The following is a 1,153,433-nucleotide window of genomic DNA, read 5'->3' as shown; positions in this document are numbered from 1 at the left end:
GGCGGAGGAACATCAGGATTGGAGCTGTAACGCATGGCGCCTGGTGCTGTTCACAGATGAGTCACGATTTTGTGTGCAGCCGGACAATCGTCGTTCCTTCATCTGGAGAGAACGTGGAACGCGGAACAATCCTGCTTATGTGCACGAAACATCACCATATCATGATGGTGGGAGAATGGTATAGGCAGGAGTCAGTATTGGCGGACGTACGGTCCTCTATACCATTCAGAATGGCGCTTTGATTTCTCAGAGGTATAGAGAAGAGATTCTGTGATTTTTCGTTGTGCCCTACGATGGTGCCATAGTTGATGGGTTCCTTCAGGTGGACGATAACGCTCGCCCCACAGAGCTGCACTGGTGGACAATATCCTTGAAGCAGAGGGAATTGAGTGGATGGAGTGGCCAGCTTATTGACCGGACTTAAATCCGATTGACCATGTCTGGGATGCACTTGGCAGGTGCATTGTTACGACCAACACCTACCACAACGGTTGCAGGACTGAATATTCAGCCGGCCTGAGTGGCCGTGCGGTTCTGGGCGCTACAGTCTGGAGCTGAGCGACCGCTGCGGTCGCAGGGTCGAATCCTCCCTCGGGCATGGATGTGTGTGATGTCCTTAGGTTAGTTAGGTTTAATTAGTTCTAAGTTCTAGGCGACTGATGACCTCAGTAGTTAAGTCGCATTAGCGCTCAGAGCCGTTTGATTTTCAACTGGATATTGCACTCATGGAAGAATGGCCAAATATTCCCTCAAGAACTGATTAATAACATATACTGTCCATGCCACGCAGGTGTGCAACTGTACTGGCCGTCACACTATATTAGACGGCAAGGAGAATGACTATTTCACTATTACGGTACCCCCATGGTGCCTCGCTCTACGTAAATGCCATGTAAACCTCAAGTAAAGAGTTGTGACAGCAAAATATCGTACTGTATCACACTGAAATTACAATTGTAGCCGGTATGCGAATAAAATGAGTTACCATATGTCCATTGCGTATCATATCTCTCCTGACCCCTTAATTGTTTTGAGCAATGTAGTTTTGCTAATGCATAGAAAGGAGACACAATGCTGAAGACTGACGCTGTATAAAAGATGGTGTAGATGTCCAGTTACATATGGTTTTAAATATCCCGCTAAAATATCAATTTAAGACATAAAGCTAGGAGGATAATCATTTCAGAGTTGCTGAGTTATTAGACAAGATTCCTATACGTTGGAGACTGCCGAGCCGCTACTCAGCATTGAGTTCTGGGAAATGCAGTATTCGGAAATCACACGTACGTGTTATGTGCGGGATGAGAAAGCACGGAACTGTGGACTAGCATGGAATCCAAAACCGGTCGTTGTATTGCATAAACAGAAAAACACTGGAATTATTTTGTCATTCGTTGTGTTGGATTTCTTTTGTACTTACACATATAGCTACACCAGACTTACTGCAGCATAATGGATTTCTGTTTCACAATTATCAAGAACTTATTACCATGAGGTGCAATTCCCGCAATGTTTTCGGAAAAGTACATTCTGTTTTGTTCCCACTAATCAGACGTTATCTTTACACAATGAAACTGAACTGAAATGAGATTTTTTACTGTCAACATGGGGGTGTAACAAGAGGAGATGCGCCCAGATTTCACGCTGAGCGTCGCTTTGAAGCCGGTGGCGCGATATTAGGTCTCCTAAAAATGAATACACCATTGTTTACGACTGCTACTTGATCTTAATTTCTGTACTTGAAAAAATTTCATGACGATCTATCCACTGACAAAGTTTCCGGAGTAGTCCGCCATTTGGACGTCTACGAACTGGCTGCCAAGGGGGAGGTGATCATGAAAAAAGTATTGAATAACAAACGAAAGGACAACGTTCTACTATCCAGGGCGTGGGATGTCAGAAACTTGAACGTGGTATAGAAGCTGGAAAATCTGAAACGGGAAATGCAAATGCTCAATCTAGGTATGGCAAGGGTCAGTGAAGTGAAATTGAAAGGAGAAAAGGATTTCTGGTCAGATGAACATAGGGTATTATCAACAGCAGCAGAATATAGTGCAATGAGTGCAATAGTGAAATGAGGATATTGAAACAATAATACAATACACAGAGGGAGAGAAAAATATAATAGTCATGGGGGACGGAAATGCAGTTGTAGGGGAAGTGGGAGAAGAAATGGTTACAGGAGAATGTGGGCTTGGGACAATAAATCAGACAGAATAAGGACTAATTGAGGTCTATAATAAATTAACACTAGTTATAGAAAATATTCTGTTGAAGAATCACAAGAGGAGCGGATATACTTAGAAAAGGCCGTGGGATACGGAAAGATTTCAATTAAATTATATCATCGTCAGACAGAGATTCCGAAATCGGAAGCAGATATAGACTCAGAATAGTAGTGATGAAGAGTAGGCTGAAGTGTAAGAGATTAGTCAGGAGGGCTCAATACACGAAGAAGTTTGATACGAAAGTACTAAAGAATGACGACATAAGTTTGAAGCTCTGTATAGATACAAGAGTAAGGAACAGGGCAGTAGGCTTACAGTTGAAGTCGAATTGACATCTCTGAAAAAGGGAATCACAGAAGTAGAAAAGAAAAACTTCGGTACAAAGAAAGTAACTGCGAAGAAACCAAAGGTAACAGAAAAAATACTTCAGCTGATCGATGAAAGTAGGAAGTACAAAAACGTTCAAGGAAATTCAGGAATACAGATATACAAGGCGCTGAGGAATGAAATAAATAGGAAGTGCATGTGAAGCTAAGCTGAACTGGCTGCATGAAAAATGTGAAGAGACAGAAAAAGAAATCATTTTCGGAAAGACCGACTCAGCGTGTAGGAAAGTCACAACAACTTGTGATGAAATTAAGAGTGAGAGTAGTAATATTAAGAGCGTAACGGGAACATAACAGAGGAGAGAGAGGATGGGTGAAAAGAGTACATTGGACCCTCTATGAGGGGGAAGACTGATGTGGTAGAAGAAGAAACAGGATTCTATTTAGAAGAGATAGGGGATCAAGTATTAGCATTTACTATATGGAATTTTGTCAAACGGGAGACTGGGCAGCCTGACAGTGCACAGCATACCATAGCAATAAAGCTAAATGATGATGTTGTGAGTGATAGTTCACAAGTTACAAGTATTTTTAACAATCACTTTCTGAATGCAGCGGCAAAAATAGGGTTCAGTGGTTCAGTTGAAGAAGCAAAAAAATATATTAAATATGTCATTCCCCAGAACTTAAGGCCTTTAGTAATAGCACCAACATTCCCCACTAAAGTTAAGGGAATTATAAATATACTGAAAAAAAGAGCTCCTGTGGTGTTGATGGAGCCTCTAACAAAATTTAGAAGTGTTGTTCTAATTTAATAAGTGGAGTCCTTAGTGATACATATAATGCTTCTATGGCACAGGAAATTTTTCCAGACTGATTGAAATACGCAATTGTCAAACCTCTTCATAAGAAATGGGACAATGGTGACTTAAATATTTATAAACAAATCTCATTGCTGACTTCATTTTCTAAAATATTCGAAAAAATTATGTATTCAAGAGTAGTCTCACATTTAAGTGAAAATAATTTACTCAGCATGTAACAGTTCGGATTCTGGAAAGGTTACCCGACTGCGAATGATATCTCTACATTTAACCATCAAATAGTAGAAGTCCTAAGTAAAAAATTGTTGCCAGGTGGTATTTTTTGTGATCTTTCCGAGGCATTTGACTGTGTGGATCATGTCAAAATCTTATAAAAACTCAGGTTTTCTGGAATTGAAGGCTATACACTCAACTGATATGAATCATAACTAATGAGCAGAAAGGAAAACGCTGTGCTGAATAACACATATAATGTTGGGAGGGTGGTAAAGTCTAGTGAATGGGGAGTTATCACAGAAGGACTCCTACAGCGTTCAATTTTGGGTACTCTGCTGTTCGTTATTCATGTAATGACCTCTCAATTAACGTTCAACAAGCAGAACTAGCACTTTTTGCAGATGACACTAGTATTATAATAAATCTCATTCCAGAAAAAGCAGCTGAAGATATTGTTAAGGATGTCTTTCAAAGAACTGTTAAGTGGTCCTCATAAAATGGACTCTCCCTTAATTTTTAAAAAAAAAACCTCACTATAACCAGTTCTGTACACCGAATAGAGTCATACTGACAATAGATGTAGCATAAGAACAGGGCCCAGTTAACAGGGTAGATTTCTCCAAATTTTTGGATGTTCACATTGTTGACAACTTGAACTGGAATAATCATATTACTGAGCTTCTCAAACAATTAAGTTTAGCTTCTTTCGCTCTTCGTATAATTGCTAGTCTTGTTAATAAACAGATTAGCCTCCTAACGTACTTTGCATATTTCCACTCAAATATGTCTTACGGAATAGTTTTCTGGGGTAACTCACCACTTAGACATAACGTATTGATTGGACAAAAGAGAGCAGAGAGAATAATTAGAAGTGCTTATCCAAGGACGTCATGTAGGCACCTGTTCAAGGAGTTAGGTATTTTAACTGCACCATCAGAGTACATATATTCGCTAAAGAAATTCGTTATAAATTATCCATCTCAATTCGCGGATAACAGTGATGTTCATACGTACAACACTAGAGGGAAAAATGACCTTTACAATCCGTTATTAAGCGGTCAGTTGCTCAAAAAGGAGCACATTATTCAGCGTAAAAAATCTTTGATCATTTGCGCTACAACATAAAGGGTCTGGCAGGTAGCAGATAAAGTTTTAAATTTAGCTTAAAATCATTTCCTTTGGACAACTCCTTCTATTCCATGGACGAGGTTCTGTTTCAGAACTGGTAAACAAAATTGTACCTCTAAGTGTAGTTGCATGTGTAGAACTAAACATTTCAGTAATATTAATATTAGCACGATTCATGTGTGTATATATATCTTGTAATCGTAAAAATGACCTACGGAACATGACATAACTAAAACTAAACTATCAGAATAAAAGAGGTTTGGAAAACTTAATATCAAGTAAGGCAGAAGACATAGTTAATATTCCATCAGAATTTCTAAAATCATTGGAGGAAGTGGCTACAAAACGACTATAAACGTTGGTGAGCAAAATGTATCCATCTGGTGACATATCTGACTTTCGGAAAAATATCTTCCACACCATACTGAAAACTGCAAGAGCCGACAAGTGTGAGAACTATACCACAATCGGCTAAACAGCTGATGTATCCAAATTGCTGACATAAATAACATACAAAAGAATGGAAAAGAAAATTTTGAATTTGTCAGACGACCATCAGTTTGGCTTTATTAAAGGTAAAGGCACCAGAAAGGCAATTCAGACGTTGCGGTTGGTAAAGGAAGAGAGGCTAAAGAAAAATCTAGACACGTCCACACGATTTGTCGAACCTAGAAAAAGCGTTCGACAATGTAAAATGGTGCAAGATGTGCAAATTTCTACGAAAAATAGAGGTAAGCTTTAGGGTAAGACGGGTAATATACAATATGTTCAAAAGCCAGAGGGAATAATAAGAGTAGACGACCAGTAATGTGACCTCGGATCCTTGTGCAAGACAGGGACGTAGTCTTTCGCTCCTACTGTTCAATCTGTACATTGTAGAAGCAATGATGGAAATAAAAGAAAGATTCAGGAATGGAGTTAAAATTCAAGGTGAAAGGACATCAGTGATACGATTCGCTGATGACATTGCTATCCTGAGTGAAAATGAAGAAGAACTACATGATTTGCTAAAAGGAAGGAACAGCCTAATGAGCACAAAGTATGGACTGAGAGTAAGCCGAAGAAAAACGAAAGTAAAGAGTAGCAGTTGAAATGAGAACAGCAGGAAACTTAACAGAAGAATTTATGCTCACGAAGCAGATGAATTGAAGGAATTCCGCTATCTGGGCAGCAAAACAACCAATAACAGACTTATCAAGGACGACATTAATAGCAGAGTAGAACTGGCAAAAAGGCCATTTCTGGCAAAGAGGGGTCTACTATTATCCAACATTGCCCTTCATTTGAGGAAGAAATTTCAGAAATTGTACGATTGGAGCACAGCATTGTATGGTAGTAGAACATGGACTGTAGGAAACCCGGAACGGAAGGGAATCGAAGCATTTGAGATGTAGTGCTACAAACGAATGTTGAAGATTAGGTTGACTGATAAGGTAAGGAATGAGCAGGTTATGAGCAGAATCGGGGAGGATAAGTATATGTGGAAAACACTGACAGGGAGAAGGGGCAGGATCAGAGAACATCTCTTAAGACATTAGGGAATGATCCCCATGGTACTAGACAGAGCTACAGAGTGCAAAAACTGAAGAGGAAGACAGAGACTGGAATACATCCAGCAAATAATTGAGGACGTAGGTGCAATGCTATTCTGCGATGAAGAGGTTGGTACTGGGTCCCATCAAACCAGCCAGAAGACTGGTGACTCAAAAAAAGTTGCTTCTGAAATAGTTGTTTTAAAATGAATGTGTTACAGTGTTTTCATGTCAGGACGTGAATTTCAGACTTTTCATGGCGTTAAATGAATTTAAATCCATCCATGAACCATGGACCTTGCCGTTGGTGGGGAGGCTTGCGTGCCTCAGCGATACAGATGGCCGTACCGTAGGTGCAACCATAACGGAGCGGTATCTGTTGAGAGGCCAGACAAACATGTGGTTCCTGAAGAGGGTCAGCAGCCTTTTCAGTAGTTGCAGGGGCAACAGTCTGGATAATTGACTGATCTGGCCTTGTAACACTAACCAAAACGGCCTTGCTGTGCTGGTAATGCGAACGGCTGAAAGCAAGGGGAAATTACAGCCGTAATTTTTATCGAGAGCATGCAGCTTTATTGTATGGTTAAATGATGATGGCGTCCTCCTGGGTAAAATATTCCGGCGGTAAAATAGTCCCCCATTCGCATTTCCGGGCGGGGACTACTCAGGAGGACGTCGTTATCAGGAGAAAGAAAACAATATTATGGAAATGGAAGAGGATGCAGATGAAGATGAAATGGGAGATAGGATACCGCGTGAAGAGTTTGACAGAGCACTGAAAGACCTGAGTCGAAACAAGGCCGCGTGAGTAGACAAAATTCCATTAGAACTACTGACTGCCTTGGGAGAGCCAGTCCTGACAAAACTCTACAATCTGGTGAGCAAGATGTATGAGACAGGCGAAATTCCCTCAGGCTTCAAGAAGAATATAATAATTCCAATCCCAAAGAAAGCAGGCGTTGACAGATGTGAAAATTACCGAACTATCAGTTTAATAAGTCACAGCTGCAAAATACTAACGCGACTTATTTACAGACGAATGGAAAAACTGGTAGAAGCCGACCTCGGGGAAGATCAATTTGGATTTCGTAGAAATGTTGGAACACGTCAGGCAATACTGACCCTTCGACTAATCATAGAAGAAAGATTAAGGAAAGGCAAACCTACGTTTCTAGCATTTGTAGACTTAGAGAAAGCTTTTGACAATGTTGACTGGAATACTCTCTTTCAAATTCTAAAGGTGACAGGAGTAAAATACAGGGAGCGAAAGGCAATTTACAATTTGTACAGAAACCAGATGGCATTTATAAGAGTCGAGGACCATGAAAGGGAAGCAATGGTTGGGAAGGGAGTGAGACAGGATTGTAGCCTCTCCCCGATGTTATTCATTCTTTTTATTTAGCAAACAGTGAAGGAAACAAAAGAAAAATTCGCGGTAGGTATTTACATCCACGTAGAAGAAATAAAACTTTGAGGTTGGCCGATGACATTGTAATTCTGTCAGAGACAACAAAGGACTTGGAAAAGCAGTTGAACGAAATGGAGAGTGTCTTGAAAGGAGGATATAAGATGAACATCAACAAAAGCAAAACGAGGATAATGGAATGTAGTCGAATTAATTCGGGTGATGCTGAGGGAATTAGATGAGGAAATGAGACACTCTGAGTAGCAAAATGACTGATGATGTTCGAAGTACAGAGGATGTAACACGTAGACTGGCAATGGCAAGGAAAACGTTTCTGAAGAAGAGAAATTTGTTAACATCGAGTATAGATTTAAGTGTTAGGAAGTCTTTTCTGAAAGTATTTTTGTGGAGTGTAGCCATGTACGGAAGTGAAACGTGGATGATAAGTAGTTTGGACAAGAAGAGAATAGAAGCTTTCGAAATGTGGTGTTACAGAAGAATGCTGAAGATTAGATGGGTAGATCACATAACTAATAAGGAGGTATTGAATAGGATTGGGGAGAAGCGGAGTTTGTGGCACAACTTAACTAGAAGAGGGGATTGGTTGGTAGGACATGTTCTGAGGCATCAAGGGACCACCAATTTGGTATTGGAGGGCAGCGTGGAGGGTAAAAATCTTAGAGGGAGACAAAGAAATGAATACACTAAGCAGATTCAGAAGGATGTAGGTTGCAGTAAGTACTGGGAGATGAAGAAGCTTGCACAAGATGGAGTAGCATGGAGAGCTGCATCAAACCAGTCTCAGGACTGATGACCACAACAAACAACAAACGAATATAAATATTGATTTAGCTACAGAAAATATCTGAAATTGTCTTCCTGGCCGAAATCAGTGTACATTTTCTGTGGGAAACAGCTGTTGCAGACTCAATTCGCTTTTTTTTTAAAAAAAAAAGTCCAGTAATACGACACGCTTTGTCTCGTTAAGGTAACTTTTATTTTATTATACGTTTTGAATAACCAACGGGGAAGTGTGTGGTGTGAAAGAACTGCTTCGTAAGCGAGCATTTTCCGTAGTAGAGAATGATGAAACTGATATTCGGTCTATATCCCCTTCCCGAAAATTATGAGTACATATTTTTCTGTTTTGGGTGGGTTCTCACTCTTTTATTCTCACAGTCTTCATCAGACATCTTCACGAGCTTGACCGATAGGAAATCTACAGGCAAATAACAGAAATAAAAGCGCCGCAGTAAAAGTAAAGAGCGCAACCAAAATTCACGAATGTAAATTAAAATGTCCCTTAAATGAATTCCGGTTAAAAGGGAACTATTATTCCTTTACACATTAGATGACTACTAGAATTGTTACTATGCCCATAAATGACAAAAACTGACTTTTTTCTGTTCATTTCCACCAGAAGTAAATGTTTGGGGCAATTGACATGCGGGCTGTGGGCTTCAAGTTTGTGCGTCATGACAACTACCCTTATTACCCCTCGATGATATTCTACCAGTTTGTGTTTTTTGCAATTGCTTAGTGTCGCGTGAAGGTAAGACCATTATTTACTCTTTGTAAAAATCGTAGAGGGAGACCAAGAGATGAATACACTAAGCAGATTCAGAAGGATGTAGGTTGCAGTACGTACTGGGAGATGAAGCAGTTTGCACAGGATAGAGTAGCATGGAGAGCTGCATCAACATAGTGCCGAGGATTCAGTCCTCAGTATTTTTTAGAAAGGGATGTCTGCCGACGGTTTTCGTGATCTTCAGATCATTTACTGTAGTTTCAGAATAAACAATCATAATAGAACTTTCAGTGCTACTACCATATAAGTGCATAAAAGACTAATGAACGAGTTGTGGAATGCACAATACTTCCAGCCATATGGTTATTCACTTTTGGGTCGACATTTCTGTGATACTTCTTACGTTTTACTGGATGAGGCTTCACAGAAATCAAACGGAAATGGGATTTTGCACTGAGATCTGTGGGACCCACTTAATTAAAAATTCCACCTAATTACCACTACTACTGGAAGACAGATAATGCTAAACGTTGCAGTATTAGAGCATTTATCGTCATCTTTCCTGTTGAGGGTAGCCCATCAACTCCACTCCCGTTTTTATACGATGTAGTTTCTCAGTTCAGAGTTTTATAATGAGGTGGCCAGGGACACAGATGGCCAGTGACTAAAATAACGTAGTCGGCCGTTTAATGTGCACGATATTTCATCTAGTGGCACGTAGCCTGATGTGCTACCGAAGAATACTAGTGGTTGATAACTACAGTCATGTTTGGCATCTTGAAATCTGCAAGACACTAACATGTGGCACATGCCATCCCGTAGGCTGCTTCACGAGATATCGTTAATGATGGTTAAATGTGGTAAGTCATGAGCCAAGTACTTGCCGGATTCTAACAAGGAACTAAATGAAATACAACTGAAAGTAACTCTCAACAGCCCTCTGAATTGGAAAGAAACACAGTGATAACAATACGCGCTGCCACGTGGGCCTTCAAATTTTCCTCGCAAAACTGAATGTCAATTTAAACCGCTAAATAAACATAATTGCGTAGGCTTCCGCGGCTAGAGTCAGTCGACATAAAAGTTTTCTGGGTTTGGTACCGCGTCATAATGTAAAAACTACTGCTGCCATAGAAAGGTCAACGTTGCGGCCGCGATTTTCTTACGTTAAATTTCTGAACGTAACCAAGGATTCTGAGTTAAAAGCTATATCACACAAATAGTAGGACATCAGTAATAGGGAGAAGGAAGCAAACAACGAAACTCATGCAAATGTGAAGCCAAGCGCTTTAATCACCCGTTAAGAAGTAGCAACATGTCGACATGAGAACATAGAGCTACCGTCATTCTAAATAGCTTCTAAGACAAAATCTGTACATTTCTACTCAGCAAAAATCACTGCTTTATCTACACCTATCTTACTTGCATTTGTGCGAATCTAGAACTTGTTAGTTATTTACGACACTTGGGGTACAGTCTGAAATATTTTAGCTCTTGTACAAGTATAAATACTTCGTAAGCAACAAGGCTAGCATTTTTGCAGATTACGCGCGTGCGTCCTTACGTTATGATGTTCGCTACCGAGCCTCGACGAGCTGCACGCCAAGCCATTAGCAATCGGCTCTCTCCTCGAATCTACCCAATTATGTGTCATTCTCTACTTTTTGCTTTACTTTGCGATTAATACAGTTATCTGCCGCCCGGAGCTTTAATGAATTAATACAGAGACTTTAGGAAGCCAGTAAAACTTGACAACTTTGACAAAATGTCAAAACTCAACAGCCTCCTTCGTGTATATCCCTACTAGAGTGAATCTCGCGCGTATCTCATTCCACGAACGGCCTACATACGCAAAGAACCTTTTTGAACATTCAAGGAAGAAGCAGTTTTTCGCACGCCAGTACTTTAACCCATTCCAGCCATATGCTTTAGCAAACCTTTGCCGCCCTCTATGGCGAACTGCCTTCTCCAAGTATCATTTCACGTACGACGCCGACACGTCACTTCCTGTGCTCCTTATTATTATTACCGTTGAAATTCAATACATAAATGTATTTACAAATGTACGGTTCCATCAGATCACTTTATGTGTTGCATGAATCTTTTGCATTAAATTTAGTTGATGCCTTAAGGTGCCTCTGTCTCTACGGCAATTAAGCAGAATCAGAAATATGAAATATACTTATGAAAGTATTCTGAGTATACGTATAACTCCATCCCGCAGAATGGATGTAATCTCAGTCAACAAATATCATTGCTACTCCTATTGTAAGTAATAAGTAATTGTAAGTATAAGTAATTGTACGTATTAATTTCTAATGCAATGTTTGACATTTGGTCTTCAGAGAACTGTGATACAAGTGACCTTTGTGGGTGAAATGATTGACCGTTGTTCTCTTTTGATGCTTGCTGGCACGAATATTAATAGAGCACCAAATGTCAGACGCATACGTGCCCCCGACAGACCAAAAAAACACAGTATTGGTAAATGTTTATAAAGGTCGGGGATTCTGACCGGAGTAGTCACCGAACGACAGATTTATTACTTTAAAGATTCAAAGATTTTTTGCCAAAATGACGTTGCGTTTTATTGTATTTAGTAGCTAGCTGGTTAGCTGCCATGTTCTACGTATCATATGGACCATTTCTATCGAAATCATGTGCACGGACATAACCATCTCACTATACTAAGAAGACTCATTAACTTTCGCTTTGTTCGTTTCAGCAGAAGAAATCAGAGTAACGATCTTAAGAAATTAGGGTCTATTATTCACCAGAATCTCATATGCCATCCATATCAAAAGCGTATATGGATTTATGAGCTTAAATGAATCATATTTACTCAGATGACACGCACATGGAGATTTTAAAGTTAAAAGGAGACTACCTCTTCAGTACGTATCCAGTTAATACTCTGTAGCAGAAAGTCTGCACTTCTCGTGAGGTCTACATCAGCTCAACACGTAAGAAACACAGATCAAAATTCACTGCAAAAAATTATAACATCACGAAGGAACTGTAAGAGGAACATCAAAAGGATGCTACAAAAGAAAACCGACGGCCAACAGTAACCTACTAAGTGTTCCTATGTCGTATAATGCTATTGACTGCCACTCCTAAGTAATGAATGGCTTACGTCGGCAGTAGAAATCAGAGAAGCATTTGATGCGTTCCTGTATGTTACGTCGATCGAGTAGAGTTTGTAGTACATTTGTAATGACTCCTACGGAACACTAACCCTGTCGATGCACTTTATCCTTAACGCTCATAAGTAGCGGAATGTCAAGCAAACAACAACTTTTTAAGAATAGAGACAATCAGTTGCACAAATTTTTTATTAAATTAACTCCTTTGTAGTTTCGGCATATTAATTTGCCATCAGCAGAAGATCACACCATTAAGGTTACTTGACGACTGCTTTCCAGTGTAAGTTTAATTGTATGAGCTTCTGAGGATCGCAAATTACTTTGCCGAAACTAGTCAAGAAGTTAATTTAATAAAAAAAAATTGTGCAGTTGACGACTGATTATTCTTAAAACTTGCTTCGCATCTTCTGATTGACCGCCACGAAAAAAAAAAAGAAACTATAAAACCATTGAAGATTTGATACATACTGCCTATTCAGAAGGTCTCCAAATTACACATTACATGAGATATGGTTCAAATGGCTCTGGGCACTATGGAACATAACATCTGAGGTCATTAGTCCCCTACAACCTAGAACTACTTAAACCTAACTAACCGAAGGACATCAGACACATCCATAATCGAGGCAGGTTTCGGATCTGCGACCGTAGTGGTCGCGCGGTTCCAGACTGAAGCGCCTCCGGCACGTGAGATATCCCGTTGCCTTTAGGTTACATGCCCCGTCTTGTCATTTGTTATTACTGCTTATTACGGAATAAATGAGTAGAAGAGCTAGTGCGAGGTGAGCGTATTACTTTTCTTAAATGCACAATACAATTTTATTTCCAGAACTTCCATTTAAAGAAAGTAATACTCAAATCTTCCTATGTTTTAAAAATAACATAATTTTAATATAGTGACATGGATCCCCTTCGCCAATTTCCTCAGCAATTATCAACTGGAGCTGCAATAATTTGTGCCAACACGATGATAAAACAAGTTTGATAAAGTTATTTAAAAATTCGCGGTTACCAATTCCTAGAAAAGTACTGCTTTTACATGAATGACATAAAGCCCCAATAAGAGATAAAAAAAATATAAACATTTTTCTTCATATAAAGAACCATCTAAACATATGAATGCAGTCAGTGAAATTTGTAATAACGAGTCCTTCAACTGAGCTCCGTTTAGATACAGTAGTCCATAAGACTGGAGCCATGACAGACCAAACCTGTCTTTGGCTAGCTACACCAACGGTTTACTGAACCACAACCAGAGCCTTTCTGCATAACAAACGAGCCACCCAGCACTTCCGTGCATACCGCGAGGTACAGTAGAATCCACAACCCTGAGAAGGCGACCATCGGCACACTGGATCACCCGAGGGTAGACAGAGCCCCTGCAGATACTGAACCACAAAAGCAAGACACGACCAACTGCGGCTCCACGTGGGAGGACTCCGCCGATGGTTGGCGCCGAATTTCAGCTGACGTTGGAAGATGACCCGTTTGGTGGCACTCCGTGCAGACGGCAGGCAGCATCGGGTAGGAGGCGTTACAGTAGCTCTGCCCTCAGCGCCACCGAGCAGCCCCTGCAAAATGCGGGTGTTCAAATGCAGCGTTGACTTTTAGTGAGAGCATTGTTATATTAATTAACAGTCAAAGACGTACCTTTCTTTGAGGACATCTTTCGTTAGGGTTTTTCTTGTTAACTAGACATGGTCTTTCCAATGCCTTATTTATCATATTCTACTCACCAGTGGTGGAAAATACCGCTACAGTTGTAAGGTTCTTTTATTTATAACTCGACCGATTTCGGGCTCTTATACGCCCGTCTTCAGGTGTTGTTAAGTTCGTGCTGTGACCCCGAGCGCCGCGGTGGACTGGTCTCCGTGCTCTGCGCTCGCTTACAATACACAGGGTCCTGCCCTAGTCCACCGCGGCGCTCCGGGTCACAGCACGAGCTAAGAATACCTGAAGATGGACATATAGAGCCCGTAACTGGTCGTGTACTAAATGAACCTTAAAAGTGTAGCGGTATTTTCAACCCCTGGTTCAAATGGTTCTAATGGCTCTGAGCGCTATGGGTCTTGGCATCTGAGGTCATCAGTCGTCTAGAACTGTAAGGTGGCAACGGCCTTGCACCTTACATGAGTCCAATTAATGTGACACTTTAGGTTTTCTTGGAGTAATACTCTAAATTACGGTGTAGGATATCTATGTGGAAACGCATCGGCACGCGAGAATTTTGAATTATAAGATTTTGCGGAAAGGCAGTACACGAGACAGAACTCAGCTACGTCCCCACCTAGCTGCCGAAGGCCACAGCATGACGGTACGTATAGTGAACTGAGGGATTTCTGTAATCCGTTTAGAGAGGCCACAGTGGCCGCCAATCTCTGAGGGACGTGCGGCTGCAGGTGTTCAAGTGTTTACCAAAACAGAGCAGTGGATAGCTGGATGGGCTTTCCTGTGCGTGCTCTCGCCTATGTGCCACTAATTTTACGCCTTCGAGTAACTCAAGTGCGGAAGGCCAGGAGATCAGAATAACAAACTTTCAATGCAAGAGTCTGTGTTTGCTACGACGGGGAATCTTGCCGGGAAAAATCTCGAGTGGTCTCTTGGAAGAAAACTTCCAGTAAACTTGTTATTGGCCACAGCTGTGGTTCTTCCCAACCGGCGAGGGCGGAGTTTACTGGTGAAATTTTGTAGGAATAAAAGAATTGTGGAAAAGAGTTCTATTCACCGGCCGTACATTGGTCGGAACTGGCAAACTGGGTATTTTGAGAGTTTCTAGTGATGTGATTCGCTCAGTAAAAGTTGAGGTGAGAAAACAAAGGTGAAGAGCGATCTTGCTGGACTCAGTAGGGTTCTTCCGGTCTGGGCTCTCGTACTGGGGGGACATTAGCGAAGTCGTCTCCCCTCTTAGTCTTTCGTTCTGAGAGGACGTTAGCCGCACCAGATCATTGCTGACGGAAACATTGTCGCAATTAGAGAAGTGGTGTTCGAATACTGTACTTCCCGAGACGCTACAGCCCGAGCGCACGGCCGCGACGTCGCCGTCGGAGACCGCCGCTACAACAAGAATATTATGGCGAAATCGCTCCCGCTTCGGCCTGTGTTAGGAGTAACGTTAAATAGTTGGATTAATTGCAATTGCTGTTTCCTCAGACGTTTCACGGTACTTTGGAGTGTAGTGGTTCTTCGTATATATGTTATAAGAGATCGCGTTTAGGACCTATTTTAACAGTTACCGCCAATGGCAGTTAGGAGGATAATTTGTAAATTGTTCATTGTGTTCTATTCAGCATTGATCTGAAGGTTATAATAAAATTATTGTCATTCAGTAGATGTCACTGAACACCCTATGTGTTCGTGATCGTTCGTGTTTGGAAGTAAAAATATGTGTGATTTATCGTCAACACTACCACTGCAGATTAATTAGGGGTAACAGGGCCATATTTAAATCTAGCGTTATCCATTTTTGTGTACAGTTCCACTCCCAGTTTCTCTGTAAGTTGTTTGTCAGGGGCGAACACACGCAAAAATCGGACAAGCAACGGGTGGGGTGTTACAGTACTTACAACTACATAAACCTAAGTAACCTAAGGACATCACACACATCCATGCCTGAGGCAGAATTCGAGCCAGTGACCGTAGCAGTTGGGCGGTTCCGGACTGAAGCGCCTAGAACCGCTCGGCCACAGCGGCTGGCGTTCAACCCCTGGTATAATGCTAAGTTACGGATGTTCCTCCGACAGGATTGTTTATATTCTACTCAGTTAAATGCCTGTAGGAAGTGATAGATGGGGTTTGTGTTTTATTTAATCCTAACTTCCCCTTTATGATCAGCAGCGCATATTTCATGAACTCTGCCTGTCATGCATAAAATCAATTCTGTTCGTTTGAGTGTTGGTATAGGCGAATTTTCATTTCTCTTCGACCTTAGAAATGGAATGCTGAACCGTTACAAATGCACACGATAATGGTGGGGTGGGAATGGGAGGGGATGCAAATTTGGGAGACCAATTGAAGCCTTCACTGAGTATGTGACTTGGAGCCTTTGGGATGATCTTGCCGAATTTGTGGGCAAGTGTTTCCAGTGGTTGCTGGAGGCTTGCGGTAGAAGGTTCGACTCCTTTCTAGAAAATCTATCAGTTAAAATGCACAAACGACGCTAGCCGACTGGACCGCTGTGTTGCGCCCGAAAGCTAGGTCCGTGGTTGGCCAGAACGTGCATAAAAAAAGTCCTTTCGTCTGTGTTGAGGGCAAGCCACAGTCAGCACTTGTTGGAGATGCAGTGGACCGTTGGGGACAAGCTGTACTCATGTACCACGAGGCGGTGCCGGTGAGACACAGTGCAGCTACATGCTGAAGTACTACTAGTTAGGTCGTGACCACAGCTTCTCTGTAGTCACAATTATGTGTACCAAAATCTGTCCGAATAGCTGAAATCCTTTCCACTCCTTACCAGCGTGTTCTTTCTCTTGTTACAATAACTGTAACTCATACCAATTTTTCTCTAGCTCTGCTCTTTGCTGTGAATATCGGTTTAGGTATTTCTAAGTTTATCAGCCCTGCGAATCTCAGTGAATGACTGACAGCCATTTTTCACCTCGTTCTTTGCGCTCAGTAACACTTATTTCTGTTGCAGCATGTTTGATCACGCAGAGCTTGTAAAATTCTTTCCCTTGTTCACATCGATGGACCCCCATGCGCTATCTTTATTATCAAGTCTTCATTTGGTAAGGGACAGTAGCGTTTAAGAACATTGCTCGTTACACATTTCATATTTCCTTCAGGTAAAAGTTACTGTTAATAAATGAGAAGGTTTGTATCCAGTCTTTTATTTCAAGCCACAGGGGTTATTTCCCGCTGCATCGGGTGAGGTATGGTTAAACATAGTGTTTGTTTCTTTAAGTTGTTTCGATGCTTTAATTTAAAGAAATTGTTTTAAATGTTGTCGGGGCAGAAAATCCTCCTATTTTAATTAACCACAGTGTGGCCATTGCAGCTATGGGGATCGACATCATCATCTATGGATACGTTACAAGAACAATATGAATCAGTGATTAAGGGATTACATTGCAAGGCGCCGATATTTTGACTCCATACATGTAATATTACAAGAATTCTTTTGTGTATTTTATCGATATCAGACCGCGATTGATGATGGATCATCGGATAATTGATTACTTCTTTGGTTGATACCATATAGCACCAGGCACTAACAATTTTCTTAGTCTTGCATGCCTGCGTATTAATTTTAGCTGGCCTTGACAGCAGGGAGTGGTGATGGTTACTCATTCCTAAGGAGGTGGCTACCAGCGCAAAGGCGTTTGCAAAAGTGGACGTGTCATGTGCGACCGAGAGTGATATTTTACAGCTCTACAGAAAACAAGAGCTGACAAGTGCGAGAATTATCGCCCAATCAGCTTAACAACTCACGCATCGAAGCTGCTTACAAGAATAATATACAGAAGAACGGAAAAAAAATTGAGAATGCGCTAAGTGACGATCAATTTGGCTTTAGGAAAAGTAAATGGACGAGAGAGGCAATTCTGACCTTACGGCTAATAATAGAAGCAAGGCTAAAGAAAAATCAAGACACTTTCATAGGATTTGTCGACCTGGAAAAAGCGTTCGACAATATAAAATGGTGCAAGCTGTTCGGGATTCTGAAAAAAGTAGGGGTAAGCTATAGGGAGAGACGGGTCATATACAATATGTACAACAACCAAGAGGGAATAATAAGAGTGGACGATCAAGAACGAAGTGCTCGTATTAAGAAGGGTGTAAGACAAGGCTGTAGCCTTTCGCCCCTACTCTTCAATCTGTACATCGAGGAGGCAATGATGGAAATAAAAGAAAGGTTCAGGAGTGGAATTAAAATACAAGGTGAAAGGATATCAAGGATACGATTCGCTGATGACATTGCTATCCTGAGTGAAAGTGAAGATGAATTAAATGATCTGCTGAACGGAATGTACAGTCTAATGAGTGCACAGTATGGTTTGAGAGTAAATTGGAGAAAGACGAAGGTAAAGAGAAGTAGTAGAAATGAGAACAGCGAGAAACTTAACATCAGGATTGATGGTCACGAAGTCAATGAAGTTAAGGAATTCTGCTACCTAGGCAGTAAAATAATCAATGACGGACGGAGCAAGGAGGACATCAAATTCAGACTCGCTATGGGAAAAAAGGCATTTCTGGCCAAAAGAAGTCTACTAATATCAAATACCGACATTAATTTGTGGAAGAAATTTCTGAGGATGTACGTCTGGAGTACAGCATTGTACGGTAGTGAAACATGGACTGTGGGAAAACCGGAACAGAAGAGAATCGAAGCATTTGAGATGTGGTGCTATAGACGAATGTTGAAAATTAGGTGGACTGATAAGGTAAGGAATGAGGAGGTTCTACGGAGAGGAAAGGAATATGTGGAAAACACTGATAAGGAGAAGGGACAGGATGATAGGACATCTGCTAAGACATGAGGGAATGACTTGCATGGTACTAGAGGGAGCTGTAGAGGGCAAAAACTGTAGAGGAAGACAGAGATTGGAATACTTCAAGCAAATAATTGAGGACGTACGTTGTAAGTGCTACTCTGAGATGAAGAGGTTAGCACAGGAAAGGAATTCGTGGCGGGCCGCATCAAACCAGTCAGTAGATTGATGACCAGGCAGAGGTTTTATAGCCCAGCTGGCAGTCTCATGTGGTGGAGCCAGTGAATTGAGGCCACACGCACCCCTGCTGCAAAAAAGGCCGTCTTACAAGAGAAGATGGCATCCTTATGGAGGAATGCTTGGGAGTCACGAACGCAGATCTTCTCACAAGAAACGGGGAGCGACGTTTCTCACAAAAAGTAGAGAAGTGAATTCGATGTCGGTGTCTTTAATAGTAGGCGGAGTTTCAGAATTATCTAGACGGTGTTCTAAATGGATTATGAACGGAATAATGGGAGACATTGCTTTTTCGACGTGCGCAGTTATTCGTTGCTGGGAGAGCACAAGCGGACGCCGCGAGCCTTGCTGGGAACCGGCGTCCGGCGTGGACAAAGGGCTTTCCCGCGGGTGTCGAAAGACGACACATCGAGCGCGATCTACATTGAGACTATGCTGTCATGACCGTCAGTGAAGAGTCTCACTAGTAGAATATGAAAAGTGTCGATTTCGTAACTAGCAGCGAGTTATGTCGATTCTCTGTGAGCAGAGTCACAGATGTTTTCCCAGTCTCAAAGTTAGATTAAGAGTAGTATCCATAATTCTATACTGATTTTATACACTGATTTCATTTTTCTGTTGCTCGAAAATAAACAATTTTACGGTATCTAGTTCGATTCTCTTACGAGTAGATATCTCGTCTGATGTACTCCTCTAGGCGTACTCTGTCCGTGGCAGGACTGTTTTCAATTCATTTGTAGGCGTGATATTTCCGTTGCGGACACAACTTTGGCAACCACTCATACACATCCGTATGAACATTATAACAGCGGGGGTTTGCAAAAAAAGCGATTAATGAAATGTGCGATATTTAGTATAAAGTATCCAATTTAAAATATTAACGGAGGAACACACGTAAAGAAGCTTAAATGAGCTGCTTTTCTTTGTTCTTCAGCATAACAACGTTTTCGAAGAAGTGGCGGAGACTAAATCGAATAACCTGCCCTTTTACAAAAAAGGGAATAAAATGCAGAAAGCATTCTGTGTTTTCGGAAATAATACCATCGATAGAAGCATATTCCACATGTAAGGAGGTAGACCATGCTGAGATTCTGAAAGTTCATTACAACAGTTCACCACTCTGCGACACAGTGGTGTGATTAATTATTTCGCTCGACAAAGATAAAATTGTATAACACCACAATTGTATTCCTACAGCCATCGTTGACGTTAATTTCTATGTCCATCTTGCAAAATAAGAGTGCCACGAATCACTTGCAATCTTCTGTCTTCTGTCTTTCAGAGTGTAAGCATCTCTTTGTATTTGTTCATAGTGCATTTGAAATAATAAATGAAAATTCTGATTTAATCTTTTATTTATTAGAAACGACCTTCACTAATGATATATGGTGTTCTGCTGTGGTTCAGTGTTAACTACGTTGGAAAGAGATCAGTTTGCTGACGTCTCGATTTGCGCGCTATCCGTGTGGCATTACCTGCAGATTTTGAAGATATAGGAAAAGTGGAATCTTGCAGTCTATTGGTCTTTAATTAGGTACGATTCTTATAATGTAGCATAATGCGAGTTATTTTGATACTCTATACTTCATACAAAAACGGTCCGCCGTCACCAAACGTATCCGCTCACCAACAAAGATTCTGAACCTGACGACTATCAACGCAGATAACCTAAGCAACTGAAATTGAGAATCCGCTGGTGAGGTAATTCAGCATCGATATTATTACTTTTATTAAGCTGTTCCTGCGGAAGTTCGTATGTTGTGTTCGGACTTCTCAACTACTAGATTTCAGTTTAAATTTCAAAAATCTCATATTTCTGACCTATACGTTGCAGTGGTTAGGTGGTGCTGACGTTTCCAGAGTGTTCAGAGAAGTCTGAATGACGAAGAACGGACCGACAGTTAGTCTCACCGTGAGGAACTGAGAATCACTAGAAGTACTGAGGCCCTGAGGCGCGAAAACTAGCGATTCACAGTGCAGGCGGTAGCGGCAAATGTGAAAAATCAGTCATGGAGCAGTTTTCAACGACGTACACAATTTGGGAAACGCCATTATGTTCCAAGGTTGTTCATATCCATTCAAAATATGTGCCGAACCTAGACAGTAAAGGAAATGTTACACTTTGTCATGAAAATCGAGATGACTTCTTGGTGCACAGTGTCAGTATAGCCACTTGATATAGGAGCAAAGAGAGCAAGGGAAACACGGGGGTCGACCATCACCGAAAAAGACAATGAAGCATCATCGGGTAACGTGACGGCAAGGGTTTTTTCCGACTGTCATGGTCTGGTATTAACAGATACGGCAACGGGCGAACCAAGGCCGAAGCGTGCTACCAAATCTGACAAGGTACTGCAACGCTGCCACGCCAAAGTGTCGCTGGAAACTGCCCTAGAGGTTGTTTTTGCTACACGACAACCGACTGTTTGTTCTGCACAGGACACAGTTATACATGTTGCTGATTGTGGCTATCAAACTGTGCCCCATCCCGCATCCTACTGATATGGCACCGAGTGACCCCTTTCTCTTTCCACTGATGCCGAAACCGTTGAATAAGACGCATTTCCAGTATGACTAGAAGGTGATCCTTTGAGTTAGAGGATTTCCTAAAAACCGGAAACGCAAAATTCTCCACTAATTCAACCATTTTTTCTGAGTAATTAGTCTTCTGTTTGGTTTAATGTGATCCACCACGAATTCCCTTGCTATGTCAACCTCTTCATCACAGAGTAGCACTTGCAATCTACGTCTTCAATTATTTGCTGGATGTATTCCTATCGCTGTTTTTCTTTACAGTTTTTAACCTCCACAGCCCCCTGTAGTACAATGGGAGTTAATTTCTCCTGTCCTAACGGATCTCCTATCATCATGTCCTTTCTTCTTGTCAGCATTTTTCATATATTCATTCCCTCGACGATTATCCTCATTCTTTACCTCACCAGTGCACGTAACTTTCAACCTTCGTCTGTAGCACCACGTCTCAAATGCTTGTATTCTTTTCTTTCCGGTTTTCCCTCGGTCCATGTTTCACTACCATACAATACTATGGTTCAAACGCACATTCTCAAAATTATCTTCCTCAAGTTAAGGCCTATGTTCGAAACTACCAGACTTATATTGGCCTGGAATGCCCACCCTGCTAGTGTACGCATGATATCCTCCTTGTTCCATCCATCATGTGTTATTTTCCTGTCTAGGTAGTAGATTTCCTTCACTTTATGTACTTCATAACCATAAATCCTGATGTTAAGTTTCTCGCTGTCCTTATTTGTGCTGCTTTTCTTTGCTTTCGTGTTTCTTCGATTTACTTTCAATCCGCAATCTGTATTCATTTCAAAGTTCATTCCATTCAGCAGATTCAGGAAATCCTTTTCACACTTAGTGAAGAGAGAAAAGTCATCAGCGAATCTTACTATTGATATCCTTTCACCTTGATATTTAATTCCACTCTCAAACCTTTCTTTCATTTCCGTCATTGCTTCTTCGATGGATGACTGAACACTCTTATTATTGCTTCCTGGCCCTTGTACATATTGTATACTATCCGTCTTTGCCTATAGCTTATCCCTATTTTTCCCAGAATTTCGAACATCTGGAATCATTTGACATTGTCGAGCGCTTATTCAGGTCAACACAGCCTTTCAGTGTGTCGTAATTTTCCTTTAAACTTGCTTCCATTATCAACCGCAACGTCAGGAGTGCCTGTCTACCGCTCATACATTTCGTAAAGCAAAACTGATAATCATCTGAGACATCTTCAATTTTCTTTTCCATTCTTCTGTACATTATTGCCAGCAACTTGGATGAATGAGCTGTTAGCTTGGCTGTGCTATAATTCTCGCACTTGTCGGCTCTTGGAATCATCGGTATTGTACAGATGATGTTTTTCCGATAGTCTGATGGTATAACGCCAGACTCATACAGTCTACCCAGCAACTTGAATAGCTGTTTTCTCTTTATTTCATTCATAATTGTCTCTTTCACAACAGCCAACTCTTCATCACTACTACATTGTGCCTATGTATGCTCCTGGGTAGCCTTACAATCGCGTATCTGATTTCGAAATCTATGCCGGCCGATGTTGTAGCATAACTGAAATCATCCCATACTTCCCCGTCTCTTGGAAATATACCTCCTCCTCTTGTGATTGTGGAAAAGAATATTCGCTATTACTGTCTGAAATTTATTGCAGAACTCATTGTTTCTGCTTCGTCGTAGCAGCTTGGGATTCCCGAGATATTATTTAAAATTTATTGAGCGCCTGATATATGACCCGTTTCTACAATATTACAAAAGGAGATGATGTTCCGTGAATCTTCTTGTTTTAAAATTAGTGATAAACACGCACTTCTCGTGAATCGTATTAGATCTTTTCTATTGCGTGAGTTAATCGTGAGTGAACTCTGAAGTAGATATCAGATGTATAGGGTGACAATTATTGAACTATATGAAAAAAAGCGTTAATTAGTTACAAACTAGGGTGTGAACTCACGCCGGCCGAAGTGGCCGTGCGGTTAAAGGCGCTGCAGTCTGGAACCGCAAGACCGCTACGGTCGCAGGTTCGAATCCTGCCTCGGGCATGGATGTTTGTGATGTCCTTAGGTTAGTTAGGTTTAACTAGTTCTAAGTTCTAGGGAACTAATGACCTCAGCAGTTGAGTCCCATAGTGCTCAGAGCCATTTGAACCATTTGTGAACTCACTTTATTTAACATCACAGGAAAATTACGTCACGTTCAAAGGATGTGTCGACCTGAAAAAGTGTTCGACAACGTCAAATGATTCCAGATGTTCGATATTCTGAGAAAAATGGGGATAAGATATAGGGAAAGACGGGTATTATACAATATGCCACTACAGATATTGAATTTAGGTTATGGGATGTCAGATATGACTGCCATCATTGGCGCTGATGTGGCGCAGACGAATAGCGAAATTGTTCATGGCCCGCTCAAGTGTCGGAACATCAATGCTGTCGATGACTTCCTGATGGCTGTTTTCAGCTCAGCAATGGTTTTGGGTTTATTGCTATACACATTGTCATTAATACAGCTCCACAAAAAGAAGTCGCATGTGTTCAGATCTGGAGAATGGGGACCAATCGAGGACCATTGCAGTGGCCTCTGGGTGCCCCTAGCGCCAGAAAGTGGTCCCCAACTCTCTTGCCTTGATGGGGTCAAGCTCCGTCTTGCATGGAGTCAGGGTGACCTTGGATAATGGGGATGAAATCATCTTCAAAAACCTTTACGTACCATTCGGTAGTCATCGTGTCATCAAAGAATACCTTACTGATTATTCCCTAACTGGACATTGCACACCACACAGTCACTCGTTGAGGGTGAAGAGACTTCTTGACGCGAAATGCGGATTTTCATTCCCCCAATTGCTCCAGTTTTGCTCATTGACGATCCCTTCCATATGGAAGTGGGTTTCGTCTCTAAACCAAACAATAATGCCCATACTAATCCCCCGCCAACCATGCAGTTTGAACGTAACAAAGCAACCCGTTCAAAGGTTATGACGATTTTATATCGTATAGTTGAATAATTGTCACCCTGTTAGTTTGGATAATGTAGTGTGATTGTCTATAATAACATCTGCCATCTGTACAAGTCATGTGAAGTTACATTTCTCAGTTTTCCGCCGGGCTAATGTTACTAATGGATTGTTTAGGCAACGAGTTACGAACTTATCAAAAGTTGATTAAAATGGTTCAAATAGCCCTGAGCGCCATGGTCATCAGTCCCCTAGAACTTAGAACTACTTAAACCTAACTAACCTAAGGACTTCACACACATACATGCAAGAGGCAGGATTCGAACCTGCGACCGTAGCGGTCACGCGGTTCCAGACAGAAGCACCTGGAACCGCTAGGCCACACCGGTCGGAAAAAGTTAATTATCTATTCCTCTCCGAAACATACGAAAGTCAGCATACAGAAAAATACAGATCATAAAACTTTTCTGTTAGGTCACACACGCCAGTCCATACGGAACACATACTTTTTAAAGAATATAACTGTATCCGTAAATCATAACATTTCAGTATAAAAGTAAGTTATAGTGATGATGTCCCCCTTTACTGTAGGATTTGATTAACAAGAAAAGCAGTCCTAAATAAAGCTTCTAAATTTATTTGAGAAGTCAACACACAAGCACACGTTCTTTGTTTGTTCTAATGCCCAAGTACACATAGATGGGTATACAACGTTACACACAGTAAAATTATGAGTAAAATTTGGACTTTTAACTTAAATATTCATCGAGTAGTATAGTCCGAATCATGTTACGATGACAAAATTTGCTTTTTAGGAACTTTATGTATCATTACTTCATTGCGAAGTAATTAACTTGATATTTTTTAGCTTTGCTGAACCTGTGACCTAGCTCTGAAGCATCTTCTAGTCTCTCACAGTCTCTGTTAGAAAACTTGAAATATGTCTGAGAAGACCCCGGGGAGAAACGCGGTTTGGAAGCCCTTAGTGCTCGGTTGCTATCTGAGCTACGAATGTGCGGTAGAACGTTGTTAATTTAGACTGGAGCAGCGGCGATTTGTATAGCCATTCGTTATTGCCTTCCTATAGCTATGTACAGCGTATTTTCTAGGTGAGGACGTGAGTTGGTTGTGAGGCGTACAGAGAGATAGCGTGCACAATTGTGATAACTGTGTGTCGCTTGTGCCGCATTAGTTAACACACCTGCATAGTAAACAGGAGACCGTGGGTACCAGTCCCCGTCTGGTACACATTTTCGCTTGTCTCCGCTGATTCCACATAATGTCCCGATACAGTTGACGTTAGAAATCTCTTCCGTTTCCCTCCAACCCCCCCCCCCCCCCAACCCTCCACCCTCCACATACACACCCCTTCAGTTTACATGTGTCTCGCAGCTTCGAACGACGACGAACTACTGCTGACGTCAAGGCGAATTGTGGGTGTAGATTAATTCGTTTTGCAGCAGATCTTAACTGGACAGGAACTAATTCTCATCTAATTTTACGTGCAAAAACACGTTTTTCTGGGAGACTTTTGAAGTGCACCGCTTCTACCCTGTAGCTTGTATCAATCGGTTCCTAGTTCGGCCAAAGGTAAACAAACGGATAAAGCAAAAAGGATCTTCTTTTTTAATCAGTAATCTTTATCCATTGTCGAGATACGATGGTTTAAAGTCGAGGTAAATGTCGCGAGGTGCTGAAGTGGAGAAGTGTATGTAACACTTGGACTAACCTGAATTTGCATGAGAACTGCTCATACACTCATCCACCCTCCCGTCTCCCCATTGACTACCACCGTAACTTATGCACAATGGAGAAGTGCCGGCCGGAGTGGCCGAGCGGTTAAAGGCGCTACAGTCTGGAACCGCACGACCGCTACGGTCGCGGGTTCGAATCCTGCCTCGGGCATGGATGTGTGTGATGTCCTTAGGTTAGTTAGGTTTAAGTAGTTCTAAGTTCTAGGGGACTTATGACCACAGCAGTTGAGTCCCATAGTGCTCAGAGCCATTTGAACCATTTTTTGAATGGAGAAGTGAAATCTAAGAAAATTAATAATGACCCTGTACATGAGTAGTAAAAATGGTTGCACAAACTCTATAATTTATTAAAGTTACTAATCAGACTTTATGCTCATTAATTGTAAACATGGGTAGGAAACGAAATTTATCATCTCACTTCAAAATGACTAATAGATTAAATATCACAAAGAGATTATTTTATCTAATAAACATGTAAATAGGCGACTGAGTGAACAATGCCTTAACAGAACAAGGTCACGAAGTACTGGAGTTGAGAATAAGTAGTTGGCAGGCTTTTTAGAGGGGCACCTACTCTGAAATACTAAATACAGTCATCTGTTATGAGTGAGTCAATAACAGAGCTAATGATAAAGCCCAACTGTGCAACAGAATGCCGATAGAAAATGAGAAGTATGTGAAAAATCCACATGCCACGTCGTAGGTACTGTAGCGCTAAGCCGAGAGCTTAGACTGCTGAGGGCGTCAGAGAAGAATTACAGGTCTCCTTTACGCTGGTGCTGCAAATACTTTACTATCAAGATCTCATTGCGTTGACAGCCAACAGCAGTTAGGTGGTGCTGCCGGTGACCTGTGTACTGCTGCGCTCTCTGATGATCGATGTCCACGGATAAAATCCAATGAGATTTGTTCCGGAAAGAACCTAAAGTTCTGACCGGATCACTGAAACAATTCTACTTCTAAGTCTGCACAGGAGTATCTCCTGCAGGAGACACATACAGTACACCTATTATCCCTGGCATTCTAGAGAAGATAGTTCTTCTCTCCTAGGTGCTACAGAGGTGAAACAGCCTCTCCTGAACAGTGAACCAAAACTGAAAGCCCCATACCCCCAAGCTCGAATATCTCCAATCACAGAAGGTCGTGGGAAAATCCACGAATCATCTGTGTTCAACGCACTCGCCAAAATCCCATCAAGCTGGCTGGCAACGTTTCTGTACCAATAGTGGTCATTTACACCAATTTTCCGTAGTACTCTTTGATGTTACATCGAGTCTTCTTGATCAACACAGCATTTCACGGGATGTGGGAAACTAGCCACGAAAACCACCGCCAAAAAAGAACAAAATATCTCTCAGACGCTAGGCGACGGTTTGTCACGCGTCCTGTGGCTTCAGACCTCAGATTCTGAGAACCGCTAGAAACGATACCAACACCTGCCGTCGGCCAAGTAAAGCCCACACGGCAACCTGCAAAACGCGTAACGCTGGCTCCAGAAAGTCGTGCTAGGCTTCGCTTCATGCGACTACAATGGCCTAGAGCCGTAGCAGATTGGCCGCCCTGAGGACTGTCACACGCCATTGTCCATGATGCCGTCCCCCATTCCTCACAGAAAAGACGGCCGGATCCAACCTTAATTTTCTTTTTTTCTTTTTGCCACACTCACGGCAGGTAGCCCATGTCCAGGCCCAACTCACCCATACAAGGACAGATCAACAAGTAATGCCCCAGCATCAGTAAAAATATCATAAGTAAAAATCAGGGTCCTCGTTACGGCTTTCATGTACAGCAATGGCCTTTCTCAGCCTGCCCCGACTGAGACGCATTAATAAAATATCACATCCGAGAAACTGAGAAAACTGAGAGGAGACAGGCCGCAAGAGACTTGTAACCTCTCCACGTAGCCAATAAAATTTGTTATTATGTGGATTGTACGGAATCAGTTAACAGTGATTCAAATAAATAGATAGTGCTTTCTTGCGTCAAAAATAAAAACTCGATTTGAGAAATCAAGCTTCGTTTAGGTTTTATGTGCAAAAAAATCTAGCTTCATTCGTATTTTACGTGCAAAAAACTTGTTTTTTCGATTTTTCTTATGTGACCCGATTTTACATGTATAAAACAGGTTTTTCCGGATGGATCTAGAAGCACACACTTTTATCCTTAGTGGTAAGTATCGTTTATAACATTGCGCGAAGGTAGATAAATGGATAAAGCTGAAACAAATTTTTTAGTCAGTAATCTTTGTCCATTGTCGAGGTACGGTGGTTCAGATCGTGCTAAATGTCGCAAGTAAATTCTTTCTTGCATGAACTGAGTGCGCGGAAACGGTTTAAAATGAAACACATTAATTAAAAATGCATTCTGACAATAAAACTGAATACTCCCTTTCAAAAAAATCTAGCGTCATTCCGATTTTATGTGCAAAAACACAACACGGGGACGGAAGTTGTATCCGTTAACTGCTGCTCGACTATCCAGAGTATCACCGTGCGTCGAATGGCAGGGCATCAACGAAGACAGAGAAACATGCAGCTGATGTTCAACTACGTGCTAAGACAGACGGTGTTAAATCTGAGGAGTCGGCAGATTTAACAACCAGTGAAACGACGTGGTTGACATGTGGTGGCGCTCTCGGACAGTATATTACAGTTCTCTTTACATTTTTTGGAAGTGATGCCCCACAGCTCGTACATATTTGAAAAAATTCATCTTACCGTTTTGAGATGGTGGTAAAATACTTTATTATTCAACAATTTTCAGTCGTCTGACCATCACCAGATTTATAAAAGTAATCACAGCATTCGCCTAACATTATGCTGTGGATACTGCTGTGAACCTGATGATGGTCACACGACTGAAACGTATTGTACAATAAAGTATTTTACCAGCAGCTCAAAGCGCTAAGATGACTTTTTATTTTAAATATCAATAGAAGTTGACTCTGACTGCCAAAGAAGTAGGGCTCTTACCCTACTGTAGCTGGCTATTGGCAGTTTGAGAAATTACGTTCAGTTTTACTGTCTTGTTCACCTAAAGTCAGGGGAAAAGAGTAACATTGCCCGATGTTTTGAGAAACAGACCGGTCAAACTAGTGGACAGTGCTTAAGAAGTAAATTGCTTTTGATGATCAGGTTTAGGTTTAATGTCAAGTGTATATTTTATATAGCTTTTCAATGGGTACATACGCGTGCAAATCACAAGAAAAGCTGTATAAATTTTCTGGTTATTGTAAAACGGGTGTGTTTAGAGCATGCTTCCTCAAAGGTGAGTACGATTTATAAAAGCCTATGTAGGGTCGCTGGTAAATAAAACTTTTTGTTATGTCATTATTGAAAACACTCTTAAATTGCCTTTGTGTGCTTTACAATTACCTTCGCCGTTTACAAGAGCCAGAAAACTATTTCTGTGGTCAGCGAGAAAGCGATGAAGAACATACCGACCATAATTTTAGGTCTGCAATTCCAAGTTACTCATTGTGTTCACTGCAAGAAAATGTTCATACTTGCTTTTTACTCAGGGGTATCAGGGATGATTGTAAGTAAAATTTTTAAGTTATAACTGATTGATGTAATCAGGAAAAATACACCGAAATTCCTAATAATAATAATAATAATAATAATAGTAATGATAATGTCCCTGAAGGAAACAGCACTATTAACATTTCAGAGGTGACCTCTATGGAAAATTGCAGATTGAATGGTCTATCGCCCTGACTTTCAGGCACCAGAAGTTAATTGTTCTCCTTAAAATTGGAAAATCATGTCGCCACTTGCCACGCGATTTTGTCAACATCACGAGAGCCACACATCGAAGCGATCCGGGACGGTGCGCAGCCGTCGCGAGTTCATTTCCCACTTTCGCCGAAGACCTTTTTGGTAGGTGGCTAGCTCTGACGTCATTCGAGGCGTAGCTCATGCAGGCATTTGACTGACGTGGACACATTCGTTTCTCGGTTCAAAGTGTCTCTCTTATTGCCTCTCTGGCGGTGGTGGTGGTGGTGGTTAGTGTTTAACGTCCCGTCGACAACGAGGTCATTAGAGACGGAGCGCAAGCTCGGGTTAGGGAAGGATTGGGAAGGAAATCGGCCGTGCCCTTTCGAAGGAACCATCCCGGCATTAGCCTGAAACGATTTAGGTAAATCACGGAAAACCTAAATCAGGATGGCCGGAGACGGGATTGAACCGTCGTCCTCCCGAATGCGAGTCCAGTGTGCTAACCACTGCCTCTCTGGCCTCTGGCCGTATATATATATATATATATATATATATATATATATATATATATATATATATATATATATATACGGCGGGGATCAGCGGACCGCCAAACGGAACATCTTCCTTAGGCACAGGTAGCAGTATCTAAATGGCCCCTATCTCGGACGGACACGCATTAATTAATACTTCTGTTCATTGATCAGCTTCAAATCTTCAGAATATTTTTATACGTATAGCTGAATGTACCTTAGCCCACTGAACAGCTTTTTTTTTTTTTTTTTTTTTTTTTTTTTTTTTTTTTTTCTTTATTGTAATTTGGACACCCCATACAAGGTGGGCTGGCAGCGGAACAGTGTACTCCGCTCTTCAGCCATAAGCAGTACAAGAAAAAAGAAAGGGAGACAGACAAGTAACAGAATGGCGGTTAAAAAACAGGAGATACAATAGTTAAAAAACATGAAGCCGTTCACACGTGACGAAACAAACAAGAAAAACCGTCGGCACTGGGCACAAACACTGACGAGGTAGATGACACACGTGAACGGAGGAGCGTGGACGGCGAAAAACACTGAGGCACAGACACGACGGCACAGACACTAATCCGAGGGCGATGATCTCCGGCGCGCGAAAGTTCACGATGCGTGTGCGAGTCCGGGGACCTGCCAAGAGAGGAGGAGGAGGAGGAGGAGGAGGAGGAGGAGGAGGAGGAGGGGGAGAGGGAAAGCGAGAGGGGAGAGCAGGGACGCCACGGGCTGGGGAAAGAGGGGGGAGAGAGGAAGGGGGAGGGGAAGCCCGGAAGAAGAGGGGTGGAGGGAGGGGATGGGGGAAAGGGAGAGAGAAGGGAAGGGAAGAGAAAGGAGGGAGGGTGCCGCAGGGAAAGGACACCAGGAGGGAGGGGGGGGCAGGGTCAAAGTTGATAGGAGGGGTAGATGGAGGGGACGAGGACATCATCAGGGAGAGGGAGCTGGCGGAAACCACCTTGGGAGAGGGTAAGGAGGGTGGAGAGATGGAGACCGGGTGGGACATGGGAGTACAGGCGCGGCAGCGGGCGGGGGTGGGAGAGGATCGGGGAGACGAGCGGGTGAGGAGGATCGAGTTTACGGGAGGTGTAGAGGATTCGTAGCCTTTCGAGGAAGAGGAGGAGGTGGGGGAAGGGGATAAGGTCATACAGGATCCGCGTGGGGGAAGGGAGACGGATGCGATAGGCAAGGCGGAGAGCATGGCGTTCAAGGATTTGGAGGGATTTATAAAAGGAAGGGGGGGCGGAGATCCAGGCTGGATGGGCGTAACAGAGGATAGGGCGGATGAGGGACTTATAGGTGTGGAGGATGGTAGAGGGGTCCAAACCCCACGTTCGGCCGGAAAGGAGCTTGAGGAGACGGAGTCGGGAACGTGCCTTGGCTTGGATTGTCTGGAGATGGGGAGTCCAGGAGAGGCGACGGTCGAGGGTGACGCCAAGGTACTTAAGGGTGGGGGTGAGAGCGATGGGACGGCCATAAACGGTGAGATAGAAATCAAGGAGGCGGAAGGAGGGAGTGGTGTTGCCTACAATGATCGCCTGGGTTTTGGAAGGATTGACCTTGAGCAACCACTGGTTGCACCAAGCGGTGAACCGGTCAAGATGGGATTGGAGAAGGCGTTGGGAGAGTCGCAGGGTGGGGGCAAGGGCAAGGAAGGCGGTGTCATCGGCAAACTGGAGAAGGTGGACAGGGGGTGACGGCGGCGGCATGTCCGCCGTGTACAACAAGTACAGAAGGGGGGATAGGACGGAGCCTTGGGGCACACCGGCGGAGGGGAAAAAGGTGTAGGAATCGGTGTTATGGATGGTGACATAGGAAGGACGGCGGGAGAGAAAGGAACCGATCAGACGAACGTAGTTAATGGGAAGGGCGAAGGTTTGGAGCTTGAAGAGGAGACCGGAATGCCATACGCGGTCATATGCGCGTTCGAGGTCAAGAGAGAGGAAGATTGCGGAGCGACGGGAATTGAGCTGTTCGGAAAGGAGATGAGTGAGGTGAAGGAGAAGATCGTCGGAAGAGAAGGACGGCCGAAAGCCACACTGGGTAACGGGGAGGAGGCGGTGCTGGCGGAGATGCTGGTGGATGCGGCGGGTGAGGATAGATTCCAGGACCTTGCTGAAGACCGAGGTAAGGCTGATGGGACGGTAGGAGGAGACGGCGGACGGCGGTTTGCCAGGTTTGAGGAACATGAGGATACGGGAGGTTTTCCACAGGTCGGGGTAGTAACCGGTGGACAGGACTACATTGTAGAGCCTGGCCAGGGTGGAGAGAAAAGAGACAGGAGCTTCACGAAGGTGACGGTAGGTAACACGATCGTGACCAGGAGTGGTGTTGCGTTTGGTGCGGAGTGTATCGATGAGATCCTGTGTGGTGATGGGGGCATTAAGGTCCGTGTGTGGAATGTTGTCCAAGTACTGGAAACCAGGAGCGAGGGGAGGGACAGAGGTGTCAGTTCGATCGCGGATATCTGGGAAGAGGGAGTAATCGAACTGGGGATCATCAGGGATGGAAAACACATCGGACAGGTAGGAGGCAAAGTGATTGGCCTTACTAAGGGCGTCAGGGAAGGGGTGATCATCGTGGAGAAGAGGATAGTAGGGGGAGGGTTTAGTTCCGGTAAGGCGACGGAAGGCGGTCCAGAACTGGGACGAGTTTATAGGGAGGGTAGCATTTAAACGGGTGCATGTCTGTCGCCAGTCCCGGCGTTTCTTGGCCGCGAGCAAATTTCGAATGTGTCGCTGTAGTTGCCGGTGGCGTCGTAGGGTGTCCGGGTCACGCGTGCGGAGGAAGGCACGGTAGAGACGACGGGATTCACGGAGGAGGAGGACGGCCTGTGGTGGTAAGGTAGGACGGTGGGGGTGGACGGCAACAGTAGGGACGTGGGCCTCCACGGCCTCAGACAAGGTCTGCTGGAGAAAGGATGCGGCATGGGTGACATCATCGGGACGGCGGTAGGCGAGAGGGTGGCTATCGACCTGAGTGGAGAGGGTATCCCGGTAGGCATTCCAGTTGGCACGGGAATAGTCATGGATGTACTTAGGGGGAGGGTCATGACGAGGGTCGGGGCGGGGGCGACGGCCGTCTGACACGGTGAGGAGGACAGGGAGATGGTCGCTACCAATAGGCTCCAGGACATCCACCGTAATGCGACCAAGGAGGTTGGGGGAGGAGAGGATAACATCGGGAGTGGAGTTGGATTCGGGACGGGTGTGCTGGGGGATGGGGATGAGGTCGCCTTGAAGGGAGGAGAGGAACCGATGCCACCGCCGTAACTGGGCAGCGGAGCGACTATGGATGTTGAGGTCGGCGGCGATCACATAGGAGGAGAAGGTACGGTCGATGTGGGAGAGGAAGTCGAAAGGAAGAGGGGCGTTGGGGCGGACATAGATGGTGGCACAGGTAATGGTAAGGCCGGGGAAGAAGAGACTAAGGATCAGGTGTTCGGTGGGGTCGGGAAGGAGAGGCTGGAGCCGAACGGGGATCTGGCGGTGGTGGCCAATGGCAACTCCGCCACGCGCAACTGGGAGGGGATTATCGGAGCGGTGGAGGAGATAGGGGGAGGTGTGGATGGAGTGGTGGGGTTGGAGGAAGGTTTCATTAAGGAGGAAGGCATCCACACGGTGGGTAGCAAGGGTGTGCAGGAAGAGGTTCTTGTTGGTGGGAAGGGAGCGGATATTGTTGAAAAGGATACGATGCTGTCGCGCCATTGGAAGGACTTAGACGAGGGTGTCAAGGCGGGAGAAGGTGAAATGGGCCTGGTTATTGGAAAAGGTGGCGTACATTTTAAGGTGGAATATGGAACGGGCGGCGAGGGAGATCTGTTGTAAGGTGTGGGGGCGCTGAAAGGGATGGACGTTTTGGAGGACAATGGTGAGGAACCTGATGATGTCCTCAGCAGTGGGGGGGGGACGAAGGGAATTGCCAGGAGGGGTGGGGGCGTCCAGGGGACGGACAGGGACGGTGAGTTCAGGAGTGGTAGGAGGAGGTCGGGCTTTACATTTTTGGGAGTAGGTGGGGTGGGGGAGGCTGCAGGTATTACAGGAGGGAGGGGATTGGAGGTTGGGGCACTGCCGGAGGAAGTGCGCTTGCCGACAATGCGGGCAGGTGGGGGCCTCGCGGCACTCGGCTGTTGGATGTGCATTGTAGCGCAGACATCTCTGGCAGCGCAGGGATTGAGGGGGGGAACGGGAGGGGTCGACTTTGAACCGCTGATTGAAGAGGAGGGCACCCTCCTTCAGGAGACGGTCAATGGAGGGGGCGTCCTCAGAGAAAACCCGCATAAGGCGGGTGGGGCCGGTCGCGTTGAAAATGCGGCGGACTGCCCGCACCTCCAGGGTGGGATGGGCCTTCAGCTCCGCCAGCACCTCCTCCTCCGTGATCGACGGGCTAAGCCGAGTGATCACGGCGGTGAGGGTCGGCGGGCGACGCGGGGGTTGGGGTTGGCGGGTAGGAGATGGGGAGGGAGCAGGGGTGAGGGTGGCGTGAGGACCAAAACGGGTGATGGGGAGGCGGGAGAGGATGTCAGTATGGAGGGTGGAGCTGGGGGAGGAGATAAGAACAGAATCCCGTCTGGGAGTAAGGAGAGAGATGGGGGCGCCAGGGAAATGTTGGCGGAGGAGGAGGGAGAGATTCCGGGCCTCGAGGAAGGAAGGATCGGGATGGGACAGGAGATATTTGTAGAGACCGGGTGGGGAGGAGGAGGAGGAGGGAGCGGGGCCTGGTGGGGAGACGTCCATGGCATTTTGGGGTGGGGATGGGGGGCGGGGTGGAGCCTTTTTAGGAGCAGAGGAAGTGGAGGCGCCACTAGGGCGTTTGACAGCGGCAGATGGGCGGGTGGTGACATGAGGGATGGGAACGATGGGGAGGTGGCGGGAAGGGACAGGTCCCGGCACGGACGCAGCAGTCGGCGCCGGAGAGAGTGACTGTGACGGTGCAGGCGAATGTGGCAGTGATGGTGATGGTGACGATGACGGTGGTGGCGGTGATGGCGATGGCGACGGCGACGGGGAGAGCTGGGCGTGGGCAGTGGCCCGACGGGCCACCACCCTAGCCGGAGCTGCAGTGACAGGCTGGGGGAGTGGGGGGAAAGGATCAGAACGAGAGGAAGAGGCGGGAGAGGGGGCGACAAAGAGCGAGGGCGAAGGGATAGAGAGGAGGGGAGGGATGGAAGGAGGGGGGTGGGACTGGGCACACCAAGTGATAGTGGTGGTGGCGGCGGAAGGGGACGTATACACGATGGCGGTGGTGGTAGTAGTGACGGTGGTGGTGGGAGCGGACATGACGACAGGAAGAAGAAAGAAAAACACAGCACTAAAGGGACAGGACACACACTGGGAGACGACGGACGGCGACGGCGACGGCGACGGCGACGGCGACGGCGACGGCGACGGCGACGGCGAGAGGCAGGGACGCTGCTGCCGCGGACTGGGCCGGGGCGGCGGCGGCGGCGGCTGCTGCTGCTGCTGCTGCTGCTGGCAGGACTGCTGCTGGCTGGCTGGCTGGCTGGCTGCGGGACCACCGCTGCAGGCCGGGACCGGGAACTGCTGCTTGCTGGCTGGCTGGCTGGCTGGCTGGCTGGCTGGCTGGCTGGCACCTGTAAACCCTAGCACTTCGATTAGCGCGAAAACGGCACTATCGAAGGGCGGTAACCTTTCGGTGTACCGCCGGACATGATGACTGAACAGCTTTAGCTCGACTGCATTTAAACTTTGCCGGCTAGGAGTTTTAGATGGGAACTAACAGTAGAAAGTGACGTCTACATTGCGTCTTTAAGGTTCCTTGTGATGATTGTAATTTATAACAATGACTGGAAACTTGGTACAGCTTTATTATTTCGTAAATGTAATGGAACACTATAATTAAATCTTTCTATAACAAATACAAATGACACCAAAATTTTGGAAAGATTTCCTTAATTTTTTGTTTCTTTCTTAGATTATGGTGCAATCCTTTGTATTCTAAGCACTGTCGGGTTATGATGACGTGGCGCTTGTAGAAGTGAACTGGGGTAAGCGTGTGCACGCTCGGTCTTTTCTGTACCTCTTACAATGATACAGCGCTTGTGTCGCCTCACCTAGTAAGGCAGTTAACAATGTATGAAGTTTCTATTTTTCAGTTTTAATTTTTATTAACTGGTGTCTACATAAAATATAAAACAGAATTTACATTTGTAGTAAATGGCGTCGAGAATTAATTGTTCTGCTAAGAATAAAGTAACACTGAAGAACGCTGTCCAACTGTGAATCAGTATTGGATTTATCGTTAACATTAAGCAAACCTTCAGGACTTTCCACTTCCCTGAATCCGTGTCATATCGTTATTCAGACATTAAGTGCTATGGTACTTTTTTAGGAATCGGACATGGATTCTACCACAAGTTACATAACTTGGGCCGATGAGGAGCTACCTACACAAGCAAAGTAAATTTCATCTACACGTTCACTACACAACCAACATTAAATACTGGAAATGCGCTTTTACAGTACTAATGAAAACAGTACTTGTGCTGTAGGCAACGATGCTAAGTCCTGCGTGGGAGTCTGCGAGTATTGCATCAACATAACCTAAACATCTATGTAGTTCAGACATTGTTCTTCCTACACTAATTTCAATGGAGCCCTATAAAATATTTCCATATCTTTACAGCCGAAACCATCTTTCTGCCTAGGCTTACTTCCTTGGAACTGTACATTTCCATAGGTTCACATTGAGGCCTGTATCTGGACAGTCTGGAAATTAACGACTGGCAGTTAGCTTGTACTCAGTTTGCGCGCTCTCCTCCCGCCCCCACCTTTTCCATAGCTGTGCTTTAGCCTCCACGCAGAGGAACCCTTCCAGTTTTCTTAACCTATCATTACAATTGTAACTATCGACCCATAGATGTACCAGTAAACTATAGAATACTTCTCAGCTTACATTACACATACAGGAACCTATCACACAATGTAGAACATCATTAATAATAACCAAGTATTACCAAGATACAGGGTGATCAAGAAGGACTTTACACTTCTGGAACTATAAAGAAATTTATTTACGTAACTTACAGAACCGGTAGGTGTTTCATTTTGTAGCAAACACCCTACAGTTTCACATAAAAGTGTCAAGCGTCATTTACTTTCGATGTGACTATCATTTTTTGATTCGGCAAACAGCCCATCGGTAACCAGTTTCTGCCCACACTCCTTGCAGCAAATCAGACGTAACTTGTGCAGCGGCAGCGTAGATTGGATTTTTCAGGTCGGCTAAATTCTTTGGTAGGAGAGGAAAATCCCAGAGAAAAAAATGCAGTGGTGTCAATTCCGGGGAGTGACGGGGTCTTGCGATTGGCCCTTCACGCCCATCCGCTGACCTGGTATGCGATTATTGAGGAAACTTCGAACAACCGTCAGGAAATGAGGTGCGCACCACCTTGCCAGTAGTAAAAGTCTCGGTCGTGTAACTAAAAAGTTTTGAAGCATATCCAGATACACAATTCCAGTGACCGTTTCCTTCATGACGAAGAAACGTCCGTAAACTTGCAATTTCTTAAGGGCACGAAACAAATTAGCTTTGGGGCTGTCACAAACCTGTTGCATGTGGATTTCCTCTGCCCCATATTCTGCAGTTGTGGGTTTTCACCATCCCTCTAATATGAAATATTTACTCATTGCTGAAGATTATTGTGTTCGGGAATGTCTCGTGGTCCTCTGTCTGATACAACATTTCTGCACAGGATTCCCCAAGAACAGCCCAAACTGCAACACTAAAGTGCTCTGCCATTGTGAGTCTGTATGGTTTAAAGTGTAAACGTATACGCAGTATTCTGCAAACGCTCTTTTTCGCAATGCCAGCCTCACGAGACGCGCGCCGCATTAATTCTTGTGGACTGCGGGCAAAGCTCTGCCTAACTTGTTCGACATAATCAACAACACGCGGACGACCTGCTGTTTCATCATATCACAGTGAACAACCCCATAAGTTCTTTTGCCAAGAGTTAACTGTATGCCTGCATCATTACAATATTCTGTGCGAAATATACACGAACTGTTCCTCCAGAGTTCATTTCATGAAACCAAAACACATAGTGAGCACTTTCCGAACCAGAGAAAGTAGCCATTCTAACAAAGCCCTATGCTGGTGCTCCTGGTGGAGGAGTACGTGAATCAAACTTGAGGGTGTTTGCTAGAAAATGACACATCTACTGTTTCTCTAAGTTCTCTCAATAAATTTCTTTACTATTCCTGAAGTCCTTGATGATTCACCCTGTGCAACAGGGCTATAATTTATGAGCAACCTAGAATTACGAACAAAGTGTATTCGTGGTGCCACATGTCCTCGGCGTACTCGGGCAGCGCGCATCGCTCCCTAGTCTGTGAGAGGAGGCGGCTGACACAGAGCCGGTCGGTGGTGTGTGTGGGTACGGCCTCTAGCCTGGCAGGCGGAAAGACCGGCAGCGGCAGCGGCTCCCGCCGTGGGCGCCGTAATTTACTTAGCCGGACGGGGCGGGTCGCGGCCTCCGGCCTCCCGCTGCTCCGTGTCCGGCTCACCGCGCCCCTGTAGCCGCCGCCTCAGCACACAGATTTCTCCTCCCTCTGCTGCTCCTTCTCCTCCGGCTTCCTCTGTTTCAGCCAAGCGGACGCATTTTCTTCAGTTGTCAATACAGATACTTGCTTGAACATTCGTAATTTCGTCACACAAAGTACACTACTGGCCATTAATATTGCTATACCAAGAAGATGACGTGCTACAGACGCGAAATTTAACCGAGAGGAAGAAGATGCTGTGATATGCAAATGATTAGCTTTTCACAGCATTCACACAAGGTTGGCGCCGGTGGCGACTCCTGCAACGTGCTGACGTGAGGAAAGTTTCCAACCGACTTCTCATACACAAACAGCAGTTGACTGGCGTTGCCTGGTGAAACGATGTTGTGATGCCTCGTGTAAGGAGGAGACATGCGTACCATCACGTTTCCGACTTTGATAAAAGTCGGATGGTAGCCTAGCGCGATTGCGGTCTATCGTATCGCGACACTGCTGCTCGCGTTGGTCGAGATGCAATGACTGTTAGCTGAATATGGAATCGGTGGGTTCAGGAGGGTAATACGCAACGCCGTGCTGAATCCCAACGGCCTCGTATCACTAGCAGTCGAGATGACAGGCATCTTATCTGCAACGGATCGTGCAACCACGTCTCCATCTCTGAGTCAACAGATGGGGACGTTTGCAAGATAACAACCATCTGCACGAACAGTTCGACAACGTTTTCAGCAGCATGGACTACCAGCTCGGAGACCATGGCTGCGGTTACCCTTGACGCTGAGTCACAGACAGGAGCGCCTGCGATGGTGTACTAACGACGTACCTGGGTGCGCGAATGGCAAAACGTCATTTTTCGGATGAATCCAGGTTCTGTTTACAGCAGCATGATGGTCGCATCCGTGTTTGGCGACATCGCGGTGAACGCACATTGGAAGCGTCTATTCGTCATCGCCATACTGGCGTATCACTCTGCGTGATGGCACGGGGTGCCATTGGTTACGCGTCTCGGTCACCTCTTGTTCGCATTCACGACACATTGAGCAGTGGACGTTACATTTCAGATGTGTTACGACCCGTGGCTCTACCCTTCATTCGATTCCTGCGAAACCCTACATTTCAGCAGGATAATGCACGACCGCATGTTGCAGGTTCTGTACGGGCCGTTCTGGATACAGCAAATGTTCGACTGCTGCCCTGAACCGCACATTCTCCAAATATCTCACCAATTGAAATTGTCTGGTCAATGGTGGCCGAGCAACTGACTCGTCACAATACGCCAGTCACTACTCTTGATGAACTGTGGTATCGTGTTGAACCTGCATGGGCAGCTGTACCTGCACACGCCATCCAAGACGTATCAAGGCCATTATTACGGCCAGAGGTGGTTGTTCTGGGTACTGATTTCTCATGATCTATCCACCCAAATTGCGTGAAAATGTAATCACATATCAGTTCTAGTGTAATATATTTGTCCAATGAATACCCGTTTATCATCTGCATTTCTTCTTGGTGTAGCAATTTTAATGGCCAGTAGGGTAGACTGGGTACGGTTGTGCCAGAGTACGGTTGTGACAGTCGCCATATTAGCCAAACAAAAACGAATAACGTGGAGAGTGGGAGGGAGACAAAAGCGGCGTGCCTGTCTGTACTTGTGTCACAGTATTGCGTCAGCCGTCGCGCGACAATAACGCTAGCATCGGTCTACATTACTTTTCAACAGTCAAAAGTAAGTTTATTGATCCCATTTCTTTTAATGATTGTTGCTATATGTGTACTGATAAAGTATGAGAGTTTCTTCTCGTTAAACGTTAAACATTAATAGTTTAATATCAGTGATTACTTCTCACGTAGACAATTTTATATTGCCATTGCGATCTTTTTCTTGTGGAGGAGTGCGTTGGGTACGGTTGTGACATATTTTCTGGGTACGGTTGTGACATGTTTTAAGCGTAAGGTTGTGACATATTTTCTGGGTACCGTTGTAACACGAAGATAATTATTTTTTTCTAGATGCCCAGAAAGAGGTTGAGGAAGACTGACAGAGGGCAGTGTGGCATTACAAATTTGAAGACGCTCATAAAGACGTGAAAAACGGGAGTTCTATATGCAGAGCCGCGGAAATGCCCGACGTTAATCGCATGTCTTTGCTACGATGCATTCGTAAACGTGATGGTGTCACTGCAGGCCAGAATGAAGACAGCGTCAGCATGGGATATGTCGCACATAATAAAGTGTTCTCTGAGGAGCAGTAACAGCAGCTCGCACTTTACATAACACGATGCGCAGAAATATATTTTGGCCTTTCTCCGAAAGAGGTGCGGAAGCTATCTTTCGAACTTAGTATTAAATACAATCTGAAGCGACCTACTACTAGGCTCGAGGATGAGATGGCTGGCGAGGAATGGTTTCGTTCATTCATTAATAGAAATCCTTCACTCTCTGTTCGCGTAGCTCAAGCAGCTTTCAAGAGCAACGAGCTTTAATAAAACAAATGTAAAAGTTTTTTAAGACAATTTGCAAACTGTTATGGACAGACAGAAATATGAACCACAGGATATATACAATGTTGACGAAACAGGCGTCACTACTGTCCAAAAACCTGACAAGGTAGTAGCAAGACGTGGGGTACGCCAAGTGGGAGCTCTTACTTCAGCTGAGCGAGGCACATTAGTCACAGTTGCTTTTGCAGTAAATGCCTTGGGGAATACTATGCCTCCTCTATTTATATTTCCACGGGTTCGTTACCGTGATCATTTTGTTAGGGATGGGCCTGTAGATCAATTGGGACTGCAAATCCTTCAGGATGGATGCAAGATGAATAGTTCTTAGTATTTCTCCAACATTTTAAGAAATTCTCTAATTCATCTCAAACGCATAAAGTGTTGCTATTGCTGGATAACCATTCCTCACACATCCACATCAACACACTCGATTTTTGTAAAGAAAATGGAATCACATTGTTTTCATTTCCTCCACACTGTTCGCACAAACTTCAACCCTTGGATAGATCTGTGTTTGGACCCTTCAAGATAGCTATAAATACTGCTTATGATGGGTGGATGCGGAGTCACCCTGGAAAAACAATGACAATCTACGATATACCAGGTATTATCAAAACTGCTATGCCTCTGGCTTTCACACAATCGAACATTCAGGCTGGTTTTTGCAAAACTGATATTCACCCCTATAATCGTAATGTATTTCAAGAAACTGACTTTGCATCTTCATCTGTTATGGACAGAGCAAACCCTGACACAGAAAAGAACACTTGTGCAAAACCATATCTTGAAATGCACACACCGAACCCTGAGACTGGGAAAAACAATGCTGGAGTTAACAATGAAATACCACAGTTTTAACACAAGAATTTGGCTTTTCACCATCGTCTGAAACAGAAAGACCTGACTCTGGAGAGAACAATCCTGAACGCAATGATGAATTGGAGCCACTTTCAGCTTCTTTATTATGCGAATCTTCAATCCCAAGTTCAAGTAGTATTGATCTAACTGCGTCATTCTCAGCCACTCCACCTGTTTTCTCGCCTGAAATTGTTCGGCCTTTTCCTAAGGCTCCGCAAAGAAAAACAAGAGGTTCCAGAAATAAAAAGTCAACCATTTACACATACACGCCTGAAAAAGAGGCAGTTAGGCAAGAATAAGACGAAAAAGAAAAACGATTGAAGGCTCAGCAGGTAAAGAAACATCTTACTGAATCAAGAGGAATAAATAAAGGAAAAGGAAAAAACAAAGCAAAGGAAAGGAAGATACCACCATCGTCATCGGATGAAGAAGATTATTTCTGTCTGGTTTGCTTAGGCCCATATTCAAAGAGGTGGCCTGGCGAAAAATTGATAAAATGTCAAGGAAAATATGAGCTCTGGTCCCACGTGGAGTGCGCAGGTAGTAGTCGGTTGCACTTTAGAACTAAGAATCAACCTTATATTTCTACTGTTCTTTGTTTTTTTTGTGATCATATTTACACAAATGCTTAGATTTTCCTTGAATAAGACAATTTAAGATTTTTGTTTCACTGGTTTTTATAATGCCTATTTATCTATATGTTTTGTATTTCAACACACTTATTATATTGTATAGTTTGATATTTTAGTTAAATTCTTTTGCTGATTGTAATATGATGACTGTTATAATAATAGCTATAGATGCTAGAGTTCCTTATTAATTACAACCTATTAAAGTTTTCCAAGATTATATTTCTTTTGTTGCATAAAAGTTAAATTTTCACATAAGAAGATTACCTTGCTACTGTGTCAGATATTAGTTGCAATAAAACTGATTTTATATTATTTTGATGCAATATTTAACGTGTCACTACCGGCCCCAGGTACTGTCACAACCGCCCCTGGGGTGTGGTCGGTTGTGATATTTTGCATTTTTTTCTAATTTGCTCCTATGAGATAACCATTGTAACTAGCAACAAAATTTTAATATTTTCATTTAGACAAATGTACACTGCACTATAAAAACATTTTTACTGCATCTAACTCGCATAATAACAACAATATAGGGAATCAAATGAAAATTGTCACAACCATACCCAGTCTAACCTAGTGTAAATATTAGTTACGAGTGGCGTTCGATAAGTAATGCAACACGTTTTCTTTATCTCAGAGTTTCGGTTGAAAAATTATCGACTTAGTGGTGGGAAGTTCTGGAATATTCCAGCTTCAGCCCGATAGTTTCATGAAGTTCCGATAGGTGCGGCGCTGTACGTAGACTTGAAAGTCGTATCTTCAACGGAGTCTCTTTCCAAGCAGCAGAGAGCTGTCTCTTCGTTTTTGTTGGTGGGAAACGAGAGCTACACTGGTATTCATAGGCGCTTGCTGAATGTCTACGGAGACTTGGCGGTGAACAAAAGCACGGTTAGACGTTGGCCGAGGCGTTCGTCATCATCGCAACAACGTCATGCAAACCTGTAGGCTCCCGGCCGGCCACACACAGCTGTTTGGAACGTGCGGACACTCTCATTCTGTGTAATCGGTGGATCATATTTAAACATTCTGGCACGGGATTAGTCTAGCTGTCTGGGGCGCTGCAGTCATGGACTGTACGGCTGGTCCCGGTGGAGGTTCGAGTCCTCCCTCGGGCATGGGTATGTGTGTGTGTTTGTCCTTAGGATAATTTAGGTTAAGTAGTGTGTAAGCTTAGGGACTGATGACCTTAGCAGTTAAGTCCCATAAGGTTTCACACACATTTTAACATTTTTTTAAACATCCTGTTGCACAGCTTGACGTCTATGTTGGTAATCGTCCACCAGTCGGGGTTCTCAAAGGTGTGTGCCTTCTGTGTTCACCAGCGCGTCACAGAAGACCATAAAGAGCAACGAAGCATCACGCGTGCTGAACTGCTTGCGCACTGCGAGGCCGATGGTGGCAATTGTTTGTCGAATATCGTCATAGGTAGTGAAACATGGGTTCAACACTCTGAAACGGAAACCAAACGTCAATCGGCGGAATGGTGTCACACGACCTCTATTCCGAAGAAAAAGTTCAAAGGAGCACCCACAACTGGTAAAGTCATGACCACAGTCTTCTGAGACTCTGAAACAGTTGTTCTGTTTGATGCCCTCCGTAACGGTGCAACGATCCGCTCTGCAGTGTATGTGATATCCCAGGAAATTGAAGAAACGAGTTAAGGATGTTCGTATCACAAAATTGCCAACGAACTTCTCCTTCTCCATGACGACGTAGGGCCTCACACAAGTCTGCGCGCCCAATATCTTACATCTGTTTGATCCAATGAAGGATGCAGTCCGCGGTAAGCAGCACGTGGATGATGGGTGGTCACCGATGTAACAAGTAGTTGGCTTCGACGTCGATCAGTGGAGTGGTACCATGCGGATATACAGGCCTTGCCGATAAGCTGGCGTAAAGCTGTCGCACTGACCGGAGATTACGTCGACAACTACTGATTTCATCCCCCCACCCCCCACCCCCCACACACACCCACGCCCCGCCACCCTCCACGCTGCTGGGCCGTGATGTGGCGTGGAGTGTGTACGTGTCAGTCACTTCTATGCACGTAGCTATACAGTGAGTGCAGAAATTGAATCGTCATGGTGGAAGCACGGAACGATAGAACCGATGTGTAGTGTCTGGACGTACCCACGACCAGGTTATGAATTTAGATGGACGGAATCGCAATGCCCTTCGCATCCACGTAACACGTAGTAAGAACAGTGGTAGTAAAAGTGTGTAACCTGCAAGGAATCGGAACGAATACAATGCATTGTCACCGAATATCATTCACAAACCCGACGGGAGTTGCTGATGTCACATCCATCTCAAGCGGTTTCCGAGCAAGCGTTGCAGTGAGAACTGTATGCCAGGGTCGTGTGGAGTCGGGTGTAGCTCACAAGACACATGGAGCTGCAAACCCTCAAGCGGCCGAACAGCACATAACTGCCTGCTGACTGCAGGCCAGTCGTGTGTTACGACGAATTTCGTTTCCTACATTTTTGAAATGTCCGCCTCCGGTAGCTGAGTGGTCATCGTGACAGAATGTCAATCCTAAGGGTCCAGGTTCGATTCACGGCTGGGGCGGAGATTTTCTCCGCTCAGGAACTGGGTGTTGTGTTGTCCCAATCATCATCATTACATATCCAACGACGCGCAAATCGCCGAAGTGGCGTCAAATCGGAAGACTTGCACCCGGCGAACTGTCTACCCCACGGGAGGCCCTAGTCACATGACATTTTAACTGTATTGAAATAAGGGTAGCCACTACACAACCCATACGGTAACACAAAACAATGGTGTTGTTTGAGGTTAGTAGCGCATGATGCACGCGGCGCGTACTTAAAATCGTATTTTCGTTTGAGGGTTTCTTTTTAATTACATCTAAAATACTACACACCTATTCAAGTTTCCCCATACTTTATTTGAAATTGTTCAAAAATATGAATATGCGTTGAACACAGTGCGCGGCGTCAATTCACAACTATTTCTTCGTCACGGCGGTCACACTCGACTCTCGATTGCGCCATTGGAAATATTTTCCATGCCACTCTAACGTGGCGAGACGTACGTGAAGGCCGTTACCTCCCACCCGTGATGCTCCCACTATCTCCTGTCAGTCTTTCTGGTACTTCGGAAGTTATTGTCAAATAAACGCAGGGATTTTATCGCTGTCTTTCGCAAGTATATGTTATGAGAGTCAGTTCCTGATTTAGCAATAATGAATTCCGTCTGATGGCGTTGCGGTGTGGAAAATATATAACTAGAGCAGGGAGTCTAGGGAATAATTATGTCGATGATCTGGGACGGAGATGGGGAAATACACTGACGTAAGGGATTTTACATAGGATAAGGTTTTCTAGCCCGGCGCCATGGAACGTCTATTTCGAAAACGGCGACGTTGGCCGATTGTTCGCGTGCTACCGTCGTGAGCTCGCGCGTCTGTGGAAAGTGATGTTGCACTTTTAAAATACGTGCAGGCAGCACGGTGTCCGATGTCCACGCTTTTTTATAGGACGTGCAGGTCGGTTTCACGGCCGCTCTGTAAAGTAGGATAGATGGCGATCTGTGGCAGAGTGCAGTGCTGGTGGATGTGGATTACTGCATCATTAGGTGCTCTTTGTTGAACATGATCCACAAATATTCCCTTCTTCACCCAACAGCAACGTAAACTGAGAATTCAGCAGGCACAGACTCTTTGAAGCTGGACTGTAGATAAATGGAAACGGGTCGTCTGATACGGAGAACAAAATTTTCTGTTACGTATAGTCGATACGCCGTCATACAGTTGAACCGCTGCTAGAAACGTTCACCATGCCACGGACGCAAGCCTGTGGGAACAGTCTTATATCATGTGAGACATTCACTTGGACTTTCATTGGACCTGTAAAAGTAATCGAAGACATCATGAAGGATTTGGTTACAAGAAAATTATTGGGGGTCAGCTGCATCCCGGCTTGCTTGATGTGTACGCAGATGGCTGGCATCTTCCAACAGGATAACTGCTCTTATCGCAAGGCCAGAATCATGTGACAGTGGCCCGAGGAGTGCGATAGTGAACCCACACTATTAGCCTCCAAACTTTCTGGGGTAGAAGCTGATGGTACACAACTAAAACGGCATCGCAGTGTGCACAAACTAGTGGCACTTAATTTAAGGGAATCGTGTCGCATGTGCGTATACATCTGTTGCCACGCGCGACTGGAAACCTACCAGTCACTTATCTAAATTGTGCCTCGCTGAATCGATACTACATTGAGTTACCAATGTTAACCAGCACAGTGTTGAGCAGATGAAAGTAGCTTAATATTATTATCTGAAACTCAAGAATTAGGATAGAAAGTCACCGGACTTGGTAGATTCCATTTTTGGTGGAACTTACACAATTTTTCTTCAGTATTCTTGTGCTCCAATAGTTCTTTCAATAGCAACACTTCAGAAAGAACGACCCATTCCAGTAATTATTGAGGTTCGTTCAGTAGTTCGTTAGCGTATATACTACAGAACACAGGCACGTTTCTGGCATACTGCTAAACAAGCTTGCAGTGGCATCTGGAAAGGACAAGTCGTTCATCTACAGTTAATATTTCTTCGGAATATTTACTTTCTTGGCAGTTTTCTGCGAGCAGTTCCCGAATGTACCGATTTGATGCCATGTTGTGGCCGTGTGTTTCTGATCGAGTCTCAAGGATTTTCGTATAACGTCAATTTTGTGAACTTAAAATGTGATCAGATATGTAGGTTTATAGAAGTGGCCATGAAGTACTTTCTGTCAAACACATCCCAGTTTTTACCAACACATCAGTTCTCAGGATTCCCAAAAATGCACCCATTTCCTCAGAGGTACTTTCCTGCCACTTTATTTTCGTAGTACTAGGAATACACGTATCTTCCAAAGTAGAGCAGTGCACGGTCACAGCCAGCATATTTTGCGAGACAAAGAAATCGCATTGGACCGGTGAGAGGCAGTTACAATGCAGCTTAAAGGACCAGGTGAAAATTAAATAAGCCTGTGGGCTCGGATTCCGCGCAATGGTCGCGGTATTTTACTACGCTAAGGCCCCTCACATCAGATAACGAAAGCAGCATTTCTTTTATCTGTCTCAGCTGGATCTTCACGTCTTTCTTCGCTTGCGACGCTAGAAGACGAGTATTCATTATCCTCGAGACAACGACTGCCTTAATCGTTTCGGGTTTTCGGGCTTCCAAATGAAAAAGAGCTTCAAATCTCTCGATTGAAAGTTTGATCAAATTTCATTCGATTGCCCTGCCAGATGAGATTCTTTTGCGTCTTACCGAGAATACGATATTCGTCCTGTAAGTGAAAGATAAAAATGTATTCCATAATTATTACACTTGTGAAGCCAAACTTGTGAGCATAGAAAAATATTTTTGTGTAAAGAAATACTCGTAAGTAGTAGAGCTACCTATTACATGAGCCACTTAATGCAGTGGAAACATCACCAAGCAGGACCATAGTGCCCCACCCACCTCATCAATGATTACGTCATCATCACGTGACGGGCCAAACCAATACCCTTGCCCTCCCTCTCCCATCCCATGCCCTCCACCCACATCCCACAATTTTACAGTTCATTAAAACGAAACAACCAGTCAGAATACAGCGTCAGAGCAGCCATCTGGCTTTGATCAAAGGCGTCCGAATGATCTGAATTGTGTTGTGGCATGTTCAAAAGTATTTATAAGGAAAAATGAAAACAATGTAACGACTGTGTTTTGCGGTATTTCCACATCCAAAATATGTGGGAAACTCTCTCTCTCTCTCTCTCTCTCCCTCTCTCTCTCTCTCTAAAAACACATAAACACAAACATATATGCCCTGAACTTACAGATCAAGAAGCACTCGTGAATTTGTGAAGATCGATTTCTGTACCATACATGTTATAAAGTAAAGCAGGGCCTCATAGTAATTATTTTCAAAATCTCCATAGTTCTATAAGCTTGTCAAGTGTCCCAATGTTATTTCTATGACTAAAATCCGCAAAAATACGTGGGAAATACAAAAACTATAATGTTGATTTCATGTTTCACAATCACATACACACGTTTCTGTCAAACTGCTCACAAAATTTAACTGAAACTCTAAAGTAAGTGGCCCAGTGCTACTTACAAGCCAAAATAGCTATAAATAACATACTAAACAGGCAGTCGATATTTCGTATAAGGCCTAAATGAGCAATATACTTCCTGAATAGGCTTATAACTGTAGAAACCACAAGTGTTTACTTTACTAAGCAGCACACACTCAAATCAAACATTACCAAATCGAAATTGTTCTATGATGTTTATCCAATGTTACAGTGGTATCTCCACGTCTAAAATTTTGAAGGGTATTGGCGTTTCTCTTTGAGATTTTTTACTGATGGTATCTAGACTATTTCATCTTAGGAAGCACCACTTTAGGGGTATCACAGATAATGCGTTGTGTTCTACACTGGAAAATGTAATCGACGTCATTTACAGAGTAACACTGCTTTTCACTTGCATTTGAACTAGGTGTATGAACAAAACGAATTTTCTGGTAATGCTGCAATATTTACCGACTGAAACTATGATGCTAAAGCTCCTTACAAATTTTAGTAACTGTATTTCCTATAAATAATTACTAAATACTATAAAAATATAGAGAAAATACGTGATTTAAACACACACAGAAAATATAGCCAAAAGAGAAATGAAGTGACTAAAATTCAATTTAGGCAGGAAAGAAGTAGACATTAAGATGGGATTTTTATTGTGATGTAGCACTTAAATTGCCTATTTGTGTAAGGCACTAAAAGAACTACTGAAATATTTACATCCGTCCAAAATACCCGAAGATGGTCGTGTAACAAGGCAGAGATGAAATATGGCCGAAGATGATAATGGATCAAGACAGGGATAACAGCTCGATATCTTGAGGCTAATCCACACGATCACTACCGCTGAACTAATTTACAACTTAAAGAGCACTTGTCTGCAATAAATACCAAAGCATTCGATGTTCCCATGTCTAAACTAGTCAAACCTCATGTCTAGAACTGTTGTCAAAGCAACCCATACATTGTAATGAGTCCACACTTTTGGGCATTAACTTTATTTTGTATTTCAAAACAGTCCCTTTCTGCTGTCACACAGTGAAAACTACATGACACACTTATTAAATAGCATACCGATTGTTAGTAACAAACATTCATATACGAGAGGCGATTACAATGGAATGTTATCAAGATAAAATGAAATGTCGTCTAAACTAAAAAATTTGTGACCACAACAAGATGACTTAACAACAGAAATTTCGGAACTGAAAACTGCATACCTGGGCTTTAATGACGCGATACGAGAATCGACTGATGAACAAACTCATATAAAAGAATCTGTCTGTGTGCCAAATAGATAAAACTTTTATTCATTGTATCCAAAACATGATTAATTTCAGTAATTTGTGACCGTTTGCCAGGACTGATAATTTTACTGCTGAACTGGATATTAATACCAGGGAACAGGTATGATACAGAGGGAAAGAAGCTGCTCCCTTTTCAGATAAAGACATCCAGATCAACACAAAATTAGATTCGTAATTATAATTTGGCACACAACAGTCTCTTACTGAAGACTAATCTCAAACACACACTTCAGAAGAATCAGTTTTAAGAGAATGTAATAAAATCGAAATTACTTTAACTAAAGATTTACCGAATGGTACGACGGTGTCCGTTCTTCGGTTAGTAATAAGCAGCAGCAGTTTCCCGTTGTCAAACAAGTAGCAAGCGACATGTCGTCCTCTATTACTAAGTCAAGTTGTGGCTTTAACAGCCCCGCACCATATTACAGAATGGATAGAGATAAAGTAGATGAAGCTGGTCTAAATACATGTCGGATGAGGTGGTGACATCTTCTATATCATCCATTTTGCTAGAAGAAAATTTGTAGAAACATTGACAGTCCTAGATTTTCAAACCAGATAAGGAAAAACTCATCATATCATGTTAATAAGATCTTTTAGACCATTTTCACCTAGAAATTAATAATACCAACTAAAAATACGTTTCATTACAGGTTCCATCCAAAGGGAAGCTTCCATCTGGGCAACTGGAAGTGTGAAAGTGCCAAAGTTGTGAGAAATTTGAGCAATCTTTCTTGTCAAATCATTGGCCAAACTCCATACAGGACAGATTCTGCAAAGAAATGTTGAACCAGAAATTATTTTACAGTAAGCAAGGAAGTCTTTGAAACATTTCGAGAAGTATTTAAATAAAAGTAGATTTTAGTACGAATCGATTTGGTTCAGATGTGTGCTTCCAATAATAAAAGTGAAATTGCCTAGGGATGTAAGAGAAAAAGTAGTCAGCGAACAGAATATGGCAGTCACTCAGAATTTTCTATAACATGATGATGGGACTTGTCAAAGGTGGGTGGAAAAAGTCAAAGTAGTCAGAAATGCTGGGAACTATCTGGAAGTATTCAGAACTTGATGTATGAAAGGCCCCTCCAAAGATGTGTAAGTGTGCTTGTCTCGGGTAATGGTAGTCACCCTTGAATGTCATTGCCTGCACCGTGTAAACTGGCTTATGTCATTTGTCACAGCATTTGCCCTATATCTTTATGAGCATAGGATAACAAATCTTCTGTGTTGTAAGAAAAATTAGTAGTATAGTATGCTGTTACCATACTGCTTCCGCATAAGCACTGGGTCAGAACCCATATGTACATTCGCAGATTGATAAAACAGTAATGAAGCTGCCAAGCAACCGGTTTTGAATATTAACAAACTAATTTGATTTTACATAACTTATAGTAGTAGTGGGACCCATATGAAATACAAGCAGACTTAAGAATTACCTATAATTCTAATTGTGTATTTGAAATAAATTTGAAAATATAAGTTGCGAACACTTAGTATACATCAAACATCGAGAGACCATCATGAGGAAGGACAGGTAATAGTGCCACTTATACCAAAAATATACATCGTACTTTAGAGAAATTAAACATATGCTATGCACGATATCCAGCACGTATTCAAACAGCAAAGGAATTGTTAACATACATTAAAATTAATTATGTAAAGTGATAACCGGTTCGTATTACTTCGTGTCAACGCCTACGAGATGTCGACTGTAGTAAAATTATGTTTAGTAGGCGTCCATGAGTTCTGCAAATTACGGAACAAAAAAGGAGCATCTTTTTTAAAAACCGATATTAGTAATGTTATTAAAGCAAACCGAAACATGTGTGTCTATGTGTTGAGATCGTTGGAACAGCGGCCATTGTAAGTGTTCTCGTAGCAACTATGATTGACGTGTTGTATATAAGGAATAACAAGCAACTAACTACAAATTGCTAATTGTGATAATTGACCACAAGTTGACTTTTTTCATAGGAAATCGGAGATGCATTCCCAAAAATGTGTGCTTCTCGATATCGTTTGCTCGTTAAGTAGCGCGATATCTGGAGCTTTATTATGACAAAAGATCTCCATCTCTTCCATAAGGTCGAGGAAGCGACCTTTTTTACCCTTGTGCAACAACTTCAATTGCGATGTCAAATCTGGAGTTGTATGACCAGTTGCTACCAGATGGGCTGCGAAATTCGATTTTTCGGCTATATCTTTCCTCTCAAGTGCAACGTGCTCACGGACCCCAGTTTCCAATTTTCGTCCCGTTTGCCCTATGTAACCTGCATTACACGTTGCACACATAAGTTTGCAAACACCTGATTCATGTAAGACGTTGCGTTCATGAATGTTATTCCTTAAGAGCACGCCTAGTCCGTTCGTCGTCGAGAAACCTACATTAATATTCCTCTTCTTGAATACTCTGGCAATTTTATAGCTAATGGGACCATAGAAGGGCAAAGTGACAAATTTTTTATTTTTAGTTTCGCTTGTCTCATTCTGACTTAAATTATCTATACTATATTTTTGGATACCATCTCATAAATGTTCATGACGTATTTCAACGGGTAATTACTATTACTTGCAATTTGTTTAACTATGTTTAACTCTTTCTGATGGTTTTCATTAGATAATGGTAATCGGAACATACGATGAAATGCAAAATGGAAAAACGCTTTTTTGCGTTGGTCAGGGTGATGTGAACCATAATCTAAGATGATATCTGTGAATGTTGATTTTCTGTAAATGTCAAATGTATGTTTTCCATTTTCCCTTCTAATGGTTAGGCCTAAAAAATTAATGACCCCATTCTGTTCTTTTTCAACAGTGAAAGCAATTTTGTTGTGTAAACCATTAAATGTACTGACGACTTCGTCAATATCAGATTGACTGCCATTAATAAGCAATAGCGTGTCGTCTACATATCTATAGTAGTAAACGATCTTTTTAGCTAATGTGGGAAAATCTTTTAGTAATTTCAGTTCAAGATAGTTAATATAGATGTCTGCCATAATCCCCGACAGAGTTTCCCATGCTGAGTCCGTCCTTTCGGACATAAATTTTGTCGTTAAATGTGAAGTAGTTATACTTTAAACAGAATGATAATAGTTCTATGAACTCATTGATTTCCACGCTGGACATATTACCGTGGTTTCTGAGATTAGCGTCAATGATTTGTATTGTTTCCTCAATCGGGATAATCGTATATAAATTGACAATGTCCAGCGAAAGAAACGTCATAGTGTTTGTAATAGGTATATCTTTTATTTTCTCTACTAATTGGGTACTATTTTTAATCGAGAACTGTTGCACAAATTTATAATGCTTACTCAAAATAGTTAGGCATTTTTTCGCAATATTCACCAATGGGCCCCCTCTCCCATCAACTACCGGCCTAATGGGATTAGATTGCTTATGAACCTTGAATTGTGATCGTAGCTTAGGAATTTTTGGATTCATTACCTTGAGATACTGTATCCCACGTGGGGCTATTACATTTGAAAGTGATGTAAGTTTCTCATTTAACTTTCTTTGAATCTCATTCGTTAAGTCTCTCGCAATTTATGTAATACCGTTATCTTGAAAAAATTGTAAAGTTTTTTCTACATACATTTCTTTTGTAACAATAATAACCGAATTCCCTTTGTCTGCCTTTGTGACAATTGCATTACTTTCCTGTAATTTATTATTCAAGCTTTTTACTGTCAAATGATCCCTCCTGTGTTGGTTATTTGCTTTTTCTACCTCGTTCTTTAATAGCTTTTCGACCGCTACAGCCATTTTATTCTGTTCCACCTTATTTATTTTACAACTATCTATCGCGAATTTTATCTGCGCTAGTGTATTCTTAATTGCCCTACTATCCAATTGTTTATGTACGTTGTACTTTAAACCCTTACTCAAAAGTTCATTTTCTTCCTGATTAAATACTATATCTGTTAAATTTTACATAGGAAGGATGGCGGGAGAGAAAGGAGCCGATCAGACGGACGTAGTTAATGGGAAGGACGAAGGTTTGGAGCTTGAAGAGGAGACCGGAATGCCATACACGGTCATAGGCGACGGGAATTAAGCTGTTCGGAAAGGAGATGAGTGAGATGAAGGAGAAGGTCGTCGGAAGAGAAGGACGGCCGAAAGCCACACTGGGTAACGGGAAGGAGGCAGTGCTGGCGGTGATGCTGGTGGATGCGTCGAGTGAGGATAGATTCCAGGACCTAGCTGAAGACCGAGGTAAGGCTGATGGGACGGTAGGAGGAGATGGCCGACGGCGGTTTGCCGGGTTTAAGGAACATGAGGATACGGGAGGTTCTCCACAGGTTAGGGTAGTAACCGGTGGACAGGACTATATTGTAGAGCCTGACCAGGGTGGAGAGGAAAGAGACAGGAGCTTCACGAAGGTGACAGTAGGTGACACAATCATGACCAGGAGCGGTGTTGCGTATTGTGCGGAGTGTAGCAATGAGATCCTGTGTAGTGATAGGGGCATTGTGTTCCGTGTGTGCAATGTTGTCCAAGTACTGAAAACCAGGAGCGAGGGAAGGGACAGAGGTGTCAGTTCGATCGCAGATATCCGGGAAGAGGGAGTAATCGAACTGGGGATCATCGGGGATGGAAAATACATCTGAGAGGTAGGAGGCAAAGTGATTGGCCTTGCTAAGGGTGTCAGTTAAAGGGCGATCATCATGGAGAAGAGGATAGTAGGGGGAGGGTTTAGTTCCGGTAAGGCGACGGAAGGCTGACCAGAACTTGGACGAGTTGATAGGTAGGGTAGCAGTTAAATGGGTGCATGTCTGTCGCCAGTCCCGGCGTTTCTTAACCACGAGCAAATTACGAATGTGTCGCTGTAGTTGCCGGTAGCGTCGTAGTGTGTTCGGGTCACGCGTGCGGAGGAGGCACGGTAGAGACGTCGGGGTTCAAGGAGGAGGAGGACAGCCTGTGGGGGTAAGGTAGGACGGTGGGGGTGGATGGCGACAGTAGGGACGTGGGCCTCCGCAGCCTCAGACAAGGTCTGCTGGAGAAAGGAGGCGGCATGGGTAACATCATCGGGGTGGTGGTAGGTGAAAGGGTGGCTATCGACCTGGGCGGAGACTGTATCCCGGTAGGCATTCCAGTTGGCACGGGAATAATCATGGACGTACTTAGGGGGAGGGTCATGACGGTGGTCAGGGCGGGGGTGACGACCGTCTGAAACAGAGAGGAGGACTGGGAGATGGTCGCTACCTATAGGCTCCAGGACATCCACCGTTATGCGGCCAAGGAGGTTGGGGGAGGAGAGGATAACATCAGGAGTGGAGTCGGATTTGGGACAGGTGTGCTGGGGGATGGGAATGAGGTCGCCTTGAAGGGAGGAGAGGAACCGATGCCACCGCCGTAACTGGGCAGCGGAACGACTATGGATGTTGAGGTCGGCGGCGATCACGTAGGAGGAGAAGGTACGGTCGACGTGGGAGACGAAGTGGAAGGGAATAGGGGCGTTGGGGCGGACATAGTGGTGCAGGTAACGGTAAGGCCAGGGAAGAAGAGACTAAGGATCAGGTGTTCGGTGGGGTCGGGAAGGAGAGGTTGGAGCCGAATGGGGATCTGGCGATGATGCCCAATGGCAACTCCGCCACGCGCAATTGGGGGGGGGGGATTATCGGAGCGGTGGAGGAGGTAGGGCGAAGTGGTGGGGTTGGAGGTAGGTTTCATTAAGGAGGAAGGCGTCCACGTGGTAGGTGGCAAGGGTGTGTAGGAAGAGGTACTTGTTGGCGGGAAGGGAGCGGATGTTGTTGAAAAGGGTACGGTGCTGCCGTGCCATGACAGGGATTTAAACGAGGGTGGCAAAACGGGAGATGGTGAAATAGGCCTGGTTGTTCGAGTAGGTGGCGTACATTTTGAGGTGGAAAACCGAACGGGCGGCGAGGGAGATCTGTTGGAGGGTGTGTGGGCGCTGAAAAGGATGAACATTCTGCAGGGCAATGGTGAGGAATCTAATGATGTCCTCAGCGGCAGGGGGTGGGCGAAGGGAGTTGCCGGGAGGGGTGGGGGTGTCCAGAGGGCGGACAGGAACAATGAGTTCAGGAGTGGTAGGAGGGGGTAGGGCCTTACACTTCTGGGAGTAGGTGGGATGAGGGAGGTTACAGGTATTACAGGACGGGGGGGGGGACTGTAGATTGGGGCACTGCCATAAAAAGTGGGCTTGCCTACAGTGCGGGCAGGTGGGGGCCTCGCGGCACTCAGATGTTGGGTGCGCATTATACCGCAAGCAACTTTGGCAGCAGAGCGATTGAGGAGGGGAATGGGAGGGGTCAACTTTATAATGATGGTTAAAATGGAGGGCACCCTCCTTCAGGAGACGGTCTATGGAGGGGGCGTGCTCAGAAAAAATCCGCATAAGGCGGGTGGGGCCGGCACCATTAGGGATGCGGCAAACCGCACACACCTCCAGATGAGGATGGACCTGAAGCTCCGCCAACACCTCCTCCTCCATGATCACTGGACTGAGCCGAGTAATTACGGCGGTGAGGGTCGGCGGGCGACGCGGAGGTTGGGGTTGGCGGGAGAGAGGTGGCGGGGAGCAGGGGTGAGAGAGGCTTGAGGGCCAAAGCGGGTGACAGGGATGTGGAAAAGGAGGTCTGTGTGGAGGGTAGGGCTGGGGGAGGAGATGAGTACCGAATCACGGCAAGGAGTGAGGAGGGAGATGGGGGCACCAGAACAATGCTGGCGAAGGAAGAGGGTGAGGTTCCAGGCTTCAAGGAGGGAGGGATCCAGGCGGGAGAGGAGGTAGCAGTAGGAGGAGGGGGTTGAGGAGGAGGGGGCAGGGACGGGTGGGGAGACATCCATGGCATCAGGGGTGGGGGAAGGGGGACGAGGCGGAGCCTTTTTGGGAGCAGAGGAGGCCAGGGTGCCGCTGGGGCGCTTGACGGCGGTGGAGGAGGCGTGGGGGATGGGAACAACTGGAATGTGGTGGGGAGTGGCAGGTCCCGGGGCTGGAGTCGGCGCCGGAGACAGTGAGATCGATGGCGAAGGCGATGGTGAAGCGGATGACGAAGACAATGAACGTGAAGGGGAGAGTGGAGCGTGGGCAGTAGCCCGCCGGGCGACCACCCTGGCGGGGGTTGCAGAAACGGAAGGAGCAGAGGGAGGGAGTGGAGGGAAGGGATCAGAGGAGGCGCAGGAGGGAGGAGCCGGGGATGGGGCGACAAATAGGGAGGGAGATAAGAGAGTGAGGAGTGGGGGGATGGACTGAGGGTGGAGTGAAGCGGCACACCACGTGATAGTGGTGGCAGCAGTGGAGGGGGAGGTGTAGATAATGGCTGTGGTTGTGGCAGTAGAAGAGGTGGTGGGGGTGGACATGATGATAAGGGGGAAAGAACACAGTACTAGACAAAGGAGCAAACGAGAGACACAGAGGAGAGAGGGACGGAGAATGAAGAAGGAGATTGGGGCCGAAGCCCCACTCTGCTGCCGCTGGGGGGGGGGGGGGGGGCGACCCGGCCGGCTGGCTGGTGGGGACGCCTCGGCTGCTGCTGCGGCTGCTGCTGGGGGCAGCTAGGACCACCGCTGGCCGCTGGCTGCAACTGCTGGTGGCGGGACCGCCGCTGGATGCTGGATGCTGGGTGGTGGCCGCAGGCTGGTGGCCGCTGGCTGCTGGCTGGGGCCGGCATAGGCGAGGACCGCTGCGTGCTGCTGGCGGAGACACTGCTGGCTACTGGCTGCTGGCTGCTGGCGTAGACCGCCGCTGGCTGCCGGCGGGGACCGCTGCTGGCGAGGACCGCTGATGGCGGGCACCGCCGCTGGTAGGGACCGCTGCTGGCTGCTGGCTGCTGGCTGCTGGTTGCTGCACGTCGATGGGCTGGCTGGCTGGCTGGCTGGCTGGCTGGCTGGCTGGCTGGCACCTGCAACACCTAACACTTCGATCGGTACCAGAAGAGCACTGACTGAAGGGCGGTATTCGACTGAATTACCGCCGAAGATGTTCTTTTTCATTATCTTTTGCTCTTTTATATGTCCTGCACTCTGACAACTTATCATCGATCTGTTTTATGTTTTATAAGTTAAAAAAAAACAATACGCCAATGTATTTTAGATATTTCCTTCCCCTTTCGTCTGCTATGTGTTGTACGTACATTTTAAATTTGAATTACTGCACGATTCACAAATGCATAAGAGTTATTTAGTGTTAATATCTCGCAAAACCAGTAATACTATGTCTTCACGTGACACATGTCAAGCCCCGTCACACCGAGGTCTGCTGAACAAGTGCATGTAAACAGCTTTCTCAGTGTATGTGATCGCCGTAAGCTTATTGACACTAGTGCTTACTAATTTAAGTTATATATTACAGGTATGTTCCTAACAAGTGTTATGTTGATACGCAAATGTAATTGTGATTTTCTGATTTATACTCTCTGATCGTAATGTGGAAAAATTTTTAACTTCTAGCACTGAAGATGGTCACTAAGTGACCGAAAATCGATTTTGCGATAGTAAACAAAAATATACGACCAATGGCTGTCTATCCTTCCAAGTATACCCATTATCTGGTCGTAGTGCACAGTACACTATGGAGTCGCCAATCAACAAATATTGATTTGCGATGAGGAGCTTTGTTGAGATACGATAAACTTCATTTAAAACCTCCACAAAATGTATTAAAGAAAACTAATAAAATGAATAAACATACATGAAGAGAAAGGTTAAAGCATCAGCTCCTACTAAATTCAAATCGTATTTCGGCACACATTTCCAGTTGTGTCGATATCTTCAAAACAAATACTGATTCCACATATTGAATAGGAATTAAGTCAGTTAGATTTATGAAGTTAATATTACCTAAATCTTTGGAACTATCTAAAGTGTAGATTATTAAAAATTATCTTGTTTTTAAAGCTGACAAGAGTCCTTATCATCGAAGTGATTACTATAAAACGGCTACAGAAGAAGTTCCTAATATTTACGAATAACACATTGATTATTTTAACCTATTTTAACCCAAAATAAAACATTTTCAATCTTCCTAACTTTGTTAATGCACTTTTTTTGTCTTTTGCAAGACTAACAGCTTTGAACAGTACACGTTGATTTTGGTTTCACTGGACTCACCATAACTGCTGCCAAACCTGACACTGCACAGTTCATCGTATAGTGCGAAATGAGAGCTCAGAGTGGTCAATACACACAACACAGTTCTACGTGTATGAAATCCCTATCGAATGAGTGATCAGAAAGTTCAAAAAATAGTACGAATAACTACTGTTGAGCTTAACCGATAGGTCACGTACATTTTTTCGAAGTGTTTCGAGGTGGAACGGAAGTCATGTATTCTGGACATTGAACACTGAAATTCAAAAAATGCGTCTTGTTTCGACTTTTAATAATTCATTCAGGAAAATATTTCTCTTGCGATCAGAGATACAGTATTCCTTATAACAGTTTATAATTAATTTTTCCAAACTGCTTGAATATGTTCCGATTACTCAATCTAATAATGCAACACATTAAATGAAAAAAGACCATACCACGAAGTATTATATATTGACGGTCAAATTACGAAACTGAAAGCTAGATCTACTTCTGTACATCACAAGATACCTTTCGTTTGGTGGCTGAGAGCACTTCATGCGCTACTACCGCCTCTGATCTTCCCTGTACCATTATGAAAGTTGTGTGCGAAGAACTACTGTCCTTGAGATTCTGTACGGACTCCACTTCCTATGTTCTTCTTCTTTCACTTCGTAAGATGGGGAAAGTAATTCTTCACTGTCCCTAGGCGAAATTGGATGTTATTGCAGATACCTACCGTACATTATAAACCGACCCTGATGACTGCGTTTCGAACTATGATAGTTGCAAAAGTCTAACAAACACGATTTTCCTACAACACAATGCAGTTTGCGAAGTAAGTACAGTTCTTTATGTTTTGAAGGTGCACCTCGTCATTTATGTAATTCGTAATTTTATTTATGTGAACAACCCACTCCCAGTACTAACATCTCTAATTTAAACAGTTCAAACATACACAACTCAGCTAAAATAGTGGTACATGGGTCGAAGAACGGAAAGGGTGGTCTACTATTGACGTTCATATTACGAAACTGTAGCCTACATCTACTTCTGTATATAATCAGACACCTTGCGTTGCGAACTGGGATTACTTATTGCGTATTACCGCCTCCGATCTTCCCTGTTCCATTCATGAAAGTTGCGTGCGAGTTACAGCTGTCCTTGAGACTCTGTTTCAAACGACTCGGATCCCATTTCATAGGACTGCATCGTACAGTGTTTGTGAGCTTTTCTGTGGCTTACACGGTTTCTGTCCAGAATATCCCTGGATTGTGGTTCTGTGCGATATGCATCTTGATGGCATTGTAACAGAACGTAGTTCACGAAATGCTGCTTCCAGGGACCTGCGGTCATATTCTGAGGATTAAGGGGCGTTCATGATGTAAGGGATTCTCTGCCCCAGCAGGCTATCTCTAAACGAAAAGGATAATAGCCAGTCAGGTGCCAAAAGCAACAATGCGTCTGTAAACCATTCATGCAGCTTTCTACATAACAAATGTCGACAACTTTGAGTTTTAAGACAATCGAAAACCTGTAACATTAAGTGAAATATATGTGAAGCGATAGTATGAACAGAAAACAAAGTAGCACAACTACTGCAAATGAAGATGTAAAAAAAAAATATTTATTTCTGAATTTGCTCCACGTTGCAGGATTGGGGCCTTCATACAGTTTATCGAACGAGTCATCTTTCGAGAATTAAAACCTCACTGCGCACACATATTACATCAGCTGTAAACCGAAATTATTACCGAAATCGGCCATTACATGTCAAAACTTTCAGTCTTATTAACATCGTCCTTAGTAATGTTTTTTCAGAATTAACTACAACTCGTCACCGTTTGTGATGATTGCACGTTTGTTATTTCGTGCCGATTTATAATCGCCTAGCGATTTACCTACAGACAGTGCACAATTCTAATGATTGTTTGTAGCATTGCAGAGGTAGTGTACCTGTGGCAAGACAGGAATACGAAACAAGTAAACATTGAATGCCGTGAGGTGTAAGGAAATATTTTCATCGTGATACCGACTTAGTCTGCTGCATACATTACTATGGAAAACTTAATTTATATGTTCCAGTTATATCATGGCACTTAATAAAATTTATCATAAGCAACAATTCCTACTTGCTTTACAGGATGCAAACAAACTAAACAGCTTGACCAATGTTGACATTCAAAGAAACTCTGTTGTTTCAGAGATTTGCTATCATTTTCAAAAGTTGCACAGTGTTGGCAGTTAATATACATAGAATTAAATTACGCTCATTACTACAAAAGCAAAATCCATCAAGGACGCCAAAAAAAAAAAAAAAAAAAAAAAAATAAAATAAAATAATTTGCCCAGAGATGAGGTTTAGTGTGTGTGTGTGTGTGTGTGTGTGTGTGTGTGTGTGTGTGTGTGTGTGTGGGTGTGTGTGGGTGTGTGTATGTGTGTGTCTGTGTGTGTCTGTGTGTGTGTGTGTGTGTTAGTACTTGGTATTTAGCGCTGTTTTAGAGGAATGCCTGTTTGTTCAAGGTAAGGGAATCATTAATATTAAAAAAAGGGTTGTTCGCTAAATTACTTCGTTCATTTAAGATGATGTGGGTAATTTATGGTTATGGATAAAATCCGAAACTAATCCAGAAGTTGCATCTTTATTCCCTTTTCTAAAGCGTGTAGAACGTGGATGTTGTTCTGTAATGGAATCACTATTTTGCGCAAGTTGTGCCGTTAAAGTGCACTTATTTCTATTTTTTAAACAGAGTGAGCGTATATGCTCTCTGTGTAGGTGTGTAGCAGTGCAAAGTTTCTTCCTGTTTCCCCGGTGTAGCAGCAGGAGCAGCTATTACAATTTAATTAATACAGTGTATTTCAGTTGCCCCTGCTGCTGTCGTTGCATGCAGCTCACGATGTTATAGTTGGCCTTCGTAAGCCACATGTAGGATTATCATGCTACATTTGTGACAAGTTAGGTTGGCTGTTCTTGCATTATTAACTATTTTTCTGCTTTTGTGGAAACCTATTTTCACATCTGTGGTATAAACAGCTTTGCGAGTTGATATGTTAACGAGAAAAGGCATAGACCATTTAATTTCTTCTGCTAATGAGGACTGGTTTCTTGATGTTCTTTTAATAGTTTTAAATTTTGCATCTGCTTTGTCAACTACTAGTGGGTCAAAAACATAATTGTGACTACGTTCTTGTAGTGCTTAGTTCTTTAGTTTTTGTACCAGGTTCAACATGAATTCTGTTTTAACGGTGCGGTACTAATCTAAAGAATGCTATGACTTATTGTTTAAATGACGTCTGATGTTATTGGTTTCTCTTAAATTTAGAATTTATGTTTGTTGTATTGACACTATTGGTTGTATTAAGAAACTTCACAGTAATGTTACAATATAATTTCGCAAATAGAATATTTCATATAGGTGCAATGTGATATTTTTACACAGATAAGTCATTGGTTTTAACTAATAAACAGTAACGAGATATTTTTAAATTGTTGAAATATACCCAAAATTTTATTTATCAAAATTCCTCACTGTGTCTTTAACACTGTCTACTTGCAGAATGAGCGCACCTGACATGAATCAGCATTGACTTACCACTTTTTAATTGCTGAACGCATTAACGAAGCTTTACCGGCGAATCACTTAAATACGTAAGTTTAAAAGTTTGGACGTGTTTCATTGTTTGATAGTGAGTTCTGCATTAACAATTTCTGAAATAATGAATTACAACAACCTCAAAGATTGATCTGTGATTCAGCACAATGTACAAATTTTAGCAATCATCTTACTACAGATCGAATACAAAGTTATGGGTGGCGTTTAACATTCCTATCTCCACCCTGAGACATAAATTCAAGTCAGCTACTGTTTATTTGCTTAGATAATTAATCACATCTACCTGATCGGCAACAACGTTTGAATCGTATTTGCGTTCAGGAACATATCCAGTATGTTTATCTTGGTTGTAGATATGGACATCATCCTCAGAATCGTATCAATCGTCTCTGATAAACATTGTCCTGGGACAAACACCGCATGCTTTACTACTACTAGCATTCATGTTTTGGGCACTCACCCCAGTTTACATGCACAAATCCTGACAGAGTTCTCACTAGCGAGATTCGGAAATTTGAGCTGTAGCTGACATTTCTCGCTTTCTCGTGTAACTGCCAACAAATGTGAATGAACCACATAATTTCCCTTGTTTTAAGCTCAATAACTGCATTTCTCCTCCACTGACCCTTCCTTTATTTACAGCCGAAGGCTTTAATTGTGATGTGAGTCTGTAGAGAGTAAAATCTTACGTTTCGCCAGACGGGTGACTTAGCGGTAGATGTTCCACCGTGTGACATCGACGCTCAAAAATATCGTTGATTGACATTTCGTAATACTCATCGTTATCCCCCCCCCCCCCCCATGAACCATGGGCCTTACCGTTGGTGGGGAGGTTATCGTGCTCAACGATATAGATAGCCGTACCGTAGGTGCAACCGCAACGGAGGGGTATCTGTTGAGAGGCCAGACAAACGTGTGGTTCCTGAAGAGGGGCAGCAGCCTTTTCAGTATTTGCAGCGGCAAGAGTCTGGATGATTGACTTATCTGGCCCTTTAACATTAACCAAAACGGCATTGCTGTTTGGTACTGCGAACGGCTGAAAGCAAGGGGAATCTACAGCCGTAATTTTTCCCGAGGGCATGCAGCTTTACTCTATGATTAAATGATGATGACGTCCTCCTGGGTAAAATATTCCGGAGGTAAAATAGTCCTCCATACGGATCTCCGGGCGGGGACTACTCAAGAGGACATTGTTATCAGGAGAAAGAAAACTGGCATTCTACGGATCGGAGCGTGGAATGTCAGATCCCTTAATCGGGCAGGTGGGTTAGAAAATTTAAAAATGGAAATGGATAGGTCAAAGATAGATATAGTGGGAATTAGTGAAGTTCAGTGGCAGGAGGAACAAGACTTTTCGTCTGGTGAATACAGGGTAATAAATACCAAATTAAATAGGGGTAATGCAGGAGTAGGTTTAATAGTGAATAAAGAAATAGGAGTGCGGGTAAGCTACTACAAACAGCATAGTGAACGCAATATTGTGGCCAAGATAGACACGAAAGCCACGCCTACTACAGTAGTACAAGTTTATATGCCAACTAGCTCTGCAGATGATGAAGAATTTGATGAAATGAATGATGAGGTAAAAGAAATTATTCAGGCAGTGAAGGGAGTTGAAAATTTAATAGTCATGGGTGACTGGAATTCGACAGTAGGAACAGGAAGAGAAGGAAACGTAGTAGGTAAATATGGTTTGGGGCTAAGAAATGAGAGAGGAAGAATTTTGCATAGAGCATAACTTAATCATAGGTTGGTTCAAGAATCATGAAAGAAGGTTGTTTGCATGGAAGAACCCTGGAGATACTAAAAAGTTTCAGATAGGATATATAATGGTAAGACAGAGATTTAGGAACCAGATTTTAAATTGTAAGACATTTCCAGGGGCAGATGTGGACTCTGACCACAATCTATTGGTTATGAACTGTAGACTAAAACTGAAGAAACTGCAAAAAGGTGGGAATTTAAGGAGATGGGACCTGGATAAACAGAAAGAACCAGAGGTTGTACAGAGTTTCAGGGAGAGCATAAGGGGACAAATGACAGGAATGGGGGAAAGAAATACAGTAGAAGAAGAAAGGGTAGCTTTGAGGAATGAAATAGTGAAGGCAGCAGAGGATCAAGTATGTAAAAAGACGAGGGCTAGTAGAAAACCTTTGGTAACAGAAGAGATCCGACAAAACTCTACCATCAGGTGAGCAAGATGTATGAGACAGGCGAAATTCCCTCAGACTTCAAGAAGAATATAATAATTCCAATCCCAAAGAAAGCAGGTATTGACACATGTGAAAATTACCGAACTATCAGTTTAATAAGTCACAGCTGCAAAATACTAACTCGAATTCTTTACAGACGAATGGAAAAGCAGTAGAAGCTGACCTCGGGGAAGATCAGTTTGGATTCCATATAAATGTTGGAACACGTGAGGCAATACTGACCCTTCGACTTATCTTAGAAGAAAGATTAAGGAAAGGCAAACCTACGATTCTAGTTTTTGTAGGCTTAGAGAAAGCTTTTGACAATGTTGACTGGAATACTCTCTTTCAAATTTTGAAGGTGGCAGGGGTAAAATACAGGGAGCGAAAGGCTATTTACAATTTGTACAAAAAACAGATGGAAGTTATAAGAGTCGAGGGGCATGAAAGGGAAGCAGTGGTTGGGAAGGGAGCGAGACAGGGTTGTAGCCTCTCCCTGGTGTTATTCAATCTGTATTTTGAGCAAGCAGTAAAGGAAACGAAAGAACAGTTCGGATAAGGCACTAAAATCCATGGAGAAGGAATAAAAACTTTGAGGTTCGCCGATGACGTTGTAATTGTGTCAGAGACAGAAGAGGACTTGGAAGAGCAGTTGAACGGAATGGACAGTGTCTTGAAAGGAGGGTATAAGATGAACATCAAGGAAAGCAAAACGAGGATAATGGAATGTAGTCGAATTAAATCGGGTGATGCTGCGGGAATTAGTTTAGGAAATGAGACACTTAAAACAGTAAAGGAGTTTTGCTATTTGGGGAGCAAAATAACTGATGATGGTCGAAGTAGAGAGGATATAAAATGTAGACTGGCAATGGCAAGGAAAGCGTTTCTGAAGAAGAGAAATTTGTTAAATCGAGTATAGAAAAGTACAGAAACTTTCGAAACGTGGAGCTACAGAATAATGCTGAAGATTAGATGGGTAGATCACATAACTAATGAGGAGGTATTGAATAGAATTGGGGAGAAGAGGAGTTTGTGGCACAACTTGACTAGAAGAAGGGATCGGTTGGTAGGACATGTTCTGAGGCATCAAGAGATCACCAGTGTAGTACTGGAGGGCAGCGTGGAGGGTAAAAATCGTAAAGGAAGACCGAGAAATGAATACACTAAGCAGATTCAGAAGGATGTAGGCTGCACTAGGTACTGGGAGATGAAGAGGCTTGCACAGGATAGAGTAGCATGGAGAGCTGCATCAAACCAGTCTCAGGACTGAAGACCACAGCAACAACAACATCCTCAATTTATTCCTGCAGACACTCTTATTATACCCGGTTACATATGATAGTTTAGGATTCGTCTCAGATAATTTCTACAGCAGAAAAGAGGACACTAAAAAATTAATGAATGGGACTGTTTACAGGTAATCCGTATTTGTAAATTGTTTTTAACATCGTTGGCGAAAGGTTTTCGTTTTCATTATAAACAATATTTCTAATGCATGAAGTTACCTTACGTGCCATGGCATGGCCTAACACTTTTTGCTCCTATTAAAATGAAAACACTCCTACACTATTGTTCTTACATGGCACTCATTAAACAGTCCTTCCATAACTTAATAATTACCTCTTGTACTTCCCAATAGTAAGCATGAGTCAAAAGCACAGTGTCATCTAAAAACTGAAGGAAAAGATACAACATCTGCACCTCATGATGTTTCTGTTTAGTGGTTAAACAAAGAGCTATACATTTTGGCACCTCATAAATGAAAGAAGAGGGGCAATAGATGAAGTTGCAGACAAAAAGCACCTTGAAGAATACGTAGACACATTAACACGGATATGATAGTTTAAAAACTTCCATGTAACGACAACGAACTGCCACTAGAACGAAACAACGAAACTCTTATCCTGGATATCAAGGTGGTGCAGCGTCAAGAATTTGAGAACAAAAGCAGAAATCTATCACCCAGTAGTAGAAGGAGAACATTATGGTGGAGCGTTTCATTTACAACAGTGGCTACCACCATCCACTAGCGGGCATCATCATCCACATAGTAACCGGAGATGCAGAGCTGGATTGCCAGAAGAATCGTGCAAGAAAGTCTGACTATTTTATTAATTAATGCCAATTACTCAATTCTGTAGTAGTGATGTGATTTTTCTATCGGTGTGACGGATAAACTACACAGTCGTGAAATATCTTTCAGGATTTGATACTTCAAAAGTAATCATGGTACTCTGAAGGAAACTTTATATATTGCTGTGGTGGCGAGTGCCAGCATCCAACATAATGGCGCAGATTTGTTGGCACGGATTAAACACTTTGTGGCACTATTAGCGATAATACCTGCATTTATCTCATCGAACTTCTATGTCTACTTCTACTCAATACGACTTCTGTATCACCAAGCTGTTCAATGTAACATCCATGTAAATGTTTTATTCAATATTTACGACAATTTAGCCAATTATAATTAATCTATGGATGTAATGTCAAAAGTAATGTGCTGGAAAAGAATGAAAAAGTGACAACTCTACTTGTAATACTGGTTCATGCATAAGGAATGTAGGTTTGTCATCATGTAAAACATGGAGAGAAGCCCCTCTGCAACAAAACTGTCTTGACGGGTATAGAAAAGGCGGATCTGACGGTCGAACTGCAAAGCTCCTTTTGTGGCTTGAGTCACTGGCTAACAGGCAAAGTGAGCACCTCTTCTTAACTGCAAGAGGCTAGAAGAACTGCAAGATTATGTAGTACAGCATCAGAAGTGGAAGTAATTTGCTTATTATTCATGATATATTTTGGGTAGCTCTTCACCACTAAACTCTGACGCTAAGTAGAGAATTATCAGAGATTGTCACATAGCAGGACCAATGGATATCTTTGCCGTGTGTTTGCAATACCCACAGCAGATCCCCATTGCCATCACCTTCGTCTTAAATTATATGTTGAGTACTGTATAACTGCAAGGACCATGGTTTCTCTCTCAATAACAACTTTTTGTACTGTAAACTTTGTGTTGAGCCCCAGCATTTTGTCCTCAGTCGTTTACCTACAAGGTACCTATCCCAAGCGTTAAGATATTTCCCAGAGTCCAATTGGATTGAACTGAAGAATCATTTCTGTAAATTTTCACTACAGTTAATTAACTTTGTGGAGTAGTAAATTTCATAAATATTCTGTGGGCGTAAGTTTTTAAGTTCTCCACGTATTTTTCATGCAAGAATAGTTAATGTTTGATCAAGGAACAGTTGCGAAGAGAAGAGCTAAGGTGTTCAGTTTAAAGATTTGTTTTGTGGAAATAAGTTTATTATACAAATAAAAATCAGTAAAAAGATACAATTACTTGAAAACTGTTTCACTGATAGTTGTTTCACATAACTGAACTGACAACAGACCCCCCTTGTCCTACTTAGTAACGCTCCGGCAGTAGAAATCATTTACTTACACTGATCGTTAGCTTCCTGCTGTAATTTACAGATAATTAGCTTTACTGAGGGCCATTTCTTACCAGTACATATTAATACTTCTCCTCTCTAGCTCATGTCAGGCCACTGGTACATTACTTGCTAATTTGCGCTAGTGTCTTGTATCTTATCAACGAAACGGAATTTCATTAAGTAGTCAATCCCAGCAGTTAACTTTCTTTATGGACCATGTTAGTACGTGGTACAACTTTACCTAGTTAGGCTGGCGATCGCTCTCTTTTATGTAATTACAGTTTACATACTAGTAACAGAACTTTGGTTTGATTGCTGTTTGTCCTCCAACTGTTTCGTTTCTACACAAATCTTTCAGGAGACGAAAAATAATCCAATGCCTTTCTATTCCATACCTCCTTGCCCACAAATTAAAGTCCTTCCACAGGAGTAACAATACTTGTGTACCCCTAATTTAGATAGTAGCCGATACTGTTATAGGTGGCGACTGTGACAGGACATTCTTTATCCTGTTACACTCTAAAATACAGACCGTTGCGTATGTATGAAGCGCGAGACAAACTGAATCTTCAGCAGCACGAACTTGCAATATATTTAATAAAACAAATAATAGCCAACATTACAGGAGTTTACAAAGTAAACCGTAATTCATAATCAGTATTAAATGGACACAAAAACAGTAGTAGATAGAATTGAATAAAACGAGACGCTACAGGTGTACCGAGAAACATCATGGAGCCCAGAGTGAGTTATCTAAATGAATACACAGGTAGCGTCACCGAACGGCCACTGGCTTACATAAAACACCACACATACGTAAATGATACGATACTGATGATGAGGCCGTCACATATGAAATAGGAATCAAAGGTTGGAACGAATGAGAAAGCTTACAGGTCATCCAATGATTACGTAAATGAATCAACTAATATGTTCAATACAGCACAAACAGAGAAAGAACCGACACAATAATGATGTAGGATAAGAGCATGAGGATATGGTAGAGCAGTATAGTGTAAAACCGTTATGTTTGAACGACCTATTCAAGCTTTTGTTTACAAAAATTAGTAGCATGAACCGTATAATTAAGGCACAAGTTAGAGGTCTTGAGAATCAACGGAAAACATGGGTAGTTGGTGTAAGTAGCCTTGTGAATCAATTGTAAACACAGGCGTGTAGTATCAACTATCATTTTAATACACAGGCATTAAGTATAAACTATCATATGAAACACAGTGTTAAAATCGGTAACCAGATGTTAAAACTAGACGAAAAAGTAGGCATTTTGAGTACTCCAGTTGAAGACATGAAATCTGAAATAAGTACTATAAATTCCAATATGGCCACTATGCAGGGGCAGATCAATGATATCAGCGAAATTTTAGATTTAGAAATCATGAAGATCCGAGAAAAGATAGAACCTTTGGCAGTTAAGAAACTGGACGAAAAATCTTACAGTCTAAAATCGAAGTTGCTGATGAATGTAGACATGATATCTCAAATTTGAGAAAGACAGTAGTTGATACTGAGAAATAAGCAGACGGGTAAATATTTGTGAACGGTAGTGTGACCAAAACATTTCACAAATTCAAGGCAAGACCTCTGACCTTCAGAGGGAAGTAAGAAACAAGCACAGTTCGTCAGTAATAGAATAAAGAACTAGCAGAGGCTGAATAATGCTATGACCCTACCAAAAGGTATACTGGCTGGCACCCATTGGATTTCCTGAAAAACTGTGAAAATAATTTTCCTGAATGTTTGACAGATCAGGATCACATTACTACTCAGAGGGCCACATATGACATTTCCCTTAACGATTACCTCAACACCACAGACAGCGTTATTTCAGAAAATAAACTACAGAAAACTTAGAGCCAAATATATAACCGACATCGTGGTCAAACGAGCACTTCTTCACCCCGATGAGCATGGGGAATGGAACTGATCATCACGTTGTGGAGTGGGAGATCAGTGCTACAGCTTAAAGTATGTAAAGAAATCGTATAATTAGAAATAATCGGTGGAGGTCTATACCATTCGATTGTTACAGAAGCAATGTTCCGTCTTTTTCTTGAGAAAATGGGCAAAGATGCGGATAATTTTTGTGTGATAATATCGAAATCAATTAAAGGATTACGAAGTTTATTATAAATCATTGTTTGACAGAGTGTAAACGAACAGAATTTTGTTCTAGTAACCAACGACAGCAAAAAAAAACTAGCTGACAGGTACACTCACCATAACGCCGCAGCACAAGCTACTTCTGATAGAATCATAGCGTAAACAAAAGTCTCGTAAATGATTAAAAGAGCAGGTTGAAAAAAACGCCAGAACGCAAGGTACTCCCCTCGAAAGCCATTTGGAACTGGTGCTTCCATTAGCAGTAAGGCACTCTTCTAGTTTTACTCACTACCGCCACAAGACTTACTTTTTAACTTCGTGTATCAAAGCACGGATGTTCTTTAACAACTTACAGGATTGCCATATACTGAAATGTTGTGAATACATGAGATAATGAACAAATTAAGATAATAATAAAGGTCACAAGTGAGACCTCTACACAACCTTATTCTTTGGCTATTGTTGTGGTCTTCATTCAGTCTGCAGTCAGAAGGCTGGCCTGCATCGGACCTATTCTGTCCTGTGCAAGACTCTTTATCCCCAACACATTAGCACCTATTAAATTCTATGACAGCATCAAAGGTGTGTCATTTGGATACTTGTTTTCGCATCTCTGTTACAATCCATTACAAAGTATTATTAGAAAGCAAAATTCCTTTATGCTTTGGTTTGGAATAAAACAGTTTAACGATTAATGTGAAACTACAAACCTGTATTTCCGTTTACAACTCATGAGCTCTGGTGGCTTTAAAGGTCACTATGTACACTGGATTACTACTTCACTGCAAAATTCTGATGTAACTGGTAATGATTATCAACTGCAACTTCACTCGTAAGCGATTAACCTACACGTTACTCTTTCCTGGATGACGAACAAATATTTTGTCGTGCAGTATTTTTGCACTCGTAGGCAAAGGTTGCGTGTTGTACTGTTACAGTCTCCATTGCTACCGTAGTTGCTTCGTTAAGTATCATCAGAGAGCATTACTCGTCCCTATGCAGTGAGGAATTTTTTGACATGACAATGAAATAATACAGTTAATTTCGGCTAACAAATTTTTAACATTAGTGCGGATTGTCTGACAGTTTTCTAATCAGTAGATTCCGAACTTATGGTAGGTTCTGCAAGCTCAGAATAATAAATACCTTTCGTTGGCATAGTATCTTCCTTTGAATCAACTTTTTTCCAGTTACTTATTTAATTACATCAGAAAAAAATAGGAAAATGTGCGGGTGTCAAATCTGATGAGTAACAGCTTTCCATTTACGACGTATCCGGATAAGAGTTTCTCTTCAATAATGTGTTACTTGTCTTAAGGCAGCCAATAGAAGCTAACTCCGCTTGTAATGCAGATATGACCGATCGTAGTGTAAACGAACTATCCCGCTTATACGTTCATTATCAATTCGTCCCTTCATATAGCAACAAGTTACGTATAACAGAATGTGTTGTATGCAACATTTACTGTAATGGGGTACGTTAAGACTGTGTGATATTGCCTATTGTTCATCTCATCCATTAACATCGTACTTTAATACCATTATTAACCTAAATTTTCGTCGCAAGCTAGTGAAGCATTGTTACGCTCGAAAACGTCCGCTTGGTCGGCCATGAGCGCAACCCCGGCGTACGACCTCGATTGCTAAACGTATTGTTAATTTTACCCTCGCAACAAGCCGTTAGCAGATATAAAGCTTTATTCCAACACTCATTTAAATATAGGTATTCTTATTACACTGGGCAAGCAAGTCACAAGTAACAAAGTCAATTAATTTTTACCATATGTTAGAAGGCTGTCGATTACTATATCCCTAAGTATATCGTGGATATGGGGCTAGATGGTATACATAATACACAAACACACACACGCATAAAAATATACTTTCTGTATTTAGCACTGCCTACCGTCATTAGTGTTTATGATACTGTACTATCATGCTGTACTATGAAAATACGGCTGCCAAGCTCGGTAGGAGCTCATTTTTTTTAATTCCTTCTGACTCTGACTGAACGGCTCCGAATCAAAATTTACTTTTTATCAGTGTAATTGTACTTGAAAACAAGATTAACTGAAGCAGTGTTGTTACAGATGCATCAATCTGGCTTGATACCAAAATAGCTACTGGAAATTGTTAATCAGAACCTGAGAAACATTTCAAACAGAATTAACATCAGCAAGTGAGAAAAGCGAACAATACAATATGTACACATAGTTTTGGCTGAAATAGAAAATTAACATATTATTATATATACACCTGCAAGACATCGTCGTATTACGTAAGTATGATACATGAAATTCTCATTTTCTACACAAATCATAAATCATAATTGGACATAGGAGATAGATTCATGATATATCTTACAGACAACATACTATAATATGCGGTGGCAAGCACTATTACACAATTTCTTCACGCCTCTGATAAAGTGAATTAACATGATGCACCATGGTGCCAGGGTCATTGTTCCTCCAGGAGCTGTGGCCCAAACCAAAAACTCCAGTACGTTACATATCCAAAGTTTTTGCGTCTGTGACCGACACATTTCGGAGACGACTGTGTAAGCAATAGCCACACCACTTTAGAAAGGATTTGGCACGGAATAAGACTCAAAATTATATATACCTTCCGAATATCGACAATCCTTCTGCACTCTTCAGGGTCTTCCTGTCTGCCCGCCCTTCGTTATTGCACACGCTATTTGACACACCGATGTTCACGGAACAAAAGCCCCAAAGGTATACCCAATGGGGTCTCCCAGTTTACATGGCTGGATGTTTGTATTACTATTTGTTAAGTCACTTACAATTTCATAACCATTCTTTTATCATTTTCTTTTCTCTACGCAATCAGTATTAAAAACATTCTTTTAAAAAGTTCTCAAGAGGGAGTAACAGTTTTCAGCTAGTAAATATCGATACTGTTCGACGTAATATTTCATAAGTTTTTTCTTAATTTTGATAATTTAATTACGTTCAGTATAGTTTTACAGTTACAATAGCTTAACTGACAAAACATATTGATTTTTCCGTTTTTTTAACAAGGGATAGAAGCTTCCATCGACCAGTTTGAATATTGCTCTCTGCTTACATAAAGTGGGGAATCTATATCTCGTGCGAGGAAAATTTTGGGGACTATAATTGATTACTTTCCCTCTACAACTTTACAGACGTTTCTCAGAAATTTGACTGAACATATGTTTCCGACCAGTGTTTGGAATATGTAATAGCCACTGCACACCAAGCTTTCTTCTAGTTGAGCCTGCACGAAAATTCTATAGTGCGGTTAATTCTGGTACTTCAAAGAAGTTAGCTACTGTGTAACGTTGATCGAAATCATGATTAACTCTTAGTCATGGTGTGTTGTTATCTTTGCTTACATTTAGTAGCGTGAGTGTAAAATTAGGTGGGAACGTTCCTAGTATACCAAAGATCCAATTGTTGCAAAATTTTGGCCAAAACGCAATTGGTAAAATATCTGCTAAGTTAATAGAAGGTAAGAAAATTCGCAGTACATTGAAAATTCAACAGATTTTGAGTGGTTGTATATTAGAATTTAGAACAAGTACGATGAGAAAAACCTCGCCCCAGCAACATACTATCTGGAAAGTGTGTTCAAACTGCAGTAAACGGGAAGATTTCCGAAAAGTTACTTAGCTTCAAATATAGATTTATCATTAGTAGTTCGCTCGTCAAACTATTTCATTAACTACAGTGAGGAATTTTTATCACAACGAACGTGTATTCAGAAACACGATAAGAATTATTAATATATTTATTAAGTGATATCTCCATAGGATTAACCCAAGTAAATGGCATAGTACTGTTGTAATGCATACAAGAACATACTCTGTACAAATGTTTTATAGCTTTCCAAGATGAAAACTGAGGCCATTTTAAGTGGCTTAGTATTTGCTCTCCTCGTGAGTTGACACTTGCGGGAGGCACGGATGTGCAACGGAAGTCAATATTAAGTTCCCCATCTGTAGGACGTGAGGTGTGATGCGACTGATGATCTGTGTTTCTACATTAAATCCTGGGAATTTTCCGGTATTATTCAATCGATTCGAACTGTTAGAAATATTTTTCAATGAAAGCAGCTACTAAAAACATTCTGCACATTGCTTTTAATACATCACCTAAAAAGTAAATAGATAACAGTGAAGGTGGTAATTAAAAATACAGTGCTTAGTACGATAAACAGTATTGTCGTTGGTATGGTTGAGGCATCTTCTTACACTTTCTTGAGACTCAATCTCGTACTGAAACATGAGAGGTTACTGCGACCGTGGATTAAAGTATGGCGTTTGTGGGATAGTAATGATTTAACTTATCTTGGTTCTATGTTACGTTCCACAGTCCATATTTCCCTTTACAGCATAGGATCATCTTCCTTCGACTCTTCTCTTTGTCTCTTTATTTATGCTACAGGTTTAATCCTCCTTTCAAACTGATTAAATTGCTTAAAATCAGGACTCACTGTCACTGGAACTTTCACACATCGTCACTTCCACTAATATAATACGACACGCACTAGAATGCATTACTATAAAAGCTGTTATGGAATTTCTTGTAGGGTTAATTAAAAAGCCCACAGTAAATCTGAACATACAGTTAGAGTATTCAAATTCGCAAAACTGGGTTTTGGTATCATGAACAGCTCGACAATCAGCATATGTATAGCGTTGTTTTCAGACATTGGGAAACATTTTGAAATATTTGGCACACAAGTTAAATAAGCTTTTTTCCTCCATAATGTACATAACTGTGGAATATATCTCTCGTTAGTAACTGGATGCTACTGCTACCTCATCTACTGAGCAGCTTTCTTTTATTTTTGAATTCACTTTCCAAGTTCCTCTACAGTTTACATCTTCCTGCAACAAGATTTCGAAGAATCGGGTGTCAACAAACGTTCACTGACAGTCTCTATTCTTTTGTCGTCTTCTGAGAAGATAACATAATAAACACAATTATCTGTATATATTTAATTTCTATGCTAACATTGTGCTTAACGTAATGAGTCACCCTTTGTGTATTCTCCGCAAAGTGCTCTCTGGATGGTCAATAATACCGATAATATTTCCCGGATGCTCAATAAACCTGACCGTCTAGGGATGAGATTGAGATGTTGCACAATAATTTTGAGAATAGAAAAAATTTTGGAAATTTATTGCTCTGCCTGGAATCATGGAGCCGTCTGTGGGCAGTGTCGACAGTGGCTCGCATGATACACAAACTAAGGAGGTTATGTTAGTTTATGTTTGTTTTTGTGTGAAAAATGTGTTCAACACAAGACGAAAATTCATTATCATTACAGTACATGAAATCTATAAATCATTGCTGGCATTGTGGGATGTTAGGGCAAATGAGAAAAGAGAAAACAGAAGTGTTAAGAATGATGAATCGTGTGATTTATTGCTCAGAACATTGGGGAACAGCCACCAAGGTTAGTTAGTAAGTTATTTCCCCACATTGCAAATTAATTTGTACACCTATTTGTACTCTAAACATCACAATATAATTTTTTTTCCCGAAATGAAAACAAGATAATCAGATTGAGTTAACAGCTCCTACCCACAACATTACAAGTACAGAAATTCTTCTACGAAATAGAAGAAGTTGTCAAGGAGAAACTTTTTCAATTCATATGCCGATTTTACGTTGCTATCTGTTAGACGTTGTATATCATTTGGTAAGTGGTCAAAAACTTTTGTTGCAGGGCTGTTCACCCCTTTCTGTGCTAAAGACAACCTTAATGTTGAGTAATGAATGTCATTATTTCTTCTAGTATTGTGATATTGTACCTCATTGTTCCTTTTGAACTGCAATGGATTATTTACAATAAACTTCATGAGGAAATAAATATACTGTGAAGCAGTAGTCAGAATGCTCAACTCCTTACACAGACATCTACAGGATGATCGCAGGTGAACACCACGTATTATTCCTACAAAACGATTTTGGGCAACGAAGACCTTATTTCTTAAAGATGAGTTACCCTAGATCATTATTCTATATGACATTACTGAATGAAAATAAGCAAAATATGTCAGATTACTGATTCCCCTCTCCCCAAAATTCACTATTATTCCAAGGTGGTAAAAAAATAGTTAATGCAAACTTATGAATAAAAGTATATATTCCTTAGGGCACGTAGTATTGCATGACGCGTTTCCGTACTGTACCAGAAAAACTTTAAAGTGAAAGTGCATTTGTTGTCGAGAGAATTTCAAGTCACCAAAAGATATGGAGCAATATGAAAGCAGTGATTGTAAGACTACAGGATTACTGATTGAATTGATTTCAGTATTGAGCATATTCTCCGAACTGTGCACCACATATAAAATTTACACCATTCAAACAGTGTTTACAAGTTCTTATACATCCAGCGACATTAGTAAACATTGCGGCGTTAAATACCGATTAAATTTGTTCTACATCGTCGACCATCAGAGCTTCAACAAAAAGGAGGGGGTACTCATGATTCACTGTATCTTCATAAGGTAAAGAAGAAAGCTACAGCAGCATTATTAACAAGGATCAAAATTATTGGACTATGTTTTTGTCCCTCCAGCTCGGGACAAGAACCCACCATTTCTCACATGTAAGGTTGTCTTTTTTTGCCAAACTTTATAACTCTTAGGCTGTTCCGTCTCGGTGATGTTCTTTGAAATGATTCAACTTAATAATAAATTCAGTTGAATAATCTATCTCTTAACTATGAGGACTGCAATAGAACAGAAACAACTGTGTGATGCCTTACAACAAAATAGTAATGTTGTGAGAAGTAATGGTCTACATTAAATTCTTTCAGTACTTGCATGCTTTACGTTTCCGTCACTTCCTACAGTAATACAAATATTCTGTTTGCTTATTTTGTCTTATCTCTTGATGTATAAACCGGCATTTGGAGACTTCGTGCGTACTGCTCTTACATATATGCTTAGTGAGGTTATGCGGTGTTCATTCAACATTTCATTCGATGCATTAAAATACGGTACGCGTGGTGTAAAGAGGGCACCATTAAGTCTGTTAGCTTATACCGAGTAAAGCGTAGTAAACACACTTTCATTCGTAGAGCATTTAACGGGGGAAGGCATTACAATGGATAACTTAGTACTGAATGGAACTTGTCTACGTATATTTACTTCTCATATTGCAGTATTCCAGAAGCCTTGCAAGAAAATTGTTACTGTTGATGAGTATTAATGATTATTCTGCTGTCAGTGAAACTATTATACGGTAAATTCGAAAAACTGTTGAATTTCATACATTTTTTCAGCATTAAACACGACGGATATGTTACTCGTTTCGGTGGTGAACAACCAGTTTTATTCCCCTTTCTTTAACGTTATTTGCCAGATTTTACTTTTGTTCAACAGACGAGTTAAAGTTTTGTAAGAATTTTTTCCTTGTACACGATCATTACTGAAAGGAACATTAATTTATGGGTGGAGAAGGAGGGAGTACAGCTTTGCTGTACTACGTAATTGTAAAATTTCTGGCATGGAAAATTATATGATTCCTGGCATGACCAAAACTCTCAGTGTTGTTTCTTATTTTAAACGACAACCAACTATAAATGTGTAGAGTAGAATAGAGCACGTCTTTTTTGTAGCGATCCAGGAATTAAATTTGAGGGTGCAATTTACTTTTGGCATTATGCATGGTGACAGAAATGTAACAATTTATTTAGCAAAAAAAAATGTCTCTGAGCACTATAGGACTTAACGGCTGAGGTCATTGAACTTAGAACTACGTAAAGCTAACTAACCTAAGGACATCACACACATCCATGACCGAGGCAGGATTCGAACTAGCGACCGTAGCAGCCGCGCGGTTCCGGACTGCACTGACCAGAACCGCGTGGAATTTATTTAACATGAAGGTTTTAGCTGCTGGTATTAGGTGTACCACGCTAGACTCATCGCCTCTTAAAAATTAACGTCTTTTCTAACACTTCGGTAATGAGAGAAAAGCTCTGCAGAATGTAGCGTCAGAAGAAACTATACAAGCCTCTGCCTGTCAGCGTCACCAGGATCGACTCACAAAATGAACGTTACTCGTATACTTTCTGCTACCTTTCGCCAGATCATCTGTGGTCGGGCTTAGCACATTGTAGCAGTCATAGCTCTCGACCGTCGTTATCCGTTTACTGGAACTACTAGTATGAGTGTGCATCCTCTCTAGAAGCGGTAATATTCGAGCGTACTGCATCATAAATTGCGCCTGTCTCCAGCGCCAAACAACATTTCGCGGGTGCATTTGTCGTAAACTGGGCTACCTTACGTTCTCAGCGACGGCATCTCTATGCAAATGATGCGGAGCCCGATATCTTTATAGGATTGTGAACTGCTATAAACATAAACGCCAGAACGATTCTGCGATACCTGGAGCTTGTGTTACATGCTCGACATTACTGCAGTAAGACAACTTATCCTCCAGCAAAGCGCTTCCTCGTTTCCCCTGTAACGATACTGCTAATCGAAAAGCAGAATAATCGCAACGTGCAGAGTAGTCTCTATTATGCTACTGGAAGCATGTGTTATGTAAACCTGCACGAACTGAGGTACCTATTCAGAAGTTTTTGCAAAAGCTGTACGTAAGACTAAAACCCGAAATTAATACTCCAGAATAGCTAACTTGAGAGACAGCCGTATCTTTTTCAAAGACAATTAATCCCATTATGTAGCTGTATTTGAATTTTTCCCAATCTTGGACTCAGCTTACAACGCAATAAACTATTCTAGGACCACCGCAAAATCTATCCTACTTTATTTTCATCCCTTTCTGGTGAACGCTCAGCTACTACAGAAGCTTTTGATGTACTACTGGCTGCTGTAGTTCACTAATTACAACTTGCGTCGTAATTAAAGCCAATATAGGGCCATATAATTTTTTCCCATGAACACCATTCAGTGAGTTAAATAAGATTATTAGTTGTTGTTGCTGTGTATTCAGTCCGAAGATTCATTTGTTGCTGCTCTCCACACTAGTCTGTTATGTGCATAACTACTTAGAGCTACATTCATTTTAACCTGCTTACTGTAATTATCCTTACTCTTCTACTACTTCACCTCCCCTTCTCTAATTCCTCCACTACGAAACTGACGAATTGATGATACCTTACACAGTTTCCCTGGATTTCCCTCTAATTTTGCAACAAATGTCTTTGCTCGTCAGTTCGACGCAGTATTGCTCCAGTTTCGCGATATACTCATCTAATCTTGGACATTCTTCTGTACAACCATTTTTCAAGACCTAAATTAGTAGAGTAGTATCTTCGGTATGGATTTCCTAATACATAAATCTATATCTGATTTCTTCAAATTTCCTTTTTTTTTTAAACTTATTTTCGTGTAAATTTGCTGGCTTTCGTGGCTTTTGTCAAAGAGGATGTAATTAGAGGGAAATCCAGGGAAACTGTGCAAGGTATCATCAATTCGTCAGTTTCGTAGTGGAGGAATTATAGAAGGGGAGGTGAAGTAGTAGAAGAGTAAGGATAATTACAGTAAGCAGGTTAAAATGAATGTAGGTGGCATGATCTTTGTCTTGACTTTCGTCTTTTGACGAGTTCCTGCTGGAATAGTCTTCAGGATCTTCTAGTGTTTACGTTTAGATGAACAGCTAACAAGGCAAGATTCCAGCAAAGGGCCGGAAAGTTCGATTGTTTATGAAGAAGTTTAAGATGAAAATCAGCGGCGTGACAACTTGGAGTTCATGCCTTCTTTCCTGCCCATTGGGATCCTGCGTTTTATAGCCTCTCCTATTAGAATATCGTCAGTTAATTTGATACACAAATAATGAAACTCAACTACCATGTCAAGTGCCCCCTCTATAATCTATTTCCCTCAACATCGATTTAATTCCACATTCCGTTACCTTTGTTTCACTTTTGTTTCAAAATTTTTCAGTACGTGTCCATCATTTCAGCTAATGTGCCAAGCTCACTGCCGTCTTCGACAGCAGACACAAAAGATTTTGTATCATCTCCCTACACTTTAATACCCTTTCCCAAATTCCTCCTTGTTTTCTTTTACTATTTGCCTGATGTACAGACTAAATATAGTCGGATTCAACAGTCTCATTCCCTCTTTACTTGTCATATCTATGTGAAGCCTTCCGATTCATATAAGTCCGGTCTGGTATCTGTAAAAGTGGTAGACAACACTTCGCTACCTGTAACTTATCTGAAAGACAAAGACACGAATTCAGTGGAAAAATGGAGCGGACTGGTTGTACACAGAAATTCACTATAAAAGTATACTAATTTTCAGTAGCCCAAAAACCTTTTCAATACATTGGAACCGTCAACACCGTGCCCTACTATTTCATTTATTTGGCTAAGGACATGTGTTGGTCTCTTCCTGCATTTAATAACTAACAATAATTAGTTAAACAGTTCCATCTTACATTGGAATCCTTTTGTTTTGTTTTCTAACATTCACTTACAAGAGCTCATCCAAAGGCAATACTCCAAACTGCACTGTTTGCATTCTCCATCAGAACTCTGCACTGCTTGCACTCAGCGAGCTCTTCGCCTAGTGTTTGTATCACCGTTAGGTTCCTGCTTAGTGCATTTGCTTTTCTTACGTGGTTTGGATTACCTTGTACTCAAATCCACTGAGTTCTGATACTCATCTCGTCAGTCGAGATGACAATTGAAACTCAGTTCCCACCCCTAATGAACCATAGACCACGCCGTTGGTGGGGAGGCTTGCGTGCCTCAGTGATACAGATAGCCGTACCAGAGGGGTATCTGTTGTGACGCTAGAAAAACGTGTGGTTCCTGAAGAGGGGCAGCAGCCTTTTCAGTAGTTGCAGCGGCGACAGTCTGGATGACTGACTGACTTTGCCTTGTAACATTAAACAAAACGGCCTTGCAGTGCTGGTACTGCGAACGGCTGAAAGCACAGAGAAAGTCCAGCCGTAATTTTTCCCGAGGGCATGCAGCTGTACTGTGTGGTTGATTGATGATGCCGTCCTCTTGGGTGAAATATTCCGGAGTTGGAATAGTCACCCATTCGGATCTCCGGGTGAGGACTACTCAGGAGGATGTCTTTATCAGGAGAAAGAAAGCTGGCGTTCTACGAATCGGAGCGTGGAATGTCAGATCCCTTAATCGGGCAGGTAGGTTAGAAAATTTAAAAAGGGAAATGGATAGGTTAACGTTAGATATAGTGGGCATTAGTGAAGCTCGGTGGCAGGAGGACCAAGACTTCTGGTCAGTTGAATACAGGGTTATAAATACAAAATCAAACAGGGGTAATGAAGGAGCAGGTTTAATAATCATCATCATTTATTGCCTTATCGGGCCTTTAAGGCCTACAGCAAGAAGAACAAAAGGAAAAGTAAAGACAAAAAGACTTACAAAAGTACTCTATACAGTAGTAAAAGTTACATATGTACATTACAGCTTAAAGAAAAACGAAAAAATAAACAGGGCAGCAGGTTTAATAATGAATAAAAAAATAGGAGCACGGGTCAGCTATTATAAACTGCATAGTGAACGCGTTATTGTAGCGAAGATAGACACGAAGCCCACACCTACCACAGTACTACAAGTTTATATGCCAACCAGCTCCGCAGATGATGAAGAGATTGAAGAAATGTATGATGAGATAAAAGAAGTTATTCAGATAGTGAAGGGAGAGGAAAATTTAATAGTCATGAGGGACTGGAATTCTATAGTAGGAACAGAAAGAGAATGAAAAGTAGTAGCAGAATATGGAATGCGGTTAAGGAATGAAGGAGGAAGCCGCCAGGTAGCATTTTGCACATAGCATAAGTTGATCATAGCTAACACTTGGTTTAAGAATCATGAAAGAAGGTTGCTTACGTGGAAGAGGCCTGGAGACACTGGAAGGTTTCAGATAGATTATATAATGGTAAGACAGAGATTTAGGAACCAGGTTTTAAATTGTAAGACATATCCAGGGGCAGATATGGACTCTAACCACAATCTATTGGTTGTGAACTGTAGATTAAAACTGAAGAAAATGCAAAGAAGTGGGAATTTAAGAAGATGGGACCTGGATAAACTGAAAGAACCAGAGGTTGTAGAGAGTTTCAGAGAGAACATTAGGGAATTATTGACAGGAACAGGGGGGAAGAAATACGGTAGAAGAAGAGTGGGTAGCTTTGACAGATGAAATAGTGAAGGCAGCAGAGGACCAAGCAAGTGAAAAGCCGAGGTCTAGTAGAAATTCTTTGGTAACGGAAGTGATATTGAATTTAATTGATGAAAGGAGAAAGTATAAAAAAGCAGTAAATGAGGCAGGCAAGAATGAAAACAAACCTATCAAACAGGAGATCGAGCGAAAGTGCAAAATGGGTAAGCAGCGATGGGAAGAGGACAAATGTAAGGATGTAGAGGCGTATATCACTAGGGGTAAGATAGATACTGCCTACAGAAAAACTAAAGAGACCTTTGGAGAAAAGAGAACCACTTGTATGAATATCAAGAGCACAGATGGAAACTCAGTTCTAAGCAAAGAAGGGAACACAGAAAGATAGAAGGAGTATATAGAGGGTGTATACAAGGGCGATGTACTTGAGGGCAATGTTACGGAAATAGAAGAAGAAGTAAGTGAAGATGAAATGGGAGATATGATACTGCGTGAAAAATTTGACAGAGCACTGAAAGACCTAAGTCTGAACAAGGCCCTGGGTGTAGACAAAATTTCATTAGAACTACTGGTAGCCTTGGGTGAGCCAGCTATGACAGAAATCTACCATCTGATAGGTAAGGTGCACGAGACAGGCGAAATACCTTCAGTCTTAAAGAAGAATATAATAATTGCATTCCCAAAGAACGTAGGTGTTGATAGGTGTGAAAATTACTGAACTAGCAACTTGCAAAATACTTACACACATTCTTTACGGTTGTTGTTGTAGTGGTCTTCAGACCACAGACTGGTTTAATGCAGCTCTCCATGCTACTCAATCCTGTGCAAGATTCTTGGTCTCCCAGTACCTACTGCAACCCACATCCTTCTCAATCTGTTTAGTGTATTCATCTCTTTGTCTCCCTCTACGATTTTTACCCTCCACGCTACCCTCCAACACTAAATTGGTGACCCTTGATGCCTTAGAATATGCACTACCAACCTATCCCTTCTTCTGGTCAAGCTGTGCCACAAATTTCTCTTCTCTCCAATTCTGTTCAATACCTCCTCGTTAGTTATGTGATGTACCCATCTAATCTTCAGCTTTCTTCTGTAGCACCACATTTCGGAAGCTTCTATTCTCTTCTTGTCCAAACTATTTATCGTCCATGTTTCAGTTCCATACATGGCTACACTCCATACAAATACTTTCAGAAACGAATTCCTGAAGCTTAAATCTATACTCTTTGTTAACAAATTTCTGTTCTTCAGAAACGCATTCCTTGCCTTGGCAAGTCAACATTTTATATCCTCTCTACTTCGACCATCATCAGTTATTTTGCTCTTTACAGACGAATGGAAAAACTGGTAGAAGCCGACATTGCGAAGTTCAGATTCCGTAGAAATGTTGGAGCACATGAGGCAATACAGACCCTACGACTTACCTTAGAAGAGAGGTTAAGGAAAGGCAAATCTACGTTTGTAGCATTTGTAGACTTAGAGAAAGTTTTGACAAGCTTGACTGGAATACTCTGTTTCGAATTTTGAAGGTGTCAGGTGTCAAATACACGGAGTGAAAGGCTATTTACAATTTGTACAAGAACCAGATGGCAGTTATAACAATCGAGGGGCATGAAAGGGAAGCAGTGGCTGGGAATGGAGTGAGACAGGGTTATAGCCTATCACCTATGTTATTCAATATATATATTGAGGAAGAAGTAGAGGAAACAAAAGAAATAAAAACTTCGAGGTTTGCCGATGACACTGTAATTTTGTCAGATACAGCAAAGGATCTGGAAGAGCATTTTACCGGAATGGCCAGTGTCTTGAAAGGCGGATATAAGATGAACATCAACAAAAGCAAAATCAGGATAATGGAATGTAGTGGAATTAAATCAGGTGATGCTAAGGGAATTAGTTTAGGAAAGGTGACACTTAAAGTAGTAGATGAATTCTGCTATTTGGGGATCAAAATAACTGATGATTGTCGAGGTAGAGAGGATATGAAATGTAGACCACCAATGGAAATAAAAGCGTTTCTGAAGAGAAATTTGCTAACATCAAGTATAGATTTAAGTGTCAGGAAGCCTGTCCTAAAAGTATTTGTGTGGAGTGTAGCCATGTATGGATGTGAAACATGGACGATAAATAGTTTAGACAAGAAGAGAATAGAAGCTTTAGAAATGTTGTGCTACAGAAGAATGCTGAAGATTAGATGGGTAGATGACATAACTAATGAGGTGGTACTGAATAGAACCGGGAGAAGAGGAATTTGTGGCACAACTTGGTTAGAAGAAGGGATCAGTTAGTAGGACATGTTCTGTGGCATCAAGGGATCACCAATTCAGTGAGGGAGGGAAGCGTGGATGGTAAAAATCGTAAAGAGAGACCAAGAGATGAATACACTAACCAGATTCAGAAGTATGTAGGTTACAGTAGTTATTCGGAGATAAAGACGCTTGCACAGGATACAGTAGCATGGAGAGCTCCATCAAACCAGTCTCCGGACTGAAGACCACAACAAAAACTCGTCACTCCGCTAGATAGGTACTTCAAACCTACCAGCTCAATGTAGCAACGTCAGTCAAAACTTTAAACTTTCTTTAGCACAGGTAACATTGGCAGTACGACACTCTATGCACCTGGTTAAGCATTTCTCTCCACGTGGTAGAATAATTCCTGTCAGTGCAATTCACGTATATCAATGCAAGTGCAATAGCGTGCTCTTCGCTACTGAAACTGTAGCTCAAAATACACCTGAGAGCATGTGCCAATGAATCGCACAGTAATGTATATTCTTTCTGAAAATCTGGAAATACCTATACTGAATGCAACATCAACATTTCCTTAATGTCATCAATTGCTTCCTGAAGTTCCTCAGACCACTCTAAGTTGGTATCTTTTCTTACTAAATGCATAAGCCATGGTGCTATGTTTGTAAATCCTGTTACAAATTTCCTTTAATGTTTTTTTGAGACCCAGGACAATCTGAAACTCTGTGCTTGTGCCTGTGGAAGGAAGATATCGCACTGGCTGTTTCAGTCTCAGATCAGTTCTTACTTATTCCTAACTAATTACTTGGTCTAAGTAATTTACTTCTTCCAAGGAAAAATGACAATTTTCAGTACTCAGCGTTAAATCTGTTGCTCATTGCTCATACCATCTTGAACACTTCCCTGAGTCGGTGGCTGTGTTCTTGCTTGTCTCCCAAAAAACAGTTGTTTCGTTCAAATACACAAGGCTTCAATCCCTTCAGAACACTGCGTAACAGACACTGGAATGTTGCTGACGCATTTTTCAAACGAAGTGGCATTCTTCTTTATGGTAAAGTCCCCAAGATACTAAAAAAGCAGTCTTTGATCTTTCCTGTGCAGCTAAGTCCAGCTGATAGTACCAGCTCCTCAAGTCCATCGTCGAGAAATACCAGCACTGCCAAAGATCAACAATAGTTTCCATGATATTTGGAATGAGTTAAGCCTCTGTTGTCTTATCGATCAAATGGCCATAGCTGCTTCAGAATTGATACTTTCTTGAACCGTCTGTAGACATTTTTTGTGTAATTACAATTCCTGACTCCCATGGGCAACCACTCCATACTGTTGCACTGCCAACTAATTGCTGATTTATAAACTCCTTTAAAACCAGCTACAGAGATTGTGATATTTTGTACAGTCTTTGATACACTAGTGCATCGTTCCCCAAGACAATCTTGTGTTGTGTCGTGGCCGTTGCAGTTAATGGCCCTCGTGGTAAGAACATGTCTTGAAAATCTAACAACAGTTATTACATTGTGCCCTCTCTGTTCCCCTAAATGGATTAATCTTCTCACACAATGCAGTCTTAGCGGAAACCTGGTGCTCTTCGCAACTTACACCTTTAGTGCAGCAAATCTTCACCTTCCAGAATACCTACTGTTGCCACTAAGGATCCCCTTTATTATCAGAACATCTTCAACACCAAAATTATCGACATTGACATGCATTACCTTTCATCCATCCGTCCCTGTAAGCTTCCAACAATTGGCCTTGCTAAACAAACCTCTGCATGTAACGGATCACTGTCCTACAGCAGTTCCACTATACTCAACATACCAACTGGATGCCATGCTGCACATTCGCTCACAGTGATTTCTTGGTGCGACATAACACACAATCATGCAGATTGAGCTTTAATGTCATTGTTTGCAGTTTAACTATATTGGTCTTTACGACAGTCACTCTTTGCGACGGAACAACACATTGACAACAGCCTCCCCTAGCCAGAATGTTTTCCCACTAAGTTCTACCACATGTTGTCAGTGGTCGATTGTGGCATGATGCTGAAGCGATTGTCTAACTTTGGGATCATGCTGTAGCCCTCAATTGTATGCGTCAACACTCCTGCACACTGGTTAACCGTCGTTGCCTCCAACTGAAAGTTCACCAATATCGATCCCAGTGGCTATATACCTTTATCCCACACCCCACGCGAATTATTACGTGGTGGGTCTCATCACCTCATACCCAGTAAACCTCTCGGTGCCACCGGCACATGCGCCCCTGTGTCCAACAAAAACGTAGACCTTTTTACCATTCAGTACAGCCATTATGGGACATTCCGCCTCTGTATTCGTATGTAAACCAGTTACTTTTACTGGGAACGCCTTCGTTGGTTTTGATGTCTCCTCTTGTGTTTAGCGGTTGGTTATTACCGCTAAGACCATCGCCACTATTATCCCGATGATACTGCTGATGTTCTTGCATCTGGCCACAAATCGCGTGTAACAGCACCTAATTACTTTGTAACGGTCACTAAAATATTGTTACTTCATGGCTGCGCAGTATTATGTTTTCTTTGTTTCGTTCGTTTATATCGTTTCGATATACCCAGCGTGATCAAAACTTTTGTACTAAGCCATGCAAAAGACAATTCCGTATCTTAAGCCGGTACCCCGCAAGACGGCCGATATATCGGCCGTGTGCGCGATCCTGGCACGCTCCGTTGACTGCTGGACGACTCGTAACTTTTGCTCTATGAACAGCCATTAGCAAATACAACAGATATTTTCTACCACTCAGTATTTATAGGAAACCTTAATATGTGGGTAATCACAAAAAGTAACAGGAAATTTTATAAATTTGGAATAGCGTGTGCCCTAAACTGGACTGTTGTTAAAAAAGGCTACCCTTTATAAAATCATAAAGTAACTGGCGGATATAAGGATCAGACATAAATGCACTTCACTGCGTTTATGAGCGCCCATTTCCGTTATCGCTTTTGATAACGTGAATATATCCTCCTGTCAAACTGTCGTTTTGTACAGGAAGAAGATGAGAGTTACCTTTAACTCATCTTATGATCAATCAAATGAAATAAATACTATAATTACGAACATACGGTCGCCAATCGCTGAAGAACTTAATTTCCGAAATTAAGTTTGATGCAGTATTTACTTTTATCAGTATAATCTGTATTTTAAAATCAGGGTGGAAACAAGCGGTATGGTTACAGATACAACAGCTACGCAATCATATTTGAAGTTTTCACTTGAAAAATTTCTGAAACTTATTAATTAGAATCTGCAGGTTAAATGAAGCAAAATTAATGTTTCCCAAAGGAGAAAGTGCAACCAATGGATTAGATCTGTAAGTAGCCTGTTTATGTGTTTGTATGTTGGCAGCGCTTTAGTCTGCATTAATATCACTGACGGCACTGTGCGCTCTCTTTAAGAGACTCCATGGCTGGTCGCACTTGCAGTTAGAAGTTAATGGTCAGCAGTGATGGAAGTTTGAAGTGAATAGCCAGCAGTGATGGCAGCTGGAGATGAATAGGCAGCAGCGATGGAGGTAGGAAGTTTATAGTTACCAGTGATGGAGGTTAGAGGTCTGAAGTGTTAGTGCAAGTAGACGATCTGGACGTGTGTCCGTCATGGAAATGTATTATTGTTGATGATTATACAATTTTTGGAACTGGGTGTCACATTATTAAGGTAAAATTTGCTAAATACATTGTTTGTTCTGCAATAAAATCTTTCCTTTTCTAACCACATGCCTATTAATAGTTAGAGCCTACAGTAGTCAGAATCTTTTATTTAGCTGGCTGTATTGGTGCTTGCTGTTTCACTGTAGTTCATGTAACGAAGATTTTTTGTGAGGTAATTGTCTTACGAAACATATACGTTATTGTTAGGATTTCTTCTAATTCAGGGCCATTCTTTTCTTTTAATTATTTGAGCAGTAAGATTGCGTTTGAGTTGTATTTATCAGGAATAATTCTGTAGGTCAGATATGAAGTGATAATGATACAGTAAAGAGACAGTACATCAGTTTCATTCAGCAGTTTAACAACATTGAGTAAACATTCAGCAGTTAAAGTAAAGTCATAATAAGGAAGTTTCAAATTTACCTCTTGTTCGGTTTAAGTGAACAGACAGAAGTTTGCATTACTTATGTATCTATGAAGTTTTCCTACAATGCTAATACGATTTTTGACTTCGTAATTTTAACGTAAGTCATTAATTGCAACAGATGATACAGTAACTAGCATAGTGATCTGACTGTAGGTTAAATTAACTTTCGAAATACTGTGACATAGGATGTGAGTCTATCAAATAATACAATTGCCTCTCCTTGTAGTTAGGGTGTCGTCGAAAAAGGTGATCGCAAAAGATTATACAAGGCGTCTTCATGTCTCTGGCAAAGTAAAATGTCGTGGCTCGCTGTGGCACTTTCTAGAAATATTGTTCCCACTGCAGCCAGTGCTTACAAAATTTTTGGCATCACAAGTCCGGAAATTCTTGTATCCGTAATAAAATAATATCAGAGACGACTTATAAGCATGCTAGTAAAATCCACACCACTTCATAATTGATTGCACGCATAGTTAATTGCAAAATAAGTTTTACATTTTCAGCCTTCAGCAACACTTCCACATTGGTCAGTGTCTCAACACCGTTTGTTTCTCACTGTTGCTGAGCGCCACCACCAGGCTCATCAATGTTGTCCAGACACAGCGCCCAACTGGATTCCCTGACTTACGGGGCTGAATATTTTAAGTTTGCCTTTCTCAAAATAGAATTCACATGGAATGGTGCAGTTATTCACAGTTTTATACACAGTGAGTTTGCCACTTTTTTTTATCAAAGCAACACGTTCAAGAAAAATAATTTGAAAGTTACAGAGACATCGACCTTCAAAACGGGAACTTAAGGGTATTAATCGATATATAGTTACATAAGATAATTTGAGGATATATATTATTTAATGTGTCGGTTATAGTTCTTCCGTTATCAGGTGAAAGTTTTGTTTCCAAGATGAGGATATATATTTCGTCAGGTAATGAAATATAGCAGTTACTACGGACGTGTAACAGGGGCAAATATGAAATGCAGCTTGTACGATGTCCACTAACCAGCAGGAGAATCTGGTGTTTGACTCTGAATCTGACCGCCAAATGACTCATCGATTCCCTACTTCTCAGGTAACAAATTACTACAGTCTTTGCGCCAAAAACTACTGTAAAAATTTCTTACCTACCTCGGAATTACCGCGATATAGTACACTCAGTTTATTAGAGAAGGGCATCGAGAAACTAACAAGTATAATTTTTTACATAATTTTATTTTATCAAATAATTCTAATAAAAGCGGCCAGCTTAAAAACCTGAAACGCACAATAAAGGCTGCCACTGGAAACAACAGTTTTTCTTTAAGAAATTTACAGTTTAATCATTAATAAACATGATCTCCTCGGCCAAGTACATCGCACAACAACTTTAGAATTACCCGCCAGATACGGCCTCGCAAGAGGCAGTGAATAGTCTCAGATTAATTATGGTAAAAAGGGAGTCACACTCTTCAGTAATCTAAAACACTTTTAAGAAACAATTATAACATATGTTTTGAAACGAAAGAAGCAACTGTATCATTTACACGTAAATAGAAGGAGGAACCGTTTCCGGGTAATGTGATCTAAGAGGCAGGTAACGGAGCTGGTCAGCGGGGCTCAATTAGAAACGGGACTCGTCACTGTAGACAGCTCCACTACAGTGAGATTCCAGGCTGAAGTGTCTGGAGACGCCCCGGGGTGCCGTTGCAAACCAACCTGACTATACGCTGCCATACGGCCCGACAACCAGGAGTCATGGTCTGGGGTGCCATTTCTTTTCATAGCAGGATCCCTTTGGTTGTCATCCGTGGCACACTTACAGCACAGTGATACGTCGGTGATATACGATATTCTACGCCCCGTTTTGTTGCCCTTCATGACAAGCCATCCTGGACTTACATTTTAGTAACAAAAAGTGCACGCCGAGAGTTCACAAAGCTTGTTTCGTGGTTGCCAAACTGTACGTTGGCCAGCAAGGTCGCCAGATCTCACCCCAGGTCAGTACGTGTGAAGAATTACGGACAGTTTCCTCCCACTATCTCGAGATTTAGCGATTTAACGCGCGAATTGATCAAAATTTGGCATGATATCCCTCAGGAAGCCATCCAGCAACCCTGTCAATCAACTCTAAGCCGAATAACTGCCTGCATTACGGCCAGAGGTGAACGATCGCTTTATCGACTTGCTCAATTTGTGATGCTCTATCTTAGAGAAAAATACAACTGTCCGCCGGCTTCAATCTGGCCTTCGCAGCCGTGCAGTGCGGACGTGTCGTTCTTTCCGCGTGCGGGGAGCGCGCGCTCGCCGTTGTTTACTTTTAGCGGCCGTCGCTTACGTGACGCTTACGTATACTAGAAACATGGGGAATCGTTTTCGAAACTCAATACTACGATTCGACTTCTGCAATGACCACAACCGATTAAAAACCCTGGAAGGTGAACGCTTCCTATGCGACATAGCTAAGACCCCAGCTTCTGACATTTTGGGCATCCATTTGTCCATCTAGAGCAGTACGGTGTAAGTCAGAATCGTCAACGACAAGGCATGCGGAAGAATACTTCGTGCCATCAAACATGGACTACGCTTTTGCCACGCCGACGGCAGTGTCAGTACGGTCGATCATGCGGGCTTGGGCATGCGCACCATATGGGTTTTCGAATTACCATTCAAGCTCGCGGCGGAAGACGTTATCGTTGCTTTCCGCGCTTATCGCACTGTATATAACCACAACGCCGAAAGCTGGGCGCAGTTCCGAATGTAACTTCTTCTTAACGGTGTACGACAGATCGCCATCGATCTCCGTTGCCACGTGCCATTTTACACGAAAATCAACGGCTGCCGAGCGGTCGTCATACACGACGACCAACTCAAGACCTGTTCCGGGTGCGGCATTGACGACCACCTGAGGTCTAAGCGAGGGAAGACCCGATTGCCGGCCACTACCGCGGCGCCTCCGATTCCAACGACGGTTCTACGGATCACATTTTTTTTTTTTTTTGTCATCAGTCTACTGACGGGTTTGATGCGGCCCGCCACGAATTCCTTTCCTGTGCTAACGTCTTCATCTCAGAGTAGCACTTGCAACTTACGTCCTCAATTATTTCCTTGAAGTGTTCCATTCTCTTTCTTCCTCTACAGTTTTTGCCGTCTACAGCTCCCTCTAGTACCATGGAAGTCATTCCCTCATGTCTTAGCAGATGTTCTATCATCCTGTCCCTTCTCCTTACCTGTGTATTCCACATATTACTTTCCTCTCCGATTCTGCGTAGAACCTCCTCTTCCTTACCTTATCAGTCCACCGAATTTTCAACATTCTCCTATAGCACCACATCTCTAATGCTCCGATTCTCTTCTGTTCCGGTTTTCCCACAGTCCATGTTTCACTACCATACAATGCTGTACTCCAGACGTACATCCTCAGAAATTTCTTCCTCAAATTAAGGCCGGTATTTGATATTAGTAGACTTCTCTTGGCCAGAAATGCCTTTTTTGCCACAGCGAGTCTGCTTTTGATGTCCTCCTTGCTCCGTCCGTCATTAGTTATTTTACAGCCTAGGTAGCAGAATTCCTTAACTTCATTGACTTCGTGACCATCAATCCTGATGTTTAGTTTCTCGCTGTTCTCATTTCTACTACTTCTCATTACCTTCGTCTTTCTCCAATTTACTCTCAAACCGTACTGTGTACTCATTAGACTGTTCATTCCGTTCAGCAGATCATTTAATTCTTCTTCACTTTCACTCAGGGTAGCAATGTCATCAGCGAATCGTATCATTGATATCCTTTCACCTTGTATTTTTATTCCACTCCTGAACCTTTCTTTTATTTCCATCATTGCGTCCTCGATGTACAGATTGAAGAGTAGGGCGAAAGGCTACAGCGTTGTCTTACACCCTTCTTAATACGAGCACTTCGTTCTTGATCGTCCACTCTTATTGTTCCCTCTTGGTTGTTGTACATATTGTATATGACCCGTCTCTCCCTATAGCTTACCCCTACTTTTTTCAGAATCTCGGACAGCTTGCACCATTTTATATTGTCGAACGCGTTTTCCAGGTCGACAAATCCTATGAAAGTGTCTTGATTTTTCTTTAGCCTTGCTTAGGCATAGGCATTCTCTTCTCCTCCCGCCGAGCGTCGTTTGTCGGACCTCGATCCAGTGACCCTTCGAGCTGCTACAGATACCGCCGGGTCGACGCGTCACGCTGACAACCTGACGCTACTCCGGCGCCACTGCCTACAGCGACGACTTCCGATCGTCTCCTGGCCTACAATATGGACGTCCCTTCACTTATTGTCGCCTCCCAGACCGCTGCGACTCCCTGTCGTCTTCTTATACCGAAGGACGGATTCGCAAACGACGTTCACCTTAAAGGCACAAGAGAAGGCTCCGCACGATCTCCAAACCAGACAGCTCACTCTCTGAGGCTCCAGAGACCGTCCGGCTCGACGAGGCTTCGGGAAACCCGCACGACGACGACAAGAATGCCGACAACGCGACGCCGGCTCTGGCCGTGCCGGTACCTACTCTGCTGGCTCACCCAGGTGCACCTGAACCAATGGATTCCTCTATTACGTCTGCCGCCGAACGTCCACCTATCCTACGCGCGAGGTAGAGCATAAGAACGCTACAACGACAGCGCCCTCGATGGCGCGGAGTGACGACGTCGACGATGGCCCGAACAGTACGCTTTGGACGGAGGTACTGGAGAAGGAGACCTAGTTATGTCGACGGTAACGCCGCCAGGTAACGTACGACACTTCGCCGGTGCCTCGCTCCTCTTCACCCTCCACGTGGAGCTACCCTCCACAGTGGGGCACGACTCCAAACGTGAATAGAACGATTAACACTAGCAACATTAACTCCCTCGTGGTTATTCAAATGCTGCGAGAGATGATATGGGCATTGGACGTCGTCATCGCACTGCTGCAGGAAGTCCACTTGGCCACCCTTGCGGACGTCGTGGTATATAGCACGTATCATTCTCCTGGTGACCACCTGGGTCGTAGCGTAGCCATCCACGCTCGAGAGGGCACTCCGTTGACCTACTTCCCGTCCATCACAGGCATGGCAATCACTGTTATGGGACGCGTATTGTCAACATTTATGCTCCGTCAGGCTTCATTCACGGACGTGACGGAGCACAACTCTATTCAGCAGAAATCGCCCCTTTATTTACAGGGCGCTTTGACCGTTACTTGCTTGAGGTTGATTTAAATTGTGTGTTGCACCCTAAGGATCAAATTCCCCACTACAACGCCTGTCAAGAACCGCGCCTAGTCACCCGTGATATGTTGCTCCTCGTCACTTGGGAAATTCTGCACGGCGACGCACCTGGACATATTTACCAGACGAGTCACTACGCGAGCCGACTTCACAAGGTTAACGTTTCTCTGGAATTCACACCTGCACACGAAGGTGCATAACTTTGGCCCTTTGCCTCTTCGGACCGCTGTGGCTAGATCTGCAATATTGTCCTCCCGCAACAAGTTGTCCACCGTGGAAGCTGAACACCTCCTACCTCCACGATCGCGAATGCCTTAAACGCGTTACCGAGACGTGGGCAACATGTTAATGTCGCTTACTTAAGTACTGCACAACCATGATCTGGTGGCTGGAATGTGCAAATGTGCGATGCGACGTACCTTGATACAGCATGGCAAGGAAGCACGCTATGCGATCCAAAGTACTCGTACACCCCTAAAAACTTAAGTTTTTCATATTAGGTGCATCGTGCTGCCACCTACTGCCAGGTACTCCATATCAGGGACCTCAGTAGTCATTAGACATCGTGAGAGAGCAGAGTGGGGGGCTCCGCGAATCTCACGGACTTCGAACGTGATCACTTGTGTCATACATCTGTAATAGAGATTTCCAAACTCCTACAGATCCCCAGGCCCACTGTTTTCGGCATGATAGTGAACTGGAAACGTGAAGGGACAGGTACAGCACAACACCGTACAGCCTGAACTCGTCTGTTGACTGACAGAGACCGCCGACAGTTGAAGAGGGTCGTAATGTGTAAGAGGCAGACATCTACCAAGCCATCACAGAGGAATTCCAAACTGCATCGGAGGCGTTGGTGTTATGGTGTGGTCGTGTTTTTGATGAAGTTGGCTTGCACCCCTTGTTTTTTTGCGTTCCACTATCAACAACACAGGCCTACATCAATGTTTTAAGCACGTTCTTGCTTCACACTGTTAAAGAGCAATTCGGGGATGGCGATTGCATATTTCAACACGATCGAACACCTGTTCATAGTGCACTGCCTGTGGCGGAGTGGTTGCACGACAATAACATCCTACAGGACACCTTTGGGATGTTTTGGAACGCCGAATTCGTGCCAGTCCTCACCGACCGACATCGATAATCCTTCTCAGTGCAGCACTCCGTGAAGAATGGGCTGCCATTTCCCAAGAAACCTTCCAGCACCTGGTTGAACGTATGCCTGCGAGAATGGAAGCTGTCACTAAGGCTAAGGGGTGGGCGAACGCCATACTGAATTTCAGCATTACCGACGGCCGCGGTGGTCTCGCGGTTCTAGGCGCTCAGTCCGGAACTGCGCGACTGCTACGGTCGCAGGTTCGAATCCTGCCTCGGGCATGGATGTGTGTGATGTCCTTAGGTTAGTTAGGTTTAATTAGTTCTAAGTTCTAGGGGACTGATGACCTAAGGTGTTAAGTCCCATAGTGCTCAGAACCATTTGAACCTATTTTTTTTCAGCATTACCGATGAAAGGCCCCACGGGCTTGTAAGTCATTTTCAGCCAGGTGTCCGGATACTTTTGATCACATATTGTAGCTGCACGGCACCGGCACACTACCGACTATTTCTACGTCATTCTTTGCGACCTGGACGCCCAACCACCCACCCTTGAAACAAAGAGGGAACGCAGCAGAATTAAGGCACAAATTGTAACGCTGACACGGACACGCCGTCAAGATTCGGAGGAACAGGAACACCCCACCGTGCATCATATCGTCTGCGGTAGGAAACACCGTCAACAACGACTCATAACCGACATCTACATCTGTTGCGGCCAGCACGTCACTTGTGAGGCCGAAATCATCAATGCCTTTATAGACGACTACCGCACAATGTACGAGGACGAGACCACCGACAACCACTCTGAATAGTTTGTGTTACCACACGTCACTCGCACCCTCTCTGCCGACGAAGCGGACGAGCTGAGGTAGCCGGTTACGTGTGACGAAATCCAGGATGCTGTCAACAAATGTGCTTTGAGTAAGTCACCTTGTGTCGACGGATTGCTGATAGAATTTTATCGCGCCTTCATTGCGTCAATGGCGTCGAGATGGACGACAATATTTCATGAACTGCTGACGATGGGGAACGCGGTACCGTCACCCTCTGTCACGGCAATTATTACACCCATCCACAAACCGACACTGGGAGTGACGACATCACAATGCAGTCTCCAAACGCTACTGTAAAATTTTAGTACGGCTCCTGGCGACGCGTTGCCACAACATACTGCGTAACATTCTGTCCCAAAAAAGACAACCCCGGGTGCCTCAGTTAACGTACAAACGGCCACAGGAGAATGTCATGGTTTAATTGCAGTTGCAGCGGCATGAAGACTCCGCGCCGAAGAGGTTGCCATTAATTTTGACAGCCATTCGGCAAGGTGCGGCATCTTTTTCTGTTCTCGGTACAATAATGAGGTAAATGGGTTTTGGAACCGCCTTTATCGATATCATCTGGCGCCTGTAAGGTAGCGCCGGATCGCTGATTCATATAAATGGCCATGTGGTGGGACTAGTGACCATACGGTGCTCCATACACCAGGGTTGTCCACTTTCGACACTTTACTATAACTCTGCAGCCACTCATCGGGAGACCGACGACCCACCATTTTGATCTGACTTTGCGACAGCACACTTTTCCGTGTCGTGCGTATGCGGACGACGTTCTGTTCTAAGTCCGCTCACGGAATGAAAAATTGTACTTGATTTGTAGGCAACGAACGGAACTGTAGTGGCGGTAACATGAATGTGGCTAAATCCTCGGCGATGCCAATTGAGCGCAGCCTCTCACACGACGAGTTCGCACCTCTCCTTCGCGTACAGAAACTACGAGATCTTGGTATCATTTTCACCCTTCACCGTACGCCGCTCTCCTGCAATTTTTAGCGTACTTTCCAAATTATCCTTACAGAAGTGCGACAAAATCTCCTCCGCCTCGTTCTTCACAACGTATCGAATACTTCAGTCAATGTGTGGCGTCCAAAATGCTCCATATCGCACAGATACTCCGACTGCCATCAACTATTGGACACATCCTCCAGGTCGCGTTCGGATACTTTCTTTCAGCCGATACACTCTTTAAGGTCCGTAATGAAACGCTCAGCCTCCCCCCGCGAGCGGGGGCCCTCTGCCATGTCAATGTACGACTCAGAGCGGCGTCTTTGTTTACGTTCACTGTGACAAGCAGAGGAATGGAGCGCCGCCCTTAAGGGCGCAGCTTGTTGGAAATTATTATGCCTGCGACTATATCGCCGCCAGTACAGTGGGCCACATCACGCACCATATGACGCACATTTTGATTTCATCGTCGACTTCAGTTGTGCTCACACTCACTTACCGAGGTCGCGCCTTCCTCGAACCAAACATTTCTAAGCCCCACTGCTTCGTTACGTATCCAGTAACAACGTCGAACTGAAGCATCCATCGACGCCGTGGCCCACGGTTCGGCGTCATGTCCTTACCTCCAACGTCTGGGTAACATGATACCACATCCATGTGGAAAATTTGCCTCAAATCAACGTCTGTAAGCATTTGGATTGTTGGACTCCGCTTTGTTCAAAACGGGACCAGTAGCAAAAGCCCTTTTTAGGGAATCTAAGGCTGTCTGGTAAATATGAGTCCAGCAGAAACCTGGTTGAGGGCACAACAAGCAGAGCAAAGTTGGTGATGATGTCATACAAGGTTGACCATTCCGATACACCGTCCCACAAACTTTTTATCCCTAGGTAGATTTAGTTCTACTCTTTTAATTCGATACCCCGGCGCCGAAAACAATGACAAGAAAGAAAATCTGATTATGAACCAGACTAACCCTGGAAGGATCGAGAGACAAGCGAGCTTCCTTAAGTCAGATTGAAACCTGAACCGGCGGAACTAAAGCTGCGAGGACGGGGCGTGAGTCATGCTTGGGTAGTTCAGTTGGTAGAGCACTTGCCCGCGAAAGGCAAAGGTCCCGAGTTCGAGTCTCGGTCTGGCACACAGTTTTAATCTGCCAGGAGGTTGCGTGCTCAAAATGTTTGTCAAAGGTTTTGTTATATCATCAAGTTCGCAGAGAAATTTGAAATCCCCAAAACTGCACAGAATAACTTACTCGGGAAAGTGGATCCAGTGGCCAATCCAAACGAAACGTGATCAAATACGAAGAGATTATAGTCGGTACAGAACGCCGTAGGTGGTTTATACTCTTCTGCCAACGGAATCTGATAAGTAGCTTGATTTAAATCGATCACACTACAAAAAGAGCCCAGAAAACCAAGAAAAACGGTTGTTCAAAGCAGATAACGGCACTGACCCTAAAACGATTTTCTTATTTAAAACATCTCGGTCAACTACTGGGCGATAACCTGCCCCACCTAATTGGGGAACTATGGAAAGGTTAGACACTTAAGAAAATATGGAACGTCTAATCACGCCGTCTTCGAGAAGCTTGTCGACTGTCGTCCGAAACTCCGTCATCTTGAGAGGCGACAAATAATAAGGCGTTTTCTAATACGAATGTGACCTGCTAATCTAATGAGGCACTTAATTTCATTAGTTAATCCAAGTTTTCTCTCAAAACTTCTCGAGACTGGCCAAGAGTTTGAAGTAACCGTTCATATAATTTTTTTAATTATTTATTTAAATTACTCCAAATATACTTATTAACCTCACTACCATACCGCACAGAATATCTGATAAGCATTACGTTGTCCGGAGGAAATCTAACTCCTACCACAAAAGCTAAACAGACAGCCTGTTTTTATTAAAAAAACCACATTGCAAACCTACTGCTGTAGTTACTACTTTAACAAACAGAAAGAGTAGGGGTCATGAAATATTCCCACTTTTTAATTTGAGCCGACACAGCCCATTTACCATTAACAAGCTACCATTCGTTGTTAACACCTTTCTCAACATGAATTAACAGCACCATCTCCTCCCACACCTCTGAGCCGTGGGAGAATCACTCTCTGCGGCTGGTCCCGGCGGAGGTTCGAGTCCTCCCTCGGGCATGGGTGTGTGTGTTTGTCCTTAAGATAATTTAGGGTAAGTAGTGTGTAAGCTTAGGGACTGATGACCTTAGCAGTTAAGTCCCATAAGATTTCACACACATTTGAATGTTTTTTTGAGGATCACTGGCGCCAATGATCCTCTTTCTAGTCGGGGCAGCAATCCAGGTTTTTCTGGCAAGCGTGTTTTCTCTTCTGCCCACTATTTAAGCGCGGCGCTTCCGGCGAAGTGAGTCTTGTTTTACCGCTCCGGGGCGCTAGAGGTCGTGCTTGCCCGTGGTATGGGCGTAGGTTGTGTTGTGGAGTCCCGCAGTCACCGTTACGTGGAGCGTTAGTTGCTCGCGGCGCCGTGTTATTATTTGAGAAGTGTGTCGACGCTGCACTGGTGGTTATGGCCTCTAATGTACTAGCAAGAGTGTATGCAGTACGACTTGATGCTAGATGCCTATGTACGCTTTGTGGGGTCTCGTTGCTTGCTGCTACTAACGGTGGGCACCCGCTATTTTCTTTGAACTGACATTGGTGATCAATCTGATCGTAATTTGTGTTCACAGCCGGGTGATTAAAAAGTCAGTATAAATTTGAAAATGTAATAAGCCACTGAATAATGTAGATAGAGAGGTAAAAATTGACACACGTGCTTGGAATGACATGGGGTTTTATTAGAACAAAAAAAACTAAGTTCACAAAATGTCCGACAGATTGCGCTGGACAGCAAAACGTCAGTGACTGCGCATGACAATCGTGTATAAAAGGAACTGTAATGAGAGAGAGAATCAGATGCGCCAGCAATCGCAGCATTTTGACGTTACCTGAAAAGGCGCTTTTAGTGAAGCTGTATTATCAGAATGGGGAATGTGCTAGTTCAGCGTTACGATCCTATCGCCATAGGAAGGGGATTCGAACGGGTAAAGGTCCGTTTTCAAATGCAGCTGTAGCAAGAATGATTTCGAATTTGGAAGCCACGGGTTGTTTAGACGATAAACCCCGTAGTGGCCGACCGAGCACAAGGCGTAATGCTGCTGAGACGGTTCAGGAAGAAATGGAGACTGTAGCGGGTTCGTCCATGCACGGGGAAGTTAGCGCTCGTGCAGTCGCACGTCGCACTGGCATTCCATACACTACTGTTTGGTTGGCATTTAGGCGTACCCTCCTATGCTATCTGTACAAAATCCATCGGCATCATGAACTGTTACCTGGCAATTTGGTGAAGCGGAGGGCATTTGCGGTCTAGGCGTTTCAAAAGATGGCGGAAGATGACGATTGGTTGAGTAACGTGTTGTGGACCGACGAAGCTCATTTCACGCTCCGAGAGTCTGTCAATGCCCACAACTGCAGAATTTGGGCTACCGAAAATCCTAGAACTGTCGTTAAAACTCCATTGCACGACGAGAAAGTCACGGTATGGGTTGGATCTACCACATCTACCGTTATCAGGTCTTTTTCGTCGAGTAAATGCGTGATTCTGGTTTTGTAACTGCTACCGTGACGGGTGAGAGGTACGCCGATATGTTACAGAATCGCATCATCCCCAGCCTGGCTGATAAACACCTACTGTAACGTGCGATGTTCATGCAGGATGGCGCTCCACCCCATATTACTAGACGCGTGAAAGATATCTTGCGCAACTGTATCGTGATCGACCGACTTCTCTAGGGATGCTGAAAGACAACATCCAACGCCAATCCCTCACCATAACTACGGACAGTGCTGTTCACAACATTATTCTTCGACTACAGCTATTGTTGAGGAATGATGGTCGACATATTGAGCATTTCCTGTAAACAACATCATCTTTGTTTTGTCTTACTTTGTTATGCTAATTATTGCTATTCTGATCAGATGAAGCGCCATTTGTCGGACATTTTTGAACGTTTGTATTTTCTTGCTTCTAATAAAGCCCCATGTCATTCCAAGCATGTGTGTCAATTTGCACCTCTCTATCTACATTATTCCGTGATTTATTCAGTTTTCAAATTTATACTGACTTTTTGATCACCCGGTATATTGAATAGTGGTGTTCAGAGTATATAACACTGCCCAGTGACGAGAGTACTAAGCGTAAGTAATGTGAGAACCGCGTGAGTCATTCTAGCACCGTGCGCAAGCAATGTTTTGTATTAAGGCGGTGGGTTTCTAAAGTACTAAAGTAGTTGTGTTTTATACTGTGGTCTCCGTCTGAAGGGGCCGTGATATTCGTGTCTTGAATTATAGTTTTAATATTCTTGGTTTGGCAGGCCTTTAACTTCTCCTGATTTTATGCTCGTTAATGAGAGGGGGTCCGCCCCGATAGCTGGATGGTCAGCATCTGTCACGCCAAGGGGCTCTGGTTCGATTCCCGGCTGGGTCGGAGTTTTCCCCACTCAGGGACTGGGTGTTGTGTCGTCCTTATTATCATTTCATCATCATCAGTGGAAGGCAACGGGAAACCACCACTGGCATCACTTCCCTAGACGCTCATGCGGTGGAGCTCTGACGAGGCTTCCCCCATGACAAGACCTGCCGTAAGGCAGAACACAAAATGGGAGGGGGGGTTCATAATTTAGAATTATGAACAGTAAGAAGTGAGTAATTTTCTATGTCATTTATTTGATGTTTTCTTGTTGTTGTCTGTACTTGTTTTGTTTTAAAAATGTTCCAATGAACTACCAATGGCGGGCAGAACCAATTCCGGATTGACCGATACAGGGGCGGCGCCTTGGGCGAGATGTGTTCGGACGCCGTTAGCTCTGCCAGCTACGTGTTGGTGACGCTCCACGCTACTTGGCTGTATCCTGTCAATGTCGCTGCTCGCCCCAGGAGTTAACAGAAGTTGAGTATTTATCTCTCGCTATTATTTGGAGGTTTCTCTCGCTAAGGTGCTCGAGTTGCACTAAGGTGCGTCCCCTGTTCCTAGTAATTGGTTTCTCTTGAATTTGTGCGGGTCATCCGTCGGGGTGCGCCCGCTGTTGCATGGAATTTAAAGTGACAATTAACATAAATGTTTTGCACGTATTTGGTGTTATAATTGTAAGGAATTCCACGAGTGAGTTCTGTGGAATAGTCATTACATTATTAGTGGAATTCCGTTGATCTGTTTAATGGTCTAAGCTTTCCATTGCGGGAATTGCTCTTTAAAAAGTTGTTATTATATTTCCTGTACTGTTGCTTAATGAAGGTGTGGGGATTTTGTCCCTGTAAATTCCTATTACTTGTGAGAAACTACTATTGCCATTCCTAATCATTAGGGTCTGTTTATTTGTTTAATGAAAAAGGAAAGATCTTTACTTAACTTGTTGCATTCTATACACCAATGTAAAGATTGTATAAGGGTTTTAATTATCCTTGTTACTGGTGGCTATTGGAAAGCCGGTTTTGTAAAAAATTTGTAAAACTGTTTTGGGGATATCTGTAATTAATCTTGGTGAATTACAAGCCTGTGTGTGCGTTTTCTTGTGATTGCTTTAGGCGACTGTTGAAGAATTGTAAATTTCACGTCTCAAACTCGATACCGAAAGCAATACCCACTGTCTAATAATGAAACTGAACTGCCAGAATCAACCAAGGCATAGACTGGTTCGGAATTCAGAATTGAACTTACAAAAGAAAATGAAATAACGTGCAGGACGAGAATTTTCTGAGAACGAATCGCTGGCCCGCAGCTATCTGTATGCCGTACCACCGAACGATGCCGTCTTTTGCTTCTAAACATGTGATGAGGGTGTGGGCTGTCACTAACAATACGACCGCAGTTACGGCAACGAAAACTCACAATATGTTCAAGCCGTTTTTGTGCACAAACGGGAGGCGCCGCGTTTCCACAAATTTCATGCTGCTCCACTCGTAACTGCGAGCTACGTTTATGATCCGCAAACTTAATATTTTTTTCTGTTGAATTAACCTTACGTAAATCAGCTTAAGACGTTGGCCTACCACAAGATACCATACACGACCGATCCCGTGGGCGCTTCCCTTCAAGAATAATACGCACTGTCTCACTCTTTGATAAACTGACACATAATGCTATTCCAACAACACGAATACCTTCCACATATTTGTCAGTACACTTCTCAACAACTTGTACCCTAAATAAGTGTTTAATGATCATGTGCTCTCTTTTACAGATTCATACCATTTTTTAAGAAATATTCTTCCGATAATCGCCAGAAAACCAGCATTTTTACCGCCTTCAGCCACTAATATAAGTTATTCAAAATTCCCACATTTAGTAGGAAGATAATTTTTGAAATAAAGTTATGCAACACCTGTAAAATGGTAGCCTTCTCTTCTGATACTACTGTTAATCACAGAAACCTACCAATATCTTCACTATTATCCAAAGAAAAATTTTGATACCTGCCAATTAAGCTATAATAGGTTCGGTATCCGACTCAATTTTCCTTTGTCTATTTAACAATGTAGCCTTTTGCTGTATCGAAAATAAATCACCTTCACGAGAGAGGATTTTGGTACTCAAAACATTCAAATCCGAAATTATATTTAAAAAAATGTCTGAACAGGAAAAAGCATGACTTAAGCAACAAGGTTCTGTAATACTTGAACAAAATATCACTCCTTAGAATTCTAAAAATCTTGCCTAGTACGATTTCCAAAGCACATAGTACGACGTGAAACACAGATTAGCCAAAACCTCTCTATAGAAAACAGATCATTAATCTGAAGCAAGAGCAGAGCTAAAAAAATGTGTTTCCTTTTAAAGCAATCAAAAAGCCTTAGCAAGCTTAGAGATGCCAGCTCATTTCTAATTTCTAAAAACACAGCACCAAAAAGACATCAATATAAATGCACAAAACGTAACAGTACAATACATAGGGTACCACTCACAACACAGACCTGAACACATCATTCGCAAACATCGAGACTCTATTAATCAAGTTGCGTTAGTACCAAGGTTGACAAATGTTTGTTTGCTTATCAAACTGTAAAGCTCACCATTTATTCATCTACTATGTCCCATGTTTGGCTAACTTGAAAATCCGCCAGTATCAAAGCGAATTCCAGCCAAATTACCAAATGACGGGGCAGCACTTATCGCACCTGTTGACCTTTAGACAAAATAGACAGCACTTTCAACAGCGCATACACAGCTCGCAATGTCGACGGGATGTAGCTGGGCCAGAGCACTTTCATGTCAGTGTTCAGTTTAAAATAGAAACAGAACTCGATCTCCACTTCACTTGCAGGTGATCCAGTGAGCGTCTACTATAAATGCTGCAATCTAGCTTCCATCCAGGGTAAAACTGTGACTATTCCTCGGCATCAGCTCCACATGCGAACAGCACTGCTGCTGTCCTGCAGGACGCACTAGCTTCGCTATTCGCTAGAGGTAACAAAGCCATGAGCCAACACACGTGCAGTGCTTTAAAGCCACAGTGCACGAACCTGCCTCTATCTAGTAGAATGCCGAGGAGAGCGTTCCCAGCAAACACAGTCTTGGAATTTTTGAGTATCAATAGCGGATAGGTTTGATATCCTAGAAAGCTTTGATATTATGCTGGATTCGAATAACCCTTACAGACTTAGAATCCAACATTAGTATCACATTCCATGAGAGAAACTTGAGCCGCTTGAACAAATATGGCTGAATCTGAGGAGTAGCAAATAAAACTATCAATGGGACTCATATTACAACTTGGAAAAGAATGGGGAACTACTTTTGATAACGTAACTCATACTTTTCTATTTACTTAACTCATACTTCTGCGTATATCCTTCGTTTCCACATAAAACATTCTGTATGTGGTGAATCACACATATGATTCCACTACATTACTATAGCATTAATGCCGTGTTTATAAATGTTATTCATGATACCATTAGTTTCATTCCTGTACATGAAATGATACTTTAATAAGTTTGCGACATACAAATTACCACTACTGTAAAGTACCTTGCTACGTTGTGATCTTTTTATAATTATATGATCGTGAAATTTCGTAATAACTTTCTGTTGTGACTTGGCAAGACAGCCAAGTCACTATGCGAGGATGCCGAAATGCACGCGTTTAAGCTCACGCAGACTGGCGTGAGGTCTAAAACAACTAAAGGAGTTTATAGTAGCAAATAAAGTACGTAGTTGATGTAATACTTAACTTTAATCCATAATTGGAGGACATCGCTCTTGTTGATACATGAATAATAATCTCAATATAAACTGGTAATGGCGCCTTGCTAGGTCGTAGCAAATGACGTAGTGGAAGGCTATGCTAACTATCGTCTCGGCAAATGAGAGCGTATTTGTCAGTGTAGCTTCGCTAGCAAAGTCGTCTGTACAACTGGGGGCGAGTGCTAGGACGTCTCTTTAGACCTGCCGTGTGGTGACGCTCGGTCTGCAATCACTGACAGTGGCGACACGCGGGTCCGACGTATACTACCGGACCGTGGCCAATTTAAAGGCTACCACCTAGCAAGTGTGGTGTCTGGCGGTGACACCACACTTTCAAATACGAACAAAACTACAGCGTAGTCCATAAGTATTCAATCACTCTTCTAAGACACAAATATGAGAATAAAGAGAAATTTAGAGACAGATTATAAGACTGGAGTGAAGGGAAACCTGTATGGCTCCGTATGCTCGAGTATCATGTCGTTTTTGGAAACCCAGAATCTACTATGTAGGAATCAACATGGGTTCCGGAAACAGTGATCGTGTGAGACCCAACTCGCTTTATTTGTTCATGAGACCCAGAAAATATTAGATACAGGCTCCCAGGTAGATGCTATTTTTCTTGACTTCCGGAAGGCGTTTCGATACAGTTCCGCACTGTCGCCTGATAAACAAAGTAAGAGCCTACGGAATATCAGACCAGCTGTGTGGCTGAATTGAAGAGTTTTTAGCAAACAGAACACAGCATGTTCTTATTAATGGAGAGACGTCTACAGACGTTAAAGTAACCTCTGGCGTGCCACAGGGGAGTGTTATGGGACCGTTGCTTTTCACAATATATATAAATGACCTAGTAGATAGTGTCGGAAATCCCATGCGGCTTTTCGCGGATGATGTTGTAGTATACAGAGAAGTTGCAGCATTAGAAAATTGTAGCGAAATGCAGGAAGATCTGCAGCGGATAGGCACTTGGTGCAGGGAGTGGCAACTGACCCTTAACATAGACAAATGTAATGTATTGCGAGTACATAGAAAGAAGGATCCTTTATTGTATGATTATATGATAGCGGAACAAACAATGGTAGCAGTTACTTCTGTAAAATATCTGGGAGTATGCGTGCGGAACGATTTGAAGTGGAAAGATCATATAAAATTAATTGTTGGTAAGGCGGGTACTAGGTTGAGATTCATTGGGAGAGTCCTTAGAAAATGTAGTCCATCAACAAAGTAGGTGGCTTACAGAACACTCGTTCGACCTATACTTGAGTATTGCTCATCAGTGTGGGATCCGTACCAGATCGGGTTGACGGAGGAGATAGAGAAGATCCAAAGAAGAGCGGCGCGTTTCGTCACAGGGTTATTTGGTAACCCTGATAGCGTTACGGAGATGTTTAACAAAGTCAAGTGGCAGACTCTGCAAGAGAGGCGCTCTGCATCGCGGTGTAGCTTGCTCGCCAGGTTTCGAGAGGGTGCGTTTCCGGATGAGGTATCAAATATATTGCTTCCCCCTACTTATACCTCCCGAGGAGATCACGAATGTAAAATTAGAGAGATTAGAGCGCGCACGGAGGCTTTCAGACAGTCGTTCTTCCCGCGAACCATACGCGACTGGAACAGGAAAGGGAGGTAATGACAGTGGCACGTAAAGTGCCCTCCGCCACACACCGTTGGGTGGCTTGCGGAGTATAAATGTAGATGTAGATGTTACCAATATTTCAACAGGGAGACCATTTTGGAAGCCCCCATCTTTGATGAAGTAATTTTTAGTTGTAATTGGATCATGTGACGTATCAGACATATATTATCAGACATAATAATGTCACTCATTTGAGCATAATTTTATTCATTCTCAAAATACGGTGTCCTCTGCATAGAACTCGCAAATGCTATCAATAACACATAGAGGCTACCGCATTCTCTGTTGTCGAATTCATAGTAAGAGTGTTGTTATACACTTTGTGTACAGCCTCATACTGCAAGGAACCAAGGGAGAGGATGTTGTTATGGGCGGCCAGTACCCTCTTTGTACAACACAAATGCACACATGGATTAAAACGGTTCTTTATTTACGTGAAAAGGAAGTTGTTACTTGAATTGAGTCAATGTTTGTGGTACAAGATCATCACTAATAGTTCCGCTGTAGTCACTAATCTGGTCGCTCTCTACTGCCATGGCATGTGATGAACTGAACTCTCTCTGTGATAAAACTGACAGACGCCAAACGAGATGATCGGGTGAGCGAGTGGGTCGCTCCGGCCAGCGGCGGTGACCTAAATACACGCTGTGAAGAAGACGTTGGCGGCATGTTGCTTGTCTGTGTGTCTCGGGCCTCTCTCGTGATAGGCGCGCTTGATCCAGCGCCTTCTAATCGACCTTCGCGCTTCATCTTTGCCAACCAGTGTGCTGGCGATAGCTTACGCCAGCACACTTCACTCTTTCGTTATTGACCTTAACCAACACATGTACCGTAATGTGTCCACAAGTATCAATAATACTTTCCCTGTAGTGCGCAAGTTTACTAATATTCACTGCACACGTAATTTCCTGCATATGCCTTCATAAAGAATAATAGACTTTGATCAGGGAAGGATGGCAGCCACTCCACCAGACCTCTATCAGCTACCCTTCTATGGGAAAACTGGATTAGCAGGTGTGTGCTTACAGCTAGAGCATAGTTACGTGAGGTGCCATTGTGTGAAAGTCGGATATGCCCTACCTCCTGTCAGCTGTGGCGGCACTAATCTTCGCCTTACAACTCCAGATAACGAGCTGTTGCAAGTACTCCCTGAATGCACACTAGGACCTAATACTTCACCCCAAATCATTTGCTTGCTGTGTGTCATCTATCTTTAATGGATCCATCCGTTGAGGACTGACATCTGGCCAGTATGTGTAATTCGATTTATTAACATCTTCGTTCATACAGTAACTTATTCCATCCATAAACGGTGCAATACAGAGAAAACAGCAGTTTTCACGGTGCTTCAGTATCATTACTTCTATTGACTGTACCCATTGACCAGTATGGTAAATGGAGAAATTTTGTTACATTTGCGTTTTGTTTGGCTAGGATTTACGTTTGGCTCAAATTGTATTTATTTATGTTCAAATGGTTCAAATGGCTCTGAGAACTATGGGACTTAACATCTATGGTCATCAGTCCCCTAGAGCTTAGAACTACTTAAACCTAACTAACCTAAGGACATCACACAATACCCAGTCATCACGACGCAATTTATCTATGTGCTGCGAGTACTACGCTATGGGCTTTACTGTGAGATGCAAGAGATTAATCCGTGGTCGTGTTCTGTAGTCTGCGGCAGATTCAGTTTCAAGGAACTTAGCGAGGTTTCAAAGCTGTAGTGTGGATAACGTTTGACCTGTCTGGGTGGCGTTGGTTGAAACGCTCTGCGAAAAAACACGCGCTCCTCTTTCCTGATATCAGTGCGGTCTCCATGCGTTTGGTTTTTGCTAACGCTATAAGCGTTCACGTCGCATGCATAGGAGAAACATCAGTCATAAATCAAGAAGGAGTAAAGCTATGCCCAAGTGAAAGGTACAGTTTTTCTCCAGTAATTCTCTTTGTGTTTAATATATCTCATGACACGATTTACATCTGAAAGCTTCAAGTTTTGTCGAACATGGCAAATTGATCACACGTTGGTAACATAACCTAACAGATGTTCCCACTCTCCCATCTCTCACTGCCTGAATTTAAATTTTTGTTTATGTTAATTTATTTGTTTTACGAGGGTGGTAAATCAGTCAGTAAATAAATTGGTAAAACTCCAACCGTGAGCTCAGTTTATCGTTTCCATCAGATAGCTTAGTAAGTCCTTGTGGTGTCTACAAGCACATGGTGAATTTAGAGATGTCACTCAAATTCTTATATTATCTCCCATGCTATTAACCAAAGGTAGCAATGTCCTTTTGTCCTCTGCATTAAAGAGAGTGTAGGTCATTTGGTCATGACGTCTCTGAGGTGCAAACTCATGGTGATGTGATGTTGATCATTTAGTTTCACTGGTAAAAAAGAAGAGATGTGTTTCAATTCATTTCTAAGGTCTTGCGAGTACGTAGGTGCTTGCGATACCCATAACACAATACTGCCTCAGATATGCATATGATTTGTATCCTTCCCAACATTAAGATGAACAACTACATGAAGAAGTATAGAGAACTACCCTAAGAATACAGGTCAAGGTAATCCTCGGTGTGGCCTCTCTTTGCGTAGGAATTCTGTCCGCTTGGATCGGTATTAAAAAACTAAGTCACAAGATTTTTTGTCATGTTAATCGTTAACGCACAGGGTTAAAATTTCTGGTGGCACTTAGTTATCGCCTTAGGCATTTAAGCCATGTGATCAGAACCTGTACGCTTAATGTTGAAAAGAAAGCTTTGCTACTCAGTAGAAGATGCCAAGGCTGCAGTGTTTATTCCATACTGCGGTACGACAGTTACGATGGTAAGACCAGTTCTGCAGACGTAGAAGTTGAGACTGGCATTCCGAAGAATAGGGATATGTTATTCCCCACTGATGACAGACTGTGTCTTAGAGTGCAGTATGCGTCCCGTATTTCCTGTGAATATTGTAGTTATTATCATCATTATTATTCTAGTGTCAGAAACAGAAACATTTACACAGATAAAATATGTACATTATGTAAAATCTGACCTAAGCTTGGTCACTTCTAGTGCATTCATCGAGGCCTGATACTAGTCATTTTCCACGCAGGCGTTTGGACACAGCCAGTATTGAAGCATATGCGTAACTAGTCTTCTCCACAGCAGTACTACACAATATCTTCTCTGTCGTAGCCTCGTCTTGCCATATTGACCCTTGACCTACCCACTCTTGATCTCAAAAATAGCGAGGTCTTCCATGTCAGCCATCCCTAGTCATAACTAGGTGGGAGAGTTTAAGGTACTATGTTCCCATCCAGCGGAAAACTTTCCACAACCGAAATCTTGGTTTTCGTATGTGGTTACTAGTATATCTATTTTTCTGAGGATGCTGTTTCAAAGAGGTTCTTTCAGAATTCAACTTTTGTACGTGAATTTCACGCCAATGCAGTGGATATATTACCTGCTGCTCCATTTCCTTTCCTTACTTGTTCGCAGCTATTTCCCTTCGCACACAAGTTGGAGCTGTTCCTGCCAGGTGGTAAACCCATAAGGTTGAAGTAGATTTCAAACTTCCGTTAGGTGCCTGTGTGTGTCATCCAGGGCTATGTCGATCAATTTCGAGTGTCTTTCATTATACCTGACAGAACAGGCACATTGTGCAGAAGCTCAAATTGTTTCGGCTTCAATATTCCACCGTGAAGCAAATAGTTTTCTAGAGTGAATGGCCCTCGTAGAAACTTTCAGCTTGGTATTCATAGAATGTTTCGTGTATGTAAGAGCTCTGATAGGTATTCTGGAGAATTTTTGTTCCCGCTCAAGCCCTGAACAGACCATCTTCAATTTCCGACTGGCTTCCCTGTTTTTCAAATATAAAACTCATACGTGTCTCTGCCTGTTTTGATATAAACTGGCTTGTACAGTAGTATCTTGAAATGGGGGATCGATTTCTTCACTGTTAGGCTAAAATAGTCTATTTTTTCTTGTTACATATACTCCAAGGTAGCTCATTTTCCAGTTTTACTGTCTGCTGTTGTAAGATCATTACTGTGTTTTCCCTTCTAACTAAGCTCTTAGGTAGAGGATTTTAGTATTTTAGAGGATGAATGGTTCATCCAGTTATTATCTTTGTGAATAGCGAGTCTTCTTTTCTGGACTTGTCTCTTAGTGGCTCTTCAGATCTGATATCAATATTTTTAATGGTATGAATTCACCCTTTTTCTCCAGTGTTCGGTTTAGAGGAATGGTGAGTATTCATATAACAAAGAGTGCAAGGGAGCATATTATCACCTTATGTTGTGCTTTAGGCTATCCTCATGTCGTGTGCCCTAGCCACATTCGTCTCATACAGTCAATGTATAGGCGCTAATAACTGCTATCTTGAGCCCTCTGAAGATGGAGCAAGAACAACAGAATCACAAAGTAGTATCCCTAGAGTAGGAATCTTGGTTCGGCTTAAAAGAAACCACATGATGCGAAAGCACTACGTTCAAAAGTATTTATCCAAGAGATTAATTCCACACATAAAATACGTCTGGAACGTGTATGTATGTGTGTGTGTGTGTGTGTGTGTGTGTTTGTGTGTGTGTGTGTGTGTGTGTGTGTGTGTGTGTGTGCGAGCCTGTGTATGTGTGTGTTGCTGACGTATTTTAGATAATTATTTCAATTTACACCGTCAACGTAGATTTTAGCATAAGTACTTTGGATGTAGTGCAAAATAGGTTCATATCGTTGGACTACATATTGTGATTTCATTTTGGGCCGGCCGGTGTGGCCGTGCGGTTAAAGGCGCTTCTGTCTGGAACCGCGTGACCACTATGGTCGCAGGTTCGAATCCTGCCTCGGGCATGGATGTGTGTGATGTCCTTAGGTTGGTTAGGTTTAATTAGTTCTAAGTTCTAGGCGACTGATGACCTCAGAAGTTAAGTCGCATAGTGCTCAGAGCCATTTGAACCATTTCATTTTGGCCACTGAAGTGCTGTGCTGTGACTGTTTCTCTTTAATTCTCTCTGATACTGAGTGGAGGGGTGGGGTTGGTAGTGAAGGGGAAGGGCGTGGCTTGCCACATAATGATGATGACAACGTCACAGATGGCTTTGTGACTTGACAGATAAGGGGCATAATCACCCTTCTTCAATTCTGAGGTCGTTGCCCCTGTAAGTAGGTAGCCCGCGCCAGTATTTGAACTTAGACTGTGGTATTCAGTGTCAAATACTGTAGTTAAGAGCACAATGCGCCGGAAGCCCCATCCATGTATAACTGATTTCATTCACAAATTACTGCTCCATTCCTTCTAGGCATATATATCCATAAGATATATGGTTACTGCAGCGTAAATATCTGATATTTGGATAGGTATGATTCGTTAACATTGCAGCCTGGTCATCTAAAACGACTGATTCTTAGATCCTTACTTACATATTTTAGTGTTTTATCTAGTCGAATTCTGAATGTTACTGTTACGTTGCACTCCGCAGCTGATTTTGATACTCGAAACTAGTTTGCGTGCACATTGATCTATGGAAGCAGGCTTCAAATTTCGACTGACAACGTCCATATTGATCTTTCAATAAATCGTGTTGTTGAATATGTTCAGGTGATGCGATAACGGTTTGGTAATTTTGAAATTTCTTTGAATTTTGTGGCTACTTTATGTCTACACATGCAAGTAACGACATAAACCTCAATTCCACAGTGAATTTTCCACTCTTCATCGCGATAGACGTAGCTTTGAATCTTGCTGGCATACTAAAAGTTAATTCCGAGCTGAGACTCAAACCCGGTACTTGGTTTCGCTGGCAGTGCTCTCACGTACTGAGCAATGCAGACCAGATACGTCCCACGATGCCACCACCCTCGCCCTATTCACAGTTTTACTCGTGCTAATACGTTTCGCCTACTTTAGGTAGGAGCAATGTCAGAAAAAGACAAAGTTGTGTGTTCGAGTCGCCCCTGGTAGCTGAGTTGTCAGCGAGACGGAATGTCATACCTAACGGCCCGGTTACGATCCCGGCTGGGTCGGAGATTTTCTCCAATCAGGGACTGGGTGTTGTGTTGTCTTTATCATCATTATTTCATCCCCATCGACACGCTTCAACTAGAAAGACTTGTACAAGGTGAACGGTCTACCCGACGGGAGGCACTAGCCACACGGCATTTCCATGTAGGTCTTACCTACAAAAAGATTTCAAAATCACAGACGCTCCTTTGCAGAATGAATGACTCACTCGGAAAACAAATCTTTAGACTGTAGGCAAGCCTTTTCTTCCCGATATTCTTTCATTCAGCTGTCCTAGTTCCACAGGGTGTACAGAAAAACTTCGTTGGAGCTTTGACAACAGTAGAGACGCTCTACCAGAAGTCAAACTGTGAAGGCAGATCGTGAGAGGACTTCCTGTGAAACGCAAGGTTTCAGTCGTTTCGAATCCATGAGAGGCGCTCAATATTCTAGTAAGGTTTCACAAAATGCAGTTGTTCAGTGGCATTCAAGCTAGAATAGATGGCTGGAAAACTAACTATATCTCGTATTTTTTATATGTTCTGTTGGGGTAATCATTTGTGCCGCTGAAACGTTATCAAGAAGATAAATCCTGAATACTTCCTTTTATTGCTGAACCTTTGAAGCGTAATTCCAAATACAAGGATTCTACACCTGAAGTGAGTCTACAAAAAACTAAATTCAGCCCAACAAATACGATGTGATCGTTTGTGTGCGCGACGCACGCTGACACATCTCAAATGGATTCCAGCTGTCCACCCACGCAGAGGTTCGACCGGCCCTATAGGAAGACAGCAATCGCGGGAACGTAGCCTTTCCAATAAATTCCGCAGCCGCTGAGCACAATAGCTTTCTGGGTCGGCCTCCGTACGTCCGCAATGGATTACACGGACGCGAAAGCGCCGATGCTTCTGTATTGGACGCACGGACACACGCTTTCACATGCTGGGCAGATGTATTCGCTTCCGCCGCCATCACTGCAATACAACAGACATAGAAACACAACTTTGAATGTTCAGAGGACAATGTGCAAAATCAGTTGAACGACAAAACCTGTAGTTGTACTTCTACGAAAGGATAATCGCCACTGAGCAAAATGGTGCTCACGTTAAGAACTCATTTTTCTCTCGCTTGAAATGGCAACAAAACAATGTAAATCACCGGAGATTGGTTCGAACAATTTTCTGCAGAATACTGCATTTCAGTATTTTTAGAATCTATTTTTGCTCACGTTAATGTTATCTCATGTACCGTGCCTTGGCAGAGAAGAAATCAGTTAACCGTAAATACACAGGGTGCTCAAAAAAGGTGTCGAGTACTTTGACAGGTGGCAGTACTCATCGGAAGAAGAAAACTAAGTCCAATAAATATGGGTCAAGAAACGCATACTTTCCGATATAAACACATGGTTATAGGAAGGACTGCGCGACGCTTGATTGCGGATATTAGCACAGTCGTTGCATTGGCGCTCCGTCAAATGGTCCGTAGGGTATTAAGATCTCTTATTCACAGTACTTTTCCTGCCGTTAGGTGGAATGCATTGAGTTGTGTGGTTATAGTCGTGTTGTAGGCTACGTTAGTTTTCGTCGTGTTTGTGTGCCTTATTGTACAGTACTAACAACGCTGGGTATGTATCATGGAGTTAACCTTCTTCTGAACGTGGGTTGGCTGATGTGTTTCCTGTTATTGGGCTCTTTGTACCTACACATTGTGTAGTACATTGACATTTTCTCTCTTCCACCACTTGTTAGCAATGGAACCCTACTACTCGACAAGTGAAACGACGGATAGGGTATTCTGCTGTAGTGGAAAACATGGACGTTGCTTGCGAGCCCGTGCCCTCTAAGCTGAAAAATATCCACAGCGCAGAGTGCCCTCTGATAAACCGTTGAGGGACACAGGTACTCTGGCAGCTAGGAAGACTGACAGTGGAACGTCCCGCATAGTCCGCACACCTGACACGGAAGACAATACGCTACGTGCTGTGGAAGAAACTCCTGTGACCAGTGTGTGACGACTAGCAACGGCAGAAGGCGTGTCTCACTCTTACTTGGGGGTTACGTCATGAACATCTGCTGCACCGATATCATGCACAGTGCGTTAAGGCTCTAAGGCCACAACGTCATCATGGGAGACAGCTGTTCTGTCAATGGCTGTTGCAGAAGTATGCCGCAGAGCCACTGTTCGCATCGAAGAGTTTAGTTACCGTGGAGATGGGGTGCACAAGAGATGGTGTTGTGAATTTCCATAACCACCAATGTATGGGCAGATATAAATCCCCAAGGAATTCAGGAAAGAGGGCATCAGCACCGATTCTCAATCAGCATATGGGCAGGCGTAGTGGGCGTTAGATTAATAGGGCCGTATGTGCTACCACAAAGGTTAACTGCAGTGCATTAATGTTTTGACTACCTTGCTGGAGGCTACGCCATTACTGCAACGATTACAAACGTGGCTCATGCACGATGGCTCACCAGCACATTCGTCACAATGTGCGTGAAAATCAGACGCAGACATTTCAAGACGGCTGGGTCATTCGGGAGCCCTATACCTTGGCCTCTCGTTTCCCTGAACTCAGTCCCCTAAACTTTTGGTTATGGGAACACAATGGAATTGCTCTACTCACGTCAATCAACGACCTGCGATCACTACACAGTCGGGACTTCAGTACTTGACAGCAGGTACAACAACCGGGTGTACTTCAAAGGTGGCGTCATTTCTTATGCCGGAGGGCAGATAGGTGCATTGTCATGAATGGTCGCCACTTGAAACACATCGTGAAAACACTTGTTTATCGCAGTAAGTATGCTTTTATGGACCCACCATTATTGGACGTATTTTTCTTGTTTCGGTGAGTGCTATCAGCTCCCAAAATACTCGACACATTTTTGAACACCCCGTATTTAATGCTTATGTTTAAGGATACAATCCCGTCTTACGGATTTTTAAAATAAAAGATAGACTTGTAAATGTTCCAGCCACATGCAACTGTGACACTGAAATCTCTGTACATAAAAGGAAACGTCCTGACGGACTTACTGACTGAATCATCATCGCCCAGCCCAAACTTCTAAGAATAGAAACTTCAGATTTGCAGAGGGCGTTTATCTCATACTCTAGGTAACGTTTAAGAATGAATTTTTCGAAATTTCGCCCCTCAGGGAAAAGTAAGTGATTTTTTTATTAGAAAGGTTATTAAGGCAGTTTTGAAGCTAGGCGAATGAAAAATTGATATTTCGTTCCTCTGTTAAAAATTTAAAAATACGTGTTCAGCTTTCTTGGACATTCAACACTAAAGGGCATGAAATAGTGGATGAAATTTTTTTTGAAAATAATCAGTTATTAAAGAACATTTTTAAAGCTTAAGTTCTGAAAATTGGTATGTGACTTCTCGTTTGGAAATAAGCAAATACGTGTTTCAGTGTTCTAGGAAATTCAACCCCTAAGATGGTGCAATAGGGGATCAAGCTTCTTACGAAATTATTTCATTGTGGAAGCACTTTGAATCTAAATCAACGAAAATTTGTACTTGGCTTCTGGATTAGAAATTTGGAAGAATGAGTGTTTCAGCGTTTTCGGAAACTCAACCCCTAAATGGGTAAAAGTCCGCAGTTCGTGGTCTAGTGGCAAGATTCTGGATCACAGGGACCCAGGTTCGACTTCCGGCCGGGTTGGGGAATTTCTCAGCCTCGGGGTTGGGTGTTTGTGTTGTCCTCATCATTTCATCATTTCATCAAATTCACTAGATAGGATTGTGAAAAAAATGGACTTGGTAAAAATCGGGACTTAGCACGGGCCCTGATGACCGCACAGTTGAGCACTCCACAAACCAAATATCATCACCGCAGACAAATACAGGGGAGTTACCGATCGTCGATTCGGTTTATTTAAGTCGGTCGGTCATGTTTAATTTTCTCACGAAATTCGAAACACCAAATTTCTCGTACGAAAGCGAAAATATTTTGCTCACACCGACTTACATAGGGAGAAACAATCACCACGATAAAATAAGGGAAATCAGACCTCGTACGGAGAGATATATGTGCTCGTTCTTTCCGCGCGCTTTACGAGGTTGGAATAATAGAGAATTGTGAAGTTGAACCCTCTGCCAGGCAATTAAATGTGTTTTTCAGAGGATCCATGTAGATGTGCATGTAGAAAATATGACTCATCATTGCCCAGCCCCAACCGCTAAGGACAGAAACTTGAAATTTCCAGAAGCTATTGTCCTTATGCTGTAGGCATCGTCTAACAGTTCTACTCACAAGTGGGTGAAACAGAGGATAAAGTGTGTTTTAGCAATATATAGCTGTCGAGGCAATTTTGAAGATAGATATTCTGAAATTAATATTTGGTTTCTTGATCAGGAATTAGAAATTACATGTTTCAGCATGTTTGGAATTTCAGCCATAAAGGGGATGAAATACTGGGAGAAATTTGTTTGGAAATTTACATGTTTCAGCAGTTTTGGAAATTCAACCCATAACGGGGTAAAATACGACTCATCATTGCCCAGTCCATACCGCTAAGGTTAGAAACTTGAAATTGCAGAGGCTGTTAATCTTACACTGCAGGCATCGTTTAAGATGGCATTTTTCGAAATTTCATTAATAAGGTTTGAAATAGGGGATGAAAGCTTTTTTGGTAATATGTCGCTGTTAAGGCTGTTTTGAAGCTAGACATGCGAAAACTGGTATTTGGTTTCTCGATCAGAAACTAAAAAAGACTGTTTTAGTTTTTTGGAAATTTAACCCTTAATGGGGTGATATAGCTGGTGAAAGTATTTTAAAAAAATTAATCATTCTTAAAGAACTACCAAAGTATTTTTAAAGGTACATCTATAAAAACTGATATTTGACTTCTCGGTTACAAGTAAAAAAATACATGTTTCAGGGTTTTGGAAATTCAAACAATAAGGGGGTGAAATAGATTATGATACTTTTTATGGAAGTAAGTCATTATCAAAAATTTGAATGTTAGTTGCTATTCGACTAGCACCACAAGAATTCAAAAGGCAGGATAAACATAAGCCCCCGACGCCAGCTACTGGAATCGCTGTCTTATTAGAAGTACATTAGGATAAGGCTATGCTTCTGCGGCGCTAATTAGTGTGGAAAGCTGACAGGTTGTTGCAGTTTGTTAACTAAATTAAAGGACGCTATTTAACAAATGCCATGACAATGGGCTTTGTCAGAATTGCAAAGAAACACTGTTCTTTCAATACACAAATTTTGCAATAGCGGTTAGGATTGTTGCCGTCTTCTGTGTTTGTTTTTATTGCGGCTGACTAAGAATTTACGCATTGACCGCTGCCAGAGGCGATGTGTTTCAGCATCGACGATTAATTGTTTATTCTTGATATGGAGTGCAACCTTCCTTCATGAAAAGACAGAACATACTGACAGTTATGGATTCTTGACATACAGTTCTACTCACATGTGTGATGTTCTCCTAAGCTGGCAATCTTATCAAGTATTCTCTATCGGTGTTCTGTTGAATAAAGTTATTTTTACGAACGGTAATGATTCGTGCACCAGCACGGCTTACTGTCACTACACGCAATTACCACTTTTAAAAGCGGTACCATGTTCAGGAACATCCGCTTGAGATGTAACTTTTCAGTACCAGGTGGTAAGACTCGGGCTAGAAACAACAGAACCATTTATATAATTTGCCTCTTTATGTTTTTAACTCGCTGTATGAAATTAAATTACACCCATCGGAGCACTTCAATTATGCAAAGACTGCCAGCTGTGTAAAGGCCACTAACCCTTTCTTTGAGTGTAGGCTCTTTGGTTTGCGCAAGATATTGTATAGTGTTTGTTTGTTGTGTGGGTGGAAACACTATCGATTCTTACTTGTTTCAATATTTCGCTTTTTTGTGTTCTTCGACTGGATATGGAAATTTTAAATTAAAAGTTGGGTGGCTGTCGTACACTGTCGAAAATATTGTAGGGGATGGGGCCTGCTTATTAGCGAGAGAAGTTCGTGATAAAAATCGTACATCACGTCGTAGAGAAGTGGGAAGAAATTTCAGTCGAGTCCCATTATCGTGATGGCAATAACTACAGCAGCAAAGGTGCCTACATTGCAGATACGTATCTGCCCGTTACGTATTGTGGTTATTGTGAGCTATTGGCGACTGGGCAGATATTTGAAATTGTATTCGAAGGTTATCTAGATGGACAGCTTTATGCGAAATTCGAAACAGAAGGCAACCCCTTGAAGAGGCTACTCCTTATACTTAACATTTCTATCGGTCATTTCGATGCGTATGTCTTACCTCAAAATAACGGATTTTCTACAACAACACACGTTGCTAACCTGTTTTCGCCACACCCAACTTAGTCTTTGCCCGCTGCTACATGTGACTAAGTTGTGCCTAATTTGCGGAAGTCGCTTTGCAATTACCCTCCCCGCAATGCTTCTATAAAACGTTGCGATAGGTGAACTTATGTTAAAAGGAGGAAACAGTTGTAGGAGTCATCAAAAAAATTTGCAGAAGAATAGGGACAAGTGCATAGACCAGCAGCAATCAGGTACGAGAGAGAAAGCCTAAAGTTCATAGAACAACAGCAACCAGGTAACAGAAAAATAAGTCAGAACTGCATAGAGCAGCAGCAACCAAGTACCAGGAAATTAAACCAAAAGTGCATAGAGCAGCGAGTACAAGACAATGACCTAAACAGTCTTGAAAGAAGATCTAAGGAACGCGATCAACCATGGAAAGCCAAAGCTAACTCCAGCCCGACGTACTTGCGTAATCCAGAAATATTTTTTGAGGCTAATAGTAATATGGCTTTACGCAATATTAGCTATGAATGCAAGTACTGTAAAACCATTAATTGGAAGGAAGAGGCTACCAGAATCTGCTGCAGTGCCCGAAAGGTGTAGCTCCTGTCTTTTGAACCTTTGCCCGAGCCTCTTTACAATCTGTTTATGGGTGGACACCCAGAGCATGTCCATTTCATAAGTCGTATTCGAAAGTACAGTAACTCCTTCCGGATGACATCATTTGGTGCCGAGAAAATTACAGAAGACGGTTTCATGCAGACTTCTAAGTTTCACGGCCAAGTGTATCATTTGATAATAAGTCTTTTACCGGAATTTAATCAGGAAACTCAGTTACTTCACATATATTTGTGGGCGAGCTCGAAAAAGAAGTACGTTTCAGATGCAACAGCTTTGCCGGCGTGGAACGAACATTAGTGAATTCTCTACAAACTGTGTTATACAGGTACGATGTCAACAATTACATAAGGCACCTAAAGTCAGTTGTAGAAAAGGTCCCTTCAACGTGTAAGGAGTTTGAAGTTGTGATCCCTGCACCACGAAGGTCCAGTGATGCTCCTCTAGGTCACTTTAATAAATCCACGGCAAACGAGATGGCTTTGGTGATTTTTGGTCAACAATGGCAGCAACAAGACTTTATCCTTAAGAGCTACGGTAATAGGCTGCAGCGCATTAGTGCGCTCCATCTATCGAAGGACACTCTACAGTATCCTTTGAGGTTTTGTCGTGGAAAAGGTGGGTGCTCCATATATCTGCCCCAGTTAGACCCTGAAACCACATTACCTCTCAAAAAGAAGGCAACCATCCAAAGTGCTACAGTCTCTATTTAGTTAACATTTAGTTGACATGTACTCTAAAATAGAAACTGAAAGGGTAAACTATATGAGAAATAATGAGGCGCAACTGAGAGTGGATAACTACATATATCTCAAAGACGCCGTTAGAAGACTGGATGCCGATGGTACTCAGCTTGGTCAGGTGGTGATATTGCCTTTACCTTTTACTGTTGGCCCACGTTACATGCATGATCGTACTCAGGGCGCTTTGGTTTACGTCCACCATTACGGCCGTCTTTATTTATCACGTTCACGTGTAACCACAATTGGACGGACGTTAGAGATGCGCTTTATTTACGCTATACGTCACGGCTTTGGCGACATTAGGCCTATAGCCAGAGTGTTCCATCTCAAGGTTAAGAAAATGCTGGATCTCCTGACTGAGGGAAATTTGTTCGGACCAGTGCAATGTTTCATGTTCTCAGTGGAGTAGCAAAAGCGGGGCTAACCCCAAGCTCACACACTCTTGTGGCTCGAACGAGCCATAACCCCTGGCATAATTGACCAAGTAATCTTGGCTAAAATCACTCACTCTGATACAATTCTTCACGATGTGAGCTAACATCCCACAGATGTTCGGGCTCACATGTCGTTCCTCTTCGTCGAAATGTCTTGACTCACACTGTTCTAGGGGTTGAACCGCACGTGTCGCATTACATGCCCTAAATTAGACACTTGTGACCCTTTGTCTGGTAAAGGGCAAGTTTGTGAAATTGTATGAAGCCAATGTGACATGTAATGAAAGTAGTGCTAATATCTGGAACTAAATTAACGATCCATAAATGATGCAGGCCACACAGTTGCAATTTGTTTAGAATGATGTTTATTCAGAAAGCAAATTAATTTCGAAAGTTGTCGTATTTAGAGTTACCGTTACACTCAAATGCATATCCACTTGACACAGTTCGACCAGTCACAATCTCATCGCGAAATACAAGTTCACTACTCCATCTCGTTAACTACGCGAAAAGTTTGAGTTCATACCAAGCGCGCGGCTGCTCACCGCTCAGAGACTAAGTCCCGCGGTACCACACAAAGAAAAATTTTCAAAGTCGTTTCACTTGCTAGCTACCTAAAGACCGGCAGTCCGCTTCCGCATCTCCACCAGCACTGTCTCTGCCCGTCCCCGGCAGCGTTTCCCGCACGCCGAACATCTCCGTTTCCTCAAGCCGTCCATCTGACTGGCTACGGCTTATTCTACATTACATTACATTTTAACACATTTAAATAATCAAAGCTTGACCACTTTCGCGTTCTAAATAAAGTAACCATAATACCCAATACAAAATAAAAGTTAAATTTTTTGACATAAAACCAATATAATATCCTTCTTAGCTTTGAATGCCACGGCCAGTAGCCTCACACCAGTGTGCTTTCTGATATATAAATAAAGAACAAAATAACTATTATGCACTAATCTTTAGAACAAATATTCTATTACATAACGATTCAATAAGGTGTCCTGCTGTCATCGTTCAATGTGTTTTTTGTGGATGAAATGATGGGGTGAGGCTTAATTGAAAATACTGATAAAATAAATTTACTATATCTTTTAAACAAGTAAAGTTACAGAGTTTATATTTACAACGTTTGTCATTTTAATGATGCTCGTCTATACGAAATGTCGATCTTGAGATCGACCAAAGCGTTCAGATTATGGCATTCAGGTCTTTGTTTGTTAATTTCACTTGAACCGTAAATCCTAAATCATTATAGACACCATCAATATTCAAGTTTTATTGGGATCACCACCAAAAATTTTGGAGGATGGCAGATTAAAATTACTGTGGCTTGATTCCCTGAATTATTACAGGATTAAATAGCTTTCATAAATGTTTTCCTTTATGGCTCATCTTAGGTCCGCCATATTTAACACAGATACGTCTCCTCAGCCATATAAGCCTTCTACTGGGTTTCCCTATGGCGTAGGTTCTCGCCTGTCTCACTCGTACACTATAGTGTTTAGGCCTCAATAGACAGTAGACGCCTGTGAGTTTCCCCATCTCGTGGTGAATCTGCGCCCTTCGTGGCATTCAGTCCTGAATGATAGGATTCGTTTCACAATTCACGAAGGCTGACACTTTCGGCCATATACTTAAATGAGAGCGAAATGCTCGTTAACTCACACACCTCCACTTCATAACATGTTGGCGTGCCATCTATGTTATGAAGTAGCACCCAAATTTACAAGACACAAATTCATAACACAAAAACACGAGTATGCGAAGCGCCAGATCAATAGTGTAATTAGATGTAGTGATGTTGATGCAGCTTGCTTTAAATTTAAAGAAACTTACACCTAATGTAAATTATGAATCACGGCATATTAATTACATGCCAAATAAAACTATACATTTATCAGAATCGACTGACTACTGAAATGCCGCAGAAATATCAGCGCCACAGCGCTCACTTTCACAGAACGGTTTCGTCACAACGAAGTCTCCGGCGGCGCTCCACAGATTCGGAGCCGAGTACCCTACCGAAATTCCGTATGGCTCTGCATTCCATCGTCATCGGGAACAAATCTGTTGAAATTCGGATCGGGACAAGTACAGAGGGTGGGTATGCTAGTCATTTGGAGCCCCAATGTTAGGCGGGTGATAGAGACCCCCAAGGAGATAGCAGGCATGGCGGGAAAGAATTCCAGTGTGCATTCGGTATGTTTGCCGGTAGGTCTCATACGCGATGTGGAGGAAGCCCTGCAAGTGGCTATCGAGCGACTGGGTGTAACCGTCTCCGTGTAGTGGCATATTTCGGCACGAATGACGCCTGCCGCTTGGGTTTTGAGGCCATTCTCGGCTCCTTTCGGTGGATAGCTGATTTGGTGAAGGCAACTAGCAACGCACGCTGGATGCAGGCTAAGCTGTCTATTTGTACCATCGTAACCAGGGTTGACCACGGTCCTCTGGTCTGGAGCAGAATGGAAGGCCTAAACCAGAGGCTAAGACGACTCTTGACGGTATCGGATGCGAATTGCAGAATTTTATTGTTCCCCCCAAATAGGTCAGGCATGCACTACACTGACTAAGCGGCTACTTGGGTAGCGGAGTACGTGCGGCGTGCATGTGGGGCTCTTTTAGTTTAGCGAACCCCTCCTTTGCGAGCAAAGACGATTTGCCTATTAAATCTGTCACAGTGACCTCACAGAATCTTGGTCCTCGCCGATCAGAGATAGATAGGATTAATATGGTTTCAGTAAACTGCAGCAGCATCCAAGGAAAGATCTCAGAATGAGTATCGCTAACTGAAGGTTATAATGCACGTATAGTATTGGGAACAGAAAGTTGGTTGAAGCCAGACGTCAGTCACAACGAAATCCTAAGTTCAGGCTGGAATATTTATCGTAAGGATAGGTTAGTCGCCAATGGTGGCGGCATGTTTATTACACATGGGTTATCATGGACTGCGAATATGTATTGATCTGGGTGAAACTGAGTATCAAAGAACGGTCAATAATGGTGATCAGATGCTTCTATAGCACATCGTGGCCAGGATCTGCAGTTGTAGAGCTCTTTAGACAGAACTTGTAGAATATAGTTAGTAATTTTTCTGATCATTTCGTTGTAATAGGAAGTGACTTCAACTTGTCAGGTACAGATTGGGAGTGTTAGGCCATCAATACTGGTGCCAGAGACAGGGAATCGTGTGGCATTGTTGTGGATGTCTTGTCCGAAAATTACCTTGAGCAGATAGAGAACCAACTCGTGAGGGTAACGTCTTAGATCTCCTGGCAACGAACAGACCTGAACTTCTCAGTTAATGTAGAGGAAGATATCAGCGATCATAAGGTTGTGACAGCATCTATGACGAAAGGCCCTATAAGGAATGTTAATAAAGGTAGGAACATACTCGTATATTTCCTCAGAAAGGATGACAGGATACAAATTTCAAAATATCTCAGCAGTCAGCATCAATTATTCGGTGATGAGGATGAAGATGTGGACAACAAATGTAAAATTTTCCAAGGTATCGTTCAATATGACCTAGATAAGTGTATTCCGAGTAAAGTGTTAAGGGATGGGAAAAATCCGCCATGGTTTAATATCTGTGTTAGAAAAGCGCTACGTAAACGAAGAGCACTTCATCTCAGAATCAAGAGAAGTAAAAACCTAGAAGACAAACAAAAGCTGAAGGAAACGGTAATGAGTGTAAGGAGAGCAATAGGAGAAGCGTTCAATTATTTTGAAAGTAAGACGTTGTCAACCCACCTGAGTAAAAACCCTGGGAGATTTTGGTCCTGTGTGAAATCAGTAAGTGGGTCAAAATCATCTACTCATTCACTCAGCGGCCATACCGGCAGCGAAAAGTAAGATAACAGGGAGAAGGCCGAAATACTGAATTCGGTCTTCGGAATTTGTTTCACAGCGGAAGATCGTAAAACTGTCCCTCCTTTCAATCGTCGTACGAACATTGAAATGGCAGGTATTGAGGTAACCGATCGCGGAATTGAAAAGCAACTGCAATCGCTTAGTAGTGGGAAGGCTTCAGGATCAGATGAGACACCTATAAGATTCTATAGAAATTAGGGGAAAGAACTTGCTCCCCTTCCAGCAGTAATTTATCGTAGATCGCTTGAACAACGAAAGGTACGTAACCACCAGAAAAATCGCTGGTAATTCCCGTTTTTAAGGAAGGCCGTAACAGATCCACGCAATTATAGAACTATATCGTTGACGTCAATCTTTTGTAGAAATATGGAACATGTTTTATGCTAACGAAATATGACATTTTTGGAAAAGGAACATCTTCTCTATAAAAACCAACATGGATTCCGCAAACAGAGATCGTGCGGAACTCAGCTCGCTCTGTTCCTCCACGAGATCCACAGCGCAGTCGACTACGGCACTCAGGTTGATGCTGCGTTCCTTGATTTCAGTAAGGCGTTTGACACTTCGCGCATTTCCGTTTAATGAAAAAAATATGAGATTACGGAGTATCGGTGCAGACCTCCGGTTGGATTGAAGACTTCATTGCCGATAGAACTCAGTACGTCGCTCTTCACGGAACTAAATCTACTGATGAAAAGGTAAAATCCGAAGTGGTTCAAATGGTTCTGAGCACTATGGGACTTAACTTCTGAGGTCATCAGTCCCCTAGAACTTAGAACTACTTAAACCTAACTAACCTAAGGACATCACACACATTCATGCCCGAGGCAGGATTCAAACCTGCGACCGTAGCGGTCGCACGGATCCAGACTGTAGCGCCTAGAAACGCTCGGCCACTCCGACCGGCAAAATCCGCAGTACCACAGGGAAGTGTTATAGGATCTTTGCTGTTCACAATACATATAAATGATCTAGCAGAAAGCGTCGTGTGCTTTTAAAGCTATTCGCGGTTGATGCAGTTGTTTATACCAAAGTAGGAACGTCACAAGAGAGTAAGAATTTGCAGAACGACCTACAGAGAATTGATAAATGGTGCAGATTTTGGTAGTTGACCCTGAACGAAAATAAAAGTAACATATTGCGCATACATAGGAAAAGAAATCCACTATTCTACAGGTACACTATACTTGACAAACAGCTAACGACAGCGTGTGCCGTAAAATATCCAGGCGTAACTATCCAGAGGGATCTTAAGTGCAATGACCATATAAAACAGATTGTGGGAAAAGCAGACGCCGGACTCATTGGAGGAATCTAAAGGAAATGAAAGAAGTGGCTTACAAGGCGCTTGCAGGCCAGATTCTTGAATATTAATCATCTAACTTGAATCCCTATCAGATAGCACTGATAGAGGAGATAGAGAAGATCCAACGAAGGGCAACATGTTTCGTCACGGCACCGTTTAGCTGACGAGAACGCGTTACCGAGATGATAAACAAACTCCACTGGCAGACGTTACAAGACATACGTTGGGCAACACGCAGATATTTCCTATTGAAATTTCGGGACAGAACTTTTCAGGAGGAGTCAGACAATATATTACTTTTCGCCACATACATCTGGCATATTGACCACGAGATGAAAATTTGAGAAATTAGAGCCAATACAAAGATTTACCAACAATCATTCTCCCCACGCACTATTCGCGAGTGGAACAGGGTTGGAGGGATCAGATAGTGTCACCGAAAGTACCCTCCACTACACACAATTATTTAGCTTGTGGAGCATGATGTATATGGAGAAAATCAGAAAGATGAGGTAAAATTTCATGAAAGTGGCCGTTTCATCAACAGTTTTGAGGCAGTTTGGGGAATTTGGCCCTTTATATTCATGAGAGACATGCTACAGTCACCCATCTCTCGGTCCATCAGAAAATGTGGCTGAAACGATCAATAATCCATGACAAACTACACTACTGTTCTTCTTTGAATTATGCAAAACTTGCAGAAACTCTATTTTACTCTGAAGTCTCTACCTACTACGTATGGAATAACAAGTTTACGCGAAGGAAATAGCTGTTCGAAGAGACTGGTTGGCCTGGAGTGAAAAAGATAATGCTCTTGAAAGAGTCTACACCGTTCACCCAAACAATATTGAGTGCTTTCATCTACGCTTGCTACTGCATGACGCGAAAGGTACTATATGTTTTTCTGATCTTCAGAATGCAAATGGTATCCACCACCCAACGTAACAAGCTTCCTGCAAAGCGTTTGGTTTGTTAGGGGATAACAAACACTGGGATTCTGTACTGGAGGAAGCTGCAATGTGTGATTCGCCATTTAACTGCAAGAGCTATTCACATCGATGTTACTATTCTGTCAGCTCACTGATCCGCCGGGTTCCTGTACTAAGTTTAAAAATAATTTGACGAAAGATATAGTATACCAAATTGACAAAAATTTACGTTTCTCTGCAGAAGATGTTATTGAAGAACTTTAAAATGAATGTCTGGTACTGACTGAAGGCACAGTACTGGCTTTTGAAAGGCAAGCTTTATCACAAAATGGCCTACCTGAACCAAAACGGTGCAAAGAACTGTTGCAGAAGATACATTACATGAGGGATATAAAATACGACACAAATACTTTTATGCAATTGGTCTCCGATAGCATAGCTTCCCTAACAATTGAGAAAGCATCTCTCTGTTTATCGTGATGTGTTAAATAGGTTCGGGAAAGTTCTTTTTCGTAGATGCTTCCGGAGGAACAGGGATGTAAGAACTTATCGGGACATTGACTTAGCTATGGCCCCGTCTGTCATTGCTGCTATACTTTTGTAAGGTGGTAAAACAGCTCACTCTGCCTTTAAACTCCACTCAATCTAGTCAAAGTTAAAACACGCGTATGCAATATCTATAGACAGAGTAATATGGCTCACGTTCTACGGCGGTGTAAATTTATCGAAATGGATGAGAGTGCCATGGCCCTCATAGTGGAATTGAAAGATATTAGAGATGATGATCGTGTATTGGGGGAGTTACTGTGCACCTGGCAGGGGACTTCCGGCAGAATTTTCCTGTTGTACCTAGAGGAACACGAGCTGACGAAGTTAAAGCATGCTGAAAGTTAAACACCTGTGTCCCTATTTCATGAAAATGTCTCTGAGGAAAAATATGAGAGTCCACGTAAAGGCGATACCTCTGCTGGAGACTTTTATGAACTCCTACTGAAAATAGAGAAAGGAAATTACCCTGAGTCTAGAGGAATAGTATCTATTTCTGCCAAGTTAGTCACAGAAACTACAGCTATAAGGGAGCTTACAGATTTTATCCACATATTTCGACCATAAAAACGAAGTATGTGTGAACGAGACAATCTAACACCCATGAACAACAGGGTTTCCGCTATTAATGATGTACTACTTAAGTCCTTTGAAGGGCCAGAAATGGAACGTACTTCTATTGATTCAATGCTGCAAACAGATGAAGCAGTTCCCTATCCGAAGGAGTTCCGTGATAGCGTTAACCTAGCTAGTTTTCGTTCTTACAAACTCCTCCTGAAGGTTGGTATTCCTGTCATTGTAGTGCGCAATCTTAATCCGCCTCAAATTTGTAGTAGTATTAGACCAAGAGTAACTGTTCCCCACAAAAACATTAACGAGGTCATCGTGTTTATCGGATGTGCTCGGGGCGAATCAGTATTCATATCACAAATACCGCTTATACCTTCAGACTACACCTTTAAGGTCAAGCGACTGCAGTGTAACACCAGCCTGGTGATTTTGGCAGGAAGCAGTACAACAAAAATGTGGTGTACAAAGAAGAGCTTCAGTATATTGAAGCTTTCTGTCTGCAGCTTTGTTTGTGTAGATCTGGTACATTCTTTCTAAATCGTTGGTTTCCATATGAACAATGCGCGTAAAAAAACTATAAATTCAAATAAATTAAAAAGATACGCGAACCCCATACAAAAAACGGATTTAATAAGTTTTAATACCCCGTCTGCAGCTTAGTTTGCGTAGACGAGATATACTGTTTGCACAGTGTGCAGATCTACGCATGAGGAATTGGCGTAATGGCATAGAAATTTGCTTAAACAACATAAAAAATAAAATATAAGTAAATGATACAGTCTATATGAGCAAAGCTGCGGGCACTGAGCTATTAAAGAATAGATTAAAATTTCAACAGCTACGAAATCTCTCTTTACGAATATATCTGAAATCATAAATTGTTTGTTTTGTACCATTTATACGTCATATGTAACATGGGCATAAATGTGTATTCGTGGCAGTCACAGTACACAAAATTACTCAAAAGTATGCCTGATTATGACTTCAAGGTCTTATAAAAAAATTTAGCATTTCAGTCCTACGTTTCTTGGTACACTGGAAAATTAGTTTCTTTTGGCTGTAGTCACGAACAGTATTTGCAATCTCTGGTGTCCCTACCTCACAAAGGTATTTTTGCCATAGCTTGGTTTACACAGTCTAGCGTATATTTTGGGATTCGGCTGCCGCACACTATAAATGATAATAACTGTTAGATTTTTCCTCATCCTCAGATCTCACGCAAAAGAACTTACGGTCATGAACTACACAGACACGGTGTCGCGTTGCCCACGGTTACAAAGGAGCGTTAAAATTTTTGTTTACTGTAACTAAAGAAATAGTTCTTTACAAATGTTGCGAAAAAATATTTTTGAACGTATTTTACAAAGAGTCTTTTGATAACATATGTAATTTAGGGTAGAATAATAATATGGAAATATGGTTGGCGCATTGCCTCAAAACAGGTCGATGAATGTATTATAAGTTAACATTCTCTGGAACCTCTTTTTATCCTCTTCGTCCCAAGATTCAGGCTTCTGAAGGATTTCTGAAAAAGATACCAGCATTGGAGATGAAAAGTTGAGACAGAAATGACGTGTACTAGATATTTTAAAAAATTACGTGGACTGAGAACTATGCTAAAAACTTGCAGACTATCATAATCGTGCTACATACAGGGTGTTACAAAAAGGTACGGCCAAACTTTGAGAAAACATTCCTCACACACAAATAAGGAAAAGATGTTATGTGGACATGTGTCCAGAAACGCTTAATTTCCATGTTAGAGCTCATTTTAGTTTCGTCAGTATATACTGCACGTCCTCGATTCACCGCCAGTTGGCCCAATTGAAGGAAGGTAATGCTGACTTCGGTGCTTGTGTTCACAAGCGACTCATTGCTCTACAGTACTAGCATCAAGCACATCAGTACGTAGCATCAACAGGTTAGTGTTCATCACGAACGTGGTTTTGCAGTCAGTGCAATGTTTACAAATGCGGAGTTGGCAGATGCCCATTTGATGTATGTATTAGCACGGGGCAATACCCGTGGCGCAGTACGTTTGTATCGAGACAGATTTCCAGAACGAATGTGTCCCGACAGCTAGACGTCCGAAGCAATTGATCGGCTTCTTAGGGAGCAGAGAACATTCCAGCCTATGACTCGCGACTGGGGAAGACCTAGAACGACGAGGACACCTGCAATGGACGAGGCAATTCTTCGTGCAGTTGACGATAACCCTGATGTCAGCGTCAGAGAAGTTGCTGCTGTACAAGGTGACGTTGACCACGTCACTGTATGGAGAGTGTTACGGGAGAACCAGTTGTTTCCGTACCATGTACAGCGTGTGCAGGCACTATCAGAGGCTGATTGGCCTCCACGGGTACACTTCTGCGAATGGTTCATCCAACAAGGTGTCAATCCTCATTTCAGTGCAAATGTTCTCTTTACGGATGAGGCTTCATTCCAACGTGATCAAATTGTAAATTTTCACAATCAACATGTGTGGGCTGACGCAAGCAAATTAAGACCATAATATCAAAAACAATTTGAATATTCCTTAAACGAGATAATAAAACAGCATAATACTCCCCATAGTAGACTATTTTGATACTATTCTCCAAGCACTTTCGTACGAAGGATCATGCAGATTAGAACTGGCGATAAATGTCAATGTGCAATACATTAGTGTAGTACACTATTTCGATCATATCACTCCTGCGCGCGAACAATTATCGTAGTTGCGCGCTGATAAGCTTAGAGAGTATCATACTCTGCTCTGACGTCTTCTCACATATTCACTCCCACTTATTTATCGTCATCACTTTCACTACTGTCTGAACAGCACAGCGGAATACGCTTTCGCTACAAAGTAAAATCCTCTCTGTACTATTTCATACCATTTCCATGTTCTCTAAATCATTTTCTGTATCTGGAACTCGACTTCCTGGAACAATCTTTCCCAAAAAATCAGAGAAACCAAAATCCTGCCAAACTTCAAAAGACAATTAATGGCCCATCCCCTGTCACAATTGCTGTCCGTCCCATATACTAATCTGCAGCTTACTCTTGTCAGTCCCACGCACCCCCAAAACTTTTCCTCCACTATGTTGGCAGAGTTCTTCATAAATTCTGTTCTTTCCTAACAGTCAATGCCATTGTCATTTCAATCTTCTCTTTCTTTATCCTTTCCAATTCTACAATTCTAAGCGTGTGTACAAATGTGCTAAACTATCCTATATCGTTCTTAATGGCCTTCACTATTATTAACGTTATCTTTATTAGTCTCAACTGCTATTTTCAGTATTATTATTATCACTTTCAACAATTTTTTTAATTATGTAATCTTTCCCGGTGAAATCATTGATGCTATTCTTCTCGTGTATGCATCAACATAATGTAGCCATCTCAGCACAGTATTTCAACGGACTAGTTGGCCGCAGTCTTCAGGTGTGTGTACTAATTTACAATTTCCCTGAAACTGTGATTCCAACAGAATCGACAGCTTCTTTATAATCCGCGACCGGCTGACCACATGTGCACGAGAAGCAGCACTGTTGCCCTCAAACGCAACTGTGCAGCTAGCGCAGCGGTAGAAGAAGTAGGGAAAATCATATACCGCTGGCAATAAATTAATTAAAAGAGTCTACAGCTCAAAATGTAGACTGTTGTTGTTGAACAATAGACAAAATCGAATTATGCAGCTTACTTAAAAGGAAACCGTTATCACGATTTATAATATTATCGGATAATCAAATTTCAATAGCTTACCGTAGAACAGATTCCCATCAGTGGGAATCATCTGAGTCTGCTTATACAACAAATTACGTCCCTCGCTAGGACAGTGTCTTGCCACTGCCAGTCTCTGTCTGCAGCAACCAAGTGTGACGTGGTGTTCTACACCGGTCCTAAGTAGTACGAATGATTTGTATGGAGGAAAATTAACACACGCCAGCAGTGAGTAAGGGAACAGCGTATTAACACTCTATAATGTGCCCACGGCCCCGTTCTTCGATTGACTGTAAGGAACTTGTGCTCTGAAAGCACAGACAAACTCTGTCTTCACTCTACACTGTACTCGGGGCATACGAGTCTAAATTTGACAAAATGTCAACTGACTAACTGCCCTCCTGGCCTGTGGTGTTCCAATCGCTCAGCCTTGTCCCGTAGCTGGTTATTCAAATAGTTGGGCTTCATGGCAGAGCGTCACGCAGCTGAGTTGGCAGCTGGCCACAAACCGACTCACAACCCACTCACGCCACTGCTTCCTTGCAGCTTCAGCCCGCTGCGATGCCTTGGGCTCCAGGAGATGTTGATCCTTCTTAGCACAGCAGGTCGCTGACTTCCTCCGTGTCACGCGCCAGGTAACCTTAGATCTGCGTTAGATATGGTACAAACGCTGTGAGCCAAGACCCTTCTCGCCAAACACTAGCGCTGAAACAACATGACACCACTAGATGGGCAGACTGTAAGAGTGATGTGTTGTGAAATGCAAATGCAGACAGAGACACCGCCCTACAAACCCCCCACCCAGCACCACCCACCCCACGCTGCACACCGACTACCACCACTTCATAGAAGACGTGTATGTGTGTGTGTGTGTGTGTGTGTGTGTGAATACACTGACCATTAACAGGACTAAGGATACACAATAAACATGAACACCCATGGTAAAATAAACACGACATCCCATGGTAATTCAGGTCACCCCATAAGACACATAGAAATACAACGTGGCGGTTAACAGAACGAAACATGACTCTAACTACCATGTCCAGGGCAGCAACCAGGCAACACCCCGCTCCTCTCTCAAATGAGAGAGAATACACACCCAGAGATGAACGAAACTGCCTACTGGCATGCGGAATACCAGCATTGAATTTTCCGTATCCCTTAACACGTTGACTTGTTTCTACTCTCTCAGTCACTCAAATTTATGCATACATTTCACCGTGCTTCTTCTTCTTCCTCCTCACCGTATCAGGTGTCGAATCTATCGAGAACTCCTGGTTACTCAGAATTCTGGTTAACGGTTGGATAATGTGGTGAACTACGCTTCCCACCTTCTACCATTTCGCTCTGTCACCTCTACCTTGTCTGCTTGGTTAATCTCCTCCCAATATCAAGTTTACATACATTTGGCTACCCTGCACAGATGACACCGCGGATATATCTCTAATTATACACTCTATCCCCACTGTCATATTCGGCAGTTAATCAGAGCCTGCCATCTTTCCCGTTCTTTCGCTAATAGTGATAAACAGTTAACCCTGTTGGCATAAGGCGTGGCTATAGCTTGCTACCTATGAAACTGTACATGGGACTGTAATTCATCTTCAAAAATGGGAACGTTAATTCTGTCTCCAATATGGCCAGTCGAAAGCGTTTATTTGAGTGCTTACGTCCGTCCTGTTTCCCGCCATCAAATCCAATGGATCGCCCGCGAGCTGTGGAAGTTGCTGAGACAGAGGGTTGCCCGCAGAGGCTGCTGTCCACGAACGGGTACTCCATATGTCAGTTCTTACTTGTGTGCCCATGCTAAGACTGGCGCCTTCCTAGTGGCCATACCTGCAACAGCGCACGTGAGTGTAAGAAAAGATTTCTGAAGCTAGAATTAACGCTACGGACATCATGCCGGCACAATGATCTAACACGTTTTGCTACCAGCTATAGCTTAGGATTTGGATTGAGTGAGGTTTACACTGGGATCTGTGTAGCATCGACTTACGTTTCAAAAAGTATACAGGGTGAGTCACCTAACATTACCGCTGGATATATTTCGTAAACCACATCAAATACTGACGAATCGATTCCACAGACCGAACGTGAGGAGAGCGGCTAGTGTAATTGGTTAATACAAACCATAAAAAAATGCACGGAAGTATGTTTTTTAACACAAACCTACGTTTTTTAAATGGAACCCCGTTAGTTTTGTTAGCACATGTGAACATATAAACAAATACGTAATCAGTGTCGTTTGTTGCTTTGTAAAATGTTAATTACATCCGGAGATACTGTAACCTAAAGTTGACGCTTGAGTACCACTCCTCCGCTGTTCGACCGTGTGTATCGGAGAGCACCGAATTACGTAGGGATTCAAAGGGAACGGTGATGGACCTTAGGTACAGAAGAGACTGGAAAAGCACATTACGTCCACATGCTAACACCATTTAATTGGTCTTTTTCACTGACGCACATGTACATTACCATGGGGGGTGAGGTACACATACACACGTGGTTTCCGTTTTCAATTACGGAGTGGAATAGAGTGTGTCCCGACATGTCAGGCCAATATATGTTCAATGTGGTGGCCATCATTTGCTGCACATAATTGCAATCTCTGGCGTAATGAATGTCGTACACGCCGCAGTAGATCTGGTGTAATGTCGCCGCAGGCTGCCACAATACGTTGTTTCATATCCTCTGGGGTTGTAGGCACATCACGGTACACATTCTCCTTTAACGTACCCCACAGAAAGAAGTCCAGAGGTGTAAGACCAGGAGAACGGGCTGGCCAATTTATGCGTCCTCCACGTCCTATGGAACGCCCGTCGAACATCCTGTCAAGGGTCAGCCTAGTGTTAATTGCGGAATGTGCAGGTGCACCATCCATGCTAATACCACATACGTCGACGCGTTTCCAGTGGGACATTTTCGAGCAGCGTTGGCAGATCATTCTGTAGAAACGCGATGTATGTTGCAGGTTTGGACCCCTGCAATGAAGTGAGGACCAATGAGGTGGTCGACAATGATTCCGCACCATACATTTACAGTCCAAGGTCGCTGTGGCTCTACCTGTGTGAGCCAGCGAGGATTGTCCACGGACCAGTAATGCATATTCCGTAGATTCACTGCCCCGTGGTTTGTGAAACCCGCTTCATCTGCCGGCCGGGGTGGCCGAACGGTTCTAGGCGCTACAGGCTGGAACCGCGCGACCGCTACGGTCGCAGGTTCGAATCCTGCCTCGGGCATGGATGTGTGTGATGTCCTTAGGTTAGTTAGGTTTAAGTAGTTCAAAGTTGTAGGGGACTGATGACCTCAGAAGTTAAGTCCCATAGTGCTCAGAGCCATTTAAACCCGCTTCATCGGTAAACAGGTAGAACTGCAACGCATTCTCTGTTATTGCACATTGACAAAATTGCACTCGATGATTAAAGTCATCACCATGTAATTGCTGATGTAGCGACACATGAAACGGGTGAAAGCGGTGATGATGCAGTATCCGCATGACACTACATTGACTCAGTCCACCGCCTCTCGCAATGTCCCGTGTACTCATGTGTTGGTTCATGGCAACAGCAGCTAACACACCAACTGCACCCGCTTCTCCTGTGACGGGCCTGTTACGGACCCGTTTGCGTGCTACGACCATACCTGTTGCATACAGTTGGCGGTAGATGTTTTGCAATGTGCGGCACGTTGGATGCTCTCTGTCCGGGTACCGTTCTGCATACACCCTGCAGGCTTCAGCTGCATTTCGTCGACACTCGCGATAGATGAGTATCATCTCCGCCTTTTCAGAGTTCGAATACACCATGGTCACAGTTCCTACAACACTACACTATCACAGACGTCTGTTAACACGGTGTACTACAGTTGGTCTGCGTGCGGAGACGAATGCAGAATAACAATAGCAGCAAGCGCTACATGCGGACAGTACGACAGCTAGACCAAACCACAACAGTGCTCTACAGCCACACTCGTAAACACGGTCGTCATCGTAAACATGTCCCTGCAGATGCTGCTCGCCGACCGTGGCCCGTGTTTGTTACAACATGCAACTGAACGTCAGAGGTTTCAAGCGTCAGATTTAGGTTACAATATCTCCGGATGTAATTAACATTTTACTATACAACAAACGGCACTGATTACTTATTTGTTTATATGTTCAGATGTGCTAACAAAACTAACGGGATTCCATTTAAAAAAACGTAGGTTTGTGTTAAAAAACATACTTCCGTGGATTTTTTTATGGTTTTTATTAACCAATTACACTAGCCACTCTCCTCACTTTCGGTCTGTGGAATCGGTTCGTCAGTATTTGATGTGGTTTACGAAATATATCCAGCGGTAACGTTAGGTGACTCACACTGTATATTAAAACCATACAAACCTTCCATGACAAGCTACAAGAAATGAATGTTAAACAATGCTGCTCTAGTTCTAGAGCAAATAGGGCGCCAGAATGTAGCTAATAATTTAAAATCTCTGAGCTGTGGCTCCGTCATGCTATGCGCTGGATTAAACCTTCATTGCGATTCTGTTTTTAAGTCTCTTGCGGTTATCACGATTATTCTGTTATCCTCTCCTTCCGCGGGTGGCAGCAGCGCTGTGTATCGATATTCGCACCCTGGACTATCTTTGACCTGGCGCTTAAGGCTACCGGTTGGGTGGTGTGCGAGGAGTCGGTCGGTTGGTGTGGAGCAGTGAGGAATTCTCGGCCGGGCGCAGTTTGGCGGGGCCCGCTGGCGGTCTCTACGCGGTGTCGGAGAGTGTGGCGCTGTTCCCATTGCTACGAGGTCCGTGACTCACCAACCCTGGACACGAAATTTGAGTTTTGATTTAACCTACCAGCAAGTCAAGACTGTTCTCATTGTGTCATTTGGAGTTCGTAGTCGGCTGTTGGGATATTCCTGCGAGCAACAACGTGGTTTTCAAGTTGGAAAATTCTGGCCACCCTCCGGTGGAGTTTGACTGTATTTGGTTATTCGAATTGAAGTGCACTAGCGGAATCTTCTGCCTTGTGGACGTTAACGTTCCGGTTACCTGACCTGGTCGTTGACGTAAATTTCAGGCAATGTACTTTCCTCATCGTGTTGTTGCTGTCCATCAAGGTGTGTAGTGTGACAGCTCCGTCTATGAATGGTTGTAAGCGCCAATATCTTCTACGTCGTTGCGTTGAACTCCCTGTTGTGTGCTGGTCGGGTGAAGTGTAAGTTATCTTGTCGGTGGGTCCGCTGACTGTCGGTCGGTTGGGTTGTTGTCAGATCGTGAATGGTTGGCCTCACTACCTGTCTCACCCCAGTGAGCGTTAGTGTTTGAATTACAGGCCGACCCCCGAACATCTGGGTGCCCTTCTGTGGACTGCCTTATTTTTTTTTTAATTTGCTCTTGTTGTTGGTACTTGTATGGCTTCTAGCCGGTTTGTGTTTTAAATTAGGCCGTCACCCTAGTTTAAAGTACTGTTTCACTTAAGCCTTTTGGAATTTTTAAAAATTTTAGAATTTTTAAGTCTTCGACCTTCAGCCGATTTGAATTCACCTTGTTTACTTCAGCCTAAGTAAAGAACTGTTTCAATATAAGGCCTGCCTTTTAAATTTCTGATTATGCTTGGCTTTTAAGTTATTGGCCTTCAGCCGTTTTTAAATTAAAATGGCTTTCAGCCGGTAATTGAGTCCCAAAGATTAAAGCTGCATATTAAAAAAAAATTTTTTTCGCTTTTGTAACGTCTGATGACATAATAAAGTTGTATGTTCGACTGTAACTGATAGCACATTATTTTGGCCCCTTTTCACAGTTTATTCAATGTGTCCTGTCCTGCGGGATAAGCAGGCCATTTCAAGCTCCTTTCTCAGGACTATAAAACAACCTAATATTAGATACAGCCCGAGTGACACATCACGGTTCTGAGAATGAATGCACAGAAACAAAATTATATATCAGAATATTGGTGATCTTCGTCAGTAGCCCAATAAATGTGACAAATACATAAAATCATAGTAATTAAGAGTTGACTCTGATTTTATGTATTCCTTATATAAATAACATCGTATACAAGCACTAGAATCACACTTTCGGTGCTCAGAGTTTACAATCGAGCATCAACAGCACATAGTACAACAAATTAATAATATGTACCGCTATCTCTACGAACCTGTGTCTTTACCAACTACTTTACTACCACAACAGTCAGCAGTCCAACAAATCTTTGAAGAGCAGTAGCCACACAGTCTTCTGCACTCAAATGTATGTGCAATACAGAATAAGCTCTCAGCATAAAAAAATACAAATAGTTTACAGAATTTTCGTTTCGAGAAACGTTAAAACACGTCAGCAGCGTGTAAAGAGACTACATATAAACACTTTATACTATACTCACTGTCCGACTGCGCAATATGACTGCAGTGGAACGTCTCACTCACAATAGACATACTCTCTCTTCACTGCACATTGTACTCGGTATATAAGACTATGAATTTGACCACAACGGCAGAGAATCACTGCAAGCCACTTAATCATCCTTCTAGTGCTCCACCTCTACTGTAGTAATCATAGCCACTCGTCTGCATATCTTGTCTGGAATAGGCGTCCTCTCTCACCATTGGACGAAGATAATGACCAACTTCCTAACCTGTGGCATCACAACCGCTCGGCCATGCCCCGCGTCGACCGTTCGTTATTCAAACAGCCCAACTTATTGACAGATCAGGTCCCAGCTGAATTCGACTTGACTGTTGAGCGGCAACTGACTCATTGATCGCTTGTTCCATCACATTTTAGCAGCTCCAACTGCGTCTCACCGTGACGCCTTCGGCCTGTTACGCCCATCGAAAACAAATCAGGCCAGTGCCACCATATCAGTCCCATCGCTGCCCCCCTACTCGTTATCCAGAAACACGTTAGCTTCTGGCTGTAGTTCTAGCAGTTATCGTCGTTTTCTTCCCACTCCACTGTCCAACACCTGCAAGCCTAACTGTCTCGGACCAGCAACCCCAGCCGTCACCCCAAGATTGGCCGCATTCCTCGTAGACATCCAGTGACAATCCACATCGTCGAAACAGTTCCACTGCGGCCACGACGGTCTCCCACAGTGGAACACATCACTTGTTTCCTCCTTCTCACACGCTTCCAGCTCACCTCTGAGGGGCGCTACTGCAGCACAAAAACCGCTGACTGTGCCCGCTGGGCAATACTAGCGACAGAGCAGCAGCCGTACCGGCAGTTGAGCGGGTAGTAACAGTAGTGCGCTGTGTATTTCAAATTCTCACCACATATTGATTGTAACATGTAGACTCAAATGTAATTATCCACTGTCTGCAAAGAGCTAGAAGCTGCGTTATTAATTGTCGACAGGCTGCTCCCCAAAGCTGCAGTGACGTTGCGGAACTAGCGACGGAAGCTGTGAGAACCCAAGTGTCACAGTAATTCCCAAGAAACCGCAATGTCACTATAATTTCCAGTGCGCAACACGTAATCGCTTTGTCCTGTCTCGAGTGGTGGACAGTGGTGGGATAGCACACCTCTGGGCAGAGGGCGAATGTGGGACCTAACCAATCAGTTATCTCCTTGCGTTGTAGCCTAGTGCTGGCAATATGAGCCAACATTGTGTGAGCTAATATCCCATCTTGCTGTCAAGTGAGTACTAGCACAGAGAGTGAAAATGTTGGTTGGGAAATGTGACCTCAGAGAATAACTGATAGATCGATAAAGGAGGGCGGCGTGCATCCGCATGTTTGCCTTGATGTTTCGTCCGCAATGTCCGCTTTATCGTGCTTGGGACTTTTGAACGCACAGAATTCAACTGCCAGCAAATCGTAGCATATATCGATTTGAATGACGCTTGCCAACACGGTTCTGAGATCACATTCCCTTTGATACTTATCTGAAATGGCGAAGATGACCTTCCTCGCATGAAGTGCTCCCTATGATCGCCATTGTACAAGTAATCGATAGCGGTCGTTCGGTTTGTGTCCAACGTCTAAGCAGGCGTTCAGACCTATACTGTTTGCGTGGCGCCCCTGGATGCGGAACTCCCGAAATCTGTTATCAGATGAGATATTATAAAGCTCCACTAAATAGGTTCGGAAGTGAATACTCCATGTGGCCCGCCCTTTTTATTTTTGACGAGTGTTCCCTCCATCAGGTCAATTTTCAATTAAGAACTGTAGCCGGGGAGATGTCAACCACGTTATCCTCGAAAGAACATGCTCAGTCTTGCAGATCGTTAAAAGGATATGAATTAGTAAGCAGTACGAGCATCCATGTTGAAACACCAGAATTATATTTGCTCCGTAAAGGGAATAATAAGTTGGTTCATTCGAGGGAGGTTATCAAACAGTGAGGTCATCGCTCAAAGAGAATAATACTGCCGAAGTACTAGCAGCAATAAGTAGTCCGAAACCGGAAGTGAACAGCGAAAACACTTCAATTCCGATTGGAATAAACTGTCGTATGACATGACATAACTACTTTATTGTGCCACACACAACGCGCAAAAGAAAAGGAAAAATATCGTAAATAGAAACTACTCTGATATACACAGAATTAATTAATTACACTCAAGTGTCATTAAGCAAACCAAATGTCACCTATTCGCTGAAATAAGACCTTAGTCTTACAGCGAAAAATACTTCTGAATAACTAAGAGGTGAACAGAGACCGTAATTTCAAAACTTACTTTATTAAAATGTTGAAGTGAATACAAAAAGCACTGAATGTGTTGCACTTCAGGGCTATGTCCCTGAGCTAACGGAGCTCAGTGACTTGACTAGTAGGACACTATGGATCTATGAAGAGCTATTTAGGTGGTTTCGTCTTACCCACGTATTTCATTGGTTGCAGAAGGTGCCTAAGTGGGACGACATGAGCGATGCGCTGTTGTCTCGGATACTTCTGGGAGAGCAGCCGGCGCTTGGAGAATGATTGGAAACAGCCGGTAGTTGAACGCTTCGACCCTTCTGGGGGAATAAAACGGATTCAGCCTCTAGTCCGTCGCGCCTCGCTGCTCCGCGTTCATGTATGCATTTTGACCGCTGCAGCGGCAAACGCCAATCCATATTTTGACATCAAGGTGGAATTTCAGTTAGGAGAAAGAATATCGTCTCTGAATAAGAACTGGTCAAAAAAGAACATGAAATTATCGTAAGTTGGAATGCAGAAGAGTCACGATGGTAGGGGAATTGCAGAAGACGTAATCAGGATACAAGAGAATGACAGTGATAATGAGAATCGCTCGTTAGCGGCAGAGAGAAAATTCGATTCAGTACTGGAATCGGACAGCTAAAATAACATGGGGATCGTAATCTAAAGACTAGCTTAAGAAATGGAAACATAGTCTGACATTCTTGAGTACCTGCATCGGAATATAATGCAATTCAACACAGACGGGAATGGGAATAAAAAGAGTATGGAATTTACTACAATCTGTATGGGATCGAATCAGCACAGTCTCTGATACAAAGGGTTGAGAGAAAAACTTTAGATGCGAAGCTCTCGCTCTTGAGTCCACATACCACAATACCCCTCCCCTACATTGGTCGGCAGGGCTTTGATGCACTTCCTACCCTTCTTGTCTTCTAGACTACAGAACTTTTGACATATCATCATCTCATTTTCTGATGATATATCAGTGCCAGACAATAGACGCTTCCTCGTGGGCAGTTCTCCTTCTCTCCATTCCACGTTACAAGATGCCCGCTTTATAGTGGACTATGTCAACAGCCCCTAAAGCCCCGTATTTGTGGCTAGTTGAGAACACCTTGTGTCCCACCAACGTTCTCCTGGAGCGACATTTCTGGAAGGGCTCTATTTAGACGGCAGGCTGACAACTCGATGTATAAAAATGTCTTCTTACGGGGCAGCCTCAACTGTATAAGCCAGTTTTGAAAAATAAACGAAACTGCAGGATATCAACAGTCTTTTATTGGGTACATGACCGGTTTCGGAAAAGTTCCAGTTAATAAAATAAATTAGACATCTGAGGTCATCCTCACCCCATTGTTGTCATGGAATAAAATGGTCCGTATCAAAAGAGTAGAACGGTCAAAAACTCCACCCGTAACGGCCATTCCCCCGTGCTGCGTTGCCCAGGCACACGCTGACTGCTGCCCCCGAGCACGCAGCGCTACTGAGTCGCTGCTGGATTTCTGTTTATTCTTCGTGTTTTGCTGTTCCTGTTAACACTCGTCGATAAAACGAATATCGGATAAGACTACTCTAGGGGCCCTTTATCGAACGGGCACGTAAAATTCCGATTTAAAAACTATTTTGTCTGTAATGAGAAACAAAACAGATGCCTCCTGACACAGGGTGTCGTATGAAACACATGAGAAGAGTGGTACCTGTTTGGGCTGGCTCCGGCCACACAATGCAAAAACTGAACTGCAAGTATCTGTCAAAACATCAGAGAAAATGCGCCTGGCGATTCTTAGGCACTGTGGGATCCTAAAGAGATTAAAAACGCCTACTGGTCTGTATTACTTTTCCGTGGACGCGAACGAATGTTGCTGTCAATCGTCCAGAAAAAGGTATGAAAAGAAATGGGTGAGAATACAACAAGCATATCCACGACGAGGTCATGGAAGAATTGCTCAACAGGACAAGAATATATTTCGAGAATGAATTTTCACTCTGTAGCTGATTGTGCTCTGTTTTGGAGCTTCCTGCCAGATTAAGACTGTGTGCCGGACCGAGGCACCAAGACGAGACCTTTCCTTCTCGCAGGCAACTACTCTACCGACATGGCTGCTCAGGCGCGACTCACAGCCCACCCTCACAGATTATATGAAGCGCCTTACACTAAGTAATGACCTAAGAAACTTTCTAAATTGCTTACGGAAAGCAAGTTAAAAATTAATCCGGCTAGCTGGTATGAGACTGAAATAAGTCTATCTGAGTACGAGTCTGTGGTCTTAACAACACCGCTACATCACTCCACATAACGCTCCTGCTTGTACTACACCCAGAATTACGTCGGGACTAAGGTCAAATACAACCTAATTATGTAGTAAATCCGGAGTAGTTCCTTTTTTTCTTACTTTTTATTTTGTGGGTTCCCACGTGCTAAACGAAGCATACTAATGTTGGAACGACATTCACTCAACTTTGCTTTTTTACCGTGCCTTATATTTGTGACAACTTCCCTCTACTTCTCCTGGGAATTTTACATTGAAGCCCCAAAGAAACTGGTATAGGCATGCCTATTCAAATACAGAGATATGTAAACAGGTATAACACCGCGCTGCGGTTGGCAACGCCTATATAAGACAAGTGTCTGGCGCAGTTTCTAGACCGTTTACTGCTGCTACAACAGCAGGTTAGCATGGCTTATACAAGTTTGAACGTGGTGTCATATTCGGCGCACGAGCGATAGGACAAAGCATCTCCGAGGTAGCGATGAAATGGGGCTATTCCCTTATGAGGATTTCACTAGTGTACCGTGAATATCAGGAACAGGGCCATAAAATCTTCCGACATCACTGCGGCCGGAAAACATCCTGCAATAACGGGAGAAACTAGAACTGAAGAGAATCGTTGAAAGTGATATAAGTGCTACCCTTCCGTAAATTCTTGTAATTTTCAGTGATGGGCTATCAACAAGTGTCAGCGTGCGAAGATTCAACGAAACCTCATGGATATGGACTTTCGGAGCCGAAGGCCCACTCGTGTACTCTTGATGAGTGCACAACACATAGCTTTACGCATCGCCTGGGCCCATCAATACCGGCATTGGACTGTTGATGGCTGGAAACATATTGCCTAGTCGGACGAGTCTCATTTCAAGTTGTATCGAGCGGATGGACGTGTACGGGTATGGAGGAAACCTCATGAATCCTTGGACCCTGCATGTCAGCAGGGGACTGTTCAAGCTGGCGGAGGCTCTGTAATAGCGTGGGGCGTGTGCAGTTCGGTGATATGTGACCCTTGATACGTCTAGATACGACTCTGACAGGTGACACGTACGTAAGCATCCTGTCCTTATCACCTTCATACATTCATGGCAGTTGTGCATTCCGACGGACTTGGCAATTCCAGTAAGACAATGCGGCACCCCACACGTCCAGAATTGCTATAGAGTGGTTCCAGGACCACTCTTCTGAGTTTAAGCACCTCCGCTGGCCACCAGACGACCCAAACATGAACATTATTGAGCATATCCGGGATGACCTACAACTTGCTATTCAGAAGAGGTCTCGACTCTCTCTTCCTCTTACGGATTAATGGATAGCCCAGCAGGATTCATTCCCTCCAGCAGTACTTCAGAGATAAGTCGAGTCCATGCCACGTCGTGTTGCTGCACTTGCTACACAATATTAGGCAGGTTAATGTTTCTTTGACTCTCCAGTGTATTAGTCTAATGTATTTATCTCTTATATACTAAATGTCTGAACCAACCAATATCTCGTAACAGTGACTGGGACGTTGTTTTAATATTAAATGGTGATGAATATGCCGTATTGCACTGATGAAGGTGAATTCTAAATAACATGTCAAATGCGAGAAATGTCCATCTCGTTTTTCGCCTGTAATCTCCACTCACATATATGTTCAGTCGGCAGCTATCTCGTTCAGAAGAACGTGAGTGCATACCGACACATTCCCCCCCTTTTGCTACTGAATGTGGATTGCCTCTGTAACGGATTCTTCCAATATGACAAGCACATGACGGATACAAGTTACGCTATGGATGAACATGTGCCGTTACATCCTTCCGGTGTCTATTTTGTACAAAATAAAAGATCGCAAGAACGCAACTATAATTAGCACTTGGTACTTACAACACGACTGAGTACCTCCGGCCGGAAGTAAGGAACCCTTACAAAAGATGTGGAGAGGAATGAACAGCATGCTTGCCACAGATAGTAGTCTAAAGGAAAATACATCAAGGAGGAAGCTGACGTAGAGCTGTTGGAAGGAGAAATTTGCTTTACATCAAGGCTGAGAACGACAGAATACTGGAAGAAATGGATAATTCTCCTAGTACAAACCAAGGACTCCCAGGACGCTCAAATAAAGAAGAACTAGACTGGAATAGGCGAGTAAGGCTTGATACAGAAATGAAGTAGTTGAATTTCTGTCGGGTGCACTGCACTGCATGAAGCACCAAAAGAGTATCTGAGGAAATATGCCTGCCGAGGGCATCAGAAGATGGAACGGGTTAACGGCACATCCGCGATGGAAACCAGGAATAATCAATGTGGTGCTAGAAGGAGCAGTTGACGGAAAGCATAGCAGGAAAGGGCTAAAAACGAAATATGACAAACATTGTAAAGGATGGTGGTTACGTAAGAGATGACAACATCACTGTAACAGAAAGTCTCTTAGGGTTCTCAACGAGAAGCAGCAGCAGAAGCAGCGTTCTCCTGAAGATGGCGAACAGCTGGATCGCCGATATAATCAGTCGATTTGATTTTTGTATACGGCAGTGAACCCGAAGAGGCTCTCAAGGTTTATTACGCCGGGAAAACATACGGAGACAATATCAGGATAAGCTTGGGAAACAGGAGGGATACCACCAAACCAGTCGAAAGGCTGACAACTCTCAAGACAGACACAAACTGATCGTCGTTGCCCCCAACAGCTGCCTTTAACCACACATCGAAAGCGTTACCTGTGTAAACTGAAGGTAAACTGGCACACAAGATGAGTGTCGCTGCTTTCAGCAACTCTTCAAGGCTAAACTGGAGCAAGTACGTACAGCGGTAGGGGAAGAAGTTTTAAAATACCTTAATATCTGATACTCCATTGAATCTCATCTTGCATTTGACAGAAACCCAGTGAGAGCAAAACGTACACATACTGATACAAACGGCGCAGTAATCAACTACGCTGCACTGTGGACTGGCTGTTTGCTTTCTGCCATATAGTCAACTGCAGCACTTAATGCTGAAGTGGAGAGCATCATTTGCACATGTCAGTTTGCATGTTTTCAACTCTGTTCCCAGTACTAGGTTACCGTAACGTAAACAGTGTGCAACGGAGAAATCGTTAGAAACTGGTTCGCGCCCCATCGTAGCTTTCGCTGCAGCACCGTCGCCTGTTACATGCAAAGCTGACATTCGTCAGTGCGCACACACACACACCCACACACCCACACACACACCCACCCACACACACACACACACACACACACGCACACTCACTCACACACACACACACACACACACACAGAGAGAGAGAGAGAGAGAGAGAGAGAGAGAGCAGAGAGATGTACAGACATGCATGCACGAATGTGCCGTGCAGTAGAATATTTTATGAATTCCGGAGATTATCTAATTAACGATCTGCTATCCCCAGCCGACACATCGCATGAAACGACAAAGATTAGAGTGGCCAGAATTATAGTTGCCGTGCGTGGTACAACACGCAGGAAATGTGGCACGTCCTCCGCGGATTCATTAAATTTACCGTGTTCTCTCTCTACACTTTTGTGCTTTTTATTATAATTGCAAGGGTCTATGACACACTGTACAGAATAATTTATCCTTCTCGTCTCACGTTACTCAGAACGATAATTCGTACATTTCGCTGAAGCTTCGTGTGAATTTTCCATATACATTATTGAGCGTGTGCATGCAAGTGCTCTCATTTTCGGCCGCCTAATTTCTTTTCTGGCCCAGTCCGTGTCTCTATCCCATTCCATCTTTCTTTCTCATTTTCCCCTTTCCCTCCACCTCCCACCTTTCTGTCTCAGTCACTCTCACTGTCTCGCTCTCGCCCAGCTTCTCTCTCTCTATGTTTCTATCTCTCTACAGTTTCTATCGTTTTCCTCAGTCTCTCTCTCGCTCATTCCCCCTTGCCCAAATCTTCAGATCACACTCATTACCTTATTTCTGTCTTATGTTTCCTTCCCCCCCCCCTCACTCTCTCCGTCTATGTCCCTACTTCCTTCCTTTTCTTCTTTTTCTTCCTCTCCCCATCTAACCCTCTCACTCCCTCATTGTGTGTGTATGCGTGCTGAAATAAACAATTCTGAATAGAGGACATGGTGTAAGAGAGACGAAAATGGAAGACCAAGAGAGGTAGAAAAAATTAAAAGGTCGCGCTGGGGAAAGCTACATACTGTAGAGTAATTTTAAATAAATGCACAGAAATAACAATTTACCGTGAATAGGGTGCCCACAACTCTCACGAAAATCAAATACCACCATTCTTTAAATCAGTAATTAGGAGGTATCTACAAACAGATATTCACTTAGAAATAGATGTACTGTTCATGTAACTGAAATCAACAGTCTTCAGTGTTACCTGTGAATGACAGATACGAGTATGCTGCACACAATTTTATAATCGAAAGGTAAGGAGATATGTTGTAATTGTAACTTGGATTCTCATTATCGTTCCTTAATAAACATTACTTGTAGTGTGATTAGTTACTTTCACAGTCCGCAAATTAATTCTGTAAATTGTTATCTTGATTTTCCATGACTCTCCGTACTCAGTCCCCAATTTGAATTTTGTAAAAATCTTAAACTGAAGTGAAGTGTTTCATAGAATAGGATATTTCAGTGCCCGTGCTACTCGGAACTGCGATGCAAAGTTCCTTCGGACACCCATGCATGTTCAGATGGTTCAAATGGCTCTGATAACTATGGGACTTAACATCAGAGGTCATCAGTCCCCTTAAACCTAACTAACCTAAGGACATCACACACATCCATGCCCGACGCAGGATTCGAACCTGCGACTGTAGCGGTCGCACGGTTCCAGACTGAAGCGCCTAGAACCACTCGGCCATACCGGCCGGCCCACCCATCCATGTTCGAAGGAACAGGGGGGAATATAGCCTTTGAGAAATACAAGAAAAACATTAGCAGTTTCGAACATGCACAACCATCAGCTGTGTAATGGAATGACGACAACGAAAATTATGACGGACTAGGGTTCGAACCAGTATTACCCGCTTATTATTTGGCTATCCGAGTAGAACTCGTGTTCACACCCAGACTGCCATATGTCGCCAAGCATGTGTCTGCAAGCATACTCGTACATCCATTATGTACATTCCTGTATAGGTGAGACATTTTACTTGGAGGTCACTTGCCCGGTGTCGGCGGATAATTGCATTGCATTTCGGGATAACACAGGCACTGCAGTATACTATTCATCTGCCGACACCCCCCAAGCGACCTCCAAGTAAAATGTCTCACCTGGGCTTAAATATTCGTAATGAATGTACGAGTACAGATTGTAGATATTGAAGTTGGGTGTGGCCGTCAGTCACACTCTGATAACCAAATGATAAGGCGGCCGCTCGCGATAAGCAGAAAATCCGCTTTCGAGTTCCACTCCGGCATTTGTCTTCCTCCCACTATACAACCCATGGGTGTACATGTTGACAACTGCTAATACATTTCCTTTATTTCATAGAAAGTTACCACTCGAATTTTACTCAGATTTTGACGCAACGCACTGTAACAGCTATAAAAGTTTTCTGTGAAGGTTACTTAGAGGAGATGTTTTGGAATACAACCAACGATCGAAATACACATTATTTGTTGGCAACAAATAGGCCACTAAAGAATATTTAAGTACAGAGCAGAACCATTAAAAAGGATGTAGTTGTAGCAGCAAAGGACGAGCACACAGAAAAGTCATGTACTCACAAGGGTGGATAATGACACAAGGGTATCTCATTTCGCAGGTAGTAGTTTGAACGGTTTACATTGGAAATACAAGTAAATCATTCCTCACTTTCAAACTGTAGTTTCTGTAGTAGTTCCAGAGCCGGATTCCACGCAGTACTCAGCTGATATCCTGCTTCTCCGTTGGTCTATTTCACATATCACCAGAGACATACCAGGCTACGACAGGTAACTAAATCTGCAATAGCAGAACATTGCCTGTACCTTGAGCACACCATGGATCATGACAAAATCAGGATCCTGGCTCAGACCACCCGATTCTGGGCTAGCGTCATTAACGAGTCGTTTGATATCAAGATGGCGGATAACTTGATCAACCGAGAAGCAGGATATCAGCTTAGTACTGCGTGGAATCCTGCTCTGGAACTACTACAGAAACAACGGAGGAAAGTTCCCTCCTCCAGGAATGAAGTACGGACGTCCAAGGGCGTAAGTAACGGAACAGAACGGCATGCGAGATACCAGGCGGCAGCAAGCTCCTTGGAGGATGGCCATCATAATACGCAGCTCTAACAGCAGCCCGATGCCACAGTAAGCGCACCTCCCAGATGCATACTGGGTTCAGAAGGCCAGGAGAATGGCTTGGCCATGAGAGAAACTCGCCGCGGTCGCGGACAGCTTAAGGATCTTCAACAGAGCCATGATAGAGCGAGGATCGCGCCTATGGGGCGCGGACCCAATACGGATGTCCACTACCTCAGAACAGAGCCGCAACGGGCGCGGACCGAAGGTGGAGCGCCTAGAGACTGACACCACCGCCAGAAATGGCCACAGTGGGCGTGGACGGCATAGGGAGCGCCACACACCGCCCAGGCATAAATATGGGACAAGATTAGTTCGTCAACCAGTCTCAGGGAACACTTGATGAAGTCGCTGAGTTACGACGTCGAAATGTATGTCGGGAAGACGCGGACCACCGGCAGTACACCCGATTCTACGAAATTACAAGTCTACTTGTATTAAACATAGGCCTTAATTCGAGGAAGAAATTTCTCAGAATATTCATCTGGAGCACAGTATTGCATAGTAGTGAAGTATGGACAGTGGGAAAAGCAGAACAGAAAAAATCGATGCGTTTGAGACATGCTACAGAAGAATGTAGGAAATTAGGTGGCCTATTAAGGTAAGGAATGGGGAGGTTCTACACAGCATCGGCGAGAGAAGGAATACATGAAAAACACTGACAAGAAGAAGGGCAGGATGGTAGGATATCTGGATGCTGTAGAGGGTAAAAGTTGTAGAGGGAGACAGGGATCTGAATATATCCAGCAAGTTATTGAGGAGGTAGTCTGCAAGTGCTAATACGAGATGAAAAAGTGGGGGCAGGAGAAAAGAGTAATGACTATATATACATAATGGTTAAAACTTTTCGGAGAAATAGACGAGAATTCTGCTCAAGAAGACAAGGCAGTTGCAATCGGCTATTGGAGTGAAAATTACACCAATGAGTCACTAATAACAGGCTCCGCAGCTCGAATATAGATAATAGGATAAAATCCATTTGCTCTGTTTTATACGACAAACGAAATGGATGAGATATAACTGCAGTAAATTGAACTACACGCAATCTTCTAGCGTAACAGAACTGTCTAAGGAAACCTGTTTGAAAACTACATGGACTCACTTTTAAATGGAATTTTTTTCTGGAAAATCGTTCTTTTTCAATGCAGAGCAGATAATACTTCAAGCTTTTTTTAAGCCTTCAGTCTTTTGGAAGGTTTGATAGGGCTTGCCACTAATTCCACTTTTGTACCAACCTTTTCATCCCAGAGTGGTACTTGTAACATGTGTCTCAGTTATTTCCTGAATGTATCACAATCTGCGTCCTCCCGTACAGTTTTCATCCTCTACAGCTTCCTCTAGTACAATGGAAGAAATTCTCTGATGTGTTAGCACATGTCCTCTCTCTCTTTCACCTCTATTAATTAATGTTTTCCACAAGTTCCTCTCCTCGAAGATTCTGTGCTGTACCTCGTCATTTTACCCCATCAGGGCATCTAATTATCAACATATAAATACACAATCACATTTCAAACGCTTTGATCCTCTTCCAGCGTTTGTGCAGTCCATGATACAGTATCATACAATGCTATGCTCCTAAAGTCCATTCCAGAAATTTCCCCCTCAAATTGAAAGCGGTGTGATACTAGTACAACTCTTTTGACCAGCAAAGCGCTCTTTGCGTGTACTAGTTTGCCTTTTTCTATCAAATGGTTCATATGGTTCTAAACACTATGGGACTTAACATCTGAGGTCATCAGCCCCTAACTTAGAACTACTTAAACCTAACCAACCTAAGGACATCACACACATCCATGCCCGAGGCAGGATTCGAACCTGCAACCGTAGCAGCAGCGCGGTTCTGGACTGAAGCCGGCTCTTTTTTATCCTCCTTGTTTCGTCCGTATATGTTATTTTGCTTCCAAGGTAGCAGAATTGCTTCATTTTGTCTACTTCGTTGTTATCAATCTTGATGTGAGGTTTATCGCTAATCTCATTTCCGATACTCCTCACAACTTTCGTCGTTTTTCGATTTACTGTCAGTTCATACTGATCACTCATCAGACTCTTCGTTCCCATCAACAGGTCCAGTAATTCTGCTTCACTTTCAATGAGGACAGTAATGTCAATAGTGAACCTGATCATTGATATCCTTCTACCCTGTATTTTAGTCTCGACGGTTGAACCTTATTTGCATCATTCCTTCATCGTTGTATTGATTGAAGAGAAGGGACGAAAGGCTATATCCTTGTCTTACACTCTCTATATTCCAAATAATTCATTCTTGGCCTTGCACTCTCGTAATTCGATCTTAGTTGTTGTACGTATTGTATACCACACGACTTTCCTTACGTCTTACACATTTTATTCTGAGAATTTGGGCATTCAAAATTTCGAGCTATAGAAAGTCTTATTAAGACTGTCAGTTTTAGATTTCAACTCACATTGTAGCGTATCATATCTGGGACGCTCTCTTCGGCTGTTAGGTGTGAACTCCAGCCACGGGACGGAGCTATTCTGCAGGCTGGAGATGATGGGCCCTTCTTCCCTGAATACCGCTACAGGTCTAGTGGTCCGGGCCGACCTTGTAGTTTTCTAGGGCCAGTAATAACCACAGGAGGGCTGATGTTTCCGAACACCGTTTCTAATCAAAAAAAAAAAAAAAAAGGCCTGGCAGAAATCATAACCTCACAGCACGTACTATGTAAATCAGCGTGAAATAACCAATTGAAGGCTTTTGAAAGCCTTATGACATTACAAGCGGCGAGGCGCAGAGTTTATGGCTGAGCAATTTTTGGCTGGAAAGTTGCTGTGCTATGGCAGAAAAATGTGAATAAGATTGGACGCTGCTGAGTGCAGACGGACGGTGGTGGCAAGGGTTGGCGCCGGCGATGTGTTGTGCGGCTTGTAGCAGCGAATTGAAGACCTGGAATTCCTGTGGGCACGGGAACACAAGTGGCGTATCCGCTGAGCAGAAGTGACTGAATGTACAAAATGAAAATTCGATGTATTCAGTGAAACCATCAGAACTGCTTACTTACGTGGTCCATAAAATCCAAAGAAAGCGTCTGATTAGCGATAGTGTAATGCATTCATTAAAATTATTTTCATGTTTGTACGATTAACGAAGGTATTAACTTTTGAAACTAAAATTGGTTGCCAGATCTCTAACTGATGATGCACACAGACGATGTATGGATATGAGACGCTGTTTTGAAGTTCTTAATGTCAACTGTGGAATTAACAAGCCTTTATCATTTTTAAATAAATAAAAAGATAGCTATAAATTATTTAGCGTATAATACGAGATATGTACTTAAATCAAGATTACTGCACATGCACGCAACTGATTATTGGCAATATCAGCGCCTCATTCTATTATTTTATCAATCGACCTGTTTAGTTGTGTAGTAATTTTTCGGTAACTTTATATATGTAATATTGTCACTGGGGTGTCGAAAGATTGCCAAGTGTTAGAGGTGTTGACTAGCTTTAGCTGCAGCTCCAAATATGGAGAACGAATAAAAAAAAAGCGAATTCTTACTACAAAATGTAGAGTGAACATTGTATGACAATACTATAAATTTAAACAAGAACATTTAATGTCTATATTTAACCTTGCATCAGTGATTTAATATGTCTAATTTTACAAATGGTTCGATGGCTGAAAGACAAATTGCTGACTAAAATAATGACCAAGTCTTTTGAGAGGCAAACAGCACAGAGCTTGAACCCTTTTGTCGGCCTGGACTTGGATAGGTAAGCTGTTTCGAAGGTATTGTGTGGCTACACAGAAACTTGCTCTTAAGTATGTGACTTTAAACTTAGAATTATTTTTCTGTCCACTATGCTAGTGCTATGAATATTTTTGCAACACTAAATGCGTTTGTACTTAAGAGTGAATATTTTCCACATGCAGTAAATTTGTTACTGTTTACAGATTTACGTGAAGTTGCAACTTTCTGGCAGATCTAAACTGTGTGTTAGACCGGCACTCGAACCCAGAATGTTTGTTTTGCTCTGGCAAGTGCTCTACCGAGCACTACTCACGACCCGTCCTCACAGCTTTACTTGGACCAGTACCTTACCTCCTTCACTGCAAATGAGGACTGGCGAAAGTAAACCTTTGACGAGTCGTGAGTCGTGCTAGGGTAGCTCAGTTGGTAGAGCATTTGGCCGCGAAAGGTCCCAGGTTAGATTTCCGCTCCGGCACATAGTCTGCCAGGAAGGTTTGTATTAGCAGAATACCTGCAAAGTGAAAATTCATTCTTATTTGACGCCGCTGAACTTCAGATTTTCGTTGCAGCCTTCAGTGATTTTGTCGCTCGGCTCCAAGCATTAAGTACGCAGTGGTCGCTTAATACGATTGCCCTGGTGGCACTACGAATCAGTAACTCTGCGCAGTCGTGAAACACTATTGTGCTGAATTAATAACCGATGTGACGCTCCCGTTGGAATGTACTTTTTATGGCTGTTTGAATAAACATATAGTCGAAGTTTAAACCATCATTGGTATCTTTCATGATCATTATCTACTTATTGCTTATTTACTTATTTGATAATTTCTATATTAGTGTGATTCGTAATTGATTCATAGTTCTATAACGGCTTAAAGCAGCCAGATATGTTTCGATTAAGCCATCTTTAGTAATGGTATCGTGCATAGGTTAGTTGCGTTTTTCCATAAGTTTATAATAAACCCTAGAGATATATGTAACAGAGAACTGACCCCATCAACAATATATTTTCAAATGCAAAGTGGCTCTGAGCACCATCTGAGGTCATCAGTCCCCTAGAACTTAGACCTACTTAAACCTAACTAACCTATGGACATCACACACATCCATGCCCGAGGCAAGATTCGAACCTGCGACCGTAGCGGTCGCGCGGTTCCAGACTGAAGCGCCTAGAACCGCTCGGCCACTGCGGCCAGCAATATATTTTCCTCCACCATTTAAAACAGTTTACCAATGTTGGGGTAAGTGTTTGAGTCCGCGACTGTAAAAAACACGTGGTTTTGGTGCGAAGAACACGTCATGTATGGAGCGCACTTTCATCCGAAAAACGTAGTTCCTTGAAAGTTTTTGATGGGGAGCGGCAAATGTGAAGAATCTGATGGTGCAAGATCAGGTGATTAAGATGAGTGCGGCATAACTGCCCAAGGCAACTCTTGTATAGGGTTTTTTGTCAGTCTAGCAGAGAGCGGGCTGGCAATATCTAGGAGCAGCGTGTCTTCAAGCTATCTTCCTGGTGCTAATTAAAAATGTTGTGGCGTAACAAGACAGCCACGCCACTCGGAAGTAGCCGAAAGGCACGCGTTAGACTCACGCAGGTTAGAGATAGGTCAGAAACAGGATACGTAATGAATGCTATAAAGAAAAGTACGTAACTGCTGGAATACTCAACTTTAATCCATCCTTGTTTTACATCGCTATTGACGATACAAGTGAGACTCTATAGATACATGCAATGTTACTAATGGCGCCTTGCTAGGTCATAGCCATTGACTTAGCTGAAGGCTATTCTAACGATCTGCTCTGCAAATGAACGAGGCATCGTCAGTGTGCATCGCTAGCGAAGTCGTCCGTACAACTGGGGCGAGTGCTAGTACGTCTCTCTAGACCTGCCGTGTGGTGGCGCTCAGTCTGCGACCACTGACAGTGGCGACACGCGGGTCCGACATGTACTAATGGACCGCGGCCGATTTAAAGCTACCACCCAGCAAGTGTGGTGCCTGGCGGTGACACCACAAAAAACAAATATCAGCAACGATGGTTACACCTCAGAGAAGCGAGTCGTAGTGCGCCACACCATCACTGCTCCGCCAGATGCATAACGTTATCTGTTGTGGATTCACGCAGCTCCTTGTACGGGCAGTTGGTCCTTTGCTTGGACTCAACAGTTCCTTTATTATCCTTACGTAAACATAAAGATACCATTTCTCGTCACCAATAACGATACAGGATAAGAATGCTCGATGTTGTTCACGAACCAATTGACGACGAGCGCCGGCCGGAGTGGCCGAGTGGATCTAGGCGCTACAGTATGGAACCGCGCGACCGCTACGGTCGCACGTTCGAATCCTGACTCGGGGATGGATGTGTGTGATGACCTTAGGTTAGTTAGGTTTAAGTAGTTCTAAGTTCTAGGGGGCTGATGACCTCAGCAGCTAAGTTCCGTAGAGCTCTGAGCCATTTGAACAATTTTTGTTGACGAGCAGGTAGAAATGTGCATGAAAAAGTCATACGATGCTGGAATGACCACAGCGCATCACATTTGCCAGTTGTAAATAACAATGACATGGGTCACTGCGGATTATTGTGTTTAGACAATCTTCATCAACCTCCGAATGTCTTCCTGGACTTGGAGGTTCACTGATGTCAAAATGATACTCCTCAAAACGATAAACAATTAATTTCTTGCCATGCTCTGCCATTATCCTCAAACAAGGCGCAAATACTCTCCTGGAAATGGAAAAAAGAACACATTGACACCGGTGTGTCAGACCCACCATACTTGCTCCGGACACTGCGAGAGGGCTGTACAAGCAATGATCACACGCACGACACAGCGGACACACCAGGAACCGCGGTCTTGGCCGTCGAATGGCGCTAGCTGCGCAGCATTTGTGCACCGCCGCCGTCAGTGTCAGCCAGTCTGCCGTGGCATACGGAGCTCCATCGCAGTCTTTAACACTGGTAGCATGCCGCGACAGCGTGGACGTGAACCGTATGTGCAGTTGACGGACTTTGAGCGAGGGCGTACAGTGGGCATGCGGGAGGCCGGGTGGACGTACCGCCGAATTGCTCAACACGTGGGGCGTGAGGTCTCCACAGTACATCGATGTTGTCGCCAGTGGTCGGCGGAAGGTGCACGTGCCCGTCGACCTGGGACCGGACCGCAGCGACGCACGGATGCACGCAAAGACCGTAGGATCCTACGCAGTGCCGTAGAGGACCGCACCGCCACTTCCCAGCAAATTAGGGACAATGTTGCTTCTGGAGTATCGGCGAGGACCATTCGCAACCGTCTCCATGAAGCTGGGCTACGGTCCCGCACACCGTTAGGCCGTCTTCCGCTCACGCCCCAACATCGTGCAGCCCGCCTCCAGTGGTGTCGCGACAGGCGTGAATGGAGGGACGAATGGAGACGTGTCGTCTTCAGCGATGAGAGTCGCTTCTGCCTTGGTGCCAATGATGGTCGTATGCGTGTTTGGCGCCGTGCAGGTGAGCGCCACAATCAGGACTGCATACGACCGAGGCACACAGGGCCAACACCCGGCATCATGGTGTGGGGAGCGATCTTCTACACTGGCCGTACACCACTGGTGATCGTCGAGGGGACACTGAATAGTGCACGGTACATCCAAACCGTCATCGAACCCATCGTTCTACCATTCCTAGACCGGCAAGGTAGCTTGCTGTTCCAACAGGACAATGCACGTCCGCATGTATCCCGTGCCACCCAACGTGCTCTAGAAGGTGTAAGTCAACTACCCTGGTCAGCAAGATCTCCGGATCTGTCCCCCATTGAGCATGTTTGGGACTGGATGAAGCGTCGTCTCACGCGGTCTGCACGTCCAGCACGAACGCTGGTCCAACTGAGGCGCCAGGTGGAAATGGCATGGCAAGCCGTTCCACAGGACTACATCCAGCATCTCTACGATCGTCTCCATTTGAGAATAGCAGCCTGCATTGCTGCGAAAGGTGGATATACACTGTACTAGTGCCGACATTGTGTATGCTCTGTTGCCTGTGGCTATGTGCCTGTGGTTCTGTCAGTGTGATCATGTGATGTATCTGACCCCAGGAATGTGTCAATAAAGTTTCCCCTTCCTGGGACAATGAATTCACGGTGTTCTTATTTCAATTTCCAGGAGTGCATATCTGGCTGCCTCAGCTGCTGTCACCACGCCACTGAACTCAGACTGAAGAATATATCGCAAATGATCCGATTTTTCCTCTTGGCGCTCCATTTTCTAACACCCACAACTCCACATATTATTTCCAGACAACAAAATGACAGTATGTAAACTCAGCTACAGTGAACTGCAAATAAACAATGATAATCGAGAAGTAAACCCATTACAATCGGAATACCTACATACGAAACAAAAGTGCTACCAACTAACGCGCCAACCTAATACAAATCTAAAAAAAATGTTCAAATGTGTGTGAAATCTTATGGGACTTAACTGCTAAGGTCATTAGTCCCTAAGCTTACACACTACTTAACCTAAATTATCCTAAAGACAAACGCATACAGCCAAGCCCGAGGGAGGACTCGAACCTGCACCGAGACCAGCCGCACAGTCCATGACTGCAGCGCCACAGACCACTCGGCTAATCCCGCTCGGCACAAATCTAAGGTCGTGCACTCGTTCTTTGTTGGTAACTTATACTGACCGACGATTAATAATATTCATTGTTACCACAGCCGTAGTGAAGTTGCAGCCTGAATCTTCAATGATTTCGTGGAGCAGTTTTGAAGCCCGTGAAACGTGAGTCAGCCCTTGGCAGGTAACTACGGAGTCTTTGGCCTCGTGGGTCGGAGATGAGGTTATAAAAGTGTTGCGTGAACGAAGTCAGGAGTGAGTGATCCCCCATGATCCTTAACGTTGTTCTTCTCTTACAGAGAACTGTAATAGTTCGTAAGTGCGTCTCCTATGTACGTATTTAACAGCTCAGTAGCTTTCCGGTATTTGTGAGCTACGTTCTTGCTCGGTGTGGAAAGGTCTCATATCAGATCGTATAATCGTCAGTATTCTGGAGGGAGCTTTCGCTAACGTCGAGGGGTATTTGGCCAGGTTTTGACAATAAATTCCCTCCATTAGAGAGGAAACTTGAGGTGTGGTATTTTTGTGTGTGTTCTTCAGCCGTATGACTCTAGATTCTTACCATATTTAGTTTAGCGAGGAGATGTTAGTAATCGGTTTGAGACGGTGTAGTGACGTGGCGCTTCCCAGTTTTCAATCAAATGGATGTGGGCGTCTTCTGGATGCAGTTGTGTTGCTGCAGGGCATTGTCTGGAGGCACAGTAGCTACAATGTCTCGCTGATAAAAGCAAGATTGGATATCCCCGTTCATTACACAAGGTGTAAACAGAAACGTACGGCACAACTTGCAGGACATACTTCTCGCAGGTAGACGAAGAAATCATGTCACATGAACATAAGTCTATAAGTACTTTGTTTCCGTATTACAGCTCATTTTCTCTAACTCATTAATCATGATAAACACACACGAACAGGATTCACCAGCTTACTACAGGCCACACATTGTCATAGGAGGTGTTCAACACTCTCTCAGTGGGGCGCTGATACATGCATCAACCCACCGTCGTAATGAAGCTAGGATGCGCTGATGTATCCCCGGAGTATTGCGTAAGGTTTCGCAGCCTTCCATAATATTGGTGCGGAGACACTGAACATCTTGTATTGGGATACCATAGACAAAAGCTTTCAAATGCCTCCCGCAAATAAAAGCCCAGTGGGCTTACGTCCAGAAAACGTGAAGGTCAGACAACTGGTCCATCGCTACCTATCCATCTGTTACCGAATCTGTCATTTAGATCTAACGCCGTTGCTGTCAGCTACTCCATACATCAAAAGTGCATTCCCATCTTTGCTTTTGTATAAACTGCCACTGCAAGAGCCAATTCGCTGATTAGCTCTGCATAGTAACCCGTGTGCTTGCAACTGTCGCACTAATCTCTGGAACAGTTGACGTTACCTGTAAACAAGCAATGGCGTATGTCGCATGGCAACGGGTACATGAAAATCAAAACACTGGCGCCGTACAACGTAACCATACGTCATCTAGAGTGCTTGTCCCCCATGAATCTAGCCGGCCAGGGTGGCCGAGCGGTTCTAGGCGCTTCAATCTGGAACCGCGCGACCGCTACGGTCTCAGGTTCGAATCCTGCCTCGGGCATGGATGTGTGTGATGTCCTTAGGTTAGTTAGGTTTAAGTAGTTCTAAGTTCTAGGGGACTGATGACCTAAGATGTTAAGTCCAATAGTGCTCAGAGCCATTTGAACCAACCCCATGAATCTAACAAAGCATTTGTAGATCTGTGTTCATATTACATGATTTCTTCGTCTACGTGCGAGGAATGTGTGCCGCAATAAGTGCCGTTCATTTTTGTTACGCCCTGTTTCGTTACCAGTACTAAGATTTTATCCGTATCCGCCTGTAAATGATTCCAAGGCAATCTGCATAGCAGTAAGTCATGTCATTTGTCAATTAGACGGAGAGCAGGCACGGGAAGCTCCTTACCTCATGCAGTTAGTTACCGACGAGCGCCGTAGCGCCTCATACCTGTCAAGTGAACGGCGAATTAGACGCTCTGTTGCACATCAAAGTCGCCTAATGCCCGGAACCCGCAACAGCGTAGCCACAACACGGGGTGCTGCCGCAGTGTCGCCCGGCTAGTTAGTTAGCACCAGCCCAGCCGTCAAGGGAATTAAATTCTGGTCGCTACTCGAGCGGATCACGGCCATTGTGACAAAGGGCGGCCAGGTCGCCTGTGCTCCTGAGCTCGCCGCGGAGTGCCACGACCTGCTTCCCGCGCTGTGGGAACTCCAGACAAGCAGGTTCCTCGCTCTAGTGCCAGTGCGGCACCACTGGGTCCCAGCTGCAGTAATATATGATGCAGTCGGATGAGCTTTGCGAGGTATTGAGAGTTAAATAGCTAGTTCAGATCCCCTTCGCGTTAAATGGTGGAGAAACACCTGTGGGTCTGAACATGGCGACAGAAAAAACTAGAAGGATTCCCAATAATTAAACTACCTATCACAATATCATAAAGAAATTTTGTTTTTCAAATGCAAGTGGGTCATTTAAATTTTGATGCTCTCTAGCTACAAACACTAGTTTGTGCAAAAATCTTCATCGCTTGGTAGAGTCACAATATTATTGACACTAACATTGCTAATCAAATGGTTCAAATGGCTCTGAGCACTATGGGACTCAACATCTGAGGTCATCAGTCCCCTAGAACTTAGAACTACTTAAACCTAACTAACCTAAGGACATCACACACATCCTCGCCCGAGGCAGGATTCGAACCTGCGACCGCAGCGGTCGCGCGGTTCCAGACTGAAGCGCCTAGAACCGCTCAGCCACACTGGCCGGCCATTGCTAATCCCATCACATACATCATCAAATTTTGTGGTTTTTTTCAGCTTATAGAAGCTGAAGTAATGAATTAAAATTTATTAGAAGGCCAAGACTTGACCCAAGGACTCATGCTTACTTGTGTTTTCCTCAGTGCTTGAAATAAGGCAAGTGGTCGGAGTCCTAGGTGTAGGAGCGTTATGTTTCAATCCGAATCGGGTGGTCACCTGCCACCCCGGGAATACCACAATTGACTGGAGGCGTGGTAAGAAAGCTGTTCAGATAATTGCCAAATACGTGCGATAATGGGAACTGCGCGCAACCGCTAAATGTGCTGTCTAAAAGGATTCCCAAAAATGAAGGTGCGAGTGAGGAGCTAATCGATATAGACATGCCTAAGTCCAGCCAATTATTATCCACAGAACTGCCCGAGACTTTGTTGCAGGAAAATGCTCCACAGCTCGATAAAAGAAGGACTCGGCGTCAATAACATGCGCTGGCACTCGTAGGAAACACGCGACTATTTGTCGTCCCAGCAACCAGATAACCGCAGCGGCTACACAGCTGAATCGGTGATGATCATCTTCGACATTGCGACAGACTGCGTAGATGGGAGAGTCCGCCAGTTCTATGGCATGGAGCCTCTGAGTAGTTGGATACTTCCCACAGGTCGCATAAGACTAAGTTGATCTGAAATGCGTGAGAAAGAAACTGTGATTAATGTGCCTCCAAATCACAGTCTACTGCGAAAATAGAATATTGCATTATATGACGTTACAGGCGACGCCACGCCAGAAAAGGACATATAAATACTTCGTGCTTGTTCGGTGCGAGCATAACAGAGTTCCATAATGAAGGACACGATGTGTCCAAACACGGGCCTGATGCTACCGACCGGATCTGGCGGAGAGAGGGATACTGCCACAAGAACGACAGGTAAATGGTGCCACATGCAGCCCTCGACATTGCGCCATTGTTTGTGCATCATGGCTAAAGTGATGCCGCACGGTAGCGGATGTTTGTAGGACCAGCCCTCCTGCCCAGAGGTGGCAAGTGAGAGCGTCACACTCTGAAGATGGGCCCAGCCATAAAAAAAATATCTGAATGCCGCTTGAATACAACGTCCCATCGTAAACGACAGCAGTATAATCTGCGCAATATGAGCCTTTCTTGATGCCACATAGGCAATACGGTAGGCAACACGCTGCAAAGGATAGAGGCGGCACAGGTAGCTGTGACTGATCATAATGCAGGTAATTCTTAAAACCTGACGGAAGTTCAATGCCTATGCCCAACGCTTTGACGACGTAAAGGTGACCCTAAGGTAGTGGAGGTGTTGGACGCAGGGGAGGGGCGGCGGATCTTCCAGTGGTAGGCCGCGACCATTAGAGAGCGTCGTGGATTTACGCACTTTAATCACATTTCCAGCCACTCTCTCATGAGCCATGATTGTGGCGAGGATCCGTGCGACCTCCTCCCAAGAACGAACCAGCAGAGTCCAGACAACTGCCTCGTCAGCAGGCTAATGAGTGGCTCCAGTGACACGGCTTTAAGATATCTGGACAGGGACTAGCCTTGTCGAACCGACCGTCGAATCGATATCGGACCAGCCACATGCCCATTGTCTTGGACCTTCGAACGCGCGCTGCTAAAGAGCCGCCGACGGACACTGATGAACTGGACAGAGAAGGCCATCCGTTCTAATATAAAAAATTGGAAGACATGGCGCACCCTGTCTAAAGTGCTGTCAAAATCTACAGTAACAATCGCCGGACAAAGTCTGCACGCCTCTGCCAGCGCAATCACGTCAGGACCGTCTCCAATTGCTGTCTTGACGTTAACTGTGCCATCTCGAGTAGTTTTCGAGGAGGAGAAGACACTTGGCAACAGGGATGTAAGTCGCACATACCAATATCGCCACATAAATCTCATAATCAGTATTTAAAAAGGTTACAAGTCGGTAGTGGCGCGTAGTAACTCCAGCGTCGATTTATCAACGGTAACAATAATGCTCTCGAGCTCTCGACAAAAGCTGACGGAATCGCCGCTGCAGACGTGATCGGTTCATTATACATGTCCGTCCATATTGTAGACATGAGATCACAGAACGTACGATAGAATTCAGTAGCGAGTCTTCGATGCCTGGTGATTTGCACAGTGTGCCCCTGAAGGTAACGGTAGTGACTTCGATGGTGAATGGTTCCATTCATGTAGCGCCCTACTCAAGTGAGAGTGTGCGCGGAACGTCCAAGGCGATAGGATCGTAGCCCAGGACGGCCCCCTCATCTGCACGGTCGACTCAACGAAAATGTTCGACAAAGTTAACGACTATATCCACTTAGCAGGTGACCCGCTGCGCATTGTGGTCTTCGAGTTCTGTGACTGTTTTATCTGCATTGTCTGGGATCGTGCACAATATGACGCATGGAGGGGTTCTCCAACCACACCACATCAGGTCTGCGGGCACGCACCACAGACCTCCGTAGTTTCTGGCGAGATATCGCTAGCAGCTTTGCCTTAATCATGCTGCGTTCAGTTTGTAGTTTGTACTCGAGGCAAGGCGGCTGGCCAACAATGTTGCGGAGAGCGCTGAAGTAGGTCTATAGTGTGCCTGTGCCAAGCGGCCACCTTCCTGCTGTAAGTGATGAACTTGCGCCGTAGCATCGGTTTGGCATATTTCAGCCACCATTCCACGGCGGTTTCGGAGGATAGGAGACGCCGTTCGTATCTTGTCCTAGCCTCAGTATTACGCTGGCGGCAAACTGGATTTTTCAGATGCTGAGCGTTGGGTTTCCGTGGTTCTCCTCCAAACCTCCTGATGAGGAAGGGGCAAAGTACACATGTACGTGCGGTAATCAGAGAAAACCAAAGGCGAGCGTTCTACATCGAGCACCGCATCGACCAACTTAGGGGAGACATAAATGCGGTCCAGCCGACTAGCCGAATGGCTCGTGAACCTTGAAGCCCGGGTCGTCTGAGAGCCGTACTTCCCAAGCATCCCGTAGGACCAGTTCACAAACAATACGACACAGCTCCGCGCACGGTGTAAAATTCGGATACTGATCCTTCTGGCCGAGTACGCAGTTAACGTCCATTCCACAGACAAGTTGTTCGTGGCGACCTAAGAACAGTGGGGCAATCTCCTATGCATAAAATCGTTGCCTATCACGGCGATGTCCAGTACCAGAAGGCGCAAGTAGTAGGAAGATGACGACAAGAAGGCTATTTTGATATCAAACTGATATGCAAATTAATTACATTTATCAATTAATTACCGCTCCAACCACGTCTACCACCACACCAACCCACTCCCGGACGACGCTATGTGTTTCCTCAGCTTTCACAAGGGTCCCTGCGCCGTCCGCCCCTCCCTCCTCCTTTCCCTTTCCCAAGCTACCCTACTGGCGGGGAATTTCGAATTTTGGCGGGAATTTCGAATTTTGGTTAGAATTTCTTTGTCCCAGGGCTGTTATGACGTCCCAACTCACCTGTCACCCGTGAACTGGTGGGAAATTACAAATGGCGGTGTCCTTTCCAGGACTCGAACACTGATCCTGAAAGGAAAACCTGTGCATCCCCCTAACATATTATACCACCAGAGGTGCCTGAAATTGACGGTAACTAATAGCAGTGCAGCATCCGATCGCATTGGGGATATAAGATAGACCAAACAGCTCTGCATCTTCAGTTACAGTCAATCAGTCAGCATGAAGCGCCAGCTGAGACCGTCAGCCAGCGCCCACCAGTCGCAACAGCAACAGGACAGGAAGAAGCCACCGATGAGTAAGTAGCCCCTGCTTAACGTCTGTGTTTACTGTCGTTTGAGGAAGATGAAGTCTTCGTGCTTCTATCATCGCTTGTAATGGTTTTTCTTCTTTGATCATCAATATTGCAACTTCCTCCAAACTGTCGGGGTCTGCAACAGTGACATGTCCCAGACCGCCGGGGCCCGCAGCAGCAGCAGTACCCTGGGATCCCGTCGTGCATCTGGTCAGCTTGATGGAGCAGGGCGGTCAGTCGTTATAGTCGGCTGGGTGCACTCAGGCCGCCGCTGACTCGCTGAAGTGGAAGGGAGGTCCAATCCAAATGACGCAGGTTGGTAGTGGACCCCATCATACGCACCATTGTAGAATATTCCAGCGACACTGCATGCACAAAGTGCGGATGTAGTGGATGAGAAGATACCAAGCCCTGTGCACCACTACTCTTCACTTCAGTGTATAATTTAACCGCTAGTGGTTCGGAGTGTTTACAAATTTGCATAGAGGCAACTGCAAGTAGAGACCGCCATGTTGTGATAGAGATAATTAATGCAGCTGAAAGTATTAAAGTGCTGTTTATGGAGGTGGAATCGGATGAACTATGTCGTGCAAAAACCTACATCAAGCAGCTGTTGACCCGCGAGTATGATCCGAGCCGTCCTCCTCCGGACATTTAGTGTGCTGCTCTAACTCTGTCCATTACAACAATGTACTATGATTAGGCATTACCTGTGAAATCTGATGACACAACACTCCACCGTTCCAAAGTTTTTCGGTCAACAGATGGTATTATCCATTGCGTTGGAAAGAGTTAAATGATGGTGGCCTTGTGTTAAATCTGTGTATAGAGACATTGCAGTGTACCTAAGTATGAACAGCGTGCATGTAGACGACTATGAACAGTTTGTAAACATGGTGACAACGAAAAGTAATGTACTACCAATAAGTTTGAGAGAACTTCTGTGCCTACAGGAAGGCTTTATTTTTTATATTCTGTACTGGTGTTAAGATAAAGAAAGAGCCAGTTGGTGTAGTGCATACTGTGTATGATAACTGAATAAAAATGTCTGTATCCATGTATGTGTTTTTTTTATTTTCACCTCTCGTTATATTGCAAATACTAAAGCTAATTCTACCAGTATTTTCACTGCAAACACGCAGCAGAACAAAGTTACGTCATTTAAGTAAATTATCCGTAAAAGCACGCCAGTACCCGACATAGTCGATATCATGGAACAGCATAGTGTTCATTATTTCCTATAAAAACCCATTGCACGCCAGTGCCTCACAAGGTAACTATCATGGCAGGGTGGTGGAAGTATCAGGAATTTGTTGTAAGCGACTGGAGTTGTGACAGTGTGCAAGGAGACGGAAAGAAGAATGGCGTACACCTTCCCCATTACATACATGCAATAACTGAAGGTCCATCCAACTGGGGCAAGACACATGTTCTCATGTCGCTGCTAAATCATCCTTACAGAGTCCGCTTTGAGCATGTATGTGTATTTTCAAAAACACTGTTTCAGCCCAAATACCAACTATTGCAGGAGACATTGCAGCGTGTAGATAGTGTGACATAAAATATATTCGGTGAGAACAGTGATATTCCTCCACTGGAAAAGTAAAGTCAGACACAGTATTCATATTTGACGATGTTGCTGTGGAAAACCATGATCAAGTTCTGCCATATTTCTGCTTCGGTTGCCGTATAGCTGTTGATATATTTTATCTGAGACAGACATATTCCAGAATCCCAAAACAGCTGAGGGGGGGGGGGGGGAGGGGGTAATGCAAAACCAAGTATAAAGTTCAAACACGACAATCTGAATTAAAAACAAATTTACGAGGCTCATGCACGAACCGATATGTCGTTCAATGATTTTGTAAAGATATGGGCAGAATGTTGGAATCTGTCACAGCATGGGTTTCTCGTTATTGATAAAACAAGCAAACAGAATGATGGCAGGCATAGACGGAATTTTCATGAGTTACTATTTATATAGCCATGCAAAGAGGTGAGTACATCAGTGAACACATCTCCATTGATAAATTCCCACACATGCCGGGAGCTCAGTTTGATAGGATTGGTGTGCACAGACAAAACATTCGCTTGTACATGGACGCGAAAGTACAAACTCTCGAATGTAAGGTCGAGACGCACGCAAGGAACTAGAGACGTATTGTCATATCCTTCTGAGACTGAACGATATACTGAATAATCGGGTTAATGTAATCGAGAAGAAAGTAAGCGTCTTAACTGAAGGGGAAATAGCTGTTAATGAGAAGGAGACATTGCACAAATGGGTTAACACAACTGAAAATAAAGTAGGCGACTTAAAATAACTGTTATCGAGAAGTGGGAGCAGCGTAACAAGAAGAGTGGATATATTAAACCTCACGCTGCACAGAATTCCGGTTAGTACACAACGAGATGTCGACTAAGCGTAAAGTCATCAAGGAACGGAAGGTTGTTCGCGGGTGGCTGTGGTTAGGGCATTTGAAGTGGGACTCTCCGAGAAACCTTGAAACCAGTTAATGGTTGTCTCGATGAAATCCCAGAGAAATTACACAACGACTACGATGATGCTATTGCCAATTTCACTAACGGTCACAGCGACGCTAGGATAGTCAAAACATTCGGTGTCAGTGGTGAGAAACCATACATGTTCGGCACACAGCCTGTAACTTTAAATGGTAAACAGTACAGATTGGCGATAAACAGTTTCAAAGAACTCCCAGTTTACGCAACCTTATTTCACTAAGAGCCACAAAATCTGTAAATTATGCTCGTAAGATCTGGAAATCCATGTTGGAATATTGCTTTTGACTGATCTGCATAAGAATGCAAAAAGCCCAAGGAATGTGAAGCACAAATCCATTACAAAAACTACGTTGGATAGTGAAAAAATTGCAGTGGTGATGGTATTGACATTCAGCATAGAGTAGTGAGCAATCGACTCCCGCGTGAATCGCGTGTATATACACAGGGTGGTCCATTGATCGTGATCGGGCCAAATTTCTCATGAAATAAGCGGCAAACTAAAATACTACAAAGAATGAAACTTGTCTAGCTTCAAGGGGGAAACCAGAAGTCGCTATGGTTGGCCCGATAGATGGCGCTGCCATAGATCAAACGGATATCAACTGCCTTTTTTTCAATGGGAACCCCCATTTTTTATTACATGTTCGTGTAGTACGTAAAGAAATATGAATGATTTAGTTGGACTACTTTTTCGCTTTGTAATAGATGACGCTGTAATAGTCACAAACATATGGCTCACAAATTTAGACGAACAGTTGGTAACAGGTAGGTTTTTTAAATTAAAATACTGTACGTAGGTACGTTTGTACGTTTTATTTCCGTTGTTCCAATGTGGTACATGTACCTTTGTGAACTTATCATTTCTGACAACGCCTGCTGTTACAGCGTGATTACCTGTAAATACCACATTAATGCAATAAATGCTCAAAATTATTTCTGTCAACCTCAGTGCATTTGGCAATACGTGTAACGACATTCCTCTTAACAGCGAGTAGTTCGCTTTCCGTAATGTTCGCACATGCATTGACAATGCGCTGACGCTTGTAGTCAGGCGCTGTCGGTGGATCACGATGGCAAATATCCTTCAACTTTCCTCACAGAAAGAAATCCGAGGACGTTAGATACGGTGAGCGTGTGGGCCATGGGATGGTGCTTCGACGACCAGTCCACCTGTCATGAAATGTGCTATTCAATACTGCTACAACAGCACGCGAGATATGTGCCGGACATCCATCATGTTGGAAGTACATCGCCATTCTATCATGCAGTGAAACAGTTTGTAGTAACATCGGTAGAACATTACGTAGGCAATCAGCATACTTTGCACCATTTAGATTGCCATCGATAAAATTGGGGCCAATTATCCTTCCTCCCATAATGCCGCACCATGCATTAACCCGCCAAGGTCGCTGATGTTCCACTTGCCGCAATTATTGTGGATTTATGTTGCCCAATAGTGCATATTATGCCGGTTTACGTTACCGCTGTTGGTGAATGACGCTTCGTCGCTAAATATAACGCGTGCAAAAAATCTATCATCGTCTCGTAATGTTTCTTGTGCCCACTGGCAGAACTGTACACGACGTTTGAAGTCGTCGCCATGCAATTCCTGGTGCATAGAAATATGGAACGGGTGCAATCGATGTTGATGTAGTATTCTCAACACCGACGTTTTAGAGATTACTGATTCTCGCGAAGTTCGTCTGCTACTGATGTGTGGATTAGGCGCGACAGCGGCTAAAACACCTACTTCGGCATCATCATTTGTTGCAGGTCGTGGTTGACGTTTCACATGTGGCTGAACACTTCCTGTTTTCTTAAATAACGTAACTATCCGGCTACTGGTCCGGACACTTGGATGATGTCGTCCAGGATACCGAGCAGCATACATAGCACACGCCCGTTGGGCATTTTGATCACAATAGCCATACATCAAAACAATATCGACCTTTTCCGCAATTGGTAAACGGTCCATTTTAACACGGGTAATGTATCACGAAGCAAATACCGTCCGCACTGGCGGAATGTTACGTGATACCACGTACATATACGTTTGTGACTATTACAGCGGCATCTATCACAAAACGAAAAAATTGGTCCAACTAAAAAACTCATATTTCTTTGCGTACTACACGAATATGTAATAAAAAATGGAGGTTGATATTTAAAAAAACGCAGTTGATATCCGTTTGTCCTATGGCAGCACCATATAGCGGGCCACCCATAGCGCCATCTGGTTTCCCCCTTTAAGCTAGACGAGTTTCGTTCTTTGTAGTTTTTTTCGTTTGATACTTATTTTGTGAGATATTTGGCCCAGTCACTATCAATGGACCACACAGTATATATTACAACGACCTCAATGAGCTAACAGATCGGCTGCAACTGCTCATGGCATTAGCTGCCGCTGCTACTACAGCTCATTCGAATGAAGTTGTTTCAGTTATTTCTGAGCTTAGAGAGAGAGGTATCATCGAATAAGTATGCAGACTGTAGTTCGGGAACTGCACAAACCAGCACGCAAAACATACCTTCGAAGATATGTTAGGATTATAGGTTCAGAGGACCTGTGGCATGGGGATCTCGCCGACATGAGAGAACATTCACGTGTGGATAACGGATTCTATTATATTTTAATGGTCATTGACTCTTATTCCAAATAAACTTGGGCATTACCCGTGAATGCGAAAACACCGAAGGATGTCCGCATTTGTTTGAGGGATTGCTGCAGACGAGAACGAATTGAAGTCCAGACAAACATCAAACGTATCACGGCGACGAGTTTTCAAATTGATACTTCAAGACTATGAGGGAGACGTATCCAATACATCACTACTTGATGGTCACCTATCTGAAGGCGAGTATCGTGGGAGATCTGAACAGAAAAGTGAAAACCCAACTGTGGACGTAATTCAATCTTCATTGATCACACAAATGGACCGGTATCCTCCAGAAACTAATTACACAGTATAGTCAAATCAAACATTACACAATAAAAGTGAAACCAGTAAATGTTCGTGATAATAGACTACTAGATACAGTATACAATCGCATCAAAATGTTACATCTGCGCAAACAGCAATTTAATGTGTGTATTTAGTACGTATTTCAAAACAAAAGACAGCATGTGAGAAGCTATGCTTGCGAAACTGGTCAGCCGAGATATACAAAGTTTTCAACGTGCAGAGAACGAATCATAAAACCTACCTCTTAAAGGACAGCAGTGGTACTGTAATCGCAGGATGTGTTTACACAGGAGGGTTACAAAAGAGCTCGGAACCAGATGTGTATCTCGCAGAGAGGGTCATACGGCGTGGACGCTAACGATTTGCTATATAATAGGGTGCCTACACCGCAACCACCTCAGTAGCATAAGATGCGTGATAGGAGATGCATTAGATGAGGAGGCCGTGTTATCGACAAACTATCAGCCGAATTTCACACTTCTGGATATAGCTACTGTGGACCTGGAAAAATTTCAAAAACATCTAGCACGTGGTGATGAGCATAAATGTTCTCGATGAAGCGTGTATGGAACACGACATCGCATCCGCAGCAAATAGAGATCGTCAAACAGCCGATCGAATTTTACCTGATAAAGTTAAGGCATTACGTGCGAGGAGAGATACTGGTATAGGTCAACGCAGTGCTTCGTTTGCAGTTAAAAAACCATGCGTCGCAAAAATTAAGTTGGGCTTGAATGTGAAGGTGCTCAGCCAACTTATGAGCGCTCCATGTAGGGTGCTAAGGAAGAATATGACAACCAAAGGGTGCATGAAAATCTGTATACTGACAGCGCTGTATGCAGATAAAAGTGCCCTGAAGAAGAAAGGAGCAAGAAAAAAAGAAGATCGATTAAACCACCCAGGATTCTACCAATACTCAAGTCAACGGGTGAAATTGTTTCCTTCCTCTTTTCTACCTTAGCCGGTGTGCACAAAACTCCCCGCAGTAACTGCAGGAGGCACGAAGACATAACCGCATGTTGGAGGCAGCAGCCAGCGGAAAAGGGCTATGCTTGAAACATAGAAGGGAGGACTAGGTCCCTTCATAAATCAAACAAAAGCACCCGAGCAGTCTGCCGGCCGTGGCGGCCGAGCAGTTCTAGGCGCTACAGTGTGGAACCGCGCGACGGCTACGGTCGCAAGTTCGAATCCTGCCTCGGTCATGGATGTGTGTGATGTCCTTAGGTTAGTTAGGTTTAAGTAGTTCTAAGTTCTAGGGTACTGTTGACCTCAGAAGTTAAGTCCCATAGTGCTCAGAGCCATTTGAACCCTAGCAGTTTTACCAGACAGAGCGCTTACAAATACAGATCTGCTTAAGTTTGTAAAGAAGTAAGTCAACATTCTGAGACTCCGAGGTGTGTTTATGAGGAATACATTACTCAAAACTATGCGGGAGAATGCGGAACTGTGAATCTGGATGTAGCAGGAGGACCTGGAACTCACTGGGTGGCGTATGCTAAAAATAGAAATACAGATAACGTTTACTATTCCGACTCATTCGGCGACTTGCAACCCCCAGAAGACTTACGATATATCATAGGCAGAAGACTTATGTCCGCAATTTTCGACGCTACCAAGACTTAGTACATTCCTGTGTAGTCACCTATGCATCATTTTCCTCCTGATGGTTACGAATGATACATTAGTACAGGTATTAAGCATCCATTCTACGGTTGATGTTTAGGTGCAGTGTCGTACACTCTGATTTTAAAAGAACGATCGTCTGTATTAGGTGTGAATTACTACCCACCAACTTATTTCAGCATTGGAGATTCGAGTATAGCGCTGATTGCACTGGAGACATACAACATCATCCCAAATGTCACGGGGACTAACAATAAACTGTGTCTGGAGATAAATGATGAAAAAGAAATTGTCGAAACTGAAACTGGTGCAAACGGTGTATACGAAGTTTTAAAACAGTCTGGAAAACTGAATGAGCACGTGCAAGCATCAGTACACTTAAATCTGAAACAAGGACGGTGAATGCATCGACTGCCTTTAAGCAGAAAGGTTGAATAGGCCCACTATTGTGTTTCGCAAAAGGACACGTTCTGAGGACGGATCCCACTAAACTTTACAAATCTGATCAGACCGTGTATATTCTCCCTGTCAGTACAAACCGCGTTGACTGTAACATTGCAACGATCTCATATCTCAACGACAGAGAAGTTCATTCAATTTACGAATTCTTCTCATCAGTTAGAACAGGATATAATATTGTTGAGACTCCTACCAATACTATATACCTCCAGTGACAGTTTAGATATTTGACTATCTGGAGCTGCGTATTGTGGATCAGAATAACCAACTTGTTAACTTTCATGGTGAAGAAATTATTGCACGAATATATCAAAGACAAGATGCGCGTAAGGTATAAAACCAGTACACACAGCGCACACCACAGCACTTCGCAGCAGAAGCGCAAGATGATAACACATGCGAACCACGAGTTTCTCAAATGAGTAGGCTTGAAACCTCTCAGTGACGTCGTTGTTATATATATCTCGACCAGTGGAATATGATGAGCGAATCATACGCCAGGTATACTTCTCGCATAAACTTTATTCTTCAACGATATTTAACATGGACGATTAAATTAGGATTGTCATCGAGCACCAAGACCATTTAACTCTTCCAAGCAAGGGCTTCATATATTTGTACAGATCATTTTAAAAAAAGTTGGGTTCAAAGCTGATACGTAATACTTTGGCATTCCTATTCCAGGAAATACAATATGACCTTAATGGGGTAGAGATTGATCATACACGTAATCCTGGCATAGTATCAACTCTTCAGACATTTGTGTCATCAGCACCCTCAGAACTAAACGGTTTACAGACGAGCCTGTGGGCAGATCAGCAGAAGAGTACCGCCGATTTACTACATGAATGCCTCTAAAAATGCTTATGGGGTACTTTGAGGACATACAGCGAATTATTAGGAATTGTAAGCAGGAGCTTATTCGGGTACGGAGTGCAATGGATAGCAACTCATACTTTCAAGGAGCTCAAAAGGAGAATCAGATCATCATCGATAAAATTATATGGAAAACGCCACACATCACTTTGGCAGACGAGGAGCGTTTGAAGCTTTTAAAAGTTCTAAGTACCGGGACATACCTGTATCTGCCATTAACTTTACGCTCATGGAGGTGCTACCGACAGCAAGCAGACAAACATGGGCTATTAAAATCTCCATGCAGCTGGAAACACCGAGATTCATCATACTTGCATTTCGTACAACTAGAGGGGGGAATTTAGCAAATGATTCCAACGTATTTTATAACCGTAATTTAACTAATGCCAGAGTCTACCTGAATTCAGAATTCCATCCGTATGGCAATTTACTGCTACAGTGGGATCAGGATGTATGCAATCTAGCATTTGACATGTACGCAGGGTTCTGTGCTTCTTACCATGACTGTGTTGAAAAGGAAGGATGCCTACCCATTCAACGGAAATTCGAGGAACTGGCACCGATCATCGTAATAGACTGTTCTAAGCCGAATGAGATGATCAAATCACGACCAGTAGGTACACGAATCGAATTTCAATCCTCATCAAATTTACCAGAACACACGGCAGCGTATGCTCTAGTTCTACATTACCATCTGATTAACTGTTGCACACTTGCTGGTGTTGTGCAGCGTGCTGTATGAATGACCAAGTGCTGTGGCATACTCAAAACATTTCACAATGACAACTTGTAGTGTGAACGTCGTTGCCGACATTCAAGGTTTCTGTGAAGGTAAGCGTAGACAATTCATATTTAAAGATGTTGCACCCATAGCACACACAGAAGATGCTGGTGTAATAGAGACATTCTCAGCAAGAACTGCATCACCGAGGCTTTACAAGGATGTGAATTGTGTTTAAATATGGAGGAGTGCAAAATGGCTGACATGTTTATTTCATGGACTCCACTGGGAGATACTGGTATACCTTTTAAAGAAATAATGACACTACTTCCAATATTCGATCATCCTGAGACCACCATCGTAGATCACATGGATACAGCGAATCCTCAAGTTTGCATCTATTCAGATCTGGAATTCTGCGGTTGCCGTGATATCTATCAGTTCAAGAAGAAGAAGGAGAATTGTGGAAATAGCGTTGTGTCCGCTTATGAAAATGTGAAGTTACTTTTAAGTTGGATCAATGAAAGTAAATGATTTTTTTCTACCTCACGTTCTGTGTTTTCCTTTCTTCCTACCTAGCTCCTACTGAGATAGTATGTAGCTTTTGACAGATCCTATGTCGCTGACTTTTTTGAAGTGCAGGCGTTATAGTTTCAGCCTTGCTTGCTGTATTCTTTGAAAATGGACACGAACACACCCCTCCGGTTCCCAAAAATAGGCGAAATCCCAAGCAATTGTTACATATATTTTATTTTCCTGCATCTTAAACGCCACTTCTCTCAATCTTCAAATTAATATCTTATGCATCTTCCACTCCTTTATATACATTTGTAAGGGTTGGGACTTGTGAAATTATCGCGTAACTTTTCGAAAAGTTAATGAAATAAATTATTTTGTTAAATTTGGTACGAAATGTTTTGTTAAAAATTCTCTTTTATGTTCGTTAATGCCCACTACTAATTTTTCTCAGGGCGCTATCGCCAGAAATATCACACGTATTCCAACGTGAAGACATCCGTCTTACTCACGATGGAATGACAAAAAAACTTTCTTTAATGTTACGTGATAAGCCAATTAAACACAATGCTAATTAGTTCCTTTTTTGTGGGGTTTGATGCTCCAGTATAGCTGCCTATATGCAATGCAGTGCACACATTTATAGAAAATATTTTTAGTAAAACTGTACTTATGGCCTAAGAATTTAATTGGAAAATACCAAAAGACGACGTTTTGTATATATTCAGATTAATCACCTAAATACTTTCAGAATTAAATGACTATTAAAAAGGTTTTTATCATTTTGTCATTAATGACGTCGCTTCAACAATGCACTTACACAAAATGGTCAGGGCAACATTTAATTATTACGTAACTATATCATGGATAGGGAGGTACTTTCTTACTACTAACAAAAACACACTCTACAGTAATTATTTGGATATATGTTTAACAAAAATCGTAATAACGCTACAGATAATTGTTTTAATTACAGACCATGATTCACATGCGTCCGTCAGCTAGGACATCAGAACCAAGAAGGCACAAAAGACCGAGGACAATGAAACAAAAAACGTGCTTTTCTTTTATACCACGAGATCAAGATTACAATTAATACGATTCTAAGGGCACATATAGCGCTTCTTTATTTTGAATATCTATAAGTTAATTTTGTATTCCTTCTTTTTCCAGAGGTTATCCTACAAAATAACAACAAAGAAGTATGGTTACGAAAAACAATTTTGTATTCAGACATAAATATTGACAGTAGTAATGCAGCTTTACATCCACAAATCTTGTTGTTTTTACAATACACAAATTAATATTGCTTTTAAATTCACAGTTCGTGTTACTGTTGGAATTTTTTTTTTCACAGTTCTTGGTTTTACAAATAATAGTACAGGTTGAATTTTCTTTTACTTTACATTGCAGCATTGATAACAGCTATTGCAGAGGTATAGTTCATCTTACATTAACACTATTACCGGCGCAATTACACCAAATCAGAAGACTTAATTTGTACATTGAACTGGATGTCTCTAAACATTTTCCGCTTCAAGCAGCAGAAATAGTTTAATCATACAATGAAGCGGATGGCCCTAAAATGTTCATCCCAAACATCTGCACTAAAATGAACTGGGTAGAATCCACACTAAAAACAAGCATGACTTGGACAGCTAGCGGTAGGTGAAACTCAAATAATAATGTTTTTACATATGCACTCACACAATGACACACGCACATGAAGCGCAAAACAGAGAAATATGGTAGACTATCTTTTCCTTTATCAGTTTTTCATCTTTTAACGTGTGCTGCACATTTTAAATTTTCATGTACTTTTTCCCAGGACATGCTGCTTATTTATTTACACATACATATTATGTTACTTATTCAGAAAAAAATAAACAGAATATATTTACATACAGGCATACATATTTACACCGACATCCACTCAAACGCACTCACAAGCATACACACAGACAAGCATAAGATCTCACATGCATCACACACACACAAATTTTACACTATGACAGAAGAGCCATACTATTCGCCAAATGCCAGTCAAGCCACTGAGTTTATCAATCACTATCTATCTCTCTCTCACTCTCACTCTCTCTCTCTCTCTCTCTCTCTCTCTCTCTCTCTCTCATTCACACCATCGGAGGGTTTCGACTCATCACAAATGGCTCTTTTATCGTCACGAGGTGACAATCCGACTTTAGACTGCAGCACAATATACATCTCGTGACCTCGCGATCGAATACTAGTTTGCTCTATGCGGAGATTGCGGCGAAGCGCTGCGAAAACCACCGGACAGGCACCGCAAGTAGTCTTTGTCAGTGAGGACACGTTATACCTCAAATCGCACGCCCTTAGCCCACCTCAGGCTGGCTCCCTCTATTGTAAGATATGTACACGTTTACCATCGTAGACCCACAGACTCCGCAATCGGCGATTTCTCCGCCTCATCTTTCATTAAGCCAATAATATTCTCATTCTGGGGAGCCCCACAGACTCCGCAGTCGGCGATTTCTCCGCCTCATCTTTCATTAAGCCAATAATATTTTCGTTCTGGGGAACAAAACTGTGAGATTTATCGGCTGCGTATCCCAAAGTGTTGAACTGATTACTGTGACACCTAATTACTTCATATGGATCGCAGTTCTTTAGCCAATGGGTGAAGCTATCAGTATCCACATAAAGTAACTTTGGTTCCACGAAATTGTGGAAGTGGTACATGTAGAATTTGGAGATGTCCCCAAACAGGTTGGTTTCGTAAACTCTGCTGAAATATTCGACATGTCCACAAAAAATTCCCACTGAAAAAAGTAACACATTTAAAATTTGGTCTGACGATACACTTTCTTACGTCCCACGAGCGATCCCTTTCGGACCTAATCCAAATATTTTGCATGGTTTTACCGAAAATAAAATAATTCATTAATTTATAAAAATCTTTTCTAAATCACTAGTCCTGACCGCCATCTTTTCGATATTTAATTCAAGATCCTCCTTCAGCCAGTGGGACTGATTGAAGAATATAGCCTGGGTGATTTTATCTATCTCCAACCCTAAGACGAGGCACTACTGGGGATTATGATAATGAATTATATACCCTTGCTTGTGTCCAACAGTTTAGGGATAGTGATTCCTCGTAGAAATTGTTGCTCTGGACATAACGTCGAGTCGCTTGTCGTTTCATGCATACTAACAGGATACATATGGTCTGACACCATCATATACCCTGCATCAGAATCAGCCACCAGACCCAATGTTTTTCCACCTAATCACTATAATTCGTTTTTGGGCACCCAGTGAAACCCCCAACGTCAGTGGCTGCATCATGGCGTGCCCGTGTAAGTTATTCACGTCCAAATATAGAATACAACTTGAATCGAGGGATGCATTGAACCCCGCACCCATATGTCGATATTTGGCTCGGTGACTCTATAGACACACCGGCGAAGTCCTCCAAGGATCCCGTGCTCGTAAAAAGGAAGCACATCAACATCACTCAAAAGTTGATGCTGCCCTCGTTTTCTTGAGCACTGCGTCCCGGGACAACCCTGGTACTGTGTAATTAAAGGATGGGTCCAGAGAGTACATAGCCATGCGTACACAGTGGAACTTCTCAAAAACGTCCACAAACAAGAGCAAGTCGGTGTCCATATATAGTATTGCATATTCACCCACAATGGGAACTTTGAATTTCCGCCAAACATTCAAGGCATGCTCACAATCTGTACTAGTAATTGTATCGCCTGTGGGAGTACTGGTAAATGCACGTAAGTTGGGTAGCCTGGTTTCGTTGACTTTCGCCTTACTACCATAGTAATCATAAGAGGAATTTACTTTCCTAGACGCAAGCAGAAAGTTCTCCTCGTCGAGGTATGCAGACCAGGTGATGTGTCGAGGAAGCGGAGCGCAATTTTTGGCGTCATTCGTTTGGAGAATGAAATATACGTCTGAACGCTCTCAGAACACTGACCTGATTTTTCTACCAGCCGAAAGTAAACAGTTGCTCAAATAGAAAGTGAGCGTCATACTCACTTAAATTATGGAAGAAAACTGGTATGTGTCGTAGTAACTGATACTTCAAACTGAATGCGTTGTGAGCTGCACCGTGGAACATCCCCGTAAAATGACAGTGGTCCTTGAGGGGAGTTTCAGCTTTTCTATTTTATGGAAACCCACAAATATGACAGTTAACCGCACCATTGTATAATATTTTGTCCTCCTTCGATTCCGTCATGAGGATGTTAGTGCTTCAAAGCCGGTCAACATCCCCGAGAGTTTTCAACCGCATAGAGCAACCAAACCAAAGGATTGTTCCCGACATAAGATTCATAGCCGTTGAGGCTTGAATCATATGAACATACATTTTGGTACACTGCCGCATCTGGTACGTGTTTTTGCGTAAAGGTGATGAGTGAGGGTAAGAGGTTCCTTTCACAGCGGGTGAGAGGGGCAAGGAAACATTCGTAGTCTGCGTTTACAACAAACGGACATCGTTCTTGGTGGTGAGCATTCTTGAATTTAATAAACGTGTTTTGTTTTGTAGGCATAATGCAACAAGTACCGGTTCCTTGGATTCACAGTCCTCCAGATGCATTTTTAAATACTTTTGTTCTGAGAAAGTATTTAGACACTTGAGCAGATGTGTCTTTTGTATTCATGTTTAGACATTTGGCGGTAAAGGAGCTGGGACACGTCTTTGATCCATACGTATTGCTGATTATCATCTTCAGTGAAGAGCAATACGTTTACATGAAGATCACGATTACTTGCATATTTCGAAAACTGAATTACCCTAATTACCGTATGCTTGTCCTGCTCATCTGGCCTCCTTTTCTGCTTTTTTTTGCAGACCCTAAACGTGAAATGGTATTCCAGGATTTTATGCCTCAAATTTTGGTATGTCCCCACTCTTGGTTCAAATGGTTCAAACGGCTCTGATCACATCTGAGTTCATCAGTCCCCTAGATCTTAGAACTACTTAAACTTAACTAACCTAAGGAAATCACACACATCCATGCCCGAGGCAGGATTCGAACCTGCGACCGTAACGGTCGCGCAGTTCCATACTGAAGCACCTAGAACCGCTAGACCACACCGGCCGGCTCCTCAATCTTCACGGATAACTCAATACTGTCAAAATTATAACATCCGCGGATGTGAAAACCTATTCGTTATTGAGATATGCACTGCGGATCTTTTGTGTAATTTCTTTTGCAAGCCAGGAATGAGAGCCGGCCGGAGTGGCCGTGCGGTTCTGGGCGCTACAGTCTGGAGCCGAGCGACCGCTACGGTCGCAGGTTCGAATCCTGCCTCGGGCATGGATGTGTGTGATGGCCTTAGGTTGGTTAGGTTTAATTAGTTCTAAGTTCTAGGCGACTGTTGACCTCAGCAGTTAAGTCGCATAGTGCTCAGAGCCATTTGAACCATTTGAACCAGGAATGAGCATGCGAAACAAGTGTTATCCTTTTCATTTTGAACATTAATACAAGAATGCTTGTTCTTAATATATCAGGGAGTTTGATATAACTGGACCCTTAATTAAACGTATCATAGACATGAATGTGGATATCGAGGTGTGGTATGTGGCTGAGTGCTTTAGCTCCCTCTCATACTTTCATCTTGGAAAACTGAACCAGCTGTAGCATCCATGGTGGATTCAGATACCACTCGTCAATTGATGTACTCTGTGATATAACGCCATCATCACCCCAGATGTAGTGCAAGTTTTTCTCCTCACCAGCACCCTGTTGTTTGGGAGAGTGAGTCAGCTCGCAGCAGAGTACACGTTGCATTTAACAGCATTATATCTCGGATCATCCAGGGATTCGAGAAGCTCTGGCCTCCAGTGGCAGGAGGCATGCTTCTGCTTCTAGAAACCTGACAGGGTCGGGCTACACCCCCCCTTCCCCCACCCGTTCCCAGGATACTCAATTCCAGTGAATGAGATACGCCCCTCAAAAGCCCTAGCAACCACCAAGCATTCTGGAGGGGTCATGACGTCGCCAATCTGATATTCATCACTATCAAGATGGTATAGTGGACTACCGCTAGCCATAGGTTCATTACTGTTAATTCTAACATAGATGACTGCGTCCACCCAATGGGCAAGGGCGCTGGGGAGGAGATACCTTCACCGGGAGGGGTATGCGCTGAGGCACACATACACTATGTGATCGAATCGAAATTATCCGAACACCTGGCTGAAAATGACTTACAAATTCGTGGCGCCCTCCATCGGTAATGCTGGAACTCAACATGGTGTTGGCTCACCCTTAGCCTTGATGATAGCTTCCACTCTATCAGACACACGTTCAATGAGATGCTAGAAGGTTTCTTGAAGAAAGGCAGCCCATTCTCCACTGAGGAGAGGTGTCGATGCCGGTCGGTGAGTCTCGGCAGGAAGTCGGCGTTCCAAAACATCCGAAAGGTGTTCTTTAGGATTCAAGTCAGGACTCTGTGCAGACCAGTCCATTATAGGGATGTTATTGTCCGGTAACGACTCCGCCACAGGCTGTTGTTTGAACAAGTAAACTATCACACAGAATCTGGAGATGTACTTACATGACGATAGCACAAGGTCTCCGTCTTGTTGACGACTTTCAGCTTCCACCAGCTGTCACTGCTCTAATCCTAGAATGACAGTAGAAATGTTACAAGCACTTGTTATTTTTTGAATTTTTCAAAGTGGAGGTCTAGTTCCGCTAACATTTCGGAAATGAATCTGTTGTGACTTGGAAAGACAACCAAGCCACTCTGAGGAAGCCGAAAGGCACGCGTTTCAGCTCACGCAGGCTGGCGTGAGGTCTGGAACAGTTAAAGGAATAGAGACTAGCAAAAAAGGTACGTAGCTTCTGGAATACTTAACTTTAATCCATAATTGGTGAACATCGGTCTGACGGTACATGCATCACAAGATAAATAGCAAATGATAATGGCGCCTTGCTAGGTCGCAGCAAATGACGTAGCTGAAGGCTATGCTAACTATCGTCTCGGCAATTGAGAGCGTAATTTGTCAGTGAACCATCGCTAGCAAAGTCGGCTGTACAATTGGGGCGAGTGCTAGGAAGTCCCTCTAGACCTGCCGTGTGGCGGCGCTCGGTCTGCAATCAGTGATAGTGGCGACACGCGGGTCCGACGTATACTAACGGACCGAGGCCGATGTAAAGGCTACCACCTAGCACGTGTGGTGTCTGGCAGTGACACCACAGATTCTTGCAATAGTAAGAAAGAAGAACTATTATTAGCACTTGTTCCGAAATGTCTCAATCTCGAAAAATTTGAATACTTTCACTACGAAGTTTTATAACTGTCGCACTTTAAACTCGTCATTTTTTTATAAGCACTAACATGGCAAGTGACCCATGTCTGACCGTTTCCTACCACCACTACCACTGACATCACTGACAGCTGACGGTTCCATATTGATATTGAGGGAATCTCATGGACATAACAAGGCACTGTCAAAGTCTGATGATGACTGCAGTGGGCGTTGGGCTTTATATACTTTCAGACTCCATCCACTACTTTGCAGTGGACCAATAGGAACTCAGAATGCCATACCAGCAGGTTATAATTTGTCTTCCTTTTTTCCTTCAAGCAGGCTTGATGCAGGTGTTCAAGGAACAGAACACAGCTGTAAAGGAGAAAAGAATTTCTGAGAGAAACTTCCTTTGTTTGCTGGCAAGTGGCTGGAAAATTTGATGCAGCTGCTAGCTGTAGAAAAACATGCTTTTTTCATCCTCAGGTAAACAGATAGTTTGATGCTTCTAATGTCAGCTGCAGCCCTCTAAATACATATCGTAGTTAGTCAGGGTACAGCTGTGGGGTGAGGACGCTAACCTCGCCTCCTTCTTCAAGCAAGGTGCAGGTGGCTGCTGCAGGGGAAAAAAAATTCTGTGAGGCCCTTCTGAAAACATGCTTTGTTTTCCGGTAAGTGGATGGAAAATTAGATGCATCAGCTATCTTTAGAAAAACACCCTTTGTTCATTCTGAGCCAGATTGGTAGTCTGGCATGTCCAATGCCAGATGCATCCTTCGAAATATGTGTTGTTGTTGTTATCGTTAGGATACAGTTGTGGGGGAAGGCGCTAACCTTCGAAAACAAATTTATTGTTCGAGGTAGATGTCTAACAAAGTGAACCTTCAGAACTGCAGTGTACATTACAATCATCTTCCGATTTCCAACTCTGGCTGCCGCTGCCCCCCCCCCCCCCCCCTCACCCGTGGCGTGAAGCCGAGGGGCCCACTAGTGTGGGTGTTGATCATGCAGATCGCCAGACACTGAGCCAAGCTGCACACGTGGTGTGGATTGCGTCTTCTAAGGCCTGTGGACAGCTACAAACACGCATGGCACTGGTCCCTTTCAGCTCAAGCCCTTCATAGCAAGGCAGGTGGCGGTAGGCGGGATCGGATGGGGCCCAAGTGGCTGCAGTATCCATCATGAATGGTCAGATGGAGGAAGGATGGAGCCCCTCCCCATCGCTCCCCCCCCCCCCCCCCCCCTCGCAAGGTCAAGCAAGGCGGCATGGTGCACAAGATCGGACTAGTCCTGGCACACCACTGTTTCACTTGCACCTGGCAGCGCAATGTGGAGTGTATTAATTACTTTGCAATCGGAATTCAAACAAGAATATTCCTGTTCAGCGAACTCCAAATTATGTCCTTCTCAGAGCATAATTCATCGATCTATCGTCTTCTAAATTGTGTTTTTCCGATTTCTACCAACTATTCCCGTTTTATAAGCAATTTCCACCAACAATTTCCGTTAATATTACGTCCCCTGAACTGAAAACTGAATTGTACAGTGAAAATTCGGAATTGCCACCAAAATTCGAAATCACCACCAAAATTCTAAATTCCCCACAAGTAGGGTATGTGTGGGAGGGGGACGGTGAGTGAGGGGGAGGGGGAGGGAGGAGTATGGGACTGAGACTCAAGTGGATGATGGCTCTGAGCACTGTGGGACTTAACTGCCGAGGTCATCAGTCCCCTAGAACTTAGAACTACTTGAACCTAACTAACCTTAGGACATCACACACATCCATGCCCGAGGCAGGATTAGAACCTGCGACCGCAGCGGTCGCGGGGTTCCAGACTGTAGCGCCTAGAACCGCTCGACCACCCCGGCCGGCAGACTCAAGTGGAGGCTGAGGAAAACAATGACGTCATCGAAGGGTGAAAGGGGGGGGGTTGTGGTTGTTCATGGTTGGGGGGGGGTAGTTAACTGATCAATTTAATTATTTCGCATTTCGATTTGATATCAAATAGCGCCCGTGCTGCCATCTTCCTATTACTGGCTCTTACACATTAATGACACATGTGGAGTGAATCGTAAAGGCCTTACCCTTGGCAGATGGGAGATACATGATGTAACGAATCAGAATGCCTTTGCATACATAGAGCATCGCTCCAAGGCCAATGTGATCTCCATGAGAGGCATAGAAGTCGTATTCTGTTATCAGGATAGCCCTGCTAAATGCACCTCCTGTAACAGTACGATACCTAGTTAGGAAGCCCCATCATTTCTTTCAGAAGACGGATCTTGACTGGCCCGCGGACACCATTGACATTCAATATCGGAATGCGGTAGGCGTGGAGCTGTGTCCTACCACAGAGGGGGGCTACAGGTCACTGCTGCCGAGGTGACATCAGCATGTCACCACCCTTAACGGTGGAGACTCCTGATGGAATCTGCTGTTTCCTTAAAATCTTCGCTCCACACCCACGGTGACTCCGTCACCATGCTATTCGTATGTTCAACGGGTGCGGTCCCTGCCGGATCGGATGGTATCGTTCCGTCTTTGGGCTTCAGAAGCAGGAACATTCCCTTCCGTCAACGCGACAGCCAGTAAGGGCCGCCGTTCCGCAGACGCACTGACGATGCCGTCGGCCACGGCGTCAGATGCTGAAACGTTGATTTCCTCAGCAGGTAGTGTATCATTGCGACAGGGCGAAGAACCTGCTTTTGAGTCGTTTAGGGGAGCGTTGTTTACGCAGTTGTCCTTACGTGTCCGAAGACGGGAGGAATCGCGCCGGTCAGGCAGGAAGGCCGCCGTCGGGACAACCAGAGAGTCGACCAAGGAGCCTCGTTCGACATCAACATCGGCCACTGGCGCAGCCAGAACATTTACCAGGAGGAAATGGCTGAAGTCATATCATCGATCACCTCATCCGCAGCCGGGTGAGGAAGGAACGGAACAATGTTCCTGTGATTCAGAGAGCCGCCAGGCGGCCAGCGACACTTGAGCGCCCTCGCCCAAGTGATCAGAAGTACCCTACACAACGAGGGAAGTACCACTACTACAGTTGGTAGCTGCATTATCCGTCGTTGCAGATATTTACATCTGATGTGTCCCTCATTTCCACACACTGAGAACAAGTACGCGGCGGTCCGTCGTGCGTGATTACGGCCCGACATCTGATGATGGTCAGATAGGACTGAACTTGGCTGTACAGATAAATTGCGATCTGACGCACCCCGTCAAGAACAGGGTAACCGCGGAAGTGGGACTAGCGTTCTGCCTTACGATCATGAACAGCGCCGTATAGCCAAAGCCGCTATGACGTCTTCTGCAGGTAGCCGGAACGGCAGTTCGAACACGCGAATAGTTCTAACGCCTAATCCCACATGTTTCGTTTCGACCACGCCGACGTTACCGTCAGTCCCTGTTTGGTCTTGATGAAAACGGACTCACATGCAGCATCTTTGATCATTTTAACATAAATTGTGTTACTCAGACCTCCTCACGGAGGAAAGACTCCACACCTAGGGCTTTCGGTCGTGCAGATTCCGGGCAAATGTTGAAACGTAGTGTCTCATTTGTCATGATCTCTGTGGTGTCACCGCCAGACACCACACTTGCTAGGTGGTAGCCTTTAAACCGGCCGCGGTCCGTTAGTATACGTCGGACCCGCGTGTCGCCACTGTCAGTGATAGCAGACCGAGCGCCAACACACGGCAGGTCTAGAGAGACTTACTAGCACTCGCCCCAGTTGTACAGACGACTTTGCCAGAAGGGGATCACTGACAAATACGCTCTCAATTGCCGAGACGATAGTTAGCCTAGCCTTCAGCTACATTTGCTATGACCTAGCAAGGCGCCGTATTCAATTGCTAATTAATATTATGAAGCATGTATCATCAAGAGCGATGTTCTACAATTATGGATTAAAGTTAAGTATTCCAGAAGCTACGTACTTTTCTTTATAGCATTCATTACGTATCCTGCTTCAGACCTCACGCCCGCCTGCGTAAGTTCAAGCGCGTGCCTTTCGGCTGCCTCTCATTGTGTCTAGGCTGTCTTGCCTAGACACAACAATCTCAGTGTGTGAAGTCCGCGTGCAGTCTAAGCCGCAATGTAAACACGAGCTCACACGCTCAAAAAATTGGTGTAAATGGCTCTGAGCACTAAGGGACTTAACATCTGAGGTCATCAGTCCCCTAGAATTTAGAACTACGTAAACCTTACCAACCTAAGGTCGTCACACACATCCATGCCCGAGGCAGGATTCGAACCTGCGACCGTAGCAGTCGAGCGATTCCGGACTGAAGCGCCTAGAACCGCTCGGCGACAGCAGCCGGCTCACACGCTCTGCGGGAGGAAGCACTCCGGGCGGCCTCTAAAGATAGATTTTATCAGACATAGGTGCTCTATTGGTTAGCGTATCTGCCTTAGTGATCAGAGCACATGCGATCAATTCCGGCCTTGCTACCAATTTTAACTCATTACTTCAAGTCCTGTCATCATCGAAAATAAAGTTGAGACTCATATGTCTCCAGGAAAATTAAATTCTATGAGCTCAATTCTTATTCACTTGAGTATATTAGCATGAATTTAATGCATTTGTAAGGCAACACAGTAATGTTTTAAACCAAAGATCGTGGAAGATTAAAATTGTGTGCAGGACGGAGACTTGAACTCGAAACATTCGCCTTCTGCGGGCAAGTGCTCCAACGACTGAGCTGTGCTCCATTTTAACTGTGGACTACCGCATTTTGCACGCTGTTTGTTTATAACTAGACCTGAATAATAGGGACTCGGTCTTTAGGCAGTTACCTTTTCGATGTGAACTGTTAAAAGAACACTTCCAGTATCTTCACTTGAGGCAAAACCGGTCGTGACATTTAATAAGAAGTATTTTACATCCAGAGTGTATGACTTCATTCAAAATATGAAAATAGGGCTCCGATCGTCCACAATTTAAAATAACATTTTATAGTTTTATGTCGAGCGACCGGGTACAGCGCCAGACTGAAGTTTATCCACTATTGTTCGTAAATTGGCCTATATTCAGCATGCCAAAAATCGCCAGGAGATGTGCATACACAGCTTTTTCTCTCTTAACTTTTGAATTAATAACATTTGAATTAATTCCCTTGATTGGAGTGTAGGCCTAATACAGCTAAGAGAAAAAAATCTGTCGCACGAAACATAAAGTGTGTTGTATTTTACATCAGATTTGAATTTTTCCTGAGTTGTTGCCCTTTTAAAAAAAATTATCATTCAACCTGCAATTTGAGGCAGAAATATCGAGAAGGAAACACTGGAACCTCCTATCGGTAATATACAGAAGAAGTGTCCAAATACTGAGCTACGACTTTCAATACTACTTCCAATTTCCACTTTCACATGATGTACATTCGAGAAACCTCTTTAAGATTAACAGAATCAAATTTATCACGTATTACTGCAGAGAAACATGAAACACAAAATCGTAAATTAATTTTTATTTTCAAATGAACACACTGCCATTTGGCTGTATTGTTCGTTATTTAATTGTGACCCAGGTTTCGCTTTTTATGCCATTTTCAAATAATTGAGCTTGTCACTAACATACACTGCGGTACATCATGCTCAAAATTGGCCACAAATTAGGTTTTTAAAATACTAACTCATTTCAAATCGTAATAAAACGAACATGACATGAATTAATGCGAGTATCTGTTTCGTGACAGGTTTCAGCATTCGTTTCTTTAACTCATTCACCGCAACACAAGTTGCCTTAAATTTTCTTTCAATACAGCATTTCAGTAGTGTTTATCTGTCAGAGAAATACCCTGCTCTTATCCAAGAGATAAATTAAAACAGAGCCCGAGTGTATTTTTAAGCAAGTTAGCTTCTCGACGTATTCGTGTTTCGGCGATATTAACTGTTCCACTCAATAACCCGAGCGTAGGTCGATTAATATGTTCTTCTTCCTTGTGATGTTAATGCTTGTAGACCTTGCATGTACGTCGATACTGAGCCCTTTCCACAGTGGCTATCAGTTACTGTCCAGGAATACCATCCGGGCGAGTCTGGAAGAATGCGATTTTTCAGAGAAGAGACTGTTCTTGGTACCAGCCTCATGCAGTTCACTGTGTTACTGATTTATGTGACTGCAAGGGACTACTCTCATTTTCATCAGACAGATGTTCTGTCAGCCGTAATTTACTTCCTTCTTTCTGTCCTACTTATTATAACGCTCGCTGTCAACGATGCCCTCAAGCAAGAGGCAAAGAAAGCAGAATACCGCGTCTGAAAAAAGCTGTTAGCAATACCTCAGAAGAACAGAGAGGGCTACACAGTTTAAGCAAAGTACTTGTCAAAATTAGCGTTTCACTTGTATTTGAAAGAATACTTCGCGCTGATAATATTTAGAAAGTGATATTATTTTTGTTTACTGTTTCAGATGTTTTGAACAAGACCAGCCATCCAGTTCTGACTTTAAGTACTAGACAGCATGTCGCTGTTATCGGAGGATACTAAACAACAGTTCTGTCTCAACAGTCTTACAGGTTCGTACCACAAATTAGTACCAGAACATCTTGTCAGGGATGGCTCTGTCGCTACCAACCAAAAAACATACACTTCAATACTTAGTGGTTAATTGTAAACTGTATTCTGAGAGCAGGAAGAATCACGAAACTGCAGGTTAGAGAGTAAACAATCATTACGTTATAGTTATAGAAAATACACTTTTCATATCGGCGAGCATGCTGCGCTAATTATAGGACAAGCAAACCAATTTGGTGCTCACTGACGTCCTACCAAAAGCAATGGGCTCGCGCCATCTACAATAACTTTAGCTCGACTATATCCAAGTGTAAACGGTACATTGCCGTAATTTCACCCAAATAACAATTAAGCATTGATGTGGTTTAGCATAATAGTTAGTGACATATTTATATGGTTAAACATAGGTTTCCAAATACATTTATAATTAGATTGATTAACAAATTAAAATGAGGTACTACACCCCGAAGAACGATGACATACCGTAACGTCTGGGTTGAAGTCAGCTCATGACTTCAATGTAACCAAAATTAAAAAAAAAAAAAAAAAAAAAAGAAAGTATGAAAAAGTGGCTACACAATTGTAATGGATTTTCTCCAATATTTAAACTAATCTGTGAACAGGGCAGAGGAAAGCAAGCAGAGTGACTGCTGAAAAATCCAAACGACAACTAATCACATAGTTAATGCCAAATGTCACCGTTTCAGTTATTTCTAATGATCACAAACTTCCACTAAAACTCATTAAAATGTCGAGTTAACTCAAACACTGCTAACCGTTCCACGGTTCACTGACGTGTCAATGTACTGTCCCAACGTGTGCACGTAGAGGCGCTGTAAGTCCTTAATACAACCATCCTGAGGACATTTAACAAATGTGGCTCCAGGAGCGCCCAGTCTCACCATGGTCTCAGACCATGATCACACAGACCAAAGACAACGAGACCGTCTGCTTGCCTACACCAGAGCTTTGTTACATAAGCAACAAGTCAAGTAAAGACTGCTACGTCTACTGGGGCACCAAATGAAAACTGTACCTTTACACTAGTTGGCATACATTATACATATTAAATGGACACACAGAACTACCCACCACATCGTAATTTGACCTGTCTGCCCACCTACAAAAGTGCAAAGATATAACTGTGTAGTTAAGTATCTTACTCTTAATTGACTATTCTTATTTGTTTCATATTCTTTGGCACCTGGCATCCTGAAACTAACACTTGCTTGCTTTAAGCATCATCCACCCATTGTAAATTACGTTGTACATATCTACTAACAACTGATAGAGTTCCATCCATGTGCTACTAGCAATAAAATGTCATCCGCATCCCCTGTGAATCTCCCCATTTATCAGTTTCCTAGCGAATGGCTCATGGCTTTCACAAATACAGCTGCAGATATAGATGAACCAAAAGTCACTACACTAAACGCTGTAATTTCTTCCTCCAGATAAGAGAGCAGAGTATGTTCTGCTTTCCACTGTCAGAGGCACTCACCATAATGCAAACAGAACGTCTACATAAGACATAATCTATTTATTAGGAAAGTTAGACAACAACTGATTCATATTTTCAACTGACTATTTTTCCTTAATTACTGTCCTGTTCAATTTTCTTACATCCAACACTATCCATATAGAATCATCCTTCCTCCTAGTAACCGCAATAGAAATGCAATACTCACTTTGTCTATCTCTGTCACACCACATTTCTACATCTTCTGTACTGTGGCCTTCTCTGTTTCTTTATCTTCCATTACAATCGGAAAAGGTTAGTTAGACCCTCGTTATCTCTTGTTGCCTTACCCTTAAGACATAATTGAAGTCTACAATATTTCTGGATCTATTTGACCGTACATGTTTATATCTGCATAATAAATAAATGCGCTCCAGTCTTTGCTTCTCAGTTAAAAAAAGCATCTAATCAACCTTCTTAAATATCTGTTTTTCAATATACATTTCGCCACGCAGCTTATCCACCTTCTCTGGCTGAGCCATTTCTCCAATTCCTGTTAATTCCTTTCCAAATTTTATTCTTTTCCTGTTCCCCAAGCATCAAATTCCACAACTACATGTTTCAGTCGGATATTACAGTCATGTCTGTACGAGAAATCCGTTCCCAAGAAAATTCATTGTTAGTTCAAGTATCACAAAAAACTTATGATAAACAATGTCCATCAATGTTAAATTTTGATAATGTATTTCTTTTAATAGGCCTACTACTGTCTCAGTTGCTGTCTTAATTTCTGCTTCTGTCACTTGTGATTTCACTAATTCCAAACATTTAATTTGTTTTCAGTAAGATTCAGAAATTGCGGACACACTTCAGCCTGAATCTGATAAAGCTGTGTCTCGGTTTGTCCCACACTGATATCCAGAACTGGGTGAAACTCAATAAAGTCAACTATTTTCTACTCTGTCTCCTTTAAGAACACATTTTCTCTGTCTTTTCTGCTCTCCTCTTGCGTTGTACATATTTTCTTACCTCTACTCCATTTTCAACATCACTATACCCTCGAAACCAATTTTAAAATACATCCATAACAGCCTCCTTTCCACTTCCTTCTCCTAGTTTTCTGACAATTAAAGTTTTGATTCATCCCATTCCTCAGGTGATAAGTCTTTATGTATCTTCTCATAGGATATCCATTCCCATAGATCATTCAGAATTTAATCGTCATCATTTTAGAAAACAAGGTTTCCATTTCACCTACCAGGAAACTTTCAAGTACAACATTGTCTTCATTGCTACACCACTCCACTCCAACACTCAACCTATCTTCATTATAATACCTTTTGTTATCTATTATCACAGGTACATCTACAATACCATTAAAAATCTTATCACTATCTACCTCATTACTGCAGTCATTATCATTAATATCACCTTCCAATCGATGCACACTGAACATTTTACCACCGTTTCTGCACAATCCTCCACACTTTCTACTAATGCAGTTAAACCTACCTCTTTCTCCTTACTACATTCACTACAATCTTATGTACACTGTTTTTCTACTGATGTAATTGCAACATCTGTATCAGATAATCCAATAAATTCGGCTGATCTTGGCCCAAAATGTCTCCTCATCTTCTGACTTACATTCCCCCATTTCCGCTAAACACATCAAAATGAAAACTATATCGTTTATTGTTAAGTTAATTTAATTATGTTTACACTTCCGATTTCTTTAGTTCCTCTTACTGAAATTACCGTATTCTGTCCAAGATTCTTTATTATGCAAGAGAGCATCCTTATGAAATGTACACTTTTATTTTATTTTCGTGTTACATTTATTTCTATTCCTATCATCTTCTTGTGTGGCCCTGTTCATATCATAATTAGTAGCCCTCTGTGGACCTTAAATGAGGCACCCACATTTTTTCCAGCTGTCTGCTGTGTCTGTTTGATTTGGCAATTCCTCAGTTGTCACCTCATCTCCATCATTCTTCTCTGTCCAAAGATATCCTTTACCCCTTCCAAATTCATGTTATCTCCTTGTGGCCTGATGTTTCAATCCCTATATTGACTTGCACGCCCATTTCTTTCCTGTCTTCACCTGTGATTATTGTGCCCATTAAAATTGTTATGATATCCCTTTTCCTGATGCCTTCTGTTCTCTCTCTGTTTCTTATATATGGGTCTGTAACACAAGGCCCTGGCACTATTCACAGTTCAGGACTCTTATCGTGAAATCTCTTTCTCTGTGAATGTGCTCACTCTGCAAACATTCTGGCAACCTTCCCTTTAAAGGTCAGCATCGTTCAATACATACAATGGCCTACTGAGTAAACTTGTTAAAGTCCTTAACACAGAACTCATTGACACTTTATCTCCCATTAATATAGCTTGGATCATATAAAAACATTTTGTGATCTTAACTGCTTTGCTTGTCATCATACTTATTTTAAAAATAAAAGCACAAACCTGCTCAACATTCTGAGTATCCCAGGCTTAGCTCCGCTCTCCAATCGTCTGTTAACAAATTTATTCTCGTCAATATCAGGACCCCAGTTATAAAATTATCCTTACATACAAAAAAAAAATCTACTGAGTAGTGTTTATTCTCCCCAGTAAATGATTTTCCTTATCCTTTAGAACACCTCAACAGCAAACTGTCATTTCCTGCTACTTCATTATTAACAGTCTTCCTTAACACTTTTATTTCCCCCCTCTAACCGTCTTTCATTATTTCCCATTCGCTTTTGCTTCAGCGTTTCATCACTATCTTAAATTGATTTTCAACTACTCTTTGAGTCCCCTCACCTATCACTTTCATTCATATTCTAGGGCAGCATGCTTTGCACTCTCATATCCACAGTCACTTTAGTCCACAGACCTAGCAGGCGATTTGATTCATGGAGACAAAGAAATATACTGCTGCTCTATTGATACAGTGTGACATCAGTCGACGAAAGTACAGCAATGTTACAGCTCGAAGGGGTGAGGAGACACATCGTGCAGGCACAGAGTGGACCATTGTCAGTTCTATCACGAGACGTAGACGACAGCGTTCACCCTCACAAGGATATTTCGTGGATGGTTGACAGCACAAGAATGCAGCGTGGAAGATGTGTATGGAAAGTGTCATAACCCATGACTGTGCATGTTTGCAGCATGGTAAACGACGTGAGAAATGGAGTAGACCTTCGGCACCATGAGGACATTACAAAGACAACAGGTGTGGACACCAGTTACACTCGTGGCTGTGCATGTACATGGCACAGATAACTCATGACTGTGCATTTATGTGGCACAGAAATTGGTGAGGATGATTGTGTGACCCTTAGCACCGAAAGGACCTGGCAAAGAAGATAGGTATGTGCAGTGGCTTCACCTGACGTTGCCTGTGGACATCGTACAGAAGGCAACATTGTTTATATGTGGAGTATTGCAGCGTGGACCAGTAGCGGCATTGTCATGGCGGCCCTGTAATGCTGTCGCAAATACGTTGTGATGTGTATCTTCCACTGTAACAAGTGCAACACTATCTCACGGCCCTTCTTCATCTGTGTGGATACACAGCGGTGATTATACTGCCTGATACAATGTGTAAATACTCTGCTATTCGTACTGCTAGTTCTGCCCTGTCTGTATCTCAGAGTCACCACTGAGGTTCTGTCAATAGCAGTTTGCATTGATAGGGCCAACATACAATGATTCTGGCTTTCTAAGGGTCAGTCTGTGCTACTGCCATGTGGCGCGAATAACAGTTAAGCATTGATGTGGCTTATCGCAACAGTGAGTGAAAAATTTGCATAGTTAAGCGTAAGATCTCAAACACGTTTAAAATCTGATTGATTATGAAAGCGAAGTGATGTACTGTATCCCAAAGGATAATGTTTCTGTCTATTGCAGTGGTATAAATTCAGGTGGTAAATGTCTTATCACCAAAAGAATACGAAATGAGTACAAAAGGTAGCTCTACCTTTCTAATTCATTTACAGCAGTATTTGAATGACTCGGCCTACGGAACAGTAAGCAAAATGACAAGCGAATGTTACTGAACGATAACTAATCTCACAGTTCATAGCTCATACACCACATTTTCGAAAATTTGCAATGACTGCAAAAGTTCCACTAAAACTCATTAAAAGATCGAGCTAACTCATAAACGGCTAAAATTCTAACACTCACTCACACATTATTATAATGTCTCAGTGTCGTTACCTAGAACATCATCAAGTCCGGAAAACGTCTATCCTGAATAATTTCAACACTCACAGGTCGAAGCTACCCAATCTTAGCAAGCCTAACAAACAAAATCACACTTACAAAAGACCATGGGCCTACTTTTCTTGCTTACTCCAGAATTTGGGCACATGACCAACCATTCATGTAAAGATTGGTACGTCTCCTGGGCCACCCTATCAAAACAAGCTTTACATTGATTTGCATACATTGTACATACTTAATGCACATACTCGTGAAACTAAATATATTAATATCTTGTCCCATCCGTAAATATCAGTGTTTTACCCTCAATTTATTTTTTTGTACTTATTCAGAGAGGAAGTCACAGAACTTAGTTGAGTGTGTGTCACTATTCCACCGGCAGTTGCGACATAGCGTGATGCACAGCACATTTCTCAATTCCTGCAAACGTAAGAAATTCTACTTACACAAATTATTACATTGGGGTCTCTATAGCAATGACAACACGTGGAGGCTAGCTAATAGGGTGCGTTCGTCATATTTTTATCACTACTGAGATATTATAATAACTTTTTTAACAATATAGGTTCATACATATGGCACAATCAAGCTTTCTCATCATCTAGCTGAAATCATCTTCGCGTGCGAGTTGTATGTACTAATTAAAAGCAAGCAAGTGGCGGTTAGTTTGTTGTAAAGAAATGAACCTCTAAATATTAATAAGTTTCAAGCAGAGCTACGTATAAATATGGTGATAATTTCGTTGAGCTCTACAGCTATCGCTGATGCCATAGATGTCCTAATGTTCGCCGTAATTCTACTGCAACCGTTTTTGACTAAGGGTATTTCCAGTGATTTCAGTGTAACACTTTCAGTCGTCAGGCGATCGTGGTGTGCATTCCCTTCCCACGAGGCGTGTTGTCCTTGGGCTTTCCCCAGTGCTACATGCGTGCCAGCCCACTGGTCGCTTCGCTTGCTCTGCAGCGCCGTCGAGCCATCCGCACTCACCTTGCCAAGCCGTACACAGCAACTGCTCGTCCCCAGAAAGCGCTAAGCAGACCGCTCAAGTCGCTCGTTTTGTCACGTAATTAACAAATTCTGCCATTTTCTGAAGAACAGCTTGACGTATGGCGAGGCTGTTCTGAGAGATTTCCTCTCGCTGAATGGTGTATCAGAATAGTTACCGATGGTGTACTGAAGTTAGTTGTACTCAGTCACAACGATGTTAACATAATATTACCACTTTTAAAATTGTACTCACTATATATTGTTATGAATCGTTGAACAGACTTTTTCAGGAAAAAGCGTGGCGCCGTGTAACTTTTTAACGAACTCCTGCCTGAAGTCATTTCCCCAAATCGTCAAGCCACGAATACATATGCCCCAGGATAACCTTCGCTAGTCTTCGGACATTACATCTTAATGTACAGGAACAGCACAGTTATACATCAGAAGCAAATCGTAACTCCATCACATCACGTCAGAAAATCTAATTTTTCAACTTTGTCGTATCGAACGCGAGAATATCCCACTACATCACTGTCGATGTGAAACATAGAATAATTGTTACTCATTTGTTAGAGACAGTACGCAGTTCGGGCACGACAGCCTGTTTAAACGATATTGCCGTTTAGGGTGATATGGGGCTTATCTATTTTATTTTTTATTTTTTTAGCAAATCTCTAAAGCTTCGCTTAAATGAGCTACACACCGTAAATACACCGGAGAGCTGCGCTCCTGATATAAAGAGGTGCAAGGTACCATAGTTCAGCTTAAACATCGTCTACTTTAGTTGGTTGATTTGGGGGAGGGCACAGAACAGCTAGGATCAAAAAACTGTTCAAATGTGTGTGAAATCTTGTGGGACTTAACTGCTAAGGTCATCAGTCCCAAAGCTTAACCTAAATCAGCCTAAGGACAAACACACACCCATGCCCGAGGGAGGACTCGAACCTCCGCCGGGACCAGCCGCACAGCCCACGACTGCAGCGCCTCAGACCGCTCGGCTAATCCGAACAGCTAGGTCATCGGTACCATGGAATTAAGTGAGGATGGTGGAATTAGGGAAGGATGGTGGAGGGAGTCTGCAGTGCCCTTTCAAAGGAAATATGTCAGCATTTGCAAGCGATTGAAGGGGATGAAGGAAAACTTAAATCAGGATATCCGGACGAGGATTCGAATCGTCGCCCTCCCAAGTGCATGTCCAGTGTGCCGACCATTGCGCCACCCCAGTCGGTAAGTTTCGTCTAACAACGAGTTCTACGTACAGGGTTTGGACAAAAATATGAAAACACCTCGAAAAATGAGTGCTTGAACATAAATGCAGATGTTAGCCAAGCCTGCTGGGTTCTCTGTTGTATTTGACCTTGAACAACACTTGTGCAATGTTCTCACTACGTGGCGAGTGACATTTGTCGTTAGAGGAGAGTTCTGTGCACTGCCCACAGCATTAAGGCAGAGGTAATTGAACTCGAACGTGGCTAAATTGTCTGTGCTCCAATAGTGGGTGCATCTGTAACCAAGGCAGCCGATGTGTCCCGTGTTTCAAGGGGCTCCGCATTGCAGATTTGTGCCGCATACAGGGTAAGCGGAAAAACATCATCCGCTAAGTCACAACTGTAATCTGTTCTGTTTCTTACTACTTGCTGGATACTGAATTACAAAATGGTTCAAATGGCTCTGAGCACTATGGGACTTAACATCTAAAGTCATCAATCCCCTAGAACTTACAACTACTTAAACCTAACCAACCTAAGGACATCACACACATCCATGCCCGAGGCAGGATTCGAACCTGCGACCGTAGCAGTCGCGCGGTTCCAGACTGTAGAGCCTAGAACCGCTCGGCCACCTCAGCCGGCACTGAATTAAAGATTTTGCATTGGAAATATTTTATGACTTTTATCTATCAAATTGTCAATGGAAGTTAACGAAATGTTTTTACAATCGGCTGCCAAACAGACACCATCAAACACATCTGAAATCGACTTTCTAGGAAATTTAATAGCAAATGTTCTTAGCTGCATTTTCTTCTCTGTGGGGAACTTTACGTCTTCTTTCTGCTGCGATGGTCGTCTTGAACACAAACACCGTTGAAGTTGCTAATTGTTGCCCGAGTCGCCTAATTAAAGCAACTCATATTTCGTTGCGGTGAGACGGTGTGTCAAATAAATTTACCTCACGTTCCTTAAATTAAAGCGAGATGCAATCTTACTAGCAAAATTGTTACAGTACGAAGAGCGATAAAGATTTTAGCATGCCCTCTTCCTCAAGACACACTACAGACTCTTCTCCTCCCGCTAACTTAAAAAAAAAGTTACAGCCTAACCTCTCTCTTCTAACAGCATTTCTGCTGCAGCGCATCGCTTCCTTTTTTATGTTACGTATACATATTTTGAAAACTCTAGTTAATGCACCTGCACCCAACTGTATAATTTGGCTTCATATACATAGCACACAGTACAAAAGTTCTTTTTCTTATTAATTTATACAAATTTATACATTTTGCGTTTTTCACCCAGAGGGGCAAGGTGAAACTGTCTCTTTCAATGGCCGAAGGGTCTGAAACTTTTACTTTAGCTGTTCAGCTGTTGGCACATTTGTCTATTATTCTTTAATATACTAGGGTCGTTCAATAAGTAATGCTCCATATTTTTTTAAAAAGCCATTAATATACGTATGTCTATACGTCCTAGTTGGTGCTTTAATATCTGATGTTTTATCCGTGAGCCGGAGTAGTTTCGAAGCGTTCTGGCAGATGTCAAAGCCGTAGTACAGCGTCAAAATGACGTCTATATACGACACGTTCCAACCAGCGTAATGTTATTGAATTCTTGTGTGTAGAAAAATGAACCGTGGTGAACATCCATAAACGTTTATGTGCAGTGTATGGCAGTTGATAGAAATAAAGTTGGATGATGGATAAAGAAACTTACAGCCTCAGGATATGCATAAACGAAGCTCCATGATCAGACACGTTCGGGACGCCCTGTCACAGCCACTGCTCCAGACATGCTGAATCGTGCGGATGCCACTATACGTGCCGACCGGCGCATCACAACTCGACAACTGGCTCTACAGTTATCGGTCAGCATTGGTAGTGTGTCTGCAATGATTGAGACTCTCGGATATTCAAAGCGGTGCTCACGATGGGTTCCACGAATGATTACCGCAGGCTACAAGATTCAAAGAAAAGCTTTTTCATCTGAATTGTTCGAGCGTTTTGAGACCGACGAAGAGGCCCTTCAGTCACGCATCGTTACGGTAGATGAAAGTTTGGTGTACCATTTTGCGTCGGAAACAAAAAGGCAGTTCATGGAGTGGCATCATCCTCATTTACCAGCAGGGAATACATGCTCTTCCACAACTTTGGTGTACAGCCATAGAACGTGATGAAGATTATGTAGAAAAATAGGACATGCATAAGACATGTTGATGTATATTGTCGCCAAATTCTGACTCTTAACTATAAATATATTCTGAGAAAAAATATGTGGGGCATTACATATTGAACGACCCTCGTACTATCTACATCTACATTTATACTCAGCAAGCCACCCAACGCTGTGTGGCGGAGGGCACTTTACGTGCCACTGTCATTACCTCCCTTTCCTGTTCCAGTCGGGTATGGTTCGAGGGAAGAATAACTGTCGGGAGGTCTCCGTGCGCGCTCGAATCTCTCTAATTTTACATTCGTGATCTCCTCGGGAGGTATAAGTAGAGGGAAGCAATATATTCGATACCTCATCCGAAAACGCACCCTCTCGAAACCTGGACAGCAAGCTACACCGCGATGCAGAGCGACTCTCTTGCAGAGTCTGCCACTTGAGTTTGCTAAACACCTTCGTAACGCTATCACGCTTACCAAATAACCCTGTGACGAAACGCGCCGCTATTCTTTGGATCTTCTCTATCTCCCTTTGTCAATCCGACCTGGTAGGGATCTCACACTGATGAGTAATACTCAAGTACGAGTGTTTTGTAAGCCACCTCCTTTGTTGATGGACTACATTTTCTAAGGACTCTCCCAATGGATCTCAACCTGGCACCCGGCTTAACAACAATTAATTTTATATTATCACTCCATTTCAAATCGTTCCGTACGCGTACACCCAGATATTTTACAGAAATAACTGCTACAAGTGTTTTCCGCTATCCGGCAAATTGTGACAGCTACATGGGAATCTCTTTTTTATCAAATTCTTTATATGTTATATATTTTACCAAAAAATTTCTTATCCATTTGTTAAATTATAAATGAATCAATTACTTTACACATATAAGAAAAACATCATGTAGTCCTTTGTCACATTCAGTCAAATATTTACCTTTTTTATTTACATGTATCGCAATTGCATGTCTCTCCTTGAGTCTGCAAACAATTTGCGTTTTCTGTGTCCTTAGTTTTCCTATGGTCGTCGAGTTGTCATCATTAACAAGCTCCATTGTCTGAAGTTCCTTGCGTAACTACTAATTTCGGCACCACACACACCATTATTCGTGCAGATGACGGAGTGTCAACGGTTCTCTTCGTCGACATCTTGGCGAGAGTTCACCTTCCCATTAGCACACATGTGACACTGTTCCACTCATTCAGCGCGGTACTGCAGCTTCGTTAAGTATTCTGCATTGCAGATGGTGGATCACTTGGTGATTGCGAACATTTTTGACCACTAGATATCAACTCCGCATACTTGAGGCGCGATGCACAACTTACATAGCACTCTTCCACAGGTATTCGCACCTTTTAATACGTCTGACGTCGCGTACGATTGGTTTTCACAGATCTATAAATCATGCATAAACATATTTACCATGACATGAAAAAAATAAGTCATACAAGCATGGTTACAAGAAAATCTCATTTATGTTCTAATTCACGTTCCTCGCAATTAATTTTTGCTGACACCTTAATGTTTAGCTCTAAGAAAATTCTCTCCTTTTTATTTCTTTCAGTGAATGAAGAGTGTATTTCTCAAAATCTATTCATCTCCTTTAACAACCTGAAAACTGATGTCATCGTCCACACAATCAAGAACCATTTCATTACCACACGAGAAAAGGAAAGGCATGGAACCTTCGTGAAGCAATTTCAAGATAAACATCAGGCTTTTTCTTGTAGTAGCACTTGTTTTCACAAACAATTTACCCTACATGCTACGAGGACAGATGAAATACTGGTTGTGAATCCATGTTCTGGTCACAGAATAGTGTTTATTATATTCCTATCTACTCCCTTTTATCCTCTTTTAATATCTATATTTTTCTCTCAGTTAACCACTATTAGGTTACAAGAGCTACTCTGAGATGAAGAGACTGGCACAGGAGAGAAATTCGTGGCGGGTCTTCTTTATACTACAAGCCGATGTGTCTGTATACATGTTTTCATTGCATTTTATGTTCAGTTTTCGTGGTATGTCTGTGTTTGAATAAAGTTCTCAATTGTTTCTACAACGGTAGTTCTGTATTACTCTTTGTACAACGTTAACATAAGCGTTAATTTACCCTCAGTTCTGGTTTATATAACCATGTGTATATTTCGTTGGACATACCACGCAAATGTTTACGTAATCACTTAACACCCAGACAAAGTTAATGTGAGGTGCAATGTACTCGTTGTCACACTTCAGCTAGAAGAACTACATTCGTATTTAGCTGTTTCAGAGTTCTGAGTGTAAATGTACGTACTTATCCATAAATTCACACACAATCACAATTATACATAACTCATTGAACTAATATGAGAGGAGCAGTTTTTATTTGGTGCCTTTCACCACCACTTCAATCCTTTCACCAGATAGGGAATGCAGTTTTTCATCATCCCCTACCAAATTCTTGTTACTACATAACTTCTTAATTATGCTTAACTGCCTGCATGTCAGTCAACGTGTTCATTCACACACAGGCACACATAAAGCACAACTGGCTACATTTAATATTTTTGCTAATAACGTTTCGTCTTCGTACCTTTCAGAATATACGTTAATCAGCATTTCATACTCCCTTATGCTCTCTTTGACAGTGATTTGTCTGCTGCATTGTGTTTGTATAAATAACACTTTTTTACCGTATTGCACCTTAGCTTACCTTGAGGTTTGTAGTTGCTAGCTATGCAAAGTTTTTGCCATTTTAATCACATTCGGCTGATTTCATTTTCTTTTTAGAAACTTTTTAAATTTCATGCACTACATTACTTTTTCGTATTCACTCTAACGTAGAGGTAGTTAACAACAGAACAGCGTAAAGTATTGTATGATCGTCACTGCTTACTCGATTGTAGTTTTACGCAAGTAGCGTAGTTTTCTTTTATTGTAAGTAGCTGTAGATAGTACAGCACAAATTACACTTAACTTTCGTACCGTCGTTATATACATTAGTCTGTTCCTCTCTATAGTGTACCCGTTAACGTTTGTCTAATTTATTACTTTAGTATAACACTAACATTTCTGTAAACAGTTCTTACCTCAAGCGTGATCATAGCTCTTGAGCTCTTGGGGGGGGGGGGGGGGGGGCTAAAGAATTTCTTTCGTGTATTGCTTCATATTATACATAATCTTACTCCTACACCTACGCACAATCGTATGTGTGAATTTGGTTTTGAAGTTTCTCACTTAATGACGTGGCAAAATGAATATGTCGGTAGATAAAATATTTCGTACCAGCAAAACTTGTGTAGAACACAAAAAGTGTGAGTTAATAATACTGAAAGGTCCCTTTTGAACATTTATACATGACTGTGCTTAAACTGACACACAATATTTTGTTAGCGCAACGCAATCTGACTTTCAAAATTCCCTACAAAAGAATGGCCCTGACTAACATTAAACTATACCTTTCACAAATCACTTACCTCACAAAAATCTTCGCTGCTCAAGCTACTGCAATACAGCGAGCGCCACTACTGCCAGCTAAATAAAAGATTCAAACTACTGAAGGCACTAACTACTGATAGGGATAGTTAGCAAATGAAAGATATTAATAGAGAACAAACAATGTATTTACCTTAATATCATCAAAAGTCATAATATATAAAGCAGTTCATCACAAATTACAAAACTCTGCTATCTCTCTCCCCACATCCACCACTGCTGGCGGCTCACCTCCAACTGCGCAACGGTATGCGCTGTTCACATCCAGCTGCCGCTGCCCAACACTACAATGGCAGACAACAATGCAAACTAGCCACAGACTGCACACAGGTGGCGTTACCAATAAAAAAACCTAAACAGCCTACTTACATAGCCCCCATGCTCCCCACAAAAAATTTTGCAAATTTTTTTGGGCACTGGCCAATACATATTTGTTAAAATTTTTTCACAATTACAATAACAAAGAAATCAAAGGCACACACTTATTGATACAATGTTGGTCAAAAGCTAAAATTTTCTCACAGTCCATAAAGACAGTCCTGATTGTTCATTACAGTAAAATAGTAGTGTTTTTCTCAAAGTCTGAGCAGTAGAAGAAAATGCACACGGAAGTAGTGGATTTCCATGCAGTCTTGAAGAAGTAGTGTTGTCCTTCCAACGGAAAGACAGTGCTGACTCTTGACATGCAGACAAGTAATGGGTCACAACAGAGCAAACCCACAGCAGAGTCATTCGAAGTTTTGAAGAATATTGGCAGGTAGGTCATCACAGAGCAGACCCACTGTAGTCCTGGTAAAGAGTATGGTATTGGTGGGCCACCAGAGGTGCAGACCCACTGCAGTCCTCGTAGAAATAATGGTATTGGTGAGTCATCAAAGGTGTAGACCCACTGTAGTCCTTGTAGAGAAAGCTAGCAGCCATCTGTTGCGACTGTGCAGGTGCACAATCACCATCGAAGAGTCGTGCAGAAAATATAGCAAGTCCATAAACCACCACTTGTGCACTCACAAAGCTAGTTTCTACTTGTCCTTAGAACCAGCAATGCTGTTATCCAGTCCCTTGCTGAATGATTAACACACATGCAAACACTATCAGTCCCTACTTCTCACATATTGTCCATATACTACGACCAACAGAAACGTGTGCAGTGATATGTAACTTACAAGTTAATAATAAGATGAACTGGTGTCAATTACAATTTTATAATATGAGAATACAATTACATAGGTACAACATACATCATTGAAGAACATAACAATACAGATAACATTTGTAGTACAGGCTTTACAAAAGAATAGAAATAAACATATACATCAGTGTTACAGGAATTATGACATGAGTACATACATAAAAGATCAGAATAACTTTCGAAACATCAACTTCACACATGAGCATTAACACAAAACAGAATAAATAATGTCTAAACATCTTTACAAAGTAAATAACACATTATTAATGCCAATTGTATTTGAGGATAACAGTATTCCTCATCATAGTGAATGTAACTTAGTATTAGAAGAGAAAAAAGTTCTATGAAACAGTACACAGAGACAGGAAGAAAACAAATACACAAGGGTACACAAACATATAGTGGGATAACACAAAAGGGAAAGGACAGGGTTTGTTTTACTGCAGTATTTTGCATGGAGATCTCCCTTTGTTCATCATTATTCCCAAAAAGTCATATCTAAGCCTGCTTTCTGTATTCTGTTCATATTTCTTTCAAAATAATTATTTCTGATTGTACAATACTCATTTGGGCCCAAATCTTTTTCATATAACTTCGCAATGCATTATTTACCTATTCTCCATAGTCAGTTTCTTATATAGTCTACCCCCTCTTAAGCTAACTTAAATCTACTGAGCTCAGATGCTAAACTAAGGGACGAGGCAATGCAGCAGCACATAAAACAATTAATATAAACAGCAATGAAAAAAAATGGAAAATCGCAAAGCAAGCTACAGTAAATCTAAATTAGCAAGCAATTCAACATTACAACTAATATGAGGCAATGCGCAGCAAACAAAAAAATAAATCTGGCTTAGCAGAGTAACACAAATTAAAGTTCAGTAGCACCATGCCTGGCAAACAGCAGCTTATATCGAAACATGACATAGCTCAAGCAGAAAAAATAGTACACTAAAGATAACAATGCAGATAAGGGAAATGTATAATCACATCTTAATGTCTAACTAATTAAAGTGGTGCACCACAACAACTTATTGTAAAAGAAATATTACCATGTACTTGAAAAGAAAATTATGTGTCCAGTTACTGTTACTAGTCCCTTCTTATTGTTCTTTCCTTTCCAAGTGCTCCTTTTTTTAAAGAATGTGGATTACAAAATTATCATTTAATAGATCTGTTGACAGAAAGTGGTCACATTACCAAATGCATCTAAGTTTATTTTATAAAACTAATGCTGTAACACAGCTGAAAAACAGGTATCAAATGAAATAAGCAATTACGCAAACCAAAGCATAAAAACATCATTCAATAGCTATGTGGCATTTCGTAAGTCAGTAGCTCTCAACTCTCGTAGAAAGACGCTTGTCGTAATCAGGTGTGCAGATGTAAAAATATTTCTCGTCATTTCATTAGGCATTTCAGTAAATATCATAAATTACGAGCTCCACAGTACCCGAGGATAATGGCCTCCCCCTTTTTTTTTTTTTTCTACCTGTGCTTCCGGAAAGGCACACCCTAATGGCTTGTTCTCCAGGTGTCTGACACAGCGGTGTGCCGACGACGCACGTGCAGGTGGTCACTTAACTTTCTTACGGAAATATTTACGACAGCAGTTTTCGCTACAGTGGCAGTCTCACATAAAAATATTTCACAGGTCAGGAATTAGCGTTGCAGATCTGTAGAAAGAAAATCCTATAAATATAAGTGTCCAAATAAAATATTCGTCAGCATTGTGATACAGTCAAGCATTTACGCACATTTCATAACTCTTAAAGTACGATTCTTGGTTTCCAACATACTTCTTATTCCTCATATACGGTAGCATCATCTTATTGATCATAAACATATCTCAACAGCATAGTACACATCGTCGTCGTAATAATATCATAACACCTCAGTCAAATCTCAAAATCGTCGTAGCTTCCTCCAATAATTTCAAAACCTAAAAAAAATTCTCTGCTCATTTCAATAGTGTCATCTACCTCAAACGTACTTTAAAATCATGTTCCCTTACCAAATACATCATTCAAAGCTCTCATAGTATCACAATGATTCCAAAAAAATATGAACAGTTTACAAAGTACAGACAAAATACAATTTCATAAGTGTGAGGTAATCCAACTCTGTAATTGCGTAAACATCTGTCACTGACGTAGTAAAGAAGAATGTTTGTTTCTCTGTCAAATAATCAGATAGCTGTGTAATTCTGTGTTAGAGAAATATGGTACTGATGTGTAAAGTTGTATAAGCAAATACCATATTAGCTAGGGTTCCTTGTGGTTGCCACACACATGGTACACAGAGTAAGCGTGTACCCCCCTGAGGATTAATGTAATTATACCCTCAGGTGTTACAGATTACAGCAATGAAATGAAATGTAACACTGAAAACCTTTGTATCATTGTACTTCAAATATCTTTAAAAATAAATGTTTTAAGTACAAAATTAATCACTCAAATGCGTGTCCTGTAGCGCTAAATGTGCGTCTTGCTGTAAGATAATTCTGTGGAAGTGTCGTACTTATCGTCCTCTGATAGCTAAGTTCTGCAGAAGTCAATGTACTTACCTCATGATAAACAAAAGTGAAATGCTTTATGTATAGACATCTTAGTTATTACGCTTATTGCCATGATGAAGAAAGTACTGTGCTGTAACGTATTGTTGTGCTACGGAAAAGGCAATCTCATTGTAGCTATACCACAAAAGTTACTACTAAAACATGTTTTACTTTGCAGAATAAAACAGAAAAACTGTGCAGAAATAAAACAGAAACACTACAAAAGCAACATTGTAAATTGTCACTCATTAGTAGCGTCGTGATAAAATCGTGTAACTGTCACATAAACTAACACTGTGTCATCTGGTATCTCACAGAAAGTACTTTAAATCCAGAATATATTTTCAGGTCAACCAAAATGTTGCATTAAAATCTCATTAGCAGTACTGGGAAATGGTCTAAGTATGTAAGCCTTATAGTCGTTCCATAATCGTGCAACTAACAAGCAAGAATGTACACACACAATAACACTGCGGCGTCTGTTCACTATAACAATGCATTCGTCATTTCTGTTTAAATATGTTCTCTTGGTTCTTGATTGGATATTTAACTTCAAACATTGTTGTATGTTAACAGATTCTAAGTCTGACAAAGCATACTAGAAATGTGAAGTGAAAAGTTTTATACCAAAGACTAAGTTAAAAAGCAGATTATCTCTCAATAAATGGTTATACATGTGAAATGTGGTGTAAACCTTTACTCTTCCTAGTACGCAGAGTTTCAACATCAACGCAATTATCATGTGGTATAAGTCGGATTCTGTATGGTCCATTGTAAACTAGAAAGAATTTGTGACTCAAGTGTTTCTTCTTATGTGACAATGAATGAGCTTTAATGAGAACTTTCTGACCAATATACAATATCTTTGCATTTGCTTTACCGTGTAGTTTTCTCCTTTTGTCTGCTGCAGATTTTATATTTTTAAGAGCCAAATCAATTATGTCTTTGTGTCGAAGTTTACGTGTATTCGGGAAAGGTACAAGCTCTCTGATTCTGTTCGGTGGTTCTTCATTCTTCAGTACAAGAGTAGATGGTAAAGCAGTGGAATCATGAGGCATTTCATTCAGCACGTTTTGAAATGAGTGTAAATATCTGTCGCAATGCTGATGCTTTCTGTGACAATAAAGCCTGCGAAGCTTATTGATTTCTTTCATAATCCGTTCGGAGGGGTTACAATGTGGTGAGTACAATTAAATAAAAACAGGTTTGATTTTATGGTTGCGAAGCATGCGTGACCAAACAGCAGATCTGAATTGCGGTCCGTTATCTGAAATGACTTTACCAACGTGTCCAACTTCACGTAAGAAATTTTTAACAAAGGCGTTGGATACAGACCGTCCAGTGGCTTTACGTAACGGTGTGAAAGAAACAAATTTAGAAGTAAGTTCAACAGCGACTAGAACGTACGGAAATCCATTAGATGTTCTGACAAGCTGACCCAAGAGATCAACAGCAGCAAATTCTTTTAATTTAGAAGGAATGATAGGAAACAACGGAGCACGATGTGAGACAGTAGATGGTTTCGCCTTTTGACAAAGTTTACAAAGAGACAAGACTCTTCGAATTCGCTTTTCCATATTGTTAAAATAACAAGTCGTTCGAAGAATATGTTAACATTTTCGTGGACCAAAATGTGCGTAGCTGAAATGAATGTACCAAATGAGCTTATTAACAAAATCTTCTGGAATGCAAAGTACCCATAGCTTGTCATCAACAGTTCAGCGTTTGAAGAGTATGTTGTTTCTAACCAGGTAATAATGCCGAATCTGTGTGTGTGTCTTTTCATGCCATTTGCTCTTGATGTCTTTCCAAATCGGATCTTTATCTTGTTCATGAGCAATGTCCTTTAAAGATGTGGTGATGAAGTTTTCAAAGGCGACTTTCTGAATGTAAAGAATACTGAAATTTTTCTCGAGGTTGCCTTCTGTGGTACTTTTCTCAAGCCCAGCCGGTGCGCGTGACAGTGCGTCCGCAACAATGTTCTCCTTGCCGGGAATGTAGACTATTGTGAAGCGGAATTCTTGCAGAAACAATGCCCAACGTTTTAACCTGTCATGATTTAATTTTGAAGACATAAGAAATTGTAATGCACAATGATCACTGTATACTTTTACGTGCTTACCAGAAAGAAAGAAACGGAATTTGTTAAATGCCCAAACGATAGCTAAAGCTTCTAATTCAGTAACGGAATAATTTTTTTCAGATTTTGTTAGCACTCGGCTAGCAAAAGCAATGGTTTTCTGAATGGTAGTGCCATTTTCTATGGCTTCTTGAAATAAATGGGCACCAAGACCGACTTTAGAAGAATCCGTGCTAAGGCAGAAATCTTGTGACAGATCTGGATGAGCTAAGATTGGCGCGTGAAGTAACGCTTCTTTCAAAGAATTGAATTCCAATTGTGCTTGTTCGTCCCAGTTCCAAATAGTATTTTTTCCAGTGAGAGAACAAAGTTTTGGTGTAACAAGAATTTGCATATTCAGAAAACGACCGTAAAAATTTACGAGACCTAGAAAACTGCGGACTTGTCTTTTTGTGGATGGAACTGGAATGGCTCTGATTGCTTCTAACTTTTCAGGATCCGGCTGAATGCCTTCAGAAGAAAGAATATGTCCCAAAAACCTCACCTTTGACCTACCGAATTCAGACTTTTCCAAGTTAACTGTGATTCCAGATTCTGCAAAAATACGTAACAAACTGTTGAGGATGCGATTATGTAGTTCCCATGAAGCTTCTGCTATTAGAATATCGTCCACATATAAGATGATGTGACGTTTTAAGAACTCAGGTAATATGGAATTTAGCCCGCGAATGAATGCTGCTGAAGAAATGTTCAAACCAAAGGGAAGTTTCCGAAACTGTTAACAAACGCCGAAACAAAGGAAAGCTGTGTATTTTCTACATTCTGGATGAAGTTCGATCTGATAAAAGCTGGATCTGAGATCAATGGAAGACAACACTTTTACACCATTAAAATTTTGAAGAAGTTCTAACGTTTGCGGCCTGTCTGTTTCAGGAATAATGATCGTATTGATTTGTCTCGAATCTAAGACAAGCCTGATCGATCCATTTTTCTTCTCAACAACATGTAATGGATTGTTGTATGAGCTTACTGCAGGCTCAATAATGCCCTCGTCGAGCATAGATTGTATTTCTGTTCTAACACGGTCCCTATAATGTGCTGGAATTACATATGGTCTAACAAAAAATTTAGTATGCTCACGAACACGAAATTGGTATTGAAATCCCTTGATTGTTCCTGTTCTATGAGTAAAAACTGTGGAATGTGCTTGTAAAATCTCAATAAGGTCCTGCCTATGAGTGTCATTACAATTCTCAATTGTGTGAATTTTATTCTGAATTAACTTATTAGTGTCAAATGCGCCGTCGATATCATCCCTGTCAGTACTTGCAGAATGATTGTTAGCGTCAAGTTCCGTAGAAAAGTCCGAACTGTTGTCTAACAGAAGGTAAAGCCGATTAATTTCCTTGTCATGGTTTGAGAGCCAATCTTCAAATTTCAAAGCTATTGACTTACCTTCTTTCTCTAAACTTATTTCAGCATCGTGAAAGTTTAAGATTGCTTTGTATTCATTCAAAAAGTCTACTCCCAATATAATTTCCGTCGACAATAATGGAACAATGAGAAAGTTCATAGAGAAGCTGTGGCTTTGACAAAAGAATTCTAAATTGGTTTGTTGGCGTACATCTACACTTTTTCCAAAGATTGCACCTCGTAATTTAATCTTACGTAACGGAAGTGTGGGGCAATCGTTCGATTTGTTGCATTTGCTAAAGGCTGTTTCACTGATTACTGAAATGGGACTGCCAGAGTCAAGTACTGCCGTAAATTTTATGTCATTTACTATAATGTGAACCACAGGATATGCAATATTGTTATGTTTTACGTCGTGTTCTTGGAGTAAGATGTCCCTATTGTCTTCCATTTTTACGTAATTACTAGCTACGGCAGCTGCGTCGTTAGTGTCATAAGAACGTTTTGTGGCTGCCAGCGGTGTGAGTCATTGCCTATTGTCTCTTTGTTGGCGATCGTCGTTATTGAGATTTGGGACCTAACTTCTACAAATTCACCGTGACGAGAGGGCCCTGCCCTGTTTAAATCCCGCCAGTTCTGATGCAATTCAGGTCTGTCGTTACGATCACATCGTCTGTCGTCATGTCGATAGTTCCTGTAGTTTCTTTCTTGTCGGTTAAGTGGTGGAGAATTTCTCCCTGAATCGTAACTGCGCGCTGGACCGTTGCGTCTAAAGTTATTCTGTCTCCCTTAATAATAATTATTTTGGTTCCCAAATTGTCTGTTTCTCTGATTGTCTCTGTGATAGTCACTACCGCGGAGAGGTGATCTTTCCCTGTAATTATTACTACTCTGCCAATGGTTGTAATACGGGTGGTGTCTGTTTCGGTCACAATTTGTGTTGTGAGAATAGCCTTGTCGCGTCCAGTTATTATTTCTTTCATCGCGGAATTGCGACTGATGTGATCTGTAATTGTTGTGCTCCTGCGTTCAGCGATTGTCACTGTCACTTTCCAGTTCTTGTAACAGTCCCTGAAAAGCTTCAATGTCGTCTTTGCAACGTCCTGCCAAAATAATATGTCGTAAATGTTCAGGTAATTTGATTAAGCAAATGCGGATGAGTTCTGAGGGGCTGTATGGGTTTGACAGGTACTGATTCTTGTGCAACATGTCTTCAAAATATTTCACAAGACTGGAGAATTCAGATTGTTCGAAATGTTTCATCATTATGATACCATGTTTTACTCGGTCTTGTGTGGCTTGAGACCAATATGCTGAGAGGAAGGCATGTTAAAATTCTCCTTCACTGTGGCAATCGTGAATGACCGATCGCATTCTTACAGCTGGTTCATTCTCTAAGTAGCCACACATAAATTCTAATCTGTGTTCCAACGACCAGTTGGGAGGAAAACAATGAGAGAATTGATGGAGCCATGCTTGTGGATGAATGTCGTTGCCAGAATTCTTAAATGTTTTGAATTTACGTGTAGTAATGAACAGCTTATAGTCAAAATCATCATGTCGGCGAGTCGCATATCGGTCATTGTTAGGTCGTGTCGGCCGTTCCATCTCAAAATTCGGTGCACATTGCCAATTTCTTTCATAACTTCCGAAATGCCCTGTGTTATTATTTTGCGGCTTTTCCGTGTTTCTAAGTCCCTCTTCCCGTGTTGGAGTGCGAGTGTCCTCTGAAATATGTAATTCTTGTATTACCTGTGTCAGCTGATCTTGCACTTCCCGGATTTCTCTTTGGTGTTGTGTATTAATTTGATTCTGATTTTGTTTGAATTTTCTTATTTGTTCATACTCTTCTGTGTCAGTGAAGGCTACGGGTCTTGTGTCATTCAGATCATCATCTACCTTTGTAGATAAGTTAGTGACCTGATCCGAAAGTTCGGCTACTTTCTCCGATAGTGTACTTATTTCTTCAGTGTGTTTTTCTGAACCAAGTTTCAGAGTATCTACTGTGTTCTTAAAGTTTTCCTGAGTTTTTGCAAGTTGCGTAACCGAATCGGTAGATGCAACTGAGTCAAATTTAGCTTGCAAGGTCTCATGATTTTCATAAACAATAATTTGCAGTTCTTTTATGGCTGCTTCGTGATTCTGTAATGCATTTTCATGCCGCGAAAAAATAGGTTGAAAATGCTCACAAATTTGAGTTTTTACGTCATTACAGACTTTTTGACATTTCGATTCAATGTTATGTAACTCAGTAGTTAAATCTTCACGCGTTTGTTCAAGAGTTTGTTCCAATGAGTCTAACTTTTGAAGCTGTTGTTGTGTTTGTCTCTGATTTTGTTCCAGTGTGTCTAACTTTTCAAGCTTTTGTCCCATTTGTTGCATTAATTGTAATAACAATGCACTGGTGTCTGAAACATGTTCCTCAGTGCTTTTCGGCAGTGAAGTTGCACCGGCAACATTCACATTTTGACAAGCGGAAAATTTGTCTTGACTCATTTAAGAAAACGGTGAGAACCCAAAACCTGAGTCTGCAGTATTTGCAATATTGTGTTCTGTCATTCCCGATTCCTGAGGCGAGCTGTTGCCGACCAATCGATCGATAACGCTTCCCTGTTCACTACCTGTTTCACTGTCTACAACATTGTCTGCCACCCGCTCCATTTCCCTATGCGCAATTACCAAATTACTACTTTGAACATTAGTTAATTCATTACTCTGCGGCGCTAACACACTGCTTTCGTCTTCACTGTCATTTTTCAGTTTACTTTGGAGCCTAGTATTACGTTTTTCACACGCCATAATTGTCACAATATTTCACACGATAACACAGAAAAGCGCAATTTGAAGAGCAAAATAAAATAACATAGCAATGGATATAATGTCTACTTAATTGCCAGCGCAGCTGCGAAATACTTGGTGCAAATCTACATGCATGCCACAACTGTTTTACTGTACAACAATGAAAGACTGCAACTACAAAGGAGATTTTCTCTACAATTACGCGCTAGCAATAAACAATAGCTACACTAATTACACAAACTACAAGAAAAAAATCAGAAGATTCCAGTGAGGTATCCTCGGCTAAGGGTCGACATATGAAAGGTCCCTTTTGAACAATTGTACATGACTGTGCTTAAACTGACACACAATATTTTGTTAGCGCAACGCAATCTGACTTTCAAAATTCCCTACAAAAGAATGGCCCTGACTAACATTAAACTATACCTTTCACAAATCACTTACCTCACAAAAATCTTCGCTGCTCAAGCTCCTGCAATACAGCGAGCGCCACTACTGCCAGCTAAATAAAAGATTCAAACTACTGAAGGCACTAAGTACTGATAGGGATAGTTAGCAAATGAAAGATATTAATAGAGAACAAACAATGTATTTACCTTAATATCATCAAAAGTCATAATATATATAGCAGTTCATCACAAATTACAAAACTCTGCTATCTCTCTCCCCACATCCACCACTGCTGGCGGCTCACCTCCAACTGCGCAACGCTATGCGCTGTTCACATCCAGCTGCCGCTGCCCAACACTACAATGGCAGACAACAATGCAAACTAGCCACAGATTGCACACAGGTGGCGTTACCAATAAAAAAACCTAAACAGCCTACTTACAATACTCGACACGCATTTTTATTCTTACGGTTAATTCACTGGCCAGCGATACATGTTATGAAACGTACTCTTTGTTCTTATAACTAGTTGCATACGTAACACGGAAAAATTGCTACTTCACTTCTTCGAAATTCCTGTAATTACGCCTTATATACGTATAAGTGTTTACTTAATGCGGTTTATTCACAGCATTTTCTTTCTGCAATTAAGTCTTATTTTGTCATTTTCATTGGATAATGTTTGAACGACACACGGGGCCTCTTACATTCCATGATCGTTTGTTAAGCAGCGTGTTAGCTCATTGGGTATAGCGCGCTTGAATGAGTGTGGCCTCTGCAGACGATATCCGAATTGGCAAGAGGAATGGGTGGGGGTGAGGGGGAATGTTTGCCGCCCTCAATCATCAGCTAAATCCTACCATCGCGCTGCCCAAAAGGCAGACTGCCAGACGGTGGCATTGTCGTTCGTATTCATTGTTTCCAAAAGTATGTACCTGTACAGTTCATATATGTCATTCTGCTCTGAATAGACTAACAAAATTTTCATAATATGTTTCAAGAAATTTCATACTTATTTTGGACTATACCTATTCTAACACTCATTATGAGAGTCACCAATTTGTGTCAAAAGTAATATAGATATTTTGCATGTAGCTTAGCGGAACGTATATTGTGTCAGCCTAGATGTGTTTCCGTTTTGTACTAAAACATAGCATCTCCGAATTTCTATAATAATTATAGACTGTTGGTTTTCGGTAAGGGCTGTGCACTGAATGACTGAGGTGCATTACCTCTTAAGTTTACCATTTAAATTCTTTGATATCTCTATATGGATGTAATCCACGTATTTTCCCTATTCTTGGATTGCTCAACAAATAGCATCAAGAGTGTGGTATTCTGTGTATAATCTATTGTCCTGTGTACAACAACCGCCGTTTTTTGTTTTGAATACAACTAGCTGCTGACGGGCGTTGATATACATCAACGGGTATAATTGAAAATGTGTGTCCCGACCGGGACTCGAACTCGGTATCTCCAGCTTACATGGCAGACGCTCTATCCATCTGAGCCACCGAAGGCACAGAGCATAGTGCGACTGCAGGGGTTTATCGCCGGAACGCTCCCCGTGAGAGCCATATTCTCAACTTATAGTCCACACACTACAATCGTAGTGCCCCCGGCATTATGCCCATTAGTCGCGGCAGACAATCCACCGAGTTGCGTAAGAGTTCAGGCAAATCGTGTGAATCCGCACTGAAGAAGGTCATCAGCCGGTTAGCCATCTTCATATAGATGATGATGATGATGATTAGTGTTTTAGGGCGCACAACAGCGAGGTTATCAGCGCCCGTTCCCAAAAGTTCAATTCAGAGCCGAATCGTGAGAGAAGTGGTATTGTTCAAATTGCAAGATTGGACACAGCACATCAAAACAGGGAGATAAAACTAAAAATAAAATAGCAGTACAAACAGGGAAAAATAAGTAACGGTGGCTGAGTGACCACTTACAAATAATGGGTGACCAAACCACTGGACAGCACATTAAGACTTCAATCCCTATATTTTGGGAAGAAGGCCAGACAACACACAAAAACGTAAAACTCTAGTGACACTCGCCTCATTATTAGTTAAAAGAGAGTGGAGGTCTGGTGGGAAACTGAAATCTTCCCTCAAACCTGCATATAAAACACACTCAGTTAAAATATGCCGTATCGACAACTGTGCCCCACATGTCTGACACGTTGGTGGCTCCTCACGACGTAACAGAAAACCATGTGTCAAAGGACAATGTCCTATTCTAAGCCGTGTAAGGGCTACTTCCTCAGCGCGTCGTTGTCGGAAGGAGGTGATCCACGGTCGGACAGAATCCTTCACCGCTCGCAACTTATTATCCCTCACGTCCAGCCACTGAGCCTCCCACCAACGCATGACTTTCCGAGTCACGAAAGACATAATGGCCTGCAGGGGGACGGAACAGCGAGCAGGAGGTGGGATGGAGCAAGCCTCCTTGGCAGCCGCATCTGCAAGTTCATTTCCAGGAATCCCTATGTGCCCTGGAACCCAGCAGAAAATCACATCCTTACCCTGCTGTTGCAAGAGCAGGAGTGCGTCCTGCACCTCTTGCACCATCCGATCTGCTGGGTACATTTGTTGAAGAGCGTGGAGAGCACTTTGGGAATCGGAGCAGATGATAAATTTCGTGGCACGATTGCGGCGCATATGCTCTAATGCTTGCAGAATGGCAAACAGTTCTGCATAGTAAACTGAGAACTGCTCTGGGAGCCCTATCCGATGGACAGTATCGGGAAACACAGCAGAGCAGCCCATAAAATCCCCCTGTTTAGAACCATCCGTGTAAACAGGAGTAAAATCGGAATGGCGTTCTAAAATCTCAGTAAGTTTAATTTTAAAAAGGTGGTCCGGGGTACAATACTTCCTGTAAGCAGCCAGATCAAGAAGTAATCTTGGCCTTTGTAGTCGCCGGGGAGATCCCCTACTCCATCCCTGGTGGAGGACCTTAATGCCCTCCAGGTGTACCGACTCGAGTCTCTCCTTTGCACGGATGCCAAACGGCTTTGTCGCCGCCAGACGGTGGCGGAAGAGACGTGCCAGTGCCGGCTGGGAAAAAGTGTCGGACGCCAATGAAAGAGGAGTGGACTTGGTCCTGTACGCGTGCCGTACCACGAGGAGAAGACGCCGAATGGACAGCGGAGGCTCTCCCGCCTCGACACACAGACTAGCAACTGGACTCGTGCGATAAGCCCCCGTTGAAAGCCTAATACCCTCATGGTGAATCACATCCAACATTTTGAGGTAGGAAGGTCTTGCAGAGCCATAAGCTTGACATCCGTATTCCAGTCGAGGTCGCACAAAGGCCTTATAAAGTTGGAGCAGACGTGCCCTGTCAGCGCCCCAGGATCTATGACTGACGCATCTAAGGACGTTTAAAGCCTTGAAACAGCGGACCTTTAGATCCTTTAAGAGTGGCAACCATAAGCCCGAGATATTTCACTTTTTCCATAAAGGGGAGAACAGTGTCTCCTAGTTTTAAAACAGGGAGATTAAAAAGAGAACGGGAGCGGTTAAAATCTACACAAATGGTCTTCTCCAAAGAGAATTTAAAGCCCGTGGTCTTAGACCACTTCTCCAATCGCACGAGTGTCAGCTGTAATTGGCGTGTAGCAGCTGTGACGGAGGAAGACGCACAGAAAATGGAGAAATCGTCCACAAACAAGGAGCACTGCACGGGCCGGCGCACTGTGGACGCAATACTATTGATGGCAATTGCGAAAGCTGTCACACTGAGGACACTTCCTTGAGGGACACCGTTCTCCTGCTTAAAACGGTCAGACAGGACATTCCCAACCTTATACTTAAAATACCTGTCCGACAGAAAGGATCGGATGAGTGTGGGTAAACGCCCACGGAAACCCCACTCATAAAGCTGCCGCAAAATGGTATGCCTCCAGGTAGTATCGTACGCCTTCTCCAGGTCGAAGAAAACCCCGATAAGGTGTTGCTTACGGAGGAAAGCATCTTGTATTGCTGTTTCGAGTAGGATCAGGTTATCTAGGGTGGAATGATACCTCCTGAATCCACACTGGCAGCGGGTAAGTTAGGATCTAGATTCGAGAACCCACACCAGGCGCCTATTGACCATACGCTCAAATGTCTTTCCGACGCTGCTCGTGAGACTAATGCTACGGTAGCTACTGGGTTCGGTCCGATCCTTCCCTGGTTTTAAAAGCGGAATTAAAATCGATTCTTTCCACGAACTAGGAAAGTCGCCGGTCTTCCAGATTTCATTAAAAAGTTGAAGGAGGACTTCCTTTGACCGCAGATCCAACTGCTGCAGCATGCTATACGATATCAGGTCTGGACCAGGTGCGGTATCCCGAGATATGGACAGTGCAGAGTCCAACTCCCACAAAGAGAAAGGCTGGTTGTATTCCTCAGTGTTCTGTGAACGGAAATCAAAACCAGCCCTCTCCTGTGTACCCCGATAGCGCAGAAATTCGGGGTCCTGGCTAGAATCGGCCGTAATAGTTTGAAAAGATTCTGCCAACGCCCGGGTGATGTCTCTCGGAGATGTTAGGAGACACCCCCGCTCACGTATAGCGGCTAGTGGCGGTCGAATGTATCGCCTTGAGATCCTCCTAATGGCTTCCCATACTTTGCTTGAAGATGTGGACCTATTGATGGAGTTCAGGAACTCACGCCAAGACCTCCGTTTGCTCTCCTGAACGATTTTCCTCGCCCGCGCCCGTGCTATCCGGAAAGTTGTCAGATGCGCAGCAGTGGGGCACCGACGGAATCTCCTCAAAGCCGCCCGCCTGTCTCTGATGGCGGTACGACAGTCGTCATTCCACCAAGGGACAGGCTGCCTCACAGGTGTTCCCTTTGACTTTGGTATGGATACATCAGCGGCATGGTGCATCACCGCCGTAATGTGATCCACCCAATCCTGGACGCCTTCACACCGTTCAAAAACAGCCAACTGCCGGTAGAGCGTCCAGTTTCCCTTTCGGAACAACCATTTCGGCGGCTGTGCGACACGACCCATTTCAACTGGCAGATGGAGCCAGATAGGGTAATGGTCGCTGCCATGAAGGTCGTCGTCGACGACCCACTGAGCAATGTCCGCAAGCACAGGCGAACAAATAGAGAGGTCTATGGCAGAAGACGAACCTGAAGCGGTGCTAAAATGCGTGGCCTGACCTGTGTTCAGCAGTATGACGTCGGAAGTCCTGAGCAACTGCTCAATCATCTGGCCTCTGGGGCAGGTTTTGTTGGAACCCCATAATGCATTATGAGCATTAAAGTCTCCTAAAATGAGAAAGGGACGGGGTAGCTGATCAATGAGCCGTGCGAGGGCTTCACTGTCAATGAGCTCAGCGGGTGGTAAATACAAGGAGCACACTGTAACATGAACCTGGGCCAGGATCCGAGCTGCAACCGCTTGTAGCGTCGTGGTTAAGGTCACAGGTGAGGAGTGGAATGTGTCCTTAATGAACACTGCCACCCCACCCTGAGCCCTATTACCAGTCAGGTCGTCTTGCCTGTACATGCGATATCCCGTAAGCACAGGCGTGTCAGTCTCTTTAAAATGTGTCTCTTGCAAAGAGATGCAAATGGGGTTTGCTTGTACTAACAGCCGCAATTCTGCAAGGCGCGGTCTGACGCCATTCAGATTCCACTGAAGTATGGGAGCCATATCAGCGTTTCGGTTTAGATTTCCCCCTGTCTTTGCGCCGCGCTGGTGAGGCACTTGTAGAGCGAGTGGCAGCAGAGGGGCTGCCAGGTTCTGGGGAAGAGGTATCAAAATCCATGACGATGTCCTCCTCATCAGTCAGGGATGCCATGACGACATCCGATGGTGCCTTTGGCAAGCGTGACGTCAAACGCCGTGCCCCTTTCCCTGGTCCCGTTTTCTTTGTGGAAGCTGGGGATGCGGGAAGTGGAGAGAGTGTTTTCTTTTTCCTTCTTTTTTTCCTTTCCAGAAATACTTACCCCCCAAGCTATGCATGGCACAATACTAACAGTTCTTCCTCTTTCTGAGCTCAACATATCACTCATTATGGAGGGATACTGACTCACTTTTTCAGGATAGCAAATGGGAAGTTGCGGTACAGAAAATGGCACAGAGATTACGTACGTGTAGTGTGTGTGTGTGTGTGTGTGTGTGTGTGTGTGTGTGTGTGAGTGAGTGTTGAGTGAGTGTTATAAACAATGTGTGTATAGTGTGTGCAGTGATTGATAGTGAGATATGAGTGAAGAGTGTGGTATTACATTATTTAATAAATTATTTGCAAAGAAAGTGTTGTATACCAGGAGTAAATCTAATGATTATCTCTAACTAAAAGTCTGTAAATATATGTGTATACGAATTAGCTTATTTTAAATTGATATGAACTTATAAATACCTTGGCATGTCCTATATTCTTGTAAAAAGAGATCTACAGATGAATAAAGCTACTACTACTACTACTTTCTTTGACATTGCTCTCATTCAAGACGTAAGTTCTTAAGTTTGTGCATTGCACTTTGCGAACTGTGACTACATTGAACAGTTGAGGACGTAAGACATTAAAAACGCAGTTTTATGTTTCGAATGTCTATGTAAAATTCACCTCGATGGTCAGCTTGAAGACTGTCAGGACATCGATTTGTCCTCATCCGCAGAAATTTCTGAGGCACCTGCATAGCTACCTACCCTGTCTTCGCCATCAGAGACTCGGTCCTGGCGAACATGGAACGTACATCCATTATCGTTAAAATGTATTTGAATCCTTTATTGAAACTGGAGTATTGACTAATGTCTAGGAGATCGGTTTGCAATAAATCATTGAAACCTCGTTTTATGACACGTCTACATGAGAATGTTTTCGTGCAAGTTTGTAAAGCTTGTGAACGATAGTCTCCATAATTACTTCATGATATATCTTTCTCGAAGCTCTGAAATAAACTATATGATTTTACTACTGCTACAGGTGATTCTGTGAGTATTGGGAACAGTCCTATGATCTATCGTCATGGCCCCTGTTCTCACCGCTTGTGCTACTAGTTATTCAAAAGATGGACACATTTTAAAACTATTGATACAAAATGGTACTTTCCGTAAATACTCTTTATTTGACTGTTTCCTATCATAAATTTTAGATGTCTGTTCTCGCTACCACACTGTATGTAGCGTGAATATAGTACGTAATGACTACACACCTATTCTTGGCTAGCACTGTGATAGTGCTGTTGTGAACTTCGTTGCACATTTTATGTTGATGTTTATTTTAACTCTTCATCTGCAGCCTTAATGTAATTATTGCACACTTGCTTAAATTGTGTGATGCCTTCTGTAATCCTATTGTAAGATGTGATTTCTTAGACATTGCGTTTGAAAGAAATGGCGTGGGCTTGTAAGTGATAATTTTATTGTTAATTTTCTTTAACTGTACAATAGGGTACTAAACATTTATATATACGAGAGAGACAGCTGAACATAACTCTACTACATCTATAACTGAAGGTCGTGCTTATCAACTTCTATATCGCTCCTGACTAGGTGTCACAACATTCTTGTCTGAGGGCAGACCACATCAAACTGCATTCATCTACATAGTAACCAGCTGGCATCGTTTCAACCATACTTCCCACCTTCTCACTGATACAAGCACTTCCAGAAGGCATAGTGTCGTTGAGCGAGATGATCTTCTTTAATAGCGAAAAGTTCATAATGGATGTCCTTTAGGTAAACTCATAATATTACTAATTGTTCTTCCATGACTTTGTTATGACTTCCACTCATAATAATATCTGTTTTGAAACCGTTGTCACTGATTATGGTAATTTCTCTTTGCTAGTAATTATTGCTGACATTATGCAGGAGGTGGTCAGTCGAGCTTTAGCTGTAATGGTTCAAATGGCTCTGAGCTCTGTGGGACTTAACATCTGACGTAGAACTACTTAAACCTAACTAAGAACATCATACATATCCATGCCCGAGGCAGGATTCGAACCTGCGAACGTAGCGGTCGCGCGGTTCCAGAATGTAGCGCCTAGAACCACTCCGCAACTCCGACCGGCTTAGCCGTAATACCACAACATATATATATATATATATATATATATATATATATATATATATATATATATATATGTATGTGTGTGTGTGTGTGTGTGTGTGTGTGTGCGTGTGTGTGTGTGTTTGTGCGTGTGGGCGTGCGCGCACACTTGGGTCACTAGGGCAGATTGGTAAAAGGTACTGTACAATGAGAATCGAAAAACATTGTTTTTTCTAAAAGAAAGATTTTTATTACATTCATTTAGCTGTCACAACTATATGAGAAAAGAATAACTCTAGCGGTCAGTGTGAAAAACAACTCAGTACGGTTTTCGACATTGTTTATCCGTCACCAGAGAAACAATATCTAGATTAAACCTGTTATTGTATCCTCAAATCAGTATCCACATTCACTCTGTCCTGTTCCTGTACTTACTTTTATAAATGAAATTTTGAAAACGGGCGTTCACAGAAAAAGATTGTCGGGAGGCTTAGCAAATGCCTCAGCACCGTTTTGGCAATTGCTGAGTGCTGCTGCCGAACTCTTATCAAGAACAAGACCAATGACTTTGTTTCAAAATATGATTTTAGAGTCTGGTCATGTGATTTTTCACTTGAAGATTCTTCTTCATTTGATGGCATTTTCAATGTTTTTGTGTAATCTTCTTTAGAGGGAATTCCGATTCATTAGCATTAGCGCTGATTTAGGGGGGAAATTGACTAAAAGGAACGTGAAAACGCTGTTATATGGCTCTAGTTACTGTAGTTAGTTTATTTCTCATTAATATGAATGAATAATAAAATGTATAATCAGAGTTAAAAGCAAGTAAGCAAAATAAATTATTATTAGTTTTAGAGACCATAGTGTTAGAAAAATTAACTGGTTTACATCAAGTTACTGTTGAAAGGAAATTACTATTTACAATTAGGCCTATCAGAAATATTTGCATAAAATTTAGTGAAATATATAATTTTAAATTACTTGAGGTTGTAAGTCAAAGATCTAAGGCGATCTGTTTCTAGAAAATTACGTATAAGTGGAAATGTGTCGAATGAATATTGCTCTACTTTCTGGGCACATCATTAAAGTTTCATTATCATTGCTTCTACTTTGTATCACACAAAAAGATTTCCTGACGTCCTTGTCCTGCAGAAGTAAGTTATGAAGCCTGAGGGCATCAAAAATATACACGAAACATGTCAATCCTGTGAAGTTACATGTTTCACACAACTGTCTCCACCTATAAACAAAATCCCGACAATAATTTACGCCTCGATAGCCACAGAAGTTCGCAGTGAACTCCGTAGGTTTAAGAGACAAAGCAGGGAGCAATGAGTCCACACAACACAAGGCGCTACGTGTTCAGAGCGTGTATGATGTATTTACAGTGTATATATGGGGCGTGCATGGTGTAACTGTGTTGCATATACATGTGTAGTATGTTATGTCAGTGTGACGGTGATGTTTACACTGATCTGTATGCTGCAATTATGCCAACTGTGTACCTTGTTATTGGTTGATAGATTTGAAAATAAATCTCTTTTTCGGGGAGGGGGTGGGGTTGGATTTATTTACAGCCAACAATAAAAGTAATAGCCAGTCTTTGTCGTAGTACATATATTTTTCCTGATTTCTTCACGATCCAAATAAACTTGCTATAGAAGGCTGCTAGTGTGAACACTTAAATGACAATCACTGATCACTGCATTGCGGACTGTTGCGACTTTTGGGATGGTTCAGCAACAGTAATTCTACTAGCACTGCAATGATAATAATGAAGTCCTAATTATACTGAAGCACACACACGATAATAACATTTTAGAGAGAGACGAAGTACTTGCTGATAAGTATTTCCAACATATTTCACAATTGCTTCTTGCAAGGTGAGAGACTGGATATAAATTTTAGGAAGGGTACACAATTCCAGAATTGGCAACAAATCGTGTTCGTGGATCCAGAGTGGTAATTCATCTGCTTGCCGTTCTGTTGCATTTACATTCTTTGTTGGACAGTACTACTCCTGTCTGCAGTCATATGGCCGTCTGTTATCATGCCGTTCCATTAGAGATGCAGAAAGCTGCGAGCACATGACGCCGATAGATAATTACAATGAATAGAGTTGTTAAAATTTATCTTCGCCCTAAGCAAGCATCTCATCAGTGGAACACATACGGCATAGATGGACATACAGCCAACGAAAGAATGGCATGCGCACAATCGAATTCGAAATTACATTTGCTCAAACTATGGAGCCAAGTTTGCTCTTCAACGTATCTACATCTACATATACATGGATACTCTGCAAATCTCACTTAAGGGTCTGGTAGAAGGTTCTTCGAACCACCTTCGCAATAACTTTCTATTATTCCGCTATCGAACTCAGCGCGGAAAAAACGAACACCTATATCCTTATGTGCGAGCTCCGATTTCCCTTATTTTATTGTGACGATCATTTCCCCCTATGTAGGTCAGCGTCAACAAAATATTTTTCGCATTCGGAGGAGAAAGCTGATGATTGAAATTTCGTGAGAAGATTCCGCTGCAACGAAAAACGCCTTCGTTTCAGTGGTGTCTGTCTCAGATCCTGTATCATGTCCATGACACTCTTTACCCTATATTGCGATAATACAAAACATACTGTTCTTCGTTGAACTTTCTCGATATACTCCGTTAATCCAATCTGGTAAGGATCCCAGACCGCTGAGCAGTACTTCGAAATAGAACGGACAAGCGATGTTTAAGAAGTCTCATTAGTAGACCAGGTACATTCTCTAAGAGTCCAGCCAATAAAACGCAGTCTTTGGTTAGCCTTCAACACACACAACAATTTCTATGTGTTCTTTCCAATTGTAATTGTTCGTAATTGCAATTCATAGGTTTTAGTAGACTTTGATATTTAGATTAGATTGATTTATTGTGTAACCGAAGTTTAACGGATTCCTTTTAGTACTCAGATGGATGACCTTACGGTTTTCATTACTTAGAGTTAATGCCAATACCATTCAGATATCTTTTGTGAATCGTTATGCAATTTTTTTATCTTCTGATGAGTTTACTAGCCAATAAAAGACAGAATCATCTGCAAAAAATCTAAGATACCTTCTCAAATTTTCTGCTAAATTGTGTATATACAGATCGGGTTGACAGAGGAGATAGAGAAGATCTAAAGAAGAGCGGCGCGTCTCGTCACACGGTTATTTCGTAAGCGTGATAGCGTTAGAGAGATGTTTAGCAAACTGCAGTTGCAGACTCTGCCAGAGAGGCGCTTTGCATCGCGGTGTAGCTTGCTGTCTAGGTTTCGAGAGGGTGCGTTTCTGGATGAGGTATCGAATATATTGCTTCCCCATACTTAAGCCTCGCGAGGAGATCACGAATGTAAAATTAGAGAGATTCGAACTCGCACGGAGGCTTTCCGGCAGTCGTTTTTCCCGCGAACCATACGCGACTAGAACAGGAAAGAGAGGTAATAAAAGTGGCACGTAAAGTGCCCTCCGCTTGCGGAGTATAAATGTAGATGTAGATAAGGAACAGCAAAGGGCCTATAACACTACCTTGGGGAACACCAGAAATCACATTCATTTTATTAGATGACTTTCCGTCAGTTACTACGAACTGTTGTTCTATGACAGAAAATCACGAATACAGTCACATAGCAGATGATATTAAATAAGCACGCAATTTCACTACAAGCCGCTCGTGTGGTATAGTGTAAAAAGCCGTTTGGTCTAGAGATACGGAATGAGTTTGAAATCCCTGTCAATGGCACTCAACACTGTGCATGTAAGGAGCTAGTTGTGTTCCACAAGAACAATGTTTTCTAAATCCGTGTTGACTGTGTGTCAATACACCACTCTCTTCGAACACAATATATGTTCCAAAATCCTACTGCATACCAACGTTAATGACATGAGCCCAATTTAATGGATTACTTTTACTACCTTTCTTGGTTATTGATGTAACCTGTGCTACTTTCCAATTTTTGGGTACGGGTCTTTCTTCAAGCGAGGCTTTGTATATGATCGTTAAGCGTGGAGCTACTGCATCAGCAGGAACGTAGTTGGTATACAGTCTGGACCGGAAGACTTACTTTTATTAAGTGATTTAAGTTGCTTCACTACTCCGAGGATATCAAATTCTAAGTCACTTATGTTGGAAGCTGTACTTTATTCGCATTCCGGGATATTCACTTCGTCTTCTTTGGTGAAGGAATTTCGAAAGGTTGTGTTTAGTAACTCTGCTTTTGCAGCACTGTCACCAATAGTATTTCCACGCAGATAAGGTAATGACTGTTTCTTGTCCGTAGGGTACTTCCATATGATCAGAATCTCTTTGGATTTTCTGCCAGGTTTCGAGATAAAGTTTCGTTGTAGAAACTGTTATAAGCATCTCGCACTGATGTCCATGTTTGGAGATTTTGCGTTCGTTTAAATTTTGCATGCTTTTTTCGTTGTTTTTGCAATAGTGTTCTGACCATTTTTGTGTACCAAGGGGGATCAGCTCCGTCCTTTGCTAATTTATTTGATATAAATTTTTCAGTTGATTTCGATACTGTTTCCTTGAATTCAAACCACATCTCGTCTGAAATTACATTACTAATTTGGAAGGAGTGCAGATTGTCTACCAGGAAGGCGTCAAGTGAGTTTTTATATGCTTTTGTGAATAGATATAATTTTCGTTTATTTTTGGAAGATTTGGGGGTTACAATATTCAGTCTCGCTACGACAGCCCTGTGCTCATTTACCACTGTATCCGCTTTGAATCTTGTTATTAACTCAGGAGTACTTGTTGATAAGATGGCGAGTGCGTTTTCACAACCGTTTACTATTCACGTGGGGTCATGAACGAACTTTTTTCTGCGTTTAGCAGAAATTCGCATGAAGTTTTATGTGCAACTCCTGATTTAAACGTGCTTTTTTCGCCAACATATCGAGGGTAAATTGGTGGTAGGGGGAGGGAGAGGGATGATGTCATTATATGAGTGCTCGATATCGGCGTCAGCGATTTCAGGGAAGCTAATGTTGATGCCATCAATGCTGATGTCAGCGAAATTCCTGCCAGAACTCCCACTGCCACTCTACTGCTTTGTACATTCTGCAGATGTTGACCATATCACACAGTCAAAACGATCATCAGTCGCAGCCACCACTAACCATATGAGGAATATAATGGAATCATCTGTTGCACACTAACGGTAAAATCGTTTGGCCAATTAATATAATATATGGATGTAATGTGGTATGCTACTAAATAATGAACTCGAATTTGGAAGGACGAGAACTCATATTTCCGGCTGACCATCCAGACATTAACCTAAATCGCATATAGAGGAACATGACTGATTCCTTTCCCGATCCGATCTACTACTCTGTCTCTATTAATCTCATTTTTGAAACAAGATCTCCTTTCTTTTCTGCCTTTTGCAACGCCATCCCACATTTCTGTGTTAGGGGAGCATTCTGTAGCTTCATGCAGCTGTGCAAAATACTGAAACTCAGGTACATAACCCTGTGAATACCCTCATATACAGTGCCCAATTAAACAAGTAAATAAAACTTCACAGCCTTGAGCACATCTCTCCTCTATGTTCCAGTATGTAACACTGCAACATTCACTTGTTTATTTTTCCAACGCGACGTTCCTTATGCTCCAATTAATAATACGTGGTGTATTTTCCGACCTCCACGAACAGGGTAAAAACGTCGTCAGAATTTATCGGCTGGCGCATGTGTTACGAATCCGGTCACGTGGGAGGTAAAGCTGACATTGTAACCCACATTAGCAGCACGTGAGCTGCTTTAACACAGAAACGAAGCCACATCGTCAGTGGAAGGAAACATTACACGGCGAGCGCGCTAGCCAATTACGGTTGGCGATTACCGGAGTGGCCAACATCCGGTCGGAGCACTGGTGTTTCCAGGTCAGGTGGGCGGCGGGCTTTGGCGTAGAGTAGCAGACGCCCGCTGCGCCGCGCCACCACCTGGAATCGATTATGTCAGCTGGTCGGACAGCCGTTTCATTAGGGATTCCACGGCGGTCTGAGCACGTGGGGCAATTTCAATATGTGCAGCCGGGTGCTGTACCGCGGAAAACATCTGCAGTCACTGCTGTAGGGGGAGGGGGAGGGCAACACAGTACAGCCCGTAATGACTAGTTTGCTCTCTTTTCTAGTAGTTCGTTTGCATATCTATAGACTGTATTTGATTTCGAACAGTTTTTTGCTTGCCTTATAGCAACGCTTACGGACAGTGACGTATCTAGTGAGTAATGGTTCTCAAAACGCGAAGAAGGATGTGTTTCGGATGACTTTGAAAAACATGATTACCTATAAAAGAAACATAATGTAAGGGTAATAGAATTAAGTAACTAGTACTGTGGCAATGATAATAATAAACGAAGTGTTAAAAGGAGACATGTTCTGCCATTTTGGCAAAAACTGGCGACGGCAGACTTGAAGACAGAATAGAATGTAGCTTGCTGACAGCAAGAATAGGAGATAAAGAAAAGAACAAATTCATTAACTTTTAAGGAAATCTAAAATTTTAGTGTAGCTCTTATGGGAGTCAAAGGATGACGTTAAAGAGGGGACCAAACAGCGTGGTCAACAGTACCATCGGATTACGGAAGAATGGGGAAAGAAGTCGGCCGTGCCCTTTCAAAGGAGCCATCCCCCCATTTGCATGAAGCCATTTAGGGGAACCACGGATAACCTAAATCAGGATGGCCAGGTACGGGTTTGAAATGTCGTCCTCCCGAATACGAGTCTAGTGTGATTTCCACCACACCACCTGGCTCTGTTATTTGTAGATAAAATAATCCGCGATTTTACTGCCGCATAGTGACATTCTAAGGGCATAATACTCTCCTGATGATGGTGGCAAGACGTGGCGCGATTTTTTTACTTCCTTTACAAACCAACAGCCATCAGTATAGCTGAAGATCTCTCCGTAATAAGGAGGGACTGAGTAGAATGTAGTTTTATAGCGCATCTAGACCAGAAACACATCCAGAAACGTCTGAAAATACTTAATTTAGTAACAGAGTGACGTGTGTGATAAGGGAGATCAAGGATTGTAGTACGAGACCCAACGACCAAAATTTTTGAATTACTTGAAAACGGTCTAAACCATATGAAACAGACAGATGCAGTCACGTAAACCAAAAAATACTGGTTTCAGAAATTTTTCCAGTCTTCTCTCATCTGACATCACGTTCAAAAATGTTAAGAAATTTTGCCGAACTGTATCGTAGTAATACGTATGGTTTTTAAAGTGTAGTTTAATCATATATCTGAGATGACAGAAACAAGATTTTTCAGACGTCTGTAGTAAAGCGCAAACATTGGGAACCATTTGAGAAGATAAAAAATGAAACCAAAGAAAAAAACCATAAGAAACTGTTAGAAAATCTGTTTTACTGGGACATTTATGTCGCTAATTAATGAGCAAAATCATTTATCAGCAGAGAATATGAGGACTTTCAATTTTGAGACCATTATGAAATTATTATAAAATCCGCTAACTAGTAACAAAACATAACGACGGAAAAATGTTGTATTTGGCAAAATAAGTTGCACAGACACATAAAAAATTAAAACCAGAAAAAATTATGTGCAGCACCTTACTAGTCAGATAACTTTTCGATAGCTGTATTCAATAATCATTACAAGGTCATGTTGAAGCATATGAACGTCTCTGTTCAAAGCCAATAAATGAGCTGAAACACTCAAATTTAATGTGATTACTCAAGAGCTTCCTCGAAATCATAGTACTGAAGGGTTTTTGAAATGAACTGCACAAAAATAAACAGGGATAAAGTTTCAAAAATACGGTTTACTTAAAAAGAAAAATATGTAAATATTTTTAACCACAGTCGAACTCATCAAAATTATCGTCATCATTAAAATCACTCTCTCTGTCACAATCACTTTCTTGAAAGTCTCCAACCGGAAACAAATGTAGTTAAAATCACTCCCATTTTTATAGAAATCTTATACCGAAATTCAAGTCACCTATACCTTTCTTGGATTGTTCGTCTAAAATAACAATTCTCATTTCTGGTGACAGATTACCGGAAAATCGTAACGTCCCCCGTTATCATATAATCAGAAATCAGTAGCGTTTAGATGTATTAGATTTTTCGTATGAGAGTTGCTCAAATCTGCTAAATATATTTGGTTTTCAGTTGTGTTCAAAACTGCAAGTCCCAGAGTTAGATAAATCCAAATTTAGAGCATTAGAACAATGTTCACTTTTCTGTTCGTATGTTTGTGTAAAACTGTTTGATGTAACCGATTCGACTTCTTTACTTTTTCTTCGATGTATAATCTGCACATGAGTTCTTCTAATATGTTCAATACATTTTCGGCGTCAGACGTATATCTGCCAAAATCTGTGAAAACTTTTTGGTAGTGAGTAGATCTTTTTAGCATTACCAGTAGCCTTTTTGCCCCTTGCGATAGAATGAGTTACAGTAATCGAAGCCGGCCATAGCATAAACAGCATGTAAAGATGATGCTAGTGGAATCCCACTGCTTCATAGAGACGGAAAACATCATTGCAATGGCGGGAATTAGCAACACCAACATCGATTCAAATCTTTACCGAACTTTTTATAAATTCCATATTCCCATGCATTACAATAGAAAATCGGTGCTGAATATTGAGTACGTACTCAGTCTCGTGAAATAATTTTACAAACTTGATAATCAGTCTCCGTATCTGCCTCTTCGTTCTCTTCACAAGTTAAACCTTCATTAATCGTTTAATTAACAGTAACGTATTCACAAAAATGTCGTGATTAATATGTATAGTTTTGTTCGTAATAATCTGAACCATATCGTGTTGTGACAATTGTTAATTAAAAATTCGACCCGAGATTTCTTAAATTTAAAATTTTACATTTATTTCGCCTAATCTGTAGATCTAACTTGTTGAAAGCGCGAGATGTGGATCTAGGGACAAGAGCGTCAGAAATAAACAACAATTCACAGCTTAAGAGTGTAGAAGGCGCTATAACGTTGTTTTAGTTTTTGGAAAGAGGTGACGTCGAAAATGTCTGAAAATAAACAGTTTTCAAATAAAGTAACAGAATCTAAGTACACTTTTAATATCAGACGTGTTGTGATAAAACCATTCGGCTTTTATTTTTATTGTATTTATTTATTTCTTCTTGACGTAGCACTAATGCGCCGACATGGAGCCGTGACGTTTTTGAACGTTATTGCTCACGTTGTCGGGTTCAGGATCATCTGCTCTACCGATTTTACACAGTTTTGGTCGTATAGCGATGAGATACGGTTCTGGTCTTGAGTGTCGAACTATTTAACACAATGTCCAAGGTCAGCAGGATGTTATATGCAATACATACGTATACTTGAAAATAATTGCTCAAGACGGATTACTGAATTGATGAAAACAATCCTACACTTAAGAGTTTTAATTCTATAACTAATGGCTACAGGTCGTGGTTCTAGTGACTATAGTTCGTTGCGTCCCTTGTGGCGGTCTTCACTCGATATGAAACAGAAGATAATGAAGCTAGTTCGCTGGACTCGTTTATGGATATGGAAGTGTTACAATCCGTATACAGTTCTCTTTATTTTCACTTGTTGTACATTCATTGGTGAGTTTCTGTAGGTAAACGCTTAGCATGTATGACACTTAGAGGTCATAGGTTGGATCATCAGCTCCACCAGGGAGTGATTCATGGTGGACAGTCTAGAAGATGGTTCCGTCCGCCTCACAAGAGTTATGGAAGAGCGGTTTTAAGGAAAAGAGGCTCCCAGGTCGAATGCTGACGATAGTTTGGTGAGTGTATAAGAGACCCAACACAAATATGGGCACTGACACACTCACTGTGCTGCCGACTGGTGCCTGTGATGTCCATGTACCCCATTTACCATGATTTGCTCAACCACGTGCACCAGTTCCACTAACAACAAGAGTATCTCTAAATAATTAGTGCCCACAGAGTTGGGGAAAGGCACATTTTAAAATCAGTCTCTTAATTTGTGTTTGTAACCAGCGACAAAGGAGGAGAAAGCTAGCACCACATTTCTCGACCAGAAGCTGAAAGTCGCTTTGACACTCGTCAACGCACAGTATGAGGGCCAGACCATAGCAGTGGTGTCCTTGATTACACCAAGTCAAAGCCTGGTGCTACGCCACTTCTGTGGTCCACACGATCCAAAATGATGTCCTGTCACAAGAGGGCATGTCACGTGGCCGCAAACGCCGTCTGCTCCAGATAAGTGGTACCTTTCATCGACCTCTGCCAGCAGTGAGAAGTAATTCTCACCAGTATCAACTTGATGTGGATCAATCCGCTTCACTACTGCTGGGCGTCGCCTCCGACAGATGCAGTTCTGTAGGCGGGGTCCATTCCTGATTCCCGGCGCGACGTAACGCCCTCTTTCGCACACTGACGGCGATTCTGCGACATCAATTGTCCACCTACCTCGATACTGCTGCAGATCTGCACTTGTAACTCCTGACTGCAGCTACTTAAGAGATCTCAGAAAAGCGGTGTTGAAGAAACTGAGATTTGATAACTACACGTCGGAGGCCGCTATAAGTACAAAAAGCTGAAAATAGTCTTGTTAACTCTAAAGAATAAACCGGAAAGGGGTTGCTGTTCAAATATCTAAGTTCAAAGGTCCTTTCAAACTTGCATTAGGATTTTTTTAAATTGCTATTAAGCAAGATCATCAGCCCACATACGTTCAAATCATTCAAGTTCTTGTATACAGTCCTCGTCATACTCAAACAGACAGAACTTTTCCTATCGAATTCCGAAATCATTTACGAGAGTAGCACAGTCAATAAACTGCTATTTACTTTTGCACTCGGCATTCAGTGCTTGTCTTTAAATAAAGTTTTTGCTCGCCATAAATACTCAGTAACAAAATTTACTTAGTACCGTCACGCTTTTAGTTCAAAGTTTACACACGCGATTTCTCCAGAATAAAATATCTCTCGACTCTTAAAATTTCACAGATAGTTAATGGTAAACACCAGCTACCTTTATCACTGTACCGAAACGCGGAAGTCACAATATCACTTCATTTTACACATAATGCGTTTGGACACTTTCAGCATGACCGGCCCCCTCGAAAGCTAGTCCACCACTTCCTTCTCTCTCTGCCTCTACAAGCACCTCTATCTCCTGCGTTAGGTGACAAACTGTCTCACTTCTTATTGGCTGTACAGAATTACGGCAAATCAGAAGTGACTTGCAGGGCGCGGCTCGCTCCAATATCTAGCAAGAACCAACCACTGCTCTCAGCTCACTGACGTAATTAAAATAAGCAACTCAAAACCCTATTGTTAAACAAATAAAATGAAATAAACTTTAAGCTGTACTTCACGTCTTGAATTTAACCATATAGTCGCGAACGTTCTGGCTGTCTCTTACATATTTAAAGATGCTTGGACATCCGTCATCCACTAGTAGGGGAACCATTGGTGGATTCGTTCCTACTATACAAAGCTGGAACACTTGCAAGTTTCTATAGAGAATTACAAACTGAAAACTTAATATTGCCGAATGTCCCACATACACTCACACAAGTACTCCCTTTCACACTCACCCTAAGATAAAACCTAAATATCTACTAGAAATTCTTAAAGTTATTACTACAGCAAAATTACGAAAGGTTTTCTAAAATGAGAACTTTCCAAATTTGAATCTAAACACTGAGGGTGTTATCATATCTTTTAAAATAGTCGCAGTTGATGAACTGTATATATATATATATATATATATATATATATATATATATATACTGATTTAGTTTTTTAAGTGTCGGATAATTACGTTTTTTACTGAATTTCCTTTTTTTATTGTAGCTTCCAAATTATGACAGTTATTGTCTATTGTCTTCAGATTTTTGACAGATTGTACCTTTGCACAACAGAAAGTTAAATACCAAATATGAAGTTCCTTAAGCTATTTCTAGATCAGTTACTAAATCTTATAGTTCCAGAGAATGTAACTACTCTGTAAGCGCCTCTCCGCTACTTTCACAAGCTGCAATCACGCCATATGCTCATGAAGCACGTCTGCAGGACAGCTAGCCCGTTGCAGATCTTATAAGATTCTGACCGCTTACACTGGAGCCCACATACATTCATACAAGAAAGCTTTAATAATCAAATTGGCGATATCGTGCCCTAGCTGCGACGCCTCACCGGGCAAGTTGAACTGATTTATCCAGCTTGGGTCCACCAGGCGTGTGACTTCAATCGACTCCAGGACAGCTGTGCTCAGGCACCACGTGTACCTAACTTGCGTTGAACGACCGCCTGCTCTGACCTCATAACACAGGCTTCTGTTTGTTGACTTTTGACGCCGCATCCCCCGTCGGAGAGTTATCGGTATGCTGCCACACTCGGGTGCCTCCTGCACCGAGCTGGCCATTGGCTGTTAGTTGCTCATGCATTTGCAACTAAATGTGTGACCAACTTACATTTCCGTTTGCTGCCAAAGCGTGCCTTCCACCTGCCCAGGTGCGACGTACGTCTACATTCGCCGATTTGGTCAAGTCCATTCTCCATTACAGCGCAGTAAGAGAACGCCTTCGATTGCTGTGGTAATTGATATGATAAACTTGTTGTTATTCTCTATCTGCTTCTATGACTCCAAGACGGCCGTCTACAACTAGTCCTGGTAAAATAGTGTGTGTAGTGACATCGGCAAGAACGTGTATAAACGTGACTGCATTGTTCACCGTTCATTGCTGTCCACTGAATTGTATATAATAAGTAATTTTTTTCCTCAGGTTAAACATCACAATGCTTCTGTAACACACAGTTACTGCCCACAACATCCAGCGTAACCGTCGTGACTAGTATGAGTGCAATCTTCACAATATTGAAACGATGTGAATGCATGGCCAAACCAAAAGTATACTCTTACATGGAAATTTCACGTGAAGGTAGTACACTCGAGTGTGGCTACGTATCCCGAAATTGTCCCAGCGCAGTTGGTGGTTAATATCGATGACACGACAAGTATACTCCAGAGTCAGTAATATTTACGTAACAACTTATATATTTATTACAGACAGAGCACATATTTCCTGTGGTCGAATATGATGCCGTCAGCAAAACTGCGACTTTCTGGATAGCGATTTTATAGTAAAACTGTTAACTAGTCGTGTCGCAGTCACATCTCAACGGTCTACTTTATAACCAAAGATTCAGAGTTCAACCATTACAGTGGTGCGGTATTCATATACACTGCGAGCAACGATGTAACTGTACGCAAACCAGGGGTTTACTGAACAGATGTTCCTCCATTGTGTAAAGTCAACGGTCTCTCGAAAAGTCTCAAGCTGTCTTCCTTCTTTTCCTACAGTAACATTACAACCCAATGCTTCACGTATTTTTAGCTACTTAATTTCTCAAGCCTATATCACTTTTGTAAATATATGCATTAGTGAATTTTGTCAGTTATTAGTGTTTACCGGCCACTATGGATAGCAGTTCTAGGCGCTTCAGTCCGGAACTGCGCAGCTTCTACGATCGCAGGTTCGTGTCCTGCCTCGAGCATGGATGTGTGTGATGTCCTGAGGTTAGTTAGGTTTAATTAGTTCTAAGTCTAGGGGACTGGTGGCCTCAGATGCTAAATCCCCTAGTGCTTAGAGCCATTTGAACCATTTATTAGTGTTTATGAGAATGTGGAATGTACTGATAGAGTAAAAATGAATTTTTTATGTCATATCATTGTAATAAACAAGCTGGCCATGTCAGGGAAGTTTTTATTACACAAACACAGAGAAGATCGTTCATGTAACAATAATATCGTTGACGCAAATGCACGCAGTCATAGAGGTGAAGGCAGAGATGTAGCTGTGAAGCGTCTTTGGTTTAGAACAGACGTTCCTGTTGGCGCGCATATTCAAAAGTGTTTGCGTCGAAAATGTACTAATATGTGGCCAGGTAAACTGTTAGTGGATGCGCAATTGTGTGGGCACGGCACATGGGTGCAAGAAGATTTTGGAAGTACTGAAGAACAATGTGTAGCCCAAATTTATTCAAGTTGATCGCTAATCCAGAAGAGCCCTTTGCTAATTATGGACCTGATAGTAGGCACTACTTCACAGCACAGGCAACGCATCGCAGTGTGAGATCAGCTAGTATTTTGCAGTTGTGTAATAGACGTGGTAGCGTCTTAGCAACTTTTTCGAACTTTATATAGTGTTTAGTCAAAGAAAACACTTGTAGAGAGAAACTACATTAAACCGCATCATTGACCATCAGCAATGTTCTACCCTTTCATCATAAATTCCGAGAAAGTCACAAGCGAAATAAAAAGTCACAAGAAGCCAAATCTAGTAACATTTATACTCATTTTCTATAAAGTACTTTTTACGTTCAAAGGAAGTAGTAACAACAGTAGTTCAGATGGTACTGTACTCCTACTGCAGACAATCAGCATAAAATAAAAGCGATTTAGTTGAAATTCTTTTTCTATGAAAAAAGTATGCTGGCTTTCTTGTACTCAACTTAGTTTTAGAATTTTATGTTCTAGTTGTAAGTTATATGTATGTACGTCAACATTAGTGCCCAAAACGGTGGTTGCCATGAATGAAAGTTCTTACTATATTAGCGCCAAAAGCCACGATTTGCAAAGCAATAAGTAAGGAACGATAATGTAGCCTAGCAGTACGAATCATTCCCAATGCTTGGGGGGCAATGAAGGTTTTCTTCATTCCAAAGCCAGGGAAAATTGATCATACCGAAGCCAAGGATATGAGACCAATGAGCCTGTCCTCATTCATTCTCAAAATATTGGAAAAACTGGTTAATGTATACGTTGGGGCGAAGAGACTAGTTAGGGCCCCTCTACATTCAAACCAACACGCATATTAACCAGGCAAATCATGTGAGACAGCTCTCCACCAACTCGCTGGGAGGATGGAGAAAGCACTTCACTTCCCAGAAACAATCCTCTGCATCTTCCTCGATATCGAGGGCGGCCTTCAGTAACATGACTTTCGATTCCATGGTAAGGGCAGCAGAGGTGCATGACCTAGCGATCACTATATGTAGGCGACCCAGGGCAGTGTTTAGTGGAAGGAAGGTAGAGGATACCAAGATGAATGAAAAGATGGAAATGAACACCACTAGAGGCTGCCCACAAGGAGTAGTTCTGTCCCCTTTATTGTGGAATCTAGTGGTGAACGAACTCATTAAGGAACTAAATTCCAGACAATGCTTCTGCCGAGGATACGCATATGACCTTTCAATAAGAATACTTGGCAGATTTACTAACACAGTTAGAAATATGGCACAAGGAGGATTCAACATTTTACAAAATTTGTGCATCAAACAGGATCTGAGGGTTAATCCTAAGAAGACTGTTCTGGTGCCATTTACGAAGAGGCATATCCAAGACTCAAGTTGGAATCTGAAGCTGTTCGATGAAACTCTACCTGCGAAGGGGATAGTGAAATATCTAGGGGTAGCCCTAGATGAGAAACTAACGTGGACCCTTCACTTTAAGAGCATCTGCTCCAAGGCAAAATGTACTCTAGTGAGTACCAGAAAGTCTTGGGGCAAAAACTGTGGCCTAATCCCCAAGAGTATGCACTGGATATACACTACACTGGTTAGACCTAGGATTTCAGAGATTGGCGTGCTTAGCCATAACAGGAGGAATTAGCAGCACACCAACCACTGAAATGGAAGCCATGCTGGACATGCCCTCCACTACACCTTTGGATAAAGATGGAGGCAGCAGCTGGGGCATACAGACTTAAAACTGGCGAAAATTGGGTCTCATTCGGATATGCAGAATCATACACTACCATAGTGAGTGAGGTAAATATAGGAATGGCTGGAGAAATGCCTGCCGACTTTATAGTAACTCCCATCTGCTTCAATAAGCCTGATAATATAATAATTGGAAGCAGGGAGCAGCGGGAATAAACAGTTTGACACTGCACGGGGGACATCGTTTGGTTCACTGATGGGTCGAAATCAGACTAAGGAGTTGGGGCAGGGGTGTACGGGGTTCAGCTAGGGCTGGAGGGCATCATCTCTCCAGGAAAACTGGCCTCTTTATTCCAAGCTGAAATTACTGCGTAGGTGCTACAATGACCATAGCATCTACACATATTCAGATAGCCAAGCAGCCCTGAAATCATTGGCAGCTCCTGCAAAAAGATCTAAAATTGTTGCAGATTGTCACAGGGCTCTGGGAGAAGCAATAGGGTAAAAGCTAGTGGGGGTCTCTGGTCACTCAGGCATCTGTGGCACCTACGGTGACAGGTTCTAATCCTGCCTCGGGCATGGATGTGTGTGATGTCCTTAGGTTAGTTAGGTTTAAGTAGTTCTAAGTTCTAGGGGACTGATGACCTCAGATGTTATGTCCCATAATGCTCAGAGCCATTTGAACCATTTTATTTATCTGTGGCAATAAACAACCCGACAGATTGGCCAGAATGGGGGCAATGACTCCATTAATTGTACCGGAACCGGTTCTGACAATCACCAAGGCTATGAACAAACTACGTAACTGGCTTAAGAAACAGCACGTAGAATATTGGACCAAGGTCCATAAACAAAAACATGGTAAGGTAATGATGCCCAAACCATGTTTTAAAAGAAGCTCTGGAATCCTGAGATTGAACAGGAAAGAGATCAAACTCATGACTGGACTGATGACAGGCCACGAGAATTTCAAAAAACACCTACACACAATGTGTATAACGGAAGAAGACCCTAAATGTAGAATCAGTGACGAGGGTGAATAAACTGCATCACACCTAATCTTCGAATGCATGGCATTGGAGAGCAAAGGATACAGAACCTTCGGGACAACTAGACCTGAAGAAATTGTGTCTAACAAAAAACTGCTAGAAGGACTCCTTACACTATTTAAGGGCATTGGTTGACTAAAGTAGATATACAGGGAGTACCTCACAATAAACTCAGTTTCGGTGGGGGAAGTGGTGGGTTAGACCTAAGCTGTTTTAGCTTCCCTGTTCAAATCAAATCAAATAAGAAAACGATAAAGAAGTTTAGTTACGATTAAGCATGTTTTCAAACAGACAGCATTATCGTGAATTATGTAACACTGAGTTTCTATAAAGTGTTGCTAGTCAATGTTTACTGTTGGGGCTCATTATGGTAACTAACACCACTGAAATCCAAATTAACGTGTTTTGTGTTCATGGGTCAAGTGTCTGCTACTTGTAAGCTGGTACGTGTACATCATGTCAAGTTGCTGTTTTGTTTTTCCATACGAAATTTGTGTGATTTCAAAGTCATTACAAGCATTTGCCAGATTCTACTTTTGCTTGTTTTGGAGCCGGCGGCTGTGTTAATGTACAATCCAAATTCACTGAAATTAAATTTAGGAATTCAGAATTATGGCTAACTACAGTGAAATTTTAATTTATTGCCCTTTTTCTACAGTTTGATCGTTATATGAAGTAACAAACTCGTGTGATACCGATCAGGTTTAACAACTAATGTTCTGTCGGATTCATTGTCTTGTCCCACTAACAGCAGAACATTACGTACACGTATCACCGTAGAGATTAGTTAGGTCATGCTACCTTAGGTGAATTACTTCATATGTAAATAATTGCCACACCCATTAGTAACAGTAATATGAGTACAATATTCTGTTGGTCGTCCCTACTATTTGCTCTCCACTTTTCGTTTCCATACAGTGCTGCCTTACCGACGTACAATTAAAAAAAAAATACTAGTGATACCAATATAGCTGTCTTATTGAAGAAAGCTAAACTAACGTGTGTTAAAACATTGCAAATATATTTCTTCCATTTGTTATCCTGCGTAATCTTGCTTTCCATGCTAGAGAAACCATCTACTTCCTCCACTACAACGGCATTCCAAATTTTGGTGGTAAACGAATCGTTATTCTCATTTCTACTACTCTCCATAATAAATGTGTCTGCCTCGTTTATGCTTAAAAAACACTCTTTGCTAAATATACTGTCCATTTCTTTCAACAGCTCTTCCAAGCTTTGTTTATATGCAGTCGAAAGGGCTCTATTGTATTCGGAACGTAGTATTGTCATCTGGTTCCTTAAAACACATTTGTTTGTGAGGTATCCGCCGCTGTTCGGTCGGCCACACTTTCAAATACGTGCTCCCCCAATTACGCCGTCGCGTTTCGTAAAGCCGCCACCGCGGCGCCAGGGCACTGTCACGAACCATTACGTCACTGCCAATGAGATGCAAGTATCTCCTCTCGCAAACTGCACCGATACATGTACTTAAATTCGGAGAATAATGCATTCAGCCCATTTAGTGTGTTTTCCAGTTGAAAAACATTTACAGGCTTTCATAGTAGCCAGGGCTCGACATCTTCTGAATAGACATTGTACTGAAAAGTGAAAGATTTATGAATCTTTTGTATGTTTACATATTTCTAAAATCAAATCTAATGTTAGCAACTGATACTGTAACCTCAGTAATAATGTTACATATTACTTTTCCTATATGACATTAAATATAGAATAAATTAATAACTGATTTCTCTGTTCATGATCAGCACCTGTTGCAAGCTTCTATATCCACCAAATAGCGGTATAGCTGTCAGAGGAAGTCATAAGAGACTGGCGACGAGGACGGGATGGTGGAACAAGGAGCTCTGGACAACAGAGCAGTATAGTTTCGTTTCTATTGAATTCTGTTTTCATGTGAGGATATGTTGTTGTTGTGGGTCAGAGGGTTGACATGTTGTAGCACTTCACGCTCCTCCATCCCGTGCAAGCCTCTTCATCTCCGAGTAACTACTGCAACCTATATCCTTCTGAATCTGCTTACTTTATTCATCTCTTGGTCTCACTGTCAGATTTTTACCCACCACGCTTCCGTCCTGTATTAAACTGATGATCCCTTGATGCCTCAGAATGTGTCTTACCAACTGATCCCTCCTTCTAGTCATGTTGTGCCCCAAAATTTCTCTTCTTCACAATTCCACTCAGTGGTTCCTCATTAGTTACGTAATCTACCCATCAAGTCTTGTGCATTCGTCTGTAGCAGCACATTTCAAAAGGTTCTGTTCTCTTCTTGTATAAAGTCTTTATGGTTCATGTTTTACTTCCATACATGGCTACACTCCGTACTGATACTTTTAGAAAGGACTTCCTGACATTTAAATTATACTCAATGGTAACAAATTTCTCTCCTTCAGAAACGCTTTCCTTACCATTCCCAGTCTACAATTTACATCCTCTCTGCTTCTACCATCATCATTTATTTTGCCTCGCAAATAGTAAAACTCATCCACTACTTTAACTCTCTCTTTTCCTAATCTAATTCCCTCAGCATCACCTGATTAAGTTAAGCTACATCCCGTTATCCCCGTTTTGGTTTTGTTGACGTTCATCTAATACCTTCTTTTCAAGACAATGTCCATTCCGTTCAACTGCTCTTCCAAGTACTTTGCTGTTGTCGGCAAACCTCAAAAAAAGAAAAAAAAAGTTCAAATGGCTCTGAGCACTATGCGACTTAACTTCTGAGGTCATTAGTCCCCTAGAACTTAGAACTACTCAAACCTAACTAACTAAGGACATCACATACATCCGTGCCCAAGGCAGGATTCGAACCTGCGACCGTAGCAGTCTCGCGGTTCCGGACTGAGCGCCTAGTACCGCTCGGCCACCGCGGCCGGCGGCAAACCTAAAAGTTTTTGTTTTTTTCTCCCTGGACATTAAATGCTACTCTAAATTTTTCTTTTGTTTCCTTTAGTGCTTGTTCTGTACACAAATTTAATAACATCAGGGATAGGCACAACCCTATCTCACTCCCTTCCTAACCACTGCTTCCATTTCGTGCTCCTTGACTCTTGTAACTGTCATCTGGTTTCTGTACAAATTGTAAATAGAGGTAGTCTTTCGCTCGCTGTATTTTACCCATGCCACCCTCTGAATTTGAAACAGAATATTCCAAGCAAAATTCTCAAAAGCTTTCTCTAAGTCTATAAATTCAGTAAACCTAGGCTTGCCTTTCCTTAACCTATCTTGTGTGAGAAGTCGCAGGGTCAGTATTGCCTCGCGTGCTCAATCCAAACTAATCTTCCCCAAAGTCAGCTTCTACCGGTTTTTCCACTCTTCTGTAAAGGATTCGTGCTACTATTTTGCAATCGTGACTTATTTAAACGATAGTTTGGTGATTTTCACATCTGTTAACACCTGATCTCTTTGGAACTGGAATTATTATATTCTTTCGCCTGTATCATACATCTTGATCATCTGATGGATGAGTTTTGTTGTGGCTGGCTCTCCCAAGGCTATCAGTAACTTTAACGAAATTTTATCTTCTACCGTGGCCTTGTTTCGCCTTAGATCTTTCAGTGCTCCGTCAAATTCTTCGAGCAGTGTCATATCTCCTTTCTCAGCTCCATCTACGTCCTCTTCCATTTCCATAATATTGCGATCAAGTACATCTCCCTTGTATAGACCCTCTATACACCCCTTCCACCTATCTGCTTTCCCTTCTTTGCTTAGGACTGGTTTTCCATATGAGCTTTTGGTATTCATACATGTGAGTCTTATTTCTCCAAATGTCTTTGATTTTCCTGTAGGCAGCATCTATCGTACCTTTAGTGATATATTCTCCTCCATCCTTACAATTGTCCTCTTGCCATTCCTGCTTAGACGTTTTGCACTTCATGTCGATCACATATTTTAGACGTTTGTATTCCCCTTCCCCTGCTTCATTTATTGCATTTTTATATTTTCTCCTTTTATAGATGAGATTCAGTATCTTGTGATACCTACAGATTTCTGCAAGCACTCTGAGGCGTAGCACCGTATACCGATCCTGCCTTGGAGGTGGTTAAGTGGGAAATGTGTCTCAGAGCTGGATGGTGACCGATGGTGACGCGAGACTGGACCCGCACGTAGTTTATGTATCAGCCAATAGAGGACAGTATTGGATAGGGGACTGTGAATTATTTTTGATTGTGCCCACTACAGTGCACTAAAGTAATAGAATGTTTTTCATAATCTGTTATAGCATTTTCATAAAGTATTATTATATCTTTTTGTGTATGTAAAATGTTATAAATGTGTTAGCAGTATGAATCACGCGTGAGTGTGGTTTAAGGTTAATGTGAAGATAATTGTATGACGAGTTATGTAGTGGGATTTAGTGTGGGAAAATTTCGAAGAAGTATGGATGTGGACACAGGGGATTTTTGTAGAATAGATTTGTAAAGCAAGTTTATGGTAAAGGGAAAGTTAATTCAGGTATAAATAACAACAGTAAATAACTTTATGCTTATTAGATAATTACGTCGGTAAAAAGTGCAGTCGTTAGGTTTACTATTTTGTGATTGGTTATTGATCAAAAGTGTGGACTGACGCGGGAGAATGTTGTTTTGCTATTGGCTGTTGAGTAAACTGACCAATGGTAGAGCAATATTCTTCGTGTGCCTTTCTCTGCTGGTGGCGAAGACTTAGAGTATTCTAGAGATGAGTCGGAGCCTAGCCATGAAACAGTTCGAACGTGTTTAGCAGTAATTCCGATGGAAATGATAAGTTCCCGGATCTAGCAGTGTTTCATACATCAAAAGTGTTGTAAAGTGACGGCATAATTATTGCCATGGTGTGTAGAAATTTTGGAATTTTTAAGTGAATTTTTTGACGAGAAAAGACATAAATTCTGCGTGGCGTATTGAGCAGGTCGGTGGCTAAACACTGTGACTGCATTAGGTACCGACAGACTTAATATTTGGCTAGCATTCTCAATCAAAAACAATCCTTATTGTTGTAGTTATTACGTTTCCGGGAAATGCGACACAATAAACTTGCTAACGTGAGTAAAAGGGATTGTGAGTGATCTTGTTAGGCCTAGCACGGGCTTGGCAGTGAAATTTGTTCACCTAAGTTTCAGAATACATTAATTAAGGACAAAATTTCCAACCTTTCATTGCGCGTGAAAACTTTCTCCCGAAACGTAGATTAGTGGCTTAAATTGCAACCTGGTTCACGTCGAAGTACAGTAGGTTTCACTCGGCTTCCCTACTGATGATCTGCTGAGACAATGTTCAGAGGTAGGTGCAGGTTCGTGGTAAAGGCACGGAAGGAACCGCGCCGCCGCACCTCGTCTCTTTACCTTCTTCATCCTCTACTGTCTTCACTGTTTCATCTTTCATAGCTGCTCAGTCTTCTTCCACTACAACCCTTTTCCCTATTCTTGTCAGTCGTTCCCTAATGCTCCCTCTACATAAGCTGAAATATTGAAGTTGAGATATTTTCGGAACCATTGCAAAAGCGGAGAGAGCAACAACTAAGGACTAAGCAGCTTCCAACGTCTCTTCTTCAGTTTCAGAAAAAAGGCCTAATTTCTGTCGGCAGTTCCTTGCTCGTACAATCGCATGCAGTCCAGCAGCAAAAGGTGCCAACGCGAAAAGCTAAAGAAGGAATTCACCTGCAGCCTCCGCCCTTCCGACAGTTCGATGAGACGAAGGAGGCATGGAAGGAATACGTAACATAGCAGCACCAACAAACTGACGCCTCAAAAATCGCAGGTGAACTATGTCGTGCATTTTCCTTCTCATTCATAGGAATGTGCATCTACGCCTCCTAGTGAAATTTTACCGAGCGAGGTGGCGCAGTGGTTAGCACACTGGACTCGCATTCGGGAGAACGACGGTTCAATCGCGTCTCCAGCCATCCTGATTTAGGTTTTCCGTGATTTCCGTAAATCGTTTCGGGAAAATGCCGGGATGATTCCTTTGAAAGGACACGGCCGATTTCCTTCCCCATCCTTCCATAACCCGAGCTTGTGCTCCGTCTCTATTGACCTCGTTGTCGACGGGACGTTAAAAAACACTAACCTATCCTAGTGAAATTTTTTCCTCCTCAGTGAGCCCCAAACCCAGCCTTACGAGGTAATAATTGCTAGTTTAGGCATTTTTTTCTGTATGCAACGTTGTAGTGATCAGTCTATAAACAGTGGAATATGGAATTGCAGGGAAAGACTAGAAACTGAAAATTGAAATGTGTCTATGGCGAAACTGTGGCGAAACTTACAAAAAGGAAATGGTTCGTCATGTTGTTATTCAGAATCTACCAGATCAGTGATTAATGGCCGAAATTTTGAACCATCGCAACCCTTAGCTTCAGTGGAGTGTTTAAAGTTATCGATGCACGCGAAGTTCAAGATTTAGCAGAGTAATATTTCTGTCTCCCAGTTATCGCTTCATTTGAAGCTAACGACCTACGTCCCGCCCACAGCCCCGGCTCCCACTCTCATAAGTCAGCACCGCGTTAACACGGCCTGACATACAACTGCATACAGCATTTGCCGCGCAGACAGAATGCTAATTACACTGGCCCAGCACAAAGCGAAGTCATGTGTGAAACACTGTGTCATCCATGATCGGAAGAACTGCTTGATCAGGCAAGCTGAATGCAAATTTTGTCATTACATGAGATATACGAGGTATGTCCACAAAGTAAGTTCCGTTTGATTATATAAAACAAACGTGTACAGATACAGAAAAAATATTTATTGTACAAAAATCTACAACTGTTAAACTACTTTTCTATATAGCTTCCTAAATTTTATAGACACTTGTGATACCTTGCCACAAGTTTTTGTATGCCTTCTTCATAGAAGGTTGCCGCCTGTGTACTTAACCATGTGGTAACATGTTCTTTCAGCTCGTCATCAGCGTTGAAGTGTTGACCACCAGGTACAGATTTGAGGTGTAAAAAGAGATGAAAGTCGCTAGGAGCGAGGTCCAGGATGTACGGAGGATGATCAAACGCGTCCTAGTGGAATTGACAAGAGTTGTTTGGTCATATTCGCCGTGTGAGGTCGAGCATTATCGTGGAAAAATACACACCTTTTGACAGTAATCCACGGCGCTTGTCCTGTATTGCACGGCGCAATTTCTTAATGGTCTCGCAGTAACCATGTGCATTGATTTTTTGGCCTCGTGGTAAGAAATCAATCAGCAAAATGCCTTTTCTGTCCCATAAAACGGTGCACATGACTTTCCGAGGTGTCAAGATTTGCTTCGGCTTCGTTGGAGATGAAGTGTGCCTCCATTCCATTGATTGCTGTTTTGTTTCAGGGGTGTCGTACGATACCGAAGTTTCATCCCCCATGACTATCCGTGAAAGAGACCCATCGCACTCTGCATTGCAGCGTGTCCAAAACTGAAGTCCACTGCCCATTCTTTGTTTTTCGTGTTGTTCAGTAGGAATTTTGGGTACCCAACGTGAGCAAAGTTTTCGAAATATCAGTTTCTCCGTAGCAATTTCATGAATTAGGATCGTGAGATTTGCGGAAGTTCCATAGCAAGGGCACTAAGTGTAAACTTACAGTTGTGCTTAATCTTCTCTACAACTGTGTAAACCAGTTCATCAGTAACCTCAGACAGGCGTCCACTTCGCTTTTCATCGTGCACTTGGTCACGTCCCTCATGTAACAGTCTGACCCATCTTCTAAACATTGAATCACTCATATCTATTTGTCCATAAACCTCTCAGATTTGCCTGTGAATTTCCTTTGGTTTAACTTTCTTTGCATTTAGAAAACGAGTCACAGATCTGATTTCACACGCGGCGGCATTTTCAATTACAGCTGACATTATAAAAAAGGACTACAAAGCACACGTCGTTGGCAGCAGCGATCTGAAAATGGAGTACATGTCTTCTCTCAGTGTAACTGCTGCGTATACTCGGAACTGCGATCGTAGCGCTGAAGTGGATAGAAATAGAAACTGAACTTAGTTTGTGGACGACCCTCATAGAAAACCGATATGCCTGCACTAAACTAGGAAGCCCTCCTCTCTTTCACGTAGAAATAATGAAAAGCAAGAACGGATGGAAATCAAAATCACTTCATGTTCAGATCCTGCGCGTCCTCCCGCTCAAAATTCAGATATTTGGAGAAGCAGAAAATGCACACACAAGAATTTAATGTGAATACCACACACTGCAAAAAGGCTTTCCCACTTTCGAAAGTCACAAAAGCGCTCTAGTGAGCAGGTGGAAACAGACAACAGTTTTCACAACACGGAATGGACAGTTGTATTCAGACAACACACTGGAAACTGTGGATTACGTTGCAAATTTGTAACCAGTCTGTGCATTTTCAGGTAACCAGAGCTTTTGTCACGGTTTTAAAAACTTGGTCAACCACCTATGCAGACTCAAGTCTACATCTCATCGCCTATAGTGGTGATAGAATTTCAGTACTTTGAACATGACGCTTACCTGCAGAATAAAAAATTAAAAAAAAATAAAACTAAGGAAGTTCCTTTCACTGTAGTCCGCTTACTCACGAGCCAAAATATTTTCGGCATGCTTGCGTTTGATTCCTTCAGATCAGATGTACAGCACAATATGAGTGCGATTGACACAAAAGTTCCCCATGCTGCCGTTCAACAACTCTTTGGCAGGTATCAATATTTGTTCGACGGTGGTCTGGTATGTGTAGAATATTTTCACACTCACATTACGCGGAAAGTTAATGCGCAACCCGAAATTTGTCGCGTATGGTCTGTGCCACATGCATTACGCGACTACATGGCTCCAGAAATTCAGAGACTTGAAACCGTTGGTGCGTTAAAACCTACTGCAGCAAGTCCGTAAGCATCACCTTTAGTCGTCATTCGTAAGCCGAATGGAAATATTCGTCTTTATGCGAATTTCAAGCTCACGGTAAATTGATAGACAGTCATTGACCCCTATTCGCTCCCTGAAATTTTGCATTGCCTGGTGAGGGACAGTTCTTCTCAAAAACTGATTTTGCAGAAGCCTATTTTCATATATCATTTGACGAAGACAGAAAAACAATTTTTGTTGTGAGTACTGATGTAGGCTTGTGTGAAATTCAACACCTACCTTTCTTAAGTGCTTCCGTGTCTTAGCTGCCTCAACAGTTTCTCGAATAGGTAACGTCCAAATTGCCTTCTTGCTTCAATTATCTTGATAATATAATCGTCTCTGGACGAACACCAGGATAACATTTTAAAGCTCTAGACTGTCTTATTCAAGTTTTAACTGTGGGCATCAAGTCTAACTCACAGGAATGTTCGATTTTCAACGCAACGACTGAATATTTAGGACATATCATCGACGCCAATGATGCTCACCCTTCGACGGAACATTTTTAAGCAATACAGCAATTGCCATCCTCTAAGAATTTACATTAACGGCAAGCTATACTTGGCCAATTGACTTACTACACGAAGTTCAATCCTAATGTGGTGCTAATTGCTGCGCCTTTGAACTGTTTCAGACTTAAAAATGTTCCTTTCCATTGGACAAAAGACTGTGTCCAAGCTTATCAAAAATTGAAAAGTGCATTGTTACGTCACTCTCACCTATCCACTACGATCCACCCAAATCCCTTGCGCTTGCAGTCGATAGCTCGTCCCATTGCATCAGAGCTGTTTTATCCCACAACATTGATAAAACAGAACGCCCCATGGCAGTTGCTTCCAAAACTTCGAACAGGCTTCAGATTGATTGCAGTCAGCTGGAGAATGAAGCCCTGGCTACAATACATTGAATCATCAAATTTCAGCTTTAATTGTATCGCAGAAAATGTTTTCTTGTCACATAGCATAAGCATTTAACTGCACTGTTTCATCCGTTGAAACAAGTTCCCAACAAAGTTCAATGTTGGGCGCTATTATTGTCAAATTACCAGTATAAAATTCTCTATCGCTCTTCGCCTCAATACGCAAACACCTACGCGTTTTCTCGTTTACCTGTCGGAATAGATGCACAATTTGACTCATTGGAAGCTTTTTGTTCACATATTGAGTCTTTTGATTTGCAGTTACTGAAATCTTTTCCTATTGATGCATGGCAGATTGCACAAGACACGGAGTGTGACCAATCACTGTGATAGCTAAAAACTTATATTCGCAAAAGTTGGCCGCTCTCTCCGGAATGTATTCCAGATCTCTTAGTTCGAGTATACTTTGTCCACCGTAACAGTTTATCTCTTTTGAATGATATCATTCTTCTTCACACGTCTAACGAACAGAAATTTGTGTTAATCACTGTCTCGTTGCAACATTAGGCGTTAATTCTTCTGCATGGGAGTCATTAGTTTGCACTAAGCAGCTGGCACACTAAAATTCTACGTGGCCTGCTGTAGATAAACAAAATAGAACCTTTCACGGCACAGTGTCGCCCTTGCGGAGACAACCAGGCCGCGCCATGTCACGCATTCTTCTCCTGGCCACATTCTAATACTCCATGGCAACGCCTCTTTATAGACTTTTCTGAGCCCTTTTGGCAAGCACGTAGTTTCATTATCGTTGATGCCTACAGCAAGTATCCCTTTGTTATCCAGTGCATTCGACGAATGCCACCAGCACAACTAAAGTCCTCGTTTCTGTACGTTCTCTGGAAGGATTGTCAAAAAACCGTTGTTTCTGACTAAGAACGTCCTTTTTCTTCCAAGGAAGTTTCACAGTTTTGCAAACACAATGGAATACAGCATGACAGAACAACACCATTCGCGCCACGTTTCGTTTGAACGTTCAAGACGCAAATGTCAAAACTTCGAGGTTCACATTCAAGTTCAGATGCCTTACTGATGTTTCCGAGTTTATATCGTACTTTGCCTGCTCCTGACATTTCACTTGCAGAACTTACGTGGGAGACGCCATCGGTCCTCGCCGCATTTTTTCGTCATTACCGCTCTGCTCCAGCTTGACACTTCACCACGAAGTTTCACCCGAGCATCAGAGTTCAGTATTGAGTGTATAAAAAGCCACGCTTCTGAGAATCCGGCCTTGTTCTCAGATCAGATGGCAGAATGCAGAACACTGCTCGCGGTAGCGCAAGCAAGCATCGCAGCTACCAAACTTAGGTACGGTTCAATGGATTCAGTGACTCTGCCGTAGACCAAACTGACTCAGATTTCTTCACTGTACGACCTCTGGTAGCTGTGAGGCAGCCACGTCCATCCTCATCAACGCAGCCTCCTACGCAGTTTAGCTAGGAGGTGCCTCCAACCGCGGCCGTCTCACCGATGAAAGTCTCTGGCTCACCAACTGCGACTCTGTCGCCGCCAGCTCAGGTCGCCTCTAGCTGTCTGCGACGCCGTCACCGTCGGCTAGTCGCCGACTTCCTCTGCAGCGCCTTCCATACTCCTACCTGTGCCGTCCGATGCGTCCGGGGCAGTTTCTCTGGCGCTCGCAAGACCAAATGTCGGGACACGGATTGGTGTACTGCGCCCCCACCAAAGGAACCAGCCTCATCACGGCACGGGCCTCCCGAAGTACCTTCCAACACCTGCGGGGAGGGGTGAGGTATCGGACGCTATTCGTTCGTCACACTTTCAAATAAGTACCCCGCCATTTACGCTGCCGCGTTTCTTGCAGCCACCACCGCGGCACGAGGACGCTGACACGAACCACTGTGCGGGTGCGAATGAGATTCAACTATCTCCTCTCGGGAGCTCCAACGGGGGGTGTAAGACTACGAACTTTCATGCATTGAGCCCATTTTGTGTATTTGCCAGTTGAATAACATTTACAGACTTTCAGAGTGACCTGGGCTCGACATCTTGTGAACAAGAATTTTTTTGAAGACTGACGGATTTATAAATCTTTCGTATCTGATCATAATTCTACAGTCAAATCTAGTCGTAGCAACTGATGCTGGACCTTCTGCAACAAAGTCATGTATTATTTTCATTATTTGATAGCAGCCACTAAAGAGGCATACAGCGTCCTAAGAAAGTCATAACAGTTGACTTCATACACTTCAGTTTCTACATACTAGATGAATAAAACTGGTGATACACTTTAATCTTAGTATACAATGTCTGTAACATCCACATCCAGATCTGCTCTCTGTCGACATCCACACTTACACTAAGGTGACAAGTATCGTGGGATATCTTCCAATATCGTGTGGGAGCTCCGTTTGCCCGATGTAGTGCAGCAATTCGACGTTGCATGGATTCAACAAATCGTTAGAAGTCCCACGCGCAAATATTGAGCCATGCTGACTATATGAGCGTCCATAACTACGAAAGTGTATTCTCTGCATAATTCTGTGCACGAACTGGATTCTCTGGTACGTCCCATAAATGTTCGATGGCGTTTATGTCGGGCGATGTGGTTGGCTAGATCATTCCTCCAACTGTCCAGGATGTGCTTCAAACCGATCGCCAACAGTTGTGGCTCCTGTTATGCTTGAGAACATGAAGTCATAAACGGCTGCAAATGGTCTTCAACTAACTGACCATAACGATTTCCAGCTAATAATCGGTTCAGTAGGACCAGAGGGCCCAGTCCATTCCACGTAAGCAGAGCCCACACCACTGAGTAGCCACCATCAGTTTGCGTAGTGCCTTGTTGACAACTTTGCTCCACGGCTTCGTCAGGTCAGTGTCACACTCAAACAATACCATCAGTTCTTACCAACTTAATCAGGACTCATCTGACCAGGAATCGGCTTTCCAGTCGTCTAGGGTCCAACCGATATGTTCACGAGACCAGGAGAGACGGTGCAGACAACGCAGTGTTGTTAGCAAAGGCAATCGCGTTGGTCGTCTGTTGCCATAGCTCATTGACGCCGAATTTCGCCGCACTGTCGTAAAGGACACGTTCGTTGTATTCCCACATTGATGTCCGCTGTTATTTCATACAGAGTTTCTAGCCTGTTAGCACAGCAAACGCTGCCGCTCTCCGTAGTTACGTGAAGACTGTCGGCCATTGCGTTTCTCTTACTGAGAGGTAATATCTGAAGTTTGGTATTCTCGGCATACTCTTGACATTGTGGATCTCGGAATACTTAATTTCCCAACGATTTTCGAAATGGAATGTCCCAGTTTCCAACTACAGCTACCATTTCACATTCAAAGTCTATTAATCTACATCTGTATCTACGTAGTTATTGCGTAAGCCACAGTACGGTGAGTGGCGGCGTGTACCCTGTACCACTACTTGCCATTTCCTTTCCTGTTCCACTCGCAAATACAGAAAGGAAAATCTTGTATCCCGCCTGGAGCGCGGCGAGTGGGTAGGAGCAGGAAAAGGTAATACACGTCGGTACTGCAAATACAGTTAAAGCTCCTTTACTTGTGTATAAACATATGCAAACATATTACATAACTTTAGGTGATGAACACGTAGGTGCGACGTCTTGGTCCCATCGTAACTGATGCAAAGTCCCAATAGCAAACTAAGCTGAAGCGATGTTTCCTGGCTGTCTGCACTTGATGAAATGGGCAGAATCTGCAGCGGAACTTGTATATCTCAACAGAGCCTGCTAGAGGTCGCTGTCGTCGGTGTCGGTCGTAGTGCCAACTTTAGAACTTGTATTTACGCCGTGACATCGTAGCTATCGATACCACAGAAAAGACAACTTTCTATTTGCCCTCGTATGAGCCCTCATTTCTCTTGTATTATGTTCGTGGTCATTACGTGCAATGTAAGTTGGTGGCATTAGAATCGTTAGGCTTCATATGCCGGTTCTCTGATTTTTGGCTGTAGTGTTTTTCGGAAAGAACGTCGCCATTTCTCCTGCTATTCCCATCTGAGTTTCAAAAGCATTTCCGTAACATTTACATGTTGTTAAAACCTCTTACGGATTTCAAACACTTGAGCAATACTCAAGAATAGGTCGCATGAATGCCCTACACTCGGTCTCCTGTACAGGTTAACTATTCTAACCTAAAGTTTTCCAATAAATCTAAGCCAACCATTCGCCTTCCCTACCACAGTTTTCAGATGCTCGTTCCATTTGATAATCGCTTTGCAACGTTACGTCTAGATACTTAAACGACTTGACTGGGTCAAGCAGGACACTAGTAATACTGTATCCTATCGCAGGTTTGTTCTTTCTGCTCATCCGCATTAACCTACATTTTTCCATATTTAGAGCCAGCTGCCATTCGTCGTACAAACTACAATTTTTTTCCTGTGTCATCTTGAAACTTCCTACAGTCACTGAACTTTGACACCTTACCGTACAGCACAGCATCATCAGCAATCAAACACAGATTGCAGTCCACCCCGTACGCGAAATCATTTATGTGTATGGAGAACAGCGGCGGTCCTGTCCCACTACTCTGGGGCAACCCTGAAGATACCACTAACCTATGATACTAGTTTTATTCATGATTACTCTACCTATAAACCTATCATTTGTTTTACATGTACGCTGCTGTAGTCTCAGGTCCTTTAGCAGTTTCTACACCACGGCGAATCTTTCCCATCATGAACGGATCTCCCCTAAGTACATATCTATCATGTGCACAAGTCACTGACATTGGTGTCAATGATATTCTTAGAGCTGTCAAATCTATTTGTTACCGTTAGCTATACCATACTTCCTTAGATAATAGGCTCCCTAACTGCCTCGTTTTCAATGTAAAAGTTCAATTACATTGGTGAAAAGCTGCAACTAAGGCTTGCACCCTCTGTAGCTTTTAAAATATTGCAGTGCTTGTTTTGTTAAGAAGAAACACGCACTTGTAATATCGTATTTATCCGACGATACCAAACAGTGACTTGGAATTGAAATGTCCTCCCCTGTACAGGAATTACTCAATGTGTGCACGAGTAGCGATTGTAACGCAGGAACGACGACTTATGGAAGTCTAGATCTGGCCGTGAGTCGTGAACAGATAACCAAAGCGATTAAGGTGACATCTCACCTAAAGCGAGAAAACCTGGTTCGAGAGCCGGTACGTCAAAAATTTTGACTGTCGTTATTCCCTTATAACAATTTCACAATTAAGAACTGTGCGACATTCTGTACCGTATCACGACCGTTACGAGCCCAGGTATAAGAAGTGAGTGATCGTGGCTCGTGTTCCCATCATCATTTATTTTACACCCTGTTTTTAACGTACTTCCACCTCACTACGTTAATTAAATTACTGGTGTCACTGAGTCGCTGCTTTGTCTCACCATGAGTGGCCTTAGCAGCACCGAGCGAGGTGGCGCAGTGGTTAGCACACTGGACTCGCATTCGGGAGGACGACGGTTCAATCGCGTCTCCAACCATCCTGATTTAGGTTTTCCGTGATTTCCCTAAATCGTTTCAGGCAAATGCCGGGATGGTTCCTTTGAAAGGGCACGGCCGATTTCCTTCCCAATCCTTCCCTAACCCGAGCTTGGGCTCCGTCTCTAATGACCTCGTTGTCGACGGGACGTTAAACACTAACCACCTACCTACCTACCTTAGCAGCACGTATCGATGTATCACCTCTTACGACTGCTATTACTTCCCGGTCATTGTCTGTCGTGGTCGTGGTCTTCGGGTGGCGAGTTTGGACTTCCAGTCAGTTGGAACGTGTCTGGAGCGCAGTCCGGACCTGCTAGTTGGGGAGTTGCGAGGCACGACTAGTGCAGTCGGCTTCGAGTAGCAGCGAATTCTGCGTTGACACGGTTCGTCCGACCACTGCCACCATGTGTCACTTAGGCAAGGCCACGGTTTTTGGGGATCGTCAGTCGGTGGTCCTAGAGGACGACGCGTTTTCGCTCTCCGATCGTTCATGAGTTGCCTGTGAGTCTGTTCACTGACTCTTGATTTGTCTTTGTGTGTGCGTAGTTACTGTTGGGTATTGTTCAGGTCTTCATGCAAGTGTTGGTCATGTTGTGTGTGTAGCTGCCGTTTTTCCACTGACGACTATTTTAGATGTTGTCTGCATTCTGAGGGAGTCGCTCGGTTGCTGCGGCCCAGGGAAGTTACCTCCACATGGTACACTCGGTTGGGTACGCTGGCGGTCCCTGCGCAGTACTGGGGCGTGTGTGGAGTTCTCTGATCGCTACAAACTTCGTGGTTCTCGTGGTTCACCGACCCAGGACGTCAAAGTTGGGTAGTGGTTTCAAGTACCCAAGCCACGTCCATTCATGTTGTGGCGGTTCTTTGTTAGGGAGGTTTTCCTGCGACCAAGACCGAGTGTTTCTAGTGCTGAAGTTTAGCCACCATACAGTTGAATTATATATATTGGTTGACTACAATTAGAGTGCACCAGTGAAGTTTTCTGCCTAGTGGCCGTTAGTGTTTCGGTTGGCTGCCCTGGCCACTAACGTAATTTCAGGCAGCATCTTTTCCTCACCTTTTGTCGATGTCCAACATGGTGTGTAGTTTTGACAGCTAATACATACATCGTTGTCGATTATCACGTTTGTAACCTTTTGCGTTTGAGTTCTCATGTACTGATCGATGGCAACCAAGTCGTTGTGTCGGTCAGTCGGTGGCTGTCCCCAGGTTGGGTTCGGACGGATCAAGTGTAGTATGGCTCACCACCTTACCTAAGTGAACGAGGGCAGACCGACCTCGCTGGAGGCTTGTGAGTGCCATTGTCCTTATTGCCTTTCCCACCGGTGTTTAATTATATTTTCAGCTATTTAAAATTTTAGGCGTATGGTTATATCTTTTTAAACAATTTTGGAAAATTAATTGTGGGCTTTCAGCCTTCCAACCTTATTATTAAATTTATCTTTCAACCTTAAACATTGCGGCCTTCTGCCTTTAAAAGATCACGGTAATGTATTTTAAAATTTTGAAATATAATTGTGGCCTTCAGCCATTTGTATTGAACCTTGCATATGTTTGTTCCATCTACTTGCCTTGAGGCTTTCCACCTAGCTGTAATATATGTTTCTTAAATTCTTTCATTCGCTATTTTAACTGCATTTTTATCTTGTTGATTTTTAAGATTTCTTGTTTGCAGGCCTTTTAGCCATGAAAGAGTTGCATTTGGTAAAGGTTCGGCTTTGTGCCGCTTTGATTGTAAATGTGTTATTAAATTACAATAAATTACAATTAGAAGGTGAAACTGACCCCCAAACTTATTTGGCCATTTCCCCAATCCTAATTAACTATTCTGCCCAGCTTGTTTGGCAGGCTTCTCACTGGTAGCAGAGAATGGTAATGCTTGTGCTTACCGACCTAGTTGCAGTCAGTTTCGCTCTTGTTTCGATTGTATCTGTGGCATCGTATTGTCAGGCTTGTTATTGTTTTAGGTGTTAAGATAATGGCACTCAAATAGTGTATGGAGATTGCCCTGCTGAGAAGAGCCGGCCGGTGTGGCCATGCGGTTCTAGGCACTTCAGTCCGGAACCGTGCGACCGCTACGGTCGCAGGTTCGAATCCTGCCTCGGCCATGGGTGTTTGTGATGTCCTTAGGTTAGTTAGGTTTAAGTAGTTCTAAGTTCTAGGGGACTGACCTCAGATGTTAAGTCCCATAGTGCTCAGAGCCATTTGAACCATTTTTTTGCTGAGAAGAGACCATCTCGTTTATGAGATGGCCGTAAGGTATCAACCGACTGAGGGCAGTGCTCCAGAAATGGTAGCACGTTCGCCCTGCCATGATGCCGCCGGTTAACGCCACGTCGACGGTGGTCGGAGAGACAGGAGCGGCAATTCGGTTTCCTTTGAGGCTATTGAAGGCTTTAAAGACAATATTTGTCTTCTAGAGGGAACCCAACCTGGTGACAGTGAGCTGGATTGAGTGAGGGCACGGACAATCCGTTAAGTTCAGTCATTACCTTGGGTTAGAATAATTCCTTCAACTTTGGTCATATTGTGAGTCTTAGCTTGGTGCCTTCTACTGTGTAGAGATGTCGGGTTGCCTGGGGGATGTTTCCTCTGCATTGTTAAAGTCCGAGTGGGTATCTTGATATTTTCGTTGCTGGATTCGCAATGGCTGTCATTGGGTCGTCAAGTTGCACTTAGGTTGGTCTCTTCCTGGGGCAGGGATGTTGGGTAGCCAGTGGGCGTTTTCCTCTGCAGGGGTGGGTCCGTCCGAGTGCTTCGCTTGCAGCCTTTCTTGGCCACTCCCTTGCGCATTTTTAGAAGCTGCTAGTTAGTTTATTTAGGCATATCACCCCCGGGTTGTTGTTTGAGGGGTGAGGTTGAGCCATGCATGGCTCGTGTTCCCGCCATAATGTATTTCACACCGTTTTTAACGTACTTCCACCTCACTACGTTAATTTAAATTACTACTCAGTTTCTGCTTTGCTTCACTGTGAATGGCGTTAGCAGTGCTTGTCTATATATCCCCTCTCGTAGTATCTCTGGTCGTCTACTATTACTTCCCATTCGGTGTTTGTTGTGCGGGAGTTCGCGTAACGAGTTCGGGATGCCAGTCAGTTGAAACGTGTCTCAAGTGCAGTGCGGACCTGCTAGTTGCGAAGTTGCAAGGCGGCACTAGTGGAGTCGGGTTGGAGCAGCTGTGAGGTCTGAATCGACATGGCTCCCCCGACAACTGGTTTCAACTACCCAAGCAACATCCTTTCATGTTGTGGTTATTCGTTTAAGTGATTCGCTGTTGAGGAGGTTTTCGTGTGAGAAACACTGAGTGTTTCTATTGCTGCAATTTAGCCGCCATGCAGTGCCATTAACTATTTTGGTAGACTACAAGTCGAGTGCACCAGCGGAATTTTCTGCCTTTTGACCGTTAGTGTTTTGGTTACTTGCCCTGGCCACTGACGAAATCAGGCAATGATCTTTTTGGACGAAGTTAACTATTATACCATATTTGAAATTCAAGCGTACCAGGCCAATTGTGTGCCTTGTGGCCGTTAGTGTTCCGGTTACCTGCCCTGGCCACTAAAGTAACTTCAGGCAGCGTCCTTTCCTCACCTATTGTCGCTGTCCAACATGGTGTGTAATTTTGACAGTTAATACATACATTATTGTGGATTATCACGTTCATAGCCTTTTGTGTTTCAGTTCTCATGTACTGATTCATGACATACAAGTCGTTGTGCCGGTCGATCCGTGGCTGTCCTCAGGTTGGCCGGCCGGAGTGGCCGAGTGGTTCTAGGCGCTACAGTCTGTAACCGCGTGACCGCTATGGTTGCAGGTTTAAATCCTGCCTCGGGCATGGATGTGCGTGACGTCCTTAGATTAGTTAGCTTTAAGTAGTTCTAAGTTATAGTTGACTGATGACCTTCGAAGTTAAGTCCCATAGTGCTAAGAACCGTTTGAACCAAGTTTCGTCCTCGGGTTGGGTTTCGACGGATCAATTGTAGTTGGGCGTACCTCCTGACTTACCTAAGTGAACGAGTGCAGACCGTCCACCCTGGAGGCTTCTGAGTGCTGTTGTCCTGATTGTTTTTCTCACCGTTGTTTTATTATCTGTTTTCAGCTTTTTAAAATTTTGGGCTTATGGTTATATTTTTTTAAAAAATTTGGGAATTTAACTGTGGGCTTTCAGCCTGCCAACCTTATTCTTAAAATCATCTTTCAAGCTTAAACATTGCGTCCTTCTGCCTTTAAAAGATTATGGTAATATATTTTAAGATTTTGAGATATAATTGTGGCCCTCAGCCATTTGGATTGCACCTTGCATATGTTTGTTCTATCTACTTTGCCTTGAGGCTTTCCACCTAGCTTTGATATATGTTTCTTTAATTATTTCATTTGATATTTTAACTGCATTTTAATCTTGTTGATTTTTAAGATTTCTTGTTTGGAGGCCTTCAGCCGTGAAAGAGTTTCATTTCGTAAAGGTTCGGCTATGTGCTGCTTTGGTTGCAAATGTGTTATTATACTACAATAAATCGCAATGAGAAGGTGAAACGGACTCCCAACCTTATTTGGCCCTTTCCCCAATCGTATTTACGTATTCTGCCCAAAGGGGTTTCGCGGGCGTTTCAGTAAGCATGGCTAAATAAACGTAAAGGCGACACGATGTCTGCAGATACATACACTTACGTTAGCGACTACATCACAATGAGAAGGTGAAACTGACTCCCAACCTAATTTGGCCCTTTCCCCAATCCTATTTACGCATTCTGCCCAGCAGGTTTCGCGGGCGTTTCACTTTGCATGGCTAAATAAACGTAAAGGCGACACGGAATCGCCAGATAGATATACTTACGTTAGCGACTACATGCTGATACTCTGGGTATTGGCATACAAGGCCTTGGGACAGTTAGCAAATATTCCGATCCCGAAGTTGAAGCTAGAGCCACAAACTGACACAGCAGAAACATAGAAGCCACAGTGCGTTGGTGACCTGCTTGCTACGCAACGGAGCTATGACACTGTTGTGTCCTACTTAGTGGGAAACAATGCCTTAGCAGTGCAGACCTGAGCCAAATCTGTATAAACATTACTCATTTTCGGCAAGCAGTAATCAGTTCATCCATCTGCAATAAAAATAGTTTACCAATCTACAGGCTTAATGGGTCAACAATCTGATGCCACCGGACTCTGTCTTCACTATCTGCGAGCCTGCTTTTCATGCTTGCTCGATTTTGCAGAATTGGCACCTTCCAACAAGCAGTTCAGCCACTCCTGGCCATCTACTCTGGTGCTCCATGATTGCAGCATGGGCCATCTTGCTACCTGATCGTCATGCCTGAGCAGGCAAATACTTAAGCTTTGTGTCGGCAAACGCTGTTATTGCCCACTGTACAGTCCACATCGGAGCTGCAGATTGACTACACGACTGGCGCATCTTGAACAAATCTTATCATTTGCATCATATGGCTCAGGCGACACTCACTACCCTGCTTGTGGCTCTGCGTCAGTCCCATTGCTGGACTGCGGAGCATTCTGCGACAATGAGTTACTGCCCACTGCACAGGGTGATGCCTCATACCAATGTAATAAGAGGGTAACTGCTTAAGCTTTCCAAGCACCAAGCACATGACCATACTATACCTTTGGGCACTGACTACCGTGAAGCGCCACACGACTTCTTTATCTACAGGGTGAGGCAGTGAAACGGCACGATTTCGATAGTGGTTGTCGGGCGCGGAGGGGGGTTGCGAGAGTGGGGGAAGTGGCCTTGGGCGTCTAGAGTGGTGGAAGTTTCAGTAGCCATGGAGCGTTGGTCGAGTGCGCAACGTGCATATGCCGTAAAGACATATTACAAAAACGCGGATAGTGTGGTTGGTGCTCAACGCGCCTTTCGTCGTGAATTCAACCTGCCGCCACGGGCTCCCGTCCCATCAAGGAAAGCCATTCTCCTTTGGGTTAAAACCTTTGAAGCTACTGCTAGCACAACAAAGAAAAGAGGCGGCAGCACAAAAACAATCCGGACACCCGAGAACATTAATCGTGTGCGCGAAGCGTTGGGACGAAGTCCGCGAAAATCCGCGAGACGGCACAGCGCAGAACTTGGTCTCAGCAATCGATCAGTAAGACGGATTTTGAAGAGTGACCTTCACTATCATCCATACAAAATTCAGGTAGTGCAAGCCCTTAAACCTAATGACTACAATAACCGTATACGCTTTTGCCAGTCAATGCTTAACGTTATTGAACGAAATAAAGAAAGAGTGCATAACTTATGGATGAGTGATGAAGCCCACTTTCACCTTAGTGGGTACGTAAATAAGCAAAACTTCAGATATTGGTCTTCAGATAACCCGCACGAACTTCATGAAAAACCTCTCCATTCTGAAAAAGTAACAGTCTGGTGCGCAATGTCATCTCGTGGAATCGTGGGGCGCTATTATTTTGAAGATGAAGATGGCAACACAGTGACGGTAAACTCTGGACGTTATGCAGACATGTTGACCATTTTTGGTCTGCCTGGAATTGATCGACATGATCCAGATGCTGAAACACTCTTCCAGCAAGATGGTGCAACAAGCCATACTGCTAATGTCTCATTGGAATTGCTCAGACTTGCATTTCCACGACGTCTAATCAGCAGGAATGGCGATTTCCCCTGGCCTGCCCGTTCACCAGATCTGACGGCACCAGACTTTTTTCTTTGGGGCTACCTCAAGTGCAAAGTCTTCCAGGAAAATCCACCAAGAACAAAAGAAGACCTGAAGGAGCGAATTCGACAGGAAATTAACAACATTCCAGTACAGATGCTACGAAACGTCATGGGACAATTTCATCTCAGGCTTAGACAATGTGTGCAAAACCAAGGACGACACCTCACTGACACCATATTTCCACTCTTGTACTTGAGATCCATGTTCAACTATTATGATTTTACTTGTAAATAAATCTTTGGTGGTTTTACAAAATCGTGCCGTTTCACTGCCTCACCCTGTATTTATTAACATTACAGAGTTAGCAGGCCGGTGTGGCCGAGCGGTTCTAGCGCTATAGTCTGGAACTGCGTGACCGCTACGGTCACCGGTTCGAATCCTGCCTGGGGAATGGATGTGTGTAATGTCCTTAGTTTAGTTAAGTTAAAGTAGTTCTAAGTTCTAAGGGACTGATGACCTCAGAAGTTAAGCCCCATAGTGCTCAGAGCCATTTTTTTACAGAGTTACCCACCACCTTGCTAGCTATAGTGGTTCGCTTGCTACTACAAACTAGACAATTTTAGTACCTTTTTGTTTTTATGTAATTAAATCGTTAATTCAAGAAGGAAAAAGGGCAAGGAAAAAACAAAAAATCAAAAAAATACCCAATGCACATAAAGTACAATTGGGAAAAAATTACTTGTTGAAAAAAAATACACGAATGGTAAGATTTAGATACAAAAAGAGTCCCCTATACCTAACTGTTTCAAAAGAGAGGGCTTCGGTAAACACTTCGAGACTGTCTCACCTGAATTAGCATATTATTTTCTGCAATAGCTACTACTATATGTACGTGTGTTGTGTTATTAACTCCACGTGATTGCGTATAAGGTATGACGGTACTATTTGTTACTACAATGCTTCCTCCACTTAATCGCACAGTAAGCGGCAGATAAGCCTCAGTAGGTGACCTTGACCTTCGTCTCCCCTAATGGTGCTTCTTATCTATGTTGTGCGCTTGTGTTTGTGTGTTTACGTCTTACTGTACTGCACATGTACTTTCATCTACAATTTTACAAAGTTTTACAGTTTCCATCTTACACATCTTCACAATCTACACATTTACATGTTTGAAAATAATGATCCCAGGATCTAAAAATACTTGTTTTACTTGTAGAAACGGGAAGAATTCGTGGTTTTGTTTCTGTTAGTAACTTACTTTTAAATTCATTGTTTGTATTACTTGTAGTATTGTTGCAGTCATCTGATTTGCTTCTATGCCGTGTCTGTATCTAGTCATATTGGAGTGCTCATGTCATTATCCGTGTCTGTATGCTGATCGGTTTCCATATCAGTTTTTCAATCTCTGTTGTCCCATGCATCATGTCGTGACGTAGGGTGTGTTTTCGGTAGTGGTATTTTATATAGTTGTTGCTGCTTGTAAGCCTTTTGTAGCGCTCTTGATATTTCACCAGTGATTCGGTTAAGCCTGCCCCAATTATCTGGGTCTCTTATAGTTTGTCCTATGTCTTCGATTTATGACGTCGGCCTTACGTGTCTAGTTTACCACAATTTAGTGTTATCTGTTCTGGGGATCAATGTTGCCAGTATTCACACATATCAGTTGGGCTAAGGCCAAAGCGGTGCAGGTGTGTAGGGTAGATGCCACGGCCCGTCAGGAAGTGTATCATACCACGACTTCGGTCTATGTGTCTGCGCCTATACCAGTCCCGGATGTTCGGGAAGAAGGAGAAAACCCGACAGCCCTTTCCCGATGCTTCCCATTCTTTTTGCTGTTGGCGTTTCTCTGTAATACGCTCCCCTGTTATCTCATACATTATCCAGTTTACCTCGTTTGAGCCAATAGCTGTTGCTCTGCGTTTAATGGCTATTTCAATAGGTTATGTTGCAAGTACAACACATAGGGCTTCCACAGGCGATATGCCAAGTTGCACTGACATTTTGAGCATACACCTCTTTGTCAACGCCTCAAAATTGTTTTTTGGGTGCCCAGGTACTTGCTGCAAAACACATCATACATTCAGAGAAGGCTGTATGATACATTCGCAGTGTCTGCAGTGGCAGTGTGTAGTGAACTCAATTTAGTGTGGCGAGTTTGTGCATTAGTCTTGTCCCTTTTTCAGTTGCAAGTCTTACGTGCTCGTTGAGTGTCAGTCGTTCGTTGAGGTGTATACATAGGTGTTGTTCAGCCTAACAGTGGGGCTTCTCTGCAAGGCTTCCTTGATCAGTAAATACACTGTCTTAATCGCCGCAGTTGTGAGCTTGTTATGGCTCCACCAGTCAATTATTTTTACAAGGAGTTGTGTATATTTGCTTTAAAGATGCATTCCAGAGTCTAGCAAGTAGTCAGAATACCCTTCACCCCATCTATCATCTTTGTGCAGATCACTTAGGAGCAGTTCTATGGCAATATCCCAGAAAACTGGCCCCAGATTGAGCCTTGTGGCAAACCTTTTGTCATTTCCTTGATAACCTTCGGTGCTCCTGCTTCTCGCTGCACCATCCTATCCTTGCAGTAGTCGAGTAAACTATTATATAACACTGTTGGTTTCTGCATCTCTCGTAGCCTAGCGAACAAGGCAGACCACCAGAGATTGTCGAAGGCGCCATCTGTATCTATTGCTATTGATACCGGGTATTTTTCTTGTGTGTCCTGAATTATTCCAGCGCTCCGTTAACTGCATCGTCTATTGATCATTTTGATCTAAAACCATACTGTCGTGGACTGTAATCGATTACACAGGGGACTGTCCCTCAAATTAGCCAAAGTGTTCGAGAGGCAGAGGGGTCTGAGGGCCTGTTAGTTCCCGATCCTCTGATTTTTTGATGGTTATTACATTCGGTGTTTTCCACGTGGAGGGCCCTGCCTTGCAACTGTGCTTCATTCATTAACTCTGTCAGAAATGGGGTGACCTGTGCAACAGTATTTTTTAGTGTTACTGGGTGTATGCCGTATGGATTGGGAGTCTTCTTACTCTTCAACTGTTTTGTTGGTAACGCTACCGCTTCTTGGGCAATTGGGACAGTAATGGGGCCATTTATGCAGGTGTCCTTCTTAAGTCTGTGTCTTCATAAGTCTTTCGTTATCACGGAGAAGCTTGCTCAGCATGTACTGTGCTGAACATCTCCAGCCCCTTGTACTACTGCCGTCCGTGCGCCTAAGAGCTGACAGTAGTGGCAGCGTCTTTACCCTATCTGTCAAAAGTTTAAATGGTTCCCGCCATGTATTGTTTTCCACCTGAATTCTGACAAAATTGTGCCAGTGATCCTGTCAGGTCTTGCATAAATTGTTTTTATATTTTTGCTTTGCATCACGGTATAGTTCCGATCTTACCGCCCTCTCTGATACTGTTTTTGCTTTCTGGTAATGTTTACTTTCGTCTACAGCGTCCTTCCGTAGTACTGATAACTCAGTGGACCAGGGGAGTTTGTTTTTCGGTGCACAGTCAGTCTGTGGGATACGTAATTGTTGTGCTTTTCGAAGCAGGTCCGTCAGACTGTCACTTTATAATCCATGCTACCACTGATTGTATGGAGGGAAAATACTTCAACCTCGTCCCTTAACTTTTGCCAGTCAGCCTTGTTTAGAAGAAGTCGTTGTTGTTGCTAGTGCGAAATTTGTGTCTATGAGTTTGTGTATGTGTTTGTGTGGATGAGTAAGGCGTTGTGGTCATTGGGTGTGGCATTTTCTAGTACTTCCCATTTGTTGATATATATTGTGGAGTTCGTATTTGCTAGTTACATGTCAATATTTTTCCTCCTCCAGTGTTGCAGAGTATAGGTTTTTGTCCAGTTTTGTTTAGAATAGATAGGCTGCATTAATTTCTTGTGTCAATTATGATTTCTCCCCTACTGTCTATTCTGTCTGCTTGCCCCAGAGTCGACCGAGCATTGATGTCACTAGGTACGAGTAATCTTCTGTCCCTAGAAAATAGTGCTATATCCGTTATTTGGTCAGCGAAAGGCTGTATATCATACGAATACTGTGCATACGTGGATGTCATAATACAAGATTCTCATTCATGCGTAATTTCATCTTTGGCCACATGTTATTTCAGCTATTACAATTGCAGCCTTGGCATTTTGGGTCCCTATAATTGTTATGATATGTTTGGGAAGGCCTGGGAGTCTCACGCCCGTCAACCATAGCTCTTGGAGAAAGATTATATATGCCTGTACTTCGTTCAGAAATACATCCAGTTCCACTGCAACCAAAGAGCTCGTATTCCAGTTTAGTTGTGAGATCTTCAAAGTGGGGAATATCCGGTAAAGGCATAGCACTCGGGTGTTGTTCCTTAGAGTCGTAATAAACGCGGCTATGCTCTCCGGTGAAGTCGTTATAAACTTTATCTATGTTTAAACCTTCACCTCTTCGTATGCATGCTTGTCCTAAGAATCTCACGATGGTCGATTGTCAGGTTCTCTGTCCTAATTATCATTCCGTCTGTTGTAGGGCAACACACTACTTCCCCTTCTGTGTGATTGAGGCGTAACACCAGATGCAGAGCAATCCGGAAAGTTTCCCTATTTTCTAACCTACTTATGCGTAAGTTACTCTCAAGATTATCATGATCAGTTACGTTATTACTGTGTTGCTCGGGGTTTCTAAGAGTGTCTTGTGAAACATCCGGACACTTGTCTTCCCTTATTGTTTGTGTAAACTGGGAATTGAAAGTGGATGTAGTATTTTTAACTATATTATCAGGTAAGTTGTTTATATTTAGCATTTGACTTTCAGTATTTCTTTTTTTGGAACATTGTTTGCCAATCTCTAGGTTGACAGCTGACTGTTTCCTTTGCGGCTATTTCCCTATGTGTCTGTGCTGTGTGTGCTGCCACCAAAAGTAAAACGTACGGGCTTTATTACGGTCTGCATTTGGTAGAGTCACATTGTGACTCTAATTTTAATTACTTGCTTTGACCTAGTGAAATGTTAACAGGTACTGTATCGTTTTGTGTTTCTTGTACTGATGTGTCAGTATGTCTATCTGTTCCTTGTTGGTGTTGTGAGATGAATGTGTGCTGGTATCACCGTCCTCTTCAAGCTCTTCCACTCTTAACAGAAGTCCGGTCTGGAAGATTTCTCACTGTTTTATCTGCCTTCCTATGTGGTAGGCAAAGGCTCCTTGCATACACATTTATAACGTAATCAGAGATGTTAAAATATCTTTGCTGTATTATGTCTAACTTTTACAGCGATATAAGATTTTCTGAGATATGCTATTTGTGCTATACCCACATGTTGCCGCTAAGCTATTATAAGCAGCCAATTTCTCGTTTTAGTTGCTGGTGACTTATTTTTGTGCTTGTTTCTATGATTTCTTTGCATGTATATAAGGAGGGCTTTAGAGTCTGACCGTAGTAGTTGTATTCCGTCTTAGTCAATGTTGTCGGTAATCCCATATTCAGTGCACTCTATTTGCCTGTTGTACAACTGCTTGTGGAAGGGCAGTTAGGCCCCCCTGCCTTATCACATATCCTGTTTCTACATTTGCATGGTACACATCCAACTGTGGCTTCCTCTTGACACACTGAGTTTTTGTGATCTGGCTTCGCACATTTTCCACAGACTGGTTCTTTATCGCAACGTTTTGGCGCGTGACCTAGGCCCCAGCAACTGAAGCATTTCTGAACAGCCACCAAAAGAGTCGAACTGAATATAAATTCTTTCCTTCGCAGAGCAGAAAACTAACTCTTGAAGTGATATGAAGGATTTTATTTACTGTTCCTTCTCCTTTTGGGCCTCTTTTGAACTTTATTTGGCTTCCTCGTAGAACACTTCCTTAGAGATGTGTTTGTTTAAGTTAATCTCCTATAGTTCCACAAAGAAGTCCTGATCTGTTAGAGCAGTTTCGTATCGAGCAACTTAACCTCTTGCCTGTGTTTACATTCCGCGCTGACCAGTTGCAGCTGTAGCGGCGCATCGAAAGCTAAGTACTAATTAATGTATAGTGGTTTATTTAGGAACTTTAGTAGTCTTCAACCGGTGTTCTTGGTGTATTCTGGTGAAATAATTTCAGAAGAACCTTTTGGGAACTGTTTTCAGCTTCGTTACTGTGTCATTAGACGTTTGATTCTCTTTCTGTATTAGTCTTTTGTTATATTCACATTTGTTGTTTATTAATACTGTTAATAATAGTAGTTACTTCCCTTGTAGAGTAAGTTTGTGATTATTGTAGTCAGGTTTTTAACATCTTCTTATTGTAGTAGCCGAACTTAGAAAAAGTAAAGTTTTACCATGAGTGAGAAGTGTGGGCTTTGCCGTAGGTTCGTGAGTACTGGATTGCGGTGTGAGACTTGTGCGAAGTATTTTCACTGGGGGGGAATGCAGTGGGGAATCCAGTGGGCATTCTGGTGAGATCCTCTCCTGGAACTCCAGGTTATGTAGCAAGAGTAAGTTGATAGAGGATCAGGAGCGTAAAATCTGTGCCCTTCAGGTGCAGTTGAAAAACGCACAGGAGGAGCTAGATAGGGTGAGGAGGGAGAAGGGGGTTGGGGAATGGGAGCTGGCTGTTGGAAAGAGATCTGCTGGGAGAAGAAGATTTTCGGATAGTTTTAGTATTGGTGTTTACAATAGATATGACCAACTGTCAGAGTCTAGTGGAGAGGAATCTGTAGTAGCTGTAGATGTAGGAAGTATGCAGCGGACCTCAGTAGTTACTGTGCCGAGAACAGTTGCAAAGTCGAAGAGGAAGAAGAAGGTTCTGCTGTTGGGCAGTTCTCATGGCAGAGGTGTAAGCCAGCAGTTGCAGGAAGTGCTGGGAAGTTAGTACCAGGTCACCAGCATTGTGAAGCCTAATGCAGGGTTGGCTCAGGTGACTGTAAACATAGGGTGGTTATGTAGGGATTTTACTAAAGAGGATCAGGTAGTGATTGTGGGTGGGAATGGTAATAGTATTGATAGGAATGGGGAGTATAACATAGATGGTGACCTGGAAAAGACAGCCACTCAAACTGGCAACACGAATGTGCATTTCGTGGAACTTTTTCAGGGTCACGATCTGCCTCATCTTAATACAGCCGTCAGGCGTAATAACATGAGACTTGGGGGTGCGCTGATGACAGAAAGCATGGGTCACATTTCAGTGGTGTCGGTGGAGTCTATCAGCAGGACGGGTTTCACTAGACATGGCCTGCACCTCAACAGGTATGGGAAGGGGAGGTTGGCAAAGCTTATAGGTGACAGCATAGGTGGGGTTGGTGGGATCACTCATGGGAAAATTCCTGCAGTAGTGGGTGTTAGAGCTGCACCTTTTTTAGATTGAAGTCAGCTGATAGGTATTCCTGCTTAAGGGAAGTCTCTCTAACAAGGGAATCACTTTTGAAAAAGCTTAGGTATCCGAGTAATGAGGGAATTAGTATATTTCATCAAAATATACAAGGTATTAGATATAAAGTTAGTGAACTGCTTATAGATTATTGGTATATCTGAACACTTCTTAAATAAGGAGATAATTCAGAGGCTTCCTTTACCAGGATACAGGTTGGCTGGCAGCTTTTCGAGGAGCTCTTTGCGGTGTGGGGGAGTAGCCATGTATGTGAAAAACGGCATCCCATTTGAGTCAATTGATGTTTCAAAGTACTGCACTGAAAAGGTGTTTGAATGTTGTGCAGGTGTGGTTAAATTTAACGGAGCTAAACTTCTAACTGTTGTTATTTATAGATCCCCAGACTCCGATTTCACAACATTTTTGTTAAAGCTAGAGAAGGTTCTTGGTTCACTTTATAGGAAATACAAAAAGTTAGTTATATATGGTGACTTCAATATTAATTGTATAAGTGATTCTGCAAGGAAGAGGATGCTGGTAGACCTCTTTAATTGATATAATCTTATGCAAACCGTATTCTTTCCAACGAGAGTGCAAGGGAACAGTAGAACAACCATAGACAACATTTCGGTTCATTCCTCATTACTAGAAGGGCATTCTGTTAGCAAAAAGGTGAATGGCCTTTCAGATCATGATGCACAAGTTTTAACTTTAAAAGATTTTTGTGCTGCAACACTTGTTAAATATAGTCATCAGCTGTTCAGGAAATCTGATCCAGTTGCTGTAGAGACCTTTGTAAACCTTTTAAAGGAACAAGAGTGGCAAGATGTTTATAGCGCTGATACAGTAGACGATAAATATAATGCTTTTCTCAAGACTTTTCTCATGCTCTTTGAAAGTTGCTTTCCGTTAGAACGTTTAAAACAGGGTACTAGCACAAACAGGCAGCCTGGGTGGCTGACTAGAGGGATAAGAATATCTTGTTGAACAAAGTGGCAGTTATATCAAAACGTTAGAAACAGTAAAAATCTAAATGCAGCAGCCCATTACAAACACTATTGTAAGATGCTTAAAAATGTTATTAGGAAGGCAAAACGTATGTGGTATGCAGATAGAATAGCTAAGTCTCAGGATAAAATTAAAACCATATTGTCAGTCGCAAAGGAAGTTGCTGGTCTGCAGAGACAGGTCGAGGATATAGAATCAGTGCGTAGTGGGAATGTCCGTGTTACTGATAAGTCGCATATATGTACAGTATTTAATAATCACTTTCTGAATATAGCAGGTGAACTAAATAGAAACCTAGCCCCAACAGGGAATCATATAGCTCTCTTAGAAAAAAGTGTTCTGAGACTGTTACCTGAAATGCTCCTCCATGATACTGACAAGAGGGAGATTGAGTTAATAATTAAATCACTAAAGACCAAGAACTCTCATGGATATGACGGCGTATCTAGCAGAATACTGAAGTATTGTTCTGTATATGTTAGCCCAGTTCTCAGCCATATCTGTAACTTTTCCTTTAGGAGTGGTCGGTTTCCTGACCGATTAAAGTACTCGGTAGTGAAGCCACTTTATAAAAAGGGAGACATTGATAATGTTGACAATTTTAGACCTATTTCTATGCCACCGGTGTTTGCTACAGTTATCGAGAAGGTTGTATATACGAGGTTACTGGAGCATTTAAATTCACATCATTTGCTGTCAAATGTTCAGTTTGGTTTTAGAAATGGTTTAACAACTGAAAAAGCTATATTATCTTTTCTCTGTGAGGTTTTGCACGGATTAAATAAAAGGTTGCGAACGCTAGGTGTTTTCTTTGATTTAACGAAGGCTTTTGACTGTGTTGACCACAAAATATTACTGCAGAAGTTGGACCATTATGGAGTAAGGGGAGTAGCTTACAATTGGTTCGCCTCTTACTTTAAGAGAAGAAAGCAGAGGGTAATTCTCCGCAATATTGAGAGTGGTAGTGATGTTCAGTCCCAATGGGGCACTGTTAAGTGGGGCGTTTCCCAAGGGTCGGTTCTGGGGCCACTGCTGTTTCTTATTTATATAAATGATATGCCTTCTAGTATTACAGGTGATTCAAAAATATTTCTGTTTGCTGATGACACCAGCTTGATAGTGAAGGATCTTGTGTGTAATATTGAAACAGTAATAAATAATGTAGTTCATGAAATAGGTTCGTGGCTTGTGGAAAATAATTTGATGCTACATCACAGTAAGACTCAGTTTTTACAGTTTCTAACTCACAATTCAACAAGAACCAATATTTTGATCACATAGAATAGGCATATTATTAGCGAGACGGAACAGTTCAAGTTCCTAGGCGTTCGGATAGATAGTAAGCTGTTGTGGAAAGCCCATGTCCAGGATCTTGTTCAGAAGCTAAATGCTGCTTTATTTACCATTAGAACAGTATCTGAAATAAGTGACACTTCAACACGAAAAGTAGTCTACTTCGCATATTTTCATACGCTTATGTCGTATGGTATTATTTTTTGGGGTAATTCTTCTGATTCAAAAAGGATATTTTTGGCTCAAAAACGGGCTGTTCGAGCCATATGTGGTGTAAGTTCGAGAACGTCTTGTCGACCCCTATTCAAAAATCTGGGAATTCTGACATTGCCCTCACAGTATATATTTTCTTTAATGTCGTTTGTTGTTAGCAATGTTAGCCTATTCCCAAGAGTTAGCAGCTTTCTCTCAGTTAATACTAGGCAGAAATCAAATCTGCATGTAGAATGCACTTCCTTGACTCTTGTGCAGAAAGGAGTGCAGTATTCTGCTGCATCCATTTTCAATAAGCTACCACAAGAACTCAAAAATCCTAGGAGTAGCCCAAACTCTTTTAAGTCTAAACTGAAGAGTTTCCTCATGGCTCACTCCTTCTAATCTGTCGAGGAGCTTCTGGAAGAGCTAAAAAATTAAGCAAATTCCAGTGTTACATTGTTGATTTTCTTCATTTAAATTTGCGACTTATCACCTGAATGCTTTTTTATATTCCATTTTATCTGTTTCTAATATCGTGTTATAATTTCATGTATTGACTCGTTCCATGACCATGGAGACTTCTCCTTAATTTTGCCCCACGGAACAATAAATAAATAAAATAAAACCTGATACACTGCAAGGAGTGGTCGGAATTTCGTCGGTTCTTCGCATCTAATATCTTTTATTAGGGCTGTCTTTTCTATGATTTCCCTTTTATCTGCTTCTGTTTCCGTTTCTAAGATGACTGTCGTGAACGGGATTGATTGTTTTAGTGATTGTTTCACGTGTGGCCTTGGCGCTTGGTTGTTTTCTGATTTAAAGAAGAGAACGTTCGACTGCTTTGATTTACCTAGCTGTATGCGTTCTTCTACTTGGCTCTTCGGTTACTCAGCGATACAGACAGCCGTACCGTAGCTGCAACCATAACGCAGGGGTATCTGTTGAGAGGCCAGACAAACGTGTGGTGTGTGGTTCTTGAAGAGGGGCAGCAGCCTTTTCAGTAGTTGAAGGGGCAACAGTCTGGATGATTGACTGATCCGGCCTTGTAACACTAACCAAAACAGCCGTGCTGTTGTGGTACTGCGAACGGCTGAAAGCAAGGGGAAACAAAAGCTGTAGTTTTTCCGGAGGGCATGCAGCTTTACTGTATGGTTAAATGATGATGACGTCCTCTTGGGTAAAATATTCTGGAGGTAGAATAGTCCCTCATTCGGATCTCCGGGAGGGGACTACTCAAGTGGGCGTCGTTATCAGTAGAAAGAAGACTGGCTTTCTACGGTTGGGAGCGTGGAATGTCAGATCCCTCAATAGGGAATGTAAGTAAGAAAATTTAAAAATGGAAATGGATAGGCTAAAGATAGATATAGTGGGAATTAGTGAAGTTTGGTGGCTGGAGGAACAAGAGTTTTGTTCAGGGGAATACAGGGTTATAAATACAAAATCAAATAGGGGTGATGCAGGAGTTGGTTTAATAATGGATTTAATATGAGTAAGCATAGTGAACGCGTTATTGTGGCCAAGATAGACACGAAGCTCACGCCTACTACAGTGGTACAAGTTTATATGCCAACTAGCTCTGCAGATGACGAAGAAATTGATGAAACGTATAATCAGATAAAAGAAATTATTCAGATAGTGAAGCGAGACGGAAATTTAATAGCCATGGGTGACTGGAATTCGCTAGTAGTAAAAGGAAGAGAAGGAAACGTAGTAGGTGAATATGAATTGGGGGTAAGTAATGAAAGAGCCGCCTGGTAGAATTTTGCACAGAGCATAACTTAATCATAGCTAACACTTGGTTCAAGTATCATGAAAGAAGGCTGTATACATGGAAGAAGCCTGCAGATACTAGAAGGTATCAGATAGATTATATAATGGTAAGACAGAGATTTAGGAACTAGGTTTTAAACTGTAGGACATTTCCAGGGGCAGATGTGGACTCTGACCACAATCTATTGGTTATGAACTGTAGGTTAAAACTGAAAAAACCGCAAAAAGACAGGAATTTAAGGAGATAGGACCTGGATAAACTGACTAAAACAAAGGCTGTACAGAGTTTCAGGGAGAGCATTAAGGAACAATTGACAGGAATAGGGAAAAAATACAGTAGAAGAAGAATGTGTAGCTTTGAGGGATGAAGTAGTGAAGGCAGCAGAGGATCAAGTAGGTAAAAAGACGACGGCTAGTAGGAATCATTGGGTAACAGAAGAAATATTGAATTCAATTGATGAAAGGGGGAAATATAAAAATGCAGTAAATGAAGCAGGCAAAAAGGAATACAAACGTCTCAAACAAGAGATCGATAGGAAGTGCAAAATGGCTAAGCAGGGATGGCTAGAGGACAAATGTAAGGATGTAGAGGCTTATCTCACTAGGGGTAAGATAGATACTGCCAGCTGCAAAATTAAAGAGACCTTTGGAGAAGAAAGAACGACTTGTATGAATATCAAGAGCTCGATGAACACTCCGACTCTCGTAGCGTCTAATCTGTCTTTCAGATACACGTTCCTCGAGCCGCTAAATATTTCAGAGCTTTCCACTTCACCTTTCAGCCAGCTCTCTGCCTCAAGAATAATTTGAGCGCGCAGCATATGGAAACACTGGGCGAGGAATGTATATTCTGATAAGACCGTTTGTCTCGTGGGAGTTCAGGAATTTTGTAGGACTCTGGAGAGCTTGCATTGAGCATTTGGGAGATTCTGTCTAAACTTTATACCATTTTAAGCAGACTATAGGTTTTATTAAAAGTTACGGTTTTCATTTGACTCAGCTTCATTTCTATTATCTCTTGAGGAATGACAAATAAGATATCCTACACTGTGGTTACTTAGTCAGGTTCTTTAGTAATGTTGTCTTACAGTAGATTATGTGCTGGTGCTAGCTTTCAATAGCTTAATACGTTAATTATAGCCGTCAGCAATAAAAATGCAGACAGTACGTGCTGTCTAAATGGTTCAAATGCCTCTGAGCACTATGGGACTTAACTTCTGAGGTCATCAGTCCACTAGAACTTAGAACTACTTAAACCTAACTAACCTAAAGACATCACACACATCCACGCCCGAGGCAGGATTCGAACCTGCGACCGTAGCGGTCGCCCGGTTCCAGACTGTAGCGCCTAGAACCGCTCGGCCACTCCAGCCGGCTACGTGCTATCATCGGAATTACCATCTCTACGTTGTTTCCCATTCTATAGAGCTGTAAATTCCTCAGTAAGTTCATTTATAGACGTTAATTGCATAACTTTAACAAGATGTAAAGTAGTGATTGCACTTCTCGCACCGTATGAAGAATTTTAGAAGTATAATAGTAACTGTTCACGAAGTATCATTTGTTCAGGAAACGTATAAAGAATGCTTCGCGTATCTGGTGCAATATATCACTTAATATCTATGATAAATGTCTAGGAATTCACATGGCACTTACTGTGGCGGCCAAATGAGTGAACTCATTATAACACATAAAAACTATTTGCTGTATCCTCTTCTGTAGAGAGTAGCAGTTATTTACAGTTACACAGATCACAAAACATATCAGAACTCTTTCAAAAGCCCAAAGAGTGGCGCATGGTTTGACGTGTTTGAGTAGAATTTTAAAAGTATGAAATGAATGAAACCGTAAATCTGCTACGTATTGCATTCACGGAAAATAAAATTTGGTAAATTTATTAAACAGGTCCAATTCTAAAGCCATAACGTCCTGCATTCACGAAATTAAAAGTTTCTAACTGTAATAGATGTTTTTTTTTGCCATTGGTAACAATACAGGCTCACTTGTTAGTCAATGATATTTCGTTTTAGTGGATGGATGCATCAAATTGTGTAAAATGATGCGTCGAAATAGAAATGAGGTAAGAAAAATGACATGATTCCACGATATTGCGTATTAAATCCCTTTCTTGCAGCCCATTCTCAAGTGCATCTACAGAAACCGATGAGGATACGTCGTTGTTAATCCATTAAAGAAAAGGAAAATAGAAAACAGTGTGCCACGCAGATTCGTGCAATCCACGGTCGTCAACGGTCATCTTCAAAGATACGCATGGAACGCGATTTTTCAACGAATTGACAACGATGTGTTCACATCGGTTACTATAGATGCAGTTGCAAATGGAGTGTGTCCGAAACTAGTAGTGCATATAAAATAATTATAACACAACTGGAAAGATCACGTCATTTTTCATACCTTATTTCCGTGTAGACACTTACTATAATAATGTCATGCTCAAATTTACTGAGGTTGTGGGGCTACGCAGAAGATAACAAGGAAATGAGGTGCTTCGATGGACAAAGTTGCCAGAGAACTGAATGTTCGGGGAAACTAGTGCAAGAGCTGGTTTGGAGCGTAGTACACCGATAGTTTCTTGAAATGATTCAAACTTTGGTCTATCCAGATGACTTACATCATGGTTTATTTTCAAAATAAAAAATTACGTGAAAGTTGTCAAACTGTGTAAACATGTGTAAAATATGATATGGAGCAAAGAAATTATGTTATGCCTGATCTTAGTACCTGCTTTATTTACATTAAGTATTCAGCTGTAAACAGCATTTCATATGGCACACATGGGTCAAAACGTACCTGTGCTCTTACCAAATGAGAACCACAATATCACATTTAACATCTACAGTTAATGTTGCAAAAACTCAACCTAAGATCTTGTGAATTGTTAATTTTAATGTAGCATTAGGATATATCCTGAGCGTCACCCACCAGTAGAGAAATTTTTTTAGCCATTATGGGAATATAACAACTTGGGCAGGTATACGTTCGTCATCGAAATGGAGTAAGTGATTTTGAGTTAAGATGCTCCTGTTCCCGTTTGTCCTGAATTGTAGCGGCTCTTTGAATCAGCAGGTGTGGGATTTTTTTGAGCAGCTGATTTAAGTTTGATTTGTTTGTGGCACTGGGGCAATGCTTCTACCCATAGTGCGCTTCCGTCTGTAATAGGCATATATGTTCACTGACTAGGAATCTCATTTACCACACACGTAGACTGCGGTATTTCCGCGTTGTTCTGTGGCCTTACTGTTACCATCAATTGTTCTGTGCTGTTTTCCAAATATGCCTTGATTAATTTAAAAAAATGGGAATATGTAACAATAATGATTTGTCAGTGCAGATATATTTTGAAACATCTGCCTTCAGCCAGAATTTGTCATGGCACTACTTGGTATCAGCCAAAAGGAGTAAACATATCAATTTCAAAACACAGTTCTGGATTATATTTTAAATCTGATATCACATATTATAATTTGAATTGAAACATATGTATGGTAACCTTAGTTAAATAATCAATACTTAACAACATTATTATAAGAGGCATATATGAAATGATCGATTTTTTGTTACATTTCAACACATTAATATTTATTTATAACAGTTTGAAAATATTTAATCAAATATTCTTATCAACATTTTTGGCATCAGTTTTAATGTTTTTTACCCTGTCGATACATTTAGCAGTTCTATACAATAGATAATTATATATTACAAAGCAGTAGGTAAAAAATACACACTACATATCGGTAACCATGTAAAAAGTAGAGCAAAAATATTTCTGACGAAGTCTCTTTTTGTGTTGCTGCTCTATCCGGCCAGCCGTGCGACACGGGGCGCGCTCAGTTCGAAGCACCGGCATTCGTCCGCGCAGCGTCGCCGTCGACGACATCGACTGCTCGCCTGTGTCCAGCGGAGTCACTGCCGCTGCTTCCGTCGCTGGCGCCGCCGTGGACTGCGCGCCGCTGTCGACACCGGTCGCCTCCAACAAGTTGATCTCGGGCTGCGCTCGTGCCGACCTGTGCAACACACGGACACAAAGCGGTCTTAGAGTTACACGGTAGTCCTGGACCACTAAAACAAAGCAGTCATCAGGTTCTCACATGGCATTTTCAATAAACGACTGCCTGCAGCGTGGGAGTTTTGATTTCAGTTCAACATGAGTACATCTACATCTACATGTACATTTATACTCCGCAAGTCACCCAACGGTGTGTGGCTGAGGGCACTTTACGTGCCACTGTCAGTACCTCCCTTTCCTGTTCCACTCGCGTACGGTTCGCGGGAAGAACGACTGCCGGAAAGCCTCCGTGCGCGCTCGAATATCTCTAATTTTACATTCGTGATCTCCTCGGCAGGTATTAGTAGGGGGAAGCAATATATTCGATACCTCATCCAGAAACGCACCCTCTCGAAACCTGGACAGCAGGCTACACCGCGATGCAGAGCGCCTCTCTTGCAGAGTCTGCCACTTGAGTTCGCTAAACGTCTCCGTAACGCTATCATGCTTACCAAATAACCCTGTGACGAAACGCGACGCTCTTCTTTGGATCTTCTCTCTGTCAACCCCACCTGGTACGGTACCACACGAAAGAGCAATAGTCAAGTATAGGACGACCGAGTGTTTTGTAAGCCACCTCCTTTGTTGATGGACTACATTTTCTAAGGACTCTCCCAATGAATCTCAACCTGGCACCCGCTTCACCAACAATTAATTTTATATGACCATTCCACTACAAATCGTTCCGCCGGCCGCGGTGGTCTCGCGGCTCTAGGCGCGCAGTCCGGAACCGCGCGACTGCTACGGTCGCAGGTTCGAATCCTGCCTCGGGCATGGATGTGTGTGATGTCCTTAGGTTAGTTAGGTTTAAGTAGTTCTAAGTTCTAGGGGACTGATGACCACAGCTGTTAAGTCCCATAGTGCTCCGAGCCATTTGAACCATACAAATCGTTCCGTACGCATATGCCCAGATATTTTACAGAAGTAACTGCTACCAGCCTTTGTTCCGCTATCATATAATCATACAATAAAGGATCCTTCTTTCTATGGGTTCGCAATGCATTACATTTGTCTATGTTAAAGGTCAGTTGTTACTCCCTGCACCAAGTGTCTATCCGCTGCAGATCTTCCTGCATTTCGCTGCAGCTGTTGGTTCATCTACTCTCAAAGTATGTGATCTTTCCATTAGTTACTGTGTAATGTGGGGAAGCCGCTACTAAAGTAGTACCTTTTCCCTTACTTCTGAGCCATATACACTGTGTGATCAAAAGTATCTACACACCCACAAAAACATACGTTATTCATATTAGATGCATTGTGCTGTCACCTACAGTCAGGTATTCCATATCAGCGACATCAGCAGTCATTAGACATCGTGAGAGAGTAGAATGGGGCGCTCCGTGGAACTCACGGACTTCGCATGTGGTCAGGTGATTGGGTCTCACTTGTGTCATAAATCTGTACGCGAGATTTCCACACACCTAAACATGCCCAGGTCCACTGTTTCCGATGTGATAGTGAAGTGGAAACGTGAAGGGACACGTACAGCACAAAAGTGTACAGTCTGACCTCGTCTGTTGACGGACAGATACAGCCGACAGGTGAATAGGTTCGTAATGTGTAACAGGCAGACATATATCCAGATCATTACACAGGAATTCTAGACTGTATCAAGATCCACTGCAAGTACGAGGGTGACCCAAAAGAAATGCACACTATTTTTGTAATAATTCAGTTTTCATTCTGCATGTGTGAAAATTTTACAGTGTGTAGATACATCCCTCCCGCTTGTTTTCAAATTTAGTTCGACTTGTCCCCGTGAGTGGCGCCGTCACAGCATGTCTTCAAGATGGCTGCTACACTTGACGTTCGTCAGAAGCAACGTGCAGTCATAGAATTCCTGTGCTGTGAAAACGAAACAGTGGGAAACATCCACAAGAGGTTGAAAAAGGTGTATGGAGATGCTGCTGTCGATCGCAGTACAGTTAGTAGGTGGGCAAGCAGGTTTCGTGATGAAAGCGGGCACGGCAATATTGAGAATTGTCCTCGCAGCGGCAGGCCTCGTACTGCACACACTCCAGACAATGTGCAGTTAACGAATTGGTGACTGCTGACAGAGGCATCACAGTGAACGAATTGTCACGTTACGTTGGGATAGGGGAAGGAAGTATTCGTAGAATACTGAAAGTGTTGGCGTTAAAAGAGGTTTGTGACAGGTGGGTTTTCAGGATGTTGACAATGGCTCACAAAAAAACAAGGAAAACGGTATGCAGCGAACTTTTGGAACAGTACGAGAATGGTGGAGATGAATTTCTTGGAAGAATTGTGACAGGTGATGAAACATGACACCATCATTTTTCACCAGACACGAAGAGGCAGTCAATGGAGTGGCGTCATGCAAATTCACTCAAGGAAAAAAAGAAATTCGAAACCACACCCTCTGCTGGAAAAGTTCTGGCTACGGTGTGTTTCGATTCCGAAGGACTCTTGCTTGTGGTCATCATGCCAAGTGGAACCATCATAAATTCTGATGCGTATGTGGTGTCACTGAAGAAACTTCAAACTCGACTGAGTCGTGTTCAACCACATCGGCAAAAGCAAGATGCTTTGCTGTTGCGCGAAAATGCACGGCCACATGTCAGTCAAAAAACCATGGAAGCGATCACAAAACACGGATGGACAACACTGAAACACCCGCCTTACAGTCCTGACCTGGCTTACCGTGAGGGTATACAGGCGCTGGTTCCTAGATGGCGTAAGGCAGTTGAGAGGGATGGAAATTATGTGGAGAAATGAAAATATTGTTCCTAAAGGGTGTATCTACACACGGCAAAACTTTAAAACATGATGAATAAAATATGGATTTTTTTAAAAAAATGGTATGTATTTCTTTTGGAGTGACCCTCGCACTATGACTATTGGGCGGGAGGTGAGAAAACTTGGATTTCATTGTCGAGTGGCTGCTCATAAGCCATGTCACGCTGCTAAATGCCAAACGATGCCTTGCTTGGTATAAGGAGAGCAATCATTGGACCATTGAACAGTGGAAAAACGTTGTGTGGAGTGATGCATCACGGTAGGCAATATGGCGATCCGATTGCAGCGTGTGGGTATGGCGAATGCCAGGTGAACGTCATCTGACAGCATGTGTAGTGCCAACAGTAAAATTCGGAGGCAGTGCTGTTATGGTATTGTCGTGTTTTTCATAGAGGGGGCTTGAACCCCTTGTCGTTTTGCGTGGCACTATCACAGCACAGGCCTTCTTGCTTCCCACTGTTGAAGAGCAATTCGGGGATGGCGACTGCATCATTCAAGACGATCGAGCACCTGTTCATAATGCACGGCCTGTGGCGGAGTGGTTGCACGACAATAACATCCCTGTAATGGACTGGTCTGGACAGAGTCCTGACCAGAACGCCGACATCCTGCCGGGCCTCACCGACCGACATTGAAACCCCTCTTCAGTGCAGCACTCCGTGAAGAATAGGCTGTCATTCCCCAAGAAACCTTACAGCATCTAATTGAAAGTATACCTGCGAGAGTGGAACCTGTCATCAGGGCTAAGGTTGGGCCAACACCATTCTGAATTCCAGCATTACGCATGGATGGTGCCACGAACTTGTAGGTCATTTTCTACCACGTGTCCAGATACTTTTGATCACATAGTGCATGTGTGGTGCACAACTGAACTGCGTCTGATAGGACTTTGTGAATGCCTCTGGTTTTCTGCTGGCACTGTTATGAGGATTTACGTAAATGTATGTGATATCCTGTTCTTCTTTCCATATACAACCATTTTTATTCTTTTCTTGATGATCAAATGATTTATAAAATTTATGTGTCTCTGTTAAAGTATTGTTAATTTTCAGTCATTTTCAACAAAAATTAAGTTTTCTAAATTCACTTTTCATAATCCACTAACGCTTAGTACATCAGTACTTTAATGGGATGAATGGAATGTGTCGTACCTAGAGGATAATGTACCTAGGAACACAGGACGTGCTTTGGTTAGCAGTTTAGTCTAGTAACTGATTTTATAATGACATGAAGGAATATGCACTAGAGTCCACCATAAGCAGCATCCGCCAGTTTCCACGGTTTTGGTTGTTGCTAGACACGAGGTTGTGTAGTGCGGCTTTCGCAAATATTTCGAGGTCTAGACATTGTAATTTTGTATAATATGTTAAAGATATTTGGAATGTTTGGGTCACGAAAGCTGGCAACAGCCGGGAGACTGGTGTGCTGACCGCATACCCCTCCGTATCCCCATCCAGTAACGTCTATCGGCTGGTCGGTGTTACGGTCTTCCGAGGCCTGTTCGGGCGGATTTTGAAGTTTTTTTTTATTTGGAACGTACTGTTAATTCTACACTTAAAGAATTTTATTGAAAGTAAGTCTATATGTTTTTGAAATTAGTCGTACAGCATCTGAAGGGTAACTCAATACTTAGCCGCTCGAGCATCCTCCTGTACTTTGATGCAGAAGAATACTTTCTACCTTGCAAATTAAATGAGGTTCTTCAATGTCTTAACAATTTTACCTACCTTGATAATGGAAAACTGTGTCTCCTTACAACAGCTTCAGTTTCAAAATGTATTTAACTTGCAACTGGGTTTTGACATTACTTATGCTTACTTTCACTTATTGGTGTGTGTCACAGTAATGTAACAGGTAACAAACACACTGTCCGAACAGGCCATGAATGTCTAACAGGACCGACCAGTTGCTGGTCATCCTCAGGCCCTAAGCGTCACCGAGTGCTAATGCAGAGGTGCATGTCGTCAGCAAACCGCTCTCCCAGCCGTTGTCAGCTTTGTTGACCAGTGCCGCTACTTCTCAGTGAAGCAGCTCCTCATCTGGCCTCATAATGGCTGAACGCACCCGGCTTGCCAGAAGCACTCGGCAGACCGGGACTTTGTCCAGTTTTAACGATTTCAGCTGTTTCTATACGCCACTGACACTAATATTTATTTACTCACCTTTTCCGTGCTACTTGGATGAAATTAAGGCAAGTCTCTTGGGTTTTCCTTCGTGAGGGAACATTGGACGCATATTTAACCATTTCTGCTTTTGGTTTGCTACTGTCAATTTCTGTTCCTGCCTTGTCCATGAGTGACTACACATACGAAGAGAAATCCTTTGGGTTTTGTTAAAGATCTTTCGACAATATTCCGGTGAAGCAGTGACTGAAAACATCAGGCACTGCTGCCTTGATTGCCAAACGCGTATTGATCAGCATCTCTATATCCATAGCGCCATATTACTTTTAATACCCATTCTGCAGGAGTCTCTGTTTCTTTACAGTGACATTATGCTATGGAAGCTCTCTCCTATGTTCTACTAGAAGTGAGTCTGTCCATTTCGTAGTCAACTATTCACTTAAACTTGACCTATAGTTTCTCTACACGCTCATGTCCTAGGCTAAAAGCTTAAATTCCTCACTGACATATGACACTACTGCTTCCCACTCTCGTTTGGTGAAAATGTAAATCTTTCCGCTTGTTTCAGTTTCCTTTTGTACCTTCCTCATAGAGATACCAAACTGAGTGATGTTACAGTTTGTTCCGCGTAACGCCACACGTTTCCTATAGAAGTACGATCGTGTGATACAGTGGTCCAGTCGAAATGCGATGCGGTGTCAAATCAAGAACGAAGGCGCACAGTCGTGTAAACGCGCTGTTCTCCTCTCTCTAGTGTTTCGGAATACTGATTACTCAGAAGCAAAAGGAAGGACAACACCTGAATGTTAAACTAAACTCCCTGGCTCACGTTCAAGGTGACTTGTATGATGGTTACAAGTCCTGATTCGAGAAACACCCCCAAAGCATCACAGGACCGCCCCACACCCGAATTTCGCCTTCCACCCACGGAGGATTGAGCGTCTCTTTGGGTCGTTGGGAATTCTAGACCTAGCGCTATTTGAAAAGAGGCAAAACCGTAACTAATCAGACCACAATACATGCCTGAAGTTAGATACTTCGCAATTCCAGTATTGTATGGCCCATATAGCTTTAGGAAAGGTGGTGACTACGTGCTTAACAATGGCAGCAAGACTTAAGAAAAATCGAGACACCTTCATCGGATATATCGACACGGGATACTTCGCAATTCCAGTATTGTATGGCCCATATAGCTTTAGGAAAGGTGGTGACTATGTGCTTGACAATGGCAGCAAGACTTAAGAAAAATCGAGACACCTTCATCGGATATATCGACACAAGAAAAAACATTCGAGAACATAAAATGAGGCAAAAAGTCAGAAATTTTGAGAGAAATAGGAATAAGCTGTAAGAGAAGACGAATAAACACAATGCGTACAAGTATCAGGATGGAAGTATAAGAGCAGAAGAGCAAGAAAAATGTTCCCCGGTTAAAAAGGTTGTCCTACAAGGATCTAGTACTTTGCCCCTACTGTTTAGCCCACACACAGAAGAAGCAATGGTGGAAACAATGGAAGTTAAGAGAATGGGGTCGAGTTCAAGGGTGAGAAGATATCAATGACAAGATACCCTAATGTCATTATTGCATTCTGCGAAAATTAAGAAAAAATTATGTGACCTCGTAAACGAAATGATCTGGCTAATGAGTACAGCAAATGGCTTGAGAATACACAGACGAAAACTATGAGGAGTGGCAGAAATGAGAATAAAAAAAACTTTGCATCAAAACTTGTGACCAACAATTAGATAAAATCAAAAATTCTTCTACCACAGAAGCAACAAACGTATGACGGACGAGGCAAGGAGGACATAAATAGGAGACTAACACAGGTAAAGAGAACATTCGTGATGAAAAAAGCCTATTAGTATCAAATATAAACCACAATTTGAGGAAGAAACATTTAAAAATGTACTTTTGAAGCACAGAATCGTACGGTAGTAAATCATGGACTATAGGGAAACCGAAAATAAATAGAATTAAATTGTTTCAGTTGCGGTGTTATGGATAGGTGTGTAATATTAGGTAGAGCGAGGAATGATGCTCTTCCCCGTATACTCGACGAAGATAGGAACATGCGGATGAAACTAAAAAGAAGAGATCGCGGGCTGACAGGACACGTGTTATGACAATATAAAATAGCTTCCATGCTAATAGAGGGAGCTCTGTGGAGAAAAAACTATAGGAGATGACAGTGATTGGAATACATTCAATAAATAATGAGGACATAGCGTGCGAGAGCAACTCTGTAACGAAGAAAACTGATGACTCAAAAAACTTACTCACTAATGATGGGCAGCTTTTTCTGCCGCTGTCAACAATAGTCCTTTGCAATGAACCCGATCCCAAATTTCAGTTTCAAGCAATTTTCTTCGCAGTGTTCGGAAACAATTTGTGATGAGCCTACATTCACTGGCAGCAATTGCAGTCGGGTTTGAAACTGATTGTCGTCGAAAAGACGTGCCACTCCTATACTCTTGTGGTCTCTTGGGATATTTTCACTACCACTAACACAACAGCTCGTTTCTGCCAATTTGTCACATCTCAACGTCGACCTGTCTCATTACCCTTAGTTTGTCTAACAGACTGACACATTAACGACCGCTGTGGAAGATACCCGGCACGAGTCCTACGCTGTCTACTGTGTTCCAAAGCACCAACTGTGTTTGAGAGGAGACTAATATTTTGTCGATGAGCTTTGTAATACCATTAGAATCGTTACTTCGCAGTCATTCGACCAGTTAAATGATTTCATGTTTATTTAAGTGCCAGACATTACTACAAACTACATATTGACGTCGACATTTTAGATACAGGGCCCAGCGAATGCAGCAAGAGAGCGTATGGTGCGTACCTGAGTCCTCAGCAGCGGGCGGCGGAGCTGGAGAGGCTGGCCCCGGCGGCTGCGAGGGCGGAGGCGGAGGCCATCAGCAGCGACCAGAGGGGCGGAGCGCGCCGCCTCCACGCGCCGTTGTCCAACACTGTCAAAAAAGGGCACCCGCGCTCAGGCCACGCGCGCAACACTGTGCTACGGCTGACAAGTCTGTGTACACTGCTGGCTCATTTAGGAACATTATTATTTTTAAATAATCTATAACGTTTAGGTAGTTTAATCTATATTACCAACCCTTGAAAAATTTATGATTACAGTAGGGTATAAAACTGTACATCTACATCTACATCCACACTCCACAAGCCACCTGACAGTGTGTGGCGGAGGGTACCTTGAGTACTTCTATCGGTTCTCTTTTCTATTCCAGTCTCGGAATGTTCGTGGAAAGAAGGGTTGTCGGTATGCCTCTGTGTGGGCTCTAATCTCTCTAATTTTATCCTCATGGTCTCTTCGCGAGATATACGTAGGTGGGAGCAATATACTGTTTGACTCCTCGGTGAAGGTGTATTCTCTAAACTTCAACAAAAGCCCGTACCGAGGTACTGAGCGTCTCTCCTGCAGTCTTCCACTGGAGTTTATCTATCACCTCCGTAACGCTTTCGCGATTACTGAATGATCCTGTAACGAAGCGCGCTGCTCTTCGTTGGATCTTCTCTATCTCTTCTATCAACCCTATCTGGTACGGATCCCACACTGCTGAGCAGTATTCAAGCAGTGGGCGAACAAGCGTACTGTAACCTACTTCCTTTGTTTTCTGATTGCATTTCCTTAGGATTCTTCCAATGAATCTCAGTCTAGCATCTGCTTTACCAACGATCAACTTTATATGATCATTCCATTTTAAATCACTCATAGTGCGCACTCCCAGATAATATATGCAATTAACTGCTTCCAGATGCTGACCTGCTATATTGTAGCTAAATGATACGGGATCTTTCTTTCTATTTATTCGCAGCACATTACACTTACACTTGTCTACATTGAGATTCAATTGCCATTCCCTGCACCATGCGTCAATTCGCTGCAGATCCTCCTGCATTTCAGTACAATTTTCCATTGTTACATCCTCTCGATATACCACAGCATCATCCGCAAAAAGTCTCCGTGAACTTCGCATGTTATTCACAAGGTCATTTATGTATATTGTGAATAGCAACAGTCCTAAAAACTCCCCTGCGGCACACCTGAAATCACTCTTACTTCGGAAAATTTCTCTCCATTGAGAATGACATTTTGTATTGAATTTGGTATGCAACATACCAATGGAGATCTAATAATTGTAATTAACTAACTCATAGCGTATAAATTATATCCTTCTAAGGATAACATTTGAAGTGGCAAAATTTGTAATGGTTTAGCAGCAATGTAGCATTTTCCCCTCCTTTAGTGACATGTCAACGTTTATAGCACCTGTAGATTTGCAGAAAACTCTTATCACTGTTGGCTCTATTATACCTTTTGAAATTATAGAGGCAGAAGGGATAAAATACAGGGATATATAGTTTTTCTACAACTTCCCAAAAGAGGAAAATATTGGACTGCATTGACAAGATCTGTAGGACATGAAAGGGAAGCGTTAATCGAGAAGAGAGTGAGACACTATTGTAGCCTACAACAGCTAGACTATTATTCAATTTGTGTATTGAACGTACAGTAAAAGAAACAGAGGAGAAATATTGAAAGACACTTAAAGTTCGCCGGCCGGTGTGGCCGTGCGGTTCTGGGCGCTTCAGTCTGGAACCGCGTGACCGCTACGGTCGCAGGTTCGAATCCTGCCTCGGGCATGGATGTGTGTGATGTCCTTAGGTTAGTTAGGTTTAAGTAGTTCTAAGTTCTAGGGGACTGATGACCACTGATGTTAAGTCCCATAGTGCTCAGAGCCATTTGAACCATTTTTGAACTTAAAGTTCAGAGTGTGAAACTAAAATCTTTGACTTTCACCTAAGGCACTGTGATTTCGTCAGATACGGCAAGGTTTGGAAGTGCAGTTGAAGCGAATAGAGGGATTCATGAAAAGAGGTAATAATGTGAATATCAAAACAAGGAAAACAACAGCATTGTAATGTAGGAGAATTAACTGAGGCTAATCTGAAATGATTATATTAGGAAATAAGACACTTAAAGTTGTAGATGAGTTTAGAAATCCAAGCAGCAAAATAACTGATGATGGCCGAAGTAGACAAGATATAAAATGCTGATCGCCAATAACAAGAAAAGGAATTCCCGAAGAGAGATAATTATTAATATCTAATATCACTTTAAGGGCTACACAGTTTTTACTCAAATTATTTGCCTAGATCGTAGCTTTATTCGCAAGAGAAACATGGCTAGAAGGGAACAGAAGGTTTTCAAATGTGGTGCTAGAGACGAATACCGGAGGTATACGGGTAGATCGAATAACTAATGGTTATATAGTGAACAGAATTAGAGAAAAATGTATTTGTCGTACAACTCGACTAAAAGTAGTGATCAGTTGACTGCATAGTGAACAGAATTAGGGAAGAAATGTATTTCTGGCGCAACTTGTCAAAAAGTACTGATTAGTTGACAGGACGTATTTCCTTCGGCATCTTTTCGTAATCCTAGCTACTGCTCCGTCGGTGATAACGGCACTGTCGACAGGACGTTAAACTCTGATCTTATCTTCCTCCCTTTCTTCGTTCTTTCCCTCCTTCCTTTCTTCCTTCCTTCCATCCAACCGAAGGAATATGCTACTTCTAGAAATTGATTTGTGATTGTCGTGCTCTGTTAAAATACCAACGGTTCCGCGTTAGTCCCTGTAATTATCCTCTGTTATACAATAGTTCAAACCAACCTCAGAGAAGCACTGCTCAAATCACATCAAAACAGTGTGAATCAGGTTGCAGTTACAGATTTTGTTTCTGCTGTGACCAGAAAACACAATTAACGCCATTAACTATTATGTGGCCCATACATAGAAATTCGCTGGTGTGGCTGGATATTGCCCTTATGTTTACGAGCTGACTACGTAAAAGGTATAAACTACGCTGACAGACCCAGAATGAGATTTTCACTCTGCAGCGGAGTGTGCGCTGATATGAAACTTCCTGGCAGATTAAAACTGTGTGCCCGACCGAGACTCGAACTCGGGACCTTTGCCTTTCGCGGGCAAGTGCTCTACCAACTGAGAGGTTCGCAGGAGAGCTTCTGTAAAGTTTGGAAGGTAGGAGACGAGGTACTGGCAGAAGTAAAGCTGTGAGTACCGGGCGTGAGTCGTGCTTCGGTAGCTCAGTTGGTAGAGCACTTGCCCGCGAAAGGCAAAGGTCCCGAGTTCGAGTCTCGGTCGGGCACACAGTTTTAATCTGCCAGGAAGTTTACGCTGACAGAATTTACTAAACAAATCGTCTCGCATTGTCTTTGGTTGATTTTCACAGGGTAAAAGTTTACACCGCCTGTATGTATATCTAATCCTTTAATGCAAGAAATTGTACAAACTGCTTGAATCTGATTGAAAATGCGATTAAACATTTTTGAAATTCTTTTGTTGCTTTCCCTGTGGATAACAAACACCAAATACCGTATGGGTAGTTAACGTATTCTCTATTAGTTCACAGACTTACGATACCAGAGATGCTACATTGTCGTGTAACACGTTTCCCCGCGCGACCCCTACGGTCGCAGTTTCGAATCCTGCCTCGGGCATGTATGTGTGTGATGTCCTTAGGTTAGTTACGTTTAAGTAGTTCTAAGTTCCAGGTGGCTGATGACCACAGATATTAAGTCCCATAGTGCTCAGAGCCATTTGAACCATTTTGTAACAAATCCGCTCTTTTAACATTGTTTCACCAATTGGAACCGAGTGAAACATTCGCTCAATATATATATAGAAAAACATCTACATAAACACGTCTATATCTCCAAGGCTACCTGCAATCACCGTTAAGAAGCTTATTCAAACCACTTTCAATCTGCTTCTCAAACGTTCTGCTTTCTAACAGCGCGTGGGAAAAGTGAACGCTCAAATCTTTCCGCACGAGCTCTGGTTTCCTTGTTTTATGTCGATGATCATTTCTCCGTATGTTGTGGTGACAATGAACTATTTTCGCAGTCAAAGTAGAAAGTTGGTGATTGAAATTTCGTGAAAATATCTCGCTGCAACCAGAAAGCGTTTGCCTTTATGTTTGCCACCCTAACCAGTTTATCACATCAATAAGGGCCTGTCTCCTATTTAGCGATAATACAAAACAAGCAGTCCTTCTTTGGACTTGGTCAATGTCCTCTGTCAGTCCTGTCTGGAAAGGATCCCATACCGACAGCAGTACACTAACATAGGACGGACAAGCGTGGTGCATGCAGGCTCTTTAGAAGACCTGTTGCCTTTTCTGTGTGTTCTGTCTATAAAACGCATTCTTTGGGTTGCCTTTCCCACGACATTATTTATGTGATAGTTTCTCTTTATGCTGTTCGTACTTGTAATTTATAGGTGTTTAGCTGAATTGACAGCCTTCATATTTTTGTGATTTACAGCGCAATCAAAATTTAATGGATTTGTTTTGATACTCATGTGGATGAACTCACACATTTCCTCATTCATAGACAAATGTCACTGTTCGCGACAGAAGTATAACATGTCTAACTCATTTTGAAATTGGGTTTGATCTTCTGATGAGTTTACTAGACGGTAAAAGACAGAATCGTCTGCAAACGTTCTAAGAGGGTTGCCTCGATAGTCTCCTAAATAACTTATATAGATTAGAAGCAGCAGACGGCCTATGACACTTCCTTGGGGAACGTTGTTTCACCCGGTGATTATCAAACAGTTAATATGATCTGTGACCTTTGCGACCGGGTATAACGAATTTAGTCGCACAACTGTGACGATACTCCATAGGCGCGCAGTTTGTTTTTAAGTCTTTCGTGAGCAATGATGTCAACAGTCTTCGGGAAATCTAGAAAAATGGAATCAGTTTGAGATCGCCTGTCAATGGCATTCACTATTTCGTGCGTACAAACAGCTATTTGTGTTTCACAAAAACGAAATAATCTCAATTCGTGCTGTGTGTCAATAGGCAGTTACTCTCGAGATAATTCATCGAGATGTTCTTGGCGCTTCGGACTGGAACCGCTCGACCGATACGGTCGCTGGTTCGAAACCTGTCTCGGGCATTGATGTGTGTGATGTCCTTAGGTTGGTAAGGTTTAAGTAGTTCTAAGTTCTAGGGGACTGATGACGTCAGATGTTAAACCCCATTGTGCTCAGACCCATTTGAACCATTAACTCCTATTTACGCTCCTGAGTATTGGTGCACGTGTACCAATTTCAAGTCTTTTGGTGTGGAGCTGTCGTGGTGTGAGCGGCTGCATGTGATTTTTTAGTATGGTGCTATTGAATTAGCATACTCTGATTTCCGGAATATTAGCCTTTACTATGAGGTTTAAGCTGCTTCGCTATACCGAGAATGTCTATTTACTCTTGTTGGCAGCTGTTCTTGATCCGGATGTCAGAACATTTTACCATTTTTCTTCGTCTTCTGTGGGGAAGGAGTTTGGAAAATTGTGTTTAACGATTCCGCTTTAGTGGCGCTGTTATCGGGAATATTACCATTGCTATCGAACGGCGAAGGTATTAATTGCGCCATGCCGCAGGGGTACTTTACATATGCCAAGAATCTGTTTGGACTTTTTCACTATTTAGTGACAGAGTTTGGTTGAGGAAGCTATTAAAACCATCTCGCATGGAAGTTCGTGCTCAGTTTCCAGCTTTATTAAAACAACACAAATCTTCGAATTTTTTTGTTCTTTTAAATTTGGCATGCCTTTATCGTTGTATCTGCTACGGCGTTGTGCTTTGTATTGTGTACCATAAAGGATCAGTATCATCTTTTATTAATCTCTCAATTGCCGCCATACTATTTCTTTGAATTTAACCACATCCGATCTGCACTTACATATTGCGAAAGAAAAAAAATCGCAGCACCAAGAAGGAGTCGTGTTGCGTACTAGAAAGTGGATAGGTGTGTTTCTAAATGTGAAAGATGATTTCTTTTCCAGTTTCACGCCAGTCTCATAAGAGTGGCACTACTAGCGCCACTATGAGGATGCAACCCAAGTTCGTTTTAAATACGCGTTATGAGGGTCGTGAGCGTTAGCTGCCCTTCATTTTGAACTTAGATAGTAGATGTTAGTCAAGAATGTCTCCAGGGTGACAAAGACGCCATTATCAGCACGCCACTCAGTTTGAACAGAGCCGTGTAATAGGGCTAGGAAACGTTGGATTTTCTTTCCGTGATACTGCAGAAAGACTTGGGAGGAACGTAGCCATTGTACATGATTGGTGACAACGGTGGTCACTAGATTGTACGGTCGCAAGAAGACATTGCTCCGGACGGCCATGTGGCGCTACCGAAGGGAGACCATCCTGTTTGGCTTATGGCTCTGGCGCATGGTACTACATCTGTAGCAGCAGTTCGAGCAGCATTGGCACCACTGTGACACTACGAAGTCTTACAAATTTGTTACTTCCAGAACGGCTCCGAGCCGGAATCTCTGTGACGTGCATTTAGCTGAACCGAAATCATCGCAATTTGCGGCTTCAGTGGCGTCAAGCGAGAGTTCGTCACAGGCAGGGTGAAGGTCTGTTGTGTTTTCGTATGAAAGTTGGTTCTGCGTTGGTGCAAGTGATGGCTGTCTGCCGGTATGATGGAAGCCAGTTGAGGTTCTGCAACCAAACAGTCTGTGTGTTAATGACAAAGGAGCCACAATTAAATTTACGGTCTGGGACGCAATTGCATATTAAAGCAGGAGAACTCTCCTGGTTATCTCAAGCACCCTGACTGCAAATTTGTGCGTGAGTCTGCTGATTGGACGCTTTATACTGCCATTCACGAACAGCATTCCAGGAGATGTTTTCCAAGAGGATAATGATCGCCCACATACCACTGTTACAACCCAACATGCTCAACAGTGCCAAGATACTGCCTTGGGCTGCTCATCACTAGATCTGTTTCGATGGAGCACATAAAGGACATCACAGAACGACAACTCCAGTGTTATCTACAACCAGCATTAGCGATTCCTTTATTGTTCGATCAGGAGCAACGGGCATGGAACTCCATCCCACAAACTGACATCCGGCACCTGTACAACAAAATGCATAGGAGCTTGCATTCTGGCAGCTACACCGGTAATTAATGTACCAGCATTTCACATGTGCAATGGCGTATCTCGCACTTACATTGACCTGTAATCTTACAATGTCGATCACTTAAATCTGTTACCTAGTCATATTTACTCCCGAAATTTTATTACTTTACACTGATTACTTTCCTGTGTTGCGATTTTTTACCGTCAGTGTAGTTAGTTGGGATGGAGTGGAGACTGTCACTGAGGAAGGCGCCCAATGCATCTTTTCTGCTTTTTTCAAACACATATTTTGTTTTTCTCTTTAGTGGATTTGGATATGGCGGTCGTCAGTCTCGCTACAGCACCTTGTTGCCACTAACCCCTGTATCCATCAAGGTGCTTCCAGTTTTCTCTGGAATATTTGTTGCTAAGTGGTCAAGTATGCTTCCACGAACATTTACCCTTCGAGTGGGCTCCCGTACCAACTGTTCAAAATAATTGATGGAGAAAGCATTTAGTTCAATTTATGTCGATGCTTTATGCCCACCACCGGCTTTGAGCATAAATTTTCATATAAAGGGCAGATTGAAGGAAATCATCATTAAAATTGCATGAGTGGGGATACCTATTTGATAAGACGAGTTTTCTTTGATCTGTCCAGCAACTGATTCATCTTAGGCGAGCGGTGGGGCCGGGGGCGGGGGCGGGGGGGGCGGAGGGGCTCGGTAAAATGAGCCAGTTATTAGATTATTACAGTTGCCAAGTATAACGTGAACTCATAGTGTCTACTTCAATCGCTTTAAGATAAACTACTTCTGATAGCAAAAAATACGCCGCCACCAGCTGTAATTCATCTGTCCCTTCTTAACACCGTCAGGTACTTTCAAAAATATCGGCTGAGCTTATCCCTGGCCTTAGTCAGCGTCTGGTACGTGTAACGTTTTGAGCTTCAGTGCATTGTAGTAGCACTTGGAGCTCTACTTCTTTCCCGACACAGCTACGGGAATGTAGAACTGCAATACTTTTTCCTGGTGTGTCTATCCTGTTCCAGGGTATGTCCCTTTGAGACTGAAGCCCTTTCAGTACTTTCCAAAGACCCTCGAACAAAAGTAATGGCACAGTCCATTCCTCGCCGACCAGATGATTCAACTCTTGCCTGTGTACAGTCGATAGGACAGTGTCATCAACTGTTTTTTGTCTTGAAATCATCTGCCACATACTTACACCTTCTTTCAGTGTGATAAATCATCAGCCACTTCGTATTGCGAAGGAGAAATACTATGGCGAGTACCGATCATAATGAAAATTTCATAGCTGCATTATGGTGTAAGTAGAAATGGTTTCATCTCGCTTATTTTCACGTTCAGACTTTGAATATTCTTTACTACGACCAGAATAATTTTTTGGATCATCGATCTTCTGGCTTATTTGATGAAGACCTCCACGATTTCCTATACCAAACACTTCCGCTCGGAGTAGCAATTAAACACAACGTCCTCGGTTGTGTGTCGAATATATAAAAATCTCTTCTTGTCAGTACAGCTTTTGTCCTCTACGTGTCCCTCTAGTCGCGTGAAAGTCATTCTCTGATATCTTAACGTATACTTTGCATCCCGTCCACTCACTTAGTCACTGTTTTCCAAAACTTTCTTTCCTCGCCTACCCTGCTGATAACCCGCTCACTGCTTAGCAAACCATAATCTCCGGGCTCCTTCTCTATCATCCTAAACCAAACATTTCAATTCTCTTATCGTTCGGTTTCCTATAGTCTATGATTCACTTCATGCAGTCCTGTGCCCCAGGTGAACGTTCTTAGAAATTTCCTACTTTAATTAAATCCTGCGTTTGATACTAATAGGTTTCTTTTAGTGAAAAATGTCTCGGTCCAGTCTTATAACAGATAAAGACTGTAATATCGAATTCCAGTTAACTAGAAACCTTATAATTGAATTTTAAGCTGAAATGTGAAGGAAATGACAAGCAATGCTTTGAATATTTAGTAGCTTTCGTTCACCACATGATGTGCGACGCACCCGGCTAATAACGCCCATCCCCATTCGCAATGCCATCATGTACATCATTAACCTAAATTAATAGCTGTATTTAAAAACAACAAACTTCCGAGATAGAAATTTCATTCTGTTTTCATAGCTCCTTCGGCACCTTGATATGATGTAGAAATGTTCTAATATTGAAAATTACGAAAGGAAGAGGCAAAGAGCGTAATATTAACTTCTATCATCAGACAAAAAGAGAGGCATGTATATCTCATTCGAACGCCCTTGAGAGAAGAAAAGGTTTAAATTAAAGAGAATACCTGTGTAACAAAATGGATGAAAATGACAAAAAATATGAATTAAATGTGAATACTTACTAGGAAGAGGGTTGTCGGCTCCTGAAACAAAGAGAAAAATTTCAGTAAAGTGTAATCTACCTGTTAGCCTTAAACTACATATGTATTAGGCTGCATCAAGTGAATTGTGACATCCTTTCTGATTCATTTTTGATGTGTACAAGGCCATGGTCTAAGGAACGCCACAGTGCTTAGGGTTTCGTTTTCCAACTGTAAAAGGTAGCCTCACGGTATGTAAAGACGTCGTTAGTTTATTTTCAAACTTAAACGAGCAACTCAAACCGAACTGTTTATACACGATCCAGTCACATTAATGAGACCTCCAACTGTGTCCGACGTCAACATGCAATAAAACCTTACAAGTGGCAGGTGGCAGCACTAGCATTGGAGGCTATATAAACCGTGGTGTCGGGGCGTTGGGTGGCGGGGGTGTGGGGGAAACGCGGCAAACTGTGCAGTCGTTGTCGTAACGCGGAAATGGAACAACTTATTTGACATCCAAAAGGGCATTATCACTCAGTTTCGATTCAAGGGCGGAAACTTTAAATTGTATACGTACCGCCGTGGCTTAAGTATTCCGTGCATTAAAAAATGGTGCTATCTGAGGCTGGCGCCAAACCAGATGTAGGGTACCGTGCGCCATAGATGACATGGCTGAACTATAGGTGCGGAAATGTGGGCAGGCTAATACATTTGCAATTGATGAGCAGCTGACCGCCTACGTAAGCCAAGGGGCTGCTGGTAGCCTCTCCTCGACGACGCTTCAGCGAACACTGCTGCGAATGGGTCTCCACAGTGGGCAACTGATTCATGCACCCAAGTTGACTGCCGATCATCAGCAAGGCTGGAATTTGCTCGCCAATACCGTAACTGAAAGTTCACTGAGTGGTGACAGGTTCCAACGCTCAGTCGAACAGATGGCAGCTGGCATGCAGAGAGTGAAATGTCTGAAAACAAGCACCGTGAAATAGTTATGGTCTGGGGAACGTTTTGGCGGAATTGCCGAGGTAATCTAGTCATTCTGGAATGCACAGTGATTCAGCACAAGTATGCAACTATCTTCGGGAACTACTTCCAACCATACAAATTAGTTTGTTTCTCCTCGGCAACATGGCATCTACCAGCAGAATAATGGAATGTGTCACACAGCTCGCAGTGTACGTGTGTAGTTCGAAGAACGCCAGGATGAGTTGGCCGTACTCTCCTGCCCATAAAACTACCCAGATTTAAATCCAATCGAGAATCTGTGGGATCATCTCAATCGTGCTGTTCGGGCCATGGATCGTTAACTGAGAATCCTAGCGCAGCTGGACGCGGCACTTGAGTCAGCATTGCTCCACATCCCTATAAGTTCCTTCTAGAAACCCAGTGACTCTCTTCCGTCACGTCTAGCTGATAAAGGTGGTTATTCAGGCGTTTGACAGATAATCACATTAATGTGACTGGGCAGAGTATGTAAACACTGTACCCTCACCGTCTGTGAAGGAACTTCCAGAATTAGGAAACGAAATTTTAAGCTCTGAAACTCGTCTGAAACCACGGCCTATTTTCCATAAAACAAGCATCACCAAGTACGTGAATACAGACCCTTAAAGCCTACGCAGTATGATCAAACATCTGGCAGCTTGAGATGTATTGATGAAACAGGAATATTTAAAAATAAAATACTGTTTGATTAGGACAGTTTTAAACAATATAAATTATATAACATTATTTTCACCGTAAAATTTATGGTAATTAAATGAAGAATATAATTTCAGTCCGCCACAAATACGTTTTAAGAGATGGTTATGCATTTAGGATCTGCGGGTCTGTTTGGGAGAAAGATTTTAGAAATTAGTATTTCAGGGAACACGAATGAAAATTAATATAAAGGATTACCCAGGGTAAGAAGATGCTCTTTCGGTAAGAGGTTCTGTATCGCTAAATGAAATATGTGTGAAACTGTGTGGTTTCGTTGTAAGTCCAGTTAACAACATCCGTTACGTTTTAGTAATCTTAACAAAATCGGCGATACTGGTAGACACGTTGATGGTTTTCTTAGTAACCCGCAGTCAGTAAACATATTGTCATTCATTATCCTTCTAAGAAGGGACGCAAAGGAAACATCGTAAATAGATTAAGTCTTTGTACGAACTAAGCAACGATAACTGTCGACGGGGCTGCAGAGTAAATCCGGTAGAGATGGTGCACCTGTGCACATTTAGTTAAATTTATTTTTGTACGACTAAACACGAAGTCGTCTATGCTATATAATTTTTTTGACTTTTTTCAATGTAACATTTAAACGTAATATTTGACTATGAAAATAACTTTGCATTGCAGCGTCTATCACCTACGCCATGAGTGATGTGCTGGTTGCTAAAAACAGCATAACTCCTGTGTTTGGTCGATATATATATAAAGTTTTGACTTAAAAACAAAGTAGTTATGGTTACAAATACGTTGTGGAGTGAAGAAAAAACTATGAACTGTTAACAACAGATTTTAATATCTTACTTTCATATCTAAGTGTTCATTGATTTAGATAAATAGTTTACTTACTGATAGTTTAAAACTAAGGCAGGTAATCCACTTACTTCGAGTTAATACATTCCATTAATTCCGGTGAAATATTAAATAAAAAACCAAAGCGTAAGAGTTACATGCTTAGTTCCTTTTGTTTTCTTTCTATTTTCACAGCAACAATCGATATAAAATATGTCAAAAATTATGCAGTCTTCGTGTAACCAACACGTACAAGCTGTGCAATATAATCTATCATTTTTTGCTGTTTTCAGATATAATTCTCCGCACTCCTTACAGATATCTAGGAATACTTTTTGTGGTTTTTTTGTATCGTCTTCCATATCAATGGTATCTTAACGTGCGTGCTAAGTCATTTGAACGAAAAAACAAACAAAACAGAAATGTTTTTACTTATTTAAAACTTTTATTTGATTTATGCGGAAAGCATCGCTAACGAAACAATGTCTGGCATAATTATCTGTAGGGGAGAGACACCGCAGCTTATAAATTCATGACCTCAGTAGACAAGATGGCCACACTAGAATGAGAACATGCATAATAGAACTTAAATGTTAATACAACTACTCAAAATTATCGAAAAATCAGACTATTTAGCATACACTAAGAAGCAGTCGTGACGCTGAGAAAGGTTTTGAAGGGATATTTATACACTTACCTGAGTTATCCTCCAAAGGCTTATGTACAACTTCGTCGAGCCAAACGTAAATACTTTCAATAATATCTCGGTGTCCTCTAAGCAAATGCATTGTCGACACACACAGACTCAGTCTGGGTTAGCCAAAACTACGAGGGGTGCCGCATGTGTCGCCTCTCCCAGGTTTACCCCATGTTTTAATGCACTGAATACTCGTTACGTATATGTTATCAACAATATTGCTGTATCGATGCAGTGATAAAACACTGGGGTTCTATTCTGAACGACGGCGTTTGGAGTATGCTACCGGCCGTCCACATTCAGACTGCTCGTAATTTTCTCTGATCTCTTCATGCAAATGCTAGGAATATGTTGCTGAAAAATCACGTCAATTTTGCTTTCCCATTCTTCCATACTCTGATACTGATCCATCGGTAATGATCTCATAATTCACGGATCTTTAAACTTTCTTTCCTCCCCCCCCCCCCCCCCCCATGAACCACGGAACTTGCCGTTGGTGGGGGGGGGGGGGGGGGCGGCTTGCGTGCCTCAGCGATACAGATGGCCGTAGCGTAGGTGCAACCACAACGGCACAACGGAGGGGTATCTGTTGAGAGACCAGACAAACGTGTGGTTCCTGAAGAGGGGCAGGAGCCTTTTCAGTAGTTGCAGGGGCCACACTCTGGAAGATTGACTGATCTGGCCTTCTAACACTGACAAAACGGCCTTGCTGTGCTGGTACTGCGAACGGCTGAAATCAAGGGTAAACTGCAGGCGTAATTTTTTCCGAGGGCATGCTGCTTTACTGTATGGTTAATTGATGATAGCGTCCCCTTGGGTAAAATACTCCGGAGGTAAAATAGTCACCCTTTCGGCTCTCCGGGCGGGGACTACTCATGAGGACGTCGTTATCAGGAGAAATGGTTCAAATGGCTCTGAGCACTATGGGACTCAGCTGCTGAGGTCATTAGTCCCCTATGACTTAGAACTAGTTAAACCTAACTAGCCTAAGGACATCACAAACATCCATTCCCGAGGCAGGATTCGAACTTGCGTTCGTAGCGGTCTTGAGGTTCCAGACTGCAGCGCCTTTAACCTCACGGCCACTTCGGCCGACATTATCAGGAGAAAGCAAACTGGCGTTCTACTGATCGGAGCGTGGAATGCCAGATCCCATTATCGCGCAGGTTGGTTAGAAAATTTAAGGAGGGAAATGGATAGGTTAAAGTTAGATATAGATGGAATTTTTGAAGTTCGGTGGCAGGAGAAACAAGACTTTTGGTCAGGTGAATACAGGGTTATAAATACAAAATCAAATAGGGGTAATGCAGGAGTAGGTTTAATAATGAATAAAAGAATAGGAGTGCGGGAAAGCTACGATAAACAATATAGTGAACGCATTATTGTGGTCAAGATAGACACGAAGCCCATGCCTACTACAGTACTACAACTTTATATGCCAACTATCTCTGCAGATGAAGAGGAAATTGATGAAATGTATGATGAGATAAATGAAATTATTCAGGTAGTGAAGGTGAAGGGAGACGAGAATTCAGTCATGGGTGACTGGAATTCGGGAGTAGGAAAAGGGAGAGATGGAAACATAGTAGGTGAATATGGATTGGGGGTAAGAAATGAGAGAGGAAGGCGTCTGGCAGAATTTTGCACAGAGCATAACTTAATCAAAGCTAACATTTGGTTCAAGGATCATGAAAGAAGGTTGTATACATGGAACAACCCCGGAGATAATAAAAGGTTTCAGATACATTATATAATGGAAAGACAGAGATTTAGGTACCAGATTTTAAATTGTAAGACATTTCCAGGGGCAGATGTGGACTCTGAGCACAATCTATTGGTTATGAACTGTAGATTAAAACTGAAGAAACTGCAAAAAGGTGGGAATTTAAGGAGATGGGACCTGGATAAACTGAAAGAACCAGAGGTTGTACAGAGTTCCAGGTAGAGCATAAAGGAACAATTGGCAGGAATGGGGGAAAGAAATACAGTAGAGGAATAATAGGTAGCTTTGAGGGATGAGGTAGTGAAGGCAGCTGAGGATCAAGTGGGTAAAAAGACGAGGTCTAGCAGAAATCGTTGAGTAACAGAAGAAATATTGAATTTAATTGATGAAAGGAGAAAATATAAAATCGCAGTAAATCCATCAGGCAAAAAGAAAAACTAACGTCTCAAAAATGAGATTGACAGGAAGTGCAAAATAGCTAAGCAGGGATGGCTTGAGGACAAATGTAAGGATGTAGAGGCCTATCTCAGTAGGGGTAAGATAGATACTGCCTACAGGAAAATTAAACAGACCTTTGCAGAAAAGTGAGCCACTTGTATGAATACCAAGAGCTCAGATGGAAACCCAGTTCTAAGCAAAGAAGGGAAAGCAGAAAGGTGGAAGGAGTATATAGAGGGTCTATACAACGGCGATGTACTTGAGGACAATATTATGGAAATGGAAGAGGATGTAGATGAAGGTGAAATGGGAGATACGATACTGCGTGAAGAGTTTGACAGAACACTGAAAGACCTAAGTCGAAACAAGACCCCGGGAGTCGACAACATTCCATCGGACCTACTGACGGTCTTGGGAGAGCCAGTCCTGACAAAACTCTACCATCTGCTGAGCGAGATGTATGAGACAGGCGAAATACCCTCAGACTTCAAGACGAATATATTAATTCCAATCCCAAAGAAAGCAGGAGTTGCCAGATGAGAAAATTACCGAACTATCAGTTTAATAAGTCACAGCTGCAAAATACTAACGCGAATTCTTTACAGACGAATGGAAAAACTAGTAGAAGCCGACAACGGGGAAAATCAGTTTAGATTCCGTAGAAATGTTGGAACACATGAGACAATACTGACCCTATGACAGATGTTATAAAGTAGATTAAAGAAAGGCAAACCTACGTTTCTGGCATTTGTAGACTTAGAGAAAGTTTTTGACAAGGTTGACTGGAATACTCTCTTTCAAATTCTAAATATGGCAGGGGTAAAATACAGGGAGCGAAAGGCTATTTACAATTTGTACAGAAACCAGATGGCAGTTATAAGAGTCGAGGGGCATGAAAGGGAAGCAGCGGTTGGGAAGGGAGTGAGACAGGGTTGCAGCCTCTCCACGATGTTATTCAATCTGTATATTGAGCAAGCAGTAAAGGAAACAAAAGAAAATTTCGGAGTAGTTATTAAAATCCATGGAGAGGAAATAAAAACTTTGAGTTTCGCCGATGACCATGTAATTCTGTCAGAGACAGAGCCGTTGAAAGGAATGGACAGTGTCTTGAAAGGAGGATATAAAATGAACATCAACACAAGCAAAACGAGGTTAATGGAATGTAGTCGAATTAAGTCGGCTGATGCTGAGGGGATTAGATTAGGAAATGAGACACTTAAAGTTGTAACGGAGTTTTGCTATTTGGGGAGCAAAATAAGTGATGATGGTCGATGTAGGGCGGATATAAAATGTAGACTGGCAATGGCAAAGAAAGCGTTTCTGAAGAAGAGAAATTTTTCAACATCGAGTATAGATTTAAGTGTCAGGAAGTCGTTTCTGAAAGTATTTGTATGGAGTGTAGCCATGTATAGAAGTGAAACATGGACGATAAATAGTTTGGACAAGAAGAGAATAGGTACTTTCGAAATATGGTGCTACAGAAGAATGCTGAAGATTAGATGGGTAGATCACATAACTAATGAGCATGTATTGAATAGAATTGGGGAGAACAGAAGTTTGTGGCACAAGTTGACAAGAAGAAAGGACCTGTTTTTACGACTTGTTCTGAGGCATCGAGGGATTCTACTATAGAGGGCAACACATGTGACATTTCGGGAGGATCAGTCTTAAATCAGGTCAAGAGATATATTGCTTCTTCCTGCTTCCGTTCTCTGTATGGTGTTTACCATTTGGCTTTCCGATTACTGATTTAGATGTCGTGATAACCCCACAACGCCAAACCACAACACCGAGAGCTCTGATGCTGTGATAAGGTGAAGTTGTAAGGTGGCGCAGATGAAGTTGTAAGGTTGCCCAACTCGCATATTCAGATAGCCTTGCTGGAGAGAAAACTCTTTGTGGCTGACAGACCTCTGATTTCGAGTCCTTGTCCAATTTACACTGCCTGTGACGTTCATCCGATGTCATAAATACTCAATTTGAGCTATAAAGCCCGATCGGAACAGATAATCCATTTCGAATTGAATGATTTTGTGGATAATAAGTTATCGAAAGACAAACTCATTTCTCGGTTACTTTCGTTTGACAGTTCCTGCTGCAGTAATACTCTACAAAGAAGTAACAGGTCATTTACCAAAACCGAGAACATCTGGAGAGGTCTTTCTGGAGGGCTTACAGTAGCCGTGAGGCGCGACTTGGTACGTCATCACCTCGTGCTGCTATAAAACATTGCCCGTTCTTTACGGAGAGGCTTGCTACAAAAAAGTGCCTCCCGCTTTTGTTACCGACTGGGACTAATTTTACTTTCAGGAGCACAATGCCGCCAGGTACAAAGGCGGGTCTTTGCAAGAAAGGCGGCACCTCTCTTGTATCCGACTCAGTAACCAGTCGCTCTCCCTAATGAAACCCATAAAGATATTCTGCTTGGATGTCGTATCGTTTCTCAGTATTACAGCGGAATTTTTGCTCCTACCTTTAGCACAAGTGCCTCCGGCTTGTCATAACCCTTTTCGTTGGTGTAGAATGCTTCTACAGATTTCCGAAACGGTTTCTAGAATAAAGAAGAAAGCTAACACAAAGAAAGGAAACAACTCTCACTTCCTAATGAATATGTCATCTACATTTTCATCCATACTCTGCAAGTCACCTGACGCTGTGTGGCGGAGGGTACTTTGAGTACCTCTATCGGTTCTCCCTTCTATTCCAGTCACGTATTTTTCGTGGAAATAGAGATTGTCGGTATGCCTCTGTGTGGGCTCTAATCTCTCTGATTTTATCCTCATGGTCTCTTCGCGAGATATACGTAGAAGGGAGCAATATACTGCTTGACTCCTCAGTGAAGGTTTGTTCTCGAAACTTCAACAAAAGCCCGTACCGAGCTACTGAGCGTGTCTCTTGCAGAGTCTTCCACTGGAGTTCATCTATCATCTCCGTAACGCTTTCGCGATTGCTAAATGATCCTGTAACGAAGCGCGCCGCTCTTCGTTGGATCTTCTCTATCTCTTCTGTCAACCCTGTCTGTTACGGGTCCCACACCGGTGAGCAATATTAAAGCACTGGGCCACTAAGTGTGCAGTAACCTACTTCCTTTGTTTTCGGATTGCATTTCCTTAGGATTCTTCCAATGAATCTCAGCTTGACCGACGATTAATTTTATATGGTCATTCCATTTCAAATCACTCCTAATGCCTACAAGCAGATAATTTATGGAATTAACTGCTTCCAGTTGCTGACCTTCTATATTGTAGCTAAATGATAAAGGATATTTCTTTCTATGTATTCGCAGCACATTACACTTGTCTACATTGCGATTCAATTGCCATTTCTTGCACCATGCGTCAATTCGTTGTAGCTCCTCCTGCATTTCAGTACAATTTTCCATTGTTCGAACCTCTCGATATACCACAGCTTTATCCACAAAAAGCCTCAGTGAACCCCCGATGTTATCCACAAGATCATTTATGTATATTATGAATAGAATCGGTCCTACGACACTCCCATGCGGCACACCTGGAATCACTCTTACTTCGGAAGACTTCTGTCCATTGAGAATGACATTCTTCGTTCTGTTATCTAGGAACTCTTCAATCCATTCACACAATTGGTCGGATAGTCCATATGCTCTTACTTTTGTCATTAAACGACGGTGGGGAACTGTATCGAACGCTTTGCGGAAGTCTAGAAACACGGCATCTACCTGGGAACCCATGTCTATGGCCCTCTGAGTCTCGTGGACGAATAGCGCGAGCTGGGTTTCACACGAGCGTCTTTTTCGAAATCCATGCTGTTTTATACAGAGTAGATTTCTAGTCTCCAGAAAAGTCTATAGCCACTTTGTAAAGGTAGCTAACCATGTGAGAAAGAGACAGCAACGAATCAGAGTTTGAATGCGCTCTGCAGAGACGTGTAGCAATGCCTTAATTAAGAAGCCATACTGGAAGATATTTGCTGAAAAGCTGGCTATCTGGAGGTATAAGCGATTCTCTGCGAAGTGTATCTGATTCGTGGATGTACATATCTGCTCGATATTTTTGCTAAGATATTTCTCAGTCCCGAAACGAAGAACGACGCTGCGTATAGTAGAAATAATCAAGTGACAAAAATGTGTTCGAAATCTTCATGTTATTGGAATCTTTTGGAATTCGTTATTTAAGGAAAGATAATAAAAGAGGAGAATTCGTGGCTGTTTTTTGGAGAAGCTATTCTTTCGTTTGGCAGGTTGTGTATTATACCGATGCATGTCGTTTTATCACCTCTGCATGGGAAGACTGGCTTTAATTTTACAGATGTATGCTTTCACTCCAGGTTTAGCAACATGGGTTGGTTATACGTCCGGTCGGTCCGGACATACAGCAGATTCTGGAGGCGTTCTGTGTCATCTTTCTCGGCCTCTGGCTCCAAGCGACGGTGGGCTATGGTGTGCTGAGATGACAAACATATCGTCCATGTCACTGATTAGCCTTCTGGCGCCTACCTGCTGGTGCCTGAACACACAGGTGTCCTATATTTCCATTCACTGTTGGGCATCGGCTGGGTTTCTCGACTCCTTATGAGGGGCTTGCGGCTCCGTCTGGAGGAGAGATCCAAATCTTGTATGAATTCAGTAACCACACAACTGATGGCATTTCACACACAGATATTGTCTTGAACTTTTTCATCATTCATCTGCTGATGCATCGCATTGGTATACAACTCCTGAATATACTGTCTCCTTACAAGAATGTTTCAATGAATATTAAACGTTAAGCACTTCAGTAGTTATTAGCTTGCAGTCGAAAGTGCGCAGTTACTTTAGAATATCGACTGGAAGCGAACAACCATCAACTGTTCTGAGTTTCAAATGTTTCGGTACCTTAAATCTCTAAAGGATAAATTTTGTTTTTCTCAGGTTAATGTTATTGCTACCATTTAAGTCTTCCGTCCTAAAATTCACTGGGCGGAACTTTCTACGCCAGGCTGTATAATCTCTTTATCTTTACATCAGTGCTGCAACCGAATATATTTGTATCTACCTTTATCTCCATCTACTGACGTCTTCACTTCCCTCCAATACCAAATTAACTATTCATTGTTGCCTCAAAATGTGTCCTACCAACATATCCCGGTCAGGCAAGTTGCTCAATAAATCTTGTTTTTCCCTTAGTAAGCTCCGTACCTCCTTGTTATTTATCTGGTCTACCCGTCTAATTTTCAATATTTTTCGAAATCTTAAATTATCCTCTTGTCTAAATTTTTTGTGTTAAATAATCAAATAACGTACACAATACATTTCTTAACCGTAGCCATGCCGATCTTAGAAAGCGTTTTATATAACTGCAAAGATAACTGAAGAAATCCGCAGGGCGTTTCTGGTGCTTGTAATGATTTTGTTCATAATGGTAGTTCAGCAGCTGCAGAATATTTCAACAAAGATAGGAAGTCAGTCATCAGCTGCACAAGAAATCCTTTATTCGGCGAACCAAATAAGAGTTTTCTTGTGCACCTTGTACTGTGTTCCCGGAGGTGGTAATGAATTTGAAATTTATGAGTGCCCTTTGCTAGTAGTTATTGTATGAATTTCTGGCGCGGTGCTCCAAAGAGTAATAAAATGCATTATGTTTCAATATATTCCATGGACATTCGAGATTGTGTGTCGGAACTCTCTCTTCTTTTGTCGTCTTCTTCTGTTATTGGACTTAAAGAGAAAAGAAAGATTGTCTGGAGTTCATCTTGCTGTAATGGTCTGTGTAAGTTGAAAGCGAAGAAAAAATATAGTTGTTCATAACTTAAAATTTGTTACCGTATTCAATAATGTAAGTTCTTCATCCTTACTTGTACTGAGTAGACGTGGACTTAACGGAATATTGACCATTGTTAAGCGCCATACTAGAAAATAATTAGTAATTTTCTTTCATCTCATCTTCGAGACGTGCCGCCGGTTAGGACACTAAATTTCTACTAGCTATGCGGCCTCTACAAATAATTTAATATATTTCACTTTCAGATTTTCTCAAGGTTGCGAGATAATATCCCAGGCAGAAAGGCCTGGTCACAAGATTATAGTTCTAATATATCTGCAAAAGATTATGCTTGTTACCTCATATTGGTATTCGAGACGAAACCACGATATGAAGTTACGGGTTTTATTACTTCAAACTGAACTAGCATACGAAATATTATCTGGTGCTATAAGCACATGAGTTTATATACATTTATTTATTTATTGGAGAATATCTGTGAAGATTCAGGAGGAAGACAATTAGTTATGTATGGTCCCGTAACCACCGTGAGTACTGACTGAGCTAGTTTGCTGATTGCTGATCCGTGTCGGGCTAAATTAAATTACATTACACTGTTCATAGTATTATTTGAGTTATTTCTCTATTTCTCTTTTATTTTAACATCACTTTGTTAAATGCTATCAAAGCAGATATAATAAATTTAAAGTTTTATTAAATTGCATTACAACCTGATGACCGACTTTTTATCTCTGTTATGCTTGTAATGATTTTTGCGCAGATTATTGTGGCTTGTTAGTGGAAAGACTGTGAGCTTCAGGAGCGAATTTCGATCTGCAGCCGGAAGACGGATTCTCTGACAGGTATCATAGAGAATAAATCGAATATTTTTTTAGGTGTAAATGGGCCATATGTGTATTGCCGCTACGAATAAATGCTAAAACTAAATTGGACTATAATCAGCTGATAAATGGCGGCTGTACAAAAGATTTGTTAGAATGAGGGAGCCTCGTTATCTTTCGAGTGATTCGCTACCACGACCAGCGCTCGTGCACAGTGTATCTGGAGCTGAGATGCAGAAGAGCACATTATCTCTCCTGAGGAGCAACGCCCACAAGAAAGAATGCAAACATTTGCCTTCATTGAGCCCGTGGCAGAAAATAAACAGGCAGCGGAGACGGTGAATTTAATTTCGTGGGCTTAGGCTTAGCGAGGGAGGGACTGGGTCTTCCCGTCAGATGAGCTTCCCCCAGCCCCCCCCCCCCCCTTTCTCACCGCATCAACAGATACCGGCTCAAACACTCGCCAGCCCCGGTGGTACGTAACGAAGTGAGCGGCGCTACGGCAGCGACTGGCGCCACGTGGCAGGTGGGTCGGTGCACGTACCGGGGTAGTAGACGAGGCTCTTGCGGACCGAGTACCGCGTGCTGGGCACGCGCAGCTCGCACGCGAACGTCGCCGAGTCGGGCAGGTCGCGGTCGAAGAGCAGCTTGTGCGCCGAGATGTCGAAGCCCCCGTCGCGCCGCTGCGTCGACACCGTCACGTCCTGCATCGGCTGCGGCCTGCAAGCAGACACACGCTATCAGCTCATGGGCTTCGCTTCTGCGTAAACTCGCAGACTAAATAATAATAATAAAAAAGCATCATATGAAGTATCCTACACATTTGAGTGAAAAATGCACAGATATCTTTAAAGAACCAATGGTGGGAACTAAATATATCTGGCGGCAAGAACAAACAGACAGTGTGAGACATTTTAGTATCCTGATTGTGTTTCGCAGCGAACGACTACCCGCTTCATGGACACTGGTGCCGCTTCTGCACACAGTCACTTGTGACGGGACCACGGGCGAGTTAGTATATAGCTGTCTAGATCAGGTAGGTACACGTTTTGGCACCGAATCTACAACGTAAAGTGCGATCTCTGGCCCACTTACCAGCCAACAGCTGACGTTTTCCGGTAGAACTGCATTACTCGTGTTGCACATACGCACAGGGTACTTTACTCTTAGTCCGGACGAACACTGGGGCCGTATTCGTTCGACTAACTGGTTTTTCCCATGATCGTGCGACTACGACCGACTGACGAAGCTCCTCACTGCAGCCGAATAACTCGGCAAGCAGTAACTCGCAAGGCTACTTAAGTGAAGACTTACCCACTCAGACCATTCCCATAGTCATAACTGAGACCAATATAAACTACTTTCTAGAGTGTCTTTCTCGACAACTGATTGAATGTGCGTTTGGAATTCTGACTAGTAAATGGAAATTGCTGTAAAAAGTATTGCAATTTACAAACCTGGTAATGTTGGCACAATTCTCAAATGTGTATGTTGGTTACACAACATCGTAATTGACAAACAGGGGAAAGAATTAGCAGGTGCATTCACTTGCCAGCTAGCACAGCCAACGGAAAGGAACGTTTCCATCGGCGAGAAGCGTTGAGCCAGTGCAGCATATTCCAACTGAGATATATTTGACGTCCTTTTGCTGAGAGAAAGTGCACACATGAGTCCGTTCTGAGTATTTTACAAAAGTTTTGTTACATAGGGTGGACGTGTGACTGAAAATGTTACTCTCAATTTTGATTTAAAAATAAAAAATGGTTCAAATTGCTCTGAGCACTATGGGACTTAACATCTATGGTCATCAGTCCCCTAGAACTTAGAACTACTTAAACCTAACTAACCTAAGGACAGCATACAACACCCAGTCATCACGAGGCAGAGAAAATCCCTGATCCAGCCGGGAATCGAACCCGGTTTGATTACAGATAGAGTTCCTACAGTTCTTTAAAACTGAACGGAGTGGGTACCATCGGTTTCTGATATATATATATATATATATATATATATATATATATATATATATATATATATATATAAGAAACTGATGGCCGATATATATATATATATATATAACCGATGCAGGTCTTTAGATTCTCATCAGTTTTGTTTTTAAATAGAGTTTCTAGAATTGTTCGTCTTATTGAATGAACATTGTACGTCACGTATAACATACTCAATAAATGTGATGACACAGTATCATATTTTTGTTACGCTACTATCACCGTTTCCAGTTATTTTCCACACTCATGCCCTCTGCAACTTTCAGTCATAGTTCCCTCCGTAAGTCGCGTTGTTCATACCTTTTCTTCCACATACTCCACAGTGACCTGTTCTCTCTCACAAGTCGAATGAGCTTCTTTACGTTCTATGTTCGTAATTACGTCCGAAAAACATCTCGACACAAGCAACATAGCTTGTTATTTATTTAATCGTATGGCTAGGGTCACCCGCTGGGCAAGCCGTTCTCCAGGTGCCGGTCTTTCAATTTGACGACACTTTGGCGACCTGCAGTCGATGAGGATGAGAGGATGATGATGAGGACAGCACAACACCCAGTCCCTGGGCGGAGAAAATTCCCCGACCAAGCCCGGAATCGAACCCAGGCCCAGAGGATTGGCAATCGGCCACGCTGACCATTCAGCTACCGGGGGCGGACCAACACAGCTAGTAAAGATGTGCGAAACACTTCCAGACACAAGCAGCAACAGGTGCTTGCTTGCACCGACTACGTACGACCAATCCCATTTCACTGGGGTTCGTCCGTCAGCCGGCCGTGTATGTGTGTGTATATGCAGCCGATTTGATCTTGTTCAGTGAACGCATGCCAATGCCGCTATGCCTTGGGAATGGTCGGCCGGATGCGTTCGTAAGTGGCCGTCCAAGTAGTCGGACCAGTACGGTTCCAGTGTACGATGAGCCTTACCATGCCCCTAACCCCACTGGCGGCGGACATCTCGTAAAGCGACTGCTTAAGTTCATGAATGCTCGACGAAGATAGATCATTTACTCCTTAGAAGAACTAGGAGACATGTACTTAACAATAGCGCAGAAAGATGTGGAGCCAGGAATATCGAACGAATCTAAATCGAAGAGTTTCAAAACGGATATCATCGTAAGTGTATTACATTTATAGCTATGATAAGAATCTTATGAGGGCGTTCTTCAAGCCACACAGCCGGCCAATGCTCGCAGCAAGCAAGGGAGTTTCGGGTAAGAGTGCACAGTTAAGAAAAAATGTGTAACCCACTTACTCTTACGGTAATCTTCTCATACACTGGTCTATTGTTTCAACTCCTACATGTTAATTATTGCAAAGAATAAGCCATTTTGATTCTTAAGACACACACAATAATAGTGACAGTACAAAAGCGTTATCTGCGTACTTCTACTAGCACAGGCATTGAGAATTCGCACGTAACATTCTTCAGTAGTAGACACAATGCTAGCGACGTACAGCTTCGTAATCTGCATGGGCCTCATTTCAGCGTTCCATACATCTATCACACTGCACCCAGTCAACATCAAAATTACACCCGCAATCTGAGAAAATGTATTTTCTTTTCTTTCTTTTTTAATTAGCTTTCTTAGGAGCTATGAACAATATCTGTATTGCAGAAAGAGTTTTTTTCCTGTTCTAGAAGATTCTATCCGACTTTTCTCTGTTCCCTTAGACTTTCCATTTGTTTCTGTACGAGAGCATTCTTAACCAGTGACCGAGCGAGGTGGCTTAGTGGTTAACACCCTGGCTCGCATTTGGGAGGAAGACGGTTCAAACCCTCGTACAGCCAATCAGATTAGGTTCACCGTGAATTCTCTAAGTAGCTCTAGGCAAATGCTGGGATGGTCCCTTTGAAAGGGCACGACCGTTTTCCTTCCCCATCCTTAACACAATCCGAGCCTGTAACCTAATGATCTCGATGTCGATGGGACGTTAAACCCAGTCATCCTTCCTTCCTTCTAACCATTGGTGAGAGGTATCCTATTTTTGGGCCCTCCGCTTCCGTCTGTGAACTGAAGACAACTTTGGGAGAGCAAAGACATCAGAAATGTGCGTGTGAGCATCGCAAACATGCAGCACATAGTTCTAGCGCTCCTCAAGATGGTCCCAGTTGGGTTTTCTTCGCTTGATCACTATTTCCAATGATGTAAATGACTTCAATCAGAACTACAAATTCGTCTCTTGCCGTTACACGAGAAGGAGGAAAACTTTCCGCCGAATAAACATTACGAGTATCGACATACTCGCGTCAATTCAAGTGAGGCATTGAAAACCATAAGAGCTCAATGCACAGGCCCAAAATTTTGAGTAAAAGAGAAGTCTGTCAAAATCAATTTTGTAAACAAACCAACCGTCTCATACGTCTGAACAGCCTTTTAACTACGTCTCAACAACCTATATTTCATATTAAAAAATAAGATACCTGCTTTTCAATATGAAGTATTAATTGGTATTGTAAGTAGGCTGTTTAGGTTTTTATGTTGGTAACGCCATGTAGCGCTCAGTATGAAAATCACTGGTTGTGCTGTGTGCAGTCTGGGGCTGGTTTGCATTCTTGCTGGCTATTGTAGTGTTGGGCAGTTGGCTGTTAACAGCGCGTAGCGTTGCGCAGTTGGAGGTGAGCCGCCAGCAGTGGTGGATGTGGGGAGAGAGATGGCGGAGTTTTGAGAGCGGATGATCTGGACGTGTGTCCATCAGAGACAGTAAATTTGTAAGACTGGATGTTATGAACTGATATATATTATGACTTTTGAACACTGTTAAGGTAAATACATTGTTTGTTCTTTATCAAAATCTTTCATTTGCTAACTATGACTATCAGTAGTTAGTGCCTTCAGTAGTTAGAATCTTTTATTTAGCTGGCAGTATTGGCGCTCGCTGTATTGCAGTAGTTTCAGTAACGAAGATTTTTGTGAGGTAAGTGATTCATGAAAGGTATAGGTTACTGTTAGTCAGGGCCATTCTTTTGTAGCGATTATTAAAAGGCAGATTGCGTTGCGCTAAAAATATTGTTTGTCAGTTTAAGCACAGCCATTTATAATTTTTCTAAGAGGACGTTTCATAAAATTTAGCATTACATTTATCATGAACGTTAAATCCCAAAATCTAGTGGTAGTTGTAAATGTTTATAATTAATGTTAAACTAGAATCAGAACATAGCGAACATTTACTCAATGCAACTAAATACACAGCTCTGACGTTTTCCAAACCTTTATGGTCGTCATTATCATATTTTCATGAGGCACGTTCTGCAGCTTGAGGTTGAGATCAAACACCGATTATGAAGTACTACTACTGCTACTACCACTACTACTATCATCACGTACATGATGTAGGCACTAAATTATTTTGCAACCCTAGATAACAATGGTGCAGTACAGAGCAAAAAAATATGGTTTGTGTTTTCGGTCCACACGGTAATGAATATCCAAGAAATCGGTGAGGCAGCTTTTCGAGACTGTTCATATGAATAATGTGGTCCTACAAATATGGATAGAATTGGTTCACTGTAACATCAGCAGCTGTATACTTCTGCAATAAAGGAAATATCTATCAATTCCTTGTCTGTGAAGATACACATTTACACCCTCGAACTAAACAAAACCGATCTACACTTTAATGAAGCTGAACTGATGAGTTAGAGAGCTGAAAGACAAATAGAATACATAAAAGACAATGTTTATGGGTGATGTTTCTGAAATCAAAACTAAATCTCACATTCCTATAAACATAGCCATGTTACTTCCATGCCACTGCTGAGTAGGACGTACATTGAATAAACAGTAGGAAATGTATGTGGCGGGATTGTTGCCGCAGAGCCTCGACATGTATTGGTAAACTATTTCGATGATATGACGCTCAAGTGCAGTAGCTTCAAAGACGTTATTGATAAGCTGTTCAGACACGTCGTTTATGTTCCAGAGGACTGGTTTCAGAAAACTGACCAGTCCAGTCTCTCTGTCTCGCAGTCAAAGTAATATTGTGGGCGCAGTCAAAGCAATATTTGAGAATTTTTCTGAGACTTTAATCTTGACTAACTTTCAATTTACACTCTCAGAGGCACGTTTTGTGCTGGGTGAGTGTCTTCGCGTGTTTGAACGAAGCCATCAGCCATTCCGGAAAAGACTCGATGCACGAACTATAATTTGTAGCCCCAAGTATAGAGCGATGTACATATGGACCAAACACAAATTCTGTCGTCCGCAGCTCGTGGTCGTGCGGTAGCGTTCTCGCTTCCCACGCCCGGGTTCCCGGGTTCGATTCCCGGCATGGTCAGGGATTTTCTCTGCCTCGGTATGATTGGGTGTTGTGTGATGTCCTTAGGTTAGTTAGGTTTAAGTAGTTCTAAGTTGTAGGGGACTCATGACCATAGATGTTAAGTCCTGTAGTGCTCAGAGCCATTTGAACCATTTTGAACAAATTCTGTCAGGCAGAATTCCTCAAATAGTAAACCCGTAGTGAGATGGGAACGTACTTATGCGCATGACTCTTGCATCAACTGAATTCTGAAATCTGTGTTGTATGCTTTAAGTGTAGTGAAGTACCCTGCTGAGTGGTGTACTACCCTAGTGAGTGGTATACCGAGGTGGCGAGTGACAGGCAGGCTTGGAGTAACACTGTTTGTTTACTGAAAATACTAAACTCATTTCAGTTTCGAGGACGCAGGTCCGCACAAGAATACAACTGAAATGTTATTCAGTGATGATGCAAGAAAGAAGCTGCACGCAATTACACAACCGAAATGTTCTTCTGTGATGAGCAACAGGTGTCCAGTATGACGTACTCCACGCTCGTCGGTGGTTCCGATGAGCTAAGGATGTGGGGCCTTCCGGAGCGGGTGTCAGGCAGTAGCGACGGGAATCACGGCAAGTGCGCGAGCCGGCACTGTCGGTTGGGTAGCAGCATCGGCAGGCGTCGTTGTCCTTAGTGTTGGCTGTAGTGCGGCTGGCGATCGGTCTGTAGCCGAGCTGAACTAGCAGTCGAGGGGTGAGCAGCGACCCAAGTACCGGCCGACGGAGTAATACGGGCGTGATGTCAGGGTGGACTCAAACAGGTGACTGCGACTGCAGCGCTGTTTACCGCGATTCGCACTCCACGTATCGGCGCGGCTTCTACCTCCAGATGCCGTAGCCGTTGAAGCAGGCTTCGTGGTAAACAGTGCAGCGTCCTTCGCTGACAAACAACCTTCAAAGGTAATGCTGGGCCGTGCCTGGACCGCGAGCCATATCTGCCAGTATGGTGATCGAATATGCAACATCCCAGCAATGCATGTACTACAGATATTACTACAAGCAGAAACGAAAATGGAGACGCCACACTCCTTAACATACTTTGTGATGCATGTAGTCGATTAGCTTTACGTGTTACTTAGGGGCAAATACGACGACTACCGAGCCTTAGGGCACCGCTTAGTTGGTGGGGTGCACCGGTTCGGATGACAAACTAACTGTCGTCCGCCATATTGTATGACAGGCAGGAGTGATGGTTCGGGGTGCTATTTCTTTTCACAGCAAGAACCCTTCGGTTGTACTCCGCGGCACCCTTCCAGCACAGTGGTACATCGTAGGCTACGCCCCGTCTTGTTGCTCTTCATGGCAATCCATCTTAGGCTTACCTTTCAGCAACACCGTGACCTCCTGCACACGGTGAACATTTTTTATGTTTGTCTCTGCCTTGCCAAACCCTATCGTGGCCAGAAACGTCACCGGCTTTCTTCCCACCGGAGATCTGGAGCATTATGGGCAGTTTGACGAACTAACTAGCCAATTGGACATAATATGGCACGATACCACTCAGAAGGACGCCGAGCAAATCCATCGATCAATGCCAAGCCGAATAGCTGCTTGCATACGTGCCAAGGATGAACCAACGTGTTGCTGATTTCCTCAATTTGTGATCATCCAAACTCTATTGACATTTTAATAATTCTTTTGTCAGCACTTGTTCCATTAGGAATTTCTCGTGTACTTCATTTACATTATTAAGCTACTCTTATAAATGCATGAAGGATTCTAAGCGATATTAATTGTGCTCTGTTAAATATGCTATGTTATCATCACATTCAGAAAAGCGTAGAACGCATTAATCACAAACACAGAAATGTTCACATATTATAATGGCTTCTTCTGAGCAATGAACAATAATCTGTCGTTCTTCTCAGCGGGTAGCTCACAGCGGTCAACCAGAGCAGCTACACCCAGAGCGCATTGCCATAAAGTGTGTATTTTTTTGTTTTTTTGTTTTTTTGAAAATCACGAACGTGTAACATTCAGAGTCTCATATGCATGTGATGAACGCTTTTCCAAACGCATATATCATTGGACAGAAATGGCCATTCCACTTAAATTGGAGCTATGTAATGTATCAGATTATTGCTATACATCGATTCTGGTAAGAGTTCAGGAGAGTTTTAAATAAATTATTTGTCACCAAAGTATTAATCTTCTTGCTTGTTACAAAGTTCTGTTTGTGTTGAACATTACTGACAACTTGGTACTGTATATCAGTCTGGGAGTTGATTTAAGACCCTTCCAACTGTGTCATCCTGTAACACCTCAGAGCCTTCTCATTCTGGAAACATCCCCCAGGCTGTGGCTAAGCCATGTCTCCGCAATATCCTTTCTTTCGGAAGTGCTAGTTCTGCTAGGTTCGCAGGAGAGCTTCTGTAAAGTTTGGAAGGTAGGAGACGAGGTACTGGCAGAAGTAAAGCTGTGAGTACCGGGCGTGAGTCGTGCTTCGGTAGCTCAGTTGGTAGAGCACTTGCCCGCGAAAGGCGAAGGTCCCGAGTTCTAGTCTCGGTCGGGCACACAGTTTTAATCTGCCAGGAAGTTTCACCTCAGAGACTTATTTATAGTTTCAGTGTTCGAAAATATTTTGGTTTTCCCTCAAAGAACATATCACAAAGTATCTCAGTTCCAGTCTCTTAATGATATGTAATACACACATCAAAAACGTTTTGCATCATCCAGGTTCCAGGAACCTCTGAAGACAGACATTGACTGTGGTTGTTGATTCACAGACGCAGACCTTGATTGTTGAGAGATGTCACTAAACCCGCAAAGAGATGTAAACAACCATGCATGAGCAGCGCCTATTAGACGGAGGGGGGTCAGACAGTCGATCAGTTCTAGTCATTCCACCAGGAAGGAGGTACACTGCTCGTGCTGTCTGTAGTTCAACCATGCGTAGACGGTCAATACCGTGGTTCGATCGCGTCCGCATTCTTACTTTGTGCCAGGACGGGCTCTCAACAAGGGAAGTGGCCAGGCGCCTCGGAGTGAACCAAAGCGATGTCGTTCGGACATGGAGGAGGCACAGAGAGACAGAAACTGTCGATGACATGCCTCGCTCACGCCGCCCAAGGGCTACTACTGCAGTGGGTGACAGCTACCTACGGTTATGGCTCGGAGTAACCCTGACTGCAACACCACAATGTCGAAAAATGCTTTTCGTGGAGCCACAGGACATCGTGTTACGACTCAAACTGTGCGCAATAGGCTGCATGATGCGCAACTTCACTCCCGACGTCAATGGCGACGTCCATCTTTGCAACCACGACACCATGCAGCGCGGCACACAAGGGCCCAGCAACATGCCGAATGGTCCGCTCAGGATTGGCATCGCGTTCTCTTCACCGATGAGTGTCGTATATGCCTTTAACCAGACAATAGTTGGAGACATGTTTGGATACAACCCGGTCAGGCTGAACGCCTTAGACACACTGTCAAGCGAGTGTAGCAGTGTTTACGTTCCCTGTTGTCTTGGGGTGGCAATATGTGTGCCGACGTACGCCGCTGGTGGCCATGGAAGGCGCCGTAATGGCTGTACGATACTTGAATGCCATCGTCCAAACGATAGTGCAACCATATCGGCAGCATACTGGTGATGCATTCTTCATGGACAATTCGCACCCCCATCGTGCACATCTTGCGAATGACCTCATTCAGGTAAACTACATCGCTCGACTAAAGTGGCGAGTTTATTTTCCAGACATGAACCCTATCGAACATGCCTGGGGTAGACTGAAAAGGGCTGTTTATGGACGACGTGACTCACCAACCACTCCGAGGGATCTACGCCGAATCGCTCTTGAGGAATGAGGCAATCTGGAGTAACAGTGCCTTGATGAATTTGTGGATAGTATGCCACGATGAATACAGGCATGCATCAATGCAAGAGGACGTGCTAATGGGTATTAGAGGTACCGGTGCGTACAGCAGTCTGGAACACCACCTCTGAAGGTCTCGCTGTGTGGAGGTACAATATGCAATGTGTGTTTTTCATGAACAATAAAAAGGGCGAAAATGATTTTTATGTTGATCTTGATTCCAATTTTCTGTACAGGTTTCGGAACCGAGGTGATGCAAAACTATCTGTGATATGTATGTATATGCAACACTCACTAGCTGCGCTGTACGTCACTACGTCATGGTAGTTATCTCTACCATCGTTATCTGAGGCCATAAAAAAGCTTTATCAAATAATGGTGTACTACGCTCGTTATACTCTGTATAACATCTACGTGGTGTTTTACAATTTTGTATCGGGTGAGGCTGATTACATAAAGAAGTACAGCAGATAACATGAAATTAATTTCTGTATCCCTTACCAAACTACCTGTGAAACAATAGCTATCTTCACATCACAACTACGTAAAATAATTAACAATTAACTTGTTTTTTTAATTGCTCTCTAAGGGTCAGTTCCCTACATGTAAGCTATAAGTCTGAAATAAAATCATTTTTCTAACCGAGTGCTTCAGTGTTTGTCTTTTCTGGACGCTGCGCCGCTGATTTAAAGAACAGATAACAGATGCGTATGAATCGTCAAGCAGTATTTCAGGGCGCTGGCTGTCGTTTGTACAAAGATGGTCCTGCTTGCTGAATGTTTCTGCTGCTCGACAGCAGTACATGTAGATAGGAAATAAGGAAGATTAGTGTTTAACGTCCCGTCTACAACGAGGTTATTAGAGACGGAGCACGAGCTTGGATAACGGAAGGAAGAGTATATATCGTCATTCGCCTTAAGAGAGTCAGAGAAATCACGAAAACCTAAATATGGACGGTCTGACGGGGATCTGACCATCTTCCACCAAAATTTGAATGCAGCGTACTAAGCACTTTGTCGTCTCGCTCGGTTGCCATGCGTGTAGTTTGTGGACAAGGCGGGTTCAGCTTACGGCCTAAATTCTGCATGATATTGACGACTAGTTGGGGTATTATCATAATCCCTGATACAAAACAATTCATTACTCATTTCCTAGTTGTTACTTGGTATCAGTTGATTCTTCGTAACTAAGTAATATTTTTTGTTTGACTCTTGGTGTCTAAGAAAGAAGCAGTGAGAACGCCATTAGAGAAGCTGAAATATACAACAGAGTATGGTGTCCCGTCCTCAACTGTAGGATGCTTCCGTGGCTGGAAAAAAACCGGGTTAGTGAGAAGAGGTTTCTCAGAATGAGGATCCCGTGGCAAACTTAATTATGTATATAGACAGTTCATCTGACAAGAGAATCGACTATTTCGACGATTTTTGCCTCTTATCGATTTCGATAGAGGTAAGATGTCAAAATTTGCAATATAAATGGACGTATCATTTGATTACATTGAGATAGAAGGTAAAATTTATACAGTGCAAGGGGACCATAGACTTTAGTATGCTATATATATTTCAAATTGATACGTCTGCCCGTTTATAACAAAAATAGCTCTTAAGAGACGGACGGGCAGAGAGTCACGCAACACGATAAAAAACATTTTTTTCCAGTAATATAGTAACAAATTAACAATTTTCGGATTTTTTATTTGCATTTCCTGCAAGACTTTGCTTTCTGTCAAATTTAATGATTCTAGGTCAACGGGAAGTACCACATATGTTCCGATGAGTGAGTTTGTGAGCATTAAAATATGTATTGCACACAAGGGAAATTTTAGCATTGGTCGTATGAATTTGATACTGTTTTTTAGTATCGCATATCGATTTGAATCACGGAGAGATCATCTTCAGTGCCAGACTAAGTCTAGTGGATCCACATTATCGTGCACATAATATAACTTCACATAAAGCGGATAATATTCAAACCTTACCTGCTGTCGGCATGTTCTTCGCTGTGAACATCTACACTACCGGCCATTGAAATTGCTACACCACGAAAATGACGTGCTACAGACACGAAATTTAAGCTACAGTAAGAAGATGCTGTGATAAGCAAATGAATAGCTTTTCAGAGCATTCACACGAGATTGGCGTCGGTGGCGACACCTACAACGTGCTTATATGAGGAAAGTTTCCAACCGATTTCTCATATACAAACAGCAGTTGACCGGCGTTGCCTGGTGAAACGTTATTTTGATGCCTCGTGTAAGGAGGAGAAATGCGTACCATCACGTTTCCGACTTTGATAAAGGTCGGATTGTAGCCTATCGCGATTGCGGCTTATCGTATCACGACACTGCTGCTCGCGTTGGTCGAGATCCAATGACTTCTAGCAGGTTATAGAATCGGTGGGTTCAGGAGGGTAATACGGAACGCCGTGCTGGATCCTAACGGCCTCGTATCACTAACAGTCGAGACGACAGGCATCTTATCCACATGGCCGTAACGGATCGTGCAGGCACGTCTCGATCCCTGAGTTAACAGATAGGGACGTTTGCAAGACAACAACCATCGGCACGAACAGTTCGACGACGTTTACAGCAGCATGGACTATCACCTCGGAGACCAAGGCTGCGGTTACCCTTGGCGCTGCATCACAGACAGGAGGGCCTCCGATGGTCTACTCAACGACGAACCTGGGTGCACGAATGGAAAAACGTCATTTTTTCGGATGAATCCAGGTTCTGTTTTCAGCATCATGATGGTCGCGTCAGTGTTTAGCGACATCGCCGTGAACACACATTGGAAGCGTGTATTCGTCATCGCCATACTGCCGTATAACCCGGCGTGATGGTATGGGGTGCCATTGGTTACACGTGTCGGTCACCTCTTGTTCGCATTGACGACACTTTGAACATTGGACGTTACATTTCAGATGTGTTTCGACCCGTGGCTCTACCCTTCATTCGATCCCTTCGAAACCTTACATTTCAGCAGGATAATGCGTAGCCGCATGTTTCAGGTCCTGTAGGGGCCTTTCTGGATACAGAAAATGATCGACTGCTGTCCAGGCCAGGACATTCTCCAGATCTCTCACCAACTGAAAACGTCTGGTCAATGGTGACCGAGCAACTGGCTCGTCACAATACGCTAGTCAGTACTCTTGATGAATTGTTTTATCGTGTGGAAGCTGGATGGGCAGCTGTACCTGTACACGCCATCCAAGCTCTTTTTGACGCAATGTCCAGGCGTATCAAGGCCGTTATTACGGCCAGAGGTGGCTGTTCTGGGTACTGATTTATGAGGATCCATGCACCCAAACTGCGTCAAAATGTAATCACATGTCAGTTCTAGTATAATATATTTGTCCAATGAATACCCGTTTATCATCTGCATTTCTTCTTTGTGTAGCAATTTTAATGGGCAGTAGGGTACGTTTACTAGAGTCCACTCGACTTAATCCAGCACTGAAGATGATCGCCCTCTGACTGAAATCGATACACAATAATAAGAAACTGTTAGAAATTTATACGACCATTACTGGAGTTTCCTTTGTTTGCAATACTTGTTATGTTGTCGTGGTGCAAAAATTTCCGAATGGAAGCCAATCTCATTAAAATGTATGGCAAAGAAGGGTTTATCTTTGGATCGCATTCCCGCAGAAGTCTAAATTTTTATACCCTACCAAGTGACCGTAGAACCTAGCATTTGATATGAATTACAAGTTTTTAAGTCTGCCCGTTCCGGAGCAAGTGGTCTCAACACACAGTCGGATGAAACAAATCTTGTGATGTAGGGATTTTTTTTTTTTTGCTTGCTTTGTAGAACCATGCATTCTGCACAGATTTAGTGATTCTAGGTCGACAGGATTGCCAACGGCTTTGCCATAGTGGCGACACCGGTTCGTGATAGACCACCGAAGTTAAGCTCTGTTCGTCTGGGCTAGCCCTTGGATGGGTGACCATCCGGTCTGCCGAGCGCTGATGGCAAGGGAAGTGCACTCAGCCCTTGCGAGGCAAACTGAGGAGCTATTTGATTGAGAAGTAGCGTCTTCGGTCATGTAAACTGATATACGGCCTGGAGAGCGGTGTGCTGACCACACACCCCGACATATACGAATCCAGTGACTACTGTGTGCTGAGGATGACACGGCGCCGATCGGTACCGTTCGGCCTTCAGTGCCTGTTCTACATCTACATCTACATCCATACTCCGCAAGCCACCTGACGATGTGTGGCGGAGGGTACTTTGAAGCCGGCCGCGGTGGTCTAGCGGTTCTAGGCGCGCAGTCCGGAACCGCGCGACTGTTACGGTCGCAGGTTCGAATCCTGCCTCGGGTATGGATGTGTGTGATGTCCTTAGGTTAGTTAGGCTTAAGTAGTTCTAAGTTCTAGGGGACTGATGACCACAATAGTTAAGTCCCAAAGTGCTCACAGCCATTTGAACCATTTTGATTTGGTACTTTGAGTACATCTATCGGTTCTCCAATCGATTCGAGTCTCGTATTGTTCGTGAAAAGAAAGATTGTCGGTTTGCCTCTGTGTGGGCTCTAATCTCTCTGATTTTATCCTCATGGTCTCTTCGCGACATATACGCAGGAGGGAGCAATATACTGCTTGATTCCTCGGTGAATGTATGTTCTCGAACCGTACCGAGCTACTGAGCGTCTCTTTTACAGAGTCTTCCACTTTAGTTTATCTATCATCTCCGTAACGCTTTCGCGATAACTTAATGATCCTGTAACGAAGCGCGCTGCTCTCCTCTGGATCTTCTCTATCTCTTCTATCAACCCTATCTGGTGCGGATCCCACACTGGTGAGCAATATTCAAGCAGTGAGCGAATAAGCGTACGGTAACCTACTTCCTTTGTTTTCGGGTGGTGTTTAGTTTAGTATTACGTGGATAGAGTTTTATAAGTGAACTTGCGAATAGCGAAGTATGTGACGTAAATGGCTGTATCTTTTGACTGCATTGATGTAGCAGCTTAAACTTTTACATCAACAAGGTGTCATAGACTTCAATACGTCACATAAATTTCAATTTGATACGGCAACCCGTTCCTTAGAGGAAGGGTTCTTAGCAGTCGGACAGACAGACAACGGCCGCGCGGTTCTGGCGCTGCAGTCTGGAACCGCGAGACCGCTACGGTCGCAGGTTCGAATCCTGCCTCGGGCATGGATGTGTGTGATGTCCTTATGTTAGTTAGGTTTAACTAGTTCTAAGTTCTAGGGGACTAATGACCTCGGCAGTTGAGTCCCATAGTGCTCAGAGCCATTTTTGAGACAGACAACGAAGTTATCTTACAAGGGTTCTGTTTTTACAGATGGAGGTGCGGAACCGTAAAAAGAAAGTTATTTACAGAATCAAGGTTACAGAGCGAGTGGACTCTTTAGTAAACTGCACGTCTACGAAATACTGATTCACAGAGCAACTCACTCGGTAGCGTGATATATCATTACGTATTATGTTTTCCGTGGGCTGCAATGTTTTAGGAATGGCTTATAGGCGTGCGTTGGAAGATGTTATTTCAGTAACAATGGGGAGATGGTATGGAGAACATTTTTCGTTTGCCTAAGAAGCCTACGTTGAAAGGGGTTGTTTCGAAACAATTTTAACGGTGGTCGTCGTGGCCGCGTTCCATACCGGGAGACCTTTACGGTGAGGACAGGACTTTTGAGAGCAGAAATCCGCGGAATGGTGTTAGACATGTACGGACATCGTGAAACACTGAAAAGTCACGACAAGAGGTTGACGGCTGCCCATTGTCGTTATGCGTTGCGTCGCGCCCCTTCTCTTCGGTTGACCGAAGCGTCAGTTCGCAGAATCTTACTCAGTCTCCGTTTCTGTCTGTCTAAAGTAATACGGTATTGCGGAGCCTGTGTTATTCTGGTAACGATGCCAAGGCACTGCGGCGACTACAGCCGTTATGAAATACATTACGTCTATATCCAGATGCGAATATGGACAACCATCAGTTGTAGCATGAAATGACGACAGTGAAAATTTTCATCGTCACCAGAATAACACAGGCCTTGCAATATCGTATCTCTCTGTCGATACCGGGCAAGCGACTTTCAAGTACAACGTGTGACCATAATGTATGTACGAGTAGGGGTCGTAGACACATGGTTGACGACATATCGAATTTGGGTGTGGCAATGAGTCACGGACGGTTAGCCAACTGGTAAGCCGACGACTCACGATAAGCGGGAAATCCCGGTTCAAGAGCCTGTGTGGCACAAAATTTCATTGTCGTTACTCCATTCTACAGCTGATGGTAGTCCGTACTCGCAATTGCGAATACGCTTAACGTGTGTCTAAAGTAATGGCTGTGCAAGACCTGTAACAAAACGATTCCATATGAAGACATGTTTGCAGAGAGGATATTGCAACTCCTGACGGACATCATTTTTATCATGAGTGTCGAGGCCTATTTTCATACGTCGTCGGTACCCAGTAAAAAAAAAAAAAAAAAAATCGGGCAATAAACATCAGAAAATCATAGCAACTGCATCATAAAACTTTATACTGTAACACATTAACAGTTTAGTCTAATTTATTAGGCCTAATTTTCTTTGCGAAAACAAACAATGCCTGTTATCAAAGGTTACATTACACTCTGGTGTTTTCGTGTCAGTATCATAAGACGACACAGTTCTCGTCAAAAGATGGCGATTTCGTCAAGATGATATAACTTTTCTGACATAAAGATCAGGTATGACTTTACTAAGATAACAGATTCTTAGTGACCTTATACTGGTGTATGTAGAGGCCACCGTGGTCAGCAGTCATGACAAATTCTGACTATTTTTTGTGGGCTACTTAAACATCGATTATGCTTAAACAAACCATATACTTCTGAAGCACTCACTTATATCTCAGGACTTAGAATTAAACGGCTTCAGCTGACACTTATGGTGGTCTAGAGTAGCACTAGGCTCCGGCACCTGGGTGCTACATTTATTCCTGGATAATTAGTGGGGTGGGGGACTTATCCTCCTTACACTCCTTCCAGAAGTGCCTTAGATTAACAGAGCGTGTTGTGAAAAGTGTAACGGGACTTTTATAGGGGTAAAACGAGGCTGGGGCGATAGGCCTTCCATCCTCATCCTCCTAATGACGCGGCGAATAAAAGGCTGCATTCAATCTATAGTCAAACCATTAAGTAGATCATAGCCTTGCGTCACCGGACTTCACTTCAAGACATAAATGCCCCGAAAACGATGAATTTTTCTGGTCATTACTTCGTTACTGAATTGCAATCAGTGCGAAGGAAGTTGACGTATTACATTCCCTTCGTTCCGAATGCAGCTCTGATTACGGCACGCTTGCACCACCTTCGCCCCAGGAATGTACCTTTCACGTGGTCCCAGCAATGTAACATTGTCTTTCGACGACTAAAAGAAGCTTTGCTCAGTGAAAGTTGCGTGGTTCATTTTGATCCTTGGCCGTGAATGCCTCTTCGTACGCCATTGGTCCTGTGCCATGGCGCAGCATTTGTTCTGCAGATTCGCCAAAAGCCTTCGTCTCCGAAACACTTATCAAAGCAACTATTCTCAAACAGAGAAGGAGACTTTTGCAATCACCTATTGAGTGATTAAACTTCATCAGTATTTGTGCGGATTAAAGTTCTACTTGGTCACCGATCACAAGTCTTTGTAGTCACTTTTGAAGCTGGACGTGCCCTTTCCGAGCCGCAATGTACTGAAACTGCACTACCAATGCGAAATAGTGTACACGCTCACATCCAAGCATGCCAAAGCAGACACGCTGTCGTGTCTTCCTCCGGGATCGGATGCGGGCTATGACGCATCGGAAGTATTGCTGCACAGGTGTCAGACGCGCTGGAGCAGTTTACATTATACAACAGGAAGATTGCCCAGGTAACGCCAGCGTATCCGATTTTGCAAAGACTATTTCACTGCGATCGCACTGGTTGGCCTCGAATTGCTCATTAATTCGCTACATTTCCTTAATTGGAAATATATTTATAATATAAAAGCAATATATTTTGCTATATATTGAAATGCAAGAGAGTGGAAGACTGTTCAAGAAACATGTACTGCATCAAACTGTGCTTTAACATTCTAACTATAACAGTTATTTGTATTCCGTGCAGCCTTCGGAGTAGCAGATTTTAAAAAATCCACATACAAGTCTACAAATGTCCAAACATTTTTGCTGTCTGTGTGTCTGTTAATCAGAGTCGTGGTAACTGTATTAATGGTGTGCGATAATTACGTACAGTGATAATACATTATGTGGTGCTGGTCTGAAGATATTTTTTCTCTGTTTCCATACGCGATATCCATTTTTAACAACCGATAATTCTTCTACTTTCCAATTAAAAATACTTCTTTTTCTACTATTTTCTACTTAGTTACTCAAGAATGGGAGGTAATATTTAAGTAGCGAATTTCGAGATGAATCATAGAATACCTACATCAATTACAGACGTAGTGGAAATGACCCTTCAACAGAATAGTGTTCGTAATGACTGCCATTTCCAGTGAAGAAGTAAGCAATTTTACGTAATTTAATAAAATGTTAAAAACCATTTAACTGCCTTGATCTCCTACACATAACGACTTAAAAGGAATGATGACCAGACAAGTTTCACCCAATCAGATCACAAGCACAAAAAATAGACAAGTCTTAGGAAACAGTTTTATGGGATAGTCTTCAAGCTAAAAATATTTGATGGCAAACCAAATACAGAGGTAAAAACTCACCACTCATTTAAAAACGTCAGGAACTGACGTGCGGAACGATATCATGTATAAATATTGTATGAATGTGATCCACATACAACTATACAACGTAAGACCGAAGAAAACATGTTTAAATGCAGTATCGCGTAAGAGACGCAAGTTGAAAAAAAACTGGATGTACCGGTAATAACTGTATCATGCAACAGCTTACAATTGTACAAGTTCAACAAAAATATTTGTTGCGCTGTTCCGGACCCAAGGTTGTGTCAGCGCAAGGAGATACATACATACATCCGTAAACGAGGGCTATAATTTACCGATGATATCTGGATGCTTTTGATCAGATATGCATGTTGTTTGTCGTGCAGATTTCCCTCCGTATGGGCCAACAAAACTCCGTGCCCAGGGCATTTGCACAAAGCCTCCTAATGCGAATTGATCGCTCCGTGGTCTGTAATCACTGGCCGCATTATATGCGGAAAGCTCGCTATTGATCAGACTCAATCACTTCGACAATAGCAGTTTGAAACGGAAGCCGAGAACAAGGAAAAACATTGTCAATTCTGAAACAAATGAAACACAGGAGTCGCTCTGCAGGTCCTGCTAACAAACAAGAGCATGTCACCTGAGTATAATTGGCTAGGTCTGCGCTAACTTCACCGGCAAGTAAATACTCCTTGGCACTAGACTTACAGGGGAACATTCCCAAGTGTCAGTAAACAATGTAGATGAAGCTTGGCGAGTATGTGCAGGGGCAAAATAATGCGTAGATAGACAGATACCGCTTACGAGAAATTTAAAGAGATCTTTGGAGGAAAGAGAACCACCTGTATGAGTATCACGAATTCGGATGGAACACCAGTTCTGAGCAAATAAGTGAAAGCAGAAAGGTGGAAGGAATGTATAGAGGTTCTATACAGGGGCGATGTACTTGAGGGCAATATTATGGAAATGGAATACCACGTAGACGAAGATGAAATGGGAGATATTACTGCGTCAGGAATCAGACAGATCACTGGAAGACCTAAATCGAAACAAGACCCCGGAAGTAAACAACATTCCATTAGGACTACTGATAGCCTTGGGAGAGCCAGCCATGACAAAACTCTACCATCTGGTGAGTAAGATGTATGAGACAGGAGAAATATGCTCAGACTTCAGGAAGAATACACTAATTCCAATTATAAAGAAAGCATGTGTTGACAGGTGTGAAAATTGCTGAACTATCAGTCTAATAAACCACCGCTGCAAAACACTAAATACTAACGCGAATTCTTTACAGACGAATGTAAAAGCTGGCAGAAGCTGACTTCGGGGAAGATCAGTTTGGATTTTGTTAGAAATGCTGCAACACGAGAGGCAATACTGACCCTACGACATATCTTAGAACAAGTCGCCGAAGTGGTAAGGTTAATATTTTCATTGTTAGTGTTTTGTACCATTTCCATCTCCCTACGGCGGGTGCATGGTTTGTGTGCTTGTGTAAATTGTTAAAACTCTTAGTTTAAAGTTTCTGGTGTGTTGCAGATTTGAACCAGTGTAGTCTTTCAGAGGCTGTTGTGAGCGATCGTAACTACGGCTTTGTCAAAAGGGAGCAGCAAGGTTCTCTGCCCGATAGCTCATACAGTCAAAACTTGTTTCTTTCTGCCTCTGAATAAATTGTAACTTGATATTTAGAGGTGCTTTCTCACTATAATTTTAAATCTGTTTCTTTTAAAAAAATAATTTTAGGCACTATTAAAGTGAATAGAATTCACATTTGTTAAAATGAATTTGGTTATGATTTCATCAGTTACTCCCTGGCAACTACTTCCATGCTTAGGTAGTGTGATTAAATGTGTTCTTGTTCTTGATGAACCGCTCTTAAATAAAATAAATTCTTAAGAATATTCTTCGAAAATAAATGACGGTTTAGGGGTTGATCAGTGTGAAAAAAAGTTTTGACCATTATGCTAGAGGACAAGGAACTCATGCATCTAGTGATCCCAAAGGGCTCTACGGCAAAGAACAGATGTGATATGTACTCTGATGAGGCAGAGCGTTAAGACCACCGACCTACTATCGATATAAAGAAGTCCAGGCGATAGTAGCGCCACCTGGCGAGGAATGACTGCTAGTCAGACGCATGGCGGTGCATGTAGTATTAGTGAGAGTGCTGTTCGTATGTACAGTAGGTAAGACGTGATCTGTCTGAGTTTCATCGAGGGCATGTTGTGATGGCCTGGAGGCTTCGGGACGAGCATTTCGGAAAGTGCACAAATTTCCGGGTGTTCTAGGAGTGCTGCAGCTAGTGTCTTCAACACATGGCAAAACCAAAGTGAAAACACGTCCAGACGCCGTTGGGTTGGGTGGCCCACCATCATCAGACATGTCGGAAGTTTTAGCCTGGGCAGACTGGTGAAACAGGACAGACGGCGATCTGGTGGAACTAACATCTGAATTTAATGGTGGGTAGAGTACAAGTACGTATGAAAACACAGTGCACGGAACACCCCTAACGGATGACCTCTGCAATCGGACGACCCATGCATGTGTCAGTATTAACACCAGACATCGGCAACAACGACTGAAATGGGCACATGACCTCCTGCACTGGACATTGGCGCAGTGGCAGAGCTGTCCATGGTCTGATTAATTCAGATACCTTCTAAACCAGGCCGATGGAAGTGCGCAGATCTGTCGTCTTCCAGGTTAAAAGTTCCTTGACACCTGTACTACGGGGTGGAGACCAACTGGCGGCGGTCCCATGATAGTCTCGGAAAGAATCACGTAGGGATCCACGCGTCCCATGGAGCTCGTGCAAGGGGTCTTGACAACCAGAGAGTATCGTAGTCTGGTTGCTGACCACGTACACCTCTTCATGTTCCCCGACGACTGTGGCATTTTTCATCAATATAATTGTCCGTGAGGATGCAGAAGGCAATGGAAACCACTGCTTGAAAGACATGTAAGGTGTATCCACCGGACATATGGCCTGTAATTGCGAAAGTTTCATGATGATCTCGCCATTGACAAAAGATTCCAGGAATAGTCCCCCATTCGGATCTCTGGGATGAGACTGCCAAGGGAGAGACGACCATGAGAAAAAGATTCAATAACCAATGAAAGGATAACGTTCACGAGTCGCTACGTGGAATTTCAGAAGCTTGAACGTGACAAAGAAGCTAGAAAGCTTGAAAAGAGAAATGAAAAGGCTCACTCTACATATAGTAGGGGCCAGTGAAGTGAAATGGAAAAAAGACAAGGATTTCTGGTCAGATGAGTATAGGGCAATACTAACAGCAGCATAATATGCTGTAATTGATGTAGGATTCGTAATAACTGGAAGGTAGAGCAGAGCGTGCCCTACAATAAACGGTTCAGTGATAGATTTGTTCTTATCACAATCGAAAGCAAACCAAAACCGAAAACGATATTTCAAGCATATATGCCGACGGCGAAGCTGAAAATGGACAGACAGAGGAAATATATGAGAATACTGAAAGGATAATACAGCACATAAAGTGAGATGAAAACTAATAGTCATGGGGGACTGGAATGCAGTTGCAGGAGAAGGAATAGAAGAAATAGTTACAGGATAATATGGGAAAAGGAATTAGAGAGAAGAAAGATTAATTGAGTTCTCTAATAAATTTCAGCTAGTAATAATGAATACTCTGCTCAAGAATTATAAGAGTAGGAGGCATAATTGGAAACGACAGGGTGATCGGGAAGTTTTCAGTTACAATATGTCATGATCAGACAGAGATTCCGAAATCAGATAATGGATTGTAAGGCGTACCCAGGAGCACATATACACTCAGATCACAACGTGGTAGCGATGAAGAGTAGGCAGAAGTTTAAGGGATTAGTCAGGGGGAATCAATTTGCAAAGAAAGGGATACAGAAGTAATAATCAATGACGAACCACTCTTGAAGGTCTCTAGGGCAGTACGTATATCAATGAAGAATAGCTCAGTTGGCAGTACAGTTGAGGAGGAATGAACGTCTCTAAAAAGGGCAATCGCAGATGGTATAAAGAAAAACACAGATTCAAATAAAGTTACTGCAAAGAAACCATGGTTAAAAAAGAAATACTTTAGTTGGTCGATGAAATAAGAAAGCGCCAAAATGTAAAGGGAAATTCATGAATACAGAAATACAAGTTGCTCAAGAATGAAATAAATAGGAAGTGTGGCGATGCTAAGATGAAATGTCTCCATGAAAAATGTGAAGAAATCGGAAATGAAATGACTGTCGGAAGGATGATCAGCATTTATGAAAGTCAAAACTATCTTCCGTGAAATAAAAAGAAAGGGTGGTAACTTTAAGAGTGAACGGGAATTCCACTCTTAAATGCAGAGGGAGTTTCGGAGGATTTCGGATCAAATAAGGCAGAAGGAATAGACAACATTCCATCAGCATTACTAAAACCATTGGGGGAAGTGGCGACAAAACAACTATCCAAGTTGGTGTGTAGAATGAATATCATCAACACAGTTCCGATGATTGCAAGAGCTGACAAGTAAGAGAATTATCGCACAATCACATTAACATCCGATGCATCCAAGTTGCTGACAAGAATAATATACAGAAAAATGGTAAAGAAAATTGAGGATTTGTTAGATGAGGATCGTTTTGGCTTCAGGAAAGGCAAAGGTGCCGAGAAGCAATTCTGACGTTGCGGTTGGTAATGGAAGCAAGACTCAAGAAAAATGAAGAGACGTCCATGTAATTTGTCGACTGGGAAAAAGCATTCGACAATGTAAGATGTTGCAAGATGTTCGAAATCCTGAGAAAAATAGGGGTAAGCTATAAGGAGAGACGGGTAGTATACAATATGTAAAATAGCCAAGAGTGAATAATAAGAGTGGACAACCAAGTTCGAAGTGCTCGGATTAAAAAGCGTGTAAGACAAGAATGCAGTCTTTCGCCCCTACTGTTTAATCTCTACATCGAAGAATGTAGGTGGAAGAGTAGAATTAAAATGCAATGTGAAAGGGTGTCAAAGATAAGGTTCACTGCTCTTATTGCTATCCTGAGTGAAAGTGTAGATGAACTACATGATCTGCTGAACGGAATGGACAGTGTAATGGGTACAGAATATGGACTGAGAGTAAACCGAAGAAAGACGGAAGCATTGAGAATAGCAGAAATTAGAAAAGCAAGAAACTTAACATCAGGACTGATCGTCACGAAGTAGATGAAGATAAGGAGCTCTGCTGCCTAGGCAACAAAATAACCAGTGACGGACGGAGCAAAGAGGACATGAAGAGCAGAATAGCACTGGCAAAAAGGGCATTTCTGGTTTACAGACGTCTACTAGTATCAAACATAGGCCTTAATTTGAGGACAAAATTCCTGAGAATATACGTTTGGAGTGCAGCATTGAATGGTAGTGAAAAATGGACTGCGGGAAAACTGGAACAAAAGAGAATCGAAGCATCTGAGATGTGTGCTACAGACGAATGTTGAAAATTAGGTAGACTGATAAGGTAAGGAATTAGGAGGTTCTGCGCAGAATCGGGGAGGAAAGGAATACGTGGAAAACACTGGTAACGTGAAGGGACAGGATGATAGGACATCCGTTAAGACCTTAGGGAATGACATCCATGGTACTAGAGGGAGCCGTAGAGGGCAAAAACTGTACAGGAAGACAGAGACTGGAATACAACCAGCAGATAACTGAGGACGTGTTATGCAAGTGCTACACTGAGATGAAGTGTTTGGCACAGGATAGGAATTAGTTTCGGGTCGCGTCAGTCTAAGGAAGAAAGAAGAAAGATGACTCAAAACAAATGACAGGAAGAAAAAAGTATGCGACATGTCAAAAGGCCAGGAGTGTGACGGAGTGATTCGAGGTACATAGTGGCGAGTTCCAGTTGCTGTGGTGACACCCCAGCTCCCCAAATTTGAGCCCGATCGTTCACATCTGGGAGGTGATTCAACGTGACGTCACAGCTCATTCCCCTCCTCCCAGAATTTACGATATTTGGTGACTTACGTGTGCAGATGCGGTTCCGACTTTCACCACTGACCTACCAACGCCTGATTGCCTCCGTGCCACAACGCGACGCCGCTGTTACCCATACCAAATGTGGACGTACCGGCTATTAGGCAGATAGATGGTCGTAATGTTCTGGCTGATCAGTATACACAGCTTTCGATGTTGGGAGAATTTTGTGAGAAGATTTTCATATCTAGGTCCGTTAAATGATTGTTGAGTCAATGTCTACTTGAGGAACAATATACTCAAGCTGCAGTCAGTAGCACGTAATCAATTGTCTTCGCCAAGACTTACGAACGTGCTGAAATATGCCTAAATAAATTAGGACAGTTACAGGGTTATCTACGTCAGTGTGAAATCCTGCTGAAGTGTGTTTAATATTGTATTCTCTGTCGCACATAATAAGTGAAGAAATGTGTAATGATTTTATATCATAATAATCAATTACTTACTAATTCTAGTTAAGGAAATACACGTATGTGAAACGGTAAACTGGAAGACAACAATGAATTTAAAATGTTGTATAACAATTTAAAACAGAAAACATATATAGACAAAATAAATATCTAGACCAATAGTGACTGTTTTGCGTACAGCATATTTTCCAAAAATGATACTTCAGAAACCAGCTCTATTAAAAATGGGTACTTGCAGCTTGAAAGCTTCTTTAATTTTTATGTTGTAATAAAGGTTTGATGTTATCGGAGTATTTTACAAAACTCTAAATTATTACAAAATTCTATTAAGCACTTTTCAAGAACGTACATATATATCAAATTTTATACGAGAAAATTATCAAGCGTTTCGTTTCCACTATCAAACCTCTCCTTTGAAATGAACAATATTTGTCGAGAAAAGGTACGCAGTAAACGCAAATACTTTCTTGAAATTTATGGGTTTGTTACACACTGAAATTTGCGTGTTTGTTCCTCAAATCAGGAGGGCAGTGTGCCGTGATCTGCATTATAATATCACATGATATCACTTTCTCTTAGAAATGTTGTTGCTATATACGTCTGAATACCGCAAAACTGTTAGCCAATATATCATGAAACAGCACACTGCAACGTTATATTCCTAGCCCAAATCGTTAAATCTCTCCGTCAATAAGCAGATCTATAACCGTACAAGACGAGCTAGTTCAAGCTCATTACCTTCCCGGACTAATAAGTATGTTATCGCTCACTTTGGGCACTACATGCAACGATGTCAACGTCACAATGAAAACAGTTAACTTAGGTGTTCAGAGGTTATATTTGTTAGATGGTTGCTGCCTAACCATGGGAAAAATGTAGGACAGTTAAAGTACCTTAAAATTTAATCCTTTCAGACCCAAATGTGTACGTTAACTTGTACTGTGTCTTAGGTACAACGAAAGTATTTTTTTTCCACATGGAAACTTTACGTACGTATTTGTGAATGCAAAGTCCTGTATTTTATGTTAAAACCGACAGCGATAAGAAAATGTTGTGCCTTGGAAATATTCGGTTTTTGTTTTTCTTCTCGTAATCAGTTTTAACAATGATAACAGGGCCTTTAAACCCGTAGATAAATTGTTCCTTCTCCATATAGGCGAATGTAAACAAAAATTCAATACACATCTATGTGCTGTTCTGTTTCTTTCTTCAAAGTCGGTCTTAGTGGGAAACGGGGAAGTCGTATTTATGGCTTACGGGACGAGAGCAGATTGACACAGACTGAAAGAAGTAGGTTAGTTCGTCTTCAGCCTCTTTCGCAGTGGCATTCCGATAAAATCTTCTCAATTTCGAGGAGCATCACTTTGAATAAAACACTTCAAGCTTCCGACAGCTGGTATCACCATCGACGTCAGGAGTAAAAACCACTGAATGCCGAAGGTGGCATGGTGTTTCGCTTATCCACGGGCGATAAGAGTGTCTGGAACCTTCCAGAGAGGGCGTCTGACACATCTTCCTGAAGTGGAGTTTGGGGAGCTATACCTAAACATGGTTGTGAACGAATTGTTGGTGATATTGTAAAAGGTGGACCTTAGCTCATCCAGGGCTAAATTACTGTAACGCAGGAGGTACGCACCATTTTTGAGAATGAAATCAGGTAGGAGCTATCCATGATGACGAAGGTTCCTTTGATGCTGGAAGATAATTCAGTACATGGGAAATGGAAATCAGAAGATACGGTAAGCTTATCTCATAAAATTATAAGGGTGATTGAAGACTAAATAGATAAATAATCTGATTTCTATGCAATTAATTCGTTGCAGGTGGAAAGAGGACTCATTCGTGTCAAACATAGTATCTCATTCACCAAAACTGAAATATCAAAATGGTGTGAAGGTCAAATATTTGAAGCTTGCGCAGGAGAGTTTGAATTTTCAACACAAAAGCTATTCGTTATAAGGATCTACAGATCCCTCGTTTGAGACTAGAGATTTTCTCCCCAGGCTTTGTGCTGTGTATGGATCTGTTCATCAGAAACAAATGAGATGTGTGGATTTCAATATGAATTTTCTAACTGTTTTCTAGAGAAGAGAATGTTAATGGATTCACTTGAATCTTACAGCCTGATACAGACATATACTTTTCATCTAGAAACCAGGGAAACAGCAGGATGTTCGTAGAGAATATGTACATACCCTTGTTGACGAGGAAGGTGGAAAAACATTAGTAACGGACTGTCAGAGCACGGTGGTAACAATGAAAAGAATCGATGCATGTCATGTACCAAAGCAGTAAAGGATTTATGGATATTAATTCATTTGCAGTGCAATTATTTAAAGCCAATCTAGAAAGGCTTAACCTGACAAAGAGCCTACAATACAGTCGACCTGAATGACAAATATAACACATTTATTCAAGTATATATCACTTTTCTAGCGGCATAGTGCAGGCACACACGCAGTACTAATAAGCAACAGGATAACTAATATCATTAGAATATCATGTTGGATGAAACAGGGGCTATAAAATATGAAGGACAGTCAGAGACCGATAACAAAATGTTATTACAGACATAACTATAAATTTCTGAGCAGTGGTTTTAGACAGGCTAAAACAATATTTAACACCTAAAAAGTAGGAAGCTCTCAGACCAAATTTCGTACTATATCTTCAGTTGTAAAAGAGGTATCAGGGAAGAATGTGGCTGCTCGATATGTTATACCTCTCTTGTGTAAGAATGAAACGGTTAATGATCCGCCAGAGTTGTACAAAATATTTAATAATCACTTCCCTTCAGTGTTCGGCAATTTCGGCAATTTAAATAAAAGTTTTGTTGCTGCACGTAATAAAATGTGACTTCTAAAAGCTGACGTTCCAAGACAACTAAATGAAATACAGCGACACGAAATAACTAAAGACAAAATATAATCAATTAATACATCATTTTTGAATAAAGACTTCACAGGTAACATGAAATTTCAAGTGCGATTATGAAGTGTAGGGATGGACAAAAAACAAAAAGCACTTCAGATATTCTTGTCGACATTGTAGAGTGTTGAAACAAACCAAGTTTAAAATATTAGATCGCTTTCTTATTATTTGAACAATTAATACTTAATTTACGAACAACTCTTATACATATGAACAACAATATGCATTTATTACTGTCGCTAAAATCTATGACTTATCACTTGATACAATGTAGGATAACATTCTTGTCTTAACAATTGACTGTAAACTTCGATATACAGAATATGATAGCATTGCTCAACACTTCGTAGTCTTGTGAGTAGTAACATTAGATGGCTTTGACTGTCCTTCGTATTCTGATACAACTCCCGTTTCCCCCTACATGGTATACAAGTGTCGCTTTATCCAAATTTGTTGCTTATTAAAATGCAGCACGAAACAAACTGCTATGGGCATGCGTACTCAGATACAGAGATATGTGCAAGAACGGGACCAACGACGACTGAAGAGAGTCGTTCTAAGAGACGGAAGTGCAACCCTTCCACATATTACTGCAGATTTCAAAGCTGGCTCATCAGCAAGTGTCAGCGTGCGAACCATTCAACTAAACATCGTCGATACGGATTTTCGGAGAAGAAGGCCCACTCGTGTACCCTTGATAATTGCACGACACAAAGCGTTACGCCTCGCCTGGGCCCGTCAACACTGACATTCGACTGTTGATGACTGGAAACGTGTTACCTGATCGGACGAGTCTCGTTTCAAATTGTATCGAGCCAGATTAACGTGTATGGGTATGAAGAGAACCTCATGAATCCATGGACCCTGCATGTCAGGAGGGGAGTTTTGAAGCTTGTGGAGGCTCTATAATGGTGTTCGGCACGTACAGTTGGAGTAATATGGGACCCCTGATACGTCTAGATACGACTGTGGCAGGTCACACGTACGTAAGCATCATGTCTCATCAGTTGCATCCATTCATGGCCATTGCGCATTCCGACGGACTTGGTCAATTCCAGCAGGATAACGCGACACTCCACATGTCCAGAATTGCTACAGAGTGACTCCAGGAACAGACTTTTGAGTTTAAATACGGCCCAGACGTGAACATTATTCAACATATCTGGAATGTCCTGCAACGTGCTGTTCAGAAGAAATCTCCACCCCCTCGTAATGTTACCGATTTGTGGACAGCCTTGCAGAATTCATGACGTCAGTTCTCTCCAGAACACTTTCCATGTCACGTCGTGTTGCGGCACTTCTGCTTGCTCGCGGGTGCCCTAATCGATATTAGGCAGGTCAACCAATTTCTTTGGCTCTTCAGTATAGTTTTGTAGTGAGCCGTGGCGTTGCTGGCGCGCCAGCGTACTTGAAAGTACCTCGCCTTCGCGCTCTTGTCTTTGCTTGTGGCGCGTACTGAGTTTTGGCTGCCTTATCCTAGCCGGAGGAGTTAACTGGAGGCTCTCACCAAGGACGGGTGCAGTTGGCGTTCTATGTTACCTGAGACCGGAGTGCGCTTTTAGTGGAGCGGGAACCGACCACGTGTATGGGGCAGCTTGGTGGAGAGCCTGTGAGGAGGCTTGTTGCTGCCTTGGGTTGCGTGCTGCTAGTTCCGGACACGGCTGTCTACGGTCGTCCGCTGTCTTATTGCCTCCTGCTGTACCCGACTCAAGCCATATCTGTCGTCCGGCGAAACGTTAAGTGAGATTGTTCTTAGGGCATGTGTGTGAAGGTGTTGAGGGCTGCTACCTCACTTCTAGTAACTGTAAGTGCTTGGGTGTTACCATGGAGGTAAATGTGTGCCTATGAAGAGTTCATGATGTTTAAGACGGGTGTTAGATATTAATATAATGCACAAGGGTGCCTCTTCCACCTCGCGCTCTTATCTTTTACCGGCTTCCCGACTCAGCAGCATTAGTGGCAGAACAACTGCCATAAATTTCCTCGGCATGTTATAGTCTTAGGTGGAGATTTCAATTTACCAGCTATAGACTGGGACACTCAGATGTTTACGACGGGTGGTAGGGACAGAGCATCGAGTGACATTATACTGAGTGCACTATCCAAAAATACGTCGAACAGAGAGCTGACTCGTGGAGATAACATCTTGGACCTAATGATAACAAACAGACCCGAACTTTTCGACTCTGTAAGCGAAGAACAGGGAATTAGTGACCATAGGGCAGTTGCAGCATCCCTGAATATGTAAGTAAATAGGAATATAAGAAAAGGGAGGAAGGTTTATCTGCTTAGCAAGAGTAATAGCAGGCAGATTTCAGACTACCTAACAGAACAAAACGAAAATTTCTGTTCCGACATGGACAATGTTGAGGTTTTGTGGAAAACGTTCAAGGCAATCGTAAAATGCGTTTTAGACAGGTACGTGCCGAGTAAAACTGTGAGGGACGGGAAAAACCCACCGTGGTTGAACAACAAAGTTGAGAAACTACTGCGAAAGCGAAGAGAGCTTCACTGCAAATTTAAACGCAGCCAAAACCTCTCAGACAAACGGATGCTAAACGATGTCAAAGTTAGCGTAAGGAGGGCTATGCGTGAAGCGCTCAGTGAGTTCGAAAGTAAAATTCTATGTACCGACTTGACAGAAAATCCTAGGAAGTTCTAGTCTTACGTTAAATCAGTAAGTGAATCGAAACAGCATATCCAGACGCTCTGGGATGATAATGGCATTGAAACAGAGGATGACACTCATAAAGCTGAAATGCTAAACACCATTTTCCAAAGCTGTTTCACAGAGGAAGACCGCATTGCAGTTCCTTCTCTAAATAATCGCACGAACTAAATAATTGCTGACATCGAAATAAGTGTCCAAGGAGTAGAAAAGCCACTGAAATCACTCAACTCAACTCCACTGGTCCTGACGGGATATCAATTCAGTTCTACACAGAGTACGCGAAACAACTATTCCCCCTTCTAACAGCCGTGTACCGCAAGTCTCTAGAGGAACGGAAGGTTCCAAAGGTTTGGAAAAGAGCACAGGTAGTTACAGTTTTCAAGAAGGGTCGTCGTGCAGATGCGCACAACTATAGGCCCATATCTCCGACATCGATCTGTTGTAGAATTTTAGAACATGTTTTTTGCTCGCGTATCATGTCATTTCAGAAACGCATAATCTACTCTGTAGGAATCAACATGGATTCTGGAAACAGCGATCGTGTGAGACCCAACTCGCTTTATTTGTTCATGAGACCCAGAAAATATTATATAGAGGCTCCCAGGTAGATGCCATTTTCCTTGACTTCCGGAAGACGTTCGATACAGTTCCGCACTGTCACCTGATAAACAAAGTAAGAGTCTACGGAATATCAGACCAGCTGTGTGGCTGGTTTGAAGAGTTTTTAGCAGACAGAACACAGCATGTTGTTCTCAATGGACAAACGTCTACAGACATTAAAGTAACCTATGGCGTGCCACAGGGGAGTGTTATGGGACCATTTCTTTCCACAATATATATGAACGACCTAGTAGATAGTGTCGGAAGTTCTATGCGGCTTTTCACGGATGATGCTGTAGTATACAGAGAAGTTGCAGCATCAGAAAATTGCAGCGAAATGCAGGAAGATCTGCACCGGACAGGCACTTGGTGCAGGGAGTGACAACTGACCCATAACATAGACAAACATAATGTATTGCGAATACATAGAAAGAAGGATCCTTTATCGTATGATTGTATGATAGCGGAACAAACACTGGTAGCGGTTACTTCTGTAAAATATCTGTGGGTATGCGTGCGGAACAATTTGAAATGGAATGATCATATAAAATTAATTGTTGGTAAGGCGGGTGCCAGGTTGAGATTCATTGGGAGAGTCCTTAGAAAATGTAGTCCATCAACAAAGGAGGTGGGTTACCCATACTTGAGTATTGCTCATCAGTGTGTGATCTGTACCAGGTCGGTTTGACAGAGGAGAGAAAGAAGATCCAAAGAAGAGCAGTGCGTTTCGTCACAGGGTTATTTGGTAAGCGTGATAGCGTTACGGAGATGTTTAGCAGACTCTGCAAGAGAGGCGCTCTGCATCCATGTTTCGAGAGGGTGCGTTTCTGGATGAGGCATCGAATATATTGCTTCCCCCTACTTATACCTCCCGAGGGGATGACGAACGTAAAATTAGAGAGATTTGAGCGCGCACGGAAGCTTTCCGGCAGTCGTTCTTCCCACGAACCATACGCGACGGGAACAGGAAAGGGAGGAAATGACAGTGGCACGTAAAGTACCCTCCGCCACACACCGTTGGGTGGCTTGCGGAGCATAAATGTAGATGTAGATGTATGTAGATGTGGGAATTTGTTGTTCGATGTAATACGTAATCAGCTGCAAAGCCGTAATCTGTTTATCAAGTATACTGCATTCGAGTGTTTGGTAGCCTTAGCTCAGGGAGCCCAGTAAAGCTTATAATGACATTTTGAGAGTTGTGCTCGTTACGATTTTCACTGAACAGTGGGGCATAAGAGCCCACGTAATTTTATTGTGGCTATGATTTGAGTGCCCGCTGGCTTGCTAGTAACTGTAAGTTTTTTTAATATCTTAATAGCAGGCAATTCTACTTAAGGTTATTGATAAGATTTGCGCTATTGGTTGTACCTTGCCAGTGTAGTTCATTCGTAGAGGGGCAAAGGCAGTGTGCCGTATTACTACTGAATAATTTAACCTGTTGTTTAATATCTTTTGGTGGTTGTTTACATTGTCCCTGCGGACCTGTTCTGGGTACTTGTTAAATGTTACAGCTGGCTGGCTGGTGTTTTGGAGTAAGCGCTACCGTACCACCTATGGGTACGGGGCAGGTGAAATCCTGGGTAGCGGGAGGTGACTCTGGGTCGAAGCTAGAGAAGTGGGTCTTCTACGAACTGCCGCCTTCCGCCTTGGCTTCTCCAAGTTAAGTTTTTGTTCTGCCTTCGAGCGACCTGGCGGCACTCCTTGGTAATTAATTCTGGTGCTAATTATATTCACTTAGGTATTTATTATATTTAATAAACCTGGTCTCAAGAGTCACATGTAATTGTGAAAGGTTGTTGCTGTGCTACTCTTAGTAAGACTTTGCGCTGACTAATTGTGTTATTAGGTCTTGGAGCCAAAGCTTTAAACCTTAGCAAGCCTTAGTGATATCGATTGACTCTTAAGTGTGAAAGAAGTGCCTTTGTATTAACTTCCTCCTGCTATTTATTGAGGGCATCTCTTGGCAGGTTGTTATTTAGGTAAATGTTTGTGATAACATCAGTTCTCAGTGTCCGAAGACTAGTCAGAAATGTTGTGTGTCTTAATTTAAGTCGTCAGGCGCATAATTGTCACTGGTTTTAAAATTTTCTTATATATGAGATAGATTTTGTTTCATAGAAAGTCATTGTAACAGATTCACCAAATTCTTATGTCTTACTGTTCTTATTACCTAAAGTAATGAGGATTAAGATATTGTTGTTCTTAAGGAATTTGTCGATATGATTGTTAAATAAAACGAGTGATAACAAAAGGGGGCCCTTCCTATTGTTTCCCTATTCCCTAGTAGAGGATCGTTTCATGTAGTTTGTCATCTGTCAACTCAATCTTTTAGGTGTTGCCAGGGTTCTTTGGCGTGTGAGGCACTAGCAGTGCTGAAGCGATGGTATCTCCTTAATTTAACAAAATAATTGTATTCTGTTGATCATACAACACACACAATTTGTTCTCCTTACAATGGCTGAAGAGTTATTGTGAACCACGTGGAACTTATGATAAATAACGTAGCTGACAGGATATGCAGTGTGATCAGCAACTGGCTTTCAGAGAACAAATTAACGTTTAACTGTAACAAAACCCAATGAATACTGTCTGTGACATGGAACTCTTGCAAAAGCAAAATATTATTGTCCGAAGATGGTCAGACTGTGAAGTCGACCATTTTAAATTGTTAGGACTCAGGCTGTATGGAAGGTTTTGCTGGCGGTGTCACGATCAGGAACTCATCCAGATGCTCAATCCTGTTTCCTGCAGTATGAGAGTGATGTCTAATTTCTGTGAAACGGAAACTCGAATCCTATCCAGTTTCCTTACTTTTACTGCATTACATCATATGGTGTTCCAGACTGAAGTGACAGATACCATGGGATACCTCCTAGTATCGTGTCGGACCCGCTTTTGCCCAGCGTAGTGCAGAAGCTCGACGTGTCATGGACTCAATAAGTTGTTCGGAGTGCCCTGCAGAAATATTGAGCCATGCTGTCTCTGTAGCGAAAGTGCTGCCGGTGCAGGATTTTGTGCACGAATTGACCTCACGATTATGTCCCATAAATGTTTAATGGGATTCATGTTGGGCGATCTGGGTGGCCATACCATTCGCTCGAATTGTCCAGAATGTTCTTCAGACCAGTCGCGAACAATTATAACATTTAACATGGCGCATTTACATAAAAAAAAAACACCATCGTTGTTTGGGAACACAAATCCATGAATGGCTGAAAATAGTTTCCAAGCAGCCGATCCCAACCATTTCCAGTCAATGATTGGTTCATCTGGACAGAGCAGTCCATTCACTGTAAACACAATCCACACAATTATATAGCCACCACCACTTTGCACAGTGTCTTGTTAACAACTTGGGTCCATGGCTTCCTTGGGTCTCTACCACATTCGAACTTTACCGTCAGCTATTACCAACTAAAATCAAGGATCATCTGGCCAGACCAAGATTTTCCAGTCATCTACGGTCCAACTACGTGTCGGGCAGATAGCAAGGACACTAGTGTCGTTCGCCTGCTGCAATCGCCCACTAATGCCGAATTTCGCCACATTGACCTAGCGGGTGCGTTCGTCCTACGTCCCACATTGATTTCTGCAATTATTTCAGGCAGTGTTGCTTGTCTCTACCCAATGCAGCTGTTCTCGGTCGTTAAACAGAAGCCGTCAGCAACTTCATTGTTCATGGTGAGAGTTAATGCCCGAAATGTGGTATTCTCAGCACTATCATTACACTATGGATTGCGGAATGTTGAATTCCCTAACGATATCCGAAATGGAATGTCCCACACGTCTAGCTCCAACAACCATTCCACGTTTAAAGTCAGTTAACTCCCGTCGTGAAGCAATAAGAATTCCGGAAACCTTTTCTAATGAATCAACAGAGTACAAATGCAGCTCCGCCAATTCACTGCCCTTCTATACAGTGTGTACACGATATTACGTTCATCTGTGTGTGTGCATATCGCTATTCCTTGACTTTTGCCACCTCATTGTATTCTGGAGTAACTTTGTGCGGGGAAAAGATATTCTTAGCCCAGAAAATCGAGGTCCGACGGAGCTGCGTTGTCAGTTCGTAAATGTCGTATAACTTAAGTTGCAAGAAGAGTCTTCTCAAACTTGGTGTACATTGTTGCTCAACTGTCTCGAAATTATGACTGTACAAATTTTCCATCATGGGATGTTTTGTTGACAACGGTGACTCTTTCAAAAGAAATTCTAACATTCATTCAGTGAACACGACGAAAAAACTATATATATTTGAACAACCCATCACTAAACCCTACACAGAAAGATGTGCACTATAAAACAGGTTTCTATTTCGTAAGGCTTCCAGAAGAAGTGAAAAAAATGATAAACTAAAATTATTCAAATCCAGATTTAAGCGTTTTCTTGCCGCACACCCATTGCGTTCTATACAGCAGTTCTTTGGAGTAGTTGAGAACTTTTCTCTGTAATGTGATATTTAATCGTATCCTGGTTTTTGTGATTTATTAATTCTTTAACTAAAGCCGGAATAGAAGAAAATGTGTGGGTATGCGATTTGAGGCTATAGAGGGATGTTGCAAATTAATTTTACCGCACGGCCACACCGGCCGGCTAGGTTTAAGTAGTTCTAAGTTCTAGGGGACTGATGACCTAAGATGTTAAGTCCCATAGTGCTCAGAGGCATTTGAACCATGTATGCTACCACATTCTCGATAAAGCTTAGTCCAATTTATCACAGAATTTTGACGTCTTTTAGCATTATACAGTGTCGATATTTTTCCAGATCGAGAAATCCTTTGATTTTGTTTTTATTATTCGATAAGAGGCTAACATTCTGTAGGACAAGCTTCCCGTAACAATTGTAGTGATCCTTTTCCAATGCGTAACAACGACAGGATGCTGTAAACGATTAATCTCACGTTGAAAGGGAGTCCAGGTCTCGATATTACCTGTGAGAACAACACTTCGACGGCTACCGGTGTTTCCCCGTGGCATCGGTGTCGGAAGGATTTCAGGTGATAAAACACACCTGGGTAGAACAAAAACATGGTGGGGCTTTTTCTCGGCGTATGAGCTGTAAAACGTGCCGTAAGGGCCGATGTGCAGCGAGTAACGCTCGCTCCCCCCACCCTATCGACAACATCCGTGTTCTCCAGCAGGCCGACATAATGCGCCTGGGATTTCCCTCCGCTATAGCACCCTCTGCTGCGCTGGTCTGACGGTGGCGGCGCTCTGAGGATCAGCGCGGCCTAATCGCCGCCTCCTTCCCCTCGCTCTGGCTTTCTCTCTCTCATCCTTCTCTCCCCTCTCGTTACCCGAGCTTAAAGAACGCGGCTAGCGCCCAGATAACCCGCCTCCTTTCCCTCTCAGACATTCGGATTTTTCTTTCGCCGCACCAGTGGTCCTCATAAGACGGCGCGCACTGAATGGCAGGGCGGAACCCTTCCGGCTCTATCTCTCTTGCTTTCCTTTTACCCTCCTGTCTCTCCCCCACCCTCCCACCCCCCGCCCCACCATCAGCTCCTTATCGACGGAATCCGTTTATGGCATACGCTCTGTCCGAGGTAATAAACACTGGCTGCACGCACTCCCGCCCATAAAACGATACTACGTCCCGACGCCTCTGATGGAATTCCATATACTTCGGCGTTTTACGGTCTGTTCGTCACAGCCGATGTTCGATTCGTCCTGCCAGCGAAGCCACACTTTTACGCCTCGCATTACGCCAAAATAACTTTTCCGAGAACCGTTCCCTGAAATAGGAGTCCTAATTTCTTTTTATATGCGAGTAATGTGGCAGAAATCAATGTGCGTCCTTCGAACGTTACTCACCTCAAAGAATCTGGGCGTCTTTTACTTACATTGCGGCAAACCTAGTAACTATGTTCCTAAAAGATTCTGGACATTCTATTTAAACAGAGAAGATCACAATTTTTTTCACGTGATATACACTACGATATTCTTAAAGGAAAGCAATACACAACATGTTTGAAATAAAAGACTGCTTGAATGCCAAGCTTTATTAGTCCATGAGGTACAGAATGTAGTAGACAAAACGCCATGGTTGCTATCATACTTCCAGACGCCATTCGAAAAAGTTTTACACTGTTGTTTAGTGAAATACATAAGACATTTTTACGACTTGTTCTGCGACTGGACATACTAATTCCTTGCAGAACGAACTCTGCACGTCATTCTTAGCGGAACCAAACAGACATACTTGGAGATAATATCAGGCGTGCCACAAGGTCGTGTTGCAGAGTCGAAACTACTTGTTATTTATATCGATGATACTGTGGAACACTTGTATGTTTTGTGGGTCTCTTCGCAGATGGTGATGATGTGCACAGGAAGGCTGAAACACCAGAACACCGTAGAGAATATAGGAAAACCTGCTGTGGACAGATAAATAGTGTGGCGACTGGCGTCGGATAATTAAATTAAAATTAAGTACGCGTGAAGTTGCTCTCCACCAAAATAACGGAATAGGTATTTTTGGCAGCGCTCAAATGACGTAGTAAATGGTAGGATTATCGGTAGTATTGTCGTCATTTGTAGGGAAAGCAACATAAACGAATCTGTGACAGAGCAACTGGGAGCAGACGACTTCTCTTTGTTTGTTTGATTATTCAGTTTGGACATAATTTTCTCCTTACAGACTATAAATGTATTTTATAAGTAATAAATATTATTTAATAGCGTAACTTCTGTGCTTTTGTGGAACCAAAGCAAAAAATTTCGATGTAAGTATAGCTTACATGCACAACATAATTCTATATGTACATACTATTATTGAAACTTCCTGGCAAATTTTAACTGTGTGCCGGACCGTATCTCGGAATCGTGACGTTTGCCTTTCGCGGGTAAGTGTTCTACCATCTGAGCTATCCAAGGGCAGCTCGTGGTCGTGCGGTAGCGTTCTCGCTTCCCGCGCCCGGGTTCCCTGGTTCGATTCCCGGCGGGGTCAGGGATTTTCTCTGCCTCGTGATGACTGGGTGTTGTGTGCTGTCCTTAGGTTAGTTAGGTTTAAGTAGCTCTAAGTTCTATGGGACTGATGACCAAAGATGTTAAGTCCCATAGTGCTCAGAGCCATTTGAGCCTACCCAAGGACGACTCAAGACCCGTCCTCATTGCTTCAATTCTGCCAGTACTTTGTTTCCTACCTTTCAAACTTCACAGAAGCTCTTCCGCGAACCTTGCAGAACTAGCACTCCTGGAAGAAAGGATATTGCGGAGGCATGGCTTAGCCACAGCCTCGGGGATGTTTCCAGAATGATATCTTTACTCTGCAGTGGAGTGTTCGCTGATATAAAACTTCCTAGCATATTAAAACTGTGTGCCGGACCGAGACTCCTGAAGTCTTCCAGGAGTGCTAGTTCTGCAAGGTTCGCAGAAGAGCGTCTGTGAAGTTTCGACGGTAGGAGACGAGGTACTGGCAGAATTGAAGCTGTGTGGAGGAGTCGTGAGTCGTGCTTGGATAGATCAGATGGTAGAGCACTTGCCCGCGAAAGGTAGAGGTCCCGAGTTCGAGTCTCAGTCCGGCACACGGTTTTAATCAGCCAGGAAGTTTCATAACAGCGCACACTTCGCTGCAGAATGAAAATCGTATTCTGCATGCTATTATTGTTGGTATTTTGTGCTCAACGGAACGATCTTCATAAAGATCATAGGCACAAATATTCTGTTATTACTGATAATGCGAAAGTTGTTTATAAATAACATGTTTTGCGTTTTCTAGCGCTATTTGAAAAATCTGTATTGCTCTATTTATTTTTGCCTCAATATCTCTCTGTTTTACGGTATAAACAGACAATTTTCAAAGCAAAACTGAATTTGACATTGAAAATTTCAATTTTGCTGTAAGTACTGTTTATTTTTAATTAACATACAGGATGATAGCTAGAACAAAAATGTTCCATAAGTTACACGGCCCTTTGTAAGAGTATATCCTCACTCCGTAGCCACATATCCTCACTCAGTTTCTAGGCAGTTCACCATTTCCTGTTTCTAGGGGAATCTTATAAGACATTGATGGCTTACGTAAAGAAAGCAATCGTTAAGGGGTAACCTCCGAAAGGTATGAAACTCATCTGACGTACAGGTAACGCGGTACGACCTTAACTGGCCAAAGCTATTAGGAAAACTACGGTAATCTACTCTTAGCAATGATTTATACGTTCACCTATGGCAGTTTTACAACTCTAATTAACCGGCAAGGAGAAGGAACTACCATGGTCACGTGATTAAATACAGGTACACTCCGATTAAAGTACCCCACGTCACGTCTTAGTGCAAGCACAGACGGTTAGCAAGGAGTATGTCTTCGGGTACAGGCGCGACGACTTGCAGCTAACGTGATTAAATTTGCTGCCGGTGACAGAGGAAAAGGATTTATCGTGCCGGCAGAGAAGGCGACGGAAAGAACAGCGAAAATGTTTCAGTTGAGCAAGAGGGTGGGCTGCAAATTACGGAAGGAAGAATACAATGCTGAGCAGAACTTAACCAAAGTTTCTACACCAAATAAGGAGAAGCAAGGTACTCACATTAGGTATTCCATTAACGTATGCATAAACGTATTACCAGGCAGCAATTTCTGCACTAATACGAACAATATAGAGAAATACTAATATTGCTAAAAGTACGTAGGTTTTGTCACACATAACTGAACTTCTAAGGTAGCAAGGAAACTCATAGAACTATTTTCTGTCGATGATATTTAGCTTTAAAAGGTGTCAAAATTATCTACTTGCTACGAATGAACCTTTGTTTGACGAAACAAGATACACAAACGCTGGAATAACTTCTAAATTAAGAAAAGAAAACCAAATGGCGACAACCGTATTATCCTTCGTAGCAGGAGAACTGTAAATTATTTTACCCACTTGTAGCTCTCGTCTCCACTCATTTACTGCTGCCAGAGATTCAGTAACTCACAAGGGGAGGAGTGAACTCGACTTTTCGAAACCATCTGTGAGGTGGTGGTCAAATTAAAAGTTAATACGATGATTAAAACGACATGGCGGAGGACTGGAAATAAAATAAATACAATTAATTTAAAAAATAATGATGAAAGTCGTTTTGAAACAGATTTAAATACAAAAGTGCACCTGAAGCTGTACGAACTCACATTTTCTTACTTATAACGAGTAAGTCTAAAACCCTACGCTACGCTACTGTTCGAGAAAATACCATTAATTGTCATGCTAAATACCATTTGTTAATTACTCGCTATGTCTTTACACATTCGGAATATTTTTAACCACTGTATATTTCCATAATGTATGTGATCTGGCGGGAGTGAGAAAACAGTCTCGCGTGGATAAGATTTTTTGAATTTCTCGTCTTGAACAACATCGTCCTTGCCCTCCTCCTCCTCTTCCTCCTTCTCTATCTTCTCAGAGATGATTAAACCACAACATACTCCGCCCGTGTTTGACAATTGACACTCGTAAACCGGTATTTGATAGATTTAGCAAAGTAGATCTAGGCGATAGCGATCATCGCATTCAGGTTCTGAAATGAGGTTGGCGCCTTCGGCAAATTGTGCGGCTAGTATACGTGGTGATAAACGAGCGGCGTCTGACAGCGCTCCACATGTAAGGATACTGGGGTGTAAGCCAATATTATTCCCCCTTCTTTGTTTCTCGGGCATAAACAGGACGGTGCTGCCACCGAGGCGAAACTACCACTTTGCTTTGCTTAGTAATAACGTACTGCAGATAAAAAGGAGAAGAGATACAATCATTTTACATTCCACTGTTGATTACAAATCACTGGAAACACTAACTTCTATTAAATGTCTGTAAGTAACTATCTGAAAAGATTTAAAGTGGAATGGATCAGATTTAATTATAGAGCCATACAGAAATTTAGTTCATCCACGAAGAAGAGGCTTATAAAAACATTTTTTGGAGGGTTCTTGAGTATGTTCTATCAGTCTGGCCTCCCAACCTAGTCGGATCAATAAAGGAGATGAAAGTAATCCAACGAAGAGCGCGCGTTTCGTCAAGGTATCGTTTAGTCGACGCGAGAGTGTTACGGAGACGCTTAATAAAATTCAGTGGCAGTCGTTACAAGAAATATATTGATTAGCCAGAACGTCCAGGCTATAGTAGCGTCACTTGGCGAAGACTGGCTGCTAGGCTGAGACAAGCATGGTGCATGTAGTTATCAGTGAGCGTGCTGTCCATGTGTCAAATGGGGAAGACGTGCTATAAACGTGAGTTTGACCGAGCGCAGATTGTGATGACCCTGAGGCTCGGCGCGAGCGTTTTGGAAACCGCACGAGTTGACAGGTCTTCCAGAAGTGCCGCGGTGAGTGTCTCCAACACGTGGCGAAACCAAGGTGAAACCACACCCAGATGTAGTGTGGTTGGGCAGACACCCCTCATTACAGACGTCACACTGGCAAAATAGGACAGTTGGAGAACTGTGGCGGAACTAAAATCAGAATTTAACGCTGGGCAAAATGTGTTTGAACACAAAATGCACCGAACACCCCTAGCGATAAGCTTCCGCAGCCCACGAACCGTGATGTACCAATGTTAAAACCACAAAATTGGCAACTGCGACTGAAATTGGTACGTGATTACTGACACCAGACGTTGCTGCAGTGGCAGAGCGTTGCATGGTCTGTTGAATCCCGATACCTTCTTGATCACGCCCATAAGAGTGCGCGAATCCACCGTCTTCCGGAGAAACAGCTCCTTGACACCTGTACTGCTCGACAGAGACAAGCTGGCGAGAGCTCCGTTATGCTCTGGGAAACATTCACGTGGGCATCCATGGGTTCAGTGGAGCTCGTGCGTGGCACCATGATGGCCAAGGAGAATCATACACTGGTTGCAGACCACATGCGCCCCTTCGTGACGATCAAGGCAGTGGCACTTTTCAGCAACATACTGCGCCATGTCACAAGGCCAGCAGTGTGATGAAGGAACACAGTGGTGAGTTCCAACGTGCTGGCCTCCGACCTCTCCAAATCTGGACCCAAACGAACACATCTGAGATGTGATTGAATTGGTGTCAGAGCTCATCGTCGCCCTCCTCGGAATCAATGGGATTTAGGAAACATACTTATGCAGATGTATTAACATCTCCCTCCAGCAACCTATCAAGACGTCATTGTTTCCATGCCTCGACGCACCATCGCTGTTATCTGTGCCTAAGATGGACATATAGGCTATCATGTAAGTGGTCATAATGTTCTGGCCACTAAAATGAAGCAATCTGTACGGAAGATGAAAAATCCAGTGTACATAGTTCATACTAATTATAAGGGGCTATCAAACATTTCCCAGTGTAGCCTATGCTGCAAGACGTACGTAATCCAGACACCTGTATTCGTATGAGCGTTAATGCGGCTTTTGAACAGTAACTTTTTGATCGCTCTTTATACAACAGTTGATAAAAACTATCGTGCTGATGGAGAAGGTATGATGTTATTGAGTATGAACAGAAAGACCGTTGCCACGAAATCCACTGCTCAGTTAATGAGGTCCCGAAAGAACACAGTCTCAACGAGAGCATTACGAGGCAAACCATGTAAATAAAATATTCTTGATGGGAACTGACGTGGGTACCTTCGCGATAACAATCACCCACAGCCTCACAACATGTAAAAACCAAATCAGTTTATGGTAGCAGGTTTTATTCAATGAGTGGTTTAGATCGGACTGACAATTTTCAGACTGATGTGTCTCCTTTTTTTTACTAACTACAAGGGGACAGATCAACTTGAAGATGATCATTACCACCGAAACCGGTCGCTGCATGAGGGAAATACACTACCGGGCATTAAAATTGCTACACCACGAAGATGACGTGCTACAGGCGCGAAATTTAAGCGACAAGAAGAAGATGCTGTGATATGGAGATGATTAGCATTTCAGAGCATTCACACAAGGTTGGCGCCGGTGGCGACACCTAAAACGTGCTGGCATGAGGAAAGTATCCTACCGATTTCTCATACACAAACAGAAGTTCACCGGGTTAGCCTGATGAAACGTTGTTGCGATGCCTCGTGTAAGGGGGAGAAATGCGTACCATCACGTTTCCGCGTTTGATAAAGGTCAGATTGTAACCTATCGCGATTGAAGTTTATCGTATAACGACATTGCTGCTCCTGCTGGTCGAGATCAAATGGTTCAAATGGCTCTGAGCGCTATGGGACTTAACATCTGCTGTCATCATTCCCCTAGAACTACTTAAACCTAACTAACCTAAGGACATAACACACAGCCATGCCAGAGGCAGGATTCAAACCTGCGACCCTAGCAGTCACGTGGTTCAGGACTTCGCGCCAAGAACCGCTTGGCCACCGCGGCCGGTTGGTCGAGATACAATGACTATTAGCAGAATATGGAATCAGTGGGTTCAGGAGGGTAATACGGAACGCCGTGCTGGATCCTAACGGCTTCGTATCACCAGCAGTCGAGATGACATCCATCATATCCGCATGGCTGTAACGGATGGTGCAGCCACGTCTCGATCCCTGAGTCAACAGAGGGGGACGTTTGCAAGGCAATAACCATCTGCACGAACAGTCTGACGACGTTTGCAGCAACTTGGACTATGAGCTCGGAGACCATGGCTGCGTTTACCCTTGACGCTGCATCACAGACGGGAGCGCCTGCGAATCTGCGCGCACGAATGGCAAAACATTTTTTTCGGATGAATCCACGTTCTGTTTACAGCATCATAATGGTCGCATCCGTGTTTGGTGACATCGCGGTGAAAGCACATTGGAAGCGTGTATTCGTCATCGCCATACTGGCGTATCACCAGGCGTGATGGTATGGGGTGCCAGTGGTTACACGTCTCGGACACCTCTTGTTCGCATTGACGGCACTTTGAACAGTGGACGTTACTTTTCAGATGTGTTACAACCCGTGGCTGTTCCATTTATTCGATCCCTGCGAAACGCTACATTTCAGCAGGATAATGAACGACCGCATGTTGCAGGGCCTGTACGGACCTTTCTGGATACAGAAAATGTTCGCCCGCATCTCGTGGTCGTGCGGTAGCGTTCTCGCTTCCCACGCCCGGGTTCCCGGGTTCGATTCCCGGCGGGGTCAGGGATTTTCTCTGCCTCGTGATGGCTGGGTGTTGTGTGCTGTCCTTAGGTTAGTTAGGTTTAAGTAGTTCTAAGTTCTAGGGGACTGATGACCATAGATGTTAAGTCCCATAGTGCTCAGAGCCATTTGAACAGAAAATGTTCGACTGCTGCCCTGGTCAGCACATTCTCCAGATCTCTCACCAATTGAAAACGTCTGGTCAATGGTGGCCGAGCAACTGGCTCGTCACAATACGCCAGTCACTATTCTTTATGAACTGTGGTATCGTGTTGTAGCTGCACGGGCAGCTGTTCTTCTACACGACATCCAAGCTCTGTTTGACTCAATGCCCAGGTGTATCAAGGCCATTATTACGCCAGAGGTGGTTGTTCTGGGTACCGATTTCTCAGGATGTATGGACCCAAATTGCGTGAAAATGAAATCACATGTCACTTCTAGTATAATATATTTGTGCAATGAATACCCGTTTATCATTTGCATTTCTTCTCGATGTAGCAATTTTAATGGCAGGTACTGTACTTTCGATCATAGACTATTTTAGTTTTTACACGTTAACAAAACATTCTTGGTAGACCGAACATGGTATTTCTCTTCTAATTCTGTTGTTTTGTCGTTGAGGAAGAGACTATTTAACGCAGCGTTATCGACGCCAATGGGTGACAAATATGGATTCGAAAAGGGTAGGGAAGGAAATAGGTGATTCTTTTCGTAAGAAATCATGTCTATGCAAAAACAGACATAATGTCTTATGGGATAACAGCAATCAGTGATTTTATGTTATTTTAAATCCGTCTTGATTGCAAATTTTTTTATTATTCATATGACCGGTTTCGGTTCATTCAGAACCATCTTCAGATCTGATATTTAAGTTACAGGAGTAACCTGTCCAATTCAGCAACTTTCACATGCTACGTGAAAGTTGCTGAATTCTACAGGTTACTCCTGTAACTTAAATATCAGATCTGAAGATGGTTCTGAATGAACCGAAACCGGTCATATGAATAATAAAAAAATTTGCAATCAAGACGGATTTAAAATAACATAAAATCATGTCTAGTTTGCCCTTTTTCATACGAGTCCTGCACTTGTATTCATTCTGTGAAGTGATTTAGACGTGTCATAAGTTGTTTTGTCGATACTGAAGATACACTGTTGACACCGTTGATCGGCCATATCTAAATACTTGCGTTATTTGAAGAAATGAAATGTTGGTTGCAACGAAATCGTTGTAAAGGGATGCGAATCAAACGAGGGCGCTTCAGATATGGTTAATGAAAACCTGGATGCCCTTGCGACTTCATTTAGTGAAATACTGAGGGGAGACAATATATGTTTTATGATGGCTGAACTCTGTTGAAAGCCGTAATTTTGTCACAGCATTTTTTCTGAATCTCATACCAGAAAACATCATCCGGTTGTTGAGAAATTTTTCTGCATGAATTAGGTATTCAGTAGTTTAACGACTTAATCCTTTCTATCTTTCCGGTCCTGAGCTTGTACTCGGTTTGTAATAAACCTAATCTCTAAGCTCACTTCCGGTACAACATTAGTGTCTCATCTTAGGACGTGCACACGGGTATCATGAGGTTGCTTATTAATTCTCTAGGGGCTTTCGTGTGAATCATATGTGCGCAGTTTACGTGTACCACGAATGTTGCCTGACACTAACAGCTTGTCAGTCAGAGTAGTTTTAACCCATATCATTTAAAACGATAATCTGTATTATATGGCTGTAGATCAGAATTCAGGGCGAAGCGATACCAATGAAAATTCGCTGATGCGATTCGCTGTTGCTATCGTGCTTAGGTAATTGGCGAATAAATGCAGTATTCGCTGAGTGAGCCCTGCTCTACGAAAAGTATGGCTGAAAAAAACATACAGAATCAAGGATCAGTTGGATAAACATTAGCGACCATCTTAGCATCAGAATTAATAAGAATGCGACACAAATTGAAATGGTTGTGTTACCTTTGAAGCTAATTATAACATTAGAGTGAAGAAAGAAGGACGCAACAAGCAAATTAACGTTGGAAAAGTAAGTCTAGTAGGCAATGACCAGAAAAGGACATTTTTAAGTATGGATGTTGCGCTGTATAAAAGTGACACATGGTCTGAGAAACCTGGAAGTGAGTGGAAGTGTTTGAGATTCGTCTTAAGGAAGAATACCGAAATTTGAGTGAAAGAAAGAAAAATGAAAATCAGAATTTGCCTTCCCGTCGACGGCGGGTCTTAGGAGATGAAGGGAAAACACGTAATAGGGGAAGGATGGGGAATAAAGTCGCCATGTCATTTCAAACCGTCCGTACTGCTATTTGCCTCAAGCGTTTAGCGAAATCACGTGAAACCTCAGTCTGGATGACCACTTGGGGTTTGATCTCCCACCCTTCCGAAATACACTGTATTCCCACTTTGCCAACTCACATGGTAAAATTAAATGGACACATGCAATAAGAACGGGAACGGGAAATGTGGAAGGATGGACGGGTTGATGAAACAGGATATTAGAGAAGGCCACAGAATGCAGGATATTTAGTGGAACACAGAAAGTATAAAGGTTACAACCGAAGTCGTTCTCAAAAATTTTTTGAAGTGGGGCAAGGTTAAAAACTTGCCAGTCATTATACAGCTGCTTTTGTTTGAAAACGTGCTCAAAATCTGACAATAAATACACAGATCTTATTGTATCTCAAAACACTAATAGTTATCTGTCTGGTATTTTTGGTGTTGTTCATTTAGTGGCCAGAAATGAACATATTTCAATAGTAAGTATATCTTTTTACTTTAATAATAAGAGTATGGAAGGCTACTTTTTGATTCCATGATCTCAAATTACATTCTGATGTAAGTAAATGCAGAGCATCCAACGAATTATGAAATAAAATTGAGGAAGATTCACAAGAATAACTTATTCACACTACCATAATATTAGACTAAAACCGAAAGTAAATCATCTCAGTATGAAAAAAAGACAGAATAATTAAGAAAATCTTGCTGTATATCAACAAACATTCCGTATTAATACCCTTCCAAGTGGAGAAACAGGGCAAAAACTTCTTTTTACTTATAAAACATCACAGCTGTTCTCGTTAATGCGTTTATTACATTACTTCGATGATTTATATTTCTTGTAGTGTCGACTGACATAGCTGGACCACACAAAATGTGCTTACAAAGCTACATATTTTAGCACTGGTTAGGTAAAGTATTGTGCAAGGCTAACAGACGACGGGTAGACGTGAGAAATCTCCCGAAACCGTCCTCAAATTGATCGGTAGAATCAACTTTTAGCAACCTAGCACTGCACCAAGACAAAGCTTGTCCCTCCACTTTGTCTCATTATTGTGCGCTATGCCAACTGGAATGCAGAGCTCGTAGCTTGGTTGCACACGCAGCCTATATGAAGGTATGCTCCGTGCAGAGCACATTTCTTCGATCTTAAAATTTCACTAATTTTTCCATCTGTTCTAGTGCAGAAGTTGATATTTTCATTTTTCAACTGATTTATTTGGGTTTCAGTATAGATGTACACATCTGCAGTATAGCATGGCTGTGTTCTTCCGAGTGTCCTAAAACAGCTCTGTCGTCTAAAGCTGAACGCAGAGTCGATAGAGCTGATATTTGATTTATGATCATAAAGTCGTGGTAGAAGATAGTCAAAGGCATAATTCTCTGCCTAGTATTTTGTTGTCCATTGTTGGAGACTTCATCAGACTCTGAAATGTGCCATGATATTTGAACATTGCGAAAGACGTACGCCCGACGCTTGCTATAACAGGAGTTTATAAAATCCCATGTATCTGCGACCAAGTGTGCACAAGGACTACAAGAGGTATCATTAACACACAACTCAAGGATCACAACAGCAGCCATCGCCTGGATAAGATGGATAAATCTACAGCAGTAGATGACGCACTAGAACAGGGAAACCACAGAATTCCTTTCTGTGACACCTATTTTAGCAAGATCTAATAGTTACTACTCTAGGATGTAGGAGCAGAGAGACCAAAGGAGCTAAAAAGCACAAAAACAACTTCAAAGGATTAGAAGGATTAAAATAAGACAAGTTGTGTTCCCTAGTGTTAAATAAAACAAATAGCGCCAACTCTTCCCTGTAAAAGTTCCGTAACATACGTCGGCGCGACTCATATGGGAACATTCCCAAGTGTCAATAAACGATCTTGATGAAACTTGATGGTTCGGTAGAGGCAGCAAAATAATGTAATACCTATTTCCTTGTTTATGCGCGATTTGGGTTTTAAGGGGAAAATACACCACAGAAGATAATTTGACATATTAGGTTTGCAAGGAATTTCTTCCAAATGATGTTTAAAGATTTTTCACATACGAAAGTTGACATGTAATTAATGTTCACGAAAAACGCGTAATCGAATTTTGTAACAATTTGAAATTTTGCAAAATAACCCGTCACCATAATTAAATTTTGAAAAATGAAAATTAAAGAAGCCTTCAAGCTACATACATCGATGTATAAGGGAGCAGGTATCTGGAATACCATTTCTGGAAAATAATCTGCACATAACGTAGTGTCAGAGTATTTTCAACATATCTAATTAAATGGTATAAACATTGATTATTAGTCTAGATATTTATTTTACTTATATCTGATTTATGTTTTAATTTATTCTACTTTTGCAGCATTTTTTGTTTTCTGTTTGTTTCTCAGTTTACCATTTCACCTTCGTGTATTTTGTTAATGGGAAGAAAAGGTAACTCATTATAATGATACGAAATCATTACAGTAATGATAACCTGCAACTGAATGCTTAAAACATAACGTTTTCTTATACCCTGAAGATAAAATAAACGAAATTTCTTCCGATAATTTACGTGACGGGGAATATAATATAAAACAAAATTCAGCAAGCCATGGTTAAGACAAGTGATTATGTACCAGTGACTGCAGCTTTATTAAATTGTTTCTCAAGTGGAGACTGACATCATAATAATTCAGCAGAATTAGATCTTAAAATTTCTTCCAACATCGTTGGGGCTACAAAAAGTGATTCTCGGTTCAAATATACCATTAGTTTCTTTTAAAACTATGAAATGCCTAATGGTTAGTGTGAAAGATCTGTATAGACCATCGTACCCGATGACAAGGAACTCGTTCATCTTGTGATCCCGAAAGCATCGACGGCACATGTCTAATCATGAGATGTAGATGGTTTTCGATGTTTGAAGAACTTTGCGTGATGATTTTCAAATATAGTTCTGTTGAATGACTGTGATCTCAACAAACACTTGAGAAACAATATAATGAATCTGCAGTCACCAGTACATAATCAATTCTCTTCGCCAAGGCTGACCTGTGGACTGAAATATGCCTGATGCAAATCATAATATTTAGACCCATCCGTACAAACTTGAAATCTCGCTGATTTTGTTTTCCATTGCGTTCCCTCGTTCATTTGATGTTCTTGGAGTAAGAAAACATTATGATTTAAGCATTTATTTACATATTGTCATTTTTCTAACAAGTTTGTATCATAGTAACGAGTTACTTATTATTTCATTTAACAAAATATACTTATGTAAAACGATAAAATAATAACAAAATAAAAAGAAACAAAGTCAATGTAAAACGTAAAATAACAATTATAATTTAAAACAAATATAAGAAAAATAAACAACTAGACTAATAGTGAATGTTTAGATATTTTAATCAAATATGTTGTAAATACTCCGACAGCTCATGTGTGCACCTTATTTTCGAATTATAGTATTTCAGAAAGCAGTTTTATTACAAATGGTTGTATGTAAATTGTGGGCTTCTTTAATTTAAATTGCAACAAAAGTTTCCATTTTTCAAAATTAATTGATGGTGGTGAGGTATTTTTCAAAATTTCATATTAATACAAAATTCGGTTAGACAGTTTTCAAGAATGCTAATTGCGTATCTACTTTCATATTAGAAAAATTATCCATATGTCACTGTTCTGAAGATACTCCTTCAAACCTAATATGCCAAATTACCTTTGGTAGTGTGATATACCCCTCAAAAGTGAAATTGGGTCACATACAATATATACGTATTGCATTATTTTGTCCTCTACGCATTCGAAAAGTTTCATCAAGATCATTTATTGACACTTAGGAACGTTCCCTTGTGAGCGATCTTAGGCAGCGATCTGGTAACATCCCGGACGGACCGTTGCTTGGATACATAATTATTAAGAATTCTGTTTCCTGAGCTTGTTTTTAGTCCGTAACAGCTTTCTAAGTCGTTAAAGGCTGTGTTGAAATCTCCAGCAGTAGAAGACATACGTCAGACAGAGAATTATGCCTTGGGCAACGGCCTATTGCCTATAAATCAAATGTCAGCGATATCACAAATACCGACCGTACGTTGTGTGACTGAATGCAGAATTGTCAAGCCATCGTGTTTTTTTTCCATAGGCAAATGTTAAATTACTCTCATAATTCTGTTGTGGATCAAATGCAGATGACGTCATTATGGGAACTGGGAACGGAAGACCGGCATGTACATAGTTGCCATGTTTATGTGCTGGGGGAATCGGCGACGGAATCCGTGCGCCAGGCAGTTGGACCAGCCCCTTTCAGTAGGTCGTTGAAGTCTGACCGAGAAACCAACACAAAAGGATTAAAGACATTATTTTGGCACTGTTCTGTAAACCTTCGCATTCATAATGACTACCGAACAGAGACAAAACCGCAGCCGCACCGAGGAATCTGTTTAATATCCCGTGAACAGAGTGAAAAGTGTGAAAACCCAAGATATACAGTGTGTTCCGGAACTATTTATTCATGTTAATATAAAATGTAGAGCGCATCATTTTAAATACATTTTGATCTTATGCTCTTTGAAGTTGTAAAGTTTTAGGAACATTACGTTAGTGATTCTGAGCTGACGTAACCTACGCTGACTGGGAATACGTACTGACATCCAAAACTGGTCTGTGTACCGGTGGTTGGTTGTACTTGTTGGACGTACCACTGAATGTTAAACAAAGTACGTACTTCCAGCACGATGGGGGCCAGACTTTTCAGCATTGCAGTAGGGAACCATCGGAGAGCCACGTTTGGGAATCGACGAATGGACCACAGGGCCCTGTGTCCTGGCCACCCAGATCACTTGCACTCACGTGTCTGGATCTCTTCCTCTGGGGGCATATGAAGCAGCCCGTGTATGAAACTGCTGTGGAAAGAAAAGAAGACCCGGAGTCTGTGAATGGAAATAGCAGTCGTCCGACAATATACTACGTGCCCACAGGCTAGTGGTCGCACATTCGAGCAGATCAAATGGATGCCGCTGCTGTAACTGGCATGATAGACTACCTTCGTGTAAATCGTGCCTAGTATCATAAATTGCCGTCACGGATCATATTTATCTCAACTAAATATATTGGTTTTCATGTTCTCTGCTTCCTGTATTAATTTGAAAAAATAGTTTTGGAACACATTGTATAGTTATTGATAGGGATGCAGTATTCGTCGCCTCGATCGGCAATAGTGAATCTGTTGTTTAATGGAGTACAGACAACGACTACTAGAAATTCCAGATAATTCTGTAATGGATAACAAAGCTGTACCTAGATTCCGGGATGAGACAAGTGTCCCATCATGTCCCCCCCTTCCCTCCCTCTTGCACGTTGCATATGCAAACAACGAAGTACTAAGGATTTTGGGTTGAATGAATAGATGGTCACAAGAACGAAAATCGTGGAAAGCTGTCTCAATCGGAGAGGCTAATGAGCCTTCCCCTTTCCCGAAATGTAAACTGTGTGGACCCCGATCCCCATTTACCGTTTTTTACCACTCTTACTCGACGAGGTAGAACATGATATAGTTTTGAGTACTAAGTAACATAACACATCGACAGCTGAAATTCAGCAAATTTTTGAGTTCTACTAGTGTTTACACTATCGTGCATCACTTTAACCTCACAAATCGTCTACGCAGAACAAGTGTACAGTGGCAGCAGGTACTCACTTGGGATCGCCGTCGCTGTACTTGTAGAGGACCATCTTTGGCTCCGGGAAGACGCCCTGGGCGCGGCACGACACGTTCACCGAGTCGCCGGTTGGCTTGTAGGGCTGCAGCCGCAGGCTCTTCTCCGTCGCTGCAACACAGGCGGAGGGGTACGTCAGCTACACGTCCGGCTCACGTCAAGAGTCTCGCTAAGCTACTGGGCGGTATCGTATCAGAAACAGGCAAGGAAATCTCTCTGTGTACATTGCCTTCGAAAGCTGAGAGTAGAAAAGAAAAACTACCTTGAAAACTTAAAAGCTTGTATGCTGCGCAGCTTTGGTGTTGTGATAAAGGTCAACTGTCGACAAATGCTTCTTGTGTAATTTTCTTTTCATTTATTCAGACAACTACACACAACCGTTCGCTCCACAAAAGATCCATTCGCAAGGACTGAAAAGTTTCACAGGTCACCATAATATTCAAGAAAGGTAGTAGGAGTAACCCACTAATTTACAGGCCTATATCATTAACGTCGATATGCAGCACCATTTGGGAACATACATTGTACTCGAACATTAAGTTATCTCGAACAGAACAGTCTATTGACACACAGTGAACATGAATTTAGAAAACATCGTTCTTGTGAAAAATAACTAGCTCTTTCCTCACACGAAGTGCTGAGTGCTATTGACAAGGGATTACAAATTGATTACGTATTTCTCGATTTCCAGAAGGCTTTTGACGCTTTTACGCACAAGCGACTTGTAGTGAAATTGCGTGCTTATGGAAATTCGTTTCAGTTATGTGACTGAATTCGTGATTTCCTGTCAGAGAGATCACAGTTCGTAGTAATTGACGGAAAGTCACAGAAGTGATTTCTGGCGTTCCCCAACGCTATGTTATACGCTCTTTGCTGTTCCTTATCTGTATAAAAAATTAGGTGACAATCTGAGGAGCCGTTTTAGATTTATTGATAAAGTGATCAGAAGATCAAAACAAATTGCAAAACTATTTAGAAAACATAACCTTTATGGTGCAAAAATTGGCAATTGCCCCTAAATAACGAGAAGTATGTGGTCATCCACATGACTGCTAAAAGGAATACGTTAAACTTCGATTTCACGATAAATCATTCAAATGTAAAGGCCCTTAATTGTACTAAGTATCTAGAAATTACAATTACCAACTACATAAGATGAAAGGAACACATAGAAAATGTTGTAGCTGCCTTCACTACGCTTGTCCGTCCTCTTTTAGAGTACTGCTGCGTGGTGTGGGATCCTTACCGGATATGACTGACAGAGTACGCCGAGAAAGTCCAAAGAAAGGGAGCACGTTTTGTATTATCGCAAAATAGGTGACAGAGTGTCACTGAAATGATACAGGGCTTGGAGTGGACACCATGAAAACAAAGGCGTTTTTCGTTGAGGCGGAATCTTCTCACGAAATTTCAATCAAGAAATTTCTCCTCCGAATGCGAAAATATCTTGTTGACACCTATCTACAGAGGGAGGAACGATCATCATAATAAAATAAGGGAAATAGGAGCTCGTAAAGAAAGATATAGGTGTTCGTTATTTCAGCACGCTGTACGAGATTGCATCAATAGAGAATTATTGTGAAGGTGTTTCGATGAAACCTGTGCCAGGCACTTAAATGTGATTTGCAGAGTATCCATGAAGATGTAGATTTCCGGCGAGGCATAGTTTACATAGTACAGCAAGTACAGATAAGTTCTCAGCATGCCATCATGAGATTCAACGTCAATAGTGCCCACTAATGCACTTGTCCTAGCCTCAAGTACGTTACGTTAATCATGGTTGTCTTCAAGTTGTAAGACAGCTTCTATGTAAACTATGGCTGGCTGTATCCACGCGTTACCTAAGTGATTACATTTCGCATGTTGTCGGACGTTACTCGTGCTTATATACAGAAGCAGCGGTGGCGCGGTGGACTGTTCATAGCACGGTACATGTGAGGCAGAACATGCACAGCCTGATATTGTGTAGCAGGTTTTTAGAATGAAAACGTGGTCGAAGTAGGTTGCATTTCTTTTACTATCCGTCCGGTCGGCCAATGTCTACCAAGGTCATTTTCCAGTACGTATCTTAAGCTTCCAGTTTCATTTTACAATGCAACACATTGCTGGTACATGTTAACAGGAATATTTTTAGAATGAACAAAAAGCCATTAGACTGTATTGTTGTTTATTTAATTACGACCCAGGTAACGGCCTTTTATGCCATTTTCAAGTGACTGAGTTTATGTCATTAACATATACTACAGGACATCAAGCCTAAAATTCACCGCATCATCTTAAAAATATTTTACTTCTGGCATTTTGGGGGGAGTGAATATTTTCTTTAATTTATGGCTAATTTCAAACTTGATGTCCTGCAATATATGTTAATGACATAAGCTCAATAACTTGAAAATGGCATAAAATGCCGAAACCTGGATCGTAATTCAATAAACAGCAATACAGTCAAATGGCGATGTGTTCATTTAAAAATTATTGCATGACTATTGTTCAGTAACATTAAAAACTGTGAACAGGAATACGTCTTCTGTGCGTATATGCCACAAAATCGATACAGTATTGTACATGGTTACGTCTATACATACAGAGAGATGTAGATGGGTACATGTTACGTGTTCCAATCTTATGCTTCAGTATGCCCTGACAAGAGACTGGACAGATAGTGCATTCTGATAGTCACTGAGGATGTATTCTTTAAGTATATTTTGGGAATTGACAAAGTTTGAACTGCTCTAATTTATTATTGATGATATGCAGTGCCAATTCGTTAGGTAGCCACAAATGATCGACGTTAATGCCTGGAACTGATTTGTTACGAATGTTTGAATGAATAAAATGAAACGAATACAAACAACTTTTTTACAAATTTAGTGTTGAAAACGTTCTTCATAAAACAGGATTTTATCAATGTTTATTTGAGGAAAAGGGCACCAAAGCGAAATCTTGTATTTCGTCACGTCTGTTATGGATACAACAATTCGATTGTCGGAAATGAACTAGCTGCCGAGTCTGAAATTGATGAACAAAGGGATCACGTTGTTAAAAAAGTAGACCACGGATACAAGTTACTGAATGGTGGCTCCTATTTCGATTGCACATGAGACTGGATTCTTCCTACACGTCGGTCAGGGGCCACGAAGATAGCTAGTGAAACGTCGAAACTGGTCGCATAAGTAAAATAAAATAGGAAATACAGGTAGCTGACTTTTTTTGGATGGGGAACCGTTTAGTGACGATATGTGCGCAAATGGGGGAATCCCAGACATATTTGACTTCGACAAAGAGGAGATTGTTGTGACCTAGTGCCTGAGAATGAGCATCTGAGAAACGGTAAATCTGGTCGGCTGTTACTGTGCTTTTATAGTGAGCATTTATGAAAAGTGGTTGAAGGACTGTGTAAGCACAAGTAGGCAAAAAGATGTCGGATGACCACACACCACAGAAAGGGAAAGTCGGAGATTTCATCGCTCTGTAAATCAGAATAAACAGGGATGCTTGCCAGAGGACAACGCAGACACAGATCCCGGTGATTACGGAGAACACCGTCAAGCTCACAATGTTTAACACTGGGCTCGGTAGCAGACGAGGGGCACAACGTACACCCATGATGACACATCAACATTGTCTGTTATGAATGCTGTAGCCATCTAATCATCGAGATCGGTCTATGGAAACGTGGCGCTTCGGCGGATGAATCATGTTTTTGTTACACCAGGTCGAGGGTAGTGTCCAGATTCGTCATCATGTTGGACAATGACTGACACGCGCATCGCGCCAATAATGCAGGCCGGGGGCGGGGGGAAGGCAGTATTATGCTATGGGAGACGATCCCCTGTGCTTCCATTGGACCAGTCGTAGTAATCGGTGAGACTACCATGATAGCTGCGGACTACATGTATTGTGGACCATCTGCTCGGTGTATGATTTACACGATGGTGACGACATCTTCCAAAACGTATACCTGTCCCTGTCACAGGGCCAGAATCGTGCTCCCCCCTTCAAAGGTTCGAGTCCTCCCTCGGGCATGAGTGTGTGTGTTATCCTTAGCGTATGTTAGATTAAGCAGTGTGTAAGCTTAGGGACCGCTGACCTCACAAGTTGGGTCCCATAAGATCTTACCACAAATTTCCAACATTTATAATTAACCTGTATTTCACCCTAAAACCTAACGATTCATCCCCATCAGCGGAGTACTGGAGTACTCTTAAGGACTGATTCACACCCTGCCTTGCTACTGACTACAGTAAAATTCCGCTTCCACGTGCTTCTACGCAGTGGCGTGGCGTGGCATGTTTTGAATGCGCGAGCGCAATTGACCGTTGTTGGCTGCCATCGATCGCTGTTCCTACTTCCCCATGGTGGAAGACTGGCACACATATACGAAAAGAACGGACAAAAGACCATCAGAAAAACGCATAAGAAATTGCAGAAGAGATGAGACTCACAGAGCAGCTATTGCGGAATATGCTTTGCAGCCAGAAGACCACCGCATTCCTTCTGATAGGACTCAATTCATTCATAAGCGGATACCACTAAATGCTTTACAGATAGGCCACAAATGTTGTAAAACACTCAGGAATTTCAGGGCGTGAAACGGAGTGAAATCCCGATTCTGATGCTGAAGAGGATGTGCACCAGTCATCCACCATGAGGTGATGGCATCAGCAGACGACGGCATTCGACTACGGTCAATAGTGCTCGCGTCTTAAAAACATATGACGTCACGCCACTGTGCAGAAGCGGAATTTTGCTGTTGTCAGCAGCGTATCAGGGTGTGAATCAGAATTGAAAGTAGCTACGATCCCCCTTGATAATGTCCTCCGAAAATGGGGACGAAATGTCGGCTTTTAAGGTGAAATCCATTCGACGGCAGCATAATAGCCCAGAATATTTCATTATTTGTGATCCCGTGCACTGACAAATTATCACAACATGAAACATTTACTAGTAACTAACGTTGACGGAGATTCAGAACAAGGAACCGAATAGTGGGTAACTACATTTTTAGCACACTAACCTGTTTCCGCGATCTGACAACAGTGATTGACAAAATTGGAGTTCGTAACAAAAATATGCATGCAGAAGGGCGTCTTCCTCCTACTCAACAACACTCTAACGTTTACTGAGCACACTGCGACCTACATTTGCTGAAGCTGACTGCAGATCTTAATATTTTAGCGTCGTTCTGTAGTACGCCAGTGCTGCAGTCGGTGGCCACTGTGTCAGACAATACCTGTGAATCGGGAAAAGCTACCTAACGCAAACCTTACCTTATGTTCCAGTTGGAGCTGCAAAGTGAAACGACTACTTCCACACCGTATTCTGTGGGCAGAATTCGAAGTGACTATCTCACTAAAAGCTTCCCCGCAACCTACATCCCATCTTCGAGGGCCAGTCGTCGAATCTCATGAGCAGTCATCCAGCGACAAGTATGAGTTCTCTTGGAGCGTTCTCCCACTTGTCAATAACGTTCCAAAACTACTACTTCAGACCAGGCTGACTACTGAAATTCCGGCATTTTCACACCCAGATTTTTTTGGTCATAAGTCTTCTGGGTTCATGCGGCCCGCCACGAATTCTCTGCCAACCTCTGCACCTCAGAGTATCATTTCAACTTACATCCTCAGTTATCTGCCAGACGCATTCCAGCCTCTGTCTTCCTCTGCGGCTCTCTTTAGTACCATGGAAGTCATTCCCTAATGTCTTAACAGATGTCCTGTCATCCTGTCCCTTCTTCTTTTCAGTGTTTTCCACATATTTGTTTCCTCTCCGATTCTGCGCAGAAATTTCCCATTCCTTACCTTATCAGTCCAAGTAATTTTCAACATTCGACTGCAGCACCTCATCTCAAATGCCTCGATTCTCTTCTATTCCAGTTATCCCACAGTCCATGTTTCACTATCATACAATGCTGTACTTCAAACGTATATTCTCAGGAATTTCTTCCTCAAATTAAGGCCGATGATTATTACTAGCAGACTTCTCTGGGCGAGGAATGCTCTTTTTGCTTTTCATGCCCTCCTTGCTCCGTCCGTCACTAGTTATTTTGCTGCCTAGGCAGCAGAGTTTCTTAACTTCATCTACTTCGTGACGATCTGTGGTGATGGTTAAGCTTCTCGCAGTTCTCGTTTCTGCTACTTCTCATTACATCTGTACCCATTACACTGTCCATTCAGTTCAGCAGATCATGTAATTCTTCTTCAATTTCACTCAGGATAGCAATGCCATCAGCGAATCGTATCATTGATATCCCTTCACCTTCAATTTCTGAACCTTTCTATAGCTAAAGACAGGAGTTTGTTTCGGCTCTGTCCTCTGGATGCGTCAAAAGAGCGCGTTATTTTATTACGCTATGTGGTTTCCCAGACCCTCCTTACATTCTATCTGCATTATACATATGAGCGGCCAGCTGCAGATATTCTGGGACGAAAAAGTTGCAGTCTTATAGAATCGGCACACCTCGCCTGCCGTGTTCTGCCGAGAGCGTAGAGCCATAAATTCCTGTAGCTTTCAAAGAGCCTGCAAAGTGCCCACCTGTATATGGCTCTCCTATCGGCAGTCTTCTACATCTACATCCATACTACGCAAGCCGACTGACGGTGTGTGGCGGAGGATACTCTGAGTAAATTTATCGGTTCTCCCTTCATTCTCTGCATTCTCCGCCCCAGGCTCATTGTCGCCCAACTTCTGCGACCTTTACTGTCCTTTACAACACCCTCACCAAAGGAAAACGCTTTAGTAACGTGAGAGCGGCGGTCATCCCGTGCCCAGTTCCGACGACACCACTGCTGTCCGCATTGTATCGGTTCGCGACACGAGTCCCCTAGTCCTGTCCAGCGCACACAATACTCTACGGCGAACGCTTTCCTATTTAGCATCGACGTCACCTTTGACAACCTACGTTAAGTTAAGGGTGCCCTTCGGTCCACTTTGATCTGCTCTCTGACTATGAAACTGCTAGCCCAGCCAAATATAATACTCAAGAAATAAAACACCTACAAGTATTTCATGTAGTGACAATCACTATCGGATAATCTTTAATAAAAATAGAGGAAAATGCTATTTTCAAATCAAATTACTTATATCTATGTATCACTCTATATACTTTGCATCCGAGATAGCTATAATGTGAAAATCGACGAATCCGTTGTTTCGCCGTCTTTCAAGTGTTATCCACATATTACTGGTTAATTGCATTACTGCGGTGAACCAAGCTTCCTTGTTGTTCCTGTTGTAAAAGTACTGGAATCTGCGACTACATAACACTGCAGAGTCATACTAAAAACGTGGGCATAAAAATAATCCTTCTCCAGCATAAAAAATAATCCTTCTCTTGCAAGTGGTCTCTGTCATCGTTCTCTGGTTGGGCTTTGTGACTTACCTCAAGACCTTTATCATATTTCTATTTCCTCTATTCGGAACTTTATGATATTCCTAATTCCTCTAATCGGCCTTTTTTGTTCAAAGCATAGCATTCTGTGGCATATAGAGCCTCCCGTTGTGTTAATGTGTAGTAATTTCGTATCTTGCTTTAACTGATAATATTTTTTAGACACTTTTTATTAGTTGATATGCTGTTTTCATTATCTGTGATGGAAGACCTTTTTTCTCAGAGGTGCTAATCACGGATACTTTTCTGGTATGTATGTATTCTTTCACACACCCCGGTACCGCTGGTGGAAATGTTTTACTATCCACACACTATGTCATTTAAGCATGACATCTTCGCATGTTCAGCTGACTGTAGTCATATTTTACAGGAATGGTTTCATGGCATTCGCTGCTCAACCGTGATGTTTTTAAGATTTATGGTTTAATATTTCTTTCGTCAGTATTAGCATCAATTTCTCAACTGTGAAATTAAACTACTTCAAGATAAAAATGATTCGGTTGTAGAATCACTCGATTACAGCGAACAGTATTCCCAAAGATGAAAGAACACTTGTTTCATCGTCTCATATTGGCATTTCACTGCTGAGGCTTGTTTAACAAGTGGACTGGCCGCACGAATACTTTGCTCCTTGGATCGCGACGGATGTTGTATATTTAAAATGTCCCCTAGCATTTATTGTAGTTAAATATATAGTAATGATAATGGAACAGTGTAATGGCTGTGTTCTACCGCAGCGCCGAAGGTAAAATAATAAAAATTACCAAAAAACAACAACGTATTACGTAGAAGAAATTATGTAACCTCTACTAGACAGGCGCGGCATAGGACGTGATTGTGGATATTAGGCTTCCCCACTGGACAATAAGTTTTGATTAAGGAGATAATAATAGTAATTTACATGTTAATGACATGTATATTTCACACTGGAGGGCAACGCTGAAATGTTAATCCATAAATATCGTATTCATAAAGTAGAAATGTTACTCAAAAACAATGCATGGAGAGCTGGAGGGAAGGTAGAAAGCCGGCCGCGGTGGTGTAGCGGTTCTGGCGCTGCAGTCTGGAACCGCGGGGCTGCTACGGTCGCAGGTTCGAATCCTGCCTCGGGCATGGGTGTGTGTGATGTCCTTAGGTTAGTTAGGTTTAAGTAGTTCTAAGTTCTAGGGGACTTATGACCTAAGATGTTGAGTCCCATAGTGCTCAGAGCCATTTGAACGATTTTTGAAGGTAGAAAGTTAACTGAATTTTCAGCCGATATGTGCCGGGAAAATTTGTTATGCTGTGCAGAATACATTTATAATGACACTGGCTTGTATTTATAATTCTGTGTCGTGTAGATAAACTCACAGCGACATCTGCGATCTTTCCAGAAGTGCAAATTACGTGAGCGAATTAATTAGGCCTTTATTTCTGCTTTACTTTTACTGTGAGTTTGTGGCAGTCTGTTTCTGTTAGAACAGTGAACTTTGTTGCCTCCGAGGCACGCTCACACGGGGAAGTTATATTTGGCGAATTTACTGAAACTGGTGGTATAGAACATTGGGACAGTTACCGCCACATTACACTAGAAACATTCTTCTACCAAAAGTGTAAGGACACTCCACATAAGAGACAAATAAAAATGTCCTTAACACTGATCCTATTTGTGGTTATGATGTGCGAAGATTTCCGGGGATTGTAAGTATCTGGTAATGTTCTTCAGTATGTTTGAGATTAAAAACTCCATCTACTCACCCCCAAATCATTACAATCACCAAGACCTACACTTCTTGGGAGCCTGTTGTCCCCTAAAACAGAGAAATTTATTAAAATGTGCTAGATAAAGTGACCGGTAAATATCCTAACGTTTCTAACATTGGATTAGTTTCTTACTCAATGCCGTATCTCTCAGAGACTTCCAGAAAAGAGCCGCTATATATGAAAAGTTTGCTCTCTGAAAATACCCTGAGGTTTTAGGGGAAGAAAGAAACATTTAAATGTAATGAAAGAGTTTTTCCTCGTATAGGTAACGTTTTAAGAGCTGATTAAAATTGCTTTAACTCCTTCAAATGACAAATGAGGTGCAGTTGATATCACGGTTCCTTGTTCCTTGTTTGCAGTAGTTCCATAAAAGAAATGTATAAGTGACGCTCAAACATTATGATCATTTGCTTAGGATCTTGTTTGTATATCTTTGGAACGAAATACATCACTGATTCTGCGTATCAACGATCCAAGAGTTTCTAGGTAGATTTGTGGAGATGTGTGGCTTTAGATGCCTACCCACAGGTCATGTAATTCACGTAAATTGGGGGCCACTGATTTTCGTACGCAGTAACGGCACCCGATAGCGACCCAAATGGGTTCCACAGGATTTACATCAGGCGAATTTCACAGCTGTCAGTGTGTCTTCGATTACTACCATAGGTCCAATGCAAGCGTAAGAGTACGTCTTTCATAGCATAATAGTGCTCTTACCAGCCTGCATCCGTGGCACGCTGCATATTTCGAGCAGCCGTTTATCTCGATAACGGCGTTTGTGGAGGCGACCGTCGACCAAGAGTAGGAAAAATGTGATGCATCCAAAGAGAGGACACGTTTCCATTGACCGGCGGTCAAATCCCGATGGTCTCGTGGCTGCTGCAGTCGTAACTGACGATGTCGTTGGGTCAACATGTAAACACGTAGGAGTGGTCTGTTGCGGAGCTCCATTTTCAACAGTGTACGATGAGCGGTGTGTTCCGAAAATCTTGTGCGTGCACCGGCACTATGCTCTTTCTCTATCCAACCTTACAGAGCACACAAGTCTTGAAGCACCACGTTCTGTGAAGAGTCGTAGAGGTCCAACCATTTGGCGCTTAGTGATAGTTTCATGTCTTTCTACCTCTTTCCAAAGATGTTCACGAAAGTAGTATGTGAAGATTCCACCAGCTCCGCAGTTTGCGAGATACTCGTTCACAGGCTCTGCGTGATAATAATTTACCCTCTGTCAAAGCGGTTTATCTCAATGGATTTTCCCATTCGCAGCCCATATCTTTGCTAGGGTGATCTCCCGTCCGTGTCTTTTCCGCTTATGTACTTTTGTTATCGCGTTACGTGCGCGTAACGCCACCAGGGGCATACAACGTAGCGGTGGGCAGTGGTCATAATGCAGTAGAGCCCACTTTATCCATTCTGACCTTTATCCGTTCTGAGCTAACAATAGTTTGGTCGGATGAACAGAAAGGTCAGTGGTACGGAAAGTGACAAATACGACCTTTAACTCTAAAAAAAAAAAAAAAAAAAAAAAAAAAAAAAAAAAAAAAAAAAAAAAAAATTAAAACAATTAATTTTACAATTTTTTTCCGGCTGACCGTTTTGGACTAAATGGAAGGCCAAATTAGTGAAAGTCGGATGGCTGGTCCTGTGATGTGTTCTTTTGTTTTTGATATTTCTATGCTTTTCCTTCAAACGTGGTAAATCAGCTACAGAACATAATTATTTGGACTGTAGGCCTATCGCCTGTAACGGCACGTCGATTTGAGTTATTCGCATTGTTCTTCAGAGGGTTGTCACATGACTACTTCACACGGGAGTACGCAGCAGGGCGAATTTGGCATACAAGCAGATGCGGAACCAATGTTCGATGTCACAACCGGTTGTCGGTCTCTCTGAATAATCTGCTGCAATAAAAAGCAAATAATAGTATAATCGTTGCCTTACATAGGACATTAGATAAGCCAAAGCAAAGCAGAGAAAAGAGAGTTTTCACCATCGTCGGCAAAGAAAATCTGGCTTATTGAACTTAACGGGAAAGAAAACCTTTTTGTGCCAGTAGCAAAAGACAACACCGTTATTTTATACTACGTGAATACAGAAGAACTGTTCAACACCCTACACGATACTCATTTTAAGACTGGACATGGATGTAAAATGAACTGCAAACTAAATACAAAGATGTCAGCAAAGAAGTCACAACGTTTTGTCTGCCCTTATGCTAACCCTGTCAGGCCAAGCTGTCTGATACCAAGGAATTTAAGTCAAGATGCCAGTTAGATGTGACAGACGTAAAAAGTAAACCTGACAGTGACAATAATTTTATAATTTTATAATTACCTCGACCACTTAACCATGTTTATGTTGTAGCGACGCCGGAAAAGCAAAAGAGAAAAAGAAGTTATTTACCAACTACTTGACATCTTCACCACAACAGGTGTTCCAGGTGTGCTTCAGTCACGTAAAGGGAGAGAATTTTCGAACAGAGCTATAAATGAACTGAAGAGCATGTGGCCTTAACTGAAACTGGTACACGGAAAACCTAGACATAGCCAAAGTCAAGGTTCCGTCGTATGTGGCAACTAGGATGTTGAGAATATGACAATAACGTGCATGCAGAAGAAGAAGAAATAAACAGAATGACCTGAGGCTCTCCGATTTATTCACTTCATGAAAACACCTTTTCATCAAGACATTCAGCAGTTGCCATACGAAGCCATGTTTGGCTGCAAACGAAAAGTACGTCTGATACCTCAGATCTGCTCAGAGAGGTTATGGATAACACAATAGCAACGACGAAAAAGAAATTAACGTTGCTATAAATGCAGGAACTCAGCCTGATAATTCCGCTGCCACGTGACGACGGAACCATTGGAATCTACAGAGCAGTTGTCTGACAGTATCAGTGCACAAATATTGAGTGTGGTGTGTCAGTGCGCTGAGTGTGGTACAGCAGATTGTTGTGTATCCTGCGGGAAAGCTGTTCATGCAGTTTGTGGAATAAGTAACGAAGTAGAAGAAAGGCATGCGGAAAACATAAAACATTGCTTGCAGACTATGTCGAAATAAATAAAAAACCAGGAAAAAGAGGTCAATATCTCATATTAGTTTGCCAATACAAGGTGCGGAAATTCTTAAAAATTCAGATGCCAAATTCTCACTAGCAAAAGCTGGAGACAACGTTCGCGTCCGTATTCCAGATGTTGACGCAGGTGGTGGTTTCCCAGAAGCGTTCCTGGAGTTGTCATGAAAGTCAATGGTGCTTTCTGCAAGCTAGGAACAGAATAGTGTTCTAAAGTAACAGTATTCCAGAAACGAGTTTTCCATTCTGTACGAGAGACTGCTCACGCTGGATCCCGTGGTTACATAGAAAAAGGCTTTATCAACCATCTCTTCTTCACAACCACTGACCGACGGCCAAGGGTACACCCGATGCAATTGCGCTAGGGAATGAGCAACAAATCGCTACAAATGTAGATGTATGAGACTGTTGTGCAATCTCAAACGTCATGAAAATTCATATTGCAGGTTAAGTGATGACTGTAATAAGTGAGACTGATAAAATGAATAGCTTCTATACAGTTTGAACTTATGCAGTCTCTACAGATGGGCTCCGTCTTTTTTCTTGCGACTTCAGCCGTAGGGTTCACACTTCCTGCCGAATTGGCAGGCCGAATCTCGAAATAAAACACCGGTCAATGTCTGGTCATTTTACGCAACAATCACCATTTCCTGACATGACCGGCCACTTCCCGCTTCGGCCTATTTTTCAATTTTTCCTTAACATATACATCTTGATATCCTTGCCGTCAAATTCCAAGCTTCAATAATAACCATGGGGCGCGTGTGAGAAATTCGTACTTTTCTTAGTTATAAATAGTGGCACTATTTAGGAGAAGTGTAAACGTTAGAATAACGGCAGTTTTGAGAATGAGAAGAAAAGATCTTTAAAAATGAATCAAGCAACTTGAAATTTTCATGAATTTATGATACATTCTTGTGTGTACCTTCCTATAATTCTGAAAAAATTCCTTACGGGGCATTATAGTACCTCGGTGTATAAGGTATCTGACGTAAGAATGCCATCTTCTTGTACTTAACGTTTTTAATTTTCTTCACTAGATACAAAAATTATAGTTTATTTATTTACTCTTGAAAAAGCTGCATCCAGTTGTCCGTGAATAAAGACGGAGTTTGGTAAATATTATCCCGCTCTTTGAAGAGCTTGTCCCTGCTACTTGGTCACAGTAATAACAAATGCAGTTTTAATGTGCAGCTGCCTTCTTATCAAACGAAAAGTCATGTTTGGATCAGATGATGTTAAGTTTATCCGTGGTATTATAACAGTTGTGCCAACGTAAAAGAACAGAGCATTAATTGTAAATTCATTGAGATTTGTTACAAACATACTTACTTCATTGAAAAAACCCCTATTAACGTTCAGGTTTCTTATAAACATAACAATTGCGTTATTATTCAATATAAATGTATGTGGCGGTAATCCTGACGCATCTAATGATCGAAAGAATTCTACAGGATACAACTGCTTGTAAGAACCCTCAATGGACTACAAGTAGTCACAATTGTAGTAAATCTTTTCATTTCCCTCCACAATCTCTTCATTTCTTTTAGTGTAGTTTTAATTTTTTGGACACAATATTGATGTACTGATAAATTCTATAACATTTTCAGCACTAATGGTGTTGGTTGGAAATACTCTCTGTACTATTTCTTCTGTCTGCAGTAGACGTTTTTGGAATCTTGGCGGTGTCCAGTGGAACTTCTTGTTGGATGTCACGTTGTCCGTTACCTCCTTTTAGGAGGCGAGTGTTTCTTGATCATCTATGCACATATTTCTGGCGAGTTTTCATTTTACAGCTGTGGACCATAATGCTGTGGTTGTACATTCTCTTCAAGAACAGTCGTTGTGCTTCCGTGCCTAATAACGGCTAAACTAGTCTGATGTTTCCGCAGAAAATTATAATTTCTTTCAGAAGGATTTGTTGACACGTGTAATATCCCGCAGGATTCGATAATCACTCCCAAGTATATTCGTTTGGGAAAGTCTTCTTGTATGATGGGCAGAAAAATGGTTCAAATGGCTCTGAGCACTATGGGACTTAACATCTATGGCCATCAGTCCCCTAGAACTTAGAACTACTTAAACCTAACTAACCTAAGGACATCACACACATCCATGCCCGAGGCAGGATTCGAACCTGCGACCGTAGCGGTCGCGCGGTTCCAGACTGTAGCGCCTAGAGCCGCTCGGCCACTCCGGCCGGCACCCTTCAAGTAGGCAAATGTAATGTATAGCGAATACATAGAAAGAAGGATTTATGGCGAAATCGTATGCAGATTATCAAGTTATAAGTAGTTTAAAACAAACAAAATTGTGTTGGTAATAAGGTAATATGAACAGTGCGTCTCTTATTCGTGACTGATAAGTTACCGTCGTTGGGATCCGTCACTGAGTAAAACAGAAGTAATATCCGGCATTCCCCAAGGGTGTGTTATTGGCTCTCTATTGTTCCTGATCAACATTAACGACATAGGAGACAATCTGAGTAGGCCTATTAGAATGTTTGACGGTGATGTTATCATTTTCCGTCTTGTAAAGTCATCAGATGACCAATACTAATTGCGAAACGATTTAGATAAGATATCTGTATGGTGCGAAAAGTGGCAATTTACCCTGAATAAAATAAAAAAATCTGTGAAGTTATTCATATGACTACTAAAAGAATTCCGCTAAATTTCGATTACGCGATAAGTCACACAAATCTGAAGGCTTTAAATTCAACCAAATACTTAGGGAATAAAATTACAAATAACCTAAATTTTAACGATCACATAGATAATGTTGTGGGTAGAGCAAACCGAAGACTGCGATTCATTGGTAGAACACTTAGAAGGTGCAAGAGGTCTACTAAAGAGACTGCTTACACCACGCTTGTCCGCCCTATTCTGGAGTATTGCTGTGCGGTGTGGGATCCGCATCAGGTGGGACTGACGGTTGACATCGAGAAAGTTCAAGGAAGGGCAGCTCGTTTTGTATTATCGCAAAATAGGGGAGATAGTGCCACAGACAAGATACGTGGTTTGGAGTGGCAATCATGAAAACAAAGGCGTTTTTCATTGCGACGAGACCTTCTCATGAAATTTTAATCACCAGTTTTCTCCTCCGATTGCGAAAAAAATTCTGTTGACACACATCTACATAGGGAGGAATGATCATCACGATAAAGTGAGAGATATCAGCGATCGCACAGAAAAATTTAAGAGCTCGTTTCTCCCGCGCGCCATTCGTTAGTGGAATGGTACAGAGACAGCTTGAAGGTGGTTCATTGAACCCTGTGCCAGGCACTTTACTGTGAAAGGCAGAGTAATCACGTAGATGTAGATGTATATGTACCTTTCCTTATGGCAGTTAACAGTCTCTTTTATGTTAAAGTTTTCCGGACAACATTTGCTATACTCATTCATCACTATACGATTAGTATGTGTAGAGAAATGGGAATGGTGACTTCAGCAATAATATATTGTATTCGCGACAAATTAGTCCGTCGGTATTGGGTCTGATACATTATTGGAGGTAGACGTTAATAATATAGTTGCCGTATTTACTTTACGTGTGTGTTGTAAGCCTGACATTGGCTGGTACTGAATTTTATTGCTTATATTGTTGCAGAGGTGGCTGTCAGAGACCTACATTCGTCTGTCAAATTGAATGAAGGTTTCTTGCGGATTTATTGGATTCCCAAGTGCTTCTGAACATGACAAGTGCAAAAAGTGTATAACAAATTCTTACTTTCGCTTCCTCGTTATGCTATGCCCTATTGCTGCGACACACATACAATTAGGCAAGTAGTGTTTCAAGAATATGTGACTCGCTGTAGTTCTTACCTGACTGGCTGACATCTCTGTTCATCGTTTGTACTCGACAGAGTTTCTTAAAGCACAAACTATTGGTGTTGCAAGACCTAATTACAAGGGTTCTGTGACACTCTGATGGCAAGTGGACTTATAAAAAATAGTGCAATAAATGATTATCTTACTTCCGCAGCTACAGGCGGATTCTCCTCTACGGTTGTGTCGAAAGGTCATTTAAACATGATAAACTGAATTTATAAAACTATGTCTAGAACGAAGAAGCTGCTGTCATTACGAAAATAATATAAAAAACGAAAGAAAAATGTTGCACTAGATGCAGATAAGGTTCACTTAGATGCAAGATATAATTGTCTCGCGAGTTTCCGGACTGAAGCGCCTAGAACCGCTCGGCCACCACGGCCGGCGAAGTCAGTCTTTCCTGCAAATATTGTGTGAATGTGATGTATCCACAGAGAGACTGAACAACTGCGTGGGAACTGATGATATTAGATACGTTCAAATTGTAAGAGAGAGCTTTTAGCAGGCAGGTTGAGCGAAGTGGCCGAGTAATCACGTATTCAGGAGGATGGTAGTTCAAATCAAGACCCGCGGGCCCGTATTTAGTTTTCTTGTGGATTCCCCAAAATCGGTTAGGGCCGACGTCACAATGGCTCCCCTAGAAAGTATACATCCGATATTCTACCTCATCCGTACCCATGGATATTGCCATCTTTTCTCATCAGCATTGTAACTGAATCGATGAAAGACACAGGTGCAAAGAATCCATGGAAAGTGTACTGATTCAAATGTTGCGGGAAAGGATCAAACTGTTCAAAACGGAATATCCTTGAACCGTCACCAATGTCACAAAATAAGGCTTATTCACTTTCTATTAGGGTTTCAAATTTTACTCCGAGCTTAGTAGGCATTGCGGAGAAGCAATATTTGTTGCCACAATAGTCCGAATGTTCGCAATTGGCAAAATTTTTGATAGAGCAGTATTCCACACGCACAGCGTGGAAGTTTAATAGCATGTGGCCTTTCTCTGGTCTTATTTGTACGTTAAATCTCTTACGTTTTATCTGTTATGTGCAAAACAAAATTACTGGGGTCACAGGTGTCGAAAATCGTCCCTAAGGGAAAGTGGAAGACTCATACAGGGCATAATGTACAGCGGGCTGACCAAAAATGGACACACCAAAAACACAACACACTACCACGGTTAATACTGTGTAGGAAAACTTTGGCATTTAATATACTTTCCAGTCGCCTTGGAATGGGACAGTACAGGTCCTGCTGTTTTTCATGGGAACGTTAAACCATTGTTTCCACAACATACTTCAGGTAACGTGGATGGAAGTGGATAACTCCGCACCCTTCCCTCTACGGTAGATCGCAAAGGCTAGGTGACATTGAGATCTGGTGACTGTGGTGGCGAAGGGAGATAAGACAGTTCATACTCGCACTCACAAAGCTAGTCGATGCGAACTCTGTGAACAGGGTCCCAACCTCAGTTGAGAAACAAACATTACATCATGTGGTCGACGTGATGAACCAAAATGGGCACATAGTCCTTGGAAGTATCGCGGCCTTGCACAGTAACCGTGGGGCCTATGGAATACCACGATATGGCTACACAAATCATCACCGAAAGCCCGCCATATATCACTCTTGGGGTGTAAATTCGGCCAGAAGCGGACAGAGCGAGAATTAAGACTCATCCAACCAAACGACACTCTTCCATTGCTCCTTAGTCCAGGATTTACGGTTTTGGTACCAAGAGTTCTTGTTACGCATATCTACATAATTGTTGAATGGTTTTGGAATTCCAGCTCACCCGGCAGTTTCCATATTATCTACATCTACATGGATACTCTGCAAATCACATCTAAGTGCCTGGCAGAGTGTTCATCGAACCACCTTCACAATTCTCTATTATTCAAATGTCGTACAGTGCGGCAAGAAAGAACATTTATATCTTTCCCTACGAGCTCTGATTTCCCTTATTTTATCATGGTGACCGTTTCTCCCTATGTAGGTCGGTGTCCAAAAAATATTTTCACATTCGGAGGAGAAAGTTGGTGATTGTAATTTGGTGTGAAGATTCTGCCGCCACGAAAAACGCCTTTGTTTTAATGACGTCCACCATAAATCCTGTATCGTATCAGTGACACCCTCTCCCCTGTTCGCGATAATACGAAACGGGTGGTCCTCCTTTGAACTTTTTCAATGTACTCCGGCAATCCTATCTGGTAAGGACCCCATACCGAGCTGCAGTATTCTAAAATAGGACAAACGTAGTGTAGGCAGTCTCCTTAGTAGATCTGTTACATTTTCTAAGTCTCCTGCCAACAAAAATCAGTCGTTGGTTAGCCTTCCCCACAGCTCCCTTCGTGTTGTTTTGATGCTGACAGGGTTCTCCAACCCAATATTCAGTTCTGCAGTGACTTTTGGAGGTGTCGTTCACTGACATTTCGTCACAGCGCTCTTTAATGATTATCCGTCAGAATTACTCAACACACACATTTGTTCATGTTGCGTTTCTCACGGTGTTTCCATGTTTTTGTCCAGCCCTGCACTTCTCAATACCATACAAAAGTAAGTAGCCATAAAATAGTAAAAACAAATTTGCATAACCTGCAGCTTCCGTGATAAGACAATCGGGAGTTAAGTATTCATCAAGGATGCTTGCAGATTGTCTTGTCACATTTTTTTTCTCGCGTGTATTTAAATTAATGCTTATGATAGAAATATAAATGAACTAGTAAAAATGTTCTTACTGTGATGCATTACTACGTCGGAAGCACTAAGTACACAAGTTGTAGTTTGCGAAAGACTGCACTTGGAGGGCTATGTTGAACGGAACGAGGCGGTAATTTCCAGAAAACTTCACCTGATTCTCCCTTCCATCAGGAAGATCCTTGCTTACCTCGTCTCTTTTAAAACCGTTTCGATGTTAACACGGACTTCCATCTCTGTAGGCCACGGCTTCTAACATGCGATTTAATGACTGAATTTTTAAATGGCTTTCGGGAATACTACTTAGATGCTACAATAAAGTCGAAAGATAGTGAGAAAAACGTCCTATCTGGAAGCCAGTCTGAAGATATTAATTATAGCAAGTATGACATGGTCTAATTATAGGCTCCATAATATTCACAAAACATTACGCGGTATCTGTTTCCATGTTTCTTCACTTTTAATCAACGCATAAGTTAACAAATAACTTCAAGTTGTTTTCTTAAGCAAGAAATATACTCACAAGTTTTACGTGTTCACAATCTTAATGGTGGTATCAGACTGAGTGCAAACATTTCCCGTGGGAAAGTCAATCTCACTTTTAATTAAATAAAACAAGCACTCGTAGAGCAAACATGCACACAGGTTGCTCACACATGCACGCAGCTTGCCAGCAGGAAGGCAGGTTTTATACTAGGATACCGGAAATCTTACTTGTTTATCCACACAGGGTACACTACTATTATTCGTCGTTTAAATCCACCAATCTCTCGCAAAGTTAAATTAACATTCCTATTAAACTTTGCAGGTCAGTTTCGAATAACTGAAATTGTTGTAACTATGTAGACATCAGTGTGAATAAAGCCTTCAGAATTGTTTGAAGAATTTGTTAATCATTTAAACGTTAACTGTTAAAACTAGAGATTATTCATCTTGGCACCAAATTTAATACAGGACGCCCTGCTGTCTTTCCATGCTAGAGTTGGGGGTTGGGTTGTTTGGGGAATGAGACCAGACATTGAGGTCATCGGTCTCATCGGATTAGGGTAGGACGGGGAAGGAATTCGGCAGTGCCCTTTGAAAGGAACCATCCCGGCATTTGCCTGGAGAGATTTAGGGAAATCACGGAAAACCTAAATCAGCATGGCCGGACGCGGGATTGAACCGTCGTCCTCCCGAATGCGAGTCCAGTGTCTAACCACTGCGCCACCTCGCTCGGTTATCCATGCTAGAGAACAATGTCGCGTAGCCTCATAGCTTTCCCACCCTCTCTCTCCTTATGGTATGACCGCCTGCTACTTGTTCCTGCTCTCGTTCCTACCAGCTCGTATACCTACAGCAACGTAAGCAGCTGGATAGGATGTAGTAATACATGGCCCGCAATGTGGCATAAACACCATAAGCTATACCCTCCGCAAGCTTCTTCATCTGAGAAATAACTAATGCAAACCCATAACCATTCAAAGATGCGTACTGTATTCACGCCAAGGCGTTCCTCTGCAGTCTCCAGCCCCACTCTTCCCTCCATTATCACACCGATTACGAGTGTCTCAGGATAAGTCCTATCTCCCGAACGCCTATTTTAGTCAAGTAGTACAACGCATTTCTTTTTTCTCCAGTACAGTTCAATAGCTCCTCATTTGTTTTTCGATCCACCTGTCTGCTCTTCAACATCCTTCTGTAGCATCATATTTCAAACCAAAAGTGTTCCTAGCATTTAAATTTACATTACAAGTCAACAAAATCCACTTCTTCAGAAATACTTTTCTTGACATAGCCAGCCTGCATGTTTTTTCATTTTACCGTGTCCGTTAGTAATTTTGCTACCTAGAAAGCTAAAATCATCTATTGATTTTAGTGTGTCACTGCCTAATCTATTTCCGTTGGCATCGCCCGATTTATTCGACTACATCCAATTATCTATGTTTTATTTCTGTTAATGGTGCTCTTATCTCCTCTTTTCAAGACAATATCGATTCCATTCAAAGGCTGTTCCATGTCTTTTGGCGATTATGGTTGTACATTGAGGTTAGTCTCCGACCATGTCTCTCTACATTCTTAACAATTGCTTCCCTTGTATCTGCACTATGGTCTCTACACGTGCTGCAAGTAACCTAAGACTTCGGGTGAATGTTGCCTTGCGCATTCCGGTATTTCTTCGGGACCCAATCTGATCTTCCCTACGCCCGCTTCTACCTGTTTTTCCATTCTTCTGTATATAATACGTGTCAGTGTTTTGCAACCATGATTTATTAAACCGATGGTTCGATACTGTTCACATATGTCTGCACTTGCCTCCTTCAGAACTTGAGTTAAAACATTCTTCCTGAAGTCTGGAGGTTTCTCGCCCGTCTCACATATTTATATACTGTGCGGAAAACTTCCGCTCTAGCAAGGATTTCAGTAATTGTCAGAGAATACCGCCTACTCCAAGGGCCTTGATTCCACTTATATTTTTCAGTTTGCCGTCGAATAACTCTCAGAGTAACGTGACTCCCATTTCTGTATCTACTTCTTCTACTTCTCTCCTCTTCAGTAGACCTTGTCCGTATTCCTTCCTGCTTCCAGCTTTCCCTGCTATACTTAGCAAGGCTTGTCATCTGGGTTCCTTATATTCATACATGTTCTCCCCTTTTATAGAAAGGTCTCTTTAAATTTCCTTAAGGTGGCGTATATTTTTATCCTAGTTAAGCATATTTCTATGGCCTTCCATTTGTCCTCTAGCCATTCTTGCTCAACTATTTTGTATTTTCTATTAGTCTCATTTTTTACAGTCATTATACCTTCTCGCCTTATTCATGTGCTGCATTTTTATGTTTTCTCGTTTCTTTAAGTCCCTTGAATATCTTCTACAATATCCTAGGCGTTGTATTTTTTTAAATACGCCATTCTCTGCTGGCTTAACTATTTAATCTCTCAAAGATATTCATTCTTCTTCTGTTATATTCCTTTATCTTATCTTAATCCCACTCCCTCTAAGTTTCTACATTCTCTGGTTCTTTCAATTTATCCGGGTCCCATTTTCTTAAATTCAAACCATTCTGCAATTTAATCAGTTTTAATCAGTTTATAACCAACAAATTATGGGACAGAGTTCACAGCTGCCTCTAGTAACGTCTTACCGTTTAACATTTAGATTCAGAATCTCTCTTTACCATAATACAATCATACTAAAATCTTACAGTGTTCCCGAATGTCTCCCACGTAAAGAACATTCTGTCATGCTTCTTAAACGAAGTATTAGCAATGGTTACATTACGTGCTGTGGAAAAGTTTAGCATGCGGCATGTTCTTTAATTCGTCTCCCACAGTTCATGTTTTTCTACTACTTTTCCTCTTTTTTCTTTTCCTACTATGGAAACTATGGAATTCCAGACACCCAACACAAATAAATTATCGTCTTGCCTAATCGTATGAATAATTTCTTTTATCTCGTAGTTCATTCTTTCCATCTTTTCTCCGCATGGGGAGTTAGTCACCATGTAAAACATTAGTATTGTAGTGGATGTTGCCTTCCTGTCACTTTACGATAATTCGTTCACTAATGAGGAGGTATTAAATAGAATTGGGGAGGAGTTCGTGGCACAACTTGACTAGAAGAAGGGATCGGTTGGTAGGACATGTTCTGAGGCATCAAGGGATCACCAATTTTGTATTGAAGGGCAGCGTGGAGGGTAAAATCGTAGAGGGAGACCAAGAGATGAATACACTAAACAGATTCTGAAGGATGTAGGTTACAGTAGGTACTGGGAGATGAAGAAGCTTGCACATGATAGAGTAGCATGGAGGGCTGCACCAAACCAGTCTCAGGACTGAAGACCGCATATGCTGTTCATAGTAGCATACCCGCATTACTATTTTCTATTCATTAGTAGGCCAACTATCGTATGATCTCTATTTGTTGTTCTTGGAGGGAGATGTAATCAGCCCAGTGGAAGGTGATCTACTCATCCCTATTTGTTTTGATAACCCTGTACTGAATTGACCAGAATAGCTGTTCTTCCTGCCAACACGCTTCACTAACTCACACTGTAACTTCAACCTATCAATTTCTTTTTCTAAAATTCTCTAGGCTACCACGGAATATAACATTCAAAGCTCCGACCCCTATAATGCCAGTTTTGTTTTCCATCATGACAACATCAGTAATAGTCTCTGTCCGGAAATACAATTAAGGGACTATTTTACCTCTGCAATAGATTACATAAGATGATGCCACCGTCATGGAAATAAAGAGTAGAACTGCTTTTCCTCGGGAAAAGAAATAACTGCTGCAGTTTACCTTTCCTTTCAGTCATTCACATTACGATCACAGCAAGCCAATAATGGAAAAAATTTTATGATGCAAGATGCGTGAGTCATAGAGCCCGTCAGTCAGGCCACTCCCCACACCGTTCCGTTGTAGTTGTACCTACGGTACAGTTACTAGTATCGTTGAGGTCCTCAAGCCACCCCACCTCACAAAGTCCATAGTTCGTGGGGGGCGGGGGAGAAATTGACATAGATTTGTCTGTAATAATTTATAATTAATACAATCTTCATGAGAGTAGAATAGGAAATATAATAATAAGGTCAGTGTTATCAATCAGTATATGAGTGACAGCTTTCAAATGTTATTAATCAGTATGTCACTGTCAGCTTTCAAGTATTACCTCCTTCTATAGCTATAAGAACGAAACAAATTGAAATAGTAGAGGCCATTGGCTGTATGTTATCGTCAGAAAGTCTTTGGTCGTCCTTTATGCTGTCACTCGCTGTCTGAAGACATTCATCGTCAATTCAAACTGGATTCATTTACCCGTTTGGTCAGGTTTCACAACACAGATGTTTCGGACATAACTTCGTTAGATCGTTAACTATTCGTTTATTCCCTGTGACATGCGATATCCGTAGCATACGATCTACAAAATGATATTAACTGAATTTATAAGAACTCCTACGAACTACGAGAACGTGAAATTGTCGCTGAACTTGTAACGAATAAAGTACAACTAAAAAAAAAAGCGGAAATACACGAGTTCCGTGTGAGATGCCATTTTAGTGGTACTATGCAACAGATCATGTGCATTACTGTGAACAACGCACTACATTTCGGCGAACAACGCGCTGCCATGTGGCCTCGATATACAATTAGAACCCAGTGGGGGTCGAGACATCGACTCACACACAAGCACACAGACTGAAACATGGAGTGCTGCGTCGCCTACGAGCCTTAGTGGGAGGACGACACGTCGCGTGAGGGATTCGCTAATTATCTGACGCCCACTACCTCACCGTGAATAGGTACTGATCGTTCGTGGCTAGATTGCTTTTCCGTATAATCGACGAATGCTTGGAGAGTGATAACGCTGTGGATTCGTCTGTTCATAAAATGGTTCAAATGGCTCTAAGCACTATGGGACTAGAAATACTAAAACCTTACTAACCTAAGGATATCACACACATGAATGCCCGAGGCAGGATTTGAACCTGCGGCCACAGCAGTAGCGCGGTTCCGGACTGAAGCGCCTAGAACCGTTCGGCCACAGCGGCCGGCTGCGCCAAAAGGGCGCGTTATTGTGTTACAGTATGTTATTTCCCAGACCCTCCTTAGATTTCTATTTGCTTTATATATATATGATTGGACCGCTACAGATATTTTGCTACGAAAAAGTTGTAGTCTCACACTTATAGAATGCAAACACCTCGCCTGCCGTGATCTGCCGAGAGTGCAGAGCCATAAATTCCTGTAGTTTTCACAGACCCTACCGGAATGTGGCTCTCCTGTCGGCAGTCTTCTCTGCATTCTACGCCCAAGCCTCTTTGTTGCCCAACTTCTGGGACTTTAACTGTACTTTACAACGCCCTCACCAAAGGAAAAGGCTTTAGGAACGTAAGAGCGGCGGTCATCCTGTGCACAGTTCCGACGACACCACTGCTGTCCGCATTGTATCGGTTCGCGACACCAGTCCCCTCGTCCTGTCCAGCGGACACAACACTCTACGGCGAACGCTTTCCTACATCTACATGTACATCTACGTTTATACACCGCAAACCACCTAACGGTGTGTGGCAAAGGGCACTTTATGTGCCACTGTCATTGCCTCCCTTTCCTGTTCCAGTCGCGTATGGTTCGCGTGAAGAATTACTGCCGGAAAGCCTCAGTGCGCGCTCGAATCTCTCTAATTTTTTATTCGTGATCTCCTCTGGAGGTATTAGTAGGGGGAAGCAATATATTCGATACCTCATCCAGAAACGCACCCTCTCGAAACCTCGACAGCAAGCTAAACCGAGATGCAGAGCGCTTCTCTTGCAGAGTCCGCCACTTGAGTTTGCTAAACATCTCCGTAACGCTATCACGCTTACCAAATAGCCCTGTGACGAAACGCGCCGCTCTTCTTTGGATCTTCTCTATCTCCTCTGTCAAGTCGACCTGGTACGGAACCCACACTGATGAGCAATACTCAAGTATTGGTCGAACGAGTGTTTTGTAAGCCACCTCCTTTGTTGATGGACTACATTTTCTAAGGACTCTCCCAATGAAACGCAAACAGGCACCCGCCATACCAACAATTAATTTGACATGATCATTCCACTTCAAATCGTTCCGCACGCATACTCCCAGATATTTTACAGAAGGAACATCATACAACAAAGGATCCTTCTTTCTATGTATTCGCTATACATTACATTTGCCTATGTGAATTGTGCCGGCCGGAGTGGCCGAGCGGTTCTAGGCGCTGCAGTCTGGAACCGCGCGACCGCTACGGTCGCAGGTTCGAATCCTGCCTCGGGCATGGATGTGTGTGGTGTCCTTAGGTTATCTAGGTTTAAGTAGATCTAAGTTCTAGGAGACTTATGACATCAGATGTTAAGTCCCATAGTGCTCAGAGTCATTTCAGCCATTTTTTTTTACGTTAAGGGTCAGTTGTCATTCCCTGCGCCAAGTGCCTATCCGTTGCAGATCTTCCTGCATTTCGCTGCAATTTTCTAATGCTGCAGCTTCTCTGTATACTACAGCAACATTCGCGAAAAGCCGCATGGCCTATCTTGCGTAGGCGCCGCCTTTCACAAACTGCGTTAATTTAATGGTGCCTTCGGCCCGCTTTGATCTGCTGTGTCTCTTTGAAACTGCTAGCCCAGCCAATTGTAATTCTGAAGAAATAAAACGCCTACAAGTACTTCATGTACTGGAAATCTCTGTCGGATTATCTGTAACAAAATTAGAGAAATAAGCTATCTTCAAATCAAGTTAATTCGATCTATGTGTCACTCTTTACACTTTGCATCCCAGAAATCGATAATGTGAAAATCGACGATAAAGTCAGTTCCGCCGTCTTTCAAGTTTGATCCACATATTACTGGTTTTGCAATACAGCGGTGAACCAAGCCTCCTTGATGTTCTTTTTGGAAATGTACTGGAATTTCCGACTACATGAAGCTGTAGAGTCATACTATAAACGTGGGCATAAAAATAATCCTTGTCCTGCATAAGAAATAATCCTTCTCCTTCAAATGGAGTCATTTTTACATGTGAGTAGAGTTCAAGGTCGTGTCGTATTCACAGGTTTCTTTGATTGGGCTTTGTGACTTACCTCAAGACCTTTATGTTATTTCTAATTCCCCTCTTCGCCCTCTTCTGTTCTGAGTAGCGCATTCAGTAGCATATAGAGTCTCTCGATGTGTTAATGTGTTGTAATTTCGTATCTCGGCTTTAACTGATATTATTTGTTTACACACTTTTTGTTAGTTGATGCCCGCATCTCGTGGTCGTGCGGTAGCGTTCTCGCTTCCCACGCCCGGGTTCCCGGGTTTGATTCCCGGCGGGGTCAGGGATTTTCTCTGCCTCGTGATGGCTGGGTGTTGTGTGCTGTCCTTAGGTTAGTTAGGTTTAAGTAGTTCTAAGTTCTAGGGGACTTATGACCACAGTAGTTGAGTCCCATAGTGCTCAGAGCCATTTGAACCATTTTTTTGTTAGTTGATATGCTGTTTTCATTGTCTGTGATGGAAGGACTTATTCCTCAGAGGTGCTAATCACGAATACTTTTCTAGTTTATATGTATTCTTTCATACACCCCGGTACCGCTAGTGGTAATGTTGTACTATCCACACACTATGTCATTTAAACATGACATCCTCGCATGTTCAGCTGAGAGTAGTCAAAATTTGCAGGAATGGTTTTACAGCATTCGCTGCTCAACCGTAATGTTTTTAAGGATTATGGTTTTATATTTCTTTCGTCAGTATTAGCATCAATTTCTCAACTGTAAAATTAAACTACTTCGAGATAAAAAATCATTCGGTTGTAGAATTAATCGACTACAGCGTACAGTATTCCCAATTATGAAAGGCCACCTTTTCATCGTCCCATATTGGAATTTCATTGCTGATGCTTTTTAACAAGTGGATTGGCCTGACGAACACTCTGCTCCTTGGATCGCGACGGATGTTGTATATTTAAAATTTCGCCTAGCATTTACTGTAGTTAAAGGTATAGTAATGATGATGGAATAGTGTGATGGCTGTATTGTACCACAGCGCCGAAGATAAATTAATAAAAATTATCTAAAAAACAACAAAAACGTGTACTATTGCGTATATGAAATTATGTAACTTCTGCTAAACTCAAACGGCATAGGATGTGATTGTATATGCTTGGCTTCCCCACTGGACAATGAGTTTCGATTAAGCAGAAAATGAAAGTAATTTATATGAGAGTTGTTAATGACCTGTATATCTCACACTGGAGGTCGACGCTGAAATGTTATGCAATAAATATCTTAGTCATAAATCAGAAATGTTACTAGAAAACTATGCATGGAGAGCTGGAGGGAAAGTAAAAGGTTAACTAAATTTTCCTCCGATATATGTCGAAAAAATTTGATATATTGGGCGGAATACATTTATAATGACACTAGCTCGTATTAATAATTCGGGTTCGTGTAGATAAAGTCACAGCGACATCTGCAGTCTTTCCAGAAGTGCACATTATGTGTTAATACTAATTAGAGCTTAATTTCTGCTTTGCTTTTACTGTGTGTTTGTGGCAGTCTTGTTTTGTCAGAACAGTACACTTTGTTGCCTCCGAGGCACGGGCACACGGAGGAGCTATGTTTGGCGAATTTCTTGAAACGGGAAGTATGAAACACTGCTATCCGGGACAGTTACCACCACATTACTCTAGAAAAATTCTTATACCAAAAGTGTACAGACACTCCAGATAAGAGACGAACAAAAATGGCCTTAACACTGATGCACTGTGACTTGTAAAGTTCACCCTAAGTCGAGTTGCTGCACTACGGCAGGAAACGAATGTCTGACACTACATTAAGCTGTATCCCATCCCTATTGTCGCTTCAGTGTGCTTACAGTTAATATTTTCACCCGTATAAATTTTCGCTCTTAATTATGCGACACCCAGTACACGTCTTTATATCTACACATATATTGATAATGACCGAAAATCTTACCTTTAGTTACTGAGGCTGCCTTTCGAATGCTGAACGTACAATCCCCCGAGCCAGATGTAGGGTGTTAAACAGCAGTCGATATCTTGACGTACTTCATAGGTCTCATGATACTAACATAGCGTCTTGTCATGCACTATGGGTAAGTACTGACTAACTAGTGTGTTTCGGGATAGCGGTAAGGAGTACGTCAAGATAACTACATTTCTTGCGTAGAAATTCTTTTAAATTTCAGTAAATTCAAGCTACGCGATACTGTTTTGTATACTTCACATTACTCATGTGATCTTTCTCTCTATCTGCTCCTCAATCGACATTATTAATTTCAAATAAACCTATAGCTGTACTGTTTTCTGCTTCCAGGATAGGGGACAGAGTGGAACCAAACTATTTACTAGCGTTATGTGTAGTTGCGAACACTGCAGAATTAACTCGGCACTTAATTGACTGCCGCTTTGTGCGTTTGTTCGTAGTGAAATGTGTTTAGCATGTTGCTCCCGCGTTGCTACACCAAAGCCCGATCAACTATGTGTGTCATTTCCACATCAGAGGAGAAAAACATTTCTGTTATGTACATAATGCATGTTTAAAACACTGATGTAAAATTTGTGTGCACTAACACTGAATTTGGTTTCGCACACGATAAAATTCGCTACCTTTTCCAAGGCTCCGTGATGTAAAGACATTATCATAATTTATGAATACAAAGTACTTTTGCTATGTTGTTATATTAAACACTCTAAATAGGGGTACGAACGGCATGATATGATAAATATAGGCACTTAAGTTTCCAGGAAAAATCCGCACTCTGAATGAAAATTACAGACACCATCTACTGTTCCTAGATATGTTCACACAGCGGTAATAAGCTATTTCAGGTCGTCTAGATAGCAGAATTGTAAACGTCCTGTAAGCAGCCAATGACACCGGATAGTAAGGATGATATTTTACTTCTGATAATAACGTTGATAAGTCCCACATCTTCTATAACTCCCATAAATTCTTTATCGTCTTGGGGTACATTCGCGGTCTCTAGGGTGGTATAGCTCCTTACAACCACACGATTTACTGCATTGGAACAGTCTATAGTCAACCACCTGTAAGTTATGTCTTAGAACTGACTGCACACGCGTGTAACACTGTCTGTATGACTCCGTATGAGTCATAATTACTCGTATCTTATCTTCGTAGTCCTTACGCACAATGTATGTTTGCGCTAGTAGAATCTTTCCGCAGTCAGTTTCAAATGCTGGTTTTCTAAGTTTTCTCTATAATGTTTCTCGAAAAGAACGTCGCCTTCCCTGTAGGGTTTCCCATTGGCGTTCCCGAAGCACATCCGTAATACTTACGTGTTGTTCGGTCCTACCGGTAGCAAATCTAGCAGCCCGCATCTGAATTGCTTCACTGTCATCCTTCAATCCGATTTGGTACGGATCCCAAACACTCGAGCAGTACTCAAGGATAGGTCGCACTAGAGTCCTATATGTGGTTACCTTTACTCGTGAACCACTCTTTCCTAACGTTCTCTCAATAAATCGAAGCCGACCATTCGTCTTCCCTACCGCAGATCTCACACGCTCGTTCCATCTCATATCGCTTTGCAACGTTACGCCCAGATATATAAACGGCTTGATTGTGTCAAGCTGGGCACAACAGATACTTATCCGAACATTACAGCTTTTACCTTCCTACTAATCGGCATTAACCTGCATTTCTCCACGTTTGCGGCTAGCTACCATTATCAAACAAACGGGAAATTTTCTCTAAGTCGTCATGTATCTTCCTACAGTCACTCGGGTTTGACACCTTACCCTACACCACGGCATCATTAGCATACAATCGCAGATTGCTGCCCATCCCGTCCGCCAAATTATGTATTCATATAGGGAATGAACACTCGCTGTCGACGACAACATATTGCGTTATATTATTTAAGAAGTCATCGACCCACTCACGTATCTGTTGAAGGTTTTCTGAGGCTGAAACTAGGTGCTTTAGTGTAATTGACATGCCATAATTTACTTTCAGTGACCAATGTTTATGATTTTGTGGCCCATATTTTTTTCCTTTCAAGCCCATATAAGGTCTCACTGAAACTTTTATCATTGTTCATCGTTATTTTTATAAATTCAACGGCAACTGATGTAGACTAGTCTATAGTAGAAACCAGTGGCCTTAGCGCCGCTCATACGACAGTATGACAGTTACATACTTTCTGAGCCGTCAGTATCCTGACTGATTTGTTGCGGCCCACCACTAATCCCTCTCTCGTTCCAGCCTACTCACCTCAGAGTAGCCCTTACACTCTGTCAACAGGTGTTTCTTGAGTGTACTCCAGTGTCAAACTTAAACGCCCTGACGGCCATGCGTATTAAAGCGCCGCTTCAGGGGTGGGGAGGAGCGCCGATCCCGAATGGAATCCGCTGGCGGGCTAACGACGAGGATCGATGTGCCAGCCAGCCTGGATGCGGTTTTCAGGTGGTTTCCCACATCCGATTAGATGAATACCGGGCTGTTACCGGATTTTCCCCCTCAGTTACACGATTCACACACATTAAGAAAATTTTCTCTCACTTTCACACGACTAATATCACATGCAAACACGTGGAGCACATATAATCTTTCATCAGGTAATAAAGGGGACCCGATAGTACATGCAACAGGTCAGCCCTTAAACCAAACATGCCAAATTCATTAATAACCACGTTATTTTGCGCCACTGTGAGAAAGAGGAATAAGAAAAATACGAGGATACCAATCTCCACCTATTCAGTTTTTATCCTCAACAGCTTCGTCTGTTGCCATAGATGCTATTCCTTGATATCTTAACATGTGTCCTATCAACCTTTTCCGTCCTCATATCACTGTTTTCCTTCGATAATTACTTATCAGTCCACCAACTTTTCCTTATCCTTCTATAACACAGCGTCTTAAATACTTCGTTCTCTCCTTTTCAGTTTTACCCAGTATCTCTGATTCATAACGCTGCGCTCGAACATTTATCCTCAGAAATTTAACGTACAGCCCACTAATGAGCTGCTTGGGCCGGGAACTTACATTTTATAGTCCAATCAATAGCTCGTCACACATCAAGGAAGTGGAGCTGCTAGCCATGCATTGCAGTCCAGTTGTGTTTCCATACGCCAACTGCCGCCTAAATGTCCTAAGCTTACTCTTCCTTCGCCCACTATCGGACTTTAAAAATATACGTGAGTTTCATCAACTATGTATCACACGGTTTAAGATATTTTGTTAAGGGGGGGGGGGGGGGGTAGGACGTCAAACGGGCCGACTTGGAGCAGAAGAGGCACAACAGGACATTTTAATTTCCACTGTCTGCACTTTTACAAATATATTCATAAAACATTGTAATCATGACTACGAAGGATTCAGGATTCACACTCATAGCAGTGGATGTTCAAAAACATAAGGAAAGAAATTTTTTTAACATGTCAAATTTCATCATATTTTCACTTACTATTGGCTACATTTGTTGCTATAGGTACATTTTCCTTCATAATTAAGAGAGATTCGTCGTTGAGTTTTACACTGCTTATTAAACACAAACTCCTTAATGCTAAACTTTAGAGTTTTCGAAATCTCTTAAAAATTGTGGTAAAAACTGACATAATTAGCAACAAAATTTGTGTTTTCAAAACATGAAGTTGGAAATGTAACAACTCGTTCATTTTTTCATGAATAAAATAAATTGTAGAGTTTCATACACCTGTAAGTATGGTTTTTATGCTGTGCAAAATTTATCGACGAATCTCTCTTACTTGCAAAGAAAAGTGTACCCATAGCAACAAATTCAGCCAACAGTAAGTGAAAAATTGATAAAATACCACATGTAAAAAAAATTGTTTTGTTATGTTTATGAACGTCCACTGCTATGAGTGTGAATCCTGAATACTTTCTGGACATGCTGACAAAATTTTATGAATTTATTTGTAAAAGTATAGACACTGGAAATTAAAATATCCTGTGATGCCTCTCCTGCTCCAAGTTGGCCCGTTTGATGTCCTATCCCCCTTAACAACCATAGCCAGCAGCGACTCAGGAAACGCTAACAATAGCCACAATTCAAGGAAACAACTGGAGGTGAAATAGATCAACAAAGAACTCTCAATGATCGCAACAGACCTATAGGTATCAAAAAGAAAATTACAGTTAACACCTCAAAATCCAAGACGTAACTGAAGTTCACGAACCGAAGCTGAAGCATGCCGGTTCCAAAGGGGCCCCATAATTCAGCACAGAAAAACTGGCTTTAACTCTCTCATCGATGTGCTACGTCGCAAAGTAGGCTGGCCAGGTTACACACGAAGACGGCACTCAGTCAGCCAAGGATTCAGAACCACGCACCGGACTCCGTGCCCAAGACGTTTGCCCAGGTGCTCTCCTTAGTCGCCGAGCGGACCTCTCACACAGTCGTCTTCGCTCCGTTACCACTCGCCAATCGCCATGCCACATCACGCACCGGCCCCCCATCAACAACCTCGAGCAAATATCTTAGTGGCCTCAAGACAGAGGAACATTACACGACAGTTGGAGCTAGTGGCGCCAGAGATTCGAAAGGCGACGCCAGCATTCCTGTCACGGCTCAATTATTTTGCTGCCCGGGTCGTAGAATTCCTTAACTTCATTTACTTCGTGACCAACAATCCCAATGTTAAGTTTCTCGCTGTTCTTATTTCTGCTACTTCTCATTACTTTCGTCTTTATTCGGTTTACTCCCAGTCCATATTCTGTACTCATTAGACTGTTCATTCCATTCAGCAGATCGTGTACTTATTCTTCACTTTGACTTAGGTTAGCAATGCCACCAGTGAATCGTATCACTGATATCCTTTCGCCTTGAATTTCACTCCCATTCCAGAACCTTTCCCGAATTTCCATCATTGCTTCCTCGATGTACAGATTTAACAGCAGGGACGAAAGACTACATCACTGTCTTACACCCTTTTCAATTCGAGCACTTCGTTCTTGGTCGCCCACTCTTACTATTCCTGGCTCTTGTACACATTGTATATTATCCGTCCCTCCCTATAGCTTACCGCTATTTTCCTCAGAATTTCGAACATCATTTTACATTTTCGAACGCTTTTTCCAAGTCTACAAATCGTATCAACCTACCTCGATTTTTCTTTAGTCTTGCTTCCATTATTAACCGCAACATAAAGCCAAACTGATCGTCATCTAAGACATCTTCAATTTTCTTTCCCATTCTTCTGTAAATTATTCGTGCCATCAACTAGGATTCTTGAGTTATTAAGCTAATTGTGCGATAATTCTTGCACTTGTTACCTCTTGCAGTCTTCTGAACTGTGTGGATCATACTTTTCCGAAAGTCAGAAGGTGTATTGCAAGACTCATACATTCTACACACCAACGTGAATAGCCGTTTTGTTGCCACTTCTCAAATGATTTTAGAAATTCTTATGGAATGTTAATTATCTCTTCTGCCTTATCTGATCTAATGCCTTTCAGAGCTCTCTTGAATTTTGATTCTAATATTGGATCGGGTATTTCTTCTAAATCGACACCTCTTTCTTCCTCTATCACATCAGACAAATCTTCCCCCTCATATAAGCCTTCGGTGTACACTTTCAACCTATCCGCTCTCTTTATATGGAGATGGTATACGTCCGAAAGAACAGATACCATTCGTGACCACGCAGCGCTCTAGAAAGAAATGATGATTAAATCAAGACCCTACGCTGGCGACAGGCATTGGTATACATCAACGGAGACAGTTGAAACTGTGTGTCCCGACTGGGGCTCGAACCCGGGATCTCCTGCTTACATGGTAGACACTCTATCCATCTGAGCCACCGAGGGCACAGAGGATAGTGGGACTGCTGGGATTTATCCCTTGCACGCTTCCCGTCAGAACCACATTCCCAACTTAATGTCCACACAGTTCATTCATAGCGCCCCTGCCCACTACATTTATTAGTCGCGGCAGACAATCTGACCGAGTCCCTTAAGAGTTCGGTCAATGCGTGTGCATCCGCACTGAAGAACAGGGTCATGACCGGTTAGCCTTAACTATATATGGAGATGGTATCTGTTCTTTAGGACATATCCGAAAGAACAGATACCATCTCCATGTAAAGAGTGCGGATAGGTTGGAAGTGTACACTGAAGGCCTATATGAGGGGGAAGATTTGTCATTTCTATCCGCTCTCTCTTCTGCATTTAAGAGTGGAATTGCCGTTGCTCTCTTAATGTTATCAACCTTCTTTTAAAATCACTGAAGGTTAATTTTACTTTCCTATATGCTGAGTCAGTCCTTCCGACAATCATTTATTTTTCGATTTCCTCACATTTTTCATGGAGCCATTTCCTCTTAGCTTCACAGCACTTCCTATTTATGTCATTCCTCAGCGACTTAAATTCCTACATTCCTAAATTTCCCTGAAATTTTTGTACTTCCTTCTTTCATCGATCAGTTTAAGTCTTTCTCCTGTTGTTGAACATCCAACGCGGATGCAGACACTTTACTGGCCACTCTGCCAGTCGCCTGGACATATACGTCCTGCGTGGCCTCCGCACAGCCACCCGTAATGCAGAAATCTGGCCGGACGGTCTTCACAGATCATCTCACGTTTACCTGCTCTGTCACCCTACCCTGGCAACTCACCCGACGCAGCCGAGGCTCATGGACGCAAAACGTCACCCTACTTTTCAAGGAAGCGTGTCGGAAGCAGTTGGTGTCACGAGGCGGCTCTTTCTCAGGCACCTGCCTACGTACACTCCCACGTTGCTGCACTCCGGAAGACCCTGATGGTATGTGGCTGTGACACAGCGAGCTGGCAGAGGACGACATCAGAATTTTACTCTGCGTTAGCCGGCGATGTAACCGCCGTCGCCAGAACGTCAGATTCCATACAACGCAATAAAGCCCGTCCACTGCTCATCAGAGCATAGTAGGAACACGGGGTCCGTATCTGTGCGATAATGCAAGACGGCGTCCCCAACGAAATGGCATCACTCTATCACACTGCGCGTGAGAGGAGCCACCTGAAACGTCAGCTAATCACGGTAATCAACACAGAGGTGGGCGGACGCACCATGACACAAACTGACATAGCGCACACGCTCGCACGGTGCTATGGGAACTTGTACATGAACGAACCGCGGAACCTACTTGTTGATGAAGAGGTGCTGCATATGTTTCCCGCCCCTCGGGACGTTGCACTTGGTGGTATCCTGCTGTGCCCATCACATCCGACGAGCTGAAATCCGCCTTTTTCTTTATTCTTTGTTGATCTTAGGTTGTTGCACATTGTTCGTTGTATTTGTTCGGGACGGACGTCCCATGACACCCGTTCAGGCTTTTCGCTGATCTGACCGAACACGCTGAGCTACTGTGCCGGCGGCATTGGCACGGGGAGCACCGAACATATCGCCAGGGCCAGACGGTTTACTCGATGAATTCTATGGCACTTCCTATGATCTTGTGGGTAACAAGCGGCCTGAAATGGTTCCGGAACTGGTCCGCCCTGATTCCGTTGTCACCAAGGAATTAACTGACGGCATCCTGATCCCATTACCGAAAATTAATGGTGGTTGTAGGTGGCAGGACTTTCGCCCACTCACGCTCCTTAACAATGACCATAAGATCTCCGCCCGCATCCTTTGCGCGTCTTAACAGCGCTATCGGGAAAACACCCCATACCGGTCAGACATGTTCATGTGGTGTCAGCAACATTGATAGGCGTTGCGAGAACACCGTGACGTAATAGCACTGACGGAGGCCTACAAAATACGAGGCGCCCTTACCGCCATTGATCTCGACTACACATCCGACCGCCTCGACCACGAATTCGTACGCACAGTTTTGGGAGGCATGAGCCTCTCTCCAGAGTCTTCAAAGGTGGTCCTTAGTTTGATCCATGGAGCGCGTTCATGCATGATGGTGAACGGTCATCAGTCTGGTCACGTTGTTGGACGGTCGCTCGAACCGGCGTTGCAAGGTCTACGGCTGTGATTAGCAGGCATTTGCACACGGGACGTGACCTTTCGCTTGCGGTGCATATGCCAATGATGTGATGTTCCTGGCCACGTCAGGGGATGAAATGCACATGGTGCTTCAGTGGCTATCCCAGCACGGCGTGGTTGCTGGGAGCATTTTCAACATATGTGGATGTCGGAGGGGTACTTCTACAAACAACAGCGCTTCGTTTTGACAAGGTACCCGTACTCAAATGTCTGTGAGTGCTGTAGTATAGCAATGTTCGCCGCCCAGCGGCAGCTACATACCACCGACTACTTCACCAGACACATGCTCTGATACGGGGCAACAAATTGTGTCGAATGGACGTGCTCCTTAGATAACGTTATGTCAGCGTCTATGTTGTCTCGAGACTGAACTATTTTACACACGTCCTTCCCCTAACGGTTACGATGACAGAAAAATTTCAAGCTGCATACGGACATTTCGCGGCGCCGGTCATATTTTTGAAGTCCGGTACACCGCCCTGACACTACCGCAGCTGGCGGGCAGTATCGGTTTGATTCTAGTCTGTGCGCAATTGCTCTGTCTCAGCATTATGCGTCGCACTTAGACCTATGCCCACGACAATCTGACAGGCACCCTGATAAGTGAAGTGGCACGAAGCTCCCTACAACCACCAGTTTCTACGGGACACATTTCACCTGCTCTCGCTCACATCAGAGAAGTCTTTATTGGCCTCAGCTACTTACGATCGGACCTTCCGTTAACACGGATGCCCAACATGAAAGACTTAACCAACAGCAACAAACCATCTACACGGTTGCACACCGGCACCTCGAAGTTGGCTGAAACACGGTGAGGCGAGCACTACACAAGCCTTTTCTATCTACGGCGCTGCGTGCGATGTGGTACGTGGCTGTGAACGGGAAGCTCGCTACGCAACGCTACTACATTCCACTCATCTGACGGAGGCCCTATTGTGTCTGAGATTCTCGGTCGCTGATTTGGTTGCGCATCGCCTGACTTGTGACGCGACCAGTAACTGCTGGCTGTTCACACAGGGCATGCTGACATTACTCTTTTGACGATTGAAGGTGTCCATCTCCCCTGACAACACGTCGCGCCCCGACAGCGTATATTGTCCACCAGCAGGACGAATGCCGTTAATTGGCTAAAAGGCATGTCCCTTTTCTACGTATTTCGTGATGCACTCTACTTTTGGTCCGTAATTAAGAAGACACATGCGACTCTCAGCTGCCACCAGAAGTACAGTACCCACTTTGCTAATTACTTAGGTTCATTACTGGCGTACCGTCCTGCACATTGGGGAGTTCCGGGTATGAGACGCTGTACCTGAAGAAGACTGCTGTATCATATTAGTCCCCTACACACGGAATAAAGGGGAATACCTAACAACAGACAAGAATATGGCTCGGACGCTCGCTGCTGCAGTTGTAGGTTCCTTTGCTAGTAAAATAAATAAACAAGATTAGATAAACCTCTTAAGTTCTCTCCTTGATCCTCGAGCACGTTGCGTGGGCGTGGTGACGTAACGAACAGGTCTTGGGTGTTGACTTCTGACCTACCCGTCGTCCCCGCAGCGGTTCCTTACGTACAAAAAAAGAAAGAAAAAAAGGCGTTAGAGTACTGGCGCATGAAAGCCAAAGGTTCTGAGCTCGAATCTCGGTGTGGCACACAGTCTTAATCTGCGAGGAAGTTTCATATCGGCTCACACTTGGCCGCAGTGTCTGAACTTCATTCTGGAAATCTAATCTTGTCCTCACGACGCTATGTGAGCAATGTGTAGACGGTTGTAGTATACTCCTAGATTCATCATTTAAAAATGATTCTCGGAACTTTGTAAATGGGATTATTTGGCATATTTCAAGTATATGTTAAAGCGATTGCAACTCCAATTTCTCCAGCACCTCGGTGGTACTCACTCATGGGCCAAAATACTTGCAACCATTCGTTTTTCCGTTATCTGTACACGTTCAATATCCCCTGTTAGTCCTATTGGGTACAGGTCCCACACACTTGAGCAATATTCTACAATAGGTCTCATTAGTGATCTGTAAGTAATCTACTTTGTATGTGGATTGTGTTTTCCAGTATTCTACCAAAAAACTGAAGTCTATCATTTGTTTTACCCACGAGCGAGCCTATGGGATCAAAGTGGTTCAAATTGCTCTGAGTAGTATGGAACTTAACATCTGAGGTCATCAGTAGCCTAGAACTTAGAACTACTTAAGCCTAACTAACCTAAGGACATCACACACATCCTTGCCCGAGGCAGGATTTGAACCTGCGACCGTAGCAGCAGCGCGGTTCCGGACTGAAGTGCCTAGAATCTATGGGATCACTCCATTTCATGTCCCTACTAAGTGTTACGCAAAGTATTTCTATGCGTTGGCCGATTCCAACTGTAACTCATTGATATTATAGTCAGAGAGAAGTACGTGTTTCGTTATGTTAAGTGCACAGTTTTACACTGCTCAACACATAAAGCAAGTTTCCAATCTATGCAGCACTTTGAAGTCCAATAAAAATCCGACTGAATATTTATGCAGTGTCTCTCAGACATAACTTTATTATAGACAGCTGCATCATCTGCAAAAAGTCTAGGTTTACTGTTAATATAGACCACAAGGTCTTTGATGTGCAATAATGGTTGCGATGAAATGATATGTTAAATTAATGTTACTGAAAACTTACAAATCCTTATTTTTAGTTCTGTACATTACTCTTATACGAATTAAAACTAGTAATTAATATTGAGTTTTGATTTGATTTCTTTTCCAATATTGTAAAAATTTACTTTGAATAAGTAATGGATCGATACAAGGCACTCTGCTAGTTATTATTTTAGCTATAAACATACATTTTCCGCCAATTATTAGTTAATCGGTCCACAGAAAATTTCTCTATATTGCTAGCAGTTACTCCAGAAAATGGAGCCCCAACACAGAAGCCCGTGTACAATGTAACAACACGCTGTTGTTAGATAGTTATGTGATTCTTCTTTTTCAGTGAAGAATCATTAGTATTGTTAGGCGCAAAGTAATTCTCACGACATCTGCCAAATCCATATTCAATACTCATAATTTAATAGTTCAACATTTGTTCAGAAGTAACATGTATCATACTGCATATTTGATATCTTGATATAATTTAGAATTTTCCAGTTCGTTAACAAAGCTGGCATGATTTATCAGTAAAAGTATAGAAGCAAGATGGAAATTTAACGGTTGTTTCTTGTACATTAACTTCAGTGTCCATTTAAATCTAGAGGTTCAAACTCATAAATACAATCTATCAAGATCATCCTGCACAGAATAAAGGGAACTCTCAAGATGAGGATATGAGTACCTCTTCTTCTGTACCTGTAAAACACGAAGTACGTCGAATATTATACAGCTGCATGTTTTACAGGTTTTTGATACTTCATTAAGCATTCCTTTTGCCTACTATTCTATGGTATAATCGATTATGTACCCCTACCAGGCGGCTTACCGAAAGAAGGTTATTTTGATCGAAACATGATTATTTCCTTGTTTAGCGTGGCTAGATGCACGCCTGTAACATAGTACCCAGTTACAGCAATCTTTCAGTCATAGTTATTTGAATCGGAGTGCATTAACAGTATATGGGAACCAGAACGAACCCTCAGCAACACAATCCGATATTCCTAGAAATACCAATGACTCAATGACTCCCAAATTGAGTTTTGGTCACGAAGACCTTGGATATCTTTTATGGTTCTTTGCAGCTGCCGTATGTGTCACTTAGTTTATATACACTGAGTGACAAAAGTCATGGGATACCTACTAATACGCAGTGGTTGGCACACTGTACTCGCATTTGGGAGGACGACGGTTCAATCCCGCGTCCGGCCATCCTGTATTAGGTTTTCCGTGATTTCCCTAAATCGCTTCAGGCAAATGCCAGGATGGTTCTTTTGACTGGTCACGGCTGACTTCCTTCCCCATCCTTCCCTAATCCGATGAGACCGATGACCTCGCTGTTTGGTCTCTTTCCTCAAATCAACCCAACCAATCCAATACCTCCTAATATCGTATCGGATCTCCTTTTACCCACAGCAATGCAGCAACTTGGTGTGGCATGGACTTAACAATTGGTTGGAAGTCCCTTGCAGAAGTACTGAGACACGCTCCGTCTATAGCTGTTCGCAATTGCCGGTGCAGGATATTATGCAAGAACTGATCTCTCGATTGCGTCCCACAGATTTTCCACGGAATTCGAGTCGATCAATCTGGGTGGCCAAACCATTCGCTCCAATCGACCACATTATTCTTCAAACCAACTGCGAACAATTGTCACCCGTTAACATAGCGCACTGACAGCCATAAAATTTAGACCGTTTTCTGAGAAAATGAAGTCCATGAATGGCTCCAAATGGTTTCGAATTAACGGAGCCGGCCTGTGTGTCCGAGCGGTTCTAGGCGCTTGAGTCTGGAACCGCGCGACCGCTATGGTCGCGGGTTCTAATCCGGCCTCGGGCATCGACGTGTGTGTTGTTCTTTTAAATAGTTCTAAGTTCTAGGGGACTGGTGACCTCAGAAGTTAAGTCCCATAGTGCTCAGAGCCATTTGAACCAATTAACCGAAAATAAGCATATCCAGTAAATGATCGGGTCAGTTACACGTAAACACAACCCACACAATATCGGAGCCACCACCAGTTCGCACATTGCCTTGTTGACTACCTGGTTCCACGGCTTCCTGCGTGCTGCGCCACACTCGTATCCTAACATTAGAAGTAGGGATTCATCTGACAGGGTCACGGGTTTCCAGTCGACTAGGGGCCAACCGTTATGGTCACGAGGCCAGGAAGAGCGCTGGAGGCGATGTCATACTGTTAGCAAATAGACTCGAATTGGTCGTCTGCAGTCATATGGCCCACTAAAGCCAAATTTCGCCGCAATGTCCTAACGGATACGTTCGACGTGCGTCGTACAATGATTTCTGAGTTTATTTAATGCATAGTTTCTCATCTATCGGCTCTGATAACTCTACGCACACATCGATGCTGTCGGTCGTTAAGTGAATGCCGTCGCTACTGCGTGAGAGGTTATGGTTCTGATTTTGTATTCTCGGTCCACTCTTGTCACTGTGGAACGCGGAACACTGAATTCCTTAACGATTTCCAAATTGGGACATCCCAAGCATCTAGCACCAACTACCATTCCGCGATAAAAGCCTGTTAATTCCCGTCGAGCGGGAACGTCAGTCGCTTGAGAACAAGTCACGGCTCTGCCAATGCACTGCTCTTTTATCCTTGTGTACGTGATACTACTGCCATCTCTGTGTGTGCATACGCGGATGAAAGCCCAGGAAAACAATGGTCCAAATGACTCTGAGCACTATGGGACTTAACATCTTGAGGTCATCAGTCCCCTAGAACTTAGAACTACTTAAACCTAAGTAACCTAAGGACAACTCACACATCCATGCCCGAGGCAGGATTCGAACCTGCGACGTAGCGGTCGCGCGGTTCCAGACTGAAGCGCCTAGAACCGCTTGGCCACACCGGCCGGATCAGGAAAAACGGACTGTAATGTAGTTGAAAGACATAATCGAGTGATCTGCTATATGACCTCATCAATTTTACACACCATTCCGCGTGTGACGTTTCCCATTGGCACGCTGGCAATTCGTGAATCTTTGGGCTTCAACAACGAGAATTCGAAAGAACTGCAAAATTTCGTTCAAAAGATTTCTAATATAAAAATCAAGTTGACAGCAATATAGAAACACATCAAACAAAACGTATACACACTGTGTCAGGAAAGCAATTGTAGAACCACATTTTGGTAGGTAAGCAATTCACGCTAATTCTTACAGAGAACAAGCAACTAATACTTAAAGTAATCAACACATGACTAATTATCGTATTCTTTACAGAATCGTATCGGGACTACAAGGAAAGACTAAGAGTTATACGTTCTCACGGTCAAATCAATGAAGCGGTTAAGTTCTCCCTTCACATCATACTATGATTTTGAATTGTGACTGAAGTTCAGGATAGGGCTTTAGCTGAGGTATCACTCATCTATGACTGGGAGCTGGAGGAAACAGTGGTTTTGCGTCAGTTTGTGACGCAGTCTGGGTTCGATCAGATTCCAGAGCATTTGTTGGAAAGGGTAAAGGTCGGTGCAAGTAAAGCTGTCCTCCGCCCGATGTTAATCTGGACACTGCTGTGCTTCAGTGGTCACGGTCCTGTTGGAGCTGACGTGCCGTGACCTTCCTCCGACCTTTGAACTGATTTACCCAGCCATGTGTAGTAGGACTTAGAGTGTGGCTTGGAGTAACGAACCGCGTCACAGCTAGGCTGTTTTCACATTAAGAAATTACTACTGACGGTATGAAGTGATAAGCCTTTAGAAAAAGAAAATCTGTGGACCGAGTTGTAATCGAACATCGGAGGAATCCTTGTACCAGTTCAATCTCTCATACGGGTTGCCACGTTGCCCTCTCCTGGTCGTCCGTTATTCAGCCGTAAACATTTTCATCGAAATTGTTTCACAGAGCAATTTTATAAGATAAACCATTCATCTTTCGTTCGTTATTTAAGTTTGTTTATGTCTTTTGACGTGTCGTTTGGTAATGGAAATAAGACTGATGAAAATCAAGACCGTTCATAGGATGATTTTCAAGTTTCTGACAAAAATAGGGGTAAACTATAGGGATAGATCGGTAATACACAATACTTACAAGAAAGAAGAGGATACAATAACAGTGGGAGATTAAGAACGAAGATGGTTCAGGCAGGGATGTAGTCTGTCACTCAATTGTTCAATCCGTACATCAAGGATGCAATTAGGGAAATAAAAGATAGGTTCAGGGGTAGAATTAAAATTCAAGGTGACAGAATATCAATGATAACATTCGCTGTTAACATAACTATTTTCTTTGGTATTGAAGCAGAATGACAGGATCTGCTGAATGGAATGAACAATCTAACGATTACAGAACAATGATTGAGAGTAAACCGAAGAAAGACGAATGTAATGAGAAGAGCCAGAAATGAGAACAGCGAGAAAACATCGTAAATGGTGATCACGTAATAGATGAAGTCAAGGAATTCCATTACATAGCATTAAAATGACCTGTGACGGTCGAAGAAGGAGAACATCAAAACCAGACTGTCAAAAGGTGCGATCCTGACCAAGACAAGTCTACTATTATCAAACATAGGAATATAGGGAAGTAATTTCTGAGAATGTACGTTGGGAGCAGTGTGTTTCATGATAGTAAGCATGGATTACGGGAACTAAAGGAAAGAAGAGAATCGAAGCATTGAGATGTGCTGTTAGAGAAAAATGTTGAAAGTTAGTTGAACTGTTACGGTAAGGAATGCGGAGGTTCTTCGGAGAATCGGTGAGGAAACCAATACATGGAAATCACTGATTACAAGAAGGAACATCATGGTAGGATGTTTGTTAAGACATCACCGTATGACTTTCATGGCACTAGAGCGACTGTAGAAGGTAACAACGATAAAGGAAAACGGAGACTGGAATACATACTGAAAATAACTGAGGACGTAGGTTGCAAGTATTGTTCCGGGATGAAGAGGTTGACACGGGAGAGAAATTCATGCCGGGCCGCCGCAAACCTTAGTGTTACAGCCGAAATTATCATCCCCTCTAAGTCGGAGTTCTGTGAGACGGAGTCAACAAATCTCTCTAACCCCTGAAAGAGCTCTTCTTCATTAAAATGCTATCTTTTGTGTACATATTTGAGCCGTGCATCGACTCGTGCTACACCTTGTTTTTACATTGCATTGGTTATCCTTTTCTTCCCCTGACATGTTTGTTTGATATGTAGTCTGTCATTAAGTGGCTGCTTGGTTGTCTTTCCCCTCTGCTATGGATATCTGCGTTTTTGCTTCCGGGAAACTGCTATGGAGGAAGTGAGATCTTTGCCCGGTTGTAACGTCGTATGGTGGCGCGAAGTAGGGGCGTTGCGCACAGAGAGAGAGTGTGGTGGACACGGGAGGGCAGCTCCAGCGCAAGCAGGCGTGGTCGGTTGTACTGAGTCGCCACGTGATATATGTTGGTTGTGTGTAACGAGCGGGTCGACTTGACGGAAGAGCTCCCCGCGTGTTGCTTGTTTACAGAATGGTCCCACGAGTAGTTGCTGTTCATTTCGCCTTGGTGGGACGTTAACAAGCTTCTTTAAATCCTCCGTTTCAACACTGGAGTTTAAGAGGAGACACCTAACATGAAGGAGCGGTCATTACCCGTCAACTTTGCAGAGAAGACGTGAACTCCGGTGACAGATCGTGTTATCGCGTGACCGTGGTGTGTTGGGTACGCTGGCGACGCGTGCGCGGTCGGATGTGTGGATCCTTGCCCTCGGAGGTCGTTTACTGCCTGTTCGAGCATAATTGCAAGTTAAGTTCGTGGAAGGTTTAATCATTAAGTAATAATTTTGTGTAACCAGCGTCTCTTCTGGCTTGTGGCCTCCGGCGACCGTGTCTCCTGTCCCTGGCACCGGTGTAATTGAAGACAGTGATCTTTCCTCCTCTCGTTACTGTCCGATGGGAGGTGTATTTTGGGCAGTTTGTTTCGATATTCTGTCGTGGGTTATGGGTAAATTCACGCTTAGTTTTGGTCTATCGTGTGGTCACTCATTCAGGACTGTGTTGTAATGTTTTCTTGCACGAGGTTAGCTCTAATTCTGTCAGCAAGTTAAGCCATCTTATAATAAGTTTTCGCTGGCTAAAAAGTCGGTGCAGTTACCAGCCTGAGAGTGGCGATTGTGTTTACGGGCGTATTTAAATTGGTCTGCAGTGAAAAAGTCGGCTTGGGGCACATGCTGAATCCATTTCTACCGTCACTGTGAAATAATTTTTAGACTGTACCTGTGTACGCCATTTATAGTGATCTTTTTGGGATTACTGTTTAGTGGCAAGAGAACTACAGATAAAAAAGTACCTTACGAACCTACTTACGTCTTACCGGTTCAGCTATTTATGCCCAGTAGTAAAAGAAAGGTAGTGCTACCAATTAGGAATTTCTTACCCAACAATTAGCTCTTGGGTAAGAAAAACTTCACTCATCTGTTTCCTTTTTCTCGCTTCAGTCCGAAATAGGTTGAGGGGGTAGTGAAATCGGAGGCACTCACTTCATGTCCGTAGATTTAGCTGGTGAGTTAATAACCGACTAACGAAAGAGGAACAATGAGCGAGCCGGTAACTCTGTGGAGTAAATAACGAAGTGCGGCAACAGTACAGGCAAGTAACCATCTGCAATTAATTGTCACCGCCTACTGCACCACCACCATGTCCCATCACGCGTTAATGCTAATTTTTGACTCTTTTAGAAGACGCAGCCGATCTTAATGTTATTGGTCTAAAGGGGTAGAGAAACTGATTTTTTGAAGCAATTTAGTGATGTGACCGAACCGTAATCAAACCGTGTTTTTACCCTTCTTAAAATTTCGTTTTACCCCTCAGGGGGTAATTAACCCCAGGTTAGTAACCACTGCTCTAAAAGATCTAATCATCAGTGTGGAAGTGGCCTTAGCTGGATAAGGCCTACGTCAAGAGTGTTCCATGCAGAATTGAAGACATTATCAAGGAGCAGCAGAGAATCGAGGCATTTGGGATTCTGTGCCACAGCAAAACGTTGCAAATTAAGACAGGGAAGGGAATATAAGGAAAACGTTGACAAGAAGGGAATGAATGATAGCCCATCTGTTATCAGGGGGTAGCTTCCATAGTACCATAGGGACTGTAGAGGGTAAAATATGCAGAGGAAGAGAGAAATTCGGATACATTCAACGATTACTTGGGGGCATAGGTTGCATTTGCTACTTTGAGATGAAAAGCTACTCACTGGAGGGGTTCTTGGAGGGCCCCATCAGATTAATCAGAAGATCGATGACTTAAAGAAAAAAGGAATCAGGCCAGAGCAGCTGCTATACTACTAAAGCACTTCGTCTTCAGGCCACAAGTGGCCCATCCCGACCATTCGACCGCCATGTCGTCCTCGGCTGAGGATGCGGATAGGAAGAGCGTGTGGTCAGCACACCGCTCTCCCGGTCGTCATGATGGTTTTCTGTGACCGGAGCCGCTACTATTCTGACGAGTTGCTCCTCAATTGGCATCACGAGGCTGAGTGCACCCCGAAAACTGGCAACAACGCATCGCGGCGCGGATGGTCACCAATCCAAGAGCCGGCCACGCCCGACGGCGCTTAACTTCGGTGATCTGGAGGGAGCCGGTGTACCCACGTCAGCAAGGCCATTGCCACTGCTATACTATTAGGCTACTATTTTTTTTGTCGATTAACAGCCTTCATCCCTTGATCACTACGTCTGCGGATATTTATAATGTTCTTCTATGTCGTCCCCTATTTTACTATATGTGAAGAGTAATGGGCACAATAAATTTTATTCCGGCGAATCTATTATCTATGGCTGTGGAAATGCGCGCATCTAGGAATAACTGTCTACTTTTCAGTTTCATGAGACATTTCTCCTTAGCTTTGACAGCTTGAATCCAAATAGATTACTTTACTAAGTGCTCCAGAGGCTGTTAGATTAATTCAGAAACTTCTGCTCTTGGTGCCCGACAGTTTGGAGATTTAGATAGTGATACGGCACTAAAAGGCGTGTTTGTGGCGGCCGGAGTCACGTGGGCGGCGCTCGCAGTGGCTGGTCTAAATGAAGGATGGCCCCCGAGTCTGGAAAGCGCCCCGGCGCGGCGCGGCCGAACGTCCGCTTCCCTGGCTGGAGGGCGGCCAACGGTCGCAGAGCACGCGAGCCCTCGCTCTGGGCCCGCTCTGAGTTACGACAGCGCGGCGTCCGTCCTCCGGATTACTTATTAGTCGCTCCGCGGTATTTATACGTCCTCTCTGCCCGAACAAACCGCCGTCTCATAACTCTCCTCTGCTGTATTTCTATGGAAACAGAAAAAAATCTACAGTCGACAACTTTGCTACGTCGCATTGTCGATCTTCTCCTAATCGGAAATTTTGGGTGCTCTTCTTCTTATCGCGTAATGATGAAAGCAGACAAACGCATTCTGAATCAAAGACTCAAAACTCATACATTTATGTAAGTAACGAAAATACTCATTTTAGTAACTATTTTATAATGAGCCGGTAAAATAACGTAATTTATTCCAGGATATTTTTTGAGTATTTTGGTGTATGGCATCCATTCCACCGATTTCCCAATACCGCTTTTGAAATGTGCTTGGGCTGTCAGGTTACAACCTTTTTTTTTAAAAAAAAAAAGAAAAAACTAAATTGGCTAATACTTTTTGCACAGTGAATCAGAAGTAGAAATATTACACTAAGCTTCAATCTGTCTGTTTTTAATGCAATAATTAACTAAAGAGATATAGAGATCGGGCAGACTAAATCAGGAACTGGAACAGTTGCAAATCCCCTTCGTGCCTTAACATGTAAGCTCGACAGCGAAAAACTGTTTCCGAAATTTGGTTTTCGTCTTTTGGACGATGTGTCGCAGTAAATGTTGTGAGTAGCAAGCAAACGCATATAGCGTGACAGATGTGCGATCCGATTCAGCACCTAGCAGCAAGTACTTACGACCACAACCGAGTGATGTCAGACACTGAAATCACACGTAGAAAACAGTATATTTTTAAACAAATGGTATCTATTGTTAGTATTACGACTTTAATTAATTATTGTTAATTTAATTTGTTAGTTATTCGTGTTAATGACAGTGTCAGCCTTTTTTTTTTTTTGGTCATCAGTGTACTGACTGGTTTGATGCGGCCCGCCACGAATTCCTTTCCTGTGCTAACCTCTTCATCTCAGAGTAGCACTTGCAACCTACGTCCTCAATTATTTGCTTGACGTATTTCAATCTCTGCCTTCCTCTACAGTTTTTGCCCTCTACAGCTCCCTCTAGTACTATGGAAGTCATTCCCTCATGTCTTAGCAAATGTCCTATCATCCTGACCCTTCTCCTTATCAGTGTTTTCCAAATATTCCTTTCCTCTCCGATTCTGCGTAGAACCTCCTCATTCCTTACCTTATCAGTCCACCCAATTTTCAACATTCGTCTATAGCACCACATCTCAAATGCTTCGATTCTCTTCTGTTCCGGTTTTCCCACAGTCCATGTTTCACTACCATACAATGCTGTACTCTAGACGTACATCCTCAGAAATTTCTTCCTCAAATTAGGGCCGGTATTTGATATTAGTAGACTTCTCTTGGCCAGAAATGCCTTTTTTGCCATAGCGAGTCTGCTTTTGATGTCCTCCTTGCTCCGTCCGTCATAGGTTATTTTACTGCCTAGTTAGCAGAATTCCTTAACTTCATTGACTTCGTGGCCACCAATCCTGATGTTAAGTTTCTCGCTGTTCTCATTTCTACTACTTCTCATTACCGTCGTTTTTCTCCGATTTACTCTAAAACCATACTGTTTACTCATTAGACTGTTCATTCCGTTCAGCAGGTCATTTAATTATGCTTCACTTTCACTCAGGATAGCAATGTCATCAACGAATCGTATCATTGATATCCTTTCACCTTGTATTTTAATTCCACTCCTGAACCTTTCTTTTATTTCCATCATTGCATCCTCGATGTACAGATTGAAGAGTAGGGGCGAAAGGCTACAGCCTTGTCTTACACCCTTCTTAATACGAGCACTTCGCCCTTGATCGTCCACACTTATTATTCCCTCCTGGTTGTTGTACATATTGTATATGACCCGTCTCTCCCTATAGTTTACCCCTATATTTTTCACAATCTCGAACTGCTTGCACCATTTTATATTGTCGAACGCTTTTTCCAGATCGACAAATCCTATGAAAGTGTCTTGATTTTTCTTTAGCCTTGCTTCCATTATTAGCCGTAACGTCAGAATTGCCTCTCTCGTTCCTTTAATTTTCCTAAAGCCAAACTGATCGTCACCTAGCGCATTCTCAGTTTTCTTTTCCATTCTTCTGTATATTATTCTTGTAAGCAGCTTCGATGCACGAGCTGTTAAGCTGATTGTGCGATAACTCTCGCACTTGTCAGCTCTTGCCCTCTTCGGAATTGTGTGGATAATGCTTTTCTGAAAGTCAGATGGTATATCGCCACGCTCATATATTCTACACACCAAAGTGAATAGTCGTTTTGTTGCCAATTCCCCCAATGATTTTAGAAATTCTGATGGAATGTTATCTATCCTTTCTATCCCTTTGACCGTAAGTCCTCCAAAACCCTTTTAAATTCCTATTCTAATACTGGATCCCCTATCTCTTCTAAATCGACTCCTGTTTCTTCGCCTATCACATCAGACAAATCTTCACCCTCATAGTGGCTTTCAATGTATTCTTTCCACCTAACTGCTCTCTCCTCTGCATTTAACAGTGGCATTCCCATTGCACTCTTAATGTCACCACCGTTGCTTTTAATGTCACCAAAGGTTATTTTGACTTTCCTGTATGCTGAGTCTGTTCTTCCTACAATCATATCTTTTTCGATGTCTTCACATTTTTCCTGCAGCCATTTCGTCTTAGCTTCCCTGCGCTTCCTATTTATTTCATTCCTCAGCGACTTGTATTTCTTTATTCCTGATTTTCCAGGAACATGTTTGTACTTCCTCCTTTCATCACTCAACTGAAGTACACTCCTGGAAATGGAAAAGAGAACCCATTGACACCGGTGTGTCAGACCCACCATATTTGCTCCGGACACTGCGAGAGGACTGTACAAGCAATGATCACACGCACGGCACAGCGGACACACCAGGAACCGCGGTGTTGGCCGTCGAATGGCGCTAGCTGCGCAGCATTTGTGCACCGCCGCCGTCAGTGTCAGCCAGTTTGCCGTGGCATACGGAGCTCCATCGCAGTCTTTAACACTGGTAGCATGCCGCGACAGCGTGGACGTGAACCGTATGTGCAGTTGACGGACTTTGAGCGAGGGCGTATAGTGGGCATGTGGGAGGCCAGGTGGACGTACCGCCGAATTGCTCAACACGTGGGGCGTGAGGTCTCCACAGTACATCGATGTTGTCGCCAGTGGTCGGCGGAAGGTGCACGTGCCCGTCGACCTGGGACCGGACCGCAGCGATGCACGGATGCACGCCAAGACCGTAGGATCCTACGCAGTGCCGTAGGGGACCGCACCGCCACTTCCCAGCAAATTAGGGACACTGTTGCTCCTGGGGTATCGGCGAGGACCATTCGCAACCGTCTCCATGAAGCTGGGCTACGGTCCCGCACACCGTTGGGCCGTCTTCCGCTCACGCCCCAACATCGTGCAGCCCGCCTCCAGTGGTGTCGCGACAGGCGTGAATGGAGGGACGAATGGAGACGTGTCGTCTTCAGCGATGAGAGTCGCTTCTGCCTTGGTGCCAATGATGGTCGTATGCGTGTTTGGCGCCGTGCAGGTGAGCGCCACAATCAGGACTGCATACGACCGAGGCACACAGGGCCAACACCCGGCATCATGGTGTGGGGAGCGATCTCCTACACTGGCCGTACACCACTTGTGATCGTCGAGGGGACACTGAATAGTGCTCGGTACATCCAAACCGTCATCGAACCCATCGTTCTACCATTCCTAGACCGGCAAGGGAACTTGCTGTTCCAACAGGACAATGCACGTCCGCATGTATCCCGTGCCACCCAACGAGCTCTAGAAGGTGTAAGTCAACTACCCTGGCCAGCAAGATCTCCGGATCTGTCCCCCATTGAGCATGTTTGGGACTGGATGAAGCGTCGTCTCACACGCTCTGCACTCCCAGCACGAACGCTGGTCCAACTGAGGCGCCAGGTGGAAATGGCATGGCAAGCCGTTCCACAGGACTACATCCAGCATCCCTACGATCGTCTCCATGGGAGAATAGCAGTCTGCATTGCTGCGAAAGGTGGATATACACTGTACTAGTGCCGACATTGTGCATGCTCTGTTGCCTGTGTCTATGTGCCTGTGGTTCTGTCAGTGTGATCATGTGATGTATCTGACCCCAGGAATGTGTCAATAAACTATCCCCTTCCTGGGACAATGAATTCACGGTGTTCTTATTTCAATTTCCAGGAGTGTATTTCTTCTGTTTCCCACGGTTTCTTCGCAGCTACCTTCTTTGTACCTATGTTTTCCTTCCCAACATCTGTGATGGCCCTTTTTAGAGATGTCCTTCATCTTCAACTGTACTGCCTACTGCGCTATTCCTTCTTGCTGTATCTATAGCGTTAGAGAACTTCAAACGTATCTCGTCATTCCTTAGTACTTCCGTATCCCACTTCTTTGCATATTGATTCTTCCTGTCTAATGTGTTGAACTTCAGCCTACTCTTCATCACTACTATATTGTGATCTGAGTCTATATCTGCTCCTGGGTACGCCTTACAATCCAGTATCTGATTTCGGAATCTCTGTCTGACCATGATGTACTCTAATTGAAATCTTCCCGTATCTCCCGGCCTTTTCCAAGTATCCCTCCTCCTCTTGAGATTCTAGAACAGGGTATTCGCGATTACTAGCTGAAACTTGTTACAGAACTCAATTAGTCTTCCTCCTATTTCATTCCTTGTCCCAAGCCCATATTCTCCTGTAACCTTTTCTTCTACTCCTTACCCTACAACTGCATTCCAGTCGCCCATGACTATTAGATTTTCGTCCCCCTTTACATACTGCATTACCCTTTCAATATCCTCATACACTTTCTCTATCTGTTCGTCTTGCGATGTCAGCATGTATACCTGAACTATCGTTGTCGGTATTCGTCTGCTGTCGATTCAGATTAGAACAACCCGGTCACTAAACTGTTCACAGTAACACACCCTCTGCCCTACCTTCTTATTCATAACGAATCCTACACCTGTTGTACCGTTTTCTGCTGCTGTTGATATTACCCAATACTCATCTGACCATAAATCCTTGTCTTCCTTCCACTTCACTTCACTGACCCCTACTATATCTAGATTGAGCCTTTGCATTTCCCTTTTCAGATTTTCTAGTTTCCCTACCACGCTCAAGCTTCTGACATTCCACGCCCCGACTCGTAGAACGCTATCCTTTCGTAGATTATTGAATCTTTTTCTCATGGTAACCTCCTCCTTGGCAATCCCCTCCCGGAGATCCGAATGGGGGACTATTACGGAATCTTTTGCCAATGGAGAGATTATCATGATATCATAATATAATAAATGAATATACACTCCTGGAAATTGAAATAAGAACACCGTGAATTCATTGTCCCAGGAAGGGGATAGTTTATTGACACATTCCTGGGGTCAGATACATCACATGATCACACTGACAGAACCACAGGCACATAGACACAGGCAACAGAGCATGCACAATGTCGGCACTAGTACAGTGTATATCCACCTTTCGCAGCAATGCAGGCTGCTATTCTCCCATGGAGACGATCGTAGAGATGCTGGATGTAGTCCTGTGGAACGGTTTGCCATGCCATTTCCACCTGGCGCCTCAGTTGGACCAGCGTTCGTGCTGGACGTGCAGACCGCGTGAGACGACGCTTCATCCAGTCCCAAACATGCTCAATGTGGGACAGATCCGGAGATCTTGCTGGCCAGGGTAGTTGACTTACACCTTCTAGAGCACGTTGGGTGGCACGGGATACATGCGGACGTGCATCGTCCTGTTGGAACAGCAAGTTCCCTTGCCGGTCTAGGAATGGTAGAACGATGGGTTCGATGACGGTTTGGATGTACCGTGCACTATTCAGTGTCCTCTCGACGATCACCAGTGGTGTACGGCCAGTGTAGGAGATCGCTCCCCACACCATGATGCCGGGTGTTGGCCCTGTGTGCCTCGGTCGTATGCAGTCCTGATTGTGGCGCTCACCCGCACGGCGCCAAACACGCATACGACCATCATTGGCACCAAGGCAGAAGCGACTCTCATCGCTGAAGACGACACGTCTCCATTCGTCCCTCCATTCACGCCTGTCGCGACACCACTGGAGGCGGGCTGCACGATGTTGGGGCGTGAGCGGAAGACGGCCTAACGGCGTGCGGGACCGTAGCCCAGCTTCATGGAGACGGTAGCGAATGGTCCTCGCCGATACCCCAGGAGCAACAGTGTCCCTAATTTGCTGGGAAGTGGCGGTGCGGTCCCCTACGACACTGCGTAGGATCCTACGGTCTTGACGTGCATCCGTGCTTCGCTGCGGTCCGGTCCCAGGTCGACGGGCACGTGCACCTTCCGCCGACCACTGGCGACAACATCGATGTACTGTGGAGACCTCACGCCCCACGTGTTGAGCAATTCGGCGGTACGTCCACCCGGCCTCCCGCATGCCCACTATACGCCCTCGCTCAAAGTCCGTCAACTGCACATACGGTTCACGTCCACGCTGTCGCGGCATGCTACCAGTGTTAAAGACTGCGATGGAGCTCCGTATGCCACGGCAAACTGGCTGACACTGACGGCGGCGGTGCACAAATGCTGCGCAGCTAGCGCCATTCGACGGCCAACACCGCGGTTCCTGGTGTGTCCGCTGTGCCGTGCGTGTGATCATTGCTTGTACAGCCCTCTCGCAGTGTCCGGAGCAAGTATGGTGGGTCTGACACACCGGTGTCAATGTGTTCTTTTTTCCATTTCCAGGAGTGTAGTTACGTTCATTAGCTGCATACACGATAGTGTGGTAACTATGCTTGTACGGAGTGAGTGAATCATACTGTGGAGGGAACTCTGCGAAATGTAACTAGCCATTTTACGAAACTGGGTAAATAAGAAGCATTTTACGATAATTCAGTTATTTAACGAGGGATTAATATTAGTATTTATGGGTTTCATAATTTTTTTAAATAAATTGTTCATAAAACCTATACCATTCAGTTTAGTCAACTGTAAAAGATGCGGGATTGCTCGGTTTCATTCTCATATGGGATTGGTTATGATGTATATCAGCCAGTAAGAGTACAGTACGTTGGCGAGTATTTTCTGTGCTAAAGACTTGCTTTAAGTTTCAGGGTAATTCGGAGTTCAGCCATCATCATGTTCGGACGCGTACATTAGGAGCTCTGAATGCATATGATAGTTTTGCCGAATAATGAGTTAAACTTGACCGTGTTGTGTCGCAAAGTGAACAAGAACGTGGGAAGAAGATGAAGTTCCGAAATTCTGATTTTTGTGAGTGCAATGATATTTTCGAGTAACCAGAATCCGCATGGCGGTTTGTGCAAGTCAGGATCGAGAACTGACCGTACAAAAGGATCGAGTTGTGTAATATATGTGAGCGAGTACTCTGTCACAGACGGTCCGTTTAGTAATAGGTTTGGTTAAATATCCTAATTTGGCTATTGTTTAAATGTTCAAATGTGTAGGAAATCTTATGGGTCTTAACTGCTAAGGTCATCATTCCCTAGGCCTACACACAACTTAAATTATCCTAAGGACAAACACACACACCCATGCCCGAGGGAGGACTCGAACCTCCGCCGGGACCAGCCACTCAGTCCATGACTGCAGCGCCTTAGACCGCTTGGCTATAACGAGTGAATTGGTTGTGTGTGAATGCCAAATCTGTAATTGTATCGTAGCACGGACTTGTCGGTGTTTTGTTTAAGGGAAGTGATAATATATCAAAGTTTTCACTTAAATGCTATATATTTTTCAATAGCTCTGCTAACCTGACACTGGAAAATATTTGATACAACTCGTAGAGTTGTGTATTGCGTCCCGTTTCCGCTACAGCGTTCTATAGCCTTTCTAGCAGTTCAGACAGGAACTCGATTGCAGAATAAAAATTCAACGCAAGGTGAGTGGGACATTTACTGTAGCACACAAATGTATATAGCGACGTTGAAACCGGTGGCTCATTATTTATGAGTTATCCGGTTTGTTACCCCCCCCCCCCCCCTTCCAATTACTTTAGTTTCTGGAAAAATATTTTCCAGACAGTGAAAACAATGTATAACACTTAGTCATTAGAATACACAACGCAAAACACAGAGTAAGGCAACAATCACGAAACGACACCTGCACACAGATGTGGCTGCCGGCGCTAATTTATCATCGCGTCATTGTGCCGCTCTTCCATCGTGTTCACTGAACCAGTCCACTGGGTGGATCCCGGGAAATTCTTCACCATTAAACCTATCCATACTATTGTGTATCAATTTAACGTACAACAAACACTGCCAGAAAAACAATCTTTGTTTAGAACCGAACAGTAACCGATGTGTGCTAGACGCCGAAGCGGAGATTTGCCTTTACTGTTCTCAATAATGAATACTGTGAGTGAATGGATCAAATTAACTCCAAAACCAGTCACTTGGCGCGTACTGTCGACATTTGCACTGCAGTGCCGATATTTTCAATGCAATACTAACACAAAGATAAAAGCGAATAGGAGAGCAGTTGCCTGTAATTTAAGGCAATAAATCTGCAAATATCCACTAACACAACGAGTCCCTCGTACCAGAATAGTCGGAAAAACTCAACTGACAATATCTCAAATTTTCTCGACGTAGTTTGGGTGGGCCCTCTACTATCAAAAGCATTCACTTATTTATATAACTTTATTTTTAATAACAGTAATAAGTAGCTTTACGCCATAATAAATAATGATGTTTATAGGTAATAACAGCAGTAAGTTACTTCTAAGAACAATTGTCACATTACCGGTCATCCGTACACCTGGAGAGATGGACCTGCAATCGGGAGGACGAAGTTCCTAAGCCCCTTCCTTATATTCCAGTTTACGTTTTCTGAAAATCCCTTAACTTTTTGCTGATGCATTGGCTGACATATTCTCATCAAACGGACACGGTTGATTTTCTCCGCGTCCTTTCCAAATAAGAGCTTCTGCACCGAATCAAGTGAAAACGTCGATACGGGGTTAAAATGCGATCTTACTTTCTCAATATCGGTTAACCATGAACACAGCCAAACAAGGCATTTATCTGTCCTTACTATTTCAAGAACAGTTAGGGATAAGTGAAGATATTTGAGTGAAGCCTGAGATAACAAAATATTGTGCAGAACACTTACATCGACTCTGCAAGGCAGCTAGTGTGTAAAACGTCACAGTATTGTCAAGTACGCGAAAAAGAGACACGACTGAATTTGAGCTTCCTTCTCTGATGGGTCGGTTGTTGGCACTTTATTATACCTGTTGATGATGGGAGGCTCTAACCTGGTGACAAATAATTTCTTTCTGTGCGTTAATTTATTCAATGATTCACAAGTCATTGAGCCCAGGCTTAACAACATTTATACAACATACTATATTGATATCTCAATAAATTATCAGACTTCGTTGGTCACTTTTACTAAATTCAAGGGTCAGCCACTTCGCTGGCCACGGTGAATGGTAATGCCTTCAGGGAAGTATACTCCATAAGAGGATAGAACCTTTGGGGAAACAATACTGTAGGCAGAGTAACTGCGGAGACGGGATGTCCTATGATTTCTAAGAATACACTAAACTAAGTCGTTGAATTGTTGTAGGTCACTATCTGCTGACGTCTGTCAAATTACTGTACGTAAATATCTGATAATATTCTGTACAATTGGAAAGAAACTGTATTTGACATTAGTTACAGAGCCATATTTTTCTAAAGCGTTGTTTCCGAAAATTCTTATTTTGATACCCTGTAGCTTTTACAAACTATTACGGGTAATATGACTTTCTTCATCGGCCCTGTCTGTGTACGAGAATGGTTCAGCAAGTAAGAAAACAAAAACTCTCATTGGTGTATAAATATCACCGTGAGAATTAAATTCAATTTCTCAATAGACGAGACAATCAAAATTTTCGAAAGCTACCACCAGATGGAGATAGATGGGCCGTTCCGCTTTGAAATATAGTTTGAAGGTGGAAGGTTAGACTTACACACCAGAAATGCTATCGTGTTGTTGCACGATGACGTAACACCACATATGGCTTTGGTTACGAGCTATGATTTCAGCGTTTCCGATGACTTTAATGGAATACCTTTCGTAGAACTGACCTCGCGCCAAGAGATTTTCGTCTCTTCACATTGATAAAAAATCACCTGGCAGCTCACCACTTCGGAATCGTTGCCGACGTTGAGGAGATAGTTGTTAAATGGCTCGTAAAGCTGCAGCCAGATTTCTTTTATGCCGTGATCAACACTTTGGAATCTAAGGAACGAATAGTGGGACAGACAGGGTGACTACGTGGGAAAGTAATACAGTGGTTAAAATAAATTAACCAATCGATAATACTGAGCATTGTGATCCAGAAAGACTTTATGATTTTAATACACTGATTTGTTTGTGTGTTATCCATGTTTCTATCGAGGAAGCAATATGCGCAGCCTGTGGCAGCCATGTCATCTGCAAACATTGCATTTCTTGTGCTGTGTGTCAGTACGATACTTGTGCTGCTTCAGGATGATTCGGACAACACTCCGTATAGAATGATTATTAAATCAAGACCCTACGCTGTGGACAGGCGTTGATATACATCAACGGAGACAGTTGAAAATGTGTGCCCCGACGGGGACTCGAACCGGGGATGTCCTGCGTACATGGCAGACGCTCTATCCAGCTGGGCCACCGACGGCACAGAGGATAGTACGACTGCAGGGACTTATCCCTTGCTCTCTCCCCGTGAGACCCACATTCCCAACTTAATGTCCGTACACTACGTTCGTAGTGCCCCTGCCCATTGCACTCATTACTCGCGGCAGACAATCTTGCCGAGTAACGTAATAGTTCGGGCAATACGTGTGCATCCGCACAGAAGGAAGAGGTCAATGGCTGGTTTGCCTTAACTGTATGAAGATGATATCTGCTTTTTTTTCTTCTAATATATGCGAGAGAACAGATACCTTCATCATACACTCCGTATAGTCTCACTAATGAAACGGGGAATGACACTGGTGAACATGGCAGCGGATGTTGCTGTGAGTCAATGCGATGTCTCTACAATCTGGAACAAGTTTCCAGTGACAGAATTCGTTGAGGATCGTCCCAGCAGTGACCGCAGGAGAAAAAATGCGGGGGTGCAGTACCGATATCTGTGTATAAGAGAAGCAGTAGGCCCCATCAGAATGCTACACATCTACGGCGGCAGTAACAGAACTGCAGGAATGAAGGTGTAACCACAAACGATACGAAATTGGTGCCAGAAGACCAAAATCGTTTATCCTCTAAATGGGGTTTGGAGAGCGGCTCGTGAGCCATGAGCACCAAACCATTCTTCGGGGACCAGGCAGCAGTGGGACACTGACAGTACCCTGACAATACTGATATTCGTGTGTGGATGCAACGACGACAATGTTTCCAACTGTGAAGTATCAGGACGACATTGTTGTATGCATTCTGGTTCCATCTGGTGAACATACTAGAGTGTGGTCGACGCTGGTGGACGACAGTGCACGCCCCACGTCGCCACAATCTTGTGAGCGTAATGGAGCATCGAATCAGTCGGATGAAATGGCCTCCAAGTTCTGAAGATGTTACCTGCCTTGAGAATGCACGGGGCATGCTAGAACGTGCCATTTGAAATGGTCTCATCCTGTCAAAGGCCACAGGACATCATAGAGAACGCTGTGTAGGCATGGGACAATATTCCAAAGGCCTATCTGGGCAATCTGGTAAGGAGTACGCCTGACAGCACTGAAAAGTGTCTAGAATTACGAGGAGGGCCTATTGTTTCATAAACAATGTGTTATTCCAGATTACACTGAGACGAAAGCGTAATGTTTGCTGTGCTATCATTCGAAGGTTTTAGCTTTAGTTTTTTGTTTGTATTTATCAATATGACATATGTTTAGTTTCTTTTTTGTTTTCAGATGAATGTAACTGACAGAGCAAAATCAGTTTTGTTTCTTATAATGTCCAGTACTGACAACAAAGCAACACGTCGATCCTCAGCTCGTGGTGTCACAGTCGCGTTCTCGCTTCCCGAGCACGGGGTCCCGGGTTCGATTCCCGGCGGGGTCAGGGATTTTGACCTGCCTCGAGATCACTGGGTGTTTGTGTTGTCCACATCATTTCATGATCGTTCATGAAAGTGGCGAGATTGCGCTGAGCAAAGGTTGGGAATTTGTACGGGCGCTGATAACCGCGCTGTTGAGCGCCCAACGAACCAAAACGTCAATTCCAAAGCAACATGCTATTTATAATCCATCTTGATTGCAAAAAATGTTTATTCGCATGACCGGTTTCGGTTCCGCTACAACCATATTCAGATGTGCAATTTCGGTTACAGGCGTATGGACGGGTTACTCCTGTAACCGAAATTGCAGATCTGAATATGGTTCTAGCGGAACCGAAGCCGGTCATGTGAATAAACATTTTTTTTCAATCAAGAAGGATTGTAAATAACATTGGAAAAACCAGTTGTTGTGGTTATCCCAACAGACATTATGTCTGTTTTTGTAAAGCAACATGCAACATTATCTTCATCACTTTATTTACCTATGGCTTAGTAACTCGATATGTCACTTTGTTTTCTCCAATAAACCTTCGCACACGGACTTGCCACCTTACTCTTTCAGCCACCCTCGTACGTGGAACTGACGGAGAAAAGGCTACGGTCTATTAGCAGAATAGCTGTTTGGTGCTAACCGTAGACAATCATCTTCTTGGTCATGAAGTCCTCGTCCTTGAAGGTGGAGACGGAGCAGCGGTACTCGCCGCTGAGCTCGGTGGTCGGTCTGACGATGTAGAGCGCGCGGTGCATGCTGGCGTGGCTGGTGGATGCGCGGTGCGCCAGCTTGAGGCGGCCGCGCAGGATTCCCAGGTCCTGCGGCTTCTGGCCGGGAATCCACTGGTACACCGGCTCGGGGCTGTTGTTGAAGAACCACTTGACCACCAGCCCGGAGTCGGCGCCCTGCTCCTCGGGCCGCAGCGAGTACTCGCAGTCGAGCACCACCGCCGCCGTCGAGCCGTTGCGCACCTCGGAGGGGACGCGCATGTCCGTAATCGTCACGCCCACCACCCCTGCAACACGGAAGGGAAACAGGCACTTAACCTCCTGTACTGTGTCTGTCACACATTGGTAATGTTGCTATTGGAGGAGCTGTGCAGAGGAAGAATAGAGAAAGAAAAAAAAAATGAAAAGAAGAAAGAAAAGAAACAAAAGGAAATAGAAAACGACACACCATGAAGCAATTATCCGAATGGGCGGAAATCGGTAGATATGATGTACGTAAACTGACAAACGGTAAAAATTTCAGAAAAATTGCTTGACTGGTGTGAGAGGTCCATGACTAAAGAATTTATTGGCAGCGCACTCGAGCAGATGTAATTTCAATGGATTGCTCACTCGCTTCCTGCGATATGTAAGCTACAAGAGAATCTCAGACCAGAGAGCAATGTTGGCTGCAGTAAGAGCAGTGTCAGTAGGAGTAAGTTGAAGCTACCAGTCATGTGTGTGGAGTTGGCTGGGCCGGTGGTTGGGGGGCGATGGCGGTGCCTGAGCGATGTAATATAAGGTAAAAGCAGTCGCGCGCATCTGTAGTTTATTACAAGAGAATTTCTACTGCTATTGTATCAAGTCCCATGTAAATGTTTCAAAAAATATTTTAATAATAATCATTTTTATAAAATTGACGCCGGCCGAGGTGGCCGAGCGGTTCTAGGCGCTACAGTCTGGAACCGCGCGACCGCTACGGTCGCAGGTTCGAATCCTGCCTCGAGCATGGATGTGTGTGATGTCTTTAGGTTAGTTAGGTTTACGTAGTTCTAAGTTCTAGGGGACTGATGACCTCAGAAGATAAGTCCAATAGTGCTTGGAGCCATCGGAACCATTTTTATAAAATTAACTTTTTGGCAATCATTCATCTGAATTCAAAGAATAATTAATTTCTGCTATCCATGGTCATCCCGATTATCGTAAAGAAAATTCAGTCGTGTTCTGTTATACATGAAAAATCTAGCGGCCAGCATTGCATTGGGCTGTGCCAAAAACATTTCTTATAGGAGCAGATATATACGCGTTATCCGGCGACTTCATTGAGGTAAGAATTTTCAATGTATTCAGAATGGTCTTGCAGGGTCATGACGCAACACTGCAAAATTTACCACTTTAAATTCAGTCAATTATTGAATAGTTATAAGTGAGTCACAATTTTATTGAGATGTTAGTCACGTTATTATTGCGAAGTTATGGAATAATAAACTGTTGGGAGGTTACACGGAATGTGAATGCTCAATAAATATTATTACTGTTGGGAGGTTACACTGGTTCAAGAGAAAGAGCTTCACAAATTGAGCAGGTGAATACAGCGTTGTTTCATGTCTGGCCGTTATGCAAGCCATCATTAGTTTTGGCATTGATTTAGAGTTCCTGGATTTTCTGAAGGGTATCATGCCAAATTAGTCCAATTAGCGCGTTAGATAATCAAAATCCCGAGTTCATTTAGGGGCCCTGCCCAAAATGCTCCAAACGTTCTCAGTTGGGGGAGATGTGATATCAGTCAGGCTTTCGAAGGCACCATAGTACAGCAACTGCATTAATCACAGTAACTGATGACATTAAACATGCTATGGACAGACGCGAAGCTACCATCCTAACACTGCTTGACTTTAGCAAGGCTTTTGATACAGTTGACTTTGACATATTACTAATTAAAATGAAGCAGCTGAATTTCTCAAACAGCGCAATACACTGGTTCGACAGTTACCTCAAAAACAGAAGTCAACAAGTCATTTGTGGGTCGGAAAAGTCATCATGGAAAAACGTGCGCTCTGGAGTTCCCCAAGGCTCCGTCCTTGGTGCATTACTCTTCTCACTGTACATTAATGATATTTCTTCTGTGATTCACTCCTGCAACTACCATCTATATGCCGACGACATCCAACTGTACGTAAGTGCAAGCCCCTAGAACATTGCTGACGCAGTAGCGAGTATGAACGCAGATCTTTGCTCTGTTTCTCGATGGGCACAGAACCTAGGTCTGAAACCAAACCCCAACAAATACCAGGTCATACTTATATCTCATCCAAAGTTAATCAGTCGGTACTTTCGCGAAACAGTCCCTCAAATACTCCTCAATGGTACCCAACTACCATACCAAAGAACAGTAAAGGACCTTGGAATAATCTTGGATGAACACCTAAACTGGGAAGAACAAACAGTCAATGTTTGCCGGAAATCGCTCTCCTCCCTACATGCAATTCAAAAATTTAGAAAAATATTTCCAACCCATGTTAAACAAAAATTAGTCCAAACACTAGTCTTGCCTAATCTTTACTACTGTGATGTAGTTCAACACGGCACAAATAGTGAAAATTCGAGATGCCTCGAGCTAGTGATGAATGCTTGCGTTAGATACGTATGCAATATACGGTTGTATGGTCATATCAGTCCTTCATAATCCCAGCTAGGTTGGATACGCCCACATAAGGCACGCGATCTCCACACGATGTGCTTACTTCATCGATTTCTTAGCCACTGGTGCCCCCAATACTTATCTTCTCACATTAAACACCTATCATCATTCCACAACCGCAATACCAGATCGGATACGTCTAGCATCTTGGCTGTACCTTTACATAACACAAAGTCTTTCTCCCTGTCATTCTCCATCTCAGCCATACGACTATGGAACGCGCTCCCCTGCGATCTGCGTCTTATCCAGAACCACTCAACATTCAAGAGGGAACTCAAGACTTACATATTAGGAACGGTATAGCCACCATTGTTGTGCCCCTCTCATCTTTTTCTTTCTTCTCTCCATCATAGCTTCGAATTTTACCATTCTGTTTCTCTTCCTCTAACCTATCTACCTCTTCTATATCTCTTTCACCCCATTCCATCGTCTTATGTCTCTGCTTGATGAGAATAACTCACAAGCTGCAAGAATATAACGAGAAAATTCCCAACTAGCAATAGGACTGACATTCATAATAGAAAAATATGTTTACTTTCATATAAATAGTCATTATTATTATTATTATTATTCTTGATTGTTATAATTATTTTTTGATTGTTATAATTATCATTGTATTACTTTTTTAATCTCAATTTTTTTTTCTTTAACGTTAATACTGTATGACATGTTATATGTCCTTAATGTTCTGTAGAAACTGAAATTTGTTGAATCTGAGTATGCCTGGTTAGGTGTAAGAGAGGGCCTGAAGGCCCTAATCTTGCCAGGTAAAATAAATGCATAAATAAATAAATAAATAAATGTGGAGACCTTGCAGGCCAAAGTAGGGTTTGGCAGACAACGAAACGAGGCGTAGAACATCGTCGACGTATTGCTGTGCTGTAAGGGTGCTACTGAAGTCTGCCAAAGGGGTCTTGCTATGAAAAGAACTGCCACCGCAGAACATCACTCCTAGTCGTCTGGCAGCGTTTGATGAGCGATAGGTTGGTATCCCCCCGCTGTTTGGGACGTCCCTAGACACGTCCTCGCTGGTCATCAGGCCTCCGTTCAACGTGGTACTGACGACTGGCGACAATTCTACTCCATTCAGTGATATTCCAGCCTGATGATGTGCCTAGAGACGCCCCAGACAGTGGTGCCTCACCAACCGACAGCGAGGGTTACCGCTCTAGGGTGCCATTTCTTTTCATAGCAGGACCTCTTTGTCCCATACCCGCGCCATCCTTACAGCACAGCGGTACGTCGACGATATTCTACGTCCCATTTGGTAGCCATTCACGGCAAGCCATCCCACGCTTACGTTTCAGCAATATAGTGCATGTCTTGTTTGTTGCCAAAACCTACTTTGTCCTGTAAGGTCTCCGGATCTCTCCCCCCTCCGAGAACGTTCGGAGCACTACGGGCAAGGCCCTGCTACCATCTCGGGATTTTGACGAGCTAACGCACGAACTGGACAGAACCTGGTACGGTAACTCGCAGGAGGACATCCTAAAATTCAATAAATCAATGCCAAGCCGAATAACTGCGTGCTTACGTTCCAGAGGTGGAATAAGGCGTTACTGACTTGCTCAATTTGTAAAGCTCTCTCTCTCTTGAATAAGTCAACCAATTTGTCTGACACTGTATTCATTTGTTTGTCTGTACATGTAAGTCACATCTACCGATTTCCGTACCATTCGGATAGTGTGCTTCACGACGAGAGAGAGATACAGAAACGCCTTAACTAGGAGTAGACTTAATTTCGTGTCTTCTGGTGTGCATTACATTTTCTGACTGAAATTCCTACCGTCCATAATCGACATTATTAACCTCCTCGTAGACAAGTAACTTGTCCTAGTTTCAACAATTTAACATCATTAGAGAGCTTAATTACGCTACTGGCCATTAAAATTGCTATACCACGAAGATGACTTACTACAGACGAGAAATTTAACCGATAGGAAGAAGGTGCTGTGATATGCAAATGATTAGCTTTTCGGAGAATTCACACAAGGTTGGCGCCGGTGACATCTAAAACGTGCTGACATGAGGAAAGTTTCCAACCGGTTTCTCGTACACAAACAGCATTTGAGCGGCGTTGCCTGGTGAAACGTTGTTGTGATGCCTCGTGTGAGGAGGAGAAATGCTTACCACCACGTTACCGACTTTGATAAAGGTCGGATTGTAGCCTATCGCGATTGCGGTTTATCGTATCGGAGCGATTGCTGCTCGCGTTGGTCGAGATCCAATGACTGTTAGCAGAATATGGAATCGGTAGGTTTAGCAGGGCAATAGGGAACGCCGTGCTGAATCCGAACGGCCTTGTATCACTAGCAGTCGAGATGATAGGCATCTTATTCGCATGGCTGTAACGGATCGTGCAGCCACGTCTCGATCCCTGAGTCAACAGATGGGGACATTTGTAAGACAAGAACCATTTGCACGAACAGTTCGACGACGTTTGCAGCAGCATGGAATATCAGCTCCGAGACCATGCCTGCGGTTACCCTTGACGCTGCATCACAGACGAGCGTCTGCGATGGTGCACGAATGGCAAAACGTCATTTTTTTCGGATAAATCCACGTTCTGTTTACAGCATCATGATGGTCGCATCCGCGTTTGGCGACATCGCGGTGAACTCACATTGGAAGCGTGTATTCGTCATCGCCATACTGGAACATCACCCGGCGTGATGGTACGGGGTGCCATGGTTACACGTCTCGGTTACGTCTTGTTTGCATTGAAGGCACTTTGAACAGTGGACGGTACATTTCAGGTGTGTTACGACCCCTGGCTCTGCCCTTCATTCGATCCCTGCGAAACCCTGCATTTCAGCAGGATAATGCACGACCGCATGTTGCAGCTCCTGTTCGGGCCTTTCTGGATACAGAAAATGTTGGACTGCTGCCCTGGCCAGCACATTCTTCAGATCTCCCACCAACTGAAAATCTGGTCAATGGTGGCTGAGCAACTGGTTCGTCACAATACGCCAGTCACTGCTCTTGATGAACTGTGGTATAGTGTTGAAGCTGCATGGGCAGCTGTACCTGTACACGCCATCCAAGATCTGTTTGACTCAATGCCCAGGCGTATCAATGCAGTTATTACGGCCAGAGGTGGTTGTTCTGGGTACTGATTTCTCAGGATCTATACACCCAAACTGCGTGAAAATTTAATCACATCTCAATTCTAGTATAATATATTTGTCCAATGAATACCCGTTTGTCATCTGCATATCTTCTTGGTGTAGCAATTTTAATGGCCAATAGTGTATATACAACCAGTGACGGTAAGGACGTTAGAAAACGCTCAGTAGCTGTTAAGATATTAGGTTCGTGGACCGACAGAACGAGTTCATCGTGGCAGAGTTTTGTTCTATTGTCATACTGAGGTCTGTGGAAACCGTTGACGATAGAGATCTTTACAGTTTGGAAAAGCGAAGGGACGGCATCACTCGTGCCAGATGAGGGTTGCCGCTACGTCTGTTCCAAGCCAGAGGAAGCCAACGCTTCTTCCTGGCTATAGCCTCGTAAAGTAATAATGTCCACCGTGAAATTTTGTCAGATGAGCCTTACTTTGTGTATTAAAAGTAGCTTCGTCTGCACGGTTCCTATGCACTGAACTCTACCGCTCCACATTACCTTGGGTAAGAACGCTTCCTGGTTCCAACCCTGAGTAAACTTCCTGATAGACAAATGAAGATCGTCCGGTGTGGCTGAGCGGTTCTAGGCGCTGGAACCGCGCTGCCGCTACGTTCGCAGGTTCGAATCCTGCCTCGGGCGTGGATGTATGTGATGTCCTTAGGTTAGTTAGGTTTAAGTAGTTCTAAGTTCTAGGGGACTGATGACCTCAGAAGTTAAGTCCCATAGTACTCAGAGCCATTCGAAGCGTTCGTCCTGTGCTGCTGACTGACGCTTTAGAACATGACGTAACAGAAACGTTTCTTTATAGGCCAAGAAGACTGCAAGAACAGAGAGTTTAGATTAATTAAGTGACGATGCCATCAGACATTCGCTTACATAGATTCAAATTGTACAAATCATTTGTAATGGCATGTAAAATACAGGGCATCACGCATATTTCGCAAGCGAAATAATTACACCAATCGGGCAATCGCAGCACACTAGTTAAACTTAGTAAATGTTAAATTCATATCATTTGTATGAGAAGATTTGAATCTTAGAAACCAGCTATCAGTTGAGGTGTTAACAGGTGCTGTTCAGCCATCTACCAGCGTCCCTAGGTATTGATTGAAACAAAAATGGCACTGTAACATTTCAACACTACATGATACCTACCTCAAGATTTAGCAGTAACCTTTTAGGGAAATATATAGAATGCCTAGGAATTGCTACAATATGGTACAACTAACGGTAAAAAGTCAACTTGACACTGTGGAATAGTGTAGCGGTAGCTGGTATTTTCCGAAGGGACTCTTTATTGATTGACTTTTTTCTAGAAACGGGTACAATTTGAAACATTAAACATTCTGAGGCATTCTCACGTGAAGATTACAAACTGAATATAAAAGTGCTACGACCTTCTCAGCACCTGCTACGTTTCCACCATTAGCCCGTTCAGGTGGTACGGACAACGTCTTATTACTGAAGAACAGAATCGTATGATTTCCTTGGTTCTTTAGAAGACGGCTTCCTTCAATAAAAGTTAAACACTGCGTTCCATTACGCTGCAGATATGCAGTGGCGGATTTATAATTTAATTTGACCAGACTTCGTTGCTTGCACACAACGGTAGCTACAACATGTCGAGTGTGAAGGTCCTATATGTATGCACATGAAGCACACGTTTAAATTTATGTACTGTATACTCAACACTCTATAATGATATATGCAGCATAGCACATAGTTAGCTTATATCTGTCAATATTTGGAAGGCACACGCAGTAACAAGTTCCTGTTTCACTTGTGTACCAAAACTGAGATTCTGAAAGGAAGACGATAATCTACGCACAACTTAGAGCAATGTAATTCAGTTTTACAGCTTACTTTAAATTTTGGTCTAGTTAATTAAACATTGTCGAATGACAGCGAGTCACATGCGAGTCAGCGAAACAGTAACAAAACCGATTTACTAATGTCGAATATAATGAAAAAAAAGTAGGTCAGCGGAGTTTAGAAACTTAACTTTTCGCGTATGAATGTAACGACTTATGTATCGGAAAGTCTGATTTCGTATTTCACCAGTCATTCAGGTTGAAGGTCGTAATATGAGGACCGCCCTTTTCGTGCTATTTCCATTTCAGTGCAGTATATCTCACGTAAATGTGTTTTATTGTAATTGTCCAGGACAAACCTAAATTTATTCCTACCAGTCAAAGAGCCGCTGTAATAAGACACAGCGCTTTCATCCCAGAGCGTAATGGTTCAAATGCCTGTCCAATTTAAATTTTCCGGTGTGTCCTGAAACTGCTTAAGGCAACTGAAGGAAAATTTCTAGACGGATCTTTAGAAAGGATGTGGGTCATTTTCTTTTTCCTGAGGTTGTGATCCGTTTGTAACGACATCGGGTCGATGGGATGTTAAACACTACTCTCCTTTTTTTTGTTTAGGATACTTACACACTTTATTTTTGCTACGTCACTAATGTAATACATTGTTCATCACAGGAGATTTTCATGTAAATGGAGTAATTTTAATTCGGTGTGTAACTCGTTTGCTGTGACACTAAAACTTAGTCTAAGGTTCTATTGACCTCAACTTGCAAACGCTGTACTCAGTGAATAATATAAACAATAAAAACCAAGTTTTGGAATGCTACTTTAATGTTTTGGTTTTAAAAATATTTCGAGTCAGTGAGGTCCTAAACAGAATAGATTATCACAATTTGTTGCTCATGGACATAACCATTTGTAACACTATTATGACTTCCTTATGTTGTGTTGTTTGTTCAGAAATCTCTTTCTCAGTTTTCGGTTAATCATAGCAAATCACTACGCAATGGAGGTGAAAGCGAAGCAGTATTCTCAGAGGAGTTCAACAGATCGCGCAAAGTGTCCACTCGTGGACAGTAAAATGTGAATTCCGTACCCTGTTCAGTCTGCCAGCATGCCTGGAAATTTCACTGTTAGCGCGCTCACGTTTTATACCTTTATGGCACGAAACTTTGTCAGCGGAGGAAGTTACCCAGCAAACTTGTGTACACAACAGTGACGTCATTGGAGTATTCAGCAGCCATTGTCAGACACAAAACATCAATGCTTACCATTGTAGTGGGCGTCGACGGTCAACAGTCCCAGCTTTAAACCATTATATAGGTATTATGAGGCTCGTAGTTCTAGGGCAAGAGTGCAACGGAATGGAATGCCCTCTTTTCGTAAGAAACTGGAAGGGCTGTGTCTACACAAATTATTAATCGCATTTCACACGATCAATGTGGCCTGTAGTTTGCATTGAGAACACTAGCATCAGACCTCCAAATATCAAGGCACGCGAAGAATATGGCATGGACGCACCTTGTAACGCCGGAAACGCATATCCTCCTATTTCGATCTATTGTACTACAAATTCTTTCCTTATTTTGTCACCTGAAGATATGACATTTCTGTCTCTTTATATATTGTAATTGTCTTACTGCTTGTATATATATATATATATATATATATATATATATATATATATATATATATATATATATATAATGCATTTATGTCGATATATAATTGGTTTGTTTTGTAAATATTATTTCCATTTTTACGTTGGGTCTTGTCTAGGGAAAACTATGCTATCGAACGATTACATCGATAGGTCGTGTGAAGAATCAAAGTGTGTAGGATCTTTGGTAGTGTGAACTCTGCCGCGTGGAGCGTGGGCAGAGGGAGTCTGGCTGGGGTAGTGCAGTGGAGCAGGTGTGTTGTGTGACGCTCCCGCGAGTTGCCGCGCTTTCCGGGTTGGGCAGCATGTAATTGCGCTCGACTTGCTATGATAGTTTCTGACACGGTGTCGCGGACGGGAAGCATTAGCTGGCGCGCATCAAGAGCCCGTTTCGCCTGATGACCGTGTCGAGAAGAAGGCGCGCCAACATCCAGCTTCTGCAACAGCGACGGCCGACAATGAGTGACAGTCGCCACCTCCTCGATCGACTGCTTCAAACATTCAATCAACCAACAAGGAAGACTGGAAGCACGTAAAGTTTTAGAACCGTATGGCAGACTTCAGCTTCTCCAACTGTTCCATTTTCGTAACTAAAATTACAACAACTTAGCATGAACCTTTGTTGCTCATTGTCCCAATCGCATTACCAGGCAGGGTTCCTTTCTTTTCCGAAATGAACTCGAGTGTCGTTGAAATTCAGACGCCAGCATTAAAGTAATATCATTCCATTTCACTGATTTAATTTCAAAGTTCATTTAAGGTATTCATAGCTGGCTACAATATTTAGATTACACAAGCACAAATTAAGAGTGCGAGTTTTGTTAGCATATTTTAGCTTACCTGTGACTGCAGCTCAGCTTGGTACGTACTAAATGTTACTATTGTTAATTGTCTAGAATCATTTAATTCAAGTTCAAAGTTAAATCTCTTACTTCTAAATTGCGTAGATTCAAGTAGCTATTGAAATGATTGTTGAGGTAGCCCAAGACTAACCTTATTTTACTGAATTTCGTAGTGCTTCAGAACCAAATCTCACTATTAATTTCAGTCACTAAATTAACTTTCAATTTTCCCGCTTTATTAATTCTTTTGCTAAATTAAGTCAGAATGTAGTGGATTTTATTACTTCTGACAAACTTTGTTTTCACACAATACGTGTCAACCTTCAGTTGCCACGTTTTTAGTGCTAATTATATGTGAAATAATCTTCCATTTTCAGTTATTATAGTAGATTCCATAGGACTGGCGACCGTAATTTTCCCCAGATCTCAAATATCTAATTAACGCCAATTAATTGTTAACGTAACGACAGCACATTTACTTTCTTTTTTAATTTTACCCTTTTCTCAAAATTAATTTTCACCAATTTCATTTGCATTTTTCCTTTCATTAGATGTATCCCTTTCCCCCTCTTTACCGACAGATTAACTTCGGTGACGATTGCTTTTCCCAAATTTCCATTAGGTGCACACGGTTTAATTTTTCACTGTCATTAAGGTCGATAAGTGACAGTAAAATGTGAATTCCGTACCCTGTTCAGTCTGCCAGCATGCCTGGATATTTCACTGTTAGCGCGCTCACGTTTTATACCTTTATGGCACGAAACTTTGTCAGCGGAGGAAGTTACCCAGCAAACTTGTGTACACAACAGTGACGTCATTGGAGTATTCAGCAGCCATTGTCAGACACAAAACATCAATGCTTACCATTGTAGTGGGCGTCGACGGTCAACAGTCCCAGCTTTAAACCATTATATAGGTATTATGAGGCTCGTAGTTCTAGGGCAAGAGTGCAACGGAATGGAATGCCCTCTTTTCGTAAGAAACTGGAAGGGCTGTGTCTACACAAATTATTAATCGCATTTCACACGATCAATGTGGCCTGTAGTTTGCATTGAGAACACTAGCATCAGACCTCCAAATATCATGGCACGCGAAGAATATGGCATGGACGCACCTTGTAACGCCGGAAACGCATATCCTCCTATTTCGATCTATTGTACTACAAATTTTTTCCTTATTTTGTCACCTGAAGATATGACATTTCTGTCTCTTTATATATTGCAATTGTCTTGCTGCTTGTATATATATATATATTTATGTCGATGTATAATTGGTTTGTTTTGTAAATATTATTTGCATTTTTACGTTGGGTCTTGTCTAGGGAAAACTATGCTATCGAACGATTACATCGATAGGTCGTGTGAAGAATCAAAGTGTGTAGGATCTTTGGTAGTGTGAACTCTGCCGCGTGGAGCGTGGGCAGAGGGAGTCTGGCTGGGGTAGTGCAGTGGAGCAGGTGTGTTGTGTGACGCTCCCGCGAGTTGCCGCGCTTTCCGGGTTGGGCAGCATGTAATTGCGCTCGACTTGCTATGATAGTTTCTGACACGGTGTCGCGGACGGGAAGCATTAGCTGGCGCGCATCAAGAGCCCGTTTCGCCTGATGACCGTGTCGAGAAGAAGGCGCGCCAACATCCAGCTTCTGCAACAGCGACGGCCGACAATGAGTGACAGTCGCCACCTCCTCGATCGACTGCTTCAAACATTCAATCAACCAACAAGGAAGACTGGAAGCACGTAAAGTTTTAGAACCGTATGGCAGACTTCAGCTTCTCCAACTGTTCCATTTTCGTAACTAAAATTACAACAACTTAGCATGAACCTTTGTTGCTCATTGTCCCAATCGCATTACCAGGCAGGGTTCCTTTCTTTTCCGAAATGAACTCGAGTGTCGTTGAAATTCAGACGCCAGCATTAAAGTAATATCATTCCATTTCACTGATTTAATTTCAAAGTTCATTTAAGGTATTCATAGCTGGCTACAATATTTAGATTACACAAGCACAAATTAAGAGTGCGAGTTTTGTTAGCATATTTTAGCTTACCTGTGACTGCAGCTCAGCTTGGTACGTACTAAATGTTACTATTGTTAATTGTCTAGAATCATTTAATTCAAGTTCAAAGTTAAATCTCTTACTTCTAAATTGCGTAGATTCAAGTAGCTATTGAAATGATTGTTGAGGTAGCCCAAGACTAACCTTATTTTACTGAATTTCGTAGTGCTTCAGAACCAAATCTCACTATTAATTTCAGTCACTAAATTAACTTTCAATTTTCCCGCTTTATTAATTCTTTTGCTAAATTAAGTCAGAGTGTAGTGGATTTTATTACTTCTGACAAACTTTGTTTTCACACAATACGTGTCAACCTTCAGTTGCCACGTTTTTAGTGCTAATTATATGTGTAATAATCTTCCATTTTCAGTTATTATAGTAGATTCCATAGGACTGGCGACCGTAATTTTCCCCAAATCTCAAATATCTAATTAACGCCAATTAATTGTTAACGTAACGACAGCACATTTACTTTCTTTTTTAATTTTACCCTTTTCTCAAAATTAATTTTCACCAATTTCATTTGCATTTTTCCTTTCATTAGATGTATCCCTTTCCCCCTCTTTACCGACAGATTAACTTCGGTGACGATTGCTTTTCCCAAATTTCCATTAGGTGCACACGGTTTAATTTTTCACTGTCATTAAGGTCGATAAGTGAGGAGAAGGTTACAACCTGTAACGCAACATGGATCAACTACGGTGGTTTCTCTTCACAAGCGAGTGCATGCATTGCCTAAGGTCTAACGGTCATCGTAGGAGAGAGCAGAGACGTACAGACATGGAGGTCCATGGTTTCAATAGCGGTGAAAAATTTGAGATGATTTCAGCGTCGGAACAGAATCTTTAAATCTACTGTGCAGCTCTACAGTCAGCATTCTGGCCTTCCAAGAAGACAATGCACGAGCAAGAGCACACACACGCTATTCGTGAATATAATGCTCATGGACGCAGGAATAAACCGAATGGAATGCTTAGTGGTAGTTAATGATACGAACCCGTTTGAGTATCTTAGAGACCAGTTGCATTGCATCTTCGCGGCAATATTTCTCACACACTGAATGACCTCAGAGGGGCCACCATCGAAGAGAATGGCACACGTCAACTGCAACGTCTCGACGAACCTCGTGGACAGCATGGCAACGACGCTCCGAGCATGTCGATGTGAATCAGCGCTCATACCAGAACCGCCAATACTGCCCTCCTTTCGCTACCCTATTAGCTTAACTTTTTTTTCTTACTCTTATTTTTGTAAGCACATTGAAAAATATACTAACTTTATGCAAGCTTATCAAAATGAGGCACTATTGTTCCTATAATCTCATTATTGACAGCTTTCTTATTTATCGCTTTTTAATTTACGATGAAGGTTGTACTAACTGAACCTTGGTGCAGCAAAATTGCAAATACCTTTCATCTTGTTTTCTTTCCTGCTTATATTGCTTATATTCTTGAAGTTAGTTGTCACAGTGAGAAAGAAATATAGTATCATAGTTACTTCCACACATTTTTGTGTCGGAATCTCCATCTAATGATGTCCTTAATAAAGGATTTTTATGGTCATTGTGGTAACAGGTACAAAGCAAACAGATATGAAATCTTTATGAAAAAAAGAGAAAAATACTGCCCTTTCAAGGATTTCGTCACTGTGCCAGCGTGTACCACATTAAAATATGTTAGTCCTACCTTTTAAATACTCATGTATACAAAAGACTATTCTTTGCCTTCTTCCTCCACTGTCGTGACTCCCCCAAGGTGCAGAAACAGGCAAATGTCAGAAGCCTTCGGTCAAGTAGCGTATTTGCTTCAGCACCTACTCGCCGTCCTTTCAAATACTACAGGGTGATGAACCGGCGGCCGGCCGGTGAGGCCGGCTGTTATACCGGCGGCGTGGGTGACGGGAGATCCGCAATAAATGTAGAACGATTTGTCGCGGAAGTTGTTCCTAACATACATAAGAAAGAAAGTTACTAACCTACGTCAATTAAGCAAGGAGGTGCTGGAACTGCCTCTATTTGCTCTTCAAGCATTTCTGACATTTGCTTAGAAAACTGCTCCTTACACTCTGCAGTTCCCTCTGATTTGATGTATACACACTTTCTCTTTTTATGCCGCAGAAAGAAAAATCACAGGACGCAAAATCAGGGTAAAGACGAGGCAATATGATGTTGGTGATAATCCTGTCTTCAAACACGTCACAAATTTCCCGTAATGAGAAGTGGGCTTTAGATGCCACGACAGTGTCATGCTGATAGATTATTAAACCACGTCCTGTATCAGTTAATTGGCAACAAAAAGCTACAATTTTTTTCGTATATCTTTCGCTGTTAATTGTTTCCCGGAAAGAAATAGAGGCTGTTATTGGGCCTATTATTCTCTCACCGCTAATAGCGAACTACCCTCCAATTTTTTAATCATGTAGGGGAGCTTCGGGTGTGACGTTAGGCTTTTCAGAACTCCAGCAACGGTTATTTCGTAACTTAACGTATCCACTTAAATGAAACTATGATTCGTCAAAAAACCAAGACAGATAAGTGTCAATTTCGTGCACCACATTCAAAATCCACTCACAAAACCGAAATCTTTTCGCAGGGCCAGCTTAAGTTTTTGCACTTCAGTCATTTTGTAGGTCTGCAACTGCAGTAACTTCGTAGCCGTTTGAACAGAATCACAGGAAATTCCAATTTTCTGGAAAACGCGTCGAACGTATTTTCTAGGAGACCTTTCCAGAGCAGCCCTGGGTTATCGAGATTTTGGTCTGTCAGTGATGCACGTTGTTGTCTATGGTTCTTGTCAAGAACACTTTCCATTTCACGAAATTTCTTTATTATTCTCCGAATAGGGACCGGAACATCAGGAAATTCGTCTTGAAATATTGTTCTTACAGCATGCACTGATTCTGTAGGCAGATATGAATCATACGTGAACACTCATTGGCGAATAGAATAATTGTATTTAGCAATTGCACTTGAAACACTTTCACTCGATACACTGTATTCAGTCGCCTGACAAACCTCATCAGCGCGCCACCGGCGGGCTGCCAGCGCGGCAAAAAAATGTCCATCAGGCGGTTATTTTAAGGGCTGACCACCTATACCATAGCACACCCAAGTATCAGCAACAACTCCATTGTTGAAAATGAGTGAGCTGTGTAAGAGGCTGTTGTGTGAACCAAGCTCATTGTTACCACAAGAACCCTGTTGGCGATGGACATCTGCTCGTTGGTAGTCGTTTGCTTATAATGCTGTTTGGACGAAATGACACAGGACCAGTGATACAGCGTGTTTATACAGACGCGGGCAGAAGGATTTTGTCGCAGGCAGATATTAGGAACATTAGGATTTATCTCGACACCCCTCGGTATTGTTGCTTTCACTTCATGGCTAGGTAATATTTCTTTAGATTCAAAGTTTCCCTTCAATCTTATTTTACGTTAAAGTAGGGATTTCTCGTGGTGTTTCCATATTTTTGTCCAAACCCTGTACTACGACAGGTCTTGTTATCATAATATTAAGTTGTACGTATACTAACCTTATTTCCTTTTTTATTATTTAAAAAACTAATAATATTGCAAGTTTAAATATTTCTAAACATTAAACTCAAAGTTAAACACGAAGCATAGCTGTGTACTAATTGCTTTTGTGATCACGCGATTCATGGCGTAAACACACAAAAGGAAGTTTATTGGCATGACTTTTGTGATCACGCGATTCTTGACGTAGACACAAAAAAGCAAGTTTAAAGGCATTACCTCAGGAGAGAGCGAAATGTGGAACGTCACCTCAGCTTCCAGCAGGCGCAATCTCGGACAGTCTTTGTCAGCATCTATGGTGACCAACACGGAACACGTGTGCGCATACCGCACAGAATAACCATTTGACTACAATGCTTGGACCATTTGCACTTTGCACGCAGAAAGGCGTAAAATCTTAGGGAGCACTTCACGGACAGTTCAAGTTTCTTCTTGCAATTCACGTGATGCATAACGCATTGACTTCTACGGGTTGCCTTGAAATAACAGATTTTACTGTCAACACGTTCTTCCTGCAGAGGGGGACAGCCCCTCCGGGGAGGGTTTTTGACACTGGTTGTGTCTCAAAAATTTTTGAACCATCTCCATATCATTGTTTCTCCTGGTGATGTTCTACAGTATGGATCGTGCGTACCAGGTGGCATTGTGAGCCTTCTCCAGGTGTCTCAGAATTCTGACGCGGACTAAGTCAAAAGCAAAGAACAAAGGAATAAAACTTTGACAGGTGGTTTTTTGAAACGATAGCAACACTTATCGGACACACTCGGCGTGGTGGAACAGACTGATGAGTACAGGTGGTATTCGACCAGATGGCCGTGTCTCACCTAAAGAGAGGCGCTCAGATTGATCTGCGGCTGCCAGATATTGAACTTCGGGTGGACAGTTCTTCGGCATTCTGAGTGAGCAGTCTCGGTACATATATTCCATCACGGAATTTCTTGTTGAGGGTGACGTGCTACCAGGAACGAACTGCAACATTCATTAAGTGGACACTAGACGGAAAAGCTGTATACACTTGGATACCACTTCCTTGATCAAATCACAGGAAAGCGTGCACAGTTCACCATGTTTCATTTTCCCTTAGGCTTCCTGCAGAGCTGCAGTATTTGTGTGATTAACCCAAAGAATTTAAATTCAATTGAGGTTTCCCTGCGGTAGCTTCTTTTACTGTGCAAAGGAGTTCCTTTCAGTATCTGAGATTCTTTCTTTGTAATGTGTTACTTTTTTGTATTCTCTATTTTTATGTTTGTTATAATTCTTTAATTATATCAATTTGCGGTGTCCGCAGCTGATTCCGCATAATGTCCCGGTGCAGCTGACATCAATAATACCTTTGCTTTCCTTTCTCTCCCCTCCAATTTCAATTTCAATGACTGTTTACTTTTTGGTTTATAGATTTTCTAATCTGAATTCTATGAAGTATGCGCTGACTCGTTTCGAGACCGGTTCTAGTAGATACAGGCCACGTGGCCCAACGGAACCTAATAAACATATAAAAAACCAAAACAGCAGAGCTGCCATCCACAATCAAGATGAAGAAATATGTTCGCTGCCACTCTACATTGAAAAGTTGAGTTTCTTGTGCACCTCTGGTGCTGCCGCTGAACGTTATGGAATCGGTAACTTGGGGCTTGGTCTCATGTAAGACGAAATACGTACAATATAAATGCACCGCGCTGGGGAAACTTTTAGCTGGCAGGGCGTCCCGCGATCCGCCACGTCAGATCTTGACGGGACGGCGGCGTCAGCGTCGACGAGCTCAGCAAGGCGCCTGTTACGGCGTCAGAGTTTCCATTTGTACCGCGAGGCGTTGTCAGATGCTGACAAAAGTTGACAGGCAATTACGGGGGCGGCGGCGGCGGTAGTGGGGGCGGCCGTGGGGGTGGGGGTGAGGAACGCCGCTAAGGACTTATCGATTACGCGTCGCCTCTTGTCGGCAGCAGGCGCGGCTCGCGCCTGAATAGCGGCAACCGGCGCAGCGCCGCGCGGCTTCCGTGCTAATTACGTCACCGTCCCGGGCCGGGTTGGGGTAAGTTTACAATTCCCTCCGCTCTCGCCAAACACCTGCTTTCTCGTCCAACAATAGTACTGGCACATTGACGTCATTTGTCAGTAAGCACCAGTCTCCAGATTCTTTGGCAACTGCTCTCAGTTTTAAAGACTGTTATTTATGCACCAGTGAAGTTGCCGGAAGCGAGATAAAAATTCAGGTAGAGGGACTGTCGATGATAAGATTTATTAATGGCATTGCTATCCACCATGAAAGTGGAGTACAGGACCTGCTGAACGCTACTCTGCGCCAAAAAGAGAATAGTGTGGTGGTTGTTGGTTGCTGCAGAGGACCGAGTGAATACTATTGAATGTTCATTTGGAGAGATGCCCGTGCAGGCCAGTCTGTTTTGCTGCAGATGGTGAGGCCTGTCATTCACTTACCTGCCGGCTGCTGTCCCGACCGTGACTGGCACCGAACAAATCCTCATCTAACAGGGATTCAGTTGATAGTTAATGAACGTAATGGGTAGGAAAACAGAGGGAAGCCACAGCTGCTATACTGTTTCCCTAGTGATACATAACAAATTGGGGAGGTAGCCTGATACAAAGGGATAACTGCGAATTCATGAAGACCAGGGCTAGAATATGAGTATAAATCATTCATTCATATGAAAAGCAGTAAATTAAGACGGTCAAGAAATTCAAATACGAGAGAGAGTGAGGAGAGAAAACATGGAGAACCTTATTCACTAGCATGAAAGACAACGAAAGCTCGGAACACGTCACTTCAAACAACCATTCCGGTACCATCTTAAATAAAATACAAAGGTGAATCTAACTATCTGTATCTCCACCCGTGGTGCACAAAACAAGCTCACCGACGCTAAGATGGCACTTAGTCCCAAATTCAGTTATTGAAGTAGAGTAGAACCCCTCTAATCCGTCACCTTCGGTACCAGGACCATGGTCGGAACGAAAAAAAGGTCGAAGTATCCGAAAAAATCTAATATTTATTGCAAAAAATATAAAAAGGCATTTAGTACAAAGAATTAAACGATTTAAGAACTAAAAGGCATCTACGGTAATATAAAAAGATGTTTTGTACACAGTGTTAAACAATATACTAACGAGAAAAGTCTACACACACTATAATATGTATTGGTTTTAAAAGGAAGAACGACAAACAAATTACAGTATTGTACTGTAGTTCATAACGTATAAACTATATATACTGTAAACTAAAAAAATGTTTATAGCACTGTATATAAAAAAGAAATTTTTTACAAAGAAATAAAGTACTTTACATATAAACTAAGAAATGATTATACTGTACACACTGTTTTTACAGTAAAAACGAAAACAGATTACATGGAAAAAAGAGTCAGTGATATTTTTGTTTAGCAGATGTTATTCTAGATTTACCTGCAGTGTCGCTCCATTTTTTTTATCCACAAAACGTCCGTTGGAGTTGAAGGTAGATTCTGCTCGATGTCAAAAGGGTGGGGGATACGTCTTCGGCGTCCGAGTCCTCATTCACAGTTTCCTGGATAACAGCGGCAACAATCAGGTCGTCATTGAGCTCTTCAAAAGTGTCACAGTCTTTGTCACATTCGTTGATCCACTCTTCAGCTTCATTGGCAGGGACGTTCGGCTCCAGAGTTTGTAGATCTTTAACGATTTCCAGTGCGTCGTTGTTTTTCTCATCTTCGGTATGCTCATTTTCAATCATAACTTGTGGCCAAAACTTACGCTACGACTTCCGCAGTGTGTCAAGTTTCAGTTCATCCCATGCTGCAGCGATTGTGTAGATAGCATCTTTGATGTTGAGGGATTTCATTGCCTCAAATAAGTTATGACTTCCTTCAGATTGAGCTGATATACTTTCTGCGATATCGCCTTTTTAACCATTGTATAACGCCATGATCCATTGGTTGGATGAGTGAGGTCACATTAGGAGGCAAAAAGAGAGCTTTTATGTCCCCTTTCACCTAATCTTCCTCAGGTGGATGTGATGGTACGTTATCCAGCAGCAGTAGAGCACGAATAGGCTGATTTTTTATGCTTCAAGTCTTTTTCGACCGATGGCGCAAACTCTTCGAAAAACCAGGATTTAAAGAGATTGCAGTCCATCCAAGCAGATTTTTTATTGCGGTATTAAACCGGCAAGGAAGATAAGTTTATATTTTTGAATGCCGTTGGCTTCTTAGATTTGCCAATGACGAACAAGGGGAGCTTGTGGGTACCATCTGCGTTGCTACAAGGAATGACTGTTATTCTGTCTTTTATAAGTTTCGTTCCTCCCACTGATTCATTTGAAGCTGCGAGCGTTTCTGTTGGCAACATTTTAAAGTTCACCTCTGTTTCGTCGATGTTATACACTTGGCAGAGTAACAGTTCATTTTCTTATACAATTTCTTGAAACTTAACAGAAAACTCCTTAGCAGCCGCCGCATCGGCAGATTGTTTCTCACAGCAAATAGAAACAAATCGGACACCGTGATGAGTTTTCCAACGATCAATCCAGTCTTCACTGGCAGCAAATTTACTTTCGGCTTCCAGTTTTTTGTGCAAAACTATCGCTTTTTCTTTGAGAATTGGCCCGGATATTGGAGCTCATTTGCTTCTTTCTTGACAAAACCACATCCACAATGCGTTGTCAAGCAGTTCAAGTTTAGGCTTCTTTAATGTTTCGCGATTCTTCAGAGTGTTTTCACCATCAGTCGTAACTGTATAGTATTCAATGTCTTTCCGATTCTTCCTCCAATCGTTAATTGTCGTAACACCTACATTAAGTTTCTTTGCAATTTTTTGGAGCGATTCTGCTTCGTCCAGCCTTTGTAGCACTGCTAATTTTTCATTTAGTGAAAGAGTTAAGTGTTTACGTTTGTATCCAGACATATTGAAAAACATACAACTGTACACACTGCACAATAACGAAGGTATAGTATAACAATATGCACAGTGATAGATACCGCAACAATGGCCCGACAGGCATCCAGTCAGTGACAAGTCGGTACAGGCTCGTGAGCCTGAGCGTGGTCGGACTAACAGGAGTGACGGACCATCCAAGGTCGGGTTAGAGGGGTTCTACTGTACAGCTACTAGTATGGAGTACCTACCACTAGGTGGCAGCACAATGCACCTAATGTGGAAAACGTATGTTTTTGAGGGTGTCCGGATACTTTTGATCACTTAGAATATATCGAAAGTAAATTAAAGTGTGTCAGAATGGAGAACGTCGGTAAAGTGGCTCAAAGAGACCGATGTTCACCAAGAAATGGGGTCAGTCTTTGGCGTTATTGAGAGAAAGGAATTGGATAATTTATCGCGAACATTGGGGAAATATGATAAGCAGATAATTGGGTCATTTGACATTCCGTATTACAGTAGATTACTGAAAAGATACGATATGAGCAGGTATACCGCAGAATCGTTCATGGAAATAATATGTGGAAAATTTTAGCTAGAAGATTGGTTAGACTTTCGTGCTATTGGAGGGAGCCGTAGAGGGCACAAACTACGTGAGGAAACAGGTGCCCTATTGGAATATGCACATGATTTAGGGCGTTGCGTCCAAGAGGTATTTTAAGGTGACGCACAAGAAGAAATAGTGGCAGACCGCATCCAGCAAACTGGGAGACTGATGCACGAGTAAAAAATTGTCGTGGAAGACTGTCACTGAAGCACGTACAGCAAGTATCTGAGGAGTCTCTCTCTGAGTGCTATTCTGCGAGGAAGCTTTTGATGGAAATAAGGAAATCATTGCGGACCGCGTCAAGCCTATCAGAAAATTGATGAAAAAATACCAACAGAATTTGCAAAAAGAGGTGCTACATGCCTCGAGAGTGAGTGCTTCTTACAATTATTTGTATTGCTTTAGTGCTGGACTTTTTATTAGTCGCATCCCCATTGCCTTTCCTGAACTCATACAGAATAACTTCTGTCGATCTTATAACCTCAGTGGTTCCGTCTGCACTGCACAATGCTACATCTACATCTACGCGATTACTCTGCTATTCACTATAAAGTGCCTGGCGGTGGCTTCAATGAACCACCTTCACGCTGTCTCTCTACCGTTCCACTCTCGAAAGGCACGTGGGAAAAACGAGCACTTAATTTTTTCTGAGCGAGCCCTGATTTCTCTTCTTCTATCGTGATAATCATTTCTCGCCTGTGTAGGTGGGTACCAACAGAATGTTTACGCAATCGGAGGAGAAAATTTGTGATTGAAATTTCATGAGAAGATCCCATCGCAAACGCCTTTGTTGTAATGATCGCCACTGCAATTCATGTATCATGTCTGTGACACTATCTCCCCTATTTCGCGATAATACGAGCTGCCTTCTTTGCACTTTTTCATTGTATCCATCAGTTCCACATGATGCGGGTCCCACACCGCACAGCAATACTCCAGAATAGGGCGGACAAGCGTGGTGTAAGCAGTCTCTTTAGTAGATCTGTTGCACTTTATAAGTGTTCTGCCAGTGAATCGTTGTCTTTGGTTTGTTCTACCCACAATATTATCTATGTTATCGTTTCAATTTAGGTTATTTGCAATTGTAATCCCCAGGTATTTAGTTGAATTTGTGTGACTCATCGCGTCATCGAAATTTAGCTGATTTCTTTTAGCACTCATGTGAATAACTTCACACTTTTCCTTATTCAGGATCAATTGCCACTTTTCGCACCATACAGATATCTTATCTAAATCATTTTGCAAGTCGTTTTGATCATCTGATAACTTTACAAGACAATAAATGACAGCATCATCTGCAAACGATCCAAGACGACTACTCAGATTGTCTCCGATGTTGTTAATATAGATCACGATAAATAGAGGGCCTATAACATTTCCTTGGGGAACACCGGTTAGTTCAAATGGTTCAAATGGCTCTGAGCACTATGGGACTCAACTGCTGTGGTCGTAAGTCCCCTAGAACTTAGAACTACTTAAACCTAACTAACCTAAGGGCAGCACACAACACCCAGCCATCACGAGGCAGAGAAAATCCCTGACCCCGCCGGGAATCGAACCCGGGAACCCGGGCGTGGGAAGCGAGAACGCTACCGCACGACCACGAGATGCGGGCGACACCGGTTAGTACTTCTGTTTTACTCGATGACTTTCCGCCTATTACTACGAACTGTGTGACCTTTCTGGCAGGAAATCACTAATCCAGTCGCACAACTGAGGCGATGCTCCGTAGACACTCAGTTTGGTTAGAAGGCGCTTGTGGGGAACGGTGTCGAAAGCCTTCTGGAAATCTAGGTATCACGGCTTCAATATCTAAAACGGTAGGATCTACTTTACGCCAAAAAAGTAACAGCTTGTAACAATAAAGTAAGAAAATCCGGGTGAACATGTAATGCTTTCCGTCGTAAGCACTGAAAAAGTTACTTCTGACATTCAGCAGCTCACAAATCTTTTTGTTCACTGACGCTCTTTAATGAAATTTCTTACACTGATGGAGTGCGCTTTGAAATTATTCTAACACTAGTCGACGATTTTAACGTATATAAATATCACTAAACTATCACATACGGTAAATTTATTTTATTCGTATCACAAAAGGCATTTTGATCTCATAGCCGTTCAAGGAATTGTGTATTAGCTGTTTCAGCACGTACGTTGCATAGAAGCAGGTTGCCGTGTTACAAAATTTGTTAGTTATAAAGACAATTTTCAGATAAAACGCTCCTTTCATCACTCACCGGGGCTATGATTTCGTTGCCTTTACTGGTGTAGCTACGTTTCCGTACATGGTGATACTGCCGAACAATGAAATCGAAATTCTGTGTGCACGTACTACTACAAGAGATCGTGTGGCTGTATTCAGGGCCAGTTTGCAGACTGCGGTTTCAGCAGCTCATTGTGAAATATGGTTTTCAGTAGTTTTCTCTGAGTTACCAAGCGAATGCTGATACTGTAAGTCCCCTTATTGTTATCCCAAACTAGAATATAAACAAACACATTTGGGGAATAAGAATACATTTGTTTTGATTTTTGTCTGTGTCAGTGGGCAACATTATCCCAGATATGAATTAAATTATTTCCAATCTGCCAGTTCCGACGAAGCGTTTTTGAAAGGTTTTCCCGGGTTAACAGGCAAATATCGGAAATGCATGTCCCTATTCAAATGTTTTCCCTCCGCCATTTCCCAGAGTAGTTGTGTATTGGGCTGAAAACGGTAAAGTTCTAGAATAGCCCGTTCTGCTCTCACGAATAAGCAATGAAAGATGTAAACTAAAAGTTCTGATGTACTTCAATGAATTGTAAGTTTCTGAAACGTATTCTGCGCTCTCTTCCGTATATCAACATGGTTCTTTTACCCAAGTACTTAGGAAAAAAATGTACGTTTGAGGTAAGTGCAATGTAAAAACAATAAGACAGGAGCACATTTAGTTAAGACCATACAGAAAACACGAAGGTCTTGAGTTAAAAATCGGAAATCTAATCTAGTATCACCTTCGTTGTAGGTACAAATTCTTAGCATTTTTTTAAAAAAAGTTTACATTCACTTAACAAAAGAATAAGTGGATAAATAAGCTATATTATTCGATGCACATTTAATTTCTTCTCGCACCCTGGTTCCGTTAGCACGCTGTAATAGCAGTAAACACTTCGCTTTTTCAAGGCTGCTTGTAGCCATGGAAACCCAAGAAAATGCGCTTCAAAATACTACTAGATCTAATCACTTTAATTACTCCTAGGTATTTCCTTGAAACGCTTCTGCTACTTTTGATAAGAAGAGTATTAAATTGGGGTTTCACGCCACGAGGACTCACGAGGATCAATTACGAATCCTTCAACTGACCTAACTTAGCTAACCGAGATGTTAGGAAACTGGAAGTACGTTTGCCGTGATTACTCTTCATATCTCCATGCATCTATCCACATTTAGACTTTCCGCTGTTTCTTGAAATCAACGCAAGAGAATTTCACAAATGTTTCCTTATACAACGTTACGGACGAATTCGTTCCAGTTCTCGTTTAATATTCCGTTTATCTTCCGTCTCCAATGATATAAAAAGGACAGCGAGTAGCAACCCGTTCCTCACTTTCATCATTTTTCACCTTCTTAAAGCGAACATCATGCTGGATTAATTAGCAGAAGTATGCCTAAAGAGTGAGTCGAAGATACGTTGATGCAGTTAGGGAAAAATTCTATAATTATGCAGAAGTAATCAACGTTACAACTCAATGTAGCAACAGTATTATTTGGAACGACTTTATAGGTTATCAGGAAGAAGGCGTAACGCTTCCACTCACGCCGTTTCATTTACTTATTTAAGTGCATGTATATTTCAACCCACGGAAGTCGGTCGCTTGGATAGGTTTTCGTTTGTGTTATGAATACGGTTTCTAGATACTCCTCCCAATAAGCGCAGTTCGACGGACTCCGGCCGACGACTTGCCGACAAACGACAGAGCGGTGATGTAACGGTGCGGCTTTATAATCGCGTGCCAGATCAAAGGAGTCCACGGCACTGCAGGAAATTTCTAGTGAACTGTGTGCCACGCATTTAATGGAAATTACTTATATTAAAAAACTCTTTTTCTATGTCCACGGAGTCTTCCGTGACGAAGTTGTATTAAATGTTCTCGTTGAATTTGTCACGTTATTTCTTTATTAGAGTTAGCTCTTTCGACGAAGGAAACCATTGATATGCTCGGGGATTGAGGAAAATGTGGAGGGGAAGGGAGAGGGGGATGTGAAGGAGGTTGTCAAGGGGCAGATGTCGGCATTTTCAGATCATTTTCTGTGACTGACACCTACACCATTACTTGCAACAACTTGTTTACGTTGAGCGTTTAAAGAAACACTGTTCTCGATCCAATGGAAATTTCACTTGAAGGTTTGCTTTGTACGTTCTTGTATGATTTTGGAAAAGTTCAAATTAAGCAACAATGCTTCGAATCGTTTCGTTCAATTTTTAGTCAACCACATTAAAAAACTGTTTACAGTTGCTTTGCAAAATTTCTTCATGGTCGTGCTTCCATCAGCAATAGATTTCTTGAAATTCAATTGTGATTTCAAAAAGACAATGACAGGAGAGAAACTTTATGGAAGAGAATTACCACATGATGGAACCGGGCAGAGGTATTTCTGGGCATGTCGAATGCCACGTCAACCGATTTTTCTGCTTTTCATGTATTCCGCACAATCAGATCGAAATTCAAGAAGAGGCTTGTGCCAGTTTATGGGAGGAATCGCTTAAAAAATTTGACATAGGTGTTATTAAATCCGTATACAACATTGTAAAATAAAACAAAACTTGAATATATTCATACGAGCCAAAAACTAAATAACAATTTCTTCTGGTAGCGAGAAGAACACAAGTAGTTCATTACGAAGCACTTAACGGATAATGATCGCTTTTTTATAGTTGTTGCTCGGAGCGTGTAGCGACAGTTACTTGATAGGGTCGAATAACAGCTAAAACAGATTGGTACATAGTTCGTTTGCTACACGACACCGATGAAATCAGAAAAACAACATCACACTTTAACATGACAATTCCAGCTGTCACATAGCGCGTCAAACAATTGGTTATCTGACGGAGAAAAACGTAGTAGACAAGACATGCTGAAACATTAAACCTCATTTTCTAAAATGTTTTCGAACATAAATTTATCAAGGTACCGTTTCTTCTAGTGCTCTTCTGAAACATTCACTATTTGGTCAAAAGTATCTGAGCATCTATCAGTGAACGTTAATACAAGGTCGGTCCACTCTTCCCCCTTATGACAGCTTGAACTTTTCAATGCGGCGTCTAGATGTCTGTGGAGGAATGGCAGACCATTCATCCTCAAATCCAGATATTGTACATATGTTCCATGGTGGAGCCTGGAACAAAGCTGACTCTTTAAATCATCCCATAGATGTACCACAGGATTCAGGACGGGACACTGAGCAGGCCAGTCCATTTCAGGACTGTTATTGCCCACAAATACCTGCCTTACAAATGCTGCTTTACAACAGAGAGCATTGCCATGTTCACACAATCAGCGTCTCCAAAATGTTTGTCTGCTGTAAGCAACACACAAGTTTGTGAAGTACGTTCATACCCTTCCTTTCCTTAACATTTTCTTAGGCATAATAAGTGGATCACACCCCCATACTGCAACACAGGCTTGACTTTGCTTCGCTGTATGATCTACACTTGATGGCAGGTAACGCTCTCCAGGCATTGGCCCAATACAAAGCTTTCACTTTCTCGCAACTGAGTTAGTGTGCTTCATATTCAAAGTCACTCGTATCCGGTCATCCACTGTCCAGTAGCATTGCTCTTTATGGCACTTCAAGCGTCGCTTGACATAGGCTACAGAAATGCATCGCCTATGACAAGCTGCTCCACAGCTTCTTATTTTATTTTTGATTCTGACGGGTTCGATGGGCCCCTTCACGAATTCCTCTGCTATGCCAACCTTTTCAACCCAGAATAGCACATGTAACCTACGTCCTCAATTATTTGCTTAATGTATTCCAATCTCACTCTTCCTCTAAAGTTTTATCCTATAAGGCTCCCTGTACTACCATGGAAGTTGTTCTCTGATTTCTTAACAGATGTCCTATCATCATATCCCTTCTTCTTGTCACTATTTTTGTATATTTCTTTCCTCGCCGATTTTACGGACAACCTCCTCATTCCTTACCTTATCAGTCCACTTAATTTCCAACGTTCTTCTGTAGTACCACACCTCAAGCGCTTCGATTCTCTTCTGTTCCAGTTCTCCCACAGTACCTGTTTCGCTACTATTCAGTGCTGTGCTCCAACGGTATCTTCTCGGCAATTTCTTCCTCAAATTAAGGCCTGTGTTTGATACTAGTAGATTTCACTTAGCCAGGAATTCCCTTTTTGCTAGTGCTAGTCTACTTTTTATATCCTTCTTATTCCGCTTGTCGTGTATTATTTTACTGCCTGGCTAGCAGAACTCCTTAACATCATCTACTACGTGTTTATCAATCCTCATGTTAAGTTTATCGCTGTTATTATTTCTGCTACTTCCCATTAATTTCTATTTCTTCTATTTGCTCTCAATCACTAATCTGTACTGACGAGACAGTTCACTCCCTTCAACCGATCAAGATCTGCTTTTTCACTTTCAATGACGATAGCGGTATCATTAACAAATCTTATCATTGATATCCTTCCACCTTCAATTTTAATCCCACTGCCACTCAACACCGATACCTTCAGCTGATTTTATACGACTTTTTGCAGTCCTTTTACTACTTTATCTGTGGTGCTCCTCCGCATTTTCGTTTCGCAACCCTATCAGTATCACTTGGCCAGTTATAGATGGATTGAAATGGCCCGGATTGTCCACGTTCGGAGTCAGTGGGCTATCCTGAGCAACATAAGCTGCTTCTGTAACGACCATACTCTCTGCCTTCCTTTATACTGGTGGGTCTGCCTCTCGTCACGTTTGACTGACGATCCCTACACGAAACGTCGGTCCTACCAACGTTAAGTCTGACAAATGACAACTAAATCTGGAACCAAATTGAAGAGTGAGCAGCCAAGTGCCCACACATATACCCGAAGGTACACCTTTAGCCTGTTTCTCCATAGGCTATTCCGACCCTATCAAAGTGCTGCTTCCAAACCAGTGACGAAGCCGTGCTCAGACACGGGAATGAGGAGTTTGTTTCTCACTAAGTGCATCACAATGAAATGATGATACGGCGTTAGTGGCAGGGAGTCCCTACCTCGTTTGGCTTCCTGCTGCAAGTCTTTATTTGACACCACTTAGGTGACTTGAGCGTGATGATATTTTGAGAAGAACACAACAGGTAGTACCAGAGCGGATAAAATCTCCGACACGGCAAGTGCATTAGTTTAATTAAAGCAATTATAAGTAATGTAACGCCAAAATCTCAATGAACACAGTCTACGTAAATTGACTTACGAAATACTACTTTGCTAGGCGGGAGCCTGCTTCATAGTGTTCGTATACGTGAGTTGTGTAGAAGGCCACTTGCCCCACCACAATCATCGTATACTAGATGTCCATGCAAATCTTCCACACGGCATCTACCAGCACTGAGTGAGCAATGCTTTCCCAGTACGTCATACTGGCGGTTCCTTCACGCCACAGCGACATGTAGCATCTCCACAATAATCTCACTTCCTCGAGATATGGCTGAATCTCGGTCATCAGTCGATCCGATGCTGCCACGTGAATATCAGAAGTCTGAATCAGGCTGGCATTAAGGAAAAGACGTGCATCCCAGAGTTCTTTACAATTTTCGGTGACATCGTATATGACTATTATCCGAAAATCGACCCATTGTGGCTAGTGAGCCTTCCGGTGTGTGGGTAGTGGATTTTGGAAAACTCTAGTAACGACTTAGCTATTATGGCACTCTACATTCTTAAGAATTTGCACTTTGGCAGTTTTTATTTCGGGCGTAGAGGCAATATTGGATTGAACAGTCAATCGCAGGTTTGGAATAAACTGTAACAGTGCTATTAATGGTCATCTTGGCCCAATTCAGACGTGCATCTTAGGCTTCGTTCACAGTGGCACCGGCAACTGTCGTCAGGCGCTGTCTCCAGAGGTCGCCCAATAATACCAGCCGACAGCGTGGTCACGGTGCGTCGTCCTCCATGATTTGCAGAAGTCAAGAGCTCAGGTTAGATTAAATATGTATGAAGTAGATTACATTTTAATCTCCAAGGGTGGAGACGGATGCTGCAATGTGACGCTTGTTATTAAAAAATATGTCAAATGTATGTAAATGAGCTATAACTGTCTCGAAAAGAGCCGGCCGCGGTGTTCGAGCGGTTCTAGACGCTTCAGTCTGGAACCGCGCGACTGCTACAGTCGCAAGCTCGAAACCTGCCTCGGGCATGTATGTGTGTGATGTCCTTAGGTTAGTTAGGTTTAAGTAGTTCTAAGTTCTAGGGGACTGATGACCTCAGATGTTAAGTCCCATAGTGCTCCGAGCCATTTGAACCATTTGTCTCGAAAAGAACGTGGCAAGTATTGTACACTGCCCTCCATTACTGGATTTACCAGACAAGTTTTACGAATGTGTGAGGTCAAGAGAGAAACACTGTGCTACAAAAGTTAAAAAGCTTTAACTTTGTGACGTCACTTTCCTTCTACCAGCACACTTAAGCGTCAGAAGGGGCCGCCTCCTCTGAAACTTAACATGCCATGTTAGATGTTTATATATTTATACGTGTGTATCACAAAAAGACGCAATTTCAATAACACAGCGAATTAAGGATCACTCGAAAACACGATGTTCCGAGCATGGTTTCCTGCATTACATTGGTAGGAACAGCGACCTCGGGGTATAAAGGTTTTGCCAATGAGGTTATGAGTACATAATGATTAACTGACATAGTTAAAGTAGATGATGTTTCTATTACATGGCGCATGGAAGAAATTTGTATGTATGCAAGTATTATTAGTTAATTAAAGGTAGGTTTATGGTTTTACAGTAGCTCATTTTATTCTAAAATGGTGAAAATTAATGCAGTACTGGCAGTATATTGAGATAATCAGATTTTAGTACTGGAAACTTCAATGCTCTTTAAACGTTTGCCTAGTGGACTTGAGAAAGTAAGCTTTTAAATTAGTCTTTTGGGCTTCGTATACTGCATCCAACAGATCAGGCAAAAATTTTGAAAGTGTGATTTCCAGAACGTAGAGTAGGGCCAAATAAGGGAAAGACGTAATGGTCAGATGTCAAATGTCGAAGTGTAACCTCTAGTTTTACTTGAACCACAACTGCTTCTTTACTGTGAACATCACACCTCTACAAGTGCTCGAAATCAATATTCGTTATCCGAAAGCGTTTCACGTATGTGTCTTCGCCTTTAGACACTCGGTATGATTCGTGATAACCTTAAAAACAAGATTACAGACATTCTGTGTTACCTGAATTTATTTAAAGTTGTGCTGACATACATTAATTAATCTTCAATTATTGTCATTCAGCTTATGTGTGAAAGACAAACATAAAGTTTAAAATAATTTACTCTGAACACCTGAAGCACTGAAAAGTTGAAGGACACCAAAATTGCAAGCCACTTATCGTAAGTGAATTGTCACGCTACTGGCATAAAAATTCCAGGAAAAAAATTAATAATTTGAACGCTGCTAATGACCATCTACTACAACCCAAAAATGATCCACTGCAGTAGCTTTAAGAATAAGACACGTCATTCTTCTCAAAAAGAAAAAAAAATGTGTGTGAAATATTATGGGACTGAACTGCTAAGGTCACCGGTCCCTAAGGTTACACACTACTTAACCTAAATTATCCTAAGGACAAACACACACAACCATTCCTGAGGGAGGACTCGAACCCCCGCCGGGATCAGCCACTTGAACAGTTTATTTCTAGATATTACTCGAATAATTCACAACTAAAAACTCCAATAACGATATTTCCTAAGTGTGGTATCCGAGATACCGGCTATTTCAGTCGACAAATTCCGAACTTACCCAGATTAAGATTTTTTTTTCTGGCCCCAGGATGCCACAAATTCCTTTTTTGACTAAACTTACCAGTTTCTCACAGTCAATGTTTCGTGTTGCATCAACCGTTATGACCGAAGAAGACAAACTGATTTAAATTTCACCGATTGTCGTCCAAAATATGTTCGCTCGGGTGATGAGATCGGCTACTCTTGTGACTGCGCACGTAGCGGCGTACTGATTGAAAAGATCGGCCGTCTTCGACCGACGTCGGTCGGCGGCGGAATCAACCGATTTCGGTGCGACTGTGACCGCAGCCTTAGTAGTGTGCTCTGCTTTCTCATGTTGTGCATGATATTCCGCAGCTGAGTGCGTAAGTAAAACTGCAACATTGCGTAGTGTCCTTGTTGTGTCCCCAGTTGTTTCTTGTTCATCTACATCTACATCTACTTACACACTCCGCAATCCAGCATACGGTGCGTGGCGGAGGGTACCTCGTACCACAACTAGCATCTTCTCTCCCTGTTCCACTCCCAAACAGAACGAGGGAAAAATTACTGCCAATATGCCTCTGTACGAGCCCTAATCTCTCTTATCTTATCTTTGTGGTCTTTCCGCGAAATGTAAGTTGGCGGCAGTAAAATTGTACTGCAGTCAGCCTCAAATGCTGGTTCTCTAAATTTCCTCAGTAGCGATTGACGAAAAGAACGCGTCCTTTCCTCTAGAGACTCCCATATGAGTTCCTGAGCATTTCCGTAACACTCGCGTGATGATCAAACCCACCAGTAACAAATCTAGCAGCCCGCCTTTGAATTGCTTCTATGTCCTCCCTCAATCCGACCTGATAGGGATCCCAAACGCTCGATCAGTACTCGAGAATAGGTCGTATTAGTGTTTTACAAGCGGTCTGCTTTACAGATGAACCACATCTTCCCAAAATTCTACCAATGTACCAAAGACGACTATCCGCCTTCCCTACAACTGCCATTACATGCTTCATACCGCTCTGCAATGTTACGCCTAAATATTTAATCGACGTGACTGTGTCAAGCGCTACACTACTAATGGAGTATTCAGACATTACAGGATTTCTTCTGGTGAGCTGTAGACTTCCACCATTACATTACCCTTGAGACGCTGTGAATCATCGATGGTGGACTCTGGAGATGACTAGATCACTCTAAAATGTTCTCGGTACTTTTTTTCTCTGTCGAATCAAGCGCTTGGGGACCCGTGTTAAATCGGCGGAATCCAGTGCGAAACTAGACTCGAAGAAGATGGGACCTGAACGATTTCGAGCGATGGTCTGCCGTCGCCTGGGCGTGCTTTACTTGCTCCTGAGCCAGCAGAGAGAGTTCGTGGGGGAGCCCAGCAGCTGTCGGCCGGAGGGCCCGCCAGTCCCGCTTGTTTCGCGGGTCGGACCAGCTGCGCGCGCTCAAGAGGTCCTGATTGGGACTTCCTGTCAGCGGCGCGACGCGACGCAAGCGGCTCCCCCCTCCCGGCTGACATGACCTGCGCAGCGCGAGGGCGGCCACTGTGTGTGTGTGTGTGTGTGTGTGTGTGTGTGTGTGTGTGTGTGTTCCATTCTCCGCTGGCGCTTTTTTGCCGCGTGCGACGAGATACTTCGCAGCTGTCGGCAGCCGACACCCCGATTACAACTCACAGCTCGCAGCTCTATCCGGCTGCGCAAACAAACAAGCCTCCCACCTCACGAATTAGCTCTCCCGCCTCGAGTGGTTGCTCTTAACAAATCGATCGCGCCTTGGCACTGTACTGGCTGCGGAGGTGTTTGGAGAGATCTGACGCCGCGCATCGTGTGTCTCCGCAGGGCGTGCAGCACTGTAGGTAGGGAGTTCAAATGGACTACAAACGAAATGGAAGCATCCGAGAGAGAGCTCGTTTCGTTGAGACATTTCGTCTTTGTGATTTTCTTACTGCAAGTATGCAGACACAATAGCCGCTCACTTGACGAAAGGTCTGTTCCTAAAGACTGGAAAGAAGCACAGGTCACACCAATATTCAAGGAAGGAAATGGGTGTAACCCATTGAATTACAGACCCATATCACTGACCTTAACTTGCAGTAGGATTTTGGAGCATAGACTGTACTCGAACATTATGAATCACCTTGAAGAAAATGACTTATTGATACATAACCAACACGGATTCAGAAAATATCGTTCTTGTGCAACACAGCTAGCTCTTTATTCCCTTGAAGTAATGACTGCTGTCGACAAGGGATCTCAGATCGATTCCACATTCCTAGATTTCCTCACAAGCGACTATTAATCAAATTGCGCGCATATGGAGTATCGTCTCAGTTGTGTGACTGGATAAGTGGTTTCCTCTCAAAGAGGTCACAATTGGTAGTGATTGAAGGTAAATCATCGAGCAGAACAGAAGTGATATCTGGCGTTCTGCGAGGCAGTGTCATATGCCCTCTACTGTTCCTGATTTGCATAAATGATTTAGGTAATAATCTGAGCACCCCCTTAGATTGTTTGCAGATAATGCTGTAATTTACCATCTAGTAAAATCATCAGACGATCATTTCCAATTACAAAATGATCCAGAGACAATTTCTGTATGGTGTGAAAAGTGGCAGTTGGCAGTAAACAAAGAAAGGTGCGAGGTCATCCACATGGGTACTAAAAGAAATTCGATTAATTTTGGGTATACGACAAATAGCACAAACCTAAGGGCTGTCAATTCGACCAAATACTTAGGAATTACAATTACGAGCAACTTAAATTGGAAAGACCACATAGATAATACAGCGCGGAGGGCGAAACAAAGACTGCGCTTCTTTGGCAGAACACTTAGAAGATGGGACAAAACTGCTAAAGAAACAGCCTACATTACACTTGTCCGTCCTCTGCCGGAATATTGCTGCGCGATATGAGATCCTTACCTGGCAGGAGGACATCGAAAAACTGCAAGAAAGGGCAGCTCGTTTCGTGTTATCGCGCAATAGGAGTAAGAGTGCCACTGATATGATATGCGAGTTGGGTTGGCAGTCAATGAAACAAAGGCGGTTTTCCTTGCTGCGAAATCTGTTTACGAAATTTCAATCGCCAACTTTTTCTTCCGAATGCGAAAATATTTTACTGACACCCACATACCTAGGGGGAAATGATCATCATAATAAAGTAACAGAAATCACAGCTCCAACGGAAAGATTCAGGTGTTCCTTTATCCCACGTGCCATTCGAGAGTGAAATGGTAGGGAAGTAGTATGAAAATGGTTCGACGAACCCTCTGCTAGGCATTTAAGTATGAATTGTAGGGCGTCCGTGTACATGTAGACGTAGATGTATAAGTAATCTGCTGAAGTAGCTTTACCAATTCAATCTCTTCGCCCGATCGGCACTCGAACCCATATGCTTTCGTTTTTTCAGTTCTGCTGTACCCGATAAATGTATCCAGGATGCCGCACAGTAAACGTAGCAAGTTCTACTTTTATGCAGGCACGACAAACAGTTTCATTAGGTCAAGATGTTCCGTGACAACGCACATACGTCTGCTTGTACAAAATTTCGCTATCCAGGCAACTTTTAGGCGTTCTTTATTTTTTTTTAAGTCATGTTGTAATAACATAAGCGGTTCTGTACTGTTTACTTACCGTCAACATGTTCCGGACGTACTTTATTGTAAACACAACATAGCAACCGCAGAAAACACGTCAAACATAACACAATGAGCCACAAGAAGAAATTATGAAAGAAAGACACCTTGGGCTAATCCATACAGTGTCCATAAAGCAACAAACGCCTACTGATAATGTTTACAAATGTTATGTCACAGGATATCCACATGGTGAATCTCTTCGTCTCCCAGTGATCATTACGTCGAAGTGGTTCTACTGTTTTCACGATTTGGAAAATTAAACATGGGTAAATGTAACAATATGACACAGTAGCAAATAGCGACAATCACGCTTGTCTGTGTCCATGGCTATACGGTGTGTGGAGTTGCTGGATTTATTGATGTTTCGTGGTGGAATATTCAGCGTGTGTTCAAGCAAGCAGTGGTGAACACGCATATGGTCGGAGAAAGATCCTGAGAAAGACCAGAGAAGCGTTTCATGGTTTGTGAATTTAAATCACTTCCAAATCTGACAGAAATTAATGAAGGCAGTGAGTGGAGGTCCACCCCCACCTGCCAGCGAGAGGGAACATTTCAACAGGAACTGCACGAAATGAACTTTTGGAATCGGTCATCTTACAAGAGATCTTTGCTTACGCACGCATGGGACGACAACAGCAAAGTTCATCGGGCTGGAAGAATGCGTGTCTGGGTTTCTGCACACTCTTCCACTCTATCTCGACTGAGTATTAAATCACCTCACTTGGACGCCCCAGAACATATGTGGGACATGTTAGAACAGTGGATGAAACACTGACGTTAGAAACCCCTTAATTTGGTGGGACTGTGCGATCTAATCCTACATCTACATCTACATCTACATTTATACTCCGCAAGCCACCAAACGGTGTATGGTGGAGGGCACTTTACGTGCCACTGTCATTACCTCCCTTTCCTGTTCCAGTCGCGTATGGTTTGCGGGAAGAACGACTGTCTGAAAGCCTCCTTGCGCGCTCTAATCTCTCTAATTTTACATTCGTGATCTCCTCGGAAGGTGTAAGTAGGGGAAGCAATATATTCGATACCTCATCCAGAAATGCACCCTCTCGAAACCTGGCGAGCAAGCTACACCGCGATGCAGAGCCCCTCTCTTGTAGAGTCTGCCACTTGAGTTTGTTAAACATCTCCGTAACGCTATAACGGTTACCAAATGACCCTGTGACAAAACATGCCGCTCTTCTTTGTATCTTCTCTATCTCCTCCGTCAACCCGAACTGGTACGGATCCCACACTGACGAGCAATACTCAAGTATAGGTCGAACGAGTGTTTTGTAAGCCACCTCCTTTGTTGATGGACTACATTTTCTAAGGACTCTCCCAATGAATCTCAACCTGGTACCCACCTTACCAACAATTACTTTTGTATGATCATTCCACTTCAAATCGTTCCGCACGCATACTCCCAGATATTTTACAGAAGTAACTGCTACCAATGTTTGTTCCGCTATCATACAATCATACAATAAAGGATCCTTCTTTCTATGTATTCGCAATACATTACATTTGTCTATGTTAAGGGTCAGTTGCCACTCCCTGCACCAAGTGCCTATCCGCTGCAGATCTTCCTGCATTTCGCTACAATTTTCTAATGCTGCAACTTCTCTGTATACTACAGCATCATCCGCGAAAAGCCGCATGGAACTTCCGACACTATCTACTAGGTTATTTACATATATTGTGAAAAGCAACAGTCCCATAACACTCCCCTGTGGCACGCCAGAAGTTACTTTAACGTCTGCAGACGTCTCTCCATTGAGAACAACATGCTGTGTTCTGTTTGCTAAAAACTCTTCAATCCAGCCACACAGCTGGTCTTATATTCCGTAGGCTCTTACTTTGTTTATCAGGCGACAGTGCGGAACTGTATCGAACGCCTTCCGGAAGTCAAAGAAAATAGCATCTACCTGGGAGCCTGTATCTAATATTTTCTGGGTCTCATGAACAAATAAAGCGAGTTGGGTCTCACATGATCGCTGTTTGCGCAATCCATGTTGATTCCTACAGAGTAGATTCTGGGTTTCCAAAAACGACATGCTACTCGAGCAAAAAACACGTTCTAAAATTCTACGACACATCGACGTCAGAGATATAGGTCTATAAATTTGCGCATCTGCTCGACGACCCTTCTTGAAGACTGGGACTACCTGTGCTATTTTCCAATCATTTGGAACCTTCCGTTCCTCTAGAGACTTGCGGTACACAGCTGTTAGAAGGGGGGCAAGTTCTTTCGCGTACTCTGTGTAGAATCGAATTGGTATCCCGTCAGGTCCAGTGGACTTTCCTATGTTGAGTGATTCCAGTTGCTTTTCTATTCCTTGGACACTTATTTCGATGTCAGCCATTTTTTCGTTTGTGCGAGGATTTAGAGAAGGAACTGCAGTGCTGTCTTCCTCTGTGAAACAGCTTTGGAAAAAGGTGTTTAGTATTTCAGCTTTACGCGTGTCATCCTCTGTTTCAATGCCATCATCATCCCGGAGTGTCAGGATATGCTGTTTCGAGCCTCTTACTGATTTAACGAAAGACCAGAACTTCCTAGGATTTTCTGTCAAGTCGGTACATAGAATTTTACTTTCGAATTCACTGAACGCTTCACGCATAGCCCTCCTTACGCTAACTTTGACATCGTTTAGCTTCTGTTTGTCTGAGAGGTTTTGGCTGCGTTTAAACTTGGAGTGAAGCTCTCTTTGCTTTCGTAGTAGTTTCCTAACTTCGTTGTTGTACCACGATGGGTTTTTCCCGTCCCTCAGAGTTTTACTCGGCACGTACCTGTCTAAAACGCATTTTACGATTGAACTGAACTTTTTCCATAAACACTCAACACTGTCAGTGTCGGAACAGAAATTTTCGTTTTGATCTGTTAGGTAGTTTGAAATCTGCCTTCTATTACTCTTGCTAAACAGATAAACCTTCCTCCCTTTTTTTATATTCCTATTAACTTCCATATTCAGGGATGCTGCAACGGCCTTATGATCACTGATACCCTGTTCTGCACATACATAGTCGAAAATTTCGGGTCTGTTTGTTATCAGTAGGTCTACATCTACATCTACATCTACATCCATACTCCGCAAGCCACCTGACGGTGTGTGGCGGAGTGTACCTTGAGAACCTCTATCGGTTCTCCTTTCTATTTCAGTCTCGTATTGTTCGTGGAAAGGAGGATTGTCGGTATGCCTCTGTGTGGGCTCTACTCTCTCTGATTTTATCCTCATGGTCTCTTCGCGAGATATACGTAGGAGCGAGCAATATATTGCTTGACTCTTCGGTGAAGGTATGTTCTCGAAACTTTGACAAAAGCCCGTACCGAGCTACTGAGCGTCTCTCCAGCAGAGTCTTCCACTGGAGTTTATCTATCATCTCCGTAACGCTTTCGCGATTACTAAATGATCCTGTAACGAAGCGCGCTGTTCTCCGTTGGATCTTCTCTATATCTTCTATCAACCCTATCTGGTACGGATCCAACACTGCTGAGCAGTATTCAAACAGTGGGCGAACAAGCGTACTGTAACCTCCTTCTTTAGTTTTCGGATTGCATTTCCTTAGGATTCTTCCAATGAATCTCAGTCTGGCATCTGGTTTACCGACGATCAACATTATATGATCATTCCATTTTAAATCACTCCTAATGCGTATTCCCAGATAATTTATGGTATTAACTGCTTCCAGTTGCTGACCTGCTATTTTGTAGCTAAATGATAAAGGATCTATCTTTCTGTGTATTCGCAGCACATTACACTTGTCTACATTGAGATTCAATTGCCATTCCCTGCACCATGCGTCAATTCGTTGCAGATCCTCCTGCATTTCAGTACAATTTTCCATTGTTGCAACCTCTCGATATACCACAGCATCATCCGCAAAAAGCCTCAGTGAACTTCCGATGTCATCCACAAGGTCATTTATGTATATTGTGAATAGCAACGGTCCTATGACACTACCCTGCGGCACACCTGATATCACTCTTACTTCGGAAGGTCCAAGATGTTATCTCCACGAGTCGGTTCTCTGTTTAATTGCTCGAGGTAATTTTCGGATAGTGCACTCAGTATAATGTCACTCGATGCTCTGTCCCTACCACCCGTCCTAAACATCTGAGTGTCCCAGTCTATGTCTGGTAAATTGAAATGTCCACCTAAGACTATAACATGCTGAGAAAATTTATGTGAAATGTATTCCAAATTTTCTCTCAGTTGTTCTGCCACTAATGCTGCTGAGTCTGGAGGTCGGTAAAAGGAGCCAATTATTAACCTAGCTCGGTTGTCGAGTGTAACCTCACCCATAATAATTCACAGGAACTATCCACTTCTACTTCACTACAGGATAAACTACTACTAACAGAGACGAACACTCCACCACCGGTTGCATGCAATCTATCCTTCCTAAACACCGTCTGTACCTTTGTAAAAATTTCGGCACAATTTATCTCTGGCTTCAGCCAGCTTTCTGTACCTATAACGATTTCAGCTTCGGTGCTTTCTATCAGTGCTTGAAGTTCCGGTACTTTACCACTCCTCAGCGAGTGGCTTACTTCTCAACTGAATCCAGGCGGTTACCAAGTTCGTCGGGGCAATTACATGGTATTAAATGATGTTTGTAATGATTGCTCTGAGGGCGACAAATTTTTTTGTTCTGCAAGCTTATGTAGCACATTAACTATGCACTACGGCACCTGCTGTTCATATTGCGAAGTATTAACATGAACTGTAAGAACAAATCTGCAGAAGCCTGGCAGCCCCATAGGCGACAACATACACGCAAAGAGCGTCTCATTCGGGACACTGAATATCGGCCAGTGTAGTTTTAGCGGACTTTTCAGATCATAGCTAACAAACGGCACGGCATAAACCGCCATGAGCTCATCGAAGGTAGCGTTCGAGCGCGGAGAAATGTGGCTACACTGCTGTGTCGTGAATGAGACCTGATAGAACTGCAACCGAGCGTGATGGACTGGTGGTTAGTGGTACAATATACTCACTGTAGTCCTATGACGACAACATCACCGAGTCACGATTGCAGTCACTCAGCTCACGGAAATTGCTGCTTGCAATAATTTGTAGGGATGTGAAATTTGATGAATATACTGGCTCAGTCGTACTTAAGCAGGTGTCAGAATTCACTTCGTATGTAGGATATTGGAGAAATGCTGTCAGTTTACGAAGAAGGCACCCTATAAAATACTAACGCGACCCATCGTAAAATATTGCTCAAGATTGCGTAACTATTATCAGGTAAGACCAATGGTGAATAATGAACCTACACAAGGAAGTGTAGCAACAAATGTGACACGTTTCTTAAATCCATAGGAGAGCGCGTCGGAGGTACTGAAAACCAGAACAGGCATACGCTTTAAGATAAACATCAACCACCCTGAGAATGCCTGGTTGCTAAGTATCAACAAACAACGTAAGTGACGAATCTACTGACGTACTAAAACTCCCACTAATGCGAAGAGTATTTACAGCGTGTACACAGGTGTTTAAGCATTATTCATGCCATGCTCCATAAACAATGGAACGGGAACAATACCTAATATGTGGTAGAGACGGAAGTTCCCTTACACATGCAGTACACTGAAGTTCACAAGGATAGATGGATGCGGTCATACGTGTGCAAAACTAAACAAGAGAGAACTTTGTAACTGTGCTATCTGAAAATTCCAGCGATTGAGATTTATTTACAATTAAGGTGGAACAAGTACAGCACTGACGAAATGCACTAAGATACAATATTGTGAGGAATATAAATAAAAAGGTTTGTACTAACCAAAATTTTTGCCATTTGGGAAAAGAAAGTCTTCGAGATATAATCGTAGCATATTGGAATATGTCCGTACAGGAAAGATGGCGATACTCGTAAAATAACGGGACTGGTTCTTTCACAGACTAAGAACGCACATGCGCCAAAGATGAACGACCAATAGCTGTGAAGCGCGAAGCCTTCTCAGTTTAATGCGGCACCTCTGGTGACTGCAGACAATGAGTGTAGCCGTGGACTTCGTTTACGTAGGAGTTGTGCATTTTGTTTTGCCAGAGAAATGAAACGTGTAGTAACAGAGCAACGAACTGTCGTGAAACTTCACACGAAACCTGGAAAACTGCTACTGAAACCTATTTTTCACTAAACTAAGTGTGTGGTGAAGACTATTTATCACTTACAGGAGTTTTTGAGTGGTTCAAGATTTACCAAGGTAGTGGAGAAGACGCTGAATAGGATTCACGCCCTAGGTGCCCTTCAACAAAAAAAAAACTTGAAAATGTCGAAAAAGTAGGTAATCTGATTCGATCTGGCCCTCGGTTCAGTATTCAATCGATAGCTGAAAACATAGGAATTATCAAAGAATGCATTAGTCAAATGTTACATAAGCAATTTAACGTGAGAAATGTGTGCACACACAGGTGCCGAGAGTTCTCACGATCCAACGAAAAGATGCTCACGAAAATGTTTGTAGTGCCACTTTTAATATCACTATAAATTATCCTCATTTCTTGGAAAGAGTAATAACATGTGAAGAACCTTGAATTTTTACTTATTATCCAGGAACTAGATCCAATCCAGGCACTGGAAGGGCGTAACTTCACCGAAAGCGAAAGAACTCCAGTGAGATTCAAAGTGGTGACGACTGATTTTGGAATTGTGTATCTTCACTGGGTCTCTGAAGGTTAAACTATTAATGTACATTACTACCTTGAAGTTCTTGCTTAATTCCGTGGCTTCTGCACCGAGACAACGCACCGGCTCATACCCCATTGTCTGTTAACATGTTTCTAGTGAAGTACAGCATCCCAGTGTTTGACCACGCACCTTATTCACCCGAACAAGCACCATGTGACATTTAGTATCTAATCCCTAAGCTCACGTCTGCATTAAGATGAACAAAGGAAACACAGGTTAAGTGCCGTCAAGAGACAGCTCGTGAACAGAAACAGGAATTACACGGTTCTTAAGATATATAATATTGTGATTGTATCTTTACCGCTCTATGGAATCGAAGTATGGACTTCAAAGGCCAAATAATTACAGAGGACGGAAGCTGCAGAAATGTCACTGCTAAGACTTTGGACAAGGTGCAGATTAAAAGATCTTCGGCACAGGATCGATCATTATTTAATTTAATAACAATTTATAATACTAGAGCGCATACGAGTGCAGCAACTACTGTGCTACCGGGTCGTATCTTCTGTCCGTTCAGGGACTGAGTGTTGTGTTGTCCTTACGTTCGTATCCTTATAACTTACATCACGCTATTGAAATGGCTGGATGGGCATGTCCTGGAAGCGAATTAAAAGAAGAAAAAAAACGTTTTTCACTCACCTCCTTGCAATAATTAACTTCGGATAACAAATGAGATATAAAAATAAAACAGCTATTCGCCTCACATTAATAGGATAATCTGATCAGAAGTGTGAACAACGATAATGTATAGTAAATTGCCCTAAGATACATAAATTATATCAATAGAACAATATTGCTTCTGCCTGCAGATGACTTTACAAGTGGGCACTGAAATAAAGTAGAAACAAACGAAATGGCTCACTAGAATAATCCATAGACCACTCCTACAACCACGTTTATTACATTCCAGATAGACAACAGACAGGCCAACAAAGTTTGTACAGATATAAAACTTACAGAAGAATCTGAAAGGAAAATGCGTAAAAAAGTAAAAGTCGCAATGGCTTATCACTATTCCGCAATGATCTCACAATGGCCTCGCCGGGTTTTCAATTCAAAACAATGATGGTACCCTCAGACAGCACCACGAATATGCTGTCCATATACACTTAAATGTAGCTACGGTACATTTAAATTCCTCTCGGCCTCGCCGTGCTTTCACAACGAGACACCATACCAGACCGCCTTCACTAATCCCAGCACACAACGCTGCGCTACGTTTTGGTCGGTCAAAACTGTCCCAACAACTAATCCCGACAACTGCAGTTGAGGCACATATCACTTTACGCTCTGCACTACACTGCTGTAACCGAAATTCTCTGTCGTCCTCCCTCCGTATCTATGAACTGCAGTCTTATTCTGGGCGCCGTGTGGAAGACGACATCTGCTACCACAGCTCGACTATGTCTGCGCTGCAGGCAGCCACAGCCCGTACTGACCGTGGCAGTGCCCCGCAGCTGCTTCCACGCTGCGTGTGCTACACGAAGCTCCGCTTCCCCGGGTCTGTTTTCCTTGGTGGCTATCAACGAACTCCCGGTCTGCTCTGCCTCGCCTCCAGAGCGGTGCTGGCGGCGGTTCCCCCGGCTCTGCCTGCGATCTCTCGGGCAGCGTGTCACCACTACAAAGCTCGGAATTGCACCCCCGCGGAGTGGAGTCCAAATGGGTTGCAATACTTGGCCCAGCTCATAAGAGGAACCGCTAGGCGAGAGAAGAACTTCACGTTCAACGAATAGCAGAAAATCTCCAACAGTACCGAAAAGAGTGGTATGACCTACCTATGGATATGAGCTGAATTCCAATAAAAACCGATGACTACAGACTAAAAGGTAAATGATGGATAGGACGACCACGAGAACCATGGTGCGAACAACATGAAACTGCTTAATTTCGGAACAGGAAATATGTCTAACCCGAAAATGCACATGATTACCGGTTAGTGAAATCTGGAAGTGAATCATAGAATACAGGATGAAAGAAAGCGCCATATATGAACAAATCAGTTATGATCTTTTAAATCAGTTATGATGTTTTATACGCGCACGTACACTGAATTTTGCATTAATCTCGTTTCATGCACTCGTTTTGCCACTGAACCTGTCCTCCCTCAGTAAAATAACGAGGAAAGAAGTGAGAAAATTAAGTGGATGTCTCGCATTTCTAGTATTATCTCGTGTTGGGTTTGTGTAACGTTGAAATACGATCGCCTGTAATTACGACTTTAAATAGACCTAATGGACGATGCAGACCCAATCATATATTAAGAAGACATGCTCAAAAGTAATGCGTCCAAACTTTTTAAGTGAAACTCTTAAACTTTTTAAGTGAGAAACATGTTGTTAACTTTCTACAACATCATTCTTCATTTGATTCTTGAGTTTCTCCCGGCGTATTTGATAATCAAAATATCCACGGGTGTACTGCCGGTCTACAGTGTCCAACGGGCACAATATTTCGGCGATCATACATGTCGCCATCATCAGGTGAACTGACGGTCGTATTTTCTTTTTAATGGAGAATACTACGAACAAACGGAGGGAGTCGCCATGGGTAGCCCACTCTCACCGGTGGTAGCGAATTTGTACATGGAGAACTTCGAGGAGGAAGCCCTGTCGTCATCCGAATGGAAACCAACTTGCATTTTCCGTTACGTGGACGACACATGGTATGGATAAGCTCCTTGACTTCCTTACACATCTAAACTCCATACACCCCAACATCAAATTCACTATGGAGACTAAAACGGAGGGTAAATTACCTTTTCTTGACGTCTTGGTCAAGAGAAGAGCTAACGGCATCCTAGGTCATGGGGTGTATCGGAAGACAACGCACACTGATCACAGAGGAATGGGGTACTTAAAACTCTAGTACATAGGGCGCGCACTATCTCTGACGCAGAGAGTCTACCCCAGCAATTGGAACATCCGAAAACTGTAAAAATGGGTACTCAGAGTGGCAGATTCAACGTGCTCTCCGCCCAACCACTACAGCACAACCTGTGGAGTTGGATGAAATCACTAGGGAGGAGGTAGGCACTGCGTTTGTTCCATATACAGGCGCACTCTCGGGGAAAATCGCCCGGATTTTGAAGAAACACCGGGTCGGAACTGTATTTTGTCTTCCGAATAAAACTTGTGCACTGGTGGGGAGCGCCAAAGATGACCTCGGTTTGAGGAAGGCTGGCGTGTACCAGATTCCGTGTCAATGTGGCAAATCGTATATTGGTCAAAAAAAAAAAAATGGTTCAAATGGCTCTGAGCACTATGGGACTCAACAGCCGAGGTCATTAGTCCCCTAGAACTTAGAACTAGTTAAACCTAACTAACCTAAGGACATCACAAACATCCATGCCCGAGGCAGGATTCGAACCTGCGACCGTAGTGGTCTTGCGGTTCCAGACTGCAGCGCCTTTAACCGCACGGCCACTTCGGCCGGCGTATATTGGTCAGCCAATACCGTCGAGGATCGTTGCCGTGAACACCAGAGGCACACTCGACTGATGTATCCGAGCAAGTCGGCGGTCGCTGAACATTGTTTATCGTAAAATCACGCTATGGAGTATAAACGCACGAGGATTCTGGTACAGACGTCGAGATACTGGGACAGCGTTGTTAGAGAGGCCATCGAAATTCGCACCAATGACGACCTCATAAACCGTGACTGTGGCTATAATCTTAGCAAGGCTTGGGAACCAGCGATTGGGTTAATCAAGAGTAAATCGAGCAAACGTATAGTTGTGACGACCACGGCGGACAGAGCCATCACACCGACGTCATCTCAGACGCCGTCGCAATCTGTTCCACCGCTAGACCGTGGCGCGGGACGCGGACGGCGGAGTGAGCGCGCCGCGGGTGGAGGGAATTTAAATCGGCTGCCGCCGCCGCGACCGAACCCAGTTCCCTCTGAGCAGCCATAGCGTACGGATCTCCGTGCCGGCACGTTCACAGGAGCTCAGTCCGTCAGTTCACCTGATGATGGCGACATGTATGATCGCCGAAATATTGTGCTCGTTGGACACTGTAGACGGCAATACACCCGTGGATATTTTGATTCATTCTTCATGTCTACATATTTGTAACCCCCTGCCGTTAGACGGGTCCCAGTTGTAACCTGTAACATGGTTGTGTGCAATGTAACTCACGTCGTTGCTTGAGAAAGAGCGTGCTGTAACCAAGTATCCCATTCGAAGAGTTGGGCAACACATGGAGCACCCTCTGCTTGAGCCTGACAATGTCAGACCACATACGAGCTCTGCGACACCTGCAACAATCCGACGTCTTGAATTCACTGCCAGCGACCAAATTCACTGCCATCGATCATCCTCTATACGGTCCCAGCTTGGCCCCAGCCGATTTCCACCTTTTTCCAAGACGCAAGGAACGCCTCCAAGGACTGCACTTTGATAGTGAAGAAGTGGTGCAAGTAGAGGTGAGATTGTATCTCCGTCAAAAATGTAAACGTTCAACAGTGATGGTATCAAATAACTGGTCTCTCGTTGGGAGAAAAGTATTCGTTGCCGCTGCGGCTGTGTTGAGAGATAAATATACAGGGAGGTCCATTGATACTGACCGGGTCAAATATCTCACGAAATAAGCATCAAACGAAAAACCTACAAAGAACGAAACCCGTCTAGCTTTAAGGGGGAAACCAGATGGCGCTGTGGTTGGCCCGCTAGATGGCGCTGCCATAGGTAAAACGGATATCAACTGCGTATTTTTTAAATAGGAACCCCCGTTTTTTATTACATTTTCGTGTAGTACGTAAAGAAATATGGGACTGATGACCTCAAATGTCAAGTGCTTAGGGCCATTTCAACCATTTTTGCAGGTCGTGGTTGACGTTTCACATGTGGCTGAACACTTTCTGTTTCCTTAAATACCGTAACTGTCCAGCCAACGGTCCGGACACTTGCATCAAGTCGTCCAGGGTACCGAGCAGGATACACAGCACATGCCCGTTGGGCATTTTGATCAGAGTAGCCATACATCAACACGATATCGACCTTTTCCGCAATTGGTAAACGGTTTTTTTTTCTTTATTGTTATTTTCAAACCCGTACAAACAGGCAGGCTGTCAGCAGCATAGTACGCCGCTCTTCAGCCGTAGAGGAGATACAGATAGAACAGAAAGAATACACAAATGTGACATAACGGTGGGTAATAAAACAGTAGACACATAAAGACAAACACGGAGCCGTTCACACTTGACGAAAATTCACTACAAACTGTTGTCACGACGCACTAACACTGAAGATGGCGATGGCACAGGTGAACGATGGAGTATGACGGGAACACTGAACACGAAACACGACGGCACTCACGAGACACTGATGGCGATGATCTCCGGCGCGCGAATGTCCACTCAGCGTGTACGAGTCCGGGGACCTGCCAAGAGAGGAGGTGGAGGAGGAGGAAGGGGAAATGGGAGAGGGGAGAGCAGAGATGCCAGGGGCAAAGGAGAGAGGGGGAGGGAGGAAGGGGGAGTGAAGCCCGGAGGAGAGGGTAGGAGGGAGGGGGGAAAGGAAAGAGAAGGGAAGGGAAAAAGGGGGGGGGGAGGGTGCCTGAAGGAAAGGACACAGGAGGGGGGGGGAGAGGATCAAAGTTGATAGGAGGGGTAGATGCAGGGGAGGAGGACATCATCAGGGAGGGGGAGCTGGCGGAAGCCACCTTGGGAGAGGGTAAGGAGGGTGGAGAGATGGAGACCGGGTGGGACATGGGAGTACAGGCGCGGCAGCGGGCGGGGGTGGGAGTGGACCGGGGAGACAAGCGGGTGAGGTGGATCGAGTTTACGGGAGGTGTATAGGATTCGTATCCTTTCGAGGAAGAGGAGGAGGTGGGGGAAGGGGATAAGGTCATACAGGATCCGCGTGGGGGAAGGGAGACGGATGCGATAGGCAAGGCGGAGAGCATGGCGTTCAAGGATTTGGAGGGATTTATAAATGGAAGGGGGGGCGGAGATCCAGGCTGGATGGGCGTAACAGAGGATAGGGCGGATAAGGGACTTATAGGTGTGGAGGATGGTGGAGGGGTCCAGACCCCACGTTCGGCCGGAAAGGAGTTTGAGGAGACGGAGTCGGGAACGTGCCTTGGCTTGGATTGTCTGGAGATGGGGAGTCCAGGAGAGGCGACGGTCGAGGGTGACGCCAAGGTACTTAAGGGTGGGGGTGAGAGCGATGGGACGGCCATAAACGGTGAGATAGAAATCAAGGAGGCGGAAGGAGGGAGTGGTTTTGCCTACAATGATCGCCTGGGTTTTGGAAGGATTGACCTTGAGCAACCACTGGTTGCACCAAGTGGTGAACCGGTCAAGATGGGATTGGAGAAGGCGTTGAGAGCGTTACAGGGTGGGGGCAAGGGCAAGGAAGGCGGTGTCATCGGCAAACTGGAGAAGGTGGACGGGGGGTGACGGCGGCGGCATATCCGCCGTGTACAAAAGGTACAGAAGGGGGGAGAGGACGGAGCCTTGGGGCACACCGGCGGAGGGGAAAAAGGTGTAGGAATCGGTATTATGGATGGTGACATGGGAAGGACGGCGGGAGAGAAAGGAACCGATCAGACGAACGTAGTTAATGGGAAGGGCGAAGGTTTGGAGCTTGAAGAGGAGACCGGAATGCCATAAGCGGTCATATGCGCGTTCGAGGTCAAGAGAGAGGAAGATTGCGGAGCGACGGGAATTGAGCTGTTCGGAAAGGAGATGAGTGAGGTGAAGGAGAAGATCGTCGGAAGAGAAGGACGGCCGAAAGCCACACTGGGTAACGGGGAGGAGGCGGTGCTGGCGGAGATGCTGGTGGATGCGGCGGGTGAGGATAGATTCCAGGACCTTGCTGAAGACCGAGGTAAGGCTGATGGGACGGTGGGAGGAGACGGCGGACGGCGGTTTGCCAGGTTTGAGGAACATGAGGATACGGGAGGTTTTCCACAGGTCGGGGTAGTAACCGGTGGACAGGACTACATTGTAGAGCCTGGCCAGGGTGGAGAGAAAAGAGACAGGAGCTTCACGAAGGTGACGGTAGGTGACACGATCGTGACCAGGAGCGGTGTTGCGTTTGGTGCGGAGTGTAGTGATGAGATCCTGTGTGGTGATGGGGGCATTAAGGTCCGTGTGTGGAATGTTGTCCAAGTACTGGAAACCAGGAGCGAGGGGAGGGACAGAGGTGTCAGTTCGATCGCGGATATCTGGGAAGAGGGAGTAATCGAACTGGGGATCATCAGGGATGGAAAACACATCGGACAGGTAGGAGGCAAAGTGATTGGCCTTACTAAGGGCGTCAGGGAAGGGTTGGTCATCGTGGAGAAGAGGATAGTAGGGGGAGGGCTTAGTTCCGGTAAGGCGACGGAAGGCGGTCCAGAACTTGGACGAGTTTATAGGGAGGGTAGCATTTAAACGGGTGCATGTCTGTCGCCAGTCCCGGCGTTTCTTGGCCGCGAGCAAATTTCGAATGTGTCGCTGTAGTTGCCGGTGGCGTCGTAGGGTGTCCGGGTCACGCGTGCGGAGGAAGGCACGGTAGAGACGACGGGATTCACGGAGGAGGAGGACGGCCTGTGGTGGTAAGGTAGGACGGTGGGGGTGGATGGCAACAGTAGGGACGTGGGCCTCCATGGCCTCAGACAAGGTCTGCTGGAGAAAGGAGGCGGCATGGGTGACATCATCGGGACGGCGGTAGGCGAGAGGGTGGCTCTCGACCTGAGTGGAGAGGGTATCCCGGTAGGCATTCCAGTTGGCACGGGAATAGTCATGGATGGACTTAGGGGGAGGGTCATGACGTGGGTCGGGGCGGGGGCGACGGCCGTCTGAAACGGTGAGGAGGACAGGGAGATAGTCGCTACCAATAGGCTCCAGGACATCCACCGTAATGCGACCAAGGAGGTTGGGGGAGGAGAGGATAACATCGGGAGTGGAGTTGGATTCGGGACGGGTGTGCTGGGGGATGGGGATGAGGTCGCCTTGAAGGGAGGAGAGGAACCGATGCCACCGCCGTAACTGGGCAGCGGAGCGACTATGGATGTTGAGGTCGGCGGCGATCACATAGGAGGAGAAGGTACGGTCGATGTGGGAGAGGAAGTCGAAAGGAAGAGGGGCGTTGGGGCGTACATAGATGGTGGCACAGGTAATGGTAAGGCCAGGGAAGAAGAGACTAAGGATCAGGTGTTCGGTGGGGTCGGGAAGGAGAGGCTGGAGCCGAACGGGGATCTGGCGGTGGTGGCCAATGGCAACTCTGCCACGCGCAACGGGGAGGGGATTATCGGAGCGGTGGAGGAGATAGGGGGAGGTGTGGATGGAGTGGTGGGGTTGGAGGAAGGTTTCATTAAGGAGGAAGGCATCCACACGGTGGGTAGCAAGGGTGTGCAGGAAGAGGTTCTTGTTGGCGGGAAGGGAGCGGATATTGTTGAAAAGGATACGATGCTGTCGCGCCATGATAAGGACTTAGACGAGGGTGTCAAGGCAGGAGAAGGTGAAATGGGCCTGGTTATTGGAAAAGGTGGCGTACAGTTTAAGGTGGAATATGGAACGGGCGGCGAGGGAGATCTGTTGTAAGGTGTGGGGGCGCTGAAAGGGATGTACGTTTTGGAGGACAATGGTGAGGAACCTGATGATGTCCTCAGCAGTGGGGGGGGGACGAAGGGAATTGCCAGGAGGGGTGGGGGAGTCCAGGGGACGGACAGGTACGGTGAGTTCAGGAGTGGTAGGAGGAGGTCGGGCTTTACACTTTTGGGAGTAGGTGGGGTGGGGGAGGCTGCAGGTATTACAGGAGGGAGGGGATTGGAGGTTGGGGCACTGCCGGAGGAAGTGCGCTTGCCGACAATGCGGGCAGGTGGGGGCCTCGCGGCACTCTGCTGTTGGATGTGCATTGTAGCGCAGACATCTCTGGCAGCGCAGGGATTGAGGGGGGGAACAGGAGGGGTCGACCTTGTACCGCTGATTGAAGAGGAGGGCACCCTCCTTCAGGAGACGGTCAATGGAGGGGGCGTCCTCAGAGAAAACCCGCATAAGGCGGGTGGGGCCGGTCGCGTTGAAAATGCGGCGGACTGCCCGCACCTCCAGGGTGGGATGGGCCTTCAGCTCCGCCAGCACCTCCTCCTCCGTGATCGACGGGCTAAGCCGAGTGATCACGGCGGTGAGGGTCGGCGGGCGATGCGGGGGTTGGGGTTGGCGGGTAGGAGATGGGGAGGGAGCAGGGGTGAGGGAGGCGTGAGGACCAAAACGGGTGATGGGGAGGCGGGAGAGGATGTCAGTATGGAGGGTTGGGCTGGGGGAGGAGATAAGAACAGAATCCCGTCTGGGAGTAAGGAGAGAGATGGGGGCGCCAGGGAAATGTTGGCGGAGGAGGAGGGAGAGATTCCGGGCCTCAAGGAAGGAAGGATCGGGACGGGACAGGAGATATTTGTAGAGACCGGGTGGGGAGGAGGAGGAGGAGGGAGCGGGGCCTGGTGGCGAGACGTCCATGGCAATGTGGGGTGGGGATGGGGGGCGGGGTGGAGCCTTTTTAGGAGCAGAGGAAGTGGAGGCGCCACTAGGGCGTTTGACAGCGGCAGATGGGCGGGTGGTGACATGAGGAACGGGAACGATGGGGAGGTGGCGGGAAGGGACAGGTCCCGGCACGGACGCAGCAGTCGGCGCCGGAGATAGTGACTGTGACGGTGCAGGCGAATGTGGCAGTGATGGTGATGGTGACGATGATGACGGTGGTGGCGGTGGCGGCAGTGATGGCGATGGCGATGGCGACGGGGAGAGCTGGGCGTGGGCAGTGGCCCGACGGGCCACCACCCTAGCCGGAGCTGCAGTGACAGGCTGAGGGAGTGGGGGGAAAGGATCAGAACGAGAGGAAGAGGCGGGAGAGGGGGCGACAAAGAGCGAGGGCGAAGGGATAGAGAGGAGGGGAGGGATGGAAGGAGGGGGGTGGGACTGGGCACACCAAGTGATAGTGGTGGAGGCGGCGGAAGGGGACGTATACACGATGGCGGTGGTGGTAGTAGTGACGGTGGTGGTGGGGGCGGACATGACGACAAGAAGAAGAAAGAAAAAACACGGCACTAAAAGGACAGGACACACACTGGGAGACGACGGACGGCGACGGCGACGGCGACGGCGACGGCGACGGCGACGGCGACGGCGACGGCGACGGCGACGGCGACGGCGACGGCGACGGCGACGGCGACGGCGAGAGGCAGGGACGCTGCTGCCGCGGACGGGGCCGGGGCGGCGGCGGCGGCTGCTGCTGCTGCTGCTGCTGCTGCTGCTGCTGCTGCTGGCTGGAGTGCTGCTGCTGCTGCTGCTGGCTGGACTGCTGCTGCCACCGGAGGGCGGGCGGGCTGGCTGGCTGGCTGGCTGGCTGGCTAGCTGGCTGGCTGGCTGGCTGGCTGCGGGACCACTGCTGCAGGCCGGGACCGGGAACTGCTGGCTGGCTGGCTGGCTGGCTGGCTGGCTGGCACCTAGAACCCCTAACACTTCGATTAGCGCGAAAACAGCACTATCGAAGGGCGGTAACCTTGCGGTGTACCGCCGGAGATGGGTAAACGGTCCATTTTAACAAGGGTCATATATCACGAAGCAAATACCGTCCGCACTGGAGGAATGTTATGTGATACGACGTACTTGTACGTTGGTCATTATTACAGCGCCTCCTATCACAAACCGAAAAAAGTGGTCCAACTAAAACATTCATATTTCTTTACGTGCTACACGAATGTGTAATAAAAATGGGGGTTCCTATTTTTAAAAACGCAGTTGATATCTGTTTGACCTATGGCAGCGCCATCTAGCGGGCCAACCATAGCGCCATTTGGTTTCCCCCTTCAAGCTAGACAAGTTTCGTTGTTTGTAGTTTTTTCGTTTGACGCTTATTTCGTGAGATATTTGGCCCGGTCATGATTAATGGACCGCCCTGTATACACATGAAGAATAAAGATACATGAAATTGATAAGGTTTGTTTTATTTAAAAAGCGTTAACATTTTTCACAGAAAACATTCGGGGGATTATTTTTCACCATACTCTCGTATATATAATACCAGAAGTCCATTAGACGAATTTTAGAGCATGCCAAGCAGTGGTTGAGTTACTGACGAAGTATGGATGCTAAAGGTTTTCTGCATGAGACAAAGCCTCTTCAGCCGCAAACACAAACGGCGCCAGTGTATTGACTGCTGTAAATCTTCTACAGTTATCCGGAGTTTACAGCTCTTGGTTTATAAGCTAATCTACAGGTAGAAAGTGATTCAAATGGCTCTGAGCACCATGGGACTTAACTTCTGACGTCATCAGTCGCCTAGAAATTAGAACTAATTAAACCTAACTAACCTAAGGACATCACACACATCCATGCCCGAGGCAGGATTCGAACCTGCGACCGTAGCGGTCGCTCGGTTCCAGACTGAAGCGCCTAGAACCGCACGGCCACTCGGACCGGCTATACTGTACAAATTGCAGGACCAATTCCTCAAACGTAGACGAAGAAATTATTTTATATGAACATGTGTCTGGAAACTCTTTGTTTTCATTTTACAGTTCATTTTCTCCAACTCATTAATCAGTGGAAACATACACAAACAGAACGCACCAGCGTACCACTGCGTCTCGTTCTCACAGGAAATGTTCAATATGCCCTCCGTGCACATTGATACATGCATCAACCCGCCGCCGTAGGGAATCTCGGATGAGCAGATGTATTCCTGGTGTATTGCGTATGGATTCACAGCCTCGTAATCGGAGACTGAACATCTTCTACTGCCGTTCCATACATAAGAGCTCTCAAAAGCCCCCCACAAACAAAAGTCCAATTGATTTACTCCCAGAGAGTGTCAATGCCAGCCAACTGGTTTATCTCTACCTACCTATCTGTCACCGAATCTGTTATTTGGAAGCTGAAGAATGAGGAGGTGTTCCGTCGTGCATGAAGTACATTCTGTCGTACAACTAAGGAACATCTGCTAGCAGATCAAGTAGAACATTCTCTATAAATTTATGTCAACTGGCCATTGATATAGCAAGCCGCGGTGGCCGTGCGGTTCTGGCGCTGCAGTCCGGAACCGCGTGGCTGCTACGGTCGCAGGTTCGAATCCTGCCTCGGGCATGGGTGTGTGTGATGTCCTTAGGTTAGTTGGGTTTAAGTAGTTCTAAGTTCTAGGGGACTTATGACCTAAGATGTTGAGTCCCACAGTGCTCAGAGCCATTTGAACCATCCGTTGATATAGGGTGGGAAAAAGTGAGGCCCTATCACCATCAATTCCTGCCCAAACGCCGACAGGAAATCTTTGTGGATGACGTTCTTCAACAGGTGCGCGAGGACTGACGCCTGCCCAAACATGCCGGTTGTGATAATTTACAATGTGTAACTCGTTGGAGAAAATGAGTTGTAACATGGACAAAAAAGCGTTTCCTTACCCTTGCTCATTTAACCTAATTTCTTCGTCTATGTGTGAGGAATATGTGCTACAGTTTTTTCCGTACATTTCTGTTACACCCTGTACAACCTGTCTCAGGAGGCCAGATAAGTAAAGTGCAAATGCAGATATTGCGTTGATCGGAAGGTTTTCCACAGATAATATCACTCGACAATATTATATAGGCACCATTTTGGTGGAACATCACTCTATGGTGGGTTGATGTCATACTTCTGAACATAGTGGTCAAGTCCTTTATTCTGTTGACTGTGCAGTCTTTTACTCAAAGACTGCTCAAGTACGTGTTTTGCAAAAGGGAATTGTGAAATGTGGATTGTTATTACGAGTATTTACGATCACTCGCGTCAGGTTTTCGTCAATTAGGCCGGTATAAGGTTCAAATGGCTCTGAGCACTATGGGACGTAACATCTATGGTCATCAGTCCCCTAGAACTTAGAACTACTTAAACCTAACTAACCTAAGGACATCACACAACACCCAGCCATCACGAGGCAGAGAAAATCCCTGACCCCGCCGGGAATCGAACCCGGGAACCCGGGCGTGGGAAGCGAGAACGCTACCGCACGACCACGAGATGCGGGCTAGGTCGCAGATTCGAATCCTGCCTCGGGCATGGATGTGTGTGATGTCCTTAGGTTAGTTAGGTTTAAGTAGTTCTGAGTTCTAGGGGACTGATGACCACAGATGTTAAGTCCCATAGTGCTCAAAGTCATTTGAACAATTTGAAGCTTGTAATTCCTGGCGACGACCACGCAGTGGTTGAGCAATTTTGTAGTAATGCTGGTGCTAGTTATATCAAACCGTGGACCCCTTTAGCCAGACATCATTTGTACAAACATTTGCACACGATGCCAGTTTGAAATAGTTGGGACAAGTATCATAAAAATTGCCTAGTGACATGAAAGACAGCGTGAGCGTGCGGGGTTGCTATTCTGTCATTCTGCACAACGGATTAATCTGAGATGTACCCTTTACCCTATGGCTCCTGCAAGATTCAATTTCCACCCCCACACTACTACAGAAATCAGACAGACGCTCCTAACGTTCTAAAGAGAAATGCCTGGAAAAATTTCAGCAATAAATATCTTCTGGAGTCGTCCGCTGTAAGGAAATGGCACAAAAATTGACAAAATTTTCTTACGTGACTAGTGGGATACTTGGGTGCTGGAGTAGTGCTAGTTAGTGTAAGAAAAACATGAAACTAACGAAATGATTATTTATTTTGCTAAAATTCTGAGAAATCACAATGGCACTTTTAGTTATGAACTGAACACGTTATTTCCTGGTTCTTTTCGGAATGTGAAGTTACCTCTCAAGGATAGGATTCGCTAATGAAATTTCTATACAAAGTTTAAGATTGTTATTGACTTGGCAGAATGGCTGAGAGCCGCGCCTACTCAACTTGAATGATTATCCGTTAAGAGTGTTCCTAGGTATGGTCGAGGCTGTCGCGTGTGAAATGCAGTGAAGTGTACTGTTGTGGAGGAAATATGGGGCTCACAAGAGCTGTAGCGCACAATACCTTAAGTTGCGATGACTGCTGTCTGCGCCGCTCGCTGCTGACAAATAAGATAACTCTCGTTCTGCCTGGATTGACCTACACCTTGATGAAGTCAAGGACTCCTATTCGCCCCTAGTCTATTGGCATGGTACACCGGTCAGATAACCAGTCCACCGCGACGCCACTCAAAATTCGCTCGCAAGCGTTAAACTATAACTCTGTCCGTTCACACGGCACAATAAGTGTGGCGGCCAACACAGTGGACAACGCTTAATCGCAAGAACTCAATATAGAATCGCACTTCGATTTTCTCTCGACAGAGGTGCTCTCTCAGTGAAGTACTGAGGAGAGACTTGTTCCTCGCTCTTTGAGGCACGTACGAGCGCGCACGCTCTCGTTACGCGTTTTCGCTCCAAGAGCGACAAAAGAGCGGCCCATCTCCACGCCAGACGTGAAGGGGTATGTCTTTCGGTCTCTTCCATTACTCCTTCAGCTCAAGGCGTCCGAAATATCGTCTGCCAATCAGCATTGCTCTTCTAAAACGGGAGAATGACGTTTCGTTTAAGGCGACCAACCCGGAACTCTGTAGTAACGGCGTTTGGCATTTTCTGTCTCCCTGTGAAAATCTCTGAAACTGCGTGCTATGTGTAAAGAATGCGTAGGCTGGCCACTCCCACACAATGCAGTGGAATTTGCTTTAAAGCCGAACACGGGGTCGTCCTTTCACTCGGGCAAATGCTATCTGCTCTACGGGCGGTCACCGGCCGATGTAGATGGGTTACGACCAGCCTCCTGGTGTGTGGTTGCCTCTCTCGAGCTAAAAGCTCCTGTGGCCGTCGTGTCTGGAATGTATGTGTGTACACCAGTCTCGAGTATTTCAACCACAGTGCACACTTGCGATTTATTAGTTATTTGCATATCGTTTACATGAATTCATACAATATTGACTTTATCTTAACGAGTTTGGGTTCGTATGAAGCGTCCTGATGTGCGGAATATGATTGTGGGGGCGGAATATGTAAGCAATGAAGATCAGGAGACCACGACGTCTTACAACAATCACCTGCCATCCCAAACTATTTTGATTACTGAAAAATTGAGGAATTCGTTTCGACGTTTAGAATGGCATAGGTTCTTCCTATGGAGCCTATGTTCGACTTAAAATTTGGAGTCGAAGTTGGCACAACTCAACGTATTCCACACATTCTAAGATTCTATTTGAAAGTTGTACAAGCGACACGCAATTAGAGCAAAATAATGGACAGGAAACTCAATTCCATCTAAAATGACTGCTATGTCTATATCCGGAAATACTAGTACTGTAGTCGCAGATTGCAGATTTGTAATTTATTTATAGTTTCACCCGGGAAGGGCTTCATCAGACAGTGGTGAAATAAATGGTAGGGGGATAAACCATGTTAAAATTAACGCTATCAGCGTACGTCACATCGAAGGAAGATCAGAACTGAATGTATTTAGTTACGACGACAAAAACAATCATATTACCCGAATCAGAACTTGACGAATGCCCTTGGAATTAATTTTAACATTATCTGATGAAGCCCTATCCGTGCAAAATGCTTAGTAAATACGTTACAGAGCTGTTACTACGACTGCTTTTGCTGTCACCCCACTGAAAGCGGGCTGCAGTAACTGCTCTTAGACCGTACCCAAATTCAGTATTTTTCGTAATTTGGTTTACGTTGGACATCCACAAGTTACAATATAATTCTATTTTACATCTTGGCTGCATTATGACCTCAGTCATTTATTTCGCATAATTAGTTGGTTAGGGCACTCAGACGCAACATGTACGTTTGTCACTGATTTTGGTTACCGCCGGCAGCGAGTATATTAACACGAAAAACGGAAGCATCTATATGCAGCAGCGCAACGAACAGCCACTTCTTCTGGCGACGGCACTGGAAAACAGAAAACGCGAAGTGAAAAGTCCGTAACCGGCGAATGACAGGACCACAACAGTCCTTTCGGAGGAAACGAGGCGGAGGAGGACTGCAACCCGAGAAAAGAAGTCGGCGCCAGAAAGGAACATCTACCTCGAAAACAAGCCTATAAAACGCTCCTCGTCTCGTGAGAGCCAGCCCGTTAGCCGTAAGGCCCGGCGCACGCACGCGTGTCCGATCTAGAGAAAGGAGGCGGATGGTGGGGAGGGGATGAGGGGGGGTTGAGGGTGGTAGCAGGAAAGGGTGAGGAGGAGGGGGGGGGGGAAGGCACACTACTGCTGCCGCCCGCCGATATTGACTTCCGCTGGTTTGTCTGCCGGGCACGCAAACGGTCTTCAAACTGCCGTTCGGCCGGGACCCTCAGCCGTTCTAGTTTTATTTCCTTTAAGGAAATACGTAAAATTCCGCGGCGTAGCGCAACTTGTAAAACGCAGGCGGTCGGCGTCGGAATGCCGGAAACTTGGGAGTCACCCCGCGCCGTCTTGCACATCGCGCCAGTTTTTACTCCCTTAGGCCCACCCTTAAACGCTGCGCTCAGTGAACTCTTTGTTACTAAGTCGCATAAACTCGCGAACTTACGCGTTCGTCTTCCGATATTTGCTGAGAACTCCCGAATTGGAAGCAATATCGTACTCCCTTTTATAGACAGTGCCCCTTTTTTATTTTTGGTTTCCTTCCAAAGCAACTTTCCTCCAGTTCGGTTCGTAAAATCTATCCGTCAGTTACCTAATAACTTGGCAAACATATCACAATAAAAACCTCCACCGTGATGAATGGTAGCTGAACGTTCTTGTGATTTACGCTGTGGAGCTGCACAGTGTTCCTACGGTATTCGAGAAGCTAATAAATACTAAGATTGCAAATTACTTCCACAGGAAACCAAAAGGTTGCGTGCGTTGAGGCATAGCTGCGTTGTCAAGCGAGTTAAGACGACTGATTGCTAAGGCAAAATGAAAGTGCGATTTAATGGGACTTAATCCCAAATACGCTACGACATCTCCCCACGCCACCCCCAACCACCCCACATCCCTGGACAGTCCCAGCATGTTTACATTCCGTTTTCGGGATTCGTGCATGTGCCCGGCCCCAGATGGAATCCGCCTGCCGGTTTAACGACGAGAGTCCGTGGACTGGCAAGCCTGGATGTGTTTTTCAGGCGCTTTCCCACATCCCCCAAGTGAATACTGGGCTAGAACCCAAGTCCCGCCTCAGTTACATGATTCGCAAACATTTAGGAAACTTTCGTCCACGATCAAATTGGCAGCACTGCACACAGTTGCGATACTCAAATTTCGGAGTATGGGAGGGAGTGGGGGCTAAAAGAAGGGCTACAGGAAGGGCTTCCGGCCACCCTCCCATATGATAATGAAAAAAAACGGAGAATAAGAATCCAAACTATACTATGAACGATCTCGTTGCTGATGACGCATTGGATAGTCGGGGAACACGACGTAGTAAGACGTCAACTATATCTTAATACAAATATTGCAAATTAAGTGCACTTTTAGCACAGAGACGACAAGAACAATTACGAATGCTCATCGGTTGCAGTTTACGAAAGCAACAACGCGCTCACAGTCCCCAGCGTTATGAGAGCAGTTCAATGAACTCCGAAAGTGGTAAGTATTTTTCATTTGGTTCGCTTGCTCAAGATCCCAGGTTCCAGGGTCTGATGGCTAGCCGCATTGGAGAGATTCTTCGCTCGGGAATTTGGTGTTCGTGTTGTCCTACACATTTCATCTCATCCTAATCAGTGCCCATGTCTCACAAGTGGCGTCCAAAAGAAGTTCAAATTATTGAAAGTTTTCCATCATCTGTACAAATTCCTTATTTATTTTCTGCCGGTTTCTATCGTAGTGACCATCTCCACGAGAAGAAAAACGGAGACGCAGCAGAATAGACTACGTACAGTTAACTGGATGAATTGCACATCTATCTAATGTAATCTGCTTTTCTTCTTTCCTCTGAAGATGATCACAGGTACCTAAACAACAGCTGACAAACATGCAGTTCTTCAAATTTCTGACACGTGAATCAAATAACCTCATTAAATTGTTAGTCAAACTGAAAGCCTTCCACCTGATAGCTGAGCAAACCAAGATGAGTTTCTCCCAACCAAAAATACCAGGCTATCATTTTGTTTGTAGGGATTTGTGACAACAGGGAGCCGAATTATGGTAGGTCACCATGAACAACTATAAGTGAAGAAAGGATATTTCATTAATTTGAACGAGCAAATGGGAAACGTACACGCTGATCGTAATCAGAGAATTCCCGAGCTGCCACTGAGATGGAACTTGATGCTCAACGGCAACCGAATTTTGATCAGCAACGGATGAGCTCTTAATAATCAAGAGTGGACAAAAAATGCAAGTCATTATTTTCAGAAGCTAACACTTTACATTAACGGAATCAAGTGAAACAATATTGTGAAAACAATTTCTTGTGAGACACAGTCATTCCAATTTCAACCGAAATAATCGGTTTCGGCTAGTATCGGTCATATTCAAATCTAAAAGACATTGAAATGTAAAAATTAAAAGGTTAGCTATGCAGATTACGACAGAATTAAAAGTGCAATGAAATAATGTCACACCGTAAAATATATGCTGTAATTCAAACCTCTACTGCAGAAAACAAGATGTCCATGATTACGCGTGAGGTGGCTGCTGTACATAAAAGTTAATCCCTGGAGGGTTGTTAAATATTCATTTGCTACTAACACACTTCAATTAAAAAATTCGACAAAAATATTAAAACTGTTCAAATGGCTCTGAGCACTATAGGACTTAACTTCTGAGGTCATCGGTCCCCTAGAACTTAGAACTATTTAAACCTAACTAACCTAAGGACATCACACACATCCATGCTCGAGGCAGGATTCGAACCTGCGACCGTAGCGGTCGCGCGGTTCCAGACTGAAGCGCCTAGAACCGCTCGGCCACATCGGCCGGCCAAACATATTAAAGAGGGTATATAAATACACTACTGGCCATTAAAATTGCTACACCAAGAAGAAATGCAGATGATTAACGGGTATTCATTGGACAAATATATTATACTAGAACTGACATGTGATTACATTATCACGCAATTTGGGTGCATAGATCCTAAGTAATCAATACCCAGAACAACCACCTCTGGCCGTAATAACGGCCTTGATACGCTTGGGCGCTGAGTCAAACAGAGCTTCTATGGCGTGTGCAGGCACAGCTGCCCATGCAGCTTCAACACGATACTACAGTTCATCAAGAGTAGTGACTGGCGTAGTGTGACGATCCACTTGCTCGGCCACCATCGACCAGACAGTTTCAATTGGCGAGATATCTGGAGAATGGGCTGGCCAGAGCAGCAGTCGAACATTTTATGTATCCAGAAATGCCTGTACAGGGCCTGCAACATGCAGTCGTGCATTATCCTGCTGAAATGTAGGGTATCGCAGGGTTCGAATAAAGGGTAGAGCCCGGTCGTAACACATAAGAAATGTAACATCCACGAACAAGAGGTGATCGAGATGTGTAACCAATGACACCCCATACCATCACGCCGGGTGATATGCCAGTATGGCCATGACGAATACACGCTACCAATGTGCGTTCACAGCGATGTCGCCAAACACGGTTTCGACCATCATGATGCTGTAAACAGAGCCTGGATTCATCCGAAAAAATCACGTTTCGCCATTCGTGCACCCAGGTTCGTCGTTGAGTTCACCATTGCAGGCGCTCCTGTCTGTGATGCAGCGTCAAGGGTACCCGCAGCCATGGCCTCCGAGCTGATAGTCCATGCTGCTGCTAACGTCGTCGAACTGTTCGTGGAGATAGTTGTTGTCTTGGAAACTTCCCCATCTGTTGACTCAGGGATCGAGACGTAGCTGCACAATCCGTTACAGCCATGCGGATAAGATGACTGTCTTCTCTACTGCTAGTGATACGAGGCCGTTGGAATTTAGCACGGCGTTCCATATTACCCTCCTGAACCCACCGATTCCATATTCTGCTGACAGTCATTGGATCTAGACAAACACAAGCAGCAGTGTCAAATGGTTCAAATGGCTCTGAGCACTATGGGACTTAACATCTTAGGTCATCAGTCCCCTAGAACTTAGAACTACTTAAACCTAACTAACCTAAGGACATCACACAACACCCAGCCATCACGAGGCAGAGAAAATCCCTGACCCCGCCGGGAATCGAACCCGGGAACCCGGGCGTGGGAAGCAAGAACGCTACCGCACGACCACGAGATGCGGGCGCAGCAGTGTCGCGATACGATAAACCGCAATCGCGATAGGCTACAATCCGACCTTTATCAAACTCGGAAACGTGATGGTACGCATTTCTCCTCCTTACACGAGGCATCACAACAACGTCTCACCAGGCAACGCCGGTCAACTGCTGATTGTGTATGAGAAATCGGTTGGAAACCTTCCTCTTGTTAGCACGTTGTAGGTGTCGCCACCGGCACCAACCTTGTGTGAAAGCTCTGAAAAGCTAATCATTTGCATATCACAGCATCATCTTCTTGTCGGTTAAATTTCGCGTCTGTAGCACATCATCTTCGTGGTGTAGAAATTTTAATGGCCAGTAGTGTACATTTGTCAGTAAAATGTGTAAACTTGCATTATAAAATCTGCAATTTCCGTATTTTATAACAGAGATGTGATGCATCTGTAACATATAAACGCACTAGGTTAAATGGTATAACCGTACGGCGATAAATTTACACCACCCAATTTTTTAACATTGTCTTAATCCTGTACAAGACTGCTAATGGAAAACATTTTGACCCCATTAGTGAATTAGAAATTCATGTTGCTGAACGAAAAGACAATGATCTCTTGTTAAATGACGACAATGAGTTCACAAAGGGTCTGTACAAAAATTTTTTGACCATTTTTAAACATACATCATTCCACCCACCGTTTGGGTAAGCATGTAAACACTGCGACTACAGGACGGGTCGAGATCGCCTGATGCCTTCTTGTGCGGTGTGACCCACAACGATGTCAACAAGAAAATGAACACGCGGGCCAAAAAGAAGACTTCGATGCAGCCTGTTGATCAGATGTAAAATTAACTGCATCACAGAAGTCCCAAAACATGCTCAATGTTTACTTTTAACAGTAATGTTTATGTCTAGGATAAATCTTGTTAGGTATGAAATTTAAAGGAACGTTCCAAAAATTTCAAATTTAAATGATGTATATTTATAAGAGTACTGTCACATTATTTTACGTATTCTACCTACTTGCTAGAGATGCATGTCAACTATGTGGCATCACTTTAGTTTACTGTACCTTAATTTTGAGGTAGTCTGCACAATAACTCTTTTAGTATCCAAGCATATTTAGTTATCTTTTATATCTGAGGGTGGCTGATGTCGTCAGAAAGCAGTTATTTCGTTTTAAATCAGTGTCGGACAATGAATTACTTTCGAAACAATGAATTGCTGTACACGCCGGTTGCGCTAACAATTCCTTCTATCCACAAAAACATAGTACTGCTCACATCTGGGATACGTAATAGTACTATGTGACTTTGTTAATAACGTATTTCATTATTTAAAACGTATTTATCTTTCACCCACGCAGTTATATCGGGCGAAAAGTCTAAATGAGTTTTCTGACAGATGAAACAAGCTAACTAGAAGCTTCACTTAGTGAAGTCACTGAGGCATCTAGACAGACAAACATCAAAACTGGTATTAGGGTCATTAAACACCAAATGAAGTTGAAGTGCGTTTGATGGTATGGACAGGCTGCGTTTCACATCAACTATATGACTGCCATGAACAATTTGTGCCCAATTAACAAAACACAACAAATACCTTTAGAGTCACTTTGTCTGATATAATTCCCTCGGCATCGACTACATCCTGTTACCATTGTTTTAATTTTGATGAAGTTCATCTTATATCTTTTCATGACACTATACTCTGAGTTCAGCATTATTAACTGCTGTCCGCGCGGAGTGGCCACGCGGTTTGAGGCGCTGTCACGGATTGCGCGGATCCTCCCGCCGGAGGTTCGACTCCTGCCCCGGGCAAGGCTGTTTGTGATGTTCTTCGCATAAGTCAGTTTAAGTAATATGTAAGTCTAGGGACCGATGACCTCAGGAGTTTGGTCCCTTAGGAATTCACGCACACACTGGCTATCTGCGGCAGTGTAAAATTATACAGGAAACCACAGGAAAGCCTGCAACTCCTAGCCGCAATTTCCGCTCTGACGTAGGGGTAACATAATTGTCGCCAAGTTTCGTTGTAAGCTTTCTATGTAATTTATCTAATTATGAAATCCTGAAAATTCGTTCTCAAAAATTTTCTCTTAGTGCATCCTGTCCTTAAGACATCGTACTCAACTGCTGAGCAATAATGACAGTTGTTTGGCCTTGTATTGCCCTTGCGAACAGCTTCGTGAAGCAAAACATTAATCTAAGTGAAATGGTAAACTAATCGTAAATGAAACTAACTACGTACTCAGCGAAAACTATTTAATTGTAACTCAATAGCCGGCCGGTGTGGCCGTGCGGTTCTAGGCGCATCAGTCTGGAACCGCGTGACCGCTACGGTCGCAGGTTCGAATCCTGCCTAGGGGATGGATGTGTGTGATGTGCTTAGGTTAGTTAGGTTTAAGTAGTTCTAAGTTCTAGGGGACTGATGGCCTCAGATGTTAAGACCCATAGTGCTCAGAGCCATTTTTTTTAACTCAATACTGAAGTACGTTATGAAAGTTGTGGAAGATGAAGTGCAATATGTGACCTGAAATAACCACAAAATAAAATACTGCTCAACACAGGAGAAAATAACTGTTTAAGATTACTGCCACTATTCGCTGTAAATTAATATGCTTGCTTCCACAACACTTGAAAATTCTGACTACGTACTATTTGCTCACAAAAAAAATGGTTCAAATGGATCTGAGCACTATGGGGTTTAACATCTGTTATCATCAGTCCCCTAGAACTTAGAACTACTTAAACCTAACTAACCTAAGGACATCACACACATCCATGCCCGAGGCAGGATTCGAACTTGCGACCGTAGCAGTCGCGCGGCTCCTGACTGAGCGCCTAGAACCGCTAGACCACCGCGTCCGGCTATTTGCTTACAAGAATGCGAACTGAGATCTGCGCTGAAAGAAAGTTACCTCTTGCTCAGCATGCTTTTTTTGTCTGGTGTACTGAAGTACTCAAAAGGAAGTTGAAATCAGCAAATGCAGCGGTTAAGAATGCTAATGTACTAATTGCAAAACTTTTTTTGCTTGTAACGAACATTCTGTGGCTGCATGTGGCGTAAAGTGCAATGCACACCCAGCTAAATATTTAAAAATTTACTAAGCAGGACGGAGGAGGATATTGGTGCCAAGTAAAGGGTTCTTGAAAAATTAAACTGTGATTACTGTCAAAAAGTACGGTACAACGTAAGAAGACTGTAACAGTTATGAAATCTACTCATTGTAAAAATTACAGACACTTAAACCAAGTGCGTGATTTGTGACATAATGGGCCGGCCGCGGTGGCTGTGCGGTTCTAGGCGCAACAGTCCGGAACCGCGGGACTGCTACGGTCGCAGGTTCTAATCCTGCCTCGGGCATGGATGTGTGTGATGTCCTTAGGTTGGTTAGGTTTAAGTAGTTTTAAGTTCTAGGGGACTGATGACCTAAGATGTTTAAGTCCCATAGTGCTCAGAGCCATTTGAACCATTTTTGTGACATAATGAAAACAAAGAGATCAAATTAGCATTAATCATGAATACCATTAGTTATCTAACGGACCAAGATTTGTTTCAGTTAATATTTCTGACAAACAAACATTTCACTCTTGTGTGTACACTGCTAGCCTTGAAATATTTCCACAGAAATCTTCTCAATTTATAGTGTCAAATAAATATCTTTGCAATCAGTTTTCATCCCCAAAAGAAAGTATTCAGGATAATTTCTCCCAGATCCCCAAATATGAGACCGAGCGAGGTGGTGCAGTGGCTAGCACACTGGACTCGCATTCGGGAGGACGACGGTTCAATCCCGCGTCCGGCCATCATGATTTAGGTTTTCCATGATTTCCCTAAATCGCTCCGTGCAAATTCTGGGATGGTTCCTTTGAAAGGGCACGGCCGACTTCCTTCCCCGTCCTTCCCTAATCCGATGAGACCGATGACCTCGCTGTCTGGTCTCGTCCCCCAAACAACCCCCCAACCAACCCCAACCGTTAATTAAACCCAAATATGAGCTCTCCCTCTCTAAAAGTTAACTTCTCGCTACTATCCTCTAATAAAAATGTTCTAACGCTGCGCCAGTGACTGGAGACCAAGCGGACCACAGATTACGTAAAGCACAGAGTCAATGATATTATCCACTATTAGGGCAGAGCGCTCATGCATCTTTGTCCCAGTACAGCGAAGGTGAAATATTACAATGGCAGAAAATATATGGAAACCCTAAATGTATGTAGTAGTATGTAGTAGTATGAAAGGTACGACGTTACAGAACACTGTGCAGCGGAGTGTGCGCTGATATGAAACTTCCTGGCAGATTAAAACTGTGTGCCGGACCGAGACTCGAACTCGGGACCTTGAAATCATTCTGTTCAAGGTTCTTGAAACAAAAGCGGAGCAATTGAAACACTACGTAAATGCTTGTCATACCGCAGGAGGAAAGTCAGAGATTCAAAGTGGCAGATAGCTGCAGGTGTAACTGCGGTGACTGCACAGTGGCAGACCATAAAGCAGACGGAAAGAGTGGCAGCACTGCGCAAAGTACAGCAGCGTGGGTGCGCCCGGGGTCGCTGATTAGTATGCGCGGCCCCAGGCAGCGCTGCGCGGGTAATTCCGCCGCGCAACCTCTCCACTATATCCCGCGGCTCTAATCAAGAGCTATGGTCCTGTTTACCGGCGCACAATGACGGAAACACTCCCGCTGATTGCCGCCCCTAAAACACCCCCAACTCCCACCCCTGGCCGCGACTCTTAATGATGTTTTCGCCATTCGGGCCAATGAAAATAGGTGCTAATTCGTGCGCAGTGGGGCGGGCGCGCTCTTTGCAGTCCTCGGCCACCCAGCGGTATCCGCCGAGTGACGCGGCGGTCCACTCGGGCTGTGATTGAGAGCGAGCCCTGAATTAAAGCTGATCAGCCAAATGCGCACGGAGTGTGCGTAGGAGGGGCAGTGGACGCGCAGATCGTAAATTTGCGTTTTAGGGTTCGTCTCGGTTCATCTACGTTCTCGTCTCCTACGACTGATGTTCGAATGTTACACCTCTGACAGTCTACGTAGATCACCAACGAAGCCAGCTCACTCACAAAGAGATGAGAGAAGCTTTTAAAATGCGTGACTTCCCCGTAAACAAAACGACACTCTCGCAGTTGTTTGTTACAATGAATGTGTCCCGCTTCTGACGGTATGCGTCATATGGTATGCCATCACAATGAAAAGCACTGCTCGTGGGAAATTACACGAACCAATACAAATCATTTAAATTTAACCAATTAGAATTAAGAGAAACAATGAACAACTCACGTCAACAACTTCATATTTGCAACTCGGAAAGGGGGCAATAAACAGTCCATCACGCGAAGTAAATTTTAGAGCATTTATGAAACTCTATGGTTCGTCCTAGCCGGCCGGAGTGGCTGAGCGGCTCTAGCGCTACAACCTGGAACCGCGCGACCGCTACGGTCGCAGGTTCGAATCCTGCCTCGGGCATGGATGTGTGTGATGTCCTTGGGTTAGTTAGGATTTAGGTTTAAGTAGTTCTAAGTTCTAGGGGACTGAGGACCTCAGAAGTTACGTCCCATAGTGCTCAGAGCCATTTGAACCATTTTTGGTACTGCCTAATTGGAAGGAAAGTGAATAATAGAAGAATGTACCGATCTAAACATAAAAGATACTATTTTCAGATTTTTTCAAGGAACCGCACAGTAGCTACTTTCGATACAGTTTCATTTTATTAACTCAGAACAATATGCTCCAAGAGAGAGGGGGAGGGAGAGAGAGAAAGAGAGAGAGTATCGGGGAAGGGAAGGACAGGGATGAGGATTTGTTCAAGGAAATGGAGGGACAATAGTGTTGTTTACAACGGAAGGAGTCAAGAATCACAACACTATTACCATTTTAGTGCCTACACAGTAATTTGTTATTAACTAGTGGTGTAAAACGGTCAGAGTTTCTTTAAAACTGTACTCGCGATAAAAAAATTCATAGAATATCCAATGTGTCAGTGATCTAAACTCTGAAGAAGTTACTCCTTTAAGAGTGAATTCGCTCTAATTTAAACAACTGCCTCCTACTGTCTCTGAATTTCTTACTGCTAACTACGACTTTTGTCTCCGTCACACCTATTGATCTACCAGCTCGGAAAATGGCCATATTTATTACCTGTACTCTGTCTAGCAAAGATATTAGATTTCTCAAAATTGTTATAAACTATCTCTTTTCGTCTTCCGAGGTAAAATTCTGTAATATCTTGTATTTATACCACTCACTTAAAGCCTAAAAAATATCGAGTCAGGGTGTAATGGGTACAAGTGTAGACATTTTTACATGTGGTGCCTTAATATGTACACACATTATTGTCTTGATTGTTTTTTCTCTGCGACTAACAGTTTTCCAGCAAACACCCATGTGATATACTACCTGTCTTTTCTGCATGGTCTTGACTGCACCACTAAGTGGACTATACTTGTCAGTATACATCTACCACTATGCATCCACACGCCAACGCTTCAACATGTGACCTTCTGCCCACGGGAAAGCATTAATGGCTTACCCTTGCCACATGTGCTTGGAGGTACTAACCAACCAAAAAAAACAAACTACTCTTGGTATCTGTTATTAGTAGTGTGGAAATGACGTAAATACTGATGCAATGTTGATAATATTCTTCTCGGCTGTGCAGCCGGATCATAATGTCATCTTGACACAGTATTTCCGCGGTCCAACTGGCCGCCATCTTCAGGTAAGAGTGCTGGTATACGATCCAGCACTCTCACCTGAAGATGGTGGCCAGTTGGACCGCGGAAATATTGTGTCAAGATGACGTTATGATTGTTGTTGGTTGGTTGTTTTTGTTGTTTTTGGGGAAGGAGACCAGACAGCGTGGTCATCGGTCTCATCGGATTAGGGAAGGATGGGGAAGGAAGTCGGCCGTGCCCATGATGTTATGATCCGGCTGCACAGCCGAGAAGAATATTATCAATTATTACGCCGGGAAAGCCTTCGTGATGTAATGTTGTTTAGTACACCGTCCTCGGTAACTAACGAAGATATCTACAATTGTACCTGTTACATCGTATATAATCACACCAGCGAAGATAGATGTAGGATAGGCCATAGTACAATGTCACCTGAATTTGTAGAGACTTGACACGCCGTTAGGCAAGGTAGGTTTGTTAGCTGTAAGTGCAAGGTTGTATGGCATCAGCACAGTGAGGATACAGCTCTATATGGAAAATTCTCTTTTCATCGAAATGGTCACGACAGTCTGTTCCTTTTCTCCGCTAATATCACCGTCTCACTCTCCTGCGTAATATCTTCATTTTTATCCAGGAAGTAGTTTGTCTGTTACTCTAGACAGGGGTGAAATTAGTTATCACTAGTATGAGGCAGGTCTGCCAAAGGATCTGTCCTGATAGCTATGCGTGTTGATACATGTCACTGCACCGATGACACTTTTATGATATCCAAGGGAATCTCACTTACATCACACTGAATTCAACAAAATGAGAACGTCACACTGTAGTCCTCATCATCATCAACATAATCACCATCATTACCTACATTCATGGTTTCGGTTTTAGGAACCTGCCCGCAGCTTCATCGTATCCCGTACCCCTTTGGGAATGTACTGCATAAGGATAGCTGCCTTGCTGTAGTAGTTGCTTGTTGCTTTCATTTCTTCTTATATGTGTCAATTTTTTTTCTGTTATTGCAAATACCTTACGTTTTCTAATTTCCTCATTTCCTTAATGTTAATTAGGTTAATGCGTGTGTATGTGTAACACCCAAGCTCGAGGTTGATTTTATAGAACTATAGAACGTGGATAGGCTGAAACTATATATGTGGGATAGCGCCTTTGACCCGGTCATCGGATCACTGTCGTAACACATTTTATTCCAATCACATGGAAGAATACGATTTCTCAGTTTGCGCATTCGCGTTCCTTTCTGACATTCTCACAGCCTAGCTGCCGGCGCCACCTCAGTTTACCTGAGAGCCCGCGGCTGGGGTGAGGAAGCACGCTTCTGAGGTTTGAGCTAAGTACAGCTATTGACATGGTACACACGCACCGTTAATTTTACATTTTATGCGAGTTTTTTGCCCTTTTGGGCGTTCTGTATTAATGTTGGACCATGCGTCTTTCGGCAGTTTGTGGTTTTAGTGTGTTCCGAAGAAGGCGTGGTTATCTTCGCCGAAACCTAGATCAAAATCCGGTGTCTATTTGAAATCGATGCGTATTCTTCATAATCTTAAATTATTCACGATTGCTGACGCGCTGCGATGTTAAAAGTTCTCAAGTTATCGGATGTTACCTGATCAAAGCACTGAAGCTCAAATAGTTGTAAGTACAGAGAGCTGGCTATAGCCGGAAATAAGTTCAGCCGAAATTTTTTCAAACGATCTAACAGTGTTCAGAAAGGATAGATTAAATACAGTTGGTGGTGGAGTATTTATTCCTGTCAGGAGTAGCTTGCCTTGTAGCGAAATTGAAGTAGATAGTTCGTGTAAAATAGTATGGGTGGAGGTTATACCTGAAAATCGGACTGAACTATTAATTGGGTCGTTTTCCCGACCCCCGACTCAGAAGATATAGTTGCTCAACAGTTCAAAGAAAACTCGAGTCTCATTTCAAATAAGTACCCTGCTCATACAATTATAGTCGGTGGTGACTTTAATATACCCTCGATATCCCGGAACAATTATATGTTTAAAGCCGGCGGCACCCATAAAATGTCATCCAAAGTTGCACTGAATGCTTTCTCAGAAAATTATTAGCTCATGAGCCCACTCGAAGCGTAGATGGTTGCGAACGCATACTTGACCTTTTAGCAAGAAATAATCCTGAACAAATAGAGAGTATTGTGACGAATACAGGGATTAGCGACCGCAAGGCAGTTGCTGCTAGGCTGAATACCGTAACCGTAACAACCATCAAAAAAGAAACTCGAAGTATATCTATTTAAAAAAGCTGATAAAAATGCTCTTAACGCCTTTTTAAGAGACAGTCTTCACTCCTTCCGATCTGATCATGTAAGTGCAGAAAAGTCGTGGAATGTTTTCGAAGAGACAGTATCGACAGCAATTGAGAGATATATACCGCATAAATTAATAAGTGATGGTACTGATCCCCCATGGTACACAAAACGCGTCAGATCGTTGTTGCAAAAGCAACGAAAAAGCATGCTAAATTTAAAACATCGCAAAATCCCCAAGATTGGCAAAGTTTTACGGAAGTTCGAAATATGGCGCGTACTTCAATGCGAGATGCTTTTAATAATTTCTACAACGAAATTCTATCTCGAAATCTGGCAGAAAACTCAAAGAGAATCTGGTCATACATAAAGCACACCAGTGGCAAGACGTAATCAATACCTTCATTTCGCGATAACAACGGTGAAGTCACTGATGACAGTGCCGCTAAAGCAGAGACATTAAACACGGTTTTCCGAAACTCCTTCACCAAAGAAGAAGGGAAGGTTCGAGACACCCCACATTAATGTCCATTAACAGGTGTCCTGATACTTTTGATCAGGTACTGGAGTTGTGACTAACATTAGGCAACCCAAACCATCAAATTAATCTTAAAAGCTGCCAATCAAAGCCTTATAATAAAGCAATCAACGTATTTATGAAATGCTCATGGAGGTAAATAGCAGTTCCACCCAGCCATTTGAATTCTAATCTCCCAAGAAGAAATAGTACTGTCCAAGATGGTGTTACTTAATACGATATCGAACGGCTGTGAAATCGTAATGTAATCAAGACCATGATCATTTAACGTAACTCGCTCAAGGCAAACACTGGAGTGACTCATCGAAAATTAAACCACTAGTCAGTATTTAGGATCGTTACCATAACTGAAAAACGAGCTGTTTGACTCTGTGCTAATGGACATCACTCCTCCCGTTATCGTCAATAATCTGATCATATCTGTAGATTACACGGGTTTCTAATTCAAAAATTTACTGCTATAAATGGAGCTCGAGCTCATTTTGACAAAACAGGAACAACCATTTGCATTTCTATCGTGTTTATAGAATGTCATTCACAGCTCCAAGTTATTATCCACAAGCAAACCGTATGCTGTCAAAGATATTGGATTAGCGTAATCTGATTAAGTGTTGTAACACATGCTTATTACATCTGGATGAATGAGTGTCCTATGGATACGTCACGATTATCTTTTTGCGGTTGCTATTGTCAGAATCTGCCTGTGTGGAAATTATGCTGTAATGTTTGCCTCTTTTGTTGGATCCACTTCATATTTTCTGCCAGTGTCAATAAAATTGTTTCACAGTATTTTTATAATAATAGCTACTGCTTCAGTAAGATCAGCAAGAGAAACAATTACGTTCAGTTGGCATATGTAAACAATTTCTGTTTATCAAAATACGCCACACATTCTCACTCTGTCAGTGGTGGTTTTGTCGCAATAAATTTATATTTCTTAGTAGAAATCGTGCACCTAACTTTTATTCAACGTGTTTAAGAACATACTGTTACTTCATTAAGTTTAATGGAATCAATGTCAGTCAGAAAGGTTTCGTGGCCGTTGTTCCTGAAATAAAAATCTTCTGGGTTGTCAAACTGCGTCATATTTCGAGAATGCGTCATACTTCTTCAATCAATCAACGTTTCGACCCCTCTGCTGGGATCTTCTTCAGCATCTTATGATGTCCACTATATACTGGGCACCACAAGTTATTGAAGGTGATCTCAGCAGAGGCGTCGAAACGTCGATCGTTTGAAGAAATATGACACCGCTTAATTACCTAGAAAGTTTTAACTTCAGAATGAATAATGTTTATTGTTTAAGTACTGCACGCTTACTTCAATATGCCGACACTCCTCAACAATTTCATACATGCGCGTAATTAGTACGGTTTGTCTATAAACAAGTATTCTCCCTTAATCTCATCCGTTTCTCTTTTTTTCTCTCCCTGTCTCTCTCTCTCTCTCTCTCTCTCTCTCTCTCTCTCTCTCTCTCTATCTCTGTCTCCTTCTCTACTTGCAGTACAGGCATAGATCGGAGGCACTGATTGTATCAACATGTACCGTGTCAATAAGCAGTATATTTAAGCCAATGCATTATGGACAATAACATTCCTCCTCTCTGTAAATGTTTAGACAAACTCTCTCTCTCTCTCTCTCTCTCTCTCTCTCTCTCTCACACACACACGCACACATACAGACACACACACGTAGGCACACGCACAATCACTTTCTACTGTTCTTTGGTGCTGGTATTCAGAATAATTCCGTAGTTTTACGGTTCGCGAAAATTTTTTCTTCATTAAAGACAGTTGTGTCATCGACTTTGCAACGATTCCCTCACCCTCGACACCATCTGCCTTAGTTTGTTGGATGATAAATGCGTGACTCAGATATACTAAAGCAGAAACGTGCAGAGTAATTACGGCTTACGTCGGCTACCTTACGTTAGCTTTTGGTCACACTCTATCTGCCAATACGTAGAACGGGTAATATTAAAGTATCAGGCTACATTCGCTAGAAGCATTGTGTGCTATTTTGAGCAAAATGCTCAGAGTAATGACACAATGACCAATAGAGGCCATATGCATACGTCCGATGGCAAAAATAAAAGAACTAGTTGACAGGTCGCTACATGTAACTTATCCTGGCACTGTCTGATATTAGTATATTTTAAGTGCAGTGCAGTTCACGGAAGAGCCCATTTTGTAGTGGCCATTAACGGATCTACGTAATTTTTATATGTCCTGTTTTCAGTTATATAATACGTCGTCGAATGATGTTCACGGAATACTTGGGAATTTTAGTGTATTTACTGAAAGATTCAGACAGATTTCGTAATTTAAACTAGTAGTAGTTAACTACTTTGGAGTTCGGGATGCTCAAACAGGCATCAGTTACCTACGAAATAAAGTCAAAAAGAATTTTCTGTGTATGAAAACAATTAATAAATATATTTCTTTTTTTTTTTTTTTTTTTTTTTTTTTTTTTGGTCAAAGTCTTCCGTACATAACTTCAGAACGAATTTCAACGCGTAAGTGTGTAACAGTCTGAAATTGCGGAACTCAAGAATGTGATACGAGTATCATCATAACAACAGTTCACCACTGCACTAATTTTAACCTAAGCTAGCTGTACCCGGCCAGGCATTGCTGTGGCGCAGTTTGGTTAGAAAGAAAAGAGATAGCACCTGTTTCTAATATACGAGTATATGGGGATTGGTATACGTCCAAACCTCCTTCTCCCACTCTGTAACCGTCTCCTCCTTCTCCTCTTTTTTACATCCCTCCTCCTTCCCTCGATCTCTGTCCATCACCTCCTCTCCCATCATTCTGTCTATCTTCACCTACCCGTCTCCCCATTTCCTTCTGCCCATCTCCGTTTCTATCTCCCCCTTCCCACTCTTCATGTCCATTCCTCCCACCCCTCTGTCCATCTCCCAACCCTTCTCTGTCTGACCTTGAGCCTGCTTATGTTACTGCAAATTCGTATTCTGTTGTGGTATTCTACTCACAAGTACGTAAGCCATAAACCCAAAATCCCTGTTTTCTGAGAGAACCGTCGGAGTGTAAGAAAATAAAACAGCACATTGCTGTATATACCGGGTGATCAAAAAGTCAGTATAATTTTTAAAACTTAATAAACCACGGAATAATGTAGGTAGGGAGGTAAAAATTGACACACATGTGTGAGTTGACGTGGGGTTTTATTAGAACCAAAAGAAAAAATGTTCACAAAATGTCCGACAAATGGCGCTCGACAGCAAAACGTCAGTAACTGCTACCGTGACGGGTGAGAGGTACGTAATACGTTACAGAATCGCATCATCCCCAGCCCGGCTGATAGACACCTTTTGGAACGTACGATGTTTATGCATGATAACGCTCCACCCCATATTGCTAGACGCGTGAAAGATATCTTGCGCGCGTCGTTTGGTGATGATCGTGTGCTCAGCCGCCACTTTCGTCATGCTTGGCCTCTCAGGTCCCCAGACCTCAGTCTGTGCGATTATTGGCTTTGGGGTTACCTGAAGTTGCAAGTTTATCGTGATTGACCGACATCTCTAGGGATGCTGAAAGACAACATCCGACGCCTAGGCTTTACAGTGCTGTTCCCAACATTATTCCTCGACTACAGCTATTGTTGAGGAATAATGGTGGTCATATTAAGCATTTCCTGTAAGGAACATCATCTTTGCTTTGTCTTACTTTGTTATGCTAATTATTGCTATTCTGATCACATGAAGCGCCATCTGTCGGACATTTTTTGAACTTTTGTATTTTTTTTGGTTCTAATAGAACCCCATGACATTCCAAGCATGTGTGTCAATTTGTACCTCTCTATCTACATTATTTCGTGATTTATTCAGTTTTCAAATTAATACTGACTTTTTGATCACCCGGTAAAATGTGTAGGTAAAATATATGTAATGAGAAAGAATGTAAAAGGGAGATTTAAATGACCCTCTGTCATAGTTAAAACAGATTGTGAGAATCAAAACAAAACCACACATTTTTACAGCAGAGCATTTGCATACTCGCAATCTGTTTTAACACAAAGCATGTGCATCATACTTTATACTATACTGCATTTGTTAGTGTGAGCGTTTGGTAGAGTATCAGGTAAAATTTGACATAAATCAGCTCAGATTTTTCGAGATTATTACTAACAACGTTTCACTACTACGTATTTTTGCATGTATTTGTAAGCCCTATTTATCCAAACGTTTATTAGACTAACGAGAAAAAATTTGAAATAAATCGGTCAAGAACTTTCCGAGGTTTTTGTTCCCTTTTCCCCTTTACATATCCTTTACATATACACATTTATTTATACATCTCAAAGGTACGTATGTCTAAACACATATTCTAATCAATGTTGTGTAAGAATTTCAAAGAACATTCATATATAAATGTGAATGTTCGTTTCTACAGAATCTTAAATCTCCGAAAGCTATTCACAGATTTCTTTGGAATACAGATGGGCACAAAACCGCAACATCAAAAAGTAATAACTGTACAGTAAAAAGCTTTCCGGAATTCATTAGTCTAGACTACGAATTTAACTGATTAACACTGCAAGCTCACAGCTTTCCGGAATACATTAAGTTACGTATTTAAGTGATTAACACTGCAAGCGCTAGGAAAGCTATTGATAATGTGAAATGCTGGTACTTTGACAACAGCGGTAACCGCCAGAGTGTTCAGTGCACAATGCTGTGTTACAATAGCGGTGTGTGGGCGAGCGTCATAGTGTTGAAAAACACGGCCTAAAATGCTGTTGCGGAATGGTAGCACAACAGGCCGAATCACCAAACTGGCGTAAAAATTTTCAGTCAGGCTGTTTGGGATAACCATGATAGTGTCCCTGCTGCCCTACGAAATCGCACCCCAGACCATAACTTCGGATGTACGTCCAGTGTGTCTAGTACACTGACCAGTTGTTTACAGGCCCTCAATTGGCCACCTTCCAACCAACACACGGCCATCACTGGCACTGAGGCAAAACTATCGTTCATCAGAAAACACAACAGATCTACAGCCTGCCCTCCAATGAGCTCTCTCTTGACATCACTGAAGTCTCAAATGGCAGTGGTTTGGTGTCCGTGGAGTACATGCTACACGGGGTCTGGCTCGGAGTCGTCCTTGAAGTAGTCGATTTGTAACAGTTCGCTGTGTCTCTCTGATGCCAACTGCCGTTCAAACTGCTCCTGCAGATTCAGTACGATGTGTCAGAGCCATACGCTGAAGTTGACGCTCTTCCCTCTCGGCAGTGCTACGTGGCCACCCCGAGGCCTGTCTTATCGCCACTGTTCACTCTCGCGACCACCGCTGCCAGCAGTCACGTACAGTGGATACACCCGTACCAAGTCTTCCTGGAGTATCGCAGAAGGAACATCCAGCTTCCCGTAGCTGTATCACATGACCTCTTTCAAACACTGTGAGGTGTTGATAATGGCGTCTTTGTCACCTGAAAGAAATTCGTGATTAACATCAACTCCCAACGGCCGATCTCAAAAGTAACAAACGTCAGCGACCTTCACAGCGTTTATCTAACGCAAACCTGATTGGGATCCTAGTATTGCACTTCCGCGACCGGGGAAAAATTGGCATAAACGTCATCTTTCAGATGTAGAAACATGCCTATTAACTTTAGTTTTTGTCACACAACATCTTCTTGGTGATGTGATTTTATTTTACGCCAGTGTACACCTATGGCGTTCCAGTAAATATATAAAGACAAGCACGTATTCGAATGCAAAGTCGGCGTCGGTATGGAAGAGATTTATTTGCTAGAATCAGAAGTGAAAGCAGTTCTGGAATACATGAGATCAAATGAAACAGAAGGGACAGATAACATTCCTTCGGAAATTTTGAAGCTGTAGGTGAAAAGATAACCCAACGACTATTCAAGTTGGTGTGCAGAATCTAGGTGGCTGGTGATACACCAACAGACTTCCGAAAAATACCGTCCATTGAATTCATAAGGTGACAAGAGCAGAGAACTGGAAGAACTATCAGTATGAAAGTGTACGCATCCAAGCTGTCGAAACGAATAATATTCAGAAGAACCGAAAATAAAACTGAATAACTGTTAGATGGCAATCGGTTTGGCTCTAGGAAACGTAGGGGCACCAGAAAGTCAGTCCTGCCGTTGCGCATAATAATGGAGGCAAGACTGAAGAAAAATCATGACACGTTCATAGGACTTGATGACAGGGAAAAAGCGTTCGATAATGCAAAAAACTTCAACATGTCCGAAATTCTGTGAAAAAATGTAATTCATAAGGAAGGACGGCTCGTGTGCAATGTATACCTGAACCAAGAGAAAATAATAAGACTGGAAGAGAAAGAACGAAGTACTCAGATTAAGATGGGTGTAAGGGGGTGTGCTTAATCTATACATCCAAAAAGTGTGGAAGGAAATGAAAGGACGGTTCGGGAGTGTGATTAAAATTCAAGGTCAAAGAATACCAATGATAAGATTCGTTTATGATATTGCAGACTTCGTGAGGGAGAGGAAAAATTAAAGAATCAGTTGTAGGGAATGATATCTGATGAGTACAGAATATAGGTTGAGATTAAACCGAGGGAAGAAGAAAGTAAGAAGTAGCAGAAATGAAGACGACGAGGAACTCTGGAAATCTGCTACCTTCCAAACAAAATCACCGAAGAAGGATGAAGCAAGGATGCCATAAAAAACAGACTAACACAAACAAAGAAGCCATTCCTGGCCAGAAGATATCAACTGGTGTAAAAAATACACCTTAATTTGAACATGAAATTACTGAGTATGTACCTTTGGAGGACAGCACTGTATGGTAGTGAATCATGGACAGTGGGATAAGAAGAAAAGAAGAAAATAGAAGCTTTTCTGGAATACGCGGGAGGATGTTTTTACCTATCTTTCATTCCTTTGACGGTCAGAAGAATGTGCATTGTCCGTATCCTTGGTAACAGCTCTCTAGTTAATCATCTAGGCTAGTGCAGAGTTTTGCATCTGGCGTGATAAAAACACATCGAGAAGAGGCTTAGGCACGACTGAGTAGGTAACGAGGACTTCAAAGAGATCTCTCTCTGCGGCCCCTTCCAGCCGAGAAATGCTTCTTCAAAGCACTTCGCTTATGGCGCGGATCCTTTGTTCGCGTAAGCAAAGTGTGCAGCAGTTTTATGGCAAGAAATCAGTGAATGGCCCCATTACGTGATGTTAAGGCTGCGGTCAGCCAATTCAAGGGTAGAGCCCCGCCTTCGTCGACCATAACGGCGTAACAGCGAGGATTTGGTCATCAGCGGGCTTCGTCGATGCAAGTGCTTGTGAACGTGATACGTCGGAAAAATGTAAATACTTCTCTTAATTTAAAACACAGTGGAACGGTATTTTGAACACTGATCTCTTGATGGTTCTGAGTAATGGGGAATGGTGGGTAAAATATCAAGTTTTGTGGTGTTTCGGCAGAATAGTCATCAAAAGAAGTGGGAGAACAATGATTCATTTTCGCGTTCAAACAAACTGACGAGGGTGGAATCTTTACACTAAAAAATAAAGTTTTCAGGTATGTTTCAATTGGTTGTTTGTCAATTACAACAATGTTTAGTGTTTTATTACCTGTTCTGTAACAATTATCATCATGAAATCGATATGGCGTCATAAGTTAGCATAGGACACACACACACACACACACACACACACACACACACATACACACGCACACACCACACACACACACAACATACGCTGGAAAGATAAGACGATTTACATATCTCCAAGCGCTCCATTCTGTATGCTAAGCATTTCGGTGCATCTGATTCCTTCTTTTCTTGATTCGATGTTTGTCTGTTTATAATAAAATGCCAGGATAGTCAGATATACAGAAATATAAGTCGCTGAGGAATGAAATAAAAAGGAAGTCCTGGGAAGCAAAGACGAAATGGCTGCATCAAGATGTGAAGAAATCAAAAAAGAAATTAGTGTCGAAAGGAGTGACTCAGCATACAGGAAAGTGAAATCAACCTTCGGTGAAATTAAAAGCAAGGGTGGTAACGTTAAGAGCGCAATGGCAATTCCACTGCTAAACGCACTGTAGGCGAGTGGGAGCAAAAAGACTATTCACGTTGGTGTGTAGACTGTATGAGTCTGGCGATTTACCAGCTGACTTTCGGAAAAACATCACCGTACAATTTCAAAGACTCCAGTGCTGACAAGAGCGACAATTATCGCACAATCAGCTTAGCAGCTCATGCATACAAGTTTCTAACAAGGACATTGTACAGAAGAACGTAAAAGAAAATCGAAAATGTGGTAAATGACGACCAGTCTGACTTGAAAAAAAGGTAAATGCACCCAAGAGGCAATTTTGACGTTGTGGTTGATAATGGAAGCAAGACAAAAGAAAAATCAAGAGAGGTTCATAGGATTTGTTTACCCGGAAATAGCTTTCGACAACGTAAAATGATGCAAGATTTTGGAAATTCTGAGAAAAATAGGGCTAAGCTATAGAGAGAGACGGGTAATAAGAAGAGTGGACGACCAAGGGAGGAGCGCTCGGATTAAAAATGTGTAGGACAGCGATGTAGTCTTTACCCCCTACTGTTCAATCTGTATATCGAAGAAGCAATTATGGAAATAAGAGAAAGGTTCAGAAATGGAATTAAAATTCAGGATGAAAGGATATCAATTATACGATTGGCTGATGACATTGAGTGAAAGTGAAGAAGAGTTGCATGATATTCTGAATGGAATAAAGAATCTAATGAGCACAGAATATGGACTGAGATTAATCGAAGAAAGACGACAGTAATGAGAAGGTGCAGAAATGAGAAGAGCGAGAAACTCAACGTCAGAACTTATAGTCACGAAGTAGATGAAGTTAAGGAATGCTGTTACCTAGGCACCAAAATAACCAACAACGGAACAACGGACGGAGCAAGGACGACATCAAACGCAGACTAGCACTGGCCAAAAGGGCGTTCCTAGCCAAGAGAATTCTACTAGTATCAAACGTAGGCCTTACTTTGAGGAAGAAATTTTTGAGAATGTATATCTGGAGCCCGGCATTGTATGGCAGTGAAACATGAGCTACGGGAAAACCGGAACATAAGAGAATAAAAGCGTTTCAGATGTGGTGCTATAGACGAATGTTGAAAGTTGGTGGACAGATAAGGTAAGCCATGAGGAGGTTCTGCCCAGAATCGAAGAGGAAAGGAATATGTGGGAAACACTGTAAGGAGAAGGGACAGAATGGTAGGACACCTGTTAAGACATCAGGGAATAACTTCCATGGTACTAGAGGGAGCTGTAGAGGGCAAAAACTATAGAGGAATGCAGAGATTGGAATACGTCCAGCAAGTAATTGACGTGGTAGGTTGCAAATGGTACTCTGAGATGAAGAGGTTCACACAGGATAGGAAGTCGTGGCGGGCTGCATCAATCCAGTCAGAAGAGTGATGACGTCAAAAAAAAGCTGATAGATAATTGTATCGTCACTGGTTATCACAATATTGTCGTTCAAGAAATTAAAGCATAGACAAAACAGTCAGCCATGTAGAACTGACTTTAGTGAAAGACGAGACTGACTCAATGGTTGTTAACGTATTACCCGGCCATGATATTATTGGTCTTGGCCTCGCGTGTCCGTCATCGGAAATGCGGAATGATGTAAACAGTAAAGAAGTACAGTGCTGAATAAGGAAAAGCGCATAACACTATGAAGGGTTTCAAGACAGTTTTGCATTTACTATCAAGTATTACATCAGCGTGTCCTCGCGAAGTATCACGATAAAAGCTCACGATAACGTGACCGCAGCGGCCTTACTACCAGGTGTAATAATATTTTGGTCGACTAATGTAGTTCCAGGTCGTAGAATCTCAATAATAGTAGTACCAAATAGTTCGCGTTGGACGCAGTAGCTAGAATGGAGATATCCGCTGATAACCGGAAAGCTTTTTCCGCACATGGGGGATCTAGATATGCTTGGACAGTATCTAAAAAGTCGGTGCTGTACTCGTATACCTTACCCTCGCAAATTCTGAATATTCCGCTTACCGCGTCATCGCTATTAAAATAATTCAGTATGGAGTGCAGGTCGTGCTTTGCGCAATTATTATGATTCCCTCACCACGAAAGAGTGGAAGAAATAACTGTGATTCACTTGGCACTTATCTATGGAATAGGTGAGCAGAATCAGTTGAGTAAACTAATTCATTTTGCTTTAAAGTACTATTCGATGTAAAGTCAGTTTTTGATCATTTGTAAGGCATTTGATATAACGTTAAAATATCTGCTATAGTCTAGGTTCTAGTCAAGCATTAATAGAGGTGAATTTAAATAATAATTCTAAGGAGATAATGTTCAAGAAAATGAATGAGGTGATAATGAAAATTAAGAATATTTCATAAAGACGAAGATAGTCGCACGAGAACCCGATAATGCTCAAGACTGTGATGACGATAGGTACAGTGCATCAAGACTCGAAAATAGCCCACTGATGCCTCCAGAGCTAGTACGTGATACGATTCCAGAATGAGATTCTCGCTCTGCAGTGGAGTGTGCACTGATATGAAACTTCCTGGCAAAATAAAACTTTGTGCCAGTCCGAGACTCGAACTCGGGCATATAACGGTGTAGTAGCTGCTCAGCCTTATGGTGGGAAGATTGTCACAAAACTGGAAAGTGTTGGCCATGTCCAGAAGAGGAAGTTGAAACAAAGTTTGAGAGGCAAGAAACTTTCTGATGGTGAAACCATAAGAGTCAGGCTGACAGACAAAATGATTGATGAACCACAACAGTATTAAGGGGTTGCCATTAGAAATAATACTGAGGATTTGTTGAAAATGACGCAGGAAGTATGGGCTACCTCCTGCCACAGACTGTCAACTGATGAAAAATCAGTACTCCACCTTTGCCCTCCTGGACCTGATCAATGGTGCAATTACCGAAATGCCCAGTACTCATACAATTAATACAGCCATAAACATTTCATACCAGCAGCAGTCATGGATATCATAAAACCCATTTACAGAGACCTGGCAAATCCTGAATTATTGAAGAACTGTCTGCATGATCAGTCTCAAAATCCCAATGAGTCGTTCGATAATCTTATATGGACTCGCTTATTAAAAAGGTTTTTGTTGGATGAAGACACTAAAGTAGGGAGGGTCAGTGATGCTGTTATAGCCTTTAATGATGGCAATATTTGTAGGGTGAAAGTTCTACAGCGTATGGAAATTAATCCTGGAGCTCAGTACATCAGAGAACTTCAATTAATGGATAAGGTTCGCATTGATGAAGCAGAGTATGCAGCACAGTTGGCCACTAAGGAGTTCAGGAACAAGAAAAGAAGAAAAAACTTGGAAACAGATCAAGAGGATGATATACAGTATAGTGCAGGGTGCTTCAGAGTGACCAAAAATACAAAATTAAGCATATATTAAGTGAGTTACAGCCTTTTGAGACCTTAGAAGCCGTTTCTGAAAATTTACATTTTCTGTTGCATTTTTCCCTAAATCTCAGAAACCATTTCGAGTAGAGTATTCAAATTTTCAGGGTGTACTAACATACACATCCTGAGTCCACTGAACTAAAAGAACTTAATGTTACGTATAATTAAAATTATTTAGGATAGCGTATAAAATAGTACACAAAATTTTAACCGTGAATTAATAATTTGTATTTCCCAAAGCAGTGGCTGAAATGCAATTATTGTGGTTCAGTAGACTCAGAACATTCAGTTTAATGTCCTGTAAAAGCTTCATGTCAACAGCTACAGTGGTTTCTGAAATACAGCGAAGCCGAGTCACTAAATATAACATTGCCCGGATAGGGCGTTGCAACTCCCCTTAAGGATTTCGAATTCCGAGAAGCAAACAATCACTTTAATTCATTGATATTCCATATTGAAGACAACGTCTACTTACAACTATTTTCAGGGTTTTTCCAAACAAAACCCGAGCTACTTCGTGCTATTCTTATATCCAATCTGTATTTCACGATGGTATTGCTCTGGTAACGTGAACTAACTGTTGTGACTCTACGTAAGCGGATGAAAAAGAGATAAATACTAACAACGGCACTAGAAAAGTGTAAAAAATCGGCAACACTATAGTAGAAGTCATGAGAGAAATCGATGTAATATGTTAAACTCGAAAAGAAAAATAAATTTTGGTATTCTATGTCACAAAGAGAGAAACGAATGAGGTACACAAACTTAGGAAATGAATTTTACGTCTCTATATACAGGCATCTCATATAGCGGGCCTGTTACGTTTGTGCAGAATATAGATTAGAATTAAATGAGGACTAGTCAGTTAAAAACAAAGTGGTAGAAAACTACTTCTCAAATCCCGAGTTCATATGTTATTCACATGTCTCATATGACTGACGTCTCACAATGTCGTTCTTAAAGACCACATAATGCTTAACGCTCCTGAGTAAAATATGTTTACATCCCAGTAATAGAGATCCAACAGTGCGGGAGATTTTCACAATTATTGAATATCCTCTGATAGGCTTGTCAGAACAATGCAGCACGAACGTGCTGGTGACGTATGATACGCTGCTCTCTTTTAACCTTTTGATTTCAAACTTCCAATTGAAATAAAGGTTTAAAGAACGAAAACTGTGTACACCATTCCGATAGCTGGTGCCTGACAGCCATCACGAACAGCTGCGGACGCGCACAGATGCGTGTGACTTGTGTAGCTGGTTCATCCGCAGTATTATTTCGCTGGAGCTGCTTCGTAGCAGGATGCCTCAACCACTGATGTAAATTAAAAAAGAGAACACTGTTCCAATGTCATCCGCATTTATTTAAGGGCTTTTATTTCCAACTTGACTTTCCCATGAAGCGTCTATTATGAAGCGCTAGTGTGTGGCTTCCACGATTCATTTGGCTCTGAGCACTATGGGTCTTAACTTCTGAGGTCATCAGTCCCCCACGATTCATATATCACCGTTACTGCAAAATCAGTGTAATGTAGCACTTATTATCATTTAACTTAACATAAATAGTCTTATTACGGTATAGAGAGATTTCCTTTTTTGCCAATGGCTGATTTAGCTTTATATGTTTCCATATATATCTGGAGTCCAAAATTAAAGCACAAATGGAAATTTTGCAAGGTTGCGTTTATTTTGATAGTATAGTAGAAACAATGTAAAGAATACAGAATGTATACAACTGCAACATGCATAACAGTAGACAAAAATGTTCTTCGTTCTTTCCAACTTAACTGATTTGCACGCTTATTCCAACAACTGATTAATGTGCTCACTGCCGAGTATGACCACCCCTGGCAGCAATGAAGGCTGAGAACGTAGGAGCATGCTGTGAATGATGTCGTCAGTCTCACGTTGAGGCAATAACGTCCATTCTTCCTGCATAGCTGCGCACAAGTCTTGGAGAGTGGATGGGGAATGATTACGTTATGCAACCCGTCTTCCTAGTGCATCCCAGACGTTCTCTATGCGATTCGAATTGGGAGAGCGAGCACGCCGCCCCATGCGTGCAGTATCTTCGTTTCCAAGAAAACTTCGACAACCCGTTCTCTACGAGGTTGAGCATTATCCTTTGTCAGTATGAAGTCTGGGCCCACGTTGTCTCGTAACAACCGCACATGAGGTCCCAAGATCTTGTCACGATACATGACACCAGTATCAATTTCACGAAGAGCTGTTCGATTTGTCAGCGTAACCTTGCCCACACTATTAGGGATCCTCTTCGATATCAATCTTTTCCCGCAATGTTTGGTTCCGAAATCGTGTTCCACGTTCCCTCCAGATGCGAATCCATCGTGAACCACTCTGCAGACCAAACCAGGACTCATCTGTGAAAAGAACATCGGCCTGCTGTTGGACCGTCCAGGTGGCACTTTGACGACTCCACTAGAGACGTTCCCTTCTGTGAAGACGGCGTCAGAGGTACACACACACAGCACGTCTTCGACATTAAAGACCACTCTGCTGACACCTTCCGTACACCATTTGCCTCGATACAACACGTCCAGTGGATGCGACGGGGTTAGTTGCCATGCTCTGCTGGAGCGATACCGTCGTGCTCTTACAGCCAAATAACCGTCCTCTCTCTCTGATGTCACATGTGGTCGGCTCTCCCTGGTCTTCGGGATACAGTTTTAGCCTTTAGAAACCGTCGCCACATCCGAGAAACAACAGAACGATTCACATCGACCATCGGGCCACATCAGTTTGCAACTGTCCTGCTTCCATTCTTCCTGTGGCCCTCCATCGCAGAGAGCCTGGTAGGCGTCTTCACTGCGTCATACTGCACTATCTATGACTGTGCAGATAGCGATTGTTGATGTGGAACTATCCGCCAAAAACTACCCGCTTGGTAGGTGCTCTGACGTCATCGTTGGCGTGGTTGTCCGTCGACCGGAATGCCATCTTCCGTGCATAATACGATCTACGGACATCTGTTGACAGTCTGGGTGATTATATCGTAAATTAGACAAAAGAACAAGGAAACAGTGGTTTGTAGCTTTAATTTTGTGCACTATATACTCCGCAAACATCTGTACTTTGTACGGCGACGGGTACCAGAGTTGCATCTTTCCGTCTCCCCATCTCGTCCGATCCCACCACATACGCTCTGTTCCAGTCCTCTGCATAAGCCTGAAATTCTGTAATTTTGTCCTAGTGGTGACAACGAAGATGCAAGCGGCAGTGTGTTCTTTGACTTCTACAGACAGCCTTGCACAATACTTTGCTTGTTACGTAATATTCCAGGGCAGTTACGATGAAATTCAGGAAATGGCCCTGATTCTTCACACTACGCATGAAAAAAATGCAATTAATTGCAGAATTTTAAACAGATGGTTCCCTCAAGTTTTTGGATTTGCTAATGACGAGAACGGCTACAAAACTAAATACTGATATTTTTCCGAAACCCACTGCATAAGACTTAATTACACTCCTGGAAATGGAAAAAAGAATACATTGACACCGGTGTGTCAGACCCACCATACTTACTCCGGACACTGCGAGAGGGCTGTACAAGCAATGATCACACGCACGGCACAGCGGACACACCAGGAACCGCGGTGTTGGCCGTCGAATGGCGCTAGCTGCGCAGCATTTGTGCACCGCCGCCGTCAGTGTCAGCCAGTTGGCCGTGGCATACGGAGCTCCATCGCAGTCTTTAACACTGGTAGCATGCCGCGACAGCGTGGACGTGAACCGTATGTGCAGTTGACTGACTTTGACCGAGGGCGTATAGTGGGCATGTGGGAGGCCGGGTGGACGTACCGCCGAATTGCTCAACACGTGGGGCGTGAGGTCTCCACAGTACATCGATGTTGTCGCCAGTGGTCGGCGGAAGGTGCATGTGCCCGTCGACCTGGGACCGGACCGCAGCGACGCACGGATGCATGCCAAGACCGTAGGATCCTACGCAGTGCCGTAGGGGACCGCACCGCCACTTCCCAGCAAATTAGGGACACTGTTGCTCCTGGGGTATCGGCGAGGACCATTCGCAACCGTCTCCATGAAGCTGGGCTACGGTCCCGCACACCGTTAGGCCGTCTTCCGCTCACGCCCCAACATCGTGCAGCCCGCCTCCAGTGGTGTCGCGACAGGCGTGAATGGAGGGACGAATGGAGACGTGTCGTCTTCAGCGATGAGAGTCGCTTCTGCCTTGGTGCCAATGATGGTCGTATGCGTGTTTGGCGCCGTGCAGGTGAGCGCCACAATCAGGACTGCATACAACCGAGGCACACAGGGCCAACACCCGGCATCATGGTGTGGGGAGCGATCTCCTACACTGGCCGTACACCACTGGTGATCGTCGAGGGGACACTTAATAGTGCACGGTACATCCAAACCGTCATCGAACCCATCGTTCTACCATTCCTAGACCGGCAAGGGAACTTGCTGTTCCAACAGGACAATGCACGTCCGCATGTATCCCGTGCCACCCAACGTGCTCTAGAAGGTGTAAGTCAACTACCCTGGCCAGCAAGATCTCCGGATCTGTTCCCCATTGAGCATGTTTGGGACTGGACGAAGCGTCGTCTCACGCGGTCTGCACGTCCAGCACGAACGCTGGTCCAACTGAGGCGCCGGGTGGAAATGGCATGGCAAGCCGTTCCACAGGACTACATCCAGCATCTCTACGATCGTCTCCATGGGAGAATAGCAGCCTGCATTGCTGCGAAAGGTGGATATACACTGTACTAGTGCCGACATTGTGCATGCTCTGTTGCCTATGTCTATGTGCCTGTGGTTCTGTCAGTGTGATCATGTGATGTATCTGACCCCAGGAATGTGTCAATAAAGTTTCCCCTTCCTGGGACAATGAATTCACGGTGTTCTTATTTCAATTTCCAGGAGTGTATTTTGGCAGGTTGTTATCATCTGGCCGCATACAAACAAGCTTACTTTAGTTCAACGTTTTATCGGATCGTAGTCCGCCGCCGGTAGCTGAGTGGTCAGCGCGACAGAATGTCAATCCTAAGAGCCAGGGTTCGATTCCCGGCTGGGTCGGAGATTTCCACCACCCAGGGACTGGGTATTGTGTTGTCCTAATCATTATCATTTCATCCCCATCGACGCGCAAGTCCCGAAGTGGCACCACATCGAAAGACTTGCACCCGGCGAACGGTCTAACCGACGGGAGGCCTTAGTCACACGTCATTCATTCATTCATCTGGTCGTAGAACTTCGTTTAAAAAGTGATAAGGCTGAGAGGGAAATTGGCTCAATAGTTCAGGCTGCGTTATAAAACTGGCTTTATCGAAAAAAACAATTTGGAATTTCAAAAAGGCGGAAAACAGCAAGTACTAAATTTGTAATCGCTCATATTTCTCTTTCTTAAGTCGGCTCACGCTCCGAAAAAATAGCCGATGCTCCAAACAATCTAATATACATGTAGATTTCCGAAGAAATAACACGTGGGTATAAACAAATGCAGGTGTTTATTACATAAGGTGCAGTCTTGCAATAGGTACTACAGACCAGACGGGTAGAGAATTTAAGACAGGGAGAGCACCAGGTCATCATCAGGTGAAAAGTATACTGAATAATAAATGGGTGCTGAAATATCCTGTGACTATTACCTAGCTACCAGACAGCTATTTTACAACTGTTTTCACCACTCCTTGGAGTTTGTAGATCATTTATGCAATGATCTCGCACTTAACATATACACTGTGTGATCAAAGGTATCCGGACATCCCCAAAGACATACGTTTCTCACATTAGGTGCATTGTTCTGACACCTACTTCCAGGTACTCCATATCAGCGACCTTAGTTGTCATTAGAGAAAGTGAGAGGGCACGAAGAGGCGCTCAGCGGAACTCACGGGCTTCAAAGGTGGTCAGGTGACTGGGTGTCACTTGTGTCATACGTCTGTACGCGAGACTTTCACACTCCTAAACATCCCTAGGTCCACTGTTTCCGATGCGATAGTGAAGTGGAAACGTCACGGGACACGTACAGCACATAAACCTACAGGCCGACCTCAGCCGTTGACTGACAGAGAATGCCGACAGTTGAAGAGGATCGTAATGTGTAACAGGCAGACATCTATACAGACCATCACACAGGAATTCCAAACTGCATCAGGATCCACTGCCAGTACTATGACAGTTAGGCGGGAGGTCAGAAAACTTGGATTTCACGGTCGAGCGGCTTCTCATAAGCCACACATCATGCCGGTAAATGGCAAACGACACGTCGCTTGATGTAAGGAACTTAAACTTTGAACGAATGAACAGTGGAAAAACGTTGTGTGGAGTGACGAATCGCGGTAGACAATGTGGCTATTCGATGGTAGGGTGTGGGTATGGCGAATTCCCGGTGAAAGTCATCGGCCAGTGTGTGTAGTGCCAACAGCAAAATTCGGAGGCGGTGATGTTATGGTGTGGTCGTGTTTATCATGGAGGGGGCTTGCACCCCTTTGTTGTTTTGCGTGGCACTATCACAGCACAGGCCTACATGGATGTTATAAGTACCTTCTTGCTTACCACTGTTGAAGAGCAATTCGGCGATGGCGATTGCGCCTTTCAACACGATCAAACACCTGTTCATAATGTACGGCCTTTGGCGGAGTGGTTACACGACAATAACATCCCTGTAATGGACTGGCCTGCACAGAATCTTGACCTGAACCCTATAGAACACCTTTGGAATGTTTTGAAGCTCCGACTTCGTGACAAGCCTCACCGGCCTCAATGCAACACTCTGTGAAGAACGGGCTGCCAATCCCCAAGAAACCTTCCAGCACCTGACTGAACGTATGCCTGCGAGAGTTGAAGTTGTCATCAAAACTAACTGTGGGCCAACAAAATATAGAATTTGTAATGGTACTTTGACTTCCGCGCCTCCGCCAATACAAAGATATAATTAACGATCGCGCAAGCAGAAGAGCACTGCGCCAGCGACCGATTTTTATAAATAATTTTGTTCGTCTTTTTACTTTTGCGTAGGTTTTTGTTTTTAACAACTAATTGATTACACCCTCTCTCTTGTCTTCATACGAAAGACGTGTATTTTTCGGCGATGTGTTGAATGTGCTTTTGGGTGGAAATTAAAATTACATTACAAAGCGAGGTTGTTTCAATAGTGATTCGAGGTGGTTATCGCCAAATTTGTAAATTGATCATGACAGTGACAACTTGAAGAAGTTTTCAACAGACGGAGAAAAGTGAAAGACGGGTCGTCCTGCAAGAGAAATTAGGAGGGCAGCCATGAAGACTATATTGTAATTAATACTGCGTATCTAACAAGATTATAAGGTAAATTTCAATTAGTTTTCTGATGCTATTTCCGTACAGTCGCTTTTTGTAGTGTTGCCGACCCGGTCTGCCATGCACAGTCAAATTACAGCACGATCTCAATCAATAATAAGTCCGGAATGAGATTTTCACTCTGCAGCGGAGTGTGCGCTGATATGAAACTTCCTGGCAGATTAAAACTGTGTGCCCGACCGAGACTCGAACTCGGGACCTTTGCCTTTCGCGGGCAAGTGCTCTACCAACTGAGATTCTGTAAAGTTTGGAAGGTAGGAGACGAGATACTGGCAGAAGTAAAGCTGTGAGTACCGGGCGTGAGTCGTGCTTCGGTAGCTCAGTTGGTAGAGCACTTGCCCGCGAAAGGCAAAGGTCCTGAGTTCGAGTCTCGGTCGGGCACACAGTTTTAATCTGCCAGGAAGTTTCAATAATAAGTCCGCCTTATCCGTAACTGAAACCACCAAAATTCAAGATATCAATCAGATTTTCTATTTTATATTTTTCACGGCAGAGCCCCGAGAACTTTGGTACACTACAATTGGCGACCGTGACAGAACCAATTGTCAGGCATGATGGACATGTAGCAAATTTTGTGGAAACTGAGCAGGTGATATTCTTAGATAATGAAGCAACATCCTACATCCAGACTCGAGGTTCTGTGCCACTGTTTTGGGAGCAGCCGAGAGTTCAGGTTGGATCCCACAAAGTGAAGATGTCACGAGGATTTGAAGCATCTGCACCTGTTTTTGATAGGCATATGAAAATGATGAAACAGCATTATGGGAACCAGTGCATTGTCAATTTGCTTGGATCTAGTCTCATTGGAAGTAAAGAAGGAGAAAACAAAACGTCAGTCCTCTGTTGTGGCTCATTGTTTCATCCATTCCTTAGAAAAATTTATACATGTTGATGAAATATTTGACATTATATAATTCGTGATTACCTGACAGTATGGAGTGACATACACACATATTTATTTATGAATAGAATTTTACGGGTACCGCAAGATAAATACAGAATGGATATACAGCATGGAATGCAGCAGCAATTATCTAAGAAGATTTATTCATTTATTAAGTAAAACATTTATTTATATTGCTTGATACTCATGAAAGGAAGGAGATGAACTACACAAACTTTATAGGAACTTGATTGACTTGAATTAGATATATATGTACACTTACCACACTGATGTACATACTTGTAGGATCCTAAGATATTTAGAGGGGCACCGCTCTTAGAAACGGTAATAGAGGGCTACCACTCTTAGAAACAGCAATAGTGGGGACACCACACTTAGAAACGGTATTAGGTATAGGAACTTTTACATTATATTAAGTTAACATGTAATTTATTTATCGTATTTTATTTTGTCTAGTCCACTGTAGGAGATGACTTTACTAGTATTTATGAAGTAGTTAGCAACCATCCCATGAACCTATCCTCCTACAGAGGGCTATCTTGAAGCTTGAAATATGTGTAAATTTTATTCCAGGAGACGAGATGAATTTTAAGTTGAATATAGCGAGTTGCCACAATTATCTTCAAATGTTGCAAGTGTAACGAAAGAGAAAGGAACGAAAAAAGGAAAGAAAAGAAAAAAAGAATGAGCTAACAAATAAAATAAATAAAATGTATATTTCAATCTGAATGTAATGTAATTCACATGTCAGCACAATGATATTGAATGTAACGTAAAAATTTACTATATTTTTCATTTAATTCTGTATATGTACTAAATGACAACAATCTAACTATCTCATGTAATGATTAATTGTAAATATTTGTATATTTATGTACTTACTATATCAAGAAATGTATTTTAAGGAGATGTTAATGAACTGCAAAGGACTTGTGCATGTAGCACATGATTCATATAAATGGAACTGAAAATGCAAAGAAGAAACCAACGTGATGGAACACTGGTCAAGTAATATTTACGTAGTGTCAATATGCCTTGAAGTGCATGGAGTAGTGGAAGCCGGCAGGTCTTCAGGTTGGTGTAAAAGACAAGCACATCACCTGTCGTAGGCAGTGAGGTGTTTCCTGTGCCCTCATTGACCATTTATACCCCGGTAGACGCCACCAAAATTCGACTGCTGGCGATCACAATTCCGTGTTGACACATTGAACAAACTTTGGATTTTCTTCAAGTCACACGCAAGAGATCCAGGCAGTACACATACACTCAGAATCCGATACTAAGTTTAAAGACATTGGCGCAATATAATAGAAACATTTATTGTTCGAATTAATTCCATTGTAAACACGAATCATGTGAACTGAATTCAAACGCTGTGCTAAGCAACGATAATACGCTGCAAATCAAAGACATTAATGTTACGACTCCTAAAGAAGATACACACCAAAACGACTGTACACAAAGACTGATATGCAAAGAGCATTGTGCTCAGAAATATTTTTTGTAATATGTAAATTTCTTATTTTCTCATATATATGTATCTATGTGAATTTTCTATACTGCCACGCTCGCTTGCGGAGCGTGTCAGTAGAGGAGGCATTGTAATGGTACTTTGACTTCCGCGCCTCCGCCAATACAAAGATATAATTTACGATCGCGCACGCAGAAGGGCGCTGCGCCAGCGACCGATTTTTATAAATAATTTTGTTCGTCTTTTTACTTTTGCGTAGGTTTTTGTTTTTAACAACTAATTGATTACACTCTCTCTCTTGTCTTCGTACGAAAGACGTGTATTTCTCGGCGATGTGTTGAATGTGCTTTTGGGTGGAAATTAAAATTACATTACAAAGCGAGGTTGTTTCAATAGTGAATCGAGGTGGTTATCGCCAAATTTGTAAATTGATCATGACAGTGACAACTTGAAGAAGTTTTCAACAGACGGAGAAAAGTGAAAGACGGGTCGTCCTACAAGAGAAATTAGGAGGACAGCCATGAAGACTATATTGTAATTAATACTGCGTATCTAGCAAGATTATACGGTAAATTTCAATTAGTTTTCTGATGCTATTTCCGTACAGTCGCTTTTTGTAGTGTTGCCGACCCGGTCTGCCATGCACGGTCAAATTACAGCACGATCTCAATCAATAATAAGTCCGCCTTATCCGTAACTGAAACCACCAAAACTCAAGATATCAATCAGATTTTCTATTTTATATTTTTCACGGCAGAGCCCCGAGAACTTGGGAACACTACAAATTCCAGCATTACCAATGGAGGGTGCCACGAACTTGTAAGTCATTTTCAGCCAGGTGTCAAGATACTTTTGATCGCATAGTGTAATTCTTTGGCGAAGCACACACCTTGTATTAACCATAGTTATATCTCCCATTACTGCAGCGAGGTACGGCCCAGAAGGACGAACTACACTCAAGAATTTGTCGAACAAGTGTTACGCAATAGATTTTTTTCGTCAATGGTTTACAGTTCTCAGAACTGTAAACATAAATCCTTTTATCAGCCTTTACTACGATTAGATTAATGAATCCAGAAATAGTTTTTCCACTACTGTGGGGTACGTGCTATTTTGAAACATCCTGGATGATCAACATTGTGTGCAGGACTGACGTTCGTACTCGGAACCTGCGCCTTTCGTGTACAATGCTCTTGCAAAGTAAGCTACCCTGGCACGACCGTCAATGCAGCTTCCCAGCTTCACTTACGCCGTTACCTCCCTCCCACGTTCCCAACTTCGGAGGAAGTATGAAGTTCGCGCTTAAATCGTGCAGGCGCTCTGTATCACGGTATGGTTAGTTTCCGAGAGCGTATATTCCTGGAAAGGTCAACGCATATATTCCGTACTCCTACATATATCTCGCTAAAACTCGAGCAGATTCGAGCTCACACGGAGGCTTCCTACCAGTCAATCTTACTGCGAGCCATCCTTGACTTGAACAGGATAACGCACATCTAACAATTCTACAGACAGTACGGCCTAAACATTACGATTTAAGTTCAAAAATCGAGATCTCTGTGGGGTGTTTAATGAGCTCCGCTTCTGTTTTCAGACTTGTGCGAATTAGTTCAAATTATGTAAGAAAGTATACGAACACGTGCAATAAATGGTCGTCGTATTGTTTTCTGAAAGGTTTACCCGTTCCCACGACATAAGCAAGATTGTTCGGAAGACAGTAAAGAAACCTATACGGAGGAGTCGCCGCCCGAGTCAGCTAAACTCTGCGTAGGTTGCCGATGTCAAAATTATGAAAAATGCTCGTATCACAGCACAAAAATGGTGCATATGTCCTGTGCAGAGTTACCAATGTAAAAGAAGGGCACTAGTTTTACGACTTATCTGACAGCTTCAAAGACATTTAAATAAAGACATCAGGACATAGTCACGCTTTTTTTACTTGTCAGTATCAGTATCCAGGTCATTTAATATAATGCAAAGTGTCAAATAAGAAACATGACACACGGTGTCATGTCGTATAAGACGACACATATGTCATGTTTGCTATGGATAGCAAGTCTCCTGGATTATGGTATGTCCTGTAAATTGCAAGATGCAGATGTGCCAGCATCTTGCAGCTAAGAGAACCCGCTGCGCCTGGGAAGCAGGGTTAACTCTTAGAAAAGCGCAGGTATTTCAAGACTTTTTGATTTAAATGTCTTTGAAGTTGCCATCTAACGGGAAAAGCTAGTTCCCTTCTTTTATATCCCGAGACATAGGCGATTTTTCATTATTATTATGCATTGTAGACAGTAAACAACACTCATCAAATTAACTTTACATACGGCAATTTCGTCCGGTTAAGAACTACGTGTAGAGTTCCATCTGTTAGAAAGTGATACCTCTGTTCCAATACTCTGGTGTTTTTTTCAATAAATCGCAGTGCGAATCGTACTGTATGTTTCTTATGGTATGAACTTACAGATCGGTTTTTGATAGATCAGGGTTCGATCTAGAGGTATCGGTATCTCTTCAGACTACCTTCTGTGCTCCAGCTTGCGTTCAGGAAGCTAGTTGCATCCTGACTGGGAGTGCGAGCGAGCGCAACTCTCCTGTCGGCAAACACTCGCCTCTGCCGCCTCCGCCTCCACCTCTGCCACCGCCCACGCCGCCCCCAGCAGAGTGCTACAGACGAGCCTGTCTGTAGCTGACGTCGCGTCGCTGCCACGCACTCTCGTCGGCCCTTACCGCGCATTCCGCGCTATTTGCTCCCATGCACCACTGAAATGTGTGCAGCAAGAGGGAACGACCCCAGAGACTCCGGTCGTTTCAGAAACATTACTGTTTTGACCGTCGTGATATTTGTGCCGAAGGGATCACGTATGCAGTGCTAGTGTCTCTCTTTGGGCAACGTAGCTAATTTCGTAAAAACCAGCACAGCGACTGATAAGAGAAACGCGATCAGAAGATTAAGCATTTTACCCTCAGTTGTAATACATACTATTCCAGTGTTCGAATTTGATCAAAGGATTTTTTCAAGACAGATAACATAAAAGTGGCTGTTGTCCCATGTCCCACTACTTAATCCAATCTCTTCCAGACGTCTTCAGAATTTCATAAGTAACAATAGATCATTTTGTTGAAGAGGGCGCTTGCAGTATACTACACTGGTCTGCAAAACTTGAGGACGAATCAACTTTCGCATGGTGCGTCCGGCCAAGTAGCATAGCTCGATAAAGCTAGGACCACACACAGAAAGAACTGCTATAGTGTAGTACAGAAAGTAACTGGAAGAAATGCGCAATGAGACGAACTGAAATGTCACTTTTGTTCAAAGACATTAATTACACTGAGTTCTCCGCTGTTTATAACGGTACACCGCACATTACAGTTGGAGGGACATGGTTCTTACCAGGGTGTGTAACAACCATGGATGAGAGCGTTTCCAGGCGCTTCAGTCCGGAACCGCGCTGCTGCTACGGTCGAAGGTTCGAATCCAGCCTCGGGCACGGATGTGTGTGATGTCCTTAGGTTGGTTAGTTTTAAGTAGTTTTAAGTCTAGGGAACTGATGACCTCAGATGTTAAGTCCCATAGTGCTTGGACCTATTTGACCCATCACCACGGATGGCAGTCCATACTCTGCAGCGTGCTCCTATGCCAGCCACAAGATTCGTGAGAAGTTTGATAGGTAGGGCGTTCCATACCTCCTCCAGTACGGATGACAACCACTGGATGGGAGTTTGTGCATGCAGACGTGCTGCGAAGTGTCTCCTCACTGCATTCCACAAGCGCTCGAAATGGTTCAAATGGCACTAAGCACTATGGGACTTAACATATGAGGTCATCAGTCCAGTAGACTTAGAGCTACTTAAACCTAACTAACCTAAGGATATCACACACATCTGTGATTCTAACCTACGACCGTAGCAGCAGCGCGGTTTCGGACTGAAGAGCCTAGGACCACTCGTCTACAGCGGCTGGCACACAAGCGCTCCATGCGATTTAAATGAGGGAGGGGGGGAGGGGGAAACGGGCAGACCAGTCCACTTGACGAAAATCCTTCCATTCTAAGAACCCCTCCAACTGCGCTGTTCGAGCACTCAGGCAATGTCATCCACAAAAATATAAAAAATTTGAAATTTGTGGTAAGGTCTTATGGGACCAAACTGCTGAGGTCATCGGTCCCTAGGCATACGCACTACGTAATTTAACTTAAACTAACTGACACTAAGAGCAACACATACACCCATGCCCGAGGGGGGACTCGAATCTCCGACTGGGGGGGGGGGGGGGGCGCGTGGACCGTGATGAGACGCCCTAGACCCCACGGCTACCCCGCACGGCACAAAAATGGAGGGGCAGCTGAATTCACTCCAGAAAGACCCACGTGGGGTAGGAGTACAGTGTTACAATATCGCTGACCGATAAATGTACCTTGTTCAAAGACTAGGAGTCAGTGTGCCTATGTAACATCATGCCTCTGCATATCATAACACATGGACTACCAAAACGATCATGTTCAAAAAATCTGGACGTACCACTGTATGGCGAAAAGTGGGGACATGCGATGAATCCAGGAACATTGTCGAACGTAATCAATTCTGGTAAAAGTGTAGTGATGTGGCCAGGCGTAATGATTCATGACCTCCAAATCTCTGACCGCCGTACGCTCACTGGTCAGAGGTACTGTGACAGCTCCTACCCCAGCTGCGCTCATTGGTCAGAGGTACTGTGACAGCTCCTACCCCAGCTGCATCACTTCATCGGTGTATTAGGCCCTGACTACTTTTTTTACAAATGAGAGTGCGCGACCCGATCGTTTTGCGCAGTTGAGGAGCTCTTGGAATGAGAGAATATCGGGCTAATGGACTGACTGCCTGTTCACACGGCTTAAATCCCATCGAGCACTAGTGGACGTGTCGGGGAGACGTACTGAAGCAAATCCACATGCTCCAAAGACCATCCAGCAGTTTTCAACTCGGCTGGTGGAGTAATGGAGCGCCGTCCCACACGAACTCCTCAACATTGGTGCCGCCATTGGGGCTCACTCTAGAGCATGGGTTGAGATCCGTGGTGGTCACACACTGCAAGTCCCTCCATTTATAATATGCAACGTACCATAATATACCAAGAAGAGCACAATGTAATTATTGTCTTTGAATGAAAGTCATTTCTGTTCGTCTCGTTGTCCATTTCTTTCAGTTACCCTTTGTATATACATCAGTTCTTCCCATATTTGATTCGAGTTGGTCGAGTTGCGTAATTTGGGAGTGACACATCATATGAAAATTGATTTCTTCCTTCTGTTTTGCATACCAGTAACTGATACATGCAACTTACGCAAGCCATTTACGTGGCTACGCTATTAATGTTGGCAAGCCAAATTGTGTTAATTAATAAAGTTAAAGAATGGCACCCACCAGCTGCAGGAAGGTGGTTAATGTACATTACAATTGATTTCTTACGATTTGATTTAGCGACTTCCGTTTCAGAGCAAATTGAGAGTAGTTACTATTTACAGAATTAATTAATACCCTAGTCTGAAACATAAAAGGCATGACCCCTAGCCGGCAGAAGGGGCCTAGCGGTTCTAGGCGCTTCAGTCCGGAACCGCGCGACCGCTACGATCGCTAGTTCGAATCCTGCCTCGGGCATGGATGTGTGTGATGTACTTAGGTTACTTAGGTTTAAGTAGTTCTAAGTTCTAGGGGACTGACGACCTCAGATGATAAGTCCCATAGTGCTCAGAGCCATTTTGAAGCATAATCCCCAAGAGCTTCCTATCATAAACTAAATTAAAAAAAAAAACGTATTCCCTTTTCATTAATTATAATCCCAGGACAGATTTCCTGGATTTTATTTGTTTATAACATTTTTTACAACCGTAGCACTAGTGGGTGGACTTTTCCTGAAGTGCTTGCGTACATATAATTAGCAGGTGGCGTATTGCTGGCGCTTTGACATCGAACGACTTCACTTCCAGGCTGTCCATGTGAGGCAGCAGCATCTGCGTGTGATGTTTGACTTTGGCTGGGTTGAAGAAGATTTTATGTTTTAGGCCAGTGATCACCTACGATCATCAATCTAGTGTACAACTAGCGTTCTAGCAACCCTGCACTAGAACCGTCTCTTGTCTTTGGAATCAAATCAAAGTCACAAGCACTTACGTCCGCTGAGTATGGTGGATGGTACAGTATCTCTCAGTCCCATCGACCGAAGAGAGCAGCCACAGCTTGCGCTGTATGCGCCCCCGCATTGTCGTGCAAAATGATGGGTGGGTTGCTCAGAAAGTGTCACCTCTTCTTTCGCAAAGCTGGTCGCAGTTAATGCTCCAAAAACGAACAGTAATACTGTGCAGTGACGGTCTGCCGTGGAGGAACGTAATGCGTTAGGATAACACCATCACAGTCGTACGCTAAAATAATCATAACTTTAGACTGCTCCATCCACACCATCAACAGAACACGCTCTGCTAACGGTATACTACGCCTTCCACATCGCTAACAACGGGCTCTACACAGCGCTGGTGACTACTTTCAAGGAAAGTAACAGGTGCAAACATCTAACTCTTTTGTATAGGTTGTGAGTAAATAGTTGCCACTATTTAAGCTACAACCCTCGTATGATGTAATACGAAAGGTTGATTAGCGATAAATGAATTCTAATCTTTTTTCAGGCCTTTCCTTGAATGTCGTATAGTATATGCACCTTTTGCATGATGAAATGAGCGACATTGGAGTTGATGTCAATGATATCACAGGATTGAAAATAACCATAAATCATGCAACGTGTCTTCTAACATCGCAGTTGTACTTTCTATACAGACATATTGATATAGACACCCGTAAGCACTTTAAGATTATTCTACGAAGATCGATTCAGTAAAGTAATAAAAAAGCTCTGTCTCTCATAATCCGAATCAGATGCTCAAACGCTAGATTTTTCACTAATACCAACAAAATTATTATTTCTTCACCGCAGCATGAATTTTTTTCCTGTACTCCTTACGAACATAGATATCCTAAGATTATCGGATGCTGGATATCACTTAGGAACTGCGTATCTTTAGGGCTATGTGGATTTTCATTTACTAAATAGGGGCCATTGATGTGAATTTTCAACATCTTGCTTTTTAGCTGACGAGTAGTACATACTGTAACGACTGATTTAACCAGTTTTTGCAAACGATGCTTCATCTGTAATCAGAACTTTTCATAGAAAAAGATGTATCACTTAGCAGCTGGACAACTACATCCCGTTTTTACAGTCATTATCGTCCAACTGTTAAAGGAGTGAAATGTGGAAAGGTTGAACCGCGCTGGAATATTGTATTCACAAGTATATTAATCTGTCTGATCGCATTCGCACCTACAGGTAATCTGGTACGGACATGTATACTGTGTATTAAAAAAATGAAGATAAAATGTCAGTTCCACTTCTGTTATCGCTTGCTTTTTGTGTTTGGTTGACGTATTTTATTCTTCAGACTTCTGGTTTCCCGAGATTATGTATAATTTTTCAAGGAAAATCAGGAAGGCTTAGTATCCCACAGCACCGTTGCTGTAACAAATTGACGGCATGAGCTACAAATGAAAACCATATCCACTTTTTCCAGCAATAATCGTTGGAAATTAGTTAAATATGTCAGGAAAAAGGAAACGTTGCGCTATTGCGTAACAAAAATCACACCTTCGTGTATTTACTCGCTTTTGACAAATTTTGAGAGGCTCGTCTTAGCTGCCCCACGCTACACTGGGGTTACAAAAGTTATGGGACACCTCCCAATATCGTGTCGGACCTCCTTTCTCCCGGCGTAGTACAGCAACTCGACGTCGTATACACTTAGCAGGTCATTGTTAACTCCCCCACAACATACTGAGCCATGGTACCTCTATAGCTGTCCACAATTGCGAAACTGTTGCTTGCGCAGGATATTGTTCACGAACTTACCACTCGATTATCTTCCATGAATGTTCCATGGGATTCACGTCGGGTGATCTGGTTGGCCAAATCATTAGCTCGAACTGTCCAGAATGTTCTTCAAACCAATCGCGAACAACTGTGGCTTTGTGACATGGGGCATTGCAATCCATAAATATTCCATCGTTGTTTGAATGCATTAGTAAAAGAATGGCTTTAAATGATCTTCAATTAGCCGAAAAGACATTCCCAGTCAACGATCGGTTCAGTTGGACCGAAGGACCTGTTCCATTCCATTAAACACGAACCACACCGTTATGGAGCCACGACAAGCTTGCACAGTGCTTTAGTGAAAACTGGAGTTCAAGGCTTAGCTGGGTCTCCACAACGCTCGAATCATGTCACCAGCTCTTACCAACTGAAATTTCTCAGTCGTCTAGAGTCTGACCGAAATGGTCACCAGCCCAGGAGAGGTGTTGCAGGTGATGATCCGTTGGCAAGGGCACTCGCATCAGTCGTCTGCTGTTATAGCCCATTAATGCCAAATTTCGCCACACTGCCCTAACGGATGCGTTCGTCGTACGTGCACAGTAGTTTAAAACTCGTTGCAGCTTAGCGTCATAAGGCACTGAGGGCACTGATGTTTGCTCCGTCATCAAAATTTTTCAGAAAGCTTCCGGGGCTCATGCCTTTCGTGAACGAAACACCAAGGTAGCGCTCTGAAGGAACTGAAAACGTAAATTTCTTAAACCATTCCAATCTAGCAGTAGCACTCCTTCCTGTCCGCAAAATTGCTAGTTGAGAAGTCACGATTCCACACAGCCTTATTACTAAAAATCTTACTGCACAACTGATTTCAGTCGTTCACAGGCCATATTCTGATGTATTTTTACATCGTAATCAGATGTTAGACAAATCATTATCGTCTTATGTCACATCTGTTAACAGTCTAAAAATACACCACAAAATGGTTTGTAAATGACTGAAACCGTTTCCAATAATTTTAGGGCAATACAGCTCTGTATAACCACGATCTTTCAACATTACGTTAAAGCTGTAAATAGTCGTGTCTCTAAAATAAAACTGCTAGTCTAGGACATTCAAGCTATTTCCAGACCACCCAAAATGATAAAAACGAGAAGCTACAGTCAATAAATGATTGTTAACATCAGGGTTCTTAAGACATACAACATTTCGCGTTAGTGCGACAGCTGTTGTGATTGTTACTGGATACGTTCAGTGCCAGTAAGATGTGCACGTAACGAGACTTTCATTAATCAACTGTTGCTGAGCAAAACGTCACTAATAACCATAGCGTTATATCTGATAAGACGGAAAGTGTTTTCCGATCATGGACACCCTGATAATTATTCTGTTACGAGAGATGACAGTACAACAACTTACATCAGGAAGGTGGTACCTTTGGTAGAGCTTAAAAACCGACGCTCGATTCTGAGAGGCTGCTGAGAAATATCAAGAGCAGCTTAGATTCAAGGGAGATAGATGGTACTGCCAACATACCTCCGTTGCAAATATCGACACAATCTGCAGGAAGTTGTCTAAACTTTTCCTGTCTGCATGACACCACAACGACGTACGCCAGCCGATTGATGTAGTCACAGCTTTTCATTTACGATAGTCAATCGCTAGCAGTACTGACCTAGGATGAAGTAGAAAATTTGTCATTCTCACCTAACGCATGATTAACGTAAAATAATATGTCCACATAACACTGCGTTTCTCTGAAAAGGTCTCTTTCTAAAGTAAATAAAATTCGTTTGAAAGTCACATGAAATACTTGACATTAATCAAGAAACTGCAATGATTCTGCCGCGTTCTGTATTTATAGTTGCGCTCTTGCGCGTGAAACGAGCTAGGTGCAGCAGCTATAAAATGAGTACTACTTGTATGTCCTGAATTACTCCTGGTAACGCATAATATAAAAACTTCTGAATGCGGCAGCAGAGGAAAGTCATAAAAAACTTTTCGATTAATGCTATCCCAGTAGTGTACCTTGGGACAGTTAAAAACAGGACAAATATTACGAAACTTTCATACAAGCATTCCTCGCCCGACATCATAAATGAGCCGAAGTGTCATACTAGTGCAGGCAGTTAAATCAGTTTCTACTAGAGCCTCTGTTAGAGACACTGGGACACGAGAATTAGAGCAGCAGTTTTACTGGTGGAATTTACGTGGAACTTCTATTTAGCGGGCTATTATCAAAAGCCTATGAGCTCCACCTTACGTCTCGACAACATTTGTACGAATTATGTCTTTCTCGAGACGTCACAAAAGAGATTTATTTACTTTGCTCTAGGGCGTTGCTTTTTGACCAGCGCATTTCAAGTCATAAACCTGTTCAACCTTAAGAAAATGGCTCATCATAGTACAGGTCGCAGTTTTTCAGGCTCGTCACAATCTTCCCGATAACAAAAGGAGAAATAGACCGGAGAGAAGGGCCCTGAAGCTACATCAGCGTTTCTGTTGGTGCAGTAGCATTACACAAATTGATAACATGTTTACACGGGACACATTCACGAACTGGGAGTTACGTTTTGAAAAGTAGCAGAACATAAAATTCATTTAAGCCCTCGTTAAACGGTAATAAACGCCAGACGTATGTTCCTGGCTTGGCCAAACACAACAAAATGTCACATCTATCTCCGTTCCAGGACTGCGTGCTTTCAACTAACAAATGGTGTCGATAAAAACCTTTTATTTCGGTGCGAATGATAACTACCAGAGCGAGGGCCGCCGAGTTTTCCCTAATCGATTAGAGTCTCTGGCGTGCGTCCATTAATCAAGATGAATTTCCGCGTAAACGTGGATACGATGGGAGCAAGCGGCGTTAACTATCCGCTACGCACAGGCGAAATGGGTCAGTTTGTGTTTTTTCGTCACCGAAATTAGAACAGCGGTCCGAAATAACGGATAACATTAAATCAGATTCTGTGGAAACACTCCTATATAGCGCTAAGGTTAAGCGCTTGGAGGGATATAACAGTGGTGAAAGAAGCCGCTGCCGAACTGTAAGTAATGACTTACAAACGAAGCTCTGGCAAAATTCAACGCGAGGCCAGTAACAGTCAGCAGTGATATAAGTACAAGAGATCACGATGATACTGTGTGAGGCGATCTATGCCTTGATAACGGCCTCACTCAGCGAGGAATAGAGTTCAAGGAGTGTCTTCAGGTATATCAGATACAGCTGAAAACACTCATTGACTGTTATATACTGTGGTGCTACCAAATTTTGTGTGCATTGAGATGGAGTGATTTAGTGGGACAGTTGAGGTGCGATACACTTCCATGAGTGCTGGTCAAACAAGAGCATACTAGCGTCATTTCAAAAGTAGAGCTCACAGTCGCGTGATCAAGTTGAAATTCCTGTCAGTTATGAGCCAGAGCTTAGGCGTGACGGTCGTATGTTACGTGTTTCCTTTTTCACGTGGCTGTGTCGTCAGTAATTCTGTTATAAAATTGTACCCGAAATCGAGTCAGGTAGGATAATGCATAGTGACCAGCGTTCCTGCATCCAAATCCAATCCACACATAGGAAAAACCCAAATGAAATTTAAAACCGTTTGAGAGAGGTGTGTGGGATAAGTGAAGTGGACCATAGCACTGTATCACGGTGGTCTGCCTGTTTCCGTGGAGGTCGGGTAAGCAATGAGGACAATCCAAGGTACGTAAACCCATCAACTGCAACAGAATACGCCTCAAAAGTTAATAACATTGTTAGTGGAGATCACATGTGAGGAAATTGCTTTCGAGACCAGAATGTCTGTAGATTCAGTTTACAGAATCATAACGAAAAGTAAAACATGAGAAAATTTGCTGCCAGATAAGTTTCATCTGATATGAATAAAGGGCAGAGGTCACAAAAATAATCGTAGAAGATTTCTTAAACGTTATCGATCAGAAGGAGAAATATTTCTGAAAACGCTTCTTGCACCTGATGAGACTTTGAGCCAGAAATGAAGTCTCAGTCGTCACAATAGAAAAGCTCCAACTGAAGTCTCAAAGGAAAATGGGATTATCCGACTCCCCGTGACATGAAAAACTCCGCCCTCAATAATCAAAGGTGAAACTGATGATTATCTTTGCATGTGACATGAATTAAGTCATAGCTACAAATAGAGTGTCGCAGGGGATGCTGTAACGGGTGCGAACTACAAGCTGCTCTGAAAAACGTTTCGCGCCCGAAAATTCGCCAAAGAAGGACTGACACGCTGTCCTCATTTTGCACGACATTGCAAGACCGCATATTGCTGTATTAGTGAGAGAAACGCTGGACGAATGAGGAAGGAAAATACTTCGTCAGTCAGCGTACAGTCCTGATACGAACGTAACAATCTTTGACTTATTTCCCAAACTGAAAAAATAACTCCGTGGTGTACGGTTTGACACAACTGAAGACTATTCCGGTGAGAGACAGATACCACAACAATGAAAGTGTCCTATCCGGAATGTACGAGTTGCCAAAACGGTCGCACACTGTCATTATTAAGAATGGAGATAGGACCGAAGGGTTGTAAAGGTATTTTGTAAAATTATTTTCTTCAGTTATATCTTACAGTGCAAAGAACTTTTGAAATGACCACGCTTACAGACGTAGGAAGACAGCACTTGTCACCGTGAACGACTGGAGTATCCATAACAAATCACTCAGAAATAGAAGGAAGGCCATCCCAGGCACCCCAAAAATTGTAAAATAAACATCGTGATCTATACTGGTCTTGTGAATGTTGCAGCCCTTCTCATTTCCGTACTTGCTAAGAAAATGGAAGAGGATTTCCGTCTTATGCAAGAGTCCTTTGTTCTTTAGTTTTCACTCAGACGTGTTTCAGCAGTTTTTGTGCTATCTTGAGTGCATTTATTTGTTCTTCTCACATGAAGCTAATGGATGTCTGTGCTAGCAGCTCTCGGTCTATTACGCAGACTACAGCCTGCCATAGTTTTAGTTACCAATGGTAACGTAAACCCCGTGCCTCACGAACAAATTGTGAGAAATGCATGTACATCGACAAAAGCTCAAGAAATAAGCGTGATAGCTCGACACAAACAAAGTAAAAGCACCACAACATCAAAAACTATTACAAGCTGTAAATTGCATAATAGACCTAGAGCTGCGAGCATTAACGTTCACTAGTTCCATGTCAGAAGAAAAATATGCCAATAAATCCACTGAAGATTAGGACAAAAAGTACTGAAGCATATCTGGGTGAAAACAAAACTATAAAGGTGTTTTGCATATGGCGGAATCTCCTCTCCAATCCCGGTTCATGTTCACGATGGCTTGCATGAGTCAAAGTCATACATAAAAAAGTACCCCTAAAAGAATCAGAGAACAGCCTCTGGCCTCAACTCCATACATTGCGGATTTAACGCCACACTCGAGGCCTTGCACCATTTTACAAGATGTAAAATCGGCAACTCGTCGCACCACACTATACGCCTCCACTGTATTTTGGATCGTTAAAACCGTGAAACTTTATGTCACGCTATAAGCAGTTGTCTACTGCGAGGTTCTCGGCTCCTGACATCCGTCGCATACAGTTTCCTTAGTAGAGTCTCCCGGAAACTTGTTGAATAGGAGCAGCATTCTCTGACTGTAGCAACTCCTATTGATTTTAAAACCGATTGTCATTTACAAGGCATGTCACACTGCTGGGTTACATGTTGGTTATGATCTTTTTAAAAGTACCGCCGTTATCGCCTCTACACCCGCATCCATACTCTCCAAGGCGGAGTGTCAATCATTTGGGTTTTTTCTCGTTTCATTCGAGTACGGAGTCCGAGAAGGATGATTGATAGCTCAGCCAACAGAGCAAGTGCCCGCGGAATATAAAAGTCTCGTGTTCGAGTCAGAGATGGGCTCACAGTTTTACCCTGACATGAAGTTTTATTAAACCACAATTGTATATGGGGAAGAAACTCCGCAAGTATGACACGCTCTACAAAGTTTGTGAGACAAAAGTTGCGTGGGACAACGGGGCCCATTATATGACGTTGATTTTTTTGTTGCTAGGTGGGGTCGCTTTCAGAGATATAAAGGTCAACTTCGTTTTTTAAATGGGATGTTTTAATTTGGTATTTATTTTCTGATAGCGGCTATCGAGACAAAATCAATGATGTGTAACAGTAAGGTCTTTGAAGGTCAACGTAAGTCACAAATGTGGCATGAACGTCCATTTATAGAAATGGTATCAATGCAGTGCTGCAATCTTCTTATCATGGATTGAGTGGTATTACTCATCACATCTACACTTACCGAAGCACATGCTCTGTGAGTTCCCTTTCTCATATCTTCAGACGAAGTTAGAACGTCTTTATGAACAACGTCATTTAATCCCCATCCATAACCGTCAAGTCTGGCTAACGAGCCGGCCACGACACATCTCCTCAGCGTCCAATCCTACGATTTGGGAATTGTCTCTGCAACTCATTTCTAGCCATCAGCAAAAAATGTGACGGACACCCATCGCGTTTATACCACATCCAGTTCCTTGTTAGTAAGGGTATTTCTTTCAATAACAGACGTAATGTTTCTTGCAGTAATGTGGTGTACTTCCTACCATTAAGATTTCCTTCACAGACCACTGTTTTTGGTGTGCAACTTGCCGCAGCCAAAATGGATTTTCAGTTACACGATAATGCATGTTATGAAAATTAACAATTCCATGGTTCTTGAACGTAGCCTCGTCAGTAAATAAAATCAAATTAATAAATGTGTCATCCATCTGAACCTGAAGTTGAGCCCCCCGCAGAATTCAATGAGACGCATAAAACCCGTACCAATTATTCTAGGTGGAGACTGATATGGTAAGGATAATATTTATGGCGATGCAGAACACGAACAACACTACTCTGGTTCATGCCAGATTCCCTTGTGATTTAGCGTGAACTAACACAAGCATCTCGAACCACAGTGGCAAGAGTACCAATTTCCGTTTCTTCGTTAGTAAATTTCCCTTGCCGGATATGTTTCCTATGGGTTAAACGTCCAGTTGTTCTCAGTTCATCATACACATATTGAAAAGTACGGCATGTGGGGTATGTTGAGAATATCTTCCAGCATATAAGTCTCTAGCTCTCACTGAATCCGTTGGCATTCTCCGTAAAAGAGAAGCATATGGACTTGTTCTTCGAAGGAATACATCATTCACATTCACTTGATTCGACGATACTGGTCTTACTGTTCCTATTTGTGTTGTATTGCTAAACAGTCGAATGGTGGTTACATGTCAATGGAACGTTAGATGGATACGCCATATTCGACGAATGATTACTAGTTGCTCGATACACGAGAGAAAATTGTCAGGGCATGTGCTGCGTTAAGTGCCGAAGTGATAAGAAATACCACTCAATCCATGATAAGAAGATTGAAGCACAGTATTGATACTAGTGGTCATCACTTCGAACACCTACTCTAAATGGACGTTCATGCCACCTTTGTGACCTTCGTTGACCTTCAAAGACCTTACTGTTACACATCACTGAATTCATCTCGATAGCCTGCTATCAGAAAATAAGTACCAAACTATAGCATCCCAATTAAAGATACAAAGTTTGAAACACGTATGTAACATAGCAGCGATGGCGAGGCATTGTAGCATCTGTGACCAGAGAGTATGCGCTTGACCGCGCGAGTGTGGCGAGCGGTTCTCAGTCAGTAGCAGTCAGTCAGTCGTTGCGAGTCTGTCAGTTCAGTCGTTGCGAGTCTGTAGCTCTGTCTAGTTGAGAGCAGTACTCAGTCTGTAGTCGTCATGCAGAGCGGTCGGTCAGTAGTAGCAGCCCAGTGGGGTTGTGTGATGTAGGCGGTCGGCAACACTGGTCAAGATGAGGAATAAGGTATACTGTTAATTAATATAATCATTAGATAATGAAAAATTTTATTTATTGTAATTATTCTCCAACAAGTCTCCCAATAATAATTTTTTTATTTCAAAAGCATTTTCTCAAAAATTTAATTTTTTATTGAACTCAAGATTTCGTTGCACTTCCCATTTCATTCCACTTCTTTTGAAGAAAAATTCCACTAAAATCACAAAAAAAGAGAATATTATTATTTGCAATGCAGTTCCTCCAAGCGGTGCGCAACAACAAGAGCAGATATGTGACATCCATTTATTCTGAGGTAAGACTTTAATTCTGATTGTTTTACACAGGGCCAAAGACCGATATTTCGGTTTAATTGAATTTTCTTGTCACTGAATGGACTTTAATTTTTTGAAGGATTTATATTTGAGTCAGATTGCGAATTTCACGTTTTGGTTGCCATTGTCAACACATTTTTGTGGGCGAGGTTACACTTGGCTCCCATTTCTATTGAGTCATGTCTTTTCTTTTAAAATAACGGTGGGGAGGTTACACTCGGCTCCCATTTGTATTAAGTATTGTCACTTACATTTCTTTTAAATTACGGTGGGGAGGTTACACTTGGCGACCCTGCCAGGATCGTATTTCGTTGAGAGTCTTTTGAACAACAGTCAGATATCTGCTCTTGTTTGCTTAGATATAATTAGGATTTAGCGCAACGCTTTTAATAATTTTGTGACTTTCTCTCTACAGGTCAACGGCAGTTTGTTGCTTTGTTGTATTTGTGTGTTGCTTTTGCACTGTGTTGATTTGTTTTGTGAAAAATTTTGACTATTGTAAAAATGCCGCGAAAGACTGTGAATAGTGTATCGCGAAGTATTGTGAATGAAATTACCGACTTAAACAACGTGACCGATAGTAATTGTGATACGCAACGTAAAGATGACAATCCTGTGTTCACTAACAATCAGTGCATTCCAACCACTAATGATGACTTTCACCTTAATGATGAACAAACGAACTCAATTGTCTCGTCTGTTAACTTGACGACAATTGATGACGCAGAACGCTCTATTGTAATGAGCGCTGCAGAGCTTAACACACCCGATTTGGAAAACCCAAGTAACGAACAGACAAATTTGTCTAATGAATATGAACAGATCGCACAAAGTAGGGCGGATTTATTTAATTCCGAAACAATGACTGATAATGTACATTTGACTGGTAAACCTTTTTCTAAAATGCAGAATGACCAAATGGTCGCACAGAACGGGACAATTGCACATATACCACCACACAGCACAGAGAATAGAAATGCTAATTTTGAATCGGATCCAATTATGGCATTTTTGCGGCAAAATTTCAAACAGTTTAATGAAAGATTTGATAAAAATGACGAAAAACAAGACAAACTTAATGAACAGGTCAAACAACTTAGGGAAGATAACAAACACTTAAATGAAAAACTTGACAATAATGACGAAAATTTCAAACAACTTAGTGAACAAATTACAGCCGTTGCCGCGCAGTGCCATGACACTAAGGAACAGTTGCGCGTGGAAATTGAGGCTTGTTCACGAAAAAATAGCGAAGAAATAAAGTCTGTTGCACAAGAATTAAGGGAAATGCAAACAGCCGCAACAGATACACTCAGAGACGAGATTAGCGGAGTCGCTAAACAATGCTCTGAAAAAGCTGCACAATTACGGGACGAGTTTAAAGCAATGACGGTAGAACTTTCGCGCACTATGGACGCAAAGATAGACGCGAGATTCGAACAGCAGAACACTCAGATTAACGAGCGCTTTAGTCAGCACATACAGAACAGTGATACGCGTTTCCGCAGATTTATTCAAGATCAAAACAAAGTAAAACGACAAGTTATGGAAACAATCACTGCACAGAGACAAGAGGACAAACGTAAAATATTCGCGAAAGCGAAGACGTATGTAGACAATAATATTACTACAGTGTCCGACAAAATTAATACCATAGAACAATTGAACGCGGAATTACGGGATGAAATTTCTGATCTTAAAGCAAAAACAGATACACACACAGTAAATATTCAAACAGTGACAGATAGATTCGAACAATTAGATCTAACACAGGATTGTGATGTTATCAAAGGTGATGTTAAAAAACTGAGCGAAACTACGCGCAAGTTGCAAAAACAGATTAATGCGTCTGATTCTAAAACCGATGATCAGGTTAAAATACTGACTGAAAAATGTGATGAATTGGCCAGTCGTATTGATGTTATCGAAAATGCTAATGACAATAAATCAGACGATACTGCACCGGTTTCTTTTATCCAAACACCTGAATTTCAAAATTTACAGCAGACAATTAATGAAATCGATTCATCTAACAACACGTTACGTCGGAAGTTATCAAATTTACAACAAGAAGTAACAGAAATGAAAAGTATTTCGGTTTATAACTCAACACAGCAGACGCCACTTTATGAACATTTGTCAGACTTACGCAGCGCGTATAATATGAGCAATTTACAGCAACTAAGCGACTTAAAATCCGAAAAGCCACGCGACTTAAAATATGAAAAGCTACGCAACTTGAAGTACGAAACGACACAGACAAACAGATTCACACACAAACCCGAACGTGTTATCAAACTGAGTGACGAGAACGTAGATTTCGAGCAATTTGCATTTGTAAGAAAATGTAAAGAACTTAATAATGACAGCGTACAGGTACACGCTTTGCACTGTATACGACAATTTATCTTTGTACATTCACCGCTATTACCTGTAATGCAAAAGCTAGCTTTGAACCAGATGCGACAATTTATTTTTGTATTTTCATCAGCATTGCCCGTAATAAGGAAACTTGAATTAACATGGATACAACTATTTAATTTTGGAATTTTTCCGCTATTGCTTGCAACGCAAAAGCTAAAATTTATTTGCAGTGCGTAAAAGACCTCAGGGGATTCATTACGCTTTAATGAATATGTGCCGTAGCGAGCATAGGGCCCCGAGCTGTAGTAGTGCTGTTTCATCTTTAGTTTTCTGCACTGCTGCCTTTTCTTCTACTATCCTTTATATCTATCAAAACTGCTCTTTAACTATTGCTCTTTGTAGTATTAAGAAACGAATAATGAAAACCGGATATGACAAATTTTACCGAATGTGACAACATTCTTTAGGCACTCCAGAATCACGAGAACTTAAATAACAGATAAAAGTCGTAATCATCAGTATGTGTAAAATTATCAGCAATAGGAACCATATTTTTGTAACAATAGATGTTTTTCGTCACAACAGCATGAAAGTAAGCCGCTTAAAATACCTAACCAACAATGCAGTCTACAAGGTCAACCAAACTTTAATGTTTCGCCGCGTGCACGTATAGTCCCAGCTCCAACAAATAGTAACGCATGGGAGCAAAGAAATAACTACGTACAGACAACACACTATTTCAATTCCTATCGCAATGCGCCGTATAGAAATTACTATCATGACAGACGTAAAAATAACGAGCACAATTTTCAGCGTACATTTAATAACAGTCGATCTTATGAGCAGCAACAACATATTATGATGAATGAAACAGACAATAGGTGTCATCGATAGCGTAACACGTCAATAAGAAATAAAAGAACAGTTCATATAGTGGATATGCCACAACATTCTCCCGTAAATAACAGCACGTACGATAGAATTTAACCAGATACAGCACAGATTGCATATTACAGTAACGCAAACATTACTTTTGACACGCAGAATTTTGCTCACGAGAATGTTATTTGAAACATGCTTTGTTGAATGCTCCACTATTATCGCACCCAGATCTTACCAGAAATTTTTCCATTGCCACCGACAGTTCTAACACCGCTTTAGGCGTACATATTTTCCAGGAAATTGAAGAAGATGGTTCAACAGTTATTAAAAACATCGCATTTGCAAGCCGCATTCTGTCACCTGCTGAACGAAATTATTCCGTTACAGAATTGGAAACATTATGTGTTGTATGGGCTTTTACGAGATTTCGGCACTTTCTTTATGGCAGACATACCACCGTCTACACAGACCACAGAGCGATACAATTTTTACTTTCGGCTAAATTCACTCACGACAGGTTAAGTAGATGGAAACTATATTTACAAGAATTTAATTTTACGATTGTTCACATTCCCGGTACACAAAATGTTATAGCAGACGCACTATCGCGTTCTCTCGGCAACAATCAGCAAGACGTAGCGACCAACTTCTGCAAAACAAATTTCAGTGTCATGTACATTCAGCAAGTTGCATTTGAAAACTTTATTTCATCGTCATTACAGGACATAGCACAAGAACAAAACAAAGACAACGTGTGGAAAGAAATTAAACACCTTTGGCAAGATAGGAAAAATGTTACGATTAGGAACCACTACACTGTACGCAATGACATTCTGTTTCGCCGCTCTCATCCTGATAGCAACAATTGGTTATTATGCATTCCTGACGAACTGGTTAACAAATTAATTTGGTACACTCATTTAAGTTACGCACATTACGGAGCACGAAAATGTTTTCTTATACTGAGACAGAACTGTTATTTTGCCAACATGGAGAAACGTATACGACGAGTTTTAGCGTCTTGTAAAATTTGCCAGAAAGCTAAATCAGACACCACTTCACATATTCCTCCTTTATATCCCATTATACCTGTGAAATTAAGACACATGGCCGCTGTAGATATTTTTGGTCCGATTCCGAGAACTAACAGAGGTTTTTGCTACATTTTTGTCGCTGTTGAGCTCACTTCAAAATTTGTTACTTTCACTCCGTTACGCAAAGCTACTGCCAAAACTGTTTCAAATGCATTTGTAAAACATTTTCTATTTCATGTAGGGCATGTAATGAAAGTAATTTCTGACAATGGATCTCAATTTCGTAGTAGCGTATGGACACGCATGTTACGAGCCAGAAACATTTCTCCGATCTATATATCCAAGTACCACGCTTCTTCGAACCCTTGTGAAAGATTAATGAAAGAAATTGGTAAACTGTGCCGAATATACTGCCACAAAAGACATATTGATTGGGATACACACATACTCTCATTCCAAGATGTAATTAATTCCATTCCAAATGAATCCACTATGCTATCTCCGACTGTTATACTGAAAAACGTTGAACCACCGAACAAAATTAAAGAATTAATAGAATTTCCCAAAAGTCGTCGCCTACGACACCACGAAATAATTGACATTGCGCTGAACAACATCAAACGTGCCGCAGAGCGCCGGAGAAGACAGCAAAAACAGGTTTGTACACGCCGCGTCTTTCACGTTGGACAGAAGATACTAGTACGTACACACTATTTATCCAGTAAATTAAAAGGTAAGTGCAGTAAATTTGAACTTCTATACGCAGGTCCATATCGGATTCGCAGCATCCCTCACCCCAATGTTGTACATGTCGAAACTTTGAGAACTAGAAAATCGAAAGGCAATCACCATATATCAAACATTAAACCGTTTATTGAGTGAAACCACTGTATGATTCGACACACTATGATGCCATTTACTAATGCAATTATTTCACGTGACTAATTATTGATGATTATCGTATTTTTTCTTGGCAAGTGCCCGGCAAGGTAAGGTTAGCAGATCGCTCTTCTTGTCGTTACACATCAGACCGTGCATATTTTTCCAGATGAATTTACACATTTACGACTATTTCTGCAATTATATTTATGTGACTACTTATTGATGATTATCGTGTTTTTTCTTGGCAAGTGCCCGGCAAGGTAAGGTTAGCAGGTCGCTTTTCTTGTCGTTACACATCAGACCGTGCACATTTTCCATTTTTTTGTGTATATGACTGTACTCCAGTTTTGTTTGTATGCACTATGAAATAGTTAAGATATAACACACACCAGTCGACTTTGACATTTTTTTGCCTTATGACATCTCAACATCGTGACTGTTTCACATTTTTTTTTGCTGCTGCATTGTATTATTCTGTGTATATTTTTGCATTTGAACACTGTCAATGTTTTTGACATATTACGTTTTCTGTCACGTTATGCTGTAGGGTTAATTATGTTACCATAAACCAGTCATTATCTAGAGGGTATATGATTTAAATGCAGGACATTAATCTTTGTTCATCAATTTCAGAAAGGAATGATGATTCTAAGAAATAAATTTAACATAAATGGGAATTTCACCTACGGAATAAACGAAAGGAGATGCAATAACTTTATGAGGAAGAGTAAATGGATCAGGATTAACAAGCATTAACAAGACTATACTATACTCATCACAGAATAGCAGTCTTAACTAATTTTTTCTTTCAGAATACAAGGTGATTGATGCAGGCTGTCAGACTGAACTACACATCTTAGTTTTAGTGATGAAATATGCTAGAGATAAGGAATAGTTATGTAATGAGTAATGAAGTGATTTTTTGCAGATGATAATGAATACTGATGAATAATGATGAAGGATATGGTATTATGAATAATGAAGTTTTTCTTTACAGGTGATGATAATGGTGAAGTTATGATGATATGGATAATGAAGTTTTTTTTTTACAGATGAGGATAATGTTGAAGTAATGTATTTATGCTACGTAGTTATTTAAGTATTTGTTGCAGTTTGCTTTGACAGCAGGTGTTACATTGCATAGTAGGATGACTGAAAGTTTTGGAAAGGACAGCTATGAAACACATTTTTATACACATTTCACTACCTGTTAATTCGAAGTTCACTACTTTTCAGCATAGTGTGCGTTTCTTCTTTCAGGTCAATAATCCGTTTTTGTATTTTTTTCCAGGAGAAGTTTTTCATGACACTTACTAAACCTGTTACTTATTATACCTGTTCTAGTACTTGCATTTTTATATTTTTTACCCATTTGTGTTTATCATTTATAAATGTGATCACATGTACTGCCTTGTTACATAATCTTGCTACAGCTGACTCATGACGAATGACGTTACCTATCCTCATTTGCAGCAATAGGTCAAAAGCAAAAAGTATTATGCCTCAGCAATTAATTATCGATCCCAACGCAATGCATTGCTACCAAAAAAATGTATTACCAGTCCCACATAATGTCACTAGTTTATGATAATTCTGAATAATACTGATCAACTCTGAATAGCATGTCACTTGAGTAATGACCTCTTAATGAGACTATATTCAAAATAATGCTTTGTCACTAGCTAATAACTGCCACTTTTTGTTGTAATGATACTACTTATAATGCTTGTGATTACTAATGATTTGACTGTAATTAACTGATTTTAATAATGCCTTTGTAATGATCTGAATACTACTGAATGAGGAACACTGTTTATTGTAATGAGTACTTTTAATGCCCATGATTATTAATGCTATGACTGTAATTAACTGATTTTTAATAATGACTTCGTAATAATCTGAATAATACTGAATGATGATTTTATTCAATACTTGCTGGCCACTGAGTGCCAATAATTAATGTCACTCCACGAATTGTTATTAATTATGCCATTGATTAGCTCTTGTTTCCAATGTTGATACTTTGTTGTTGGAAATGAATGTGACTGTTTCATAATGCTTTGTAATTAGGAAAAGACTAATGATTCTTAATAGATTGGAATGACACATAATTAATTAACTATGGTACTGTTTAGTAATGCTTTGTAATTAATTAAGGCTAATAATTCTTACTATATTGAAATGACAAATGATTAATTAATTAACTGTAATTAGGCAAATGATTAATTAACGACAAATGATTAATTAACTGTAATTAGACAAATGATTAATTAACGACAAATGATTAATTAACTGTAATTATACAAATGATTAATTAACTGTAATTAGACAAATGATTAATTAATGACAAATGATTAATTAACTGTAATTAGGAAAAGGCTAATGATTCTTAATTATACTCTGTAACTGGAAAAGAATGCGATTATTTAATAATGCTTTGTAACTAGGAAAAGAAGATTACTGATTCTATGTAAAACAATTAATGAACATTTTTCTGTAATACTACATACATGGTACAGAAATGTTCAATAACTGGGCTATGAATGCCGCACACTACTACTGTAATTGACAATATTATGTGACTTAATGTCCTTCACCTTATGAGCTAACTACCCTGAATTACTGCAATGTCCATTTGTCCTGTTTATCCTAGTGATCATGGAGCACTATCTTTGGTTTTGCACTAATTCTACGTTGGTGTGCCTTGTAAGAGTGTGGTGTTGACACGACATGCTGTCCACCACCGTGAGCAATGAAGACGTTATTATGGTCCCACTGTTTGGTGTACCTAATGTACTGCCAAAATGAAAACATGGAACATTACTACGACAGTTCAGTGTCTTTGCTACACTGATAAATTCTGATGGGAAAAGATCTTCAAGTTGTGTCACTTGGTGTTGTACTTCTGTGGAAAGATATGGACTTTCAGAGCAGCTGTGTGCAATCTAAAGTGCTACAACCATGATGCAATCCTTCCCTTCCCTATCCTGATTCTTCTCACATAAAGAAAAAATTTTTTGGTAACATCATTTATGTTCATAGGTTATACATTTTTCGATTCGCTAAACTCCAGTGTGAGTACACTTATGTCACTGGTCATGATTTTTTTTTTTTTTGCCATTATGTTTATTTGTTGTGAAAATACTAAAGACATTTTTCAGTGCATGTGCACTTTGGACATGATTTTTTTTGCCATTATGTTTATTTGTTGTGAAAATGCTAAAGACATTTTTCAGTGCATGTACACTTGTCAAAATAATATTTTTTGCCAGTCTGTTTATTTGTTCTGCATATGCTAAAGAATTTTTTTTCAGTGCCTGTGCACTTTATCTGTCAAATAATTTGTATATACTTTTCTGATTTGCTACTATGTTTTGTACTCACATTTTGTCTTTGTCTGATATATTTTGTACTTAGTGCGTGTGCACAACATATACTTTATGTACTACATCTAATTATTCTTGCCAGTCTGTTTATTTGTTCTGAATATGCTAAAGAATTTTTTCAGTGCCTGTGCACTTTATCTGTCAAATAATTTGTATATACTTTTCTGATTTGCTACTATGTTTTGTACTCACATTTTGTCTTTGTCTGATATATTTTGTACTTAGTGCGTGTGCACAACATTTAAATACTCTGTAAGTTGTAGAATTTTGTTAATTAAAGAAAAATTTTGCCGCGCTTGGCAAGTCCAAATGACTCACCATCGCTGCCAAATTTTTGCCCCCCCAGTGGAGGGTTATGAAACACGTATGTAACATAGCAGCGATGGCGAGGCATTGTAGCATCTGTGACCAGAGAGTATGCGCTTGACCGCGCGAGTGTGGCGAGCGGTTCTCAGTCAGTAGCAGTCAGTCAGTCGTTGCGAGTCTGTCAGTTCAGTCGTTGCGAGTCTGTAGCTCTGTCTAGTTGAGAGCAGTACTCAGTCTGTAGTCGTCATGCAGAGCGGTCGGTCAGTAGTAGCAGCCCAGTGGGGTTGTGTGATGTAGGCGGTCGGCAACACTGGTCAAGATGAGGAATAAGGTATACTGTTAATTAATATAATCATTAGATAATGAAAAATTTTATTTATTGTAATTATTCTCCAACAAGTCTCCCAATAATAATTTTTTTATTTCAAAAGCATTTTCTCAAAAATTTAATTTTTTATTGAACTCAAGATTTCGTTGCACTTCCCATTTCATTCCACTTCTTTTGAAGAAAAATTCCACTAAAATCACAAAAAAAGAGAATATTATTATTTGCAATGCAGTTCCTCCAAGCGGTGCGCAACAACAAGAGCAGATATGTGACATCCATTTATTCTGAGGTAAGACTTTAATTCTGATTGTTTTACACAGGGCCAAAGACCGATATTTCGGTTTAATTGAATTTTCTTGTCACTGAATGGACTTTAATTTTTTGAAGGATTTATATTTGAGTCAGATTGCGAATTTCACGTTTTGGTTGCCATTGTCAACACATTTTTGTGGGCGAGGTTACACTTGGCTCCCATTTCTATTGAGTCATGTCTTTTCTTTTAAAATAACGGTGGAGAGGTTACACTCGGCTCCCATTTGTATTAAGTATTGTCACTTACATTTCTTTTAAATTACGGTGGGGAGGTTACAAGTTGACTTTCATATCAAAGACGCGACCCAACCTAGCAACAAAAAACTAACGTCATATTATGGCCCCCGTTGTCCCATGCAACATTTGTCCCACAAGCTTTTCAACTATTATCATACTTTCGGAATTATTCTAGGTGGCAATAGTTGGTGACTCACCCTGTATATTCGAGTTCCTACGTACCATTGTACTCATATTACAAGCTTCACCATCCAAGTCATTTTTACCCAGTCACTGCTTTGATGGAGGAGGGGGTATTACTACGTGGGAGAAGGAAAGTCGTAAACCATCATGTTTGACGAAGCAAAGGTCTCAAGCTAAAGGTGTGGACTAAATGTGGCAGTAGATTTCCTTTATGTCATCCAGCCATCGACCTGTTGTGCACCGCCTCCTGCTTGTATGTTACGTGCTAACGTTTCGTTCCTATTTAACTACTATATCCGACAGCCTCTGTAATATGTTTTTCGTGTTACCTTCCACTATTTCTTCCAGCTCCAAGCTATTTCTGAATTATGTAACCCTCATTAACCTGTTCGTTCTTCTCGTAAGGCTCTTCCGTATACTGGTTCCCCAATCATTGTATTTATTGTATTCCTTTATTTTGTAGTTTAATTGTGAACGTAATTGTCAATATTCTTCGATAACATAACATTCAAGTGCTTACAAATTTTTATTTTCTCCAGATATCACTTCCTTACTGTGTTGTGCTACAATCGTTCACTTTATCGTTAGCTCCATTCTCGCCTTAGTTTTTGCTTTTTTTATTTATAAATTATAGCATGTATTAAGCATAGTGTTCATTCATTTCAACATGTCTGAGCTTCCGTTACACCTGGCCAGGTCGTATACGAACATGAACTTTCACATCTTTCCTCTTGAGTTTCCTTTTTTCTCTTTCGAAAATTGTCTTCCATTTAATTCACTGCTTCTTCGTCTTAGAAGCTGAACGACAGGGGTGATAAGCTCAGACCTTGGCTAAAGAATTAACACTCTCTTCCCTGAATTTCCACTTTTATTACTACAAGGCAGGGCTTTGTATATGTTGTAAGTTATTCGTTTGCCCTTGTATTACTGGACCCGACCTTCCTTATAATGGGATGAACCAATGAGCTGTTAACATTGAACCGTTTTCTGTACCATGCGTAATATCTAGTATCTACCTAGTACTGTAACAGCGTAATTATGCTAGATGTCATTTTATACGATGTTGATATCGCTGCAAGTTAATTAGAACTGTTACCGCAACTATTGAAAATAAAGACGAGATTACAGGCTGTCACCGGAGTCTTCACTAATGCTGATGACACTGTTGAGGGCAGTAGACGATAATCTCGCGGAACGTATTGTGTTTGCTGGTGTATCGTCTACAGGAAGAGCTCGTCTTGTATTGTTGTTGTAAGGAAGGAGAGAAAAGGGGTCGGACGACATGCTGAGTCTATGCTGCTGCCTGATACACTGCTTTAACGGCTGCCAAATTGATGGACGGTTTATTGTAGATGATTACCAAAGACGCCTAGGAATGGCCGACGCCAGGGAATGGTCTTCAATAGTAAACCTGTACTAGCACCACTAATCCATGTAGTTGCGTATACCGCTACTTTATTCCATTTCTGGTAGCACCTCATGGCATGGTGTGATTACGATTGATGAAATACAGCACAATACGCACAGTTGAACATATTTTATGACAACAATTTTTTAAGACCAGTAGATGACAGTCATAGCTGTCGAAACTGGTTGTCAACAATAAAGAGTAATTTACGCGATCTTTGCTACTGAATGCTTTTTCCCCCCAGGTGAGACATAGACCGCTTCTTCTGAATCCTCAACACGAGATAATTCTATTGTCTAGCATTGCAGTGCGATCTCTTTCGGACGGTACGAGTCTCCTGAGTTCTGCAGAATCGTGGTGTCAGCGCTGTTTGTCCTTGGGTGTTTTTTTTTCGTGGTATAAAAGTAGTTCACACGTCCAGTCGGTATCTGCACAAAAAGAGTCACTCTAGCGATCTGTTGCTACTAGCCTTTAAAAATGACAGAAGAGTGAGTTGCAGAATTCTCAACATCTATTATGCACTAGCATAACCGATGGTTACCGCAATCTTGCTATGAGACGACAACACTACACAGAAAGAATTTAGTTGCCGGTGAAAGAGAAAAAAAATTAAAACGAATGACACGGAAGTCATTACTATGTACATCATAAAGCACTTTATGTTACATTTTCAGGAATAGAGCACCTGATAAAACTGGTGGTACGAGTAGTAAATTTTCTGATGTTGCACACGTCTTTCCATTGTTAGTTGCGTTAGTTTAAGACGCAAGTTAATGAATAGCACGTAGACATTATATTTTACTGAAAAGTACTTTGCTTAAGTCAAAGAGCATGCCAGGAACGATTTTTCGATTTACACCTTGTCTTCCTCACACCTTTAACTTACGATACCAGTTATGATGGGACTTACGGTTTAATACTGTTTACGAAACTGACTACAAGCCGCTGTGCAAAATAGTATTTTTCCACTAATATAGGATTAACGTGGACGTATCACTACAGAAAGATATTAATAACATTTAAAAAAAAAAAAAAAACGACCACTCTGTATGACACATCGTCTGGCAGTGACACTTACCCACAGAGAAACACATCTTCATGCCCTGTCTATTTCAACAGTCTACTCATTCCTTTGTCTTATTATAATGCTAAGTTTTCTATTATCTTCTAGGTAAAGGACAATGAGCTAGCAACAGAGGTAAACATGACCAGAAACATTAACTACATTTATATTCTCTGCTCTTCAGTTTCGAGTAATTTCTTTGACATACTCCATTGACAAGAAAAAAGATCATCCTGGACTAATCTGGAAACCAGGGCAGAAGTTTATAAGCTCTAATATGTGGTGAACAGCATTATAATTCTCTACGTTTTAATTAACATCCCCCCCCCACCCGTGTTTCTATTGAATCACAACCCCTATTGCACCAAAATTTCTCCAGAAAGGTTTTCGTTTATTTAGGGAATTTTCAAGTGGTCGCAGTTACCAATTGGAGCCCCTCTGTTGGCTGTAGTGTTCAGTTGTAAACACCTGAAAACAGCTTTAGTGCTGAAACCGGTAATGCAGAAATTTTGTTGTAACTGGTACTGCGATTAAAAAGAACACAGTCGCGGGAGAGATGCATTCGCCAAAAATGTCGGATGGTGTAACAAAGGTCTTGCTTTTTCTAGACGTTTATTATGTTAAAAAAGAACCTCATTGTGTATAATTTGAATATTTTATCCGTCAAAAGCAAATGTATTTCTGCGTCTTGAAATAATCAGCAACCAGTCGCAATAAAGAAATTTTATTTCTTTACCGGTTGCAATTACCTAGCGTCCTTCTTCACAAGGTTATAGCTATCGCGTTGTTTGGGGTTTGGGAGCACCAAGAGTAAGATGTTTACAGCATTTGCTGTGTCCCAGCCACAGTCCCCAATCCCACGACGCGCCTCACACCCTGTAGCCCGGCCGCGAAACCACGCGCCTCAGTACGCCGCCTCCGATATCGTATCAACCCGGCGATGTAACGGCGAGGCCCCGTCTGCTGGCCAGCCTGCATGTCGTTTTTGGCGGTTTTTCACATCCAACTATTTTAATACTAAATTAGTACCCACGTCCAGTTTCATTTAAACAATTCGTAAACGTTTAGGAATCATTCACACACTTTCACATGGGACAACACTAATCCCAGGAAGGTTGCAAATAAATTCCGTCGAAAGATCTTTCTTTTTTTTTTTTTTTTTTTTGGAGGAGGGGGGGGGGGGGGAGGAGGCAGGGTTTCGGGCGTCCCTCTACCATTAAGGCTTCGGAAGTCCCAACGATACACACCGAAAGCCGTGTCATCCGGGCGGATACGGAGGAGCATGTGGTCAGCACACCGCTCTCCCAGTCGCTGTCAGGTTTCGTGGCCGAACCCGCAAATTCTCAGTCAAGTAGCTCCACAAGTGCCCTCACAAATGCTGAATCCGTCCCACTTGCCGAAAGCGCTAGTTAGTCCCAGAAGGCTACCCAAGTGCTAGACAAGCCTTAAGCTCTTAATTTAGTAAAGCCTCGTCGCCAGTTTCGTAAAGGCCTCGTCGCCAGTTTCGTAAAGGCCTCGTCGCTACTGCTGTGGAGGCCGAGACGCCACTGTTGTTACGGTAGGCCGAGTTTGTTAGCTCGTGAAACGGCTTCAGGTGCAGCACACCGCTAAGACAATTTCTCGCTGCCACTATTACACAGCTATGCCCCAAGGTCAGTAAACAGGGTAGGAGAACGATGGCTCTACAACACACCAGCAAATTAGAAAGGTTTACTTATCATTGTTACTAGCTGAATAATAAAGTCTGCGAGCACTGCTTGTAATATAACACAAAAGGCTCTCAATAGATAAGTGCAAATAATCGTAGGTGAACTTCACAGTACACAGCAAATATAATTACGACAACGCTATGTTTACTTCTAAGAGTTCACTATACGGCGTTCCCCATCTGTGTTCAAAAAAAATGGTTCAAATGGCTCTGAGCACTATGGGACTCAACTGCTGTGGTCATAAGTCCCCTAGAACTTAGAACTACTTAAACCTAACTAACCTAAGGACACATCCATGCCCGAGGCAGGATTCGAACCTGCGACCGTAGTGGTCGTGCGGTTCCAGACTGTAGCGCCTTTAACCGCTCGGCCACTCCGGCCGGCCCCATCTGTGTCATCCCTGGACGATGATCAATGACCAAGTGGGCGAGAGCTGCTCTTATATCTTCCAAGAAGCTGTCCGTTGTCTGGGCATTGGCGGATTATACTCGGCTGCCGCCGGCCGATGTGGGCGAGCGGTTCTAGGCGCACCAGTCTGGAACCGAGCGACCGCTACGGTTGCAGGTTGGAATAATGCCTCGGGCATGGACGTGTGTGATGTCCTTAGGTTAGTTAGGTTTAAGTAGTTCTAAGTTCTAGGGGACTGATGACCTCAGTCGTTAAGTCCCATAGTGCTCAGAGCCATTTGAACCATTTGAACTGTACTCGGCTGCCAACTGTCCGAGGCGAAATCGATATCTTCATCGTCAGCGCCGCCCGTGGAACTCGCGCAAGTGGTGAGTCTCTATGGCTCTGACACCAGCTCGCATTTTTGCGCTTCTGGTTTTCTTGGCTTGGTGTGTCTTGTTCAGAGGCATAACACTTAGCTTCGGTAATCTGACGCCAGCAGCTGTCACCACTGTGGCAAGGCCGTTGGTGACCCTCTACCATTGCAAAACCCATACATTAATATGTCGATCACGCGAATGGAAAAGAAAGGAGATTGTCGGAGTTTATGACAGCGCGCGAATGACAAACCGTCCACCGTTACATCTTCGTTATTCGGTACTGTAACACTGAACTGCGGGAATCGAGTGTGTGAATAAACAGCGCGTGGCGGCTCCGGACGGCGTCAGATACCCACGCACGCGGCCACATCAGCGCTGGAATTTGCATGCGCCATCCCACGGGACGGCCGACGTGTCGTACGCGGCCAGGTCGCAAATCGGCGCGAATTTTGCAACGGCGCTGTTAATTCTGCGGAATTCCGCGCGGCCTGCATTCCGGGCCGGGGTCGCAGATAGCCCCGGCGGGTGACACGATTACAGGCCACACTACACTCGGAGTGGCGGGCCCGCGCTGGTGCCCCTGAAATACTGGTGCGCCAGGCCAGGAATGCGCCCACGCGGGCACAGCGCCCCACACGTCTCGTGCAGGTGGGATTGCCCGGCCCGCGACAGCGCGCGGCGAGGTCTCAGCCGGAATTGCAGGCGAGGCTTGTCGCCACCGCGGCCCGCGACAGCCCCAGTACATTCCCATTGTTAACATTCTGGTGCAGAAATACACTGATGAAACGTGTCACAACGTATCAGAAGGATCGTATCCAGATGCGCCACACGTCGGGCCGCGTAGATGTGTTTCTGCGCGAAGCCACCGATTAAGAAAAACCCTAAACATTTATTACTACTTTTGGTATTAATAAACCGCTTCATTTTTAATTTAGTCCTTCATTTTTAGATCACTATTGTTTTAATGGCACTAAAAGTCGCATATTCAGATGAACATCTGCATAAGATAAATTATGAAGGAAAAACAACCATGAGAAATCCACTGATATGATAAATCCCTAAAATTGTTTCTAGATTTTCAATTTTTCTAAACAGAGCTATGCTGTGTGGGTGTGAGATTTGGTCTCTCACTGTTCAAAATGAAAAGCCGTTTCGAGTATTTGAAAACAAAATTTTGAGGAAAATTTTCGGAGCAAAAATGGATGACATTAGCGGAGAGGGGCGAAAACTGATTAACGAAGAGGTTCACGAACTCTATTCAAGCCCTGACATAATCAGTATTATTTAATCACGTAGGCTGCGATGGCGGGCCACGTAGCTCGAATGGATGAGTGCAGGGCAGCGCGCAGAGTACTGGTAGGGCACCTAGAAGGAAAATGTCCTGTGGGGAGACCGAGGCGTAGATCGGAGGACAATGTGAAGGCTGATTTGAGGAGCCTAGGTATTGAAGCTGAGTGGATGGAAATAGCCCAAGACAGGGACAGATGCCGAAAATACGTTGCTGCGGTAATGGACTCTCGAGTTCGGTATGACCAGTGAGTAAGTAAGTAAGTAAACAAAGCTATAAAATTTTTTTACGTAAGATTATTAAAATATTTTTACTCAGATAACTAAAACATTAGAGCTAAGAGACTAGGAATTTTGTGTCCAGCATGTGAGAACAAATATTTTAACATTGTAGCGTAGAAGTTTTTATAGTTTCCTTAATTAAAAACCTAAAAACAATTTTGCGAAATATCATATCAGTGGATGTCTCAGGTTATTATGCCTTCTTGATTCATTGTTATGTAGATGTTTACTTGAAGACGTGGGTTTTAGTGGCATGAAACCGGTAGTGATGTAAAAATAAAGGACTAAATACAGCTAAAGTGGTTTATCAACACCAAAAGTGATTACTAATAGCTCTAGTTACCCAACTTTCAAGGCTGTCAACAATTATGATTACATCATAACCCGTTTATAACGAATAATCAAATAAATATCTTGCTGACTGCAAAGGTACACAATTTTATTCGTTGTGGCGTGGAAGTAAACAGCCTCTATACGTAGTCTTATAGAACTCCGTGTCGTGGCTGAAACATATGCTGCCTCATTTCATGAAGATACATGCATCGAGGCTGGTATGAAAATATGTCATTCCACCACGCCCAAGAGATGTTCTATGGATGCCAAAACAGGGACTAGGCAGACCAGCCAAGGATCCGTACATTCCTAAAGGTGTTAGGAGAATGAAGAACAGTCAGAGATTTTGCATTATCCTGCTGGAAACCAACTACTCTTGAAGCTGAAACCCCTCACCCCCCCCCCCCCCTTCCGAGTCGACGCGTGAGACAAAAAACCAGCAGCTAGCGCATTTGGCTATAGATATGGGTGGTGTGTGTTCTGTCGGATACATCCCACAGAATAGACATCCCTCATAACTAGAAATCTATGAGTGCAAAGGCTGTTTGATGAAAAAGTTTCAGTGTGAATGTACAAGCTACGTCCGAACTCCTAAGAAAATCAGAAATCTGCGAGTTGGCAGTTAATGTGCGGGGGGTCGTTGCTGTACGGCGAGCGGGATGTGGAATTTGGAAGTGACGGGAAGCGTTTCCGGATGTCCAAGGCGATTCGGTCAGAGGGCTGGCTGCCCTCTGTAATGAAGAAAGCTGACTGATATGTTCAACGATCAACTAGAACAGGTGTCATATTACGCTCGCCGCGGAAAAAAAAAAAAAAAAAAGAAAACAGCCCGTAAAGGGAACCCGATTTATAGAAGAGGAGCATCCGGGTTCTAGCCCGATTCAACGCAAATTTTCAACTCACGCTGTTGCACTGGTACAACACCACGTGAAGCTGGAAGTAATTATTTCCTTTCTATCTCTTTTTTCATGTCGTTTCCTTTCCATTCTTTTCGCCTCAATAATTCAAGTGTATGTACGTTTGAAAGCAAGAGAGAGAGGGATTGATTTAGCGACTGATTTAGCTTAGAGACGAATAACCACACATACTCAGAAAATTATCATTTTACATAGCAGGTTTTAAATAATCTCATAGATTCAAGCGTTCTCTTTGTAGTGCCTTGTAAGACTTTATTACACTTCCTAATTCCGCTGCAGACACGACTGGCAGTATTAATACTGTTTATAAAGCTAATATTCTGCTAGTCAAGCTCTGTAAGCTTCATTATACTGCTATTACATACATCTATGAAACCTTTTTGCATACCTTGATAATGTATACTATGCTAACCAGACAAAATCTCCATTCAGCACTCTTAAAAGGACTCTTCGTTCGATTTGCTTTTATAGATTTTGAGAAAGTGTTTGATAGTTTCGTTAGAGAAACGTTATGGAGAATAATGGAGCAGAGAGGTTACCGTTTGAGGGTTTGTTGTAGGCTCTATCAGCTATCAAGAGTCTGTAAAAGCCTGTGTAAAGGAATATCAGTAAACTTAGATATTGAACGCATGTATACAAAGCCAATAGAAATTTGAGTGAGGCTAGGCTGAGCTTTTCTTTTTTCAGTAACCAGTCTACTGACAAGTTTGACGTGGCCCACCTTAATTCCTCTCCTGCGCCAACCTCTTCATTTCAGAGTAGCACTTGCAACCTACGTCCTCATTTATCTGCTGGATGTATTCCAATCTTTGGCTTCGTCTACAGTTCTTATCTTCCACAGTTTCCTCTAATACCACGGAAGTCATCCCCTCATACTTAACACAGACCGTATCATAGTGTTCCTTCCTCTTGTCAGTGTTTTCCGGATGTTCCTATCTTTCGATTTTGCGGAGAACTTCCTCATACATTAGGTTATCAATCGATGTGGTTTTCAACGCTCTTCTGTTCCGGTTTTCCCGCTGTCCATGATTCACTACCACACAATGCTGTTTTCCAGATATATAAACGCAAAAATTTCTTCCTCAAATTAAGGCCTATGTTTCATACCAGGAGATTTCACTTGCTCACGAATGACCTCTTTTCATATGCTACTCTCGTTTCTATGTCCTCCTTGCTTCATCTGTAATGGGTCACTTTGCTGCCAAGGTAGCAAAATTCCATAACTTCGTCTGCTTAGTAATCCCCAATTTTGACTTTAAATTTCTCGATACTTTCATTTCTACTAATATTCACAACGTCTGCGTTTACTCACAGCCCATATTCTCTGCTCATGGGCCTCTTCATTCCATTCAACAGGCGCTGTAATTCTTCTTCACTTTCACTGGGAGTAGTAATGTCGTCAGCGAACCTTGCAACAGATATCCTTTCACCCTGACTTTTAATCCCACTCTTGAACCTTTCCTTTATTTCCGTCATTATCTCTTCGATGTACAGACTGAAGAGTAGGGACGAAAGACTGAATACCTGCATTCCACCCATTTTAATCCGAGCACTTCTTCCGGTCTTGTTCTTCGGTCTTGGTCCTTGTACATACTGATATCACCGATATTCCCCTGTAGTTTACTGTTATTTTTCAAAGAATTTCGAGCATCTTGCAGCATTGTACATCGTCGAACGAGTATTCTAGTTCGATATATCCTTATTCAATCTTCCTTCCAATATCAAGCCCAACTTCAGGACTATCTCTCTAGTGTCTTTACCTTTCCTAAAGCCAAAATGATCGTGTAACAGATCCTCAGTTTTCCTTTCCATTCTTGGATACGTTATTCTTGTAAGCAGCTTGGATGCATGATCTGTTAAACTGCTTATACAATAGTACTCGCTCTTAACTGCTCTTGCTCTCTATGGAACTGTAGGGATGATATTTTTCCGATAGTCTGATGGTTTCTTGCCTATCTCATAGATTCTATACTCCAAATTCAATAGTCTTTTGGTTACGACCTCCTCCAATGATTTCCTAGAAATTCCGGGGGAATGTTACCTGCTTGTCTGGCCTCATCTGACCTCAAGTCTTCCAGAGCTATTGTAAATGACTCCAATAACGGATCGTCTAACTTTTCAATGTCGACTCCAGTTTCTTCCTCTGTCACGTGATCAGACAAATCCATCCGTCTCCCAGAGACCCCCGATGTAATCTTTTGCCGCTGTCCGCTCTTTCCGAATGCACTGTTAATGTTAACATCCTTGATTTAAATTTTACCCAAGATTGTTTCGACATTTCTCCAAGCTGAGTGAGTCCTCCCAACGGCCATGTGTTTTTCAATTTCTTCTCATTTTTCCTGCAGATATTTAGCTCTGACTAGTCTGTGCTTCCTATTTATTTGATTCATAAGTGATTTGTGTTGACGTATTCCTGTCTTTCCTTTCGTCGAACAATTTAATTGTATGTCCTGTTACCTAAGGTTACTTCGGAGTTACCTTCCTTGAACCTATGTTTGTATTTCTTCCATCTACGATTGCCCTTTTCAGAAATGTCCATTCCTCTTCAACTAAGGTGCCTACAGTGATATACCTTATCGGAGTTTCACATCCTTAGCGAGCTTCAAACGCGCCTCATCATTCCTCAGTACTTCCGTATCCCACTTTCTTCTACACTGAATCTTCCAGCCGACTGTCTTAAACTTCAGCATCTTCGTCATTATTAAGTTGTGAAATGACTCTGTATCTGCTCCTAGGACAGCCTTACAATCCAATATCTTATTTCTAAATCTCTGTAATACAGCTGTAATCTTCAGGAGTCTGTCGGTCTTTTCCAAGTATATTTCCTCCTCTTCTGGTTCTTGAAGAAAGTCCTATCGGTTACTATACGAACTGTATTGCAGAACACAGTCTTTTTCCTCTCATATTCCTGCTTCTATACCATGTTATGCCGCAACTCTTCCCTCTAATCCTTTCGCTACAACTACGTTCCTATGCCCCGTCATTATCACATTTTCGTATCGCTTTAGATACACAAACCGCCTGGTCAGTATCTTCGTATACTATATTTTTCGCTTCATCTTCTGCTAGCGACGTCGGTGTGTGTACCTGAACTATTGCTGTCAACGTTGGTTTGCTGTCGAACGTGATGAGACCAAACCTATCACTAAACTGTTCACAGTAGCTCACCGTCTGCCCTACTTTCCTGTTGATATGAACTGCTACTGCCATTATACTGTTTTCTGCTGCTATTGATTTTACTCTATATTCATCAGACGAGATGCCCATATTTATATTTCAGTTCACTGGCCTCCACTATATCTAAATTCAGCATCTGCGTTTCCCTTTTCATATTTTCTAACTTTCGTACTAGATTCACACTTGTGACATTCGTTGCTCCGGCAGAGCTTTTGGCAACGGGGAGATCATCACGACACATTCTCAATTACAAGCTACATATTGTGTGGATATACATTATGTGGCTTTAGTGCCATGGTTTCCATTGCCTTCTGCAACCTCATTCCGTTCAACACTCCTGATTCTTCTGCCTTTTAGGGTCAGTTTCTCACCCCAATTGACAAGAGAGGGCATTGTATGTATATCCGCTCTCCGCCCTCTTCGATAGCGCAGTTTGCAGAATGAGGGTTGTCTTCTTACGCCCGAAGTCTTCGGCCGTCGTTGCTGATGATTTTTATACAATATTTATGCAATGTCTGGGTTTAAACCCAGGACGTAGGTCATTTTCATTACTAGTCAAAGATACTACACCTAGACCGCAGATTTCTTTATACTGCTCTTCCTTACATTACCGATGCAGTTCGCACATGGAGTTCCAGGACAAACGTTGGAATAAAGCTAAACAATTCGATAAAACTAAAATCAATCCTGTTCACCGACGAAGGTGAAATTACTCCTATGTAAAACGGGTTTTCTGAAGAGAAGACGATTTACAAAAGCTATTAATGAAGTAAATAAAATATATGCACATATAACATGAAAATATCTTCTAGTGTCTCAACGTCAGTGGTGTTTTGTGAATGATACTCAGTGAGAACTAGGATAGTAGCTGATGTAAAGCAATACAGCAGGTAAAATATTGTACTTATCTTCGATGTAAAATGTCTTAAGAATACAAAGAAAATAAGAAGTGAAGTTGAACAGATTTGGAAGTACCTGTGGAATAATAAACAGATCTTTAACGCCTAAACACGGAAAGGAACATAACTGAAATTTTATAAAGTAGTCCTATTGCTAACCCTATTATATGGAAATGAACTGTGGGTACTGTAGCTCCAGAAACACAATTCGTAATTTGACAGGAATTTTGATAGGTGTCATAGATTTATCAATAGTTAAGCATTAAAACTGTGTATTAACTACGATTGCTTTTCCATAAACAATGAGGAAAAACAGACCATGGTGTCCGGCTAGAAGTGCCTTAGTTAAAGCGAAAAACTGAAAGTTTGTTCAAACTCTATCCAGGCAAAAGCTCTTTGACACAACTTTGGCCACACTCCTTGGTTTATTTACGTTTTGTAAAATATGTGGATCGTGTTACCTGTGGCTAAGAGTGTGAAGTACAGTATAATTAACGTCACTAGAAAATATTCATTACGTTTTCCAGAAAACTGTGCGCACCAACAAGCAACCAACGGATACTAATAATTATAAGCAATGAAGAAAAATGAATCTCATAAAGCGAATAATTCCCGCCACACGCAGTGATTACACGAGTTGTTTATACATCTTGCCACACCTTCACGATTCCCACACAGCTCTAAACAGTCAATAAACATGTGCCATCTGACGATGAATTGCTAGGTGGTTCAAAACAGGTAATGAGATGATGAAGATCGAAGAAGAAAACAAATGGTGACCGGCTGCAGTAATTTCAAGAAACCTTGAAAGTCTATTGGTTTTCTGGATACGAAGGCATTTAGCCTTGTTATTTGTGGTTCAGATCTAACAAAATCGTAACGGAAGGAAGAAAACTCATAATGTAACGTCTGAACACAGGAATTGGAGGAATTTTAGAAGCCATTCCTCTCCGCTTACGTCCGATGATTTTAAACATTGTTCGAGTATAAATGTTTGAGAATATTAAATTTCCAATTAATTGCGTGTATGTAGACTGATCGAATCCTCTTTTCCAAGATCAGTCCTATTGTAAAACTGGCTGGTTAAGGCACTAAGCGGCTATCAGCGCCGACTACATTGTTCCTCTAGAACCATTTAATATTTTTTAAAGCTTCTGTATAAATGAGAGTTTAAGCCAAACTTAAATTACAGGGAGATCAGTGAAGGGAGCTCGTAGGAATTATTTTAAAACCAAAGTGTCACTGAGAGCAGTGAGGTCTGCACGCAAAAGTGCTCCGTGGCTGAAGTTCGTGGAGTAGTGTTTACGCATCGTCTAATCCACCTAGCGCTTTCACTACTCTCCGAGGATTACAGACTCAGTTTGAAACAAAGTGATTGTCATTTCCGCAAGAGAATGTTAAAAACCCCATTAAAACGCCACGACATGCAACTCTCTCATTGCTTGTCGTGACTTCACCCATTACTGGCCTCCGAACCTGAACTTCGTTGTGTGGTGAAAGAAAATTTAATGCACTGCATATTATCCAACGAATAATCAGTACAATGGATTTCACTGCTATGTCCCCACCAATACGCTTTCATGAACAGAAATAAAGTTTCGTGATTGTTTTACTATAGACAAATAAATTAAGCATAAGGATCGTTTGAGACCTAGACCGCAACGGAGTAACTTACACTATTGTGCAAGCTATACTCGTTCTTTCATTATTTCACGTAATAATCATTACAGATGTTTTACCTTGTGCATGAGTAATTTTTATTTGGAAAGTGATTGTTCTTGAACAACAAATATGAGAACTGCTGGTGAAAAGTTTCAGACAATAAGATTTATTTCTTGACTTTAGGCTTGCATTACGCTGCATTTTGTCAAGTGCTTTCGCACCTTTTGCATTCAATCGTTGTTCGCCATCTGTCAGAATATCGTCGATTAAGACTCTGATACTGAAAGAAGTCCGAAAAATTAATGGATCATGACAGATGAAAATGGTCTGACCTAACTACTTCTGTAACGTATTGAGCTGTGTCAGTGGCTCTTACAGTAAAGTGTATGCTCGCAATGTGGATTAATAGTTTAATATTCTTTGTTTTGAGGAGCAATGCATGAGAATACAGTTACTGATACAAGTTAGTTATAACCGTAATGCTGAGACATCTTAGCTACATACATTAAACAAGCATTTACTTAGCCAGCAGCAGTAACAGCAGAGCACAAACCATGGGCGTTACATTATGGTTTAGCTCAGCTTGATATCTGTTAATTATGCCCGAGCTCTATCCTCGTAATCCTTCCTTACCTTTCAAGGAAAAATACGAGAGGCGTTTCCTTGCAAGTTTTACCTTATGCCTCACTCTTACAGGATCAGTTTCCCACATTTTCACAAGTATGTTACACTACCTGGTCAAAAGTGTCCAGATATCTACTAGTGATACTAATATACTGTACCTTTTATCTATCCTTGATATTAGTGTAGGTTGCATCCATCCTCCGATTTTATGACTACTTTAACTCTGCGGGGTGTGTTTGTATGAGGCGCCTGAATGTCTGTGGAGTAAAATAACCCCTTTCTTCTTCAAGAGCCAAAGCTTGTGAAGCTAGCCATGTTGGACGCTGGAGTCAAGAGCGAAGCTGACGTTTCAATTCACCCGAAAGTTTTGCCATTTGCCACAGGTCGGGGTTCAGGGCAGGCTAGTCCATTTCAAGACTGTTACTATACACTTACAATTGTCTCTCAGATATTACATTATAACAGGCCGTTACCTTACTATCCCAAACCAGATGCGGAAGATGCAGCTTCACCGGTCATAAGGAAACACTGACCGGCCAGATAAATAACAAAAAAAATGGCTCTGAGCACTATGGGACTTAACATCTATGGTCATCAGTCCCCTAGAACTTAGAACTACTTAAACCTAACTAACCTAAGGACAGCACACAACACCCAGGCATCACGAGGCAGAGAAAATCCCTGGCCCCGCCGGGAATCGAACCCGGGAACCCGGGCGTGGGAAGCGAGAACGCTACCGCACGACCACGAGATGCGGGCTGATAAATAACAAATATAGCGTGGTCGCTGCCCCACAGTTTACTGTATTGTAAGGGAACCAAGTAATTTTAATGACGTGTCTCCCCGTCAGTACACGAGATCTGCGCGGTCTTGGTTTATTCTTCGCGCTTCCACTTCACAATTGCATTATCAACATGAACCGTTGCGCGATCGACTGATAGTGCCACGGTCTCCTGTAGAACATCTTTGTCTTAGAAGGGCGTGTTTCGTGCTGAACTCTGAGACAGGAGGGCAGCGACAGTGAGTCCGGGAAGGTGAAACTGTTTGCTCGGGGTGCGGCGGCCGGGTTGGAACCTGGCGCCGAGGCGAGTAATATGCCGGCAGCTGATGGCTCGTCCAAGTTCGGTAGTTTAGTCACCGGTTCTGAGAGCAACAGCGATTCCAGGAAGAGACACTCAGTCGGGTTCCTGGAATTCGAACTATTATGAACTCGGTGGCGGCCGGCTGCCAACCTCTGGATGTGTGGTGCGCGTACCGAGGAAGGAGCGTATTACGTGCTTCAGCGACCGACCAAACCAGGAGATGGACGGCGGACCGCTGCTGTTTTGAAGGTGTGTGTCGGCTCCACGCTCTCCTGTCTGTATCATTGTACGAATACGTCTGGTGAGTTTCCGATTTGGTCTTTCGGATGCAAGAGGGCCAAGCATTGGTAGTAAGCATTGCTATAATTGTCATTTACCAGTACTATGACCGTTTAGTTCGGTAATTTTTCGGCTGGTTGCTCGAGGTTCACGTCCAGTTACATACCAGACCACTGGTTATTGATTCAGTTTATGTCTCTAGGCACGAAAGTTGCGTGTACATTCCTACAAAACTGCTGAAATTGTTTCTTTATTTAATGCTGTAATCTGAGGGTTACTTGTTAAGTTCGGTCTCAACTTCCTTATTGGTTGCTGTAAAGCGTGGGATTGGTGGCGACGTGCATTTATATTAAGTGGGTTCATTTCGTGCGCCACGCCCTGCGAGTACTATAATTGTAGCGCACAATTTAATTTCTTAATATATTGTCTTATTTGGTGTTTATAATACTAAGTTTGACTGTTTCTTCTCTTAATTGTTATGTCTCTCTGTGAGGAGTTTATTTTGCGTTTGTTACTACTATCTCAAATGTGGCTGTAATGCTATCTGAAAAGTTATGTTCTATTTTGTGTTAGTCAGTGATTCGTTAGCCAAGCGAACGCGTTTGCTTGGGTTTAGTGCTCCCCTCCGCATAGCAGTTACTTGTCTACCCCACGCCAACGTGGTGCTAGTTTGGTACAAATTGTGCTTGACAGTCCAACATCCTGCTCGGTAAGTGCATTTACAACTGTGGTCAAATGTAGGCCTCCTTACAGGTTTCATTAATTTGATTCCGTTAACCAGTTGATATTTACTTGTTTTTCTTGTGGCTGCAATTACGACTGTCGTGTGGTAGCATTCCGTCTATAGTAGACGCCTAGTCCAGTTCCTGTAGTAAATTTTGTATTTTCTGTTAACTCGACTGCTATATGTGTTTCTTTTGGTGAGACTTGGGTGAAATCTGCCTGGTTGACAGAGCAGGTGCAGCGTTCGAAAGTGGAGCAAGTCCGCGCTCGACCGAGTGAACAGCCGGGTGCAGGTGGTCGTGCACCACTTCACCCTTCCGAGCCCACTACGCCTTGCCAAGATAGGGTTCTGTAGTACGTGTCTTAATCATTCCGCACCTGCTGCAGCTCTCCTTTCAATCTGTTTTATTTGTAGCTCATGAAAAATGTTGAGTGTGGACGACCCATTTTCCCAGTTGAGAAATTACTAGATTTATTCACTTAAAAGTGTTTATGCAAGTGTGGCTCGGTCAACTGAATTGTTACTTTCCTTATTCCTTGTAGGCACTGTTGGTTTTTGAACTGGCCAAACACTAGCAGATTTAGGATCTGTTAATTTCATGAGGTTCTCACTAACATTAGTACCATTCAGGACTCAGTATTTAACTTCAATTTTGCCAGTTTATTTCTCTTGCATCCCTTGTGCATCTCCACTATTCAGCGGTATAGCAAGTTTCTTTGATGGTGCTTTTTTGAGGACTGCACTTCTGTCTTAGATTGTACAGCTTAAGTATAAAGAGAGACCGGAAATCACATTCTCCAGATCCAACTGCTGCCAGCCCCCTTACTCAGATTCAGTAGGCTGGTAAGATTGGCCATCGTCGCACCCGAAGACGTCGTTCAGATACAAAATTAATTCGCACCCTTCGGGAACCAAGTACGCCGATTTGAAGTCACGTGTCCAGCTTCTTGCTCCTCCGCACATTTCGGCAGTCCTACAGTGTTTGCTCGTACATTTCTGTGTGCTCTCTAAGTTAACTAACAACTCCTGCAGTCACTGACAATCTCTCGTTCTCCCCACTCAGGTGTGCCAGTGTTATACTTTAGAGCTTTAATCACTTTCACCTATGTGGACGGTTCTTTTTAATACATCAGTGGGTAAACTTCATGTTTAAAGACGATAAATCCACTGTTATAGTGACAACTTGTTTCAGTTTATAGCTAGAAGATCCCTCTTCTCATTAACATTTGTCTCCATGTTTAACTGGGCCACCTCTCTTAGTACGAGGGTTGCCCAGAAAGTAATGCACTGCACTTTTTTTCTTCAACAGCTCTTTATTGGACATAATGAGAATTACACACATGAAACACTGGTGTTTTATCTATACACCCTATTTTTCCACGTAATCTCCATCCCATTGTGGCTTTACTCCAACATGAAATAAGGGCTTGTATGCCCTGTAGTACTAATCCTTGTCCTGATGGCGGAGCCAGTGCTTCATTGTGTGAATCACCTCCTCATTGTCCTCAAAATGTCTTCCGCGAATGGAATCCTTTAATGGCGTCTGTCCTCGCGAATGAGAACATCAGGTCGGTGCAACATGTCATGTGCGACAGCCGTGGATGGTCTCCCCGACCGCTGCAAATCGTGGAGCTTTCTTTCGAGACATTTTTTTTAACTCTTTTGTTGTTCTGTTACGTGGTCACTGATCTTCACCTCAAATCTGAGACTGACCGGCTTTATAACAGGGCGGTCAATTTGCAGACTGGTCTGAGCGCCTTAGAGTGGGAGAGCGGTCAGCGGATTAGTGATTCCAGGGAAACCGAAGTTACCGAATATCAGCAGTTCTCTCCATCACGTAGAACTGGCGGTATAGCAAAACCTCCCGTCGGATTTGATAAACTGTCCAATTCTTTTCTGAATGTGTTGCCTGGCATAGGACGCTTCGCTGTTGACAGGCAGCAGGAGTTAGCTTTTTGTTGTTTTCCGTTAAACTGGAAGAGTAAATCAAGGTTTCCAAGATATGGTAGGAAACAGTTTTCCAGTTGATTGTATCAGGGTTCCTCGGCTGAAATGGTCGCGGTGTGATTTTAGACAGAAGAGAGTACTTGAAAATTGCGTGCACTGGTTCTGAGGGAACACTATTATTTCTTTCCGATTCAGAAGAGGGATGGGGATTTAGTTGATTATATTCATGAAGCACGTATGGTTGCCGTAGCTTTCGACCTACAGTTGTCGAGGCTGTTAACACTATCTTGCCAGGTATTGAGCTCGAGGACGGCTCCGGGGTCGTATTTTCTGAGAGACCCATGCCCTATCTCAACTTGGATAGTCTGATTACTCTTGTAGGAAGGGTTAAGCAAGCAGACCAAAGGATAATCTGCGAGAGAGCGTCGTCTCAAGATTTTACCAATCCCTGAAACAGGTTCCGCTAATAAGTTGCTGGCCGTTAAAGGTGGTTTCCATCGTTGCCGTCGGCAGGGGAATTTTGCCCATCAGTGCAAGTTCGGCGGCAAGGAACGTCCGAACAGCTGACACCAGAAGACGGCCCGACGCGGCCCCGGCTCAGTGTTGCTCGGGAAGTGCAATAAACTTAAAGTGGTGACCAACAATTCTCTCCCGTTACTTTGCTCTTATGTTAGACATTAGCCCTTGTGTGCTAATGAGACGTGGATGGTATTCCAGAGACCGGAAGATTTGTAAGATACACCCAGTTTAAAACCCGTCGCCGTATCTCGTAGCACTTTTATTGGTGAAGTTCTTCCCCTCATTGGCCGAGTACGCATTTCTTGTCAGATTGGGGAATTTTCTTGGCCTATGGAAGTTTCGGTGGTGGAGGATCGCAGTATAGACTTTTTACTGGGATGCAACTTGTTTTAATCGAACTGGGCTCGCTGGCAATTTTATTTTGGATTTCGCCCCCAACATCCGTTTGTGCCAACATTCTAAGGGGGTAAGTCGTGTAATAATCGCATTTGTAGTATTGACTCTGATGTAGCGCACTTGCCTCCCAGTCAAGCCAGGTCTTGGTAGAAGTATTGCGTAGGTTTTCCCGAGCTGTCGAACGACAGATTGGGCGCTACGAATCATATTGAATATCGTATTTTGTTGCCTGATCAGATTCTGGCCAGTCACCGTATTACTTGTCTCCTCCTAAAATAAATGTGCTGTTGTCCAATGAGCTGTCGCTTGACGCAACTGCAGTCGCACATGGCGGTGGTTAGGAGTCAGTGGAATGCATGATACAGGGCGTGAGGCTCGGAGCCGTCCTTGAAGTAGCCAATCTGTAATGGTTCGTTGTATCACTGTGGTGCCAACTGCTGCTCAGATTGTTACTGCAGAGGCAGCACGATGCGCCCGATCCGTACGTTGAACATTTCTCTCGCTGGTGCTATATGGTCATCCGGAAGCCGGTGTCATTGCATCCGTACTTCCCCGTGACAATCACTGCCAGCAATCACGTAGAGTGGCTACATTCCTTTCAAGTCATTTCGCAGTATCACAGAAGGGACGTCCAGCTTCTAGCAGCTTTATCACACAACCTCGTTCTGTCTCAGTAAGTAGTTGTAAATTATGTCTTCTTCGCTTTAAAAGCATTATTGACTAAAATGAACTCATCACGTCCAGTCCCAGAGGTAACTTTCATTCACAACCGTCTCAGCGTGTATGTAAAGCAAAATTCATTTGCAACCACATAGTCACTTATGCGAGTGGCGTGAAATATGAATAGACATCATCATTCAGATGTAGAGCCACACCTACCAACTTTCGTATGCTACACAGCTCCTCCTCTGTTAAGATCGTCTGTAAAACGGCAATACAAAAAGAATCACACATCTATTTGTCAAAAAAGTGATCTAGAGCAAAAGACACGCACTGCATGTGCTATTTAAGCTAGGAAGTGACAGTATCTATGATATAGTGTGTTGCCAAGGATTGTCATACAAGTGGCGTAAGTTTCTGGGCAAAGTCATTGCCTGCCATGATAAAACGTTTTGGCGATGGGGAAATTTTTAAGAAAGGATGGTTAGCATGTGCCCCATTACTTTCTGAAGATTTTGACAATCAAGACTAGATAACTGAGCGCATCAAAGATACTCCTTTATCTCGAAACACAACAAAAGACAGAATTCTAAAACTGGCGGAAAATCTAAAAGAACTACAAAATATTACAAGTCCTCTCCTTGTATTTCACTCTGTCTTGACAAAAGTATAGATCTATCTGTTCAGCTTTGTTCGCTCGCTAGTATATCGTAAATGACGGCAAAGGAGAATTGACTGCTGTAATATGGTTTCCAGCCGTACAGATATTTGTACTGCTGTTAAAATCTGCTCACTGACAAGAAATAGGTTTCGGACATATAGTTTCTACAACAACTGATCATGCTCCCAATACGGTGGGCAATAAATGGTTGTATTAATTTAATGTAAGCACATATTTGACATTTTATTTTTGGCTTGCACTAACAAACCTTGTAAGCAACCGGTGATTTCCCTTCCCTTGATAATATAATGGTCCTAGTCACACAAAACAATGAACCTTATATCGTCGCAAGCTATTAATGACAGGAAGTTCGAAGTGTTGTTGTTTGAAGGCAGCTCGATGCACTGTGGGTTATTGATGTATAACACTGTTCGCTGGTTGAGCAGAGGCAAAACACTTCAAAGATTTGTGGATTGTTAGCAAGAAATAAGGCTGCTTTTTACAGAATTTTGGTTTTTGTAATTACTGATTTTTGTAATATTCACAGTTAATGAATGTAAATTGGATCACAAAATTTGTTTTCTACGGATATGTGTCAGTATTCCAATGAATTGAACCTAAGCCTTCAAGGTACAAACAAGAAATTTATGGTCATGAGAGGTCTTACTCGCACTTTTGACTCTAAACTGAAAATTTTAATAACGATCTTATCTCCTAAAACAATAATTATTTATCCAAATGTGAAACAACTAATTACCAGCGATTTGGATTTACACGAGAAGCCAGACCACGAAAAAGTCAGTGTGGAATATTCTTCAATCGAAGAATTTCAATCGCAATTTTCTCAGTTAAATAGCTGCCGGGACCATTAAAAGTAATTATCTATCCGTATACGTCTTCACTGGATAAACTGAACTTGTCTAAATTAAATTGGTCGAAAATTGAGGAAATCGAAATGCAGCTGCTTGATTTCCAGTCTAGTTCAACATGAACTCAAAAATTTATCGAAACAAGGAAAGAACTGGAGGCAAAATAATTATAAAGACTATCAGACAATATGAGTAAAAATACCGACTTTAAGTTGAATTTCAGACACACATAGTTGTCTAAAGAAGTTTGTTTCATGATTGCTGCATAAAAGGTCTATTTCTGGTTGCAAACAAAGAGTATTCAAATGGAACTAATTAGTTTTTCTTTTCATTAATCAGGTGAGCCCATATTTCTGTCCATTATCAAATCTTAAAATACGAGAGCATTTATGAATTATCATGTCTAAATATGCACAAAGTAAGCAAGGAAAAAAAGAGTAATATCGGAATCCAAATTTTTGTTCTTCGATTAGTCTGATGGCATGCCATGGCAGCATGAAACATTTCCTTGGAAAAATGGCACGTAGACGTACAAAGATTCGCCGTTACTGTTTAGACGCTTTGAGTGCATCGCGTGAGAGCTTCATAACTTACTGAATGTACAGAACCAGAAACCATAAGCAGTCCTTAGTGCTTATCATTTGCGTAGCTATATTTGTGTGTGTAAACAACGACATTAAATTTACGTCGGTGACATATACGTTTCTTTGCGTTTCATTTCCACAGTGAGCAGCCTATAGAACGTATATTTCTATTTGTCTGCACAACCGGCAAATTCTATGATAAAATGAGGCTTCATCTCTCTAAATAAAAATTTGTCTTTTACATAACCTATTTCAAAGCAGTATCGAATGTTTGAAAATTAAGTAAAGTAGTGGAAGGGGCATCGCTCTTATCATCTAAGCCTAAGGTAAACAGATTCTCTTTCACTGACGAATGTTTAGAACATTATGGTACATCTTTGTTGATATATCATGTCCCTAAAGCAAACTTTTGTACGATATTCAGGGCTGTCCTCGCGAGACTTCCGTCGGTGTCCAGACAACTACGTTTCCTTCAAACTCCATATAGGACCGCAAAAACTGAGCTTCTGTCATAATGAGTATCTGGTGCTCCTCGATATAGGTGCCCTACAGCACTGTACAGCCACATTTTTTTTATTACCTGCTGTCCCGCTCTCAGTGCTTTCTGATAATTACGTTTCGTACATGTATATGTAACTCACATCCTGAGAGCAATTGTTTCTGATAGCGATGAATTGCGTACCCTGCTGTGCCCTAGTACGATGTAATAAAACATTCGCTGTCAGGAAGTAATGAACTGGTCCTTTCAGATAGGTAGTAATCAGCGAAAAGTACGTCTCTGAAAACAGTACACAATCACCAGGGATTTTCAATCTGTGTAAAAAAGTCAACAGTAAGGGGAATGCACGCAGTAGTCGTTCGTCCCTTTTTTGACAAATATTTCGGAATCAGTTCTCTGAATCCTATTTAATTACACCGCTACGTCCCTTACTTTTAATTGACTCGTGACTCAGCTGCCCGTCGTAGGCTTTTTGCAACATTTGATGAACAACTGAATGAGTGTAATTCAGAGACAGCATCGAAACGACTAATCAATGGAGGTAATTTGGCTCTGTGAAAGTAAATCCATATGTGATACTGCAGATTCTCAGAGTTTCAATAATTTACGATACTGTTAAAATAAGCAACGAATTCTTATTCACAGATTCATTTTCAGTGGAATGGGTGATTGGATTGCACTTCTGTACGTCCACATCTATTTTCATCAGCTGAAAGCTTTTCGTGTACAAGGTAATCGTAACATTTAAAATATACAACAGAGACTTACATTAGCGCCCCCCATTCTAGTTTCTGATTTGGGGCAATTATGAGGAAGCACTTATTACCCCTTCGAAAACTGGTGGCTCATTTGTTGCGTCTGAGGCAAATGGTAGGTCGGAGAGTCACGTTGCAGGTATTTCGTGCATGGAGCTGCTTAAATCGCTCCACTAGAAATGGCAGGTAGCTAGAACGAAACTCGTATAAAAACAAACAAATTTTCGCAGTTACAGTGTTAAGGAATGACTGCCAAAAGTTAGTTAAGATGTAGAGGAATATGTCTTCTAGCGTAGTATACAGACGGTGTGAGCGAGCTTCAGTAGGAAAGAGAGTTGCCGATTTGGGTGCTGACTGGAGATAATTAAGCTCTGTTTGTACAGAAACTCTCCGCAGGCTGTCACATCTAGCTGCTAATAATAATGTTAATGATAGTGACAATAAGAGTGATGAGAATCTGTGCTCACAGCATTGTTCAAGCCCATGGACATAAGCCACTTGCTACCTCTAAAAACAAGTGTGCTACGTGTTCGTTCACACAGCGTTTTGTTTCGAGGCTGATGCCTTTATTATCATACGAAAATCGGAAAATGTTACCGGGAATAAAACAATGGACAGTAACAGTAGGGACCAAATCCAAGCATCAGCCTATAGATTCAGCTATGCAGCTGCTAAGCAATTTACACTGATGAAATTCAGAGGTTTGTGTTACAAGAAGACGACACAGGTCGCATCAGTGTGCGACACTGATACGGATGCCGATTCCCATTCCATCCCAGTTACTTGAAAGGCCAACAGAGAATAAACAGTATGAGCTACTGTCGTTATATTCAGATGAATAATGATATTGTCGCTGAACAGAAGAAAATGAATGTGGAAGGCAAGGTCATTAGTACTGTCATGTATATATGTTCTATTTCTGTACTCTCGAAACTGTTGGTATTAAATGGCATTTAATAATTATTTCCATTTAAAAACATTGAGACGGATCCGCAAGATCCATCGAATATATTCTGATTCTATTTTACGTCATTCGTGTGTTGTGGTGACAAACGTTACCTGTACGCGAAGGTAGGAAACGCTTAGGAAGAAAGTGAGTCACTCTTTTACCTTAGTTCTTACACTGACACTTCTGTAACTGTGCTTCTCCTATAACATTTCCCCCTAACTTCATCCAGTATGCGTAATTGAGATAAGCGTGGTTTTCGTAAGGGTAGCTGGTTTTGTCGACTAGTATTAACATAGTTGGAAAGTCAGAGAGGTCTAACTGGCCCATCAGGATAAGTGTTTGGTTGTGTTAAACTCAATTAAGTTGCTACATGGTACCCAGGTGCTCTTTGGTGGCCACCACGTCAACACTCGACAAGCGAAAGCGGTTGCGGTACGTCCGGTCTGGAGCACTCTACTGGCAAAATTTGGTAAGATCATGTGTGTCCTTCGGACACTCTGTGGTCTGAGGTATTTCAGTATACTTAGGTTGAAGTTTGCACTTAATAATCTTTCTTTAGAATTTTGGGTATTGGGGAGATATCATGCTACTTATTGTGGCGATAGTTTCTTGTGTGTATTAATTAATTATTGTTACATTTTTGATAAGAAGTACTTTGTATGTGAGTTGGTTTGGATCAACGTGGAATACAGTACAAAGAATGTTTTCGAGGACGGTTATTAAAATGGAATTGATATCGACGTATAAAGTAAATTGAGAAAGTATAATAGTGCAAACCGTGGAGTTGAACATTTTATGTGTTTATGATTTGTTGGAAGTGGAATATTGGTAGCGTTGTTCAGCCACTATTCTATGTGACAGATGGTACGAATATTCCATTTTAAATTAACCTTTAGTATATATCTGTACCCTCAGCACTTATGGATTACGTGCAAAATTTTTCCTAATTTCAGTTGGTTTTTCGCGGAAGAGGCGGGTTGTTGTGTGCACAAATTGTTCGTTCCGCCACCTGTTACACAGAGTTCATCGAAATTCATTACTTGTTAACCACTGAATAGATCTCACTTAGCGGAATAGAGCGAATACCTATGCATAAGAATCATTTTCGTTGATTTTTGTAAACTGTAATTTAATGTATTTTTCGCAGTGTGCAGCATCGAGTCACAGCTTCTCTGTTGGGTTCTCAGTACCATTGATAGCGGTTATTAGTATGAAGAATCACTTTCATTGTTGTTTCTGTGACAAAAGAACGGGCGTACGGCTGCTCTATTTTCCACTGCAACCATATAAACCTTTCCTGTGAATATCCATGCCTTCCCCATCGACACACTTTTCCCATAGGAGGTGAGCTGCTATGAGTGACACAATGGTAAATTTAGTTTTTATTGATGATAATGCATGTAGATTTTGTTTCATAATATAATTTCTTTGTATACGATTCACTAAGATCGACCATACTTCTTTGTATATGATTCAGTGACACCAGTCGTAATTTGACAGTGAAACAGTTGAAAGGAATATTTAAGAGAGAACCACATCTTACATATTGCGATATATTGCTTATCTTAACCCAAATCTTAAACTATTGTAATATTACAAATGCGACAGAACCCAACGGCTGAACCGGTTTTGATGAAATCTCGTCTGGAGATAGCTTGATCGCTGAGGAAGAACGTAATATACTTTAGAATTTGTGTGGTACATGATATTTAGTGTTCTGAACAATATAACGCATTTGGAAACATATTTAATCTTTGAAATACTTATCTACTCTTCGACCTTCGAAATTTATCGTAATTGGAAAACGCTTTTGGTGGTCGATATGTTCTGTATTGTACGATTCAACGAAACGAATACAACATATTTTTACTTCAGTCATCATAAACTGCTTCTAAAAAAATGTTGTACAATGAACACATTGTATAATGTAAAAGTACTTAAACAGCTCATTGCACACATGCGCACTCCTGCGATGCCCCTACCACCATTCATCGTAAAAACACGACTGAAAGGCGAGCGCAATTGTGGGTAACTGTTACAGCATTAATAAAGCAATAAGACTGATTTTCGTGGCTAAGGTATATATGGTATTCTGATTTGTTTCTGTTTCATTATTGTAGTAAGATCAAATTTTCCGTTGTGCGTACTGAGTAATTTTGGTAGGGTCAAATCAGAATAACTTCTACATCACCTCCCCTGTGTGGACGTAATCAGAAACCTATTATACACAATACTGGCCATTAAAATTGCTACACCAGGAAGATGGCGTGCTACAGACGCAAAATTTAACCGACGGGAAGGGGATGCTGTGATATGCAAATGATTAGTTTTTCAGAGCATTCACACAAGGTTGGCGCCGGTGGCGACACCTACAACGTGCTGACATGAGGAAAGTTTCCAACCGATTTCTCATACACAAACAGCAGCTGAATGGCGTTACATGGTGAAACGTTGTTGTGATGCCTCGTGTAAGGACCATCCCGTTTCCGACTTTGAAAAAAGGTCGGATTGAAGACTATCGCGATTGCAGTTTATCGTATCGCGCCATTGCTGCTCGCGTTGGTCGAGATCGAATGACTGTTAGCAGAACATGGAATCGGTGGGTTAAGGAGGATAATACGGAACACCGTGCTGGATGCCAACGGCCTCGTATCACTAGAAAGTCGAGATGACAGGCATCTTATCGGCATGGCTGTAACGGATCGTGCAGCCACGTCTCGATCCCTTAGTCAACAGATGGGGACGTTTGCAAGACAACAACCATCTGCACGAACAGTTCGACGACGTTTGCAGCAGCATGGACTATCAGCTCGGAGACCATGGCTGCGGTTACCCTTGACGCTGCATCACAGACAGGAGCCCTATCTATGGTGTACTCAACGACGTACCTGGGTGCACGAATCGCAAAACGTGATTTTTTCGGATGAATCCAGGTTCTGTTTACAGCATCATGATGGTCGCGTCTGTCTTTCGCGACATCGCGGTGAACGCACATTGAAAGTGTGTATTCGTCATAGCCATACTGGAATTTCACCTGGCGTAATGGTATGGGGTGCCATTGGTTACACGTCTCGGTAACCTTTTGTACGCATTGACAGCACTTTGAACAGTGGACGTTACATTTCAGATGTATTACGACCCGTGGCTCTACCTTTAATTCAATCCCTGCGAAACCCTACATTTCAGCAGGATAAAGCACGACCGCATGTTGCAGGTCCTGTACGGGCCTTTCTGGATACAGAAAATGTTCGACTGCTGCCCTGGCCAGCACATTCTCCTGATCTCTCACCAATTGAAAACGTCTGGTCAATGGTGGCCGAGCAACTGGCTTGTCACAATACGCCAGTCACTACTATTGATGATCTGTGGTATCCTGCTGAAGCTGCGTGGGCAACCGTACCTGTACACGCCATCCAAGGTGGTTGTTCTGGGTACTGATTTCTCAGGATCTATGCACCCAGATTGCGAGAAGATGTAATCACATGTCAGTTCTAGTATAATATATTTGTCCAATGAATACCCGTCTATCAACTGCTTTTCTTCTTGGTGTAGCAATTTTAATGGCCAGTAATGTAGATCACGAAGCTGGAGTTTAGCTTTCGCTCCCTCCTCCCAATCGGAAATTATGTTTCTTGTATTACCTAGACATGTCTTAAATTGCGAGACCTGTCAGAAAGTATATCTATTTTTTAACAGAGACGTCCTGTAACATTGATCATTTATAGAACCACGCAGAATAAAATACTTCTTTCAATACGTAAAATCAGAATTGAAAGGAAAGATCAGCCAACTGTGTCGGCAAACTACGTTCTATTTTCAGGCTAACCGAGATGTTTAATGAAGTCATCTGGACTGGCTTTACACAGCTACAACGTTTCCACCGAAAACCATTTAGCGTTACAGACACGTACAAGTGGGGTGAAATAAAACTTGGCGGAAATCGCAGGATCTGACGTGTATCAGCGTAGATACTTTCATTTGTTGTACTTTAATATGTACATACATACATAAATACATCTCAGCGTCGAACAGTCTTCCGACAAACACATCACATGATTTTCTACTTTACGTTTTCTGCACGGTCGTAACTGCACCAAGTAGACTACTCCTGCAGCATAGACCAACAGTTTTCATCCACGCGTCCATATTTCAACAGCAGACGTGCTACCCATGCGAAAACAAGCATTAATAGCTTGCTCTTGCCACATGTATTTGGAGATAATAAACAACCTAAAAATACACTGCTCCTAAGAGCTATAATTATTAGTAAGCAAATGAAATAAATAATGATGTAATGTTGTTAGTATAATGTCCTTAGTCAACAACAAAAGTATCTACAGTTTTCTATCGTGTACCTTTAGATAGGCAACGTTAATTACGTCATTCGCCTCGGGAGCAGAAAAAATAAGCCGGGTTGCCTGGCTTAGGTAGTATATATTATTTTTTTGGTCAGTTTCCTTTCATAAATGTCACAGTTCTTAGTAAATGATGAAAAGCCGTCGAATAAAGCAGATTTAATATCTAGTGTTCCCAAGAAAGTGTTATAAGCCTCCTGCTCTTCCTGATCCACATAAACGATTTAGGTGACAATTTGAGTAGCACTTTTATACTGCTTGCAGATAACGCTGTCATATACCGTCTTATAAGGTCATCAGATGATCAAATGAAATTGGAAAACGATTTAGACAAAATATATGTATGGTACAAAAAGTGGCAATAGACCCTACATAATGAAAAGTGTGAAGTCATCCACACGGGCAGCAAAAGTAATCCGCTAAATTGTTACACGATAAATCTCACTAATCTAAAGGCTGTAAATTCAGTTAAATACTTTGCGATTAAAGTTACGTATAAATCAAGTAGGAACGATCACAAATATAATGTTGTGGGTGAAGCAAACCAAAGACTACGACTTATTTCCAGAAACACTGAGAAAAGCGAAAGGTCTACTAAAGAGACTGCTTATACGTTCCCTTCTGGAGTACTGCAGTGCGGTGTGGGATCAGCAAAAGACAAGATCGACAGAGGACATCGAAAAAGGTCAAAGATAGGCAGCTCGTTTTGTACTATCGGGAAATAGGAGAGAGAGGGCCACGAATATGATAAGTGCACTGGGGGTTTTTCGTTGAAGCAGGATTTCAATCACCAAGTTTCTCCTGAGAGTGGAAAAATATTTTGCTGGCGTCTACCTACACAGGGAGAAATGACTACCATAATAAAAATATTTATGTGTTTTTCCCGAGTGTTGTTTGAGAGTGTAACGGTAGAAAAATTGCTTGCATGTGGTTCTATGAAACGTCTGCCACGCACTTAAGTGTGAATTTTAGGGTAATGATGTGAATGTAAGTGTAGGTATTGGGCCGAAAGCGTAACTCCAAAAAAATTAAAGTTATTTTTGTAACTTCAGATTTTCCTAACGATAGTTAAAAATCTTGAAGACCATTCGTAGTTGCACTAACAAAAGTAGTGCCATAATACTACAGCTATGCAAGTGAAAACTACTTGCTTGCGCCAGTACCTGCCTTACTTAGCTAAAACCACAATTGGACGTATTTACTCATTGCCGATCTATTTGGTGTGGCCTGTGAGCCCGTAGACACAAGGTTGCCGGTTGATATTGCTATAGGACGGGAAGCTGGACGACAGCTGCTACAGGCGAGGTAATTCATTAATTACGCCCTCCCATAGGGAGGGACAAAGCCAAGTAGCGTGAACCTCATTGAGTACCTGCCGCGTGCATTTCCGCGGAAGTGCACACGGCGCGCGGGTGGGGTGTGCTAATGTGTGGGGCGTGTGCAGCGTCCGCGCACTCACAAACACGCACGCGCGTGCGCACACACACACACAGACACACACACAGACACACACACATTATCCTGGCGCCAGGCCGCCACTGGTGGCGTGTTTTCCGCGCCAGGCGGCAGCAGTTTTAAAGCGGCCCGCACGGCTGCCGCGCTGACGCTTTAATTACACCTATCAGATGCGACCCAGCTGGTGACACCTGCCGGCCAACCGCGGAAATGTCGCGTCCTCAACAGCTGCTTTTATTTTTCACCACGTTTTTTTTTTTTTTTTTTTTTTTTTTTTTTTTTTTTTTTTTTTTTTTTTAACTCTCGTTTGCTGCTCATTTTCAGAAACACACTCAGCCACCTCGTGACAACGCGCGAAATACACGCCCTACCCCCGACCGACACATTTAAAAGCCGCGCTGGTGGCCTGCTGGCGTCATGCCTTATTTTGCTGTCGTCTCTAGTAAGTTCTACAAAATATGAGATTATTTTTACATAGCGTCTGGGGATGATGGTGACTGCTAAAATAAAATAGTAGTGATAAACCAAAAAATTATGACCACTGTCGACAGCGTGTTGAATGCCGTCTCGTGTCGTTACGGGCAAGTGACCAACACCGACTCAAAGGAAGGCCTCGGCGCTTGTTCGTGATGTCACGTCAGCTAGGCACGCCGCGCGCCAGGTCTGTTGAAGGCAGAAACGCCTGGGCGTGCTTATCACTATAAATCTCTTATTTTTGGACAAAATGTTTGGTATTGTTTTGGATTCTGCAGTTTTATTTAGATGAAAGATTTTCTTACTATCGTAAAGCTACAAATGAAGATCATAGTTCTGTATTACTGAATCCTGTCGAAACAAATGTAGATCAAATTGAGAAGTGCTTTGCCCCATTGCAAGCTTCGGAAATTTTACATTCAAGTAACTATACTTAATTGATCCATTTTGTTATCGAAACGTACCCCAACCCCCTTATAATGAACTATTTTCTTTTATTTATTTATTTATTTTCGTTTGACATCGTCACTGGAAATGTGAACCAATTTACATGTGTAAATGTCCGACTGCTGCCAGCCATTAGATTACAGTCGTTTTCAACGAAAGGAATTCTAAACAAGAAACAAAATAGCTTCATACATCGAAAATACTGCTGAGCTTAAACTTTTTTAAACATGCACATTAGAAAAGATAAATATTCCCCTCTTGCAACTGAAAGGAGAAACTTTGTAAGATAAAAAAATTTTATTCGATAAAAAAGTATCTCTCTCTTGCCTCTGCTTCTGTCCCCCACCCCCAACCCCAATGTGTACAATCGCAAGATATTTCATTAACATTCAGTGCCCCTCACCCCATAGTCAACCAAGATACCTAAATGTTTACAGTTTCTTGTAAAAGCAACCCAGTACGAACGTAACTTCCTCAGATTTACAAATCAGGTAAAGAAGCACGAATTCTGTTGCTGCTGGCCCATGAAGTTGTTTTTGTATGTCAATCCTTAAAACAGGTCGAAGTTAAGGAGTACACTATTTGTTAAGAAGTGTAGTGAATTGCACAATTAATGGATTGCAGAAATCTCTCAGAACAATGTGTGTTGGTCAACTACCGCCTATAGTTTCACATTATGAGTATGCCTACAACAGACCTGGCGTTCGCCGTGCCTAGCTGACGTGACGTCACGAACAAGCGCCGAGGCCTTCCTTTGAGTCGGTGTTGACGTGACGCGGTGACAGAAGTGTGTAAGCGGCGCACACACGGAGAGGGGATCACCCTGGTGTAGATGTGGGCTACAAATGGGGACATCCTTTGAGGTAAGCGACTTTGACGAACGGTCGATTGTTATTACCCAGAGTCTGTGAACGAGTATCCGAAAAACGATGAAGCTGATCGAATGATCACGGGCTATTTCGTGAGCATCTACAGAAAGACGTAGGACGGCATGAAGGCACCACTAGCGCTAAATGGTTGGGCGTCGAGTAGTCCACTCAGAACGAGTTGTATAGATGGTGATCTGTGGCAGCTCTGCCGAAATACTTGCAATGCTGGTGCGCGCGGAATGGTAAGGAGCATACCATTTATCGTGTCAATTGTTGAACATGGAGGTCTGAAGTAGACCCCCCCCTCCCCCCCCCCCCGCCGTGTTCTCTTTTTTACCCAGCTGTATCGTCAATTACGATTGCAGTGTGCACAGGACCGTCGTGATTGAATCGTCGATCAGAGGAAACGTTTCGGCTGTTCGGAACAATCAAACAACACTAGATCGATATTATACACATACACACACACACGCACACACACACACACACACACACACACACACACACACACACACGCACACGCAGGTGTGTGTGGAGGCAGCGGTTTTCGTATTATTCAAAAGTGACCTTCATGCGCAATCTCCAACCCCACACTCATTCAGTTGTTCGTGGCATTCCCTCCTACCATTATACAAAAATTTCCGACACGCGATCTATCCCTGATATTGCACATTTATTTTGTGTCTGTTGATTGAACTATTACGCCACGAGCATAGTCGGCTATTTCGTTAACATTATTAATCAAAGCGTGCCCGTGAAGGTAATGAACGAAAAGCTTTTGAAATGTTCCTGTAAAATTAATTATGTTGTCACTTTCGAACGAAACATAACCCTTACAACCACAGTAGTTTTGTAATCCGAAGGCCTGACGAATACAATTGTCTACTTTAAGCTGTTGAAATTCACAAAACTGTTAGGTACAACTTACATAGACATCAAGTTTACAATTATTAAGTTTTCAACCAGGACGTAAAAACTTCAGTCAGTTAAGACCACAAACTGGTCGAATGTGGAAAACAATTCATGCAGTCACAAATTTTTGTTCGTCTTGGAAGACAGTGCAGAACGGCATCGCATCCACGTCACAACAAATATTCGCAGTGGCCACCATGGGGTTGTGGAGGATAGTGGTAGTAGCGGTTGTCATGACGGATAGGCACAATCGTATTTTGGCTTACCTCACGTTGGCGAGCCATTTGCCGGGAACTAGAACTAGGATCGCCTCAAAAGCCTGTAGAACCTGGTCCTCCAAATCTGGCGTCTGCACACTCGGCCGCCTCCCTGCACTTTGTATATCTGCGAGGACGCAGCATCACGCAGACGCCCAAAAAGGGATTGAAATGTTGCGAGATATGGTTGGTACCTTTGAGGACACTTGTTTTGGTATAGCCGTGCTTCCTCTCACCGTTTTCATCTGCTTGGCCGTACACAGACACCATCTCGCCTTGTTCCCGACATGAATACCGCACAATTTTGCTGCTAACAGTACGTTGCGTCAATCTCATAGCATGTAACACCCAAAGAAAACACGCCACGTGACCCGAGGAACTGTCATTTGTCAGTACCATCTACCTTCGAAACGATGCATTTCCGGACAGATGTTCATAGGACTTTACTTCCTTTCTTTCCACTCAGGAATTCGTCCCCGTAGTTTGTCAGTTTTATTACTGTTCGACAAATTATAGTGCACAATATGGTGAATTCCCAGACGTTCGCTATTATTACCGTTTAGTCACTGAATTACTACACCGACTTCGTTTATTTTTTCCTAATGGAACTATATACTTATTTCTGTTGCATTTGAAAGAAGCATCTAAGTGAACTTCAATGACGTAACAAGTATGGAACTCGAATAAAGCGCCACAAACCACTGTCCTGTCCTCAGGATTAGAGGTTCCGTAAATATCTGCCCTACTATACGAAGTCTAAGGAAACATCTAACTCAGGCACAGTTCGTCTGCTGAGTTGAGCGAGCGAGCCCGGCCTGCCTTAGTGACATACGTGCCGCGGCCAGTCTTTCTCGTAGGCCTCGTGATCGCACTAGCGCCATATATGGCAAACATACCGTTCCGCACTTGCTGTGCCCGCTTCAACCTTCCAATGGCCCAAGCTGTGCATAGCAACAGGCCAGAGTCTACATCTACATCTACATCTACATTTATACTCCGCAAGCCGCCCAACGGTGTGTGGCGGAGGGCACTTTACGTGCCACTGTCATTACCTCCCTTTCCTGTTCCAGTCGCGTATGGTTCGCGGGAAGAACGACTGTCTAAAAGCCTCCGTGCGCGCTCTAATCTCTCTGATTTTACATTCGTGATCTCCTCGGGAGGTATAAGTAGGGGGAAGCAATATATTTGATACCTCATCCAGAAACGCACCCTCTCGAAACCTGGCGAGCAAGCTACACCGCGATGCAGAGCGCCTCTCTTGTAGAGTCTGCCACTTGAGTTTATTAAACATCTCCGTAACGCTATCACGGTTACCAAATAACCCTGTGACGAGACGCGCCGCTCTTCTTTGGATCTTCTCTATCTCCTCCGTCAAACCGATCTGGTACGGATCCCACACTGATGAGCAATACTCAAGTATAGGTGGAACGAGTGTTTTGTAAGCCACCTCCTTTGTCGATGGACTACATTTTCTAAGGACTCTCCCAATGAATCTCAACCTGGTACCCGCCTTACCAACAATTAATTTTATATGATCATTCCACTTCAAATCGTTCCGCACGCATATTCCCAGATATTTTAAAGAAGTAACTGCTACCAGTGTTTGTTCCGCTATCATATAATCATACAATAAAGGATCCTTCTTTCTATGTATTCGCAATACATTACATTTGTCTATGTTAAGGGTCAGTTGCCACTCCCTGCACCAAGTGCCTATCCGCTGCAGATCTTCCTGCATTTCGCTACAATTTTCTAATGCTGCAACTTCTCTGTATACTACAGCATCATCCGCGAAAAGCCGCATGGAACTTCCGACACTATCTACTAGGTCATTTATATATATTGTGAAAAGCAATGGTCCCATAACACTCCACTGTGGCACGCCAGAGGTTACTTTAACGTCTGTAGACGTCTCTCCATTGATAACAACATGCTGTGTTCTGTTTGCTAAAAACTCTTCAATCCAGCCACACAGCTGGTCTGATATTCCGTAGGCTCTTACTTTGTTCATCAGGCGACAGATATTTATATCTCGATTGCTTCTTTTATGACGCTGTCCCAGAAACTAAAAGTCAGTGCAGTAACAGATGTATCGAGATATTCAGTTTGATTTCCGTTTTGTAGCGCATGTTCTGCTACCGCTGGGGCCGGCCAGAGTGGCCGAGCGGTTCTAGGCGCTACAGTCTGGATCCGCGCGACCGCTACGGTCGCATGTTCGAATCCTGTCTCGGCCATGTATGTGTGTGCTGTCCTTAGGTTAGTTAGATTTAAATAGTTCAAAGTTCTAGGAGACTGATGACGTCATCAGTTAAGTCCCATAGTGCGCAGAGCCATTTGCTACCGCTGGTATCTTAGGATACCGTAGGTGGAAACACCTCTCGCGTTCTAGACGGCGCTGTTCTATAGTAGGCACAGTCCGTCAACACCCACATGTTGTTATTGTTGTCTTCAGTCCTGAGATTGGTTTGATGCAGCTCTCCATGCTACTCTATCCTGTGCAAGCTTCTTCGTCTCCCAGTACTTACTGGAACCTACATTCTTCTGAATCTGCTTAGTGTATTCATCTCTTGGTCTCCCTCTACTATTTTTACACTCCATGCTGCCCTCCAATGCTATATTTGTGATCCCTTGATGCCTCAGAACATGTCCTACCAACCGCTCCCTTCTTATTGTCAAGTTGTGCCATCCCTCTTCTCCCCAATTCTATTTAATACCTCCTTATTAGTTATGTGATCTACCCATCTAATCTTCAGCATTCTTCTGTAGCACCACATTTCGAAAGCTTCTATTCTCTTCTTGTCCAAGCTATTTATCGTCCATCTTTCACTTCCATACATGGCTACACTCCATACAAATACCTTCAGAAACGACTTTCTGACACTTAAATCTACACTCGATGTTAACAAATTTCTCTTCTTCAGAAACTCTTTCCTTGCAATTGCCAGTCTACATTTTATATCCTCTCTACTACGAGCATCATCAGTTATTTTGCTCCCCAAACAGCAAAGCTCCTTTACTTCTTTAAGTGTCTCACTTCCTAATCTAATTCCCATAGCATCACCCGCCTTAATTCGACTACATTCCATTATGCTCGTTTTGCTTTTGTTGATGTCCATCTTATATCCCCCTTTTAAGACACTGTCCATTCCTTTCAACAGCTCTTCCAAGTCCTTTGCTGTCTGTGACAGAATTACAATGTCATCGGCGAATCTCAACGTTTTTATTTCATCTCCATGGACTTTAATACCTACTCCGAATTTTTCTTTTGTTTCCTTTACTGCTTGCTCAATATACAGATTGAATTTCATCGGGGACAGGCTACAACCCTGTCTCACTCCGTTCCCAACTGCTGCTTCCCTTTCATGCCCCTCGACTCTGATAACTGCCATCTGGTTTCTGTACAAATTGTAAATAGCCTTTCACTCCCTTTATTTTACCCATGCCACCTTTAGAATTTAAAAGAGAGTATTCCAGTCAACATTGTCAAAAGCTTTCTCTAAGTCTCCAAATGCTAGAAATGTAGGTTTGCCTTTCCTTAATCTATTTTCTAAGATAAGTCGTAGGATCAGTATTGCCTCACGTGTTCCAACATTTCTGCGGAATCCAAATTGATCTTCGCAGAGGTTGGCTTCTACCAGTTTTTCCATTCGTCTGTAAAGAATTCGTGGTAGTGTTTTGCAGCTGTGACTTATTAAACTGATAGTTCGGTAATTTTCACATCTGTGAACACCTGCTTTCTTTGGGATTGGAATTATAATATTCCTCTTGAAGTCTGAGGGTATTTCGCCTGTCTCATACATCTTGCTCACCAGATGGTAGAGTTTTGTCAGGACTGGCTCTCCCGAGGCTGTCAGTAGTTCTAATGAAATGTTGTCTACTCCCGGGGCCTTGTTTCGACTCAGGTCTTTCAGTGCTCTGTCAAACTCTTCACGCAGTATCGTATCTCCCATTTCATCCTCATCTACATCGTTTTCCATTTCCATAATATTGTCCTCAAGTACATCGCCCTTGTATAGACCCTCTATATACTCCTTCCAACTTTCTGCTTTCCCTTCTTTGCTTCGAACTGGGTTTCCATCTGAGCTCTTGATATTCATGCAAGTGGTTCTCTTTTCTCCATAGGTCTCTTTAATTTTCCTGTAGGCAGCATCTATCTTACCCCTAGTGAGATGAGCCTCTACATCCTTACATTTGTCCTCTAGACATCCCTGCCACTTTGCACTTCCTGTCGATATCATTTTTGCGACGTTTGTATTCCTTTTTGCCTGCTTCATTTACTGCATTTTTATATTTTCTCCTTTTATCAATGAAAGTCAACATTTCTTCTGTTACCCAAGGATTTCTACTAGCCCTCGTCTTTTTACCTACTTGATCCTCTGCTGCCTTCCCTACTTCATCCCTCAGAGCTACCCATACTTGTTCTACTCTATTTCTTTCCGCCATACCTGTCAATTGTTCCCTTATGCTCTCCTTGAAACTCTGTACAACCTTTGGTTCTTTCAGTTTATCCAGGTCCCATCTCCTTAAATTACCACCCATATGGTATTTTAAATATTGCTCGAGTTCTGAGCCTACATAGTCTTCCAGAGGTCTCATTGTCAAAATTTCGGTGAGGCCCTGAAGAACGAATTGATTTTATGCATTCTTAGCAGCGGCTAATATTTCTCGCTATTAAGCCACAGAACAGCAGAAACACAAGCTTCTTCGTACCTTCCTCGTGGCCCTTCTGCTTACATTTATTCGGCAAGATGGCTTAAAAAATCTGGTGGTTGTTGTAGCCGTTTTCCTTTAACACTTTTCGTAAGTGGCTCACTTCCTTCGGAAGTTTTCACAGTCTAAAATGGTTCCACTCGATGCACCTAGGTCCTCAGAACAGAACGTTTCTGCGAAGGGTGGTGATAGCTGGTAGCATGCATTGGTCGGTTCGTGTGGGTGGGTCTCCGGTTCACACATTGGCTAAGACACCCATTTTCCTTGCGGTGGACCATAACGTCAAGGACAGGCAAAGCACCATCTGTCTGTGCATCCATCGTACAATTCTTTCAAAATACAAGCCGCCTACCTTGAACATGACAAGTAGTTCTGCCAGCAGACAAGGACAATAAAGCCATCATTACGGAACAAACGGACAACGACAAGATGATACGTTTGATGATGCAGAAGGGACCCAACATCTAGAAAAATGAGGAAGACGTCGAAGGTTCTAAAGCGGTCCTCACTGGAACAGAACGTCTTTAAGAAGCTCCTAACTCAGGCAACTCGGCCACCTATATCTTACAGCTTTCCAAACGTTCATAAGAGGAGTGAACCCCGTACGTCGTGACCACCATTGAATCACCAACTTAAAGACTAGAAAAACATCTGGTCAGCCTCCTGATTCTGTACATTCGTCATTGTGTGCACCACCTCGAGAATAGGATCGACTTCATCTGTCGAATTACATGCTTCGGTCTTGGAGAAGCTGATATGATGGTTATCTTTGATGTTGCGTCATTATTCACGCATGTTCCCATCAAAGATACTATAGACCTGCTCTCCCAGTTACAGGACGACAGTTTTTGGATTTATTTGAACATACCTAACACCCTCGAATTTTTTGTGTGGCGGAGACTATTTTATCCAGAAGGGCGGCGTCGCGATGGGAAACTCATTACCTCTAGTTATAGCCAATTTGTTTATGGACCACTCTGAGGAAATCGAGTCCTGCAAAGCCTAGTTGCTTCTATCGTTATGTCGACGATACGTTCGCAGTATGGTCTCATGGAAGTTAAAATCTGTGAGAATTCTTGGACCACATCAACAGCGTCCATGACACCATCAAGTTCACCATGGAGGTAGAGACAGGTAGTGTCTTCCATTTTCTTTAAGTCATCGTCAGCCGTGAACAAATGGGTGTCTCAGCCACACTGTTATCGGAAACCCATCCACACGAACCGATATCTGCATGCTACCAGCACTTCACAGAAACATTCCGTTCTGAGAACCTTGTTGCATCAAGCGGAAGCCATTTCAGACGCTGAAAACCTTCCGAAGGAACTGACCCACTTCCGAAAAGTATTGAAGGAAAAAGGCTACAACCACCGCCAATTTTCGCAAGCCATCTTGCCGAAGCAACCTACGCAGATGGCCCCCGAGGAGGACACGAAGAAGTTTGCATTTGTGCCGTTCTGTGGCTTAATAACAGGATTTAATAGCTGCTGCTAAGGAGCCATAAAATAGATCTTCAGGGCCTAAGCAAATTTTCGACAACTTATGAGGCCCCTGAAAGACGATGTAGGTCTCAGAATTCCCGGAGTATTTAAAATACCATGTTGTTGTGGAATGTTTTATATCACAGACACTGTGCGTAATATAGGATAGCGCCGTCTAGAACACGAGAGAATTTTTTGCCTATGGTATTCTGAGATATCAGCCGTAGCAGAACGTGCTCTACTAAACGTAAACCTTACTGAATTCTTCGAGACATCACTTGTTAAACTGACTAATAGTTTCTGGGACCATAAAAGAAGCAATCGAGATGACAACCCCATAAAGACTGCAGCTAAGTACAGCATGGAACGAGGTCATCGGAAGGTTGAAGCGGGCGCGGCAAACGCGCAACGGAAACATCACCACATACGGTGCTGGAGCGAACGCTGGAGACGTCAATGGAGGCAGCGCGGTTATAGAGGGTGTAAATTTAAAGTTGACAAAGCAGAGTAACTCGAAAAATTAGCTTGAGACGAAAAAATGTGTACAATCCAAAGTTGATTATTATTGAAGGGGACATCTGCTGGTGCTAAAATTAGCCCGCCACCCCAGCCCCTGTGGGTGTGGAGGGAGGCAACTTTAAAATTTCAGATGGGAACCCCCATTTTTATTGCAGAATCATATTCCACATAAAAAACTATGTACATTTTGTGTTAAACATTTGATTCTTGGTAGTTGGCGCTGTAATTCTAGAAAATACATGTTCTCATTTTTGCGTGGAAAATGGTTACGGATAAATAAAAAATACTTACGTACTTCGTAAATTTTAATTCGCTAAAACTAAAACTCTCCCTCTCTCCCCATAGAATGGGGTTTGAGAGGGAGGAATTAAAGTTTTACAAATGTTGATACACACATTAATTTTTTCCACAGATTCGGACGAGTTTTGTTCATTTCGTGGTCATGAGGGCACACAACTTTTAATTATCAAACAAATAATCTGACTAGCTAACTAACTAACCAAACATCCTGCTTACTAACGAGTGAACTCATTAACTAACAGAGTAAACAAAGTGAAAGGTTAACTGAGGAAAAGACTAACCGACTCGCTAACTAAAGATGAACGTATTCCCGTTTAAGATTTGGTGGTCCTGGAAAGGAACGATTGGTTTCCTTTTTTTGTTGATGATTTGCAAATACTTGAACGTAAATTAATTTCGGGTGCTTGTTTCTAGCGAGTCCCCTCGCCTCTCACTTTTGGCCTGCTTGTTGTCCGTAAATCCCTTGCATCTCACCGTTTTATGACATCAAATGTTGAAAGTGATGACCTACAACTTCGATGCATTTATTGACTCGTGCTGTAAATCGCTGCACACGTCTTGATAATTGCAGCGCAAGCATGTCTTATTTTTTACATCATGTATTCGCGAGTGGAAGGCGTTTCCTGATAAACGATATCTTTTGGATAACTGCATAAGAAAAGGTCTGGCGAGGTAAGGTCAGGCGAACTGGCTGGTCAACTCACAGGACCTGCCCTGCAGATCCAGCGATCATGGTGAAGTCGATCTAGTACATCGCGCGCTACTTATGAATAACGCGCTGGACAACCATCATGTTGATATCACTTGGTTTGCCGAAGTTCGATGGTCAGGGCTTCAAGTAGATCTGGCAGTTCATTTTCAAGTAGGTTTCGATATTTGTTGCCATTCAAATTACCGTCGATAAAGTATGGACCGATCAGTTTATCGCCAATTATACCACACCAAACATTAACTGACCAAGGTCGCTGATGGTTGACTTCTAGAATCCAGTGTGGGTTCTATTCATTCCAGTAATGCATGTTATGGCGATTAACTTCGCCGTGGTTTGTGAATGTTTCCTCATCGGAGAAAAGTACTCTAGCAAAAAAGTTTTCGTTTGTTTGCATCCGCTGAAGTTCCCAGTGACAAAACGTTAGACGGTTTTGGAAGTCTTCGCCGTGTATTTCCTGATGCATAGATACATGGTACGGATGAAATTTGAGGAGCTTCTGAATTTTCCGAACACTCATGTGTGAAATTCCTGATTGCCTTGATATTTCTCTTGTGCTCTCATTTGGATTATGCGCCACAGCAGCTAGGACTGCCACTTGATTGTTTTCTCCACAAACAGTAGCTGCACGGACATTTTTTCTGGTTCACACTACCTTCCGCAGTAAATTGTTTAATAACTCGAAAAAAAGAGGACCGTGATCGTACTTGGCCTGGAAAACGCTGCGCCAAAAGCGCGACTGCATCGTCAAAATTTCTCCCACTTTCTTCATAAATGTACAGCATCTCAGTAGTTTCTTCCACAGAGAGATAATTCATAATGACGTATGCCACCTATTAATTTCAAGAGAGGGAAGATAAGGGGAGTCGCGAAAGGCATAGTTAGAATTTCTATGAGCGAGAAGCGGCCCACTCGGCATAATTCCGCCTAGCAACACTAACTCCGCGTCAAACGCGACTGGTAGCGAGCAAACGCCGCGAAAGCGGTCACACAAGGTAATGAAACATAAGCCGCCTAAAAGACAATCGTTATAAACGATGATTTGCTGTCTGAATGCTCAAACGGGTAAATGATACAGTACGTTTATTACATTAATACTTATAATTTCTGGCACCGAGCGAGGTGGCGCAGTGGTTAAACACTGGACTCGCATTCGGGAGGACGACGGTTCAATCCCGCGTCCGGCCATCCTGATTTAGGTTTTCCGTGATTTCCCTAAATCGCTGCAGGCAAATGCCGGGATGGTTCCTTTCAAAGGGCACGGCCGACTTCCTTCCCTGTCCTTCCCTAATCCGATGAGACCGATGACCTCGCTGTCTGGTCTCCTTCCCCAACACAACCAACCAACCAACTTAAAATTTCTGAAGCCCAGTCTTATTACGAGAAATGGCGAATTACTGGTCCTTGTGCTACCTATCGGCGGCACTCCGAAACATTATGCCGCTCATCAGCAAGAGTTGGATAAGAGCATCGATTATCGATCAGGGCTGAGTGGGACATCGATTATCGTACATAATTCTAAAAATGTAAACGACGTAACAGCCGAGATATTGCGAAATAAAAAAAGGTGTGAACAATGTGATTTAAGTCAATAAATTTATGAATGTCGTTTTCTACGTTTTTTCACCAGAAACTAAAACAATCAAAATAAGCAAGCACCCCAGTTATGCGATTTCTCGACAAACAAGAGTGATTACTCCGAATCTAATAAAAATTAGGTTCTCGAGAAAGTTAAGTTTTTAGTTAACGAGTTCCACTCGTTAGTATTAGGATGTTTGGTTAGTTAGTTAGCTAGTCAGATGATTTGTTTGTAATTAAAAGTTGTGTGGCCTCATGACCACGAAACAAACAGAACATTAGTTAGCGAGTCGGTTAATCTTTTCTTCAGTTAATCTTTTACTTTGTTTACTCTGTTAGTTAATGAGTTCACTCGTTAGTAAGTAGGATGTTTGGTTAGTTAGTTAGCTAGTCAGACGATTTTTTGATAATTAAATGTTGCATGGCCTCATGACCATGAAAGAAACAAAACTTGTCCGAATCTGCGGAAAAAAATTAATATGTGTATCAACATTTTTTTTTTTTTTTTTTTTTATCATCAGTCTACTGACTGGTTTGATGCGGCCTGCCACGAATTCCTTTCCTGTGCTAACCTCTTCATCTCAGTGTAGCACTTGCAACCTACGTCCTCAAGTATTTGCTTGACGTATTCCAATCTCTGTCTTCCTCTACAGTTTTTGCCCTCTACAGCTCCCTCTAGTACCATGGAAGTCATTCCCTCATGTCTTAGCAGATGTCTTATCATCCTGTCCCCTCTCCTTATCAGTGTTTTCCACATATTCCTTTCCTCTCCGATTCTGCGTAGAACCATCTCATTCCTTACCTCATCAGTCCACCTAATTTTCAACATTCGTCTATAGCACCACATCTCTAATGCTTCGATTCTCTTCTGTTCCGGTTTTCCCACAGTCCATGTTTCACTACCATACAACGCTGTACTCCAGACGTACATCCTCTGAAATTTCTTCCTCAAATTAAGGCCGGTATTTGATATTAGTAGACTTCTCTTGGCCAGAAATGCCTTTTTTGCCATAGCGAGACTGCTTTTGATGTCCTCCTTGCTCCGTCCGTCATTGGTTATTTTACTGCCTAGGTAGCAGAATTCCTTAACTTCATTGACTTCGTAACCATCAATCCTGATGTTAAGTTTCTCGCTGTTCTCATTTCTACTACTTCTCATTACCTTCGTCTTTCTCCGATTTACTCTCAAACCATACTGTGTACACATTAGACTGTTCATTCCGTTCAGCAGATCATTTAATTCTTCTTCACTTTCACTCAGGATAGCAATGTCATCAGAGAATCGTAACATTGATATCCTTTCACCTTGTATTTTAATTCCACTCCTGAACCTTTCGTTTATTTCCATCATTGCTTCCTCGATGTACAGATTGAAGAGTAGGGGCGAGAGGCTACAGCGTTGTCTTACACCCTTCTTAATACGAGCACTTCGTTCTTGATCGTTCACTCTTATTAATCCCTCTTGGTCGTTGTACATATTGTATATGACCCGTCTCTCCCTATAGCTTACCCCTACTTTTTTCAGAATCTCGAACAGCTTGCACCATTTTATACTGTCGAACGCTTTTTCCAGTTCGACAAATCCTATGAAAGTATCTTGGTTTTCCTTCAGCCATGCTTCCTTTATTAGCCGTAATGTCAGAATTGCCTCACTCGTCTCTTTACTTTTCCTAAGGCCAAACTGATCGTCACCTAGCGCATTCTCAATTTTCTTTTCCATTCTTCTGTATATTATTCTTGTAAGCAGCTTCGATGCATGAGCTGTTAAGCTGATTGTGCGATAATTCTCGCACTTGTCAGCTCTTGCCGTCTTCGGAATTGTGTGGATGATGCTTTTTCGAAAGACAGATAGTATATCGCCAGACTCATATATTCTACACACCAACGTGAATAGTCGTTTTGTTGCCACTTCCCCAATGATCTTAGAAATTCTGATGGAATGTTATCTATCCCTTCTGCCTTATTTGACCGTAAGTCCTCCAAATCTCTTTTAAGTTCCGATTCTAATACTGGATCCCCTATCTCTTCTAAATCGATTCCTGTTTCTTCTTCTATCACATCAGACAAATCTTCACCCTCAAAGAGGCTTTCGATGTATTCTTTCCACCTGTCTGCTCTCTCCTCTGCATTTAACAATGGAATTCCCGTTGCACTCTTAATGTTACCACCGTTGCTTTTAATGTCACCAAAGGTTGTTTTGACTTTCCTGTAGGCTGAGTCTGTCCTTCCGACAATCATATCTTTTTCGATGTCTTCACATTTTTCCTACAGACATTTCGTCTTAGCTTCCTTGCGCTTCCTATTTATTTCATTCCTCAGCGACTTGTATTTCTGTACTCCTGATTTTCCCGGAACATGTTTGTACTTCCTCCTTTCATCAATCAACTGAAGTATTTCTTTTGTTATCCATGGTTTCTTCGCAGCTATCTTCTTTGTACCTATGTTTTCCTTCCCAACTTCTGTGATAGCCCTTTTTTAGAGATGTCCATTCATCTTCAACTGTACTGCCTACTGCGCTATTCCTTATTACTGTATCTATAGCGTTAGAGAACTTCAAACGTATCTCGTCATTCCTTAGTACTTCCGTATCCCACTTCTTTGCGTATTGATTCTTCCTGACTAATGTCTTGAACTTCAGCCTACTCTTCATCACTACTATATTGTGATCTGAGTCTATATCTGCTCCTGGGTACGCCTTACAATCCAGTATCTGATTTCGGAATCTCTGTCTGACCATGATGTAATCTAATTGAAATCTTCCCGTATCTCCCGGCCTTTTCCAAGTACACCTCCTCCTCTTGAGATTCGCTATTACTAGCTGAAACTTGTTACGGAACTCAATTAGTCTTTCTCCTCTTTCATTCCTTGTCCCAAGCCCATATTCTCCTGTAACCTTTTCTTCTACTCCTTCCCCTACAACTGCATTCCAGTCGCCCATGACTATTAGATTTGCGTCGCCCTTTACATACTGCATTACCATTTCAATATCCTCATACACTTTCTCTATCTGTTCATCTTGAGCTTGCGACGTCGGCATGTATACCTGAACTATCGTTGTCGGTGTTGGTCTGCTGTCGATTCTGATTAGAACAACCCGGTCACTGAACTGTTCACAGTAACACACCCTCTGCCCTACCTTCCTATTCACAACGAATCCTACACCTGTTATACCATTTTCTGCTGCTGTTGATACTCATCTGACCAGAAATCCTTGTCTTCCTTCCACTTCACTTCACTGACCCCTATTATATCTAGATTGAGCCTTTGCATTTCCCTCTTCAGATTTTCTAGTTTCCCTACCACGTTCAAGCTTCTGACATGCCACGCCCCGACTCGTAGAACGTTATCCTTTCGTTGATTATTCAATCTCTTTCTCATGGTAATCTCCCCCTTGGCAGCCCCCTCCCGGAAATACGAATGGGGGACTATTCCGTAATCTTTTGCCAATATAGAGATCATCATGACACTTCTTCAATTACAGGCCACATGACCTGTGGATAGACGTTACGAGTCTTTAATGCAGTGGTTTCCATATCCTTCTGCATCCTCATGTCGTTGATCATTGCTGATTCTTCCGCTTTTAGGGGCAATTTCCCACCCCTAGGACAAGAGAGTGCCCTGAACCTCTATCCGCTCCTCCGCCCGCTTTGACAAGGCCGTTGGCAGAATGAGGCTGGCTTCTTATGCCGGAAGTCTTCCTCTCTCTCAAACCCTACCCTATGGGGGAGAGGGAGAGTTTTAGTTTTAGCGAATCAAAATTTATGAAGTACATAAGTATTTTTTATTTATTCGTAACCATTTCCACGCAAAAATGAGAACATGTATTTTCTTGAATTACAGCGCGAACTACCAAGAATCAAAACAACTGTTTCAGACAAAATGACGTAGTTTTGTATGTAGAATCTGATTCTGCAATAAAAAATTGAGGTTCCTATTTGAAATTTTGAGTTGCCTCCCGCCCCACCCCTCGGGGCTGGGGTAGCGGACTAATTTTAGCTCCAGCAGATGACCCCCTTCGAAAATAATTGGACTCTATACAATTTTTCGTTGTGAAGCATTTTTTCGAGTTATTCTGATTTGTCCACTTAAAATTTACACCCTGTATAAGGACGACAGGAGCGGTCATTCGACAGTCACAACTTGGCAGTTACCTAGGAGCACGCGATCGAAAACTCGTGGATTTTGAACTACTTGATGTGACTAGACGCCCGAGAGAATTTTATTATTATCACTTCCTAAACTGATCTTGGCTATTTTTACGAGCAGTAAATTCCAAATACATTTTTCTCTTCTCACATCTCTATAGCCGTGCAGATTCCTGTTTCCCATTTTCCCACATAAATGATACATTCACAGACTGCCTCTTTATTTATCTGTTGTCTTTACAATTTCATATCTGAAATGTACATTCTTGTTTATTTTATGCGTTTATATGGGTGCCTCTTTCAGTTTTCAATTGTTATATCCTTTGATAAGGATGTAAATTTCTGAATCACACTCATTGTAAACGGTAACATGGCGACCTATGAGTCACAAAGCCCAACAATTCGATTTCTTCTACAATGGTAGGGAGTCTTTCCTCGTACGACGAGTGCACACCTTTCTGAGATCACTGTAGGTACGTAAACGTTATTGTAGACTTCACGTATTCGTCCTCTGAAAAGAACAATGTTTTCATTACAAAATTGCATAGGTGACATACATCGTTTTGCACAGTCCGTGGTCTCACCGTCTGTTAACCATGTATTAGAGATGTTACAGTCCGTGTAGGAAAAATTGTAGAAAAACAGAACGTCACTGTAATTTACAAAGGTGCGACGAAAGAACATGAATATTTAAGGGTGACCTACAAAGCTCACTAAAGACTAGAAAAGCAAAAAATTATGGAATAGTCATGTCACTTGCAGCAGGTTTGTGTGAGCACTACAATTAAAACAATGGAGGGTGTATAAGCGTAGTTTGTGCGAATGGGGATATGGATAAATCAGCAACAGCGGGGCGCGCTTTGCAACCTGGGAAATTTGACATTCTCTTTCATAACAGTGAGGTCCTGACAACTACCAGCGAGGAATGAGATGGGTTGCAAAGAGATACTATAGTGACTAACCCTTCACAGTTATATCCGAAGGAGGATGGCTTAGAGCATCGTAACAGCTTATTACCGTTATTGGAAGGGAATCGCACCGGCCTCCCACACTGGGACTGTGTTGGTACTAACAACCGACGTCGGCTAAATTGCGCACGTCACACCTCACTCTGTAACGAAAATGCACTTCCGTCAGCTGCAAGCCCTGAAGCACAATGAAACCACTAGCTCCCCTGATGTACTCGGCGGGCTGTTACGGAACGCTGACAATTACAATAGAATTCTTGAGATTATTGCAGTGTACACAGGAAAATTTTAGGGAGTTCTAGTTTCACATACACAAGGATACTAACAAACTGAATAATTGCTTCATCTCACGTATATAATTATTATTCAGGCTTTGTCAAAAATACATCACGCGAAACTAATCCGGCAGCTAGCCCGTCTGCTATGTACACTACTCCTGCTGAATTAATTCGGATTTTCCTCGATACGTTCAGCTGTGAATAATTAAAAGCGCTACGAGCTGTTCCGTTAATTAACCCGATAGGGGCTTTTTTCGTCGACGTCGGTGTTAAATAATAAGTGATATCATTGTTGTTAGTCAATTAAAGGCTGCTTGGAAATACGTTTAGTTTTGTTTCGAAAGGAGAATCCTTTGGTCCGAGCTTAAATTTTTAATGCTACCGTAAACCGGGTTTGTACCGTCGTTAACTGGAAAATCCGTTGAAACACGTGGCTTCATCGACGCCCTGCTTCAGTGTAACCTATCGTCTTTAAACAAGCGTCCTTTCCTGCGCTTGCGTGACCTCAATGGACGGCTGGCGCATAAGGTAAGGCGGTTTCTGCCCGAAACTTCCCTACTTCAGCGTCTGGAGGCGTTGGCTGCAATTGCTCCTCCTTTACGTCGCATACTCTCTGACCGCTTTCTCGTTTAGCGTTTAATACTACAGATTCCTAACGAACCTGTTGATAATGTCATTTAGTATGCCGTTCTTTTTCTTGCAATTTCGAAGTGCTGCTGCATTTTTAATGACTTACGCCGTTCTTCCCAATGCTGTAACATTATTTCGACAGTTTATCTCGAACACAGTGTAAACATGGGAAACACTCTGAGAATTCAAGAAGAATGGAATAATTCCTATTCAAGAGTAACCAAGTGCTGACGTGAGTGAATTTTACCGCACTATCAGTTTAACAAGTCATATCTGCAAAATACTGACACGAATTATTTACAGAAGAGTGAAAAAACAGGCAGAAGCCGACTTCGGGGAAGACCAACTTGGGTTCTGGAGAAATGTTGGAATACGAGAGGTAATACAGACCCTACTATATATCTTAGGAGATAGGCTAAGAGAAACCAAACCTATATTTATAGCATTTGTAGACTTGAAGAAAGCTTTTGACAATGTTGACTGGAAAACACTCTTTAAACTTCTTAAGTTATCAGCGGTAAAATACAGGGAGCGAAACGTTATTTACAACTTGTACAGATTGCAGATGGTAGTTACAAAAATGGACCGTTATGAAAGGGAATCATTTGAGAAGTGAGGGAGGGAGGGTTGCTGCCTATCCTCAAAGCTATTACACCTTTACACTGCGAAAGCAAGAAAGGAAGAGAGAGAAAAATTTGGAGAAGGAAACAAATTCAGGGAGAGTAAATCAAACCCTTAGGTATGCCGATTACATTGTGATTCTATGTGTGAGAGCAAAGGACTCCGAAGTACAGCTGAACCGAATGGCCAGTCTCTTGAAAGGAATGTACAGGAAGAAAATTAACAAAAACTAAAGAAGGGTATTGGAATATAGACTACTTGAAGCAGGCGATGCTAAGGGAACGAGATTAGAAAGTGAAACACTGTAGCCGGCCAGTGTGGCCGAGCGGTCTGGAACCTCGCGACCGCTACGGTCGCAAGTTTGAATCTTGCCTCCGGCATGGATGTGTGTGATGTCCTTAGGTTAGTTAGGTTTAAGTAGTTCTAAGTTCTAGGGGACAGATGACCTCCGATGTTAAGTCCCATAGTGCTCAGAACCATTTGAAAAACTGTAAGCAGAAAATGAATTTTATTACTTTTGCAGTTAAATAACTTGTGATGGTATTAAAGTCCCTGGAGAAGAAATAAAAACGTGGAGGATCGCAAATGACATTGTAATTCTGTCAGAGACAGCAAAGGACTTGGAAAGCAGTTGAACGGAATGGGCAGTGTCTTGAAAGGAGGATATAAGATGAACATCAACAAAAGCAAAACGAGGATAATGGAATGTAGTCGAATTAAGTCGGGTGATTCTGAGGGAATTAGATTAGGAAATGAGACACTTAATGTAGTAAAGGAGTTTTGCTATTTGGGGAGCAAAATAACTGATGATGGTCGAAGTAGAGAGGATATCAAATGTAGACTGGAAATGGCAAGGAAAGCTTGTCTGAAGAAGAGAAATTTGTTAACATCGAGTATAGATTTAAGTGTCAGGAAGTCGTTACTGAAAGTATTTGTATGGAGTGTAGCCATGTATGGAAGTGAAACATGGACGATAAATAGTTTGGACAAGAAGAGAATAGAAGCTTTCGAAATGTGGTGCTACAGAAGAATGCTGAAGATTAGATGGGTAGATCACATAACTAATGAGGAGGTATTGAATGGAATTGGGTAGAAGAGGAGTTTGTGGCACAACTTGACATGAAGAAGGGACCGGTTGGTAGGACATGTTCTGAGGCATCAAGGGATCACCAATTTAGTACTGGAGGGCAGCGTGGAGGGTAAAAGTCGTAGAGGGACACCAACAGATGAATACACTAAACAGATTGAGAAGGATGTAGGTTGCAGTAAGTACTGGGAGATGAAGAAGCTTGCACAGCATAGAGTAGCATGGAGAGCTGCATCAAACCAGTCTCAGTACTGAAGACAACAACAACAACAACTTGTGATGGTGGGGGTAGGGAGGATATGAAATGTAGAATGACAATGTTAAGAAAAGCTTGTCTGAAGAAAAGAAATTTGTTAACATCAGATATAAATTTAAGCGTTAGGAGGTCTTTCCTGAAGCCAAGTATTATGAAGATTAGATGCACAGATCGCGTAACTAATCAAAATGTGTTGAATAGAATTGGAAAGAAAATAAATTTGTGGCGTAAGTTGGCTGATAGAAGGGATCGCGTTATAGGTCACATCAAGGAATCTACTATTTAGTAGTGGAGATAAATGTGGGGTAAACCTTGCAGAGGGAGAACAAGAGACTATATACTAAGAAGGTTCAAATGGATGTGTGTAGCAGTAGTTATTCGAAGAAGGAGCGGGTTCCGCAGGATAGAACGTGGAGTGAAGACAGTAACAACAACAACTACTACATCCTCCAACTGTCGCTACTTAGTAAACTAATGCATCACAAGCGAGTTACGTGGGTAGTCAGTAAGTAAGAATTATCCACTTAGTATCACGAAGATGTTCGTTTCACCCTCCATACAAATGTGGTAGGAAGTGGTGCTTTTGCAGCGAAGTGTCGACAATAGGTTTATGATGTGACGTCAGATATATGGGGCCTTTCGGGACTGTAAAGGATTTGTGAAAATAGAATGCAACAAATGTAAACAGACAACTTGTCGGAAGAGGGAGAGGGTTCTAAGTCAGGATACAGAGACTGTAGAGCACGTCTTCAGGAACAAAAACTGAGAATAATCGATCGCGGTTGGAAATGTCATCCAACTACACTACACAAAGCCGTAGTAGCTACAAATCGCCTGCCTCTTCTCCAGCCACTTGGCAGTAAATGTTGAGCTGTAATGCCGACTGATCGCAAGCTGAAGTCCAGGCATGGAACGTGGCAGCTGTAACTTTGGCGTTCAGCAGCGTCATGGATAATGTACCCAGACATTCTGCATCTTCGTGTTTTCGTGGCAAATGAACGATTCACTCTTTTTTACTGAGAAATCCTCTTCAGTTCCAAATGGTACTTCATCAGCGTGACCAGTTTCGGAGACTATTACTCCATATTCGGGAGCTCATCACGGCAATGCATGTATGTAAGAGCATAAACCGTATTTCTTCTCCTGATATTTCTATGATATGCCTTTCGTTCATTTTCTGACTGAATGAAACCGTAGGTTAACACACACACACACACACACACACACACACACACACACACACCTGCTCATTTTGCTATACACTGCGCCAACAGCGCACCAAGCCGTCAGTAATACATGCAATTGAATATGACAACAGAGAAATGCCAAGAATATCACTTATCGCAATGCGATTTTCACTGTGCAGTGGAGTGTGTGCTGATATGAAACTTCCTCGCAGATTAAAACTGTGTGCCGGACCGAGACTCGAACCTTTCGCGGGCAAGTGCTCTACCAACTGAGTTGGTCCGGCACACAGTTTTAATCTGCCAGGAATTTAAATATCGTTTATGTTGATTTGTAGAATGATTTGCACAAAAAAGAGCGCGTGTTAGACTGTGATGAAGCTGCAACACTGGCTCTGTCCTTTTAAAACCGCGGACCACGTCATTGCACCAGAGACGTTGTCTGGAGCAAATAACTATGCGTAATTGAATATATGACTCCACGGTCGATCCCTGCTGGGGTATCGATGTGTCATCATGTGCAACACTGTATGGACGTCTTTGTGAATTTATTAAAGGGAGCGTAGGTTCCATGTTTTAATTAAAACTTCCGCTTCATGAATTCCCACAACTTCCTTCACAAGCGGATCCCAAAATCATGAAGTCACCCTTAGAATTTCGACATTCTCGTATTGCATCAAGTAATTGCTATCGACGCAGTGCTCTGTCAGTGCCGATTTATTGGGCTATAAATCTTGGTGTACCTTCAGTGTTCTGTAAGTCTTTGATGAGACGAAGGAGTCATCTACCGAATGTACGAAAGGCACACCCCGGTGGGGATCTTGTAAACGTCAGCCTTGCGGAGCATTAAGTCTTCTTCAGATTGTCGGCACGTCGAAATGTATATGGACGAAATATCAAGAAAAGAAACAATTTCTGCGGCTCCATGCCGAAATTTAGTGGATAATTCACCACCTGTTACTCAGGACACCCTCGAAGTGTATTTTTGTGGCACGTAGGGTATGGATACGAGTTTACATGCGTCACTCACTCAATTGTCATGGGTTACGGGAGAGTTCTTAAGTCTCCCGAAAACATCCTGTGTCCTTGGAAGTATAACGGTATACAATTTACCTAAGTGTTACATGCTTTGTACTCATTAAACTTTTAATCACTGCTCTGGAAGAAGCGTCGCTTTAGAAAATTCTTACTAAGGGAAATTTGCAAGCCAGAAAATAAGTTATAAGTTCCTATGATACTTGAAATAGGTTACAGACAGTCTCGACAGCAAAATGATTTGTTTCCATGGTAACCGGTTTCGGACAGTACTTAACCATCCTCACATGTTTGTGGAGTCACAACACTGCTCCATCCACCTTGACGCCTACCATATTCTTATGAGGATGGTCAATTATTCTTCAATGATCGTCTCTCACAATCCCTCAACACATATCTTCCTTCGCGTTTGGGCTAAACGAATTATGTTTTTCCATCTGCCCTGTAAGTGGTGTTAATCTCCAATAGCTTACCTCTTGAAACACCAAACACCAGTTACCTTGGTTACGGAAGCACTCTTCATACGAGCACCGACAGTTTGCCCACGTTCGAATACACGTATCTCCGACGTAATGCGTCCTCAACTGTAGACAACGGCTGACAAATGCAGCGTATTGAGTGTATTGCACAGGCGCTGTTGAATTTCAAATAAAACAGCGCAATCTACAGGCTCGGCTAGCATCTGCATTTATGTACAAGCATGCTTTTCTCTTGAAGTTCTCATATTTTTGTCCATCCTTGTGTTAAGTTCTCTGGAGGTCGTCCGTTGTCTTTACATTTTTCGTTTTACAACGTTTTGCTACGTTTTCTCTTATAAGTCTCTGCAAATTTTTCAAAAACTTCGTATCTGTCTGTGCCTCTTTTACTTTTAAAGCGTTATACTAGATTTCATATTGTTATTTTCTTCCCCCTTTCCACCGTAGTGTACTCCGTAGGCTGTACCTTCTCCGAATTAAGTACTGATTTTTCAAATATATCCCTATTCTGTGTACTGCAAAGACCGTAGGTAATACGTGTTATACAAGGTGTTCGAATGTATTCGCTCAAATTTAATACTGCAGATAGAGAACATCAAAAGATATATATGTTCTATAGGTAGTTATGTCAAAAACAAATATACACTATGTGATCAAAAGTATCTGGACACCTGGCTGAAAATCACTTACAGGTTTGTGGCGCCCTCCACCGGTAATGCTGGTATTCAGTATGGTGTTGGTCCACCCTTAGCCTTGATGACAGCTTCCACGCTCGCCGAAATTTGTTCAATCAGCTGCTGGAATGTATCTTGGGGAACGTCAGTCCATTCTTCACGGAGTGCTGCACTGAGGAGAGGACCGATGTCGGTCGGTGAGGCCTGGCACAAAGTCGACGTTCCAAAACATCCCAAAGGTGTTCTATAGGATTCAGGTCAGGACTCTGTGCAGAACAGTCTATTACAGGGATGTTATTGTTGTGTAACCACTCCGCCACAGGCATTGCATTATGAACAGGTGCTCGATCATGTTGAAAGATGCACTCGTCATCCCCGAATTGCTCTTCAACAGTGCGAAGCAAGAATGTACTTAAACCATCAATGTAGGCCTGTGCTGTGATAGTGCCCCGCAAAACAACAAGGGATGCAAGCCTCCATCATGAAAAACACGACCACACCATAATACCACCGCCTCCGAATTTTAGTGTTGGCACTACACACGCTGGCAGATGACGTTCACAGTGGTTTCGCCATAGACATACTCTGCCATCGGATAGTCACATTGTTTACCGTTAGTCATCACTCCACACAACATTTTTCCACTGATAAATCGACCAAAGTTTTCGCTCCATACACCAAGCTAGGCGTCGTTTGGCATTTACCGGCGTGGTGTGTGGCTTATGAGCAGCCGCTCGAACATGAAATCCAAGTTTTCTCACCTCCCACCTCACTGTCACAATATTTGCAGTGGATCCTGATGCAGTTTGAAATTCCTGTATGATGGTCTGGATAGATGTCTGCCTATTACACATTACGCCCCTCTTCAACTGTCGGCGGTCTCTATCAGTCAATAGACGAGATCGGGACTGTATGCTTTTGTGCTGTACGTCTCTCTTCACGTTTCCACTTCACCATAACATCGGAAACATTGGCCCTAGTGATGTTGAGGAGCGTGGCAATCTCGCGTACAGACGTATGACACAAGTGACACCCTATCACCTCACCACGTTCGATGTCCGTGGGTTTGGCGGAGCGCCCCATTCTGCTCTCTCACGATGTCTAATGACTACTCAGGTCGTTGATATGGAGCACCTGGCAGCAGGTGGCGGCACAATGGACCTAATATGAAAAACGTATGTTTTTGGGGGTGTCCGGATACTTTTGATCACACAGTGTATGTTGTTAAGGTAATAAGGTCCACGACAGCTGTTTCTGATGCCAGGGACGTTTTAAACAGAAGGTAATTTAGAATCGTAATTACGGCAGTGGTAATCACAGAAACTGCTCGAATCCGCTACCATTGGTCTCTATACTCGCAGTAAATCATAGAACCACTGACTGCTGTGCCCGTTAGAAGATTCCTGGCATGTCCGCAATGCTACCGGCAACAACGTCAGTTCTAGTCTTCTTCCGTTTCCACAACGGTTTTGTACACCAGCTTCTTCATACCCTCCCAGAGGAAGATATCCTGACACATTGGGTCAGGGCAGTGTGGCCCCGGGTCCTCCTCGGACAAACCATCGATTCTCGAAGGTGGCTCTCAGATGACTTTTCACACCAGTACTGAAATGGACTGACACTCCATCGTGCTGGAAGAACACCATTTGCCTAACATTTAAAGATACACCTAACCAATACAGCGACCCATCTGTACACAGAGCAGTTTTGAATACACATTCCTAGTCAGCAACATCGACAAAACAGCTAACGTCAGCACCGCTAGCAAAATGTTCCCAAATTTTACAAATTGATTGCAGAGATCGTATATTCCTTAACAATTGTTTTGATACTCTTTGCCTCCTGTATTAATTAGAAACAATAGTTTCAGAATACCCAGCATATCTTATCTTCTTATATTGTGGACGAGATGCTATGAAACATTTCTTTTACTACGATGATTTGTCGACGTTTGTGTGTGTGTGTGTGTGTGTGAATTCGAAAGGGACCAAACTGCTGAGGTCATCGGTCCCTAGACTTACACACTACTTAAACTAGCTTAAACTAACTTACGCTAAGAGCAACACACACACCCATGCCCGAGGGAGGACTCGAACCTCGGGCGGGAGGACCAGCGCAATCCGTGACATGGCTCCTTAAACCGCGCGGCCACTCGACGTGGCATGATATTTGTGGAAGAGCTGTTATACACCATTATATACCATTATTTTTTAATATGCTTGTTCTGACGATATTTGTTGTATTTTTCTATGCTTATTCGATTGTACCCCAATTTTCAATAATCTTCAGATAACTGTTGGAAAATGGCCTTGGTGGCCGAAAACTATGTAGAAGAAAATACATATGAACAGACGTAGTTTTATGAATTACTTGATATGACTGCCAGTGTCGGTGCGTCATTACAACATCTTCAGGCTCTTATACACGTAGCTAGATATGCTATCTAAACGTCTGTACTATTATAGGGATCACTGATTTCACGTGGCTACCGTAGATTTTTGAAACTTCTCTGTAGCAGTGGACTCTCGGCACCTCTAACGAGTTGTCCTTACAGGTGCGGAAAGTCTACGCCCTCAGAGATGTTTCAGAAATCTACTGTAGTCAGTTGAAATTATCATCCCTATAAAAGGGTGGACTTTTAGAACACTTATGTAGCTACGTGTATAGGTGCCTAAAGATGGTGCCAATGAGGCACCTAAACTGGTAGTCATATATAGTAATTCATAAAATTATGGCTGTCGGTTTTTATCTTCGTCAAGTCATTGACCAGGTACAACCCAATACGAGGTGAACAAAATGTAAGAGGGGCGTTCGAAACGTCCGCACAAAAATAAAAACTACTTATGTGTTTGGGGTGAACCTCTCTATTTTTCGACATGATGAATACACTAAGCAGATTCAGAAGGATGTAGGTTGCAGTAGCTACTGGCGGATGAAGAAGCTTGCACAGGATAGAGTAGCATGGAGAGCTGCATCAAACCGGTCTCAGGACTGAAGACCACAACAACAACAAAAGTCTCCTTATAGACTTATATACTTGGTCCAACGCTATTCTAATTTGTTGATCCCTTCCGAATAAAAGGAATAGTTCTCGTCAGCAAAATAGCTATTAGTTGCTGCAATCGCCTCCTCGTTTGAATAAAATTTTTGTCCCGCCAGCGATTTCTTCAAACTGGGGAACAAATAGTAGGCCGAGGGAGCCAAGTCTGGAGAATAGCGGGGATGTGAAACGAGTTGGAATCCTATTTCCAAACATTTTGCGACCACAAATGCTGCGGTGTGTGCTGGTGCATTGTCGTGATGGAAAAAGACATTTTTGCGGTCCAATCGCCGGCGTTTTTCTTGCAGCTCGGTTTTCAGACGGACCAATAACGATGAATAATATGCACCTGTAATAGTTTTGCCCTTTTCCAGATAGTCGATGAGGATTATCCCTTGCGAATCCCAGAAGACAGTTGCCATAACCTTTCCTGCCTAAGGAATGGTCTTCGCCTTTTTTGGTGCAGATCCTCCCTCGGTAAGCCATTGTTTAGATTGTGAACTGGCCGGAGTGGCCGTGCGGTTCTAGGCGCTACATTTGGAGCCGAGCGACCGCTACGGTCGCAGGTTCGAATTCTGCCTCGGGCATGGATGTGTGTGATGTCCTTAGAACTAATTAAACCTAACTAACCTAAGGACATCACACACATCCATGCCCGAGGCTGGATTCGAACCAGCGACCGTAGCGGCCACGCGGTTCCAGACTGTAGCGCCTGGAACCGCTCGGCCACCCCGGCCTGCTTTGCTTTTCGTAGAGTAATGTTTAATCAGCGCACGAAATTCTTGTTCGTTCATTTTTTGACAGTCACTCGACTTCTTTGATTCACGCCAATGCCATACACAAAGAAATAGACCAATATGGCTGAAACTTAGTATGCGTTCTTTCCAAGGATGCTACTAACTAAATATGGCCTCGACACGCACCGGTGGCGCCATCTCTCGGACTCTGCACGGACTTTTCAAACGCCCCTCGTAAATACAGAAACCTGGACTGGTGATTGAAAATAAAAGTGCAGCTGGTGGCGTTTTTTGATTCCAAGTATAGTTGTGAGGGGCAGAAGAGTAATGTTGCCTCTTTTCAGGCCAATGCACGGTGGTATGTGCTGTGGCGGTTTGTTACGCGTGAAGTGCCGCGTTCCCAGCTTGAGCGGGGGCGCCACGTGGAACGAAAGGCACTGGGTCGCCAGTCGTGGCCTCCGGCTGGCGCCCAGCTGCCTCGGACCAATTTCCGTGCGCGCCCTGCGGAACGCCGCGTGCGACGCGACTGTTGCAGCGGCGGGCAGCGCCCGGCGAGTCGCCTTGTTACACAAGCGGCACCCGCCCGCCATGCATTTAGATAAGAGCGGCCGTTCCGCTTTCCTGCCTACCGGACGCCTCTCGCAAGAGACGCGCCACAGCTCGTCCGTCCGCTTTCATCTGACTCGCCAGACGGACGGCCTGCAATCACGCCGAGTCCGGGGCAACACCGTACGCAAAGTGTAAGAGAGTTTAGACTAGTGGGCTGAAACATTTTGTGATGATGATGATGTTGTCTGGTTTATGGGGCGCTCAACTGCGCGATCGTCAGTACCCGTACGAAGTACCAAATTTATACATAGTCAAATTTTTACACAGTCCAAATTAGACCCGGTTACGAATGATGATGAGGGCGAAATGATGAAACTCCTAGCACCCGGCAAAAGAAAAATATCCAACCCTGCCGACAATCGAACCCGGAACTACGTGATTCAGAGGTTGCAACGCTAGCCACTAGACCAAACATTTGGTGATCATTAAGCGGTGCTGGTTTGATTCAATTTTGTACTCAGGTAAATATGTGGTCATTAAAAACTTATCATAGTACCGACTTACTGTAGAAGCATATCTGCATCTACACTACTGGCCATTAAAATTGCTACACCACGAAGATGAGGTGCTACAGACGCGAAATTTACCGACAGGAAGAAGATGCTGTGATATGCAAATCATTAGCTTTTGAGAGCATTCACACAAGGCTGGCGACGGTGGCGACACCTAAAACGTGCTGACATGAGGAAAGTTTGCAGCAGACTGGAGTGGCCGAACGGTTCTAGGCGCTACAGTCTGGAACCGCGCGACCCCTACGGTCGCACGTTCGAATCCTGCCTCGGGCATGGATGTGTGTGATGTCCTTAGTTAGGTTTAAGTAGTTCTAAGTTCTAGGGTAGTGATGACCTCAGAAGTTCCATAGTGCTGAGAGCCATTTTTAAAGTTTCCAACCGATTTCTCATACACAAACAGCAGTTGACCGGCGTTGCCTGGTGAAACGTTGTTGTGAAGCCCCGTGTAAGCAGGAGAAATACGTACCATCACGTATCCGACTTTGATAAAGGTCAGATTGTAGCCTATCACGATTGCGGTTTATCGTATCGCGACATTGCTGCTAGCGTTGGTCGAGATCAAATGACTGTTAGGAGAATAAGGAATCGGTGGGTTCAGGAGGGTAATACGGAACGCAGTGCTGGATCCCAACGGCTTCGTATCAATAGCAGACGAGACGACAGGCATCTTATCCGCATGGCTGTAACGGATCGTGCAGTCACGTCTCGATCCCTGAGTCAACAGATGGGGACGTTTGCAAGACAACAACCATCTGCACGAACAGTTCGACAACGTTTGCAGCAGTGTGGACTATCAGCTCGGAGACCATGGCTGCTATTAGCCTTGACGCTGCATCACAGACAGGAGCCCTATCGATGGTGTACTCAACGACGAACCTGGGTGCTCGAAAGGCAAAACGTCATTTTTAGGATGAATCCAGGTTCTGTTTACAGCATCATGATGGTCGCATCCGTGTTTGGCGACGTGGTGGTGAACGCAGATTGGAAGCGTGTATTCGTCATCGCCGTACTGGCGTATCACCCGGCGTGATGGTATGGGGTGCCATTGCTTACACGTCTCGGTCACCTCCTGTTCCCGTTGACGGCACTTTTAACGGTGGACGTTACATTTCAGATGTGTTACGACCCGTGGCTCTACCCTTCATTCAATCCCTGCGAAACCCTACATTTCAGCAGGATAATGCACGACCGCATGTTGCAGGTCCTGTACGGGCCTTTCTAGATACAGAAAATGTTCGACTGCTGTCCTGACCAGCACATTCTCCAGATCTCTCACCAACCGAAAAAGTCTGGTCAATGGTGGCCGAGCAACTGGCTCGTCACAATACGCCAGTCACTACTCTTGATGAACTGTGGTATCGTGTTGTAGTTGCATGGGCAGCTGTACCTCTACACGCCATCCAAGCTCTGATTGACTCAATGCCCAGGCGTATCAAGGCCATTATTACGGCCAGAGGTGGATGTTCTGGGTACTGATATCTCAGGATCTATACACCCAAACTGCGTGAAAATGTAATCACATGACAGTTCTAGTACAATATATTTGTCCAATGAATACCCGTTTGTCATCTGAATTTCTTCTTGGTGTAGCAAATTTAATGGCCAATGGTGTACATGTACATGGGGCGTTCAATGGGAAATGCAATCAGTTTTGGTCGAAAAAGGGCGAAGGTTGTTGTGGGACATCGTGGAATGATCCTGCCTTGGTCCTAATACACTCCTGGAAATTGAAATAAGAACACCGTGAATTCATTGTTCCAGGAAGGGGAAACTTTATTGACACATTCCTGGGGTCAGATACATCACATGATCACACTGACAGAACCAAAGGCACATAGACACAGGCAACAGAGCATGCACAATGTCGGCACTAGACAATGTATATCCACCTTTCGCAGCAATGCAGGCTGCTATTCTCCCACGGAGACGATCGTAGAGATTCTGGATGTAGTCCTGTGGAACGGCTTGCCATGCCATTTCCATCTGGCGCCTCAGTTGGACCAGCGTTCGTGCTGGACGTGCAGACCGCGTGAGACGACGCTTCATCCAGTCCCAAACATGCTCAATAGGGTACAGATCCGGAGATCTTGCTGGCCAGGGTAGTTGACTTACACCTTCTAGAGCACGTTGGGTGGCACGGGATACATGCGGACGTGCATTGTCCTGTTGGAGCAGCAAGTTCCCTTGCCGGTCTAGGAATGGTAGAACGATGGGTTCGATGACGGTTTGGATGTACCGTTCACTATTCAGTGTCCTCTCGACGATCACCAGTGGTGTACGGCCAGTGTAGGAGATCGCTCCCCACACCATGATGCCGGGTGTTTGCCCTGTGTGCCTCGGTCGTATGCAGTCCTGATTGTGGCGCTCACCTGCACGGCGCCAAACACGCATACGACCATCATTGGCACCAAGGCAGAAGCGACTCTCATCGCTGAAGACGACACGTCTCCATTCGTCCCTCCATTCACGCCTGTCGCGACACCACTGGAGGCGGGCTGCTCGATGTTGGGGCGTGAGCGGAAGACGGCCTAACGGTGTGCGGGACCGTAGTCCAGCTTCATGGAGACGGTTGCGAATGGTCCTCGCCGATACCCCAGGAGCAACAGTGTCCCTAATTTGCTGGGAAGTGGCGGTGCAGTCCCCTACGCCACTGCGTAGGATCCTACGGTCTTGGCGTGCATCCGTGCGTCGCTGCGGTCCGGTCCCAGGTCGACGGGCACGTGCACCTTCCGCCGACCACTGGCGACAACATCGATGTACTGTGGAGACCTCACGCCCCACGTGTTGAGCAATTCGGCGGTACGTCCACCCGGCCTCCCGCATGCCCACTATACGCCCTCGCTCAAAGTCCGTCAACTGCACATACGGTTCACGTCCACGCTGTCGCGGCATGCTACCAGTGTTAAAGACTGCGATGGAGCTCCGTATGCCACGGCAAACTGGCTGACACTGGCGGCGGCGGTGCACAAATGCTGCGCAGCTAGCGCCATTCGACGGCCAACACCGCGGTTCTTGGTGTGTCCGCTGTGCCGTGCGTGTGATCATTGCTTGTACAGCCCTCTCGCAGTGTCCGGAGCAAGTATGGTGGGTCTGACACACCGGTGTCAATGTGTTCTTTTTTCCATTTCCAGGAGTTCTGGTAAGTGACGGCGCTGTAAGGAGCCTTCAAAATGGTGTCTACTAACGGGGGTGCGGTACAAGCAGAGAGCACCTTTTGGCGGAATACCAGAGCATCATAGGTGCTTGCCGATTGTGAACAGATATCTGGCAGTGGAAAAAAGCTTGGTGAGGCGTTGAGCGAGGCGTCTGTCGCCTCCCGCGTGCTGGCCGGCCACACACAGCTGTGATGCCTACACTGTTGGGGCGTGTGAACACTCCCATTCTAGGTGATCTACGGATCGCAATCCAACACCTCGATGCACAAATGGACATCTTGTTGGTAATGCTGGCACACTTGTACACCAGATGTGGTACTCAGGTGTGTCTGCCTGCAGTGATCCTCGGCACCTAACAAAACATAAGAATATAAAGAGCAACGAAGGACCATCTGTGAGGAGTTAGTTGCCCAATACTAGGCTGATGGTACCACTATTTTGTCGAACATCGTCACAAGCTACGAAACATGGGTTCATCACTTCAAACCGGTAACAAGCCGGCAATCCATGGAGCTGCGACACACCACTTCTCCTCCAAATAAAGAGTTCGGAGCCGCACTCTCAGCCAATAAAGTCATGGCGACGGTCTTCGGGGGCTCTGAAGGGGTTACTCTGTTCGGTGTCCTCCCTCATGGTCCAACGATTAACTCTGAAGTGTATTGTGCAGTCCTCGAGAAATTGAACAAACGACATCTCAATGACAATGCAAAGCCTCACAGAAGTGTGCACATCCGAAAGATCACAAAAATTCATTGGACTGTTCTTCCTCGTCCATTCCACAGCCAGAATCTAGCACCTTCCGAATTCCATGTGTTTGGTCAAATGAAGTATGCACTTCGCGGGAAGCATTATTGGATAACAGGGAGGGTGGACTACTAATGTAGCAGGACGTTGGCTCCCACCAGTACAGTGGTACGTTGGGGACATACACCCCTCCCAATAAGGTGGCGTAGAGTCGTCGCATTGAACGGCGATTATGTCAAAAAACCAGGTTTTGTAGCCATATTGTACCGGACTCCTGACTAAAACCAACCAGCTTTCATAAAAAGAAGTATGTTGCGTTAGTTATTGAACGCCCTCGTACTTCCATAATCTGTAAGCCACTATGAAGTACATGGTAGGGGTACTTCCCATCGTACCAGTTATAAGTTTTTCTTCCATTTCCACTCACTTATGAAGCGCGGGTAGAATGACTTTTTATGTGCCTCGCCCTGTAATTAATCTAACTTTATCCTCACGATCCGAACGGCTCCGATTCGTAAGGGTTTGCAGTATATTCCTAGATATATTATTGAAAATCTGTTCTTGAGACTTTTTAAGTAGAATTTCTCCGGGTAGTTTACATCTATGTTCAATAGTCTGTCAGTTAAGTTTCTTTCGCATTCTGTGATACTCTGGCACCAGCCAAAAAATCTGAGACAATTCGTGCTGTCTTTCTTCGTGTATGTTTGATATCCCCTGTAGCCCTATTTGGTGCGCGTCCCATACTCTTCAGCAGTATTCTAAGATGGGTCACGCGAGTGATTTGTAAGCGATCTCCTTTGTAGACTGTCGGCATTTCCCTTGTATTCATAAAAAAGCCTAAGTCTGTTAACTGTTTTGCATACGACTGACCATTTATGTTCGTTCTATTTCACAGCCCTACATAGTACTACACCGACGAAATTGTACGAATTGACCGATTCCAGCTGTGACTTTTCGGTCGTATAGTCATACGATAATACAGTTTCCGGCTTTATGAAATGCCAAATTTTACATTTTCTAAAATTTAAAGCAAGTTTCCAATCTTTTCACCGCCCTGGAATCGTATGAGCATCCGATTGAATAATTGTGCAAATTTTTTTCAGGTAGTACTTCATTACTGATAAATGCATGACCTACGGAAAACTGGAGGTTATTATTAATATTGTCTGCACGGTCATTAATATGCAACATGAACAGTGAGGGTCCCTGCACACTTCCTCGTTCACACCCAAAGTTACTTCTACTGGGTGGTTGTCAATAAAGTACAGTTGCTCTTGGAGGTCCAGCGTGGGCTTTAATTATCGTGCGGCAGCGACCCTTGTATATATTAAATATATATGAAATCACGAACCGATTTACGCAGAAAAAAAATTACTACCAGTTTTGGCCACTAGATTCAAATCTGGCGCTGTACAGCTTCTAGTAGACGCCTCCGGTTCTCAAACTGAACAACCTGTGGAAACGGCGGTTAGTAATACTATTGAAAATTAAGCCATTCTCACTTGTATGACCCTTTCTGCCCACGTCCCGCTGCTAATCCAATATAAGTGGAAAGATCTCTACGCGTCTTTCTTGCATTCACAGTGTCACATTTGCACCTGTTGGACATAATTACAACTAATTTTCTTCCAACGTAACTTGGTTCCATATTAACGCTTTAGAATGTCGACTAAGTTTCGGTACCACACAGTAATTACAGCCCACACAGGAACCCTGTGAGTACCTTCACTTTACTTTTAACCATCTGGTGCATGTCGATGAGTTTCCATCCAAGATAACATGATGTACCATCCCTACTAATATATCCTCAGTCCAGTGACAAATTGTCCTTGAAACCGCATACAACCACAGTTATGATAATAAGCGTGAATGTAGTAGTGACACAAAGGATTTTCGTAAACTAAGATGAACCGCATCTACTTGAATCGCTTCTTCCGTGGCTTTCAAGATGTCACTTGAGGAAAGTGAGAGTTGGTTTTCACAGAGTGCAGGTACGTGGTTGAACGTAACAGTTCCACCTGCTGAAGTTGGCAGTAAACTTACATAAACACGTTGCGGTCATGCCAGGAATCTTCTAACTGGCACAGCAGTCGGTGGTTCGATGATTTACAGCCCAATCGTCTTCATTTGAAGGTTTGGGTTAGGACAGCTTGCACTAACGGAGATAAATTACAAATGATGCTTACCTATGGAGAATGAAAGCTAGCATTATAGTAGTTGTAATTACGTTTTTCTATTTGCGATAACAACACGTGTATTCCTTACAGTAGGACTTCTAAACGGTACGTTGTGTACGGTAAAGGCAGTCCTTTAATCAAGGGAACGAGATTGGCAATCAGCTGGTTAATCCTTCCCCCCACCCCCACCCCCCACCCCCCCACCCCCCCTTCACCCGGGTAGCTAAACAATATTTGCTTGATACATTTTCTTTTTTCTTCGACGCAAAGGGTTATTTGTGGTGTGAAGTTAAACGGGTGTCGTATACACAAACATTTACTTATAGTTTGACAAGAATGGGTCATGTAGTGGACCGTTATCGTATACGAGGGTCATTCAGTAACTAAAGAGAGGAATTGTCTGGGGGAAAAACTGTTAGTAGGGCAAGATTGGTACATTCATGGCTTTAAATTGGCATCACTGGGATGAGCCCTGATCAGCCGATGTATCAACATTGTTTTGTTTATAACTTCAAAAATATATTTCAAAATGGCGAGTCCACTTGAAGCGTATACTTTCGTTGAACAACGTTCTGTTCTTTGTATTTGTACTTGCTGAAGGCGAGAAACCAGTGAATATATACTGTAGAACGTCTAAAGATTATGGTGAAGGTTCTACAAATTGTGCAAATTTTTAAAAGTGGGTAAAGCAGTCAAAAAATGGTCGCAACTCAGTGTCTGACGAACACCGTTCTGGCCGACCAGTTGCAGTTCCAACTCCCTCACTCGAAAGTCGAATTGATGACATTATTCGTGCCTACTGCTGTGTGATTGTCGAAATGATAGTTGATAAGGTTCAAGTTAGTACTGGTACAGTTCATAACATTATCTGTAACAGCTGAAGTATCGCAAAACATGTGCAAGATAGGTCCTAAAGGAGTCGACGCGGCAACACCATGAAACAAGGTTGAGAGTGTGCATTGAGCTCAAGGAACGTTATGAAAGAGAAGGTAAGCACTGCCTCAACAAAATTGTAGCTTGTGATGAAACTTCGGTTCACTATTATGAGCTAGAATAAAAAAGACAAAGCGTGGAGTGAGAGCCCACCAACTCACCTGTCAAGAATAAATTCAACACCCAAGCATCAGCAGGAAAAGCCATGTTGAGATTGTTTTGAGATGCTGAAGGTCCAGTTTTATGTGATTATCTCGAAGAGCAGCGTACGATGAACAGCCGATACTACTCGGATTTTCTCTTAAGCAATGTGAATCCAGCCACGAAAGAGAGACGTCGTGGATCTCAGAGGAGAGGTGTGATTCTCCAGCAAGACAAGGCACGTCCACATATTGCTCAACTAACCCTTACAACCATCGATAAAATTGGCTGGGAAGTAGTGCCCCATCCTCCTTATAGTCCTGATTCGACAGCTACTGATTTCCATTTCTTTAGTGCACTGTAGGAGACACTACTTGGAAGAGGTTCCAGGACAACGAACACGTGAAAAAGATCGTGGGAAATTGGTTCAAACATAAAGTGTTCTTTGCAGCCGGAATAAAAAAGCTTGTAGCCCGTTGGAACAAGTGCGTAAATTTTGAGGGGGATTACGTCGAACAGTAGAAAAAGTATTGTTTTCTATAAATAAACACTTTTTTCTCCAGACCAATTTGTCCCTTTAATTATTGAATAACCCTCATAGTACAAAATGAAAGAGAACCTGACTCAGGATAGTTACATGGCGTTCGGAGTCTCCATCTTTTCGTGTAAAAGATTAGTCAAAAACAGCATATTTTAACTCTGTGTATAACTAGGGTGCAATGCTAATTTGCAAAGATGTTAGGCCTATTTCAAAATGTTAAAAAAAGTTAATGCTACACATTTCTACCATTTTTCACTAGTAATCACTGACCATAACGACGAAGCTGGGTTTCCATTTTGTGTACCCCGACTTCTCATCTGCTAGCCTAAGAAACTGACTCGTCATCCCTCTGTAATGAGTGAGATGTTCAGCTCACAAACATAGTTTGCAACTGTTATTTGAAATGGTAAATATTTTATTATTATTATTATTATTATTAATATAATCATTTTTTTGCTTGTGTTACATTTCTTACAAAAGCCCTACTGAGTGATGTCTATGTATTAATTCACTACATGAAGTGTATTGTTTAGCAGCTACATTTTAAAGGCCTTTTTAAATAAGTTCATTTTAGTATCCAATTTAATCTCTTGGACAATATTTTACATAACCTTACTCCTTAGGACAAAATACTGTGTAGTATTTTATGTTCATTCCTTCAAGATAAATGTAAGTTCACTCTAAGCAGAGATGTTTGTTAGTAATTATCCTCATTATTTTTATGTTTATTACTGATTGTCAAATACTGGCATGATGCAGTTAAAATAACACCACAGGTTTGATCAGATCTCGAGCTCTGATACAATTTTTGGGTAGTGTTCTTATGGCAGTTTCTGCAGTTTCAAATATGTGTTCTTACTTAGTTCATTTAACGACTTCATGAAAAGTTATTTGGAAGGTTTCACCGCTGCCCAAAATGAATATTTCACGGCTGAAAGAAAGCGATAAACTCAGAAACAGATATAACGCTCAAAAATCGCTTGCAGTGTAGCCCATCAGAATGGAGTTGCTACTTGGAAATCCGTTGGACTAAAACAAGCTGACACACAAGTGCGACTGAAGATACTCGCGATCGCTGCCTAAGGAAGGATAACGAAACCATTAATTTAATTCTAGGAAATATCGTTCTAGTTGAAGTAACATGTTACTCATAGGATTTCCTTGGCTGGTTGATTATCAGCGGCCGGCCGAAGTGGCCGTGCGGTTAAAGGCGCTGCAGTCTGGAACCGCAAGACCGCTACGGTCGCAGGTTCGAATCCTGCCTCGGGCATGGATGTTTGTGATGTCCTTAGGTTAGTTAGGTTTAACTAGTTCTAAGTTCTAGGGGACTAATGACCTCAGCAGTTGAGTCCCATAGTGCTCAGAGCCATTTGAACCATTTTTGATTATCAGCTCTTAACATTTGGCAGTATTCAGTACGTAAAAAAAAGGAAGATTGGGGTTCAACATTCCATTGAGGATGAGGTTATTAGAGATGATTTACATGATCGGATTGGGGAAGGATGGATATGGAAATTGGCCGTGACCTTTCTGACGAACAATCCTGACATTTTTCTTGCTGCGGACTTGTTACATAGATCCATGACGTAACCGCTGTTTCGAGCGGCTAAATGAAATGGTTTGGCAAAATTTATGGCATATTGTGACCAATTACAAATTTGAAGACGACGTTCTTTTCGTTGTAAGAGACGCAATCAGTTCTTAAGTTTGAGTGTTAGCATTAGGTGTGTAGTAAATAATATCGTATGTTACTATGTATTCTAAGTGCCTCAAAAGCTTTTACTCTTTCCAGTTCTTTTTACAACTGGATTCTGTACACATAACCTGTGGGGATATTGAGTGTATTACCGAACATCTCCACAAGTAACGATAGAGGTCTGTTTTCCATTCGTGTATAGCAAAACGACCAAGTTTGTCGGTAGAAGGGGTCACGCAAGAAAACAACGTACCTTCAATTCACTTAAACTTCGTCTGAACCTGTAAGACCACCGAAGTTCACAAGACTATACTATCAAGTCCATAGTGTTGAGCAAAAGATGTGGACAGTACTTGTGTTATGTAACCTCTTGCTTCTTTTAAGTTGATGATGTCATAAATAACGTATTGCTCAACTTTCCAAATTTCATTTATTCTACACCGTGGTGCTACAATGAAGTATTCATTTGAAATTCTACACCATAGTGACTTATTGAGTCCTTTCATGCTCAAGACAGTTTCAGAATAAGGTATTGCTTCGTATACTTCTTTAAAAATGTGGTCTTTTGTAGAAATTAACTGGGGAAATATAAAAACTTTCTGCACATATCTGTTGCGAATTATCTGACGTTCGAAGCACTTGAATGTTCTCTTAAAGCCGTTGCTTATTAGAATATTAGTAATCTAGAAGATAAATGAAGGAAATAGACGTGAGTTCTTACTGTAAGAAGCAACTAAAAACTTAACCGCCAAATCACCGAAAGCGATGTGTATAAGCATGACAAAGTGAAACTTGTGCTTCTTTTGCAGTTTTAGTAAATAGTTTCAATTCCATAAAGCCTTTAAAAAGTGAAACTTGTGCTTATTTTGCAGTTTTAGTAAACAATTTCAATTATTTCAAGCCTTTGCGTCTGTGACTGAATTATTGCTTCCATTACGTTCCCTATTACAAAATTTTCGTCACAAAACATTAGGTAGCAACGAAGGTAATTATTGTCACATAGCTAGCTCAGCAGTAGTTTGTATGTCACAAAATTTACGGATTAGAATTTAAGAACTAGTCTTTTGTGTTACCCAGAAATACAACCAATACTGAAGGAAATTGTGCGTATCATATAAAATAAACCTAAAGAAATCTGTTTGCAGAACAACACACTTGAAGCAATTATTTAAGACGGCGATAAGATGGTGTTCACATAATCCCTACTGTAGGCATCTTTCTTTTTACCATGGAGTTCACAACTTCGGTAATCTCAGAACACGAGGAGCCAACAAACGTCGTGAAACCCTAATGTATGTGCCACTGCTCCTTGTAGAAATCAAAACACCCAAATTCAGCGTGTGAGCAAGTTGTAACGAGGCAGAATATTCTGACTTTGGGAAATAGGCGTGTCGTACCGCCATATTTCGACTAGTGACAGAAATGTCTACAACGTTACCAGCGAAAGGACGAGGGCAGTACGCAGTTAACGAGTGCTGGAACTCGAGAGAAGAACATAGCTCGATGTTCGACTGCTTAAGTTAATACAATCACACGCAGTAGTTTCGCCAATATACAGGGTATTGCATAAGGCACATTCCAAGCCGTGGTGTTGGATGGATACCACGCAAGCACTTATACTAACAAGTTTCGAAAACGCTTCGTTTGCGTGCTAGCGTCTCTGAGACGTGAAGGAGGACTTGGGTAGTTTGGATCACACAAGCTAGTCAATAATTAAGGGAGACAATGTACATAATTTTCCGTGAACACTACTTTAATTCACTTATAGAAGATGTTCAATATGACCGCCGCTAACTTCGATACTTTTGTGTATTACTTAAAGACGACTTTCCGAAGTCTTGGGAAAATTTCCGGCATATCACGGATGACTCAAATTCCCACTTGTGTTAGTGCCACATGGCTTGCTGCTCAAGCTACGAGTGTCTTATACAACGATGTTTTCATGTTTGACCAGGAACGAGAATCCGGTGCTGTTAGGTCCCATGAGCGAGAGGGACAGCGTATTGAGCCTCCACGTCAAACCCACTGTTACCAAAGTGTCATTCATCAGGTCACGTACTGGTGACGTGTGCTAGAGCACCATCCTGGTGAAACCACAAGACGTGATTGAAGTCCAAAAGCACCTCGCCCTGTAACTCGGGTAAGACCTCTCACAGAAACATAAGGTAACTGGGATCATCAACACGAGCCCTTATGACGTTTCCGCCCTATAATATGGTCATCAATGCGACCTGCCCTCACGTTTTCGTTGTGGCCTTGGGAATAAAGCGCGTGATATTTCTTTGTATGCAAACATTGCTGCTTATTGTGTTGAACGTGCCGTCCCTAGTAAAGGTGTACTCATCGGAAAATGTGGTTTATCGTAGGAAATGAGGATGTTGCCCACTTTGTTCGAGAAGCCAACGACGTAAGTTGACACGACGAGGAAAGTCACCGTGACTCGTGAGTTCTGAGGGATTAGTGGCGATGTGAGCGTTCATCGTGCAGAGCGTGTCATGGTGATACGTGGTTCACAGCTGTTGTGAATACTCTAGCTCGGTTATTCGTAGCAGGCTTCTCTGGAAAATGCTGACGTATAGCTTCTTCAGACTAAGGTGTAGGGTGTTTGCTTGCGTCCATTGTGCTGATCGACAGATCGTAAGCTACCCGTTTCACATAAACGCCTATCCAGTCATGCAGACATGCTGTGGGATGGGTGATGCCCGTTGAGATAATGTCCTTCATAGAGCCGGAAACCTCTCTGGCATTCCTTTCTGTTTCTCCTTACACGAAAAGCATACTCTCCCGCAGTGTACACAATCCCCATCGTTCATTCCGGTTTAACGATAGCCACACAACTGACTGAAAACTGCACACAATATCAAACTACGGAACGGAAGACAGTACTGTACTCTACCATTGTCTACATAACACAGCGGAGCGCTGTGTGTGTCTTGTAACATACGAAGCGATGTCACAGGTAAACACTCCGACCTCACAGGACATCCATTATGCCCTCTCATAATTGTCTTGTTGGTTTGTTTACCTCCATTCAAACTTCAGCATTGAGAGAGAGTACTCCTCGCCAAACGTGTATAATTCAAACTGTCAATGTCCTCTTACACATTCCATTGACGCTAGCTCACAAACGAAGCGTTTTCGAGCATATCGATATTTGCAAAACATGCTCACTTGGTACCCGTCTACCAACCTCTACGCCTTTTAACGTACTTGCAGACAGGCTATTAATAAATATCCACTTCGTGCTATGAATAGCAACTCTCATTAAACACAGGGCGCTTCCGTAAGAGCGTGCAAAAATGTACCAGAACATGAAGAATGCTCCACTGAGAAGTTTGAGGTTGGGAACCAGGGGTCGGAGAAGCCACCTTAGGAAGATAGGGAAGTAAACTTGTCAACCGCTTTATCTAGCATTGTCGTTTTTCAGCTCATTTACAGAAGACATGCGTACATGTTTCACGTACTGTGCTGTTTATTCACATGTGCATTCTTCATTTCCTGCAAGGAAACAAGGAGAACGAGCCTGAAAATTAGGAAGTCATGATGCTGGTTTGTTTACTTTATTTGTCCATAAGGCAGCTCTGTTGCATCATATTTGTACTGTCCCATGACAGAATGTGCAATGAATCAACGACAGACGCATTCACTACTCTGTGCTACTCAGAGATATACAGCAGAATACGATGGAACAGTACCGTTACATGTTTGAAAACATGAGGGGCACTCGCACTCACGATTTTCAGTCTGCGTGAGAATCTCGGTCGCCGATGTCATGCTTGCATTGAGGATGATGACCGTCAGTTTCAGCACATTTCGTAAGATACAGTTCATATGATACGTTCACTGTGTCAGTGATGGTACTTGCAGTTAACGGTAACTAATGTAAATAAAAAAAGTACTCAACAATGTGATTTTAATCCTGTTATCTCCTAAAGCTGGTTTCTCTGACCCCAGGATTCCTACTTCACATTGTTCAGTGAAGCATCCTCTATGACCTATTAAATTTTTGCACCCTCTTACGGAAACACCCTGTATTGATATACGCAAGATAATGCCCATACAATTAAACAAGAACCCCGTACTGTGGGGTCATCAGTAAAACTGAAGAAGAAGTAGAGGATGTGTTGAATGGAATGACCAGTCTAATGAGCACAGATTATGAAGTCATGGTAAATCGAAGAAAGACGAGAGTAACGAGAAGTACCAGAGATGAGAACAGCGAGAAACATAAAATCAGAATTGGGGTTTACGATGTAGATGAATTCTGCAGCAAGCAACAAAAAACCCACGATGGGCGGAGCAAGGGGGACTAGTACTGGCAAAAAGGCGTTCCTGACCAAGAGAAGCGTACTAGTATCAAACATAGGTTGTAATTTGAGGAGAAATTTCTGAGTATTTACGTTTACAGCACAGAATTTTAAATTAGTGAAACATGGTCTGTGGAAAACGGAAACAGAAGAAGATCAAAGCGTTAGGGATGTAGTTCTCCAGAAGAATATTGAAAACGATGTAGACTGATAAGATAAGAAATGAGGAAGTTCTGCCCAGAATCGGCGAGGAAAGGTGTGTAAAATCTGGACAGGAAGGCAGAGATTGGGATACAACCATCAAATAACTGTGGACGGAGGTTTCACGTGTTACTCTGAGGTGAAACGTTTGGCACAGGAGAGGAATCCGTGGCGGTTGGCGCCGTTTTGAACCCTTCAGAAGACTGATGATTCAATAAAATTGTGTTCAGTTACCAGATTAGTGCTGAACATCTGGGGAAAGTCAGATTCTACAAATAGTTAGGAGAAATATTGTTATTACAAAATATCGGGCATCTCGTAAAGCTGAATTATCAGGTAAACTAAATAAATGGTAAGGCGACTGGAATACATGCTGGAATATTTGACGGAAGGCTTCTGGGAAATTACAGTGCAGCTGAAACGGGAAACGTATGCAAAACTTTAGTGCCACAGTTCTGGAAAATCCTATTTGTTTGCACCCCTCGCCAATGGGGCATGACAACAGGCACAGAAAGATTTAAGCCACGCGCTGCTACTGTTGTAATAGGTCTGCATGGTCCATATGGAATTGGATCGGAAATTCTGTTGGGTGTTAAATGTTAAGAAAGACGACTTAGTTCTCACAAAGCCCTCTAGGGTCAATTTAGAGAATCTGTATTCGCTAATGACGGTGTGACCATTCTGCTGCCACCATAGTGTGTCTCAGGTAGTGAGAACGAGAATTTGACAGATTAGGTCCCTCACAGAGCATGCAGAGTGTCACTTTTCCCCTGGCGCAGGAGGCGAATTGAACAGAACAGAGAATCGATAATAAGAGCAGTTGACTATCGTCATTCAGCGATACCTACTCCGTGCACAACCGTTGTCCATCAAATGGTTTTGAAGATCTGAGGATGATAATGTGATGATCGAACAGGTTCGCCTTGAAATAAACATTCCTTTGCGATCCAAACTGTTTTGTAATTAATTTCAAATATTATATTTTAATCATTGACTTTCTCTAGCAACGTTTTTGAAAATCGCAAAGTCTGGTGTCTGTGCCCTATTTTCTAGGTTTTACTCGATATAAGAGATGTTCGACTGTTACCCTGCCCAATATGTTTTCTGGATCTGTCCCCCATTTTAAATATCTGGTAACAGGCTGGCGAGGCTGCCATCTCATTCCTCGCCAGCAACAACTGTCTATGAAATTTCTCATGTTTCATGTACAAACTTAATAACGTGTTCTTCCTGCTGTACTGTATACGCACAGAATGTAGAAGTTTGTATCCTGCTATTGCAATTTGAATCACTGGCAGAGTATTTCAACTCAACAGCCATTACTACGTCAAACAAAAACGCCAAGTGGTGAGACGGTTGCTTGACACATATCGTTGTTCAGAAACCTGGCCGTAGGCTGAATCATCTATGTGCCCTTGATCCGGGTGCGCTTGCGCATTGGTGCCCTTGTGGCGGCCGCAGGCGCGGCACGCAACCTGCGCTGCTTGCTATGCGGGTGGCGGCGCTGCCCCCGGACTAATCCCTTGTAAAACAAGAGCGTTAACGAGTGCTGCCTTTGAGTAATTAACGCCAGATTAATTGTCACACACAGATAACTAATTAGTCACGAGTGCAAAACATATCGGTCGCGATTGTTAATTTGAATTATAAATGCAATTATCATTAGCGAACGACTGTGTTCTCCAAACTACCCGATCGCTGATCCGCAGTGCGTTCGGAAACGTTTACAGGAATACAATTACTTTTTTCATACCGAAAATTTTAATTAATAATTGTGCCAGATATTGTTGTACCACAATAGCCTCAATAAATCGGTAAATTCTTTCAGCTTACTTTCCTGATTTTTACGTTTTTCTGTTAATATGTACGTTAATAATAATTTTGAAGAAGGGGATTATCTTTTGACAGCCAACCGTATATACAACGAAATAATACCACAGTAATACGTGTAAAGCTCTTATCAAAAGTACAGTAGTGTACCGAGATACGCACTGTAGCCGTTTTATGATTCATAGCTGCCGGGCAATGTAATCTTTGACAGTGATAAGTCTCATTTATTTCACAAAATTCGTTCACAAGAAAACTTTCCAATCAACTTACGTCAAAATATAACTGTTCTAAACAACGATGCCATGTACATACATATGGGTTGAGCAACTATACCAGGGTCTTAAGCAGCTGTACAAACAGATCACGAGCAAAGAGCTGTTATTGCAGGGGTATTTGGGGGCATACAGTTCCCAGTGGTAAGTCACATATTAGTAATTTATGCAGTATATTTACAGAGAAAATAATTATTAATATTCGCAATATCGGTGCATAGTTAGATATAAATTAACATTTTGAGTACACATATTCCAACAGAAAGGTTTCAATGAACCATTGGGCGGTAGATATCATCATTATCTGCGAATTTCAGTGGTAGACATTGCTGAAGCTGAGTGCTTCTGAACGTGAAGCAATATGTGGCAGGTAGACGATGCATGCCTCCTCAGGTTTCCGTAAGTATTAACAGTATCACTCACTGTTTTGACAGCTGAGCGTTGTCACCATTTATGATCTTCATAGCCTCTTATACCAATGGTACGGCGTGTTGCATATGCACAAGACATGGCTGACATTCTCTCAGTGCTGTTCGACTGTTATCCAGAAAATGGCAATGACTGCCTTACTGGAACATTTGGAGAAACTGGACAAATAATACATGTCACAGGTTTCAATTCAATGTGCTGCTTCAGATAGTGCCAAATTGAGTTGAACATGGCTTGGGAATCGTCCTAGCAATGACGCTTGTTATGAAGGTCGCAGAAAACACCGTTACGAGCCACGGAGATGACTGGTCCAATGATTAAACAACCGGGCTAATACCCACTGGTGTCAGACATCGATTCGCTACCGGAAATTCCGATTTTGAATTATCCAAATGGAAAACTGATGTTTCTCTCGCTAATGTTAACTCAAATGAATCACTGCTCTTTGTCCGATGTTCCCCGCAACAGTTGTTTGTAAAACTGCAGAAAAGAGCTATAAATCACTGTGTTTCGATTTCTAGAATTCATTGTTGACCTAGATCGCTAACTACAAAAATTATAAGTTTGCCTTATTGCAACAACCTGTTCACTGATTCTCTTTAGTAAAACGTTGTCCAAGAACGTTGTATGACTTTTACTAGTGGTGAAAATACGTTTCACTGTGAAAAACTTGCTCATTGTCTTGTAGACTGACTACAGTACATGTATCATCTCAGGTTTTAATTTGTCTGTCTGTGACAACTTCTACGTGGGTGGTGCACTATATTTCCTTCCATATTTAACAATATAAATAAGAAATGTAAGGAATGTGGCAACAATCAACCGTCACTGATAAATGAGAATGCCTGTCTACGTTATAATTAACTTAATATATACTATGAATAATTATTGTTGTGTAATGTGAGTTGACAAGAAACTGTGTTTTAAGAACATAGGAGGTAGCTCACTGAATCATTTTAGTTGTGTACTATACGCTGAATTTCTCTTATGTCTGTTGTGTGACACTTAAAAGAGGAATATTTTCGAGAGCCACGGAGTGGTGTACGTCTTCACGTTATGTAGCCGAAGTGTACGTGGTCGCTGGCCTCATTGTGTTCAGAGGATGAAATTCACATCACAAGCAGAGGCAGCTAAGATACACCTCTCAAAACATACCCACACCTAGTTTATGTGTGTATCGCGGTGGAGTTTTCTCCAAATTAAAGCTGATTTTGTGTCAAATCTTCTTACGTGCGCCAGAAATTTTTAACGTTTACAGATGCAATATTTTTATTTACATGCTTAGCGTAGTATTATAAAGAGCCTTCAAAGAGGCCTTCAGCTAGGAAACATGCGCGGAACAGTCACAGTATAACAACATAATAGCCCAGGTAGCAGTGTGTCGTCATTAGGAGAAGAGCCCCGCATACGTCTGTCCTGCATTTCCATATGTAAGCCAAATTCTCCGCCAATACTTATAAAAAAACCTATTACGACAAATTTACCTGTTCTGGATATATCTGGTGTCTCATCTCCCTCACTTTGTGTTTAGGGTGTTAAATGTTATTGAGATTCACGTCCTTCGGTGGCACATAAGTCTGCTGTCACCTTTCATACACACGGTCCAGTCACATTAATGTGAACATCTCACAAAAATTCCCGAATGACGACCTTTTCGAAGCGCAGACCGCCGTGAGAGGTACAGTATTAGAGCCAATGAAGTTCTGGAAGGTACCGACAGGGATGTGGCGCCATGCTGACCCTACTGCCTAGGTTTGTAGGTTGAGGATCCATGGCGTGGAAAGCCAGATCATGGTGATCCCACAGATTATAGACTGGGTTGAAATCCAGGGAGTATGGCGCAACTAGAGTACGAAAAACTCATTCAGATGCACTTCAAACTACTCAGGTACACTACGAGCTGTGTAACACGTTACATTGTCCTGCTGGTAGATACCATCACGTCGAAGAAAAACAACTGCATGTAGGAGTGGACATGGTCCCCGAGGATATACGCATTCTTGTGCCTTCCAGAATGACGACACAACCCAGGGAAACCATAGGGCCTGGACGCTTCCATCGATTGCTGCAAGGCGTTTGCTTTGAGACGTATCACACCGTACACACCAACTGCCATCTGTCCGAAGGAGCATAGAACGTGATTCGTCTGAAAAAGCCAACTGTCACCACTCAGAGGTCGTCCAGTTTTGGTACTGACGTGTAATTCCAACATTCGTCTTCAATGAACAGCAGCAGTACGGATGCATGACACAGGGCGATCAGTTGCTCAACAGTTGAACGACTATTCGCCAGTACACATCTCCGCAACCCTCGCCATCTGTGGCCCGTGGTGCATAGCAGTTGCCTAGGGGTCAGTTTTGGATACCGACATTTTGTCATCTACGATATACTCTAACCAAGCCACGACGAGAACAGTTAACAAACTCAGCGGTTTAGGAAGTGCTTCCAGCCTTTTCCCAAAAGCCAATGATCATGTCCCTTTGGACGTCACATAAATCGCACAGTTTCTCCATTACGATAATGTCTGCGCTGTTTTCCGTATCCCTCCAACACGCTTTATGTACCTTCCACTGCTAGTGCTGCCATCTGTCGTCTGTGAGTGGTCATTGCACGTTCACGTCAAACACAGGTGCTGGTCAGGTTAATGTGATTGGGACGTGTAATAGCAGAATATCAAAGACATACGACTAGTCACCTGAAAATTCAAATCGATCTGTGATTCACTATACGCCATGTGACACTACAACACAACATTATGATCGACGTTCGGTGCTAGTGACATTCCAGGACAGCCCATCTGTGCTTTCACTACTGGACGCCATATTTTTGTCCAAAAGGGTGAAGTAGTGGTGAAGACACTTAAATCTCATAAAGAAGAACGGTGTTCAGATCGTCTTCCGGCCGCCCAATTTCACGTTTTACAAGGCTATCCTACATCGATTAACTTGAATGTCAGAACGGTATATAAGCGATCTTGTTCAGTGCGCTCCGTATCCGACGACCTCCTCACGTGCAGCACTTTCAGCCGCAACCTGTCAACTTTTCAAATTTTTTACGAAACACTGCTGTAAATACTACCCTTTTGGTGACTAACGAAGTTACAACATGATAGCAGCAGAACTACGTTAGTGCAAAAGATAGAATACGGTGTTAACCGACTATAAAATTAGTGGAGAACACCGTGAGTACTTCAAGTCAAGTAGGTATGACAACAGACCTCGAACAAATTTAGAGATGCGTTGTTAGGATCATAGCACGTCGGTACAACTCACGTGATACTGTAACAGAGTAATTTAAATGGCTTGGAAGAAAGACGTTACTTTCACGAATTCACTTCATATATACAAGAAAGAGTGAACTATCATTCTGGTGCTACACTCTTACACCGCTCGTAGAGGTCATTATAACCGGAATGAGTGGCATACGAACCCCGCTCAATACGAGAATGGGAAACTAGGGTATGATATTTTGGGCTTAAAATTAGCTTAGCCAAACACTTTTCATTACGAAGATAAAAGCAGTATACAAATTAATTGAATGTCAGTACATTTGACTGCTGTCTGTACAACGAATTTTACTATTGAAGACAACGACACATAAAGCTCATTATATGCCCATCTGACGTCACAGCAAAAAATTTGCAGTTGTAAATAATTTTGTGATACCATAAGATGATCAGATCACCGGAAACGACTGTAAATGAAGAATTACTTTATCAGCAGTTCGTGGTGGTTAGAAATATGATTATTTCGGCTGAAGCTATGTTGCCTTAATTAGGAATTTAATGTAAACTACACGTAAAGCAATTAATCATCGGAAGAGTTATTTGCTTCTAAAATAACAGGAAAGGAAACTGGCAAGAAAGGAGCTCAGAGAATTAGTAAGGAAGAGAGAAATTAACAATTTAATCACATTGCTAAAATTCGGCCAGTAATATTGGCACAACGATCGATACCTGTCCAGAAATATCCTGCTAGTGACGTCAATTACTCGAAATTGTAGCGTATAAGATGTAAGTGAAAGAGCCAGTGCAGTATTGTGTGTTACATGCAGTACTTCATCGGCAGCCGCCCGGTGGTTCACCTGACAGCCTGTTTACCGTGTCGAAATAGCAGGCAGTCTCAGCTTAACAGGTAGTTGCGCGCATGCATGTGGCAGCCGTCCACAGGCCGTGTAAACGGCAGCCACAGCGCAGCGGGCGGCCGGTCTTAGTGGCGGGATATCGATCAAGCAGAAATCAACTGTGTGGCGGCCCAGGACCACCACCGCTGTAACCACCCTCAGGACAGTCTAGCCTAGCCAAACCTACCCTTGCACACGGCACGGTCTGCGGGCGGCGTGCGGTTAGCACGATACGCACTAGGACCAGCGAGGGTGCCCGCGTCCGCCGCTAGGTGCTCGCACAGCGCAAGCGCCGACTGTGCGTAAGCTCTGCAGCGTTGCGAGCTTATTTACTACGTAGACAGTTTTGTCATGGTGGAATTTACGGTTTGTGATCACAAAGACCTACTACCCCTTCGAATATAGACTTAATATTTCACACAGCCGCAGACTAGGCGCTGCTGCGAAACATCCTTACTTAAAACTTTTTGTCTAATACGCACTCAAGATGCTTCTACAAGCAGTGCTCATCAGGTTATAGGAGAGTAATTTTTTATTTATTCATTTATTTATTTTTTTATGTCTGACGCTTTGTGCTTGCCGCCAACTTATAAATCTGACAAGGGGTATGATTCAGACATGGCGAACAGATTCGGCTTATATTTGGCAGATTACATACGTACAACCTAAAATCAAAGGCTAAGATAGTTTTGGTTGAGCACCCCTCTTGGTTTTGAAAACCACCAATACATTTAATGAGGCCCGGTTAATTCAAAACAGACAGGCTCTATAGATAATAGAAAAATGAACATTGTTCATCATCATGTGTTGGGCCACAAACGAGTATTTTCCTAGGAATCGAGGAAAGAAACTGTTAGGAGTGCATCTCTTGTAGCTGTAAGGTAGACGCTGTCCAAGTGACCCTGGCATAGCGACCATGATATGCGGCTCGAGAGCGGACAATCTCTGTTCGATTTTCAAATTTACTCTGCAGTTCTTTCTTCTATTTTATTTATTTTCATTTCTTTTTCTTTGGCCGTATCGTAGGGTAGGAATATGACGGTTAGTTATATAATCAATAAGGAATACTAATAATGTAGGCAAGTAAACTTCTCTAACGACTGGGATTAGTAGAGACTTAAAGTTTTAAGCCTTGTCATTTGAAAAGAATTCCGAGTAATACTGTTGTGAATTCGTCACGAGGGATCCAAAGAGGCGATCGCGCGATGCTTCTTCATAGGGAGGGGCGGTACAGAATAGTATTAAGGAAGTTCCAAAAGAGTATGTTTCTGGAAACCCCGTGGGAATTGTGCAACTGCAAGGATGCAGAAACGATTCTAAGCATAATACGTGATCAGTTTTTAGCAAAGATTTTTCAAACATCGTCATCACGTGAGCGGTAGGCATCAAAATTAACTACCGAATACAGATGTAGTTTTAAACATAAACCAAGTGTATTTTCCGCCGTATCTTCCGAAGTAACGATGTAACTGTGTGAAAATTGCATACATTACATGTCATTATTGCAGCGAGTATATATTCTTCGCATGTTTATACGATAAGCGCTGTCAACGAAGATGTTCGAAGAAAGTGAGGACAAGTGGACAAGTAACGATGTGAGCAACAGAGCCATTGTAAGCTTATCAGGATTAAAAATTTAATTCTTTACAAATCCAAGTTGTTGGAGGACTGTATTTCCCTTCCTTGCAACAATTCCTGATTGGTTACCCTGTTAATTCTCCTATTCGTAGCCATTCCGATTCGGAAAGAAATGCAAATAAAAATATGCAGAATGCATTTGGGAAACAAACACACATTTTCGTAGATAAATATACATAGATCAGTAGTTAACTAATCTGTAGTTAACTAGTCTGTCAATCGTGTTACGTACACAACTGGTAAAGCACTCGTTCTTCTGTCACCTTTGCACTTGGACTTCTCAAGATGGGAATAATTCCAAAATGCATCATGCATACTTTGCGCCCAATAAAGTCATTCTTCATCTGCTGTATGACTTTTTATGCGACCTAGCAAGCTTAACTACAGATATACGCATATTTACCAGCAGGTTCGCTAGCCTTCTTCGTGATTTTATGTCAGATCTTCATTACATGTTTTCTTCTCCCCAGACAGATGCCTTGGTCGCTACATCAGCGACGCTTTCGTGAAAGAGCATTTACATTATGATAGTTTGATTCCTTGATTTCTCCGAAAATTAGCGTTTGAAGACCACATTTATGATGATGAAAGATTCTCCATTTTCAATTGCCTTCCGATCCTGTCAGTTTTTAGTCGATTACGTGTCACGAACTTCAGGGGTTGTTTTCTCAAAACCAATGGGTAGGGAAGTGAGGGGGGGGGGGGGGGTGATGAACCAAAATAGGTAAGATCATTTCATTTTTGGTGCTGTACAAGTGACCTGCCGAATATGACCCGAATCGGTTGGCCGTGTCAGACGCCTCCTCCTTGCGAGAGAACTTACACATAACGTCTCCAATTATATGTTGGATTTATTTCAGTGTATGCCATCCCCACACCTTTTCCCTCCCTACAGTACTTGTAAGTTATTCCCAGGTGTCGTAATACAGTCCAACAATTTTGTTTTACACTTAACCCGTAGTCCGCCGTTTTTCTGCTAGTTACCTGCTCATTTTTTATCTTGCCTGTCCACATAATTCTAACCGCTGTTCTGTAATCACATTTCTGAAGCACAGCTTCTATTTTTTCTCTGAGCTTTTTTTCGTATCTCGTGGCACAACTTCAAATTTATTGAAAGACAGTTTGATTTTTTACCTTGGATATGTTAAGACAACAATCAAATATTTCACACGATTAGCTGACTTCTACTTTTGCTATTTTCAAGTCTTTAGACATAATCACGTAATTTTACAGTCATAGTGTATGGGTGTATGCAGTATATTTCTGTTCCTGACATGCATTTTTCTGGTTTTCCTACTGACCATGATTCACTTGATTCCCTTCCAGACAATGTTGCACTCCAAACGTACTTCCTCAGAAATTTCTCAGATTAAGGTCTAAGACACCAGTATACTTATCTTAGCAGGAATTCCCATATTGTTGTGTTAGTCTGTTCCTTATGTTCTCCTTGGCCCGTTCATCGCTCGTTATTTTGCTTACAAGATAGCACAATTCCTTTACTTCGTCTGCTATATCGCTAATGTCATTACTACTACTCTCATTACGACAGTCTTTCTTCGGTATATTCTGAATACGTATTCTGTGCTCAGTAGACGATCGTTCCATTCGACAGGTCCTGTACTCCCTCCTCACCTTATCTGATAACACGATGTAATCAGCACATGTAGCCGTTTATATTATCTCACCCTGTATTAAATTACACTAATGAATCCTCACCGTCCGATGTGGCCGAGCGGTTCTAGGTGCTTCAGTCTGGAACCGCGTGACCGCTGAGGTCGCAGTTCGAATCCAGCCTCGGGCATGGATGTGTGTGATGTCCTTAGGTTAGTTAGGTTAAAGTACTTCTAGGCTCTAGAGGACTGATGACCTCAGATGATGTCCCATATTGCTCAGAGCCATTTGAACCAGTTTTGAATCTCCCTTTTATTTGCGTCATTGTTTCATCGTCGTAGAAGTTGAAGAGTATGGTACAAAAACGGCATCTTTATCTACGTTTTAATCCTGTTAATGTCTTCGTATTCCATTCTTATTGCTCTGTAAAGTTCATTTGCTACTGCGCGTTGCCGATTACCATCATAGTTCATACACATTTTTCTGTGTAATTAGGTCCGTTTTCAGTGTTTTACGATCTCGGCTTCCCTCCTCCCCCCTCCCCCAAGTGTACAAATTCCATGAAAGGGATGTAATATCTGTCCATTTATCGGTCTTTAGTATCTTCTGGATTACGTGGATGATATTGTGCAAACGTGCAATGATATGTATCTACTCTCATCTTTTCTCTATCAGAATTGTAATAGCAGAATTTAAGCTGTAATGATGGACTGGTAAGAATAAATCCCGCAAATAATATGGGTCCGAGAGCGAGCACCGTTGCGGCACAGATCATTAACCGTTCAGCCCGTTTCAGACACAGATATGCTCACTAAAATCCTCGGTTACCACATGTGGTGCTCATAAACGTGCGGTTTGACAGTGAAATGAAACGTCGTGTGGCGAGGGCCGCCCATTGTGCAGACCTGTCGCCTGGTGCAAGCCTTTTCATTTGACGCCACATGGACGAGTTTCGTGTGACGAAAACAGCACAACAACCAGTCCCCGAGCGGAGAATATCTCCGACCAAGCCGGGAATCGAACTCGGACCCCTCGGATAGCGTTTTGCGACGCTGACTACTCTGATATGGACAGAACTTTGACGGTGGTACGTGGCCATTGTAGAGAGTTACAGTATTCAGTCAGATCCACAACATGACCTTTATCGCGATGAAGTCAGAAAGTTAAGACGTATAAGGCGTCGAACGGGCGTGCAAGAACATAAAATAAAAACAAAGACGTGAACAATTAATTACTTAGATATACCATTGATTTCTTGTGCCACGATCACGCAGTATGAAAACGGAGACTTGTCATCTGTGAAAGGCCCTCTCAGCTTCTAGTTAACAAAAACGCTTACTGTTAGAATGGAATGGATTAGGTACATAATAATAGATCAATGACTAGGATTGCAGAACTTCTCTTAATTTCTATATTACTAAATTTGGTGAGCTCCTCCAATGAAACAGATGAATCTTGCTAACCTGAATACGCTCCTACAGATTTGGGTGATTCCTCCAGAAACCTTAGCACTTTCGCTATATGACCATCTGCCCCTCATAAAGTGTGTATGATCTGAATATAGACACTGTTCTAGTGAAACACTACTAAATAAGAACAGTTTATACAGTCAATAGAACAATCACACACAGGTTGGCGGTCGCTGATGGGGATATAGGCTGGCTCACAATACAGTCCATCGACCGGTCACGTTCTTTAAACATCGTTCGTTACAGATGTTCTGAAACAAATTATTTTGAGTCTCACTCTGAAAACATTGAACACACGAAGTTCGGTTCGCACGTTTACCACATAACAGCATACGTAGCTTCGATGAAGGTAATACGGTGGATGAAGTACTTCCAACAAAGATTTGACTCAGTAACAAATTTATTATGAAACGTACGATCATATGAGTTGTCGAAGTTTTTGAAGATTTAGGATTTCTTGCCAGATGTACACAGGATTTCGGACACAAGTTAATTAAGACGTGCGCCAGAGGATTGTACTAGGACCCTTGCTGTTGATGTTGTGTTTCAATGACCTAGCAAGGAATGCAGAATGGAAACTTCAAATTTTTTGCGGGTAATGCAACTTTCTACAAAGAAGTGACTGTGTGAAAGAATGCTGGACAAATAAGCAAGCAGGTCTTGATAGGATTTACGGTTATGTAATGAGTGGGAGCTTACTTTATGTCTAAAGAATTAAACATATGCACTTCAGCGAATGTTAGACAGTAGTATCCCATTACTCAAATATGAATGGGTCACAATTGAAATTCATTCCACTAAAACACGTTGGTGTAAAAATCGGGGGGGGGGGGGGTGTATTTAATGGAATGATAGACCTGCTCCTATAACGCAATGCGCTAGCTTGCGAGACAGGGAGTTGAGGCATGCCAGGATCGAATCCACGCGACGGATTAACGTCGGTGTGCCGGTACATCGGCTAGCCTAAGTATGGTTTCCCATGCTCGTTTATGCAAATGCGGGGCTGCTACCCAAATTCCACCTCAGAAACACGAACAGTGAAAACAGTGTAACACAAAGAAGGAAGTGTACACGATTCACAGCCAGATGGTACGCAACAAAAAGTAGTTCCCGCACTGCAAGGGACAAACGCTAGTGAGAATAAAGAAGGAAATGGAACCATCACGTAAGCTCAGTCGTACTTGATGCAGGTGGTAGCTACCGGTTCACTCGCTGGATAGTGGGTAAATCCAATAATTCTACGCAGGACATTAATCACATGGGCGTGTCATGTTAGAAAACTGCTGAAGTATGCGGGACCCTTGCAAGACACAATTAACAGGTGAAGAAACAAAAGTCTTGGTTTCAGACTTGTAGTTGTTATTTATTTACAAATGACACGTTTCACCTCATTCAGGCATCTTCAGACTAGCTCATACTAGATGGTGTTAGGCACATGGGGTACAGAGCATACAAAACAAAAAAGCACATAGTTGCCCTCGTCAAATGTTCAGGAACATTACGTACTGTCCTTAGTGAGGCATACAATGTAGTCTAATAAATAAAAATAGGATCAGGCCTACATAAATCTTCACGGTAAATGATGACAGCCAAAAAAGTTGCAGGATAAAGAGTTATTCAAATTATTGACCACGGTTTCGGCATATCTAAATATACCTTCATCATATTCATGTTGTGTAAATGGAAATGATGTTTTAACTACTGACGACGCCTTTGGCACAGTTGTTTTATTAATCTCCATTGCAGGATGTAATTTTAGTGTATTAACTTTTGATGAAGGTATCTTTAGATATAGCGAAACCGTGGTCAAGAATTTTAATAAATCTTCATCCTGCAACTGTTTTGGCTGTCAACATTTACCATAAAGAATTTCAAAATTTGTTGTTTCGGCCATGTTTAAAATCTTGCTACATAAATCTGTCACCGTGAAAACGAAATTATTTGCTGGAACATTTTATATGCTCGTTGTCCCGCGTGCCTGACACCATCTAACATTCTGCTAATATCAAGGGGATATTGAACATGTGGAAATGAAGGTGGCACGCAGGTCATAGGTTTTTTTCTTTTACTGCAAAACCAGGATGGGTAGAGACTCGAAAGAAGGCACTCATCGTTCGAAAGCCTATTTAAAAACGTTCAACCACCAGCTTTGAATGAGCGAACTAAGATACGCTTTGTATCGCCTCCATGCTCTTCACAGGTGTTTTGCAGTGATGCAGATGAAGAGTGTATCAACATTTACTCCGTTGTTTTAATTAGTTCAAAGTTCGAAAATTAAAGAGTTGAATGCATACCACCTTAACGGAGCCTGAATAGGCCATGCCAGATTTTTTTGCGGAATAGTTTCAAGCCCCGTCGGGAACGGACTATCGCATTACACAGGGGGCGAGTGGGTTTGAAACGCCGTCCTCCAGGGGAGAGGCGCGGGCGGCGAACGTCGCCACGCAACGTGCTGTGCGCTGTGCGCGCGGCGGTTGCGTGCGTCGTATCAGATACCGGAAGGCAGCCCGCATCAGGATATTACAAGAGCGCCGGCCGGCAGGGGGGCCCGCGGCACGCAAACAGCAGCCGAGCAGCCGAGTGCAGGCGCCGCGGAGACGGCTCAGCCGCGTCTCCGGGCCGGGCGCGAGGCCCCGGCAACAGCGCGGTGTGTCAACAGCCGCTGCCGCTCGCAAACACGCCTCGCTCTCAGAAGAGGCTCTCTTACTTCAAACACCGTCTCTGACGAAACACACAGACGTCAACTGGAACCTTATTTACTTCGCCACAGGCACATGTAGCAATTATTTGCATCCCTACCTGTCACACTGCTTCTGCCTCCGACGCTTTTCTTTGTTAAATTTCGAACGCCGAAAGGTTACTGCTGTCTACAGCGTTGGTAATAAAATCCAATGTTGATCAAACGTTTTTGTCAAGACACAAAACACACTTTATAATGCGGCACCTTGGGCCACATATGTACGATCTTATTATTATATTTTAAGTAGACGATGCCCCTGAATACATTGTCTGAAACGGTATTTCGCCTGACGTAAAGTTGTGAATATTTTTATGAACCTCATGATGCTAAGTCAACCGAAACTGAAAACAAAGAATTTTGCCAGAGGCTCAAGGTGATAATATTAAATTTTTCAGATCTCAGTATTAGTAACCTACATAAATTAGTGTTATAAACCCCTATCAGACTAGATATATTAAGGCACGATATGGTGGCCACCGGTCCACAAGTACTGATTATTAAAAATTGGCACCATCCGGAATACTTGGGATCCCTAGTTTAGTGCCGGCCGTGGAAGCTGAGCGGTTCTAGGCGGTTCAGTCCGGAATCGCGCGACTGCTACGGTCGCAGGTTCGAATACTGCCTCGGGCATAGATGTGTGTGATGTCCTTAAGTTAGTCAGGTTTAAGTAGTTCTAAGTTCTAGGGGACTGATGACCTCAGATGTTAAGTCCCATACAGCTCAGAGCCATTTCAACCATAGTTTAGTGTTTCAGATTGATGCCATTCTCAGCGACTCCAAATTTGTGATGCTGCAATTATCTGATGAAATGTTACGTTTTCCGTGTGAGGAGATGATTAATTTATTAATAAAAGTATTTGTACTTATATCTGAATGCATGATCACATGATTCCACATATTTATCAAATGTTTGAATGGTTCAAATGGTTCTAAGCACAATGGGACTCAACATCTGAGGTCATCCCTACACTTAGAACTGCTTACACCTAACTAACCTAAGGACATCACACACATCCATGCCCGAGGCAGGATTCGAACCTGCGACTGCAGCAGCAGCGTGGCATCGGACTGAAGCGCCTAGAACCGCTCGGCCACAGCGGCCGACAAATGTTTTGATCGTCACTTTTCTTCTACTTATTGCGATGTATTACAACAGCTGTAGTTTATGTTCCTTGCTATAAATAGATCGCGTTTGAGTACCTGTATAATGCGCATACACGAACCCATTTTACATCCGTTTGAAATTTATAATATAGCAGATGATCGGTACAAATCGCGCACCCCTTTCAGATGTCAGTATTGGAAGACACAATGAAACACTCCTCCTCTCACATTCATTATCTTTAATAAGCTCACGCAGATGGTGACCAACTTCAACTAAAATTAAGCACATTTTAAAATATTATTGTCTCTGTAAGTATTTGTATTTGTTACTGGTTAAGAAAACTGTACTCATAAGAAGCTCTTAACGCTAATAGGCACTTCTGGATTCGGCTGTTAGCCATTAGAGGCACATTGTAACAAAACATTACCGCAGTTTGTCGACCATAGACGATTCGGACCATTGCTTGCATCTTTAGTTTTCGACATAGAGTAGGAGGATCTATCGAATCAGCATTGTGTCTGCCCATGTCGAACAGGGATTGTTACGTGGCATTTGTGTAGTATTGATTGTTTGTGCAAAGAACGAATCTTAAATACAAACCTGTTGGCGCTAGTTTGATAAGTTTATTCAATAATAACAGACATGTGAATAGCTGTTGCTCCTATGGATGCCAATTAAAGTACTATAGGTAGCAGTTAGGGTTATCAGAATAGTACGAGATACTTTAGGTGCTCAAAAATATCTAATCAGAGTGTAAAAGAGAGTTAACACATTCGGTTAAGTTGCGTGAGTACACTGTGCTAGGTACATTCGTAGTGAGAAAGCATGTTCAGTCTGGAACCGCGCGACCGCTGCGGTAGCGGGTTCGAATCTTGCCTCGGGCATGGATGTGTGTGATGTCCTTAGGTTAGTTAGGTGTAAGTAGTTCTAAGTTCTAGGGAACTGATGACCTGAGATGTTAAGTCCCATAGTGCTAGGAGTCATTTGAGAAAGTATGCTACCAATCACCACGTTGAATATATAAAAATTAAGATTTATATATAACACTCATTTCGTCCTGATTGTACACATCTGCAAGCCATTACGCGTATTTAAGAGTAGACACAAAGAGATCGTGGAGAATGATTATGTACGACAAATATCTAGTTTTTCGTAAGGATAAACAAAAAGGAAAAAGGTGGTTCCAGAAACTAAAAACAGAAGAATATCGCCCCCTAAAAAACATTACCGAGTGTGGTGAATCGCTGATTTTCTGCTTGTCATAGCTCCTGGTTATTTCGAGAGACAGCCGCAGTATAATTTATTATGACAGGGTCCATACACGGTACGGTACAAAATTTAAGAAATGATGAGGCGGCTATTCCTCGTCTTCCCTTAAAAACAAATAAAAAAATAATAATAAAGTACGACATCTGAGCCGCCGCACCTCTCGCAAAGAAGCGAAAGGCTGTTGCAGTTATCTCTTAAAAGCTTCACGTGTGCCAAGAAAATCGCAGATATCAAATGGAGATTGTTAAGATGCCTATAAATTACGTGTACTCAATCTGTAAGACGTCTGAGCCAGATATCCGTGCTAGCAGTGGAATGACATTCAAAATCCCCAGAACGCATATGGCAATCATTACACCGTACCATATTCACGTGATGCTGGGTGCGATGTACGTCAACGTTAAAAATTGTGTTTTGCGGATCTGAATGCCCACTCCATATGTAATCCTACTGGAAGATGTTCATATCTTGAAGGTGCGGCAATAGCGTGGTGCTGCTGTTCCGTCACGGTTTGAGACCTTGGCCTGGGGCCAATGAATGCGGCTACTCTTCGCGACCACCTGCAGAATATTCTCAACATCATAACCGTTATATTTGCCATAGACTGTTTACTTTATTGTAAGGTCTACATTTATTCTACATTACTAGTCAATTTCGAGGCGCTGCGTATCCATATTCACATGTAGGGAGCCCGTGAACGCGTGAAACCAATTCGTGTTCCGCGCTGCTTTATTTTTGAATATGGTGACACGACGTTATCGCTGTACAGTTAAATATGAAACTAGCCACAGGCTGCTGAAGTATACACTGAAGTAAAAGTTCAGGTTCTGCCAGTAATATAAACTATGATGGACAAAATATGATAATACACGTGAACCAAAAAGTTTCGATAGTTAGAGGACCAAAGTGACTTCCTCTTTCCGCTTGGTATTCGCGTTTCTTTATCACTCCATTTCCAATGTCTCGGATTGTTCCACGACATTATAAAATACAGGGAGAAGTGTTATTGTCGTTTTACAGATTTCTTTTCTGAAAATGTACTGTCAAAGTCAATAGAAATTCTTAAGGGATATTCTTACTGGCCAAATTGACAATTTACCTTCTTCACAGGGCTATTTGAGGTTCTCTTGTATTCAGCTTGGCGACTGGAGGATAACACAATAATCGCTACGTCCAGAGACCTAAAAGTTTGCAATCGTCTCTCAGTAAACTTCCTTTTTGTCGGCATTGTCGAGAAAAATCTTATACACTAAGTTCATAATATAGTAGATGCTGTGGTGTACAACAAAGTTATTGTTTAACTAAGAATTTGGGATATAAATCAGTTTCTGTTAACGTCGAAAACCAAATTTTACTCAGGAGAGTGAATCTGTTTATTGTATTTTGGTTTATTAACTAGGGTACAGTATTTTATGGGTACGAGCGTCATAATGTGATCAATTACCAATATTACAGAAGAATATAATCGACTTCCATTCGCATCCACAAAAGTTTGTGTCAAATCTGAGTGCAAGTCAGAACATCAAAATGTCACTAATTCTGCTACCATATCGTTCCTGAATGTTCCACTTGCGCTGAGCATATGAGTATCCGTACGAGTCTCGATGGAGGGACTAGCAACAATGTTTGGAAGAATAATAATTCTGATGTCTTTCTTGACAATGGTGACATGAATTCCTGCCTCTTTCATCAAGGTCACATCCACTCCCTTACCAAATCCTTCTGCCACTGAGAAAATATTGATGCATCAACATTCTATTTATGTCAGAAGTTTAACGAAAGAAAGCAATTTTCCTAAGTTACTTTGCGATATTTGGCCTGGAGAGCCACTTTAAATCATTATTATAGATCTTCGCAAGAAACGATACACAAAATTTGGTAAATTCCGTGAACAGTGTATTAAACACGCCGTGTTCATTAACTAAATTGGTTATAATGCTCTTAGACGTTGTGGATTTCCACAAGGATCAAGACATAATGACAGCTAAAAAGAAGTGCATCGAAGCTTGCTTAACACGTAGCAACCGCCACATGGCCAGCTCATGTAAGTTACATCATTTAGAGTTCCATTTAACATAGCAGCAAGCACGAAGCTGAAAGAGTAATTAAGGCAGCGGAATACTTAATGTATTGGATCTTCTGTAAATGAAAGTATCCTCCAGTACAAAGGAACTTGAATGTTTTATTCCTTAGATTCTGTTAACAATCAACGGACTATCGCTCTCGTTTCTCCTTAAAATCCATCACTCAGTGCAAATTAACCTCAGCAAAAGCTCTCTTTTATGGCATTGTAATTTCTGCCTACAATGCGCTGCATGTCATTTGTTTTGGCGACTGTTAGATCAATTCTGTATTGTTATACTTGAATTTGTTTTTCTCGAAACAGGTTGTCAACAATCTAACCACAAAATAAACCTCTCTCTTTGCTTGTCAAGGCGTTTGGGCTAACCTTCTATTGGTGGAAAATAGGCGCAAACAGTTTCACCAACATAAAAATGTTAGCGTTCACTGGAGTATGCCTTTGATTATAGAAAACACTACATAGTCATGATAAGGAAGCCGTTAACTATATAATATTGACCGTAGTAACATGTCAAGACCTACTAATGACTACGTATCGTAAATTTCTAAACAATTCCTCACTAGTGCGTGTATGTGCATCTCAGAACTTACGACTGTCCTCTGGCACACTCACAATCTAGCGACGTTGTAGTGCAGTGTGGTCACGGTGTCAGTGAAATCCTCCTTCCTAGTTACCGCACGGAGCAAAAAATTACAGGAAACTTTCTAGATACATATTTCATGAAACGTATATTACGTTCGGCGTCACGGTACCCAGTACGCTGAAGTTTAGTAATGTCCTTAAACTTCTGCAGAAGTTGCATCGTCCCTCACGAAAGGAAGGTCGATCATACAGAAACTATTCCGTGACTTTCGCTCTCGTGTGGACCTGCACAAAGTACTTTTGTTTGGCTTTGGACAGCTATGAAAACTTCATGCACATAAGATTATGTGGCTCTGCTATTATCATCACAGAGGAGAGTAAAATCAATTTACACAGTTTTCAAGATCCTGTAGGGTATATGCATTTCGTCCCCCTAGTGATGCCGTAGTTCTCTCCGTTAATTCACCCAATATCTATCTTTCTTTTCTCAAATATTTCAAAGTGCAAGATTGGTGGAGGAGCGCTACGACGATGTGCTGTTCTTAAAAACGATTAAAGTTTCTTTATAAGGCTGTTACTTATTCAAAATGAAGTGGACATAGCGAATTTACTCAGGAGATCGAATCTGTTTACTGTATTTTGGTTTGTTAACAAGGGTACAATGTTTTATGGGCACGAGCGTAGTAATGACACCAATTACCTATCTCGCAGAAGAACATAAACGACTTTATTCGCATCCACAAAAGTTTTTGTTGGTGAAACTTTATTTTGTGTGAACGAGATTCTCATGAAATCCTCAGCCAACTCAGATGAGTGACGCTGAAAGAAAGATGCTTTTCAGTAAGAAGCAGTAAATAAATTACTTCCTACAATTTTTATCTGCATTGTCAGTAAAATTTGAAAATTTAACATATGCACAAGGTCGCCCTCCGCTAATACGCCAGGAAGAGAGGATAATCATCCTGATGGTTTGGATGCCCTTCACCACACACAATGGAGTGGGTATAAGTAGATGTGTGTGTAATTGAAGTGTGGTTAATGGTGTCTTCAGCAATATAAATTAAGCAACGTTTCGGAGGATGTAGGAAAGTGGTGAAGTGAGCTGATACTGCATATAACTACTTGGCAGCATTTAAATTGCTTTCTTCTTCTATCGAAATAATTTGACTGTGCCGTAAGTAAGTAGGTGAAAGACAGCATCGGTTGGTCAACACTGGTTTCCTCGTAGTACGATCGTATAGATGATCTCAACTGGTAACTCCGAAGACAGAAAGTGTATCAGCTGCCAGCGACTAGCAGATCACGCATTTACGGAATGTGATGGGTGGCGTTCAGTGTTATCGTCTGAGCGGCGGGAAATGCCGAAAGCCGGCGATTTACACCCTCCGTGGCGTTCCTGCAGACTCACCGGCGTGTATGAGGCACGCGGCGGCGAGCAGCGGCGCCAGCAGCAGCCGCGGACCGCGCTGGAGGCGGCGGTGCATGCGACCGGTGGCGGAAGCGTCGGGGGCGGAGGCAGAGTCGGAGGCGGCTGTCAGGGGCGGCCGCTGCGTGCCTGCGACCATCGCGCTCCCATGTCGCGCAACGACTGCCGCCTGCGAGGGCGCGTCTCTGCCACCAGCAGCTCGCGGCACGCGCCGCCACCTCCCACTGCGCATGCGCGCGCTGTCGAGCCGCCACTGGTCACCCCCTCCCTTGCCACCCTCCAAGCGCAGTGCCGGGAAGGCACAGGTACTGTTCCCGTGTAAGGTAGAAACAGGAATAGGGATACTGTATGACTCCCAATTCCCTTTTTTTCTTTCTTGGTAATTTGCCATATTACATTATCAGAAGGAAACATGTAACTGAAATGGAATTCAGTCTAGAGAACAAAACCTTAAATGCTGGTAGAGCACTTGCCCGCGAAAGGCAAAGGTCCCGAGTTCGAGTCTCGGCCCGGCACACAGTTTTAATCTTCCAGGAAGTTTCATATCAGCGCACACTCCGCCGCAGAGTGAAAAATCTCATTGTGGAAAGTTGTCATCAATCAGAAGTTTGGTTTCAACCCCACATCACTATCTATGACCCTACTGGAGGAGGTAAGAAATTGCCTTCCTCCAGCATTTGAAAAGACATAGCTAACCAGTTATTAGGGAACATACAGATTCACATATACCGCTACTCGACATTTTTCAGGTGAACAAATGCTCCCAAAACTGAAAAAAGTGTTGCATAAAAACCGAAATTAGGAGGTTCTTCATCTTCCTCTTCTGTATATGTGGTAAGGGCCTTATCGACCATACGCCTCCTCTATGAGCCTCTTCCACTTCTGCCTGTCCAATGCGCTGTTTGTCCAGTTGCTGTTGCTGTTCATCCTAGTTGTGTCCTCCCAAATGTTATTCCACCATCTGATTCTAAGTCTTCCTCTCCCTCTCGTTCCATCAATTATTATGCTGAATGCCATTCCAGGTAGTCTATTCTCTGTCATTCTTGCTATAAGGCCTGCCCAGTTCAACCTTCTCCTCTTGAGCACTTCGACGATGTCACGGTGTTTGCACATCCCTCTTAATTCTTGATTTCTTCTTATTCTCCATTCAGTGTTATTTTCGTCGTATACAGATCCAAAAATTTTCCTTAGTACTTTTCTTTCGAATATTAAGTTTCTCTTCATCTTTCTTTCTTAATATTAATGTTTCACATCCATATAACATTGCAGGTATAATGGTCTATTGGTATAAGCGGATTTTAAAGATACGGCTAAATGATCTTTTTCTTAGAATTTTGATCAAACTAAAATGTGTCTTGTTTGTGCCGGCCGCTGTGGCCGAGCGGTTCTAGGCGCTTCAGTCCAGAACCGCGCTGCTGCTACGGTCGCAAGTTCGAATCCTGCCTCGGGCATGGATGTGTGTGATGTCCTTAGGTTAGTTAGGTTTAAGTAGTTCTAAGTCTAGGGGACTGATGACCTGAGATAGTGCTTAGAACCATTTTTGTCGTCTTGTTTGCTGTTGATAAACGGGGATCTATTTCTGTATGTGTTCTGTTGTTATTACTAAAAAGACGTCCTAGTTACTTGAAGTGGTCAACAGTCTTGAAATGGAATCCATCTAAAGTCAGAGGTGCATCTTTTCTTGTTTTCTTACTTATGGGCAGGTATTAGGAGGTTCACAGAACTTAATTTTAACGTCGATAATTGAATTCAGCGTGAAAGCAACACGAGGCGCAATCAGAGCTCCCCACATATGAAATCGAAGAAAGTCTCGTATGCTCCCGTGTAATCGCTCTCTATGTGAATTGTATGCGATTGCATGAAGCATCAACAACGCGTAAGCTCAAGAACGCATTTTGCAGTACCTGGAGAAAACTAATAGGTCTGTCGTCAAATATCGAGCAGGAAAACGAAGTTAACATCTCAGCAGAAAACCTCAAAACCCATTTTTAAACAATAAATCCAAGTGAGCGATTGGCGCCCTGCAGATCGAGAAACATTGCTATCTGTGACTCTTCGAGGAAAGTTATCGATTGGCAGAACAGAATCACGCTGAAGTACGACAAATAAAGTAGCCTGGAAGAAATTTATCAGAAGAAGCGACCGATTTTGAAATTATCCTCATGACAAATGTCTGGAGACCACATGGTGCAACAAAGTTTCGCTCCAATTACGCTTTGTGATTTTCCGCTACGTCGCTCAACAATACAGCCTTTAAGATTGTGTAAAATATCGTGTTACGAATCCTCCCAAGAACACCACGTACCATGACGAGCGCGTGACCGGCCGCACAAGGCCGGAAACGAAGGATCAATCGAGAAGCAGTTAAAGAATATTAATTCCTTTAAAGGAACACACCGTCATTTGACTGCTTTATGGTTTATTTCAGCACAACCCAGTTTTCGACCTTCTGTGTCATTTTCAAGTATCTGGTTTTATGTCTTTAACATACTGGGTGATCAAAAAGTCAGCATAAATTTGAAAACTTTATAAACCACGGAATAATATAGATAGAGAGGTAAAAATTTACACACATGCTTGGAATGACGTGGGGTTTTATTAGAACCAAAAGAAAAACAAAGTTCACAAAATGTCCGAGAGATGGCGCTGGACAGCAAAACGTCAGTGACTGCGCATGACAATCGTGTATAAAAGGAGCTGCAATGACAGAGGGAATCAGATGCGCCAGCAGTCGCAGCATGTTGACGTTACCTGAAAAGGCGCTTTTAGTGAAGCTGTATTCTCAGAATGGTGAATGTGCTAGTTCAGCGTTACGATCCTATCGCCATAGGAAAGGGATTCGAACGGGTAAAGGTCCGTTGACAAATGCAGCTGTGGAGAGAATGATTTCAAAGTTCGAAGCCACGGGTTGTTTAGACGATAGACTCCGTAGTGTCCGACCGAGCACAAGGCGTAATGCTGATGAGACAGTTCAGGAAGAAATGGAGACCGTAGCGGGTTCGTCTATGCAGCGCTCGTGCAGTCGCACGTCGCACCGGCATTCCATACACTACTGTTTGGTTGGCACTTAGGCATACCCTCCAATGATATCCGTACAAAATCCATCGGTATCATGAACTGTTACCTAGCGAATTAATGAAGCGAAGGGCTTTTGCTGTGTGGGCGTTTCAAAAGATGGTGGAAGATGAAGATTGGTTGCGTGTTGTGGACCGACGAAGCTCATTTCACGCTCCGAGGATCTGTCAACGCCCACAACTGCAGAATTTGGGCTACCGAAAATCCTAGAACGGTCGAGAAAGTCATGGTATGGGTTGGATTTAGCACATCTACCGTTGTCAGGCCTTTTTTCTTCGAGGAAATGCGTGATTCTGGTTTTGTAACTGCTACCGTGACGGGTGTGACGTACACCGATATGTTACAGAATCGCATCATCCCCAGCCTGGCTGATAAACACCTGCTGGAACTCCGGCCACCCTGATTTAGGTTATCCGTGATTTCCCTAAATCCCTCAAGACAAATGCCGAGATGGTTCCCTTGAAAGGACACGGCCGACCTCCTTCCCCGTCCTTCCCTAATCATTAGGATAGTTAGGTTTAATTAGTTCTAAGTTCTAGGCGACTGAAAACCTCAGAAGTTAAGTCGCATAATGCACAGAGCCATCTGAACCGGATCTATGACCTAGTAGGCTAGTCACTTGGCCAGCGAACAAGCTGGTATCAGAACTATTGTTTTCGGCCGTAGGCACAGGAGTGCGAGGGGCTGATCAGCTAACGAAACCCCTGAGCACCGCAATTGCATGGCATTCTGGAACGCCTTCTTGGAAGAAGACGGCGTCTTGGCTACAGGCACACCCCGCGCCATGCTGCGGTAAAATTTAAACGTTCATAGCTTCGGACCAATCCAATAATGACGCTCGACTTAGAATGCCCTTTCGATCGTCTGGCGATCGCGAGGCGTCAGCCAGCCATGCGGTAAGGTTTAATGAAATCTGCCATCCCCCTTACTGTTGGCTAAACGTAGTTCTCAAGGTTCAGTATAATCTCTCCTAAATGTTCTCTATGTAAACATGTGTAGTTACACTTCAATGCTTTTTCTATAGGTCGTTCCGGTAATGTCTTCAAGTCAGTGGAGCCTGTCCTCCGTAAAGAGTAATTTTTTCTGAACTTATTACAGAATATATCACTACGTTTTATTTTCTAAATCTTTAACTACGTTGTGTTGCGATTACTACCACCTTTCTCTACTATCTACTCAATTCAGTGGCTCTCTGCAAGTAGTGTCGTATTCAATTCCTTCCCACTAACCGATACCGGGTAGGGTATTAACGTAAGGTCTCGACGGCCTATCAGTATGCATCTAGCTTGCTAACTAGGGAAGCTCTTCTGATCTATGTAGTGTGGCGTTGAGTGCAGATGACGTAGCGCAATTGCTGTAGCAAAGCTGCATGTAACACACACGCGGCCTTCGGTGTATTACTTGTCGAAGCGGGACTAGTGCGAAGACAGCATATATCGCCACCTAGTATAGCACATTTACCATTGACGTTCACACTGCAAAGTATTGTGGTTTGTGAGTGGTAAAAGAAATTTGAGGTTTTGATGTGCTCCAACACTGAACCAACAGTGACGCTAGCTGAACAAACATACAGAAACGATTATCATCCCACATTATGGTCACAGAGTGTTTCCTAGCATTCACCCATCACTCTGTAAATAGCATTTCTTCCCTAAAGCCACACGCATATCACCATCATAGCAACCTTCTCTCTAGAAGCTGAAATGCCACGGCCAAATCAATGGCAAATCTCTCCTCCGCTCGTTCTTCTCAGACAATAATATGATCGCTCACGGAACTTACTGGCCTGCTGATATGCCCCTTATCTCTGACGACACGTAATGCCAGTTGCTATCCCGTTTTACTTTGTGTTCATGAGATGAGTGTGGCATGAGATGAGTGTGGTATGAGATGAGTGTGGCATGACTGGTCTTCCTGTTCACACGATATTGTAGTTTTATGTGACTATTTTTCTGGTCGCCGGTTCGAATCCTGCCTCGGGCATGGATGTGTCTGATGTCCTTAGGTTAGTTAGATTTCAGTAGTTATAAGTTCTTGGGGACTGATGACATCGGATGTGAAGTCCCATAGTGCTCAGAGCCTTTTGAACTATTTGAACCATTTTTCCGTTGTCTTAATGGCTTACTGGTAGAAATCTGATGGTAGTGTCTTCCGAGTTTGTTCACACTTTGGACATCAATTACGAGTGTTGCTACTTGTAGACGCATTTTCGTAGACTTGAAACAATTTAATATAATCTTTAGATCAGGGCCAGTCACGGCGTACCAAACTTTACGTGTGCACCACGTGTGGGCTTCGGACTAGCCAAGGCCCGGCCTGTCACTCGGGTTTGCTCGGTCCTTATCGGAAGTACCCGAAACAGCGCAACATTTCTTTTTGTATTGCGGTGCGGCAGTTTTCTCTCGGCGTAACTCTCAGAGTTTGACAGAATCGTGCCGTCAGCGTTGTCTAAGCTTCGCTTTTTTGTTTGTGGTGTGAAGGACGTTTGCAGGTCCAATGACTGTCTGCACGAAAAGAGGCAGTCTAGCGATCTACCACCGTAGTCCTCTACAATACTGTTTCTGAGACCCTCTGTCTTTTCAGTTGAAAACGCCCTGTGCATATGTCGATGTTGCTTTCTGAACTACAGTGTTACTGCAGTTTTAATAACAAATCTTTTTACATTTAATAAGCTTGTAAAAGTGCTACAATACTTTGATCAACATTCTTGTGTGAAAGACCTTTATTTAGATTGTGAAACTAAATAACTCAAGATTACCTGGTAACATATGTACAAAACTTTATAAAATGGTCAATGTCTATCCGTACGCGGACAGTTTGTCCGAGATAAAAATTATGTCCTTAGTACGTCAAAAATAATTAATAATACTGAAAATTTGTTTTTTTTGTGACCTATGTTGTTGAGAAATACAAAATGTAAAACTAAATAATATGTATGCAGTGCGACTGCACTGCCATTTAAATCCAGCCCGTCAGCAATTTGAAGTGAGACTGAGCGCTTTGGCACTCATGCCCGGACACTGCCCGCGAGACAGTATCTTGGCCAGCCCTCCTTTAGATCGCATCGTATATACCTGCCAGGACAATAGCTTATGGTAAATATGAGCTTCCATTCGCGCGAGGAGAACATAATTTGGACTGCAATATCACTGAAGTAAACGTACGAGTAATTTTGCAAAATTTGGTATCCTAAAAACCAGTTAGGCGCGGAAAACTACTAAATGAGGGTAAATTGGCACTATATTCGTTCGATTACGCGCCATCTGAGGCGCCTTGCCACGGTTCGCGCTGCACGCCCCGTCGGAGGTTCGAGTCCTCCCTCGGGCATGGGTGTGTGTGTTGTCCTTAGCGTAGGTTACTGTAAGTTAGATTATGTAGTGTGCAAGCCTAGGAACCGATGATCTCAGCAGTCTGATGCCATAGGAACTTACCCCAAATTTGCAATTTTTCGTCCGATTATGAAGTAGCGGTACAAAGGTGTGGTTACTATCATAACAGTTTCCAGCGGCTGCATCGGGAACATGAAGAAACAGTGGCTAGGAAAATGTATGGACCTATCTCAGGTGACGATATACATACAGCAGCGCACAAATTGTTTCTAGTTGTGGGTGGTATCTTCAAAGACCATAAAGCCTTCATGGACACGAGAGAAAGTATCTATTGTTCAATAATCTGAACATGGCTGCACTTCAGCAACTATTTGATGTAAGTAAGCAGCCAACAGTTGCAAGGTAAGGTGGTTTCATTCAATATTAAACTATGGTTGTGCCGGTTGTAAACCTTTCTTCTTCAGAAATTTGCTATGATGAGCACGAGGTTAAAGTAGAACGACTTCCGTCGTCTCCACATATGCTGAAACTTGATATTAGTATATTGACGGGCACTTTGCTGCCTTTCACACGTCCGTCACGAACGCTATTACTTGAATGTCGCTGTTGTTTGGCTTTTTTATCCATTCCTGCACACAAAAAATTAACGGGATATACGTCACGTTATACACAAGCGTTTGGTCGTAGCATTAATGTAATCTCAAATAGGGTCCCAATGAAACTTAAACAAGAGTTCATTTGCACTTTATTCTATGCCGTTACCGTAACGGTCGGGAACAACTGAACAAATCGGTCTTTGACAAAAGTCGTCTTGAGTCATTTTTCTTTTTCTTGGCTCTTCCTTCTCTCTCTTTCCTCAGCGGTCCTACAGATGTCGCCGCATCCCACATCTCTCGCCAAAGGCCTCAATCTCACCATTTTTCTCATTCTCTTCTGTTCCTCTTCTTTCTGTCCCTTCTTGGACACCCATATCCACGTTTTTCCTGGTCTTCCAATTCTTCTCCTTCGAGGAGGTTACTATAATAGTGCTTTCTTTAGCCACCTGTCTTCATCTAGTCGCCGGCCGTGGTGGTCTCGCGGTTCTAGGCGCGCAGTCCGGAACCGTGCGACTGCTACGGTCGCAGGTTCGAATCCTGCCTCGGGCATGGATGTGTGTGATGTCCTTAGGTTAGTTAGGTTTAAGTAGTTCTCAGTTCTAGGGGACTGATAACCACAGCAGTTGAGTCCCATAGTGCTCAGAGCCATTTTTTTTCATCTAGTCTTTTGACGTGTCCTAACCATCTTAGCTGCCTTGCTTCTGTTCTGTCCGTTATATTATAATGGGTTTACGTCCTTTCTCTTACTTCCTCATTTCTTATGCCTTCAAGTTGGGAAATTGTACATGCTCCTCTCAAGTGGTCCGCATCTACAGCTCTAAGTCTCTTGTTATTTCTTTCTGTGAGTTCCGACCGTTTACTTCCATAACGCATCTGTGTATTCACATACTAACTTTTTAACTCATTTTGGAGGACCAAAACTGCATAATCTATATAGAATTCTGACGGACTACAGTGAGCTGCTAACTTTATTTGAGCTGTAGTTTTAGGTCCACACTGTGACGTTTGTTTGACTGCTACTACAAAATGATATCTGAATTAAGATATTTCGGTAGCACTTTACACGTAATGACATACGTATTTACAGCTCAAGTTCATGTATTTGTTAGGTGTAGTTTTAAATACTTTTAACAAATTTATAAATATCTTTCAGGGATATTCAGAAGTAATTTTATACATTCAGTGATTTTGGTGTCTTTACGTAAGAGGCGAAAGAACTTTTAATATCGAAAAACAAGTATACGTACGAGATTGATTAGGAAAGCGAAAATTATTATGAAATATGGAACTCTTGAGTTGAGGAATAGAAAAACGATAAAAATTATATGCTAACAGAACTAAACTGCAGCAGACACCATCGTAGTGTAAATTAACCGGCTCGGTAACTGATTCATTGTAATTCTTTTCAGTTTGAGTTAGTAAGATAACATACTGACGTAAGTGTTTGCCCAACTAGTGGGCTGACGTAACAATTCCATAGTTCGTGAGTGAAAGTGAGCTCTACTGCCGGGACTAGGAATGCTACGGATAACATTGAACTTCCATGATCAGATATCAAAATTGCTCCAAACTCTCTCTCTCTCTCTCTCTCTCTCTCTCTCTATATATATATATATATATATATATATATATATATATATAATAGTTTTTTTGTTGTACTGGGCACAACCGTGGGACCGGTAAATAAAATAAAAAATCTTACTTCAATGAAAATACATAACTATCTAAAGGAATAAGAAAAAAAACTGCCTTCCAGACACACGTCTCGAACCCTGAGCCCAAAGTGGTAAAGAAACACATCATGGCCACACCGACGTGAATACTTTCCTTGGATTGGAATGATCAGGTGCGACAAACTGTCAGGCTCAGCTGTTGCAAGTGCGACATCTGGTGACGTCAAAGGTTTAATGTTTGTCATACATTTTTGGTTTATTTCCCCGACATTTGCGACCACAAGTGTCTTAAAGAACTTGTCTCAGCGTGATTTATCTCGTTTCAGAGGTTTTTAAAAGTTAATAAGGATCACCCTGTATATCTAACGCCAGATGGAGTGTACGATTATCCTTCGATGTGACTACAAATTCTAAGCCTTACCTAAAGTACAACAGTGGAATCTTGTTGGTGGCTGGAAAGGGCGTCATTCGCATGGAGTAAGGAAAGCAAGGTTCAGCGCAGTGCAAGATCGGCAGTGGCTGTAGGGAGTGCGTGTGTCGGATGAGATGTGAACTGGCCGTACTTAGTGGAAACAGATATCGAGAACAAGGTGCCATAAAAACCGCCACACGCGGACTTCAGCACCTTCATTGTACAGTGCCCTCGTGAATTCGTGCACTTTCTCCTATGTTCCGACTGATATCCCTTTAGAACAAATTTTAAGTTCCTCATAAATTATTAACGTATAAACTTACGTTCTTCTGTCTCTCTTGGAACAAAATAAATTTGAGTATTAGGCCACGTAATCATAAAAAACTAAAATAACGTCCATCTGCCTCGTTCGGTAGCTGTTTCCACACCCATGTAATTATGTACCCGGAATTTTACACTACTGGCCATTAAAATTGCTACACCACGAAGATGACGTGCTACAGACGCGAAATTTAACCGACAGGAAGAAGATGCTGTGATATGCAAATGATTAGATTTTCAGAGCATTCACATCAGGTTGGCGCTGGTGGCGACACCTGCAACTTGATGACATGAGGAAAGTTAACCAACCGATTTCTAATACACAAACAATAAATAGTTGACAGGCGTTGCCTGGTGAAATGTTGTTGTGATGCCTCGTGTAAGGAGGTGAAATGCGTACCATCACGCTTCCGACATTGATAAAGGTCGGATTGTAGCCTTTCGCGATTGCGGTTTATCGTATCACGACATTGCTGCTCGCGTTGATCGAGGTCCGATGACTGTTAGCAGAATATGGAATCGGTGGGTTCAGGAGGGTAATACGGAACGCCGTACTGGATCCCAAAGGCCTCGTATGACTAGCAGCGAGATGACAGGTATCGTATCCGCATGGCTGTAACGGATCGTGTAGCCACGTCTCGATCCCTGAGTCATCATATGGGGACGTTTGCAAGACAACAACCGTCTGCACCAACAGTTCGGCGACGTTTGCAGCAGCATGGAGTACCAGATCGGAGACCTTGTCAGCGGTTACCCTTGACGCTGCATCACAGACAGGAGCGCCAGTGATGGTGTACTCAACGACGAACCTGGGTGCACGAATGGAAAACGTCATTTTTTCGGATGAATCTAGGTTCTGTGTACAGCATCATGATGGTCGCATCACGAGCGCATGTTGCAGGTCCCGTACGGGCCTTTCTGGATACAGAAAATGTTTGACTGCTGCCCTGGTCAGAACATTCTCCAGATCTCTCTCCAACAGAAAACGTCTGGTCAATGGTGGCCGAGCAACTGGCTCGTCACAATACGCCAGTCTTGATGAACTGTGGTATCGTGTTGAAGCTGCATGGGCAGTTGTATCTGTGCACGCGATCGAAGCTCTTTTTGACTCGATGCCCAGGCGTATCAAGGCCGTACTTACGGCCGGAGGTGGTTGTCCTGGGTACTGATTTTTCAGGATCTATGCACCCGAATTGAGTGAAAATGTAATCACATGTCGGTTCTAGAATAATATATCTGTCTAATGAATAACCGTGTATCATCTGCATTTCTTCTTGGTGCAGCAATTTTAATGGCCAATAGTGTATTACAAACAGTGGAAGACAGATACATGAAACGTATTTGTAATTGCGAATATAGACAATCATCAGCTGTATAATGGAATGCCACCGAACGAGGTGCGGCAGTGGTTAGCACCATGGACTCACACTCTGGAGGACGACGGTTCAAACCGGCGCCGGGAATGGAGATTAAGGTTTTCCGTGAATTCTCTAAATCCCTCCAAAAGCTGGGATGGTTCCTCTGAAATGGTCCTGCCGATTTCCTTCCCCATCCTTGACACGGTCAAGCCTTGTGCTCCAATAACCTAGACGTCGACAGGTCATTAAACCCAGATATCCTTCATGCCTTCTTCTGTAATGGAATGGTGACAATGAAATTTTTTTGCCGGACTGGACAGATTTCCCACTTATCGTTAGCGGTCGTCTTACCATTAGGCTACGCGAGTGCAACTCACAGTCAGACCAAACTTACGTATGACGTCAACCACGCGTCTACAACCCGCACACGTACATTCTTTAAGTATATTTCCGTACGTGGGAGATATTGTAATTGAAAGTCGCTTGCTCAGAGTCGGCGAATAAATACGATACTAGAGTGCCTGTGTTGTTCAGAAGTACGATGCATGCATGTCAGAGGGAACAATTGCATCAACAAAGGCACTGCAATATCGCAGTTAATGAGATTGTCGGAACCGTATGCGAGGATTCCAGCGAACCCGCGGACTGTTGGATTCTGGACCCGTATCATTTCATGCTGCTGTGGCGGATACTCTAATAGTTACAGAAAATTTAATTTTATATGTGTTTAATCGCGTGGCTTTCCACAGATGCTTGCTAAGTATCAATATAAGAGCTATTTCCTATGTTGAGCATAATTTGAATGATAGCAGTCATCTGCAGTGTTTGTACGCAATGGACTGGCGTTTTGCCCCACGTTATGTCACATCTCTTCCAAATGGCTAAACATATATCGTATTCAAAAGTACAAAAGGGAAGTCTGCCACTGTTATTGCAATAGCGACACTGATGTGATATCGAGATTGCGAAATGTCGGGGAAAATGTCTTCTTGTAGATACGGACATGGGGCGCGTTGGTTGCATAAACATGCACCGACACAAAGCCAACACGAGAGGGAGGCGTGCCAAGAAAATAAGACGCGCGCTTATCCCCTCCGGAGGGCAGGAGGAGGTCGCGGATCAGATAGGAGGACGTAGGACGGCGCGTTTCAATAAAGCTGACGGGCCAGAGGATCACGCGAGCGGTAATTTAACAAGTCGCCGCTGGCGCCGCGTGGCGCTGGCAGTCGCGTGCCCCCTGCTGGACTGGGAGGCAATCTGCAGTCATTTCGTTCCACCTGGCGTCCGACGCGTAATGACTTCATCCACTGGCCGTGGCGTAGTCTCCGTTTCCTGGAGAGAGCATGCAAGCTACTGCAGCGACGTATTTCACATTCCTCTAGAGCTTCAGTGGGAAAAGTAACGTGAAACTCACTTCGTTTTAAACGTAAAACGACCACATAAATCCACTTAAGAGGGGACGTTCATGAAAATAACTGACCATCTCGCACTCTCAGCACCGGCCCAATACTTGTCCCTGTCCTCAGAATCCAGGCAGTTTTAGCTGTGTTCAGAAATTCATATCTTGAAAAATGTCGAACACCGAAATTCAAAATTAACACTACTTTAAGCTAATTTTGTCTTCTTTAATATGCAACTATGTATTGTCTGGCATGCCTTGGACAGATTATGTTATTACATATTACATTGTTTTCGTAAAATTTAAAAAGTTGCAGCCGGAGTGGCCGAGCGGTTCTGGGCGCTTCAGTCTGGAACAGCGCGACCGCTACGGTCGCAGGTTCGAATCCTGCCTCGGGCATGGATGTGTATCCTTAGGTTAGTTAGTTTTAAGTAGTTCTAAGTTCTAGGGGACTGATGACCTTAGCAGTTAAGTCCCATAGTGCTCAGAGCCATTTGAACCATTTTTAAAAAAAATTATACATTCATATAGACAGAGTAAATGAGTTCACAATACTTAATGATCAGTGCTGAATGTCGTATTTAAGTACAACAGCACTTTCTACATGGATGTATACTGCGTTGTCTAATGAAATACTTTAAAACAGTGTTCAATACATAATGTCACACAGCGCTGTTCGCACTTGCGCAATATTTTCCCACTTTCTTCCTCTGATTTTGAAGAACAAACATGAAGCACACGGTAGGCATATTTTTTGCTTGTGGGTGGTAAGTGCTGCAGGAAATGCTTGTCAGTCAGCCTGCAGGGCCGTTCTGGTTATTCGGAACTGCTGGCAAGACTGGTAGTGAAATCAGTATTTGTCATTATCTTGGCCTGAAATCAATTGTGTAACCAAAATTCAATTAATACGCCTAGTAAGCGAAAATGAAAAAAAAAGAACAGTTTCCTCCACAATTTGACATTTCTGTGCTTGAGCACAATGTACTACAGTCGTATTAAAAGGCACCTGTGTCCTCCAAATCATCTTCACTACCTATCCTCTATTCGCAGGCGAAAACAATGACTCAAAGCGGAAGAAATACCGCGAAAACAGGACGCACATCCACGCCATTTGTCTGCGCAACTAATAAATAACAATACAAGCATCGTATATCGACAGTCAGAAGCGCGAAAACAGCGCGAAGCACTTTTTAATCAACAAAATACGCTGGCCTGCAGAAACTACCGCTTGGCGCTTTTTGAAGGGAGCGCAGCCCGTAGAATCTAAAAGATGCACCAAATTCACAATTTTGAAGGTACAGCCATGAAATTTTTTACCATACTTTACATGAAAGTAACATATATACTGTTAAATTCCTTGTATTAAATATCTTCCCTATTGTGAAAGACGTAGCCTCTATTGAAAAAGTGCCCGTAACTGTAACGGTGTGAATTTTAGAACGCATGATTCCTATACATTTTTTCTTGATTTTGTCGATTCTACCACCTCTGAAAGTTGCCTACCCTACAATCTTAGCAACAACAGTACTATTACATGTATTTCACGGTCAGACGTAACAGTACGGCCTTCACTTATAAATCTTGACTCCTTATTTTCTGGTTGATGTACCCTTACCTCGAATTTATATATTTATCTTTATCCATCATGCTAGAAAGTTGTTAAAATTATAACGGAATCTCCCTGTGTTTACATACATTTAGAGATACCAGCGCCAATAGCTTTCACGCTCTGATGTGCCGTTGGACAACGTTTCCGGATATGACTTCAAACGTAAAACTTGATCTTCCAAGTCGCCTCTACAACTTCTGGACATATAACATGGACTATGAGACACGCTGGGTATTTAACGTTTTTATGAGATCCGAGAATTTTATTTTCAAAGAATAATATTTGTATCTTTTTCTCAGAAACTATTGAAGAGATTTCTACGAAGTTATCTGTGTTTAATCTCTTCGCATGTATTAAGCTTCTCTCAAGATTTTTAAATATATCGAACAGGAGAATTTCAACAAGTATTTGATAATAATTCTGCAAGCATAATATAAATTTAATTCAAGATTCCAAGCACTGTGTCCCTTATCTCAGCTTACACTAAGAATTTGAAAATGTATTATATTGAGTTTTAAGAAACAAGTGTACAAAATTACATAATTGTAGATGTAATAGATCCTGAGAAAAGAAATATAAGCTTTAAAAGATTCAATTTTCAGGAAATGTAATGTAAAGTCCAAGTTAACGTATTTTCTTTAGTCACCTCTTTAGAAGACCCCAGATATGTACTCGGGATCCTTTTACCTTGAAGGTTTCTTTCTGATTGCTTGCTTTCTGCCTTCTTTCATTTACCAGGTAGAATCATTTGTCAGTTCTTCAACAAACTTTTCAGTTGCAGACAGGCATTGTAAATCTATTTGTCTGAAGATTTCTGGACTTAAATATCCTATCTTAAAACCCATCCCCTCAAATACCTTCATCCTCCCTACATGCCCATCATTACATATAACTGCATCATAATTTGCAGCTCTGGATGAAATCCTTCAATAGCACAAGGCAAAACCAGGGTTGCTTCTTCATAAACAAAGTAGCTTGTTTGTAACTATTTCTAGTATACAGAACAGTCACATATGGTCTATAAAACCAAAAAGCGTATATCATAGCCTTCTAGATGTATCCCGTGCAGTTTGACGTGAAAGTAATTCACGGAATCGTTGTTCGCTGAGCTAGTATCGAAATGTTACTTAAAAAAGTGGGCGCTGGAGAACGGTTGCGTCACTCATTAAATATTCTTCTGATACTTCTCATGCGATTTCATCAATGAAATTCTGAGATATTGTTTTCCATGAGTTCTACTAATAAATAAATTGAATAAATAAATTAACTAATTTTAGGTAATTTTTATGAATGTTCATTTTAAGAGGAACGTAGAAGCCAACATGGGACTCATTGCGAGGATACTAAAGATGTGTAATCTATTATCTGAGAAGCTATTTCGTAGTCCACTCTTCCGAAAGATTCGTGTTTTTCTATTGTATGGGCCTCTATCAACAATAATTTGGGGGACAAGATACAGAAGACTGAAATTTCAGCTGCGCGATTCGTCACGGACTGGTTCGATCACAAACAGTAACCACGTTAGAGGACGCAGTGGTAAGCACAATGGATTTGCCTTCGGGAGGACGGGGGTTCAAACCCGCGTCCGGCAATCCTGAATTAGGTTTCCCACAAGTTCCCTTCGGGCAAATACCGGGATGGTTCCCTTGAAAGGGCTCTGCCGACTTCCTTCCTCTTCCTTCCCTAATCCGATGGAACCGATGACCTCACTGTTTGGTCCCTTCCCCAAAATCATCCAAATACCCATAAAAAGTGGGTTGGATAAACACTTCACAATCTCCGTTGGAGCTTCATGTAAAGAAACTGTGATCGACATGATGTATAAGCACTCCTTTGTGGAGGAATAAATTTTCAACAGCGGCGATTAACTGGCATCTGGAAGAGAGATTGTATAGTTTCTGATGACTGGAAATTCGTCTAGGACTAAACTCCCAACCTCTTTGATGTAATTGGAGAACAGCAGTAGCAGAATTCTTGCTCTCAGTTCCCTCATGATCAAACTGCACAAATATGACGCCCGACACCACAACCACGCACAAATCCATTCCAGTCACCTACTCTCAAGCAGATAAACATAGCTGATATGAAACTTGCTGGCAGATTAAAACTGTGTGCCGGACCGAGACTCGAACTGGGGACCTCTTCCAGGAAGTTTCATATCAGCACACACTCCGCTGAAGAGTGAGAATCTCATTCTGGAGATAAACATAGCATCCGCGTATAGCAAGGGTAGGGGCCCTTGTGTGCCGAATCTGCCTGTCGGGACCTTTCAGCAAACAAAGTCATGCATTTGCTTATTTCTTTTCTCCTGTAAGCACTCTCACGGAGTCAGGCATCCCACATACAGGAAACATTTTGTTGTTTTGTTGTCAAAAATACTACCAGGTTCACTAAGAGCTTAAAACTAGTGAATTAATTTTCCCTGAATATTCGTTCTCATGACAGTTAGGGAATAATTTCCGAAGTATGTATCATAACTGCCATGATTCATTAAGGAATCGGTAAGAATACTTACTGCAGCACCCATGAGGTAAGCTAGTTTTTCGTACATGTGTTCATTTTCGACTAGCAATGAATACAGACTTACATGTTGCTAGTTGAATTACACGTGAGATATAATTACTCTTCGCGTAGAAAGTCAGTTTAAAGTCAGCGACATCAGTAATACCTACTTAGTATGAAAAATATTTTATTAGCCACAGTGGATAATTTCCAGCAATGTCGACGGAGAATGTGCATTGTTGGACATCTGTACTGGAGATGAGTGTACATTACAGCTCATGAGTAATACATAGCAGCGATAGGAGAATTCAAATGATTTGAAAGTTACAACTGGCTTCATAAGGATTTGACTATAATGCTTTAAGAGCAGAGTAATGTTGTCCACTTGTGTTGAGAAGCATGTTTCCAAGAATCGTAGATATTTTAAGAAGTACCCATATTCACGAACCGCTTCTTTGTAAGGAATGGTGATGAAAATCAAGACTTTCACTCCATGTTAAGATTTCACGCCAAAGAGAGGAATTTCATCTTCTTAGTCGTATGTACTGTGCAAATATGACGCTACCTTTCTTCCCCTGAGACAGAGCCATTGCGTAGAAAAATGGGATCAACCTAAAGCGGCCCAGCCCAGTGGTACGGAAGAATAGCACAACTCCCAAGATTAGAAAACATAGAAGTACATATCCTTGGTTCAGGAAAGCAGCGTAAATCACTTAATAAAGGCAAGGCCTCCGGTCCAGATTGTACACCATCAGGTTCCTTTCATATTATGCTGATACAATAGCTCCATATTTGGCAAAATTAGATACAACCTCTCGCTCATAGAAAGATCCGTACTTAAAGTCTGGAAAACTGCTCAAGTCATACCAATACACAAAAAAATGGGTCAAATGGCTCTGAGCACTATAAGACTCAACTGCTGTGGTCATAAGTCCCCTAGAACTTAGAACTACTTAAACCGAAATAACCTAAGGACAGCACACAACACCCAGCCATCACGAGGCAGAGAAAATCCCTGACCCCGCCGGGAATCGAACCCGGGAACCCGGGAGTGGGAAGCGAGAACGCTACCGCACGACCACGAGATGCGGGCACCAATACACAAAAAGGGAAACAAGAATAATTACAGGCCCATATCACTAACGTCGATTTTCAGCAAGGTTTTCGAACATATACTGTTTTCGAATATAATGAATTACCTCGAAGAAAACGATTAATTGACACATAGCACGGATTCAGAAAATATCGTTCTTTTGAAACACAACTAACCCATTATACTCATGAAGTAATTAGTGCAATCAACAGGGGATGTCAAATTGATTCCATATTATTATATTTCCAGTAGGCTTTCGACACCGTTCCTCACAAGCGTCTTATAACCAAACTGCGCGTTTATGGAAAATCACCTCAGTTATGTAACTGGATTTGTGATCTCCTATCAGAAAGGTCATAGTTCGTAGTAATAAATGGAAAGTCATCGAGTAAAACAGAAGTAATAACATGAGTTCCCCAAGGAAATGTTATAGGCCCTGCTTTGATCTATATCAACGGCAAAGGAGACAATCTTAATAGCGCTCTTAGGTTGTTCGAAGATGATGCTGTCACATACCACCTTGTAATGTCTTCAAATGACCAAAATGAATTGCAAAATGATTTAGATACGGTATCTGGATGGTGCAAAAAGTGGCAATTGACACTGAATAAAGAAAAGTGTGAAGTTATTCACATGAGTACTAAAAGAAGTCCGCTAAATTCCGATTACGCGTTAAGTCAGACAAATTTGAAGCCTGTAGATTCAACTAAATACTTAGGGATTACTATTACAAATAACCTAAATTGGAACGGTGACATAGATAATGTTGTGGGTATAGCAAACCAAAGACTGCGATTCATTGGCAGAAAACTTAGAAGGTGCAACAGGTCTACTAAAGAGACAGCTTACAGCACGCTTTTCCGCCCTATCCTGGAGTATTTATGTGCGGAGTGGGATCCGCATCGTGTGGGACTGACGGATGACATCGAAAGAGTTCAAAGAAGGGAAGCTCGTGTGGCACTATCGCGAAATAGGGGAGATAGTTCCAGAGACATGATACGTGAATTGGGTGACAATCAATAAAACAAAGGCGTTTTCTATTGCGACTTGGATCTTCTCATGCGAATATATTCTGTTGGCACCATCAACAGGATAAAATAAGAGAAACAAGGGCTCGCCCATGTCGAGCCAATCGGTACTGTCCGGCCACCGTGTGATCCACTGCCAGTGTCTTCACTGATGATGACGATTTTTGGTTTGTGGGGTGCTCAACTGCGCGGTCATCAGCGCGGATACAAAGTCCCAATTTTTACACAATTCAGTTATTTTACACAGTCCAATCTAGCCACTAATGGTGGTGATGATGATGAAATGATGAGGACAATACAAACACTCAGTCGCCGGACAGACAAACTCCCCAAAATGGTCGGGAATCGAATCCGGAACCCGATGATCCAGAGGCAGCAACAACATCCACTAGAGCAAGAGCTGCGACTTAGTGTCATTAGTGTCATCACTGGATGCGGTATGGAGGGGCGTGTGCTCAGCACACTGCTCTCCTGGCCATTCTCAATTTTCGTGACCTGTTCCCGTTATCGGTCAGTTAGCAATTCAATCGCCATCATGGAACTGAGTGATCCCTGTTTCAATTCTTTCACCAAGGAACAACCTCGGGAGGGGAATCTGCCTCAAAATTCGCAACTTTTTATAAGGATCTGGGACCCATTTGTTACGCTGGTACCCAAAACTCGTTGTCACTGCTCACATCCTGAATGCCGTTAGGTGTGGCATCATACTGCCCACTTCGGCTACTGTTGCCACAGGGTGCAGATTTCGACAAGCATGTCTGGCACATGTCACAATCCTTTTGCATATATAGTATTCTGATCCACATGTCACCGAACTGCACTTACCGTCCCGTGGTTCTTTTTACAACATTTCGTGGCAGCCTCCTCATTAATTTCAAAATGGTTCAAATGGCTCTGAGCACTATGCGACTTAACTTCTGAGGTCATCAGTCGCCTAGGACGTAGAACTACTTAAACCTAACTAACCTAAGTACATCACACATATCCTTGCCCGAGGCTGGATTCGAACCTGCGACCGTAGCGGTCGCTCGGTTCCAGACTGTAGCGCCTAGAACCGCACGGCCACTCCGGCCAGCCATAAATTTCAGCAAAACTGGATAGCAATAGCATAGAGCTGAATGAGAAACGCATTGTAAGTAGTGAGCCATGGCGGCTCATATCGATAGGGCCACTCTGGTGGTTTATCTTTCCTGCCACGGTCAGGGCGGTAAGCAGCGCCCTCTGGGGCCTATGCGATGAGTAACGAGGCGTGGTCCTGCGGCGTGGGGGGGGGGGGGGGGGGGGTTCTCCGGGACGTGGTGGAAGACGGTTGTCGGGTTGACGCAGCGAGTGTGGGACCGGACCTATCGCATAGAGATATAGAAGTTGGCTCTGAACGGAAGGCGCCGTAGCAAGCAGCGGGAAGCGAGCGTCCTGTAACTTGTGTGAAGGAGTAACGATTTTTCTATTGGACGTCCCAGTGGTTCCAGAGAGTTGCGGTGGCTGCTTTCGGAGAAGAGAATTGGTAAGAGCTTGTGTCTACGCTCTTTTCCGTACGTGCCTGCCGTTATAAACGGGTGAAAATCAGGCACTTGTATTTATACGGGAACTACTGATGTAAAATTACATTTGTGATTGAGTCTCACTTGTACTGTGACAATTTAGAGGAGAAAATTGTGGTGGTTTCATTAGGTCTGGTTCTTTGCTGTGCAGCTAAGGGAGTCAGTTATTTGGGGTCACTGAGGGAGCACCATTATGTTGGTCTAAGTGATACGTTCACCACGTTTTGTCTATGGCTTTGCGAATAGAAATCGTGGGGGAGTACACGTATGAGTAATTTGCTATTATATTGATGGTTATGTTGTAAAGACTTCTCTGGTGTGTTAAATCACGCGCTGATTTGTAGCCAATCTAAGCAGAAGTTACCATTGCTACTTCCTTATGGGCTACTGTCCTTATGATTGGCATTGTTTGTTTGTTTTTTATTGTGGGTGTGCTCTCGTTTAAAAAAAATTACGTCTACTATTCATAAGGGTTGTCTAGTAGGGAAATTGCTTAAGCTTTTATCATATGCTGGTCTGTTTGCCTATCACATTGGCTTTCTATGCAGTAACTGAAGGAATGCGTATGGTGGTTCAAGATTGTATGCTGACTAGTATTTGAACTGGTGTTGAGGTTAAAGGCGAGATCAGCATCCCGCAAACCCACACGCTGCGCGTGGTTCAATGTTCCGCTATTGGGGAGCCGGCTCTCGGTTCTTGGATTTTGCAAGGATACGTGATGAGTGCATCGCTGTAGTTTCTCACGTGCTAAACTGCGGGATGTCGGTGCCGTCCTAGGGCTAGACTTGTGATGTATGTTATGTTGCAAGGGAATTAACTTTACCAAACTTAAGAGAGCTTTTAGTTTGTTTTAGGTCTGTACATGGAATGATGTTGATATTTTGTCGATTGCGGCAATAACTTCCTGTGTGGGGATATCCTCTGAGGGACTTGTATTGCACTGTTGCAGTACAGTCCATCTGAAAAGTGCTGCTTAGAACTTGGGACTGCAGCTCTCTGATGTTATATATTACTGTTTAATCTTAAATGTCTTGGATGTAATATGGTTGTTGAGGATTATGTAATTAATTTTGATCACCGGTTCCTTAAAGGAAGTATTTCGTTTTAAAATATGTGCTCGGTCAGAGCCTATTTAAATATGATTTTAACTCATCATTCAAATTTTCTAGTCTTGGTTTCTTAAAAGGTTTTCAGTTAAATGATTGCTATTTGCCTGCTTAAATGTTTGAGTGACTTAAAGGAAAAGAATATTATTTTGTAATTTGTACTGATTGTTCCTTTTGGGTAGTACCTGACTTATGTGTTCGATAAATGAGTGGCTAGTCAATGGTGAAACACTGTTCTATTGCTAGCCTAACCCTTCCACTCTACAGCCTATTGAGCTGCTTTGTGTCGAAATTGTGTTCAGAACACCCCTCTGACCTGACAACTCAGGTAGTACGCAATTACTTGGTGGTAGATTAGGTCAAATGAAGAGAGACCAATACCAAAAGATGCGGCACTGTATAGCTTCCTGTAATCAATGCCCATAGCGTATCAGTGCATGTAAGTGAAATATGTATAGCGACCTGGAGGGACTGGGGCTGGTATGGGGTAGAAGAAATGCGGGGGGGAGGGGGAGGGGTTAGAGGCGGTGGTGCTGGCCGGCGTTGGCTTGCAAAACTCTGCCTCTAGTCTTATGCCTCTGCATGCCCGTGTTGTATTATCTGTGCCACTGACGTCGGAGGTTACGGCGGCGGAATGGCCATGTGCGGACTGCTCAGGTTGAGATGGTTGCCCAGACTGACGTCAGCTGCTGGCTGGGTCAAAACGCGATGGAATGTTGTGTGAATCTGCTGTCGTGGAGGGCGCTGCCAAAGTGCGCATAAGTGTGCTAGACTCAGGGGGTATTTATAGTGATCAATAACACGCTTGTCTGTCGATACATTGATTTTCTCTGCCTCGTGATGACTGGGTGTTGTGTGCTGTCCTTAGGTTAGTTAGGTTTAAGTAGTTTTAAGTTCTAGGGGACTGATGACCATAAATGTTAAGTCCCATAGTGCTCAGAGCCATTTTTTTTTGTCGATACATTGCTTCCAGCCACGTACAGGTGAACAACTTTGTGTCTCAATAGTACGGTAGCATTCCGCAGGCCAGTTCGTAATTTCATGGCATTTCTGTAACGTGACCATGATTGCATGGCTCATCCCGATTGCCTTGGGTTGTACAAACGGCCTTGCTTGTGAAATTGCCTATCAGTGCTTCCGTGCCTGTCTGCTTGCTTCACTTACGACTGCAGTGAAGCTGCTTCCATCCAGTAACACCCAAAAGTAGGAACGGCGTTACACGTGCATCATGGAAAAAAGATGGAACTGTCCATTCTTACGCTATGGTTCTTTCTTAGAGTTTTTTCTTCACCGCATTGGAAGGTACTTGTGGATTTAGCTGTATGAACCAGGTATAGAGAAGATGACGCAATGATTTGGCGGAGGGGAGAGTAAATGAACAGCACACACTGACCGTTTTCGATGGCTGTAGGTGGTGTAGAACTCGTATCGGGCGCTCATGGGACCTTTCATCGCTAAGGTACGGTATGGCAGTGGAGTGGTGTGTATATGTACCAGACCGTTGTATGGAATAACGCAGTACGATGGGCGGCGATGGAAACGTGACAGAATTCCTGTAAAGAGATGTCGTGTTTTGCTGTGCCCTTGAATACACCGCGAATGAAATTACTCGATTCTTCGATGTGTCAAAGCATACTGTCCAACGTATCTATAAGGAAATGTGTGCCCCTTCAGTCGCGTGACACCATTAACAATAGTAGTTATTAAAGCACCGTAACCGACAGAGGTTAATTGAATGGCTCTGAGCACTATGGCACTCAACTGCTGAGGTCATTAGTCCCCTAGAACTTAGAACTAATTAAACCTAACTAACCTAAGGACATCACAAACATCCATGCCCGAGGCAGGATTCGAACCTGCGACCGTAGCGGTCTTGCCGTTCCAGAGTGCAGCGCCTTTAACCGCACGGCCACTTCGTCCGGCCCGACAGAGGTTGGAGGCGTCATGCTTTGTGAGTGACAATCTGTTTGAATCTCAACAGGGACTGTTAATATCAGTGAACAAAGGTTCATTTTAACAAGTTTCCGAGGGAACGCTGTGAAGAGATCCACATGAAACGGAAATTTGGAGTCCGACATCTCGCAAACGTGAAACTTCACTTTCTCAGTTGTCTAACCAACACACAGACAGTATCTGACAGGAGGCATGTAATGTAGTGTGACGAGTCTACCAGCCGTTGCACTTGGATCGTGTAGTTAATGTCAAAGCTTGTTTTGTGACCTTGTGGGAGTGAAATGTTTATTCCGAGAATCTTTGTGACCAAGTGTTGCCCTTTCTGCTACGTTTTCCTGGAGACCATTCTGTAGAAGCTAGATCTTTCTAGATCACAGAAACTGCCATGTTTACAAGGCTGCATGCATAGATTCCTGGTCTGACGAAAATTCAATCGACCGCTAAACAGCCCAGTCTCAAAGAGTGTGTCTGTGAGTACTTGGAGAAGAATTACTTCACAGCATTTGTTAATTACTTCATATCATTTGCTTGACAAATATTCACTTCAACCAATGTAGATAAAACAATGTAATGTTACGACAACTAATTTATACATGGACCCGCCCTCTCATTTCTGGAAGCGAATGAAGGAAGAGTAAAAGCAATAATTTACAAGAACGAACGGTGAGAGGTGGGCTGCCATTAGATCAATGATAGACCGCATGCGGCCAGCATGATGTGCCCCATGTACCCCTGATTTCCTCTCTGAACTGTGACCATTATTTTATCAAGGCTAGACGCATTGTTACCACCGTGATGTCTTCTAGGGGGGGGGGGAGGGGGGGCACTAAGTAGGAAGTATAAATAAAATAGATTATAAGTAATTAAGTTGTGTGGGGTGGGTACGCAGGAGGCATGTTTAGAAAATAGGTGTTGTGTGACCATAACGGGCTGTGGTTTGTTGTTTTTTTAGGACTGGTAACACTGAATGACAGAGGTAGATTCCCTGACCAGCACGACCTTCGCAAGAACATCGTAGGACCACATAAACACAAGGTGTAGTGTCAAGTTGCGTGAAACATGTCGGTAAGAAGTCCCGCAAAGTGCGAGCCGCGTTGTAGGTACGCTTCGTTTTCGCAGAAGAAATAACACCTACCGAAATTCTTTCGCGAATCCAAACATTTTAGGCGGAGGTGTTATAAACAGAACGGGTGTATTTAAGTAGTGTAATGAGTTTAGTAAAAATGGAAGAAATGTTAATGGAGAGCAGAGGAGTGGAAGACCTTCCATTTTGACTGACGAGTTGGTACAGAAACTCGAGGAAAAGGAAACGCTTCGTGGAGACCACCGATTGACAGTGGATGAAATTTCTGCGACGTTTCCAGAAAATACGAGACATTCAAAGAAACGCTGGGACAATGGAAACAGTGCGCTAGTTGGGACCGAAAGCAGCTGATAGAGCAGCACAAGAAAAATATGATCAATAGCGTCCGCAAGTTTCTTAAGCAACTTGAATTAGAAGTTGCAGATTTTTACAAGATTTATTGTCACTGGAGATGAACGCCTGAGACAAGAAGACAGTCTCCACAGAGGCGTCACACCGATTTCCCACCTCCTAAAAAATACAAAACCACAATTTAGGACTATAAAATCATTGCCTCTGTGTTTTGGGACCGGAAAGGCTTAATTCTGGTCGAATTTCTCCCTCGGGTGAAGACCATCAATGCACAGAGATACTGACAGACCCTCAAAGAGCTCAGAAGGACTTTCCGGGACAAAAGGAGGGAAGTGTGCTGACGAGAGAAGTGTGCTTGTTGCAGCATAACGCCCGCTCTCACACCCAGCCGCTCTTGGACTCATTTAGTCCTGGATGTTTTGAACCATACCCCGTGTTCCCCCGTTTGGCGTCTTCAGATTGTCATCTTTACAGCTGCATGAAGACACATACGAGTGGAATTAAATTTTCAACCGACGAACAGATGTAGAAAGATTTTCAGTGGGGGAAGGAACTGGTGGGAGAGTTCTTCAAGGATGGCATAAAGAAGCTTGTGCAACGGCTCACCGCATGCTCTGAATGTAATATCAATTATGTGAAAAAAATAGTCAACAACTGTATCAACAACATACCGTTTTATATATGAAGATAGTAACTGGCCGGCCGCTGTGGCCGAGCGGTTCTAGGCGCTTCAGTCCGGAACCGCCCTGCTGATACGGTCGCAGTTTAGAATCCTGCCTCGGGCATGGATGTGTGTGATGTCCTTAGGTTTAAGTAGTTCAAACTCTAGGGGACTGATGACCTCAGACGTTGGGTCCCATAGTGCTTAGAGCCATTTTTTGAAGATAGTAACTGTTCTCGAAAGAACAGATAACACTGATGACCGTGCAGCTTCTCTGGAATAAATGACGATGAATTGAAACCCTCAGCTGCCGACAGGTGTTGTTGATATACCTCGATGGGGGCAGCTGAAAACGTGTGCCCCGACCGGGACTCGAACACGAGATCTGCTTACATGGCAGACGCTCTATCCATTTCAGTCACCGACGACAGAGATGAATAGCACGACTGCAGGACTTATCCTTTGCAAGTTTCCCGCGAGACCCACATTCAGAACTGTCCACAATCTACATATTAATGTACCCAATAGACATTTGCCCATCCACTCATTACTCGCGCACGCTAACGTGACGATTCCCGTAAGACATACTGCTTTCTTCCAAGTACACGTTTTCTAAAAAATTTAAAATCTATTAATTTCTGAACATGCCTGGTACGTATAGACGGTATAGCACTAGCAAGGACAGGAACAGGACAACATCAGAGCAGACACTTTTAAAAAATGAAAAACGGTTGACGAGCTCACTAAAGGCACACACCTCCAAGCAGAGCGACACGAGCTTAAAGGCGGCCCGTCGGCCGAGGTGACCTGGATCACAGTGCCGGTCGCGGTGCGTGACGGCTGGAGGCGCGGTCTCGCGGCCGCTAAGTATCGCGCTGAAAGGCGGGAGGCGAGCGTGCCTGCCGGCAGTTGCCGCTAAGCGGCGCCTGGCGTGTAGAAGGCAGCGCTGTGTGTGTGTGTGTGTGTGTGTGTGTGTGTGTGTGTGTGTGTGTGTATGTGTGAGTGTGTGTCGGCCTGAGGTTGGGCAGCGCGCGGATACGCCCCACCCAGCCGGGTGTCGCCAAGCGCTCTGCCCGCTTCCTATTTGGCAGGGCCACTCCTCAAAACGACACGTTTGTAGTCGCCGCGCGCTAACTGCAGGCAGTCACGCGGCGCTGCCACTGGGTGACGTGCAGGCCGAAGCCGTCTTCTTGGTTCAGAGGGGTCCTTGGCTCTGTCCGATCTTTGTAAATTACTTCATCTCCTGCCATATTCCTTCCCGATGCACTTAAGTGATAAGCAGCTATATGCACATCTACAGATAGCGGTAGTATCGTGCACTTAAGTTACAAAAGGCCAGTGCATTGGCGGAGCTGTCATTTGTACTCAGGTGATCCACGTGAAAAGATTCACGATCTGATTATGGCCGCAAGTGGGGAATTGGCTTTGAGCACTATGGGACATAACTTCTGAGGTCATCAGTCCACTAGAACTGAGAACCACCTAACCTAACTAACCTAAGGATATCACAAACATCCATGCCCGAGGCAGGAATCGAACCTGCGGCCGTAGCGGTCCCGTGGTTCCAGACTGAAGCGCCTAGAACCGCTCGGCCACTCCGGCCGGCGTTCTACTGACTGTATAAACTGTTCTTAGTTAGTAGTGTTTCATTAGAACAGTGTCTATATCTAGGTAACATACACTTTATGAGGGGCAGATGGTCGGAAAGCGAAAGTGCTAAAGTTCCTGGAGGAATCATAAAAATCTGTAGGATTGGAAGTTTTGACTCTTAAATTCCTTTGTTGTAACTTGGTTCGCCGGCCGGTGTGGCCGTGCGGTTCTAGGCGCTTCACTCTGGAACCGCGTGACCGCTACGGTCGCAGGTTCGAATCCTGCCTCGGGCATGGATGTGTGTGATGTCCTTAAGTTGGTTATGTTTAAGTAGTTCTAAGTTCTAGGGGACTGATGACCTGAAAAGTTAAGTCCCATAGTGGTCAGAGCCTTGTGAACCACTCCGGCCGGCAAGTGGGGAATTATCAGACTTTGAACGCGGAGTGGTATTTGGAGCTAGACACATGGGACATTCCATTTTGGGAATCGTTACGGAATTCAGTATTCCGATACGCACGATGTCAAGAGTGTGTCTACGATACCAAATGTCAAGCGTTACCTCTCACAAGGGACAACGCAGTGGCCGACTTCCGTAACGACCGAGGCCACCGGTGTTAGCGTAGCCTTCTTAGCGATAAAATAAAAGCAGGTCTGCGTCAGATAACCGCAGAAATCAAAGTGGGACGTACGACGAGCGTATCCGTTAGGACAATGCGGCGAAATTTGGCGTTGATACGCTACAACAAAAGACCGACGCGAGTGCCTTTGCTAACAGCACGATATTGCCTGCAGCGCCTCTCCAGGAGGCGTGACTATATCTGTTGGATCCTAGACGACTGGAAAATGGAGGCCTGGTGAGACAAGTCCTGATTTCAGTTATAGGTTTCAAGTTTGACGCAGACCCAACGAAGCCATAGGTCCAAGTTGTCAACAAAGCACTGTGCAAGCTGGTGGTGACGTCATCATGGTGTGAGCTGCGTCTAATATGTGTGTGTGAAATCTTATGGGACTTAACTGCTAAGGTCATCTGTCCCTAAGCTTGCACACTACTTAACCTAAATTATCCTAAGGACAAATAAACACACACCCATGCCCGAGGGACGACTCAAACCTCTGCCGGTACCAGCCGCACAGTCCATGAGCGCAGCGCCTTGGACCGCTCGGCTAATCCCGCGCGGCAGTTGCGTCTACATGGAATACGCAGGGTCCAACTGAACCGATCATTTACGGGAAATGGTTATGTTCGGCTACTTGGAGACCATCTGAAGTCATTCATGGACTTCATGGTTCCAAACAACGATGGAATTTTTGTGGATGACAGTGCGACATGTGTGAATATTTTCGATTCTTCGAGCGAGCTATTCGGCCACCCAGATCGCCCGACGTGGATCCCATCGACATTCATGGGGCATTATCGAGACGTCAGGTCATGCACAAGATGCCGCAATGACAACAGGTCCGCAGTTGTGAACGGCTTTGAGGTAGCGTGGCTCACTATTTCTGCAGGGGACTTCCAACGATTTGTGATGTCAATGCTACGTCGAGGTGCTGCATTTCACCGGGAAAAATGAGGATCGACACATCGACACAATATTAGGAGACATCCGATGAATTTCGTCACCTCAGTGTAGGACTCCTTTCTATTGTTTCAATTTTATCTCAATAGCAGTTTCAGCAAATCGAGTTCGTATACTACAACTTGATACACTACGTGAACATTGCAACTCCGGCAAGGTGGAATTCAACAGACGTCGTCAAAGAGTCTCATAACAGCGACTAAGTGTCTTTCGTCAACAAGGCAACAAAGAGAGGTGCGCCAGCAGTGTTAAAAGTCCAACGACAACACTGGACACAGGGTACTGTCATGCCGTCTTGTCTTGTAATTCCTGGTTTTCCGTAGAGCTTTGCAACGGACGTATCCGTGTGTGGAGGCTGTGACACGAATTAACACTGCCACATTGCATTTGTCAGTGTAATAGGGGGTAGAAGTAGGCGTTGTGGTGTGCGGTGTCATTAGGTACACAGCGCAACACCAAATAACTCGCGTAGTGGGTAATATGGTCTGTAGTCGTTACATTATTGAGGCGTTGCTGCTGGTAGGTCAGCCCTATCTCGTAGGTCTTGCCCCTGTTGCCCCGACCTACATGACTGACTGTTGCCGCGGCAGTGCCTTCTTCAGATTCCTCAGCGGTTGAAACAAACTGGGCACGATTGGCGGGAGAGTGGCACATCCGCCAGCAATTACGACTGATAAATTCTGTCACAAAGCTGAAGCAGAAACGAATGTCTTACCTGTATTTGGCATCCAAGGTCATTTCGACTCGATTTCTAGATGGGCTATAGCCATTATCGCATGCTATATACCACCAAATACAGTACAAATTTAGTCTTGTATTCTTCTTACTGTAGTTTATATGTAAGGTAAGTAAAATTTCGTCATTACACTAACTCTTACTTTCGCCATTTAGCTCCAAAGCAGAAGTACACCTAACACGTTCTTTCATCACACATCGATATGAATCACAAAGCTTAAAATACAATATGCGCCAATGTTCTAAGTGCTGACATATGTACATTGTAAGTAGAAAACAACATCGGGTGACGTGGCGCAGCGGTTAGCACACTGGACTTGTATTCGGGAGGACGACGTTTTAAGCATGCGTCCGGTTCTCCTGAATTAGGTTTTCCATGATTTGCCTGAATCGCTTCAGGTAAATGGTTCCTGTGAAAGGACACGGCCGACTTCCATTCCCATCCTTCCCTAATGCGATGGGCCCGTTGACCTTGCTGTTTGTCCTCTCCCTCGAATCACCGAACCAACTAAGGAAGCAAGGTGAAACTCGTGGCCCACTACCTGCAAATCACACATGATATTATCACAGTGTAACTTAACAGTCGCGACACTCCGTTTTATTTATTTTTTACTCCCTACCCCTACGACAGCAGCAAGCCAAGCGGCTAGCAAGAGACAGATCTAAGTACGACATTGTATGAGCGAAAGTCTATCGTTTATATTGATTTATAATATAGTATCCGCAAAAAATAAAAATAGATTTTTCATTCATTAGTTTTATAAGGACCCTGAGAGATGTGAAACGATACATTGCACGACAGTTTATTTACGATTCTCTTGTAACGTACAGATATTTACTGAAAAACGTCAGTTTCCTTTAATAACAAAGAAATTGCTGGTAAAAACCAGAAGACCTGACCTTTTGCACAAAATGCACCCGACAATGCTAAGTTTTGTTCGTTTCTCTTCCAGCCAAATCAGTGACTCAGGGACTAAGAAATCTGTATGGAATGCAATACCTAAATTATTTAACGTACCAAACAAGCCACCGCAACCGTAGCTGAAGGTAAAAACGCACAGAAGTCATAATAAACTTATCAACCAGATCATCATGACCACCGACGTTCTATAGGTATAAAACCGTCCAGGGGACAGCAGAGTCACCTGGCGAGGAGTGACTACTATTAAGTCACATGCATGGTGCATGCAGTATCAGACAGCGTGCCGTCCGTGTTTAGAATGGGGGAAGTCGCGCGATCTGTCTGAATTTGACTGAGGTCAGATTGTGATGGTCCGGAGGCTCGGCGCGAGCATTTAGGAAACTGCACAACTTGTCGGGTGTCCCAGAAGTGCTGTGGTAAGTGTCTTTAAACATGACGAAACCAGGGTGAAACTACGTCCAGACGTCCTAAGATAGGAAGACTGGTAAAACAGGAGAGACGGCGAAGTTACGTCGGAATTTAGTACTGGACAGAGTACGAGTGTGTCTGAACATGCAGTGCACCGAACGCTCCTAAAGATGGGCCTTCACAGCCAACGACACATGCTAGTGGCAATGTTAACACCACGGTATCTGCAACCACGACTGAAGTGGCACATGGCCATAGTCACTGGACGTTGGAGCAGTAGCTGAGCGTTGCAGGGCCTGATGAATCCCTATACCTTCTTTATCATACAGTCATATTCCAGGAGAACAGCTCCTTGTCACTTGTACTGCGGAACGAAGACAAGCTGGCGGTGGCTCCATTATGCTCTGGCGAACAATCACGTGGGCTTCCATAGATCCATCGGAGCTCTTGCTAGGCACCATGACCGCCAAGGTGTATCGTACATTGGCTTCAGATCACGTACACCCCTTCATGGTGATCACGTTTTGCGACGGCAGTGGCAGTTTTCGACATGATAATGCAATAATGCACCATGTCAGAAGATCAGGAATGTGATAGAGTGATCCGAGGAACATATTGACCCGTTGCAAGTCATGTGCCTCCCCCCCCCCCAACTCGCCAGATCTGAACCAGATCAAACACATCTGGGATGTGACTGATTGTGGAGTCAGAGCTCATGCAAATGTGGTGCACGTTCCCTCCGGCGACCTACCAAGGACTCACTGCTTTCATGCCATAACGAGTCGCCGCTGTTATCCGTGCCTAATGTAGACATACCGGCTATTAGGTAGGTAGTCATAATGTTCTTGCTGTTCAATGTAAAATGTCCAACTCATCGAAACTGTGCCCAACAGAGAAGAAACCCGTTTCACTATTTTCTATTCATCTGAACCACAAACGGTAATAATCTTCAAGTCATTCGATTTTGGAGTAAAAGTAAATACATTTACAAAATTATTCTTGTATCAGAAAGCGGAGTGAACTGTAAGAATGGGCGAATCATTAGACTCTATAAATTTTTTTTCTTGTCAATGAAAGTGACTATCTCAATAAGAACATACAAGAATAGAAATACATACCTCTTATGTGTGAGATATGTATTTATACTCTTTCCTTGTCAGCGGAGTAAGCTGGAGTTAAACACATATTCGAAAATATTACTTGATGAATAAGTTTTAGCTTATGTCGTTGTATCAGTGAAATTCGGCTGTTTCTTAATTTATTTCGCGATAATACATGTCCCTTGATAATTTAATAACGCAAGGAGAGGAAAAAATATTACTGTTATATACTTAGTTCGGTAGAAAAGTAATTAAAACATATATTCTCCTTATGACACATGTGACTGACTGCTTTCTGATCGCTTGGAGCGCTAGTATCGCTCAAGCTACCAAATGGTAACAAGTCTCACACCATAGTGTTTCGACTGTATGTATTAGACTGTTCAAATGGCTCTGAGCACTATGGAACTTAACTTCTAAGGTCATCAGTCCCCTAGAACTTGAACTACTTAAACCTAACTAACCTAAGGACATTACACACATCCATGCCCGAGGCAGGATTCGAAACTGCAACCGTAGCGTGTATTAGGCTGTAATGCTGCTCTATAGATTTTCAGTCATCGAAAATAAGTGCTATGAATCTAGGAATGGGGTTCTAGGTTTGTCCTGAAGTTGTTAAAGGTGAGATAGGACAGAAAAATACTGTCAGCAAGAAGAAACTACGCAGCAGAATGCAAAAGGATCTTTGCTTATTTACACATGATTTATTTGTCGTTGTATAAACAATCAGTTGACTTCGTTGATAACATACACAGTTTATAGAAGAAGGCTTCCCCAAGGACGTATACAGCAACCAGCAAACAGATAATATCGTACAACATCTGCATAACTGGTGCCGCTCCTAAGAGACCTCAGGTACATTTTTTCTGGTGTTACGGCAGATATTTGCAAGTCCGTATTTGCATTACGAAGCTAGAGTAATCCCACTGTTCGTCATATCTTCCATGCGACGCCCAGTGTCAGCAGAAACCGTTGGTTTGTTTCCCTTTACAAATATAAATATTCTAAATTGGAATTTTACATCCCCATTCGATAGAGTGCTCCCAGATGAGTTTGTTCCGATATATGTTCCATTGATACGTATTAACAGGAACAGTAAAGTACGAAGAATAAACAGCAATCCAGCAGCGACTCAAGTAGCGCCGGGTGGTTGGCGATAGCAGTCAGCGCTGGCCTGGACAGTGCTATCGCTTCTGAAGTTATTCCTCGAGTTCTACTCCTCCTGTTAATACATGTCCATAAATAAACCTTCGTATACATAATATGGGACCACTCTGTCGAATTGACAAGTAAAAATTTTTTTTTTCTTTCTGTTCACGCCTTCCATAGATACCGAGCGTCATCAAAATTTGCCCGTGGAGGAACATCCGCCGCCAATATCTGCACACGTTGCAGGCGATAGGGACAGTATTATCTTTCATGCAGGAGAGTCAAAACCCTTCTCAAGACTACTAAATGCAGGCGGGAAACATGTCAAGAGCGTGTACTGGGATTGGTTTCATTATTGTGTAAAACTGTATCCCTTGGAGATCAATATGAACATATTTTGTAGCATAGAAAAAATCAATACCATATATTGTATTGTATAACGTACCACTACTAGCTGCTTCAGTGCAGAGTCATCGTCCATTTCCCGTAATTTACTGTTATGAACTTTTTTGTTCCTATTCCAGTCAAGTGTGTACTCTCGGGGCATCTTCCCTTATTTTTCACTCTATATAATACTACCGTATAAACATGGACCAGTTTGCAAACCTATATAATGGAATCACCTGTAAGTAAAGCAGTCCTTCATCCGACGGTTGATTTTAATACCACTGTGCTTTTCTCAGCATGTTCCACTTGCAAGTGGTACGAACTTAAGCTTTCTATGAACTTTGAACGAACAGAGTGTACTGAGTCTCTGAACAACAACGGAATTTCGCATTTTTGACAATAACATAGCCCTGCCAGAGGTGAATCAAGAATTGTGACGAAAAAAAGTCCTAGAAATCGACTGGTTATCGAACTCCGGACTGTGTCACGTTGCGGTAAACATCAGGCAGGCGAATGTTTGGTAATTGTATCACTGCGTGGGGTTAACGCAGAGCTTATGCTGCAGATGAAAAATCGAGGTATTGCATATTCATATTAGTCTCCGGAACTGAAATCGTAAAGAAATTTTTATATTTGAGTACACACCAGTATCACTTTTTTCTAAGAAGTTAATGTATTTTCCTAGACATAGCTGTATTTGAAACTAACTGAGATTCATTGGTAAGTGGCTTATTTTTCCCCTCTGCTCATTATCAAAAAACCAGTTGATAGAATTATAAATTAGCTATGGAGAGCATCAAGCAAACCAGTAACAACAAAATGCGTGGCTCAATTACTTACATTGCGCACTAACATGTTAAAAGCTTATATCTATCAGCATTTCACGATCCATAAACGAGTGTGGAATATATCACGAAGTAACGGCATCCCTGATGTTCGTATTCTCGTAACTAGCTCGTCTATGACTGTCAGAACTACTCTGTCGCTGTTTATCGTAATGTTCTTATTTACTGCAGAAACAGTTAAAGGCATGATGTAAAATATTTGAATCTATTGACATTACAGATGTTTAATGTCACTGTTAAATCATTAACCTCCCTGTCAGGCTTCCTTAATCACCGAGACAGTCTATTATTATTTTTCCATCACGTCTTTGTATACGTTATGTGAATGTAGGGTACAAAAATGTGTTGTTAGAGAAACAAAACTTACTTCCGAGTTACTGCTCAGAACTGATCTCTCACCTTGAAGTGTAATGAACTGCCTTGCATTGTTTTACCAACTGTCGATATTAATTCATGGTATCATTATGGTATCAAATTCCTTTAACTTAATCCAAATGGTGTGATATAAGGTAAGCCCAGTTTGGGAACGTCCCTGATACTTCACCACCAGTCAACTGTATTTAAATCTACAACGAAGATCTTTTTGTTTTATTTAGCGTGATGAATCAATTGAAGACATAAAGGCAATATATAAGTGCGTGACTCTTCTTAACAGCAACTTATTTTTAATTTTTAATCCAGATCAAAATAGTATTTGTTAACATTAAGTTACATAATGTTACTGGAAAGGCCCAATTTGGGAAACAATTTTACCTCGTCATTAGACTGACTTGGAAAAAACTTGTTAAAACAATAGATGAAGTCATTTGTAACAGCATTTTATTACATCAGCAGTGTGATTACACAAATACCAGGTGATTAAAAAGTCAGTATAAATTTGAAAACTGAATAAATCACGAAATAATGTAGATAGAGAGGTACAAATTGACACACATGCTTGGAATGACATGGGGTTCTATTAGAACCAAAAAAATATAAAAGTTCAAAAAATGTCCGTCAGATGGCGCTTCATCTGATCAGAATAGCAATAATTGGCTTAACAAAGTAAGACAAAGCAAAGATGATGTTCTTTACAGGAAATGCTTAATATGTCCACCATAATTCCTCAACAATAGCTGTAGTCAAGGAATAATGTTGTGAACAGCACTGTAAAGCATGTCTGGAGTCATGGTGAGGTATTGGCGTTGGATGTTCTCTTTCAGCATCCCTTGAGATATCGGTTGATCACGATACACTTGTGACTTCAGGTAAACCCAAAGCCAATAATCGCACGGACTGAGGTCTGGGGACCTGGGAGGCCAAGCATGACGAAAGCGGCGGCTGAGTACACGATCATCACCAAACGACGCGCGCAAGATATCTTTCACGTGTCTACCAATATGGGGTGGCTCTAACAAACCCCATGACATTCCAAGCATGTGTGTTAATTTCTACCTCTCTATCTACATTATTCCGTGGTTTATTAAGTTTTCAAATTTGTACTGACTTTTTGATCACCCGGTACATTGTCGCATTTCTTATTCTCGTCCTACTTTGCCTATTACCGACTACATTCACTATTAAGAGCTACAGTACGAACAGAACTGACTGCTATTTCGTATCGCACATTAACTGCGGTTAAAAGTAAGGCGGTTTGCCGGCCGGTGTGGCCGTGCGGTTCTAGGCGCGTCAGTCTGGAACCGCGTGACCGCTACGGTCGCAGGTTCGAATCCTGCCTCGGGCAAGGATGTGTGTGATGTCCTTAGGTTAGTTAGGTTTAGGTAGTTCTAAGTTCTAGGGGACTGATTACCACAGATGTTGAGTCCCATAGTGCTCAGAGCCATTTGAACCAGCCAGTAAGGCGGTTTATGAGGTAGGAGAGTCATTTTTTTCAGTCAGCAGTGTAACTGGTTTGATGCCCCTTGCCATGAATTATTGCAGCCCACATCTTTAGTTATTTGTAAGATGTATTCCAATCTATCTTCCTCTACAGTCTTTACCCACTGCAGCTCTCTCTAGCACCATAGGAGTTATCCCCTGCTATCTTCACAGATGTCCAATTAGATTGACCCTTCTTTTTGTCAGTGTTTTCCACATATTCCTTTCCTCGCCGATTCCGTGGACATCTTCCTTTTTCCTTCACCTGTCAGTCCACCTACTTTTCAACATTCTTTCTGTAGGATCACATCTCAAATGCTTCGATTCTCTTCCGTTCAGATTTTCCTCCAGTTCATGTTCCACTACAAAAAAGTGCTGTGCTCTAAAAGTTCATTCACAGGAATTTATTCATCAGAGGAGGCCTATATTTGATACTAATAGACTCTCTTGCCAGGAACGCTCTACCTGCCACTGTTAGTCTATTTCATATGTCCTCCTTGCTTCGTCCTTCATGTGTTGTTTTGTTACCTAGGTAATAGAGTTGCTTAACTTTTCAATGAATCACACAATGCCATAAAAATTGACATGCGTAGCGAATCACACGAAACTGAATGATAAAACTGCCTATCAAACCACATTATGCCCTCAGGAAGTGATTAGTGAGTAGCTCAATTGCTGAAAAAATGTTTCCTGAGCACCGTTCTGATCATTATTGTGGTGCGCACGGGATGCTGAGTAAAGTGTAGGAACATCAAAGAGTGCAGCGCGGAAGGCACTTCTGGCTTTCATGGAGATGGCCCCTCGGGGCTGAATGGAGCCAGGGAGTTGGCTGTTTCTTATCGCGGAAGCAATATCCGCGCTGGGCCGGCCGGGAAGCCTCGCTTAACCGCCAGAGCGTCATCAGAATTATTTTAAACCGCGTTACAGGCGGTAACCTCGTTATGATCCCATCCATTCTGCCGGCGCCGCTTCTCCGAAGGAAAACTTGGTCCGTCATGTCAAATGCTCCGGCAGGCCTTATCGGGAACTTTCTGCCTCCCTGGGATGATCCATCATTTAAAATTCACTTCCATCGTGCGACAAAAAACTCGCCTTAAGATCTCTTCCTGGAACGTGTCACGGCTCACTTGATAGTAAGTAATTTTCTACACTTCTTCCTAACTGCCGTTCTGAAATAACGTTTGTAAAGCTAAAGAGAATACTAAAAACAATAATGAAAACGAGAAAGAAACCATACCGTATAAACTATCTCCTCCACTATTTTCCGAAAGTCTGGCACGTGGACTCATTGTCAGTGTAAGAAAATATCTGTGATTTTGGCGAAATCTAGCAGTCACTGACTGGAAACTCTGTTAGAGGTCTAGTTAAGATGATACCAAAACCACAATCAGTCACTTTTTTGACTAGTTGTTTATTATTCCTTTATTATTCCACGTACCGCTTTTCGAACCTTTTCGGGTTCAGTTTGAGATGTTTCTCGAAGGTACATCACTATTTCTTGCGTAATAATGGATGCTTACTTGCAACAGTATGGGCAGCATGCTGGATGCTGACAAAGTTTCACCATCGTGCATACAGATTGCGTAAAAGTGTGTGAAGTGATGTACCAACTAGCCCTCAAAATCGGAGCATACAGATGGACACTAACAGGAAAAGCTGCCCATACCGCCGCAAACCAGCATGCAGCAGTATGCTAGAAATAGGGATGTAACTTCCAGAAAAGCATCTGAAGATGAACCTGAAAAGATTCGAAAACCGGTTCATGGAATAATAAATAACTGTTCAAAAAAATGACTAGTTGCAATTTTATGTATTTACATTCAGTTAACAGTCACGAATTCTAAGATATCCATAATGGATAAGCTTAATCTTAATACCAAAACTGGTTTCGATTTACAGAGATATGACTCAAAGTAAGGTATATAAATTCTGAATGTCTTGTACCCTCATATTCCTTTCGTTTTTTATCACTGTAACGAAAGACAAACGAAATTATTTATATATCTACTACAACTATAATTCTGCATATTTCGCCGCCAACAGTGCGAAATGTAATGGTGATGGTAGAATACGCAGCAGCATAGCAGTCACGTGAGTGGCTGAGAAAATGTACATTATATGTTAACGTGTCTCACATACCAGGGAATAGTGATGCACTGCATTTAATTCAGAACCGCAAGTGGAGAAACGAACGCCACACGTTCACCATCTGAAGTATTTAAAAATTAGAAACTAATCGGAATTAAACTGATATTTCGGAAAATTCAACTCCTGTGATTCAAAGATATTAAAACAGGTACATATAAATTTCACATTCAGGCGGCTATTTCGACCTATATCCGCATTTAACCTAGTGTGCTTCCTGAAGATGCGTCTCCATGCAGCGTGAATATTACCAACGACTCTGTGACTCACGATGAAAACCGTCTCCTTTTGCTTGGTTGTCAAATGTTACCACACTGGATTGCATGTACCAGCGGTGTTAAAATATATTGCTCTGAAGATAACTACCAGCTTTCTGGAAACAGCTCTATCAAGCTTTCTTATAAAAAAGTCAACAACCGATTTCTAGTGTACAGTTTGAAATTCAAGAAATGGCTGTTGTCTATTACCAACAACTTTTCGACACTTGATTATGTTGCCATCTATATTTAAAGTTACGTTCAGTGATTACATAGGAAACGCTTACATGACACCTTACTGAAGCCGTGTTCCCATTCCTGTTCTTCAGATTTCAGAAACAACAGAAATTTATTGCTGATAGTTTTATTTTCCAATAAGAGGTAACCAGAATCAATTTTGACTCTGCAGTGTATCTTGTATGTTTACATATAACGTAATTGTACCTGTTTATTACTGTATAGGTCAGCTTGCTTTAGTGTCTGCAGAAAATGTTAGATTGAAATTAATACTATCAGAGGACCTAATACGAAGCTTTAGATTGAAATTAATACTATCAGAGGGTCTAATACGAAGCGAAATATTATTTTACTGCATATGTTTTAGGTCTGTACCATCGTGGTACACAAGTATCTTGTTCATATTTCCTGGAAAACAGGAGTTTATGTAATGTCTCCAACGTACAGTATTACGATCTTATAAATTATACAAATGTTTAGTATCTTGTATCAAGAAAGTATCTGAGTCAATATCTGTCTCTCGTTACAAATTTATGTTTCTATAACCCGGTTAATAGGAGCCCAGGGGCATGAAAGGGAAGCAGTGGTTGAGAACGGAGTGAGAAAGAGTTGTAGCCTATCTTCGATGTTATTTAATCTATCTGCAGGTTGAACAAGCAGTAAAGGACACAAAAGAAAAATTTGGATTAGGAATTAAAATCCATGGAGCGCAAATAAAAGCTTTGATGTTTGCCGACGACCTTGTAATTCTGTCGGAGACAGTAAAGGACCTGGAAGAGCAGTTGAACGGAATTAACACTGTCTTGAAAGGAGGATCTAGGTTGAACATCAAGAAAAGCAAAACGAAGATAATGGAATGTAGTCGAATTAAATCAGGTGATGCTGAGGGAATTAGATTAGGAAATGAGACACTTAAAGAGTAAATGAGTTTTGCTATTTGGGATGCAAAATAACTGATGATGATCGAAGTAGAGAGTATATAAAACGTAGACTGACAATGGTAAGGAAAGCGTTTCTGAAGAAGAGGAATTTGTTAACATCGGGGGTATAGATCTAAGTGTCAGGAAGTCCTTTCTGAAATTATCTGTATGGAATGTAGCTATACGACAAATAATTCAGACAAGAAGAGAGTAGAAGCTTTCGAAATGTGGTGCTACAGAAGGGTGCTGAAGATTAGATGGGTTGATAACGTAACTAATGAGAATTGAGGTGAAGAGGAGACTAGAAGAAGGGATCTGTTGGTAGTAAGCTTTCTGGGGCATCAAGGGATCACCAATTTTGTATTGAAGGGAAGCATAGAGGGTAAAAATCGTAGAGGGAGACCAAGGGGTGAATATACTAAGGAGATTCAGAGGGATGTAGGTTTCAGAGATGAAGAAGCCTGCACAGGATAGAGTAGCATGGAGAGCTGCATCAGATCAGTCTCTGGACTAAAGACCACAACAACAACAACAACAAGCCGGTTAATGTATTTTGAGAATGTGCATGTATCATTTCTACACGTTTAAAGTTGCGTTATGTGTGACAACTGCGAAAATCCCATTCGAAAACTACGGTTTATCATGCAAGAATAAAGTCTTTGATCTATGTATATTCAGTTTGCCACAATACACTTTTACACGCCTTTCTAAAACCCCTTTTTTATGTGAATTTAAGAATAAATTTCTGTATGGTTAATGTAAAGAATCACAGGAACATCTGAAGCGATGAACATTCCGTCCTTGTGGAATCTGTTCAGGGGCATGGTGTTATTTGCGCCTGATTCATTTCGGTGACTTAGGAAGGTAGGACAAAATTATTAAAAATTCACCCCGCGCTTTAAATGTCGTGCATTCATTTGGATCTTCTTATCAGTAGCTGCCATTTAAAATACATTTAGTGGATAAAGTAGTTAAAATCTTTATTTTACGACTGTATTACTTTCAACTAGGAATTACTGGAGTATAAAATAGCAGCCTTTAAACGAATTTCACCCTATGGAAGTGTGCCCCGTCGAATCAAAAGATTTTGTATTTTACTGGCAATATCTTTCATTTGTCCTTTTTATATGTAGATTCGTTTCGCGGTACATCACTAACGCGAATGTGTACCTTGCGCACCAGTTAATGAAACTACTGTAGCTATACGTACTGATAGCAGTTACCACAAATAAGCGAAGAAAAATTTCGGCACTGAACGAACTTGGCCACTCGACAGTTGGAAGAAGCGATAAATTTAAACTAATTTTTCCCGAAAGAGTAGCACGTTGAAGCTCCGAGCAGAATACATTGAATTGCAAATTACTACTTATGGAAGTAATTTGAATGTTTCTGCAGTTTGCAAATAGCATTATCGGCTATTACGTTCCGGTTACATACTTGACCTGGCGTTCGTGACGCTTGAAACATTTTGCCAGTCTAGCAAAAGTATAATTAACAGAGAACGCAGTCATTAATTAACATGGAGAAAAAAGTTAATAACACACTGCAACTTAAGCTGAGTGAGTATCGATTTATTCAAGCGAACACAAAACAGAGATTGTAGAAACATGCAAGGAATTCTTAAAGGCTTATTAATATTACTGTGATTTAACTCCGATATGTGTGTAACGATGTAGAATATGTATCAGACCGTCAACAAACACAATATAGTTATTGGAAGGAGCTTAATATCAAACTTTCTATCCTAAATTTCTAACTTGATCGTGGGGCAACTGAGAATTCTGGGCGAGTAGCAGCTGGATGACTCATACAATACGGAATCCTCCAAGAGCAACATTCTTGGCAGTAGGTACAGTGTGCTGGAATCCCCTAAAGAATTCTTTGCGACTGAATTGTTATTTTCTGACGAAGATAAATTTAAAATGTTGCAGCAGTTTCAATAATTGACTTTAGAGCCCATTTTCTCTTTCATAGTCACCATATCTGACATCGGGTATTTTTATAGGGGAGACATCTCAGATGTCAGGGCTTTTCCACATCTAGATACTTGTGGAAACATCCTCACCGCACAGTCCTGTCATGCGACTGTTCGTTCCAACTACTATGCACAACAAGAAGAATCTGGATGGCACTCAACAGAATGAGAACTGGTGTTGAACGGTCCAACGAGCTGATGGCCAAGTGGGGCTACGTGGACGGCCGTCACTGTGACTGCGGCGAAATGCAGACGATGCAGCACATAATTCATGGTTTTCGGGACGGTTCACTAGAGGATCTGCTTACACTCACGGACTGTGCCATTTCTTGGGTTTGTAGTTTAAGTGCTCCTGTTTAATTGTTAATTTTTTTGACAGATTACAACATGTATACACTATAGGTTTATAAGTACTGTAATATGTATAACTAAATTTATAATGAATAGCGTTTCGTTGAATTTGCATGTTAATTAAGTTTCCCACGCAAGTTGTGAATAGTACTGTAAGGCATCTGGCATATCGAACGCAAAATAAATAAATAAAATTTTCAACAATGGCGACAGAGACGATACGGTGCTGCCTGCGTTCAAACAAGTACTCTGGCCAAATTTAAAACTTAATAAAGTTCTCTGACTCCTCAAGCAAATTACGTAGGTACAGATATTGTGGGGTACAGATATTGTCCACATTAACAGTTGGTTATCCGATACAAAACAAACACAGTGGTGTCAGCCTGAGGATGGGCTGCCTCCTCTCATTATTAAATAATTTCTTCATTTTGATAGTGCACTCCATCCTAAGGCATGGATGAAACAGTTTGTTTATTCACTGCCTCCTAAATGACCATTGTGCCATCATTTGGAATTTGCTTGTGGGTACCTAGAGGATGACTCCAGAACAGTAATGCAATCTATAGGTTCTGACTACAGCACCTAAAGGAGTTTAGAGCCGACTTCCTCATCTGTCATTCATCGTCTGATGTGCAAGTTAGAGTAAAAAAGGTCATCATTAATGGACAGAACGTAATGACGTTGTGCTTTCGTAGCCCGTTAAAATACTTCACAGCTGTGTTATGAAAAATATAGTTTCTGGACATTCTGTTCAGTCTGTCTGAATTAATTCAGATTTGGTACATGTGGTTGTCAGCAAACTGCCAACAAACACTTGTAGGGAGATGCAAAGAGGATACTGCGGTATCCACATAGTTTTTGCATGACTCATTAGAATATTTATGTGATGATAACGATATGGGAAATCGACCAAGGTATCCATAAAATAAATTCGACCAAACCCCAGTGATTTTATAAAAAAGCAGTGCAATGAATGCCTTCCATCTTGCGACTGCGGGCACTATCAGTTGTATCAGCAAAATCGGTATAACTAGAATGATATTGAGGGCATTAGCGAGTATAGCTTTGGACAAGAAGCTAGTAGTCCCAAAGATTTAATAGTGAGCTGAGATCAGTGGGATTCGATCTCATAACCTGTAGCAGTATCAAAAATCTGGTAATGCACCACCACAACTATGGGAGAACAACATGGGTGTAAAGGAGCTGGACGAGTGCATGAAATGCCGAGAAACAACTGACACAAATTCATCAGGTGTTGATGATATGCAAGAGGCATTGTTGGAGGAAAAGGCGAATAGGGTACATAAAATATGAATCTGAGTGTTATTGCTTCTGTAAGGGCGACCATCCTGAGGTTTCGACCTTATCTGATACCACATTTTGGAAATGTCCCTAGAACAACGAATGGCCTCCACCGAGATTAGAAAATGATGTACATTTAGAGAAAATTATTTATCTTCAAATTTTCGGGGAAACCTAGGTTTGAAGATTTTTTTGTGATAAAATCTCTCTCTTTCAATTGCTTATCTGATTAATCGTATACTCGTATGGATTATAAATGGTTTTCACTGTGTTTTCTAGTTTAAACGAATGTTTGTGTTATGATATTTGTGACCCAGACCATTGTAATGGCTGTATTTCTTTACGAAGGACGTTTGAAAAGTCCGTGCAAAGCCGAGAAATGACACCACCGGCGCGTATCGAGGTCATTTTCAGTAAATAGCATCTTTGGAAAGAACGCACACCAAGTTTCAGCCATATTGGTCTAATTCTTTGTGTTTGGAATTCGTGTGAATCAAGGAAGTCGAGTGACTGTCAAAAAATTGACGAAAAAGAATTTCGTGTGGTGATTACGCATTAGTTTATGAAAGGCGAAACACCTCAGGAGACTAAAGAGAAGCTTGATAAACATTACGGGGACTATGCACCTTCGATTAGAATAGTTTATATGTGGTTTGAAAATTTTAGGAGTGGCCATCTGGGCACAAGTGATGCTGAACGTTCTGTAAGTCCTGTGGAGGTTACGACTCCAGAAATCATTGACAAAATCCATTATATGGTGATGGATGACAGAAGAGTTAAGGTGCGTGAGATTATTAGTGCTGAGGGCATCTCGAATGAACGGGTGCATAATATTTTGAATAAACATTTAGACATGAGAAAGCTATCCGCAAGATGGGCTCCGCGATTGCTCACGCTTGACCAAAAACGGAATCGTTTGCAAGGATGGTTTGCAGCTATTCAGAAAGAATCCGTATAACTCTAAGCGTAGTTTTGTCACTGTGGATGAAACATGGATACATTCCTATACACCTGAGACCAAATAACAATATAAACAATACGTTACCTACGGAGAAACCGCACCAAAAAAGACGAAGACTATTCCTTCGGTAGGAAAGGTTATGGCGACTGTCTTTTGAGGTTCGCAAGGGATAATTCTAATCCTCATCGACTATCTAGAAAAGGGTAAAACTACTACAGGTGCATATTATTCATCGTTAATGGACAGTCTGAATGCACTGGAACGTTGAAAGTCCTTTTCCATCACGACAATGCACCAGCACACACCTCAGTAGTTGTGGTCGCAAAATTAATGTTAATCGGATTCTAACTCATTTCACATCCCCCCTTTTCTCCAGACCTGGCTCCCTCAGACTACTGTTTGTTAATCAATTTGAATAAATGGCTGGCGGGACAAAAATTTTATTAAAACTATTTTAAAGCGTTAGACGAAGTGTATAAGTCTAAAAGGAGACAATGTTGAAATATACACTCCTGGAAATTGAAATAAGAACACCGTGAATTCATTGTCCCAGGAAGGGGAAACTTTATTGACACATTCCTGGGGTCAGATACATCACATGATCACACTGACACAACCACAGGCACATAGACACAGGCAACAGAGCATGCACAATGTCGGCATTAGTACAGTGTATATCCACCTTTCGCAGCAATGCAGGCTGCTATTCTCCCATGGAGACGATCGTAGAGATGCTGGATGTAGTCCTGTGGAACGGCTTGCCATGCCATTTCCACCTGGCGCCTCAGTTGGACCAGCGTTCGTGCTGGACGTGCAGACCGCGTCAGACGACGCTTCATCCAGTCCCAAACATGCTCAATGGGGGACAGATCCGGAGATCTTGCTGGCCAGGGTAGTTGACTTAAACCTTCTAGAGCACGTTGGGTGGCACGGGATACACGCAGACGTGCATTGTCCTGTTGGAACAGCAAGTTCCCTTGCCGGTCTAGGAATGGTAGAACGATGGGTTCGATGACGGTTTGGATGTACCGTGCACTATTCAGTGTCCCCTCGACGATCACCAGTGGTGTACGGCCAGTGTAGGAGATCGCTCCCCACACCATGATGCCGGGTGCTGGCCCTGTGTGCCTCGGTCGTATGCAGTCCTGATTGTGGCGCTCACCTGCACGGCGCCAAACACGCATACGACCATCATTGGCACCAAGGCAGAAGCGACTCTCATCGCTGAAGACGACACGTCTCCATTCGTCCATCCGTTCACGCCTGTCGCGACACCACTGGAGGCGGGCTGCACGATGTTGGGGCGTGAGCGGAAGACGGCCTAACGGTGTGCCGGACCGTAGCCCAGCTTCATGGAGACGGTTGCGAATGGTCCTCGCCGATACCCCAGGAGCAACAGTGTCCCTAATTTGCTGGGAAGTGGCGGTGCGGTGCCCTACGGCACTGCGTAGGATCCTACGGTCTTGGCGTGCATCCGTGCGTCGCTGCGGTCCGGTCCCAGGTCGACGGGCACGTGCACCTTCCGCCGACCACTGGCGACAACATCGATGTACTGTGGAGACCTCACGCCCCACGTGTTGAGCAATTCGGCGGTACGTCCACCCGGCCTCCCGCATGACCACTATACGCCCTCGCTCAAAGTCCGTCAACTGCACATACGGTTCACGTCCACGCTGTCGCGGCATGCTACCAGTGTTAAAGACTGCGATGGAGCTCCGTATGCCACGGCAAACTGGCTGATACTGACGGCGGCGGTGCACAAATACTGCGCAGCTAGCGCCATTCGACGGCCAACACCGCGGTTCCTGGTGTGTCCGCTGTGCCGTGCGTGTGATCATTGCTTGTACAGCCCTCTCGCAGTGTCCGGAGCAAGTATGATGGGTCTGACACACCGGTGTCAATGTGTTCTTTTTTCCATTTCCAGGAGTGTAAAAAAGGTGCACCCCATAACACGTAAGTAATTTCTATTTGTGCACGGACTTTTCAAACGCCCCTCGTATATAAGTGACGTCTATGATCTGATTCGATTAATTATTGGTCAAACCACGTTATTGTTGAAAGGACTATCAACATGGAAACATGGTGAGGTTAAGTGTGTGTTGTCGATTTGGAGATCGGTTGGCTTAATGCAGGATTCAGATGAAGTCAGTCTTGAGATCCTGTGGTGCCGACTTGAATTTTCGTTGAATAGCCTTCACGAGGATGAACGTACACAATGTTCTGTCATATTGTTTTGTTCGCTAGGAGACTTGTACGTGATACTCATATCACTTCAGCGAGCAAGCTGTCAATTTTCTGTCTCTAAATGATTTGTAAATCTGATTTTGTTTCCAGGCTTTCTTGAATGGATTATTGTGTAAGGAGTTGATTGTCGTTGTTCAGGGTAGTGTAGAAATGTGTAGATTTTTTTAAACCATATCAGAGCAAAACCTGGATCTAGGCAGTTACTTTTTGTCCACACGAGTAGTTGTCTAGGCTGTGAAAATGTGAAAAGTGATATTTATTGGTGTGAATTTATGTCTTCATGATTGGAACATGTGTATATATGTGCACAGCAGAAATAATTTGAGTTATACTTGAGAACTGTCTCTTGCTTTAACCTAAATGAAGTAAAGTCAGTATCAGATAACAGGAAAGTAAGCATGTATGTCTGGTGTAGGATATGAGGTAGACAGCGAACATTGCAAAAAGTGGAAGTATTGTGTTAGTTCTCTACCTTAAGCTAGGGATGATCACATCATTGCCCAAAATATATAGATTTGAACCTATGAATGGCAAAGAACCGCTCATTATCTTTATTTATGTATTAATAGTTGTGAAAGGATGACATATGATTATAGCTTCAGAGAAATACTTAGCAATTTATGGCACAATCGAAGATTTCTTGTGGAGTTGGGGAATCCAAAGAATGGCTTGTCCCAATGAAATGTTGTGTGCTTCACACTCTTCAGTATGTACACGAATGGCCTATCGAGTTCTAATACGTGAAAAAGCTTCATATATGCAGACAATCTCGCTTTAGTCACCCAAGTAAAAAGTCTGGGGTAATTGAAGACGTTCTTGCAACTGAACTAAAGGTTTTCACTGAGTATTATACTACGAACCACCTGAAATCCAAACCTGAGAAAAAACAGGTCTGCGTCTTACTTCGAAATAGACAGGGATATAGAAAATTATAAGGTACGCGCACATGAGAAGGAGATGACAGTTATACTGGGTCGGTGCATATGTTCCTAGCGTCGTTCCATACGATTAATGAACACGACAGACGCACATAACAGAGATTTTAGTCATCAATAATATATCCTCGTTCAATATTTACAACAGTCTACCAAGGCTGAGGTAGCATTTCGATTCAGTGACTGTAGGTAACTTTTCGATTCAGTGACTATAGAAACCACGTGGTTTTGAAGAGAAGAACTAGTCAAGCTGTAGTCGGAGCGCATTTTCTTCCGGAGTGGGTGTTCCGTGAAGGTTGCTCGATAGAGAGCACAGAACATGAAACTCTGAGAGTTAAAAATCAGGTGAGTAAGGTGGGTGAGGACTAACTTCCCAACCCAACTCCTGTATAGTATTTTTTGTCAGTCGAGCAGATAGCGGGCGGGCGTTATGGTGGGGCAGCATTGTTTCAGGAAGTCTTTCTGGTCGTTGTTCCTGGACTACATGTGCAAGACCTCCAAGTTGTTGACAATAAATGTCAGCAGTAATGGTTATACGTCGGCAATTCTTAGTACACCACGTTCCACCAGATGCATAACATTATCCTTTGTTGGTGCATGCTGGTCTCCTTATGGGGAGTTACTGCTTTATTTGGGTCAACCTTTTCTTTCTCATCCTTATGTGAGCATAAAGACACCATTCATAGTCATCAGTAACGATAGAGAAATGTGGAAATTTGTGGTAAGTTCCCATGGGACCAAACTGCTGAGGTCATCGGTCCCTAGGCTTACACACTACTTAATCTAACTAAGCTTTAAGGAAGAAGAAAGATGGTAATCCACAAGATGAAGAGAAGAAGGAGCAGCTCAAGTTCGATATCTCGGAAATATTTAGTTTAAATTAGACAGAATCTTAAGGAAACATTTATGTAAAAATAATCTGCCCGCCACCTACGAAGACTGTGCTCTTCTGCGTTCGGAGAAGAACGATCTGGTGTTGAGGAGGGCGGGAATCTACAGAATACCTTGCTACTGTGCCAAAGCCTACTTGGTCAGACGACGCACACAGCGAGTGAAAGGAGCGTTGAACATAATCGACACGCTCGCCTGTCGCACCCTAGTAAGTCATAGTGGACTACTGCTTCTCCAAAGGACATTCCATGGATTATCTTGTCACGGGAATCTTGATATTGGCTTCGGCGAGACCCTTCTCGGATTCGGTCACTAAGGTATCGGTGAAAGTACGTTTAGTAAAAGATCTTATTAATAATGATAGTGTATTTGAGCTGGATAGGAAGTGGAATCAGGTCATTTCCTTACTGTCTTCGGGAAGAAAACATGTTACAACCAATGACATGTCTAGGGACAGTTGATTTCATAAATTTTACATCCTAAATTTGACTGCGACCCGCATTCCGACAGAGATCGCGCATGCAGTATCATGATTACGCATGAGCCTGCGTGCCACAGATGGGGCGGTATTTGAAGACGGCGCGAAACTTGACAGAGGTCACACATGTAGTGGCTGTTTTGGTGCAGGCGTCTCCACGCCTAATTTAGGTATGACGTTTTCGATGTCAACTAGCAATATCCAGTGTGAAACAGTCATCTGAAGATGGCTGAATCGTTGTCAGCAGAAATATCCCGACAAGAAATATAAATCATCTGGCAGCATTCCGTAATTTCATGGAACAAACTAAATGCAGTCAGTAGTAAAAAATGTAAGGCTTCGTACGCCGAAACAGAGCTCTGTCAGCCGGATGTGTTGTTGTGTCGCTATGCAAACAGCTGCTGGCGAAAATAACAGTCGCCTATAAATCCTCGATAACATCGAGGCTTTCTCATAGTGACTCATACAAATACGGGTGACTGTTGTGGTAGAAGCGCGAAGCAGCCGAACCTAGACCACTCCACATGTCAGGGCTCTTCTTTCACCTTATCGACTGTAAATGCATTGATGCGAAAGGTGACAGAATCATAAGAAACAAATCCTTAACCTACGAGGAAGGTAAAATGTTCACATTGCCATGAAATGATTTCATTTACCAAGTAACGGTGTGCTAGTGTAAGTAGGCTGTTTAGGTTCTTATATTGGTAACGCCACGTAGCGCTTTGTATGAAAATCACTGGCCGTACTGTGTGCAGCCTGTGACTGGGTGGCATTGTTGGAATTTGCTATTGTAGTGTTGGGCAGTTGGGTGTTAACAGCCCGTAGCGTTGCGCAGTTGGAGGTGAGCCCCCAGCAGTGGTGGATGTGGGGAGTGAGATGGCGGAGTTTTGGAAGCGGATGATCTGGACAGAGACAGTAAGTTTGTAATATTGGATATCATGGACTGATATAGATATTATGACTTTTGAACACTATTAAGGTAAATACATTGTTTGTTCTTTATCAAAATCTATCATTTGGTAACTATGCCTATCAGTAGTTAGTCCCTTCAGTAGTTAGAATCTTTTATTTAGAGGTCCTTGGTTCAAGACTTCCCTCGAGTGAAAAGTTTAACTTTTTATTTTCAGACAATTACTATCTGTCCGTCCGTCCGTCCTTCCGATGCGAGGTAACTGCGCCGTAGTATGGGGACGCTACACCTAAACAAACATCGAAACACACGACGTCAGTCGACTACAGCGCACGGATGATAGAGTATTCCTGCTAACGAGGCTCCCTTGCTGGCAGTTGACTACTGTTCGCTACTTTGGACGGACAGATAATAATTGTCTGAAAATAAAAAAATTAAACTTTTCACTCGAGGGAAGACTTAAATCAAGGACCTCTCGTTCCCCAGCTGCTCACGCTAATCACGGGACCACGGCGCTCTTGATCTCACACTATCCTTGATGTTGCATATCTTCCGCATGGACTACCCAGTTTGTATATTTTGCTTATTTTTTTCATAGTTCCACACAACTTCTTCCTGTATTCTCGACTGATCTCTGTTCAGTTTTGCATGGTCTCTCCACTGTGCCAACTTATAACTAAATCTGAGGGGGGTGCGATGGGGAGGTTCCCTTGTAAGCACTATGGGACTTAACATCTGAGGTCATCAGTCCCCTAGACTTAGAACTACTTAAACCTAATTAACCTAAGGACATCACACACATCTATGCCCGAGGCAGGATTCGAACTTGTAACAATAGCAGCAGCGCGGTTACGGATTGAAGCGCCTAGAATCGCTAAGCCACAGCGGCCGGCTAAATAAATTTCCATTTTATTGTTGTAACTGTGCGTTAATAATACTCAATAAATTTTGCCCGTAGTGATATTTCACATTTGATTAAGCCACTAATGTCAATGTTAAAGTATACAGAATAAGAGCACGAAACACTACGTGAGGTATGGAGCACTCCACAAACCACTAGCGTAAGAACCCCTCCTGGCCACACCACTGCCGGGTTAAGAAACACCTGAACACTTGATGATACCTAATGGAGTTCTTTCTACTCTACGAGGGCAATTGTTTACAACGCCGATAAGCTCTCCCGGCGATCGCAAGGTAGCGCGGCGGTGCCGGAGAAAGCGTGGAAGCGGGCGCTGGCGCAGGCGCCGTGTTTAGCATCTAAAGCAGGCACGGAGACGGACGGCTGGCGGCGCGGCACAATGGCGCGCAGGTGCGACAAAGCCCGCCGTCCATTAGGCGCTGCCGATGTAAATACGCGCCCCGCCGAGTTTTATCGCTGGCGAGGCGGCGCTGGGTCCGCTGGCGCCTGGATGGTGCCTGCCGCGCGCTGCCCTACTGCACCCCGCGGTCAAACAAAGGCTCTCTCTACCTCTGGCCGCCCGCCGCTGCCCGCACACGGACGTCACGCGAGCAAAAACGTGGCGAGTCGCCGGCGGCGCCCAAAAACACGCGCGTGCCAACTTGTCCCCCGGTGCTCGGTGCTAAATTACTTGGGGTGCTCATTAATCTACCGGCGTCGCTGCCCGACGCGTCTTGTCCGACTGCAATGGACCTCCCGCGCTGACGTTTATTACGTACGATGAGCGAAAGCGGCGCCCGGTGCAATTTCCACGACGTGGGAGTGCCTTGTAATTCCTGTTTTTTTTTTGTTTTTTTTCTTTTTTTTAAAATTCGGCCGCATGTAAACAGTTCATTGTTCTGCCGCTGCGGATGAAGCAATTTCCACACCGCAGCGATATTTCTAGTTGCTGCGAGGCACACAGAGCTCCGTCGTCATCCAGGTCTGATAAATTCATATTAGTTCTGTTCTCGGTACAAATAAAAAAAAAAAAAGACATAATTGGACACATGTTTGGGGCTCCACAACTCATATATATATATGCGATGAGACGCCTGATTATTAGCAGATGCACAGTGGCAATAGAAACGCAAGGTGTCGTTACACTCTGCTGGACAATCTCGTAAAGTTAACATGCACATCCCATGATTACGGCTCAAACTTCAATGGATATAACTCTCTTCCTTCGTGTAATTGAAAAGAGCGATACTTTACATTTTAAGTGCAAACTGTACATTTTCTTGCTATTAAGTGCCCGTTTTGTATTTTGCATTTTATGTTGTTGTACATAAAACAGCCAAAAATCCTTATTTGGTGCTTGTTTCGGTTCATAACCAGTACAATTTTGTCTTTTGAAAAGGAAAACGGGTGTAATACTTTGGAAGAAGCAAATCTCACAGGAAGTACCCAACAGTATTAAAATGCGCATTCAAATACAGAGATATGTAAAAAGGCACAATATGGCGCTGCGGTGGGCAACGTCTATATAAGAGCCGGCCGGAGTGGCCGAGCGGTTCTAGTCGCTACAGTCTCGAACCGCTCGACCGCTACGATCGCAGGATCGAATCCTGCCTCGGGCATGGATGTGTGTGATGTCCTTAGGTTAGTTAGGTTTAAGTAGTTCTAAATTCTAGAGGACTGATGACCTCAGAAGTTAAGTCCCGTAGTGCTCATAGCCATTTGAAACCTATACAAGACAAAAAACGTCGGATGCAGCTGTTAGATCGCTTACTGCTGATGCAATGGCAGGTTATCAAGATTTAAGGGAGTTCGAACGTGGTGTTATAATCGGAGCAGCAACCGTGAAACAATGCATCTCCGAGGTGGCGATGAAGTGGTGATTATCCCTAACGACCATTTCACGAGTCTACCATGAGTATCAGTAATCCGGTAAATATCCGACATCGCTGCGGCCAGGAGAAGTTCATGCAAGAACGGGACCAACAACGACTGAAGAGAATCGTTCAACGTGACAGAAGTGCAACCCTTCCGCAAATTGCTACAGATTTCAATGCTGGGCCATCAACAAGTGACAGCGTGCGAACGGTTCAACGAAAAATCATCGATATGGGCTTTCTGAGATGAAGGCCCATTCGTATACCATTGATAACTGCACGACACGAATCTTTACGCTTCTCCTGGGCCCGTTAAAACAGATATTGGACTGTTGATGAGTGGAAACATGTTGCCTTGTCGGAGGAGTCTCGTTTAAAACTGTATCGAGCGGATGGACGTGTATGGAGACAGTCTCATGAATCCATGGACCCTTCATGTCAGCAGGAGACTGTTTAAGCTGATGGAGGTTCTGTAATGGTGTGGGCCGTATGAGACCCCGGGGATATGTCTAGATACTACTCTGATAGGTGACACGAACGTAAGCATGCTGTCTGATTACCAGCATCCTTTCATGTCCACTGTGCATTCCGACGGACTTGGGAAATTCCAGCAGGAGAAAGCAACACCCCATACGTCCAAAATTGTTACAAAGTGGCTCATGGAACACTCCTCTGAATTTAAACACATGCTCTGGCTGCTAGGTCACAGACATGAGTATTATTGAGCATATCTGGGATGCTTTGCTACGTACTGTTCACAAGAGATATCCGCCCCCTCGTTATCTTACGCACTTATGGACAGGATTCATGGAGTGAGTTCCCTGCAGCGCTACTTGAGACAGTATTCGAATTCATGCCACGTCGTGTTGCGGAAATTTTGCGGCCTCGCGCGGTTCCAGTTTCTTTGGGTTTTCAGTTTAGTTTCTTTCGCAACATAAGTAACAAAAAAAGTTTTGATTTCCTGGATGGAAACTCGTAGAAAGGCACTCAATACCGTGTTGTGTTAGTGCATTGTTAGTAGTTCGTTCGTTCGTGTTAATTACCTCAAAAATTATTTTTAGCACTGATTTTGTTATGATTCATAGTTGTTGTTGTGAAATTGTCACCCACTCTTCTCGTGCCGCTCTTTTCAGCTCACAAACGGCCTCAAATGGCCTTTCATTGCAATAAATACGCCTTGCAAGTATTACTCAAGATTTCTACTGGGTTCAAGTCGAGACTACGATCCGACCAGGATAAGAAATAGATATTTCTGTCTTAAAACCACTTTTGGTTGTAACAGGAGCATATACATATGTTTCTTTGTACTTTCAACATTGCAGCCCGGTCAGCAATCCTTATAATCTAATATAGAAGAAACTATCAGCCTCGATTGCGGTAATTTTTAGAATTTGACTACGCCTATTCAGGCTGTTAAAGATTTATTTCCAGACCACGCCCTCTCACACAAATTATAGATTCAGGTATATCTTCTGAAGAAGGGTCAATTATCTGCGCTGAAACCTAGGTAAACGTTGGTTTCATTACCGCAATGAGGGCTGATAATTCCTTATATATTATATACGTATGCATTATCTTGTTTAAACATCAGATTCGTTGTACGTACCGATTTTTGTTGTTTCGTTGAATGATAACAGTTTTCAGTCTGGCACTGTAATAACCGCGGTTTATGTACGCAACGCGCACTGTCACTAATGGTGTCTGTTTTCTGTCTTCAGTAAAGGCACGTACGCACACAAAAAAATGGTTCAAATGGCTCTGAGCACTATGGGACTTAACTGCTGAGGTCATCAGTCCCCTAGAACTTAGAACTACTTAAACCCAACTAACCTAAGGACATCACACACATCCATGCCCGAGGCAGGATCCGAACCTGCGACCGTAGCGGTCGCGCGGTTCCAGACTGTAGCGCCTAGAACCGCTCGGCCACTCCGGCCCCCCGTACGCACACACCATTTCCGTACAGAGACGACTGTCTTTATGCTGAAGTCCATCATCTGCCACCTAAATCGTTCTTGTCTACTGCACTACTGACATCAAATGCCGTACAATTTTACTGAATTGGTTTGGTAGACTGGGTTTCATTCTACTGCATACGCATTGTGCACAACTGTTCCAGGCAACAGTTTTAATTTTTCTACAAATATCCATGCCTTTATACTGATTTCCACTACTGTACGCCACCCCCCACCCCTCACCCCCCATGAAACAAGAGGCACTCGACTAGGAAAATTGTTGGACAGCCGAGCACCGTATCAAATAAAGCAAAAACTAGCTTTTTCTATTTAGGTTCCTAGGACTTTCAAAGTAGCCTATCAGGCTGTAAAGACTTTTTATGGTATATCAGCAGAGAATTTGATTGAGACGGAAAATTGGAAATATGTGACAAGTTCCTGTGGGACCAAACTGCTGAGGTCATCAGTCCCTAGGTCTACACACTACTCAGTCTAACTTAAACTAACCTACGCTAAGGACAACACACACACACATCCATGCCCGAGGGAGGACTCGAACCTCCAACGGGGGCCAGCTGCAAAAACTCTGGCAAGGCGCCTCGGACCGTGCGGGGCGCACGGCTTGATTCAGATCTCCCACGCTAACTGAGAAGCTAAATGTGAAAGCAGGTAATTTCTGTAAAATGTTGATAGTTTTCTTCATTCGTTTCTAGTTTTCTCGTATTTGGATCATTTGGGGTCTAAATTTTACTTTACCGCTGATGACTAGTTGCAATAACAATGGAAATTTATTATAGGTCTGAACATTTTATACGAACATTTTAAGAGCGTATGCCGTATTCACGTTGCACAGTTTTTTGTGATTATTTGCAAATATATGTCGAAAGTACAGTCAAGAGACGATGAGTGCCACGTGATTTTCACTGTTCCAGTACGTATGCCGGACCGTTTTGTCACGGTTGCGGGCATTAACGTTGAGATAAAGGATAATAATTGTCTTTCCTCCCACGTGGGCATTATTTCTGGAGCGACAAAATATCTAGAACCTTCTACAGCCTAATGTTCTGTTAGCTTACGGGGAGAGGACGAATGAGAATATTCAATGTAAGCAACATAATGATTTTAATGTCTGAGATGACCGACGTATGCAATCTTATCCAAATTCTATGGTTTAAATAAACCAATGGATGTTGAAGCGTGCACTAGCTTACCGAAGCGAACTTTTGTTTTGAATTTCGAAGCAGATCGGCAATCTGTGCAACAGTGCAGTATTCAGCAGTATCGAAAGTGAATTGCATAACATGGAAACAGTCCTTAGTTTCTAAAATTATTTTAAATAACTCATGCTCAGTTTCGATTAAAACACTGGTAACGACTATGTATATACCATTCAGTGACAGTGGCCGAACGTGCTATTATACGTGGCTACAGCATGGCGGCGGCTTCTGACTAACTTCATGTATTTCCTGTCCACCGCGTAGGCGGCCTAGAGCAGGGAAAGTAGCTCTAAGATCGGATATCTGTGAGATCCTATGATACTGTTGGTGAGTGCTTGTCCGCGATTGTCCGAGGCAATGCCGTTCCCTTGATTGTTTTCAATTTCTATTCCTAGTGCTCTTAGAAATCGACATCACCAATTACCAAGCTTTCTTTACGGTTCAGGGGCACCTTCGCTCTGCGCAGGCACCTCTGTGTTCGCGGTAGTATAATGCACCCTCCTTCAGGCTGACAGCAAGTACTTCCGCTTTATTGCTCCAGGGAGCGGGTCACACTCCCCGGCGTCCTCTAGTCCACAAAGAGGCCCGCCTTCCTTTCCCGGCAGCCACTTTGAATCATACGCGTATATGCAGTAACACAAAGGCTGGACTCGTGAGAACTTCTATTTTGATCATAGAGAAACAAGTACCATTTTCCATCATTCCCCACACTACCTGTTTTACGCACATCGCGTAGGCTATAGTAATATATAGCTCTTGTTGCAGTACGGCTAGAGAAGCGGATCTGAGTTCTGGCGTTAGACTGAGTGCGCCTGGAGTAACACTCGGATGGAACTTAGATACACTACTGGCCATCAAAATTGCTACACCACGAAGATGACGTGCTACAGACGCGAAATTTAACCGACACGAAGAAGATGCTGTGATATGTAAAAGATTAGCTTTTCAGAGCATTCACATAAGGTTGGCGCCGGTGGTAACCCCTACAACGTGGTGACATGAGGAAGGTTTCCAACCGATTTCTCATACACAAACATCAGTTGACCGGCGTTGCCTCTTGAAACGTTGTTGTGATGCCACGTGTAATTAGGAGAAATGAGTACCATCAAGTTTCCGACTTCGATAAAGGTCGGATTGTAGCATATCGCGATTGTGGTTTATCGTATCGCGACATTGATACTCGCGTTGGTCAAGATCCAATGACTGTTAGCAGAATATGGAATCGGTGGGTTCAGGAGTATAATACCGAACGCCGTGCTGCATCCCAACGGGCTCGTATCACTAGCAGTCGGGATGACAGGCATCTTATCCGCATGGCTGTAACGGGTCGTGCAGCCACGTCTCGATCCGTGAGTAAACAGATGGGGACGTTTGCAAGACAACAACCATCTGCACGGACAGTTCGATGACGTTTACAGTAGCATGGACTATCAGCTCGGAGACCATGGCTGCGGTTACCCTTGACGCTGCATCACAGACAGGAGCGCCTACGATGGTGTGCTCAACGACGAACCTGGGTCCACGAATGGCAAAACGTCATTTTTTTGGATGAATCCAGGTTCTGTTTACAGCATCGTGATGGTCGCATCCGTGTTTGGCGACATCGCGGTGAACGCACATTGGAAGCGTGTATTCGTCATCGCCTTGCTGGCGTATCACCTGGCGTGATGGTATGGGGTGTCATTGATTACACGTCTCAATCACCTCTTGTTCGCACTGACGGCACTTTGAACAGTAGATGTTACATTTCAGATGTGTTACGACCCGTGGCGCTACCCTTCATTCGATACCTGCGAAACCCTACATTTCTGCAGCATGGTCTTCTGCAGATCTCTGACCAATTGAAAACGTCTGGTGAATGGAGGCCGAGCAACTGGCACGTCACAATACGCCAGTCACTACTCTTGATGAATTGTGGTATCGTGTTGAGGCTGCATGGGCGGCTGTACATGTACACGCCATCCAAGCTTTGTTTGACTCAAAGCCCACGCGTATCAAGGCCGTTATTACGGCCAGACGTGACTGTTCTGGGTACTGATTTTTCGGGATCTATGCACCCAAATTGCGTGAAAATGTAATCACACGTCAGTTCTAGTATAATATATTTGTCCAATGAATACCCGTTTATCATTTGCATTTCTTCTTGGTGTAGCAATTTTAATGTCCAGTAGTGTATAACGCCCGAGCAGGGTGACGCAGTTGTAACCCACTGTAGTCGCAAAGATGAGGGCGGCGGTTCAGTCATCCTTTCGGCGTTCTCAAATTAGATTGTTTGATGTCTCCCTAAATCGAATAAATCATATCCTGGGATGTTTCCTTTATGAAAGATTTCATTTCCCATCCATACCCAATTCGACGTCCGCGGAACATTGTTTGCCAAACTTACTCGCTTCAGATCAGTAAAATATTGACCCAACAGAATTTCTACCTGCGAAAATAAAAATTGTGTCAGAAGAAATGTCGTACCCTCACAACAGAAAGCGAAAGAACGTCCACTATGGGGAACTAACTTACAGGGACGAATCATATTTCAAACGCCTACTGGCAATTGTTCAAAAAAAAAAAAAAAATGGGTGGGAAATCTTATGGGACTTAACTGCTTAGGTCATCAGTCCCTAAGCTTACACACTACTTAACCTAAATTATCCTGCGATGAAACACACACATCCATGCCCGAGGGAGGACTCGAACCTCCGCCAGGGCCAGCCGCCCAGTCCATGACTGTAGCGCCATCGACCGCTCGGCTAATCCCGCGCAGCGGCAGTTGTTCTCCTCGCGAATTATTTGCGACTGGAGCACGAAAGGGGGCAGTGACAGAGATACACAAAGTAACCTCCGTCGCACACGACAAAGTGGCCTGCGGAATGACAGATGTAGGTGTAGGCGTAGATGTAGAAAGGGCGATTGTGAAGTGTGGAGTGCCACAGGTCGTTTGTTCTGTTCCTGTTCCCATACTACTTAAGTGACCGCCAAATGTCTAAAAAGACTGTTAGAATGCTGAAATGCTTACGTAACACAGGAATACGAATCAAATCCTAAACTCGATCATACTAGACGCAAACTAGACGATAGATCAAAAGACCTGCAACTGGCTCACTTCAAATAGCGTAAATACTAGTTTGACATAGTCTGGCGTAATGAAGCGCTACAGACATTATGAACTGTATCATACTGAAGGGTATCGATTATTTCATTTTTAGGCGAAGAAGTTCATACACATTTACGCTTTCTGAAGTTCATTATTTCATGCATGCCTGTTTGTACTTGGTATGATTGCAGTTTTGGCTGGTTCAAATGGCTCTGAGCACTATGCGACTTAACATCTGAGATCATCAGTCCCCTAGAACTTAGAACTACTTAAACCTAACTAACCTAAGGACATCACACACTTCCATGTCCGAGGCAGGATTCGAACCTGCGACCGTAGCGTTCGCTCGGTTCCAGACTGTAGCGCCTAGAAGCGCACGGCCATTTTTGCAGTTTAAAAACGAAAATATGCAAATGCAGTTCCTCAAAGTTTTGTTAAATTGTAATCATTGGATTTAAATAGGATCTTTACCAGAGACGTATGTAATTAAGTATGTTGCCTTTATATGTATATGTTGTCCTCTCTCTCACTTGGCTGGAAGGGCAATCGAGAAACAGAGTCTGGAACGGACAGTACAAGTAGTCGGGCTGTTGGAGTTTGTAGCTCACTTAATCATTTGAAAGTTACATTAGTGTGGAAGTTTTACTATTTTTGTGGTCAGTCATCTGAATCATTATGAATACTGAAAATATAATGAAGAAATTGGTTTTATTTAGTAGTTAGTGAATTAGTGAATCTAACAATCCTGCAACAGTACAGCTTCTTCGTTCTAACATGTCCTGCAGACATTTTCATACCCCTGCGACGAGACAACGAAGTCAAAATCGAGAGAAACAGCATAGCACCATTTCGATAGAATGGTCCTGTGTGCACGTCTTTTTAATGTCATTCGAAAATTACAGACAGGTCACTGTATGAACGTTATTGAAATTATGGCATCGGTAAACAGATATGAACGATCATAAATGAGCGTCCGCGGGTCGGTGACAGGCGCCGACGTGACGAGGAGCGCCGTGCTGCGGCCTTGGGCAGCCACGACACGCGCCCCGCCCGCCGTTATCTCGGCGGCCGGTCGCAACCCGATACCGCTGCTGGCGGCAGACGCCGCCCCACTGTGCCGCCGCCGGCGCTTCACGCACCACTGTGCCGCACATCGCGCCCGTAAAACGTCGCCCCGGCGTAGAGCACTCGCCGAGCCGGAGGCGTCTCCCGTCTGCCTCAGACCGGGAGCGAAAGCAGAAGAATGTGGAGGCCGACTGGTGCGCCGTCTGGACACCGGGGGCTTGTCGTATTATGAACGGTGGAATACATCAAAAAAGAACCCTGGCTGCTCAAGTCACTTTCCGCGTTAGTTTCACCATCAAATTTCCGAGCTCTCACGTTACCCAGCCCACGTCGTGCGTTGCGGTGTTGGTAACATATTTATTACTTGCGTCTTAAAATCATGTCAACAGAACTGTGTCCAACACTTCTTCCAACAACATTACAGCTTCGCTGACGTAGTTGCGAATATTATAACATGCATCAGAACATTTTGGGACGGTGTTAGTACACTATTGGCCATTAAAATTGCTACGCCAAGAAGAAATGCATATGATAAACGGATATTCATTGGACAAATATATTATACTAGAACTGACATGTGATTACGTTTTCACGCTATTTGGGTGCATAGATCCTGAGAAATCAGTACCCGGAACAACCACCTCTGGCCGTAATAACGGCCTTGATACTCCTAGGCATTGAGTCAGACAGAGCTTTGGATGGCGTGTACAGGTACAGCGGTCCATGCAGCTTCAACACGATACCAAAGTTCATCAAGACTAGTAACTGGCGTATTGTGACGAGCCAGTTGCTCGGCCACCATTCACCAGACGTTTTCAGTTGGAGAGAGATCTGGAGAATGTGCTGGCCAGGGTAGCAATCCATTTTCTGTATCCAGAAAGGGCCCTACAGGACCTGCAACATGCGGTCGTGCATTGTAATGCTGAAATGTAGGGTTTCGCAAGGATCAAATGAAGGGTAGAGCCACGGATCGTAACACATCTGAAATGTAACGTCTACTGTTCAAAGTGCCGTTAATTCGAACAAGAGTTTACCGAGACGTGTAACCAATGGCACCCCATACTATCACGCCGGGTGATACGTCAGTATGGCCATGATGAATACACGATTCCAATGTGCGTTCACCGTGATGTCACCAAACACGGATGCGACCATCATGATGCTGTACACACAACCTGGTTCAAATCAAATGGCTCTGAGCACTATGGGGCATAAGATCTGTGGCCATCAGTCCCCTAGAGCTTAGAACTACTCAAACTTAACTAACCTAAGGACATCACACACATCCATGCCCGAGGCAGGATTCAAACCTACACAGAACCTGGATTCATCCGAAAAAATGACGTTTTGCCATTCGTGCACCCATGTTACTCGTTCAGTACACCATCGCAGGCGCTCCTGTCTGTGATGCTGCGTCAAGGGTAACCGCAGCCATGGTCTCGGAGCTGATAGTTCATGCTGCTGCAAACGTCGTCGAACTGTTCGTGCAGATGATTGTTGTCTTGCAAACGTCCCCATCTGTTGACTCAGGGATATAGACGTGGCTGCATGATCCGTTACAGCCATGCGGACATCTCGACTGCTGGTGATACGAGGCCGTTGGGATCCAGCACGGCGTTTCGTATTACCCTCCTGAACCCACCGATTCCATATTCTGCTATCAGCCACTGGATCGCGACCAACGCGAACAGCGATGTCGCGATAGGATAAACAGCAATCGCGATAGGCTACAATCCGACCTTTATCAAAGTCGGAAACGTGATGGTACGCATTTCTTCTCCTTACACGAGGCATCAAAACTACGTTTCACCAGGCAACGCCAATCAACTGCTGTTTGTGTATGAGAAATCGGTTGGAAACTTTCCTCATGTCAGTACGTTGTAGGTGTCGCCACCAGCGACAACCTTGTGTGAATACTCTGAAAAGCTAATCATTTGCATATCACAGCATCCTCCTCCTGATGGTTAAGTTTCGCGTCTGTAGCACGTTATCTTCGTGGTGTAGCAATTTTAATGGCCAGTAGTGTAGCATTCAGCTAAAACAGGGGCAACGAGTAGTGGTGCTCAGCGTTAAATGCTAGAGAAGCTTCTTTTCGTGATATATCGAGGGGATCCTACGTTCATGGTATAATTTACAAAAGTATCACCCTTTCCTCCCATACGTCCCCCTCCCCCCCTTGTGGAGGTCACTTTGTTAGAAGTTTTTCACCTGCAACTTGAGAACAGCTGTTTCGTTGACTATCTCGGCTCTACCAATATCTCTGCTATATTTGGCAGCAAGTTCAGCTATGCATTTTTAAAGATATGATTGCGAGCTTGCATTTAAAGGTTTTTCCGACAGTAAAGTTACTTGAAATGGTGTGGCATACAGTAAGTCCAAGCAGGAATGGTCCATATTCAGAGATCCATATCTGCATCTATATGACTGCTCATTCACGTGTAAGTGCCTGACGGAGGGTCTTCTAACCAACTTTGTCGGGAGTCCCGATGCCCCAGGGAGATAGGCATCTACTCTTTGGCATATGTGGGGAGTTAACGGTGCAGGCATCAGCAGAGCGATCTCTGTGTTGTCAGGGGGGTACAATCAACAGGGTACATGGCGGCCCCACCACAACCGGCTGGCTACCGTGCTGGATATTAGGTGCAAAGAACTCCATGGCCGTCGTCTCCTCAAAAAGCAACACTGCACAGTGCATGGTTGAAATGGCACCCAGGAATGTATCCTCGCTCAAGAGATGGAGACCGAGCGGGACGGCAATGCGACGACATGAAAGCTGGCTAAAGGTCTGAATGCACGATGGACAAAATGCACCCTTCCCCAATTGGCTCGCTCTTCGGAAGAATTTGGAAATGTGGAGGTGAAACCCGAGGGGGGACCATCACATATAGGCCGATAATCTTGAGACACATTTAGCCGCCTCTTACGACAGGCAGGAATACCGAGGGCCTATTCTAACCCCCGAAGCCGAAGGGAGAGGCTACTTGTCCACCTTCCCACTCTCTAAAGGCTCGAGAGGAAAAAGAAAACTTAAATCTTTCTGATATTAATGTCTGGACACAGTATTTCGGCGGTCCAGCTGGCCGTCACCTTCAGGTGAGTAATCAAAAAATGGTTCAAATGGCTCTAAGCACTATGGGACTCAACTGCTGTGGTCATAAGTCCCCTAGAACTTAGAACTACTTAAACCTAACTAACCTAAGGACAGCACACAACACCCAGCCATCACGAGGCAGAGAAAATCCCTGACCCCGCCGGGAATGGAACCCGGGAACCCGGGCGTGGGAAGCGAGAACGCTACCGCACGACCACGAGATGCAGGCTCAGGTGAGTAATCCGTCGCACCACTTCCCCGGAAGAGAAATCAAACACGCCGCGGCTGCTCCTTTATACACCGACCATAGGTCCACCGTCCTTGCGCGAACCGATGGAGAAAACTCGCGGAAACTATACATCGATATCAAACACTAATAAACGCACAGCCGGCCGCGGTGGTCTAGCGGTTCTAGGCGCTCAGTCCGGAACCGCGCGACTGCTACGGTCGCAGGTTCGAATCCTGCCTCGGGCATGGATGTCTGTGATGTCCTTAGGTTAGTTAGGTTTAAGTAGTTCTAAGTTCTAGGGGACTGATGACCACAGATGTTAAGTCCCATAGTGCTCAGAGCCATTTGAACCATTTTTTGAATAAACGCACACGATACAAGCGATTATGTCGCAGTTGGTGACTACTAAATGCTTTTGATGACCGAGACAGAGACAGTTGTTTCTTAATGTCAAAATAAAACAGGGCTCTAACTCTTACTTAGAGGATATCCGATATGTCTGTTTATAATATTGTCACATAGGCGGATGCAAATGGCTTCTTTCACTACACAGTCTCAATACCGCGACGTGCCTCTTTGTACAACTTTTTATGTTCTCCAGTAAGGCAATGTTCCACCACTGCAGATTTTCCTGGCTGAAATAAACGCATGTCTCGATAATGCCCCACGCATTGATCCTAGACTGTATGAATTGTTTGTCCAACATAGGCTTTCCCGCAAAGGTAGGGAGTCTTGTAGACCCCGGGCTTTCTCAAACGAAAATTATCCTTCACTGAGCCCAGCAGAGTTCTGTTTTTAGCTGGCAGATGGAACAGACTTGTAATACCAAATTTCTTTAAAATTCTTCCTACTTTTGAAGATATGTTTCCCATAAAAGGTAGGAATTCCACTGAATTGCTTGTATCTTTTACGTATTGGTTCCCGCGAAGCTCCAATCTGTAGACTACAACTGATCTGATTGTCAGTATAAACAATCTGCATGAACACAGCTTTCAGATGACGCAGTTCTTGTGTCAAAGTATCTGCATCTGAGATGGCGTAAGCTCTCTTTAATAATGTTATGTAGGACGCCATTGCGTTAGTACGAGGCATGACAACTTGATGAATGAAGATATCGGTCAGTATGCGTGGGCTTACGGTAAGTTCTATGTCCTAATGACCCATCACCCCTCCTGCCGACCAAGATACCTACAAACGAAAGTCTTACATCCGTTTCAACTTCCATCGTGAACTTAATATTGGGATGCAGGCAATTAAAATGATCTAGGAAACAATCCAGAGCATTCCTCCCATGTGGCCTCCCATGTACTGTCGATGCATCTCCTGGGACAAGTAAAACCAAATTGTTTCTGGAGATACGCCGACAGTATGTGGCGGTATAGGGACTGTGTAGTGAAAGAAGCCATTGAAATCCAACCATCTGACAATATTACAAACAGAGATAAGGGATAGCCATTAATTGAGAGTTGGAGACTTGTTTTGTCTTGACATTAAGAGAAAACGGTGTCTGCTTCGGTCATAAAACGCTGCCAGTAGTGTTTGATATCGATTTACCGTTTCCACGACCTTTGACCACCGGTGCGCTGTTGTGCCTTGCGCTAGAGGGCAGTTATGTCTGCGCGGTGGACCTGAGGTCGATGTTAAAGGTGCCGCCGCTGCGTGTTTGATTTCAGTTCCGACGAGTTAGCGCGACGGATTACTCACCTGAAGACGGCGTCCAGCTTGACCGCCGAATTATGGTATCGAGATGACGGTATGTTCTCGCAGGAGACTCGACAGAAATATCACAATTTACGACGCGCTAATGTTTGCGCAACTACTTAAATCTTTCTGTTTGAGCTGTGATTTCTCTTATTTTATTAGATAATCATTTCCCCATATGTAGACTGGAGCAGTTTTTATATACTGATGACGTAACTCATATTACGATATGATGAAAATGTGTTATTGATGGTTTCATCACCTGATAATAAAGATTTTATATATCGCCCAACATTATGCTGTGAATTCTTTTATGAACCTGATGATGGCCAAACTACTGAAGCTGGTTGTGAATAAATAAAGTATTTTAGTGGCAGCTCAAGACAGTGGTATGACATTTTTAAGTTATATAATAACTATGGGGCACCAACTTCTGAAAATATAAAATATTTTCACTTTCAGATGAGAAGGCTGGTGATTAAAATTTCCTCCTGGAAAGGTCTCATCGCAACGATGATGCCATCCCAACATGCTTATCCTATCCAAGACACTCTCTCCCCTATTTCGAGATAATAGAAGACGAGCTGCCCTTGACAGGACGGTCACTCGAAACAAATAAATCTTGCAAACATGAGCTATAAAATGAATACCCTGACCAGCCCCAAAATTATGACCATCTATTTAGTAACTGGTATGTCCACCTTTAGCACTGATAACAACGGTGACGCATCGTGGCTTGGAAGCTATGAGGCCTTATTAGGTCGCTGTGGGGAACAGGCACGTCATTTGCACACACAAGTCACCTAATTTCCGTTAATTCCGGAGAGGGGAGCGATGAGTTCTGACGCCACGTTCAATCACATCCCAGATGTTTTGATCGGATCCAGATCTGTCGAGCTGGGAAGGCCAACTTATCAGTTGGAACTTGCCACTGCGTTCCTTGAGTTACTTCACCACACTCCTGGCCTTAATGGTGTGCCGGCCGGAGTGGCCGAGCAGTTCTAGGCGCTACAGTTTGGAATCGCGCGACCGCCACGGTCGCATGTTCGAATCCTGCCTCGGGCATGGATGTGTGTGAAGTCCTTAGGTTAGTTAGGTTTAAGTAGTTCTAAGTTCTAGGGACTGATGCCCACAGCAGTTAAGTACCATAGTGCTCAGAGCCTTTTGAACCATTTTTAGACATATTGCATTGTCTTGTTGAAAAATACTACTGTTGTCGGGAAACATCGTGATGAAAGGGTGTACGATCTCCTTGGCCGTCATCATGCCGCGAAGTAGCTCCACTACACCCATGGATGCCCACATAAATGTTCCCCAGAACATAACGGAGAAGCCGCCAGCTTGTCTTCGTCCTCCAATGCAGGTGTCAAGGAGCTGTTCCCCTGGAAGACGACGGATTCACGCTGTCCCACCGGTTTGATAAAGAAGGTACGATATCTGGTTTCATCAGGTCTTGCAACGCTCTGCCGCTGCACCAACATCCGGTGTGGAAGGCCACGTGTCCAATTCACAATTCAGTAGCAGTTGCCGATGTCGTAGTGTTAACATTGGCACATGCAAGGGTCGTCGGCTGCGGAGGCCCATCGTAAGGAGTGTTGGGTGCACTGCCTGTTGGGGCACAATTGTACTCTGCCCAGCATTAAAGTCTGATGTCAGTTTAGCAACTGTTCGACAGCTGTCCTGTTCTACCAGTCCGCTCAGCCTACGACGTCCGACATCTGGTGAGAGGGGCGAGAGCTAGACCCCACAACGTCTGGAAGTGTATTCATCTTGGTTTCACTACGTGTTGAAGACACTCACGACAGCACCCCTCGAACACCGTACAAGTCGCGCAGTTCCCGAAATGCTCGTGCCAAGCTCCCGGGTCATCGCAATCTAACCCCTTCAAACTCACAAAGACCGCGTGGCTGTGGCTTCTCCATTCTACACACGGACAGCACGCTCACTGATACTACATGCAAACTACGTGTGTTTGACTAGCAGTAACTCCTCGTCAGATCACGCTGATATAGCCTGGACGGGTTTATATCGATAGTAGGTCGGTGGTTACAATGTTCCGTATGATCAGTTTACTTTAAGAGGTATGAAAAGTTCTTCCTTTACGACACTGTGAAACAAATCTCTTCTACTGCAAGCTCATTGCTTTACATATTTTGAGAAGCGGTTTACGGAGCATAACAAAAAAGAGATATCCAGCAAGTACGCGCAATAAAATGGATACCTTGAGAGCTATGAGGAACGTAACTCATGTACTGAATTAGTGCTAAGCTATGCAATTTCAAGCTCACGTTTAGTAGATAATTTTTTCTCGTATTTGTCCATATTACTTCCTCCCAAAATAACACAAAGACCTTGCAGTAGAAGAGAGCTTCTTCACAGTACCAAAGATGAATAAGTGCTCATAGTTTTTAAGGTATTCTCATGTTTGCTAGAATTCCAGTTTCGAATGTTGCTGTCACATCCCTGAAAACTATCGACTCCTCCTGGGTCATCTCTTTGTGAAACTAGCTTCAGTTTTACTTACAAGACCATAAAATACTTCGAGGAACTATCTCATTTTCTCAGCACAGAACTAGCGTGCCTCACACACAGCTATTCTCTAGCTTCTGTTCACCTGTCTCAAAATATTAACAGCAAAAGTATTTTGCTAGGATATAGGATCACAAATATAATTTGGAATTGGTTTTTTTCTTCTCTACGTAACTGTTACAATATATTTTGCCAAATTAGGTAGTAAACTCAATGCTCTCTGGATACAGTGATTTGTTAGTACAGTCCAATCTTATTAATACGTAAGGGCACATCTCAAAAAGGTATAAAAATTCGTAATCAGTTCCTCTGGGAAAGCTCAGTGTACCTATTGCTCTTTCAGTGGTCCGTTTGTCTCCACTGGTCATTTCTGTAACACTTTGGCGTACATAATCGGGAAAAATCTTTAGCCTTCGGTCAAACTGGATACTGGCTTCAGCTTCGTTTCTCTAACCTTTAAGAGTATGCGGATGGCTCGAACATAATTTCTACGTATTCAGTCATTTTCTGTGCACTGGATCCACAGTTGTCATGAATTTTTTAAATGACTCCATGCCACCTGCTAGTATTAATTTGAAGTTTATTCTCACACCTTTGCACAATTTACTATTTTGGTCATTTTCAAGTAGCTACATATATTCGGCGATTGTTTGGTCGACATAAATCTGTGAGAGCAGGTTGTGCCGTACTGATTTGTTTTGAGTGTTCTATATGAAGCACGCGAGTTTCCCTGGTAATCGTCTGCGTTGACATCCTTTGTAATTATAAACTTCCATTCAACAACTGTGATGAGGTAGCGCGTCGTCAGGTTAAAAAGTAGTTATACATTTAATGTACTAGACTACGTAGTGTGCTTCATATACAACGAGACACGTATAAAAAATTTGCCATCGCCTTTTTGATGACCAAGTAGCAAACGTAAAACGTACGTACATGATCATGCCTTTAGGTTCTAATTTTTCCAAAAGTGTGAAAATAAACAAAAAATTACGCGTTTTGGCAGCATGAAGTCAGATATGTTACATATCTGTGCAGGAGAGACAGGTTTAGCAAAATATGTTTAGGAGAAAATCAGGTCTTTATAGGTTCACAGTTAGCAGGGGGACTTAAAGTATAATTAAACGCACAATAAATTTACTAATGCACTTATTGACGCAGTGCAGTGGCAGTGTTAGTGAAATTAAGTTTTTACAGTTGAGAGTAGATAACAAACAAGGACAGAAGATAAAAGTTTACAAATTCTTAATGTAGGTGAATACAGTCTCTTTTTACGCTTACGGTGGCTACATACGGAAGTCCGGAGGCGAGGGCATACGACCTCCTCTAGGATCACGTCTAGTAAAGCTGTGGAGTATTCAAACTAACCTTAATTTGAAGAATATTGTTACCATTGTCATCAGTGGGTGTAAAGAGACGTAAAATAATTCCGTGCATCTCATATCTCGTAATAGTCCCATGTATGACAACAAGTGTCTGGCACAGTTGTTGATCGCTTACTGCTGCTACAATGGCAGGTTATCAAGACTTACGTGAGTTTGAACGTGGTGTTATAGACGGTGCACGAGCGATGGGACACAGCATCACGGAGGTAATGATGAAGCGGGGATCTTCCAGTACGACTGTTCCACGAGTGTACCGTGAATATCAGGAATCCGTTAAAACATCAAATCTCAGATATCGCTGCGACCGGAAAAATATCCTGCAGGAACGGGATCAATGACGACTGAAGAGAATCGTTCAACGTGACAGAAGTGCAATCCTTCCACAAATTCCTGCAGATTTCAATGCTGGGCCATCAACAAGTGTCCGCGTGCGAACCATTCAACGAAACATCATCGATATGGGCTTTCGGACTCGAAGGCGCACTCGTGTACCCTTGATGACAGCACGAGACCAAGATTTACGCTTCGACTGGGCCTGTCAACACCGACATTGGTCTGTGCATGACTGGAAACATGTTGCTTGGTCGGACGAGTCTCGTTTCAAATTGTATCGAGCGGATAGATGGGAACGGGTATGGAGACAAACTCATGAATCCACGGACCCTGCATGGCAGGAGAGGAGTCCTCAAGCTGTTGGAGACTCTGTAATGATGTGAGCGTGTGCAGTTGGTGTGATGTGGAACCCCAGATGCGTCTGGTTCAGACTCTTACAGGTGACACTTACGTAGGTATCCTGTCTGTTTACCTGTGTCCATTCATGTCCTGAATGCATTCCGGCAAACGTGGGCACTTCCAGCAAGACAATGCGACACCCCACATGTCCTGAATTGTTACAGAGCGGCTCCAGGAACACTCTTGTGAGTTTAAACACTTCCGCTGGCCACCAAACTCTCGAGACATGAACATTATGGAGCATATCTGTGATGATTTGCAACGTGCTGGTCAGAAGAGGTCGCCAACCCCATGTACACTTATGGATTAATGAACAGTCCTGCAGGATTCATGGGTTCAATTCCCTCTAGCACTACTTCATACATTATTCGAGTCCATGCGCACTTCTGCGCGCTCACGGGGGCCCTGCACCATATGAGACAGGTGTACCAGTTTCTTTGGCTCTTCAGTGTAAGTCTCATAGTCTATTTTTATTTGTGTACTAATCAGGTTCCGTGATATTGTGCACTGCAAAATTACTTGGAAATGGACGAGTCAGCATATATGTCAAATAAGTCTGATTGAAACATTATTCTACAAAAGAAACTGGAGAATGAATAAAACACAAAAATTTTGTGAGAGAGTACACGAATAAATAACAGATTAGAAAGTAACTCCCTCAGCTACTGCGAGGAGCTTCACAGAATAATAGTGTACCTCATGGAATTACTCTTATCTGAGTACCTCCAGCTCATCACTCCGCATTAAGGTTATTCAGAATGAAACACAATAAATTGTCCACAAACTTGATCATGTTAGTGTCCGTATGCGGGGTGCCATAGGGAAGGGGGAGCGGACATTGCCTGTGTTTGCGTATTAATGGGTTGACCAGGGTAGATTTTCTTTTAATGTCTTAATGTGTTCCTTAGAGAATTTGTTTTTAAGATTCATTCATATAATGTGTGCCGTAAATGTTAAAATATGTTAAAACTGCGATTTACTAGCAGGATGTCAGGTGCATTAAAATGCTCGAATGCAACCGATGTTATACTATAACCGTCCCCGCAAAATTGGGTCCTGTTACTTTCCGACAGTATCACAGAGGTAATTAGTATAAACTGAAACACTATTCTTAACCAAATTTCTCTTCGTAACGCGATGATTATTATGGTAAGCAGTCTGAAAGGACACGTTGTCTCGCCTCTGCTTGTCATTTCGCAAGCTTTTTATACGAAGTAAAAGGTGAATGGTTTAAAATGACAAACGTATCTGTATGGATAGAAAGGGTTCCAAAATTAATACCATTCGTGCAAAAAACGCTTCTATTGGTAATCAGAAGCGACTTAACCCTGCTGTTCTGTTCACTTTTACTTGACATATATACTGTTCGGGTCAATATGACCCGACATATCAAAATGCTTTAGAAACATAAATTTTGGTACAGTTTTAGCTATCGACATTGTTGTTCTATTCCAGTACCTTGTTAGTAATAATAATAATAATAATAATAATAATAATAATGGTAATAATAATAATAATAACAATGCATACAACTTTATTGAGGGATATTTTTCATTTAAATATGCACATAAATTTGAAACAACAGACAGTTTCCATTACAGGCATTCAACTTAGAAAGCACTACAGTTTTTCCATACTTCTATTCTTATTGTTGACAGTTTAGACGTAAGTATTGACATTTTCTAACAACAGACAGTTGTCATTACAGATATTCATCTTAGAGCACACTACAGTACAGAACACACTACAGTTTTTTTATTACATTCCAACATAGAAAGCACTACAACTTTAGAATCCTCTCTTCTTACTGATTGTAGTTTAGGCACAAGTATTCACATAAATTTGAAACAACAGAATTTTCAATACAATCATCTTATAAAATACTACAGTTCTTTTCTTACTGCTTGCACTGTGGACACAAGTAGGTTACATGTTTCTTGCAAATATGTTTACTACATTTTCCACACACCATGTTTGTTTTATTGTCATTACTTGATGGACAGAACTTACAGCGTGCACGTTTTGTAGATTTTCTTGTTGTTACCGATTCTGACACACCACCCACATCATTCGGGTTTTGGATGCTTGTGACCATTCTCAAAGAATCTTCTGTTCTTGGGAAATGCGTTCTTGATGCAATATGTTCTTTTATCAGTGACTTTCCAAGTTCCTCCAAGAATATTCTCCTTCTAGTCAATTTGCTTGCATTCCAATTAGGGTCAACCGAAATCCACAAAACGTATGCATTATAAGCAGAAACATCAAGAATATTGTAGAAAACTATCATTGGCCACCTATTACTTTTTCGTTTGCATGTATATGTACCTAATAACTGATCAAGCGTGTCTACAGCACCTTTGGTTGAATTATAGTCCAAAATCATTTTTGGCTTCTTATCAGCCCTGTCACTGATTTCCGCATCATGGTGGAGAGTGCTCATAAGTACAACATTCTTGTGTCTCTTAGGAATATAATTAACCACAGTAGTGTCATTTGTGAAGTAAAATGAAGAGCTGTGTACCTCCTTGTTGGTCATTTTGTGTGGAAGCTCCGGCTTATTTTTCCGTATAGTTCCCAACATAGTCAATTTCCTTTTCAGAAGCAGCTGCCCCAAATTGTACGACGTAAAAAAGTTGTCACACGTGATATTCTGACCACGTAACTCAGAAGTGAGATCAGATACCACCCTCATTCCCTGATTTCTTTCTGGTGCCGCTCCACTCACCTTTCCTGTATAAATTTGGGCTTTCAGTACGTATGAAGTTTTGCTGTCACACATGGTCCATATTTTGATCCCATATTTTGCCGGTTTACTTGGGATATACTGCTTGAATGGACAGCGACCTCTAAATGCTACTAACTGCTCGTCAACAGTAACATTTTCTCCTGGATTATACAGTTTAGGAAGGACCTCTACCCACTTCTCCCAAATACTACGAATTGCGGCAAGTTTGTCAGTACGTCGTCTTTCCTCTCTAGTAGATTTCTTGTCAAATCGCAGGACACGTGATATCTTACAGAATGTTTCATGAGACATGGTTGCTCGAAATATGTTTCGCCCAGTATCTTTATCCCACAAACTTTTTGTAGACTCCCCATGAGATCGATATACACCCGCTAGGAGTAAGAGTCCTAAGTATGCATGGAAAACAGAACCATCAATATCTGTCCACTGTTCACCATAAACTCGCTGCCCTTCAATATTTGTCATCTCTATTATTTCATTTTGAAGCGCTGTGTGAAATACTGCTTCAAATGAACATTTTACATCAGATATTCTGCTGACTGCATACCTGGTAACTCCTGGGGTACTCTTGATGATGTTCGAAGCTGGTAGGCGACCATGTTGTGCTGGTGGATGCAACTGCCATTCTATATTCCCATTTTTAGAAAGAAAAGTCTCTACACTATTTTGTATGGGCTGTGGACTGTCGTAACTGTCATCGGAACACTCGCTTTCAGATGCATTGCTGATGTGATCTTCAAACTCAGAAAGTGATCCTTCATCTGGTGAGGCATTTACTATTTCTTCCAACTCACGATCATTCAATGGTCTCATCGCCATGGTGTCACAAGTCAAACTGGGCAGAAACAAAGCATTCCAATTATTGAGAACTGCCAATTATTATTTCCTGGGGAAAGCAACAAACAAGCCCATTGTTGTGAACGCATGGAGCTTTAGGTGATTGTTGAGAGTAAGTTGGAATGATGCAGTCACTATTCCCACACAACACAACAAAAATAATTTTCGCCATTTCCAGATTTTAGAAATAAATACGAGTTACACTAAACATATTTGTGTCGGGTCATTATGACCCGAACATTACATATGCAACTATTACAGTTGAAGCCCAAACTTCTTAAACTTTTTTAAAACCTTTTAAAACACATGCTGCTCATCCATTTTCAGACAAAGTCACAAAGTTTCATAAATATATATTGGTATTTACATAATGTAAAATAACGTTCATATTCGTTTCGGGTCATATAGACCCGAACAGAACAGCAGGGTTAATGGATGTAATTTCGTCAAAGAAGGCCAACTGTTGGATGCTAATATTGCTGGTTTAGTGTTTGTTCAGTTTCAGTATTAAAAAAGTAAGTGGAAATTTTAAACGCTTGTTTCTTTTTTTCTCTAAACAGCATTCTTCTAATTGGCGGTAGCTGTAACTCATGAAGTGTACATGCTGTTACATTATACATGCGGTGTCTGCCGACCAAAGATCCCTTCAGGGCAGATGCACACCAAGCACGAACGTATGTATGTTTGCAGGTGGGGATATTCAACCGCCAAATAAATATTAAAATTCATGGTGAACCTTCAGCTGTTCGTTATTTTATACAATGCGCTTCGCTATTAGCTTCAGTCAAATGACCATTATGAAACATAAGCTGGTATGAACGGCTGGGAAGTTATACCATAATAAGAGTATTTATTTCTTTTGGGGCCACCATACTAGTAAATTTTTTTACATTAATTGCTGTGTACAATAGATTTCATAAAGAAGCAAAGTTCACAACGACAGCTAGTCACACACCCAGCCGTTCATGCCAGCTTATGCTTGATAACAGTCATTTGATCGAATCTACTAACGAAGCGCATTGTCCAAAATGAAGGACACTTTGAGGGCCACCATGACTTTTACTAAGCTCGAACTCTTACGGGAATAAGCGGGATGCCTCGAGTAATGAGGATGACGAGGAGGGGCACAGCATGAGTAGTGTGTGGTATGAGCATTTGGGTGTGGCGCGAGGCGTCCTAGCATAGTCCGTGAGGTTACGGTGACTACTCTGTCCGGATGGGGTAGTGGCCAGTGCTTCTACCTATTAAGCAGGACACCCATCCTCGAATCTTGCTCCATTGACGTGAATCAATGCCCAATGGCGGCTTATTTTTTATTTTGACCCATCGGTCTCTTGACTGATTTGATGCGGCTCGCCACGAATTCCTCTCCTGTGGCAACCTCTTCATCTCAGAGTAGCACTTGCAACCCATGTCCTAAATTACTTGCTTTATGTATTCCATTGTCTGTCTTCCTCTACAGTTTTTGCCCTCTATAGCTTCATCTAGTACCATGGAAGTCATTTCCACACGTCTTAACGGATGTCTTATCATTTTGTCCCTCCGTATTGACAGCTTTTTCCACATATTTCTTTTCTCTCCGATTCTGCACAGAACCTCCTCATTCCTTACCTTATCAGTCCACCTAATTTTCAGCATTCGTCCGTAACAGCACATCTGAAATGCTTCGATTTTATCCTGTTCTGGTCTCCCAAAGTCCATGTTTCATTACCAACGACTAAAGTATTTAATTCCTTAGTGTCCTAATTGAATTATACCTTTTTTTAACAGGCGAGTCGGTGTTTCTTTTCGAATGTGGTATGTAGGATTTTTCCAATACACAGTGTGATTATAATTAAAAAATGGTTCAGATGGCTCTGAGCACTATGGGACGTAACATCTGAGGTCATCAGTCCCCTAGAACTTAGAACTACTTAAACCTAACTAACCTAAGGACATCACACACATCCATGCCCGAGGCGTGATTCGAACCTGCCACCGTAGCAGTCGCGCGGTTCCAGTCTGAAGCGCCTAGAACTGCTCGGCCACTTCGGCCGGCGATTATAATTAAAGTTAAACTTTGAAAACCGTTAGAGAAATAACACCACTAGTCAGAATGACTTCAAATTGCAACGGAATGTTATCGGAGAAGGGGAAAAACGTATGGCGAAGAAAAATAAATAGTTACAAAATATTGCAATAGATGGTGCTCTAAGTGGTCGACCACAAATGACAAATTAATCATACAAAAATGCTTAAGGTTTCCTTCCTCTACCAGGTTGCACACCAAAAGAACCCGATTTCTCGAATTTCAAAATCATTTTTTCCAGACCCTCGGTTGTCATAGGACCAATGCTTTTTTTCAAACCCTTCAGTGCCTGGAACTTCTGGAGAGCGACGTGTGCACTGTCATCATTCTTGTAATACAGTTTTACAAGCAAAGCGCGATCCTGCATTGAGACAGTCTTGACGAACGTCGCAAACGCGAAAGGAGGAAAAACCGTGTACCCGGCGCGTTTATACCAGCTTAAATGGGTCGTGTGCATGGCAAGTGTTTTCATTTACGTATGCAGACACATACAGGACCATCAATTGACCAATTTTCATACAATTTTTTTCTTCTGTCATACGTTTTCCCCATTTCCCGATAATATTCCGTTGCAACGTGACGCCATTCTGGCCAGTGGCGTTATTTCTACAGCGTTTAGAAAGTTTAGCTTTAATTGTAAGCACCCTGTATTATAAATTCCAAAATCGAGCGTCAGCCTGGACCACCCCCTTAAGCGGAATTAGGTTAAAGGATTACTTCGTGTCTTCCCCAGCTTCTAGCTACTACAATTCTGCATTGAATACGTTGCTAGAGTCCATTGGGAGAAGAAGACAGCACAATCCGTAAGGGAACCGAGAAGCGAAATTAACATTCCGTACGCTGGTGTACACGTAGCTGCAGGCAAGTACCGCAGCTCGTGTACTCGCCTTGGCATCGCTTAGTAGCCCTCCTGAGCTCGAGACGGAATTCATGTGCCTGTACAGTGAAGCTGGCGGCGGCGGCGGCGGCGGTAGCTCGTTCCGCCTGCCACGGGCGTAGACAGCCACTTGCGCGCGGGAATTCGGGCTCCCCCGGCGTCCCAAATGAAGCAAACAAATGAAAGCGCTTCATTACGGCGGCCCGGCCCAGCGGTCCCAACAAGTGAGTGAATTATGAATGGCAGGCACGCCGCCGGAGCTCCGCACAGCGCAGAACTGCGCGCCGCGCGCCAGCCTGGCCGGGTCGATGCCGGTGTCAGCGACGGTGTCGTTCGGCGCCGCCTGCGCCGGTCCTCTGGCAATCCGCGTCGTAATTAATGCACAAATGCCGGCGTGTCCGCGAAGTGCCCAGGGGCGCTGTTTCAGTGGCCGCTAACGCTGGCGCGGCCGGCGGGCTGACATTCAGCGGATTAGTCCGCCGTATGACGTCCCGAGGCAGCGCGCACAACGTGCGGCCCCGCGCAGAAATGTACCGCCGAGATGGCGTGGCGCACAGCCAACCAGCACCAAGATGTGCCAGCAAATGCAAATACGGACATTAAACACAGCATATATGCGCAAAGCCAGATCGTACCTAATTTGTTTGTTACCGTCTACATTCAACTATGATACGTCACCTATACATAAAATTGCGATCCATGAAAACTACGGTTCGATACTTTTGGTACAGTACGTCAGTGACGTGATAAATTATAGGAGCACCGGTAGTACTGGTAGTATTGGCAGGGAAAGAGACATAAATAAATGTGCGAGACAGAAACCGGGAGCCGACGACGTCCATTTATCTTTTGTTTGTTTTGCACGTAATTACAAAACCACATCGTTCAGTGTTTGTCCATTGTGTATTTTATGTCAATACTCTAAAACTCCATCCGAAGAGGCTGAGGCGTAGTCCCATATACCGATCCTGCCTTGGAGGCGCTGAAGTGGGAGATGTGTCTCAGAGCTGGATAGTGACATATGGTGACGCGAGACTGGACGCGCACATAGTTTATGTGTCAGCCGATAGAGGACAGTATTGGATAGGAGACTGTGATTTAGTTTCTATTGTGCCCACTAGAGTGCACTAAAGTAGTTGAATGTTTTTTCATAAACTGTTCTAGTATTTTAATAAAGTGTTATGTCTTTTTGTGTATGTAATATGTTATACACGTGTTTTAGCAATATGAATGATGCGTGAGTGTGGTTTAAGGTAAATATGAAGATAATTGTTTGACGAATTATGTAATGGGATTTAGTGCGGGAACATTTCGAAGAAGTATGGATGTGGGCAAGGGGGATTTGTGTAGAATAGATTTGTAAAGCAAGTTTATGCTAAAGGGAAAGTTAATTCAGGTATAAATAACAATAGTAAATAACTTTATGCATAAACAATACTTCAGCAAATTAGATAATTACGCTGGTAAAAAGTGCAGTCGTTAGGTTTACTATTTTACGATTGGTTATTGATGAAAAGCGCGGACTGACGCGGGAGAATGTTGTTTTGCTATTGGCTGTTGAGTAAACTGACCAATGGTAAAGCAATATTCTTCGCGCGCCTTTCTCTGCTGGTAGAGAAGACTTAGAATATTCTAGAGAGGAGTCGGAGCCCAGCCATGAAACAGTTCGGACGTGTGTAGTAGTAGTTCCGATGGAAATGATAAGTTGCCGGATCTAGCAGTGTTTCATACATCAAAAGTGTTGTAAAGTGACGGCATAATTATTCCGATGAGTGTGTAGAAATTTCGGAATTTTTAAGTGAATTTTGTGACGAGAAAAGATATTTATTCCACGTGGCGTATTGAGGAAGTCGGTGGTTAAAAACTGTGACTGCACTAGGTACCGACAGACTTAATATTGGGCGAGCAATCTCAGTCAAAAATAATCCGTATTTTTATAGCTCTTACGTTTTCGGGAAATGTAACACCATAAACTTGCTAACGTGAGGGAAAGCGATTGTGAGTGACTGTGTTAAGACTAGCACGGGCTTGGCAGTCATACATGTTCACCTAAGTTTCATAATATATTAATTAAGGACAAAATTTCCAACCTTTCATTTCGTGTGAAAACTTTCTCCCGAAACATAGATTAGTGACTTTAATTGCAACCTGGTTCACGTCGAAGTACAGTAGGTTTCGTTCGGCTTCCCTACTGATGATCTGCTGAGACAATGTTCACAGGTAGGTGCAGGTTCGTCGTAAAGGGAGGAGATAGAGAAGATCCAAAGAAGAGCGGCGCGTTTCGTCACAGGGTTATGTGGTAACCGTGATAGCGTTACGGAGATGTTTAATAAACTCAAGTGACAGACTCTGCAAGAGAGGCGCTCTGCATCGCGGTGTAGCTTGCTCGCCAGGTTTCGAGAGGGTGCGTTTCTGGATGAGGTATCGAATATATTGCTTCCCCCTACTTATACCTCCAGAGGAGATCACGAATGTAAGATTAGAGAGATTAGAGCGCGCACGGAGGCTTTCAGACAGTCGTTCTTCCCGCAAACCATACGCGACTGGAACAGGAAAGGGAGGTAATGACAGTGGCACGTAAAGTGCCCTCCACCACACACCGTTGGGTGGCTTGCGGAGTATAAATGTAGATGTAGATGTAGATGAAGGAACCGCGCCGCCGCAAGGCCTAGGACGGCCCAAGGGTACCGATCGGTCGCCGTGTCATCAGCCCACAGGCGTCACTGGATGCGAATATGGAGGGGCATGACGTCAGCACACAGCTCTCCCAGCCGTATGTCAGTTTACGAGATCGGAGCCGCTACTTCTCAGTCAACTAGCTCCTCAGTTCGCCGCCGAAGGGCTGAGTGCAGCCCGCTTGCCAACAGCGCTCGGCAGACTGGATGGTCACCCACCAAAGTGCTAGCCCAGCCTGACGGCGCTTTACTTTGGTGATCTGACGAGAACCGCTGTTAGCACTGCTGCAAGGACGTTGGCACATTTTATGTCCATACAATATACAAATAACGTTACACAAGCAATAAAAGTTAGTTAATCGCGTACATCCTGGGCTTTTGCGTGAACAGAGGTATTACTTTTGGTGCAAGTGCGCGAACATGAGCGAATCTAAATAATTATTATTGTTATTTTCTACTTACCATGTAGTTTGCACATCATAGTTAGAGTTTCCTGTTATTTTTGATAAGAATGAAAGTAGTTTTGAATAACATGAAAATGCTTTACATATGTACGAATGCGTGGGTTCCTGGCGATATGAATTAATAAAATTTTCACGGGCTTCCAGCCGCGTCAGGCGGTTAAGATCGCACCCGACGCGGCTGGAAGCCCAGGAAAATTTTACTAATGCTTTACTTATACTCGACGAAGTATTAGAGTGATGCTTTATTTGCTTTTCTTTTGTGTTTTTTTTATTTTTACCTTTTTTTAGTAAATTTCAATTTCTAGTGCCATACGTTAAATTTGTGTTTATTTCTATACTTTTAGTACAACATCTCTCTTATTGGCGTTACAAATCAACAATTTTCGTGTAAAACTTCATAAAAGTCCAACAATTTCAATTTTACTATGAACAGTGTTTTAGTCCGGAACCCCGCGGCTACTACGGTTGCTGGTTATAATCCTGTCTCGGGCCTGGATGTGTGTGATGTCCATAGGTTAGTTAGATTTAAATAGTTCTAAGTTATAGGGGACTGGTGACCTCAGATGTTTAGTCCCATAGTGCTCAGAGCCATTTGAGCCATTTGAAAGAGGGCGGAGGAGCGGTCAGAGGTTCAGGTAACTCTCTTGTCCCAGGGTTGGGGAACTGCCCCTAAAGGCGGAAGATTCAGCAATGATCAACGGCATGAGGATGCAGAAGGTAAAGGGAAACACTACATTAAAGACATGTAAGGTGCATCCAAAGGACATGTGGGATGTAATTGATAAAGTGTCATGACAGTCTCTCCATTGGCAAAAGACTCCGGAATAGTTCCCAATTCGGATCTCCGAGAGGAGCCTGCCAAGGGGGAGGTGACATGAGAAACAGATTGAATAATCAACGGAAGTCGCGGCCGGGGGAGCGGGGGAGGACGTCAGAAGATTTAACATGGTAGGGAAACTAGATGATCCGAAAAGGGAAATGCGAAGGCTCAATTTAGATATAGTAGGGGTCAGTGATTGAAATGGAAAGAAGATAAGGATTTATGGTCAGGTGAGTATAGGGCAATATCAACAGAATCAGAAAATGGTGTAACGGGAGTATGATTCGTTATGAGTAGGAAGACAGGGCAGACAGTGTGCTACTGTGAACAATTCAGTGACAGGATTGTTCTTAACAGAGTCGACAACAAACCAACACCAACAACGACATTTAAGATATACATGCCGACGTCGCAAGCTGCCGATGAAGAGATAGTGAAAGTATATGAGGATATTGAAAGGGTGATACAGTACGTAAGGGGAGATGAAATTAAGTGTAAAATTCAGTGAGTTGTGGATGAAGCCCGACCAACAGGCATTACATGGCTTGAGCGAGAATAATGGTGCATTGAGAATGACTAGCTTCAAGCTGAAGTCTATATCTAGACAATTAATCATGGGGGACTGGAATGCAGTTGTACGGGAAGGAGTGGAAGAAAAGGTTACAGGAAAATATGGGCTTGGGGCAAGTAATGAGAGAGGAGAAACACTAATTAAGTTCTGTAATAAATTTCAGCTAGTAACAGGGAATACTCGTTTCAAGAATCACTGGGAGAAGGCCGGGTGATACGGGAAGATTTCAGCTGGATTACATCAAGGTCAAGCAGAGATTCCGAAATCAGATACTGGAATCAGACGTACCAAGGAGCAGATATAGACCCAGGTCACAATATAGTAGTGATGAAGAGTAAGCTGAAAATTAAGACAGTAGTCACGAAGAATTAATGCGCAAAGAAGTGGGATACGGAAGTGCTAAGGAATGACGAGATACGCTTCAAGTTCTCTAAGACTGTAGATACAGCAATAGCGAATAGCTCAGGAGGCAGCACAGCTGAAGAGGAATGGACATCTCTAAAAAGGGACATCACAGACGTTATACAGAAAAACGTAGGTACTAAGAAGGTAACTGCGAAGAAACCATGGGCAACAGAAGAAAAATTTGGGTTAATCGATGAAAGGAGGAAGTAAAAAATGTTCCGGGAAACTCAGGAATACAGAAGCACAAGTAGCTAAGGAATGAAATAAATACGAAGTGCGGGGAAGCTAAGACGAAATGGTTGCAGCAAAAATGTGAAGAAATCGAAAAAGAAATGATTATCGGAAGGACGGACTCAGCATACAGGAAATTCAAAACAACTCTCCGTGTGATTAAAAGTAAGGGTGGAAACGTTAAGAGTGTACCAGGAATTCCGCTGTTAAATGCAGAGGAGTGAGCGGATGGGTGGAAAATATACATTTAAAGCCTCTATGAGGGGGAAGATGTGTCTGATGTGATAGAAGAAGAAACAGGAGACGATTTAGAAGAGATAGGGGATCCAGTATTAGAATCAGAATTTAAAAGAGGATTTAAGATCAAATAAGGCATAAGCGATGGATAACATTCCTCCACAATTTCTAAAATCTCAATGGCCGCAGTGGCAATAAAACAACTATTCTCGTTCGTGTATAAAATGTATGAGTCTGGCAATAAACTGTCTGACTTTCGAAAAAATATCATCAACACACTTCAGTAGACTGCAAGAGCTGACAAGTGCGAGAAATATCACCCAATCAGCTTAACAGCTCAGGCATCCATACTGCTGACAAGAGCCTGAAAACAAAAGACTGGAAAATAAAATCGAGGGTGTGTTAGACGACGATCAGTTCGGCATTACGAAAGGTAAAGGCTCCAGAGAGGCGATTCTGACGTAGTGGTTGATAGTGGAAGCAAGACTAAAGAAAACTCAAGACACGTTCATGGGATGTGTTGACCTGGAAAAAGCGTTCGACAATGTAAAATGGTGCAAGATGTTCGAAATTCTGAGAAAAGTAGAGGTAAGCCTTAGCGAGAGGCGTGTAATATACAATATGTACAGCAGCCAAGAGGAAATAATAAGACGACCAAGAACGAAATTCTCGGATTGAAAAGGATGTAAGACAGGGATGTAGTCTTTCGCCCCTACTAATTCAATCTGTACACCGAAGAAGCAATGATGGAAATAAAGGAAGGCTCAGGAGTGGAATCAAAATTGAAGGTGAAAGGATATCAGCGTCACGACTCACTGATAACACTGCCACCCTGAGTGAAAGTGAAGAAGAATTACGTGATCTGCTGAATGGAATGAACAACTTAACGAGTACAGAATAGGGACTGAGAGTAAATCGAAGAAAGATGAATGTAATGAGAAGTAGCGGAAATGAGAACAGCGAGAAACTTAAAATCACGTTTGATGGTCACAAAAAAGTAGATGAAGGAATTTTCATACTTAGGTAGTAAAAGACCAATGACGGACGGAGCAACGAGGCATGAAAACACAGACTGTCAATGGCAGAAAGGGCATTCCTGGCCCAGAGGAGTCTACTAGTACGAAACAAAGGCCTTTATTTGAGGAAGAAATTTCTTACAATGTGCGTCTGGAGTACAACATTATATGGTAGTGAAACATGGACTGTGGGAAAACCGGAACAGGATAGAATCGAAGCATATAACATGTGGTCATACAAACGAAGGTTGAAAATTGGGTGGACTGATAAGGTAAGGAATGAGGAGGTTGTGGGCAGAATTGTAGCGGAAAGGAATGTGTGGAAGACACTGATAAGGAGAAGGGATAGGATGGTAGGACATCTGTTAAGACGTGAGGGAATGACTTCCACGGTACTAGAGGGAGTCAGAGATTGGAATACATCCACGCAAATGATTGAGGACACCGGTTGCAAGTGCTACTTTCAGATGAAGAGGTTGACACAGTAGAGGATTTCGTGGCGGGCTGCATCAAACCAGTCCGAAGGCTGATGGCTGATGATAAAAGAAAAAGTGTGTAGGACAAATTGTAAGAGTCGACAGTGAGTAGAGAAGTTACGGGTGGTTTTTACCTAGACTCAAGGAATTCGGCTGATTGCACCGGTAGATTGAAAATGATTCCTGTGGCTTGCTGCGCTAACGAACTTTCATAAGGTAAAACCTTCTTCGATCCGTAGGTTGGCACGGTTTTATGGGAGGTGCTATACTCTTTCCCTTTTAGGGCTTTAGACTAATTTTCCCAGTCAATGACAATGGAAACTGCAGTTTATGGTGGACTCCAAACGATGGTGGAGCTGGAAAAACAGTATTTAATGGAAAATTTCAAAATAAATTAATTACATTTTACCACTGGCGTTACAGATTTTGTAATCAACATTGCATCCGTAACACGGCATGGCCGACAGTTGCTTGCAAAATATCCGGTGTTATCAGAGCGATAAGTCGTCGTATGCTATCCTTTAGATCAGGAGGAGTCCAGTTACATCCTTGATAGACATGGTCGTGAGATATCCCCTTGTGGAATTAAGTCGGGGGTCTGGAAGGTGACTCGTCTTGAAATTACCAAAAGATAATGTGGTTTTCCTAAGCAAATGTTTCATCTGGCAAGCGAAATGTGGTCTCGCTCCAACTTGCACGGAAACAGTGGTGTGTACACTTTCGTTCTTGCATATCACACTTTGTACGAGGAGGTCTTTACAACGTGCAGGTATCATTGTACAACTAACATGCCGGTGAAGTGTCATTCCTTCGTTCAAAAAGGGGCCGAGAATGAAGAAGCTTGTGAAGCGAACATGGAGTCACACAAGCTCAGTATGTTGATTGTTTCCGCTCAGCATATAGGGGAGTAGAATCCAATATGCAACAATTCGGTGGTTTCACGGCATTTTTCTAAGAATGTTCTCGGGCCACATTTCATCCACTTCCACTCGTGGCCAATAACGAGAGGAAAAGTCAAGGACTTATAGCCTATCATGGGGTTTCTTTTGGTGCACATTCTGAATCTTCTAGGGACACCAGCGTAAAATGTACCTCAAAATCTATTGAACTGTTGATCAGGGGAGAGACGATTCCCTTGACAGAGTTCGAGCGCTGACTGCAGAATCCGAAGCAACGTCACCAACACCCACCTTGAAAGAGGGCCCCCTCCCTCTCCCTGCTGCACCAACTAATCGCCTGTTTCTTCGAATTTCCTGATCATATTCTTTAGCCCACTAATTGAAACGGATCTGCTTCTGCATGCGATATTCTAGCAGTGCTGAGCTACTATTGCTGGGGTTCTGATAAAACAACTTCACCAGTAGACGCGGCTTTTCTTGCCAATGACCGTTGTATCGTGTACAGAAAACTTTAACCGCCTTAATCCTTTGCACCAGCAGTCACTTCACAAAAGAAATAAACCCCCGTCGTCAAGCGACAAACAGCACACTGACGTCAAAACAGGAAACATTTCACATTATCTGCTTACAGGGCCATATTTCAACCTGGTCGTAGAAAGTGGAACTATTATTTTTGCAATGTACTCCACGAGAGAATTTATTAATGAACGCAACTAAAATGATTCAGCGTCCTGCAACTTTTGGACCCCACACTAAAGTACTCGAGACACAGCTAGTTTAATTATAATCATCCGCCATGAGACGAGTGGATGTTGGATTCATGTCTTGCAGAGAACAGCGACCGCAGATAGCAAAGACGGCGTGAAGACTCACGGAGAATAAAGCTCACGAGTAACTTCACGCTATCTATCTCGAGCCCCCACAGGCACTGGCCGATAGTTCTTTCAGAAAAGGAGCCACTCGAGCTGTTAGATACGTAATCAATCAAATCGGTACTACCCGAAAAACACGCAACATACCCTTCCATTCACGTCGAATCATTAGTTCTTTGGTTTTCGACACGTTGTTTATGAAATATTATTTAGACCCGTCTATTATACTTCATGATATTGGCCAATACCAGTCGTGAGCACCGAGGTTCATGTACTTAGTACCGTTTCTCGTGCATTTACTCTCGGTCTTGTGGAAGAAAATTATAGTAGGGAACTATCATTTATAGTTTCTCGGCAACGGTAGGAGAGGTACTGAAGTAGGCTGTCGCATCACCAGACTTTTCACAACTGTGGAGGATCTATTATTCGCTCTTTGTGTAGGGTCTCGTAAAATGAGGATATGTGACGCAGTTGACAGCATACCGTTCACGTTAACCACAACGAGCTACTTTGAGCTACCCGAGAGGGAGAGGAGACATCCCAGCATCGAGTTTCACTATCTCTTTTCTTCTATCATTATCACCATTAACAATCATAACAAACGTCTACAAAAATGGTTCAAATGGCTCTGAGCACTATGGGACTTAACGGCTGAGGTCATCAGTCCCCTATAACTTAGAACTACTTAAACCTAACCAACCTAAAGACATCACACACATCCATGCCCGAGGCAGGATTCGAACCTGCGACCGTAGCGGTCGCGCGGTTCCAAACTGTAGCGCCTAGAAACGCTCGGCCACTCCGGCATCTACATTTACGTATATTTTCTGGCATATCATCGGAAGTGTGTCAAGTAGAAGGTCCTTAACTCGCGCAAGGTTCGTTGATAACTTACGGAGTATCGATTTATTTCTTTAATTTAGCGTCTTGTCTCAAGTCTATTGGCCCCGATTTGGGGTTGGATTTTGGACCTTCGTCCACCATTTGCTATCAACTGTATCTGTGGGTCAATGGTTTTCTGCAAGCGCCAATGTGTACTAAATGAGACTGAATGGAGAGAGGTGAGTCTCAATCTGGTGCACTGGACTTTATTTCTGAAGGAGAGGCATGTACGTTCCCGTCAGGCCAAAAGGTTTCTGTATCCCAACGTTTCCGTAAATCTCTTCTAGAAAATTCGGGGTAATTCCTTTATATAAGTCAGAGCTATCCTTAGCTGATTGTAATTTATTATTCTCTTACAACTGGACATTAAATCGTAATGTTTTCCATTGCTCTAATTATAACGATATCTGACGCCTCTCCTTGTCTCTGAAGAGTGTGACCAACACTTTTTACAATTACATAATGTATACATTGTCATTCTGATGATGAAAATTGTGTAACTGGCCTTGAGAACGGGTGTCTTGCTCTTTCTGTTTTCATAAAACGGAACATGAAATTGAATTCATTTGCCAGTTCTTTAGAATGGACTAGATTCATTTATTTACAACGTTTTGTCTACCACTACCAAAGTGCTTTCAGCCAATATAAAAGTGGGTTGTAATAGATGAAATTGTGTCAGATATGTAAAATTCTGGAGGAACAGAACACTCACGTGAGAGAAAGGCAAACATTTTCCTGGTTTCTGAATGCACTAGGTGGTACGAAGTAGGCGGAGGTTAATATTTCCTCCGACGCCAGCGCTGAAAGGGGCAGTTAATGTGCTCGTCCCTGGATCCGCATTTACGACTGATTTTATTGGCTGGAGCATTTCGAAGACGGCCATAATACGGAGAATGCTGCGACTACAGGTCGCCAGCGGACGCGTCTCTATGTGCTGTTGATTCGTTCTGGTCCGGCAAAGGCAATGGCACAAGCGAGAGAATAGAAATGAACAGAAATTGCGCAGAAGATGGAACAGTCCCATACTATTTTGACTCGCTAGGAATCCGCTTAAACCACGAAACGTTTTTAATGGGGACTCCATATTTTCCTGCTGCAGTGGAACTGAAGCCGAAGAGAATCCTTCTATGTTGATGGCTTAACTGATTCTAGGATTTAATAAATATTCGATAGAGATGCGCAGCTGTTTCAATGTGTACAAAGCAAGTCATAATTTCTTAATCACTTTTACGTGTTGCAAGTGCCGTAGGTGTATAAGATATTATAAAAACGAACAAGTGTTTTGTTTCTTCGCTATCTGACATTAAGAAGTATTTCTCAGGTAGTATGCGATACTTTTGTCAGAAAGTTTATGAATAAACAAAAGCGCCTAGAGTGGTCAAAACAATACAGTCAGTTCCACACGAAAGTGTACGGTGTTTTCTGCGTGAAATAAAAGACACTATTATAAATATATAAGTACATGAAAATACATGTTATTACTGACTGCACAATTACCTAAGAGTTAATTCAATCGCCGCCATTGTCGATTATAGCTTCGCACCTTTTTGGAATGCTTCTCACGGGAGTTTTTCCATATTCTCTCCGTAACGATATCCGTATCGTCCTGATTTTATATGAGCTTCAAAGTATATATTGGCTTTCCTTTAAGCTCCATCTTAGTATACGAGCAAAATTTTCGTTCGGATTTACATCCAGAGACACTGCAGGCCCATCCATCGTGGACATCCCATTGTCCTTTTCCACGCTGTACAGAGACGGCTGCGATTTTTCGGATCATTATCCTCTTGAAGCATCCAGTTGGCCTCGTACGAACCAAATACCATCTTAACGGACCTCAGAAGGCATTTTTGATGAATATTGCTCATTTTTTCACTGCCTCGTGAGGGCTCAGATGTTTTGCACTCATTGTGAACTGCAACCGAATAAACGAAACATTCAACTCTCACAATGTTTATCTATACACTGTGCCAAAGCACAATGAGTACCGATTCGAGACCATTACCAGAGATGTCGCTGCAGACGTTACATTTAAAAATTGGCGTACACTTTCTTTTGGAACTGACTGTACGTCACACACGTTTCACGTGTTCCGCAATTATTCTTTAGCGATAACTACAATTATTCTTTACTGACTTGTGAACTGAAATTGTAGAAATTCATCATACCCGAACGTTTCTGATGCGTTCACACTTCAATGGAGTGCGTTATCTCATGTCCATTCCAGATTTTCTGGCACAATCGTTGGAGAATGTACGTGTTGTTCTCCGTGAAAGTTCCCAGAGAAGTTTCAGCATAATGATGAATCTCCTGAACTCAATTCTAATGTCCGTATACATCTTAAAATCTGATACCCGCATTTGTTGGTGAGTTATATTTCTATGGCCAGTGCAACTGCCAGATCTCACTGCTACCAGTGTTTTTCTTGTAAGGTTATATGGCGTCGATATATGAAACTTCAGTAAAAGAAAAGCTGTCTGATAGGATCGGATAGTCTGCATTAAACTGGAGAGCCAGAAGGCGTGACCCCACTTCCTCTACCCCACTACGTCACAACCAGCTTTCAGAAAGTTCTACCAGCCCTTTCGCAGAGTGCCTTTTGAGTGAGTGACGATGCACTGCTCGAACACGCGCTATCTTCGTGGCGAATAAGTGTTGCATTGAAGATGATGTAATTGAATTCGATGGTCAGTTCAGGATGAGCTTGAGGGATTTGGTATAGTATGTCATGAGTCATACTCTTTTTGAAGGAGCCACATAGCTGTTTTGGATTCGATGGGTTACATGTTGTTAGAACTATGGTGAATAAGTCTCTCATTTGTTCAGCTGAGGCCGTGAGTGAGTTTTCTTGTAGTGTTAATTCCCAGTGGTTATCATTTTGCAGTAGTCCTAAGCTTGGCGTTGTTCTATGTACGTCTGGCATAGGTAACCGTCATTAGTCTTGAGATCTGTGTTGTTTTCTGTATTTCGTGTAGCAACATCCGGAGATAGAAACATTCGGCGTTGTTCGGATGTACTGAGTTCTAGTGAGCCGCTATTCATGATTGCTGGATGATCTGTTACTGAAATTCCTCGTTTTTGTCGCTGAAAGGTTTTTCTTTTTGTGTTCCACATACAATTGGTAGGGACGTCGATGTATTGTAAGGTTTTCGCGAATGGATCCTTTTAGCACAGCTGGTAAAAAGCTGTTAATGTTGTTTTCTGAGGTGGTTCGCTTGCAGTTTTTCTGGCGGCGTCTTTTGTGAAGTAAAATCTCTGTCCATTCTCCAAACGTACTGCTATATGTTCACAGTTGGTTCGCGTTCGTGTATGGGAAACCCGAACATCAGCCACGATGCCTCGTTACTGTTGGCGTTTGTTCCCATTTGGTACGTGAGATCTCGTCGTTTCTGTTTTGTTGTTCATTATCTTTGGCTATTTGAAATACTGGCCTTGTTCACACTCTTACGGACATATTTGATGTATTTCATTGAATTGTAGTATTCTACGTTTATGTGTGGTTGGAATATTTTAGAATATAGTGTTATGTGGTACGTGTTATATGGAACTACTCATTGATTATCTATTTCCAGTTCTTCGCTGCCTAGAATTGGTATTTTTGCTGTAAGCCGCCGTTTTTGGGTGATCGTCTTCTGTATTTGCGATAGCTATCAACTCCGGTTTGTGTGCCGCCTAGCTATGGTGTTGGTTACTTTTTTGTACTTTATCCATCACTCATCCATTGGGAATTTGGGAGTAACGGCCTGCACGGCCCGTGAATCATGTTTTCCAATACTGGGTACTACAGTTTCGGATCTTCTTCTAGACCGGGAAATTCAGCTTGGATGCTTCTGTCGATATCCGTGAGGTGAATTTTGTCGTGTAGCAATATGAAATTGTGTGTTGCCATTCGATTATGTACATCCGACATCTAATGGTTTCAAAGATGTGGTATTTTGTGATGACTTCGAAAGACCCATTTGTTTTTGTCGGAAAACTCGGGCTAATATGTCGTGTCGACGCACAGAAGCTTGTCCGTATCTTAGTTGTTCTTTGATTTCTGCCCATGACGAGTTGTATTTGAATGTCATGAACAGGTCACATCGTCCATATTTTCTTATGTATGTCATTGCGTCTTAAGTGTATTCGTATATGTGTCTCGGCCTTCCTATGTACGACGGTTGTATGACATTGTTTCCGTTATTTATGATTGCATCTCGAAGGTGGATGCATTCTTCATTGAGTAGTTTCTTCTAATTTAGTCGTATGTAAGGCATCCGTTCCGCTTCTGCTGCCGGCCGTGGTGGTCGAGCGGTTCTAGGCGCTTCATTCTGTAACCGCGTGACCGCTACTGTCGCAAGTTCGAATCCTGCCTCGGGCATGGATGTGTGTGTTGTATTTAGGTTAGTTAGGTTTAAGTAGTTCAAAGTTCTAGGGGACTGATGACCTCAGATGTTAAGTCCCATAGTGCTCAGAGCCATTTGAACCAATTTTGAACCGCTTCTGTTTTTTCTCACATGTCTACCAGGAACTGTTGAAACAAACTGCGTGTGTTGAGAATGTGGTTGCATGTTTCACTGTCTCCGATCATTAAAAGGTAAGCGTAAAACTGATTGGAAGTGACATTTTTGTTTGTTTCTAAGCCTGTTTCAGGTTTGATTTGTTTCATATTAAAATGATATCCGTCCTCGCTGTGCAGAAATATTGGTGTATATTGAAGGGCATCACATGGACGGTGTGTTTCTGCAATGTGTTGTAGTCCTTCCCTTATTCGTTGTAAAATTATGTCACAGCTCTTGTTTTCGTCTTCCACAAGTATAATGAAGACTTCATTTATATGAAGGTGTTAAATCAACGTTCGCGTTCTCCAGCGGGTCGAATTATAGCTTTATAATCATCAGAAATCATTCGGTCTTGCGCTATCTTGAGTATGTAAATCAGTTGATTGTGTGTGTGTAAGATCCTCTGTAGATCTCGGAGTACTTGTAGCGTCAGTCCCCTGATTTTTGTGCATCCTTGATCAATTTTTGCTTCGTTATTGCCAATGAAATGTATTTGCAGAAATTTATGGTCTGTGTTGGTTGTGGTAGTGATGATCCCATGTGATGGATTTGTCCCTAGATGGAAAAAACAATCGATTTCATCTCTGTTTGTGTTGAACGAAGTGACACCGAAAGAAATCGTTTGGTAGCAGGTGTTATATGCTTTTATATTATGAAGATAGTGTTTTTATTCTGGAGTTTCCCCGGTTATGTGATGTAAATTCCCTGCGGAGGTGCTTCCAGTGATGGTAACAAATTTTTTTCCATTCATGCAACAGAATCCTTGTGTTTCTCTAATGAATTTTTTCGCGTTGGAAAATTGGCAGATGTGTTTGTAATATTCGTCGGGTCGTAGTGAAATTCTTCATTTGTTATCTTGTACTGTTTACTTGTCCTCGTCCATGATTCTCGTTGGGTGATATTTTCATAGCTGGCTTGAGTTCACAAACTTTTATTGTACGATTGTGTCGCAATTCTTGATTATTCAATGCGTTCATTTCACTATTCTTCGGTTTCTCTGATTCTCACGATGATTATTCTCGTTCATTGGGAACTGAACCGTGCTTCGCGCTCTTCGTGTTTCGTTCATTTCGCTGTTCTTCTTGTTTTCACCGTTTCTCTACAGAACTGGCAAGATATCTCCTCTCTTACGTTTGGGCATTGTCTAAAATAAAAATCATATCAACTTTTTATTAATAAATACACTAAGTATACTGTATACAGTGTATACTGTATACAGTTATTTTGGATTTCTCTTCCGCCACTGTATCACTTTGACTACACACACTTCAATGTGTTTTTATTCCCTCATTGCACTAACGGTGGGTCCGACTGGTTCTAGGCGCTTCAGTCAGGAACCGCGCTACCGCTACGGTCGGAGGTTCGAATCCTGCCTCGGGCATGGATGTGTGTGATCTCCTTAGGTTAGTTAGGTTTAAATAATTCTGAGTTATAGGCGAATGATGACCTCAGATGTTAAGTCCCATAGCGCTCAGAGCCATTTGAACCATATGAACCCCTTCAGTGGTGAAATCCAGAACACACTAAAAAGGCTTCGAATGGGTCACAACGTTCCAGGATATTACAGAAGATTCAAGAGCGTCCTGGAATGCTCCACAATGATCTGGAATATTCTTGGACGTTCCGTAACATTCTGGAATCTTCCCTAATGTTCGAGATTACTCCCGAACATTCCCGAACATCCTGATTCGTTGTGGAACATTCCAGAACATTCTGGAAAGTTGTGGAATGCTCTTGAATACTCTCGAACATTCAAGAATGTTCTCGAATACTCTAGAATCTTCTGCAATGTCCTAGAAATTTCTAGAGAGCGAGATTTCCCAGCACTCTTATCTTCAAAAACACGCCCTTCAGGTGAAAACGGGAATCTTGTTCATGGATGGGGGTAGAGAGCTACCAAGCCTAATAAGTGCTCTGATCGTATCAGGACTGGTTTCTGACTTTTAGCCGCAGCACATTGTACACCAACTATTATAATATATATTGATTAGATACACATTTCCGAACATCAGGCCTTTATCCTAAAGTACTGAATTTAGTAAGCTGGTCTGTCTGTATAGTATAGTTGTCCCTCGGGATTTTGAATATCAAGTGTATAATTAATTTCAGCTCTGGATATAATACACGAATTGTTTTCTGTGCTAGTATTCATAGCTGCTACCAGCCATGCCGATCATACTGAAGCATTTAGAGTGTGACAGTCGTAGATAACTCATAACAAAGCAAGTATTTAAGTGAATTTTCTGTGTAGAAGAGAGAGGTAAGTGCAGTTTCATAGATTATAGACGAAACCTGAGAAAACTAGGTCGGATATGTACAAACCAGTGTACAAAACTTAAGACTGGACGTAAGTTTGGCATTATATATCACTGCTACGTAACATACCTCGACGAAACTTAGAACATACATAAATAGAGCTAATACAATACAGTACAGGGGATAACTGAAAGATATATGCAGCATGCCGAACAGAAAGGTCTTTTGTCCATTGACAATAACTAGACTGAAGTCACTGCGATTTATGATAGTCTCATACAACCGCAAAAGGTAGGAAATCGTGTTGATAAGGTTTGTGATCAAATCGGACGGCAATGCATGCTTGGCAGCGCGTCCCATGCAGGCTGCAAGGTTGGGAAGGAGTTCTAGGGAGTTACATTCATCCACCAGCGCTATTGACGACTGTTAGATGGTGATTGGTGCCTATAGACATACTATAATACGTCTGTCTAACCCATCCCACAAGTGCTCCATGGGATATAAGTCGAGAGGACGGGCAGAACAGTCCACTCTGTGAATATTATCTCGTTCTAGGAGCTCCTCCACCTGTGCTGCTTACGCAGTCGGGCATTGGCGTCCATAAAACGTCAGAGCCGAATACACCCGTGAAAAGACGCATATACGCAAGGAGTCCAGCGTCACAATAATGTTGAGCGGTGAGTGTTCCGTGTTCAAAGATTTGGATCAGTATGCCCATGCAACTTTATGCCTCCCCAAATCATAACCGCTTGGACCACCAAAAGATCATGTTCCCTCATGCAATTCGTGGTACCACCTCTCGTCGTAAGGGGATACGTCCAGCACTGTCGAACGGGACCGTTTTAGTCGTCTGTCTTATGGTGTGGGGTAGTACAGTGTAGCCTGCTGATGTCTACATGTTTGAACACGATAGTCGCACCGGTCAACGGTGTACTACTCCCCCATCAGCGTCTTTTCAGGGGTGAATTCGGCCATGAATTCATTCTTGTGGATGATAACGCTTGAGCCCATCGAACAGCGCATGTAGAAAGCTATTGGAACCAGAGGATTATAGACGAATGGACTCGCCTACCTGTTCCCCCGACCTAAAGCCCGTCGATTACACGTGGGATGTATTTGAAACGTATTGCGACACTTCCCCGTGCAATAGCACCCCTTCAGTAGTTGTCAACCTCGCTGGTCGAGGAATAGAACGCCCTAACTCAAGAACTTTTTATCAAACTTTTGGCAAGCTTGGAACACGTTGCAGAGCATGCAGTGTCGTTCCTAATATTCATACATCCCATTAAGAACCACTTTCTGCCTTTTATAAAGTTCAAAGGACCTTCACAAACAGCGGTGCGTTCAGCGTAATTATTATCTTTTAATAAAAGCGTCATTTCGACACGCTGTGAACCGTGCGTTGCTCGTATTCCCGTCATCACCTATTTTACACCCTGTTTTTAACGTACTTCCGTCTCACTACTTTAATTTCAATTACTACTGTCGCTGAGTTTCTGCTTTGACTGATCGTGAGCGGCGCTAGCAGCGCGTGTCGATATATACCCTCTCGTAGTATCTTTACTTGACTGCTATTACTTCCCGCTCGTGGTCTGTTGTGTCTTCGTCGCAGTTCGGATTGGTAGTTCGTGTCGGGGGCGAGTTTGGGTCTGCCAGTCGGGAAGTGGCAGTCGTGCTGGAGCAGCAGTGCGGTCTGCATTGACATGGCTCGCCCGACCATTGCCGTCGCGCATCACCTGAGCGGGCCACGGTCCTGGTGGATCGGCGGTCGGCCGTCCAACCGGACGACGCGTTTGGACTCGCCGATCGTTTGTGAGTCGACTGTGTGTGTGTGTGTGTGTGTGTGTGTGTGTGTGTGTGTGTGTGTTTGTGTGTGCGCGCGCATCGACTCCCGATTTGTCTCGTGTGTTTAGTTACCGTTGCTTATCGTTCAGGATTTCGTGCAAGTGTTTGTCAGGTTGTATGTGGAGTTCGCGTTATTTAGTTTGACTGATTATTTTAAATTTTGTCGGCGTACTGCCTCTGGGAGGTCGGTCGTCTCATCGCGCGACGTGTTCTGGTTCTCCGAGTGCTTCTGTTCAAAATGGTTCAAATGGTTCTGAGCACTACGGGACTTAACATCTGTGGTCATCAGTCCCCTAGAACTTAGAACTACTTAAACCTAACTAACCTAAGGACATCACACACATCCATGCCCGAGGCAGGATTCGAACCTGCGACCGTAGCAGTCGCGCGGTTCCGGACTGAGCGCCTGAACCGCTAGACCACCGCGGCCGGCGAGTGCTTCTGTGCCCCTTCAATTACTACCTTGTGGTACTTGGGTCGGCCCTTTCCTAGTGCAGGGATGTCGTTTAGCCAGTGTGCGCGTTTCGTCTGCATGGTTGGGTCCGAGCCAGTATTTCCGCCGTCGTGTGTCCGGAAGTGAGTGGGAGACGCACCAGTAGTGCAGTCGCGACGAAACAGCAGTCGCGTACGATCAGCAGGCAGTCGGTCGGTTGGTGCTGACCAAAGAAGACATCTCCGCGCGGTACAGTCGCCTGTGTCCGCTGCCGGGCCCTGCGCAGTGTCGCAGCCTGTGTGGAGCTGTCCGATCGCTACGAGCTTAATGGTTCACCCACCCAGGACGTCGAAGTTGTGTAATTTGACAGCTAATACATACTCCTTTGTGGGTTATCACGTTTGTAAAATTGCCGGTTTGAGTTCTCCTGTACTGATTGACGGGAAGCAAGTCGTTGTGTCGGTCGTTCTGTGGCTGTCTCCTGGTTGGGTTCCGACGGATCAGTTATAGTTGGGCTCACTACCTGTCTCGCCTAAGTGAACGAGGGCAGACCTACCTCCCTGGAGACTTTATGAGTGCCACCGGTGTTTAATTATCTGTTGTCAGCTACTGTAAATTTTAGACTTATGGTTATTTGTTGGTTTTCTTAAAATTTTGCATAATTAAATTTTAAATTTGTCTTTCAAGCTTAAACACTGCGGCCTTCCGCCTTCAAAGATTATGGTAGTATATTTTTGAAATTTTGAAGTTTTATTGTGACCCTCAGCCATTTGTTTTGCACCTTGTATATGTTGCCTTTTGGGTTTTAAATTATTTTATTGCTATCTTAGCTGTATTTTTGATTTTTTTAAGATATCTTATTGGCCTTCGGCCTTTTAAGGTCTATGGTAATGTATTCTAAAATTCTAGGAATTAATTGTGACCCTCAGCCATTTGGATTGCACTTTGCGTATGTTGTTTTTTTGAATTATTTTATTGCCATCTTAATTGGATTTTTATCTTGTTAAGATTTCTTGTGGGAGGCCTTCAGCTTTGAAAGAGTTGCTAACATAAAATAAATGACAATTAGAAGCAGAAATTGACTTCAACCCATGGCCCTTTACACAATCCTATTACCTGTTCTGCCCAGTGGGTTTGGTGGGCGTTTCACACTGCGTATTTCTTTCAGTAACCCTTTCTACTGCATTGCACTGTACTGTACCATACTGTAGCACCGATGTACTTCTAGCTTGTTTGCATATAGTCGAATTAATCCTTTCTCGACCTGATTAAACGCCTCCTATGAAACTGGGTGTGAACAGAATCATCTTAATTTTCGTCATTGTAACCATAGAGCGGGGTACTGTCGTTTATGCATTTGCACAGCGAGTCACCTTCATCGACTCACTCGTAACGCTCTACAAAAAAATACTGTACGAACAATTTTAATTATTTCGTCGTTGTCATAAACTTTATCGCAGCTCGTGGTGACAAAAGCAGAAGAAAAACGGATGTGAAAGGTGGTTGATGAATCGGAAGGCATTTGCGTCCCAGAGCAATGCATACAAAGAGATTGCTTTCAGGGTTTCCCGCTAACGGGTCATGCGGAACTTTGAGGTCAGATAGCGCACAGCGTTACGTTTGTTGGAGAGATGTGCGCTGCGGTTTTATATAACAACCCATATTTGCTTTGTGCTCGTATTAAACCGTTTCTGTCTGTTTAACCTATTCGTTTCCTCATTTAGTATTTGTATTTAAAACACCCGCGACTCTGTCGCTCATCAAACGCGGCCCTGTGTTTTTGTACCGTTCGCGGCTGTGGATGATTCGAATGACAAGGGAGCTCTGTAACACAGCTATCACAACTCCTAATACCAACGGGAATATTTGTGTGCACGTTGTTGGTGCGGTGGAGTTAAACGAATGGATACTAAATATTCTACGATTCAGTTGAAGTACTCTGTAGCTTCGGCAGATCTTCAGCTATAAATGTTAGCTCCTTTCTCTCTCTCTCTCTCTCTCTCAGCTTTATAAAAAAAGAGTGCCTTTACCGCGTGTATGCATTATGTATCCATTTTCAGTTTAATTAATGCATGGAATAACCAAATACACACCTGTCCTGTACCACAAACATGGTTCTAAATGGTTTTTAGCTTTGAATCGTTCTCAACGTCGGCTACTGGTAGATCTATATAGTTTGCACGAGTTATTTACGCAACTCTCGATGTCAAACAATAATATTTACTATTCATCATTCCAGAGGCGCTAATCCTGCATCAAACGAGAACAGGTAGCGTTTTAAGTTGTTGGAAAGAAGAAAGGAACGAAGACAGAAAAGTCTGACAAGACGACAGATTTGTAGACAGAACAGTAGCACAGTTGGTAAGTAAGAAATCTTCCAGCAGTGTCCGAAAGAGCTCAACTGTCCACCTGAATCAGCATAAAATAACCAGTTTTAGTTCTATAATGAACCGTTATACACAGCGACCGTACGCTATAAGGAAGGAGAGGCGCACAGCAATCAGTCGCAGTCGCATTAGTTTTTATTATTCTTACAAATATAGATTTCCGCCACAAAATTTTACTTTCGCCTATACACCTGTGAGAACATACGGTTACAAGTACTGCTGCGTGTCTGTTCAACTGTAGCTCAAATGCACTGAAGATGGCTGTTTATAGCCGATACCTAGATTTGCAAGAATAATAAAAACTGATCAGATTCCAGCTTATTGCTGAGTACCTCTTCTTCCTCAACGCAAAATATTAAAATTAGGTAGCTGTATATGAACGTGGAGTCTTATGTGCCCTTTCGCAACTACGATGTCCTGAACCGATATGAACGCCTATGAACTATGGTATAATGGTTGAAATATCAGTAACCACGAGTACGTATTTGGAAAGCATTATGATTAGCCAACTGTCTTACCGCAATGGTAACACGTCTTCCCGTCAGATCACGGAAGTTAAACGCCGTCGGGCTTGACTAGCACTTGAATGGATCACCGTCTAAGTCATCCGAGCGGGTTGCACTCAGCCCTTGTGAGGCGAGTTGAGGAGCTACTTAACTGAGAAGTGGCATCTCCGCTCACCAAAACTGACAACGGCCAGGAGAGCGCTATGCCGGCAACGTAACCCTCCATATACGCACCCATTTACGACTGTTGTCTGAGGACGGCACGGCGGTCGGTCAGTACTGTTGGGCCTTCCGTGGCCTGTTCGGACGGAGAGAGAGAGAGAGAGAGAGAGAGAGAGAGAGAGAGAGAGAGAGTTATGATTGAAAGAATACTATGTATCCATTCAGTATAATAGTGTAAATTATAGAGAAGATTACTAATTGTAACCAGCCTGCCACAACAATGCACTATGACACGCAGAAACGATTGACTGATCTGTAGACTAAATCCGATATTGTTTAAGGTTGGTCAATTTAGCAGCTGAAGGTGTTTCTCGCAACGTCAGTCCTGTGATTGTGTAGCAGGCTGTGTTAGAACGGCATAACCTAACGACACACACATCTGCAGCCCGAGCTGCCGAGTACTTACAGTCAGTTGAAACGTAGAAGGCCGTCACAGCCGGGAAGCTCTTGAAGCAGTAACCATCGGCTCAAATACAAATGTTTTGTAGGGAGCACATTATGCTCATGTGGGAGCGATATAGATGCTTGTAAAACAATGAACTGGTAGCCAAGATCGCAGGAATTCTTTTTATTCCATGATTACCGCTTTCGGGGAAACTAAAGCCGCCATCATCGGGTCTTAGGACACACAGAGTACCTAGTTCGCGCTTGTATGTGATGGATACACGTAACATTTATAATTTCATCTCTCTTGGACACCTATTTGCTACTTACGACAATTTTGTAAGGCCTGCGTGTTATAGACAACTATTAATATCACCATTGTTTTCCTTGATGTTGTAACCTGTATGTGTCTTTTACAGGCGGCGTTAGTGGGGCCGAAACCTGTAATCATGGAATAAAAAGGATTCCTGCGATCTTGGCTACCAGTTGATCGTGTTTCAAATACAAACGCTGTGGCAATACTGAAGAGACGCCGCGCCGTCGCGTTAAATACAACGTATCCGCCGTTGCAGTCACAGTCCGATAGTCGGACGGCCTGGCTTGTGCCATCACTCTTCACTAATGATCCGTAGCGTGCGCAGTTCATTACACAAAGTCAATTAACGAAGTAAAGCGAGTGCCGTTCGATCAGATTATTTCGTTTGCGCTTTATGCACCAAACACTGCAGCTCTGGACAACGGGGCATCCACGCAGGGCCAATTGCTTTCGGAGTGGAGGGGAAACAATCACTCATGAGGACCGACATTTAGTAGCGATACACTACTGCGCTCTGCCTGCGCTTTACTCCGAAGCCCCGAGCAGCCTGGGTGCCATGTGTCTACCTAACATACTAAAGAGAGTATGGAGTAAATTATAGTAATGAAAATTACTATGTTGTTTTTCAAACACGCAGATATTTTACTTGCCAGGGGCCTTCAATAAGTAATGCGACAGATATTTTTTTGAAAGCGGATTGGTTTCATTCAGGATTCCAATGCATAATATTATTCCCTACTCTTTTTGGCTACGAATTTCTACCATTCAACATCATTTCTGTTCAATGCGGGGGCCTTACCACCACCTCACTGGGACCTGTATGCCCACATGTTACCACTCTACTGATCTACGTCGGAGCCAACATCTTGCTGCATCAATAATCTCCCCTTCATCCATGTACTGCTTCCTGCGAAGTGCTCTTCGCCAAACAATTGGGAGTCAGAAGGTGCAAAATCTGGGCTTTTGGGTGGATGGGGAAAAACAGTCCAATGAAGTTCGCTGTTCTCTGCCAGACCTCCGTGGACATTCTGCAAGTTCCTATGAGTGTCTTCGATGCTTTCTGTTAAAAGAAACCCAAAGACAGCTCTCCGACTGGAATGCACGTCAGTTACAGACGTCACTTTGAAGGCCACGTATAGCGCTGGAGACTCATGTACGTTTCGGTGTCAGTTGTACTCTCTTTTCGTACTGATACGTCCCATTTGTGTTCTCTTGAGAAGGAATATGTTGCGATATGGCTACTTAATGGGACACGTAGGGCTTCGGATACTGTAATTACTGGTGCATTTTTTTAAGCTGTCCGTCTATCAGGCTCTTTCACGCAGTCGTACAATGTTTCCTGCTTGCGCTAATCATTTTATCTGCACTTAACTGCTACAGTCGCCTTCATTTGTAATGTTTTTTCTGGTTTTTCTTTGCGTATACTGTTTTCTGCACTTACCGGTCATTCCGGAGTCGAATTAACAGTTGCTGCAAATTAACAGTTGCTGCATGAAGCAGAATGTGAAAGGTCCCCCTAATATGTCCCTTCTACAGATTAAAATCTTCGATGCAATTCCTTTATCGCCTACATTTTGTACTTCATTAATACATACAAAGGGTGTCCCGGAAGGAGTAGTGAATATTCGGGAATATGACAGGACCGATCACTCGAAACAAAAAGATCTAGTACGCATGGGTTCTAAAATGCATACCCTAAGAATTATGAGAACTTCATCTCAGATAACATGAAATAAATATTTTGTGCTCCAAGCTCATTGCTTTCCATATTTTGGAAGGTGGTACTACGGGCTAAAGCAAGAAAAAACGGTCAGTAACCATGGGCTAGGAAGCGTATACCTTAAGAGATACGAACTGCCCCACAATGACGATCTCAGAAGTTTACCAGAAATATCTTCGCTACCGGCTGTCGGAGCAAGCTAGGCAGTGCAGCACCACACTGTGGATTTATTCAGTTACCCGGAATGTGGCATCTTATTGAAATATGTGCACTTTACCCTATTTGAGGCCAAGGCCTTCCCCTTCTTCAGAATCACGTTTGAAGCTCGTTTCATGTCAGTTAAACCGAAAGGGGAGGTTTGGAACTTTTTTTTTTTTTTGAGTCATCTGGCTTCTGACAATTTTTACCCTCTACAGCGGCCTGTATGACCATGTGGGTTATTCTCTGATGTCTTAACTGATGACCACCGTCCTCTCCGTCCTCTCCTAACTTCTTGTCAGTGTTTTCCATATATTCCATTCCTGGATTCTACAGAGAACCTTCTCATCCCTTATCATATCAGTCAACCTAATTTTCAACACTCTTCTGTAGCATCACACACAAATGCTTCGATTCTGATCTGTTCTGGTTTTCCCACAACCCATGCTCCACTACTATATAATTCTGTGCTCTAGATGTACATTCTCAGAAGTTCTTCCCGAAATTAAGATCTGTGTTTGATACTAGTAGACTTCTCTTGGCCAGGAATGCCCTTTTTGCCAGTCTTGCTCCGTCCGTCATGTGTTTTTTTCTGTCTAGGAACAGAATTCCTTGACTTTATCTACCTCGTGATCAACATTCCTGGTGTTTAGCTTCTCACTGTCTGATTTCTACTACTTCTCATTACTTTCATCCTTTTTCAATTTAATCTCAATACATATTTCGTACTCATTACTGTTCATTCCATTATGCAGATCCTGTAAATCTTCTTCATCTTTGCTAAGGACAGCAATGTCATTAGCGAATCTTTCCACTGTTATCCTTTCATCTTGAATTTTAATTAGATTCTTAAATTTTTCTCTTATTTTCTTCATTGCTTCTTCGATTTATGTATTGAACAGTAGGGGTGAAAGACTGCATCCTCGTCTCGCACCTGGTCTTCCACTCTTATTACTCCCTCTTGGTTCTTCTACGTATCGTAGACTACGCGTCTTTCCCTATAGCTCACGCCTATTATTCTCAGAATTTCGAACATCTTGCACCATTTTACACTGTGGAACGCCTTTTACAGACTGATAAATCCTGTGAACATGTCTTCATTTTTCTTCAGTCTTGCCTCCGTTATCAACCACAATTTCCACTCTGGTGCCTTTACTTTTCCTAAAGCCAAAGCAATTGTCAATTCTCTTTTCTTTCCTTTTGAGTATCACTGTTTTCAGCAACAGGGGTGAATGAACTCTGTAGCTTATTGTGCGATGATTCTAGCACTTGTCGGCTCTTACAATCTTCGGAACGGTGTGGACGATGTACCGAAGACAGATGGTATACCGCCACATTCTCCACGCCAACGCTCTAAGTCGTTTTGTTACCGCTTCACCCAAGGAGTTTAGCAACTCCTGTGGAATGTTATTTCTGCCTTATTTGATTTTAAGTTTTGCAGAGCTGTTTAAAATTTTGGTTTTAATACTTTGTCCACTATCTTTTAGATATCGAGCACGGTTTCTTCTTCTATCACACCATTAGACAAGTCCTCCCCCTTATAGAGGCTTTCAATGTATTGTTTCCAACTATCCACTCCCTCCTCTGCATTTAACAGTGTAATTCCTATTTGCGTTGTTAATTGTTGACTCCCTTGCTTTTAGTTTCAGCGATGGTTGTTTTGATTTTACTACATGCTGAGACAGTCCTTCCGACGATCATTTCGTTTTCGATATCTTCACATTTTTCATGCAGCCATTCCACTTTAGCTTCCCTGCACTCCCTATTTATGTCATTGGAAAGTGATTTGTATTTGTTTTCCTGTATTTGCTAGAACATTTTTGTAGTTACATCCGTCAACGCCAGCTGAATTATTTCTTCTCTTACCCATGGTTTCATTGCAACTGTCTTCTTTGTACCGACGGTTACATTTCCAACATCTGTAACTACTCTTTTTACAGATAAGCCTACTAACCTAAACTTGTCGCAGTATCTATAGCCTCAGAGAACTTTAAAAGCGGCCGGCCGGTGTGGCCATGCGGTTCTAGGCGCTTCAGTCTGGAACCGCGCGACGCTACGGTCGCAGGTTCGAATCTTGCCTCAGTCATGGATGTGTGTGATGTCCTTAGGTTGGTTAGGTTTAAGTAGTTCTAAGTTCTAGGGGACTGATGACCTCAGATGTTAAGTCCCATAGCGCTCAGAGCCATTTCAACCATTTGAACTTCAAAAGCATCTCCTCATTCCTTAGTACCTCCATTTCTCAATTCTTTGAGGACTCATTTTTTCCCAAATATTGTCTGAAACTTCAGTCTGCCCTTCATGACTATTAGTAAGTAGAGGTAAACTGAGGTGGAGCCCCTCCACGCCCACACCGGCATCATGGCCAACTCAATAGGTCCACTGCCATCTCTGCATAATGGTTAGTTTTCACTTAAATGTGGTGGAGCAGTATGTGGGTACTTCGATGTTTGCGTACGTCTGGTTAAGGCTAACCATTAATACGCGCTCATCTGGAGATAGATTGGGTCGAAGTCGAACGAAGGGTAGCGGTTTGAAGGGCAGAGGAAAATACGTGCCAAGGCAAGAGCCAAGGGAAAAAAACCTCTGCGGTAATTAGGTCGGCTGGTAAGAGCAGTAGCGGATGTCTTGCTGCCTGCGATAGGTCGTGCAAGGGTAGGCTTCTATTATATTTTGATCTGCTTATATATCTGTTACTGGCTACGCCTTGCAATCCAGTATCTGATTTCGGGATTTCTGCCAACATGGTGTTCGAAACGCGCTTTTGTCGCTTTTCACTGGTGTCGCTTGCTGTGAGGCCTGCGGAGAGGCGGATAAGTCCCCACTCGTCAGAATTCATGATTTAATCTAATTTAAATCTACCCGAGTCTTGGATCGCAGGCCACTAAGTTGTCTGTGTGTTGTCGAGGACAGCATTTTCACTGTTCTCTGTAATAGTAAGGCTTTGTCAGAATCGGAGCCTTCCAGATCCACGTCGAGTAGCAGAGTGGAGTGCCTCAGCCGGCAGCTGGTAGCCATCGTTCTTCAGCACACACGGGTAATGCGATGACAGTACACGCCGGCCGCACCCCGGACGCCCGTGTTCGACGACACGGCCACGCGCTTCCTAATTAGCGAGCCAGCGCCGGGGGCAAATGGCTGCGTGGAGCCGGCGGCGGCGGCGGCGGCGCTAATGCGAAAACAGAGGCGCATTTGGCCGGCAATTACGGCCGTCCTTGGCGCAATCTGCCATCGCCGCCGGCCGCGCAGACCCGCGTGAGGAATCGATGCGGGGTCGCCGAGGCGCGCTGCACGACACCCCCGAGCACTGGCCGCGTGTTCCGCGGAAACGCGAGCTACCTGGCGTGAGTGAACCTCGTCACCTGAAGGGCTTCGCGCTACATCAGCCGGTAACCGGTCTCATGCAGACGAATACACTTTTCCGATGTCTGCAATTCATTATTACAGTTTCGGGAGACACTGATGCGTTCGTAATGATACAGCGCCACAAAACAAGGCGGTTATCGCTGAAACCGTCGGATTTAGGTTATATTGTTTTTTTCCGCGCCAGTTTAACGTGACTGTTAAAACCACTCAAAATAATCTGTTTCTGGAATAACCTATTTTCGGTTTTTATTGTTATTATTTCCTGTGATAAACTTGCCGGCCGGGATGGTCGAGCGATTATAGGCGCTACAGTCTGGAACCGCGGACCGCTACGGTCGCAGGTTCTAATCCTGCCTCTGGCATGGATGTGTGTGTGGTGCCCTTAAGTTAGTTAGGTTTAAGTAGTTCTAAGTTCTAGGGGACTGATGACCTCAGATGTTAAGTGCCATAGTGCTCAGAGCCATTTGAACCAACCCTGGCGGCGGTCATTTGAACCATTTGAATCCGGGATCCTACCACTATTTGGGCACTACGAACAGTCGGTACTAAAGGACGAAAATCGGTGTTGAAGAACTAGACGCAGGCAGCAGATCAGCTACGTCCTGTTTTATTGTTTACTGTGAATGAACTGTTCAAAAATGGCTCTGAGCACTATGGGACTCAACTGCTGTGGTCATAAGTCCCCTAGAACTTAGAACTACTTAAACCTAACTAACCTAAGGACAGCACGCAACACCCAGCCATCACGAGGCAGAGAAAATCCCTGACCCCGCCGGGAATCGAACCCGGGAACCCGGGCGTGGGAAGCGAGAACGCTACCGCACGACCACAAGATGCGGGTGAATGAACTGTTGTTAAGCTTGTAATGTATTACTGTTACCGTAAGTCCCTAGTCTTTTACTATATCATAGAAATTGGAGACAAATCTTTAACTTTTAAAGCAAACCATTGTGCTTCACTGCTGTGTTAATTAGCAAAAATATTTCCAGACAGGAGTTGGGGCCCTTTTGAAATACAACGGATGTCTGACGACGACAGTGAGAAATTACTGTACGGTTCTCGTCCGGTAAGTCTTGTCCACTTCACGCACTGGCGTACCTTAGGCCACGACACACAACAGCAACATAATTGTCTCAGCAATTCTGCGCCAGTTCTTTTTCTTTGTGTTTATTGCTCGTTTCTGTCGTCATTCTTATTAAAATTGCACTGACCGCTTTTCCCATTTTGTAGAACAACGTAATATTTCAAATCAACGAAAATTTTACGAATAAAAATTACACCTTTCTTTGGAAAAGGATTATTTAACCGAAACTAAACAAAATACAGAAAAATTACGGTATCGCCTTTAAACGATCGGTTGTCCCACCTATACGTCCCTGGCGCAGCAGTTGAGCTTCCTGCTGACGGGGCGGGACAGCGCACACCACGGCCAGACACATTTTCAAGACGGTGCTTGTGCGAAAAAGGAGGCAGTTGGCTCATGCATGAGGTCGGGAGAGGATGGCTGAGAGCAGCCGTGAGCACCTGAACGCTGCCACGCCCCTGTTGACGTTGACGGGTATGGACAGACAGCGAGGTTAACAGTCTGGAACCGGCGACAGGCGATCACAAGTTAAACGGGAGGACGCGTTGTGTTGTTTCTGAAAGTCGTGGTGCAAGTACCGCATCGTGCTGCCTTCATCCTCTCAGTCCGTTTGGATAAATGGTCTATTTTACGCTAAGATATTGATCGTGCATCATCAGTAGCGACTGTTCGTGGAAAGCTTTATCTCAACATACTGAAATGTACCATTTGAGAGCGCAGGCTTTCTCAGCTATGATGAAATCTTCTCTGATTATCAGCCCAGTCAAAGCGTCGTTTCGCGGCAACGTTTCGACGAGATTCCTACTCGTGATCTTCAGGCTTCTTCGACTGAAGATAACGGGTAGAGAAACTTGTCGAAACGTTGCCTCACGACGACGCCATAAATCAGCTGAAATCCAGAGAAACTTCGTAACTGAATTGCACTGTTTGAGCCTTGATAATGCCTTGCGGAATGACTTGTTAATATCTGCCCTGCTCATGTTTCAGTTTGTGGGTTTAAATTCAGCTACCGTGAAAAATGTAATGAAAAGATTCTTCCTGTCACGCCTTTAATGTGAGCAGGCGAAAACGTCTGCGTTGCCTTTTAAGCATTTATTATTTCGCAGTCAGCTGTGTGGAGTTCATTAATGAGTACTTACGATTTCATGTGCAATAAATTGGCACAAGGAGACACTTCTTGATATATGCGCTACTGCTTTTCCATGCGACGGCGTGAGTATTTATACTTCCTTATTTTGTTGCTTAATTCTGCATCGTTGTTTGTGTGCATTAATTTAAGCTGGAAAGGGAGCTGTACGAACCAGTGGATTTTGTACTAACTACTGTTACTGAATATGTCCTATCCGTCAGGCGCCAATCGTTAGGGGCTTGTCTTGTAAACAACTTGCCTTTGCACATTGTTAAAAATTTTCTAGTAATTTTTTTTGTATACAGGTCATATTTTGGGTGTAATCTCCTACTAACAAAATCATGTGAGGTCTCCTTTAATCCTTCGGCTGTATTTAAATTGACAAGCGTTGTAGAACTCAGTTAAAACTTGGCTGGGCTTAGTTAACCTAATTTAGGCCATGGTCTAGCTCCACTGTTCTTGAATATTACCTATGGTAGCATATCGACAGTTGATTAAAGAAAGTCCAATATTCAGCAATACGTTACCATCTCACTTGTTTGCCTTTTCCTGTATTCGAGTTGTTTAATTAAATGAATTACCTTTCCCTGTAAACAATTATGGACGCAACCTGTGTTCAAGTTGCGTTTATCTTTTAGGTAAATAAGATTTTAAGAATCTTAGGTTGTTGTTCAAAACCCTTTGTTTTACAACTCTCTGAATGTGTAAAGGTTGTCTGTTACTATTTCAACCGCACCTTTACAAGTGGGTTTTTATTGGTGGTAAAATTTTAAAGGGCAGTGGCCGCTAATGTCTTGAATATTTTATAATATTTTATGTATAAAATGTCAGGTGACATTATTTGGCTGTGTGCTAAGAAGGCCAACTTACGATCTACGTGTAATGGTTGTCAACAAACAAAATTGTTTGTATTGTTTCAAGAATCCGGACAACTGGCTTTCCACATCCGAAGCCTTGTATCCTACCTATACATTTCAGACTTGTTAGTTATTGCATTTGTTACTCCCACTCTTCGGCATGCGTCGCTAGGTGACGCAACCACATATGTAGTAACTTAATGGTCTTAGTTGAGCACTGTCGTTAAACAGTAGAAAGTTACCAGCACTCTAGAAATCGGTATATTCCACCCCCTCCCACCCCCTCCCGCAATCCTCCACCTATGTACCCTGGCACACGCACTAACAATGCAAATGGTCTGTACCATTTTGTTTTGGCTCCTCTATGTTCGAATTTAGCACTAGTAGTGTGCTCCTTGACACAACCACTTCGATTAAATACCGAATTGTAGCGCAATATGAGATGGAACGAGCTTGCGAGAACTGTGGTAGGGAAGGCGAATGGTTGACTTCGGTTAATTGGGAGAATTTTAGGACGGAGACCGCATATAGGACGCTGATGCGACCTATTCTTTAGTACTTCTAGAAAGTTCGCCATCGGCACCAGATTATATTAAAGGAAGACATTGAAGCGATTCAGAGGTGGGCTGTTGGACTTGCTATCGGTTGGTTCAAACAACACGCACGTATTACGGAGATACTTTGGGAACTCATAAGGGATGCCGATTCTATTTTCGAGAACATTATTGAGAACATTTAGAGAACCGGCATTCGAAACAGACTGCAGAACGGTTCCACTGTCGACAACTTATATTTCGCGTTAGGGCAACGATGTTAAGATGCGAGAAATTAGGGCTTCTATGTAGAATATAGGCAACCGTTTATCCCTCACTCTGTTTGCGAGTGGAACAGGAAAGGAAATTACTAGCAGTGGCTTTCAGAGTTTGTATGTAGATACAGACATACCACTGCACTGTGGCGTGAGGACTTCAGAGTCGAGTAAGACTGTATATACGACTGGTAAACAAAAAAAAAAAAGTTACGTACACTACTTCCCCTTTCTTTCTCCTGTGGAACTTTGGTGTTAGTCTTAACAACATTTCAATAAATAACTCCAGCTTGACATCTGCAAATTTCCGTATTTCCTTTCGAATTTGCTTGTTTTGTATTTAAGTCCCTTACATGCCGTTATCACCTGTTTGTGAAAAACATAGCTTGCAGCAAACCAAGTCTCTTTTTACTTATATTTGGTGACCAGTATCAGTTTGATAACTACCTTCAGACCACAGTGCCCTTCGTTAGGACTCATCGTTGGCAGCATTAGTAAACCAAGACTTAACACCACGTCCCAGGCGTAGTATACAGTCCACTATTAATAATTTTATTCTCTGCTTCCATTTGCTTCTTCTTCCCTGAGATAATGATCAAGTGTCAGTAGGGCCATCAGGTGTTGACACGTTGGTGGAGTTTACGTCTAATTCCCGAATGTCGTAGCCTAGGGACTACCGCAATTACCCATGAAAAGAACGCCCAGCCTCCCGACAACGCTCCCCTTTTGTTGCAGCTGCACTTCTCTATGAGGATGTTCCGTGACAGTTGTTGCTTTAGGCGCAACACAAGATTTCCGGCTCGCTGTAATAAGTGGGTATGAGTGTCCGATACGTTCCTTCTGGTGCGGAGGCGCATTCAGTAACCAGTCGGAGCTGCGCGGTGTGGGATAACCTGGGCGCAGGCTTTCACGCCCAGTTAACGGATCGTGACACTTGTAAGGTAGAACCAAGTTTGATTAAAGTTCTGAACACACTCGTGTAGACACAGGGCCCGGGAGAGGTTAGAGTCTAGGTTTTCGCAGGAAAAGTTTCTGTCCGGCAAAGCCGAAACAGAGGTAATCACAGAATTATTGCAAATCCGGGAATTGATCACCATGTAAAGGCCCCGTCTTCTTCAGGATCGTGGATGAGAAGGATGATTCAGACGGCGGTGACAGCGTAGCGGCGGCTCAGGAGTGAGCTCCTGATAGAGAAAATGCATAACCATTCAGCGCCTAGCCCAGGAAGCTCGCTAGCAGTGAACTGGTCTCTCAGGCCTAAGTACAGCGCTAGGCTCCGGGATACCAACAGGTCTTGCGTCCTGTCACGTGACTAACGTAAGGAAGAGGTCAGTGGCTTCGGCGACGTCTTGTGGCGCTTTGGTCGCCATCTGGGGGCCGACTGTGTCCTGGCAGCCCTCGAATATTATCTGTAAGGATGGATGCTGCCAACATGATGCGTAAGTAATGTGGGTTACATATCGAGAAGGCATAATCTCACGATACTCTAGAATGCCTTACTTCTTGCAGTACATCTGTCATAGTGTCGTTTCCCCTTAAAATTCTCCGATAAAAGTGAATATAAGGTGGACACAAAGAGAAATAAGTCCAGTTAAAGAAAAAATAGCTGCTCTTCACAGTAGATGCTGGACATAGCTACTACCGATGCAAAAACGGCTCTGTTTGTCATGTACAGAATGAACTTGGCTGCATGAACGACACCATTAGCTTAGCTCTGCTAGTGTGTGATACGTTATTATAGTCAAAAGGAAAAGAAACTACAGGGAGCGAGTTAAGGCGGTTGTGGAGATCTTAAAGTCGAGGAAGACAAAAAGAACTGAGATTCAGACCGGATGTTCATGAAGGCAATAAAGGCAATAAAGGATAGCCATTCTTTGACAGCAAGAATGATCTGATTTCTTTGAATAAGATTTCTCCGCAGTGAAACTTGAAAATAATAGTTATTCTGCAGAAGATTTTTTGTTATCATAATCCATTTAATAACTATCTGAAGGCATTCCTTCCTCAGGTTAAAAAAAGGAAAAAAGAATTTGTACTACAAGATACAAGCATCAAAGATTCAGAAGATGAACAGTACCGTTATATTCAGCGTTTATCGTAATGTACTAAGTAGAAAGTGTCCCAGCAACTGAAAGACCATACTACATTATTTATGATAACATCGGTTAAGAGACAGATGAGCCTAGGAAGAGTTTGCTCTATTTTCTATGCCACAGATAACTGTCGACTGCTCACTAACAAGAGCAGTGGACAGCTGAGGCAAGAAGATGAGTGATTTTCTCGTTTTATGGTCATTCGAGCCATCATCGACTTCAGTCAAAGGAAAAACAGAGTGTACAAAGAAGAGTTTGGACGCCGATATAAAATACTAAAAGCCTGTAAATGTTGACCCTCTCAGAATGATACATATTTGATAATGGACGTAGCCGGAGTCACAGACTCTACAGGCAGCAGTTCTCTTCTTCTTTTTTTTTTTTTTTTGGAACAGAGTGAACACTGAATTCAACAGTGAAATATATCTTCAGAACTTTGCTGTTATTTAAAACAATAATAATAACTTCAGGGGGAAGTGAGTCATTCTACGTCAGTAAATTGAAACTTAGAAGAAAGTAAGATTCTTCATTTGAACGGAACAAGCCAGCTGGTACAGTCTACGACGAGTGGGTGGAGGAGTGCGGCAGCACTGCATTCTCATATGATGCAGGGGTTACGCGGTGTAGACGCCTGAGAGATCGAACAACTCTTCTCAGAGGAGAACAGGAAATCGCAAGAGATGTCGAGACGCTGGTGCTCTGAGACCGGAGTACCACAATCAAGTAAACTGTCGAAAATTTCTCATGGAATATTTTTCAACATCTTGCACGACATCAACTAGACGACAAATATCGCCGTCCGCTAGGCTCCACGACTGCTCACATCCAATCAAAAAAGACAACAAAAACGAGGTGGCAGTGACACAGTTACAGCTGGGAGAGGCGAACATAGAGGACTTCTTTGGCTACTTAACGACAAAGGACAAGTTCCACGTGTACCACTACGATTCCCAGGAAAAGCAGGAAAGGAAGCACTGGAAAAATGTGGATTCACTTCCGTCGAACAACCAACGTGATGCTGAAGCTTTCGGAGCTGCCATGATACAGTGCTAACTGCTTTAGGCGTAAGAGGCAGATTTTGAAACTGAATCACAATTATTCATAGTATTTTAGTATTTTGAAAGATATATATAACTTTTGCTTTTATGCTTATGTATTACTGGTTTGTGCACTGAAGAGCCAAAGAGAGCGGTACACCTGCCTAATATCGTGTAGGGCCCCCGCGAGCACGCAAAATGCCCCAACACGACGTGCCATGGACTCGACTTTTCCAGAATGAGATTTTCACTCTGCAGCGGAGTGTGCGCTGATATGAAACTTCCTGGCAGATTAAAACTGTGTGCCCGACCGAGACTCGAACTCGGGACCTTTGCTTTTCGCGGGCAAGTGCTCTACCAACTGAGCTACTGAAGCACGACTCACGCCCGGTATCACAGCCTTACTTCTGCCAGTACCTCGTCTCCTACCTTCCAAACTTTACAGAAGCTCTCCTGCGAACCTAGCAGAACTAGCACTCCTGAAAGAAAGGATATTGCGGAGACATGGCTTAGCCACAGCCTGGGGGATGTTTCCAGAATGAGATTTTCACTCTGCAGCGGAGTGTGCGCTGATATGAAACTTCCTGGCAGGTTAAAACTGTGTGCCCGACCGAGACTCGAACTCGGGACCTTTGCCTTTCGCGGGCAAGTGCTCTACCAACCGAGCTACCGAAGCACGACTCACGCCCGGTATCACAGCCTTACTTCTGCCAGTAGAGCACTTGCCCGCGAAAGGCAAAGGTCCCGAGTTCGAGTCTCGGTCGGGCACACAGTTTTAAACTGCCAGGAAGTTTCGACTCTACTTTTGTCTGAGGAATTGACACTACGAATCCTGCACGATTGTCCACAGATCCGTAAGAGTACGAGGGGTTGGAGATCTCTTCTGAACCGCACGTTGCAAGACATCCCAGGTATGCTCATTAATTTATATGTATGGGGATTCTGGTGACCAGCGGAAGTGTTTTTACTCAGGCGAATGTTCTTAGCGCCACTCTGTATGAATTCTGGACGTGTGGGGTGTGACAATGTCCTGCTGGAATTGCATATGCCCGTCGGAATGCACAACGGACGTAAATTGGATGCAGGTGAACGGTCAGGATACTTGCGTACGTGTCACCTGCTAGAGTCGTATATACACGTATCAGGGGTCAAATATCACTCCAATATCCACGCTCCACGCCATTACAGAGCCTCCACCAGCTTGAACAGTTTCCTGCTGACATGTAGAATCCGTGGATTCTCGAGGTTGTCTCCATACCCGTACACGTCCATCCGCTCGATACAATTTGAAACGAGACACGTCCGACACGGCAACATGTTTCCAGTCGTCAACAGTCCAATGCTGGTTTTGACGGGCCCAAGCAAGGTGTAAGGCTTTGTATCGTGCTGTCAAGGGTACACGAGTGGGACTTCGGCTCGGAAAGCCCATATCGCTGATGTTTCGTTGAATAGTTCAGACGCTGACACACTTTTATGGCCCACCATTGAAATCTGCAGCAACTTGCGGAAGGGTAGCTCTTTTGTCACGTTGAACGATTCTCTTCAGTCGTCGTTGGTCCCGTACTTGCAAGATCTTTTTACGGTCGCAGCGAGGTCTGAGACTTTGTTTTACCAGAATGCTGATATTCATGGTATACTCATGAGGTGGTCGTACGGGAAAATCCTTACTTCATCGCTACCTCAGAAATGCTGGATCCCATCGCTCGTGCGCCGACTATAATACCACGTGCAAACTCACTTAAATCTTTATAACCTGCCATTGTTGCAGCATTAACCGATCTAACAACTGTGCCAGACACTTATTGTCTTGTATAGGTATTGCATAGGTTTGTGTAGGTATTCTGCTTGTTTACATATCTCAGTATTTGAGTTCGCATGCCTATACCAGTTTCTTTCGCGCTTCAGTGTACATGCGTAGTGGCAGTGAGCATTAGTGTGGTGTTAGGTAAATGTGATATTAACAGAAGCAAGTCATACATTACCCTTCACAGGCAATCACAGGAGGCATTCCTGTAATAAATTCAGTAAAGTAATATCCAACAACTTTTATCAGATAAGGTGAGTGGTAGTCGGTTTCCAAAGTCATGCAATTACTTTCTGTCTCGTGTTTACCTATCCGCAGCGAAGTCAAATATCGTGGAAAGTGTATTCGCAGGAAGTTATTAACGTAATAAAAATTCTCTAGTACGTTGCAATATAGTTTCCAATTATCTCTTTGTCTGGTTACTGTCAGGCATTTCACGTCGTTGGATGAATTTTCTTTTTATCACATCGTAAGTCACTCTTTCCGAAGCCAAAGAAGTACTTTTATCCCGTCTGTAATTGTAAGTACGGAAATTTCTATTTATGCCATTGATTATCCACGTAACTATGTTGGTATATTTGAACTCAGTAACAATTAGAGATGCTTTTACAATATAATCGTTTATTTTCATATGGACATGGTCTATTCGCGGAAGCTTTCTCCGTAACATACCAGCTATCGCTAGTTACTATTTCTTAATACGTAACTGAAGGAAAATAAAACTAATTTACTTTGCGATCCATCCATCTGCAAGACGGATAATATTATGAATGCAAGGATTACTGAGAAAATAGAAAATTTTTTTTGAAATTCTTCTACGAACTGCCTCTTGACCATGGACTATTTTTTATCACTGGTGTTACTGTAGAATATTAATGAATGTAAACAAGGGTGACATCATCTGAGACTTTGACAATACAATTACGTTTTATAAATAAAATGAGATGCGTCTAGAAGTAACAGCAAGAAATTTGTAGGACTTTCAAAATGTCCAGATACGTGTCAGAGCATAAGTTTCCATGAAGTAGAGCACTTCTTACAACTGACATTCTTAAAGTATCTGTACTGTGTTTGCGGAGCATAGGCACTCTACTTACTGTCGGAGGCTGCGAATGACTTCGAAAAACTGATTCAGTCAGAGCGAAATTCAAATTGCCCAAGTAATACATAGTAAAAATTTCCACAAAATCAGTTGCAGATTGTACAAAATCTTGTCAATGGTTCAAAACTTGAGTACTTAAGCCTGTAGCACGGTAGTATTCGAGTAGTTACGTTTTAGTCACTCTGCAGAAGGAGAGATGTGCTTTAAAACTAAGATGTCTCCGAAACTTACTCAAGGAAAGAAATTGTAGACTGTAAACGAACTGCCGGTCGGTGTAGCCGAGCGGTTCTAGGCGCTTCAGTCCGGAACCGTGCGACTGCTACGGTCGCAGTTTCGAATCCTGCCCCGGGTATGGATGTGTGTGATGTCCTTAGGTTAGTTAGGTTTAAGTAGTTCTAAGATCTAGGGGACTAATGACCTCAGCTGTTACGTCCCATAGCGCTCAGAGACATTTGAACCATTTGTAAGCGAACTGGCAGGTAATATAGCATTGTGCCAGTAAACGCAGTACAACGAATGCTGCAACTGTTCTGCCAGGACACGCTCAGCCATGTGCTCCTTTTCTACCAGCACCATGAATTCCTGTAGTTTACCAATGCCTAGGTTAGGTCAGAAGACGTTCTGGAATCACTCATGCGAATATCTGGTAGAATGTTTCGTCTGCTGAGAACAGAAAAACATAACGAAAATATGTGCCACACTGTTCACAGTTCATAAACATACATATCTTAACTGTAACTGCTGCCGTGTTTTATAGACAATTCTATCTTAGCCTGACCTATACAGTTTTACAGTATGTATGTTCAGTCCTCATGCGTATAAGATTAAGTGTGCAGCATTCAGTTCCTGGTCACAAGGGCGCGCGCGATCGTCGCGACACGATACAAGGACGTGCACGTTCACTGAGTCGTGAAATATCGTCATTTGGCGTGCATTTTGTTTCACATTGATATTTCATACGAACTCATCAACTGCGTACGTGTTCACGTCTTCCGATAACCTCCATGACACATTACACACACTCAAATAGTGATAATGTTTACGTTACTATTCAATTGGTTCAAATTGTTCTAAGCACTATGGGACTATCAGAGACCTTCAGTCCCCTAGACATAGAACTACTTAAACCTAACTAACCTAAGGGCAACACACACATCCATGCCCGAGGCAGGATGCGAACCTGCGACCGCAGCAGCAGCGCGATTCTAGACTGAAGCGCCTAGAACCGGTCGGCCACAGCGACCGGCTTACGTTACTATTCACATACATATTCCAGACGGACTACACGTATCCGTAAACTTGATGTAATATCCTTCAGCACGAGAGCGACTATTTGAAAATGAATTTGCTGTCCATGAAGCACAACCAGTTAACACGTCCGGTAACGAGAACGTCGAAACCCTATGGCAGTAAATCATACTTTGAACAAGTCCATTGGCCGTTGTTGATGGATGTGAGGGATCTGAGCAGCAGGCAGAGATATGACTGACCCTTACTAGACAGATGCGACAAATGTAGGCTACTAAACCGCTTCACATTTGCATTTGAATGTGATACTATGTCAAACACGGCGAGTCTGTCTAAAAACTTCTATGTCCCTTGCAACATGTGCTGCCCAGTGAATACAATAAGACATGAGGAATACGATAAGACGTGAGGTAAGTTATTAGAAAAACAAGAAAGATCAACCAGCAAACTTCCCGAGTTGAATTTTTAATGCTTTGTTCGCAGAGGGAGTGGGAGGAACTGAATCTTATCCGGCAAATAAACACATACTTCAGAGTTACAATTTAAATAATTAAAGACTTCATTAAGCGCAGTTATTGCGGCAATTAAGCAAATTACGTATCTCACAAACGACATAAAACGCGACAATTTGGCTCCGCCCGTGCACGAATGTACCACTGAAAAGGCGCTTACCGTTACCTGTGCGAACGTGAATCTGAACCATTCGCGAATAAAAATCGCCAAAGAAGGAGTAAAAGAGAGGGACGGAGAGAAGGAGTTGGAGAGCGCGAGGGAGGGCTGAAGGTGAGGAGCGTGGGGGAGAAAGATTCTTCTTAAGTAAATACGGACTGCAGTGTTGAAAACTCGGCTCTGACAAGCTGTGTATGAAAAGTAGGACCGCCTTCCATGTATTAAGCGACTGAGTCGGCCATTAATTAAAACACGCTTTCGTCTTTTAAAGCCGCCATTAAATCTTTAAAGACACGTTAAAGAAGCATGCACGGACCAAAATTTTATTCTACGATAGGCTTGTGCTGCGAAATGGTGCTCGTTATTTTTTCTAGTCTCAGAGTCCTGTGGGCATCCACATGGAATTTAATCATCGTTTCCAGACCATACTGCCTAGGCTCACGGTAAATAAATTTACATACATTTTAGCAAAAATAATTACGGTCTTTCTTAGCGCATGGCAATATTATACTTCAGAAAGTCAGTTTGCGTTAAACGTGACCTTCACTTGTCCGGATCACGAGAAAATGAATTGATGCCAGATCACAGTAAGATACAGCTCACAGTTCAACAAAAAGTGACATTTTGATTACACAGGATGGGCATATGATAAATGAGAGTGAAGAGTTCAGATTCCTAGGCGTTCAGATATTGTAAGCTGTCGTGAGAAGCCCATGTTGAGGATATGGTTCAAAAACAAAACTCTGTTTCCTTTACCATTAGAAGAGTATCGGAAAAAAGTTATATTCAACATGAAAATAAGTCTACTTTGTTTAGTTTCATTCGCTTGAGGCCTATGGTATCATTTTTTGGCGTAATTCTTCTGTATCGAAAATAGTTTTTTGGCCTACAAACGAGCAGTTCGAGCAATGTGTGGTCTAACGTAACAACTTTTCTAGACCCCTGTTCACTACTCTGGGAATTCTGACACTGGCCTCTCAATACATATTTCCTTTAATGGCGTTTGTTGTTAGCAATGTCAGCTTGTTCCCAAGAGTTAGCAGCTTTCCATCAGTTAATAACAGGCATTAATCCAGTGTGCATTTGGAAAGCATTTCCGTGACTCTTGATCAGAAAGACGTACAGTATTCTGCTGCTACCATTTCCAATAAACTGTCAAAAGAGTTAAAATATTTTAACAATAATTGACTCACTTTCAAGTCTAAACTGAAAAGTTTGCACATGGCTCACTCCTCCTCGAAAAATTAAGAATAAAGGATATTAGCTGATTCCTTTGTTACGTTTATGTAAATGTTTATTTAAACTTAACGGCTTGATGTCTGAAAAGGATTCACATACGTTTTATTTAATCTGTTATTGCTATTCTCTGATAACTTCATGCCCTGACTCGTTCCATGACATTAGAAACGTGCTCCGGAATTTGGTCCTACGGAACATGACACACAAAGTAAAACAAAATAAATACTTCTTGTTTCGATTGGGCTAGCAACCATCTTCAGACCGTAAAATATCGTTACAGACTGTAAAAAGTTGCTTGTTGTGGTTTCAGGTACTGACTCACTAAAATATTTTAATGACGGAGCACTTGATTGTGTAACATGTGACGTTTCACGGTATGTGAGGATATTTTATGATGTGAAGATGATTCATAGAACAATTTGAAGTAGTCATGTCATTTTATTAACTCGTGATGTAGCCAAATTTAGTTTATATCAAAATTAAGATAGCATTTTTACTTTCTTCACCATGTTAAGCCTGATAAAATTATCACTGAACATGAGCGTGCTTGTTTATTGTAAATAGACTACATATTAGTTGAACCTCTTCGTACGCTTATACCTATCACATATTAGTTACTTATCCTTGGCATCTGCGCCGACTGCTGTGGATGAGCGGTTCTAGGCGCTTCAGTCTGGAACCGCGCGACCCCTATGGTCGCAGGTTCGAATCCTGCCTCGTTCATGGATGTGTGTGATGTCCTTAGGTTCGTTACGTTTAAGTAGGGGACTGATGACCAAAGATGTTGAGTCCCATAGTGCTCAGAGCCATTTGAACCTTGGCATCTGCAATAAGCGTAGCTTCTTCAAGACATCGTGTTGAATAACTTCGAGAAATTTTACCATTTATTGCTTTTATAGTTGACAAATGAATGGCTAGAAGCAATAGAGAAGTGGTTAGAATGATTTGAAAGAGATGGACAGAGGGGAGACCAATGAATTGGTGCAAAAGGGGTGTTACACAGTCAGTCCTCTTCAGGGCTGTTTAATTCAATAACAATTCAACCATATAACTCATTTCAAAAATTTTCGAAAGCTATGATTTTCAGAGAACAGATGGAATCGGGTGAAGGATGATTCATTAAAGGGGCTGATGTAGAACATCAAGTAACAAAATTCAAAAAAGTGGTTAGTCAAGTAGAAAAGCATACTGACTTCATACAGCCTTTTCTCATGAAGATCGCTACGGTCGTGATGAAACCACCTGGTTTACTCCTATCTGAGCCAATATCTCCCTCATATCCAAAAACTTCATTTAGTTTTTTTTTTAATTTCGTTGTTCTATGAAAGACGATTACATACCTTACAAGGACTTTAATTAAGCCATAATGCCACTGTTACGTTCCTTCCAGGATACCGAAAGTTCTCTGTGTACTGCATTGTAAACCAACGTCCATGGAATATCTAACCACCTTATTTCTCCACAAGAAGCACATACCAACAGCGTAAACGACTACGTATTTTTGCACCATTACATGACGTTGGATGAGGAAGGCCGTGTTCCACCGTTTAGGAGACAGGGATGACTGTAATAACTTTAGTCCGTATAGCGGTCAGTGACCGCTGTCACAATGCGATGAATGGATGGTTTGTGATATATAGTCTTGTCAAACAGAGAACTGTAATAAACCACATAATATGTTTCACAGGTTTGCTTGGTCTGTTTTGAGTAGCCGCAAAATTATGAAACAGAATTTCGTATTTTCATTAAACTGGAAATTTACATACACTGACCGGTGAAGCAGGAACTTCCTATGGTTACAAGCGACAAATCCTTTCTGAAAAATTCCATGAACCGTTTTCAACAGCAGAAAAGTGATAAAGAGGAAAATAAAGTTAAACTGAACTTCATGACAAATGATAAAGAAACTCTCCACTTAGAATGGAGTACGCCTACTATTCATGTTATTAGGATATTATCACTGATCTATTCACCATAATGCAGTAATTCGTTCAAGTTAGCCTCACTTTCCAGCTACCTCTCTAAATAGTCGCCGGGCCGACTTAGAAATTTTTCATGGCACTGTACAAATGTTCCTGTACCCTCGTCACAGAAAAGAGCTGCTTGTGCTTTCCGCCAAATACTCCACGCTGGTCTGCCTTTCCTTGTTTGTGCCAAAATGATGTCTTCATAGCCAGCGGTTCATGTGAGCAGAGATGAACAACGGAGGGAGCCAATTAAGGACTATATTGTGGGCGATCAAACACTTCACATTGAAAACGCTGCAGGAACGTCTTAATTGCCCCTGCAGAATGAGGCTGAAAGTTCTCTTGAAGAAAGAAACGCATGACATTTATGTTATGTAGGCTGCATAGCTTCAGGCGAAATCTCTCATCAGATGCACATACTTGATGTGAGACACTGTTGTTTTAGGCATTTCTACGTGATCACTTTGAGTTCTGAGCTGAAAAGAGGACGTGAAGCGATCGACAGCCACATTAAAATCAATACCCAACACATCTGTGCAAAGTTTCATCGGATTTTCACAGTGGTTTCCATTTCGCGCATAATCGAATCTTACTTTCCGAATACGCCTCGTATTATTGCTTCGAGGATAAAGTTTTCTGTTCCTCGTTACGGTTTTTCCTCATGAAGCATGTACAGTTTTGAAAATATAAGTAAAAATAAACACAAAAATCATAAATGAATTTGGTGGAAGAGCAAATACAACGTTATGAGTATTCCACTGAATACGTTTGTTGTGGAAAAAACATCCATCCTCAGCTTAGGCATGTTAGTTTCTTTACTATCACCTTAAAGCAGATGTTCCGACAAGTCAACCTAAACTGCAGCCCCTCAATGAAACATACCGATGACACCAGCCGCCGCGCTTGACCATTCGTTTCGTTCTCGTAACAACACAGACAGCGGCAGCCGCAGCTAGTCGATACACAAGCTAACTCGACAGCTATACTCGTAGGGGGTAGCTCTTACTCTAACAGGGAAGTTAATTTCCACCCCTGGTCAAGAGAGATAAGCTGAGTACTCCCTCGGATGCCTTACGATATCCTCGAGAAATTAGCAGTTTTTCTCGAGACCCTCGAGCGAGATGAATTCCCATCCCCAGTTACAGTGACGTAGTAGCTGGCTAATCTGTTCACCTATAGACACAAGAATTGCAGCTTCCAATAAACGAATCTTTATGTGACTCGTTCACTCGTAGTTCTATCGCTACACATCAGTGTGTGCTAAAACAATAAACCGTCCATTAGACGAATGATTCGTTACGTGCCGCTCAGAATAACTTTACAAAATTACTCTTAAAGGGATCTGCAATAACAAGTTGTTAACGTCATAGAGCATCTGTATTTCCGAAAATCTTTTAATAGGAGACAGAAACTTTCAAAACTGACCATACATGTTTAAGGATACGTAATATGCCAATGCTCAACAGATTTCTGGGATATCTGGTGCTGGCTGTCCAGAAATTCTTATTTATTTGACGCGTTTCGAGTAATAAAAATATATGAACAGTGAGTCACATTTATTATAGCGACCTGTTCAGCACAGGCATGTCTCATCAAGTTTACGTCATAGTCTTAGGCCTCCTGCGAAACTATGTCGCACGTTAGATTGACTCTAGAAGCAAGACGCGGTAAGGATACAACTGACTGTAATTAACATAATTCTGCAGCTTCCACAACTTGCTTGTTCTATAAAAGCTGCGAAGTACGTCCGACAGTTGTCTCCCACACTTGTCTCTTACACAATAGTGATATGGGCTAACAACAGTTGGACCACATTTAGCTGTTGTGTAGCGGTCAGTAACAATTCTCGACTTACATAGACGTTGGCAAACATCCAACAGAGCCAGGTGCGTATCTCTTGTATGCAAGATGTAGTCATTAGGGCTACAAACATATTATTGTAATGTGTTACCGGTCACATCCTATACAAAAATGGAGAAATGATGGTAAGTGAGAGAAATGCAATGACGGAAAAGTTATATTGTTGATTTACCGATCCACTAAGTCATTCACAAGATTACGTGTGTCGATATTTCTGTTATAAGTCCATCAAGGAAATGTTCTTACGAAATTCGGAAATGAAGTAGTCTATTTTATGACTGGTGTTTGTTCAAAAATGGTTCAAATGGCTCTGAGCACTATGGGACTCAACTGCTGTGGTCATCAGTCCCCTAGAACTTAGAACTACGTAAACCTAACTAACCTAAGGACATCACACACATCAATGCCCGAGGCAGGATTCGAACCTGCGACCGTAGCAGTCACGCGGCTCCGGATTGAGCGCCTAGAACCGCGAGACCACCGCGGCCGGCAGACAAATGCATACACCATGAGCAAAAAACGATTGCCCATGCGAATCAGTCATCCTAACATGTAATTGCAAGGCCGGTGGAATACTTGTCGGAAATTTATAATCAGTTCTTCATGTGATGAACTCATGTTTCCTGGAGGGTTCTTGCACTATGGGTTTGTGCGTGTCTCTCCATGTCAGTGAGGCCAAATTGTGTAGATATAAACGTTAGCTTAGGAGGCCAGAGCATACTTCAATAAAATTCTTCTGATAGATTGACCGCGTCACGATATGATAAAATTACGAAGTTTTTGGCTAATATTACAGGCAGCCTTCGTCGTGGCGACTAATTGTGGCGGATAAGTATAATTTAAGCAAGTCCGTGTTTTACCCACTTTTAATTGGGTGAAAAATAAGAGGTAATACCAAGTTAACTTGGCGACAGACTAACATGAACCGTGAGGATTCTTATAGCCTCGTCACCTCGGTCGCCATTCACAGTAGGCCGGCGGCCTGGCCGCGATTGCGGATATGGAGACAACAGGAGTCACTGATATGAATTAGGAGTAACTGGATAACATCCAAGCAACACGACGTCACGATGGAACTTTGCACGAATTCCTCACTGAGAAGTGAACAAAATTAACTTGCACTATCCTTTTACAAATCTGTAAATTATGGAGCGTAGCAATCAGTCGTCATTTCTTTTGCGGGTATTATTAAGTAAATCCAGATTTCGGCTAGTGCCTAGTCATTATCAATGCACTATTCTCTAGTCTCGATTCATGTCTGTTCCCTGTTGTTCGCGCGTCAGTCAGAGTTCTTTGAATATTCAAAGAACTCAGACTGACGCCTGACAGCAGGAAACTGACATGAATCGAGACGAGAAAATAGTGCACTGATAATGACTAGGCAATAGCTAAATTCAGGATTTGCAAAATAAAACCTGCAACAAAAAGGTTGACTGATTGCTACGCTCCATAATTTATATATAATAGCACAGAGTGCACCCTCTTTCCTAACGGAGGGTAATCTGGTGCAATATCCTGTCATACTATATCATCACATACCATGGCAGGACGCGAAGTCACTTCAGCTGGAGGGATAGGGAGCTAATAGTACACACAAATCAGCAAGCGCATACCAAAAGTATACATCCCGATGAATGCTGCCAGTAATAATAGCCAAAACGTATATATTTTTCACAGCATGACGTGTTCCCACTTCCGGAAAATGTTTTCCTATGTTTATGACGCTCCAAAGCGACACGAGGACATACAATCAATACAGTAATAGATGAAATCTAGTTAATTAAAACCTGAAGTTGTACCGCAGGCTGCCATGCTTCTGACAAAGTCCAACAATCGCAAGCAAAAACAGAATAGTTACGTCGAAGGGAAGTAGCCGAATCTATTAAGAATTAAAAATAATTTTAAAATACACCATTTCGTTTCCTTACATATTAACTAAATAGTTTTCCTCATACATTTATCTTTAATTTGCACACTAATAAACAACACAGTTTACGTACGGTCCACAAATTACAGGCTGTGGAAAGGATGAAGGAAAAACATTGGTACCAAATGCCGTATATAAAGCAATGTCCGACAAGAGCTAAGCAAACGGTGTTTGTGACGGTGTTTGTGACGTGTTTAATAAATGAACATGAATAAAGCCTAAGCTGTAATTATATACCGCAGTTTCATTTTCTTTCCATAATGTTAATTTACTTAACACAAATCACAATGCGAATATGAACGTATAACCATAGGCCCCAGAAGGCGAATTTACTGCGTTTACAAAAATTTCATCATATATTTTCAAACCATACTTCATAGATTTATCTCTGAGTACTAGCAATTTTCTTCCTCCAAAACATGATTAGATTAGATTATTACTTGTTCCATAGATCATGAATAGGACACTTCGTAATGATGTGGAACGTGTCAGGTTAATAAAAAGTGTCTATACAAGATATTACATTACACGAAATATTACATGACACTAAAATTTTTTTTGGGGGGGGGGGGGGGAATTACCCACTTACTATTTCCGAAAATTCATCTAATGAGTAGAAGGAGTAGCTATTCAGGAATTCTTTTAATTTCGTTTTAAATGCTATATGGCTATCTGTCAGACTTCTGATGCTATTAGGTAAGTGATCAAAGACTTTCGTGGCAGCATAATTTACCCCCTTCAGAGCCAAAGTTAGATTTAACCTAGAGTAGTGAAGATCATCCTTTCTCCTAGTGTTGTAGCCATGTACACTGCTATTACTTTTGAATTCGTTCGGATTGTTAATAACAAATTTCATAAGTGAATATATATATATTGGGAGGCTACAGTGAAGATCCCTAGCTAACGTAAAGGCGGGTGAAGCTGCGAGTTCTCTGCCAATGACGTTACTGGATGCGATATGGAGAGACTTGCGGTCAGCACAAGTGGTTACAAGGGCAAGAAAGCCGACAAAGACTGGGAGATTGCTGCTGTCAGCACAGCGATCTCCCGGTCTTTGTCGGCTTTCTTGCCCTTGTAACCACTACTAATTCGTCCAGTGGCTCCTCAGTTGGTGTCGCAGGGCTAAGTGCATTGTCACAGCCCTCCACAGGGTAAAATATCCGGAGGCACCGATAATCGAACTTCAGTCCTTCGCCTGGCAGTCAGCCGCACTGACCACTCAGCTACGGGGACTGAGACGAAAGCAACTGCTATTATCTAATTATTTTCGTGTATCTGCTGCTACCAGTGACGTCTCGGGAGGTAGGTAGTGCAGGTTATCAGTGTAAGCCATATGTGAAACTATGCACTACTGTACTACGTATGCGAAGTATGAAGACTCGTTCCTCACATGAAGAAATTTTATATGAACTTACATTAGATAATAACTCGTCTTTCAGTTAGGTCTACCGAAAGAAAAATACTACAGATTGCACACTTGACATATAAAGCACAGACCGTCTTGTACCAGACTTTTCAGGTGTCGTAATGAATCACTACAGTTTTCCAAGCTTCATCCGCCTGCTTCATTCCACCCTTGAACAGGTGAAAAAAATTTTTGTAGCAACCGTTGAAATTCTTCTTCGATGTGTTCCTGAAGTAGCTCGTCAAATATACGCTTAGGTCTTTAAATGTGTAGATAAACAAAAACTCCTTCAATCGAACGAAGAGTCAGTCCAAGCTGCAAATTTTTTCTTTTTATTCATTCAACGACTAGTTTCGGGCCTAGACCAATTTTCAAATCATCATAACAAAGTCGAAAATGACATTTTCGAAGATGTCGGAAATGCGCTGTAAACATTTACCGTGCATACAAGTAACTCATTGCACATTTCTGACATCTTCGAAAATGCCATTTTCGACTCTGTTAGGATGATCTCAAAATGGGTCTCGGCCCTAAACTAGTCATCGAACGAATAAAAAGTAAAAAATTCCAACTTGGACTGGTTGTCGTTCTACTGATTAACAGAAGTTGCTGACCAAAGTTATTCCAGCATACTGGAAGTTCGTAAAAAACTCTTTAGTTCAGGTATGTGCAGTCTATTGAACTAGCATTATGTGTCCACTTGTGATGCAATGGCATTTAGTAGAATTAGGAATACGGTAGGGGGCGGGGAGGGGATGGGGGGTAGGGAACTGATCTTTGCAGAACCCCATGAGGGAAGAACCACTCACACATAAAATTAACACTTTGAATGCGAGTCACTTATGTACATCTTCTTGGTGTAGTGGCCTTAATCCAGCGCCGGCCATTTTCATTATTATTTGAAAGTCTGATAGAAACTCAAGAAATAATTTGAAATTATTTCTCTCACTTTGAAATGAAGCTTATTAGTGTCGCTAGCAGAGCATGGTTCCCAATACTGAAGACAAAGAAGCATTACGGGCATGGTACACAAAATGGTGAATATGCTATTCATCCTGTGTATTTAACGGGATTAACACAAAGTGTTTCAGTAGCTCAGTAGCTTGGAGCATTTTATTAGAACCTGAACGCAGGCACTGAGATAATTCAGTACAGAAGTAAAGGAGATACTCTCATCAGTAAACATAGTTGTCTTTGGGCGGAAGTTTTTGCGTATAGTGAGTAAACCAGTTATTTCTGGAAATTGGTTATTTACTATTCCATGATAGTATCGATGGGCTTTAGAATTAGTAATAACGTAACTATCATGTGAAGGTCACAACAAGAATCGTCTATGAAACGTGTCCACGTGTGTGAAGCCTGACGGCAGACGAGCCGCTGTTGGCAGCACGTCGCGACCCTGAGGAATTCTCCGCCGAGCGGCGGCTCCCGTGACCAGGGAGCGGGCGGGTGCAGCCAGTAAGTGCCTGATTGGCTCGTTGCGCACCAAGGTCGCGCAGCTGGACTCCTGTCACGCACAACCTTAGAAGCGCCGCCGCCGCCCCTTCTTCAACTGCAACCCTGGAGAGGCTTTGGAGCCACTAAATCAAACTCCAGAAGTAAAGACGTGACAAGAGGATGCACCAAAAAAAGGATGTGACTAAAAGAGGGTAATGCGTTCTTAAGTAGTAGTTTAAATGATGATGTAACCATGCAGTACGACCATGACGTCACCTAGTACGCGACGAATGTGGATATCATATTTTTTTTTATATATATCCTGCCTACCCCATGCCTGTTGTCAGTGTAGACTGCCAGATCCTTCTATGAACTATGTTTTCACATGCATAGCAAACAAAAAATATTCATATTTTGTGGTTGCTTGATACCTGCACAGGACTTTTTAATCGAGCATATTAGTAACAGATTTCATCGGTGTGTTTAACTAACGTCCGTCGCTTAAACTGCCACTATTTCAGGCCAGAATGATTTAAATTTTTGCTCAGTAGTGAGCAACGAAATGCAACGGCCATACATCGAATCTAAACAGTCCGACAACGTTCTTCGCATTGGGGAATTTTCAAGAGAATCCATAGGGGCTCCGGCATAACTGCCATCAGAATCAAATAACTAAACGTTTATCAGATACCAGCACCAGTCTACTAATTCTTCCCAACATCATCACGATAATTTCCGCGTGATCATCAATACATGCGGATCCCTAGTCTGATACTACGTGAAAGATTACATGGAGAACATAACTCGAAATGTGTTATAAGCGAACAAAATATGGAGGATAAATTGAAGCCAATGTAGGCCGGTTATCAGCAGAGTTTAGGACACAATAAATACAATGGGTTAGAAAATTCCCGTTACAAACTTCTAGGACTTGTAGAGTGGAGTGGTACAATAATATTCTGGATAGGAACCCATGCCTGGAAGCATGCCGTTTGCGTTCTACTGTGGTTTCAATTCAAATGTTTAACTCATTCACTTCGGCCCCAGGAATTGCGTTAGACGCGACGCAGTGCAAATATTAGGTAAAAATTCGAAAGGAAACATAACGAGACAACGTTTGTGGGAGCCACATGGAGCCATTGTTGCAATGCATCACATCTGTTGTGTGCATCCTGCATGCTAGGTTCTTTTTTGTTGTTTGATAATGTAAACACGTAATGTTTAGGCGTCAATATAAACAAATGTGCTTGAACTATAAATGGGTGTTTCGTTCGAATTATTACCTAACAATAATATTTCGTCACGTTTAATTCAATTCCTCAAGCAGATGTGGGTAAGTTTAACATCTGAAATGAAAGCGTCGTTGAAATGAAACGGTAGCATTCCTGTTCAAAATATTATGTACTCACTCCCCTCTACAAGTCCTAAAAATTTGTAACAGGTATTTCCGAACGTCTTGTATAGCCCATTAGTCATTTTAGTTTGTGTAAACAAAGGGATAGGTTGGAGGTCACAGTTCGCTCCTGGAAAACAATTTCCATAGGTAAGTAGGAAACACGAATAATGGGTAGTGAAATAAATTGCACATCAACATTTCATACGGTCAGTTAATATTAATTTCCTTGTGCAGTTAAGTTTAGTGGCAGCTTATTCCGCAATAGAGATAGGAATTTGTTATATGTAAGTGTAGCCCAGACTCTGCACTGTTGCGTACCAGTGCTTGGGAAGTGGAAGGATATAAAATATAATCGCTTATTTGTGTGTAAGGGAACAACGATTGTGGACAGGAGAACAATGAAACAGTGATTAGAGTATTAAAACGATTGAGTCGAAGAAGGTAACGTGTGTTTCAGCACAGTCTTACGTCAACAATATGTTTGTTGTGAAATTAGTTCCTTATCTTGATTACGGCCTCTTCTGGAACTTTAGTGAGATTTTATTCTTACCAGAGAATTTTAGTTTCATTTCAGAGAATCATTTGTAAGCCTATTATAGCTCTGTTAGAAGTATCCAAATCTGTTTTCATGCCTCACTTCCTCGCTGTTTTCTTAACCCAAATGGTCGTATCAGATTTCGTCGTATTTAAAGGACTGCTGTACAAAGCAGCAAATAGAGACTGATTTTATGTATCAGCTGCTGATTGTAAGCTTTGACAGCTAAATAACACAGACGCGTGCTGCGTGCTCTGCGGTGATTGTTGCATCTGGCGAAGCAGCGTAGCCAGAATCTGGGAGTACAGACGTGGGCGGTATAAGGAGATGACAAATGTAGAAATACAAAACTGCGCAACGAAAACTTTCGGCGTAATACTACAGTATTATCTATTATTCCTACCTCCTGTTTTCAATGCGTAACAAACCAAATCATTATTATTATAGAGTCCACTGACTGTGCATCCTGATAAAGAATTTGCAAAACAGCAAGGGGTAGTGTAACGGCTTTATTGTTTCTGTGAGTTTGTGTCGTCGTTAGAAAAAAAAAAACGACATTAATTCTCCTCGCAAAAATCTTCGACAACGCACATAATACAGACGCGATGATTGGTGCTAACAATCTACTTCCAGAAGTAGGGACACGTCCTGCAGCCCCGCCGAGTTTTACTACGTTTGGTGGTGCTGGCGGCGGCTCCCTCGCCGGCCGCAGCGCTGGGCCCGTCCCCCCGGCACGCTCGCTACTCACCCACGAGAGCCGGCGAGAGCAGCGCCAGCAGGCAGCAGGCGGCGCGCACCCCGCTGCCGCTCGACATGTCCCGGACGGGGATCGCGCCCATACTGACCCTCTTGCCGCGAGGCGCGGGCCGGCCTGCCACCACGCGAAGCCGGCGGCGCATGCGCGGTGCGCCTCCCGTGCGCAGCGCCGCCACGGGCAATTACGGACCGATTGTTGTCAGCTGTCGGAAGGTCTTTACAGCTGGCGTTAGCCGGCGTCGCTGACACGACCTTGTCCTACTCCCTGGTCGTTTGTCGCAACTTGTTCTCCTTAGTGGGTTAATTTCAGACCATTATTCAGTTTTTGTCTTCGTACGTTCTATCTTGACTCTGTTCATTCTATAGTCAGATTTAGTTTGGCCTTGACAAGTAGTCACATGGACTCCTCCTGCCACCATTGCAGTAACAGGAGGCTGGCACAGTGGGCTTCCACTGTGTTGCCGTTAACACTGCGCAAAGCTTTACGCCTGCTGCACTTCAGGTACGAAACCATTCTCGACCCAAAACTATAATTCCGTCCCTAATTAAATCTAAGAACATATTTTTGGCATACTTAGCGACAGTTTAGATGTATGTCCATTTCAGAAAATTTATATGAGTTTTATATTTTTGATATATTATTAGGGAAAAATTACGGCTGCAGTTTCCCCTTGCTTTCAGCCGTTCGCAGTACCACAACAGCAAGGTCGTTTTGGTTAGTGTTACAGGGCCAGATCAGTCAATCATCCAGACTGTTGGCCCTGCAACTACTGAAAAGGCTGCTGCCCCTCTTCAGGAACCACACGTTTGTCTCGCCTCTCAACAGATATCCCTCCGTTGTGGTTACACCTACGCTACGGCTACCTGTATCGTTGAGGCACGCAAGCCTCCCCACCAACGGAAAGGTCCAAGGTTCATGGGAGGGCATGCAACTATACTGTATGATTAAATGACGATGGCGTCCTCTTGGGTAAAATATTCCGGAGGTAAAATAGTCCCCCTTTCGGATCTCTGGGCGGGGACTGCTCGAGAGGACGTCATTATCAAGAGAAAGAAAACTGGCGTTCTACAGATCGGAGCGTGGAGTGTCAGATCCCTTAATCGGGCAGGTAGCTTAGACAATTTAAAAAGGGAAACAGATAGGTTTAAGTTAGATATAGTGGGAATTAGTGAAGTTCGGTGGCAGGAGTAACAAGATTTTTGGTCACGTGAATACTGGGTTATAAATACAAAATCAAATAGGGGTAATACAGGAGTAGGTTTAATAATGAATAAAAAAATAGGAGTGCGGGTAAGCTACTACAAACAGCATAGTGAACGCATTATTGTGGCCAAAATAGACACGAAGCCCACGCCTACTACTGTAGTAAAAGTTTATATCCCAAATAGCTCTGCAGATGATGAAGAAATTGATGAAATATATGAGGAGATAAAAGAGATTATTCAGGTAGTGAATGGAGACGAGAATTTAATAGTCATGGGTGACTGGAATTCGACAGTAGGAAGACGAAGAGAAGGAAACGTAGTAGGTGAATATGGATTTGGGCTAAGGAATGAAAGAGGAAGCCGAATGGTAGAATTTTGCACAGAGCAATCATAGCTAACACTTGGTTCAAGAATCATGAAAGAAGGTTGTATACATGGAAGAATCCTGGAGATACTAGAAGGTATCAGATAGATTATATAAAGGTAAGACAGAGATTTAGGAACCAGGTTTTAAATTGTAAGACATTTCCAGGGGCAGATGTGGACTCTGACCACAATCTATTGGTTATGAACTGTAGATTAAAACTGAAGAAACTTGCAAAAAGGTGGGAATTTAAGGACTCTGTAGAACCAGAGGTTCTACAGAGTTTCAGGGAGAGCATGAGGGAACAATTGACAGGAATGGGGGAAAGAAATACAGTAGAAGAAGAAAGGGTAGCTCTGAGGGATGAAGTAGTGAAGGCAGCAGAGGATCAAGTAGGTAAAAAGACGAGGGCTAGTAGATATCCTTGGGTGACAGAAGAAATGTTGAATTTAACTGATGAAAGGAGAAAATGTAAAAACGCAGTAAATGAAGCAGGCAAAAAGGAAAACAAACGTCTCAAAAATGAGATCGACAGGAAGTGCAAAATGGCTAAGCAGGGATGGCTAGAGAACAAATGTAAGGATGTAGAGGCTTATCTCACTAGGGGTAAGATAGATACTGCCTACAGGAAAATTAAAGATACCTTTGGAGAAAAGAAAGCCACTTGTATGAATATCAAGAGCTCAGATGGAAACCCAGTTCTAAGCAAAGAAGGGAAAGCAGAAAGGTGGAAGGAGTATATAGAGGGTCTATACAAGGGCGATGTACTTGAGGACAATATTATGGAAATGGAAGAGGATGTAGATGAAGATGAAATGGGAGATATGATACTGCGTGAAGAGTTTGACAGAGCAATGAAAGACCTGAGTCGAAACAAGGCCCCCGGAGTAGACAATATTCCATTGGAACTACTGACAGCCTTGGGAGAGCCAGCCCTGACAAAACTCTACCATCTGGTGAGCGAGATGTATGAGAGAGGCGAAATACCCTCAGACTTCAAGAAGAATATAATGATTCCAATCCCAAAGAAAGCAGGTGTTGACAGTTGTGAAAATTACCGAACTCTTAGTTTAATAAGTCACAGTTGCAAAATACTAACGCGAATTCTTTACAGACGAATGGAAAAACTGGTAGAAGCCGACCTCGGCGAAGATCAGTTGGGATTCCGCATAAATGTTGGAACTCGTGAGGCAATACTGACCCTACGACTTACCTTAGAAAATAGATTAAGGACAGGCAAACCTACGTTTCTAGAATTTGTAGATTTGGAAAAAGCTTTTGACAATGTTGACTGGAATACTCTCTTTCAAATTGTGAAGGTGGCAGAAGTACAGGGAGCGAAAGGCTATTTACAATTTGTACGGAAACCAGATGGCAGTTATAAGAGTCGAGGGGCATGAAAGGTAAGCGGTGGCTGGAAAGGGAGTGAAGTAGGGTTGTAGCCTCTCCCCGATGCTATTCAATCTGTATATTGAGCAAGCAGTAAAGGAAACAAAAGAAAAGTTCGGAGTAGGTATTAAAATCCATGGAGAACAAATAAAAACTTTGAGGTTCGCCGATGTCATTATAATTCTGTCAGAGACAGCAAAGGACTTGGAAGGGCAGTTGAACGGAATTGGCAGTGTCTTGAAAGGAGGATATAAGATGAACATCAATAAAAGCAAAGTTAGGATAATGGAATGTAGTCGAATTAAGTCGGGTGATGCTGAGGGAATTAGATTAGGAAATGAGACACTTAAAGTAGTAAAGGAGTTTTGCTATTTGGGGAGCAAAATAACTGATGATGGTCGAAATAGAGAGGATATAAAATGTAGACTGGCAATGGCAAGGAAGGCGTTTCTGAAGAAGAGAAATTTGTTAATATCGAGTATTGATTTAAGTGTCAGGAAGTCGTTTCTGAAAGTAATTGTATGGAGTGTAGCCATGTATGGAAGTGAAACATGGAAGATAAATAGTTTAGACAAGAAGAGAATAGAAGGTCTCGAAATGTGGTGCTACAGAAGAATGCTGAAGATTAGATTGGTAGATCACATAACTTATGAGGAGGTATTGAACAGAATTGGGGAGAAGAGGAGTTTGTTGCACAACTTGACTAGAAGAGGGGATCGGTTGGTAGGACATGTTGTGAGGCATCAAGGGATCACCAATTTTGTACTGGAGGACAGCATGGAGGGTAAAAATCGAAGAGGAAGACCAAGAGATGAATACACTGAGAAGATTCAGAAGGATGTAGGCTGCAGTAGGTACTGGGAGATGAAGAACCTTGCACAGTATAGGGTAGCATGGAGAGCTGCATCAAACCAGTCTCAGGACTGAAGACCACAACAACAACAACAACATCACATGCTTTGCCACAAAACTGATGGATGGTTGATGTGCTCCTGAAGTAAAGCTAAATGGTGATGTAGGGGCGTGCCTAGAGTTGGAAAACTACTGCAGGTGTTATACATAAGCGTAAATTACGGTAGATTTCATAACAGATTTGTTCAGATGCCATACCAGCGTTATATGTACGTTACATGTGTTCCATACCTGTCGGGAGTTATAACGTTCACTTTCATTACATGGGCATTCAGTGTCTTGCTAGATTACTGTAAGAACCGGAAGCAGTAAACCATCTAGAAAGTAAGTGAGTATATGTAAAGGGCCCTGGAACATACAGAACATTTTTGTGCTACATAAATATCTCCACTCTAAGCCGGCCTCTGTGGCCGAGCGGTTCTTGGCGCTTCGGTCTGGAACCGCGCAACCGCTACGGTCGCAGGTTCGAATCCTGCATCGGATATAGATGTGTGCGATGTCCTTAGGTTAGTTAGTTTTAAGTAGTTCTAATTTCTAGGGGACTGATAGCATCAGATGTTAAGTCCCATAGTGCTCAGAGCGATTTGAACCATTTGTTACTTAAAAATAAACAGCATTTATACCAAAATTGAAGTTGACAAATGGTGATTGAGGTTTTACTTGAAACTTGTTGATTTACGACGTGAAACAGAGGGATGTTGTAGCACAAATAAAGAAAACAATATAGATGTATAACATAGCGCTACAAAATGCAATTTCTTTAACAACGAGATAAATTTAAAAAAAAACGCAAAACAAAAATGTGTCAAACATTGCTTGAATACTTCGTCGAACTTAAATAAAACATGTTTCGCTTATTCATAATCAAACTTCTTTGTCATCAATAATAAAAGGAAACTCTTGTCTCTGATCACGAGGCGGAACGTTCTATTGAGCACAAAATAACAATAATTACACTGAATGAAGTGCAGTTCTAAATATGCACAAAAAATAAATAAATAAAAAATAAGAAAGAAACGAAAAAGAAAGAAATCATTGGGTCCCAGTTTCTATCTTAGACATACAATTATGTTTCTTTCAATACCAATGTTACCAATACTGCCGATAATTCAACCAATTTCTACGTCACTCCTGTGGTGCACCAAAATTATCGAAACATTGTTTTGGTAGAGCACAACTCTAGTTGTGTCACGATGGTTGACAGTGGTTTCGAGTTATCACATGTTTGGTTACGATTTCACAACGTACGAGATGATGTGTTAATGACTGAAACTGGTTCTGTAATAAACTGGTTAATATAGCTGTGTGCAACCATGAGTTTTCGACAATTTTTACATGTTGTAAATAATTGGCTCCTCAAAACATAACCTAAAAACATTAGAAAGACCCAATAATGCGAGAGAGCGTGTCTTTTCGTAGAACCTACACTGGTCAAGGCCTCATTGATAAAAATCTTCATCTACATCATACTGCACAATTCACCTAACGGTATGTGGAGGAGGTCATTTCTGGTGCCTTCCTTCCCCGTTTCACTCGCAAATGGCGTGTGGGAAGAGTGATTATAGGTAAGGCTCTGTATTGCCTCTAATTTTTCTTGTTTTCTCGTCTTGCTCATTCCGCGATATGCATGTGGGAGGAAGTAAAATGTTGTCCCATTCTTCCCGGAAAGTGCTCTCTCGAAATTTTAGTAGTAAACCGATGTGTGCCTCTATTGTAGCGTCTGCAACTAGAGATACTCGAATGTCAAATGCTCTGTGCAGACTGAACCATCTTGTGAGGTAATGCGCCGCTCTTCGTTTGTTAACTAGTTAGTTACGTGTTCCATTGATTAATCTCATTGTAACCGTTATGATGTGGAACGTGTCATGCGCATAAGAAATGCACGCATGAATCAAGGATTCCTTTTTACAAAAGTTTAAAATTTTTACTACGTGTCCCATTGCCTTGAATGATGCAAAACGCATGTATTATCCCTGTAGATTCTTTTATTCCTATTCAATTCATCTATGGTATAGAAGGAGTTGTCAAGGATATATGCTCTATCGAAAAGGTTAACAGCAGCAAATTTTACCGTTTTCAGTGCGAAGGATAGGTTAAGTAGAAAATAGTGTAAGTCTCTTTCTCTTCTGCTATACCACTTGTTTTTAAACTAGTCCATATTGTTGAGAATAAATTTTATTACAGAGTAAATGTGCTGTGAGGCTGGTGTAAGAATTCGTATCATTTTAAACAGATGCCTTCAAGATGTGTGACTACGAGCCCCAGACATTATTCTAACCACTTTCTTTTGAGCAGTGAATACTTTTTGCGTAAGTGGTGAGTTACCCCAAAATACACTCCTGGAAATTGAAATAAGAACGCCGTGAATTCATTGTCCCAGGAAGGGGAAACTTTATTGACACATTCCTGGGGTCAGATACATCACATGATCACACTGACAGAACCACAGGCACATAGACACAGGCAACAGAGCATGCACAATGTCGGCACTAGTACAGTGTATATCCACCTTTCGCAGCAATGCAGGCTGCTATTCTCCCATGGAGACGATCGTAGAGATGCTGAATGTAGTCCTGTGGAACGGCTTGCCATGCCATTTCCACCTGGCGCCTCAGTTGGACCAGCGTTCGTGCTGGACGTGCAGACCGCGTGAGACGACGCTTCATCCAGTCCCAAACATGCTCAATGGGAGACAGATCCGGAGATCTTGCTGGCCAGGGTAGTTGTCTTACACCTTCTAGAGCACGTTGGGTGGCACGGGATACATGCGGACGTGCATTGTCCTGTTGGAACAGCAAGTTCCCTTGCCGGTCTAGGAATGGTAGAACGATGGGTTCGATGACGGTTTGGATGTACCGTGCACTATTCAGTGTCCCCTCGACGATCACCAGTGGTGTACGGCCAGTGTAGGAGATCGCTCCCCACACCATGGTGCCGGGTGTTGGCCCTGTGTGCCTCGGTCGTATGCAGTCCTGATTGTGGCGCTCACCTGCACGGCGCCAAACACGCATACGACCATCATTGGCACCAAGGCAGATGCGACTCTCATCGCTGAAGACGACACGTCTCCATTCGTCCCTCCATTCACGGCTGTCGCGACACCACTGGAGGCGGGCTGCACGATGTTGGGGCGTGAGCGGAAGACGGCCTAACGGTGTGCGGGACCGTAGCCCAGCTTCATGGAGACGGTTGCGAATGGTCCTCGCCGAAACCCCAGGAGCAACAGTGTCCCTAATTTGCTGGGAAGTGGCGGTGCGGTCCCCTACGGCACTGCGTAGGATCCTACGGTCTTGGCGTGCATCCGTGCGTCGCTGCGGTCCGGTCCCAGGTCGACGGGCACGTGCACCTTCCGCCGACCACTGGCGACAACATCGATGTACTGTGGAGACCTCACGCCCCACGTGTTGAGCAATTCGGCGGTACGTCCACCCGGCCTCCCGCATGCCCACTATACGCCCTCGCTCAAAGTCCGTCAACTGCACATACGGTTCACGTCCACGCTGTCGCGGCATGCTACCAGTGTTAAAGACTGCGATGGAGCTCCGTATGCCACGGCAAACTGGCTGACACTGACGGCGGCGGTGCACAATTGCTGCGCAGCTAGCGCCATTCGACGGCCAACACCGCGGTTCCTGATGTGTCCGCTGTGCCGTGCGTGTGATCATTGCTTGTACAACCCTCTCGCAGTGTCCGGAGCAAGTATGGTGGGTCTGACACACCGGTGTCAATGTGTTCTTTTTTCCATTTCCAGGAGTGTATTATTCGTTATGACATCAGAGAGTGAAAGCAAGTTAGCTTGCTAATTTCTATATCCTAAAAATTAGTAATTATTCTGGCTGCGAAACTGCTGAACCTAGTCGTTTTAGGAGATCCTAAATATGAATTTTCCAATTAAGATTCTCATCTATATGTACACGCAAAAATTTATTATGCTCTATCCTGGCTACTGACTTCTGTTGATGTGGTATATTTATGAAGGAACTGTGTTCCTTGCAGTAGAAAATTTGATTTACTGTGTTTTTTCAAAGTTCAGAGCAATCCCATTTGTCGAGAACCAATCAATAACTTTTCCAAAGACATTATTTGTATCATTTTCTGTTGGAGTTTCTTTAACTGGAGTATCATCAGGAAACAGTTTCAGTTTAGGTACTTGTTTCAGAAAAGAAGGGAGGTCATTACATATATCAAGAACAGTAGAGGACCCATGAAGGGGGACCCATTATCGAACCCTGTGTAACACCTAATGTAATTTCACCCCAGTTAGAAGAATGGGAAACTTCCTTAAATCACTTAAACCATACAAAGAATCTTTTTCCTTCCTGTTCTGTAGATAAGACGTAAACCACTCATATGCTGTTCCACGTGAGGCAATACTCACACTTCGACTTATCTTAGAAGGTAGGTTGTAGACTTAGAGAAAGCTTTTGACAATGTTGAATGGAATACTCTCTTTCAAATTCTCAAGGTGGCAGGGTAAAATGCACGGATTGAAAGGCTATTTACAATTGGCACAGCAACCCGACTGCAGTTATCAGTCAAAGGGCATGAAAGAAAACCAGTGGTTGGGAAGGGAGTAAGACAGGGTTGTGGTCTATCCCCAATGTTATTCAGTCTGTATATTGAGCAACCAAAAGATAAATTTGGAGTAGGAATTAAAATCCATAGAACAGAAATAAAATGTTTAAGGTTTGCCGATGACACTGTATTCCGTGAGAGACGGCAAAGGACCTGGAAGAGCAGTTGAACGGAATGGAGGATATAAGATGAACGTCAACAAAAGCAGAACGAGAATAATGGAATGTAGTCGAATTAAATCAGATGATGCTGAGGGGATTGGATTAGGGGATTAGGGGATGAGGCACTTAAAGTAGTAGATGAGTTTTGCTATTTCGGAAGCAAAATAACTGATGATGGTCGATGTAGAGAGGATATAAAATATAGGCTTGCAATGGCAAGGAAAGCTTTTCTGAAGAAGAGAAATTTGTAAACATCGAGTATAAATTTAAGCGTGAGGAAGTCTTTTCTGAAAGTATTTGTGTGGAGTTTAGCCATGTATTGAAGTGAAATATGGACGATAAATAGTTTGGACAAGAAGAGAATAGAAGCCTTTGAAATGTGGTGCTACAGAAGAATGCTGAAGATTAAATGGGTAGACCATGTAACTAATGAGAAGGTACTGAACAGAATTGGGGAGAAGAGGTTTTGGTGGCCCTACCTGACTAAAAGAAGGGATCGGTGGTAGGTCGCGTTCTGAGTCATCAAGGAATCACCAGTTTGGTATTGGAGGGAAGCGGGAGGGTAAAATTCGTAGAGGGAGACCAAGAGCGGAATACACTAAACAGATTCAATTGGATGTAGGTTCAAGTAGTTACTCGGAGATGAAGGGGCTTGCACAGGATAGGGTAGCATGGAGAGTTGCATCAAACCAGTCTCTGGACTGAAGACCACAACACCAAAAGGCTTTCTGAAAGCTGACTCTTCCGTGTACTGCTTGGCTTTTTCTTTTGAACTATTGTCACCAATTTTTTCACCTACGTTTAAGAAATGATAAGCTACTTGTGTTCTGTTTGTGAAGATAGTCTCATTCCCTTTAATAGTAATACTACCTATCACAGTGGTAATTTATCGCCTATCTTCTAAGAACATTCCATACTGATTTGATTTTATTGCCCGAGTTTTTAATTTCATCTCTACCAAACATATGTTTTGATTTCGTGACAACTTTTCTCAGTATGTTACAATACTTTTCATAGTATAAAATTACTGCTGGGGCCTTATTAAATCTTGCTGCCTCATACAATTTTCTTTTTCTTCATGAAGACACTTCAGTATCTGTAGTGATCCAAGGTTCCTTTGAAAACTGTTATTGTTACATTTAGTAATTTTTTTGATAACCGTGTTAAAAAGGGATATAAATTTATCAATATACACTCCTGGAAATGGAAAAAAGAACACATTGACACCGGTGTGTCGGACACACCATACTTGCTCCGGACACTGCGAGAGGGCTGAACAAGCAATGATCACACGCACGGCACAGCGGACACACCAGGAACCGCGGTGTTGACCGTCGCATGGCGCTAGCTGCGCAGCATTTGTGCACCGCCGCCGTCAGTGTCAGCCAGTTTGCCGTGGCATACGGAGCTCCATCGCAGTCTTTAACACTGATAGCATGCCGCGACAGCGTGGACGTGAACCGTATGTGCAGTTGACGGACTTTGAGCGAGGGTGTATAGTGGGCATGCGGGAGGCCGGGTGGGCGTACCGCCGAATTGCTCAACACGTGGGGCGTGAGGTCTCCACAGTTCATCGATGTTGTCGCCAGTGGTCGGCGGAAGGTGCACGTGCCCGTCGACCTGGGACCGGACCGCAGCGACGCACGGATGCACGCCAAGACCGTAGGATCCTACGCAGTGCCGTAGGGGACCGCACCGCCACTTCCCAGCAAATTAGGGACACTGTTGCTCCTGGGGTATCGGCGAGGACCATTCGCAACCGTCTCCATGAAGCTGGGCTACGGTCCCGCACACCGTTAGGCCGTCTTCCGCTCACGCCCCAACACCGTGCAGCCCGCCTCCAGTGGTGTCGCGACAGGCGTGAATGGAGGGACGAATGGAGACGTGTCGTCTTCAGCGATGAGAGTCGCATCTGCCTTGGTGCCAATGATGGTCGTATGCGTGTTTGGCGCCGTGCAGGTGAGCGCCACAAGCAGGACTGCATACGACCGAGGAACACAGGGCCAACACCCGGCATCATGGTGTGGGGAGCGATCTCCTACACTGGCCGTACACCACTGGTGATCGTCGAGGGGACACTGAATAGTGCACGGTACATCCAAACCGTTATCGAACCCATCGTTCTACCATTCCTAGACCGGCAAGGGAACTTGCTGTTCCAACAGGACAATGCACGTCCGCATGTATCCCGTGCCACCCAACGTGCTCTAGAAGGTGTAAGTCAACTGCCCTGGCCAGCAAGATCTCCGGATCTGTCCCCCATTGAGCATGTTTGGGACTGGATGAAGCGTCGTCTCACGCGGTCTGCACGTCCAGCACGAACGCTGGTCCAACTGAGGCGCCAGGTGGAAATGGCATGGCAAGCCGTTCCACAGGACTACATCCAGCATCTCTACGATCGTCTCCATGGGAGAATAGCAGCCTGCATTGCTACGAAAGGTGGATATACACTGTACTAGTGCCGACATTGTGCATGATCTGTTGCCTGTGTCTATGTGCCGGTGGTTCTGTCAGTGTGATCATGTGATGTATCTGACCCCAGGAATGTGTCAATAAAGTTTCCCCTTCCTGGGACAATGAATTCACGGTGTTCTTATTTCAATTTCCGGGAGTGTATATGTTGCATTTATCATTGTCACTTGGCTCATTACATCCATCTCCCCACTTAACATTTCTTACACTTCCTTTGAACTGATCTATAGATACCAGGCTGACCAGCCTTACAGTTTCAGCTAATGGTTTCTGAACTTTACACTTTGTTAAGTTTTGTAAGTTAATCAGTTGTGCCTCATGATCTGATAATCCATTCATCACAGGGAAAGTATGTGTTAGTTTTAAATCCTCTTGCTGTACAGTTACAATATCTATTACAGTGCTACTCTCTTGAGCTATATGTGTAGGGGAACTGACCACTGATTCTGAGTTATATGCAATTAACAGCACTTCTAATTCACTTTTCCTATCAGAATTGCTTTGAAAGTGTACATTGAAATCACCACAGATTAATACCTTCTTCTTTTTGTTGGACAGACAGCATAATAGGAATACAAAACAAAGCACTCCCTCTTCAGGCAACAAGCGTCCCATCGGGACCATCCGACCGCCGTATTATCCTCAGGTGAGGATGGGGATAGGAGGGGCGTGTGGTCAGCACACCGCTCTCCCGGTCGTTTGATGGTTTTATTTGATCGGAGCCGCTACTATTCGTTCGAGTAGTTCCTCAATTGGCATCATGAGGCTGAGTGCACCCCGAAAAATGGCAACAGCGCATGGCAGCGGGATGGTCACCCATGTAAGTGGCGGCCATGACCGACAGCGCTTAACTTCGGTGATCTCACGGGAACCGGTGTATCCACTGCGGCAAAGCCATTGCCCAATAGGAAGACAAACTTTTTATGAATTACTCTGTCTCTTAATGGGGAAACGTACACTGTTGCTAATATCAGAACTACATTATTTAACTGTAGTTCACATGCAGAAACCTAAAAGTACTGATTGACACAAAATTTACTTCTTTCTGCGGTTTTGTACTTATACCATTGTTTTATGTAAATGGCATCTCCTACTTTGTCTGTGCTAGATCAGCAAGTGTGAGATGCTAAATTATACCCATTTACACTGATGCTTTCCATCCCCACAGTTACGTGGTGTTCAGACAAAGTATATCACTCTCATTCTTATTTTAGAGATCATCTAAACAAACTAAGAGCTCACCTACTTTATTTTTCATTCCTCTCATATTTTGATGATGTGAACTGATATGCCCCTTGCTTTATCCCCATTTACTGTACATGAAGCTTCTTTTATTCTATTTTTCTTGATAGCTGTCTGTCTCGACTTTGGCTTTAACCTAAGAAAACTTGTCTGCCTGGTCCCAATAACCACAGGGATCATCCCTTGTATTACTGTCCCCCCCCCCCTTTACAGTATCTGCTAATAGAGAAGCTAACTTATCATTCCCTTTCCTATTTAGGTGCAGGCCACGTGTAGTGTATCCCCACCTACAAGTAGTATTAAATGGAACAATACTTGTGTGAGATTTTGCCAGTGTTTGAAACATCCTCCAGTATTAACATGCCTTACAGCAATGTTTACCCAGGACTGATTATGGCGCCGGAAGAACTCCACAATCCCCACATTTGTGTGCCCTGTTTTTGCACCTACTATGTACCGGTCACACCTAATACTATATCTGGGGTTCATAGCCAGGCTGTTTTCTTCACCCCCACCTCGAAGTATAGTTATCTGATCTTCCTTCTCAAATTCCATGCATACCTGAATCTTCCCTATTTCTTCTACCAATCCTACTGTGTAAGGATAGGAGACTGACAAAAAGTACTCATGAATCAGTCAAATAAGAGCCCTGCAAGCCACTTCCTTCCTGGACGAGTTACATTTCCTATTTATTCTATGAATCTCATTCACTTTTCTCACTTTTATTTTATGTGGTCCTCCCACCTTGGTCGAACTGGATGGTTACTCCTACTCCCTGTTTCCAGCAATTAGTTGTCAGAGCTGTAGTTGTACAATAGACGATCTCTATTCCTATGTATGTGCGTATGTTATATTTATTTACATTGAATGCCAACTACCAGGGCTTGTATCATTTTTTAATGCTCCACAGGTCATTTGGTACATTGATAGTGGTATCTGGTGTTTTTTCTTTATTGTAGAAAACCGTATCGTCTGTGAACAGTCTTAAAGAGCTTCCGACGATATATATACATTGTAAACGGGAACAGTTCTGTGGGGAGATGGCATTCTACTCTCTCACATTAACTACACTGTCGGTCATATTAATATTCATATTTTAGGTCACGATCTACATGTTCCCCAGTACGACATATGGTGTATGTGGCTTCTATTTTTACATGAGGAAACTGTGGAAGGAATGTTCATATAACTACCTATGTAGCCTGTAGAAAACTTCTAGACGAGGAATCATAGTGGAGGTGATGGAGAACAGGGAGGAAGATGGACTGCACGCCAGTGACCTGGCTGTGCGACTGATTTGGGGAAGCTAAACTCTGTGAACTGTACCCGTAGAGGTACTTCGGGTTGTGGAATTCCACTCTTTCCACTAAGGGTCAAACCAGGAGGGCACCTTCTCACAAAACAGTTTATCTGGGCCAGGCAACAGACTGTCGTGAAGATGGCAAGTTGGTGGAAAGTGGGTGGAGGAAGCCATTTAAGACAGACTGCTGTAACCTGAGCTTCTATGCAAACGTTGGGACGGTCGTAAAACTACAAGCATTCTCACATTAGAAGATGGGAGGGACTATACTAGAAGGACAGCTGGTGCGTGTGTTTAGCGAAGGCTAGACTGTAACTTCTCTGACGCTAAGAAGTCGCCAGGTTCTTTTAGCAACCAGCAAAAACATATATTTCTTGGGTATGACTGTCTTTGAGGCTGAACAGCCGTTCAAAAATTGGAAATGGTCGACCAGGAAGGATCATCTCTCTCTCCTTGAATGAGAGACTGTCTGGGTAGACGTTTTTTGCTGAATCGTGGCCAAGCTTACCGTGACGATGATGCCTCCCTAGTCTAAAATCATCTTTTCTCAGATGAGACATGGGTCACTAATTGGCTCCTCTCAGAATATACAAAGCATAGACTTGTTCCCCAGCGTGAGAGCCCTGGTGCTGTGTCTGGATTGGCTAATAGGCCAGCAGAATAGTGAAGAGTGGAGATTCAATGAGTAGGGGACAGTTGAATTGGTTTGTACAATATGGATGCAGGAATTTTCTGCTAATTCAGCTCTTGAACCCAGGCTTGGTGGAAAGTAATTTTGATTCTTTGTCTTCTTCTTCTGGTCCTCCCCTGGTGTAGAGCTTCAGGTCTTTCCCTAGTGGGTAAGACTTGTGATCTGCGATTAGTAGTAGACTAACAGCCAGTGGCAGTTACCAGCTGTTCAACAGTGGAGCTGCATGTCATCTCAGGCATACCATGTGTCATGAGGGTGAACTTATTCGTCCCGTGTCGGCCGTCTGGGATTTAACAATTCCAACATGCACCTTCGTGCCTGTGCGTGAAATTGCTTGGCCAGACCAGTTAACGGGTGCACATCACTGTGAAATCTGCCGGGATTTCAGGGCTATGGTAGGGAAATTTCCTACCTTCTAATAATCACAATGCCAGTTCGCGTAATTTGCAAGTTTTTGTGGTCGCGTCAGAACAATGCAGCTCCCACAGCGCACCGCTCATCGCACGCAGCATGCCGTTCTCTGCTACCCTCTAAATCGAGGTGAAAGGATGAAGTGTGCTGCACTGAAGTAGGGTTGTTAAATGGTATTCACAGCTTTCAGTTCTCTGTCAACAATAGGTTTAAGTGCACATGGTCATAGCTGATTCAATCTGAAAACAATTGGACAGCACAGTGGTATACATGTAAACAAAGCGAGATTGCTTTGTAAGACAAATTAATTCAGGGGAATGTTTGTTTAGTTTACAGCCCCCGACAAATGCATTGCCAGTCAAGCACCATACTTTTTCCTGATTTATGTTTGTCTTTTTTTGTAAGTGGTTGTGTATTAATTCGAGTTCTGAAAGCGACTGCAGAGAGAGGCAACAGAAGAGCCATAAGTAAATTCACTAATTTCGTATACAAAAATGAAGTGTTTAGCTTCGATTTGAAGATTGTTGATAAGTTAATATTTTTCTTTATGTAAATATAATAAAATTTAGCATATCTTGAACATATATTCATGGTTAAAGCATGTGTCCGCTTGCGATGTCACGCCTCCTTCGAGTACTCCTTTACGTCTGTCGATTTTGTTCTGTTAAGAATAATGTGTTGACCATCTATTGGAAGTCTTGTATCTAGTCGCAGATCTGGTCCAACACACGTTAAGCTCGCATTGTTTTCAGAGGTAAGACGAAGGTGCTTACTTGTCACTAACAGCCGAGTGGGACGAATAATGCAAAACCTAGAAAGGCATATTATTCTCGAAATGTTACGAGCCGATCAAACATTCCAACACAACAAATTCCTAATCGTTTACGAGGTAGACGTATGTCACAGCATTTGAAATCGCGGAACACTTACAAGTTCACAGCATTAGCATACGTAAATCATATGTAGTGAACAACTGCATACAACTCGTATGATGAGTAAACAAACGTGATAACTAACTTGTGGTCTAACGACCATATGGGCACGGGGGAGCAGCACTAAAGAAAAGGCTAGATACTTATTTCGTGAATCAATTATAAAAATGTGACTCAAATGGTTACTCTGAGAGTAATGGCCAACGTAGAGGAAATTCCACGTAGTGTAACATAGTGAATATCGCCCGATCATTGAAGAACAGCGACAGAGTGACCACAGCGCGGCGTCTCCTTCACAAGTATCCTCCTAGCTGAAGGCTCCTACACTCGTTATTTCTGTTTGCGTGTGGACACAGAAACAAACCACTTTTCCTGTGGTCATAGATTTTGATCAGTTCGAGCGTCTCTTCTCTTACCGGCATGCAGTTAACGTGACATCTTCGATCAACACTGCAGACACAATGTGTGCAAGAAAGTAAATACTCTTTGCAAAAACGGAAAGCTCTCTCTCCCTCTGCTTCTGAAGACAAATAGACATGAAAAATCATAAACACAAATGAAAATAGATACGAATTTTAATACCTATTACAAAAGTCTTTAATTATTCGCGGTGACTGAGCTACGAGGGGTTGCTGAAATGTAATGCCTCCAAATTTTTTTACGTGTCTTAAAGACATTATTAACATTATAAGTTTACGAAAAGGATAGTTGTTATTCACTATATATGATGCAGAGTCACAGTTAGGCACAAGAAAAAGACTGTCAGAAAGTGAGCTTTCGGGGAAAAGTAAACAACATACCCACACGAATTCACGAAAGTGCAACTCACAGTCTCTGGCTGTTGAGGCTGTTGAGTCTGGCCTCAGCAGCCAGAGACTGGTCGTGTGTGTGTAAGCCGCGTTTGGTGAGTATGTGTGTGTCTGTTGTTTGTTTACGACGAAGGCCTTGTTCGCCGAAAGCTCACTTTCTGACAGTCTTTTGTTGTGTCTATCTGCGGCTCAGCATCTCCGCTAAATGGTTAGAAGCAGCTATCCTTTTCATAATATTGTTACCTTCAATACTGGGCTTTCCATAGTTTTATTAAAATTATGTCTTTAGTCTTCATGTGCACATACTTACAGTGCTCTGCCGCTATAGGGCTCTGCATCGTAGCGTGTAACATGGCGATGTGTGATGTAACTGTGTCATTGCGTGAGAAATACCGTACTGTAGTAATATTCGAAGCCCAAGAATTCATCCACACGTGGAGCACCCTCTCCTTCAGCATGATGTTGCCTGTTCACACATGAGTGCTGCGACATCTGCAGTACTCCGACGTTTTTGGTACACTGCGATCGACAATCCTCCATACAGTCCCGACTTGGCCCCATCCGACTTTCATCTGTTTCCAAAAGTTAAAAAACATTTTCGAGGACTTCATTCTGAAAGTGATGAGATGGTGCAAGCAGTAGTGAGGTTGTGGCTCTGTGAACAAAGTCAGACACTCTACAGTGGCGGTATCAACAAACTGGTCTCTCATTGGGAGAAATATGCTCATCGCCAGGGTGACTATGTTGACAAATAAATATGTCGACATGAAGAATAAAGCTCTAGAATGTTAACAGCAGGATTTCAATTTTTATTACTGTCATTATTATTTAATTCTTCATTAAAAGTGCCCTATTACTGTGTAACATTACATGTTTGAAAGTTAACATAAAATGTTATCCACAGAATTTGTGATCAACAATGTTCATAGACTCATATCGTAACATCAGGTTTATTCTAAATACAAAATTAGAATTACCAGTTAGCCTATCACATGTAAATTTAAATGAATATTGAACTACGGGTATATGCCCCTTCCGTTGTGAAACAATCTAATAAGTGTGATTCTTGAGTTTCTCCCGGCGTATTTGATAATCGAAATATCCACGGGTGTACTGCCGGTCTACAGTGTCCAACGGGCACAATGTTTCGGCGATCATACATGTCGCCATTATCAGGTGAACTGACGGACTGAGCTCCTGTGAACGTGCCGGTACGGAGATCCGTACGCTATTTCTGCTCAGGGGGAACTGGCTTCGGTCGCGGCGGCGGCCGATTTAAATACCCTCCGCCCGCGGCGCACTCCCTCCGCCGTCTGCGCCCCGCGCCACGGTCACGCGGTGGAACAGATTGCAACGGCGTCTGAGATGACGTCGGTGTGATGGCTCTGTCCGCCGTGGTCGTCACAACTATACGTTTGCTCTATTTACTCTTGATTAACCTAATCGCTGGTTCCCAAGCCTTGCTAAGATTATAGCCACAGTCACGGTTCACAGGAGCTCAGTCCGTCAGTTCACCTGATGATGGCGACATGTATGATCGCCGAAATATTGTGTTCGTTGGACACTGTAGAGGGGCAGTTCACCCGTGGATATTTTGATAATCCAATAAGTGTGTCAAGGACTGGACGATTTAGGAGTATAAATTGTCATACAACTCAGAATAGTATCGAATTACAAAAGTTACAAAAATCAGTTGCGAATTTCTGAACTGAGTCTGATTTATTGATGGACAATAGTCCTCCTTTATCAGTTATTTGCATTTTCAGATTGTCAACTCTCTGTTGTTAAAATGCTGCAGCCGGAAAAGCAGGTGGCCAATAGTGTCTTGTCCACCATTACAGATGCACTGTGCGTCTTCCGTTATTTTCAACCGTTTGTAACAGACTTCCGGTTTCCAGCGGTCTGATAACTTGGATGCTGGTTGCTAATGGTAGCTTAATCGTTAAGCTTTGGCAAATTGTAGTAAAATACTATTTCATTATTTCCCCCTTTTTAGTTCGTTGCCAGTCAATAGCCTTCTTTCCATATTGTATTTCTATGTAATTTCCTATTACTATTGATCGGCTACTCCCATAGAAACGTTATGTGGTGTCACCGCCAGACACCACATAATAAGTGTGATTCTTGAGTTTCTCCCGGCGTATTTGATAATCAAAATATCCACGGGTGTATTGCCGGTCTACAGTGTCCAACGGGCACAATATTTCGGCGATCATACATGTCGCCATTATCAGGTGAACTGGAATTGAAATGAAATGGAAATTATGTACAGTCAAGAGATATGTACACCGATTGTGGATTAAAGTTATGTATTCTACCAGTACCTCCTGTTTTGCTAGTCTTATTTCTCTGACCTGTTCCAGACCTCATGCCAGTCTGCGTGAGCTTAACGCGTGCCTTTCGGCTACCTCCGAAGGTTTGGGCGGTCGTGTTGTGGTACTCCGTGATTCTCAGGGTTACTTTGCAATGCCGCGGTCCGTTAGTATACGTCGGACCCACGTGTCGCCACTGTCAGTGATTGCAGACCGAGCGCCACCACACGGCAGGTCTAGAGAGACTTACTAGCACTCGCCCCAGTTGTGCAGCAGACTTTGCTAGCGAAGCTACACTGACAAATTACGCTCCCATTTGCCGAGACGATTGTTAGCATAGACTTCAGCTACGTCATTTGCTACGACCTAGCAAGGCGCCATTACCAGTGTATATTGAAATGGGAATTATGTACAGTCAAGAGAGATGTACACCGATTGTGGATTAAAGTTAAGTATTCTACCAGTACCTCCTGTTTTGCTAGTCTTATTTCTCTGACCTGTTCCAGACCTCACGCCAGTCTGCGTGAGCTTAACGCGTGCCTTTCGGCTACCTCCGAGTGGCTTGGCTGTTTTGCCACGCCACTACACGTTATATGCTAGTTCTTTGACCCATACACCCGCGTGAGAGTGGATCCAACTGCAATCTACCTGCCAGCTGTGCTTCTGTAATCTTGTAATTTAGGATCGTATTCCTACAACCAAGAACTTATGATTCTTCCGAAATCGCAACGCTTTCAATGTTATCTTGTCTTCGATGTGGATTGCTACAACTCTGTCAATAGTCGTTAGACGGGTTATCGACTCAAGCGTACTTCGAATGACCAATTATTATACTCGCCTCTTAGAGAAATCCTTATACATTTTGAGCTGTAACTGATCAGTAAGCTTCTGGTTAATAGATATAGCTATTTCTGAGCCCACTACATCGTCTACGTTGCACCCATTCGTGTACGCTTCAACAGAGTAGTACTTCTTTTCCTCCATTTCAGTGAAACGGAAAATGTCTGCAGGGTGCGGCCAGCATCTGTACTCTAATGCGACGCCTATATCCTGTCCGGTGTCTTTAGAGTTGACTACGTCATTCGCGAATCCGAATATTTGCGGACGTGAGACCCGTTAAGCGATTCATTGGATATCTTCCTATATGTTTTCACTATCTTTAAAATGCTTAATCGTTTCTCTACTCATTTTGGTGCCCTTGTTTTCTTAATTAAGGCCATACATCAATCTGTATCTTTTTAAGATATTTCTTTAATGTAAATATACAATCGATTATGCATCTAAGTGTTTTAAATAATTTATTATTCAAGTTATTTGTTCTTAAGCTAAATGTCAATATTTGAAGGCGCATATCACCTGGTGATGAGCATAGTTATTGATTTCTGTTCGTTGAATCAGAGTTTAATGTCATGGGACATTTATTGCATGTCTCTGATGAAAATGTTCTAAGTTTCCAATTTCAAAAGCGTTTTTCCCTTTAGTTAGTAGAGTTAGACGGCCCGCACGAGCAATTATGAGAGTGTAGGAAAGTGGTTATTGTTTTAGTGAAATGAAAAACAAGTGGAATCCTAAAGCCCTGATTTAGTGAGACTGTGTCTTATTACAAATAAACTCTTGATCCAATAACCAATTTTAAAATACTATCTGACTTTGATAACGAGATGGAACGAACTGCCACAGAAATCGTGCATCTAGTGAATGATAGTCACAGTACGTAAAATAGAACATCAGTGGATGTGATCACAATTTGTGAGATCGTATCAAAATTACTAAATGAGGGTTGACATGGTAATCTTGAAGATAACAGCGATCCGAAGTTTTACAATACGTAAAAACCAAAACAGCCTCCTGTCGCAAGTACTTGTTGAATTCGATGACTGGTTTCAATCATACTGATCATCTCTTCAGATTGATGCGTCCGCTTGAAACTAACAATAGACATATAAAATTTGTAACCATGATTGATATCGTCACAAGATAGAAAAATATTATTTGTGAAACGGAAAAAGCGTGAACTATGGAGCAATGGAAGGAATTCATTTGGTCGGAGAACTCTTGTTTCATAATGTTTCGAACCCGATCGAGAGAGTAGAACATGGTGGATGTTCAAAGATGATTTGGGCAGCAATATTGTGGTACTCCATTTATCTCAAGGTTACTATACTATAGAGAGAGTAAAACATGGAGAGTGTTAAGTGAAGGTTTGGGCAGTCGTGTTGTGGTACTCCGTGATTCTCAGGGTTACTTTGCAATGTCGCATTACTTCCAAGTATTATGTGGGCATATTGGCTGATCAGAGCCGTACCATCGTACAATGTTTGCTTCGCAACGGTGATGCTGTGTTCCAATACTACAGGACCCCCCCTGTTCGCACAGCTCGCCTCGTCAAGTCCTGGTTTTGTGAGCACCAGGCTGAATTGTCGCATCTCCCCTGACAACGAGTCACCAGCTCTCGGTATTATCGAGCCGTTGTGTTCTCCTTTGGAGGGAAGGGTGCGTGATCGCTGTCCACTTCAATAATCGTCAACTGAGCCTGCCTCTATTTTGCAGGAAGATTGGTACACGACTCCTTTGAAAACCACACAGGAGAGGTATTAGGCATGTTACGCTGTATTAGGCATGGTTATTTTTGTTTCTTTTTTGTTTTCCGGTTTCGATATTTTTGTTCAACCCCCGAAAATCTCTTTACACAAAGCGACCGGCAAAAGCAGTGCCCTAACTGTCAAGTTCTATTTGAACCTGTACTCACAATCGGGCACCGTTCTAGCACACACTGTGAGCAGGAAACTTCCTATATATGAATTTCGTTGTCTTGTAATTTAGCATGGGTTACGTCTCGCCTACCTATTTTTTTTGAAATTTTTATTTCAGTCACTAATAATAATAATTATACAACATAACCCACTTCCTTATATGTTTAGTGGGTCCTAATTTGTTCAAAACATCAAACGCAGCTAATTATAGGTTTAATTAATTTCTGAGCTACAGACAATGGGTAGTTAAATTTCTACTATTATTATTATTAGTATATAATGTATAATCTCTTAACTAAAACTCTACTGCCTGCAGCGTCACAGTTGTGTCAGAAATGTATAAACCTACTTTAGAGCCTTGCCCATCGAGATAATCCGGATGGATGTGCCCCTGACACTGGGCAGGCCAAGATGTTATTCGCTGCAGGTTCTTAGTAACTAATTTCCTAATCTAAGTCCTACTAACTAGTTTTAACCTAAGTCAAGTCCGGTGCTTTGTCTAGTATTGGTGATATTGTTCCCCACTCCCCTAGTCCTGTACGTGGCGGTTTCCAGACTAAAAGTCGGCCTATTCACGCGCAGGCGGTATAGGAGTAGGGCGCGTATTCAGTATTTAGTATGTCTCAATTTTTTCGTATTTTTATGTCCCTCAGGTATTCCTGTAACACTTTTCGTGATACCTCATCTTCTAGTTGAAAAGTGTCTTCTTGTCTTATTAGTTGGTATGTGTCGCGGTCAGGTAATTGGTCACGTAATGTAGGAGCAACATCAATTGGAAAGGGGGCACTCGTAGATCACATGATCGTGGGTACCCTCTGATTCGCCACATTCACACGCGGATGTGGCCCTTTTCCCGAAACGACATAAATATGTCGGCTATGGCCCATGTCCACTGAGAAAATGGATGAGTCTTCTATCGGGTTCAAAGTATCTCATTTTCAGTCGTTCCCTAACGCTTGGAAGAAATTTAAATGTTCTACGCCCTGTTTCATTCGCCTCCCATAGTTCTTGCCACAATTGCTCGCCCTTCTGCTGAATCTCACCCTTATCCACAGCCCCAGTGCCTAATATCTCTTCTGTTTTCGTGATATTACCTTTCTTGACCCAGAACCACGCAGCCCGCTCTCTAATTTTAATGTCCAGGGGGCAGAGCCCATTATGCCTAATAGCGCTCCCCCTGGAGATGTTCTATTGGACCCCACAGATCTGAGTATCATATTTCTCTGAACCTTTGTCACTGTCATGGCGGGCACAGCCCTCGTGAGCCTCTGTGCCCAGACTCCCGAGCCGTAACCCAGTATTGATGTTAAGATACTATTGTGGTATAATTTCATGAGATGAGGGGGGAGATGAAACCTTTTGTGTCTGATGGAGATGAGATTGTTTAATGTTTGAAGGGCTTTCTGGGTTACAGTGTCAATGTGTTTCCCGAAGTTCCACCCTTCGTCAATGATGCTTCCTAGGTACCGTGTTTCACGTCGCCGAAGAACCGGTAAGGGCTCGATTCTTACAGTAGGGTTTCCGATTAATTGTCCTTTTAACAATACCAATTTATCACTCTGAAAACAAATACACTGAAACTGGTATAGGAACGCGTATTCAAAAACAGAGACATGTAAACAGGCAAAATATGGTGCTGCGGTCGACAAATCCTATATCAGACAACAAGTGTTTGGTGAAGTTGGTAGATCGGTTACGGCTTCTACAATGGCAGGTAAACAAGATTTAAGTGAGTTAGAACTTGGCGTTATAGTTGGCGCACGAGCGATGGAGCACAACATTTCTGAGATAGCGATGAAGTGTGGTTTTCCCGTACAACCATTACACGAGTGTACCGTGAATATCAGGAATCCGGTACAACATCAGATCTTCGACATCGCTGCGGCTGCAAAGAAATCCTGCAAGAATGGGACCAACGACAACTGAAGAGAATCGTTTAACGTGACGGAAGCGCAACCCTTCCGTAAATTGCTGCATATTTCAACGCTGGGCCATCAGCAAGTGTCAGCGTACGAATCATTAAACGATACATCATCGATATGGGCTTTCGGAGCCAAAGGCCCAATTGTACACTTTTTATGAATGCACGACACAACGCTTTACGCCTGTCCTGGGCCCGTCAATGCCGAGTGATATGGGACCCCTGATACGTGTTGGTACGACTCTGCCAGGTGACACGTACGTAAACCTTCTGTCTGCTCATATGCATCCATTCATGTCAATTATGAATTCCGACGGACTTGAGCAGTTCTAGCCGGCAGATGTGACCAAGCTGTTCTAGGCGCTTCAGTCTGGAACCGCGCGACAGCTACGGTCGCATGTTCGAATCCTGCCTCGGTCGTGAGTGTGTGTGATGTCCTTAGGTTAGTTAGGTTTAAGTAGTTCTAAGTTCTAGGGGACTGATAACCTGAGATGTTTAGTCCCATAGTGTTCAGAACCATTTGAACCATTTTTTGAGCAATTCCAGCAATACAATGTGAAACCCCACACGTCGAGAATTGCTACAGAGTGGCTCCACGAACACGCTTCTCAGTTTAAGCACTTCCGCTGCCCACCATACTCCATAGACATTAACATTATTGATCATTTCTGGGATGCCTTGCGACGTGCTGTTCAGAAAGGTCTCCACCCACTCGTACTCTTACTGATTTATGGACAGCCCTGCAGGATTCATGGTGTCAATTCCTCCAGCATTACTTCAGACATTAGTCCAGCGCATGCCACGTCATCTTGCGGCACTTCTGCGTGCTCGCGTGGGCCCTTCTCGATATTAGGTAGATGTACCAATTCCTTTGGCTCTTCAATGCACTACAGTGTTGATCTGTATTGCAGTGGAATACTGTCGCCAGAAGGCGTATGTAAATGAGATACTGTGAAGCGTCCAGCTTCTTGTGTCTCGACGCCCTCCAGATGACGATAAGTCGGGCCTGTTTGTTATTCCGCGGCGCGCGGGCTCTTGCCGAAGGCGAAGTTATCTGCCGGGCGTGTCGTGCTGTCCCGGCGGCGGTCGGCGGGCGGTCCATGTCGGCCGGAGGCGAAAGGTCATTAATATCGGCGGGAGGTCATGAAAGCACGTAAACAGCTGGAATATTAACGAAGCCGGTGCCGGCGGCGGTGGCGGTGGCCGGCGCAAAACAGCTGCACGTTATCGCGCGTCCGCATCACGTGACGTGACTGGCGGCACTCTGTCTCGCGGCGGCGCCACGTCTGCTGCCAGCTGCCGGGGGAAACTTGCCGATCTGACGACGATCGCTCTGCAACCGTTGGAAACTCAGTGACACAATTCTCGAAACGGATGCTGAGACCGCTCCTCTTTTTCAAGATTTTACCATGTTCTAGTTGTCAGCACATGTTTCGGAATGGATCAATTGGAATTTTCCCTACGGTATTTAATTAACATTCATAAATGCAGTTACTGAATCTTAAATGGTTTGTGATAGGTGGCAAAAAGGGGTTACAAGTGGAAGGGTTACAAGTGGAAAAAACACTTTTAGTTTTAAATTTTATAAGTGCTTTCATAAGAATTAAAAATTCACAACCCCAGGATCTCAGGACTTTCTGTACAGGGTAAGGTATCTGTAGGAGTGAGGAGAAATGATCTTATAATCTCTGGTTCTATTAAAAAGCGTGTTATATTAAAAACTTATTTTTATTAAGTAATTATTTTCTGCGTTTTTGTATAGTTTACGTCATATTTTTCAAATCAATTTGAACAGGTTGATGAGTTATTAAGAGAAACATGTGCTAAATTTAGTTTTGATTCAATGTCTTTCCACTTTTTATACCTGAAGTAGAATAGTATTACACCTGTCTATTATTAATAACATGTTTAATGTTTAGTGTTTTGCTGTTTTCCTAAAAATGAAATTGAGAAACAAGCAAGATTAATTTTATATAAGTTTTACAAGATTTTTATTTTAATACGAGCTTTATACCTGTGACTTCGCCCTTGTAAGCGCATGTCACAACTCCTTCAGTCTCCTTTTCATATCCATATCCTCTAACCACCCCCCTGTCTGGCCATCTCTTTCTCCCCTCTCTCTGTACATCTCCTTCACACGCTCTCCCTGTCCATCTACTCCTCTCTATGTGTTCATTTTTTTCTTGCCTCCCCCTCTGTCAATCTGCTATTCCCCCCCGCCCCCCTTTCCCTCTCTCTGGCTGCTTCTCACTCCTCTATGTCCTCTCTTTGCGAAAATTCTCTCTCTGTAAGTTTCCTGTTTCCCCTCCCTCTGTTTATATGGCCTCGTCACTTATTTGATATCGCGTAGGAAATATTACGAAAACTACGTATATTTTAATTATTTTCTTTCTTTCGTATCTATTTTTTATCATTTTGTGGCCTTACATATATAAATATGTGATGAGAGATTCGTGTATAAGTTAATATTGTTATGTTGAACAGTAACATTATTCTGAGTGTACCTATGCGTATTGTTCATGCATAGGGTGTCCCACATAAAACTGGTGCGCCTTACGCTCGAGATTCATTAACGATGAACTTACTAAACAAGAAAAGATAATAGTAACGCTAAAGTCATGTGGTTACCTGTGTATAAGAGCTGCTGGAAGTGGTGGTCAAGGACATTCAGGAATCGCGGACTTCGTTTGATGACGTTACCAGAAACACACTGTAATTCTGCAGGCGTAATGTTGATAACTTGTATGTAATTTTCTGTTTATGACCATTTATCATGAGAGGATTCTTGGCATACATTTTGCTTTTTAGTGTACCCCATAAACAAAAATAACGCGAAGCTAAGTCCAGGGACCTCATGGGGCGTGAGGCTTCTACCGACAAGTCGGTCTTCAGGAAACACGTTGGTTATAAGAGCCATACAAAATGGTTCAAATGGCTCTGAGCACTATGGGACTCAACTGCTGAGGTCATTAGTCCCCTAGAACTTAGAACTAGTTAAACCTAACTAACCTAAGGACATCACAAACATCCATGCCCGAGGCAGGATTCGAACCTGCGACCGTAGTGGTCTTGCGGTTCCAGACTGCAGCGCCTTTAACCGCACGGCCACTTCGGCCGGCTTAAGAGCCATATTTTAGTTGGATGTGTGAGTGGATGCTCTATATTGTTGAAATACTACATACAGATTCTCTATATCTGTCTGTTAACTGTGAATAGAAAGAGTGAAAGATCTCCAAATGTCTGCCACAGTCTAAGGTGTAACTAAAAGCAGAGGACCAATAATGTGTATGCCGAACAACGCACACCAAATACCTTTTGTTGGTGAGTGGAGATATCCTCCATGCAGAATATGTGTGTTTCCCTGTGATGAGTATCTGCGATTCTGGGAGTTTCCCTGCATCTCCTATTTATTTCATTGCTAAGATACTCCAGTCTAGCCTTGAATATTTTTCTAACTTCTTATCTCGTCGACTAATTGAAGTATTTTTTCCGTTACCCTAAGTTCCTTCGTGTATCTCATCCGTGTACATTTGTTCCTATGCTGAGCGTCTGTGATTATAATTTTAGATATGTCCATTTAAAATTTTAGATATGTCCATTCTTCTTCAACTAAACTGTCTGCTGTGGTATTCATTATCACAGTATCTACACTCTTACAAGGAATTCAGTTCTATGTACGGAAAGCTTTGGACTCAGATGTTCAAAATATTGAAAACGTGCAGATTTCATGGTTGGCGAAACGCGACTCCTGCCATATGGTGAACTGCCCTTGGCATGCTAGCAAACCCAAGTGTTCAAAACTCTACATGCACTATCAACCATTGTTCATAAATCTGTAACTTCAACTGTTTCAATGTGTGTGAACTACTAAGGGACCAAACTTACCCTAGACTTACACACAACTTAGACTACTTTGCGCTAAGAACAACACACACCCATGCACGAGGGAGGAACTTCTGGCGGGAGGGGCCAAGCAATGCGAGCCATGGCGCCTCAAACCACGCTGCCAATCCGCACGGCTTTGTAACTTCGACTAAATTATGTTATGTCGAGACAAAGAGAGGCCTGTTCCACACAGTTTTGTACCTTGGATAGCAGTGCCGCCAGCAGCACTGGGAATGAGCAGGGATCCATTAGCACCATGCAGAATCGGGAATTCGTGGCTCCTTCAGGCATCTAGGAGACGGTGGAACCGAACGCATACTCCCAGACGTCACCGACTGGGAGCTTCACCAACTCTGCGACGTTAGCACGGTATATGGACGCTAGTGACTTGCAAGAATGTACTCACTGCCATACTGAAAGAACTGGAGGACTTGATAACCAAGTAGACAACGGCACAACCAAAGTATGAAAGACAAGTTATTGCCCTAACAGGCGGTAATTTAAGATTGACGAATACCGCAGTAGTCTTTAAGTTGTATTCTGAAGCACAGAAGCACAGACTCTAATAAATTTTAATATTTCAAAATTGTCAAAATAGTTTCACCAAATCGCAATAATACACTGAAGTGCCAAAGAAACTGGTGTAGGCCCCCTGCGAGCACGCAGAAGTGCTGCAACACTACGCCGCATGGACTCGACTAACTTCTGAAGTGCTAGAGGCAACTAAAACCAGGAATCCTACAGGGCTGTCCATAGATCCGTAAGAGTACGACCGGTGGAGATCTGTCCTGAACACCACGTTGTAAGGCATCCCAGAAGTGCTCAATAACGCTCGTGTCTGGGGAGTTTGGTAACCAGCGAAAGTGTTCAAATTCAGAAGAGTGCTCCTGGAGAAACTGTTGTGGCGTAACAAGACAGCTACGCCACACTGAAGTAGCCGAAAGGCACGGGTTAATCTAGAGAGGTCTGAGACAGGATACGTAATTAATGGTAGCAAGAAAAGTACGTAGCTGCTATTATACTTAACTTTTACTTCGTCCTGTTGGTTTACAACGTTCTTGATGAGACATTTCATACGATAACTATCAAACTATGTAAGGCTAATGGCGCCTTGCTAGGTCGTAGCCATTGACTTAGCTGAAGGCTATTCTAACTGTCTCTAGGCAAATGAGAGAAAGGCTTCAACAGTGTAGTCGCTAGCAAAGTCGTCGTACAACTGGGGCGAGTGCTAGTCCGTATCTCGAGACCTGCCTTGTGGTGGCGCTCGGTCTGCGATGACACAGTGGCGACACGCGGGTCCGACATGTACTAAATGGACCGCGGCCGATTTGAGCTACCACCTAGCAAGTGTGGTGTCTGGCGGTGACACCACAGAAACTTTGTTGTAATTCCGGAAGTGTGCGGTATCGCATTGTCCTGATGAAATTGCCTAAGTCGGAATGCACAATGGACATTAACGGATGCAGGCGATCAGACAGGATGCTTGCGTACGTGCTACATGTCAGAGTCATATCGAGACGTATCAGGGGTCCCATATCACTCCAAATGCATACGCGTGACACATTAGAGAGCTTCCATCAGTCTGAACAGTCCCCTATCGACACTCAGGTTCCATGTCTCCATACCTGTACACGTCCATCCTCTCGATGCAATATGAAACGAGGCGCATCCGACCAGGCAACATGTTTCCCGTCATCAACAGTCCAGTGTCGGTGTTGATGGGCCCAGGTGAGCCTTAAAGCTTTTTGTTGTGCACTCTTCAAGGGTATACGACTAGGACTTCGTCTCCAAAATCCCATATCGATGATGTCTCGTTGAATGGTTCGCACAATGACATTAGTTGATGGCCCAGCATTGAAATCTGCAGCAGTTTGCGGAAGAGTTCCACTTGAGTCCAAAAAAATATATATCGTTCGAAAGGACAGGGTGCTGAGAAACATATATTGGAGCCATACGCCGTAGCAGCGAATATTTTACCCTTCTGCTGGTCAGGGGCGGCTCACCACGATGCCTTCGGCGACTGAAGTCATGGACGTCCGCAATCTGTTATTAACAGTGCGCATCTGAAAAATGCAAGTACGCGGCCTCGCATTCCGTCAATCCGGAATGCAGGTACTTTTCTACAAGTCTCTGAAACCCCGGTGGATTCCAGTGTGCAGGTGGACCCGTTTGCTGGTCTGCCAAACCAATTTGACTCCATGCCATGACTATGCGTGACGGAATATGTCAAATGACTCAAGACAAATACGTACACGCACTCATCACTCGTGTGCCTGATGCTAGAAGCAGTACGTCTGACGGTTCAGAAGGTGACTGGCACAGGCTCTAAGTGGCACACTAGCAAAGGACACAAGTCTCACCGTTTAGGTAGAAACCTGCAGTTCTTTACTAGCGAAGCGTCAGTACAAGATTGATATTCTCTTTCTGTCCGCTTTCCTCCTCAGCTTAGTAGCCAAAAGCCTATTTACATCTTAGACTTCCCCACTTTAGCACAAGCCCATCATAAGCTGGAGCATGGAATTCGAAGCTCGGAGAGCGCCCCTTGCTCTGCATACACCCATTTGACCAATCAGAGACTTGAAAGTTAATTGGGCGAAATGGAAAAAAGGATTCAGCTTCGAGGCCTCTTTCCCGTGCGTTTACGCCATGTCTTTTGCTAACAACATGACCAGGATAGAACCACACCCCTCCATAAAAAGCTTGTTATTTCCTGTGGTGCTTCCCTTTCAAAGTTTCCAAAGAACGGGCATAAACTCACTAAATGCCTCGTGCTTTCACAAATTTGTTTTGTAACAGTCTGGACGTCTGGGCGCCAGTGACCTGTCCCACGGAAATATGCAGAACGCTCACAGTTGTTTAGTCGGCTTCCTGATTAACAAGGGTCCATCCTCTGCTTTATTGCCAGTCTCCAATGCGCTGGCCATCGCAGTGGCGTCTTCGCAGCCCTAGTCAGTCTACCTGGACGTGGCTGCCTCCTGACAAGCGCCAACCAACGTGCCTGCACAATGAGACTGCAGAACTTGGTCATCCAGAAATGTTTCCACTCAGGTTCCACAGAAAAAACGCGCTTCCCTCGGTCCACCGTCGCCATGCCCTCATTTGAATCGGCACCCTATTCCTTTGAAAGCAGGTGAAGCTTACCGTTATTCCTTCCCTAGAGCACGCAAGCAAGAACATTAACTACTACCCACCATTTCTTCATGATGTATGTAGTCAAATCGCAATAAAGATCATATCCCCAATGAGCATGAAGTGGCGTAACACCAAATCAGAAGTGCAAGTGCCCTGCAATTTCTCACGGTCATAGGTTATTGCTACACAACGAGTAGCACTTTATCAAGGAGCGCAAACGAAACAATAAGACGGTAGCCAGGACGTCATTCTGCAAACTCTAGAATATGGAGTAATAACAGGCGACATCCACCTTCACGACAGATGCCATCCGGAAGATGGGCTGGGCACAAGTCTAAACGCACATCTGTCTTTGAGAGTGTTGACGCCATCATGTCCTCAGAGGCCGCCCCATTGTCGCGTATCTGTCGGGCTGTGTGCCTGACACGCCACAAGCTACGTGCGCCACCAGAGTGCAGTGTCTAGCATTCCTTCGCGGTGCCTGAGTGAAGAGCTTGACGCTTTTCTGCTCACTGGAGAAGACAATAGTAAGAAAAGGCTATTACAGATACCACAGTTTTACTGACACCTTTGGGCATAAGACTGAAACACTCACAAGTCAGCTTCTACGTTTCAGAATTGTCCAATATGTATTGTTTACCATTCCATACATGCCAAAAAGGAAAAACAAGAAATTTTTAATGAAATTTGTCTGTCCATATCAAGTTATAGAGATGACGTCTCCAGTTCACATGAAGACCGAATTAGCTACCAACTTCCATTGTAGACAGTAGTAGAGTGAAGCCATTCAGTGGTGCAGTAGATGCATTACCAAAAATTCCACCAACAATGTCTTAGCAAAGCAAAATACATCGGAAGGTTAACGATAATGTACTACCACACACTAGTGCTATGAACATGACACTGTACGACCCTTATATCGTGAAACTAGTTTACAGTGCATTTTACCACGTTTTTTTCGCCTTTGCTTCGCTATATTATACCTGCACAGTACTTTAGGAGTTAACACAATATTAGTGCGTGACATTAGTTCCTTTTCTTATGTGGACACCCTTTTGGAGAAGGTAGGGCAATTGACAGGCATTACTTCCCACTAGGTGGCGTAAAAGCAGGGACACCACAAAGAATAACAGCATTTGTGACGCTGCTAATCGACACCAGAGAAGTGGAAAATTCATTTCTCAACAACCACTGAACTCCAGAGGGCTGTTTCCCAAACGGCCAGATGTATTATTAAGTAGTCATCACTGCACAGTGGGAGTATCTTTCGAGGTAGGGGAAGTTATAAACGAGATTCGCAGGCTACAAGAGATATTCAGGAAGCAACAAAAGGAGACACAGAAAGAAGCCGTGGTCTCAGATATAAAACGACAAATAAGAGTAGCTGTAACTTTCGTATGACATATTATGCAAGTAGCGGATATAGTGTTGCAGGCAGCTACACGGTAGAAACAGGGAGGGATCATATCGATAACGTTATTTGAGAAGTGTGAAAGTGATTAATACGAGGTTAAGTCAGGTGAGAGATAAAGTGGAAGGTGTGCAAACCGCGTAGATTGGCACACAACTCAACTAACGAACCGGAAAAGTAATGTACTGAACAATACTAGAGTGATTCGAGACGTTGCTAAAGAACGCAGAGAATGTGTGCGCAATGTAGTGGCAACAGCCAAAATTGATTTGTTAGTCATCCTGATACGACTGAGTACCTCAGATGAGAAGATGACACTGCTAGAATGTTACGGGTACTGACAAGACCGTGATTAGGCTGTCAAAGCCAATGTTTTTCCGGCCAGATAAAGGCAGCAGTTAGACTTCATTTGGTTTACTAAGCGAGGTTAGTTAGTGGTAGTCTCTACTTCTTTTGCTTACTGTTAACCCTGATTTAGGATGGGGTCCACTTTACTCAGATCTCAGCAGATTTCTTTTTTTCAACTTGGTGGCCGCTTGCCATTCCTGAGGGAATTGCGCGTCAACTGTCAGTGAATCGTTTGAACTTTGTTTTGTGTGTTATCGTAGTCTAACTGTTTGTGTATCATATTTTCCTAAGACTAAGACAGCGTGGGAAACGGCCTAAAGACCACACTCAGCCTGGCTCGTGCACAGCCACGTTCATCGATCCGTTGCAGGGGCTCGATAGTGGTTTAGCTCACGTTTTTATCTCCCAAGCCAGCGCACTGCACGCTTCCCTATACACGTTTGTCAGCGGCCTATTCTACTTGCGCAAGGCTAGGGGTTTACAACGTGTAATTTGCACAAAAGAACTAGCAGACTTCAGTTTACAAATATAGTTTCAATTTAGATAGGAACCCTTAATATACATACTCTCTTTTCCTATTTCTTAGTGAAATGTTCATTATCTTCTGTTACAAATAGTCTCTTTTACAAACAGTTGTATCATTGACTTTACATCATATTGCGTTCGACCATATGCTATAACTAGGAACACTACTTACAACATTCTCAATAATGCATCTAAATAGAAAGTAATACTAATTCCGATACCTGTATATTCCCTTTAAAGAAAAAATGTAGGAGGATTAGTGTTTCATGACCCGTCGACATCGAGGTCAGTAGAAACGCTACATTGTTTTTGAAGGTTTCAAGGATACTGATGGAAACTGTCCGTGTCCTTTCAAAGGAACCACCCAATGCCTACCTGGAACAATTTAAGAAAATCGTGGAGAATCTAAATCTGGATGGTCGGACGTGGACTTCAACCGTCGTTCTACCAATGAGACTCTACTGCACTGTCCACTGTGCCCACTCGATCGGTCACCGTTTAAACATGGCGGTGCGGATACAATGTGTCGGCATCAGATGACAGAAGCACTAATGCAGTTGGTACTGTTTGTTTGCAGCATCCATTCCATTAGCAAATGAAAATACAGCCTCATATCCAGCATAAAGTACACTCGAACAGTCAACAGTTCTCGACAGAGACGTATGCATATTTTCTACATGATTCAGAAACTGAATGAAGACAAAACTGAAGGAAACTAAGGAGTTTTAAATCTGGGGAATATCAGCGATGGGGCACTAACTCGGTATGAATTAATTATAGATATTGAAATGAATTATAGGGCCGCCTAATATATTTTATGTTCTAATGTGTCACTACGTACATTGACGTGCTAATGTGCTCAATGATGTCAGCCACTTACAAATATGTATTAAGTACATAGCCAACGTAACTTCAATATTCAGTGTATACTAGTACAACAGATCGTACTTAGTTATTTCAATCCAAGTTTTGGCTGTTGAGCAGTGTAGCATATTGTTTAGGACTTTACAGAGATTCTATCGAAACTGTGCTATATTCATACAGTGTTGGCTTTCACAGGCAGTGTTTACTTCATTTGAACTTCTGGGCTAAGATGCTGCGTTTGACTGCCTCCGAAGATGTCACCAGCAGTCACGAGACGTCAAGGGCCTACTGAAATTCGTCATAAATAATCCATCACAATCTGGAAAGAACAGTTATGTCCACACTGACGAAGAGGAAACGACCATTCTTACCCACTGTTAAAGCTGCCAGCGGCTAAGAAAAGAGTTCGATGTGCAAGTGCAAAAATTTTTGATCATTTGCCCAATAACAGAAAATGTCTGACTTGTAGCAAAGCAAGTTGTAAATCTGTCATAAAATCGTTTCTTCTGGAGTATCCCTTCTATTCCACGGAAGCTTTTTCTGTTCAAATACTAGTAGCGTGTAAAAACTAGTTTTTAAGTGTATTCGCGTGAGGACAAAAATATGTATTCTTTAATGTTGATACTAAATATGTATACATATCCTGTAATCAGACACGTCTCATATCATGTCGATAAAGGAATCAGTCAAATGACCTATGGAACACGTAACTAACTAACTAGTCTCTCAGCCTGGAAGCTTTAAGACATTTGCACAACAACAAAAACAACTTCCTATCAGCAGCGTGAGTTTCCCTTTGTTGCTGACAGTCTATCACTCCTGTCATAGTTTTCACGTCAATATGAGGTCTATCTCAGAATTGTAGTCACGAAACCCCAGGTAAAGGTTGATTTTTAAATAATGCAACAGGTACATTGTTGTCCGAATAGCAACACAGGGCGAGAGAACTGCAGTAGCCCTGGCACCCTCTGCTGAACCAGGTGGAACTTGATCTGCACCGTGAAATCACAGCACTGTCTTCCACACCGAAGTGGTTGCTATTTCTCCCCTCCCCATTTTTTATTCTTCCGGAGGGGAACGTCTCACTGAAATTCAGCAACATACAATTTACACGTCACCCAAGCCATAAGATAGTTTAAGCTGCGAAAGAGTAAGACATCCACTGCTGTCGCAATCTGCTTTATAACAACAGTCAAAGGTGTAACAAAGTTAATAATTTTCTAAGATCCCGGGGACCGTGGCAACAGCTTCCCCGTTAGCTTCTCCTGCACCTCACTCTGACAACATTTATTGGTAAGCCTGGTCCGCTCCTGTCATACTATTAGATCGTCTCCACTTTACAAAATTTAGCTTCCTGTCTATGGACTGATTAAATGTTTTACCTGGCGTCGTGCCGCTTCTCTTTAACCACTACAGCAGATATTCTGTTAGACAGTAAGTCATCGATCGACCGTAAGTAAGACAGGGCAGAATTGGTCGTAAGGCGAACATAATCCCAGATGGAGAGTTTTACATGCCTCATGGTTAGTTGGTTGATTTTAGGAGAGGGGACCAAACATCGAGGTCATCGGTCCCATCGGATTAGGGAAGGATGGGGAAGGAATTCGGCCGTGCCCTTTGTAAGGAACCATCACGGCATTTGCCTGAAACGATTTAGGGAACCTAAATCAGGATGGTCGGGCGCAGGTTTGAACAAAAAAATGGTTCAAATGGCTCTGAGCACTATGGGACTCAACTGCTGAGGTCATTAGTCCCCTAGAACTTAGAACTAGTTAAACCTAACCAACCTAAGGACATCACAAACATCCATGCCCGAGGCAGGATTCGAACCTGCGACCGTAGCGGTCTGGCGGTTCCAGACTGCAGCGCCTTTAACCGCACGGCCACTTCGGCCGGCGCAGGTTTGAACAATCGTCCTCACGAATGCGACTCCAGTGTGCTAACCTACTTATGTGACTGATGATTGGCAGTATTAATACCATATAAAGGGTGTTACAAAAAGGTACGGCCAAACTTTCAGGAAACATTCCTCACACACAAAGAAAGAAAATATGTTATGTGGACATGTGTCCGGAAACGCTTACTTTCCATGTTATAGCTCATTTTATTACTTCTCTTCAAATCACATTAATCACGGAATGGAAACACACAGCAACGGAACGTACCAGCGTGACTTCAAACACTTTGTTACAGGAAATGTTTAAAATGTCCTCCGCTAGCGAGGATACATGCATCCACCCTCCATCGCGTGGAATCCCTGATGCGCTGATGCAGCCCTGGACAATGGCGAATTGTATCACAGCCGTCCACAATACGAGCACGAAGAGTCTCCACATTTGGTACCGGCGTAGCGTAGACAAGAGCTTTCAAATGCCCCCATAAATGAAAGTCAAGAGGGTTTAGGTCAGGAGAGCGTGGAGGCCGTGGAATTGGTACGCCTCTACCAATCCATCGGTCAACGAATCTGTTGTTGAGAAGCGTACGAACACTTCGACTGAAATGTCCAGGAGCTCCATCGTGCTTGAACCACATGTTGTGTCGTACATGTAAAGGCACATGTTGTAGCAGCACAGGTAGAATATCCTGTATGAAATCATGATAACGTGCTCCATTGAGCGTAGGTGGAAGAACATGGGGCCCAATCATGACATCGCCATCAATGCCTGCCCAAAAGTTCATAGAAAATCTGTGTTGATGACGTGATTGCACAATTGCGTGCGGATTCTCGTCCGCCCACACATGTTGATTGTGAAAATTTGCAATTTGATCAGGTTGGAATGAAGCCATATCCGTAAAGAGAACATTTGCACTGAAATGAGGATTGACACATTGTTGGATGAACCATTCGCAGAAGTGTACCCGTGGAGGCCAATCAGCTGCTGATAGTGCCTGCACAGGCTGTACATGGTACGGAAACAACTGGTTCTCCCGTAGCACTCTCCATACAGTGACGTGGTGAACGTTACCTTGTACAGCAGCAACTTCTCTGACGCTGACATTAGGGTTATCGTCAAGTGCACGAAGAATTGCCTCGTCCATTGCAGGTGTCCTCGTCGTTCTAGGTCTTCCCCAGTTGCGAGTCATAGGCTGGAATGTTCCGTGCTCCCTAAAACGTCGATCAATTGCTTCGAACGTCTTCCTGTCGTGACACCTTCGTTCTGGAAATCTGTCTCGATACAAACGTATCGCGCCACGGCTATTGCCCCGTGCTAATCCATACATCAAATGGGCATCTGCCAACTCCGCATTTGTAAACATTGCACTGGCTGCAAAACCACGTTCGTGATGAACACTAACCTGTTGATGCTACATACTGATGCGCTTGATGCTAGTGCTGTAGAGCACTGAGTCGCATGTCAACACAAGCACCGAAGTCAACATTACCTTCCTTCAATTGGGCCAACTGGCGGTGAATCGAGGAAGTACAGTACATACTGACGAAACTAAAATGAGCTCTATCATGGAAATTAAGCGTTTCCGGACACAAGTCCACATAACATCTATTCTTTATTTGTGTCTGAGGAATGTTTGCTGAAAGTTTGGCTTTACCTTTTTGTAACACCCTGTATTAATAGGTTTCATTCTATTGTAGCTGCTTGCAAAGGCGTCACACATTTAACAATACGAATCCAATTCACCCTCTCATCAAGTGACAGATGCGGATAGTAGGGAGTGGTGGTATAATACCTCACCTTTAACTCAAAACAAAACCGGTTGAAAAGTGTAGAAGTGAAAGCTGTAGCATTATATGATGCTTAGGCTGATATGGACCAAAGGTACCAAACACTGCGCGACCCTGCACCGTGGTCCTCATGGGAGACCTTATGTACTTCGTAATAAACTCGTCACAGATCTTGACACGTGCCTTGTACACACCCAAACGTTCAACCATCGGGAACTGATGATAGCATGCAAAACTCATCAGAATAAGTTTGCTGGGATCCACTATCTTAGGGCAATGGTCACTCCTGGCCTTACAGTACCATATCCCTCCTTCAGTAGATAAGGCTTAACCTCTTCCCCAATCGCCAACCTCACCCTAATCTGTTTCAAAGTTCCATCTTCCTCCTGACATCTGATCATACCTTTAAACAGAGCTAGAAACTCCCCCAAAATTGGTTTAACAATTTCAGAATTCGACAGCCGCTCACTAATTTCAGGACTTCCGTCTCCCATAGCACCAACCGCAAACAGTGTACTTACTACATCGGCAGTAACACTGTCTATGCCACTTACACGCTTGGCTTCAAACTGGAAAGTAGATGTTCGAGTATCGCATGTTGCTAACCTACCTGTGCATCTTGGGCTTGTCAAAACTCAAAGGCGTTATTATTGCTTTCGAGATAAAATAGTCTATACTCAAAAATAGAATTTGTCGCTCGAAAGTAACACAGCCAGAGCCTCTAGCTCATGTACACGATACTTATCCTCAGGCAATGACAACCCACGGGATCCATATGACATAGGCCACCTACCACCTTAGTCTTCTTGCAGTACAACACTGCCACAACAAAGCATTAGTCTAGACATAAATCCTAGATTACCAACACTGGGTCACGCAACAGTGCGTAAGATATTCGAAAACAGATTTGTGAGACTCACCGCATCAATGTTATGCCCTTCCTTCCTCAACTGGTTAAGGAAGCCGGCTTTCTGTGTAAAACTGGAATCGAATTGTCTGAAGAAGTTGACGATTCCAATGACCGTTGTCACTTCCTTATGATTCTGCGGGAAGGGGAATTCCCTAATCGTTAATATTCATGGTGGACCTTCATCTGCACTTTATCTTACAGAAACCGCTTCGCTACTCATTTCGGTCAAATGGTGATTATCAAGCACGAGCCTAAAATGAGTAAATCAAATCAATAGAGAGTACACAGTTTCCCTAAATATGAGCTTAAATAGTGATCACTTACTGGCATGAACGGCTGGAATGTTATAATACCATAATAAGAGTACTTTCCTCTTCCGAGCCCCCATAGCAGTAAAATTTTTTTACAGTAATAGCTGTGTACAATAGTTTTCCTTAAGAGGCAAAGTCACACACTGCCAGATGTTATCAGGGAAAACACTGAAGGATACAGTCAAAGACAACGCCATGTCAAAGATAAAAGGTATAGTACATCCTAGCAACAGCAGTATCAATTTAACAAGAGCTGTATTACAATCTTTGGTATCAATTTAACAAGAGCTACATTACAATATTTGGTCCCATGTACTTTCCCAATCGCTAGCGTTCAATTACGGTCAGCTCTAGTTCCACCCGGAGAGGCCACATGCCTCGCCGTATTGACGTACTTTCCAATAGCGTCTTCGCACAAGACAAGTGGAATATTTCCTGAATGTTCGATTTTTAATAGTACAGGCCCGTTATCTCCTTCGTCTTAGAATTTTTTGTCGGATTTTAAGTGCACCTACCATACTGGAATCATTTTACCGTCGTACGTCCAATAAGAGCCACTGAGCTCATTTTCGGAGAAAGGCAAGATACTGGGTTGAGCCCCATTCCGGTACATGGGTTTAATCTGCGAGGAAGTTTAAAATCAACGTAAACTGCACTGCAAAGTGTGATATCCATTCCGTAGCTTCGCAATTTCTCCGCAGTATATTTTTACTTATTGGCTCCGAAAGGTATATGAAACGTTGAGAGCGAAGGGTTTGGAGTGGAAGTACCAGACCACGAAAATATTAATCACAAAGAAACAACTCCTTTTTTATGTTTAAATGCAGTACTGAACCAAAACAATGGAAACTACACACCTTTATTGCCATGAATGTCCATAATAAGAACAGGGAGACAATCTCATACCAAGCCGACACTTCAAGAATTTAGCAACTTGACAATTGTACTTAGTAACCGGCCATACAGGATAACTCCAACTATAATCGGCATTTCTCATTAAACATGGAAATGAACTGAAATGCACGAACTAAAATCAAATGGTCTACTGCAGATTACACAGAGCATGTGAAAAGAAACATAATCTTCTAAGCTTAAGTAAACATTAATGAGAATCTGATAACATTATGAGAAACAGCCACAAATTAAGAACCGTTCACTAGGTAATAATAAACACTGGTAACAATGCACAATCTCTTATACATGTACGAAACACTTTCTTAGCGCTAGTCTCGACCTGTAACTAGCCCAGTGATTCGTACATTCTTCTCCTGCTTATTTGTAATGACCCACCACCTGATTTCTTCAGGTGGACATCGAATTGGCCACTTATGTAGGCACTCTGCCCCTCAAAGGCCGAATACGCTCCGGGCTCCGATCAACGAACGGCCACTACTAGTGTCCGATACGGGTACAACAGCTGCTGCTGCCGCTGACCGCCAAGCTGATGCCTCGTCCTCGTTGTGGGCTCCGTATGACGCTGCACTGCCGTCAACCACTCCCGAGGTCACCACTCCACAGGTTCTGGATGTGGCTGCCCACGAGCTCATCAGGTCATGGGATCGTGTCAGGATGCCACCTTGCTACACATGCGCAGACTGCCTGCGAGCTCTCAGCCTCATGGGACTGTGATGCTACTACTGCCACTTCAACATCTATACATTTTGTTGTAGTGTGTACCTGATAGGCACTGTCAAGAACTGACATTTCTGTCGTCGAATGGAGTGCCTAGTTTAGCTATGTTAATAATCAATTGTTACTGCGAAGTGTCTCCCTCAGTACTGCCAGTAAAGGACAGCTCAAATGTCAACGAGAAAGATTCTCGCGTGTTTTCACCTTTCTCTCTGTATTTAAGTTTCTTTTTCTTGGAGCAGAGTTTCTCAATCTCTGATGTGTTTTTTAGTCAGTAGAAATCTGAGCGTGTGTTAGTATGTTTTGCTTCACACTTATTGTATTATCACATTCTGTCTTCTATGGTACGTTATCTCGATTTCGGTATGCTTTCGTTTGATGTTCCTCTTGATGGTGTTCGAGTTTCTCAGTGTATGAAATTTAATGAAGCCATTTTCTCAGCATATTTTTACTTTCTGTGCAGTTCAGGTAGCCCATTCAAGAGTGGATTCTCTTGTTTGATGCTCTTGATCTGCATTGTTTCTTATAGATATCTACTTTCTTACTTCTGCAACAGTTGCGGTTCCAGGCACAATGGAAGAGTATTTTCGCATAATATTCGAGTGTTTGTTTGAATTATCATGTTTGCCCAAACGTCAGAGCACTCTTTGACTCAAGCCTCTCAGTTACATGGTCAGCATATTCTCAAACGTTGCAGAGCGCAACTCAGCTGACTCAGGTTTAGCTATGAAGGCCACATCCCAGCACGGCGCTCCCGCACTTGCGCCGATTTTTTGGGTGTTGTACGGCCAGAGAGAGGATTGAGCTACGTAGCGGAGAGAGTTGGAAACGCGCTTTATTGCATACGGTTTACAAGATACACACTGCACTGCTCCCTTTATTGCAGGTGCTGGGACACGTTTTTTGTTTGCTTTGTCACTTATCTCAAGACTCTCGTCCCCAGGACATATGCTTTAACTTATTGGTGGAACGATTAGATACACGTTTTCTTAATGACAGTTGTTTCCGGCTACGTTAAAACGGTTACTCCATTTTGATGAGTTATGGACAGACTTCCCACAGTGTTAGGGCGAGCGTCTTCATGTACAGCGTCGACACTGGGCATCCAAGAATTGTATGTGTCGCAAGCTGGGTCACTTTCAATCTGGTTGAAATGCAGCACTTACTTTCTTTTCCACTGAGCTTTGCGCAGACATCCCTCCGATCCCGGCATGGCCCTTGCATGCGACGCCTTCAGATGCAGACCTTCTCGGCGTCACTCATGTCATCGCCGCCCTGATAGGGCCTGCCCTCCTGTCGTCGCCAACACCATCGACCACGACATGAGCCCTCTCGTCACCACATTCGTCGCCAACCATGTTACTGCAAGCCCTCCTCGATGGTTATAAAATCCTAAGCATCAAATAAAAACAGTCTCGATCACGTTTTCAGATTTTTATTCGTCAGCAACCGGTTTCGGCTCTTTCCTCAGACCATCTTCTCACTTTTCCCCGCCATTATGGATGCTGGTGGCGGCAGACAGAGAGAGATCCGAAGAAGTAGGTACGTCCTTACTTTTATGGATTTCGCTCCATCTACCGTTACCAGCAACCACAGCGGCAGGGAGGAAAAGGGCCGACACCAGTTGCTAACGAATAAATATCTGAAAAAGCGACCGAGACTGCTTTTATTTAATTTTTAGCGTTCTCTCATTGCCAACCCTGTTGGCAAATAGGTCAGCTCTCTCGTCAGTGAAGTCGTCACTGGTCCCGACACGGCGAGCCATCCTGTCGTCGTCAGCACTGTTAACGATGACGTTAGCCCTCTCGTCACTCCAGTCATTCCCAGCTCTGTCACAGCCTACCCACCAATCAAATCCTGCCCTATCGACGACTATGGCAGACCTCTCGTCAGTCCAGTAGGGTCATCTCTGGCCTTTCCACAGCCAGCCTTGTTGACACTGATGCCAACTCTTATTTCAGTGCATTCGTCGCTGGCCTTATCATATCTGGCGCTCTCGCAGGCACCGTCCACGTCACTACTACGTCCATGGCTGCCCCTCAGGAGAGTCAAGCCGTCCAGCTGGTGCCACAGGGTCGAGACTGGGCATCCACGAATTGTGTGTGTCGCAAGCTGAGTCACTTCCAGTCTGTTGACGCTGCTGACCCTGCTGCTGGTCACCGTCCTCACTTGCGCTGAAGAGCGTTTGCTGTGTTCTTCTGGGCCTTGGGATGCGCTTACACGGAAATTTCGCAGCAATTCCTACTTACACATGGTCTCCTCGCTATCGCCTGCGATAGCCAGTTGCCACTGCTCTATGTGGACACTGTGTATTTCCTTTGTAGATATCATTGTCTTGTTAGCTGTATTTTACATTTTTGTCAGATTCTCATGTCAAGTTTGGGCTTCTTACACTGAAGAGCCAAGGAAACTGGTCCACCTACCTAATATGGTGTAAGGCCCCCGCGAGCACGCAGAAATGCCGCAACACGACGTGGCATAGACTCGACTAATTGCTGGTGGGAACTGTCACCATGAGTCCTCTGGGGCTTTCATAAATCCATAAGAGTACGAGTGGGTTGCAAGGCATGCCACATACGCCACATAATTTTCATAACGGGGGAATTTAGCGGACAGCGGATGTGTTCAAATTCAGAAGAGCCACTCTATAGCAATTCTGGACGTGTGGGGTGTCGCGTTGTACTTGCCGAAGTTCATCGGAATGCACAATGGGTATGAATGGATGCAGGTGGTCAGACAGGATGCATACTTACGTGTCACCTGTCAGAATAGTATCTAGAAATACCAGGAGTCCCGTATCGCTCCAACTACACACGCCCCACACTGTTACAGAGCCTCCACCAACTTGAACAGTCCCCTGCTGACATGCAGTGTCCACGGGTTTATGAGGTTGTCTCCACAACCGTACACATCCATCCACTAGATACAGTTTGAAACGTGACTCGTCCGACCAGGCAACATGTTTCCAATCATCAGCAGTCCACTGTCGGTGTTGACGGGCCCAGGAGAGGCGAAAAACTTTGTGTCGTACGCGAGAGGGCCTTCCGGCATTAGAAACTCTTTATTTTTTGGTCATCAGTCTACTGACTGGTTTGATGCAGCCCGCCACGAATTCCTTTCCTGTGCTAACCTCTTCATCTCAGAGTAGCACTTGCAACCTACGTCCTCAATTATTTGCGTGACGTATTCCTATCTCTTTCTTCCTCTACAGTTTTTGCCCCCTATAGCTCCCTCTAGTACCATGGAAGTCATTCCCTCATGTCTTAGCAGATGTCCTATCATCCTGTCCCTTCTCCTTATCAGCGTTTTCCACATATTCCTTTACTCTCCGATTCTGCGTAGAACCTCCTCATTCCTTACCTTATCAGTCCACCCAATTTTCAACATTCGTCTATAGCACCACATCTCAAATGCTTCGATTCTCTTCTGTTCCGGTTGTCCCACAGTCCATGTTTCACTACCTTACAATGCTGTACTCCAGACGTACATCCGCAGAAATTTCTTCCTCAAATTAACGCCGATATTTGATATTAGTAGACTTCTCTTGGCTTGCCATAGTGAGTCTGCTTTTGATGTCCTCCTTGCTCCGTCCGTCATTGGTTATTTTACTGGCTAGGTAGCAGAATTCCTTAACTTCATTTACTTAGTGACCATCAATCCTGATGGTAAATTTCTCGCTGTTCTCATTTCTACTACTTCTCATTACCTTCGTATTTCTCCGATTTACTCTCAAACCATACTGTGTACTCATTAGACTGTTCATTCCGTTCAGCAGATCATTTACTTATTCTTCACTTTCACTCAGGATAGCAACGTCATCAGCGAATCGTATCATTGATATCCTTTCACCTTGTATTTTAATTCCACTCCTGAACCTTTCTTTTATTTCCATCATTGCTTCCTCGATGTACAGATTGAAGAGTAGTGGCGAAAGGCTACAGCCTTGTCTTACACTCTTCTTAATACGAGCACTTCGTTCTTGATCGCCCACTCTTGTTATTCCCTCTTGGTTGTTGTACATATTGTATATGACCCGTCTCTCCCTATAGCTTACCCCAACTTTTTTCAGAATCCTATATCGATAATATCTCGTTGAATGGTTCCCATGCCGACACTTGTTGATGGCTCGGCATTGAAATCTTCAGCAACCTGAGAAAGGGTTGCACTTCTGTCACGTTGAACGATTCTCTTCAGTCGTCGTTGTTTCCGTTCTTGCAGGATCTTCCTCCCGCCGCAGCGATGTCTAGATTTGATGTTTTACCGGATTCTTGATACGGTAAACTAGTGAAATGGTCGTGCCGGGAGATCCCGATTTCATCGCTACGTCGGAGATGCTGTGTCTCATCACTCGTGCTCTGATTATAGTACCACATTCAAACCCACTTAAAACTTGATAATGTGCCATTGTAGCAGGAGTAACCGATCTAACAACTGCGCCAGGCACTTGTTGTCCTATATTGGCGTTGCCGATGGCCATGCCGTATTCTGTCAGTTTGAAAATCTCTGTATTTGAATATGCTCGCCTTTCACAATTTCTCTGGTGCTTCAGTGTATTAGAGAAGTTTTGGTGTTGTTCAGTGCTTGTGGGATACGAAGTTGTGTTACGGTATTCAACAAGTTGTTGGTTACGTTGACTGACTGTACTGGTGAGACTCCGTTGGAATCTGTGTTGCAGCTCCTCTCTTGAGTGCTGCTCTTCTCTCAGATGGTGGCATCATCTCTTTTAAGGGGAATATGAGAGTATGCAGGGCTCCACTCAGTCATATTTGGCCACCATGCTAATGGATGTGCTCTGCGTACCAGGTAAGGTCCCTGCCTCACCTTGGAGGTTCTTTACCGTCATGCGTCCCGTAGCCGCCACTGCGTCTACGGGCACAATCAACACCATTATGGCGTGCGCAGGTCACAGTACAGCAGTCATGTGTCCACGGGAGACTGTGCATACCCTCTTCCACACAGGCATATTTAGGACGGCGATCCGTCCCCGCCAGTTACACTCTGGGCTCTGACCAGCCGACAGCCACTATAAGTCTTTGACAGGTATCTGATGCGTGCTGCTGCTGCTGCCAGCCAAGTTGTAATCTCCCCCTCGCGACGGCCTCTGTGTGATGCTGCACTTCCGTCACGCAGTTGCAAGGGCACTGCACTACTTGGTTCGCATGTGATAGATCAGAAGTGTACTGTCTCGTGGGACCATGGTGTAGTGAGAGCTTGTTTTTCATCATTGGACAGCGTAAGAGGTCCCAGGCTTTTGGATTTGTGTCGTTACTAATCCTTCCTGATGCATACCACTTCACTGTCTATGTAACTGCACCTGATAGGCACTGTCAAGGACTGAAATTGTTGTTATTAAGCTGTGTGGATATTTGTTCTCAGAAGTTGTGCGTAGTTTGGCTATTTTAAGAGATAGTTGTTATTGAAAGTATGTATCTCAGTACTGCCGGTTACACCTTTTAGTAAAGGACGCTTCATTACCTTTGCATTCATCGCCTATCAATGTGTACTGTGGTGTTCCACTACAGCACGCAACAGGTCCCACATGCCTGCCTTGAGCGCTGTCTCCAGGGGCTCGCTTGTAAGGGGCCTTGGAGAACTTGTGCTGCAACTGTCAAATGCAGACAGCGCCCACCGAGAAGCCATGGTGCGCCAGGATGTTTACACTATACCGTTAGAACGTATGCTCTCGCTTTATAGCAGTTATGGAGACGATCTGCAATGCGAACACTGAAGAGTACATGCGTCTTCCTACGTGGACGCGAGCAGGTGCCTTCCTCAATTGCTACGTTACATGCCCTATAATAGAGTGGCTTGCGCTGCTAGACACTCAGTGACTCTTCTATTGACAAACAACCTGCAAATTAAATTGGGGACCCTACTATGCGATCACGATATTATAGCAAGCGGCCTTCCGAACCGCACAACTACAGTGGTGATTAAGAAAAATGCATCACACTGTGAATGGTCTCAGGATACTTTAGACATATACTATCAAGTAGTTCATCGTGACCTCGTGGATTATCACGGCAAAATCTCAGATAAGCTGATCGAGGTGCACTCACTGTTGGGTGCAATAATACTGAGGGCGACTCATGCTGGGTCGCAGGTACAATCTCAGGCAAATAAAAGCGCCCCAGAGAACAAAGTCTAGGTTACAAAAAACAATACAGCAGAGGAAAAGAAAAACAGTACTAACCTGTCTACAGCAGATGTTGAAAGTGGCCACCATTCTTCTCTTGGCACTTTTGTGTCCTTGTCGGCAAGTTGCTGAAGGCGGATCGACGCTGGACTGCTGGAGTTGCTGTAATCTCATTAGAAATGTTCTGGAGCAGTTTTTAAAGATTGTGAGGGCGATTTCGGTACGCCTTATACTGAGGGCTCCCTACATAAAGTGATCGCACATTCGAAGAGCAGGTGACATTGGTAGCCAGCTACGGCCGCAACCAGGCTGACCGCTGCTAACAATTCTGTCAGGTGTGAAGACTGTGCCGACCGGTTTCCAAAATTAGGCCGGCTCTGTGGGTAGTTACTCCATCCTATTGGGAGTAGCTGTAGGTCTTTTCGTCCTCCATTGATGCGGCCACAAATGAATTGAAAATGTCTGAGCGGCTTTTATTTTCCCCATCCTGCATATAAACCGAATACGCAAGAGCGCTCCATCGAAGGGAGCCGACACAAGGCCAGTATGTAGGAGAATTTCTGTGAAGTATGGTACTGGCGGAAGTGACGCTGTGTGGAGATATGCTTGGAGCACTGTTCGCGAAGGACAAGGTTCTGGGTTCGAGTTTGGGTCCGGTACACATTTTTAGAATGTCATAAAGTTACAAAACACTGCACACGCCGTTGCGGATTGAATTATCCAATCCGTAATCCAACAACTTTGGTCTGGGTGTGGTGAAGGAATAGGGATGGAGTGATATAATCAAAGAACACGATGGCGATAGGAGCGGTTTCTTCATGGGCCGAAACTGTAATTAACCAGCTGTTTCCAATAGTGATCTGTGTCACCTTGCCTTGGACGATGGTATTTTTCCCGAAGGGGTTGTTTGTGTGACATTCGGAGACATTTGGTTCTACAGCTTGTAACACCGAAGATGCATGATGCATGGCACCTGCTACCGATATATAATTTTTTTTAATTTTATGTAAATATTTGTAATTTAAATGCTTTCTTTTAATAAGTAAGGACACTGCTTCACTGTATGTGTACATTTAGGTAGAAGTCTGTTGACGTTTCATTGTATTTATCTGTGTTTTACTGTGAAACTTATAAGTTCTGGGAAAAAGCCAAAGGAATTGTTATTTGCATCGACTGGTAACGATAATAGCAGTGCTTGTGCGTAGTGAAATCTTTGGGTTGTTGCGCACAGCGCGCGGAGGAGCGGGGGACGGGTTCCAGCGCTCGTAATGTGCGGAAGTGTGGTGTTAATGCTCTCGCAGTAGAGAGTAGCATTTCGGCGGTATCATATACGCGCGCCGGCCAAATGACTAGAAGCAGGAGTAAGGACGGTGGACGGGCGGAAGAGGCTTTATTAATTACGATTGCCCGTCCCTGTAATTAGCCGTGGCCCCACTAGATGGTACCGTCTTCAACAACAGCAGCAGTGCCAGCAACACAGATTCGTCGTCGGCTCCGAGTTTCGTCGCACGCACAGCAATGAAGTAAGACCGTTCATTGATAGGCAGTATTAACGGCTAACCCAGCAGCACAACTGAATGTAATTTGATTAATAAAATTTATTTAAATAAGAATCAGTTAAATTCAGGGCGATTGTGTCCTCATTGCCCCCACACATTGTTACCAAGCTGGAGCCTTGTTCCCTTTTTTCCTTATATGCTAACCGAAGTTTGAGAATCTATCACTGGAAAAAATTCGAATCTACAGAAAATCCACAAACTAAGAGTGCGGAAGTTTTATTTATTTTGTGTGTAGCTTGGAGCACATGGCTGTTTGGTTTGGTACGTATTCTAGAATTAATTCTGTTCAAGTCAATAAAAATAGACTCAGTTGTTCAGAAAATGATATGAAATCCAATTTGAAAATTAAGTAACTGCAAAGTAAAAACTGCTTGCCTTTCTGTAAATTTCTTTGATGACGTTATGTTGAGGTCTCTGATAGTCATTGCTCACATAACGAAATTCAGTACTAACATACAGTTTAAGTGGATATTTTCCCATCATTACTCGATTGCCTTTTCAAAAGTTAATGACAAACTTAACACGAAAGTGACTTCTCAGTTTTCTTAATCATTACATACTCACTTAAAATAGGTGTCAAAAGACGTGACAACATTCAGTTGCCACTTCAGTGTTTAATAATAAATGTATTTCTTTCCCATCATCTTGTACTGGATTTTGGATGTAAATCGCCCTAGTGGGCCGGTGACCGTAATTATTTCCTTTCCGTTCATCAGTGTAACTTTTGGATTCTTGATCAGCGGTACCCCTTTTCTGTTCAAATGGTTCAAATGGCCCTGAGCACTATGGGACTCAACTGCTGAGGTCATAAGTCCCCTAGAACTTAGAACTACTTAAACCTAACTAACCTAAGGACAACACACACAGCCATGCCCGAGGCAGGATTCGAACCTGCGACCGTAGCGGTCGCGCGGTTCCAGACTGCAGCGCGAGAACCGCTCGGCCACCAGCGGCCGGCCCCTTTTCTGTCCAGTGTTGTTCGTGAGTGAATGTATTTTTCCAAATATTAGCCCTGTTCGGTGTAATTACTTTTTTATTTTTAGTAGAGTTTTCTATCAGAAAGATCGGTTGTACGCTTTCCCCCTTCTTATCGGGAAAGATAACCTTATCCAATTAGAAAAATTCCGTCAGGTATACACCCGATCCACGGTCATATTTTATATCGCAATCAGGTTAGCTCGATAAGTAAGGGGGAGGTTACAAGCTTCTCAGTTGAAAGTGGACTATTTTGGTATTTGACAGCTGCTGAGCTTCCGCTTGATCTGGCTGTCTCATTGTGTAGAAAGCGGACAGTGCTGGCAGCGTTTGAACAGCAAGACCCGTCAGAGCAACTAATCTGTCAGAGAGAACAGTGTCCGCAGACCCGACCGCCTTTACGTGTCTCGGTGCGCAGACAGTACGGCCTCTTCCCGGCGGCCACTCGGACCCTCATCAATCAGGCACGGCCCGCGGTATTAGCGCTCAGTTTTCTGGCTCGCCAGCGCCGCCGCCGCTACCGGAGAGAGGAGCCCCACGGGCGACAGCGGCGTCGGCGTCGGCGTCGGCGTCGGAGGCGGCGTCGGCGTCGCGGCTGTACGAGTAACGAGGCGCAGCCGGGAGCTGGCGGCTCCTCATTACTGGCAGTGGGGGCGGCGACGCACCGGACAAAGGGAATCCCTGAGCCGCCGCCGCCCCGACCGCCGCCGCCCCCGCTCCGCCCCCCGCCGATAACAAGGCCGGCGCTTGCCAGCCCACCGCGCCGCCTGCCGGCGCGGTATAAACGTCGTTACTGGGCGGCGCGCCATCTTAGGCGTGGCAATACGTCCCGCGTTTGGCGGAGCGCGAACTAGGCGCAGCGCAAAGCCTCTTAGGCTGCCTACCGCGTCAGGAGCTGGAGCAGACGCGAACCAGACGTAGGCTATCGCGTGCCGTACGGAGAAAACTATTCTTGCCGCAAAATATATTCCTCAAGGGAAGACGTGTACTTTCATAAACACGAGAGGGCAACCTTTGAGCAGGCTCAAAGATGACAAAATACGAGTGGAGAAGGGAACCCTTGAGCAGGCTCAGACATGACGTTCGTATCAACGAAATTTTGTGTTTGTCATGTTGGTGCAGGCTGAAGACATATTTTATACAGCGCCATCTCTTTGGTGTCAGTAAAATCGCAATATTTACACATAATTCTTGCTTCGACAATAGAGACGTTTTAGATTTCCTAATTTGAATCTATACATAACACACTTGTTACAAAACATTTTGTAGCTAAGATTGCATAAATTCTTTTTAGTTTTTACAACCGCTTTCGACAGATGCAGCTGTTATCTTCTGGTTTGTGGCGTAATGGATGTAAACAGATAATATCTCGTCTCATGATTTACGCCTTACCCTAAGCAATACCAAGGCATATTCCAAAACGCACATTAACACGGGTGTGTGTGTGTGTGTGTGGGGGGGGGGGGGGGGGGGGGGGGGCTTTTCCGCCCACCCTAACATAAATTAAAGGAAATAAAATTCGTTACTTGCTGTTGAGTTATTTTGACAGCTTACTGGCCGGCCAGTGTGGCCGAGCGGTTCTACGCGCTTCAGTCTGGAACCGCGCGACCGCTACGGTCGCAGGTTCGAATCCTGCCTCAGGCATGCTTGTGTGTGATGTCCTTAGGTTAGTTAGGTTTAAGTAGTTCTAAGTTCTAGGGGACTGATGACCTGAGATGTTGAGTCCCATAGTGCTCAGAGCCATTTGAACCATTTAACAGGTTACTTTTTAAAGAAGTGCTGATGTAATTAGGGTCTAGAAGCAGACAACAGCTTTTAATACACTATTAGCAATATCAACTCGTTTTCAATCACGTCTACCACTGACTTTCTGACCAACACAAAAAAATTATAATAAATTGTAAATTATTGTAGTCTTTTACTCTCAATATACTTTTTAAAGATATACCGATACGTAAGTAAGGCCGTGATCCTGGGAATACTGAATACGATCTTCGATGGGAAAAGTCACATCTACTGGAAATCAAATTTATGGATTAATTTTAACTAACAAGTTTAAAACATACTTGGAATGTAGTAGACCAGTTCATAAAAACAAAATATCTTCTTAAAATTTTAAAATGTAAAGACTCTAGGGAGATCACAATAGTTACAAAAGTTGGGCACGAAGTAGGAACCTCCACCCTCCCTCCCCCTCCATCACCCTTGATGTTGTAAGGGTTAATATTCGAGAGAAAATTTTTTTTGTTTGACGTTACAAGAAACAGGAATGGAATCTGTACATTTACACATTTTTCAGTAATTTTTTGCTACAGGACGTGTTCATTGTGATTTTGAATCTCATGCTACGTTGTCATTATGGTGGACAAAATGTGCAACATTGTACAAAGGTTTTTAAAAAATAAAACATTTACAATCAAAACGCACGTTATGCACATGGCCATGTCTGTATATGCAGCACTCACAGATGACTTTGAAGTCTTCAGAATCACAATATGCGGTAAAATGCACATTTACATATCAGTTTACGTTTGTATAACATGTCCTATATATTGATGATCCACCTTAGACGAGGTATATGGTGCAGCTAGATGGCAGCGTGTCATAGATAAAATGTGAACAGCGTGTACAGCTAATGATGGCTCCTTCACAAGTATCATAAAATTACAGCGTGAATTATTCTCTTTTTGGATTTCAAAATCACAGTCTTTTTAATGGTCCGGAAACATCGTAAGTATTACAAAACTGTACCGTCTTCGTACATTTTTCCCAAATATAGCGTTACAAATCGTGATAGGACATACATTCCATGTGTATTCATTGTGGTACAGACCAGTAGATGACAGGTTCTCGAAAATCAAGAAAACTTTATCCGACCCTGGCTATGGAAAGCCTTATACAAAGTAAAGTAGATCGTTCTATCTAATTTCTCAACATAAGATTCCAACATAAAGCACTATGCGACTCGAAAGCGATGAACCGCGAATGAATTATATCAATGCGACGAAAATCGGTAGATGTGTTGTGCACGTACATACAAACAAATGTTCACAATTTCCGAAAAAACTGGATGATCTGTTCAAGAGAAAAAGCTTCAGAAATTGAGCAAGTCAGTAACGCGTTGGTCCACCTCCGGCCGATATGCAAACAGTTATTCCGTTTGGCATTGATTAACTGAGGGGTATCATACCAGATTCCGAGCGTCTGGCGCGTCAGATCGTCAAAAACCCGACCTTGTGAGATAGCCCCACACATAATGCTCCAATTCAAAATTGCTGAGAGATCTAGCTACCTTGGTGGCCAAGATAGGCTTTCAGAAGCACAAAGATAAGCAGTAGAAACTCTCGCCTTGTGCGGGCGGACATTATATTGCTGAAATGTAAGCCCAAGTAGGCTGGCCATGAAAGGCAACGTAACGGGACGTGAATTATTGTCAACGTAGCGATGTGCTGTAAGGGTTCTAAGGATGAAATCCAAAGTGGTCCAGATATTAAACGAAATGGAGGCCCAGAAAATCGCTCCTGGCTGTTGCATCGCACGGCGGGCGACCTTCGGGTTGGTAACCGACCACTGTACGGTGCGTCTCCAAGCAGGTATTCGCCAGTGATCGGGGCTAAATCTGAAGCGGAATTTATCACTCAAGACAATCATACTCCAGTCACTGAGATTCCAGGCCCATTGTCCCCGACAACACTGCAAACGGGCTTGTCGGTGCACAGAGTGCGTAAGTGGCGCAGTGAGCTCAGTCCTCTTTTCGTGAGCCGCCAATTAGCTGAATCACCGGTTAGTCGCCGGGTCCAGGATAACGATAATCTGAAGCTCTGAGTACCTCTCTGACGATAGCTCGGTCTTCACGTTCTGTTGTCTCCCTAAGTCCACAGCTTCCTTCTCGACGTTGTTTTCGGTCTTAGATCATACATTCCTACCAAAATTGTAGAATAACGACAACGCTCCTATTCAAATGTCGACCGATTCGTTGATTACTCCTACCGGCTTCTTTGGACCCAACCAAACGCTCTCCCTCAAATGCTAAGATCTGCGTATATTGTTGACGCTCCGAGCTGAGTACATGTAGTGAAATTCGCAAAAAGTTTATGATCAGCTCCCGACGTGTTCCCCTATTTACTATCCTTGCGAGCTGTGCGGTGAAATCACGCTGCAGTGTCACACATACACTCCTGGAAATTGAAATAAGAACACCGTGAATTCATTGTCCCAGGAAGGGGGAACTTTATTGACACATTCCTGGGGTCAGATACATCACATGATCACACTGACAGAACCACAGGCACATAGACACAGGCAACAGAGCATGCACAATGTCGGCACTAGTACAGTGTATATCCACCTTTCGCAGCAATGCAGGCTGCTATTCTCCCATGGAGACGATCGTAGAGACACTGGATGTAGTCCTGTGGAACGGCTTGCCATGCCATTTCCACCTGGCGCCTCAGTTGGACCAGCGTTCGTGCTGGACGTGCAGACCGCGTGAGACGACGCTTCATCCAGTCCCAAACATGCTCAATGGGGGACAGATCCGGAGATCTTGCTGGCCAGGGTAGTTGACTTACACCTTCTAGAGCACGTTGGGTGGCACGGGATACATGCGGACGTGCATTGTCCTGTTGGAACAGCAAGTTCCCTTGCCGGTCTAGGAATGGTAGAACGATGGGTTCAATGACGGTTTGGATGTACCGTGCACTATTCAGTGTCTCCTCGACGATCACCAGTGGTGTACGGCCAGTGTAGGAGATCGCTCCCCACACCATGATGCCGGGTGTTGGCCCTGTGTGCCTCGGTCGTATGCAGTCCTGATTGTGGCGCTCACCTGCACGGCGCCAAACACGCATACGACCATCATTGGCACCAAGGCAGAAGCGACTCTCATCGCTGAAGACGACACGTCTCCATTCGTCCCTCCATTCACGCCTGTCGCGACACCACTGGAGGCGGGCTGCACGATGTTGGGGCGTGAGCGGAAGACGGCCTAACGGTGTGCGGGACCGTAGCCCAGCTTCATGGAGACGGTTGCGAATGGTCCTCGCCGATACCCCAGGAGCAACAGTGTCCCTAATTTGCTGGGAAGTGGCGGTGCGGTCCTTTACGGCACTGCGTAGGATCCTACGGTCTTGGCGTGCATCCGTGCGTCGCTGCGGTCCGGTCCCAGGTCGACGAGCACGTGCACCTTCCGCCGACCACTGGCGACGACATCGATGTACTGTGGAGACCTCACGCCCCACGTGTTGGGCAATTCGGCGGTACGTCCACCCGGCCTCCCGCATGCCCACTATACGCCCTCGCTCAAAGTCCGTCAACTGCACATACGGTTCACGTCCACGCTGTCGCGGCATGCTACCAGTGTTAAAGACTGCGATGGAGCTCCGTATGCCACGGCAAACTAGCTGACACTGACGGCGGCGGTGCACAAATGCTGCGCAGCTAGCGCCATTCGACGGCCAGCACCGCGGTTCCTGGTGTGTCCGCTGTGCCGTGCGTGTGATCATTGCTTGTACAGCCCTCTCGCAGTGTCCCGAGCAAGTATGGTGGGTCTGACACACCGGTGTCAATGTGTTTTTTTTCCATTTCCAGGAGTGTATATTCATCAGCCTCCAAAGTTTACAGTTTTACATTTTCCTCGATACCTCTACGAATACCAATTTATTACCAATTTTTGTAACTCCTACATGCGGCGTCGTGGTTTTCTTTGAACACATTTATTTATTATAAGTGTTTCTACAAATGTTTACGAGGTTCAGCTGTCAAAACTGATCGATCTAATACTAAGAAATGAAATAATCTCCGTGTATCAAACTGGTGGCCGGCTAGGTATTATCTTCGTATCTGAACTCTGGACTATTACCGATGTGGCGCAGTAGTTAGCACAGTGGACTTCCATTCGGGAGGTAGACAAATAAGACCCATCCGGCCATTCAGGATTAGGTTTTCCGTGATTTCCCTATATCGCTCCATCCGATGCCGGGACTGCTCCTTTGAAAAAAAGAGGACAGCAAATTTCCTTCCCCATCCTTTCGTGATCCGAGCTTGTACTCCGGCTCTAATGATCTCGCAGTCGATGGGACGTTCCAACTTTATTCTTCCTTCCTTTTTCATCGTTACTATTGGAATAAAAAGAGGCAGTGAAAGGCAACATAACTGCCCACAGTACGGTTTCGACCATAAATTCACGATTTTGCGTCACCTCTATACGATAAACGGTCCAGAACTAGATCTGTACAGGATCAATATGGTCTTGTGATTTTTGAAATAATTACTGAACACAAAGCTTTTTTTGTTCTATAACACAGTCTTCTTCACTTACCTGCACATAATTTTCCAACAAGTCTTGCATTACTTAAAAAGATAGAAGCAGTGTCTCATGCGTCAGGGCAAAGGACAACAAAAGCGTCTTTTGGGTACGTGAGGTGCAGTATGCTGTGTACGCATGCCTGGAAATGTTCAGAAGACAAGAAAGTGTTGTACGTGCTACTGCAGTGTCTTATTTTATGCTTCCTTTGACACTCTCGTGTGTTTATTTGCACGCAATTATTTTTGTTGAAAACATATTCTGCCTTTTATTGATGACTGATTTTAGTACTGAAGCAGCAGGATGAAACTTGTCCTTCGCTTTTTCATTTAACTGATAATTGTTCTTGGGCTACTCCTTAGTTTGGTTCTTTGTCACAGAAAAATGAGTTGCCTGATAAGGAGAAGGGGTGACCCTGGTTGTTCCAAAATCGGATATTCTAGAAAAATTCGATTTCGTGTATCTTACTTCTGCAAACTTAATTACCTAACGTGTGTATGCTGTTTACTCATTTTCCTTCACTCACTGGGCTCTTCCTTCTTAAATAATACTACTCAGTTCTCGTGACGAGTCATGGACTGTAAGACCGGTAAGGGGAAACAGAGCGAGCCGATCTGTTCGGTTACGTATTACCCAATATGGAACACATCAATTGTTCTCATTGAAAGGAAGATTGCAGTCGCATCAGGTACCACTCACGTTCAGTTCCTTTACGACAGAGCATACTCCTTCTTCGGGTGTTACTCGCATACAGTAAGTACTTGAATGTAAACTACCACCTGTCGAAACATCTTTAAGGGCTTTCTTCTACGTTTTATGGATGTATAGATAACAGCGTATCGAAGCCCCTACTGCCTTTACAGGAATTGATTATTAATTGAGCAAAGTACCAGTTCTGACTCAGGAGCTGAGAAACATTTCAAAATTACAAGCTTTCTATCTACTATGTCGGCAACTACAAAAATATACTGTAAAATAGTCGAAATATCATTGGCGAAGAGAAACAAGGCATCTTTTCCGAAACAGACACAAGCCTAGAAATATTTATGTTTACAGTTCCGTGCCTCAATCGGTAGAAACGGAACCTTAATATGGTCGCCTGTTGTCCGTCCGTCTGTCTGCCCGACTCTTAAAAATCCTTGTCCTCGGGAATGGGTAGACGTATCAAGCTCAAAATGTGTGTGACATATTAAGGCTCACCTCCCGTGGTGGTGTATAAAACTGAAGCTTCTAAGTCAATGCAGCCAAAGATACGGCCATTTAGGTCTCATGTTTTGTTACTCGCAAACTCAGTCATCAAAAAGCTAAAAGGTACTTCTCGCCGATCTATAATGATGACATTTTGCAAGACGTAAAGCTTCACAGTACAAGTAAAGGCAAAATATCCTAGAATTATTAATTTGTAAGACATCATACGGAAAAAATGTGTCTTTTGTCATTTGTTACCCGAAGTCAAACTTGAGATGTTTGTTTCACTTATAGCTTGAAACCTCACTTCTAAGTGCGGCAGTCGCTGGTGATGGATAAATTCCGAAACGCGCCTAAGTTTTTACTTTTATCACTGTCATCTAATCAGCCTGAATGGAGAGGTTTGATGCACCCCCTCACGAATTTCTATCTTGTGCCAACATCGGAATAACAATTGGAACCTACGTCCTCAACTATTTGCTGGATGTTTCCAAATCTCTGTCTTCCTCTACAGTTTTTGCCCTCTACAGCTCCTTCTAGTACAATGGAAGCCTCTCCCTCATGTCTGTATAGATATCCTATCATCCTGTCCATTCCCCTGTTAGTACTTTCCACATATTCATTTCCTCTCCGATCTCGCGCAGGACCTTATCATTCCTTATCTTCTCAGTCCACCTGATTTTCAACATTCGTCTGTAGCACCAAACCTCAAACTCTTAGATTATCTTGCGTTCCGGATTTCCTACAGTCCATGTTTCAGTACGATAGAATGCTGTGCTCCAAACCTATATTCTCAGAAATTTCTTCCTCAAATTAACGCCTAGGTTTGATACTAGTAGACCTCTCGTGGCCAGGAACGCCCTTAATGCCAGTGCTAGTCTGCTTTTGATGCCTCCTTACTTCGTCCGCCATTGGTTGTTTTGCTGCCTACGTAAAAGAATTCTTTAACTTCATCTCTATCGTGACCATCAACTCTGATGTTAAGTTCCTCTCTGTTCTCATTTATGCTACCTCTCGTCACTTTCGTCTTTCTTCGATTTACTCTCAATCCATTGTCTGTGCTCATTACACTGTTCATTCCATTCAGTTGATCATGTAATTCTTCTTCTTGAATTTCATTCAGGATAGCAATGCCATTAACGAATCGTGTCATTGATATCCCTTCAGGCTGAATTTTGCTTCCACTCATAAGCTATTCTTATATTTCCATAAATGCTTCTTCGATGTACCGATTGAACATTAGGGGCGAAAGACTAATAACTTGTCTTGCACCTTAATCCGAGCACTTCGTTCTTTGTCTTCCACTCTTATTATTCCCTCTTGGCCCTTGTACATATTGTATGTTACCCGTCTTTCCCTCCAGCTTACTCCTATTTTTCTCAGAATTACAAACATCTTGCATCATTTTGCATTGTCGAATGCCGTTTCGAGGTCGACAAATCCTCTGAAAGTGTCTTGCTTTTTCCTTGGTCAGAGCTGGTAATCAGATTGTGCAGTAATTCTCGCACCTGTCAGTTCTTGCAGTCTTTTGTGGATGGTATTTTTCCAGAAGTCAGATGGTATGTTACCACACTGATACATTCTGCACACCAACGTGAGTAGTCGTTTTGCCTTCAGCTCCCTCAATAACTTTAGAAATTCTGATGGAAAGTTATCTATCCCTTGTGCGTTACTTCTTCTTAAGTCCTCCAAATCTCAATCTCTTTTTCTAACACTTGATCCCCTATCTTCTCTAAATCCACTCCTGTTTCTTTCCTACTTATGTGATTGCTCTTTTCAGAGATGTGCGTTCCTCTTGAACTGTACTGCCTAATGAGCTGTTCTTTATTGCTTTATCTGTATCCTTAGAGAACTTCATGTCTATCTTGTAATGCCTCAGCAAATCTGTAGTCAACTTCGTTGCGTATTGATTCCTCCTGACTAACTCTTAAACTTCAAATAATTACTATTAAAAACAGTCTTGATCCCGATTTATTTAACAAGGTGACCGGTTTCGACCACTACTGTGGTCATCTTCAGACCACTGAGTAGGAACCTCTCCAACAGAAAGAGGTTCCTACTCAATGGTCTGAAGATGACCACAGTAGTGGTCGAAACCGGTCACCTTGTTAAATAAATCGTGATCAAGACTATTTTTAATAGTAATTATTTATAAGACATTGATCACTGCTGTTCCCGTAATGCATTCAAAAGTAATTCTTAAACTTCAGTCTACTCCTCATCGGTACTACATTGTGATCTGAGTCTACATCTGCTCCTGGGTACTCCTTACAATCCAACATCTGATTTCGGAAACTCTGCGTGACCATGATAAAATGTAAATGAAATCTTTTCGTATCACACGGCTTTTAACAAATATACCTCCCTATCTTTTGATTCTTGAACAGAATCTTCGCTATTAGTAGCTGAAGTTATTACAGAACTCAATTACTGTCTCTTCTCTGTCAATCCCTGCCCCAAACCCATGTTCTCCTCTAACCTTTTCTTCTACTTCTTCCTCTACAACTCCATTCGAGTCCCCCAAGGCTATTAGATTTTCGTCTCCCTTTACATACTGATTTTCTCGTTCTATTGGAGAATTAATGATTGTCAAATAATGGTTACCTGCCGCCTGCAAGACATTATGTCGCATTATATTATCGATATTTAAACTTTCTCGGAAATCTCGTAATCCTTGAAACAATATCTCGCCAGTATCAGTGTCGATAACAGGCAAATACGGTCGTAGATTCTCGATTTTCGGAATAGATGAATTATCTATATACATAATTAAGTTTGTACGGAAACTTGAGTGCGCGTGTCCTAGTCGGACCTCGCCATTTTTTGGAAGTAGTTGCTATATGTCCTGGTGAAGAACCATGTCATGGAATATGTTACCCTGCTGTACATGTCGTGTATCACGCAAGGTGGGTGAGGAAATATATTTAGTGCTTCAAAATAATGCTCCTTAATGAATTTTGATTATCAGTACAAGAGGAGAAACGAAAAAAAACTGTGTGTCTCAGTTTGGATCTACACCAAATGATCAACATTATCCGTACCTTACTTGTAGACATTAAGGTGTGGTGTTTATCTTCTTGGCCTTTAGGATGGCTTGACCTCTCCTGCGGACACTTTCTGTGAGACGTCTGGTTATGGAGGAGTGGTAGCCCATTCTACCTCAAGAGCCAAAACTAGAGGAGATACTGATATTATACGCTGCGGTCTGGGCGTTCCATTGGATTAGGGTAGGGACTCAGAGCAGGCCAGTCCATTTGAGGAATATTGTTCTCCACAAACGATTACTTCACGGATGTTACTTTATGATAAGTTGCTTTGTCATGCTGATACAGTCATCGTCTCAGAATGTTGTAAAATATTTCCACATGCTTCTGCGTTTAGCGTTTTCTAATGACGAGAAATAACCACATAATACACTCCTGGAAATTGAAATAAGAACACCGTGAATTCATTGTCCCAGGAAGGGGAAACTTTATTGACACATTCCTGGGGTCAGATACATCACATGATCACACTGACAGAACCACAGCCACATAGACACAGGCAACAGAGCATGCACAATGTCGGCACTAGTACAGTGTATATCCACCTTTCGCAGCAATGCAGGCTGCTATTCTCCCATGGAGACGATCGTAGAGATGCTGGATGTAGTCCTGTGGAACGGCTTGCCATGCCATTTCCACCTGGCGCCTCAGTTGGACCAGCGTTCGTGCTGGACGTGCAGACCGCGTGAGACGACGTTTCATCCAGTCCCAAACATGCTCAATGGGGGACAGATCCGGAGATCTTGCTGGCCAGGGTAGTTGACTTACACCTTCTAGAGCACGTTGGGTGGCACGGGATACATGCGGACGTGCATTGTCCTGTTGGAACAGCAAGTTCCCTTGCCGGTTTAGGAATGGTGGAACGATGGGTTCGATGACGGTTTGGATGTACCGTGCACTATTCAGTGTCCCCTTGACGATCACCAGTGGTGTACGGGCAGTGTAGGAGATCGCTCCCCACGCCATGATGCCGGGTGTTGGCCCTGTGTGCCTCGGTCGTATGCAGTCCTGATTGTGGCGCTCACCTGCATGGTGCCAAACACGCATACGACCATCATTGGCACCAAGGCAGAAGCGACTCTCATCGCTGAAGACGACACGTCTCCATTCGTCCCTCCATTCACGCCTGTCGCGACACCACTAGAGGCGGGCTGCACGATGTTGGGGCGTGAGCGGAAGACGGCCTAACGGTGTGCGGGACCGTAGCCCAGCTTCATGGAGACGGTTGCGAATGGTCCTCGCCGATACCCCAGGAGCAACAGTGACCCTAATTTGCTGGGAAGTGGCGGTGCGGTCCCCTACGGCACTGCGTAGGATCCTACGGTCTTGGCGTGCATCCGTGCGTCGCTGCGGTCCGGTGCCAGGTCGACGGGCACGTGCACCTTCCGCCGACCACTGGCGACAACATCGATGTACTGTGGAGACCTCACGCCCCACGTGTTGAGCAATTCGGCGGTACGTCCACCCGGCCTCCCGCATGCCCACTATACGCCCTCGCTCAAAGTCCGTCAACTGCACATACGGTTCACGTCCACGCTGTCGCGGCATGCTACCAGTGTTAAAGACTGCGATTGAGCTCCGTATGCCACGGCAAACTGGCTGACACTGACGGCTGCGGTGCACAAATGCTGCGCAGCTAGCGCCATTCGGCGGCCAACACCGCGGTTCCTGGTGTGTCCGCTGTTCCGTGCGTGTGATCATTGCTTGTATAGCCCTCTCGCAGTGTCCGGAGCAAGTATGGTGGGTCTGACACACCGGTGTCAATGTGTTCTTTTTTCCATTTCCAGGAGTGTATAACAACATGGAAACCCGAGCGAGTTTGCAACAACACAAGTGAAGAAATTAAACGTTTACTTTGATACTGAGAACAAGCTTTTTTATCACCTACTAACCTGTCACATATTCTGTCTTTCGTTCAGTAAAACATTGTTTCAGGATTCCCTCGAAATTATGACCGTATTACCATGTTTGTGAGACAAATCTCTGTAAACTCTGCTGAGCTGAGAAAAAGGCGCAAATTTCATCATGGTAACAAGAGAAGTCGACACACAACTGCACGCTTTAGTACGGGTACGAGTCGACGAGTAGGAAGCGACGCCAGCGTTGGAAGGAAAGTGTCCATTAAGTCACTGACGTAAGAGTAGCGTCTTGATTCCTAAAGTATACAGCCCTCGAAATCAGACTCCCATTCTCTCTGTTACTGATCTCTATGTTATCTCTGATCTCTCCTGAATGGTATCTCACTTCTGCTACGAATAGCTTGAGAGGTACCTGTTTACTCAGCACTTTTGTTTCCTCACCATATATTTGGCTGCTACGTGGATCACAATACGTGCATTTAGTATACTCTCAGAGAACTTGATACAATCAGATTTGGTCTATCGGTACAAGCTCTTCAGCAACCTGCTTGCTTGATCATTGTGACAAACTTAAGTCCTTGGGGTGAGACGGTTTACTCGTGACGAATAGTGTTAGTTAACAATCATTGGGCGTTTGGTCCTTCTCGTTTGAGAGTAACATGCCTTTATTGTTGGTTACTTGTTGTTCGACCTTGGGATGAGTAATTCGAGGAGGCAGTTTGTGACGTTGAGTGGACACTACAAATCAAAAGGAATCAGGTGAGACATACTCACCTGACGAAGGTTAGTTTAGCATGGGGAGGTTTGTCTGGGAATGTTCACATGTATTACTTTGTGGGTAGATATCCGACTGCTAGCTTCCACGAAGTAATAGGCACACGGTTGCTATTACGAACTGAGTGGAAGTTGGTTTTTGTATCACTTATTACTTTATTTCATTTCGTGCTGTTATGAATCCATATATTTAATCTCTCCTCATGTTTAAAGATTAGCTTTTCAAGGTATCAGAATAAGATGCACAGTAGACGTTTGTAGCTGCTTCTGTAAGAGATAGTCAAATGGAAAAGCTATTCATTACGTCACCATAACAGCAAATATTTTTGTCGCTTCTTTCGACAATACGCTCAGTGCCTTCAGAGAAAAATGTTTGCAGTTTCCTACGGAACCATGATTGTACCCAGCCATTCACGTCTTCGAGCCAAGCCAATGGACGACAACGGAGGTCTTTCTTCAGAGCACCAAATATGTAGAAATCGCTTCTGAAGAGATCAGAAATGTATAAACCATGTGTAAGCTCTTTCCAACGAAACGTCTGGAGCGCACTCGAAACAATGTTGGCAACATGTGGGCAGATAGTTTTCATTTGACTTTGCCTTGTAAATATATATCTTGGAACTGTAGGTTGGAATATCACCCCTTTTTTTAATCATACGTGTTTTGAATGGTTTGATTCGGCAGGCCACAAATTCCTCTCCTGTGCCTCCGTATATCAAGTATGCTAGCAGCAAGACACAATCAGTGCCTTCACTGCGCGATAGCAATGGAAATACTATCGAAGACTATGTTGCCAAAGCTAAGTTACTGAACACAGCCTTCCGAAACGCGTTCAGAAAAGAAGACGAAGCAAATATTCCAGAATTCTAATCAAGAACAGCTGCCAACATGAGTAACGTAGGAGTAGATATCATTGGAGTAGTGAAGCAACTTAAATCACTTAATAAAAGCAAGTCTTCTGGTCCAGACTATATAGCAATTAGGTTCCTTTTGGGATATGCTGATGCATTAGCTCCATACTCAACAATCATATACAACCGTTCGCTCGACAAAAGAACCATACCCAAAGGCTGGAAAGATGCACAAGTCACACCAATATTCATGAAAGATGGTCAGATATTGTGTTCGAACATTGTGAATTACCTGAAAGAAAATGGTCTATTGACACACAGTAAACATAGCTTTAGAAAACATCGTTCCTGCGTAACACAACTGGCTCTTTATTCGCTTGAAGTGTTGAGCGCCATTGAAAAGGGATTTCATATCGATTCCTTATTTCTCGATTTACGGAAGGCTTTTGACACTGTACCATAGAAGCAGCTTGTAGTGAAATTGCGTGCTTACGGAATATCATGTCAGTTATGTGACTGGATATTGCGATTTCCTGTCAGAGAGGTCACAGTTCGTAGTATCTGACGGAAAGTCATCGAGCAAAACAGTAGTGATTTCTGGCGTTCCCCAACAGGTATTTCTCTGTCCCTTATCTATATAAACGATTTGAGTGACAATTTGCAGATAAGACTGTCGTTTATAGACTAGTAAAGTTATCAGAAGACCAAAACAAATTGCAAAACGATTTAGAAAAGGTATATGTGTGGTGCGAAAATGGCAATTGACCATAAATAACAAAATTGTGGGGTCATCCACATGAGTGGTAAAAGGAATCAGTTAAACTTCGGTTACACGATAAATCAGTCAAATTTAAAGGCCGTATATTGAACTAAATACCTAGGAATTACAATTACGAACAACTTAAATTGGAAGGAACACACAGCAAATGTTGTGGGGGATGGCTAACCAAAGACTGCGTTTTATTGGCAGGACACTTAGAAAATCTAATAGATCTATTAAGGAGACTGCCTACACTACGTTTGTCCGTCCTCTTTTGGAATACTGCTGTGCGTTCTGGGATCCTTACCAGATAGGATTGACAGTACATCGAAAAAGTTCCAAAAGGCGCAGCACGTTTTGTATTGTCGCGAAATAGGGGAGAGAGTGTCACTGAAATGATACAAGATTTGGAGTGGACATGATTAAAACTAATGCGTTTTTTTCACGAAATTCCAGTCACCAGCTTTCTGCTCCGAATGGGAAAATATTTTATTGATGCCGACCTACCTAGGGAGAGACACTCACCGTGATAAAATGAGGGAAATCGGAATTCTTATGGAAAGATACAAGTGTTCGTTCTTTCCGCGCGCTATACGAGATTGGAATAATAGAGAATTGTGAACGTGGTTCGATGAGCCCTCTGCCAGGCACTTAAACGTGATTTGCGGAGTTTCCATATAGATGTAGATGCAGACGCCAACCTCTTCATCTCAGAGTAGCACTTGCTCACAAGCTGCTCAGTTATTTGCTGGATTTATTTCAGAATCTGTCTTCTTCTACAGTTTTAACCTCTGAAGTTCCCTCTAGTACCGTGTCATTCTTTGCCACCTGTTCCTTTCTATGACGATTCTGAGGAGAACGTTCTCATTTCTGCTAACTTTCATTACTTTTGTCTCTTTCCGGTTACTCTCAATCCATATACTATATACCTTAGACTGTTCATTACATTCAACAGATCCTGTAATTCTTATGGACTTCCACTGAGGATAACAACGTCAAAAGCGAATGTTATCATTGATGTGCTTTCAACCTCAATTTTTATCCCACGCTTGAAACGTTCATTTACTTGCGCCATTCCTTTATCGATGCATATGTTGAACAATGTGGACGAAAGACTGCATTCCGGCCTTACATTTTTAATTCGAGCACTTCGTTTTTGGTATTCCAATGTTATTATTCCTTGTCGGTTCTTATATGTATTGTATACCACCCGTCCTTCCCTGTAGCTCACTCTTATTTGTCTCATAATTTCGAATATTTTGTACCATTTTACACTGTCGAGCGCTTTTCCTAGGTCGAGGAATCCTATTGCCATGTCCTGATTTTTCTTCAGTTATGCTTCTAGTAATAAACACGGCGTCGGAACTGTCTTTCTGACGCCTTAACCTTTGCTAAAGCCAAACTGATGGTCATCTAATAGATCTAAATTTTTTTCCGTTCTTCTGTATACTATACTCGTCAGTTGCGCAGATGCACACTTACTTGCCCTTCGTTCTTCCGAATTGCGAGGTTTAAGCCTTACAGAAATTAAGTAGGTGTGCCACCAGTCTCATAGATTTTACACACTAACGTGAATAAATGGCTCTGAGGTCATTAGTCCCCTAGAACTTAGAGCTAGTTAAACCTAACTAACCTAAGGACATCACACACATCCATGCCCGAGGCAGCATTCGAACCTGCGACCGTAGCGGTCTCGCGGTTCCAGACTGCAGCGCCTAGAACCGCACGGCCACTTCGGCCGGCCCAACATGAATAAACATTTGGTTCCCACTTCACCCAACGATTTTAGAAATTCGGATGTAATGCTCTCTGTCACTTCTGCCTTACTGCATGGTTCAAATGGTTCAAATGGCTCTGAGCACTATGTGACTTAACATCTGAGGTCATCAATCCCCTAGAATTTAGAACTAGTTAAACCTAACTAACCTAAGGACATCACACACACCCATGCCCGAGGCAGCATTCGAACCTGCGACCGCTGCAGCAACGCGGTTCCGGACTGAAGCGCCAGAACTGCTCGGTCACAGTGGCCGCCTGCCTTATTCGATTGAAGTATTCCAGAGCTCTTGTAAATCTTGAATCTAATGCTGGATCCCCTATGTGCTCCATATCAACTCATATTTCTTGATCTATCATGTCATCAGAGAACTTCTCCCCCTCATACAATTCTTCAGCCTACTCTTTCCACCTAGCCACATTTTCCTCTGCGTTTAAAAGTGGATTTTCCATTACACTCTTAAGATCACCCTTGCTTTTAATTTCACAAAAGGATGTTTTGACTTTCCTACATGCTGAGAAGTGGCTAAATGGCTCTGAGCACTATGCGACTTAACTTCTGAGGTCATCAGTCGCCTAGAACTTAGAACTAATTAAACCTAACTAACCTAAGGACATCACACACATCCATGCCCGAGGCAGGATTCGAACCTGCGACCGTAGCGGTCACGCAGTTCCAGACTGAAGCGCCTTTAACCGCACGGCCACACCGGCCGGCTGCTGAGAAGTCCTTCCAGCGATATTTCCTACTGCGATTTCCTTACATCTTTCCTGCAGCCATTAAGTCTGGGCTGCCCTGATATTCCTATTTATTTCATTCTTAAGTGATTTAATCATGGGGTATGTGAGCGCGGTTATAGGGAAAGGAATAGAAGAAACGATTATGGGAGGTTATCGGCTTGGCAACAGGAATGAGAGAGGAAAAGTAATGCGTTTTGCAACAAATTTCGTATGGGAATAGGGAATAATCTGTACAAGAATCACAAAAGGAGGAAGTGTATTTCGAAAAGAAACGGAGACACCGGAAGATTCCAGCTGGATTACATTCAAACAGAGCATCCGAAATTTGATAGTAGATTGCAATGTTTATCCAGGGGCAGATATAAACTCAAATAACAATTTAGCCGTGCGGGATTAGCCGAGCGGTCTCAGGCGCTGGAGTCATGGACTGTGCGGCTGGTCCCGGAGGAGGCTTGAGTCCTCCCTCGGGCATGGGTGTGTGTGTTTGTCCTTAGAATAATTTAGGTTAAGTAGTGTGTACGCTTAGGGACTGATGACCTTAGCAGTTAAGTCCCATAAGATTTCACACACAAAAACAATTTAAAAATTATGAAGGGTAGACTGAAGGTTAAGAGAATCCTGCGAAAGAATTGGGAGAGTGGTGTAATGAGGGATGAGGAGACGTGCTTGAAGATCGTTAAGGATGTGGACACTGTGGGAAAAGCAGGCAGCTTATTCCAAGAGGAGTGGACATCTCTAAAGGCGCAGTGATAGGGTTTGGCCAGACTAACATAAGTAAAAAGTAGGTAAATGTGAAGAAAGCTTTGTCAACAGATGAGATACTTCAGTTGATGACGAAAGAAGGAACTATAAAAACGTTCAGGGAAAGACAGGAATGTATCATTATAACTCCCTTAGAAATGAAATAAATGAAAAATACCCGGCAGCCTAGGCAAAATGGCTGCAGGGAATATGAGAAGACATCAAACAAAAAATGATCGTCACATGGCCTGACTCGGCATACATAGGCCTGTCAAAGTCATGTTAGTTGAAATTAAGAGGAAGGGTGGTAACATTAAGAGTGCAATAGGAATTCCGCTGTTAAACGCAAGGAAAGAGTGGATAGGTGAAAGGAGTACATCGAAAACCTCTGAGAGGGAAGGCTTGTCTGATGACGTGTTACAGGAAGAAAGCGTAGTCAGTAGGGAAGACAAAGCATATCCAGCAGCAGAGTCATAATTTAAAAGAGCTCCGGAAGACTTGAGGTCAAATCAGCTAGAAGGGATAGGTAACAGTCAATTGGAATTTGTGGGGAGTGACAATCAGACGACTACTGGTGTTGGTGTTCAAATTCGAGACTGGCGGCGAACCATCAGGCTATCTGAAAAACATCACCCACATAATTCAAAAGACAGCAACGGCAGACAAGTGCGAAAAGTATCGCACAATCAGCTTGATAGCTCATGCATCCAAGCTGTTGTCAGGAATGATATACAGATAAGTGGAAAAGAAAACTGTGAATGAGTTAGGCAACGATCATTTTGGCTTTAGGAGAGTGAGGCAGTTTTCACGTAGCACTTGACAATGGAAGCAGGACTGAAAATAAATATAGACATGCTCATAGAATTCATGAATCTGGAAAAAGCATTCGACAGTGGAAAATGGTGCAAGAAGTTAATAATTCTGAGAAAAATAGGAGTAAGCTATAGGGAACGCCGGTTTGTATAATATGTATAGGAACCAAGAGGGAACAATAAGATTGGACAACCGGAAGCTTAATTATAAATGTATAAGAATGCTGCCTTTCACTCCTACTCTTCAGTCTATATATCGAGGAATCAATGAGGTAAGAGAAGAAACGTTTGACAGTGGGATTAAAATTTAGTGGAAAGGATGACAATGAATGCTTCGCTGACGACACTCATATCCGTAGTGAACGCAAAGAAGAAATACAGGATTTGTTCGATGGAATGAAAATTGTAGTGAGTACACAACATGTACTGAGAGTATATCAGAAAAAGACAAAGGTAATGAGAACCGGCCAGTGTGGCCAAGCGGTTCTAAGCGCTTCAGTCTGAAACCGCGTGACCGCTACGGTCGCAGGTTCGAATAGTGCCTCGGGCATGGATGTGTGTGATGTCCTTAAGTTAGTTAGGTTGAAGTAGTTCTAAGTTCCAGGGAACTGTTGACCTCAGAAGTTAAGTCCCATAGTGCTCAGAGCCATTTGAACCAAAGGTAATGGGATGTAACAGAAAATATTAAAATAGATCACGGATGAAAATAAATTAATCTGATGCCTTGGAAACATGTCGGACAAAGCAAGGAGGACATAAAGAGCTGACTACCACAGGCAGAGAGGGCATTTCTTACGTAACTATGCTTGAGAATGAGATTTTCTCCCTGCAGCGGAGTGCACGCTGATATGAAACTTCCTGGCAGATTAAAACTGTGTGCCGGACCGAGACTCGGACTTGCCTTCCACAAAAGTACCGAGTTCGTGTCTCGGTCCAGTACACAGTGTTAATCTGCGAGGAAGTTTCATAACTATGCTTGTATCAAACATTGGCCTTAATTTTGGGATGATGTTTTTGGTAATGTACGTTTGGAACCCAGTAATGTGTTGTACTGAATCATAGATATTGGGAGTCTCTTTTACAGAGTGGTAACGTGTTTTTCTACCATGCGGAGGGCCTGGGTTCGATTCGTGGGTTGTAGATTTTCTCCGCTAGTGGACAGGGTGTTGTGGTTGCCATCAGCATCATTCATCATCACCGATACGCAAGTCGCCCATTGTGGTGTCATCTTGCAACTCGGCGGTAAAACTTCCCCAGATGGTGCCTCCCGGTCAACAATGCCACACGACCAGTTATATTTTTGTATGGATATTTGGAAATCCGGCAAAGGAGAGAATAGAAGAGTTTTAGTTTTGGTGCCAGAGAAGAATTTTTAAAGTCAGGTAGAGCGATAAGGTAAGGAATCGGCGATGAACAGAGATTTGAATATACCCAACAAATAATGGGAGACAAATGGTGCAAGTGGTACTCCGAATGAAAAGATTAGCGCAGGAGAGGAAGTCTGGGCGGACTACATTAGACCAGTCGGAAGACTGATGACTCACAAAAAAGTAATAGTCCAACCTACAATTCCAAGATAAAGATTTATAAGGGCAGTAAAATAAAAACAATGTGGCCTACATGTTGCCAAGATTATTTCGAGTACGCTGCAGAAGATTTGTTAGGAATAACTCACACATCCTCTGCTGGAAATCCAGGACGACGCGACGCCATGGATTATCTTCAGTAAAAACGATTCTCAACAATTAGTATTAAAATGATATTTAGTAAACTTGAAGATATATTCACTTTAAATGATAATCACTCTTATGAAATGTCCAGCACATTTACACGTATGAAATAATTCCAAGTCCTCTACAATATTAACCCCTTAGCTTACAATGTCGTGTGAGAGACGTAGTCTGCCGATCTGGCCAAACATCACTTAGACGTATCAGAGATGTGCGTGGTACGTTTACCGCGCCGAACAGGCGCATGTCGTGAGAGAGACGTCGTTGGTCAGCCGCGCCAAATGTAAACAGAATGTCTCTGACACGTTGCGGAGCTGATCGAGCACACGCGGCATACACGAAGTGTTCTTCGCCGCATTCGGATCTACCGAAATTACAAAAATACTTTCACAATGTTCCTGACGTGTAGCAAACGTGTTCACGAGGAGAGGGAGACATGTGGTGGAATAGCCGACAATGATCTTGCAGGATATTTCGGCAGCGGCAGTGACAGTGGTAGCGACGTTTTACCTCCTGTACGAAAACGGTGAAAGTGGCTGGTGATTGAAGATGATACTGACGAAGAAGAGCAAACCTAGCAGCAAAAGTCAGAGTCGTGGATGTGGCAAAAGGAAGACAATGAATCAAAAATCGGGACGTACACGAAAATTCCCGGAATAAAGGAAGCAGCTTTACAGCACGTGAGTACAAGCATAAGAGTATTAGACGTTTTCTATGTAATATTTAATAGTACATTTTGGGAAAACATCGTAACTGAGACGAATAGATTGAAACGTCCCCTTTGAAATATTATACATGACTGTGCTTAACCTGACACACAATATTTTTAGCGCAACGCAATCTGACTTTCAGAAATCCCTACAAAAGAATGGCCCTGACTAACATTAACCTATGCATTTCACAAATCGCTTACCTCACAAAAATCTTGGTTACTCGAACTACTGCAATACAGCTAGCGCCACTACTGCCAGCTAAATAAAAGATTCAAACTACGGAAGGCAACTACTGCCAGCTAAATAAAAGATTCAAACTACGGAAGGCACTAACTACTGATAGGCATAGTTAGCAAAATGAAAAATTTTAATAGAGAACAAACAATGTATTTACCTTAATAGTCATAATATATATAGCAGTTCATGACAAATTACAAAACTCCGCCATCTCTCTCCCCACATCCACCACTGCTGGCGGCTCACCTCCAACTGCGCAACACTACGCGCTGTTCACATCCAGCTGCCGCTGCCCAACACTACAATGGCAGACAACAATGCAAACTAGCCACAGACTGCGCACAGCACAGCCAGTGGTTTTTATACAGAAGTGGTGTTACCAATAAAAAAACCTAAACAGCCTACTTACATAGCCCCCATGCTCCCCACAAAAAATTTTACAAATTGTTTTGGGCAGTGGCCAATAATGATTTGATAAAATTTTTCATAATTACAGTAACAAAGATATCAAATGCACACACTTATTGATACAATGTTGGTCAAAAGCTAAAATTTTCTCACAGTCCCAGTCTGTGTTCATCACAGTAAAATTACAGTGTTTTTTTTTCTCAAAGTCTGAGTAGTAAACGAGAATGCACACGGAAGTAGTAGATTTCCATACCATCTTAAAGAAGTAGTGTTGTCCTTCCAACGGAAAGACAGTGCTGACTCTTGACATGCACACAGGTAATGGACCACAACAGAGCAAACCCACAGCAGAGTCATTCGAAGTTTTGAAGAATATTGGTAGGTAGGTCATCACAGAGCAGACCCACTGTAGTCCTGGTAGAGATTACGGTATTGGTGGGCCACAGAGGTGCAGACCCACTGCAGTCCTTGTAGAAATAATGGTATTGGTGGGTCATGAAAGATGCAGACCCACTGCAGTCCTTGTAGAAATAATGGTACTGGTGGGTCATCAAAGGTGCAGACCCACTGTAGTCCTTGTAGAGACGGCCAGCAGCCATCTGTTGCGACTGTGCAGGTGCACAATCACCATCGAAGAGTCTTGTGGAGAAAATAGCAAGTCCATAAACCACCACTTGTCCACTCACAAAAAATTTGTTTGAAATGTCCTTAGAACCAGCAATGCTGTTATCCAGTCCCTTGCTGAATTATTAACACACGTGCAAACACTAACAGTCCCTACTTCTCACATATTGTCCATATACTATGACCAACGGAAATGTATGCAGTGAAATGAATGCTTACGAGTTACTTAGTTTGATAAACTGGTGTCAATTACAATTTTATAACATGAGAATACAATTACAAAGGTACAAAATACATCATTAAAGAACATATCGATACAGATAACATTTGTAGTAACACAGGCTTTACAAAAGAATCGAAATAACATATACATCAGTGTTACAGGAATTATGACATAAGTAAATACATAAAAGATCGGAAGAACTTTGGAAACAACAACTTCACATATGAGCAACAAAACAGAACAGATAAATAATATCTAAACATCTTTACAAAGTAAATAACATAGTATTACAAAAATTCTACAACGTAACTCATATCAGCTAAACACATAAAGACAGGAAAAACACAAATATACAAGAGTAGACAAACACATAGCAGAATAACACAAGAGGAAAGGACAGGGTTTGTTTTACTGCAGTATTTTGCAAACAAAACTTTCTTTACTTCTCAGAGATCTCCCTTCATTCATCATTATTCCCAAAAAGTCCTATCTATACCTGATTTCTGTATTCTATTCATATTTCTTTCAAAATAATTATTTCTCAGTGTACAATACTCATTTTGGCCCAAATATTTTTCATATAACTTCTCAATGCATTTTTTTCCTATTGTCCATAGTCAGTTTCTTATGTAGTCTACCCCCTCTTAAACTAACTTAAATCTACTGAGCTCAGATGCATAAACTAAGGGACAAGGCAATGCAGCAGCACAAACAAGTAACACAAACAGCAATGACAAAAAAATGGAAATTTGCAAAGCAAGCTACAGTAAACCTAAATTACCAAGCAATTCAACATTACAACTAATATGAGGCAATGCGCAGCATACAAGAAAAATAAATCTGGCTTTGCAGAGTAACACAAATTAAAATTCAGTAGCACTATGCCTGGCAACCAGCAGCAGAAAATGAAATAACTTATACCTAAACACGACAAAGCTCAAGCAGAAAAAATAGTACACTAAAAATGGCCATGTCTAATACCTATGTCACATCTTAATACTAGAGTGGTGCATCACGAGAACTTAAACTAGCAGATAAGTTACCAAATCGTAAAGAAATTATTTATGCAATTCCTGTGAAGGGAAATGTCTATTTATGTGCCCTCGTTTTCTTGGAAGTAGATCATAAATTTCTTGTTGACTGGATCTGTAGAAATAAAATAACTATATTAGTACATATATTAAATTTTATTTTAACCAATGCTGCAGTGCAGCTAGAAACTAGATATTAAAGAAAATGAGCAACTATGTACAAAGGATGGCATGAAACATCATTCATTAGCCATATGGCATTTCATAAGACAGTAAAAATTCTCTCAATTCTCGAGAAAGACGCTTGTCATAATCAGGTGTGCAGATGTAAGTATCTTTCCAAGTAATGAGCGTGTCGTATTTGCGGTGCTTTCTGCAAAGGAATGTCAATAGCGAGGATAATGGCATCCATTTTTGTCTTTTCTACCTGTGCCTCTGAAATGGCACACACACTAATGGCTTTTTCTCCAGGCATCTGACACAGCTGGGTGCCCACAACACACTACGTGCAGGTGGTCACTTAACTTTCTTACAGAAATATTTACGACAGCAGTTTCCGCTACAGTGGCAGTCTCATATAAAAAATTTCAGAGGTCGAGAATTTGCGTTGCAAATGTGTAGATACAAAATCTTATGAATATAACAGTGTCCAAAAAATTTTCGCCGGCATTGTGATACATTCACGCATTTACACACATTTCATAACTCTTAAGTACAATTCTTGGTTTCCAACATCCTTTTTTTCACAAGTCATAGTCCCTAACCACTACTCATTATTCCTTACCTTATTCGTCGACACTTCTTCAGTATATCATCATAACAGATATGTAGCATAATCAAATAACTCATATAGCATCCGCTTACTGATCATAAACATACCGCAATAGCATAATACACATAGTCATCGTAATAATAACATCATAACACCTCAGTCAACTCTCAAAATCGTCGTAGCTTCCTCCAATAATTTCAAAACCTAAAAAAATTCTCTGCTCATGTCAAAAGTGTCATCTGCCTCAAACGCACTTTAAAAATCATGATCCCATACCAAATATCTCAAAGCTCTCATAGTATCACAATGGTTCCGAAAAAATATGAACAGTTCACAAAGTACAGACGAAATACAATTTCGTAAGTGTGAAGTAATCCAACTCTGTAATTGCGTAAACATCTGTCACTGATGTAGTAAAAAAGTTTATCTCTCAGTTAAATGATCAGATAGCTGTGTGATTTGTGTGTTAGAGAAATATGGTACCGTTGTGTAAAATTGTATAAGCAAATACCATATTAGCTAGGGCTCCTTGTGCTTGCCACACACATGGTACACAAAGTAAGCGTGTACCCCCCTGAGGATTAATGTAATTATACCCTCAGGTGTTACAGATTACAGCAGTGGAATGAAATATATTACGGAAAACCCTTGTATCATTGTACTTCAAATATCTTAAAAATGCATGTTTTAAGTGCGAAATTAATCACTCAAATACGTGTCCTGTAGCGCTAAATGTGCGTCTTGCTGTAAGATAATCTCTGTGGAAGTGTCGTAGTTATCGTCCTCCGAAAGCTAAATTCTGCAGAAGCCAATGTACCTACCTCATGATACACCAAATTTCAAGTAAACCAAAATGTTGCATTAAAATCTCATTAGCAGTACTGGTTAATGTTCCATGTATGTAAGCCTGACAGTCGTTACGTAATCGTGCAACTAACAAGCAAGAATGTACAAATAACAACACTGTGTCGTGTGTTCACTATAACAATGCATTTGCAATTTCTGTTTAAATAAGTTCTCTTGGTTCTTGACTGGATATTTAACTTCAAACACTGTTGCACGTTAACAGATACTAAGTCTGACAAAGCATACTGGTAATGTAAAGTGAAAAGCTATATGGCAAAAACAAAGTTAAAAGCAGATTATCTTTCAATAAACGGTTTTACATGTGAAATGTGGTGTAAACCTTTACTCTTCCTAGTACGCAGAGTTTTAACTTCAACGCAATTATCATGTGGTATACGTCGGATTCTGTAAGGTCCATTGTAAACTAGAAAGAATTTGTGACTCAAGTGTTTCTTCTTATGTGACAATGAATGAGCTTTAATGAGAACTTTCTGACCAATACATAATTTCTTTGCATTTGCTTTACCGTGTAGTTTACTCCTTTTGTCTGCTGCAGATTTTATATTATTAAGAGCCGAGTCAATTATGTCTTTGTGTCGAAGTTTACGTGTATTCGGGAAAGGTACAAGCTCTCTGATTCTGTTCGGTGGTTCTTCATTCTTCAGTACAAGAGTAGGTGGTAAAGCAGTGGAGTCATGTGGTATTTCATTCAGCACGTTTTGAAATAAGTGTAAATATCTGTCCCAATGCTGATGCTTTCTGTGACAATTAAGTCTGCAAAGCTTATTGATTTCTTTCATAATCTGTTCGGCGGGGTTACAATGTGGTGAGTACAATGAAATAAAAACAGGTTTGATTTTATGGTTGCGAAGCATGCGTGACCAAACAGCAGATCTGAATTGCGGTCCGTTATCTGAAATGACTTTACTAACGTGTCCAACTTCACGTAAGAAATTTTTAACAAAGGCATTGGATACAGACCATCCAGTGGCTTTACGTAACGGTGTGAAAGAAACACATTTTGAAGTAAGTTCAACAGCGACTAGAACGTACGAAAATCCATTAGATGTTCTGACAAGCGGTCCCAAGAGATCAACAGCAGCAAATTCTTTTAATTTAGAAGGAATGATAGGAAACAGCGGAGCACGATGGGAGATAGTAGATGGTTTCACCTTTTGACAAAGTTTACAAATAGACAAGACTCTTCGAATTCTCTTTTCCATATTGTTAAAATAACAAGTCGTTCGAAGAATATGATAACATTTTCATGGGCCAAAATGTGCATAGCTGAAATGAATGTACCAAATGAACAGTATGTTGTTTCTAACCAGATAATAATGCCGAATCTGTGTGTGTGTGTGTTTTCATGCCATTTGCTCTTGATGTCTTTCCAAATGGGATCTTTATCTTGTTCATGAGCAATGTCCTTTAAAGATGTGGTGATGAAGTTTTCAAAGGCGACTTTCTGAATGTAAAGAATACTGAAATTTTTTTCGAGGTTGCCTTCTGTGATACTTTTCTCAAGCCCACCCGGTGTGCATGACAGTGCGTCCGCAACAATGTTCTCCTTGCCGGGAATGTAGACTATTGTGAAGTGGAATTCTTGCAGAAACAATGCCCAACGTTTTAACCTGTCATGATTTAATTTTGAAGACATAAGAAATTGTAATGCACGATGATCACTGTATACTTTTACGTGCTTACCAGAAAGAAAGAAACGGAATTTGTTAAATGCCCAAACTATAGCTAAAGCTTCTAATTCAGTAACGGAATAATTTTTTTCAGATTTTGTTAGCATTCGGCTAGCAAAAGCAATGGTTTTCTGAACAGTAATGTCATTTTCTATGGCTTCTTGAAATAAATGGGCACCATGAACGACTTTAGAAGAATCCGTGCTAAGGCAGAAATCTTGTGACAGATCTGGATGAGCTAGTATTGGCGCGTGAAGTAACGCTTCTTTCAAAGAATTGAATTCCAACTGTGCTTGTTCGTCCCAGTTCCAAATAGTATTTTTTCCAGTGAGAGAACAAAGTTTTGGTGTAACAAGAATTTGCATATTCAGAAAACGACGGTAAAAATTTACGAGACCTAGAAAACTGCGGACTTGTCTTTTTGTGGATGGAACTGGAATGGCTCTGATTGCTTATAACCTTTCAGGATCCTGCTGAATGCCTTCAGAAGAAATAATATGTCCCAAAAACCTCACCTTTGACCTACCGAATTCAGACATTTCCAAGTTAACTGTAATTCCAGATTCTGCAAAAATACGTAACAAACTGTTGACGATGCGATTATGTTGTTCCCATGAGGCTTCTGCTATCAGAATATCGTCTACATATAAGGTGATGTGACGTTTTAAGAACTCAGGTAATATGGAATTTAGCCCGTGAATGAATGCTGCCGAAGAAATGTTCAAACCAAAAGGAAGTTTCCGAAACTGTTAACAAACGCCGAAACAAAGAAAAGCTGTGTATTTTCTACATTCTGGATGAAGTTCGATCTGATAAAAGCTGGATCTGAGATCAATGGAAGACAACACTTTTACACCATTAAAATTTTGAAGAAGTTCTTCCATCGTCTGCGGCCTGTCTGTTTCAGGAATAGTGATAGTATTGATTTGTCTCGAATCTAACACAAGCCTGATCGATCCATTTTTCTTCTCAACAACATGTAATGGATTGTTGTATGAGCTTACTGCAGGCTCAATAATGTCCTCGTCAAGCATAGATTGTATTTCTGTTCTAACACGATTCCTATAATGTGCTGGAATTACGTATGGTCTAACAAAATTTAGTATGCTCACGAACACGAAATTGGTATTGAAATCCCTTGATTGTTCCTGTTTTGTGAGTAAAAACTGTGGAATGTGCTTGTAAAATCTCAAAAAGGTCCTGCCTGTCATTACAATTCTCAATTGTTTGAATTTTATTCTGAATTAACTCATTAATTTCCAACATGCCGTCGATATCGTCCCTGTCAGTACTTGCAGAGTGATTGTTAGGGTCTAGTTCCGTAGAAAAATTCCGAACTGTTGTCTACCAGAAGGTAAAGCCGATTAATTTCTTCGTCATGGTTTGAGAGCCAATCTTCAAATTTCAAAGCTACTGACTTACCTTCTTTTTCTAAACTTATTTCAGCATCGTGAAAGTTTAAGATTGCTTTGTATTCATCCAAAAAGTCTACTCCCAATATAATTTCCGTCGACAATAATGGAGCAATAAGATAGATCATAGAGAAGCTGTGGCTTTGGCAAAAGAATGCTAAATTGGTTTGTTGGCATACATCTACACTTTTTCCAACGATTGCACCTTGTAATTGTCCGCCCCAGTAGCTGAGTGGTCAGCGTGACGGATTGCCGTCCTCTGGGCCCGGGTTCGATTCCCGGCTGGGTCGGAGATTTTCTCCGCTCAGGGACTGGGTGTTGTGTTGTGTTCATCATCATTTCATCCCCATCCGGCGTGCAGGTCGCCCAATGTGGCGCCGAATGTAATAAGACCTGCGATATGGCGGCCGGACCTGCCCCGCGAGGGGCCTCCCGGCCAATAACGCCAAACGCTCATTTCCATTACCTTGTAATTTAATCTTACGTAACGGAAGTGTGGGGCAATCGTTCGATTTGTTGCATTTGCTAAAGGCTGTTTCTCTAATTACTGAAATGGAACTGCCAGAGTCAAGTACTGCCGTAAATTTTACGTCATTTACAGTAATGTGAATCACAGGATATGCAATGTTGTTATTTTTTACGTCGTGTTCCTGGTGTAAGATGTCCCTAATGTCTTTCATTTTTACGTAATTACTAGCTACTGCAGCTGCGTCTTCTGTTTCATAAGTAGGTTTTGTGGCTGCCAGCGGTATGAGTCATTGCCTATTGTGTCTTTGTTGGCGCGCGTCGTTATTGGGATTTGGAGACCTAACTTCTACAAATTCACCTTGTCGAGAGGGCTCTGCTCTGTTTGAATCCCGCCACTTCTGATGCAATTCAGATCTGTCGTTACGATCATATCGTCTGTCGTCATGTCGGTAGATTCCATAGTTTCTTCCTTGTCGGTCACGTGGTGGAGAATTTCTCCCTGAATCGTAACTGCGCACTGGACCGTTGCATCTGAAGTTATTCTGTCTCCCTTGATAATAATTATTTTGGTTCCCATATTGTCTGTTTCTCTGATTGTCTATGTGATAGTCATTACCGCGGAGAGGTGATCTTTCCCTGTAACTATTACTACTCTGCCAACGGTTGTCATACGGGTGGTGTCTGTTTCGGTCACGATTTACGTTGAAAGAATAGCCTTGTTGTATATTATTTCTGTCATCGCGGAATTGTGACGGATGTGATCTGTAATTGTTGTGCTCCTGTATCCGCGTTCCCCGATTGTCAGTGTCAATTTCCAGTTCTTGTAACAGTCCCTGAAAAGCCTCAATGTCTTCTTTGCAATGTCCTGCTAAAATAATATGTCGTAAATGTTCAGGTAATTTGATTAAGCAAATGCGGATGAGTTCTGAGGGGCTGTATGGGTTTGTCAGATACTGATTCTTGTGCAACATGTCTTCAAAATATTTCACAAGACTGGAAAATTCAGATTGTTCGAAATGTTCATCATTATGATGCTATGTTTTACTCGGTCTTGTGTAGCTTGAGACCAATATGCTGAGAGGAAGGCATGGTAAAATTCTCCTTCACTGGGACAATCGTGAATGACCGATCGCATTCTTACAGCTGGTTCATTCTCTAAATAGCCACACATAAATTCTAATCTGTGTTCTAATGACCAGTTGGGAGGAAAACAATGAGAGAATTGATGGAGCCACGCTTGTGGATGAATGTCGTTGCCAGAAATCTTAAATATTTTGAATTTACATGTAGTAATGAACAGCTTATAGTCAAAGTCATCATGTCGGCGAGTCGCATATCGGTCATTGATACGTCGTGTCGGAGGTTCCATCTCAAAATTCGGTGCACCTTGCCAATTTCTTTCATAATTTCCGAAATGCCCTGTGTTACTACTTTGCGGCTCTTCCGTATTTCTAAGTCCCTCTTCCCGTGTTGGAGCGCGAGTGTCCTCTGAAATACGTAATTCTTGTATTACCTGTGTCAGCTGATATTGTACTTCCCAGATTTCTCTTTGGTGTTGTGTATTAATTTGATTCTGATTTTGTTTGAATTTCCTAATTTGTTCGTACTCTTCTGTGTCATTAAAGACTACCGGTCTTGCGTCAATCAGATTATCATCTACCTTCGTAGATAAATTAGTGAACTGATCCGAAAGTTCGGCTACTTTCTCCGATAGTGTACTTATTTCCTCAGTGTGTTTTTCTGAACCAAGTTTCAGAGTATCTACTGTGTCCTTTAAGTTTTCCTGAGTTTTTGCAAGTTGCGTAACCGAATCGGTAGATGCAACTGAGTCAAATTTAGCTTCCAAGGTCTCATGATTTTCATGAACAATAGTTTGCAGTTCTTTTATGGCTGCTTCGTGATTCTGTAATGCATTTTCATGCCTCGAAAAAATAGGTTGAAAATGCTCACAAATTTGAGTTTTTACATCATTACAGACTTTTTGACATTTCGATTCAATGTTATGCAGCTCAGTAGTTAAATCTTCATGTGTTTGTTCAAGAGTTTGTTCCAATGAGTCTAACTTTTGAAGCTGTTGCTGTGTTTGTCTCTGATTTTGTTCCATCGTTTCTAACTTTTGAACCTTTTGCTGTGTTTGTCTTAGATTTTGTTCCATTGTGTCTAACTTTTGAAGCTTTTGCTGTGTTTGTCTCTGATTTTGTTCCATTGTGTCTAACTGTTGCTGTGTTTGTCTCTGATTTTGTTTCATTTGCTGCATTAATTGCAATAGTAATGTATTAGTGTCTGGAATCTGTTCATCTATGCTTTTCGGCAGTGCATTTGCACTGGCAACATTTACATTTTGACAATCAGAAAACGTGTCTTGACTATTTTGAGAAAACGGTGAGGACCCAAAACCTGAGTCTACAGTAGTTGCAATATTGTGTTCTGTCATTTCGGATTCCTGAGGCAAGCTATTACCGACCGATCGATCGATAATGCTTCCCTGTTCACTACTTGTTTCACTGTCTACACCATTATTTGCCGCCCGCTCCATTTCCCTATGCACTATTACCAAATTACTACTTTGAATGCCTGTTACTTCATTACACAGTGGTGCTGATAGGCTACGCTCATCGTCACTATTATTTCTCAGTTTACTTTGGAGCCTAGTGTTACGTTTTTCACACGCCATTATTGTCACAATATTTCACACGATAACACAGAAAAGCACAATTTGAAGAGCAAAAATAAGAGAACACATTAACATAACACTGAAAATAATACCTAGTTAATTGCAAGCGCAGCTGCGAAATATTTGGTGCAAATCTACATGCATGCCACAACTGTTTTACTGTACAACAATGAAAGACTGCAACTACAGAGGAGATTTTCTCTACAATTACGCAATAGGAATAAACAAAAGCTACACTAATTACGCAAACTACAAGAAAAAAATCAGAAGATTCCAGTGAGGTATCCTGGCAGGGTCGCCATATGAAACGTCCCCTTTGAACAATTATACATGACTGTTCTTAACCTGACACACAATATTTTTAGCGCAACGCAATCTGACTTTCAGAAATCCCTACAAAAGAATGGCCCTGACTAACATTAACCTATGCATTTCACAAATCGCTTACCTCACAAAAATCTTGGTTACTGGAACTACTGCAATACAGCGAGCGCCACTACTGCCAGCTAAATAAAAGATTCAAACTACGGAAGGCACTAACTACTGATAGGCATAGTTAGCAAAATGAAAGATTTTAATAGAGGACAAACAATGTATTTACCTTAATAGTCATAATATATATAGCAGTTCATGACAAATTACAAAACTCCGCCATCTCTCTCCCCACATCCACCACTGCTGGCGGCTCACCTCCAACTGCGCAACGCTACACGCTGTTCACATCCAGCTGCCGCTGCGCAACACTATAATGGCAGACAACAATGCAAACTAGCCACAGACTGCACACAGCACAGCCAGTGATTATTATACAGAAGTGGTGTTACCAATTAAAAAACCTAAACAGCCTACTTACAAGATATGCAGAAGACGTACTCAACAATGAACAGACGAGACGAAAAATAGACCAAAAGTGGTCTCATATCGCCTGTAATGAAATAAAAATATACATTGCGCTATGTATAATCATGGCTGAAGTAAGGAAACCGTCGATTCAGGTGTACTGGTCTAGGAGGGCCGTTATAGAAACGCCAATATTTAGGAAGAAGATGCCATTCAGGAGATTTCTGCACATAAGTAGATTTCTGCATCTAGCGAATAACAGTTTAGCCAACAACACAGGTAAGCTGTACAAACTAAGGCCAGTCATAGATATGTTCAATCAAAAATTTAAGTAAGTGTACACAATGCAAGAGAATATTGCCATTGATGATTGGAACAGTGCGCTCAAACAGAAAAAATATGGCCACAGGCTTCCTGAAGGCAAAATTAAATAAGGCAGTGAGGAGTTGTAATGGAATATTGGTACTAAAATGGAAAGATAAACGAGACGTTTACATGCTTTCCACAAAACATTCTACAGCAGAAATGATTGCCACAGACACATTTGTCCACAATGCGATGTGGAAACCGAAATATGTCGTCGAATACAATAGAGGCATGATTGGAATTGATCGCCAAGATCAGATGCTCACATGCTTCCCTTTGATGAGAAAATGTATGAAAGGGTACCGCAAGATATTCTTTTACCTACTTGATGTTGCTTTATTTAACACGTACATTGTGTATTACAAAATACACTGCGGCAAACGACAGAGCTACGCAGAATATAGGACTCACATTTCAGAATCATTGTTGAAAACTACATTTTCACCGGAATATAATCGGAATGGACCATTAGCATCCGGCGATATACCACAAAGACTGCACGCACTACGTTGGGCACATTTTCCCAAACATATTGATCCAACACAGCCGTGTACCGCAAGTCTCTAGAGGAACGGAGGGTTCCAAATGATTGGAAAAGAGCACAGATAGTCCCAGTCTTCAAGAAGGGTCGTCGAGCAGATGCGCAAAACTATAGACCTATATCTCTTACGTCGATCTCTTGTAGAATTTTAGAACATGTTTCTTGCTCGCGTATCATGTCATTTCTGGAAACCCAGAATCTACTATGTAGGAATCAACATGGATTCCGGAAACAGCGATCGTGTGAGACCCAACTCGCCTTATTTGTTCATGAGACCCAGAAAATATTAGATACAGGCTCCCAGGTAGATGCTATTTTTCTTGACTTCCGGAAGGCGTTCGATACGGTTCCGCACTGTCGCCTGATAAACAAAGTAAGAGCCTACGGAATATCAGACCAGCTGTGTGGCTGGATTGAAGAGTTTCTAGCAAACAGAACACAGCATGTTGTTATCAATGGAGAGACGTCTACAGACGTTAAAGTAACCTCTGGCGTGCCACAGGGGAGTGTTACGGGACCATTGCTTTTCACAATATATATAAATGACTTAGTAGATAGTGTCGGAAGTTCCATGCGGCTTTTCGCGGATGATGCTGTAGTATACAGAGAAGTTGCTGCATTAGAAAATTGTAGCGAAATACAGGAAGATCTGCAGCGGATAGGCACTTGGTGCAGGGAGTGGCAACTGACCCTTAACATAGACAAATGTAATGTATTGCGAATACATAGAAAGAAGGATCCTTTATTGTATGATTATATGATAGCGGAACAAACACTGGTAGCAGTTACTTCTGTAAAATATCTGGGAGTATGCGTACGGAACGATTTGAAGTGGAATGATCATATAAAATTAATTGTTGGTAAGGCGGGTACCAGGTTGAGATTCATTGGGAGAGTGCTTAGAAAATGTAGTCCATCAACAAAGGAGGTGGCTTACAAAACACTCGTTCGACCTATACTTGAGTATTGCTCATCAGTGTGGGATCCGTACCAGGTCGGGTTGACAGAGGAGATAGAAAAGATCCAAAGAAGAGCGGCGCGTTTCGTCACCGGGTTATTAGGTAACCGTGATAGCGTTACGGAGATGTTTAATAAACTCAAGTGGCAGACTCTGCAAGAGAGGCGCTCTGCATCGCGGTGTAGCTTGCTGTCCAGGTTTCGAGAGGGTGCGTTTCTGGATGAGGTATCGAATATATTGCTTCCCCCTTCTTATACCTCCCGAGGAGATCACGAATGTAAAATTAGAGAGATTAGAGCGCGCACGGAGGCTTTCAGACAGTCGTTCTTCCCGCGAACCATACGCGACTGGAACAGGAAAGGGAGGTAATGACAGTGGCACGTAAAGTGCCCTCCGCCACACACCGTTGGGTGGCTTGCGGAGTATCAATGTAGATGTAGATGTAGATGTAGAAAAGTAAATCCTGCGAGAGCTTGTGTAGTGTGCAGAAAGCATAAATGACGCAGCGAAACAACGTGGGAATGCATAATATGTGCCAGATTGTTTTGAACAATATCATACAATCGAAGACTATTAAATATGTGTACATGTCATTGTGAAGACGTTGCGTTTGAAAATATATTTGGCAACGTACTAACGTATCAGGTCCCAGAATGTTTTGAACAAAATATTATACAGTCTTAGATCGTTGCATTGTTGTGGATATTATTATCAAGATGCATTTCATCAATGTATGTTTGCTTATAAAGGAAAATAAAACGTTTGAGAATGTGTCGTTGCGTTTGAGACAATGACTTCTTCGTTTCCAATGGGAAACTAATCCTCATTATTTATGATACCTGCAGAAATATCACGTTACTGGCATCTCACTCACGTACATACAAATCCTGAGGGCGTCTGCACGACTTCGGACGCCACCATGCACTGCACAGCCTTGGCGTGTGTAAGCGCCGGGAAACGTAAGGCGCATCCGTACCTTGCAGCCACTTACGGCTCACGCTAATGGAATTTAAATCGTAGGCAAACTGTTAACCTCCTGTCACGGTCCCTCTGAATGATGCCTACGTAGAGTGCAGAGCTAGACTATGATGCCTACGGAGCGTAAGTCTCGGAGATGACAAATACTGCAGCTTGCAGACAGGGCGGTAAGTCGATGCTGTACACGATTCGGCGTACTGAAGAGAAGTGTCCTCCGCAGCTCCGTGCTCCGGTAATTAACGAGGCATCGACCAATCGCTATCCAGACACGCGATGCCCATGGATTGGCAGCTGCGGCCCCTGGCAGACCTCGGTATACTGCCAACCCAGTGTTTCGAGCGCGGCTTATCGATTGTGGTGCGGTACTCTCTGGAGTCGTGAGTACAGTCACCACATCCTCTATACACTTGCAACCCTGCCACAAGTGAGCTGGCTTCCGAACTGTTACGATGAAGTCGTTTATAACTGTTAAATTTAACATTGTGGAATAACTCAAATTAACGTTTCCCTGTACTTAATGATTTCAAGTTTTCAAGACAGCGTGCTGGAGTTGGCTCATCTTGTGTAAAGATCAATGTCGTATCAGATATTATCAGTTTTACAGGGTTTTGGTCACATTATTGAGACTAGGGTGAATACTACAGAAACTTTGTAGTTGCTTGATGTATTAACGATTCATGTTAATCTTTTTCAGGTTGCTCATGTTGTCATTTTACAAATGATTTGTCCATTGGCTCAACGGTGGCTAGTTCGAATGATTAGCAGTTTTGTTCGAAAACCTGGACCATTGCAATAATAGCTTGACACAATTATTGAAGAGATACTTTCTGGGAAAAGGAGAAGTGGGCTGACTAACGAATATTATTTTCTTCTTCAGTCGCTGATGATGACCTTTGTCAACTATGTTGGAGTATTGGAACTGAAGTCCGAGGGCTGTCCAGAAAGTAAGTTACGATTGATCGCGAAATGGAAACTACTATGAAAATCCGATAAAGCTTTGCAAAGATGTGTTGGGCAGTGTCTCTAGTATGACTCTAGGTAGAATTATGTCGCTCTTTTCATTCCTGAGCTCTTAGTGAGGGCGTAAATATGTTATAGAAAATAGTGTCACCCGCCAAGTACGAGGTCCTGGTGAGAATTTTCCCCTGAAGCTACGCAACGAACATTGCATAACTGTCGTGTGGTTTCTTCTTCAAGACAATTCTCAGCCTCACTCTGCAGGGGCAATGAAGATGTTCCTGCATCGTTTCAATTGGAAATGTTTGGTTACCGACAATACAGCCCGTAATTGTCTCCCACTGAGTTTCATCTCTGCTCAAACGAACCGCTGGCTATGAAGACAACATTTTGGCACAGACAACGAGCTTTAGGCCAGCTTAAAGAATTGGCAGAAAGCACTGGGGGCTGCCTTCTATGATGAGGGTATTGGAAAGTTGGTACAACGCTACGACGAATGTCTGAGTCAGAACGGCGACTACGTAAAGATGTAGCTGAAAGGTGTAGGTAACTGTTACAAATGAAACATTTCAGATTTTCACTGTGATTTTCATTTCGCGATTAATCGTAACTTAGTTTCTGGACAGCCCTCGTATCTGCGCTAGCAGAATTGAAATTCGGAAAACACAAGTCCGAAAACAATTTGCTGGACTCGAAACGAAACAATAATACAGTCTCCAAAAGAACAACAGGCTCGATCCCAACTGCGGGTCGTCGATAATATACAATAACCCGACTCTTCACGGGGAGTGATTACAATCAAACAATTCTACTGTCAAGATGTTCGTCGACTACATAAAGGCTATCCGCAAGAGATCGACAAGCTAGAATAGGCGTCTGGCCGTAGCTGCCGGAGTGGCACCTCTGTATATTCCCAAGTGGTGCTTCGAACTGCCCTTCGCCCATTTGGTGGATGTATCTGCCGGAACTATTTGCGACATCATGCCTGGCGTATCAAAGTAGTTCCTGGGCTAGCTGCGACCTCTGGTGCAGCTGTTCTGCAGGCTCCGCGAACGGGTAGCAGCCCCTGGCGGCCGTTGGTGGAGACCTGGTGATGTGTTGTGTTGTGGCCGCTGGTAAATATTTGTGTTGACAACACAGACGACGTAGGGTTTCCTTATGAATATAGCTCAGTCATGTAGGCATCCCGTGTTGGTTGGACGTGAAGTGGGATGCCGACGCACTAGGCGCTACGATGTCTGAAGTGGCCAGCCACAGCAGGAATAGCTAAAGTTCCTTAACGCTTTCAATTCCGTAAAGAACATGATGTTAATAATATGTTCTAGGGCATACATGTGGAGGATCGTTCAGGGGTCTCTTTCTCTGGGAAACCTATCTCACCTCAATGTCGTGCATGCATCATGTGCCATCAAGGTGTAATAACATTAGCGCCATGCTTCCAGGTTCATTGCCATGTGTGTCCACATTAATTAACTGCGGGCCAGTTTGTACACTGTGCGACTTGAGAAGTAATTATGGTCAATGAGGTGGCAGTATTTTTGTAATATAAAGGCCATTGTATGTTTTCAGCATTAAATCCAATTCAGCAAAAGAGCCATTCAGTCAGTGGCGACTCTGTTCCCGTTCATGGTTATTTTAGTGCTCATATTAAAATCCTTGATGTTTCATAGGCCATTAAGTTTTGGGTGGCAAACGTTTTGTTCGTGCAAACTCTGTACTGTATATTTTGATTTAAGTAGAAGCCAAACCAGAGATATCATATTTGTAATAATCCTAGCTTTGGAACTAATTATGTTGAAGCTAGCAAACCGACTTTGATGATTCTCGTTTAGAAAGGGGAGAACCAAAAAGCTATTAGCAGTTATTGGCAAAATTTTCCAGTGTTTCACTGAGAGTTAGGTGTTAATAATCGTCTTCAATCTCAGATTCATCGTTCATGTTCGTCATCCTCCTTATAGATTACCCCACCTAAGAAGGAGGAGATGAGAAAGAATATGGATGGACTTTTGTAAGATTGTGTCTTCAGATCGCGAACGTTTCCATACGCGTCGCTCTTGTTTTTGTTCCCAAATCTAGGGATGAAGGTTACAGGCCTGTTGTCGACTACAGGGCGCTACACAATTTGTGTCTCTCCCCGATCTGCACGTACGCCTTATGTGGTTTTTTGGGGCACATTTTTTGACTGTATTAGGCCTATACCAAGTGTACCACCACAGACCCCTTACCATAGACTATAAACAGCTGAAAGCTGTTCAAATTTAACCAACTTCTATTCAGCGCTCACCTTAGTGTTGATGTTCTCTCCATACCTTTGGATTTTGTGTTCGATGAGATTAAATTTCGCTTTGTATATAACCATTTCGCCGACGTTGTTGTGTATTGTCAGCCATTTGATGAGCTTCTTGAGCATTTGCGTCACATTTTGGTCAGGCTTAAAGAAGCTGGACTTATGATTACATCTAGTAAATTGAATCTAGCACATCCAGAGATTTCGTTGTTGGGGCATTTAATTTCAGCAAGTGGGGTCAAGATAGATACAGAGTGAACTAGTGTTACTAGACCTTTTCCTCATCCCAAGAATTTTAGAGGGATCATATGAGTCTGATTAATTTCTCCTGGAAGTTTGTTCCTGAATTTGACAATTAGCAGCTCCACTGAATATCATTCGTCGTAAAGGCGTCCAGTTTCAGTGGGCACATAGTCAGCAAGCACCATGTGATACTTTAAAATGGCCTTTAGTGCGGCATGAATGTTATCAATCCCTCAGTGGTTAGCACACTGGACTCGCATTCGGGAGGACGACGGTTCAATCCCGTCTCCGGCCATCCTGATTTAGGTTTTCCGTGATTTCCCTAAATCGTTTCAGGCAAATGCCGGGATGGTTCCTTTGAAAGGGCACGGCCGATTTCCTTCCACATCCTTCCGTAACCCGAGCTTGCGCTCCGTCTCTAATGACCTCGTTGTCGACGGGACGTTAAACACTAATCACCACCACCACTTATCAATCCCCAACTTTGACAAAGACCTTATAGTCCAGACAGAGGCCTCTGCCTTGGGGCTCGTAGCTGTGTTACTGGAGCAGGATGCTGGCGAACGTCATCCTGTGGCATGTGGATCCTGAGGCTTCTCAAAAGATAATTCTTCTGTCTCTGAGTTGGAGGGTGTGGCAGTGCTTTACGCTCTGGAATAATTTCGGTTCTGTTTGGAACATCGACCGATCTTACTTGAGATCAATCGTGGAGACCTTATTTTGATGTTAACTAGGCCACGAAAGACTGGCCATACGGCCAGGACGGTTTTCTGGATTTCAGATTTCAGTATTCTGTTTCATAGTGAGGTATATTCATAATGCTGATAATCAGGTGACTGATTCCCTCAGCGGAATGTTCAATGATAATGAGTTGGATGCAGAATGGTTCCGGATCATGCTGAGTTGTGGGGCGGCAGGTGGAATAATTGTTAATGTTCCAATTATTTATTTTATGCTGTTGTTGCCGTTCTCAACACTAGCTCTCTAACTACAATATTGTCAACCATAAAGTGATTAGTAAAACGTGAAGCCTGTAATTAGAATTCCTGGTGCCCACTTCATCTGAGAAATACATTTATAGCTACAGCTTACAGCCCTGAGGAATTAGGAGATTGTCTGGGATTCATAATCAAAAACCATTCTCTCTAAAATGTTCACTATATTCTGAAAGTCACAGACCAAAAAGAATCCACACAATCCAACTACCAGAGCAGTTCAGATTCTAATGCGCTGATGCAACTATAACTGTTCAAATTAAATGTTTAAGTGAATGCTCGCCATAATTTGATGATAATGTTCATCAAACGCCACGCTAATAATGGTAGAATGTCTGTCCTGCGGCGGCACGTGAAAATACGACATACGCAAACTAAAGATAGATCATTAACGTCATCCCAAAATTGACACTTTCCTCGAAAACGATTTCATGGTGACTCGTATCTCGAGTAACTTATTACTGCATCCGAGGCTGTTTATATCAACGATACCGACGCGACGCGACTCCCGGCACTGGTGGTGTGCTAATCAGCGTCTGGAGAGAACTGGGGCCTTTTTTCCTTGCGCACGTTCTTACATAAAAAGCCGCGGTGCGGACGGCTAAGGGAACGACTAATCAAATCTGCTCTCCCGACTAGCCGCTGGGCTAGTAATGCACCACTTTAAGTTATCGAATTAATCATTGCTTCCTTGGCTGATGGCCGATGAAGTTTTCAATTTAATTGTGCAATCAGCACACAAGTGAGGAACCATAATAAAAGTCTGACGTAGCTAAGTCAAATATTTTTGGCGGGATAATTAATTTTATTACACTACATGCAGTAGACGAGCTCTGAACTTGCCCTTTGGAGAATCGCTATCGCTATAGTTTTATAGTTATTCAGTTGAAACTTCTCACATCTTTATGATTATATAGGATCTCCCTTCTACTTAAATTTAAACATCCTAGCTTTATTTATTCGCCTATTTGATCTATCTTGCTTCCTTAATTTTTAAGATAAAAATTTTAATTTGTGAGATCCAGAATACTGTTTCTACTAAATTATTATGCAAAAGAAATCTAAATATAAATTTTTAAGTTTCTAGATCTTTTGTGTTGCGCCAATGATTTTTACAGAAAAACATCCAAATTTCGAAAATGGTTAAAGCTATTGAACTGATATCCAACACATATTGATTTTGTATGACTCCTGACATGCTAGAAACGTTTCAGGTTATTTACTTCATTTTAAAGTATTGCGCAATATTTATGACGTTAGAGCTAGTTACAGCGGACTAGGCTGGCACACAATGGAAAGACTGATGTGAATTTTATAAGCGTGAGTATGCTGCTTCCCTACAGAGTGTAACTTGGCCTTTAGCAAGTTTACTGAATTATTTTCACATTTCGCTGAGAAACAGGCTGAGGATCGCTAAAGTAATAGCATTTTCCAACAGCTTACTCAGGGCGGAGAAATACCAGGTTTAAGTTTCAGTAAAAGACTGCCTTTTCGTAGCTGTACTGGAGATGGTATGTCAAAGACAAACCCTCCATCAACTTTGATACATGCGTATTTTCGATATTTTAATTAGTTCGTCTGCAAGGTGGGAGACTGTGGGGGGCGTTCAATTTGGTATTTTTAAGACGATATCAAAAGTTAAAGAATGAATCCAGACCCGGTCCTCTCTTCATTCTGAGATCCGTAAGTTGGTGCAAAGGTGTCAGGACTGTAAAAGTGCTAGGCCGAATTCTAATGTCTGGCAAGGGTTGCCGCAGTCTTACCGGGATGAGAAGCCAATGGAAAAGCTACTTGTGCATTATTTAGGGCAGTTACCAAGTACCAGAAATGGCATAAATATCTATTTGTGGTTGTTGATGCTTTCCATCGCATTCTTGGCTTATTCCCAGTAAGAATATGACTGCAGGCATCAAGATTTATAGTTTGGAGTGTATATTTGTACCTTTTGGCCCGCAAGGGATTCTGGACAGTGCTAATGCGTTTGCTTTTACGTTTATGGGGTGTAGACAACTTTGTTTCCAAAATTTGATTAACCATGTCACCACAGTTTCCTATTATCCGGCCGGCCGGAGTGGCCGTGCGGTTCTACGTGCTACAGTCTGGAACCGAGCGACCGCTACGGTCGTAGGCTCGAATCCTGCCTCGGGCATGGATGTGTGTGATGTCCTTAGGTTAGTTAGGTTTAATTAGTTCTAAGTTCTAGGCGACTGATGACCTCAGAAGTTAAGTCGCATAGTGCTCAGAGCCATTTGAACAATTTTTGCTACTATCCGTAGCCTTTCTTTGCGACGAACTCAATCACAGTCTTAAGACTGCTCTTATTATTTAACATCGTAGAACTGACAATACACAGATGTATCACTTAGTTGGTTAAAATGAATTCAGTACAGCTATAAATGAATCGCACAAAAACTACTCCAGTAAACTTGTTTTAATCTTTGCAGTTAATTCTCACTCTCCCATTTCAAAATTGTGGACATTAAAAGGTTCCCCCCCCCCCTCCAGAGAGGTGGGATCCTGCCGCCATTAGACGGAAATTGGCACACAGTCAGAAGAAGAAGGGTACAACCAAGGGAGCGTCCTACCTGTTTTAAAGCTGGGGACTTGCCCTCCTTTAAAAATTTTAAGATGTGGAAAGGGCTACAGACAAGATCACGTGTGAATTGCTCCCGGATTTATCGGAATCTTTCGCATAGCTGAGACACTTATCCCACTTACGATAGTAGTTCAGAATATGGCTACGGGCAAACAAAGTTTTATTCTCATAAACCAAGTTAAGGCACTGGGAAGCAAGAGGAAGTAGTTCCAGCGGGGGGACGATGAGCCCTTTTGGTACAGCATCGAGTACGATAGATCGATTGTGATCATTTCTGCACGTTATCACGGCCTACGTGAGTGGCAGCGCCTGCTTAGTGGTTTGGTGGTGACGTAACCGACACAGTGTTGCCGGCGGTTAGACGCTCTCACTCGCAGTCTCCAGGCGAAGGGAAGGGGATGGGGGGGTAGGAGGGTAGTCAATGAGATTCCGAAGCCCCAGTGACGTAAGACTGATATTCTGAGTGTCAGTTGCTCTTGGCGCAGTTAAAGCGCAAGTCTGCAAGTCAGGCAGTGACTATACTGATTCGATTTGCTATAAGCCTGTCAGATGTAGCGGTCAAGCTCTGCATACTACTACCTTCAGACAGTTGATCTGCTCTGACTACAGTGTAGATTCGCGAACCCAGTATCGATTGGTGGTTTACGTGCTACAACTGAGATCCAGCGGAGCAAAGCAAATATCGGTCAGCGCGGCTCTTGCGCAGTGATTTGACGCCATTTACGCCCGCAGCAAGCCAGCCGCCGATAAGTGAGATAGGTTAATTTAAGCATGTCGCCTAGGTCACATGGCTGCGGGGCGAGCATCGCATATGCATCCTCGTATTAACAGTGTAACTGAAGGTTAATTCTTCAGACGACCCAGATGGTATTACATACAGTCACTTTCAGTATTACTTTCTTTATATAGTTATGTTGTTTCTTTATAAATCATAACTCATATTATGATTATTTATCTTGGAAATGGTTATAAGGAATTACAATTTTGTATAACCAGTGTATTGCACAGTCACTAGCCTCTACGCTACCTGTTGCAATCCCTGCTCTGCTACTGAAAGAGTTTTTTAAGCTAAACTGTATGCGTCAGCTATCAGTAGAAGTTTTCCTACTTTCATTATAAATGCATGTAACATTTCCGCTTCAAAACTGGTTTAAATATCTTACTGGTTTAAGCTATTGCTTAAAGGGCTTATGATTATTAGAGGAGATACACTGAAATGAAGTCACTTATCTTCTTCGGCAGTCACTCTATTTTCAGAACTGTTTCCCCACAATGTTCGCTTGTGTTAACAAGTTGTATCTTATGGCTTTTTTACGGTGTAAGCTTTTGACTGTACCAGTTGTATTGTGTAACTGTATATAAGCATTCGAACAGTTGCGTCCTTGATTAGAGGCGACGACTAAACTGGCTTCCGAAGAGCTAAAATGAAAGTCTTCCACAACTGTTAAATTTAACATAGAACAACAACTAAGATTAACGTCTTTCCTGTTTTGCTTATTGATTTTAAGTATTCAAAAAAATGTTCAAATGTGTGTAAATTCTTATAGGACTTAACTGCTAAGGTCATCAGTCCCTAAGCTTACGCACGACTTAACCTAAATATCCTAAGGACAAACACACACACACACATGCCCGAGGGAGGACTGGAACCTCCGCTGGGACGAGCCGCACATTCCATAACTGCAGAGCAATAGACCGCTCGGCTAATCCAGCGCGGCTTTAACTATTCATGACTCCTTGCTCATCTGGGTTCAAAATGTGTAAATACTAAAGTTTAGCGATTTTGCTATCTTCTGAGAATTTTGCTAAATGAAAAATTGAAATAAAGGTTTGAGATTTTTTTTAAATTAAAGATTCTGTGGCCTGCTCCTCTCCGCTCGTACAAATCAGATTTAGTTAAAAGGGCTGCAGACGTTCCTGAGCTGTGCTCCTATGTCAAGACATTTTCACTGCCACCCGTACAGTAGTTAGATAGCTTTAATTTACGTATGAATAGCCACAGTAAGAATTATATAATTGCCTGGGTTGCTGCAGCCATAGTCAGTTAACATGAAAGTATTCTGATTGTTGTAAGGGCGTCATACTTCAAGTCACAATCGTGAATCACTGATGAAACCAACATTTCGACAATGGCAACGGTGGTCTTCTTCGGCCTGTACTGTTTTTTTTTTTTTTTTTTTTTTTTTGAGGCATATTTTGTCTTGATTGCTCTATTGTGATTGACATTACGTCGTAAGTCAAAAAAGAAAAACACGATGTTTCCGGTCTCCTGTGGCGGGAGGAGTGCGAAACACTAGTGTAATAGGCTCCTGTGGCGAATAAAGTGGGGATTTGCTGTTGTCCATTGTCTATGAGAGTGTGTGCTACGATTAGTAGTTATTGGCCGTTGAGATGTGGACACTTTTTCTCACGTTGGGCGCAAGCCACGCTGCGGAGCGAATTCTTGCTAATGGCTGGAAAAAATAACAGATCATTCTAATTTTCGAGTGTGGTCGTCGAACAGACGCACAAAATTTGGAGGGTATGTAGATCGGCAAAATGATGCAATACGTATGTTTCTAGAATGAGATTTTCACTCTGCAGCGGAGCGTGCGCTGATATGAAACTTCCTGGCAGATGAAAACTGTGTGCCGGACCGAGACTCGAACTCGGGACCTTTGCCTTTCGCGGGCAAGTGCTCTACCACACTCCACTGCAGAGTGAAAATCTCATTCAGGGAACATCCCCCAGGCTGTGGCTAAGCCATGTCTCCGCAATATCCTTTCTTTCAGGAGTGCTAGTTCCGCAAGGTTCGCAGGAGAGCTTCTGTGAAGTTTGGAAGGTAGGAGACGAGGTACTGGCAGAAGTAAAGCTGTGAAGACGGGGCGTCAGTCGTGCTTGTGTAGCTGAGGTGGTAGATCACTTGCCCGCAAAAGGCAAAGGTCCCAAGTTCGAGTCTCGGTCCGGCACATAGTTTTAATCAGCCAGGAAGTTTCACGGATCTTTCTGTTTGCGCCTAATTTCACTTTTAAGGTGTTAAAGAAACCCGGAGGTAATTTGGCATATTAGGTTTCGAGGAAACGTCTTCGAAACGATGATACATCAATAATATCCACCAAGTATATAAATGATTAGTTGATAGTTATGGATGTTCCATGAGGCTCTTCGCAGATTGTGTTGTTTTATTCAGAGAAATCACAATGTTAGAAAATTGTAGCGAAATGCAGAAAGACAAGCAGTGGATCTACGCTTGGTGCAGAGAATGGGAGTTGACCCTCAACATAAAGAAATGTAAAGTGTGCGTATACTCATTACTTTATGACTACACGACAGTACGACAATCACTAAACGCTGTTACTTCCTTAAAATGTCATGGAGTTTACGTACGGAGCGACTGAAACTGAATATAAGGTATGATGCTAGGCTAAGATTCATTAGAATATATTTTAATATTTCAGGGACACCTCACATCCAGCACTTCACCATCCCTGGCTCCTTGGCCAGTACACGGGTTTCTTTGAATTTTTGTATTTAGTGGAAGATTCTTTTCTAAACTGTCCGTCAAGTCAATTGCTCTGCACATCTAACAACAATCAAGGAGTGTATCATTTGGTTATCAGTAGTACAGAACCATCAGTGGACACTGGAAGGAATAGAAAAATGAAAACCAGTGCTGATTATTATCATAGAAAGTAATAAGTACTGAACACTAGTAAGGACTGCTCCGTATAATAACTTCCAGCTGAAGAGTTTCGAGTCGCGTAGGGCCACCAGCTCTGAACTGTCACAGCATTACATTGAATTTCGAAAATCGGAGCGTTGGCTTCAATCATATTATTACTGCATCAAGCTGAGCGCTCTTTGACAGTTAGCACGAAGCGAAAATGACGTCATCCCTCAGCCCAATGAACCGATCAGCAACTATTGTGCACCTGTCGCGCGGGTAATGCATTTGTTTAGCTCTATGAGGCGCACCGTTTCCATACGAGCTTTCACACGTCACGCATCAAACACTCCAGAGCACAAATTTCAGTTCTTTCCTCCCAAATGCGTGTATCATGGAAATTGAGTGAATCACACTCGAATTTTGTTAGAGAGCTGCCGCCTATGCGGCGCGCCTTTATATCCCATCGCGTCGCACCAGTGCCCTAAATCTCGTTAAGCAATATTGCCAACTACACCAGGCGCCCAGCTGGTGGCATGATGAACGGGTCGGCGGGACGCCTGGGAGTTTAACTGTGTGAATATAGCGCCAGGCCGACGCCCACGCACCCACCTCGTTTAGGGAGCCGTTTCTTCTCATTTAGGAGCTACACCGCGTGCGCCGGAGCTGCAGGCCGCACGGCTGTGCCGCAGCGCGGGCTGCATAGCTGCAGGCGCGGGGCGCGGCCACGGCAGCGGAAGCAGGCAACAAGCGGCTGCTACAGGTTTTAATATCGCAACACGGCATCGACCACGCGCTGCCATAGAGCCTCCCCGCCACGCTGCCGTTATTACTTACTGCTCGCTGTTAGACCTTAGCCCTGCGGCCAGCTAACTGTAGCTGGGGCAGGGCTGATGGTGGCGAGGGTGGGGGTGATGGCTGCGGCGTTTTATTCCCTTCCTGCCTCTCGTCCTCGCCCACAAAGGGAGAGGACCTATTGATTACCATGTTCGATATTAAACTTCCTCCGACCGCCAGCGGAACAGGTTGGGAACAAATGCGGTAGCGAGCGGCGTGCGCCCTCCTCAGTATGTTTGTTTGTGTTTTGGCTCCAGGGGCTGTGAAATCGCACACACCGTTTCCTCTTTAGAAATCGGCCGTAGGTGACCCGTTTAATACGTGCGTTGAGGTCTGAGGTGTCTCTTGCCTTTCTAGTGGAGTCTGGTGGCATTTTTAAACACAGCACTCACTGTCACATTATCTAGTTCTGGTTTATGCAGCATTTTCTGATCCCCTTTCTAGTGTAATATAGCAGGTCCTTCCATCTACTCTTAGGACACCCAATATCCCTTTTCCTTTGAGGTGTCTGTTTGTATATTAATTTAGGTATTTGTTCTTCTGATATCCTTGGAATGTGTTTGTGCCAACTCATTCTGTATTCTTCTATTTTCAGAAGTATTCTTTTGCTACCAAGTTCACTCCTTACTTCGCTACTTCTTATCCAGTCTATCAGTTTGTAATTATCTCTCAGGAGTCTCACCCCTATTGCTTCAATCTTCATCCTTTGACTGGCACATCTATGGCCCATACATTAGAACTGGTACTCCGTCATATTTTCGTACTGCCTCTTTTCTAACTTTTTTGAGGTATGTACGATTTATAGTACCTATCGCCTGCTGGAACTTTTGCATTTTGTAATCTTGGTCATTGCTTATAATATATGAGTCCTCACATTCCAGATATTTAAAGGTATTTATTTGATTACCATCAATTATTATTTTTCTCTTAAATGCTCCTCACCATGGAATGCCATTCTCTTAGTTTCACCGCTAGATATGCCTCTATCTAAATTATCTTCTGAGTAGGCTACGATTATTTGATCACCTGCAGATTGAAGCGTATTTGTAACTTTATTACTAAACTTAAAATGGTGCACAACGTTATTCTGTCGTTACATATTTTGAATTACTTTTATTAGATGCTTGGGTGTACCATACTCTTCTAAAATTTCCCGTAATGTAAGACCGTTTATTTTGTCAAAATCTTCTCATAGCCAACAGCCGTGGAATGAATGTATTCTCTGTGTTTTCCAATAATTTAACAGACTGGAAAATTCCTTAGCCAGATCTTCCGATCCAAAACCCGTTCTGTTCTTCCTTAAGAAACGTTTCCGAGAGTTTAGTCTATATGTTATTATTTTCGCATATATCTTCTACTAGCATACTACTTCCGCAAGTGTCACATATTCTGCGATCAACTTTTTTAAATAATGGAGTTACAATGCCGTTTGCCAGTCTTCTGGTATGTCATTACATTCCCCAAAAGATATTCACAAAATTCAGCAAATTTATGAGTTATGATTTCGACCTCTGAGTTCTTCCACTGGTGTAAGATCAACATTCTCGTCGCTAACCGCAGCTTCCATATTTTGCTCATCACCTACCCATAGTTAAAGGAAATAATCCTGCCACTTTTTTATGAAATGGATTTAATTTGAACCACATCTCCTTCATCTTTATCTATAGTGTTCACCATTTTACAGGCTTCTATTTTTTCCCGTGTACATCATGGCTCACTTCACTCGGAAAATATTCCAGTTTCGTTGTTTTATTTTTCTTGTGTCTCTTCTGACCACTACTGTGTGCCGCTTATACTATATGTATTCCTCTATATATTCTTCGATCGTAGATATTTCAGGTTGGCCTGTTTGTTACATATTATGATGCCTGGTAGTTCCTGGTTCCAGACTGGGAATCTCATTTTCTTTTTATCTTTCTTCTTTTCCCCAAAAGCTTCTCCAGCAGCTACGTTTATTGTTCTTACTATTTCCTTCCACTCCGCGTTAACGTTGTATGTCTCTTTCACATGTTTTCACCTAAATGTTTCCTGTGCAATCATCTAATGCTTGCATCTTGTAGCAAATGTATTCTATAAACTTCTTTTCATGTTTGCCCGTTGACTGTACATACATCAAAAAACGTTTTGCATCACCCTGGTTCCCCGAACTCGTGAAGAGGTTGTCTGTGCATGTTGTATCACAGACACAGTCTCTTTGACTGTTCACAGATGTCACTAAACCTGCCCAGAGATGCAAAAAACCATGCATTGGCAGCGTATAATAGACGGAAGGGGTCAGACAGCCGATCAGTTTCAGTCAGTGCATCAGGAAGGAAGTACAGGGCTAATGTTGTCTGTAGTTCAACAATGCCTTGACCGTCAATACCGCAGTTCGATAGCATCCGCTTTGTTACTTTGTGCCAGGAAGGGATCTCAACAAACGAAATGTCCAGGTGTATCAGAGTGAACCAAAGCGATGTTGTTCGGACGTGAAGGAGATACAGAGAGAGAGACAGGAACTGTCGATGACATGGCTCGCTAATTCCGCCCAAGGGCTACTACGGCAGTGAATGACCATTACCCACGGATTATGGCTCGGAGGAACCCTGACAGCAACGCCACCATGTTGAATAATGCTTTTCGTGCAGCCGCATGACGTCGTGTTACGACTCGAACTGCGCACAATAGGCTGCATGATGCGCATCTTCACTAATGAGTGTCGCCGGCCGTGGTGGCCGAGCGGTTCTAGGTGCTACAGTCTCGAACCGCGCGACCGCTACGGTCGCAGTTTCGAATCCTGTCTCGGGCATGAATGTGTGTGATGTCCTTAGGTTAGTTAGGTTTAAGTAGTTCTAAGTTCTAGGGGACTGATGACCTTAGAAGTTAAGTCCCATAGTGCTCAGAGCCATTTGAACCATTTTTCAGTCCCGACGTCCCTGGCGAGGTCCATATGACACCATGCAGCGCGGTACAGATGGGCCAAACATCATTCCAAATGCACCGCCCAGGACTGGCATCACGTTCTCTTCAGCGATGAGTGTCGCATATGCCTTCAACTAGACAATCGTCGGAGACGTGTTTGGAGGCAACCCGGTCACGCTGAAAGCCTTAGACACACTGTCCAGCGAGTGCAGCATGGTGGAGGTTCCCTGAAGTTTTTGGGTGGCATTATGTCGGGCCGACGTACGCCGCTCGTGGTCATGGAAGGCGCCGTAATGGCTGTACGATACGTGGATGCCATCCTCCGACCGATAGTGGAACCACGTCGGCAGCATATTGGTGAGGCATTCGTCTTCAGGGACCACAATTTGCGTCTCCAACGTGCACATCTTGTGAATGACTTCCTTAAGTATAACGACATCACTCGACTATAGTGGCTAGCGTGTTCTCCGGACATGAACCCTATCGAACATGCCTGGGATAGATTCAAAAGGGTTGTTTATGAAAGACGTGACCCACCAACCATTGTGAGGGATTTAAGCCGAAAGGCCCTTGAGGAGTGGGACAATATGGACGAACAGTTCCTTGATGAACTTATGGATAGTATGCCATGACGAATGTATCAATGCATCAGTGCTAGATGACGTGGTACTGGGTATTAGATGTACCGGTGTGAACAGCAATCTGGATCACCACCTCTGCAGGACTCGCTGTATGGTGGTACACATGCAATGTGTGGTTTTCATGAGCTATACAAAGGGCGAAATGATGTTTATGTACGTATCTATTCCAATTTCCTGCACAAGTTGCTGAACTCTCGGCGCCGAGGTGATGCAATACTTTTTTTGATGTGTGCATTTTTATTGCTATACAGTGAGACTCTTAGTTTTAATGTTACCAGAAAATGGTCAGTACTAACATTATAACCTCTGTAATATCTGATGTCTTCTCTTCATGGGATCGCTTTCTCATTTGTAGTAAAGGCTATTACAAATGTAATGCCGTAGCACTCCATGTAAATTTATGACTGGCTATATGGGGGGAAAGCTATTCGTTATTCTTAAGTGGCTGAAGGCAAAAAAATCACCTAACTGATCTCAACTGTAGTCTTTAGTGTATTCTCCCTGCGGCCCCACTATTCCTTTAACGGTAGATTCACATATCTTATATCCTCACATAGATATCTACAGCAATTATTATATATCGTTTTTCGTCCGATTCCTGCTGAAAAGACCTTTCTGGCTAGGGAGGCCATGCCAAATCTTACGCTCCGTCCAGTACAGCTCTCTGGATCATAGCAGAGTGCACAAACTTCCTCGCCACGGTAAGCGGCAGCCATCGAGGGAGAAATCCAGTACTATAAAACAGAAATTTCGATGTATTGTTTTCTCAAATACTGTACTTACATTTCCAAGTCTAGCCTCGGTGTGATTCGCCAACGCCAGTGGACCAATGATTCTTCTCGTTTTTCTCCTTTTCTTCGCCTAACTGTGAAAGATGTGTGTTACGTTGTAGCAGTCCAAATAATTTTCCTTTATTGATTTTTGTTAACTGGTGTCAGTGATTGATGAAAAGCACTTTTACGTTGAAAATTGGTATTTCATGTTTACACCATCGATGACCTGGCGATAGCAAATGTTATTTAAATGAGGCATATAAACGGTCCAGGCACGTTAAAGCGACCACCGCCGTTGTTCGACGTTAACATACAGTAGCCACTTACAGATGGTAGGTGGCAGCACTAACAGTGGATGGTATATACTCGTAAAGCGTGTCGGGAGGCGCAAAAAACGGAGCGATTTGTCTGTTGTCCAGAAGGGCATGATCGTTGGCTTTGAGACAAGGGTCGAAGAATTTCCGAAACGGCGAAGTTTGTAAACAATTCGCATGCAGCCGTGGTCAAAGGACACCGTGAATGGCAAAATGCCTAAGTTGCAGAAGGAATGGGTTTCTCTACGCCCTATTGTCAGTAATTTGAGTGCACCCACTTATAACCTGGGGAAGTATTTATCATCTGGTCTCAGTTCATATGTTCACAAGTGTGAACACCATATCTCCGTTTCGGTGGATTTTATTCGACGATTGAAATCTTTGAGGCTGTGTCCTTCAGATCTATTACCGAGTTTTTTTGTGGTATCTCTTTGTACACGAGTCCCTCTGGAAGAGTCCATTAGTTTGATTAGTGAAAAACTGGAAGAAGTGTTGGTGAAGGTTTGTCGTCATGTGCTGACATCCGAGTATTTTTATTTAACGTAAAGATTTTTGAACAGAATGACGGAGTGGCTATGGTAGTGCTTTATCACTCACAGTAGCCAGATTATTTATGGAGGACTTAGAGGATATGGCACTCTGGACTTCGGCTTTGCAACCAACGTACTTCTGGAGATATGTGGATGATACTTTTTCGTCTGGCCACATGGACGTAAAGCTCTTAATAGATTTTAAGACTACTTCAACTGTCTTCATCCCCGCATTAAATTTATCACGGAGGTTGAAAGTGATGGTGAGCCCTGCGCGGCTCGCGGTCATCCCGTATATTTCTCGTCATCTTGTTTTTATTGTTCTGTCGCCTCTTTCATATTCAATTATTTTGGCGTCACTAAGTTGCTGGTTTGCTTACCCGCGAGTGGTAGTAGCAGCGCTTATCGATAAGTGCACTGTCGTACTATCTTTGGAGCGACCGTTAGTATTTCCGGGTCGTCGTCTGTCGGGAATTCAGTGGGGGACGAATCAGGAGTCGGGGACGGAGCAGCAGTTCATACGGAGCGCCAGTGAGGTACGGGCAGCCAGTACTCGCCTACTGCTGCCGACAGACATGCACTGTCCGACGGAAGGAGACTGGAGCGGGAACGACCGCTGATTGGTCGTTCGGTCAGTCGTCTCATCGGGCCACTTGTAATTGGTCCTTTGACCGTCTCTGGGACTCGTCAGTTGGTCATCTTGCCGGACGTGGGTCGGTTCCTTCCTTGTGAAGAGACGTCGGGTGGCCAACGGGCAAGTGTTCTGTATGCATGGTTCGGTCAGAGCCAGTGTGCCCGGGTCGCCGTGCCTCCGAGTTCCGAAAGGACATCAAGGGAGTCGCGATGGAGCTGCAGTGAGCTCCGGACAGCCATGACTCGTCCGACCGTTGCCGACACACACAACTTAAGTGGAGACGACCTTGGCTGGTCGTTCGGTCGATCGTCTCATCGGAAGTCGTGTATTTTGTTGCCGACCACATATGGAAACTCTGTGTATGTCGACTTGTGGTTTCTCCTTGCTGTTCCACAGTGATTGCTTTTAGGATTGTTCGAGTTCTTGTGGAAGTGTTTTCGTGCAACTGAGTCTAGCGTGTGTGATTTCGACTGAGCTGTTATGTTAATGCTGCCTGTGCACAGGAGTTGTCAGTCAGTCGGTTGGGACACAGTCCGGCATGGCGTTAGTTCGACAGCCTTGGTGTTAGTTTATATTTTTGAGTGGTTATTGTGCCTTGTCTGTATTTAAACGCCAATTTTGAAGACGTAGAGCTGCCAGTATCTTCGTCCTCGCTGATGTTTTCCGTTGGTCGGGCGGAAGGGGATTGATTAGGTTCAGCTGCCCCTGGGTCGAGTTGCCTTCCGATTCTTTAGTATTACTTTTGGCTGCCTATCTCGCCCAATCTTATGTTACAGCTACCTACCCAGACCGCCTCTTGGAACACTTCTGAACACCACTGTCCGTTGTTCTGGATTGCTATTTTGTTGTAGTCTCAAGTACTGTGCGAGGCCTTCAGCCGTGTATTAATTTAGTTTGTTTTAATTTTCAGTACGTGGCCTTCAGCCAAGCCTTTACGTCAAATATTTTTAAGATAATGCCTTCAGCCGTGTGTATTGTTTAAAGCAATTTTAATAACTTGTGTTGGGGCCTTCATCCGTGTTGTTTTTGAATCCTTTTAAGGGCATGTGTCATTAAGTGTCTTTAGGAAAATAAAGTTTGTGTTTGGTGCAACTAACAGTAACTGATCCTGGCCCCTTTCCACATCTACAACCTGATCCGCTCTGTCCTGCAATAGCCAGATTTCAGATGGGATGCTTTCATTTTTAGACGTTATAGTTTATAAAAAGCAGGTGGCACTTTGGGACACAGTGTTCACCGAAAGCTGACGCACACAGATTGGTATCTGCATTCTGAGAGTTTTCATCAACCACACCAACGCAGTGGTATCCTTAGGATTTTGGTACGCAGAACATCCGCCATTTCCGACGCGGACAGCTTAACCCATGAACTTGTGCATTCTGTTTGTAAGGAAAATGGATACTCTGACAAGCAGATTCATCGGGATATGGATTCTGGAGGTGCATGAAGAGGAATATATATCCGTGGCCTTTCTCCCTTTTGCTGGAGGCATATCGTTTAAGACTGGAGGGATTTTAAGGAATTTTAGGGCACTACCCGGCTCTGTGAAAGATGATTCGGGGCTTAGGAAACCTGGTGTATACAAAATTCCATGTCAATGTGGGAAGGCTTACATCGGCAGTTCGATTCGCACAGTTCATGGCAGGGGTGTGGAACTTCGGCGCCATACGAGGCTACAACAGCCGGAAAAATCAGCAGTAGCAAAACACCGCTTAAGTGAATTTTGACTAAACTGTGATAGTTGCCAACACTTCCGGTTTTAAGAACAGTATCTATAAAGAGGCAACTGAAATTTGGTTGGCGGATAGTTACATTAACAGAGACAATGGGTTTCCTCTTAGTATGACGTGGAATCCAGTACTATCCCGCATCAAAATAGAACGTTCTTTAGCGTGCCCCTGAGTGCGATATTGTTGCCGCCAGTGTTCTGCTAAGGGCAGCGCCACCTCTTGGTCTTGGAGGGCAGCAACCGTGGTATGCGCCGTGTACTGTACTATATAGGATGTCTATTTGCAGCCTGGCGTCAGTTCTCAGCGGGACTCACCAGCAGAAGTAGCATTCCTCTGAAGATAGCGACCAGATGGATCGCCGAAATATCGAATCGAATTGATTTTAGGATCCGGCAGCAAACCCGAAGAGACTTTCAAAATAGCGCTATTCTGAACGATGGCTGTGGAGATGTATAAATGTGAATACAAGTTGAGCAACTGAGCGCCCGAATGGGCCAAAGGGTCTCCTTAACGACCGCTCAGCGAACGTTACTACGTATGGGCCTTCGCAGCAAGCACCTGCTTCATGCAGCCACGCGGGCTGCTGTCCATCGGCTACGAAGGCTGGGACCTGTGCGCCGATGCCCGATTACTTTGACAATTGGTATTTCATGTTCACATCATCGATGGCCTGGAGATAGCAGTTACTTGTCAAATGTTATGTAAGTGAGCCATATACAAGGCCCAGTCACACTGAAGCGACCACCGCCGGTGTTCGACCTCCACAGCTTAACGTACACTGAGGGCGATAGGTGATTGAACCGTGAAAATTTACTTTCAGAATCTTCTCTTAAAGCATTTACTTTATTTACTAGCGATTGGAAGAGCAGTTGAACGGAATGGATAGTGGCTTGAAGGGAGGATATAAGATGAAAATCAACAAAAGCAAAACGAGGATAATGGAATGTCGTCGAATTAAGTCGGGCGATGCTGAGGGAATTAGATAAGGATATGAGACACTTAAAGTAGTAAAGGAGTTTTGCTATTTGGGGAGCAAAGTAACTGATGATGGTCAAAGTAGAGAGGATATAAAATGTAGACTGGCAATGGCAAGGAAAGCGTTTCTGAAGAAGAGAAATTTTTTAACATCGAGTATAGATTTAAATGTCAGGAAGCCGTCTCTGAAAGTATTTGTATGGAGTGTAGCCATGAATGGAAGTGAAACATGGACGATAAATAGTTTGGACAAGAAGAGAATAGAAGCCCTTGAAATGTGGTGTTACAGAAGAATGCTGAAGATTAGATTGGTTGATCACGTAACTAATGAGGAAGTATTGAATAGGGCTGGGGAGAAGAGGAGTTTGTGGTACAACTTGACAAGAAGAAGGGATCGGTTGGTAGGACATGTTCTGAGGCATCAAGGGATCACCAATTTAGTATTGGAGGGCAGCGTGGAGGGTAAAAATCGTAGAGTGAGACCAAGAGACGAATACACTAAACAGATTCAGAAGGATGTAGGCTGCAGTACGTATTGGGAGATGAAGAAGCTTGCACAGGATGGAGTAGCATGGAGAGCTGCATCAAACCAGTCTCAGGACTGAAGACCACAACAACTACAACAACTAGCGATTCATCAAGAACATTAACACACTATGTGAGCGTGGAAGTGGTTGGCAAGGAGTAACTGATCGAAACAAATCAAATTTCAACCAATGGAAATTTAATTCATAAAGGCCTTTTCAGAAACAGATTTAAAATTTATAAGCAAAATTTATAAGCACCCTCGAAATATCAAGTTACAATTTAACAAATGTGAATTTTATTCCTAAAAGCTTTTTATTATTTTTGTCACCGTAGGAGCCTTCGGGCTGAGAAGCTTCCGCCCCCTTTAAACACGGCCGTAGTCACGATTGCTCACAACGACCTCTGAAAAACTACACCGGTGCAAATCTGCAACACACTAGATTACTTTAAACTACAATTTTTAACAACTCACACAAACACATTAACTATGCTCCCGGTAAGAGGGATGGTTCAAATGGCTCTGAGCACTATGCGACTTAACTTCTGAGGTCATCAGTCGCCTAGAACAGAACTAATTAAACCTAACTAACCTAAGGACATCACACGCATCCATGCCCGAGGCAGGATTCGAACCTGCGACCGTAGCCGTCGCCCGGTTCCAGACTGTAGCGCCTAGAACCGCACGGCCACTCCGGCAGGCTAAGAGGGATGGAATTTGTACAAACACTCACACTAAGAACTTATTTTCCACCAAAAGCGCTATTTGTTTTTAAAAGGGATCTTACGGTGGAAGGGTGGCCACTTTATAAAAATTACTATTTAAATAAAACCCATGAAATTCAGACTTACATAAAGTGTACAACATGCTCTACATTACACACATATACCGCCGCGCAAGGTGATAGGCAAGATAAAAACATATTTCAGGAATTCGGCCCTTACCCAAATTCTATAAATTCGTTAACACCGAATCCGACAAACATAACAGAGGCAACTATTAACGTATAATAGATTGAGAAGGGGGGGGGGGGGGTACTAAACAACGCGAACCGCAGATTGCTCTAAACCTCCCCATCTTCACAAGGGAAAAACGGACCTCCCAATTCACAATAACCACCTTCCCGCGGGTGGGCAAACGGTGAAGAATGGTGGAACGACCCCAAAACATAGCGGCTGGTGACCTCACGTAGAAGACAAGTAGAATTTAACAAGTAAGTGAAACAACATATCTCCAGTAACTTAACTTCTAATAAACTGCGATTGCTGGCGAAGTCCTGGCGCAGCGCCCCCAACGCTCTCCCGAACTGTCCGCTGCCAGCCGCTTCAACGGACGCAGGAAGGCGCGCCGATCTCCCGTCGCATGGCGTCGCAGCTCGGCCCGGCCAGCCCGATGTCGAGGTTCCGCTCCTGTTGCTCTCTTCTCAATCGCGAAGCCACTACCCCTTTCTATCCCGCGTTGCCCACTGGACTCTCGTGGGGACCTCACATGAGCCAACGCTCAAGGCAGACAAATCATCTCGTGTCTCAGTGCGCGACCAACCAACCGACCAATCCCACCGCCAATGACCGGTGCCCGAGCAACTCGAGCAGACTGGCGGCCTAACGCGCAGACTCAGATGCAGGAACTCAGCCCAGACCGGGCGACAACTGGCTGAGTTCTGTTACTGGTGGAGTGAAAACACTCACATTTTCTGACTTAAAGTTTGATTCAAGCGAGAGACATACTCGCACTCCGACGACGGACAGACACTGACTGCTCCACACTGAGCCGGCTGACCAACTAACTAGACTCGCCTCGACTGACTGACTCACCGAATCACCGACCGCCAGACGGAGCGACTGACCGACTGACCAGACTCCCCTGACCCAGACTGACCCTCTGCGGAGCTCATAGCGCCCCTTAAATGCACGTGAACAGGCACCCTTTCCCCTTTCCCACCAGAGGGAGACACCAAAGCTGCGATTGCCACAACGGCGCCACCGCCAGCAACGGAGGTCGACTGCTTTACACTACGCGCTGCGGCGCGCTTTTCAAAACGGCAATTATTACTACGGCTCAGTGACCTTTTCGGTTGAAGAACGGTTTATGGTCCATCAGACAGGTGTCAAACATCCTGCAAATATCCACTGGGTGATTTAGTCATTCTGGAAGGCACAATAGATCAAGAAAAGTATGCATCATTCCTTGCGGACTCCCCCCCCCCCCTCACATGCAATGTGTTTTTCCTCCACATAATGGCATCTCGCATCTACCAGTAGGACAATGCAACGTGCCACAAAACTGGCAGGATACGTGCGTGGTTCGGAGAGCACCATGATAAGTTTTGAGTACTTCACAAACTCCACTGATTTAAACACAATCGAGAACCTGCGACGACACGACCTCTATCAGGCTGCTCGCGCTGTGGATCTCCAAGCGAGAAACCTACCGCAGCTGCTCGTGACATTGCTCCACATCCCTGTCAGTACCTGCCAGAACCTCAATGACTCCCTTGCTGCATCTCTCGCAGCGGTTTTCGTTGCAAAAGGTGATTATTTAAGCTTCGGACAGGTGGTCGCATTACTGTGACTGGACAATATACTAAGGTGTTATAAAACAACTCTATATCCGAAAAATAAAATCATGGAACGTAATATGAAAGTAAGAGGTAACGAGAAAGTGATCAGCATCTGGATGATCAGATGCGGAGTAGCAGTTAACACGACGTCTGCAAACACATTAAGAACCGTAATAGGGCTAGACTAGCTTAGAAACTGGTCATGTTTTTATAAGGTTGGGACTCTGCCTGAAAATAACATTGCCCTACGTTGAATTTTATTTTTGTTGCAAAAATGACAAGATCATTTTCCACTTAAATGAAAACACAGACAGAGTAGCGGGTTGCGGGATATTTATTTGTATTTCACCTGAAATCAGTCACATTTACTGATTTCGTATTGTATTTAACATACTGCAACATGTTTCAAGCGTTAAAACCTTGTTCTTCTATAGTGAACGAACGACATATTAGTGTCTCTTATAAAAGCGCACCAAAGCAACATTCAAAACTGTCTTCACCCCATAGAGCGTATGGTATCAGATACAACAAACAATGTGGTACTGCTTCACACAAGACATCACTGGATATCGATTTCTAGTCACTCACTGTCCCCCCTCACCCCTAAAACCCCCACCCAACAAGTGCCCCAACAGCCACTCCAGCAGCAGTAGAGGTATGAAGAAAGCTGAGCTATTTTTATTTTGGTTTAATATATATTGTCGTTAAGAAACATATATCTGTAAACGAATGATGATGAACAAAACATGCTTGAAACGTACTCCAATGTGATAGAGATAAAATAAATATACGTGAGTGATAACTAAAAATTGCGAATATTTACGTTTCCCAAATTTTGCCTGCATGCCCACACTTACCTAATGTAAATTTGTATACATGTATTAACTGTGTAAGGTATCAACGAGTGTAGAGTTGCATATTTATCAACAAATCACATGGATGAAGAGTAGGAACTACACATCATTAATCGCCCCCTTAAATCACCGTAATACACCTACTAGACAGAAAGGTATGATAGGGGTACTGGAAGATGCGAAGCTGTGAGGGTGGATAGGTCAATTGCCTTCGAAAGACAAGGAACCGTGGTTCGAGTCAGGTCCGTTTTAGTCTACAAGGATATTTCTAAACAGCGCAATCTCCGCGGTGAAGGTTCACTCAGGAGACTGTAATGGACATTTCAGCATAAGATGTCTCTTCACCTGGCTAAGAAGTCAACACCCTACTCGATATTTCAGCACAGGATGTCTTCACAAGATTTTTGGGAATCTGGTAAAACAGACCTAAAATCTTGGAAGAGTGTTGATTGAAAAATAGATGTTCAGTGGGCGAATGACATCATATGATAACCTATGCATATTGTCACATCACCCTTTATTAGCAAGCAAAAGACGACTAGATACCTGGCAAAGCGTCGCACTGGATGTGTTCCTATACCGACTTGTTACACTGTAGGCTACATGCCACAGGACTGCCATACGACTTAAGAGAGGAGCTGAGGTGTCGACACACCGGTCCTGCAGCAGGTAATGTCAGTGAAGTTAACGTTGTGGTGGCCTCTGAACTTCTACAGTGGCTGTTTCGGTTTTGCCTAACTTCCTTTGCTTGCTGCCTAGGTGACATGAGGATGGAATGTAATATTTCATTGAGATTAATAAACGAATATTGACAGGTCTTCCATTCAGTCATAACCATAGTCCTTAACCATATGGTTGGCTTTTCTCACATGTCGACATCCGCGGGCTTAGAAATGCAGTCTTTAGAGAGCGATCACGATCGAAAACTTCCTCTTCTCACCCACTATGCCAAATATAAGCCTTTTCCGGTATTACTTATTCTGCGCGAGGGAAGAGTGTCGAGTCGAACAATAAATACAACGTTTTTTATCGCCAGATTCAAGCAGTTGGCTATCTCAGAGATAACATCCCAACCACCAAAGGCCAGTACTTCACAGAAAAAAACCGCTCTGTCCACGAAGGCTTTTTCTTTGGGGGGGGGGGGGGGGCATTATCAGTATTCTGACCAGTTTGATGTAAACCGGGTTTGATGCTGACCACCACGAATTCCACTCCTGCACTAACCTATTCATTTTTCAGCTTATGTCCTCAATTATTTGTTAGATGTCTTCCGATTTCTGTCCTACCCTATAGATTTTACCCCCTGCGTTCCTTCTAGTACCACGGAGGTAATTCTCTGAGGCCTAAAAATTGTACTCTCATCTTGTCCCTCCTCGTTCTCAGTGTTTTCCATACGTTCCTTCCTTCGCCAATTGTGCAGAGAGCGACATCATCACTTATCAGTCCACCTGATTTTCAAAATTGTTCTCTATCTCTACACCTCAAATGCTTCGTTATATGCTGTCCTGGTTCTCCTACTGTCCGTGACTGACTACCATACAATGCTGTGCTCCAAATGTAATTTCTCAGAAATACCGCCGCGCGGGATTAGCCGATCGGTCTAGGGCGCTACAGTCATGGACTGTGCTGCTGGTCCCGGCGGAGGTTCGAGTCCTCCCTCGGGCATGCGTGTGTGTTTTTGTCCTTAGGATAATTTAGGTTAAGTAGTGTGTTAGCTTAGGGACTGATGACCTTAGCAGTTAAGTCCCATAAGATTTCACTCACATTTTTTTCAGAAATACGTTCGTCAAATTTTGGCCTATGTTTTACGCTAGTAGACTTTTCTTGGCCAGGAAAGCCCTTTCAGCCAATACTAGTCTACTTTTTATGTCCTCCTTGATTCGCCTCTCATGGGTTATTTTGCTTCATGATGTTTCCCCATGTTCTCATGTCTGCTCCGTACTTCTCATTATTTTCGTCTTTCTTCGGTTTACTCGCATCCATATTCAGTACTCAATAGGCTGTTCATTCCACTCAACAGATCCCGTAATTTGCGACACTTTCACTGAGGGTAGCAACGTCATCAGTGAATTTTATCACTGATATCCTTTCGCGTTGAATTTTAATCCAACTTTTGAACCGTTCTTCCAGTACCGTCATTTCTTCTTTGATGTGCAGATTGAACAGAAGCGGAGAAAGGCTGTGTTCCAGTCTTCCACCCTTTCTAATCCGAGTAGTTCTTTCTTGGGCATCCAGTATTATTTCTCTTTGTTGGTTCTTTTATATACTGTTTATTACCCATCTTTCCGCTTAGTTCGGGGTGGCCTAGCGGTTCTAGGCGCTATAGTCTGGAACCACGCTACCGCTACGGTCGCAGGTTCGAATCCTGCCTCGGGCATGGATGTGTGTGGTGTCCTTAGGTTACTTAAGTTTAAGTAGTTCTAAGTTCTAGGGTACTGATGACCTCAGAAGTTAAGTCCCATAGTGCTCAGAGCCATTTGAACCATTTTCCGCTTTGTATACTTCTATTTTCCTCAGAATTTCGAGCAACCTACCTCTTTTTAAATTGCCCAAATTACTCTATTGCAAGAGTATTAACTACACGACTATAATATTGGAGCGCACATTCCTTACCACAGTTGGGTTAGCTAGACTGGCGGTTGTGCGCCTGAAAACATCGGAACTAAGGCATCGGTTACGAAACCTATCACCAAATCGCAGTGGGAATCGTGTATAACATGACGTCAACGGCGGTAAGAATTAATAAAATGTTGCGGGCTACTATGACGTGATCTAATGGATTTCACATTTTAACCCAACGTTTTGTTCCCGTTCGCAGAGGACATTTTCAAGGAGGATCGGAGCACACCCAGGGTGGCTACTGACTGCTCCGCTACGAGACAGAAATCTGAGGGAACACAAAAGCTGCGTTCTCCTCATCTAGAAACCTTCCATGCATCGCACATTTTTTGACATCTTGACACCTCCACCCCGCGTCTAATTGTAAAATGTATGGTTTAATGACCGGAAATGTTTAATGCAACTCAGCCAAGGCGCAACGGGTTTTCAGACGGATGGAAGAGTCCTTACTGCGACAACGGATTCAATAGCCGCGTGGTGACACAGCGAGCAGAGTCTGTAAGTTAATATCTCTCCACATTACTATTAGCAATGTACTGGGTGGTGATGACTGTGATACTGCTGAAAGATTAAACCACGATACTATTGAGAAGCATATGTTGACAACGTCTAATCGACAGATGAAGAGGTTTCATCATTTGCAAACTAATCAGACGATCCGTGGTTTAGACGCTTCCCTCGTGGTTATAAATTTATCCAGACATTCGTTATCCGACGATGAGAAATCTGTGGAGGTTTTACTATTAGTCCACGAGTTGTGCCAAAGGGAGGAATAACAGCCAGTGTTGACACAACTGCAGGTGAATAAATACGTGCAGAAGCTGTAAGAGTACTGGCTCGCGCAAAACCTCGAAAAGTAATTTAACTGTGGGTGAGAAGAATGCCCTAAAACGGCTGAATGAAGACAATGGCATTATTCTCCCCGCTGACAATGGAAATTATGGGTCATTTTGAATGCAAAATTAACAACCCATTAGATCCTCAGACATATACGACTCAGAGTAAGAACCCCATTGACATAGTTCTTAAAACTGTTTCGCGGCTGATAAAAGAGTCAGGTATCAAACAAAGCGTTGAGAAAAATCTGTTCAATCCAGTCGCACTGCCACCAAGACTTTACGGGTTGCTGAAAGTGCACAAAAGAACCTGTTCCTCTAAGACCTATAGCGAGTGCAATTGGTTCCCCAACCTATGCGATTACCAAGATTTTAACAACATTATTACGACCGCATACGGACAGATTGAATTCGTATATCAAGAATTTGGTACGTTTTATAAGTAAATTAAACGCACATATTACTTAGTTTCGATGTGGTGTCGCTGTTTATTATAGTTCCGCTCAGTGAGGTGATGCGACAACTGAATCAGATATTTCCTCCCTATGTCGCCTCATAACCTCGTGTTTGAAATGGAACGATGAGATCTATGAACAGACCGCCGACGGCGTAGCTATGGAAAGCCCCGTAACTCTACTATGCATACCCAGCGTCCAAAGGACAAGGAAGATTTTTAACATTTCATTCCTGGACGAAAGACTTAAAATTGATCCCCAACTCATCACTATGCTCTCTACAAATACATACTAACGCATTAAAGATAGTACTAGGAATTTGTGTCATTAGTTTTAAATGTCACCTATTTTTTCTTCCTTATGCCACACATTTACATTACGTGGGTCCGGTGGACACCGTGGTTTATATCTTAGTATCATTAAATCATATTGGTTTGCAAGCAATACCTTTTTTTTTTTGGGAATTCTCAGACAATGTCATTGTCCCACAAATACGTTGATGTGATTACAGAAAATACATTGTTATAACTTGCAACTCTCTTCAACTGTCAGACAGGGTGCTCCTGCGGTGTGTAAGAGACCGAATTATTTCAGTAGACGTTTACAAGTGTGTGAAACAGTATATAAGGGTTGTAAGAGTTTGTTCTACAGCAGTGTTATGTTTGATATTCGATATTCATTTGGAAGAAAGCTAAGGGTCATTTGTAACACTAAACAATATAATGAACAGCAGCCTATAGAAGGAAAGACTACTTAGGTTATTTCTTCACACTGTTCTTTTTCAGATAGAATGTCAGAATCGACAACTAAAAAGAACTAGCGGGAAAGAAAGCCATGCGCATTTTTCAACCCAAAATTTTGAATCAGTTATTACTCAATGGGTAGCTGAAGATTATCTCCTGACAGATACAAGTATTTCTTCGAATGAAAACCATGCAGCTGGTCCTCAGGCAGCGGCTTAAAACTCTTTGGATCAAGAAGAAAGTAATGGTTATAATGATGGGGATGATGGTGTAGTTAATAATACCTCTGGACCAAAAAGCAGTGAATCTTCTAACATATCTTGGGCTACATGTTATCTTATGGAGTAAAAGCCCTCCCCCCCACTCCCTCACGGTGCAAAATAAAATGCCTGTACACAAATGGTTGAAATTTATATCAGGACCAACAAGGGGCATAATCACATCCCAAAAGGCGCTTGGGATTTATTTATTCCTCTAGCCGCTGTTGAAGAAATTGTGAGACACAAAATCCTAGAGGCAAGAAGAGTTTGCGTACTTGAAAATAAATTGTGAAGGTGTAACTAGAGAGAGAATGTTCATCTTCTGGGAAATTTTGCTTCATGTTGAAATGCTCGGATGTTTCAGTTAGTGAACTTCCGCTGGAGGTGATCGAGGCGTTTATGATCATAATATCTTCTAACCCCTTTCTGCATATATCTGTATATCCGGATATGGAGAAGTTAATTACTATTGCGTAAACAACAGCAACAGTACAATGGGTTGTCAGAAGAGAAGGTCTTCATGTGTGCTGCTTCAAAGGCCATAAAAAAGAGACAGTGTGATGTGAGTGCACAAAACATGATCTTGGGACCATAGCAGTGTGATGTGCCACAGCTTTAAAAACTGGTGTGATGCTTTTTAGTTTAATGATTTGTGCTTTTTAAATACCATACTCATGTACTTGTCAACAGCCTGTGGCAATGAATAGTGGTGGCTTATGTCTGCATAGTGTAATATATTAAAATAAATATATTCTGGTTTAAAAACTATGCTCTTTTTAATTTAATAAAAACTATTAGAAATCGTCTACACAGATCAACCGTGAAACAGAGTATCCATGCATGACAATACCTAAAAGATACCTGTTTTCATTTAAATTTTCGTGTTAGACATGATGGGTCCAATGGACCAGGGATACGCACGTGTGTACGATGTGGGTCATGCACAGAAGAGTTAAGCCCATTTGCAGCGAATTTCGAGTGGTAGGCGTTGGAAACACCCAACAAAAAACCGAATATTTGGTTCCGGTACGTGGATGATACGTTTCTGGAGACACGGCAGAGAGAAACTATTTCGTTTTCACAAGCATCTCAATGGGATACATTCGAAGATTCTATTTTCCATGCAGGAAGAAGTTGGCTGAAGATTAAATTTTCTTGACGTGCTAGTTTTCAAGAAAGAACAGATAATTTAGGCCACACAGTTTAACGAAAACCCACGCACAGAGAGCTTTACCTAACCTGGGATTCGTACCATCACCTACAGCAAAAGCAAGGCATTATAAAAAGGTTGACGGATGGAACAAGGAAGATCTGCGAACCAGAGCTGCTTGAAACGCAATTAAAAAGTATATATTTATATGATTCCATGTAGTTGTGGGGAAGTATACATGGGTACCACAAAAAGAACGGTCAATAAACGACTAGAGGAGCACAAAAGCGATTGGTAAAGGGCGGAGATTGACAAAACAGATTTTGAGGTACGCGCTTCGCAGTCTGGAGCCCACCACGTTTATCCTGATGGGATTAAAGAACTGGCAGCCATAAGCCGACACCTTAGAGGACTTTACAGAAAGGCCACAGAGATTGTAAAACACCCCTGGGATTTCAGTAGAAAGGAGGATGGTGTGAAAATGAATAGACATTTGGATCCCTGTTCTGAAGAAGATGTATACCAGTCTTCCACCATGGCGTGACAGCAACAGCGGACGAGAGCAGTCGACAACGACCAACTGCGCTCGGGTATTCAAAACATGTGACGTCAAGCCGCTGCGCGGAAGCTCGTGTAAACGAAATTTTCCCGTAGTCATTAGCGAGCCAGGGTGTGACACGAACTCGCAAAGTAGCTGCGACCCGCTTGAAAGTGTTCTCCGTAGACGGGAACGAAATCTTGGGTAGAAATGCGAAATCCTTTAGACCATTTCATAATAGCCCAGAATATTTTATTTACTGTGACATTTCTGGCCATTATAGTTTACATTTTACATACTCCCTAAACTTTCTACCGTTAAATTTTAGTCATTTAGTTATCAATATTAGTTTTACAGACCGCATCAGAATACAGATAGTTTCCAGTGCTCCTGCCTTATTATGTGGTGTAGGAACTGTCGTGCAAAACTTTCTACACAGCGGTAAAGAGAGGTGGGCTACAGAGTAGTGTGGCGACTGTCGTCGTAGGAAAGCCGGGCAGAAGTAGAAGTAATAAGCGAACAGGATAACGAAATGAACAGAAGATTTACTTAACTGGTACGTCTCCAAGCATATGAAGACTCATTATGAATAATGCGGCAAGTATTTGAGTCCAGCTCATAAAATTGTAACCAGGATAGGGCTTGCTGTACTAAGTACGAACAACGGTGTCGTGTCGAAGGGGCTCCAACTGGAAGTAGGCTGAGTGGCTGCCGTCGGCCATTATGTATCGTGGCGTCAGAGGGCGCTTGCAGCCCAGAGGCACCGGAGTCGTGGCTCAGTGGGCACGCAGCACCGGGTCCGCCAGATCCTGCATGACTGCTATCAGCGTCAGACAGTGTAGGGTAATTACATGTATATTTTCTGTGTGTGTGTGTGTGTGTGTGTGTGTGTGTGTGTGTGTGTGTGTGTGTGTATGTAAATTTAAATGAATAATCTGTGTGTGGTGTAATTGTAGCGTATTGTATGAAAATGTCTTTTAACTACATGAAAGTTAATTATTTTTATCACAGCTCTGTTATCAATCATTTAAACTGTGAAAACGTTAACATAGATTTATTACACCAAACACTCCAGTGTGCTGATTAATTAATTGTAATTATTTCCTTTTATTGAACTTACGTGCCGGCCGGTGTGGCCGAGCGTTTCAAGGCGTTTTAATCTGGCACCGCGCGTCCGCTACGGTAGCAGGTTCGAATCCTGCCTCGGGCATGGATGTGTGTGATGTCCATAGGTTAATTAGGTTTAAGTAGTTCTAAGTTCTAGGGGACTTTTGACCTCAGATGTTAGGTCCCATAGTGCTCAGAGCCATTTGAAATATTTTTTTTTAACTTACGTTATTGTGTACATGCGTTGTGGCACACCAAAGAAAAAGCAACACTTCAACATGATCTCTTTTGGTCTCAAGAGTTGAAATTTTAGAGGTCGTAAGTATATATATCTATTAGTGGCACACTGGTTTATTAATTTTAATTGCATGAAGCATATTTAGTTATAACTGTCTCTGTAATGGCGCCTACGTGAAAGGTAACGTACTCGACATGTGGGACTCGGCATGGCGAAACTGACATCAGCAAAAGAAATTAATGGCTGAGATACTTTCATGCTTTAATAAATGCGTAAACTGAATAATTAATCTCAATATTATCTGGCGGACACAGTTATCCTATAAATAAAGGATGGTTTCAACAGTACCAAATAACATTTTGTATCCGGAAAACAATTTAGATAAATTAACAATTATTAAATGTATTACAGACCTCTTAATATGGAACGTAGGAAGTGTGCGTCTTGCTGGCTCAGCGGTACCACTCCTAAAGGTACAGTGTCAACTATTTTATTAGATAAATGAAAATTAACAGAATTTATTTTTTCTTTCTTACTCACCGCCTACGTATATAAAGAATCGTGCTTTTGTCTTTGTCCTTTTCACTCGATGCACTTCACATGAAAAAAATGTGAATGTTTTTCGCATATTACAGAAAAATGTTAAGTCTTTTCACAGGGAAAAATACGCAAGGAGATGACACAACAGAAACTTTCAGTGCTATGATGTCCGTGGTATCGATACGTGATACCATAGAAACTAACTAGTTAAAGTTCATACGCTATATTTGTAATCTGTACAGTCTCGTATTCAATAAATAGAAAAAGTTTCTTATAACTATCAAAATTCCCAAAATGCATTCAGAGGGGTCTTTGCTGATAACGTTTGAAAGAATTATGTACTAGTATGCTCTGAATTTATCACCGAAAATTTAAGACTGTCGAAGCATCACTACACGTAATCGATAATTGTTAAACGAAGTACTAAGCAACCCTAACCAAAACTGTTTGAAATGACTCAATTTATACACGTTAAATGACAAAATACGAAGTTATAATGAAATACAGCACTCCAAGTCAGATATGAAAACCATAGTGTTAAACTTTTGAAATATAGTTCATAAAAGTAGATACGATCACCACGACGTATTTTATATAGAAAATTAACATGCTAAATATTGATGTGAATTTGACACATGTAGAGCAATTATTAATTAATGGAAGAATAGTGGAAAAAGTAACCTATCTACCTATTATGTACACTAATTCTCCTCAAATCGGCTATGAAAATGACGTAAGCGTGTGAGCGTAATCTGAACTGAAAATTAAGTCAATCACTTCACAATAATAACGGAAGATGTAATATAAGTTACTGTTGCCAATAACTTGCTCCATCTTTTCAGGTATAAACTATGCAATTGAAGGATCACTTTCTTCGGAACCACGTGACCGTATTCCATTCCAGAGCAAAAATTTTAAATTAGGCTCAGTGGTGCCATCAACGTTCCTCTGTAATGGTGCGACGACGCCCTCGGAAGCTTATGTGATATCGGTAGTTATTTAATTATGCCACATTGGCACGAAATTTCCCAACGCCACCCTAGACGTGTCACACAATGGGAAGCTCGTCAGAGCTTCTCATTCCCACATTTCACCTCTTCCTTTGACGCCTCCGCGATGGGGGTCAGAACCGCTATATTAAGCGTTGAAATCACCCGGTTTCTTATGGAGGCAGCCGTGGAAAACATTTGAAACACATCTCAGGTCAGAATTTAAACACAAAGTCCTCAGAGGTTGGCGTAAAGGTTGTCAATGAAACCATCTCTTTCCTTGGGACGTTGATTCCCACGCATTTCGCCACTAAAACGGCAGTTCGCAGTGTAATGAACAATTAAAACACCTTCTTGACGACTCTCGGCTGTGTTGTCACCTCCTGGGCGATTAAACCATTCTCAAACGACATCATGGGACTCCAACCCAATCGACATGCTTTAACCCCTTTGGAATATAGCGCCACCGCAGTTTTTCTGTCGGGTACGGGTTGGAACCACTAGGGACCGTTCGAACCATTCGACACAATTTGAACGTGACCTGAAGCAGAAAAGGGTCGTTATGCCTTTCCAGTGATTCTGTATCCCGCCCTCCTGTGTCGTACATACACGATGAAACGGCCAATGGTTCCTCTTAAGATCTCCCAATTCGACAAAATGCACGGTAGAACCTGTTCACATTTATTATTTTCAAAATATGACTTCACAGAGAATACCTTCAAAATACTCCTAGGCGCCCACAGGTTGGTAATTGGTCTCGGATGTGTCTCAAGTTGTTGCCTTTCTGAAAATTACTTGGGTGACTTTACAGCTTACTAAACTAAACAAAATAAAATATAATGATTAGAAAAATCAAATAATCGCCATAGATTTTAGAAACGGTGTGCTCTCTTCATTACAATCAGATTTGCATTACTTCCCAATGAAATTTAAAGAAACTCAACAAGAATGTAAATAAAGTTTGTAGAATTTTCATGTTTTAGATAATTTAGAACTCCCTGCACGATAGTAAAAATATTCAAATTCAACGCTTTTGCAACACCTAAATACAAAAATAGCAATTAAGCAAAAGAAAAAGTCAGTCATGAAAGCGAAAGAGATGAAGAACTATTTTTAGTTTGCCAGTATTATTGCACCTACATTATTTTACTATTACTTTAACTACATTATCGTTCAAATAATGACGACTCCCTCTCAAACTTCCTAGTCTGGCACAGGAAATGTCAAATCAGTGCTGCCTACTCGGGAAACTGAAAATTCGTTCTGAATTCACTCTCTCTGTTGAAGAAACATACTAAGAATTTATTACTAAACATTTTGATGATGGGCATAATGGCGTCATCGATGGCGAAGCCGTATTGGCAGCAGCATAGGAAGACAGCATTTGAACAGGGTTTAGCATTTCATATTTGCCTCACAATAAGACAGCCTGTGGAGGGTCTTGTACTCCATAATTTTCCGCTGCGTTTGAAGTACCAGGCAGTCTGACGAGCGAGGGGAGTGGTGCTCTCCACAGTTCACACAGGTGGAAGGAGGCGCACGTGGAGTATTCAGATAAAGTGAACGTCCACAGTCTCTACATGTGGCGCTGGGATTGCACTGGGAGGACATGTGTCCGAATTTCCAGCATTTAAGGCACTGCATAGGGGAAACGACATAATGTTTGACGTCACAGCAGTACACGATCACTTTGGCCTTCTCAGGTAACGAATCACCCTCAAAGGTCATGATGAAGGCACCACTGGCAAATCTATTGTCTTTGGGTCCCCTGTAAACGCGTCAGACGAAATGAACACCTGCCATTCTAAATTGGCACGTAGCTCGTCGTCGAAGTGCAGCAGAAGGTCGCGATGAAAAGTAATTCCCTGGACTATGGTGAGGCTTTTATGGGGAGTGATCAAAGCGGGAACATCACTCAGCTTGTCACAGGCTAGTAACGCCTGGGACTGGGTGACGGATGCCATCTGAATCAAAATCGACCCACTGCACATTTTTGACAGTGCTTTCACTGCCCTAAACGTATCCTCCAGGTGCTCAATAAAAACAGATGGTTCGTATCTAGGAAGGATTTCCCATCAGTTCTGCCGCACACTAGGTAATGAGGCGAATATGTATCTTCTGTAGCCTTACGTTACTCCCAAAGTTTTGCTAGGGAGGAGAATGATTTAGGGTTATACCTGCCAGCATTGAAATCAACCATTCCTTTCTTAGAAACTGCTGGGCCATTCTGTCCCCAGCAAAAGATGACGATCCGCTTCATTCTGATCATTGGCCATCCCGACAGCCACATGACAAAATGACTGTTTCCTGGAGTTCTGATGCCCCAGGAAGACAGGCATCTACTACTTGGCATACATAGGGAGTTTACAGTTCAGGCATCGCAGTTCGATTTCTGAGTTGTCAGGGGGCTACCACCAATTGGGTATATAATGGCCCCACCACAACGGACTGCCTACGGTGCTGGATATTGGTTGCAGAGAAATCCAATATTCTCATGGGGGCGAAAGAGGACAGGAGACAACGGAACTAGATGATGTACGCCGGAATGGTCCTCGCTCAAGTAATTTAATTGCAGGTGGAGATGCAAAACCATGACTAGAATAGGTGCAGGATGAGCCGTGCATGGCTCGTGTTCGTGCCATACCTCATTTGACATTCTGTTTTTACTGAAGTACCACCTCGTTACGTTAATTTCAATTACTGGTGTCACTGAGTTGCCGCCTTGTCTGCCTGTGAGTGGCAGCAGCGGCGCTTCTCGGTATAAGCCGTGGCGTATTATCTTTGCTGTCTGCTATTACTTGTCGGTTGTCGTGTATTGAGAGTTAGTTCAGATGTTCCAGTAAGTGGGAACGTGCCAGCAGTGAGTTCGGACCTGGCAGTGTTTGAGTTGGCACGCAGCACAAGTTCAGTTGGGGCGCAGCAGCGGTGAGGTCTGGACCCCTATCACTCGCCCGACGGCTGTCGTCACACATGTTTCGAGTGGCGACGACTTCGATTGGTCGTCGATCGGTCGCCTTGCCGGACGACGTGTATTTGGTCGGCGATCGCTTATGGGTTGGCTCTGTGTGCCCTGTTATTGTAGATTCGTCCCTGTTATTGTAGATTCGTCCCTGTTATTGTAGATTCACTGCTTTTAGCATTGTATACTTCTTTATCCAGGTGTTTGTGAAACTGTGTGTAGTTTGTGTGATTCTCGTTGACAAGTTATTTTAAATGTTGTCAGCTTACTGACTCTGGGCAGTCGGCTGGTTGGTGTGGATCAGCCAGGAAATCTCCGCTTGGCGCATTGGGCCGGGCCTGCTGTCGGTCTCTACGCAGTGTTCGAGTGTGTGGGAGCTGTTCCGATTGCTACGTGGTTCGTGGCTCACCGACCCAGGGCATTGAAGTTGAGTGGTGATTTAATTGCCGAATCCAAACTGTTCCATTGTACCATTCGTTTTCATGGATGGCTTTTGGGGGTATTCCCATGAGCAACAGCGAGTGTTCGAGTTGGTGAAAGTTTGGCCACCATCCAGTGGAGTTTAACTGTATTTTGGTTATTTGAAGTCCAAGTGCACCAGCGGAATGTTCTGTTTTGTGACCGTTAGCGTTCCGGTTACCTGCCCTGACCGACCGCTGATTTAAAATTCAGGCAGTGTCCTTTCCTCACCTTGTTGTTGCTGTCCAACATGCGTGTGTAGTTTTGACAACTAATGCATACTTGGTTGTGGGTGACTACACCTTTTACGTTAATGGTTTGAGTTCCTTGTGCACTGGTCGGGTGGAAAGCAAGTCGTCCTGTCGGTGGGTCCGCTGACTACCTCTTGGGTGGGTTGCTGGCGGATCGGATATAGTTGGGCCGACTACCTGTCTCCCCTACGCGAACGATAATATTTCAAGTGCAGACCGACCCCCGGAAGCTTCTATGCGCCGCTGGCTGTACTGCCTTTTCTTATTGGTGTTTGATTGTGTATTTTAATGGCTTATACCCGATGGTTTGAAACTGTATTCTTTTACTTAGGTTTTAAATAATGGGCATTCAGCCACTTTAAAATTGAGTGTTCCTTACTTGTCAAGTCTTGCATTCTTTGGGCCCTCAGCCTCATTCAAAATATTTTTTTTTTATAAACTTTGGGCCTTCTGCCTTTTGAAATTTATTGTAGCTGTGTTTTTCAATAACGGCCCTTCCGTTGCTTTAAAATTTAAATCCCTTACTTGTTAAATCTTAGATTGCTTGGGCCTTCAGCCTGTGTAAAATAATGTTTAAAGATAAAGTTTTGGGCCTTCTGCCTACTAAAAATTATTTTAGTTGTTTTAAGTAATCGGCCTTCAGCTGTTTTTAAATTAAATTTCTTTGCTGTTCAAGTGTTAGATTTGTTGTGCCTTCAGCCAAGTTATAGAACTTACTTATGTGAGACCTTCTGCCTTCTAAATATTCTGTTTTGAGTCTGAATTTTAAGTTAATTCCTTTCAGCCGTTTCTAAATTTAAGTGGTTGTGCCCTTAAGGCATAAGATAGTGTGGCCTGTTCAGCCGATAACTGAGTTCAAAAATATTTGCTGTATTGTTTGTACAACTAAATAAAGTTATATGTGTTTGAGTGTAACTGACAGCCCCCTTTTGTGCCTTTTCCACAGTTCCAACTACCTGTTCTGTCCGGCGGACTTAAGCAGGGTGTTTCACAGGTGATCGAATCTAATGACACTATGGATAACTGGTGCACCATGTAATTCGTCCTTCCCCAAATGGCCCGCACTTCTGTACAATTTGGGAAGTGGTAGGTCAAACCACAAAATGGGACCTGAACTTATAGGGCCGAAAGATGAGGGACTTCTTTCAGCCGCCTCTTACGACAGGCAGGAATACCTTGGTCCTATTCTTCTCGGTCCTATGCTTCAGGGTTTTTCCGTGCACACTATTGTTAGAAGACTGTCAGAGGCCAGCGTCGAATTCTCTTATAAAGGGGAGTTTCTCTGCTTTTGTGCTGGCGAAGTGGGAGTATTGGTTAATATCTTTGTGGGTCATCGTCATAGGCTAATATTGCCAAGCTAATACGGAGGAAGGGATGTTATTGGCTAGACTCTTCTGGATACTATTGCTGACCCATCATCATTGGATAGAAAGGCACTATTCCACACTTAGATGGGGAAGGGTTATTGGTTATCGTAGAGAATAATATTGGCACATAGTCACTTCTTATACTATCAGCAGTTTTTGTTTAACATGTCATCTAGAATGCCTGGGCTGAGGAACGTGTAGTCACCGACACAGTTTCCCCTATGTTTTATATACGTCGGTGAGGAGTGTGGCAGTTTGTACACAGTTTCGGAAGTTAGCACGTAGCGTAAAGTTTGTCCGTTTCTGTTTCAGTAATGGTCGTCCAGGAAGTTTACGTTACATTCAAGTCACATATAAGATATACCACAGAAAAATTGTGGTTATTTCGTCATTTACGGGATTGCACGTGCAGACTAATAATAGACTCTTTCGTCTTTGTTGCTCCACACGCATCATCTGACGCCGTTCAGGCCCATTACTCACTGAGGTGACTAAACTCGTGGGATATCGCCCAGTATCATGTCCTGTCTTCTTTTGCTTGGCATAGTGTAACAACGCGACATGGTGTGGACTCAACAAATCGTTAGAAGTCCGCTGCAGATATACTGAGCCAAACTACGTTCGTAACAGTTTGTATTGGGAAAGTGTTATCGGTGCAGGATTTTGTGCACAAACTGACCTCTCGATTATGTCCCATAAAGATCCGTACGGATTCATGTCGGGTGATCTGGACGGTAAAATCGATCCCTCGAATTGTCCACAATGTTCTTCGAACCAATCGCGAGCAACGGTGGATTTGTGACATAACGTCGTTTTTTTGAAACATGAGATCCATGAATGTCTGCGAATGCTTTCCAATTAGTAGAACCTATCAATTTCCAGTTAATGAGCGGTTCAGTTGGACCAGAGGACACAGTCCATTCCATGTAAACACAGCCCACACCGTTGTGGAGACATCACCACCAACTTGCACAGTGCCTTGTTGACAACTTGGTTTCCTGGCTTCGTGGTGTCTTCACCACACGCCAACCCTACCATCAGCTCTTACCAACATCAATCGTAACTCATACGACAAGGGTACGGTTTTACGGTCGTTAATGTCCAATCGGTATTGTCAGAAGAAGCGCTGAAGGCTAGCTGATGAGGCCAATTGCTGTCACAGCATCGACAGGCTGTTCTGAAAGACCAGCCAAAATTACGAGTACTTAGTGTTAGTGTCGCCTGGAGTATGATTGCATAACAGCAAAGCCACTCACGTCGGTCGTCTGCTGCCATAACCCAGCGTCACTGTCCTAACAAATGGTTCAAATGGCTCTTACGACTATGGGACTTAACTTCTGAGGTCATCAGTCCCCTAGAACCTAGAACTGCTTAAACCTAACCAACCTAAGGACATCACACACATCCATGCCTGAGGCAGGTCTCGAACCGTAGAGGTCGCGCGGTTCCAGATTGTAGCGCCTAGAACCGCTCGGCCACCCCGGCCGACACTGTCCTAACAGATATGTTCGTAAGTCCTACATTGATTTCTGGGGTTATTTCACGCATTGTTGCTTGTCTTTTAGCACCGACAATTATATCCAAACGCCGCTGCTCTCAGTCGTTATGTGAAGGCCTTCGATCACTGTTTCGTCCGATGTGAGAAAAATGCCTGAAATTTGCACTCTCGGCACACTTTTGACGTTATGGATGTCATAATAATGAATTCCCTAACAATCTCCTAAATGCAAAGTCCCATGCGTGCAGTTGCAACAACCGTTTCGCATTCAAAGTCTGTTAAATCTGATGGTGCGACCATAATTATGTCGTAAAAGTATTCACATGAATCAGATGAATATAGATGTCAATCTTACCAATTCACTGTCCTTTTATACCCTGTGTATGTGATATTACCGCAATGTGCGTATGTGTAATCGCTATCCCACGACTTTTGCCATCTCTGTGGATATCGCACCAAGCCTAGTAACAAAATCTAATACGAACAACGCTAATGCATTGTGGTCTCCTTTATACCTGTCACAGAGAACTGCAGCTCTTATCATTTACGCCCCATTGATAGTATATATGTGTACGAAGTTACGTTACCTTCCCACCAAGTTTTCTTCGATGTAGAAAATGCGTAATAAATACGAAAACATTTTTTTCTCAGTTACGAATGAACAGGAAATAAAAAAATCTGCTTGTGCAAAAGTGGGTAACACTTAAGTAATATACAGTAATAGCAGTAATAATATTACTATCTCTCAATGGAACTGAGTTGCGGAATTGACGCTATGGAAGACGTCTTTGTGAATGGTCCGAAGGTATCGACTGGGAGAGAATGACGCACAAGGCGGTTAGGCTACACTTTCAGGAAGACAGCTACGTCACGCCAGCTGATGAGGCCAATTGTTGTCACAGCCTCGCCAGGCTGTTCTACGATACCAGCCAAAATTAGGAGTACTTAATTTTACTGTCGCCTGAAGTACCGATTGCATGACAGCTTTTACACTCAAGTGTAATGATGGATGCTGTTTTCCCAGCAGCATCAAGGACGGACCGCACCATAATCTTCAAAACTGCCCCTAGTTAGTCATGGACTTTGTACCTGCTCGTAGCTGTATAAGGAAGTTCATAGTTCCACACGGTATCTAAAGAATCGCGTTATATGTGACTGACTTTTTACTAGGGAAGTAGAACTTTAATTTACGAATTTATTCCTCAGTGGAGTTCTTCAATTCCGTTTTTTCCAATGTAGTCCGAGCTTTCTTTCAATAGAATTTAGATGACGAAGAGCAGTGAGGCGATACTGTATCTTCGGGAGTCGGCTCGGGAAAACAATACTTATGAGGCATCTAAAAGTAAGCGACATTTAATAACATCACAAAACTGAAACCAACTGAACGTGTAAGAACCGGTCTTTTCAGTCACTTTTCACTGCTGTTTCAGATCATATAAATCTGCAATATTAACATTTACCACATTGCTGGCTCACATTCCTTCAGTGCCAACTTTCAAGATTGGAGTAGTGTCTCCTGTTCTAATATTAACCAGGCTGAGAGGTTGAGAGACGTTTGTCAGCACTGTTGTCTGGCGCTTCGTATCCAGTGCACAATATGAGGCGGTGTGTTGGATTAACTGTTTTAAAAATCTCTGTTACAGTTCATCCTGGAGTTAGTCCTAAGCAGTTTAGAATAGCTAACATTGACTGATCCTGCCGCACTAATCCCAAATCCTTCGAACCTCGTCAACATAGTGCCAGTGCCGACAGTGGACAGTGTTTTGTGGCACAATTTGAAAACTTAGCTGTCCGCAGACCACGGAAACAATAAGTGAGCGATCGAGTCTATACCTACTTAATTGCTATAGTGGGAGAGTTACCCTTCAGCTCTGTAACATTGCGAAAGAAATTCAAATTGCCAATTTACTGTCGCTATGTAAGTGAAAGGTCTGTAGCTCCTGTCGCCTAAAGTAAGCAGAAAAATCTCGGCATACTTCGTAAAAACAGCGTGAATTAGTTCAATAGAATTGCAACAGTGGCACAAATTAGCAGTAATATTACGACCTGATACAAGATATATCAAGTGCATAGCGATGTCCACGTTTGTTTAGAACAAAAGAAAAAACTAGTATACGCAATGACTATTACTTGATTTTATACATTCTATGACGAAAAATATTGTAATTAGCGTTACTGTCCTTACACTGGGAAATAGTCACATAAAAGTATATGGATGACCTGGTCTGTAGTGTTATACTTCAATATATCCATCATGAATTGAAATAGACACGGAAGACATGGCATGTTTAAATAAAGAAAGGAAATGCCTACAATAGTCACTTCCCGCGCTTAATTTTATAGTTATACAATATCTGTATTAGGTTGATGCATGGTTTCATAGCGTTTTTATTTTGCAAGTAGGTATTCCGTTGCAACGGGTTTATTTATCGATTGTCATTTTTTATTTGCAGTTCACTGTTGTTATTTGAGTATACATATCGTCATTTTTTCTTTTGGAGATAATGAGTGGAGTTGAGGACGCTAGAAAGTAGAGTGAAATTGGAGAGACCGGAACATTCCCGACACATTCTTCTGTCTGAGTTCGATAGAGGGGTGACAGCAATGGAGGCCGTCAGAAACATGTGCGCCGTGTAAGTGGACTGTGCCACTGGACAGAGCGTGGCAAGAAAATGGTTTTCTCGTTTTAAGGAGGATCGTTTTGACCTTAGTGACTGTATACGTTCACGAAGACCTTCGGGGTTTCACAAAAGTTGTTCAAACGCATTAACACACAGTGAGTCACGTCTGTGCTCCCGAGAACAGGCAGGTGTGATGAGTTGTGGTATGCAATGGAGAAGCTTCGAAAGTTGGGTGTATGGGTACCGCATGGTCTAAACCAAAACTACAAAAATCTGCAGCTGCACGTATCTGCATTTCTGCTTGCTCGTAATCAATTGGCTCGTGAACAACACCGACTAGTCCTATCCTGTACTATTACTGGTCACAGGAAAAGGTGTCTCTATGCTAACATAAGGAAAAGATAGGAATGGCTGAGTCCAAACAAAGCCGCAATTCCCTGTACAAAGACCTGCGCACATTCGCAAAACATAATGTTGTGTGTCTGGTGGAACAGCATTGTTGTGTTGCTTCCCCATGGTGCTGCGATCACTACTGACATATGTTGTCAACAACTGAGACGTCTTGCAGACGCAATCCAAGAACAACAACCAGGAAGACTGCGTGAACTGATGCTACTCAACGGTAACGCCCGCCCGCATTCTGCTAGACTGACAAAAAGCACTATTCAAGAGTTGGAATCGGAAGTCAGCCCGAACTCACCTTATTCACCTGATCTTGAGAGCTCAGAGTCTCATCTCTTCTGTTATCGGAAAACCGGATGGATATGCTTTCTGAACATGACGAGTACTTCGCCGCGAAACCATGTGATTTCTACAGACGTGGAATAGAAAAGTTACATCATCGTTGACAGACTGTTGTAAATAGTGAAGAAGAATATATTATTGATAAATAAAGTCTCTGTTATGTGCATTTGTTGTGAAACATCCTGACAGATTAGAACTGTGTGCCACACTGTGACTCGAAGTCGGGACCTCTGCCTTTGGGGGCAAGTGCTATACAGACTGAGCTATCCATAAACCTTCCTCACAGCTTTGCTTCCACAGCACCTCATCTTTTACCTTCCAAACTTCACAAAAGCTCCCATGCGAAACTTGTAAGACTGGCAATATTGGAAGGAAGTATATTGTGGAGACATGACTTAAACATTTAGAGCGTTTACCCGCGCAGGCAAAGGTCTGAGTTAGAGTCTCAGTCCAGCACATACTTTTAATCTGCCAGGAAGTTTCGTATCATCGCACACTCTTCTGCAGAGTGAAAATTTAGTTCCGTGTCTAATGTGTTTGTTAAACTTCTGGGAACACGCTAAGAACGTATCTATTACAAAGACGGAAACTCGACAATCCGAACGAGAACATTCTTCGAGAATCATCACCTGAAGCTCAAATGTCATTCATACCTTTTCTTGTGTGATACACCTTTTTTTGATCCCGTTGTAAAATTAAATTTTAGCAGATGCAGCCATAGTCTCTTCGCAGAAATATTCGCAGCACCACGTTATTCGCTTTCACCGACTACTTTCTTTACGGGGTCGTGGGAACCATCGCCTGCGCGTGACCTGCCCGCAGAGCGCAGCTGCCGGCTGGGTCATATATCTAGCAGGCGCCTGGCTAGACGCCCCTCTAGCAGCCATGTTCAGCCACGCGGGAAAGGCGTGGTCCGATAAGCGAGTGGAGGTGCTTGTCTTGCAGGGCACGAACCGGCAATGCGCGACTACGGAACTCCAGTGCGAGGCCGGGAAGTCTAACCGGAAAAATGGCCTGTACCCTCTGGCCACAACGGATAACATCACTCCAGTACCACTCGGGCACCCAAGTATAGATCAGGATTGAGCAGTCTCAACTGAAAAGCAACTGAGATTCCTTGGGAAACAATATTTTTATTTATTTAATCTGATGAGACTGGGCTATGACCCCATCTGTAACGTCGGAGCAGTTTTACATACAATTTTTTTACACTATAGTCACTCAAGGAAAGACAATGTGGTTAACGCTTATGCCTAGTGAGCAGCAGGCCTAGCTTCGAATCACAGCCCGTGGTCCAAATTTTCATTCGTCACTTCAGTCTTCATATATACATCATAAATGGCAATAATTTAAAAAATACAAATAAAATGCTGTTAAAGAAAAAGAAAAGGTTTGAATTTGACGACAGCGTGACTGGCAGTACTAAGAACTAATAAAGTTCATACTGCTGATATTACAAATACGGTTCCTGCTGCTAATTATAATACCAGTATTGATGATGATAATAATAATAACACCAGTGATTGCAGGACATACAGAATACACGAGGGTTGGATCTTTAATAGTAGAAACTTTTTATTTACAAATTGTACAAAATAGATACGTGTTTCAAAGTTTTATTGACCTTCGAAGTAGTCACCAGCATTGTGTATAACCCGTTGCCAGCGACGTGGAATTCGTAGGATACTCACAGCAGTGCCAGTTGTGTTGACAGTTCGAACGGCACGGTCTCTTGCCTACAAATTTGTAGCAGTTCTGAACCGAATGTCGTGAAATGTTTCCTTCAGTTTGGAAATTGAGTTGAACTTACGATGGCGAGTTTCTAACGCCAGAATAGGTTCGTGCACACATTAGACATCTTCTCTTTCACTAGGACAATGCCAACGACACAAACGTGCTGCGACATTTGCAACAATCCCACGGTTTAGGTCCACTGTTATCTATCATCCTCCATACATTCCCGACTTGCAACCATCCGATTTTTATGTCCCCAAAACGTAAATAATGCCTACGAGGGCTTCACTTTGACAGTGAGAAGCGGTGCACACAGAGGTGACGTTTCAGCTGCGTCACCGTAGTCAAACACTATACAACGACAGTATAAACAAACTTGTCTCTCGTCGGGAGAAATGTGTTCGTTCCAAGAGAAATTATTTTGAGAAATACATACTTAGACGTGAAGAAAAAAGATGTGTTGATGAAGTTTGTTTTACTTAAAAAGTTTTTAAGTCTTCACACAAAAAATTCTAGAGGCATTGCTTTTCAGTATGGCTTCGTCAAATGTTATATATTTCTAGAAGTATTTATGTAAAAATTTTGAAACTGGAAAAGGTCTTTCCCATGGAGTACCTGGTATTAGCAAATAAACAGAATACTTTAATGTCTTATCAATTTTACCTGTATTGAAAATTTTGTCTTGGTTTCCATTAGCTTCTATTTTCAAAATGTAGTTATCTTTTGCAAGGTTTCCTATGATACTAATGCTTTACTTGATTTCACTTACTGGACGTAGGTGTATAACATTGTATTAATGCAACAGACTATTAAGTACAGTTGTTGTTGTTGTTGTGGTCTTCAGTCCTGAGACTGGTTTGATGCAGCTCTCCATGCTACTCCATCCTGTGCAAGCTGCTTCATCTCCCAGTACGTACTGCAGCCTACATCCTTCTGAATCTGCTTGGTGTATTCATCTCTTGGTCTCCCTCTACGATTTTTACCCTCCACGCTGCCCTCCAATACTAAATTGGTGATCCCTTGATCCCTCAGAACGCGTCCTACCAACCGATCCCTTCTTCTGGTCAAGTAGTGCCCAAACTCCTCTTTTTCCCAATTATTTTCAATACCTCCTCATTCGATATGTGATCTACCCATCTAATCTTCAGCATTCAGAAATAAAAAAACTAGAGACCACTGTGCAAGGACAGTAATGACAGCATTTTCTCGATCGTACAACTTTTAAATTTCAATCAAATATTAGTTCCTAGGTACATGGTCACGTTGTACCTAGAAACGTGTTTTCACATTTGTATAAACCTTAATTATCTTTTGTAATTTCAAGGAGAGACTGCAGCACATAGAAAGTAAATGCCTTCAGTTAAAATGGAAAGAGAAAATATATTGAACTCACATTACAGGGCAAAAGCCGGAAACGTGTACCACGGTACAAAGCTCTCCTCTACAATCGAACTTCACAAAACTCCACATAGCAATAAGTAAGGAGTAATTGCTGTGCTGAGCAGTGATAAAACTTTCGTATTTATCTCATACTTCAAAAAATATTCTATAGAAACGTAGCTCTCTATTCCCTTCCATCAGAGACAGCAGCTCGTCGCCGGTTGATGGAGGAGGGGGTGGGTGAGGGCAGGGACGGTCTTTGTTCTGAATTAAGCCTCAGGAAAACACCATCGGACTGGTAATGGAAACGACGGATCCAGCTCCCCGTGTTTATGTTCATTTCCGACAGGTGACAGCTGTTCTGCACAACAGCATGACAAACATTTGCGGACACTAGAGAGCGCTAAATTCCTATGGACCTGAAATGCGATATGCGTACTCACCACTTCCCTCGCCACCATACAGTATCTCCCAGCTGTGACGCGTTCACCACTGTGTGGGATGTATGAAGTGTGCGGCGTGCCTGTGGGAGGACATGTTTCATACACGTACTAGATGTGTAAACTGCACCTGCTACCTGATAGTGAGTGTTGACCGTGAGAGTCGTCGAGATAAGAGCTGCGTGTCGACCAGACAGCAGTTATGAAACATAGATCATCCTATTTGTGGGTAAACGTTATACAAAGGGCGTTCAAAGAGTTTTGGACAGTCATCTCTAATTTTTTTATTCCTCGCAGGAGGAGAATGAAATTTTCTCTGAACATACTTGGAACATTTAGCTGTAAGTAGGTGCATAAGAGTATTTTCTTTTATTTACAGGTGAGCCATAATGGACCTGAAGTAGATGTCAGGTCGCGACAACTGTCGGTGATGGAGTTGCTCTTCAAAATCGGCGATGACACTGCCACATCGATTCACAGGAAGTTGCTCCCTGTTTATGAGGAGGACACACTGGGTCGCAGCAGTATCCAGCCGTGGTTGCAGAGGTTCTACACGATGCGGTGGATCATCCACTGCAGTGAGTGATGTGAATAAGGAGATCATTCATCAAATCATCCTAAATGACACATGTGTGATGACACGGCACCTTGCTGAAATGACTCGTTTATCACTGGGTAGTGTGATATCACTGATACCGTCACTAGGGTACAGAAAAATGTGTGCACGTTAGGTGTCTAGATTACTGACAACAGATATGAAATCGATAATGAAGAATGTGTGCAAGGGTCTCATGAAGACCTTTACTGAAGAGCGGAAACAGTGTCTTGACGGCGTCATTACCCAGGATGAAACATAGTTGTTTCTGTCCGAACCTGAGGGCAAAACCCAATCCATGGAGTGGCGGCATCCGGGTTTCCCTCGTAAGAAGAACCCAAAACTTCCGGAGACAGCAGGCCGATAGGTGATGGCCTCTTTCTTCGGGGATCAGTGTGGTGTCATTTTCACTGACTTTTCGGAACCTGGCTCCACAATTAACCGGGACCGTCACCGTTTGTCACTGAACAGGCTGCGACGTGCCATCAAAACCCGCAGACCACAGCTTCAGCGTCAGCTCATCGGACTACACCATGACAATGCCAAACCCTATACAGCCCCTATGGCGCAGGAGAAAATCAGGAAAATGGGTTGCATAATTGTCCCTCATCCTCCCTGCAGTCCGGCATTGGCTCAGTCTGATTTTTACCTCTTTGGTCGTGTGAAGGCCCACCTACGTGGTAAAACATTTGATAGTGAGACAGACCTTATTTCCTGTGTCAAGCGATGGTGTAAAAGTCCATCCCCAGAATTTTACCAAAGGGCATTTACATCATGAAAAGAACGTTGGGCTACATGCGTCACAGCTGATGGAGGCTACATTGAGTAGGCTTAATGTATAGCTAAAAGTTCAAAGTACGTTCACAAAAAAATTCATTCTCCTTCTGCAAAATATAAAAAGATTAGAGACGACTGTGTGAAACTTTTTGAACGCTCTTTGTAGAAGTTGTTTACGAACGCTTTAGTTTTGTTCTCTATACAACTATTTATAAACATTTACATAAAGTCATATACACTCAAAGTATAAATGCAGTAATCTATTACATTTTGAAACACTTAATTTTTTATAATACCTGTTGAAAGGAAATACTGTGTCAGATTTGTAGAAGGGAGTAACAAATAGATTGAATTCGGATGCCAGTGTTGGCAATGCAGTATAGTGAACGTAACGGAAATGGTCAGTAACTACGGTACGTCTCTCGCACGAATCGAACGTACTCGCTCTTATTCAGTCGTTATACAAACTACATATCGTTGTTGTGGGGCCTTTAGTAGAACTAATACTAGGCAAAGAGGACACTTTGATCAATACCGACGCATGGAAAACGAATAAGGGATTTTATTTCGCTCGAGATTTAGAACGCATACACACTGCAAGAAATTTGAAACAGCATCGAATGACCAGCTCATAAGAATGTTTAAGCACTCCTTTTGTTTAAAAATTTGGGGTGCAAAGAAAGCGACGTATACAAAAATTTTAATGTTTATAAGAGCTAGCAAAAATGTAACAGGTACACGTTTTTCTCCTTGGGGGCCAAAAGAGTTCTTGATGTTAGTTACGTTCAGAGACGTTGTTGATACTGCAGTGTGATGAATTTTGTTTTAGAGATGTTGATAAGCACCTATGGATTTCTTTTTCGTGAGTCGTGGTGAACGGTTTAGACACTCCGTAAGACCTGTAAGTTAAGCATTAATCTAAACGGATGACACTTTCAGAAATATTTCTGAGCAATGTTCATTGAAAATAAGTTTGATCACCATCTCTGAACATCACTAAAGTCAAAATACTGATGGATTCCTAGCGGGAAAACGGACCATCTGCTACTTTTTGCAACAAGAAAGTTTTCCCTCTTATCGCCTGTAAACATTAAACTGTTCTGTCCATAGTTTTTTACGCTTTAAATGAACCTGAACTCCATCGTAAATACACTGGATGTGACAAAAATCAGGGGACAGCGATGTTTCACATACACAGATGGCGTTAGTGCATTGCCGGAGGAGCCGATTGAACTAAAGTGATTCGTGTGAAAAGATTTCCCGAGTGATTATGGTCGCACGACGGGAATTAATAAACACTGAAGGCGGAACGGTAGTTGGAGCAAGCATGGCACGTTCCATTTCAGGAATCGTTAGGAATTTAAAATCCCAAGATCCACAGTGTCAAGGATGTACTGAGAACAACAAATTTCAGGCATTACATCTCACCGTGGACAACGCAGTGGCCCACGGCCTTCACTTAACTATCGAAAGTAGCAGCGTTTGCATAAGGTTGTCAGTGCTAACAGACAAGCACTATTGCGTGAAATAACCGTAGGAACTAGTGTGGGGCGTACGACGAACGAATACTTTCGGTCAATACGACAAAATCTGGAGCTAATGCGCTATGGCAGCAGACGACCGACGCCAGCGCCTTTGCTATCAGCAGGATGTCGCCTGCAGCGTCTCTCCTGGACCGTCGACGACTGCTGGAAAACCATTGCCTGGTCAGATGAGCCTAATTTCAGATGGGAACAGCTGATGGTGGGGTTAGAGTGCGGCCGAGGCCGAGGCTCTATGTAAGCTGGTGGTGTCTCCATAATGGTGTGGGCTGCGTTTACATGAAATGGACTTGATCTTCCGGTCCAACTGAACCGATCATTGACTATAAATGGTTACGTTCGGCTGCTTGGAGACCATTCTCAGCCATTGAAGGACTTCCAAATCAATGATGAAATGTTAATCGATGCCATACGCCATGTCACCGGAACACAATTGTTCGCATTGATTTGAACATTCTGGACATTTCGAGTGAACATATTGGCCACCCAGATCAACCGGCGTGAACACCATCGATCATTTATGGGACATGATCGAGAGGTCAGTTAGTGCACAAAATCCAGCACTGGCAGCACTTCCGCAATTATGGACGACTATAGAGGTAGCGTTGCTCAATACTTCTGACTATTTTTTGTGTCCTTGCCACAATGAGATGCTACACTAGGCCGAGAAAAGTGACGTCCAACATGATATTAGCCGATATCTCATCACTTTTGTCACCTCAGTGTACATCTGAAGTTGTTACTACTTTCTGAGTATTTTTGTATGAGTGACCGGTGGTCTCCTGTGGGTCATTACATAGTAATTATGTAACTATTATCTGTTTTGTTTGGTATCCATCTTTTCTAATCCTTTTATAAATGTACCTTTACAACCGTGTAAAATGCTTGTGATTGTAGTCCGTGTAATATTCTCAAACCACATGTTCGGTTTTCGTGCTGAGTTAGCAAAATGCACTGACTACTGTCGGCAGGATTGTCAGCAACGGCATGCAAAGGATAGTTTTCCAGGCATGGAGTTCTCGTACCCAAGCATACACAAATGCGGAAAGTACAGATTGGCAGCCAATCAAGGAATATTTAGAGAATTCGTTTAAAAGATTTATTTCAAAGGCCCAGTCAAATCTTTACAAGTTCACTCCCAGAGCAACTTCAGCTGTGCCTACGTGTCACAAGTTGCCTCTCTTTCAGAACCGAGGAAGGTATGTCCAGTTAAAGCTGCTGACAAGAGAAGTTTTCAGCCCTCTCCTGACACTGCTAGTGAATTCACGCCATCGGTTTTAGCCAATAGCGTGTGTGAATCTGGAGGGTTTTACAGTGCAGAATGAAGTTGCCTCGCTCCCTTGTGATCCAGACATCGAGCAGAACAGACGTCTTTCGTGGGAGGCAGAGCCCTGCGTTTCATGACTGGCCGCCAACGTAAGTTAACAAGAACCGCCTCCCCTTCCGATGCCCATCTCAATTAGTTGTTCAACCTCCTAGATTGGCCTAAACCTGGTAACTTCCGACCCTAGGCAAGCTCTTTGTATTCCGTAAACCGAAATACATTCTCTTAATTTTACCTAATTTTCGGTTCCGTCATTTAACGGCAGCCCTGGATGCCCACTTACCAGTCCTGACTGCTCGACCGCCTGTACACTGTTGTCATAAGCAGAATCAACCATTCCCCCCATTTCCTGCCCATGTACAGGAAGTACTGTGATATGCTCGTTACCGTCTCTCAGCGCTCTTCCACTGAATTCAGTGAGCTCTTATACGAGGTGCTTATCGACTAGTTGCTCATAAGTAAACCAGTCCGTACCGCTATGTATCAATGTTAACGCACAACTACCACTGCCGGAAAAACAAAGCCGTTTCAAAGAGTACTGAATGCGAGATCGAGAGCGACAAGAACGTTCGTTCGTAATGATCGGAAATAGAAAAGGTTTATGTAAAGTTAGTTAACTACAGCAGCACTATTAGTAACGTCGCAGAGTTGCTATCGCTTATGAAAAGTAATGAATCCCGGTCAGTATTAGGTTCACGAAGTTAATTGCAAGCTAACGTTTATAGCACCGACATCCTAAATATAATGCCAACGATAGGTTAGGAGCTATTGGTGGCGGCTTATTTATCGCCCTAAGTATACTGAGATTAATACTGATTCCAAATGTGAAATAATCGGACTGAAGTTTAGTAAAAGTATTATAGACCACCCGTGTCATGATCTTTCGTGCTTCAGAGAGGACTTGTGAGTTATAGCGATAAAGTTTCCTGATTGTGCTATTGTAACAGAAGGAGCCTTCAGTTTACTAGCAAGAGTGAGGGATTATTAGGATCAAAACTGGTCACAGAGACAGTTTATGTTAGATTGCTCTGAATGTCTGGTCCGGAAGTTACTTCGAACAGATACTGAACCGATCCGTGAAGTTAGCTTCTTCGACCTCTTAGCAACAAAAAGATCAGAATTTATCGAATCAGTACAGGAGAATATTGGTGATGGCTGTGATAGCAAAACACACTAGGGATATTACAAGCAAAATGTGTTTGCTTAGCAAGAGGTACAGGATACAAATTACAGACTATTTACTCAACATCAAAGATTCACCTCTGAGGACAAAGATGTGGAACAGAAATGGATAAAAACGAATGTTCAGTACCCCTTCGACTAGTATGTACCGAACACAGTTTAGACGTGTTCCATATCAGTGCTCTAAACAGTTTACGCAAGGAAGAGAGCTTTATCACAGATAACAGTGAAGTGAAAGCATAGTTAGTAAACAAAATCCGAACGAAGTGAAACTTAGAGTAAGAAGTGCAAAGCGACAAGCATTCAATGAATCTGAAAGTAAATGATTTCCAAATTATCCGAATAAATATCGTAACAAGTTTAGATTTTATGTAAATTCAGTAAGGGGATTGAAGTCACCCATTCAGTCGAAACGGTAGATGACAAATATAAGGCCCAAATAGTGAATTCGGAAAGGCGGAACTGGTTCACCGGATAGGATTGTAATACAGTTCCTTCTTCCTCATTGCAGGAATGCCGAGATCGCAGATATTGAAGTACTTCATCGCAGAATAGGAAAACCACTGCAATCGCTTGGCAAGGGAAAAATATCTGGACCGAATGAGATACCCATGACATTCTGCAAAGATTTTGCAAAAGAAGGTGCTCTCCTGCTACAAATAATAGGTCGTAGGTCGACGGAGCTGCTAAGGGTACCTAGAAACTCAATCAGAAGTTCCCACTTGCGGGTAATTACCCCTTGAGGGCTAAAATGAAATTTTCTGAGGAGTAAAAACCAAAGTACTCAATTCTGTTTCAGTCACGAAACTAAATTAGTTTCTAAAGATCATTACTATTATCACAATTTTGTAATACCATAATAGAGACTATATAGGTTATCAATAATTACTTTTTATCAAGTAGCAGCATTAATGCTGTGAAGATTCCTGTTTCCTCATATAGACCACCCATTACTAACTCATGTCATGTTTTGTTCCGTTCATCGCTGACGATAAAAGTGAGAAATATACGTAACAAATACGAAATATCTCAAGAAAATATCGTGCAGTATAATCAAGAAACTGCTCCATTACTCGCCTCGAGTAAGATAAAAGGACTAATTGACAGCACGACATAGCAGGAACTACGTAATTGCTGCTGTAGTGTTAAACACAGTACTATAGTTATTATTATTATTACTATTACTACTAGTGGCTATGGTCATGCACAATGCATTAACAGCCTAAAGTCGTCCAAATTCTGCCTGTTCAGAAGTAAGGAATCCAGCAGTGAAGTTATTTATGAATAGTAAGTATAGTGCACACGTCTGAACCATTTTCATTTTGAATGGGTTGCAAAGTGCAGGTGAAGCAAGTGCCACAGAGGAGAGCAGTAATGCGGGGTCAACGTGTTTTGTAACAAAAGTGTGCCCTCACTTTCAACAGTTAGCTTTCTTTTCTGAGGAGGAGTTACGCGTAGCGTTGCAATGCACCACGAATTCATTCGTCATTCATTCTAAAACACACACACACACAAACTAAATATCATTCATCTTTCATTATTATAAAAATGAGAGTGTTCCAAGACAAGCATTTCATTCTGCATTTTAGATAGGTGCTAAAGTTGGTAATAATATTATAAAGGAGAGGGGGGGCGGCAAAAGACGACAGAGGGTGGGGGCAGGGAAGGAGGGAGTAGTAGCTAATGTCTAATTATACTCACGGGTAATGGTCCAAGTACGGTTGGAAACCACTGGACTAGAGAAAAACAGGTAACTCCCGTTTTCTAGTAAGTTCGCAGGAAACATACACATAATTAATGTCCCATATCACCGACGTCAGTCATTTGTACAAATGTTGAACATGTTTCATGCTCAGATACTATCACACTTTTGGAGAACGAAATTATCCTCTTTAAAAATGAACACGGACTCCGCAAACAGGGCTCTTATGAAATTCAGCTTGATCTGTCCGTTCATGAGATCCAGAGATCCGTAGGCGTAGTCATCCAGGTTGATGTGTTCATCGACTGCAGGAAGAAATCTGACGCAGTATCACATAGTCTCTCAGTGAACACAATATAAACTTAACCAAGCATTGGACCAGATGTGTCAAAAATGGTTCAAATGGTTCTGAGCACTATGGGACTTAACTTCTGAGGTCATCAGTCCCCTAAAACTTAGAACTACTTAAACCTAACTAACCTAAGGACATCACAGACAACCATGACCGAGGCAGGATTCGAACCAGCGACCGCAGCGGTCGCGCGGTTCCAGACTGTAGCGCCTAGAACCGCTCGGCCACCTTGGCCGGCCAGATTTGTCAATACAATTAAGATTTCCTAGCAGACAAAACTCAGTTCGTCACTCTTAAACAAAATCAACAGATGTAAAGGTAATTGCAAGAGTGAACGTAGAAAGTTGACAGGACCGATACTGTTTACAGGTGTACCGGTATGAAATGAGCGTTAAGATACAAATGTATCGATAGGGAACATTTGTTGTGAACGAGCAAGATATTTAGCATACATCGTCATGGAACAAACAACATCATAGGTTTTCATCGTATTAACCACGTCGAATTTTATACCACAAAGTGATGATTTTCGGAAAGCAGTAATTTTTTGTTTTCATTTGAAAAAAAGTGCTGCAGAGTCGCATCGAATGCTTGTCGAGGCATACGGTGATCATGCTCTATCAGACGAACATGCAAAATATGGTTTCAACGGTTCAGAAATAATGATTTTGATGTAAGAAATGAAGAACGTGGAAGACCACCAAAAATCTTCGAAGACGCCGAATTGCAAGCAATATTGGATGAAGATGATTGAGTTAGAAGCAAATGGCAGCAATGCTAAATGTTGCACAACAAACAAAATCTGACCGTCTGAAAGCCATGGGAAAGATCCAATAGTGTGGAAAATGGGTGCCACATGAATTGAATAAAAGACAGATGGAAAACCGATAAACCATTTGTCAAATTTTGCTTCAAAGACATTAAAGAATATAAATTTTGCATCGAATTGTTACTGTTGATGAAAAATGGATTTATTTTAAGATTCCTAAACGGGAAAAATCATGGGTTACTCCGAGACAACCATTAACAAAACCAGATCGATTCGGAAAGAAGACAGTGCTCTGTGTTTGGTGGGATCAGAACGGTGTGGTGTATCATGAGCTTCTAAAAGGGTCGGAGATTTTCTCTGCTCAGGGGTTGAGTGTTGTGTTGTCCTAATCATCATCATTTCATCCCCATCGACTAGCAAGTCGCCGAAGTGGCGTCAAATCGAAAGACTTGCACCAGGCGAGTGGTCTACACGACGGGAGGCCCTCGTCACACGACATTATTATTATTATTATTATTATTATTAGCTTCTAAAACCCGGTGAAACAGTGAATACTAATCGCTACAAACAACAAATGATCAATGTGAACTCTGCATTGATCGAAAAAAGACCAGAATGGGCCAGAAGACATGACAAAGTAATTTATTTTACACGACAATGCACCTGCACACAAAGCAAAACTGGTTCAAGATACAATCAAGACACTTGGCTGGGAGTTGCTACCCTACCCGCCGTATTCACCAAACTTGTCCACTTCCGACTACCATATTTTTTTCATCAATGGGACGCGCACTGGCTGAGGAAGACTTCGATTCCTACGAAAAAGTCGAAAATTGGGTGTCTGATTGGTTTGCTTCAAATGACGAACATTTCTATTGGCGTTGTGTCCACAAATTGCCAGAAAGGTGGTCAGAATGTGTAGAAATCAATGGTCAGGACTTTGAATAAAATGTTTTTACTTTTCAATTCAAAATTAATATTTGATTTTCACAAAAAAACGCTCATTTCATACCGGTACACGTGGTAGAGTCCTTGTTTACTGTACCGTTTACTCTGGTTTTGGTCCGTACTACCTCCTCCCAAAATATTGAAAGCAGAGAGCTTCCAGTAGATGTGTTTCACAGTATCAAGGAAGAACAAGTGCTGAAGTGGTCTTAAGATATACTCTTTAGAGACCATGTTTATAGGACAGTTTTTTTGTGTTGGGAAACAGTCCCAAAATTTTTAAAACGTCTTTCCGAAACTTTCTGTATATACACATGATTCATTATTTGGGACCGATAAAGCTTCTCTTCATACAACATTTTTAGTCGTATCACCGCACGAACGAAGAATCTGTTCGCTTCACTAACACAGCAGTGAGCCATATGGAGCTGGTCATGTGAAAAGCAATTGACACAAAGGTGCACGCTTCCAGAAGACAGCGTCTGGCCTTGTGCTTTGTTAATGGTCATGGCATAACATAAGCTCATCGGGATTTGTACGTGTTTTAAGTGAAATGGTAAATTGTTAGGAAGAAACAGGATTCTGGGTATAAAAACTCCCTAGCCCGCTCAACTTGCAATCAAAATTTCTGCTTCTGCGCCTTTGCGTTGGGGAGAAGCAACTTTTAGCCTTTTCGAATGAAAGGTTCTGAGGAGTAAGATAATGCGTGACGTTTTCGATCAGAGCTACATCGGGCCTTGCTTTCCGAAGGAGTTTCTAAAGAGTGAATTGAAGCCCGATTTTCTCGAGTCACAGCAAGTCTTGTCTCACAATTTTCCCTGGATTCTTGAGAACGCATAGGCCCTAGCCCTTTAGACATTCTGGTCTATTCAGAAAGACTGAACAGTTTTCAAGGCAATTTATTTATAAACGAAACGAAATTCAAATGTAATATGCAGGCACCCAAATAATCACGTATCACCCTTGACAAATTAGTGTATTCTAGCAAACAATATAAATAAAAACCTATCGAAATGAGCAAGGCAATGTCGTTTAAGCTTTAATAAACAAAGTTAAAGCAGTAAACCCGTATATCCTAGCCAAGTAAACATGCTGTTAATTTGTACTCATAAAGACAAGATTGCAGCAGTTTATTAAATCACAGACATATATGTCACTGAGTTAAAGAAACTAACAGCGCCATGCACTGGTTATTTTGTATAATATGGAGGTAACAGCGCCATCTATTGGTTCTTTGGTCTACTACGCCGTGATGATCATTCATTCGCACTATTAAGCTGAGTAGATGATTTTGGATAAAACTTTAAATTACAGTATCTTCCTTTTTGTCATTTTTCGATTTTGCAGAAATAAATGTTGTATATTGTACGAAGCTATGCTCTAGTAACCTGTTGAAATCCAGTGACGATCGTTCGAGTAGTTTTGGAGATAATCATTTTGAAACAAACAACTGAAAGGCACGACAGTCTTAGGTAAAATTTAAATCACAATATCTTGTCTTTCGCTATCAAATTTTGATTAAATAAAGACCCGATTTTGGTGAAATAAAGCCTGTATTTTGAACAAAGCTAGTCACAAATTACCTGTGACAGCCTGCTGGTTTTTGAGATTCACTGGTTCAAACGGTCAGGCAAGAGAGTTTTACAGTTTTGTTGTTAGTGTATATAACAACAATAATAATAGTAGGACGATATCTGAAACTTGTTGGCAAGATGGCGAATAGATTGAATATGGTGAGGACGACTATACGGTGAGATGGAGACTATATTAGGGTAGAAGTGATATGAAAAAGTACAATGTGTTGTATTTGGTAGGAACCAGGTAGTAGCGAGGAGACTTGATCTGGAATGAAAGAGGCAAGGTAAATTGTAATTGATGCGTGGATATCAAGAATTAATTAGTGACTTTCGTGTTGAAAATAGTTCAAATTTCCTTTGGAAAAATGTGAAATGCTCGCATAAAAGATTGGACATGACGAAATGCGGCAGAATATGAAGATAAGGATTCAAAGAAGTATTCATTTTGATGGGAGACACAGGGAAGGTGGAAGTATTCCAATTGTTTGACAAGATGTGTGAACTTCTTCAGTGAGCCAGCATCCGTATGGAGCAGGACATGTAATATGTAAAGCGAGGCGGAGAATACGACTCTATAGAATTTTAATGGATTGGTGAATCCAGGGAGAGGCAGTGATCTGTTCAGTATCTGTATTGATGAGAAAAGGATCCGTGTGGATATCTTAGATATAGAAGGTGGTCTTGGAATTTAATACCTATGATCGACCGGTTAGGAGTGTTACATGATTGCTGGCTTTCTTTTGGATGGTTACAAGGTAGGGCTTCTAAGTGAGTTAGCTACAGATCGATTGTTAGTCCGATGTATTTTAGTGCTTGCGTTAGATGAAAAATGCATTGAAGTACTGCGAGGTAAGAGTCTTGTTAAAGAAAACCTTGAGTGACTTTCTCGGTATAAAAACTAATGGAAAATATACATTTAGAAATGGATTAAATTAATTTAGTAGCACAGAGTGAAAGTACTAATTTCCCTGATGACCGTTTAGCCTACTCATAGAAATCTCAGAAAGCGAGGATATGCGAAAATTTTTTGCGCGAAGGAGGGCGACAACGGCGGCAGGTGGTGAGTGCTGGAGGCAAATATTTCCCGCATTTTCGGGCGTGCGCCGTTTCCCTGACCTGCTGCCACTTCCCGGGGGAAATAACAGAGAGCTCGGGCCCGGATAATTAAATGCCCCTCCCACGCGCTGCGGCTGAATCAAAAGAAGGCGACCGCATTATGATGGAAATTCCGCCCTTCCACGCGCCACCTGCAGAAGAAACACAATTATTCTCGCAACAGTCACCCTCGGCGTTTACACGCTGGGCTCTCCACACGATTCCGTAATTCCGACTCCACTCTAGAGGGAAGTGGAGCTCAGACCTCCAGTTCTTAAAAGAAATATTTGCTTAAACCCACGCCACTTCATCGCTCTCTGTGTGTGCTTACAAGGTAAAATTTCATTCCCGGTGTTCTGGCAGAATTCCTGCAATGTTCCTGCCAACACATGTATCGTGCAGGTAATCAGCTACGACGAGCACTCAGTATATGTTGCTACACACTTTTTTTTTCCTCGGTCAATTTCGGTGGAAATATGTGAAATTTGTTTTGGGACATTGCGGTATATTCCCCCTTAATTTATATAGTTTCAAGAAGTTGCGATGGGTGGCGACCCTATACATACCCTCCAAAATGGCGTCTGTAACAGAGGTGCGTTCGAAACTGTCACTGAGCGTTCTTAGTACAAAACCAGTGCATCGCAGATAGGCGTTTTCATAATTTCTATGGAGACCAGTCAGTGAACAAAAGTACGGTAAGTCGTTCGGGGAGGTGTCTGTAGTTGTTGCAACATGGTCGAGCAGAAATGTGCGATCTCCTGCGTGCCGGCCGGTCACACACAGCTGTGACTGCTGTAATGTTAGAACGTGCAGACACTCTCATTCGAGGTGATCGACGAGACACAATCAAACACCTCACTGCTCAACTGTACATCCGTGCTGGTAGTGCTGACACACTCGTCCACCAGTTGGGGTACTCAAAGGTGTGTGCCCGGATCTCACGCCTCCGACATCCATCTGCTTCGTCCAATAAAGGATGCACTCCGCGGATGGAGGGATTTATTGATAAAGGTGGACGTTGGCTCCGACGTCGACCAGTAGAGAGGTACCATGTGGGCGAAGAAGCCTTACCAGTTAGGGGTGCGTCAGACCGTCGCATTGAATGGAGATCATGTTAACGAATAGGGTTTGTAGTCAGAAGAGTGGGTAATAATATTGTGTACTGGAATTCTGAATAACGTCAACCCGATTTCAGGAAAAATGTGTTGCATTACTTAGTGAACGCCCCTCGTAACTACATTTACCGTCTTGTGAGAATTACGACTGCTAATTAAAATAACAAAATAAATTTGTAGCTCTGCGCAAGGCAGAAGACTTTCTCAGTCACTACATAATCTTTGGTTGGTGGAAAGCATATCTTACGTAAGTGCTTTCGGTCGCAAGCGTTAACAGTTTCTCGGAGCAGCGTGTGAGGGAACTATTAGGCTATGCTGTCTCTTGCCCTGATAAAATATATTAACTGAATTAGTCAAAACTACTATGTTTCTAACATGCAAATAATTTAAAGGTATAAAATGTAATTGCATTGCAGAAGGTGCGATGTACAACTACACAATGACCATAGGCATCTCAGTGTACATCAAATGTAATGTTGTTGTGGTTGTATAGCAAAGAAGCTGCCTCTTTAGAGATAGGTTTACGACAGCGGAATTTATGTTCCTCATTTGCAGCACACTGAAGGTTCATTATGAAACTGTATCTGTTCTTTTGGTACATTTTGATTTTTTCTGCTTTGAAAAAAACAGTCATTTAACTTATTTAAGTTCTCATTTACCAAGAGTAGAAAAATATAAATCTACTTTTGCGTGTCCTATCAGTCAATGTCTTGTACCATTAAGTTTTGGCTACCATAGCATTGTGACTGGTACTGTTGCCCGAAGGTTTCATTGTGAACCAGAACTGTAGGCAAATGTCTGCAAATAAAAAATAAATAAATAAAAATAAAAAATAAAAATAAAATAAAATAAACCGAGGAATTAATTACGTAAGTATTTTCGACGTGATAAATCTTTATGACTACCTCTCGTAGGTATTCTTAGTCAAGCCATGTGCTTTTCAGTTGGCTGTTTCAATCGTCTGTTGTTATTTTATCTAATAAACATTCTTGTATTTTTTTCTTAAGGTACATTACCGTTCTTATCTTTCCTACTTCTTATCGTGCGTTATTGTTTTCTTCTTTATTTTGTATCCATTTTATTTCTTTGTTTCCTTTCGAGCTGGAACTGTGTCACATTCATCTATAGAAGCAAAATGATTCAATTCTGTTATTTCACCTACTGCATGATACTCCAGCCAAATCGAGGAAACATGAAAGGACTTAAATTAACATATGAAAACAACTGCAAGGGTGATTACAGGGGAACAAGAGGAAGTATAAAAAAGTTGTTTAGAAAATCAGAAGGAGGATTTCAAGAAAATTAAAACTGAGGGAGTTTAGAGAACTTTCGAAGAATAACTACAACAATACAAGGTCCCGGGTCAGTGTTTCAAGAGGCAGAATGATATTATAGCATTAAATAACAATAATTTCCCACTTGTGGGCGACTATTTCAACACTTCTAATCTGTGAGGATCCCATGGAGAGAGTAAAGATGAAGAGACAACTAAATATAAATCCAAAGTCAAACCCACTGGAACTCATGGAAACAAAGAAATTCGTCAAAAATCTGGGAAGGATGCAATAGTAACAGAGATGTTTAAATCTGGAAGGTATAAAACAGCACAAAATTTACATCATGAAATTTCAGACATCTGGAAAATATGAACAATATCCAGTGTTTGGAAACGTGTCCTTACATACTCATCCCATTATAACGGAGACCATACAGACGCAAACAGCTGCTGATGATTTCTGTTTGTTATCATTTTTGCAAAATATTTTCCAAAGAATTATTAACTATGATAGAAGAACAAACGGATTATCAAATAGCCAAATACCAAGGAGAACCTGTCGATAAGAGATTTTCTGTCAGAAAAGCATGCTCGGAATAAGAGCAGTTAGATGTAGAGAACCTGTAGATTTGTTCATTCACTTGAAAAAAAAGCATGTGAATCAGTCTACCGGCAGACGCTCTTCAGAAGAATTCGAAATGGATGGAAAGAACTAGGGCATTTACAAAGCGAACGCTAGCGACAAAAATCTTCAAGGTAAAACTTCATGAGGGAATTTCAGAGCCCTTTGACAATAAAACAAGACCTGAGCACAGACATTGGGTCTCTCCGATTTTACTTTACATCGCACTGGAAGACGTATTGAGAATGTGGAAGGAAGTTACGAAAGATGGACAGGGATTCTTCTTAGGTGCAAAGAGGCAGGGTTTTCAGGTGGAGTACCTAGCGTTTGCTGATGATTTGGAGTTGTTAGTCAAGTATAAAAAAGGAGTTTTAATGATGCCCTGAAAGTTAAACGAGATAGCAGAAAGACAAGAATCAGAATCTCCTACGACAAAACAGAATACAAGAAATATGAACATTATGTAGAAACTCATATGAATACAAGATTTGTAACTCTGTAGTTTGGTGAAGGGATTGAACCGCATGAGAAAGATAAAGAAGCAAATAGTGGACAAGTCTGGAAGGTAGAACTAACATACAGCCTAGTGCAGTGGAGCGTGTGTTGATATGAAACTTCCTGTCAAATTAAAACTGTGTGCCGGGTCGATACTCATGGTGCGACCTTTGCCTTTTGCGGGGAAGGGCTCTGCCGATTGAGATACAAAAGCACGCATCGGAGCCTGTCCTCATAGCTTTACTTCCGCCAGTACCTCATCTCTCACCTTCCAAACGTCACAGAATCCCCCGTTTGGAACTTGCAAGACTGGAAGAATGGATATTGAGGAGCGATGGCTTAGCCACAGCCTGCGAGATGTTAACGGGATGAAATTTCCACTCTGCAGTGGAGTGTGTGCTGGTATGAAACTTCCTAGTAAATTAAAACTGTGTGCCGAACCGTGTCGGTTTCCTAAGGAAGGTTCTGAGACCGCAAAAAAGAAATAACAGAACGAAGACGAAGAGAAAAAATTAATGTGTATACACTGGTGGAGAAGATCATAGACACTACATGCGAGAAAAGTGTTATGTGCACCACTTTAGAATGAACTAACGTGGAAAAGGTAAGAAAATCGTCAATTACATCACCAAATCAAAGACGACCACAATACGGGATGAAAAAATAAGAAAGAACTTGAATGAAGTCGGGATCAATCAGAAAGAGATCTCAAATAATTTTGAATTAAGTCTCAGATATTCCAGGGGTTCCAGGAAAAGCAAAGTAGTAAGAGCAAGATCGTCTGGACAGATGGAAGGCGGACGAACCTTAGCGGAAATATGAAGAGATTCCGGGAGAAGAAGAAAAGAATAAATAGCTACCCAATCATTCCCATATTTCATACATATTCTAAAGCTGATGTTTCTTTAAATCTCGCTCCAGTTCCGTAAGAGTGGCACTAGTAGCTCCTCTCTGAGTGTTCAAATCGTGTTTGCTTTAAATACAAGCTATAACGGTCGTGAGCGTTAGTTCCCTTTGGGATTGTGATATCGAACATGGTAAGCTGAACTTAGTCAAGAATACCTCAAAGGTGACAAAACTCCATTGTCGTACCTCACTGAGTTTGAACGAGATCGTGGGAAGGGCTGTGAGAAGCTGAATATTCCTTGTACAATAATGCAGAGAAACTTGGCATGAGTGTAACCACTGTACGTGACTTTGTCAGCAGTGCTCACGGGAATGTATGGTCGCAAGAAAATTGGGCTCAGGGCAGCCACGTGACTTTACCTAGAGGGAGTACTATCGTGTGGGCCACATGGATCTTGGGTATCTTCCTGCATCTGCAGCAGCAATTTGAGCAGCAATTGGCACCACAGTGACACAACGAACTTTTACAAGTCGGTTGCTTCAAGGACAGTTCTGAGCCAGATGCCCTGTGGCGTGCATTCCAGTGACACCAAACCACCGAAATTTTCAGCTTCGGTGGTGTCAAGCGAGAGCTCAATGGAGGGTTGGGGGGACATCCCTTGTATTTTCTGATAAAAGCCGGTCCTGCTCCGTGACAGTACTGGTCGTGTGTTGATTAGATGGAGGCAGATGATGTCCTGCAACCAATTTGTCTGTGTGATACACACTGGACCAACACATGGAGTTCCATGCGGCTTTTCGCGGATGATGCTGTAGTATACAGAGAAGTTACAGCGTTAGAAAATTGTAGCGAAATACAAGATGATCTGCAGTAGATAGGCACTTGGTGCAGGGAGTGGCAACTGACCCTTAACATAGACAAATGTAATGTATTGCGAATACACAGAAAGAAGGATCCTTTATTGTATGATTATATGATAGCGGAACAATCACTGGTAGCAGTTACTTCTGTAAAATATCTGGGAGAATGCGTGCGGAACGATTTAAAGTGGAATGATCATATAAAATTAATTATTGGCAAGGCGGGTACCAGGTTGAGGTTCATTGGGAGAGTCCTTAGAAAATGTAGTCCATCAACAAAGGAGGTGGCATACAAAACACTCGTTCGACCTATACTTGAGTATTGCTCATCAGTGTGGGATCCGTACCAGATCGGGTTGACGGAGGAGATAGAGAAGATCCAAAGAAGAGCGGTGCGTTTCGTCACAGGGATATTTGGAAACCGTGATAGCGTTACGGAGATGTGTAGCAAACTCAAGTGGCAGACTCTGCATGAGAGTCGCTCTGCATCGCGGTGTAGCTTGCTGTCCAGGTTTCGAGAGGGTGCATTTCTGGATGAGGTATCGAATATATTGCTTCTCCCTACTTATACCTCCCGATGAGATCACGAATGTAAAATTAGAGAGATTCGAGCGCGCACGGAGGCTTTCAGACAGTTGTTCTTCCCGCGAACCATACGTGACTGGAACAGAACAGGGAGGTAATGACAGCGGCACGTAAAGTGCTTTCCGCCACACAAAGTTGGGTGGCTTGCGGAGTATAATTGTAGATGTAGATGTAGATGTAGAGTTATTGCCTGGGATGCTATTTCGTATCACAGAAGGAACACTCTCGTTTCGACTTGTTATGCTGCCATTCATGAACAGCATTCCAAGGGAGTGTCTTACAACATTAAGAGTCCCTGAATTGACTGACCAAGTGCAACAGATGTAGAACTGCATCCAGACACTGATATCTGACACTTGTACAACACAAAACATGTATGTCTGTACGCTTGCTGGCGGCTACACCGGTTATTAATCTATCAGCATCTCACATTTGCAGTTTTTTATCTCGAGTTTACATATTACTTACACAAACGCATTTCCGAAATTTCATTACCGTACATTAATTACCTTTTGGTGTTGCCTCATCGTCTGTGAATACATATATAAGACCACAAGAACACACGTTGTGGTCTTCAGTCCAGAGACTGGTTTGATGCAGCTCTTCATGCTACTCCATCCTGTGCAAGCTTCTTCATCTCCCAGTACCTACGGCAACCTACATCCTTGTGAATCTGTTTAGTGTATTCATCTCTTGGTCTCCCTCTACGATTTTTACCCTCCACGCTGCCCTCCGATACTAAACTGGTGATCCCTTGATGCCTCAGAATATGTCCTACCATACGATCCCTTCATCTAGCGAAGTTGTGCCACAAATTTCTCTTCTCCCCAATTCTGTTCAGTACCTCTTCATTAGTTATGTGATCTACCCATCTAATCTTCAGCATTCTTCTGTAGCACCACATTTCGAAACTTCTATTCTCTTCTTGTCTTAACTATTTATCGTCCCCGTTTCATATGCATACATGACTACACTCCATACAAATACTTTCAGAAACGACTTCCTGACACTTAAACCTATACTCGATGTTAAGAAATTTCTCTTCTTCAGAAACACTTTCCTTACCATTGCCAGTCTACATTTTATATCCTCTCTACTTCGACCAACATCAGTTATTTTGCTCCCCAAATAGCAAAACTCATTTACTACTGTAAGTGTCTCATTCCTCAATCTAATTCCCGCAGCATCACCCGATTTAATTCGATTGCATTCCATTATCCTCGTTTTGCTTTTGTTGATGTTTATCTTATATCCTCCTTTCAAGACACTGTCCATTCCGTTCAGCTGCTCTTCCAGGTGTTTTGCTGTCTCTGACAGAATTACAATGTCATCGGCGAACCTTAAATTTTTTATTTCTTCTCCATAGATTTTAATACCTACTCCGAATTTTTCTTTTGTTTCCTTCATTGCTTGCTCAATATACAGATTGAATAACATCAGGGATAGGCTAAAACCCTGTCTCACTCCCTTCCCGAGCACTGCTTCCCTTTGATGCCCCTCGACTCTTATAACTGCCATCCGGTTTCTGTACAAATTGTAAATAACATTTCGCTCCCTGTATTCTACCCATGCCACCTTCAGAATATGAAAGAGAGTATTCCAGTCAACATTGTCAAAACTTTCTCTAAGTCTACAAATGCTAGAAACGTAGGTTTGCCTTTCCTTAATCTATTCTCTAAGATAAGACATAGGGTCAGTATTGCCTCACGTATTCCAACATTTCTACGGAATCCAAACTGATCTTCCCCGAGGTCGGCTTCTACCAGTTTTTCCAGTCGTCTCTAAAGAACAATGGTAAATTGCACATTTGACTTTACACAAGCTGTGTTACTCAGTGTGCGAAGGTGTGCAGAAGTGATACTGTTAGTTACGTAAGCCCATCCACCACGGCAAGTTCATATCACATCGAATGGGAAAAATCGAGTTTTAATTGTCCTGAGGCGAAGAAGCGCACAGAAACCTTCAATCACGTCGGTTTTTAATTGTCATAGCCAAAAACCGCATAAAAAGCGTGAGTCACATCTGCATATAATTGTCCTGAGACAAAAAACCACACAAAATCATCAATCGCATCGGTTTTTAGTTGACCTGAGGACACAAACCTCATAAAAAGCATCAATCACAACGGTTTTTAAGTGTCCTGAGACCAAAAACCGTATTAAACGCAACAGTCAAAATCAAATCGGATTATCAACTCTCGTATGACTGGCGGAAAACCTGCTCAATATGCTGTCCACCGCTTCCTGCTACAAGTTGAAATTGAGGAACAGCATATTACACAATTGATCGAACTGTTTACTGAGTCACGTTCAGAATGTGTTGCGCAATGCGTGCCTCCAATGCAGCTACGTTTGCAGTGGGAACACTGACACAACATCTTTCAGAGAGCCCAACAGCCAGAAGTCAAACAGGTTAATATCAGGCGATCGTGACGGCCAGGCTGTAGGGAAAGGGCGTCTGATAATTCTAGCATTTCCGAAAAGGCCGGTCACTGCATTTGTAATGTGTGGAGGTATGCCATCTGGCATAATAATGATCCCATCCACACATCCACGCTGTTGGACAGCTGGAAGGATGTGGTGGCGCAAAAGACACTCATTACGCTTACCAGTGACGGTACAGGTAACAGGACTGGAAGCACCTGTCTCTTCGAAAATATATGGCTCTAAGATAAATGATGTCGTAAACCCGCACCAAACAGTGACCTTTTCAGGATGGAGTGGTACTGATTGATCTGCGTGTAGATGTTCCGTTGCCCATTCGCGACAATTCTGTTTATTGACATAACCTGTCAGATGGAAGTGGTCTTCGTCTGTCCACAAAATCTTCCACGACCAATCATTGTCCACTTCCATTCGAGCAAGAAATTCTAAAGCAAAGGTCTGTCTTGTTGGCAGGTTAACAGGAAGCAACTCGTGGACATGGGTAATTTTGAATGGAAAGGAAAGAAGGATGTTAAGCAGGATTTTACGCACCGTGCTCACGAATATGTCCAATGTTCGGTCATTTCTCCGTACACTACACGTTTACACACCACCACCCGTCTCCTCCTGCATTGCTGTGACCACTGCTTCCACTGACATCGAATCAATTCGTTTCCTCCCTCTATCAGGTTGCGCAACAAAAGAACGCGTCTTTTCGAATTTCTGAATCATTTTCTCAAGACCCACGGCGATCATCGGATGAACGCCTTTTCTCAGACCCTTCAGTGTCTGGACCCTACGCAGAGCGACGGGTGCATCATTCTTGTAGTACAGCTTTACAAGCAGAGCGCGATCCCACATTGAGACAGTCATGGCGAACGTCGCAGACGAGAAAGGAGGAAAAGCCGTGTACCCGGGGCGTTTATACCAACTTCGGTTGGGTCGTGTGCATTACAGTTGTTTTCAAAAATGGTTCAAATGGCTCTGAGCACTATAGGACCTAACATCTACTGTCATCAGTCCCCTAGAACTTAGAACTACTTAAACCTAAGTAACCTAAGGACATCACACAACACCCAGTCATCACTAGGCAGAGAAAATCCCTGACCCCGCCGGGAATCGAACCCGAGAACCCGGGCGCGGAAAGCGAGAACGCTAGCGCACGACCACGAGCTGCGGACACAGTTGTTTTCATTTACGTATTCTACCACATACAGCTCTATCTATTGAACAATTTTCTCACTATTTTTTTCCTTCTGCCATACGTTTTCCCCCTTCTCTGATAATATTACGTTGCAATCTGACGTCATTCTGACCAGTGGTGCTATTTCTACAGCGTATATATATATACTGAGCTCTTTTGTCTCGTCCCTCTACATATATTTTAGGCTGAAAGACCGTTGAAGTCCGGTTATTCCAACGATGTATTATATTTTCAGAAATTATTTACATGTCACATTGTTAGCTAGGCATTTCGCTGCACTTTTTTCTAAATAAAAAACGCAATCAACGAAGTCCATCGAAACTTGTATTTTACAGCTTCAGAGTTGTTAGATGAGATGACTGTGTGTCAGAGACCGGGACGCTATTTTAAAATGTTCTAAGGACACTTCGTGATATCTCAGTGGATGAGAGATGTCGACCACTACTCAGCTAATCGATAGCTAACGTTGTTCGTAAATTTTGTTTCTTCAGCCGTTAATTTTCCGTTAGGCGTATGATTTCTTCATCAGTCACGAGGTAACTCCACCCAACGGAGTTATTTGGTTAATAGCTGTTTTTCAGCAGCAGCAGTCTGACGTCTTTTCACCAAAATAAAAATCAGTCGTCAGCTGCCCAGAAGTTATAATCGCACTATATCGGTTTCAACTGATTATTTTGTCATCTTCAGGAGTTTGTATAGGCTTGAAATATAGGTTAGCCGACGGATTGGACGATAAAGCCTCAAAAAGAATACGTAAAAAATTGAGAAAGTTTGTTAAAAACAAGTCTACAATAGTACATCAGGAGAAAAGTGTAAACAGAAGGTGAAAAATGAATATAGAGTCGTTGAGCAACGGAGCCTTATTTCTGATACAATAAAAAAAGGCCACATTGCAGAAAGTACATAATAAATGTGATGAACAGTAAGCAGCAGACTGATTACGTAATGGAGATTCATCACATCTACAGTTTAGGAGCCTTACAAAATCAATACTAGAATCTATAGCAACATAATAAATTGTATAATGTGTTTAACATTAGCATTTATGAAGCCAGTAATTATTAACGTACATTTAATTTTGTATTTGATGTTATATAATGTACATTATATTATTATTGAGATATTATTATATAATATTAGAATCTTAATCAATGTTTATTGTTATTATAATCAATCTACTGCTCGACGAGGAAGTACAAAAATAAAATTACATATAGTGAGGGAGAACTGAACGGAAGTAAAGAATTCTATTTTATTAACAGCTGATGATGGTGCAAGGGCCGATGGACAGCGGCAACTCATTGTACTTTACCTTGTCCTGGAGGCAAAGCTGGAGGCATAGTTTATGATTAGTGTTTCCCAAAGGACGGAGAAACTAGAGGAAGGGATTTTCGAGAAATTCACGTTAGAACTACAGTCGCGAGACAATTATCCCGACTGTAAATTTCCGTGCTTGCGCCTATACGCTCACTACAGCTGGCAGCACTGCGTATGCTCGGGCCTCAGATTACTGGCTTCCACTCCACCCCCATCCCCCACTCACCACTCCTCCCCTTTATACACTACTCAGCCACCCCATCTGCACCCAGTTCTGTAATCAAGCGCAAGAGCGTCGCTAATTCCGTGTGCTTGCCACGTAATTACAACATCGTGTCAGGAGGTGGCTCGGTATTATGTACGTTCACAGGTAACTGCACCGAAGTCAGGCCACGTACAAAGTGTATCTTTCACGGTGAGCGATTGGTTACGCATGAAATGACAGGTGTGGACGTATCAACAAGCACCCTTTGTCCGCTTGGGGAGCGCGCCTATCGCTTTGCAGTTTACTGTTTGCGTTATTGTACGCTACAGCGATCATTGCAACGCGATAATTGCCTGTTCCCTCTTTCGGAGATAACTGGCAAGTGGAGTCGTCACGCCTTCTAAAGGTATCGTGCCTTTATGAATAATCACTGTTTATTACGACACAACAATTAGCAAATACGTTTCCAAGTTAACGACACAATGAATTTACGAGTGCTTAAATTGGATAAGTAGTCTGTCTTTGTGTTCTGTTTCTTTATTACCTTTTTCTTTGTCACTATGTGCATTTAAACCGCTCTATTTTACTCTTTTTTAAACAAATTACTGTAAACTCGTGTTGTTCAGGACCTGGTCGCTATCTGTGCTACCACAACATTGCTTAGGGTGGAATATGGCACTGTCTTTCAAAGTGACACTTCACTAAAATTAAAATAATGTATTGCAATCCAGAGAAGATAGAACCAGTCGGGAAGAAAACCGTATAAATATCCTAACCATTTTTCTGTCTAACAGCTAACTCAAATGTTTTCCCTACCTTTTCACTGGATACCAATTTTCTGCTTTATGTCTATACCACAATGAACCAATGAAGAAATATTTCTTAACTTTTGCAGTATGGTAAATGACTATCGAATTAATTGTGGTTTACAACAATTAAATGTTTTTGTTAAATGAAAGAAGATATGTTGATTCTGAAAATATCGTTTTGATATGCAGATGTATCGAAAGCAAAGCATAAATAGCAGTCTCCTCAAACCAAACTACAAAAACGAAACGTCTGTTGAAACGTTACCATTCTAACATCTGAATTGTGCACTTGCTTAGCAACTATGATATTTGAGAATAAATATTTAAAACATTAGCATACTAGTATGTCCTAGGAACTTTTCCCAAGTCGAACGCGCATCACAATTATATTTTTTAACCGACTTACCAGCTGGTAATATGGTAATGGCTATTCTGAACTTACACCACAGCGATGTATGACTGGTCCGAAATTAATAGCACTCCCTGAAATCCTAAGCATTGTCAAGATACAACAGCTGTTCAAAGCTACGGTTCATTGTGCGAATCTGAGCACCTATCATTCCTATTACAAACCTAGCCCCTATCTTATACCCAGGTCATTCCACGTTCCACCCCTACTGGATTTTTCTTCAACATTTTAATGAACTCCTCACATCTGTCGGTATGTCACGCTTCTTTTGAAAATTCTGTTCATTCGCTATCTCATACGAATTCTGCATATCTACAACGAACATCGAATTGTTCTTAAGAACAGCTCTAGCTGATTACGAAGGTTGATGCATCATTGAGTTTTCCTAGAGACGCCCGTGCATTGTCCTTTGACGGATGGTTGAAAGTAATGTTGTGAACTACATTATTATTTAGCTAAGTTTTGGTACCGTCGGTGTCTATGTGCTGTCCATCCTCCCCTCTGGAATCGGTCTGCTTCCTCCAGTTGTACCAGAAGGAGACTGAGTTCTCTTTCCCATTTCTTAACCCACGGAGCCTCAATATTAACAAAGAAATCTTTGCTACATGCCGTACTACCTGCGCCGCTGAATTCTTTCGGATTTAACCACTTGCTTGGAAGCTCGGAAATATTCCACCAGTCACAGTTAATCAGGTTTTAATAAGCTCGGAACATATTTTACTATTCAGAGGTAATCAGTTGTAGCAGGTTTCGGTGATTTCTGTCGATACACTATGCCATCAGTCGCTTTTCATTTTAATACTCTTTACTGCACTGTTACCTAGTTCTCGAGCAATTGCGGGATAGCTATCTGATGGAAACATTACAGGAACATTTTTTCGGTCATATGAAGTTGGCTATAGTGTCGTGACGCTGGTGAAAACGGTGGGAATTTAGACATACATTATCGAATTGTGTAGAAAACGGAAAAGTCATTATGTTTTAGTCTACTTAGATTGAATTACAGCTTGGCACTGTTAGTAAATTGTATAAGGATGCTTTGACATCAATGGAAAATATCATCTTCACATTCTGCATAATACGTTCGGTGTTCATTAACATGCAACCAAGCACACCTAATGACCGTGCGTGTGTGAATGTGTGTGTGTGTGTGTGTGTGTGTGTGAGTGTGAGTGTGAGTGTGTGTGCGTGTGCGTGAGCACCCGTGCGAGAGGTAGTACAAAGGTACATTACCAAAATGAATTTTTCTTGGATGCAAACATAAAATGTGATGTAAGTAGACTAAGGACTAAAAGTTATTAAATACAGCTTTAGAAGGAAATAACCCTGTAGTCCTACTACGTTTTTTACATGCACACACAAGTACCTACACCTCTGTTCTCCCAGCGCGACGCAGAAAACAGAAATTTCACCCTAAAGTATCCACAGGCGCATAATTTCAAGGGAAGTGTAAAGTGGGTTAATGATGCCACATTGGCACACATTTTACGACAGTTCTGGCCAGTACCACATTGGACGTGTCACACTATCGGAAGATCGTCAAATCTCCCCTTCCTCGTATTTCACCCCTGCTCAAGTTCCCTATGGGCGGCCGAGCAAAACATCAGTATCGAAAGGGAAGGGCATCCGGAGTTACCATAAAGGGCGTGATCGAAACCACTCCTTCGTCTGGGACGTTCGTTTGGACACGTTTTGAGCTCGAAAACAACAGTTCGTAGTTGGATGTGCTACAGGACGGCGTTCTTGGCAACCGTAGACACAATCTATTAGGCCCTGGACAATTCGAACCTTCTCTAACCTATTCAGTGTGACCTTATCCCCTTGGTGTGTATGCTGTGGTATACCAGGTGAAACTAGGGACCATTCGAAACTATTCGACGAAGTACGAACGTCTCTGAAAGCGAAAGGGTATTTGTGCTTTTTCATCCCTCCCCTTTTTCGCGTCCTCCTCTGGTTTGTGTTCGGAGTAGTGCGATATTTGCATATGCAAAGGGCCTCTCCAGGATACCAACCCGCCCCCCCCCCCCCCCAGTTCAACTACACTCGGTGCCACCCACACGCCTTTGTTGAACACTTTAAAAGTATCGCAGTAGAGGAACACCCATCCACCGACCAACATGGGCCGGTGTGGTAGCCAACCCACTGGACACTAGCGGCAGCTGCACTCATGCTTCATCTGAGGAGCGTTCCAGGGACGGTGCTACAAAATATGTATTTTTCTGGACTGGATATTTTCTTGACTTGGTCAAGTTAGGGGCGACCTAGATTAATGCAGAAGAATAGGTACAACTTCAAGCAGCCAAGATCGCTATTGTGCAGCATTTATTGTAATGACCGGCTTCAGCAAACTGCGTTGCCATCGTCAGGTCTGTAAAGCATAGATCAACATGGAAAATAACGTACTTTTTGCGGTACATTTCATTGAATCTTAACTAAATGCATTTTATATCGTATCATATCTGAGAATAACATTTCATGAATATGAGAACATTATATCAGCAGTCAATCATGAAATAACTATTGCATTAAGCAACGTGCCTATTGCACTGAATATACAAGCTCATGTTCGTATATTAGCTCAATAAAGACTGAGTTTCTCAAGCAAACCTCACAAATTTTACAACCAGCCACCAGGTTGCCCCGTGGTAATGTCACCTGCTGGATGGTCGTTTCAGTTATGATGTTTACTTGAGAAACTCAGTCTACTTTCCGCTAACGTTATTTCATGCTTGACTACAATAGAAATGCGTAACTCTCGTTATTTACTGGCTACCATAGATCATTATTAATTTAGATTTTTAGGAGTAGCAAAAGCTATATTCCATTGTAGTGCATAACATTTGTTCTTATCTACATCATAAACATAAATGAAACAGCAACTGAGGAAGAATGTCTGAAAATAAACACTGAGAGAAAAAAAGAAAGAAAAAAAATGATTAACCGCGAATAAATTATCCGAATGGGACCGAAATCGTTAGATGCATTGCTAAACATCTGGCCCTTACATGAGCAGATATTCGACTTGATATAGATTGGTAGAATTGCTGGATGTTCTCCTGAGGAATACCGTGCTATTTTCTGTCCAATCGGCGCTTTAGGTCGTCCGAATCGCGAGATGGTTAGAGGCCCTTTCCATAATGCCTTAAATGTTCTCAATCTGGGAGACGTACGGTGACTTTGCTGGCCAAGGCGAAGTTTGGCAAGCGTGAAGACAAGCAGTATACACTCTCGCCGCGTGTGGGCGGGCATCATTTTGCCGAATTACTAACCCGGGAAGGTTTATCCTGAAGTGAACAATACATGGCATGGAAACTCTTTGACATGTGGCGGCGCTGTAAGGATGCTGCGGATGACGACCAAAAGGGTCTTGCTACGAAAATAAATGACACCTCGGACTATAACTCCTGGTTGTCGGGCCGTAAGGAGGGCGGTAGTTGGGTTGGTATCCCACTGCTCCCGACAGGTATTCTTTGGTCATGGAAACTCAGTCTGTAGCGGTACTCATCTCTGATGACAATACTACTGCAATGAGACTCCAGGACGAAGGGGAGAAGCCCCCGACAGCGGTGGAATAACAAGCTGACTGTCGCCCACCATACAACGAAGTGAAATCTCGTTTGTTAGCAGGAGCCCTTTGGTAGTCAGCCATGGCAGCGAAACGTCGACGGTATTTTACAGCCCATTTTGTTGCCTTTCTTGGTATCCTATCCTGGGCATATATTTCAGCAAGATAATGCCCGCCTGCACACAACGAGACTTTCTATTGCTCATTTTCGTGCATGCCAGACGCTACCTTGCCCAGTAAGGTCAACGGATATCTCCCTAATTGAGAATATCTGGAGCATTATGGGCAGAGCCCTACAACTCTCCCGGGATTTTGAAGATCGATCTAACCAGAAAATTGGACCGAAATTGGCACAATATCCCTTAAGAGGGCATCCAACACATCCATCAATCAATGGCATGCCGAATAACTGCTTGCATAAGGGCCAGAAGTTGATCAGTGCGCTACTGACTTACTCAATTTGTGAACCTCTTTCTCTCGACTCAACCAAACAATTGAAATTGTAATTATTTGTTTGTCTGTGCATGTATATCACACCTACTAGTTTCCGTCGGATGCAGATAATTCCTTCTTGGTGCATCGGTGCCTCGTTTCATTGTCTTATTGAGTGTTTGATGTATTATTACTGACACTCGACATTTCTATCGCGGAACTATAACTCATCCAAAAACACCCTCACCCATCTCACGGGATAAGAAGGAATTAGAATTTCAACATATCATTTGAACCCAAATTACATCTATGCAAAGCTAAATTAGAAAAGCTAAATTAGAAACTTAGAGATCTAAGTTAACTTAAAAAGTATTAGATTTACAACCCGCCGCTGCTTCACTCGGGTAGCACTAAGTTTCTATGTCGGATGACTTCTAAGGCATAACGGCAAAACATTATACAGGGTAAGTCACTAACTATTGACACCAAGAATAACTCCGAAAATGTGATGGGAGCTGAAAAGTTTGTGGGACAAATGCTGCATGGGACAACGGGGGCAATAATACGACGTAGGTTTTTTGTTGCTAGATGAGGTCGCTTCAGAGATATAAAAGTCAACTTTTTTTTTTAAGTGGGATGTTATAATTTGGTCCTTATTTTCTGATAACGGCTACCGAGACGAATGCAATGACGTGTAACAGTAAGGTCTTTGAAGGCCAACGAAGGTCACAAAGGTAACATGAACGTCCATTTACAGAAGGTGTTCGAAGTGTTGACCATTGGTATCAATGCAGTGCTGCAACCTTGTTATCATGGACTGAATGGTATTCCTTTTTACATCGGCATTTATCGAAGCACATGCTGTGCCAGTTCTCTCTCGCATATCTTGAGGTGTAGTTGCAACGTCTTTATAAACAATGTCTTTTACGAATCCCCACAAGAAAAATACAGAGGCGTCAATCTGGCGAACGAGCCGGCCACGACACATCTCTCCTGTGTCCAATCCAACGACTTGGGAATTGTCTCTGTAACTCATTTCTAGGCATCAGCGAAAAATGCGCCTGACACCCATCGCTTTGGCACCACATTCTATTCATTGTTCCTGAAGGTATTTCTTCCAATAGCAGACCTAATGTTTCTTGCAGGAATGTGATGTACTTCTTACCATTAAGATTTCCTTCGATGAAATAGGGGCCTACAATTCTGTCCTCCACAATCCCACATCATACATTCACCGACCACTGTTTTTGGTGTGCAACTTGCAGCTACCAACATGGAGTTTCAGTTGTCCAATAATGCATGTTATCCAAATTAACATTTCCAGGGTTCGTGAATATAGCCTCGTCAGTAACTAAAATCAAATTAAAATGGTGTCATCCCTCAGAATCTGAAGTTGAGCCCATCGGCAGAATTCAATGCGACGTATACAATCCATCGCAGTTAATTCTTGGTGATATGATAAGGATGATATTTATTGCGATGCAATATACGAACATTACTCAGGTTCATGCCAGATTCCCTCACGATCTGACACGAACTAACACAAGGATCTCGACCACAATTCGTTTCCTCGTTAGTAACTTTCCTTTGTCGGATATGTTTCCGATGCGTTAAAGATCCACTTATTCTCAGTTTACCATACACATATTAAAACGTACGACGTGTAGGGTGAGTACGTTTAGGACATCTTTCAGCGTATAAGTCTTTAGCTCTCACTGAATTTCATTAGCATTCTCCGTAAATGAGAAGCGTATCGTCTTGTTCTTCGAAGGAATACATCATTCATATTCGATTGATTCGACGATACTAGTCTTACCATTCCTATTAGTGTTGTATTGCGAAACCGTCGAATTGTGTTTACGTGACAGTGGCAAGTTAGATGGATGCGCCATATTCGGCTTTCGGCCGGAGTGGCCGAGCGGTTCTAGGCGCTACAGTCTGGACCACGTGACCACCACGGTCGCAGGTACGAATCCTGCGTTGGGCATGGATGTGTGTGATGTCCTTAGGTTAGTTAGGTTTAAGTAGTTCTAAGTTCTAGGGGACTGATGACCTCAGAAGTTAAGTCCTATAGTGCTCAGAGCCATTTGAACGCCATATTCGGCGGATATTTACTATTTGCACGATATACGAGAGAGAATTGTCAGAGCATGTGCTTCGATAAGTGCCGAAGTGGTAAGGAATACCATTCACTCCATGATAAGAAGATTGCCTCACTGTATTGATACCAATAATCATCACTTCGAACACCTTCTGTAAATAGACGTTCATGTCACCTTTTTGACCTTCAAAGACCTTTCATTGGATTCGTCTCGACAGTCGCTATCAGAACATAAGTACCAAACTGTAGCATCCCACTTAAATAAACAAAGTTGACCCTCATATCTCTTAAGCGACCCCACCTAGCAACAACAAATCAAACTCCATATTATGGCATCTGTTGTTCCATGCAACATTTGTCCCACGAACTTTTCAGCTCCTATCACACTTTCGGAGTTATTCTAGGTGGCAATAGTTAGTGAATCACCATATATACACAAGTCTTCCTCGTAAATCAGTCTGTATGTGAATGAAAAAGGTATGAAGATCCCTACAGAAGATTCTGAGATTAGCGTTCAGATAGAACACAAAAAGGCTGCGGTAGACTTTAATTTATAATATGTGTAGACACAGAATTAAGGGTTTCCTCCTTTTTAATTTAGGGTGAATAATAATTGTGCATAATTATGTGTTATTTATGGTTGTTCAAGTTCAGAAAAATGCTTAAAGAATTTTTATTGGTTAAGTGAATATTTTAGAGACTTTGACACGTTTAGCCACAACATTCGGAAGCGGCAACAGTCGAAGGAGGAGGCCGATGACCAATGTAGTTTCCGTAGCAGCAGTCAGCTCTTCGAAAATTCAACGACAGAGCTGACGGGCAATGCTTCCTAGGAGAACAACGACGAGCGCAGATCACACATCAGCAGTCACTGCTCCAGCACTGTCGGCATACTGAACTCAAGTGTGTGACGCATCTGTCGATGTGGAGGAGGCCGAATGGGCAATACCCGACCCGCTACATTTGGTGTCAGATAACCTTGGCTCTGTTTTGAGATGTAAATGTTGGGGAATTTGTGGTATTTGTGACACCATCGCCGGCGGCTGACCATGAACAGCCCATAGACAGCAGATGACAACCTGCAGCCAACGGACAGTATTTAAGTACACTCCTGGAAATTGAAATAAGAACACCGTGAATTCATTGTCCCAGGAAGGGGAAACTTTATTGACACATTCCTGGGGTCAGATACATCACATGATCACACTGACAGAACCACAGCCACATAGACACAGGCAACAGAGCATGCACAATGTCGGCACTAGTACAGTGTATATCCACCTTTGGCAGCAATGCAGGCTGCTATTCTCCCATGGAGACGATCGTAGAGATGCTGGATGTAGTCCTGTGGAACGGCTTGCCATGCCATTTGCACCTGGCGCCTCAGTTGGACCAGCGTTCGTGCTGGACGTGCAGACCGCGTGAGACGACGCTTCATCCAGTCCCAAACATGCTCAATGGGGGACAGATCCGGAGATCTTGCTGGCCAGGGTAGTTGACTTACACTTGCTAGAGCACGTTGGGTGGCACGGGATACATGCGGACGTGCATTGTCCTGTTGGAACAGCAAGTTCCCTTGCCGGTCTAGGAATGGTAGAACGATGGGTTCGATGACGGTTTGGATGTACCGTGCACTATTCAGTGTCCCCTCGACGATCACCAGTGGTGTACGGCCAGTGTAGGAGATCGCTCCCCACACCATGATTCCGGGTGTTGGCCCTGTGTGCCTCGGTCGTATGCAGTCCTGATTGTGGCGCTCACCTGCACGGCGCCAAACACGCATACGACCATCATTGGCACCAAGGCAGAAGCGACTCTCATCGCTGAAGACGACACGTCTCCATTCGTCCCTCCATTCACGCCTGTCGCGACACCACTGGAGGCGGGCTGCACGATGTTGGGGCGTGAGCGGAATACGGCCTAACGGTGTGCGGGACCGTAGCCCAGCTTCATGGAGACGGTTGCGAATGGTCCTCGCTGATACCCCAGGAGCAACAGTGTCCCTAATTTGCTGGGAAGTGGCGGTGCGGTCCCCTACGGCACTGCGTAGGATCCTATGGTTTTGGCGTGCATCCGTGCGTCGCTGCGGTCCGGTCCCAGGTCGACGGGCACGTGCACCTTCCGCCGACCACTGGCGACAACATCGATGTACTGTGGAGACCTCACGCCCCACGTGTTGAGCAATTCGGCGGTACGTCCACCCGGCCTCCCGCATGCCCACTATACACCCTCGCTCAAAGTCCGTCAACTGCACATACGGTTCACGTCCACGCTGTCGCGGCATGCTACCAGTGTTAAAGACTGCGATGGAGCTCCGTATGCCACGGCAAACTGGCTGACACTGACGGCGGCGCTGCACAAATGCTGCGCAGCTAGCGCCATTCGACGGCCAACACCGCGGTTCGTGGTGTGTCCGCTGTGCCGTGCGTGTGAACATTGCTTGTACAGCCCTCTCGCAGTGTCCGGAGCAAGTATGGTGGGTTTGACACACCGGTGTCAATGTGTTCTTTTTTCCATTTCCAGGAGTGTACATTTGTCAGTGCAAATTGGTCCCAGATGTTTTTTCTTTTAATGTAACGTCTTCTCTGTGTAAAAAAACAAACGATATAAAGCTCCCATTCTTTGAATGAAACTTGACGCTAGCGAACTTCTTTCCAGATGGTGTTAGATGTTCCTGTTATGTTTTTCGGAACTGTAATCCAATTTCTAATTTTACTTGTTATATAGCTCAGTATATTTTCTTATGGTTATAGGAAGTATATTTGTGGGACTAACCATTTGTTAAACAGGAAAGTGTTACCGTGACAGACAGTAAGACACAAAGAGTTCCCATCCACGAGGCTATTCATAGCCTACTTAATCAGGTTGCCCAGTTGAGTTCTGACAATAATGAATTGGTGAATCGATTATCCGAGTGTAGATCGACATCCAGTGCAATCCCTTCCATATTAGATTCATCAGCGGCCACCGTTGTGACCCACTTCTCTGCCCAAGAAATGGTACAGAAGCATTTATTGCTGATTTGTTAGCATCCGCTAAACTAGGTTCCTGGTCGGATGAACAGATGTTGCAAATGACAAAGTTATGGTTAATTGAGGAAGCTAAGGCACGTGTACTATATCACGAGGATTTACGAACTGCATGACCTTTTGAAGAATTGAGACAAGATTCGCTCAAAGGGTTTAAAAAGCGGAAGAGTTGCCGCTTTTATAGGTGCAGTTGAACTCCATGTCCCAAAGAGATAATGAAACAATAGAAAGTTTGTGGATAGATTACGAATAGTGAGTAGAACACTTACCAATTGTCAGCCAGTGATGAAGCCAGTAAGTATATTCTAAAAGAAGCGGAAAATAGACACATATAAACTTTTTTGCCAGGATTGTCACCTGAAACTTCGTGATATGTTAGAACTGAATTTCCAAATAATTTAAGTAATTCTTTCGACATTGCTACAGAATAGGAAGAATTAGACGCCACGACGAAGTATAAGGAAAGAAAAAATGTATTTTCCACTGGCTTTCATTGTTTCAGATGCGATCGGCAGGTGCACATCGCGAAAAAGTGTCTAGAACCACAGTGTGCAAATTGTTAAAGGGTGGGCGATATATATTGTGAGTGTAGCAGTAAAGGGAATTTTGCAAACAGGGGTCTGTTCAACGTGAACAGGAACTGCATTAAAATTATATGCTATTAGAGCTCTTGCAAAGGCGGAGTGCCGGTTATCAGGCACTATTAACAGTAAAGCACGTAGGCTGTTAGTCGACATTGGGACTCACGTGTCAGTCATAAGCAAACTGCATTGAGGTCAGGAGTTGTGACCCTCCAAGATAAACACTACGTGATCAAAAGTATCCGGACACCTGGCTGAAAGTGACTTACAAGATCGTTGTCGCCCTCCATCTGTAATGCTGGAATTCAATATGACGTTGGCCCACCCTTAGCTTTGTCAGCTTCCACTCTCGCAGGCATACGATCAATCAGGGGCTGGAAGGATTCTTTAGGAATGGCACCCCATTCTTCACAGAGTGCTGCACTGAGGAGAGTTATCGAAGTCAGTCGGTGAGGCCTGCCACGAAGTCGGCCTTCCAAAATATACCCAAGGTGTCCTACAGGTTTCAGGACAGGACTCTGTGCAGGCCAGTCCATTATAGGCATATTATTGTCGTGTAACCACTCCGCCACATGCCGTGCATTATGAGCAGGTGCTCGGTCATGTTGAAAGAGGCAATCGCCATCACCGAATTGCTCTTCAACAGTGGGAAGCAAGAAAGTGCTTAAAGCATCAATGTAGACCTATGCTGTGATAGTGCCAAGCAAACCAACAAGGGGAGCAAGCCCCCACCATGAAAAACAGGACCACACCATAACAAGACCGCCTTCGAATTTCACTGTTGGCACTACACACGCTGGCAGATGACATTCACCGGGCATTCACCTCACCCACAACCTGCCATCGGATGTCCACGTTGTGTACCGTGATTCGTCACTCCACACAACGCTTTTCCACTGTTCAATCGTTCAAAGTTTTCGTTCCTTACACCAAGCGATGCGTCGTTTGGCTTTTACCAGTGTGATGTGAGGCTTATGAGCAGCAGCTCGACCATGAAATTCAAGTTTTCTCAACTCCGGCCTAACTGTCATGGTACTTGCAGTGGATCCTGATGCAGTCTGGAATTTCTGTGTGATGGTCCGGATTGATGTTTGCCTATTACACATTACGACCCTCTTCAACTTTCGACAGTCTCTGTCAGTCAACAAAAGAGGTCAGCCTGTACGCTTTTGTGCTGTACGTGTCCCTTAAAATTTTCACTTCACTGTCACATCCGAAACAATGGACCTAGGGATGTTTAGGAGTGTGGAAATCTCGCGTACAGATGTATGACACAAGCGACCTGACCACGCTCGAAGTCCGTGAGTTCTGCAGAGCGCCCCATTCTACTCTCTCTCGATGTCTAATGACTACTGAGGTCGCTGATATGAAGTACCTGGCAGTAGATGGCAGCACAGTGCACCTAATATGAAAAACGTATGTTTTGTGGGTGTCCGGATACTTTTGATCACATAGTGTAAGTTAAGTGGTATAGGCGGAGGTGGCATACCTTCAGTGGGCCGTTTTGTTCTGATTACAGGCATTTAAATAGCAAAGCAATTTCGGACCTGTATCCATTGCTGAATGTTGTACATACCATTGACCATCTCGGCAGCAGTAAATACTTGTACACAATTGACTTGAGGAGTGGGTACCATCAAATAGAAGTGTACTAGAGGACAGACATAAAACTGTTTGGCAATTCTTAAGGGTGCCTTTAAGATTAAAAAATGCCCCCATAACATTCCAAATATTCCTAGAAACCGCCACAGTGCATGATATACCTCGATGACATAATTGTATTTTGAAGGCATGTGAAGGAGCATGCGATTCTCTTACAAGAAGTTTCCAACATCTCAGGGACGCTAAATTAACATTAAATTTGGAAAAGTGTCAATTCACATTAAAGGAAGTAGCATATTTAGGACATGTTAACAGCGAACACCGAATGAAAACCGATCTATGGCTAATAACCACAGTTAAAGATTTTCCAACCGCACAACCTATCAAGGAAGTACAGCAATTTCTAGACCTCTCAGATTATTACAGAAAATTTGTAGAAGACTATGCAGAAATAGCATGACTTCTCATGCAGTTACTGAAGAAACGTACTATATTTCACTAGGCAACAGCAAGCGACACTGCCTTTGAAGCACTGAATTACAAATTAACGCATAATCCTGTATTAATTTATCCAGCTTTCAGAAAAGAAATCATCCTGTCCCGCGATGCATCTGAATACGCTATCAGAGCAGATTTGGGTCAAAACAATAACAGTGCAGAACATCCAGTAGGCTATGCATGCAGACAGTTAAATACAGTATACAGGAATTACTCAATAACGGGAAAGAAGTTACTGAGTGTGATCTATGGTACAAAATATTTCAGGTGCTATCTGTATGAGAATAGATTCAAGATAATCATGGACCATGTTGCTCTCAAGTGGTTACTTGAGATAAAAGACCCATCAACTCATTTGACGCATTGGTCCCTTTCCCTCTTCAAAATTGACTTTGAAGTCATTAATAAACCTGGAAAGAAACATTACATCATACATTGTCCTAACAGAAGGGTAGCAATATTAGAAGCCGTAGGTCATGATGAAGGAGAATGGCAAAAGCACAGGCTTCGTTCACAGATTGCAAAAGATACATGACAGAAAGGCTGTTTTGTCTACAGGATGGGGTCCTATGTCGAACAACTAGACTTGGACTGAGAATCGTGGTTTACAAACACTTCTGACAGGAAGTCATGCATGAGGCCCATGATCGCATTCTTTCAGGTCAGGGCGGTCAAAGAACTGATGAAAGACACATTGTTGAACGTTTCAGGGGAGGGGAACGGGAGGGAGGGGGGACAAGAAAACACGATGTGGCACAATACATGCACAATTGCATATCATGCACCCAGCAAGCACAATATTGCCATCAACGTATACCATTACAAAGACACCCAGAAGCATCACATCCCTTTCAAATATCATAAATGGACATTTATGGTCCCTTTAATAAAATACCAGCTGGGAATAGGTACATACTAACGATTAAAAACCATTTCTCAAGATATCTAACCATGGTAAACTTCCCTGATCAACGAGCAAACACCATTGTGCAAGATAGGGTCAATAATTGGATTTTAAAATTCAGAGTACCAGCAGCACTTATAACCGACCAAGGTAGTAAGTTCATGTCCAACCTTATGAAACACCTTTATGTCCCACCCAATTACACCCACAAGGCAATGGATGGACATAAAAGGTCCACCACAGTATCAGGAAGATGCTTGGTTACTTCATCAATGACCAACACCACATTTGGTACATCATCAATTCATACTGTTTAAGTGCATACAGCGTCAAAACACACAAAGAAACAGGTACGCTGCCTTATGAAGTTATTTATGGAAGGACGATGCTGTCACCATTCGATTTTATAAGGCCAAAAGAAGGAAAGAATGGTGAAGCAATTAATGAATTTGCTCGAATCATTAAGGATGTGTGGAAAAAAATTCAGAAAACAAATCCCAGAGCATTAGAATGGCGGGAGAAATTAGGCAACGTACATTCTAAATATCCGGATTTTAAAACTGGACAATAGGTTGTTCTAGCCAATCCCTATGTTGCTAAAGGAAAGATGACAAAATTTGTGACAGATTACCAGGGTCCTTACCCAGTACTCGAAATCGAATCACCAGTTAACATCAAGTTACAGTTCCCCACAAAAACAACTTTTGTTCATGCAGGCTGGTTGAAATAGTTTAAGGGAGTAACAGATGTAATGCTACCAATGGTAGAAAATACTATTGCGAAGTGGAAGACCGCAAGATCCACTGAAACAGAACACACACTCGGCCCCATACAACCTTCAGCTGCACGCAGTCAATTGTGCATCAACAATATATGATCTAGCATTCTAATGAAAAATTAAGTAAGTTTAATACAGATTCTAGCGATAATGTACTGACAGGGAACCAGGTACAGAAAAGAGAATTAGCAAAATACACAAAGGGGAATTCTGGGTTTTAAATAGTAGGATGTACCGACGAATGATTAGACACCACATGCTTAAATAAGTACAAGTCATTCAGTAGAATGTATTGATAACAGTATCTCGGACATACAAGGTGTACAATAATTGCAATACCACTTTCCATATTGAAAATATAGTGGACTGATAGTTAATGGCATGTTATGTTCCCTCTCATGTGTGAAATTTCACTTACCCACAACCATAACCAGTTCGACCATTGTCACCTCATTGTATCCACTAATTTAGTGGCCAGAAACACCTATGCAACTACTGACTCCTCAAAATCTGTCTTATGTAAACAACTCCTTTGATTCCTCCGCCCTGCAGTCATTAGATATTCTTATCATTGCATAACAAGTCAAGATTGATGCCAACACTATGATTCAGTATATACACTCCTGGAAATTGAAATAAGAACACCGTGAATTCATTGTCCCAGGAAGGGGAAACTTTATTGACACATTCCTGGGGTCAGATACATCACATGATCACACTGACAGAACCACAGGCACATAGACACAGGCAACAGAGCATGCACAATGTCGGCACTAGTAAAGTGTATATCCACCTTTCGCAGCAATGCAGGCTGCTATTCTCCCATGGAGACGATCGTAGAGATGCTGGATGTAGTCCTGTGGAACGGCTTGCCATGCCATTTCCACCTGGCGCCTCAGTTGGACCAGCGTTCGTGCTGGACGTGCAGACCGCGTGAGACGACGCTTCATCCAGTCCCAAACATGCTCAATGGGGGACAGATCCGGAGATCTTGCTGGCCAGGGTAGTTGACTTACTCCTTCTAGAGCACGTTGGGTGGCACGGGATACATGCGGACGTGCATTGTCCTGTTGGAACAGCAAGTTCCCTTGCCGGTCTAGGAATGGTAGAACGATGGGTTCGATGACGGTTTGGATGTACCGTGCACTATTCAGTGTCCCCTCGACGATCACCAGTGGTGTACGGCCAGTGTAGGAGATCGCTCCCCACACCATAATGCCGGGTGTTGGCCCTGTGTGCCTCGGTCGTATGCAGTCCTGATTGTGGTGCTCACCTGCACGGCGCCAAACACGCATACGACCATCATTGGCACCAAGGCAGAAGCGACTCTCATCGCTGAAGACGACACGTCTCCATTCGTCTCTCCATTCACGCCTGTCGCGACACCACTGGAGGCGGGCTGCACGATGTTGGGGCGTGAGCGGAAGACGGCCTAACGGTGTGCGGAACCGTAGCCCAGCTTCATGGAGACGGTTGCGAATGGTCCTCGCCGATACCCCAGGAGCAACAGTGTCCCTAATTTGCTGGGAAGTGGCGGTGTGGTCCCCTACGGCACTGCGTAGGATCCTACGGTCTTGGCGTGCATCCGTGCGTCGCTGCGGTCCGGTCCCAGGTCGACGGGCACGTGCACCTTCCGCCGACCACTGGCGACAACATCGATGTACTGTGGAGACCTCACGCCCCACGTGTTGAGCAATTCGGCGGTACGTCCACCCGGCCTCCCGCATACCCACTATACGCCCTCGCTCAAAGTCCGTCAACTGCACATACGGTTCACGTCCACGCTGTCGCGGCATGCTACCAGTGTTAAAGACTGCGATGGAGCTCCGTATGCCACGGCAAAGTGACTGACACTGACGGCGGCGGTGCACAAATGCTGCACAGGTAGCGCCATTCGACGGCCAACACCGCGGTTCCTGGTGTGTCCGCTGTGCCGTGCGTGTGATCATTGCTTGTACAGCCCTCTCGCAGTGTCCGGAGCAAGTATGGTGGGTCTGACACACCGGTGTCAATGTGTTCTTTTTTCCATTTCCAGGAGTGTAGTACAGTTGAAAGAGGAATATAAACCTGAATTATGTTATTGGGAACCGGTATTTCTGGAACCTACTTGTTGATAATTATACTTTGTACTTATTTCCTGTGTATCAGACGAAAATACAAGACCCACGATAAGATATCAGTGCATCAAATTCCAGTTGAATGGGCGTCAAAAATCCTGAGCATTGACATGCACCCAGCGAGGTGGCGCAGTGGTTAGACACTGGACTCGCATTCGGGAGGACGACGGTTCAATCCCGCGTCCGGCCATCCTGATTTAGGTTTTCCGTGATTTCCCTAAATAGCTCCAGGCAAATGCTGGGATGGTTCCTTTCAAACGGCACGGCCGACTTCCTTCCCTAATCCGATGAGACCGATGACCTCGCTGTCTGGTCTCCTTCCCCAAAACAACCAACCAACCAACCATTGACCCGTACTGCTAAATTGTACGTCGAGATAATTGTTGTTTGCTACTTCATTGTATTGTTACTGATCGTCATTCTGCCATACTTCTAACATTATTTTCAGAAAATTTCTTAATGCTGATGTATTTCAAACTGTAACAGATTGAATGAATTACATAATTTTCCTAACAGATTAAGGTTTTCACTTTGTTTTTGTTTCTTGTTTGCTAGTCATTTGTAGATGGACGCAGGAGAAAATTCGAGGACCAATTTTTCTGGATGAGGGAGGAGTGAAGGATGAATAATAAGTGTGTATAATAATAACATGTTATTTATGGTTGTTCAGAGCAGAGATCCGGCAGAAATATACTTAAAGACTTATTTTAGTTTAAGTGAACACTTTAGAGACTTTGACACGTTCAGTCACAATATTCGGAAGTGGCAGCAGTCGATCAACAAGGCCAATGACCATCGGAGTTTGCACAGCAGCATTCAGCACTTCGACTGTTCAACAATCAAGCAGATGGGAGTGCTTCCAAGGTGAACAATGACCAGTGCAGCTCTTACATCAGCGGTCAATGCTCCAGGTGCTATTAGCATACTGAACTCACATGTGAGACATATTTGCCGATGCGGTGGAGGACGACAGAGCAATGCCCGCCCACTCCAGTACAGAGGTAAAACAAGGCAATCCGGCCCGTGTTCCCACATTGCCACATTGATGATGTTTCTGTCCAACGTGAGAAGTATAGATCAACGACAGAAGCGTCAGCACCTCCCTTAGGAACTTTGACACATTGGCGAAAACGTCAAATAAATATCTCCGACAAACAGACCTATGAGGGGTCCTCCGAGAGAGAATGAAGAGTTGAAGAACCGTTGCCTGGGCGGACGAACTGATGGTTAGTTAGTAGATGTAATATTTCACTGCAACGACAGCTGCTACGCTGCTTGACAGAAGATGATGTCAATACCATGCCAATAGGTCAACACGGAAGATGCCATCCCAGATGTTACCAGAAAGAAGTTCACGTCGTACTTAACAGGAGAGAGAACAAAGGGACTGCAGCCCCGCGACTGCAGCCCCACTAAATGGATCACCTGTGAACCTTGAGGCTGATGATTTCCGCCAGAAGATGCCCAACTTGAGGATCGCTGGATCGATTCCGGGACGGTGCTCTCCATGCCACGCCATAGCCGCTTGTTAATGATGAAACTAGCGAATTCACAAGGATAAGACCGCCCCGCCGCCGCATAGTGTCAGGGGCACGTTACTGAGGGAAGAAACGCCACCTGGTGCTCCGCTGCAACACGAGCCGTCACCATATCGGCGGTCACCGGAAGCTGCACGCTGCGACCCTGCGCCGCACCGCTGCCGTGAGGAACTGAGCAAGTTAAGGCACACTGTATCACTCGGTATGTTTAAACGGCCTTATGTCTCAATAAATGACTAATAGTGGAACCACCGATGTTTCACTCACATCTCATCCACTGAGCCAAGGAAAGAGCCCATTCTAGCACCCATAAAGTGTCGCTTTCTCTCCCACCATCCCTGACAAAATATTGACCTTTGCTCCCCTCTGGCACAGATAGCTCAATATCTAGTGTCATTAAACCGCGACCCGCTATATCAAGAATTATTCTTTCTTCGTGCTGCCTGTATCAATTTTATAACCTGTCTAGTCCGGCCATTATAGTTTGTATTGCTGCCCATATGGTAAAACACATCCAGTACTCGCAATGTTTCACCCCTTAATGTAATACCCTCAGCATCGTTTATTTGATTTAACTACATTCCACTGTCCTTGTTTTGATTTCGTCGACCATTTCATAGCTTCTTTCCAAGACCGTATAAATTCCATTTATCTGCTTATGAGCTACCTCTGCTGTCACTGAGAGAGCTACAGTATCACTGGAAAATCTCCAGGTTTTTACTTCTTCTCCCTGTACTCTATTCCCCTCCCCAAATTTGTACTGTATTTCATTTGTTGCTTCCTCAAGGTACATACTGAATAACAATAGAGGTAGGCTACAACAGTGTCTCCCACACCTCTCAACCACTGCTTCCCTTCCACGTATTCACATTTCACAAGGTCAGTCTGGTTTCTGTCAAGTTACAAAAAACCCTTCGTTCCCTGTATTTTAACCCACCTAACTTCAGACCTTGAAAGAGGGTAGACCAGTCGACACTGTCGAAAGCTTTTATAAATCTACAAATTCCATCAACGCAAGTCTGTCTTTCTTTAAGCTGTTTTCTCAGATACGTCGTAGAAAATGTTTTACCCCACGTGATCCTACTTCTCTCTGGAACCAAAACGAATCTTTCCCAAGTTCAGCTTCTAGAACTTTTTCCTTTCTTTTGTAAATAATTTGGACAGTCATTTGTAAGTTGTGACTCATTAAATTGATAATTCCGTAATAACCACAGGTATCAGCATCTGTCTTCTTTAGAAATTGAATCACTACATTCTTCTGACCCTACGACTTATCTTAGAAAATAGATTAAGGAGAGGCAAACATACGTTTCTAGCATCTGTAAACTTCAAGAAAGCTTTTGACAATGTTAACTGGAATACTCTCTTCCAAATTTTGAAGGTGGCAGGGATAAAACACAGGGAGCGGAAGCCGTTTTACAATTTGTACAGAAACCAGATGGTAGTTATAAGAGTCGAGGGGCTTGAAAGGGAAGCAGTGGTTGGGAAGGTAGTGAGACATGGTTGTAGCCTAACCCCGATATTATTCAATCTGTATATTGAGCAAGCAGTAAAGGAAACAAAATAAAAATTCGGAGTAGGAATTAAAATCCATGGAGAAGAAATGAAAACTTTGAGGTAATTCTGTCAGAGACAGCAAAGAACCTGAAAGAGCAGCTGAACGGAATGGACAGTGTCTTGAAAGGAGGATATAAGACGAACATCAACAAAAGAAAACGAAGATATTGGAATGTAGTCGAATTAAATCGGGTGATGCTGCAGGAATTAGACTAGGAAATGAGACGCTTGAAATAGCAAATGAGTTTTGCTATTTGGGGAGAAAAATAACTGATGATGGTCGAAGTAGAGAGGATATGAAGTGTGGACTGGCAATGGCAAGAAAAGCGTTTATGAATAGGAGAAATTCGTTAACATCGTGTATAGGGGTTTAAGTGTCAGGAAGTCGTTTCTGAAAGTATTTGTATGGAGTGTAGCAATGTATGGAAGTGAATCATGGACGATAAACAGTTTAGACAAGAAGAGAATAGAAGCTTTCGTAATGTGGTGCTACAGAAGAATGCTGAAGATTAAACGGGTAGATCACATAACTAATGAGGAGTTACTGAATAGAATTAGAGAGAAGAGAAATTTGTAGTACACCTTGGCTAGAAGAAGGGATCGGTTGATAGGACATGTTCTGAGGCATCAAGGGATCACTAGTTTAGTATTGGAGGGCAGCGGGGAGGGTAAAAATCGTAGAGGGGGACCAAGAGATGAACACACTAAGCATAATCTGAAGGATGTAGGTTGCAGTAGGTACTGGCAGATGAAGAAGCTTGCGCAAGATAGGGTGGCATGTAGAGCTGCTTCAAACCAGTCTCAGGACAGAAGACCACAACATCAACAACATTCTTCTTGAAGTAATAGATCGCTTGGGCCGTTCACATATCTTTCCCACCAGGTGGAATAGCTGGCTCACACAAGGAACTCAGCAATTCTGAGGGATCCTCGTCTTCTCTATAGTTCTCGTTTCCGCTTTGATCTATCAGTGCTCTTCAAATCCTTGTCGTATTACAGTATATCTCCCACTCACCTTCACCTACTTCCTCAACCCTTTCTATAACATGTCGTTCAGATTCATTTCCCTTGCATGACCCTTCTTCATACTCATTCCATCTTTTATCTTTCCCTTCTTTGCTTAGCACCAGCGGGCATCTCAGTATCTTGATATTCATACAGCTCAAAAATTCATTTTAATTTCTCTAAATATGACCTCCTTCTCTCCCATAGTTATTGTATCCTTCAACTTTCCTTCTTTTTCTTTTGCTACTGCCTTTATCCCACATTGTGCGCAGGGTCGGCAGTGCTAGGTACCGATTTGGCATGGTTAATTTGAAGGGGTGGCCGGATACTCTTCCTGCTGCCACCCCATAGCCCCCGAGACGGAATTGGTGTACCCCAGCTGTCTGCGTCTAGTGTAAATCGTGAAATAATGTGAATGTGTTGCATATGTCTTCCCCTCGTGTAACTGAGGCTGAACGTGGGAACCAGCTCGGTATTCACCTAGTAGCATGTGGAAAACCGCCTAAAAACCACATCCAGGCTGGCCAGCACACAGGCCGTCGTCGTTAATCCGCCAAGTGGATTCAATCCGGGGCCGGCGCGCCTACTTGAGTCCAGGAAGCAGCGCTTATTGTATCCTTCTACATCCTTGTATTAATCATGTAGCCGCTGCTGATTTGCCATTTTGGACTACCTGTGAATTTCACTTTTGAGATATCTGTATTTCCTTTTGCCTGCTTCATTTGGTGTATATATATATATATATATATATATATATATATATATATATATATATATATATATATATATATATACACACCAAATGAAATAAATTTTCATCAGTTTGATTTAATATCTCGTGCGATATTTAAGGATTAATACTGGGCTTTGCTTTCGCATATTTGACCCATTGATGCATTCACTATTCCATGTCTCAATGTTACCCATCCGTGTTCGTTTGAATTCCCTATTCCCGTTTCAAACAATCATTGCTAATGGTTTGTTGTAGCTCTCCAGAAAATGTAGTTCTTTAGATTTTTTTAGGTCTCATCTCCTCAATTTGTTACCTTTGTGCAGTATATTCAATTTTAATCTGCAATTCATGCCCTGTTAATTGCGGTCAGAGTTCACATCTGCCCTGTGAAATGTTTTGCTGCTTAAAGCCTCGTTTCGCAATCTGTAACTTACCGTTATGTAATCAACTGGAAATTTTTTTGATCTCCTGGCCTTTTGTAAGTACACGACGTTCTTACATGATTTTTAAATTAAAAACTAGCGATGAATAGATTATACTCTGTTTAACATTCTACTAGGTAGCTTCTACGTTCATTCCTTGCCACCAGCATACGTTCTTCTACTATTTTTCCTTCTCCTATTATCGACCTGGAATCCGTCATGAGAGTTGAAGTTTTGTCTTCCGTAACTATCGGAATAATTTCTTTTATTTTATCATACTTACTTTCAGCTTTTCATCCTCTGCGGAGACAGACGGTATAGAAACTTGTAGTAGTGTGGTGAATGTTTACTTCACGTTGGTGTACTTAGGCAGTGTAATATCCACGCCTATATTTTATTCAGAATAATATTCACGACAGCATTGTGTGTGGAATGTGAATGAACTTTCTCCTGATATTAATAAAAAAGACTTCATCTATAATAAGATAATAAATAATTATTCTCAGTGACATAATTTAATATTTTGTAAAAAATTATGTCTCAGACAGCACCCATGGAAAAAGATCATGAAAATCTCCATATATTGATATCTATGATTCTTCTAGAATAAATCTTCTTCTTGTTCGAACTGTTGTACTAATAGGAAGTGAGTGATGTCTCGTAACACCGAAGTCTGCAAAAAACTGTATTACGTTGCTAATGTAATATTTGAAAAATAGAGGTTATGTGTCATTGAAATGAATCTTCTTTGTTTGGAGCTTTATTTAATTGTCATTCTCGACCTGTATAAATGTTAAATTTTATGATCAGCTACAAAGGAGCGCAGCCATTAGCGCCATTGATCTACAGCGTGGTTTATAGGTAAATGCTGAATAATAAGTGATTAACATTGAGAAATATTTTCAAATGTTAATGCGTATACTGGAAGCACAAAAATATTTAATACATATTATTTTTAGTAGTAAAACAGTGCCTGCAGAAGAAGTGATTGTCTTAAATTAGCTGCTATCTTAGTGAAATTCTGCAGCGGCAGTTTTAAATTAATTTTCTATATAGACATAAATGTTGTTAGTCATAATTGCGATAATAATTGTGTATTGGTGGCCCAGAACACACTCTGAGGTAATAAATTCCAGTTACACGGTGAATAATCTCTAAATGTAGTGAACTTCTATGAATACAAACAGCATCTATTTCGTAACAACTTTTATGAAATATTTTGACAGGAAAAAATACGTTAGTGTTGTGTGAATCTGGTGGGACAAACCTGTTCATTTTGCTTAAAGAGAAGTGTTGCCACCTCGAATTACTGTAGCGTTTAATTCTATAAACGATCTACAACTAGTAAAGAGACTATTATGCAACAGCACTGAAAATTACTAAAAATCGTTACTCTTGCTTAGTTCAGATTACTTATCATACATTAGCTTGTTTGCTGGTTAAATATGATACTTTTGTGCATGAACGTAGTGCCATTTACATTGCTTGACAGAAAACATTGCTATACCTTTACAAGTGGAAATTTCTTTAACAAAATAACGATCATTAGCCGGGATAAGCAGTGCTTAAATAAAATCTCATGTTACATTAATAATAAGTAACTGGTTTTATTTCAGTCTTGGTGTAATTTTACAACACGCAATCAATCACGATACAGCACGCCACAGCAGGAGCTCCAGCCAGCCCCTCCATACAGGATACAACACCCTGCAGAGTAGCTATTCACGATCTGTTTCTGAATCCACTTCAAGGGCCGTAATACGGATTTTCTCGACACTGTGTCGTTCATTGACGTCCAAGCTGAAACACTGCGCTTCATACCGAGCATCTGGGCCACTCGACGAATGGGAAAGTGCGTCTGAATTTGAGTGCTGTGTGATGGATCGACGGTGGATCTCATAGATACAGGTGCTCAAGAACAACGCCCACCGTTGCAGCTTCTGCGCGGTGTTATAGGGAAGTTTAGAATGGGGACTAAACTGGGAAATAAGGGGCTTTCGATCAGTGATCAGGTGAAAGTTAGTACCATACATATACAGGGTAGTAAGAAACAGTCAGAAAACGTTTTAAAGATGTTGCAGTGTAGATGGCCCTGAGAAATAATTGCTAAGAAAAAAATTAGACGTATTGCCGCGATTCCTAGTTAATTGGCATTGAAGTTAGCCAATGAAGTCGTTAAGCGTGCACAATTCAAACGCTCCGTGAGAGACGGTGTCGCGAAACGTTTTCTTCATTTAGTTTCCTAAAACCGAACAAGAGAGCGATAAAAACGTTGGACATGGAGTTGTAGTAAGGATCGAAACCGAGCTAGAGGCTGACCCTTCTCGTGAAGTATCTTCCACACTAACCGCATCAACCAAAGCGCTTGAATTTGTACGCGCAGCGACCTGATGGGCTGACTTCAATTCCAATTTTTAACTATTATTTCCGAGCACAATCTTCCCTGAATTACCGTACAAGTTTTTCAGACTGTTTCTGTTCATAACTGAAACTTACTGGTGCTTTATATAATGGGTAACACCTCTTTCTCAATTTGCAAATAATTCCTCTGTGCCACGTTTAATGTTTCAGATGCAAACACAGTGGCCTGTTCCGTGCCGTTGGCGTCTATGTGGGACTGCGCGTCATCACTGCCTCAATCTCACACATCAGTGGCAAGTGATACCCGGATGGTAAGTTGCTAAATAAGCAGCCAGCCTAAGAAAGTTTTTAAGTTCTGCGAATGATTTCTTCCACGCCTCTGACGACACAAGTTTAACTGCTAGGCCCCACTGGGAATAAATTTCGCCCAATAATGAACTTTGTCCAAGAACAACACAAATTCTTTGATGTTTTGCGGAGCCAGTAAGTTAATGATTGCATCGACATGGTCCTGTGTGGGTGTGAAGCTTTCCTTACTTGAGGCAGGACTCAAGTACTTTACACTTGGCTCAGAGAAACTACGTCTGTCGAGGCGACAATATCGATCATTGTCCTTGAGACGCTTGAACGAAGTCTGTAGATTGTACAGGTGCTTCTCCCACATGGTCACAGTAAATAACAAGTGATCTAGATAATTAAAACTGTTGGGGATACCTTGGCTCATTGGTTCAAAGGAGAACACGGAGGACATTTAGAGAACGGGTAAAACGGGCAGCCAAATATGACACATGTGGAGACCAGCTAAGTTTCCTGTCAAATGTAAGACGTACAAATTTTGTTGTCTCCACGAATGGGAGAGCAACGGGACCGAGTCGTAAGGACGGTGAGAGAAACTCTTTGTAGCGCCAGAAGTTAATACAGACCGTCTTCTCGGCAGAAAAACGGAAGCCATTGGCGACACTCCAGGAGTAAAGACGGTCAAGAGAACGCTGAAGACAGCGCTCCAGGAAACATGTACGCTGCGCGCTGCAATAGATGGTAAAATCGTCCACGAAAAGGGAGCCTGATACATCAGCTGGGAGGCAATCCATTATTGGATTGATCGCTATGGCGAAGAGAGCGTCGCTCAAAACTGAGCCCTGTGGCACCCCATTCTCCTGGCGAAAGGTGTCTGACAGGACAGAACCCACACGTACCCTGAACTGTCGATCCATTAAAAAGGAACGAATTAAAAGAGGGAGGCGACCGCGATGGCCCCATGTATGCATGGTGTGGAGAATGCCCGCCCTCCAACAGGTGTCGTAAGCCTTCTCCAAATCGAAGAACACAGCCGCGGTCGGGAGCTCCCGCAAGAAGTTATTCATAATGAAGGTCGACAAGGTAAACAGATGGTCAACAGCGGAGCGGCGCCTACGAAATCCACACTGTACATTGGTAAGTAGGCGTCGAGACTCGAGCAGCCAAACCAAACCAGAGTTAACCATTCGCTCCATCACTTTACAGACACAGCTGGTAAGCGAGATGGGTCGATAACTGGAAGGCAAGTGCTTGTCCTTCCCCGGCTTAGGGATCGGGACAACAATAGACTCGCGCCAGCATGCGGGAACATGTCCCTCAATCCAGATGCGATTGTAAGTACGAAGAAGAAAACCTTTACCCGCAGGAGAAAGGTTCTTCAGCATCTGAATATGAATAGAATCAGGCCCTGGAGCAGAGGACCGTGACCGGCCAAGTGCGTTTTCGAGTTCCCGCATGGTGAGTGGGGCATTATAACTTTCACGATTCGAGGAGCGGAAGTTAGGTGGCCTAGCCTCCTCTGCCTGTTTGCGGGGGAGGAAGGCAGGGTGATAATGAGCGGAGCTCGAAACCTCTGCGAAAAAGCGGCCGAAGACATTGGAGTCATATTCAAGGGCCACAAGGACGTCATTCGCGACCGTCAAGGCAGAAACTGGTGAGTGGACCTTAGTGCCAGATAGCCGGCGCAGGCTACCCCCGACGACAGAAGAAGGAGTAAAACTGTTGAAGGTGCTTGTGAAAGCAGCCCAGCTGGCTTCTTTGCTATCTTTAATAATACGACGACACTGTGCACGTAATCGTTTGTAATTGATACAATTCGCCACTGCAGGGTGGCGTTTAAATGTGCGTAAAGCACGTCGACGAGCACGTAAAGCGTCTCTACATGCTGCGGTCCACCAGGGGACCGGTACGCGACGTGGAGAAGAAGTAGGGTGAGGGATGGAATTTTCAGCAGCAGTGAGAACGACTTCCGTGAGGTGTGCGACCTGACGATCGCGGCTTGCGAAGGTTTGATCCTGAAAGGTCGCCCTCGAAGAGAAGAGCCCCCAGTCTGCTTTGGAGATGGTCCAACTAGATGAGCACGGAGAGGGGGTATGCTGCAGGAGATGGATAACACACGGGAAGTGGTCGCTCGAATATGTATCAGAAAGAGCATACCACTCAAACCGGCGTGCAAGTTGGGTAGTACATATGGAGAAGTCTAAATGGGAATAGGTGTGAGATGTGTCCGAAAGAAAAGTAGTATCGCCAGTATTGAAGCAGACAAGATTGAGCTGGTTGAAAAGGTCTGCTAACAGGGAGCCCCTCGGGCAGGATCCTGGAGAGCCCCAAAGGGGATGGTGGGCATTGAAGTCTCCAGTTAACAAAAATGGTGCAGGTAGCTGAGCAATAATTTGCATCATGTCTGCCCTGGTAACGGCAGACGACGATGGAGTGTAAACGGTACAAATGGAAAATGTAAAAGCGGGGAGAGTAATTCGGATGGCAACTGCCTGCAGGCCGGTGTGCAATGTGATGGGATCGTAGTAAATATCATCCCGGACCAGCAACATAACCCCTACATGAGCCGGGATACCTACCACAGATGGTAGGTCAAAACGCACAGAGGTGTAGTGTGCCAAGGCAATTTGATCGCATGGGCGCAGCTTCGTTTTCTGGAGGGCTACGACGAGCGGACGGTGTAAGCGGAGCAGAAACTTCAAGACCTCTCGGTTGGAGCGAATGCTGCGAATATTCCAGTGAATAACTGCCATCGTAAGAAGAAAAGGAAAATGAAAGAAGGGGTCACCTCGAAGGCTGCCCAGGGCCTGGCTTCGGGCGAGCACTGCCGCCGCTATCAGTAGGCAGACAGTCATCGTCCATTGGTTCTAAAGGTTCATCGGCAATCTCGTTAAGATGGCCGGGAAGAGGAGCTTCCTCCGCCGGTGGACGGCCAGATGTTCGGCTACCAGCGGAGCGGCCAGGCGAAACGGATGACGGCCTGGGGCGGCAACCGCTGGGTGGCGCATGAGAAGAAATGCGCCGTGGCGGAGAAGGAGAACTGTGCTTCCTATGAGCCTTCTTGGAAGGTCGTTTGGTGGAAGTACCGGTCGATGGCTGGGACGTCGAGGTACGTAGGAAGTCTGCACGGGACGGTTCCTTCTCGAAGGCCCGTGCATCTGACTTCTGGGTCTTCGTCTTAGCAGAAGCTGATGAAGGGGCTAGTGTCTGTGGGGTGATGGGAGGAAGAGGAGACGTCGACCGTGCGATCTTAGCACTGGCCGAACGGACGACCGTGGTGCTGAAGGTCAGATCGCATGTCTGGGTTGCCACCTCCCTGGTAGTCCGAGGAGAGGCGAGGACAGTACTGTATTTCCCCGCTGGGAGCAGCGTGGGCTTCCTACTAGCCAATAGCTTGCGAGCAGCCGAGGTGGACACTTTCTCTTTGACCCGAGTTTCTTGGATACAGCGTTCTTCCTTATAGACGGGACAGTCGCGTGAGGATGCTGCATGGTCACCCTGACAGTTCACACAACGAGGAGACGGAGGTGGACAGTCACCCTCATGGGCATCCCTGCCACAAGTGACACATTTAGCCGTCTTGGAACAAGACTGTCGAGTGTGATTGAAACGCTGACACTGGCAGCAGCGCGTAAGTGTCGGGACATAGGGGCGAACGGAAATAACCTCGTAGCCCGCTTTTATGCGCGATGGCAGCTTAACACTATCAAAGGATAAGAAAAGTGTCCGGGTCGGTACAAGGTCATTGTTGACCTTTTTCATGACCCTATGGACAGCCGTCACGCCCTGCTCAGCGAGGAAAGACTGAATCTCCTCGTCAGTCAATCCGTCGAGGGATCTAGTATAGACCACACCACGAGACGAATTCAAAGTTCGGTGAGCCTCCACCCGGACAGGGAACGTGTACAGGAGTGTGGCTCGAAGCAGTTTCTGTGCCTGAAAGGCGCTCTCAGTTTCGAGTAACAAGGTACCATTACGCAACCTCGTACAAGACTTAACAGTATCGGCTATGGCATCTACGCCCTTCCGGATAACGAAAGGGTTGACAGAGGAAAAATCCTTTCCGTCCTCAGATCGAGAAATGACGAGGAACTGTGGGGTAGGCGGTAGTACTCTTGTCACTGGGGGCTGGTCATGTTTCCGTTTGTGGGCAGAAGTCGAGAGAGAAGAAGAGAAATCCATTGCGGAGGAATCCCCCATGATTGCCAGCGTCTCCGATGGCGCGCTCCTTCCTTATGGGGACCCTCTCAGAGAGCACTCCCGCCTTAGGTGACTGTTTACACCTCAGGTCACACCTCCCGAGAAACAGACGGAGGGACCAATCGGCATGGTCAGAAGGTATCAGCTCAGGCAATCACCTCTCCCTGGGCCTGGCCTTTACCAGGGGGTACGTGCGTGCCTTACTTGTCTACCCAGGGCGGAAAATCACGCGTTACCCCGTCACGCGCTACGCGTGCGAACGCGTGGGTCGGCCTTCAGGCGCGCACAGGGAAGAAGGAAGAAGAGGAAAAGGAAGAGAGAGAGGACAGACTGACTCAAACGCCGAAGCGGAGACCAGAGAAGGCAAGGAGAAGAAGGCAAGGAGACGAAGGCAAGGGAAAAAAGGCAAGGGAAAGAGTAAGGAAGACAGTGAGTTGGAGAAGAACAAAGAAAGGAACCAACCAAAGAAGGAAGAAACGAGAAGTAAAAAACCAAAAAGACCACAAATATAGGTCGTGGGACCGTCCGTCTCCGGACGCAGGCGCTAACTACCCCCTTGAGGGGGATGGACTCCTTTTAGTCGCCTCTTACGACAGGCAGGAAGACCTCGGGCCTATTCTAACCCCCGGACTCGCAGGGGGGGAGGGGAAATCGTTGTATGAGCATCCGTTTCCTCTGGAACACGCCGACGGCGAACAAGAGGTTTAGTGTTTACGCTCAACTGGAGATGAGGGCAGTGGATTGCTAACTACCGCTCTAGCTAATGAATTCCGAGTCGCTGGAATACCGGACGAAGGGTGCTCCGTAAATCGGATGATGGGGCTGATCGGAAGCTATTAGCTGATCGAAGGGCGCAACGGCAACTAATACTACTAACATCGTCGACACTACAGGGGTCGTGAAATGTAACTTTGCTGACCCAGGTACTTTGTGCCATTTGACAAGTTTGTGCACATGGCTCAATGTTAAATCAGACGACTCTGACGACTTCGCACTAACTTCTCTGTTAAGAGCATGACGTATAATAACGTCATGGATTAATGAGTTGGCATACTGTGTACCACACTGCCTACAGTAAAAAGCCTTGCCAGTCAGCAGCACATGCAGGATATTTTTGCTTACGTAGCGTAACACATAGGCTAAATTGGAGCCTAGTTACAATTACGTGGGTTTGGTGACCATGAAAGTCAGCCAGCAAACCATAAACGTATGGAAAACTCATATTACTGATGTCAGACGGTGGCCGTGGTTTTTGCACCACTTCGATCGGTTTATGATTAGGAGAGAGTTATATCCAAGGTCAGGCTCTTGACTTGCCATGCAGTGAGGAACAAATCGACGTCGGAGCAACCGAATGGCGTACGGGGAGACGGGGAAATTGCATCTACAGACTATTGTTGATTTTGCAGTAGTTGCAATAGCAATTTCTGCTGATTCTGTGGGTTCCCAGTGCTGCTCGTGTTGCTGCCATTACGGGAATCTTGCAGCAACTGCTTCTGCCGTGACTTTAAAAATTCGGGATCCATACTCCACTGGCGGAGTCGTACAGTGGGAATGTTCTCGTCACCACTTTCATAACCTGCTCTGCGCAGACAGAACGCAGTTTATTATAACCCGCCCTGACTGGTGGAGCAACAAATGTTTCCTGAAGTAGACGACTAAGTGAAAGGCTAACCAAAAAACAAGTGCAGAGTGGAGCAAAGCCATATTAAGTATACACCAGCAGATCAGGGAGCAACCTGAATGGAAAACGTAATACAGGCTAGGCCGAACTCTGTTGATTAATGGTGCATACTTAATGCTTGAGTGATCTAAAATAGTGGCTTGACTGGATAGTGTGGGGTCGTGGGACGTATAGGAAGCCTCACGTCAGTGGACGGCTCCACATCACATGCTTGTGGTAGCTCAGTGGCGCCTCCGCGGGAACTAGTTGCGGCTACATTGCGTGGCCGGAATATCTCTGATCCGTTCTCCATATCGATACTCGAGTTAGGTGGGGAATCCGAATCACCCTCGGATACTAAAAAACGGGACATTTATACATCAGAATTACAAATGATGCAGAAGTGAGTGACTCGAAGGCAAGGGGTAAGTGTCTGGCGACAAATGTAAATTTGCAGTATTTAATCCTCAGTCAGTTATGTAATTTCATTGCTCACCCTTATCGATTCTTGCACAGCTGGCAATTATTTCACTGAGAAATTAACCTTTGTTTCGAGTCGAAATTATACACTACTCCCTTTACTTCAAGATGGGAAGTTAGTTTAAATGTTGGAAGAAGATAAAATAATTGCACTTCTAATACAATCACGCCTAGTAAAGTAGTCAGATGTTCAAACCAACTTATGCGTTTGTGCCGACCGCTAGTCGTTATGAGTACCGCTGGCTTGAATTCCCGCGCATTCCTCTCGCTGTAACTGGGGTCTGGGAGCAGCGCGACTGTGGTAAAGCTTATCGGGCACATTGGTGGAGTGTCATTCCGCATTCATCATTCGGTTCACCTCGATCTCTGAGCAGGACGCTGCTCGCCGTACCGCTGTGGAACGGTTACTTGGTCCTTGCGGTGACAGTGGCGATGACTATCACTCGTTAGTGTTATTATGTGTATTTGTTGCAGTCGATAGGAGAGAAGGCTTGCACGCTGGACTTCAGGTGTGGTGGGTGCCACTGCATGCGTTGGCTGATGTTTCCCGTGTCCTCTGTGGTGGGTTACTGGGCATGAATAGGGGCCGATGGTAGCTTTCTGTAAGCAGCATTGACTGGCTTCTAGTGGCCTCAGGTTTACCGATAATGACCCGTTATGAAGAATAACAACGATGTTGAGTTGGTTCAAATGGCTCTGAGCACTACGGGACTCAACATCTGAGGTCATCATTCCCCTAGAACTTAGAACTACTTAAACCTAACTAACCTAAGGACATCACACACATCCATGTCCGAAGCAGGATTCGAAACTGCGAGCGTAGTGGTCGCGTGGTTCCAGACTGAAGCGCTTGGCCACACCGGCCGGAGTTGTATCGTACAGACAAGTAATTATTTGCGTTGGTATTTTGACTACTTGATGGGCATGCATGAGATAATGTTGTTCATTGTTTGATCATATTTCAGTATACCATTCACTCAAAATACTTCAAGGTTGAAAGGGGTTGTCTAAGATTACCGATGTTTTTTTCCAGTTTCATATCCAAGTCATAAAATTATACCTGACTTAACTGAAATCAAGAGATCAATGCCCGTTTCGTCACAAATGTTTGGGAAGTCGTTTATATTCTGTTTTGCTATAATTGTCTGAAAAGTCATTTCTACTCTGCTTTGTTACAATTGTGCATGAAGCCATTTGGGTCATTTTATTATTGTGTGTTACCTCATCTGTAAGAAATATTTACTGTGCTTTTAGCGATTTGATACCTTGTAATAAAGGAAATGTTGGTGGGGATGTTAGTATCATTTTTTAAGAAAAAGGTTGTTGAATACCGGAATTGCAATTAATGCATTGTGTTCCAAAACAATGTGTCACACTCATTCAGTCCAGCCCTTCCACTCGCTAAGTAGTTTCATTCCGATCAGCTATACCTCTTACCTTAACGTTAAAGTGTAGGTATTTATGTATCTAGTGATCATTAACTGAAAGCGTCGCACAATGCAGCTAGCTGTTAACATTTATACTGCCATCAAACACGTAACATGATAACAAATAAAGGTCAAGAATTTGTCAGGTAGTGATCGGGAGATTTAATATTACGTCGTACACGTGCTACTGGAGGATTACCATGTGATCGGAACTGCTAGTGAAAAAACAAAATTAATTAGCAGCTATGATCGACTAGAGGAAGATTACTGAGAGTGGTACGTCTATGTACTACAAATGTAATTTGAACAATATAAAAGAATTGCGTTTATAATATAATGAAAACAATAATTGATGTTGCAGATCAATGAAGACCCGGAAGGCCAGTAGACGACCAGTAGACGAACCATGTTCAGTTACGGAAATAAAAAGTGACGGGAAAGAAAGTGTAATAGACTACAACACAAAAAAAATTACCGACCATGAAGGACTTATGTGAGTGGGACGGGAATCGATAGATGTGATGTACGTGTACAGGCCAACAAACGGTTGCAGCTTCAGATAAATTGGGTGGTTTATCGAAAAGAATGAGCTTCACAAAATGAGCAAGTTAATAACGCGTTGGTCCAACTCTAGAACATATGCAAGCAGTTATTCGGCTTGGCGTTGACTGACAGAGTTGTTGAACGTCTCCTCAGAGATACTTGCCACATCCTGTCCAAACGGCGCGTTAGTTCGTCAAACTTCTGGGACGGTAGAATGGCTCTGCCCATAATTCTGAAAGTATTCTCTACTGGAAAGAGATCCAACGACCTTGCTGGCTAAGGTATGATGCGGTAAGTGCAAAGACAAGCGGCAGAAACTCTCGACGAGTTCGGGAGGGGATTATCTTGCTGAAATTTAAGCCCAGAACGGCTTGCCACGAAGGGCTACGAAACGGGGGGAAGAATATGTCGACGTAGTGCTGCGCTGGAAACGTGAAGTGGATGGAAACGAAACTGGGCGTACAATATCGCCAACGGATGAGCACCTGCTATGAAAAGATACAGCACTCCATCACTCCTGATTGTCAGGCTGTATGGCGGGCTGCACTCAAGTTGGTATTTCATTCTTGTCCAGGGTGTACCCAGACATGTTTGCGCTCGTCATAGGGGATATGTTTGAAGCGGGACTCATCATTGAAGAAAATTTTACATTATTTGAGGATATTCTAGGCCGAAGAGTGTCTGGAGGCGCCCCAGACGGTGGCGGGATGCCAACTTGCCTGTTTAGTTTGGAGCATTAGAACAGAGCCTTTCAAATACCTAGGGATTTTGACAATCTAATGCGACAGTTCGACAGAAATTGACTTGGTAACTCCTTAGGGCACAGCCAAAAACACTGTAAATCAATGTCAAGCCGAATAACTGCGTGCATAAGTGGACCAACCCGCTATTGACGTGCTCAGTTTGCGAAGCTCTCTCTCTTTAGTAAATAACAAAATTTTTCTGTAACGATTTGCTGTCTGTACAACAGTCGTGGACAAAACGAGCGAGACCCCTCTCCTTTACGTTATGCTGATCCGCACAGCTGTAAAGTCTGCTACACAGCATAACAGGCAAGGCGACGAAGTGCTACCAACATGCTTCCACAGGCGTGAAATTGAAAAACTATCCGAACTTTGTCGGACTGTTTTCAATCATGGGTAAGACTATATTAACGCTGATTAGTGTGTAAAACACAACACCTAAATATAAGATATCAATGAATTAGTATGAACTGTAGTAATAAAAATGAATTTCAGCTTACCGAGATAACATAACTGTTTTAGTAAGACAAAGTACACCAGTTCTTTACGAACTAGCGAAATATTATGCGCATTCTGCCACGAAACGGTCTGTCAACATTCAGACCAGTCATACTGGATTACCGTTGGTGAACTACCATGAAAGTGTCCTAATTTAGCAGGGCATGAAGATTCATAACGAATTTCAGATAAAAATAATTCAGTGCCACACTTAAGTCAATTCCATTATTGAAAGGCGGGGAAAAAGTATTAAATTCTACAAAATTTTCACATTGAAATCCACATGGCGCTGGTGGAGAATAAAGGTAGCAATAAAACGTATTGTGGCGCGACAATTTCTTAAAATTGCTTTACTGATAGTCTATCTGCTTCCATCGAGATTAGAACCGAAAACAAACCAGACCTCCCTTGCAGTAGCAAGCACCTGTCACTATGTTAGCAGACAACCCAGGCCGACAGCCATCTATTATTACCCCAGACATGAATAAGCCGGCAATTTCGCAATGAAAATGGCAAAATGAACGGCAGTTTCTGTTGCATAAAGATTTCTGGACTCAAAAACTTGAATTTTCTACCTTTACGTCACGGCTTATGTGGTAATTATTCGGGATGATTATCCAAATAACAAAATACTGTTATTAGCGAGTAAATTTAGTAGGATTAATCTGTACCACCCCAGGAAATAAACGGCGACATAGCTGCCAAACGTATTCTACAATATTTAGAATTCTACATTAGACTCGCCAAAGTTTTTCTTAAGCTAGATAGCAATGGAAATCCTCGCACTTTTAAAACGCGGTGGAATTAACACTAGTATCTGAATTACAACGTATACAGGCAAATGGATTTTATTTGCCTTCCTGTAAACGTGATTTGGATCGAAAACGTAGCTACGATTAATATACTGATGTATCGACTGCGACTAGAACATTTCGAACTACCTTTCAAATGGTTCAAATGGCTCTAAGCACTATGGGATTTAACATCTGAGGTCATCAGTCCCCTCAACTTGGAACTACGTAAACCTAACTAACCGAAGGACATCAAACATACCCATGCCCGAGGCAGGATTCGAATCTGCGCTGTAGCAGCCGTGTGGTTCCGGACTGAAGCGCCTAGAACCGCTCGGCCACTGCGGTCGACCTCTACCTTTATTCTGTACCGACTACCTGTGGGTGTCAATATGAAAGTCTTACAGAATTTCATACTTCTTCCTGCCTATTTTTCCGCTTCTGTCAATAATTGAATTGACTTAGGTGTGGCACTGAATGATTTTAACGGAATTTCGTTATGAATCTTCACGCATTCCTAAATTTGAACATCCTCATGGTAAGTCACTAACGGTCATCCAGTATGACTGGTCTGAACGTTGACACAAACCGTTTCCGTGCCGAATGCGCTTAATATTTTGCTAATTCGTAACGATTTGGGGTACTTTGTCTTACTAAAACAGTTATGTTATCTCGATAAGTCGAAATCCATTTTTATTAGTACGGTTCATACTAATCAGCATTTCTTCTTCGTTTGCATCTTTTATTTGTGTTTTGTGTTTAACACACTAATCAGCGTTAATAAAGTCTTACATATGATTGAAAACAGTCTGACAAAGTTCGGATAGTTTTTCAATTTCACGCCTGTGCCTAGTATGTTGGTAGCACTTCGTCGCCTTGCTTGTTATGCTGTGTAGCAGACTTTAAAGCTGTGCGGATCAGCATAGAGAAAAGGCAAGACGTCTCGCTCGTTTTGTCCACGACTGTACATGACAACTACCGATTTGTCTGCCATTCGGATCATTCATTCGTAGTGCGTCGTTTTGGAGTGTATTTTCTTGTGCAAGAGAGAGCACCATCCGTGATCAGCGCCCTTCTAAAATATAACATTGAACACATGCTGATGCCATGCCAAACGTTTACAATTTTCTTCATGGTAAGACTGGAATGTTAAGTACAGAGGATGTCAATACCTCCATAGCTTGGAGGTCATTAAAAGTAGGCAGTGCACTACAAACTGGCACTTTGTCCCAGACGACTGCCACTGCGATGAAGCAGATTTGTTCCCCCGTCCCAGTCGGCAGCCCTCAGCTGCTCTCGCGCCCCAGCCGACTGACAAAAGGAAGGCATTAGCAGGCAGCCACTGCAGGGTCTTGAGACCCGCCGCCGGCGCCAATGAAAATGCACGCGCGCTCCAATCCCACGGCTGCGAAAACACGCTAGCAGACAGATCTCGCAATGAAATCATGAATTTGTATGACTCGTCCTTTATTGCCTTTTCATCTCTGCTTCAACAGCCAGATGGCGGCGCGCGCCACTATAGAAATTTGCAATTCTATGGGAGGGTTAAGCAAAGTGTTGGCGGTCCACTAGCGGGGCTTTGTGCCCTGGCGCCGAGTTATTACCGCTGATGGCGCCGCGTCGCGGGTATTTTGTACATTACCAGCCGGGGAGCGGCGCACAATAAAAACCTGCGAAAAGAAAATTCCCGCTCGGGAGTTAAGCACCTGTGAAACGCAGATTTATGCCGAGCGCTCGCCATTTCCTCGCCGCTCTTCTTGCGAATCCCCTGGCCGATTTAGTAGCGTTGTTCTGTCCGACCCGGTTTTACGGTTGGCGACCGTTTTGTGTCGATTTTCGCAGCTAAGGGGAGACACGCACACCGCGGAGTACCTTGCAGCCGCAGGAGTGACCGTCTCTAACGTCTGGGTATGTTATGGTTAAACATTCTCTTCTCTGCCGACTTAAGAGGAATCCCCCAGGCACTTTGTTAGGGATATTAAGCGAAGAGATAACACTATTATGTTTTGAAATTTTCAGGAGTAGAGCCGATTCTGTGAGTCACAGAACTAAGTGCGGTTGTGTTCAGACAGTAAGACTGCCTTTTGTCTGGATGGAACACTGCCACTAATTGGTTGCCTGAATACTACTCTTTGAACCTTAATTGTATACACGGAATTCCCTCAGTTAACATGAAACAGCTTTTCAGTTTGATTTGATAACTTTCGCAAGTCAAATTAATTTTTTCTGGCCACAATAACTACTATGGCAGAACTTTTCTCCATTTACAAATCCCAGTAGAATATTTCAATTAATGACTCAAGATTTTTATCACTGATGTAATGTAGTGCGTACTATATCTTTTTTATTAGTCCTAAGACGAAATCGACGAATAAAGAGATAAATGTTTTGTGGTATAAAATATAAATGAAGTGTAAATCACATGTCTTATTGATGTAAAGAAGTATTGTGGCACAGTAAGATGGACGTTACAGCTGTAATGAAAAAAGAAGGAAGAAGCAGTTGAAGGAGAAGTGGGAACGCTTTTCTTGATGAACACGAGTTCGCGGAAGTACGTTCATCTGTAATTACGGGAAGAAGAAGTTTATTTCCTACTAACTTCGGACGGTGACGTGAGGAGAGAAACCAGAAAGAGAGTCGATGTAGAGGAGAGGTATAACTGAACCAGTTTTTGGAAGATTAGCAACGAACGTAAAGATGATGTTGCAGGTGACTTGAACATGGCCTCGTTGTTGCAAGTGTGGCTGAAATTTTAGTAAGTTAAGTATTCAAACCATGAAGAAGTGGATCGATAACATAAAACCAGAACAAGATTGGAGAAAGAAAAAAGAGCCAACATTTATCGAACAGAAAGTTACCAAGAAACGAGAGTCGAAGACGGAATAAGAGCCAGAACTGTTTTCACTTTGGTTAAGGAAAGGTGGATCGACAGAATACTAGAATCGAATACTGTACAGAAGTTAATCATTATGTATTCACTGGATAGAAGAGAAGTATAATGAAAGCATTCTTAGAAACTGCCGGGTACCTTAATTTTTATGCTAGGGAACGAACTCGGAACTGTCCGGATAAATGAGAATCAGTACTGCTAGGGCGTAGCACTCGTCAGTTCTAAAAACTTATGTATCGAATAAATTGAATCTCCATAATCTCGAATAAATAATTGCGTGGGCATCCATTGTGGCAAATAATGGCTGCGTACGTTCTGCAGAAATTATCGCCTGGAACGCAAACAAATATCACAAACATGTGAAGCAGTCCCGGTCGCTGGGCAGTGTGACAAAGCCTAATTTCCGGCTGCAGACTACGAAAGATACGGAACGTCATTAGTTCGTACTCGAAAAATTGAGACACCGCTTTTCAGAACCTATTTCAACTTGATTAATTCTGTCATTACGAGAGGTAAAGTTTTAAATGTAGTAATTAGCTTTCAGCAGTGAATGTGTTAATGCATTACAGCAAAAACCCAACTGTCGTGTGCAGGTAATTACATAATAATTCTTTATAATTTCAAGCAACCAAATTTCGGAACACAGGAAAGGAAAATTTTAATTAAATAACTTTCGCGAAATAAACTCGTACAGTAATTGTAGGCATTCAGTCGTTTTAATGATCATACTAGAAATGTGTGTTGTTAGTCATACATTAACAAGAACAAATCTTTCGGTAAATGCAACACAGTGCCATATAACATACCCACATCAAAACAGCACTTTTATAATTCTTTGCTGTTGATACAATGCGTTTTTTACATTGTCTGTGTGTGTGTGTATGTGTGAGTGTGAGTGTGTATGTGTGTAGCATTTGTGTCTCTGGAGCAGTGCGATTACGAGGAAGACTGTTAAAGGGAGAACATAATTACGTCAACAGAGCTTACGTATTTACAATAATGGAGTTCTCTAAGCATTTTTTTCAGTGTCCTTACGTAATCGATCAGTGAAATTTTATAAACCAAGAACTCTTTAAATTAGTTTCTTTCTCTTGATATCAGAAAAGTTTACATGATGGAAATACCAAGGAGCATTTGTATAACGTTGTTTATCCTTCACTTTTGTAAAACATAGTACAGTAATTTGTTTATGTAGCCACATAAACGCCACCTTTGACAGCCATTTGATTCAATACGCTCAGCTTTCCGCCTGGTGTAAATCAGCTACAGAGTGGACCTGGAGCATTCACTCTGTTAGCTCGCTGCATCATACGCACTTCACATGAGCACTGATTCACTTAGGCTGTCACAGACGGCTTTGGACTGTACCTGCTGGCAGTACTTACTTAACTTATGCGCTGGCGTATCCATATATTACAGTGACGAATATGTGTTGTATTAAGTTATGTTACCTTCCCGGTAAATAATAAAATTTAGCCACACTCACATAATAATGTTTTAGTCATTGCGATCCAAATAGAATTCACTGAAAACTTAATTCATCATCATTATCATCGTCATTGTGTCAAAAATTTAAAACCGAATATTTGTACACGTTAACAGATTACACTTTGGCAATAGTAAGAAGTATATATCTACATCTACGTGGTTACTCTGCTAGTCACAGTTAAGTGCCTGGCAGAGGGTTCAATGAACCACCTTCAAGCTGTCTCTCTACCGTTCCACTATAGAACGGTGCGCGGGAAAAACGAGATCTTAAATTTTTCTGTGCGAGCCCAGATTTCTCATATTTTATCGTGATGATCATTTCTCCATATGTATGTGGGTGCCAACAGATGTTATCGTAATCGGAGGGAAAACTGGTGATGAAATTTCATGAGAAGATCCCATCGCAAGGAAAAACGCGTTTTTGAAGGACATCATCTTTACACACTATTTCAATTTCGGCCTTAGGCCCTTATCAAGTGCTAACATTACGGCTTTAAGCCATGTCAACGTAATCTAAGCTGACACATTAGTATGTCGTTGTCAGCCCTGTTAAATACATTCGTGTCGTTGTTACCCAGTGCGGACAAACGTATTCAAACATCGTAAAATCAACATAATTTGCAAATGCACATGTTCGTTAACCTGTCTCTAGTCACACACGCATTAGACCACAGCTACAGACCGTTTTAGGATCTGTGTATACTGCTTCATTAAATGACAGTAGTCTGTTACTCATCGTTGAAAAGTTCCTGGCTCCTCTGTGTTATTTTCAGAAAGTTAAAACATTTATTTTCACTTTAAAAATCAGATATCTCGGTATCTGACTGGACAGAAAACTTACAAGTAGGGACCACATAGCCAACACGTTGCCAATAGAGCACACGCGAGGCTCAGACAATTATACCTAATGCTGAACAGGGAAAGTACACTGAATAGGAGGGTGTCGAGGTCCATATACAGGACACTGATTAGACCTCTGATGACGTACGCAGGACCCGTATGGAGATACGCAGCTCTTACACACCAGCGCCGCCTGCAGATTATTAGCAACGCTCCACGGTATACACGCATCGTGGATCTTCACAATGATTATTGCCTTTAAACCCTCAAAGAAGTATTCAAAAACACGGCACACGACTATACAGAAACTCGAGACACTTCAACAATCCTTTCATCACTACTCTGGAAACCATGATCACAAGCATATATAAAAGCATAAACGGTCAAAGAATATACTTACTAGGGCAAAACCAACTATGGCGAGCTCAACATACACCCACAAACGACAATATCGGGAAGCCCCTGCATATCAGCAACGTTGCCTGAATACGCCAGCTGCTTTTAAAGCCGACCAGCAGGCTACAGCAGGGAAACCGACGAGCTTACACATTGACGCACAAATAAACCTCCAGCATTATCTACACTGTGTATCTGATTTATGACCTATCGGACATAAAACTATGACGAACGCAACTGTTACCGGTATGCTGACGCTGACCGAGACATCACCACCGGCACCCAGAAGCAGCCGCCGAGTAACACCACCGCACAACGACAAAGGTATCAACCTGCGTGATACCCACTACTAACGAAGCTAGCCTTGCATGACCTGTCGCATGTGTTGGCTACCATGCCGGTGTGGGCGTCGGGGTGGGTCCACCTCTATTAAAAAAAATCACTTTCGACGAGCTGTGTTGTGGGTTAGTAGATTGAAGGTTTAATGACGTACATTCACCATCGCTTTCTGGCTGTTTCCAGAAATAGTTTTCAGACCCTTATAGAGGACAGTTATATCCAAAAATAGCACAAAAGAACTATTTAACAATTCAGATTATGAAATCAAAGAACAAACCAAATGTTTCGGTAATTTTAACCGCCGCTCCAAGAGTCGAATATCCTCCTTATCGAGGTAGGTTGCGAACGAACAGGCAATATATGCCCTTGTGTTACTTTGTTCAGAGATAGCTTTGTGATCACATTGTGTACGCAGATTCGCCCCGCACCGCCACGCTAGGACAGTGATGAGTACAATCTGGCAACATTAGTTCTTCTCAGAATCTCCAGCTGTGCTACGTACATGGAGATGCTGCACGTAGAATTGATTACTGGCCTGAAGAGACGATGTGTTGTCATTCATGTTCCCAGTGTTTTCTTGGGGTACTCCAATTCTCACACAGCTCTCCTTTCTGCCACGTCAAGGGAAGCCGCAAGAATGGTCGCCGTTCAGATCGTCCCTGAAGCCCCAGACTGTCCGTGTGGATACTTATTTGCTCTAAATTTCCTACCTCAGGGTATTTGACATGTCTGTATAACCCATCAGAGCCGAGCGAAACAAATGTCTGGCCTCTCGTGTGCTAGACCCGTGGGGCTGCTGATATCCTGTAAGTAGAAATCCTGATATCGCTGACTCAGTTTTGCTTAGTTGTACGCCGTTTGAAGTTTTGCATAGACTGGCAACGTAACACTAGCGTTTCTGATCGCTTAAGAGAGGGTGCTGCTAGGGGTAAGCGGAACTGTCTCTCTGCAGTATTCATCACTTAATAGCTTTCCACTGATACACATGTTTCATTTGGGCCACTATTTGTAGATGTTGTAAGAGTAGAAATGTTAGTCTTAACGAAACATCAGCTAAATAATGTTTCTCACAAAAACTACTTCTCCATTCTCTCCTGAAAAAGGGAAATGTGTAACGGAACAGAGATGTACAGGAAGAAGTACAAAGTCAGCTATATTTTTTATTTCTTACACACTCATGATGACCTAAGCGTTGAAAGAGATAGGGCTTGAAGATGGTTGACTGCGTGTTTCACTTGTCTTCTATCCCATTAACCACCATAAGAAGCTGCTAGAGATGAGTGTACGTTGAAATTGATCAGCAAAACTCCGACAACAGTGATGCCAAATCATTGCTTTTCTGCGTTATTGAAATGGAATATACAACGAGGCTGTATTTACTTGTACCTCAGAAGTCTTGAAGAGAAATTGGTCTTATGCAAGGGATATTAGTGTGGTTATTCTGACCTAGAGTGAGAGCAGGCAGTACAGTCTTCATCTTTATTACATGTTCATAGTTTCTAAACTCCCTGCAATTTGGTGATCATTCATGTCATCGTATCGGCTAGAATGAAAATTTAAGGTAAAACCCTAGTGAATGTTCAGCATTTCAGTCCCTCACTCATGCTGTAACGATTCTAGGACTGATAGTACTGGGATCGAGAGGTGAGCATCACAGTTTTATCATTTCGTTGTATCATTATAACAACCAAACAAGTTCTCCACTGTGAGGAACTATCTCAACATTAACCTGGGAGTTTATTACGACGGAAACCCCAAAAGTAAGGTTCCTATTTTTATATAAGTACATAGACCTGTTTATTTCTAAAATGGTTTACATCAGTTTACAGCTTTAACATTTAGCTATTTTTCGACATAATCACCATTTCTGTTGATGAATTTTTGTAGACGCTGTGACGGTTTTTGCATGCCCATGTCATACCAGCTCGCCGCTATGCTGTTCGGAAAGTTATGAACCTCTTATTTCACCTCGTCGTTGGAGGTGAATCGCTGGGACCACAATTGACGCTGACAGATACTGTGAGACTCTGAAAAAACTCAAACGGGCAATTCAGAACCGTATAAGAGGAATGTTGAGCTAGGGCATACACAATCTCCATGTCAATTCTCACCCACAAATCGCTCGACAAACCGTTGGTCTCTTGCAACAGTTTCAGTGGAACATAATCACCCACCCACCTAGTCCTGACTTGGCGCCCTGTGACTATCGCCTGTTCCTTAGGTTAAAAGAACATTTGGCCAGAAAGCGATTCAGCTCCGACGACGAGGTGAAAGAAGAGGTTCATAACTTTCTAAACAGCATGGCGGGGAGCTGGTATGACATGGGCATACAAAAACTGCCACAGCGTCTACAAAAATGCATCGACAGAAATGGTGATTATGTCGAAAAATAGCCTAATGTTCCAACTGTAAACTGATGTAAACCATTGCAGAAAGAAACAGGTCTATGTTCAAAATGGTTCAAATGGCTCCGAGCACTGTGGGACTTAACATCTGAGGTTATTAGTCCCCTAGAACTTAGAACTACTTAAACCTAACGAACCTAAGGACATCACACACATCCCTGCCCGAGCTAGGATTCGAACCTGACACCGTAGCGGTCTAGCGGTTTCAAACTGAAGCGCCTAGAACCGGTCGGCCACGCCGGCCGGCAGATCTATGTACTTATAAAAAATAGGAGACCTTACTTTTGGGATTACCCTCGTAGTAACTGAGAAACAAAGCCATACGCATAAAAATGAAAGCTCTTAAACGTTTGCCAACCCTGGCACAGATAAATAAAGAAATTTCTAATAATAAACGCAATAGTTTTAAATCAATAAATGTAATTAAAGGTTAATAAACTTTAGCGAGGACTGGATCTGGAGAGCACTGATTCACTACAGCCGAATAAGAAATGAATTCGGGAGTCAATGTGTAGCAGCAAGTGATAATGTTTGAAAACGTCAAAACATGCTTTAAAGAATAGTTGAAGCTTTCTTAGACACTTCAATAAATATCGGCCACTGACACCAGTGTCTCCTGTTGGATTACAAAATTTTCTAACTTCACTTTCTCATAAATCACAAAACATGGAAAGCAGTTGGTTTACCTTCTTTTTTAACACTATATCTGTAAGTTAGAATGTTACAGTGAAACTGCTTCCAAGCCATGCAACAACAACAACAACAACAAAAAAAGAAAATGGTGCAAATGGCTCTGAGCATTATGGGACTTAACATCTGAGGTCATTACTCCCCTAGAACTTAGAACTACTTAAACCTAACTAACCTAAGGACATCACACACATCCATGCCCGAGGCAGGATTCGAACCTCACGCAACAACAATTTTCCCTCGATACAAGGTATACAGGTGGTTGCTTCTCAGAAACAAGTGCCTTGTGAACTCAATACATGGGCCCTCTAGCCTTCGGAACCGGACGCAAAGCCAGCACCGTTGTCCAAGCTCGAGCGATGTAGCAAAGTTGGTCGGTTCGCAGAAGATATTCCGCCGCTGTGAGTGCAGTCCTCGTCGTCCATTCCGCGAAGCGACCTCCCGGCACTTGCGGCCACCGTGTGCATTATTCCGACTGGGCTACAATTCAGATCCTCGAATACTGCTGACGTAAATAAAATATCACACATTCAGCTGTTTATTTGTGAGCATCGACCCCGGAGGGAGGTAGTCCTAATGCCCTTCCGGGAATCCAGATTTATATTGTCAGTGGTTTCCTCGAACCAGCAAAAGAGGACCTCAAAATGATTCCTTTGAAAAAGCACAACTAATTTTCTTCTCTAAAATTCTCCAGTTCGAGGCTGTACTGCGTCTGAAACGACCTAGCAATCGACAGGTTGCTAAATCCTGAATTTTCATTTTTGTCTTCGTCATACGGTACCTACTCTCAGTTTTTAATCAAGCGTGGAATTGAGTTGGGTATTCGTCAGTAGAGAAAGCGTTGTTTCAGACTTCAAATAAGTCTTGATGAAAAAGGTGTCGTGTGGCATACCAATTGCGTCATTGGAACTGGAACGTCGTATTTGTTGACAATAATACGGCAGGAAGCAGCAGGGCCAAACATACACAGCTTATGATGAACAATGGTTATTAGCTTGCACAATTCAAATATAATAAAACTTAAATTTTACCTCACATGAGCACAGTAAACATTTTTCTGAAACCCCTGTTGAAATCTGCATAACAAATGCAGAAAACAGTAAGAAAATTTCTGTTGGCGTGAGTACTTAATACAATCAAAACTTGCCAAACTCTGAAGCCGCAAGACTATTTTGTACAAAGATTTCTCTTTAGAATATAAATTCATACCAACGTATAACATTAAGGCTTTAATATAAGGCACTCAAATAACAATCAGGCAATTTCCAAAACTTCAACGCTCGACAATGAAGACGTCGGGCACACGAACTTCTAAGGAATAATCCAGTTGATGCCAGTACAAGTAGGCACTAATTAAATAACAAACAATTAAAAAACGGCACCTCGGCATCTAAACATACCCTAAGAACATATGCACACGAAACCCTCCTTTATAAGAACTAAACTTCACAGTCAGCATACAAGGTACAAATATGATAAAAATGGCAGATTATACAGAATTACTAAGGTGGAGCCTCCAGCAATCTAATAAAGTACTAATTAGAAAGTGAACCAGTTTTACAGGTTTACATTCATATTTCGAGCGAAACGTGCGTCCGCCAAGGCGGCGGAGGAACGAGCTACAAAACTTAAGGACCTGACTGAGCCAGAAACAAAGAGAACAGCAATACGTAACTTAAGGACGAGGTTGAGACAGAAGGTCACGAACCTGGAGCCCGGTCTAACGAAACACAGTTCTGCCAACACCGACTCAAAGGAAGGCCTCGGCGCTTGTTGGTGACGTCACGTCAACTAGGCACGGCGAACGCCAGGTCTGTTGCAGGCAGAAACGCCTGGGCGTGCTTATCACTATAAATCTCTTATTTTTGAAAAAATGTTTGGTATTGTTTTGGATCCGGCAGTTTTATTTAGATGAAAGATTTTCTTACTATCGTAAAGCTACAAATGAAGATCATAGTTCTGTATTACTGAATCCTGTCGAAAAAACGTAGATCAATATGAGAAGATGCTTTGACCCATTGCAAGCCTCGGAAATTTTATATTCAAGTAACTATATTTACTCGATCCATTTTGCTATAGAAACTTACCCCAACCCCCTTACAATGAACTCGTTTCTTTTATTTATTTATTTATTTATTTTCGTTTGACATCGTCGCTGGAAATGTGAACTAATTTACATGTGTAAATGTCCAGCTGTTTCCGGTCATTAGATTACAGTCGTTTTCAACGAAAGGAATTCTAAACAGGAAACAAAATAGTTTCATACATCGAAAATACTGCTGGGCTTAAACTTTTGTAAACATGCACGTCAGAAAAGATACATATTTCCCTCTTGCAACTGAAAGGAGAAACTTTAGAAGATAAAAAAGTATTATTTGATGAAACAAATATCTCTCTCTTGCCTCTTCTTCTGTCCCCCACCCCCTCCCCCAACGTGTACAATCGCAAGATATTTCATTAACATTCAGTGCTCCTTACCCCATAGTCAACCAAGATACCTAAAGAAGAGCACTAATATGTTCACAGTTTCTTGTAAAAGCAACCCAGTACAAACGTAACCACCTCAGATTTACAAATAAGGTAAAGAAGTACGAATTCTGTTGCTGCAGGACCATGAAGTTGTTTTTGTATATCAGTCTTTAAAACAGGTGGAAATTTAAGTTCAGGAGTACATTATATGTTAAGAAGTGTAATGAATTGCACAATTAATTGATTGCAGAATTCTCTCAGAACAATTTTTCACATTTTCCTATGTCATACAGGAAGACACCACCATTATGAGTATGCTTGCAACACACCTGGCGTTCTCCGTGCCTAGCTGACGTGACTTCACGAACAAGCGCCGAAGCGTTCCTTTGAGTCGGTGTTGGTTCTGCTCGCAACGGCCAAGTCATCAAGCCCCGGTGCGCCGTCCCACCGTACCAGACGAAATACACTGCGCTGCACACAACTGAAACATAAATCAACTAAAACAGCACACTTTCAATTGAACATTCGCATTACGTAGAAGAATAAAACATAAAATCAAAACAAGAAGGCTCGCCCAAATATTCTTTTTAAATTTAAATTTTAATAATGAACAGCCTCAGTTGCACCGTTTACCTATTATTACTTAGGTTTCAGTAGGGATAACCCAGCCTTCTTCAGAATAACACTGTCTACTGTTTCTCCATAACGGACATCGTCAACCTAAAACTACAAATCCATAAATTATGGTCAAACTGTAAAACGTATCTGGTACTGCCTCGGTCCCACTTCGCGACTGCGATGCGGTAGCCACTAGGGCACCGAGTTAAGTTATAGGTAAACGGTGCAACTGAGGCTGCTCATTATTAAAATTTAAATTAATATTTATACGGTTGATGACAGGGCCGTGAAATGTTGAAGATATTTAATTTTTTTTTTAACTCAACACTTATTCACTTAAACACTTTAGTACACTTGTGAATAAGATTGTTCCTTGAAAGGTAATGGCAATAGCTGAGTATTGCTTTAAAGGAGCAAGAGCCCGCCAAAATTACACTTTCATAGAATCTAATCTAGTTTCACGAGACAACATCGTCGTTCGTTAAGGTGCAAATTTTGGTATTTAATGGTGAAGATTATAAAAATTTTAGGTATACAATCACTCAATAATAAGGCACTCATAGGGTTTCCTTACATACAGCTGCAGGTCCTTCCTCAAGTGGTAGGAAACTAAGATGGAAAGCCAAGCCCCGTTATATGGCATGTGTGACATAACCTTGACATATCAGACTCGTCACTGTAGACAACATAAGTAAATCATTAGCAAATATATATAAGCACACAACTGCGCCTGTTGAAATCAAACACACCATATGCCCAGGAGAACGGATAATGCCAGCCGACGCTCCGCTAGCTCTTCTTCTCAACATGCGCTATGTGGCGAGAAATTCAAACACCACGCCTCGTGCCGGAACCCAGAACCTTTCCGCCGTCTCCAGGCGCACCACGAGCAATGAGTATGCGCACCAAGTAAGGGCCAACCTCCCGACCGTGCTGCAACCGCAACCAGCCGACAACACAGTGAAAGCTGCTGCCTCGACGCTGCAGACTTAAATAGCCGAATCCGCGATGAACAACTGACTCGTGGCCGACCAGTGCGAAATAGATGGCAAAGATGACATTACAAGAAAGGGTATTGGCGCCAGTCGCGCGAGGTATCAGGAACACTACGGTAGATCGTTAACATTCATTTTTCGGTAATAGGACTTGAGCTGTGGTAAAGATTGCTGCTTCGAAGAGCGCGCTGCAGTGCGTAGCGTGAAGCAGTCGCCCTCCGTTTCTGGCGGTGGCGCGGCTGAGGCAATCGCAGCTTTGGTGTCTCCCTCTGGTGGGAAAGGGGAAAGGTTGCCTGTTCAGGTGCATTTAAGTGGCGCTATGAGCTCGCCAGTCATCTCCGGAGGTACCTCGCCACGAGTATCGCCCTTCGATTCGTGATTTCTGTCACTAATCGAAGCGTTAAGTTTGCAGGTGCCAGCCAACCAGCCAGCCAGCCAGCCGCAGCAGCAGCCCGACCTGACAGCAGCAGTCCAGCCAGCAGCAGCAGCGGCAGCGGCAGCGGCGGTCCGGTCCGCGGCAGCAGCAGCTGCGGCGATCTTGCCAGCCAGCCAGCGTTCCTACTAGCGGTCGCCTCCCGCCAGCGCCAGCAGCGTGGGACTTTCGCCCCGGTTGTCGTCCGCTCTTCGTCCGTTTCCGTCCGTCTTCGTCCGTCTCCTGTCTTCCTCTATTAGTTCCTATTTGTCATCATGTCAGCCCACACCACCACTACCACTACCACCACCACCGCAATAGTTCATACTTCCCCCTCCGCCGCCACCAGCACCATTACATGGTGTGCCCAGTCAACACCCCCTCCTTCCATCCCTCCTCTTCTTACGCTCCCTTCACCATCGCTCTTCGTCACCCCCTCCACCGCTTCTTCCTCCCGCATCTCCACCTCTGATCCTTTTCTCCCCACTCCCCCAGCCTGTCACTGCAGCTCCCGCTAGGGTGGTGGCCCTATGGGCCACTGCCCATGCCCAGCTCTCACCCTCGCCTTCGCCATCATCATCATATCCGTCATCGCCATCGCCATCGCCTTCACCATCTCCGGGTCAGGATCCTGTGTCCACGCTGGGACTTGCCACTTCCCGCCACCTCCCTGTTGCTCCCGTCCCACATGTCACCACTCGCCCTTCCGTTGCCCTCAAACGACCTAGTGGCACCACCACCTCCTCAGTTCCCAAAAAGGCCCCACCCCATCCTCCTTCCTCCCACCCCCCCCACCCCAGGATGCCATGGATGTCTCCCCACCTGGCCATGCTCCCTCCGCCTCCTGTTCCTCTTCCCCCCCTCTTCCTACAAATACCTCCTCTCTCATCCCAATCCTTCCCTCCTCAAGGCCCGGAACCTCTCCCTCCTCCTCCATGAACACTTCCCTGGAGCCCCCATCTCCCTCCCCACTCCCTGAAGAGACTGTTCTCATCTCCTCCCCAAGCCCCAGAGCCTCCATCTCCCTCCTCACTCCCTGAAGAGACTCTGTTCTCATCTCCTCCCCAAGCCCCACCCTTCATACTGACATCCTTTCCCAAATCCCAATCACCGGGTTTGGCCCCAATACCTTCCTCACCCCTGCTCCTTCCCCGTCTCCTACCCACCAACGCCAACACCCGTGTCGCCTGCCGACCCTCACTGCCATGATCACTCAGCTTAGTCTGACGATCACAGGGGAGCTCAAGGCGTATCCCTCGTTGGAGGTCGGAGCGATCCGCCGCATTTTTAAGCCGGCCCCACCCACCTTATCCGGATTTTTTCAGAAGACACCCCCTCCATTGACCGCCTCCTGAAGAAGGGTGCCCTCCTCTTCAACCAAAGCTACAAAGTCGACCCCTACCGTTCCCCTTCTCAATCCCTCTGCTGCCAGAGGTGTCTGTGCTACAATGCGCACACAACATGTGAGTGCCTTGAGGTCCCCACCTGCCCACACTGTATGCAAGCACATTTCCTCCAGAAGTGCTCTAACCTTCAGTCCCCTCCCTCCTGTAATACCTGTAATCTCCGGCATCCCAAAAATGTAAAGCCCGACCCCATCCGACGTCTCCTGAACTCACCGTCCTTGTCCACCCTCTGAATGCTCCCACCCCGCCAGGCAATTCCCTTCGCCCCCCCCCCCCCCCGCTCCCCACTGACATCATCAGGTTCCTCACCAACGTTCTACAGAATGTCCACCCTTTCCATTACCCTCACTCCCTCCAGCAGATATCCATCGCCGCCCATTCTGCCTTCCACCTTAAAATGTATGCCACCTACTCTCACAACCAGGCCCATTACATAATCTCCTTTCTCGAGACCCTCATCTAAAACCCTGTCATGGCACAACAGCACTGTATCCTGTTCAACAACATCCGTTCCCTTCCCACCAACAAGAACCTCTTCATGCACACCCTCGTCACCCACCACATGGATGCCTTCCTCCTCAATGAAACCATTCTTCAGCCCCACCACACCCTTCACACCTTGCCCTACCTCCTTCATCGCTCCAACAATCACTTGCCGATAGCGCGTGGCAGAGTAGCCACTGGTCACCACCACCAGATCCCAGTTCGGCTTGAAGCTCTCCTTCCCGCCGCCACAGAACACCTGATGCTTAGTCTCTTCTTGCCTGGCCTTACCATCACCTGCGCCACCACCTATGTCCGCCCTAACGCCCCTATTCCTTTTGACTTCCTCTCCCACATTGACTGTACCTTCTCCTCCTACATGGTCGCTGCCAAACTCAACACGCATAGTAATTCCGCCACCCAGTTTTGGTGGTGGCAATGGTTCCTCTCCTCCCTTCAAGGCAACCTTGTCCCCATTCCCCAGCACACCTGCCCTGAGTCCAACACCACTCCTGATGTCGTCCTCTCCTCCCCTAAACTCCTTGGCCGCATAATGACGGATGTCCTGGACCCCATTGGTAGTGACCATTTCCCTGTTCTCCTCACTGTCGTCGCCCCCACCCCAAATCCCATCATGACCCTCCCCCTAAGTACATCCACGATTATTCCTACACCAACTGGAATGCCTACCGGGATATCCTATCCACCCAGGTCGATGGCCACCCCTTCACCTATCGCCACCCTGATGATATTACCCATGCCGACTCCTTTCTCCAGCAGACCTAGTCTGAGGCTGTGGAGGCCCACGTCCCTTCTGTCGCCATCCACCCCCAACGTCCTACCTTACCCCCACAGGCCATCCTCCTCCTCTGTGAATCCTGCCGTCTCTACCATGCATTCCTCCGGACGCGTGACCCGGACACACTACGACGCCACCAGCAACTCCAGAGACACATCCGTAACTTGCTCATGGCTAAGAAACGCTGGGACTGACGACAGACATGCACCCGTTTGAACGCTACCCTTCCTATCAACTTGTCCAAGTACTGGTCAGTCTTCCGCCGCCTTACCAGATCTAACCCCCCCCCACCCTACTATCCTCTCCTTCATGACAACCAACCCTTCCCTGACAACATTAGTAAGGCCAATCACTTTGCCTCCTACCTCTACAATGTCTTTACCATCCCTGACGATCCCCAGTTCGATTACTCCCTCTTCCAAGATGCCTGTGATCGAACTGACACCTCTGTCCCTCCCCTTGCACCTGGTTTCCAGTACTTGGACAACATTGCACACACAGAACACAATGCACCTATCACTACACAGAATCTCATCGCTACACTCCGCACAATACGCAACACCACTCCTGGTCACGATCATGTCATCAGTCGCCACCTTCGTGAAGCTCCTGCCTCTTTCCTCTCCACCCTGGCCAGGCTCTACAATGTAATCCTCTCCACCGGCTACTACCCCAACCTGTGGAAAACCTCCCGTATCCTGATGTTCATTAAACCCGGTAAACTGCCATCCACTGTCTCCTCCTACCATCCCATCAGCCTTACCTCAGTCTTCAGCAAGGTCATGGAATCCATCCTCACCTGACACATACACCAGCATCTCCGACAGCACCACCTCCTTCCCATTACCCAGCGTGGCTTCCAGCTGTGCTTCTCTTCCAATGACCTTCTCCTTTACCTTACTCATCTCCTCTCCAAACAGCTTAATTCCTGTCGCTCAACTTTCTTCCTCTACCTTGACCTTGAACGAGCCTATGACCGTGTGTGGCATTCCAGTCTTCTCTTCAAGCTCCAAACCTTCGCCCTACCTATTAACTACGTCCCAATGTCCTTCCTACATCACCATCCACAACACGGACTCCTACACCTTTTTCCCCTCCGCCGGTGTGCCCCAGGGTTCCGTCCTTTCCCCTCTTCTGTACCTCTTGTAAACGGCGGACATGCCGCTGCCTTCATCCCCCATCCACCTTCTCCAGTACACCGATGACACCGCCTTCCTTGCCATTGCCCCGACCCTGCAATGCTCCCAACACCTTCTTCAATCCCATCTTGACCGGTTCACTGCTTGGTGCAACCAGTGGTTGCTTAAGGTCAATCCTTCCAAAACCCAGGCGATCACTGTAGACAAAACCACCCCTTCCTTCCGCCTCCTCGATTTCTACATCACTATCTATGGCCGTCCAATCGCCCTCACCCCTACCCTTAAGTACCTTGGTGTCACCCTCGACCGTCACCTCTCCTTGACCCCCCACCTCTGGACGATCCAAGCCAAGGCACGCTCTCGACTCTGTCTCCTCGAGCTCCTTTCTTACTGTACTTGGAGTCTGGACCCCTCCACCATCCTCCATACCTATAAATCCCTCATTAGCCCTATCCTTTCCTACGGCCACCCTGCCTGGATCTCCACTCTCCCTATATTTTACAAATCCCTTCTGATCCTACAATGGCATGCTCTTTGCCTCGCCTATCGCATCTGTCTCCCCTCCCCCACATGGATACAGAACAACCTTATTCCCTTCCCCCACCTCCTCCTTTTCCTCGAACGGATGTGGTTCCTCTACACCTCCCATAAACTCGATCCTCCTCACCCACTGGTCTCTCCCCTCCTCTCCCGCCCCTGTCCGCTGCTGCGCCTATACTTCCACATCCCACCTGCTCTCCATCTCCCCACTCTCCACACCCTCTCCCAAGGTGGCTTCCGCCAGCTCCCCCTCCTGATGATGCCCTCCTCCCCTCCATCCACCCCTCCTACCATTTTGATACACCCTCCCTCTTCCTGTGTTTGTTCCTTTGGGCACTCTCTCTCTCCCTTCTCTCCCCCTTCCCTCTCTCCTCCCTTTCTCCCCACTCCTCCCCTGGGCTTCCTCTACCCCCACACCTCCATTCCTCCTCCCATCTCATCTGCCATTGGCATCTTTGCTCTTCCCTCTCCCAAACCCTCCCCCTTCTACCCCTCTTGGCAGGTCCCCAGACTCGCACACGTTACGTGGACATTCACGCGCCAGAGATCATCGCCATCCGTTTCTCGTGCGTGTGCTATCGTGTTTGTGTTTAGTGTTCGCCGTCACGCTCCAACGTTCACCTGTGCCGTCTAAATCATCAGTGTCTGTGCGCCGTGCCGACAGTTTTTCGTGTGTTTCTCGTCGTGTGTGAACGGATTCGTGTTTTTTGTATTCTGAGTCTATTGTTTTTTGCCCGCTAACTTGTTCAATCTCTTATGTGTCTTCTTTATGTTTTCTCATTGTTAACTCTGAGCCTGAAGAGCAGCTTAAGATGCTGCTGCCAGCATACCTGGTGTACAGGTGTTGAAATAACAATAAAAGAAAAAAAAAAAACTCGCCAGTCGGTCTGCTATGTCGTTTAGATCGGGAACGGCAGGTATTACTTCTGCTTCACGCGATGACTTACCCAGGAGTAGATATACATTCATATAACTATTTGATAATTATGAAGAACAGTTTGGAGTTCAAAAGAATCGTCCTGAAGGATGTAAGTGGAATGAAGTGAGATAATGGAGTACTGGTGAATAACTTGCGTCTGCAGTTCTGTAAGGCTGTAAGTACAGCCAAAATGAATACCACAATACAGTTCAGTTGAAGAGCAATGGTTACCTCTAAAAACATCAGTCACTGAAGATGGATAGTCAGTGTCTGTCTGTCGTCCGGAGTGCTAGTATGTGTTAGGCCGCAAGTCTGCTCGAGTTTGTTCAGGCAATGGTCATTGGCGGTTGGATCGATCGGTCGGTCAGTAGCGCACGGGGACACAAGATGACTTGTCCGTCTTGAGCATCGGCGAATGTGAGGTCGCCACGTCAGTCCAGTGGGCCGCGCGGCCGACACGAGAGCAACAGGAGCCAACTCACGACATCGGTCTGCCTTGTGCGAGCTGCGACGCCTTGAGACGGGAGATCGGCGCGCCCTCCTGCGTCCATTAAAGCTGTTGGCAGCAGACGATTCGGGAGAGTGTTTTGGGGGTGCTGCGCCAGGTCTTCGCCAGACATCGCAGTTTATTAGAAGTTAAGTGATTCGTTATATGTTGTTTTATTTACTTGTTGAATTCTACTTGTTTTCTTGGTCAGTCTCTCGTCCCCAGCTTGTTCGTCTGTCTCCCGTCCGCAGTTGTTAGGGAGTCAGTGCCTGTCTGTCTTTCTGTCGGTCTGCCGTACGTTAATAGCTGCCTCTGTCATGTTTGTCGGATTCGGTGTTAACGAATTTATTGCTTGAAGTGTAGCGGCCGAATTCCTGAAATATGTTTTTATCTTGCCTATCATCTTGAGAGGCGGTATGTGTGTAATGTAGAGCATGTTTGTATATTTTATGTAAGACTGCATTTCATGGGTTTTTATTTAAATGGTCATTTTAGTATATAAAGTTGCCACCCTTTTCTTTTTTTTTTCTTTTTTTTTAAAATCAAGTTGCACCTTCGGTGGCTAGTTAATTTTTTTAATGTTAGTGTTTTGTACTATTTCCATCCCTCCTACGGGGTGCAGAGTTTATGTGTTTGTGTGAGTTGTTAAATTTTTGGTTTAAAGTAATCTGGTGGTTGCAGATTTGCACCAGTGTAGTCTTTTAGAGGTTGTTGTGAGCGGTCGTGACTGTGGCCGTGTCAAAAGGCAGCGGAAAGCTTCTGTGCCCGAAAGCTCATACTGTCAATATTTGTTCTTTCTGCCTCTGAATAAAATTGTAACTTGTTATTTTGAGGATGCTTTCTGATTATAACTTTAAATCTGTTTAAAAAAATGGGCTTTTAGGAATACAATTTCCATTTGTTGAAAGAAATTTAATTTGTTTTCATCAGTTACCCACTGGCAACTACTTCCACACTCACGTAGGATGATTAAATGTGTTAATGTTCTTGATGAATCGCTAGTAAATGAAGTAAATTCTTAAGAAAAGGTTTTGGAAGTAAATTCGCGGTTCAGGACTAAAAAGATTAAAGAGAACAGGGAAGTAGAGGAACATAGAAATTCATTCCAGAGTAGCTTACAAATATTCCACTGCACCACTAACAATGTAAATATAAATGAAGGCACCGTAGAGGAACTCTGGTCAAGCAACAAACATTGAAGAAGTATCTTGTACAGTACTGAGTAGGACGAATTTATGTCACGTAGTAGCCTAACTGTGCAAGTGACAGGACAGTCTCTGTCCATGTCAGTCGGGTTGAGGATGAACAAGGCCCTTAATATTAATCCGTTTAACCGTGGAAGCACTAAGCATCGAACATTCCATTTCTGACATCGCTTAGTCTTTTGTTACTTGAACGTGTTGCAGTGAGAAGGTTGGGTCAGGAGTATCTCGACCAGGCAGAATCACTTCTACCAATCAACTACCGTCTGCAGCAGTAGCTAGGCGGATAATGGGATATGTTACTGGCGTACTCATGTGCTCGTGCAACAAGTGTTAGGCGCACCGTGGATCCTAGCGCTCGGGACGTGCTTCAAAACCTCTGTCAGCTTCTACCATACATTGCGTTGTTGAGACATCCTACAATAGACTTCTATGTGAACTCGAGGAACTTATGAAACAGCGACCACAAGCCGGCAGTACCAACTGCTGCGTCGCCACGCTCGACCCGCCGAAAAAGCAGTTAATATAGTCAGATCTGGCAAATAACAAGCCAGGGAAATGTCCACACTTGAAAGAACAAGTAAATTCACGACGAGAACGATCTTCTATACAACCAGCTAGTAAATACGGAAATAATATCTAAATGTCTCAATGGACCGTGACGAGAGTGACAGAGAAGAAACGTTACAAACGGGACAAGTGAATGATACGAGAGATCAGGCGCACAACGGATTTTAGTACCGTTAGAGCGCGCTAATCAAGCGCCTAGATAGTCCCCCGAAACCTTAAATCCACATCTCATCATTTTACACTTGCACTCGCATGTTGGAATAAGAGCACACCATAAAACTTAAAAGAAAAGGCGACACAAAAAATAAGTAGAGGCCTATTATATAGATCACGAGTAACATCAGCGATTCAAAAAAATAACTTACGTAGAGCTGTACTTCGATTAGCAAGTGTCTTAAGTCTGTTTCATGATATGTGATTAACATCTGTCCTCGCTACTTAATTTACATGGCCACAAATCAAAACAGTGTGTTTCATATCCAGAGTTCACTGATAAGTTTAATAACTTTACTGTAATTTCTTCCCTCATTGTCATGTTAGTGACCCTGATGAAATTTTACATGAAGTGACACATTTAGATAAAGTTAACGGCCTCGTTACGTAAAGCTGTATGTAACTTCATTGATCTCTGACACAAAAAATTTATATGAACTAGTAACCGAAAGACACTTCGCTATCAATTCAGTTTCAGAAAATTTTTATTTAATTATGCCTTCTGTGAGGACATAAAATAGGATATAGCAGTCAGAGCCAAGCCAGTAGCGAGTAAAGCCGACGTTACACTACTGACAGCAAGGTTACAGAAGTTAGGCTACAAATTTTTACGCGCACGTGCCTTGCCTCGACTTAAAATTAATCTCCTGATATTGTCCCGAAGCTTAAAGGGCATGAAAGAAGCGAAAGTTCTTTCAGCCCTCAATTAAAAATTCTGTGAATAAATTTTCCAGATTATCAGGAAACTGTTGCAATTAATCAACGTGCTTCAAATTAAACACAGCAAGTAATTGCTAACCTTAGCCTCAGCCTTTTCTTATTTTATTTTACTGATAAGCCGTTCGAGAACTCTTTTCTCCTAGGAAGAAGGGAAGCAGAAATCCCACCTCTTATATCATTAAGCTAACGTTTGAAGGCAGTAACGATTATGTCGGCTATTTAGGAAAGCTAAACACACTAAGCAGACAGCTTCAGCGATTAAGCAACGTAGCAACATATCAAATGATTGGCTACTGCGCCTAGAGTGAAACACACTGATAAGGAATAATTGACATTTACTATAGAGCAACGGGCCAATGATAGTACAAAGAAACTTAGAGTGAGCGAAGTGTTAACTGCATAGAAGCCTATGCAGGAACGTTCTGCATCCGTTCCACAGTTTATGCAGTACAATATTTGACTACAGTTGTGGAATCAATTAGTGGGACATTCTGTGTGATACGGCAACATGTCTGCAAGATATCATATGAGCGCTTATGATCGTGAACGAGCAGTTGGACGATTAGAAGGTGGTCAACGTGTCACTGCTATGATCACAGAATATGTCATCTCGCGTTTAAAAAAGGCTTTTCGAGGTGTAAATGCTATGTGAAAGCATGGCGGTGGTCGTAGACGGACCAACATGCCGCGAAAGGATCCATAGGTAGCTCTAGTGGCAAAAGTCTCATTCCTGTAGAACTTGCATCCGCTACCAGTTGACGTGTCTCTGCCAGAACCATTTCGCGGCAGTTACGTCCGGCTGGTTTCTGTGCACGGAAGCCTGTTAAATGCATCCCACGTCATCCACGGCATTGTAGAACAAGAGTTCGTTTGTGTAAGGCGAATGTTATTTGTGTTCAGCAACAGTGGTCATGGGTTACGTTCTCCGATGAGTCGGTGGTAAGCGATTCTGGCCGCCACTTAGAGTGGAGAGATAGTGGAATACGTTATAAGCCGAAGACTGAGCGTCATCGGTATGGCTGGGCGTTACGGCGTTGGCAGGCAAAATACGCAGTGGCGTAACACCGGGAGGAACAGTCACAGCACAGCGGAATTGCAGGGAGATTATTCTGTACCGTTTCCGTCTCTTACTGGTGGGGTAGGTCACGACTTTCTGGACGACAGTGCCCGCCCACACATGACCGCTGACGTGTCGCACACACTGAAAGGTGAAGATAGTGACGTGTGCAATGTCCTGCGCACTCCTCGGATACAAACCCTATATGGCATACCTGAAATGCTCTTGGCATCCCTCCCCGAACTGCACAAGAACTGAAAACCGCGTTGAGAGAGGAGTGAGTTCTTCAACAGTTTGGCAGCCAGCATGAATAACGGATCCAAAATGTGCATTAGTGCCCGAGAAGGACATATTCCTTACGTAGAGTCCGATATCGACCTTTATGTTAGGAATCGTGTCTGTGTCAAACACTAACTTCTGCGTCAAACTTTAACTTCTGTGAAGTTTTGAAAGTACGAGACGGGATAGTGGTGGAGGTAAAGCTCGGGTAGCTCAGCCGGTAGAGAACTTGCCCGTGAAAGGCAACGGTCCCGAATTCGAATCTCTGTCCGGCACACAGTATTAACCTGCCAATAAGTTTCATGAACGTTATTTATGTCTCTTATCCTGATTTCCGATGTGATGAAATGTGTACCACATCCCGCTATAAATATACCACTCTACGTCCGTTACTTATGTACTGTGTTTCATGCTGCCCATCATTGCCTGTGGTTATTCCCGTCCAACAACATCTCTGTTCCTTGCCAGTTGTCAACCAATATGGAGAGAAGTTCTTTGCAAACTAATTTCGCCGTAAGATTCTCTCTTATTTTTTACTATGAAACTTTCACCACCGCTTTTTTACCTTTTTCCTGGAGAAACAGTTTCAATGTCACATGTATTCGAAGGAGTAAAAAAAAAAAAACAAGCTCTACTGTCTGGTTACTGAGGTTGTTGAAGTCTGCTTCTGCATCTGTACTGAAAGCATTCCACTTTCGTACATGTGCAAGGCATTACGATCGGTTACATAGTGTACAGCAGGTTCAAAAGTCAGGTCCCGTTGGACAAATAGGGTGAACCAGAACTCTAGTGGCAAAATTTCAGTAATATGGACCAAAACAAAATACATACGTTACACGCTATGACCACGTAGCTATTGTGAAATAGATCTAATCTACTGAACAAGTACTCACAGCTCTTAATACATGCACTTTAAAGCCCTTGCTTAGTCGACAATTTTTTTCTTATTTTCGTCCTTACTAACACCTCTCAAAGTATGGAAATCAGTCCACTCAATTTAAAAATTTCGGTGTCGTCTACATAAATTATTCTTTAGCATACACGCTATTATTATTACTATTATTATTATTGTTATTATTATTATTATTATTCAACTTTACTGTAAGTTTTTGATTTAATAATTCGCATTACTTGACAATGCCCGGGTGATTAGAGAGCAATATCACAGGTACAACTGTTTTTCATCGAGTTTAGCTGCTGGGCATTGTAGGACGACTGATCGAAGTACCTTGACACCTGATATTTTTCTTCCTGAACCTCCTCCAATCCATTACTTAACTGACCCCCACTATGGTCATCCTCAGTATGCGCCTCTGCACTTATTACAAACAAATTCTCATTAATCACATCCACAATAGTTCTCTCGTCTAAATTCTGCAGTTCTTTACTATCTGTTCCCTCGCCTTCTTCGTGAAAAGATTCCTCCTCTGTCACATCTCGCACATGTTCTTGTTAATTTGAACCTCTATTATCACATGTATCATACACACGTCACCTCCTCCTTACTGCAATATGACCCTGTTATCAGACTACCGTCGACACTGTTGGTTCCAACTTGTAGATTATGCTATACTTTATTTAGTCTTTTGTTATGATCGTGCGGCTCATATCCTACCACCCCCGCCTGACTAGTCAAATGATCCATATTAGTTTCTACTGCTTCCACACGGTCAGACACAACCTTTACAGATTTTAAAAAATATTCACGTTCTTCATTGATTTTACTATTCAAAATTGTATGCTCACTATCATATATGCTGTATCTATTTCATGTTCTACCTTCTTAACATTTTCTTAGATCTGACAAAGTCTTTCTTGCTTTCATTAAAGCCCTTCTGTAAAGTCTCTGTTAATTTTCCTCTTTCAGTGTCTGAGGATTTCTTACGACTTTCCTCAACTCGAGAAACTTTAACTTCGACCTTTTCATCAAAAGCCTTAAATTCTTTTTGCCACATTTCCTTTAGCTCAGCAGCCTCCTTTTTTAACTTACTATCAGTTTCAACTTTGAGCTGCTTAAGCTCACCAACTACATCTTTTGTAGTATCAGACCGCTGCTTTACTCACTATCTAAATTTTTATTTGCTTCACTGAGGCTAAGTATAGTAACAGACTGCTACTTAAGCTCACTAGTAAATTTCTGTTTCCATCTTTGATGGTAAGCGTTAATGCTGCTAAGATCTCCTTTACACGTCCTTGTTCCGTTTGCTTTGATTACAACATATCAAGTTTCACATCAGACTCTCTTGTCTCCTGTTAACTTAAGTCACCCTGGGTCATGTGAAATAAAAGAGCATCATTAATATTACTCAATCTGTTATAAAAAGAGCTGGTACTCTCTCCGCTACTTGCATCTGTTAAAACATGTTGTCTCTGTTTTTCTCCCACCATTGGAGATAAGTGTTGCAAATTAGCAACTAAAACATCATTAACCTCTAATTCACCCACATTTATCTACCCTGTAGTGCTAGTCTAGCTGGAACTTCCATCAAAATGAGTCATACCTTCTTCCTTCACAACTACAGAATTATCATTCCCTTCCATTTTAAAAAGTCTTTTGAGACAAGCAAACAATGGATGAACTAAACTTATCTCCATACATCGACTGTACTCTCGGTGTGCTGGAAGTGCGGGTCCGTTGTCCGCCTCCAGCTAAATCATTTCGTGGGCTGCCATCTACTGCTAACCCCGTCAATGCAGTTAGTGAAATATCGGATGCCGCTGCATTCGTCGTTCCATCTGCTAACCCCGCGCCCCTTCTTCTGTCGTACCTACGATGTCGTTATTCTTCCCACAGTAGGATTAGAATTTTCGTTGCAGTGTTTTGCTTTTTCACTTTGATACACATTGTTCTATCCTGATTTTTTATTACTGTTCGACACTGTTCTTTTCCACATTTATTGTGGACCGCGGTTCTCTTCTCTACAGCTCTTTATGCTTTCCGGCCGATGCAACACGTGCGGTGACGCTGAGTTTTTCATTTACAAAGTTCCACTCAACTCTTGGTGAATTCCTTCACACACATACACACACACACACATACACACACACACACACACACACATCTCCCTGAACATACTGGCATGACTTTCTCAGTAGTAAAAAGCTATAGAAAAAGGAGCTGTGTGCATTATAATATTCAAGTCGCAGCCGCGCAGAGTGGCGCCATGTCATAGATTGTGCGGCTCCTACCGTCGGAGGTTCGAGTCCTCCTTCGTGCTTGGGAGTGTGTGTGTTGTTCTTAGTATAAGTTAGTTTAAGTAGTGTGTAAGTCCAGGGACCGATGACCTCAGCGGTTTGATCCATTAAGAGTTCACACACATTTGAATATTCATGTCACAATAAGTCTGTTTTGGCCTTGGATGGAAATATTTAAATGAAAGTATCTGTGTGCGTAATTTTTAATTCTGTTAAGATAAGCTAGCATACAACAGTCACTACCAAGCCTTAATCTAAACCGTACATAGTCTGAAGAGTTCACACCCTCACCTCATTCATAACCATAGCCAATTTATGGCAATTCATAATCGAAACTCTACAAACGGATTGATTCTTTTAGGATTGCTCATTCAAACGTTGCTATTATTAGTCTCACGGAACTGCATGTTCAAGTTCGCAAGTTATCAACACGCGATGCGGTAATTAATGATTTAAATGTCACTAAAAGTTGTGAATTTTACCCGGTGCATGAACTCGAATTCTCTTCCACTCTTTACGGTACTTCTCAAACATTTTAGTACCGAAACATGGCAATATTAATATTTTCAGCGGAGCACATATCAGTACGTCTGATCACTATGAGATCCAGGCCCCAAGTCTGCTCCTGTCTTCACACAAAACAAGCTACTTGTTGCCAAAACATGGGCTAATATGCCAGTTTGTGATTGGTAGGTAAACATCACAACCAACCAGAAAGCAGCATCAAGCCCGATCAGTCTCGTGCGTATACACACAACCAGTGAAAATTTGTCACTGAATCTGAACAGTAAATTACCATAAATATTGTTGGAAAATCCCAAATATAATATTAATTCCCTTTCAAGAAATCTGTTTTTGCGAAATCATAAACTCATTTCCCCAGCACCATAAACTGACGAAATAGTTTATAGAAGAATTTCCCGTTACGAATGACTAACATACAAGTATTCCCGAACATTATTTATGTGACCTGTTACTTCGTAGTATCGTAGTATCATGTAAAACTGTATTTCACATTCACACCACCGGCCGAGGTGGCCGCGCGGTTCTATGTGCTACAGTCTGGAACCGCGCGACCGCTACGGTCGCAGTTTCGATTCCTGACTGGGGCATGGATGTGTGTGGTGTCCTTAGGTTAGTTAGGTTTAATTAGTTCTAAGTTCTAGGGGGCTGATGACCTCAGAAGTTAAGTCCCATAGTGCTCAGAGCCATTTGAACATTCACACCATCTATCACTCCCATTACGAAATACAATAATAGCAGTAACTGATTAACAATTAGGTAACCAAACAAACAAATTCGGAAATAAAATTATCAGTGTTTTGACTGCATCTCCAGCAGTGTCCTTCAAGTAGTGGCCTCTGTCCTATGGCATACAGACTACGTTTACTCGGGCCACCTGACGCCACCTAAACTGGACGCCTGTTCACAGAGCTCCCTCTCACAAGGGGAAGGCCTGAGACACGGCCTACAGATTCGGCTCAGATTTGGCCGGTCGATTGTGTACAACCTAAAACGAAGGATTCTAAGATATTTTTGCTCAACACCCTCGAGTTTGTGAGAAAATCACCCCTAAATGTTATGGCTCTTCCAGTCGCTGTTATGTGTCCTCACTTTTCTTCGAACAACTAGATGGATCGTACTTGTCATATAAACATTCGAAACAAATATACTCACGGCACCAAGAACATCAAATTAACGCAATCTTTCGACAGCTACACTGTTCCTTCTGAAGAGTCGGCGGAAAAAAAACTTGGTTTACATTTAAAAATACGTCTTTTTCGGTAATTAATTTTGATGCGTACCACGCATACGACATCATTGCCTGAAAATTCGCTGCTGAAAGTTGGTTATGAATTACGCTGTGAATAGTTATTGCATCCGTACGGTTTTGCAATTCCCGCTGGGTTTCCAGAAGCACACGGCAATGCCTGGAAATAAAGTTTTTAACCTGGCGATAGAAATAAACATTACACGGTTGGCATACAGGTGTGCAGTTTGACGGTATTACTTTTACTGTGCACGTCGGCTGACCCTTGCCATCTATAAACATCGTGTAATATATTGTAGTAGTCATCATTCTCGAGAAATGTTCTGTAAATCGTATTCGTCAGTTTCCCGGATTTGGAGGAGGTAACGTAAACATTTTTCAACGAGTCGGCTAAACGATCGACCCCTTCTATAACCCGAGCACCAAATGTAACAAAAACTGTTCAAATGGCTCTGAGCACTATGGGACTTAACATCTGAGGTCATCAGTCCCCTAGAACGTAGAACTACTTAAACCTAACTAATCTAAGGACATCACACACATCCATGCCCGAGGCAGGATTCGAACCTGTGATCGCAAAATGTAACATTCGTTTCTTGTAAACACAGGAAAACCTTAGGCAACACATTTCCAGAGGCTGTGATGGCATACTGCGCCATGTACGAATGTATTAGTTGGTTTTTACTACCAACTGCGGCAAGCGTTCGTTTTTCTTCCTTATGCGATAACGTGCGTCGAATGTTCACCCGATACTCGCATCCTGTTTGATCGGTGTTGCTCTCGTAATCACGATTAAAACCGGTCATAAGTGACGCCGTTTGCGTGCTGAAAAGAGCCGCCACTTTCTGTATATCTGCTATATTTTGTATCTCCTTGTGAGAGACGTATTTAGTGGCGTGCCGCTGACGCTCGACGATAGCCGCTCCTATCAATCTGGAACGCCGAGAAACAGAACTGCCTGCTTCAGGGTAGTGCATTGGCAATGCATCTGTCCCAACTGTATATTACAGAGCTAGTCGAAGGGTGTACATCCTCCATTAGATTATGCACCTGAAAGATATGACACAACAAACAATAACTAGTTACTAAGGTATAAACAGACGAGCTAATTACTACGAACTACATACAGTATTCGTCATATGTTACTTACGGAAGAACACTGTATTCATTCACAAAATGTATTTCATTCGGCGCATTAACGATGGAAAAATCACTACATGTATCCACGAGGTTATCGGCAGCCCAATGATGGAAAACAGCTCTTTGACTTCTATAAGGCTCGCGCTGTACACCTTCACTCTTCCAGGTTCACAACTATGATATGACGAAGAGGCAACTGGGACAACATAACTCTCCCCGCGTGCATTCCGTCCCGTGCCTCACTTTAACAAGTGTCGCGCAGTTGGCTATCTGTGATCCCTCGTGAGGAATTCGCAGCACTCTTACTCGGAGTTGTTTTCATGTGACAAGGTTTAAAAGTTTAATACTTTACTAATTCACGGTGTTTGGGAAATTAGTTTGCCTACCTTATTACTATCATTCCTTATTGATTTATTTACCTTATTGACCCCCTTATCCCTATCAATTGAGATATGGAAGGTTTCTTCGAGATTCGAACTCGGGTTCTCCGATTCCCAGCCAGTTACCTTGGCCGTTGCGCTATTTTTTTTAATTTTTTTAAAAGTAGGGTAACCACTGCGCCATTTTTGTTTTGTTTTTTCGTTTTTTTGTTAGTTTTTTCTAATTTTTTTACTTTTTTATTTTTACTCTTTTTCTTTTTTTCTTTTTTCCTCTCTTATTTTAAAGTCCCTTAGGAAAGTGGAACTGCAAAAAAAAAGAAACTAAACGCCACCGCCACTGTTCATCCTATAACAAAAAAATCTGGCCCACTTCAGGCGTTGGCTCCTGACTAAAGCTACCCTAGAGAGCTGTCTATATACCAGAGGAAATATGGGAATTCAAGGTTAGGGCTATCTTTACAAAGAAAATAAAATCTTCCTTTTTCTGAATTTTATTTTTGTGTTTATTTTTATTTTTTTGTTTATTTTTGTTTTGTAATTGATCAGAGGCCTTCTGCGCCCCGCTGGTAATTATCTATCGGCGCTGTGGGCGAAAAGCGTTTACCGTTTGGGTACAGAAGCGACAGTTGTATAAGTTTCTTTCCTCGATTTCTGGAAAAGTATGCGTTGCGGACCCCATACCTGAAGATGAAAAATGCTATATTTACAATTGTCTATCGACCCCTCCAGTTGTGAGTCGATTGCTCGTCATAACCTTTAGGGGTGATTTTCTCAAAATTGTGGGGGTATTGACCCAAAATATCTTAGAATCCTTCGTTATGGGTTGTACACAAGCGACCTGCAAAATTGAAGCCGAATCGGTTGGCCGTGTCTGAGGCCTTCCCATTTTCAGTAGGGACGAGTTCTACAGCATCGTCTCCCGTTCTCAAGGACAGCGTGGAGTTCGCTATGCTAAATTCATTGCTGATGGTGATTCCACTTCACTGAGATCAGTAATTGACAGTCGGCCCAAAGATGACCTGAAACACAAAAGTTAGAATGTGTCATGTCAAGAGCAGAAATAAATGTGTACTTGAATGCGTAAAGCCAGGTAGAATTTTCTAACTAGACGCTTGAAGATGGCGAGGTTAATAGAGGACGTTCCATCGGCAAAACAATCAATCAGGTTAGTGAATACTATGGCCAAGCAATTATCAGGAAAAGAAACAATCTGGAAGGAATGAGAAAAGCAGTATGGGCTAAGTTTTCCCACAAGACGTCATGTGATGAGTAGCCACTACAGAATTTGCTTTCAGTATTCAAATGACTGGCGCAAATGACACAGAGCTGAGGCAGCAGGAGCCGAAAATGCCCATAGAAGCACCATTCGTAAAGCTGTTGGAGCAATAATACAGCCAGTTTGTGGAGATCGGACACATCCAAATCTTTTGAAGAGAAGTCTCACAGGAAAAACTCAAAATGCGAGTCTTTCAACAATGTTTTATGGGCCCGGGTGACCAAAAAATATTTGTCGGCTTGAAAACACTGAATGTTGGGGTCAATGATGCTGTAATATCCTTCAGTGGTAGAAATGCAGGCCGAATAAGTGTTCTGAAGCAATTTGCAATTAGGACGGTACACATAGGTGTTAAATTTATGATTATCAGGATAGGGTATTGATACTACCCTTGGAGTTGAGCTTTACACATTTACACTACATCAGCGCGGCGTCTAATTCGATTGAAAAAGTCAGTCGTCATTAATACCATCCAAAGTTAAGCAGATGCAGTGGCGGACAGAATCACTGCACATTCTCTAGCTGTCAAGTGAAGACCCGTCGGACTCTCGTTGCTGACAGTAAACGGAACAATAGCTGATATACGGCTTTCAGCATCTGCAGCGGTGCCCATCAAGCATCCTATTTGATTACTAAATTACTTATATCGTTGTTAGCTGTTGACCAACAACGTTCTTAATCTTTCTCTGAGTAAAATTATGCCCTACTTACCTGTAATAAAAATCTCAGGACGATGATTTTAAAACTTCGACTTCTACAATTTTTCTAATTTCTTTACTTTTGTTGAACTATAATACCATCTTGAAAATTGGTATAGCTTCATTTTTACAAATTACGTATAGTAAATAAAGTGCTGTCACCTCTATTTCTCCGTCTGAGAGATCTTGCTGCTTATGTCTTCGAGACTCGCTGTCTAAGCAGTTCCAGTACTATTACTTCTGTATTATGTCCAGACTTAAGTCAAATTGCTTCAAAACCTTTATTCCACCTGCATTTCTATCACTGAAGAAGATCGCAGCATCATTGACCCCAGTCTTCAGTGTTTTAAAGTCCACAAATACGTTTTTGGGCACCCTGGTCCACACAGCATTGTTGATTCACATTTTGACTTTTTCCTGTGAGACATTTCTTCAGATCATCTGGATGCGTTAGATCTCTATATACTGGCTTTATTACTGCTCCCACAGCTTCAAGTATGGTGTTTCTATGTGCGTGTTCGGTTCTTGCTACCTCAGCTTTGAGACGGATTTACAACAGTCAATGGGAAATTGAAAGTAAGCTGTTTAGTGGCTACCCATCACATGAGGTCTTGTGGAAAAATTTAGCCCATATAGCGTTTCTCATTTCTTCAGCGTTTTTGTATTTTTTCTAATGGCTTGGCCGTAGTATTCACTAAGCTGATTGATTGTTTTGCCAGTTATACGCCCTCTAATGATCTCGCCAACTTCAAGGTTTTCACTAGAGAATTGTGCCTGATTTTACGCACTCAGCTACCCATTTATTTCTTCTCATGACACACACATTTTAGCTTTTATGTTTTAGGTCATCTTTGGGTCTGCTGTCAACTATTTATCTGAATGAACTGGAATCACCATCACCAACGAATTTAGCATAGCGAATCCCACGTTGTCCTTGAAACACTTTCCATTCCTCAACTGGATCCTTCATACGTTTTCTGTTAGTTGCGTACATGAAATTTTTTTCAATATTCTTACCCATTTCGTGTATCCAAGGCCATTTTGTCAGTTCTTGAACATCAAACACCTTCCCAATGTCAATACTTAGGACAGCTGCACGAGAAGTTTCGGACTGATAGCCCATTTTCTACCATAATTCGAGAAATGCTACCCAAATGCCGTTGTTACAATCATTTTCTTCAACTGCTTCCACTGTTACAGATTTCATTGATACTTCTGCAATTATTTTTACTGCTTCCCTTAAAGTATATTTGTATCTTGAAATATCGAGAAACATTAGGAGGGGGACATGACAGATTCATAGGAGCACTCGAAGTTTTCCCACCCCTAACGCCTTTACCGAGAAATATCAGCTTGTATAAATATTTATCGTTGGTCCCAAAAATGTTATTGCTTTCACATTTTTCAGATGTCCAAAATAGATCTTTGTTAGTTGACTAACAACATTCCTAATCTTTTTCTGAGTATAGTTATACCCTGCTTCTGTTCAATCAAAATCTCAGTTCGATAACATTCAAACTTTGACTTCCAAAATTTTTCAAACGGAGCCGTGGGTAGAAGCTGATCTCTGAAGTGTCTCTTCTCTAATTTCTGTACCTTGGTTAAGCTATAGTATCATCTGGAAACTAGTGTAGCTTCATTATTACATATTACATGTATTAACAGGCGGTTGGGGAGGGATGGAATCGACCTCTCACTACACACCGTGTTAATGTAGAGATACCATTGTTGCTTCTGTACATCACCTACTACCATATTTTGTCACAAAATTCTTCAATCAAATTGAAGATTAGAACCGAGTGTTTATTAAAACCATATCTGCAAGAAAACATTATCAGCAAATTGTTCTTACTTCTGTTAGATATACAAAAACATAACTATATACGCACATCAAAAACACAAAACGACATGTTATTGTGTAATTGCAGGCTTTCTCGTCGTATTTCGCTGTGAACTCTTCTCGGATTATCAGCCGAGGGGTGTCGTTGTCGTAAAGTTTCAGTGGATTCCGTATCCATCATCTTCAGGCGAAGTGTCGGGATGTTGCTGATGCCCAATTGGCGAGCTTCACTTGCTGTTTCTGTGGGGAAGAAGAGAAGAACCTTACCTATACGAATTGTCCTTGGGTGATGTGGTGAAGATATCCTGTGTCTTCTGTGAGTAAATTATTGTCGCAGAAGGCCTGACCAAAGTGCTGCTGGTCTGAGGTGTGGTTGGTGGTCGAGGCCACTGGTGAGCCTGTCGTGGGGTTGTCCCATCTTCTCGTATAAGGATCTTGGTATGATCCTGAATCTGTCCTGCAACAAAACGGAGGCCTATGTCCTTGTGCCGTACATAGGGGAGTATTCCCTCGGAGGACGCAGAGCGGTCTTCAGACCTCGGTTCTTTGTCCTCTGCAGCTTTGCGATGAGCCAATCAGAGGAATTTCCCTACACCACAACTGTGTTCCAATACTGGTTGGACCAGTGTTGAGCACAGCGTGATGGTGTGTTGATGCGGTAGTATCAACTGCGGGTTCAGCGGCGGGTAGAGTGTGCGTTGGCGCCGTATGACTCTGCTTCTGACATCTGGGATATGAGGCGCCCAGGAGGGTCTATGGTCTGGGTGACACCTAGGTACTTCGCCGTCTTGCTCCATGGCGTACGTGCTTGCAGGATTTCGACGGGCGGGAGATATAGCGGCACCAATCTTATGGTGAAGACCGCTGCCTGGCTCTTCACAGCCTTCAATTTCTGCTGCCATTTCGTTGACCATGAACCCAGAGTGTCGCACCCGAGTTGGAGACAGAGTTGCATCGGGTGCGCATTCATGTTGCGGCTGTTCAGCACTGTATCATCGTCTTACACTGCCAATTCTACGCGCGTAGTGTACAGTGTGAGTATAGCTAGGGACCGAGCACCGACTCAGGTGGCACCCCAGCAAGTATATGTCGGTTTGTGGCCGTTTCGACCAAACCCTCATGATTCCATCTGGTCAGCATATTAAATTTGGACAATTATATAAAACCGTTCCCTTTATCGTTCTCGTAATAGCTGGCACTTCTCTTCGCAACACTCCAGAACATGTTCCTTTGTTAAATAACTTTGCTTTGTACTCTCCGTGTTTAGTGCGAGACCCAGCTAAAAGCGTTTTGGCACAGCGCTGTACATCAGGTCGTCCGGTCCCGGCACACACACACACACACACACACACACACACACACACACACACACACACACACGAAACGTGCAGCACTGGGGCGACAGCCCCCGGAAGCCTCCAACTGCTACCTTTTTCACCGTTCTGTCGCTCGAGTTTAAAAATGTCCCTCAACACAGACAAAATCACTGTTCCCTTTTTTTTTTGCTCACTGGAGTATCACGTCCACTCAGTTTGCATGATAGAACGCCTATGAAATATGAAATGATTCACTTTTGTTTGATACGCAATTGCCGTTTATTTCGGATAAGGCCTATTTATTCTTTACACAATCAATGAATGGATACACGAATTCTGATACTCCAGCCAACACTCCCTCTTACAGGTCACTTTTCCGAAGTATCGTTGCCTACCTCGGACTCTATCCATCCACCAAACAGCAAACTATTCCTCTGCTGGACGTTCTGCAGTGAAACTCATCTTAATTATCCACATGAAATAAATCATCTGCTCTATTGTTCGTGGTTACAAAGCTCAAACTGAGCTAATTACTTTAATTGTTTTATTCAAATCCTATCAATTTTCTACAAATTAATTTGGAATTATTTACAACCCATATTTTCCTCTAGCCATTCTGAAAAAAAAATGGCGACGATTTCAGTCAGCCATCTTTAAAATTATAACGAAACTTTGCTGAAGCTGGACTTTTTCTTAATATTGTGGACAAATTAGAATTTAAATTTACCTGAATTTGATTAAAATATCACGTTCCTTGGAAAATTACGCTTTTTTCCAAAGCGACCTATGCACACAAATGGTGTTAACTGAGACGCTTTCCTAAACCCGCAGGACAGGACAGGTAGTTTAAACTGTGGCAAGGGGCCAAATTAAGCGGCTGTCAGTTACACTCGAACATACAACTTTATTTATTTGACCAAACATTATAAGAGCCAAAAAAATTTAAAAAAAAACACACGGCATTAATTTTTGGAACCTAATTACCTGCTCAATACGCCATAAAATCTCGTGCCTTAAGGGCAAGACCACTTTAATTTCAAATCGGCTGAAAGCCAATAACTTAAGACTCAAATTAAAATCAGAAATTTTTAAAACCCAGTAGGACTTATCTTAAAACAGTTCTTTAATTAAGCTCAAGACCCAAACAATCTGACATCTGAAGATCAAAACAACTTTAATTTAAAAATCGGCTGAAGGCCCATCACTAAAGACTAAAACAAAAATAAATTTTTAAAAGCCCAAAGGCTTTACCTTAAAACAGTTCTTCAATTAAGCTGAAGGCCAAAACAGTCTGACACCTTAAGAGCAAAACAACTTTAATTCGAAATCGGCCGAAGACCCATCACTTACGACTCAACAAAATTTAACTTTCAAAAAGGGCAAATTCATTACTTAAAACATTTCTTTAAATTAGGCTGAAGGCCCAAACAATCTTACGCCTTAAGAGCAAAATAACCTTAATTTAAAAATCGGGTAGAAGCAATACAAATACAAACAACAAGAACAAATAAGAAAACGCAGTACATCCAACGGCTCTCAGAAGTATCCGAGGGTCGGCCTGGAATTCAAACGCTAATGCTCCCTTAGGTGAGAGCGGCAGTCGGCCCAACAATTATCGATCCGACGACAACCCACCCGACGGATAGTCAACGGACGCACCTGCAAGATAACTTCCGCTGCACCCTACCAACACACAACAGCGAGTTCAATGGAACAACGCGCCCACAACCAGTTATACATTGAGCTGTCAAACTGCACACCGTGCTGGACAGCGACAACACGATGAGGAATATACACTGCCTGAATTTACGTCAACGGCCAGGACAGGTAACCGGAACGTTAACGGCCACAAGGCAGAAGATTCCGCTGGTGCACTTCAGTTCAAAATAACCAAGTACAGTTAAACTCCACCGGAGGGTGGCTAAAATATGCCAACTTGAAAACACACGTTGTTGCTCGCGGGAATGTACCAACAGCCGAAAACGAAACCCCCAACGACACAATGACAACAGTCGTGACTTGCTGGTAGATTAAGTCAAAACTGAACTTTCGTGTCCAGAATCGGTGAGCCACGGACCTCGTAGCAATGGGAACAGCACCACACACTCCGGCCGCGCGTGGACCCCGCCAGCGGCCTCGGTCAAACTACCGCCGCGGAGATTTCCTCTCTGCTCCACGCCATCCGACCAACTGCCAGGCCCGGAAACAGTGAAAGGACGAAATATACGTCGGATGATGAGACGACCAACCGAACGACCAACCAAAGGTCGTCCTGCTCCAATCACCCTCCGTCGGACAGTTCATGTGTGTCGCCAGCGGTCGGTGAGCAATGGCTGTCGGCGCCTCACCGGCGCTACGTCCCCTTCACTGCTGCTGCGTCCCGACAGCACTGCTCGTCCGTCTCCAATTCACTGCCGGACACACGACGACCCGGAAATGCTATCGGTCGCTCCACAGATGGTACGACAGTGCACTTATCGATACGCGCTGCTGCTGCCGCTCACGAGCAAGTAAGGCAGGAAGTTAGTGACGCCAGTAAATGGAATAAGAAAACGAGGCGGCAGTACCGTAGTAGAAGTTGACAAACAAGAAATGGGATAAACGCAAGCCGTGCACGGCTCATTAACTATTTACGTTACGTTATTACAACACTGATATTTGCTAACACTCCAATGTTTTCCTTAACTTCTGTTTTTAGGTTCAGATTTATGCTTTGTTGTTATTTTGTAGAACTTTGACATAAGCAACTGTTCATGGTGTAGGTAAACAATTTGTTGGTTGGTTGAATTCACTACATTTAAAGTTCACAGAGAAACATACTGATGGGCTACTCCATTTCAAATGACTTTACACAAAATTAAATACAAAGTCTTGCCTTTTGTTGTGAAGTCCTATTCGTTGTTAGTGTTCAGTGTGGATAAATCCAGTGTAGCATCGCTTCTTCACGTCACCCACCATGTCTATGTCGTGCTTCCAACATACGTCACATTTTGCACCATTGTTGTTACGGGATCCGTTGCAACCGTAACCAAAAACAGCTATTTAGTCGGGAAATTCTTCCGTCCACGACCTCATACTTTACGAGACGACTTTCCTCAGTGCACATAAAAGACACCACACACCTTCAAGTGAATTGCAGCACTTATTGCACAATATTAAGGTTCACCTCTGCAGCCATGAGCAACAGGTATTCCCACCTCAAAGCTCAAGCTGCCTCTACCTTTCTGCTAGGGTTGCATGCGTCGCTAATGGACGTCATCCTTCTCATGCTATCAGAACTCGCCTTCAGTTTCTCTACAGTTTTGATTCTTATTGTCTTAATTTGTAAAAGCTTGGATTAATTCATCGATCATTACATTCAATAATAACGTAAACTACTCTTTTACATTACAAAATATTATCTGTTTACCGACAGCTGGCGACACACACGAACTGTCCGACGGAGGGGGATTGGAGCAGGACGACCGTTGGTTGGTCGTTCGGTTGGTCGTCTCATCGGTCGACGTATATTTAGTCCTTTCACCGTTTCCGGGCCTGGCAGTTGGTCGGTTGGTGTGGAAGATTCTAACTTCTATACTCGAATCGAAAGTAGTGAAGACAAACCCAGTGTGGCTCGCTACTACCGATGTTTCCCACAAAGTAATACTCGGAAAAATTTTTACAAATCTGTACCAGCATCACAAGTATACAGTCGTTCCGTCATAATCTACCACGGTCTGTCCTGATGTGGAGCGTTCCCTTCACTTAGGAAGACAGTGTGCGACATCCGTATCCCGAATACAAGGAGTTTGTATACGAGACAGTTGTGCCGGACGCAAGCGATTGCTCTGGACATACGAAGGAAAACTACTGCAAGATATTCTCTAGTTTTCAGTGATATCGTCGGTGGCCCTACCAGTCTCAGCAGCTGGTCAGAGGTTGAATGACCGCTACAAAAACCAAAGTGCTGGTCTGCTCATCCTGGGTGACGTCTGCCTTTTCGCACACAGCCTCTCGAAATCTTACGAGAGGAAGGGGCGGAGGGTGGGGGGTGAGGGAGGTGAGCAGTTTGATGGGTCAGTAGCTAGTGATACGGTGTGGATCTTTGCCGGTCTTAGGATGACCATAGTTTCAGCGTGTTTCCACGTTGCAGGATAACTGCCTGTGCGGAGTATCTCGTTAAATATGTGAGCTATATGCTGGTGTGCTCCTGGTGGGAGGTTCTTCAGCAGTTAGTTGTTTATTGCGTCACTGCCTCCTGCTTTCCTGTTGTTAAGGGAACGAACCTGCACCGCTACATCTTCCTCCGTAATCGACTCTATTACTTCTTCTTCATTTCTAAGTGCTAGGAAGATCTGGAATAGCTCGTCGAGCCGGCGGCAGTGTGCCCGTCACAGACGTCAGACGGCCGGAGTGGCCGAGCGGTTCTAGGCGCTGCAGTCTGGAACCGCGCGACCGCTACGGTCGCACGTTCGAATCCTGTCTTGGGCATGGATGTGTGTGTTGCCCTTAGGTTAGTTAGCTTTAATTAGTTCTACGTTCAAGGGGACTGATGACCTCAGAAGTTAAGTCCCATAGTGCTCAGAGCCATTTGAACCACTACCGTGAAGTTTGCGGCGAATGCGTCGACCAGCACGCTGGCTTTTGCATCTGGCATACTGAAGTATTCGTTACCGAATTGTCGCGGTGGTACACGCTGTCAGCGCCTCAAGAAGTTCTTCACAATTTTCCAGACGTGCCCATTCTCGTTTCCTATGTTCTTAGACTGTTGTCTTTATCTCCAATCGCATGCGATTGGCGAGGCGTTTTGCGTCGCATTGGCGAGTGAACTGCCATTCACTGAACAGTCGGTTCTTCTCGGTGACAGCCGCGAGGATTTGTGCCCTTAACTGACGCGAGAAGCCTCGTGCCCACTGTGGCCGTGTGGGGAAGACTGCATTTGCTGCTCGTAGTATCCTTCGGTAGAGGAATACTGGTGCCAAGGCGTGCCGACTACTCGGTGTTAGCCGCGTCTTATTTAATATTGCCTTGTGGAAATGCTCGCAGTCCAACTTTCTGTAACTCGGACGCTACTCTCGAAGGGAGGCGCCGATCACGTCCATCTCTTAGATGGGTGGGACCTGGTCGGATGATAGGACGTTCCGCGTTTTGTCATAAGTGAATTGTCTCATGCTCCTCAGGAGTGCGAAGTAAATCACGTCCTGTCGGCTTCGGGCGGGTTAACGCATGGGGTCAAACGGCCCCAGGCTGACTGCACCGTTTCAATGAACAACAAATGAGAGTCGTCGTCCAGTGGTGTTTGTGAGGCGAGAGTTACATTCAAGCTTTTGCACTGAAATCTCCCGCAATGTAAAGTCGTCCCTCCAGTGACGACAGCAGAGAATTGAATCCTACCTCATCTGGTGTTGACGGTCACACAAATGGCCTCCAACATGGCGAGCTCCAACAGGTGGACTCTATGGTGTCGCAGCTACCTCTTGACGTACATAGCTGTGCTGCTCTTATGAATGGCTCTGTCGTCTTGGTATTAGCAATAGTTCATTGCTCGCACGTTTATGCCGGTTTTTAAGAATGTTGCTTGCACCAGACAGATGTCGACATCCTCGTCCCATAGGAACTTGCGAAATTCGCCCTGCTGGGGACACAGCCGTTCCCATTGAATGTGCATGTCGTCAGGCCATGGATATGGGCATTGTCATTGATGTTCTTGGGTTTTGACTGCGCTGGCCTAGAGGGCAGCCATTGCTGATTCGAAGACAGCCGGAATATGGGGCATAAGCTGGCTTAGTGCCTACAGGAATTTACCGAGTACCGAGTTCATTTTCCTCCGTTCCAGGGCTGCCACTACGACATTCTTCGTCACTGGGATCCTGTCCGCTGGATGCTGCATGTGCTCTGCACGCTGCGAGGCTGCGTGTTGTTCCTTCATGCGTCCTCGACCTCGGCCTCTGCTGCAGGCGTGATGTTCGTGGGTGGCATTTTCCCCTGGCGGCGTCCGCAGAGCTGCGACTGGACACGTCTTTTGGCGGTCTTGTGACGGAAGGCACATTTGCAGCGAGTAGGCGGGTCTCCCTTTTTGTTGCTGCACTCCCTGATTGGGAGCGGTCCAGCGCATTTGGCACAGTGGGCTAGCATGTGACAGTAGCGCGCCACATGGTCCATGCGATGGCAGGAGTATCACTGGGCTCTCTTTTCTTTTGCATGAAGTGGCTCAGCCTTCACCGAAAAGTCCTCGACCTTTCCAGTCTCGAAAATGTTTCGTGTTTCGATGTTGTCGACCAGGACAACCAGGAAAAGATGAATGTTCCTGTGTGTCCTAAGCGACTTCATCAGGTCGGCGGAGCGGACTGGGATGGCCTGAGCAGGGAGCTGCTGCTTCACGAACAGCTCCGCCTTGAGTGGTGACGGAAGACCACCTTCATCTGCTTCTGCGGCGCGGCGTTACGGGTGAAACAATCCATTTTTATTCTTTCGCAAGTTTCATAAGCATCCCATTATCACCGATACTCTCCAGTTGGAGCTTGTACAGGCCGAAGCCTCCCTTGCGAATGCCGAGGGTTTTGCCGTTGCAGTGTATCTTCTCGTGCAATGTCTCGTAGCCTCCTGACCACCACATGCTGGTCGCGGTTTATTTAGCTGTGGCAGAAGCGTCCTGTCCTCTTCGGCTGCTCCAGGGATGTCTCGATACGTCTCTGCAGTCTCCACAGCAGCCGGTCACACTTTCTGGAGCTCAAAAGCTCTAGCAGTTTGCTTCCGATCGGGAGCGATGAAGCCATCCTCAATCTGGTTGACGTGCCACCTCTCCTCTTCGCCCACTTCTTCTGCTACTTCGGCCTGCTGAACTGGGTGCTGAAGGATTCCTCTACAGCTGCGTCAGCGCGCTTCATTAAGGTTTGCGACACCTTCCTGTCCTCACTCCGACCGGGCGTGTTTGTCCCACATCCCTGTGGTTTGTCTGCTTCCGCCACATTGGTCACAGTTGCGGCCGATGCGACTGTCGCATCCACGTCTGCCGCGGTTGCGGCCGGAGCCGCTGCGGCAGGTGCTGCTGGCTTGTTGCCGATCACTCCACAGACAGCGATTTGGCCCTGGGCGGCGGCAAACGTGCAGATGACACTGTCTGCTGTCAACATGACCTTCACCGTGAAGGCCATTTCTCCCGTCTCCCGTGAAGCGGAATAGATTACCTCTCGTGTTGAGACGGTACATGGCAACTTCGCAACGTTCGGCATTGGCAGCCATGGCCGCCTCAGCCGACTGCTCAGAGCGATCCTCGTCAATTTGGCTCGGATTCGAAGGCTGAGAGGGCGGCGACGACGCCGGCAGAAAAGTTTCCGTTAAGCGCCGATCGCCCACACCCTTCTTGTCGCAAAAGCGACTTTCTCCTTCTGGCTTCTAGGCAATGGATTTGAGTTGTCTCTGGAACACGGCGCTTTGCGTTCTGTGAAAGCACTACACTTCTGCTCTTTTGTGAAAGGGGACGAGACGCCCACGTCGATCTAGCCATTCGGAGTCCCTAATCTCCCTGCACTGTATACACGAAAAAATGGTAGCCAGGTCCATATCTTCTTCCTGTAAAAGAGAAAATGAGACGGGTGCCTAGACTCCGGGGCAGTTCAGGCGGAAAAAGCAACAAGCACTCGCTGCAGCGTTTGTTCCTGAAAGGTCCGGTAGCGCGTCCAGGTGTCACATCCTTCGCTTCGCAGCACTATGCGAATCACCATTTATTAACGACTCTCGCAGAGAGATTATCCTCTGGGAGCTAAGCCAATGTGATCCGCATCGCTAACGAGCTGCATAGTGATATTCGGGATGCTGCCTGCCGCGTTTCTCTATAGCCACTGCACCTCTGTCAGACTCTGCCCACCGGCCAATCACACGGCAGCAAAATTTCACGGCGCCCTCGTCGTCGCCGCTGGTGGGGTGGACGCTTGTTGTGGCTCCTGTGCGGTTGTCGGCACCCAATGTCCGCTCATTCCAGCCTCGGCCGCTGTCCTCTTCAGAGCGGAGCGCTCCTGCCGGATTTTCCTGAATGCCGGATCCCATGCTGAACTGGAATAATAACCATTGTCCCAATTAATTAATTTGTCGTGTAGGCAATGCTCTACCTCCTCCTTCGCCACCGAATCCCAAAATCCGTTAGCGTGACATAACTTCTTTGTTTCCTCAAATTCGTTCTTCGCTGATCCTTTGTTCTGCCACCTCAAACTTGTCTATCTGCCCAAGACGCACGTTTCTTACACGTTTCGTGCGGCGCTGTGAGATACAGCCTTGTGTCTGCCCTATGTGTTGCACTCCACTTTTACACTCAGTAGACCCTCGGTATCAAAGTCCTGGAGCGTCTTTGGTCGATCCAAGAATATCCTTGATTTTCTTTGTTGCGTTAAGGTTGCTCTTCACTTGGTACCTCTTCATGATTCTTGCGATCTTGGACGTTGGTGGCACCGCATACGCCATGAACGCATAGCTTTTGGTTTCGTCCTTTTCTGGTTTCTCTCCTCTCCGCCTGCTATCGTTCCTCAAGGCTCGTCTAATTTGTGTCTCGCTATAGCCATTTTTCGGAAGGTTTCCTTTAGATGTTGTAACTCGTCATACACTCTTTTCTTGTCAAGATGGATGGACCTGACCCTGTGTGCTAAGCTCTTTAACACTGAGATGCGTTGCCCTGGATGGTGACAACTCCTAGCGTTGGGGTAAAGATCCGTATGTGTCTTATTCCTGTACACTGAATGTCGCAGTGCGCCTCCTGTGTTTTTCGTAATCAAGATGTCCAAGAAACATCATGATTACGAAAAACATAGAAGGCGAGCGGGAGGGGACAAGAAAAACTAACGGCGCGGACGTTAGAGGACTATAACACCATTAAAACCCCGCTGGAAGAAAAACAGATCCCCTACTATACCTTCCACACAGGACTACAAAAACCACTAAAAGCAGTGTTCCCCAAAGGAACAGTTACCGCCGACATCAGGTCCGTCGTAATCACTCAAGGTTACGACGTTCGCTCAGTGAGGGGAAATGGCTTAAGCGAAAACAAACGGCTCTGTGTTGCCGTGCTAACAGACACTCCCCAAAAACGGAAAATATTCCAAGATGGTGTATGGTGATGGTCCTGAACCATTCAAACATAACGCGAGAGCAGCACAGTGCTTCAGCTGTCAAATAATAGAGAATGTCAGCTGGAGCTGTGACATACCATCGAAAGGCGTCCGATGCTCGGGGAACCAACCGTCCAGAGAATGCAACTGGGAACAAGATGAGCTCCTTACATGCGCAAATTGGGGCTGTGGACACACCGAATGTCTCGGCCAACACAAACACAACACAGGAACACACCCGCTAATGAAGACAGAGCTTCCCTCTCACAAATGCAGGAGCAGTGTCCAGATCGCATCATTACCACAAGACGAGTCTACACACAGGACAGCACAAAATTTGACCAAGGCACCTCAGACTACTCTCAGTGACAATGCAGACACACACATACAACACTTTCCAACAGCCCTCACCCAAATCGTCAGTCTCGTTCACGTGCTCATGCAAACTACGAACATGAACTTCGAAAAACTCACAGCTGAAATACGATCGGCAGTTAGGCCCACGTAGACTACTACGACGACCAGGCAACCACAAAACGCGATGGACAGACTAACGATTCAGGGACTCAAAATGTGCATTTTCAACGCCAACTGCCCTGTCCAACAGGCACTCAGATTCAAAGAGTTCCTGGCGGACAAAAACATAGATTTGTGCATGGTGTTAGAGACTCACCTTAAACAGGGAATTAGAACAAAGGCACCAATCTGCCTCAGGTACCGACGAGACCGACCAACTGCAGGGAACAGGGTAGCAATTTACATCGAAAGCGGGACTGCACATCACCAAATACGTCCACTATATATGACGCAGTTGGAAACGGTAGCAATGTAGGTAGTAAGAGCCACAGATCCGGTAATTGTGGTTATTGGATACCGACCCACCACCCACAGAAGGCGGCATAAAGAAATTAGGGCAAATTAGAGGCAAGCTCATAACTGCGGGTGACCTCAGTGCAAAATACACAGACTGGCAGTCCAATCTGCGCAAATAGAGAGAGCCAACAAGTGAAATGCATCGCGTGCATCCACTGCCAACATGTATGGGGCAGTAAGCAACCCGCACACTTCCCCCTGAACGGCAACAGAATGAATGTCCTCGACATAGCTGTTACAAAAGCTCTCGGAGGGTTTGTGGCCGTGAGTTCACTGAACAGAATGTCGTCCGACCGCAATCTTGTAATCATTGAGACTGAAGTGGGTGGGTAGCTACCGCCCAGCAACCCCCCCCCCCCCACCATCCCCCCCCCTCCCCACACCCAACATTCTGCCTTACACATGCGCATAAACTAGAAATCCTAAGTATACAGCCTCCAATAGCAGATGTAGACCAAACGCTAAGAAGTTTCACCGACGCGATCTTACAGGCAGCACTGGGCGCTACACCCGGACCCACCAGAGCCTCACTCCCTCATCCAGCGAGTGCCAACCCAGCTGCTTGACCAGATGACACTAAAATACATGATCGCGAAGGAATTAAAAGTAACACGAAATCCGAACACCAGGAGGTTGCTCAATAGACTACAAAGAGAGTTAAATCTGTCACTAACTGAATACAGAAACCAGAAATGGTGAAACCACGTCACTACTCTAAAAGAGAGGCATAACTGCCTGTGGCAGGTTAACAAGCAGTTCACTAAAAGACGCACAAGAATGCCACCTGTGCACGGCGAGAGAGGACTAGTGCTGATAGCCCAACACAAAGCCAACTCATTTCACTCCAGCAGAGGCACAGGACCGAGAACTAGTAGCCTTTCTCGCAGCAGAAGATGACGCCGTAGCCAAAGTAATCAAGTTATTGCCCACTGACCAAGCCCCAGGCCACGATCTCCTCACCAATGAACTGCTTAAAAACCTGCCCCAGCCAGCGATAGAAAAACCAACAGAAACCTTCAACGAGATCACACGATCACAAAAAGTCTGGAAAGAGTAGAAACATGCCGAAGTAGTCGCTATCGCCAAAACCAGGAAAAGACCCCGTCTTCCTTCAGAACCACCGTCCCATAGTGGCCGAGCGGTTCTAGGCGCTACAGTCTGGAACCGCGCGACCGCTACGGTCGCAGATTCGAATCCTGCCTCGGGCATGGATGTGTGTGATGTCCTTAGGTTAGTTAGGTTTAAGTAGTTCTAAGTTATAGGGGACTTATGACCTCAGCAATTGAGTCCCATAGTGCTCAGAGCCATTTGAACCAGTTGAGCCACCGTCCCATAAGCTTACTTCCCACGCTCAGTTAGCTATACGAGCGCACCTATTGGTTCACATTGACCATCACATACGTAGAGAAGGACTGTTCCCGCAATTCCAATACGGATTCCGAAATAGACACTCAGCAATGCAATAACTAATGAGAGTAGTCGTTGCCGTCACAGAGCCTTCAACTGGAAAGGCTACTGTGGCCTAGTGCTGCTAGACGAAGCCAAGGCGTTCGACAGTGTGTGTCAGAATGGTTTAGTGTACAAATTGTACACACTTGGGTTCCCTGTCCAAATTGTTATTTTACTGAATAGCTACTTATCTAACAGCACATTCAGCGTCAAACTAGACATTGCTAAGTCCTCTAAGCGCAGCATACTTCCCGATGTCCTATAGGGGTCGTGCTAGACCTAGTGATGTACAACTCGTACACTGATGACACAAAGGCCGCCCCACAGACACAAACTGCACAGCTTGCTGACGACACAGCGTTCTTCTCGACCATTAGCAATGAGAGAATAGTTACAAGTAGATTACAGAACCTGCTCGATAAAACGGAAACCTGAGCGAAGAAATGGCTAAAAACGAGCAACACAGAAAAAATACAAGTAATAATGCTAACACAGAGATGAGGTAAGCGCTGTCTTCCACATCGAAGGCGTCAAGACACACCATTACGACCACAGAGGCGAAAAATCCCTTGGGAAGACACCGCTAAGTATCTAAGAGCTACTCTTGACCAACACATCACCGGGAGGCACCACATCGAGGATCTTTACTGCATACTGGTGAGGCCAGTACGTCTGCCTTGTTTAGGGATAAGCAGGCAAGTCACACAGGTTGAGACTGCTGAGTCCAAAGCTGAGCACTAAAACAGGCGCCACACGTTCCCACTCGCTTCTCAAAGAGCAACACCCACGAAGCAACGAAAATCAAAACCCTGAAAGAAAGATTCTGAGAACTTACGATCGCATTTTACGAGATCGCAAGCAACTCGGACGAACCACTGATAAGATATATAGGGAATTACCCCTAGATACACGAATCCTACAAGAGACCCAAGGCTATTCTGCATTAACTGCAGAGTCACGAAACCTAAACCCGCATAATGCTCACGCACCATAGAATAGTTAGGAGCAATACCAAGTATGCTAACCAAATAAAAACGCCCCATACTTCTGAAGGAAAAGTCGAACGACAAAACCCTTCTCTCTAAAACATCCCTGTGTAAGGAAGCTATTATCCGGTCAACAGCAGCATTCCGACGCTTTGCATGAAATTGATGGAAACGGCACCCACTGAAATGTTGCATCATGATGACGACGCCACTCTCCTGATAACACGAGGAGATTTCATAACATATTGTTACATGGGCACACAAATATCAAAGAAAATTTTTGATTTTTTTCCAATTTAGTCATTCTTTATATTCAGACGTATTGGATTTCTTGTTTAAAATGTTTTACTTTTTTGTTTCAGTCCATTAACCCGAAAGGAAGACAAACGCAGCACAGATACAACTTTCGAACTCACGTATTATTTTACAGACCGTAGGCACTTGGTGAGTGTACTATCGACCATTCATTAACTTCTCGCTTCAGGTACAGGGTGGGATATCAATATGGTGAGCTTTCTTCTCGCTACTCTGTTCCGTTACAAGGGAAGTGGAGTAGTCACTTCGATTGTTGTCCTTTACGCCGCTCTCCCCACACAGCTCACACGAGGAAGATTACACAATGTGTCCGAGTACCTAAGGAACAGATAATCGAGTTTCAGCTTCTTTTATCTTAATATACTAAATGAGGGCAAAATAAATTCTAATAATTGCTCTCTCTTTATGAGCGTTCAGTAAGGAATGGAAAACCTATTTCTCTGAAAGCAGGTTGATTTTATTCTAGAGACCAATACAATATTTCATCCCCCAATCTTTTATGTACAAAACCCTGTTTCTCAACATAATATCCGTTCAATACGACGACCTTACCCCATCTTCATGGAAGGGTCTGTATGCCCGCTTGATCTACTGATCGACGTTAGGGTCAACGTCCTACGGCTTTAATAACCTCCCCATCATCCACTGTTGTGCAGTGCGGTGTTTGATTGTGTTCTTTAAATCACCTGCAATTGGAATGTCGGTACGTTCCATCACTGCAGAAATTACAGCAGTGTGTTGCCGGCCGGTACGTCGGAGATAGGGCAGGTCTGCGAGACCTTGTTGCGATGACAACAGTCGGCTCGCCCAGCGTCTCACTTCCTGTTGTTCACCGTAAGGTCTACGTAGATATTCTGCTAGCTCCCAGGAATATCTGCAGTGCTCTGGTTTTCCGCCGGAAGAAGCTCAATGACCGCTCTCTGCTAGACATCCGTTATAGACTCCATTTTAAAGGCTACATATAGTGCCGCCGCCTATCGGAAGTTCATGAAACTATGGGGATTGAAGCGGAAATATTCCACGATGTTCCACAAAAGAGTCCACATTTTTTCAACTGAAATTTCCAAAAAGAAAAAGAAGAGCATTACTTATTGAACGCCCCTCATTCAGAAGTCAAAAGAAAGTACTTTCTGTTTCGAGATTATGTCTGTTATTAACCGTCGCAACATCAAGGTCGAGGGGTGGGTTTGGGGGGGGGGGGTCCTTTGTGCCCACCTTCAAAAAATGTCGTAGTCGGGTCTGGTCCTTTATATTTTAATATTTGAAAAATATTTAGTTTTTATGATTTCCTATATCAGCACCTGCAACTGTTCAAAATCTTTCAGTAATACTTAACACAAAAAATTATGTTTTTGTTTCGAATGTGACCTCTCGCAACAAATGCCATATTAATATTTTCAGGTTCAGGAGCCTTCTTACTCGACTACATAACTTTAAACATACGTTGTGAATGAGGATTAACGACATTTGACGGAAGTATCTCATTATTTGTTGTGGTAGTCGTGAAGTACCTCTGACCCGCCAGGTTAGCCGAGAGCGCTAATGCGCTGCTTCCTGGAATCGGGTAGGCGCGCCGGCCCAGGAACGAATCCGCCTGCCGGATTACCGACGAGGGCTGGAGTGCCAACTAGCCTGGATGTGGCTTTTAGGCGGTTTTCCACATCGCTCTAGGTGAATACCGGGCTGGTTCCCACGTCTCGCCTCAGTTACACGACTCACAGACATTTGAAACACATCCACACTTTTCCATGATTTACACTGGATGCAGAAACATGGGGTACTCTGATTCCATCCCAGGGGGTGCGGGATGGCGGCAGGAAGGGCATCTGGCTACCCCTTCACATTAACATGCCAAATCCGATTTAACCACGCCAACCCCACGCACAATGTGGGACAAAGGCGCAAGCGATAGTCGTGAAGTACCTCTCCACTTCGTGCAAATGTTATGGAAAATGAGCTGGTATTGGTAAGGTTGAGCTGAAATATATTTTCAAGTTCTGTGCCTCACTTCCACATCAGTATCTATTTTAAAATGTATGATGTTAATAAAAGGTTAGTGTTTTAAGGTTTGTTAGTGGGTACCTCCTCCCACCCCAATTACAGTAGCTGACTCCCAAAATGCGTGGAACTATTATTATTGTAATCTCAATTTCTCTTTCACTGCGGGGTCTGATACACAAACGGTTCGTTTTACAAAACTATTTTTCTTTATTTTAACATACTCACGCCGATATTTTACTTCGTCATACATCGGCTACCTTGCATTTTTTATTTTTGTAATATTGTTTCTTTATTTTGTAAAGTTGAGTAACCTCAGCTACATTGCCCAGTTAGCGTATGAATTAGTCTACCACGAAAGTTATTCTACCTTTCGACAGCCGCTTTGCGTTTCAGTTACTTAATCAACATCACTGTCTATTAAATTTACCTTTCTTAATAATCTACATCTCTTAATCATTTTATCTGTCCATTTTACTGTCTGTGTTTGTCACTATCTGTGTTTGTCAGTTCTTACATCTTAGTTGAACTTTTTCCTTGGAGCAAATATACTCCTTTCTAAAGTACTTTCTTGACACGTGAGGGAAATAAATACGTATAAAGTTTATTTCCATTTTCATTTCTCCATATATTACGTCAGCGTACTAGCCCCTTTAGACATCATTTCTTCATTGAATCGGTCCCCCTAATGACATCCCTTCTATTTTCTTTCGTCGGGCTGCTGATCTCTCTGCGCAAATTTCTGTCATGAGCAACAATCCACCTCCTCACATCTCCTTCATACAATAACAAAACGCTTTTTCTTACCTCTATCTGCCACAAGCATTTTAAACTCTCTTAACTATAGTCAAGACAAAAAGCACTTTAAATACAACATTATCATTTCCTTATATTATACAAAGCTCTTACCACTGTTTTCTTCCAAGGAATTTACAGATTTGCTACTAAACTTTACCTTCAGGTATTACAGCCCATATCTACTGCCATATCCGTTGTTCTTCTTTCGTGGTTACAGAACTTCAACAAAGTTCTTAAATCCATTAATGCAAAATTTCCTCAAACGAATGTTAACACACAAATCAGGTATATCCAAATCCGTGAATAATTCTTATACTGTGAAGATCCTTACACGGTAAGGGCTCATATACAAACATGTAAATATTTTTTTTTCCTACTGACTGTGGAGAGGAAAGAAGAAGGAATGAAAGCAGAAAGCTGAAATAAGATTTCGTTCAGCTGGGATTGCACAGTGCGCCAAACTGTGAATCTGCCAAAGAGTGCCAAAATCCGTGTAGGTTCTAATTATTATTGTTTACAATTTTCTTCAGTTCCACAATGTTTCGGTCCCAACTCTTTCTCATTCTTTCGATACTCTAACCTGTTGGTATTCGCATGTGGCTTACCTATTATTCTAATCGGTATTTGGTATACGTATTAGTTGATGCTGAAATTCTTTTGGATTTCTCTTTCGTCTTGACTGATACCAATTCAACAGTACCATAACTAGAGGGGCAAATATCGCTTCATGATGTCTTCTATGGCGAGTATTTTTTAAGTGTATTAGCTCTCGCCTGCATCTCCCTTTCCAGCAGGGAGATTTTCTACAGAACTCAAAAATTAACCATGCTTGAAATGATGTTATTTAATTCCTGATTAAACATTAGTTCGCTTGGAGTAAATCCTGTTGCATCGTGTTAGAAATTGTCGATGATTTATTCAAACTTCTTGGTAGGATCTGTCCATTTCGAATGAGTTATAGCACAACAGATTCGACATAACCGATTTATCTCATGCATAACTCCCTCTCTTATTATTTCTTGCCTGTAACTGGTTCTGTAGTGTACATGTCCTCTTCCACTATGCTGTTTACCGCATGCACCTTCTGCACACAACGCAGGTTGCCAGCTGTAACATCCACGAGATAAGTTTTTGGCTACAGTGCGACGATTGGAAATTATGCCTCTGACAGTTATAAACATTGTGTATTCGACGTATGAAAAAACAATGAAAACTTATAGTGAATTAATTATTTATATAATATTCTATTATATAATTGGACATATCGATGTGTATCGTACAAAGACAATAATAATTGTAAAGTGCTTTTATGATCTGCGTTTGTCTTCCTTTGTTTTTACCTTTTGTTGGATGGCTCTCGTAGGTTCAGCACGCAAGACGTATATCAAACTGAGGCCTGTTAAGAAATGGTAATTATTTGTTAATTATTACTTGAAAATAGAGTTCATTATTATAATAAATATGACTGAATAATTATTTGTAACTTTAATTCCTCTCTCAGTAAGCATTATCTGTGTTAATTATTTCTTTCCGCTGCAAGGAGCGCAGCCATTGATGACAGCGATTTGTATCGCAGTTTTGTCTGTGTTTTCCTTAGAAACAAATCAAATGTTTGCTTGATGAAGTCTAAATAGTGCACAATACGAAAGTAGAGTTTCTGTAAAGTTCAATAAGCATTTAAAATACATATTTACTCTAGCAATAGAAAGTCTCTATCAATTGTCTGCCGCCATGTAAACAATTATCACAGCGGCAAATTCAAATTACGCAATTCTGCAGACATAAATGCCGAACGTAATACAAATGTGTAAAAATAAATGTGCGCCGGTGGTCCCGAACTCATTTTAATGAAAATAATTCGAATCAGATTGGTTCTTAAAAACCAGTGCTCATAGCACGAACGTTATAACAAACTTTTCTAGCTGTTGTATGAAGCCGAAATTAATTACGCACGAGTTGCGAAGAATATTGTTTCAGGTAACATATGTCAGTGTTGTGCGCGGCTGATATTCGGTGGTTTTAATGAACATTTTGCTGAAGATAACTGCTTCCATCTTAATCAATAGTTGTATAGAATCTGTTGTATGAACTGTGATTTAGTGACACTTACACAACTTACAGACAACACTTTAACACGACGTTAACTTGGAGTTCTTTAGCAACTTGATCAAATTTTTAGCCGGGAGAAAAATTATTTAGTAATTACTCAATGTAATAAAATAAGATTATCATTTCCATTTACAAATTAGTTAAATACCAAACCACTGAATAACACAGCGAACGCCACACAGCCTTTTTTTCTACTCTACAGTACATATTTGAACTTAATTTGGCGATACATTTTTAGTTGCAAACTGCCATTATGGAAAATATACATAATTTATCTGAGATTGAAAATATAGGTCCAATTCTGCTGAATCTAGTTATCTTCTTAGTAATAAAATTTTTTTATGTAGGCAGTAGTACTGTGCTACCTTAGAATAACTGGGGTCCCCCAGCCTCAACTGATCAACATCATTCGTTTCTCTTATTAAGTTTTTAAAGATTTTCTTTAAGGCACTTCTCTCCTTGGTTTCTGCTACCAGATCGCCGTTAACTTGTGTATCTCTACTTTCAGGTCGAGCTTCTGCCTACCTTATTAGTCTTACATGCCCCAGTCTGAAAGTTTTTATGAATGTAAAAGCCTTGATGGCCACAACATATTATCACTTTGTGACTTAACATGTAATGCTGAAACGTCTGCGTACCAAATACTGTGGAAAGTGCCATTAATTCCGGGATGATATAAGTACGCTTTGCAGGTGGTAGTGAATGAAGCACACACACGATCCTTTAAAAGTACTTTTATATCCTCTTTCTTTTCCACCTGTAACACCTCAGCTGCTAGTCCATATTTACTCGCATCGACTGACATACAAAAGGGAATTACAGAATCTAGATGACAATATTATATTGCTTGTTAAACAAGTTTCAGAAGTGGACTGGCATTGTTCACTCCGAAGGCAGGCGGTAAACTTTTGAATAATAGATGCAGCAAGGTGCAGTAAACGGCTGATCGAGCTTAAAACGTCAGTAGACCGTCAATAACCCAAACATAGATCTGAGCTGCTTTTGTTCTCAGGTGCTTCAAACTTCTCAATAATAGATAGCCTGGCGGAATATACCTTTCCTACAAATTTTATGTGCCATGAAATTTCATTTTTCATCATCACATTTCGAATTTCCTAATTTTAATGTCATGTCTCCTTTTCTTATTCTTTCCACCAGTCCGACAAACTAATATGTTCTCCCCATACGGGATTTGCTAACAGCATAGCGTCTGCATAAACTGTCACTAGCTCTAAAATTTCTTTTCCCTGTGCGTGAGCCATTACTCTGACAAAAGCACACACAGAGTTATTTAGTCGAAAAGGCACAACTCTTTACTGCTAGCAGACTCTCTCACGCAAAAAGCCTCACATTTACCAGATTGTTTCATCAAAGTCTAAATCTAGTATCCATTATTTATGTTAATTGGAGTGAGAGACTTAATTCCCCAGATTTTTGCAGCAGTTTATCGATATTTTTCTTTTCTTTTTTTTTTTTTTTTCTTTGAGGGTGTGGGGTGTTACTCACTCATAATTTCATAGAACATACAACCAGAGAGCATACGACAGCACCACTAAATGCTTTTTCAGTAAACCCCAATCCAACAAACTTCTGATCTCTTTCATGGTGGCTTCCTTATTAGCAATAGGGATCTGACGAGGTTTTCTGAAAAATACTTGCCCAGATTTAACATTAAAAGCACACTCATAATCTACCACAAATGCATTATGACGATTGGTTATCACTTCTCTTAATTCTGTCCTTTATCCAAAATAAATCAGTCAATTTAGTTTTTTTTAGCTTCCATATCCTCTAGGATATAATGTACTTCCACGTAAGCATCCTGTATATTTCTAGTGAACCAAGTATCTTCCTTTAAGCACCTATTATTTTTCATCACTTTAATGGGCAGCTCCCATGGAGTTACATCAGAACGTGGCAAATTTGTCTCTGATCAAAATCAAGCCTTTCTTGCTAACTGGATAATAAATCAGCAACAATAACATATCCAGAATTAACGCAACTCAATTAAACAAGGATAAGTACGGTTTCTGCGAGTTTTAATAGTACTATCTTTTATGTGGGCGTGATAACTACTGGTAAGCGCATCCAAAAAGCGTTGGGAAAATTGTAGGCAGTAGTCTTCAGTCTGCATATCCACTCCTATGCTCGCCGGAATTAAATAGTGGTCTAAATCTCTAGGTATAATTCAAAGGAGTCGGAATCTACGACGATATATGAAAGTCGAGGGCCGTTTAACGAAACAGTACATTCTACTAATAATTCACACGCACAAGAAATGATGTTAAAGTTTATTAAATGTATCTTGTAGTACTCACCACTCGTCACAGTTCAGAGGCGATCTGTACTCTTAGTTGTAAGTCTTTAGAGTTACTGTTCCTTCTGTTAACTACGGACTGTTAACTGTTCGCCTTAAAAATGAAACATTCCAGTTCAATTTCTGATCCAAGTATAAGTTTTCTTTTGCATACTTGCTCTATATAAGATCAGTATCTAATTCAGTCGGAAAACTACCATGTCAGTCATCATTAACGCCATCTGATGCTCAGCGGACAGAGTAACGGACAGAATCACCGCACATATCTGTAGCGTGGCGAGGCCCATCACGTATAACTCGCGACGATCGAATAACCCCTCAAGTGAAGACCACTCGATTTTATATACTCATTATACATTCTTAGTGTACACGGTAAACGGAAGACCTGCTGTTAGATCGCTTCTGGCGTAAGCAGCAGTACCTATGTAGCAACCTTTTTGACTGCAAAATTATTTACACCGACGTTAGTTGAAGACCAACAAATATTCAAATCTTTGAAATGCGTGCGGGTTCCTAAGGGACCAAACTGCTGAAGTCATCGGTCCCTAGACGTACACCACTTAAAGTAACTTATGCTAAGAACAACACACACACACATCCATGCCCGAAGCGGGACTCGAACCTCCGGCGGGAGGAGTCGCGCAGTCCGTGATATGGCGCCCTAAACCGCACGGCCACTCCGCGCAGCTGAAGACTAACCTCCGAACTGCGTCTTTTCTAATTTCTGTACCCTTGTTAAACAGAAGTATCTTCTTGAAAGTTGGTACAGATTCATTATTACATATGTTAAGTATATCGTTGTCTTTTTATCTTTGTACGTTAACGATAAAGATTAGGTAAACCAACCAGTTTTTGCAATTTTTGATCTGAAAATCACTTTTCACGCCTTAATTAAAAAATTACAAGAGGTAGCTTCATGGAAAGCTCTACGGAAATTTTTATAATAAAATGAACCTGATTCCGAAAGAATAACTTTCTAAATTCAATACTACGTGCTTTTGAAACGCCGTAAAAAGTGGATTTTCGTGGACACTTACCATAGGATCACGCTGAGATTCAAAGCATTTAAAAATGGCCAAGCTTTTTTATTATCAAGTCAAGTCTTGTAACATTATTTAAGCATTTAATTTCAGTTTAGATTATTGTGCCTCTCTTGTTTCGGTGTAGACGAATTGAGTCAGGCGCTGCTGGCTTGACCGTGGCCGCGTGACTAGAGGGAAAAAAATCTATATCCCTCTCGCTAACTTAGACATACAGACACAGAGCTTGTTTCTTCACAGAATGAAAGCAGACGTGCAGGGCTTGACGTTGTGACGGCATGTAGCGACGTCATGTAGCCTTTTATTGTCCAATTGCTGGACGAAAAATTACCGTCGCGTCCTCTTGACGAAAATCATCTTCAGAGAGAGCAAGGCTACGTTTCAATGAAGTAATCCATTTCTTCTCCGTTGACAATGAAGGAACATACACTTAATAAACCATTCAAAATTTAGAATTTACTCCTAATGATGATGGACTTACTGAAGAAGCAATATTTCGCCAAGTTATTCCATTTTATTCACTTCACTGAAACAAGCACACCTAAGTTACAAAGTACATTAAAAACACCATACATCTCACGTTAATATTGACACTGTGCAACAACATAACAAATAAAAAATATTCATATCAGTGTAATCTCTGAAGCAAATTCATTTCTTGGCGTCTTATACATTATAAGCTATTCGTGTCGTGTGTGCAGAATTGTTATTCTGATTTGCAAATAACTGTTCAGACCTGAATTAAGGCAATTTCGAAGAACGTGTAGGATGTCTTTCTATTGGGGTAGTGGACGTTATTAAACATGAATAAAATGACGGCTAACTACCGCTGATTACTGAATCAAAAGCGATATTGTAAATAACTTGTATTTATTGTTCTGATTTGCAAATAACTGTTCAGACCTGAATTAAGGCAATTTCGAAGAACTTGTAGGATGTCTTTCTATTGGGGTAGTGGACGTTATTAAACATGAATAAAATGACTGCTAACTACCGCTGATTACTGAATCAAAAGCGGTATCGTAAATAACTTGTATTTATTGTAAATTATCTCACGATAGAAATTAGATCATATTAAAAAAATCATGAATGAAAACAAGTTAAACAAACTGTCCACTGTTCTTAGATATACTACACCGGTAAGATTGGCTCTCAGCTCTTAATGTTAAGTTGATGCGAAGTTAGATTTAATTATGCCCCTGGACAAGCAAATGGTAAATGCGATCTGACTGCGCTCCTATAATCTCTTATGTGTCTGAAATAATACGCATTTCGGACACCACCAGCAAGAAACAAACCAAAAAACATGCAAAAAGACAAATAACCAATAACGAATCGTAAGCAAAACTGCACGGATGCTCAGTGGATGGCAAGAACACGATCCAACAACTAATTCTGAACTTTACTGCCGCTGCTGCAAGTTTTACAATACCGTCTACCAGCGTGCTGGCTCCGTCGATACTGGGGCGACGATTGCAGCTGAATTAAGATGTCTCTCAAATAACTTGAGCAGAATAAACTACTCAGAAACTGCTAGTACCACAAGCCCTATATTTCCTCTAAATGGTGTACAACGCTTTCAAGACCGGCTCAACAACGTTTAAGGTGCAGTCCAGTGTGTCTTGTACTAACGTGCAATACCAGTATGATAGCTCTGTGCACTGGTTGACTACGTTCAGTGGTGATCGCCAGCATATAAGGCGGAATCAACTGCAATTATACTAGCAGTCAATGCAATGCCTATCGTGGACGCTGATGTCCTACTGTGGCTGCAGACTCTAGATCACACACAGCACAGTCTTCAGAATCTAAGTCCCTCCCTATCTCAGAGCTACCGAACTTTGCGACTGTCCGCTTTCACGCCACAAGACGCTCTCCCTCTGCCTTGCTCTGCCCGATGCTCTTGCGACAATCTTGCTGCCAAACTCTAATCAGCGAGTCCCAATGCTGCAAAGGCCTCCCACATCTCCCTCGCGGAGTAATACAATTCCTCCACCTATCCAAATATTTCTCTGTCCAAACAGCGGGCGTTGACCCTCAGCGTTTCCCGCACTTTCTTATGAACTGCCCAACCAGAGCTCAGCCCATTTGCCGCTAAAACAGCTCGCGACCGGACGGCGCCAGTGCGTACGTTGGACGCTCTCTGTCTGCTCGACATTTCCCCCCTCTCTCTCTCACCTGGCACCCGGCGGCGTTCCTTTTGATGCTTGCAGGTCATCCCCCGGGACCCGCGGCCCCTGCACAATGCTCTTCCGGCGCTCACCGGCCTTCGCCTCCCCTCCTCCACTGGCAAATCCACTTTGCTTACACCTACAGCATGCAACTAAATATTATCATTACCAAAGCCCGTATTATTTCAGACATGTGTCTAATCATCATGATCTCTCTTTCTAATCCACCTAATAAGACTAATTAACCATTATACGAGTTTATTTATTTCAAACATGCAGAATAATATGCGAAATGAACATCACAAATGAAAGCCACCTTTCAAACTAATTACAACTGCCTTCAGTCAAGCTCATGTTCAGACTACCACGTATCGAAGACGCAGGTACCTATACTGTAATGTATAAATAACAACCCTGAAAAGAAAGATGAACAGAACACAATACACAAAACACATGAAATTTGTAGGAGATAGCTTCGCAGCTGTCTGATGAGAGGCCAAGATCAGAAAGTAGTTAAGGTGAAGTAATTCATCCATTCCAAGAGTTCAGTCGATATCAGGTTTTTCTTCAGTGACAACTGATATGAACTATTCATGTATTGCAGCAAAGAATGATTTTAGGTGTATATGTTCAGTAATCACCGACTACATTGTTGTACCTATTACAAAGTGATAATATTTTGTAAGTTTCACCGTGATGAACAGTCCTACAAAAGTGCTATGATGAAAAGGAAATTAAGGTAGATTTAACGTCCCGTGAAGAACAAGGTCATTAGAAATACTCCCGTCTGCGAGAACGTTAAAAGCTATCATGAGCTCACAGGACAAAGAATCAATCATTCCTAGATAAATCTTTACAAGCGTCATCTATCACCGTGTAATTCCGACCCTGGACTTGATAACGGCCTAGATTCGGTTAGGAAGTGAGTCCACGAGTTTATTCAGGAACGTCACATCCAGATTAAGCCACTCGATCAGGGAATGATCGCACATTTCCACCAAAGTACAGGAACCTTATGTCGACGTTGTCGTCTCTTTCCAGCATGTCGCACAGATCTTCTATGAGGCTAAAGTGAAATACTGCAGGCCAATCAAGCTGTAATAGGGCGGGGAAACATTCAGGAAACCAGTCACGTAATCTTCCAGCCCGATGAATTTTGCTATTGGCGTCTTGAAAAAAATGGGTATCAATTACACACCCATCATGCAGCTTTTGACTGAAAGACTACACCTGATCATTCAGAATGTTCGTATAAACATGTTGGTTCATGTTAGCGGCCACTTCATTGAGCGAGCCCAATTCATGATAAGAAATACACACACAAAATATGACAGTCGCACCTCTGCGAATCTGACTTGCATAACATTAAATACGAAATGTTTTATTCGGCCTTCGGTGTAGTCGACGACGTGCTTCGTTTGATTTGAATAAAAAAAGAAAACTTGATTCGTCACACCACATTACGTTCCGCCAGTCAGCTACTCCCCACGTTCGATGTTTTGTAGTCCATTGAAGGAACGCATCCTTATGTCCCCGTGTGAGCAATGGCCTCTTGCGAGGTGACGATTCCGAAGTTCATTGCATTCAGTTCCCACGGCAATTTTTTCTCATTAACAGGTTGGGATGGACTTTCATTCACTGCGTGCAGCAATTCTTTTCAGTTATGGAAGCAACTTTGATTGACAAGCCGGGAAATACGTCTCTGGTCCTACTCAGTCAGGATCTTTCCCTACCTCAATTCTGACGTGCTTCGTAGCCACGTGCGTTGCACCACTGCTTGTAGTCACACTGAACAGTGTGCCGCTAAACTTTAAGAAATCTAGCAACTTCACATACTGTATGGACGTGGCACGCCCCCACACGACTGCTAATTTCTGCCATTCTCTCGCGCCCTTGAATTTACTCTTATTTACGTGCGATGGCAGCTTGAAACAAATGTTTAACAATCCGTCATTGTAATCGCCGGGGTGACTAATTTTTTGTCCGGTGAACTTACCAGCATAGGCCCTAGGAAAATCATGAGAAATCCACATCTGGCTGGCCGGACGGGGATGTAAACTGCCATCCCCAAGATGCGAATCCACGCCATGGCACCGTGTCCCTCGGTCGGATACTACGACGAGCTCTGTGTTACAACGAGACAGGAAGTAGCAACTAATATTCAAGGGGTGAAATACAGACTGAAAACTGAAACTGTTGGCGCATTATCTCAGACAATAATATCCGCTCGTGTGGTAGAAACTCGATGACACTACGTTCACCACAAAAACCGCGAAACTCGAATAGAACGAAATATTATCAGAGTGAATCTGAGTTGAGGAATGATCTCCAAATGTTTCGCTTATAATGAGAAGATATGGAAAACATGCACTTACGAATGGAAATTAACGCTCTTTACTTTCCTCTGTCTTCCACACTGATGTCAACGGCTTGAGGCTGCCAATATTCATTTGAGGAAGGTATGGCACCTCACAAACCAGGAACATGACGTTCACCGCTAAAACTACAAAAGAACATGCTTTGTGGTCGTTCACCTTTGGAAAGTAATGCCACAGGAACCAGAGAGACTGAAAACGTATTGCGGTAGGGCTGTCAACGTCAGTATCCCTCCAACGGTGTTTTCAGGAATTTCAAGGTGTGTGTTAGTACGAGGGATTACCTCAAGATGAGCTATACTGGTCATTTAAAAATCAGCTTATCAAATGCACGCTTGTGGTGTGGCATAATCAGTGGGCTTTGTTAGACTATTATTTAAGGACAAAACTGTCAACTACATGATAAAGCGGATAAACATTAACGATAGCGGTGTGTCCCGCATTCACCGAGGATTTTGCAGTTGAGAAGTTAATGAGGCGTTTGGGGAATGACTCTAGTTATCGATTCCAGAGAAGAGTGGTTGCAAGTGTTTTTGTGGCTAACGATTCTCTTTGATCAACGTAGCGTCGGCTAGCGCTTGATGTTCGCGGTCAGACAGGCGGTGGGCGAGAACGTTGGCGGTGTAACCTCGGCGCGCCGTGGGCGAATAGCAGGGGGGTCAGATAGTGATACGCGTCCCACGCTGGTTATCTCTCTCTCTCTCTCTCTTTCTCTCTCTCTCGCTTTCTCGTTCAAGTTCACAAAGGACGGTGGGCTGGTGATAGCTACTCATGTCACCTCCTATAACGCTATATGTGGAAGTGATGGTTACATTCTAATGTAGTTATGAGCTGTGGTTGGCTGTGGACTTACGTTGGCGCTGTTCAACGATAATGGTACTACTGATATAGGCTATTCATTACGTTTGGTACTGCTATGGGAGCGTAGTAGTGTGACAGGCGATATTATGCCTGACTGGCGTTTGGGCAGTGTTGTTCTTCAAGCATATGATTTCTTCACGGCTTTCTTTTCTTTAGTTGTCACACTGACCAGGATGGTACCGTTCGTGGGTCTTGTGTGAGACAGCCTCCCAAAATAAAAGAGTGTTTTTTTCCAGCTGAATAGACCGAGTGAGTTCGCGCAGTGTTGAACATGCTGGATGTGGATTGGGGAGCCAGCCGTTGTGGCCGAGCGGTTCTAGGCGCTTCAGTCTGGAACCGCGTGACCGCTACGGTCGCAGGTTCGAATCCTGCCTCGGGTATGGACGTGTGTGATGTCCTTAGGTTAGTTAGGTTTAAGTAGTTCTAAGTTCTAGGGGACTGATGACCTCAGATGTTAAGTCCCATAGTCCTCAGAGCTATTTGAACCTTTCGGATTGGGGAGGAAAGTGGTTCAAATCCGTGTTCGGCCATTCTATTTTAGGTCTCCCGTGAGTTCAGTCATCAGGAACTCTAATCTTCCAGTTTCTTCCTATGACTGTAAAGTTTACAGTATTAGTGTTTGATATAAGAGGAGAGGTTTTTGGGTTTTACCAAATATAAAGACCCTTCATTGTCCCCTTTGGCATATGAATTAGTATTACGCTTGGTTTTCATTTGTATTGGTCGCTTGCGCTGTTTCTGTGTACACCTTAAGTAGTGTTACGAGTGTGTGATATTTAACCACAAGTATTATTTATTTCAACAATATTTAAGTACTCAGTGTGCTGTTGACGACAACATACCATGACATTGACTTATAGTTTTTAAACATTTAGAGTGCTGGTGGAGCCAGGATTACTTAAATTATCGTTGAATATACACACATATGTAAAAGTATTCATGTGTGTTTGTAATTTAAGTCCCTGAGGAATTTATTTTGAAGCTTACTTAGTAAACACTGGAAGTAATTGGTACTAACTTGTATCTGCCTTTTTGTGCTTTTGAAGACGAAGACTGATTTGTGTTGTCACTAACGCTACCTAAATACATCTGGTTATTAAGCCTGGGCACTTTAGTATACTGTAATTTAGTTCTTGAAGTGGTTATTTTCTGATTATTTTTGGTAATAACTTTGATTTCGTTTATCTCAGTGTTTAAAACCAGCATGTCCCACTTTCCACACCCAGGCTCCCTATAATTTAAATAGTTGCACAGCGTGGATGTAATCAGCGCTGGACAGCAATTAGTATTGTGCTATAATAATAGTTTCAGGAGCCATAATGTTCGGGAGTTTGTTAGATTTGATGACATCGAGTCAAGGGACGCACAGGGAGTCGGCGACCTCAGGACGGAACCAGTCAAAATGAATTGGCCTTCTGTGGGCAATCAACGGAGGGACACTAAGTGATCAGATGCACAGGTTTCTGGGAGACACATTAGTGAAGTGTCTGTATTTGACAGTGTCTTTAAAGTTCAATGCAATGTTGCTTAGGACACGCATGGTCGTGAGAAGGAATAGCCTCTGCAGGCTAATTATAACTGTATTAAATCATGAAATTTATTTGTATATTGCCAATGCGGTACTACGACAGCTATACAACCTAATGGGAAAAAATAAAAATTTCTGCCAGACTGGGACTCGAACTCATATTATCCACATTACGCGAAAAGTACATTAATGGCTTCATCTATTTGAGAACGATTTTTTTATGGGAAAGGTATCAAGTCATGGGGTGGTGGAGGCAAGGTGGGCAGCGTCGAATTGGGGACGTACAAAGCTGAAAACATGCTTATAGTTGCAGCAAATCGCATAAAGAAAGAGAGCAAAGCATGAGGCTAAGGAAGCCATGAAACAAAATATAAGAATGGAATCCGTACCACCGTTAACCGGTAACACATCTTGCACCGGATGGGAAACAAAAACTGCGAAGAACTTTTCGCACCGGGGAGAAAAAGAGGAAATGGACAAATACTGATACAGAGTGTGAGGAGTCACGACGAAACTCTCCATCTGTTGTATCATCCAAGTATGACTTCTCACAATGACCAAGGTAGATCCCACTTTATGCAGTGTAGTGTTTTATCGTCATCTTGTAATTTTAGCTTCTTTTACCCGTGATGTTCCAGCTACGTGGAGGGTCGTGGAACGCACTCCACAAATAATTTGAACAATATTGTCGATACTTTGGGTTACGGAGGATCTTGCAGTGTCGTTCCTACAAATAGTTCCAAAAGTCTAAAGTGTCCTTAGTGCCATCTTGAAATAAATAATGCACTGCATATCCACGAAGCCACATCATGGCATTAGTTTTCGTGCATGGGTAGTATGTCTCATCAGGGAATAAGACAGTCTTGGGATCGATATGATTCGGCGTCACTCGAAGGAAGTATGCCGACATTTGCTTCACTAAGTGCCACACTGCTGTAGACTCGCCACAGCTAAGATGCAGGGTGAAGGCACAAATGCAAGCTGAGTGGTCCGAGAAATCTGCAGTCTACAGTTCCGCATCCTGTATCATAGCGGCAAGAGACCGTGAGACATAAATCCGGTCGATGCGACTGGAAGAGTGACTCGTGAAGTGTGTGAATCCAGGTCGGTGACCGTGAATATGTTCCCAAGTGCAGGTCTCGGATTAGCGTCTCGAGTTCCGGGCACAGATTATGTCGTGGGAGTTGGTCTCTGGGCGCCAGTACGCAATTGTAATCACCTCTAAACACCAGATGGTCATGGCGGCCTTGGAAGAGTGGGACGATGTCTTCCGCAAAGAATCGTGAACGTTCGCGACGTTTGTCCGTCCCGGAAGGTGCGTAGATATTGATAGGGAGGACACCTAGTGTTGTGAGTGCCATTCCTCTTGCCCCAGGCAGAAAGAGGATATCGCCCGCCACTATCCCTTCCCTAAGAAGTACAGCAACACCGCAGGAGAGACGCATGCGTCATAACCGTACATGTCTCGGAAGTAAGGGACGTACACTTCCTGGAGATGGGCTATCGATGGAAGCAGAATTCAACATATTCTGAAGCAAGGATAACTTAGCGCGTGTCCGTATAGTGTTGATGTTTATAGTCGCAACGCGATAAGTTTGAGGTCTACCCATAGCACCCGTGTTGGCCATCAAAACCCTTTAAGGCTGTCTCGTCGCTGTATCTGATGGTGGAAAGGGATCACCACTGGTGGGTGAAGTCCACCGCGTGTCGTCTGACATGATGGGTAAGGAGTTTTTCTCACCGTTGTCCGCCCTATCGCCATGGAATACCATCGGCTGTTGGTGGCTGTTTGTGGCTGCTGCGGCACTCGGCGCAGACTCCTTCGGCGCTACTGACTGGGAATCGGCAGCAGCTGTCTGCTTGTGATCCTGCTGTTCTGTGGGGTCGGAGGGACTGAAGCTGTCACCATGGCGATCTGTTGGGTGGGATGTTACTGCGGCCCCTGTACCGCCGGTACCGCCGTCGGGGTGTCCACAGTCCACGTCGGACGATCGCTGCAAGCACTCGTCGGATGGAGCACGCCGTCGTCTCTTGTGTTTCCGCGGGGAACGCTGTTTGCGGACGTGTGTTTCAGTATCCGAAAGTGGGTGTATTTCTTCAGCTGCTCCGATGTCTGGAAGACAAGCCGCTGTCGGCACAACCCGTGGGTCAGTGTCCATCCTAGCACTCCGTGCTTTCTTGCAAGGTCAGTCGGTGATTATCCTCAGGAGGGGGCGCCTTTGTAGAGGACGGATCCGGTACTGCAGAATCTATCATGGCCTCACCATCGGGGGGTATCGGACGAATGTCGTCAGCATCGGAAATGGTTGCCGTCCGTGCAACCTCGGCATAATTGGCAGGAAGGGTCATCATCGTAGAAGGAGGCATAGATTCAACTGTCGGGATCTGAGTAAGCCGTCGTCGGAGACAATGTGACCTGACGTGCCCTTCTTGTCCACAACCAGAGTAAGTGCGTAGCTGACCGTCGTACATAATGATCGCCCTACATCCGCCGATGACACCATAGGACGATACATGCTTGGTCAGTTTAATTTTGATCTGTCATATCCCGTTAAGAACGGGGTACGTTGTAAAGGTGGTCCATTTTCCGGCCATATGGGTGACCACTCTGCCGTAAGGCTGGAAAGCCGCGGTGGCTACGTCCGGTGGTACTTCGAAAGGGAGTTCCAAGACGCGAATCGTACGCAGGCCAAGCCTCACTGATCGATAGAGACCGCCCCAATATGGCCGTCAGAATTTTAGATCGTTCGCATGTGCGCGCACGATACTGTGGCACATCTCATCTCTTACTAATTTGACGTAGACGACAATGCTCGTGATAGCAATTATGTCCTGCGATTCAATTTTAACGTCGTCACATAAAAAACGTTCCACTTCAAATGATCGCAGTCTTGCATGATTGGGTTGAAAATTGATCTTGATGGTGGTTTTTCTGTATGAATGTGCCATACTGCGTCGGTAGTGATGGACTCCAAACTAGTGTTGACGAAGTAGTAAACAACTACAGGCATTCGCAACAGGACGGGACGTAAACAAGACGTCCTCGCCGCAGCGCTGAGGAAAGCAGACTGACGGTCAAACTTCCTTTTCTCTCAGTGTGGGTTACCTAAAAACCTCACACTGTGATGTCATTCCTGCAGAGGAGAGTCTTTTCTGGAGGTGTCTGAACAGCCAGTAACGTTCGTTGTTGAACACCTCGGCAAGGTGACTGCTGTTTGAATGCTGTTGGTGTTGCTCTCTGGTTTAGATTCTTTGTCTGTGGAAACATCTCAAAGACAGATCTGGTGAATTGAACTAAAAGCTATATATTATATTAGTAGTACCAAAGATATTTAATATCCTCAAACTGAAATCGGGACAGTTACAGCGAGTTAAGGAATTAGACAGAGTTGTGGTCGCATTAAGTGCTAGAGGACAAAGAGTTGACGAAAATGTGGATAATACTGTGAGCTACGTTAATTGTAATAGTGCTACTTAGGAAAGATAATCTTATGTGTTTAGTAGTTTTGCTAGATATAAACTATTCCTTTGCTACTCTTCCTTCAGCGGGTTGGAGAATTATCAGCACGGTTTTTGTACTGTGGCGGAGCTTTTGCGAGAAGTCGGGTTAACGGTAAGACAATCAGAGATTAATTTAGTTCACCATGAAACGCCTTCCCTGGGACATTTACTGTCTGGGGAAGTAGTGCAAATAGACAGTCTCACACCATGGGTGCCTAGAAGGTTCTTTCAATCAAAATGATGTTAGTGTTCTTGCCTAACTCTCCCACTTCCTCCTTGTGGTTTCATAATGTTGTGTCAGCTAAAGTTATTGAACAAAATTGGAAACGCACGAAAGCCAACATGGGGTTGCACGTGAGTGAGAGGCACGCAGATATAACACACTTATATGACAAGGAGAGGTAGCTGACATCACTTCACCCGGGTCAACAGATCTGTATGAAGCTTTCATCCAGCTAGTACGGCCGTGGATAGAGTTTCGCAGATGATGTCTCCCTGTATTGCAGGGTCATGAAATGTCCTGAAGTGTATTACCCCGGTAATCCCAGTACTTGAGAATTTGTAAATACATCAGGTTAACAGACTACATTTGTCACATGGCAGCCCCGAACGAGGTAACGCTGTGCTTAGCGCACTGGGTTCGCTTTCGGGAGGACGACTTTTCAAACCCGCGTCAGGTCATCCTGATTTAGATTTTCCGTTGTTTCCTTAAATGGCGTCAGGCAAATTCCGGAACGGTTCCTTTGAATGGCCACGACGAATTTCATTCCCCATCCTTCCATAACTCTAACGACCTCGTTCTCGAAGAGACGTTAAACACGAATCTCCTTCTCCTACTCACACGTTAGGACTAATTAAATCAGTAGTCACTTTGGTGGCGCTGTGGCGCTGTATGGTTGCGTGAACGACAACCGAAGGGGTCCTGCAATGAAATGAAACCTCAACCCAGACCATCTGACCTGGAATGTTATTGACTAAGTGATGATTCCCACTTCAAATTGAGTTCAGATTGCCAGGAATATGCGTCTGAAGACGACCTGGACAGCCGTGGGATACCACCCTGAATGTCGTCCGCCATAATATCCGTCAATCAGAAGTGACGGCCTGTGGTGCCATTTCATATGGTAGCCGACTCTCCTTGGTTCTCATCCGTAGCAGCCTTACAGCACAACAGTACATCGACGATGTTCTATGCCGCATTCTCTTACCTTTAACGGCAAGCCAAGCTGCGCTTCGACTGCTTGTCTTCGTTATTGCCAAACCTTACCTTGGCCAGCAAAGCCGCCAGATCTCTCCCCAATTGAGATCGTTTGGTGGGGTTTAGCCAGGGTCCTCCAACCGATCTAATGCGCTAGTTTGACGGAAATAGTCACGATATCCTTCAGGAGGACATCCAAAACACTTATGAGTCAATGCTAAACCGAATAACTGCTCTAGCCTAAGCGTCAGAGGTGGACCAACGTGTTATTGACCTGGTGAGGTAATAAAGCTCTTTCCATTGAGTAAATCATTCAGTTTTAATGAAAGCCTAATCATCTCTTTGCCTGTAGATATACAGTCGTGCTCAGTAGTATCTGAACGATATGAATTGCATTTCGCCTGATTCACATGCAACCCACATAACGCAGCTGTCTAGCAGGTCCTCTAACCGCACCTTGGTACAGTCGTTTGACTATTGAAAATGGTTCCAACAAGTCACTACTAGAAAACACTGCTCTGTATCCCAATAACTCAAGATGTAAAGTAATACCTAGGTACTAAAAATATCAGGGAACCCCTTATCACAGATAAGACTGTCCTTAAAGCCTGTAAGCTCACATTTATTACAATAAATGACATACCTGAAACGTTACCATTCTCATTATTACGTCAGATAGGAAATGCACGTAGTAAGTTCGTCGAATTCATGATTTCCTCTTCAAAGTAACATACCGTACTTACTGTTTAACACAAAATGACATTAAAAATTTAAGATATTCACGAGCAGCAAGATGAGAATATGTATGAACTTCAAATGACGCGACGAATCGTCTCGTTCTGCATATGGATTCAAACCCAGCTCGTGCAGACTAAGCAAAAACTTCGTGACTGACGGAAACTAACAGTCCTTCCTGACTAGGCATAAGAGGTGGATGTACCTCGATTTTAGACAGTATAAGTTAGCAAATATCAACTTTCAATTATATAACATATACATTTTTAACGGACTCGAATTCCTACCCAGAGTCTATAGTTCTTGTTAAAGAACTACGAGAGATGTTAAATATTGCTTCTTCACAAGTAACTTACTTGAAATCCGTGAGGAAAAGCTTCTTGTTGGACAGTGATTCGAACCAGAACCTAATCGGATTGTTATCGAAGCACAATCAACCGTGACATATCGGAGTTTCTCGGCAGTAGCTAGATGTTTTAACTGAAATGACGAGACGAAACATTAACTTTTTCTTTCCCAGGACTCCAACCTCGCACCTATTGCTGTTATATTCTAGAGAGAACGAACATTAAATGTACGTTTGTTACACCAGCAGCGACATGTGTGCATATTTGAACTAGAAATAATAGAGTTCGTTGTCGACCGCACGCAAAGAGACGTCGGCTACCGAATTTTTCTCCACCAGCAGCTCGGAAAAACATCCTTGAACCTACAGTGAGCGCTAATAGTTCTGTGTCTCACTGGGCGTCAGGATTCGAACATATTCACGCGCAATATGTGGAGATATTGAGGAATCTGCAGTTTTGAACAAACAGCAAATTGTAGTCGAGCTGTATTGTCACGAAGGGATCAAATTCCGCGTTAAGGCCGGTCTGAGTTGCATTCCCAGTTCAGAACCAATTTAATCGACATACCGAAGCTCAAATAAAAGATGGAATAAGTATCCTGTGACCCTACATAGCGTGTGGTTCGTCTCTAGAAATAAATAACTAGGATAAGAAAGATTACTGCAGACAGAGTTTCTGCATGACGCGACTCCTGACTTTATTGTGGTTCAACCAACGGCTACTTGGTAGAGAAGGAATATCATGTTTAACGTGCATTTCAGACCACAAATCCATTATACCTTCTTCACTTGGCGTAGCCAGAAGAGAATAGAATCTGTCTCTCCTTATCGAAAATCCTCAGCAGCATTTGGATTCGAACCCAGAGCATATTTATATGACATATCATCAACCCAATAGACCACTAAATCCTCTTCTCTGTGACTCATTTTTCTATCATAACAACGTTTCGCCACACTGGAGGAGAATTCTGACACACAGACCCCGTGTAGTGGTTTGCACCATGTTCAGTACATTAATTTACTTGGTTGACCCAATCGTTATGAACTAGCTGCCTCGGCTACCCAGTGCATACACTGAGCTCCCAACAGTGTAGGATGCAGAAATTTAAATACGAAGCCACTCTTTCCACCTGAGCTACTCTATTGTGCTATCTGTTTGTTGAAAACGTCGTGCAGTGCAGAAGATTAGATGTAACTATCTGTCTCTCAGTAGTTATCAGTCTAATGGAACTTTGAACATAATTACTTCACTTCTCAACCCAAAATAGTCGTATGTGGAAACAGGGCTAACTTCTGCCCCATTTTATTCTTTTCAGCTTTAACAGCCGGCCAGGCAGTAGATGCATCTCGAAACTTTTGTATCATGTATGAAGAGAGCGCAACGTGCCAAAATACGTCAGAAAGGTATTTTCTACAATGGCTGTCGTGCGGTAGTGGCATTTTATTCTTCGTCAAACCTTGTTTGACAGCCTTAATTCACAACAAGTTTTCTACATGCATGTAATCAATAAACTGCAAGTGCATTGTCAAACTGTTATAGACAACATCAGAGAATTCGCAAGTGTCGTTTATCATTAATTTCTCTCTCATGTTTACTATTGTTTTAACAACACTAAAAGAAACCTTATGATAACTGTGCACTGTATTATAAGACATGAAATTAAGCTACCCACGATAACCCTACGACAAAACTCTGTTTCAATAAAACTGAGTATCTGTACACAAGCGTGCCTCTATTGGCACGAATTAATAAAATACTATTCAATTAGATTTCGATTGTGTCTGTGTTTGATTGATATGCTGTGTCATACTCAAGTGGTATGCAAATGTGGCACTTCATAAATAAAGTTATGTATTCCTAGAAACCCAAAATTTGCTTGTCAGCAGCGGAAAGAGGCGTTATCTGTTGTGCAGCTTTGTAGGTTCTTCACCATTGCACTATGAGCCGAAAGTATTTTCTTGCGATTTTTTATCGATGTTTGAACGGACTGTTTCTAGCTCTTTCACACATGGGATAAAAACATCACAGTCAGCAAGATTGGAACCGCAAACCATATCAGACGCTTTCTCACAAGTCAGCACGTTACAACAGAGTTGCGAAAGATGGATTCCTTTTACGAAGGCCAATAGAGGCCAGAACTCGTAAAGCGGTACTTAAACGTCGAGATTAGCTGCGATTTTCACGTGCAACGACTTTTCTGGGCTGAAAACCATAAATTCAGAATCTTTTGCTACACCTCAAGCGATAATAACTCAGATTATTCAAAGGAAATGACCGGAAAAATCAAGTGAACTTTGCGGCTTAATTCCGTGCACACCAGGAGGTAACTCGTCGATAACAGAGTTGCCAAACATACCTTGCCTTGTTGCCAAATCGCAGGTACATTACCAGCAGGAAGAAGTCGAACCGATGTGATCCTACAGCGGGCTGGGATTTTATCATAGCTGGCATCCCAAAGACGCGGCTGCTACGGAATGGAAAAAGTATTCCGTCTGATTCACATTTCTGTAACTAGGTTGAGGGGCTGGAACGTAGTTACTAATAATACTCACCATTGACTGAAAACCAAGCATCATAAATCAGTACCTGTCAAGGTTGTTTTTATTATTTCTTTCGATAATATACTCAAAACTAAGTAACTTATTGACAGAGGTTTTCGTGCCTCGCCGATAGTCGAGCACAAAAAAAAGGTATGTGTGTGCGCGCGCGCGCGCTCGCGCGCTTGTGTGTGTGTGTGTGTGTGTGTGTGTGTGTGTGTGTGTGTGTGAGAGAGAGAGAGAGAGAGAGGGAGAGAGAGAGAGAGAAATAAAAAAGAGTGAGAGAGAGAGTAAAAAATTGTTGTAAAGAAATTGAATCATGGTAGGTTAGGAAATCTTTCATTAAAATGAGATGCTCCACATCATTACAAAATGTCGTATACATAATCTATGCAACAAGTACTAACCTAATCATATCATATTGTTGACTAGCCATGAAGAGGCATGAACTACCGAAATTTTCCCCAATATCAGTAACGAAATCTAAACTTGAAAATAAAAGACGACAGTTTTTGTAATAAACCGGGACTCCTATCAAGACCCTTTCGTCCCTGTTAACTAACCACGAAAGATGTTTGATATACTTCCATTCGGAAGCAACAAAGTGTGCATGCATTTATAGATGAAGCGCATGATGTGAAGTTCTGTGATGGAGATAGGAATGCAACACGTAATCTGATTGTTAACTTTAGTAAAATCAAATGTTACGTATCGGTTTTTCTTACCAGCTTCTAGGTGCTTCAATCTAAAATAAGGATATAAATTTTTGTGGCTCAGCGACAATCGAACCACACACCTACTGTCCTTCTTTATCAACCACGAATACAGTTTTAGTATCAATTGCTTACACCATTCTTAACCTAAAATAATCCTAAGGACAAACACACACACCCATGCCCGAGGGAGCACTCGAATCTCTGCAGGGACCAGCCACACTGTCCATGACTTTAGCGCCTTTGACCGTTCGGCTAATCCCGCGGCTCTTGAACTATACTATTCCGAGAGACTCAGATCCTTGAAAGAGGGGATACGAATCCGAATCACAGTCCATCTCCAATTTTTTCAACATCACTAGTTCATCAAGTACAAGTAAAATAAGAGCCCTGTTTCTTTAAATGGCTACCGGTTCATCAAACAAAATAAAATTTTCTAATGTAAGTAAGATTACTGGTGACAGTATTTCTGTTTACTATGACTTCCACCTATGTCATTTCTCAACGTAAACCAGCTCTGCCCAGTTGGTGATGAAGGAACGTGATGTTTAATGCGGATTCTGAATTATAACGTCTTTCTCTTGACGTTACCAGAGTTAGAAGAAATCTGTTTGTGCCTCTTAAAAGTAAATGTCTAAACCCATGCGTCGCATCTGTGATAGTTCTTTCCACCAGACCAGTAACAGAGTGGTAAGAACACCTATGCAGTGCGACAATTAAACACTCAGCCTTCCTTGGTTATTTTGTAAATCGTTAACAATTGTCTGTAATGCAGTAAACGTCCTTGATTACTGATTTGTTATTACTACCATTGTTATTGTTAATCGTCGCCACACAACATATTTAATATCACTCACTGCTGCCGACACACGTAACGAATGCATCAGGATGAGTGGAATGTGCGATGTTTCATCACGGATAATATACACATTTATCTCGGCGTCTTGTGTTCATTGAAATATGAAAATCTCAGGGAGCAGGCATAATATTTTGCTTTTTGAACACCGAGCAATAACACACAAAGGTAGCAGATAGGGGTGCTATCAGACGAAAAGATCAACCTGGCACAAACTGTGGGAAGTTTGTTTTATAACCTTCGTACCTGGACAAAGAGCTTTTCCTATTTTAGATATCTGTGAACGTTGCTACGTAAGACGGTTTAAGAAGAAACTAAATTCCTTCAGCTACGACAATATTTAAAGAAATCGTCTTAAAAGCACTAAATCGTGGTTTGTGAATCGTTTACTGGCCGTACTCTGGAAAAGGGGGAAAGGGGGACGAAATGTCTCCCACTGGAAGGTCATGTTGTTTTATTTAAATGATTACAAAATCAGCTAAAATGAACAGTGAGGTTGTCAGTATAAGTACATTACTGTTGTCAGTATGATGTTGTACTGCCCAGGGCCTGTAATGATAAAGGGCCCGTTTAGGTCTGGCACGTTGTATACATAAGTGGTAGAGAGAACACCACCAAATTCTACAATCCGTTTGCATTACATACATACAGAAATTGCTGTTACAGTGTACTGTTGGAGCCCAATGAGTGAATAGCGTATTTTCCGGTGAGAGAGAGCACTGGCAAACAGTCTTCGCTTCATTAGGGTACTTAAACTGGTGTCACTCTGAGCTAGAATTTATGGTCAGCGACTAAGCGTAACGTCAATGAGTCGGATGCGGGTTTTGCTACTGTGAAATACTTTCCTACATTATAGATGCGAATATTAAATTTGAACTAATATTGCGAAAATTTTGAACTTGGATAGCTTAGAATGAAAATCTTTCTTTTTGTTGCAAAGGAAGGAAATCAATTGATTTTCTAAAACACTCTCTGTCATACACAACTCGAAACCGGTCACGTCGATCAAATCATATAGAAGAACCGACAGCAACGTATATCGGAAGGTAGTAAGATCCCTTGGCTTTTAGTTTGGCAGTATTCGACAGCCATTTCTAGGCGTAAGTAAATGAAGAAAGGCAGCGCGTTTTTGTTATCAAGTAACGTCTTCATCAGTTGCTTTAGTTTTAACATAATCTACGGTGTAATTGCTGATGTTTGGTATTAACACGAAAGGGATTCTGTAGACAGGGAAGGAACCTCTTCTCGGGCAACTACTTCTATAACGACCAAAAGGCATTAAATAATCTTCACGCACATGTGTTCAAGCAGCGATATGAAGAAAATGATGGTAATAATGACGGTAATAATCGAATTATCCGGTAACTTCACACTTCACAGTGGTTTTCTCGAACTAGGAAATTTACTGCATTAGTGAAAATTTCAAAATGGCTTCACATCGAGGCTATGATGCCTAGAAGAGTCTTTACATCCTGCTGACATGAGAATTGCATAATCTCCGCGTCAGAAGCTTGCTTCTTCTTAACCATTTAATAGACTCGCATTTTTTTGACAGTGACTAATTTTCTGAAACCGCGCTGCTGCTACAGTCGCAGGTTCGGCTCCTGCCTCCGGCATGGATGTGTGTGATGTCCTTAGGTTAGTTAGGTCGAAGTAGTTCTAAGTCTAGGGAACTGATGACCTCAGATGTTAAGTCCCATAGTGCTCAGAGCCACTATTTGACTAAATTTGCAAGCTAAGCACTACATGGGCTGTGGCGGGAAAATGTGGCCACAATGGTCTGGTGGAAAGAACTATCAGAGGTGCAACGCATGGTTTCAGGCATTTACTTTTAAGAGGCACAAACAGATTTCTTTTACCTCTGCTAACCTCCAAAGAAAGACGTTATAATCCAGAATACGCCTTAAACATCACGTTCCTTCATTACCAACTGGGCAGAGCGGGTTTACATTGGGAAATGACATAGGCGGAAGTCATGCCAAACAGAAATACTGTCGCCAGCATACTTACTTACATTAGATAATTTTATTATATTTGTTGAACCGATAGCCTTTTAAAGGTACAGGGCTCATATTTACTTGTAGTTGATTGAACTAAAGACGTTGAAAAATTTGGTGCTGGTCTGTGATTCGAAATCGTATCTCCTCCTTCGAGGATCTGAATCTCTCGGAACGTTATAGTTCAATCATTTCGTTCCTTTTCCAAGGACTGCAATCATCTCTAGGCCCTGCAAAGGTATGTATGTGGGTCCGAATGCTGATCCAGTACAAAAATATTCATAACTTCATTTCAAGCCCTATCACGTGCAACCCAACCTCATAGTGACACTTAAAGTGCGTTTTTAATGTCTGTTCATGTGTTGCCACCAATCGCAAGAGGTGTCGTTATTTCTGGTTTAACACGCACACATCATACTGTTTGTGAGTAAGCAATTAATACTTAAGCTGCAGTAGTGGACAATAAAGAAGGACGGTAGGGGAGCGGTTCGATTGTCACTGAGGCACAAAAATTTGTATCCTTATTTTAGTTTGAAACACCTAGCAGCTGGTAAGAAAAACTGATACTATCTCTGTCACAGAACATCACATCATGTGCTTCAGCTTTAAATGCATGCACACTTTCTTACTTCTGAATGGAGGGATATAGACATCTTTCGTGGTTAGTTAACAGGGACCAAAGGGGCTTGATAGGAGTCCTGTTTTATCGCAAATACTGTTGTCTTTTATTTTCAAGTTTAGATTTCCTTACTGATATTGGGGAAAATTTCGGTAGTTCGTGCCTCTTCATGGCTAGTCAATAATATGATATGATTAGATGTGATTAGTTTAGTACTTATTCCAAACGACATTTCGTAATGGTGTGGAACATGTCATTGTAATGAAAGATTTCTTTATGTATCATGATTAAATTTCTTTACAACAGTTTTTTACTCTCTCTCTCATTGGTTTCATTTCTCTCTCTCTCTCTCTCCCCTCACACACACACACGCACACACACTACTCTCTCACACACACACACACACACACACACACACACGCATACATATACCTTTTTTTTGTGCTCGACTACCGGCGAGTCACGGAATCGTCTGTCAATAACGTTCTTAGTTTTGAGTACACTTTGGAAAGAAATTTTAAAAACAACCTTGAGAGATACTGCTTTATGATGCTTGGCTTTGCAGTCAATGGTGAGCATTATTAGTAAATACGCTCCAGTCCCTAAACCTAGTTACAGAAACGTGAATCAGACGGAATACATTTTCCATTGCGTAGCAGCCGCGTCTTTGAGATGCCAGCTATGATCACATCCCAGCCCGCTGTAGGATCACATCGGTTCGTCTTCTTCCTGCTGGTAATGTACCTGAGATTTGGCAACCAGGCAAGGTATGTTTGGCAACTCTGTTATCGATGAGGTACTTCCTTTTGTGCACGGAAATAAGCCTCAAAGTTCACTTGATTTTTTCCTGTCATTTACATTGAATAATCTGAGCTATTATCGCTTGAGGTGTAACAAAAGATTCTAAATTTACGGTTTTCAGACCAGGAAAGTCGTTGCACGTGAAAATCGCAACTAATCTCGTCCCTTAAATAGGGTTTTACTAGTTCAAGCCACTATTGGCCTCGTAAAAGGAAGTATAGACATATCCATCTTCCCTAGCTCTTTGGTAATGTGCTGACTTGTAAGAAAGCTTTTGTTAAGGTTTGCGGTTACCGTCTTGCCGACTGTGAAGTTTTTACCCCTTCTGTGAAAGAGATACAAGCAGCCAAATCAAACATCGATCAGCCACATCAAACATCGATAAGGAAATCGCCACAAAATACTTTCGGCTCATAGTGCAATGGTGAAAAACTTAAAAAACTGCACAACAGATAATGCCTCTTTCCGCTGTTGACAAGCAAATTTTGGATTTCTAGGAATACATAACTTTATTTATGAAATGCCACATTAGCATACCACTTGAGTATGACACAGCATACCAATCAAACACAGACCCAATCGCAACCTAAGTGAATAGTATTTTACTAATTCGTGCCAATAGAGGCACGCTTGTGTACTGATACTCAGTTTTACTGAAACAGACTTTTGTCGTAGGGTTATCGTGGGTAGCTTAATTTCATTTCTTATAGTACAGTGCACAATTTTCGTAAGGCTTCTTTTAGTGTTGTTAAAACAATAGTAAACATGAGAGAGAAATTAATCATCAACGATATATGCGAATTCTCTGATGTTGTCTATAACAGTCTGAATATGCACTTGCAGTTTATTGATTACATGCATGTGGAAAACTTGCTCTGAACTGAAGCTGTCAAACAAGGTTTGACGAAGAATAAAATGCCACTACCACACGACAGCTATTGTAGAAAATACCTCTCTGACTTATCTTGGCACGTTGCGCTCTTTTCGTACATAATACAAAAGTTTCGAGATGCGTCTACTGCCTGGCCGTCTATTAAAGCTGAAAAGACCAAAATGTAGCAGAAGTTAGCCCTTTTCCACATGCAACTATTTTGGGTTGAGAAGTGAAGGGAATTCTGTTCAAAGTTCCATTAGACTGATAACATCTGTGAGACAGACAGTTACATCTTTCCTTTTGCACTGCACGACGTTTTCAACAAACAGATAGCGCAATGGGGTAGCTCATGTGGAAAGGGACACTTCCAATTTAAATTTCTGGATCCTACACTGTTGGCAGTTCAGTGTAGGTGGCAGTTACGTGGTGTTATTTCGGTGATTACAAAACAGTGTTGAATGTATGCACTGGGTAGCCGAGGCAGCTAGTTAATAACGATTGGGTCAAGCAAGTAAATTAATGTACTGAACATGCTGCAAACCACTACACGGGGCCCGTGTGTCAGAATTCTCACCCAGTGTAGCGCAACGTTGTTATGATAGAAAAAGAGTCACAGAGCAGAGGATTTGGTGGCCTACTGGATTGATAATATGTCTAAAGTTTTCATTATGTACTATCAAGTTCTAGCATGAGAACAACTATTTGCTGGTGGATAATAATTTAGATGTTTAATGTATATTCATACGTTGTCAACATTAACGATATCTGACGTTTTTGACGCCCAGTGAGACACAGAATTATTCGGGCGATCACTGTAAGTTCAACCATGTTATTCCGAACTGCTGGTGGAGAAAAATTCGGTAGCTGACGTCTCTTTGTGTGCAGTCAACAACGCTATATGTGGGATTTGTTTCCCAGTCAGCATTGAACTCTTCGTCATATTATTTCTAGTTCAAATATGCTCCCACGGCGCTGCTGGTGTAACAGACCCATATTTAACGTTCGTTTTCTCTAGAATATAACAGCGGTAGGTGCGAGGTTGGAGTCCTCGGAAGGAAAAAATTAACGTTTCGTCTCGTCATATCAGTTAAAACATCTAGCTACTGCCGAGAAAATCTGATATGCCACAGTTGATTGTGCTTCGATAACAATCCGATTAGGTTCTCGGTTCGAATCCCTGTCCAACACAAACCTTTACCTCACGCTTTTTCAAATAAGTTACTTGTGAAGAAGGAATATTTAACATCTCTTGTAGTTCGTTAAAAAGGACCATTGATGCTGGGTAGGAATTCGAGTTCCTTAAAAATGTTTTGGTTATGTGATTTAAAGTTGATATTTGCTAACTGATACTGTCTAAAATCGAGGTATGTCACTCTGTGTATGCCTAGTGCGGAATCACTGTTAGTTTCCCTCAGTCACAAAGTCTTTGGTGAGTCTGCATGACCTGGGTTTGAATCCAGATGGAGAACGAGACGGTGCGTCGTGTCATTCGAAGTGCATACATATTCTCAACTATCTGCTCGTGAATAACTTAAATTTTTTATGTCCTGTTGCGTTAAACAATAGGTACGGTATGTTCCTTTGAAAAGGAAATCATGAATACGACGAACTTACTACGTGCATTTCCTATCTGACGTAACAATGAGTGGTAACATTTCAGGTATGTCATTTATTGTAATAAATGTGAGCTTACAGGCCTTAAGGACAGTCTTATCTGTGATAAGGGGTTCCCTGGTATTTGTAGTACCTAGGTATTACTTTACATCTTGAGTTATTGCGATACAGAGCAGTGTTTTCTAGTGGTGACTTGTTGGAACCACGGTCAATAGTCAAACGACTGTACCTAGGAGCGATTAGAGGACCTGCTAGACAGCTGTGTTACATAGGTTGCATGTGAATCAGGCGAAATACAATTCAGGTCGTTCGGATACTTTCGAGCACAACTGTACATCACATCTAGCGTTTTCCATCCCGTTCGGATAATTCCTTCCGGTGTGTTGTTTCTTTTTCTTATCTTAGTGTGTATTTAGTGCACTGTTAGCGACAGAATTACATCGAACAAGCTTGAACGTACATATATACGCAAATATATTCATGGATGTCCGTAATTTCGATGCTTGAGGAGGTGGTTTTGACGCATAGTGGGTAAAAATTGGAATTAAACGCAACTCATTTCTAAATGTCATTTTACGTAAGTACATCTAACTGCCAACCTGTGGCACCTTGGCCAAATGCAATTTCATATGCAGTTTTCATATATATTTGCACTTAGTTCTATTTGCGGTATGTCCATGTCTAAAACTGACAGTTTCTATTTCTCACGCCCGGCCTCCCTACGTTTCTAGTTTACTTCACATAAGATGGAAGACCTCAACTCCACAGTTATTTAAGGGTCCTGTGGATTAGCGAAATGTATTAACGATTAGGAGGCTGTAGAACACTTCTTTTTTCTATTTGGGTGGAGTACAGAGAGCGGTCGCACTCTGGGAAGCTGCCGTCTGCACGTTATTGCTTTCTGCCCATACAGTCATGCGCAGACTCTTTTCAGCACGTTTAGTTAAACAGAAACCTGCGAATTAATGAAGTAACATTCTGTACACCAATCGAGCTGAGGTACTATATAGCCTTTCAGAATGTTGTTGTTGTTGATGTGGTCTTCAGTCCTGAGACTGGTTTGATGCAGCTCTCCATGCTACTCTATCCTGTGCAAGCTTTTTCATCTCCCAGTACCTACTGCAACCTACATCCTTCTGAATCTGCTTAGTGTATTCATGTCTTGTTCTCCCTCTACGATTTTTACCCTCCACACTGCCCTCCAATACTAAATTGGTGATCCCTTGATGCCTCAGAACATGTCCTACCAGCCGATCCCTTCTTCTGGTCAAGTTGTGCCACAAACTTCTCATCTCCCCAATCCTATTCAATACTTCCTCATTAGTTATGTGATCTACCCATCTAATATTCAGCATTCTTCTGTAGCACCACATTTCGAAAGCTTCTATTCTCTTCTTGTCCAAACTATCTATCGTCAATGTTTCACTTCCATACATGGCTACATTCCATACAAATACTTTCAGAATGGACTTCCTGACACTTAAATCTATACTCGACGTTAACAAATTACTCTTCTTCAGAAACGCTTTCCTTGCCATTGCCAGTCTACATTTTATATCCTCTCTACTTCGACCATCATCAGTTATTTTCCTCCCCAAATAGCAAAGTGTCTCATTTCCTAATCTAATTCCCTCAGCATCACCCGACTTAATTAGACTACATTCCATTATCCTTGTTTTGCTTTTGTTGATGTTCATCTTATATCCTCCTTTCAAGACACTGTCCATTCCATTCAACTGCTCTTGCAAGTCCTTTGCTGTCTCTGACAGAATTACAATGTCATCGGCGAACCTCAAAGTTTTTATTTCTTCTCCATGAATATTAATACCTACTCCGAATTTTTCTTTTGTTTCCTTTACCGCTTGCTCAATATACAGATTGAACAACATCGGGGAGAGGTTACAACCCTGTCTTACTCCCTTCCCAACCACTGCTTCCCTTTCATGTCCCTCGACTCTTATAACTGCCATCTGGTTTCTGTACAAATTGTAAATAGCCTTTCGCTCCCTGTATTTTACCCCTGCCACCTTCAGAATTTGAAAGAGGGTATTCCAGTCAACATTGTCAAAAGCTTTCTCTAAGTCTACAAACGCTAGAAACGTAGGTTTGCCTTTTCTTAATCTTTCTTCAAAGATAAGTCGTAAGGTTAGTATGGCCTCACGTGTTCCAGTGTTTCTACGGAATCCAAACTGATCTTCCCCGAGGTTGGCTTCTACTAGTTTTTCCATTCGTCTGTAAAGAATCCGTGTTAGTATTTTGCAGCTGTGACTTATTAAACTGATAGTTCGGTAATTTTCACATCTGTCAACACCTGCTCTCTTTGGGATTGGAATTATTATATTCTTCTTGAAGTCTGAGGGTATTTCGCCTGTTTCATACATCTTGCTCACCAGATGGTAGAGTTTTGTCAGGACTGGCTCTCCCAAGGCCGTCAGTAGATCCAATGGAATGTTGTCTACCCTTTCAGAATAACAATGCTTAAATTTCAGTTACAAACATCCTGTTAGGTACATCAGATGATGGTTTAAAGTACTATGTCACTAAATACTGTTTCGGACAGTATTTTGTTTTGACAGCCCAATTTACGTAGTATTTCTGTTTTAAAACAGTATCTACTCATATCAATTCTTCGGCAATATTTATTTTGCTATGCTCAAAGAACGAATGCATTGCTGAATGGAGTATGAATGCCGCGCGAATCAAGGAAGTTGTTGACGATTAATGATCAGTAAGCTTGTGAATTATATTGTGTAACTGAGCTGTAGGTCACCTACAATTCATAATGTGCTTAATATTGAGAAACCACTTAGAGTGTAGAAGAAAATTCCTTATTTGTGTCCTCAAGTAATTGTATATTATTTGCTTCTCCGTAAATATGACACATAACGTGTATCAAATGGTTCAAATGGCTCTGAGCACTATGGGACTCAACTGCTGTGGTCATCAGTCCCCTAGAACTTAGAACTTATTCAACCTAACTAACCTAAGGACATCACACACACCCATGCCCGAGGCAGGATTCGAACCTGCGACCGTAGGAGCAGCGCGGCTCCGGACTGGAGCGCCTAGAACCATACGGCCACCGCGGCCGGCATAACGTGTATCCACAGGACTTGCAGAGTGTAATTGAAAAAGTGTAGTCATGATCTCTCCATTGGCAAAAGATTCCGGAATAGTTCCCCATTCGGCTCTACGGGAGGGGACGGCCAAGGGAGAAGTGACTAAGAGGTAAATATTGGATAATCAAGGAAAGGGTAACGTTCTATGAGACGGGGCGTGGAATGTCAGAGGAATGAATGTGGTAGGCAAGCTAGAAAATATGAAAAAGAAAATGCGAAGATCCACCCTAGATATAGTTGGAATCAATGAAGGGAAATGGAAAAAAGACAAGAATTTCTGGTCACATGATTATAGGGTAATATCAACAGCAACAGACAATGGCATAATGAGAGTAGGATTCGTTATGAGTAGGAAGATACAGCAGAGAGTGTGTTATTGCAAACAGTTAAGTGATTGGCTTGTTCTTATCAGAATCGACAACAAACCAACGTCGACAACGATAGGTTCAGGTACACATGCCGACGTAGCAAGCAGAAGATGAAGAGATACAAAAATTGTATGATGATATTCAAAGGGTAATACAGAATGTAAGGGGATGTGAAAATGTGATAGTCATGGGAGACTGTAATGCAGCTGTAGGGAAAGCTGTAGAAGAAAATGTGGTGTCACCGCCAGACACCACACTTGCTAGGTGGTAGCCTTGAAATCGACCGCGGTCCGTTAGTATACGTCGGACCGGCGTGTCGCCACTATCAGTGATTGCAGAGCGAGCGCCGCCACACGGCAGGTCTAGTCTACAGAGACTCCCTAGCACTTGCCGCAGTTGTACAGCCGACTTCGCTAGCGATGGTTCACCGTCTACATACGCTCTCATTTGCAGAGGCGACAGTTTAGCATAGCCTTCAGGTACGTCATTTGCTGCGACCTAGCAAGGCGCCATATTCAGTTACTATAATTACTATCTTCAAGAATGCATTCTGAACAGATAATATTGTGAATCATGTACCGTCAAGAGCGACGTTCATCATTAATGGATTAAAGTTAAGTATCAAACTAATTACGTCCGCTTTCTGAATTCCTATTCCTTGTCATGTTCCAGACCCCGCGTCAGTATAGTTCTTCCCTCCTCACGCCAGCCTGCGGGAGCTAAAACGCGTTACACGGTGTCGGCTCTTCTGCTAACACAAAAGAAAAGATTACAGGATAATATGGGCTTTGGACAAGGAATGAGAGAGCAGAAAGGTTAAGTGAAATCTGTAACAAGTTTCATCTAGTAACAGCGAATAATACTCTGTTCAAGAATCAGAAGAAGGGGAGGTATTCTTGGAAAAGACCGGGTGATAGGGGAAGATTTCCGTTGGATTACGTCATCGTCAAGCAGAGATTCTGAAATCAGATGTTAGAGTGTAAGGCGAACACATACCAGGTACATGCTCAGATCACGATGTTGAAGTGATGAAGACTAGGCTGAAGTGATGAAGACTAAGCTCTATGGATATAGATACAGAAATAAGGAATAGCTCAGTAGGCAGTAAAGCTGAAGAGGAAAGGACGTCTCTAAAAAATGCAATCACAGAAGTTGCAAACAAAAACATAGGTACAAAAAAGGTAACAACGAAGAAACCATGGGTAACTGTACAAATACTTCAGTTGATCGATGAAGGAAGGAAGTACAAAAATGTTGACGGAAATTCAGGAATACAAAAATACAAGTCGCTGGCAAATGAAATAAATAGGAAGAGTAGGGAAGCAAAGTCGAAATGGCTGGATGGAAAATATGAAGAAATCGGAAAAGATATGATTGTCGGAAGGACTCACTCAAAACATAGGAGAGTTAAAACAGCCTTCGGTGACATTAAAAGTAAAGTTGGTAACGTTAGGCGTGCAAAGGGAATTCCGCAGTTGAATGCAGAGGAGAAAATGGATAGGTGGAAAGAGTACATTGAAGGCCTCTATGAGGAGGAAGAGTTATGATATATGATACAAGAAGAAACAGGACTTGATTGAGAAGAGATAAGGGATCCAGTATTAGGAATCAGGATTCAAGAGAGCTTCGGAGCACTTTAGATCGCATAAGGCAGATGGGATGGATAAGATTCCATCAGAGTTTCTAAAATCATTGGGGAAGTGACAACAAAACGACTGTTGACATTGGTTCAAATGGCTCTGAGCACTATGGGACTCAAATGCTGTGGTCATAAGTCACCTAGAACTTAGAACTACTTAAACCTAACTAACCTAAGGACATCACTCACATCCATGCCCGAGGCAGGATTCGAACCTGCGACCGTAGCGGGTGCGCGGTTCCAGACTGTAGCGCCTTTAACCGCGCGGCCACTCCGGCCGGCTTCACATTGGTGTTTAGAATATTCGAGTCTGGCGACATACCATCTGACTTTCGGAAAAATATCATCCACAAAATTCTGAAGTCTGCAGGAGCTGACAAGTTTTAGAATTATCGTAAACCAGCTTACATCTACATCTACATCTACATCTACATCTACATCTACATTGATACTCCGCAAGCCACCCAACGGTGTGTGGCGGAGGGCACCTTACGTGCCACTGTCATCACCTCCCTTTCCTGTTCCAGTCGCGTATGGTTCGCGGGAAGAACGACTGTCTGAAAGCCTCCGTGCGCGCTCTAATCTCTCTAATTTTACATTCGTGATCTCCTCGGGAAGTATAAGTAGGGGGAAGCAATATATTCGATACCTCATCCAGAAACGCATCCTCTCGAAACCTGGCGAGCAAGCTACACCGCGATGCAGAGCGCCTCTCTTGCAGAGTCTGCCACTTGAGTTTATTAAACATCTCCGTAACGCTATCACGGTTACCAAATAACCCAGTGACGAAACGCGCCGCTCTTCTTTGGAGCCGGCCGAAGTGGCCGTGCGGTTAAAGGCGCTGCAGTCTGGAACCGCAAGACCGCTACGGTCGCAGGTTCGAATCCTGCCTCGGGCATGGATGTTTGTGATGTCCTCAGGTTAGTTAGGTTTAACTAGTTCTAAGTTCTAGGGGACTAATGACCTCAGCAGTTGAGTCCCATAGTGCTCAGAGTCATTTGAACCATCATCTTCTTTGGATCTTCTCTATCTCCTCCGTCAACCCGACCTGGTACGGATCCCACACTGATGAGCAATACTCAAGTATAGGTCCAACGAGTGTTTTGTAAGCCACCTCCTTTGTTGATGGACTACATTTTCTAAGCACTCTCCCAATGAATCTCAACCTGGTACCCGCCTTACCAACAATTAGTTTTATATGATCATTCCACTTCAAATCGTTCCGTACGCATACTCCCAGATATTTTACAGAAGTAACTGCTACCAGTGTTTGTTCCGCTATCATATAATGATACAATAAAGGATCCTTCTTTCTATGTATTCGCAATACATTACATTTGTCTATGTTAAGGGTCAGTTGCCACTCCCTGCACCAAGTGCCTATCCGCTGCAGATCTTCCTGTATTTCGCTACAATTTTCTAATGCAGCAACTTCTCTGTATACTACAGCATCATCCGCGAAAAGCCGCATGGAACTTCCGACACTATCTACTAAGTCATTTATATATATTGTGAAAAGCAATGGTCCCATAACACTCCCCTGTGGCACGCCAGAAGTTACTTTAACGTCTGTAGATGTCTCTCCATTGATAACAACATGCTGTGTTCTGTTTGCCAAAAACTCCTCAATCCAGCCACACAGCTGGTCTGATATTCCGTAGGCTCTTACTTTGCTTATCAGGTGACAGTGCGGAACTGTATCGAACGCCTTCCGGAAGTCAAGAAAAATAGCATCTACCTGGGAGCCTGTATCTAATATTTAGCTTAGCAGCTCATGCATCCAAGCTGCTGACAACAATGATATACAGAAGAATGGAAAAGAAAATTGAGGATATGCTAGATGACGATCAGTTTGGCTTCAGGAAAGGTGAAGGTACCAGAGGCAATTCTGACATTGTAGTTGATAATGGAAGCAAGACTAAAAAAAATCCAGACACGTCCGTAGATCTTGTCATCTGGAAAGAGTGTTCGACAGTGTACAACTGTGCAATATTTTCGAAATTCTGAGAAGAATAGGGGTAAGCTATAGGGAGTGTAATATGCAATATGTGTAAGAGTCAAGAGGCGATAACAAGATTGGACGAACAAGAACGAAGTGCTCAGGATTAATGAGGGTGTAAGACAGGGATGTGGCCTTTCGCCTCTACTGTTGTATCTGTACATCGAAGAAGCAATGACTTGAAATAAAAGAAAATTGCAGGTGTGGTGTTAAAATTCAAGGTGAAAGGATATCAATGATACGATTCGCTGACGACATTGCTATCTTCAGTGAAAGGCAGAGTTACATAATATGCTGAATGGAATGAACAGTCTAATGAGTACATAATATTCATTAAGAGTAAATCTAAGAAAGATGACAGTAATGTGAAGTAGCAGGAATGACAACAGAGAGAAACTGAGCATCAGGAGTGATTATCACGAAGTAGATGAAGTTAAGGAATTCAGCCACCTAGACAGCAAAATAACCAATGACGTGCGGAGCAAGTAGAGCATCAACAGCAGACTAACATTGGCAAAAAGGGCATTCTTTGCCGAGAGACGTCTATTCGTATCAAACACAGGCCTTAATTTGAGAAATAAATTTCTGTGGACGTACGTCTGTAGCACTGCGTCGTATGGTAGTGAAACATGGACTGTAGGAAAACCGGAACAGAAGATAATCCAATGATTTTAAATGTGGTGTTACAGACGAATGTTAAAAATTAGGTGGAGTGATAAGGTAAGGAATGAGGCGGCTCTGCGCAGAATCGGAAAGGGAAGGAGTATGTGGTAAACACTGACAAGGAGAAGGGGCAGGATGATAGAACATCTGTTACGATTTGAGGGAATGACTTCCATGGTACTACAGGGAACTGTTGAGGGCAAAATCTATAGAGGAAGACAGAAATTGGAATACAAATAATTGAGGATGTAGGTTGCAAGTGCTAATCAAAGACGAAGAGCTTGGCATAAGAGGCGAATTCGTGGCGGGCGGCATAAAACCGGTCAAAAGACTGATGACAGAAAAAAATCTGAGTTTTGGGGATGATAGAAGTAAATTACGAATTCTGGATTGATCAAGAAGAGAAAAATTCGGGTTTTCTCGAAAACTATGAAGCCGAATAGATACGACATTATCTTCCAGTCTCTCAGCATAGAGAAAGTTTTCACTTTCTCGGCGAGAGAGAGATTTTCTCATACCAGTTCTAGAACTGAAGACCAAGACAGCAGAATAATGATTTTATGAAATGGTGGTATAATTTGCTTTCTTTAAGAAGCACGGTATTTCGGAAAGTGATTGAGATCTGGGGGAAAAACCATTTCTTGAAGTTTGTAGAATTTTAAGGAAATTTGTGACTTACTTCTGATGGGCTGAAAATAGTTCGTTGCGTGGTATGCATTCTTAACTCTGAGCTTCAGATTATTGAATAGTGGAGAACTCCACAGTACTGAACTATCGTAACGAAATTAAATACCATCATATAAAATTTACAAGTGTTTGTTGACTATTAAAAGTGGCGGTTTTTTACACAGCAGGTCGCGGGTTTTATTCTTTTGCTGGCTACTTCTGAGAGAATGTGGTGTACACTACGTGATCGAAACTATCTCGACAAATGACTTTTAAGTTCCGGCGCCCTCCATCGGCAATGCTGGAATTCAGTATGTCGTCGTCCCACCCTTAACCCAGATGACAGCTTCCACTCTCGCAGGCATACATTCAATCAGGTACTGGAAGGTTTCTTGGGGAATGTAAGTCCATTATTCACGGGATGCTGCACTGAGGAGAGGTATCGAAGTCGGTCGGTGAGGCCTGGCACGAAGCAGGCTTTCCAAAACATCCAAAAGGTATTCTATAGGATTTAGGTCAGGACTGTGCAGGCCAGTCCATTATAGGGATGAACCTTCCTGGCAGATTAAAACTGTGTGCACTCCGCCGCAGAGTGAAAATCTCATTCTGGCATTATAGGGATGTTATCGTCGTGTAATCACTCTGTCACGGGCCATGCATTATGAACAGGTGCTCGATCATGTTGAAAGATACAATCAAATGGCTCTGAGCACTATGGGACTCAACTGCTGAGGTCATTAGTCCCCTAGAACTTAGAACTAGTTAAACCTAACTAACCTAAGGACATCACAAACATCCATGGCCGAGGCAGGATTCGAACCTGCGACCGTAGCGGTCTTGCGGTTCCGCACGGCCACTTCGGCCGGCAAAGATACAATCGCCATCCCCGAATTGCTCTTCAACAGTGGAAGCAAAAAGGTGCTTACAACATCAAAGTAGGCCTGTGCTGCGATAGTGCCAAGCAAAACACCAAGTGCTGCAAGCCCCCTCCATGAAAAACGCGACCACACCACAACACCACCGCCTGCGAATTTTACTGTAGGCACTACACACACTGGTCGATGACGTTCAACGGGGCATTCGTCATACCCACATCCTGCCATCGGACCGCCACATTGTGTACAGTGATTCGTCACTCCACACAACGTTTTTCCTCTGTTCAATCGTCCAATGTTTACGTTCCTTACACCAAGCGAGGCGTCGTTTGGCACTCAGCGGCATGATGTGTGGCTTACGAGCATCAACTTTAGCATGAAATCCAAGTTTTCTCACCTCACTGTCGTAGTACTTGCCGTGGATCTTGATGCAGTTTGGAATTCCTGTGTAATGGTCTGGATAGATGTCTGCCTATTATACATTACGACTCTCTTCAACTGTCGGCGGTCTCTATCAGTCAACGGACGCGAACTGTACGCTTTTGTGCTGTACGTGTACCTTCACGTTTCAAATTCGATATAACATCGCAAAAAATGGACCTAGGGAAGTTTAGGACTGCGAAAACTCGCGTTCAAACGTATGACACAAGTAGCACCCAGTCACCTGACCACGTTCGAAGTCCTTGAGAACATCCTGGGAGCACCCCATTCAGGTCTCTCACGATGTCTAGTGACTACTGAGGTCGCTGATATAGAGTACCTGGCGGTAGGTGGCAGCACAATGCACATAATACGAAAAACGTATGTTTTTGAGGGATGCGAGGATACTTTTGACAACATAGTCTATGAGTGAAGAGCACGTACATGTTTTTACGTCGAGAACTGTGTGTTACGGCGTACATGGTAGCAGCAAGCGTAATGTCACACTAAGAATATAGGACAAACATTTCAGAAAATAATTTATTCACCGACTTCGGTTGGACGTGCCATAGGAACCATCTTCGCAACAAGGTTTATGGAAATTCGCAGGTAAATTAAAAGAAATTAGTATTCGTATCTTTTCATTTCTCGCTGTTTTCATTTCCAGTAGGGTTAATTATTTTCAGAAAATCTGTGTTATTCCAGTACTTCTGTTTGTTATTATAGTTTACGTAAACTTGAAGTTTTTTCGGTTATCAACGCATTTTCCTGAAAATTCTGGGTACCTCTTTCTGTGTTAATGTTTATTTTCCTTCTCTATTGCTATCGTATATTTGAAGTGGAAACCGGGAACCAATCGAAAGCACCCTACACAAGCGAGTCAAAGTAAGGAACTCATGGAAGGATGATATACATGGAGCTGTTTGTGCGATGAGAAATGAAAATTCATGGTCACTTGATGTTTTACCGCGGCATTACACATAGCCCGACATTTGTAACGTGTGGCCCTTGGCCACGTATTATCTGACGATGCTCGCGTTGGTCAGGTGACACATGTCAAAATAAATAAGAGTTACATGGGACTTCGGGCTGCTCTGCAGTTTTGATTTCAAACGGTCGCTGTTCCCCTGCAGGCATTGCCTGTGCCAGTGAAACTGAAACATCGCGGCAGACAAAATCTGTGTGCAGCACCGGGATTCGAATCACGGAACTTTTCTTTTCGCCAGGAAGTTTCAAACCATTGCACGCTCCACTACAGAGTGAAAATAAGTTAGAAATAAATTGTAGTTAATATCATTATTTGTACTGTTATGCGTACGATATCCAATTAGTTCTCCTCAAAATTCAAGTTTTGTTCATGGAGAGTCTCTTCCATGAACAACCATCATCAGATGTATATAAGTTTGAGGCTTAATATTAAACCTTAGTCTACAATTAACAATGATGTTCATCATTAAACCCAAATACTCATTTGTACATAGGTGGCGAATAATCTGGAGCTTAAAAGCAGACATGCTACGGATGTAATAAAAGCGTTGGAGATCTGACCATGGCTCTGTATACTCGAATTCGGTCGTAAAGAAAAGTAATACTCTTATGCAGACTACAAAAAATATGTTCTGAAAGTGTAACAAGGGATCACTATAGTACTTGTCAGACATAACTTTAAATTTTGCAATAATCCATGACAGACCGAACGAGGGGGACATAAAAAGTAGTCTAGTACTGGTAAAGGGGATATTCCTGGCCAAGAGAAGTCTTCTAATATCAAACATAGGCCTTAGCTTGAGGAAGAAATTTCAGATAAAGTACGTTTGGAGCACAGCATTGTATCGTAGTGAAGCATGGACTGTGGCAAACCGGAACGTACGAAAATCGAAGCATCTGAGATTGATGTTACAGAAAGTGAGGTAAGGAATGAGGAAGTTCTCCGGAGAATCGACAAGGAAAGGAATATTGGGAAAATACTGATAATAAGAAAAGACAGGATGGCAGGACATCTGTTATGACATCGCGGAATGACATCCATGGTACTAGAGGGCGCAGCAGAGGGTGAAAACAGCAGAAAAAGAGGGGGATTGGAACACATCCAGCAAATAATTGAGGACGGAGGTTGCAAGTGCTACTCAGAAACAAAAAAGGTTCGCACACGAGAGGAATTCGTGACGGGTCGCATTAAACTAGTCGGAAGACAGACTGTGCTCGACTGTTATTCTGACAATTCGACTGAAGGGTTTGATAACATTCATAATTTACTCAATCTTAATTATAAATGGTCTCTGTGTAGCCACAAAATATGTCAATGATTACTTTTTCGGAATGTTATCTTGTTATCTACAGATAATGACTATTCTGGAGACTAGAAATCTACTCTGTAGGTTTCAGCATGGGTTTCGACAAAGACGATCGTGTGAAACCCAGCTCGTGCTATTGGTCCACGAGACACAGAGGGCCATAGACACAGGTTCCCAGGTAGATGCCGTGTTTCTTGACTTCCGCAAGGCCTTTGATAAAGTTCCCCACAGTCGTTTAATGAACAAAGTAAGAGAATATAGACTATCAGAACAATTGTGTGATTGGATTGAAGAGTTCCTAGATAACAGAACGCAGCATGTCATTCTCAATAGAGAAAAGTCTTTCGAAGTAAGAGTGTGCCGCGGGGAAGTGTCGTGGGACCGTTGCTATTCACAATATACATAAATGATCTTGTGGATAACATCGGATATTCACTGAGGCATTTTGCGGATGATGCTGTAGTATATAGAGAGGTTGTACTGATATACAGGAGGACCTGCAACGAATTGAAGCATGGTGCAAGGAATGGCAATTGAATCTCAATGTAGACAAGTGTAATGTGCTGCAAAAACGTAGAAAGAAAGATCCTTTACCATTGAGCTACAATATAGCAGGTCAGCAACTGGAAGCAGTTAATTCCATAAATTAGTTAGCGGTAGGCATTAGGAGTGATCTAAAATGGAATGACCATATAAAATTAATCGTCGGTAATGCAAATGATATACTGAGATTCTTTGAAAAAATCCTAAGGAAATCCAGTCCGAAAGTAAAGGAAGTAGGTTACAGTACACAAGTTCGCCCACTGCTTGAATACTGGTCACCGGTGTGTGATCCGTACCAGATAGGGTTGATAGAAGAGATAGAGAAGATCCAACGGAGAGCAGTGCGCTTCGTTACAAGATCATTTAGTAATCACGGATGCGTTACGGATATGATAGATAAACTCCAGTGGAAGACTCTGCAAGAGAGAAGCTCAGTAGCTCGGTACGGGCTTTTGTTGAAGGTTCGAGGACATACCTTCAACCTGGAGTCAAGCAGTATATTGCGCCCTCCTCCGTATATCTCACAAAGAGACCATGACGAAAACATCAGAGAGAGATTTGAGCTTACACCCCGTCAGGTGGCTTGCGGAGTATGGATGTAGATGTAGATGTAGATGTCTCTAAAATGTATGTGGGTGAATTCCTAAGGGACCAAACTGCTGAGGTCATCGGCCCCTAGCCTTACACACTACTTAATCTTTCTTATGCTAAGAACAACACGCACAGCCATGGCCGAGGGAGGATCGAACTTTTGGAGGTAGGGGCCGCCTAATCCGTGACATGGCGCCTCACGGTTGGTAATCCATTCCGCAAATCTAGAATCTCGTCCATTTCTGTCGTTATTAATATTATTGAGGGAGAAATTAATATTATTGAGGGAGAACATAAGGGAACAATTGACAGGAATGGGGGAAAGAAATACAGTAGAAGAAGAGTGGGTGGCTCTGAGGGATGAAGTAGTGAAGGCGGCAGATGATCAAGTAGGTAAAAAGACGAGAGCTAATAGAAATCCTTGGGTAACAGAAGAAATATTGAATTTAATTGATGAAAGCAGAAAATATAAAAATGCAGTAAATGAAGCAGGCAAATAAGAATACAAACGTCACAAAAATGAGATTGACAGGAAGTGCATAATGGCTAAGCAGGGATGGCTAGAGGACAAATATAAGGATGTAGAGGCTTGTCTCACTAGGGGTAAGATAGATACTGCCTACAGGAAAATTGAAGAGACCATTGGAGAGAAGAGAACCACTTGTATGAATGTCAAGAGCTCAGATGGCAACCCAGTTCTAAGCCAAGAAGGGAAGGCAGAAAGGTGGAAGGAGTATATAGAGGGTTTATACAAGGGCGATGTACTTGAGAACAATATTACGGAAATGAAAGAGGATGTAGATGAAGACGAAACGGGAGATAAGATACTGCGTGAAGAGTTTGACAGAGCACTGAAAGACCTGAGTCGAAACAAGGCCCCGGGAATAGACAACATTCCATTAGAACTACTGAGGGCCTTGGGAGAGCCAGTCATGACAAAACTCTACCATCTGGGGAGCAAGATGTATGAGACAGGCGAAATACCCTCAGACGTCAAGAAGAATATAATAATTCCAATCCCAAAGAAAGCAGGTGTTGACAGATGTGAAAATTACCGAACTATCAGTTTAATAAGTCACAGCTGCAAAATACTAACGCAAATTCTTTACAGACGAATGGAAAAACTGGTAGAAGCCGACCTCGGGGAAGATCAGTTTGGATTCCGCAGAAATGTTGGAACACGTGAGGCCATACTAACCTTACGACTTATCTTAGAAGAAAGATTAAGAAAAGGCAAACCTACGTTTCTAGCATTTGTAGACTTAGAGAAAGCTTTTGACAATGTTAACTGGAATACTCTCTTTCAAATTCTGAAGGTGGCAGGGGTAAAATACTGGGAGCGAAAGGCTATTTACAATTTGTACAGAAACCATATGGCAGTTATAAGAGTCGAGGGGAATGAAAGGGAAGCAGTGGTTGGGAAAGGAGTGAGACAGTGTTGTAGCCTGTCCCTGATGTTATTCAATCTGTATATTGAGCAAGCAGTAAAGGAAACAAAAGAAAAATTCGGAGTAGGTATATAAATTCATGGAGAAGAAGTAAAAACTTTGAGGTTCGCCGATGACATTATAATTCTGTCAGAGACAGCAAAGGACTTGGAAGAGCAGTTGAATGGAATGGACAGTGTCCTGAAAGGAGGATATAAGATGTACATCATCAAAAGCAAAACGAGGGTAATGGAATGTAGTGGAATTAAGTCGGGTGATGCTGAGGGAATTAGATTAGGAAATGAGACACATAAAGTAGTAAAGGAGTTTTGCTATTTAGGGAGTAAAATAACTGATGATGGTCGAAGTAGAGAGGATATAAAATGTAGACTGGCAATGGCAAGGAAATCGTTTCTGAAGAAGAGAAATTTGTTAACATCGAGTATAGATTAAAGTGTCAGGAAGTCGTTTCTGAAAGTATTTGTATGGAGTGTAGCCATGTATGGAAGTGAAACATGGACGATAACTAGTTTGGATAAGAAGAGAATAGAAGCTTTCGAAATGTGGTGCTACAGAAGAATGCTGAGGATAAGATGGGTAGATCACGTAACTAATGAGGAGGTATTGAAAAGTATTGGGAAGAAGAGAAGTTTGTGGCACAACGTGACTAGAAGAAGGGATCGGTTGGTAGGACATGTTTTGAGGCATCAAGGGATCACAAATTTAGCATTGGAGGGCAGCGTGGAGAGTAAAAATCGTAGAGGGAGACCAAGAGATGAATACACTAAGCAGATTCAAAAGGATGTAGGTTGCAAGGTACTGGGAGATGAAGAAGCTTGCACAGGATAGAGTAGCATGGAGAGCTGCATCAAACCAGTCTCAGGACTGAAGACCACATAATACTGCCAAGAGATCGGTCCTATGGATTCCAAGATTTTCGAGAAGTTTTTGATTTCAATCATCTAAATGTGACTTAAAGTCTTGCCGAAGTGGCCGAGCGGTTCTAGGCGCTACAGCTTGGAACCGCGTGACCATTATGGTCGCAGGTTCGAAATCTGCCTCGGGCATGGATGTGTGTGTTCAAAATGGTTGAAATGGCTCTGAGCACTATGGGACTTAACATCTGTGGTCATCAGCCCCCTAGAACTTAGAACTACTTAAACCTAACTAACCTAAGAACATCACACACACCCATGCCCGAGGCAGAAATCGAACCTGCGACCGTAGCGGTCACGCGATTCCAGACTGAAGCGCTTAGAACCGCACGGCCACACCGGCCGTCATGTGTGTAATGTCCTTAGGTTAGTTAGGTTTAAGTAGTTTGAAACTTCCCCTTTTTAACAATTATACATGACTGTCCTTAAACTGACACACAATATTTTGTTAGCGCAACGCAATCTGACTTTCAATAATCCCCACAAAAGAATGGGCCCTGACTAACAGTAAACTATACCTTTCACAAATCACTTACCTCACAAAAATCTTCGCTACTCAAGCTACTGCAATACAGCGAGCGCCACTACTGCCAGCTAAATAAAAGATTCAAACTACTGAAGGCACTAACTACTGATAGTGATAGTTAGCAAATGAAAGATATTAATAGAGACCAAACAATGTATTTACCTTGATATCATCATATATAAATATAGCAGTTCATGACAAATTTCAAAACTCCGCCATCTCTCTCCCCACATCCACCACTGCTGGCGGCTCACCTCCAACTGCGCAACGCTGCGCGCTGTTCACAGCCAGCTGCCTAACACTACAATGGCGAGTATTACAACAATGCAAAGCAGACACAGACTGCCCACAGCACAGCCAGTGATTTTCATACAGAGGTGGCGTTACCAATAAAAAACCTAAACAGCCTACTTACAAGTTCTAAGTTCTAGGGGACTGATGACCTCAGAAGTTAAGTCGCATAGTGCTCAGAGCCATTTGAACCATTTTTTCACTTAAAGTCAGGCAGGAGACAGGTGACCATTTTTATAAAAATCAGTAGTTCTCCATTCAGGTGGACTGGGTCTCAATCGTAGAAGTCAAGCATAAGCAAAGAATGACTTTATTGCTCATAAGACACGTTTCGGAATTCATCGATGAGCAGATAACCAGGAACGATTACTGCACGTGGATATGGCGTGTCAAGTTGTATGTGAAACAAACATTCGCACACTAGTGCTCGTGTAGATGGCAGATACATTAGTGTTTGTTTTCAAGGAGAAGAATTCCGTTTCGTTTAGTTTAATCCTGTTCGTTTGGTTTTATACAATCTGATGTCAAAGCTATGTTAATGTGAAAGACACACAACTGACAGTAACAGGACATACTTCTTTACGTTGACGAAGCGTAAGGCATAAATAAATTGATCCTCAAAGGGATTCAGCAATCATCGAATAGTTCTTTTTCTTTTCAATGAAACAGTGTAAACTCACAATTTCAGTAGAATAAAATGAGATACCTCATATTAATTTGAGCATATCTTATTTCCGTCGCGAATGTGAGACGAAATTCGACGATTACAGACTGGCATCAGAATTCGCTGGTGGACATGCAATACTGCTGCGGGTACAGCGCTCACGGTAAACCCTCCGGCCGACGAACGACTGGCTACATCCGCTTAATTGTTCAACACACTACGAAAACCGATTCGCTTAATTAATGCAGCCAAGCCTGGTGAGTCGGGCTCGAGTTTACGGCTGGACATTTGCTCAGTTTAACGCGATTGCCGCTCATTACTTGGCGACCGGGGACGTAACGGGAGCGGACGCACCGCGGCACTGCCGCTCCGGGCCCGTCTGCGCGTCGCTAGGTAACGGGAGCGCGGGCCCCGCGGCGGATATCCCTGATGTGTTTGGCTTTCTGTTTCATTAAACTCCGGCGCAGGAATTTTGTGTGAGTTGGGCTTACGTCGACAGAGATTACGTCCAAGAGCAGGCCAAGTTCCGCGGCATTATAAGGCTCCGTGCTAGGCGGGCGGCCCGCCGTATTACCGGCGCGAGTTGACAGAAACGGGAGCGGATATTTGAATTCGTATTTCCGCCGCACGAGTTCCGTCGTAAACTTTTCTCAGTTTCATGCGAAATTCTGCCATACAATTTCAACTTCCCCGGAGGCTAATCCTTCAACCAAACCGGTATTTGTGTAGCTTACTCTCCTCTTGGAAATCATCGTACGTAAAAAGCAACATATTTTTAACGAACTTATCTCCGATCTCAAAAACAAATCAAATTATAAGTATCTTTAATTACAGACCATTGATGACGCCTTACCTCAATAAAGCGAAACGCATCTGGTAGGGAAAAAAACACGGATTTTCTTGTAGTACACCTAGTTGGGAAAATTTGTAGATCCTGTGTACTGCGAGAAACTGTGCAACAGTTCTGCAGCATGCATACATATCTAATGTAGAGATCATGAAGTCAAGATAAGAAACATTCTTTCCTCGTTCTATACACTTATTAACTCTAGAGTAGATCGCTTACGTTAGTGAGTACATCATGCAGAGCACAATGGCTTGCAGAGCATGTACTGACACGTAATGTTTGTGGAAATAGAAAGAAGAAATGAAAATGTGTGTAAAATCTTATGGGACTTAACTGCTGAGGTCGTCAGTCCCTACGCTTACATACTACTTAACCTAAATTATCCTAAGGACAAACACATACACCCATGCCCGAGGGAGGACTCGAACCTCCGCCGGAATCAGCCGCACAGTGCATGACTGCAGCGCCTCAGACCGCTCGGCTCGTCCCACGCGGCTAGAATGAAGAAAGATAGTGCGCTGATGAGAGGTGGAACACTGCATGTCCTTAGGAATTGTCGTCAGTTATCGCGAATAGTAATCAGGGAAGAAATTTACTCGGATAAACTCTATGTGCTAACAGTGAGAATGCTTTTAGTTAGCCTTTGAGGAAGCTAATTTGCTCTCTAATGAAACGCAAGCTACGATACTAGTAGGTATTCGTGCGTTAATAATGGAATTAGAATACAGCTAGTATGCATTCTTCAGTGCCATTGTTTGAAAACTACCTGACTAACTATTGCCACAGACAAATAGGATCGGGGGCACCATAGCCGAAATTAGTTAAACGGGATATATTAGCAACAATATTAGGCACTAATGTATGAAATTTTTCGGAGGGCAGATAATAGCTTAAATGCAACAAAACACACTATCCCTTTAAATAACTTCCGGGAATTCAGCCAAGTAACTCTTTCAGCGACCACGGATATTTCGGAGGGATAACACCCCGCCATTTTCAAGGCAAACTGCAACGGACAGACGACGTACATGCAGATTTAAAACCTCGGTTCACGGACTGAAGCAGGAAAGATGACACACACACTGAACGCTGGTGCCACCAAAGACGACCAAAGTCAGAGATATTGGTAGTGAGACTACGAACTCTGTCCTTCTGTTTTTTGACAAGGGAGGGAGCCGGATTCCAAACAGAGTCTAAACGAAACCCTCCATCCCAGTTAACGAGGTTGCTCGCTAATCTAATCTCAACTGCCTCCTTAATAACAACGGCCCAGTAGCTGGACGTGCATGCCAATATCTCGATGTTATTACATAACATGGGGTGACCAGTATCCAAGCAATGTTCGGCAATAGCAGATCTACTTGGCTGCTGTAATCGTGTGTGCCGTTTATGCTCAATACATTGGTCGTCCACGGCCCTGATAGTTTGACCAATATATGCCACGCCGCAGCTACAGGGAATGCGATATACACCCGCCTTACGCTGACCGAGATCATCCTTAACAGAACTCAAAAGCCATCTATTTTTAGGTGGAGGTCGGAAAGCACATTACACATCGTATTTCCGTAAAATACGATCGATCTTGTTGGAAGTGCTTCCCACGTAAGGCAGAAAGGCTGTATACTTAGGTGTACATCGATCACCCGATGTACAGTTGGTAGATAGCGCAACGCATGTTCAATCTGTCTATCACCATAACCATTTTTATGAAACGTAACTTTGTAACCTCCCCCTAACTTATCGACCTTAATGACAGTGAAAAATGAAACCGCGTGTACCTAATGGGAATTTTGGAAAAGCAATCGTCACCGAAGTTAACCTGTCGGTAAAGAGGGAGGAAAGGGTTACATCTTAATGAAAGGAAAAATGCAAGTGAAACTGGTGGAAATTAATTTTGAAATATGGATAAAGTTAATAAAGAAAGTAAATGTGCGGCCGTTACGTTAACAATCAACTAGCGGTAATTAGATATTTGAGATTTGGGGGAAATTACGGTCGCCAGTCCTATGGACAATTACTATAATAACTGAAAAAGAAAGGTTATTACACATATAATAAGCACTAGAAGCGTGGCAACTGAAGGTTGACACGTGTAGTGTGAAAACTGAAAGCTTGTCAGAAGTAATAAATTTCGCTACACTTAATTTAGCAAAAGAATTAATGAAACCGGAAAATCGAAAGTTAATTTAGTGACTGAAGTTAACAGTGAGCTTTCTTTCTGAAGCACATCGAAATACAGTTAGTCTTGGACTTCCTCAACAATCATTTCTAAAGCTACTTGAATCTACGCAATTTAGAAAGAAGAGATTTAACTTTGAACTTGAATTAAACGATTCTGAACAATTAACAATAGTAAAATTTAGTACGTACCAAGCTGAGCTGCAGTCACAGGTAAGCTAAAATACGGTAACAAAACTTGCACTCTTAATTTGTGCTTGTGTAATCTAACTATTGTAGCCAGCTATGGATACTTAAAGTGAACTTTGAAATTAAAGCAGTGAAATGGAAATTATGCTGGCGTTTGAATTTCAACGACACTCGGGTTCATTTCGGAAAAGGAAGGGACCCTGCTTGGCAATGCAATTGGGACAACGAGCAACAAAGGTTCACGCTAAGTTGCTGTAATTTTGCGAGGCAAATGGAACAATTTGAAAAGCTGAGGTCTGCCATACAGTTCTGAAACTTTACGTGCTTTTAGTCTTCCTTGTTGGTTGATTGAAGGTTTGAAGCCGTCGATCGAGGAGGTGGCGACAGTCACTCATTGTCGGCCGTCGCTGTTGCAGAAGCTGGATGTTGGCGCGCCTTCTTCTCGACACGGTCACCAGGCGAAACGGGCTCTTGATGTGCGGCAGCTAATGCTTCCCGTCCGCGACACCATGTCAGAAACTATCATCGCGAGTCGAGCGCAATTACATGCTGCCAAACCCCGAAAGCGCATAAACTCGCGGGAGCGTCACACAACACACCTGCTCCACTCGCTACTCCAGCCAGACCCCTACAGCCCTGCCCGCGCTCCACGCGGCAGAGTTAACACTACCAAAGATCCTACACACTTTGAGTCTTCACACGACCTATCGATGTAATCGTTCGATAGCAGTTTTCCCTAGGCAAGACCCAGCGTAAAAATACAAATAATATTTACGAAACAAACCAATTATACATCGACATAAATGCATAAATATATATATATACAAATAGTAAAACAATTACAATATGTAAAGACACAGAAATGTCATATATTCAGGTAACAAAAATAAGGAAAACAAATTATAGTACAATAGATGGACATAGGAGGATATGTATTTCCGGCGTTACACGTGCCCCACAGTGTCTGAGGATGTTCGTGTAACGTAAACAGACTCAGAAAATGTCAAAAAAAAAGAAACAGCGGAAATGCATATGCTCAAAACATCAACAAAATTTAGCATTCGCCTAATTAACCATAAACCAATTTTTAGACGATAATAATTGAGTGGAGACACTCGTAATCTTATTCCACTCTGTCATCTTGATCAAAATAAAACAGGTTGACAACATACTAAAATTCATAGAAAACATAGAAAATTGTTTAGCTATTCTAAAAATCTAAATTCCTAGCAGTATCAAGAAATGGAATACTATTTACAAAATTAATCAGATTAGATGGTCATAGAAAACAGGTATATCAAAATACGCAAGTTAATAATTAATTACATAGAATACGTATTTTATATAAATTTTTCATATTTAATATTCTCGTCTTGAGTGTGTACTTAACGCTAAACAAGAAAATAATATACAGCAGATCGACAAAAACATAAATATTGACAACAGAATTCTTTCATATCAGCTGTCCGGGAAGAAAAACAACTCCGCCTTCCGTACTCGCAAGTACAAAGAATGCCGACAGCGGCACAAGAGCCGACAGCGGCACAAGAGCCGACAGCGGTTCCGCCCCGCCAGTATTGTTGCGCCCGCCTGTGCGGCACGCTTGATCTCTCTCGCCCTCGTAACGGCATTTCCAGAACGTCCGTTTCACTGAATTATTTCGGTAAAACTCACTCCCGAGTAATCTCAAGGAGCCCATAAACACTATCACAGTGGATAACTCAACACTGTCCATCATCACACGCATGTACTAGCCTGAAACCTAAAACAGCGGCTAAGTACATCGGCAATGACTAGTAAATCACATATTTATGAAATCTTACAGCTATTTACAACATCATATTTACATTCCTTAATCTACTGTGACTCAGCTGAAAACTTAAACTAGCAGCTTGGATTTTTTAGTTGATTAGATCATGATTAAATTGATTAAAATTAAATTGATTAATCAAAATTAATTACTTATTAATTACAACTTCTTTAATGACCTTGGTCAGTCAAAAGCATGGCAATCTAGCAAATCGTTAAATCTTACACTCTATTTTACATACTGTATAAATTACCCATTGTGTGCTATTAATCGATCCTAGGTTGGTACAATTTCAAGTCTACAATGTTCCGTATACCTAATAGTTTTCCAGAGCTTGGATACTCTAAGCAATAAGCATTTGTGTGAGGTATACCAATGACTTTATATGGTCCACTATAAACAAACTTGAATTTAGAGATTTAATGGTCTAACTCGCTCGATTTCTCATGAGCTTTTACAAGTACTAAGTCTCCGATTGCAAGCTTAGCAAAACGCACTTTAGCGTCATGACGACGTATGCGAGCATCGGCTTTTAGCTTCATTACTTATCGCAAACGATCTTTTTTCACACAAATACTAATGTCAATCCGTGGAGGGAATTTGATTATCTCTTCCACTAAACTTTTACTTCTGTCACCCAACAGGATTTCCTCTGGAGAAAATCCCGTAGATTCATGTCTCAAGGTGTTCATAATTCTCTCAAATACTGCTACATATTTGCCCCATGCCCTATGGTTGTGATGGCAATAGGTACGGCAAAGTCGGCCTCGTCTTTGTTCGTGTGTTACGTTTGACACACCGTCTACAATACTTTCCAATTCACTTTCTACATTATTGTCAAAGCCGAGATTCTTCATATTACAGTAGTTCAGATTCATACCTACGTCAATACCATCCGGCCAGTTAACAATTTGTATAGGCTGGTATTGCCTATGCACACCGTCTCCTGCCTCGTCAAAACTAACTACTATTGTTTTATCTTGGGACGTACATGTCAAAGTTTTGCTTTCGCAATTAATCACTGCGCGGTACTTTAATAGCCAATCTAACCCGATTATTACTTCCGGAGTTAAGTTTGGCACGACGACAAACTCTTGTTCAAATCGTGCCCCACATATCTCGAAGTTGACAAAAACCTGTTTTGTGACCGGTTTACTGGCCTTCCCAGTAGCACCGATAATTTTCACTCCTGTTACTGGCATAACTACGATGCCAGGTCTGTCTTTCAGTAGCTCAAATATTTTCCCAGATACAGCACTCAATTCTGCACCGGTGTCAATCAACACGTTTAGTTGTAGTTCGTGCATATTAACAGACACTACTATCTGTCTACACTTGTCCTCGACTGTTTCTTTATTTTCCCACAGTAAATCCTCGTCTATATCCAGGTCATTCCAGAAAAAACCATCCGGCTTTGATCCTAAATCCGGTTTATCTGGCGGCTTTTTCAGCCTCTGTTCACATACAGTTTTAATCTCAACACGTCTGTCCTGAGGCTTAGTCTGTAGCTTCGCCTCCAATACCGAAACCTTTTCCTGTAACTCGTCAACTAGTGAGTGTTGCTTTGCTATCAATTCACTAATTGTCACCTTCGTTGATTCCTCTTCAGTCAGATTGATCTCCTCTGCCAATCTACCTGGAGAAATATGCCCAGAAGTATCTGCAATTACTTCCTCTAGATCTGCGCAACCCACACTGTTATCGTCTGACAGTATAATGTCAGCTCTAACCTCATACACGCTGTAATCTATGTGCTTTTCTACCAATCGTGTCCGGCTATCACTAAAATTTTCGTAATCTTTCTCCTTAATACTCTCCCAGTGTTTAAACTGGAGGTTTGCGTCGGATGGATCGGCTACTTCTACCACTATAGCTTTCGGTAAAGTTTGCCGGTTAGGGCCAGAACTTTCCGTTACTACTTCAACATCTAACTCCTGCGGGACGAAACACAGCGAATCTTGCTCGTGCTCCCCATTAACATCAACTATTTCTGGTAAAGTCTGCCGCTTAGGGCCAGAACTTTCTATCAGTTCACAAACACTATCTTCCTGCGGGACGAGACGCGGAAAATCCTGCACGCGCTCCCCATAAACGCTTCTCCCATACAGACCCCTATAATCTCTTAGTTCGTCGTGTAAGCGACCGAACTGCCTTAACCAGACCTCATCCCTCTCTGCATCCCCTCGCTCGATGACGGACGTGTTATCCGACATCTGATCTTCTCTCAACACTTGCGAATCATTCTTAAACTCAATCTCCAGTTCCGGTGTGAGTATTACAGCTGCCACTTTATAATCGATTTCCGGAACACTACATAAATTGTTCTCACTGACAGTGAATGTACTTCCTACTGCCGTGTATACAGCTGATCTACTACTTGTGGGCGCACTCCTTTCTCCTAACACTGGCACACTCTCCCGCCGTTGATTATTCCACACGGAATTTTCATATCGACGACACCTGGGTTTTCTCCTGCTATTGGGCCGCCAAAATTTCTCCACGCCCGGTCGGCCCCTCACCGGCGTGGCTAATGGTTTCCCTGTCTCGTCCCAGCAGATACGGTCCCCGGATGCTGCTGAGGCGGCTGATCACACCCTCTGGCGTTATTACTATTCTGTGAAGCCCGTATCACGTTAGTATGATACTGGTTTCCGTCATTCCTGTTATTATTTGCATTGTAGCGATTGTTATTACGATCCGAACCATTGTTGTTATTGCTGCCATGGTTGCGGTATGCATTATTCCCACGGTTATCGTTGTTGTGGTTGCTGTGGTACCCGTTGTTGTTACCACGGCCTCTACCACTGTCGCGATTACTGCGCCAATTGTCCTCGTCCTCCACTCTTTCCAGGAAATCATTTATTGTTCTGTAATTGCTTCCTACGTAGCGTTTTGTATCATCTGGAAGCTTTTTGTAGAGTTCCCAGACTATTTCGGATTCTGTGCGGCGATCACGCAAGTATTCCAACTTGCGGATCCAGCCCTCACAAAACTCCTTCATCGAACCGCGCGAATTCGCATCGAAAGGCCTCGATACGACAAATTTGCGCCAGACACTTTGCTGTTTTTGCTCTGACCAGTATTCAGCCAGAAACAAATTTTTAAATTCGTCAAAAGTCAGGTCCGTAACGTCGAGGTTTAAGCCCCAACGCTTGGCATCGCCAGCCAACACATCAATAATCGCATTAATTTTTCTCTCGTTAGTCCATGATCTGGGTAAAACTCTTTCACAATTTTTAATGAAATCCGTCGCGTGTATACCGCCTTTTTTCAAGGGGTCGAACCGCTCCTCTGTCGTCAACAATTCCGAACTATGTGCATAGATTGACACATAGCTCTGTTTTTCGTCAAGTTTCTTTTCTAATACCGACACTCTCGTAATTACTTGGCAAGTGGTTGTCGCAAGCGTTTCTACTTCCCTTTTTTTCTCTTCGCAGGTATTAGCCTGCTTCGTCACTTTGGTATCTACTTCGGATACTAAAGCCTTTAAAGTTTCCACCTTCTTTTGATCCTCTTTTTTCACTAATTGAATTTGTTCCGTCACCTTAATCTCGATGATCGGAGCAACTGATTCTCCTACACTTTTCTCGATTCTGCTAATTTCGGAATAAAAACGAGTATTTATGCTCGCAATTTCCGCCTGAACGCCTATCATTTCCTGTTTAAGATTACCGATTTCGCTATTAATCACAACAATATCTTCTTTGATTTTATCAACTTTTGTGTTAACAACTCCAACATTGTTGTTAACAACATTAATATCTTTGTTGTGACTGTCTAGCTTTCGTTCAATTTTTTCAGACTGAGCTTCTTGCTTCGCCGATTGACTCTTGATTTCGTTAATCTAAACATTCAATAAATCAGTTAAATTCCCGGAAACTACCGGTTTTACTTCAGTAGCGGCTTCCTCTTTAATTGTCCCCCCGTATTCGTCATCAAGGGATTCGCATTTGATTTTCACTTCCGACTCCGAAACATTTTCTAAAGTGTGGAATTCCATTTCTGCTCTTTGTTGCGTTTCGGCGGTCGCGTCTTTCATGCTAGCCGCCTGTCCCTGAACAAAGGGTACCGCGGGGCGTGTTCCCCACTGTTCGACCGATTGTTCCTTATCCAAGCCTACCAAATTTTGGTAATTGTTGCCTTCACTCATTTTAATAATTTTCAATATAAATGCCAAATCTCAATCTAATTAGGATTCCTCACACTAATATTCTCGCTGACGTATCGACCATTTCGTAACGAGTACTTTGTTACGAGATTTGTACAATGCAAAATTCGTGTCCAGAACAACCTCAAATTTGAAGATTGTCCTGTGAAAAATGAAACCGCGTGTACCTAATGGGAATTTTGGAAAAGCAATCGTCACCGAAGTTAACCTGTCGGTAAAGAGGGAGGAAAGGGTTACATCTTAATGAAAGGAAAAATGCAAGTGAAACTGGTGGAAATTAATTTTGAAATATGGATAAAGTTAATAAAGAAAGTAAATGTGCGGCCGTTACGTTAACAATCAACTAGCGGTAATTAGATATTTGAGATTTGGGGGAAATTACGGTCGCCAGTCCTATGGACAATTACTATAATAACTGAAAAAGAAAGGTTATTACACATATAATAAGCACTAGAAGCGTGGCAACTGAAGGTTGACACGTGTAGTGTGAAAACTGAAAGCTTGTCAGAAGTAATAAATTTCGCTACACTTAATTTAGCAAAAGAATTAATGAAACCGGAAAATCGAAAGTTAATTTAGTGACTGAAGTTAACAGTGAGCTTTCTTTCTGAAGCACATCGAAATACAGTTAGTCTTGGACTTCCTCAACAATCATTTCTAAAGCTACTTGAATCTACGCAACTTAGAAAGAAGAGATTTAACTTTGAACTTGAATTAAACGATTCTGAACAATTAACAATAGTAAAATTTAGTACGTACCAAGCTGAGCTGCAGTCACAGGTAAGCTAAAATACGGTAACAAAACTCGCACTCTTAATTTGTGCTTGTGTAATCTAACTATTGTAGCCAGCTATGGATACTTAAAGTGAACTTTGAAATTAAAGCAGTGAAATGGAAATTATGCTGGCGTTTGAATTTCAACGACACTCGGGTTCATTTCGGAAAAGGAAGGGACCCTGCTTGGCAATGCAGTTGGGACAATGAGCAACAAAGGTTCACGCTAAGTTGCTGTAATTTTGCGAGGCAAATGGAACAATTTGAAAAGCTGAGGTCTGCCATACAGTTCTGAAACTTTACGTGCTTTTAGTCTTCCTTGTTGGTTGATTGAAGGTTTGAAGCCGTCGATCGAGGAGGTGGCGACAGTCACTCACTGTCGGCCGTCGCTGTTGCAGAAGCTGGATGTTGGCGCGCCTTCTTCTCGACACGGTCACCAGGCGAAACGGGCTCTTGATGTGCGCCAGCTAATGCTTCCCGTCCGCGACACCATGTCAGAAACTATCATCGCGAGTCGAGCGCAATTACATGCTGCCAAACCCCGAAAGCGCATAAACTCGCGGGAGCGTCACACAACACATCTGCTCCACTCGCTACTCCAGCCAGACCCCTACAGCCCTGCCCGCGCTCCACGCGGCAGAGTTAACACTACCAAAGATCCTACACACTTTGAGTCTTCACACGACCTATCGATGTAATCGTTCGATAGCAGTTTTCCCTAGGCAAGACCCAGCGTAAAAATACAAATAATATTTACGAAACAAGCCAATTATACATCGACATAAATGCATAAATATATATATATATACAAATAGTAAAACAATTACAATACGTAAAGACACCGAAATGTCATATATTCAGGTAACAAAAATAAGGAAAACAAATTATAGTACAATAGATGGACATAGGAGGATATGCATTTCCGGCGTTACAACTTCAAGATGGGACAGCTCAGCTGGCAAAGTGTCAGCGTCGGAATCGACATGTTCCCTGTGTACCAAGGTACGAAGTACCCCTTCACGCTGAGCCCGATACTGACAACTATCAGCCTGTAAGTACAAGTCGGTGTGAGTACGTTTCCTGTAGACTGTATGTCCCAATGTTCCATCATCCTTCCTCTAAACCAACACGTCATGGAGGGGAAGGCAACCATCCTCTTCCACCTCCATCGCTAAACGAACGTTCGGGTGAATCGAGTTCAGATGTTCTACCATGAGGCCAATCAACAAAGGTATCGTCAACATATCAAGAAACAGGCGGGTTTCAAAGGCGCCGACTCTAATGCACGTTCCTCGAATCCTTCCACAAATACATTTGCGATCACAGGAGACAACGGACTACTCATCGCAACTCCATTTGTCTGTTCGTAATACTGGTCATTGAATAAAAAGTAAGTGGATGTCAACACAATCCGAAAGAGATTAGTTAATTCAGCAACAAACCGGCCATCAATTAACCGTAATGAATCAGACAGAACCGGACACTCACGAATAAAATGTCCCAACTGCCGACAACGAAAACAAACTTTAGATCGTTGTCGCGGGACACTATCGAATTTATGTTGCACCGAACAACCACAAGCTCCCAAACAACCAAAAGATGATTGAACCCGATGATTGATGACCACAATAACTAAGCCTCTCAATGCTGGAAACCAAAGCACTTATTTGATCAAAATTGGAGGATTTGCTTGGAAAGGTGATGTGGGATCGATACTCGCGCCTCATCCCTTCCAGCACGTTGTCGACAATTTGATCCTCTGGAACTTGCAATTCTAAAGCCAAAACTAGTATTCGGATCCACTCAGTATATTAATTCAAAGGCTTTTTACTTGATTGCACCCGACAATAATGATTACACTGCAACTCGTTGTTCGAGCGGGAGGACAGTTTGAAACTGATCATCCACTGACGTAACTCAATAAAATTCCTATAGGGTGTAATAGTCTACTGAAATTACTCATAGCAAAACGCTGAGATGAAGTAAGCTCCTCACCAGGATTATCAAATCAGCTCGGTGTCAGAAACCTGATCGCCACTCGAACACGCTACATTCTCCAAAGCACGCTGATTTACAACACATTGCAATATATCAACCTCAGCCTGCAATTGTTGAGTAACGTCCACTTTATCGGTACCACGCGGAACATGGCCAAGATTGCTAAACCGATTTTCCCAATGTAAAAGTTGTTCCTGAAGACGAGCAAGTTATTTACGAGTGGGAGGAGCGGCCTGAAGAAAATCAATGCTCTGCCCTAAACTGGCCAACGCAATGGTATAAAGTGGCAACGGGTCACCTACTCCAACAACAGTTTCCGCGGTGACGACGAGGGGCTTATCCAACGCCGCCTTTACACACGCAGTGACATCGGCAACTCTTCGCTCGCCAGCCTGATAGCGAATCTTAGCTTCGTAGGCGAACTGCTCTTCATTTAACAAGGTGAGACCAGGGCAACGCCGCGCTTTGTGTAGGTGCATGGTGAAAGAAACCACGGATATGGTAATATTAAAACTTCATTTTAAAAAAATGAAACAGCAATAACGACAGAATCAAAGACGAACTATAAGCGTCGGCAAAGACATTAGTTACGAAAGCGCAGTAAAACGTAGACAAATGACCATAAAACGTCATACACTTGTTTGTACATGATTTCGTTTCACTCTCTCGTATGTAGAAGTTTCGTTAAGCTGTACTGCTGGGAGTATGACGGGTTACGAGTGTTTTGTATCATATGAGTTTCTGAATAAGAAAAGACTTAATAGCAGTATTAAGTATTTTTATTAAAATGAAATACAACCAAGTTAAGAAGAATTCTTTCTTATTTTATATCATCTTGAGAGGCAATGGTGTTCCCTGGAGTCGGCTGCCTCCATCTACAATTGAAATGGAGGAAAAGAAGTCCACGGTCATAGTTTCGTAAAATTAACGGAAGGAGAAGCTTTCAGAAGACGAGAAATATAATTATAATATATAAGTAGTGATGGACACATCGGAAGAAACGACGCAAGGTAAAGTGAATGAACAATAGCACAATTTCGTACACGCACAATATTTCATAATAATTCAATTGTACCAATATTCCCTTTTCGTTGCAATCGAAACGACAATCACCATTCCTGCCTTTAATTTTCCTTTAATTATTTATTTCATAATTATAATACAGCCTCCATAGTGAACTGTGACCTGAAAATCGCAACTGTACAAGTAACAGTAATTTACCTTAAATATTATGGGCTATCACTAAGTAAATAATCAGGGTGATAGATGCTTAAACGTTTTCCCCTCTGCAATAAAACCACGCTTTGAATAACCAGTTGACATGGCCAGTCAAAACGTAACAACAGTTTTAGAAATAAGGCCAAGGGAACGTCGAACAGCTAGGCAAGGTTCAGGGAAAACATCTTGCATCGTTCAGTTTACAGACTTTATTTAAAGAAGATACAAAATGTTTAAGCAAGAAAACATTTCCGCTGTTTTGATAAATGTAATAACAGATTTTAAAGAATTAAAATAAAAAAAAACGTAGCGTTAATTACAGGGGTACTCAGGCGCTTGAGAAAGGTTTACATCTGCCCAATTCTTAAAGAAAGTGTTAATCGGCTTGGAGGAAAAAAAAACAATTTAAGAGAACCCGCCAAAAGTGCTTTCAAATCCTTGAAAGCTTTCAATGAGTCCAGAATGTTTAGCAATAAACAAGCAAGACTATTTTTTAAAGGTATTAACCATTTTACGAAAAGCATTCAAGGGACTCCTCCAATGTGTTTTCAAGGTAAGCTTTCAATTATGTATAATTACCTCACTGTTTCCACCATACTTCATCTAACAATACAATCTCTTTCAATTTAAATGGCGTCATTGCCCGGGAAGCCCCTTATGGGCAGGTCCGGTTGCCTTGGTGCAGGTCTTATTACATTCGACGCCACATGGGGCGACCTGCGCGCCGGATGGGGATGAAATTATTTCAATTAAACAAACAGGAAAATTCTTAAGGTAATAACCATTAAAAAAAAAAAAAAAAGAACAACCCTCTGAGAGACACCTCCATACTTAGTTTTCACGGCAAGCTTCCAGTTATGGATAATAGCTAATAATAGCTTTAAAATATCAAAGTCTCAGGGATTCCACCATATTTGATAAAGGCATACAAGCCCTTGAAATGTTGCAGGCACAGATTATGCACATTAAACAATGATGGCTACATATGTTTTAAAGGCAAGCTGTCACTTTTATTACTTTCTCCTTCAACCACCACAAGCTTTGATCCTTGTACTAATAAAAGTAACTTTCGAAAATTAAGTTCTACGAACCAGTACACAATCAACAATAGTCACAATAACAGTCGGCATCCACTCGCAACCCAGTCCACAGAACTGACATGCAGGGCAGCCTACGCCCTGTCCTAAATAGCACATCTTACAGCTCGGTACCCTCCTAGGAGAGATCGTGCGGTGTTTACGTTGCCTTGATGTGATACTTCCGAATTTAAAATGCTTAACTAATACTAAATTTCTACGTCTTCTGCGTTTTCATGTTCAAAACGTTGTTCTGTTCGAAATACTTGGTTTTTGTTTCTTTTCTTTTCTCCAAAATTCGTCAACTCTTGCGAAATTCTCTTCTGCGTCGAATTTAGGAATTTATCTTCTTCTCACAACATCGGTGAGTTATTATAGTACTAGCGAACCAATTGTGTTCTGAATTTCCTTTTATTCTTTACGCAGTTACTGGGTTATACATCTCCATGGGCTGTCTCCATAATCTTCTTAAACTGCTCCTCTTTCCACCATTACTAAAGCTGCCCACATTTCCTGATAGTAATTAATTTTTTCACGAACTCCACGCTCACGCCCGTTCATTCACTCAGAACCTAGTCAAACAAAGACTGACTCCTTCGTTTGTCACTTCTCCACTTACAAAGGTTTACGTAGATTAAATGTTCCTCACGTGACCAAAGCACCAAAATATACAGAGATTACATATATTGCATTATCAGCAGAATGACCAACTCATACAATATCTGTTTTTACTTTTTATTTACATAAAGACATGATATAAACTGATTTGTATCAATAAATGCAAATCTATAAAACATTCGTGCTAGATATTAAACTGGGGAGAGGTCCTCGTGTGCCACGCGGGGTAGCCGTGCGGTCTGAGGCATCTTGTCAGGGTCCGCGTGGCTACCCTCGGCGGAGGTTCGAGCCCTCCCTCGGGCATGGGCTTGTATATTGTCCATAGCGTAAGTTAAAGTTAGATTAAGTACAGTTTAAGCCTATGGACCAATGACCTAAGCAGTTTGGTCACATAAGATCTAACCACAAAGTTGCAAAGATCCTCGTGCGACTGCAGAAGGTTTTCAAAGTATGTCCCTTATACACTCTCTTACGCACTCTCATCGATTGTTTAATACCACTCACAGCTGCTGACGATCATGAAACACACACAGAGAAAGTAACCGCTGTTGGTATTTACAGTAGTACACAGGGTCAAATGGTTCAAATGGTTCTGAGCACTATGGGACTTAACATCTATGGTGATCAGTCCCCTAGAACTTAAAACTAGTTAAACCTAACTAACCTAAGGACATCACACAACACCCAGTCATCACGAGGCAGAGAAAATCCCTGACCCCTACATAGTGTCCCACATGTGCCCCTTCTACTACTTATCGGCCCCGACGTAATCTGCTTGACACTCCGATGACTACCTCTGTTGCCACTGTACTACCAGCAATCACTTTAAAGGGGAACATGCTACGCAATGACCATTGCCCCAGTCAAAGTTCACATATAATTTCCACCACTTGTTAATGGATTAAAGATCATCGTCATAGCATCGCAGAAAGCACAGGCTGTGTTCATCTCGCAGGGAATTCCTTGAGTGAGAGGTCGCAAGTTCAATCCTTATTAAGGCTACCTCTAAGCGTTATGTCAACAGTAACGACAGGAAAAGTTTTAGCAGATAATCAGTAAGCATGTCCATCAGGAGGGCGACGGAAAATAATTGCCAGGGAGGTGCAGGAATAAACCTTTTATGGGATGTATGTATGTATGTATTTCACATCACAAAGAAGACATCATCGATATTCAAGAAACGTTCACAACAAACCATTAACTTGCAGCATGAACACCGAATGGAAAATGACGCTTCACAGTTATCACAGAAGTTCGTAACAATAGGATCGAAGATGAACTCTTTGGGGTTACAAACCATGAAGGACGTTCAACTATGTAACGACTCTTAAAGAATGAATATAGAATCGTATTGCTATAATGAGGTGAAGAGAACTAGTGGAATGTAATAGTATACAGCAGAATACGAAACTTTCGACCGTGGAGCTTATTGTGAATCTTGCTATCCTCTAAGGCATAGCTGCAGATAGGGCAATAATATGTTTTATAGCCACTGAAAAACAATCCGTTAGAGGCTGAATTTGTCCAGTGGTTCCAGGTGGTATGTTCTGCAACGTAACACACCTTTCAGGAGGGATATCTTGTTCTAAAGTAGTATAATTTTTATAGGCAGAGCACAGTGAATAACATTCTAGCTAATTTACCATCTCCGTTAATAGTCGCCATAACTGTATATGAAAGCGTTAATGCTTTGATGTTAATTGATCATGATATAGTTCTCTTGCTACCTTGAATTTCCAGACTTTCTGTTATTTGCATTACCTCTTCAAGTCCCGATTGGTCGTAATTGAAAACAAATTCCTTACTGAACAATGGGATAAGTTGATTTATCTCACCTAAAAACATTCTGGTCGATTCTGTAGTTTTCTGTGTATCGTCAAGTCGACGCGTTGTTTGATATTTCGTCATCTTACGTCTTCCAATTCTGCATCACTGTTCCAAGTTATACTATCACACACTGCTTCTCTCGAAATTCCTAAAATCTATGTCGGTCGCAGTATGGTGTACATAACGCGGTAGGTCACTATCAAGCACGTCCTGTAAATTGTATCCTGTAACAAGATACACTGAAAATGAAATTAAGTCCCATGCTTCTTTACAGAGCGTAGGGGAACGATGCGGGAGACCCGCACCGCTTTACTAGGCAAGGTCCTAGTGGAGGTGGTTTGCCATTGCCTTCCTCCGACCGTGATGGGGATGACTGATGATGATGAAGACGACACAACAACACCCAGTCATCTCGAGGCAGGAAAAATTCCTGACCCCGCCGGGAATCGAACCAGGGAACCCGTGCTCGGGAAGCGAGGACGCTACCGCGAGAATACGAGCACCGGACAACAAGATACACTACTGACCATTAAAACTGCTACACTAAGAAGAAATGGAGTTGATAAACTGATATTCATTGGACAAATATATTATACTAGAACTGGCATGTGATTACATTTTCACGCTATTTTGGTGCATAGATCCTGAGAAATCAGTACCCACGACAACCACCTGTGGCCATAGTAACGGCCTTGATACGCCTGGACAATGAATCAAACAGAGCTTGGATGGCGTGTTCAGGTATAGCTGCCCATGCAGCTTCAACACCATATCACAGTTCATCAAGAGTAGTGACTGGCGTACTGTGGCGAGCCAGTTGCTTGCCCACCATTGACGAGACGTTTTCAGTTGGTGAGAGATGTGGAGAATGTGCTGGCCGGGGCAGTAGTCGAACATTTTCTGTATCCAGAAAGGCCCGTACAGGACCTGCAACATGCGGTCGTGCATTATCCTGCTGAAATGTAGGATTTCGCAGGGATCGAATGAAGGGTAGAGCCACGGGTCGTAACACATCTGAAATGTAGCGTCCAGTGTTCAAAGTGCCATCAATGCGAACAAGAGGTGACCGAAACGTGTAACCAACGACACCCCATACCATCACGCCGGGTGTTACGCCAGTATGGCGATGACGGATACACGCTTCCAATGTGCGTGCACTACGTTGTCGCCAAACACGGATGCAACTACCATGGTGCTGTAAACAGAACCTGGATTCATCCGAAAATATGACGTTTTGCCATTCGTGCACCTAGGTTCGTCGTTGAGTACACCATCGCAGGCGCTCCTGTCTGTAATGCAGCGTCAAGGGTAACCGCAGCCATGGTCTCCGAGCTGATAGTCCATGCTGCTGCAAACGTCGTCGAACTTTTCGTGCAGATGGTTACTACAACCAAACGTCCCCATCTGTTGACTCAGGGATGGAGACGTGGCTGTACGATCCGTTACAGCCATGCGGTTAAGATGCCTGTCATCTCGACTGCTAGTGATACGAGGCCGTTGGGATCCAGCAGGGCGTTCCGTATTACCCTCCTGAACCCACCGATTCCATATTCTGCTAATAGTCATTGGATCTCGAGCAGCAATGTCGCGATACGATAAACCGCAATCGCGATAGGCTAGAATCCGACCTTTATCAAAGTCGGAAACGTGATGGTACGCATTTCCTTCTCCTTACACGAGGCATCACAACAACGTTTACCAGGCAACGCCGTTCAACTGCTGTTTGTGTATGAGAAATCAGTTGTAAACTCTTCTCATGTCAGTACGTTGTAGGTGTCGCCACCGGCTCCAACCTTGTGTGAATGCTCTGAAAATCATTTGCATATCACAGCATCTTCACGCGTCGGTTAAATTTCGCGTCAGTATCACGTTATCTCCGTGGTGTAGAAATTTTAATGGCCGGTAGTGTAAATTACAATGGCTGTTCAATATACTACACTTTTTGCCACAGGAAGCGTCCTATGTAAAAATTCAAAGATTAGAAGTTCATTTTATAAATCTTCAGGTTCAGTAGGTATATCTGCTATCTGTATACGACGACTGGTTTCCTCAAAGATATAGCAGTCCGTCTACACGTTCCTGAATATTCGCCATTCCTGCAGCCTCAACCACAATATACATTATGACCTAACTGTGCCTGTTGGGCTCTGCTATTTCTGTCCGACTGCGCACCGCTCTCCATGCGGCCCTGTCACACACTACTCGCAGGACTTCAGATCTACATTGACAGGCCCCCACAGCACCGCAGCCACCCTCCCTGATGGCGGCTTTCCGAGGTGCAACGTCACAGCTTGATTTTAGCGTCGCCCCATTGTGTGACTGCAGGTCCGGTAGCTTCTTCCTTTTGATTGGCGGAGCATGGTGGGACGACTGAGGCACGAATCAGGATCAGCTTCGACAGCATCAATTTTGCCTATTCTTCATAGTTTCTGGGTTCGAGACGCCATGTGACACACAGGTTTAATACGCCGGGAAATTTCATAACAGCTCACCAATATGTGCAGAATGAAAGATTCAAATCTTCACACGCACTTAATGTACACATTGCTTAGCAACACATCGTATATAGTTTAAATATACAGTTTTAATTACTGTTTATAACATGTATTTACATTTTTAATTAGTGAACACTTAATTGTTAGTGAAGTGCCGGAATATTGGAAGTTTCCTCGCAAATTTACTCTATGCCTTGGCGCCAAAAAACCTAGCTTTAAAAGATAAACAGAACCGGTAACAAAAACAAGAATCGAAAATCCACACAGCAAGGGTGATAGTGCGTAATCATGAAAGCGGCGAGCGTGAAAGTAGTTCTTTAAACTGTTTTGTGCGCTTTTCAAAAAATGGTTCAAATGGCTCCGAGCACTATGCGACTTAACTCCTGAGGTCATCAGGCGCCTAGAACTTAGAACTAATTAAACCTAACTAACCTAAGGACGTCACACACATCCATGCCCGAGGCAGGATTCGAACCTGCGACCGTAGCGGTCGCTCGGCTGCAGACTGTAGCGCCCTAGAACCGCACGGCCACTACGGCCGGCCTTCTACGCTTTTCATTGCCATCCCGGTGTGACATGAAGGGGAGTGTTCTCCACTACCACTGTTACCTCTGCTGTCAAACACAGTCACCACACTAACAAGGGGAGGCCACAACGTTTGGAACGCGTATTTACTGCAAACTTCGTACACTCGTGGTACTCCATGAGGACAACAAAATGTGTAAGGGGTAGCTCGTACTTCTCAAGCGTTACTGAGAAAATCGCAAAATAATTCCGGTCGTCAGATATATATCTGTGTGTGGCCATTTTTACCATGAAGCGGCTGCAGTCGAGTGGGCCCGGCACGGTAGCTCAGCGTGTTCGGTCAGAGCATTAGATACCCTTTCTAATAAAAACACTCAACGAACTGATCAGGGACCAAACTGTACGGGTGTCATCGAACGTCCGCCCTGAACAAATTCAACGAATAATATAGAACATCTTAAAAAAAGAAAATGTGGTTGGAGTTCAAGCTGCTGGATCGAGTCCTATCGTCAGTTTTTTTTCCCTTCAACACAGACATTTTCTTTACTATTTATATTACAATTGATATAATGGGAAAAATAAGGGTAATCGGATGAACTTTTATTAGATCTACAATGTTATTTGGCAGTCTACTAATTTTTATTTTCACAAATAATATAATATTCGTAACTATCGACTGGTAAACGACCAAACGCATAGAACGATACTGAAAATGTATGTTTGTCGGTGTCTTCAAAACTGTTCGTATTTAGCCGAAAGAGAACGAGAAATTGCTTCTCGGAAGACGCTATTAAAATACACTAGATACTGCACAACCAATTATTAGCCCCGATTTTTAAGGAAATACTGTGTTATGCATGGTTTGCTTCCAAAGTATCCTCTGAAAGAGAGGTTTTTGAAAATGTTAACGAGGTTAGTTTTTCCACGGAAATCGTCAAAAGACGTTGCGTATGCGGAAACACAGCATTTATTCAATGCAGCTGCTGCCGTTCAACTGTATGTTTTCCATGTTTGTACGAAAAATACCATCCTGCAACTTGTACTCGTAATGTCGAGAGCGACGATTAATTGTACATCTTTCGAAAGCCGTCTGTGTCGGTCAAAAACAAGTCGTTTCAGGCTCTTTCCAGGTATAAGGGATTTCTCAAGTCACGGACAAGCATACATTTTCATTATCACTTTATGCGCTTGGTCGTTTACTAGTCGATAGTTATGAATATTACATTATTTGTGATAATAAAACTTAGTAGACTGCCAAATAACATTGTAAATTTAATAAAAGTTCATCCGATTACACGTATTTTCCCCATTATATCAATTGTAATATAAATAGTAAAGAAAATGGCTGTGTTGAGAAAAGAAAACAGACGAAGGGAACTCGATCCAGTGATTAGGGGCTTCAACACTAACCACACGGCTGCCGCAGCTTCATGGTAAAAATGGCCACGCACAGGTATATATTTGACGACCGAAATTATCTTGCGATTTTCTCAATAACGCTCGAGAAGTACGCGCTACTGCTTACACGTTTTGTTGTCCTAATGGAGTACCTTGCAGTAAATCCGCGTTCCAAACGTCGAGGCCTCCCCTTGTTAGTGTGGTAAATGTGTTTGACAGCGTCTGTATTGTTTGAGGCGATGTTATTTCAGACGTGCATGCAGTCACTGTTGACTACTTCTAGCCGTTTTAAAACATGAACTATATTCGTTAATTGCGAATATGGTACCACAAAAGCTGTACAATTTACTGGAAACATGTAGAAATTGGTGCTGGACTGGGACTCAGATCCCGCTAGTCACTTTGGTTATTCAAGCACGCCTCCCACACTGACTCAAATGTCGATGTGTCCCAGTATCTGCTTCCCACAGTGGTCACAAAATTACGTGGTTCGTGCGCTGTTTTCCTTGGCTTTGTCTGTACAATTCGATGCAATGTTCTTTCGAACATGCATGCTTACGCTGCTGATAATTTATAGCAGTATTAAATTATGAAAAATACTCTCTGACTGCAAATATAGTGCCACAACAGTTGTACAATTTCCTGGAAACATATCAAACTTTGTGATGGAGCCGGACTCGAACCAGGACATCCCGCTTTTCACGATCATCTTCTTGTCTACTTCAGCTGTCAGGGCACGCCTCCAGGGCTGTTCCAGTGTCTGTTTACCACAGAGCTCTCACTGGGAGAGGCTTTTTCGCTCGTCAGTTTGCCTTGACATTTAGCTTTAAATACACTGCTGGCCACCGTAAATGCAACACCAAGAAAGACAAGAGGTAACACAACAAAATTTATTTTGTAGATAACATGTTGACCAAGTATCAAATGATTACGTTTACAGACGTCTGTGACATGTGGTTCCTGCCAGAATCAGTAGCCAGAGTAGCCGCCATTGTTGGAGATCACCGCTGCCACACGTCTCGGCATTGAGTCAAGGAGACGTTGAATGTGTTCCTGGGGTACAGTAGCCCAAGCAGCTTCCACACGTTGCCAAAGATCATGTGGTGTGGCAGCTGGGGATGTAATCTGGGTCACTCGTTGAGCAACCATGGACCACATGTTTTCTATCGCCGAAAGATCCGGAGAGCGAGTCGGCCAGGGAAGCACTTCAATCTGATTATTGACGAAGAACCTTTGGACAATGCGTGCCACGTGTGGTCGCGCATTATCGTGTTGAAATATGGCTGTGGCCGAGCCCTGAAGGTAAGGAAGGACAACTGGCTCCAGCACCTCGGTTATGTAGCGCCGGCTCTTTAAAGTACCGGCAATGCGTACTAAAGGCGTGCGAGAGTAATATCCAATGCCGCCCCATACCATAATACCCTGTGCAAGACCAGTGTGGCGGTGCATAATGCAGCTGTCCAGCATCCTCTCTCCACGGTGTCTCCACACTCGAATCCGACCATCGTGGTGCTGCAGACAGAAGCGTGCCTCGTCAGTAAAGACAACGTCATTCCATTCTGCCGTCCACATCCGTCTGTCATCACACCATTGGCGACGGAGACGTCTGTGGTTCTGCGTCAATGGTAGATGAAGCAATTGACGTCTTGCGGACAGACCACTCTGCTGTAAACGGCGTCGAATGGTACGCGCAGACACTGGATGATGCGTTACAGACGCAATGTGCTGTGCTATGGTTCGGGATGTCACTGAGCGATCCGTCACTGCCATGCGCACAATTTGCCTATTAGCACGTGCAGTGGTGCACCGAGGTGAATGCGATCGACCACGTCGGTCCGTCGTACCCTCCTGCATCCAACGGTCACATATCCGCATTACAGTTGTTTGGTTTCGTCCAACACGACTAGCTATTTCTCTGTATGATAATCCACAATCTCGGTAAGCCACTATCCTTCCTCTGTCGAACTCGGATACTTGATCAAACGATGTTCGCTGTTGTCTACGATGCATAACTGATCGTCTTGTGAAACAACCACAAGGTAAACACACGTGCCGAACGTACACTCGTCGAAATCGCCAAGCCTTAAATGGCGCTATGGGGTGGCGCCACAGGCGCGCGTGATGTGCGTCTGCGCTGAAATTCTAATCAGTTGTATATCTAATCGCTGCAAATCCATGGTGTAAATTTCACTTGATTCGGATGCTTCCTTCAGGGTGTTGCATTTACGGTGGCCAGCAGTGTACATTTGTGCAATATCTGTATTGCACTGTGTCTTTATATTTCAATGCAATGTTTCTTCTAACATGCATGTATGCATGTAGACGCTGCTGGCTGTTTATTGTCGTATTAAATCATGGGGTATATCCTTTTTCAACCATGAAATACACTCGCTAATTGGGAATATGGTACCACAACAGCTATACAATTTATAGGAAACCTGTGAAAATTTTTGCTGGAAGTGGACTCGAGCCCGGATTTTCCACTTGCCGCCAGCGGTTACCTTAACATCTGCGGCTATCTGAGCATTCCTTCAGGACCAGTTCAAATCAGAACATTTCCAAGTGTCTGCTTCCTACAGTACTCGCACAACTGTGTCATTCACTTACACAGAGAGACTCATTTTCTTCATCAGATTGCCTTGGGTTTTGGCGCCAAATACATTAGTGCAGTGTCTGTATTCGATAGTTTCTGTATAGTGCGATGAACTGTTTCCTCGGACACTCATCCATGCATACATCCATATTCCTTCACTGCATCGAACTATAGCGAAGCTATCGTAAACAGATATTGGAAGTATTTCAAGCCAAAACCAATGAGAAAATTACATAAATTTATCACTGTGCGCTAACCACGTTATTGGGTGAGCGCTATGAGTGTAAGACAATGATAAGTCTTTCGCCCTTACTGTTTAGTCTACACATCGAAGATGCAATCATGCAAGTGAAAGAGAAGTTCGAAAGTGAAATTAAAATTCAAGATGAAAGGATATCAATGATAAGATTTTCTCACGACATCGCCGTCCTCAGAAAATGTGAAGAAGAATTACAGGATCTGCTGAATGGAATGAACATTCTAATGAGTACAGAATATAGACTGAGACTAAATCGAAGAAAGAAGAAAGTGATATGAGAAGTAACAGAAATGAGAACAGCGAGAAACTTAACATTACGATTTAATAACACGAAGTAGATTAAGTTAAGGAATTCTACTACCTAAGCAGCAAACTAATACATGAAAGACAGATCAAACAGGACATAAAAGCCGACTAGCACTGGCCAAAAGGCATTCCTGGCCAAGAGACGTCTACTAGTATGAGATATATGCCTTAATTTGAGAAAGAAATATCTGAGAATGTACGTTTGCAGAACAGCATTGTATGGTAGTGAAACGTGGACAGTGAAAAAACTGGAACAGAAGAGTTTAGAAGCATTTGAGATTTGGTGCTATGAAAAAAAAGAAAATGTTGAAAAGCAGGTGGACTGATACGGTAAACAATGAGGAAGTTCTCTGCAGACTGGGAGACGAAAAGAACGTATGGAAAACAGTGATAAGAAGAAGGGAGGGGCATGACAGAACATCTGCTAAGACATCAGGTAATAGCTCCCATGATACTAGAGGGAGCCTTAGAGGCTAAAAGCTGTAGAGGAAGACAGAAACTGAAATACATCTAGTAAATAATTGAGGACGATCGTTGCAAGTGCTACTCTGAGATGAAGAGGTTGGCACACGGGACAAAAGCGTGGCGGGTTGCATCAAACCTGTTAAAAAGAAATGTGGGTGTATCAGACACTGTAACGTATGGAAATTTTTTACGTTCCTGGAGGCGTGGTCCGATAGCCTAAGTTGTTAAGGGAACCGCTGGCGGCAAGTGGGAAATCCGTTTTGAAGTCCCGCTGTGGTACTAATTTTCATATGTTTCCAGTAAATTGTATAGCTGTTACACCTACCGAAAGTATTTCATGGTCTATGTCCTGGCTAGTATCTTGGATTTTGCCAGAAATAATTTTAGCATCGTGGATTTTGAACACAGCAACGCACGTGGCCCGAGGCACCCGTTAGTTTGGCTCATACTGGTTTTAACCAGCCATAATAGCGGCCATGTCAGAGCATTTTTCTTCGATTTTCATTTTTTCAGTGTCATGTTTTCCTCTTATACGGATTGGTAGAATTGGCTACGGCACAGATGCTTAGATAAAGCTATTTCTGATCTATAAATGTACGAGTTTCAAATAATTTTTGGGGGTTCGCTTCCCTATACTGGTGGTACATTAATTTACTTTAATGTACGTTTGTGAAATGAACTTGACATAAGTATCGTTGGAGGCATCGACCTGAATCTTCTGTCACACCAACAAAGTTTTAACCCACTCGTAACGTCGCATAACCTCAAGGTTAACGTGATCATACACACTAAAAAAATGTTCTAATATGTGTGAAATCATATGGGACTTAACTGCTAAGGTCATCAATCCCTAAGCTTACACACTACTTAACCTAAATTATCCTAAGGACAAACACACACACACCCATTCCCGAGGCAGGACTCGAACCTCTGCCGGGTACACACAAAAGAAGTCTTATGAGTAGGATGGATAATATGGAGGACATGCTTTGTCTGTACCTGTTTTTGTTGTGGACTTCAGTCCAGAGACTGGTTTGATGCAGCTCTCCATGCTACTCTATCCTGTGCAACCTTCTTCATCTCCCAGTACGTACTGCAACCTACATCCTTTTGAATCTGTTTACTGTATTCATCTCTTGGTCTCCCTCTAAGATTTTTACCCTCTACGCTGTCCTCCAATATTAAATTGGTGATCCCTTGATGCCTCAGAATATGCGCTACTAGCGGATCCCTTCTTCTGCTAAAGTAGTGCCACAAATTTCTCTTCTATCCTATTCTATTCAATACCTCCTCATTAGTTATGTGATCTACCCATCTAATCTTCAGCATTCTTATATAGCACCACATTTCGAAAGCTTCTATTCTCTTCTTGTCTTAACTATTTATCGTAAACGTTTCACTACTATACATGGTTACACTCCATACAAATACTTTCAGAAACGACATCCGGACACTTAAATCTATACTCGATGGTAACAAATTTCTCTTCTTCAGAAACGCTTTCCTTGCCATAGCCAGTCTACATTTTATATCCTCTCTGCCTCGACCATCATTAGTTATTTTACTCCGCAAATAGCAAAACCCTTTTACCACTTTAAGTGTCTCATTTCCTAATGTAATTCCGGCAGCATCACCCGATTTAATTCGACTACATTCCATTATCCTCGTTTTGCTTTTGTTGATGTTCATCTTATATCCTCCTTTCAAGACACTGTCTATTCCGTTCAACTGCTCTTCCAGGTCCTTTGCTGACTCTGACAGAATTACAATGTCGTCGGCGAACCTCAAATTTTTTATTTCTCTCCATGGATTTTAATTCCTACTCTGAATTTTTCCTTTGTTGGCTTTACTGCTTGCTCAATATACAGATTGAATGACACCGGGGATAGGCTACAACCCTGTCTCACTCCCTTCCCAACCACTGCTTCCCTTTCATGTCCATCGACTCTTATAACTGCCATCTGGTTTTTGTACAAATTGTAAATAGCCATTCGCTCGCTGTATTTTACCACTGCCACCCTCAGAATTGGAAAGTGAGTATTCCAGTCAACATTGTCAAAAGCTTTCTCTAAGTCTACAAAGGCTAGAAACGTAGGTTTGTCTTTCGTTAATCTATTTTCTAAGATAAGTCGTAGGGTCAGTATTGCCTCACGTGTTCCAATATTTCTACGGAATCCAAACTGATCTTCACCGAGGTCGGCTTCTACCAGTTTTTCCATTCGTTTGTATTGAATTGGTGTTAGTATTTTGCAGCCGTGACTTATTAAACTGATAGTTCGGTAATTTTCACATCTGTCAACACCTGCTTTCTTTGAGATTGGAATTATTATATTTTGCTTGAAATCTGAGGGTATTTCGCTTGTCTCATACATCTTGCTCACTAGATGGTAGAGTTTTGTTAGGCCTGGCTCTCCCAAGGCTATAATTGGTTCTAATGGGGTGTTGTCTACTCCCGGGGCCTTGTTTCGACTTAGGTCTTTCAGTGCTCTGTCAAACTCTTCACGCAGTATCATACCTCCTATTTCATCTTCATCTACATTCTCTTCCATTTCTATAATATTGTCCTCAAGAACATCTCCCTTGTATAGACCCTCTATATACTCCTTCCGCCTTTCTACTTACCCTTCTTTGCTTTGTACTGGGTTTCCATCTGAGCTCTTGATATTCACGCAAGTCGTTCTCTTTTCTCCGAAAGTCTCTTTAATTTTCCTGTAGGCAGTATCTATCTTACCCCTAGTGATATACGCCTCTACATCCTTACATTCGTCCTCTAGCCATCCCTGCATAGCCATTTTGCGCTTCCTGTCGATTTCATTTTTGAGACGTTTGTATTCCTTTTTGCCTGTTTCATTTACTGCATTTTTTAAATTCCTCCTTTCATCAATTAAATTCAGTATCTCTTCTGTTACCCAAGGATTTCTACTAACCCTTGTTTTTTTACCTACTTGATCCTATGCTACCTTCACTATTGTGTCTCTCAAAGCTGCCCATTCTTCTTCTACTGTATTTCTTTCCCCCCATTCTTGTCAATCGTTCCCTAATGCTGTCCCCTGCTCTACAACATCTGGTTCTTTCAGTTTATCCATGTCTTATCTCCTCAATTTACTACTTTTTTCAGTTTCTTCAGTTTTAATCTACAGTTCATAACCAATGAATTGTGGTCAGAGTCCACATCTGCAGCTGGAAATGTCTTACAATTTAAAACCTGGTTCCTGAATCTCTGTTTTATCATTATATAATCTATCTGATACCTTCCAGTATCTCCAGGGCTGCTTCCATGTGTACAATCTTCTTTCGTGATTCTTGAACCAAGTGTTAGCTATGTCTAAGTTATGCTCTGTGCAAAATTTTACCAGGCGGTTTCCTCTTTCATTCCTTACTCCCAATCCATATTCAACTACTACGTTTCCTTCTCTTCGTTTTCCTACTGTCGAGTTTCAGTCACCCATGACTATTAAATTTTCGTCTCCCTTCACTATCTGAATAATTTCTTTTATGTCATCATGCATTTCATCAATCTCTTCATCATCTGCGGAGCTAGTTGGCATATAAACTTGTACTACTGTGGTAGGTGTGGGCTTCCTATCTATCTTGGCCACAATAATGCGTTCACTATGCTGTTTGTAGTAGCTTACCCGCATTCCCTTTCTCCTGTTCATTATAAAACCTACTCCTGCATCACGCCTATTTGATTTTTTATTTATGACTCTGTATTCACCTGACCAGAAGTCTTGTTCCTCCTGCCACCGAACTTCACTAATTCCCACTATATCTAACTTTAATCTATCAATTTCCCTTTTTAAATTTTTTAACCTGCCTACCCGATTAAGGGCTCTGACATTCCACGGTCCGATCCGTAGAACGCCAGTTTTCTATCCATACAGTAAAGTTGCATGCCCTTTCTTTCAGCCGTTCGCAGTACCAGCACAGCAAGGCAGTTTTGGTTAGTGTTACAAGGCCAGATCAGTCAATCATCCAGACTGTTGCCCCTCCCTGCAACTACTGAAAAGGCTGCTGCCCCTCTTCTGAACCTAAATAAGCTAAAAAAGAACCTCTGGTAGATATATATTTAATCTTTCTACTTGTATACCAATCTGTCATATAAGCTCCAACACGTAAAGTACTGTAAAAATAATGCAAACTCCTATCAAGACAGATTTATATCAATACATACAATATTACAGCGAGAGCACAAAACCATGAGTTCTGATGCTGAGACTTATATGGAGAGGAGCTCGGGCTTGAAATTGTGCAGACGTTGGCTCAATTTCTGTACTAATTCAGGTAACATGAAACGCCTTTGCATAGAGTTAGGGTTATACATTGTTTTATTTGAGTTGCGCCGAATTGCGGAAATCTGTGTGAAGATTGAGCCGATTATTTGAAATCTGTTTTTCATTTTCATGAGTAATGATAATGACTGCGGAGATCGAATCGCTGAAACCTAACTCATTTCATTTTGCTTATTTTTTTAAGTCCAAATATCCAGTTGTATATCTCGTTGTTTAACTACACTCCTGGAAATGGAAAACAGAACACATTGACACCGGTGTGTAAGACCCACCATACTTGCTCCGGACACTGCGAGAGGGCTGTACAAGCAATGATCACACGCACGGCACAGCGGACACACCAGGAACCGCGGTGTTGGCCGTCGAATGGCGCTAGCTGCGCAGCATTTGTGCACCGCCGCCGTCAGTGTCAGCCAGTTTGCCGTGGCATACGGAGCTTTATCGCAGTCTTTAACACTGGTAGCATGCCGCGACAGCGTGGACGTGAACCGTATGTGCAGTTGACGGACTTTGAGCGAGGGCGTATAGTGGGCATGCGGGAGGCCGGGTGGACGTACCGCCGAATTGCTCAACACGTGGGGCGTGAGGCCTCCACAGTACATCGATGTTGTCGCCAGTGGTCTGCGGAAGGTGCACGTGCCCGTCGACCTGGGACCGGACCGCAGCGACGCACAGATGCACGCCAAGACCGTAAGATCCTACGCAGTGCCGTAGGGGACCGCACCGCCACTTCCCAGCAAATTAGGGACACTGTTGCTCCTGGGGTATCGGCGAGGACCATTCGCAACCGTCTCCATGAAGCTGGGCTACGGTCCCGCACACCGTTAGGCCGTCTTCCGCTCACGCCCCAACATCGTGCAGCCCGCCTCCTGTGGTGTCGCGACATGCGTGAATGGAGGGACGAATGGAGACGTGTCGTCTTCAGCGATGAGAGTCGCTTCTGCCTTGGTGCCAATGATGGCCGTATGCGTGTTTGGCGCCGTGCAGGTGAGCGCCACAATCAGGACTGCATGCGACTGTGGCACACAGGGCCAACACCCGGCATCATGGTGTGGGGAGCGATCTCCTACACTGGCCGTACACCACTGGTGATCGTCAAGGGGACACTGAATAGTGCACGGTACATCCAAACCGTCATCGAACCCATCGTTCTACCATTCCTAGACCGGCAAGGGAACTTGCTGTTCCAACAGGACAATGCACGTCCGCATGTATCCCGTGCCACCCAACGTGCTCTAGAAGGTGTAAGTCAACTACCCTGGCCAGCAAGATCTCCGGATCTGTCCCCCATTGAGCATGTTTGGGACTGGATGAAGCGTCGTCTCACCCGGTCTGCACGTCCAGCACGAACGCTGGTCCAACTGAGGCTCCAGGTGGAAATGGCATGGCAAGCCGTTCCACAGGACTACATCCAGCATCTCTACGATCGTCTCCATGGGAGAATAGCAGCCTGCATTGCTGCGAAAGGTGGATATACACTGTACTAGTGCCGACATTGTGCATGCTCTGTTGCCTGTGTCTATGTGCCTGTGGTTCTGTCAGTGTGATCATGTGATGTATCTGACCCCAGGAATGTGTCAATAAAGTTTCCCCTTCCTGGGACAATGAATTCACGGTGTTCTTATTTCAATTTCCGGGAGTGTAGTTGCACGTCTCTGCAGAAGAAATGGATGAGCCACGCATCAGGCAGGTTGGAATGCCGTTTATGGGCAGCAGGCGTGGTCTCAGGAATGGGGCGATTTCCTAAGGGAGTTTCACTTGTCGAGAGAGCAGTGACCTGATAGCTTATCGGCAGTTGGGATCTGCCGGTCTCGTCGTTTTGTCATGACGGCGCCGAGCAGACTCGCGAACTCCATCCGTAGTGAAAGGCCGACTTTCAATAAGTCTCGGTTAGGGTACAATGTTGTCCAGCCAGTCAATGCGAAATAAGTTACTTTATGAACTGCTGGCGGGGCAGTTCGACAACAGGCCTTCCGAGAAATCTGGAGGAAGTCGTCCTGGGAAAATGATAGTGATCTCGTTGCTTTCATGTGGTAAAGTTAAGTGACAGTTACTCATTCTTTGTGGGGGACGAATGGCGTCATCGAGACACGACAACACACGCATAACAATGGAAGGATCCTTAGAAGTCGGCTTGAAAAATATCTACTAGGTGGGATGTTAAAGCTGCTTATCTAAGATTTCATTGGACAATCTTTGGGCGAGTCTTCCCGTTTGTGGAGAGTAGTTTGTGTGGGCTATTGAGGGAGACTATGTGCTAGAGAGAAATGTAAAATGTATGTGGGACGCGAAGAACGCCCCTGGATCGGAAAACGCAGAATATTGGCAAGGACTTGCATTTGAAAATCGTCTCTTCAGTCCATGACTGATGAGTCGCTGCTGCCAGCAGGTTGGAAAGGAAGGAAACCGTTGATGCTGGTGAGAATAACATGCAGTGTTGGCTGTTACTTGAGGAGAATGGTTAACTGTTTTGGATTCGTTTCTTTTAAACACGATTAGACAAGGCGACTTGATATTTCGTCTTGTAGCAAAGGACTCATCCATGACCGAGCTGATTCAGAATATTTGCATGTGGAACAAATACTTTGTTTCCTGGTACGATCGAACCAGTCATTATGTACCAACAGCAAGTGTGCATTTCAGACAGACAATCTGTTGAGATGATTATCACTCTTACCTTATTCGTTCCTTGCGGGCTGTAAAGCAGATGTAAGACTGATTTAAGTTTCTCCCATGTTCACGGGTTGTATTTACTTCTGATTTGTATTTTATTAATTGAGCCTATATTACCAGTTCAGCACACCTACCCTACTTAGAGTTTATATGAAGTGATACCCAGATATTTTACCTCATAATGCATTCCATTGCGTCACGATTACATTTGCGTATACGAGTTAATGGGAATTGTACTATCTCGCAGTCGGTAAAGCAAGAAAACATCACCAAAGCGAGCAGACGGTAAATTAGTGCAGGTCATAAGTACACAAAACATAAATCGCTCTTGAACATCAATTAATACTTTGAAGCCAGGCTAAACCTTGGCAGTGGCCACACAACACAAAATATTCAACACGGATGTAATAATCCGATCCCTCAACAGGCGAGCAAATGCAAGTAACAGTATACATGGCGAGCCAGGCAACATTACCATTACAAACACCCCCCCCCCCCCCCCCCCCGAAACCATGACGAACACTGAATAAGCAGCAATTCCGCAGACCGAAAGTGAGGAAAGGAAACATTGTAACTGGTTAATACAAACCCTTGAGAAATACTCGGAAGTCTGATTTTCAACACATACTAATGTTTTTTTTTTAATGGAAACCTGTTATTATGTTTAGCACAACTTAAAATAGAAACAAATACTTAATCAATGCCGTTTCATACATTCCAACATCTTAAGTACATCGAGGTAATCTGTTGATGCTTGAAACCTCAACTGTTCAGTCTCGTGTTGTAACTAACAAGATCTGTAGGGGTATGTTTACGGAGAATACGCTGTTTACGAGTTTGGTTGTTCCCGTGTCTGCATGTAGAGCTTGCTGAGTTAGTCCTTGTACTCGGTATAACTGTAGTACAATGTGTTATCGGACGTCTGTAATAGTGTACTGTACACAAGTAAGAACAGAAGTACGCACAATAGAAACGTGAGAAGGTCGCAAATACAACAGTGTGTACAGTGTTGTAAGAACTGTGAAAATGGTTTATTCTAACTCCGAAAAGGCAGAGATGATACTCATCTATGGCGAGTACAGACAAAATGCAGCTGCAGCCTGCAGGTTATGTGCAGAAAGGTACCCGGACAGAGATCTTCCAATGCGCCGCACATTTGAAAACATCTACAAACAACTGTATACGACAGGTATAGTCGTAACACGCGAACAGGTCCGTAACAAACCCATCACAGGAGAAGCAGGTGCAGTTGGTGTGTTAGCTTGTGTTGCCATGAACACACACATGACTTCACATGACATCGCTAGAGGCAGTGCAGTGAGTCAAAGTAGTGTAATGCGCATACTTCATCGTCACAAATTTCACCTGTATCATGCGTCGCTGCAGCAGCAACTACATGGAGATGACTTTAATATTCGAGTGAATTTCTGTCAGTGGGTATTAACAGAGGATGCGTTGCAGTTCTCCCTGCTTACCAATGAAGCAGATTTCACAAACCACGGTGCTGTGAATTTACGAAACATGCATTACTGGTTCGACAGGTAGAGCGACAGCGACCGTGGAAAGTAAACTTATGGTGCGGGGTTATTGGTGACCATCTCAGTGGTCCTCACTTCATTGAAGACACTCAAACAGCTGCAAAATACATGGAGCTTCTACAAAATGATTAAGGAAGTATTACAAGAGATACGATCATATCTTGTACATACGTAAGGGTGAAGATAGTAATATTTGGCAGGTGTGCTTGCCCACCAAATACGTCACGGAAATTATAGACTACTACCATTTGGCGTATGGTCACTGTGGACAGAAGAAATGTACGGAAAATCTGCGTGAAGTTATGCATTTTAACAACATGTTAACATGCGTTACTGACCGAGTGAAAACTTGCGGTTTATGTCAGAAAGTGAATGTTACCAACTGTACGAGTCGTGGTCCTATGCAAAGTATAAGGCCTAACGACACCTTTGAATTACTATGCGTAGACTTGTACGGACCTTTACCCAAGTCATCAGGAAACTTAGCTTACATTATACTAGTGCTAGAAGCTTTTTCCAAGTTCATCAAACTATACCCGATTAGGAGAGCTACAGCCAAAGTGGTCTATAGCAAGCTTGTGAACGATTATTTTGTTTATATTGGTAAGCCCAAGGCGATTCTATCAGACAATGGGGCACAATTTACTTCTAAGTTGTGGAATGAAGGCATGGCAAGTAATGGGGTCGAAGTGATCCATATTTCAGCTTACTGTCCGGCTGGAAATCCCGCTGGGAGGTATATGCGCGAGCTAGGCCGACTTTGCCGTACCTATTGCCACCACAACCATAGGGCATGGGGCAAATATGTAGCATAATTTGAGACAATTATGAAAACCTTGAGACATGAATCTAAGGGATTTTCTCCAGAAGTAAAAGTTTAGTGGAAGAGATAATCAAATTCCCTCCACGGATTGACATTAGTATTGGTGTGAAAAAAGATCGTTTGCGAGATATGTTGTTGTTGTGGTCTTCCGTCCTGAGACTGGTTTGATGCAGCTCTCCATGATACTCTATCCTGTGCAAGCTTCTTCATCTCCCAGTACCTTGCAACCTACATCCTTCTGAATCTGCTTAGTGTATTCATCTCTTGGTCTCCCTCTACGATTTTTACCCTCCACGGTGCCCTCCAATGCTAAATTTGTGATCCCTTGATGTCTCAAAAAATGTCCTACCAACCGATCCCTTCTTCTAGTCAAGTTGTGCCACAAACTTCTCTTCTCCCCAATCCTATTCAATACCTCCTCATTAGTTACGTGATCTACCCACCTTATCTTCAGCATTCTTCTGTAGCTCCACATTTCGAAAGCTTCTATTCTCTTCTTGTCTAAACTAGTTATCGTCCATGTTTCGCTTCCATACATGGCTACACTCCATACAAATACTTTCAGAAACGACTTCCTGACACTTAAATCTATACTCGATGTTAACAAATTTCCCTTCTTGAGAAACGCTTTCCTTGCCATTGCCAGTCTACATTTTATATCCTCTCTACTTCGACCATCATCAGTTACTTTACTCCCTAAATAGCAAAACTCCTTTACTACTTTAAGTTTCCCATTTCCTAATCTAATTCCCTCAGCATCACCCGACTTAATTTGACTACATTCCATCATCCTCGTTTTGCTTTAGTTGATGTTCATCTTATATCCTCCTTTCAAGACACTGTCCATTCCGTTCAACTGCTCTTCCAAGTCCTTTGCTGTCTCTGACAGAATTACAATGTCATCGGCGAACCTCAAAGTTTTTACTTCTTCTCCATGAATTTTAATACCTACTCCAAATTTTTCTTTTGTTTCCTTTACTGCTTGCTCAATATACAGATTGAATAACATCGGGGAGAGGCTACAACCCTGTCTCACTCCTTTCCCAACCACTGCTTCCCTTTCATGCCCCTCGACTCTTATAACTGCCATCTGGTTTCTGTACAAATTGTAAATAGCCTTTCGCTCCCTGTATTTTACCCCTGCCACCTTCATAATTTGAAAGAGAGTATTCCAGTTAACACTGTCAAAAGCTTTCTCTAAGTCTACAAATGCTAGAAACGTAGGTTTGCCTTTTCTTAATCTTTCTTCTAAGATAAGTCGTAAGGTCAGTATTGCCTCACGTGTTCCAACATTTCTACGGAATCCAAACTGATCTTCCCCGAGGTCGGCTTCTACTAGTTTTTCCATTCGTCTGTAAAGAATTCGCGTTAGTATTTTGCAGCTGTGACTTATTAAACTGATAGTTTGGTAATTTTCACATCTGTCAACACCTGCTTTCTTTGAGATTGGAATTATTATATTCTTCCTGAAGTCTGAGGGTATTTCGCCTGTCTCATACATCGTGCTCACCAGATGGTAGAGTTTTGTCATGACTGGCTCTCCCGAGGCCATCAGTAGTTCTAGTGGAATGTTGTCTACTCCCGGGGCCTTGTTTCGACTCACGTCTTTCAGTGCTCTGTCAAACTCTTCACGCAGTATCTTATCTCCCATTTCGTCTTCATCTACATCCTCTTCCTTTTCCATAATATTGTCCTCAAGTACATCTCCCTTGTATAAACCCTCTATATACTCCTTCCACCTTTCTGCCTTCCCTTCTTTGCTTAGAACTGGGTTGCCATCTGAGCTCTTGATATTCATACAAGTGGTTCTCTTCTCTCCAAAGGTCTCTTCAATTTTCCTGTAGGCAATATCTATCTTGCCCCTAGTGAGACAAGCCTCTACATCCTTATATTTGTCCTCTAGCCATCCCTGCTTAGCCATTTTGCACTTCCTGTCAATCTCATTTTTGAGACGTTTGTATTCCTATTTGCCTGCTTCATTTACTGCATTTTTATATTTTCTCCTTTCATCAATTAAATTCAATATTTCTTCTGTTAGCCAAGGATTTCTATTAACCCTCGTCTTTTTACCTACTTGGTCATCTGCTGCCTTCTCTACTTCATCCCTCAGAGCTACCCATTCTTCTTCTACTGTATTTCTTTCCCCCATTCCTGCCAATTGTTCCCTTATGCTCTCCCTGAAACTCTCTACAACCTCTGGTTCTTTCAGTTTATGCAGGTCGCATCTCCTTAAATTCCCACCTTTTTGCAGTTTCTTCAGTTTCAATCTGCAGTTAATAACCAGTAGATTGTGGTCAGAATCCACATCTGCCATAGGAAACGTCTTACAATTTAAAACCTGGTTCCTAAATCTCTGTCTTAGCATTATATAATCTATCTGATACCTTTTAGTATCTCCAGGATTCTTCCAGGTATACAACCTTCTTTTATGATTCTTGCGAAATATAATGAAGCTAAAAGCCGATGCTCTCATACGTCGTCATGACGCTAAAGCGCGTTTTGCTAAGTTTGCAATCGGAGACTTAGTACTTGTAAGAGGTCATGAGAAATCGAGCGAGATAGACAATGACGTCTCTAAATTAAGAGTTTGTTTGTAATGGACCATATAAAGTCATTGGTATACCTCACCGAAATGCTTATTGCTTAGAGTATCCAAGCTCTGGAAAACTATTTGGTATACGGAACATTGTAGGCTTGAAATTGTACCAACCACAGAATGGGTCATTTGTTCAGTATGTAAATATCGAGTCTAAGATTTAAGGATTTGCCACATTGCCATGCTTTTGCCTGACAAAGTGGTCATTAAATAAGTTGTGATTAATAAGTAATTAATTTTGATTAAATGATTTAAGAGTAACTGATTATTAACCAATTGAAAAATCCAAGCTGCTAGTTTAAGTTTTTAGCTGAGTCACAGTAGATTAGCTAGTGTAAATATGATTTTGTAACTAGCTAAAAGATTTCTGAATATGTGTTTACTAGTCATTGCCGATGTACTTAGACGCTGTTTTAAGTCTCAGGCTAGTACATGCGTGTGATGAAGGACAGTTTTGAGTTAGCCACTGTGATAGTGTTAATGGACTCCTTGAGATTACTCGGGAGTGAGTTTTCCCGAAAGAATTCAGTGAAACGGACGTTCTGGAAATGCTGTTACACAGGCGACTGAGATCAAGCGTGCCGCACAGGCGGGTGCAACAATACTGGCGAGGTGGAGCCACTGTCGGATCTTGTGCCGCTGTCGGCATTCTTTGCACTTGCGAGTACGGAAGGCGGAGTTGTGTTTCTTCCCGGACAGCTGATCTGAAAGAATTCTGCTGTCAATATTTATGTTTTTTTTCGATCTGCTTAATATTATTATCTTGTTTAGCGTTAAGTGGACGCTCATGGCTAGAATATTAATTATGAAAAGGTTATATAAAATGTGTATTCTATGTAATTAATTATTAATTTGCGTATTCTGATCTACCTGTTTTTATGACCTTGTACTCTGATTAATTTTGTAAATAGTATTCCATTTCTTGATACTGTTAGGAATTATGCTGATTTTTGAATATCTAAACCATTTTCTATGTTTTCTATGAATTTTAATATGTTGGCAACCTGTTTTGATTTGTGCAAGATGACAGAGTGAAATAAGATTAAAAGTGTCTCTACTCAATTATTATGGTCTAAAAATTGATTTATGGTTAATTAGGCTAACGCTAAATTTTCTTGATGTTTTGAGTATATGCATTTCCGCTGTGATTTTTTTTGTGTATGTGGGGGGGAGGTCATTTTCTGAGTCTGTTTAGGTTACACGAACATCCTCAGACAATGTGGGGCACGTGTAACGCAGGAAATGCATATCCTCCTCTTGCCGTATATTGAACTACAAATTTTTTCCTTATTTTGTTACCTGAAGATATGACATTTCTATGTCTTTATATGTTTTACTTGTTTTACATTTTGTATTGTGTGTGTGTGTGTGTGTGTGTGTGTGCATGTATGTCGATGTATAATTGGTTAGTTTTGTAAATACTATTTGTATTTTTACGCTGGGTCTTGCCTATGGAAAACTATGCTATCGAATGATTACATCGATAGATCGTGTGGAGAACCAAAGTGTTTAGGATCTTTCGTAGTGTTGGTTCTACCGCGTGGAGCGGGGGCAGAGCAGAGTCCGGCTGGAGGAGGGTGGTGGAGCAGGTGTGTTGTGTGACGCTCCCACGATTTGCCGCGCTTTCTGTGTTTGGCAGCATGTTATTGCGCTCGACTTGCTATCATAGTTTCTGACACGGTGTCGCGGACGGGATGCATTAGCTGGCGCACATCAAGAGCCCGTTTCGCCTGGTGATCGTGTCGAGAAGCAGGCGCGCCAACATCCAGCTTCTGCAACTGCGCCGGCCGAAGTGGCCGTGCGGTTAAAGGCGCTGCAGTCTGGAACCGCAAGACCGCTACGGTCGCAGGTTCGAATCCTGCCTCGGGCATGGATGTTTGTGATGTCCCTTGGTTAGTTAGGTTTAACTAGTTCTAAGTTCTAGGGGACTAATGACCTCAGCAGTTGAGTCCCATAGTGCTCAGAGCCATTTGAACCATTTTTCTGCAACTGCGACGGCCGACAATAAGTGATTGTCGCCACCTCCTCGATCGACGACTTCAAACCTTTAATCAACCAACAAGGAAGACTGAAAGCACGTAAAGTTTTGGAACTGTATGGCAGACCTCAGCTTTTCAAACTGTTCAATTTGCATCACAGAAATGCAGAAACTTAGCATGAACCTTTGTTGCTCACTGTCCAATTGCATTACCAAGCAGGGTCCCTTCCATTTCTGAACCCGAGAGTCATTGAAATTGAAACGCCAGCATTAAAGTAATATCATTCCATTTCGATGCTTTAATTTCAAAGTTCAGTTAAAGTATTCATAGCTGGCTACAATAACCAAATATTTAGATTACAAAAGGACAAATTAAGAGTGCGAGTTTTGTTACCGTATTTTAGCTTACCAGTGACTGCAGCTCTGCTTGGTACATACTAAATTTTACCATTGTTAATTGTTCAAAATCATTTAATTTAGGTTCAAAGTTAACTCTCTTATTTCTAAATTGCGTAGATTCAAGTTGCTTTTGAGATGATTGTTGAGGTTGCCCAAGACTAGCCTTATTTTATTTTGTTTCGTAGTGCTTCAGAAGCAAAGTCCACTATTAATTTCAGTCACTAACTTTCAATTTCCCTGTTTTATTAATTCTTTTGTAAATTAACTCAGAGTGTAGCGAAATTTATTACTTGTGACAAACATTAAGTTTTCACACAACACGTGTCAACCTTCAGTTACCACGCTTTTAGTGGTTATTATATGTGCATTAAGCTTTCTTTTCGGTTAGTATAGTAGTTGTCCATAGGACTGGCGACCGTAATTATCCCGGATCTGATATATGTAATTAGCGCCGGTTAATTGTTAACGTAATGACCGCACATTTACTTTCTTCATTAACTTTACCCTTCTTCAAAATGAATTGCCACCAATTTCATTTGCATTTTTCCATTCATTTTAGATGTAACCCAGCCTCCCTCTTTACCGACAGATTAACTTCGGTAACGATTGCTTTTCCCAAATTTCCATTAGGTACACGCGGTTTAATTTTTCACTGTCATTAAGGTCGATAAGTGATGCGGAGGTAACACTACAACCCTTAAAACGCTGTCGTTTATCGACTAATAAAGTCATCAGAAGATCAAAACAAACTGCAAAACGATTTTTAAAAAAATCTGAGTGGTGCTGAAAGTGGCAGTTGACCCTGAATAACAAAAAATGTGAGGTCATCCACATGAGTGCTAAAAGGGACTCGTTAAACTTCTGTTACACGATAAATCAATCTAATCCAAAAGCCATAAATTCAACTAAATACCTAGGTATTACAATTACGAGTAACTTAAATTGGAAGGAACAGATAGAAAATGTTTTGGGAAGGCTAACCAAAGACTGCGTTTTATTGGCAGGACACTTAGAAAATGTAACAGACCTACTAAGGAGACTGCCTGCACTACGCTTGTCCGTCCTCTTTTAGAATACTGCTGATCTGTGTGGGACCCTTACCAGCTGGGACTGACGGAGTACATCGAAAAAGTTCCAATTACGGCAGCCAGTTTTGTAGTATGGCGGAATATGGGAGAGAGTGTCACAGAAATGATACAGGATTTGGGCTGGACATCATTAAAAGAAAGATGTTCATCGATGCGACGGAACCTTCTCACGAAATTCCAATCACCAGTTTTCTCCTCGGAATGCGAAAATATTTTGTTGACACTGACCTACATAGGGAGAAACGATCACCACGATAAAACAAGGGAAATCAGAGCTCGTACGGAAAGATATTGGTGTTCATTCTTTCCGCGCACTGTACGAGATTGGAATAATAGAGGATTGTGAAGGTGGTTCGATGAACCCTCTGCCAGGCACTTAAATGTGATTTGCAGGGTATCCTTCTAGATGTAGATGTAGAAGTGTTTCATATAACATCTAATTATGAAAACGGGGGACAGGTGAATTATCTTAACGGGCTACGTATTATCATAGTGATCGTATGTGCCAATTTCACCTCTTTTTCTTAATTTTCTTGTAATTTAATTTGGACTGGGTACTTCCGATTGCTTTCTGGGCTTCCCTTAGAAGCGAGTATTGCTGGGATGAGTTTTGTGGGAGGGTGACGGCGGGGGGGGGGGTGGCGGAGGTGAAGGGAGGAGGGGAGGTCGGAAGCGCGCCTACCTTCCCAGGGAAGTAGCAGTCGGCGGAATGGAGTATAGCCTCCTCCCTGGGGGGAATGGATGTCGCTTTGGCACACAGAGTACCGGTGGACAAGCGATTGTCCATTTACACGACAGTCGGCGGGTCGCCGAGATAAAAAGGTCTCCATTTCAAAGATGGAACTCTAGCACTAGGAGCTATTGAAATGACAAACGTATATGGTAGATAAACAACTCCTGGCTTTATTAAAAAAATGAAATAATGGAAAACAACTTGAAACAGCTCTGAGCCACTTTACGGACAAACGCTGGAGTAGAATCGGATATTTGCCTCGTAGCAAGTCGTTGTACGTTTTCATGAGACCTAAAATGCGCGGCTAGCTCATAACAGAATGAACTCCGATTGGAGTGTTAAGTGTGACGTCATGAGAGTGTAACACTCGGCAGCAAACCTTTAGAATAGAAGGAACTAATTGTGATAGATTTGTTGGTTGGTATTTCGGTGTTTTCTAGCGTGAAACCTTGCCTGTGAAACAGTTAAGCCATTTGACGGCGCTTGCTACTTTTTAGGAAGACTGGTGGACGGTTATTGTTGACGGGAAGACAGCAGCTAGTGATGCTTTTAGAGATACAGGGAAAGGAGTCATTGGGGCACGTGGACGAGAAAGATGGTGAGCGAGATGTGAATGAGAGAGAATGATTACAAGTCCAGAGCGCAATGATACTGACGTCACGAACAGGAGATGGAGGCTGCGTTTTCAAGTCTCGGAGTCGCTGTGTCTCCACTCTGCTCACGTTTCACTGCAGATTATGGTAAGCATAGCTTATAGCTCCGGTATATTAGGGAAACCAATAGTATGGTAGTCCAGCTGCGAACTAGATAACACTGGCTCATTTATAAGCACTTCTCAGACCTGTAGGATTCTTGGGTGTTGCTACCAGACGAACTGTCACCGTGATAATCATAGTCAGGCCACTGTGCCTAATTGAAAGAACTACATCCGCGATTTGATGCAGCTCCATTCCTTTCAGTAACTTTGTCAACTGGAGCGTTAGTTAGCAATACGAACTGCTGCGGACATTTTGTAATGTTCTTGTCAACATAATTGCGTCCTACTGCAGTAACGTTCACTTGTCTTTGTTCATATTGCTTAGAGTTATTTAAATGTCGAGGTCATTATCACAAGCACATCCTTTAAAAAATTGTGTTTTGTCAGTAATTCCGTTGTGGATACTAAATTTGGGACATGGTTCAAGGTTGTGCCTGGGTGTCAAGGTGTGATCTAACATTGACATAGGTTTCACTTTTCATCACAAGGACTTGGATTTTTGCAAAATGTCCCATAGTCAAGCTCTGGTAGCACCAGCGTCACGTATCTAAGAAAATTATCGCTGGTGCTGGTGAATAAAGCCGTGCTGTTCGACACGCCACAACTCTTAGCCACTCAAGGAAATAAGAATATAGCCAGTTCGCACAAACATTGCAATTGACGTTTGCGTTTCAAGTTGGAAACGTAACAGTTTGACAAGTGAAAAACGATAAGAGTAAGGCTCTACGCATGTGGCGCGAACCAATCCCAGCGCAGTAATCGCTGCCGGTCATGACGTCGAAACTCCCGCGTGCCGGCATTGTTCAGTGTGTACATAAGCAACTTGCGTCCTGTATGAATCCTACAGTACCTTTTTCTCGATGTGTATTAGGAAATTCTGGTACTTGGAAAAGACCACAGAAAAGACATCATTCGCCTAGTGACAATTCTCTGCATCGAGGTGTGCCGCTGCGGGCCGGAGTGGCCGAGCGGTTCTAGGCGTTACAGTCTGGAACCGCGCGACCGCTACGGTCGCAGGTTCGAATCCTCCCTAGGGCATGGATGTGTGTGATGTCGTTAGGTTAGTTAGGTTTAAGTAGTTCTAAGTTCTAGGGGACTGATGACCTCAGAAGTTTGCTCAGAGCCAAGCCAATTTGAGGTGTGCCGCTAAACAGCTTGGCACTGTGGTTACTAAGGAAAACTATTGAGTTTTACGAGTTGGAGAAAGAATGCGAAAGTATTTATGGTCAACCACCAATTTTTTCCGATAAAGTTGTGCAACGAGCAACAAAAACTCTTGGAATTAGTAAGTAAGTGAATGTTATTGCAAAAGTTGCAAGAGGTAGACTTGGGCCATTACGATTCCGAGCCGTCTGGATCAAATAATATATCTTTAGTGACTCTTAGAAAGATGAAAAAGCATTCTGATCCTGATACTGACCTAGTTTGTTTCCGAAATGACGCATTTCATAGACATAGAGGCTTACAGGATGACAGTTATTGAACTACATGAAAAAAACGCAAATTAGTTACAAACTACGGTGTGCACACAATTTATTCAACATGTAAACGCCACTACAGAAATTCGGACCTAGGTTATGACTTGTTCGATATGCCCGCCATCACGGGCGCTCATGTGGCGCGAACGAATAGCGAAATTCTGCGTGATCCGTTGCAAACATCAATGTTGTCGACGACCTCCAGAACGGCTGTTTTCAGCTCAGCAATGATTGTTGTGCATCTTGTCTTTAACATAGCACCAAAAAAGGAGTTGCATTTGCTTGGATCCGAAGGCTATGGCGGCAAATCGACGCTCATTCCAGTGGCCTGAAGGCCTCTGGGTACCCCAGAGCCAGAATACGGTCCCCAAGGTTTTCCTCCAGGACGTCAAACACTCTTCTTCATCGACGGAGTCGAGCACCATTTTGCATGAACCACATCTTTCCGAAATCAGGATCACTTTGGATAATGGGGATGAAATCATCTTCCAAAACCTTCAAGTACCGTTCTGTACTTACCGTGGGATCAAGGAATATGGCGCCGATAATTCCGTGACTGGACAATGCGCACAACACAGTCACCCGTTGACGGTGAAGAGACTACTCGATGGCGAAATGCGGGTTCTCAAACCCCCAAATGCCTAAATTTTGCTTACTGATGAACCCATCCAAATGAAAGTAGGCTTCGTCACTAAACCAAACCGTGCATGCGCATACTACTTCCCATCATGCCCCGCGACGAAATGTGCAATTTGAACGTCCTACCGCAAACCGTTCAGAAATTTTGACGATTTTATTTCTTATAGTTCAATAATTGTCATCCTGTATATGCATAATACAGCAGGGAAAACGAATGGCTCTGAGCGCTATGCAACTTAACTTCTGAGTTCATGAGTCGCCTAGAACTTAGAACCAATTAAATCTAACTATCCTAAGGACATCACACACATCCATGCCCGAGGCAGGATTCGAACCTGCGACCGTAGCGGTCACGCGGTTCAAGACTGAAGCGCCTAGAACCACACGGCCACACCGGCCGGCTACAACAGGAAAATGTTGGCTATCTTCCAGTGGCAGAAAATTAACGTCCCTAAAGACAGTCCTTAAATGTATGAGTTCCCGTTACAAAGCATCAGTGCTACGGCTCGAAGCGTATTCTTGCACGGACCGGTGGGCTAAGGTACTCATTCGATAATTACACGAAACGTGGCTTAATGCCGGGTAAACTGTCACTAAATGCTGGACGGATGACACTCCAAGCAGTTGCGGTCATCAGCCGATGGGAAGGGAAGCAAGATTAATTGTGATGCATGCACGCTGGTCCAATGGTTTTGGGCCTTATGCAATTTTAGTTTTTCGGTGCGAGAGTTCTATGATGACGTCACCCATAAAAGATCTATTAAGTGGTTCAGGAACCTTTTAGAACACTTTCCAGTCACTACAACAACAGCAATGGACAACGTTCCAACGTGTGACTAGGCCTCCCGTCGGGTAAACTGTTCGCCGGGTGCAAATCTTTCGATCTGAAGCCACTTCGGAGACTTGCGCGTCGATGGGGATGAAATGATGATGATTAGGACAACACAACACCGAGTCCTTGAACCGAAAAAAATCTCTAACCCCAGCCGGGAATCGAACCGGGCCCTTAGGTGTGACATTCTGTAGCGCTGACCACTCAGCTATCTTTTCTTTTCTTTTTTTTTTCTTACATCTCATTTTGTTCGATATTGTTCGTTTGTTCGGGGCGGACGTCGGATGACACCCGCTCAGGTTCTCTGTTGATCCGTTCACTCAGTTTTTTTTTTATTTTTTTATTACAGAGGGTCGTCGTCGGCTGATACTCGTATCCGAGTTTTCATTTCTCTCCTGAGATTTCCTTTGTCACGGTTCAGGCGTGGAAGTGTCGTTGATGGCTTAGCAATCCAATCCTAGCGTGGTACAGGCGGCCACAGACATTACAGCTGATGGAAGGTGGAGGACGTGGCTGAGCCTGGAGGAGTTTACGTCTCTGGCGTTTGTCATTCTCCATTCTTCGACGTTCCAGCTCAAAGTTTTGAAGAGCATTCGAGGTAACTGAGCGCCAGCGACTTCGGTCTTCTGCTATTGTGGACCAGTTACTCGGATCGATGTTCAAGTTTTTCAGATTTTTCTTGTACTGATCCTTATAACGTTTGGGAGGGGCACCTCGTGGCCTTCTACCTGTGCTCACTTCGCTGTACAGCATTTGGCGTGGAAGTCTGTCATTTTTCATCCGCTGGACATGTCCGACCCATCTGAGTTGATGCCCAATGATAAGAGCTTCCATGCTATGCATTTTTGCTTTCTCTGGAACAGCCGTGTTGGATATGAAGTCATCCCATTTCAGGTTCATGATATATCTTAGCTTCTGTTGGTTGAAGCGTTCTAGTTTCTTCAGATCGCAGCGATATAACGTCTAGGTTTCGCAACCATATAGCAGGGTGGAAATGACTACAGCTTTGTACACCATCAGTTTGGTGTATAGTGTTAGGTCTCTATTCAGGAAGACACGCTTTGTAAGACGACCAAATGCTACATGTGCAGCACGTAATCTATTCTCCACATCTTTTCCAGATGAGCAGTTGGATGACAGTATGCTTCCCAGGTAGAGGAAATGGTCCACTTGTTCCAAGAGTGTATCATAGATGGATATGCTAAAGTCAGGAACGGAGGAGCCAGGAGTTGGCTGCGCCATCACCTTTGTCTTTGGAATATTGATGGAGAGACCAAATTGTTCGTACGCCCCGCTGAAGGAATCAACTGACAGCTACAACTCTGCAGGTGAATGAGCTGGAGAGGCATTGTCATCAGCATACTGCAGCTCTGTCACACGAGTGGTACTGGTGAACCTTTTTGAATGGAGTCTGGACTGGTTGAATAATCCTCCATCAAACCTGTACTTTAGTTCTATTCCTGCATTGTTTACGGTTGTCTCGTAAAGCATAGCTGCCAGATACAATGCAAGCAATGTAGGTGCAAGAACGCATCCTTGTTTAAGCCCACTTGTTATTGGGAATTCACCAGTCATTTCATTCTGGCAGAGGACCTGTCCAGTCATATCAACGTGGAGAGCTTCAATCAGGTCAACAAAATGTTCAGGGCAGCCGAAGCGTTTTAAGACCATCCACATGGCTTCTCTGGGAACTGTATCAAAGGCCTTTTCTAGATCGTAGAAAACAAGTAGTAAAGGCTTTTGCTGTTCTCTGCACTTCTCCTGTAGTTGTCGTGCACAGAAGATCATGTCAATTGTCCCTCTTGAAGGTCGAGACCCGTATTGAGACTCAGGTAGTATAGTCTCTGAAAGTGTCTGGAGGCGATTTAAAAGGATTCTTGCAAAAAATTTTCCAGTGACAGAGAGTAGAGATATTCCCCGGTAGTTACCACAGACGCTTCTGTCGCCCTTTTTGAAGATGGTGACAATTGTGGAGTTCTTCAAGTCAGCTGGTACCTTGCGGGTTTCCCACATTAATATAATAAGTGAGAAGAGTCTAGTTTTTACAGGCAAGCCGCCACCCTCAATAAGCTCCATCGGGATGCTGTCAGGTCCAGGAGCCTTCCCAGGTTTCACACTCTTGAGTGCCTTGCAAAATTCTTGAAAAGTAGGAGGATCAGCCGGCCAGGGTTTTGGAGGGTGCTGTGGGACATTTTTGAGAAAATCTCCAGCGGCAGTAGAAGGGCTGTTTAACAGTGAGCTGAAGTGCTCTTTCCAACGATTTAAGATGTCCTGACTTTGAGTAAGAATGGTGGAGTTGTCAGCAGCTTTCAGGGCTCCTGATGAGGAGCGGATAGGTCCATACAGCTCTTTAATACGAGCGTAAAAGCCACGCAGGTTCCTTGCATCAGAAAGATTTTGGAGTTCTGTGGCTTTCTGATGCCACCATTTGTTCTTGATTACTCGTATTTCACTTTGACATTTCTGCTTGAGTTCTTGAAAGTGTGCCTATCTTTTCTGCGCAGGATGGATCTTGAGCAAGGGATAGGTAAGCATCCCGCTTTGCATTGATGATGGCTTGGATTTCTCCGTGGTTGTCATCAAACCAGTCACTTCTTTTCCGTGCACTACAACCAACAACATTCTCAGCAGTTTCTTTGATGATGTTCTTTAATGTGGTCCATTCTTGTTCGACGTCATCTGTGGTTGCTGGAGCTTTGTTAAGTTGTTCAGACAGTATGTCTTGGAAGTGTGAGCGAACGTTTTTGTTGTTCAGGTTGCTTATGTTGAATTTTCTGCGTGGTGGGTTTGAAAAGTGGGATCGTGGCTTGCGATACTTTGGTACTCTCAAACGGCTGACTAAAAGTCTATGGTCCGTCCAGCACTCATCGATGTTTACTGCTGCTTTTGTGATGAAAATGTCTTTCTTGTCACGCTGTCGCGTAATAACGTAGTCTATAAGATGCCAATGTTTGGAGCGTGGGTGCATCCATGTGGTCTTATAGCGGTTATGCAAACGGAATTGGGTATTGGAGATGAAAAGCTCGTGCTCAGCACATAGACCAAGAAGTAGCAACCCATTTGCATTGCAGTTTCCCACCCCTTGTTTACCCATGACATCTCTCCAAAAACGGTTGTCCCTTCCCACTCTGGCATTGAAATCACCAAGTAAAATTAATTTATCTTGAATGGGTATTTTAGAGAGAGTACTGTTCAGTTGGTGGTAGAACTGATTCTTTGTGTCTTCATCACTGTCTAAAGTAGGAGCATATGCAGAGACGAAGGTGATGAATCTGTCTGAACCAATGGGTACTCTAAGTGTCATCACTCTTTCATTAATTGAGACAGGTGTAAGTCGAAGATCTTTCACTATTTTCGTTTTTACGGCAAATCCTGCGCCATGGATGCGTGGTTCTCCTGGATCCTTTCCCTTCCAGAAGATGGTGTACCCTGAACGTACCTCACTAATGTGTCCCTCACCTGAGAGTCTTGTCTCACTCAAGGCAGCTATGTCTATATCTAGACGGGCTAGTTCTTGGGTGATAAGAGCGGTTCTTCTCTCTGGTCTGTAATTGTTCACGTCCAGGAGGGCCCTGACATTCCATGTCCCTATTGTCATAATAATTTCATTCTTCTTTTGTTTACGTCCGCAGTATAAGGAGTGACCTACTGGGTGCGGATTCCCAGCCCGGTTCAAGTGTGACTTCCGATGTTTAGCCCACATTTTCTAGGGCCTTCCCCATTCAGGGTGGGCAGCGGTCATCCTAAATAGGCCTGCCCAGTCGCAGATGCAGGACCGGATTCCCGAGTAGTCACACGGGTTCTCAGGAAGGCGACCATCACACACCTGCCGCCAGTGTGCAGGTCCAGACTAGTAGCTTCCAGCCTCACTCGGAGCCTGCTACCATCGTCCTTATCCCATCGCCATTGGTCTTTAGAGAAAATGACAGGAGAAATTTCCACTTGCGTGAATTTCTTTAAGGTGGATTACAGCTTGCGAGGAAATGACCCACACACAATAATTCTGGAACAATTCATCACGGCACATATGTATGTGACATGTGACTTCAGGTACCAGAACTGCAACGAACTGCCGCGAGCTCAATGATGGCTGAGCGGCGCCTTTACAGCCAGTTCGTCTGGCATGACCTCTTCCGCGTCCACGATCTTTGAGAACCTGGGATATAAGATTCTTCTTCCGCTCGCTTCGTCGTTGGGTCGAAGGGTAGATAATAGATACTAGAGAGGAAAGTGAAAGACACCCTTGGGCCTCGGAAACCTAATACCGTTGGGGTCGAAGAAACCAAGAGTTGGCCGAGGGGGGCCGGATAGGAAAGGAAACAGGAGAAGCCTGACACAAGTAAGTGGGAGTAATGCCAGGCTTAGCTAAGGGCCCGTGTGGTTGCCACCCACATACTCCCAAGACGGGAGCCCCCTGAGAGGGTAGATAGCCCTTTGACCGAGCACGCTGAGCTACCACGCCGGCTCGATCTGAAGCCACCGAGAGTGGACAACGCTCCACATCATTCAGTTACAGTGAACAAAGCCGCAACCGCAAACGTGGCGCGAAATACTACTTCGGATATGAATATGAAAAAGCTTCTGGTTCATTCGTTCGTTAAAGAAAATAAGCCTACGACTAATAAGACGAAACAGCCAACGAGCTGCATCATTTTGTAACAAGGCTGCTACCATACCACTGCAGTTTCAACGCGATAGAGTTAGTATGGAGTACGTGGAGACGTACATAAGGAACAGTAACAAGTTGTTTACAATAAAAGAAGTGGAAAGTCTGCTGTGCGAAGCTCTTGCGACTGTGGGTGGAGCCTCGTGGAGGAGAAACGGTCGAGCACGTCGAAATACTTATTAGACCAGAACGGACAATGGAATGTATCATAAGTAACCACGAGGAACTAATGACCTGTTTTGGCGACGACCAAGTTGAAGATGGTTTCGGCGTTGCTACCGACATCAGTGACGATGAGGAGCTGGATAGAATTGCGCCATTGTCTCCGTGAATTGGTGAATGAGAAAGTATCAATTCCAGTTATTTATTGCACCATTGACGTTATAAAACGCTGGGCGGGAAGTCACGATTTCGGCTATTATTTATTTCGTAAACTATGTGCCGTATTGATCCATAAAATTTCGGGCGTGCAGCCGCATTAATTTGACTTCTTCTTCTTCTAATATTTCGGCTGAATATCGGCCAGCCGAAATATTAGAAGAAGAAGTCAAATTTATGCGGCTGCACGCCCGAAATTTTATGGATCAGTATTTGCGCCGCGAAAATATGAAGATGCACATACGTACTGTATTGTTCTCAAGATACCAGTCACCGTCAATTTCTTATTTTCGGTTTCGTTTGCTCCGCTATCGGACGTATATAATTCGTTATGGTTATAAATAATATATAATGCCGTTGTCTTGTTTCCTATCAGTGCAGTAGCATCTCAAAACGGAATTCTTATATACATTTTTATTGCTCGACAGCTTACATTTACGGGATGGAACAAAAAACCGTAACGACTGCTGTGTGTCTGGAGACTGCTGTTGCGACATCGCTGTTGCATTATAGCCGACCTAACTTCACATAGCCAGCCGGAGTGGTCGCGTGGTTCTAGGCACTTCTATCTGGAACCGCGCGACCGCTACGGTCGCAGGTTCGAATCCTGCTTCGGGCGTGGATGTGTGTGTGATGTCCTTATGTTAGTTAGGTTTAAGTAGTTCTACGTTCTAGGGGACTGATGACCTCAGATGTGCTCAGAGCCATTTCTAACTTCACATAGCGCGATATTTTGCCGGCGCTGGTGTAGATAATGATGTGGTATCATAATTCGTATAGTTGTCAAGTCACCATGTTTTACATGTGTGACGCTGTATGCATTCAGCATCAAAACCAGATCTGATACCTCAGCACAAGAATTTCATTTCCGTACTTGGTTATCTGAGAAGCTATGAGAAACTACATTTTTGCTTTTATCCTCTTCTAGAAAATCGTATTTGGCTTTGCTCTTTCTGTTGTCGTTCGAGAGCATTCTACAGTGGTAAAGATTTCTACTTTTTAAGCCCTCGTCTTCTTTTGTCAAGTGACGACGGTTTTGGCAAAGGGTATGTTAAAAATGGTCGTGTATGCTTGCATGTTTATGACACTGACTCTACACTTCCGGAGACATTCCTCGCTAAGGTATTTTTCACTGGATCACTGTTTTCAGCCGTGTAACTGTACTCAGTGATTTGATTTGCAGTTTCCTCGCCTCGTATTATGCGAGAAGGAGGAAAACTCCCCGTCGAATAAACCTTAGGATTGTATAGGAGTATTTTCTTTACTTTAGATGCTTCTGCTCCCTTCTGTACTGTTGGTGTGCGGCTGTGGGCGCCTGTGAATCAACCGTCACAGTGGTAAGTACTACAGCTCTAAGTCCATCAGTTTAAAAATATATCGTTAGATACCATCAGCTGCTGTAGGGTGGACTCAAGTCTTGCAACGAAAAAAATCGTTCAAATGGCTCTGAGCACTATGGGACTCAACTGCTGAGGTCATTAGTCCCCTAGAACTTAGAACTAGTTAAACCTAACTAACCTAAGGACATCACAAACATCCATGCCCGAGGCAGGATTCGAACCTGCGACCGTAGCGGTCTCGCGGTTCCAGACTGCAGCGCCTTTAACCGCACGGCCACTTCGGCCGGCTGTCTTGTAACGTGCAGAGTCGACAGCTGGTACGATAAATTGTAGTCCACGCCATCCGAACAGGCCTAGTGAAGCCCAACGGTACCGAACGACCGCCATGTGATCCTCAGTCGACAGGCGTCGCTGGATACGGATATGGAGGGGCACGTGGTCAGCACACCGCTCTACCGGCCGTTGTCGACGACAGTCACTACTCAATCAAGTAGCTGCTCAATTGGCCTGGCGAGGGATGAGTGCACACCGCTTGCCAACAGCGTTTCACAGATCCGGAAAGTGACCCATCCAAGTGCTAACCAGGTACAACAGCGCATAACTTCGGTGATCTGACGGGAATCAGTGTTACCTCTGTGGCAAGGCCGTTGGCAAATTAACTGACTGGGTAAAGTTGTTTGCTGTAGAACATGCGTATATTAATTCGTTCCTAAGGAAAATGCTGTCTTACTTGAATTCCAAGACATAATACAATGCAAAAGTAAATAACTGTCCTTGAATCCGCAAGAGTCTCTGATAGGCTCATCGGGACCGACCGACCGCCATGTCATCCTCTGTTAGTGGCGTCAAAGGATTCGGTGCGGAAGGCGTGGGGTCAGCCCACCCCTCCCCTGGCAACTGTGGGCTTATGTGGTCTGGAGATGCTCCTAGACGGTCAAGTAGCTAGGGCTGAGACCACGAGGCTGAGTGCACTCCGTACTAGTCCTCCTACCAAGGGAAAACGCTGTCGGTATTGGTAATCGAACCCGGGGCTTCCGTGTGCAATCAGCCGTGCTATGGACGCGGTCCATCATATCACTATGCACTGCTTCAATGATTAGGGAATGGTTTCACAAGCTGCGACATCGTCGCGAAAGAACAGTGACCCGTATATGTAATAAGTTTCCTTTAATCTACGTCTACGGTCACAAACTTTTTGTTAACAGATTACCGGTTTCGGTCATTAATGACCATCATCAGATCTGCAGAAAAAATGGGAAAAGCACAAATACACTCGAAAACTGTATACAGCTTACGAACAATACACAGACCTCAAGGAAAAGCAGTACTGACAAAATTTACATTTGAGCACTTCAAATGTGAAGAGGCATACCTGTTTCATAAAAATGAAGTCCTAATGTACGGCAGCCATAGTGGCATCGTCAAATGCGGAATCAACAACAGCATCGTCAAATACATATAAATAACATCACATGCATGAATTATGTTGTCAGTAGAACTACTGTTTAAAACGAATTTCTTAGAGGAGGTCGAAATTTGGAGAACAAAAATTAAAGAATCAACTAAACTGCTTAACTAACAAAATAACTCTGTGCCCAATACCTACTTTGCTTTATTTGGCAATGTTTCACACTAATCACTGTACACCTCTGTTATATATAGTGTGTTGATAAGTTCACCTAGTATTGAGTGCATCTCATATTACTTCGTTTTCATACGTTTTACGCATGATTCTAGTATGTTCTTGTTCTTTCTCTATTAATTTCATAGACTGCACTAATCAGATAATGTTGATCACCCACTGTTACGGAATTCTATCATTCTTTTCTTGCAACGGAGTGCCGCAGGTACGAGGGCCCGGCCGTCTGGCGGTCACGTTCCTCCAACCACTTCCCGCCTGTGCGGAATTCTGGCGTTAGCGCTAACAGAGGGCGCTGATTATGTGCAGCACTATGTTTTCTTTCACATGTGGTTCCTTTAGAGATTTGTTTTATGGTTGTTTAATATTACACGGTGCACTATCAACGGTGTTTAATATTTATGCCATTATCTAGAATATTGGCACTAGAGCACACGTCAACCACTGTTTCTTAACTCTTCCTCTTTTTATCAATATTACATTTGTCGTGTTCTTATTTTTATTTCTTTTTATTACTGTAATGCCTTTCATACGTTATAAGCTTATTACAGACTTCAAGTATTGTATCCCCCTTTATTTTCGCTGTTTCAATGAATTTTTGAAAACTAGTGTATGCCGACATTAGCGACATCTGGTGAACTTAAGACACAAACATTTTATGGCTACTGTACGGCAGCTTGTTTTAATCAGTAATACTACTGACAACATGACTCGTGCATGTGATGTTATTTTTATGTATTTGACGATGCTGGTGCTGATTCCGCGTTTAATATTTGACGATGCCACTATGGCTGCAGTACATTAGGACTTTATTTTTATGAAACAGGTATGCTTCTTCACATTTAAAGCCCACAAATGTAAATTTTGTCAGTACTTCTTTTTCATTATGGTCTGTGTATTGTTCTTAAGCTGTATACAGCTTGAGAGTGTATTTATGCTTTTTCCATTTTTGCTGTAGATCTGATGATAGTCATTAAAGACCGAAACCGGTAATCTGTTAACGAAAAGTTTGTGACCATAGACATAAATTAATGGAAACTGATTAAGGAATGTGTTTCCCGCATAGTGCACAAACACAGAAAAAACCTAAAACAAGTTCTCTTAAACGATGCGTACTCTTGACCGAACTTTTCTTATATGCGATAAGCTAGGCTCAGTCTATCTAAACGCGATAAAGCCCTTTCCAGCCCTCTTCTGGTGATAATTAATAGACTGCCTTAATGAAGGCTTGGGTGGTGCCACCTACCGCCGGCAGCAGACGCAGTACGACATGTTAAAATGTTACGACCCGGCTTAACCCACTCCACCCTGAGTCGTGAGGCCGGTGCGCGCCGGTGCCTCCCAATGGGAGCGCGCGCCTGGAAAATGAAGGGACTGGACGGCCGGGCGGGGATGGGAACAGTCAGAGGCGTGGCGCAGGGAGATGGCAATCTGCGAGCTAGGTAGAGGAATGCAGGCTCCAGGCTGGAGGCGGGGGTCCTGGAAAATAGCCCGGCGCGACAGCCGCCAAACAATGAGCCTCCCAGCGACGTATTGTCCCGTTTGGTTTAACGTGAATGCACGCTGTAAGTGGCTGCGGCGGACATCGCCTGTCATAACGCAGGCCTCAGGCGGGCCTCGTCCATTTGTTGGGCCCTCTTGCCGTCGTCAGTGCCGCGGCAATTCAGCCGCGTCATGGGGAGCGGTCACGAGTAGAACATCACGCCCTTCCACCTTAGTGCTGCTTAGTGGATTCTATAGCGACGTTCCTTTTTTCTAACTAATACGCTACCATTTAGAATTTACAGAAGAGGTGCGATCTTCTACAGATGACAGCACTGGCTGTCGTTCTCGTTGGATCACAAAATTGTTTTGTTAATTAGTGAAAGGAGGCGGAAAAAGACCAGCGTGTTTCTAACGCTGCAGGTCCGTTGTATTTCCTTGGACAGATATCATGTCGTATCGGAAATTAAGCCGAATTAATAGAAAAATTTGCAGTATGGTTTCTAGACATAAAAGGGTATGTGTGTAAGTATGTATGTCTGTACGTATGTTTCACATCTCCTCCTAAAATACTGGGTCGATTTCACCTAAACGTGAAACACATATCATTTACTGTCGGGAACGAACAGCTATGTCTGTTACAACTACACTTCTCTCAATGGGGTAGGCGTGAAAAAGGAGTGTAGCTCACGAAGCGAAGCGCAAATACTCAGAATATATTCACCCACAATGAGACGATGAGGAAACTCGTGTTGTACTTTACACATAATTTCAAGGCTTTGCCAATCTTTGTCTCACTGTCACGCACCACAAAATGATGAAAGGAAAAAAATCTACCGCTTACTACGTATAAGATGTTCATGAGCTGAACTGCCACATCAAGCTTTACCCTTTAATATATTATTTCTTTACTACTAATTCCATTAGGACACATTCTGCAGACTGTATTCACATATATCACTCAACATGCTTGCAAAAATATATGACTGTACGATATATAGTTCAGAAGATACGATGCCATAAACACTGAATTCCGTGAGAACGGAACTGCAAGATGAAAGCTGCTAGAGATAAAAAAGAAATACATATACTAATAAGTGTGAAATATGTTAATATAAGTGAATTATGTGACATGCGCGTACGCTGGCAAAACGGGTAAAAACTTCCTCCTATATCCCTGGAACGATTCCAATTAAATTCGGTACGCGTACTCTGCCGGGCACTACTGGCAAACGGGGTGCACTAAGCCCTTTTGAGGTCAAATGAGGAGCTGCATGATGGGGAAGTAGCGGCTCCGGCTACTAAAATTGACGAAGGCTGGGAGAGCAGAGTGCTGGCCACAAGCCCTCCATATCTGCACCCAATGACGCCTGTGGTCTGAGGATCACGTACAGGTCTGTAGTATCGTTAGGCCTTCAAGGTCTGTTCGGACGGAGCGTAGTTTACTTTTTGGTACACATATTACTAACTATGAGGAGCAAGGAGGACATCAAAAGCAGACTGGCACCGGCAAAATGGTGTACCTGGCCAACAGAACTTTAGCAAGAAAATTCTGAGAATGTATGTTTGGGGTACAGAATTTTATGGTAGTGAAACACTGACCGTGGGAAAACCGGAACAGAGGAGGATCGAGGAGCTTGAGATATGGAGCTTCAGAAGAGTTTTGCAAATCAGAAGGACTGATAAGGTAAGGAATGAGGAGGTTCTGCACAGAACCGGGAGGAGAGGAATATGTGCAAAACACTGACAAGGAGAAGGGAGAGGATGATGGAACATCTATTAAGACATCAGGGAATGAATTCTACAGTACTAGAGGGAGCTGTAGAGGGCAAAAACTGTAGAGGAAGACAGAGACTGCAGTACATCCAGCAAACAATTGAGGACGTTGTTTGCAAGTGCTACTCTGAGAGGAAGAAGTTGACACAGGAGAGGAATTCGTGCTGGGCCATATCAAACCAGTGAGAAGACTGATGACTCAAAAAGAAAAAAAGCTTACTACCCGGAGAATATCATGCAGATGTTGTAAGAAACAGCAATCCCTTAATGGGGTAGGAGTGGTTGAGTATGGACAGATGGGGGAGGAGGAAATAGAGAGGGTGAGGAGAAGTTGGGGGGAGAAGTGTTGCAGGAGGGACAGTGAATGGAAAGAGAAGGAGTTGGACAGAGAGAGAGAGAAAGGAAGAGGTGAACAGAGGGAAAGGGAAGGTGATGTGAACAGAGAGAAGTCAGAGGAGGACCAGGATGGGGTGAGGAGGATGCAGAGGGGAGAGGAGGGGATTGACATAGAGAGGGAGGAGGAGATGGACAGAGGAGGAAAGAGCAGATGGACAAGAGGGTCAGGAGCAGATGGACAGGTAAAGGATAGAGGATGAGACGGATAGCAACTGGGAGGAGGGTGAAATTGACAGAGAAAGGGGCAGGAGTAAACGCACGAGACGCGGGATACGAAGAGATAGACAGAGAGTGGAGACAGGAGGAGATGGGCAGAGAAGGGAAAGAGGATAGGATGGACTGAGAAAGAGGGGGGAGAAGGAGATGAACCATTAGAGGAGGGAGGAGGAGACGCAAAGAGAGAGCTGAGAGGAAGAGATGGACAGAGAGAGGGGAGCAGGAGGTAGAAGGGGTGAGAGGACATAGAGAGATGGGCTTAGAGAGAGGGAGAGCTGGATGCAGGCTGAAGGAACAGATTGGCAGAGGTGGAAGCAGCAGAAGGACAGAGAGAGGGATGATAGAAATTCGAGTGAGGGAAGAGCAGACAAGCAGAGACAGGGCCAGGAGAAGATTAACAGATAGGGGAGGAGGAGGAGATGGACGGAAAGAGGGGAGGAGGTAATGGACAGAGAGAAAGATATACTAAATGAGTATACGATCATGATGGTTTTTTGCTAATGAAGTCGTCCAGATAGCGTAATATATTGTCGCTTATTACCACATGTTTGCTACTGCCATTATAGGATGAAGTCTTAGGCTCGTAGGAAAAAGTTCACAGCTGTTGCAACTGACAGTATATTTTATTTTACGAGTTCACAGCTTTGATATGACTATAGCAATAGTGTTCATCTGAAACCTACATCCTTGCTCTGTGGGCACCATAGCGTATGTGACTGATCAATGTACTCTTCTCACGTTCATCCATTACTCCATTAGTGGATGCTTCAAGGGAAGTAAGACTGTCCATTGCGCTCAGTCCATGGGTAACGGCATAGCAGCTTATTATGGACAGTAGCGCTGTGAGCGTAGTGACTCCACCGGCACTGTGGCCTAGTTTACACCATGTTATAAATATGTGAGACGTACTTAAGCTGATTTTGTACGTATACTTTGAAGATGCCAGTATGGTTTCATTACAGAAAAAATTCGCGGTAATACAGCCGGGCCTCGTCGTCGATAACCGCTTTTATTTCGGCCGATAACCACCCTGTCAACGCAAAACTGCGGAATGTAAACGCTGTGCAAGTGAATTTAAACCCTCGGTTTGCAGAGCAATTCTGGAAAGATAACACACACACACACACACACATACACACAGTGTAAACACTTGCACTACAATACAACCAAATATGACTGACACCAGAATTTATCCTCATTGAAAATTACTAAATGGGTGAGGCTGCATTAGCTCTGTCCCTCCGTCTTCTGACAAGGGGGAGAGCAGAATTTAACGCAGAAATTATGAAAAACCTCCATCTTCATTTGCAAGGTAACTTGCTAATTTAATTTCAACAGCTTCCTTCGTAACACTATCCCAATAGCTGAAAGTGCATTTCGGAATCTCCGTAGTGTTTTGTTCATAGTGAGACCAGTGACAGGACAATGTTCTCCAGTAGCCGATTTGCTGGGCTGTTGCTAGCGTCTGTGACGGTTATGTTCAGTACACCGGTCCTCCACGTTTCAGACCGATATATGACATGCCAAACCCTCAGGAAATACGTCAGACCAAACCAAGATCGTGCTTAACGAGGCGTAAAAGGGCACTAATCTTAGAATATCAAGTTTTAATATGTCTCCCATGTAGCCATCGCCTGCAAGACGTGAATATCCAACATTCTTGGATTTACCTTGTTTCAATTTTATTGGTAGCAAGCCATGATCATTGTTTTTCATTGTTTTGAGCTTATGATCTCCAACTAGGCCAGTGACTCTTGTTTTTGTGTGGAACTGGTAAACTGTTTCTTCTAGGAGTATGGTTAACTCTAAACTAGACACTTGATCATTGTAAAACCACCACATTTTTCACTACTTACGCCCCGATCGAGAACAGTGGATTTTATTCCAAAGAATGACTCTTTTCACTTTCTCTTGGAGTCAGTTTTTTAATTAGTAAATCGTAGTGCCGAACACAGTGAAGTAATAATCACGTATGGCCATTGGAGTTCAAGAGATCTATACCATTGCACTAGACTCAGTAGAGGTAACGAAAGATTTTTATGTCAAAACGTTGAAGCTACTGTGAATTTATACTTTTACAAGAAACGAAACTGTATTTTATCTTTGCCGTTGGATATAGTACGAACGGTTGAAATAGAAATATCTGAAAGCACGCTGTTTTTCAGCATTCAAACGTCGACTGTACATAAATATAGTTTAACTGATAAATTACTTTAAGGGGGACTGAGCAACACAAATCTCTGTATTATAAAATCATTAAAATGGTTTTTAACTGTTCAAGATGAGATGCTTCCCTTGTTAACATCTAATTTTGATCACTTTAGCACAGATCGACATTATTCAAAATGGTTCAAATGGCTCTGAGCACTAAGGAACTTAACATCTGAGGTCATCAGTTCCCTGGAACTTAGAACTACTTAAACCTAACTAACCTAAGGACATCACACACATCCATGCCCGAGGTAGGATTCGAACCTGCGACCGTAGCGGCCACGCGGCTCCAAACTGAAGCGCTTAGAACCGCACGGCCACGCTGGCCGGCTCGACAGTATCAAGCAGTAGTCTGCAGATCAAATCCACTTACTCGCAGTGGTTAGCTTTTTGGCCCTGCACTTTTGTCTGTAAATTATCTATGTCGGTGCCTACTTTCCGACTCTAACGACGTGGTGGTGTATAAGATAAGTATCAAGATAAGTATCTCGTTTCGATTATGCAAAAATGATGCTTTAGGTAGTGTTTAGAATAAGCCAAAGTGAAAACGCGAAGAGAGCACTCATATTAACTGGAACAAAACTTGCTATTGTCTTCGTCATTTGTTTCTCGACTGGGGTTACACCCACTCAGATGTTTGTATCAGATCAAAAACTGCACTGCTGTAAAGGAACAACGCCATGAAGTATCGAAAGTAACGTAATTTTATTAACTGTGAGTAAACAGTGTAGTAATGAGTCAAGTTGATTAAATTTGAAATGATTTGGAAGGATACAGGGGGCGAAATTCAGTAGGCCGAACGGCCACCTCTGGCGCAAATATTGCCTCTCACCTGCCTGGACGTGAGTGTAATTGAGCTTGGATGATTGATTGGGGTTCATCACTCAATGTTGCTTCAACCCAGAACCAGAGCTTGTGTACTGTCGAGGCTGGCGAGTGGTCGAGTAGCAATCACTCCGAATCAACTCATGATGGTCTACATTTATTAGACTAAAGATCTGAAGAACGTGCAATTCTGTAACAAGATATGTTATAGCAGAACCATGCTATATGCGTTCTTACGTTGTCTTGCTGAAAGCTAAGGAGATTTCGAAGGTACGTCTCTGCCAGCATCCCAAACATATCAGGTTTGTAACGCCTGCTGTGGAAGTTACAGGCTATGCGAACCAGATGTGGTTCTTTGTGTAGCCAATCTCATTCTGCCATCCTAGGTGCGGATGACAGATTTGATCTGGGAACGTTCTTCATTCCATCTGCGAGTAGCCCCCACATATGCGTTCATCGTGATACTCTACGCAGAACTCGTGCTCTCGAAAGACAGTGCAGTGCCACTGACCCTCCCTCAGCTGCCGGGTCAAGAAATCTGCGACAGTGGTCACCATGCTGATCTATGTGTTGACGGTGCGTCGAGCTCCAGTAGTGATTGCACTGCCTATATGAATACGTTTCTTGCTACTAGGAACCCCACTTTCTGAGTGGAGGTTTGTAACATGACTGCACCAGCCAGCTCGGATGCTGGGCCTATATAACAACGTGTCTCTTTTCTCGGGCTCTTGTCGTGTATGACCATTGAGATTCTGGTTGGGGTTGACTATGCACCTCATGACTATTACATATGCACGTACCAGATGTAAAATCCTGACCAACGCCACCAAATGTACACTGATCAACCAGAATATTATAATCACCGAGCTACTACGAACAAAATCCATTCAGGCGATACCAGCAGCGCCTGGTGAGGAATAACTGCTAGGCAGACACATGTACAGTGCATGTAGTATCAGTGAGCCTGCTGCCCGTGTGTAGAATGGGGCAAGAGCGTGATCTTTTTTAATTGGACCGAGGGCAGTTGTGATGACCCGGAGGCTCGGCACGAGTATTTTGGAAACTGCACGACTTGTCAGTTGGTCGAGGGATGCTGTGGTGAGTGTCTTCAACATGTGGCAAAACAAAGATAAAACCACGTCCAGACGTCGTGGAGTTGGACAGCCATTCCTCATTACAGATATCGGACGTCTCAGGCGGGGCACTGCCGGAACTAACGTGAGACATTAATGCTTGGCAGCGCACATGTTTATCTGAATACCCCCAACGATAGGCCTCCGCAGCCGACGAACCGTGCATGTACAAATGTTAACACAACGACTTTGGTAATTATGACTGAAATGGACACTTGACCACCAGCATTTGACGTTTGCGCAGTGGCAGAGCATTGCAACGGCTCATGAATCCCGATACCATCAAGTCGATGGGAGGACCTTCATCCGTTGTCTCCAGGGAAACAGCTCCTTGACACCTGTACTGCGGGACGAAGAGAAGCTATCAGTGGCTTCATTATGCTCTGGGCAACATTCACACGGGTGTCCATGTGTCTAGCGTAGCACATGCAAGGTGCAGTAACGGACAAGCATTGTCGTACACTTATTGACGACAATGTATTTCATGACGATTATGTATCCCAACAGCAGTGGCAGTTTTTAGTAAGATAACGTGCCACGTCACAAGGCCAGAAGAGAGATGGAGTGGTTCGAGGAACACAATGGCAACTTCCAGTTGATACGATTACCCCCAAACGCAGCAGATCTGAACGTGGTCGAGCACATCTGAGATGTGATTGAACGTGGCGTCAGAGCTCATCGCTCCCTTTCCGGAATTAACAGGAATTATGTAACATGTGGGTGCACGTACGGTGACAACCCGCCCCCCCTCCTCTTCCCCCAATGGATACCAAAGCCTCAGTGTTTCCATGCCACGACGTGTAGTCGCTGTTATCCGTGCCAAGGTGGACATAACGACTATTAGGTAGGTAGTGGTACTGTCCTCGTTGTTCTGTGTATATCGGTACGATAAATGGCATACTCTATAGTGTACGGTTCTATTTATTTATTTATTTATTTAGCGTATGGCATCTGCAGAGTCAAATTGCACACATACTATTAATTAATATAATAAACGAATTACAAATACATTATTAAATGATTGATTGCATACAACAGTATGTGAAAGATTAGGGAGACTGCCACTGCAGCTATTACAAGTCCATATCTAAGCAGGTCACCCTCTGAACAGCACGTGGAGTAGCATTCATAATATCCCTCCATTCTCCTTCAAACCTCCTCGCAGGGCATTCGAAGATCAGGTGAGGTATTGTTTGTTCTTCTGCACCACAGTCGCATCGTGGGTCATCAGTGAGTTTCCATTTGAGGAGAATGGCCTTACACCTGCCGTGGTTCGTCTTCACACGATTAAGTCTGCACCAAGTTCTTCTGGGCATTTGCATTCCTTCCACCGGTACCGAAGGATCAAAATCAGTGATGAGAGGTTGGTGATTATTCAGCGACCAGCATTGCCCCCATTCCCTTCTTATGTCGTACCTTTCTGGGAATTTGAGGACTTCGTCTTCTCATATAGGTTTCCTGGATTTTAGGCGGGTAGTTGGTCCAATATTTTTCGGATAGGTATATTTTCAGAGACAGAGGAGTCATTAATTTTCTTCCATTCTCGGATAGCTGTTTGTTGCCTTCTGAGGGAGGGAGGAGCTATAATGCAAAGGGCATGAAGCCAGGGAAGTGAAGTTGCTTACAGAGTTCCTTAGACGATCCTCATGGTGGTAGTAAGCTGGACATCTATTTTCTTCGTTTGTGTGCTCCCGTACCAGACTGGGGCGCAGTATTCTGCCACCGAGTAAACAAGAGATTCTGCTGCGATGCGGAGGGTGTTGGCTTCAGCTCCCCAGGAGGTTCCAGTCAGCTTTCTTAATATGTTATTTCGAATTTTTATCTTTTGACTGGTTATTTTAGGTGTTTTTTATAGGTTAGTGACTGGTCAAGAGTGATTCCTAGACATTTTGGATGGCTGTTGTGCTTCAATCGCTCATTACAGAATGTTACTTGTAACTCTCGTCTTGCCTCATGATTTTTGTGGTGGAATACGCTTACCTCAGTTTTATTTTGATTTGAGCAGAGCCTCCATTTCCTATAATACTGGTTAAGAAGTTGAAGGTCCGTTGACAGAGTAGCTTCTCCCTCTTCTGTCATTGTCCAGTTTCGACGTGCTGACACAGATTTCCCTTTCATAATGCAGTGCATTATCTTTTCACGGACAAACTTTCAGATGTCATTCTGAATACGAAGCCCACGGTGTAATACAGTTACAGCGCGAAAGATCTATAACAAATATGTGTGAAAAGGCGTCGCGTAGAATTGCTGGTTGGAGGATCTAGGTGCTCAGTTCCTGTTTGAACTAGGAACATGGGGAGAAAGGTTTTTGGTTTAGCACGGAACAGCGGCCATTTGTATAGCCATTCGAACATCTATCTTACTATAGCCTTGTCATAGTATATTAAGCAAGGTTTCAACGACGATCCGGAACCAGCGATAGGGCAGATAGTGCAATTCGATTATTTCCTGTTGCAAAATAGTTTAATTGGGCTGAACTGAATGCCTTGACCCTCGTTCTGATCTTACGTGGAAAAACAGTAATCCTTACATTATTCCGTACTGAAACGAGACTGATAAGTTCAAGCTTGGTCCACCGATGTATCAGACCTGGGTGTCAGATATGTTTTATACGTTAGAAAAAAAATCTTGCTTCCTTTGGATTTTACGTGCATAGAACACATCTTCCTGGGATATTTTTGAGGTATACTTTAAACTTGTACGAATCTATTCAACCTCTGTACGAAGGTAGATAAATAAAGGCAAAAAGATGTTGTGTTATTCACTAACCTTTGTACCTCGTCGCGGTGCCATGGTTTAAATTCGTGCTAAATGCAGCACTTAAAATTCGTTCTTACATGAAATGGAAACGCGGAAAATTGTTTTATGTAGATCATTTAAAAATACATACTTACGATATAACTGAAAACTCGTTTTCAAACACTGAGATTCATTCAGATTTTGTGTGCCAGACATACATTTTTTGTGAATTTTTTCGCGCGCCACTTCTACGTTTAAAATTTGTGCAAATCGGTTCAAACTTTTTAAGGAAGTAGACAAATACACGTAATTAATGGCCGCCCTGTGATTTTTTGAAAGCTTTATCCGTTGTCACGATATAAGCAACATGGTACTAAAGACAGTAAGAAATCCTTTACGGATCAGTTGTCGCCTGGGTCAACGAAAATGTCCTGGGCTGACTTACGGATGCAGCAGAAAGGAACTGTTTTTTTTTATTTATGTGGAAGCTTCAAAGACATTTAAAACAATACATCTTCTTTACGAGTTAACCATACTTCTTCAGCGTAGTGATGACTTTAAGCTGCAAAATGCTGGTACACCTTCATCTTGCAATTAGAAGTGGGGATGCATGGATTCTAAACTTTAGTGGAACGTGTGTCACGCTGCACGGCATCACAAATGCCATTTTGGGTGATATGATGGTGTGTGCCATGTTATGTGGCATGACATCACTCACCGTGTTACTTTACTTGACAGAATGCATTATACAGGGTGAGTCACCTAACGTTACCGCTGGATATATTTCGTAAACCACATCAAATACTGACGAACCGATTCCACAGACCGAACGTGAGGAGAGGGGCTAGTGTAATTGTTTAATACAAACCATACAAAAATGCACGGAAGTATGTTTTTTAACACAAACCTACGTTTTTTTAAAATGGAACCACGTTAGTTTTGTTAGCACATCTGAACATATAAAGAAATACGTAATCAGTGCCGTTTGTAGATTGTGAAACGTTAATTACATCCGGAGATATTGTAACCTAAAGTTGACGCTTGAAACCTCCGACGTTCAGTTGCGTGTTGCAACAAACACGGGCCACGGTCGGCGAGCAGCATCTGCAAGGACATGTTTACGATGACGACAGTGTTTACGAGTGTGGCTGTAGTGCACTGTTGTGGTTTGGTCTAGCTGTCGCAGTGTCCGCATGTAGCGCTTGCTGCTATTGTTATTCTGAATTCGTCTCCGCACGCAGACCAACTGTAGTACACCGTGTTACCAGACGTCTGTGATAGTGTAGTGTTGTAGAAACTGTGACCATGGTGTATTCGAACTCTGAAAAGGCGGAGATGATACTCATCTATGGCGAGTATCGACGAAATGCAGCTGAAGCCTGCAGCAGGGTGTATTCAGAACGGTACCCGGACAGAGAGCATCCAACGTGCCGCACATTGCAAAACATCTACCGCCAACTGTATGCAACAGGTATGGTCGTAGCACGCAAACGGGTCCGTAACAGGCCCGTCACAGGAGAAGCGGGTGCAGTTGGTGTGTTAGCTGCTGTTGCCATGAGCCCACACATGAGTGCACGGGACATTGCGAGAGCCGATTGACTGAGTCAAAGTAGTTTCATGCGCATACTGCATCGTCACCACTTTCACCCGTTTCATGTGTCGCTACATCAGCAATTACATGGTGATTACTTTAATCATCGAGTGCAATTCTGTCAATGGGCATTAACAGAGAATGGGTTGCAGTTCTACCTGTTTACCAATGAAGCGGGTTTCACAAACCACGGAGGAGTGAATCTACGGAACATGCATTACTGGTCCGTGGACAATCCTCGCTGGCTCAGACAGGTAGAGCGACAGCGACCGTGGGCTGTAAATGTATGGTGCGGAATCATTGGCAACCACCTCATTGGTCCTCACTTCATTGCAGGGGCCCAAACAGCTGCAACATACATCGCGTTTCTACAGAATGATCTGCCAACGTTGCTCGAAAATGTCCCACTGGAAACGCGTCGACGTATGTGGTATCAGCATGATGGAGCACCTGCACATTCCGCAATTAACATTAGGCTGACCCTTGACAGGATGTTCGACGGGCGTTTCATAGGACGTGGAGAACGCATAAATTGGCTAGCCCGTTCTCCTGATCTTACACCTCTGGACTTCTTTCTGTGGTGTACGTTAAAGGAGAATGTGTACCGTGATGTGCCTACAACCCTAGAGGATATGAAACAACGTATTGTGGCAGTCTGCGGCGACATTACACCAGATGTACTGCGGCGTGTACGACATTTATTACGCCAGAGATTGCAGTTGTGTGCAGCAAATGATGGCCACCACATTGAACATCTATTGGCCTGACATGTCGGGACACACTCTATTCCACTTCCACTACGTAATTGAAAACGGAAATCACGTGTGTGCGTGTACCTCACCCCTCATGGTAATGCACATGTGCGTCAGTGAAAAAGACCAATAAAAAGGTGTTAGCGTGTGGACGTAATGTTTTGTTCCAGTCTCTTCTGCACCTAAGGTCCATCACCGTTCCCTTTGGATCCCTACGTAATTCGGTGCTCTCCGATACACACGATCGAACAGCGGAGGAATGGTACTCAAGCGTCAACTTTAGGTTACAATATCTCCGGATGTAATTAACATTTTACAATGCAACAAATGGCACTGATTACGTATTCGTTTATATGTTCAGATGTGCTAACAAAACTAACGGCGTTCCATTTAAAAAAAACGTAGGTTTGTGTTAAAAAACATACTTCCGTGCATTTTTTTATGGTTTGTATTAACCAATTACACTAGCCCCTCTCCTCACGTTCGGTCTGTGGAATCGATTCATCAGTATTTGATGTGGTTTACGAAATATATCCAGCGGTAATGTTACGTGACTCACCCTGTATACTGAAGCATCAAAGAAACTGGTATAGGCAAGCCTATTCAAATAGAGAGATTTTATTTTTTAATCTTATGGGCGTTAACTGCTAAGGTCATCAGTCCCTAAGCTTACACACTACTTAACCTAAATTATCCTAAGGACAAACACACATACCCATGCCCGAGGGAGGACTCGAACCTACGCTGGGAGCAGCCGCACAGTCCATGACTGTAGCCCCCTAGACCGCTCGGCTAATCCCGCGCGGCAAAATAGAGAGATAATGTATAAACAGGCATAATACGGCACAGCGGTCGGGAAAGTCTATATAAGACAACAAGTGTCTGGCACATTTGTTACATCGGTTACTGCTGCTTCAATGGCAGGTTATCAAGATTTAAGTGAGTTGGAACATGGTGTTATAGTAGTCACACGAGCGGTGGGACACAACATCTCCGACGTAGCGATGAAGTACAGATTTTCCCGTACGACTATTTCCTCGGACATGAATTTTATTGAGCTTATCTGGGATGCCTTACAACGTGCTGTTCAGGAGGGATCTCTACCGCCCCCCCCCCCTCCAATACTCTCAGGGATTTATGGAAAGCCCTACAGGAGTCATTGTGCCAGTTGCCTCCAGCACTACTTCAGACGTTAGTCGAATTCGTGCTACATCGTGTTGCAGCACTTCTGCGTGCTCGTGGGAGCCCTACACAATATCAGGCAGGGTTACCAGTTTCTTTGGATCTTCAGTGTATTATACGACATGGGTGTTAAAGAGTGAAAAAGCGCAGATATGTCAAGATGTTTTGATTTAAATGTCTTTGAAGCTGCTTGGTAAGTCGAAAATCTAGTGCCCTTCATTTACATCCATAACTCTGCACAGGAACAGTTTTCATTCTTGTGCCCTTAGGAGCGGAATGGAATAGACGTTGCTCCTATGCACTTTTTATGGTTATGCTGAAATGCTAACGATTTGCATATTCCAGCTTATAGTACACGTCATGCCAGTTTGAGGACTGTTGCGGTCCGCCTTCTCGGTGTTGCAATTTTAGTGTCCTACACTGTACTCGCAGTATCGCTTATCGTCCTTAGCGTTGATACAGGAAACCTGGCAGCCACGGATTGCCAGGCGAGATCGATAGCCGGCCGCAGGCTGCGGTTTTGGCGTCCCTGCGGCCGCGACACCTGTTCGGGGAACGACACCCCTCCCTGTACCCGCAGCCTCCTGCTGACTGCATTATGCAACCCGGAGCACGCGCAGGCAGCACCGGCCGCACTGCGCCGCCACCGACGGCCATCAATTATTCGTCGCAGCGAGCGCGCGCGATCTGCGCGCTGCAATATTTAGCGCCGCTCCTGCGCCCTCTGATGGAATGTCAACACGGCAGCGCCAATTATGCCGGAGTTTTCGCCGTCGTTGCCTCCCGGGTCACCGCCGGCTTCAGTGTCCCGCCGGCCGACTTGTCACGGGCGGCGCGGCGTTCCGCTGCCGATCGGTTGGGGGCCTGTTTGACAGGCAAGGCAGTGGAGTAGCTTACATACTCGCTCTGACGTAGCTGTTACCTACCAGGTTCTCAACTTAAAGGTCAATACCCTTTGCTTGAAAAAAAATTGGGATCCTTGTTTGTGCATGCTTCTGCGTTATGTTGCAGAATCCTGATCTAGGCAAGTGACGCTGTGGACAGAACCCTGTAATGTGAATTACGAAGGCACTTCTGTACGCTAGATGGTTTATTTCCGAATTAAACTGATTACTACAGGGAACGTTGGTAGTACTCGAAATGTAGCGTTAATGAAGAATGGTAAAATGCAAGTAGACAGTTAAAATATAAAATAAAGAAGTACTGTTAAGTATGAGGAAATAAATGTACGAAAAACCGTTACCAGAAGAAAGGATAGATTACTGGATAACGTGCTACTGCATTTAGGAATAATTAACTTGGCGCTGGAGACCGTGAAAGAGGGGAAATTGTAGAGGGCAGAGAATGACTAGAATATGCTGAACAGACTAGATAGAATGTTGGGAGCAATAAATATGAAAATATTAGTACAAGACAGTAAACGTGTTTTAAAACGTTTTCCGAAGGCATTTGTCCGGGCTGTAGTATGTTATGTGAGACATGGGACATAAGCAATTCAGACAGGCGTAGAACAGAATTTTTTTTGAAAATCGGTGCTATAGAAGATAGCTAAAGATGCTGCACAACGCATAACTAATGATGATTTACTAAATCGAATTTGGCTCAAGATAGGAGAATATAAAACATGAAACGTATTCGTAGCTGAGAATGTGGATGATCATTAACTGTATAGTGGAATGACAATGAAAATTTATGCCGGATCGGGACTCGAACCCTTATATCCAGTTTTATGCCCTAACTGTTTTCGCTGTCTGTGGACGACTCACGGCCAGACATAAACTTCCAAATGCTGTCGTTCATGCGTCACAACTTGACGGCTGCAGTTGCCGCAGTGCCATCTCCTTGAAGGAACAATGTGTCGAACTTCTTAACAACACGGGCACCGGAATATCGTATTTATCCGCCGACATTCCTTTGTATTAAAGTGTCCTCCCTCTGTATGGCAATTACATAATGTGTACGAGTGTAGCATGTGGCGCATGAACTACGAAGTATGGAAGTTTGAGTCTGACTGTGCGTCGTGCACGGATAGCCAAAGTGGTTAAGACAGATAGTGGCTCACGTCGAAGCTAACGATGTGTGTCGCTTTGGATCGGAAGAGATTCTCTTTTGTTTCCGGCGGCTAGCTGAAGAGCGAAGACTTCCAGCCTTACTTGCGAGGTGAAGGCAAACCTTGCCATTTGCCGACAGAACCGACTGTGGTATTTTGGTACAGAGCGTAGTGGAGTGTCTGAATCAGAGGCACAGACGTTTCCTGCGACGTTTTAGGCTGAAGGTTCATTGACTTGCGCTGTAGGGTGGTGGGTTTCCGGGTTCCACTTAATGGGTTAGTGGTCCACTACGCACAGGAAGCGACTACACGGATAGCGGGGGTCTTCGAAGGGAGCTGGGAGGTTTTTTAGGTTAGAGGGTCTCGGGAGACTACGGAAAGGGGGGCAGTCTAAAGGAGTGCGGGACAAACCAGGAAAGTACACATAGAAACAATTAGAATTGTAAATTGTCGTAGCTGTGTTGGAAAAGAACTAGAGCTCCTAGACTAGAGCTATAGGTATGGGAAGCTAACTAAAGCTGGAGATACTTTCAGCCGAAATTCTTACAATGGAACTAACTATGTTCAGAAAGGGGGTAGAGAGTTTATTGCTGTCAGAGTTTAGTGAAATCGAAGCAAATATCTCCTGTGATTTAATATCGGTAGAGACTGTACTTCACAATCGGAATAAATTAATAATTGGTTCCTTTTACCAACCCTCCAGGCTCAAATGATAAAAGTGCTGAACATTTCAAAGAAAACTTGAGTCTCAGTTCAAACAGGTACCCCACTCATATAGTTATAGTTGGTGTTGATTCAATCTATCCTCGATTTGTTGGCGAAAATACGTGGTTAAAGTCGGAGGTAGGCATAAAACGTCGTCCGAAATCGTTCTGTACGCGTTCTCAGAAAATTATTTTGAACATTTACTTCATGAACCCACTCGAAGTGAAAATGTTTGCTAAAACATACTTGACAAATGATCCTGAGAAATAGGGAGTATCCTGACAGGTACTGGGATCAGTGATCACAAGGTTGTTATTGCGAGACTGGATATCGTAACGGATTCAGAAAACATCGTTGTTGGGAAACACAACTGGTACTCTATTCTCATGAAGTAATGGGCACTACTGACTGGGGATGTCAAAGTGATTCCATATTTTTATATTTCCAGTTGGCTTTTTAAAGTAAAAACGCACACGTAGCCCAATCAGTTATTACGTTATTTTATTCCAAGAAAGCAGAAAATTTGTTTTCAGAGAAATTTGGAAATTTGTGGTAAGGTCTTATGGGACCAAACCGGTGAGGTCATCGGTCGCTAAGCTTACACACTACTTAATCTAACTTGAACTAACTTACGCTAAGGACGACACACACATCCATGCCCGAGGGAGGACTCGAAAATCCGACGAGGGGAGGCGCTCGGACCGTGACAAGGCGCCGCAGACCGTCCAGCTACCTCGTGCGACTTGTCGAAAAGGCGACGATGAAATCACTGGCTCATGAAACGCGTTCATATGTTGTAAGAACTAAAATTGTGGTGGTTGAATGCAACATTTAATCCTGACTTACGTCAATGAGCTCGCGTACACTAAACGATAAGTATTTTTCTCTTGTAAAATCGAAGATATCTTTCTTGTCATAACAGGGACCAGTCACCTAAACCTGTAACGGAAACATTACAAATCAATAAATAATGACAATAATAACCCAATAAACATTAAACATCATTGCAGTATGCGTTGTTTGTTACTTGTGGTCTAGGGGTAGCTTCTCGAACGCTAAACAAAAACGTCCTCCGTCCCAGTTTCGAACTCAGCACTGCTTGAATTTTGATTAAAAATCATGTTCCTCGTTCTGCCAACGACCTTGTCAAACAGGGTGGTAGAGTGGGCGGTTTCAGACCTCTCTCATGTCCTTGGAGTGGGAAACTGTCCCTAAAAGGCGGAAGAAGTAGCAGTGATCAAAGACATGAGATACAGGAGGCAATGCAAATCAGTCCATTCATGACATATTATGTGTATTCACAGAACATGTAGCCTGTAATTGAAAAAGTGTTACGATGATCGCTATACTAGCAAAAGATTCCTGATTAGTTCCCATTAGGGTCTCCGTGAAGGGACCGCCAAGGAGCAGGTGACCATGAAAAAGAGATGGAATAATCAACGAAGGGCTAACATTCTACGAGGGGGAACATAGAAATATGATCGTAGTGGGAGCGCTAGAAAATCTGAAAACGGAAAAGGATCAATGAAGGACTAGTTGGATCAGTGAAGTGAAATGGAAGAAGGGCTAGGATTTCTGGTCAGAAGAATAGAGTGATATGTAGGATACGTTATGATAGGACAGTAAGGCAGAGAGTTAGATACTGTGACTAGTTCAGTAACAGAGTTGTTGTCATCAGATTCGACAGCTAACCTTCGGCGACAACGGTAAACCAGGTATACATGCCAATGTTGCAAGCAGCAGATGAAGAGATACAGGCTAAACCAATGTGGACTTGCATGAAAATTTGTATACGGCCAGTCCTGTGCGAAATCTCCCCTTTAACTCACTTTTGTCGCTGATTTAGTAGCTTCTAAATACACGCAAAATAGAATTATTTCGTCGCATTACCGCCAGGGAAAGAGGTGTTACAGAGGTTAAGAAAATCTAATGTCAGTCGTAAGAAACGGGGCTCAATTCCCTGGCTAGACATCCGAATTAAGATTTCAGTGGTTTCCATAATCGAGTAAACCAAATCTCAGAACGGCTCATTTGCGAAGGAAGTGAATGAGATCTTCCCCAGTATTCCTCCAGACCGCGCTTGTGCACTGATTTGGTCGCTGATGGGAGGTGATAGCCTAATCTTTCTTCCTTCCGTCTTTTCCTTCTTATCTTTAAACTAACGCACTAGACAATTTGTATTTATGAAATACGCTTCCTCCGAAGAAACTAATAAGACATACCAGGTCTAGTACATCAACTTACGTCTCAATTTTTCTACAAATTCGTATTAATCTTCCCTAGAGATTCCGCAACGTGACGGCCATAAAGAGCAGTTTGCCGTAAAGACTAATTTCCGTTGTGCGGAGGTCTATTCGGCTTCGAATATGCGTTGTTTTTTAAATCAGTTAATACGTGACATTCTTATACCAATATTTTTTACTGAATATTCACGCGCTAATCTGAATACATAATAGACTCCAGAGTAAGAAGGAACATGCTACAATCTTCTCATTCAAGCCACCCTTTACACATCGAAGTGGCAGTCACTAGTTCGAATCTGGGGTAGGGTACCAAAGACAGCACGCCCTCCACCTACACCGGCTGGACAATCAACCATACACGAATTTGACGACTCTAGTTTTTACTGCATCTGCTATCTTGCAATGCGAATGGAGAAAAAATTCTTAGGAAATTAATGACTTTACCTTTTACCGCGGCTACTATTATGCTATGTGGATGGAGCAGTAATCCTTAGGGAGAAAATGTGGAAGATGAAGGGGCGGTAAAGATGCCCCTTGCACCTAAAAGCTGTAAGTCGATTTGAAACTTCGTGGCAGATTAAAACTGTGTGGCGGACTCGAACTCAAACCTGTTATCATTATTGGTCGTAGGCAATTGCATTACCAACTGAGCTATATTCACGCACGACCAACGACCCACACTAACTTCTTAACTTTCCCCAGTCATGAGAGACTGTAAGGGTAAATCGTGTGACATGCTTGGATAGTTCAGTTGGGTGAGTGATAGCCGATGGCAAAGGTCCCAGGTTAGAGGCCCAGTCCGGCACTCAGTTTTATTCTGCCAGCAAGTTTCAGATCAACGCACTCCCCGGTGCCGGCTGCAATTTTATTCTGGAAGCTGGAAGCTATAGTTCTTATTAGAACCATAGTGATTTTTTTTTGGCATTTCTCTGTGCGGTCGTGAAGTATTTAATCTCAACAGCACACACTGCGATGCGCTGCCTGGAAAACGGCGGAATCGTCAGCAGGTAAATATTATTTATTACTTATTGAAATAAGTGTCTGGTGCAATGATTCCCAATCTCTTTCGCCTCGGCAAGTTATTATCAAGCTGCTCGTTCAATTTTTTTTTAATGTAACGTCTTTGCGGTACACCATTGTTTCCTGGCGCTGTTACAACAAATACATTCCATAGTCTTAACGTACCGTGAGTTTCTGTAGATGCGAGAACTAATCTATCAGATCGTTAAAGCTGTTAAATTGGTCTGACGGTGAGTACTGAATTTTCGTGTCACTTGTTCAGTTCATGTCTATTCCTTCGAGAAAACAAGGATCTGCATTTCTCAAATGAGGCGCTTCATATTGGACCATGTATAAAAATTTATGCCAGATGTAGCGGCCAGTTTGTGTGTTTGTGGTGAGGATGGATGAGATGCTGAGGAGTCTTGCGATACGCTCCTTATATTGTCGTTTTCTTAAATCGGTCGCAAGAGTGATTCGCTACGCTAGGCCAAACTTTGGCGCACTACATATATTTGTAATTGTTATCTAAATATTCTGATTGCCCTAGAATAAACCACATCTGCAAACACGAGTGAAGTCAATATTTTTGAACACACAGACAAATAAACCTACAATTGATATGAGCCGATAACACAGATAATATCTCATTTTATCAATCTGGCAAACACAATTAGCAAAAGACAATTATCTTGACAGCGCGTCCCAGTCGACATCATACAGGAAAGTTCAATATGAGGTAGTGTTAAGACTCCTATACAAATTACTGATTCAAATGGCTCTAAGCACTAGGGTGCAAAACATCTAAAGTTATCAGTACCCTAGACTTAGAACTACACTACAGGCCCTTAAAATTGCTACACCCCGAAAATGACGTGCTACGGACGTGAAATTTAACCGACAAGATAAGATGCTGTGATACGCAAATAATTAGCTTTTCAGAGCATTCACACAAGGTTGGTGCCGGTGGTGACACCTACAACGTGCTGACATGAGGAAAGTTTCCATCCGATTTCTCATACACAAATTGCAGTTGACCGGTGTTCCCTGGTGAAACGTCGTTGTGATGCCTCGTGTAAGGAGGAGAAATGCGTACCATCACGTTTCCGACTTTGATAAAGGTCGGATTGTAGCCTGTCGTAATTGCGGTTTATCGTATCGCGATACTGCTGCTCGCGTTGGTCGAGATCCAATGACTGTTAGCAGAATATGGAATCGGTGGGTACAGGAGGGTAATACGGAACGTCGTGCTGGATCCCAACGGCCTCGCATCACTAGCAGTCGAGATGACAGGCATCTCATCCGCATGGCTGTAATGGATCGTGCAGCTACGTCTCGATCCCTGAGTCAACAGATGGGGACGTTTGCAAGACAACAACGATCTGCACGAACCGTTCGACGACGTTTGCAGCAGCATGGACTATCAGCTCGGAGACCATGGCTGCGGTTACCCTTGACACTGCATCACAGACAGGAGCGCCTGCGATGGTGTCTTAACGACGAGCCTGGGTGCACGAATGGAAAAACGTCACTTTTTTCGGATGAATCCAGGTTCTCTTTACAGCATGATCATGGTTGCATGCGAAATTGGTGACTTCGCGGTGAACGCACATTGGAAGCGTTTATTCGTCATCGCCGTACTGGCGTATCACCCGGCGTGATGGTATGGGGTTCCATTGGTTACACATCTCGGTCACCACTTGTTCGCATTGACGGCACTTTGAACACTGGACGTTACATTTCAGATGTGTTACGATCCGTGGCTCTACCCTTCATTCGATCCCTGCGAAAACCTACATTTCAGCATGATAATGCACGACCGCATCTTGCAGGTCCTGCCCTGGCCAGCACATTCTCCAGATCTCTCACCAATTGAAAACATCTGGTCAATGGTGGCCGAGCAACTGGCTTGTTACAATACGCCTGTCACTACTCTTGACGATCTGTGGTATCGTGTTGAAGCTGCATGGGCAGCTGTACGTGTACACGTCATCAAAGCTCTGTTTGACTTAATGCCCAGGCGTATCAAGGGCGTTATTACGGCCAGAGGTGATTGTTCTGGGTTCTGATTTCTCACGATCTATGCACCCAAATTGCGTGAAAATGTAGTCACATGTCAGTTCTAGTATAATATATCTGTCCAATGAATACCCGTTTGTCATCTGCATTTCTTCTTGGTGTAGCAATTTTAATGGCCACTAACCTAAGGACATCACACACATCCACGCCCGTGGCAGGATTCAAACCTGCGACCGTAGCAGCAGCTCGGTTCTGGACTGAAGCGCGTGGAACGGCTCGGTCGCAGCGGCCTGCGGAATTATTGGTTATAGTGATTGTCATAGCTGTGCATGCAAACGTTAAGTGTGAAATAACCTTGGAAAACTGTTGAATTACATTTTCGGACATCAGTGGCTGCTCTCAACAGCTATTCGTACAGAGGACTCTGATAAATTAATGAGAACGCTCTTCTCTTTGTGGTGGGACAGTACCGATTGTCGCTTATTTTTAGACGTGAGACTAGTAACACGATCACTGTTTCAGTAGTGCTAAAACAAAGGGACAATAATTGCTACTGTAGAATTTTAATGTTGCATTTATACTATATTGATTGTCGATGTCCCCGGTAAGCAAGCGACTCGCCTTAAAAATTACTAGTAACAGTTAATTCTGCTTCATAATTTTGTATAATAGATACGTACTTACACTATAGATATGCTGATTTGAACAGAAGAGCACTATAATAAACGAAATAACTATTTCAGAAGAATATTCGTATCTTCCAAGGACCAATGGAAGAGGCGTATTTTGTTTGACTTGGGATTCAGTTGATATTTCACAAAGGGCAGAGCCCTTTCCAGTGCAACGAGTTGAAATAAGAAACAATAGCTACACAAAGAGATAAGTTGACAGAAGGTATATGAAAGTCACAAGCTATAGTTTCTTGAGAAATGTAAAACAATATATTTTGTGTATATTAAGGTAATCCAGCAGAACTAATAAGTGATGTAACTAGTCTCAATTTGTTTTCTAAACCTTAAAGTCACTCTGTTTCTAACGAAAACGATGGTGGAACAGTCCTCTGAAACTTGCAGCTTAGTGAAATTCTTGCTGAAAACGAAAAAGGATTTCATACTCTTCAACCAGCATCTTAGCCAAGTACAATATTGACAGTGACTTCATGCCGCATTCACGATCAGTATATGAATCTTTTGCTATCAGGGCAACAGGAACCTAGAAATGCCTTTTTAAATAATTTCTTAGAAACGTGGTCCATAGCCTGCATAAAAGTTTAAGTAATACGGTTTTAGTTTGTTCGGCCACAGTTATTAGTCGAATTTCTATTCATGTAAACTACTCGACTGATTTTCAAGCGAAAATAGACGTAGAGCTTCATAACAGCTGACTGAGTTGACGTTTCTTCCATTAATTAGACCGAAATAAAAACGACATCACGTGGTTATATTAAAAGTACGGTACCGTACCTTCTCACACTAGAGAGCAGCAATTGTTTGAGCTCCACAGTGGCCGACCATTGTGAGTGTGCACAGTGATGCAGTGAGTCGGTCACAGAGTAACAACGCCGGCTTCTGAAATATTCATATTCTCGGGGCAGCAGCCACGTCAGTCGATAGCATCATTTTGCGCCAATAGGAACAGTGCTTGTTCAGAAGCTTCGATGAGGGCTCTGCTTCCTTAGATAACGTGTCAAAGCGACCGTGGAAACTTCAGACAAGGTTTGAAATACGCGTGTTTTTCACGCTTGGAAATTAAAATACATTTCTTATCTCAAGTTCTTGCATATGTCTCTCTCTCTCTCTCTCCCCCCCCCCCCCCCCCCCTGCATGAGTTCTTTATACAGACTATAATAGCGGACATACATAAAAGTACTATGGTATGAACCACCATATATATATATATATATATATATATATATATATATATATATATATATGTGTGTGTGTGTATATGTATATATACACTCCTGGAAATTGAAATAAGAACACCGTGAATTCATTGTCCCAGGAAGGGGAAACTTTATTGACACATTCCTGGGGTTAGATACATGATCACACTGACAGAACCACAGGCACATAGACACAGGCAACAGAGCATGCACAATGTCGGCACTAGTACAGTGTATATCCACCTTTCGCAGCAATGCAGGCTGCTATTCTCCCATGGAGACGATCGTAGAGATGCTGGATGTAGTCCTGTGGAACGGCTTGCCATGCCATTTCCACCTGGCGCCTCAGTTGGACCAGCGTTCGTGCTGGACGTGCAGACCGCGTGAGATGACGCTTCATCCAGTCCCAAACATGCTCAATGGGGGACAGATCCGGAGATCTTGCTGGCCAGGGTAGTTGACTTACACCTTCTAGAGCACGTTGGGTGGCACGGGATACATGCGGACGTGCATTGTCCTGTTGGAACAGCAAGTTCCCTTGCCGGTCTAGGAATGGTAGAACGATGGGTTCGATGACGGTTTGGATGTACTGTGCACTATTCAGTGTCCCCTCGACGATCACCAGTGGTGTACGGCCAGTGTAGGAGATCGCTCCCCACACCATGATGCCGGGTGTTGGCCCTGTGTGCCTCGGTCGTGTGCAGTCCTGATTGTGGCGCTCACCTGCACGGCGCCAAACACGCATACGACCATCATTGGCACCAAGGCAGAAGCGACTCTCATCGCTGAAGACGACACGTCTCCATTCGACCCTCCATTTACGCCTGTCGCGACACCACTCGAGGCTGGCTGCACGATGTTGGGGCGTGAGCGGAAGACGGCCTAACGGTGTGCGGGACCGTAGCCCAGCTTCATGGAGACGGTTGCGAATGGTCCTTGCCGATACCCCAGGAGCAACAGTGTCCCTAATTTGCTGGGAAGTGGCGGTGCGGTCCCCTACGGCGCTGCGTAGGATCCTACGGTATTGGCGTGCATCCGTGCGTCGCTGCGGTCCGGTCCCAGGTCGACGGGCACGTGCACCTACCGCCGACCACTGGCGACAACATCGATGTACTGTGGAGACCTCACGCCCCACGTGTTGAGCAATTCGGCGGTACGTCCACCTGGCCTCCCGCATGCCCACTATACGCCCTCGCTCAAAGTCCGTCAACTGCACATACGGTTCACGTCCACGCTGTCGCGGCATGCTACCAGTGTTAAAGACTGCGATGGAGCTCCGTATGCCACGGCAAACTGGCTGACACTGACGGCGGCGGTGCACAAATGCTGCGCAGCTAGCGCCATTCGACGGCCAACACCGCGGTTCCTGGTGTGTCCGCTGTGCCGTGCGTGTGATCATTGCTTGTACAGCCCTCTCGCAGTGTCCGGAGCAAGTATGGTGGGTCTGACACACCGGTGTCAATGTGTTCTTTTTTCCATTTCCAGGAGTATATATATATATATATATATATATATATATATATATATATATATATATATGTGTGTGTGTGTGTGTGTCAAATTAAACGCCTTTCAGCAATCAGTTTTCAACCTTATTTTATTGCGCAACCAGATTCAGCGTTTTAGTATGGCGTCTTCAGGCATAATCCACCCCGCTTGTGATCAAAAGAGGGGCCAGCAATACAATTTCAGCCATCACTTCATGGTAGTATCAGTAACTTTGTAGAGAGAGATTTGGAAGTCGCGAATGCCGTTAAACACGCGCCACAGCAGCAGGAAGAAAGACTTAGACACTTGGCAATATGCTGTGGTTAGGTTAACGTATCTTGAATGAGGTCGCGTAGTAAAATGAGAACTATAGCAAAAAGCGAGTACGAATGTGCTCTTAATATTGTGAAAAGACTCAGTATACAGGTGAGCAGTGTTAACCGTCTCATAGTTTTGTTTTATAAAGTGAAAAGCCTGTACATAATGCATTGCGAAGTGTGATCGCGTACTATCGTTGTTTTGTTTCAACGGAAGGCGACAAGATACGAGGACAGAGGGCTTTAGGAGATTCTTTCTGGTCTCAAAATAATATTCACTGGCATTTAATGGATAAATCTTAAGCATGACCGCAGCAGCCACTATGCAAACGTACGCGTTGATATGCATCCATTAAATAATATATGGAATGAAAAACAGCCACCAGTTGCGGAAGGTCACAAACACTTGACCTAGGTTTAAACCTATGTAATGGGCCTTCTTCAGAAATCTTATTACGCCTAGATTGGTGTGGCGTCCATATTACGTCGTTAGTGAACAGTCTAATAATTGCCACTGCTTTAATTGATGACAGATGATGTAAATATATCGAAAATGAAATTTAATTACGGTGTGCTAGTAGTTTGACAGGTCCACTTCTACGATTTAAGAATGGAACGCCCAAACTACTGTCACACCGTAATAAAAATTTTACATTCAGTATTTGCGTCACATCGTTCTAAACGTAATAAGTCTTCTGAAGAAGGTCCATTTAAATGGGTTAAAACCTACGTCAAGACTTTGTGATTCCTACCTTCCGCAACTGGCGACTGTTGTTTTATTCCATATATTATTTGATGGATGTGTATCAACACGTACGTCAAGAAGAAATTATATGCTCATGCTACTACATGAAGAGGAATAAGAGGTAAATAACAAGTAATCATCATCTTCTGGAGATACATAAGATATGGTCCTTATAGCACGAGCACTACTTGAAGCTGTACTTCAAAAATACCACGAGCACGAATAAGGGATTACTCAATCGGGAATCGAAACCGGGCCCTTAGGATTGACATTCTGTCGAGCACGCTGACCACTCAGCTACCGGGGGAGGGACCCCCCCCCCCCCCCCCATTTTATCTCTAACTACCACACAATGCTCTGCTCCAAACGGGCGTTCTCAGAAATCTCTCCTTCAGATTAAAGCTTTGTATGTCCTCCTTACTTCATCCGTTATCTGTTATTTTGCTTACAAGGCAGCAGAATTCCGTAACTTCATTTATTTCGTCATCACCAACTTTGATGTCAAGTTTCTCACTATCCTGATTTCTGCTACATCTCACTACCTTTGTCTTTTTTCATGTTCACTTTCAATCGATATCCAGTACTTATTAGACTGTTCGTTCCAGTTAACCGATCTTCACCTTCACGGAGGATATGAGTGTCATAAGTGAATCCTATCTCTGATATACCTTCCCGTCTTGAAGCTTTCTTATTGCTTCTTCGATTAATAGATTGAACACTAGGGGTGAAAGACTGCGTCCCTGTCTTAGAGCCATTTTAATCAGAACTCTTGCTCTTCCAGTATTATTGTTCCCTCTTGGCTCTTGCGAATTTTGTATTTAGTACCCGTTTTCCTTACAGAGTACTCCTATTTTTCTCAATATTTCGAGCGTCTTGCACCATTTTACATCGTAGAACGCTTTTTATAGGTGGACAGATCTTATGAACGCGTCTTGATTTTTCTTAAGCCTTGGTTCCGTTATCGGGAGGAACTTGAGAACAGCCTCTCTTATGCATCTCCCTTTCCTAAAGCCAAACTGACCGACATATGACCGATACTCAATTTTATTTTCCATCCTTCTGCATATAATTTTTGTTGACAGCTTGTATGCATAAGGTCTTCAGCTGACAGTGCAGACGTTTTGCGTTAATCTGCCATTGGTATCTTCGGAATTGCTGGGATCACACCTTTCCTATCATGAGGCCCACAGATTCCACCCTTAAACTTGAACAGTCGTTCGGACATCACTTCTACCAATGATTTTAGAAATTCCGTTGAATAGTTACCTGACGAATAAATAAATTTCTGATATATGCTGCATAAGAAGGATTTGAAGTCTAAATATACAGAGAAATGCGAACTGCCGACCGACTGCAATGTTCCACTCTCTGTGTTACCGTGTCGTCATGCGAAGGCGACCGGAATCCACGCTCTCTTTGGGATATGCAGCCCACGAGACAAATTACGTGACATTGTGCTATTCATATTTACTCATATCGATAATGGTGTACTTCTGTTTAGTCTCTATGCCGATATATGATTAAATCGAGCATAAATAAAGATCGCCAGCCTACCGTTAAGTAGTGCAATTGTGTTAAACTCGTCGGTGTACCCAAAGAATCACGTATTTTTTTGTAACTATACGACAATAATCAAAATTATTCCGATATCGAAACATGGACTGGAAAATGTACACCGCTAACTTCATACGCCGTCTCCATCTTGTTCGCTATTATATTTTCCCACCAATCTCCACGAAGTAGGAACAGTATAAGTAATTAGATAAGAATTCACACAAAAACACCACTCTCCGTATGAATAAAAGGAATGCTATTTCCCCACATGGAAACGTTCTTATTCTGAAATGGTTTAAGCTGTACATACTGGATGAACACAGTTTTCGATGAATCGCTCCTTATTTGATACTCTCAACACAAAATATCTCGTTCAGCCCATTCCGCCCTCCCCCCTCCCAAAGATCCTCCTCTACCACCCCAACACCTCCTCCTCCCAAGGTTCACACGCCTCCAGTAAATGAAGCCCCATCGGCTGACATTTTGATTTCTTCAGCTGCTCAAAATCCAAACGTGTCTTAACCTTGACTTTTTAGGCCAGTGTGCCTCAGGGACACAAATGCCATCGCTTTTCATTGCCTATATCCTACTTCTGTGATAGCACTCTTCTCCAAAGTGGCGCTTCCTCATTGGATTATTCACAAGTTTATTTACAATATGAATTGAAAAAGACCGTAACAACGGTATGAGTCGGAGACAACATTGTTGTTACAGTCTGTGGAAACAGGTTGACAGATGTTGACCACTGATGGGATCATGTATACGACTAGAGTTAATCCCTTCAGCGTCAGTTAAGGCCTGGAAATTGTGTATTGAATCACCGAAACTGATATCTAGGTAATAAATAACATCGAAAGGATGGCTACAGGTGTTCCATTCTACTACATAATTTTGTTAGCTGGTTGTGAGCTACACAGTCTAAGGCCTTAGTCGAAGAATACAAACCGTTGTGAAATATATTAAAAGTATTGTCGGTGTGATTATGCTCTGTGAGTGCGACTTCGAAATACAGTCTGCTTGTGAACACACTACTGCACACCGTCGTCGGTAGAATCCTTCTGGACGAAGTATATTCGCTACCCTTTACGGAGAAGTAAAAAGACGTGGGAGTTTCGACAAAGGCATTTTCTATGAAGTTGTCACTGTAATGTAAATATGAATTTGTCATTTAATGAGTTCATAGAATTCGTGGTCTATAAGGAGATAGACACCCCTGTTACATAAAGCAGGAGCCGCAAATAGACATAAAGATATTTCAGCTCGACCAGGTCGAATGTCTCTAGACTAAGGACTTCCCATTGCCAAGAACCAAGTTAGATATGATAACACAGGTGACAAAGGGACAGCGACTACTGAAACATTTTTGCCAAATTGTAATCGAGACTTCAGGAAAACCAACTGACGTCTAACGAACCACATTGAAAGAGAGTTTGGAACATCCAGTAACTTTGGCTGTAATTGTAGGTTGCACCATCCCACATAAAGAAAGGCCTATCTTATGTACTTCGGCTCATTAAATACGTTATTAAACGTAGGAAGATTCAGAAGAGGAGCGATTATGAGTTTGCTGCTGCTACACCATCGAATTTCCACACTCTGGCTGATGCTGAGCTTACGAAGTTCGTAGTGTGATATTCTGCTCTCATACAGATAATTGGTACAATAATTTCTATAGAGCGCGTCAGGTGTTGATCGCCAACAGCCGCAAAGTAATCAGATTGGCCAGAACAGCTGTTCCTAGTATCCAGAGTACACCCGCCCGCTGCTGCATTATCTACAAGCACTTGCCACAGCGTATTGTACAGACTGCTGCATCAGAACTGAGGAGAAGGAGACCTTGTTTTTAGCATTCCTTGGTTACAAGTTCGTTCTTGAGTGTTAGGACAAGAAACTGTGAGAGCTTTTCTTCAACCATTGTAAAATATCAGCAGTTCCCAGTAGGGAACTGTCAATTATACGACAAAATCTAACTTTTAAAAAATTTTGATAATTTTGTTGTTGCCCTTCTAACCATCAGAAAAGGAAATTTACGAGACCTACTTTCCGTAAAAAGAAAAGAAAAAATATTGCAGTGTACAGTATTTGAAATCAATATAATCACGCCATGCTCCATACGGAAAATTGTACAGTGTAGGAACATCGTTAACGGGTACGAAACAGTAGCGGGTGATGTTCATTACTGTTTTGAACATGTAGGTAATAAAATCTTTTCTGTCATCTCAGACATGGATCGTAAGCTTGTGTCAGTGTTATGAGGAGTGTAGAACCTGTGTCTTAACGGCATGTGGTAGTATTAATTGTTATTTTAAAATTTGATTCCAGTGTTATGTGCTAATCACTGAGATAATTGACCATTCGCACTCTATGTAACGGCTTTACTGTAATTCTGGATGGTACGTTAATTTGGCAGATAAACGATGAAACATATGATCAGTCCTTTTATCACTGTTGAAATAAAAGTAAAACTTGCGAAGTTTTGCCAGTTATCTAGAGCTTTGTTTCATTAGACCAAAGTCAGGAATCTGGGGTCCAACGATAAGCCCAAGCGACTGCAAAAAAAGCGCAAGTGCCTCCTGTGTATAACGAAGTCAAAAGAGCTGACCCGTTCAATTACAGACGAATATTCTTGCAATGTGGTAGGGAGATGGTTTTAGTGGAACGATGCTGGGCCGCAACTTTATTAACATATTTATTAAAATCACAAACCAGTTTATTAAAACACAGAAAATGACGCAGAGCGATGTGAGCAGCTACCCCCGGAATTATTACATTAATTTTCAACACAACTGTTGAGAGATATTCATAACTTTCAGCAATGACTAAATAAAAATTTTTTAAAATTATTTTTTGAGAACAACATTATGTTAAAAAAGTCGATAGATGTGTAACACAGACTTCTAATCAGTTTACAAGTCCACAAAATTAACCTGCATATTCCACATTACAAGGTCCAAAAACCTATTGAAAATAGTTAGCAGGTTATTAACATCAGCCATCCACTATCACGTGATTGTCTGCAGGTAATTAGAAGGAAAAAAAAATGGTTCAAATGGCTCTAAGTACTATGGGGCATAACGTATGAGGTTATCAGTCCCTTAGACCTAGAACTACTTAAACCTAACTAGCCTAAGGACATCACACACATCCTCGTCCGAGGCAGGATTCTAACCTGCGACCGTACTAGCCACGTGGTTCCGGACTGAGGCGCCCAATTAGAAGGAAGAACACTGGTTCCAAGCAGGTAGAATAACCTGACAACATTAAATTCAAAGTATGATACAAGTGGGATTAGCAGAGCCAAGCAATTTCTCTTTCTTCATTGAAGTGTGGATTGCTATCGACACTAGAGACATAGACACTTTTAGTAAATTTTTTTCTTGATGCAATAATTTACCAGCAGCCGTATGTGTTGTAGAAAATTATTTTATGAACTTCTTATATGCTACCAGTTACGGCATTACATTTATGCCATCTTCAGGCCCCACAATCCATAATGGATCAACAAAGACTTTTAGTAAAGGTATTTATCGTACTCAGGCCTCTTTAGCTGGATCCACAACGTAAAAGAACAGATACATCAAGATACACAGTAACATACGAACCACTAATTAACAATTTGTATTTACAACACTAATACACAATTTAAATATATTTGAAAAATGCGGATGTTGCGCATATAGCAGCTGATTCCCAAATAAACAATAAATTTTAATTATAAGTGCGGATAAACTTAGTCCAACAGCTCGAGCACCACTACTTTAATCACACACATTTACAGAAACGTAAATTGGGTGAGATCATTTAATGTATTCGTGAATGAAGATGTTTAGATGTTACGATGTATAACCAGAATAGCGAGTTACAATTGCTACTGCACGACAAAGCATAATCATACACACGCTAATCGGACGCTCACCATTATATTTTCAGATCGAAGCGTAAGTTGAAAACCGCTCGACCAAGGGCTGCTAGCACATAGGTGTTATGACGAGTTCGCTAAGAATCAGGAACCAACGGATGATATTCACCAGATCCCCCTATACCAAGTTCTTGAAACTGGTGGACGAGCACCCAATTCAACATCACAGTGGACAGAGGCTTCTTCCAAATTCAGATGCCGAGAACAAATCTGGTTCCGTGCATCGCGCAGGGACTGCTTTTTTTTTTAATACGAGAAATCTTCACAGCCCCAACCGACACCCAGTCCTACCTATCTCACAGTGACCAAAGACGCAAATTTTAGCAGCGCGCCAAGGATAATGCTGGCCACGACGTCACGGAGCTTACTCCAGCCGCTGTCAGACACACCGCAAAACCGCCCATCACTTCGGCAGCGCCTCCTGGTAGTGACCGCGCTTAAATGCCCGGTCAACAGACCTGCCTGCCTTAGGCATGGATGTGTGTGATGTCCTTAGGTTAGTTAGGTTTAGTTAGTTCTAAGTTCTAGGGGACTGATGACCTTACAAGTTAAGTCCCATAGTGCTCAGAGCCATTTGAACCATTTGACCCATTTGAACAGACCTGGCCTCTGCAGGCGACAAAACGCTCGAGAAGCTGTTGTGGCCAGAGAGGCTAATAACGAGCGGTAACTACCGATATCAAAATATGCCTGCACGGCACAATCTTTAACATCGGTTTGCTACAGAATTCTTGAACATTTTCTGAGGTCGAATCTCGTAAATTTCCTTGAGACAGGAAAGCTTCTCTGAACAAAATCATCACAATGTGGAAAACTCGTTAGTGTGAAACTCAGCCGGCCTTTCTCAAATGATATCCTAAAAACCACGGGTGGAGGGCAACAGGCAGATTCCACCTTCCTGGATGTCCGGTAAGCATTTGACATGGTGCCCCAGTACAGATTGTTGACGGAGGTCCGTCTTAGCTTCCCATACATTGGAGTGGCCCGAAGACTTCTTAAGGAATAGTTCCAAATAAGTGGTCCTCGACGGCGAGTGTACACTGGAGCCAAGGATATGTTTAGGAGTGCCCCAGAGAAATGTGACAGGATCGCTTTTATTCCCTGTATACATAAACAACCTGAAGGATAGGGTGATCAGCAATTTACAGCTGTTTGCTGATGACGCTGTGATGGCGTCGTTGTAGAGTGACTGTAGAGAGAAACAAGATGATTTAGACAAAATTTCTAGTTTTTGTGGTGAATGGCAGCTTGCCTGAAGTGTAGAGAAACGTAAGTGAATAAGGATGAGTAGGAAATACATTCCTGTAACGTTCGAATACAGCATTATGAGGGTGCAGCTTGACAAAATCACTTGATTTAAATGTCTACTGTTGAATGTTTGTGATCCCCACCAGGTCGTATTGAATAAAGACGTCTAGTAAATCATGATTGGGGTGCTAGATACGTTACATGTACGTTCATGAGAGAGTAGGAACTTTAGAAATGTTCCACGATCTCAAATGGGAAGCCGTTGAGAGAGCATTATGCTGTATCTTCAAGGCATTATTGCGAAAATTCAGAGAACCGGCATTTATGGCAGAATGATTTTACTGCCGCCAACGTATATTTCACCTACGGAGCTTAAAGATAAGCTGCGAGAAATTAGGGTTCATATAGAGGCTTATAGACAATCGTGTTTCCCTCGCTCCGTTTGCGAGTGGAACAGGAGAATAAATGGCTAGTAGTGGTACAAGATACCCTCTGCACTGCACCATAGGGTTTTCTGCGGAGTTCGTTTGTAGATGTTGATGTATGAAAATTCGGTGTATGGAGAAAACAACTGGTTAGTAATTGAACAATTGATCTTTTTCGCAATGCTAAGATTGTAGCCACTATCGCAAACCTCGATACAAACTTCAATTCCAGAAGTTAGTCGCCCGTTTCAGAAATTTAGTATGATCGTAATACATTCCGTGTACATCCGCGACTTTCGACAAGATAGGCTGCTGCAGTCCGTTCTGCTGTTTGCGTTTCGGCATGGATCTTCGACAGTGCACACCGCCTGATCTATATGTGTCTTGCCATGTTATAAGGGTATCTCACAGACCCAGAATTTTCCTCGTGAGAGATCACTTTTGACACAATGGAGAAGCGGGTAGAAGACGGTGTTTACGGAGAATTCATTCTATTCTCCGCAGCTGAATGGTACATAGGGTTGTCATCTTCTCTGACAAGGATAGTCTCAACCAAGAACTTGAACATCTGAGGACGGTGTTCCAAAAGAATGGCTACAACACGTGGCTGTTTCGGACAGCCCTATAAATCTGCAGACTACAGAACTCCGTGGTCAACCAGATACACGCCTATGTAGCAAGACATGTAGTCTGTTTCAGAACTACAATGGCATACTTCGAGAGGATGTAGAAGGTGTCTTGAGGAACAGAATGAGGATGGGATCCAAAGACGCTTACAGCGCGTCGATGTTACAGGCGCTGGCGCATTTACTTATAGAGAATGTATATGTAAGGTGATTACATGATGATGTTACAAACTTTCAGCGGATGACGAAACAGGACAAATGTTTAAATTTAAGAACAGGAACCCTGGTCCGGAAACGAATGAGTTTAATGCTATAAGCGAAAGCCGTTCGGATCCCTCTTACACTGGAATACATGTACCAGTACTGTTATTGCTACGATTGTAAGGCAGGCAACAATCAAAAAAATGGTTCAAATGGCTCTGAGCACTACGGGACTCAACTGCTGTGGTCATAAGTCCCCTAGAACTTAGAACTACTTAAACCTAACTAACCTAAGGACAGCACACAACACCCAGCCATCACGAGGTAGAGAAAATCCCTGACCCCGCCGGGAATCGAACCCGGGAACCCGGGCGTGGGAAGCGAGAATGCTACCGCACGACCACGAGATGCGGGCTGCAGGCAACAATCAGTGTGGGTAATATAGACCAAAGTAAGAGAAAAATTTCCAATAAACATGGGCTCTAAAATGCGTTCATGAGGAGCTATTTGCACTTTTTCATCTTCACTAGTGTCAAACATATTTCCTCTATTAATCACGATCTCATAGCTTCTAAGATATTCATTTTAGAGGAGATATTTCTGAACATTTTTTCCTCGTTTTCGTTCATACTGCCACGTCTGAAAGCTGCCTCCCGAATAATCTTAGCAACAACAGTACCGGTACATGCATTCCACACCCAGAGGTATCAGAACGCTTTCGCTTATAACCTCGGACTCTTTTCACATCTACATCTACGTGATTACTCTGCTATTCACAATAAAGTGCTGGGAGAGGGTTTAGTAAACCACCTTCATGCCGTCTCACTACCGTTCCACTCTCGAACGGCACGCGGGAAAAACGAGCACTGAAATGTTTCTGTGCGAGCCCTGATTTCTCTTATTTTATCGTGATGATCATTTCTCCCCATGTAGGTGGGTGCCAACAGAATGTTATTTCAATCGGAGGAGAAAACTGGTGATTGAAATTTCATGAGAAGATCCCGTCGCAATGAAAAACGCCATTGTTTTAATGATTGCCACTCCAATTCACGTATCATGTCTGTGACACTATCTCCCCTATTTCGCGATAATACAAAACGTGCTACCCTTCTTTATACTTTCCCGATGTCATCCGTCAGTCCCACCTGATGCGGATCTCTCACCGCACAGTAATACCCCAGAATATGGTGGACAAGCGTGCTGTAAGCAGTCTCCTTAAGGTACTATTTCGCTGCAACTGCCGGCCGTAGCGGCCGGCAGTGACTGCGTGAGACTGACTACTGCTCTTAGGCAAAGCAACGGAACATATGTCGTTGTAACTGCTCGGCAGTCAGCGGTCCTGGCGTCATCGCGACTGCCGCGTCTCGGTCGCTGCAGAAGCAGTCAAGCAGTTGGGCCGCGACAGCCAGGTGTGTGACGACTGCAGAAATCAACGACGCGCTATGTCGGAGAAAGGTTTTCACTATGACGACGACGAACAGTTAGTGAAGTATGTGACAGATACTCTCATGATAATACGCATACAGATTTCACATATGTGATGGCAAAGGATAAGTTGTGGACGAAGACAGGAGAAGCAATGAAAAAAGATGGTAAGTGTTTTGCATATACACATTCATTTATTTATGTTTTTTTCCTACTGTGACAAATTGTGTAATATGAAGGCTACAACAATGCTTCCATTCTTTCTGTCACCAAACGATTACAATAGTCGTTACGAGTAGTAACAATAATTTATTTCCTTTATTTGAGCCTTAGTTCTTTTCCAGGTTCTAATCATTGATTTGTAGTTTCACAGAAGTAATTATTAAGTGTATCTCGTACCTGAAACCCTTCAGCTTGGTAGAATCCCCCTGTTCGGGGCATGGGAATAATGTTCTGTGGTAAACTCACGTCATGGTCAAGTTCATAAAAAGTTCGTCCTCCTTTTTCTAAATAGGCTTCCCTGATGAGATTGTGTAGACAGCAACAAGCTGTAACGAGTTTATCACATGTGTTAGGTTGCAGATTCAGATTTGTGTAGAACACTCGAAATACCTGACACAAAAGTCCAAAAGCGTTTTCAGAAACTCAGCGCGCTCGTGACAATTTATATTTGAAGGTCACTTTTGATTTATCTTGCTGGGCAGACGAACGAGTATAAGGCTTGAGAATATGTTTTCGGAAGCGGAATGCCTCGTCGCCTACTATAACAAATGGCATCTTGATGTCAGTTAATGGAAGCTCTTCATCTGCTGGAAACACGTCTCCTTTCATGATCATTTTCCCCATTGCCGACTTATTAAATATGCCACTGCCTCCTTCCTTCCCATATGAACCTACGTCTATCGCAACGAATTTACAGTTCACATCAAGCAATGCCAAAAATACTATGGAGAAGTACCCTTTGTAATTCCAGAAAAGGGAACCACTTTTTCCAGGACACCGTATCCTTATATGTTTCCCATCAATCGCAAGCACAGCAGTAAGGGAAACCCCAAAGAGTGTAGAATTCTTTCGCACCTTTCCTGAAAGATTCTCGAGATGGAGGAGGCAGGAGGATAGGTGCCAAGTGTTGGCACATAGCTTCTACTGTTTCACGAACTATGATGCTCACGTAGCTTGATGATATCCGGAAACCATATCCAAGGCACACAAAACTCTCCCCTGTAGCTAGAAACCTGTAACACAAACCATAATTGTTATTAATACATGAAACATAAATGTCTTGTCCTAATTACACAGCTAAACATATATCGTTCCGTTTTAGGTAACCGGTGTAAGAAGAGATGGAAAGACATCAGAGATAACTACTGGAAAACAGTTCGAAAAGAACAACTGCAAACAGGTTCTGCAGCACCAAGTTCAACAACAAAATTGGCGTTGTTCAATAGACTACGCTTTTTGAGAGCTGTAGAAAAGGAGCGGTCGTCTTTTTGCAGTGTTCCGCTAAAGGAGCCAATAAGTGTTGAAGGACTGCTATCAGATGAAGGACAAAATGCCAATGAAACAGGGCCTGACACTCCACAAGCCATTGCTTCCTTGTCCTCTGGTGACGCACTTGCAGCCAACTCTTCCATCTCAGCTCGCAGATCGAGGAAAACACACTGGGATTCAATCAACCAAAGGGGCCAACAACGATTGGAATTGCTGCAGCGCTTGGCTAATAATCTGGACCCGGAAGATAATGTGGGGCTGTTCATGAGAAGCATTGCAGCGTCCATTAGGAAACTACCGCGTCACCTCATTAATAAAGCGAAAATTGAAATTTTAAGCTATGTTACGGGACTTGACAGTTGTTCAGAATCATCTCTTGTGCCACTACCTGTCAGCATCAGTCCTTCCGGCTCGTCTTCCCTTTCATCCCCTTTCGAACGAACTTCATCGGTTGGAGACGATACGTACACTTTCACCCCATTAATAAACGTCGAACCACAAGCAGGTGATACTACTTTTGAAAAGAATTACTAATGATAATGTAAACTCAGTGTAAAGGTAATGTTAACATAAACAACAAACTGTACAGGCGCTGAGTCGTTTCCAAATAAACTTATTAATTTAATATGGCTCTGAGCACTATGGGACTTAACATCTGTGGTCATCAGTCCCCTAGAACTTAGAACTACTTAAACCTAACTAACCTAGGCACATCGCACACATCCATGCCCGAGGCAGGATTCCAACCTGCGACAGTAGCGGTCACGCGGTTCCAGACTGAAGCCCCTAGAAACGCACGGCCACACCGGCCGGCTATTATTTTAATAGAAATTTATGTTATTTCATAGAGATACAAAATTATCCATTTTAAATCATTGTTGATGAATCCGTATGCTTTTATACAGCTACTCACCGTAAAGCTTCGTCGGCTTCTATTGGAGTTTGCACTGCACTGGTAGCTGTTCCTGCTATATCTTCTCTCACCAGACTTAAAACAAAATCGAACTGAGATGGGTTAAGTCTAAAGAAATTTCTGAACCTCTCTTCATCGTTTCGCAAGTGACCGGTTACTAAGTTACCATAAATTCCTTCACTTTTCCGTGTTTGGAAAATGCTGTGGGGACAAGATCTTGTAAGCATTGCAATAATTTCCTCTTCTTCTTCCCCGTCCACCAAAAAACCTAGAATGGTATTAGCATCCATGTTGCGAACTCGCGTGCGTGTTCCTTTCACATAGGTAACTGCTCACTGAGTGGCGTGGCCGCTGCGGTCAGCAGTCTCAACGAAATACACAGGCAGTGACAGTCGGCAGTTACTGCCCGCCGCTACGGCGGGCAGTCGCAGCGAAATAGTACCTTTAGTAGACCTGTTGCACCTTCTAAGTGTTCTGCCAGTGAATCGTAGTCTTTGGTTTGCTCTACCCACGATATTATCTACGTGATCGTCCCAATTTAAATTATTTGTAATTGTAATCCCGTAGTATTTAGTTGAAATTTCAGCCTTCAGATTTGTGTGACTTATTGCGTAATCAAAATTTAGCTGATTTCTTTTAGTACCCATATGAATAACTTCACACTTTTCCTTATTCAGGGTCAATTGCCACTTTTCGCACCATACAGATATCTTACCTAAATAATTTTGCTATTAGTTTTGATCATCTGATGACTTTAAAAGACAGTAAATGACAGCATTAGCTTCAAACAACGGCTACTCAGATTGTCTCCAATGTCGTTAATATAGGTCAGGAACAATAGAGGGCCTAAACACTTCCTTGGGGAACGCCGAATATTACTTCTGTTTCAATCGGTGACTTTCCGCCTATTGCTACGAACTGTGACCTTTCTGACAGGAAATCACGAATCCAGTAGCACAACTGAGGCGATACTCCGTATTCACGCAGTTTAGTCAGAAGACGCTTGTGAGGAACGGTGTCGAAAGCCTTATGGAAATCTAAAAATATGGAATCAATTTGACATCCCTTGTCGATAGCACTTATTACTTCATGAGTATAAAGAGCTAGTTGTGTTTCACAAGAACGATATTTTCTGAAACCGTGCTGGCTATGTGTCAATAAACCGTTTTCTTCTAGGTAGTTCAAAATGTTCGAACAGAGTATATTTTACAAAAGCCTCTGCAAATCGACGTTAGTGATATAGACCTGTAATTCAGCGGATTACTCCTACTTCCCTTTTTGCGTTATCGGTGTGACTTGAGCAATTTTCCAGTCTTTAGGTACGGATATTTCTGTGAGCGATTGGTTGTATATAATTGCTAAATATGGAGCTATTTTATCAGCATAATCTGAGAGGAACCTGACTGGTATACAATCTGGACCGGAGTTCTTGCCTTTATTAAGTGATTTAAGCTGCTTCGTTACTCCGAAGATATCTAATTCTATGTTTCTCATCTTGGCAGTTGTTCTTGATTGGAATTCAGGAATATTTAATTCGTCTTCTTTGGTGAAGCAGTTTCGGAAAACCGTGTTTAATAACTCTGCCTTAGTGGCACTGTCATCAGTGACTTCACCGTTGTTATCGCGCAGTGAAGGTGTTGATTGCGTCTTGCCACTGGTGTGCTTTATGTATGACCAGAATCTCTTTGGGTTTTCTGCCAGAGGTGGTGGTGGTGTTTAGTGTTTAACGTCCCGTCGACAACGAGGTCATTAGAGACGGAGCGCAAGCTCGGGTTAGGGAAGGATTGGGAAGGTAATCGGCCGTGCCCTTTCAAAGGAACCATCCCGGCATTTGCCTGAAACGATTTAGGGAAGTCACGGAAAACCTAAATCAGGATGGCCGGAGACGGGATTGAACCGCCGTCCTCCCGAATGCGAGTCCAGTGTGCTACCACTGCGCCACCTCGCTCGGTTTTCTGCCAGATTTCGAGACAGAATTTCGTTGTGGAAATTCTTAAAAGCATCTCGCATTGAAGTACGTGCCAATTTTGAACTTCTGTAAAACTTTGCCTGACCTTGGCTGACACATTCACCCTTCTCCAAAATCCCTGAAAGTTTGCAACATAATAACGGATCCACCCTGTACATGCATACATACACGGTCGCCGTAGCCTGTAGCTTCAATGCTCTGTAGCGTCGTTTGATAACGTTTCAGTTTTGTTCCTCTAGACGCCTGCTGCATTTCCCAGACGTTTGTCGGTGTAATTCTGAATTACCCTGAATGTGTCATATGGTGTGCACTGTCAAAGGTGGTTGCCGAGAACACCAACGGCACACCACAATGCAGCAGCCTAATAGGTCGCCCGCATCTCGTGGTCGTGCGGTAGCGTTCTCGCTTCCCGCGCCCGGGTTCCCGGGTTCGATTCCCGGCGGGGTCAGGGTTTTTCTCTGCCTCGTGATGGCTGGGTGTTGTGTGATGTCCTTAGTTAGTTAGGTTTAAGTAGTTTTAAGTTCTAGGGGACTTATGACCACAGCAGTTGAGTCCCATAGTGCTCAGAGCCATTTGAACCTAATAGGTCGGCAGTGGCAGAACATTGCTCATCGGAGTTACATTGAATGGATTGCGATCATACTAAGCTTCTGACATAGTCATCTAACTTCTGGGACTGTGTCGTTAAAGAACCTATCGAGAATCGAGTAAAGGAACTACTGATAGTGGTTACATTAATAGTAACTCCTGGGAACTTACAATTATTCTGATTAACAAGAGAAAGCAAATATGCCACAGCGAACTGACTTCCGGGTCAGTTGTAGGAGCTCAGCGGTGCCGTCAGCAAACGTACATAGGTAACTAAAATAATGTATCCCACATAAAGGCAATAGCAAAACTGTTAATTTGAAAACAGACGTTGTAGAAGAATTTGTTCATTTTGTGGCAAATATAAAGGACGAAAAGGAAGATACATTGCTCTAAACATTATAGATCTACTTATTTTATGGACCTGCCTGAAATAGAGGAGCAGAAACGAACATTATGAACACTGTAGCTGTTGGCAGACTTCGTGTTTGTTATATCAGTGCACCATTTATTGTAAGCAAGGGCAGAGACAGCGATATATACTATTAGAAAAAGTTCGTCAGTTCTTCACTGACATAGTTTGGCGGAAATGGCATCTCGTGACACAACAAAGGAGCTTGCTGATCAGGTGCAAATACAGTTCCCTTGAAACTTAACAACATGTCAAATTATGGAGACAAGGAAGTTGTAGAAACTTGTTACGGGCGGGGTGGGTTGAAATTTTCGGATAAGATAGTACTTCGAAAACCTCTTTCTGTATTTTCTGAACTGATTGAGGAACGGTACTCAACTGAACTCAGCTTTAAAACCAAAATCTTGAAGGAATTGTATTACGACTCTAAGTGAGGATTATAAGTCGAAATATTCAGTCACAACACTTGACGTTTGGTCAAATGCCTTAGTACATTCCTGACCTTGGATCTGAATCTAAATTTCTACTCTTAACTTCACTAAACAGATTTAGATTTGAGTTCTATATTACAAAAATCTTAAGATATTTGGAAACTGAGTCTGTACAGCATTTTGGAATCCGCATCGACTCCTAAGATAAACACATAAGCATGTTCTCAAAGGCAAATTAAATACACGAGCGGTAATAGCCTCAACATGCACGGTAGTCAGAAACAGTCCGGAAAGCTTGTAAGAATGTTCCACCGGAGATTCTGCTGCGAAATAATTGTTAAGAAAAAGAGTCGGTGCGTTGTGTCGTTTCCGAGTTATTTAGCATTGAAGTTAGCCAGTCGGGTCATTGCGTAAGCAAATTCATGCTCTTGCAGGCGCTAAAATGCAGTGACGCACAGGTATCTGTGTGTTCGTGGGTTATCACCTATTGAAATGCTCATTACCAGTTAAAACTGCCTATTTTTGAAGTGATAAATTTGGGCTGGGCGAGCAAAAGTTAGGTTTGTTCGGTTTAAGGGAAGCAAACGAGGAACACATTTGGCAACAATGTCTCTGTCAGGCTACAATTATTTCCGCGTGCGATGACCTGACTGGCTAACTTCAATGCTAAGTAACTCGGAGACGGCGCAGCGTATCGAATTTTGTTCTTAACGGTTATTTCTCAGCACAGCTTTGCCTCCATCACAGTTACAAGCTTTTCAGGCTATTTCTGACGATCGTGTGATGAAGGAAGAGGGTATGCAACCTTGCTCTAACTTTCATAGTATGTAGTATTCTCCTTTTGTACAAGGTCTAGTAAAAATGCTTGGGTAACACAGGATAAGTTGAATTAAAGTGATTAAAGAGGAAAATATTGTAATTCACAAATGAAGCCGGCGATAGGAAATACAAACGTCTAAAAAGTGAGGCGCACACGAAGTTCAGAGTAGGCAAGCAGAAATAGCTAAAGGAGAAATGTAAGGAATTCACTAGCGAAAGATAGACAACACTTACAGGATAATTACAGAGGCCATTGAAGAGAAGATGGTGATGATGATGTTTGGTTTGTGGGGCGCTCAACTGCGCGGTCATCAGCGCCCGTAAAAATTACCAATCATTACACAGTTCAATCGACAAACTCTCACGGTTGATGATGGCGAGGACGACACACACCCAGTCCCCGAGCTGAGAAAATCCCCAACACTGCCGGGAATCGAACCCGTAACACCGGGTGCAAGATGTATGAGACAGGCGAAACATCCTCAGACTTCAAGAAGAATAAAGTAATTTCAGTTCCAAAGAAGGTAGGCGCTGACAGATGTAAATATCACCAAACTATCAGTTTAATACGTCATGGTTGAAAAATACTAACACGAATTCTTTAATGAAGAATGGAAAAACTTGTGGAATTCGACCTCGGGTCGAAATAGCTGAACACACTTAAGGAAAGGAAAACTTAGGTTTACAGCACCTGTAGACTTTGAGAAAGCTTTTAACAATGGAATATCCTCTTGAAAATTCTGAAGGCAGCAGGGATAAAATACAAGGAGCGAAAAGCTATTAGCTTGCCGCGGTGGTCGTGCGGTTCTAGGCGCTGCAGTCTGGAACCGCGGGACTGCTACGGTCGCAGGTTCGAATCCTCCCTCGGGCATGGATATGTGTGATTTCCTTAGGTTAGTTATGTTTAAGTAGTTCTAATTTCAAGGGGACTGATGACCTAAGATGTTAAGTCCCATAGTGCTCAGAGCCATTTGAGCGAAAAGCTATTTACAACATGTACATAAATCAGATGGCACTTACATGAGTCAAGGGGCATGAAAGGGACGCAGTGGTTGAACAGGGAGCTACAGAGAGGTTTTGAGCCTATCGCCGATATCAATCATTCATGTAGTAAAGGAGACCAAAGAAAAATGAGTATGAATTAAAGTTCAGGGAGAAGAAATAAAACCTTTGAGGTGTGCCGATGTGATGTAATTCTGCTAGCTTCAGCAAAGGACTGGTGAGAGTAGCTGAACAGACTGGACAGTGTCTTGAAAGAAGAATATAAGAGGAAAATAAAAAAAAGCGATTCAAGGATATGGGGTGTAATTGAATTAAATCAGGCATGCTGCGGTAGTTAGATTAGGGAACAACAAACGTAAAGTAATAGATAAATTTTGATATTTGGGCAGCGAACTAACGGGTGATGTCAGAAGTAGATAATACATTAAATATAGATTGACAGTGGCAAGAAATCATTTTTTAAGAAGAGAAATTTTTTGACATCCAATATAGAATTAACTACTAGAAATCTTTTCTGAAAGTATTTGTAAGGAGTGTAGCCATGAATGGAAGTGAAACATGAACGATAAGCAGTATAGGCCAGAAGAAATTAGAAGCCTTTGGAGTGCGGTTCTATAGAATAATGCTGAAGATTAGATGAGTGAGGAAATAATGATATAATTGGGGAGAAAAGAAATTTGTGGCACAACATTACCAGAAGAAGAAATCGGTTCATAAGCCATATCCTGAGGTATAAAGGAATCACCAGTGTACTGTTGATGATGTGTGTGTGTGTGTGTGTGGGGAGGGGGGGGGGCAAATCAGGAGATGAATACTGTAAGCAGATTCAAAGGACGCAGATTGCAGTAGTTCTACGGAGAAGAAGAGGTTTGTGCGGGATTGGTAGTATGGCGACTGCATCAAACCAATCTTTCGACTCAAGAACAGAACAGCAGCAGCCTCATGGAGCTGCGTCTTCTGGATTCACTTTTGGAGGAAAGTCGGTGGGCAGCGCGGCACCTAGCGGTGACAGGAGACACAGGTCACTGGAGGTGGCCGAGGCCCACGTTGTCCGTCTCTGTCGCAGCCAGGGCAGCTCGGCACCTTATTAGCGAGACGGCAGAATTTATCGGTGCGCGGTGCTTGCCGTGGCGGCGGGGACGTCTCCCCTAGGCTAATTTAACAACCCTCGAGGAATAGTGCGGGCTTTGTGTATTTTAATGAAAATTAATGTCCTACGGGAGGAGCGCGCGCCTGTTTCCCAGACTGCCGAGCGCCGTCGCGGCCCCGGCCGCTCATTTTCGGGTCGCGACTCCTGTTGGTTAGCGCCGCCGCCGCCAGGGGCCCCTGGGGGAACCCCCGCGCCGCTGGTGCGACGTGTGAGGCTGCGACCCCACAACCGAGAATCTTACCGTGCTCCGTGCGCCTCCGTCTGCGCAACGTTTCTCTCACTTTCGAGAGAATAAGGCACTGTGTGTCACCCACGGTGTGGCTTCCAATCAGATTTTCTCGTTAATCCTCGATATCACTTTTGTTCTGCTATACTACAGTTACAAGTTAATTATTTTTTGTATCCTCCACCACCGAGATGCTAATTTGAATATGGTCTTCAGAATGTTAATTCATTTTACACTCACATTCACAGTCTCACAATCATAAAGAAATCTTTATTAAGCTTACAAAACTGTAAGAAGTAATTTTACATCAAGGAATTTTTTCAATGACAATGATAAGCTTAGAGAAATTGGTCTACAGCAAGTATAAATTTTTACAAGATTTCGTCTTCTCCTGCCTTTTTTTCATTACGCTATGGAAATTTCAGCTTTCATGCTGTTTTGAAGCACAATTAATTTTTACCGCTTCAAGATATCAGTTTTTTATAAGTGATGGATACTACGATATATTATGTCTCAATTTCATAAATCAGTATGAGCGAAAGGAAAATCATTGGCCGGCCGGACTGGCCGAGCAGTTCCAGGCGCTACAGTCTGGAACCGCGTGACGGCTACGGTCGCAGGTTCGAATCTTGCTTCGGGCATGGATCTGTGTCATGTCCTTAGGTTAGTTAGGTTTAAGTAGTTTTAAGTTCTAGGGGACTGATGACCTCAGAAGTTAAGTCCCATAGTGCTTAGAGCCATTTGAACCACTTTTTTTTTTTTTCTGGTCTCACCATCTCTTCCCTGGCTTTCCTACTCTCCTTCTTCCACTAGTATTGTGTTCTACCGATTGAGGGATTCTCTGGGGCGATATTTGCAGTACATGCTCTTTACAATTCTACTTTCTTCGGATTACTTTTTCAGTTAGTGACCGTATCACAAATTCTGTTCCTATTTCTTCGTTCCTTTCTGTATCCTCCCTTGTGTAGGCTTTCACTGCTCTGAGGAACTTCATTTTTGACGTATCGAGTCGTCTTCCGTCTCTCAATCTTAATGGCCAATTTCCTGGCCCGTTTTGTACTTTCGTTGCTGCAATGATTTTCTAAGCTTTTATTTAGTTTTACAAATTAATGTTGTTAATTATGGAGCTACATATATTGCTAGCTGTTAATTCTTTTATCTGTCTCTTTCTCTTCCTCAAAAGTTGCATCACATCATAGCTGCTGGAAATGGGACACCCGTTCCGTTTTCTTATTAATGACTATTAAAACGGTAGGGAAGCTGCGCATTGAAAGTGAAACATGCTGGTCTCAAACATGCATCTAAAAGAATAAAATGTTTTAACGAGCACAAAAAGAAAATAACTCATCACTGATAGAACTGATTTACAGTTGCCCAAAGTTCTACAGTCTAATAGCCAGCTGTATCCAGGTAATGTTAGTTACACGACAGCTCAATCTTCATTTGCAAATGCACTAAACGGTATTTAAAAATAAGTGGCATTTAATTCCAGTTTTCACACACAAAACTTCAAAACCAGTTTCTAAAGCACACAAATTATGAGCATACACGAATATTTTTACAAATATATTTATTTTCAACCATATTTTATGTAATTTGGGCGAAAACAGCGAACTAAGTATTGAAAGTCTTTTTGGGTTTGCTGTCGGATCCTAAAATCAACTCGATTACCTATTCCAGTGATCCAATTATTAGTTATCTTCAAAAGAATACTGCTTCTGCTGATGAGTCCCTCTGAGAACCGGCGCCAGGCTGCAATCTACAAAGAGGCAATTGAAATTAGGTTGTTGTATAATTTAATTAATAGAGACAATGATTTCCCCTTAGGAGGACGTGGAATCCTCTACTACTCCGCATCAAAACAGAATGTTCTTCGGTGCAGCCAGTCCGAACGTTCGAAAATCGTCCCTGAATGCGATATATCGTTGCCATCTGTACTCTACTAAGTGCAGTGCCACCTGCCCAGTCTTGGAGGGCAGCAACCGTGATGGGCAGGACATGCGAGGCCTATATAGGACTTGCAGCCTGGTGTCGACATGGGGGTTGAACCTGTCTACCATCCTCTACACCTACAAATCCAAATCCTTAATCTGTATCATCCTCTGCATCCTCTGTTATATCAGTCCCACTTGGATATCTGCGACCTCCCCCGCCCTCTCCCCCCCCCCCCCCACCTCTGCCGGATTTTGTATGTCCCACCATATTCTAGAGTGCCATGCACTCCACCTCGCCTTCCGTATAAGCTGCTGTAACCCATGCAGATCTTCTATGACCAGATTCCTTTCTCCCATCTGCTAATATTCCTCAAACATATCCGCGTCCTCTACCCCTCCCGCCGACTTGATTTCCCCCCCCCCCACCTTCCCCCAGTTGCTCCTCTCCTCTCCTCGCCTTCACCGCTGTCTGCTCCCTACCCACCAGCTCTACATCTTTCATCTCCTTTTCCAAGGTGACTTCTGTCAACTCCCCCTACCAGATGGTGCCCTCTTTCCCTCCATTTATTCCTCCTATCAATGATCCTCACCTCCGCCTCTCTCCCTCTGTCCTTTTCCCAGGCTCCCTCTCCTATGCCCCTTCCATCTTGTTTTTCCCCCGCCTACCCTCTCTTTGACTCCTTTTCTCTTCCCGAGTCCTTTTGCTTCCCCTTCCCCCCCGGATTTTCCCACTTCTTCTCGCATCCACCCTGCCTCCCTCCCCTTTTCTGTGTCCTCTTCCTCCATCGGCTCCCCCCTTTCTTGCTTTTCCTCTCCTGCGCCCTTTCTCCCCCTCATCTGTCTGGGTCATCCCCCCTTTGCCCCCTAGCCTTATGCCTGCGTGTCTGCTGTATGATGCAGTGTTCATGTGAGTGTTCAGTGTTGTGCATCCCTTTTTTAAGTGTTGCGAACGGACGCAACACTGCCGCTAGGCGTGTTTTTTAACTCTTGCAAACAGAAACCAGACTGTCACCGTTTTTTTTAATTGTGCGTGTCTAATTACTATGTCTTTTAATCAGCATCACCAACCCTTGTTTTTATTTTCTCACTTCGTAACTTTTCGCCATGTTCCAGTTTTAAACAGTCACCGTTTTATCGCCTGTTTTTATTGTTTTGATGTCTCCTCATTAAGCTTCTGTAGGCTGCAGAGCAGCATATTATGCTTATATCAGCCCGCCACCCCCTCCTTCCTGGGGGGAATCGAAATTCAATAAAGAAAACAAAAAAAGCCTGGCGTCAGTTCTCAATGGGACTCATCAGCAGAAGCAGCATTCTCCTAAACATGGCGAACAGTTGGATCGCCGAAATATGGAATCTAGTTGATTTTAGGATCCAGCAGCAAACCCGAAAAATACTTATTACACTGGGAAAACCTATAAAGTCACAGATCACTAAGTATTTAAAAACAATTCCGTGTCACGGCTTCAATAAAAGAAGGAGAAGGGCTTCTGACCTATTTTGGCTGGAAACCCCCTTTCGAGGAGTTCGGCACCTGCAACAAGATCTTTTTTATTTTAAGGTTCTTCTGAGATTTGCGTGTCGATGATGATGAAATATTGACGAGGGCAACATAACAGCCAGTCCCCGAGTGGAGAATATCTCCGACCCGGCCGGGAATCGAACCTAGGCTTTTCGCACGGTATTCAGCCATACTGTTCACTCAGCTGGGGAAGCTGACATGACATTAAAACAGCATGTGTGTTTTCGCCAACGGGGCGTGAATATTTAAAAATATTTCAAAAACAACGCTTTTAGTTAAATATTACACTATTTTAATACTACCAAAAAGGCACAAAGTAGCAACACAAATGACCAATACAAAAACACTAAATGTAAATAAGTTACATATAACAGCATCCAGTCACTTTTTTGAATAATTATGTTTTATTCCATGAAGCCGTTTTCAAAATCCGAGCGAGATGGCGCAGTGGCTAGCACACTGAACTCGCATTCGGGAGGACGACGGTTCAATCCCGTCTCCAACCATCCTGATTTAGGTTTTACGTGATTTCCCTAAATCGTTTCAGGCAAATGCCGGGATGGTTCCTTTGTAAGGGCACGGTCGATTTCCTTCCCAATCCTTCCCTAACCCGAGCTTGCGCTCCGTTTCTAATGACCACGTTGTCGACGGGACGTTAAACGCTATCCACCACCACCACCGTTTTCAAAACTTTTCAGTATCATCTTCAGATGGTTTCTGGAAGTTAAATCATTATTTTTAGCATAATTCTTAGTATAAGCTTAATACTAATACACAGCCATAAGAACTTTTATTTTTAGTGAAGACAGAATCCACCTCTTCCTATACTGAATACAAATACACTGAACTATACAGTTTGAAAATATTTTGTTTTATTCTTGACGGCAACCTCATAAGAGACCATCTTCCGCATCCAGGCCAAGGCCACAACTAAGAAAAACAACGCCGTAAAGAAACCAAGTACCTCAAGAGTAACGCCGATGAAGAAACTACAACATTCTAGTCGCGCTACTATGCCCCAAAAGCAGTAACATACTGAATAGCTTTTATCAGCAATAGAAATAGTGTTGAGCACCGCCAACTAGCAAACAAATACCACGCCGCCATTTCTTGCAGGCTGATTCCACTGGCAACCACAAGTAACTATCGTGGTAGCATGAAACCGTCACTTCATCACATCCACATAAAGCCTTGTTTGAAGATGACATGCATAATTGGCACCAGCTCACCATTCACTGTACGCAGCAGCGAGAGAGAAATGATATAAAGCCAGCGATGGACGCCTGTCACTTGCTACGGGTATGTGCCCCTCCTGTATGGCCGCGGTGCTTCGACGTTGCACCTTCGTCGTTCTCACCCACCCACCCACCAGCTGACAGACTACTCGAAGCACCAAGCGGCGCTGAGTCGAGCTCTTCATTGTTCAAAGAGCGCCGGCCACAACACTTGCAGCACTTCTCTGGAATGAATAACCAGAGTCATTGCCCGAGCGGCTCATCCTCTACCGCATAATCCAAATCACGGCAGCCGGATAATTTAGACGTGATAACCTAAAAATAGTATCAGTTTCTCTACAAGGACACAGCAAGTACTGCTTCCAGCTTTCGACCGAAAACTGCGGAGGGTGTCGGGTTGGAGAAGGGCGGGAGGAGGCCGTGGGGCAGCTACTATACATAGAAGGTTTGACTAAACAAAGCCTGGTAACTAATCGCGAGAAGCTGCCCCGCTTAAGTGCTAAAATAGTGCAACTAGTAAATACTGTGGTTTACTGAGATACCGTACAAGAAGAGTTAACGAAAATTTGTTCCAAAAGTACCGTGAACGCCCGTTTGCAGCAGGAACATCGCTGCGCGCGAACCAATCACGCTACCAATGAGAATCACACCTCCTACAGCGGCTGCGCTCCCGGGAAGAGAGACGCTCGCTTAAGTAACCGTGCACGAGAAGAGATCGTCAGTTGCAAGTTTTCAATCAGTCCGACCATTGCTACGAAGTTCCTGCAGAACATTCGTCGGGTCTTCTAGTGTTCAAGTCGTCGAGTGAGACAGAAACAGTGGCTGACAGATAGTCTTCAGCAGAAACAAAACAGTGAATTCTATCGTATATGAACAAAGACCTCCTGCCTGGGGATTTCACTGAGTACTGTCAGTTCTTGACTGTTCTTCGAATAGCACATCGAGTCAGGTAATTAGTTTCATTCCGAGTTTAGTCCAGAGAACAGTATATAGTTTGTGTTCATGGTACTGTAATGAAAGCCGGATCGACACGCTAAACTTGTAGTCTACAACCGCTGTAACCAGCGCTACGAAAGTTGAGTGACATATTTTAATACCCACTATTCTGTGATACTTTCATTGTCAGTGTGCTGCACTAGAACTCACACATTCGTCTTACCAGGACGCCTTTATTAGTGTTTTTTTTCAACGGCACCGAGATTTACATCAAAGTGGACGCACCCAGACCACAACAAACACAGTTAACTTTAAAATAATAGCGCCGTAGATAGCCACTGAGTCAGCAAGACGATTAGTAACCTAAGTAGTACAACGAAAAACTAGTTCAAAGTTGCAAATTTTACTTTTTTTCTTCAATCTCTTACTAGTTTCGGGCCGAAAATCCATTTTCATATCATCGTAACACAGTCAAAAATGGTATTTCAGAAGATGTGAAAACCATGACAAGATTGTAAAACGAACATTTACAGCGCTATAACTGTTCGTTGCACATTTTATATGGATTGTACATCTTTGTAAATACCAGTTTTGACTATGCTATGATGATTCAAAAATGGGTCCAGTCCCAAAACTAGTCATCGAGTGAATAAAAAAATTAAAATACGCAACTCTTGACTGATTTTTCGTCCTACTGATTAACGGTAGTTGCTGACCCACAGCTACTGGTTCAAATGGTTCAAATGGCTCTGAGCACTATGGGACTCAACTGTTGAGGTCATAAGTCCCCTAGAACTTAGAACTACTTAAACCTAACTAACCTAAGGACATCACACACAACCATGCCCTAGGCAGGATTCGAACCTGCGACCGTAGCGGTCGCGCGGTTCCGGACAGTAGCGCCTAGATCCGCTCGGCAACTCCGGTCGGCCCACAGCTACTCTTAACATGCTGGAAGTTCGACACGACATTGTATTACCAGTATTGTGAAAGAGAACGATGCAACGTTCCTTTAGACATTCTTGCATGTGCGAAGGAACAGTCACCGCGGCTACTGCAGACGTTGTGAAATACATTAAATGTATTCGCAGTTGCGAATACGAACCACTACCAACTGCCGAACTGTGAGTCGAACCCGGATTGCTACCTTTAAGCAAACGGTGGCCTTAAACGCTTTGGCAATCCGTACATCCGTGCAGGATTCACGGCCAGATCCAAACTTCTACACTACTGGCCATTGACATTGCTACATCACGAATATGACGTGCCACAGGAAGAAGATGCTGTGATATGCAAATGATTTGTTTTTCAGAACATTCACACAAGGTTGGCGCCGGTGGCGACACCTACAACGTACTCACATGAGGAAAGTTTCCAACCAATTTCTCATACACAAACAGCAATTGACTGGCGTTGCCTGGTGAAACGTTGTTGTGATGCCTCGACTAAGGAGGAGAAATGCGTACCATCACGATTCCAACTTTGATAAAGGTCGGATTGTAGCCTATCGCGATTGCGGTTTATCGTATCGCGACATTGCTGCTCGCGTTGGTCGAGATCCAATGACTGTTAGCAGAATATGCAATCGGTGGGGTTCAGGAGGGTGATACGGAACGCGGTGCTGGATCCCAACGGCCTCGTATCACTAGCAGTCGAGATGACAGGCATCTTATCCGCATGGCTGCAACGGATCGCGCCGCCACGTCTCGATCCCTGAGTCAACATATGGGGACGTTTGCAAGACACAACCATCTGCACCAACAGCTCGACGACGTTTGCAACAGCATGGACTATCAACTCGGAGACCATGGCTGCGATTACCCTTTACGCTGCATAACAGATAGGAGCGACTGTGATGGTGTACTCAGCGACGAACCTGGGTGCACGAATAGCAAAACGTCATATTTGCTTATGAATCCATGTTCTGTTTACAGCATCATGATGGTTGCATCCGTGTTTGGCGACGTCGCTGTGAACGGACATTGGAAGCGTGTATTCGTCATCGCCATACTGGCGTATCACCCGGCGTGGTGGTATCAGGTACCATTGGTTACACGTCTGGGTCACCTCTTGTTCGCATTGACTGCACTTTGAATAGTGGACGTTACATAATAGATGTGTTACGACCCGTGGCTCTACCCTTCATTCTATCCCTGCGAAACACTACATTTCAGCAGGATAATGCACGACCGCATGTTGCAGGTTCTGTACGGGCCTTTCTGGATACAGAAAATGTTCACTGCTGCCCTGGCCAACACATTCTCCCGATCTCTCACCAACTGAAAATGTTTGGTCAATGGTGGCTGAGCAACTGGGTCGTCACAACACGCCAGTCACTACTCTTGATGAACTGTGGTATCGTGTGGAAGCTGCATGGACAGCTGTACCTGTACACGCCATCCAAGCTCTGTTTAACTCAATGTCCAGGCGTATCAAGGCCGATATTACGGCCAGAGGTGGTTGTTCTGGGTACTGATCTCTCAGGATCTATGCACCCAAATTACATGAAAATGTAATCACATGTCACTTCTAGTATAATATATTTCTCCAATGAATACCCGTTTAGCACCTGCATTTCTTCTTGCTGTAGCAATTGTAATGGCCAGTAGTGTATGAGTCGTCATTTGTAGGTCACAACGCGTACTCGTGTACGCATGATATAACTCCCGTGCATGTGTGCATGTCCGAAGCAACACTGAATCGTTCTTCTTAACAGAATATTCACAAAAATTCGTATTTAGCCGCCGAAACCAGGCAGCGACTTTCGATTAAAACGTTCTCCACTGTGCGGGAATTACGTATTGCGTGTACGAGTACGAGTTGTGACGCAGAAACGACGACGTATGCAAGTTCGAGTTTGGCCGCGAATCGTGCATGGACAGCCAGAGCGGTTAAGGTGACCACTCGAATAAGTCGTGAAATTCGGGTTCGAGTCCGTATCCGGCGCAGATTACCACTGTCGTCATTTTCTTATACAGGTGATGGATGGTTGTGAATACATTTCATCTAATTAGATTTAACTTGCGACATATGTACTCTGTTGTTAAACTTCCATACCTACAGAATACCAACCAGGACAGTTACTACGGTAACGAGCCCCAGAATTTCCCACGGCCGCGAAAAACTAGGAGCCATCTCCTGCAAAATGATATTGATGGCCGTAATAGCTGCACGACAGTTTTTAACAAAGACCTTTTGCCAGGGACGAAGTGAGGTCTGATACCTACACTGGTTACATACGCGTGTTTTCCTCCTCTGCACATTTCAAAATTTCTCTAATAACACTACGTTCCCTGTCATCCGGCAACAGATTATTAATAGACAACAAACTGGATATGGGAGAGTTAGGCACACACGCTAACATTTGTTTGGTTGTGAACCGTCTTGTGACACATATTGGTGGCGGTATTAAATGCAAATCTTAGTTTTGTGGTGGTAAGCAAGCTTCAGTTCCTGTTCACACTTTCGGCAAATGACAGCAGGGGATAACCTGGTTTCGTGGTGAACGCTTTCGGAAGGAAAATTTTTAAAATCCTTCGACCCCAAAGGCGGCCCCGTTATCGTTGACAATAGGTTTAGGACCAAATTTGGAAAGATTTTCTTGAGAGACTAAATAGTTACAGCTGCAGTCATTCCTCTTGCTGGTATCAACAACACAAAAGGTGAAAAGCTTTCGACCACAACATATGTATATATATATATATAATACCATGTTACCGAGCTGGATAAGGAACCCAGATATTAATAATAATATATTCCACATGCTTGGCCTCTAGATGCTAGGAAGCTTTGTCAGGCTAGGTAATTTTGCAAGTTCCACAGTTACTAACCCACAACTTAGTACCACAGACCATCCTCTTCCAATGAATGGGTTGTTTTATTTTCATGTAGGTTTAAAGTCTCCCAAAGGCCGCCCCTCCCCACCCCGTCCCGTGCGACGGACTCATGTTGACATTTAAACTCAAGTGGCACCGTTCCTTAGGAAGCACTATCTTATCTCTACCATCCCTATGATCCCGAAGCAAACTATGGAATTGGAATGCGGTGCGGTTTCAATTGATGACCATTCTGTAACTTTTATTTAGCCTGAAAGATGTCGGGTTCGCTACTTTAACACGCAGAGCAGTTATTAAGCAGAAGTAGTAACCAGTGAAAATCGTATTCACACAATGCTATTTGCTCCTCTCCTCGATGGCTTCCTTATCGTCGAGAGCGCTAGACTCGTTCTTACCGTCTTCCACATCCTCTTCTTCAGTAACCGTACGAACTACACTATCCGAAATCATGTTTTCAGTTGTCTTAATAAATTACACATCACACTGGAAGGCCCGTCTTTATATCCTACAAATTTTCCATCCCAACTTATGGCATCGTTTTCAGTCTCCAGGCAAAACATCTTATGCTCTGAGTAAACGTAACAGCTGACTGTACTAACTCACAAACAAGATAATTTTTCTCACGTTGTGGTAAGTCACTGAAGGATTTCACTATTGGCCGCCTCTCCTGTTCATTCTTTTGTAATAATGTAGTGGCAACGCCTGTCATGGCGGCAAAAGTTTTCCAGACAGAAAAATCCTAGACCGCAAGTACAGTAACATAGGCTATACCGTTTTTAAACTCTCGCATGGTGCGTGCTGTGACTCTGACCACTAAAGCCTACAGCTTTTGTTTCATACTTGATTAACCGGGCTGCCGTCTTTTGCAACTTTTACTGTTTTGGGCCAATAGCCTTGCCACAGTGGTAACACCGAATCCTGTCAGATCACCGTGAAACGTCCTCTTTTTAAAAATTATATACGTGACTGGGCTTAAACTGACACACAATATTTTTTTGCGCAACGCAATCTGACTTTCAAAAATCCCTACAAAAGAATGGCCCTGACTAACATTAACCTATACGTTTCACAAATCACTTACCTCACAAAAATCTTGGTTACTCGAACTACTGCAATACGGCAAGCGCCACTACTGCCAGCTAAATAAAAGACTCAAACTACGGAAGGCACTAACTACTGACAGGCATAGTTAGCAAATGATATATTTTAATAGAGAACAAACAATGTAGTTACCTTAATAGTCATCAAAAGTCATAATATATATATATCAGTTCATGACATTCAGTCTTACAAATTTCAAAACTCCACCATTTCTCTCCCCACATCCACCACTGCTGGTGGCTCACCTCCAACTGCGCAACGCTACGCGCTGTTCACATCCAGCTGCCCAACACTACAATGGCAGACAACAATGCAAACTAGCCACAGACTGTACACAGCACAGCCAGTGATTTTCATACAGAGCGCTACGTAACGTTGCCAATAAGAAAACAAAAACAGCCTACTTACATTGCCCCCATGCTCCCCACAAAAAATTTTACAAATTGCTTTGGGCAGTGGCTAATAATGATTTGATAAAATTTTTCATAATTACAATAACAAAGACATCAAATGCACACACTTATTGATACAATATAGGTCAACAGCTAAAATTTTCTCACAGTCCATAAAGACAGTCCTCATCATTTATCACAGTAAAATTGCAGTGTTTTTCTCAAAGGCTGAGCAGTAAAAGAAAATGCACACCGAAGTAGTGGATTTCCATGCAATCTTGAAGAAGTAGTGTTGTCCTTCCAACGGAAAGACAGTGCTGACTCTTGACATGCAGACATTTATTGGTCCACAACAGAGCAAACCCACAGCAGAGTCAGTCGAAATTTTGAAGAGTATTGGTAGGTAGGTCATCACAGAGCAGACCCACTGTAGTCCTGGTAGAGATTACGGTATTGGTGGGCCACCGGAGGTGCAGACCCACTGCAGTCCTTGTAGAAATAATGGTACTGGTGAGTCAGCAAAGGTGTAGACCCACTGTAGTCCTTGTAGAAATAATGGTTTTGGCGGGTCATCAAAGATGCAGACCCACTGTAGTCCTTGTAGAGATGGCCAGCAGCCATCTGTTGTGACTGTGCAGGTGCACAATCACCATTGAAGAGTCTTGCGGATAATATAGCAAGTCTATAACCACCACTTGTGCACTCACAAAGTTTTTGGAATTGTCCTTAGAACCAGCAATGCTGTTATCCAGTCCCTTGCTGAATTATTAACACACGTGCAAACACTAACAGTCCCTACTTCTCACATATTGTCCATATACTATGACCAACAGAAAAGTGTGCAGTGAAATGTAACTTACAAGTTAATAATATGATGAACTGGTATGAATTACAATTTTATAACATAAGAATACAATAACAACAGTACAAAATACATCATTAAAGAACATAACAATACAGATAACATTTGTAGTACAGGCTTTACAAAAGCATCAAAATGACATATACATCAGTGTTACAGGAATTTTGACATAAGTAAATACATAAAAGATCAGAATAATTATTGAAACATCAACTTCACACATGAACATTAAAACAGAACAGAATTAATACGGTCTAACATCTTTACAAAGTAAATAACATATTATTAATGCAAATTATATTTGAGGATAACAGTATTCCTCATCATAGTTCATGTAGCTGAGTATTAGAAAAATTCTACAACATACACCTTATCAGATAAACATATAAAGACAGGAAGAACATAAATAGACAAGGGTACACAAACACATAGTGGGATAACACAAGAAAAGGACAGGGTTTGTTTTACTGCAGTATTTTGCAAACAAAACTTTCTTTACTTCTCGGAGATCTCCCTTCGTTCTTCATTATTTCCAAAAGTCCTATCTATAACTGCTTTCTGTACTTTTCTCGTATAGCCTCTCAGTGCATTTCTTCAAATTCATCGCAACTCATTCACTTACAGGCTACCCCCTCCTATGTTAACTTAAATCTACTGAGCTCAGATGCTAAACTAAGGGACGAGGCAATGCAGCAGCACAAAACAATTAACACAAACAGCAATGACAAAAAGAAAACGGAAAATTGCAAAGCAAGCTAGAGTAAATCTAAATTACCAAGCAATGCAACATTACAACTAATATGAGCCAATGTGCAGCAACAAGAAAAATAAATCAGTAGTAAAACTAGCTTAACAGAGTAATACAAAGTGAAATTTAGTAGCACTATGCCTGGCAAACAGCAGCAGCAAATGCAATAACTTATATCTGAACATGACATAGCTCAAGCAGAAAAAATATTACATTAAAGACAACAATGCAGACAAGGGAAATGTATATTCACAGCTTAATGTCTATGTAATTAAAGTGGTGCACCACAAGAAGTTATTCTACCAAAAAAATTGCCAAGTAGTTGAAAAGAAAATTCCGTATGCAATTCCTGTGAAGGGAAATGTGTTTTTATGCTCCTTCGTTTTTTTGAATAGATCATAAACTTATTTACTGGATCTGTAGGCATAAAATATTTATATTAGTACATGTACTAAATTTTTTTAACCAATGCTGCAGTGCAGCTACAAACTAGATATTAAACAAAATGAGTAAATAAATACATAAAGCAAGCCATATGGCATTTCTCTCAACTAGCAAGACAATAGCTGTGAAATGTTTCTCATCGTTCCGTTAGGCATTTTAGTAAATATCATAAATTAAGAGCTCCACAGTATAATCATATGTTTTCAAGTTTGAGCGTGTCGTATTTGCGATGCTTTCTACAAAGGAATGTCAATAGCAAGGATAATGGCCTCCCTTTTTTTTTCTACCTGTGCCTCTGAAAAGGCACACTCTAATGGCTTTTTCTCCAGGCGTCTGATGCAGCTGGGTGCCCACGACGCATTACGTGCAGGTGGTCACTTAACTTTCTTACGGAAATATTTATGACAGCAGTTTCCGCTACAGTGACAGTCTCGTATAAAAATATTTCACAGGTCAATAATTTGCGTTACAAATCTCTAGAAACAAAATCTTATTGATATAACAGAGTCCAAAAAATATTCGTCGGCATTGTAAAACATTCACGCATTTACATACATTTCATAACTCCTAAAGTACAATTCTTGGTTTCCAACAACCTTTTTCACAAACCGGAGTCCCTAACCACTACTCATTATTCCTTACCTTATCTGTCGACACTTCTTCAATATTTCATCATAACAGATACGTAGCATACTCAAATAACTCATATAGCATCAGCTTATTGATCATAAACATACTGCAACAGCATAATACACATAGTCATCGTAATAATAACATCATAACACCTCAGTCAACTCTCAAAATCGTCGTATCTTCCTCCAATAATTTCAAAACCTAAAAAAAAATTCTCTGCTCATGTCAAAAGTGTCATCTGCCTCAAACGTACTTTAAAAATCATGATCCCATACCAAATACATCATTCAAAGCTCTCATAGTATCACAATGGTTCCAAAAAAATATGAACAGTTCACAAAATACAGACGAAATACAATTTCATAAGTGTGAAGTTATCCAACTGTGTAATTGCTAAACATCTGTCACTTACGTAGTAAAAATTGTATGTTTCTCTGTTTAAATAATCATATAGCTGTGTATTTTATTTGTTAGAGAAATATGGTACCGATGTGTAAAGTTGTATAAGCAAATATTAGCAAATACCGTATTAGCTACAGCTCCTTGTGCTTGCCAAACAAATGGTACTCAAAGTAAGCGTGTACCCCCCTGAGGATTAATGTAATTATACCCTCAGGTGTTACAGATTACAGCAATGGAATGAAATGTATCACGGAAAACCTTTGTATCATTGTACTTCAAATATCTTTAAAAATAAATGATTTAAGTGCAAAGTTAATCACTCAAATACGTGTCCTGTAGCGCTAAATGTGCGTCTTGCTGTAAGATCATCTCTGTGGAAGTATCATAGTTATTGTCCTCTGAAAGCTAAGTTTTGCAGAAGCCAATGTACTTACCTCATGATAAACAAAAGTGAAATGCTTTGCGTATAGATATCTTAGTTATTACGCTTATTGCTGTAATGAAGAAAGTGCTGTGCTGTAACATATTGTTGTGCTACGGAAAAGGCTGTCTAATTGTAGCTATACCACAAAAGTTACTACTAAAACATGTTTTCCTTTCCAGAATAATTCAGAAAAACTGTGCAGATATAAAACAGAAACACCACAAAAGCAACATTGTAAATTGTCACTCATTAGTAGTGTCGTGATAAAATCATGTAGCTGTCACACAAACTAACCACTGTGACGTCTGGTATCTCACAGAAAGTACTTTAAACCCAGAATGTATTTTCAAGTAAACCAAAATGTTGCATTAAAATCTCATTAGCAGTACTGGTAAATGTTCTAAGTATGTGAGCCTTATAGTCGTTATGTAATCGTGCAACTAACAAATCAAGAATCTAGACACACAAATACACTGTGTCATCTGTTTGCAATAACAATGCATTCGTAATTTCTGTTTAAATAAGTTCTATGGGTTCTTGACTGGATATTTAACTTCAAACATTGTTGCATGTTAACAAATTCCAAGTCTGACAAAGCATACTAGCAATGTAAAGTGAAAAGTTACATGGCAAAGACAAAGTTAAAAAGCAGATTGTCTTTCAATAAAGGGTTTTACATGTGAAATGTGGTGTAAACCTTTACTCTTCCTAGTACGCAGAGTTTCAACTTCATCGCAATTATCATGTGGTATACGTCGGATTCTGTAAGGTCCATTGTAAACTAGAAAGAATTTGTGACTCAAGTGTTTCTTCTTATGTGACAATGAATGAGCTTTACTGAGAACTTTCTGACCAATACATAATTTCTTTGCATTTGCTTTACCGTGTAGTTTTCTCCTTTTGTCTGCTGCAGATTTTATATTTTTAAGAGCCAAATCAATTATGTCTTTGTGTCGAAGTTTACGTGTATTTGGGAAAGGTACAAGCTCTCTGATTCTGTTCGGTGGTTCTTCATTCTTCAGTACAAGAGTAGGTGGTAAAGCAGTGGAGTCATGAGGCATTTCATTCAGCACATTTTGAAATAAGTGTAAATATCTGTCCCAATGCTGAAGCTTTCTGTGACAATAAAGTCTGCTATCCTTATTGATTTCTTTCATAATCCGGTCGGAGGGGTTACAATGTGGTGAGTACAATGAAATAAAAGCAGGTTTGATTTTATGATTCCGAAGCATGCGTGACCAAACAGCAGATCTGAATTGCGGTCCGTTATCTGAAATGACTTTAGCAACGTGGCCAACTTCACATAAGAAATTTTTAACAAAGGCGTTCGATACAGACCGTCCAGTGGCTTTACGTAACAGAGTGAAAGAAACATATTTTGAAGTAAGTTCAACAGCGACTAGAACGTACGAAAATCCATTCGATGTTCTGACAAGGGGTCCCAAGAGATCAACAGCAGCAAATTCTTTTAATTTAGAAGGAATGATAGGAAACAACGGAGCACGATGTGAGATAGTAGATGGTTTCGCCTTTTGACAAAGTTTACAAATAGACAAGACTCTTCAAATTCTCTTTTCCATATTGTTAAAATAACAAGTCGTTCGAAGAATATGATAACATTTTCGTGCACCAAAATGTGCGTAGCTGAAATGAATGTACCAAACGAGCTTATTAACAAAATCGTCAGGAATGCAAAGTACCCATAGCTTTTCATCAACAGTACAGCGTTTGAACAGTATGTTGTTTCTAACCAGATAATAATTCGGAATCTGTGTGTGTGTGTCTTTTCATGGCATTTGCTCTTGATGTCTTTCCAAATCGGATCTTTATCTTGTTCATGAGCAATGTCCTTTAAAGATGTGGTGATGAAGATTTCAAAGGCGACTTTCTGAATGTAAAGAATACTGAAATTTTTCTCGAGGTTGCCTTCTGTGTTACTTTTCTCAAGCCCAGCCGGTGCGCGTGACAGTGCGTCCGCAACAATGTTGTCCTTGCCGGGAATGTAGACTACTATGAAGTGGAACTCTTGCAGAAACTATGCCCAACGTTTTAACCTGTCATGATTTAATTTTGAAGACATAAGAAATTGTAATGCACGATGATCACTGTATACTTTTACGTGCTTACCAGAAAGAAAGAAACGGAATTTGTTAAATGCCCAAACGATAGCTAAAGCTTCTAATTCAGTAACGGAATAATTTTTTTAAGATTTTGTTAGCACTCGGCTAGCAAAAGCAATGGTTTTCTGAACGGTAGTGTCATTTTCTATGGCTTCTTGAAATAAATGGGCACCAAGACCGACTTTAGAAGAATCCGTGCTAAGGCAAAAATCTTGTGACAGATCTGGATGAGCTAGTATTGGCGCGTTAAGTAGCGAATTCCAACTGTGCTTGTTCGTCCCAGTTCCAAATAGTACTTTTTCGAGTGAGAGAACAAAGTTTTGGTGTAACAAGAATTTGCATATTCAGAAAACGACGGTAAAAATTTACGAGACCTAGATAACTGCGGACTTGTTTTTTTGTGGATGGAACTGGAATGGCTCTGATTGCTTCTAACTTTTAAGGATCCGGCTGAATGCCTTCAGAAGAAATAATATGTCCCAAAAACTTCACCTTTGTCCTAACGAATTCAGACTTTTCCAAG

General features: G+C 42.9%; 1 protein-coding gene across 2 annotated transcripts; it reads right to left on the bottom strand.

Annotated features, from left to right (window-relative positions):
- Nucleotides 1-273,799: 273,799 nt before the first annotated feature.
- On the bottom strand, nt 273,800-753,998 carry LOC124612871. 2 transcript variants are annotated; one of them, XM_047141307.1, is made up of 7 exons: nt 753,896-753,998; nt 415,223-415,597; nt 355,533-355,662; nt 303,634-303,809; nt 291,207-291,227; nt 281,711-281,837; nt 273,800-273,937 (listed from the first exon to the last, which is right to left on the bottom strand). In XM_047141307.1, the coding sequence occupies exons 1-6, from the start codon at nt 753,984-753,986 to the stop codon at nt 281,719-281,721; spliced, it is 912 nt and encodes a 303-aa protein (XP_046997263.1). In that variant the 5' UTR covers nt 753,987-753,998; the 3' UTR covers nt 273,800-273,937; nt 281,711-281,718. The 2 variants fall into 2 exon arrangements, with proteins under 2 accessions (XP_046997263.1, XP_046997262.1); XM_047141306.1 differs by lacking the exon at nt 753,896-753,998 and adding an exon at nt 626,258-626,423.
- Between the last annotated feature and the right edge of the window lie 399,435 nt (nt 753,999-1,153,433).

The sequence above is a fragment of the Schistocerca americana genome, chromosome 4 (assembly GCF_021461395.2).
Source record: "Schistocerca americana isolate TAMUIC-IGC-003095 chromosome 4, iqSchAmer2.1, whole genome shotgun sequence".
Classification (NCBI taxonomy): Eukaryota; Metazoa; Arthropoda; class Insecta; order Orthoptera; family Acrididae; genus Schistocerca; species Schistocerca americana.
This window is presented reverse-complemented; position numbering and strand designations above follow the sequence as displayed.

Coding starts and splice junctions, on each gene's coding strand:
- LOC124612871 (XM_047141306.1), bottom strand. CDS start 626,414: ATGGTCGCAGGCACGCAGCGGCCGCCCCTGACAGCCGCCTCCGACTCT. Junction 355,663..415,222: donor CAAGAAGATGATTGTCTACG/GTTAGCACCAAA, acceptor CCTGTGTTGCAG/CGACGGAGAAGAGCCTGCGG. Junction 303,810..355,532: donor TACAGCGACGGCGATCCCAA/GTGAGTACCTGC, acceptor GTCTGCTTGCAG/GCCGCAGCCGATGCAGGACG.